The sequence below is a fragment of the Toxorhynchites rutilus genome, chromosome 3 (assembly GCF_029784135.1).
Source record: "Toxorhynchites rutilus septentrionalis strain SRP chromosome 3, ASM2978413v1, whole genome shotgun sequence".
In the NCBI taxonomy this organism is placed as follows: Eukaryota; Metazoa; Arthropoda; class Insecta; order Diptera; family Culicidae; genus Toxorhynchites; species Toxorhynchites rutilus.
In genome coordinates this window covers 253,564,486-254,435,569 of record NC_073746.1, presented here as the reverse complement: position 1 = coordinate 254,435,569, position 871,084 = coordinate 253,564,486, and the positions used below count along the sequence as shown (strand labels likewise).

Below are 871,084 nucleotides of genomic sequence, written 5' to 3'. Positions count from 1 at the left end.
AGCTGAGTCGGAGAATATTGTGGTAGGAAGAAAATCATGGGTGCATTCTTGGGTAGCTATTAAAAGGGCGAAAGCTTCCGCACTGAAGATGGAGCATTGCGGTGGAAGAGAAAAGCTACCTATGTATCTACTCTCAAAAATTCCACATCCAACTCCATCGGCACTGACTGAACCATCTGTGTATACCTGGTGATTGATTTGAAAATTGGACGCAACGAGGTTATTGAAGCAGGCTTTGACTTTTGGAGAAGGGTCTCCCGCCCGAACTGCCTTGAGAAGTTCAAGGTTAATGTTCGGCGGTTTGACGTTCCAATTTCTTCCCGTCGCAGATGAACGTTCACATATATCGGGAAGATCTTTGTTCGTGAGGTTTTTGAACCATGTTTTAGCCCTATTTATTAATGGGACATTGTGGTCGCTCTCGGGGAGTGACAAGTGACGGATGGCTTTATTAGTGATGGCTTTTGTAACCAGGTGGGTGAAGCGAAGTTGCCCACTTTCTGCCATTACAGCAAGAGTAGGACTGGAGGGAAAAGCGCCAATTGCGAGCCTAATTGCTTTATTGTAAATTGGTTGAATGGTGTTTAACACCCTGTCCCCTCCACGGCTGAAGGTGCCTATTCCGTAAAGGATTTGGGGGACCAACCAAACATTTACAACATTTAGCAGCGTCTTTCTATGACCAGAGGCTAGGTTGCCTGCGATAGCCTTGATTATGTTCAGTTTCTTTCTGGTGGCTATTTTGGTCTTTTGGGAATGTGAAAGGAAGTTGAGTTTCTTGTCGAAAGTAACCCCTAGTATTTTCAATGTCCTCATTGTAGGGATCGGGATTTTGTTGAGCTGAAGATAGGTTCTCCTTCTGAGAGCTTTTCCGATATGTATGTGTTTGGATTTCTCCGGGGAAATTTTGAAACCTGTTTTTAGAGCCCAGTTTCGGATGGAGTCTAAGGTTTTTTGAAGCCTCTTTCTCTGAATTAAGCCGAAGCAGCTCGTAGAGATAAGAGTGATGTCATCTGCATAGACTATGATCTTTATATGGTCCGGGATAATCTCGAATAGAGATTGCATGGCAATGTTGAAGAGGGTTGGTGAAAGTGCTGAGCCTTGTGGGAAGCCGTTTTCTGGGATTTTTAGAGAAGATTGGTGGTTGTTAATAACGGTTTTGAAAGACCGGTTTTCTAGAAAACTTTTAATGAAGAGACCTAACCTCCCACGAATTCCCCAGTCGAAAAGGCTTTTCAGCACTGGGTACCTCCATGCCCGATCGAAGGCCTTGGATAAATCCAGGAAAACAATATCAATGTGATGTAATTTTTCAGTTGCGTCGTCTAGGATTTTTTCGATTGCTACAAGGCAATCTTCTGTACCTTTTCTCGCACGGAATGCGAATTGTCTGGGATCAATCAGTTTATTTGACTCTAGAAAAGTCGTTAAGCGTCGATTGATCATTTTTTCCATGATTTTCCCAACACAACTTAGGAGAGTGATGGGGTGGAAATTGTCAAGAAGATGGTTGTTCATGTCTGGTTTCGGGATACAGTTCATTAAACCCTCTTTCCAGCAACTGGGGAGGGTTCCACTGTCCCAGACTTTGTTGAGGAGCTTCAGAAGTGCTTTTTTCCCGAGATGGGGTAGATTCTTAAGCATAGGGTAGCTGATGTCATCAGGTCCTGTGGATCCTTGTTTGACTTTGTTCAGTACCCAATCGAGCTCTTTGAGGGAGAGGTTTTTGTTGAAGTCAAATTCCACATCGGTATGAAAATCGATGGGAATTCTTTCGCATTCCGTTTTGTGGGTTAGAAAAGTTTGGTCGTAGTTTTGATTGGAGGAGGCGGATGCAAAGAAATCTCCAAACACCTCGGCGATGGTTTTCCATCAGATACCAGTTGTTGAATCTGTCATGGTTGTATCGAATGTAGTGTCAATTGGGGGGGTGCTTTCGCGGCTAGAAGTGGCCGAAGCGGCCGAGGCGCAGTTACATTTGCAGTTGCAGCTGGGTGCTGGCTTTTGCAAGTTGGATAGTCTGTCTTGCAGAACACTTGCGAATGTTGGAGCATTGTTTTGAAGTTGCAGCTGTTCCTTTGCCTCTTTGTATGAGATTCCATTGTCGATTCTTATTCTGGTGATTTCATTTTCGGTTTGCCATACGGGACAATTCCTACTAGAAGAGGAGTGGTTCCCTTGGCAGTTGACACAAAAAGCTGAAGCATTGCATACTTTGTTTGCTTCTGTTTGTTGTTCCGGATGTTCTTGGCCGCAGTTTCTGCAAAGCGGATTTTCGCGTTTGCATCGCTTGTTCGTATGCCCAAATTTGTAGCACTTGTAGCATTGCATGGGATTGGGATAAAAATTTCTAGTCCCGGCTCGAATGAACTCAAAATAAATGAAACTGGGAACAACAGTTCCGCGAATGGTCAATATTAAAGTGGCCGTTGGCACAACAATATTGTTGTCCTTTCTGGTGATGCGTTTAACGCCGATCACACCTTGAGCGGTGAGTTCTTTCACCAGTTCGGATTCAGGAAGGACGATAACTTCGCGGCAAGTCACAACGCATTTGCGTTGGTTTAATGTTGGGTGGAAGATCACTTCTACAGGGGTATTGTCAATCAGTTTGGTAATTGAAAGTAACTTACCGACTGTATCCACATCCCTGGTTGTCAAGATGTACTGGAGTTTCTTTTTATCATCTCGCTGTGGTTTGGCGCTGTTGAATTTTTTTACAACTGCCTTGATGGTATTGCTAACTATGAAGGGGTTTGTTGGAAGCACCTTGTCTCCTGTAGCTCTCAGAAGCAGTGTCTGGAGATTACCGTTCGAGGGGTCCGCCCATAGTGGAACGGTGGCTTCGGTGGGCCTGCCCTCATAGAAATTTGTAGCCCGGCCTCCCGGAGGCCCGGAGCTACTTGAAGCCATGCTTCTGCTTGATTATACCTAGGTTATAGTCAGCAGGTACGGATATAAAATCACTAAAATTCCTTATTGGGGGATTTTCACTAAGGGGTATTTTCCCATAAAATTACACTTTGTTCTAATAAAGCACTTTGAAAAGCCACCAATAGGTGCGGAAAAATTGCAAATTACACTTAATCTGATAATAGCTTCAGTCACTTCACTGTTTGTATGCGTGTTTTTCTTTTTACATTTTATTTAATAATTAAGATTCACTACTGGCACTACAATAAAACTGGCAACACTGCCCGAAAGAAAAAAGGGGGCGTGGCGTCCGTGACGCCGAAAAAGCGTGCGCTTTTTCCGGCAAGCCGGTGAGCGCCCGCTCTCCACGGTCGAAGCGAGCTATTGCCTTTTCCCGCTCTCCTTCTGCTGTCACGTCTAAACAATTGCAACAAATCTCCTTCCAAAATCACCAGGGGGAACGTCCCAGTCCGCTGTCCAGAAACGCCAAAAATCCGAGCTGCTGAAAGAAAAAATCGACCTTCTCGGTCGGAGGTTAAAATCAGTATGATGTATTTTTGTTTGTTTGTTTCTTTGTTTTTAAGAGGCTTTAAACTTTGCAGTTCATTCGCCTCCAGCCCAGTGAAGAGCCACAATAAAACCAGTCCAGAGGGGACTGGCGAAAGGGAAACCAACAAAATCACTCATCAGACCCGTCCGCTCGACTCTCGGTTAAAGAAGAAGGTAGGAAGGGATCCTATGCTTCATAAGATATTTAATATATGCTGTAAAGAAAAGTAAAAATTTACTGATCCGAGGACCAAAGCAGTAACGAAGCACAAGTGACCTAGCGAAAGGCGTGTTCCAAAGCCAAAAAACAAAACGGCCCCTCTCAGGAGGATAGGAAGGAAAGGAGTGGAAAGGATTTGGGTGGGATTAGTGGATTGGGAGGGGGTGGGAGTGGTATGGGAAGGAAAGAGGGGAGGAGTAGGTGTGGGGTGGGGTGAAATGAAATGAAATACAGTTTGAATAGATAATAAAATATAGTGGTTTTGAATTTAATGGTATATAGTATAGCTGAAAAATGGAGAGGTTTATTTAATGAATTTATTCTCCTTGGTGAGTGTGGCTGTAGGAATAGGAAGTTGATTAAAGTATAATGTAATGGATAGAAGATAGATGTGGGTATGAAAGTATATATTATATTATTTGTTATTTAATATTATTGAATGCGTGTATATACATGTATGAATACCTTCCTTCCGACCCGTACATACATGTGTATACACACATAAACACGCATACATGACTGTGAAGTGGCGAACTTTAATAAGCAATTTCCAAGGTATTTAGTATTTCGGTTTAGATTTTACCAAAGAAGTCGGTTTCTTTCAGAAACGCAATTAAATTGGTTTCTTGGGTCTCGTCTCTACTGAGGATATCTCGGAGACTCTGACCTATGTTGTGTCGGACTCGAGCATCTTTGGTATGTTGACATTCAAGTAAAAGATGGCTAACGGAAACCGGAGCTTCGTTGCAAGCACATTGGGGTTTTTCGGCTCTGCAGAACAAGTGTGAGTGGGTGAAGTTAGTGTGCCCAATTCGAAGACGGGTAAGGACTTGCCTTTCCCTACTATTGAGGCGGTCATCCCAAGGGAGAGTGGAATTTTTAATTTTATGAAGATGAGTGGGACGGCTGTTTATCCAGCCTATGTCCCAGCTTTCACGGACTTGCTGTTTTACCCAGCGGACAATGTCAGATGGAGGACAGGGCATGTCTGGGGGATCTATTTTGCTGCCCTTGCCGGCCAGTATGTCGGCGGCTGTGTTTCCACGGATTCCTGAGTGACCAGGAACCCAGCAGAAGGAGATGTTTTTATTTGAAGCAGCCTCTTCTGTTTGCTTAATCCATGGGTGTTTGCTGTTTCCACTCAGAAGATCGTGGAGACAGCTAGCTGAGTCTGAGAATATTGTGGTAGGAAGAAACTCATGGGTGCATTCTTGGGTAGCTATTAAAAGGGCGAAAGCTTCCGCACTGAAGATGGAGCATTGCGGTGGAAGAGAAAAGCTACCAGTGTATCTACTCTCAAAGATTCCACATCCAACTCCATCGGCACTGACTGAACCATCTGTGTATACCTGGTGGTTGATTTGAAAATTGGATGCAACGAGGTTATTGAAGCAGGCTTTGACTTTTGGAGAAGGGTCTCCCGCTCGAACTGTCTTGAGAAGTTCAAGGTTAATGTTCGGCGGTTTGACGTTCCAATTTCTTCCCGTCGCAGATGAACGTTCACATATATCGGGAAGATCTTTGTTCGTGAGATTTTTGAACCATGTTTTAGCTCTATGTATTAATGGGACATTGTGGTCGCTTTCGGGGAGTGACAAGTGACGGATGGCTTTATTCGTGATGGCTTTTGTTACCAGGTGGGTGAAGGGAAGTTGCCCACTTTCTGCCATTACAGCAAGAGTAGGACTGGTGGGAAAAGCGCCAATTGCGAGCCGAATTGCTTTATTGTAAATTGGTTGAATGGTGTTTAACACCCTGTCCCCTCCACGGCTGAAGGTGCCTATTCCGTAAAGGATTTGTGGGACCAACCAAACATTTACAACATTTAGCAACGTCTTTCTATGACCAGAGGCTAGGTTGCCTGCGATAGACTTGATGATGTTCAATTTCTTTCTGGTGGCTATTTTGGTTTTTTGGGAATGTGATAGGAAGTTGAGTTTCTTGTCGAAAGTAACCCCTAGTATTTTCAATGTCCTCATTGTAGGGATCGGGATTTTGTTGAGCTGAAGATAGGTTCTCCTTCTGAGAGCTTTTCCGATATGTATGTGTTTGGATTTCTCCGGGGAAATTTTAAAACCTGTTTTTAGAGCCCAGTTTTGGATGGAGTCTAAGGTTTTTTGAAGCCTCTTTCTCTGAATTAAGCCGAAGCAGCTCGTAGAGATAAGAGTGATGTCATCTGCATAGACTATGACCTTTATATGGTCCGGGATAATCTCGAATAGAGATTGCATGGCAATGTTGAAGAGGGTTGGTGAAAGTGCTGAGCCTTGTGGGAAGCCGTTTTCTGGGATTTTTAGAGAAGATTGGTGGTTGTTAATAACGGTTTTGAAAGACCGGTTTTCTAGAAAACTTTTAACGAAGAGACCTAATCTCCCACGAATCCCCCAGTCGAAAAGGCTTTTCAGCACTGGGTACCTCCATGCCCGATCGAAGGCCTTGGATAAATCCAGGGAAACAATATCAATGTGGTGTAATTTTTCAGTTGCGTCGTCTAGGATTTTTTCGATTGCTACAAGGCAATCTTCTGTACCTTTTCCCGCACGGAAGGCGAATTGTCTGGGATCAATCAGCTTATTTGACTCTAGAAAAGTCGTTAAGCGTCGATTGACCATTTTTTCCAAGACTTTCCCAACACAACTTAGGAGAGTGATGGGGCGGAAATTGTCAAGAAGATGGTTGTTCATGTCTGGTTTCGGGATACAGATCATTAAACCCTCTTTCCAGCAACTGGGGAGGGTTCCACTGTCCCAGACTTTGTTGAGGAGCTTCAGAAGTGCTTTTTTCCCGAGATGGGGTAGATTCTTAAGCATAGGGTAGCTAATGTCATCAGGTCCTGTGGATCCTTGTTTGACTTTGTTCAGTACCCAATCGAGCTCTTTGAGGGAGAGGTTTTTGTTGAAGTCAAATTCCACATCGGTATGAAAATCGATGGGAATTCTTTCGCATTCCGTTTTGTGGGTTAGAAAGGTTTGGTCGTAGTTTTGATTGGAGGAGGCGGAAGCAAAGAAATCTCCAAACGCCTCGGCGATGATTTTCCGGTCATTGGTGTATTGACCGTTAATTAGAAGATTATATTCTTTGCTTCTTTTCTTTCCATGAAGCCTGCCAATCTTACTCCATAAATCCTTTGTTGACGCGTTGGGATTAATTTCGCTGACGAATTTAACCCAACTGTTGTGCTTGGCTGTGTCGATAGCAGTCTTAGCTTCTTTGCGAGCCCTTTGGAACTCTGCAAGCAGAGTGGGTCTCAGTGGGCTGTCCGGATGGGCCTTTCTTAATTTGCGTAGGGCCTTACGTCGACCTTTGATCGCTGCCTTCAGCTCAGGCGACCACCATGGGACACATTTCCTGCCAGGGATGCCACTGGTTCTGGGGATGTGCACCATTGCAACTTCTAGGACAACTTTGGAGAATTCCTCGGCTGTCCAATCTCGTTTGGCAGAGAGGCGGTTTTCAATGTCAAACTGATAGCCAGCCCAGTCAGCGTATTCAAATTTCCATCTTGGCCTTGTTGAAAACTCTGGAGAAGTTTGGCCGAAGGAAGTGAAGATTGGAAAATGATCGCTTCCGCAAGTATCATCGTGGATGTTCCAAGAAAGCTTTGAAGATAGTTTGTCTGATACTATAGTGAGATCGATGGCTGAAGTAGTACCAGAATAATGGATTCTGGTGTGTTGGCCGTTGTTAAGAAGGAGAAGAGAATGGTCGGATATGAAATCCTCAATGATGGATCCTTTTCGATCGAGGTATGCACCTCCCCAGGCGTATGAGTGGGCGTTGAAATCACCCATAAGCATGATTGGGGCGGGAAGTTGGGCGAACAGATGGTCCAGTTGGCCGCGTAGAGTGTTCGGATCGGAATCATTAGTGATGTAGATGCTAACGACGGTGATTGGAAAGGGGTGTTTAATGCGCACTACCACTGCCTGAAGATCAGTGGTAATGGGAAGAAGATCATGTGGAGTGCCATCTTTGATTGCGATTGCAACTCCGTTTTTTGAGGGGTTGGGACCCTCTTTGAAGTATGTGATATATTTTGAGATGAAGTGTTTATCGAAGTTGTTTGGAGTCATAGTTTCTTGAAGGGCTATGACTGTGGGATTAGAGTTTGAGATAAGCATTTTCAGTTCTAGAATATTTCGTCGGATACTTCTGATGTTCCATTGTATCCCGAATTTCTGTGTTGGAGTGAATGTGTTGGTGTTTTTAACTCTAATTCCTAAGTCTTAATTGTGTGTATGTTTGAACTATTCAAAGAATTAGTTCGATGGTCCTTTACCCTTGGAAAGAGAAGCTTTCTTTGAGGTATTGGTGTTGTTTTTGTTTGGTGTAGAAGTCTTTGGAGTGTTTGTTGTGTTTGTGTTGTTTTTTGTTGAATGTGCGTTGCTGTTGTTGTTATTGTTGTTTTTTGTTTGATGTGTGTTGTTGTTGTGGTTGTTGTTGTTGTTTTCTGTTGGGGTTGTATTGTTATTTGTTGTTGGTGTCTGTCTTTGTTCATTCTTAGTTCTTTTCTTGTCCTTGTTTGTTTGGGTCTCATCTTCAGATTTTTGATCTGACTCTGAGGATGATCCTTTAGTTATTTTTCTTTTGTTTTTGTTTTTGTTTGGAACATCAGACGTGTCCATAGAAATGACTGATTCGCTTTCGGATTCAGTTGATGAACTACCAGTTGTTGAATCTGTCATGGTTGTATCGAATGTAGTGTCAATTGGGGGGGTGCTTTCGCGACTAGAAGTGGCCGAAGCGGCCGAGGCGCAGTTACATTTGCAGTTGCAGCTGGGTGCTGGCTTTTGCAAGTTGGAAAGTCTGTCTTGCAGAACACTTGCGAATGTTGGAGCATTGTTTTGAAGTTGCAGCTGTTCCTTTGCCTCTTTGTATGAGATTCCATTGTCGATTCTTATTCTGGTGATTTTATTTTCGGTTTGCCATACGGGACAATTCCTACTAGAAGAGGAGTGGTTCCCTTGGCAGTTGACACAAAAAGCTGAAACATCGCATACTTTGTTTGCGTCTGTTTGTTGTTCCGGATGTTCATGGCCGCAGTTTCTGCAAAGCGGATTTTCGCGTTTGCATCGCTTGTTCGTATGTCCAAATTTGTAGCACTTGTAGCATTGCATGGGATTGGGATAAAAATTTCTAGTCCCGGCTCGAATGAACCCAAAGTAAATAAAATTGGGAACGACAGTTCCGCGAATGGTCAATATTAAAGTGGCCGTTGGCACAACAATGTTGTTGTCCTTTCTGGTGATGCGTTTGACGCCGATCACACCTTGAGCGGTGAGTTCTTTCACCAGTTCGGATTCCGGAAGGTCGATAACTTCGCGGCAAGTCACAACGCATTTGCGTTGGTTTAAAGTTGGGTGGAAGATCACTTCTACAGGAGTATTATCAATCAGTTTGGTAATCGAAAGTAACTTACCGACTGTATCCTCATCCCTGGTTGTCAAGATGTACTGGAGTTTCTTTTTATCATCTCGCTGTGGTTTGGCGCTGTTGAATTTTTGACGTAGGACTACGTCTAACCGGAAGATATAGGGGGTGAAATGGAAATCTAGGCACTGAACAAGTAGGAAAAAATGCAAGATTTGGAACGCTTATAACTCGAGCATTTCTCAATAGATCGCAAAGGTTTTTGCATCAATTGATAGGAAATATATCTACGCATCTATCATAACGAATAACATTTCATTTTTCTTGAGATAAATAATTGAATAATTGTGAAATATCAACCATTGTCCAAATACACTATGTGCCCATTTTTGATTGGTCCATTTTGTGCTCCTCAAATCGTACCGACCAAAACGGGCAACCAGAGCAGCAGCGAAATAGAATGAAGCACGATTGGAAAGGAAAAAGAAAAAAATGAGGGAAACATTGGTCGCAGTCTCACACATGCGTAATTCTCGAGCCAGCCAGTCAGCTTCAAAATCCCCTCTCCGCTGCCGTAACGATCATTCTCATCCGAACCGTACACCACATCGTTTCGCATCACCTCACATCAACAAACCAACACAAGCAGCCATGGTTGGATATGGCAAAGGAGGAAAAGTGAAGGGAAAGGCAAAATCCCGCTCGAACCTTGATCTGGAGTTCCCGCTCGTGTTGATCTGGAGTTCCCCGCAAGGGTAGCTAGGCCGAGCGCGTTAGTACCAGTGTACCAGTCCACCTAGCCGGCGTTATATAGCTTCGGCCGCCGAAGTGATCGAGTTAGCTGGCAAAGCTGCTCGCGACGATAAGAAAACCTGCATTCGGAACAGAACACATTCGGTTCGGTGGACATCAAGACAACAGGCAGTTGCAGCGAGTGGCGAGTGGCAAACGCAATCGCAAAACGGCATCAGGTAACAGAAGAAAAAAGTTTGTTCTTTATACAAACTGCTTTGGCGGCAAATCCAGAACAAGGCGGCATCGAGGGCGTTCGAAATGGTTTTTTTCAAAACCACGAGTACTAAGTTTTCTAAATTGGAACCATTCCATAAAACAAGGCGCTTTTCAGGGCCATTAAACCTTCCAAAAAAGAGTTTAGGAAATAAAGTTCAATGCTTTCTAAAACATTATCCAAAATAATAATAAAACACAAATTGATGTTTTCATAATTTGTTTGCCAGGATCTGATGAGTATGTGAATTTGGCAGTTGTTCTGAGCTTATTGATAGTTGGGGACTTTTCTGATTATTCAATTTTCACCAATTCTTAAATTGTTTCCAGATTTAAAGTACAGTAATCTACAATTAGTTCGACATTTAGCTAATTGGACGGACATGTAATGCGACTTATTTAGTTGGATATTTTTATAAACATAGAGATCCAAATTATGACCCCACATTGAAAGTCGACACTGTACCACTGTCATCGCAAATGTTCAATTACAGGTTAAAATTACCTCCAATCCGGCACTGAGTGGTGGTAATGCGATGTGCCATTGAATGTAATTTACTGTAAAATATGTCACAAGCTGGATGGGAAGAAATTTTCCAACTGTGAAAGCTGTGGCGAGTGGCAAATGCAATCGCTAAACAGAAAGGTTTAGCCGAACAAGATGGGGATATCGAGTGATAACAAAACAATAAACTCTTTAGACTTTTTGTGATCCTGAAAATGACCTTTTTTAGCCTGTATGTGAATCCAACGAGCGAACAAATCGTAATGAATGTATTTTTTTGCCATCGCTCCCTTTTAACGCTCATTCGTTCGTCTCGTTGGACCCGCCCCTTTGGCTGAGTCTGCCGATTTGTCTCTATCCTGTGAGTGTGTACCGCTAGAGTATAAAACACGCGGACCCCAAAAAAATATCTTATTTTCTTTCAAACCGTAAACCCGTGTGGTTGTACGGCATCGGCATCGTGTACTCAACAAAGGAGGAAAAGAGAAGGGAAAGGCAAAATCCCGCTCGAACCGTGGTGGTCTGCAATTTCCCGTAGGTGTATCCGCCAATTGCACCGGAAAAGGTAGCTAGGTCGAGCGCGTTAGTACCTGTGTACCAGTCCACCTAGCCGGCGTTATATAGTTTCGGCCGCCGGAGTGATCGAGTTAGCTGGCAAAGCTGCTCGCGACGATAAGAAAACCTGCATTCGGAACATAACACATTCGGTTCGGTGGACATCAAGACAACAGGCAGTTGCAGCGAATAGCGATTGGCAAACGCAATCGCAAAACGGCATCAGGTAGCAGAAGAAAAAAGTTTGTTTATACAAACTGCTTTGGGGCAAATCCAGAACAAGGCGGCATCGAGGGCGTTCGAAATGGTTTTTTTCAAAACCACGAGTACTAAGTTTTCTAAATTGGAACCATTCCATAAAACAAGGCGCTTTTCAGGGCCATTAAACCTTCCACAAAAGAGTTTAGGAAATAAAGTTCAATGCTTTCTAAAACATTATCCAAAATAATAATAAAACACAAATTGATGTTTTCATAATTTGTTTGCCAGGATTTGATGAGTATGTGAATTTGGCAGTTGTTCTGAGCTTATTGATAGTTGGGGACTTTCCTGATTATTCAATTTTCACCAATTCTTAAATTGTTTCGAGATTGAAAGTACAGTAATCTACAATTAGTTCGACATTTAGCTAATTGGATGGACATGTAATGTGACTTATTTAGTTGGACATTTTTGTAAACATAGAGATCCAAATTATGATCCCACATTGAAAGTCGACACTGTACCACTGTCATCGCAAATGTTCAATTACAGGTTAAAATTACCTCCAATCCGACACTGAGTAGTGGTAATGCGACGTGTCATTGAATGTAATTTACTGTAAAATATGTCACAAGCTGGATGGGAAGAAATTTTCCAACTGTGGAAGCTGTGGCGAGTGACAACAAATCGCTAAACAGGAAGGTTTAGCCGAACAAGATGGGGATATCGAGTGATAACAAAACAATAAACTCTTTAGACTTTTTGTGATCCTGAAAAGGACCCTGTACTCATCGTGTACTCAACAAAGGAGGAAAAGAGAAGGGAAAGGCAAAATCCCGCTCGAACCGTGGTGGTCTGCAATTTCCCGTAGGTGTATCCGCCAATTTCACCGGAAAAGGTAGCTAGGTCGAGCGCGTTAGTACCTGTGTACCAGTCCACCTAGCCGGCGTTATATAGTTTCGGCCGCCGGAGTGATCGAGTTAGCTGGCAAAGCTGCTCGCGACGATAAGAAAACCTGCATTCGGAACATAACACATTCGGTTCGGTGGACATCAAGACAACAGGCAGTTGCAGCGAATGGCGAGTGGCAAACGCAATCGCAAAACGGCATCAGGTAGCAGAAGAAAAAAGTTTGTTTATACAAACTGCTTTGGTGGCAAATCCAGAACAAGGCGGCATCGAGGGCGTTCGAAATGGTTTTTTTCAAAACCACGAGTACTAAGTTTTCTAAATTGGAACCATTCCATAAAACAAGGCGCTTTTCAGGGCCATTAAACCTTCCAAAAAAGAGTTTAGGAAATAAAGTTCAATGCTTTCTAAAACATTATCCAATATAATAATAAAACACAAATTGATGTTTTCATAATTTGTTTGCCAGGATTTGATGAGTATGTGAATTTGGCAGTTGTTCTGAGCTTATTGATAGTTGGGGACTTTCCTGATTATTCAATTTTCACCAATTCTTAAATTGTTTCCAGATTTAAAGTACAGTAATCTACAATTAGTTCGACATTTAGCTAATTGGACGGACATGTAATGCGACTTATTTAGTTGGACATTTTTGTAAACATAGAGATCCAAATTATGACCCCACATTGAAAGTCGACACTGTACCACTGTCATCGCAAATGTTCAATTACAGGTTAAAATTACCTCCAATCCGGCACTGAGTGGTGGTAATGCGACGTGCCATTGAATGTAATTTACTGTAAAATATGTCACAAGCTGGATGGGAAGAAATTTTCCAACTGTGAAAGCTGTGGCGAGTGACAACAAATCGCTAAACAGGAAGGTTTAGCCGAACAAGATGGGAATATCGAGTGATAACAAAAACACAACACCAAAGGTTCTTTTCAGAACCATCAACATATTCATAAAGAGTAAACAGTAAACTAATCCATTTTTCAGGTAGATAGGTAGGTATTCACGTAGGTGAAGAAAATAAAACAATATATTTAAAATATATATTTAACAAAAGCTGTCCCCTTTGTATAGTCCTACGTCACTCCGGTTATGTCCCCGACATTACCCACCCGTCTTTTTTTTTTACAACTGCCTTGATGGTATTGCTGACTGTGAAGGGGTTTGTTGGAAGCACCTTGTCTCCTGTGGCTCTCAGAAGCAGTATCTGGAGATTACCGTTCGAGGGGTCCGCCCATAGTGGAGCGGTGGCTTCGGTGGGCCTGCCCTCATAGAAATTTGTAGCCCGGCCTCCCGGAGGCCCGGAGCTACTTGAAGCCATGCTTCTGCTTGACTATACCTAGGTTATAGTCAGCAGGTACGGATATGAAATCACTAAAATTCCTTATTGGGAGATATTCACTAAGGGGTATGTTCCCAGAAAATTACACTTTGTTCTAGTAAAGCACTTTGAAAAGCCACCAATGGGTGCGGAAAATTGCAAATCACACTTAATATAATAATTGCTTCCGTCACTTCACTTGCCTGTATGCGTGTTTTTCTTTTTAGATTTTATTTAATAATAAAGATTCACTACACTACAATATAACTGGCAACACTGCCCGAAAGAAAAAGGGGGCGTGGCGTCGGTGACGCCGAAAAAGCGCGCGCTTTTTCCGGCAAGCCGGTGAGCGCCCGCTCTCCACGGTCGAAGCGAGCTATTGCCTTTTCCCGCTCTCCTTCTGCTGTCACCTTAAAAAATCTCCTTCCACAATCGCCAGGGGGAACGTCCCAGTCCGCTGTCCAGAAACGCCAAAACTCCGAGCTGCTGAAAGAAAAATCGACCTTCTCGGTCGGAGGTTAAAATCAGTATGTTGATGTATTTTTTTGCCATCGCTCCCTTTTAACGCTCATTCGTTCGTCTCGTTGGACTCACCCCTCTGGCTGAGTCTGCCGATTTGTCTCTATCCTGTGAGTGTGTACCGCTAGAGTATAAAACACGCGAACCCCAAAAAAATATCTTATTTTCTTTCAAACCGTAAACCCGTGTGGTTGTACGGCATCGGCATCGTGGACGTAACAAAGGAGGACAAGTTAAGGGAAAGGCAAAGACTCACTCGAACCGTACAGGTCTCCAGTTCCCTGTTGGTCGCATTCACTGATTGCTCCGCAAGGGTAACTAAGCCGAACGGATTGGTGCCGGAGCACCAGTATACCTAACAGCGATTAAAGAGTTTCGGCCGTCGGAGTACTCGAGTTGGCTTGCAAAGCTGCTCACGACAATCAGAAAACCCGCATCAAGAACAGAGCAGCTTCGGTTCGGCGCTCATCAAGGCAACAATTAGTTTCAGTGAGTGGCAAACGCAATCGCAAAACGACAGCTGGTAGAAGAAAGTAAAAGTTTGTCTATACAGACTGCTTTGGTGGCAAAAGCAGCCACCATAAACCACGGCGCTTTTCAGGGCCATTAAACCTTTCAAAAAAGAGTTTGCGAAATACAGTTCAATGCTTTCTAAAATAATATCCAAAATAATAATAAAACACAAATTGATTTTTTCATAATTTGTTTGCCAGGATATGATGAGTATGAGAATTTGGCAGTTGTGCTGAGCTTATTGAAGATTGGGGATTTTCCCGATTATTCAATTTTCACCAATTCTTAAATTGCTTCTAGATTGAAAGTACAGTAATTTATATTTAGCTCGACAGTTAGATAATTGGATGGATTTTTTTTTATCCAAAATATATATTTTTACTAAGGCTCATATGGCGTCAGCCTAACGGGGCCGGGAGTTCAATATTTCGACAATGTTTGCTTACAACTATGTTAGTAATATGTAGCCGATTACTCGCGGTTGGCTCGAGGTTAGTATTACAAGTGTTCTCATAATTGGTATGTTGCAGTCTTCGATGCTCTGTACGTGTGCCCGACACGGGATACCTGCTATTGGGATGCAGCTGACCATTAATCAGCAACGCCCCCCTAGTCTGTACCTCATATCTAGCGTGGTGCGTCTTTCTCGACTCGAGGAATCCAGGATAGAATGGTCACTAGCCGGCGCAATCATCAGCTCGTGTAGAGTTGTCATAAGCGGTACAACCTTTGGCTCTTGTTGAATGATCAGTGGACTGCACAAACTTTGGCCCGTGTATCTGTAAAGAGTGTGTGTATGTATTGCCGCGACTAAGTAAAAGTTTATCGTTTGGATAGGAGGGATATGAAACGGGGACACAACGAAGGAAACATCATTAAACGTTGACATCGGCGTTTCTGAGGAACAGATTGGATGGACCTGTAATGCGACATTTTTGTGACCATAGAGTTCGGGGTCCAAATTATGACCCCACATTGAAAGTCGACACTGTACCACTGTCATCGGAAATGTTCAATTACAGGTTAAAATCGCCTCCAATGCGACACTGAGTGTTTCTCCGGCACGTCGCATTAAATGTAATTTACTGAACAACATGTCACAAGCTGCATGGGAAGAAATTTTCCAACTGTGAAAGCTGTAGCGAGTGGCAAACGCAATAGCTAAACAGGAAGGTTTAACCGAACAAGATGGGAATATCGAGTGATAACAAAAACACAACACCAAAGGTTCTTTTTAGAACCATCAACATGTTCATAAAGAGTAAACAGTAAACTAATCCATTTTTCTGGTAGATAGGAAAATAAAACAATATATTTAAAATATATATTTAACAAAAGCTGTCCCCTTTGTATAGTCCTACGTCACTCCGGTTATGTCCCCGACATTACCCACCCGTCTTTTAGACAGTAAAATAAAAACTATTAAACAACTTTTGGCATTTTCTTTTTATTCATACTTCGAGCCCAAACCCGTATGCTCGCACCTTCCTCTTTACCCCGTCCATAAGGTTCTGTACAACGTCAGGTTGTAGTTTTTTTTTGAACAGAAATCCATTTTCTCTTGAAGTCCGCCTCCGATTTGACAACTTTTGGGTTCTTCCGGAGGGCCTGCTTCATAATCGCCCAATATTTCTCTATTGGGCGAAGCTCCAGCGCGTTGGGCGGGTTCATTTCCTTTGGCACGAAGGTGACCTCGTTGGCTTCGTACCACTCCAACACGTCCTTTGAATAGTGGCACGAAGCGAGATCCGGCCAGAAGATGGTCGGGCCCTCGTGCTGCTTCAATAGTGGTAGTAAGCGCTTCTGTAGGCACTCCTTAAGGTAAACCTGCCCGTTTACCGTGCCGGTCATCACGAAGGGGACGCTCCGCTTTCCGCAAGAGCAGATCGCTTGCCACACCATGTACTTTTTGGCAAACTTGGATAGTTTCTTCTTGCGAATCTCCTCCGGAACGCTGAATTTGTTCTCTGCGGAGAAGAACAACAGGCCCGGCAGCTGACGAAAGTCCGCTTTGACGTAGGTTTCGTCGTCCATTACCAGGCAATGCGGCTTCGTCAGCATTTCGGTGTACAGCTTCCGAGCTCGCGTCTTCCCCACCATGTTTTGCCTTTCGTCGCGGTTAGGAGCCTTCTGAACCTTGTATGTACGCAGGCCCTCCCGCTGCTTGGTCCGCTGGACGAATGAACTTGACAAATTCAGCTTATTGGCGACATCCCGGACCGAACTTCTCGGATCACGTCTAAACTGCTTAACTACGCGCTTGTGATTTTTTTCACTGACGGAGTATTCATTTTTGCCGTTCTTCACCTTCCGGTCGATGGTTAGGTTCTCGAAGTATCGTTTTAGTACTCTGCTGACCGTGGATTGGACGATTCCCAGCATCTTACCGATGTCCCGATGTGACAACTCCGGATTCTCGAAATGAGTGCGCAGGATTAATTCACGACGCTCTTTTTCGTTCGACGACATTTTTCCAAATTTACGAAAAATTGACAGTGAAGCATGGCCAACGTGATCTATACTATTTTTTATTTGATCGTGATTTTTCTTTTTAATAACTAATGTGTTTCTAAATGAAAATTCAGTTCAAAGAATCACCAAAAGCACTTAAAAACACCCGAAAAGCTCTACTCACTGTTGGAGGGATCCCCACAATCCGAAGAAAGATAGCGTTTGTGACGCCACCGATCGCGCCTTTTTCTTGTAGGAGTGCAAGGGAGCACCGCTAACAGCGGTTAAAACGCCGCGGATGAATGAAGATGCTCTGCTGTTTTCTCTGATGAACTGTGAATATAGAAAGAAATCGTTAGAATCGTAAAAATAAATTGTATTGAAATTTAATTTGTGGAATTAGCCTTGATACAGGCTGATTTATCGCATTTGGAAATATAGAATATAAAAGCAGAAAACTTTATTTAAAAACTATTTCGTAAGGCGCTAAAAACATGACCGTCTCGATCGAGTGTCAGTAGCACCGTGACTGAGTGGATTTCCGAGCGGCACTCGCTTATATACCGATTGGTGATTTCAATAGCCTGTTTTGACAGCAATTTTAAGGCTATTGAAACAAGTTTTTGGAGCAAAAAGACGGGTGGGTAATGTCGGGGACATAACCGGAGTGACGTAGGACTATACAAAGGGGACAGCTTTTGCTAAATATATATTTTGAATATATTGTTTTATTTTCTTCTCCTGCGTGAGACTTTGGGGGTTCTGAAAAAACAGGAAGTGGGTTATATCTATGGTATAACCGCAAGGGTGACGTAGGACTATCGTTGATTTAGAGATCATTTGTTTGAAGTTGAATCTAAATTCATTCTGAATGAATGAATATTTGGGGGACTTCGAAAACGAGAGCGTTACGTTGGAGGCACAAGGTTTTATGCATCCAATATTGGATACGTAAATATCCTACTGATGGGGAAGAATAATCTTCAGAAGCTATCCTGTTAATTGCGATTGATTGAAAATCACAAAACCAAATGTATTTGGTCACAGTGTTACATGGATAGAAAACATTCAAATAAACTTTTTCACATGAATGTAATTTTAAATTCCCAGAGGAACTTGCAAATTATTTTCAGTAACGATTAGATATTTCCACATTTTCCTCGATACTGGAAGCCCACCTGTGGTTAATGCTAACTCGATAACCATCTGTTAATAGCACTTGATTGAGACATATTTGGTCACAGTGTTACATGGATAGAAAACATTCAAATAAACTCTTTCACATGAATGTATTTTTAAATTCCCAGAGGAACTGGCAGATTATTTTCCGGATCTTTCTCGATGCTGAATGGCATCCAAACGGAAAGAATTCCGTGCGTGTATGTGTGTGTGTAGCGGCTGCTTCGATGGTCACCTTCTCTTCTCCTGAAGGATCGGCTTCTCTGTGCTCCCTCACTGTTTGCGTTTCAGGGCAGATCTCGATCCTTCGCCGTCCAGCACCCTCAGCAACGATGTTGTCTTGTCGATGTCCTCACGAAAAATGAATGCATCTCACCACCAGAATATCGCTTAAGTATGCTTTTTGTGTGTGATTGAATCGAGAGAAGGCGTGGTTTACGATGGCAATTTGGAAGGTAAACTAGAGGGGAATGAACTCTCTGAGCTCGGAACTTTCGGCGACTGGCAATAATCGATTGCGGGCGCATACAATATTGGATACGGAAATATCCTACTGATGGGGAAGAATAATCTTCAGAAGCTATCCTGTTAATTACGATTGCTTGAAAAATCACAAAACCAAATGTATTTGGTTGCAGTGTTATATGGATAGAAAACATTAAAATAAACTCTTTCGCATGAATGTATTTTTCAATTCCCAGGGGAACTGGCAGATTATTTTCCAGATCTTTCTATGTTGAATGGCATCCAAACGGAAAGAATTCCGCGCGTGTATGTGTGTGTGTGTGTGTGTGTGTGTGTGTAGCGGCTGCTTCGAGATCTTCCCGGGGAACCGTTTGTGGCATTACTCTCCTCCTGATGGATTCCCTTCTGGCCTAAGGTGCACAAACAGGCTCTTGGTGACATCGTTCATCCGCGCTTTCATGATAAATGAAGAGCTTCACCACAACAGCGACAACATGCACCAATCGCTGTTCAATTTGAACTGAGTGGATTTCCGAGCGGCGCTCGCTTATATACCGATTGGTGATTTCAATAGCCTGTTTTGAAAGCAATTTTAAGACTATTGAAACAAGTTTTAGGATCAGAAAGTAACAAGTATAGAACGCGTAGACATTTTATCTTTCGAATGAAGTGTTTATCATACCATTTTGTTCAGTTGTTTAGGAGCTATTAACGCTCAAAATCTCGGTCTCCGGCGTAACGCTTTCGTTTTCGAAACTTTGATTTTACACCCCGGTATAGAAATGAAAGACGTAGTCCTACGTCAAAAACCTTTGGTGTTGTGTTTTTGCGTTTTTTTACAAACTTGATTCTTGATTTACTTCTGTAGGCTTTGTACTTATTAAATGTTCAACGCCGGGCATCTTTCGGCGAATGTACATATCGTACAATCAAAATGATGGCTGTGATAGGGAATGCATAGGTGGTCATTAGCTCATTCACTATCATATATTTCACTATTGAGTACATTACCGTACCTTAAACTGTAGTTTCGGAGAAGAATGAATTGTAAGATTTGTAGTCTCCGCAAACAAAGTAAATAAAAATGAAAAAGAACTGAGGTTTTGGAGACGAACTCTACGATCTTACGAGAAATAAACGAGTTATAAACGTTCTGAAAAACCAACAGTATATATAGGGACGGATGACCTTCGGATTAAAGTCCTTTAAAATAAGAACAGAGCAGCAGGAAATACATAGCTCATCATGTTGCTCCTTAGTTATTTTTCTATACAATGCAGATGTAACGTCAGTCAATTTTCAACATCAGTTATCAACCAAAGGAAGCAGTTCTTGCTACCGAGAAAATTCGTTAATGCCATCCTGCCTACAATGTGTTTTATTTTGAAGCCACTTATAATTCGGAAACCATGCATGGGTTTGTGAAAACTGAATGATCAATTTAAAAGACCCCAACCACCAATAAGTTCAAGAACAAGCATAAACAAAATAAATCAGTTTATATTATATGTCATATTATGTCACTTTAGAATGTATTGGTATTGTGAAAAACTTTTAATAACTCTTCTTTGAAAGGTTTTATGGCCCTGAAAAGCGCCGTGTTTTACGGTGACTGGTTTTGCCACCAAAGCAGTCTCTATAAACAAACTTTTTCCTTCTTCTACCTGCTGCCGTTTTGCGATTGCGTGTGCCACTCGCTGAAACTAGTTGTTGCCACCTAACCGAATGTGCTCTGTTCTGTAGGCGGGTTTTCTTATTGTCGTGAGCAGCTTTGAAAGCCAACTCGAGCACTCTGACGGCCGAAACTCTATAATCGCTGTTAGGTATACTGGTGCTCCGGCACCAATCAGTTCGGCCTAGTTACCCTTGCGGAGCAATCAGTGAATGCGACCAACAGGGAACTGGAGACCTGCACGGTTCGAGTGAGACTTTGACTTTCCCTTAACTTGTCCTCCTTTGTTACGTCCACACGTCCACGTTGCTGCTTGTTTTCTTTTTATGATGTGATGCAATGCCGTACAACCACACTGGTTTACGGTTTGAAAGAAAATGAGATATTTTTTTGAGGTCCGCGCGTTTTGTACTCTAGCAGTACACACTCACAGGATAAAGACAAATCGGCAGACTCAGCCAAAGGGGCTAGTCCAACGAGACGAACGAATGAGCGTTAAAAGGCAGCGATGGAAAAAAAATACATTCATTACGATTTGTTCGTTCGTTGGATTCACATGTAGGCTAAAAAGGGTCCTTTTCAGGATCACAAAATTATCTTCAATCTAAAGAGTTTATTGTTTTGTTATCACTCGATATCCCCATCTTGTTCGGCTAAACCTTTCTGTTTAGCGATTGCGTTTGCCATTCGCCACAGCTTTCACCGTTGGAAAATTTCCAGCTTGTGACATATTGTACAGTAAATTACATTCAATGGCACGTCGCATTACCACCACTCAGTGTCGGATTGGAGGTAATTTTAACCTGTAATTGAACACTTGCGATGACAGTGGTACAGTGTCGACATTCAATGTGGGGTCATAATTTGGACCCCGAACTCTATGTTTACAAAAATGTCCAACTAAATATGTCGCATTACATGTCCGTCCAATTAGCTAAATGTCGAACTAATTGTAAATTACTGTACTTTCAATCTGGAAACAATTTAAGAATTGGTGAAAATTGAATAATCAGGAAAGTCCCCAACTATCAATAAGCTCAGCCAGAACAACTGCCAAAATCACATACTCATCATATCCTGGCAAACAATTTATGAAAAACATTCGCTATCCAACTCTTGACGAGTAAAGTTCAGTGTCGTTATTGTGCGTTGCCACTTTTACTATTGTGCGATTGGTATAGTGTACGAGTGAAGGTCATTGCTGTCCGCTTTCGAATTGACCTTTTGTGAAGTGGAACAAAGGAAGCAGCGCTCTTGCAGCTTGCAGCCCTTGGCGGCTGTTGAACATTGGCATAACGGGATCGCCATCGTGTGGCTGTCGTTAACGGGAATTATCATCACGTGACCGTGTGAGCTATTCTTGCGCTATTGTGTTGATCCATAGCGCGTAGCCTCTGTCTCTCCCTGGTTAGGGCAGTAGAGCGCAGTATCGGAACAACTTTTATATTAAGGTACACATATTTAATATTAATATTATTTTTCAACTCATATGTTCATTGTTTAATATTATCATCATAATTTTTTGTTTGTTTGTTTTGTTATTTTTTTTTGAGATTATTGTTAAAATCAATAATAGATTATAAATAAGACAAACATTTTTGTAAAATGGAGAATAGTGGAGGATCTCCAGAGATGGAGATCTCCGATAATGAATCCCATTCAAGATCTGGGAAAAAACATAAACGAGTCCCTCAAAAAGAAGATAATTCTTCTGGGGACGAATCTGCTCATCCTTCCAAGCCCCCCTCTAAGAAAATAGCAAGCCTCCCTTCTGAACCCACTGTTACTTCCACTCCCCCTCTCCCATCATCGATTTCGCTTCCCCCTTCTGATGTTTCCGATCCAACCCAATCCTCGTCCTCGTCCTCGTCCTCGTCTTCTCCCTCTGTTGTCTCCGCTCCACGTGTCAGAGTTTATCCAGAAGATGCACCTGGAACTGGCCCGTGGGTTGTTTTCCTCCGGCCAAAACCAAAAGGAAAAAGCCTTAACGTGATTCAGATCATGAAAGATCTGGCCAGATACACTTCTGTATCTGAAATTCGCAGGGTTAGACCGAACAAATTGCGGGTTGTCGTGAATGAACGGAAACACGCAAACGAGATTGTTGCTGACCAACACTTCACTCTCGAATATAGAACATTTACACCCTCCCATAACGTAGAAATTGAGGGGGTGATAACTGAAACGGGTCTGACGAGCGAACAAATAAAAAAAGAAGGAAAAGGCAAGTTCAAGAAGCTTCCCTCAATGGAAGTAAAGATCTTGGACTGTCGCCAACTCGGGAAACTCTCCCATGATGGGGAGCAAACTAAATTTACGCCGTCAGACTCGTTTCGAGTCACCTTTGCTGGTGCCGCCCTCCCTGACTACGTTATGGTGGACAAATTGAGACTACCTGTGCGACTCTTCGTGCCAAAGCCCATGACTTGCAACAAATGCAAGTCAGTTGGTCACACTTCAGATTATTGTGCCAACAAGGAGCGCTGTGCCACTTGCGGAGAGCAACATGAGGGGAAATCCTGCAGTGCGACTGAGCATAAGTGTCCATATTGCGGAGGATCCCCACACGCGCTCTCAGCTTGTGAAACTTACAAGAGTCGCTGGGAGAAACAGAAGCGCTCTTTAAAGGAACGCTCGAAGCGCACTTTTGGGGAAATTTTAAAGGGCGCTTCTCCACTGGCCCAACAACAACAACAACCAATCTCAACAAACAATATCTTTTCCACGTTGCCAGTTGATGAAATGGAAGCGGATACAGCTAGCGGGGGCACACCGTTTATTTTCAAAGGGAATCCCCGGCGCAAAAATGTGACCACTCCCAAAGTTCAAGAACAAGTCCCCTCGGTGATACCCCCAGTTAGCTTGCCTAAAAAATCGAGTGCAGCGGACAAGCAAAATCAGGTTCCTCCTGGCTTCCGTGGGAATAGTTCACCTTCGAACGACCCAGCACTCGAGGGGACATCAAAAACCCCAACTGTCCCTGTTTTTCCGTCCAGCTCAACTTCCCAATCGGGATTTATTCATAAGTTCAATTGTGATGTTTTTGCTCTGTCCGAAACTTGGCTTTCTTCGCGAGATGATCTCTCTTTCCATGATTTCAATATTATACGCTTGGACCGTGATGACAGATACGGAGAGGTGTTATTGGGGATCAATAAGTGCCACTCATTTTGACGTAGGACTACGTCTAACCGGAAGATATAGGGGGTGAAATGGAAATCTAGGCACTGAACAAGTAGGAAAAAATGCAAGATTTGGAACGCTTATAACTCGAGCAATTCTCAATAGATCGCAAAGGTTTTTGCAACAATTGATAGGAAATATATCTACGCATCTATCATAACGAATAACATTTCATTTTTCTGGAGATAAATAATTGAATAATTGTGAAATATCAAGCATTGTCAAAATACACTATGTGCCCATTTTTGATTGGTCCATTTTGTGCTCCTCAAATCGTACCGACCAAAACGGGCAACCAGAGCAGCAGCAAAATAGAATGAAGCACGATTGGAAAGGAAGAAGAAAAAAATGAACGAAACATTGGTCGCAGTCTCACACATGCGTAATTCTCGAGCCAGCCAGTCAGCTTAAAAATCCCCGCTCCGCTGCCGTAACGATCATTCTCATTCAAACCGTACACCACATCGGTTCGCATCACAACACATCAACAAACCAATCCAAGCAGCCATGTCTGGACATGATAAAGGAGGAAAAGTGAAGGGAAAGGCAAAATCCCGCTCGAACCGTGTTGATCTGGAGTTCCCCGCAAGGGTGGCTAGGCCGAGCACGTTAGTACCAGTGCAGCAGTCCACCTAGCCGGCGTTATATAGTTTCGGCCGCCGAAGTGATCGAGTTAGCTGGCAAAGCTGCTCGCGACAATAAGAAAACCCGCATTCGGAACAGACCACATTCGGTTCGGTGGACATCAAGACAACAGGCAGTTGCAGCGAGTGGCGAGTGGCAAACGCAATCGCAAAACGGCATCAGGTAACAGAAGAAAAAAGTTTGTTCTTTATACAAACTGCTTTGGTGGCAAATCCAGAACAAGGCGGCATCGAGGGCGTTCGAAATGGTTTTTTTCAAAACCACGAGTACTAAGTTTTCTAAATTGGAACCATTCCATAAAACAAGGCGCTTTTCAGGGCCATTAAACCTTCCAAAAAAGAGTTTAGGAAATACAGTTCAATGCTTTCTAAAACAATATCCAAAATAATAATAAAACACAAATTGATTTTTTCATAATTTGTTTGCTAGGATATGATGAGTATGTGAATTTGGCAGTTGTTCTGAGCTTATTGATTTTCACCAATTCTTAAATTGCTTCTAGATTGAAAGTACAGTAATTTACACTTATCTCGACATTTAACTAATTGGACGGACATGTAATGCGACATATTTAGTTGGACACTTTTGTAAACATAGAGTTCGGGGTCCAAATTATGACCCCACATTGAAAGTTGACACTGTACCACTGTCATCGCAAATGTTCAATTACAGGTTAAAATTACCTCCAATCCGATACTGAGTGGTGGTAATGCGACGTGCCATTGAATGTAATTTACTGTAAAATATGTCACAAGCTGGATGGGAAGAAATTTTCCAACTGTGAAAGCTGTGGCGAGTGGCAAATGCAATCGCTAAACAGAAAGGTTTAGCCGAACAAGATGGGGATATCGAGTGATAACAAAACAATAAACTTTTTAGATTGAAGATAATTTTGTGATCCTGAAAAGGACCCTTTTTAGCCTGCATGTGAATCCAACGAGCGAACAAATCGTAATGACTGTATTTTCTTCTACTTCTTCTTTTTGGCTTTAAGAGGGTTTAAACTTTTCAGTTCATTCGCCTCTATGAATGTATTTTTTGCCATCGCTCCCTTTTAACGCTCATTCGTTCGTCTCGTTGGACTCGCCCCTCTGGCTGAGTCTGCCGATTTGTCTCTATCCTGTGAGTGTGTACCGCTAGAGTATAAAACACGCGGACCCCAAAAAAATATCTTATTTTCTTTCAAACCGTAAACCCGTGTGGTTGTACGGCATCGGCATCGTGGACGTAACAAAGGAGGACAAGTTAAGCGAAAGGCAAAGTCTCACTCGAACCGTGCAGGTCTCCAGTTCCCTGTTGGTCGCATTCACTGATTGCTCCGCAAGGGTAACTAGGCTGAACGGATTGGTGCCGGAGCACCAGTATACCTAACAGCGATTATAGAGTTTCGGCCGTCGGAGTGCTCGAGTTGGCTTGCAAAGCTGCTCACGACAATCAGAAAACCCGCATAAAGAACAGAGTAGCTTCGGTGCGGCGCTCATCAAGGCAACAATTAGTTACAGTGAGTGGCAAAGTGTTTCTCCGGCACGTCGCATTAAATGTAATTTACTGAACAACATGTCACAAGCTGGATAGCAAGAAAATTTCCAACTGTGAAAGCTGTGGCGAGTGGCAAACGCAATAGCTAAACAGGAAGGTTTAACCGAACAAGATGGGAATATCGAGTGATAACAAAAACACAACACCAAAGGTTCTTTTCAGAACCATCAACATATTCATAAAGAGTAAACAGTAAACTAATCCATTTTTCAGGTAGATAGGTAGGTATTCACGTAGGAGAAGAAAATAAAACAATATATTTAAAATATATATTTAACAAAAGCTGTCCCCTTTGTATAGTCCTACGTCACTCCGGTTATGTCCCCGACATTACCCACCCGTCTTTTTTCGAATTGACCTTCCACCTATTGGAGGGATTGAAGCTGTTGCTTGTCATGCAAACATCAGAGGCAAAGACCTCTGTATTGTCAGCTTGTATTGGCCTCCGAGAGCTGCGGTTAGCCGCAAGCAACTTGTTGACATGTGCTCACTTCTTCCTGAGCCACGATTGATCTTGGGAGACTTCAACTCTCACGGAACTGCCTGGGGGGAACAGTACGACGACAATCGTTCACTGTTGATATATGATCTTTGTAACAGCTTCAATATGACACTTTTGAACACTGGGGAAACAACACGTGTACCTAAACCTCCTGCTAACCCAAGTGCTCTTGACCTCTCGCTTTGCTCGAATTCACTATCGTTAGATTGCAAGTGGAATGTAATCCAGGACCCCAACGGTAGTGATCACTTTCCAATCAAAATTTCCATCACCATTGGGTCGAATTCTTCTGAATCTATAAACATGGCATATGACCTCACAAGACACATTGACTGGAAAAAATATGCGGACGCGATTGCTCTAGCCATCAATTCCAGAGATGGTTTGCCTCCATTGGAGGAGTATAACTTCATTTCTCGTTTGATCTATGACAGCGCGGTTCGCGCTCAAACGAAACCCATTCCAGGTTCCACTATTCGTCGAAGGCCTCCCAATCTATGGTGGGATAGCATATGTTCCAAGCTTTATGTAGAAAAGTCGAATGCATTTAAAGCTTTTCGGAAACGTGGAACCCCTGAAAATTTTCAGACGTATTTGGACCTTGAAAATCAATTTAAAAACTTGATCAAAGGGAAAAAACGTGCTTATTGGTGCAATTTCGTGGGAGGTTTGTCACGAGAAACGTCAATGAAAAAGACGGGTGGGTAATGTCGGGGACATAACCGGAGTGACGTAGGACTATACAAAGGGGACAGCTTTTGTTAAATATATATTTTAAATATATTGTTTTATTTTCTTCTCCTACGTGAATCCTATCACCTATCTACCTGAAAAATGGATTAGTTTACTGTTTACTCTTTATGAATATGTTGATGGTTCTGAAAAGAACCTTTGGTGTTGTGTTTTTGTTATCTCTCGATATTCCCATCTTGTTCGGTTAAACCTTCCTGTTTAGCTATTGCGTTTGCCACTCGCCACAGCTTTCACAGTTGAAAAATTACTTCCCATCCAGTTAGTGACATGTTGTTCAGTAAATTACATTTAATGCGACGTGCCGGAGAAACACTTTGCCACTCACTGAAACAAATTGTTGCCTTGATGAGCGCCGAACCGCAGCTGCTCTGTTCTTGATGCGGGTTTTCTGATTGTCGTGAGCAGCTTTGCAAGCCAACTCGAGCACTCCGACGGCCGAAACTCTATGATCGCTGTTAGGTATACTGGTGCTCCGGCACCAATCCGTTCGGTCTAGTTACCCTTGCGGAGCAATCAGTGAATGCGACCAACAGGGAACTGCACACCTGCACGTTTCGAGTGGAACTTTGCCTTTCCCGATGCCGATGCCGTACAACCACACGGGTTTACGGTTTGAAAGAAAATAAGATATTTTTTGTGGTCCGCGTGTTTTATACTCTAGCGGTACATACTCACAGGATAGAGACAAATCGGCAGACTCAGCCAGAGGGGCGAGTCCAACGAGACGAACGAATGAGCGTTAAAAGGGAGCGATGGCAAAAAAAATGAGTGGGTTATATCTATGATATAACCGCAAGGTTCATGTGGAACTACCTTAGCTTAGCAATCATTCGTTTGTATTGATTAAATTCTTGATTGAATGAAACAGTTTCCAAATTCAATTGAGTTCAATTTATTTGCTCTGTGAGTGAAAAAAATTAACAAATGCCGTGTAAAGTCAATTCATTTATTGTGATTGATTGTTCTTCGTTACAAGTAAATTTAATGACGGACCTTTTACGTTTGGTATGATGACTAGAACAAAATATATGTACGGAAGAATTATCAAACGTTTGATGAACCTGCCTAAGGCTGAAAATCTTTCCAATAAAGACAAAAAAAAAATTATCAAACGATTATTTCATTTTACATTTCCCTCTGAAGTTTACATCCCAAAAGTGTACATACTTCTCGAATCTCGAATTTGCTTGAAACTGGGAAGTTCATTCGCTTCTAGTGGCTGCACGATTTTCCCAGGTTCCTAAGTTTAGAAGATCATGTTAGGACAGACATATTCCACTCTGCACAAAGGCAAGCGAGGACAAAAGTACTCGCAGTTTGCATTTATTTGCAGAGCCGATTTCCCCAGAAACCTCGGTTTTGAAGTCTGTGTTAGGGAAACACATTTCAATCGGAACAAAAATACCCCCGATTTGTATGAATTCGCAATGCCGATTTCCCCACGCTTCATGGATTTGAAGTCTGTGTTAGGGAAACACATTCCAGTCGGAACAAAAATACCCCCGACTTGCATGAATTTGAAATACCGATTTCTCCAGGCACCTTGGTTTAGAAATCTCTATTAGGGAACACATTTCGGTAGGAACAAAAGCTCCCCCTACTTTCGTGTGTTCTTTTTCTTCTTTTTGGCTTCAAGAGGGTTTAAACTTTTCAGTTCACTCGCCTCTAGGCTCTTTCGTGTGTTTGCAATGCCGATTTCACTGCTTGGTTTTAAAGTCTGTGTTAGGGAACATTTTTCGATGAGAACAAAAGTCCCCCTACTTTCAAGTATTTGCAATGCCGATTTCCCCAAGACTGCTTGGTTTTGATGGCTGTGTTGGGGAAACCGTAAATCGGGCCAATCAAAACGATGCAGTTAGGGCGTTTAGATAACGCCTAATATTTTACAGTTATTCAATTGTTTATCTAATGAAAAACAACATTTTGTTAGTTGCGATAGATGCGTAGAAATATTCCCTATCAAGTGATGCAAACATCTCTCCTATCCAGTACGAAATGTTCGAGCTATAAGCATTCGAAATCTTTCATTTTTTCCTGCATGTTCTGTGTTTAGGTTTTCATTTTACCCTCCATATATTCCGGTTAGACGTAGTCCCACGTCAAAAATACATTCATTACGATTTGTTCGCTCGTTGGATTCACATGCAGGCTAAAACGGGTCCTTTTCAGGATCACAAAATTATCTTCAATCTAAAGAGTTTATTGTTTTGTTATCACTCGATATTCCCATCTTGTTCGGCTAAAGCTTCCTGTTTAGCGATTTGTTGCCACTCGCCACAGCTTTCACAGTTGGAAAATTTCTTCCCATCCAGCTTTGTGACATGTTGTACAGTAAATTACATTCAATGCGACGTGCCGAAGCGCCACTCAGTGTCGCATTGGAGGCGATTTTAACCTGTAATTGAACATTTGCGATGACAGTGGTACAGTGTCGACTTTCAATGTGGGGTCATAATTTGGATCTCTATGTTTACAAAATACCAACTAAATAAGTCGCATTACATGTCCGTCCAATTAGCTAAATGTCGAACTAATTGTAAATTACTGTACTTTCAATCTGGAAACAATTTAAGAATTGGTGAAAATTGAATAATCAGGAAAGTCCCCAACTATCAATAAGCTCAGAACAACTGCCAAATTCACATACTCATCAGATCCTGGCAAACAAATGATGAAAAAACAATTTGTGTTTTATTATTATTTTGGATAATGTTTTAGAAAGCATTGAACTGTATTTCCTAAACTCTTTTTTGGAAGGTTTAATGGCCCTGAAAAGCGCCTTGTTTTATGGAATGGTTCCAATTTAGAAAACTTAGTACTCGTGGTTTTGAAAAAAAACATTTCGAACGCCCTCGATGCCGCCTTGTTCTGGATTTGCCACCAAAGCAGTTTGTATAAAGAACAAACTTTTTTTCTTCTGCTACCTGCTGCCGTTTTGCGATTGCGTTTGCCACTCGCCACTCGCTGCAACTGCCTGTTGTCTTGATGTCCACCGAACCGAATGTGTTCTGTTCCGAATGCGGGTTTTCTTATCGTCGCGAGCAGCTTCGCCAGCTAACTCGATCACTTCGGCGGCCGAAAGTATATAACGCCGACTAGGTGGACTGGTGCACTGGTACTAACGCGCTCGGCCTAGCTACCTTTGCTGAGCAATTGGCGGATACACCTACGGGGAACTGCATACCTGCACGATTCGAGTGGGACTTTGCCTTTCCCTTAACTTATCCTCCTTTGTTACGTCCACGATGCCGATGCCGTACAACCACACGGGTTTACGGTTTGAAAGAAAATAAGATATTTTTTTGGGGTCCGCGTGTTTTATACTCTAGCGGTACACACTCACAGGATAGAACCAAAACGGCAGACTCAGCCAAAGGGGCGAGTCCAACGAGACGAACGAATGAGCGTTAAAAGGGAGCGATGGCAAAAAAATACATTCATTACGATTTGTTCGCTCGTTGGATTCACATGCAGGCTAAAAAGGATCCTTTTCAGGATCACAAAATTATCTTCAATCTAAAGAGTTTATTGTTTTGTTATCACTCGTTATCACTCATATCCCCATCTTGTTCGGCTAAACCTTCCTGTTTAGCGATTGCGTTTGCCACTCGCCACAGCTTTCACAGTTGGAAAATTTCTTCCCATCCAGCTTGTGGCATATTGTACAGTAAATTACATTCAATGGCACGTCGCATTACCACCATTCAGTGTCGGATTGGAGGTAATTTTAACCTGTAATTGAACATTTGCGATGACAGTGGTACAGTGTCGACTTGCAATGTGGGGTCATAATTTGGACCCCGAACTCTATGTTTACAAAAATGTCCAACTAAATATGTCGCATTACAGGTCCGTCCAATTAGCTAAATGTCGAGATAAGTGTAAATTAATGTACTTTCAATCTGGAAGCAATTTAAGAATTGGTGAAAATCAATAAGCTCAGAACAACTGCCAAATTCACATACTCATCATATCCTGGCAAACAAATTATGAAAAAATCAATTTGTGTTTTATTATTATTTTGGATATTGTTTTAGAAAGCATTGAACTGTATTTCCTAAACTCTTTTTTGGAAGGTTTAATGGCCCTGAAAAGCGCCTTGTTTTATGGAATGATTCCAATTTAGAAAACTTAGTACTCGTGGTTTTGAAAAAAACCATTTCGAACGCCCTCGATGCCGCCTTGTTCTGGATTTGCCACCAAAGCAGATTGTATAAAGAACAAACTTTTTTCTTCTGCTACCTGATTCCGTTTTGCGATTGCGTTTGCCACTCGCCACTCGCTGCAACTGCCTGTTGTCTTGATGTCCACCGAACCGAATGTGTTCTGTTCTGAATGCGGTTTTTATTATCGTCGCGAGCAGCTTTACCAGCCAACTCGATCACTTCGGCGGCCGAAACTATATAACGCCGACTAGGTGGACTGGTGCACTGGTACTAACGCGCTCGGCCTAGCTACCCTTGCGTGGAACTCCAGATCAACACGGTTCGAGCGGGATTTTGCCTGTCCCTTCACTTCTCCTCCTTTACCATGTCCAGACATGGCTGCTTGGGTTGGTTTGGTGATGTGTTGTGATGCGAACCGATTTGGTGTACGGTTTGAATGAGAATGATCGTTACGGCAGCGGAGCGGGGATTTTTAAGCAGACTGGCTGGCTCGAGAATTACGCATGTGTGAGACTGCGACCAATGTTTCGTTCATTTTTTTCTTTTTCCTTTCCAAGCGTGCTTCATTCTATTTCGCTGCTGCCGCTGGTTGCCCGTTTTGGTCGGTACGATTCGAGGAGCACAAAATGGACCAATCAAAAATGAGCACATAGTGCATTTTGACAATGCTTGATATTTCACAATTATTCAATTATTTATCTCAAGAAAAATTAAATGTTATTCGTTATGATAGATGCGTAGATATATTTTCTATCAATTGATGCAAAAACCTTCGCGATCTATTGAGAAATGCTCGAGTTATAAGCGTTCCAAATCTTGCATTTTTTCCTACTTGTTCAGTGCCTAGATTTCCATTTCACCCCCTATATCTTCCGGTTAGACGTAGTCCTACGTCAAAAATTATGGAAAGTGGCTCGAAACATGAGAAATCGCTCTTCAACGAATGAAAGCGAAGAATATTCACATCGATGGATTTTGAATTTTGCACGGAAGGTTTGTCCTGATTCCGCTCCTGTGCAAAAAATTGTTCGAGATATACCACAAGATAGGTGCGATCTTGATTCCGAGTTTTCGATGGTAGAATTCTCTCTTGCTCTGCTTTTATGTAACAATTCTGCTCCGGGATCGGATAGAATTAAGTTCAACTTGTTGAAGACCTCCCTGATATGGCGAAACATCGCTTGTTGAATTTATTCAATCGGTTTCTGGAGAATAATATTGTTCCAGATGATTGGAGACAAGTACGAGTTATAGCTATTCAAAAGCCCGGAAAACCCGCGTCCGACTTCAATTCGTACAGCCCAATAGCAATGCTGTCTTGTATACGGAAATTGTTGGAGAAAATGATCTTGTTTCACCTTGATCGATGGGTTGAAACGAATGGCCTACTCTCAGATACACAATATGGGTTCCGCAGGGGCAAGGGGACGAATGATTGTCTTGCGTTGCTTTCTTCAGAAATTCAAATGACTTACGCCGAAAAAAAACAAATGGCTTCAGTATTCTTGGACATAAAGGGGGCCTTCGATTCTGTTTCAATAGAGGTTTTGTCGGACAAATTACACTCTCGGGGTCTGCCGCCTCTATTGAATAATATGTTATATAACTTGCTTTGTGAGAAACATTTGAACTTTTCTCACGGAGATTCGGCAGTAAGTCGGGTCTCTTACATGGGCCTCCCCCAGGGCTCATGTTTAAGCCCCCTTTTGTACAACTTCTATGTAAGCGACATCGACAATTGCCTTACACAAAATTGCAGCCTAAGACAACTTGCAGATGATGGAGTGGTGTCTGTCGTAGGATCAAACGAATCCGACCTGCAAGGACCCTTACAAGATACTTTGAACAATTTTTCAACCTGGGCCATTGGGCTAGGGATCGAATTCTCCACGGAGAAAACAGAGATGGTTGTTTTTTCTAGGAAGCATAGACCAGCAAAACCAAAGCTTCAACTTTTGGGTAAACCGATCACTCATGCTATGTCATTCAAGTATCTTGGGGTCTGGTTCGACTCCAAATGTACTTGGGGGGCCCATATTAGGTATCTGAGTAAAAAATGTCAACAAAGAATAAACTTTCTCCGTACAATTACCGGCACCTGGTGGGGATCCCATCCCGAAGATCTTATTATGTTGTATCGAACAACTATTCTCTCAGTGATGGAGTATGGCAATTTCTGTTTTCAATCAGCTGCCAAAACACACCTCATTAAACTCGAGCGAATTCAGTATCTTTGTCTCCGTATTGCGTTGGGATGTATGCCCTCAACGCATACCATGAGTCTCGAGGTTTTGGCAGGCGTACTCCCACTAAAAGATCGCTTCAAATTATTATCTCTTCGGTTCTTCATCCGGTGTAAGGTTATGAATCCATTGGTGATCGGAAATTTTGAGCAATTGATCGAGCTAAATTTTCATTCTGGATTCATGAATTCATATCATGAATTCACCTCTATGCAGGTTGTTCCTTCTTCGTATATTCCCAACCGTGTTTGTTTTCCTGACTACATCAATTCCTCTGTACATTTCGATCTGTTCATGAAGGAGAAAATCCATGAAAATCCAGATTATCTTAGATTGGGGTTCGTTCCTACAATCTTCAATGCAAAGTATGGGCGTATCAATTGTGATAATATATACTTTACTGATGGGTCCTCTATGAATGAGTCCACAGGATTTGGAGTGTTCAACGTATTTTTTAGCACCTCACACAGTCTTCAGAATCCTTGCTCGGTATACATTGCTGAATTGGCAGCGATATACTGGGCGCTGGACAGCGTCGCCTCACGACCTGTTGAACACTATTACATTGTAACGGATAGTCTTAGCTCTGTCGAAGCTATCCGTTCAGTGAGTCCGGAAAAGCACTCGCCGTACTTCCTTGAGAGAATACGAGAAATTTTGAGTGCTTTATCCAGACGCTGTTATGTCATTACCTTTGTCTGGGTCCCTTCACATTGCTCAATTCCGGGTAATGAGAGGGCTGACTCATTGGCAAAGGTAGGTGCAATTGAAGGCGATATTTATCAGCGTCAAATCGCCTTCAATGAATTTTATTCTTTAGTTCGCAAAAATACCATCGCTAACTGGCAACGCAAGTGGAATGAAGATGAATTGGGCCGGTGGTTTCACTCGATTATCCCTAAGGTTAGCCTCAAACCGTGGTTCAAAAGTCTAGACTTGAGTCGGGACTTTATCCGCACCTTCTCCCGACTCATGTCCAATCACTGTTCGTTAGATGCACTACTCTTTCGTTTCAATCTTGCCAGCAGCAATCTCTGCGTTTGTGGCCAAGGTTATCACGACATCGAGCACATTGTTTGGTCGTGCGAGGTGTATCTGGTCGCCAGATCGAATTTAGAAAACTCTCTTCGGGCCCGAGGAAGACAGCCCAATGTGCCGGTGAGAGATGTGTTGGCTCGGTTAGACATTGATTACATGTCCCATATATATGTTTTCCTTAAAGCTATAGATCTTCGTGTGTGATTGTCCCTACATCCTTATACCCTCCTTTCCTTCCTTTGCGGGTAATTCGTCCCTTTGCTATAAATAGTAGAATAAGTTGAAATGTAAATAAACTATAGATATACGAATAGATTTAAGAATTGAGTGCTCATCAACATTGTTACAATTTCCTTATATCCCATCCTTCTCCTAAAAATATGTCACCCTTCTAAACTCGAGTACACCGCGAGTAATCGGTTTTCCACCTTACTAACCATAGATGTAAGAAAATTGTTTCTATATATATATATAGTTTTAAAAATATATTTAAGAATTCGGCTCCTTTAAACTTAAGTAACTGAGCCTGTAAAAATAAACGAATTAAAAAAAAAAAAAAAAATTTATGAAAAATTCAATTTGTGTTTTATTATTATTTTGGATATTGTTTTAGAAAGCATTGAACTGTATTTCCTAAACTCTTTTTTGGAAGGTTTAATGGCCCTGAAAAGCGCCTTGTTTTATGAAATGGTTCCAATTTAGAAAACTTAGTACTCGTGGTTTTGAAAAAAACCATTTCAAACGCCCTCGATGCCGCCTTGTTCTGGATTTGCCACCAAAGCAGTTTGTATAAAGAACAAACTTTTTTCTTCTGCTACCTGCTGCCGTTTTGCGATTGTGTTTTCCACTCGCCACTCGCTGCAACTGCCTGTTGTTGTCTTGATGTCCACCGAACCGAATGTGGTCTGTTCTGAATGCGGGTTTTCTTATCGTCGCGAGCAGCTTTGCCAGCCTGCCTGCCTGTGCACTGCCTTTCCCTTCACTTTTCCTCCTTTACCATGTCCAGACATGGCTGCTTGGGTTGGTTTGTTGATGTGTTGTGATGCGAACCGATGTGGTGTACGGTTTGAATGAGAATGATCGTTACGGTGGTGGTGGTGGTTTTGTATTATAGAAACTTTAAACTTTTTAGTTCATTCGTCTCTAGCCTTGAGAAAGGCCCTTGGAACTCTACTCTAACTCCTGCATTACACCTCCGCCCCCATTGCCTTGAGAAAGGCACTCGATCCCTCGCCGTCCAGCTCGTCCAGCAACGATGTTGTCCAGTCAGTGTCCACACAAAGAATGATCGTTACGGCAGCGGAGCAGGGATTTTTAAGCTGACTGACTGGCTCGAGAATTACACATGTGTGAGACTGCGCCCAATGTTTCGTTCATTTTTTTTCTTTTTCCTTTCCTATCGTGCTTCATTCTATTTCGCTTCTGCTCTGGTTGCCCGTTTTGGTCGGTACGATTTGAGGAGCACAAAATGGACCAATCAAAAATGGGCACATAGTGCATTTGGACAATGCTTGATATTTCACAATTATTCAATTATTTATCTCAAGAAAAATTAAATGTTATTCGTTATGATAGATGCGTAGATATATTTCCTATCAATTGATGAAAAATCTTTGCGATCTATTGAGAAATGCTCGAGTTATAAGCGTTCCAAATCTTGCATTTTTTCCTACTTGTTCAGTGCCTAGATTTCCATTTCATCCCCTATATCTTCCGGTTAGACGTAGTACTACGTCAAAAGTAACAAGTATATAACGCGTAGACATTTTATTTTTCGAAAAGTGTTTATCATACCATTTCGTTCAGTTGTTGAGAAGCTATTAACGCTCAAAATCTCGGTCTCCGGCGTAACGCTTTCGTTTTCGAAACGTTGATTTTACACCTCGGTATAGAAATGAAAGACGTAGTCCTACGTCAAAACCCAGAGGTTCTAGAAGAAAAGATTCTAAAATTTTATTTCACGGTAATGTTCGAGTGGTGGGAAACGTTATTTTGATTTGCTCGAACGGTTGATGAATGGTTTATTTCGCTATTCTCTGAACTACATATAAATACTACACGAAGCTTCGAGGGAAGTTCTTTTTCTCAAGCATTGGAATAGGTAAATAATCATTATAGATAAATCAAAACCAAACTTCTTAAAATAACGATTTTACAGGATCCAGTTTTCTTCCAGTTTTTTTAAGAGCAATCTTCCAGTTTTTTGAAAAATATTAATGGCAACCCTGCAGCTAAGAGAGCACAAGCGACTACATTCTGTTTGTAGTTGAGAGTGAATGACGTCCACTAGAAGGTATTACACGAATGCTAATTATTGAATGTTCCCCCTCCACATTTAGCATTCAAGCTTCGAATGTTGATGGCTCGCCGACGTTGGTGTTAATGAATCAAGACAGTTCGCCCGGCATCACAGTATTGGATGGTTCAAAGGGAGTATTGTTCATGAATGAACAAACGAATGAATGGCATTGGTTCATATTCAGTTCATTTAATATCCAAGCACTGCTGGCTATCCATTTTGGTTTGAAAAAGAAATTAATAGATATGTAGAACCACTTTAGGTTCGAGTTGGCAAATTGTCAACTGTTTCTAAAAATACCTCGAATATGAAATCATTTTTTCAATGTTTGATTTCCTAAATGCCTTCTTCTTGGAGTGATTTAAAAATGCTCAAATCTCTGAAGGAGTGTATCATGTTCGTAGTTTAATAATTCCAATTGTCCCGCCAATCTTCAATATTGGCGGTAAATTAATTTATATTGTACATTGAAATGCCATAAATATATTAAATTGTTTTGTACACAGTACCCATTTTATGAATACATAAATAATATAATCTTCGTTTTGTTCGGAAGCTTATCTACTATATGAATTTCATTCGTAAAACAATGAGAAAAAAGAGCCATTCAAGATTGATCATAAAAAAGAGCCATTCAAGATTGATCATCAATCTAATGCATTATTGAGTCGTTCGGAGACCGATGTATCCTCCTTTCGCATTCAGTTCAGTTTTAGTCAAGATCCTTAACGGAGTTCTGTTTATTTTGGACTCCGGTGTTATCGATGCGGACATCGGAAATGTTCCTCAACTTCTCGATGGAATTTAAATACGCGCTTTGTGGGGGCTTTACAAAGGTTTAATACAACCGAAATAACGGCTTAGTTTTCATTGATGTGTGACTATTGTCTTTGTTTTTCTGAAACACAAACTTTCCAGATTTCCCAGACGCAATCTCGAAATTTTCACGCTGGATGTTGATGTAGGAATCGGCAGTCATAATTCCAGCAATTTGTCCCAATTCGGCCCGCTGAAAAACATCCCAAAAGCATAACTTACCATCCTCTATGCTCCATGATGCCTTGAATATGTTGTTCTTGAAACTCATCTCTCGCGTACACGCCTTTTCTTTTGAATAGCTCAAACCTGGACTCATCAGTCCACAGAAGCTTCATTCAATACCCTACTGGATTATCTGAATGCTCCTGGGTAAACTTTGGACTTTACTAGCATTGCTGATGAATGGAAATTTTCGAGCAAGCTCGCTTTTTAAATTATACGAGGGTTGTTCAAAAAATAAGTTTCAGTACCTCAGAAATCGCGGAAAAATAAAGTTAGGACGAAAAACAAAGTGATTTTCATAATCTACGTTTTATTTTCTATGTTTCTACATAATCGCCGTAACGTTTGAGGCATTTTTCATAGCGTGGCACGAGTTTTTCTATTCCGAGCGCGAAGTGCGTAGCGTCCAACTTTTTGAAGTACGATGTAACTGCGTCACGAATTTCATCAGTGTTATCGAATCGTTGACCGCCGAATGCCTGTTTCATCACCGTACTATTGTGAAGTTTTGGATCCATTAAGAACCGCGATTCGATCAGAAACTGGCGGCCTGAAGGTTTACTGTATCTACCTGGCGATGATCTACTTAATCAGTGTTTTCTTTACTACTTACATGACATCGGTACTGTTGTATTCGTTTTGCTTTTCAATCCTGTACTCAAATCAAGTATTTCCAACGGCTACCTTACTTATACCGCACTTTCCGGCGATATCCCGTTGTGATCCCATCTCGAAACGCCATTTTAAGCCCACCAATAACACATCATAACCTTCGCAGAGTGACTGTTTTACCGGACGAAAATCCCTATGACTTTCTTTCCTTTAGGGTGCTGTAACGAATCCATTTTTCATCACCCTTAACAGTTTATCGACCGTGGTTAGGCTTGATTTCGCGCATATTTACTCCCAGTACTGGCTAATTTTTCCTTACATATCGTGTTACGCTTATTTGTTTTGATTCAAAGGAAGGTAAATTTATTCAACGTTTCTCATGAAAATATTAATATACAGCTACTGTGAAAGCCGTAAATCCTACTATACGGGCAGCAAATAATCAACGTCGACGCCGCGTAATTATTGCCAGGAACAACAACAGACAACTGCACGAAAACCGTCGATAGTCAACATCGTTGGGCGGGTTCAATTCCTTTGGCACGAAGGTGACCTCGTTGGCTTCGTACCACTCCAACACGCCTTTGAATAGTGGCACGAAGCGAGATCCGGCCAGAAGATGGTCGGGCCCTCGTGCTGCTTCAATAGTGGTAGTAAGCGCTTCTGTAGGCACTCCTTAAGGTAAACCTGCCCGTTTACCGTGCCGGTCATCACGAAGGGGGCGCTCCGCTTTCCGCAAGAGCAGATTGCTTGCCACACCATGTACTTTTTGGCAAACTTGGATAGTTTCTGCTTGCGAATCTCCTCCGGAACGCTGCATTTGTCCTCTGCGGAGAAGAACAACAGGCCCGACAGCTGACGAAAGTCCGCTTTGACGTACGTTTCGTCGTCCATTACCAGGCAATGCGACTTCGTCAGCATTTCGGTGTACAGCTTCCGGGCTCGCGTCTTCCCCACCATGTTTTGCCTTTCGTCGCGGTTAGGAGCCTTCTGAACCTTGTATGTACGCAGGCCCTCCCGCTGCTTGGTCCGCTGGACGAATGACATACAAATTCAGCTTATTGGCGACATCCCGGACCGAACTTCTCGGATCACGTCTAAACTGCTTAACTACGCGCTTGTGATCTTTTTCACTGACGGAGCATCCATTTTTGCCGTTCTTCACCTTCCGGTCGATGGTTAGGTTCTCGAAGTATCGTTTTAGTACTCTGCTGACCGTGGATTGGACGATTCCCAGCATCTTACCGATGTCCCGATGTGACAACTCCGGATTCTCGAAATGAGAGCGCAGGATTAATTCAAGACGCTCTTTTTCGTTCGACGACATTTTTCCAAATTTACGAAAAATTGACAGTGAAGCATGACCAACGTGATCTATACACTCTTATCTGATTATAAGCGAAAGCTGAAGATATAATTCCTAAAAATTAAATTTCTACAGCGTTTTTCCCGTGATGCAATTTGATGTGACACACCCTTTAATAGGCTAGCAGTCGATAAAGTGTTAATAATATGATGAAGAAAACGATGAATTTGATTTCAAAATTACTTGTCTGTTTTTGATTTCGTTTCCCATATTTTTCGTTTTCAAGTTAATTTATCATTTGATAGTACGATTATAATGATAAAGATTGACTATGCCAAGAAAGTCGAAAACATGGTTCATAATCGATTACATCCTCAAATCATGTACAAATTATGCTACAAATGTCACCCCAATGTGTATCCAAAAATATCGATCCAAAATGTTAGCCATCCGTGAACAAAAGACGCACATGTTATCGATACCAATATCCTTACCCGAGGCCTGCGTAATTACACCGAGTAATGTTACCGTGTGATGAGTGAACGTTGTAAATATTTTTGTTTAAATAATAACACTTGAGAATAAGGTATGTCGAATTCAAAGAGTTTGTTGAAGGAACGCCATACATGTTCAGTGCAGATGGGTAGAAATATGATGGAATCGATACTATTCTGGGCATCCGAAATGTGAACCCAAATTCCCATCTTCTATATACGCAATCAGTTATTACTGTAAATGTAAATTGTAGCAAATAAAACGATTTTTTATAAACCTGAACATTTTGGAGTATTTTATCTGATGACTGCTAACCAAAACATATTATATGAAAAATAGTGACAGAGATCCAGTTTTCGTACAGCAACAAGGTAGGATTTCTGCAAATGTATATTTGATTTCGCATTTACAGCATCAATCATCGCATTCCATTTGCGTCAAGCGAGAATTAAGTTGAATTTTGAGGAAGAATAAACACTTTTTTTTAGACTATGATTTTTTTTATCTTTTCCGTATCAAATAAATCTCCTTGGAACTAGTGTAACACATTTTGACGTAGGACTACGTCTAACCGGAAGATATAGGGGGTGAAATAGAAATCTAGGCACTGAACAAGTAGGAAAAAATGCAAGATTTGGAACGCTTATAACTCGAGCATTTCTCAATAGATCGCAAAGGTTTTTGCATCAATTGATAGGAAATATATCTACGCATCTATCATAACGAATAACATTTCATTTTTCTTGAGATAAATAATTGAATAATTGTGAAATATCAAGCATTGTCAAAATGCACTATGTGCCCATTTTGTGCTCCTCAAATCGAACCGACCAAAACGGGCAACCAGAGCAGCAGCGAAATAGAATGAAGCACGATTGGAAAGGAAAAAGAAAAAAATGAACGAAACATTGGCCGCAGTCTCACACATGCGTAATTCTCGAGCCAGCCAGTCAGCTTAAAAATCCCCGCATTCTCATTCAAACTGTACACCACATCGGTTCGCATCACAACACATCAACAAACCAACCCAAGCAGCCATGTCTGGACATGGTAAAGGAGGAAAAGTGAAGGGAAAGGCAAAATCCCGCTCGAACCGTGTTGATCTGGAGTTCCCCGCAAAGGTAGCTAGGCCGAGCGCGTTAGTACCAGTGCACCAGTCCGGTTTCGGTGGACATCAAGACAACAGGCAGTTGCAGCGAGTGGCGAGTGGCAAACGCAATCGCAAAACGGCATCAGGTAGCAGAAGAAAAAAGAAATACACACTGCTTTGGTGGCAAATCTAGAACAAGGCGGCATCGAGGGCGTTCGAAATGTTTTTTTTCAAAACCACGAGTACTAAGTTTTCTAAATTGGAACCATTCCATAAAACAAGGCTCTTTTCAGGGCCATTAAACCTTCCAAAAAAGAGTTTAGGAAATACAGTTCAATGCTTTCTAAAACAATATCCAAAATAATAATAAAACACAAATTGATTTTTTCATAATTTGTTTGCCAGGATATGATGAGTATGTGAATTTGGCAGTTGTTCTGAGCTTATTGATTTTCACCTATTCTTAAATTGCTTCTAGATTGAAAGTACAGTAATTTACACTTATCTCGACATTTAGCTAATTGGACGGACCAGTAATGCGACATATTTAGTTGGACATTTTTGTAAACATAGAGTTCGGGGTCCAAATTATGACCCCACATTGAAAGTCGACACTGTACCACTGTCATCGCAAATGTTCAATTACAGGTTAAAATTATCTCCAATCCGATACTGAGTGGTGGTAATGCGACGTGCCATTGAATGTAATTTACTGTAAAATATGTCACAAGCTGGATGGGAAGAAATTTTCCAACTGTGAAAGCTGTGGCAAGTAGCAAATGCAATCGCTTAACAGAAAGATTTAGCCGAACAAGATGGGGAAAGAATTAATAAAAAAAAAAAGAAGGGGATATCGAGTGATAACAAAACAATAAACTCTTTAGATTGAAGATAATTTTGTGATCCTGAACAGGACCCTTTTTAGCCTGCATGTGAATCCAACGAGCGAACAAATCGTATTGAATGTATTTTTTTGCCATCGCTCCCTTTTAACGCTCATTCGTTCGTCTCGTTGGATTCGCCCCTCTGGCTGAGTCTGTCGATTTGTCTCTATCCTGTGAGTGTGTACCGCTAAAGTATAAAACACGCGGACCCCAAAAAAATATCTTATTTTCTTTCAAACCGTAAACCCGTGTGGTTGTACGGCATCGGCATCGTGGACGTAACAAAGGAGGACAAGTTAAGGGAAAGTCAAAGTCTCACTCGAACCGTGCAGGTCTCCAGTTCCCTGTTGGTCGCATTCACTTATTGCTCCGCAAGGGTAACTAGGCCGAACGGATTGGTGCCGGAGCACCAGTATACCTAACAGCGATTATAGAGTTTCGGCCGTCGGAATGCTCGAGTTGGCTTGCAAAGCTGCTCACGACAATAAGAAAACACGCATCAAGAACAGAGCAGCTTCGGTTCGGCGCTCATCAAGGCAACAATTAGTTTCAGTGAGTGGCAAAGTGTTTCTCCGGCACGTCGTATCAAATGTAATTTACTGAACAACATGTCACAAGCTGGATGGGAAGAAATTTTCCAACTGTGAAAGCTGTGGCGAGTGGCAAACGCAATAGCTAAACAGGAAGGTTTAACCGAACAAGATGGGAATATCGAGTGATAACAAAAACACAACACCAAAGGTTCTTTTCAGAACCATCAACATATTCATAAAGAGTAAACAGTAAACTAATCCATTTTTAAGGTAGATAGGTAGGTATTCACGTAGGAGAAGAAAATAAAACAATATATTTAAAATATATATTTAACAAAAGCTGTCCCCTTTGTATAGTCCTACGTCACTCCGGTTATGTCCCCGACATTACCCACCCGTCTTTTTTAAAGGTGGAGAAGCCGAAATTGTGTCTGTTAATTATTTAAGTATACACCATACATAGGTACGACATAGTCTGCATCACTGCTTCTATATAAACAACCTGTATTTTCTTGTCGCGCCTTTTTCCTTTGTTTTTGTGTATTTTAATCGTTTTTATTTTTTGTTTATAAGCATTAGCTCCTCTGTTGCATCTGCTCATTTGTCTTCAGTGGAATGAAGTGTTCTCATGCATACAACAAAACAACAAAAGCGTATTGCTTTCCACGTCGATTTTTTTCCGAAGCGACATCTACTGGAAAATTATACAAATGTTAAGTTTCACGTTTTGACGTAGGATTACGTCTTTCGGGAACATATTGGGGTACAAATTGAAAATCGAAAATCGAGCACATCGTCAAAATTGTCCAATTTCAAACGTTTATTGCTCAGTCATTTCATGATGGATTTATGAAATTTTTGAGTCAATCGATTTCGGCACTCCATAACAATTTTTTATGTTGAAGAAAATAATATATGTCATGAAACTAACTACCGAACAATTGAAAAATCTCAACCCCTATCTTAACGGAAATACCCTCTTCTGATTGGACAAAATTGACGACACATACGGCGGGTCCCTAACAGAGACTTCAAAACCAAACTGCCTGGTGGAAATCAACATTGCAAATACATAAAAGTAGGGGAGCTTTTGCTCTCACCGAAATGTGTTCCGTTACAGAAACATCAGAGCCAATCTGCCTTGGGGAAATCGGCATTGCAAATACATGAAAGTAGGGGGAACTTTCGCTCTCACCGAAATGTGTTCCCTAACAGAGACATCAAAACCAAGCTGCCTTGGGGAATTAGGCACTGCAAATACATGAAAGTAGGGGGAGCTTTTGTTCCCATCGAAATGTGTTCCCTAACAGATACATTAAAACCAAGCTGCCCGGGGGAAATCGACATTACAAATATATGTAAGTCGGGGCTTTTTTATATTGCAAGTAAGGTGAGTGATACGATTAATTCTAGCAAATAAAATATAAATTTGGAACTTTAATGTTGGTTGCTTCGTGAAATTTCATATCAATTACCGATCGTGTTTTGTGAAAAATTTGGCACAAGTGAAAGTGTAATATAGTATATGGTAGCAGTTGTGTTGAAAATGACTTAATATATGAAACGATTTATTTCAATTTTCATAAATGAAAATCAAGGTGTGTTCCCGCTCGAGAACGGGTCGTTTGTTTTAAGCTGTCTGTTTTGTTGTGTTCATTTTCACCCAAGGAAAGTTTATACGGCGAGAAAAATTGGAAAAGTGAAGAAATATTAGAAAAAGTGATTTCCTATATGATCTACATATAGTATAAGGTGTTGTTAATCCAATTAAAATTCGCATTGGATTGAATAAACACTCAGAAAGTAAAAAAAAAATTATAAAAGAAAATTACCTTTTCCATTTCAAACATGTTTTCTCTATATTAAAGTAACATGTTTCTACTGATGAGAAAAACTGATAATTGTGCTCGGTATTGTTAACTATCTTATATTACATTGGTGAGTTTTTTTTCTTTATTTCATCCATACACAACACAGGAAGCATCTCGTCTGAATCACAGAGCGCGATTTTCATCATATCTCGTTCCACTTCGGTATCTATTATCTGATACGCACCATCCAACGACTGTTCACCATCCTTTTGTCATCGTCACTTGGTAAACACTGGTGGAGTGAACAAACAATACCCAAAAACCAAACAAAATGGCCCTGTCCAGGGCTATCAAATCATTATCAAAGAGTTTAACGATGTAATTCTTCAAACATATCTAAAATCAACAGATAGCCTAACGGAATCCTACGTCAACTATGCGGTCGTGTCTCGGACACAACCCTCCTGTGACTTTTTGAGTCAGCTATAAACCACTCATACACCAACACAGCCTACGGTAAGGCGTTAATCATTGGCGTCTATCTCTAGCGCAAGGGCTATGAAACTATGCGGAGAATGTCAACTCGTGATCGATGGTCTTCGAAGCTTATTTTCAAATCAACCAGCAATGCTGTGGTTTAATGACACGTAACCTGAAGGATGCTGTTGATGAAAATTATAAACAGGGAAGATTCGAAATAAGATTGGAGCAACACTGAGACTGTTACTGAGGATCTTAATACAGCAATTCCAAATGAAATCGTCCTAAAAATGCAGATTTTAAAAACTTGTATTTTTGATTCCAATGAAAGTGTGTATTCCGTTTGGGTCGGAGGAAATATGAGTTTTTCACATCAATTGGGAATTTTTTGGCTCAAGCGCAACTTGCGAAAAGGGTGTATCGAATTGAGTAAGAGAAATCTTTGATAATTTATATCTCAAAAACTATGAGTCGTACCGAAATAGTGTCTTAGAAAGACTTAGAGTATTGATGGTTGAATATGAAAAAAAAGTACAGTGAGAAAAAAAATTAGTACTCTTTTTTTTATTTACAAAATAAAAATTCAATTTGCAATATCCAAAATACATATTTTTTAATTTTTTTTATTTTGACGTAGGACTACGTCTAACCGGAAGATATAGGGGGTGAAATGGAAATCTAGGCACTGAACAAGTAGGAAAAAATGCAAGATTTGGAACGCTTATAACTCGAGCATTTCTCAATAGATCGCAAAGGTTTTTGCAACAATTGATAGGAAATATATCTACGCATCTATCATAACGAATAACATTTCATTTTTCTGGAGATAAATAATTGAATAATTGTGAAATATCAAGCATTGTCAAAATACACTATGTGCCCATTTTTGATTGGTCCATTTTGTGCTCCTCAAATCGTACCGACCAAAACGGGCAACCAGAGCAGCAGCAAAATAGAATGAAGCACGATTGGAAAGGAAGAAGAAAAAAATGAACGAAACATTGGTCGCAGTCTCACACATGCGTAATTCTCGAGCCAGCCAGTCAGCTTAAAAATCCCCGCTCCGCTGCCGTAACGATCATTCTCATTCAAACCGTACACCACATCGGTTCGCATCACAACACATCAACAAACCAATCCAAGCAGCCATGTCTGGACATGGTAAAGGAGGAAAAGTGAAGGGAAAGGCAAAATCCCGCTCGAACCGTGTTGATCTGGAGTTCCCCGCAAGGGTAGCTAGGCCGAGCACGTTAGTACCAGTGCAGCAGTCCACCTAGCCGGCGTTATATAGTTTCGGCCGCCGAAGTGATCGAGTTAGCTGGCAAAGCTGCTCGCGACAATAAGAAAACCCGCATTCGGAACAGACCACATTCGGTTCGGTGGACATCAAGACAACAGGCAGTTGCAGCGAGTGGCGAGTGGCAAACGCAATGGCAAAACGGCATCAGGTAACAGAAGAAAAAAGTTTGTTCTTTATACAAACTGCTTTGGTGGCAAATCCAGAACAAGGCGGCATCGAGGGCGTTCGAAATGGTTTTTTTCAAAACCACGAGTACTAAGTTTTCTAAATTGGAACCATTCCATAAAACAAGGCGCTTTTCAGGGCCATTAAACCTTCCAAAAAAGAGTTTAGGAAATACAGTTCAATGCTTTCTAAAACAATATCCAAAATAATAATAAAACACAAATTGATTTTTTCATAATTTGTTTGCCAGGATATGATGAGTATGTGAATTTGGCAGTTGTTCTGAGCTTATTGATTTTCACCAATTCTTAAATTGCTTCTAGATTGAAAGTACAGTAATTTACACTTATCTCGACATTTAACTAATTGGACGGACATGTAATGCGACATATTTAGTTGGACACTTTTGTAAACATAGAGTTCGGGGTCCAAATTATGACCCCACATTGAAAGTTGACACTGTACCACTGTCATCGCAAATGTTCAATTACAGGTTAAAATTACCTCCAATCCGATACTGAGTGGTGGTAATGCGACGTGCCATTGAATGTAATTTACTGTAAAATATGTCACAAGCTGGATGGGAAGAAATTTTCCAACTGTGAAAGCTGTGGCGAGTGGCAAATGCAATCGCTAAACAGAAAGGTTTAGCCGAACAAGATGGGGATATCGAGTGATAACAAAACAATAAACTTTTTAGATTGAAGATAATTTTGTGATCCTGAAAAGGACCCTTTTTAGCCTGCATGTGAATCCAACGAGCGAACAAATCGTAATGAATGTATTTTCTTCTACTTCTTCTTTTTGGCTTTAAGAGGGTTTAAACTTTTCAGTTCATTCGCCTCTATGAATGTATTTTTTGCCATCGCTCCCTTTTAACGCTCATTCGTTCGTCTCGTTGGACTCGCCCCTCTGGCTGAGTCTGCCGATTTGTCTCTATCCTGTGAGTGTGTACCGCTAGAGTATAAAACACGCGGACCCCAAAAAAATATCTTATTTTCTTTCAAATCGTAAACCCGTGTGGTTGTACGGCATCGGCATCGTGGACGTAACAAAGGAGGACAAGTTAAGGGAAAGGCAAAGTCTCACTCGAACCGTGCAGGTCTCCAGTTCCCTGTTGGTCGCATTCACTGATTGCTCCGCAAGGGTAACTAAGCTGAACGGATTGGTGCCGGAGCACCAGTATACCTAACAGCGATTATAGAGTTTCGGCCGTCGGAGTGCTCGAGTTGGCTTGCAAAGCTGCTCACGACAATCAGAAAACCCGCATAAAGAACAGAGTAGCGTCGGTTCGGCGCTCATCAAGGCAACAATTAGTTTCAGTGAGTGGCAAAGTGTTTCTCCGGCACGTCGCATTAAATGTAATTTACTGAACAACATGTCACAAGCTGGATAGCAAGAAATTTTCCAACTGTGAAAGCTGTGGCGAGTGGCAAACGCAATAGCTAAACAGGAAGGTTTAACCGAACAAGAAGGGAATATCGAGTGATAACAAAAACACAACACCAAAGGTTCTTTTCAGAACCATCAACATATTCATAAAGAGTAAACAGTGAACTAATCCATTTTTCAGGTATATAGGTAGGTATTCACGTAGGAGAAGAAAATAAAACAATATATTTAAAATATATATTTAACAAAAGCTGTCCCCTTTGTATAGTCCTACGTCACTCCGGTTATGTCCCCGACATTACCCACCCGTCTTTTTTTCATACAAAATAATGTCATGCAGAAAATTTAAAAAATGGGCCCAAGATGGTAAAACTATTTTTGACGAATTTTGTGGAACATCGAATTTTAAGGAATGAATCCACAAGTTATGAATCCTGATGTAATTTAAAACAAAAAAGGTTATTATCAATCTCCTTCTAAATGTAGCCATTCTCGAAATATTTAAAAAAATATTTCTAATTTATTGCCTTTTTATAGTAAATAATCCCTTTTAATATGTTTGTCGTGTTATACCGTCATGTTCATGAAATTTTATGAATTTTCTTATAATTTCCAACAACTTTTCCAAATACATCATGGTTCATTTTTTGACTCAAGCGTAACTTTTGAAAAGGGTGTATCGATTTGAGTAAGAGACATGTTTGATAATTAAATATAAAAAAAATATGTGTCGTACCGAAATAGTATGTTGGAAAGAGTTATAGAGTATTGTTGGCTTAATTTGAAAAAAATATACACTGAGAAGAAAAATTAGTACTCTTTTTTTATTTACAAAATAAAATTTTAATTTGCGATATCAAAAAATATGTATTTTTTTATATATTTTTTTAAAAAAATTTCATATAAAATAGAAGTCATGTAGAAAATTTAAAAAATGGGCCCAAGATGGTAAAACTATTTTTGACGAACTTTGTGGAACATCGATTTTTTAGGAATTTTCGAAACTTCGAGTATTTGTATGTTAGCAGTCATTTTTAATCACAAATTATGAATCCTGATGTTATTTAAAACAAAAAAAGTTATTATCAATCTCCTTCTAAATGTAGCCATTCTCGAGATATTTAAAAAAATATAGGAGGTTGTGTCCAAGATACGACCGCATTGTTGACGTAAAACTACGCTGTTATCTTATATAAGTCGCTTATTTATACCTTCGGATATTATACTACAATGCTGTGAAATTTTAGAAACAACTGCTTAGTAGAATAATCTCTGAAATGTTTTTTTCATTGTAGAATCAGTTGACGATAATTGATTGATGATTTATTCTTGCCATCGTAAAACAATACACAAGCTGATCGTATGTCGCAATTTATATCATGTCAATGCATTGAAAATTTACCTCGAACGCTATTCCGGGGGCCTTTTTCGCAATTGACATAGACTCGGCTACAGTCGATTATATACATGTTGCACCAGCACCATTATTCCACATCTCATAATCTTTGGCACCACATGGAAGCAACAATAATGACAACACTTGCAAGTATCAAATATCATGCTACATGTTATTTAGTATTGCCTCAAAGGAATCGCACCTCTAGGCATCGTTTGTACAACGTAAACCAAGCGTCAAACAAGCGTTCACCATAGCATGCATACAGAGTCATACATTGGTAGCTTGAAACTACTAGGAATATAAACACTTCTCATCATGTTGTGCTATTCTCAAAAGAAACGCTTCTGTTAATATTACTGGTTAATATTACATGCTCGAGAGAAACGCAGCTGTCACCCTTAGTGGAGGAAGTTTTGCTACTGGCAAGCGAAAACAAAATTTCAGAACGACATTTACTTTCTTGGTGACTAAACAAGCGATCATTAGATGACGCTTGCCTTGAAATTTTATTGACCCTGGCAATGCGTTCGTTTTTTGCAGGGCTCGAACCTGCCTTCCTCTTCTCCTTGCTCATCACACACTACGCGAAGCGTCCAATTTATGACGCGGAAAGAAAAACACATGATACGAATAACGCGAAAAACGAAAACCAAACAACGATATCCAAGTTGGATTACCACTGGTGTGGTCCAATCTTAGATCGAAGCGCAGCGAAAGCGAACTGGATTGCTCAACAGTCCGATGCCGAATGAAAGTTTGCCTCAGCGAGATCCACTGTTTATACTCTAGGCAAGCTTTCCCCTTCATTCTTCTACTTTTTCTTTGTTCACGGAGGCTTTAAATCCTACGATTTCCCCTCCGTTGGTTATCGATAAGTTGCTCGTTATTGACAGCTCTGTTCGGGAAAGCACTAAAATGGACAGAACAAATGTATGGGAAAATGGAAACGCTTAAAGTTTTCATGAATTTTAACCATTTACAAACCAGGGGATTCTAATGTATAGCATATTAAACAAATCTTACGGAATTTCTGATTCGCTTAATATGTAAACCGCCAAAATTTGTTCGCGGCAAAAATAGGAGGCTCACGCGGGTAGTCGTTGAGAGTAGACGTACTTTTCGTTCGCTCCGCGTTTGGTTTCGTATCGTGTTATTTTGCCTAAGGGTTGTGGCGAATCGGCCAAGTGTGATGGAAAAGTTCTGTTTCTGAATCATTTCGAAACAGTTATTTGCTATAATATCCGCATCCATTATCGGTTCGGGTTCATTATTGTTTGATTCCTGGTATTTTTTTTAAATTTAAAGTGTTTCAAATTACGACGGGTTCGGACAATCATGTTCAATCGTGTACACATGTGACGGAAAGTTTATAAGTATGAGTGAAACGCTACGTAAAACGAAGCGGCATAAGCAGGAAAAATAACGAGCAATTCTCCGCGATACTTGCAAGCTGTTCACAAAATGAGCAGTGATGATATCACCACTACTAGAACGTCGCAGGACCGCCAGCAGCAGCACAATGAAGCTAAGGAATTTGATGTTTTTTTTCACTTTCTTTCCCTCTCTCTTAAGGTGGCCGTACACTGTTTGTCCGGAGGTCAGGTATTTGATACCTTTTGAAGTTTGGTTTGAATTTGTACAAACACTATTTTGTTTGCCACTCTTTAATTATCAACATTTGCAAACAATGCCAATCATCGAACATGGAAAAAATTCTTCTGAAATATTGAAAGTAAACTAACCATGTACCGACAGGATCGAAGAACATACCGAAAAATATTTTAGACATCCAATAACTGAGTATTTGCTTGTCGTGTTTTGTGTTTTGTGAATATATTTGATCAGTACACGTTGATAAAATTTTATCTGTCAAGGGGAGTCAAGTGTTTGGTTTCGGTCAGACAGTGTATGAGCACCCTTAGCTTGCCATGTTGCACTGAATGGATGAAAAGCAACTACGAGCGAGTGTTTTTTTCTCCTTAGCAGTTTTTTTTTATTATTCAATATTTATGTGCATGTGAATACAGTAGAAGCCCAATTATTCGCGAATTGATGATCCGCGGATTATTCGCGATGGGGAGTTCCATACTAAATTTATAAACCTTAATAGGATTGGTCAGTGAGTGGTAAGCTCATGCTCTTTCATTTTGGTCATGGCCTTCACATTATCTGACCACTGGTTTACACGACCTTATAGATTGATAAAAATTTTCTGTATTTATTCAACACTGTTTTCATGTTGAAATGCCTTTTTTCGCATTTTCACCTCATTTAAGTACTACATTGCGTTATATGCGATTTTTGTTATTCGCGGCGATCTTGCCAGACTATTCTGCGGATAATCGGGGTTCTACTGTACTTGATACTTGATAATTATGACATCTAGGGGTGTCTATTTTTTTTTCTCGCTTTTTTTTTATCCAAAATATATATTTTATTAAGGCTCATATGGCGTCAGCCTAACGGGGCCGGGAGTTCAATATTTTGACAATGTTTGCTTAGACTATGTTAGTAATATGTAACCGATTACTCGCGGTTGACTCGAGGTTAGTATTATAAGTGTTCTCATAATTGGTATGTCGCAGTCTTCGATGCTCTGTACGTGTGCCCGACACGGGATACTTCCTATTGGGATGCAGCTGACCATTAATCAGCAACGCCCCCCTAGTCTGTACCTCATATCTAGCGTGGTGCGTCTTTCTCGACTCGAGGAATCCAGGATAGAATGGTCACTAGCCGACGCAATCATGAGCTCGTGTAGAGTTGTCATGAGCGGTACAACCTTTGGCTCTTGTTGAATAATCAGTGGACTGCACAACCTTCGGCCCGTGCATCTGTAAAAAGTGTGTGTGTGTATTGCCGCGACTAAGTAAAAGTTTATCGTTTAAGTTTATTTTTCTCGCTTTGTTATCGGTATAGTAGAATGTTTTGGCCGTCTGAAAGCTGATTGCTTGTCATGTGTTTAAAATATGTGTATTATTTATGATAGGGTGGTCCTGCACCGATCTGATAAAATTTTGGCTACTATAATTTCTACAATTTGGAGGATTGGCGTGGATTCCAGATTCTGGATCGGAACCAGTTATTTTGTTTGGATGCGTTCTTATGTGTGTATTTAGGTTTAATTCATTACTTATTTATTATTAGTTCGGAATACGAATACAATTCCAAATTTCCAGTTTGCAAATGTAACTTTTAGATCTAAAAATTTTTAACTGAATAATGGTAGATATTAAATATCAATGTAATGAAGTGTTTTTGCGTAGTTATGTATATGAATCTATCTGAATATAAGTTCGTGATTTATTGTAGATGGTTGTTTCTAATAAGAATTGTAAAATTTCATCGCCAGTTTGTTTAATATACTTTATTTGTGTATTCCTTTCGAATGCTCATGGAAATCAGATTTTAGATTCAGTTTTTCTATTGTATTTTAATGGTTTTGGACGCTTTGATAGATAATGTACTATTTTTGTCTGTAGTTTGTATTTATATTGGTAAGAATATATACCTTCTAAAGTGATCTTAGGTAACTCATTAACACTTTGAGCCCCGTGTCGGTCCATAGGGATAGAGCTTTTCGTCGGAATAACGTTGATAACTGGGACATTGTTTGTCTTCGGATGTTTTGCGATATGGCATTACCTTCTAATCGAATTTGTGACTTTTTTCACGTTGTACAATAAATAATATTTTTGGAAAGCGGGGACCGAACTGATAGTATGTAAATGCGCTTGATACGGACTGAACGGAAAGTATAGAGTTGTTCAAAATAACTGGGGCTACATCATTGTTGAACTATGTTTATCTCTATCTATAAAGATAAGAAAGTTAGATTTTTCATTTCATCGATGATTTTGGTCACCCTATTTTTGATAACATAAAAATGAGCGCTTTATCATATGTAACAACTTTGTCTAAGACAGTTTTTGTCTAAATAGTAAATATCTCCCACAAAGCTGTTTTTAGCGCCTTCTATCTGAGTTGCCTAGAAAAAATGTTTTTTTTTACTCTAACTTTTATATTTGAAATTCTACATCAAAATAGTCTTCGTACAACTTTTAAAGCTTATCAATACCAACATTTTGCGATGCAGAACATGTCAATATCTTAATCCTGCTCAATGTTATTGATGGTTTTTTACCCAAAAACTTCCAATTTTAATTTATTCAAACACAAAAAATAACATAGTTTTGAAAATCACATATTATATAGAGTGAAATCTGTTCTTTCTAATTCCGCCAACAAACATTTTTTATGTTTGCCCTAAAAAGAATGACAAACAAATGAAAAGAGCATGTTTTTTGAGTAGAAATATCAATAACTTTGAGTAAAATTGATATATTGACTGCATCAAAAAACGTTTGTATTAGTAAGCTCTAAAAGTTTTTCGAAGACAGTTTGCATGTAAAATTAGAAATATAAAAGTTAGAGCAAAAAAACAGTTTTTTTCATGGTGACCCTAACGTAACTTAGAAAAGAAAAGGCGCTATATCGGTTATTTGAAGAGATAGAAAAAAACTTTGTTCTACAAAGATGTCTAAAATAGTTGGAGCTACAACATTGTCGAACTATGTTTACCTCTACCTATAGAGATAAGAAAGTTAGGTTTTTTATTCCATCGACAATTTTGGTAACCCTATTTTTGACAACATAAAAACGAGCGCTCTATCATGAGTAACAACTTTGTCTAAGACAGTTTTTGTCTAGAGAATAAATGTCAAGCTCTAAATGATAATTTCCACTTAAATGCATCTCCTGGACCACTGTGCATTCCTATACAATTGCTCATCGATTGAAGGTATACCCAGGTTTTTTTACGCGGTATTTTTCGCGCGTTTTTTTTGCGCGGTTTTTTTACGAGGTATTATTACGCAGTTTTTTTCACGCGGATTTTCCAATTAACGCGGTTTTTTTACGCGGTACTTTTTTTTATGTTCCCTCAGAACATATTACGGTAATTAGTGCTTGTAACGAAGCTTAGCGCTTATGTAGGAAATTAGTGCCGCACCTTATCACGCTTCTTACGTGGATTTTAGGTGTTACGTAACGGGTAGCTCACCGTGCTGTACAACGGGGCGGGGTTTTTACGGGCAGCGATTCGTTAATGGATTTCCCTGTCTACTTAGCTCTGGACGGTCCAACAGTGCTACTGCACGTGCATCGGCAGTAGAGTGTACAAATCACAAGAGAATCTTCTAGCAACAGTAGATGTCCTCATTCGTGAGGAAAACCGGACTATAGCTACCAATAACCAACGAAATTGCAGAAAAAAACTACGGGTTTTCGGAAGCCAGTAACACTCAACTTTTTACTTCCGTTCTACGTAAGGTGATTCCCATTTAATATCTATCATTAGGTGACATGATTTTTTTACGCGGATTTTCCAATAACGCGGTTTTTTTACGAGGTACGTATCCCCCGCGTAAAAAAAAACTGGGTGTATGAAGAAGTGTTGCAATATCAAAGGCAAATTTGGCCATTTTAAACAGAAAGCAGACCGGTAAACCATACTATATATCAAGGGTAATGTCGAATAATCTGTAGAAACTATTCCACGAAATTCTGAGTTACATAATACCAGAACATGTTCAAAAGAAAAAAATATGTAAAAACTTAACCAGCAATCCATAATATATGGAATATGTTGGAATATTAAAACATTCCCCAACAACTTAATTTAGTCTTTAACAACCCATATAGAGAGTATAATGGCGAAGTCGACACCGGATTTCAAACATCTATAGAGTAATGCGGGGCAAAGGTGCGCACCTAACTATTGCTGTCCAATAACTCTTGAAATAAAAGCAAATAAAATTCCGTTTGCTTACCAAATTGTAACTATATGTATTACCTACGAAACGTAGTACAAGCATTTCTCGAGTTGTGTTTGTAATTGGACAAATACCTATATTAATACAAAATGACAAATGCGCACCTTTGCCCCATAGTGGGGGCAAAGGTGCGCACTTATTGAATTGAACTTCTGAGATAACTTATACCAACAATCAATGCTTTATCATCAGAAGCGAGAGAAGCATGATTACTAGAGAGTATAGGCACCGTCCAGTAGGCAGGAGGGGGGTGTTCTATGGTTTTTTACGGGTGAGAAGAGTGGATGCTATGATCGAACATACTACGTGGAAATTTTTGGAAGGAAGGAGGCCGACAATATAAGTTATTCGAAAATGTCCAACATTTGAAACAGAATTCGTTTTTATTAATAAACTAGCTGACCCGGCGAACTTCATCCCACCCACAATTGATATATTGATATAAATCATTTCGAACACTCACGTTCCCACAAAAATTATTTTTATGTACGTAATCTATACTCGCGGTATATAATTTCTTTTTTTGACATATAAACCTGATGCAGACTAAGACGCATCAGTCCTGATACTGGCTGTTTAAATACGTTTCTCCGCTCTTGAGTTAAATGATGAGGAACGGACACCAGATCATTTTTATTTATATAGATCAAGTTTACACAGTTATCTTCACTTGATTTATTTGGAACTCATTGTTGAAAAAAACAATATTTATTTGAAGTTTATTGTGAAAACATAAACATAAACGAAACATAACCGTTATTGAATTGAATGCATGGTGAAAATAAAATCATTTGTCATTTGAAATTTATTTCGAATTATTTTTAAGCAATTGTTTATTTTTATTCCTCATCTTGGATTTCGGTTCTGAGGATTCCGACGCTTTGCCTTGGAGCGCTGATGCTTGGTTGTACTGTTGTGGAGGTTGTTGGCTTCCGCAAAATCAAATACCAGACGCCGTAAATCTTTGAGAGTCATACCATAGAGAGCTTTGTCCAGTGCCCTGCAGTGGTCCGCCAGATCCTCAGACTGCTCACTCGTAAATACCTATCTGAACCGCCCTAGGTGCTCGCTGGCACATCCCAGTTGAAGTAGAAATGTCAATAAAGAAGATTCGAATCTTAAATCACTTTCTGATATGAGCCTCTTCCTCAGAGCTGATTCAAAAATATCGAGGTCTGCCGCAATCCGACGCTTCAAGAATCCCTCCCAAAGCCTCTGTCGGGCCATTTGAGCATTTCTGGAGTGCATTTCTTCAAATCAGTTTCCTTCTTGTGGGTCCCGTTAAAAATGTGGTTGAAAACATTTTAGATTTTTTTTTTCAGAACAAAACTCTGGTGCGAACTTTCGCACCACAGCCACTGCGCACCTGTGCCCCGCAAGCAATGTTTGAACTAATCGAATTTTTAATTTTTTTTTTCACAAAAACGAATACGCACTATCATCTACTATAGAATGAAGGTTTCCTTGACAGTGTAGTTTCGAACTTTCCAGTTATTTGAGGTAAGTAAATCGTCATCTCCAAAACTTAAAAAAAATCAGATCAAAACATCGTAAAACTCTTTTAACCTCATAGCTTTTTGTCACTTTCATGAAATGTATTTTTTTTATATGTGTAAGCTGCTGGTGTAATAATGTATCAAGCGACTACACTGTTGTCGGAATTTTATGCTCGTTTGCTTCAAAATGGCCAATGCGCACCTTTGCCCCGCACTACTCTATATGAAATTATTTCTAGCAATAGAATGAGACACCTATGGTAGTTCCAGTCTGTACAACAACAACAACTTCCCATATCAATCGAGTGTGGCAAACCAAGTGAACAATGTAACGAATAAAATATGTAGGTTTCTGGTAACATTCTGGTATACGATACGAGCGTTAGATTACATAGTGTGGTTTCTTTCTTCGACGTCACGTTGCATCGAGCAAGGGGTAAACAACAATCAACCAACACCATTTATAAAAACTGAAAGTAAATTTGAAAATAATGATGCTATGCTGATTGCTCGTACTGCTCAGTAAAAGAAATTCTAACCAATGAAATACGCATTTGTTGAATATAATAAGGGACTGTGCTATGAAATATGCTTGATGTTTCTCTCCTGTAATTTGAGATACGAATTGGCACATGTCATGGTACTTCGAACGAGAGGTATAAATTATCAATTTTTTAACAGCAATTACGATATGGCGTGGGCGTCCAAATGACGTTTTTCAGGGCCGGGAAATGAGTTTTGGATTGACCTTTCTCAAGGCTAAAGGAAAATAAAGTGAAATAGTTCAAAGCCTCTTCAATTCAGCATATCATCATAATCATCATCACCAAAACTTCCCCGTGGAATGATCGTATAGTACGAAGCCTAAATAAAACAAACCGAGAAGACGAAGAAGACAATAGTAAGGATAGAATCCAGTATCGGCAGTCCGAAAACCATCATCCATCAGTACCATCGACAGCACCAAAGTTATGATCCAGCAACACCAACGCCAATAACAACATATGTTTTTGTCAGAACTACCAAAATTTTCATGACAAATTTATTTTCGAGAAAATGAATCAGTTTTTTTTCCGGTTAATCAATTTGCAAAAAATTACATAGGTCCTAAAGGTAAGAACATTCGCTATCCAACTCTTGATGAGTAAAGTTCAGTGTCGTTATTGTGCGTTGCCACTTTTACTATTGTGCGAGTGAAGGTCATTGCTGTCCGCTTTCGAATTGACCTTTTGTGAAGTGGAACAAAGGAAGTAGCGCTCTTGCAGCTTGCAGCCCTTGGCGGCTGTTGAACATTGGCATAACGGGATCGCCATCGTGTGGCTGTCGTAAACGGGAATTATCATCACGTGACCGTGTGAGCTATTCTTGCGCTATTGTGTTGATCCATAGCGCGTAGCCTCTGTCTCTCCCTGGTTAGGGCAGTAGAGCGCAGTATCGGAACAACTTTTATATTAAGGTACACATATTTAATATTAATATTATTGTTCAACTCATATGTTCATTGCTTAATATTATCATCATAATTTTTTGTTTGTTTGTTTTGTTATTTTTTTTTTTTTTTTGAGATTATTGTTAAAATCAATAATAGATTAGAAATAAGACACAAATTTTTGTAAAATGGAGAATAGTGGAGGATCTCCAGAGATGGAGATCTCCGATAATGAATCCCATTCAAGATCTGGGAAAAAACATAAACGAGTCCCTCAAAAAGAAGATAATTCTTCTGGGGACGAATCTGCTCATCCTTCCAAGCCCCCCTCTAAGAAAATAGCAAGCCTCCCTTCTGAACCCACTGTTACTTCCACTCCCCCTCTCCCATCATCGATTTCGCTTCCCCCTTCTGATGTTTCCGATCCAACCCAATCCTCGTCCTCGTCCTTGTCCTCGTCTTCTCCCTCTGTTGTCTCCGCTCCACGTGTCCGAGTTTATCCAGAAGATGCACCTGGAACTGGCCCTTGGGTTGTTTTCCTCCGGCCAAAACCAAAAGGAAAAAGCCTTAACGTGATTCAGATCATGAAAGATCTGGCCAGATACACTTCTGTATCTGAAATTCGCAGGGTTAGACCGAACAAATTGCGGGTTGTCGTGAATGAACGGAAACACGCAAACGAGATTGTTGCTGACCAACACTTCACTCTCGAATATAGAACATTTATACCCTCCCATAACGTAGAAATTGAGGGTGTGATAACTGAAACGGGTCTGACGAGCGAACAAATAAAAAAAGAAGGAAAAGGCAAGTTCAAGAAGCTTCCCTCAATGGAAGTAAAGATCTTGGACTGTCGCCAACTCGGGAAACTCTCCCATTATGGGGACCAAACTAAATTTACGCCGTCAGACTCGTTTCGAGTCACCTTTGCTGGTGCCGCCCTCCCTGACTACGTTATGGTGGACAAATTGAGACTACCTGTGCGACTCTTCGTGCCAAAGCCCATGACTTGCAACAAATGCAAGTCAGTTGGTCACACTTCAGATTATTGTGCCAACAAGGAGCGCTGTGCCACTTGCGGAGAGCAACATGAGGGGAAATCCTGCAGTGCGACTGAGCATAAGTGTCCATATTGCGGAGGATCCCCACACGCGCTCTCAGCTTGTGAAACTTACAAGAGTCGCTGGGAGAAACAGAAGCGCTCTTTAAAGGAACGCTCGAAGCGCACTTTTGCGGAAATTTTAAAGGGCGCTTCTCCACTGGCCCAACAACAACAACCAATCTCAACACACAATATCTTTTCCACGTTGCCAGTTGATGAAATGGAAGCGGACACAGCTAGCGGGGGCACACCGTTTATTTTCAAAGGGAATCCCCGGCGCAAAAATGTGACCACTTCCAAAGTTCAAGAACAAGTCCCCCCGGTGATACCCCCAGTTAGCTTGCCTAAAAAATCGAGTGCAGCGGACAAGCAAAATCAGGTTCCTCCTGGCTTCCGTGGGAATAGTTCACCTTCGAACGACCCAGCACTCGAAAGGACATCAAAAACCCCAACTGTCCCTGTTTTTCCGTCCAGCTCAACTTCCCAATCGGGATTTATAAAGTTGTCTGACCTTTTGGATCAAATCTTCAAGTGTTTTAATGTTTCCGACTCCATCAGAACCCTTGTCATCTCAATGCTTCCAGTATTAAAGACAATTTTACAGCAATTGATGCAAACATGGCCCCTCCTTGCAATGATTATCTCTCTTGATGTCTAATTTAGATAGAGAGGTCGGAGATATCACTGTTTTTCAGTGGAATTGTCGTAGTCTTATCCCTAAATTGGATACATTCAAATTTTTAATTCATAACTTCAATTGTGATGTTTTTGCTCTGTCCGAAACTTGGCTTTCTTCGCGAGATGATATCTCTTTCCACGATTTTAATATTATACGCTTGGACCGCGATGACAGATACGGAGGGGTACTATTGGGGATCAATAAGTGCCACTCATTTTTTCGAATTGACCTTCCACCTATTGGAGGGATCGAAGCTGTTGCTTGTCATGCAAACATCAGAGGCAAAGACCTCTGTATTGTCAGCTTGTATTGGCCTCCGAGAGCTGCGGTTAGCCGCAAACAACTTGATGACATGTGCTCGCTCCTTCCTGAGCCACGATTGATCTTGGGAGACTTCAACTCTCATGGAACTGCCTGGGGGGAACAGTACGACGACAATCGTTCATTGTTGATATATGACCTTTGTAACAACTTCAATATGACCGTTTTGAACACTGGGGAAACAACACGTGTGCCTAAACCTCCTGCTAACCCAAGTGCTCTTGACCTCTCGCTTTGCTCGAATTCACTATCGTTAGATTGCAAGTGGAATGTAATCCAGGACCCCAACGGTAGTGATCACTTGCCAATCAAAATTTCCATCACCATTGGGTCGAATTCTTCTGAATCTATAAACATGGCATATGACCTCACAAGACACATTGACTGGAAAAAATATACGGACGCGATTGCTCTAGCCATCAATTCCAGAGATGGTTTACCTCCATTGGAGGAGTATAACTTCCTTTCTCGTTTGATCTATGACAGCGCGGTTCGCGCTCAAACGAAACCCATCCCAGGTTCCACTATTCGTCGAAAGCCTCCCAATCTATGGTGGGATAGCATATGTTCGAAGCTTTATGTAGAAAAATCGAATGCATTTAAAGCTTTTCGGAAACGTGGAACCCCTGAAAATTTTCAGACGTATTTGGACCTTGAAAATCAATTTAAAAACTTGATCAAAGGGAAAAAACGTGCTTATTGGCGAAATTTCGTGGGAGGTTTGTCACGAGAAACGTCAATGAAAAAATTATGGAAAGTGGCTCGAAACATGAGAAATCGCTCTTCAACGAATGAAAGCGAAGAATATTCACATCGATGGATTTTGAATTTTGCACGGAAGGTTTGTCCTGATTCCGCTCCTGTGCAAAAAATTGTTCGAGATATACCACAAGATAGGTGCGATCTTGATTCCGAGTTTTCGATGGTAGAATTCTCTCTTGCTCTCCTTTCATGTAACAATTCTGCTCCGGGATCGGATAGAATTAAGTTCAACTTGCTGAAAAATCTCCCTGATGTGGCGAAACATCGCTTGTTGAATTTATTCAATCGGTTTCTGGAGCATAATATTGTTCCAGATGATTGGAGACAAGTACGAGTTATAGCTATTCAAAAACCCGGAAAACCCGCGTCCGACTTCAATTCGTACCGCCCAATAGCAATGCTTTCTTGTATACGGAAATTGTTGGAGAAAATGATCTTGTTTCGCCTTGATCGATGGGTTGAAACGAATGGCCTACTCTCAGATACACAATATGGGTTCCGCAGGGGCAAGGGGACGAATGATTGTCTTGCGTTGCTTTCTTCAGAAATTCAAATGGCTTACGCCGAAAAAAAAACAAATGGCTTCAGTATTCTTGGACATAAAGGGGGCCTTTGATTCTGTTTCAATAGAGGTTTTGTCAGACAAATTACACTCTCGGGGTCTGCCGCCTCTATTGAATAATATGTTATATAATTTGATTTGTGAGAAACATTTGAACTTTTCTCACGGAGATTCGGCAGTAAGTCGGATCTCTTACATAGGCCTCCCCCAGGGCTCATGTTTAAACCCCCTTTTGTACAACTTCTATGTAAGCGACATCGACAATTGCCTTACACAAAATTGCAGCCTAAGACAACTTGCAGATGATGGAGTGGTGTCTGTCGTAGGATCAAACGAATCCGACCTGCAAGGACCCTTACAAGGTACTTTGAACAATTTTTCAACCTGGGCCATTGGGCTAGGGATCGAATTCTCCACGGAGAAAACAGAGATGGTTGTTTTTTCTAGGAAGCATAGACCAGCAAAACCATAGCTTCAACTTTTGGGTAAACCGATCACTCATGCTATGTCATTCAAGTATCTTGGGGTCTGGTTCGACTCCAAATGTACTTGGGGGGCCCATATTAGGTATCTGAGTAAAAAATGCCAACAAAGAATAAACTTTCTCCGTACAATTACCGGCACCTGGTGGGGAGCCCATCCCGAAGATCTTATTATGTTGTATCGAACAACTATTCTCTCAGTGATGGAGTATGGCAGTTTCTGTTTTCAATCAGCTGCCAAAACACACCTCATTAAACTCGAGCGAATTCAGTATCTTTGTCTCCGTATTGCGTTGGGATGTATGCCTTCAACGCATACCATGAGTCTCGAGGTTTTGGCAGGCGTACTCCCACTAAAAGATCGCTTCAATTTATTATCTCTTCGGTTCCTCATCCGGTGTAAGGTTATGAATCCATTGGTGATCGGAAATTTTGAGCAATTGATCGAGCTAAATTTTCATTCTGGATTCATGAATTCATATCATGAATTCACCTCTATGCAGGTTGTTCCTTCTTCGTATAAAGGGTGTGTCACATCAAATTGCATCACGGAAAAAACGCTGTAGAAATTTAATTTTTAGGAATTATATCTTCAGCTTTCGCTTTAAAGTCAGATAAGAGTGTATAGATCACGTTGGCCATGCTTCACTGTCAATTTTTCGTAAATTTGGAAAAATGTCGTCGAACGAAAAAGAGCGTCGTGAATTAATCCTGTGCACTCATTTCGAGAATCCGGAGTTGTCACATCGGGACATCGTTAAGATGCTGGGAATCGTCCAATCCACGGTCAGCAGAGTACTAAAACGATACTTCGAGAACCTAACCATCGACCGGAAGGTGAGGAACGGCAAAAATGGATGCTCCGTCAGTGAAAAAGATCACAAGCGCGTAGTTCAGCAGTTTAGACGTGATCCGAGAAGTTCGGTCCGGGATGTCGCCAATAAGCTGAATTTGTCAAGTTCATTCGTCCAGCGGACCAAGCAGCGGGAGGACCTGCGTACATACAAGGTTCAGAAGGCTCCTAACCGCGACGAAAGACAAAACATGGTGGGGAAGACGCGAGCCCGGAAGCTGTACACCGAAATGCTGACGAAGCCGCATTGCCTGGTAATGGACGACGAAACCTACGTCAAAGCGGACTTTTGTCAGCTGCCGGGCCTGTTGTTCTTCTCCGCAGAGGACAAATTCAGCGTTCCGGAGGAGATTCGCAAGCAGAAACTAACAAAGTTTGCCAAAAAGTACATGGTGTGGCAAGCGATCTGCTCTTGCGGAAAGCGGAGCGCCCCCTTCGTGATGACCGGCACGGTAAACGGGCAAGTTTACCTTAAGGAGCGCCTACAGAAGCGCTTACTACCACTATTGAAGCAGCACGAGGGCCCGACCATCTTCTGGCCGGATCTCGCTTCGTGCCACTATTCAAAGAACGTGTTGGAGTGGTACGAAGCCAACGGGGTCACCTTCGTGCCAAAGGAAATGAACCCGCCCAACGCGCCGGAGCTTCGCCCAATAGAGAAATATTGGGCGATTATGAAGCAGGCCCTCCGGAAGAACCCAAAAGTTGTCAAATCGGAGGCGGACTTCAAGAGAAAATGGATTTCTGTTCAAAAAAAACTACAACCTGACGTTGTACAGAACCTTATGGACGGGGTAAAGAGGAAGGTACGAGCATACGGGCTTGGGCTCGAAGTATGAATAAAAAGAAAATGCCAAAAGTTGTTTAATAGTTTTTATTTTACTGTCTAAAATTTTCAAAAGGATCGGTCTACTGGGCGAATTTCTACAGCGTTTTTTCCGTGATGCAATTTGATGTGACACACCCTTTATTCCCAACCGTGTTTGTTTTCCTGACTACATCAATTCCTCTGTACATTTCGATCTGTTCATGAAGGAGAAAATCCATGAAAATCCAGATTATCTTAGATTGGGGTTCGTTCCTACAATCTTCAATGCAAAGTATGGGCGTATCAATTGTGATAATATATACTTTACTGATGGGTCCTCTATGAATGAGTCCACAGGATTTGAAGTGTTCAACGTAGTTTTTAGCACCTCACACAGTCTTCAGAATCCTTGCTCGGTATATATAGCTGAATTGGCAGCGATATACTGGGCGCTGGACAGCGTCGCCTCACGACCTGTTGAACACTATTACATTGTAACGGATAGTCTGAGCTCTGTCGAAGCTATCCGTTCAGTGAGGCCGGAAAAGCACTCGCCGTACTTCCTTGAGAGAATACGAGAAATTTTGAGTGCTTTATCCAGACGCTGTTATGTCATTACCTTTGTCTGGGTCCCTTCACATTGCTCAATTCCGGGTAATGAGAGGGCTGACTCATTGGCAAAGGTAGGTGCAATTGAAGGCGATATATATCAGCGTCAAATCGCCTTCAATGAATTTTATTCTTTAGTTCGCAAAAATACCATCGCTAACTGGCAACACAAGTGGAATGAAGATGAATTGGGCCGGTGGTTTCACTCGATTATCCCTAAGGTTAGCCTCAAACCGTGGTTCAAAAGTCTGGACTTGAGTCGGGACTTTATTCGCACCTTCTCCCGACTCATGTCCAATCACTGTTCGTTAGATGCACTACTCTTCCGTTTCAATCTTGCCAGCAGCAATCTCTGCGTTTGTGGCCAAGATTATCACGACATCGAGCACGTTGTTTGGTCGTGCGAGGTGTATCTGGTCGCCAGATCGAATTTAGAAAACTCCCTTCGGGCCCGAGGAAGGCAGCCCAATGTGCCGGTGAGAGATGTGTAGACCTTGATTACATGTCCCATATATATGTTTTCCTTAAAGCTATAGATCTTCGTGTGTGATTGTCCCTACATCCTTATACCCTCCTTTCCTTCCTTTGCGGGTAATTCGTCCCTTTGCTATAAATAGTAGAATAAGTTGAAATGTAAATAAACTATAGATATACGAATAGATTTAAGAATTGAGTGCTCATCAACATTGTTACAATTTCCTTATATCCCATCCTTCTCCTAAAAATATGTCACCCTTCTAAACTCGAGTACACCGCGAGTAATCGGTTTTCCACCTTACTAACCATAGATGTAAGAAAATTGTTTATATATATATATAGTTTTAAAAATATATTTAAGAATTCGGCTCCTTTAAACTTAAGTAACTGAGCCTGTAAAAATAAACGAATTAATAAAAAAAAAAGGTATGAACGAAAATCTAACATAGAACTGTGTTTGTGCGGTTTTTTGAGTTACCGTATACGTTCGATTTTGAGCCGTGATTTAATGGTTAGGCAAGCCATCACATCAATAATGTCGATATTCCAATATATTCCTCATACAAACGGAATGATGTTCTACACGGTTCTACACATAGCTTGTTCCAACGATATTAATTTGAACAATGTTTAGCATCTCTTACCGCAAGCATATTTGAGTAGCGAAAACTTTTTGTGACAAATTCGCATTTAGCAGACGTTTAACACACATTAATTATGTTGGCAAATTCTAATTTGTCTCTTTCACCTGTAAAATTTAATTCTTCCTCGTTAAAACGATGTTAAGCCGCTGTGTGAAAGCGCCTTCGGTGGAGTTCTAATTTCCCGGGCAAATAGACTTTTATCAAATGTTTTGTTTTATTTGCACGAATATACGTGCACATGTCGAGTGCTGAATCTGCTGGAAATGGAGAGCATCCAGGTACTCTCGCTCGAAAAGACAGCATACGGTGAACATAAATACGGCACTAGTTACTAGCGAGCCTAGATATCAGAGCCGCTCCCAATCCAGATTAAAAACCCTGTCGCCGTATTTTATAGGAGGCGATTTGACAGCTGCATTGTTGCAACCTAAATATCGATTTCTGGCACGTCTTCAATATTCAGGACCGCTAGCATGCACTACCATAAATATACGAAATCCACTATTTGCACCACCAGTCAGGACGAATGGCAAATATTCGGTCTCGCCGTGCTTCTAGTGCGCTATAAATCATTCCGAAATAAAATGTTTGAATAAATTTTGCCACATATAGAAGCTTGTTTAATTAGATTTAAGACTATAATGCAGCGAGTTTTTAGCTGTCCTTGCCCCGAAATGCAATGTTCATGCCCGACCAATAGAATGTGCTCTCAGGACCAGAACGACGACACTCGGATTTTTAATTGCGCCATTCATCATCTTGATGTACGGCTTCAGTTTTATTTCAACGTAATTTTTTTTGTTTCACGTTTAATTCCAGTCCGACTGCCATACCATTATAGTGGCGGACTTTACTTCTAGTATTGATTAAGGCGCTGTTTGCGGTTTCACATTTGGATTACTTGAATTTGTTCGTGAGAATTTCTAGGAAAATAGAGAGTAGCTGCATTTGAAACAGATATTTCTAATTTCGAATATGAGATTTATTTTAATATATGTTTTTTTCCTATTCCTACTCATTTCCTCCCATATTGAGAGCCGATTGGCGAAGCCAGAAAGACGCGGCAATGGTATTTTCCTCAGAAAATCATGAGTCTGAATGAATGAGTCTGAATACAGTTTGAACCTATTGAAGTATGATCCTACCATGCTAATTTATTGGATAAGATTCCACAAGTTATAGACGGATCACATCAAGTGACTTCACTAGCCTGCTGAGCGTTCTAGCGCCCTATGTTACACGAGTGAGACTCGATGCTAAATATAAGGGAGAGGGTTAAAGTGAAAATAAAGCATTTTTACTGCACTTTCTATTTGTGTTTCGGTTTGTAATTTCCACAGCCCTTTGTATTATCATGCTTCTGAACGGAAGCTTAAATAAGTTTTTTTTTCAGTAAATTTATTTCCTGGCCTTTTCAGCGATTTGAAAATTCAATAAAGAGTATTGACCATAATAAGCTCGTAATAAGCTCGATTACCGAATGTGGCCACCAACCCCTCCATGCAACATTATGCGTCCAATTGTGACAAATTAATCACATCTGAAAAAAATTATTTCCTCTGCATTAATATTAGATTACAGCACGAATCCCACGTCCCACTTCTGTCATGCACCGCTTGTGGAATATTTTATTCGACAGCTGTCCGGGAGGGGTGCCATAAAAAGTGAAATCAATTTCATGTAAATCAACCCAGCATGATTTATTCAGAGATCAGGAATGCGAGTACCGCCTCTGGGCGAGAAATCAACGTGTATTTCCGCGGCCAAACCACTGAGCATGAAAAAAAAGGACATCCAGATTAATGCAGAAATAAGCTAATTTTACGTTTATTTATCCCCCACTGACGACAAATCCATTTGCTCGCGTAGCGATGAAGATATAGGGCCATCAGTAATTATAGCTTTCCATTAGGGTTGAAATACTTTTTTTTTAAACAAATAGTATGAAAACAATAATTGATGTGATACAGGTCGGACTCGATTATATACAGTTTGAAAAAAAATTTTTTTTAATGTTCAAATATGACTTATTTTAAGAAAAAATGTAGCCTTTAAATTCATTTACGTTAAGGTAAAATTCAAGTGGCTATTATAAGTACAGTGCACAATGGTCCAGGAGATGCATTTAAGTGGAAATTAGCATTTAGAGTTATTACGAAAACTGTCTTCGACAAAGATGTTACATATGACAGAGCGCTCATTTTCATGTTATCAAAAATGGGGTGACCAAAATTGATGATAAAATAAAAAATATAACTTCTTATCTATATAGATAGAGGTAAACATAGTTCGACAATATTGTAGTCCTAGTTATTTGAGAAGTTTATTTTGTATCTTTTGAAATAACCGATAGTTGCGTTAGAGTCACTATGAAAAAAACTGTTTTATTGCTCTTACTTTTATATTTCTAATTCTACATACAAACTGTCTTCTAAAGACTTTTAGAACATACTAATACAAACATTTTGCGATGCAGTACTTGTCAATATCTCATTTTCACTCAAAGTTATTGATAATTCTTCCCAAAAAACATGCTCTCTTCAATTGCTCGCCATTCTTTCTGGGGCAAACATAAAAAAAGTTTGTCAGCGGAATTCGAAAGAACAAATTTCACTCTATATAATATGTGATTTTAAAAGATACGTTTTTTTTTTATTTAAGTAAATTAAAACTGAAATCATGAGTTTTTGGGTGAAACCCCACCAATAACTTTGAGCAGGATTAAGATATTGACATGTTCTGCATCGCAAAATATTGGTATTCATAAGTTCTAAAAGTCGTACGAAGACAGTTTTGATGTAGAATTTTGAATATAAAAGTACCGTTTTTTATGGTTACCCAAATGCAACTTAGTTAGAACACAACTTTCTGGAAGATATTTAATCTTTAGACAAAAACTGTATTGGACAAAGTTGTTACATATGATAGAGCGCTCATTTTTATGTTATCAAAAATAGATTGACCAAAAGTGTTGATGAAATGCAAAATCTTACTTTCTTATCTTTAGAGATAGAGTTTAACATAGTTTGACAATGTTGTAGCCCCAGTTATTTTAAACAACTTTGTAGAAAAAAAAGTATTGCATCGACAATTTTGGACACCCTATTTTTGATAACATGAAAATGAGCGCTTTATCATATGTAACAACTTTGTCGAAGACAGTTTTTGTCTAGAGAATAACTGTCGAGCTCTAAATGCTAATTTCCACCTAAATGCATCTCCCGGACCATTGTGCAGTGGGGTAAAAATCGCGATTTTTGAAGATCTTGCTTGAATTTTCACCAGGAATTGTTTATATCGATATTGCAGCGAAATTAAGAAAGATAAAAGTTGGGCGTCAAAGAACAAATTGTAGAGTGGTTTGGGAACTTTAATTTGATTGATAGAAACAATAAAGTTTAATATGAATTTTTGGGATAAAATTAACAATTAAGCATTGAAATATACTAACTTTTGAATTTTTTACTTCCAAGATGTTATTCAAATTCACTGATTTAGATAGATATATCCTGTACTAAATTTTCTCATCCTTCAAATGACAGCAACAGCTTACGTAGCGTACATTTTAGTGTAGTGTCAATTCGAGGCAACAGAGTTCGAAACAAAAAAAGTTCTATAACTCTGTCATTGTTGAAATTCGATCATATGCGTAGAAGGATTTTTTCCATCAAATATGATCATCTATCACCTCCTGAGAGATTCTGGGGAAAAAAATTTCATGTAAGAAGGTGTTTTCTGACTTCAAGTGGATGAATCAAAAGTTAAATTATTGTGGTCACATCGAAAATGCCCTAAAATTAGTTTTATTTTCGTTTTTTAAAAATAAAAATCGGTTCACTTTTGTATAAGTTATTAGAATTTGTTGCGTGAGCGTTTAATCTGAAAGACCCTGTATATTTTCTCAGTGCACTTCTGTGCTTATCTACTCGTGCTGTCAACAACGAACAACTAATACAACAGCGAATCTAAGTTGTTTATATACATTCTGTCGGATATTTACCGGGAATTTTTATTTTCAAAGAAAATGCATAACATAATATAACATAACTGTTTCTGATATCCGCAACTCTGCTCATTCGATATGTTCCTTATCCGATTTTCCGCAGAATTTGTTAGACTCCGGTCCAATTTCAAGCTTAATTTCTTTCATTATCTCGAAAACGCTTTAGGTAGTTTCCAAAACTTTAGACTTTTGGTTGTATGCATCAATATTGCAATATTGCTCTGGTCGTGATAGTGAGCGAATCTGGTTGTTCGAATCTTTGATCGACAAATGCACATAGGACCTATTCTAAAATCAATTTAGATATATCCATCCATTATAGTGTTTGATGGCATTGGTAGCCAGGAGGATATCTATTCCCGTAATTAACTGTTGTATACGTTGCGCGAATTCTTCACAGGCTCCTCACGCAAAGACTTAGGTCCACTAATTGGCTTGTGACTGGGACAAAAATCAGAGTAAAGAGACATCCCAGAGAATGTTTTATGCCAGTAATATATTGTTGACGTAGAACTACGTCTTTCAGGAAGAGTGCCAAATAAGAAAACAGTTCACGTTTTCATGAAATAAAGTTAACGTTAATAACTATTTCCACTGTGAATGAATTCTCATGATTTGCATATCAATCGAATCGGAAATTCTCTAAGATTTGTTTGTTATGCTATACATTACAATTCGCTATCTCTAAACGGTTTGAATTCATGAAAACTGGAAGAACTTCCTTTTTTCCCATACATCCGTTTTGCCGATTTGTGTGCTAACCCTACCCGTATTTCGAATACTCATAACTCGAACATTTCTTAACAGATCGGAAAAATGTTCGCATCAAGTAATAGGAAATATTTCTACGCGTCTATCACAATTAATAAAATATTATTTTTCATGAGATGAACAATTGAATAACTGTAAAATGTCAAGCGTTAAACGCCCTAACTGCCAAGTTTTGATTGGCCCGATTTACGGTTTCCCCAACACAGACTTCAAAATCGATGTAGGGGAACCGCGGATAATACGGACAGTGTTGGTAATATGGACAGGTGGTTGATTTGTATAGTTACATTTTGTATTTCAGATTTCTGTTAATGAGAACACCTTCTAGATGTTATTCCCATGAGCAGGATTATTAGGTGGAACAGATGGCAGAATTTTCGAACGTAGTGTGCGTGATAGCATGCGTCGCCATAGCTACATTTCACATTGTGACGTCAATATTTGTGTTTACAATCAATTGTCTTCCACATCCATGTGAATACGCCTTTTTTCGGTATGTTTTTTATCAATTAGAAACAGATATTTTCGTGGAGTTCTCACTGAATATGCGTATAATGCGACAGTGTGCAGTGGATATTTGTGAAATTATGTCGAAAACGATGATATTTTTGCGTGTCATTTTCACTCTCTCACCTTCATTCAAACAAACAAATTTTCGTTATTTTCGCGATGATATGATGATGTTTTGAAAGCTCCCAGTACCGGTGTATGTGATTTCAGAAAAATAGTTTACAAATAAAAAAATAGTTTACAAACATTTCATTGAAAATTCTGATATTTCCGAGGACTAAGAATACGACTGCTCTCTGGACGTTTTTGCTCCTTAAATGATGGCAAAAAAATCACAATACAATTATCATATATTAAAAAACAATCAGTTACATGATTTCATGAGCATTTTGGATCATGAAATCATCAAATTGTGAGTTATTGAAATATTGTTTCGTTTCTTCCATATGCATTCCATATTGAATGCAAATAATGACGACACAATATTTTGTTTACCAATGCAAATATACCCTGCCTACTGCTCCACCTCATATGTACCTCATTGATGTTATTCCATAATATTTAAGCCACCCTAAAGCAATGAATACGGATCAAAAGTGGAAAGGGGAAACAAAAACCGAAAATCATGAGTCCGCGTGTGGATGTAATTTTAGCTGCTTCGATGTTAAGTGGTTTAATATCAAAATTCAATTCGCTGATGATTATATTGAAATAATTGTACTGGTGGGGTAAAACGGACAGTTGCCAGTGGGAGTGAAATGGATTGTGAAAAGTCTTTTTACTCTATTCATAAGGAATGCCCCGCGTCTATAAATGGGAATCAAATCGCCAAATGTGGACTGTTTAGAAGCTGAATGGAACCAAAAGCAAAATAGTTGTGGGTCTGTCCGTTTATACTGCTGAAAAGCACGATATCACTTCTAGGTGGATTGATTCGATTTTTCCATCATTTGACGGACATTCGGGATGAGTTCAGACCTTGGTTGAATAAAATTATTCCTCTCGCGATCGATAAACCTCTACGCTTCATATATTACAAAACTGTCCATATAACCCCCACTATATGTCCATATTACCCGCATCGAAAAAAAAAGTTGTACTTTTCGGTCTGTTTTTATTTCAGTAAAAAAAACATTTTTTTTTTTTTTTAATTCGTTTATTTTTACAGGCTCAGTTACTTAAGTTTAAAGGAGCCGAATTCTTAAATATAATTTTAAAACTATATATATAAACAATTTTCTTACATCTATGGTTAGTAAGGTGGAAAACCGATTAATCGCGGTGTACTCGAGTTTAGGAGGGTGACATATTTTTAGGAGAAGGATGGGATATAAGGAAATTGTAACAATGTTGATGAACACTCAATTTATAAATCTATTCGTATATCTATAGTGTATTTACATTTCAACTTATTCTACTATTTATAGCAAGGGGACGAATTACCCGCAAAGGAAGGAAAGGAGGGTATAAGGATGTAGGGACAATCACACACGAAGATCTATAGCTTTAAGGAAAACATATATATGGGACATGTAATCAAGGTCTAACCGAGCCAACACATCTCTCACCGGCACATTGGGCTGTCTTCGTCGGGCCCGAAGGGAGTTTTTTAAATTCGATCTGGCGACCAGATACACCTCGCACGACCAAACAATGTGCTCGATGTCGTGATAACCTTGGCCACAAACGCAGAGATTGCTGCTGGCAAGATTGAAACGGAAGAGTAGTGCATCTAACGAACAGTGATTGGACATGAGTCGGGAGAAGGTGCGAATAAAGTCCCGACTCAAGTCTAGACTTTTGAACCACAGTTTGAGGCTAACCTTAGGGATAATCGAGTGAAACCACCGGCCCAATTCATCTTCATTCCACTTGCGTTGCCAGTTAGCGATGGTATTTTTGCGGACTAAAGAATAAAATTCATTGAAGGCGATTTGACGCTGATAAATATCGCCTTCAATTGCACCTACCTTTGCTAATGAGTCAGCCCTCTCATTACCCGGAATGGAGCAATGTGAAGGGACCCAGATAAAGGTAATGACATAACAGCGTCTGGATAAAGCACTCAAAATTTCTCGTATTCTCTCAAGGAAGTACGGTGAGTGCTTTTCCGGCCTCACTGAACGGATAGCTTCGACAGAGCTAAGACTATCCGTTACAATGTAATAGTGTTCAACAGGTCGTGAGGCGACGCTGTCCAGCGCCCAATGAATTGCTGCCAATTCAGCAATATACACTGAGCAAGGATTCTGAAGACTGTGTGAGGTGCTAAAAAATTCGTTGAACACTCCAAATCCTGTGGACTCGTTTATAGTGGACCCATCAGTAAAGTACATATTATCGCAATTGATACCCCCATACTTTTCATCGAAGATCGTTGGAGCGATCCTCGATCGTTGGTAATCTGAATATCCATGGATATCTTGCTTCATGGACAGATCAAAATGCACAGAGGAATTGATGTAGTCAGGGAAACAAACACGGTTGGGAATATACGAAAAAGGATCAACCTGCATGGAGATGAATTCATGATATGAACTCATGAACCCGGAGTGAAAATTTAGGTCGATCAGCTGCTCAAAATTTCCGATCACCAATGGGTTCATAACCTTACACCGGATGAAGAACCGAAGAGATAATAAATTGAAGCGATCTTTTAGTGGGAGTAGGCCTGCCAAAACCTCGAGACTCATGGTATGCGTTGAGGGCATACATCCCAAGTTTGAGGTGTTTAATGAGGTGTGTTTTGGCAGCTGATTGAAAACAGAAACTGCCATACTCCATCACTGAGAGAATAGTTGTTCGATACAACATAATAAGATCTTCGGGATGGGCTCCCCACCAGGTGCCGGTAATTGTACGGAGAAAGTTTATTCTTTGTTGGCATTTTTTACTCAGATACCTAATATGGGCCCCCCAAGTACATTTGGAGTCGAACCAGACCCCAAGATACTTGAATGACATAGCATGAGTGATCGGTTTACCCAAAAGTTGAAGCTTTGGTTTTGCTGGTCTATGCTTCCTAGAAAAAAACACCATCTCTGTTTTCTTCGTGGAGAATTCGATCCCTAGCCCAATGGCCCAGGTTGAAAAATTGTTCAAAGTATCTTGTAAGGGTCCTTGCAGGTCGGATTCGTTTGGTCCTACGACAGACATAAAAAAAAACATTGAAAAACACTTTTTTGTTAAATATTTGGCCAATTAGGTAGAAAAACAGTATACTGAATTGTAAGAAACTGCATCAAAGTTTTGGGAAACATGAGTTTCCAAAGATATAATTGAAGTTCTCCTTAACATGTCCATTTTACCCCCACCTCCTCTACCTGTGGAAATCCGCTCTGCAAATATACATGCAAGTCGGGGGTATTTTTGTTCCCACCGAGCTGTGTTTCCCTAACACGGACTTCTAAATTAATGTGCCTGGGGGAATCCGCTTTGTGAATACATGCAAATCGGGAGTATATTTTGGTGTTGAGTACTTTTGTACTCATTTGTCGTTGTGCAGACCGGAATATGTTTCCCTAAAACGTACTTTTAAACTGAGAAGCCTGGGAAAATCGTCACTTCAGATACTAAAGGTGAATGAACTTTCGTGGTTCGAGAACTACGTAAACACGAATAACATAATCTATTACAAACATTTCGATGCATTCTAAAATAATATTCGAAGTGGTAAACAAGTGGATTGCATAATATAATTGCGCGTAGTTCTACGTCGAAAATATGCGGTCGTGTCCTAGATACAATCCTTTACAATTTTTATTTCTTTTTAATTTCCATAGTGTACTACCCCCTTAAAGGAGCACTTCAATGCATATAGTACCTGAAGTTCAAAATGCTTTGCGTACTCTCAGAATAAACTATTCGTAACTTTCGTTTTAATGCATTTGTAGGTTCGAGGATTGTAAGGAGTGGTGACACTCACACGTATACATACTCTTTCCCATTTATACATGCACTCCTCACCCACAAACTCAAGGGAAAATTGTTTTATTCGAATGAAAATATTTCTGTGTTGAAAAATCCTACAGAAAAATTATAGGGATGAAATAAGAATGCTTGATAGGGTTAAATGGATTTGCTAGTGTATTAATTAGCAAAAAATTGTGTTAGTCCACAAACTTTTTGTAAAACTAGAGAAAAATCGAGTTTTTATCTTCACGATATTTTTGTCCACTACATCTAAACACACCAAGATATATATATATTCCTAGAATATTCCAAAAGCTGAAAGCTTAGGCTTTAAAATGATGTACGTATCATTATCAAAATAGAATGTTTCGAAAGCTTGTTCTCGACCTTCATAAGTACTGTAAAAATGATTTCGATTCAAAGATTTCGAGTATTCAAAAAAAATCAAAGATAATCGCGAAGAAACCACACTGTACAAACCGTGAATATCGTACTTGTATCCTTTTTTTCATTTAATCTTGTGATTGCCAGTACATTACCGATTGTTTAAAGTTTGAAACACCTAATGGAATGCTACTCCCAGTAAAATGAAATGAAGGAGCAAATTTATTTTTATGTATTAAAAAGTATGAACAAGCCCAACGTAATAAGTGTGCTTGAAACTGGATTAATCATCGTATTTCATGTTTATATTTAGACATACACAAAAGGCCCAACCGTGCGAATTGACAACAGAAAAACAGCACCCCACGAGAACATTCAACTCGCCAGATTTCATTGTCAGCTCCTGGTCACCAGCCAAGGCAGGATATCACTTTTTGGGCACAACTGTGAACCAGGAAATGAAATTAAATAATTATGTTATCGAAAAATAAATTATTGGCAGTATAAATGAACACTTATTTTATATGCATTCCACAGTCGGGTGTATGTGTGTGTACCGGCACTGATGAAGTTATGGCCAGCGGTGAAGTGTGTCAGCTCGGCTCTCAGCATGAAATTTTAATTGTATTATGTGGGAAATGCATGGTGTTATCGGATATCAATCGTCACCCATAATTTGCGCCCAACGATGGCATATTTTGGATACCAATTGGTAGATTATTTCAAACGCTCATTATCAATTAGTCCGGAAATTATCAATAGAATTAGCTAGACTGGATTGTACACAACCGTTATCGTTCAATTATGGATGAGTAACTGTGGGGTTTCTAAGGGCCACCAAGAATTTTAATTTCAGCTGGGATTGCACCGTTCGGCCGTGATATAACACCATTGCGACATGTACGTGTACTGTTTCACCCTGTTGAGTGTAAACCAATTGGTACGCTTGTGGTACGTTGTGGTACGCCCCATTTTTGACGTAGGATTACGTCTTTCGGGAACATATTGGGGTACAAATTGAAAAACGAAAATCGAGTACATCGTGAAAATTGTCCAATTTCAAACGCTTATTGCTCAGTCTTTTCATGATGGATTGCTGAAATTTTTGCGTCAATCGATTTCGGCATTCCATAACAATTTTTTATATTGAAGAAAATAATATATATCTCGACCTCTATCCTAACGGAAATACCCACTGCCGATTGGTCGAAATTGTCGACATATGCGGCGGGTCCCTAACAGAGACATCAAAACCAAGCTGCCTGGGGGGAATTAGCATTGCAAATACATAAAAGTAGGGGGAGCTTTTGCTCTCACCGAAATATGTTCCCTAACAGAGACATCAGAACCAAGCTGCCTGGGGGAAAACGAAATTGCAAATACATGAAAGCAGGGATAACAATAGATAAAATTCAAATTTGGAGCTTTAATGTTGGTTGCTTCGTGAAATTTCATATCAATGACCAATCATGTATTGTGAAAAATTTAGCACAAGTGTAAGTGTAAAATTGTATATGGTAGCAGTTGTGTTAAAAATGACTTGATATATGAAACGATGTTTTCCAATTTTCATAAATAAAAACCAAGGTGTGTTCCCGCTCGAGAACGGGTTGTTTGGTTTGTGCTGTCTGTTTTGTTGTGTTCATTTTCACCCAAGGAAAATTTATACGGTGAGAAAAATTGGAAAAATGAAAAGATATTAGAAAAAAAAACCCAACAACCAAACAAAACGGCATTTTTCAGGGTCACCAAATCATTATCAAAGAGTTTAACGATGTAATTCATCAAACATATCCAAAATCAACAGATATCCTAACGGAATCCTACGTCAACTATGCGGTCGTGTCTCGGACACAACCCCCCTGTGACTTTTTTTTCCACTACGCTACTGCTTATCGATGAAGGAGTAGATTGAAAGCTTTACCGAGATAGATACCAATCAGCAATAATATGTCCGATGAAATTTATAATCCTGATCAGCGACACGAACGAAACCTCCTTAGGCTCCAGAATAGCGAAGGCGTTAAAGTCTGCGTCTTGTTAGAGCTTCGAAATTGTCGAACCAATGTTCCGAGGTCTCGCTTTCGGCATCACAAAAGCGACAAAAGTCATCTTGCAGAGTTGCCAACCTTCCAGTTTTTCGTGAATATTGCCAGTTTTTTAAAGCATGCTAGCAAAACAGTCGAGCTTGATCTGGTGATTCGAACTTTGAACAGTCAATAACGACGCCGGTCACGTCCTTGCAGCCACCTGGAGAAGGGAAGCAATGTTAGTATGAAGGGTCGCCTTTCTAGCGTGGTTCCCTAGCGATTATCATGGAAAGGATAGTTGTTAGTGTGGAAAGGAGAGAATCACTGAGGTTAGTGTTGCGATTATGTAAACGCGAACTAGGGAAGATTCGACGACACGAAAATCCGAAAATCCCATGTATCACAACACGCGGCAGAGATTATCCTAAAAAGGAAAACCTGCGTGACCCATCGAAGCGTTCGAATTTGGTTCGCTTTTTCGAAAATTAAATCGTACGAGAAGGGGTTTATATTCAGTGATAATAATCCCTACAAAAGCCAAAAACAAATATTCGCACCTTGAACACCTTCGCTTGACAATTTTATTTTACCAGCATGTAAAAATGAATTACATAGCCGTTTTTTGATATCTCTTTTTTTCGATTCGAGAGCTTTTAAACAACGATTTTTCATAAAAAATAACTTTTTCCGCAATTTCGGAATTTCCGTTGGGGTTTTAATGCATTAGGTATTGTCATATAGCTTCAAAATATTCATTGGAATTCGTCCTGCGACACTCCGTAGCTTCAGAACCGATACTATCAGACATATTTTTATACAGCATCTACGCATACAGCTGTCAACAGTGCACAATGGTCCAGAAGGTGCATTTAAGTGGAAATTAACATCTAGAGCTCGACAGTTATTCTCTAGACAAAAACTGTTTTCGATAAAGTTGTTGCATATGATAGAGCGCTTATTTTGATGTTGTCAAAAATAGGGTGACCAACTTTTGAGATGAAATAAAAATTACATAGACATAGTTCTACAATGTTATATCCCTAATTATTTGAGAAAACTTTTTAGAACATTTAGAGTCTTTTTTTTATCTCTTAAAATAACCGATATAGCCCTTTTTGCGTTAGGACCACCATCAAATAACTGTTTTTGCTCTAACTTTCATATTGCGAATTTTACATGCAAACTGTCTTCAGAAGACTTTTAGAGCTCACTAAGAAAAATATTTTGCGATGCAGAACTTGTCAGTATCGCAACTCTACTCAAAGTTATTGATATTTCTTTCCATAAAATACGCTCTCTTCATTCGATTGTCATTGTTTTTGGGTCAAACATAAAAAACGTTCGTTGACGGTATTTGAAAGAGTATACTTGACCCTACATGTGGGATTTCCAAAACTATGTTATGTTTTGTATTTGAGTAAACTAAAATTGAAATCAAGAGACTTTATTCCTGACATTCCTGAAAAAAAAATCACGAAAATTCATTATCTTTCGACCTTCCAGACAGGGGCTCCCCCTTAACCGTGGAAAATCCTTTGACATTCAGACAATACAGCGCAATCTCACTGAAAGAAACCCTTCTCGTCATTTATTTTTCAATAGCTTGCACTGGAGAGAATATATAGTATTTAGGATTTCTCTATTGTTTCTATAAATCGAAGTTCCAGCGATCATGTGGGAAGTATTTTATTCAGCGTGGGGATAAAGTGTCAACAACTTCGTATCTCTAAAATTAATAGATTCACTGTGGATTCCTTTGCCATTACCATTCATACATCTAATTGGGCAAAGTTATACAACATTTGCTTATCTTAGTTATTTTTCTTTATCCAATATAGATTATGTTCTTCTGGGATTCAAAATATGGGTCTTTTCTTCTCGTCAATTTTGATTGGCTTAACCCAACCGTATTCTAGAGTAGGATATCATGAATAAGATTTGACCTGTAAAATGGATTGTGGTAGAAAATGCTTACAGCGGTGATTGTAATTGGTTAACGTTATTATCTGGTTTCGAAAATCGAACTGCATAAAATTACCTTTCACAAAATAGTCACATGGTTTCTATGGAACTACTTTTTTATAATGTGAACATGTTTGTCTTGATATAGTGAGCTTTTGAAAAATGGGGTTAACGGTTTCAATGTTATTACTTGAATATTTCTAAGAGATTAATTCAGTGTAGCTATTGAGCTTGCATTTATAAAAATATGTTTCTTTTCACATTGCTCCTACAGTATCAATACTTTGCCCAACATTTTAACGAATAAATATCAGGTAAAAGGGACCCTCGAGGTTTAAGATTAGGATTGTTTTGAATCAGTCCAGCAGGTTTACACAGAACGGAGTTATGCCATCTACTGAACACTATTATTAAATATGTTAGCTCCATTCGGTAGAAACTTAAATATAGGTAATACATCACAATCGATTTCTGTGTTTGATCTCAAGCTAAGCTCATCGCGTTTCTCTTCTTCCAGCTGAACGCCACCTGGCAATTGCAAATGCAATTGCAAACGTGCTTCTCCTTGCTTCACCACCATTTACTCAAACAAATCAGCAAACACAGTCAGTGGGAAATCGACGATAACACCAAGCTTAACGAGTTTATATAGTTTTTGTTTTCTGTTCCAGCAATTTAGTAATGTAAATTCAGCTTATCGATATTCTTTTCATCTCTTGCAGACTCCCTAATTCTCTAATGCATCTTAGCGATAATAGATATGGAAAACGATTGTGTTTTTTGCGGGTTTTCACGCCGTTTGTATCGGTAATCATAAGAAGATTTCAAAGAAGTTGATTATTTGAACGGAGAGTATCACGTTTCACCACTATTCTACTTCATTCACCCGAGTGTCTTAGTACCAACTAACAATGGGGTTAACATTAAGTTCCTTTTCTGGTTCTTCGGTATGTAAATTGAGTCAATTTCAGATATGTAAGGTTTGCTCTGTGTTGAAAATTTAACATTTTTAATTCTGGTTATCAGACTAGAAATTTATCAAGACAATGAAGATTAGATTTGCTAAAAAATGTATCCTTGTCAAGTCTAAAATATATGACCCATGTATGTATATATAATCCTTCGCTAGTACAAATATTCATGGCCGAGTTACGACCAGCATAACTCACACTCTCTAATGCCTTAACCTAAGTGGAGGTTGTCATAATAATTTTCCGTTTTCCACGTAATGTTTAATAGTCACTTTGAACAGTGCGCAGTGAAGGCAGAAGAGAAAGTTTGTATCAATTCGCAAGACTTCTTAGCTACTGGTATAGAATTCGATAGGCAATCGATTGTCGAAAGTGTACGTATTTTTGTTTTTGTTAAGATATGATATAGTAAATTGTAGATATTTGTTAGTCTGGAAGTGGCGGTAAAATCAAGGAACATCGGTTAACAGCTTCATTCAGAAAATTAAATGGATACGAACATTGGTGAGATCCTCTGATGCCCCCTGGAGTTGTCTTCACGTTGAACAAGATGCACCCTGTAAAAACATGTAAAAATCACAATTTTAGAATAATTGTCATATGATATATTTGCGCTACTTTTGTAAAAAAAACGACGACGTTTAACTCAATAGTTGGTACACAGTCAAACTTAACAATGATCCCGAAACCCAAATCAGCACCAGCTCACGATGTATATAAACAGAAAGCGATATATTCCCGAATGATGCTGTCATTGCTGTCAATTTCATCAATAAACATCGCAAACTAAAAGTATACACCGGGAAACGGAGCATAATAGCATCGTAGTAACTTACTTAATTCGACGCATTATGCCTCATTCTACGCATAATATCATTTTAACCTGTAAAATAAAGTGATTGTTATGTGCCTCGTTTAACACAAGAACTGCCGACAGTTTTTAAATACCTATTTCTACCAAACCGATCATTCTGTCCAAAGTGATATTTAGTTTTCAAAATATAAAAAAATCAAAGAAAATAAACTTTATCTAGAAAAGTCATAGCATTATTAGGGAATATTGTATAAAATTACAATGCAAAATCTTGTGAACAAATGATACAAATGATAATAGTTCTAATGTCAAATTAATGAAGCTAGATAGTGATGACGTCATTTGTTTACATCCAAATCAGTTATTTACAGTGAATCTGCAATCGGGTAAGTATTCCCCGAAACGGCCACTGTTTCAACAAGACTCAACCATTTAAATAGAGAAAGAAAAAGGCGTAAAATGGAATATATCTATTTGGAATATCTATTCTTTGTTTCATTTGTGTATGTTTTTCTACTTTCTATATGTTTTATATGTTTGTATAGACGAGTTTCACGCCAAATCGACCGTTGGCAGCACCATCTCAGATAGCGGCGAAACGTTGTTTGTGTAAGCACATGGGTCTTTTAAGCAGTTTTGCATACGTGAAATATTCAAAAAAAAGAATTAGACTAGTTTTTTATATTTATATAAGAAAAAATTGTTCTTGATTTTTTAACAAAAAATTATAACTCAAAAACTATAATTCTTACAAAATTCAGGTCGAAGATGAAATATAAGAAATCGTAAAATGAAAAAATACCAAATTTTTATGGAAAAAAAGTTTTGCTGAAAAAAAAAATATTTAAAAAATTAAAATTCATTTTTCTCAACAACTTTTTTTTTTAAATTCTCAAAAAAAAATATATGAATAGCCCTTACAATTTCCAAGAAGTCGTCCATACATCGGAAGTTGGGCACTTCTACAGGGAACAAATTTTTCTCACAACAACTTTTTCATGTTTTCTTTGAAAAAATTACAACTCATTCTAATGTTGTCTCAAGTCAAGATAACGTTATAGTGTATTCGACCAAGTTTCAGATCTTATTAAAATATTAACTTTCGTTTCAGATCTTTCTATCTTTTACAGTTCCTGGAATATATGGCATTTTTGTATGGGGACCTCTGAAAAAATAATGTTTTGATCGTTACAAGTTATCAGAGCATGGAAGTCGCGATAATTTATTCATACAAATATTACGAATTATACATTAAGAGTATTTTTTGAAAGAAAAACATGAAAAACTTATTGTTCGAAAAACTTTTTCCCTGTAAGAGTGCCCATCATCCGATGTATGGATAACTTGTGCAAAATTGAATAGGATATTAAAATCTATTTTACAAAAACAGGTTCTTTGAAAAATAAATTTTAATTTTCATACTTTGTTAACTTTTGACGTAGGACTACGTCTAACCGGAAGATATCGGGGGTGAAATGGAAATCTAGGCACTGAACAAGTAGGAAAAAATGCAAGATTTGGAACGCTTATAACTCGAGCATTTTCAGGGCCCTCATTGACCATCTTTGTGTTGTTACAGAATAACTACGTCCACGCAACAATCATCAGCGATGGAGATCGATCCACGGTCGAAATATGATCGATTCATCCATACAACTGCTCTGCTCTGCAAGACACATCGGGCTGCTGTTCTATAAATAACTCAACAATGATCAATCAACTGTTTCCGCTGTCCGGTCTAACTGGATAATGGAAGAACAGATAGAAAACTCTTACACCTAAATGGCTGCTACTGTGTAAATGTGTACTATATGGAATGGTATAGAAGGGAATACTCTAACGCCGAAAAATGGCAACTGTGTAATGTGCTAATTATAGATATGATAAATATGTGACATGTACACGATTAAAATTCGGCTCTGTAACAGCTAAAATGCCAATGAGCCTAAAATAAATAAAAGGGACAAAAAAAAACTCGAGCATTTCTCAATAGATCGCAAAGGTTTTTGCATCAATTGATAGGAAATATATCTACGCATCTATCATAACGAATAACATTTCATTTTTCTTGAGATAAATAATTGAATAATTGTGAAATATCAAGCATTGTCCAAATGCACTATGTGCCCAATTTTGATTGGTCCATTTTGTGCTCCTCAAATCGTACCGAATAAAACGGGCAACCAGAGCAGCAGCGAAATAGAATGAAGCACGATTGGAAAGGAAAAAGAAAAAAAATGAACGAAACATTGGTCGCAGTCTCACACATGCGTAATTCTCGAGCCAGCCAGTCTGCTTAAAAATCCCCGCTCCGCTGCCGTAACGATCATTCTCATTCAAACCGCACACCACATCGGTTCGCATCACAACACATCAACAAACCAACCCAAGCAGCCATGTCTGGACATGGCAAAGGAGGAAAAGTGAAGGGAAAGGCAAAATCCCGCTCGAACCGTGTTTAGTTTCGGCCGCCGAAGTGATCGAGTTAGTTGGCAAAGCTGCTCACGACGATAAAAAAAACTGCATTCGGATCAGAACACATTCGGTGGACATCAAGACAACAACAGGCAGTTGCAGCGAGTGGCGAGTGGCAAACGCAATCGCAAAAAGGCAGTTGGCAGCAGAAGAAAAAAGTTTGTTCTTTTTACAATCTGCTTTGGTGGCAAATCCAGAACAAGGCGGCATCGAGGGCGTTCGAAATGGTTTTTTTCAAAACCACGAGTACAAAGTTTTCTAAATTGGAACCATTCTATAAAACAAGGCGCTTATCAGGGCCATTAAACCTTTCAAAAAAGAGTTTACGAAATACAGTTCAATGCTTTCTAAAATAATATCCAAAATAATAATAAAACACAAATTGATTTTTTTCATAATTTGTTTGCCAGGATCTGATGCGTATGTGAATTTGGCAGTTGTTCTGAGCTTATTGATACTTGGGGACTTTCCTGATTATTCAATTTTCACCAATTCTTAAATTGTTTCCAGATTGAAAGTACAGCGATTTACAATTAGTTCGACATTTAGCTAATTGGACGGACATGTAATGCGACATATTTAGTTGAACATTTTTGTAAACATAGAGTTCGGGGTCCAAATTATGACCCCACATTGAAAGTCGACACTGTATCACTGTCATCGCAAATGTTCAATTACAGGTTAAAATCGCCTCCAATGCGACACTGAGTGGTGCTTCGGAACGTCGCATTGAATGTAATTTACTGTAAAACAAGTCACAAAGCTGGATGGGAAGAAATTTTATAACTGTGAAAGCTGTGGCGAGCGGCAACAAATCGCTAAACAGGAAGGTTTAGCCGAACAAGATGGGGATATCGAGTGATAACAAAACAATAAACTCTTTAGATAATTTTGTGATCCTGAAAAGGACCATTTTTAGCCTGTATGTGAATCCAACGAGCGAACAAATCATAATGAATGTATTTTTATGCCATCGCTGCCTTTAAACGCTCATTCGTTCGTCTGGTTGGACTCGCCCCTTTGGCTGAGTCTGCCGATTTGTCTCTATCCTGTGAGTGTGTACCGCTAGAGTACAAAAGGCGCGAATCCGCTGAAAAATATATCATTCTCTTTCAAATCGTAAATCAGTGTGGTTGTATGGCATCGTTTCACATCACATCGCATCAACGGATTGGTGCCGGAGCACCAGTATACCTAATAGCGGTTATAGAATTTCGGCCGCCGGAGTGCTCGAGTTGGCTTGCAAAGCTGCTCACGACAATAAGAAAACCCGCCTACAGAACAGAGCACATTCGGTTCGGAGGCAACAACTAGTTTCAGCGAGTGGTAAACGCAATCGCAAAACGGCAGCAGGTAGATGAAGGAAAAAGTTTGTTTATACAGACTGCTTTGGTGGCAAAACCAGTCACCGTAAAACACCGCGCTTTTCAGGGCCATTAAACCATTCAAAGAAGAGTTATTAAAAGTTATTCACAATACCAATGCATTCTAAAGTGACATAATATGACATATAATATAAACTGATTTATTTTGTTTATGCTTGTTCTTGAACTTATTGATGGTTGGGGTCTTTTAAATTGATCATTCAGTTTTCACAAACCCATGCTTGGTTTCCGAATTAAAAGTGGCTTCAAATTACAACACATTGTATGCAGGATGGCATTAACGAATTTTCTCGGCAACAAGAACTGCTTTCTTTGGTTGATAACTGATGTTGAAAATTGACTGACGTTACATCTGCATTGTATAGAAAATTAACTAAGGATCAACATGATGAGCTATGTTTTTCCAGCTGCTCTGTTCTTATTTGAAAGGACTTTAATCCGAAAGTCATCCGTCCCTGTATTTACTGTTGGTTTTTCAGAACGCTTCTAGCTCGTTTATTTCTCGACAGATCGTAGAGTTCGTCTCCAAAACCTCAGTTCTTTTTCATTTTTATTTACTCTGTTTGCGGAGACTACAAATCTTACAATTCATTTGTCTCCGAAACCACAATTTAAGGTACGATAATATACTCAATAGTGAAATATATGATAGTGAATGAGCTGATAACCACCGATGCATTTCCTATCACAGCCATCATTTTGATTGTACGATATGTGCATACGCCGAAAGATGTCCGGCGTTGAACATTTAATAAGTACAAAGCCTTCAGAAAAAAAACAAGAATCAAGTTTGTAAAAAAAACGCAAAAACACAGAACCCCCAACATGTTCATGAACAGTAAACAGTAAACTAATCCATTTTTCAGGTAGATAGGTAGGTATTCACGTAGGAGAAGAAAATAAAAATATATATTCGAAATATATATTTAGCAAAAGCTGTCCCCTTTGTATAGTCCTACGTCACTCCGGTTATGTCCCTGACACTACCCACCCGTCTTTTTTCTATTCAGAAACATGGACATATCAAACGCGAGAATTTATACACAAAAATGTAACAAGTAAAACATTATTTTTTCAGGAATATCCACACAAAAATGCCCTATATTCCAGCACCTATAAAAGATAGTAAGGTGACGTCTTCGACGTAAGTTCATATTTTAATAAGATCTAAAACTTTGTCGAATACACTATAACGCTATCTTGACTTGAAACAAAATGAGGATTAGTTGAATTTTTGACGTAGGACTACGTCTTTCATTTCTATACCGGGGTGTAAAATCAAAGTTTCGAAAACGAAAGCGTTACGCCGGAGACCGAGATTTTGAGTGTTAATAGCTCCTAAACAACTGAACGAAATGGTATGATAAACACTTCATTCGAAAGATAAAATGTCTACGCGTTATATACTTGTTACTTTTTGATCCAAAAACTTGTTTCAATAGTGTTAAAATTGCTTTCAAAACAGGCTATTGAAATCACCAATCGGTATATAAGCGAGTGCCGCTCGGAAATCCACTCAGTTCTAATTGAACAGCGATTGGAGCATGTTGTCGCTGTTGTGGTGAAGCTCTTCGTTTATCATGAAAGCGCTGATGAACGGTGTCACCAAGAGCCTGTTTGTGCACCTTAGGCCAGAAGGGAATCCATCAGGAGGAGAGTGATGCCACAAACGGTTCCCCGGGAAGACATCGCTACACACACATACACGCGCGGAATTCCTTCCGTTTGGATGCCATTCAGCATCGAGAAAGTTCCGGAAAGATCTAATCATTTCTGGAAAATAATCTGCCAGTTACTCTGGGAATTTAAAAATACATTCATGTGAAAGAGTTTATTTGAATGTTTTCTATTCATGTAACACTGTGACCAAATATTTTTCAATCAAGTACTATTAACAGGTGGTTATCGAGTTAGTATTAACCACTGGTGGGCTTCCAGTATCGAGGAAAATGTGGAAATATCTAATCGTTACGGAAAATAATCTGCCAGTTTCTCTGGGAATTTAAAAATACATTCATGCGAAAGAGTTTATTTGAATGTTTTCTATCCATGTAACACTGTGACCAAATCATTTGGTTTTGTGGTTTTTCAATCAATCGCAATTAACAGGATCGCTTCTGAAGATTATTCTTCCCCATCAGTAGGATATTTCCGTATCCAATATTGTATGCGCCCGCAATCGATTATTGCTCAGTCGCCGAAAGTTCCGAGCTCAGAGAGTTCATTCCCCTCTAGTTTGCCTTCCAAATTGCCATCGTAAACCACACCTTCTCTTGATTCAATCACACACAAAAAGCATACTTAAGCGATATTCTGGTGGTGAGACACATTAATTTTTCGTGAGGACATCGACAAGATCGTTGCCTAATGTGCTGGAGGAGGTGGACGGCGAAGGATCGACACATACACGCGCAGAATTCTTTCCGTTTGGATGCCATTCAGCATCGAGAAAGTTCCAGAAAGATCTAATCATTGCTGGAAAATAATCTGCCAGTTCCTCTGGTAATTTAAAAATACATTCATGTGAAAGAGTTTATTTGAATGTTGTCTATCCATGTAACACTGTGACCAAATATTTTTCAATCAAGTACTATTAACAGGTGGTTATCGAGTTAGTATTAACCACGGGTGGGCTTCCAGTATCGAGGAAAATGTGGAAATCGTTGCTGGAAAATAATCTGCCAGTTCCCCTTGGAATTGAAAATTACATTCAAGCAAAAGAGTTTATTTTAATGTTTTCCATCCATAAAATATCCATATAATACATTTGGGTTTGTGATTTGTCAATCAAGTACAGTTAGCAGGTTAGCTTCTGAAGATTATTCTTCAGAACAAGGTTTTTCGTATCCTATATTGGATGCATAAAACCTTGTTCCTCCAACGTAACGCTCTCGTTTTCGAAGTCTCCCAAATATTCATTTATTCATTCATTCAGAATGGATTTAGATTCAACTTCAAACAAATGATCTCTAAATCAACGATAGTCCTACGTCACCCTTGCGGTTATACCATAGATATAACCCACTTCCTGTTTTTTCAAAGAAAACATGAAAAAGTCATTGTTAGAAATTCTTTCTTCCTTTCTTCCGGTGTATGGCCGACTTATTGGAAATGGTAAGGGCTATTCATATATATATACTTTTTATCTGAGAATAAAACAAAAAGTTTTTGAGGAAAATTAATTTTATATTATTAAATACTTTTTTTTCAGCGAAATTTTTTTTCAAAATAATTTTGGCATTTTCTAATGAAAATTGAAACAATTTTCTACATTTCATCCTTTGACCCGAATTATTTAGGTATTATAGTTTTTCAGTTATAATATTTTGTAAAGAATCACGATAAAATTTTCGGCCCTTTAAAAAAATTGTCTAATTCTTTTATGAATATTTCAAGTATGCAAAGTTGCTTAAAAGACCCATGTGCTTACACAAACAACGTTTCGGTAGATTTTCAATAGGGTGTAATTTTGTAAAGAGAGATCTTTGATAATTTATATCTCAAAAACTATGAGTCGTATCAAAATCAAGTCTTAGAAGAGTTGTAGAGTATTGATGTTTGAACGTGAAAAAATAGCACTCTTTTTTATTTAAAAAAATGTTTTAATTTGCAAGATCTAAAATCTGAATTTTGATGTAGAACTACGTCTTTTATTAAGGGTGCCAAATTAGAAAACAGGTCACGTTTTTATGAAATAAAGTTAACATTAATAACTATTTTTGCCGCGAACGGATTTTGGCGATTTACATACCAAATGAATTGGAAATTCTCTAAGATTTGTTTGACATGCTATACATTACAATCCCATGGTGTATAAATGGCTTAAATTCATGAAAACTATAAGCGTTTCCATTTTCCCATACATTTGTTCTGTCCATTTGTGTGCTTTCCCGAACAGAGCTGTCAGTAACGAGCACTTTATGGACGAGCAACGAAGGCGAAACGGTAAGACTTAAAGCACGGCAGTGGAACTTCATACAACCCTCATTCTTTGTGTGGACACCGACTGGACAACATCGTTGCTGGACGAGCTGGACGGCGAGGGATCGAGTGCCTTTCTCAAGGCAAGAGGGCGGAGGTGGTAGCGCTGGAGTAGAATAGAGTAGAGTTTTCAAAGGGCCTTTCTCAAGGCTAGAGACGAATGAACTGCAAAAGTTTAAAGTCTCTATAATACAATACCTTCCTTCCTTCCTTCATACAAATCACTCGTCGAAAAGTGTCTCCTTTTTCACCGCTTGTTTACATCGACGAATATATTTTTTTCCACTATGTTTCGTAGGAGAGTGTATGCATACTGACAGATTTCTACTACGAGGTGTTTAATGAAGGATGAAAGGTGGGAATGTTTATGTTTATATATGATTTATCGTACGATTTAATTGAATGCATAAAAGATGTCAACAAAACTGGGGTTAAGCACCTTTTTGAATTTGAACAAATATTGATAAGAGATTCCCAGCAATTATTGATGTTTATTGCGTGATTTGGTTACTGTATCAGTTGTTTGAAACGAAGGTTTAGTGTAATGATTTCATTTTGAAGATTATATTCACAAACATACAAGTATGATTAATATAAATTGCATGTATATGATGCGCCTGCCAGCCCATACATACAAACGTGGAGGCGATATGCATACATCCTAGAAAAACTTAAATCGTAAAATTATCGTTTATATTACATCATATACCCCATATACATGTATATTTCATATGCATATGCCAGTTATACACATCATACAAGTAATGTGTCTTGGATGTATGTATATCGCCTCCAATTTAAGATTTTTTACATAGGACTACGTCTTACATTAAGGGTGCCAAATCAGAAAACAGGTCACGTTTTTATGAAATAAAATTAACGTTAATAACTATTTCTTCAACGAACGGATTTAAACGATTTACATACCAATCAAATTGGAAATTTTCTTAGATTTTTTTGTTTGATATGCTATACATCATAATCCCATAGTCTGCATATGGTTTAAATTGATGAAAATTGGAAACATTCCCATTTTCCCATACATTTGTTCTGTCCGTTTGTGTGCTTTCCCAAACAGAGCTGTCAATAACGGGTATCTTATGCAGCCGCTAGAACAGAAACAACGAAGGGGGATAGCGGAAGGAGAAAATTTGCGAAGTAAACTCCACCCTTGCATAATAAGTAAGCTGTCGCTAGCGTATAAGTATTGCATCTCCTCTGACGAAAATTCTCAGAATCTTTCTGTGCCCGAAACAACAAAGCTCGCTTATTCTGCTCGTGTTGTGTTTAATGTTTCCCCTTGAGCTGTGAACGCTAGCGAATATTTCACTTGAAGTGCATCTGGCATTGCAATTAACACAACCATCCAAGTAATGGCAAAGAAGGCGAAAAAAGAGAAGAGTGCAATATATAGTGTGTTGCTCGTTTTCGTTGCGCGAAACATAGAAACTTAGAGAAACTTTGTTGACGGTTTTGACCGAGAGTCGAGAAACGATTTTTCATAAACGGTCATTCTCGCGATGTTTCATTTTTAGCACTGCAACTGTGTGCATCTGTTAGACGCGTGTTTGATGCTTGTTGAATGACGATGCACTTCTTCTTTTTCTTTTGAATTATAGACGATGGCGATGCACGGAAGATGCCTCTCGTTAATATTCAGTGCAATAGCATAACGGGATCGCCATCGTGTGGCTGTCGTTAACGGGAATTATCATCGCGTGACCGTGTGAGCTATTCTTGCGCTATTGTGTTGATCCATAGCGCGTAGCCTCTGTCTCTCCCTGGTTAGGGCAGTAGAGCGCAGTATCGGAACAACTTTTATATTAAGGTACACATATTTAATATTAATATTATTATTCAACTCATATGTTCATTGCTTAACATTATCATCATAATTTTTTTTGTTTGTTTTGTTATTTTTGAGATTATTGTTAAAATCAATAATAGATTAAAAATAAGACACAAATTTTTGTAAAATGGAGAATAGTGGAGGATCTCCAGAGATGGAGATCTCCGGTAATGAATCCCATACAAGATCTGGGAAAAAAACATAAACGAGTCCCTCAAAAAGAAGATAATTCTTCTGGGGACGAATCTGCTCATCCTTCCAAACCCCCCTCTAAGAAAATAGCAAGCCTCCCTTCTGAACCCAATGTTACTTCCACTCCCCCTCTCCCATCATCGATTTCGCTTCCCCCTTCTGATGTTTCCGATCCAACGCAATCCTCGTCCTCGTCCTCGTCTTCTCCCTCTGTTGTCTCCGCTCCACGTGTCAGAGTTTATCCAGAAGATGCACCTGGAACTGGCCCGTGGGTTGTTTTCCTCCGGCCAAAACCAAAAGGAAAAAGCCTTAACGTGATTCAGATCATGAAAGATCTGGCCAGATACACTTCTGTATCTGAAATTCGCAGGGTTAGACCGAACAAATTGCGGGTTGTCGTGAATGAACGGAAACACGCAAACGAGATTGTTGCTGACCAACACTTCACTCTCGAATATAGAACATTTATACCCTACCATAACATAGAAATTGAGGGGGTGATACCTGAAACGGGTCTGACGAGCGAACAAATAAAAAAAAGAAGGAAAAGGCAAGTTCAAGAAGCTTCCCTCAATGGAAGTAAAGATCTTGGACTGTCGCCAACTCGGGAAACTCTCCCATGATGGGGACCAAACTAAATTTACGCCGTCAGACTCGTTTCGAGTCACCTTTGCTGGTGCCGCCCTCCCTGACTACGTTATGGTGGACAAATTGAGACTACCTGTGCGACTCCTCTTCGTGCCAAAGCCGATGACTTGCAACAAATGCAAGTCGGTTGGTCACACTTCAGATTATTGTGCCAACAAGGAGCGCTGTGCCACTTGCAGGGAGCAACATGAGGGGAAATCCTGCAGTGCGACTGAGCATAAGTGTCCATATTGCGGAGGATCCCCACACGCGCTCTCAGCTTGTGAAACTTACAAGAGTCGCTGGGAGAAACAGAAGCGCTCTTTAAAGGAAGACTCGAAGCGCACTTTTGCGGAAATTTTAAAAGGCGCTTCTCCACTGGGCCAACAACAACAACAACCAATCTCAACACACAATACCTTTTCCACGTTGCCAGTTGATGAAATGGAAGCGGACACAGCTAGCGGGGGCACACCGTTCATTTTCAAAGGGAATCCCCGGCGCAAAAATGTGACCACTCCCAAATTTCAAGAACAAGTCCCCCCGGTGATACCCCCAGCTAGCTTGCCCAAAAAATCGAGTGCAGCGGACAAGCAAAATCAGGTTCCTCCTGGCTTCCGTGGGAATAGTTCACCTTCGAACGACCCAGCACTCGAGGGGACATCAAAAACCCCAACTGTCCCTGTTTTTCCGTCCAGCTCAACTTCCCAATCGGGATTTATAAAGTTGTCTGACCTTTTGGATCAAATCTTCAAGTGTTTTAATGTTTCCGACTCCATCAGAACCCTTGTCATCTCAATGCTTCCAGTATTAAAGACAATTTTACAGCAATTGATGCAAACATGGCCCCTCCTTGCAATGATTATCTCTCTTGATGTCTAATTTAGATAGAGAGGTCGGAGATATCACTGTTTTTCAGTGGAATTGTCGTAGTCTTATCCCTAAATTGGATACATTCAAATTTTTAATTACTTCAATTGTGATGTTTTTCCTCTGTCCGAAACTTGGCTTTCTTCGCGAGATGATCTCTTTCCATGATTTTAATATTATACGCTTGGACCGTGATGACAGATACGGAGGGGTGCTATTGGGGATCAATAAGTGCCACTCATTTTTTCGAATTGACCTTCCACCTATTGGAGGGATCGAAGCTGTTGCTTGTCATGCAAACATCAGAGGCAAAGACCTCTGTATTGTCAGCTTGTATTGGCCTCCGAGAACTGCGGTTAGCCGCAAACAACTTGATGACATGTGCTCACTCCTTCCTGAGCCACGATTGATCTTGGGAGACTTCAACTCTCACGGAACTGCCTGGGGGGAACAGTACGACGACAATCGTTCATTGTTGATATATGACCTTTGTAACAGCTTCAATATGACCGTTTTTAACACTGGGGAAACAACACGTGTGCTTAAACCTCCTGCTAACCCAAGTGCTCTTGACCTCTCGCTTTGCTCGAATTCACTATCGTTAGATTGCAAGTGGAATGTAATCCAGAACCCCAACGGTAGTGATCACTTGCCAATCAAAATTTCCATCACCATTGGGTCGAATTCTTCTGAATCTATAAACATGGCATATGACCTCACAAGACACATTGACTGGAAAAAATATGCGGACGCGATTGCTCTAGCCATCAATTCCAGAGATGGTTTACCTCCATTGGAGGAGTATAACTTCCTTTCTCGTTTGATCTAGCGCGGTTCGCGCTCAAACGAAACCCATCCCAGGTTCCACTATTCGTCGAAAGCCTCCCAATCTATGGTGGGATAGCCAATGTTCCAAGCTTCATGTAGAAAAATCGAATGCATTTAAAGCTTTTCGGAAACGTGGAACCCCTGAAAATTTTCAAACGTATTTAGCCCTTGAAGATCAATTTAAAAACTTAATCAAAGGGAAAAAACGTGCTTATTGACGAAATTTCGTGGGAGGTTTGTCACGAGAAACGTCAATGAAAAAATTATGGAAAGTGGCTCGAAACATGAGAAATCGCTCTTCAACGAATGAAAGCGAAGAATATTCACATCGATGGATTTTGAATTTTGCACGGAAGGTTTGTCCTGATTCCGCTCCAGTGCAAAAAATTGTTCGAGATATACCACAAGGTAGGTGCGATCTTGATTCCGAGTTTTCGATGGTAGAATTCTCTCTTGCTCTGCTTTCATGTAACAATTCTGCTCCGGGATCGGATAGAATTAAGTTCAACTTGCTGAAAAATCTCCCTGATGTGGCGAAACATCGCTTGTTGAATTTATTCATTCGGTTTCTGGAGAATAATATTGTTCCAGATGATTGGAGACAAGTACGAGTTATAGCTATTCAAAAACCCGGAAAACCCGCGTCCGACTTCAATTCGTACCGCCCAATAGCAATGCTGTCTTGTATACGGAAATTGTTGGAGAAAATGATCTTGTTTCGCCTTGATCGATGGGTTGAAACGAATGGCCTACTCTCAGTTACACAATATGGGTTCCGCAGGGGCAAGGGGACGAATGATTGTCTTGCGTTGCTTTCTTCAGAAATTCAAATGGCTTACGCCGAAAAAAAACAAATGGCTTCAGTATTCTTGGACATAAAGGGGGCCTTTGATTCTGTTTCAATAGAGGTTTTGTCAGACAAATTACACTCTCGGGGTCTGCCGCCTCTATTGAATAATATGTTATATAACTTGCTTTGTGAGAAACATTTGAACTTTTCTCACGAAGATTCGGCAGTAAGTCGGGTCTCTTACATGGGCCTCCCCCAGGGCTCATGTTTAAGTCCCCTTTTGTACAACTTCTATGTAAGCGACATCGACAATTGCCTTACACAAAATTGCAGCCTAAGACAACTTGCAGATGATGGAGTGGTGTCTGTCGTAGGATCAAACGAATCCGACCTGCAAGGACCCTTACAAGATACTTTGAACAATTTTTCAACCTGGGCCATTGGGCTAGGGATCGAGTTCTCCACGGAGAAAACAGAGATGGTGGTTTTTTCTAGGAAGCATAGACCAGCAAAACCAAAGCTTCAACTTTTGGGTAAACCGGTCGCTCATGCTATGTCATTCAAGTATCTTGGGGTCTGGTTCGACTCCAAATGTACTTGGGGGGCCCATATTAGGTATCTGAGTAAAAAATGTCAACAAAGAATAAAATTTCTCCGTACAATTACCGGCACCTGGTGGGGAGCCCATCCAGAAGATCTCATTATGTTGTATCGAACAACTATTCTCTCAGTGATGGAGTATGGCAGTTTCTGTTTTCAATCAGCTGCCAAAACACACCTCATTAAACTCGAGCGAATTCAGTATCTTTGTCTCCGTTTCGCGTTGGGATGTATGCCCTCAACGCATACCATGAGTCTCGAGGTTTTGGCAGGCCTACTCCCACTAAAAGATCGCTTCAATTTATTATCTCTTCGGTTCCTCATCCGGTGTAAGGTTATGAATCCATTGGTGATCGGAAATTTTGAGCAATTGATCAAGCTAAATTTTCATTCTGAATTCATGAGTTCATATCATGAATTCACCTCTATGCAGGTTGTTCGTTCTTCGTATATTCCCAACCGTGTTTGTTTTCCTGACTACATCAATTCCTCTGTACATTTCGATCTGTTCATGAAGGAGAAAATCCATGAAAATCCAGATTATCTTACATTGGGGTTCGTTCCTACGATCTTCAATGCAAAGTATGGGCGTATCAATTGTGATAATATGTACTTTACTGATGGGTCCTCTATGAATGAGTCCACAGGATTTGGAGTGTTCAACGTATTTTTTAGCACCTCACACAGTCTTCAGAATCCTTGCTCAGTGTATATTGCTGAATTGGCAGCGATATACTGGGCGCTGGACAGCGTCGCCTCAAGACCTGTTGAACACTATTACATTGTAACGGATAGTCTTAGCTCTGTCGAAGCTATCCGTTCAGTGAGGCCGGAAAAGCACTCGCCGTACTTCCTTGAGAGAATACGACAAATTTTGAGTGCTTTATCCAGACGCTGTTATGTCATTACCTTTGTCTGGGTCCCCTCACATTACTCAATTCCGGGTAATGAGAGGGCTGACTCATTGGCAAAGGTAGGTGCAATTGAAGGCGATATATATCAGCGTCAAATCGCCTTCAATGAATTTTATTCTTTAGTTCGCAAAAATACCATCGCTAACTGGCAACGCAAGTGGAATGAAGATGAATTGGGCCGGTGGTTTCACTCGATTATCCCTAAGGTTAGCCTCAAACCGTGGTTCAAAAGTCTGGACTTGAGTCGGGACTTTATTCGCACCTTCTCCCGACTCATGTCCAATCACTGTTCGTTAGATGCACTACTCTTCCGTGTCAATCTTGCCAGCAGCAATCTCTGCGTTTGTGGCCAAGGTTATCACGACATCGAGCACATTGTTTGGTCGTGCGAGGTGTATCTGGTCACCAGATCGAATTTAGAAAACTCCCTTCGGGCCCGAGGAAGACAGCCCAATGTGCCGGTGAGAGATGTGTTGGCTCGGTTAGACCTTGATTACATGTCCCATATATATGTTTTCCTTAAAGCTATAGATCTTCGTGTGTGATTGTCCCTACATCCTTATACTCTCCTTTCCTTCCTTTGCGGGTACTTCGTCCCCTTGCTATGAATAGTAGAATAAGTTGAAATGTAAATAAACTATAGATATACGAATAGATTTAAGAATTGAGTGTTCATCAACATTGTTACAATTTCCTTATATCCCATCCTTCTCCTAAAAATATGTCACCCTTCTAAACTCGAGTACACCGCGAGTAACCGGTTTTCCACCTTACTAACCATAGATGTAAGAAAATTGTTTATATATATATAGTTTTAAAATTATATTTAAGAATTCGGCTCCTTTAAACTTAAGTAACTGAGCCTGTAAAAATAAACGAATTAATAAAAAAAAAATTCAGTGCAATGCGTGCATTGATATTAAGAAACATATTGCGACATATGACCAATAAGTGTATTGTTCTCGCAAAGGCAAAAAATTATCGTTGTTTCTCGAAATGATTCTACAAAACTACGCAAGCTATTAAACCTTTTCAAGTCCCCGGAACTTTTTACTAAAGAGTTATTTATTAAATTTCGACGTATTGGCAAATAATATTCGAAATGATAAACTATCAAATTTCAAATGAAAAAAGTTTGCGTAATCCTATGATCTAAGCGGTCGTATCTCGGATAGAACCTCTCGAATTTTTTACGATTTAATGTTTGCTGGGCAGGTCCGACGGCAGTTTTAAATTGTTAAAATATGAATGAAATTTTTTCCTTCATGTTATTTGATTACTCGAAACATGTAGTACTGAACTTTATTTAACCTTTTCTATATAAATTTTGCGATATTTCCACTAAAGTCCAATAAACAAACAGTAATGACGTATCCGATTGCAACTCTTTCTTATCATATGTAAGATCTTTAATTGCCCTAAAATCATATTTCATATAGCCATACGAGATAGCTGCGACTTGATAATCCAAACAACCGGAGTTCAAATCCCATCGGAGCAATTTTACAACCGTCGACACCGCTCATATCAAACATTTATATTCCTAAAAATCAATTGATTAATTCCTTTTTGTACAAACATAAATGTTTTAAATTCTATATACATACAAAAATGGTGATTTCCCAGGCCGAACATTTTACTTTAATATTTTCCGTTATTTTTTTTTATGGCAGTGATGAATCGTATATTCGTATGACAACAGACTTATTATGTTATTAGGTATTGCCTAATAACCTTGCATGTGCAGTAGTGGGACACAAATAATAGGACATTTTCATCTCTAATTGGATATTTTGTAAACATCGAGTTTGGTACCCAAAGTATGGCCCCAGATTGAAAGTCGCCACCAGATGTCGACATTGTACCACTATTATCGTGAATGTCCAATTACAGGCCAATCACCTCTAATGCGACACTGAGCAGTGCCTCGTTATGTTGAGGATTAGATGTAACTTACTGTATATGCTATTTGGGCGCATCATATACCACCAAAAATATCAGATATTCGATGCTCTATATACGATTTAATTTTTGCTGGGTTGGCATACTTGGCAGCTTGGTTTCTCAAGTTCATAATCTCATGTTTACAGTTTTGAGTTAAGTGCAATTGAATGAAGAAGTTGAAATAATTTATTTTTGTCACTATGTTTATCAGAAAGCAAAAGACCGGCAAACAGATAATCTTTCGTTCTTAAAAGTTAAAAATAAAAAAAAAGCAACTTTAACTTTCACTTTTCTTGAAACCGGAAATATTCGGACTTAAAAATAATTTTTAACGTAATATTCCAAACATATATGTATTTACAAAAATCTATAACAATTATTATAATTATCAAGAACGTTTTCCGCTATTCGTTTTTTGATTGTCTGTAGTAAATCGTATATGCGCATGACAATAGTCGTACTAGATGCATGTATAAGTCGTATATTCATCCATCCAATCATCGTGAATACTGTTGCAAGTAGAAAATAAATGTGTGTGTTGCTTATGATGCGAACATAAATAACAATATAATACAGTAATTTAAATTTAATACGACATGCCGAGGCACCACTCAGTGTCGCTTTGGAGGCGATTTTGGCCTGTAATTGAACATTGGCGATGTGAGAGGTACAGTGTCTACGTCTGATGGCAACTTTAATGTGGCGTCATAATTTGGGCCCCAAACTCGATGTTTACAAAAATGTCCAATTAAACGTGTCACATTACAGGTTTGTAATAATATAAACGTCGCATTAAATGTAACTTACTGTATATAAACAATATTTATTCCCAACTGTTTTGAGGCATCTCGCACAAATTGACAATATCATTCAGTTGTCAGTGCAAGTCGGAGAAATTTTTAGAGTGTAAAAAAAGTTCACTGTTTACATAAAAGCAATCTTGAATCGGTCCCACTTTTTTGCTTGAAGTTACTATCCCCTGCTTAAAGTCACCGTGATAAAAAAAAAGAAGAAGAACGAAGGGGAACATTTGCCTAGAGCAGGGGTTCTCAAACTGTTTTGGGCAAGAGACCCCTTTTCCAGTATTAAATCATACCTTAGACACCCATAGCCAAAATTTCTTTGAAAATCATATCTTTAGTTTTTTCATACTGAATAGTTATCAGTTTGAAAACATTGCAGATGGATAAATGAATAAACTTGACATTACTTTCTCACGGAGGCAATCTGGCGTAGTAATAACATCCGCACTTCTCACGCAGAAGATCACGAATTCAATTCCACTCTCGACATTCTTCCAAAAAATGGAAGTAATGTGACAAACCAGCCAAAAGTTTTGAAAGTCACTATAATACAGTAAAAAAAATTTTCTCATCACATCCAACAAAATAAATTGAGATAAAATTTAATGAATATCAAGTGTAATAAATAATTATTAATACAAATTACTCACAACCTATACTGATTTATTATCCATTGAAGAATTTGAAAATTTTGAAGATCTAAAAATATTTTAGTAAAATATGATATGATAAATATGATAATATAACATGGTCCTGAAGCTTTTGTGATAATTTTGACAAATGCGGAAACTGTGAATGTTCTCTCTGGCTTAAATTGTGTTTTGAAAGTTTTGTCAGAAGGGCCGATATTATCGATATTGTTTCAATCATGTTGAAATCGTCACCCTGCAGCTGAAACACAAATTCAAAAAAGCTTGCTATGCAAGAAACTTTTGGTGGTCAGCGAACTCCAGCGTGTAGAAGTGAACCGAGTAAAGATTTCGTCGTTTTTCTCATATAGCTGAACAAATAATGAAGTGTTCAAAAGATTGCTTCAAAGGTTTTTGATAGCACTCATAACATATAGTAAAGACTGATGCGATCTAGGGCTCAGATTTTTTGCTACTAAATGCTGTCTGTGAATCACGAAGTGAATGGCCACTACCTTACGCAGTTGTAACTTTGAGTGAGCTGTAAAACCAGGATGACGACCAACCATTGATAGTGCACCATCAGTCTCAATGTTCTTCCATGGAATAGCTTTTTCGGTAAAAAAAACCGATCGATTCTCCTCTGGTATCAGTCTTTATATATGTAGCAAAAATAATTTCTTGGCACATATTTTCAACTTTGATGTATCGAACATACCCTAACAACAGAGCTTCATCGCTGGGTAATGTAGACTCGTCCAGCTGGAGAGAAAATCTGCTGGTCTATAATACGTTGAAAAACATTTTTCCTTCTTCGCGACCCATCTAAAGTTTCCTGAAATAATTTTGAAAAAAAAATTGTTTCGTCATGCACATAGATGACCAAGCATTTTGTAAATTCTTTCTTCAATCACTTTATTCTAGTTCACTTCATTTAGCTATGTAAATATCTTGTAATCTATTAAGGGGGTATTCTAGTGTAGAGACACGAATTTCGGACGTTTTTTCGAACTCCGTAAAAATAAAACAAAGAATATTTTTACTATCCATTATATCATTATTCGTTTATCTATCTTTCAACAATAAAACAAAAATAGGACGGAAAAAAATATTCATAATTAGAATAGTTACATGCTGGTGAAGTGAGGGTGTTCAAAAAAAAGTTGTGCCATGGCGTACACGATTCCAGTCCTTCTGGTTATCTGAAACAAAAAAAACGAACAGATTCTGAATCAGTAAAGATGTCGCTATGGCATGAACCTCGGACAAGTCAAAAACATGGGTTTTAACAAAATGGCGGCCGTTTGAAAACAAAAATGCTGTTTAAAACGTTTTTTTTTGCGTTTACCGATTTTTTAAAAATAGTAACATTAAAAAGTTATAATTTTTTATTGGTTCATGCGATAGAGAGATGTATGCAGATTATTTTCATATAAATTTGACATAAATCGGTTCAGTAGAACTTGAGATATCGTGTACGCCAGTTAGAAAAAAACTAGTTCCAAGAGAAACGCGTTTGAAGTTCATTGTGATGGCCGTAACAGGTTAGATACCACATCACTAAGATGGCTCTAACTAGGTAAATAATAGGATTTTCGATAAGTCCTTTCTAGAGTATATTCTTGAATGCCTAAACTACAGAAATATGGTAAAAAAAAATTTCGATTTTTTCAGATTTCTAGACTAGAATACCCCCTTAAATTAAATTAAAAGTTGAGTACATTATCATTCAAGATCCAACATATTCCAGAACGCTTATGATCTTGTAACCTAAGGGCAAGCTTGATATACAGTAAAATATCAGCATGTTTGGACATGGATTTGATGATCACACTCCATGTTAAATCATGTATATGTTTAAAATACAGAGAAATGTTGAACATGCCTGAATAATACGTAAGCTCAAACACATTACCTTGCACGAACCTGTTCACGTTTTTTTATCTGTCGAATTTTTCATCTTGTACACACTCACCGTCTTGTTGAGTTTTTTAAATATTTTCTACTAAGATATTAGTCATTCTCAGGGTTGCCACATCTACAGAATAATCTGTATTTTAACAGATTTTTGGCCAAATTTCAGACACAGAATCTGTATATACAGAATTACAGAATTTCTGCAAAGATACCGAATTTAATGATAGTTTTTCAAATTCAAATTGAAATGTTAAATTAATTACAGTTCATTTTCTCTGTCTACCTTCTTACTAATAAACTTTGAAATGCAATGGTTAAAGAAAATCGTACAAGTCGATGATAGAATTCTACCATGCAAGTTTTACATTCGTAACATGCTTTAAAAAAAAAAGAAAAATAATTTTCTTTGAAAGCGATTTTTGATGTAATTTTCTACATCATTTCTATAAGGTTTTTGTTGCTTAAAGCCGATTCAAAGGCGATAACTGTGAGTCATATTTATTGAGTCGAGTTCCCAGTGGATATCTCAGATGACGGAAACGGTAAGAAAGGATTGATTTCCATCCCAATTTGATATTTTCCGCATCAACTTACCATCGGGTAGTACAGCATACCCTCGATCGGGGCAATTTGCCCGCTTTCGGCCGAATAACTTTCTCACGAGACAAATAGCTTGTATGTGTGGGATTCCAGATCATTTTTTTTCAAATATCTCATGACACGAATAAATTTGTTCAAATGTAATCCTAATGAACAAAAATGAGCAAACCATCACGATATTTCTAAATCATTTTTTCACACAAATAATTGTTTTCACATACTTTAGCATGACCTCAGTATGTTTTCACAAAATCAATGTCTTCAGAACGAAAACATGTCTTAACATCTGGCATCTATATTATATGCTCAGAAAATGTAGGAAGAAAAAGACCGGTCTGGAGAATTAACGCACGAATACTGGGAGAACAAGTTCACCGGAGAAACGGTTTCTTCTCTTAGCTGGTGGACATGAAGTGAATCGATTGATGGAATCACTCATTCATACAAACTGTTTCTCTGAGCCTTATAGTCTCTGAGAGAATCAGCTTATGAGCATATTATACTTCTGCTGGGCCATTTAACACCGTATGATTGAAAAATATAGAATTTCGTGCCATACAAAATAAAATTCGTAGCACTTTTGTTATCCAGTATCTAAAATACAGAACGATTACAGATGACTGAGGGTTAACTAAACTACGTACTAACGTAGTTGTTACCTTAATTTTTAAGAGCACGATCAAGATAAATCCATTCTCGCTTAGGGGGTACGTATTACACACTTCTCCTATGCCTTGATTCATAAAAATGTTGAACCATATGAAATGTCACCTCACTTCTTCATTCCGCCTAAGGATGTTTTTGGGACACTTCTTGATAATTCCACATTAATCAGCGTGTGTTGAGTGAATATTTTCGCTTCACAATGCCAACAAAACAAAGTTCTGAAATCGGTTGGCTTCCCGATGATGGACTCTATTTTGAAAGCAAAGAACTATGTACTATGTACTCAAGGATAAAATTGACGGAAAATTTAGGAAAAGCAAAGTTCAACAAAACCATGTATAAACATCATATAATTTATTATGAGAAAACTTTTTTAATGAATTATTTTGTTGTGTTGATACTACATGAACAAACCATAAATAAGAACAATAAATTCAAAATGAAAATAAGCAGTCCTTTCCTTCTTTTCCGTTAGTATTTTGAAACAGATTTTTTTCAGAAAATTTTACAGGATCAAATGTGTCAACTCCGGCTCATTTTTATAACAGGGTGGTTCACATAACACAAATTATGGAGTATCTTTAATATTTCAAATAAGAACTTGTGTTATTTTATAGGGGTCGATATTCAGACCCCAAAATCGATTTTCGTTTCTGTCGACCCCTGAGAAACTCTGGCCTAGAGTATAAACAGTGGATCTCGCTGAGGCAAACTTTCATTCTTCGTGAGGACACCGACTGAACAAAATCGCTGCTGGGCGAGCTGGATAGGGCATCAAAAGATGATATGAAAGGATTTCTAGGAATTTCCTTTTCTTTTTCTTGTTTTCTTGTCGATATTGTCCATTATAAAAAATATCCCCGAAACTGTAACTGTTAAAAATTACTATAAGCCACCGATTAGTTTATAGTTTACTGTTTACAATTCTTCCACAAATGAAATTCTTTCACAAGTGTGTATATGTATGACCATTATATTAGGCTGTCAAAAGAGTCCTGCGGTATTTTTTTTTTGAATTTTCATTTGTTCATTAAATTAGTTACAATCATCTGTTTTAAGTCAAATATGCGCCGTTTTGTTCGATGACTTGTTCCCAACGAGATGCCAACTTCATAATACCCCTGTTATAGAAGCTCGCTTCCTTATAGGAAAAAAAAACTCGGATAGCCAATTTTCACAGGCCTCTTTTGTGGCTAACTTCTGACTACCTAGCTCGTTCGCCATGGACAAAAACAGGTGGTAGTCACTTGCTGCAAGGTCCGGACTATACGGCGGATGCAAAAGAACCTCCCATCCGAGCTCCCGGAGCTTCTGGCGCGTCACCAAAGAAGTGTGTGGCCTGGCGTTGTCCTGATGGAAGACAATGCGGCCTCTGTTTATCAAAGATGGCCTCTTCTTCATGAGTGCTACCTTCAAGCGGTCCAGTTGTTGGCAGTACAGGTCCGAATTGAGCGTTTGGCCATAGGGAGCAGCTCATAATAGATTATTTCTTGACAATCCTACCAAACACACAGCAGAACTTTCCTGGCCGTTAATGAAGGCTTGGCCACTGTCTGAGCCGCTTCAGCGGGCTTCGACCACGACCGTTTGCGCTTCACGTTGTCGTAAGTGACCCACTTTTCATCGCCAGTCACCATCCGCTTCAGAAACGGGTCGATTTTGTTGCGATTCAGCAGCGATTCACATGCGTCGATACGGTCAAAGATGTTTTTTTGCGTCAACGTGTGTGACACCCATACATCGAGCTTCTTTGTGAATCCAAGCTTCTTCAAATGGTTAATAACGGTTTGATGACTTATCCCCAGCTCTTGGCCGATGCTACGGCTGCTACTATGCCGGTCTTTCTCGGCTAATTCAGCGATTTTGTCGCAATTTTCGACGACAGGCCTTCCGGAGCGTGGCGCATCTTCGACGACCTCTACACCAGAACGAAAACGTTGAAACCATCGTTGTGCGGTGGAAATGGAAACTGTATCGGGTCCATAAACTGCACAAATTTTATTGGCAGCTTGAGATGCATTTTTGCCTTTGTCATAGTAGTACTGTAAAATATGTCGGATTTTCTCTTTATTTTTCTCCATATTTGCGACACTATAACTCACGAACGACTTAACCAAACAAAACACTGTCAAGGACTATATTATAGCGCGCAAAAATACCTTTCCAACAAGCTATAGTATGACTCGATACAATGAATACAACTAGAACTACGCGCTCACAACGACACCTCGCGGAAATACCGCAGGACATTTTAACAGCCTAATATTTAGCGAATAATTATACGAAAGTCAAACATTTATATTTTGCTTTTGAACGTATGAATCTAACGACGAATAGTTTATATATGGATCCGTTACAAAAGGGACTGAAATCAAATTAGAATAATCCGGTAAATATCTTATGCATCATATTCAATAAATATTCCAAGCCACTAACATTAATTTATACATTTCATTGAACAATACTCTAAAATAGGAAAAAATGTTCTTGTCCAAAAAAGTTACACCTATACTCGCGTCGGTGTGTCAGACCGAAAGTATTAAAAAAGTAGTACACGTCTCTTTTATACCAACACATGCGATACGCTAAACGATGACGAACGACGAATAACGAAACTAGAGAGAATCGCAAAGTCGTAGTGTTGATATTTTCTACTAAATGAACGAATTATTGATTTCTCGGTCTGACAGACCAATGCGCTTGGAGCCGATCTGGCGTAGTGGTAACATCCATACCTCTCACGCTGAAGATCACGAGTTCAATTCTCACTCCCAACATTCTTCCAAAATTGGAAGTAAAAAGTGACGAACCAGCCAAAAGTGTTGAAAGTCACTATAATACAGATATAAAAAAAAAAAAAAAAAAAAAAACCAATGCGCTAGTATGGGAGTGTTAATTGCTTCAAACCATCGATATATGGATATTTTTGTGTGTGTACGTGCGTGCGTTTTAGCGTATTGTGCGGTTGCGGGTGAACATGTCGGTCCGAACGTGTCGACAAGGAGGAGAGATAGCGGAAGGGAAATATTTGCGCTAGGGTATTAGTAATATTCAGCCTTTTTCCAAGCAGTTGACATTGTTTGTTTTCCGTCATCATAAACATTGTATCAATGCATTGAACTGACGCTATGGTAAAGCAGGTGTTAAGGTTGTGCACCAAAAAATAATTTGGGGAATACCAAGTTATTCAATAATTATTAATACGTTATCAATTTATCTGGGTATGCGTGCCAGTTGCAAAACTCCCTCCAACAAGGATTGCATTTGCGCTAATCTTGACCATGATGAAGCATTGCTACTCTTTTCGAGGTTGTTGAGATTAACAAGAACGTTTATTTAGTCACCAGGAAAGTAAATGTTGTTCTGGAATTTTGTATGTGATTTGGTTTCGCTTACCAGTAGCAAAACTTCCTCCACTAAGGATTTTAACTGCGCTTCTCTCAAGCATGTATTGTTCTGAGAGGAATGAATCATCAAACAATAATCGTCAAATGATTCTACAAGAAACAAAATATTTCAGGGCGACCAAACTGGTAGAATGGTTTTTTCTAAAATTTCATACCTTTATAAAATAATATTCGCAGTTATAAACAAGCGACTTGAATTGAACTACAGCGTAGTTCTACGTCAACAATGCGGTCGTGTCTTGGACACAACATCCTATAGATTTTTAGCGGTCCGGAACGTCTTCCAAGTCAAAATTCAAGTCGTGTTATTTGGCTTAAGAAATCTCAACTAAGTATTAATAAATGACGCTAGGTTAATGCATACGTTGAGACGGTAAAAGATCCACAGGGAACACAAATTTCTGCATTACTCAAAAACTAATCAAGCAAATGGAGTCAAATTTGGCATGTGAAGATTTTAGGGGACAAGAAAAGCTTCTATTGTGAATAAACACTCATCCTCCCTCTCTAAAGGAGGAAGGGGGGGGGTGTCTTTATTCTATCATATTTTCTGTATCAATCATTTGGTCCATGTAACGGAGAAACATGTTATTTGCAAGTGGTTGAAAAATCTTGAACGAGAATTGTTTCTTAACATAATCTGATATTACAATGATTAGTTTTGGTAAGAGTACTGGGAATTTTATAGTAAAAGGTAAATTCAACGGGGTCGATTAGAAGATTGATCAATCAGCAGTTCTGCGATTGGGCCCATGAACTTGCGCTTAGTAAGAAGACGTGAATGTTTAAAGACATTGATAACAAAAATCAAATTTTGGGCGGGACGAAGTTTGCCGGGTCAGCTAGTGGTTGATAATTGTTAACTCAAAAAAATTGTTTCAATAGCTTAAAAATAGCTTTGAAAACAGGCTCTTGAAATCACATAAATTCGAATATAAGCTGGCTCCGCACGGAAATCTTTTCATTTGTTATTACGATGTGAGACGAGGATGTTCACGCTCACACGCCTATGCGTTTTGCTCTTCTCTCCAACTATCGGGGCTTTGGAAGGGATATTATTTGTGCTGGGTTTTTTCGAGAAGAAATCGTTGCTTTGAGCGTTAATAATTCTTTTTCGGCTAAACGAAGTGGCATGACTATCACTTTATTCGAGAGATGATATGCTTATGCTTGTTACTTATTGATTGCTAATCCAACGTTAGTCCTACGTTCATCTTACGGTTATATAACAGATATAACCCACCTCTAGTTTTTTTTTGCAAGTTTTGCACTGCCAAAAAGTGTTTGCAAATGTCAGCAGTATCGTCTCATCCGAAATTACTAAATTCAATCTTTATAGTTGAAAAAAAATCTTTCTAAAATGAAACCGAAAACTGTTGAGATAAATAAAATGAATAAGCCATTACCGACCACAACACACTATTCGTAGAGACACTATTCAGAGCTGTGTTGCGTCTGCCACAGTGAAAAACCACACCAAATTTTCATTTGCTTCATAGTGAGCAAATTCCCGCCCAAGAGCTTTAGTCTATAAAGTAATCCCTCCAAACCTTCGTAAAAGGTAACGATTTTTGTTACGATACTCCCACAGGTAAAATGGATTTATAACGAACAGAAAAAAATCTCTGTGCACTCCATTCCTCATTCTCTGCCAATAAGGATTCATTTCTCCGTACATTCAACGCAGGTTGGGACTCGACGACGTAAAATTTCGTTTTCATTTGCGCCGCAACAGCTTCCATCGTACCCGCGGAAAAGCCGGTCGTTAAAAGGCACCTCTCTGACAACGTCACCTGGAAGTAATTTCCCGTATAAAGTAGCAATGTAGTATTGCTTCAAACGGTGACTGGCACCAGTCAGGGGTAAAAATAACCACTTCTGGAAACTAGAGGCAATAATTCATTTTGGATTTCAAATTTCTTTTTTTTTGCCTTTGTGAAATGTTTAAAAATAATGTGACGCTGGATGAGGTTTAGTAATTAAAAAATCCTTGTAATTTTGCTTGTAATTTTTTAAAATTTTGTTAGTCGTATCATTTAAAACTTTGAAAAATCATAACTCTATAACTAAAAAAGCCTCTCTGATTTTTGGATACATTATGTAAAAAAAACCTCAGCTTTCAAGAAAAAATATAAAATATATAGCGGTCTCTAGACTAAAACCATGTGAACAATAAAAAAACAAATACAAAATGTCAAGCATTGTCCAAACGCACTATGCTGCCGTTCTATGCATAGTTGTCTCATGTTCCAAAATCAGCAACTGAGAAAAATGCAATCAAAATTTTCTACTATATTTGTCTACCAGAGGGTTTAAGCATTTCAGTTTAGCAATACACTAGGTTTTTATAAGCAGTATAAACTATTGTCTAATGAAATGTGAAAAGTTCCTCTCACTTGAATCAATCGAGCTTGATTACGGGTTTAAAAATTCACGATGAGACAGTTATACCTAGAATATCAACATGAGACAATTGAGCTTGATATCGGTTTTTTCAAAGCTGGGAATAAACAATAACTTTTTTTGTGTTTTCCGGAAGATTAGGCATACAATCATCGTTTTATGAAGAAAAGTAAAAATTGTCAAAAAGTAACATGGGACAACTATGCGTAAAACGGCAGTATGTGCCACATTTTGATTGGTCAAAACTGTGCCCCTCAAATGGTTACGACCGAAAGAAGTAACCAGAGTAACAGCAGAAAACATCATTCATTTTCTAACAGCTGAGTACCGTTTTGTCTCATATTCCAAACACTTCATTTTTAAATGTAAATTTACTAAAGTTTTATGTAATAAATAATTGAATAATGAAAACACATACATTCTTTGATGTATAGGCTTAATGTTGACATTATTTACAGATATCGATACAGCCTATAATTTATAATATTAAACATTTGCAAAAAAGTGACAGTCAAAACCAATGATAAAATGTTTGCGTTAGCAAATTCTGTAAAAACCAAACATCGTTAATTTTTCAGTTTTTGTAGTTTTTCAGTTAATTTGTTTGTTATTTTCATGTTAAGTACTATAAATGGTAAGCATCTACAATAAATGGATAAATAAAATGGAAATAAAATAATATTTTATGCAGAAATCTTCATTGAAATTAGTGTTCGGAATATGAATCAAATTTCTACGCATGATTTAAATTGCGAACACTTCATTTTTAAATGTGAATTTACTAAACTTTAATGTTACAAATGATTTAATATTCAAACCCCTGACATTGTTTGTGTTATAGACTTCATTTTAACATCATTAACAAGTTCGATACCGATATAGCGCCCTTCGTCCCGAAACCTATAAGAAACAAATACAATCAATAATTACAAAGTCAAAAACCTGTTTTTTTCATTTTCCAAAAAAGACTAGCTAATTGACTTGAATTTAATATATCGATCATATGAATCTATCTAGTAGTTTAAAAGTTATGATTTTTTTAAAATTACATTTTTGCTCTTCGGAATTTTAGACAAAAGTGTTAGGAATATGAGTCAGTGACAAAAATGGTGTTCGGAATTTGAGACAAAAGTGGTTAAACATATTTTTAGTTTTTCACCATGAACATGTATTTGTAAATCAATTTTATTGTAGTCGAATGAAAAAGAAGACTCTATTGTATTAAAAAATCAAATTAATTTCGAGAAAGAGTACCATTTTGAGTAATGAGACACTGTTTAATGGACATCAAAGCTTAAGGTGAAGGTGGAAGCTAGCCACAAATGGCTGCCACAATGGCGCTCATTTCTTTCATCTCCCTCCCTCACCCCTCGCCAGAAAATCAATAATTTTGCGAAACAGTGTGAAGAAAATGATCATTTTCGCACACTTTCTATCAAATAATATCAACCAAACTCTAATCGATTACTCACAAGATAATAAATTTTCATCTGCTGTCGCACTGTATAGTGAAAAACGTCGGAAAACTCGAGCAAGTGCTCTGAAAGTTAAATTTTCATCTTTCAATCTTCGGCAATGGTTTTGTTTGTGTTGGTGAAAGCATCGTTATTTTTTCGACACTGATGCCAGACAACATCAGCGAAACTGCTATAGAAACCACTCAATAAATATAATTTCTGAGTCATAGCGTTTCATGTCATGAAAATCAATAGAATAAAATTGTGTTGATATCAATACAATTTTTTTTTTTACGTTTAATGGGTCCATAATGTAAGTTTTAGAAACTTTAACATTGGGTAAGAAAAGTAAATTGCAGAGCTCGGAACACTGCCACGGCTGCCTATGCTTTCAAAAGCAGTAAACGGAAAAGTATTACATTCAATTAAAATGCCACGGCCAACGAAGAGAGGGGTCATGGCTCTCCAAAGTGAATATGTGAAAACAATACAAAAAGAGCCCCAATTCGTATGTGTTATAAATTTGCTCATGTTACGCTCCCGTATAATCAGAATTTTACTTCATATGCAAATGCACCTTCTATATATATTTATGTTTGCAATTGTTCATCGGAACATATCGTTCATACATTCTACTTTAGTATTGAATTGTTATTTGTTCATAAAATGTATTCAAGACTCGTGTCAATGATGCGCCACACAGTCTGATAAGTGGATTGATCTATTTACGTGTGCTTTGCTCTTCTCTCACAAACACTATTACCCCATTTTTACACGTGGGTTTACCTATACTACTACAATGGCTAGCTTCCACCTTCACCTTAAGTGTTCGGAATATGAGACAAAACGGTATCAACGATTCCAATTATAACTTCCGCACATATTCGTCCTTCGTAATATTCGTGAGCTGCGATGAAAATGTAGTAGTGTGATCACCATCTGTCATCAATGTTCATAGATATCCCTGAAAAGTCTTGTTGTTTTTGAGTATACGTCAATAGGAACTGTGTATGTTGAAAAACAGCTCAAATCCGAATTCGTACTCTTGTTTATACAGCAAAAGTATTTCAAGTTGTATTCCGCTTTCGTTCACTAACTAGCGTTTTTCAAGTAAATCTAGACTGTAAGTAAAGAAAATCGTAAAGGGTTGTATCTAGGACACGACCGCATATTTTCGACGTAGAACTATGCAATTACACTATGCAATCCACTTGTTTTCCACTTCGAATATTATTTTAGAATGTATCGAAATTTTTGTAATAGATTATGTTCTTCGTTACAAATAAATTTGATGAACGTCCTTTTACGTTTGATATGATGCCTAGGACTACCAAAATATATAAACGGAAGAATTGTCAAATGATCATTGTATTTTATATTTTCCTCTGAAAATATTGCACATCTCATGTTTACGTAGTTCTCGAACCGCGAAAGTTCATTCACCTCTAGTATCTGAAATGACGATTTTCCTACGCTTCTCAGTTTAAAAGTACGTTTTGGGGAAACATATTCCGGTCTGCACAACGACAAGCATGTACAAAAGTATTCAACACCAAAAAATACCCCCAACTCACATGTATATTTGCAGGCGGATTTCCACAGGTACATCGATTTTGAGGTCTGTGTTGGGGTAACCGTAAATCGGGCCAATCAAAACTTGGCAGTTAGGGTGTTTAAATAACGCTTGACATTTTACAGTTATTCAATAGTTCATCTCATGAAAAATAATATTTTATTAATTATGATAGACGCGTAGAAATATTTCCTGTCAATTGTTGCGAACATCGTTCCGATCTGTTAAGAGATGTTCGAGTTATAAGCATTCGAAATACGGGTAGGATTAGCACACAAATCGACAGAACAAATGTATGGTAAAAAAATGGGTAGGTTATATCTATGATATAACCGCAAGGTTCACGTGAGACTACCTTATCGTATATTTGTTCGTATTGCTTGAATTTTTGATTGAATGAAACAATTCTCGAATTCAGTTGAATTCAATATATTTGCTTTATGAGTAAAAAGATTGTATAATTCCATGTAAGGTCAATTCATCCATTGAGATAGATTATGTTCTTCGTTACAAGTAAATTTAATGACCGTCCTTTTACGTTTGGTATAATGCCTAGGACAAAATATGTGAACAGAAGATTTATCAAACGATTATTTCATTTTACGTTTCCTTCTGAAGTTTGCATCTCTCAAGTGTACGTACTTCTCGAACCGCGAATTTGCTTGATTTGATGAACATCAGGCACTCAGTTTCAATTTTGACATATACGTCGAACGCATATTGTTTAATCAATAGACGTCATCGCAGCAATTGGTTATCAACATCTTGCCTAATCATCAAATGGTATGCGTAGGAATTCAGTGAGCAGAAGATATGAAGGCATATCCATCAATGCAATCTTGAATAACCGAGCCTAAGCGTGGTGTTTGTACCCGCTTTTGTAATCCGTGTTAGGAAAACACTTTTCGGAGTGCTAGGAAAACACATGCGAGTGCAGAAGTACCTCCGGAAGACCGTGTTAAGGAAACATATTCTAGTTTGCACAAAGGCAAGCGAATACAAAAGTACTCGCAGTTTGCATTTATTTGCAGAGCCGATTTCCCCAGACATCTTGGTTTTGAAGTCTGTGTTAAGCAAACACATTTCAGTCGGAACAAAAATGCCCACGACTTGCATGAATTTGCAATGTCAATTTCTTTAGACTCCTTAGTTCTAAAGTCTGTGCTGGGGAAACAGATTTCAGTCGGAACAAAAATACCCCCTACTTTCATGTATTTGCAATGCCGATCTCTCCAACGCTGCTTGGTTTTGAAGTCTTGTTATAACTTTTCCTACTTCCTCACTTAAGAGGGAAAATGATTCAGCGCAACTGCCAACACTGCAGATCATGCGCATGCAACGAATTTATCAGGCTTGAGCTTTCGGAGTAAAATAGCAACAACCGAAAGCTCGCGCACCAACACACGGCTCGCAAACACTCACTCTCACTTAAGCTATCGCACTCACCTGGATTGTCACTGCCGTCGGTGTTGCACGGTCTTTGAAGTCGCCGACGTCGCGACACTTATCCGCCACTGGTGGGTATCTTAATTGTCTCGTTCCACTTCACAGTATCTCTTCGTTTTGCTCGTCTTTCTCTATACAACTCTTTTACTTCACGTTCCACGGATATACTTCTTTTAACTTACCGCCCCTTTGGGCAATCTCACTTGCACATAGGGTGGCTTCTCGAAATCCCTAACATTCGCACGAACGCGAATAACCTTAGCGCCCGATGAACGGTGCGCAACAACTTGCAGAAACTCGCACTCTGCTTTCACACGCACATACGAGATGTCACATCCAAATCAATTCGTGAACATCCGCTAACAAGCTTCAAAATATCAACTTTCCCGCGATTAGTTTGATCGCCAAATCCACAACAAAACTAATCCACTAGTCCAAACGACAATATCCTTCCGTTACGCAAGTTCTTTTTCGACTGCCCTCCTCATATCTTTTCGACTCATCCCGGCCGATCCGAATCGAAGCTCTCGTACCGTGATCTCTCGTACTCTTACTCGACGTCATCTAACTCCCACCTCAAAGCTTTCTCCCGCCTTCTGCTCTTTCGCTCTTCACACGACAGTTGGGCCAAGTGCGGTTATAGCATGAGAGTTGTTGACATCTTGCGTATTTGTGTTGGTGCGCCTATTCCACTACATATTGACCGCTAGTCAGCATCGATATCGCTCGCTGACTAGGGTTGCTACAGTCTGTGGTAGGGAACACATTTCGGTGAGAACAAAAGTCTCCATACTTTCATGTATTTTCAATGCCGATTTCCCCAAGGCAGCTTGGTTTTGATGGCTGTGTTAGGGAAACCGTAGTTCGGGCTAATCAAAATGAAGCGGTTAGGGCGTTTAGATAACGTTGAACATTTTACAGTTATTCAATTGCTCATCTAATGAAAAATAACATTTTATTAATTGCGATAGAAGCGTAGAAACATTCCCTATCAATTGATGCAAACATTTTTCCGATCCAGTAACAAATGTTCGAGTTATATGCATTCGGAATCTTTCATTTTTTCCTGCATGTTCTGTGTTTAGTTTTCCATTTTACCCCCCATATACTCCGGTTAGACGTAGTCCCACGTCAAAAAAGAAGTTCTTCCAGTTTTCATGAATTTAAACCATTTAGAGATTAGCGAATTGTAATGTTTAGCATATCGAAAAAATCTTAGAGAATTTCCGATTCGACTGGTATGCAAATCATGAGAATTTTTTTTTTTATCTCATTTATTTATTAGGCTCATTAGCATTTTAGCTGTAACAGAGCCGGGTTTTAATCGTGTACATGTACATATGTTTATGTTTCTATAAATTGTAAATTACACAGTAGTTAGTAGTAGCCATTTTAGGCGTTAAGTATTCTGTTCCATTACATTATGGTAAATCACACAGTAGTAGCCATTTAGGCGTAAGGGTATTCTTTCTGTTCTTCCATTGTTCAGCAGACCGGACAGCGAAGACAGTTGATATTGATCATTGTTGAGCTATTTATAGAACAGCAGCCCGATGTGTCTTGCAGAGCAGAGCATTGTATGGATGAATCGATCTCATTTCGACCGTGGATCGATTTCCATCGCTGATGATGGTTGCGTGGACGTAGTTATTCTATAACAACACAAAGATGGTCAATTGAGGGCCCTGAGTTTGAACTCACGATCGATCGCTTGGTAAGCGAACGCGTAACCAAGTGGCTACGAAGACCCCCATCATGAGAATTTGTTCACAGTAAAAATAGTTTTTTTTTTCCAAAATATATATTTTTATCAAGGCTCATATGGCGTTAGCCTCACGGGGCCGAAAGTCCAATACTTTGACAATTTTTCTTATTATCTATGTTAGTAATATGTAACCGATTACTCGCGGTTGGCTCGAGGTTAGTATTACAAGTGTTTTCGTAATTGAGATGTTGTTGTCTCCAATGCTCTGTACGTGTGCCCGACACGGGATACTTCCTATTGGGATGCAGCTGACCATTAATCAGCAACGCCCCCCTAGTCTGTAACCCATATCTAGCGTGGTGCATCTTTCTCGACTCGAGGAATCCAGGATAGAATGGTCACTAGCCGGCGCAATCATCATTTCGTGTAGAGTTGTCATGAGCGGAACAACCTTTGGCTCTTGTTGAATGTTCAGTGAACTGCACAACCATTGGCCCGTGTATCTGTAAAGAGTGTGTGTATGTATTGCCGCGACTAAGTAAAAGTTTATCAATCGGATAGGAGGGACAGGAACAGGTAGTAAAAATAGTTATTAACGTTAACTTTATTTCATAGAAACGTGACTTGTATTCTGATTTGGTACCCTTCCTGAAAGACGTAGTTCTACGTCAAAAGTAGAGATTTTCAAGACGATACTTCTGTTTTTCGCAGGCTATGGGTCGAAATCAGTGCCACGACCATGAAGGGCAAGCATACCACAATTGCGGAACGAGAACTTATTGTCTCGCATTACAAAAAAGGAAAATCACTACTTGTTGGTGGAAGCTAGCCATTGTAGTAGTAAAGGTAAACCCACGTGTAAAATGTTTAATAGTGGGGTAATAGTGTTTGTGAGAGAAGAGCAAAGCACGCGTAAATAGATCAATTCACTTATCAGACAGTGTGGCGCTTCATTGACACGAGTCTTTGAATACATTTGAAAATAGAAATAACAGTTCAATACTAAAGTAAAATGTATGAACGATATGTTCCGATGAACAATTGTAAATATAAATATATATAAATGGTGCATATGAAGAAAAATTCTGATTATACGCGAGCGTAACATGGACAAATTTATAACACATGCGAATTGGGGCTCTTTTGGTATTAACAAGTTCTTTCGCATAGTAACTTCATGTTGATAATTCCTTAATATTTTCCTTCGTTGATCGTATTGTTTTCACATATTCATGTTGGAGAGCCTTAACCCTTCTCTTCGTTGGCCGAGGCATTTTGATTGAATGTAATACTTTTTCGTTTACTGTTTTTGAAAGCATAAGCAGCCGTGGCAGTGTTCCGAGCTCTGCAATACAATTTTCTTACCTAATGTTAAAGTTGGTAAAACTTACATTATAGACCCATTAAACGTTAAAAATAATAATTGTAAAGATCATTTTCTTTACACTGTTTCGCAAAATGATTGATTTTAGGGCGAGGGGTGAGGGAGGGAGATGAAAGAAATGAGCGCCATTGTGGCAGCCATTTGTGGCTAGCTTCCATCTTCACCTTAATATTTGTTGATCTCGTACACCGACGCAATACAATACTGTCGCCTTTACAGAGCAACACAAGTCGCTAGCAACACGGCGTGTCGGTTGAAGAGCAACTCATCGCTCATATTTTGTCATGTTTCGTACATTAAGCCGAATGTTTGCATAATGTCAGGGGGTTTTTGCTCTGGTATGCGAAGAACAACAAAATATGTTTCTTGTTGCATATTGCGTATTGCAGTTTGCTAGTTGCTTATTGCTCCGGTGTACGAGCCGCCTAAGGCTGAGAGTTTATTTTCATATTTTCAAACTGGCTTTTGACGTGGGACTACGTCTAACCGGAATATATGGAGGGTAAAATGAAAACACAGAACATGCAGGAAAAAATGAAATATTTCGAATGCTTATAGCTCGAACATTTCGTACTGGATAGGAGAGATGTTTGCATCACTTGATAGGGAATATTTCTACGCATCTATCGCAACTAACAAAATGTTGTTTTTCATTAGATAAACAATTGAATAACTGTAAAATATTAGGCGTTATCTAAACGCCCTAACTGCATCGTTTTGATTGGCCCAATTTACGGTTTCCCTAACACAGCCATCAAAACCAAGCAGCCTTGGGGAAATCGGCATTGCAAATACATGAAAGTAGGGGGACTTTTGTTCTCATCGAAAAATGTTCCCTAACACAGACTTTAAAACCAAGCAGCGAAATCGGCATTGGAAACACATGAAAGAGCCTAGAGGCGAGTGAACTGAAAAGTTTAAACCCTCTTAAAGCTAAAAAGAAGAAAAAGAACACACGAAAGTAGGGGGAGCTTTTGTTCCCACCGAAATGTGTTCCCTAATAGAGATTTCTAAACCAAGGTGCCTGGAGAAATCGGTATTTCAAATTCATGCAAATCGGGGGTATTTTTGTTCCGATTGAAATGTGTTTCCCTAACACAGACTTCAAAACCGAGGTTTCTGGGGAAATCGGCTCTGTAAATAAATGAAAACTACGAGTACTTTTGTCCTCGCTTGCCTTTGTGCAGAGTGGAATATGTCTGTCCTAACATGATCTTCTAAACTTAGGAACCTGGGAAAATCGTGCAGCCACTAGAAGCGAATGAACTTCCCAGTTTCAAGCAAATTCGAGATTCGAGAAGTATGTACACTTTTGGGATGTAAACTTCAGAGGGAAATGTAAAATGAAATAATCGTTTGATAATTTTTTTTTGTCTTTATTGGAAAGATTTTCAGCCTTAGGCTGGTTCATCAAACGTTTGATAATTCTTCCGTACATATATTTTGTTCTAGTCATCATACCAAACGGAAAAGGTCCGTCATTAAATTTACTTGTAACGAAGAACAATCAATCACAATAAATGAATTGACTTTACACGGCATTTGTAGGGCCTCCCCCAGGGCTCATGTTTAAGCCCCCTTTTGTACAACTTCTATGTAAGCGACATCGACAATTGCCTTACACAAAATTGCAGCCTAAGACAACTTGCAGATGACGGAGTGGTGTCTGTCGTAGGATCAAACGAATTCGACCTGCAAGGACCCTTACAAGATACTTTGAACAATTTTTCAACCTGGGCCATTGGGCTAGGGATCGAATTCTCCACGGAGAAAACAGAGATGGTGGTTTTTTCTAGGAAGCATAGACCAGCAAAACCAAAGCTTCAACTTTTGGGTAAACCGATCACTCATGCTATGTCATTCAAGTATCTTGGGGTCTGGTTCGACTCCAAATGTACTTGGGGGGCCCATATTAGGTATCTGAGTAAAAAATGCCAACAAAGAATAAACTTTCTCCGTACAATTACCGGCACCTGGTGGGGAGCCCATCCCGAAGATCTTATAATGTTGTATCGAACAACTATTCTCTCAGTGATGGAGTATGGCAGTTTCTGTTTTCAATCAGCTGCCAAAACACACCTCATTAAACTCGAGCGAATTCAGTATCTTTGTCTCCGTATAGCGTTGGGATGTATGCCCTCAACGCATACCATGAGTCTCGAGGTTTTGGCAGGCTTACTCCCACTAAAAGATCGCTTCAAATTATTATCTCTTCGGTTCTTCATCCGGTGTAAGGTCATGAACCCATTGGTGATCGGAAATTTTGAGCAGCTGATCGAGCTAAATTTCCACTCCGGATTCATGAGTTCATATCATGAATTCATCTCCATGCAGGTTGATCCTTCTTCGTATATTCCCAACCGTGTTTGTTTCCCTGACTACATCAATTCCTCTGTGCATTTTGATCTGTCCACCTCACACAGTCTTCAGAATCCTTGCTCAGTGTATATTGCTGAATTGGCAGCAATACATTGGGCGCTGGACAGCGTCGCCTCACGACCTGTTGAACACTATTACATTGTAACGGATAGTCTGAGCTCTGTCGAAGCTATCCGTTCAGTGAGGCCGGAAAAGCACTCGCCGTACTTCCTTGAGAGAATACGAGAAATTTTGAGTGCTTTATCCAGACGCTGTTATGTCATTACCTTTATCTGGGTCCCTTCACATTGCTCCATTCCGGGTAATGAGAGGGCTGACTCATTAGCAAAGGTAGGTGCAATTGAATGCGATATTTATCAGCGTCAAATCGCCTTCAATGAATTTTATTCTTTAGTTCGCAAAAATACCATCGCTAACTGGCAACGCAAGTGGAATGAAGATGAATTGGGCCGGTGGTTTCACTCGATTATCCCTAAGGTTAGCCTCAAACCGTGGTTCAAAAGTCTAGACTTGAGTCGGGACTTTATTCGCACCTTCTCCCGACTCATGTCCAATCACTGTTCGTTAGATGCACTACTCTTTCGTTTCAATCTTGCCAGCAGCAATCTCTGCGTTTGTGACCAAGGTTATCACGACATCGAGCACATTGTTTGGTCGTGCGAGGTGTATCTGGTCGCCAGATCGAATTTAGAAAACTCCCTTCGGGCCCGAGGAAGACAGCCCAATGTGCCGGTGAGAGATGTGTTGGCTCGGTTAGACCTTGATTACATGTCCCATATATATGTTTTCCTTAAAGCTATAGATCTTCGTGTGTGATTGTCCCTACATCCTTATACCCTCCTTTCCTTCCTTTGCGGATAATTCGTCCCCTTGCTATAAATAGTAGAATAAGTTGAAATGTAAATACACTATAGTTATACGAATAGATTTATGAAATGGGTGTTCATCAACATTGTTACAATTTCCTTATATCCCATCCTTCTCCTAAAAATATGTCACCCTCCTAAACTCGAGTACACCGCGAGTAATCGGTTTTCCACCTTACTAACCATAGATGTAAGAAAATTGTTATATATATATATATATATATATATATATATATATATATATATATATATATATATATATATATATATATATATATATATATATATATATATATATATATATATAGTTTTGACGTAGGACTACGTCTAACCGGAAGATATAGGGGGTGAAATGGAAATCTAGGCACTGAACAAGTAGGACGCTTATAACTCGAGCATTTCTCAATAGATCGCGATGGTTTTGGCATCAATTGATAGGAAATATATCTACGCATCTATCATAATGAATAACATTTCATTTTTCTTGAGATAAATAATTGAATAATTGTGAAATATCAAGCATTGTCCAAATACACTATGTGCCCATTTTTGATTGGTCCATTTTGTGCTCCTCAAATCGTACCGACCAAAACGGGCAACCAGAGCAGAAGCGAAATAGAATGAAGCACCATTGGAAAGGAAAAAGAAAAAAATGAACGAAACATTGGTCGCTGTCTCACACATGCGTAATTCTCGAGCCAGCCAGTCAGCTTAAAAATCCCCGCTCCGCTGCCGTAACGATCATTCTCAATCAAACCGTACACCACATCGGTTCGCATCAAAACACTTCAACAAACCAACCCAAGGCAAAGGAGGAAAAGTGAAGGGAAAGGCAAAATCCCTCTCGAACCGTATTGATCTGGAGTTCCCCGCAAGGGTAGCTAGGCCGAGCGTGTTAGTACCAGTGCAACAGTCCACCTAGCCGGCGTTATATAGTTTCGGCCGTCGAAGTGATCGAGTTGGCTGGTAAAGCTGCTCGCGACGATAAGAAAAACCGCATTCAGAACAGAACACATTTGGTTCGGTGGACATCAAGACAACAACAGGCAGTTGCAGCGAGTGGCAAACGCAATCGCAAAACGGCAGCTGGTAGCAGAAGAAAAAAGTTTGTTCTTTATACAATCTGCTTTGGTGGCAAATCCAGAATAAGGCATCGAGGGCGTTCGAAATGGTTTTTTTTTCAAAACCACGATTACTAAGTTTTCAAAAATTCCATAAAACACGGCGCTTATCAGGGCCATTAAATCTTTCAAAAAAGAGTTTACGAAATACAGTTCAATGCTTTCTAAAATAATATCCAAAATAATAATAAAACACAAATTGATTTTTTCATAATTTGTTTGCCAGTATATGATGAGTATGTGAATTTGGCAGTTGTTCTGAGCTTATTTATGTTTGGGGACTTTCCCGATTATTCAATATTCATTAATTTTTAAATTGCTTCTAGATTGAAAGTACAGTAATTTACATTTAGCTCGACATTCAGCTAATTGGACGGACATGTACTGTACAACATGTCACAAGCTGGATGGGAAGAAATTTTCCAACTGTGAAAGCTGTGGCGAGTGGCAAACGCAATCGCTAAACAGGAAGGTTTAGCCGAACAAGATGGGGATATCGAGTGATAACAAAACAATAAACTCTTTAGATTAAAGATAATTTTGTGATCCTGAAAAGGACCCTTTTTAGCCTGCATGTGAATCCAACGAGCGAACAAATTGTAATTAATGTATTTTTTGCCATCGCTGCCTTTTAACGCTCTTTCGTTCGTCTCGTTGGACTCGCCCCTTTGGCTTAGTCTGCTGATTTGTCTCTATCCTGTGAGTGTGTACCGCTAGAGTAAAAAAGGCGCGGATCCGCTGAAAAATATATCATTTTCTTTCAAACCGTAAATCAGTGTGGTTGTATGGCATCGTTTCACATCACATCGCATCAACGGATTGGTGCCGGAGCACCAGTATACCTAATAGCAGTTATAGAATTTCGGCCGCCGGAGTGCTCGAGTTGGCTTGCAAAGCTGCTCACGACAATAAGAAAACCCGCAAAACCGAACAGAACAGAGCAGCTTCGGTTCGGCGCTCATCAAGGCAACAACTAGTTTCAGCGAGTGGCAAACGCAATCGCAAAACGGAAGCAGGTAGAAGAAGGAAAAAGTTTGTTTATACAGACTGCTTTGGTGGCAAAACCAGCCACCGTAAAACACGGCACTTTTCAGTGCCATTAAATCTTTCAAAGAAGAGTTATTGAAAGTTTTTCACAATACCAATGCATTCTAAAGAGCCATAATATGACATATAATATAAACTGATTTATTTATCTTGTTCTTGAACTTATTGGTGGATGGGGTCTTTTAAATTGATCATTCAGTTTTCACAAACCCATGCATGGTTTCCGAATTAAAAATGGCTTCAAATTACAACACATTGTATGCAGGATGGCATTAACGAATTTTCTCGGTAGCAAGAACTGCTTTCTTTGGTTGATAACTAATGTTGAAAAATGAATGACGTTACATCTGCATTGTATAGAAAAATAACTAAGGAGCAACATGATGAGCTATGTATTTCCTTATTCTTCTTTCTTTGTTTTTAAGAGGCTTTGAACTTTGCAGTTCATTCGCCTCTATGTATTTCCTGCTGCTCTGTTCTTATTTTAAAGGGCTTTAATCCGAAGGTCATCCTTCCATGTATTTACTGTTGGTTTTTCAGAACGCTTATAGCTCGTTTATTTCTCGACAGATCGTAGAGTTCGTCTCCAAAACCTCAGTTCATTTTTATTTACTTTGTTTGCGGAAACTACAAATCTTACAATTCATTCGTCTCCGAAACACGGAAACAGTTTAAGGTACGGTAATGTGCTCAATAGTGAAATATATGATAGTGAATGAGCTGATGACCACCTATGCATCCCCTATCACAGCCATCATTTTGATTGTACGATATGTGCATACGCCGAAAGATGCCCGGCGTTGAACATTTAATAAGTACAAAGCCTTCGGAAAAAAATCAAGAATTAACTATAAGACAGCGAGAAAAAAATGAGAAAGTTTGTAAAAAAAACGCTAAAACACAACACCAAAGGTGCTTTACAGAACCCCCAATATGTTCATGAAGAGTAAACAGTAAACTAATCCATTTTTCAGGTAGATAGGTAGGTATTCACGTAGCAGAAGAAAATGAAACAATGTATTTAAAATATATATTTAGCGAAAGCTGTCCCCTTTGTATAGTCCTACGTCACTCCGGTTATGTCCCCGACATTACCCACCCGTCTTTTTAAAATTATATTTAAGAATTCGGCTCCTTTAAACTTAAGTAACTGAGCCTGTAAAAATAAACGAATTAGTAAAAAAAATACACGGCATTTGTTCATTTTTATTCACTCACAGAGCAAATATATTGAACTCAATTGAATTTGGAAACTGTTTCATTCAATCAAGAATTTAATCAATACAAACGAATGATTGCTAAGCTAAGGTAGTTCCACGTGAACCTTGCGGTTATATCATAGATATAACCCACTCATTTTTTAAACCTACCACCATCAAGGCCACCAAAAAATCCTACCAAAGAGCTGTTTATTTATTATTAATCCAATGTGATAAACGAGCGTATGCGGTCGGGTTTTGTATCCGTTTCCTACCTCCAAGTCATTTTTAAAGGTTACAAAACAGATGGTAGCCGTTTACGGCTAAACCATTAAACAATCCGGAAATGTGGGACAAAATCGAACCTCAATTCGTTCAAACTCACTGCTTAACACGACGAGCCCCGTCGTGTTAAGCAGTGAGTTTTAACGCGCTTTCCTTTCATCCCGCATTAATATCGCTTTCACAATATCAGTATCGGTCCCAGCTCCCGAAGATTTTTATTGTACAAGATGAAAATAGTCGAAAATTCGAATAGAATGTAACCAAATTCTTTCGCGAATCCGAAAACAAATACGTATATTTGTCATTTTTTAGCTTCATAACTGTAACTGTTATCAACGCTCTCCTAATAAAAAGCACACTGTCGATCCCACGGGAATGCAATCAAATTGGACATTTATTTCAGGACTATTCGAGTAAATTTCTAACACAAAAAAAAGACGGGTGGGTAATGTCAGGGACATAACCGGAGTGACGTAGGACTATACAAAGGGTACAGCTTTTGTTAAATATATATTTTAAATATATTGTTTTATTTTCTTCTCCTACGTGAATACCAACCTATCTACCTGAAAAATGGATTAGTTTACTGTTTACTCTTTATGAATATGTTGATGGTTCTGAAAAGAACCTTTGGTGTTGTGTTTTTGTTATCACTCGATATTCCCATCTTGTTCGGTTAAACCTTCCTGTTTAGCTATTGCGTTTGCCACTCGCCACAGCTTTCACAGTTGGAAAATCTCTTCCCATCCAGCTTGTGACATGTTGTACAGTAAATTACAATTTAATGCGACGTGCCGGAGAAACACTTTGCCACTCACTGAAACTAATTGTTGCCTTGATGAGCGCCGAACCGAAGCTGCTCTGTTCTTGATGCGGGTTTTATGATTGTCGTGAGCAGCTTTGCAAGCCAACTCGAGCACTCCGACGGCCGAAACTCTATAATCGCTGTTAGGTATACTGGTGCTCCGGCACCAATCCGTTCGGCCTAGTTACCCTTGCGGAGCAATCAGTGAATGCGACCAACAGGAAACTGGAGACCTGCACGGTTCGAGTGAGACTTTGCCTTTCCCTTAACTTGTCCTCCTTTGTTACGTCCACGATGCCGATGCCGTACAACCACACGGGTTTACGGTTTGAAAGAAAATAAGATATTTTTTTGGGGTCCACGTGTTTTATACTCTAGCGGTACACACTCACAGGATAGAGACAAATCGGCAGACTCAGCCAGAGGGGCGAGTCCAACGAGACGAACGAATGAGCGTTAAAAGGGAGCGATGGCAAAAAAATACATCAACATACTGATTTTAACCTCCGACCGAGAAGGTCACGTTTTTTTCAGCTCGGCAGTTTGGCGTTTTGAACAGCGGACTAGGACGTCTCCCCCCAACGCTGTAGGAAAGAAGTACTACACAGCGCGACCGCAACGAGACGACAAGAAGAGGACGCAATATATCCTTACGGCCAAGGACGAAGATATCATTGGTAAGCTCCTCTTAATCAACAAATTAATTGATGAAACCCCTATTGAAGTGATTTACCACCCAACCCTAAACCAACGTAAATGTGTTGTTACTTGCCGTGATGTCATGGACATCAAATAATCCGAACTGGTGACAGAGCTTTCCGATCAAGGTGTGATCGATGTCAAGCGCATCACCAGGAAGGAGAACAATATTGTTGTGCCAACTGCCACTCTTATTTTGACGATTCGTGGAACTGTTGTTCCCGAGTTCATTAATTTTGGATTTATTCGGGCTGGGACTAGAAATTTCTATCCCAACCCAATGCAATGCTTTAAGTGTTACAAATTTGGACATACTAGCAAACGATGCAAACGCTAGAACCCGCTTTGCCGAAATTGTGGACAGGACTATCCAGAACAAAAGGATGGAATTAAAACCTGCAACGCTTCAGCATTTTGCTTGAATTGCCAAGGGGACCATTCCTCTTCGAATAGGAAATGCCCCGTATGGCAAACCGAGAACAACATCACAAAAATCAGAATCGATTATGGTATCTCCTACAAAGAGGCGAAAGAAAAACACAACGGTCAAAATAATGGACCAACTTTTGCAAGTGTTCTGCAAGATAGACTCTCCAACTTGCAAAAGCCAACACCCAGCTGCAACTGCAAATGTGCAAATGGCCTCTTCTAGCCGCGAAAGCACTCCCCCAATTGACACTACAATCGATACTTCCATGACAGAGTCGACAACCGACAGCTCAACAACGGAATCCGAAAACGAATCAGTCATTTCAATGGACACTTCTGATGTTCCAAACAAAAATAAAAATAAAAGGAAAATGGCGAAAGGATCATCTTCAGATACAGATCAAAAATCCGAAGATGAAATCCAAACAAACAAGGACAAGAAAAGAACTAAGAATGAACAAAGAACTACACCACCAACAAATAACAACACAACATCAACAAACAACAACAACAACAACACACATCAAACAAAAAACAACAATAACAACAACAGCAACGCACATTCAACAAAAAACAATACAAACACAACAAACACTCCAAAGACTTCTACACCAAACAAAAACAACACCAATACCTCAAAGAAAGCTTCTCTTTCCAAGGGTAAAGGACCATCGAACTAATTCTCTTTGAATAGTTCAAACATACACACAGTTAAGACTTAGAAATTAGAGTTAAAAACACCAACACATTCACTCCAACACAGAAATTCGGGATACAATGGAACATCAGAAGTATCCGACAAAATATTCTAGAATTGAAAACGCTTATTTCAAACTCTAATCCCACAGTCATAGCCCTTCAAGAAACTATGACACCAAACAATTTCAATAAACACTTCATCTCAAAATATATCACATATTTCAAAGAGGGTTCCAACCCCTTAAAACACGGAGTTGCAATCGCAATCAAGGATGGCACTCCACATGATCTTCTTCCCATTACCACTGATCTTCAGGCAGTGGTAGTGCGCATTAAACACCCCTTTCCAATCACCGTCATTAGCATCTACATCACTAATGATTCCGATCCGAACACTCTACGCGGACAACTGGACCATCTGTTCGCCCAACTTCCCGCCCCAATCATGCTTATGGGTGATTTCAACGCCCACTCATACGCCTGGGGAGGTGCATACCTCGATCGAAAAGGATCCATCATTGAGGATTTCATATCCGACCATTCTCTTCTCCTTCTTAACAACGGCCAACACACCAGAATCCATTATTCTGGTACTACTTCAGCCATCGATCTCACTATAGTATCAGACAAACTATCTTCAAAACTTTCTTGGAACATCCACGATGATACTTGTGGAAGCGATCATTTTCCAATCATCACTTCCTTCGGCCAAACTTCTCCAGAGTTTTCAACAAGGCCAAGATGGAAATTTGAATACGCTGACTGGGCTGGCTATCAGTTTGACATTGAAAACCGCCTCTCCGCTAAACGAGATTGGACAGCCGAGGAATTCTCCAAAGTTGTCCTAGAAGTTGCAATGGTGCACATCCCCAGAACCAGTGGCATCCCTGGCAGGAAATGTGTCCCATGGTGGTCGCCTGAGCTGAAGGCAAAGGTCGACGTAAGGCCCTACGCAAATTAAGAAAGGCCCATCCGGACAGCCCACTGAGACCCACTCTGCTTACGGAGTTTCAAAGGGCTCGCAAAGAAGCTAAGACTGCTATCAACACAGCCAAGCACAACAGTTGGGTTAAATTCGTCAGCGAAATTAATCCCAACGCGTCAACAAAGGAGTTATGGAGTAAGATTGGCAGGCTTCATGGAAAGAAAAGAAGCAAAGAATATAATCTTCTAATTAACGGTCAATACACCAATGACCGGAAAATCATCGCCGAGGCGTTTTGAGATTTCTTTGCATCCGCCTCCTCCAATCAAAACTACGACCAAACTTTTCTAACCCACAAAACGGAATGCGAAAGAATTCCCATCGATTTTCATACCGATGTGGAATTTGACTTCAACAAAAACCTCTCCCTCAAAGAGCTCGATTGGGTACTGAACAAAGTCAAACAAGGATCCACAGGACCTGATGACATCAGCTACCCTATGTTTAAGAATCTACCCCATCTCGGGAAAAAAGCACTTCTGAAGCTCCTCAACAAAGTCTGGGACAGTGGAACCCTCCCCAGTTGCTGGAAAGAGGGTTTAATGATCTGTATCCCGAAACCAGACATGAACAATCATCTTCTTGACAATTTCCGCCCCATCACTTTCCTAAGTTGTGTTGGGAAAGTCTTGGAAAAAATGATCAATCGACGCTTAACGACTTTTCTAGAGTCAAATAAGCTGATTGATCCCAGACAATTCGCCTTCCGTGCGGGAAAAGGTACAGAAGATTGCCTTGTAGCAATCGAAAAAATCCTAGACGACGCAACTGAAAAATTACACCACATTGATATTGTTTCCCTGGATTTATCCAAGGCCTTCGATCGGGCATGGAGGTACCCAGTGCTGAAAAGCCTTTTCGACTGGGGGATTCGTGGGAGATTAGGTCTCTTCATTAAAAGTTTTCTAGAAAACCGGTCTTTCAAAACCGTTATTAACAACCACCAATCTTCTCCAAAAATCCCAGAAAACGGCTTCCCACAAGGCTCAGCACTTTCACCAACCCTCTTTAACATTGCCATGCAATCTCTATTCGAGATTATCCCGGACCATATAAAGATCATAGTCTATGCAGATGACATCACTCTTATCTCTACGAGCTGCTTCGGCTTAATTCAGAGAAAGAGGCTTCAGAAAACCTTAGACTCCATCCAAAACTGGGCTCTAAAAACAGGTTTTAAAATTTCCCCGGAGAAATCCAAACACATACATATCGGAAAAGCTCTCAGAAGGAGAACCTATCTTCAGCTCAACAAAATCCCGATCCCTACAATGAGGACATTGAAAATACTAGGGGTTACTTTCGACAAGAAACTCAACTTCCTTTCACATTCCCAAAAGACCAAAATAGCCACCAGAAAGAAATTGAACATCATCAAGGCTATCGCAGGCAACCTAGCCTCTGGCCATAGAAAGACGCTGCTAAATGTTGTAAATGTTTGGTTGGTCCCACAAATCCTTTACGGAATAGGCACCTTCAGCCGTGGAGGGGACAGGGTGTTAAACACCATTCAACCAATTTACAATAAAGCAATTAGGCTCGCAATTGGCGCTTTTCCCTCCAGTCCTACTCTTGCTGTAATGGCAGAAAGTGGGCAACTTCCCTTCACCCACCTGGTTACAAAAGCCATCACTAATAAAGCCATCCGTCACTTGTCACTCCCCGAAAGCGACCACAATGTCCCATTAATACATAGGGCTAAAACATGGTTCAAAAATCTCACGAACAAAGATCTTCCCGATATATGTGAATATATGTGTTCATCTGCGACGGGAAGAAATTGGAACGTCAAACCGCCGAACATTAACCTTGAACTTCTCAAGGCAGTTCGGGCGGGAGACCCTTATCCAAAAGTCAAAGCCTGCTTCAATAACCTCGTTGCATCCAATTTTCAAATTAATCACCAGGTATACACAGATGGTTCAGTCAATGCCGAGTTGGATGTGGAATTTTTGAGAGTAGATACATAGGTAGCTTTTCTCTTCCACCGCAGTGCTCCATCTTCAGTGCGGAAGCTTTCGCCCTTTTAATAGCTACCCAAGAATGCACCCATGATTTTCTTCCTACCACAATATTTTCCGACTCAGCTAGCTGTCTCCACGATCTTCTAAGTGGAAACAGCAAACACCCATGGATTAAGCAAACAGAAGAGGCTGCTTCAAATAAAAACATCTCCTTCTGCTGGGTTCCTGGTCACTCAGGAATACGCGGAAACACAGCCACCGACATACTGGCCGGCAAGGGCAGCAAAATAGAACCCCCAGACATGCCCTGTCCTCCATCTGACATTGTCCGCTGGGTAAAACAGCAAGTCCGTGAAAGTTGGGACATAGGTTGGATAAACAGCCGTCCCACTCATCTTCATAAAATTAAAAATTCCACTCTCCCTTGGGAGGACCGTCTCAATAGTAGGGAAAGGCAAGTCCTTACCCGTCTTCGAATTGGGCACACTAACTTCACCCACTCACACTTGTTCTGCAGAGCCGAAAAACCCCAATGTGCTTGCAACGAAGCTCCGGTTTCCGTTAGCCATCTTTTACTTGAATGTCAACATACCAAAGATGCTCGAGTCCGACACAACATAGGTCAGAGTCTCCGAGATATCCTCAGTAGAGACGAGACCCAAGAAACCAATTTAATTGCGTTTCTGAAAGAAACCGACTTCTTTGGTAAAATCTAAATCGAAATACTAAATACCTTGGAAATTGCTTATTAAAGTTCGCCACTTCACAGTCATGTATGCGTGTTTATGTGTGTATACACATGTATGTACGGGTCGGAAGGAAGGAATTCATACATGTATATACACGCATTCAATGATAATAAATAACAAATAATATAATATATACTTTCATACCCACATCTACCTTCTATCCATTACATTATACTTTAATCAACTTCCTATTCCTACAGCCACACTCACCAAGGAGGATAAATTCATTAAATAAACCTCTCCATTTTTCAGCTCTACTATATACCATTAAATTCAAAACCACTATATTTTATTATCTATTCAAACTGTATTTCATTGCGTTTGCGTCTGCCTGTTGTTGTCTTGATGTCCACCGAACCAAAGCGCGAGCAGTTTTGCCAGCCAACTCGATCACTTCGGCAGCCGAAGCTCTATAACGGCGGCTAGGTGGACTGGTGCACTGGTACTAACGCGCTCGCGCTCGGCCTAGCTACCCTTGCGGGGAACTCCTTTCCCTTCACTTTTCCTCCTTTACCATGTCCAGACATTGCTGCTTGGGTTGTCTTGTTGATGTGTTGTGATGCGAACCGATGTGGTGTACGGTTTGAATGAGAATGATCGTTACGGCAGCGGAGCGGGGATTTTGAAGCTGACTGGCTGGCTCGAGAATTACGCATGTGTGAGACTGCGACCAATGTTTCGTTAATTTTTTTCTTTTTCCTTTCCAATCGTGCTTCATTCTATTTCGCTGCTGCTCTGGTTGCCCGTTTTGGTCGGTACGATTTGAGGAGCACAAAATGGACCAATCAAAAATGGGCACATAGTGCATTTGGACAATGCCTGATATTTCACAATTATTCAATTATTTATCTCAAGAAAAATGAAATGTTATTCGTTATGATAGATGCGTAGATATATTTCCTATCAATTGATGCAAAAACCTTTACGATCTATTGAGAAATGCTCGAGTTATAAGCGTTCCAAATCTTGCATTTTTTCCTACTTGTTCAGTGCCTAGATTTCCATTTCACCCCCTATATCTTCCGGTTAGACGTAGTCGTACGTCAAAAAACCCGGGTTATCATATCGTCGAATAATAGATCAATCGTACTTCGAATGGTAATTACGATGAGCCAACATCAGAAAAATAAGTTGATTACCATGATTTATGTTTTGCCTGTTCACAGAGGAAGTTTTTGCAGAGGCAGTCTCTCTTCCCGGTTTTTCTCATATCGATCCGTGTAGTATGTGAAAGTTGCACAAAAAGCGGCCTTTTCTCACTCTCTGCGAGAAGCTATATAATCTGATTTTTCCATAGTTTTTTCCCAGGGTGAGCTGAAGGTATATTATGCGCTGGTTATGACCAGCTTCCGACTAGACTAGTGAAGTTTGCACTATCATTGAGTTGGTTAGTCAGACCACGCAACGAGAAAGTTTTAATTGGTTTAATCCGGGAACCCGTAATACATCGTCGTTTCGATCAAATAGGTAGTAGGTAGATATCGGGAAAGATTGCGTCTCGGATTAGCCCACAGGGAAAAAACTTTGTTAACGCAGATATCTAGATTTCATTGAAAAATGTCTATAGGTATTCGTAGCTTGCAGGTGAATTCGAATCGTGCGTTGTCATTCCATGCCAACTCGGCTTTTCGTTGGCAGCACCTTCTCAGATAGCAATGAAACGTTGTGGATATCAATACATGTTTGAATTATTCAAAAAATTCGACTATTTTTTGGAAAGGGCCAAAAACATCTTCTTGATTTTTACAAAATATTATAATTCAAAACTACAATACCTACAAACTTCAGGTCAAAGGATGAAATGTAGAAAATTATGAAGTCAAATTTTCATAAATAAATTTTGCTGAAAAAAAATTATTTTTTAAAATTCATTTTCCACAAAAATGTATTTTTAAAATTCGCAAAAAAAAGAATAGCTCTTACAATTTCCAATAAGTCGTCCATATATCGGGAGATGGGCACTTTTACAGGGAAAAAGTTTTTCTAACAAAAAACTTTTTCATGTTTTCTTCGAACAAATCACAACTAGTTCTAATTTTGTTTAAAGTCAAGATAGCGATATAGTGTATTCGACAAAGTTTTAGCTCTTATTGAAATATGAATTTTCGTCGAAGACGTCAACTTTCTATCTTTTATACTTTCTAGAATATAAGGATTTTTTTTATGGAGATTCCTGAAAAAAAATACTCGTAACATTTTTGTGTGTACATCCTCGTGTTTGACATAAAAATGTTACAAATTAAATATTAATAGTAATTTTTCAAAGAAAAACATGAAAGTGTCGTTGTTTTGGAAACCTTTTACCTTGTAAAAGTGCCCATCTTCTGATGGAAGGGTGACTTGCTGGAAATTGTGTGGGCTATTCATGTCTATTTTTTCAGAATTATAAAAAAACACGTTTTCGAGAAAACGTAATTTTAATTTTTAATTTTTTTTCTTTCAATGATCTTTTTTTTTCAACAAATTGTTTGATATTCTTTTAACGAAAACTTATTTCCTACATTTCATTCTTTGACTTAAATTTTACAGCTCTGATAGGTTTTGTGTAAGACATTTTTTGAAATTTTGAGTTTTTTTTTCAAGGAATTATTTTGGTTTTCCTTAGAGAGTATAAAACAAATATGTCAAGAACATGTCAAACGTGAGGATTTGTGTATAAATAAAGGTAAAATATTATTTTTCAGGAGTCCTCATACAAAAATGTCTTATACTCCAGAAACTATAAAAGAAAGTTGACGTCTTGGACAAAAATTAATATTTTAATTAGATATAAAATTTTGTCGAATACACTATATCGCTACCTTGACATTAAACAAATTTAGAATTAGTTGTATTTTATTCAAAGAAATCATGAAAAAGTTGTCGTTAGAAAAGCTTTTTCACTGGTAAAGTCCATATCTTCCGATGTATGGACGACTTATTGGAAATTTTGAGGGCTATTCATATACTTTTTTGAGAATTTAAAAAAAATATATTTTTTTCAAAAAATGAGTTTTAATTTTTAAAATATTTTTTTATTTAGCGAATTTTTAAAAAAAAAGGTATTTTTTATAAAAAATTTCCTATATCTTATCTTTTAACTAGAATTTTGTATGTTTTAAAGTTATATTATTTTTTGGAAAAACTCAAGAAAAAATATTTGGTTCTTTCTTAAAAATAGTTTTATCCTTTTTTGAATATTTCAAGTATGCAAAGTTGCTTAAGGGGGTAGTACACTATGAACATCATAAAAAGTATACGATTTTCGCGATTTTTTCAACGAGAAAATCAATTACTATGATTAATCTGATACAGTTTTATTAGGTATGTATTACTCAAAAAATAAAAAATTAATTGTGTGAATTGGACTGTCCCCTGAATAGCCGCAACCGATTTAAACTCTTGCAACCAAAACCTTGTAAACTGGTGGGAGTTCTACAAATTTTTCTAGTTGACCGAATTCAACCAATGATTTTATTACGTAATCTTGGATATATTTCCTGTCATCGTACGTAGGATTTTTTTTTCAAAATATTGATTTTTGACGAAATGGCGACATTTTTAGTAAAAAAAATTGCGTTTTTGCCTCAGTAAACAAAACAAAAACATTCACCTACATTTTGTTTTTCGAAATATAAAAAAAAAACCTACGTACAATGACAAAAAAAAATAGTGGAGGTCTGGCAAAAACTATTTCATCAAAATCGGACCAACCGTTCCGGACGTAGGAATCCCACCAGTTTGCAAAACATTGTTTCGGGAAAAACGCGTTTTAAATTTTAGATGTGCGCTCTTTACGCAAAATCTTAGGCCCACTAACTGAACGGAGCATCGGAGAAACATGGGACAAAAACTACGGTGAAGTATACATCCCAGAGAACATTTTAGGCTTTTTTGACGTGGGACTACGTCTGTCATTTCTATACCGGGGTGTAAAATCAAAGTTTCGAAAACGAAAGCGTTACCCGAAGACCGACATTTTGAGTGTTAATAGCTTCTAAACAACTGAACGAAATGGTATGATAAACACTTCATTCGAAAGATAAAATGTCTACGCGTTCTATACTTGTTACTTTCTGATCCAAAAACTTGTTTCAATAGTCTTAAATTTGCTTTCAAAATAGGCTATTGAAATCACCAATCGGTATATAAGCGAGTGCCGCTCGGAAATCCACTCAGTTCTAATTGAACAGCGATTGGAGCATGTTGTCGCTGTTGTGGTGAAGCTCTTCATTTATCATGAAAGCGCGGATGAATGGTGTCACCAAGAGCCTGTTTGTGCACCTTAGGCCAGAAGGGAATCCATCAGGAGGAGAGTGATGCTACAAACGGTTCCCCGGGAAGATCTCGAAGCAGCCGCTACACACACACATACACGCACGGAATTCTTTCCGTTTGGATCGAGAAAGATCCGGAAAATAATCTGCCAGTTCCTCTAGGAATTTAAAAATACATTCATGTGAAAGAGTTTATTTGAATGTTTTCTATCCATGTAACACTGTGACCAAATATGTTTCAATCAAGTGCTATTAACAGATGGTTATCGAGTTAGCATTAACCACTGGTGGGCTTCCAGTATCGAGGAAAATGTGGAAATATCTAATCGTTACTGAAAATAATCTGCCAGTTCCTCTGGGAATTTAAAATTACATTCATATGAAAGAGTATATTTTAATGTTTTCTATCCATGTAACACTGTGACCAAATACATTAGGTTTTGTGATTTTTCAATCAATCGCAATCAACAGGATAGCTTCTGAAGATTATTCTTCCCCATCAGTAGGATATTTCCGTATCCAAAATTGGATGCATAAAACCTTGTGCCTCCAACGTAACGCTCTCGTTTTCGAAGTTCTCCAAATATTCATTCATTCAGAATGAATTCAGATTCAACTTCATACAAATGATCTCTAAATCAACGATAGTCCTACGTCACCCTTGCGGTTATACCATAGATATAACTCACTTCCTGTTTTTTTTAGTTTTTTTAAGTTTCCATAGTGTACTACCCCCTTAAATGACCCATGTCTTTACACCCACAACGTTTCACTGCTACCTGAGATGGTGCTGCCAACTCCTAAGACGAGTTGGCACGAAATTCGTCGATATCACTTTATCGTATTTTCAGGCCCATTCTGGATCTTTCTCTACCGATGCAAAGCTCAGTGAAATCACCACATTTGAATTACCGAAAGATAGTCTCTCAAATGTTCTCACTGCTCACCTTCCACAGGCAAACCGCGTCTACCGCTTTTTTCATCAAAAGCTCTTTAGTCGGAACGAACCTCGAAATTTTTCATGCGCTGAACAACTAAGCTACTTTTTGACGTAGCAATACGTCTTCCGGTAGGGGTGGCAAACCAGAAAACAATTATGTTAAATTTAATTATTTAAATTTTTTTATTAATTTTAATTTTTTATGAAATAAGGTTAACGTTAATGACAAATTTTGCATCAAACGGATTTTGATGATTTGCATATCAATCGAACCGGAATATCTCTAAGATTTGTTAAATATGATATACATTACGATTTTATATTCCGTAAATGGTTAAAATTATCGAAAATTGGAAGCATTCCCAATTTTTCATACATTTAATCTGCACAATTTTGTACTTACCTACATGTGCTGTCAATATGTTTCTACTTGTGCATCTGTGAATTCAATGCAGCGTACGTTCTATGGATACAGTGAGAGAGGAAATATGGCAATTTACGCTTCGCCCGATGGCAGCTTGCTCACACGGTATGAGCGTAAAACTAAAATGTTCCACAAAACCACGGCTCATTCAGCACCATTTAAAGTTTCTACTAAAGAATTATTTTGAAAATTCCGATTTATTCTAAAAAAAATCCCCAAAGTGATAAGCAAGCAGATTGAATAATATAATTTATTAGATCTAGATCGGAAATGAGATCGGAACAGACACAGCCCCCTACAATTTTTTTATCAGAATGAAACTAACATATTATTGATTTGTTTTATATTTTTATAATGTCATTTGCATCCTTGTACAAAACGCTGTAATTTGTTTTCAACAGTGAAATATAAAGTTCAAAATACAATCTAAAAATACGGATTCAACCGCTTCATTTAGTGGCGCATTATTTTGTTTTTATTAGAGTAAAACAGTAACGAAGTGAGCGCTACATTGGTATTAGCCACATTAGACAAATTGCGTCAGGTGAACTCTGAGCCAGCTATGAATCAGCCTGAATCTCGGGATGAGGATAATCGTTTCGGATGAATTCGAAATAGGAAAAACGGATTCGGAATCAAAATTTATATTTAATCTTAAAACTAACATTCGATTACATTTCTTTGTTTGATAACAAAAAGTGTTTTTCTTTCTTTTTTTTCTTCTTTGTATTGTATGTATGTATGTAAATTATTTGATTATAGTACGTTTAACAAAATTAAATTAAATCAAATAATAAATAAAACGTTTGGAAAACTGTATAGCGTCACTAGAAAACCTTAAGGATGTTCACAGAAATATATTCGTCCTGATTCCTGTATTCCTACGAACACTGTTTTTATGGAAACTTCTTGTACGATCATTCTGAACGCCACTCAATTCTGAAAACATCTCTACTTACTGGACTTCACTAGTGCTTCCGAAGTCAAATTTACCACATCTCTCGAAGGTTAACGGATATTATCGAAGTCATAGTAGAAATTTCTCTAATTGTAATGCATATTGTAATATTGTGAAATTACAGTGTTTTAGTTCAAATGGTTCAAATATTTATTCAAAGTCCATTATCGAGACTTTTTTACATAAATTGTAATCCATATTGTAATATTGTGAAATTACAGTGTTTCAGTTCAAGTAGTTTAAATATTTATTCAAAGTCAAAGAAGAGATTTTTTTCACAAATTGTAATGCATATTGTAATATTGTGAAATTACAGTGTTTTAGTTCCAATGGTTCAAATATTTAATTAAAGTCCATTATCGAGACTTTTTTACATAAATTGTAATGCATATTGTAATATTGTGAAATTACAGTGTTTCAGTTCAAGTAGCTCAAATATTCATTCAAAGTCAAAGAAGAGATTTTTTTCACAAATTGTAATGCATATTGTAATATTGTGAAATTACAGTGTTTCAGTTCAAGTGGTTCAAATATTCATTCAAAGCCCATCATCGAGACATTTTTACATAAATTGTAATGCATATTGTAATATTGTGAAATTACAGTGTTTCAGTTCAAGTAGTTTAAATATTTATTCAAAGTCAAAGAAGAGATTTTTTCACAAATTGTAATACATATTGTAATATTGTGAAATTACAGTTGTGGCACTACGCCTTCCAAAATTGAACTTTCCCACAGACCTCCTCCAACACTTAAATTACAAATGTTTCATCTCATTTCACACTTGGTGAAATTCAATTATCCGAGATCCCAAACCCTCTTTAACCACAGGTCATAAATTGTTTATCACCCACCAAACAATTTATGACCGCAGAAACAACATTCCCACCAAAGAAGTAAACATGATACTTGAACCGTGTGTACAATTCGTCACACGACGCAAGCGTCAGTGTTTTATTTCAATGACCCACTTGAGACATGCTTGTGCGTGCAAGGCGGAAACCCAATTGCAAGCACGAGAACATTTCTCCGTCCTCGTTCTATCCCTTTCACTTTCTACTTGTACCATTTCCCTGTGCGATGCTCCACCCAGTAAATTACGTTACGTTTTGTGTAGAGTTAAGAAAATAAGTGTAAACTAGTATTTAAGCAGAGACATGTAAATAAACCAGACAGTCAGAGACAGACATGAAGGAAACATCTCGTCGTGTGTTTATTTATTCTAAGATATCACAAGTGCTAAGTTAACACACAGTGCAGCAATCGGTACTGTACCATTCCGTCAGCACGCATCCTGGAATAACGACCCGTTATAAAAACCAGACCCCTGCCACATGTTACCAGAAGGAGATAACGAAAGAGATGCGATAAGAACGAGACGAGATAATGTGTAAAAATGAGATAATGCTAGAGCCAGGCTTTGTAAGACTCTAGCATAGATATAATGACCAGTACCTTTTTAGTGTTCAATAAACGAAGAGCCTCGCTCTCGTCAAAATAAAGATAGTTTTATTTATTAACTGGCGCCCGAATGGGGACCAGCGCGTGTGATTAAAAGAAGTTTAGATTCGCCACGATAGAGTGACGCGAACAAAACTATCCGAAAAAAATCTGAAATTCTGACCGCCAGGAGCAGCCGTGTGGAAAAGGCTCCACAAGTAGCAGCAGCAGCAGCAAAAGGGAACAAGCCGCCACACTGGGACGATTTTGGACGCCGCGTTGGTCTCGACCCAGGAGGAGTTCGACCGTTAGAGGTTCCGGACCACATTGAAAGGGCAAGGATTTTCACCGATAGAGGCCGAAAACTTGCACTTCCACTGTCAGAAGTTGGAAGTTAGGATGATAAGGATTTTCATGTAAGTACTTAAAAAACAAGCTACAATATCACAAAGTGAGACAAAAAAAGGGAAATTAAAAAAAAAAAATTGAAATTATTTTTAATTATTTACAGAATTTGTATTTTAATATGGCACAGGTAAACGTGCAAGACATCCTTGATCGGCTTGCGCGCCTTGAAGGAGTAGTCGATCATACACCCGAACTTGATTTCGCTGATCCTCCATTATTTTTGACTAACCCGAACGGTACACCAGTATCACCGGAAGCCATTGAAAAAATCCCAGATCTCGTTAAAGATCTGCCTACATTTACAGGAGATCCTCGAGAATTGAATACTTGGATAACTGACGCAGAAAGTCTAGTTAACCTGTATAGGCCTCAGCGCACTAGTAGCGCGGACCAGAAAAATCAATTTTATATGGCTTTGCACATACGAAGAAAAATAAGAAATGAGGCTAACGATGCTCTCGTTGCATCAAATGATGGAATCAATTTTAATGCAATAAAAAAAGACACTTTTAACATACTATGGCGAAAAACGCGATCTCGCCACCCTAGATTACCAATTAATGAATTGTCAGCAAAATGGCAAACCATTAGAATTATATTATGATGAGATTAACAGGTTGGTATCGCTGATTGTTAATAACATCAAAACAGATATCAAATATAGTCACCCTGAGGCCTCTTCCGCCATGATAAATATGTATAACCGTAAAGCAATCGATGCATTCGTAAGAGGATTAGATTTTTTTTTTATCCCATTTATTTATTTGAGGCTCATTAGCATTTTAGCTGTAACAGAGCCGAATTTTAATCGTGTACATGTCACATGATTATCATATCTATAATTAGCACATTACACACAGTTGCCATTCGCCAGTATTCCTTCTATACCATTACATATGGTACATTCACACAATAGCCATTTAGGCGTAAGAGTTTTCTATCTGTTCTTCCATTATCCAGTTAGACCGGACAGCGGAGACAGTTGATTGATCATTGTTGAGTTATTTATAGAACAGCAGCCCGATGTGTCTTGCAGAGCAGAGCAGTTGTATGGATGAATCGATCTTATTTCGACCGTGGATCGATCTCCATCGCTGATGATTGTTGCGTGGACGTAGCTATTCTGTAACAACACAAAGATGGTCAATACAGGCCCTGAGTTTTGAACTCACGATCGATCGCTTACTAAGCGAACGCGCAACCATTGTGGCTACGGAGACCCCCTAGGATTAGATGGTGACATAGGAAAATTCCTGAAAAATTATGAACCAAACTCCCTCGCCATGGCATACTCTTATTGCATTTCTTTTCAAAATATAGAGTATAGAAAATCCATAACGAAGACTAAATTAATCGAATTCTCACATGGCCCCAGGAATTTTATACCAACAATTCCCACAAATCTACCACCACGCATTCCTATGCGCCCGGAACAACTAAACTCTTTTCAACACCGCCCGTTTCAACCAAATAATTTCAGACAACCAGTGCAACAAATTTCGTTTCAAAGGCAACCTCCACCAGAACCGATGGATGTAGACCCATCCATCAACTCAAGACTGGTAAACTACAGCAACAGACCTCAACATTCGTTTCAACCTACCCCACTTATGAAAAGTCAGAGAATCTTCAATGCCGAAACACAACAGTACAAAGATCCTCAACATGAAACACAAAAAGAGTATACTGATGACCTTGATGCATTTCAATATTTAGAAAAAGTTCCATATCTTGCAGAAGAAAGTTTTCCCGAAGGAGCCTCTTTTGAACGATATGCTAACAATATCGAAAAACAGGAACAAAATAAGCAAGAGACTAACGTACAGTCCGCCGAACTTAATTTTTTAAGAATGAAATCTACATTACCATACTTTCTATACTATGGTAACAAAGATATCCCATTGAAATTTTTGGTAGACACTGGATCAAACAAAAACTACATACACCCCAAATACGTAAAAATTTCTCACGACGTTAAAACTCCATTTTCAGTCTCTTCCGTAGCAGGTGACATTAAAATATCAAAATATTCTCAAGCACGTATATCAAATCCATAAACCATACTCAGGCATAAATGTAAAATTTTTCCATATGAGCAATTTGAAAACATTTGATGCGATTATAGGACACGACACTTTAAAAGAATTGGGTGCTGTCATAAATACATCAGATGAACAACTTATTATTAATAACAATATTATTCCTTTACAACAGTATCAATTCCAAGAAGTAAATAAAATCCAAATTCGAGATGACCATCTTTCAGGAATAGAGAAGGAGAAATTATTTAATCTATTATCATCTTTTCAAGATCTATTTCAGCCTCCAGACGGAAAACTGTCATTCTCAACAAAGGTAAAAGCCGAAATTCGGACAACCGACGAAAACGCTATCTATAGTAAATCCTACCCATATCCACAAGCTCTTAAATCAGAAATTACTAAACAAATTGACCAACTTCTGAGAGATGGTGTAATCCAACCATCTCGCTCACCGTATAATTCGCCAGTATGGATTGTTCCAAAAAAATCCGATGCATCAGGCGAAAGAAAGTATCGCATGGTCATCGATTATAGGAAATTAAATACAAAAACTATCAATGACAAATATCCAATCCCAGACACATCAACTGTGCTTGCTAATTTGGGAAACAATAAATATTTTTCCACTCTAGATTTAACCTCCGGTTTCCATCAAATTCCTATGTCAGAAAAAGACATAGAAAAAACAGCTTTCTCCGTAAACAATGGAAAATACGAATTTTTACGTAAGCCCTTCGGTCTCAAAAACGCCCCAGGAATCTTTCAACGCGTAATGGATGATATACTACGTGAGCATATTGGAAAAATTTGTTATGTGTACATTGATGATATCATTGTTTTTGGACAAACAATTGAAGAACATTTTAAAAATTTGAAAACTATCTTAGAAACGCTTAGGAAAGCTAATTTGAAAATTCAAGCTGACAAATGTGAATTTTTGAAATCCGAAGTTGAATTTCTCGGATTCATTGTTTCCGCCAATGGGCTCAAACCAAACATGAAAAAAGTAGAATGCATTCAAAAATATACTGAACCAACAAATTTAAAAGAATTGCGCGCCTTCCTTGGACTTTCCGGCTATTATAGACGTTTTATCAAAGATTACGCAAAGCTTGCAAAACCTTTGACAAAACTTTTAAGAGGGGAAGATGGCCATCGCCCAATTCCTAAAACGCAATCAAAAAATTTTCCTATCAAATTTGATGATGAAGCTAAACAAGCTTTTATACTTTTAAAAGAGATCTTATCATCTGAAGATGTTTTAGTTTTCCCCGATTTTAAAAAATATTTTATCCTAACAACCGATGCCTCTGATAAAGCAATCGGTGCAGTCCTTTCACAACAATTTACGAACGGCGAGAGACCCATAACTTTTATTTCTAGAACCTTATCGAGAACAGAAGAGAACTACGCCACAAATGAAAAAGAAATGTTAGTCGTTGTATGGGCATTAAACGCTTTGAGAAATTTCATTTATGGCACTAAAATAAAAATTTACACTGATCATATGCCACTAACCTTTACGCTATCACCCAGAAATAACAATGCAAAGCTAAAACGTTGGAAAGCATACTTAGAAGAACATGACTATGAAATCCTTTACAAACCTGGCAAAGCCAACGTTGTAGCTGATGCTCTTCCTAGAATTCAGATTAACTCACTAACACCAACACAACATTCAGCGGATAATGATGACAACTCCTATATACCTTCAACGGAAGCTCCAATCAATGTATTCCGAAATCAGTTAATTTTCCGAAGTAATCAAAATTCAAGTTACGAATTAAATGTTCCATTTGAAAGATTTCGAAGACATATATTTTCTGAACCAAATTTCACAATTGAGTTTCTCAAAGATAAAATGAAAAAATTTCTTATACCTGGAGCATTAAATGGCATAATGACAGATGAACCAACAATGGGAACCATCCAAGAAATTTTTAAAGATAACTTCAATCCAAAAATAGTAAAAGCACGATATTCGCAAAATCAAGTAGAAGACTTACCAGATGAAAATCAACAACTAGAAGAAATAAAAAACGTTCATAATTTTGCTCATCGCAATGCGAGAGAAAACTCATTACAACTAATAAATAAATTCTATTTTCCAAAAATGAACAAGCTAATCAGAAATTACGTCAATACTTGTGAAGTATGCAAAACCGAGAAATATGAGAGGAAACCCCCAAAATATTTACCAATAAGAACACCTAATCCATCATACCCTGGAGAAATTATACATATTGATATATTTTTATATAACGCTAGCTTCTTGTTCATATCATCTATGGACAAATTTTCTAAATACATAAAAATGAGACCGATCAAATCAAAATCCATAATAGATATTAGGGATGTGCTAATTCAACTTTTATACGACTGGAATATACCAGCTCAAATTGTCATTGACAACGAAAGTTCATTTGTATCAAACGTAATAGAACAGCAAATAAAAGAATTAGGAATACACATATTTAAAACGCCCGTAAATAGATCTGAAACAAATGGTCTAATAGAACGATGTCAGTACACCATCAGAGAAATTACTAGGTGTGTCAAAGCCTTGAACCCAGATATGACCGTTGGTAACTTAATTCAACTAGCCACATATAAATATAATAACACATACCACTCTTTTATAAAAAATACACCGAAGAATATTTATATAGGAGAAAACAGAATTAATCAATCAATTGAGGATTTAACAAGACAAAGAGAAAAAAATAACGAAAATATCAAACGATTATATAAGAAGAAAGATGAAAAAATTAAAGCTGAACATTATCAAAACTATGAGCCTAACTCTTACGCATATGAAAAACTTCATACCAATAATAAAAGAAAAAGTCGATATAATATAATTAAAATAAAAGAGAATCACGACTCACATGTAATAGATATCCATGGAAGGAAAATACACAAAGTAAATCTACGGTAAAACTCACCAAACCATTGATCGGCACCGTATGGAAGTGGATCGCAGGATATGCTGATGCTGAAGGCCACTGCATAATCAACCTAATACCCTAAATTCCCACATAGTACAAAATAATCATCAAGTTATGATCAACAAACCCATTGATGACCGGATTCGACAAATATCATCACCAATCAAGTACTGACCGTTAAGAAGGAGCGAACTGTTCTGTTCTTTGTTTTAGAGAGGCTTTAAACTTTTCAGTTCATTCGCCTCTAATGAAGGAGCGAACTAAGAACCACACAGCAAAAATCAATCTGCTGGTTATCTTATTCTATCGATACAGCATTCCAACATGAATATGCATATTGTCCACACTCTAAAGGTTCCACAAAAAAAAAACCACGAGTATGAGTACAATGATTTTGTCGTCCAAAACCACAAGAGAATAATTATAAAACGAAACCATCTAATACACAACGAAACACATGCATACGAACTCAGTCAACCATGCAAGATGCACATTTTCGATGTGAAGATTCTTTCCTATAGATTGTATCAAACAGTCGATAAGAGGACAAAATTCGAAATGTGTTCACTAGAAGACAATCCCATACAAAGGTAGAAGTCACCACCGACACAACCAAAGAAGAGGACGCTAAAACACCATCCTCCATGAAAACAGAAAACAATTGCCAGACGGGAACCGAGTTGTTCATTAACACACCGACACCGTTCCGTACCTTGAGGGATCAAGCCATTTAAGAAGGGAGGAGTTAACACACAGTGCAGCAATCGGTACTGTACCATTCCGTCAGCACGCATCCTGGAATAACGACCCGTTATAAAAACCAGACCCCTGCCACATGTTACCAGAAGGAGATAACGAAAGAGATGCGATAAGAACGAGACGAGATAATGTGTAAAAATGAGATAATGCTAGAGCCAGGCTTTGTAAGACTCTAGCATAGATATAATGACCAGTCCCTTTTTAGTGTTCAATAAACGAAGAGCCTCGCTCTCGTCAAAATAAAGATAGTTTTATTTATTAACTGCTAATTTCGTAGATATTATACAGTGTTTTAGTTCAAATGGTTCAAATATTCATTCAAAGTCAAAGTTGAGACTTTTTACATAAATTGTAATGCATATTGTAATATTGTGAAATTATAGTGTTTTAGTTCAACTGGTTCAAATATTTTTCAAAGTCTATCATCGAGACATTTTTACATAAATTGTAATGCATATTGTAATATTGTGAAATTACAGTGTTTCAGTTCAAGTAGTTTAAATATTTATTCAAAGTCAAAGAAGGGATTTTTTTCACAAATTGTAATGCATATTGTAATATTGTGAAATTACAGTGATTTAGTTCAAATGGTTCAAATATTCATGCAAAGTCCATCATCGAGACATTTTTACATAAGTTGTAATGCATATTGTAATATTGTGAAATTACAGTGTTTCAGTTCAAGTAGTTTAAATATTTATTAAAAATCAAAGAAGAGATTTTACATAAATTGTAATGCATATTGTAATATTGTGAAATTTCAGTGTTTTAGTTCAACTGGATCAAATATTTATTCGAAGTCCATCATCGAGACTTTTTTACATAAATTGTAATGCATATTGTAATATTGTGAAATTATAGTGTGTCAGTGCAAGTGGCTCAAATATTTATTCAAAGTGTAGTATGATTTCAAATCCCATTTTAAATCCCATTCCAAATCCCATTTTTGCACTCACAATAAATTAATTAACCTTCTCCCCATAAGCAGTTAATTGTTTCTCATCAAATGACTCATGCGCAAGCACTTCAATATTTACGATTCCCATGACATTCCTCAAGCTCAATTGCATATTTTCGTTAATTGCTTTTCCCCCACATTCACCCATAAAAACAAGCTAACATGCGCTAGCGGTATGAATGCATTCTTACATAATGTCGCGCATAGCTGAAGGCAATAAACCCGAAACCAAAACAAACCCAATTCTATTCCGATGAAATACGCGACCATGGAAAAAGTCGTCGTGTCACTTTACGATTTCCCATGAAATCGATATGCGCGCTTAAAAGCGCAGTAAGAATTTTTATTTCTTGACCCTATTCACATCGAACACTGCATTCGATTGATTGGCCTTTCCCCTTTTTAATCGACTTGACTCCTCCCAGTGAAAACTGAAAAGAACTCTACACAATTGTTAGAAAAATTAGCTTAATACTTTTGTATTGAGTAATAAGTCAGTTCTTGATATACACTCCATGCGATCGGTCGCATGGAGATGAAGCTTTTTTGAATAAAGATAAAAATGAAGATTGTTTTACCAGTTGTACTATAACTATTTTCAATTTCCAATTTCTCTCAAAGATCAAATCTTCAAATCTTTCAATCAGCATAAGTTATCCATTTCAACGTCACATATTTCAAACCATTTTAGCTTACCCATTGGTATAATTTCATACTTCCGCAAATGGCATAATAAAAATAATCAGTGACGAAGCGATAGTGACATACATGTTTACTGTGTCGCCCAAATATTGAAACTTTAACTAGAACACTTGTGTTTACAAGCGTCGAAGTTAATTATTAGGTCAACTCATTTTCGCGTGCGCAGCAAACTTCTTAGAACGCTCAGCGCATTTTGCATGCACGTTTTTAGTTATTTATGGTTTCGCAACTGGCGTACCATACGCGCGTTTGTATAACTATAATTTGTTTACCATTCATTTCTTCTGATTGGATGGGCAATAAATAAATAGCTTCTAAGACAACTCCCATTTTCTTCTGCCATATATTTTGAATTGTAGTACTAGAATGGAAAAAGAGTTAATGTTAATTTAGGCTAGCATATAAGAATACAGAGAATATTTTGAACAGTCGAAGTCGGTTTTTAAACGGAGTAACGTCGTTCACTCCATAATGTCCGAAACCCCGTGTCTATGAAAGGTGATCTCAAGTGAGAACTCCAAATAGTAAATGAATTGAATAGAAGGTAGTCTGACCCAGTTAGGCAGGCTCAGTATGAACGCGAATGTTCGGACGTTTCATCTATTGATCCGAAAGTAAGAATCTCCCCGGGAACCTCCACACAAGGCTATTTTAGGATTTCTCTCGTTAAACAACATAGTGCGACGACCTAAAAACCAAAATTATCAATACGCCGCGCCTGAATGATTCATAGTTTATTTTTATGCAGGGGCAAAAAGATTAGGTCGGAGCGATACCGATTAAATAAATTAATCTGTTGATTTTACGATCGTATGAGTCTTAAGTTTTCAGATAGGGACACATTTGCGATAAGGTCAGCACGATCCCAACAAATAAAGTAATCTGTTGCTTTTACGATCGTATGACTCACAGTTTATTTTTATGTAAAGATAGGGCCTAGGTTAAGGAAAGCTTATCTCGAATCCCTTTTGGCTTGATTATACATCAAAGAGGAGGTAATAGATGTAAGGAACAAGAAGATATGTGGAGGAAACGAAAAACGGAAAAAATAAAGGAGTCTGGATTGAGCAACCATTAAGATCGGTCGTTAATTTTAGTCTAAAAGAAACCTCCCCGACTCGGACGCGTATCAATAGACTTTGCTAATATAGGGTTATGATGACGACTCCAAAGACATTCAAGTTTTAATATTCACAAAGATAATTTTCCGTAGTGATAATATCACGCATGAGAAACATAAGCATTTGTAGCAATACAAGCTAACCCAAATTCCTTTCCCAACTAAAAACATCTTGATCCCAATTTAAAATCCGCATTCCTTTTCATAACCACTTATTTCCGTAACTAACACAGCGCAATGGAGACGCGTTCAACATTATTCCAAGTTGTTTTGAAACCGATAGAGGAAGGAGTACTTGCCAACTCATTTGAAGCGTAACAAGAATACGCGGAAGGTAGAACCAATCAAGGCCAACGACATCGTACTTATCACGGATGACGATGCACCTCCAGGAAAATGGCTTAAAGGACGAGTCCACACGGCGAAAGATGGACAAATTCGCCAAATGAAGATACAAACCACAAAGGGAATCCTCAAACGACCAGCAGTCAAAGTAGCAGTGCTGGACATAGTCAAAGGAAATGATCCGGCCAATAGATGTAATGGAATCAAGGACCAAGCATTGAGGAGGACAAGCTGCGAACCAAGCGTCATATCCGAAAGAAGCAGCCAAAAGAAGTAAGCTCGCGCCAGAGTCAATCGAACTAAGGACCAAGCATTGAAGGGACATCCGTTGGAACCAGGTATCATGCCGAAGAAAATAAAAGTGATTTTAAACTTTGTTAGCTCATAAGAATGACTGAATGTAAAATAAATGGAAAACTCCGAAATATTGTAAACAAACCTACATATAAGAAACAAAGGTAGTATAGGGTCTGTTCAGGATTTTATAAATCGAACAAGTAGATTAATCAGGGCCGGAAAGTTACGAATCCAGTTTAGCAGGATTGAACATAAAATGCAACGAGCGCAAATGACTAATAAAGCCGGCGGGAAGAAACCCAGTTGTTTCCTTTCTTGCGATTTGTTTGTAAAGCTTCAGATAAACAGCGCATGGCTATGAAGCATGCGAACGTAGGATCAGGGAACTAAAATGCGGCGCCAGACGAAAATAATAAATATTTTATTGATGCCAATTAGCCAAATTTAAGCTCGCCCCTTATCGCGCATGGAATAAGTGCGAAGGGCAGAGAAGGAAACAAAAATGTTTATTTGGAATCACACGCGGGTAGCGCAGTGGGGATTAGACAAGAAAAGTATAGGGGTAGTGGGGGCAAAGTGGTCACCTGCTTGTTTGGTAGTATAACTATTGACTATTGAAACCGTTTTGATAGTCACCATATGTTTGAAGAATTTAATGACTTTTGAATCACCCTGTACTTCAGTAGAGCTGTCGCATGTCAAAATATAAATAAAAACAGAAATTGCTCTCTCTCGGTAACCATTAGGCCGTAGTTCTGTGCGCATGGTACCTAAGGAATTTCTCGTAAAATTTAGTTTATTCAATCTACTAATATGTGGGACAAATCATCAGTTTGGACGACTGTTCACATATTTTAGAGGAGGTGAACAGATATTTTGTTTAATCTCAGCGATCAATTAGCATAGAAATTACTTTGACATTTGGGGGCAAAGTGGTCATAAGCGAGTAACAACTTACAATGTTCTGTTTACTAAAGCGATATATCAGCATCACATACTACTCTTGAAGAGGATCCTTTTTTGGCTTTGAGCCTGGATAAATATGACACTCCATCAAACCAAGCCTCATTATGCGGAACGTTATATTTTCTTACTACGTTTTTGTATGCATAAGAAAATTTTAATTGAGACTCTAGGTGAATAGGCCAAGCTTATTTCATAAATGTACCTATTATATCAAATATGTTTTGAGCAAATTTGGATGAAAAAAACGCATAAATCTATCCCATTTAGCTTGATATGTGCGGGTGACCACTTTGCCCCCACTAGCTGACCACTTTACCACCAAGCAAAAAAAAAGTTCGATTTTTCACCTTTAGAAAAATGATGAAAAATGTACTATTTTGAATTTTTATAGTAAAAGTCGTTTGCTATCTTGAACAACAATGAGTTGAACTGTAATATTCTTCGAGAAACGGGAATTGAAGCGGTATGTGGACGCTGGAAATTGGCATGTTTCTTAGGGTGACCACTTTGCCCCCACTTCCCCTAGATAGGAATTCTTGCTGCAATTAGCCAATAGTTAGGTAGTTAAACCTGTTCCTAAATGAACCCTTCTAGCGAGACAGCATGCAGTTATCACCAAGGGAAGGGAGATCTTTTTTCTCCCTCACAGATTTAGGCTGAGTAAGAATTTCGGGTAAATTAACTCGGGATTGTTGCGTAGCAGTTCAGTGCAATTTTAAGTTCAAATTCGTTCAGTTTGTTCAATTTCAATTTCAACAACCAGATTATTTTAAATTAGAAATACAGTTAAATTTCAAACTTGATTATTCGTTTCCAAATCCCATTTTTAAACTAACAATAAATTAATTTTCCTTCTTCCCCATAAGCAGTTAATTGTTTCATAACAAATGACTCATGCGCAAGCACTTCAATATTTACGTTTCCCATGAAATACTCCTCAAGCACAACTGCATAATTTCGTTAATTGCTTTTCCCCCACATTCACCCATGAAAACTAGCAGCATGTGCTAGCGGTATGAATGCATTCTTACATCATGTCCACTAGGAATTGACAAAACGACTTGTCATTTCCAATCCGAAAATCCACCAAGAAGGAGGACTATCACAATCCACCACAGAAGGACGACCAGCACGATCCAGCCACCAGGAATCCAAGAACTCCTAACAGGGAAGGAGTTCAAACCAGGGTAAGAACTACCCAAAATTTTCCACTCGAAAGTAGTTGCGAGTTTCACTCGGACGGACCAATCTGGAGCCGTTTGATACTGAAACATATTCGCGATTACGGGAATTTTGGAAGGGGCTTAGCCCATAAGAGAAAAGTCTTGCTAAGCAAGCATCTAGGGGAAATAGATCCCTTAGATATTTTACAATCACGCTTTAAAAATAATAATTTCAATTGTAAATAGAAATATATAGAGAAATTCCAGTAGTTACTGATGATAAATTCCTCAAAAAAATTGAAATAGAATTTGAAAGAAATCACAGTTGTAGCATACTCACAATTCTTCTTTTCATCAAAACTCACGATGAATCAAAATCCCTTCAACATTTCAAATCCCAAACCAATGAGTAACATAGTCATAAATAAACTCAAAATCTTCAGAGTAAACATTCCCATATGACTAACTCATCAATACCATCTTTTTCATTATTCCAAATAACGTCTTCTACATTTTTATTACTCAACAATAAGTCCAGAGCTAGCACGCTTTTCACGGCAATAAAAACTAGCTCACTCATTATTATTATATAATAAATCTAGCACGCGCGAGCCCGTGGTTCAAGTGCATTTGTTTTATGCCAACCACGCAAGCGCTGCTCGACCAAAACAAAACCCATTTTCCTTCCTATGAATCAAGCGCTGTGTGAAGTTAAACGATGACACATAGCGCTAGCCCCAATTTATTACGCTGCCAAGCGAGAGCGCTGGTAAGCATAATAGAAGCATAATAGAATGACCCCATTCACAGCGATCGATTGTACTCGATCGCTGACTGAAAGTGTTTATGTTTTTGTTCTGGTTTTCTTTCTCGATGAGGAAATTAGAATTAATAAAAGACCCGCTGCCGGGTGCTAGAGTCAGCAGTGTTCATTCAGTTACTCAGTAAAGTTAAGTTAGCTCGTAAGTCAGTTTTTTTCTAGTGCGTTTTTATCAGTCAGTTGTTCAGCTGATAAGTTAGAGTTTTCTCAAGTTGACTTCAGTATAAGCAGTCAGTTATCAGGCATCAGTTCTCAGTAAGAATGCCAGTCCGGGAAAAAGTGTAACGATTAAGGAAAATTAGCGTCGAGCCCGAATGCTCGTTCGAGAAAGTGAAAGAATGTAAAGTGTTTCAAGTCTAAATAAAATTTACATCCAATGAATTCAAAAGGTGTTGTTATTTGTTTTTTTTTGTTCGTTGTGGCAAAATGAATCGAATATCTTACATGGCCAACAAACCTATCAAAGAAAACTTATTCAATATGTGATAACTATTATATGGCAACCGTGGATGTGATAAATATTATACAGTGGTTATATTTTATTTCTCAAAAATAATAGAAATAGAACTTAAAAAGAACTTACAGTGATTTATGTTGTCAATTTTTCACACTCATGCGACCTTTGGTCATATGATGACAACTCCAAAGACATTCATTTTCAGTATTTTCAAAAATAATATTCCGTAGTGATAATATCACGCGTTAAAAAATAAAGTTTCAACGAATTGTAAATAGAAATATATAGAGAAATTTCAGTAGTTATTAATAATAAATTCGGCAAAAAAATTGAAATAGAATTTGAAAGAAATCGCAGTGGTTATATTTTATTTCTCAAAAATAATAGTGTAGCATTATCCTTAATCTATTCTCCTTTCCCACGCATGTTTCATCTCATTTCACACTTAGTGAAATTCAATTATCCAATTTCCCAAACCCCCGTTAAACCACATGTCATAAAGTATTAGTCACCCGCTATACGCTTTACGACCGATGGAATAACATTCAAGCACCATAAATAAACACGACACTTGTAGCTACATGTTTAGCCACACAGCGCAAGTGTCCGATGTTATGTTTATGACCCACTTAAGCCACGCTTGCGCTATCTCTTTCTAATTTACCCTACTGGTGAGATGCTCCGCCCAGTAATAGCAATAAGGAATGTTTTGTGTAAAGTTAAGGAAAGTAAATGTAAACTAGTATTTAAGCGAACACTTACGGCGAGTCACAGTCATGATGAGACATCTAGATACGTCGTTCTTTCTATATCACAAAGCCTCCACTATTCCACAATAGAAATAGAACTTAAAAAGAACTCACAGTGATTTATGTTGTCAATTTTTCGCACTCATGCGACCTTTGGTCATATGATGACGACTCCAAAGACATTCAAGTTTCAGTATTTTCAAAAATAATATTCCGTAGTGATAATATCACGCTTTAAAAATTAAAGTGTCAACGAATTGTAAATAGAAATATATAGAGAAATTCCAGTAGTTATTGATGATAAATTCCTCCAAAAAAATTGAAATAGAATTTGAAAGAAATCACAGTGGTTATATTTTATTTCTCAAAAATAATAGAAATAGAACTTAAAAAGAACTTACAGTGATTTATGTTGTCAATTTTTCGCACTCATGCGACCTTTGGTCATATGATGACGACTCCAAAGACATTCATTTTCAGTATTTTCAAATATAATATTCCGTAGTGATAATATCACGCGTTAAAAATTAAAGTTACAACGAATTGTAAATAGAAATATATAGAGAAATTTCAGTAGTTATTGATAATAAATTCGGCAAAAAAATTGAAATAGAATTTGAAAGAAATCACAGTGGTAATATTTTATTTCTCAAAAATAATAGAAATAGAACTTAAAAAGAACTTACAGTGATTTATGTTGTCAATTTTTCGCACTCATGTGTAGCATGATTTCAAACACATTTCAAACCCGATCCCTAATCCATTTCAAAACTCATTCCAAATTCCATTTTTTCCATAAGCAGGTAATTGTTTTCTAACGAATGACTCATGCGCAAGCACTTCAATGTTTACGATTCCCACAAGCATAACTGCATAACTTCGTTAATTACTTTTCTCCCACAAATATCCATCACCCATAAAAACTAGCCACATGCGCTAGCGGTATGAATGCATTCTTACATCATACCGCGCGCAGTTGATGGCAATAAATCTAAACCAAAACATACTTAGTTCTGTTCCGATGAAATACGCAACAGTTTACTAAGTCGTAACACTTTACGATTTCCCATGAAATCGATATGCACTATGCGATATGCGCGCTTACGCGCAGTAAGCATTTTTTATTCTTGACCCCAATCACATCGAACACTGCATTCGATTGATTGGATATTTCTCTATGACTTGGCTCCTCCCAACGAATTAAAGAAAGAACTCTACACAATCATTGTAAAAGGTTAGCTTAAGACTTTCGTGTTTAATATTAAGTTAGTTCTAGAGACAAACTCGGCGCGAACAGTCGCGTGGAGTTTTTTTTAATTATTATAAGGCGAAGCCTTTCTTTTTTATTTAAATAAAGAGAATATTTTTGTATTTGAAAAAGTAAAAGTGAAGTGTTATTAATGCTAGAAAATGCCATTGTAGCGGGATAACCTATTACCATTATCCTTTCCCACTTGTCATAAAATCCCAACGATCCTATTCCCACAAATTCATTCCCACGCCATAAATTATCGTCATACATGTTTGTAGGCCAAATGCATTTTTATGTCACAAGCTCACAGCTGCATACGATAATATTAAATAACAACCACTCACCCTTGCAGCGTAACATTATGCAGAACTAACCCACTTCAACCAAGTGTGAAATGACAACACACAGAAACAACCACTACCCTTTTGTTCTCCGTATTGACCCGTTCGAACCAATCGAACGCGCTCACATATTTCCTTGCTGGCTCCTCCTCCTCTAGAATAGAAGCTACCTTGTGTAGAGTTTTAGTTTAAGCATTATAAAAAGTACATGTCGAATGCAAGCAAGAGGTCTTTTTACATTTCCAACCAATCAAGTTAACAAGTGTCGAATGCACGCGAGGACGGAACTAAGAATATAGTGATATTTATATTAGTGGAATGTGCCTGAGTTCTTTCATTCCGAAATATATCACAAGTGCCCCAAAGTGATAGAAATTGTATACTACATCGGGTTGAACCTTCCACATGGCGACCGAGACTTTAGCCTGAATCTTCGGCTATGAGTGAAACCAAACAATTTTTTTTGTTTTGACGAAACAGTGAACGTTCAAAAATGGGCTTTTTCTCGGCAGACGAGATAGTGTCGAGCGCCCCAGTGTCGAGTTCACCGCAAACGATTGCTTTATGCATCCTTGCTGGTGCTGCGTTAGGTTACGGTGTTGTGCGGTTAATGCACACGTTTTATAAGAATCACTCGGAGAGAGTAGCCTCCCGAGCAGTGAGAGCGGCACAGCTCAACCAGGTATAAAGGGCAGAAGTGAACTAATTTTTCAAAATTTGAACAAAGTGAACTAATCAACGAAGACGTGCCAACTAGACCAAAGTGAACTAATAAACGGAACTGTGCTAACCACCCATGTGAACGAACCAATAGAAACTCATTACACGAACTAGTGACCATTGGAAAAACTAAACATGTGGAACGAGAACATCAAGGACATCTTGGCCCAGGCGGAGGCCCAAGCGGAACACATCGCATTAGTGGAAAAAATCGGATGGCGGCAATATAGGAAGCAACACCCGAAGCAGCCGAAAAGAGGTTTCAATATCAAAATTGAAGACATCCATGGAGCAACCATCTATGTGACACCTTTCACAAAGCTCAGCCTTACTGATACTGTAGTAGGATACCGCCGACAGAGATGGTAAGTCAATTATAAGATGTAAAATATGAAAAAAAAAATTTTTGAAGTAAAAATTGTTAATGAAAAAAAAAAAAAAAAAAACACAAAATGTTCATGTAAAATATGTGCTAAGCTGTAAGACTACTTGTTGTAGACATCAACAAAAACAGAAATAAAAAAAAATTTTCGCCTTTAATTTAATGGCAAGTTTAATAGAAAACAAAATACAGAAATTACAAGTAATTGCAAAATCACTGCGATCCGAGCAAACTAAAAAGTTAAGAAAAGCTACATTGAGAACCAAGCTCGCAGAAGCTGAAAAATTAGCTGAAGATATTAAAACAATAGTAGACCCTCTCGTACACAATAAAGAGGCTGAAGAATTGTTATTGCTTGCCGAAAATGCTAATCTAATATATCAAGATATTAGAAATAAAATAAACATTATCATTAAACAAAAATCTTTCAAAGAAGTAGCTCTTGCGATATTGTTCGTTGTTGGAATACAAAAACCGAAAATGTCCAAATTCGATTACAAAGAGGCAGCCGCAATGGTGCCAATCTACGACGGCTCACCTGATGGACTCGATATGTTCATCAGTGCAGCCACACTACTAAATGAGATCTCCCCCAGCGCAAACAAAGCGTTGGTATATCAATTCCTACTGACCAGACTCGACAAAAAGGCCCGAAGAGCAATTAATAATAGCGTGGATATACCTTCACTGCTAACAAATTTAAAAACTACATGTATATCAAAGACTAGCGCCGACAGCATATTAGCGAAGTTGAAGTCTATAAAAAAACAGTCAGCAGACGAATTATGTAAGGAAGTTGAAGAGCTGACCGAACAACTCATCGACTTACACATCAAGGAAGAGACACCACCGCAACGAGCAGCAAAACTCGCTTGCCAAGCAGGAATCGATGCCCTCATCGAAGGCATTGATAACTCTGAATTAAAAACTATATTACGTGCGGGAGCCTTCACCAGCATAGCTGACGCAGTGGAGAAGGTCAATAAATATAAATCGCTGACAACCAAATCAGCAAATGTGCTTATTTACAATCGCGGGCAGCGACAACCGCCCTACCCGCATCCTAACCGTTTCAACCAGAACAATCGTGGTAGAAATTTTAATAACTATAGAGGAAGAGGTGGTAGATTCAATAATCAACCTCAACAAAACCAAAATTTTAACCAAAATCGCCAATATCATCAACAGAATTTCCCTAACCAAAACAGAAACTTTAGGGGCAATGGCAGCCAAAACTATTACAACAGACCGCAACATTTCATTAGAATTGCGGAAAACTCCGAAAACCCGGCTGCGAACCTCCGCGCGTTGTCGGACGAAGAACAGGAGGAAAACCGAAATCAACATCAAATATTTTCAACCTAAATATTACTTGTTCAATGTTTATTATAGTTAAATTAAGCATGTGCGAACAACCATGCGTTCTTATTCTTGATACAGGGGCAGATATATCAATCCTAAAGGAAAATTTGATCAAACGTACCCAGAAAATTAACAAAAATAATACATGCATAATAAACGGCGTGACCGAAGGCAAACTTGAAACAATAGGTAGTACCAACACTAGTCTACTTATAGAAAATAATAAAATTCCACACCAATTCCATTTGGTGAATAAACAATTCCCAATTACAGCTGACGGCATTCTAGGAAAAGACTTTTTAACAAAATATGAATGTAATCTGTGTTTGAAGACATGGTTACTATCCTTTTTCTTCAATGAGACTAATCTAGAAGTACCGATCCATGACACATGGGACGATCATCTAGTCATCCCCCCCAGATGCCAGATTATCAAAGAAATAAAAATTCCACATATAAAAGAAGACACTGTCATAATTTCTCAAGAAATCAAACCTGGAGTATTTTGCGCAAATTCCATAGTTAACTCTAAAACACAATTCGTTAAAATCATTAATACCAATACGTCTGAAATACTTCTACCCAAAAATTTCAAGCCACTAACCCAACCGTTAACACATTTTACAATCAACCACAACACAACTAACAACCCTAATCGTATACCAAAATTAACTGAAGAATTAAATCTAACTAACACTCCCCGTGAAGCCCAACACAAACTGATAAATCTCTGCAGAAACTATAACGAAATATTCGCTTTAAAAGATGACTTCTTAACTACCAACAACTTTTATAAACAAAACATTCAACTCAACGACAAAAACCCCGTCTACATAAAAAATTATCGAACTCCAGAGGCCCAAATAACAGAAATAAATAAACAAATATCAAATATGTTAGAAAATAGAATCATCCAACCATCAACCTCTCCATATAATTCCCCTATACTTTTAGTGCCAAAAAAATCTAATACACAAGATAAAAAGTGGCGATTAGTGGTAGACTTTCGCCAGCTCAACAAAAAAATTACACCAGATAAATTTCCCCTTCCAAGAATAGATGAAATACTCGATCATTTAGGAAGAGCCAAATACTTTACTACTCTAGACCTAATGTCAGGTTTCCACCAAATAGAACTTGACGAAAATTCCAAAAAACTAACAGCATTCTCTACTTCAAACGGTCATTTCGAATTCAATAGACTACCTTTCGGATTAAATATTTCCCCAAACAGCTTCCAAAGAATGATGACAATTGCACTCAGCGGCTTACCACCAGAGTGTGCTTTCCTTTACATTGACGACATTATAGTAGTCGGATGTTCCATAAATCATCATTTAAGTAATTTGGAAAAAGTTTTTAAACAACTCCAAAAATATAATTTGAAACTTAACCCCGCAAAATGCTCATTCTTTAGACCAGATGTCACATACCTAGGTCATAATATATCCGCATCTGGCATCCAACCAGATAAATCAAAATTTTCAGTCATATTAAATTACCCTACACCAAACACATCGGATGAAGTCCGTCGATTCGTTGCTTTTTGCAACTATTATAGAAGATTTATTAAAAATTTTGCCCAAATTGCGCATCCCTTAAACAAACTCCTTCGAAAAAATGCAGTCTTCGATTGGAGCTCTGAATGTCAGCAAGCATTCAATTCTTTAAAATCAGCACTGATTTCTCCCACAATTTTACAATTTCCCGATTTTAAAAAAGAATTCACACTAATAACCGATGCATCAAAGACTGCCTGTGGCGCAGTATTGGCCCAAGATTGCGATGGAATCGAATTACCGATCGCTTACGCAAGTAAAGCCTTCACCAAAGGTGAAGCAAATAAATCAACAATTGAACAGGAACTTACTGCCATTCATTGGGCAATAACATTCTTTAGACCATACTTATACGGAAGAAAATTCACGGTAAAAACAGACCACAGACCGCTTGTTTACCTTTTTTCAATGAAGAATCCATCTTCCAAATTAACACGAATGAGACTAGATTTAGAGGAATTTAATTTTGACGTACAATATGTACAAGGAAAACTAAACGTAACTGCCGACGCATTATCACGAATAGCAATTGATTCTGAAACTTTGAAAACAATAAACGTCCTAGCCGTTCAAACGAGAGCAATGACAAGAAAAGAACAAAATATGAATCAGACGGAATACGAACATTTGAATAATAACACTGTACTCGATGTCAATGAGCCTGATCAACTCAAAGTATACGAGGCAGTTGAACCAACCGAATGGGAAAAACTACCCAAACTTCAATGCGGACGCGCACTCGAAGATAATGAAAACGCTAGCGAGAATGAATTTAATAATATGAAATGCGCAATTAAAAATAAAACAGGATTCAAAGAATTAATGTCGACAAATACAAAAATTGCAAGCAACTCGAAAGAGACCTTAGGGAATCTATTACAGAAAGTTGAAAATATGGCCAAAAAATTAAGAATAAGCGCGATAGCTCTAGCGTTATCAAGCGTGATATTCCAATTATGCAGCGTTCAATTCTTCAAGAAGACTTGTAACGACTCGCTAAAAGACTTGCAAATAGTGCTCTACACACCCAAGCGTGTGATAGAAAGCCAAGAAGAAAAATTAAAAATCCTGAAAAATTATCATGATGCACCAATTGGAGGACATATAGGTGCCAATCGATTATATAAAAAGCTCAGTAGACTCTATTCCTGGAGCAAAATGAAATCAGAAATTTACGAATATGTTAGAAATTGCATACAATGCAAACAAAATAAACACAAAACCCCGACCAAGGAAAACTTTATAAAAATACCCACCCCAGAAAAACCTTTTGATTGTGTATCTATTGACACTATCGGACCTTTTAACAAATCTAATTCAGGAAATAGATATGCATTAACTATCCAATGTAACCTCTCCAAATACGTAATAATAAAACCAACCCCAGACAAACAAGCATCCACAATAGCGAGAGCATTTATAGAAAATTGCATTCTCGTATACGGTACTCCGTCAATTGTTCAAACTGATCAAGGAACCGAATACAAGAATGAATTATTTGACAATATTTCAAAATTACTCCAAATTCAACAAAAATTTTCTACCCCCTATCACCCGCAATCAATCGGAAGTTTAGAAAGAAACCATCGTTGTCTTAATGAATACGTGAGACAATTCATCAACCCATCGCAGAGCGACTGGGATGATTGGTTGCCTTACTACGCATTCTGTTACAACACCACTCCGCATACAGATTTTTCATACACACCTTTTGAATTAGTTTTCGGCAGAAACGCAACACTGCCATACAACCTAAAATCACACATTGAACCCGTATACAATATCGAGCAATATCATAAAGAATTACAATTCAAACTCAAAACGGCAACAAAATCAGCAAAAGAAATAATTGACAGAATCAAACAAAAGCGTCGTGAAGATCAGCAGAAAGATACAAACCCAATACAAATACATGAGAATGATTTAGTTATGATGACTAACGAAAACAGAAGAAAACTAGACAAGGTATATCAAGGACCATACAAGGTCATATCAATAAATCACCCAAACGCGACATTATTAGATGAGAAAACCCAAAACACTCATACTGTACATAAAAATAGATTAATTACTTATAATTCCCTCCTCCGTTAGGGGGAAGGGGGTATTAGAAATTTGGTACGTATCAGAGATTAAGTTCATTTTTACTCAATTATTTCCCAATTATAATTATTATTAAAATCATCACTGTTATTATCATCATAATTATCGACAATCATTAAATACAAATATTATACAATAAGCATCACAGAACAAATTAAAACTATTATAAATTAAATACACTATATAATTAAATTTACGAATTTATCACAACCTGTAAATATAGTTAGATAACCATATGTAAGAGGAGAAGCTATAACACCCAATAATAATGAATATAATAATAATAAATGATTCCACCCGGTTACATCATTCTCCCAAAGAGGGATGGTGTAGCGGGATAACCTATTACCATTATCCTTTCCCACTTGTCATAAAATCCCAACGATCCTATTCCCACAAATTCATTCCCACGCCATAAATTATCGTCATACATGTTTGTAGGCCAAATGCATTTTTATGTCACAAGCTCACAGCTGCATACGATAATATTAAATAACAACCACTCACCCTTGCAGCGTAACATTATGCAGAACTAACCCACTTCAACCAAGTGTGAAATGACAACACACAGAAACAACCACTACCCTTTTGTTCTCCGTATTGACCCGTTCGAACCAATCGAACGCGCTCACATATTTCCTTGCTGGCTCCTCCTCCTCTAGAATAGAAGCTACCTTGTGTAGAGTTTTAGTTTAAGCATTATAAAAAGTACATGTCGAATGCAAGCAAGAGGTCTTTTTACATTTCCAACCAATCAAGTTAACAAGTGTCGAATGCACGCGAGGACGGAACTAAGAATATAGTGATATTTATATTAGTGGAATGTGCCTGAGTTCTTTCATTCCGAAATATATCACAAGTGCCCCAAAGTGATAGAAATTGTATACTACATCGGGTTGAACCTTCCACACCATACTAGTAAACATGCAACCTTTGGTCATATGATGACGACTCCAAAGACATTCAAGTTTCAGTATTTTCAAAAATAATATTCTGTAGTGATAATATCACGCTTTAAAGATAATAGTTTCAACGAATTGTAAATAGAAATATATAGAGAAATTCCAGTAGTTATTAATGATAAAATCCTCAAAAAAATTTAAATAGAATTTGAAAGAAATCACAGTGGTAATATTTTATTTCTCAAAAATAATAGAAATAGAACTTAAAAAGAACTTACAGTGATATATGTTGTCTATTTTTCGCACTCATGCGACCTTTGGTCATATGATGACGACTCCAAAGACATTCATTTTCAGTATTTTCAAAAATAATATTCCGTAGTGATAATATCACGCGTTAAAAATAATAGTTTCAACGAATTGTAAATAGAAATATATAGAGAAATTCCAGTAGTTATTGATGATAAATTTCGCAAAAAAATTGAAATAGAATTTGAAAGAAATCACAGTGGTTATATTTTATTTCTCAAAAATAATAGAAATAGAACTTAAAAAGAATTTACAGTGATTTATGTTGTCAATTTTTCGCACTCATGCGACCTTTGGTCATATGATGACGACTCCAAAGACATTCATTTTCAGTATTTTCAAAATTATTATTCCGTAGTGATAATATCACGCGTTAAAAATAATAGTTTCAACGAATTGTAAATAGAAATATATAGAGAAATTCCAGTAGTTATTGATGATAAATTTCGCAAAAAAATTGAAATAGAATTTGAAAGAAATCACAGTGGTTATATTTTATTTCTCAAAAATAATAGAAATAGAACTTAAAAAGAACTTACAGTGATTTATGTTGTCAATTTTTCGCACTCATGCGACCTTTGGTCATATGATGACGACTCCAAAGACATTCATTTTCAGTATTTTCAAAATTAATATTCCGTAGTGATAATATCACGCGTTAAAAATAATAGTTTCAACGATTTGTAAATAGAAATATATAGAGAAATTCCAGTAGTTATTGATAATAAATTCGGCAAAAAAATTGAAATAGAATTTGAAAGAAATCGCAGTGGTTATATTTTATTTCTCAAAAATAATAGAAATAGAACTTAAAAAGAACTTACAGTGATTTATGTTGTCAATTTTTCGCACTCATGCAACCTTTGGTCATATGATGACGACTCCAAAGACATTCAAGTTTCAGTATTTTCAAAAATAATATTCCGTAGTGATAATATCACGCTTTAAAAATAATAGTTTCAACGAATTGTAAATAGAAATATATAGAAAAATTCCAGTAGTTATTGATGATAAATTTCGCAAAAAAAATTGAAATAGAATTTGAAAGAAATCACAGTGGTAATATTTTATTTCTCAAAAATAATAGAAATAGAACTTAAAAAGAACTTACAGTGATTTATGTTGTCAATTTTTCGCACTCATGCGACCTTTGGTCATATGATGACGACTCCAAAGACATTCATTTTCAGTATTTTCAAAATTAATATTCAACTATTAAATAATAGTTTCAACGATTTGTAAATAGAAATATATAGAGAAATTCCAGTAGTTATTGATAATAAATTCGGCAAAAAAATTGAAATAGAATTTGAAAGAAATCGCAGTGGTTATATTTTATTTCTCAAAAATAATAGAAATAGAACTTAAAAAGAACTTACAGTGATTTATGTTGTCAATTTTTCGCACTCATACGACCTTTGGTCATATGATGACGACTCCAAAGACATTCATTTTCAGTATTTTCAAAAATAATATTCCGTAGTGATAATATCACGCGTTAAAAATAATAGTTTTAACGAATTGTAAATAGAAATATATAGAGAAATTCCAGTAGTTATTGATGATAAATTTCGCAAAAAAATTGAAATAGAATTTGAAAGAAATCACAGTGGTTATATTTTATTTCTCAAAAATAATAGAAATAGAACTTAAAAAGAACTTACAGTGATTTATGTTGTTAATTTTTCGCACTCATGCGACCTTTGGTCATATGATGACGACTCCAAAGACATTCATTTTCAGTATTTTCAAAAATAATATTGTGGCACTACGCCTTCCAAAATTGAACTTTCCCACAGACCTCCTCCAACACTTAAATTACAAATGTTTCATCTCATTTCACATTTGGTGAAATTCAATTATCCGAGATCCCAAACCCTGTTTTAATTAATTGTTTATCACCCACCAAACAATTTATGACCGCAGAAACAACATTCCCACCAAAGAAGTAAACATGATACTTGAAACGTATGTACAATTCGTCACACGACGCAAGTGTCAGTGTTTTATTTCAATTACCTACATGAGACATGCTTGTGCGTGCAAGGCGGAAACCCAATTGCAAGCACAAGAACATTTCTCCGTCCTCGTTCTATCCCTTTCACTTTCTACTTGTACCATTTCCCTGTGCGATGCTCCACCCAGTAAATTACGTTTACGTTTTGTGTAGAGTTAAGAAAATAAGTGTAAACTAGTATTTAAGCAGAGACATGTAAATAAACGAGACAGTCAGACACAGTCAAGAAGAAACATCTCGTCGTGTTATAATATTCCGTAGTGATAATATCACGCGTTAAAAGAAATAGTTTCAACGAATTGTGTAGTATGATCCCAAGAAACACACGCTAAATCACACAATTAACTTTCCAATTATTCAAGGTCCCTAAGACAATAAACCCGCTGCAAGACCACCGAGCAATACGGTCATAAAATGTGTTACGACACCCAAAGCGCCAATCTGGCACAAGGTCTCGCTTGCCATTTATGACTACATAACTCAACGGGCACCCCGGGGCAGCGGTGCGATTGTTTTCCTTCCGCCCTGCTGCGAGCTAAGCTAGCAGCAGCAATTTGACAAAACATGTGCTACGCATGCATAAGCATTTTTCCTTCCTATTCACTTTCCTTTATAGAAGAATTATTTACTCTTGCACACGGAAGAATGCGACTGATTTTAGCCGTCTCTTTCCATTTCACTGGTGCGATGACTCCGCCCAGTGAACACGAAGATTGTGTAGAGATTTAAGCCTATTTTTGTAAACTAGTATTTAAGCGACAACAGACCTTTAATTAAACACAGTCCGACAGACGGACAGACATGGTTAACTGTCGAGAACGGGATCTACACGCTACTGTGTACTAATTCATCCGAAAGTCCCCCTGCGCAAGCGCGGGAACCTTTTTCCGCGTGGTATTCGCGTCGAATCCATTCATACTGTAATTTGAGTACAGTATTTCCACCGGATGTTCGTAGTAACGGAAAGCTATTAAATGACAAAGGGACCAATCGAAGCAAGTGCTGAAGCCTTAAACTACCAAAATTGTAAATAGAAATATATAGAGAAATTCCAGTAGTTATTGATGATAAAATCCTCAAAAAAATTGAAATAGAATTTGAAAGAAATCACAGTGGTAATATTTTATTTCTCAAAAATAATAGAAATAGAACTTAAAAAGAACTTACAGTGATTTATGTTGTCAATTTTTCGCACTCATGCGACCTTTGGTCATATGATGACGACTCCAAAGACATTCATTTTTAGTATTTTCAAAAATAATATTCCGTAGTGATAATATCACGCTTTAAAAGAAATAGTTTCAACGAATTGTAAATAGAAATATATAGAGAAATTCCAGTAGTTATTGATAATAAATTTCGCAAAAAAATTGAAATAGAATTTGAAAGAAATCACAGTGGTTATATTTTATTTCTCAAAAATAATAGAAATAGAACTTAAAAAGAACTTACAGTGATTTATGTTGTCAATTTTTCGCACTCATGCGACCTTTGGTCATATGATGACGACTCCAAAGACATTCATTTTCAGTATTTTCAAAAATAATATTCCGTAGTGATAATATCACGCTTTAAAAGAAATAGTTTCAACGAATTGTAAATAGAAATATATAGAGAAATTCCAGTAGTTATTGATAATAAATTTCGCAAAAAAATTGAAATAGAATTTGAAAGAAATCACAGTGGTTATATTTTATTTCTCAAAAATAATAGAAATAGAACTTAAAAAGAACTTACAGTGATTTATGTTGTCAATTTTTCGCACTCATGCGACCTTTGGTCATATGATGACGACTCCAAAGACATTCATTTTTAGTATTTTCAAAAATAATATTCCGTAGTGATAATATCACGCTTTAAAAGAAATAGTTTCAACGAATTGTAAATAGAAATATATAGAGAAATTCCAGTAGTTATTAATAATAAATTTCGCAAAAAAATTGAAATAGAATTTGAAATAAATCACAGTGGTTATATTTTATTTCTCAAAAATAATAGAAATAGAACTTAAAAAGAACTTACAGTAATTTATGTTGTCAATTTTTCACACTCATGCGACCTTTGGTCATATGATGACGACTCCAAAGACATTCATTTTCAGTATTTTCAAAAATAATATTCCGTAGTGATAATATTGTAGTATGATTTCAAACCCCGTTCCAAAGTCCATCTTAAAACTCCCAATATACAAATTATCCTTCTCCTCATAAGCAGTTGATTGTTTCAAAATAAATGACTCATGCGTGGTCACTTCAATTTACGATTCCCACGAAACATTCCTCAAGCGCAACTGCATTATTTCGTTAATTGTTTTTCTCCCACATTCGTCCATGTAAACAAGCCAACATGCGCGGGCGATATGAATGCACCCTTACATCATGTCGCGCGCAGCTAAAGGCAATAAACCAGAAACCAAAACAAACCCAGTTCTATTCTGATTAAATACGCGACCGTACACAAAGTCGTCGTGACACTTTACGATTTCTCATGAAATCGATATGCGCGCTTATGAGCGCAGTAAGCAATTCTATTTCTTGACACCATTCACATCGAACACTGCATTCGATTGATTGGCTATTCCCCTTTGAAATCGACTTGGCTCCTCCCAATGAAACTCTCCACAAACTGTTGGCTAAGTTAGCTTAAGACTTTTGTAACTAGCATTAAGAGAGTTCTTGTATGACACTCGACGCGGACGGCCGCGTGGAGCGACGAGAAATAAATAAAGTTTTTTTGAATAAAAGTATAACTTAATTAATAGTAATAGAAAAATATCACGCGTTAAAAATAAAAGTTTCAACGAATTGTAAATAGAAATATATAGAGAAATTCCACTAGTTATTGATGATAAAATCCTCAAAAAAATTGAAATAGAATTTGAAAGAAATCACAGTGGTAATATTTTATTTCTCAAAAATAATAGAAATAGAACTTAAAAAGAACTTACAGTGATTTATGTTGTCAATTTTTCGCACTCATGCGACCTTTGGTCATATGATGACGACTCCAAAGACATTCATTTTTAGTATTTTCAAAAATAATATTCCGTAGTGATAATATCACGCTTTAAAAGAAATAGTTTCAACGAATTGTAAATAGAAATATATAGAGAAATTCCAGTAGTTATTGATAATAAATTTCGCAAAAAAATTGAAATAGAATTTGAAAGAAATCACAGTGGTTATATTTTATTTCTCAAAAATAATAGAAATAGAACTTAAAAAGAACTTACAGTGATTTATGTTGTCAATTTTTCGCACTCATGCGACCTTTGGTCATATGATGACGACTCCAAAGACATTCATTTTTAGTATTTTCAAAAATAATATTCCGTAGTGATAATATCACGCGTTAAAAATAATAGTTTCAATAGTAATAGTATTTTCAATAGCATTTTCAATAGCTAACAGCATTTTCAACATCAAATGGCCATTATGAGTTCAACAGACTGCCATTTGGACTAAATATCTCACCTAATAGTTTTCAAAGGATGATGACTATAGCACTAAGTGGTTTACCACCAGAGTGCGCCTTTTTGTACATCGATGACATCATCGTCGTTGGTTGCTCAGTGAATCATCATTTAAGTAACCTAGAAAAAGTATTCAAACAGTTGCGAAATTACAATCTGAAATTAAATCCACAAAAATGCTCATTTTTCAGACCCGATGTTACGTATCTCGGGCACAATATATCAGCATCTGGAATACAACCAGATAAATCAAAATATTCAGCAGTAGTGAATTTCCCCACACCCACCAGTGCAGACGAAGTAAGACGTTTTGTTGCATTCTGTAATTATTACAGAAGATTTTGCAGCGACCCCAGAATAACAGATTCAAGTTTATTACCGAGAAAAGAATAAACATACATTTCCCACGCACCATCCTTGCGTGTGGTCTAGTTTTACGATAGAGATAAGTTCACGATAGGATGTTCGAGCATAAATAAAAATGTTTCCCACGCACCATGCATGTGGTCTTGAGATAGGGCGTTAGAGGGATCGAGGATTAGAAAAGAAAAATAAATCAGTTGATAGTTGAACATCGAGAAGAACAGTTGTTTCTCTCGATAGAACAAAAAAGAAAAGTGCCCCAGACCGCTCGGTCCGTTACAATTTATCCAAAATTTCGCAGATATTGCCCATCCGCTAAACAAACAATTACGGAAAAACACAACATTCGAATGGACCACCGAGTGCCAAAATGCGTTCGAACAATTAAAAAATGCCCTTATAAGTCCAAAAATTTTACAATTCCCTGATTTTACTCGGGAATTTACTCTAATAACAGACGCATCAAAAACTGCATGTGGTGCAGTCCTAGCGCAAACCCATGACGGAGTAGAATTACCAATCGCGTATGCCAGTAAAGCTTTCACTAAAGGAGAAGCTAACAAATCGACAATAGAACAGGAATTGACAGCAATTCACTGGGCCATTACTTTTTTCAGGCCATACTTATACGGCAGAAAATTCACTGTGAAAACAGATCACAGACCATTGGTTTATCTGTTTTCAATGAAAAATCCGTCATCAAAACTCACAAGAATGAGACTTGACCTAGAAGAGTTCAATTTTGAGGTACAATACGTACAGGGAAAACTGAATGTTGCAGCAGATGCACTATCAAGAGTTAATATAAATTCAGAAACGCTGAAATCAATTAACATTTTAGCGGTACAGACAAGAGGAATGACCAGAAAGTTGAACGAGAATAAAAATGAAACTGAAAAACGAACCACTGTTGTCGGAAGCAATGAGCCTGATCAACTCAAAGCATACGAAGCAGTCGAATTAAACGAATGGTATAACTTACCAAAACTCCAATTCGGACGCGTATTGGAGAAAAACGGAACAAACGCTAGCGAGAACATAGATAACCAAGTGAGTCATGAATTTAAGTGCGCACTAACAAAGAAATCAGGTACAAAAGAATTAATGTCGACAAGAATTAAAATTGCAAGCAATAATGAAGAAAACCTAGGGAATGTACTGAAACAAGTAGAAAATATGGCCAAGAAATTGAGAATTAGTGCGATAGCTCTAGCGTTATCAAGCATTATATTCCAAATATGCAATGTACAGCTTTTCAAGAAAAGCTGTAATGATGTGCTAAAAGACTTGCAAATAATATTGTACACACCCAAGCGTGTGATACAGAATCCAGATGAAATTAAAGAAATCCTGATAAATAATCATGACACTCCAACCGGAGGACACATTGGAACCAACAGACTATATAAGAAACTAAGTAGACTCTACACCTTGAAACATATGATAAACGACATTAGACATTACGTCAAAAACTGCATACAATGCAAACAGAATAAACATACGATACACACTAACGAAAATTTTACGGAAATCAAAACACCTCAAAAGGCATTTGACTGCGTATCTATTGACACAATTGGTCCCTTTAATAGATCAAATTCAGGAAATAGATATGCACTCACAATACAATGCAATTTATCGAAATACGTAATCATCAAACCCATAGTTGATAAACAAGCAACAACTATAGCGCGAGCATTTGTCGAGAACTTTATTCTCATTTACGGAATTCCAAAAATAGTGCAAACTGATCAAGGAACCGAATATAAGAATGAATTATTCGAAAAACTGTCTACGTTACTGAAGTTGCATCATAATTTCTCCACACCCTATCACCCTCAAACCATAGGAAGTTTGGAACGCAATCATCGTGTCTCAACGAGTATGTAAGGCAATTTGTCAACCAAGCACATAGTGATTGGGATGAATGGTTACCTTACTATGCTTTTTGTTACAATACAACACCTCACACGGACTTTGCTTATACTCCATACGAATTAATTTTTGGTACAAATGCTAACTTGCCCCAAAATTTGAAATCAGCTACATACATCGAACCAATATATAATATAGACCAATACCACAAAGAATTACAATATAAATTAAATCTTGCATCCAACACAGCTAAGGAAATAATAAACAGAGTTAGAAGTAAAAGAAACGAAGCACAGAACAAGATATCAAACCCCATAGAGGTCAATATTAATGATTTAGTTATGCTTACGAACGAAAACAGAAAAAAGTTGGAAAAAATATACGATGGACCGTTTATAGTCAAAAACATAGACCATCCTAATGTAACAATTCAGGATGAGAAATTATTGAAAACACACACTGTACATAAAAATAGACTAATAATGTACAAGCACCACCTCACCTAAGGAGGAAGGGGTCATACATTTAATGTGAAAACATAAGCAATGTAAAAATATACTTTATTACACGTAATACATGAACAAGAACATTGTAAATAAAATCACACTTGAAATTATAATTTTTTAATCTACTTTTATGGTTCAGCCAAAATAATAAATAAAATAAATACACAAAATTATTAAAAAGAAAAAAAGTTTCTGTTATTATATTTCACCTATTATACATTAAAATGCAGTACTCAATAAATAGGAAATTTTAATGTCACAAAGCTAAAAACTTATAATTGTAAGGTCAGACGAACCCCCTAGTTAAATACGTACGATTAATTCCATGTCATTACATCAATCTCCAAAAGGGGGAAGGTGTAATATGACTACTAGACCACCCGCGCGATAATAAACAAAATTCTAAATTGTTCAATGCCCCTAAGGCAATAAATCCCCCACGAAGACGCCGAGCAACGCAAGCATAAGTATTGTTCGACTACAAGCCTCTTTACTGGGCCAAGGGTCTGTTTATTATTTATGGTTGCGTAACTCGATGCGAACCAAGCGTGATTGTACATTTGCTTTCTTTCCGCTTTGCCGCTAGCCTCGGCAAGGCCACGAATAGTAAACACATGTGCAAGAACCCCGCTGGGTGCCGGTCTTCCTTGTTATTAATTCTGGCATACGGAAGAGATGTTCCGCACATGGTTTTCTTTAGAGTGCGTCTGACCACGCCTAGAAATTATTATATGTAAAATAGCTAGGTACATAGAAAATAAGACAATTGAATAAAACCAAACGTGCGGCACTTGGGCCGCACAGTCGAGAAAGCTACACCAAACGTAGCAGTTAATTATCTCGATCCGAAAGACCAAAAAGTGACTTGCTTACAATAGAAATATATAGAGAAATTCCAGTAGTTATTGATGATAAAATCCTCAAAAAAATTGAAATAGAATTTGAAAGAAATCACAGTGGTAATATTTTATTTCTCAAAAATAATAGAAATAGAACTTAAAAAGAACTTACAGTGATTTATGTTCTCAATTTTTCGCACTCATGCGACCTTTGGTCATATGATGACGACTCCAAAGACATTCATTTTCAGTATTTTCAAAAATAATATTCCGTAGTGATACTATCACGCTTTAAAAGAAATAGTTTCAACGAATTGTAAATAGAAATATATAGAGAAATTCCAGTAGTTATTGATAATAAATTTCGCCAAAAAATTGAAATAGAATTTGAAAGAAATCACAGTGGTTATATTTTATTTCTCAAAAATAATAGAAATAGAACTTAAAAAGAACTTACAGTGATTTATGTTCTCAATTTTTCGCACTCATGCGACCTTTGGTCATATGATGACGACTCCAAAGACATTCATTTTCAGTATTTTCAAAAATAATATTCCGTAGTGATACTATCACGCTTTAAAAGAAATAGTTTCAACGAATTGTAAATAGAAATATATAGAGAAATTCCAGTAGTTATTGATAATAAATTTCGCCAAAAAATTGAAATAGAATTTGAAAGAAATCACAGTGGTTATATTTTATTTCTCAAAAATAATAGAAATAGAACTTAAAAAGAACTTACAGTGATTTATGTTGTCAATTTTTCGCACTCATGCGACCTTTGGTCATATGATGACGACTCCAAAGACATTCATTTTTAGTATTTTCAAAAATAATATTCCGTAGTGATAATATCACGCGTTAAAAATAATAGTTTCAACGAATTGTAAATAGAAATATATAGAGAAATTCCAGTAGTTATTGATGTTAAAATCCTCAAAAAAATTTAAATAGAATTTGAAAGAAATCACAGTGGTTATATTTTATTTCTCAAAAATAATAGAAATAGAACTTAAAAAGAACTTACAGTGATTTATGTTCTCAATTTTTCGCACTCATGCGACCTTTGGTCATATGATGACGACTCCAAAGACATTCATTTTCAGTATTTTCAAAAATAATATTCCGTAGTGATACTATCACGCTTTAAAAGAAATAGTTTCAACGAATTGTAAATAGAAATATATAGAGAAATTCCAGTAGTTATTGATAATAAATTTCGCCAAAAAATTGAAATAGAATTTGAAAGAAATCACAGTGGTTATATTTTATTTCTCAAAAATAATAGAAATAGAACTTAAAAAGAACTTACAGTGATTTATGTTGTCAATTTTTCGCACTCATGCGACCTTTGGTCATATGATGACGACTCCAAAGACATTCATTTTTAGTATTTTCAAAAATAATATTCCGTAGTGATAATATCACGCGTTAAAAATAATAGTTTCAACGAATTGTAAATAGAAATATATAGAGAAATTCCAGTAGTTGTTGATAATAAAATCCTCAAAAAAATTGAAATAGAATTTGAAAGAAATCACAGTGGTAATATTTTATTTCTCAAAAATAATAGAAATAGAACTTAAAAAGAACTTACAGTGATTTATGTTGTCAATTTTTCGCACTCATGCGACCTTTGGTCATATGATGACGACTCCAAAGACATTCATTTTTAGTATTTTCAAAAATAATATTCCGTAGTGATAATATCACGCGTTAAAAATAATAGTTTCAATAGTAAATAGAAATATATAGAGAAATTCCAGTAGTTATTGATAATAAATTTCGCAAAAAAATTGAAATAGAATTTGAAAGAAATCACCGTTAGGAAATCATTACCTTCACCAGCGACCAATCGGAGCACATGGCGTGCAAGCCATGTGCAGCAATAGGAATGTGCTAAACAAGCACAAATAACGTTATAAAAGAGCCACGACAACGTGGCTCGGTCTCTTTTTCATTTGTATCGCGTAGAGCTAAGTTTGTGTCCTAATAAATTTATCTTTTAAAAAAGTGACATTCTCTAAATCCGAACCTAACTCACAGTGGTTATATTTTATTTCTCAAAAATAATAGAAATAGAACTTAAAAAGAACTTACAGTGATTTATGTTGTCAATTTTTCGCACTCATGCGACCTTTGGTCATATGATGACGACTCCAAAGACATTCATTTTCAGTATTTTCAAAAATAATATTCCGTAGTGATAATATCACGCGTTAAAAATAATAGTTTCAACGAATTGTAAATAGAAATATATAGAGAAATTCCAGTAGTAATTGATAATAAATTTCGCAAAAAAATTGAAATAGAATTTGAAAGAAATCACAGTGGTTATATTTTATTTCTCAAAAATAATAGAAATAGAACTTAAAAAGAACTTACAGTGATTTATGTTCTCAATTTTTCGCACTCATGCGACCTTTGGTCATATGATGACGACTCCAAAGACATTCATTTTCAGTATTTTCAAAAATAATATTCCGTAGTGATAATATCACGCTTTAAAAGAAATAGTTTCAACGAATTGTAAATAGAAATATATAGAGAAATTCCAGTAGTTATTGATAATAAATTTCGCCAAAAAATTGAAATAGAATTTGAAAGAAATCACAGTGGTTTGTTTTATTTCTCAAAAATAATAGAAATAGAACTTAAAAAGAACTTACAGTGATTTATGTTGTCAATTTTTCGCACTCATGCGACCTTTGGTCATATGATGACGACTCCAAAGACATTCATTTTTAGTATTTTCAAAAATAATATTCCGTAGTGATAATATCACGCGTTAAAAATAATAGTTTCAACGAATTGTAAATAGAAATATATAGAGAAATTCCAGTAGTTGTTGATAATAAAATCCTCAAAAAAATTGAAATAGAATTTGAAAGAAATCACAGTGGTAATATTTTATTTCTCAAAAATAATAGAAATAGAACTTAAAAAGAACTTACAGTGATTTATGTTGTCAATTTTTCGCACTCATGCGACCTTTGGTCATATGATGACGACTCCAAAGACATTCATTTTTAGTATTTTCAAAAATAATATTCCGTAGTGATAATATCACGCGTTAAAAATAATAGTTTCAATAGTAAATAGAAATATATAGAGAAATTCCAGTAGTTATTGATAATAAATTTCGCAAAAAAATTGAAATAGAATTTGAAAGAAATCACAGTGGTTATGTTTTATTTCTCAAAAATAATAGAAATAGAACTTAAAAAGAACTTACAGTGATTTATGTTGTCAATTTTTCGCACTCATGCGACCTTTGGTCATATGATGACGACTCCAAAGACATTCATTTTTAGTATTTTCAAAAATAATATTCCGTAGTGATAATATCACGCGTTAAAAATAATAGTTTCAACGAATTGTAAATAGAAATATATAGAGAAATTCCAGTAGTAATTGATAATAAATTTCGCAAAAAAATTGAAATAGAATTTGAAAGAAATCACAGTGGTTATATTTTATTTCTCAAAAATAATAGAAATAGAACTTAAAAAGAACTTACAGTGATTTATGTTGTCAATTTTTCGCACTCATGCGACCTTTGGTCATATGATGACGACTCCAAAGACATTCATTTTCAGTATTTTCAAAAATAACATTCCGTAGTGATAATATCACGCTTTAAAAGAAATAGTTTCAACGAATTGTAAATAGAAATATATAGAGAAATTCCAGTAGTTATTGATAATAAATTTCGCAAAAAAATTGAAATAGAATTTGAAAGAAATCACAGTGGTTATATTTTATTTCTCAAAAATAATAGAAATAGAACTTAAAAAGAACTTACAGTAATTTATGTTGTCAATTTTTCACACTCATGCGACCTTTGGTCATATGATGACGACTCCAAAGACATTCATTTTTAGTATTTTAAAAAATAATATTCCGTAGTGATAATATCACGCGTTAAAAATAATAGTTTCAACGAATTGTAAATAGAAATATATAGAGAAATTCCAGTAGTTATTGATGATAAAATCCTCAAAAAAATTGAAATAGAATTTGAAAGAAATCACAGTGGTTATATTTTATTTCTCAAAAATAATAGAAATAGAACTTAAAAAGAACTTACAGTGATTTATGTTGTCAATTTTTCGCACTCATGCGACCTTTGGTCATATGATGACGACTCCAAAGACATTAATTTTTAGTATTTTCAAAAATAATATTCGGTAGTGATAATATCACGCGTTAAAAATAATAGTTTCAATAGTAAATAGAAATATATAGAGAAATTCCAGTAGTTATTGATAATAAATTTCGCAAAAAAATTGAAATAGAATTTGAAAGAAATCACAGTGGTTATGTTTTATTTCTCAAAAATAATAGAAATAGAACTTAAAAAGAACTTACAGTGATTTATGTTGTCAATTTTTCGCACTCATGCGACCTTTGGTCATATGATGACGACTCCAAAGACATTCATTTTTAGTATTTTCAAAAATAATATTCCGTAGTGATAATATCACGCGTTAAAAATAATAGTTTCAACGAATTGTAAATAGAAATATATAGAGAAATTCCAGTAGTAATTGATAATAAATTTCGCAAAAAAATTGAAATAGAATTTGAAAGAAATCACAGTGGTTATATTTTATTTCTCAAAAATAATAGAAATAGAACTTAAAAAGAACTTACAGTGATTTATGTTGTCAATTTTTCGCACTCATGCGACCTTTGGTCATATGATGACGACTCCAAAGACATTCATTTTCAGTATTTTCAAAAATAATATTCCGTAGTGATAATATCACGCTTTAAAAGAAATAGTTTCAACGAATTGTAAATAGAAATATATAGAGAAATTCCAGTAGTTATTGATAATAAATTTCGCAAAAAAATTGAAATAGAATTTGAAAGAAATCACAGTGGTTATATTTTATTTCTCAAAAATAATAGAAATAGAACTTAAAAAGAACTTACAGTAATTTATGTTGTCAATTTTTCACACTCATGCGACCTTTGGTCATATGATGACGACTCCAAAGACTTTCATTTTTAGTATTTTCAAAAATAATATTCCGTAGTGATAATATCACGCGTTAAAAATAATAGTTTCAACGAATTGTAAATAGAAATATATAGAGAAATTCCAGTAGTAATTGATAATAAATTTCGCAAAAAAATTGAAATAGAATTTGAAAGAAATCACAGTGGTTATATTTTATTTCTCAAAAATAATAGAAATAGAACTTAAAAAGAACTTACAGTGATTTATGTTGTCAATTTTTCGCACTCATGCGACCTTTGGTCATATGATGACGACTCCAAAGACATTCATTTTCAGTATTTTCAAAAATAATATTCCGTAGTGATAATATCACGCTTTAAAAGAAATAGTTTCAACGAATTGTAAATAGAAATATATAGAGAAATTCCAGTAGTTATTGATGATAAATTCCTCAAAAAAATTGAAATAGAATTTGAAAGAAATCACAGTGGTTATATTTTATTTCTCAAAAATAATAGAAATAGAACTTAAAAAGAACTTACAGTAATTTATGTTGTCAATTTTTCACACTCATGCGACCTTTGGTCATATGATGACGACTCCAAAGACATTCATTTTTAGTATTTTCAAAAATAATATTCCGTAGTGATAATATCACGCGTTAAAAATAATAGTTTCAACGAATTGTAAATAGAAATATATAGAGAAATTCCAGTAGTTATTGATGATAAAATCCTCAAAAAAATTGAAATAGAATTTGAAAGAAATCACAGTGGTTATATTTTATTTCTCAAAAATAATAGAAATAGAACTTAAAAAGAACTTACAGTGATTTATGTTGTCAATTTTTCGCACTCATGCGACCTTTGGTCATATGATGACGACTCCAAAGACATTAATTTTTAGTATTTTCAAAATTAATATTCCGTAGTGATAATATCACGCGTTAAAAATAATAGTTTCAATAGTAAATAGGAATATATAGAGAAATTCCAGTAGTTATTGATAATAAATTTCGCAAAAAAATTGAAATAGAATTTGAAAGAAATCACAGTGGTTATGTTTTATTTCTCAAAAATAATAGAAATAGAACTTAAAAAGAACTTACAGTGATTTATGTTGTCAATTTTTCGCACTCATGCGACCTTTGGTCATATGATGACGACTCCAAAGACATTCATTTTTAGTATTTTCAAAAATAATATTCCGTAGTGATAATATCACGCGTTAAAAATAATAGTTTCAACGAATTGTAAATAGAAATATATAGAGAAATTCCAGTAGTAATTGATAATAAATTTCGCAAAAAAATTGAAATAGAATTTGAAAGAAATCACAGTGGTTATATTTTATTTCTCAAAAATAATAGAAATAGAACTTAAAAAGAACTTACAGTGATTTATGTTGTCAATTTTTCGCACTCATGCGACCTTTGGTCATATGATGACGACTCCAAAGACATTCATTTTCAGTATTTTCAAAAATAATATTCCGTAGTGATAATATCACGCTTTAAAAGAAATAGTTTCAACGAATTGTAAATAGAAATATATAGAGAAATTCCAGTAGTTATTGATAATAAATTTCGCAAAAAAATTGAAATAGAATTTGAAAGAAATCACAGTGATTATATTTTATTTCTCAAAAATAATAGAAATAGAACTTAAAAAGAACTTACAGTAATTTATGTTGTCAATTTTTCACACTCATGCGACCTTTGGTCATATGATGACGACTCCAAAGACATTCATTTTTAGTATTTTCAAAAATAATATTCCGTAGTGATAATATCACGCGTTAAAAATAATAGTTTCAACGAATTGTAAATAGAAATATATAGAGAAATTCCAGTAGTAATTGATAATAAATTTCGCAAAAAAATTGAAATAGAATTTGAAAGAAATCACAGTGGTTATATTTTATTTCTCAAAAATAATAGAAATAGAACTTAAAAAGAACTTACAGTGATTTATGTTGTCAATTTTTCGCACTCATGCGACCTTTGGTCATATGATGACGACTCCAAAGACATTCATTTTTAGTATTTTCAAAAATAATATTCCGTAGTGATAATATCACGCTTTAAAAGAAATAGTTTCAACGAATTGTAAATAGAAATATATAGAGAAATTCCAGTAGTTATTGATGATAAAATCCTCAAAAAAATTGAAATAGAATTTGAAAGAAATCACAGTGGTTATATTTTATTTCTCAAAAATAATAGAAATAGAACTTAAAAAGAACTTACAGTGATTTATGTTGTCAATTTTTCGCACTCATGCGACCTTTGGTCATATGATGACGACTCCAAAGACATTCATTTTCAGTATTTTCAAAAATAATATTGTAGCGGGATAACCTATTACCATTATCCTTTCTCACTTGTCATAAAATCTCAACGATCCTATTCCCACAAATTCATTCCCACGCCATAAATTATCGTCATACATGTTTGTAGGCCAAGTGCATTTTTATGTCACTAGCTCACAGCTGCATACGATAATATTAAATAACAACCACTCACCCTGCAGCGTAACATTATGCAGAACTAACCCACTTCAACCAAGTGTGAAATGACAACACACAGAAACAACCACTACCCTTTTGTTCTCCGTTTTGACCCGTTCGAACCAATCGAACCCGCTCACATATTTCCTTGCTGGCTCCTCCTCATCTAGAATAGAAGCTATCTTGTGTAGAGTTTTAGTTTAAGCATTATAAAAAGTACATGTCGAATGCAAGCGAGCAGTCTTGCAATTAACCAGTTGAGCTAACGAGTGAACGAAGCACGCGAGGAACGATAAATGGAAATGGAACTAAGAATATAGTGTTTATAAATTAGTGGAAAGTGCCTAAGTTTCCATCCGAACAATATCACAAGTGTCCAAAGTGATCGAAATAAATATACTCCACGGAATCCTATTTAATTCCCCCACAATATTCCGTAGTGATAATATCACGCTTTAAAAGAAATAGTTTCAACGAATTGTAAATAGAAATATATAGAGAAATTCTAGTAGTTATTGATAATAAATTTCGCAAAAAAATTGAAATAGAATTTGAAAGAAATCACAGTGGTTATATTTTATTTCTCAAAATTAATAGAAATAGAACTTAAAAAGAACTTACAGTGATTTATGTTGTCAATTTTTCGCACTCATGCGACCTTTGGTCATATGATGACGACTCCAAAGACATTCATTTTCAGTATTTTCAAAAATAATATTCCGTAGTGATAATATCACGCGTTAAAAATAATAGTTTCAACGAATTGTAAATAGAAATATATAGAGAAATTCCAGTAGTTATTGATGATAAATTCCTCAAAAAAATTGAAATAGAATTTGAAAGAAATCACAGTGGTAATATTTTGTTTCTCAAAAATAATAGAAATAGAACTTAAAAAGAACTTACAGTGATTTATGTTGTCAATTTTTCACACTCATGCGACCTTTGATCATATGATGACGACTCCAAAGACATTCATTTGCAGTATTTTCAAAAATAATATTCCGTAGTGATAATATCACGCGTTAAAAATAATAGTTTCAACGAATTGTAAATAGAAATATATAGAGAAATTCCAGTAGTTATTGATGATAAAATCCTCAAAAAAATTGAAATAGAATTTGAAAGAAATCACAGTGGTGATATTTTATTTCTCAAAAATAATAGAAATAGAACTTAAAAAGAACTTACAGTGATTTTACAGTCTATTTTTCGCACTCATGCGACCTTTGGTCATATGATGACGACTCCAAAGACATTCATTTTCAGTATTTTCAAAAATAATATTCCGTAGTGATAATATCACGCGTTAAAAATAATAGTTTCAACGAATTGTAAATAGAAATATATAGAGAAATTCCAGTAGTTATTGATGATAAAATCCTCAAAAAAATTGAAATAGAATTTGAAAGAAATCACAGTGGTAATATTTTATTTCTCAAAAATAATAGAAATAGAACTTAAAAAGAACATACAGTGATTTATGTTGTCAATTTTTCGCACTCATGCGACCTTTGGTCATGCAGCAACCAAAAACCAGACGGGTTTTGTATACCCAAAATTATCAATAGGCTCGAGCCTAAATAAATAGATCTCTCTTGCACGATCCATATTGAGGATTGTGTTAATCATAAATAAGTAGGTCTGGTTAATCTTGAATAAACAAAAAACATCTCTATCGCACGATCCTTATTGAGGATCGTGTGAGTCAGTTTTATGATAAGGCTGGTCGATGCCGGGCCTAAATAAATACATCCCTCCCGCACGATCCTTGTTTGTGGATCGGGTGATTCATAGTGTCGCGGACAGATAGGCTACGAAATAAGTAAGACAAAATATACATTTAAAACAAGACCCCAGCTGAGCGAAGGAAAATATGTAAGAGCAAGACAAACTCAAGTATTTGCTTATCCTAAATCCCAAATGGGAAATAGTCGTTTAGTTAGGACGAAACGCAATATTTAGATAGGACCAATGTAAGAGCTCAAGTGTTTGATCAGGTTAGAAAACGCTTGTAGCTCGAAATTATTGCTGGTCATAAATTCAAAACAGACGAATATTTAGATTGCGTCTGGTAAACAATTTAATGCACGCATCGCTTAGGATGCATTTATTACCCTTTCCATCCCTAGCTGCGCGCTCGGCTAGATACACCAGCAAAGTGTAATAAAATATAAGATGATGTTTATTCAGGTTTATTTTAGGGCGAAGGATGGAAAGGGCCAACTCGATGGTTATTTATTGCATAATGGTTATTTATTACGATGGTTATTTATTGCATAATATGACGCGCTGACCATTAACTTCCTTTGTTTACTTTTGCACTTCTTCGCTAGCTTCGCTAGCGTGAATTTAATGACAAACACATGCTTGCGCAAATGCGCAAACGTTTCCTATTTATGCTTTCGATTCCGGTTGACATCTTTTCGGACACATGTGTTATGTGTTTTACTACAATTCGCCTGACCACGCATAATAATAGAATTTAGGTTGTAGCTAGTTGTAAGAAATAAACGAATTGAATAAAAGGGAGTCTGACCCAGTTGGGCGGGCTCAGTATGAACGCGTACGTGAAAGTCTTTTCATATAACCGAAAGAAACTACTGGGTGTCCACATAGCGATCCTGCGACCTGCGACATGGCGACCGTGACAGGACTCGAACCTGCAATCTTCGGATCCGAAGTCCGAACGCGTACGTGAAAGTCTTTTCATATAACCGAAAGAAACTACTGGGTGTCCACATAGCGATCCTGCGACCTGCGACAAGAAATCACAGTGGTAATATTTTATTTCTCAAAAATAATAGAAATAGAACTTAAAAAGAACTTACAGTGATTTATGTTGTCTATTTTTCGCACTCATGCGACCTTTGGTCATATGATGACGACTCCAAAGACATTCATTTTCAGTATTTTCAAAAATAATATTCCGTAGTGATAATATCACGCGTTAAAAACAATAGTTTCAACGAATTGTAAATAGAAATACATAGAGAAATTCCAGTAGTTATTGATGATAAAATCCTCAAAAAAATTGAAATAGAATTTGAAAGAAATCACAGTGGTAATATTTTATTTCTCAAAAATAATAGAAATAGAACTTAAAAAGAACTTACAGTGATTTATGTTGTCTATTTTTCGCACTCATGCGACCTTTGGTCATATGATGACGACTCCAAAGACATTCATTTTCAGTATTTTCAAAAATAATATTCCGTAGTGATAATATCACGCGTTAAAAATAATAGTTTCAACGAATTGTAAATAGAAATATATAGAGAAATTCCAGTAGTTATTGATGATAAAATCCTCAAAAAAATTGAAATAGAATTTGAAAGAAATCACAGTGGTAATATTTTATTTCTCAAAAATAATAGAAATAGAACTTAAAAAGAACTTACAGTGATTTATGTTGTCAATTTTTCACCCTCATGCGACCTTTGGTCATATGATGACGACTCCAAAGGCATTCATTTTCAGTATTTTCAAAAATAATATTCCGTAGTGATAATATCACGCGTTAAAAATAATAGTTTCAACGAATTGTAAATAGAAATATATAGAGAAATTCCAGTAGTTATTGATGATAAAATCCTCAAAAAAATTGAAATAGAATTTGAAAGAAATCACAGTGGTGATATTTTATTTCTCAAAAATAATAGAAATAGAACTTAAAAAGAACTTACAGTGATTTTACAGTCTATTTTTCGCACTCATGCGACCTTTGGTCATATGATGACGACTCCAAAGACATTCATTTTCAGTATTTTCAAAAATAATATTCCGTAGTGATAATATCACGCGTTAAAAATAATAGTTTCAACGAATTGTAAATAGAAATATATAGAGAAATTCCAGTAGTTATTGATGATAAAATCCTCAAAAAAATTGAAATAGAATTTGAAAGAAATCACAGTGGTAATATTTTATTTCTCAAAAATAATAGAAATAGAACTTAAAAAGAACATACAGTGATTTATGTTGTCAATTTTTCGCACTCATGCGACCTTTGGTCATGCAGCAACCAAAAACCAGACGGGTTTTGTATACCCAAAATTATCAATAGGCTCGAGCCTAAATAAATAGATCTCTCTTGCACGATCCATATTGAGGATTGTGTTAATCATAAATAAGTAGGTCTGGTTAATCTTGAATAAACAAAAAACATCTCTATCGCACGATCCTTATTGAGGATCGTGTGAGTCAGTTTTATGATAAGGCTGGTCGATGCCGGGCCTAAATAAATACATCCCTCCCGCACGATCCTTGTTTGTGGATCGGGTGATTCATAGTGTCGCGGACAGATAGGCTACGAAATAAGTAAGACAAAATATACATTTAAAACAAGACCCCAGCTGAGCGAAGGAAAATATGTAAGAGCAAGACAAACTCAAGTATTTGCTTATCCTAAATCCCAAATGGGAAATAGTCGTTTAGTTAGGACGAAACGCAATATTTAGATAGGACCAATGTAAGAGCTCAAGTGTTTGATCAGGTTAGAAAACGCTTGTAGCTCGAAATTATTGCTGGTCATAAATTCAAAACAGACGAATATTTAGATTGCGTCTGGTAAACAATTTAATGCACGCATCGCTTAGGATGCATTTATTACCCTTTCCATCCCTAGCTGCGCGCTCGGCTAGATACACCAGCAAAGTGTAATAAAATATAAGATGATGTTTATTCAGGTTTATTTTAGGGCGAAGGATGGAAAGGGCCAACTCGATGGTTATTTATTGCATAATGGTTATTTATTACGATGGTTATTTATTGCATAATATGACGCGCTGACCATTAACTTCCTTTGTTTACTTTTGCACTTCTTCGCTAGCTTCGCTAGCGTGAATTTAATGACAAACACATGCTTGCGCAAATGCGCAAACGTTTCCTATTTATGCTTTCGATTCCGGTTGACATCTTTTCGGACACATGTGTTATGTGTTTTACTACAATTCGCCTGACCACGCATAATAATAGAATTTAGGTTGTAGCTAGTTGTAAGAAATAAACGAATTGAATAAAAGGGAGTCTGACCCAGTTGGGAGGGCTCAGTATGAACGCGTACGTGAAAGTCTTTTCATATAACCGAAAGAAACTACTGGGTGTCCACATAGCGATCCTGCGACCTGCGACATGGCGACCGTGACAGGACTCGAACCTGCAATCTTCGGATCCGAAGTCCGAACGCGTACGTGAAAGTCTTTTCATATAACCGAAAGAAACTACTGGGTGTCCACATAGCGATCCTGCGACCTGCGACAAGAAATCACAGTGGTAATATTTTATTTCTCAAAAATAATAGAAATAGAACTTAAAAAGAACTTACAGTGATTTATGTTGTCTATTTTTCGCACTCATGCGACCTTTGGTCATATGATGACGACTCCAAAGACATTCATTTTCAGTATTTTCAAAAATAATATTCCGTAGTGATAATATCACGCGTTAAAAACAATAGTTTCAACGAATTGTAAATAGAAATACATAGAGAAATTCCAGTAGTTATTGATGATAAAATCCTCAAAAAAATTGAAATAGAATTTGAAAGAAATCACAGTGGTAATATTTTATTTCTCAAAAATAATAGAAATAGAACTTAAAAAGAACTTACAGTGATTTATGTTGTCTATTTTTCGCACTCATGCGACCTTTGGTCATATGATGACGACTCCAAAGACATTCATTTTCAGTATTTTCAAAAATAATATTCCGTAGTGATAATATCACGCGTTAAAAATAATAGTTTCAACGAATTGTAAATAGAAATATATAGAGAAATTCCAGTAGTTATTGATGATAAAATCCTCAAAAAAATTGAAATAGAATTTGAAAGAAATCACAGTGGTAATATTTTATTTCTCAAAAATAATAGAAATAGAACTTAAAAAGAACTTACAGTGATTTATGTTGTCAATTTTTCACCCTCATGCGACCTTTGGTCATATGATGACGACTCCAAAGGCATTCATTTTCAGTATTTTCAAAAATAATATTCCGTAGTGATAATATCACGCGTTAAAAATAATAGTTTCAACGAATTGTAAATAGAAATATATAGAGAAATTCCAGTAGTTATTGATGATAAAATCCTCAAAAAAATTGAAATAGAATTTGAAAGAAATCACAGTGGTGATATTTTATTTCTCAAAAATAATAGAAATAGAACTTAAAAAGAACTTACAGTGATTTTACAGTCTATTTTTCGCACTCATGCGACCTTTGGTCATATGATGACGACTCCAAAGACATTCATTTTCAGTATTTTCAAAAATAATATTCCGTAGTGATAATATCACGCGTTAAAAATAATAGTTTCAACGAATTGTAAATAGAAATATATAGAGAAATTCCAGTAGTTATTGATGATAAAATCCTCAAAAAAATTGAAATAGAATTTGAAAGAAATCACAGTGGTAATATTTTATTTCTCAAAAATAATAGAAATAGAACTTAAAAAGAACATACAGTGATTTATGTTGTCAATTTTTCGCACTCATGCGACCTTTGGTCATGCAGCAACCAAAAACCAGACGGGTTTTGTATACCCAAAATTATCAATAGGCTCGAGCCTAAATAAATAGATCTCTCTTGCACGATCCATATTGAGGATTGTGTTAATCATAAATAAGTAGGTCTGGTTAATCTTGAATAAACAAAAAACATCTCTATCGCACGATCCTTATTGAGGATCGTGTGAGTCAGTTTTATGATAAGGCTGGTCGATGCCGGGCCTAAATAAATACATCCCTCCCGCACGATCCTTGTTTGTGGATCGGGTGATTCATAGTGTCGCGGACAGATAGGCTACGAAATAAGTAAGACAAAATATACATTTAAAACAAGACCCCAGCTGAGCGAAGGAAAATATGTAAGAGCAAGACAAACTCAAGTATTTGCTTATCCTAAATCCCAAATGGGAAATAGTCGTTTAGTTAGGACGAAACGCAATATTTAGATAGGACCAATGTAAGAGCTCAAGTGTTTGATCAGGTTAGAAAACGCTTGTAGCTCGAAATTATTGCTGGTCATAAATTCAAAACAGACGAATATTTAGATTGCGTCTGGTAAACAATTTAATGCACGCATCGCTTAGGATGCATTTATTACCCTTTCCATCCCTAGCTGCGCGCTCGGCTAGATACACCAGCAAAGTGTAATAAAATATAAGATGATGTTTATTCAGGTTTATTTTAGGGCGAAGGATGGAAAGGGCCAACTCGATGGTTATTTATTGCATAATGGTTATTTATTACGATGGTTATTTATTGCATAATATGACGCGCTGACCATTAACTTCCTTTGTTTACTTTTGCACTTCTTCGCTAGCTTCGCTAGCGTGAATTTAATGACAAACACATGCTTGCGCAAATGCGCAAACGTTTCCTATTTATGCTTTCGATTCCGGTTGACATCTTTTCGGACACATGTGTTATGTGTTTTACTACAATTCGCCTGACCACGCATAATAATAGAATTTAGGTTGTAGCTAGTTGTAAGAAATAAACGAATTGAATAAAAGGGAGTCTGACCCAGTTGGGCGGGCTCAGTATGAACGCGTACGTGAAAGTCTTTTCATATAACCGAAAGAAACTACTGGGTGTCCACATAGCGATCCTGCGACCTGCGACATGGCGACCGTGACAGGACTCGAACCTGCAATCTTCGGATCCGAAGTCCGAACGCGTACGTGAAAGTCTTTTCATATAACCGAAAGAAACTACTGGGTGTCCACATAGCGATACTGCGACCTGCGACAAGAAATCACAGTGGTAATATTTTATTTCTCAAAAATAATAGAAATAGAACTTAAAAAGAACTTACAGTGATTTATGTTGTCTATTTTTCGCACTCATGCGACCTTTGGTCATATGATGACGACTCCAAAGACATTCATTTTCAGTATTTTCAAAAATAATATTCCGTAGTGATAATATCACGCGTTAAAAACAATAGTTTCAACGAATTGTAAATAGAAATACATAGAGAAATTCCAGTAGTTATTGATGATAAAATCCTCAAAAAAATTGAAATAGAATTTGAAAGAAATCACAGTGGTAATATTTTATTTCTCAAAAATAATAGAAATAGAACTTAAAAAGAACTTACAGTGATTTATGTTGTCTATTTTTCGCACTCATGCGACCTTTGGTCATATGATGACGACTCCAAAGACATTCATTTTCAGTATTTTCAAAAATAATATTCCGTAGTGATAATATCACGCGTTAAAAATAATAGTTTCAACGAATTGTAAATAGAAATATATAGAGAAATTCCAGTAGTTATTGATGATAAAATCCTCAAAAAAATTGAAATAGAATTTGAAAGAAATCACAGTGGTAATATTTTATTTCTCAAAAATAATAGAAATAGAACTTAAAAAGAACTTACAGTGATTTATGTTGTCAATTTTTCACCCTCATGCGACCTTTGGTCATATGATGACGACTCCAAAGGCATTCATTTTCAGTATTTTCAAAAATAATATTCCGTAGTGATAATATCACGCGTTAAAAATAATAGTTTCAACGAATTGTAAATAGAAATATATAGAGAAATTCCAGTAGTTATTGATGATAAAATCCTCAAAAAAATTGAAATAGAATTTGAAAGAAATCACAGTGGTGATATTTTATTTCTCAAAAATAATAGAAATAGAACTTAAAAAGAACTTACAGTGATTTTACAGTCTATTTTTCGCACTCATGCGACCTTTGGTCATATGATGACGACTCCAAAGACATTCATTTTCAGTATTTTCAAAAATAATATTCCGTAGTGATAATATCACGCGTTAAAAATAATAGTTTCAACGAATTGTAAATAGAAATATATAGAGAAATTCCAGTAGTTATTGATGATAAAATCCTCAAAAAAATTGAAATAGAATTTGAAAGAAATCACAGTGGTAATATTTTATTTCTCAAAAATAATAGAAATAGAACTTAAAAAGAACATACAGTGATTTATGTTGTCAATTTTTCGCACTCATGCGACCTTTGGTCATGCAGCAACCAAAAACCAGACGGGTTTTGTATACCCAAAATTATCAATAGGCTCGAGCCTAAATAAATAGATCTCTCTTGCACGATCCATATTGAGGATTGTGTTAATCATAAATAAGTAGGTCTGGTTAATCTTGAATAAACAAAAAACATCTCTATCGCACGATCCTTATTGAGGATCGTGTGAGTCAGTTTTATGATAAGGCTGGTCGATGCCGGGCCTAAATAAATACATCCCTCCCGCACGATCCTTGTTTGTGGATCGGGTGATTCATAGTGTCGCGGACAGATAGGCTACGAAATAAGTAAGACAAAATATACATTTAAAACAAGACCCCAGCTGAGCGAAGGAAAATATGTAAGAGCAAGACAAACTCAAGTATTTGCTTATCCTAAATCCCAAATGGGAAATAGTCGTTTAGTTAGGACGAAACGCAATATTTAGATAGGACCAATGTAAGAGCTCAAGTGTTTGATCAGGTTAGAAAACGCTTGTAGCTCGAAATTATTGCTGGTCATAAATTCAAAACAGACGAATATTTAGATTGCGTCTGGTAAACAATTTAATGCACGCATCGCTTAGGATGCATTTATTACCCTTTCCATCCCTAGCTGCGCGCTCGGCTAGATACACCAGCAAAGTGTAATAAAATATAAGATGATGTTTATTCAGGTTTATTTTAGGGCGAAGGATGGAAAGGGCCAACTCGAAAATAAGATAGGCCCACGGTGACGACCACGTGGTCGTCGCGTGGAGATAATGGAACCGATGTGTATCGGTTTCATGAAAGAGAGAGGAGATATTCCTCATCTGTAGGTTAAGAATGTCTGTATATATATTGTACATATTTGAAAAATAAAGTTAGTCTTAAACACGAACTCACGCGAAAAAGCGTAAAATTTCTTTATTTGTCAGAAAGAAATTTTCACATAGGTCTAGTTTTAAGATAGGAATTTTTGTTTATGTTTTGGTGTTACGATAGCGGGGAGCTTATCGTAAGTTCGTTTTGTTCATTATAAACAAAGTAGGTTTCGTTAAGATGAATCAGAAAAATAAAAGAGAGTCGGAAGTTGAACGTCGAGAAGAGCAGTGGTGTCTCTCGATAGAGAAGAAAGAAAGCCTAAGTCCGCTCGGTCCGGCGCAGTCATATGATGACGACTCCAAAGACATTCATTTTCAGTATTTTCAAAAATAATATTCCGTAGTGATAATATCACGCGTTAAAAATAATAGTTTTAACGAATTGTAAATAGAAATATATAGAGAAATTCCAGTAGTTATTGATGATAAATTTCGCAAAAAAATTGAAATAGAATTTGAAAGAAATCACAGTGGTTATATTTTATTTCTCAAAAATAATAGAAATAGAACTTAAAAAGAACTTACAGTGATTTATGTTGTCAATTTTTCGCACTCATGCGACCTTTGGTCATATGATGACAACTCCAAAGACATTCATTTTCAGTATTTTCAAAAATAATATTCCGTAGTGATAATATCACACGTTAAAAATAATAGTTTCAACGAATTGTAAATAGAAATATATAGAGAAATTCCAGTAGTTATTGATGATAAATTCCTCAAAAAAATTGAAATAGAATTTGAAAGAAATCACAGTGTTTATATTTTATTTCTCAAAAATAATAGAAATAGAACTTAAAAAGTGCAACGACCAAATCAAAATCCTAAAATTATCAATAGACCCGAGCCTAAATGAACTTTCTTTATCACACAATCCGTATTGCAGATCGTGTGATTAATATTTTATTTAGGTGCAGGTTAAAAAATAAGGTCGAGGCGAACCCAAATAAACATACACATTTTATTGCACTACCCGTGTGAGGTCCAGTTTACGATAAGCTCGGGTCGATCCCGAACCTAAATAAATAAATCTCTCTTACACGATCCTTGTTTGCGGATCGTGTGATTCATAGTTCGTTTTGAAATAGAGAGATAGAGATATAGTTTTATGATTAGTGTAGCGGGATAACCTATTACCATTATCCTTTCCCACTTGTCATAAAATCCCAACGATCCTATTCCCACAATGCCCACGCCATAAATTATCGTCATACATGTTTGTAGGCCAAGTGCATTTTTATGTCACTAGCTCACAGCTGCATACGATAATATTAAATAACAACCACTCACACTTGCAGCGTAACATTATGCAGAACTAACCCACTTCAACCAAGTGTGAAATGACAACACACAGAAACAACCACTACCCTTTGTTCTCCGCTTTGACCCTGTTCGAACCAATCAAATGCGCTCACATATTTCCTTGCTGGCTCCTCCTCCTCTAGAATAGAAGCTATCTTGTGTAGAGTTTTAGTTTAAGCATTATAAAAAGTACATGTCGAATGCAAGCCAAGCAGCCTTGCAGTTAACCAGTTAAGTTAATGATTGAACGAAGCACACGAGTAACGATAAGATCAAGCCGCCCAGGCGGTTCAATAGATAGTTCACACAATTGGTGTTAGTTATAGATTGATGCTAAATGGAACTAAGAATATAGTGTTTATGAATAAGTGAAATGTGCCTGAGTGTCTATCACCTGAATATCACAAGTGTCCAGAGTGATTAATTAAAATAAACTACACGGAATCCTCGCTGATTCTCTCACATTAGGTCTGGTTTTACGATAGGAGTGACCTCCTGGCAAGTTTGGTTTGTTGATTGCTTTCTAAGGAGGTAATAGATTTTGAAGAAAGAAACATGTAAATATATTCTAGGATTGAAAAATAAAGTTAGTCGGAAGTTGAACGATAGATAAAAAAGAAAGCCCTAGACCGTTCAGGCACGTCGCGCAATAATATCACGCGTTAAAAATAATAGTTTCAACGAATTGTAAATAGAAATATATAGAGAAATTCCAGTAGTTATTGGTGATAAACTCCGCAACTAAAATTGAAATAGAATTTGAAAGAAATCGCAGTGGTTATATTTTATCTCTCAAAAATAATAGAAATAGAACTTGAAAAGAACTTACAATGATTTATGTTGTCAATTTTTCGCACTCGCACGCGTTGAAAATTATAGTTTCAACGAATTGTAAATAGAAATATATAGAGAAATTTCAGTAGTTATTGATAATAAATTTCGCAGAAAAATTGAAATAGAATTTGAAAGAAATCGCAGTAGTTATATTTCATTTCTCAAAAATAATAGAAATAGAACTTAAAAAGAATTTACAGTTATTTATGTTGTCAATTTTTCGCACTCATGCGACCTTTGGTCATATGTTGACGACTCCAAAGACATTCATTTTCAGTATTTTCAAAAATAATATTCCGTAGTGATAATATCACGCGTTAAAAATTATAGTTTCAACGAATTGTAAATAGAAATATATAGAGAAATTTCAGTAGTTATATTTTATTTCTCAAAAATAATAGAAATAGAACTTAAAAAGAACTTACAGTGATTTATGTTGTCAATTTTTCGCACTCATGCGTCCTTTGGTCATATGATGACTCCCAAAGACATTCATGTTCAGTATTTTCAAAAATAATATTCCGTAGTGATAATATCACGCGTTAAAAATAATAGTTTCAACGAATTGTAAATAGAAATATATAGAGAAATTCCAGTAGTTATTGATGATAAATTTCGCGAAAAAAATTGAAATAGAATTTGGAAGAAAGCACAATGGTTATATTTTATTTTTAGTATACGCGTTAGTCATCCTTCTTCAGTACCAATAAATGCCATAATAACTCAGTACAATTTTCGAGCACCATATATCAAAATTAGTTCATTTCCTTGACATGTGCTTACTGACATTTTTCTGCTTTGATCGAAACATTGGTTAAAGCGGAACAATGCCTGTGAGTCATGTCTTTTATTTTCAAAGCATTTCTTTAAACTCGTAACACAAGTATGGCGCGTAGAATAATAAACAATAAACGATCCATTTTTACGTCCGTACGCGATCGTAATAAGCTGACCCACTTTACGACCGTACGCGACAGCCAGAATAAACATAACATTAGCAGCGCGCGTCTGACCAAAACAAAACCAAATTTCTACGGTTTGTAGCATTCATAGCATTTACTGTATCATCAAAAATTAACTTCCATATGCCAACCAAATGTTCAAGGCATAAAACACAAACACTACGAGCCATAAAACAATTAAACATTAAACAACATACATTCAAGGTCTTTCCGACAAATTTCCCTAGTTTACTTCCTTTCGTATGCTTTGCATAAACTACCCGCTTTCAGCATTACATAACATAACAAGCATAATAAAACACCAGATGTTTTGCCTACACAGATGTTTACCACCAACGATATTTTGCCTGTGTCTAGGTCACAAACAATTTTAGGTAGAATATAAGCTTTTGACATTTGTTGAACAAACACTCAGTAAGAATCAGAACACGCTACGCGACACAGCTCTTGTTCTGTTTATGCGAAACCCCCATAGCCGACAGGCTATTATTTGGCGACCGCGATACTCTGCCAGTCGGGCATGGCAGAGAGTGCGAAACAGTTTAAGTTTAAGCACGGCAGAGCACGAAAACGTTTAAGTGAAAAATGTCGGACACGATACAAGTGATAACCGCCTGAATAAAGTTGAAACTCATTAAGATGGGCTGGTTTAGTGATGTGAATATAAGTAACGTGCACGTTAGCATGACCGAAATTAGAGTGATCGCGGGAACTATTGTATTTTGTGCCGTGATCGCCGTCGGCTACATGTGCCTACGAGCGCATCGTAAATTCGCAAAATCGAGAATGCGCGAAACAGCGCAACGTGAAACACGGTTAAACAATATTGTTTAACGAGAAAAGATTGCAAGATTGACCTGATAGTGAAATACGGTTAAACAAGATTGACTAAGAGAATAAGATTGCAAAATTGACCTGATAGTGAAATATGGATTTGTTTTACTTACTACTAGCATAGGCTAAGTATAAACTATGTAAAGTTGTTAAAAGCATTTGGATGAGAATAAACGAGAACAGTTAAAACTCCGCACGCGTGATGTACACGTCGATATTCCGAAAGTCCGACGATGAAAGACTGTTATTTATTTCTCAAAAATAATAGAAATAGAACTTAAAAAGAACTTACAGTGATTTATGTTGTTGATTTTTCGCACTCATGCGACCTTTGGTCATATGATGACGACTCCAAAGAAATTCATTTTCAGTATTTTCAAAAATAATATTCCGTAGTGATAATATCACGCGTTGAAAATAATAGTTTCAACGAATTGTGAATAGAAATATATAGAGAAATTTCAGTAGTTATTGATGATTTTGAAGATGAACAACATGTAAACAAAAACAAATAGCATCTTAGTATTTCGTCTGCTGGAAGTTTGTTTTTTTACTAGTTTGACTGTAATATTTTAATCTGTTTTCATCGTTGACTGTTTAATTGGACCTGTCTACATCGCAGAATTGTGAAGTTCATTTGTGTTTTACTGTTTTAACGACCCGAAGGATATAACTCGAAACCGTATCTCCGTCATTTCACCGTCTGTTTTGTTTGTTGGGAGATGGAGAGAAAACAATGCGGAGAATGCCAGCTGGAGATAAATGAAATCGAGCCACTGCGTTGTGGCTTTTGTGAGGTTTACTTCCACATCAGCACGCAATGTTGTGGTTTCAACCTCAGTCGTGCAAGCAAAGATCTGTTCTCCCAAGGAAAGGCAGTATTCGTATGTGCGACTTGCCGAGATAAATTGGGAGGTAGAAGTGTGAAAACCTATCTACACGACGAGATCACGAATGGCACTGCTTCGTCAACTGATGGGTTACCCGCTCAGGTCCAACAGTTAACCAAATTGGTGAAATCGATGAGTGATAAAGTGGACAAATGCATCTCTATCGACAACTCTGCCGGGCGTCCACCGACTCGACCAAGGATGGAAAATACCTGGCCCCGACTTGGTGTTAAACGTCGTCGCGGTAATGAAGGCGAACCGATTGGTACTTCTTCTGTCCGCGGAACCAACAAAATTGATCTCAGTGACTTGTCTCTGCCATGCCTGACACCATCTATCCCCGCTCCTAAGTTCTGGCTATACCTATCCGGATTGCACCCGTTAGTAACTGTTGACGATGTTCAAAAAATTACTTCTCGTTGTCTGAATTTGACCAGTCCTGCTGACGTGGTACGTCTTGTTCCTAAGGAGGCAGATACTACGAAGCTGACTTTCGTTTCATTCAAAATCGGATTGGATCTATCATTGAAAGGCCTCGCTCTCGACGCATCCACTTGGCCCGATGGATTACTATTCCGCGAATTCATCGGCTATCCAAAAAACCAGCGTGCATCCAACGGCAATGCTCAAGCAACTACTTAAGGTTCTGTCTTCTGGACGGTGGAAATCCTAGGGTTGACACCATTACCAATAATCATCTATCGCGACGACATTCTGTGAATGGTGAGAAGCCTAGGGTTTCCACCAGAGGTGGGTATCTGTACCATTCACCAACTGTTCCCGCGCCTGAAGATTGCTTGTTGCAGAACTCAACCAGCGAAGCTAGTCGTTTATGGATTTACTACCAAAACGTTCGAGGACTGCGGACCAAGATCGACGATTTCTACTGCAACACCCTGGATTGTAATTTTGATGTCATCATTTTAACCGAGACGGGGCTCAACGACGCCATCAATTCGACGCAGCTTTTTGGTAGCAACTATACTGTGCACCGATGCGACCGAAGCTGTAAAAATAGCAACAAATCGAGTTTTGGAGGAGTTCTAATTGCCGTACACCATCGATTCGTCAGTAACAAGATAATTGTATCCAGCGGCGAAACTTTAGAGCAGGTGTGTGCATCTATTACGATTGGCTCCAAGCGACTACTGCTGTGTGCAATTTACATTCCGCCAGACAAGAGCAAAGACCTCAACGTACTAAATGGGCATATTGCGTCCATCCACGAACTAGGGAACATTGGCTCCGATGACGATCGCTTGCTAGTATGCGGTGACTATAATCAACCTGGAATTTCCTGGAGTTGTTTTGATGGTCTCATCCAACCCGTGAATTATGTTCCTTTATCAATGGCTAGCTCCCTATTGATTGATAGCATGGATTTCCTTAATCTGCTCCAAAGGAATCTTGAGTACAACCACTTAGGGCGAATTCTCGACTTGTTTTTCTGTTCCTCTGATTTGCTTGTGGAAATCTCGAGATCGGTTTCACCACTTCTACCAGCTGACCTTCACCATCCGCCTCTTGTCATCTCCTCTCCACCTTTGGTCGATGATTGTGCACAGTCGCATAATATGAATGAGAATGTTGAGCTTGCGTTAGATTACAGGAAGATTGATTTCCTTGCTCTAGATGACTTCCTGACTGGCGTTAGTGATCTTCTTGATGGACTGAATGTTGATGAAATGGCTGAAACGTTGTGTTCCGTGCTAAATAATTGGATGAATTCGAATGTCCCAACTCGTCGACCTGCTGTTTCTCCTGCCTGGAGCACCTTGCTGTTACGAAAATTGAAACGGAAACGTAATGCCTCGCAACGCAGACTTCGACGTAACCGTTGCTTGGCAAATAAACGTATTTTCCACTTGGCGTGCAACGAGTACCGTAATCTAAACTCATCGCTCTACAAATCGTACGTATTGCGAGTCCAAACTAATCTCAGGCGAAACCCAAAGAGCTTTTGGAGCTATGTAAACTCTAAACGGAAGAACTCGACTATACCTCCCAGCATATTTTTAAATGATGTTGAATCATCGTTCGGCGAGCATAAATGTGAACTTTTTGCCACTCATTTTTCTTCAGTGTTTACCTCGGAATCAGTTAATTCGGAGGACCTTATCTCAGCTGTTGCGGATGTTCCGGTGGATCTAGTCAACATTGATGCCTTTGAAATCACGCCCAATATGGTAAATAATGCAGTCAAGAGAATCAAATGTACCTTCGCACCTGGACCAGATGGCATTCCATCTGCTGTGTATTGCCGTACGAATGGAGTTCTCGTTGAGCCGCTGTGTAAAATATTTAACAAATCTCTCGTTGAGTCGAAATTTCCAACAATCTGGAAGCAGTCTTTTATGGTACCGGTTCACAAGAAAGGTGACAAACGAGATGTTAAAAACTATAGAGGGATAACTAATCTTTCATCTGCCTCGAAACTGTTTGAAATAGTTGTGAGCAGCATCATTCTCGAGAGCACCAAATGCTACATCTCCAGTGATCAACATGGCTTCATGCCTGGACGTTCGGTTACCACTAATTTGCTTAGTTTTACAACGATCTGTTTCGAGCAATTGGAAAATGGAGCCCAAGTAGATGTCATCTACACCGACCTCAAAGCAGCCTTCGATACCATCAACCATGATATCCTGTTGGGAAAACTTTCAAAACTTGGCGTGTCTGAAAGGTTAACGTCGTGGCTTCGCTCATATTTGACTGATAGGTGTTTGCGTGTAAAATTGGATTCTACTACTTCTTCGAGTTTTACAAATATGTCAGGTGTGCCGCAGGGTAGCAATCTTGGCCCCTTGCTGTTCAATTTGTACTTCAACGATGTATTGCTTGCACTTGGAGATGGATGTAAGCTAGCATATGCGGATGATCTGAAGTTGTATTTCATCGTGCGGACTGTTGAGGATTGTATGCGTTTTCAGTCGTTATTGAATATATTTACTGACTGGTGCCGTCGAAATAAGCTTACGGTCAGTATTCCCAAATGCTTGGCAATGTCATATTATCGCGTCGAGCAACCAATCACTTACGACTATACCATAAACGGAGAAATACTTCATAGAATCGATGAATTCAGTGATCTAGGTGTTCATATGGACCAGAAGCTAACATTCAACCTCCATCGCTCTGCTCTGATCACTAAGGCAAATCGTCAGCTTGGATTTGTGTCAAAAATCTCAAAAGATTTCTCTGATCCTCATTGCCTGAAAGCCCTCTATTGCTCTCTGGTACGCCCAATCCTGGAAAATGCTTCGACGGTTTGGTTTCCTCATCAGCTAACATGGAGTTTGAGGATCGAACGTGTTCAGCGCAAGTTCATCAGGATTGCGTTGCGAAATCTACCATGGCGCGATCCGCAAAATCTCCCACCATATTCTGATCGCTGCAATTTGCTGAGGTTGGAAACCTTAGAAAGTCGACGAAAAAATCAGCAAGCGGTTTTTGTTGCAAAGCTTCTGAATGCTGAGGTTGATTGCCCAAGGCTACTCTCGTTGTTGGATATCCGAGTGCCACCGAGGGCATTACGAGCTAGAACGCTGCTTCAACCAAGATATCATCGAACGACCTTCGGGTATAATGAACCACTCACAGCTATGATCCGTATGTTTACGACTGTCGAAGATTTGTTTCAATTTGAAGAATCTTCTGCTAAATTCCTCGCACGAATTAGAAACATTAGAAATTTATAGTATTAGGTCATTTCATGTAGACAACAGTCCGATGAATAAAAGTGAATAATAATAATAATAATAATAATGATAAATTCCTCAAAAAAAATTGAAATAGAATTTGAAAGAAATCACAGTGGATATATTTTATTTCTCAAAAATAATAGAAATAGAACTTAAAAAGAATTTACAGTGATTTGTGTTGTCAATTTTTTCGCACTCATGCGACCTTTGGTCATATGATGACGACTCCAAAGACATTCATTTTCAGTATTTTCAGCGCCCAATATTTGATTTAATTAGTTCCGCGTATGGTGAACTTGGCCCATTTTAGTAATACAACGGGGCTCGCGCAAAGTAAGCACCACGGGAACATGTGTGCACGATTCGAGCGCGAGCCACATTTTGTATTAGTAAATAAGAAAATAAAAATTGTAAACTTAAAGTTTAATAAAAGCATTCGAGTCGGTCAGGCTCGAGGAATTGATACTCAGAACTCGTACCGCGCCGGGCGCGTCGTTTCATTCCCGGGAAAAACCAGTGCCGGAGACCGCTGGCACCACAACGATTCGTTTTGTTTCAAAAAAGTTACACGTGATGGAAGCCGCTAAACGAAAATTAATTTTGGACACCCACGTCAAAAACCCGACGTGGTCAGGTTCAAAAATTGCCAAATCGTTGAAAATGGCCAAATCGACCGTGTGCAGCGTTATCAAACGTTTCCGTGAGATGCATACTATCGATCGGCAGGTTCATACCAAGCGTCATAGTGGAACTAAGGATCGGAAACTGCATTGTGCAGGTGTTGAGAACGATCAAGGCAAACCCAGGGCAGTCGGAATATGACATCGCCAAGAAATTCAATGCCGACCGGTGCACCGTCAGAAGGATTCGTCTGCGCGAAGGAATACGATCTTATCGGGCCAGTAAGCAACCAAACCGGACATTGAAGCAGAATGTACTAACCAAAGGACGTGCCCGGAAGTTATACAACTAGGTTCTAACGAAGTACGACGGATGCATCCTCATGGATGACAAAACGTACGTGAAGATGGATTTTGGGCAGCTTCCAGGCCAAAAATATTATAAAGCCACTGGTCGGGGTGATGTCCCCGGCAAGTTCAAATTCGTTTTTGCCGATAAGTTTGCAAGAAAGTGTTTGATCTGGCAAGGTATTTGCAGCTGCGGACGAAAAACCCCGGTTTTTGTGACAAACAAGGCCATGGGCTCCAAAATGTACAAGAAGGAGTGCCTGAGAAAACGTATTCTTCCGTACATTAGATCTCACAAAGGACCAGTAAAGTTTTGGCCAGATTTGGCAAGCAAAGAGGTACTACAGTTGTATCGAGACAACGGGGTGGATTTTGTCGATAAGGACATCAACCCACCCAACTGCCCTCAATTCCGCCCTATTGAAAAATATTGGGCAATTGTCAAGCAGAAGATGAAGAAGTATGGTAGGACGACTCGGGATGCAACAGAGATGAAGAGATGGTAAAACAAAATGGCCGCTGAGGTCAGCGAACAGGGTGTCCAAACTATGATGAGTGGTACTCGCCGAAAAGCTCGAGATTTCATCAAAACCACATCGGAATATTTTTTTTGTTAATTTTCCTTGAAAGTGCAATAAAAGACCTGCATCGAGAACGCTGAGAGAAGATATTGTAATATGACTACTAGACCACCCGCGCGATAGTAAACAAAATTCAAAATTGTTCAATGCCCCTAAGGCAATAAATCCCCCACGAAGGCGCCGAGCAACGCAAGCATAAGTATTATTCGACTACAAGCCTCTTTACTGGGCCAAGGGTCTGTTTATTATTTATGGTTGTGTAACTCGATGCGAACCAAGCGTTATTATACATTTGCTTTCTTTCCGCTTTGCCGCTAGCCTCGGCAAGGCCACGAATAGTAAACACATGTGCAAGAACCTCGCTGGGTGTCGGTCTTCCTTGTTATTAATTCTGGCATACGGAAAAGATGAAATTATGATATGTAAAATAGCTAGGTATATAGAAAATAAGAGAATTGAATAAAACCAAACGAGCGGCACTTGAGCCACACAGTCGAGAAAGCTACACCAAACGTTGTGTTAAATAATCAGAAACCAAGTAGATTTAAAGGTGAATTGTCTACAATATGGCGACAGTGGAAGCAGTGCAGCAGGCATAGCTCATGGCAGCAGGCAGCTCGACGGGAACGCAAATAACTACAGGGTCCGGCAATTGAACTGATACATTACTTCAACAGTAATTATTACGTTGCACAGAAAATTGTATTTGACGACCCCTCGTCAGTTTGTTTACATTGTGTCTGTTACGGACCCAGTTAGCAGGGCCGGTAATAAAAGTAATTTCAAACTCCAATAAGCGCATAATAAATATGCAGCGCGATAGGCGCATTTTCAAAACAGATGTAAACAATCAATACCAGCGAAAAGGGACTGTTTCTCTTCCTTATTTTAGAGATGTTTAGGTTCTTTTCAACCAGATGTTGATAAGAAAGACGAAAAACAAAAATAACATCTTCACTTGTTTGTTTAGGTTCTGATGCGTCAAACTAGAACAATTTTATTGACGGCAATTAGTTCGTTCCTTATCGCATGAGGGCGAAGAAGGAAAAAGAGCATGCAAGATTATATGTTTGTTTAGTTTTCCGTGCGGAAGGCAAAGTCTAATTGCTAGCCGCATGCTCTCGCCCCTTATCGCATGAGAGCGAAGGGCCGAAGAAAGAATAGGACGCTAAACGCATGCGTTTAAGCGATAAGCAGCATTTATGACGCATGCCAATGTTTTTGTTTGAGACCCTACGAGGTGGCGTAGTGGAGGAAGAGAAACAGAAATTCCCACGCTGGTAGATAAGATTAGAACCGCTCAGAACAGGCGGATAAGATTTATCAGGCAGCCGAATTTTATTGAACCCCCTAAGTGAGGGCGAAGGATCGCAAAGCGGATAGAAATAGGAGGTAGACAAACCACGGCTCGGTTGTCTGAGCAGGGGAGGGAGATCTTTTTCTCCCTCACAAGTTCAAATATCAAGTTTCACAACAAGGCTCATTTCTAAAGTTAAATCTTTAATTTCATGTACAATTAACTAAGTTCAAGTAAATTAATTAACATCGGACCTTACTGTTTAAATAAAAAATCCGAAACCACCCACCAGCGTTGGCAACCAGGCGCCACGCACCAGGCCAGAGCTCCTAACAAGGAAGGAGCTCGAGTAAAAGGTATAACAAACATGCCCAAAAATTTCCCATCCTAAAGTAGTTACGAGTTTCACTCGGACGGACCAATCTGGAGCCGTCTGATTCTGAAACGTACTCGTGATTACGGGAATTTTGGAAGGGGCTTAGCCCGTAAAAGATCGTAACCAGTCCAGGGAAATAGGTTCCCTGGCTTAGATACCTTTAACACGTTGACTGCCAAGGCAATTTTCAGAAATCTGGCCAAAAATGGCAATTTGATTTTATCACATTATATTATTAAAAACTCAAATTCTAGTACATAGTTATCATAAAAAAAATTTTGTTGTTGCTTTTTTCATAAAAAAGGTCATACGAATTATCTCGTAGTTGGCTTCTGGAACAGAAATCTCTTCGCAGAAGCCAACTACGAGATAATTCGTGCACAGACACGTTTCTACCTGTCGCTTCTCTAATCTCTGAATCATAGATACGCGTGCATATTTCATCATATTTCATCAGTAGTGCTGCAGAACTTGTCGAGTACATCACATTTACGTTCCTCTTGAGTGTTTTGTTTTATAATTATTGTTGTAATTAAATCATCAAGAACCCAATATGGAAAAGAAAAGATCACTGACTCAAAATGAAATGGAGTATTACGCAAATCTCAGTGATTCAGAATTTGACGAGATGTTTGATGAGGATGATAACGATAGTAGTGATTATGAACCTTCTGATAATTCAAGTGATAGTGAAGATATGGTTGTCTCCGAATGTGAAGTTGATCCTGAACCTGAAGATAATCACGATGATTCTCAAACAACAACATCAAATGCGAATGATGATTTGTGGACAGAAATTCAACAAAATCCTGAATTATTTATTTTCCAAGAAAATATTGGTGTGAAATTGGATACGGCAAATTTTACGGTACATACGCTGGTGGACTTATTTTTTTCGGATGAATTTCTTGCATTACTGGTGGAACAAACTAATTTATATGTTGCGCAAGAAATGGAAAAACGCAAAGTAAGAAAAAAACTAACAGGTTATCACAGTGGAAAGACGTCAGTGCTGCAGAGATGAAAGTTTTTATTGGACTTTTGTTGCAAATGGGACCTTGCACTTTTCCATCAATCGAACATTACTGGAGCACAAACAAGCTATATAATGTAAACTTTTGGCGCTCACATATGAGTCGAAATCGATTCCAGTTGATACTGCGTTATTTTCATTTGGTTTATAACTCAATACCATCTGCCGACAGATTATACAAGGTGAGACCGATACTAAATCATTTCAATCATGTTATGCGTGAAAGCTATGTACCAGATAGAAATATTTGTATTGACGAATCCATGATGCTATGGCGAGGAAGATTGCTTTTCCGCCAATATATAAAAAATAAAAAACACAAATATGGTATCAAACTGTATGAACTATGTGAGTCCGACGGTCTTGTCATGAAAATAAAGATTTATAGCGGAAAATGTGAGGAAACTGATAATAAAGTAGGGCACACTGCTGACGTTGTTTTACATTTACTGGAGGACTATCTGGATAAGGGATACGCAGTGTACATGGATAATTTTTATAATTCTGTTACTCTAACAAAACTGCTAACTACACGAAAAACTTATGTTTGTGGAACCCTACGAAGTAATAGAAAAGGAAATCCCAGATATGTGGTAAATCGCAAGCTGAAAAAAGGGGAGTGTATTTGGCAGCAAAATGGACCCGTTACTGTATGCAAATGGAAGGACAAACGAGATGTCCTTAGTATTTCAAACATGCATGCTGTTGAAATGGTAGAGGTCTGTAATCGCAATGGAAAAATTTCTATGAAACCGAATATAATACGAGATTACAATAATGGAATGTCTGGCATAGACCGATCAGACCAAATGCTTTCATACTACTCATCTCTAAGAAAGAGTATTAGATGGCCCAAAAAGGTTTCATTACATATTATAGAGATATATATACACAATTCTCACAAAATGTTTCAAAAAGTTACTTCTTCTAACGTAAAACTAATAAAGTTCAGAGAAGATTTCCTCATCGCGTTGATTGCTGAAGAAATTCAACCAGTTTCAGAAAAAATTAAATTGCAAGAGCTACATTATTTAGAGAGTTTGCCACCTACCGAAAAAAAGAGCGCCCAACAAAGCCTTGTCGTATATGTACCCAAGCAAAAAAACGCCGAGAAACGCGTTATTTCTGTCCAGTTTGCAAAGAGAAGCCAGCCCTTTGTGTGGAAAATAGTTTTAAGAATTTCCACAAAAATCAATAAAATTAATTGAAATTCAAGAGGTTGCATAATACCTCTTGAATTTCAATTAATTTTTATAATTATATTTTTTGTTAGTTTCTAAATAAATTTCCTGTTCGTGCAAGCTAGCATTGATTTTTTGTTCTTTTCCTAGAAGCCATCTATCTATATTAGCACTGATATATTACGAGTTTAATCGTAAATGCACAAAAATGGTAAGTAAACATAGGACGAGATAACTCGTAGTTGGCGTCCTTAAAAATATCGCAATCTACGAGTTATCTCGTAGTTGGCAGTTAACGTGTTAACTGAACCCGTGATTCTTAGGCCAAAATTGCCGACATCTAGGGAAATAAGTTCCCTAGATTAATCACGAAGCGCTCGAGAGAGGACGAGCGAAAAGTCTTGCCTTCATAGCAAGCATCTAGGGAATTTCGATTTCCCTAGATTACAGAAATAAATAGAAAAATTCCAGTAGTTATTGATCATAATGTAGCGACCCGGATGTGTCCGAAGCGGATGTATTTAGTTAATTTGAAAACCCCGTTGTTAACTTGGCACACTTTTGGGGGTTGTGAAGTTATTTGTCGCGCTACAGTTAGTTTTTGTTTGTTTAGGCCAGGCGCAAGTTGAGACGCGTATAGCGCGAGTAACTTGCCGCGATATAGCGCCTGTTTTTGTTGCTAATGAAAACAGATAGAACGGCGCAAATTGGCAAGATGACGCGAGATTGTGGAGCGCTCGTCAGACACGACTCGCGTGACGCTGTGGCTGAACCACAGTTTCTCGTGCTGGTCGTACCGGTCGGGTGATTGTGTTAGTAAATAAATATATCGCGCAAAACTGTGTGAATCAGACATTGTATGCGAGTGGCACGTTATTTACACCAAACTGCGACTGAATACGCGCTCCACCACGCTACGTTTGTGGCACGTATGAATCGTGTTGGTGGTCTCGTGTTCGTTCACGAGCGCTATACGCTACTCAATTTGCGCCTTGCCTTATTGTGTGGTCGCTTGCGCGCGCGGAAGTTCAGCGTGACGACGCAACAGTGAGCCGGCGGTATCGTTAGTTTGTTTGTGTGCGGAAGCTCAGCGCGACGACCGCGCGCCCTAGGTTTTATGTTAGTAAATAAGGTAGATATTGTAAAAATAGAAGGTTGAATAAAAGTATTCGAGCCGGTGAGGTTCGAGAAGAGTTTTTCCACGAAACGTTTGCCGCGCGGATGGTAGTTCGCGTTTCGTCGTTTCTGACTGGAAAGGAAAAGAAAGAAAGAACCAGTGCTTCAATAAATTCCTCAAAAAAAATTGAAATAGAATTTGAAAGAAATCACTGAAGCGGCCCTAATCGCTTCAGACATTATTATAGAGACGCTTGGAGAATGCTTCGCTCCATTTTTCCATATTTCATTTTAACACGCGCGTTGTTGTCAATTTACAAAAGTACATCCACCTTGGAGATGAACGGCCCTGTTGTTGATTTTTGTTTCCGCGTATGCTAAATTTGCCCTAGTTTAATTGTGTTGCTCTTTACACAATCGCGTGCAGAGTCAGCACGAGGAAGCGTGCGACAAATTTTGTATTAGTAAATAAGAAAACAAGAATTGTAAACATAACAAATAATAAAGCCATTCGAAGAGCGTGAATTTAGCGCGCGCCAAATTTTGTATTAGTAAATAAGAAAACAAGAATTGTAAACATGACGAATAATAAAAGCATTCGAGGCAGTCAAGCTCGGGGATTAATACTCAGAATTTCTACCGCGCCGGGCGCGTTCAATTTTTCCTCCGAAAGGTCCATGATTTGGTATCAAGCCAGTGCCGAAGACCGGTCGGTTCATCACAGTGGTTATATTTTATTTCTCAAAAATAATAGAAATAGAACTTAAAAAGAACTTACAGTGATTTATGTTGTCAATTTTTAGCACTCATGCGACCTTTGGTCATATGATGACGACTTCAAAGACATTCAAGTTTCAGTATTTTCAAAAATAATATTCCGTAGTGATAATATCACGCGTTAAAAATTATAGTTTCAACGAATTGTAAATAGAAATATATAGAGAATATTCAGTAGTTATTGAAGTAAACATCCGAATCATCATTTGCCACACCAAACGAATCATGCGAGATAACGATATCCTAACACAGCGTTCGATTTCCAGGAAACCAGCCCGTTAACAGAGCGTGATTGTTTTTGTTTAGAATTCTTTTATTTTTGTTTATAATTGTTTTTGTTTATAATCAAGGCGCGGATGCTAGCATAAGCAATTTATGTAAGCCTAAAACCAAGATAGAATAAAACACTTCAGTTCTGTTTCGACCGTCAAAGGAAACGCTTCCTAATTTTAAAAAATCCGAACCGACCCTTCAGGTCTGAACTGGCGCCCAAATAGGGACCTCAACTTGGTAATAGGATAGTGCTGCTGAAGTAGTAAAGCCGCTCCGAGCTAACTTGCTCTAAGTTACTTCTACCCCGGACCCGAATTCCATCTGTCGTCAACTGACGGACTTGCGCGTAGGAGCAAAGTGAAGGAGTACACCAGGAAAAGAGAACCCGAACCAACCGGCACTTAATAGGACTTTCCAGGACCGAGGCGTTGTCCCGTGAGTATAAAAAACCACGAAAGGAATTATATTAAGAATAAAACAACGCCGCTTGCGGATAGTGTTGAAACTTATAACCCTTTACACAGAGGCGAACCCGGACCACTCGTAAGCGACCCGCTGAAATATCACAATTAAAGTGCTACTAACGTAAACAAACAAAAGGTAAATAATTGAAAGCAATTGAAAGCAAGTGAAAGCGAAAAGTGAAAGTGAAGTGAGCATCCCAATTCCCCAATACCCTTCATTTAAAATGGAAAATCAAAATCCAATTTTGAAACCCGCACGCCTAATCCTCAGGGAAGCACCTTCCGCTCCCGAACAACATCAGGCAACGCAACTATATTCTATTTACACCTCTGTTAGTTTCTTGGACAAAGAAAATATAGTAAATAATTTGTCAGATTTTAACGGAAATGCACGAGAATTATTCACCTGGATTCTCGATGTGGAAGATTGTCTCGAACTTTTTAACGACTTTAGAAATAGCTACGTATACCACCTGATTTTAAAAACCGTAAGACGGAAAATTAGAAACGAGGCAAATGACATTTTGGTATCGAACAACACACCGACTGACTGGAATGAAATCAAAGAGGTCTTACGTTTGTATTATGCTGACAAACGTGACCTCATGACACTCGATAATCAATTAAAAGCGATGGTTAGAAAACAACACGAATCAATTGATCTCTACTACAGTAGAGTGCGCGAAAAAGTTACACTTATAAGTTCAGCCATCTCTACCGATGAAACATGGAAAGGGCATGAAGCCGCTCTAATTAAATGATACGATATGATGGCCCCAGATACGTTTATCCGAGGTCTAGGAGAACCATTATCTTTATTCTGCAATAATTACAAACCCCAATCTCTTGCATCGGCGTTCCACTACTGCGTAGAGTGTTTGAATTTAAACGCTCGTAATGCACCTTTCAAATCGTATCGTTTGACCCCAGTGCCAGCGCCTGGACAGAGAAGGAGAACGGGATCAAGGAACAACCGGGCCGTCCGAATACATCGTATAACTAGGCAACAAGAGGCCATAGCAGATACAATGTTGTAAACCAAATGTATGAACTTTAGTAAGTTATAGACGCTCGAAATTTAAGCTACTCGAATTTGTAAACTCCTACGGGAAAGAAGAAATGATTTCCAATTGCAGAAACTCCTGCGTGAGTTAAAATATATAGTTTATTGTAGTTCGGGATCACTTAGTTCAAGATCACTTGTACGTTGACACAAAACAGAACAGGAATTTGGTTAATGAAACCACATAATGAGTCATGAACGTAAACATTGAGGTCAGAAGATACAGGTCCGTGTCAAGTTGTCATAAATCTAGTCGATTTATCAGGGACGGAAATGTCACGGACGAAAGAGCCAAATCAGGGCCGGTAGGAAGCATTTCCCAGTGATGCCCATATGGCTCACTTGTAAAGATCTATGACCTCAAATATAAATATGTATAACCACAAGCCAAACTTTTATTGTACTAAACACCACACCACGAGAGTTAACCACAGCGTTACTCATTTCTCCGAAACCCTAAGAAATTTTGCACCAAGAGTTCAAGCGTGACCCGTACGACGCAGTAGTCCTCAAGTCCACCTCGACGTGTCCGTCTTGATCTCTTTCTCTCTTTGGTCTCGCAAGATTTCTTTTTTCAACCCCCCCTTCACCCCTCGATTAATTGGACGCTACAACTAAAAAAAAAATATTTTCTTTTGAAAAAAAACAGACAAATACGTGAAATATCCACAAAGTGTAGTTTATCAAAATAATAATTTAAAATGGGAATATTCAGCTCACAGAAGATAGAAAATAAGGGTGATCCACAGGTCACGATCCTGAACCATGTGGAACACCACACAGAGATGCACGCGAACCAGGAAATAATACTCTGGATAATTTTAGTGATCTTGATAGTAGCTACTATAGCGAAACTCTACAAGATTTATAAAACATGTGCACGGGCGGAAGCTTTAAAAGCAGCAAGGCAAATGCAGCCACCCCCTAAAGGATATGGAAAATAAATAACTCAAAAATAAAAAGGGGAAATAACCAAATTATTTTTTCTCTCATTACTATATACACTATCATACGAGCTACATATATTATAACTAAATGCGCCAAGAGAAAAACAAAATGAAAAATAAAAACTCTACGTAGCGGTATTTGCGTTAATAATTACGAAAGAAAATGCTCTCTGCAGATGGATAGGCTTCAGGAAATAGAAGCAGTTCTGGTACAGGAACATTCAAACCTGAAAAAAACAGGAAAAGACCAAGGCTACTGGAAGGAATACAAGGAAAAATAGAAGTACTCAACGATTTATTTGCAGAATATAAAAAAATATTACGACTACAGAAAAATAAACTAGAAAACTTCCCTGTACACAACCTCCAACAACTAACAACAATAACATACCGCCCCGCTCGACGCTTGTCGTAAACAACAATAATAACAATAATAAACATGTAATATGCGCTCATGCGAACTTAGCTCGTAAGTTATTTGGTAAGAGAAATACATTCGTGTGACAGACGTCGATGCGTATATCAGTAATCCGAAATCCGAATATGCCATTCGTAAAGGGCATATCTCAATGCGAACTTTGGTCATATTATGACGACTCCAAAAATATTCAATATTTATTATTTGCAAAAATAATATTCCGTAGTGATAATATCACGCATGAGAAACATAAGCTTTCATTATTTTTCAAAAATAATAGAAGTAGAACTTAAAATGAATTTACAGTGATTATTATAGTCGTTTTTCGCACTCATGCGACCTTTGGTCATGCGATGACGACACCAAAAATATTCAATATTTATTATTTGCAAAAATAATATTCCGTAGTGATAATATCACGCATGAGAAACATAAGCTTTCATTATTTTTTTTTCAAAAATAATAGAAATAGAACTTAAAAAGAATTTACAGTGATTATTATAGTCATTTTTTCGCACTCAACTTAAAAAGAATTTACAGTGATTATCATAGTCATTTTTTCGCACTCATGCGACCTTTGGTCATATGATGACGACTCCAAAGATATTCAATATTTATTATTTGCAAAAATAATATTCCGTAGTGATAATATCACGTATGAGAAACATAAGCTTTCATTATTTTTTAAAAATAATAGTGTTACGGACCCAGATAGCCGGTAATAAAAATTATTTCAAACACAAATAAGCGCATAATAAATATGCAGCGCGATAGGCGCATTTTCAAAACAGATGTAAACAATCAATACCAGCGAAAAGGGACTTGTTTCTCTTCCTTAGCTTAGAAGATAACGCGTGATTTATTGCACTACTTGAATGCAATGCGAAGAGGCACATAGCAATTTCAATAAACAAACCCAAGCGGCTTATGTTTTGACTCAGCTTAGGCGAACGATAAATACGTTTGACAAGTTTAGGTTCTTTTCAACCAGATGTTGATAAGAAAGAGGAAAAACAAAAATAACATCTTGCACTTGTTTGTTTCGGTTCTAATGCGTCAGACTAGAACATTTCAATTGACGGCAATTAGCCAAGTTTGTTCCTTATCGCATGAGGGCGAAGAAGGAAAAAGAGCGTGCAAGATGATATCGGCCATCCGGAGAAAAATTGGAAGCGAACATCGTTCGTTTGACTAACGAAGTTCCATAGTTTCTAGATGCATGGTAGTCCTTCTTTCAAGCATGAAAAACGGCAATTATTTTTGATTACTCTCAAATTTTGCTTTTAAGCAACGGAATTAAGATTTTTTTAATCAAAACTCATGCAGCTAAAAAAACGTAGCAAAATCTTCTTTTTACACTATGAATGTTTATGCGAAATGCTCATCTGTTGACATTTATTGATCTTGTACAATAAAAAGACGACTACCACAAACAAAACAACCTGCATGGATTGGTGCACCATGGTTAGTTGTTTACCTCAACGTTATTGTTGTTGTTTACATTTTCGTTGTTTCACCTCGTTGTGGTAAATAAAAAAAAAATGCTTGAAGAACATTAATCCTCCAGTTCCAGTTTAACATGGATAATAACAAGGACAAGTAAGTAACAAACTATTAAAAAAATAGGATGATCTTCAACAGAATTGAACTATTTGCAGCTACGACGGAATAGAGTTCCTGGAGCAGGAAACAGCGGGATCTCCGGTGGCTGGATCGTCGGGAACTTTCAGATTCTCGAAATCCTTGTTGGATACGACCCAGGTCTCTGACGATGGGAACTCGAGGAATGTCGAATTCTCATTGTTGCCCGATAATACGACGGAGGAAGCTGAAAACGAAGAAAGTGGTGCATCCGAGGAAAATGATGTGACTTTGTTGCCAGATGATGCTGCGAAGAGTTTGGAATTCTTCTTTAAAGGGACCTTTCTTCGACGACTTTTTCGCAGTCAAATGCGCCCTCGAGAAATCGGAACCATGAATGTCGGTGGAGATACAGTGCCGGAAGTGATCGGATTCATGTGGAAACTTGCAAAGAAACACGTATCTCGGCAAGTTGATTTTGACAATGACGTTCCGACATGGTCTGAGAAGCAAATGCCAGATGAAGAAGACATTGAACGATTCATCATTCTGCATGACACGACCAAAAGGAAGACCTACAATGTTTCTGCCATCACTCCACGAATCCTTGCTACATGGAAGGATAAAAACATCAAAGTTTTTGTGCATCCATATGCGACCAACGTGGAGACGCATGCCCAGCACCAAATGGTACTGAAGACGCTCATTACGCCAACAAACTCAGACCGAGCCGGAGCCCACTCGACCCGTGATTGTGCTGCTTTGGCTAAAGAGCTTAAGGAAACTCACTTGGATTTAGAGGGACATCAAAGCTCGTGGATGTTGTGGGCCAACTTCATCCACTCTTCGCCTGCTCACAAGCAAGAGCAATTGAAAATTGATCCCGCACCGCCTTTGGAGCTCGCCAAATACTTCCGATGGACAAATGTGTCAGAAGCAGCCCGCCTGCAGTCAGTACATCGGGGTGTCACAGTGGCTCATACTGTGAATGCTGGTTGGGTGAAAGAAGCGGCTGAAATAAGGGAAGAAATTTCAGCAGCACTTGGAATACTTAACAACGTTTCCCGCAAGCTCGAAGCAATGATAACAAAAGGATTAGCCGCTGGAGATTTTATCACCGCAGTGCAATCAGCAATCCGACCAGAAGAGTCCGAAGTGAGCCAAGTGTTGGCGGAGAAAGTAACTGATTGTCCCGATGTTGATCACTCTTAAAGTGTTTTTCTTGTTTTGATTTTACGGTTTTGAATAAATAAAATAAGTTTTATTTGCAATAGTTTCACGGTCTTCATGAGTTTTATTTATTTGTTTCAGATAGTTCATTATTGTTAACAGTAAACGTTTCAAAACTTGCTCTTATATTAATTGGGAACAATATTCAAATCGACCTCATTTGGATCTTGCGTTAAGCCTTTCTCAGGGCTGAAAAATCCTCCAGGGAAGTATCCACAGTGTTCAAACAGTTTCTGGCAAGGATAAACTTTGAAGTAGTTCATAGCTTCACATACTTCAGCCAGAATTTGTTCACCTTCCCGGTGTACTCTCTGAAGACGTTTTTTCACGAGGCCAAAGATCACCTCGATGGGATTGAAAAAGGGGCAGTACGCCGGAAGGAATATGGGTATGATCCCAATGGATCGAAGATAGCGAATGAGATTAACGTCGCAATGAATCCTCGCACCGTCCATGATCCATACTGAATGGAATCCTGGATATCTTTGAACCTTAGGATTCCGCAAGGCAAACTCTCGGCAGCATTCGAAAAACTTTAGCCTGTTAAAAGTGCCTTCAGTCCAGAAACTATCCAGGATTCCATCAGCGCCAAGGAAACATAAGAACGATGAACGAGCACGGCGACAAAATTCTCCTCTGAAAATTAACTTTTTTCCTACGACACCATATCCCTTCTGACGTAACGTGCCCCTATTGTCAATACTCACCTCATCGAGGAAAACTAAATTGAAAATATCCCATGGTATGGCGAGGAGCTCATTCACAAACCGCACTATTTCTTCCATACGAATTTGAATAGCTCTTCTCTCAATGGTTTTCCACGACAGGCCTGCCTCGTGCAGAATAGTACAGACGGATGAAGTACTTATTGTCATCTGGAAATGTGCCTGGAACATCTCCTTGGCTTCGTCCAAAAATAAAAGAGGATGCTTGCAATAAAGCTCCACCAACCATTGTCGCATTTCCGACTGGAACTTTTTGAAGACCTGAGCTCGTTTTTTCCTTCGGTAAAGTCCCTCGCTTTCAAACTTTTGAATCCAACCATAAATAGTGGACAGGCTTTTTCCGTAAATGATCGCCAAATTCTTTTGGGAAATACCCAAAAAGTAGTGTCCATAAAGGGCGTGGTATACGGTTCCAGGACTGGCCTGTTGTTGGCGAACGGAATGAATGATTATATCGGCCATCTGAAATGTGTGTAATTTGAATGGTTCAATAATTTCAGCATTCAACTAAGCAGACAAATTTTACCTTCAATTACGTCTTCAATAATGACTTTTGGAACAGATTGTAGAGCAAAACTAACCGAAAATGCTTCTAATCGCAAACTACTTCGAAATATTTTGCTTTTTTAGAAAGTAAACAAAAACAAACTGAATATCAGCACATCGACTGGCCTGCTGCTCATGACATCGGTTGGTTATTTGACATGTCGTTCGTTGGAAATTTCGTTCGTTGAACTGACGAACGAATTCCAAGATAGTGCTGTGGCGACAATATGTTTGTTTAGGTTTCCGTGCGGAAGGCAAAGTCTAATTGCTAGCCGCATGGTCTCGCCCCTTATCGCATGAAAGCGAAGGGCCGAAGGAAGAATAGGACGCTAAACGCATGCGTTTAAGCGATAAGATAAGTAGATAAGGTTAGAACCGCTCAGAACAGGCGGGTAAGATTTATCAGGCAGCCGAATTTTATTAAACCCTCTAAGTGAGGGCGAAGGACCGCAAAACAAACGGATAGAAATAAGAGATAGACAAACCACGGCTCGGTTGTCTGAGCAGGGGAGGGAGATCTTTTTTCTTCCTCACAATTTTAGGCTGGGTAGGAATCTCGGGTATATAAACTTAAGATTCTTGCCCAGAAAATCAGTTCATTTCAAAAATCCAAATCGAAGATCAATTCGACAGTTCAACACCTACAAGTTCAACAAAAGTTCAAGTCTATGTCTATGTTCAAGTCTAAGTTTTTTTTTTAAATAAATCACTGTAAATCCACTTCTACAAACTTGGCATTTAATCCGAAGGAACCAGGAGACCAGGCAGCCATCGCAAAACAAAAAAGGTATAAAAAACCAAAAACTGAAAATTTCCTATCCGAAAGTAGTTGCGCGTTTCACTCGGACGGACCAATCTGGAGCCGTCTGATACTGAAACGTATTCGCGATTACGGGAAATTTTCAAGCGGGCTTAGCCCTTAAGAGACTATCAAAGCGAGACCAGGGAAATAAGTTCTCTGGCTCAGACATATTCGGAAGATCCATTCTTGGACGGAAAAACGTGATTCTTAGGCCTCAATTGGCAATATCTAGGGAAATAAGTTCCCTAGATTAATCACGAAGCGCTCGAGAGAGGACGGGCGAAAAGTCTTGCCTTCATAGCAAGTGCAGCAACCAAAAACCAGACGGGTTTTGTATACCCTAAATTATCAATAAGCTCGAGCCTAAATAAATAGATCTCTCTTGCACGATCCATATTGAGGATTGTGTTAGTCATAAATAGATAGGTCGGGTTAATCCTGAATAAACACAAACATTTTTATCGCACGATCCTTATTGAGAATCGTGTGAGTCAGTTTTTGTGATAAGGTCGGTCGAAGCCGGGCCTAAATAAATACATCTCTCCCGCACGATCCTTGTTTGCGGATTGTGTTCGTTTACGATAGGGCTTTTGTTTATGCTCTGGTGTTACGATAGGATCGTGCTTATCTCAAGCTCGCTTAACATATTGCGATAAGCCCCTAGATGTAAGAAACATATATATATATATTAGGGATTGAAAAATAAAAGGTGGTGGTCAGTTGGTATCTAGACAGAGTGAAGAGCGGTCGTGGTTTCCGTTAATTGAAAGAAAAAGCCTTGGACCGCTCGGTCCGTCGCACAAGCATCTAGGGAATTTCGAGTTCCTTAGATTACAAATAGAAATAGAACTTAAAAAAAATTTACAGTGATTTTTATAGTCATTTATTCGCACTCATGCGACCTTTGGTCATATGATGACGACTCCAAAGATATTCAATATTTATTATTTGCAAAAATAATATTCCGTAGTGATAATATCACGCATGAGAAACATAAGCTTTCATTATTGTTACGGACTCAGATAAGCGGGGCCGGCAATGACAAATATAAATAATGTTATTGAAGCGAAAACAGGCGCATAGGAACTCGAAAACGCTCGAAAAAATAATCACCAATGCCAGATGCGGCCATGTAGCTCACCCTTTTTCCTTCCTTCTCTATGCATTGTATAGCTTCCAACAAGTTTATTAGGTCTCGATCTTTATCGCATAAGTGCGAAGGTCGGAGAAAGAAAGGAAACGAACACAGAACATTACGTCACTAGCACGATCCTCGAAATGGATCAAGTGCGGCCCAGATAGTGCGCCAGACGAAAATAATAAATATTTATTGACGGCAATTGGCCAAGTTTAGGTTCGTCCCTTATCGCATGAATGTGCGAAGGGCCGAAAACGGAAAAAGGCGAGTAAGCCAGAATGTTTATTTAGGTTCCTACGCGGGTGGCGTAGAGATTAGATGTTTTGCCGACTATAGTTAGAGAGTGAAAATTTATTGGACCCCTTTAGCGAGAGCGAAGTAGGGAATAGGTATAGGACCGCAGAGATAAGCGGATAGTATTTACATGTAGGAAATAGCAGGCAGATAAAGGATATGGGCTCGGTTATCTGAAAGAGTAGGAAAGAGAGATCGTTTTTTCTCTCTTTTAGAATTTAGCTAGGCTTAGAATTGTGTATATATAGTCTAAGTTTTGTTAAATAAAGTCAGTTCAATTTCAAATCTTAAAGTTCAATTTCTTATTTCAAACGGTTCAGTTTAAGTTCAATTTATTATTTCAAACTTCAAGGTTCAAGTTCAATTTCAAATCTTAAAGTTCAATTTCTTATTTCAAACGGTTCAGGTTAAGTTCAATTCTTAAGTTTAATTAACAACAAGTCTAGTTTCAAATCCGAAACCACCCACCAGCGTTGGCAACCAGGCGCCACGCACCAGGCCAGAGTTCCTAACAAGGAAGGAGCTCGAGTAAATGGTATAAAAAAAATTATAGGAGGTTGTGTCCAAGATACGACCGCATTGTTGACGTAGAACTACACCGTTATTTTATATAAGTCGCCATACATTGGTGGCTTGAAACTACTAGGAATATAACCACTTCTCATCATTTTGCGCTATTCTCAAAAGAAACTGTTGGAACGAGGAGGAAATATTCTTCTCAGCAAACAAACACCGTGCGTTTTGGGTGATAATTTGTGATAATTTGTGCTAAAAGCTATATTTTATTTTTAGTTTAGGGATTTCACTTGATTGCATGTAACTTACATCGATAATCTCCTCCTTTTTAGGTTAGATCCAACAAATACAATTTTAAGAATATTTAGAAACGTCCTAGAATTCTATTTAGGAAAATATTTAAATAGGAATTTACTAACTCAATAAATTAGAAATTGAGACTTACTTCAAAGTTCAAACGTTTATGCAAATTTTCAGTTCAAAATCCACTGTATAATTTGTAATTTTTCGCGTGCTCAAACAATGGCTCTATTACTTTTTATGAACAATGCCTCCCTACTTTCCCTGACATTTCACTCTGTCACTACACTTAAACGCATCGTATTGCGTTCCGCTATGACCAAGGGGCATACAGTTCTAGAGCGAAACGCTGTTACATTTCCCCGACCCGTAAGACTGGTCAAAGTTCTCAAGGCCAGTTTTACTCTCCTTCAAATCCAATCGTGCCAGTTTAGCTACTGGTCGTCGTACTAGACCCGAGGCTGTCTGCACCATGGCTTGTCGAATCCGGCCATCTAGTCCAGCGATGACTTCCAATACCCGTCCTCGTGTCCAGCCATTCCGGATGCCTTCTTCTACAACGATCACTAGGTCACCAATTCCGATGGGCTTAACGTCATCGAACCACTTGGAGCGACGTGTAAGGGTGGGCAGGTATTCCCGGACCCATCTACGCCAGAATTGGTCCAGCATCACCCGTCCCAGATTCCAGTTACTTCTACAAGCGTATTTGGACTCCGCCAATGCCTGTCGTGGTTGAACCACCCCGCTAGAGCTCAAGAGCAAAAATTGATTGGGAGTTAGAGCCTTCTGTTGTTCCACCTCCAACGGAATGAATGTTAATGGCCGTGAATTCATCACGCATTCGGCCTCGATTACCAGCGTAATGAGTGTTTCCTCGTTTGGAGTTCTAGTTGTGTACATGGCAGCCAGTGCTGTTTTCACCGATCTCACTAGTCTCTCCCACGATCCGCCCATGTGTGGAGTCCCGGGCGGGTTGAATACCCACTTGGTATTGGCGTTAGTGAAAACTTCTGCTAATTGGTCATCAATCTTCGACATCTCTCTGCGTAGCTCGTTGTTGGTCCCTACGAAATTGGTCCCTCTATCGCTGTGGATTTCAATCGGTGCTCCACGACGGTTTATAAAACGTCTTAGGGCCATTTTACACGACTCCGTGGAAAGTGAGTGGACAACTTCGAGGTGCACTGCTCGGATAGTGAGACACGTAAACAGCGCTATCCACCTTTTTGTCTCGCTCCGGTTCACGCGTATGAGAGTTGGGCCGAAATAATCGAGGCCGACGTACGAGAAAGGACGCTCGTACGCACTCAGCCGGGCCGCTGGAAGTGGTGCCATTCGTGGTATTTCAGGAACAGCTTTCCTGATTCTGCAGAGTGAACACATCTTCTTGATCTGTCGTACAATGGTGCGGAGATTAGAGATATGAAATCGCTGTCGCACCTCATTGACGACGGTTTCGGCGTTTGCATGTAGGTATTTGCGATGGTACCACTCAATTAGAAGTTGAGTTGCTGGGTGCTCTTTGGGCAGCACTATCGGACACCGGGTATCGTAGGATACACATGTGGCCGCTACAATTCTGGTGTCCAAACGAATTACTCCGTCAGTATCGAGAAATGGCGATAGCTTCCGGAGTTTACTCGTACCGTGCAGCTTTGCCTGCTTATCCGGGTGCTTGCTCTGAGCTGCTTCAAGCGTTTTCATCTCCTCTGGATAGCTTTCCCGTTGAATTTGCCGCCACAGACATTTTTCCGCATTGTAAAGCTCTTCTTGCGTTAATGACCCAACTTGCAGCTCACTTCCTTTCGCTTTCAGCATATAATTCTTCACGTATCGTTGCACGTATCCAATTGTCCTCCAAAGACGTTGCCATTTGGAAAACCGTGACCAATCAATGACGACCTCCCCATTCATTGTCTGGTGGACTAAACACGATTTCATCTCCTCAGTCGTCGTTTCTAAGAATGGCTTAACGTCCGCTGGCCATTGTTCCTCCGGCAATAGAAGATATTCTGGCCCAGTAAACCAGCGGCCACTTGTTGATAGGCAGGGTCCTCGGCCCCACTTCAATGCTTCGTCTGCTACATTTTCTCTAGATGGAACCCAACGCCATTCTTCCACCTTCGACTTCGATAACATTTCGCCAATACGACATGCAACGAATTGCCGATAGCTGCAGTGGTTGGCATTGATCCAGGCCAGAACTGTCCTGATATAAATCTGTCGATCGGGAGTGAGTGGAAATTCATAATGGTCTTTCGCAATCTCACTACAATGACTGCCGCCATGAGCTCCAGCCGCGGGATAGAAAGCGTTTTGAGCGGAGCAACCTTGGTTTTCCCTCCAATGATCGCACACTGAATTTTCTCGGAGAACTCTGCCCGTAAATATGCTACGCAAGCATACGCATCTTCCCCAGCATCTACGAAGATAAGCAGCTGCAACGACGAAATATCTTTCACGGATCTTTGCGGGAAGTAACAACGTGGGATGCTAATCTGGTCTAAATACTTGAATTCTGCTGTCCATTGAGTCCACCGTTCACAAAGCTCTTTCGGTATCGGTTCATCCCACCCTGTTTTCGCGCGCCAAATCTGCTGGATTATGATTTTTCCGAATACGAGGAAATGAGAGAGTAGCCCAAGTGGGTCGAAAAGGCTCATTACGGCCCGCAAAATCTGTCGTTTCGTAGGATGTGTTTCCTCTAGTCCCACTGAGTAGGTGTATGTGAAGACGTCTTGCTCAGGACGCCAGTACATCCCAAGCACGCGCTCGGTTGAGCTAGCCTTATCCAGCAGAAGACATTTTTCTGAATCAGGATTTCTTTCCCCGACCCGTCGTAGGACGTCTTTGGAGTTAGAAAGCCACTTTCGAAGATGAAAACCACCGCGTGAGTGAACGTAGCATACATCCTGAGCCAATCTCACAGCTTCCGCCACACTGTCCGCACTATCAAGGTAATCTTCAACATAATGTTTCCTGATAATGGCATCGGCTGCAGCCGGGAAATCTTGTTCGTGTTCGGTCGCATTTACATTTTTGTATATTGTGCTGTACATGGCGAACAAGTGGCGCCGAATGTCGCCACGTTCATGAGATAGACTTTCGGTTCCTGATTCGGATCATCTCGCCAGAGAATTCGCTGAGCATGTCGGTCTTCTTTACGTATCTGAATTTGATGGAACATTTCCATAAGGTCCGCACGGATCGCAATCCGTTTTTCTCGGAATCCAAAAAGAACTCCAAGCAGGCTGTTTAATAAATCAGGTCCCTTAATAAGCATGGTGTTCAAGGAAACGCCATCCACCATCGCAGCAGTATCACAAAAGATCCGTATTTTAGACGGCTTCTTGGGGTATATGGTAACACCTAGCGGTAAGTACCACGTTTTGCGTGGATCCGCTTCTTCGAGCTCCTCCTTCGTCGCTTCGTGCAAGTATCCCTTTATCCGGTATTCCGCTAGTTGCCTCTTCACGCTATCTCCGATCACCGTATCGCTTCGAATACGCCGTTCCAAGCAATGCAAGCGACGCATAGCCATCGCATAATTATCCGGAAACTCGAAGTCGTCGAACTTCCACAGCAGACCACTTTCGAACCGCATGCCAACCCGCTTCGTCGTTTCAGTAAGAATACGAGTCGCCCTTTGTTCCTCCTTCGACTGTGGAAACGATGCAGCTGCTACTCCCACATTGTCGACCGAGAAATATTGTTCTACCATCTCGTGTAGGCCCTGATCACGATTGCATTCACAAATCAGGAAACTGTGAGCGTTTTCAGCGTTTAAACTAGAACCAAATATGGTCCACCCCAACCTAGACTTCGCTGCGATGGGATCACCTGCTCTGCCCTCGCGTATTTTGAGAGTGGCCGTGACATGTGCATGATTGTTTCCAATAAGGATACGAGGGTGTGCATTAGTATAGTCCCTTACAGGCAGTCCCTTCAGATGCGGAAAGATTTTTGAAAGCTCCGCATATCGCAAAGTCTGCTGAGGCAGATCCAAGCTGCTCACCGTACGGACATCTGCTAATGGATATTTTACTAAATCGTTACCACCGGATATCTCAAGTCGGACTCGTTGTGATTCAGCCTCCGATCTTTTTACATTCGCCGTCCATTGAAGGCACAACGGGAGTTGTTCTCCCGTTACCCCAAGCTCCTTCACGACTCCTTCGTCTATCAGCGTTGTCGAAGAACCGTCATCCAAGAATGCGAATACAGAAACTGAACGGTTGTTACCATACAGCGTAACGGGAATGATACGAAATAAAGCCCGCTTCTCAGTTTTGTGGTAGCTTACAACTGCCTCGGATTCTTTGGGGTTGCTCTTAAGTGGGATAGAATGGAGCAACGGGTGATGCCTGAACTGACAGCCACCTACTTCACATCGCCGCTGTGATTTGCAGGGTCTTCTCCCATAAGCGCCTAAACACTGACAGCAGAGGCCGTACTGTTGGATCGTCTTCCATCTTTCTTCCACGCTTTTCCTGCTAAAAAGGGGACATTCCTTCACCCTATGGTTGGGGTCCTGACACAGAAGACACGCTGGTTGGGATGAACGATTTTGATCCACAGGAGTATGTGGGCCCTTGCTTCGACGATTCTTCCACAGTGTGGGATCCGCAGAAGGACTTATCTTTTCCTAGCTTTTCGGGTTTTACTGCTCGATGCTGTTGGGCTACATGCTGTCTTGGATCGAAAAGAGTAACGTCCGTCGCCGCCCGAACTAGCATGGACATATATTGACTGAATATACGAATATTCACCTCTCCACAACGTTGCTTATACAACGACCAGTCGAGTTTGAGATTCGCGGGAAGTTTTTCAACTAATTCGGAAAGCAGCATCAGATTATTGTAGTGTGCATGCTGACCGCCAGCTTCCAGGTGATCGCGTAAATTTTGCACTGCTACGCCGAACGCAATCAGCAAATCGAGGCGATCATGCTTAGGCGGTGGGACTGATCTAACCTTCTGCAGTAGGGTATGGATGAGCAATTCTGGTCTTCCATACATCATCTCCAACGTCGCAATTACGTGTGGAACACCTGCTGGTAACAGTAAGCGACTCCTTACGATTTCAAGGGCGTGACCCCTTAAACAGCGTTGCAGTCGGGCTAAATTTTCTGCTTCCGAGTACCCACACACTTGGGTAGAGTTCCGATACGAGCTGATAAACAGCGGCCAGTCTTCAGGATTTCCCGAAAAAGGTGGCAGTTCTCTCGACATTACTTGTCTGGCTGTCAGTTGCTGTGGTGTTGGTCCTAATCCGAATCCAGGTGGCAGCGCGGAGCTCGTGGAATAATGAGGCAACCCATACTGCCCAGTTGCTGCTGGTTCGGAATTTGTCAAAAATCCGTACGATGATGGTATTTGGTTGCCCTGGTTCGATGAAACTCCCTGCAGGACTGCACCTGGTAGACCTCTACGATCTAATGGATGTTGCTGTACACTATGAGTAACTTGTGGATCATTCGCATGCACCGTACTATACTTAGGGCCGTCGAGTGTCCCAATCGCATTTGACGATATACCAATGACGCGATCAAATGACTGAGCTTGATAAGCGGAGGAAAAGGGAAACTGATGTGACGAATGAGCTACTTGTGGATCATTCCGAACAAGAGTGTGCGTATCACTATTGAGCGGAATATGTTTGCTACCTTCTGTTTCTAATCCCTGGTTACTACTTGGTTTACTTATAGTATTGATCATTCCACAAAAACTAGTATCGGCATTCGATCCTAACGGAATATCTGCTGCTGTTACACCTTTTGACAGTTCCAGTTGACTTCTGTTGACGACCTGTGTGTGCCCCTTGGGCTGAACATCGTTTCTAACGGTAGTCACGGGCGCGATGACAGTCGTCTGTACTGCTTGGGGCGATACAGCTTTTTCTACCGGCCCGGTGGTATGTTGAGGTTCAATTTGCCACTGTTCCACCTTACTGAAACTGCTTTGTTGGGACCGTAGGCTTATCCCATCATTGCTTTCATCGTCCAATTCCTCCTCTTGGATTCGGAATTTCTCGTCCAAGATCGCCTTCTCCAAGCGTAATTTGACCTGTTCGATCTCGGCATCTTATGTTAATATTACTAGCCTCGAAAAAAGTTGCATTACATTACTGGAGGAGGTTTTGCTACTGGCAAGCGAAACCTAATCACATACAAAATTCCAGAACGACATTTACTTTCTTGGTGACTAAACAAGCGAAATAAACTCTTTTTTGTTAATAACAACCTCGAAAACAGTGGTAATGCTTCATTATAATCAATATTAGCGCAAATGCAATCCTAGTTGAAGGCAGTTTTGCGATTGGCACGCGAACTCAAATACATAGTTATAACATTCCAGTAAGACATTCAAGATGCTTGGTATTCCCAAATAATTTTGTGGCGCTCAACCTTATCGCCTGCTTTGCCATAACGTCAGTTTAATGCATTGATGCATTCTCAAAGGCACCAACGAAGCCCTTATGATGATGGAAAACAAACAATGTTAATTGCTTGGAAATAGACTGAATTATGCCACACAGCTTGTACTCTGCTGTAACACCCGTCGATGCGAATTCGCTGATGAGTTTGTCAAGAGCGACCGCCTTCACCACCCACGGGGGGAGCTTGATTTTGGTTGCTGCCTGGGTAACGGGGTTTACATTTTCGACCGACGTGCCGAAATCGCCTACTCCGCTGTTATTCGATGCGGTGTCCCACTCGCGAGGGCTCGGTTCAGTGCGAGCGCTTTTCACTGCACCAACATCGCATGCATCATTAGACGACGCTTGCCTCGAAATTTTATTGCCCCTGGCAATGCGTTCGTTTTTTGCGGGGCTCGAACCTGCCTTCCTCTTCGTCTTGCTCATCACACACTACGCGAAGCGTCCAATTTATGACGCGGAAAGAAAAACACACGATACGAATAACGCGAGAAACGAACAGAAAAACCACACGACGATATCCAAGTTGAATTACCACTGGTGGGGTCCAATCTTAGATCGAAGCGCAGCGAAAGCAAATTGAACTGGATTGCTCAACAGTCCGATGCCGAATGAAAGTTTGCCTCAGCGAGATCCACTGTTTACACTCTAGGCAAATACTCCCCTTCATTCTTCTAATTTTCCTTTGTTCACGGAGACTTTAAATCTTATGATTTCCCCTCCGTTGGTCATCGATAAGTTGCTCGTTATAGACGGCTCTGTTCGGGAAAGTACACAAATGGACAGAACAAAAGTATGGGGAAATGGAAACGCTTAAAGTTTTCATGAATTTAAACCATCTACAAACCAGGGGAATCTAATGTATAGCATATTAAACAAATCATACGGAATTTCCGATTCGTTTCGTATGTAAATCGCCAAAATCCGTTCGCGACAAAAATAGTTATTAACATTAACTTTATTTCATAAAAACGTGACCTGTTTTCTGATTTGGCACCCTTAATGAAAGACGTAGTTCTACGTCAAAACATACCCAAAAATTTCCCACCCGAAAGTAGTTACGAGTTTCACTCGGACAGACCAATCTGGAGCCGTCTGATTCTGAAACGTATTCGTGATTACGGGAATTTTGGAAGGGGCTTAGCCCGTAAGAGATACCTTTAACCGAACCTGTGATTCTTAGGCCTCAATTGCCGACATCTAGGGAAATAAGTTCCCTAGATTAATCACGAAGCGCTCGAGAGAGGACCAGCGAAAAGTCTTGCTTGCTCTAGGGAATTTCGAGTTCCCTAGATTACAGAGGTCCATCAGTTAAGTTCAATTTCTTATTTCAAACAAATCAGTTCAATTTCAAGTTCGACCAACGAGGTCCATCAGTAAAATTCAAATTCTAATTTCAACAGTTAAGTTTGCTTAAGTAAATTTAAATACAAGTAAATATCTGTATTTAAAACCGCAGTGCAAATTCCGTTAAATCCGAAACCTTTCACCAGCGTTGGCAACTAGGCGCCACGCATCCAAGGCCAAAGCTCCTAACAAGGAAGGAGCTCAAAAATAAAGGTATAACCAAAACGACCCAAATTTTCCCATCCGAAAGTAGTTACGAGTTTCACTCGGACGGACCAATCTGGAGCCGTCTGATTCTGAAACGTATTCGTGATTACGGGAATTTTGGAAGGGGCTTAGCCCGTAAGAGATCAAACAAGTCCAGGGAAATAGGTTCCCTGGCTTCTGTAGTATGATTTCAAACCCCGTTCCAAAGTCCATCTTAAAACTCCCAATATACAAATTATCTCATTATCTTCTCCTCATAAGCAATTGATTGTTTCAAAATAAATGACTCATGCGTGGTCACTTCAATTTACGATTCCCACGAAACATTCCTCAAGCGCAACTGCATTATTTAGTTAATTGTTTTTCTCCCACATTCGTCCATGTAAACAAGCCAACATGCGCGGGCGATATGAATGCACCCTTACATCATGTCGCGCGCAGCTAAAGGCAATAAACCAGAAACCAAAACAAACCCAGTTCTATTCTGATTAAATACGCGACCGTACACAAAGTCGTCGTGACACTTTACGATTTCTCATGAAATCGATATGCGCGCTTATGAGCGCAGTAAGCAATTCTATTTTTGACACCATTCACATCGAACACTGCATTCGATTGATTGGCTATTCCCCTTTGAAATCGACTTGGCTCCTCCCAATGAAACTCTCCACAAACTGTTGGCTAAGTTAGCTTAAGACTTTTGTAACTAGCATTAAGAGAGTTCTTGTATGACACTCGACGCGGACGGCCGTGTGGAGCGACGAGAAATAAATAAAGTTTTTTTTGAATAAAAGTATAACTTAATTAATAGTAATAGAAAACTTCGTCGCATCTTGACTCCCGTGATTCTTAGGCCTCAATTGCCGACATCTAGGGAAATAAGTTCCCTAGATTAATCACGAAGCGCTCGATAGAGGACGAGCGAAAAGTCTTGCCTTCATAGCAAGCATCTAGGGAATTTCGAGTTCCCTAGATTATAATTATTTTTTTCAAAAATAATAGAAATAGAACTTAACACGTTGACTGCCAAGGCAATTTTCAGAAATCTGGCCAAAAATGGCAATTTGATTTTATCACATTATATTATTAAAAATGATGATTTGTGGACAGAAATTCAACAAAATCCTGAATTATTTATTTTCCAAGAAAATATTGGTGTGAAATTGGATACGGCAAATTTTACGGTACATACGCTGGTGGACTTATTTTTTTCGGATGAATTTCTTGCATTACTGGTGGAACAAACTAATTTATATGCTGCACAAGAAATGGAAAAACGCAAAGTAAGAAAAAAAACTAACAGGTTATCACAGTGGAAAGACGTCAGTGCTGCAGAGATGAAAGTTTTTATTGGACTTTTGTTGCAAATGGGACCTTGCACTTTTCCATCAATCGAAAATTACTGGAGCACAAACAAGCTATATAATGTAAACTTTTGGCGCTCACATATGAGTCGAAATCGATTCCAGTTGATACTGCGTTATTTTCATTTGGTTGATAACTCAATACCATCTGCCGACAGATTATACAATGTGAGACCGATACTAAATCATTTCAATCATGTTATGCGTGAAAGCTATGTACCAGATAGAAATATTTGTATTGACGAATCCATGATGCTATGGCGAGGAAGATTGCTTTTCCGCCAATATATAAAAAATAAAAAACACAAATATGGTATCAAACTGTATGAACTATGTGAGTCCGACGGTCTTGTCATGAAAATAAAGATTTATAGCGGAAAATGTGAGGAAACTGATAATAAAGTAGGGCACACTGCTGACGTTGTTTTACATTTACTGGAGGACTATCTGGATAAGGGATACGCAGTGTACATGGATAATTTTTATAATTCTGTTACTCTAACAAAACTGCTAACTACACGAAAAACTTATGTTTGTGGAACCCTACGAAGTAATAGAAAAGGAAATCCCAGATATGTGGTAAATCGCAAGCTGAAAAAAGGGGAGTGTATTTGGCAGCAAAATGGACCCGTTACTGTATGCAAATGGAAGGACAAACGAGATGTCCTTAGTATTTCAAACATGCATGCTGTTGAAATGGTAGAGGTCTGTAATCGCAATGGAAAAATTTCTATGAAACCGAATATAATACGAGATTACAATAATGGAATGTCTGGCATAGACCGATCAGACCAAATGCTTTCATACTACTCATCTCTAAGAAAGAGTATTAGATGGCCCAAAAAGGTTTCATTACATATTATAGAGATATATATACACAATTCTCACAAAATGTTTCAAAAAGTTACTTCTTCTAACGTAAAACTAATAAAGTTCAGAGAAGAATTCCTCATCGCGTTGCGTTGATTGGTGAAGAAATTCAACCAGTTTCAAAAAAAATTAAATTGCAAGAGCTACATTATTTAGAGAGTTTGCCACCTATCGAAAAAAAAGAGCGACCAACAAAGCCTTGTCGTATATGTACCTAAGCAAAAAAACGCCGAGAAACGCGTTATTTCTGTCCAGTCTGCAAAGAGAAGCCAGCCCTTTGTGTGGAAAATAGTTTTAAGAATTTCCACAAAAATCAATAAAATATTATACAACCTCTTGAATTTCAATTAATTTTTATAATTATATTTTTTGTTAGTTTCTAAATAAATTTCCTGTTCGTGCAAGCTAGCATTGATTTTTTGTTCTTTTCCTAGAAGCCATCTATCTATATTAGCACTGATATATTACGAGTTTAATCGTAAATGCACAAAAATGGTAAGTAAACATAGGTAACTCTCAGTTGGCGTCCTTAAAAAGATCGCAATCTACGAGTTATCTCGTAGTTGGCAGTCAACGTGTTAAAAAGAATTTACAATGATTGTTACGGACCCGCTTAGATGGTAGAATAAGAAGCGCTTTCAGGCGCAATGTATGATTAGAGAATTAAAAGCGCAAAAGGCGCATTTCAATTAATTCAAATGAAATAAAAATCAGCCAGCAAAATACATGTTTCTCCCTTCGCCGAGATTAGCTCGCTAGGCAAAAGAAAAACAAACAAGAACCGAATGAGGATTGGGCAACTAAAATCCAAAGGTGGAAAATTCAGTATGCGAATGTGAAACCGTGATAACTTCACCCAACTGTGTTGGCAGGCGTCTCACAATCGTATATTGGTAAGAGAAACCTCTTCTTTTCTTTCCTCTTTTTTACATCAAACAGGTGCGTGAAGAAAGTCTTGCTTGAAGCAAGCATCTAGGGAATTTCACATTCCCTATATTTAACAGTGATTATCATAGTAATTTTTTCGCACTCATGCGACCTTTGGTCATATGATGACGACTCCAAAGATATTCAATATTCATTATTTGCAAAGATATTCAATATTTATTATTTCCCTTTGATTCAACATCAACACACAGAGTCAGCCCTGAATATAATAAAAGTTAAATTCTCATCAAGTTAATATTGTAATCTTTGTTGTGAACGTTATATTTCTGTTTGAGTTTTAGTTTTGTGACTGCTACATTACATTAATTCTCCAGGCGATTATCAAGTTGCTAATAGCATCATTCAATTTGAGTTTTACTTGGGAAAATAAACTTTAAACAAAAGATAAAATGGCCTCTTCATCTTCTAGCCAAGATGTTAATTCCATCGAGGATGTTCGTCTTGTGATGAACGAGCTAGTAAGCCTATTAGACCGTGATGAGTTTAAGACATTCCTTAGACAATCCTTGAGCGACTTTGAGTATCAAGGGTTGAATGTTGTGGGGATAGCGAAGGAAATCTTTAGAAGGGGTCTAGCTGGTGAGGGGCGTACTCGAGACAATGTTAGAAGAGATTCCGCGGCAATGATTATTCTATTCCTTAGTAGAGGAAACAACGTTGACAAAATGCTAATGCGGACAAATGAAGCAGGACGAGCCAGGATATCAGCCTTGAAAAACAGATATGCCTTAACAAACAATGTAGGCAAAGGGGGTAACACTGTCATCACTCTTTCCAGAGTTGCAGCTGTGTTTCCGCTTATGACGCTAACAATTTTAAGCTTTGATGACATTCTCGAAGTCTTGGCAGGAGTACCCCCGCTTACTCTTCGATTCACAGAATTATCCTACAGATTTCTCATCCGTTGCAAGATCATGAATCCATTGGTGATTGATAACTTCGAAAATCTACTCCAACTGACTCCTCAGTCAAGTTTTATGTCTTTGTACCATGATTTCCTTACCCATGAAGTGCACCCTTCACCGGGCATATCCAACCAAGTTTGCTTCCCATACTTTTGCAATTCCTCTGTCAATTTTGATCTGTCCATGCGACAAAAAATCCATGGAATCCCAGATCATCTACGCTCCGATTCTATTCCGCCGATATTTTCGGCAGAATATGGGAAAGTTAGATCTGATAAAATGTTCTTTACTGACGGTTCATTCATAAACGGGTCCACTGGCTTCGGCATCTTCAATGAAAATTCCAGTGCCTCTTTCGAACTCAAAGATCCTTGTTCCGTGTTTGTCGCTGAACTGGGTGCGATGATCCCTAGTGCGTAGTATACTAGGGATCATTGAAACACTGCCCATCGACCATTATTTTATTTTTTCAGACAGTCTCAGCTCAATAGAGGCAATTCGTTCAATGAAAGTTGATAAACGCTCATCTTATTTCCTAACAAGAATAAGACATCTATTGAGTGTTTTGGTCGAAAAATTATTCAAGATTACCTTAGCATGGGTTCCCTCTCATTGCTCGATTCCGGGGAATGAGAAAGCGGACTCGCTAGCTACGGTGGGCGCTTCAGAAGGCACACTTTTTGAAAGGCAAATTGCCTATAATGAATTTTTTCACATTCCTCGTTAGGACACACTCGTTAGTTGGCAGCGCATGTGGAGTGAAGATGAGTTCGGTCGCTGGTTACACACGATTATTCCTAAGGTTTCGACGAAAGCTTGGTTTAAGGGATTGAATGTAGGTCGTGATTTCATTCGCGTGATATCTCGGCTTATGTCCAATCACTACAACCTAAACGCGCATCTCTATCGCATTGGGCTCGCAGCAAACAATCTTTGTGATTGTGGCGATGGCTACCACGACATCGAGCATGTTGTCTGGTCGTGTATCCGGTTCCATGCTGCTCGCTCTCAGCTCTCTAGAGCACTGAGAGCAAAAGGCAGACAATCGGATATCCCCGTCCGGGATATCTTAGGTAGCCGTGATCCTGATCTTCTGCTTCATCTATACCTGTTCCTCAGAAACGCCGATGTCACCGTTTAATGATGTTTCCTTCGTTGTGTCCCTGTTTCATATCCCTCCTATCCGATCTATAAACTTTTACCTAGTCGCGACAATACATACACACACTCTTTACAGATACACGGGCCAAAGGTTGTGCAGTCCACTGATCATTAAACAAGAGCCAAAGGTTGTACCGCTCATGACAACTCTACACGAGCTGATGTTTGCGCCGGCTAGTGACCATTCTATCCTGGAATCCTCGAGTCGAGAAAGACGCACCACGCTAGATATGGGGTACAGACTAGGGGGCGTTACTGATTAATGGTCAGCTGCATCCCAAAAGGAAGTATCCCGTGTCGGGCACAGGTACAGAGCATTGGAGACAGCAACATCACAATTACGAAAACACTTGTAATACTAACCTCGAGCCAACCGCGAGTAATCGGTTACATATTACTAACATAGTTATAAGGCAAACATTGTCGAAATATTGAACTCCCGGCCCCGTCAGGTTGACACCATATGAGCCTTAATAAAAAATATATATTTTGGATAAAAAAAAAAAAATTTGCAAAAATAATATTCCGTAGTGATAATATCACGTATGTTTCATTATTTTTCAAAAATAATAGAAATAGAACTTAAAAAGAATTTACAGTGATTATTATAGTCGTTTTTTCGCACTCATGCGACCTTTGGTCATATGATGACGACTCCAAAGATATTCAATATTTATTATTTGCAAAAATAATATTCCGTAGTGATAATATCACGCATGAGAAACATAAGCATTCATTATGTTTCAAATATAATAGAAATAGAACTTAAAAAGAATTTACAGTGATTATTATAGTCGTTTTTTCGCACTCATGCGACCTTTGGTCATATGATGACGACTCCAAAGATATTCAATATTTATTATTTGCAAAAATAATAGAAATAGAACTTAAAAAGAATTTACAGTGATTATTAAGTCATTTTTTCGCACTCATGCGACCTTTGGTCATATGATGACGACTCCAAAGATTTTCAATATTTATTGTTTGCAAAAATAATATTCCGTAGTGATAATATCACGCATGAGAAACATAAGCTTTCGTTATTTTTCAAAAATAATAGAAATAGAACTTAAAAAGAATTTACAGTGATTATTATAGTCATTTATTCGCACTCATGCGACCTTTGGTCATATGATGACGACTCCATAGATATTCAATATTTATTATTTGCAAAAATAATATTCCGTAGTGATAATAAAGGGTGTGTCACATCAAATTGCATCACGGAAAAAACGCTGTAGAAATTTAATTTTTAGGAATTATATCTTCAGCTTATAATCAGATATTCAGATAAGAGTGTATAGATCACGTTGGCCATGCTTCACTGTCAATTTTTCGTAAATTTGGAAAAATGTCGTCGAACGAAAAAGAGCGTCGTGAATTAATCCTGTGCACTCATTTCGAGAATCCGGAGTTGTCACATCGGGACATCGGTAAGATGCTGGGAATCGTCCAATCCACGGTCAGCAGAGTACTAAAACGATGCTTCGAGAACCTAACTCTCGACCGGAAGGTGAAGAACAGCAAAAATGGATGCTCCGTCAGTGAAAAAGATCACAAGCGCGTAGTTAAGCAGTTTACACGTGATCCGAGAAGTTCGGTCCGGGATGTCGCCAATAAGCTGAATTTGTCAAGTTCATTCGTCCAGCGGACCAAGCAGCGGGAGGGCCTGCGTACATACAAGGTTCAGAAGGCTTCTAACCGCGACGAAAGGCAAAACATGGTGGAGAAGACGCGAGCCCGGAAGCTGTACACCGAAATGCTGACGAAGCCGCATTGCCTGGTAATGGACGACGAAACCTACGTCAAAGCGGACTTTCGTCAGCTGCCGGGCCTGTTGTTCTTCTCCGCAGAGGACAAATTCAGCGTTCCGGAGGAGATTCGCAAGCAGAAACTATCCAAGTTTGCCAAAAAGTACATGGTGTGGCAAGCGATCTGCTCTTGCGGAAAGCGGAGCGCCCCCTTCGTGATGACCGGCACGGTAAACGGGCAGGTTTACCTTAAGGAGTGCCTACAGAAGCGCTTACTACCACTATTGAAGCAGCACGAGGGCCCAACCATCTTCTGGCCGGATCTCGTTTCGTGCCACTATTCAAACGACGTGTTGGAGTAGTACGAAGCCAACGGGGTCACCTTCGTGCCAAAGGAAATGAACCCGCCCAACGCGCCGTAGCTTCGCCCAATAGAGAAATATTGGGCGATTATGAAGCAGGCCTTCCGGAAGAACCCAAAAGTTGTCAAATCGGAGGTGGACTTCAAGAGAAAATGGATTTCTGTTCAAAAAAAACTACAACCTGACGTTGTACAGAACCTTATGGACGGGGTAAAGAGGAAGGTGCGAGCATACGGGCTTGGGCTCGAAGTATGAATAAAAAGAAAATGCCAAAAGTTGTTTAATAGTTTTTATTTTACTGTCTAAAATTTTCAAAAGGATCGGTCTACTAGGATAATTTCTACAGCGTTTTTTCCGTGATGCAATTTGATGTGACACACCCTTTATCACGTATGAAAAACATAAGCTTTCATTATTTTTCAAAAATAATAGAAATAGAACTAGAATTTACAGTGATTATCATAGTCATTTTTTCGCACTCATGCGACCTTTGGTCATATGATGACGACTCCAAAGATATTCAATATTTATTATTTGCAAAAATAATATTCCGTAGTGATAATATCACGCATGAGAAACATAAGCCTTCATTATTTTTTTCAAAAATAATAGAAATAGAACTTAAAAAGGATTTACAGTGATTATCATAGTCATTTTTTTGCACTCATGCGACCTTTAGTGAAGTGAGTTATGGCGAATAAAGAGAAAAAAAGTGTTTAGTAACGATTTCGCGAGTGCTGATAAATAAGACACATGCCAGAATCAGCAAGTGATAACAGTGTGCGCAGTAATCGACTGTGAAAGCAGCAAAATAAGTGCGCGCGGTGTCCTCCGGTCAACGCGGAGAGAAATGAATAATTGAAACAGTACAGCAGCGGAAAGACGTAATAGGCATGGTAGCAACACCAAGCAAACCATTTGTCATGACAATTGTCATGCGTAAATGCGAAAACAGAATAGAAACATACGGTATGAGACATGATGTCGACGCCAACCTCTCTCAGTTTCTATTCTGTTTTCGCATTTTCGCATGACAATTGTCATGACAAATGGTTTGCTTGAGCAACACAGACAGCGTAGCAGCAGATCCAGCGAAGTGAACAAAAGGATAGTGAAAATGGCTGTCCGTGAGACCAAAGACAAACCGAAAACCCCAACCGTCGGCGCAGAAGGAACATGCCGGCGCAGAACATCCGAGGAGCCCAGCCGTTGGCTCAGAAGCAGTGGACCAGACATCTCAACAAGGAAAGCGTGAGTCAGAAGAAAAAAAAATACATAGGAAGCGATACACATTTACAAATAGCGATCTTCAAAGACGGCTGATACTACGGTTAAGGCCAATAATAATAAATATTTTCAACAAGTAAAATAAACAGGTTGCGCTTCGCGCTTGCGCCCGAAACATACACAAATGTAGGATAAACAGATTTTCAAGCGCGCTCGTTTGTTTAATTGAATCGAGCCATGAGCACAAAATTGTAACAACGGCATAGCTTATTGATGTACAATTTTTTTTAAACTATCATTTGAATTTTATATATAAGTTACAAACGCAAGCAACCAACAACCCGAAACCAGCAACGATTCACAGACGGACATCATAGACCGCATCCAACTCCAACAACAACAACAGAAAGTCATCGAATTGCAACATCAGCAAATACAAATAGCGCGCGAACTTGAGCACTATTCCCAGAACGCGACGACGTCAGCGTAACGGACGGCGAGCGAACGAGCGCGTGAACTGCAGCAGACGTAACCAGACTCTTTCCTGCCGGCAACGAACTGGAGTGGATAGAATTTGCTGTGGTGTTAGAACAAGCGAGGGACTGAGACCAGGTAGCGACTCTTTGGATAATAATAAAATCATTATTAGTTTGACCACCGAGTAGACCGGTTCTAAATCTTGTATTCATTCTTTTTAAAAACTCTGAAAGTCCGGAAGAAAATGTAAGTGGCGCAGTCGGCGCGGATTAGGGAAGTGAGATCAATCGCAGTAGTGCTTCCACGAAAGAATATCGTCGGAATTGTATTGTTACCCCTCCCGAAACCGCGAGAACCAATTAATCGAAAACGCGAATGAAAATAAGCGGCGCGAGTGAACATCGTGCGTTGAATAAGTGAAGAGAAAAACAAAAAATTAGTAAACGAGAATAAATTAAAAGCAATAAAAAAAAGTGAAACACACCACCAATTAAAACAAATCAAAAAGAATCAATTGAAAAGTGACACAGAGGAGCACTAACGGAACACTAATGATTTTAGGTAAGTTTCTAAAGTTTCCTTTCTAAGTAGTCTAAGTGGGAAAAGTGAAATCAATAAAAAAAATTTGTGTTACAACAAATGCTTACACGCAACATGACTGAAAATATTCAAAGCCAGATCCAAGAACTAACAGAACTACTAGAAGAGCAACTACAGGCACTCCAGGCTCGTCAAAGAAATTCCAATACAACCAGATTCGATTGGTTCGAGTGCCCGATCCTATCAAACTAATTCCAACATATGCAGGTGAATCAAATCTGCTAACAAGCTGGATCAACTCAGTTGACCAGAAATTAGAATTTTGCAAAGAAATTATAACAGATGCGGACACAGTGTTGGCAGTAACCCCATTGTGGACCGGCATAATAAGAGACAAAATTATAAAAGACGCAAACGACGTACTAATTAGGAACCACCCCTAGATTGGGACGAAATCAAAAGAACCTTGAAAGAAGAACTCGGTGACAAACGTGACTTGGCAACGCTAAGCACAAAAATTTCTCAGTTAAGACAGGGGAACCAAAACCTCACTGCTTATTACCAAGAATGCAAAAAGTTATTGGCAGACATAAATTCCAATCTAGTTGCAAACGACGACACAAGACCATGCGCAAAAATTTTCAGCTCTAACTACGAAGCTATGATTACAAATGCGTTCATCGACGGCCTTCCTGATAAGGATAATTTATCTTCCTTGATCAGAATATATAAACCCAAAAGCTTCCGTGAAGCATACGAAGGAGCTTTAGAACAACTAAATGCTCATCAAAGGAAAAGGGAAAGAATCAAATTCCAAGATCCATCGCAAAATACCACACGAACATCAAATCCACAATACGATCGAAATATACAAAGGCCAATACCCAATCATTCTTTTACTAGATTTCAAAACCAAAATAACTCGAGACCTCCATTCAATAATTCCTTCACCAGATTCCAAACAAACCCCCAACCAACATCCTCCAACCAACCTCAGTACAACCAAAATAACCTGAGACCGCATTTCTATAACCTTCCCCCCAGGCCTCAACTTAACCAGCAATCGACTTTCCCTCAAATTAAACCTGACCCCTCCGGCCAAACCAAATCAAATAATGCAAAACCACCGAGTCCATATCAAAGAAACCCTGAAATCAACCTACACGAAGGTACAGACTCAACCAATTTCAATGATCACTGCGTTGAAAATGAAAACACCAATAATGACGCCGATGAACAAGAGGAAATTAATTCAGAGCTGTATGACAACATAAATTTTCATGCTGTACAGATACAACCGCAGGAAGAGTGACCAACAACTTCCTTCCTTATTTAAAATTTTATTCGCCGAAATATGGAACGCTGAGATTTTTCATCGACACTGGGGCGAATAAAAATTACATTTCTCCCAAACTAACCCCAACAAGCTTCTCAAGGACAGGTACATATCAGAAAATAAAAAACATGAACGGAGAACACTTAGTTAATAGATACGTTTTCTTCAACCCATTCTTGCACCAAGATAAATCACTGCCCAACCAAAAAATCTTTGTTTTCGAAATTCATAGTTATTTTCATGGGCTCATTGGTTATGAAACTTTGCGATCATTAGGTGCCATTATCGACACCGCAAACGATTGCTTGAAAATTGGAAATACTATTATTACTCTTCATAAAAAACACCTAGAACCCGTCCAAATAAATTCCAACGAAACAAAAACGGTCACCATACCTACTATTAATCCTGAAGGAGATTTTCTCATATCCAACGAAATAGAGCTTCTACCAAAAATCTACATTCTGCCTGGCATATACAGCTGCAAAAACAACATTGCAGAAATCTTAGTTCACAACTCCGACGCGATACCCAGACAGGTAAATTTATATGGGACAATAAACAATGAAATTAACAATTTTGATGTGTGTTCAAGTGAACCTACATATGAAACACAGGAAAAGGAGCTGCATGTGGAACTTCTCCGACTCCATGACCTAAATCACGAAGAAAAAACAAAACTACTAAAGATCCTTTCCAATTTCAAAGACACCTTCCACCACGACGATAACAAACTTTCATTTACCAATGCTATACGCCATAAAATTACCACTAAAGACGAACTTCTAGTCTATGCGAAGTCTTACCGCTACCCCTTCTGTCACAAAGAAGAGGTTCAGCGGCAAATAGACGAAATGCTAGGACAAGGAATAATTCGAGCCTCGAATAGCCCATATTCTTCACCAATATGGGTAGTGCCGAAGAAGCTTGATGCTTCAGGCCGAAGAAAATGGCGATTAGTTATCGACTATCGTAAGTTGAACGAGAAAACGGTAGATGATCGATACCCGATCCCGAACATTACCGACATCTTAGACAAACTTGGCCGATGTCAGTATTTTTCAACGCTAGATTTAGCTTCTGGATTTCACCAAATCGAAATCCATAAGAAAGACATTCAGAACCTTTAGTGTCGATGGTGGGCACTACGAGTTCGTCCGAATGCCTTTCGGCCCCGCTACGTTCCAAAGAGTAATGGACAACATTATCAGGGAACATATCGGTGTGAGATGTCTGGTCTATATGGATGATATAATCATCTTTTCGACCAGCCTGCAGGAACATTTAGTTAATTTAAAACTTATATTGGAAACCCTCAGGAAGTACAATATGAAAATCCAAATCGATAAATGCGAATTTCTTCGCAAGGAGGTTGCCTTCTTAGGTCACGTGGTTACTCCCGAGGGAGTAAAACCCAACCCTGAGAAGATTAAAGCTATCCAGGAATGGCCATTACCAAAAAACGAGAAGGAATTAAGAGCCTTCTTGGGAGTAATCGGCTATTACCGAAAATTCATTAAGGATTTTGCAAAAATTGCAAAACCTTTAACCCAACAATTGCGCAAAGGTGAAACAATCTGCCATACACCCGACTTCATTTCAGCTTTTCAACGTTGTAAAGAAATTCTAACTAGTAGCCACGTTCTACAGTACCCCGATTTTTCAAAAAGATTCATACTCACCACAGATGCTTCTAATTTTGCGTTAGGCGCGGTATTGTTTCAGGGGCCCATTGGGTCGGACAAATCCATTGCCTTCGCTTCCCGCACGTTAACCAAAACTGAGGAAAATTACCCAGCCATCGAAAAGGAACTTTTAGCAATCGATTGGGCGTGCAAATATTTTAGACCTTATTTATATGGGCATAAATTCAGTCTTTACACAGACCATAAACCGCTGACCTATGCTCTGAACCTCAAGGGCTCAAATGATAGACTGGTCAGATGGAAATTGAGGCTCGAAGAATACGACTACGACATACACTATAGACCGGGAAGACAAAACGTTATAGCTGACGGATTATCCAGAATACCCCCACAGATAAACTTCAACGAGCAAGAACCCTCTACTTCACCCAGTAACGACAACAATGATGACAGCAATAGTAGCGATGATAACACCGTACATTCAAGTTCATCCGATGATACGCAATTTATCCGAATGACAGAAACTCCCTTAAACTTCTTTAAAAACCAAATTCTGATAAAAATAGGAGATAACAATACCGAAAGTTACGAAACAATATTTCCAGGAGTTTACAGACGCATTTCGGGACTATATGAATCCAACGAGAGTAAATTGCATCCTCTGCCCGGAGGAATGGCTAAACATTCTACAAATTACTTATAAAAACCACTTTGCGCGTGCCAATTCTTTTAAAATATTATTAACGCAGTCTATTTTACAAGATATCCAATCTGAAGAAGACCAGAACAAAGCAATAGAAGAAGCTCACAGCCGAGCCCATCGGGGAATTAAGGGGGTATTCTAGTCTAGAAATCTGAAAAAATCGAAATTTTTTTTTTACCATATTTCTGTAGTTTAGGCATTCAAGAATATACTCTAGAAAGGACTTATCGAAAATCCTATTATTTACCTAGTTAGAGCCATCTTAGTGATGTGGTATCTAACCTGTTACGGCCATCACAATGAACTTCAAACGCGTTTCTCTCGGAACTAGTTTTTTTCTAACTGGCGTACACGATATCTCAAATTCTACTGAACCGATTTATGTCAAATTTATATGAAAATAATCTGCATACATCTCTCTATCGCATGAACCAATAAAAAATTATAACTTTTTAATTTTACTATTTTTAAAAAATCGGTAAACGCAAAAAAAAACGTTTTAAACAGCATTTTTGTTTTCAAACGGCCGCCATTTTGTTAAAACCCATGTTTTTGACTTGTCCGAGGTTCATGCCATAGCGACATCTTTACTGATTCAGAATCTGTTCGATTTTTTTGTTTCAGATAACCAGAAGGACTGGAATCGTGTACGCCATGGCACAACTTTTTTTTTTAACACCCTCACTTCACCAGCATGTAACTATTCTAATTATGAATATTTTTTTTCCGTCCTATTTTTGTTTTATTGTTGAAAGATAGATAAACGAATAATGATATAATGGATAGTAAAAATATTCTTTGTTTTATTTTTACGGAGTTCGAAAAAACGTCCGAAATTCGTGTCTCTACACTAGAATACCCCCTTAAAGAGAATTACGAAGCGATTGCCCGACACTTTTTCTTTCCTAGGATGAAAAATAAGGTGACAACCTTCGTAAATATCTGTTCAATTTGACTCGAAAATAAATACGAAAGAAATCCATACAGAATCAAATATGCTTATACTCCCACTCCCAACAAACCACTAGACATACTTCATGTCGATATTTTTATTTCCTCCCCAAACCTATTCCTATCTGCTGTCGACAAACTATCCCGCTACGCTATTCTAATCGCTCTTAAATCCCGATCTATACCCGACGTAAAACGCGGATTGACAAAACTAATCACTACATTTGGCACCCCAAAAATGATTGTGTGCGACAATGAGGTTGCGTTGAAATCAGTTGAAGTACGAGGTCTCCTACAGAGACTGGATGTAGAAACATATTACACACCTTCAGACCACAGTGAGGTGAATGGAATCGTCGAACGGTTTCATTCAACTCTAAGTGAAATCTTCAGATGTATTAAAAGCAAATATCCGGATCTTACAAACAAAGAAATTTATAAAATAGCAACCACATTGTACAATACAACTCAGCAACACAACTTAAGCCTATTGAAGTGTTCTTTGGAATTAAGGAAGGCGACGAAAGGCCGCTTAATCTTCAAAGGATACTTGAAAATAGAAATGAATTGTTTGACGAAATAACTCAAAGATTGGAAATCCAACAAAAGAAATTAATAGGCTCCCACAACAAAACCAGATCAGATGAACCAAATTTTCAACCTGAGGAAGCAATCTACTACAAACTTTCAGGCATACCAGATAAAAGAAAGAGAAAATTTAAGAGACAGGTTGTGAGATCCAATAGAAGGAAAACACTCATAGATTCAAGGAATATAAAACTACACAAAACAAAAATTAAAAGAAAGAGGAAATCCTAATTTTCAAAAATTCCTTTCTAGGTTACCTTCCTGTTCACCACCATACTTCCCTTCCTGACCGTATCATCCAACTTGTTCGTTAGAAACCTCAATCAAGATCCAGTGCTTCTACTAAAATTAAGTGAATGTAAAATTCAGACGGGTACTTTAAAATTAATACATCCGATAAACTTAACCGTCATCCAGAATTCAATAGATTTCTTAACTGCATCCATTTATGATAAGATAGATAGTAGGAACCCGTTAGGACATATAATCAAACAGAAAACAAGAACACTGTACAGCAATTTTATCCAAATACGACCACTAGAACATCACAGAACAAAACGATGGGATCTACTAGGAACCACATGGAAATGGCTAGCAGGTTCCCCAGACGCGCAAGACCTGCGTATAATCAATTCTACACTTAACGAACTTATCTCGCAGAATAACCAACAATTCGACATCAATAACCAAATCAATACGAGAATCTCTGAATTAACTAACAGTATCGACAAAATTAATAATAATATGAAGACGAATGAATTAGCAAACGAAGTTTCAGCTGTGATCATGATAATAAACATCGATATAATCAACAAACTCCTAGAAGATATCCAAGATGCTATCATTTTATCAAAAACGTCCATTACCGCCAATAGAGTACTGTCCCTACAGGAAATATCGTTCATAAGAACCCTCTTGCATGATCAAGGTGTGAAAGTAGATCTTCCTGACGAAGCTCTCCAACACGTCAGCCCGAAAATTGCAGTAAGCCAGCAAACGCTCTTATATATCCTCCATGTCCCTCGACTAGAAAATGATACATCTTCCATAATTCAAATTCATCCTATGGCTAACAAAAACCAGATCATCAACAGTTATCCAGAATACGTTATCAAAAAGGACAATATATTGTACTCCACCAGCAATCCGAATGAGTTCGTACAAAAATCTGCATATCTTAAAGAGATATACGACTCTTGTATTCGTCCCCTAATATTTGGGAAGGAATCTATATGCAACTCTACATTTACTAATGAAACAACGCAATTACTAATAAATGAGAATACAGTCCTAGTTCAAAACGCTAACAATAATACACTGAAAGCAATTGTGGACCAGACGATCGTACACTATCGGGGAATTTCCTGATAACATTTTCAAACTGCTCCATCTCCTTCAATAACCAAATATTCCAGAACAAAGAAATCTTTCAACACACAGATATCATTTATGGAGCACTCCACAATGTCAAAATAAATTGGAACCTTCATCAGAGTTTAGACATGGCTACAATTAACAACGAAACTCTTGGCAACAGCAATAGGTTAGATCACGTCTACCTGGAACAGTACCATCTAAAATTCAAATTTTGGACCATATTTGGAGGTCTCCCTCTCACGTACATCATCATTATATTTCTCGTCTTCATGATAATCAGAGATTGGTGCAAGTCTCAACTTCAGGGAACGGGACGCCCCTTACTTGCGGGGGGAGTAGTTACAAACGCAAGCAACCAACAACCCGAAACCAGCAACGATTCACAGACGGACATCATAGACCGCATTCAACTCCAACAACAACAGAAAGTCATCGAATTGCAACATCAGCAAATGCAAATAGCGCGCGAACTTGAGCACTATTCCCAGAACGCGACGACGTCAGCGTAACGGACGGCGAGCGAACGAGCGTGTGAACTGCAGCAGACGTAACCAGACTCTTTCCTGCCGGCAACGAACTGGAGTAGATAGAATTTGCTGAGGTGTTAGAACAAGCGAGAGACTGAGCCCAGATAGCGACTCTTTGGATAATAATAAAATCATTATTAGTTTGACCACCGAGTAGACCGGTTCTAAATCTTGTATTCATTCTTTTTAAAAACTCCGAAAGTCCAGAAGAAAATGTAAGTTATATATATATAATTTTTCTCCTTTATAAAAATATAATTTTTTCAAATATAATATAGTTTTTTTTATCAATAAATTTTAATGATAAAATGAAATGAATTATAAATTATGAAACCAATGTTATAAGCGATGAATGAAAATAAAAATAACATTCTTTTCCACAGACAAATAGCATAGGATTCTTCTAATTTCTTTTTTAATTAGCCAGTAACTTCAAATTAGATAATAGATCAACAAAAGTAAATACGTTGACGATGTGAGCAAGGGAAAGTGCTTAAGAATAATAATAAAAAAAATAAAAATAAATAATGTATCAGCGTTATTTTATATACGCACATTTCTTTGACATTAAATAGGTTATTAATAAATAGGTTAAAAAAGCAAAGCAGCTCCATTAGCTGTGTGAAGATATTAATGCCAAGTTGAAGCAATACATCAATTTTCTAACAATGATAGAATTGAATTGAAAACCGAATGAACGAATATTTTTTTAAAGGCGAAAAAATTTTTTGTTCACGAATCAAAAAATTTTTCAAGAACATGATAATACGTACACTCAAGGAAATCGCCAACAATGCCACATTCAATCAAAATGCACTAAACATTAATAAAATTATTATACTCTTGAAACTTTAAAAATTGCAAATGATTTACTTTTTACTCTTTTCTATCTTTTTCAGTTTCTAATTCTTATAAACTTCGAGCCAATTAGAAGATTAGTGGTGAAGTCTAATCAACTTCATGCCATGAAATTCAAAATAGCACAAATGTCTTTAATATATTAAACCTTTTTTTGACGCCCCAAAGAAGCAAGTTGAAAAGAAAAAAATATATATTATGTATTAAGCTCATTAATCAAAATGGAAGTCAAACATAAGTGGTTGCTCTTCTAGAAATGAGAAAATAAGTGATATAATTAAATAAAATGGAAGTCAAACACTCGAGTTTGCTCTTCTAGATAAGAAGATAAGATAATATGAAGAAAATATGAAAAGAGAAAAACGAGCCTAAATAAAAGGTCATGAATATAATGCAGCAGCACAAGAGCTGACTAGCGAAGGAATATAAAATGGGCATATTAAAATAACGAAAGGCAGATGCTCTAGCGCATTGTACCGATTAGTTCAGAAACACTCTTCTAGACAGAGATGAGACGAGTAACGAAGAAGTTCATACGCGTTGAGGCAATAAAAATTATAATTTCATACTAACCTTAAAACAAATACCCAGTTGAAAACTATATATTTTTTCAAACTTTCACTTTTTAAACTTTCAAGAGTATACCAAATGTTGTATAAATTGTTAATAATTAGTTTATGAATATTGAAATTCCCTGAATTTTCTAGATTGCGAAGTGCACCACAATCAGTAGTGTAATATTGTATAGAAAATCTGTTTTTATAAAAATGAAACGTAGGAAAAGGAAAAGTTTTAAATCAGTTATTATAAATTTATATATACTGCAAACATAAAAATAGACTAATAAAAGCATAGAAAACGCATATACACAAAACTTATAAAACAATTTTGTTTTTTTGTAAATGCAAGTTCAGCGGGAACAACTTCTATACTTTTTTCGAATGATTACACCATTCTCCTAAAGAGGGGAGGTGTAGCATACTAGCACTATTCCTACCGGGACCGGTCAAATGACCGTTTTTAAATTTTCAATTGGAATTTCTTACATTCAACGTAAGTGAATCGCCTTTAAACTTTACGACTTTTCCTCATATATATGTATGATACATTTTTCAATATTCACTTATTTTTTTATTGTTTATTTTCTGAGAAATATTTGTAGTCTGTCTTACCTACCACGACCGGTCATTTGACCGGTAGTACGATTTATACACTTTTGTAATAGTTTCTCTCTAAGACTCAATGCCAAAACTATAAAGTCGTTAGAAACAAAACATAATGTAGTTGTGGCACGATTTTATCCGAGAAGTGCCTTCCAGAAAATGGTTTACGGCACTTACAAGTGTTTACAGTTCTCGCTCGACTACCGGGTTAGCGGTGTTTATTTGCTTGATTGATATCCGATACGGTCCAGATCCTCGAATATTCTTACGCCATCTTATCTACTATGACGTAAAATAAATAAACTTATGACCAGAGATCGAAATTCTCGCTCGGCTGCGCGATAAATATTCAGTCACTCAATCTAGTTTTCGATGAACCGTGTATTGTTGATATTTTCGTCTCTTCCTTTTCACCGAAAATTCTTTTTCAGAGAGAAAGAGATATGGAAAATCTCTATCTCGGAAGTTCAACGAGAATGCTTTTTCGTCTCTCATTTGGTACTGAAAATGTGGAGCGAAAAATCAAAGCTAACTTTACCAACGTTAGGCTGTTAGAACAGCGTCAGTATAGTCTTGCGACACGAACAGAGTGCATCGAAACGTGAAAATCACAAAGAGCATACTTGGCAGTCTTTTATTATTATTTTGTAATATTCTATGTCATAGTACGTGTTATAAGTTCAATTTTCAAAATAGTGAACAAGACTAACAATACGTCGCAGTAAGCTTCACATTTTATCTTTTATTCATTTTTTTATCTATTTTGATTTACATTTTCATATTTTAGTTTTTATTTTCTCCGTTGAATATTTACCCCAAAATGTCAAGACGTTTGAGGAGTGCGAATGTATTATTAGAGAGAATAAATGATATCGATGCAGAATGTTCTGAAGATGATCAGGAAATTCTGGATATGGAAAACGACAATACGGAAAATTATGATCCATTTGAAACCGACTCGAACACCGATGAGAACGAAGAGAATATTTCGAACGTACGTAGACGACGAAAGAGAAGGAGATTTTTAGTTAGTTCCGATAGTGAGAATGAGGAAGAGGCAAGCGAAATTGCGATGGACGGAACTGTTTGGCAGGAAGTAAAAATAGGGTCTAATCCTGGAAGAGCACCTGGTCATAATATTTTTAGGGAAACATCAGGTCCGACTGGGTACAGTAAACGTAATATTATGAAAGGCGAAGTTAGGACGGCATTTTCTGTGATAATTGATAAGAATATAATCGAACTTATAAGAAAGTGCACACAGGCAGAGGCATTTAGAGTGTTGGGATATAAATGGGAACTGTCTACTGCAAAGTTATATGCATTTTTTGCAATTCTGTATGCACGCGGCGCATATGAGGCTATGAATATAGATATAGCACTTCTGTGGAATAAAAAGTGGGGCCCGCCTTTTTTCTCAAATACTATGAGTAGACATGACTTTACGGAGATTATGAGATTTATTCGATTTGACGACAGAAATCAACGAAGCCAACGATTACAAACTGATAAATTCGCTATGATTTCCGAAGTTTGGTACAAGTTTATTTACAACAGTCAAAATTGTTATAAACCAGGACCATACATTACTATTGACGAACAATTGTTTCCAACGAAAGCAAGGTGTAGATTCACTCAATACATGCCCAATAAACCGGACAAATTTGGTATAAAATTTTGGTTAGCATCCGATGTACGCAGCAAATATATAATAAACGGCTTTCCATATTTGGGAAAAGATGAAAGTAGAGAACCCTCAGTTCCTCTTGGAGAGTTTGTCACTATGAAATTAGCAGAACCGTATGTAGGATGTGGAAGAAATATAACCACAGACAACTTTTTTACAAGCCTACCTTTAGCAACAAAACTTTTAGCAAAAAAAACTACGATTGTTGGAACAATTAGAGCAAATAGGAAAGAGCTACCGGACAAGTCACTGGACAAGGCACTGGACAAGATCCAAGACAGAGTCAAGGCCAGTACCAGAATGTGATACAGGAACAACAGATTCGACCACAACGGCAAATGCAAGGTCAAGTAATGACCTACGCTCGAATGAACTAATCACTAAGCGATGTTTTCAGATAAACTCCTCATGTAGTAATTTTGTTTACCTGAAATTAGAATTTTCAACATCAGAGTCCACCCTTCTCGTTGACTCCGGTGCTGAAATTTCTATTTTTAAAATAAACACAGTCAAATCTACACAACAGATAAATTTTTCAGAAAAATGTCGTATTACAGGCATAAATGACATACAAACGGAAACCATTGGTACAACACTGACTAAAATTTTACTTCCTAATGGAACAACAATCGAGCATAAATTCCAAATCGTAGATGCAAATTTTTCAATACCGACAGATGGAATTCTCGGTTGAGATTTTTTGTCGAAATTCAAATGATCGATAAGCTACGATACATGGTTTTTAACAATTGCTAACAATGGAGAAATAATCGAAATACCCATTGAAGATAACCTTAACGGAGAATTTATTATACCACCTAGATGTGAAGTTTTCAAACAAATTTTTACACAAGAAATCAATAACGACTACGTATTACTATCACAAGAAATCATACCCGGAGTTTACTGTGCCAACACGGTTGTAAACTCAAAAGATCATGTAATAAAAATTATCAATACGAACACTGAACCAGTTCGCATAAACAAAAATTTTAAAAGAAAATACATATCACTTCAAAGTTACGACGTTTTCAATTTTAACAGAACGAACAAAAATAACCGAAACAAAAAACTTTTTGAAGAACTAAATTTAACCGATACACCTGAAATATGTAAACAGAAACTATTGGACCTATGTTCGAAGTTCAATGATATATTTGCTTTAGAAGGAGATACATTATCAAGTAACAATTTTTATAAGCAGAAAATTAATTTGTCTGACAATACACCAGTATACATTAAAAATTACCGTTCACCCGAAGTTCACCGACAAGAAATAAATTCACAAGTAAACAAACTGTTGACTGACAACATAATTCAACCGTCAGTATCACCGTATAACTCTCCCATACTTTTGGTACCAAAGAAGTCAACAACAGATTCCAAAAAATGGCGTTTAGTCGTAGATTTCAGGCAACTGAATAAAAAAATTGTTGCCGACAAATTCCCTCTGCCTAGAATTGATGATATTCTAGATCAGCTAGGTAGAGCTAAATATTTTACAACCTTAGACTTAATGTCAGGTTTCCACCAGGTTGAACTTGATGAGCATTCTAAACAATTCACCGCTTTCTCTACACCAACTGGTCATTTCGAATTTAACAGATTACCGTTCGGTTTGAACATATCACCGAACAGTTTCCAAAGAATGATGACCATTGCCCTGAGTGGATTACCACCAGAAAGCGCATTTTTATATATAGATGATATAATTGTCATTGGATGTTCAATTAATCATCATTTGGCTAACCTTGAAAAAGTTTTTGGAAAATTACAAAAATTTAATTTGAAATTGAACCCTGGAAAATGTAATTTTTTCTGTGCAGATGTCACCTATTTAGGACATCATATTTCCGAGCAGGGAATTCAACCAGATAAAAGCAAATACTCTTCAATACTAAACTATCCTGAACCAAAATCAGCAGACGAAGTAAGAAGGTTTGTAGCATTTTGCAATTACTACAGACGTTTCATTCCTTATTTCGCTGATTTAGCCGCACCTTTAAATGCACTGTTACGGAAAAATGCTAAATTCGTTTGGAGCGAAAACTTGGTAACCCAAACCTCCGGATCAAAAGAAATTAAATATCTGAGATGTTTGATAAAGGCAACTCATATGATTTACAGGTGTGGGTCCTGGGGGGGCAGAGATTCTCCATCAGCAATAGATGTACAGTTACTCCGTGTAAACAAAGAAGACTGCAAGACATTGGTTGACCGAAATTTTATTGAGATACCACAATTTGGAAATAGAAGGTTTGAGTTCGGAGAACCGGGAAAACAGACTATCAGCTTCACGAGCCACGGATCATACTCTGATTCAAAGGGGTGTGTAGGAGGTGCAGATTTTGAGGTAAATGGGAAGTCATATGAGCAATCTGTACGTCTAACATCTCTTGAGGTGACCTATACAACTGGTGATGCAATAGCCCAATATGAGGACAAAACAATCATGTTCCCCAACGGGATGAGATGTGGCCTGCAGGCTGAGATGTGCGAACTTGCTGATTGGGGATACGTATTTTGGTCAACTGAGAAGCCCAAATGCCAATCGGAACAAGGCAGGCAGTCGGTTATATTCATGGGAACGGCAGATCTAGTAACAACAGAGATTGATGGGAAGAATGAATGGATTGGAGTTTTATTGGCAACATACGGTCTAGTGTGGGAATGAGGATATCGGCACAGCACAATATCGATATTGCAGCGAAATTAAGAGAGATAGAAGTTGGGCGTCAAAGAACAAATTGTAGAGAGGTTAGAGAGCTTTAATTTGATTGATAGAAACAATCAAGTTTAGTATGAATTTTTAGGATAAAATTCATAATTACAAATAAAAAAAAACTTTTAAATTTTCCACTTCAAAAATGTTATTTTAATCCACTAATTTAGATGTTCCACTACTATATCCTGTACTAAATTTTCTCATCTTTCAAATGAAAGCAACAAAATCGGATTACGTAGCATACTTTTCAATGTAGAGTCAGTTTGAGCCAACAGAATCCGATACAAAGAAAAAGTTCTATAAGTCTGTCATCGTTGAAATTCTAACATATGCGTAGAAGGATTTTTTTCGTGAAATATAACCGTCTATCACCACCTGAAAGATTCTGGAAAAAATATTTTTTTTATATAAGAAAGGTGTTTTTTTCACTTTAAGGGAATGAATCAAAAATTCAAATTCATACCATAATTGGGACACTTACCCTAATATATGACAATTTAAGACATAAAAAAAATTAGGAAAAAATGTTCTGTATCCCGATACCTCCCTAACTCGATGGTTCCTTTGGATATCGAGTTAGGGAGAGTTGACTGTATTTGCAAAAATAATATTCCGTAGTGATAATATCACGTATGAGAAACGTAAGCTTTCATTATTTTTCAAAAATAATAGAAATAGAACTTAAAAAGAATTTACAGTGATTATCAGTCATTTTTTTCGCACTCATGCGACCTTTGGTCATGTGATGACGACTCCCAAGATTTTCAATATTTCTTATTTGCAAAAATAGTATTCCGTAGTGATAATATCATGCATGAGAAACATAAGCTTTCATTATTTTTCAAAAATAATAGAAATAGAACTTAAAAAGAATTTACAGTGATTATTATTTATAGTCATTTATTCGCACTCATGCGACCTTTGGTCATATGATGACGACTCCATAGATATTCGATATTTATTATTTGCAAAAATAATAGAAATAGAACTTAAAAAGAGTTTACAGCGATTATCATAGTAATTTTTTCGCACTCATGCGACCTTTGGTCATATGATGACGACTCCAAAGATATTCAATATTTATTATTTGCAAAAATAATATTCCGTAGTGATAATATCACGCATGAGAAACATAAGCTTTCATTATTTTTTTAAAAATAATAGAAATAGAACTTAAAAAGAATTTACAGTGATTATTATAGTCATTTATTCGCACTCATGCGACCTTTGGTCATATGATGACTCCAAAGATTTTCAATATTTATTATTTGCAAAAATAATATTCCGTAGTGATAATATCACGCATGAGAAACATAAGCTTTCATTATTTTTCAAAAATAATAGAAATAGAACTTAAAAAGAATTTACAGTGATTATCATAGTCATTTTTTCGCACTCATGCGACTGTGGCAGTATTTCCCTTTTCCATATTCTTTCTCACATCTTCATCCCATTATCCCTATCCATAAATAGTCCTCCTCATTTCACACTAAATGAACCCAATCTCCCAAACCCTCTTTAAGCGCAGGCCATAAAGTATTAGTCACCCGCTATACGATTTATGACTGCGATGCAACATTCCCATGCTGTAAATAAACACCGCACTTGTATCAACATGTTACGCAAGTGCCGGTTGTATTATTTACATTCCATTGAGGCTACGTTTGCGCTAGGCAAAGCGGAAACCTGAAGACCTACTTTTCCTCATCCTCACTTTTTCTCTTATACGTAATTCACCAAATGCGATGCTCCGCCCAGCTGAAAATGTTTGTGTAGAGTTTAAGTTTATTTTGTAATACTAGTTTACAAAATAAGAACATATTTTGTAAGAGACAGGCTCTCATCAGAAGTAGTCATAGTTGGAAGTTGAAGGCAGACCACGGTTCGTGTTGGACCGGGGTCCTGCGCTTTATATAAATAAAGAGATCTTTATTTTGACAGTCAAACACGGTGTTTCATTAAAGATGTTACACGACCTTTGGTCATATGATGACGACTCCATAGATATTCAATATTTATTATTTGCAAAAATAATATTCCGTAGTGATAATATCACGTATGAAAAACATAAGCTTTCATTTTTTTTCAAAAAATAATAGAAATAGAACTTAAAAAGAATTTACAGTGATTATTATAGTCATTTATTCGCACTCATGCGACCTTTGGTCATATGCAGTGACCTGACATTGGTTTCCCGAGGTAGAATTTTACTGAAGAAGCATGTCATAGGATATATGTATAATAAGAATTGATCTTTTTTAATGGGAAACATTCCTACTAGAGATAAGGAAAATCCAACCAATGATTTTCCAATAGGATAGTTGGAATCTTCCATACTAATGGAAAAAAACCCAAAACTCGTGGCACGTAGCGAATAAGATAGTTTTAGTTTTCTTAGAGCACTGTACATCCTCTGTGAAGGAGTAGGGAGAAGGATAAAAAATAAAGTAAAAGGGAGTCGATCGTGAGCCACGCGGGAGAACGGTTGTCTCCTGAAAACAAGAAGTGGTGTTTTCTTGTGTTTTAGAGTGAAAGAAAGTGCCTTGGCCGCCGGTCCGCTACACATATGATGACGACTCCATAGATATTCAATATTTATTATTTGAAAAAATAATATTCCGTAGTGATAATATCACGTATGAAAAACATAAGCTGCAGCGACCCCATAATAATAAACGGGGGTTTTACCCAAGTTTATGATAGGGCCCGAGCGAAGCTAAATAAACAGATCTTTATCGCACAATCCCTTTTGCAGATTGTGTGGATCATAGAACATAGTTTTATGATAGGGACGGATCGATCCCAAATAAATGAATGCATCTCTCTTACATGATCCCTCTTTGTGGATCGTGTGATTCATAGGTCTAGTTTTACGATAGGGTTTTGTTTATGTTTTAGTGTTACGATAGTGGGAAGTTTATCGTAAGTTCGTTTAGTTTTATGATACCTCAAAGAGTAGGTAACAGATTAGACAAACTCTACCTGGAGTTTGTCGATAGGATTTAGAATAGTGTAGGTTTCGTTAAGATGAATGTGATAAAATAAAGGGGAGTTGGTTCTGAGACACAGAGGAGGATGGTTGTGTCGTTAGTGTTTTAGTAAAAGAAATCGAGTGCGAGTCTTTGTCGTCGATGGTGTTGCTGTCTTCCTGTAAGTTAAAGTGTTGTATGCTAAACGGTTTACACATTTTCCCCAAGAGTAACTTTTAGAGTTTGTGTACGATCGCGAGTTACGCTGTGAGAGCAAAAAGGAAAAAAAATCCTACTGAGATTGTTGCTGTTATCGCCGAAGAAAGTAGTGATAAAAGTTGGACCCAATTTAGTGCTTGAGTGGCTAAAATCGGCGCCTAGACCGCGAGGTAAACGCCGCAAAGCTTTTATTATTTTTCAAAAATAATTGAAATAGAACTTGAAAAGAATTTACAGTGATTATTATAATCATTTATTCGCACTCATGCGACCTTTGGTCATATGATGACGACTCCAAAGATATTCAATATTTATTATTTGCAAAAATAATATTCCGTAGTGATAATATCACGTATGAAAAACATAAGCTTTCTTTATTTTTCAAAAATAATAGAAATAGAACTTAAAAAGAATTTACAGTGATTATTATAGTCATTCATTCGCACTCATGCGACCTTTGGTCATATGATGACGACTCCAAAGATATTCAATATTTATTATTTGCAAAAATAATATTCCGTAGTGATAATATCACGTATGAAAAACATAAGCTTTCATTATTTTTCAAATATAATAGAAATAGAACTTAAAAAGAATTTACAGTGATTATTATAGTCATTTATTCGCACTCATGCGACCTTTGGTCATATGATGACGACTCCATAGATATTCAATATTTATTATTTGCAAAAATAATATTCCGTAGTGATACTATCACGTATGAAAACATAAGCTTTCATTATTTTTCAAAAATTATAGAAATAGAACTTAAAAAGAATTTACAGTGATTATTATGGTCATTCATTCGCACTCATGCGACCTTTGGTCATATGATGACGACTCCAAAGATATTCAATATTTATTATTTGCAAAAATAATATTCCGTAGTGATAATATCACGTATGAAAAACATAAGCTTTCATTATTTTTCAAATATAATAAAAATAGAACTTAAAAAGAATTTACAGTGATTATTATAGTCATTTATTCGCACTCATGCGACCTTTGGTCATATGATGACGACTCCATAGATATTCAATATTTATTATTTGCAAAAATAATATTCCGTAGTGATAATATCACGCATGAGAAACATAAGCTTTCATTATTTTTCAAAAATAATAGAAATAGAACTTAAAAAGAATTTACAGTGATTATTATAGTCATTTATTCGCACTCATGCGACCTTTGGTCATATGATGACGACTTCATAGATATTCAATATTTATTATTTGCAAAAATAATATTCCGTAGTGATAATATCACGTATGAAAAACATAAGCTTTCATTATTTTTCAAATATAATAGAAATAGAACTTAAAAAGAATTTACAGTGATTATTATAGTCATTTATTCGCACTCATGCGACCTTTGGTCATATGATGACGACTCCAAAGATATTCAATATTTATTATTTGCAAAAATAATATTCCGTAGTGATACTATCACGTATGAAAAACATAAGCTTTCATAATTTTTCAAAAATAATAGAAATAGAACTTAAAAAGAATTTACAGTGATTATTATAGTCATTCATTCGCACTCATGCGACCTTTGGTCATATGATGACGACTCCATAGATATTCAATATTTATTATTTGCAAAAATAATATTCCGTAGTGATAATATCACGCATGAGAAACATAAGCTTTCATTATTTTTCAAAAATAATAGAAATAGAACTTAAAAAGAATTTACAGTGATTATTATAGTCATTTATTCGCACTCATGCGACCTTTGGTCATATGATGACGACTCCATAGATATTCAATATTTATTATTTGCAAAAATAATATTCCGTAGTGATAATATCACGTATGAAAAACATAAGCTTTCATTATTTTTCAAATATAATAGAAATAGAACTTAAAAAGAATTTACAGTGATTATTATAGTCATTTATTCGCACTCATGCGACCTTTGGTCATATGATGACGACTCCATAGATATTCAATATTTATTATTTGCAAAAATAATATTCCGTAGTGATAATATCACGCATGAGAAACATAAGCTTTCATTATTTTTCAAAAATAATAGAAATAGAACTTAAAAAGAATTTACAGTGATTATTATAGTCATTCATTCGCACTCATGCGACCTTTGGTCATATGATGACGACTCCATAGATATTCAATATTTATTATTTGCAAAAATAATATTCCGTAGTGATAATATCACGCATGAGAAACATAAGCTTTCATTATTTTTCAAAAATAATAGAAATAGAACTTAAAAAGAATTTACAGTGATTATTATAGTCATTTATTCGCACTCATGCGACCTTTGGTCATATGATGACGACTCCATAGATATTCAATATTTATTATTTGCAAAAATAATATTCCGTAGTGATAATATCACGTATGAAAAACATAAGCTTTCATTATTTTTCAAATATAATAGAAATAGAACTTAAAAAGAATTTACAGTGATTATTATAGTAATTTATTCGCACTCATGCGACCTTTGGTCATATGATGACGACTCCATAGATATTCAATATTTATTATTTGCAAAAATAATATTCCGTAGTGATAATATCACGCATGAGAAACATAAGCTTTCATTATTTTTCAAAAATAATAGAAATAGAACTTAAAAAGAATTTACAGTGATTATTATAGTCATTTATTCGCACTCATGCGACCTTTGGTCATATGATGACGACTTCATAGATATTCAATATTTATTATTTGCAAAAATAATATTCCGTAGTGATAATATCACGTATGAAAAACATAAGCTTTCATTATTTTTCAAATATAATAGAAATAGAACTTAAAAAGAATTTACGGTGATTATTATAGTAATTTATTCGCACTCATGCGACCTTTGGTCATATGATGACGACTCCAAAGATATTCAATATTTATTATTTGCAAAAATAATATTCCGTAGTGATACTATCACGTATGAAAAACATAAGCTTTCATTATTTTTCAAAAATAATAGAAATAGAACTTAAAAAGAATTTACAGTGATTATTATGGTCATTCATTCGCACTCATGCGACCTTTGGTCATATGATGACGACTCCAAAGATATTCAATATTTATTATTTGCAAAAATAATATTCCGTAGTGATAATATCACGCATGAGAAACATAAGCTTTCATTATTTTTCAAAAATAATAGAAATAGAACTTAAAAAGAATTTACAGTGATTATTATAGTCATTTATTCGCACTCATGCGACCTTTGGTCATATGATGACGACTCCATAGATATTCAATATTTATTATTTGCAAAAATAATATTCCGTAGTGATAATATCACGTATGAAAAACATAAGCTTTCATTATTTTTCAAATATAATAGAAATAGAACTTAAAAAGAATTTACAGTGATTATTATAGTAATTTATTCGCACTCATGCGACCTTTGGTCATATGATGACGACTCCATAGATATTCAATATTTATTATTTGCAAAAATAATATTCCGTAGTGATAATATCACGCATGAGAAACATAAGCTTTCATTATTTTTCAAAAATAATAGAAATAGAACTTAAAAAGAATTTACAGTGATTATTATAGTCATTTATTCGCACTCATGCGACCTTTGGTCATATGATGACGACTCCATAGATATTCAATATTTATTATTTTCAAAAATAATATTCCGTAGTGATAATATCACGTATGAAAAACATAAGCTTTCATTATTTTTTCAAAAATAATAGAAATAGAACTTAAAAAGAATTTACAGTGATTATTATAGTCATTTATTCGCACTCATGCGACCTTTGGTCATATGATGACGACTCCAAAGATATTCAATATTTATTATTTACAAAAATAATATTCCGTAGTGATAATATCACGTATGAAAAACATAAGCTTTCATTATTTTTCAAATATAATAGAAATAGAACTCAAAAAGAATTTACAGTGATTATTATAGTCGTTTTTTCGCACTCATACGACCTTTGGTCATATGATGACGACTCCAAAGATATTCAATATTTATTATTTGCAAAAATAATATTCCGTAGTGATAATATCACGCATGAGAAACATAAGCTTTCATTATTTTTCAAAAATAATAGAAATAGAACTTAAAAAGAATTTACAGTGATTATTATAGTCGTTTTTTCGCACTCATGCGACCTTTGGTCATATGATGACGACTCCAAAGATATTCAATATTTATTATTTGCAAAAATAATATTCTGTAGTGATAATATCACGCATGAGAAACATAAGCTTTCATTATCTTTTAAAAATAATAGAAATAGAGCTTAAAAAGAATTTACAGTGATTATCAGTCATTTTTTCGCACTCATGCGACCTTTGGTCATATGATGACGACTCCAAAGATATTTAATATTTATTATTTGCAAAAATAATATTCCGTAGTGATAATATCACGCATGAGAAACATAAGCTTTCATTATTTTTCAAAAATAATAGAAATAGAACTTAAAAAGAATTTACAGTGATTATTATAGTCGTTTTTTCGCACTCATGCGACCTTTGGTCATATGATGACGACTCCAAAGATATTCAATATTTATGATTTGCAAAAATAATATTCCGTAGTGATAATATCACGCATGAGAAACATAAGCTTTCATTATCTTTTAAAAATAATAGAAATAGAGCTTAAAAAGAATTTACAGTGATTATCATAGTCATTTTTTCGCACTCATGCGACCTTTCGTCATATGATGACGACTCCAAAGATATTTAATATTTATTATTTGCAAAAATAATATTCCGTAGTGATAATATCACGCATGAGAAACATAAGCTTTCATTATTTTTCAAAAATAATAGAAATAGAACTTAAAAAGAATTTACAGTGATTATTATAGTCGTTTTTTCGCACTCATGCGACCTTTGGTCATATGATGACGACTCCATAGATATTCAATATTTATTATTTGCAAAAATAATATTCCGTAGTGATAATATCACGCATGAGAAACATAAGCTTTCATTATTTTTTAAAAATAATAGAAATAGAACTTAAAAAGAATTTACAGTGATTATTATAGTCGTTTTTTCGCACTCATGCGACCTTTGGTCATATGATGACGACTCCAAAGATATTCAATATTTATTATTTGCAAAAATAATATTCCGTAGTGATAATATCACGCATGAGAAACATAAGCTTTCATTATTTTTTAAAAATAATAGAAATAGAACTTAAAAAGAATTTACAGTGATTATTATAGTCGTTTTTTCGCACTCATGCGACCTTTGGTCATATGATGACGACTCCATAGATATTCAATATTTATTATTTGCAAAAATAATATTCCGTAGTGATAATATCACGCATGAGAAACATAAGCTTTCATTATTTTTCAAAAATAATAGAAATAGAACTTAAAAAGAATTTACAGTGATTATTATAGTAATTTATTCGCACTCATGCGACCTTTGGTCATATGATGACGACTCCAAAGATATTTAATATTTATTATTTGCAAAAATAATATTCCGTAGTGATAATATCACGTATGAAAAACATAAGCTTTCATTATTTTTCAAAAATTATAGAAATAGAACTTAAAAAGAATTTACAGTGATTATTATAGTAATTTATTCGCACTCATGCGACCTTTGGTCATATGATGACGACTCCAAAGATTTTCAATATTTGTTATTTGCAAAAATAATATTCCGTAGTGATAATATCACGCATGAGAAACATAAGCTTTCATTATTTTTCAAAAATAATAGATATAGAACTTAAAAAGAATTTACAGTGATTATCATAGTAATTTATTCGCACTCATGCGACCTTTGGTCATATGATGACGACTCCAAAGATATTTAATATTTATTATTTGCAAAAATAATATTCCGTAGTGATAATATCACGTATGAAAAACATAAGCTTTCATTATTTTTCAAAAATTATAGAAATAGAACTTAAAAAGAATTTACAGTGATTATTATAGTAATTTATTCGCACTCATGCGACCTTTGGTCATATGATGACGACTCCAAAGATATTCAATATTTATTATTTGCAAAAATAATATTCCGTAGTGATAATATCACGCATGAGAAACATAAGCCTTCATTATTTTTTAAAAATAATAGAAATAGAACTTAAAAAGAATTTACAGTGATTATTATAGTCGTTTATTCGCACTCATGCGACCTTTGGTCATATGATGACGACTCCAAAGATTTTCAATATTTGTTATTTGCAAAAATAATATTCCGTAGTGATACTATCACGTATGAAAAACACCAGCTTTCTTTATTTTTCAAAAAATAATAGAAATAGAACTTAAACAGAATTTACAGTGATTATTATAGTCATTTATTCGCACTCATGCGACCTTTGGTCATATGATGACGACTCCAAAGATTTTCAATATTTATTATTTGCAAAAATAATATTTCGTAGTGATAATATCACGCATGAGAAACATAAGCTTTCATTATTTTTCAAAAATAATAGAAATAGAACTTAAAAAGAATTTACAGTGATTATTATAGTCGTTTTTTTCGCACTCATGCGACCTTTGGTCATATGATGACGACTCCAAAGATATTTAATATTTATTATTTGCAAAAATAATATTCCGTAGTGATAATATCACGCATGAGAAACATAAGCTTTCATTATTTTTCAAAAATAATAGAAATAGAACTTAAAAAGAATTTACAGTGATTATCATAGTAATTTTTTCGCACTCATGCGACCTTTGGTCATATGATGACGACTCCAAAGATATTCAATATTTATTATATGCAAAAATAATATTCCGTAGTGATAATATCACGCATGAGAAACATAAGCTTTCATTATTTTTTAAAAATAATAGAAATAGAACTTAAAAAGAATTTACAGTGATTATCATAGTAATTTTTTCGCACTCATGCGACCTTTGGTCATATGATGACGACTCCAAAGATATTCAATATTTATTATTTGCAAAAATAATATTCCGTAGTGATAATATCACGAATGAAAAACATAAGCTTTCATTATTTTTCAAAAATAATAGAAATAGAACTTAAAAAGAATTTACAGTGATTATTATAGTAATTAATTCGCACTCATGCGACCTTTGGTCATATGATGACGACTCCAAAGATATTTAATATTTATTATTTGCAAAAATAATATTCCGTAGTGATAATATCACGTATGAAAAACATAAGCTTTCATTATTTTTCAAAAATTATAGAAATAGAACTTAAAAAGAATTTACAGTGATTATTATAGTAATTTATTCGCACTCATGCGACCTTTGGTCATATGATGACGACTCCAAAGATTTTCAATGCTTGTTATTTGCAAAAATAATATTCCGTAGTGATAATATCACGCATGAGAAACATAAGCTTTCATTATTTTTCAAAAATAATAGAAATAGAACTTAAAAAGAATTTACAGTGATTATCATAGTAATTTTTTCGCACTCATGCGACCTTTGGTCATATGATGACGACTCCAAAGATATTCAATATTTATTATTTGCAAAAATAATATTCCGTAGTGATAATATCACGCATGAGAAACATAAGCTTTCATTATTTTTTAAAAATAATAGAAATAGAACTTAAAAAGAATTTACAGTGATTATTATAGTCGTTTATTCGCACTCATGCGACCTTTGGTCATATGATGACGACTCCAAAGATTTTCAATATTTGTTATTTGCAAAAATAATATTCCGTAGTGATAATATCACGCATGAGAAACATAAGCTTTCATTATTTTTCAAAAATAATAGAAATAGAACTTAAAAAGAATTTACAGTGATTATCATAGTAATTTTTTCGCACTCATGCGACCTTTGGTCATATGATGACGACTCCAAAGATATTCAATATTTATTATTTGCAAAAATAATATTCCGTAGTGATAATATCACGCATGAGAAACATAAGCTTTCATTATTTTTTAAAAATAATAGAAATAGAACTTAAAAAGAATTTACAGTGATTATTATAGTCGTTTTTTCGCACTCATGCGACCTTTGGTCATATGATGACGACTCCAAAGATATTCAATATTTATTATTTGCAAAAATAATATTCCGTAGTGATAATATCACGCATGAGAAACATAAGCTTTCATTATTTTAAAAAAATAATAGAAATAGAACTTAAAAAGAATTTACAGTGATTATTATAGTCATTTATTCGCACTCATGCGACCTTTGGTCATATGATGACGACTCCATAGATATTCAATATTTATTATTTGCAAAAATAATATTCCGTAGTGATAATATCACGCATGAGAAACATAAGCTTTCATTATTTTTTAAAAATAATAGAAATAGAACTTAAAAAGAATTTACAGTGATTATTATAGTCGTTTATTCGCACTCATGCGACCTTTGGTCATATGATGACGACTCCAAAGATTTTCAATATTTGTTATTTGCAAAAATAATATTCCGTAGTGATAATATCACGCATGAGAAACATAAGCTTTCATTATTTTTCAAAAATAATAGAAATAGAACTTAAAAAGAATTTACAGTGATTATCATAGTAATTTTTTCGTACTCATGCGACCTTTGGTCATATGATGACGACTCCAAAGATATTCAATATTTATTATTTGCAAAAATAATATTCCGTAGTGATAATATCACGCATGAGAAACATAAGCTTTCATTATTTTTTAAAAATAATAGAAATAGAACTTAAAAAGAATTTACAGTGATGTAATATGACTACTAGACCACCCGCGCGATAATAAACAAAATTCTAAATTGTTCAATGCCCCTAAGGCAATAAATCCCCCACGAAGACGCCGAGCAACGCAAGCATAAGTATTATTCGACTACAAGCCTCTTTACTGGGCCAAGGGTCTGTTTATTATTTATGGTTGCGTAACTCGATGCGAACCAAGCGTGATTGTACATTTGCTTTCTTTCCGCTTTGCCGCTAGCCTCGGCAAGGCCACGAATAGTAAACACATGTGCAAGAACCCCGCTGGGTGCCGGTCTTCCTTGTTATTAATTCTGGCATACGGAAGAGATGTTCCGCACATGGTTTTCTTTAGAGTGCGTCTGACCACGCCTAGAAATTATTATATGTAAAATAGCTAGGTACATAGAAAATAAGACAATTGAATAAAACCAAACGTGCGGCACTTGGGCGGCACAGTCGAGAAAGCTACACCAAACGTAGCAGTTAATTATCTCCATCCGAAAGACTGATGCAGTGACTTGTTTACAGTGATTATCATAGTCATTTTTTCGCACTCATGCGACCTTTGGTCATATGATGACGACTCCAAAGATATTCAATATTTATTATTTGCAAAAATAATATTCTGTAGTGATAATATCACGCATGAGAAACATAAGCTTTCATTATTTTTTAAAAATAATAGAAATAGAACTTAAAAAGAATTTACAGTGATTATTATAGTCATTTATTCGCACTCATGCGACCTTTGGTCATATGATGACGACTCCAAAGATATTCAATATTTATTATTTGCAAAAATAATATTCCGTAGTGATAATATCACGCATGAGAAACATAAGCTTTCATTATTTTTTAAAAATAATAGAAATAGAACTTAAAAAGAATTTACAGTGATTATTATAGTCGTTTTTTCGCACTCATGCGACCTTTGGTCATATGATGACGACTCCAAAGATATTCAATATTTATTATTTGCAAAAATAATATTCCGTAGTGATAATATCACGCATGAGAAACATAAGCTTTCATTATTTTTTAAAAATAATAGAAATAGAACTTAAAAAGAATTTACAGTGATTATTATAGTCATTTATTCGCACTCATGCGACCTTTGGTCATATGATGACGACTCCATAGATATTCAATATTTATCATTTGCAAAAATAATATTCCGTAGTGATAATATCACGCATGAGAAACATAAGCTTTCATTATTTTTTAAAAATAATAGAAATAGAACTTAAAAAGAATTTACAGTGATTATTATAGTCGTTTATTCGCACACATGCGACCTTTGGTCATATGATGACGACTCCAAAGATTTTCAATATTTGTTATTTGCAAAAATAATATTCCGTAGTGATAATATCACGCATGAGAAACATAAGCTTTCATTATTTTTCAAAAATAATAGAAATAGAACTTAAAAAGAATTTACAGTGATTATCATAGTAATTTTTTCGCACTCATGCGACCTTTGGTCATATGATGACGACTCCATAGATATTCAATATTTATTATTTGCAAAAATAATATTCCGTAGTGATAATATCACGCATGAGAAACATAAGCTTTCATTATTTTTTAAAAATAATAGAAATAGAACTTAAAAAGAATTTACAGTGATTATTATAGTCGTTTTTTCGCACTCATGCGACCTTTGGTCATATGATGACGACTCCAAAGATATTCAATATTTATTATTTGCAAAAATAATATTCCGTAGTGATAATATCACGCATGAGAAACATAAGCTTTCATTATTTTTTAAAAATAATAGAAATAGAACTTAAAAAGAATTTACAGTGATGTAATATGACTACTAGACCACCCGCGCGATAATAAACAAAATTCTAAATTGTTCAATGCCCCTAAGGCAATAAATCCCCCACGAAGACGCCGAGCAACGCAAGCATAAGTATTATTCGACTACAAGCCTCTTTACTGGGCCAAGGGTCTGTTTATTATTTATGGTTGCGTAACTCGATGCGAACCAAGCGTGATTGTACATTTGCTTTCTTTCCGCTTTGCCGCTAGTCTCGGCAAGGCCACGAATAGTAAACACATGTGCAAGAACCCCGCTGGGTGCCGGTCTTCCTTGTTATTAATTCTGGCATACGGAAGAGATGTTCCGCACATGGTTTTCTTTAGAGTGCGTCTGATCACGCCTAGAAATTATTATATGTAAAATAGCTAGGTACATAGAAAATAAGACAATTGAATAAAACCAAACGTGCGGCACTTGGGCGGCACAGTCGAGAAAGCTACGCCAAACGTAGCAGTTAATTATCTCCATCCGAAAGACTGATGCAGTGACTTGTTTACAGTGATTATTATAGTCGTTTTTTCGCACTCATGCGACCTTTGGTCATATGATGACGACTCCAAAGATATTCAATATTTATTATTTGCAAAAATAATATTCCGTAGTGATAATATCACGCATGAGAAACATAAGCTTTCATTATTTTTTAAAAATAATAGAAATAGAACTTAAAAAGAATTTACAGTGATTATCATAGTCATTTTTTCGCACTCATGCGACCTTTGGTCATATGATGACGACTCCAAAGATATTCAATATTTATTATTTGCAAAAATAATATTCCGTATTGATAATATCCCGCATGAGAAACATAAGCTTTCATTATTTTTCAAAATTAATAGAAATAGAACTTAAAAAGAATTTACAGTGATTATTATAGTCGTTTTTTCGCACTCATGCGACCTTTGGTCATATGATGACGAATTCAAAGATATTCAATATTTATTATTTGCAAAAATAATATTCCGTAGAGATAGAAACATGAGCTATCATTATATTTAAGAAATAATAGAAATAGAACTTGAAAATAATGTACAGCTTACTACGATGAGTACATGGATATCACGCATCGATTCACCGCTTGTCTGGCCAAGCAGGAGGAATATCATGATGGCAACGCATTCACAATCACCGTGGGCATAAATAATGGTGTCACTTGTGATCCTGTACGAGTCTAGAAAGTGTTCTAACGAATTTATATAAACCAAACTTTGAACTTTTAAAATCATTTGCATTTTGGGAGTTAACAACTTCGCCGCGTACACTCATCCAAAAACCATAATGAAACTTGCAACCCGAAAAGACTTTAGCTGTAAGCGTGCAATCTAAGTAGTCTAAGGTTCTTCCTGTCTCTCTGTCTTTAAGCAGGTTCCTGTTTTCGTTTCCCCTTCGCTCATCGATTTGGCAGTCTTGTTAATGGTTACCATCGTATCACTAATTATGGAGACGTATGTGCTGTGTCATTAATGAACATCATAACATGAACAGTCAAAGTACCGTCGACCTAAAAATGTCATATGACATTTCGGTTTTTTTCCGTCTTATTCATTAGCTGTTCATCGTCCCGTAATTAAACAACAGTGTTCACGGGGAACGCTCACCGCTTGAAACGTTCATTCAACACATTCGCACTTGATAGGGGATAGTTTGTCGGTTGCTTTGATCTAAACAATCCGTCTAAATATCATCCATCGTGTATGGATGTGTGAGTGAGAAGGTTGATGTATGTGAGCAGCTACGCTTGAATGCAGAATAAAGAGAGAAGAAGAATGCATACCACTGCAGTTTTAATGTCAAATGACATTAAAACTACAGTCAAAGTAGCCGGAATTAAAGAATGGTTATGAGCACGAATGGTAGAATGGAAATAGCATATTTTCACCGCTCTTCTGGGTACGTTCGACAGAAAGAGAGAATATATAAACGTTCAATTGATTGTCGTGTTTGCGCTGTGCGTTTATTTCAGAGGTGACTGTTGGAACCGAGCAATGCTTTCTTGGTCACATTCGCAATACATATTGAGCTGTGACTCTCGCGCAAGAGCAGTATGTGATGGTTGAGAGAAATGTCGACCGTTTACAACACTGCACAGTGGTTATCATTCGTTCGGTGCGAATAGGAAATAGAAAATATTGAGAAATTTCAGAGGTTTTCGTCCGTTCGTTACGAATAGTGTAGTTTGATTCCAAATGCTATTTTTAAATCCCATTCCAAATCCCATTAATTATTTTTCTCCCCATAAGCAGTTAATTGTTTCTCAACAAATGAGAAACTGATCAAGCACTTCAATATTTGCCATATTTCCCCCACATTCACTCATAAAAACTAGCAACATGCGCTAGCGGTATGAATGCATTCTTACATTATGTCGCGCGCAGCTGAAGGCAATAAACCCGAAACCAGAACAAACCTAATTCTATTCTGATGAAATACGCGACCATATACAAAAGTCGTCGTGACACTTTACGATTTCCCATGAAATCGATAAGCGCGCTTACGAGCGCAGTAAGAATTTTTATTTCTTGACCCCATTCACATCGAACACTGCATTCCATTAATTGGCCTTTCCCCTTTTTTATCGACTTGGCTCCTCCCAGTGAAAAATAGAAAAAGAACTCTACACTATTGTTTGAAAAATTAGCTTAAGACTTTTGTAATTAGTTATAAGTCAGTTCTAGAGATACACTCCATGCGATCGGTCGCATGGAGATTAAATTTGTCAATAAAACCAAAGTAAACACGTTTCGTATTTATCGAAATATCAGAATAGGAAATAGAAAATATTGAGAAATTTCAGAGTGTAGCATACCAAGAATTACCCCCTTTGATTCTATCTCGAATTCCATTGCATCCATGCGTAAGCAATACGCACTTCTATAATTCATTTTTATTCCATTCTTGCGTAAGCAATACGCAGTTTTAATATCCTTTCAAAATCGTTTCCCCGATGAGTAAATTAGTCATACACAAACATAAACTTCAAGTAACTCCCATATGACTAACTCATCAATACCTCTTTTTATATTTTTCCTATGACTTAACTGAAACGGGCACGCGCTGCCCACATTTCTTTATTATCACATAAAATCTAGAACGCTCGCGCTGCATTGTTATTTCATTCGCGCGCAGCTATATCCTCAAGAATCGAGTGCGATGTGAAATTAAATAATGACACATTGCACTCGCCCCGCTTTATCGCGCTCGCTCAAGAAGCGCGAGTAAACAATTTTAATGATGACCCCGCTTTATCGCGCTCACTCGGAAGTGTGAGTAAACACAACTTCGATATTGACCCCGTTCACAGCGACTCAAAGTACGCTGAATGAATGTTTATTTTTATTTGAATGGTTTCCTCTTCGATAATAGAATTAAGTTATAAAAGCATGTAACTAGAGTTAAGTCGGGGACTCTCTGTTCAAAGTCAGTAGTGTAGAGAACATGTTGTACAATGAAGAGTTAAATAAAGCATATAGTTTCATTATACTTGTGATGTTTGAAGTGAGTTGTGTTTTACTATACTCGGGAGTGGCATGGAAAGATAAAGTACTTTTTGAAGTGTGTTTTAAGAGGTTTTCGTCCGTTCGTCACGATGTAGCATACTAACTAACCTCAATTCCAATTAAACACAAAACATCCTGACCCTCATTCTTTCTCATCCTCAATTCCGCATTCTTATACATAACCACTTTTCCGCATACCATATCTAACAACAAGTTCATACCATATCTTTACATTCGTCAGCAACTTTTGATTTCCTTACGGAAATCCCCCAAACCAACTAATTTCATAATATCGGCTGAACGCTATTATGGCACGCCAAACTTCCCTGTATACGACCTCCAACAACTAACAACAATAACATACCGCCCCGCTCGACGCTTGTTGTAGACAACAATGATAATAAATAAACATGTAATATGCGAACTTAGCTCGTAAGTTAGTTGGTAAGAGAAATACACTCTCGTGACAGACATCGACTAGTACATGTCTTCTTTTTTTAAATCCGAAATGTATCAACGAATAGGAAATAGAAAATATTGAGAAATTTCAGTGGCTTTCATTCGTTTGTCACGAATAGGAAATAGAAAATATTGAGAAATTTCAGTGGTTTTATAATCTTTCTTTACGAATAGGAAATAGAAAATATTGAGAAATTTCAGTGGTTTTCATTCGTTCGTTACGAATAGGAAATAGAAAATATTGAGAAATTTCAGTGGATTTAATCTGTTCGTTACGAATAGGAAATAGAAAATATTGAGAAATTTCAGAGGTTTTCGTCCGTTCTTCACGAATAGGAAATAGAAAATATTGAGAAATTTCAGTGGTTTTATAATCTTTCTTTACGAATAGGAAATAGAAAATATTGAGAAATTTCAGTGGTTTTCATTTCAAAATATTGAGAAATTTCAGTGGATTTCATCTGTTCGTTACGAATAGGAAATAGAAAATATTGAGAAATTTCAGAGGTTTTCGTCCGTTCTTCACGAATAGGAAATAGAAAATATTGAGAAATTTCAGTGGCTTTCATTTGTTCGTTACGAATAAGAAATAGAAAATATTGAGAAATTTCGGTGGTTTTTAAATCTTTCCTTACGAATAGGAAATAGAAAATATTGAGAAATTTCAGTGGTTTTTAAATCTTTCTTTATGAATAGGAAATAGAAAATATTGAGAAATTTCAGTGGTTTTCATTCGTTGGTTACGAATAAGAAATAGAAAATATTGAGAAATTTCGGTGGTTTTTAATCTTTTCTTACGATTAGGAAATAGAAAATATTGAGCAACTTCAGTGGATTTTATCTGTTCGTTACGAATAGGAAATAGAAAATATTGAGAAATTTTAGTGGTTTTCATCTGTTCGGTACGAATAGTGTTACGGACCCAGTAAAATTGAGCGCTTCCAGGCGCAATGTAAATTTTGATTTAGTAGCGCATTTGGCGTAATTAAAAGAACAAATTTATTTGTAAACAGATTCAGGCGAGCATATGTTTTGACTCAGCCTGGGTCTGTATGAGATAAGCGCAACAGGCGTAAATAAAAATCAATACCAGCGAAAAGGGACTGTTTCTCTTTCCATCTTTAGCTTCCAACAAGGTTACCGTGCCAGATGTTTTTACATCCGAGCTTTATGAGTTTAGATAAGACCCAAGCGAGAGCACCGGGCCACCCAAGGGGTGCTAGTTTGATCAAGTGGAGCCCAGATAGGGAGCCAGACAAAAATAAATATTTAATGACGGCAATTAGCCAAGTTCGTTCCTTATCGCATGAGGACGAAGAAACCAAAAGAGCGTGCAAGATGATGTTTGTTTAGGTTTCCGTGCGGAAGGCAAAGTCTAATTGCTAACCGCATGGTCTCGCGCCTTATCGCATGAGAGCGAAGGGCCGAAGACCAAATAGGACGCTAAACGCATGCGTTTAAGCGATAAGCGGCGTAAATTTATGACGCACGCAAATTAGGGCATATGTTTGTATGGGACTCTACGCGGTGGCGTAGTGGAGGAAGAGAAACAGAAATTCTCACGCTGGTAGATAAGATTAGAACCGCTCAGAACAGGCGGGTAAGAATTATCAGGCAGCCAAATTTTATTGAACCCTCTGTTACGGACCCAGATTAGATGGCGAGGTTCGAAGCGCAATCAGGCGCAATGATATGACGCTGAACGCATGTGTTCAAGCGTTCGCCCTTGTCGCATGGAATATGCGAAGAGCCAGGAAAGGAAAGGGCGTGTAAGCCGAAATATTTATTTGAGACCTAAGCGGGTGGCGTAGTGGAAGATAAGAGTTAGGCAAATGCGTAAAGATAATAATGTATAGCTAGATCTGTCCCTCACGAAGCGTATGGAAATAGCGCGAGGGACATAAACAGATAAGAGCGCATTTGAAATGCCAGCGGGAAGAAATGAGTTATTTTCTCTCCTTATCTGTATAGCTTCTGAGAACAAATAATTTATTGCGGTGGCGTACAGATAAGAAAAGGGAAAGGAAAATTCCCACGTTGGCAGTTGAGAATAGGAACCGCATAGATAAGCGGATAGAATATAGGCTAGCAAATAGGAGACAGATAACCAGACGCAGTCTCGGTTATCTGAAAGAATAGGAAAGGGAGATCTTTCTTCCTTCTCTTAGAATTTAGCTAGGCTAAGTTTTAATGAATAAAGTTAGTTCAATTTGTGCCCTGAAATAAAGTAGTCGCGTCAATTTGTACAGATTCTAATCATAAACTGTGTTGACACAATCGCGGATCAAAAGTGCTAAAAAGCACAACCATAGAAGCGCTGACGGGACCGTTGTGAGTCATTGAGGTAAGTGACTCACTCTCTCTTTTTTTTATTAACAGGTGCGTGATAGAAGACTTGCTTGAAGCAAGCATCTAGGGAATTCATATTCCCTAGATTACATTTTGGTGGCTCCAGAGAGGAAGCCTTGAAACTCACGAACTTCGCGGAAAATCTCACGCACCTGTAGGAGAACCAATTGAACTCCTGTTTAAATTGATTTGCGCCCGTCATAAGTACGGAGGAAGTTCGGTCTAGAAAGACGAACAATAAAAGCCAAGCGGCTAATTGCGCATTTCAAATAAAACAGTAATTTGTCCTGCAAGACGGACACATCGCCAGTCAGGCATAGTTGGACGGTGACGGCAAACAGGTACCCCGCCAATATTACATACAGTCCGGTCACGAGGGCCGGTAAGAAGTTAATTCAACTGTTGCATTTGAACTTCGGATTTAAACAGAAAAGTGAAGGTAACTAGGCGCTTCACCGAGCAATATGAAATCAAGTTTCACAAGATCTTCCCGTCCATGCTGCTTTGCATGCAATAAGAAGATAGAACAGGATAATTTGGTCCAATGCCGAGAATGTAAGAATAACTATCATAACACGTGTGTAGGTTTCACACCGACAACAGAAGAAGGCTACTTGGTTTGCTCGCTGTGTAACCCCACCGAAGGAATTAACCAACAAGGAGCACATGCACTTCCACGGACGCCTATAGCGCCTGCCGCCACAAATAATTCAAGGGAGCAAAAGCAAATTGAAGAGCTCACGAATTTAATAACCCGATTAGCTGAAATGCATGCCAGCGATCGGACCAGCATAACTAATATTAAAGGCGAAATGGCCGAAATGAAGGCCTCAATTAACGCTTTAGTCGCAAGGGCGACATCACCGCAGCGAACAGAGTTGCCGAGTACTCCATCACAAGTATCGGCAAGAGAATCCAATGTACAGGCAACGCTTCAAGCTCCGCTACCATCAACCAGTTTGAACCAAAGAGCGATTGTACCAGCTCAACAACCCGGAGATTTTTCTATTTTCATGAAAAGACAAGCTCTAACTCCCTTGCCGAAATTCAGCGGGTCACCGAAGGATTGGCCGAAGTTTAAGAGGATCTATGAGGTCAGCACCAGAGAATGTGCGTTTTCGAACCACGAAAACCTCACTAGATTAGAGGCCGCCCTGGAAGGACGAGCGGCTAGAAGTATTCAGCAGTTAATTATAAACTCTGAAAATGTGCCCAGTATAATTGAAAGACTGGAAGAGAACTTCGGGAATCCAAAATTTATTTACGAGGAATTATTAAATGATCTCCAACGATTAAAAAAGGAAAGTCGCTCGATAGTAGTGGAAATGTCAGACGCATTGGAGAATATGGTAACAAATATGACAATAATTAATCAAGAAGGTTACCTACTCGATGCCAGGCTAATAGAAGATTTGGTGAGGAAACTCCCATATAACTTGCAGATTGAGTGGACACGCCATAGAATGATGACTGGTGGTACCCCATCTTTGGGCCAAATGAGTGACTGGCTAAAACCTCATGCTCGAATAATGAGGAACATGACTTCTTCCATACCGACTATAGCTAGAAGCCAAACGCACGTTCACCAGGAGGCACCACGTTTTAAATGTCAAATTTGCTCCAACGATCACAGAATTTTCGAATGTACAACATTTAAAAAATCGAACGTCCAGGAAAGGTCTCGTTTAGCGGCTCAGAACAAAGTATGTTTCGGGTGCTTAGGCACAGGGCACATGATGAAGGATTGTAGACGATCTAGAAGGTGTGGCCTGAATGGATGCAACAGGCGTCATAACAGGATGCTACATTCAAATCAAAATAATGAACCAACGCCACGTAATACGCCGGAGTCGACACCGCTGGAAGAAAACTGTAACGTCCACAAATCCCCAGCAAATGATAAGTACTACCAAGTAATACCGGTAACACTTCAGAATGGAAGGCATTCAGAAGAAATAGCGAGCGCCCTGGACTTAAACGGAAAGGACGAACCATTGCAGTTGAAATGGACACAGGACGTGTCACGAGATGAACCAAATAGTAAACGAGTTCAAGTTCGTATTCAGGGGTCTTCCAGAAAGTCTTATCGACTCGACGGAGTAAGGACCATAAGAAATTTAAAACTTCCAACTCAAACATTGGACTACGAGGCGATGGCATCAAGATATCCATATCTAAAGGACCTTCCGATCAAGAGCTACGAATTAGCAAAACCGACGATTTTGATAGGGCTGAGTCACAGCCATTTACTCACCGCCATGGAAACTAGAAGAGGAGGCGACAACGAACCAATAGCCGTAAGGAGCAAATTAGGATGGTTTATATTTGGAAACGTGAAATCCAACGTCAAATATGAAATTCCTACAACATCCTACAACAGAGAAAGACAACGAGACAACGAACTTACAAACCAAATAGATGCACATTTTTCGATCCAAGAATTTAATGATGGACGACCAACTAGAATGAACAACAAGGTTCAAAATCGCTCCCACGAAACGGTCATGAACACAGAAACTATTAAAGAGTACCCTACAAGAAGTCACAACGTAATGCTGATAACCGAAGAAGAAATAAAAATCGACAAAAGCCCAAGGCGCAGAAGAAGACGCAGCAACAGAACAATAAAGGATGTCTCTTCACATTGGTTCAACCCATCCAAACTTATAAAAATTATAATGATGCTCCTTATGTCGTTCACCCTAATCAACGCTATAACGGTGAAACCGATCGACAGTGACGGATTAATGTTTGACCACGAAGGAACGTGTCTGCTACATAGAGGCACATGGCAAACCAATATCCAAACAAATACGATTCCCAGCGAAGACATCAGAACAATCAGATTTGTGCGAAGCAACTTAACAACCGCAACCAAAGATATGAAAATTGTCATCGAAGACTCTCTCTTGGAACAGACTGCAATATCAATTGAGCGTCTGTGCGATGACGCAATCAATGAGATCCAACAGTCCTCAAGAACTAAGCGAAGCAAAGGACTTTTCGGGTTCTTGTCAGATCTAATATTTGGAAGCGACGATGTGGAAAACGAACTAAGGACCGTATCGTTATTTATGGGTACGCCTTAGAGTCTCCGTCTGAAAAAGACTATAGCTTGTTTTGACAGCTGTTTATTTTTCTCCTGTTGTTGACACAGTTAGCGTTCAGTTAGCATTGTTAAAAGATCGTTTTTTCCTAAAAGTGCAATCATGAGAGGGCTAACAGAAGAAAAACGAAAATCCATTGTGACCAGATACTGCTCCGAAACAGGAATATCAATGAGAAAATTGGCGAAGGCGGAAGGAGTAAGCGTCCATGCGGTCCAAAACGCTATCAAGCGATTTGGTATGTATAATACATTGAAGGATCTACCCGGTCGCGGCAGAAAACCTGGGCCATCCAAGCCAAACTTGGATAAAAAGATTTGCAGGCAATTTGAAAGAAAAAAGGAATTATCGATACGGGATTGCGCAAAAAAGTGTGGAACATCAATCGGTATGGTTCAACGTGCCAAAGAACGTAACTCACTGAAGGCATATAGAAAGCAAAAATGTCCCAAACGCAGCCAAATTCAGGCAAGTTCCGTGAAAACCCGTGCCCGTAAGCTTTACGATGGGATTTTAAGCAAACGCGAACTGTGCATCGTCATGGATGATGAAACCTACGTCAAACTGGACTACAAAACTCTTCCTGGGGCACAGTTTTACACTGTAAAGCAAGGAACAGATGTCCCGAACGCGGAGAAGTCAATTTTTTGCGAAAAATTCGGTAAGAAGGTGCTGGTTTGGCAAGCTGTTTGTCAATGTGGCATGAAATCATCTCCTTTCTTCACTCTCGGGAATATGAATGGTGAAATTTACCGGAAAGAATGTCTCCAAAAGCGTGTGTTACCGCTCATCCGAAAGCACACTGGTCCGACACTATTTTGGCCTGATTTGGCATCATGCCACTATGCACGTTTGACCTTGGATTGGTATCGCGAGAATAATGTCGATTTTGTGGAAAAGGAGATGAATCCTCCAAATTGTCCGCAAATAAGACCTATTGAAAAATTGAAGAAGGACAAGGCAGCCGATGACCTTGAGCAGTTCAAAAAGGATTGGATAAATGTGAGCAAACAAGTCGATGAGACGGTTGTCCAGAACCTAATGAGGGACATCAAGAAGCAGGTGCGATCATTGGCGCGAAAATCAGAATCTTGATTATTTTTTACTGTTACTCCTTTCTTTCATTCATAAGATACAATATTTTGATATCAGAACTGAAAAATAAATGCAATATTTGAAATAAAGCTGTGTTTTGAGCGTACCCATAATAAACGATACGGTCCTTACAAGCAATCCGGATCCACGAAGATGAAAAAATACATCAAATATCAGAGTCGATGGTAAAGATGAATAGCAAAGCGTCTAAAATGGGAGAGCAGCTAAACGATAGGTACTACAGATTGTATAAAGATTTGAACCAACTGAAGCAAATATATTCTACGGATAAGGCTCAAGTGCTACGAACAACAATGATAGAAACCACAGTGTTAGCTCGAGAAGTAATAGACGGAATATTAAATAAATACAGAAAAATTCGCACGTTTCCGTTATCACTCGAAGAACTGGCTCAAACAAGAAACAATATTTCGCAAGCATTACCATCAGGATACACTGTCCTAGATCACCCGTCAGGTGTTAAATACAACACACATGTTGTCAACGGCTCCGTGATAATTACAATGACCAGCATTATTGTCAATAAAGTTGAATTTGAAGTATTCAAAATAATAGCGATTCCACGCATCCAGAACGGGTCAATTATTGTCACGGAACACGAACGCATAGCAGTAGGCCATAACAATGAGTTCTTCTATCCATCGAACGAAATGACTAAGCTAAATGATACGCACTTTATAACAATACAGCCAGAACTAAGTAAGGAAATGGATTGCGTAGCAGCTGTTATAATGCATATGGCGAGTACCCGTAAATTTACCACGAAAATATTAACCGCACCTTACACCGTATTGGAGACACTATCCACGCCTAACACGGTCTTATATTATACCTCTGAAGCAAAAGGAGTAGTTATACACTGCGACAGCGTGGTAATGTCACCACCATATGATGCGGCTGTGGTAACCTTGCAACCGGATTGTCGCATACAATCCAAAGGCAAAACAATATATGCAAAACTAAAAGGCATCAACGTGAGAAAAGTAACATACTTCAAATCAACATATCAAATGATGGAGCACTTATCGGATGGATTCAACAACACAACCGTGAATGGCACGTTAGAACCCAAACCCGATAATCCATACAAGGACAATGGAATAATAAATGTATACAACAGCATCGATCCGTTTCATCCCGAGTCCAAGCATCATTGGAGGAATACAGTCCTGTTGATAGGGATAATTATAATTGTGAGCGGTATTATCTACTTCCGCTGCTGCAGACAAGGAACTCGCTCTAGACCCAGAGATACAACGGAACCGGTCGTTCGCATAAGAATGAACAATATACCGAACAGACGACAAACAGAGGACACTGCACTCTGATAAGAAAATATAAAGAATTTGAATTCTGCTGAAGAAAACTACAATGTTACACGAAAATTGATTGAATACCGGAAAATTCACACTGAAAATAATAGGCGGCTGTTTTATGGAAAAACGAAATTGACAGCTGAACGAAAATTGTTGCAAAGGAGAAATTTGCAATCGTAGTACTGGAAGGAACAATAATGCTGCAGACCGGCAAAATGAAGCGCTCGGATAGCGCAAACCAAGATGATGTGCATGCGGATTCTGACGTGTAAGCCGAAATATTTATTTGAGACCTAAGCGGGTGGCGTAGTGGAAGATAAGAGTTAGGCAAATGCGTAAAGATAATAATGTATAGCTAGATCTGTCCCTCACGAAGCGTATGGAAATAGCGCGAGGGACATAAACAGATAAGAGCGCATTTGAAATGCCAGCGGGAAGAAATTAGTTATTTTCTCTCCTTATCTGTATAGCTTCTGAGAACAAATAATTTATTGCGGTGGCGTACAGATAAGAAAAGGGAAAGGAAAATTCCCACGTTGGCAGTTGAGAATAGGAACCGTGTTACGGACCCAGTAAAATTGAAAATAATAAAAAGATAGGAGCGCTTCCAGGCGCAATGTAAATTTTGATATTGTAGCGCATTTGGCAATTATAGAGAAGAACAAATTTATTTGTAAACAGATTCAGGCGAGCATCTGTTTTGACTCAGCCTGGGTCTGTATGAGATAAGCGCAACAGGCGCAAATAAAAATCAATACCAGCGAAAAGGGACTGTTTCTCTTCCGTCTTTAGCTTCCAACAAGATTACCGTGCCAGATGTTTTTACATCCGAGCCTTATGAGTTTAGATAAGACCCAAGCGAGAGCACCGGGCCACCCAAGGGGTGCTAGTTTGATCAAGTGCGGCCCAGACCGGGAGCCAGACAAAAATAAATATTTAATGACGGCAATTAGCAAAGTTAGGTTTGTGCCTTATCGCATGAAATGTGCGAAGGGCCGAAAAAGGAAAAGGCGTGTAAACCACAGCGTTTATTTAGATTCCCATGTGGGAGTCAAAACCTAATTGCTAACCGCATGGTCTCGCGCCTTATCGCTTGAGAGCGAAGGACCGAAGACCAAATAGGACGCTAAACGCATGCGTTTAAGCGATAAGCGGCGTAAATTTATGACGCACGCAATTTAGGGCATATGTTTGTTTGGGACTCTACGCGGTGGCGTAGTGGAGGAAGAGAAACAGAAATTCTCACGCTGGTAGATTAGATTAGGACCGCACAGAACAGGCGGGAAAAATAATCAGGCATATGTTTTACGATAGGCGTAAACATGCGCGAAGCGCACTAATTTGTTTAGGACCCGTCCTCTTCGGCGCACCAGAGATAAGCGCGAATGACGGGAGAAGCATAGGGCCACAAACAAGTGGAAAAGGTTCCATGTGGTAAATACAGATAACCGATGTGTTTCGGCTATCTGAGTAGGAAACAGCTGGGAAAAATCCCACGCTGAGAAATTCGAGGGCAGATAACCACGTGGTTGGTTATCTGTGAGAATAGGAAAGGGAGATTGTTCTCTCCCTTAAAAATTGTATATATAGTCTAAGTCAGGACGGAATGAAGTCAGTCCAATTGTTGAGTCCATTTCAAAATTCAAATCAAACAGTTCAAATCAAACAGTTCAAATCAGAAGTCTAATTCGTTAGTTCAAAATCAAAGTTCGTAGTTCAAAGTTCAATTCGTGATCCGAAAATCCACCAAGCGTTGACAACCAGGCGTCACGCATCAGAATCCGGATACACCCAAGCGTTGGCAACCAGGCGCCACGCTATAAAAGGTATAACCAAAAGGAACAAATCCCAATCCGAAAAGCAGACCATTTGCTTCGCTTCACCGGACCGCACTGGAGCCGGAAGAGGTTGAAGTTTTGTGGCTGCCCTAGCCGGGATTTGTTCACGCAAAGGGGCTTAGCCCATAAGAGACCAACCAAGTCCAGGGAAATAGATCCCTGGCTTTAATAAATTTAAACCGTGATTCTCAGGCCTCAATTGCCGACATCTAGGGAAATAAGTTCCCTAGATTAATCACGAAGCGCTCGAGAGAGGACGAGCGAAAAGTCTTGCCTTCATAGCAAGCATCTAGGGAACTCCAGTTCCTTAGATTATAAACCGCATAGATAAGCGGATAGAATATAGGCTAGCAAATAGGAGACAGATAACCAGACGCAGTCTCGGTTATCTGAAAGAATAGGAAAGGGAGATCTTTCTTCCTTCTCTTAGAATTTAGCTAGGCTAAGTTTTAATGAATAAAGTTAGTTCAATTTGTGCCCTGAAATAAAGTAGTCGCGTCAATTTGTACAGATTCTAATCATAAACTGTGTTGACACAATCGCGGATCAAAAGTGCTAAAAAGCACAACCATAGAAGCGCTGACGGGACCGTTGTGAGTCATTGAGGTAAGTGACTCACTCTCTCTTTTTTTTATTAACAGGTGCGTGATAGAAGACTTGCTTGAAGCAAGCATCTAGGGAATTCATATTCCCTAGATTACACCCTCTAAGTGAGGGCGAAGGACCGCAAAACAAGCGGATAGAAATAGGAGATAGGCAAACCACGGCTCGGTTGTCTGAGCAGGGGAGGGAGATCTTTTTTCTCCCTCACAATTTTAGGCTGGGTAGGAATCTCGGGTATATAAACTTAAGATTCTTGCCCAGAAAGACAGTGTAATATGATCACGCTTAAACCCAACTCATCAATATTCAAGGCCTCTAAGGCAATAAACCACCCCCGAGGGCGCTGGGCGATATAAACATAAAATGTGATACGATACCCGAGCCAGCAATCTGGCCCAAGGGTTCGTTTACTATTTATGATTGTATAACTCGACGCGCACCAAGGGCAGCGGCGAGTTTGTCTTCCTTCCGCCCCGCTGCGAGTTTAGCTAGCAGCAGAAATTTAACCAAACATGTGGCGCGCATCCGGCACACATGTTTCAGCACTTTCTTTTCCTATTTACTTTGACCCACAAAGAAGTGCTTTCTCTCTCTCTCCGAAGAACGCGTCTGACCAAGGCCATCACAGCCCACTCTAACTGCTGGTGCGATGCTCCGCCCAGCATAATTTGTAAATATTCTGTGTAGAGTTTAAGCCTATTTTTGTAAACTAGTATTTAAGCCCCGAGAGTCTTTTCTTTGAATATAGATGTCAGTTGACAGTATACAGTAGAGAGGCGACGCTTGTACGAATAGCGTTTGTGTTTATTAATTTACCAAATCCGAAAGTCGACGCCACTGAATGGCGTAAGATCCTTCTTCTCGTTTACATGGCGACCAGTGACACCGAGTCACTTCGGAACTAGTGAAAAAGTGCAAATGGCCCGCGTGATGGCAAAGTGGCAAATGGCCAGTTATCGCTATCGTTACAGAAACCAATAGCCGCGCTCCACGATCAGTTAACCAAGTTCTACGATCAGTGAACCGATTCCGTGATCGCGTGTTGAAGTCAGCCTAAAATTCTTTTCCTATTTACTTTGACCCACAAAGAAGTGCTTTCTCTCTCTCTCCGAAGAACGCGTCTGACCAAGGCCATCACAGCCCACTCTAACTGCTGGTGCGATGCTCCGCCCAGCATAATTTGTAAATATTCTGTGTAGAGTTTAAGCCTATTTTTGTAAACTAGTATTTAAGCCCCGAGAGTCTTTTCTTTGAATATAGATGTCAGTTGACAGTATACAGTAGAGAGGCGACGCTTGTACGAATAGCGTTTGTGTTTATTAATTTACCAAATCCGAAAGTCGACGCCACTGAATGGCGTAAGATCCTTCTTCTCGTTTACAACAGTTCAATATTCGATTTCAAGCAGTTCAATTTCTCAGTTCAATTTCTAAGCTTCATAGTTAAGTTTGCTTAACTAAATTTAAATACATGTAAATAAATAGGAAATAGAAAATATTGAGAAATTTCAGTGGTTTTCATCTGTTCGTTACGAATAGGAAATAGAAAATATTGAGAAACTTTAGTGGTTTTCCTTCTGTCGTTACGAATAGGAAATAGAAAATATTGAGAAATTTCAGTGGTTTTCATCTGTTCGTTACGAATAGGAAATAGAAAATATTGAGAAACTTCAGTGGTTTTCATTCTGTCGTTACGAATAGGAAATAGAAAATATTGAGAAATTTCAGTGGATTTCATCCGTTCGTTACGAATAGGAAATAGAAAATATTGAGAAACTCCAGTGGTTTTCATTCTGTCGTTACGAATAGGAAATAGAAAATATTGAGAAATTTCAGTGGTTTTTATCTGTTCGGTACGAATAGGAAATAGAAAATATTGAGAAATTTTAGTGGTTTTCAGCTGTTCGGTACGAATAGTGTGGCACTACGCCTTCCAAAATTGAACTTTCCTACAGATCTCCTCCAACACTTAAATTACAAATGTTTCATCTCATTTCACACTTGGTGAAATTCAATTATCCGAGATCCCAAACCCTCTTTAACCACAGGTCATAAATTGTTTATCACCCAGCAAACAATTTATGACCGCAGAAACAACATTCCCACCAAAGAAGTAAACATGATACTTGAACCGTGTGTACAATTCGTCGCACGACGCAAGCGTCAGTGTTTTATTTCAATGACCCACTTGAGACATGCTTGTGCGTGCAAGGCGGAAACCCAATTGCAAGCACAAGAACATTTCTCCGTCCTCGTTCTATCTCTCTCACTTTCTACTTGTACCATTTCCCTGTGCGATGCTCCGCCCAGTAAATTACGTTACGTTTTGTGTAGAGTTAAAAAAAATAAGTGTAAACTAGTATTTAAGCAGAGACATGGAAATAAACAGGAATCTTAATTGACAGTCAGTCAGACCCAGAGTTTCTTTTAGATGCTACAATAGGAAATAGAAAATATTGAGAAATTTCAGTGGACTTCATCTGTTCGTTACGAATAGGAAATAGAAAATATTGAGAAATTTCAATGGTTTTCATTCTTTCTTTACGAATAAGAAATAGAAAATATTGATAAATTTTAGTTGTCACTGCTCAAATGAGCAGTGTCAATATTGCGCGTGCTTATCTGTAAGCGCAGTACGCTTGCCTTCAAATAGCAGATAGGGCTCTCTTGCAAAGGAATAGAGAATGATAAACATGAGCAAGATTTACGATCCGAAGGCAAATAGCGAGGCAGCATATGCTGCCGATTAGCATAAATATATATTTTGTTTACGATCCCAACATAAAGAAAAGGGAAAAGGTAAATCTCCGCGATCATCTCGCACAAGAAAGAGCAATAAAATTTATGATTCATTTCCAGAATAGAAGGGATAGGCACAAATCAGCATGCGCCGCGTACTTATCTCCGCCTGTGCATGCGAGAAAGGAAATAGAATAATTTATGACTGGTACAACAAATAAGTGTACTGAATGGATAGGCAAGGTCGGTCGCTTATCGATCGACGCATAGGTAACAGATGGCTGGCAATAAAATTTTTGAATAAGTTGTATAGTTTGTTTGCGGTGGGAAACCCGGCCGGCTAGGCGATAACCAATGCGATGTTGGTTATCGGTAGAGTAGAGGAAAATGGAAATTCCCTCATGCATTAGGTTAAGCTATTGTATATATAAACCGAAATTTTTGAAATAAAGATCACTTGCATTTTCGAGAGTAAACGAGTAGTTACTCTTCCGAACCCCCCTCAGGGAGCTTGCAAAACAAGAATTCTAGCAGGATACGTACAATCCGGGTAGTCCTCAAGTCTACTGATTTACGTGTTTAGTCTAGGGTTCTTCCTCTTTGGTCTGAGCAAGCTCTCGTTTTCAACACCCCTTCGCCCCTCGATTTTTGGAACCCACTTTTGTTGGCTCCAGAGAGGAATCTCGAATTCGAACTCACGCACCCCTTCAGTTTCGAATGCAAGTTGGGAGTCTGGTCCCTATTTTCAAATAAGCAAAGTTAAAACGTTGTCAGCGTGCGGAGAAATCCGTCTTTGCGAATTGTGTTTGGTTGCTTGTCATTGAACAGCAGCTAAGAACTGTCATAGTGCAGATAAGACGCCACCTTTATACTTTGATCGAGTTGAGGTTGGCTGGAAAGACACTGCCTGACAATATCAAGGTTCCGCCTTGAAGGAAAATAAAACGCGAGCCGATCAGCCCAGATCGAAATACGTGAATAAAATAGACTGCTTGAGAGGTAGCAGACGAAAATAAACGCGAAGCAATACCAGAAAGTTGAAATTCATTAGAATAAATTCCACTCGCTTCAATATGATCAGCTTCAGAGAGACTCGTAACAAGTCTTCCTGCGCAATCTGCAAGAAGAAGGACGCAGAGCCTGGAGTTTCCTGTGAGGCCTGCAGAAAGTTCTTTCACCTCGCCTGCGTCCAGATGGAGGAAATACCCAGTTCCGATGAAAGGTGGAACTGTTCCAATTGCGCTCCGACGATGAAGGATGAAAATACTGCCGACACCAACAGCATGCTGCAAACTATCCTGCAGAAAATGAATAAGATGTCGGAAGAACGAGACGCAGACAAACAAAAGATGAAGGATCTGGAATCTAAATTAGAGACAATGCTCCGATCCAAAGATAGACAAGAAGCGGAAGGATTCGGGGCGGCTCCAGACACGGCAACAAATATGGCCTCGAATGCAACCCTTCACGTGGCTTCAAATATGGAAACTCCACGTTCGAACCCGGAGCGACGTTTAGCGGCAAATTTTGGATTTCCGCCCTCGACATCAAGTCAACAGAACGCCTACCAACTCCCAGGCAATCACTATCCAGCACCAGTTTCCCAAGCCGGCGAACTCTCCGTTCTGATAAAGAGGCAAGCGTTGACAGCCTTGCCAAAGTTCAACGGAGTGGCCGAAGTTCCGGAGAATGTTTGAAGAAAGCACTAGAGAATGTGCATTTTCCAACTCTGAGAATTTACATCGACTTGAGGCAGCTCTGGAAGGTCGCGCTACGAGATGCGTGCAGCAGCTGCTCATTAACTCAGAGAACGTTCCTTTGATAATGGAACATTTAGAAGAAAATTTCGGAAAACCGAAATTCATCTTTTCGGAACTTTTAAACGATTCACAACGTTTGAGAAAGGAGCATAGTACTATCGTCATGGATATGTCCGATGCGTTGGAGAACATGGTAACCAACATACAAATAGTAGGGCAGAATGGCTATCTATATGACTCCCGTCTACTTGAGGACCTGACGGAAAAGCTACCATATAATCTCCAGCTCCAATGGGCGGAGAAACAGCAAGAGTTAGCAAATCCAGTGCCTACTTTGGTAGAGTTTACTGAATGGCTGAAGCCTAAGGCTAAACTTATGAGGGGAATAGCAAAGCAACCCCACATCCAATCAAGAAGCTCCGTTCACGTCCATAACGATGTTCAAACGCCAACGAGATGTCCGGCCTGTTCATTCACTCACAAGCTCGTTGATTGCAATAAATTCAAGCGAATGGACCAGCAACAAAGATGGAATTTCGTATTGACTAAGAAACTATGTTTTGGATGCCTCAATTCAAACCATTACAGCAAGAATTGCAACAAGGTAAAACAATGTGGTTTGGAGGGTTGTAAAAGTCGCCATCATAGATCACTACATAATAGGGCCCCTCCTACGAATCCCAGAGAATATAATGAAAACCAGCCCTCCGAAGGAGAAGTCAACCACCATGAACACAATGCGAACTCTAAATACTACCAGGTGCTTCCGGTCACGTTAGAAAATCGAGGGAAAAGCATACAAACTTACGCTTTCCTGGATACCGGATCCTCCCTTGCGCTTATAGACGAGGGAATAGCCAATGAACTCGGATTGCACGGGAAGGAAGAGCCCTTAAAGTTAAAGTGGACTCAAGATGTATCCCGCGACGAGGCTAAGAGCAGTGTTACGGACCCGCTTAGATGGTAGAATTAGAAGCACAATCAGGCGCAAAGTATAAATTAAAATTATAGCGCAATAGGCGCATTTTAATTAAATTCAAATCAAATAAAATCAGCCAGCAAAATACATGTTTCTCCCTTCGCCGAGATTAGCTCGCTAGGCAAAAGAAAAACAAACAAGAACTGAATGAGGATTGGGCAACTAAATAGGTGTAGTATGATTTCAAATCCCATTTCCAAATCTCATTTCAAATCCCATATTTCATAGGCCATATATCATTCCATAACCCATTTTTTAAATCCATCCCCAAAACCCATCCTCATAAGCAGTTGATTGTTTCTTAATAAATGACTCATGCGTAGTCACTTCGATTTACAATTCCCATGAAACATTCCTCAAGCACAACTGCATTATTTAGTTAATTGCTTTTCCCCACATTCATCCATAGAAACAAGCCAACGTGCGCTGACGATATGAATGTACTCTTACATCATATCGCGCGCAGCTAAAGGCAATAAACCAGTAGCCAAAACAAACCTAGTTCTATTCTGATGAAATACGCGACCATATACAAAGTCGTCGTGACACTTTACGATTTCCCATGAAATCGATATGCGCGCTTACGAGTGCAGTAAGCATTATTATTTCTTGACCCCATTCACATCGAACACTGCATTCGATTGATTGGCTATTCCCCTTTGAAATCAACTTGGCTCCTCCCAGTGAAACTCTACACAAATTGTTGTAACTACTAGCTTAGGACTTTAGTAACCAGTGTTAAGGCAGTTCTAGAGACACACGCCACGCGATAGGTCGTGTTGAGTTTTCTTCAGATAATTTAATATAAAGAGTATTGTGTCTTTGGTACAAAAAAAAAAATGAGAAATAAAGTGTATAGAAGTTATTTGATGTTGACCGTGTTTGTGAACTAAAACAGTTGATGACAACCGTGAGTTGAGAATGGGTAGAAAGACATTTGATGGCGACCGTGACAGAAATTTTTTTTTAATCAAAATGATATGATGAAACAAGAGTGAGTTATTTGAAAAAAAAAAGAAGACTAAATAAATGAAATGCAAGTAGATATTATACAATTAAATAATTTTTATCATTCAAATATCATCAAAGAATTAATGAAATAAATTAATGAAATAAATTAATGAATCACGAATGTAACACGAATAATAATGAAACTTTAAGGAATTCGAATATGAACTAACATGGGATTGTTTAGCTCTAAAAAGGTAACGAATACTGGAGATCCACAGGTCACAGTTCTAAATTACCTTGAGCAGCATTCTCGATTCCATGAAACTAATGAAGTTATATTGTGTGTGATTTTAATCATCACACTATTGCTTGCATTAAACAAAGTTTACAAACTGTATAAAAATTGTACGCGGACAGAAGCTTTGAGAGCCGCTCGAACTATCGCTGGTCTACAGGACATAGCATAAAAACACATATGCGTATATACATTTTTTTTTTCTCTTCCTCTCTCCTCCTATTTAAAAATAAATTTAATCTTTTTCTCATCAATAATTAAATACAAATAACATACAAAATGATTTCGGAAGTCGAGCTCAAAGAATTTCTAGAATTCCTAGATGAAGTAGGAAAAGGTAAAGGAACGGGACCATTTGCTCCATTACAAACGAGCGAAGTATTCAATTCTTGGGAAGAATTGTTAACTCGAATACGTGAATTGCCTGGAGATGATCCAATTACCTGGATAGATTATGAAACTGGCAAGAGATTACACCAACAAAATGAGAAGTAGGGTGTACAAATTAAACGAACAAGTTCTCTTCAATGGATCGACTTAGAGAAATCGAATTCCATTTAAAGAAAGAATTTCAAAACCTAACCAAAAATAAACTTCGACCTAGGACCTTACAAAATATTGAAATAAAAAGACAGCAAATACAAGAAAACTTGGAGGAATATAGAATAGTTTTAAAAACATTCGAATTCAGAATCAATGCATCTAAGTGGAATGAAGAAGTAGAAACCTACGGAGCATTGAAGGTAATATACCAAAAGTGTATAAAATTACTTGACAATTCTCAAGTTATACAACGAGAATATGACAGTGAGCCGGAAACAAGCGAAAAACCTCCTGGCTTACTCCAATATTTGAAACCAGACACTGAAGACTCATTGTTAAGAGTGCGCAGTGAAATAAATCTGGTCAAGAGAAAATTTAAGCTCAAAATACTAGCAAAAATTGTAGTTTGGTATCTAAGAGCAAACAACAAAAAGATAATGGCGTTAAGTATTAAGACAGCTGCTGAACTAGCAACACTTATACCCACCTATGATGGAAGTCCAGGTGGAGTAAAATCCTTTATTGATGCAGTTAATCTGACTAGTACAATAGTACCAGATGTAAATAAAGCTGCAGCGATTCAAGTAATATTGACAAAGTTGAGTGGAAAAGCAAGAAACTTATTTTCCACAACTCCCATCGAATACGACGAGATCACAACCAAGATAAAGTCAAATTGTGAAGAAAAAGGAAATTCAGATTTAGCATTAGCTAATTTGAAAAATTTAAAATTGAAAAACGCCAATGAAATCGAGAATTTTATTAAACAACTCGATGTTTTAGCAGACAAATTGAAAGACACTTATATTAGAGAACAAATTCCTGACAATGTAGCGAGGAAAATGTCTCAAAAGGCAGCAATCCAAACACTTATCGACGAGACATCAAATAAAGAAACGAAAATGATGTTAAGAATTGGAAAATTTGATAATCTCCAAGAAGCCATCAATGTCATGGTGGAGAACGAGAAGACGGGAAATAGAGACACAAATGCAGTAGTACTGCATTCGATAAAAAACAGGCAACCAAACAATTCTGGACAGAATAATAACAAGTACTTAAACCACAATATTAACCATAGAAATTCAATGATGACCGATCGATTCAACCAGAGAAATTATTCTCAATGCGGATATCAGAATAGATACCCAAATAACAACAGAAATTTCAATCGGAATTGGCAACAATATCCCATTAACAGAAATTTCAACCAAGGGTCACAACAATATCCTACTCAAAGAAATTTCTACCAGAATAACAATAGAAATCCTAACGGAACTTACAATAGAAATAACATTCCAGCTAGGATGTACGCTGTAAATCATCAAAATATTCCTCGACGGAACGCACATACTAACAATAATCAATTTTATCCACAAATTGAATCGGATAATAATTGCCAAGCTTTGGTACCATTCAATAACAACAATACAGTACCTAACCCCAACAATCAAACGACGCAATCAGGAAATTACAATTCTGATTATTTTTTAGTCAACCAGTAACAATTGAACGCAGATGTCGACTAACTGGACAATTGTTACGGTCAGACTCACCGATTTTGACAATAAATTTAAATGCATCAAACTTTATTCAGGTCAAAGTGCACATGACTGGAAATAAAGTATGCAACCTAATCATTGACACCGGTGCAGATATTTCGTTGTTTAAAGCACGAAATATTCTCCCAACTCAACCTGTAAATAGTAACAATAAAATTAAATTAACCGGAATTACGGAAAACAGTGTAGAAACTTTAGGTATAACAAATACAGCTATGTGTTTTAATAATACTTTAACTTTAAATCATGATTTTCATCTAGTTACCGCAGACCTACCAATACAAGCAGACGGTATACTAGGAAGGGATTTTTTAATAAATTATAAGTGTTTAATAGACTATGAATATTGGCTACTTACCTTTAATATAGCTAATGTACAGATTTCAATACCAATAGAAGATAATTTAAAAGAAGGCTTCATGTTACCAAGCCGTAGTGAAGTAGTTAGAAGGATACCATATTTAAATATTATAGAAGATATGGTAGTTCATTCGGAAGAAATTTATCCAGGAGTTTTCTGTGGAAATACTATAATTTCACCAGCAAAACCCTATGTAAAATTTGTAAATACCACAAACAAACCTTTGTATATACACTATTCAGAATTTAAACCTACATTAAGTATTTTAAATAATTATACAATACTTAATAGTAATAACAAAAATAATAAGAGATTCGATGAAATTTTTAAAATCATAGATACAGAAAAAATCCCCATATATGCTAAAGACAAGTTTAAAAATTTAATTGCTAGATATCAAGATATATTTTGTCTCCCAGAGGAGGATGTGACTAGAAACAATTTCTATTCACAGAATATTGTTCTTAACGACAAAGTACCTGTATATATTCCTAATTACAAGACGATTCATGCTCAACATAATGAAATAAATAAACAAGTGAATAAAATGTTAGAGAGTAATATAATCGAACCCTCGGTTTCACCATATAATTCACCAATTCTTCTTGTACCAAAAAAATCTTGTGACAATGACAAGAAATGGCGTTTAGTTGTCGATTTCAGACAACTGAACAAGAAAATTTTAGCAGACAAATTTCCTCTACCAAGAATTGATGATATTTTAGACCAACTTGGAAGAGCAAAATATTTTTCAACTTTAGATCTCATGTCAGGTTTTCATCAAATACCTTTGGACAATGAGTCTAGAAAATTTACAGCATTTTCAACACAAAATGGACATTATCAGTTTACGAGATTACCGTTTGGATTAAATATAAGCCCAAACAGTTTTCAACGCATGATGACCATTGCAATGGCTGGTTTAACTCCAGAAATATCCTTTATTTATATTGACGATATTATCGTCACGGGATGTTCAGTTAATCATCATATTTCAAATTTGACTCAAGTTTTTGAACGATTAAGATTTTATAATTTGAAACTTAATGCTCAGAAATGCAAATTTTTTAGCACTGAAGTTACCTTTCTAGGTCATAAAATAACAGAGCATGGCATGTTACCAGATGATTCTAAATTTTCAGTAATTCAAAATTACCCAATCCCAAAAAATGCAGATGAAGTCAGAAGATTCGTTGCATTTTGTAATTATTATCGAAAATTTGTACCAAATTTTGCATTGATTGCAAATCCACTTAACCAACTTCTAAAAAAGGATTCAAAATTCAGATGGACAGATAATTGCCAAAACGCATTCAACATATTACGAAATTCATTAATGTCACCTAGATTACTCCAATATCCAGATTTTACGAAGCAATTTATATTAACAACAGATGCTTCAGACATTGGCTGTGGAGCTGTATTGTCACAACAAACACTAAACGGAAATTTACCAATAGCATTTGCAAGTAAAACTTTTACACCTGGCGAGAAAAATAAACCAGTTATTCTGAAGGAATTAACAGCCATACATTGGGCTATTAATTATTTCAAACCTTACCTATACGGTAGAAAATTTTTAGTACAAACAGACCATAGACCATTAGTTTATCTGTTCGGAATGAAAAATCCAACATCAAAATTAACCAGAATGCGTCTTGATTTAGAAGAATATGATTTTTCAATTGAATATATATCAGGAAAATCGAATGTAGGAGCAGATGCTTTGTCGAGAATAATAACAACTTCTGACGAACTAAAAAATTTAAACATATTAGGAGTAAGCACGAGAGCAATGACTCGTAACATAAAAAATGATGACAGAATAGTAACATCAACAGATAAAGAGATTTCTGTACCAAGAGAACTTGATCACTTCTCTACGTACATGACAAATAATCCATCAGAAACCAACAAATTAATTAAACTTGAAACAAAAGTTGACAAAAATGAAATAAAATTTATATTAAAGAAAAACAATAAAATTATTGCGCAAGTGCATCAAAGAATTTTAAATGGGAGTCAGACATTAGAATCTGCACTTCTAAAAGTGGAAGAATCAATGATTAAAATGAACCAAAATAAATTAGCGCTCTCAACTAAAGATGAAATTTTTAAAATGCTATCAATTGAAAACTTTAAAACGTTAGCAAATGCACGAGTGTATTTAATAGAAATTATTATTTACAATCCACCAACATTTTTAACAAAAAGGGAAAATATTCAAAAAGTATTATACAATTATCATAATACCCCTACTGGAGGACATATCGGACAACATAGATTATACCTTCAAATAAGAGAGGTGTACAATTGGAGCAATATGAAAAGATCGATTGCAGAATTCATTAAGGCCTGTGAATTATGCAAACGAAACAAAATCATAAAGCATACCAAGGAAAAACAAGTAGTAACTACAACTTCATCTTATCCATTCGAAATTATTTCCATAGACACAGTTGGACCTTTACCTAGAAGTCACAACAACAATAGATATGCAGTTAGTGTCCAATGCGACTTGACAAAATATGTCGTATTGATTCCTGTGCCCACAAAAGAAGCTAATGTAATTGCTAAAGCATTAGTAGACAATTTTATTTTGACTTATGGAACATTTCTAACTTTACGTTCTGATCAAGGAACTGAGTATAATAACGAAGTCTTTGAGCAGATCTGTAAAATGCTTAAAATCGAACAAAAATTCAGTACAGCTTATCACCCTCAGACGATTGGATCGTTAGAGAGAAATCACAGGTGTTTAAATGAATACCTGAGATCTTTCGTTAATGAACATCAAACTGATTGGGATGAATGGTTAAAATTCTATGCTTTCAACTATAATACAACCCCACATTCAGACCATGGTTTTACACCACATGAACTCGTTTTTGGAAATAAAGCTAAACTACCACAGGAATTATTCAAAAATGGAACAGAACCAATATATAATTTTGAACAATATAGCAAAGAATTGAAATTTAAAATACAACGTTCTAACGAAATTGCAAGAGATAAGTTAATAAATCAGAAAGTTCAAAGAGCAACCAATACTGAAAACAATTGTAACCCAATTCATTTAAATATAAACGATAAAGTTTATTTGAAAATAGAAAACAGAAGGAAATTAGATCCTTTCTACGATGGACCATACATAGTGCAGGAACTATTAGATCCTAATTGTAAAATTTTAAACCCTAGAACAAACCATGAAAAAGTTGTACACAAAAATAGATTAATAAAAACATAAACAAGAAATATGACAAACAATTTGTATTCCATTCCAAACGAATTTTTTTTAACACAAAAAAATTTTTTTTTTTTTTCCCTATAATTTCAAAAATATTTCAATTACAAGAGTATAGTAGTTAGTTAAACTTTTAATTATCCTTAATATCTTGGTAACTGTTTAAAATTACATTATTTATTAAGTATCTTACAAATCCAATATATATATTTAAAAATATTCACATGAACTTTCGAATAAAATTTATATCAATGAAATAAAAACTATATGTATCAAACTTTGTAACATTGAGAGAAGCCAAGGAACAATTATTTGAAAACCAGAATACTAAGAATGATTTCATTTTATTACATCATTCTCCCGAAGAGGGATGGTGTAGTATGATTTCAAATCCCATTTCCAAATCTCATTTCAAATCCCATATTTCATAGGCCATATATCATTCCATAACCCATTTTTTAAATCCATCCCCAAAACCCATCCTCATAAGCAGTTGATTGTTTCTTAATAAATGACTCATGCGTAGTCACTTCGATTTACAATTCCCATGAAACATTCCTCAAGCACAACTGCATTATTTAGTTAATTGCTTTTCCCCACATTCATCCATAGAAACAAGCCAACGTGCGCTGACGATATGAATGTACTCTTACATCATATCGCGCGCAGCTAAAGGCAATAAACCAGTAGCCAAAACAAACCTAGTTCTATTCTGATGAAATACGCGACCATATACAAAGTCGTCGTGACACTTTACGATTTCCCATGAAATCGATATGCGCGCTTACGAGTGCAGTAAGCATTATTATTTCTTGACCCCATTCACATCGAACACTGCATTCGATTGATTGGCTATTCCCCTTTGAAATCAACTTGGCTCCTCCCAGTGAAACTCTACACAAATTGTTGTAACTACTAGCTTAGGACTTTAGTAACCAGTGTTAAGGCAGTTCTAGAGACACACGCCACGCGATAGGTCGTGTTGAGTTTTCTTCAGATAATTTAATATAAAGAGTATTGTGTCTTTGGTACAAAAAAAAAAATGAGAAATAAAGTGTATAGAAGTTATTTGATGTTGACCGTGTTTGTGAACTAAAACAGTTGATGACAACCGTGAGTTGAGAATGGGTAGAAAGACATTTGATAGGACGCTGAACGCATGTGTTCAAGCGATAAGAGCGCGCATGATTTATGGCGCTAGAAACATGTAGAAACAGAATGCTATGCGAAGAGAAGCATAGCAACTACAATCGAATTTCACTCGTTGCACTAAGCTCTTAGCCCAATTTGTGAAAGACTTTCACTCGTTGGGCTGAACTGTCAAAGTCGAAAATCGATCGAGGGTCACACCGATTGTTTGTTGTTATGGGAAACGCAGAAAAGTTTTCACACCACTGACGTTTATTTCATTCGTGATTGAGTTTCGTTCTAGGTTGGATTAATTGGTAAGTTCTTAATGAAGTTTGATATTAAAATTAGCGTAGATTTAATATACGTTCATTTCGATCGCCAGGCTCAAAATGGATGGTTTGCAAGGATCCAGTACGAACGTTAACCGGAAACGGAGGAGCAATTTCCTGACGCTGGTGGAGAAGGTTCGCAAAATTGAAGATTTTGAAGCAGGAGGTGGTACGCATGACTTTCTTGGGAAGAAGTATGGCGTAGGATCTTCTACGGTCACGAGAATAATCCAAAAGAAAGAAGCAATTCGTGAGGCGGTGGACAAGTTCAAGGAATATGGTGTAAATAATCGAAAAACATTGAAAGAGCAGACGTTCCCTTTGCTGGAAGAAGCTCTTTACATCCGGATTTTACAGCAGCGGCAGTCCAACATTTTGTTGTCAGTGGATATGCTTAAAGCAAAGGCGGAGCTGCTGTTTAAGATGTTCCAGGACCGGGGGCTCTATGCGGTGCACGGTTTTTCTGCTTCGGATGGCTGGATGCATCGTTTTAAGCAGCGGTTTGGATTGCGCGTGAAAGCCGTAACAGGAGAAAAGGCATCGGTAAACGTTGAAGCGTACCTAAATTTCAAGAAGGTTCTACAGAAGAAGATCCAGGAAATGCAGCTATCACTATCCCAAGTCTTTAATGCAGATGAATCTGCCTTGTTCATCGTTACCTGTGATGAGACCGTGGCAAGCGGACGGAAGCAAAACAAGACAAGGTATACGTTTATGTCTTGCTCCAACATAGATGGTTCCCTAAAGCTTCCGTTGTATTTCATTTGCACTGCTGCAAAACCACGAGGAATCAACATCGAAGAACTTCCCGTTTCATATAATCATTCCAAAAAGGCTTGGATGACCAGACTGTTGTTCCGTCAATGGTTCCACGAAGAGTTTGTCCCCGCTGTTCGAAAATTTTCGGCCGAGAGAGGATTGGAGCCAAAGGCATTGCTGGTTCTTGATAATTGCACCAGTCATTATGACGTTGACGAATCTCTACAGAGTGACGATGGACTGATTCAAGTGATCTACCTCCCACCAAATGTAACTGCTGAATGCCAGCCGATGGACCAAGCGGTCATCAATGCAATCAAGCGAAAGTATAAAAGAAAACTGATGCTCGCATTAATTCTGGAAAACGAACACTTAAGGTAAATTTCCAAATATTAAACATTAAATTTTTGTAATTAATTCCAAATATAAACACAAAACTATGCGCACGATAGTTTTTCGTCTGTGCTTTTTCAAAATTTAAATTCAAATTCTAATTGAGGTTTTATTTATGTACTTTCCTCTGCCGTGCTGCTGGCTGATATAATTCCTCCGGAATTATGGACAAGGTACCAGTCAGTGTCTATTCTTCTTGTGAGACACAAGTGAAAGTTTAAGTGCTTATTTCGAAAATACTTTGTGAAAATATAAGGATGTTCGACTTGTTTAAGTTACTTGCTCCGCTCGCCATCGCCAAAGTGTTGGACATTCGTGCGTTTGCTGTAACGATAATCGAGAATAATTTTGTAAGAAAATTAGAGCAATGGATGCAAGGAGTGAAAAAACCAAAAGCTACGAAATTAAAACAGTTTCTGATCCAATTGAATATCAGTTGTCAGAACGTTTTGGAATTAGTGGATGCGAACGAGGGCCAAGTGGATCTGGGAATTCAAGTGAACCAATTTACTACTGGCTTAGAGATGTCATTGTCGATGTCAGTCTTTCGGGACTTTTTACAATTGCTAAAAAAGCCAGAGACGAGCGAAGTGGACGCAAGTCTTTCATCATTGCCTTCCACCTCGAGAAAGCGACGTGCCTCAATGGAATCGATTGTCAGTGTTGCAACGGACAACAGTGGCGAATTGGAGACGGATGTACCGTCGAAACGACAGGCCATGGACATATCTACCATTCCTGCACCTTCACCAGTTCGCAGTGCCGATGTACGTTCTTACGCGGAACAAAGCGACTCCGACGAAGAGGACCTTTTCTTCCATTGTCGGAACTCTCGTCCGAATACTGGCAAAAACATCTGAGCAAGATATTGATCTGTGGATCAAAGATCAGGTGTATGATGCTGATCATAATCCAGATTGGGTAACCAGTGAAGTGTTCTCTGATGACGAGATTTTGTCATCAGTTCTCAAGAAAGATCAACCTGAAATGCAAGAAGAATGGTTGGTAGACACAGAAGATGGAAGTAATTCGTTTGATACTTCCATTACTAGTACCGGAGATCCTGATTTTGGCGATGCAATCAAGTCAATTGATTGCCTAGTTCGCTATATGAAGCATGATGTTGCAGAAGTATGCCGTTTGAACGCGCTACGTTCGAAAATCACTGAAGTTGAATGGCTAAAACGAGCATGTTGAACTCTACCATTTTGTTGAAAATGAATTTACGTGGTTTGTTTAATTTTGTTTGAAACGTTTAAAATAAATATTGTTTTTGTTGAATAATATTCGATTTTATTTATTTCAATGATTCATTTAAAATTTATTTTAAACCTAAAAACACCATCCACGAGCCAATCGAAAAAAATTTTACGTTGTCAGAATTGACGTTTGTCTTCGATTTAGTTGGGCTACAGCCCAACGAACGGGAGCCCAACTAAAGATAGCCCAACGAGTGAAATTCAACTGTAGTTGGTAAATCGTCATGCGTCGATTTACGAGGGCCGGAATGTCACTGCTCAAATGAGCAGTGTCAATATTGCGCGTGCTTATCTGTAAGCGCGATACGCTTGCCTTCAAATAGCAGATAGGGCTCTCTTGCAAAGGAATAGAGAATGATAAACATGAGCAAGATTTACGATCCGAAGGCAAATAGCGAGGCAGCATATGCTGCCGATTAGCATAAATATATATTTTGTTTACGATCCCAACATAAAGAAAAGGGAAAAGGTAAATCTCCGCGATCATCTCGCACAAGAAGGAGCAATAAAATTTATGATTCATTTCCAGAATAGAAGGAATAGGCACAAATCAGCATGCGCCGCGTACTTATCTCCGCCTGTGCATGCGAGAAAGGAAATACAGTCAACTCTCCCTTACTCGATGTTCTGTAACTTGTTTTTGTGCGTTTCTAGCTGTCATTTCAATTGCTCTTGAAAGTGAAGACGAAGTGTTCGTATTATCAAGGATTTTTTTTTTCAAGTATGGAAAACCAGGAAAAACCTTAAAAGCGAACGATTAAAACGCTAACCATAGCGCAACGTTTGAGCATCATCGAGCAGGTCGAAAAGTATGAGCGAAAGGTGTCTGAAGTTGCAAAAGATTTCAGTATTGCACAAAGTACGGTGTCAACACTATTCAAGAAAAAGGAAAAATGGCATCGGATGGGAAAATTGAATGTGGACAAAAAGCGTATAAGGTTGGTTGGGAACGAGAAGCTGGAACGGTCAATGGAAATTTTTGTCAATCAAGCCAGAGAGAATAATTTACCTCTCTCAGGTTCTATTCTTCGGGAGAAGGCTTGCGAATTTGCCCAGAAACTGGGAATTCCCAATTTTAAAGGAAGTTCTGGATGGCTAAGTAAATTTTTAAAACGGCAAAAGATGACATTTCGGAAGCTATGTGGCGAGAGTGCCAGTGTAGATCTCAGTGTAACGGACAACTGGATTTCGCAAACCCTACCCAGTATAATCGCCGAGTATGATGCACGTGATATCTACAATGCAGACGAAACAGGACTTTTCTACAAATGTTTGCCAGACAAAACATTTGCATTTCGATCAGAAACTTGCCACGGACGAAAATATTCGAAACAACGTCTGACAGCCATGTGTGCAACCAACATGGACGGAAGCGATAAACTACCATTGCTGGTCATTGGAAAGAGTAAAAACCCACGGTGTTTCAAAAAGAAGAAATCATTACCAGTGATATACGTGTTACGGACCCAATTTAGATAGCAAGGCCGGCCAATAAACAAAATAATGTTATTGAAGCGCAAACGAGCGCATAGAAAATTTATAGCCCAATGAATCACCAGATACGGCCATGTGATTCATCCCTTTTTTATTTTTCTTTTTCTTTTGTATAGCTTCAGACAAGCGGTGCATGACGCACCAGAAAGTAGGGACAAATAAATAAACAAATTTGTGACCCGCACGATCCTCTGAATAGATCGTATTACTCATAGTGTAGCGCAGGCATACAAGATAGGAAATCACGTGTTCATTTGGGACCGTGAGCAGGCAGCATAGACAGATAAGGCGCCTGGAATACACAAAGACAACAAGACACCAGGTGAAAGATGATTATTGCTGGTAATAAGCCTGGCCTCGCCCATTATCGAATATACGAAGGGCTATAAACAAAAATAACATTTTAAGCCGACGATGAGTAATAAACTTTCTAAATTGTACCCCTCTAGCGAGAGCGACAGAGGTCCGCAGAAAAAAAAAAAAAAAAAAAAAAAAAAAGAGGGGCCTAGGAATTGAGTTCAAGTTTCAGTCAGTTCAATTCGAGTTCAAGTTTCAGTCAGTTCAATTCCAGTTCAAGTTTCAGTCAGTTCAATTCCAGTTCAAGTTTCAGTCAGTTCAATTCCCGTTCAATTTCAGTTCAGTCAAGATTCAATTTAAGTTCAATTCCCGTTCAATTTCAGTTCAGTCAAGATTCAATTTAAGTTCAGTTCAAAGTTCAAGCATCAGTTCAAATAAAAACGGAAAGTTCAATCAAGTAAAATAGTTCAAGTTAAAAATATCCGAATCCGAAAACCCACTAAGCGTTGACAACCAGGCGTCACGCATCAGAATCCGGATACCCCCAAATTGGCAACCAGGCGCCACGCACCAGGCCAGAGCTCCTAACAAGGAAGGAGCTCGAGTAAAGGTATAACACACACACACACACACCCAAAATTTCCCCCACCGAAAAGTAGTTGCGAGTTTCACTCGGACGGACCAATCTGGAGCCGTCTGATACTGAAACGTATTCGCGATTACGGGAATTTTGGAAGGGGCATAGCCCGTAAGAGACTAAAACAAGTCCAGGAAAATAGGCTCCCTGGCTTCGTTGCCTTTAATTAAATCCGTGATTCTTAGGCCTCAATTGCCGACATCTAGGGAAATAAGTTCCCTAGATTAATCACGAAGCGCTCGAGAGAGGACGAGCGAAAAGTCTTGCCTTCATAGCAAGCATCTAGGGAATTTCGATTCCTTAGATTATAATACGAGAGTAACACCAAGGCCTGGATGACCTCTATTCTTTTTGAGAAATGAGTTATGCAACTTGACGAAAGATTTTCCAAAGAAAATAGAAAGGTATTGATTCGGGAATTATGTGTAATGGGAATGTATCATACTTATATCTCTTTCTCCTCAAAGGTGGTCATGTTCGTTGATAATTGTACAGCGCACCCAAAATCTCTCCAACCAAAGCTTAAATCGATAAATTTGCAGTTTTTTCCACCAAACTCTACTTCAGTAGTTCAGCCGCTGGACTTGGGCATAATCAAGAACCTGAAACAGTACTATCGCCACGAATTAGTAAAACGAAGACTGCTAGAAATGGAGGATACAACGGTATTTTTTTCCTTTTTACATTCATGTTATTCAGCACTCATACTGTATTCAAATATACTCTAGGACCCTTCAGATATATCGGTATTGGATGCAATTGAATTACTTTCACGCTCTCAGATAAACAAGGTTAAATCTGAGACTGTTCAAAATTGCTTCAGGAAAGCCGGATTTTCCATAAATGATGATGATGATATTCCGCTGGCAGAATTAATGCGTCGTGAGCTTGCTGCTGTCGACAGTGCAGTACCATTCGATTGTTCATCGTCATTTGATGAATATTGCGAAATGGATCAAAACGTGATTTGCTGTGATCTAATGACTGACACCGATATACTGGAAAGTGTTGAAGAAGCTGAAAAAACGTTGAAAATAGTAGTCCTATGGAGTTAGAGGAGGTTCAGAAAGTTTCAGCTGATTGTTTTGAAATTACACCTTCGAACGTTAAATCGAACCTAAAGAATATGTCCGAAATATTGCAATCAACTGAAAATGTTCCCGTGAAACTATTTGAACATTTTCAATCGCAAGAACAGTTCCTGCGTGATTGTTACAATTTGGTTTGAATTACATACATAATCAATATTTTCTTTGTTAACCTAGTTTCTTTTCCATTTCCAATTCCATTTTACAATAAAATTGGCCTACTAAACAAACATCCTATGTATTTTAAATTTATATTAAAATTTGAGAAAAGAATGTATAATAGTACATGCGCATTAGTACATATAGGGTAAATGTACTAATGCACAAAAACAAATCAATTATAGTAATATCCTGTATACGCAATGGTACCAATTATAGTAAACCCCATGTACCATAATTGGTTTATTCCTAATTGGGTCATATTTTTAAGCCCTAATATTGGGACACTTACCCTAACACTTATATTTGCAATTTGTGGCATAAAAAAAAATATGAAAAAATGTTCTGTATCTCGATACCTCCCTAACTCGATGGTCCCTTGGATATCGAGTTAGGGAGAGTTGACTGTAGAATAATTTATGACTGGTACAACAAATAAGTGTACTGAATGGATAGGCAAGGTCGGTCGCTTATCGATCGACGCATAGGTAACAGATGGCTGGCAATAAAATGTTTGAATAAGTTGTATAGTTTGTTTGCGGTGGGAAACCCGGCCGGCTAGGCGATAACCAATGCGATGTTGGTTATCGGTAGAATAAAGGAAAATGGAAATTCCTGAAGCGGCCCTAATCGCTTCAGACATCATTATAAAGACGCTTGGAGAATGCTTCGCTCCATTTTTCATATTTCATTGAAGCACACTTGCGCTTTGTCGTCAAGATCCAAAAGTGCATCACCCTTTGTTGAAAATCGAACACTTCTCTAATTACATTATGTTGTTACCGAGTCTACATTTTTTTTCCGTACATCAATTTTGTTATTTTTGTGCGAGTGAAACAAATCTCAAGTTTCCACTCGGTTCGTGGCAGTTCAACACACACGGGACATTTTTTTGATTACTCGGCGCGTAATTATTTATCGGCAGATATAGCGGGGCAACTCCAAGCGCCTCCCCAGAAATTCGAAGGTAGAAGAATTAGTTTGTAGAATTAATTTCGGAAAAATAAAAGAGTCGAGAGTTGCACGCTAAAACGATTGGTCGAGTTTTAGTTGTATGAAAGAAAGCCAAGACCGTTCAGGCAACGCTACATTCCCTCATGCATTAGGTTAAGCTATTGTATATATAAACCGAAATTTTTGAAATAAAGAGCACTTGCATTTTCGAGAGTAAACGAGTAGTTACTCTTCCGAACCCCCCTCAGGGAGCTTGCAAAACAAGAATTCTAGCAGGATACGTACAATCCGGGTAGTCCTCAAGTCTACTGATTGACGTGTTTAGTCTAGGGTTCTTCCTCTTTGGTCTGAGCAAACTCTCGTTTTCAACACCCCTTCGCCACTCGATTTTTGGGAGCCACATTAGTGGTTTTCATCTGTTTGGTACGAATAGGAAATAGAAAATATTGAGAAATTTCAGTGGATTTCATCCGTTCGTTACGAATAGGAAATAGAAAATATTGAGAAATTTCAGTGGATTTCATCTGTTCGGTACGAATAGGAAATAGAAAATATTGAGAAATTTCAATGGTTTTCATTCTTTCTTTACGAATAAGAAATAGAGAATATTGATAAATTTTAGTGATTTTCATCTGTTCGGTACAAATAGGAAATAGAAAATATTGAGAAATTTCAGTGGAATTCATCTGTTCGTTACGAATAGGAAATAGAAAATATTGAAAAACTTCAGTGGATTTCATTCTGTCGTCACGAATAGGAAATAGAAAATATTGAGAAATTTTAGTAATTTTCATCTGTTCGGTACGAATAGGAAATAGAAAATATTGAGAAATTTTAGTGGATTTCATCTGTTGGTTACGAATAGGAAATAGAAAATATTGAGAAACTTCAGTGGATTTCGTTTTTTCGGTACGAATAGGAAATAGAAAATATTGAGAAATTTCAGTGGTTTTCATCTGTTCGTTACGAATAGGAAATAGAAAATATTGAGAAATTTCAGTGGTTTTCATTCTGTCGTTACGAATAGGAAATAGAAAATATTGAGAAATTTCAGAGGATTTCATTTGTTCGTTACGAATAGGAAATAGAAAATATTGATAAACTTCAGTGGATTTCATCTTTTCGTTACGAATAGGAAATAGAAAATATTGAGAAATTTCAATGGTTTTCATTCTTTCTTTACGAATAAGAAATAGAAAATATTGAGAAATTTCAGTGGTTTTATAATCTTTCTTTACGAATAGGAAATAGAAAATATTGAGAAATTTCAGTGGTTTTCATTTCAAAATATTGAGAAATTTCAGTGGATTTCATCTGTTCGTTACGAATAGGAAATAGAAAATATTGAGAAACTTCAGTGGATTTCATCTGTTCGGTACGAATAGGAAATAAAAAATATTGAGAAACTTTTGTGGATTTCGTTTTTTCGGTACGAATAGGAAATAGAAAATATTGAGTAATTTCAGTGGTTTTCATCTGTTCGTTACGAATAGGAAATAGAAAATATTGAGAAATTTCAGTGGATTTCATCTTTTCGGTACGAATAGGAAATAGAAAATATTGGGAAAATTTCAATGGTTTTCATTCTTTCTTTACGAATAAGAAATAGAAAATATTGAGAAATTTCAGTGGTTTTATAATCTTTCTTTACGAATAGGAAATAGAAAATATTGAGAAATTTCAGTGGTTTTCATTTCAAAATATTGAGAAATTTCAGTGGATTTCATCTGTTTGTTACGAATAGGAAATAGAAAATATTGAGAAATTTAAGTGGATTTCATCTGTTCGTTACGAATAAGAAATAAAAAAATATTGAGAAACTTCTGTGGATTTCGTTTTTTCGGTACGAATAGGAAATAGAAAATATTGAGAAATTTCAGTGGATTTCATCTTTTCGGTACGAATAGGAAATAGAAAATATTGAGAAATTTCAGTGGTTTTCATTTCAAAATATTGAGAAATTTCAGTGGATTTCATCTGTTCGTTACGAATAGGAAATAGAAAATATTGAGAAACTTCAGTGGATTTCATCTGTTCGGTACGAATAGGAAATAAAAAATATTGAGAAACTTTTGTGGATTTCGTTTTTTCGGTACGAATAGGAAATAGAAAATATTGAGAAATTTCAGTGGTTTTCATCTGTTCGTTACGAATAGGAAATAGAAAATATTGAGAAATTTCAGTGGATTTCATCTTTTCGGTACGAATAGGAAATAGAAAATATTGAGAAATTTCAATGGTTTTCATTCTTTCTTTACGAATAAGAAATAGAAAATATTGAGAAATTTCAGTGGTTTTATAATCTTTCTTTACGAATAGGAAATAGAAAATATTGAGAAATTTCAGTGGTTTTCATTTCAAAATATTGAGAAATTTCAGTGGATTTCATCTGTTTGTTACGAATAGGAAATAGAAAATATTGAGAAATTTAAGTGGATTTCATCTGTTCGTTACGAATAGGAAATAAAAAAATATTGAGAAACTTCTGTGGATTTCGTTTTTTCGGTACGAATAGGAAATAGAAAATATTGAGAAATTTCAGTGGTTTTCATCTGTTCGTTACGAATAGGAAATAGAAATTATTGAGAAATTTCAGTGGATTTCATCTTTTCGGTACGAATAGGAAATAGAAAATATTGAGATATTTCAATGGTTTTCATTCTTTCTTTACGAATAAGAAATAGAAAATATTGAGAAATTTCAGTGGTTTTCATTTTGTCTTTACGAATAGGAAATAGAAAATATTGAGAAATTTCAGAGGATTTCATTTGTTCGTTACGAATAGGAAATAGAAAATATTGAGAAATTTCAGTGGTTTTCATCCGTTCGTTACGAATAAGAAATAGAAAATATTGAGAATTTTCAGAGTTTTTCATCCATTTTTTACGAATAAGAAATAGAAAATATTGAGAAATTTGAGTGGTTTTCATCTTTTTGTTACGACACGGAACAGAAAATATTTCTTTGAAAAATGCAGTTTTCATAGATTGAATAGCTAGGACGTTGAATAAAAAATAGCACTTCAGTGTTCGTAAAATTACTAAGGACAGAACGAAAAACCTAAATGTATAGATTTCTAATGGCCTATCCAGCTTCAAAACCTTAGAACTAAAAAAACGTTTTGTATATAATGGTAACATTACAATTAAGAGTCTGGCTCCTTTAAGTCTATATAACTAAGCCTGTAAAAATGAACGAATTTTAAAAAATGCAGCTTGAAATTTACAATTTACGAAAATTTACCTAACCCTAACCCTAAATCAAATATATTCTTAATTCTAAATTACCTAACCGATTTCGCTTACGGTCCCAGCTGCTCCTGAAGAAACATCCATTTTAACATGCGTTTGTTTGTAAGTTGTTCCAGATACGGGTATAGACTGCGGTTACATTGAATGCAATTTTGTACGAAAATGTGGCCGTAAGAATCGTACACGATCATGAAAGGTCCGTCCGTAATGGATTATAGAAACTTTAATACAGACTTCGCTACTCATTCGCCTCTACATGAGCGATAAACAACTAGATAGAATTCTAATAGTTCTGTTACATTGCTTCCTCGCCTGAGCTCATACGAGCTCGCCTGATTCGAGCGAACAAAATATTTTGCCAGTTGTCGTACAATCAAATATCCTTCGGTTCCAATGTAACGCAGTCTTACGTATGATTTACTAGCAAAACGTCAAGTTTAGTTTCACAGTATCTAGCGACAAATCGATTCGGGTAATCACAAGGCGTATGCGTATACGCATGCGCTCTGCCAGTGGGTGCACCAGCAGACATAACCTGCCAGTCGCATCCTCGTACGCCATTTTCGTTGTAGCTTTTTCCCATCCACGTTGCTATTCGATGGCGAAAACTGCACTCTCCTGGTCGGTTAATTTTCCAATCATAGATGGCCTGTTGCGGTGATGATACATTACAATCTTTCACTCCAATCTACTAGCAAAATGGTTTGCTTACCCCACATAAAAGTAATTGTTGTATTCAGTGGCGGAGTACGCCTAGCAGAGGAAATTCTTTCTCGAAATTTCATGTTTTGCAGCAATATATGATCTCGTACTATTTCCACAGAGCGACTATTTGTTACCAATGGTATGGTAACAGAACCATACCACTATCCCGTTACATAATCCAGAACATTCGTTTTAAAAAGTTTTCCAACCAAAGTAGTCTTCGCCATTTTACTTTTTGAAATCCATCAGGATGAACACACTTTGTGAACTGATTTCGACACGATACACAACCATCAGTATTACTGAGGGATATTTTACTTGTGAATCACTATATCACACCAATTTTTACTGCACCAAACGATGTAACAAAACACTCCACCATTTATATTTTCTTTCTTCTATCGATACACCAAGCATGACTTTCTAAAACAAATGCTTTGAAGGAATGATGTCGAACGTATGTCCAACAGCAGCTTTTATATTTCTGCTACTACCAGACGCACGTCTGCCTCTAGACTCATAGGTAGCATTTGTTTCGTTACCTCTCTCACACCAATGTACAAAGCGGCCAGCAGAGGTATGTACTTATTTTTTATCTCAGAGAACTACTCACCCAGATACAACATTTAGTAGAATCACAATGTTTGGCTCTAATTTACAAAACTCACTGCAGTTAAGAATTAAAATTAATTGAATTTATTTCTTTTTTCAATCGAAAATATTGATAGGTCTTCTGCCTTGATTGAGCCTATTGTAAGCTCGGTGCGCTGAGGAAAAAGTAGAGTCCCAAGAATAGAATATAGCACGAATTAAATCACATTCTCAGCATTTCCGTAGAGGATATATTCTTACATCGAATAAGTATTTTTTTTAGCGGAAACACCATTGTGTCCAATTAATTACAAATATTCCATACAAATTAAAACAATGTTGCCAATTATCTAGCAGTGCTAATGCAAAGACCCGAATAGCATACCTGGATAACTATCTGAGTGGATTGAGCTTCCTCAGCAGCAAGACGGGTCTATGGTACTAGGTGAGGCCGTTTCGTCACTAAGTTGGTTTGGGGAGCGGTATATGAAAACAGTACGGAAGAAAGCAGAAGGGGATTTTTTTCCTTGAAGTGTGAAAGAGACAGACTGATCACGAGCTAACTTGGGCACAAGCGTATTGTGTTTTGTTTACAAACAAAACACAGTAGACTTCCAAGATGGCTGAAGAGTGGTTTTAGCAAGTTGGCCCCCCTTAGGATATACTTCTACTCGCCTTGCTCAGCAGTTAAACTCACACAGGCGTTGTGCATTTTTTTAAAATGTTCAAATTGGACCATTCAAACATCGTTTGTACTCCTGCATGAATGTCTATCATCACGCGTAATGTTAATTAATAGGACAAAACATTTCAAAATATGGATCCTTCAATTTAAATTACGACGCTGGACAGTTGGAAATTTTGTTTTCCGTATATGCCCTGTTCGCAGCTGTCAGCGTCTTAACCTTCCAATGTATGTACAGAATAGGGCTCTTGCTACACATACATGCAAAGCGTATGTTGGACACATATCGCATGTTTACATTCGTAATTTCGTTGCAGCAGAAGCAGATTCATTATCAAATGGCGTTCTTGTAGATGATTCAAATGTAGACATTGTTATGGTACCAGCGCAATATTTTTCTCATAACCAACATAAACTTTGTGAGGCAGTTAGGCAAGCTATATCCCTGAACAAGGGGTTTTGTGTAAAGCATATAACCTAATTTACTAGCACCTATTTCGCGAGGTTCGTTGAGCGACCATTCCATGAGATTTGAATCGAAAAATTGGCTGAAAAGGATTTTCATTATTTTCGGATCAAGATCAATGTCACAGAAACTCGAGTTCACGTTCGAATGTTTCTTTGTATTGTCCATGAATTGGCCAACTAATGGACGTTTGTTGATCTTTCTGGCTGAATATGTACTCATTGTCATCATAATCAACGTTTTTTTTTTGCGGATCTGCGGATTTTGCGATTAAGGATATCGGTACACGAATGTTCATTATAGTCTACCTCTTCGTTAGACCAACATTCTGGGACAAAAAGCATATTCTGCTTCTTTTGATGTGTGTCATACCAATAAAATAAATTTCTATTTTTCTCGTGTATCTGGTTTTGACGCTAAAAGTAAATATTTTATGTAAAAACACATATGTTCTCAAGTCGCGTATATTTTGAAACTGTTACGCTAAAATAATTATTTAAACAACACTCAATCTTGTCGAGCCATACTAATAAAGGGGTTACTAAGATGGCCGCCTTTTTGCAACCACATAGAAAATCATGAGCATCATGAAATCATAACCTTAAATGAAAAACAAAGTGCTTCTTGCGATTCTGTTGCTGTATTTTAATCGCAAATCGCAAAATAAAGCTTCCGGATGGATATCCAAACATCTATTCAACGGAATCATTAACTACAGGTCATCGCAAATGCTGTACATATTTTGCATCAATATTGACTCCAAACAATAAACCCTAGCTTCACCCCGCTTACGCTCGATTTGTATTGGTTGGGATAGGGGTGCCAAGACTCTGCAGCCATGAGCAGGAATTATATGTGATGGTGGCAGATGATAGTATTTGCGACCATAGTATGCGTAATAGTATGCGCTGCCAAAGCTACTTCTTGAATTGTGGCGTCAATATTTGTGTTCATATTCAATTGCTTTCCACACCATGTAAAAAACGCAATTTTCAGTAAGCTTCTTATCAATTAGAAATGGATATTTTATTGGAATTCCCGCTGAACATGAGTATGATGTAGCATTGTGCAGTGGATTTTTATAGAATCATATCGAAGAAGATGAATAAAAGTGATATTTTTGTGTCTATTACTCACTTACTCATCTTCATTCAAACAAATAAATTTGCATTATTTTCGCGATAACTTGCCAATATTTTGAAGACTCACAGTGTCGGTGTATGTGATTTGAGAAAAAATGTACAATTAAGCAATATTTCATTGAAAATGTTGCCATCCCAGAGTTCTAAAAATAGGACTGTTCTCTGTTTACCCCTCAATTGATAAAAATAAGTCAACATACAATTGTCATCTTTTAAAAAATAATCAGTTACAAGATTTCATGATCAATTTTGGATCATAATATGGTGAAACCGTGAGTTATTCAAACATGTTTTATTTCTTCCATACACATTGCATATTTAATGCAAATAACACCATATTTTGTTTACAAATACAAGTATACTTTGCCTACTGCTCCACCTCATATGTATTTCATTGCTCATGCAGCTATCGCTTTTGCCTGCCCAACAGATCACTAATATATATACGATATATACACACTGCAAGTGCCATATTCGCGACTACGATGCTGAATTTGACAGCTTGTGTGCGTGAAGCGAATGTCAACAAAGAATTGCAAAAAGAATGTGATTTTTAAACGCACCGTTTTTAACGTTTTTTGCAGAAATTTTCGTAATGGTGAGTATGTATCGAAAGAACTATCCTCTAGGCTGCTAATTTAGTTAAATCACATAAATTTACTGCAGGGGAAAACGTTTTCTTACCGCATCCAAAGGACACTGTCTTTACTTGTGAAAAAGTAAACAAACTTTCAGGATACTAAATTTTAATAAAAAATTAATAATTGTGTGCAAAATTTATCTTCCAAACGGTTGGAAAATGAGTTTTCCTTATGCAGTGAAAAAAACTTTGCCGTAGCTTAAGCTGAATTTAACTTATTAGTGTTTTTCTGTGACCTTGTTTCATGCATTATCATGAGCCATCAGTCGGAGAAGATGAAACCTGCTACGTGGCTGTGGAGTTTGCGGATGTGTTCGATTACGCTGCGGGTGGAAGCCGTTTAGTCGTCGAAGGCGAAAGAGAATTCAAAGTTGGACATCTTTTAATAGTTGGTGTTGAAGAAGTTCACGATGAAGGCTTCAGTATTTTTTCGTCCTGCCTCCAGTCATCATTTCCAAGCTCGGAACCCCATACAATAAAAATTCGTACGAAAATCTCCTTCTCCAAATGGTTGTTTTCGTGTTCCTGTAAAGCTGGCAAAGGGAAGTGCAAACACGTCATGGCTGTTTTGTATCATTTGCTTAAGTATGTTTTATTTTATTTCTTTATTATTGCACATTTTGCACCAAGTTGGACTGTTTCACACTTTTTCAAAAGCATGGCCCTCAATAAGTCTTTTCCTGGCTTCGCTGATGGGAGGTTGTGGCAAATTCAAGTCGGGAACTGCTGATGGCCTAAGAATTAAGCGATCAGTGGCACGGCTTGTTGCTATAAAAAGTAAAATAATAATAAAAAATATATAATATTATTGCTTCAAGGCGTGTATTACACTTCATACTTGGAGAGTAGAAGTTTGACACGGTGAAATGGAGGCTACAAATACGGGAGGTTTTTGTAGGTTCTATCTTTAGCCGTAGTCGTTGGATCCAGTCTAGATACCGCGATTTGTCCGTTTTCGGAGGGAAGGCATGAAAAGAAATTCCGGGCGATATTTCTGCTTACATCCGGGGACGACACAAACAATACGGCTTTTGAATTTGCAGATTGTGCGGAGTCAGCTTCAAGCAAATTTCGTCCGACTTGCATGTTCTCCGGGAAATTTGCGCAGCTTTTGACGTCCATATTTCACACGTTCTAAGGAAAATATTTTGAAAAATATTAGAGCACTGATTGAATAGAAGCCAGATCTTTGTATTTTAGGTATTTTATGAACACTAAGCGGATATTTTTATATCAAATTTCATTAATTCGGTTTACCTCTCTCGCAGGTAGATTGACAGAGGGTGTACTTCAACGGCTTTTTTTTCACTAAACTATTTTTCAACAATTTCCACTAATTGTAAGATAAACACGGTATAAGTTTTCGAGAAATCAGTATATTAATTACAGATTATGCAACGGTTTGTTTACATATTTTTCACTCACACGCGAAACTTTCATAGGTGGCGACACCGTACCTTCGATGACGCGAATAGGGCGCTTGCAGCGTGTATATGCATTAGTGATCTGTTGGGCAGGCAAAAGAGATTGCTGCATAGGATTTGTATGGATCGACAAGATTGAGCTTTGTTTAAATAATTATTTTAGCGAAATAGTTATGGAAATTACGCGCTACACTATATTAATAATATGCGAATATATGTCTCTTTACATAAAAATATTTACTTTTAGCGTCAGAGCCATATACACGGAGAAAAATAGATATTTCTGTTATGGCTATGATCCATATCAATGAAAGCAGATTGATTATTCGAAGAGTTTCACAGAAACAACGCAAAATGCACATTGCGAATGTATAGCCGGATTAGATGAAGTGTGCTCCCATTTAGGCTTTGTATTTTTTCCCTGAAATGCTGGTCTCGTGAAGAAGTAAACCATAATGAATATTCGTGTGCAGATATCCTTAATTGGTGGCATATTCAAAATTAAGAACATATTCAGCCAGAAAGATCAATCAACCCTCAGATATGTTTTCCGGGTACCTGAATTCTCTGCGGAGAAGTGAAATATGGTTATAAGAAAATTGATAGGAAACGAAGAAAATCCATCAATTGGCTAATTCATGGAAAATACAAGCAAACATTCGAACGTGAGCTCGAGCCTCTGTATCTTGAATCTAGGTTCGAACATGCTGATAATCCTTTCCTGTTACTTTGACGTAGGACTACGTCTTTCATTTCTATACCGGGGTGTAAAATCAAAGTTTCGAAAACGAAAGCGTTACGCCGGAGACCGAGATTTTGAGCGTTAATAGCTCCTAAACAACTGAACGAAATGGTATGATAAACACTTCATTCGAAAGATAAAATGTCTACGTGTTATATACTTGTTACTTTTTGATCCAAAAACTTATTTCAATAGTCTTAAAATTGCTTTCAAAACAGGCTATTGAAATCACCAATCAGTATATAAGCGAGCGGCGCTCGGAAATCCACTCAGTTCTAATTGAACAGCGATTGGAGCATGTTGTCGCTGTTGCGGTGAAGCTCTTTATTTATCATGAAAGCGCGGATGAACGGTGTCACCAAGAGCCTATTTGTGCACCCTAGGCCAGAAGGGAATCTATCAGGAGGAGAGTGATGCCACAAACGGTTCCCTGGGAAGACATCGCTACACACACATACACGCGCGGCTATTAACAGGTGGTTATCGAGTTGGCATTAACCACTGGTGGGCTTCCAGTATCGAGGAAAATGTGGAAATAACTAATCGTTACTGAAAATAATCTGCCAGTTCCTCTAGGAATTTTCAAAATATATTCATGTGAAAGAGTTTAATTGAATGTTTTCTATCCATGTAACACTGTGACCAAATACATTTGGTTTTGTGGTTTTTCAATCAATCGCAATTAACAGGATAGCTTCAGAAGATTATTCTTCCCCATCAGTAGGATATTTCCGTATCCAATATTGTATGCGCCCGCAATCGATTATTGCTCAGTCGCCGAAAGTTCCGAGCTCAGAGAGTTCATTCCCCTCTAGTTTGCCTTCCAAATTGCCATCGTAAACCACACCTTCTCTCGATTCAATCACACACAAAAAGCATACTTAAGCGATATTCTGGTGGTGAGACACATTCATTTTTAGTGAGGACATCGACAAGACAACATCGTTGCCTAACGTGCTGGAGGAGATGGACGGCGAAGGATTGACACATACACGAGCAGAACTCTTTCCGTTAGGATGCCATTCAGCATCGAGAAAGTTCCGGAAAGATCTAATCATTGCTGGAAAATAATCTGCCAGTTCCTTTGGGAATTTTCAAAATATATTCATGTGAAAGAGTTTAATTGAAAGTTTTCTATCCGTGTAACACTGTGACCAAATATGGTTCAATCAAGTGCTATTAACAGGTGGTTATCGAGTTGGCATTAACCACTCGTGGGCTTCCAGTATCGAGGAAAATGTGGAAATAACTAATCGTTACTGAAAATAATCTGCCAGTTCCTCTGGGAATTTTCAAAATATATTCATGTAAAAGAGTTTAATTGAATGTTTTCTATCCATGTAACACTGTGACCAAATATGTTTCAATCAAGTGCTATTAACAGGTGGTTATCGAGTTGGCATTAACCACTCGTGGGCTTCCAGTATCGAGGAAAATGTGGAAATATCTCATCGTTACTGAAAATAATCTGCCAGTTCCTTTGGGAATTTTCAAAATATATTCATGTTAAAGAGTTTATTTGAATGTTTTCTTTCCATGTAACACTGTGATCAAATACATTTGGTTTTGTGGTTTTTCAATCAATCGCAATTAACAGGATAGCTTCAGAAGATTATTCTTCCCCATCAGTAGGATATTTCCGTATCCAATATTGTATGCGCCCGCAATCGATTATTGCTCAGTCGCCGAAAGTTCCGAGCTCAGAGAGTTCATTCCCCTCTAGTTTGCCTTCCAAATTGCCATCGTAAACCACACCTTCTCTCGATTCAATCACACACAAAAAGCATACTTAAGCGATATTCTGGTGGTGAGACACATTCATTTTTAGTGAGGACATCGACAAGACAACATCGTTGCCTAACGTGCTGGAGGAGATGGACGGCGAAGGATTGACACATACACGAGCAGAACTCTTTCCGTTAGGATGCCATTCAGCATCGAGAAAGTTCCGGAAAGATCTAATCATTGCTGGAAAATAATCTGCCAGTTCCTTTGGGAATTTTCAAAATATATTCATGTGAAAGAGTTTAATTGAAAGTTTTCTATCCGTGTAACACTGTGACCAAATATGGTTCAATCAAGTGCTATTAACAGGTGGTTATCGAGTTGGCATTAACCACTCGTGGGCTTCCAGTATCGAGGAAAATGTGGAAATAACTAATCGTTACTGAAAATAATCTGCCAGTTCCTCTGGGAATTTTCAAAATATATTCATGTAAAAGAGTTTAATTGAATGTTTTCTATCCATGTAACACTGTGACCAAATATGTTTCAATCAAGTGCTATTAACAGGTGGTTATCGAGTTGGCATTAACCACTCGTGGGCTTCCAGTATCGAGGAAAATGTGGAAATAACTAATCGTTACTGAAAATAATCTGCCAGTTCCTCTGGGAATTTTCAAAATATATTCATGTGAAAGAGTTTAATTGAATGTTTTCTATCCATGTAACACTGTGACCAAATATGTTTCAATCAAGTGCTATTAACAGGTAGTTATCGAGTTGGAATTAACCACTGGTGGGCTTCCAGTATCGAGGAAAATGTGGAAATATCTAATCGTTACTGAAAATAATCTGCCAGTTCCTTTGGGAATTTTCAAAATATATTCATGTGAAAGAGTTTAATTGAATGTATTCTATCCATGTAACACTGTGACCAAATACATTTGGTTTTGTGGTTTTTCAATCAATCGCAATTAATAGGATAGCTTCAGAAGATTATTCTTCCCCATCAGTAGGATATTTCCGTATCCAATATTGTATGCGCCCGCAATCGATTATTGCTCAGTCGCCGAAAGTTCTTTCTTTCTTTCTTTGTTTTTAAGAGGCTTTAAACTTTGCAGTTCATTCGCCTCTAGCCCAGTGAAGAGCCACAATAACACCAGCCCAGAGGGGACTGGTTAAAGGGAAACCAAAAAAATCACTCATCAGATCTGTCCGCTCGACTCTCGGTTAAAGAAGAAGGTAGGAAGGGATCCTATGCTTCATAAGATATTTAATATATGCTGTAAAGAAAAGTAAATATTTACTGATCCGAGGACCAAAGCAGTAACGAAACCAGCGAAAGGCGTGTTCCAAAAACAAAATTCATTCAGAATGAATTCAGATTCAACTTCAAACAAATGATCTCTAAATCAACGATAGTCCTACGTCACCCTTGCGGTTATACCATAGATATAACCCACTTCCTGTTTTTTCGATTCAAATCTAGTGGGAAAGTCGCTCAATGAACATCGCGAAATAGTTTTTCCTTCATCACGAGACCAGCATTTCAGGGTAAAAAGCACAAAGCCTAAATGGGAGCACACTTCATCTAATCCGGCTATACAATCGCAATTTGCATTGTTTCTGTGTAACTTTTTGAATAATCAATCTGCTTTCATTGATATGGATCATAGCCATAACAGACATTTCTATTTTTCTCCGTGTATATGGCTTTGACGCTAAAAGTAAATATTTTTATGCAAAGAGACATATATTCGCATATTATAAATATCAGCCGGGTGCTATGATTGGTGCTAGGATCGTTAGCAAAATCTCAAGCAGAACTGTCAATGGGATACCCAATTCATATGATAACAAAGGCAAAATGTCAGTGGGATACTCGATATGTTGGCTCCTGTCAGTTCAATAGGGGTTCTCTAAAGACGTCACCAAGGTGATAAATATAGTGTAGTGTGTAATTTCTATAACTATTTCGCTAAAATAATTATTTAAACAAAGCTCAATCTTGTCGATCCATATAAATCCTATGCAGCGATCTCTTTTGCCTGCCCAAAAGAGCACTAATACATATGCACGCTGCAAGCGCCCTATACAGTTATCACCGGCTTTTCACCGCGGCTGCACAGCGGCATCGTGAGTAGTCAGTTAAACCGGTATGATATAAAGTCCTTCGTATTAGTATTAGTAGACAAGTAGTATAATTGTCTGGGTAAAAACTCGTATACTCCAAACCTAAAGGCCGGTTTAGAGTCCCCGTGAACGTGAACGTGAAAATGAACAGGTGGTGGAATAGTACAATCATTTCACGGTGAACTACATTACGAACAAACAACTCAAAAAATCATGGTGGATGAAATGTTTTTGTTCACGTTCACGTTCATATTAACAGTTCGCCAGTAAACGTGAAGTAAATAAACATCGAGCTACAATACTGTATATTTTATAAAATTCGTATAAAATATACAGTTGTTTACGGATCAACCCGAAGCAACGAAGCGACATTTTCATTGAAAACTCGAGAATTGCTAAACATATCCTTTTACAGTTCACGGTGCAATAAATTTCAGAATACCTTTGGACATTCGAACGTGGACATGAACGGGGAAATATTTTGACGTCTATATTCAACACTGTTTTCACGTTCACGTTCACCGAAGTCGATGAACTATGGTGAGTTCACCAACATATCGATTCCACGGTGGAAATTCAGATTCGTTGTGAGATATTGAATTAATCCACTTTTATCAAAATGGATTGTGTTTAAATATGTTTTTCAACTAGAAAACGTTTCTTCCTATCGTCACAAGATGTTTTCTGATGAATTATTAAAAAAAGTGTTTGTTCACGTTCACGGGAACTCTAAACCTACCTTAAGATAAGATCAGACAAATGGCTTCTTACTCTTCTTCGTCGTCCAAAAACGAAGCCATGACCAAGGCGCCTGGAAGTTTATTCTAAGGTGAGGCCGTTTCGTCACTAAGTTGATTAGGGGAGCGATATATGAAAACAGTATGGAAGAAAGCATAAGGGGAATTATTTTCTTGAAGCGTGAAAGAGACGGACTGATCACGAGCGAGCTTGGGCACAAGCGTATTGTATTTTGTTTACAAACAAAACACAGTAGACTTCCAAGATGGCTGAAGAGGGGTTTTAGCAAGTTGGCCCACCTCAGGATATACTTCTAGGCGCCTTAAGCCGGGTTCAGACGGTGCGAGCAAGCATACGAGTCGGTCTAGTCAGTTACTGCAGTGCAGCTACTCACACCGTGTGAACACATCATGCCAGTTATTGTCATGTGTGATCCGGCGTGCGAGCTACTTCAAAGTTTTTTGAATTTACTCGCACTCGCATGCTTCAAAACGTCAAAAACAGAATTTAGCGTTCGAATCAGGGATGCCAAATGTAAAGAAATGTCTCTATTTTTAAGATATTTGAAAATATGCGAAGATATTTATAGACTTGAAAATTATTGGAAAAACAAATAAAACCCTCATAGTTTCTTAACGAAATCATTGTTATTCTGTTTTGCACGCTGGCGGGGCACGCTTTCTTTTTGAGATAGTTTTCTGGAGAATGTCTAATATAGAATCATTATCAGGCACAATTTTCATTCAAAATTCACTCACAACTTGCGAAAAAAAGTAAGGTTCTAAGAAACAGAATACATATTCGATTTAAAAAAGTACATTTTCATTCATTATTTTAATTTTTGACGCGTGTGAATAAAATTTTAAAAAGTCTTCTAGACTATCATTTAAAGCATCACATACTTCCGGAATTATCTTAGCTATGGATGCTTTCGAGATTCTAAAAAATATCGACAACAATCTGAACAATATTCCAGAAGAAAGGCATATCAATGTCATTTATATTATCACTCTTGCAGGTACAGCATCCTTCATGAGTGTATCTTGGCGTTGTATTTGTGGAGCAATTAAATTCAACAGTTTTTCCACTTGTTCAGGTGTTATTCTCAACACTGCTCTGTAATCTCTATAAAATTGTGTAATGATACATTCAACTGAAAACCTAAGATGAAAACTACCAATAAAGAAGTCGATTTCGGACCAATCATTTGACAAATTCGGACCTGATTGCTGTTTCTGACTATTTGATGGACATTTGAAAAATCGCCTGGCATCCCAGGTAAACCCGTGCCGTAGTATCTAGTTTCTCGCCAGCAGCTCACACTATGTGAACGGACAAGGCGAGTCAACCAATTGTCAAGCGAGTCCACCGGGTCAGTAGCTGCTCATTGTCAAGTCAGCTACTAGCAACGTATAAATGGGCCTTTAAGCCGGGTTCAGACGGTGCGAGTAAGCATACGAGTCGGTCTAGTCAGTTACTGCAGTGCAGCTACTCACACCATGTGAACACATCATGGCAGTTAGTGTCATGTGTGATCCGGCGTGCGAGCTACTTCAAAGTTTTTTTAATTTATTCGCACTCGCATCCCTCAAAACGTCAAAAACAGAATTTAGCGTTTGAATCAGGGATGCCAAATGTAAAGAAATGTCTCTATTTTTAAGATATTTGAAAATATACGAAGATATTCATAGATTTGAAAGTTATTGGAAAAATAAATAAAACCCTCATAGTTTCTAAACGGAATCGTTGTTATTTCGTTTTGCACGCTAGCGGGGCACGCTTTCTTTTTGAGATAGTTTTCTTGAGAATCTCTAATATAGAATCATTATCAGGAACAATTTTTATTCAAAATTCACTCACAACTTGCAAAAAGAAGTATTTTTCTAAGAAACAGAATACATATTCGATTTAAAACAGTACATTTTCATTCATTATTTTGACGTAGGACTACGTCTAACCGGAAGATATAGGGGGTGAAATGAAAATCTAGACACTGAACAAGTAGGAAAAAATGCAAGATTTGGAACGCTTATAACTCGAGCATTTCTCAATAGATCGCAAAGGTTTTTGCATCAATTGATAGGAAATATATCTACGCATCTATCATAACGAATAACATTTCATTTTTCTTGGGCTAAATAATTGAATAATTGTGAAATATCAAGCATTGTCCAAATGCACTATGTGCCCATTTTTGATTGGTCCATTTTGTGCTCCTCAAATCGTACCGACCAAAACGGGCAACCAGAGCAGCAGCGAAATACAGTGAAGCACGATTGGAAAGGAAAAAGAAAAAATATGAACGAAACATTGGTCGCAGTCTCACACATGTGTAATTCTCGAGCCAGACAGTCAGCTTAAAAATCCCCGCTCCGCTGCCGTAGCGATCATTCTCATCTAAACCGTACACCACATCGTTTCGCATCACATCACATCACATCAACAAACCAACACAAGCAGCCATGTCTGAACATGACAAAGGAGTTTCCAAAAATCCCGCTCGAACCGTGTTGGCTTGCAGTTCCCCGTAGGTGTATTCGCCAATTGCTCCGCAAGGGTAGCTAGGCCGAGTGCGTTGATACCAGTGCACCAGTCCACCTAGCCGGCGTTATATAGTTTCGGTCGCCGTAGTAATCGAGTTAGCTGGCAAAGCTGCTCGCGACGATAAGAAAACCCGCCTACAGAACAGACGAGAGGCAAACGCAATCGCAAAACGGCAGCAGGTAGAAGAAGGAAAAAGTTTGTTTATACAGACTGCTTTGGTGGCAAAACCAGCCACCGTAAAAGACGGCGCTTTTCAGTGCCATTAAACCATTCAAAGAAGAGTTATTAAAAGCTATTAACAATACCAATGCATTCTAAAGTGACATAATATGACATATAATATGAATTATTTTGTTTATGCTTGTTTTTGAGCTTATTGGCGGTTAGGGTCTTTTAAATTGATCATTCAGTTTTCACAAACCCAGATATGGTTTCCGAATTAAAAGTGGCTTCAAATTACAACACATTGTATGCAGGATGGCATTACCGAATTTTCTCGATAGCAAGAACTGCTTTCTTTAGTTGATAACTGATGTTGAAAATTGTCTGACGTTACATCTGCATTGTATAGAAACATAACTGAGGAGCAATATGATGAGCTATGTATTTCCTGCTCTGTTCTTATTTCAAAGGACTTCAATCCGAAGGTCATCCGTCCCTGTATTTACTGTTGGTTTTTAAGAACGCTTATAGCTAGTCTATTTCTCGACAGATCATAGAGTTCGTCTCCAAAACCTCAGTTCTTTTTCATTTTTATTTACATTGTTTGCGGAGACTAAAAAAATTTAACAATTCATTCGTCTCCGAAGCCACAGTTTAAGGTACGGTAATGTGCTCAATGGTGAAATATATGATAGTGAATGAGCTGATGACCACCTATGCATTCCCTATCACAGCCATCATTTTATTAGTACGATATGTGCATACGCCAAAAGATGCCCGGCGTTGAACATTTAATAAGTACAAAGCCTTCAGAAAAAAATCAAGAATCAACTATAAAACAGTGAGAAAAAATGAGAAAGTTTGTAAAAAAACGCAAAAACACAACACCAAAGGTTCTTTTCAGAACTCCCAACATGTTCATAAATAGTAAACAGTAAACTAATCCATATTTCAGGTAGATAGGTAGGTATTCACGTAGGAGAAGAAAATAAGACAATATATTTAAAATATACATTTAGCAAAAGCTGTCCCCTTTGTATAGTCCTACGTCACTCCGGTTATGTCCCCGACATTACTCACCCGTCTTTTTATTTTTGACGCGTATTTATTCCACCTGCAAAACTACTATCATTTTCATTTCAGAAATTGGTACACGAAGCTGCTGGCAAGGCGAAATAAATAAAATTTAAAAAAATCTTTTAGACTGCCATTTATAGCATCACATACTTCCGGAATTATCTTAGCTAGAAGAAAGGCACATCAATGTCATTTCTAATTTCACTGTTGCAGGTACAGCATCCCTCATGAGTGTATCTTGGCGTTGTATTTGTGGTGCAATCAAATCCAACAGTTTTTCGACTTGTTCAGGTGTTATTCTCAACACTGCTCTGTAATCTCGCGGATCCTCATCGTAGAGTTCCTTCAATATTGTATTGGTTGCTCCTTTTCTTTGCATCCAATTCCTGGCCCGAATCTTTTTTTCTTTTTGCTTATTTCGGATAGTACCTTCAGTTCAAAGAAATTCAGCACGAAGTATGTATTTTTAAACACGATCAGCGTGTGTTTCGCTTTAAAATTGTGTAATGATACATTGAACTGAAAACCTAAGATGCCAATAAAGAAGTCGATTTCGGATCAATCATGAATCTGTTTCTGACTATTTGATGGACATTTGAAAAATCGCCTGGCATCCCTGGTAAACCTGTGCCGTAGTATCTAGTTTCTCGCCAGCAGCTCACACTGTGTGAACGGACAAGGCGAGTCAACCAATTGTCAAGCGAGTCCACCGGGTCAGTAGCTGCTCATTGACAAGTCAGCTACTAGTAACGTATAAATGGGCATTTAAGCCGGGTTCAGACGGTGCGAGTAAGCATACGAGTCGGTCTAGTCAGTTACTGCAGTACAGCTACTCACACCGTGTGAACACATCATGCCAGTTAGTGTCATGTGTGATCCGGCGTGCGAGCTACTTCAAAGTTTTTTGAATTTACTCACACTCGCATCCCTCAAAACGTCAAAAACAGAATTTAGCGCTCGAATCAGAGATGCCAAATCTTTACATTTTCTTTACATAGAGACATTTTTAAGATATTTGAAAATAAGCGAAGATATTTATAGACTTGAAAATTATTGTAAAACAAATAAAACCCTCATAGTTTCTAAGCGGAATCGTTGTTATTAAACGGTTTTATTTAGCTTGCCCAGTAATCTGTTTGTATGTTTGTGACATGTTTGTCTGTAGCGCTGACCCACATTAATAGAAATTTGACCCCCTTCCTGTTGACCGATTGATCAGAAATTTGGAACACACCTTTATCTCTGTAGTCATTACAAAACTGCGTATTTCATGATCTTGAAAATCCAAGATGGCGGCTGCTACAAAATGGCGGACTCCTTTCTTCTTCAAAACCTCATCAATGTGGGTTTTCCAAAACCCCATCAATATGGGTATCAAATGAAAGGGCTTGACTAGCAGAATACGGTTATTTAAGAAAAATGCAAATCCAAGATGGCTGCCACTACAAAATGGCGGACTACATATTTCCTCATAACTTCATTAATATGGGTATCAAATGGAAGGGACTGACTAGCAGAATAAAGTTATTTATGATAAATGTAAATCCAAGATGGCTGCCACTACAAAATGGCGGACTACATATTTTCTAAAAACCCTATTATTATGGGTATCAAATGAAGTAGTAGAACACGGTTATTTATGAGAAATGCAAATCCATCTAAATTCTACCAAATGGCGGACTACATATTATGTCAAAACACCATTAATATGGCTCTCAAATGAAAGGGCTTGAATAGTAGTTCACAGTAGATCATGAAAAATTAAAATCCAAGATGGCCGTAATCACAAAATAGCAAATTACTTTATTAAACGGTTTTATTTAGCTTGAGCTGTTCGTATGTCTGTAGGATTGTCCCACATTAATAGAAATTTGACCAATAGAAACTGACCGAATTTCTAAAATACCTTTTTCTCTGCTGTCATTTTAAAACTGCTTATCTTGAAAAATCCAATTTGGCTACAAAATAGCTGATTCCATATCATCTCAAAACAAGAGGTTGATTGAGATATGTGTATCAAACCAACGAACTTGACTTGGAGAACACACTGTGTATTTTCTTTTATTTTTTTTGTATTTTTTTTAAAGTAACTAATACTACTAACCCTAAGTGTTACAGGTGTGGTAGTGAAGCGCATCTGGCTAATGCATGTTCACATAAGAACTCAGTTTGTAATCACTGTAAGAAAATCGGTCATTTGCAAAGGGTGTGTCTCAGCTTTCCGGGCCACAACATTAAAAACAATATTAATTCGAGTAAGCAATACAAATATAAGACAAATTTGGTTGAGGAGGGTAATGAGTCAGACTCAGAAGAAGAGATTGATGAAATATGTGTAGTTGATGTTGGTAAACTTGATGATTCTAGAGCAGAACCTCTTTCGAAAATATTTTTGAAACTTAAAGTGAACGACGTATTGATGAAATTTGAGGTAGACAGTGGTTCACCAGTTTCCTTGATTGGGCTTGCTGACAGAGTAAAATGGTTTAACGACATTACGCTTAATGAGACAAAAGTTGAATTGCGTAGTTACTGCGGCAGTAAAATAAAGGTTTTCGGTACCATTGATGTAGATGTGGCGTGTAACGGGAAAATACAAGTCTTGCGATTGTTCGTGGTCGATTCGAAAAGGCAACCGTTGCTGGGGCGGGAGTGGATGCGTGCGTTGCAGTTCAATTGGAACGATGTCATGAAAAACTATCTTTCTAGTGTCAACAAAATAACGCTGCGTACACCGTTATCCGGAACGGTGAGAAATGTACTCGAAGAGTTCCCTTCAGTTTTCGATGATTCTATTGGAGAGATCACCAAAGTTCAAGCTTCGCTAACCCTGAAACCGAATAGCAAACCTGTATTTTTGAAATCTCGTTCAATACCTTTTTCTATTCAAGATGTTGTGGAAAACGAAATCAATCGGATGGTGGAAAAGGGGATCTTGTTGAAAGTTAACCACAGTGAATGGGCGACTCCGATAGTGCCTGTGATGAAGTCCGCCAACAAGGTGCGTCTGTGTGGGGATTTCAAGCTGACCGTTAACAAGAATCTGTTAGTGGACGAACATCCTTTACCGACCATAGATGAATTATTCGCCAACATGGCCGGTGGCGAGAAATTTTCTAAACTGGATTTAGCACAAGCATATCTCCAAATGGTTGTTAGACAGGAAGATCAACCAATACTCACATTAAACACACATCTAGGACTTTTTCAACCAACACGGAAGACTTGATTGGTTCGACAACTCGCAAGCAGATCGGACAAGTTTTTAATCGATCCAACAAAGGTGTTTTTTTCACATCGAATAATAGTGTTCTTTTTCACCGGTTGCGCTTGCGAGTGGAGCGAAGTTTAAAGTGGTGCGCGCTGAGGATCCAAATCAGACACATTCATCACACACGCCACACAGCCGCGGCAAGTAGAAATTTAATTTTCTTTTGTTTCCCTATCATTCCTTCTACCTTCTGTGCACGATTTACACCATTGTTCAACTTTGTGTTAACCAAATCGGCAAACGTTGGCATTAGGGGTGATCATTATTTCTTATATACCGTTGAACTTTTTTTGGAATTTTTTTTTTCATTTTATCATTTTATTTAACATAAAATAAATTGATTTTAATATTCGCATCATAACCCTATAAAAAATATTTTTTTCACTTATTTATTTATTTTGATTATCATTATATTCTGTTCATATCGAACAGTTGACCGATTTTTTTGATATGGCTGAGGGCGGGAAGGATCCCCCATCGACGCTATTGAATATTTCCGATACCGATCCTCCTCCTGAAGAGCAGGAAGATGAAGCTGAAGTTGAGGAAGAAACTTCTGTATATGAAGTTGGAAGTTCCGAAGATGAGGACATTGACGAAAAACAGGATTTTCGTCCAAAAGAATACCATGAAGGCTCCAAAGGCCCATTCATTGTATACTTTAGACGAAAATCTAAACCTCTCAATGTCATTCGTATCTCGAAGGAACTTACTCAGAAGTTTTCTGCAGTTACCGAGATTACACGGATGGGGCCAGACAAACTACGAGTTGTCGTCTCAAGCAGGACCCAAGCGAACGAAATCACGCGCTGCGACCTCTTTGCGATTGAGTATCGCGTATACGTGCCCTGTTGCAACGTCGAAATAGACGGCGTAATAACCGAAAAGGGTTTGACTCGAAAAGAGATTATCGATGGTGTCGGTCGCTTCAAGAACTCTTCACTAAAAACTGTGAAGATTCTTGCATGCGATCGACTGAAATCTGTGTCACAAAAAAATGACAAAAGGGTTCTCAATCGGACAAACTCTTTTCGTGTGACTTTTGAGGGTTCCGCCCTTCCAAACTACGTTGCAATAGGTGCACTTCGTTTACCTGTTCGGTTGTTTGTACCCCGGGTAATGAAATGCAACAAATGTATGCAACTCGGTCACACGGCCGCCTATTGTTGCAATAAAAAACGTTGCGCAGATTGTGGAGAGAGCCATGATGAGAATCCTTGCGCGAAAGAGCACAAGTGTCTTCATTGCGGCGGGACTCCTCATGATATTATTCAATGCCCGGTGTACAAACAACGAGGGGAAAAAATCAAACGTTCCTTAAAGGAACGTTCCAAGCGGACTTATGCAGAAATGCTTAAGAGTTCCGTTCCAACGACTCAGGACAATCCCTACTCCATTCTGCAGAACGACGAGCCTGTTGCTGACGCTCCCAATGCAGGAAGTTCCGGTACATCGCAGGGTGCCGTCAGGAAAAGAAAAATTACTTCTTTTCCTTCACTCCCCAGAAAGACGACCGAAACTTCCCAAGTTGGAATGAAAACTCGAATTGAACGTGCTGAGAATAGACCGAAGCAAGTACCTCCTGGTTTAAGCTGTTCTTCCACGCACCAGGGGTCCTCAACACTTCCCGGAGCAGCACCCACCCGGTCTGTTCCATTTTCGCGGTCGAGGCAACAGCCACAATCTGGTTTGCTTGCGCTTTCTGACCTGGTGGACAACATTTTAAATGCTCTAAATATAAATGACCCTCTTAAAAGCATAGTATTATGTTTACTTCCGATTGTGAGAACATTTTTGAAAGAAAAATGTGGTTTTTTAGCAGCGTTCATTTCCCTCGATGCCTGATTCAGTGCAAGAGGTCAAGGATTTGACCACTGTAATACAGTGGAATTGCAGAAGCATCATCCCTAAACTAGATCAATTTAAATTTTTAGTTCATAGTTCTAACTGTGATGTATTTTCCCTCTGTGAAACATGGCTTTCTTCAGCCGACGAGCTGAATTTCCACGATTTCAACATTATTCGCCTCGATCGAAATGACTCGTTTGGTGGCGTACTATTGGGGATCAAAAAATGTCACTCCTTCTATAGAGTCACTCTCCCATCGATGATAGGCATTGAAGTTGTCGCTTGCCAGACACAAATCAATGGCAAAGACTTCTGCATTGCCTCGATATATATTCCTCCAAGAACCATGGTCGGCCGCCATCAGTTTTTTGATATCATCGCGGCATTGCCGGAGCCGCGGCTAATCTTAGGTGACCTCAACTCCCATGGAACAGCATGGGGGTCACACTATGATGACAGCCGTGCCACGTTGATTTATGATCTGTGCGACAACTTCAACATGACAGTTTTAAATACAGGGGAAGCAACTAGGATAACCAACCCTCCTGCACGGGCAAGTATGCTAGACATATCACTTTGCTCTTCTTCATTATCCCTGGATTGCACGTGGAAGGTAATCCAAGATCCCCACGGTAGTGATCACCTGCCAATAATTTTATCGATCGCCAATGAATCAGGTTCTCGTGAGTCAGTCGATATTGCGTATGACCTCACGAAAAATATTGACTGGAGAAAATTTGCAGAAATAATATCTGAAGCACTTGTTTCAATGCATGAACTTCCTCCACTCGAAGAGTATAACTTTATATCGAGTTTGATTTACGAAAGCGCACTTCAAGCTCAAAGGAAACGTGTTCCTGCTACCACTTTCCGACGTCGTCCTCCATCACTTTGGTGGGACAAGGAGTGCTCAAAGGTCTACCTTGAAAAATCATCCGCTTTCAAAAAATTCAGGAAAACTGGATTAGTGGAATGGTTTCGAAAGTACCAAGCTCTAGAAGCCAAACTAAAAGGTCTGATTAAAGCAAAAAAGCGTGGATATTGGCGGAAGTTCGTCAATGGTTTGTCAAGGGAGACAGCTATGAGCACTCTTTGGAATACGGCTAGGAGAATGCGTGGCTGGAACCATACAAATGAAAGTGAGGAATACTCTGACCGTTGGATTTTCAAATTTGCAAGGAAGGTTTGTCCCGATTCCGTTCCTGCACAAAGCGTCGTACGCGACATTCCGCTCCAAGGCGATTATGAGAATTTTTCGATGGTAGAATTCTCAATTGCACTTCTCTCATGTAACAATTCAGCTCCGGGGTCGGACAAGATTAAATTCAACTTATTGAAGAATCTTCCCGATTTGGCAAAACATCGTTTGCTGAACTTGTTCAACAAGTTTCTGGAGCTGAATATAGTCCCGCATGACTGGAGACAAGTGAGAGTGATAGCCATACGAAAACCCAACAAGCCGGCTTGCGATCACAATTCGTATAGGCCGATTGCAATGTTATCCTGTATTCGTAAATTGTTAGAGAAAATGATTCTACTTCGTTTGGACAAGTGGGTTGAAACGAACAATTTGCTGTCAAATACGCAGTTTGGCTTCCGCCGAGGTAAAGGGACGAACGATTGTCTCGCGCTGCTATCTTCTGAAATCCAAATCGCATTTGCTCGCAAAGAACAAATGGCTTCCGTTTTTCTCGATATCAAAGGGGCATTTGATTCAGTTTCCATGGAAATTCTCTCAGAGAAACTTCATAATCGTGGACTTTCACCAATTCTGAATAATTTCCTGTACAATTTACTCTCAGAAAAGCACATGTTTTTCAATCATGGCAGCTTGAAATCTTCTCGTTACAGTTTTATGGGCCTCCCACAAGGCTCCTGCCTAAGCCCCCTCTTGTACAGTTTTTACGTCAATGATATAGATGATTGTCTAACTAGAGATTGCTCGTTGAGACAACTTGCAGACGATGGAGTTATTTCCATCACGGGTACTAATCCCGCCGTTCTGCAAAATTCCTTGCAAGATACCCTGAACAACCTGTTCACGTGGGCTCTCAAGCTGGGTATCGAATTCTCTACGGAGAAAACCGAAATGGTCCTTTTTTCTAGGAAGCACGAACCCGCCCAATTCCAGCTTCACCTATCCGGCAAAACGATCAAGCACTCGATGTTTTTCAAATACCTTGGAGTATATTTTGACTCTAAATGTACCTGGGGAATACACATTGCGTATTTGAAACAGAAATGCCAGCAAAGAATCAATTTTCTCCAAACAATAACCGGAACATGGTGGGGTGCCCATCCAGGAGACCTCATTCAGTTGTACAAAACAACGATATTGTCAGTGTTAGAATATGGCAGTTTTTGCTTCCGATCAGCTGCCAGGATTCATATTCTCAAGCTGGAGAGAATACAATATCGTTGCTTGCGTATAGCCATGGGGTGTTTGCATTCGACACATACGATGAGTCTCGAAGTTTTGGCAGGAGTACCCCCGCTTACTCTTCGGTTCACAGAATTATCCTACAGATTTCTCATCCGTTGCAAGATCATGAATCCATTGGTGATTGATAACTTCGAAAATCTACTCCAACTGACTCCTCAGTCAAGTTTTATGTCTCTATACCATGAGTACCTTACCCATGAAGTGCACGCTTCACCGGGCATCTCCAACCAAGTTTGCTTCCCATACTTTTGCAATCCCTCTGTCATTTTTGATCTGTCCATGCGACAAGAAATCCATGGAATACCAGATCACCTACGCTCCGATTACATTCCGGAGATATTTTCGGCAGAATATGGGAAAGTTGGATCTGATAAAATGTTCTTTACTGACGGTTCATGCATAAACGGGTCCACTGGCTTCGGCATCTTCGATGAAAATTCCAGTGCCTCTTTCAAACTCAAAGATCCTTGTTCCGTGTATGTCGCTGAACTGGGTGCGATATATTACGCATTAGGGATCATTGAAACATTGCCCATCGACCACTATTTTATTTTTTCAGACAGTCTCAGCTCAATAGAGGCAATCCGCTCAATGAAAGTTGATAAACGCTCATCTTATTTCCTAACAAGAATAAGACATCTATTGAGTGTTTTGGTCGAAAAATTATTCAAGATTACCTTAGCATGGGTTCCCTCTCATTGCTCGATTCCGGGGAATGAGAAAGCGGACTCGCTAGCTAAGGTGGGCGCTTCAGAAGGCACACTTTTTGAAAGGCAAATTACTTATAACGAATTTTTTCACATTCCTCGTCAGGACACACTCGTTAGTTGGCAGCGCATGTGGAGTGAAGATGAGTTCGGTCGTTGGTTACACACGATTATCCCTAAGGTTTCGACGAAAGCTTGGTTTAAGGGATTGAATGTCGGTCGTGATTTCATTCGCGTGATATCTCGGCTTATGTCCAATCACTACAACCTAAACGCGCATCTCTATCGAATTGGGCTCGCAGCAAACAATCTTTGTGATTGTGGCGATGGCTACCACGACATCGAGCATATTGTCTGGTCGTGTATCCGGTTCCATGCTGCTCGCTCTCAGCTCTCTAGAGCACTAAGAGCAAAAGGCAGACAATCGGATATCCCCGTCCGGGATATCTTAGGTAGCCGTGACCCTGATCTTCTGCTTCATCTATACCTGTTCCTCAGAAACGCCGATGTCAACGTTTAATGATGTTTCCTTCGTTGTGTCCCTGTTTCGTATCCCTCCTATCCGATCTATAAACTTTTACTTAGTCGCGGCAATACATACACACACTCTTTACAGATTCACGGGCCAAAGGTTGTGCAGTCCACTGATGATTCAACAAAAGCCAAAGGTTGTACCGCTCATGACAACTCTACACGAGCTGATGATTGCGCCGGCTAGTGACCATTCTATCGTGGATTCCTCGAGAAGACGCACCACGCTAGATATGGGGTTCAGACTAGGGGGGCGTTGCTGATTAATGGTCAGCTGCATCCCAATAGGAAGTATCCCGTGTCGGGCACAGGTACAGATCATTGAAGACAGCAACATCACAATTACGAAAACACTTGTAATACTAACCTCGAGCCAACCGCGAGTAATCGGTTACATATTACTAACATAGTTATAAGGCAAACATTGTCGAAATATTGAACTCCCGGCCCCGTCAGGTTGACGCCATATGAGCCTTAATAAAAATATATATTTTGGATAAAAAAAAAAATAAAAAAAAAACACGGTTGATGTATGGAGTAGCATCTGCTCCCGCGATTTTTCAAAGAGAGATATCCCAGATTCTCCATGGTATCCCTGGGGTTTCGGTATTCCTGGACGATGTGAAAATCACTGGTCCTGATGATCGATCGCATCTGGACATATTGAGAGAAGTTTTAAAGAGGTTTCATGAAAACAACATGAGAGTTAATATTTCAAAATGTGAATTCTTCAGTGATAGTATTGAGTATTGCGGCTATGTAATCGACAGACACGGTATCCACAAAATGAAGAGCAAAGTTGCAGCTATACAACGAATGCCTCGTCCGACAAATCGCGATCAAGTACGTGCTTTTCTTGGTCTCGTCAATTATTACGGAAGATTTTTGCGGAACTTAAGTACCAAGATTTATCCTATCAACAACTTGCTTAAAAACAAAACGCCGTTTGTGTGGAGCAGTCACTGCGAAAGAGCTTTTAAATGGGTGAAAGAGCAAATGCAGTCTGACAATGTTTTAGTCCATTATGATACAACTTTGCCACTGATTCTAGCTGTCGATGCATCACCATATGGCGTAGGGGCAGTCTTGAGTAATATTTACCCTGATGGAAGTGAACATCCTATACAGTATGCATCTCAGACCCTGAATTCCACACAGCAAAATTATACTCAGGTTGATAAAGAGGCTTACGCTATTATTTACGGCGTAAAAAAAATTTACCAATATCTTTTTGGTTGAAAATTTGTGCTCGTGACGGATAATAAACCAGTATCCCAAATCTTCTCTCCAAACAAGGGACTACCCACTTTATCAGCACTTCGTATGCAACATTACGCTGTATAGTTGGAATCGTTCAACTTCGAAATACGCTACTGTCCTTCAAAGGAGCATGCAAACGCTGACGGAATGTCACGCCTACCACTGCCGGACACAACTACCGAGGATCGAATTGATGAGATTGATTTTGTTGAAGTTAACCAGATTCAGATGTTACCAGTTTCAGTTGAAGAACTCCGAGAGCACACTAAGAGAGATACTGCAGTACAAAAGTTGATTCAAGCGTTAAAGTCAGGCAGATCTATCGATGGCTGTGATCGATTTGGTATCGATCAAAATGAATTTTCGTTGCAGAGCGGATGTTTGATGCGAGGTATCCGTGTCTATATTCCATCACAGCTACGTGCTAGAGTCTTGGAGGAGCTGCATTCCGGTCATTTTGGAGTATCGAGAATGAAATCTCTTGCTAGATCATATGGCTGGAAACAATCGATCGGAACATAGCTGATTTAGCTAGAGATTGCTCTAACTGTGCTAGGACAAGGAATGACCCTGTTAGAGTTCCAATACACTGTTGGGAACGACCAGTTGAACCTTTTCAGAGGATTCATGCAGATTTCGCGGGTCCATTCATGGGAGTATGTTTCCTTATCATCGTGGATGCTTTTAGTAAGTGGCCGGAGGTTAAAGTGATTTCTGACATGACGACTGAAACCATAGATCGTTTGCGGGAGTTCTTCGCTACATTTGGCCTACCGTCAGTGCTGGTGACAGATCGAGGAACTCAGTTCATGTCAGATGGGTTCCAATCTTTTCTGAAGAAAAACGGGATCGTTCACAAAACTGGTGCACCGTATCATCCAGCCACGAATGGACAGGCTGAAAGATATGTATAAACATTCAAGGACAAGATCAAAGCTCTCCGGTGTTCTAAATCTGAAATTCAGAAGGAATTGTGCAAAATTTTGATGGCGTATAGGCGAACCGTTCACCCGGCAACCGGGAAAAGCCCGTCTATGCTTGTGTTTGGAAGACAAATGCGATCTCGGATTGACTTAATGATTCCCTCGCTTGAAAAAGGATATGCTTCTCTTGGTGAGGAAAAAGCGGTTAGATCATTTGAAATTAACGACAGGGTTGCAGCAAGAGACTTTCTTTCGAATTCGGAGAAGTGGAGATTTGGCACTGTATCAGAGAAGATGGGTAAACTACATTACATGGTAGAACTTGATGATGGACGAATATGGAAGCGTCACATAGACCAACTGCAGCCTGGACCTGTATATCGACCGACATACGAAGACGCAGTTCCGCGAATGGGTATTCGTAACAAAGCACCTTCCATCACACCTTCTTCTCTCACATCTACATCTGTTTCTTCATCGTCCCCTAACCCCACTTCGTCCTCACTATCAGAGCCGCTTACATCAAATGAACAACACAGCTCATTCAAGTCATGTTTCACCCATTCAACATCCATTCCAATTCCATCTACTCCTGTCAGCGACATCCATCATGGTACTGAATCAGAGACGGGGTCGAATAGAACAACGGAACCTGGTTATGAGAATAGGAGACGATCTAATAGAATAAGAAGGCCTCCGATCAAACTGGACCTCTGATTTTGTGTTTACTAACTTACTAACATTCCACATTCAAGCAATGAATAAGATGTTAGGGGAGGAAAAATGTTATAAATTCGCTATAATTGAATTCATATGTAACCAGTCTATCACGCTAGTATGTCATTATCTTTCACTCAAATAAAATGTCATTCCTTTGTAAAAGTTCAAACCAATCACACGTGTTTTACTTCGTTCTCGATCCAACTATCCGAAAATTACAACAGAAATGCGAAAATCCTGCAGACCCAAATGCTGATATAACTTCAGAAAATCAAACCAACAATGAACAATATGTGAACCGGAAAGGAATACCGAAAGTGGTGGAATTCAACACACCGAAATCAGTGATGGTGACTGGATCCGATGCTTTGAGAACATCATCAGTTAACGAGCCATCGAGGGCTAACCTGCGAGCTGAAACGATCATAAACCAAGGAAAAACTAGGGATGACGAGTTGATGAGCGTGGCAGGAAAGAAGACATCCAAGTGTCCAAGCGCGGTTGGAACTCAAGTTTCTAGACAAATGTTGCGACAAAATCTAGAATTAGAGATGCGTAAATTGGTAGAAACCAAACTTCTGAAAGTTCGGCAGATAATTAGGGAAACGCAGATAGAACGTGATTTTCTTGATTCCAAATATGAGCTGTTGACAGACAGCATCAGTCAGGCAGAAAAGCAAACTGAATTCACGTCCAAGATCCAACGTTGGATAGATGATGTGGACAAAGTTGATCCTCTTTTTGGTGATGGTAATGTGCAAGATCATCAATGCGAAGAATTTTTGGGATTTGCGATACCACCGAAAGGGCGCTCGACGGAGGTTGGATTTAACGATCAGCGTAATGCGAGCGGATATAGGCTAACTACTAATAACACGAATACTTACAATCCGAATACACGGGAGCAAACTAACCTCCAAGGCCAGCCAGCGAGAATGGAAGGCGATGTGTTGCCGACCTATGGAAATAACAACCTTCAAATGATTCCGGAATCCATTCAACCCAACCAAAGAACCAACCAGGGAGCGCCTAGACATGTTCTCAATCAAAATCCTAATTTAAGACAGGATGTATCCCAACGTAGAACGTATCCAGCGAATGACCTCGGCAATGAGACGGGTGGAGTGTTAAATCGAAGTCAGTTGGCGGCTCGGCAGGCTGTACCAAAAGAACTGCCGGAATTCAGCGGCAATCCAGAGGACTGGCCTCTTTTCTTCTCTATGTTTAGTTCATCTACAGAAATGTATGGCTTCTCAAATGAGGAGAACATGCTTCGACTTAGAAAATGTCTAAAGGGCCGAGCATTGGATGCTGTGCGATGTCGGTTGTTGCATCCGTCAAACGTTGATGGAGTGATGGCAACCTTGAAAATGCTTTATGGGAAGCCAGAAACGATTATTCACGCTATCACAAAAAAGATACGAGTTCTACCTCCTCCAAAGATTGATAATTTGGAGACGGTGGTGAATTTTGCACTGTCTGTAGAAAACTTGTGTGCTACAATCGAAGCCTGTGATGTACATGATTTCATGCACAATGCATCACTGCGATACGAACTGATCGAGAAGCTACCGTCAAGTCTAAAATTGGATTGGGCGAAACATGCTCGTGGCATTGTGGTACCGACGCTTTCGGATTTTAGTCGTTGGCTTTATTCAATGGCTGAAGATGCCAGTAATGTGCTTATAACAGATACTTTCACTAGACCGCGTGGAAAGAAAGAAAACAAATTCTTAAACATTCACTCCGACTCACATCGATCTGAGGACCAATCCAGCAATAGAGATCAAAGCAAACAAGAAGATTCAAGGAACTGTGGAGTATGCAAAGGAAACTGTGCTTCCGTAACGAAATGTAGGAGGTTTGCAGAGTTTTCAAGCGAATCTAAATGGGCAACAGTTCGTGAGCTGCGTCTGTGCCGTAAGTGTCTACGCGGTCACTATGGGTCTTGCCGTCAGCAAAGGGTGTGTGGAGTAAATGGTTGCAGCTATAAGCATCATCCACTCTTACACACTGAGAAAGGACATCAAGTTTCAACGGCCAAACAAACAGTATTGCCGTCATCCGTCCAGAACTGTAATGTTCATCAATCACACAGTAGTGATACGTTATTCAGGATAGTTCCCGTGATACTATACGGCATCAATAAGCAAATAAAAACATACGCGTTCTTGGATGACGGTTCAGAGCTGACTTTGATGGAGGAAGATCTGCTGGACCAACTTAGTATAAATGGAACCAAGCAACCGCTTTGTCTCAAGTGGACGGGTGATACTCGTCGGATTGAAGAAAACTCACGAAAGGTGGATTTGAAAATATCCGGAATTGGAAGTTCCAATAAAAAATATTCGCTTTCCGGAGTACGAACAGTGCAAAAATTTAATCTAGCAAGACAAACGTTGATGATGAAAGAGCTGTGCAACAAATATCCATATTTAGAAGGAATGCCCATAGAGAGCTACAATTCCGTTATACCGAAGATTTTGATCGGTCTAGATCACACGAGTTTGGGTCATGTTTTGAATGGTAGAGAAGGTGCGCCAAATCAGCCTGTAGCAGTTAAAACGAGGCTTGGGTGGATCGTTTATGGGAGCTGCAATGAAGCCCAACCGGCAAAACACTATGTAAACTTTCACGTTTTCCACACTGGTCGCTGTGAATGCCAAAATGACGAATATCTCAACCAAATGATGAGAAACTACTTCTCGTTGGATAGCATGGGGGTGGTGAATTCTGCGAAAACTTTGATGTAGGTGGAAAATACGAGAGCACAAGAGATGCTGCAATCCTTGACAGTACGGAAAGAATATCAATTTGCTACGGGTCTTCTCTGGAAGTACGACAACCCAAGACTTCCAGAAAGTAGATCAATGGCCTACAAACGGTGGGAATGCTTGGGACGTCGAATGAATAAGGACAAGCCACTAGCTGATGCGTTACGTTCGAAGATTGCGGAGTACGAAGAAAAACAATACATCCGTAAACTTTCGCAAGTAGAACTAGAAGAATTCCATCCTCGTATTTGGTACGTGCCTATCTTCCCCGTATTCAATCCAAACAAACCGGGGAAGATTAGAATAGTTTGGGATGCGGCGGCCACTTCTCACGGAATATCATTAAATGCACTTTTACTGAAAGGGCCAGATCAACTATCTTCCCTCCCAGCTGTATTGCACAAATTCAGGCAGTTCAAGGTGGGAGTTTGCGGCGATCTACGGGAAATGTTTTTGCAACTACTTCTGCTTGCTGAGGATCGCCATTGTTTGAGATCCTTTTTGAATCCAAACCCACGGATACACATCCTAGCGTTTATATAACTAACGTAATGCCGTTCGGCGCTTCATGCTCTCCATCGTGTGCGCAGTATGTAAAAAATTTGAATGCGCTCGAGTTTCAGAAGGACTTTCCAACAGCGGCAGACGTCATTGTTAGATGTCATTACGTAGATGACATGTTAGAGAGTACAGAAACCGAAGATGAGGGAATAAAACTAGCTCGAGACGTCGAACTAATTCATCAAAGAGGTGGCTTCCAATTGAGAAATTGGAAAACGAATTCAAGTTTAGTCCTAGAATCTCTCAACGAACCAGGGATAGAATCTATCGGGATGAGTTTAGATTTGGATAGTGAGCTGGCGACCGAAAAAGTACTCGGTCTATGGTGGTGTACAGAATCAGATTGCTTTATGTTCAAATTATCTTCTCGACATAATCCTGAATTGCTGGGAGGTACCCGTGTTCCAACAAAGCAGGAACTTTTACGCACCCTTATGATGATCTTTGATCCGTTGGGGTTGATAGCGCACGTATTAATGTACCTTAAGATACTACTGCAAGAAGTTTGGAGGTCGGAGGTGCAATGGGACGACCCAATCCCAGATAAACAGTTTCAAAAGTGGCTGGTTTGGCTAAAGGTGTTACCGCTTGTTGAGAAGGTCAAGATCCCTCGCTGCTTTCGGTCAGTGATTTCAGGAAACTCAAACACCACAGTACAAATGCATACGTTCATGGACGGCGGAGATAATGGATTTGCAGCAGCAGTTTTTTTGCGCTTTGAAGAAGGTGACCAGGTAGAGTGCTCCTTGGTTAGCGCGAAGACCCGGGTAGCACCATTGAAATACCTGTTAACTCCGAGATGTGAGCTCCAAGGCGCAGTATTAGGTGTTCGACTAGCGAACAGCATAATTGAATCGCTCACCATTACCGTATCAAAACGTTATTTTTGGGCAGATTCCCGTAACTTGCTGTGTTGGTTGAACTTAGACCATCGCCGCTACAGTCCATATGTAGAATGTCGGATAAGCGAAATTCTAGATAATACGAACTTGCGTGACTGGCGTTACGTATTGTCGAAGAAAAATGTAGCCGACGATGGAACAAAATGGGAGCGAATACCCGATGTATCCACGTGCAGCAGATGGTTTATAGGACCAGATTTTTTGCGGAGATCGGAGCAGGAGTGGCCACGAGCACCATTTACTGTTGGAACAACTGATCTTGAGCTTCGACCGCATCTGCTTCTTCACTGTAAAGCTGTAAAGCTTTGTACGAATCATACCAACCGAAAAATACTCAAACTGGAAAAAATTACAGAGAATTACAGCTTTCGTCCTGCGCTTCATAAGAAACCTTTGCAACAAGATCAAAGGGCAATCTTATACGACCGGTCCATTGGAGCAGTTCGAGATTGTGGAAGCAACCAATCTACTTTATCGCGAAGCGCAGATGGACTGTTATTGCGATTAAATCGCACTGCTTCGTAATCGCACTGCTGGCATCGTCTAAATCAGCCTTAACAGTCCAAACTTCAGCTGGTATTCTAGAACGACCTGCAGTGAAGATAGCTGTCCTCGACGTCGGCGTTAGAAAGAGTACGCTTCAGGATGACATTCAATGTACTGAAGGGGGAGTGTTGCAAGCGCCACCGCGAACGTTAGGCCTCGCACAAAAATAGATTGAACTGACAGTATGGTAGGGAAGAAGAATAAACAAAAAACATCATAAATTGTACGTAATTGTCAAAAGCCACGCTCCTCATAAGTGAACTTCAATTATTTGATCAATAAAATCAACAGATACAAAAGGATACATTAAAATCAAATCGCCAGATATATTTGAGGACGGATTGGAGGCCTTACAAAGATACTTTCGTACTTAGGGTCATGTCTTGTCGGAAAACGAGTATGAAAGTTGAAGAGGATTACTAAATGTAAATCTAAAGTAATTTATAAGAAAATTAACTAAATCAACACGAAATGTATTCTAGGAAATTTTTATCGTATAATACAAACGGATTAAAAACATAGAATTTTCTTCTTCATCGTGCTGGTTGCGTGCGGACGCAACAAAATCGGATTCTGTTTTTGTGAATCGTAACATTTGGGTGGTGCGAATTTAATGATTTTGCATATTTTCAATTAGGCAATCTCAAAAATATGTTTTAAAAGGATAACATAAACAAGAACATTTTGTTGGATTGATGGACTTGCTATCAAAGCGGCGAGAAGAATGTTCAGCCCAAAAATTGATGGAAAGTGAAGCAGCATCGACATAATATCGAATTTCAGCTTCATCTAATTTTAGTAATAGCATTTCCAGATGTGTTGGACGAAAAGAAGTGTTAAAGGGAGATAATTCTGTCTGAAAGGTCGTGGATATCGTAAGAGAAAGTCGATGAATAGAATCGATTAAAGAAGATAGGCCCTTTTGACATGGTGATCTAGAAATGTACTATCTGGTGAGCAAATACGAGAAAACCACTCTGCGATCATGTTGCTGCGGATCCTCGAACACCACCCAAATTATCGAGAAATGCAATATTTCAGACGTTTGTGAACGACTTCTCTCTCCTTTTCGCTCAGAGAAACATTCCTCCCGTTTTCCAACATTATGTTTTCATATACCGACAACTTACTGTCCAAACAGTTGCACATTGTACCATAGACTCGTCTTGCATTCGTCTATTAATAATATAATAATGGCAGCTAGTGAAGTCGTCGAAAACCGCTGAATGTGTTTTACATCCAGCTCCCGCTGCGACTCATCATTCCAAAATCCGCGCGGGAGAGCCGTCTAGGTTCTTACGGTTCTCACGCTTAACTATGGTGGACCAATACAGTACAACTCAAAGCATTTAAGGTTACCGTGCACTGTTTGTCCCAGCCCGCTCATATGCAGCCACGTTTTTGATGCCATCATCTCGAATACCAAACCAACTGGCGGTTTGATTTGATTGGCCCTACTAATAGCTTTGATGTTGGCATCATTCGAGCACATAGGAAGGGATAAGCAGCCACAGGGCCCTGATTTGACCCAAGGTGTTATAATTGACAGGTGGCTCGTAGCTTATACTACCAGGATTGACAAATCTACACCGTTGAGTTTGAAACCCAGACTATTCTTTATTTGAAAGCGCTACACTTAGTTTTTATACTAAATAGTTTCATCTTCGTTCTTAACAGAAATCAACAGTGCCGACGAAACTGCAGTTTAGTATTGTTGTGTTGCTTGGATACGATCTTTCTTTGTCAATAAATTTGATCTATGAGTGATACTAATAAACGTCATATTTGACATATCGTCCTTCTAATTTACTTTCCTTGGTTTGACTGGAGTTCCAGATATTTGACGCTTAATGACGGATGAAGATTGGTTGAAATTTGGTAAACAAAACCCAGTACGATCGTGAACTCCATTCAATACGGTATTTGACGTTGCAAACTTTTCGTTTTCCCATATGAAAAACGTTTATCTGTGAATAAAGTACTAGTAGCAGTTGAATACCACTGGAGTTCTTGGGCGAATGCAGAATTTTGTATGCTTGTGATTAACCTCTCTCTTTCATATTTCAGGTAAACAAGTGTCCTTCCGCATTTTTTCGTTTTTTTTCTCTTATACAGCTCACCAAAATGACGTATTGACAAAACAGTCGCACCTTGTTTCATAATCGGCGTTTACAAGATCAATATTTGCATCAATATTATGACAAATGACACATAATGAGAGCTAATATGCCTGACATTCGATATCGATGAACAAATCCGGATTTAATAATTTTGGATCATTAATATCTCGACATACATCGATGTAGGGGTAGTGGGGGTGAAGCGGTCAACTGTTTGTTTGGTAGTATAACTATTGACCATTGACACCTTATTGATAGCCATCTTGTGTTTGAAGAATTTTATGACTTTTGAGTTACCCTATACTACAGTGGAGCTGTCGCATGATAAGATACACATAAAAACAAAAAACGCTCGCTCGGTAGTCATTTCTCCGTAGTTTTGTGCGTTTCGAATTTATGGAATTTCTAGTGAAATTTAGTTTATTTGACCTGATCTTCTTCTTCTTCAATGGAACTAACGTTCCTAGGGGAACTTCGCCGTCTCGACATAGTATTACTTGCGTCATTTTTATTAGTACTTAGTTGAGATTTCTATGCCAAATAACACGCCTTGAATGCATTCTGAGTGGCAAGATCTAGAATACGCGTGATCACAGTGCAGGTCGGAGGAAATTTCTTTGAAGAAAAATTCCCCCGATCAGAACGGGAATCGAACCCGGCATGTTAGTTATGACGCTAACCACTCGGCCACGGGAGCAAGATTTGACCTGATATTTACGACAAATCAACAGTCTGGACGACTGTTCACATATTCTAGGGTAGGTGGTGAACAGATATTTTGTTCAATTTCAGCGATTATTTCGTTGTTTTGGGGGGCAAAGTGGTTAGTGGAGGATTACTACTGACAATGTTCTGTTTTCAAAAGCTGACATACCTTATCACTTTTTGCTTCTAAAGAGGTCCCTTTTGTGGGTTTGACCCAGAAAAATATGGCACCCCAACCAAAACCAAGCCTCATTTTGAAAAATGTTATGTTTTTCCTACTACGTTTTGGTATGTATGAGAAAATTTCAACTACGATTCTAGGTGAAAAGGCCTAGCTCATTTCAAACATGTATCTACTATTTCAATAATGATTTAAACAAATTTGACTAAGAAAACACGCATAAATTTATCTCTTCTAGCGTGATATGTGCAAGTGACCACTTTTCCCCCCACTTCACCTCCTCACTAAAAAAATGTTCGATTTTCCAACCTTTTTTCTAAAAATGAAAAGTTTACTATTTTCTATTTTCATAATAAATAGTAAGCGGTTTTTAACTACAATAAGTTGAGCTACAATATTCTTCGAAGAACGGGAATTTTAGTGGTATGTGGACACTGGAAAAGGATGTGTTCCTTAGGATGACCACATTCGCCCCAGTTTCCCTAATTTGTTTATTTCTACCGCACGAACTCCGAATTTGAATTGTCAGATTGAAGTGTCCGTGAATTTGGAGATATTTCATTTTTGTTAGTGTTTTTAGCGATTGCAATTAACTTTCACATATTTTTGAAATTCTAGAAAACATAAATAAAAGCATTTGGTTTGGAAAACTGAAAACCGAAAATGAAAACTCCAAATAGTTAAATGCAATGATTCACTTCATAAAGTGAGCTGATAATGTGATGTTGAAATTGTGATTGAAACGAAACAACATTTTGTGCGTTCTACGATGTTCAGAATTAGTTCGATTTTTTCGCGCTGTGTGTTTCTCCGTTCTATGGCCAACAAAAGAGAATGAGAGATCTGCGAAAATCACAGAAGAAAAGAATATTCCGCGTTGAATCAAGGTATCAGGCTAGCTTAGTTTAACTAATTCTATATTATTCGAATTATTATTTATGAAATTGAAATATTGGCTAGAAGAACATTATTTTCAAACAATTTCAATTTTGCTGATATTTTTCGCAGACTTGAAAGAATCTGGAATAAATAGGTTTCGTTTGGACCATGCACAACATAAGAATGACAACTATGAATAAAAGTCGACTCTTCTGTATCAAATGAATATTCTATGTTGTATAATAACCCGTTTTCTGCGAGTAGTAAAAAACAGGAAGTGGGTTATATCTATGGTATAACCGTAAGGGTGACGTAGGGCTATCGTTGATTTAGAGATCATTTGTTTGAAGTTGAATCTAAATCCATTCTGAATGAATGAATAAACAAATATTTAGGGGACTTCGAAAACGAGAGCGTTACGTTGGAGGCACAAGGTTTTATGCATCCAATATTGGATACAAAAAACCTTGTTCTGAAGAATAATCTTCAGAAGCTTTCCTGCTAACTGCAGTTGATTGACAAATCACAAAACCAAATGTATGTGGTCGCAGTATTATTTGGATAGAAAACATTAAAATAAACTCTTTCGCTTTAATGTAATTTTCAATTCCAAGGGGAACCGGCAGATTATTTTTCAGCAACGATCACTTCTTTCCAGGTTTCTTCTCGATAACCAGCAAACGAAAAGAGTTGCGCGCGTGTATGTGTATGTGTGTGTGTGTGTGGCGGCTGCTTCTATGTCTTCCCGGGGAACCGTTTTTCGATGCTGATACTCTCTTGGTCACCTCCTCTTCTCCTTCTGATCGATCGGCTTTCTGCGCTCCCTCACAGTTAAAACAAACTGATTGCGTTCCAGGTCAGGTCAGGTAATGAATCGCTTGATCCCTCGCCGTCCGGCTCGTCCAGCAACGATGTTGTCTAGTCGGTGTCCTCACGAAAAATGAATGCGTTTCAAGGTAAGGTAAGGTATTGTATTATAGAGACTTTAAACTTTTTCAGTTCATTCGTCTCTAGCCTTGAGAAAGACCCTTGGAAAACTTTGCTCTACTCCAGCACTACACCTCCACCCTCTTGCCTTGAGAAAGACACTCGATCCCCCGCCGTCCAACTCGTCCAGTAACGATGTTGTCCAGTCGGTGTCCCGCTAATAACACTTGATTGAAGAATTACAAAATCAAATGTATTTGGTCGTTGAGTTATATGGTTAGAAAACATTACAATAAACTCTTTCACATGAATGTATTTTTCAATTCCTAGGGGAACTGGCAGATTATTTTTCTGCAACGATTAGATCTTTCCGGAATTTTCTCGATGCTGAATGGCCTCCAAACGAAGAGTTCCGCGCGTGTATGTGTGTGTGGCGGCTGCTCCGTTATCTTCCCGGGGAACCGTTTGTGGCATCACTCTCCTCCTGATGGATTCCCTTCTGGCCTAAGGTGCACAAACAGGCTCTTGGTGACATCGTTCATCCGTGCTTTCATGATAAACGAAGAGCTTCACCAAAACAGCGACAACATGCTCCAATCACTGTTCAATTATAACAGAGTGGATTTCCGAGCGGCACTCGCTTATATAATGATTGGTGATTTCAATAGCCTGTTTTGAAAGCAATTTTAAGGCTATTGAAACAAGTTTTTGGATCAAAAAGTAACAAGTATAGAACGCGTAGACATTTTATCTTTCGAATGAAGTGTTTATCATATCATTTCGTTCAGTTGTTTAGGAGCTATTAACGCTCAAAATCTCGGTCTCCGGCGTAACGCTTTCGTTTTCGAAACTTTGATTTTACACCCCGGTATAGAAATGAAAGACGTAGTCCTACGTCAAAAAAACATTAGCTAAAATTAGTGTTCAATTTTATATCATGATGATGAGGTTCTAGTAGTAATATTTTAAACATTTTTTTAACAATGATTGAAGAACGGTCAAGACTACGTGTTTTGAGTATTCAAATATAATAAAAAATAATAGTTTTTATCCAATATATTTTACCTTCATCCGCACTCAGCTATGAGCGGCTTATGATTTCAAAATGACTAGGTAAACTTGTTTTCTTTGCCCATCACTGCATAAACAAAGCGGGGGGTAATATACCTGTTATTTTATTTACGTTGACCTGAGTCGAGACCTGACAACTGCCCACAATCCAATTGACGAATTTACGTTGGATTTACGACCAGATGGCGCAGCGAGTAAAATGAGGATGTTTTGTTTTTGACGTAGGACTACGTCTTTCATTTCTATACCGGGGTGTAAAATCAAAGTTTCGAAAACGAAAGCGTTACGCCGGAGACCGAGATTTTGAGCGTTAATAGCTCCTAAACAACTGAACGAAATGGTATGATAAACACTTCATTCGAAAGATAAAATGTCTACGCGTTATATACTTGTTACTTTTTGATCCAAAAACTTGTTTCAATAGTCTTAAAATTGCTTTCAAAACATGCTATTGAAATCACCAATCGGTATATAAGCGAGCGGCGCTCGGAAATCCACTCAGTTCTAATTGAACAGCGATTGGAGCATGTTGTCGCTGTTGCGGTGAAGCTCTTTATTTATCATGAAAGCGCGGATGAACGGTGTCACCAAGAGCCTTTTTGTGCACCCTAGGCCAGAAGGGAATCTATCAGGAGGAGAGTGATGCCACAAACGGTTCCCTGGGAAAACATCGCTACACACACATACACGCGCGGCTATTAACAGGTGGTTATCGAGTTGGCATTAACCACTGGTGGGCTTCCAGTATCGAGGAAAATGTGAAAATATCTAATCGTTACTGAAAATAATCTGCCAGTTCCTTTGGGAATTTTCAAAATATATTCATGTAAAAGAGTTTAATTGAATGTTTTCTATCCATGTAACACTGTGACCAAATATGTTTCAATCAAGTGCTATTAACAGGTGGTTATCGAGTTGGCATTAACCACTGGTGGGCTTCCAGTATCGAGGAAAATGTGGAAATATCTAATCGTTACTGAAAATAATCTGCCAGTTCCTTTGGGAATTTTCAAAATATATTCATGTGAAAGAGTTTAATTGAATGTTTTCTATCCATGTAACACTGTGACCAAATACATTTGGTTTTGTGGTTTTTCAATCAATCGCAATTAACAGGATAGCTTCAGAAGATTATTCTTCCCCATCAGTAGGATATTTCCGTATCCAATATTGTATGCGCCCGCAATCGATTATTGCTCAGTCGCCGAAAGTTCCGAGCTCAGAGAGTTCATTCCCCTCTAAATTGCCAAATTTTTCAAAATATATTCATGTGAAAGAGTTTAATTGAATGTTTTCTATCCATGTTACACTGTGACCAAATATGTTTCAATCAAGTGCTATTAACAGGTGGTTATCGAGTTGGCATTAACCACTGGTGGGCTTCCAGTATCGAGGAAAATGTGGAAATATCTAATCGTTACTGAAAATAATCTGCCAGTTCCTTTGGGAATTTTCAAAATATATTAATGTGAAAGAGTTTAATTGAATGTTTTCTATCCATGTTACACTGTGATGTGGAAATATCTAATCGTTACTGAAAATAATCTGCCAGTTCCTTTGGGAATTTTCAAAATATATTCATGTGAAAGAGTTTAATTGAATGTTTTCTATCCATGTAACACTGTGACCAAATATGTGTCAATCAAGTGCTATTAACAGGTGGTTATCGAGTTGGCATTAACCACTGGTGGGCTTCCAGTATCGAGGAAAATGTGGAAATATCTCATCGTTACTGAAAATAATCTGCCAGTTCCTTTGGGAATTTTCAAAATATATTCATGTTAAAGAGTTTATTTGAATGTTTTCTTTCCATGTAACACTGTGATCAAATACATTTGGTTTTGTGGTTTTTCAATCAATCGCAATTAACAGGATAGCTTCAGAAGATTATTCTTCCCCATCAGTAGGATATTTCCGTATCCAATATTGTATGCGCCCGCAATCGATTATTGCTCAGTCGCCGAAAGTTCCGAGCTCAGAGAGTTCATTCCCCTCTAGTTTGCCTTCCAAATTGCCATCGTAAACCACACCTTCTCTCGATTCAATCACACACAAAAAGCATACTTAAGCGATATTCTGGTGGTGAGACACATTCATTTTTCGTGAGGACATCGACAAGACAACATCGTTGCCTAACGTGCTGGAGGAGGTGGACGGCGAAGGATCGACACATACACGCGCAGAACTCTTTCCGTTGGGATGCCATTCAGCATCGAGAAAGTTCCGGAAAGATCTAAACATTGCTGGAAAATAATCTGCCAGTTCCTTTGGGAATTTTCAAAATATATTCATGTGAAAGAGTTTAATTGAAAGTTTTCTATCCATGTAACACTGTGACCAAATATGTTTCAATCAAGTGCTATTAACAGGTGGTTATCGAGTTGGCATTAACCACTGGTGGGCTTCCAGTATCGAGGAAAATGTGGAAATATCTAATCGTTACTGAAAATAATCTGCCAGTTCCTTTGGGAATTTTCAAAATATATTCATATGAAAGAGTTTAATTGAATGTTTTCTATCCATGTAACATTGTGACCAAATATGTTTCAATCAAGTGCTATTAACAGGTGGTTATCGAGTTGGTATTAACCACTGGTGGGCTTCCAGTATCGAGGAAAATGTGGAAATAACTAATCGTTACTGAAAATAATCTGCCAGTTCCTCTGGGAATTTTCAAAATATATTCATGTGAAAGAGTTTAATTGAATGTTTTCTATCCATAAAATATCCATATAATACATTTGGGTTTGTGATTTGTCAATCAAGTACAGTTAGCAGGTTAGCTTCTGAAGATTATTCTTCAGAACAAGGTTTTTCGTATCCTATATTGGATGCATAAAACCTTGTGCCTCCAACGTAACGCTCTCGTTTTCGAAGTCTCCCAAATATTCATTTATTCATTCATTCAGAATGGATTTAGATTCAACTTCAAACAAATGATCTCTAAATCAACGATAGTCCTACGTCACCCTTGCGGTTATACCATAGATATAACCCACTTCCTGTTTTTTCAGAGTCTTACAGATACTTTGAAAATCAAATTGTTTTCCCGGCTACCGTATTCAACAGATTTAACCACCAGTGACTATCATCTGTAGTAATTGTATATTTAAAAAAAGGAACAGCCCTCATTTTTCAAGTGTGTGCATGCAGAACGATACCTCAATGTTTATTTTAACATCTACTCTTTCAGGTCATGGCCTATTTGATTTAGAAGGTCGGCTCAGAACCAGCCTCCCCTAACTTTTTAATGTGTTTCGATGTCTGAGGGATATGGTTTGTGGAAGCAAATATTTCGTCATTGTTCGGTATAAATAGTAGACCGCTTTTTTATCCATGATTCATCGTATGTTAGGATTTATTCTACGGTTCAAGCCTTTCTCAACATAGGCCCGGTTGTTTGATTGAATACAGCCATTCCATGCCAAACCGATATAGTGGTTCTCTGATTTTCGTAAATAGTGATAGTTTTGTTCCTCATTACTAAATATTAGACTCGTATTTTTTGATTTTTTTTATTAGGCGGCGAATCTTGACCTCGAGCGTGGAGTCCAAAGCTGTTCTTCTATTTGTTCTGATGGATGACTTGGGAGGGAATCTAACTCACTTACTCAAATTTTATAGACTTGTTCTTTCCTTTGGATACGCGATACAAAAAACACCAATTCACTCTGGCGTCTTCCACGAACAAATGGGCACACTTTTTGATCCTCGGATCAGTCAGATATTCATTGAAACCGGAAATACGTAATTGATAACGATGATCAACCGAAGTTCCTTCTGTACTTGAGTTTGTCCCGCTTTCAACTGTTGTCTTTCATCTCCCGAGCGCAGTTTAAGTCGAGACGCTTTCCCCCAGCGGCATCCTTTTGTTGTTACGTACTGCAAATCACGACACAAAAGAGAACGAGACAACTCTGCATCGATTCGCACTTCATGATACACCGACACGCAAGCAGAACCATCATAAACGCTTTCGGTGCAGAAAGTTCTTCTTTGCCTTTAACATATGCATATCGACCTCTCCATGCATCATGAAACAGCAGGATCGTACGGACTACGCAAAGCGAATGATTCATATTCAGCTAATGTAGCAGATCCTGATTTTTAAGTTTCAGAGAGTGCAAACTATATGATTCTTTAGCTGGATAGGGCTAAGGGAAGGGTAGTCAGATTATATTTTCCATTTATAACGCCGCTATCCCTTGAAATATGTATATTCATATAGACCGCATAGTTTTACTAGCAACACCGCTCTCTTTCCCCATTTGTTGCTCTCCGCAAATGGTGACCGAATGATGACATAATTTTTCTTGTATCATTTATTGCTTTGTACTTGCCTGTGCAGTGGGTTTCGCTATAGTAGAGCGGGACGATATATGCGGTTCAAACTTGTATGCAGGCTTCGAAAATGGTTTGCGATGTTTGATACAGCTCGAATATGCAAACAACAATCTTCGTTCCTCTCTTGGTATAATCATACAATGTTACACAAGTGATTACTGTCATTCATATAAGTATTTGAATGATCCTCTCCTATTTGGTTATATGTTTGTGAGAGGTTACTTGCATGACACATTGTGTATCATTCGATTTTGATCGAAATCCAAACACTGCCCACCAGTTTACATGGTTTTAGCTGCTAGGGGTTCAACAAACTGGTTGCGACTATTCAGAGGACAGTCCAATTGACACTTTGTATTTTTGTTTGTTAAGTAATATATACCTAACAAAACTGTCAGATTAATCATAGTGATTTATTTTCTCTTTGAAAAAAATCTCGAAAATCACATACTTTTTATGGTGCCAATAGTTTGCTACACCCTTAAATGATTACGATTTCACAAAGTACAGAAATTGTATGAATTAACATAAATCATATTTCTATTTTGGTGAGTGCGACACGGCACCGCTATAAAAATATTTTAAAAAATCGCGAAAGTGAATGTTTCGAGATATAAAATTATTTTAAATGTTGTTTTTCTTAAATATTTCATTAATGTCACAACAACTTTGCCATACATCATATTTGGATCATACGTCTAGATTTCAGCTACATCTTTTTTGAAAAAAAATGTCAATAATTTTGAGTACACCCTTATAAAAAATCAGTCGTATTTTAAATTGGTCAATTGTAAGGGTATCCTGCTAGGCTCTTCAAAATCTCCGACTTTCGATCCTTCTTTTTCGCTTATAATCAGATAAGAGTGTATAGACCACGTTGGCCATGCTTCACTGTCAATTTTTCGTAAATTTGGAAAAATGTCGTCGAACGAGAAGAGCGTCGTGAATTAATCCTGTGCACTCATTTCGAGAATCCGGAGTTGTCACATCGGGACATCGGTAAGATGCTGGGAATCGTCCAATCCACGGTCAGCAGAGTACTAAAACGATACTTCGAGAACCTAACCATCGACCGGAAGGTGAAGAACGGCAAAAATGGATGCTCCGTCAGTGAAGATCACAAGCGCGTAGTTAAGCAGTTTCAACGTGATCCGAGAAGTTCGGTCCGGGATGTCGCAAATAAGCTGAATTTGTCAAGTTCATTCGTCCAGCGGACCAAGCAGCGGGAGGGCCTGCGTACATACAAGGTTCAGAAGGCTCCTAACCGCGACGAAAGGCAAAACATGGTGGGGAAGACGCGAGCCCGGAAGCTGTACACCGAAATGCTGACGAAGCCGCATTGCCTGGTAATGGACGACGAAACCTACGTCAAAGCGGACTTTCGTCAGCTGCCGGGCCTGTTGTTCTTCTCCGCAGAGGAGAAATTCAGCGTTCCGGAGGAGATTCGCAAGCAGAAACTATCCAAGTTTGCCAAAAAGTACATGGTGTGGCAAGCGATCTGCTCTTGCGGAAAGCGGAGCGCCCTCTTCGTGATGACCGGCACGGTAAACGGGCAGGTTTACCTTAAGGAGTGCCTACAGAAGCGCTTACTACCACTATTGAAGCAGCACGAGGGCCCGACCATCTTCTGGCCGGATCTCGCTTCGTGCCACTATTCAAAGGACGTGTTGGAGTGGTACGAAGCCAACGGGGTCACCTTCGTGCCAAAGGAAATGAACCCGCCCAACGCGCCGGAGCTTCGCCCAATAGAGAAATATTGGGCGATTATGAAGCAGGCCCTTCGAAAGAACCCAAAAGTTGTCAAATCGGAGGCGGACTTCAAGAGAAAATGGATTTCTATTAAAAAAAACTACAACCTGACGTTGTATAGAACCTTATGGACGGGGTAAAGAGGAAGGTGCGAGCATACGGGCTTGGGCTCGAAGTATGAATAAAAAGAAAATGCCAAAAGTTGTTTAATAGTTTTTATTTTACTGTCTAAAATTTTCAAAAGGATCGGTCTACTGGGCGAATTTCTACAGCGTGATGCAATTTGATGTGACACACCCTTTATAATGGTTTTCCCTACTTGGGAGGGGTTTGTGTGCGCACACTTTTGTTTCGGGGTACTCACGAATCGAACGACGACGTTGCAGCACCGGTGATGGAACGATGGAGCAGCCTGATGTTTGCTGATGCGCTCGCCCACCGTTCCGTTCACCGACGTGAGTTTTTGGGAGTCTCGCTGGCGTTGGCAGTCTTTTCGCTTGACTGAGGCAAAACCACGGTGGAGTGTTGCCGCTTGTAGCGTACGGCAGCCGTGTGACCGAGCTTCCTCACCGATGACCAACGCACTCCAGAATGGCCTATAGTAGTACGCAACTACGAGGCGATAGGCCACTCCGGGGGATTCTACCGACGCACCGATTCACAATGATGAATTGAATATACTCCGGACGCGGAGCCACAAGGCTCCGTTCACTTGGTGCGCAAAAACTGCTGCAACCGTATTCCTTGTAGAATTGTTCTACAATAATCTTCTATTGTTTTTTTGATTCCACACAAGCTCACGATTTTTTTAATATTAAAAAAACTCCAAAAATTTCGAAACAACTATTGAAATTTAACACTCTAAGGATCAACTGATTCGCTCGGCGGCTCAGAAGGAAAAGCCGATTCCTCTGTTCTTTCCGATTGCGAAACCTTTCGAATCTTCTAGTAATTTTTTTTATATTTCTGTTTTACTTCCGGATCTTTAGGAATTCTCTAATCTAGAATTTTCGTCGAGGACTACTAAGTTCTTGATCGATTATTCTGAGCGTCTGATTCTATTCGTGGTCTGATATCTAACATTAGACGTAACTCAATTTAAAATTTTCATGAAACGACCTACTCGTTTGATGATGATGATGGTCCCGCCTCCTTCCCCTACAGAGGTTTGAGCAAGACGAGTTATCTAAAAGATAATTTATTTATTTTTTCTCAACATTGAAATCAGTTTAGCAAACACAAAAAAAAACGCACTGATCTTATTCACAGATATAAGTTCAAAAAAATTGCAATTTCCAAAGACAAGCCAATACTCAGTCATGTCCGCCACAGAGCCGATACGGTCCCGACGAGGCCCTTGCAGCCAAAGGGTCCACCAGAGCACAAGTCCAACCGCCAGCCTTGCTTTGGATTGACAATGAATATCCTCATTCAGAGAAATCGAGAAAATTTCCTTTACGAAAATTTCCTAGACCGGCACTTAAAAATCTTTCAATTTAATATCCTTTATATCTGTGGCACGCGCGCGACGCTCAAACTTTTGTAGACTACTTTTATTTTTTTTTTCAACTAATACAACTATAAAAACAACAAAATAAAAATAAAAATAGTCCATCATCACCAGTCCATCATGACAGACATAATAGAGATCAATACTAATTAAAAAAAAGATAATTTAAAAAAATTTTAGATAGTCTACATAATATAATCCGTTCAAAAAACTTCGTCAGGTTACTCAAAAACATTGAAAAACAAACTACCAAAAATTGTCCACATTAATTATCCGTTCGTATAAAACTTCGTCAATAAAAATCTTCGTCATAAAATTAAAAAAAAAATCGTTCGACTGTTAATAAAACACAGTTTTCACGTGTGAAATACAGTGCCTCTTAAATTCTGTAAGTGTTGTTGCGCATTTAATATGTCTTGGCATCGAATTGAAAACATTTATTCCTTTGAAGTACAACGAATTTTGTGAAGCACATGACAAGAAATTAGGTGTTATTAATTCATTCGCGTTTCTAGTGTTATATCTATGGAAATCACTTCCTCTTTCAACTCGATCACACAAATATCGAGGCAGCAAACCGTGAACTACTTTAAAAATGAACACCATAGTTAAATAAACAATTCTTTGCTTCACGGATAACCATTTTAGAGCGTCCAGCATCAAAGATGAGGAAGTGAATCTATTACATTTTAGAATCAACCGCATTATTTTATTCTGCAAACGCTGTAATCTCGATATTTGTGTATCATTGGCTAAAAATAATATGGAAGAACAAAAGTCTAAATGAGGAGAGATGATTGATTTGTATAGCTGTATTTTACTGCACATAGTTAAATCGTTTTTCAATCGGCATAAGATTCCATACTTCTTGGCAATTTTCCTGATGACATTGTCAATGTGAGTATTGAACTTGAGTTTGTCATCAATAATCACGCCAAGATATTTAATCTCCCGAACGCGATCAATGGTCTCATCATCAATTATAATAGAGACGTTTTCATTAGAACGATTTCGCGAGATTACCATAAATTTAGTTTTATTTATATTCAACTTCAATTGCTTATACTTCAACCATCTACTTAAAGAACGCAAATCTCCATTCAAATATAAAACGACCTGATTCAAATCATTAGCTGCAATGAATAACACAGTATCATCTGCAAAAAGGTTAATATCACAAAATCGTAAAACTCGCATGTAAACGTCGCATGTCGTTGATGTACATAATAAATAGAAGGGGCCCTAATACACTTCCCTGAGGTACTCCAAGATTATTCCCTACGGGACTGGAAATTGAATCATTAAAAATAGTCCGTTGAGTTCTGTCATACAAATAACTTTCAAACCATTTATATGCAGTACTCGTAATTCCAAAGCGCTTAATCGTATTCAACAACAAGGGCCTAGAAATTGTCTCGAAAGCGCGTTTCAGATCCAAGAAAACAGCAATGATGGTATCTTTACATTCTAATTTCTCTTTCCATTTTGCTAACACCAAGTTCAATGCGGTTTCACAGGAATGTCCTTCTCGATATCCCGATTGTTCTGGTATCAGCAAAGCGTTGAGATTTAAATATTGCAACAGCTGGCCTTTAACAACTAATTCTAATATTTTCTATAATGTGTGCAACATGTTGATGGGACGAAACTCTTCGGCTTTAATCGTTCCAGCAACCTTTTGAATAGGAACTATGAAAGATTCCTTCCACACCTGAGGCACATGCCCAGTTAATAAAGACTTATTAATAAGGTCCAGCAAGATGTGATCAATGACATGAAAGCAATCTTGAATAACTCTAGCATTGACATTATCCACTCCAGCCGTTTTACCTAAAGAAAAGCAAATAGTTCTAAGTTCATTTAATGTAATTGGGTGAAATCTTTCAAATCTACAATTACTATCAACCGGCTGTCTTATTTCATCAGGTTCATCGACCAATTCAATGGACTGATTGATCAATGAAACACTATTGACGAAATAATCATTAAACTTGGATACTATAGCCTGTTCAGACTGTTCAAGTGTGCCATGAAAAGCTATGGACCGCGGTTTACTATTACTAGGTTTCAATAAAGATTTCAAAATTTTCCATAACTCTTTGCTGTTGTTTTGATGCTGATCAATCTTCCTCTGAATATATTCACAACGAGATTTCTTAATCGATTGTGAATATCTATTGCGCGCGATCGTGTACATATTCCAGTGATTTCCATCATTTGTTCTACGAAATTTGTTGTACCATTTGTCTCTCTCACGTTTAAGGCGCAAAAGATCCAAATTGTACCAGCTGTTCGAGTTTTTCAAAGATACATACTTTTGCGTAACTAGCTGATTTGTACACGTTTTCAAGGTAATAGTAAGAACAGCTGCTGATTCATCTAAATTATCGACCTCGAATGGAAAATCCAGGCTTCTCATCACAAGATTCGAAACAGCATGTTTCGAATATTTCCTCCAACACTTTAATTTAACAAAATCGTCGTTTGGCACGAAATTATCTACAATATTGATAACTAAGGTCTCATGATCGGTTATTTTCAAATTGGTATCAATGACTGTGTTAATAGTTTCAAAATTGGAATAAACATGATCAATTAAAGTTTTACTGTGCCTGGAAATACGCGTGAACTCATTTACTGTTTGTTTCAAATTGAAGAAATCAGATAAGCGCTTCAGATGGTTCGAATTGTAGTCATCACGCCAATTGATATTGAAATCACCAGCTAATATATTTAATTTGCTAGAATCAAGGAACATTTCGAGCCAGTTTTCTAAAATTTCAACAAAACGCTGATCACTTGAGCTGGGGCTATGATACAAAACACCATAATTACCCATCTTCATGCCACGTTCATCTGTAATGCCCAAAAACCAGTTTCCATCAATAACTTCGTTGAGGCGAAGATTGAATTGAACTGATTCTTTGACATAAATAGCAACACCGCCAGTATGTCTAGAATGCGATAAACAAGCAGCTACATTGTATCCCGGAATACTATATTGATCAAATGATTCAATTTCAATAATATGTGTTTCTGATAATAAAACTAAAAGTGGACGCTTTTCCTCAACAATCTGACGTAATGCTACGTAGTTTGTTGACAACCCCGCAATATTCAAATACAGAACATGAAATTGATTCACAATTCTTCTGGAACATGGTTGCTATTTATTGAAATGCAAGCTGCCTTTTTTCAATTCATAAAGTCTTTTGTATACTAAACACTCAGAACTAAATGCGGCATGGTTGACGTCCAAATTCATTTTACGTTCTCTATTCATTTTCAAACAATTAACACATTTCAATACAGTTGACGTGCACTCAGATGTCTTGTGTTTCTGACTACACCTAGAACACGTTTCACAATTTTGTTTGCAATCCGTGCTCTTATGTCCAAATTCTCCGCATTTGAAGCATCTTAACACACTAATCGCGGGAACTACGGAGCACCGATCAAACCCCACATTTATTTTTTTCGCACTCAGTAAATTATTATATGTGTCAACATCTACTTCAATCATAGCGCTATACTTATTGTATGTGAAGCGTGGATTTTCGAAAACTTTCAAAACTTTTACATCCTTTATTGCGATGTTTTCATTTTGACTCTTTAAATAGTCAATGAAAACGGCGGAGGAATGCTGATCGCTCATGCCCACAATTTTTAATCTTGGCACCGATATGGGAACAACAGCATGGTAATTTTCACCCAAATTGCTTTCAATATCATTTTTGACATCATTTATGTTGGCTCCATTTGAACACTCGACAATGATGGAGCCATCTCTACCATTCCTAAAATTCCCAATTTTGTGTGTTTTTGGATCTAGTTTTGTTTTTAAATGCTTACGAGTTTCCTCGCAAGCTTGTTTGGACTCTTTGGGTTTTATTACAATAACCGACTGAGTTTTACGACTATTTTGCTTGATACTATTGCTCTTTATATTATTATCAATAGCATTGTTTGAACGTTTGACTACATCCGCGAAACTTATGTTATTAAGAATGACATCATCATTATCATTATTCTGATATTTACGTTTCTTCCGTTTAGGAATGTTTTGGTGCGATTCAGAAGGAATTGCACCAGGTTCATCGAGCGAATCATTCCTTGCAGCTAAATTATTCTGCGCGGTAAATGTTAAAAATGAACTTGTCATAGAATCCAATCTCTCACATATCAATTTTTCAAGAGACTCACATATATTTTGTCTCAAATCTTTCATACCGCACTTTAGCGCGCTGTCTAGCTGAGCCGTAATGTGATCTCGCATGTCCGTAAGCGAGTCAGAGAGTGAAGAGTTTCATCACCTCCTTCTCTACCTTTCGCACACCCGAGATAAGATCACTTTGCTCACCACAACCCTGGTCTGATAGACAGTCATTACATTTGAAAAAAACATTTACGTTCTCCGTGATAAGCTTTGCTGTCGGCCTGCTCAGAAGTGTGCATTTGTAGTGGAACACTCCGCTACACTTACCGATACAGCAAACCGGCAGATCGCTTACCACTATCCCCAGTTTACACACCGAACATTCCATAGCCAACACAGATTAAAGCGGGACGCTATACAACCATACAGAGAAGAGAAATAAAGAAAGAATAAACCGCCACGGCTGCTATACAAGAAAAACAGCACGCCGGGGCCGGCTGAAAAAGGCAAAATTAAACAAGAATCGGTTGTTGTAGGCAACCGTTCTCCTACTTATCCTGATTTCTCAACAAAAAGGGCACGCGAACGAAGACTTCTTTCGCTGCACAGGGCAATATTTCACACTAAATATTCATAAACTATCACAGCACAAAACACAATACTATGTCCACCATGATAATTCTGTGTGTTTCACAATGAAACAACGAAAATCGTGATTTTGGGTAGCCATCACCTCACGTACAAAGTTTCAATAGAATCAGATAGGGTCCGAGATCGAAATTCTCGCTCGGCTGCGCGATAAATATTCATTCAATCAATCTAGTTTTCGATGAACCCTATATTGTTGATATTTTCGTCTCTTCCTTTTCACCGAAAATTCTTTTTCAGAGAGAAAGAGATGTGGAAAATCTCTATATCGGAAGTTCGACGAGAATGCTTTTCGTCTCTCTTTGGTTCTGAAAATATGGAGCGAAAAATCAGAGCTAAATTTAGCAACGTTAGTCTGTTAGGACAGCGTCCAAACGATCTGTATTTGGACAGTGTCTAAATTGTACAAATATTAATCCATCTCATGTTCACTCAACGATGAAACCCAATATTGCCGCATGTTTTCATGCAATGTTTTCAGCTGTACTGAAGAAGTGAAAAAACATTATCGGCATCAAGGATTCACTGAAAACGAAACCATTTTTCAGCAATCATAACTCGACGAAAAATAAAAATCGGCATTGGATTTCTCGCGAGAATCGAAGTGAGCGTATAACATCCTCTCGCCTCCTATATTCTCGACTATTTTTCCCTGTGGGTGAAAACGGATGTTTTGACGTAGGACTACGTCTTTCATTTCTATACCGGGGTGTAAAATCAAAGTTTCGAAAACGAAAGCGTTACGCCGGAGACCGAGATTTTGAGCGTTAATAGCTCCTAAACAACCGAACGAAATGGTATGATGAACACTTCATTCGAAAGATAAAATATCTACGCGTTATATACTTGTTCCTTTTTCATCCAAAAACTTGTTTCAATAGCCTTAAAATTGCTTTCAAAACAGGCTATTGAAATCACCAATCGGTATATAAGCGAGCACCGTTCGGAAATCCACTCATTAGTTGCGTGGACACCGACTGCACAACATCGTTGCTGGACGGCGAGGGATCGAGTGCCTTTCTCAAGGCAATGAGGGTGGAGGTGTAGTGCTGGAGTAGGGTAAAGTTTTCCAAGGCCCTTTCTCAAGGCTGAAGACGAATGAACTGAAAAAGTTTGAAGTCTCTATAATACAAAACTTAACCTAACCCGTAAATCCACCCAGTTTTAATTGAACAACGATTGGAGTATGTTGTCGCTGTTGTAGTGTAGCTAACTTCGTTTATCATGAAAGCGCTGATGAACGGTGTCACCAAGAGCCTGTTTGTGCACCTTAGGCCAGAAGGGAATCCATCAGTAGGAGAGCGATGCCACAAACGGTTCCGCTTACGACATCGGAGCAGCCATCATACACATACATACACACGCGGAACTATTTTCGTTTGGTTGCCATCCAGCATCGTGAAGATTCCGGAAAGATGTCATCGTTGTTGAAACATAATCTACCAGTTCCCCTTGGAATTGAAAAATACATTCATGCGAAAGAGTTTATTTTAATGTTTTCTAACCATATAACACAGTAACCAAATACATTTGATTTTGTGATTTTTCAATCAAGTGAAATTAGCAGGAAGGCTTCTGAAGATTAATCTTTTCCACCAGTAGGATATTTTCGTATTCAATATTGGATGCGCGCGCAACAGAAAATGTTTCGCATCGCGAAAATCATAATTTTCAATCGATTATTGCTCAGTCGCTGAAAGTTTCAAACTCAGAGAGTTCATTCGCCTCTAGTTTGCCCTCCAAATTGCCATCGTAAACCTCACCTTCTCTTGATTCAATTACGTACAAAAAGCATACTTAAGCGATACTCTGGTGTTGAAATGCATTCATTTTTCGTGAGGATTTCGACAAGGCAACATCGTTACTGAACGAGTTGAACGGCGAGGGATCGAGGGATTAATTACCTGGCCTGACTTGACCTGAAACTCATTCAGTTTGTTTGGAACTGTGAGGGAGCGCAGAAAAGCCGATCCATCAGGAGGAGAAGAGAAGGCGACCAAGAGAGTGTCAGCATCGAAAAACATCGGAGCCATCACACACACACATACACGCGCGGAACTATTTTCGTTTGGTTGCCATCCAGCATCGAGAAGATTCCGGAAAGATGTAATCATTGCTGAAAAGTAATCTGCCAGTTCCCTTGGAATTGAAAATTACATTCAAGCGAAAGAGTTTATTATGTTTTCTATCCATATAATACTGCGACCAAATACATTTGGTTTTGTGATTTTTCAATCAATTGCGATCAACGTAAGACCACGTCTTTCGGCAATTTATCAGAGATGCAATGAATCTTAAGAAGGAATTCCCGCTCTACGCGCACTGGCAAACGATGTTTACTCAACAATTTCTCAAACGAGAAATGGAATTGTTAGAAAGGATGAGCGAACGCAAAAATTATGTAGACTGATTTGATGCAACAGTATTTTGTCTATTGGAAATGGAATACAAATCGTATCACAATACAAGCAAAGTGTATTATGTATTATACAACTTTCGTGTGATTGCTTCTTTTGCTGAATATCGTGCCTTCAACGTACCGCTCTCGTTTTCGAAGTCCCCCAAATGTTCATTTATTTATTCATTCAGAAGCAACTAAAAACAAATGATCACTAAACCAACGATAGTCCTACGTCACCCTTGCGGTTATAACACAGATATAACCCACTTCCTGTTTTTCGTCTCAAATCGGCGAGCATTTCGATCTCTGTTCTAAATACTGATTAGGATTTGGCACCAGTAGTTCTAATTTTTGGATTTCCAACGCTCTTGAAGCGAAAAGAATGAAGGCAGAGATCCCAACGTTCGATTCGCGAATACGCCTCCAGTCTTCGGTCTTTAGAGACTTCGGATTGGTCACTAATCTCGCTACCCATTGGGAATTATGTCCTGTTCAGGCGATTGTAAAGGGTGTGTCACATCAAATTGCATCACGGAAAAAAACGCTGTAGAAATTTAATTTTTTTTTTTAGGAATTATATCTTCAGCTTTCGCTTATAATCAGATAAGAGTGTATAGATCACGTTGGCCATGCTTCACTGTTAATTTTTCGTAAATTTGGAAAAATGTCGTCGAACGAAAAAGAGCGTCGTGAATTAATCCTGCGCACTCATTTCAAGAATCCGGAGTTGTCACATCCGGACATCGGTAAGATGCTGGGAATCGTCCAACGGTCAGCAGAGTACTAAAACGATACTTCGAGAACCTAACCATCGACCGGAAGGTGAAGAACGGCAAAAATGAATGCTCCGTCAGTGAAAAAAATCACAAGCGCGTAGTTAAGCAGTTTAGACGTGATCCGAGAAGTTCGGTCCGGGATGTCGCCAATAAGCTGAATTTGTCAAGTTCATTCGTCCAGCGGACCAAGCAGCGGGAGGGCCTGCGTACATACAAGGTTCAGAAGGCTCCTAACCGCGACGAAAGGCAAAACATGGTGGGGAAGACGCGAGCCCGGAAGCTGTACACCGAAATGCTGACGAAGCCGCATTGCCTGGTAATGGACGACGAAACCTACGTCAAAGCGGACTTTCGTCAGCTGCCGGGCCTGTTGTTCTTCTCCGCAGAGGACAAATTCAGCGTTCCGGAGGAGATTCGCAAGCAGAAACTATCCAAGTTTGCCAAAAAGTACATGGTGCGGCAAGCGATCTGCTCTTGCGGAAAGCGGAGCGCCCCCTTCGTGATGACCGGCACGGTAAACGGGCAGGTTTACCTTAAGGAGTGCCTACAGAAGCGCTTACTACCACTATTGAAGCAGCACGAGGGCCCGACCATCTTCTGGCCGGATCTCGCTTCGTGCCACTATTCAAAGGACGTGTTGGAGTGGTACGAAGCCAACGGGGTCACCTTCGTGCCAAAGGAAATGAACCCGCCCAACGCGCCGGAGCTTCGCCCAATAGAGAAATATTGGGCGATTATGAAGCAGGTCCTCCGGAAGAACCCAAAAGTTGTCAAATCGGAGGCGGACTTCAAGAGAAAATGGATTTCTGTTCAAAAAAAACTACAACCTGACGTTGTACAGAACCTTATGGACGGGGTAAAGAGGAAGGTGCGAGCATACGGGCTTGGGCTCGAAGTATGAATAAAAAGAAAATGCCAAAAGTTGTTTAATAGTTTTTATTTTACTGTCTAAAATTTTCAAAAGGATCGGTCTACTGGGCGAATTTCTACAGCGTTTTTTCCGTGATGCAATTTGATGTGACACACCCTTTATTTCACTTTCCGTTGTCTCATGGAGGAAACTGGTAATGTGGCACTGTGTCTGAGAAACTGGCTTGATCGTGACTGTGACAATTGAGACGTTGTTGAAAATCTCGAACAATGTTTTATATTGTATTCATGTTATTCATTCAATCAACCCTTTGAATACGGCGGAGTGCGATAGCGCTCCTCTTCTCATATGCCAAAAGACCGGGGGAAGCGCGATAGTGTTAACCCTTTCATTACGGCAGTGTGCTCCGCCGAAGTGCTACCCCTGTACGGAGCACTGCGCCGAAAAGTATGCACATCGCGCTGGTGTGATCGAAGAGCAGTATGAATTTCATGTCGTCTAAAACGGCGTTCGTACACACTGCTCGTCGCGCGGATGTCGTCTATAGACGACGCCCGTAACGGAAGGGTTAATATATTTGACTTGGCACCTCTTAACGTAGGATTTCGACTTTCGAGGAGATTTTTAAAAGAGGACTTCACCCGCTTTATGCAGCAAACGATAATTGTGAATACAATTGTGTAAATATAATATTCTCATTATTAAAAAAAACATAAAGTATATATAGGAAGTTAATGTTATTAAATTTTATAAACCCCACTTTTTATGTGTTTTTTTTCATTAATACAACTTCTGTGACCTAATCAGTTATCTGCGTTCTTTAGTATTTTTATAAATATCCGCACTCAAACGGTTAACTATTGATATAATAGCGTTAGTTGAGTCGTGGCGTGCAACACTCTAAAATGAAACAATACTACAAATGATCGATTCAATCTCGATAGACTTTATTGGAACAACATTCTGCAGCGAACCCAAACACGTATTGAATTTTGAATGTATTCACGAACAATGTTTGGGTCTAGAAATATATCGATCAACACAAGCACTAATTAACAATAAATCGCACAACAAATCGCGCTTGCGAAGAACGCGACGTCACCGGCAGTAATTGCCTACACAGCAGCTATGTTGCTGGTATTATGCTCACATGGTGCCAGCGCGAATGGCAGAAGGTGTCGCTCGATGATTTATCCGCCGAAATAGCTGGTTTATTTTATCACTATAGCACATAACACCCCAGTGGAGGACCCAATTCATATATCAACTTGCACCATTACACTCACCGAGTCGTAAAACAAAATCTCGCCTCGTAAGCTTTCAGCGCCGCGTCCCATGCTATGAAGCGTGGGAGAAAGATCTATGAAGCCTATGATGTAAGAGGCGGATGTGTTCTTTCAGTTTTGAACAAAACGTTGCCTGCCAACTCTGATATTGTTATATGAGTTGGTACGGATGTGGCCCAGCACCGTAGCAATTCCTCGATTCTAAATCCATCTCAGACCCATATGGCGCGCTCTCTCTCCCTATACGCCAACAGCCCTGCGCCCATAAATAGTGCTGCCAAATGAGCATAGCGACGTAAAATGGGCCATAAAATGTACTCTTACATAAATAACCTGTGAAATATTTGTATGAAATCATTGTTCAAGAATTAAACGTGTAGAACACGTTGAATTCAGATTAAATTTTTCCTCTTCATTTCCAGCGGCAATTTACATATTTTCCCATTCCCCATTATTCCGGGTACGCGTGTCGTCGTCCCGCGCCGATTCCGCTAGCGTTACACTTGCCATTGTGAGCCCATAAAGTCATGCTAAAGTATCACGTGACTCTCAGCCCGACTTATCTCGGGCGAGAAAACGGGGAACACTATTCCACGACTACATTCCTCTTGATTTGCAAACCGTAGCCCCGGAGAGTGGGGGTTCTGTTTGTCGCTGTTGGGTAAACGCTCCTGTCTGGAATTTTGACCAGAAGTTATAGCAGTTCGCCCCTTTTTCGTCCCACCGTTGCTGCTGAAGCATTTCACCCGAGCCAGATGGCTTCTGGGTTGTAATCAACGCTGCAACACCGACAGGAGTTCGATGCTCAAAAGGACTCCCAATTCCGGGAGGACCAACGGACCGTGTATTCATTTTGTGTTGCAATTCCAGTCATCTACAATCCTAATCTTCTGTAACCACTTCCCACAAAACCATAGGTTATCTTGTAAACAGTAGGACCGAAAATACAAAATGAGACTGCAATGGACTAGGAAACACCGAAAATACAGGTATGTGACTGATGAATAGTGTGGTAAGCACCATTGAAGGAAAAGTATTGTCATCGTAAGTCTAAACAAAAGATTTTTAGATTCTTGAAAATATTAATTTTGTGTAAAATCAAACAGATGAAAAGGAGGTGAAAGAAGAAGAAGAAGAAGAAGAAGTATGTGACCAATTTTGTTACATAAATGACATGTATATGTGACATTTTCAGTAAAAAAAATCAAATACATTATTTTTATAGGCAATCATTGTGATAACGTCGATTGAACAATATGCGTTCAACTTGCATGTCGAAATCAAATCTGAGTGCCTGTAGTGGGATTGGGCGATCTTTATAAAAAGATCGATCTTATCGAATCGATTTTCCAAACGGCGTGAGGGATCGATCCGCCGATTAAATCGGCGATCTTTGATGAATCAATCTTTGCCGATTCGATTTTTTGAAAAATTAAAAGTTTTTTTTCGATTTATCTGCTTATTCTGTATGAAAGTTATCGTTTTTTGAACAGGGAATACAAATTTCATATTTCCATTCAAATATCAAAAGAAATTTGTTGTCGTTTCACAGTCTGAGCCACAGCCACAGGGCATTCATCTTGTGCCGTCAGGAAGACGTTTTATTTGATAAATTAATTGAATAAGTATTATTAGAAATTCAACAACCGCCCAGAACTCAACTGACAATGATCCCATAGAAGCCAATCGTGCCATGCATCTGTCATTTAGTCGAAGGCGATTCTTGATTCTGGCGCCAGTTCATCCCAAAATGAACCAAAACACGTGTAAGAAAAGCAGTTGTCAAAAATTAACTGAACGTTCAAAATAGCCGTACTTGTCAGCATCAGTGAGAGACATGAGTACCAACATAATGCCACAAAAAAAATCTAGAATCTAATATACGTAACCCGCGTAAATTCGAAAGTCGCGATACTTTTTGAACAGACCTCGTAAATTGGATCACTCGTACGTATTGTTGCTTTTATGCTTTGTCAAATACAATTATACAGGGTATTCAATAAGTTCGAATACACTTTTAAAAAGGTGTTAAAAAAGTTGATGGGTCTGAGCCTGTCATTGTGTGTAGTAATTGCATTTAAATTTAGTTTTTCATTGTTCAAAATCTGTATTTTTTCTCTCTTTTGATACATCAAATGGATGCCCTGGAAAACCGTTTCCTGTATGTACTTGTATCCTTTAAATGGTTTAGACGACATAACATGGTAGACCACATTCGGTACCACATTCTGTTCAAAAATGTACACAAAAATACCATAAAAGCCATTAAAGGGTGTGTCACATCAAATTGCATCACGGAAAAAACGCTGTAGAAATTTAATTTTTTAGGAATTATATCTTCAGTTTTGGCTTATAATCAGATAATAGTGTACAGATCACGTTGGCCATGCTTCACTGTCAATTTTTTTGTAAATTTGGAAAAATGTCGTCGAACGAAAAAGAGCGTCGTGAATTAATCCTGTGCACTCATTTCGAGAATCCGGAGTTGTCACATCCGGACATCGGTAAGATGCTGGGAATCGTCCAATCCACGGTCAGCAGAGTACTAAAACGATACTTCAAGAACCTAACCATCGACCGGAAGGTGAAGAACGGCAAAAATGGATGCTCCGTCAGTGAAAAAGATCACAAGCGCGTAGTTAAGCAGTTTAGAAGTGATCCGAGAAGTTCGGTCCGGGATGTCGCCAATAAGCTGAATTTGTCAAATTCATTCTTCCGGCGGACCAAGCAGCGGGAGGGCCTGCGTACATACAAGGTTCAGAAGGCTCTTAACCGCGACGAAAGGCAAAACATGGTGGGGAAGACGCGATCCCGGAAGCTCTACACTGAAATGCTGACGAAGCCGCATTGCCTGGTAATGGACGACGAAACCTACGTCAAAGCGGACTTTCGTCAGCTGCCGGGCCTGTTGTTCTTCTCCGCAGAGGACAAATTCAGCGTTCCGGAGGAGATTCGCAAGCAGAAACTATCCAAGTTTGCCAAAAAATACATGGTGTGGCAAGCGATCTGCTCTTGCGGAAAGCAGAGCGCCCCCTTCGTGATGACCGGCACGGTAAACGGGCAGGTTTACCTTAAGGAGTGCCTACAGAAGCGCTTACTACCACTATTGAAGCAGCACGAGGGCCCGACCATCTTCTGGCCGGATCTCGCTTCGTGCCACTATTCAAAGGACGTGTTGGAGTGGTACGAAGCCAACGGGGTCACCTTCGTGCCAAAGGAAATGAACCCGCCCAACGCGCCGGAGCTTCGCCCAATAGAGAAATATTGGGCGATTATGAAGCAGGCCCTCCGGAAGAACCCAAAATTTGTCAAATCGGAGGCGGACTTCAAGAGAAAATGGATTTCTGTTAAAAAAAACTACAACCTGACGTTGTACAGAACCTTATGGACGGGGTTAAGAGGAAGGTGCGAGCATACGGGCTTGGGCTCGAAGTATGAATAAAAAGAAAATGCCAAAAGTTGTTTAATAATTTTTATTTTACTGTCTAAAATTTTCAAAAGGATCGGTCTACTGGGCGAATTTCTACAGCGTTTTTTCCGTGATGCAATTTCACACCCTTTATGTGTATGATGGCTGCTCCGATGTCGCAAGCGGAACCGTTTGTGGCATCGCTCTCCTACTGATGGATTCCCTTCTGGCCTAAGGTGCACAAACAGGCTCTTGGTGACACCGTTCATCAGCGCTTTCATGATAAACGAAGTTAGCTTCACTACAACAGCGACAACATGCTCCAATCGTTGTTCAATTATAACTGGGTGGATTTAGGTTAGTTTAGGTTTTGTATTATAGAGACTTAAAACTTTTTCAGTTCATTCGTCTTCAGCCTTGAGAAAGGGCCTTGGAAAACTTTACCCTACTCCAGCACTACACCTCCGCCCTCATTGCCTTGAGAAAGGCACTCGATCCCTCGCCGTCCAGCAACGATGTTGTGCAATTGCCTGTTTTGAAAGCAATTTTAAGGCTATTGAAACAAGTTTTTGGATGAAAAAGGAACAAGTATATAACCCGTAGATATTTTATCTTTCGAATGAAGTGTTCATCATACCATTTCGTTCGGTTGTTTAGGAGCTATTAACGCTCAAAATCTCGGTCTCCGGCGTAACGCTTTCGTTTTCGAAACTTTGATTTTACACCCCGGTATAGAAATGAAAGACGTAGTCCTACTTCAAAAAACCCATTATTTTGAATATCGATAAAATCACAAAAATAATCGAAGTTGAACGGCATGGTAGTAATCGTAGCATAGGGGTTATAGATCGACCATAATTTTTAAACAAGTTGCTGGGTTCAACAATAACTGTTATTTGGGTGCCACACCATTTAACTTCCAAAAATATGATGTATCGAATTTCCATCTGCGAAACCTTAGCCAAACGGAATGAAATCGACCCATTTCTTAAATGGATGAAAAATGGGTCACATACAGCAATATTGTGTGAAAACGATCGTGGCCAAAGCGTGGCGAAGCAGCACAAACGGTTGCCAAACCAGGACTAACGGCCAGGAAGGTTCTACTGTGAATTTGATGGAACTTGGAAGGAATCATTTATAGTGAGTTACTTCCGTATGACCAAACACTAAATTTAGATCTCTACTGTCAACAGCTGCACCGTTTGAAGCTAGCCAACAGTTCTGACCTGGCACCAAGCGATTATCACAATTTCTGGCATTGCAAAAATTCTTGAGCGATAAGAAATTGAGAACGGAAGATTTTTTTTTCTGAATTATAGTGAGAATTGACCTCGCGACCTTTAGCGTGAGAGGTACAGATGGTACCACTACGCCAGACCGATAGCAAGAGGTTTTCGCCAATAAAAACCAAGACAACTGTGAGAGAGACATCGTAAAGCTACCTTCAAAATGATAACAAATTATACAACAAAACGGTGCTTATTTCACCTAAATCTGAAATGAAATAAAGTTTTGAATTACACGCAAACATTATGGATCTCTTTTTTACATGTGTCAGTAATAAAAAAGATCGTCGCGATGTCTACATATTTTTATCTCTAATAATAAAAAAAACGTTTGGCAGATACTAAATGCAGTGCGCATTGACAAAAACGCAAACTTGTATATTGTTCCCGCGAGGACAGGAATGAAAAGGATCTAATAACGTACATCGGAGCATAAACGCTAAAAATATTATTCTATATTTTAGTTGCTTCGCGAAATTCCACTACAGTAACCGATCATGCGGTTCTCAGAATAAATCGCACCAGAAAACAACTTCAACAGAAATAACCGCTCAGAAAAAGTGTAGTATGCTAGAAATATTGCGACGCGGGAAAAACATCATGGGTATAAGACGGTCTGTGATACCGTGCGCGAATATACGATTGATTTAGCACGCTAAATGTCCAAACCAAAATACCTATAACTAACCGGGAAAACTTATACCTTGCTAAAATGCGTTAATTGGAAAATCCGCGTAAAAAAACCAGGTCACCTAAAATCTACGTAAGCCTCGTAATAAAGTGCGGCACTATGTTCCGTCATAAGCGCTAAGTTTCGTCGCAAGCACTGATTACCGTCATATGCTCTGAGGGAGCATGAAGAACAAATATGAGCTGAGAGAGAGATGTGATATTGCGTTAATTGGAAAATCCGCGTAAAAAACCTCGTAAAAAACCGCGTAAAAAAACTGAGTGTACGCTTTTTCTCTGTGAGGCTTTATACTCAGTATGCTTTTCCCCCCCACAATGTTTCTAGCCTACTACACTTTTTCTGAGCGGTTGTTTCTGTTAGAGTTGTTTTCTGCTGTGATTTATTCTGGTCACGCGATATTGCATAGGGAAACGTTTAGTATGAGTGTAAGTATAACACTATCTGGTAGCAGTTTTGCTGGAAATAGCTTCAATGTTCAAACATATTATTTCAATCTACAATTATCAATATCAATCACCTCAAATGGTTGTTCGCGCATCATTCGAAAACAGATAGACTGAAGCTGTCTGTTTTTTAGTATTGTTATTCCAATTGAAAGTTGCGATGAAGCATTTAGTTTTGAGATTTAAGTTTTAAAGAAATATTGGTATTTAGTAATATACTTTGCGCAGCGGCCAGTTCATGAACATTGGTTTTAGGACATTTTCTTCAAAAGAGATTAAATGCATGTCTCTTGTAAAATTAACGTAGTATTTCGCTCGGTAAAGTTTTCGCTCGGTAAAGTTTTCACCTCTATTGAATTACAATAATATTACAGACGGCTAGCCATAAAATGCATCTCGCACGTGTTTCAGTTAAGTTCAACTGTCACAGCTCGTAATGCAGTATGAAAGTATTGGAGCTACTTGGAGCAAGGTATGAAGTCACAAATTTCGAATTTCTTCCGAACCGAAAGCGGAAAATATATGTGGCGATGAAAATTTATTGCAGAGACACCTGAAGGTGACTTTAACCATAAGTAAATTGGCTCTCCATTGCCGGATTTTAATTCCCTCTATTGAGGTAGTATTTTACCAGTGTTCTGTGTTTGATTTTGAAATGTATATCTAAGGTCCAGGGCTGAGTAATAAATATTCATTTCAAGATAACTGAGACATAATATGTTGGGAAATATTCAGCGTGAGATCATTGCTTTCTACCACTTACAAAAATAGGGCACTATTCTCTTGATCCTGACTCCCGAGACATTATCACCAAGTAAGTGCCACAAGTTGAATGTGATTTGAATAAATTTACGTGCTTACAAAAAAAAACGGAAAATGCACTTTTCATTCGAACCAATTCGTTGCTCCGATGTAGCAGAAACAGCAAGATAATGCACATATTTTCCGGAAGGAAAGCCGGCAATGAACATCCCCTTCAAATTAGGGTGAAATTCGCGCGCACAATGAACGCCTTTGAATGGATAGCACCAAAGTTCTTGAAACTTTGTCGATAAATTTACGCTCACTGTTCACACGGGACTGGCATTTTCTTGCTGCGGTTCTTTATTTCACTTTATCGCTTGTTCGAAGGACATTCGTTAGTATCCTTGGAGCTTTCTGGATGTAGATTATTGTAATAGGTTTTAAACTCTCCTGTGGCACTCCGGTGCAGTCATTGAGAGCAAAAGTTTATACTGATGATATGTTTTTTGTTGTCCGTTTTCGTAAAAAGAATAAATAATACAGAGGAAAGTAATTCATTCTAGTGTTTAATATCTTTGTATGTTGCATTTGACATAAACGACGAGCTCCGATTTTTTTATGTTTTCAAAAGTTTAGGTTTTAGTGGTGAATATGTACATTAGGCTGGCAATGAATGTATGGAAAAAAATCATCATCGGATTTCGAAACCGATCATGTGTATTTTGTTTATTAGCCTAAAAAATGAGCTGGGCAATGTTTCAGCTCAATCGGACATGATTTAGGGGTGCCTCAAAGCGCACGTATATTAATTTTTATGATTATTATTATGATTATTCCACAAGGGTTGTCTATTAGGCACGTTATATGTAAGTCAGGGAAAATAAGCCCTTCCACTTTTGTCACGTTTGAGCTATAGTCTTGATCTGTTGTACAAATTTGCCGGAAACCACAATTCTCTATACGGCTAAACTCACGAGGTATTCCATAATACTGTCTTACCCCTTGTCCTGGCCATCCTTACCCCGAATGATTTTAGTATCACCATTTTCATACCTTTTTTGATTTAACTTATCATATAACATTATGAAATAAAAATTAAGATATTTTCCACAATCATGTTGATTTTCAGGATCTTCAGAAAGCTTAAGGATCGATAATTATATAAAGAAACTAGCTGACCCGGCAAACGTTGTTCTGCCATAAACATTATTTGGTAAAAAATATACGTTTGCTGTTTTTAAGATGGACGGCTAAATTTATAACTGCTAGAAGCCGTTTATGAATTGGAAAACCGAAGATACGCCAGACAACTTCATTGGTGGTGATGTACCGACGAATTTGGTAGCGCCTTATTCCGTCATTTAATCGAGGAGAATTTACATCGGTATTCTGAATTTGAAAAACGGCCATATTGCTTCATTTGTTCAAGTACATGCAATTGTATTTGAGCAATAAATAAATAAAAATTCATTGATTTGCAGAAATCAACATTAGTATGAGCATTGAATATTTTGCTCAGCTGAGGCGAGTATGGTACTACCCAACGATTGTAAATGTGCTGCGTTGTTGATATTTGTGCATGGTTGTCCGCCATTATCAGTACTTCTTCGTTGATATATTGGACATCCGCCTACGCTTGCGTTCGTGTCGTTTGGAAAACGCTTTGTACATTTTTCATCAAGGCGATAAAAGTTTTAGATCAACCTCGGGCCATGAATCATGTTTGTGGTGACAGTATCGTACAGTCACTCATAATCCATCATTAGCAGAATCGAAAATAATTTTAAATTGTAAAAATTGAATGGAAATTATTACTCGATGTTGTTTACATACTATAGGGACATAGTCCTGATGCTAACTTAACTATTTTTCTATAAATCTCCTTGCGTTTCTGCAAAAACTTTATTTATAATATGAAATCATTATCAGAGACAATTTTCGTTCAAGATTATCATTGAAGAAGAAGATGTGTGTCAACGACGAACTTCAGATTATTGTTTCTTCTTCGAAACAGGATTCCAGCAAAGTCTTCAACAACATGCGCACTGGATCTACACACATATTCTCCAGTTTTATCAAAATTGATGATTGGTTGTCACCTTGGAATTCGAGCATGTATGATATGAAGAATTTTAATTATTGATGCTCATTCAAAAAGGCTTCCAGTTCGCCGACAATGCACCTGGTTTTAGCCGAACTGATGTTACTGGAGCATGTGTGGATGATAGTTCGATGAAGCGGATATAGCCATCTGTCATTGAACAACGTAAATATATATTAGGCTGTCAAAAAAGTCCTGCGGTATTTTTTTTTGAATTTTCATTTGTTCATAAAATTAGTTACAATCTTCTGTTTTAAGCCAAATATGCGCCGTTTTGTTCGATGACTTGTTCCCAACGAGATGCCAACTTCATAATACCCCTGTTATAGAAGCTCGCTTCCTTATTGGCAAAAAACTCGGATAGCCAATTTTCACAGGCCTCTTTTGTGGTTAACTTCTGACTACCTAGCTCGTTCGCCATGGACAAAAACAGGTGGTAGTCACTTGGTGCAAGGTCCGGACTATACGGCGGATGCAAAAGAACCTCCCATCCGAGCTCCCGGAGCTTCTGGCGCGTCACCAAAGAAGTGTGTGGCCTGGCGTTGTCCTAATGGAATACAATGCGGCCTCTGTTTATCAAAGATGGCCTCTTCTTCATGAGTGCTACCTTCAAGCGGTCCAGTTGTTGGCAGTACAGGTCCGAATTGAGCGTTTGGCCATAGGGAAGCAGCTCATAATAGATTATTCCTTGACAATCCCACCAAACACACAGCAGAACCTTCCTGGCCGTTAATGAGGGCTTGGCCACCGTGTGAGCCGCTTCAACGGGCTTCGACCACGACCGTTTGCGCTTTACGTTGTCGTAAGTGACCCACTTTTCATCGCCAGTCACCATCCGCTTCAGAAACGGGTCGATTTTGTTGCGATTCAGCAGCGATTCACATGCGTCGATACGGTCAAAGATGTTTTTTTGCGTCAACGTGTGTGGCACCCATACATCGAGCTTCTTTGTGAATCCAAGCTTCTTCAAATGGTTAATAACGGTTTGATGACTTATCCCCAGCTATTGGCCTATGCTACGGCTGCTACTATGCCGGTCTTTCCCGGCTAATTCTGCGATTTTGTCGCAATTTTCGACGACAGGCCTTCCGGAGCGTGGCGCATCTTCGACGACCCCTACACCAGAACGAAAACGTTGAAACCATCGTTGTGCGGTGGAAATGGAAACTGTATCGGGTCCATAAACTGCACAAATTTTATTGGCAGCTTGAGATGCATTTTTGCCTTTGTCATAGTAGTACTGTAAAATATGTCGGATTTTCTCTTTATTTTGCTCCATATTTGCGACACTATAACTCACGAACGACTTAACCAAACAAAACACTGTCAAGGACTATATTATAGCAAAAATACCTTTCTAACAAGCTATAGTATGACTCGATACAATGAATACAACAAGAACTACGCGCTTACAACGACACCTCGCGGAAATACCGCAGGACTTTTTTGACAGCCTAATATTTGTTCAGTTTGGAAACCTACGGGTCAATTATTTGGACATGCCCGGTAATGGTTCGAAAAAACGATTAAATTTGTTTTTTTTTGGGAAAATTTGAAAAAAGGACAACACTAGGTGCAATATCACCTTTGGTGTTTCGCAGGAAATCTATTATTTAATTTGTGAACGATCTGTGGTTACTGTTTCCATCGGTCAAGCAGATGACCTGAATTCACCGCGAGATTTCATCCTGTTTGGGTTGTCTTGACATATTGCTGGAATGGCGTGCTAATAACGGATCACGCGTCAACAACAAAAAACACAATGATTTCTTTTGATCGCTCCAATAGTTCAGCGCTTTTTCTATATGAGCAATTTCAGCAACATTTTATTTGAGTGAAATATGTTGCCTATAACTGGCATATGTAAATTATACCGTGACCTTGTTTGGTCTTTTATACTTTGTTACGGGTTAAACTTTATTTATTAAATACACTTTATGACCGTTCACAACTATACTACACTCAAGACTAAATTCGACATTCGTTTTACAAAGCTTAAATAAACTATATTTGCTTAACCCCTAATTCCTGCCGGTGGTTCGAACCTGATACAACCTTTGTCCGCGTCGTTTGATTATGGCAAGTGGGAAATCTAAGCTCTTAAGTATACTTTCTGGAGTATCTTTTAAATCACTTTCAGTTGTGACTTATTGGAGGTACACTGTGAATGTTTCAGTGTGAGTATTTGAATTTGAATGTGACCTTATTCATGATTCCTAATTATTCTAACCAATAAATAAATAAATAAATAATTATAAATACACAAAAATATTGTAAATAAGTAAATTAAGACATCAATAAATAACACTCAATAAATATGCACACCAATAATAAATAAGTAAATAAATAATCCAAAAATATCACATAATGAAAACAGTTGTGGAAAATGTTACATCACTCCATGCTTTAGTTACGAAAATTTAGTTGAATTGATTCAACCAAATTTTCGTAAGGGGATTCCTTACTTCCAAAAATATTGTAAGAAACAAAACCGAATTCTAGATTAACTATAATTCGAGTCAAACGAGTCAAAGGTTCTGGATCATCTACTGGAAATTTTCCTTGATCGGAAAATAAACAGGGGGAGTGTTAAATAATTTTTTTTTCAATTTTTGAATCGGTGTGCTTTGTGTGTTTTTCTTTTTTATTTTTTTTTCAGGTAAACTTTCAATACGAATTGGATAATTTCGCCGGATATATATATGAAGCGTAGAGGTCTATCGATCGCGAGAGGAATAATTTTATTCAACCAAGGTCTGAACTCATCACGAATGTCCATTGAATGGTGAAAAAATCGAATTAATCCACCTAGAAGTGATATCGTGCTTTTCAGCAGTATAAACGGACAGACTCTTTTTTGCTTTTAGTTCCAGCCAACTTCTAAACAGTCCACATTTGGCTATTTGATTTCCATTTATAGACGCAGGGCATTCCTTAGGAACATATTAAACAGACTTTTCACAGTCCATCTCACTCCCACTGGCAACTGTCCGTTCTACCCCACCGGAAGAATGTTTTTCAATAATTTAAATTTTCCACTCAAACATGAATTCACTTTTCCGTACATACCTAATATCGCTTCTCTGTTAACTCACAAACCGAAATGTAACTATCAGCGTAACTATCATTGAATTTTGATATGAAACCACTCAAAATGCTGAATATCGAAGCAGCTAAAATTACATCCACACGCGGAATCATTCATGATTTTCGATTTTTGTTCCCCTTTTCCACTTTTAATCAGTATTCTTTGCCATAGGGTGGCTCAAATATTATAGAATAACATGTAGAAGGTATTGTCATTAACAAAAATTTGAAATTCAAAATGTAACTATACAAATTAACCACCTGTCCATATTACCCCCACTGTCCGTATTACCCGCGGTCCCCTACTCAAACAATTAGAAGCTCAAAACCAGTTCCCGCAGAAACACCCTATGTGTGACCCATCGAAACATTTGTATTTGGTCAGCTCTTTTGTAAATTAAACCGTAGGCAAGGGTAGTTAAAATGGCAACTTAATTTTTTTTATGCTACAGAGGCGAATTAATTTCAAAAAAATATTCTCTCTGTTTCAAACCATCTATTGACTTTCAGTTGTAAGGAAGGTTGTTGACTGTACACTGGCTGGCATCGATTCGATAGAATAACCGCTTCTTCGATTAAACCGCTTATCATGCTCTGCTCTTGTATGCATGATCGACCTAAGCGCCAACTGTGTTTTTCATTTGAATTAAAATAACACCAATCATAAAAGCCCTCCGGTCCGCTTTCGACCGTCTTCATCTTCATCAAATGAAGACAGATTGTTCTGTCTTAATTGTTCTCAGGCATAACTATTCCTATTTTATATGGTTTTTAACCATTAAAAAAGCGTTTCCACCACTGAGTGGAGTTGGTGGTTACGTCAACCATGCATATTTGGGGGCTGCTGTTCTCTTAGATCTACTTTTGTCTCTATCAATTGAAGCAGGGATCAAGATTCGATTCACACTCGCCGATTTGTCGTGATTTTATGGTTCAGTGAAAAGGGAAGGTTTGAAAAGAGTGATTTTTTTGTTTCTATCATTATTGTACTTCTCGCATTACTCTGAGAGTGTGACGTTATAACATAAGTAAGGGGGCCATAGAAAAACCATTCCTCTCCTGCTCTGATGTTTTATTTACAGTTTTGCTGAAAGAGGGCGCTGAAACGCTCACGCAACAAATTTTAATAACTTCTAGAAAAGTGAACCGATTCCGATTTAAAAAAAAGAAAATAAAGCTTATTTTAGGACATTTTCGATGTGACCACCCCTTTTTTCGATAACGCGTTTTAAGGCAGTATTCTAGTCTAGATATTTGAAAAAAATAAAAAAAAAATTCTTTCATATTTCTGTACTTTGGGCGTCCAAGAATATACTCTAGAAAGGACTTATCGAAAATCCTATTATTAACCGAGATAGAGCCATTTTAGTGGTGTGATACCTAACCCTGTTACGGCCATAACAATGAGCTTCAAACGCGTTTTTCTTGAAACAAGTTTTTTTCAAAATGGCGTACACGATATCTCAAGTTCTACTGAACCAATTCATGTCGAATTTATATGGATACAATCTGCAGGCATATCTCTATCGCATGAACCTTTAAAAAATGATATTTTTAAAATTTTACTATTTTAAAAAATTCGGTTTTTGTTTTATTGTGAAAAGATAGATGAACAAATAATGATATAATGTATAGTTAAAACATTCTTCGTTTTATTTTGGCGAAGCTCGAGAAAACGCCCGAAATTCCTGTCTCTACACTAGAATACTCCCTTAAACGGTGAACAAAATTCTTCATGCACAACTCTAACATTACGACTTCGATGCTGTTGAATAGCGTTGAGCGTTTGATCTGAAAACCCTGTATATGACAGTGAATAAACCGAAATTGTTTTCGTTCGACTCAATACATTCCTCGCATTTAAATGCGAAGGAGAAACTTTTCGTTTGAGAATGAACCCTTCCGGACTTTAGTATAAGACTTTTATTAATTTCAAACGATCGAGCAATACTTTTTTCGGAAAACGAATTTTATTCTTTTTTATTTTCGTCGATTTGTTTGGATTGAGTTTGAATTTTTACCGAATTTTACCGTTCTATGTTAGGGTGTACTGTAGCGCACAAAATGAACCATTGTGGAATTATTTCGCTACTCATCAACATGGTTTAAAACGGTTTCTCTACTTACCAATTTTAATATTAGTTTGGAATGCTTACCTGAAATACAAAGAAGAAACAAAATTCAATTGCTTGGATGTATTGCATACTAACTAAAACTTCTGGCTTAAAAAAGCTCATGATTAGGGTAAAATTAGTGAAAAATCGGTATTGAGGGAAGTGAAATCAGAGGTGTAAGAGTGTGGAACACAGGAACGCAGGAAAAAATAATTTGAACAAAACATGTTCGGTGGTGGAATACGGGGCTAGTAAATTGTTCTCGCTTTTCCCGTCTTCCTAGATAATTTCAGACAATGAATTAATACTAAACCAGACGACGTAATCAACACCACATGTAATAAAGCAAAACAACTAGTGGTAATGTCGATTTAATTTTTTTACGAAAGCATTCATTTTTGTGGGAAAAGTTTTCTCGTTTGTTTATGCTAATTTAATTTTATGTGTAACAAACGGTATCGGTAACGGTATGATGAAAGTTTTTTAAGGGTTTTAACATTGAAGTGTCCGGTACGGAAGCATGATCCCACTCGTTCTCAAAAAGACGCTGAAATCGAAATGCTTCTAGAACTGTAGTCGCACCTTATGTGTGCCCATAAATTTTGTTTGTCGATTTCTCTCGCTTGTTGTTGCGGATTATAGTGATAATATCGTAATAAATTTTCCCATCTGCAACCATCGTCAGAAATAAATAGTAAATAATTATCACCCCACACGCGAGAGTTGAATAGCTCAACGAATGGAGATTATCTGCTAGCCGAAGAGGAATGGAGGAAATAAATCTTCATTTCTCCGACCAGCTTTCATCAGAGGCTTAGAAAGCATAATTCTTCAATGAATCTCAATAACCACCCCGGCTTCCCGGACCATGATTAGAACCGAAGCGAGATGCTATCCTTTTCCAATTGACCATATGTACTTGTGGTTCTGCTCATAAACAAGGATTTCTTTGTGTTTTCTTTCCTTTCCCTGGGATAGAAGGAAACTAGATGAAAATGCAAAAAATCATCATCACGCCAGTGGCGATTTATTTTCGACATATAGGAATTTTAGACATTCGAAACCTGTTTGTTGCCAATCTGGGACCTTTATTCGGGATCCGAAGCTATAATCTGCATCTGGATTCCGGATCCAGGAGCTGGATCTGGAAACAGATTTCTTACCTGGACTATTGTAGTTTCAAATGATTGATTGGGTTGATCGAAACAAAAATGTTTGTGATGAAGCTTTGCTCAAAATTGAAAACGCAATAATTGACATTGGTCTCATGTTTATTGATAGATATATTTGTGATAGTACCTAAAGGGTGTGTCACATCAAATTGCATCACGGAAAAAACGCTGTAGAAATTCGCCCAGTAGACCGATCCTTTTGAAAATTTTAGACAGTAAACTATTAAACAACTTTTGGCATTTTCTTTTTATTCATACTTCGAGCCCAAGCCCGTATGCTCGCACCTTCCTCTTTACCCCGTCCATAAGGTTCTGTACAACGTCAGGTTGTAGTTTTTTTTGAACAGAAATCCATTTTCTCTTGAAGTCCGCCTCCGATTTGACAACTTTTGGGTTCTTCCGGAGGGCCTGCTTCATAATCGCCCAATATTTCTCTATTGGGCGAAGCTCCGGCGCGTTGGGCGGGTTCATTTCCTTTGGCACGAAGGTGACCCCGTTGGCTTCGTACCACTCCAACACGTCCTTTGAATAGTGGCACGAAGCGAGATCCGGCCAGAAGATGGTCGGGCTCTCGTGCTGCTTCAATAGTGGTAGTAAGCGCTTCTGTAGGCACTCCTTAAGGTAAACCTGCCCGTTTACCGTGCCGGTCATCACGAAGGGGGCGCTCCGCTTTCCGCAAGAGCAGATCGCTTGCCACACCATGTACTTTTTGGCAAACTTGGATAGTTTCTGCTTGCGAATCTCCTCCGGAACGCTGAATTTGTCCTCTGCGGAGAAGAACAACAGGTCCGGCAGCTGACGAAAGTCCGCTTTGACATAGGTTTCGTCGTCCATTACCAGGCAATGCGGCTTCGTCAGCATTTCGGTGTACAGCTTCCGGGCTCGCGTCTTCTTCATCATGTTTTGCCTATCGTCGCGGTTAGAAGCCTTCTGAACCTTGTATGTACGCAGGCCCTCCCGCTGCTTGGTCCGCTGGACGAATGAACTTGACAAATTCAGCTTATTGGTGACATCCCGGACCGAACTTCTCGGATCACGTCTAAACTGCTTAACTACGCACTTGTGATCTTTTTCACTGACGGAGCATCCATTTTTGCCGTTCTTCACCTTCCGGTCGATGGTTAGGTTCTCGAAGTATCGTTTTAGTACTCTGCTGACCGTGGATTGGACGATTCCCAGCATCTCACCGATGTCCCGATGTGACAACTCCGGATTCTCGAAATGAGTGCGCAGGATTATATCACGACGCTCTTTCTCGTTCGAAGACATTTTTCCAAATTTACGAAAAAATTTACAGTGAAGCATGGCCAACGTGATCTATACACTCTTATCTGATTATAAGCGAAAGCTGAAGATATAATTCCTAAAAAGTAAATTTCTACAGTGTTTTTTCCGTGATGCAATTTGATGTGACACACCCTTTACATGCAGGAGATGGTTTAAGATCAGCTATACTCAACCGAGCTCGGCGGGCTCTTCATGTTGGCTCATTTGGCGTTACTTCATTTTAAAACTAATTTATAACATTAACGAAAACCTAAGAAATGCTTACGTTTTTTTAACATGGGACTTCGTTTTTCAGTGATGGCGCCAATTAAAAAACAGGGCACGTTTTTATGAAATAGAAATAGCAAATGCAGCGTTCGTTCTACGGACAATGTTGATAGAACAAAATATTGCCATTTAAATTTCGCCTGTTTTCAATTTATCGAGTACTAGCTGACCCGTTGTTATGCCATTTCAATTATTTCTATTAAATTTTTTTTAAAATATTTTAAGTGGGTTTAAATGTTTTAGATCTATAAAATGAATCGATTGTGATCGATGAAGGATAGATTCCACGTAGATATGGGTCAGATACGTGAAGATTTTACTGTGTATTGCATTGGACCGTGGAAAAATGGACTTCCCGAACCCGAGTGTGATGACGGTGCATTCTTTGATGAAGATCAATATATTGGGCCTGATTCTCGAATACACTTCACGGTGGAAACGAAATAAACGGCACGCCATTGAACTACGTTTTACGAGTTAGTGAAGTGTCGAAGATAATGATGAGTTTTCAGGCAGAATGAGCACTTTTCAAATAAAAAATCATTAATGAAAATTAACTTCTTCGTATCAAACTGGTATTCAATGTGAGTGGAAAACTTTGTTTTCTTCGTGTGATATAATAATCTCATACAAAAATTTAATCTGAAGATAATTTGATTTTATTATGATAAATTTAGTGGGAAACTAATCACGCATCCAGATGTCGACACCGTACTGTTGTCATCGCGAATGCGTTTCATACCGTTTCCACCGTGAAGTGTATTCGTAGTGTATTCGAGAATCAGGCCCATTATGTTTTTGGAAAAATAAAATAAAGAAAATCAATATTACTTTCGTTAAATTACTGTCCAGTTCGTATACAATACGCGTTGCCGTTTTCAAAATGGTCGGATAAATGTATAAGTGCTAGGTCCCTTTCGCGAATTGGGAAGTCAAAGATGCATCAGACAACCTCACAGGAGCTGATGTACCATCCAATTTGGTAGCTCATTATTTCGTCGTTGTGATTCAATCGAGGAGTATATACATCGGAATTCAAAATTTGAAACACATCCATGTTGCTTACTTTTTTTCACGGACTTGAAAATGTATTTATTGTTCTTCATCGAACTGCAGAGTTTGACATTAATATGAGCATTGAATGTTTGCTCGCTGAGGCGAATATGGCGAATACTACTATACAACGATTTGGAATGTCAATGTGTACGTTGTTGATACTTGTGAATGATCATCCACCACTATCTGAGATCATCGTTGATATATCGGATATCACCCTACGCTTTTGATCGTGTCGTTGCAGTGTTTGGATTTCGATCAAAATCGAATGACACAATGTGTCATGCAAGTAACCTCTCACGAATATATAACCAAATATGAGTGGATCATTCATTGTATGAATGACAGTAATCACTTGTGTCACACAAAATGATTAAACCAAGAGGGGGGCGAAGACTGTTGTTTGCATATTCGAGCTGTACCAAACATCGCGCACCATTTTCGAAGCCTGCAAACAAGTTTGAACCGCGTATATCGTCTCGTTCTATTATATCGAAACCCACTGCACAGACAAGTGCAAAGCAATAAATGATACAAGAAAAATTATGTCATCATTCGGTCACCGTTTGCGGAGAGCAATCATGGGAAAAGAGATAAAACGAGGGAGTTTTTGTTTCTCACTGGAGCGGCGTTGCTAGTAAAACTATGCGGTCTACATAAAAATATATATTTCAAGAGATATCAGCGTTAAAAATGGAAAAATATAATCTGACTACCCTTCCCTCAGCCCTATCTAGCTAAATAATCATATAGTTTACACTCACTGAGACATAAAAATCAGGATCTGCTGCATTAGCTGAATATGAATCATTCGTTTTGCGGGGTCCGTATGTTCCTGCTGTTTCATGATGCATGGAGAGATTCGATATGTATATGTTAGAGGCAAAGAAGAAAATAAACTTTCTGCACCGAAAGCGTATATGATAGTTTTGCTTGCGTGCTGGTGTATCATGAAGTGCGAATCGATGCAGAGTTGTCTCGTTCTATTTTGTGTTGTGATTTTCAGCACGTAAGAACGAAAGAATTCCGCTGGGGAAATTGATTTCTGTATGATCTAATTAGAACGAACGAAAGCGATTTTTTCAGTGGATGGATCATTTGGCAAACACTGTATCGTTGATAAAATATTTTTAGAAAACGCTTTGCCATGCAAGATGATAAAAGTTTTAGATCACCACGTAGGCCACGAACCATGTTTGCGGTAACAATGTAAAACAGTCAACCGTATTCCGGAATCCGATTGATTTGAACCCCGATCGGATCCCACGATTCGATTGAAATCGACTTTTGCATTCTGAAATCCGATAGACCTCAAAGCTTGCTTTGACGCAAAATGAATATTAAAATAACTAATCCGTATTCGTGGAGCAATATATTCTTTATCAGATAGACAAATTCCTATAATTTGGATGAAAATTAGTACTCGATTTTGTACAAACACTTCGGCGTAGTGAGGGTAGACAGCGCCCCCGGCAAACTATGAATATGACGCCCCAAAAAGTACCACTTTTTCGATTTGTGCCTGTTTCGAATGTATCCATAATAGAAAATATTGTTTTCGGGTATAAGTATATCCGAAAAAAGTTTTCAAAAACTCAAAACATTTCCTCGCAAATTAAATTCCTACAAGTATAGCAAATCATCAGCTCTCTTGATTTTAAAAATGTATCGCTATTAAAATTGAAGATTTCATTTTCAATTAATGCTTTTTTAATTTCATAGATATTTCTTCCATGTTGATTGCATCATTGAATGGAAATGACATGAATTATATTATGTCGTCTATTTTTGAAATATCTTCAAATCGTTTGTCGAATTCATTTCGTAACGAAGAAATTTAATCTGCATAACGATCGTATTCATGTGTTTTAATCTGCTGATTTAGTCACAATATTTTCGAATTGCTTGAAATTTCGTCTCCTAAATTGTGCATTCAAAAGATTCTGTCTTGAGTTAATGTTTCGTTTTGGATGGAAAAAGGCTGCTGATTTCAGTAACGATCCTTCACAACCTGGAGAGTAACGGTGGAGATTTCATGAGGTACATTTCACAACCGTTCGACGACGCTCCAACGATGTCAGAATCGAGTCGAGCTGATAAAATAAAATATAAAGGCGTATTCATTGGGTTTGTAGGTCCAACTCGATTAAGTTTTATGCGCACAACGATGGGCTGTTCAAAGTAGTTGAAGTTTCATGAGATCCTACCGAATGTTTGAATAATAGGTCGAGTGCACGAATTACTTCTACTAGCAGCTCATGGAACAGTATAATCGAAAAGAACATTTAATGTTTCAGATCATTGGTGGGAATGGCGGATCCTTCCGTACAATGAGGCCTCGATGTTGATAGCTCAGGAATTGGATGAATCTTGTACTTTGGTCTTGAGAAAAACCATTTGGATACAGCTTGCTCTGGAGAAATAAAACACTGGAAAATTAAAACATACTGGTATACAAACTAAATAAGGGATAGTTTATTTTCGCGATGCTTCACATACATAAGTTGGATGTGGAATAAATAATACACTCGAATATATAAATTATAATTAGAGGAATAGAGTCCGGAATTTCGACTCCGCACTCCGTTCCTCTAATTGTTTTATCAAGAGTAGAATGAGAATTGTGGCACTTTCTTCCAAATGATGAAGTTAGTTTGAAGCTGTTTCGTTTGTGTTTGCATTTTTATGGTATCTCCTGGAAGAGGCTCTTCAAAGTTAAAGTTAATTAAAAATTAGTTAGACATACTTGACACTCCGACTTAAGCTCCGACCGAGCTAGAGATCCGACGAGGAATTCTCCGTCTGGCTCACGAAAGTCCGGTAGATAGGTCCGATGTAATGATAAAGGACTTTTTCTTAAAATCATTTTCTAGCGGTCCGACCAATGAGATCGGCGCGAATGAAACGGAAAATTCAAAGTCAGTCCCCATGGACCGAGGCGAAGCATAACCTGGTAAATGAATTGGTTTTATAGTCAATTGAAAGTGAATGTACTAATGTCTATTAATATTAATTATTTGTTCGGAAAATTGGGTGCTGTTAAGTCAAGACGCTTGAAGATATTATGATTTCTTGTTCATTTCATCTAATATAATATAAGAATAAATAAGTTCCAGGGTTCAATAAATTGGATTTTTCACTAAAAACCGGAACAGAGTCTTGATAACAAGGTTTGAGTTGAGGGGTGACATCTAAGACAACCGCCTCGGGTGTCACCCCGTCACGCTCCGCCACTGGCTGGAGTGTATGTTTATAATTCCGAAAACGAAAGCGATACATTTGGGGTGCAAGGAATTGAGCGTCAATACCCTTCAATGGCAATACCCGTCAATGCCCTTTCTGTGACAAGGCGTCTAGAAGTATATCCTAAGGTGGCCCAACTTGCTAAAACCTCTCTTCAGCTATCTTGGAAGTCTACTGTGCTTTGTTTGTTAAGAAAACACAATACGCTTGTGCCCAAGCTCGCTCGTGATCAGTCTGTCTCTTTCACGCTTCAAGCAAATAATTCCCTTTCTGCTTTCTTCCGTACTGTTTTCATATACCACTCCCCTAACCAACATAGAGACGAAGCGGCCTCACCTTAGGATATACTTCTAGGCGCCTTGGGCTGAGAGAAGTCGTATGATAATCAATTTTGAAATATAAAATGTGTATTAGTGATGTTTGTTACTTATTCACTCAACCTTTTCATAGCTCAAAAACAGTTGCAAATTATTGAAATTACATTTGCTACCGTGTTGAATGAACGTACAAAATATTTCGCATCATAATGCATTCTCAGAATATGCGCTAAGTAAGCATAGTGCAGAGTTGAACACTGACAGGCAGAAGCAAAGTAGAAGAGAAATACTAAATAGGAAGTACTGTGGAGTTTGGTTGTATATGATTGAATCACACGTATGAATTGTTGATTTTATGCGTTATCAAACACATAACGGTGGTGGGGGAGCAAAAATGTAATCGCCTCGGGCCGCACTGTGTCTAGCACGAGAAAAACAATCACAATGCATACTGAATGCGCTATGTGCAATGGAAATAAGGACACAAATCTCGTGTATTGTTCTCTGCAGAACAAGAATGAATCATGAATCAACCATCTTCAACTGCTTCTACAAAACACCGCAAACCCATTGGTTCATTTTAGGACCACTAAAACTTTCGGCTGAAGAATTGTTTTGAAAATTTTATTTTATTTTATTTTAATCACACCGTCTTCGACAAGTCGCACAGACTGTAATTTCCTTATAACTATGGTAAACTTCTTATTCTATTTTTAAATGCGTTTTTCGTCGTACTCGTGACAAAATCGTCTAGGAGGAATGTAAAACGGAATCTGTGCGAGCAATTCAGCACAGTCCATAGATCCTCTGAGAATATCGAATATAAATAATCGCTCGTGACTCGTCTAGCTGATAGTGTTTCCAGACCTATAAGCTGGCATCTGTCCGGGTACGGAGGAAGGTTGGTTGCATCGTTCCAAGGAAGTAGCCTAAGAGCGGGACGCAAAATTTTTTTCTGAACCCACTCGATAGATATAACAGGAGCAGTGTGGTAAGGAGACCAAACAGGCGCAGCATACTCCAGCGTGCTACGAACTAGCGAACAATAAAGTATTTTCAGTGCGTGTATATCTGTAAACTCCGCTACGTGGCGTCGTATGAAGCCTAGTACGGAGAAGGTTTCGCGGTCGTAGCGGCTACGTGCTTACCGAATCTGAGTTTGGAGTCGATTGTGACTCCAAGGTCGTAAATGGACGATACACGTTCCAATACTTCCGTTTCCATCAAGTATTGATGATTAACAGGGCTCTGACACCGGGCGAAGGAAATGACTTTGCATTTATTACTGTTCACACGCATCCCATTGTCGCTACACCATGCCAACATAGTGATGATATCTGCTTGGAGCGCATCACAATCTGAAGACGAATCGATGGTGCGGAAGATTTTTAGGTCGTCGGCGAATGAAAGTTTGGACGAAGAAAGCAGAAAGTACAAGTCGTTAATAAACATGTTGAACAACATCGGCCCAAGAACGCTGCCCTGCGGTACTCCAGACGTGATGTTCAAGACACGGGATCGAGTTTAGTAGAGGGCGACATATGCGGTTCTGTCACACAAGTAGGAGGAAATCCAATTCCTAAGTGAATCCGGAAATCCCATGTGTTTCAACTTCTCGATGAGAAGGACATGCGGAACCGTGTCGAATGCTTTCGCGAAATCAACATATACTGCGTCAACTGTCAACAATACTGCAAGGCAGAAACGTAGCACATGAGATTCGATGTTGTAGATCGACGCCTCACGAACCCGTGTGTAGCCAATTTGGAAAAATAAATTAAACTAAAGTGAGATGAATTAAATTATAACATTAGTGAGTATGACTGCAAGTTGATTTACATAATTAATCGGTCAAATTTTACCGAATTCGATAAAATAAAACAATAAATTTTGTGAAAAAATATTGTCATGAAAGTACGAAATTGCCAAAATCTACCTTGCTGAAGCATCTCGTCTATATAGCGCTACACAATCATTTCTGACATATCATTACACCCATCTAGAATGTCTTGTTGCTACTGTCTGAGGTGTTTTAGTGACTCCTGTCAAAGCCACGCGATTCCACAGCGAATCTGGTTTTTAAATTGCGACGTGATGAAAATGCGAAGCTTTCGACTACGTTGCATGGATGCGCTATCTGTTGACTGATTGCCTGTTAGGTTCCTTACATATGTAAGGGGGCTATTATGAATACACAGCCGGAAATACAGGTGATTGACAAATAATACCTGGTAATATGTAATTTGTAATATCATTACAAAAGTTTACACTTTTCTGAAAAAGTATCACTTATTTTATGTCATTTGTGATTTACTGAGCCTTGAGTAACTTTGCCTGTGTCATTAATCAACCGTGGTTTTTTCCTGAATTGGTAGCTTGTGACTTTTTTTTTCAAAAAATTGAGACAACAATAAATGAACAATTTTGCTACCTTTAAGCTACTCCAAGAACTTTAACCGAAGCACTGAATACCATTTCCTAAAATGCGTTATCATTTGAAATCCTACATCAAAAATATTGTCAAAGTATATTGAAGCTGGAGGAAACGACTTTGAATAATCAAACCAACAAACATAAAAAATCACTAGTGTAAGAGTTTATTTTCACTACCAGTCGCGAAACTTAATTGTTCATTCTACGGATAAGATAAATTAGATGTATCGAGTAATTACCATGAGATCGAATGGAATCAAATTCATTATAAATTTTCTAGCACTTTGATAGGAACATAGTTGGGCTAAGTAAAGGTTGATAGTTAAACCTAGATTCATATTTTTCTAAATTATACGGAGTAGAAAGCATCTACCTACCGCAAACGATTTTCGGGACACAATTACATACCTAGAAGCAATCGTAGCAATATCCCTGTTCCAGAGTCCACATGTTGATACAATATGTGGGTCGATTTCATTAGTTTCATTACAAGGAAATGTAGATTTCAAAAGCATTCCTGGACGGGTAGCAAAGGAGGCAAGCAAAATATGCTTACTGAAGTAGCAGCATATAAATACATTGTTTCCCTAATTTAATTTTATCCTTTCCCAACAATCCTTCCAGTTGAACTGTAACGTGCTACACCGACATCAGGGGCTCTCCATCCTTACTAATTCTTGCATGTGACGAATATGGTCTTTGGCCACAAACAGTTTTCCACAGACTGAACGATAAGTTTGCCTTTCAAATATTTATGCAATGAAACAAAGGGAGAATGGTTACAGCTGCTTGTGATAATAGAAATACAAATCGAAATGTATCAATTTTATTTCATTCGAGAATCAATTTTGCAGTTTTACATAATTGATTTTTGTTCATTCGACCAGATGCTCTAATTATAATCCTTTCGAGATACTTGTCTTCCTTCCGCTTCTCGGGCTACCGAATGCAGAAAACATCAGTTTGCCCTGTTCGATATATCCGAGTTCGTATCCAGTAATGGAAAGGTCATGCAGCAGAAGCATAAAACGATCCTGTGAGAGGGGAAAAACTTTTACATCTCCATTATCTCTACCACGCAATATTGGAAGTAACCTAAGTAAGGGCACTGCGGTGAGTGCGAGAAACTCTTAAGTGTTCCATTCCCCTTTCAAGCAGAATGTTATAAGCAGCGTAAAAAAAACCATGAAATCTTCCTACTTGCGTACAGTTATTTATTAAACTAACGGTTTTTGTCTTGCAACGAGCTTTTATGTATCCTTCTTGTGCGTTGCTTATGCAATCCGACGAGGAGTTCGTTTCACTCCGTAAAGTAAAATGCTTTTCCTCATGCTCAATGTGCACGATTCCTGCATCCATTCCGTTTTTCTGTCGACTGGTCGATGGTCCGTTCTGGATAGGTAACGTCATTTTCTTACTGCTTGCATCTTTCGATCTGAAAACTTCTTGCCATTAGGAAAATTGCTTTTCGCCGAAAGAACTGATTCTGCTTGTTTGGAGATAACTCAAATACTTTGCCTGCCTATTTCAAAGTTTCCCGGAGAATTCCATATTATTTTATGTCTGTTTCTTTTAGATGATCAAAAGGACAGCGGTAAGTGCACGTCTAATAAGAAACTGTTAATTTGAGAGTTACTCATTAACTCGTTTTGACTCATTTCAATCATTTTTCCCCCAGATCTGATTTTCAGAATGAGTTTTTTTTTTTCATTATTCTATGGAGCAATTCAACCCCAAATCAGCCGAAAAACAGCATTTATACCAATGATGGAAACAATTTTCATCATCATATGACCATTTTTAATTACGACTGATTTTTTATAAGGGCATTTGTAGAAACATTGAACAAGAAACAAAAAATATTGCTCAATATCTAGATGTCTGATTAAAATATGATGCTTGACAAAGTTGTTGGAAAATAAGTTTATTTGAATGTACTGTTAAAAAATCATTCTCAAGAATTCAATTTAATATTAAATACTTTTATATCTCAAACACCCACCTTAAATTTTTTTGGTATATTTTTATTGGAAAGCCGTTCCAATTTAACAAAGTTTGACGTACAGTTGTGCCGTGATAAACTCACCAAAATGAAGAAAATGAAAATTTTTGAAATTTCAATACTTTGTGAAATTGCAATTATTTAAGAAAAGTAACCCAAGTAACCCATGCAATTCTACATGACAAAATTCTATACAACATTTTATCCTAGGACTAACCGATTTCCTATCTTGTTCCGCTATATCTCTCGATGGGAAGAAAATCCGAAAAATTTGGTGGATTGAGTTCTTTCAATGAAATCGATCTTGTTCTCCTTATACCACTTGACGACATCCCGGCTGTAATGGCAGCTTGCCAAGCCAGGCTAAAAATTTACCGGACCTTTGTGTAATCCAATGAATGACAAAAGAGCGTATTGGCGTATTTGCTCTTGTATTATATTATTGTGAATAAAATATGATGCCTCGAAAATCCGCTCCGTACAAGCTACTGCTGAATAAGTCACTTTAATTATTAGGTGGCAACCAAACTCTCGCTGTTTTGACGTAGGACAACATCTTTCAGTAAGGGTGCCAAAACAGGAAACAGGATTTTATGAAACAAAATTAATGTTAATAACTATTTTCGGTATGGGAAAATCCCCTAATCCGTAAACGGCTCATATTGAGAAAAAAAAATAGAAGCATTTTCCCAAACATTTGTTCTGCCCATTTGTGTGCTTACCTACCCGCAACATAAATAACGGGAAATTAATACATCCGTTCCTTTCGACCCGTTTTTTTTGTATAAATAAGTCAATCACAGTCTCAACACCAGCTAGCGGGCAGACAACATTCTTCCTGATGCCAATGCCACACACAGCTCAATACAAAAATGGAAGGAATGGAAGATGTTTGAACATAGCAGTGCGATTTTGTTCCATCGCTTTGGTTTTCGTGTCATTGAATCTGGATTTACTGGATTTGCTCGAAACAATTGTTATGTACGAAATACGGCGCACAATTGAGCGTTATTTTATGTGACTGGATTGATAATCTTTTCTGAATCATTTGCATTTCAATTGCCCTTCGAAAGACGCTGACATTCACGTGATAGACAAATCAAATGCAGCGTTCGTTTCATGGCCAATGAGAGTGAAAGGAAGAGAGAGGAAATATTGCGATTAAGCACCGTCATTACTCGATAGATCACAGAGATATTTGCATAAATCTTAGGAAATATTTCTACGCACCTGTTACAATCAGGAAAATTATACATTCTTTGAAACTAACCATTGAACAGCTAGAAATTGTGATTTTCTATTCCCGCGTTCTGATTGGTCGAATGGCAATAAGCAATTGAGCTCTCTCAGTTTTCCTGTAAAAAGAGAAGGTAATGTAACGATAATGATTCACTATGTTACGTTGCATCGAACGGAGATATAAATTACGTGGCTGCGACATTTTTTTACGTAGAACTACGTCTTTTATTAAGGGTGCAAAATCAGAAAACCGGTCACGTTTCTATGAAATAAAGTTAACGTTAATAACTATTTTTGTCACGAATCGGAAATTCTCTAAGATTTGCTTGTTATGCTATATATCACAATCCCCTGGCATGTAAATGATTTAAATTGATGAAAACTAGAAGCATTTACATTTTCTGATACATTTGTTCTGCTCATTTGTGAGCTTCCCAACCCCGTGCCGTCCATAACGAGCAACTTATTGGCGAGTAACGAAGGGGAATGATTTAGAGTCTCCGTGAATAAAGAAAAGAAGAAGATTAAGAACGAAGGGGAATATTTGCCTAGAGCATAAATATTGATCTCGCTGAGGCAAACTTTCAGAATCGTTCTGAATACGAATCAATGAACATCGCTTGTTCTTCCTTGTTTGGCCTCATCACATGTCTTCGTTTCGGATTGAGCTGTGGACGCGACCAAATTACTTACTCGCTAATGTCTCTGGCATTGTAATCATTATATCAAGCTGACGCCATTTCATTAAGGTTCTGAATTATACAAATGTGTAATTGTTTAGGAATTTTGTGTGTGATTTGGTTTCGCATGACAGTAGCAAACTATCTCCACCAAGGATGAAAGCTTAGCTAATCCAGACCGTAAATATTAAGGGCTTCTGTTGAGAAGAGCGCAAAGCGGAGATAAATGTGTGTCTATGTTTAGTTGCTTCAAGTCATAGATATATTGCTTTATGCGCGTACGCGCATCCTTCATAACCCGTTTCGCTACGCTGAAACCCCATTTGTATCTGCTCCCTTGGCCCTGTCGCGATGCAACAATCATCTAATATTTTGATGCTATGATGGACGATTGTTTGGTGGTGCAAATTATGCAGCTGCGATAATAAATCTTAACACGTTGAGTGCCACGGTTTTATAGCGATTCTATGGACATTTTTAATCGTATTAGGGCCAACGTTTCTTATCGGTATTTTTAGGTATTTTTGTTCGAAAGAGAATGCTTATAAATTTATATTCTTATATTAGTTAACTTTATTATCATATGTTCTCGTATTTCGAAAAAAAGAGATGACAGTAGACCTCGACGATTCATGCAATTTGTAGACATTTGGCATCAATTTTTTTTTCGAAAACCTCGATTTCCATTACTCCCCCCTTGGGTGACTTTGACTCAAACTTTGACCACTGTGCGACACTAGTAAATGAAGTCCGATCGAGGTGATATTTTGCATAGGGTAGTTTCTCGTAGGAATAAACATTTTAATCAAATTCGCTTTGGAAATTCAAGATGGCCATTTTCATTGGCGCTCTAATCTGCAGGATCTTTATCTTTGTTTGTTTACGGAGACTTCAAATCTTTCGATTCATTCGTCTCCGATTGTTAAAATCAATTTTATCAAAGAAGTCGGTTTCTTTCAGAAATGAAACCAAATTGGTTTCTTGAGATTCGTCTCGGCTGAGAATGTCCCTTAGGCTTTGGTCTATATTGCGTCGGGCTCGAGCATCATTGGTATGCAAGCAATCTAACAGAAAGAATGGCGACCGAGCTTTAGCGAGCCTCGGACGGTGCATTACGTTTGCCCGGTTAGTTTTTGTTTTGAAATCAGTGTTGGAAAAAATCATCTTCGCTAAGATCAAATGCATGGGGGTCTTCGTAGCCACTTGGTTACGCGTTCGCTTACTAAGCGATCGATCGTGAGTTCAAACTCAGGGCCCTCAATTGACCATCTTTGTGTTGTTATAGAATAACTACGTCCACGCAAACATCATCAGCTATGGAGATCGATCCACGGTGGAACAAAGATCGATTCATCCATACAACTGCTCTGCTCTGCAAGAAACATCGGGCTGCTGTTCTATAAATAACCCAACAATGATCAATATCAACTGTCTCCGCTGTCCGGTCTGCTGAACAATGGAAGAACAGATAGAATACCCTTACGCCTACATGGCTACTACAGTGTAATTTACCATAATGTAATGGAACATAAAACCTAACGCCTAAATGGCTACTTCTACTACTGTGTAATTTACAATTTATAGAAACATAAACATATGTACATGTACACGATAAAAACCCGGCTCTGTTACAGATAAAATGCTAATGAGCCTGACAAATAAATAAATGGGATAAAAAAAAAATCAAATGCATAGATTTTCGAGCTAGGTTGCATCGAAAACCTATATATTCCAAATGAAAATTAAAATGACAGATCCATGCAACCATTGAATATGAGTAAATGAACTTTTGTCCTTCAATATGTTTTGATGTTTATTTTTTCCACCCAGTGTCATTTTCATCTTGGTTATCGGAAACGTTAGAACTGAATTTCATTTCATCCAAATGAATATCAGCTGTTGTTAACTTCTAACCTGAGGCTGCTGTGTGCGGTTGGGTTTTGCAGTTGCCGGATACCATAATCGGAAATACCTTATGAAATTCCTGATGTCGCAAATGACTTGACGGTAGCTAAAACCACTTGTTGTATCCATTCTGCATATGCCGTTGCTACCGTCTCGCCAAATAAAATTTGTTTTGAACTTAAATTCACTGCCAGAACGAATATCGTTTCGGATGTGATGAATATCAATTTGTTGCTTTTGATACCCAAAGTATAAATAACAGCGAAGTTATGAACCCCACTTATTGTCGCATTCATTCATTATAGCAAATTTGTTCATGCAACAGCGATATGAACAAAATGAACTCGTTTGTTATTGTCATCAATATAATGAGGGCAGTGTGTTTCAAGCTGAAAAAAGTCATTTACACTGGAAAAAAATCATATTCGTTTCTCGTGAATATTTGTTGATATTCTAAAACACTGTTTGAAATACAATACCGCAATATTTCAAGCCTACTACACTTTTTCTGTTGTTGTTGTTGTGCCATTGTTTTCTGTTGGTTGTTTTCTGTGGCGATTTATTCCGGGAACCCCATCCAATGTGACGTCTTCTGAGGCTAGGGTTACCTGTCCTGATTTTCTTTGACATGTCCTGATTTTCAGATCTTTTTGGGGCGTCCTGATTTTCATAGGAAAATTCAATTTTGTTTCAGAATCAGAATTATTTTCAGTGTATTATGTGGCTTGTACTTCGGTACTATTGCGCTTGATGTTTGATGACTCTGTAACCGCCTAAAAATTTCCTGTGCTCGTAAAAAGACAGAAGCCATCATCTCCGGAGTATTTTTACCGAATGGATCGCCCAAGAAATATGTAAAATAAATTAATTTTACGTGTTTTTATCTATTTATAATTCGAAGAATCACAATGGTATCCCTACTACAGGGTTAAATTGATGGTGCTCACAGAGATAATCTCAAACACAGTAATCACACAGATTTTTGATTTCTGCTGCTCTTTTCTACAAAACAAGAGAACAACATTGGCGCTTGAACAAGAAAAAAGTTAAACGTTGCCCCATGCATTTTAGTACCACTAAAACCATCTACTAGTAACCCTTTAAATATTACTTGTACACCCAATATTTGAAAGAATTCTTTTGTTCTTCGTCACACCTGAGTACTTGCCTCTGTTATTTTCCGGGATTATTTTTCTCTAATTCCCTGACCCACACTGCAAAAGATGTTTCACGCCATGAATTTGTGTAAATGCTAGAGTGCTATCCCTATAAATAAAGTTGTTTTAAAGAAGAAAAGCTTCGAAACTATTACATTTTATTTTCTCTATCCACCGTCCGTGCTAACGAGAGCAGCTATAAGTACGAACACAATAATTGAGATTGGACATGTAAAAAAGATGTTCATAGGAAAAGTCAACCTCAATTTATGGCCGTACATAATGCTTGGTACCTTTTCCACCCACTTTTTGCTCATTCTGTAAATGCCTGTAGGTTACACGTAACAAAAACACAATTTCAGATGCAGTATTTTGCGCATCGTAGACAAAGCAAATAATCTCAACTGAAACCAATAACTGTTCCCCGGAGGTTCGTATACATTTCGAATTGCTCAGAGAGACTAGATCGATGTTTATGTGTTCCACAATTCAGTCGTTATGCCTTTAAGATAAAATTCTACTGTTTAAAAAAAAAGTTACATTTTGGAGAGAAATCATTTGAATTTTTTTTTTCATGAATATAAACAAATTATAATGACAAATTATTCGATTGTTTGAATTTTTTGACATGTTTTTGGACAAAGATAAACCAATTGTTCCTTCACATTGAAGGCGATAATTATCAGTGCCAAAACGCATTCAATGCATTTTATTCTTCAGTCTGAAAAAATATCAGTCTGGATTTGAGTCGGGAGTTTTCTCGCACCTTCTCCCAACTTGTGAGGTGCGTGAAAGTCCTATCCCTCGCAGTTGACAGTATTTTTGTTTATTTGTTTATTTGTTTGAATTTAAATTCATCTGACAACATCGTTTTAATGAAATAAAATACTTATAACTAGTTAAAAACACATTAATACATGACATTAAGCACATTAGAATTCTCGATCCTGTTTCTGAAGCGTTGTGACGGTTCTCCGAAATCAAAAAAAAAGTTCTACTAATGAAAATATCCTTATCATTCCCGTTATTGGTTCATGCTGACCAAACGTTGAACGATGCGGGAACGGTTGCAGCAAATACGAGGATCGTAGGATTCGGCTGGGAGCGCGAAAGTTAACCATCTCTAGCAAGTTAGGTGCATCTAATTCACTACAAATTAGTTTGGCAACGAAAATGGCTTGTTGAATACGTCTACGACGTTCAAGCGTATCCAGATTCAGTAATCGACATCTAGCTATATATGGCGGCAGATTCCGTGGATCACGCCAAAGTAGATGCTGGAGCGCTCTACGGATGAAGCATTTCAATCCTGAAGCTCCACATGTGTTGGTTGGTAAGGGCTCTAAACTACCGGTGCGGTTTCAAGAATTGGCCTTACAAGAGAACAGTAGAGTGACTTCAGGCAGTAAGGATCGGTGAAGTCCCTAGATATTCTTGGAATGAACCCAAGCTGACGATTAGCTTCAGTGATCAGCGCAGAGCGGTGTGCGTCGAAGGTGAGTTTAGAGTCGAGCGCTACACCCAAGTCGTTGACCTGACTTTCTCTGTCCAAGATGATATCATCAATCATGTACTCAAATATAATTGGCTGTCTTTTTCGATAAAAGCTCATGATCACACACTTAGTAATGCTGATGGTAAGTTTGTTCAGCCGGCACCAGCATACGAACTGTTCAAGAAAGCTCTGCAACCGAAGGCAATCCTCGAGAGTTTTGATAGCCAGATAGATCTTCAAATCGTCTGCGTAGATCGATACACCGCCGGATGCGAGAATAAGCGACACGTCGTTGTAAAATATCGCAAACAACAGTGGCCCTAGATTGCTGCCTTGTGGAACTCCCGAACAAACAGCAAACGGATATGAAGTGTGAGACTGGAGCTTAACACGGAGCGTCCTTCCAGAAAGGTATGACCTCAGCCAGTAGATGAATCCTTCAGAAGCACCAAGACGAGATAGTTTACTCAACAGGATGCGGTGGTCAATTCGGTCGAAAGCGGCTTTTATGTCGGTATAAATAGCATCAACTTGAGCTCGTTCTTCAAGGCGGTTGACACAAAACGATGAGAACTCTAGAAGATTTGTGCTAACCGAGCGTCCCGGCATAAAACCATGTTGTATTGGTGAGATATAGCTCTTCACTTCGAAGAAGACAACATCGTTCACGATCATCTCAAATATCTTAGATGCGACAGAAAGGCTGGTTATCCCGCGATAGTTGATCACGTTGCACTTATCTCCTTTTTGAAGACGGGAAACATATAGGAGTGCTTCCACACATCTGGGAAGATTCCTTGATCCAGCGAAACTGTGTAGATACGGGAGAGTGGCAAAGCCAAAGCTGATGTACAGCGACAGAAAACTGTTGCTGGAATGCCATCTGGACCAGGAACTGTTGAACATTTCAACTTTTTTACGCTTCTCTCAATCATCTGTGGAGTAACAGCGAATGACCGCAAGTCTATTAAAGCCTCCGGAACATTAGCTGCAGCACATTCGGCTTCGGACGGGGTGGCTGCATCGGCTACAAACCACTGAAACAATGTGTTTTGAGAACAAATCACACGTTTCAGGAACAGAGGACGACTCTCGATCTCCCAAGAACATCTTAGACGAGATATCTGCAGTTTTCCGCTTGGAGTTGTTGGCGTCATATACATATGGTTATGTAAAAATCTTGTACCCAGCAATCGTTGTTTGCGAAAAATGTGGAGCTTCATTGAACGAAAAGGGCTCCAAAAAGTTTACAGAGATGCTGCTCCAAGTGAAACAATGCGCCGTCATTGGATCTGGTCACGGTTTTCGAAGGCAATTCCGATGTTGACCATGTGAAGAATAAAAAAACCGATTGATTTGTAGATAGCCTCAGACAGGGATACCATCTGGTTGGAATCAGGACACCTGTCACAGTTACGATTATGACCACACCATCGTGGTTCATTGAGATATAAATAAACAAAAACTAGTGACGAAACGGATATCAGTTTGGCCGGATACCGGATATCCCGTAAATTTCGAGGCCGGGTAGCCGGATATCGAGAAACCGGATATTCGGTTTTATATTAGCAAATACAAAATTAAGAGAAACGGCATGTGACATGGTGCAAATAGAGCGTTAAATGTAAGAAAGAAAGAAAACACATTTTGAAATGAAAATTTTGGACAAAGAATAAATGTTTCGTTTAAAATGAATATTCTATTTATAAGTAGATTTTTGTAAGTTGTTTAGTTGATTCTAATACTGTCCGAGTAAGAGTAATAGTTACATGCAATCAATTATTTTCATTGAGATTGTGAATAAACTTAGAACTATTTTCAGGGATTGTAGCCTGAGAGGGGGTACACTTACTTCACCACAAATCGAAGTTATAATGATCGGCGACACATTCACTAATGAGTCATCAAACGTCAAGTGCAATACACTGCGTTTCACATCTATAGAACCTATATTTTTTTCTGAGTTTCCAGAAATATGTAAGAAGTCAGTTGAATTGAAGTACAGGCAAACCTTTTTTGTGCGAGGGATAGGGACCGCACAAAAAAGTCGCTTAAAAAAATCGTGCAAAACTTCATCAGCAGCTTTAAAATATCGTGTTCGGTACACATTTTGAAAAAAACTTTTTTTGTGCGGTAGATGGGGACCCCATAAAAAAAGTTTCCCCCAAGAAAATAACTCAAATCCACGCCATTCACCGTTCAATTTGCTTTTGTTTCCCTGCTTTGCGATGGAACTCTTTGCCTTTTCAGTTGCGGTGCAAATTTGCTTCAATTCATACACCGCACAAAAAAAATCGCACAAAAAAACCGCACAAAAATTTCACAAAAAAAATTCGCACAAAAAAAACCGCACAAAAACAGGTTTTACTGTATATAGTGTAAGATATAACAACTATCTTCATTTAAAAGACTGGAACTTCAGGCGCGGAACATTCAAAAAACAAAAATTCCAGGGTTTCATAACTATAGAACAAGATGGAAAAGCTCTCACTCATTTACAAAATTAACGTCAACTTCACATGAATTACAATAAGTTTCTGATTCGTAAGTCATCCTTAGTTCTCAATCAGTTCAAATAACCAATTCGGGATAGTTTTGACCAAGCTGCGCCATGTTGTAGTGTGTATCTCGTTCTACGCAGAGGACACTGCTCGTTTAAGCTCTTCAAATCACTCATACTGCTTGTAAGCTGCATCTACTATTCGTACGATCATTCCTCATAAGTGCTTGATAGGGTTTTGATCACGTAAACAAGCTGACCAGTCCGGAATATGAAGCCCGTATTCAATAAACCATGCCTTAACTTTCCGGATTCTATGAATTAATGCCAAATTACCCAATTATCAAATTTGATGTAGATGTTTTTGATGTAAAATCAGCAGTAAATAATTCTGAAGTACTTCTTTGTACTTTGTTCATTCGTGTTGATGGTAAGCTACCTAAACCAGGCCTTTTTGAGAAAATTCTCCCCAAACCATAAAAATCCCATCTCCAAAGCTGCGGGTCCAAAAACTAATGTGGAAGCTGATGCCATGAGTTTCACTATTCCAGGAGAACTTTTCTGAAAAAAAAAAAAAACTTGAATAAAATTTCTTCATACTGGTAGAACTTACGGAACGTGTCATGTAATTATTCGACTTGTAACTTTGCAGACGACAGTTTGATGGTTTGAGGAACTATATTTTCAAAACGGCCTGGTTCAGATAGCTTTTTCATCAACACCAATGTACAGTCAGAAGTGCAATGAAGTACTTCAGAATCATTTACTTGTGTTTTTGCATAAAAAATACCCTGATAATTGGGCTCTGCGTAGAATGAGATGCACACTACAACATGGCGCAACTTGGTCAAAACATCCCATCACCTGGCACCAACCATCTGGAAACTCAGAAAAATTAGTGGTACTATAGTTGTGAAACGCAGTATAGTGCCGAAGTACAGAAGTGGATGCTTTTCAGATCAGCCTGTAATGTTTTATTGTTGTTTTCAAACTTCTGTTTCAATAATATGGCTAAATCTAAATACCGCTATGAGCTACCGACACTTATGAATCACATATGCAGCGTTGGCCTCATAATCCTTATGTTCTTTTTCCCTAACCTAATAGATAGAAGATATAAGAGTGCGTTATTTCACCTGAAAAGCCGTTTCCACTTTCGAACAAAGATCGATTTCGCTAGAGCAACCATCGAATGGAATAACAACGCTTATTATGATGTAATTGTAAAACATATGGGAATTGAATTGTTCCGAATTTTCCGACCTTCCATCAGAGTTTTACGAAAATTTTCCGATTTTTCTCTCCGTTGATCTACGGACAGAGACGAATACAACAAAATAAAGGCAACTCAAATCGGACCATTCCTTCCTCGGGTTTCGCGCTAAGCAACACATTTGGGCTTCCATTTTTATTTATATAGATATATTTTTTCGTAATAAAATTTATTCTGAGGTCAATGCAATGGGGACGAAGGCGAAGAGAGGATAAGGAAGCGAGGTGGCCCCAAGCCGCCGAGGTAACGCAATCCGAGCCGGCCGCCACTCGCAAGCAAACCTGTGTTCCATCGATTGCCTGCTTGAAACATAGGAGACGGTCCTTTAGTTAGATTCGACCGAGCGTTAGCGAGTTAGCATACGTTTACCCGGCAATTTTTCGCATTGAAATATGGATGATATATCTCAAAGCAAAAATCCATTCGAGTAAACGTTCCATCCATGCAAATGTTATTCGAGTGACCTTGTTTCTCGAAAATGCCCTAGAATCTCGTTGTGATATAATACTGTTCTTTTATCTCCTCACAACGCATTATCTGTCTTTTAGTATTGTTTATTAACAAAATTCAATATTTCATTCTATTTTATGGCGACTGCTTGGAATTGACAATTAAGAAAGTTGGGTTACGTGATCCAAATGGTTGAATAATGTTCATAGCCGAATTTGAAAGTCCATCATTCATACAAAATTATTAATTTAATCAATATCAAAGTGAAACTATTGGGTTGGGGAAAAAGAAATGTCTTATATTGTCAATATATGGCAACACTTAAACATATATTGTGTTGTACTTATCGCATGGGGTCATACTATACGGCTATTTAAAGACGACAATCTGTGTTACAAGTGTCGTTTTGACAGTGTTGTGATTGTCCTTTTCAGTCTCAAGTTATAGCGCGTCAAAGATGGAATCCACCAAGCAAGAAATTCGCCATATTTTACGTTTTTACTACCTGCGAGATAAAACTGCAACGAAGGCAGTCGAAAAAATTCATGTAGTTTATGGACCCGATACTGTAACGATTCGCACAGCACAGCGTTGGTTGATTGATTTCGTTCTGGTGTAGTGGCTGTCGAAGATACACCCTGTACTGGCAGGCCAATCGTCGTGGAAACCGATAAAATCGTTGATATCATCCAAGTTGACCGGCACGTGAGCACTCACTAGATTGACCAGGAACTGGGTATAGACCATAAAACCGTTTGGAACCATTTGCAGTAGATTGGATTCCAAAAAAAGCTGGATGTATGGGTGCCACACGAGTTGACGCAAAAAAATCTTTTAGATCGAATCAACGCCTGCGATGCACTGCTGAAACGGAGCGAACTCGACCCATTTTTGAAGAAGATGGTGACTGGCGATGAAAAGTGGATCACGTACGAAAACCTAAAGCGAAAAAAGTCGTGGTCGAAGCCCGGTGAGCCGGCCCAAACCATCGCCAAGCCCGGATTGACGGCCAGGAAGGTTTTGCTGTGTGTTTGGTGCGATTGGAAGGGAATCATCCACTATGAGCTGCTCAACTACCAGACCCTCAACTCGGTTCACTACTGTGAGCAGCTTGACCGTTCGAAGCAGGCGATAGACCAGAAGCGGCCAGAAATGAACAATAGGAATGGTGTTGTTTTCCACCAGGACAATGCTCGGCCTTACACATCTTTGATAACCCGCCAGAAGCTACGGGAGCTCGGATGGGATGTCCTATTGCACCCACCGTATAGTCTGAACTTGGCTCCAAGTGATTATCATCTCTTCCGGTTCATGCAAAACGCTCTAGTTGGCCTCAAAAGAGGCTTGCGAAAACCGGGTGTCTGAGTTTTTTGCAAATAAGGAGGGGGGTTTTATAAGGGGGGGATAAATAAAGTTTCGAACAAAATGGCGCATATTTGACTTAAATTGGATAATTTAAAGTATGTTAAATAAAGCGTCAAATTTCGATCAGAAATATGACATTTCTTTTTCCCCGACCCCCTCTCTCTCTCGTTTTTGGTCTACCCACGCAATATATGAGTTTTTGGGTACCAGTTAATGTATGAATGTGATCATTTTAATAACGCATATCAGGTTTAATAAATATTATACATTCTAATCAAATATAGCTGTAAATAGTTAACTTAAGTTAATATTACTATCGGATATATGATGCATTCGGATAAATGTTATTGTGTTTACCCAAAAAAAAAAATACTTTGAAGGAATGCACTTTTCCAAATGTGAAGGGTGTGTCACATCAAATTGCATCACGGAAAAAACGCTGTAGAAATTCGCCCAGTAGACCAATCCTTTTGAAAATTTTAGACAGTAAAATAAAAACTATTAAACAACTTTTGGCATTTTCTTTTTATTCATACTTCGAGCCCAAGCCCGTATGCTCGCACCTTCCTCTTTACCCCGTCCATAAGGTTCTGTACAACGTCAGGTTGTAGTTTTTTTGAACAGAAATCCATTTTCTCTTGAATTCCGCCTCCGATTTGACAACTTTTGGGTTCTTCCGGAGGGCCTGCTTCATAATCGCCCAATATTTCTCTATTGGGCGAAGCTCCAGCGCGTTGGGCGGGTTCATTTCCTTTGGCACTAAGGTGACCCCGTTGGCTTCGTACCACTCCAACACGTCATTTGAATAGTGGCACGAAGCGAGATCCGGCCAGAAGATGGTCGGGCCCTCGTGCTGCTTCAATAGTGGTAGTAAGCGCTTCTGCAGGCACTCCTTAAGGTAAACCTGCCCGTTTACCATGCCGGTCATCACGAAGGGGGCGCTCCGCTTCCCGCAAGAGCAGATCGCTTGCCACACCATGTACTTTTTGGCAAACTTGGATAGTTTCTGCTTGCGAATCTCCTCCGGAACGCTGAATTTGTCCTCTGCGGAGAAGAACAACAGGTCCGGCAGCTGACGAAAGTCCGCTTTGACGTAGGTTTTGTCGTCCATTATCAGGCAATGCGGCTTCGTCAGCATTTCGGTGTACAGCTTCCGGGCTCGCGTCTTCCCCACCATGTTTTGCCTTTCGTAACGGTTAGGAGCCTTCTGAACCTTGTATGTACGCAGGCCCTCCCGCTGCTTGGTCCGCTGGACGAATGAACTTGACAAATTCAGCTTATTGGCGACATCCCGGACCGAACTTCTCGGATCACGTCTAAACTGCTTAACTACACGCTTGTGATCTTTTTCACTGACGGAGCATCCATTTTTGCCGTTCTTCACCTTCCGGTCGATGGTTAGGTTCTCGAAGTATCGTTTTAGTACTCTGCTGACCGTGGATTGGACGATTCCCAGCATCTTACCGATGTCCCGATGTGACAACTCCGGATTCTCGAAATGAGTGCACAGGATTAATTCACGACGCTCTTTTTCGTTCGACGACATTTTTCCAAATTTACGAAAAATTGACAGTGAAGCATGGCCAACGTGATCTATACACTCTTATCTGATTATAAGCGAAAGCTGAAGATATAATTCCTAAAAATTAAATTTCTACAGCGTTTTTTCCGTGATGCAATTTGATGTGACACACCCTTTATTTAGAATGCTTTTAATTCAGCCTTATGTATATAATCCTTGGATAGAATCTTTCATCAAATATACAAAGCAAACAATCTGGTGAAACGTGACGTATATGCTGGCAGTTTGTAAAATCCAAGCTAATGGGAAATAGATTACACTTAATCGTACGCTTGTTCCTTCGCACTTATGTGCATCACTTAGAGGACTTTAAGCGCTGAGAGAATGGCACTTTATTTACACGTGCTGGAATGGATTTATGCATCGCATGCACACTCGTGCTATTGACGAATTCATGATCATAGCGGGCGGGCGGGCTTCCATAGGGTGAGCGAAGTGATTCTCGGAATGGAGCACAAGGGATAGAAATATCGAAAGCCTATTCAATATATGATTAATTCTTGATAAGACAAACTTGTTTATTGAATTTCATGGTAAGAACCTGGCGTTCCAGCGACCAGTATCAAGTCAAGTATGCCATCATAAAGAACAATGCATCAGAGACTCTCGTTCCAAATTTCGTATGAAATTTACAACTTTCCTTTCACCGTTTTCATATCATCAATGGATGGAATGGACATATCATAAACGCAATACAATTTCAGTTTTCTGCTTCAATATGAAGATATCAGTTAAGCAAACTCATTGAATGCTCTCAAATACCGCTTTTATTAGCAATGCGCGTCAATACTTCAAGAACGGTAATCTTGGTGTCGAAGCCTGGCGTAGCGGAAAACTTTTTAGGGAAACAACAATCCATGAAACAACCTCATCCAAAGGAACGATCCAGAGACGAGAAAACTGATTGTTGTTGAAGGCAACAGATATTGAAAGGCTTCTTTTTGTATGTGAATGAACACTTTTGTTTCAATAGAACCACTCGACTCACTAAACATTTCTCAGTAAGAGAGAAATCTAATGTTAACCTTAATATCTTGTTTTCAAGCCCGAGCATCACTTGGGGAAATATGCAATAAAATGACACCTGCAAACTGTTACTTTTCATTTGTCCATTAGTTACGGCATCACCCTTACGGTGTAGGGAATAATTCTAGTAGAAACATATCCATATCCCCAGCTACACCTTAACGGCCGGAGGTCATGGCGTTTAATTATTACTTAACAGATATTAACACCCCTCGAAGGCATAAAAAGCAATGTTCACTGCACCCTGGCACATCGGAATGCCAGACCGGCACACAAATGTAGCAAAAATGAGCCAGGCAACCGCACAACGCCAAGTGACACCATACTCATTAGAAACAAACTGAGGCAAAACATTCCACCGGTGCTGAAGTGGCCGCTCCGGTATTCGAAAAGATGAGCAGCTGAGGGAGAATCGGCTGGTAGAAGTTGCACTCGTTGCAACTTGAATGAAGACCTAATCCCAGCATGCGAATGCTCCGGCAGCTACATAAATGTTAACGCTGAGCGGTGCTCGTGAGATTGTGTTTATTGGAAAAAAAACGACGAGATTGAAGCGAAGTTAACAAGATTGGAGTTCGAATCAAAGTTGAAAGAATTTCTCCGTGAAGAATGAGAGATGTTTCATTTTTTGACGTACAACTACAGGGTGGGCCATTTAAAGTGGAAGGATTTGTTTTTGCAATAGCAAAGTAAAGAAGTGGAATTTTAATTTTTTTTTTAAATTCATTTATTTTGGTCCAAGGAAATTTGTTCTAACTACTTTTTGATTATGATATCTCGTAAATGACCGCCTCTGGCCTTGACCGCAAAATGTGCCCTTTTTTCGGCATTTTCCATCACTTTGCCCAATGTTTCGGCCGATATGGCAGCAATTTCTTGTCGGATATTGTCTTTCAGCGCAGCCAGGGTCCTTGGTTTACCAGTGTATACCTTGGATTTTAAATATCCCCATAAAAAAAAGTCAGGAGGCGTCAAATCAGGTGATCTCGGTGGCCAGTCATAATCGCCGTTTTTCGATATTAATCTTCCGGGGAACATTTCGCGCAATAATTTGGTCGTGGCAGCCGCTGTATGGCATGTAGCGCCGTCCTGTTGGAACCAGTAATTGTCCAATTCATTTTCACGAGCAAATGGCAATAAAAAATCGGTTATCATTGTCCGATAACGCTCCCCATTCACGGTTACCGTTGCTCCATTTTCGTTTTCAAAAAAGTACGGGCCGATGACTTTATCGGTATAAATGCCACACCACACAGTAACTTTTTGGTCGTAAAGAGGTTGCGTTTCGATGAATTGAGGGTTTTCAGTAGCATAAAACCGACAATTTTGTTTATTCACTCCTCCATTCAAGTTGAAATGCGCCTCATCAGAGATTATGATTTTTTGCCAAAAGCCAAGTTCATTTTTGGCCATTTCGATGGTCCATTTCGCAAAATCAAGTCGACGTGGTATGTCAGATGGGTTAAGTTGTTGAGCCATTTGAATTTTATACGGAAACATTTTCAAATCAACACGAATTATGCGTCGGTGAGTGGTTCGAGCGATGCCTAACTCTTGCGAACGATGGCGACCTGATGTCGATGGAGTCTCTGCAACACTGGCTCGAACGGCATCAATATTCTCGTCGAAACGTCTTGGTCGTTGTCTGGACAGATGACTGGCATTACCAACACTACCAGACGATATAAATTTGGCATATAATCGACGTATAATGTTGTCTCCAGGCGATGTTTTAACTTTATTTTTATTTTTCCACGCACGTTTAGTTAAAACAATTGAGAAGTTATTTTGAATGTACAGCTGAACAATTCCAGCGCATTGTTTAGGTGTGTATGTTAAAATGGTTAAAATTGTACTGAAATGACGCTTCCAACGCGGTATGACATTTGTTAATCTGACATCTCTGTCAAAAGTTATGGGGTTGCCAGATGCTTCCACTTTAAATGGCCCACCCTGTACGTCTACGTTTTTCAGGAAGGGTTCCAAATCAAAAAACAGGTCACGTTTTTATGAAATAAAGTTAACGTTAATAACAATTTTCACAGCGAAATTCTGATGTTTTGCACACCTATGGAATTGGAAGTTCCCTAAAATTTGTTTGATATGCTATACATTACAATTCACTAATCCAAAAACAGTAATTAATGAAAACTGGAGGCACTCTCATTTTCCCATACATTTGTTCTGCCGATTTGTGTGCTTATCTACCCGTACCGTCAATAACGAACAACTACCATACTTTCTGTCCGGTTTCAACATATAGGGTCGGGGAAAAAGAAATGTCGTATTTCTGACCGAAATTTGACGCTTTATTTAACATACTTAAAATTATCCAATTTAAGTCAAATATGCGTCGTTTTGTTCGCTTCCATTTAGAAGGCAACTTCATTATCCCCCCCTTATAAAACCCCCCTCCTTATTTGCAAAAAACTCAGACAGTCAGTTTTCGCAAGCTTCTTTTGAGGTCAACTTAGTATCACCAAGAGCGTTTTGCATAGACCGGAAGAGATGATAATCACTTGGAGCCAGGTCCAGACTATACGGTGGGTGCAATAGGACATCCCATCCGAGCTCCCGTAGCTTCTGGCGGGTCATCAAAGATGTGTGAGGCCGAGCGTTGTCCTGGTGGAAAACAACAACATTCCTATTGTTCATTTCTGGCCGCTTCTGGTTAATCGCCTGCTTCAAACGGTCAAGCTGCTCATAGTAGAGAACCGAGTTGAGGGTCTGGCCATTGTTGAGCAGCTCATAGTGGATGATTCCCTTCCAATCCCACCAAACACACAGCAAAACCTTCCTGGCCGTCAATCCGGGCTTGGCGATGGTTTGGGCCGGCTCACCGGGCTTCACCGCGCGACTTTTTTCGCTTTAGATTGTCGTACGTGATCCGCTTTTCATCACCAGTCACCAGTGCTTGGAAATATCTGTATCACATCAATCTTTTCAGCTGAATTTCCGAACACATTCGATCATTATACCATTGCATTCGGGATACCGAAAATGAACCAACGCCGAATCTCACAATCACAGCCAGCCCCTCTCAACTCATCCAGTTTTGCTCATTCTCTTTTTCGTTCTGTTCTGCGTACACGGAATGTGAGCAAAAAAAAATATCCCTAGTTTTGTCATTCATTGATATTAATATATCAGTTCATTCACTATCAGCATCGTTCTCGGACACTGACAAAACGGAGAAATTCGTTGAGGAAGATAAAGAAGTACAGAATGCTTATAATAGTGACAAAAATTAAATTGTTCAAGTTTGCAAGGTTTCCGTTTTACTTAAAATGCTTTCATTTTACATAGCGAATGTGCAATTCCAATTCCAGAAATGCTTCAAAAGACTCCAATTCCGATGTTTAAAAAATACCGTCTTGACTCAAATTTCAAACATTTGATTTTTGACTCAAATTTCGAACACACGAACATAGAATGGTGGTGTCCAAGACACGACCGCAATGGGAATATTTCGAGCTTCCTTTCGCAAACGGATCAAACTGTGCTATAGGATAAGCGGATGAAATTGCCAACATCCAGCTTTGGCTGACATGGCTGCATCCGCTACTCGGATCGATTCTGCAAAATGCCTCCTTGCCGTCCAAGCCAATGCAATCCTTAACTGTGAGTGTGTATACAGATCTTGCTCTTTTGTTGGCATTTCCGCTTGCGCCACCGATTTGCGTTGCCCTTTCGGAGTAACTTCAAAAATAACTGAATAAGCAAGGCACTGACTCAATGAGAAAATCACACACATATCGGGATATTGAAAATGAACAGTCACAACATTCCTGAAAATTCAAAGGCAATGAATAATTGTGAATGAATTCTCATGACTCGAGCTTCAAGAAAAGCTCAGATAGCACAGAATGAATATGAATGAACACAGTTGTAAATTTGTTTGCCGTCGAATGAATGACAGCAGCATCGACAAGCAAAATAAACGCGTTACACTGATAAATATATATTTTCAATATTACTTAACAAGCTCAATATTTCCAAGCCCTGTCAGTCACCATCTTCTTCAAAAATGGGTCGAGTTCGTTCCGTTTCAGCAGTGCATCGCAGGCGTTGATTCGGTCTAAAAGATTTTTTTGCGTCAACTCGTGTGGCACCCATACATCCAGCTTTTTTTGGAATCCAATCTTCTGCAAATGGTTCCAAACGGTTTAATGATCTATACCCATTTCCTGGCCAATCGAACCAGTGCTCACATGCCGGTCTACCTGGATGATTTCAACCATTTTATCGGTTTCCACGACGATTGGTCTACCGGTACGGGGTGTATCTTCAACAGCCACTACACCAGAACGAAATCGATCAAACCAACGCTGTGCTGTGCGAATCGTTACAGTATTGGGACCATAAACTACACGAATTTTTTCGGCCGCCTTCGTTGCAGTTTTACCTCGCAGGTAGTAAAAACGTAAAATATGGCGAATTTCTTGCTTGGTGGATTCCATCTTTGACGCGCTATAACTTGAGACTGAAAAGGACAATCACAACACTGTCAAAACGACACTTGTAGCTCATATTGCACATGTTGTCGTCTTTAAATAGCCGTATAGGATGACCCGATCCGATAAGTACAACACAATATATGTTTAAGTGTTGCCATATATTGACAATATACGACATTTCTTTTTCCCTTACCCAATATTACTAACATAGACAATAAGAAAAATTGTCAAAATATTGAACTCTCGGCCCGTCAGGCTAACGCCATATGAGCTATGATAAAAATATATATTTTGGAAAAAAAAATCGAGGGGTTGTTTCCAAGACACGATCGCTTAGGACATAGGACTACGAAATCCTTTTTTTGTTGTAATTTGTTGGTCTTTCATTTCGGATATTATTTACGAATACGTTGATATTTCATAAAAAACTCCTTAGCAAAAAGTTCCGGGACCATGAATAGGTTTAATGGCTTGTGTGGTTCTGTAGAATCATTTCAAGAAGCAACGATTCTTTCTTGCCTTTGCGAGAACAATACACTAATTGGTCATATGTAGCAATTTGTTTCTTTATATCAATGCACGCATTGCACTGAATATTTAACGAGAGGCATCTTCCGTGCATCGCCATTCAACAAGCATCAAACACGCGTCTAACAGATGCACACAGTGTCAGCGATAAAAATGAAACATCGCGAGAATGACCGTTTATGAAAAATCGTTTTTCGATTCTCGGTCAAAACCGTCAACAAAGCTATGAGCTAGTTGCATCAGAACAGAGCCGATGCACACGAAAGCAAATACGAATTTCAACTAAAAGTATCGAAGGTGTGCTATTCACATGTACAGGAAATGAACAAGTTTTAAGTATCGCGCAACTAAAACAAGCAACACACACAAAGCCAACCGCTGATGGCTAGAAGCGACCTATAATCATTTGCACTGCACCCATGGCTCGGATGGATGCACTGCAAGTGAAATATTCGCTAGCGTTCACAGCTTGAGGGGAAACATAAAACGAGGACACAGAAAGATTCTGAGAATTTTCCTCAGAGGAGATGCAATACTTATACGCTAGCGACAGGTTACTTACTATGCAAGAGTGGAGTTTACTTTGCAAATATTCTCTTTTCGCTATCCCTCATCGTTGTTTCTATTCTGGTGGCTGCATAAGCTGCCCGTTATTGACAGCTCTGTTCGGGAAAGCACACAAATGGACAGAACAAATGTATGGGGAAATGGGAATGCTTCCAAGTTTCATCAGTTTAAACCATATACATACTATGGGATTTCAATATATAGCATATCAAACAAATCTTGGAAAATTTCCTATTCGATTGGTAAGTAAATCGTTAAAATCCGTTCGCAGCAAAAATAGTTATTAACGTGACCTGTTTTCTGATTTGGCACCCTTAATGTAAGACGTACTCCTACTCAAAAAAAACAAGCAAATAGGATTCCGAACAATTCTGTAGGTCTACGTCAACAATGCGGTCGTGTTATGAACAACACTCGAATACACTTTTAAATTTTTGTTCTCGAATCCAAGATGAAGCTCGATGAAAAGTTGCAACCCGTCGGCTTTCGTACCTTCAGATGAAAGGCTTGCGTGTTGTTTGACAAGAATGACTCATAATCAGAGCAATGCTTAATAATCTTTAAAAATTACTGCCTGAATTCGGAATCGGTAATTGCAACTTTGAGAGCACTTACTCCAATTTCCGGCCGTAATAATCGTCCCAGCCGGCAGGCTGTGCATTGTCTATTGACCAAATTTGAGTCTACATTTTCGCTGTTGGATGTTCCCGTGCCAACAAGAAGCCACCCCAAACGAAGCAACGAAAATATTGGGCTACAATATTAACTCAAGAACTAAAGTAAATTGACCTTATGAAGCGTCGAAACTTCTCCGATTGGTGAAAATGGTGACTTTCATCACAGAATCATCTTAAGCGATTAGGTTCATTTCTGACTAAATGCTGTTTGGTGTGGTTTTCATGCGGGAGCAGTGATTTGGCCGTATTTCTTCGTCGATGAGAACGACCGTCATGTTACCGTCAATGGAGAGTGCTATCGCGACATGTTGGAAGACAAGACAGTGCCACTTGCCACACAGCGCACGTTACAATGGATTTACTATAAAGTAAATTTGTGGAACGTGTTATTTCGGGAGATGGGCCTGTCGAATGCTCGCCTCGTTCGTGCGATTTGACGCCATTGAACTTCTTTTTATGGGCTATGTCAAGTCACTGGTCTATGCCAACAAACCAGCAACTTTAGTTGAGCTCAGTGACAACACCCAACGCGAAATTCGCAACATTCCGATCGAATTCAGCGGCCGAGTAATGGGAATTGGGTCTAACAGATCGATTATTGTAAACGGGCTCGTGGTGGTCATATGACCGAAATCGAATCTTAAAATGTAAGAATTGAACTACAACCAGAATAAATTTTACTTAATATCCCAAAAACAAAAAGTTGGCAAGTCCTTAATGAAAGACCCGTTACATCGAATTATATTTTTGAGTTCTCTATCAAATTGGGATATGGGTTCTGCGTATTTTCATTATATATTGCATAACAACATATAAAACTCTTCCAATTTTCTCCCCCATAGTCACCTTTTCGTACGCCGTGGCTGTTTCATGGTCCAGCAGCACCCATAACAGTTGCAAGCGCTTAAAACTCGATTAGGAACACGTCGACAGAGAACTAGACCGTGGTTGACGTTACATTAAATTATGTGCAGTGGCGAGTAACATCCTTCCAAGAGCCTTTCTGGTGCAGAGCACGGTGCAGCTTCCGCCTCCGTTCCGGCAGCAAAATGTTTAAGATAATACTCGCTCTGAGTGTAATCATTAGTTTCTATGGCACTCGTACCGTTTCGCATGAACCTGTGTTAAGCCGCTGTCTCCTGCACTTCAGCTCACCCACTCTTCCTCGTGGGCTCACTAGTACGAATCCTGTACTAGATTGCGAGAGTGAAACAAAGAGTGAGGATAACCAGCTGTTCACCGAGGGCGGCCTAAAGTGATAATCAATGAATGAAGTACTCTACAACCGCCACATTTGAGCGTGTTCCACACAAGCATTGAATAACACATTCTCTCGAAAGGAATGTACAATCTGTAATGGTAAAATACATGATACATGTTGAACAGTTGGTGTTCAGTGAGAAATGCGGCGACTTGAAACTGGAATTAAAATGTTGTTTTCTAATAAAATTTTGGGGAACTTCGCCCGTTGGAAGAGGATGATTGACTAACCGTCAAAATCTTCTAAATAGTAAAAAAACGCGCTGTACCAGGTGTACGAGTTGAAATTGTCTGGCTGATGTTTTAGATGTTTCTAGCAGGGTTGTATACATTCTTTTGATTTGACACATAATTGTAATTGTATTTTTTTTTATTTGAAATAAAACTTAACAAACCGTAAAAAAATGAAGAGATTCTGTACGGAACCGGATGAAACTGTGAATACAGATACCGACAACGAATTATGAATTTACCAGGGCCCAAAATCTTCGATGATGAAAAATGAAAATCGACTCTCCTCTCAGTAGTTTCGCTTCGGCATTCGCCGTCAACATAAATCGAGTTGACTAGAAAAGAAATTGACGAGCGTTGAAAGCGAGAATGACTGATGAACTGTACTAGTCAGTGATTATTCTAATTGACGTGACTAAGGAATACAAATCTGCCTCCTCATTCAACTGACTTCAATCCACGCTCTACTTCCCCCATGACCCGATTCTCTTTACCCGCTTATACAATCTTATTGACGTAGAACTACGTCTTTCAGGAAGGATGTCAAATCAGGTCACGATTTCGTGAAATAAAGGTAACGTTAATAACTATTTTCACAGCGAACAAATTCTGATGAAATTCTTTAAGAAATTCTTTAAGATTTGTTTGAAGTGCTATACATTACAATCCACTAATATCTAAACAGTTTCAATTAATGAAAACTGGAAGCATTTTCATTTTCCCATACATTTGTTCTGCCGATTTGTGTGCTTATCTACCCGTACCGCCAATAACGAGCAACTGATACATTCGTTTCTGTCCGGTTTGAACATATTTGGTATAAATAAGCCATCCGCGATTCGAAGCCACACATTAGAGACGAATGAACTGAAAAGTGTGAATCCTCTTTAATCCTTTCCCGTACAACATCGAGTCTCATTCGTGGGTACTTGAATAACATAGGACGCTAGAACGTTCAGCAGGCTAGTGAAATCACTTGATGTGTGACGTATTAAATAATACAGGAAGGGGTTAATTCAACACCATCGTCGTGAAGCCCCACCACTTCTCGTGTGGTGGTCATCGAAGCAACATCGTTGCCGGAGAGCGTCGAGCGGGAGAGGATTGTTTTCTCGACAGGTCAAGGGAGAGTGTGGAACACATTTTCTTTCCACAGGGGGCCCTTCTCAGGGCTAGAGGCGAAAAACAAAAATAGAATGGAATGAAAACACAGATGCGAGTGAGCTAGCATAACACAACAAGCGGATGCCTAATGCTGATTTCACACACACATACACACACAGCTCGATACAAGGAGAGGAAGCCCTCTGTATCAAAGTGTGCTACGACAAAAAAGAGCAGCATACGAGAAATTTTTGTGCTAGTGCGGATATGGAAGAGTATCCAAAATTTCGGAATGTAAATATACACTGCATTTATTTAGATACTACGTATCTTTCATGGAAGTATGCTTTCAAATTCCAGCAGGGTAACCTTACTGTTGCGTGTTGTGGGGTTCGATCACATCTCAAGCAAAAGTGTTCATAGTTTGTGATCGATATCTGGGTGGAAAATAGAAAGTATGATGCGAGTTGAACCAAATAAACGAAAGTGCTGATAGCTTTTAACGATTTTGAATCGAATGCATGAGTCGAGTATACTGAAGTAATAAAAAACTAAATAGTTAAAAAGTTAATTTAAAAAATCTATGCATTCTGAAATAATGTCCTATGTGATGAACAAGTGGATTGAATAATATAATTTTGTAGTTCTACGTCGAAAACTACGGTCGTGTCCTAGATACAACCCATTACAATTTTATTTACGTCCATATAAGGTGAAACGAAAAATTGATTTCTAATGCAAAAAAGTAGTTACATCATTAATGGGGGTTTATTGTCTACCCACCGTGAACTTAAACCAACGAACTTAGACAGTTATCAGGTATGCTATAAAGGTCCTCGCGTTAGTATTAGTAAATGGCGTGCAAAATAGCGTGCAGTTTGGGAGTAATTCTAAACAAATTTTAGTTCACTTTGTCTCCGAGTTCAATTTTGTGAAAAAGTGGTTCTAAACACAACACTGCACGCTTTTATATGTCTGAGTAATTTTCGTGTACGACACAAAACATCAAGCTCATCTGTAGTATATGTTAAGCCACGTTGAACTCAAACATCGATACATGCATACCTGATACATGAGAACGAGAAACGAATTTATTTTAAGGGAAGCCACTTTAAAATGCAATGCAGTCCATTTGACGGGGAAGAATGAAATGAGATAGTCGAGTCGTAGAGGGAGATAAAAACTAGACTTCCGACTGAGTCGCCCGTTTAGTCGTTTTGGCGGAGAAACTGCGTGAAGAAGCCAAAAGTCATTTCCGACTGAATACGGATATAGTCAGTCAGACAGTCAGCTGACTATCCTCATTTGACTATGACTATGCCGAGCCCTGATCCTGATCCTAACATAACTTTTTTTCTATAAATGTACTAGCATTTCCACCAAATTTTATCCATAATATAAAATCATCATCAGACACAACACATTTTTCTCACATATTTGATATGTAGAGCACTATGAATATACACTAGAGTGCCAATGAAAATGGCCATCTCGAATTTTCAAAGCGAACATGATTAAAAATGTTGATTCCCACGAAAAACTACCCTGTGCAAAATATCAGCTCAATCGGACTTCATTTACCAGTGTCGCACAGCGGTTTCCTTTACTCCCTCCTTGGGTGGTTTTTCGATTTTCAGAAAACATTTTGAGATCTGCGACAATAGTAAATGAAGTCCGTATAGGCCAATATTTTGCAGATGGTATTTTATCGTGCAAATCAACATTTCCTAGAGAGTCCCGTATGAAAAATCGATATGACGATTTGGCATCCAAAACCATACGTTTTGCCTCGTATTCCGAGAAAACGAGAAGTCCCAGAGTGTCGATTTTTGACCAAAAAAAATTCCGAGATGACAGTAGATCTCGACGTTTCATGCAATTTGAAGACATTTGGCATCAAATTTTTTTTGACGTAGGACTACGTCTAACCGGAAGATATAGGGGGTGAAATGGAAATCTAGGCACTGAACAAGTAGGAAAAAATGCAAGATTTGAAACGCTTATAACTTGAGCATTTCTCAATAGATCGCAAAGGTTTTTGCATCAATTGATAGGAAATATATCTACGCATCTATCATAACGAATAACATTTCATTTTTCTTGAGATAAATAATTCAATAATTGTGAAATATCAAGCATTGTCAAAATGCACTATGTGCCCATTTTTGATTGGTCCATTTTGTGCTACTCAAATCGTACCGACCAAAACGGGCAACCAGAGCAGCAGCGAAATAGAATGAAGCACGATTGGAAAGGAAAAAGGAAAAAAAGAAAGAAACATTGGTCGCAGTCTCACACATGCGTAATTCTCGAGCCAGCCAGTCAGCTTAAAAATCCCCGCACCGCTGCCGTAACGATCATTCTCATTCGAACCGTACACCACATCGGTTCGCATCACAACACATCAACAAACCAACCCAAGCAGCCATGTCTGGTCATGGTAAAGGAGGAAAAGTGAAGGGAAAGGCAAAATCCCGCTCGAACCGTGTTGATCTGGAGTTCCCCGCAAGGGTAGCTAGGCCGAGCGCGTTAGTATCAGTGCATCAGTCCACCTAGCCGGCGTTATATAGTTTCGGCCGCCGAAGTGGAAAAGCTGCTCGCGACGATAAGAAAACTCGCATTCAGAACAGACCACATTCGGTTCGGTGGACATCAAGACAACAACAGGCAGTTGCAGCGAGTGGCAAACGCAATCGCAAAACGACAGCAGGTAGCGGAAGAAAAAAGTTTGTTCTTTATACAATCTGCTTTGGTGGCAAAACCAGAACAAGGCGGCATCGAGGGCGTTCGAAATGGTTTTTCTTAAAACCACGAGTACTAAGTTTTCTAAATTGGAACCATTCCATAAAACACGGCGCTTTTCAGGGCCAATAAACCTTCCAAAAAAGAGTTTAGGAAATACAGTTCAATGCTTTCTAAAACATTATCCAAAATAATAATAAAACACAAATTGATTTTTTCATAATTTGTTTGCCAGGATCTGATGAGTATGTAAATTTGGCAGTTGTTCTGAGCTTATTGATTTTCACCAATTCTTAAATTGTTTCTAGATTGAAAGTACAGTAATTTACACTTATCTCGACATTTAGCTAATTGGACGGACCTGTAATGCGACATATTTAGTTGGACATTTTTGTAAACATAGAGTTCGGGGTCCATATTATGACCCCACGTTGAAAGTCGACACTGTATCACTGTCATCGCAAATGATCAATTACAGGTTAAAATTACCTCCAATCCGATACTGAGTGGTGGTAATGCGACGTGCCATTGAATGTAATTTACTGTAAATATGTCACAAGCTGGATGGGAAGAAATTTTCCAACTGTGAAAGCTGTGGCGAGTGGCAAATGCAATCACTAAACAGAAAGGTTTAGCCGAACAAGATGGGGATATCGAGTAATAACAAAACAATAAACTCTTTAGATTGAAGATAATTTTGTGATCCGGAAAAGGACCCTTTTTAGCCTGCATGTGAATCCAACGAGCGAACATATCGTAATGAATGTATTTTTTTGCCATCGCTCCCTTTTAACGCTCATTCGTTCGTCTCGTTGGACTCGCCCCTCTGGCTGAGTCTGCCGATTTGTCTCTATCCTGTGAGTGTGTACCGCTAGAGTATAAAACACGCGGACCCCAACAAAATATCTTATTTTCTTTCAAACCATATACTCGTGTGGTTGTACGGCATCGGCATCGTGGACGTAACAAAGGAGGACAAGTTAAGGGAAAGGCAAAGTCTCACTCGAACCGTGCAGGTCTCCAGTTCCCTGTTGGTCGCATTCACTGATTGCTCCGCAAGGGTAACTAGGCCGAACGGATTGGTGCCGGAGCACCAGTATACCTAACAGCGATTATAGAGTTTCGGCTGTCGGAGTGCTCGAGTTAGCTTGCAAAGCTGCTCACGACAATCAGAAAACCCGCTTCAAGAACAGAGCAGCTTCGGTTCGGCGCTCATCAAGGCAACAATTAGTTTCAGTGAGTGGCAAAGTGTTTCTCCGGCACGTCGCATTAAATGTAATTTACTAAACAACATGTCACAAGCTGGATGGGAAGAAATTTTCCAACTGTGAAAGCTGTGGCGAGTGGCAAACGCAATAGCTAAACAGGAAGGTTTAACCGAACAAGATGGGAATATCGAGTGATAACAAAAACACAACACCAAAGGTTCTTTTAAGAACCATCAACATATTCATAAAGAGTAAAAAGTAAACTAATCCATTTTTCAGGTAGATAGGTAGGTATTCACGTAGGAGAAGAAAATAAAACAATATATTTAAAATATATATTTAACAAAAGCTGTCCCCTTTGTATAGTCCTACGTCACTCCGGTTATGTCCCCGACATTACCCACCCGTCTTTTTCGAAAACCCCGATTTCCTTTACTTCCCCCTTGGGTGATTTTTCGGTTTTCAAAAAACTCAAACTTTGACCGCCATGCGACACTAGTGAGTAAAGGTGGGGACAGAATGCCGCGCTATGCGTCGCGTTGCGACAATTGTGCTTTGACACTTCATTTTAAATATGAGTGTTTCCATTTAGTCGAACACAATAATGCGTTGCGTCATTAGCATCGTTGTACTAAACGCTAACATTTGTTCTAAACTGCTTGCGCCGAATTCGCGATGACAGTGGCATGGTGTCGACGTCTGGTGGCAACTTCAAATTAGGGGCATAATTTGGGTCCCGAATTCGTTAGTGTAATCTCTATCAGATTAGAAGACACGAAGCCGGTTTTTAAATTCTAAAATTTGAATGAAAATTTTCACATCATGTTATTCGATTACTTGAAACACGTGTTTCTGACATTCATTCAACCATATGGCTAAACAATTCCAACATTGTGTCTGAATTTTTTCATCATAATATAGAGTTGTCTTCACAAATAATTTTCGTATGAGACTTTTTCAGCACCTGCTAACAAAAATGTTTTTCAGTTAAATAGAATACCAGTTTGATATGGAAAAGCTAATTTAATTCATAATTTACTTTTGAAAACATGTTCATTCCGACTGCAAATCAGCTATTCTTTCACGCTCCCCTAAACTAGTAAACGAAGCTCACTATGTCGGATATGTCAATGTGTTGTTTTTAAAAACATTCAACTGATCCGTGGACACAACAAGATTTTCATACGACTTTTATTTTGTTTTTGTTTACATGACAAGTGGTGACGCGAATGCTAGATTGTGACTGCAAATCAACAGACTGCGTCGGGCGAATGTTTTAGTACAAAACGCAAGCAATGGCAGCTGATGAGAAGCAACGCACAACGCGACATTCTGTTTCCACCTTAAATCCGATTGCGCTGATATTTTTATAGGGTAGTTTTTTGTGGGAATCAACATTTTTAATCATGTTCGCTTTGAAAATTCGAAGGTCACTTTTTTCCCATACATCCATTGGCACTCTAATATACACTCGTGCTCTCCTCTCCAGCTAGTGTTTTATAAGGACTGATTACTTGCGTCCTGAGTTACTTGCGCATGTATGGATGAAAGTACGATGGAGCGGACGTAGAGCTATCTGTCATTTGACAACGTAAATAAATTTGTTCTGTTTGAAAAACGAACGATGGTTGAGTTATTTTGGTAATGTTCAAGGAAAACACTAAAAACGCAATTAAAAATAGGGGATGGAGTTTCAAATTGGAATTATTTGTATGGTTTGAAGCCAAATTTAAGAAACAAAAAAAACATTAAACAATGAATATAAAATTCAGCTCATTCGTCGAATACAAGTTTTTCTCTAAACAGAAAAAAAATTATAGGAGGTTGTGCCCAAGATACGACCGCATTTTTGACGTAGAGCTACGCTGTTATTTTATAGAAGTCGCTTATTTATACCTTCGGATATTATTCTATAATGCTGTGAAATTTGAGAAACAACTGCTTAGTAGACTAATCTCTGAAATGGTTTTTCATTGTAGAATCAGTTGACGATAATTGACTAATGAATCATTCTTGCTTTTGCAAAACCATACACTAGCTGATCGTATGTCGCAATTTATTTCATGTCAATGCATTGAAAATTTACCTCGAACGCTATTCCGTTGGCCTTTTTCGCAATTGACATTGACTCGGCTACAGTCGATTATATACATGTTGCACCAGCACCATTATTCCACATCTCATAACTACATCAATATATCTTTGGCACCGCACGGAAACAACAACAATGACAAAACTTGCAAGTATCAAATATCATGCTACATGTTATTTAGTATTGCCTCAAAGGAATCGCACCTCTAGGCATCGTTCGTACAACGTAAACCAAGCGCCAAACAAGCGTTCGCCATAGCATGCATACAGAACCATACATTAGTGGTTTGAACTACTAGGAATACAAACACTTTTCATCATTTCGCGCTATTCTCAAACGAAACTGGTGACTAAACAAAAGAAGTAAACTCTTTTTGTTAATAACAGCCTCTAAAACTTATAATATTCCAGTAAGACATTCAAGATACGTGATATTCCCCAAATAAATTTTTGGTGCCTGCTTCGCCATACCGTCAGTTTAATGCATTGATGCATTCTCAAAGGCACCAACGAAACCCTTATAATGACGGAAAACAAACAATGTTAACTGCTTGGAAAAAGACTGAATTATGCCACACAGCTTGTACTCTGCTGTAACACTCATCGATGCGAATTCGATGATGAGTTTGTCAAGAGCGACCGCCTTCACCACCAGCAGGGGGAGCTTGATTTTGGTTGCTGCCTGGGTAACGGCGTTTACATTTTCGACCGACGCACCGAAATCGCCCACTTTGCTGTTGTTCGATGCGGTCTCACACTCAGTTCAGTGCGAGCGCTTTTCACTGCACCAACATCGTGTGCATCATTAGCTGACGCTTGTTTCGAAATTTTATTGTCCCTGGCAATGCGTTCGTTTTTAGCAGGGCTCGAGCCTGCCTTCCTCTTCTTCTTGCTCATCACCAAGGATGGAAAACAAGGGAGCATGATGTGATTTACGATTAATCGCAAACTGCACAGATCGCAATCTATGCAAACTGCGACTAACTATTAATCCTCACCCATCATAACCAAATGATTTTCTCTTGGTAACTCTGAGTTGACCAAAGCATTGCTAGACTAAAACTAGTTCGAATAATTGAGTTACTCTCCGTCCTCGTTTTGTTTACAACTCCTAACAAAAATTTGCTCCATGGGAATGAGTGTCTCTATGACGTACGCTTTACGATTCTCGCTCTCTCGTCCGGGCGTTCAATTTTCCTTTCCGAGTGCGTGTACTTCGATGAAACTGGGTAAAATAAAAAAATGCGCTACAGCAGATAGGACGACTTTAATGTTTAATGTTTCACAGAGGATTTCTCAGATGGTGTTTAAATTAATCTACAAGAGACTACAAACAATAATCCCCCTCAAATCACTAATTTTATGAGTTAATGTAAATGCGTTATTGGCCAAGGCTATTACGACATCGAACACGTGGCCTTGCGAGATATGTTTTTCCGCCAGCCCAAATACAGACCTCTTTTTTCGGGCCCGAGTAAACTGGTGGCTAGAAAAGACCTTGATTACCTTGAATTAATCAAAAAACATAAATTAGGGCAAATATGTCAAAATGTGTTTTTTTGTGTAAGCACGTAAATATTTGCTCATATTTTTTTGGATTGTGGAACTCTACATAATTTGTATGCTGATAGACTATCCACAGTTTGTGGGGGTGGGTGGGTTTTCAATACTCATACAACTCAAATGGATAATGATTCTCTGCTATCACAAAGCTGAGAAATTTTATGACGTTTTGTTTTACTATTGATTCATTCAAAAAAAAAGCTGTATTTTTAAATGTTTTCTTATTCTGAGACTGGCTCACCATATTGCACTGCTACTAAAACCGTAGGCTAACTTCAAGGATATTTTTTATTCATTTTCGGCGAATAATCAATAGAGTGCCGTGTTATGAAACATCAGAATAATAGCAAAAACAATATTACGATCATAAGGTGTTGGATGGGTTATTCCAGACGACATTGGAATATATTCCATCTGATCATCTTTAGAAAGGTTAATGACCTTCAAAGGATGAATTTATCTTGGGCACATTGAATTGATGTTCATGACTTCCAGTCGGGTGTTTATCAGCTCTGATAATAATTGTGTGGTCCTCACAAAGCATGTATTCCAATGCCGTCAGTTCACTGAAATTCTTCGCATACCGTTTGATGATAAGGTAGGATGTTGATAATCATTTGCTGCGATACCTATTGTTCCAACAGTATTCATTCGAAAATATGAAGACTGAATACCTGAAATTAACCAGATTCAACCATGCAAATCTGCGGTCAAAGCCTTGAGAGAGATGCAACAATTTCAAAGCCGTGAGAGATGCAACAATTTTGAAGGGATATAAAAAACATTAGTCGTTCGATAAATCTACTGCCAGATATGTCGGAAGTCCACGATATATGAATAAAATACGTCCATACTAATTCATTACATTTATTCGCAACGAAGAACGTAACCACACAGAATTGAATTAATCAAATATGTGATCCGTTTTATCTACAAAATAAAAAAGGGTCTGAAATTCAATCGAATTCGAAAGGTGTTTCGTGAAGGCACTAATTGAATTACTATTGGAAAAATTATTTGGAGAGAACTGTGAATGTTCAGAATTATTGGTATCTAAAACGATTTTGGGCGGGATGAGATTCGCCCAAATCTGCTGGTAATAAAATTAATCAATTGCATCCATTACCCGTCTGCTGTTCATCGGGCGGGAGACGACAGCAAAATAAAATCGACACGAGACTGAGTCAGCCACTCACTGCGGACAATGCAATAGAGAATTAAAAATCCCTCGACGAGTGTCGTAAGATTTCAGTTGATCGTCTCTTGTTACACTTTCCGATCAAGAACTCATCATCCGCTCTATGGAATGGGATTAACCGTTTGTGGCTTGCACTCACGATAAAACTTGAGTAGTAGAAGTAATGTTTCGAGAGTGCAAGCAGTGGGGATTCCGCTTTCATATTGCTTTTTTGAGATCTTGGTAGCTCACCGTTTCAAGTATTCTCTCTATGAAGAATAAAACAGCATCGCCTGCTGGGGGTGATTTAAAAATATCCGACTAGAGGGATATACTTATTCATTGATCGTTGAATGTGATTTTTTACCATCCCTGCTCATCACACACTACGCGAAGCGTCCAGTTTATGACGCGGAATGAAAAACATACGATACGAATAACGCGAAAAACGAACAGAAACACCAAACGACGATGTCCAAGTTGGATTACCACTGGTGGGGTCCAATCTTAGATCGAAGCGCAGCGAAAGCAAAGTGAACTGAATTGCTCAACAGTCCGATGCCGAATGAAAGTTTGCCTTCTTTCTTTCTTTGTTTTGACGGTTTTCATTTCTATACCGGGGTGTAAAATCAAAGTTTCGAAAACGAAAGCGTTACGCCGGAGACCGAGATTTTGAGCATTAATAGCTCCTAAACAACTGAACGAAATGGTATGATGAACACTTCATTCGAAAGAAAAAATGTCTACGCGTTATATACTTGTTACTTTTGACGTGGGACTACGTCTAACCGGAGTATATGGGGGGTAAAATGAAAACCTAAACACAGAACATGCAGGAAAAAATGAAAGATTCCAAACGCTTATAACTCGAACATTTCTTACTGGATCGGAAAGATGTTTGCATCAACTGATAGGGAATATTTCTACGCATCTATCGCAATTAATAAAATGTTATTTTCCATTAGATAAACAATTGAATTACTGTAAAGCGTTAAGCGTTATATAAACGCCCTAACTACCTCGCTTTGATTGGCCCGATTGAAGGTTTCCCCAACACAGCCATCAAAATCAAGCAGCATTGGGGAAATCGGCATGGCAAATACATGAAAGTATGGGAATTTTGTTCTCATCGAAATGTGTTCCCTAACACAGACTTCTAGAACAAGCAGCGTTGGAGAAATCGGCATTTCCAATACATGAAAGTCGGGGGTATTTTTGTTCCGATTGAAATGTGTTTCCCTAACACGGACTTTAAATCCATGGAGCGTGGTGAAATTGGTATTGCGAATACATGTAAGTCGTGGGTATTTTTGTTGCGACTCTAATGTGTTTCCTTAACGTAGACTTGAAATCAATGGAGCGTGGGGAAACTGGCATTACAAATTCATGCAAATCAGGAGTATTTTTGTTCTGGCTGGAATATATTTCCTTAACACAGACGTCAAATTCATGGAGCGTGGGGAAATTGGCATTGAAAATTCATGCAGGTCGGGGTTATTTTTGTTCCGATTGAAATGTGTTTCCCTAAAAGCCCCCGCAGACTGCAGGCTTTTGTTGGCCGATAGTTTGATTGGCCGACTTAATCAGTACAAAGCGACATGCATATGCGCACACTTCACCTATTCAGTATCGGCAAACCGCATTCAAACTGTTTTGTCGGAAAACTATCGGCCGTCTGTTTAATCAGTACTGGCTAGTTTTGACCTGCGGCCATACGACGATTGTTTATTGATCGATAGTTCAATTCGCTCTCAATTTTGGAATCCGACATACATGCCGTGCGAATCACTGAGAATGGGATGTACCCAATACTCTCGGATTCTGTTTTTAATTTTCCATCTCCGTTGTCAAACGATGATCGAACAATATGCGTTCGACGTGATTATCAAAATCAAAACTGAGTGCCTGAAATTCATCAAATCAAGTGAATTCGCGGTTCAAGAAGTACGTACACTTGAGAGATGCAACCTTCAGAGGGAAATGTAAAATAAAATAATCGTTTGATAATTCTTCCGTTCACATATTTTGTCGTAACGTAAAAGAAATGTCATTAAATTTACTTATAACGAAGAACATAATCTATCACAATGCATGAATTGACCTTATATGGCATTTATTCAAACTTTTTACTCACAACCGAATATATTAAATTCGGAAATTGTTTCATTCAATCAAAAAGTCAATCAATACAAACAAATGATTGCTAAGCTAAGGTAGTCCCACGTCAACCTTGCGGTTATATCATATATATAACCCACCCATTTTTTGATCCAAAAACTTGTTTCAACAGTCTTAAAATTGATTTCAAAACAGGCTATTGAAATCACCAATCCGTATATAAGCGAGCGCCACTCGGAAATCCACTCAGTTCTAATTGAACAGCGATTGGAGCATGTTGTCGCTGTTGTGGTGAAGCTCTTCGTTTATCATAAATGCGCAAATGAACGGTGTCACCAAGAGCCTGTTTGTGTACGTTAGGCCAGAAGGAAATCCATCAGGAGGAGAGTGATGCCGCAAATGGTTCCCCGGGAAGAGATCGGAGCAGCCGCCACACACACACATACACCCGCGGAACTCTTCGTTTGGATGCCATTCAGCATCGAGAAAATTCCGGAAAGATTCAATCGTTGCTGAAAAATAATCTGCCAGTTCCCCTGGGAACTGAAAAATACATTCATGCGAAAGAGTTCATTTTAATGTTTTTTATCCATGTAACACTGCTACCAAATATTTTTCAATTAAGTGCCATTAATAGGTGGTTATCGAGTTAGCATTAACCACTGGTGGGCTTCGAGTATCAAGGGAAATCTGGAAAAATCTAATCGTTGCTGAAAAAAAATCTGCCAGTTCCACTGGGAATTGAAAAATACATTGATGCGAAAGAGTTTATTCTAATGTTTTCTATCCATATGACACTGCAACCAAATACATTTGGTTTTGTGATTTTTCAGTCAATCGCAATTAACAGGAAAGCTTCTGAAATTATTCTTCCCCATCAGTAGAAAATTTTCGTATCCAATATTGTATGCGCACGCAATGGAAAATGTTTCGCATCGCGAAAATTATATAATTTTCAATTGATTATTGCTCAGTCGCCGAAAGTTTCAAACTCAGAGAGTTCATTCCCCTCTAGTTTTCCTTCCAAATTGCCATCGTAAACCACACCTTCTCTCGATTCAATCACGCACAAAAAGCATACTTAAGCGATATTCTGGTGGTGAAACGCATTCAGTTTGTTTGGGACTGTGAAGGAGCGCAGAAAAGCCGATCCATCAGAAAGAGAAGAGAAGACGACCGAGAGAATAGGTTTCGCTTGAGGCATAGGAGCAATTGCCATACACACACACACACACACACACACACATACACACGCATACACGCATACACTATGTACAACGAGCGGAGATAGCGGCCCGAAGTTGGGACCCAATAAAAATATGAATTTTCAAAAAAATCCCACTGAAATCGAGAGCGAAATTGAAGAGGTGAGCATCTTTGGAAGAAGGGGTCAAGTAATGAGATCCCCTCCGGTGTTGAACCAATCTCCAGCACCAAACCCAGGTCATTCGCTATCCAACTCTTGACGAGTAAAGTTCAGTTTCGTTATTGTGCGTTGCCACTTTTACTATTGTGCGATTGGTATAGTGTACGAGTGAAGGTCATTGCTGTCCGCTTTCGAATTGACCTTTTGTGAAGTGGAACAAAGGAAGCAGCGCTCTTGCAGCTTGCAGCCCTTGGCGGCTGTTGAACATTGGCATAACGGGATCGCCATCGTGTGGCTGTCGTTAACGGGAATTATCATCACGTGACCGTGTGAGCTATTCTTGCGCTATTGTGTTGATCCATAGCGCGTAGCCTCTGTCTCTCCCTGGTTAGGGCAGTAGAGCGCAGTATCGGAACAACTTTTATATTAAGGTACACATATTTAATATTAATATTATTGTTCAACTCATATGTTCATTGCTTAATATTATCATCATAATTTTTTGTTTGTTTGTTAAGTTATTTTTTTTTTTTTGAGATTATTGTTAAAATCAATAATAGATTAGAAATAAGACAAAAATTTTTGTAAAATGGAGAATAGTGGAGGATCTCCAGAGATGGAGATCTCCGATAATGAATCCCATTCAAGATCTGGGAAAAAACATAAATGAGTCCCTCAAAAAGAAGATAATTCTTCTGGGGACGAATCTGTTCATCCTTCCAAGCCCCCCTCTAAGAAAATAGCAAGCCTCCCTTCTGAACCCACTGTTACTTCCACTCCCCCTCTCCCATCATCGATTTCGCTTCCCCCTTCTGATGTTTCCGATCCAACCCAATCCTCGTCCTCGTCCTTGTCCTCGTCTTCTCCCTCTGTTGTCTCCGCTCCACGTGTCCGAGTTTATCCAGAAGATGCACCTGGAACTGGCCCTTGGGTTGTTTTCCTCCGGCCAAAACCAAAAGGAAAAAGCCTTAACGTGATTCAGATCATGAAAGATCTGGCCAGATACACTTCTGTATCTGAAATTCGCAGGGTTAGACCGAACAAATTGCGGGTTGTCGTGAATGAACGGAAACACGCAAACGAGATTGTTGCTGACCAACACTTCACTCTCGAATATAGAACATTTATACCCTCCCATAACGTAGAAATTTAGGGGGTGATAACTGAAACGGATCTGACGAGCGAACAAATAAAAAAAGAAGGAAAAGGCAAGTTCAAGAAGCTTCCCTCAATGGAAGTAAAGATCTTGGACTGTCGCCAACTCGGGAAACTCTCCCATGATGGGGACCAAACTAAATTTACGCCGTCAGACTCGTTTCGAGTCACCTTTGCTGGTGCCGCCCTCCCTGACTACGTTATGGTGGACAAATTGAGACTACCTGTGCGACTCTTCGTGCCAAAGCCCATGACTTGCAACAAATGCAAGTCAGTTGGTCACACTTCGGATTATTGTGCCAACAAGGAGCGCTGTGCCACTTGCGGAGAGCAACATGAGGGGAAATCCTGCAGTGCGACTGAGCATAAGTGTCCATATTGCGGAGGATCCCCACACGCGCTCTCAGCTTGTGAAACTTACAAGAGTCGCCGGGAGAAACAGAAGCGCTCTTTAAAGGAACGCTCGAAGCGCACTTTTGCGGATATTTTAAAGGGCGCTTCTCCACTGGCCCAACAACAACAACAACCAATCTCAACACACAATATCTTTTCCACGTTGCCAGTTGATGAAATGGAAGCGGACACAGCTAGCGGGGGCACACCGTTTATTTTCAAAGGGAATCCCCGGCGCAAAAATGTGACCACTCCCAAAGTTCAAGAACAAGTCCCCCCGGTGATACCCCCTTGCCTAAAAAACCGAGTGCAGCGGACAAGCAAAATCAGGTTCCTCCTGGCTTCCGTGGGAATAGTTCACCTTCGAACGACCCAGCACTCGAGGGGACATCAAAAACCCCAACTGTCCCTGTTTTTCCGTCCAGCTCAACTTCCCAATCGGGATTTATAAAGTTGTCTGACCTTTTGGATCAAATCTTCAAGTGTTTTAATGTTTCCGACTCCATCAGAACCCTTGTCATCTCAATGCTTCCAGTATTAAAGACAATTTTACAGCAATTGATGCAAACATGGCCCCTCCTTGCAATGATTATCTCTCTTGATGTCTAATTTAGATAGAGAGGTCGGAGATATCATTGTTTTTCAGTGGAATTGTCGTAGTCTTATCCCTAAATTGGATACATTCAAATTTTTAATTCATAACTTCAATTGTGATGTTTTTGCTCTGTCCGAAACTTGGCTTTCTTCGCGAGATGATATCTCTTTCCACGATTTTAATATTATACGCTTGGACCGTGATGATAGATACGGAGGGGTGCTTTTGGGGATCAATAAGTGCCACTCATTTTTTCGAATTGACCTTCCACCTATTGGAGGGATCGAAGCTGTTGCTTGTCATGCAAACATCAGAGGCAAAGACATCTGTATTGTCAGCTTGTATTGGCCTCCGAGAGCTGCGGTTAGCCGCAAACAACTTGATGACATGTGCTCACTCCTTCCTGAGCCACGATTGATCTTGGGAGACTTCAACTCTCATGGAACTGCCTGGGGGGAACAGTACGACGACAATCGTTCATTGTTGATATATGACCTTTGTAACAACTTCAATATGACCGTTTTGAACACTGGGGAAACAACACGTGTGCCTAAACCTCCTGCTAACCCAAGTGCTCTTGACCTCTCGCTTTGCTCGAATTCACTATCGTTAGATTGCAAGTGGAATGTAATCCAGGACCCCAACGGTAGTGATCACTTGCCAATCAAAATTTCCATCACCATTGGGTCGAATTCTTCTGAATCTATAAACATGGCATATGACCTCACAAGACACATTGACTGGAAAAAATATGCGGACGCGGTTGCTCTAGCCATCAATTCCAGAGATGGTTTACCTCCATTGGAGGAGTATAACTTCCTTTCTCGTTTGATCTATGACAGCGCGGTTCGCGCTCAAACGAAACCCATCCCAGGTTCCACTATTCGTCGAAGGCCTCCCAATATATGGTGGGATAGCATATGTTCCAAGCTTTATGTAGAAAAATCGAATGCATTTAAAGCTTTTCGGAAACGTGGAACCCCTGAAAATTTTCAGACGTATTTGGACCTTGAAAATCAATTTAAAAACTTGATCAAAGGGAAAAAACGTGCTTATTGGCGAAATTTCGTGGGTGGTTTGTCACGAGAAACGTCAATGAAAAAATTATGGAAAGTGGCTCGAAACATGAGAAATCGCTATTCAACGAATGAAAGCGAAGAATATTCACATCGATGGATTTTTAATTTTGCACGGAAGGTTTGTCCTGATTCCGCTCCTGTGCAAAAAATTGTTCGAGATATACCACAAGATAGGTGCGATCTTGATTCCGAGTTTTCGATGGTAGAATTCTCTCTTGCTCTCCTTTCATGTAACAATTCTGCTCCGGGATCGGATAGAATTAAGTTCAACTTGCTGAAAAATCTCCCTGATGTGGCGAAACATCGCTTGTTGAACTTATTCAATCGGTTTCTGGAGCATAATATTGTTCCAGATGATTGGAGACAAGTACGAGTTATAGCTATTCAAAAACCCGGAAAACCCGCGTCCGACTTCAATTCGTACCGCCCAATAGCAATGCTGTCTTGTATACGAAAATTGTTGGAGAAAATGATCTTGTTTCGCCTTGATCGATGGGTTGAAACGAATGGCCTACTCTCAGATACACAATATGGGTTCCGCAGGGGCAAGGGGACGAATGATTGTCTTGCGTTGCTTTCTTCAGAAATTCAAATGGCTTACGCCGAAAAAAAACAAATGGCTTCAGTATTCTTGGACATAAAGGGAGCCTTTGATTCTGTTTCAATAGAGGTTTTGTCAGACAAATTACACTCTCGGGGTTTGCCGCCTCTATTGAATAATATGTTATATAACTTGCTTTGTGAGAAACATTTGAACTTTTCTCACGGAGATTCGGCAGTAAGTCGGGTCTCTTACATGGGCCTCCCCCAGGGCTCATGTTTAAGCCCCCTTTTGTACAACTTCTATGTAAGCGACATCGACAATTGCCTTACACAAAATTGCAGCCTAAGACAACTTGCAGATGATGGAGTGGTGTCTGTCGTAGGATCAAACGAATCCGACCTGCAAGGACCCTTACAAGATACTTTGAACAATTTTTCAACCTGGGCCATTGGGCTAGGGATCGAATTCTCCACGGAGAAAACAGAGATGGTGGTTTTTTCTAGGAAGCATAGACCAGCAAAACCAAAGCTTCAACTTACCGATCACTCTTGCTATGTCATTCAAGTATCTTGGGGTCTGGTTCGACTCCAAATGTACTTGGGGGGTCCATATTAGGTATCTGAGTAAAAAATGCCAACAAAGAATAAACTTTCTCCGTACAATTACCGGCACCTGGTGGGGAGCCCATCCCGAAGATCTTATTATGTTGTATCGAACAACTATTCTCTCAGTGATGGAGTATGGCAGTTTCTGTTTTCAATCAGCTTCCAAAACACACCTCATTAAACTCGAGCGAATTCAGTATCTTTGTCTCCGTATTGCGTTGGGATGTATGCCCTCAACGCATACCATGAGTCTCGAGGTTTTGGCAGGCGTACTCCCACTAAAAGATCGCTTCAAATTATTATCTCTTCGGTTCTTCATCCGGTGTAAGGTTATGAATCCATTGGTGATCGAAAATTTTGAGCAATTGATCGAGCTAAATTTTCATTCTGGATTCATGAATTCATATCATGAATTCACCTCTATGCAGGTTGTTCCTTCTTCGTATATTCCCAACCGTGTTTGTTTTCCTGACTACATCAATTCCTCTGTACATTTCGATCTGTTCATGAAGGAGAAAATCCATGAAAATCCAGATTATCTTAGATTGGGGTTCGTTCCTACAATCTTCAATGCAAAGTATGGGCGTATCAATTGTGATAATATATACTTTACTGATGGGTCCTCTATGAATGAGTCCACAGGATTTGGAGTGTTCAACGTATTTTTTAGCACCTTACACAGTCTTCAGAATCCTTGCTCGGTATATATTGCTGAATTGGCAGCGATATACTGGGCGCTGGACAGCGTCGCCTCACGACCTGTTGAACACTATTACATTGTAACGGATAGTCTTAGCTCTGTCGAAGCTATCCGTTCAGTGAGGCCGGAAAAGCACTCGCCGTACTTCCTTGAGAGAATACGAGAAATTTTGAGTGCTTTATCCAGACGCTGTTATGTCATTACCTTTGTCTGGGTCCCTTCACATTGCTCAATTCCGGGTAATGAGAGGGCTGACTCATTGGCAAAGGTAGGTGCAATTGAAGGCGATATTTATCAGCGTCAAATCGCCTTCAATGAATTTTATTCTTTAGTTCGCAAAAATACCATCGCTAACTGGCAACGCAAGTGGAATGAAGATGAATTGGGCCGGTGGTTTCACTCGATTATCCCTAAGGTTAGCCTCAAACCGTGGTTCAAAAGTCTAGACTTGAGTCGGGACTTTATCCGCACCTTCTCCCGACTCATGTCCAATCACTGTTCGTTAGATGCACTACTCTTTCGTTTCAATCTTGCCAGCAGCAATCTCTGCGTTTGTGGCCAAGGTTATCACGACATCGAGCACATTGTTTGGTCGTGCGAGGTGTATCTGGTCGCCAGATCGAATTCAGAAAACTCCCTTCGGGCCCGAGGAAGACAGCCCAATGTGCCGGTGAGAGATGTGTTGGCTCGGTTAGACCTTGATTACATGTCCCATATATATGTTTTCCTTAAAGCTATAGATCTTCGTGTGTGATTGTCCCTACATCCTAATACCCTCCTTTCCTTCCTTTGCGGGTAATTCGTCCCCTTGCTATAAATAGTAGAATAAGTTGAAATGTAAATAAACTATAGATATACGAATAGATTTAAGAATTGAGTGCTCATCAACATTGTTACAATTTCCTTATATCCCATCCTTCTCCTAAAAATATGTCACCCTTCTAAACTCGAGTACACCGCGAGTAATCGGTTTTCCACCTTACTAACCATAGATGTAAGAAAATTGTTTCTATATATATATATATAGTTTTAAAAATATATTTAAGAATTCGGCTCCTTTAAACTTAAGTAACTAAGCCTGTAAAAATAAACGAATTAAAAAAAAAAAAAAACCCGAGTAGCCACAAACCCAATGATGAGCAGCCACAATATGAAAAATCAAAACTGAGTGAAGCCAAGAGAGCATGCGATGAACTTTACGAGTACATCAAGCCCCGCAGTAACGTTCATGCTGTGATAAGAAGTCTCACGATAAAAATCAAATCTGCAATTGCAGCTGCTGATCGTGAACAGCAAACCTGGAGAGCAAGAGCAGAAAAGGCGGAGAACACGCTGAAAGAGGCTGTACAGAGTAGACCAAAGGAAGTAGTTTCCATCCCCTTGGGAGATTCCAATCCATTAACCGGAAAAAGGAGAAGGCAAACTCCTGAAGAAAAAAGACTAGCAAAGAAACAGAAAGATGCCAACGAAGGTACTAGAGGTGAAAGCAGCGAAAACAACAAAGATCCTAACGGGTGGCAAAAAGTTGAGAAAAAAACAGAAGGGGATAAAACGAAAGAGACACCGAAAGTCCGGAAAATGAGACAGAAACCAGACGCACTAATTGTCACAACAGTGGGCACCACAACGTATGCCGATATCCTGCGAAAAGTGAAAGACGACCCGACTTTGAAAAATCTCGGAGAGAACGTGGCCAGGGTGAGGCGCACTCAGAACGGTGGAATTCTCTTCGAGTTAAAAAGAGACCCGACGGTTAAGAGCTCAGCATATAAAGAGCTGATAGAGAAATCATTAGGGGAAACGGCTAAGGTGATAGCACTATCACAAGAAATCTTAGTCGAATGCAAGAATCTGGACGAGATCACGACGGAAGACGAGCTGAGAGAAGCCCTGAAGGATCAGTTCGAGCTGGAAGATAAATCGTATACAATACGCTTGAGGAAAGCCTTTAGAGGTACACAAATAGCTACGATAAAACTGCCGAGAAACAAAGCAAACAAGGTGTTAGAGGTTGGTAAGATTAAAGTAGGTTGGACAATATGCCCCTTTAGAGTTACTCAACAAATCGTAAGATGCTTTAAGTGCATGTGTTTCGGGCACTATGCGGCAAAATGCAAAGGCCCCGACAGATCGAAGCTCTGCCTAAGATGCGGTGAAAAGGAACACGTCGCTAAAGACTGTACCAAACCACCCAGATGTCTGCTCTGCAAAACTGAAGAAGGGAATGAGCACAGTACGGGAGGCCCAAGATGTCCGGTCTTCAAAGAGGCACTGATTGCAAAAACAAAATGGAAGTAATCCAAATCAATCTGAATCACTGTGACACGGCACAACAATTGCTCTGGCAAGCCGTAGTAGAAACGAAGTGCGACCTAGCAATCATTGCCGAGCCGTATAGAGTGCCCCCCAATAACAGAAATTGGTAATGACGGCGGGAAAATATCCCATCCAGGAAACGGTGTCCAGTGCACACGAGGGGTTCGTGATTGCCAAAATAAACGGGGTCTTTGTATGCAGCTGCTATGCACCGCCGAGGTGGACAATAGAACAGTTCGACCTGATGCTCGATAAGTTAACCGAAGAGCTCATTGGTCGGAAGCCCCTCGTCATCGGCGGAGACTTCAACGCCTGGGCAGTAGAGTGGAGAAGTAGACTCACTAATGCGGGAGGATTCAATCTAATCGATGCTCTTGCAAAACTAGAAGTGAAACTAGCCAATGAAGGTACCACCAGCACATTCCGCAGAAACGGTCGAGAATCTATTGTCGACGTCACCTTCTGTAGCCCGACGCTTGCAGTGAACATGAACTGGAGGGTGTGCGACGACTACACCCACAGTGATCATCAAGCTATTCGATACACCCTTGGCAACAAAATGCCATCATCAATTCGAGGGCCAAGCCCAAATGAACGGAGATGGAAAATTAAGACATTCGACAAAGATCTTTTCATCGAAGCACTCCGAACACGAACTCCACCGGAAATGAATACAAGTGAACTGACAGACGTTGTAACGAGAGCATGTGATACTGCGATGTTACGGAAAATACAACCAAAAAACGTACGCCGATCAGTTTATTGGTGGAGCGAAGAGATAAACTTTCTACGCGCCAGCTGTCTTCGGGCTAGACGGTGTATGCAGAGGGCTAGGACTGCCATTGTTAGGGAAGAACGCATGGAATTGTTTAGAGCAGCTAAGCAATCACTAAAACGCGCAATCAGGCTCAGCAAAAGACGATGCTTTAGAGAGCTCTGTCGCGACGTTGATGCGAACCCATGGGGAAGCGCGTATAGAGTGGTGATGGCAAAAATCAGAGGCCCATGGACCCCCCACGAACAGTGCCCGGAAAGGCTGAAATACATTATAGAGGGGCTCTTCCCGCGGCACGAACCGACGATCTGGCCAAGTGCACCATACGGTCAAGAGAGAGAGGAAGTCGAGAGAGTAACCACTGAAGAATTATTAGCTGCAGCAAGGAGACTGAAGGGAAATAAAACACCAGGACCTGACGGTATACCTAACGTTGCATTAAAAGCTTCCATACAAGAGATCCCGAATATGTTCAGAGAAACTCTACAAAAGTATTTGGATGAAGGACATTTTCCTGATATATGGAAGAGACAAAAGCTCATTCTTCTGCCAAAGCCAGGGAAAGCAACAGGAGAACCGTCATCATACAGACCGATTTGTCTGCTGGACACACTTGGTAAACTTCTGGAGAGAATAATACTCAACAGACTGATAAAGTGTACAGAGAGTGAATATGGACTCTCAAAGCTGCAGTTTGGGTTCCGGAAGGGGAGATCCACAGTGGATGCTATCCTGCACCTTACAGAAATAGCTGACAAAGCGCTGAAGCAAAAAAGGCGTGGCAATCGATTCTGCGCCGTTGTAACAGTTGACGTTAAAAACGCATTTAATTGTGCCAGCTGGGAAGCGATCGCAGAGGCACTGCACAAAATGATGGTACCGAACTATCTGTGCAGAATCCTGAAGAGTTACTTCGAGAACAGGATCCTGCTCTTCAACACAGCAAAGGGAGAGAAGTCGTTAAATGTAACAGCGGGTGTCCCACAAGGCTCCATCCTTGGCCCAACGCTTTGGAACGGGATGTACAATGGAGTGCTAACATTGAAGTTACCGAAGGGAGTCAACATCATTGGCTTTGCAGACGATATATCCCTAACAGTGACGGGCGAGACACGAGAGGAAGTGGAAATGCTGACTACTGAGTCAATAAGAACCATAGAAAGCTGGATGCATGGAGCAAAACTGCAGATAGCGCATCACAAGACTGAAATCATGCTGGTAAGCAACTGCAGAAGTGTTCAACGAGCGAAAATCACCGTTGGGGAGCATACCATTGTTTCCAAACGTGAGCTCAAGTACTTGGGTGTGATAATCGACGACCGACTTAAATTCAGGAGCCATGTCAACTACGCCTGTGAGAAAGCGGCAAAGGCCATAACCGCAATCGCCAGAATTATGCCGAATAATGCAGCCAACAGTAGTAGCAAGAGACGTCTCTTAGCTAGTGTAGCCACATCGACTCTAAGATACGCTTATCCAGCGTGGGCGGTAGCGATCAACAACAAACAAAACCGAACGCTGCTGAGCCGAACCTACAGAACCATGGCCATGAGAGTAGCGAGCGCATACAGAACCATATCTATGGAAGCTGTATGTGTCATAGCCGGAATGATTCCTATCCACATTGTTCTGGCTGAAGACAACATGTGCTACAAAGAGAGCAAAATATCCGGACAAAATATCAGAGATATCCGTAAAAGAGTAGGAAGTGAATCGATGAGGAAGTGGCAGCAAGAGTGGAACAACACTCCAAAAGGTAGACGGACCCACATACTGATCCCAGACATTGCCAATTGGGTTAACAGAAGGCATGGAGAAGTAAACTTCCACCTGACGCAATTTCTGTCAGGACACGGTTGCTTTCGAGAATACCTGCACAGATTTGGACATGCTAGCTCTCCCATTGCCCAGAGTGCACTAACATAGTGGAAACACCGGACCATGTAGTGTTCGAATGCCCTCGATTCTACGAAGAACGCTGTGAAATGCTCGCATCCGATGTAGATATCAACGAGAGAAATGTAATACAAAAAATTTGCAACGACGAGAGCACTTGGAACGGTGTAGCAAGGGCGGTAACAATAATATTGTCAAAGCTTCAACGTAAGTGGAGAGATGACCAGAGAATGGCCCAGTGAATAAGTGCATGAGCACATCCTCCCCCTGAAGTAATACCGAACGGTGGTCCCGGGGGGGAAAAAGGCACGACGCATAGGAGGTGGTTTTTGGTGAGTAGGAATCTCACACTACCCAGTCAACATGGCGATAGGGTGTCTATGCAAGATTTCCACCTTCTTCAACAAAAAAAAAAAGAAAAAAAAAAACACGCATACACGCACGCAACTCTTCACGTTTGCTGGTTATCGAGAATAATCCGGAAAGAAGTGATCGTTGCTGCAAAATAATCTGCCAGTTCCCCTTGTCATTGAAAATAACATGCAAGCGAAAGAGTTTATTTTAATGTTTTTTATGTTTTTCTGCGACCAAATACATTTGGTTCTGTTATTTTTCAATCAAGTGCAATTAGCAGGAATGCTTCTGAAGATTATTCTTCCCCATCAGTAGGATATTTTCATATCCAACATTGGATGCATAAAACCTTGTACCTCCAACGTAACGCTCTCGTTTTCGAAGTCCCCCAAATATTCATTTATTCTTTCATTCAGAATGGATTCAGATTCAACTTCAAACAAATGATCACTAAATCAACGATATTCCTACGTCACCATTGCGGTTATACCATAGATATAACCCACTTCCTGTTTTTTGTCTTTAATGTTAACTTTGAAGTTCATTCGCCTCTAACAAGTTTGCCTCAGCGAGATCCACTGTTTCTACTCTAGGCAAGTATTCCCCTTCATTCTTCTACTTTTCCTTTGTTCACGGAGACTTTAACTTCTACGATTTCCCCTCCATTGGTCGTCGATAAGTTGCTCGTTATTGACAGCTCTGTTCGGTAAGTACACAAATGGACAGAACAAATGTATGGGAAAATGGAAACGCTTTAAATTTTCATGAATTTTAACCATTTACAAACCAGGAGATTCTAATTTATAGCATATTAAACAAATCTTACGGAATTTCCGATTCGTTTAGTATGCAAATCGCCAAAATCCGTTAACGGCAAAAATAGTTATTAACGTTAACTTAATTTCATAAAAACGTGACCTGTATTCTGATTTGGCACCCTTAATGAAAGACATAGTTCTACGTCAAAAATAATAGATTGATAATTGATTATTTTGGTCATAAACCAGCATAGATAAGCATCTGCTAGCTGGGTGAGCTTATAATTTCAATGTTGAATGTTCCGCCCTGATTTAATAAATGATTGATTTTATTTATCTCATCACCAGACAAAATATACCAATTGAACATCATTAAAGCCAATATTCTTACCCTTTTCACGACTCTAGTCCATATTTTTGATGATGAATGAATTCGCATTGTGCGGCACATTGAATTCATTAGACAATGTTGTATTTTTAGTACCCTTTTCAAACCTTTGAATTACGTTCAATTTATTTTTAGCGTTGAAGATTTTCGTTTATTTCAACCCATTTTGGGCAGTGATTGTTCTCGAAGTGAATCAAACGATACTTCAAGTTATTGCCTGAATTTGATATCAAAAGCTTTATCCATATAACAATTGCGCAAACAATACATTCATTTGCATTCATTTTATTGTAAATTTAATGCAATTTCATGTTGGGACGGGGTTCTTGTACAATAATTCTCCGATTAATTTGTTTCATTAAACTTTCCCTCTTTTATGGTTTAAATTTCTGTTTTTGCATGTATCCGAGAATTTAAATCAGTTGGGCGTGAACAGATGTTCAAAGTTGATTAAACCTTATAATACACAACATAGACTATTTACGTTCTTAGACACTGACATTGACACACACACACACATACACACACAAACATTGCGCGTCAAGCTGGAGGGCAATTCCTAATCGGTACACGTCTCGACGGGTAAGCGGAATCTGGAGAGCAGGGTCAAGAAAATGCTGGCAATGCCTGTTGGTGGATGGAGAGAGGAACATTGCGAGGATCGTTTCGGCGGAGCGAGAGCCTAGGAGAGCATCATCAAATCGGCGGGTACCCCACGAGAGTTGGCTGTGACGGAGTGCGTGTTATGTTGGAGGGCACTGCCTAATCGGCGCTCCGTTGGGAAGAGAAATCCTGCGAGGGTGGCTGTGACGGGGCGCGCGTCAAGATGGAGGGCGCTTCCTAATCGGTTCACGTCTCGACAGGTGAGAAACCCCGCGAGGGTGACTGTGACGGGTTGCGCGTCAAGTTGGAGGGCAATTCCTAATCGGTACACGTCTCGACGGGTAAAAGGAAGCCTGTGCAGCAGATGTGCGTGGCGGAGTACAACGGAAACGTAAATGAGATGTATAGAGAAAAAGGGAAGGATCAACGCTAGTTAGCGTTGAAAACTCGTGAAGTGCATGAGCACAGCCGCCCCCTGAAGTAGTCGCCTAGATGTGGTCCCGGGGGGAATGAGGCTACGAGTAGAGGGCTTGGTTTTTGTGGGTGCGATCCCCACTCGACGTCTGGGTTATCCCTTCCCAGATAAGGCTGGAAGAGCGTTCCTCACCTCTATAAAAAAAAAAAAAAACACACACACAAACACACACACACACACAGGATAGCCGTGGAGTTGCCGGCCTAGAATAGCACTTCGGGTCTTGGTCCCTGTCCCTGTCGTATGAGGCGACTTATCGGGTGACAACGCGAGTAAGGGCGCGGTAAAGCCTATTGGAGATTGCACGGGGGAAATACCGTGTACAGGAGCAACGCAAGGAGTGCCAAGCACATCAGGATCGACGCCAGTAAGATCCTGATTACGACATACTGGTTACGACATGGAAAATGGACACGTTACGGAAACGATTTCAACACGACGCTGAAGGCTGACAGTCGTACTATCCTGTTCCCTGAGTAAGGAAGAGTGACACCTTCCTGAAACGGCGTGTGGGCTAATAGTGCGATTGCCCCCGTCCCGGTAATAACTTGGCAAGTCTTCGGGTACGTTCGATGCTCGTCTAGGCTCAGGCACTAGGTACTAGGCGTCAGATGTCACATTCCTAACTTGCGCTGATCTGGCTCTGAACACGGTCCCCATGAAGGACCGTGTCAACCCCTGCATGGCCTCACTGCTTGCATAGATAACCATGGGATCACTGATAGCGACTATGTACAACGAGCGGAGATAGCGGCCCGAAGTTGGGACCCAACAGACATGAATACCTTCGAACAATTCAACAGACGAAACGACGGGAATGAAGACACACCAACAGGAGAGGCGAGCGTGTTCGCAAGGAGCGGTAAGCTCCAGAGATCACCAATTCGCAACCAGACAGCCATAGCGAATCCTACAGGACACCAACAGGATCCACAACAAGGAGAGAGTAGCCTGATACAAGTGCTAACGCATAAAGCCAACACCACCACTTCTTTAGAAGGGCTGCAGGTCGGGAGGTCAAGCTTGATGGAGGTCAAGAAAAAAGTGAATGAACTCTACGAGTTCATTAAGGACAAAAACAATATCCATACTAAGATAAAACATTTAGTCACAAGCATCAAATCGGCCGTTACGGCTGCTGACCGTGAACAGAAGGAGATGATCACGCGAGCAGAGGTTGTCGAAAAAGCACTCGCTGAAGCAAGGGTGAAGATGTCCGTCGAGATACAGGAGACGCCGAAGACGCCACGAAATCCACGATCGGACAAAAGGAAGAGGGATACCCCAGGGGATGAAGAAGACCTGAAGAAGGTTAAAAATGATAACCTGGGAAACAAAAAGGAAGGTGAAGGCAGTGGATGGCGCACTGTCGAAAAACAGACGGAGAAACGAAAGAAGAAAGAAGAAAAGAAGAAAGGGGTGCAGGAGACAAAAAAACCTAGGCCCCGACGCGAGCGTAGTAAGGGAGAGGCCCTGATCGTCGAGGTGAAGGAAGGAGTGACTTATGCATCACTCCTACGGAAAGTGAGGGACGATCCGGAGTTGAAAGAACTGGGAGAGAAGGTGGTGAAAACCAGGCGTACCCAGAAAGGAGAGATGCTCTTCGAGCTCAAGAGGGATCCGGCGGTCAAAAGTTCAGCCTTCAAGGAACTGGTTGCGAAGTCGCTCGGTGAGGAAGTGAAGGTGAGGGCTCTTTCCCAGGAATCAGTGGTCGAATGCAGAAATCTGGACGAAATCACGACAGACGAGGAGCTAAGGCGCGAGTTGATAGAACAGTGTAAGCTGGACAATACGCCAATGACGATCCGTATGAGGAAGGCGTATGGTGGTACGCAGACGGCGTCGATACGGCTCTCAACAGTCGCAGCCAATAAGATGGTAGAAACGACCAAAATAAAAGTTGGCTGGTCGGTTTGCTCGCTGAAGATGGTGCCCCGGGTGACCAAGCGGATGGAGCGATGCTTCCAGTGCATGGGCTTTGGACATCAGGCAAGAAGCTGCACAGGCCCTGACAGGTCTGAACTGTGCAGGAGATGCGGTGAGAAAGGGCACGTTGCGAGAGACTGCACGAAGCAACCGAAATGCCTGCTCTGCAAACCAGAGAACGGCAGCGACCATGCGACAGGAAGCTTCAAGTGTCCCTCGTATAAGAAGGCGTTAGCAGAATCGCAGTAACGGAGATAATTCAGATCAATCTGAACCATTGCAACACAGCTCAGCAACTGTTGTGGCAGTCGACAACAGAGACAAAATGCGACGTTGCAATCATAGCGGAGCCGTACCGAGTACCCCGTGATAACGGCAGCTGGGCGACGGATAGTTTAGGGATTGCTGCAATACAGGTGATGGGCAGATATCCTATCCAGGAAGTGGTTGGAGGTTCACATGAAGGTTTCGTAATCGCCAAAATTAATGGAATCTTCATGTGTAGTTGCTACGCACCCCCGAGATGGACAACTGATCAATTTCACCAGATGCTAGACGCAATGACCGAGGAACTAATTGGTAGAACACCGATCGTCATTGGAGGCGACTTCAACGCCTGGGCGGTGGAGTGGGGAAGTAGATGCACCAACATCAGAGGGTACAGTCTACTGGAAGCTCTAGCAAAGCTGGAAGTAACGTTACTGAACGAAGGTACCACCAGCACTTTCCGGAAAGATGGGCGCGAATCCATCATCGACGTTACTTTTTGCAGTCCGTCGCTGTTGGCGAGTACGGAGTGGAAAGTGTGCGAGTCGTATACGCACAGTGATCACCAGGCGATCCGGTACAGAATCGGTCAACGAAACCACGTGAGAGTTCGGAGGACAACAAGCTGTGAGCGGAAGTGGAAGACGAATGCTTTCGACAAGGACCTTTTCGTCGAAGCACTTCGTCTAGATAGCGGAGTTTCAGATTGGAACGCAGAAAAGTTGACAGATCTACTGGTGAGAGCATGCGACACTACCATGCCGAGGAAAGTTGCACCAAAAAATGGAAGACGCCCAGCTTACTGGTGGAACGACTCTCTCCGCAACCTTCGCGCTAGCTGTCTTCGAGCCAGAAGACGCGCTCAGAGAGCACGAAACAGTGCTGATAGAGAGGAACGTAATACGGTGTACCGAGCAGCTAGAGCCGCCTTGAAACGGGAAATTACAATGAGCAAAGCGAACTGTTTTAAGGAGCTGTGCCGAGAGGCAGATGCCAACCCATGGGGCAACGCGTATCGAGTCGTGATGGCGAAGATCAGAGGACCTGTGACGCCCGTCGAATCGTGTCCCGAGAAGCTGAAGGTCATTGTGGAGGGTTTATTTCCGATGCATGATCCTACGATATGGCCACCGACACCGTACGCCGAAATAGCTACCGAACGTTCTCAAGTTTCCAATGAAGAACTGGTAGCAGTGGCGAAGAGACTGCAGGTAAAGAAAGCGCCCGGCCCCGACGGAATCCCCAACGCGGCCTTGAAAACGGCGATTCAGGCGTTCCCGGACATCTTCAGGATAGTGCTACAGAAATGCCTGGATGATGGTCACTTTCCTAAGAAATGGAAGATCCAAAAGTTAGTGTTGCTGCCAAAACCAGGAAAGCCCCCGGGGGTACCAACATCCTATAGACCTATATGCCTGCTGGATACGCTCGGGAAACTCTTGGAAAGGATTATCCTCAACAGACTGACGAAATGTACGGAGAGTGACCATGGTCTGTCAAAGATGCAGTTTGGATTCCGGAAAGGCAGGTCCACCGTTGATGCTATCCGGACAGTGGTTGAAAAAGCAGAGAAGGCATCACAGCAAAAGCGGAGGGGCGACCGTCATTGTGCTATAGTAACGATCGACGTGAGGAATGCTTTCAACAGCGCTAGCTGGGAAGCCATTGCCGAGTCCCTACACCGTATGAAGGTTCCTGGGTACCTGTGCAGAATTCTAGGAAGCTACTTTCAGAACCGCGTCCTAGTCTACGAGACGAGCATGGGGCGGACAACGTTGAATATAACGGCCGGCGTACCACAAGGCTCTATCCTGGGCCCAACGCTCTGGAACGTAATGTATAACGGTGTACTGAATCTGAAGCTTCCCAAAGGCGTGGAGATCGTGGGCTTCGCGGATGATATCGCTCTCACAGTGGCAGGCGAGACACTCGAAGAGGTGAAGATGCTTGCAATCGAGTCCATCGTCTCAGTAGAGAACTGGATGCAAGCAGCGAAACTGCAGATTGCTCATAATAAAACGGAAGTATTGTTGGTGAGTAACTGCAAAGCCGTGCAGCGAGCGGAAATTACAGTCGGGGAACACGTGATACCTTCTAAGCGTAGGTTGAAATATTTGGGAGTTATGATCGACGACCGGCTGAATTTCAACAACCACGTCGACTACGTCTGCGAGAAAGCAGAGAAGTCCATTAGCGCGATAGCGAGAATAATGCCGAATAACGCAGGACCTTGCAGTAGCAAAAGGCGTCTCCTGGCTGCTGTATCCTCGTCCATACTGCGGTACGGAGCACCAGCCTGGTCTGCGGCTCTCGAAACCCACCGGAATCGTAGAAAACTGGACCGTACGTTTCGGCTCATGGCGATGCGAGTTGCGAGCGCGTATAGGACGATCTCGTTGGAGGCAGTCTGCGTTATCGCCGGCATGATCCCTATTGGCATCACTCTGGCGGAAGACAGAGAGTGCTACAGACGAAAGGAAATCAGGGGTATCCGGAAAACAGCGAGAGTAGAATCACTCTTGAAGTGGCAGCAGGAATGGGACACGGCGGAGAAAGGCAGGTGGACGTATGGGCTCATACCGGTACTATCGACCTGGCTGAACAGGAAGCACGGGGAGGTGAATTTTCATCTGACACAGTTCCTGTCTGGACATGGCTGCTTCAGGCAATATTTGCACCGGTTCGGGCACGCAACGTCGCCACTCTGTCCGGAGTGTGAAGATGTGGAGGAAACACCAGAACACGTGGTATTTGTGTGTCCCAGGTTCACCGCAAGACGCGAGGGGCTGCCTGCCCTTCATGCCGGGAACATAGTAGAGAAAATACGTCGCGATGAGGGCACCTGGAACGCTGTGAACAGTGTAATCATACACATCATGTCCGAGCTACAGCGGAAGTGGAGGGCCGACCAGCGTAGTAATAACCCCTGACCATAGAAGAGGAACAAATGCGAGGGCTGTTGCAAAGTGTAGTACCTCACGAGAGTCGTTGTGACGGAGTGCGCGTTATGTTGGAGGGCACTGCCTAATCGGCGCTCCGTTGGGAAGAGAAATCCTGCGAGGGTGGCTGTGACGGGGCGCGCGTCAAGATGGAGGGCGCTTCCTAATCGGTTCACGTCTCGACAGGTGAGAAACCCCGCGAGGGTGACTGTGACGGGTTGCGCGTCAAGTTGGAGGGCAATTCCTAATCGGTACACGTCTTGACGGGTAAAAGGAAGCCTGTGCAGCAGATGTGCGTGGCGGAGTACAACGGAAACGTAAATGAGATGTATAGAGAAAAAGGGAAGGATCAACGCTAGTTAGCGTTGAAAACTCGTGAAGTGCATGAGCACAGCCGCCCCCTGAAGTAGTCGCCTAGATGTGGTCCCGGGGGGAATGAGGCTACGAGTAGAGGGCTTGGTTTTTGTGGGTGCGATCCCCACTCGACGTTTGGGTTATCCCTTCCCAGATAAGGCTGGAAGAGCGTTCCTCACCTCTATAAAAAAAAAAAAAAAAAAAAAAAAAACACACACACACACACACACACAGGAAACTTGAGAACGTTCGGTAGCTATTTCGGCGTACGGTGTCGGTGGCTATATCGTAGGATCATGCATCGGAAATAAACCCTCCTCAATGACCTTCAGCTTCTCGGGACACGATTCGACGGGCGTCACAGGTCCTCTGATCTTCGCCATCACGACTCGATACGCGTTGCCCCATGGGTTGGCATCTGCATCTCGGCACAGCTCCTTGAAACAGTTCGCTTTGCTCAGTGTAATTCCCCGTTTCAAGGCGGCTCTAGCTGCTCGGAACACCGTATTACGTTCCTCTCTATCAGCGCTATTTCGTGCTCTCTGAACGCGTCTTCTGGCTTGAAGACAGCTAGCGCGAAGGTTGCGAAGAGAGTCGTTCCACCAGTAAGCTGGGCGTCTTCCATTTTTTGGTACAACTTTCCTCGGCATGGTAGTGTCGCATGCTCTCACCAGTAGATCTGTCAACTTTTCTGCGTTCCAATCTGAAGCTCCGCTAGCTAGACGAAGTGCTTCGACGAAAAGGTCATTGTCGAAAGCATTCGTCTTCCACTTCCGCTCACCGCTTGTTGCCCTCCGAACTAGCACGTGGTTTCGTTGACCGATTCTGTACCGGATCGCCTGGTGATCACTGTGCGTATACGACTCGCACACTTTCCACTCCGTACTCGCCAACAGCGACGGACTGCAAAAAGTAACGTCGATGATGGATTCGCGCCCATCTTTCCGGAAAGTGCTGGTGGTACCTTCGTTCAGTAACGTTACATCCAGCTTTGCTAGAGCTTCCAGTAGACTGTACCCTCTGATGTTGGTGCATCTACTTCCCCACTCCACCGCCCAGGCGTTGAAGTCGCCTCCAATGACGATCGGTGTTCTACCGATTAGTTCCTCGGTCATTGCGTCTAGCATCTGGTGGAATTGCTCAGTTGTCCATCTCGGGGGTGCGTAGCAACTACACATGAAGATTCCATTAATTTTGGCGATTACGAAACCTTCATGTGAACCTCCAACCACTTCCTGGATAGGATATCTGCCCATCATCTGTATTGCAGCAATCCCTAAGCTATCCGTCGCCCAGCTGCCATTATCACGGGGTACTCGGTACGGCTCCGCTATGATTGCAACGTCGCATTTTGTCTCTGCTGTCGACTGCCACAACAGTTGCTGAGCTGTGTTGCAATGGTTCAGATTGATCTGAATTATCTCCGTTACTGCGATTCTGCTAACGCCTTCTTATACGAGGGACACTTGAAGCTTCCTGTCGCATGGTCGCTGCCGTTCTCTGGTTTGCAGAGCAGGCATTTCGGTTGCTTCGTGCAGTCTCTCGCAACATGCCCTTTCTCACCGCATCTCCTGCACAGTTCAGACCTGTCGGGGCCTGTGCAGCTTCTTGCCTGATGTCCAAAGCCCATGCACTGGAAGCATCTCTCCATCCGCTTGGCCACCCGGGGCACCATCTTCAGCGAGCAAACCGACCAGCCAACTTTTATTTTGGTCGTTTCTACCATCTTATTGGCTGCGACTGTTGAGAGCCGTATCGACGCCGTCTGCATGCCACTATACGCCTTCCTCATACGGATCGTCATTGGTGTATTGTCCAGCTTACACTGTTCTATTAACTCGCGCCTTAACTCCTCGTCTGTCGTGATTTCGTCGAGATTTCTGCATTCGACCACTGATTCCTGGGATAGAGCCCTCACCTTCGCCTCCTCACCGAGCGACTTCGCAACCAGTTCCTTGAAGGCTGAACTTTTGACCGCCGGATCCCTCTTGAGCTCGAAGAGCATCTCTCCTTTCTGGGTGCGCCTGGTTTTCACCACATTCTCTCCCAGTTCTTTCAACTCCGGATCGTCTCTCACTTTCCGCAGGAGTGATGCGTAAGTCACTCCTTCCTTCACCTCGACGATCAGAGCATCTCCCTTACTACGCTCGCGTCGGGGCCTAGGTTTTTTTGTCTCCTGCACCCCTTTCTTCTTTTCTTCTTTCTTCTTCCGTTTCTCCGTTTGTTTTTCGACAGTGCGCCATCCACTGCCTTCACCTTCCTTTTTGTTTCCCAGGTTGTCATTTTTAACCTTCTTCAGGTCTTCTTCATCCCCTGGGGTATCCCTCTTCCTTTTGTCCGATCGTGGGTTCCGTGGCGTCTTAGGCGTCTCCTGTATCTCGACGGACATCTTCTCCCTTGCTTCAGCGAGTGCTTTTTCAACAACCTCTGCTCGCGTGATCATCTCCTTCTGTTCGCGGTCAGCAGCCGTAACGGCGGATTTGATGCTTGTGACTAAATGTTTGATCTTAGTATGGACATTGTTTTTGTCCTTAATGAACTCGTAGAGCTCGTTCACTTTTTTCTTGACCTCCATCAAGCTTGACCTCCCGACCTGCAGCCCTTCTAAAGAAGTGGTGGTGTTGGCTTTATGCGTTAGCACTTGTATCAGGCTAGTCTCTCCTTGTTGTGGATGCTGTTGGTGTCCTATAGGATTCGCTACGGCTGTCTGGTTGCGAATTGGTGATCTCTGGAGCTTACCGCTCCTTGCGAACACGCTCGCCTCTCCCGTTGGTGTGTCTTCATTACCGTCGTTTCGTCTGTTAAATTGTTCGATGGTATTCATGTCTGTTGGGTCCCAACTTCGGGCCGCTATCTCCGCTCGTTGTACATAGTCGCTATCAGTGATCCCATGGTTGTCTATGCAAGCAGTGAGGCCATGCAGGGGTTGACACGTTCCTTCATAGGGACCGTGTTCAGAGCCAGATCAGCGCGAGTCAGGAATGTGACATCTGACGCCTAGTACCTAGTGCCTGAGCCTAGACGAGCATCGAACGTACCCGAAGACTTGCCAAGTTATTACCGGGACGGGGGCAATCGCACTATTAGCCTACACGCCATTTCAGGAAGGTGTCACCCTTCCTTACTCAGGGAACAGGATAGTACGACTGTCAGCCTTTAGCGTCGTGTTGAAATCGTTTCCGTATCGTGTCCGTTTTCTATGTCGTAACCAGTATGTCGTAATCAGGATCTTACTGGCGTCAATCCTGATGTGCTTGGCACTCCTTTCGTGGCTCATGTACACGGTATTTCCCCCGTGCAATCTCCAATAGGCTTTACCGCGCCCTTACTCGCGTTGTCACCCGATTAGTCGCCTCATGCGACAGGGACAGGGACCAAGACCCGAAGTGCTATTCTAGGCCGGCAACTCCACCATAGAAGAGGAACTAATGCGAGGGCTGTTGCAAAGTGTAGTACCTCACGAGAGTCGTTGTGACGGAGTGCGCGTTATGTTGGAGGGCACTGCCTAATCGGCGCTCCGTTGTGAAGAGAAATCCTGCGAGGGTGGCTGTGACGGGGCGCGCGTCAAGTTGGAGGGCGCTTCCTAATCGGTTCACGTCTCGACATGTGAGAAACCCCGCGAGGGTGACTGTGACGGGTTGCGCGTCAAGCTGGAGGGCAATTCCTAATCGGTACACGTCTCGACGGGTAAGCGGTATCTGGAGAGCAGGGTCAAGAAAATGCTGGCAATGCCTGTTGGTGGATTGAGAGAGGAACATTGCGAGGGTCGTTTCGGCGGAGCGAGAGCCTAGGAGAGCATCATCAAATCGGTGGGTACCCCCACGAGAGTTGCTGTGACGGAGTGCGCGTTATATTGGAGGGCACTGCCTAATCGGCGCTCCGTTGGGAAGAGAAATCCTGCGAGGGTGGCTGTGACGGGGCGCACGTAAAGATGGAGGGCGCTTCCTAATCGGTTCACGTCTCGACAGGTGAGAAACCCCGCGAGGGTGGCTGTGACGGGTTGCGCGTCAAGTAGGAGGGCAATTCCTAATCGGTTCACGTCTCGACGGGTAAATTCAAAATGCCTGCGAAGAGGACATCAGCGCAGTGGAATTAATAACGAATGGAAAGAAAAAAATATTGAGAAAAAGGGAAGGACAACGCTAGTTAGCGTTGAAAACTCGAGAAGTGCATGAGCACAGCCGCCCCCTGAAGTAGTCGCCTAGATGTGGTCCCAGGGGGAATAAGGCAACGAGTAGAGGGCTTGGTTTTTGTGGGTGCGATCCCCACTCGACGTCTGGGTTAACCCTTCCCAGGTAAGGCTGGTAGAGCGTTCCTCACCTCTTAAAAAAAAAAAAAAAAAAAAAAAAAAACACACACACACGGGTGGAATGAAATTGAGAATTGTCGCAATAAAGAATATTATGTTTTAGTAAATAGAGTCGTCATAGGGAAAGGTCGTTATAGAGAAATATCGCAACAAAAAAAAATAATTTTTATGCGATTTTGAAGGGACCTTTGGGCATGTCGTTATAGAGAGATTTATCGCTATAAAGATTGTCGTTATAGAGAGCTTTGACTGTAGATAGATAGAAGATAGATAATAGATAATGGATAGTAAAAATGTTGTATTTGTTCAGAGCTCGTAAAATCGTCCGAAATTCGTTCCTCTACACTGGAATAACTCCTTAAAGTTAACCTTGAAAAGTTTTTTTTCCATTCTGAAAATGTGATCAAAATTTTGGCTATTAGTTTATGTTTTCGCGGTTCAAACATGAAGAACAAGGGGAAGGTTCCTGTGTTATTTCAAATTTTATTTTCCAGAAAATGATTTTTTTTCTCTCAGTGCATATTTTTCCACAAAGCCTTATTAGTCCTCTACCACTCGTTTTCAATTAATTTTTCTATGCAACAAATAGCTTCTGAACTATAATATTTCATTTTAAGCTCAAGTTAAAAGGCATATACCCTCTTGAGTCACGACAATTTTTCCACTCGAGGAAAATACTCTGTATCCTAAGGTAAACGGATGTGTAACGTACCCTTCAAATCAGAGTCTCTCAAATTCGGCCGATCCGCCATTTGGCGTAGATATGCTCAACCCAGTTCAATCAGGTAAGTTGGAGAATTCAATAAGGGTTACAACACTGTTACTGTAGAAAATTGAATGGCCTCATTAATAGTGCACCTGAGCTTGTATGGTGCGATTTGATTGCTAAGTGTCAATCAGTGTGTTTTGGGCATTTTCGCTCATCGAGGTCAAACAACGGAATAACGGAATAAACACGAATTAAACACGAATTAAAATTAAAGTTTACCATAAAACTCGGAATTCAAATTTCGTGTTAACTGCTGTTATCATTTGCCGGAAACCACAACTGTCAGATAGAGATGTAACCATAGATACCTTCCCTATTACATTTCTCGGTATACTTTGCGACCATCGTTTGCTTCAGAGAATGATTTATTTCAAACGCTTCGAGAGTCCGTTACACTGTGGACAGACATTGAGCTGTGGAGCATCCAAGCGCTACTGAGCGAGACGTCCGAGAACAGCCATAGATTTTCGGAACTTCTAATCCGTTGGAGATCTGTGCAAGCGTGGCATCAGACGGAAACTACTGGATAGCTGTGGGCTCGTTCGTATGCCGCCCGTTTCGCTCACATGTCAATGAGCATCCGAGCATGCCTGATTAAGTTGATGTTGATGCCCTCGAGCAAACATCCCATTTCACGGTTTGGGACGTTCCGATGAATGTGCTCTTGTTCAAACGGAGCTGCACTAAAGGCCAATGCTAATGGTTCATAGAAGTTGGCACCGGCAACAAACCGGTGGCAATGGCCAACTCGCTGTCGTGATGCCCCAACGAGTGCAGATTTATTTGACGAGCTGTTTACGGTGAATCGGTGATTGGGGGTACTTTGAAGAACAAATGAGCGCATGTCGTATTTGATTTAATCAATCGTCTGACGATGACCCGTCGCATGTCGAGTGTGGGAGAAAGTGACTGAATCCGACAAACATTCATCTCGGATGTCAGGCTGTGGATAACGATGAAAATGCTTTCATAGCGTACGCTTCGTAAGCTTTGCTATTAGCAGAGCCTGACTTTGAGCCTCGCAGTGACTGATTCTATTTACTATGTTTATCTTGAAGCATTCGTGAGCATTCACTCAATACGAATAATTATTTCGAAATTACATCGAATTTTATTCTATTATCAATAATCACACTCATTAGTACCTAATAGATATTTTCTACTTATAATCGTTTCTTGAAAATGCAGTATGAAAAATTAACGGTTTCTACACCAAATTTTAATGAAAAACACGATTTTGAAAAACTTGGAGCAATCCATACAATCAGCAGTACAATTTGGTCATCAATAAACATAGATAATTTTACGATACTCACCTTAGACGGATCCGTGGATTAAAAGGAGAGGAGTACAAATCACTGGCCACTCAATTCCGGTCGTGCACTATTCTCATTCTTATAATATAAATCACACAGAGGGACACATTCGAGAGCTTCACTGTGTTCTGGTTCCAGTTCATCACTTCGGTAGTCACGGATGGAATATTTATAACACTTTTTTATTACTCAAACATTGGCCGTGTTTGGCGCACTGAGGCGCGAACTTCGCGGCTCGATCAGCAATGATTTTCGGTACATTTCGTCGTCGTCCAGCAGCAACGATGTATCCAGGAGGTAGGATGTAACTTTCGGTATGTGAACGATTTTGTACGGTGTCTGTTGGAAATGGCGAATTTCGCGTATCACATGTGCAATCTGGGTTCGGAAGAAAGCAGACAAAAAAGAGGCGGTTTCAGGCTCGTATAGTGTGTGCAGAGTGGGAGTGCTTTTGAAACAGGACAACACCGCTTATAGAACGAGGTGAATTATCTTCATGGGACTCGTTCTCACACAATGTTGCACCATTAGAACCGAGTGGTACGAAATCAATCTCCATAAATCTGACATCGATTTTTCGTTTCTTACTCACCATTCGCATTTTGGAAAAATTCAACAAATGTTCCGGTGTAAAGTCTGGTGTGCCTTCCTCGATGAAGGAAAGGTCTGTGAGATACATGCCCAGGTACGGAATGCAGGGTGGATCGCAGCGATGCAGCGTCTCTCGCATCACACGAAACCTACCGTCGGAACACACCACAGCCTGCAGTTTTGTGATTGTCGATTTAATCTGAAACGAAGTAGAAAAAACATGGAAGCATTTAGGAGAAACTATATCGGTCCCAGAAGTACCGTTACGACAATAAATTGCAAAACTAATATTTTGTTTCTTTCATTCATTCATCGGACTACATGTTGAAAAAAAGAAGTTATCTTCCAAATCCGACGGCAGAATTTGTATAGTATGAGCATACAGGATATGGCGCATATCGATATACAGCCATTCCAAGCCAAGCCGATATAGTGGCTATCTGTTTTTCGTGAAAACTGGTACTGTAGTAAATCTCTAGGAAAAAATGGGGGGGGGGTTATATCTATGATATAACCGCAAGGTTGACGTGGAACCTTAGCTAAGCAATCATTTGTTTGTATTGATTAAATTTTCGATTGAATGAAACAGCTCCCAAATTCAATTGAAGTAAATATATTTGCTTTATGAGTAAAAAGATTGCACAAATGCCATATAAGGTCAATTCATGCATTGTGATAGATTATTTTCTTCGTAACAAGTAAATTTAATAACAGTCCTTTTATGTTTGGTATGATGCCTAGGGCAAAATACGTGAACGGAAGAATTTCTCAAAAATTACTCACAAAGCAAATATATTTACTTCAATTGAATTCGGGAGCTGTTTCATTCAATCGAAAATTTAATCAGAATAATTCTAGATTTAATCAGAATAATTCTATCAAACGATTATTTTATTTTACCTTTCCCTTTGAAGTTTGCATCTCTCAAGTGTACGTACTTCTCGAACCGCGGATTTTTGATGAATTTGATTTGATTTGATGAACTTCAGGCACTCTGTTTCGATTTTGCCATGTACGTCGAACGCATATTGTTTAATCACTAGGCGTTATCGCAGCAAATGGTTATCAACATTTTGCCTAATCATCAAATGGTATGCGTAGAAATTCCATGAGCAGAAGATATGAGGGCATATCCTTCAATGCAATCTTGAATGACCGAATCAAAGCGTTGTGTTCGTACCCGCTTTCGTAAAACACTTTTCGCAGTGCAAGAAAAACATGCGGGTTTTCTCGGCTTGCATGAATCAACAACTTCAACTTCTACTTTTTATACTATCGAGGCTTTAAACTTGAAAGTTCATTTGCCTCTAGTGTCTGCACGATTTTCCCAGGTTCCTAAGTTTAGAAGACCGTGTTAGGGAAACATATTCCTGTCAGCACAGTACTAAAGTACAAAAAACTCGCAGTTTGGATTTATTTGCAAAGTCGATTCCCGCTTCTTGGGTTTAAAATCTGTGTTAGGGGAACACATTTCAGTCGGAACAAAAATACCCCCGATCTGCATGAATTTGTAATGCCAATTTCCCCATACACCTTGGTGTTGAAGTCTGCTCTGGGGGAACACATTTCAGTCGGAACAAAAAACACTTAATTTTCAATGCCAATTTCCCCAATTTTCAATGCCAATTTCGGTGAGAACAAAAGTCCCCTTACTTTCACGTGTTTGCAATGCCGATTTCCCCAAGGCTGATTGGTTTTGATGGCTGTGTTGGGGAAACCGTAAATTGGACCAATCAAAGGCAGTTAGGGCGTTTAGATAACACTTAACATTTTACAGTTATTCAATTGTTTATCTAATGAAAAATAACGTTTTATTAATTGCGATAGATTGTTTGTTCGTCTCCTCTCTCTAACCGTATGTTCATAAATATAAATTAAAAATGAGAAATGATGCGTTCATAATATTGGGTTGGGGAAAAAGAAATGTCGTATATTGTCAATATATGGCAATACTTAAACATATCTTGTGTTGTACTTATCGCATCGGGTTACGGCTATTTAAAGATGACAATCTGTGCTACAAGTGTCGTTTTAACAGTGTTGTGATTGTCCTTTGCAGTCTCAAGTTATAGCGTGTCAAAGATGGAGTCAACCAAACTAGAAATTCGCCATATTTTACGTTTTTACTAACTGCGAGGTAAAACTGCAACGAAGGCTGCCGAAAAAATTCGTGTAGTTTATGGTCCCGATACTGTAACGATTCGCACAGCACAGCGATGGTTTGATCGATTTCGTTCTGGTGTAGTGGCTGTCGAAGATACACCCCGTACTGGTAGGCCAATCGTCGTGGAAACCGATAAAATCGTTGAAATCATCCAAGTAGACCGGCATGTGAGCACTCGCTCGATTGGCCAGGAACTGGGTATAGACCATAAAACCGTTTGGAATCATTTGCAGAAGATGGCTGGATGTATGGGTGCCACACGAGGTGACGCAAAAAAATCTTTTAGACCGAATCAACGCCTGCGATGCACTGCTGAAACGGAACGAACTTGACCCATTTTTGAAAAAGATGGTGACTGGTGATGAAAAGTGGATCACGTACGACAACCTAAAGCGAAAAAAGTCGTGGTCGAAGCGCGGTGAGCCGGCCCAAACCATCGCCAAGCCCGGATTGATAGCCAGGAAGGTTTTGCTGTGTGTTTGGTGGGATTGGAAGGGAATCATCCACTATGAGCTACTCAACTATGGCCAGATCCTCAACTCGGTTCTCTACTGTGAGCAGCTTGACTCGGTTCTCTACTGCGAACAGCTTTGACCAGAAGCGGCCAGAAATGATCAATACGAACAACGAACCAGGACAACGCTCGGCCTCACACATCTTTGATGACTCGCCAGGAGCTACGGGAGCTCGGATGGGATGTCCTATTGCACCCACCGTATAGTCCAGACCTGGATCCAAGTGATCATCATCTCTTCTGGTCCATGCAAAACGCTCTTCGTGATACTAAGTTGGCCTCAAAAGAAGCTTGCGAAAACTGGCTGTCTGAGTTTTTTGCAAATAAGGGGGGGATAATGAAGTTGCCTTCTAAATGGAAACAAGTTTGCGAACAAAACGGCGCATATTTAAATAGGGTAATTTTAAGTATGTTAAACAAAGCGTCAAATTTCGATCAGAAATACGACATTTCTTTTTCCTCAACTCTATAAATATTTTTAACCCATTTTGTACTAAGCGTTCGAAAAATCGAACAGCAACATTGATAATTTATCATGGCTCTGGAAAGCAATCGTATGGTGAGGTTTTGGCATCAAATAATAGCTTAATCTATTAGCTACCACTTACTATCAATTTCATTCAGTTTTATATAACTTTATTGGGTAATAAATTCAGTTTAAAGCAACTATGTGCGGAAAGTACATAACGTCACATAACCTAACAAAAAACAAAAACTTTGAAAATTCAAAATATGTAAACTTTTTTACAGTATTTGTCACAAACCTACTGGATGCGACGCACCTCACAATACACCGTTAAAGTTTACACTGAGAGAAATAATTAGTAAATATAACGAATTTTTTGGTAAATACTACCAATCTATAGTCATTTTCGACCGTACTAATAAACACATATGTCAAGCAGAACCATGATTCGGAAGCCCAATATCAGCTACATTTTCTCGCCGAAAATGCACGTATCAGAATTATATCCTTATTATACCTCCGTATTGCCTTATGGGAACAATGAAAATGGTTAATACGCGCTTTTCTCACCAGTTTTCAGATATGACAATATCCAAGCTTACTAATGTTATCGAGTAAAATATACTAATCTCTGGTAGGGATGCGGGTTTGTTGACAATATGTACAAAAAATTTGTACATTCTACTAATTTTGCATTACCAAATGTATTTAGTACAGGATTTTTCTAAGGGTATGTTTAGAAGCTCCCAGATGCCACCCTGGACTATTAATTGCCAACCTGTTTTGTTTATGGGTATACAGAACAAACAGTACCAGTTACAAAAATTGATTGATTAAGTGAATAGGATTGTTTATTGAGATAGCTTATGCGTTGAGTTTACTATTCCATTTGAATCTAACTTAAAAGTTAGATATATAAAATTGTCTTTATTCTATAAATTAAAATTTCCTTCTACTTAAATCTAGTTTAAAGTCGTCAGAAACCGTGTCGATTTTCTTTAAAATGACATATATTACATGCACACAATTGTCCATAATTAAAAACATACTGATCTGTAAATATGTAACAATTACTCTGAAGCAGTACGAAGATAGCACGGATCACTATTTTGTGACTAGTACATCAGTAGAGAAAACTAAACGTGAGTGCTAACATTTTTGTATTTGAAAAGAATTTTCTGATATATCCCAAATTATGTTATTATGCAAACAAAAATTATTCTCCTGATGCTAGACGAGAACTGTGAATTTATAATTACTAAATGTTTCCTCATTTTGTGTTTCTCCCCGAAGGGATTTTATAACTCATTTCTGTTGTAAATATACGAGTTACGAAACCGGATATTGTCTTTTCTGTCTGTCCAGTTGCTAATGCAACAGTATTAGTTAGATAAAAGATCACACATTGTGATGTAAGAAAAAAAACAATGAATTGAACCTCCTACAGGAACAAAAATGTATAGATGATAGCTCAGGATTATACACAGAAATACACGGAATATCGCACTTCAGGAAGACCATTGGATGTGGCACAGGAAAATTAACACTTTGGAACATAGGAATACTTTTTAACACACATGGATTTATTGCACGATCTTACTCGGGTAAAGGTTAGATTGGGAATGCAAAATTAATGGTTTTGGCTATGGATCGATTCGTATGCTGTTTAATCTTTGTTCGTATGGGTTCGGCTGCCTTTTGTATGTCCGGATATGTAGTTTGTGTTCGTGTCTTGCATCACACATTGCATCTCTAAGGGAGTGAATTGGATAGGAATAATGATAGGGATGAACATTGAAAATTGGGAATAGGGATACTTGTTCCTTTTTCGCGTTGTCGTTCGCGAACATGTTTGTTAAAAAAATAATTTTAACAACTTGGTCATTAACGGGCTAAAATTCAATCCCGGAATCCCGGGAACCTGATGAGTGTTTTGAGTTTGCATACGTTTGTGGAAAAAGAAATGAAATCAGTACAAAAATGGCCATAAGTACAAACATTTTAATTTGCTGGATACCAGGTCGATCATGTGAAGTTGTTTTTTGTCGCACACTAAACAGTCAAATGTAAAAAAATGTATAAATTACCAATTTGAAGTTTATACATTTTTCACAAAAATACAGAATAATCTATTCAATTACTTGTCGAATACTTATATTTTCTAAATAAAATTGTATTTCGTCACAGCAATGCCAAATCACGTAGAACTTTTTGGCCAAGGCAGTAGGGTAGGGCAAACTCGATACCATACACACCAAATCCACTAGAACACTAATCTACTACCCTTTCCGAATGAAGCTTTCCCCAACTTTTGCTCCGATGCAACATTGCCCAATAGTTTCTCAATTATTTCCACACTTGCAAAAACACGCCGAGTAAATTTGTTGGCCTCATTCCAAAGGTCAGTTTCCGCAGCAAGCATCCACAACTTCCTTTCCTATTGTAGGAACGGAACTAAGATTGCATATCGGGTTTACACGTTCCGGTCGACCAATATACACTAGATCCCGAAAGTGCAAATTCATCATTTTTGTTTTATGTTCTGCTTCTGACTCTTTCGAGAACAGCCGAGGGCTTTGTGCAGCAGCAGCAGTAGCTTTGGAATTTTCTTTCACAAGCGGCCATTTGCCCGAAACATGTATCATTCTGCTAATGCTCAGTATTTATTTTCACACACCGTTGGATGTTGTTCGGTGGGCCAAAAACTGACCAGTCCAAGCGGAAGAAAGTTTTCTGCCGAAAAGCAGCTGCTGGTCGATTCTAATATCGCTTCTGCTTGTTTGAGATGGTTCAAAATGGACAGAGCAAAAAACAATTATAATCTGGAACGGACCCACATGCTGGCCGAGATTTCATATACATGGATATGTTCAATCTTTGGGAAGTTACGAACCGGTACGAACCCAACTTTGTTTATAATTCCCATATGGTCCGACTTTATAAAAGTGAGGACGTCAGCAGCTAACCACAATACACTCTTTCGCATTGTCAAATTACTTAGTAGAAGCTTACTAGTACTTCTAGTGGTACATATATCGATACTTACAGTTCTCGGTACTTTGTCCCAGGTTTTCTTCAGTCGAAACACAGCCGCATTGGTGAATGCGGCACAGATTTGCAGAACTCCATTAAAGTTGTGCATACACCGACAAATATCTGCCACAGCAGTCCACTTCTCGATGGCAGCTACCCGCGCCGTCATGTTGCTCCTGCGGGATGAAAAATCATTGTTCAATTATTCTTAAACCGCTTGGTTGGACGCAAACTATCCACTACCCACCTCGAAACTATTTCCGAACACACCAACCGTGAGCCATCGTTGAACCGTTTAGTCATAAGAATTATATGCTCTGATAGCGCCTTCTTGTCGATTTTCATCCACGCCTGCCCGAGAAATTCTCTGCAGTTGAGAGAAAAATTAAGAAATAGATTTTCAAAATATACGTGTGTACACGTGAACGAAGGTTTTAAGACTGGTGGTACAGGCTCTGCCACAACTCATACCAAAGTAGGCTGTCTACAAAAGAAATAATCGTTTTCGTGATTTGTTGCAAAATGACGTTTTGTCCCCTTTAGCCTTCCTGTACTTGCGCGCAAATTAATAACCCGTATACTCGCGCACGGTGTCACAGACCGACAGTTAAACTATATATGTTTTCTCCAACTTCATTCAGGTCATCTAATTCAGCAACTTCAAAACAGAGTATAAATTTTTAATAATCCAACACCAATAACGGTAATCGACTTTTGACGTAGGATTACGTCTTTCGGGAACATATTGGGGAACAAATTGAAAATCGAAAATCAAGCACATCGTGAAAATTGCCCAATTTCAAAACCTTATTGCTCAGTCATTTCATGATGGATTGATGAATTTTTTGCGTCAATCGATTTCGGTACTCCAACACATTTTTTTTTATATTGAAGAAAATAATATATGTCATGAAACTAACTATCAAATAATTGAAAAATCTCAACCCTTATCCTAACGGAAATACCCACTTCTGATTGGTCAAAATTGACGACACATGCGGCGGGTCCCTAACAGAGAAATCAAAACCTAGCTGTCTGGGGGAAATCGGCATTGCAAATACATGATAGTAGGGGGGACTTTTGTTCCTACCGAAATGTGTTCCCTATCAGAGACATCAAAACCAAGCTGCCTTGGGGAAATCGACATTGCAAATACATGAAAGTAGGAGGGACTTTTGCTCCCACCTTTTGACGTCTGAAGCAAGCTGCCGGGGGAAATCGGCATTGCAAATATGTGCAAGTCGGGGAATTTTTCTATTGCAAGTTAGATGAGTGATACGTTTAATTCTAGCAAAAAAAATATTTGGACCTTTAATGTTGGTTGCTTCGTGAGATTTCATTCCAATGACCGATCGTGTATCGTCAAAAATATAGCACAAGTGTAATTGTAAAATTGTATATGTTAGCAGTTGTGTCAAAAATGACTTGATATATGAAACGATTAATTTCAATTTTCATAAATAAAAACCAAGGTGTGTTTCCGCTCGAGAACGAGTCGTTCAGCTTAAGCTGTCTGTTTTGTTGTGTTCATTTTCACCCAAGGAAAGTTCATGCGGCGAGAATAGTAGCAAAAGTGGAGAAATATTTGTAAAAGTGATTTCCCATATGTCCTACATATAGTATTAGGTGTTGTTAGTCCAATTAAAATTTGCATTGGGTTTAATAAACACTCAGAAAGTAAAAATTATCGTTACATTACCTTTTCCATTTCCTATATTAAAGTAACATGTATTTACTTATTAGAAAAATTGATAATTGTGTTCGGTATTGGTAATTTTCTTATATTTCATTGATGAGTTTTTTTTCTTTATTTCATTCATACATAACACAGAATGTATCTCGTCTAGGGTCGAAGAGAGCGGTTTTCATCATATCTCACTCCACTTCGGCATCTTCTATCTGATACGCTCCACCCAACGACTGTTTACCATATTTCTATCATCATCACTCGGTAAACACTGCACAATGGTCTAGGAGATGCATTTAAGTGGAAATTAGCATTTAGAGCTCGACGGTTATTCTCTAGACAAAAACCGTCTTCGACAAAGTTGGTACATATGATAGAGCGCTCATTTTTATGTTATCAAAAATAGGGTGACCTAAATTGTCGATGAAATAAAAAGTCACAGGAGGGTTGTGTCCGAGACACGACCGCATAGTTGACGTAGGATTCCGTTAGGCTATCTGTTGATTTTGGATATGTTTGAAGAATTACATCGTTGAACTCTCCGATAATGATTTGGTGGCCCTGAAAAGGACAATTTTGTTTGGTTGTTGGGTATTGTTTGTTCACTCCACCAGTGAACAATGGTCCAGGAGATGCATTTAAGTGGAAATTAGCATTTAGAGCTCAACGATTATTCTCTAGACAAAAACTGTCTTCGACAAAGTTGTTACATATGATAGAGCGCTCACTTTTATGTTATCAAAAATATGGTGACCAAAATTTTCGATGAAATAAAAAATATAACTTTCTTATCTTTATAGAGAGAGGTAAATATAGTTCAACAATGTTGTAGTCCCAGTTATTTGAGATATCTTTGTGGAACAATGTTTTTTTCTATCTCTTAAAATAACCAACACAGCGCCTTTTTTCTATGTTGCGTTAGGGTCACCATGAAAAAAACGGTTTTTATACTCTATCTTTTATATTTCAAATTCGACATACAAACTGTCCTCGAAAGATTTTTAGAACATACTAATACAAACATTTTGCAATGCAGAACTTGTCTTTATCTCAACTTCACTCAAAGTTATTGATATTTCTTCAAAAAAATACACTCTCTTCAATTGATTGCCATTCTTTCTGGGGCAAACATAAAAAAAGTTTGTTGACGGAATTAGAAAGAACAAATTTCACTCTATATAATATGTGTTTTTCGAAGATATGTTTGTTTTTGAGTAAATTAAAATTGAAATCATGAGTTTTTGGGTGAAACGCCATCAATAACTTTGAGCAGGATTAAGATATTGACAAATTCTGCATCGCAAAATATTGGTATTGATAAGCTCTAAAACTCGTACGAAGACAGTTTTGATGTACAATTGGAAATATCAAAGTTAGAATAAAAAAAAACGTTTTGTTCATGGTTACCCTAATGCAATTTAGTTAAAAAAAACAACTTTGTGGCTGATATTTATTCTTTAGACAAAAACTGTCTTCGACAATGTTGTTACATATGATTGAGCGTTCATTTTTATGTTATCAAAAGTAGGGTATACAAAGAATAAATTTTCTCCAAACAATAACCGGAACATGGTGGGGTGCCCATCCAGGAGACCTCATTCAGTTGTACAAAACAACGATATTGTCAGTGTTAGAATATGGCAGTTTTTGCTTCCGATCAGCTGCCAGGATTCATATTCTCAAGCTGGAGACAATACAATATCGTTGCTTGCGTATAGCCATGGGGTGTTTGCATTCGACACATACGATGAGTCTCGAAGTTTTAGCAGGAGTACCCCCGCTTACTCTTCGGTTCACAGAATTATCCTACAGATTTCTCATCCGTTGCAAGATCATGAATCCATTGGTGATTGATAACTTCGAAAATTTACTACAACTGACTCCTCAGTCAAGTTTTATGTCTTTATACCATGAGTACCTTACCCACGACGTGCACCCTTCACCAGGCATCTCCAACCAAGTTTGCTTCCCATACTTTTGCAATTCCTCTGTCATTTTTTATCTGTCCATGCGACAAAAAATCCATGGAATACCAGATCACCTACGCTCCAATGTTATTCCGTCGATATTTTCGGAAAAATATGGGAAAGTTGGATCTGATAAAATGTTCTTTACTGACGGTTCATACATAAACGGGTCCACTGCCTTCGGCATCTTCAATGAAAATTACAGTGCCTCTTTCAAACTCAAAGATCCTTGTTCCGTGTATGTCGCAGAAATGGGTGCGATATACTATGCTCTAGGGATCATTGAAACACTGCCCATCGACCATTATTTTATTTTTTCAGACAGTCTCAGCTCAATAGAGGCAATCCGCTCAATGAAAGTTGATAAACGCTCATCTTATTTCCTAACAAGAATAAGACATCTATTGAGTGTTTTGGTCGAAAAATTATTCAAGATTACCTTAGCATGGGTTCCCTCTCATTGCTCGATTCCGGGGAATGAGAAAGCGGACTCGCTAGCTAAGGTGGGCGCTTCAGAAGGCACACTTTTTGAAAGGCAAATTGCCTATAATGAATTTTTTCACATTCCTCGTCAGGAAAAGTAGGGTGACCAAAACTGTCGATGAAATGAAAAATCTAACTTTCTTATCTTTATAGATAGAGGAAACATAGCTCGACAATATTGCTAGCCCCAATTATTTTAAATAGCTTTGTAGAACAAAGCTTTTTTGTATCTTTTAATATAATCGATTTAGCGCTTTTTTTCCTAAGTTGCATTAGAGTGACCATGAAAAAGCGGGTTTTTTTGCTCTAACTTCTATATTTCAAATTCTACATCAAAAGTGTCTTTATACGACTTTTAGAGCCAGCTTTTTACAACATTTTGCGATGCATGACTTGTCTTAATCCTACTCAAAGTTATTGATGGTTTTTTATCCAAAAACTCATGATTTCAAATTTGATTTACTCAAACACGAAAAATAACATAGTTTTCTAAATAACACATCATGTAGAGTGAACTATGTTCTTTCAAATGCAGCCAATAAACTTTGTTTATGTTTGCCCCAGAAAAAATTACAAGCAATTGAAGAGAGAGTATTTTTTGGGAAGAAATATCAATAACTTTGAGTGAAGTTGAGATACTGACATGTACTGCATCGCAAAACGTTTGTATTAGAAAGCTCAAAAAGTCTTTCGAAGACAGTTTGTATGTAGAATTTGAAATATCTAAGCTAGAGTATAAAAACCTTTTTTTTTCATGATGACCCTAACGCATCTCGGAAAAAAGGCGCTATATTGGTTATTTCAAGAGATATAAAAAAAACTTTGTTTGACAAAGATATCTCAAATAACTGGGACAACAATATTGTTGAACTATGTTTACCTCTATCTATAAAGATAAGAAACTTACATTTTTTATTATTATTATTTTCGACAATTTAGCCTCTTCGACACTAGACGATGTATGAATGAAATAAATAAATAAATATAAAATAAAGAATGAAATAAAGAAAAAGAAACATCAATGAAATATAAGAAAATTACCAATACCGAACACAATCATCAATTTTTCTAATAAGTAAAAACATGTTACTTTAATATAGCGAAAACATATTTGAAATGGAAAAGGTAATGTAACGATAATTTTTACTTTCTGAGTGTTTATTAAACCCAATGCGAATTTTTATTGGACTAACAACACCTAATACTATATGGAGGACATATGGGAAATCACTTTTTCAAATATTTCTCCACTTTTGCTACTATTCTCGCCGCATGAACTTTCCTTGGGTGAAAATGAACACAACAAAACAGACAGCTTAAGCTGAACGACTCGTTATAGAGCGGGAACACACCTTGGTTTTTATTTATGAAAATTGAAATTAATCACTCATATATCAAGTCATTTTTAACACAATTTTAATAATATTTTTGACGATACACGATCGGTCATTGAAATGAAATCTCACGAAGCACCCAACATTAAAGTTCCAAATATTTTTTTGCTAGAATTAAACGTATCACTCATCTAACTTGCAATAGAAAAATTCCACGACTTGCACATATTTGCAATGCCGATTTCCCCCGGCAGCTTGCTTCAGACGTCAAAAGGTGGGAGCAAAAGTCCCCCTGTTAGGGAACACATTTCGGTGGGAGCAAAAGTCCCCCTACTTTCTTGTATTTGCAATGCCGATTTCCCCTAGACAGCCCAGTTTTGATTTCTCTGTTAGGGACCCGCTGCATGTGTCGTCAATTTTGACCAATCAGAAGTGGGTATTTCCGTAAGGATAAGGGTTGAGATTTTTCAATTATTTGATAGTTAGTTTTATTACATATATTATTTTCTTCAATATATAAAATTGTTATGGAGTACCGAAAAAAGCAAAAAAATTCATCAATCCATCATGAAATGACTGAGCAATAAGGTTTTGAAATTGGACAATTTTCACGATGTGCTCGATTTTCAATTTTCAATTTGTTCCCCAATATGTTCCCGAAAGACGTAATCCTACGTCAAAAATCCCGTATTGACTTTTTTCAATTTTCACAAACAATCGTGTACGCCAGTTTAGAAAAAGTAGTTTCGAGAAAAACGCTGATACTGAGTCACTAAAACGGCTATAACTCGGTAAATAACCAGAATTTCGCAAAATCCTTCCATGGACATATTGTTGAATATCAAAACTTCAGAAATATTAAGAAAGCTTTTTTTCGATTTTTTCGAATTTCCAGACTAGAATATCCCCTATGGAAACATCCTACCCCATCAAATAATCACCAGCTTCTAAATTTTATCGGTACCATATGTAAAAAGCAATTCTGGTTTATATTGAGACAGACGATGTGTGTTTGGTTTTCCAACCGTTCATTTCCTGGTAATATAGTACAACATAAGAGGAAAACAACTTACTCGCTTCGAATGGCCTGAAAGATTTGGTGATCCAGGTAAGTCATTTGTTCTGCGATTTCCAGTGCCGACAGTGATTCGAGGGTTTCCTTAACTGGCGTCTATTGGGAAGCATAGGAATATAAATATTAATATAAATATAAAAATATATCTAAATTATTGATGCACACAAGTCAATTCAGGAGAATTTAGTTACTACAGCAAACATGCTTCACTTCCGATTGTTTTCTTGGCCGATCTAAAAACATTTGATCGTGGTTGGATTGAGAGGTTACCTGTGGTGGCGTCAGCAGCGCGTCCAGAATTTTCTTGCCACTGTCTATATCGTCGCGGCACAAGAGTCGTAACAGCTGGGATGCAGCTTTATGCTCAGTGGGCAACAGGTTTGGACTGCAGGTAATGTCGTCCAGAAAGGATATCGTCTGTGAGCGCAGAGCTGCGTCCTGTTCAAAGTCCTGGAAGTGCTTGGACACCCAGTGCCTCAGCACGTTCAGAACGCGCATCGTAGCCGGTGAGCTCACAACAGATTCCTTCCGGTTCCTAGCTTCCACGTCGGGGGGCTCGTCTCTAGGGTTACTGGAAGCTGAGGTAGCGATTGCGAAAGCCGCTGCTGCAGTTGATGTGCTACTCCTGTCCAGTTCGCCGATTGGAGTATTTTGTGCATTGGTACGCAGAAAATTTCAGTTTTCAGTGCATTGGATTGCGACATGTGAGTGTTTATTATTGGTCAACCGATATGGATGTCATAAATGAAGAAGAGAATAAGGTTTTTTTTAATCCGCCATATCGCTCAAGGGACTGAGTAGTGAACCGAAACTATCTTATTTTTAATATCATCATCATCATCTTGATCATCATCATCATTACAGGATTTAAGAACAGAGTTAACCAAAGTGAGTTATGAGGTAAAATATGAGTCATACACGTACATACACATTCATACTGCCATTCGCGAAATGAATCTTTCCATTCTGAGAATGTTTTCTTTAGCGGCATTCAATTACAATAACAAATATTTTCACGGTTTTATAGCACTTTCTCGAATACCATTCACCCGATACCCATATACAACCATTCCATGCCAAACCGATATAGTGGTTCTCAGATTTCCATGAAAAGTGGTACAGGGAAACTTCGACATGACGTACCCTGGTTATAACGAACCCTCGATATATCGTACATTTTACCTCGATATAACGTACATATTTTCAAAGTCCAAAGCAATATTTTTTTGAATATTTTTTTTTCTGAAAGAACAATGAATTATCTGTATTTTGATACTAAAGCTTGTTTTGTATATTTAACCAATCCCAAAATACAACTGTTTTGTGATTCTAAATGAATCAAACTTTAATCAACTGTACGAAGGGAAACATCATGAGAAAAGTTGGTTTCGCCCCCTAGTTGAATTTATTGATTGACCTCACTCAAACAGCAACACAATGAAGTAATAAAAGCTACGTTTCTGAGTTCTTTTTTTTCTTATTTATTTATTTATTAATTCCATCAAATTGTAATACAGTAGAATCCGTTTATTATGACTCCGCTTATATTGACCTACCGCTTATTATTTCGTAATTACACAACGAAGTTTAGTTTTAATATGAAATTCTTTGTAAAAAAAGTCGATTATTATTACTTCTTTACCTGCAGAAGTACTTATTTACATAAAAACGGTTTTTTTGCGAAACGCTTTGTACGACGTCCGCTTATTATGACCTCCTTTCGATGTCATTATAAACGGATTCCACTGAACATACATTGCGATTGTCAACTTCTTCTAAAATATTCTTTAAATCTACTTCGAAGCGCTGTGCCTGCGGGGTTAAAATCAAAGAGGTGAAAAATCTTATTAAAGGTACCAGACATGAATTCCAAAGGATCATCCTGACCATAATACACACTGTTCCGGAAATCGAGCCTTAGGAAACCACGGTGACGTAGGGTGCGTTCTGGAGCATACATATTGAGGTTAGCTAACAAGGAAGGAGAATCAATCTCACTCCTCAGTAGTTTTGCAACAACAGAGTATCAATTCCCAGCAAGTTACAGCGTTCCTCGTAAGGCGACAATTCCCTTGGGTTCCGCCACGGAAGATTCCTCAAAGCAAGACGCACGAACTTTCTTTGGACAGATCCAATGCGCGCTTTCCAAATGCCGGGGAAAGGGCACCATACGACAGAAGCAAATTCCAGGATGGAACGAACCAGCGCACAGTAGAGAGATTTCAAGCAAAGCGGGTCCTTGAATCCATCGGTAACCTTTAAAACGAAGCCGAACTGTTTGTTTGCTCTGGAGATGATATCGTTGTAGTGGTAGATGAATTTAATTTCGGTTTGAGTTCTTTATTTTGCTTTGATATAACGTACAAATCGATACAACGTACAGTTTTTAAACTAAAATGTACGTTATATCGAGGTTACTCTGTAGTTTTGTTTTTTATTGCAAAATATATGACCCGTATTTTTTTTATTTTTTTGTTAGGTAGAGCATTTTCATTTTAGGGTGGTCCGAAAAATCCTTTTTGTTCAACTTTTTCGCAAAAATTACTTTTTTCAAAATTCATAATTTTTGAATTACTGAACCGATTTAGATAATCGACATATCAAATTGAAGCCAATGAGCTAGCCGTTTGGTTAAAAAATACTGAACAATGAACTTTGTTCTCGTAAATATTGGTTGTATTTTGTTTGGGGGGTTTTTGTTGTGTGCTTTTTGCATTCCATCGTGTATAATCTACAGACATGAATGAGAAAGCGCTGAAGAGAACTTCACACAATTTTGTTTGGTTGTATTTGTATTTGTTTTTTGTTGTTTTCATGGCTTTGACATGAGGGCAATGTTTTTTTTAATATTTTTCCTTGAAAGCTGAGGATTTTTTACATAGCACAAAAAAATAGCATCTCTGATATATTAGGCTGTCAAAAAAGTCCTGCGGTATTTCCGCGAGGTGTCGTTGTAAGCGCGTAGTTCTAAAGGGTGTGTCACATCAAATTGCATCACGGGAAAAACGCTGTAGAAATTCGCCCAGTAGACCGATCCTTTTGAAAATTCTAGACAGTACAGAAACAGGAACAGAAATCCATTTTTTCTTGAAGTCCGCCTCCGATTTGACAACTTTTGGGTTCTTCCGGAGGGCCTGCTTCATAATCGCCCAATATTTCTCTATTGGGCGAAGCTCCGGCGCGTTGGGCGGGTTCATTGCGCGCTATAACATAGTCCTTGACTTGTTTTGTTTGGTTAAGTCGTTCGTGAGTTATAGTGTCGCAAATATGGAGCAAAATAAAGAGAAAATCCGACATATTTTACAGTACTACTATGACAAAGGCAAAAATGCATCTCAAGCTGCCAATAAAATTTGTGCAGTTTACGGACCCGATACAGTTTCTATTTCCACCGCACAACGATTGTTTCAACGTTTTCGTTCTGGTGTAGAGGTCGTCGAAGATGCGCCACGCTCCGGAAGGCCTGTCGTCGAAAATTGCGACAAAATCGCTGAATTAGCCGAGAAAGACCGGCATAGTAGCAGCCGTAGCATCGGCCAAGAGCTGGGGATAAGTCATCAAACCGTTATTAACCATTTGAAGAAGCTTGGATTCACAAAGAAGCTCGATGTATGGGTGCCACACACGTTGACGCAAAAAAACATCTTTGACCGTATCGAAGCATGTGAATCGCTGCTGAATCGCAACAAAATCGACCCGTTTCTGAAGCGGATGGTGACTGGCGATGAAAAGTGGGTCACTTACGACAACGTGAAGCGCAAACGGTCGTGGTCGAAGGCCGCTGAAGCGGCTCAGACGGTGGCCAAGCCCTCATTAACGGCCAGGAAGGTTCTGCTGTGTGTTTGGTGGGATTGTCAAGGAATAATCTATTATGAGCTGCTTCCCTATGGCCAAACGCTCATTTCGGACCTGTACTGCCAACAACTGGACCGCTTGAAGGTAGCACTCATGAAGAAGAGGCCATCTTTGATAAACAGAGGCCGCATTGTCTTCCATCAGGACAACGCCAGGCCACACACTTCTTTGGTGACGCGCCAGAAGCTCCGGGAGCTCGGATGGGAGGTTCTTTTGCATCCGCCGTATAGTCCGGACCTTGCACCATGTGACTACCACCTGTTTTTGTCCATGGCGAACGAGCTAGGTAGTCAGAAGTTAGCCACAAAAGAGGCCTGTGAAAATTGGCTATCCGAGTTATTTGCCAATAAGGAAGCGAGCTTCTATAACAGGGGTATTATGAAGTTGGCATCTCGTTGGGAACAAGTCATCGAACAAAACGGCGCATATTTAACTTAAAACAGATGATTATAACTAATTTTATGAACAAATGAAAATTCAAAAAAAATGCCGCAGGACTTTTTTGACAGCCTAATATTATGTAAAAAATCCTCAGCTTTCAAGAAAAAATATAAAAAGATATAGCGTCTTCTAGTCCAAAGCCATGAAAACAACCGGCAAACTTCGTCCCGCCCAAAATATGTGTTTTGTTATCAATACCTTCAAACATCCACGTTTTCTTACTATGAGCAAGTTCATGGGTCCAATTGCAGAACTGTTCTAGATTAATCTTTTAATCGACCCCGTTGAATTTAACTTTTACTATAAAATTCCTAGTATTTCTAACAAAACTCATCATTATAATATCAAATTATTTTCAGGCACAATTCTCATTCAAGATTTTTCAACCACTTGCAAATAACATGTTTCTTCGTTACATGGAATAAATGTTTTATACAGAAAATATGATAGAATAAAGACAGCCCTGAATGGTTAAATTCCTTCCTCGAGTTCTGCTCACACATTCGGCGATCCTTTTTTCTGTATAGATAGAAGGAGATCCATTTCCATTTCCAGTTTTGAACAAAGATCAATTTCGCTAACGCAAACATCAAATGGACTAACAGCCCTTGTCACTATGTAATTGTAGAATATATGAGAATTTAATTTCGAAACGAATTTTCCCTTTTTCCAGAAAGAAATTTGAAATTTGTGTTTCATTTGTATGGCAGCCTCTCTTAGAGAGCGGGGTGGAGAGTCTTACCATCATAGAAACATTTATTGCATCCTAAAACCTTTATATGTCTAATTTGGTTCCATTTGCTTGATTAGTTCTCGAATTATGGTAGGAGTGTTGAACCACCTTAGAAATGTTTCTTGCCCCCTAAAACCTCCACATGCCAAATTTGGTTCAGTTTTCTTGATTAGTTCTTGAATTATGCCGAAATGTATGCATCATTTGTATGGCAGAGAAGGGAGAGAGGTTTCATTTGCTTGAATAATTCTCGAATAAAGCAGAAATTTATGTTTCATTCGTATGGCAGCCCCCCCTTAGGGGGGGGGGGGTGGAGTGTCTAACCATGGAATCATTGCACCCTTAAACCTCCATATGCCAAATTTCGTTTCATTTGCTTGATTAATTCCCGAGTAATGCAGAAATTTGTGTTTCATTTGTATGGCAGGCCCCCCTTAAAGAGGGGTGAGGGGTCTTAAACTATCACGAAAACCTTCCCCGGCCCCAACAACCGCTACACACCAATTTTTATGTTGATTGGTTCAGTAGTTTCCGAGTCCATAAGAATCAGACAGACAGACATTTTCACTCCCCCACGTTCATAGAAACAAACGAACTTTCGAACTTTCGTTTCGTTAAAACGTTACGACGTTGATGCTTTGAAGGCTCTCATTGTTGGTGTGTATGCTGTGAGAAAATAATCGTCAATTAATAAAAAAAATCACCAAAAATGTTACTACTTTCGAGATCTTAGTACCGTTCTGAATCATATTTCGGACACTTTGATCTAATATCTTGAAATGCTTAATTCTCTGATGATATAACTATAAAAATAATATCACAATTGCTTCTTTAGAGTAATCCCTTGGTTTCACTATCATTTCATATGAGAACTAGGAGGCGATCTGGCGTAGTGGTAACATCCATGCCTCTCACGCTGAAGGTCACGAGTTCAATTCTCACTCCCGACATTCTTCCAAAAATGGAAGTAAAAGTGACGAACCAGCCAAATGAGTTGAAAATCACTATAATACAGATAAAAAAAAAATGAGAACTACATTTGAATTACAACATAATCGGCAAAAATCTATCAACACTACTCACTATCGTTTTTGTTTGACAATTGCTCAGCGTGAGCACGTAGAATTCGTTCATCAATATTTAAATTTCTCCCGTGTTCCATCAGTTCTCATCATCGTTACAGTTTACTGTGATTGCTTGGTAAGTGTTTCGCAGTTGACTATAAAATATAGTCAAATTATTGTAATTTCCGTTCAAAAAATCACAAAATAAAGTGTCCGAAATTTGAATTCAATCTGTCTGAATCTGTCTGATTTAGTGTTCGAAGTTTGATTTTATTCGCTTCATTTGAAAAGCACTTTATTCGATTTTTTTTATGTTTTCAATCAAATAGGTACCAAAGTAGAGAGCTTAAAAGCATTTTGAACTAATTTATGAAAACATCAACCAAATAATACCTGTGCATAAAGTATAGACCTGTTTTCTGCATCATATGCATTAAGCGTCCGAAATATGATTCAGTACGGTATACGACTGCTCTCTGGACATTTTTACTACATAAATAATCGAAATAAGCCACAATACAATTGTCATCTGTTAAAAAAAAACAGTTGAACGATTTCATGAGCATTTCGGCTCAAATTATCATGCAACCGTGAGTACTTTGAAGATTGTTTTGTTTCTTCCATATACATTCTATATTGAAGGCAAATAATTACGACACGATATTTTGCTTGCCAATACAGATATACTGCTCCACCTCTAGCCCACATCAAACGAGAAGTCCAATGTCGGCCCGAGGAAATCGGCGCAGGCCAGGCAAAAAACCGACACGGTGATCAACATACTAAAAAACCTAGGCTTGAGTATCAATCAATCGATAAAAGTTAAATGTAGGTCACATGTTGAAATTTGGTTATTTTGAGATAAACGGTTGGTAATGCTCGCACTTGGTACAGGTAATAGGTAATTAAAATTAAATAATTAAAATTTTCCACTACTTTGTAATTTCATGTTCACAAAATTCCAGTTTGTGTACGAATTCCTTCTAATAACCGAAACTTGGTTATTTTCGAGTGAAGAGTACGTTCCGTTTTAACGTTCCATTCGGATGAATGTTATAGAATCATTTACACGGCAATGGGCAATAACGATCGACGTTATCGAAAAAGATTCGGTGAACGAAGTAATAGAATATCTCAAGAATAGTCATCCCACGCAGATATGTATAATATAAATTAACTCAACTTTGATTCCCGGCAAATCCACTGATTATGCAAATCTTGGTAGACTTCACGAAGGCAGAAAGGCCAGATGACAACGTAAAGACAACTACTGCCTCTTTGATTATTTATCTCCTATTTTACCCCTCTGCAGTGTGTCGTAAATGTGTAGTTTTCTTGCCGAAGCTCAAAATTCATCCCAACAATTTGCTCCCACTGTACACATCCGAAGGCTCACGCTGCGCTCGAAGTTCTTCATCCGTCAGCATCTTAATGAAAGTGGCACAAAGCTTCCCCGCCTTTCCCGAGCCCCGCAACAAATCAGTCGTTGCAGTTCGTTTATTGCTCCTGTCGACAGAAAGGTAAAGCGGGAAACTCATAAACAAGCCTTAACTTGTGGAAAACAAACATTCCCGATGTAGAACAACTTATTTTAGGTCGAACTTTACGTCGCCAGATGGCCTTGGGTGGAGGCGCGATGGAGATTTCCGTTAATTCCTTCCGTATTTTATACAGACGACGTGGAAGTTGAAAATTTGCTACTGGTAACTAAGTTAATTAGATTCGGGCGCCTGTCGCAAACAAGGAAAGGCAAAGAAGTAGCCATTACTTGCATTGTGCAGGAAGCACTGCTTCACTGAACTTAAACGAAATTTCTATAGGCTCTTCTCAACCAGGAATAAATCAATTCATTTAAAACTATGTCTCAATTATGCCAATAACAGAAGACTATTTCGAACGAATGAAATGAAGGGAAACAACCCACTTGATGAGAGGTTGTCATCGTTTTCGTTGCGGCTCGTTAACGCACAGAATGAACCACTCAGAACCGAATCATCAATTGCCACCACAAGATTGAACAATTTCCACGGAAACAACTGGGAAACTTGCAAAATGATTTGCCAGAGACAACGAGATAACTTTTAGCAAGCGGAGGAGGCGTTAGATGGGATTGTACAAACATGCGCTCGTCCCGAATGAAGGTGAAAGGCTGTTCCCTAATACGTGTCACGTTCATGTGGCGGTGCGTGTGTGTGTCACAAGTTCTAGGAAAACGGGGTATCGGAAATGGCCTCTCGGCTTAAACACAGCCCAAACTGTTTTGAATCGCAGAAAATTGCAGCAATTAAATTGCGACGACAAACTTCCATCTTAACGTGCAGACAACGGTACGGATGACATCCAGCGGTTCAAAAGTAAAGAGAAGTACAGTGTAATACTTTGGGCGCGACCACATGCCATTACAGTTTAAATGAAGATTATCAAACTTCGAGAAACTTGATAACAAGTTTCACCGAATGTGACGTCGTTATAGCGGTTTGTGTTGCCATATAGATGTTTCGAAATGGTTTCATGTTGCTGTATTTGGTACCTCTTTCGTGAGAGTTATCTGGAATTATACCATACGAAATGTAAGAATGTAATCGTCATGAGAATCGTTATAAATAAGTTTTCACGAGAAACGTTTATAAGTTGGATGAACAAATCTCGCATACAGTGATTCTTCTGAATCCGGACGCTTTTTTATCCGAACACTTTTTCATTACATTCAATATTATGCCAAAACCATGACATTTTTTGCATGTTGAATTGATGTGACTGATAGTTAATTTAGTTTAGTGTCAAACATGGTACCTAGCTGTTAAAAAAAAAGCCAAAAAAAATAAAAAAAAACAAAAACCAATGTGAATTTCACAAAGCAATGTCCGGAATAAAAAGTACGTTCAGAAAATGATTTTAAATTCGGACGGTCAAAAGTTGACGATTAAATTTCTCATTGAAGGAGTTGTATAAGGGTATGTTAGATGCCTTAGTATGGAGTGTGGAGCAAATATTTTCGATCCGGGAAACCGCAAAACTTTTCGGTATACAGGACGGGGTCGATTATATGACCCGTTTTTAAATTCCACTAAACAGTGGCACATCGAAAATAGCGTTACAGATGTTTTCAAGGAGATGAACTAAGACATTACTCTGGAACTGATCCGGGCCAATTGGGGAATACCGGTTAGCTGTCAAGCATATACTTAGGAAATCGAGCTTGACTCATTCCAGTTGTATCCCGGGATTTTTTTTTCTGTATTATAGTGACTTTCAACACATTTGTCGGGAGTGAGAATTGAACTCGTGGCCTAGAGCGTGAGAGGTACGGAAGTAATCCGCCGCTCGTTTTCGATCACACTACGGAGTTAATTTATTACAACTATCGCAAACCCTGCTTTTCGTCAATGAACCGTTTCTTTCTAAGCATAGATTGGAATGAAATTTTGAACGATAATGACATAAACAAAGCTACATCATCCATGTCAAATATTTTGCCTTACGCAATTGAGCGATTCGTTCCCAAAAGGATGACTAGTAAAACACCCTTTCCACCGTGGACAAATCGTAATTTAAAACAACTAAAGTTAATCAAAAGATCCAACCTGATTTTTTTTCTCAATATCGCTGTGACTATTGGAGAAAGTGGTATTCAGTTTCGAACAAAAATTACAAACGATTAAACAATGTTTTGTATGTCGCTTACCAAAATCGTACTCAAATGAACTTACGTGTCAACCCAAGAGGTTTCTGGAAATATGTTAACAGCCAGAGAAAAGAGGTCGGTTTGCCTACTACGATGATGCGCGATAGTGATGTGGCTGCCACCATAGAAGGTATCTGAAGGAGTTTTTCCGAGAACAATTTAGCGGAGTCTTTGTCAACGAAAACCTTAGTAGCGATCAAGTATCTGCAGCTATTAACAACGTACCCAGCCTATCACCTGTCAGAGATTATCCCGTAATAAATGCAGCTATTGTACACGATGCCTGTAAAAAATTGAAAAAATCTTCAAATCTCGGACCTGATAATATCCTGTCTATTATCTTGAAGATGTGCTCTAGCAGCCTATCGATACCGTTGAGTAACTTATTCCGCCGCTCCATTCTCTGCGGAAGATTTCCGAAAGCATGGAAAAAATCATTCGTCCTCCCAGTCTTTAAGAAGGACTGCAAAAAGAACGTCAGAAACTACAGAGGAACTGCCTCCCTATGCGATATCTCCAAGCTATTCGAGATAATCATTCTGGACTTCATTTCGCATGCGTGCAACAACTACATTGCTGAAGAACAACATCGTACATCATACGCTTGGGGGCCTCCGTAGCCACATTGCTTGCGCGTTCGCTTAGTAAGCGATCGATCGTGAGTTCGAAACTCAGGGCCTTCATTGACCATCTTTGTGTTGTTATAGAATAACTACGTCCACGCAACAATCATCAGCGATGGAGATCGATCCACGGTCGAAATATGATCGATTCATCCATACAACTGATCTGCTCTGCAAGATACATCGGGCTGCTGTTTTATAAATAACTCAACAATGATCAATCAACTGTCTCCGCTGTCCGGTCTAACTTGATAATGGAAGAACAGATAGAAAACTCTTACGCCTAAATGGGCTGCTACTGTGTAAATGTGTACCATATGGCATGGTATAGAAGGAAATACTCTAACGCCGAAAAATGGCAACTGTGTAATGTGCTAATTATAGATATGATAAATATGTGACATGTACACGATTAAAATTCTGCTCTGTTACAGCTAAAATGCCAATAAGCCTAAAATAAATAAATGGGACATAAAAAAAAATCATACGCTTTTTAGAATCCAGGACACAAAATGATGCGGTGCATACAGATTTCTCTGCAGCGTTTGATATGATTAACCATGACATCGCAGTTGCCAAGCTTCATCGTTTTGGATTCAACGGCCCTCTTTTGAAATGGCTTCATTCCTACCTCACTGACCATGTTATGTCAGTGCATCTGCTTTTTTTCGAGTTACGTCTGGTGTTCCCAAAGGTAACCACCTTCGTCCTTACCTGTTTTTGTTGTATCTCAACGATGTAAATTTTAATTTGAAGTGTCTCAAACTCTCGTATGCAGAACTTCATAATCTTGATTTCATAATCTTGAAAATACAAAATGGCGGCAGCTATGAAATGGCGGATTTCATATTTTCTCTAAACCCCATCAATATGGGTATCAAACTAAAGGGCTTGACTAGTAGAACACAGTTATTCATGAAAAATTCAAATCCAACATGGCGGCCGTTACAAAATGGTGAATAACATATTTTCTCAGAACCCCATCAATATGGGTATCAAACGAAAGGGATTGACTAGTAGAACACAGTTGTTTTAGAAACATTCAAATCCAAAATGGGCGCCAACACACAATGGCGCTATACATATATATTTTTTCCAAATCTTATCACTATGAGTATCAAATAAAAGGGCTTGATTAGTGGAATACAATTATTGATGAAAATGTAAATCCAAGATGGCGCCGACTACAAAATGCTGGATCACATATTTTCTCAGAACCTAATCAATATGAGTATCAAATTGAAGGGCTTGATTAGTAGAATACAATTATTGATGAAAAATGTAAATCCAAGATGGCAGTCGCTACAAAATGGTGGAACACATATTTTCTTAGAACTCCATCAATACGGGTATCAAACGAAAGGGAGTGACTAGTAAAACACAGTTATTTATGAAGAATACAAATCCAAAATGGCCGCCACCACAAAATGGTGCCAAAATTGCATCGAAATGTGTATCAAATGAAAGGGCTTGACTATTAGAACACAGTTATTTACGAAAAAGGCAAATCCAAAATGGGCCACGTCAGATTTCCATTACCTATCGTTAGTTGTTTCGTTGCATGCCCCACGATTTTATTTTAGTCTCATCAATGCCCTAGATTAATGAAGAAAGGGGTGTGGTAATTACTATCTTTGTGTACGGTGTTTTTAGCTTTTAGTACATCATCTGTATTGTTATTATGTTTAATCATAATGAAACAGTTGAACTTAAAAAGTGTTTTTTAATTATTTTATTTTTAAGTTTATAGTACATTATCTGTATCATTAGTATATTTCTCTACAATAAAATCATTCATCAATTTCTTCAAAATTTTGGATTTGCATTTTTCATGAATAACCGTGTTCTACTAGACAATCTCTTTCGTTTGATACCCATATTAATGGGGTTTTGAGAATATATGCAATCCCCCATTTTGTAGAGGCTGCCATTTTGGGTTTATATTTTTCATCAATAACTGTATTCTACTTGTCAAGCTCTTTCATTTGTTACCCATATTGATGAGGTTTTGAAAAAAAATATGACGCCATCTTGTAGTGGCGGCCATTTTAGATTTCCCTTTTGGATTCCGATGAATAATATAGAAATAATATAGAAATATAGAAAATATAGAAAATATGTAATCCGCCATTTTGTAGCGGAGGCCATCTTGGTTTTACATTTTTCATCGATAACTCTGTTCTGCTAGTCAAACCCTTTCGTTTGATACCCATATTGATGGGGTTCTGGAAGAATATGTAATCCGCCATTTTGTAGCGACCGCCATTTTGGATTTACATTTTTCATAAATTTCTGTATTCTACTAATCAAGCCCTTCCATTTGATACCCATATTGATAGGATTTTGAAAATATATATGATTGGCGCCATCTTGTAGTAGTCATCTTGTGAAAATACAATATATAATTGAATTAATGAAAAACTTTTGTATAAAACCCGTTTCCATTTAGTCCCGCTACTTTTGACGCACCCGTTAATAAGTTGTACCATAATTAATAAATAATTTCTCTCAAAGAATTGCAAAAAAATACAGGTGTCCGGATTTAAAAGCAAAAGTGTCCGAATTTCAAAGCATTATTGAAATAGTGTCCGGATTTAAAATCACGACTCGATGAAAGAAATTTCAAATTTTGAACAAATATAACATGATTTTGTGGAGTTCTGTGATTCATAACGTAGATGAAGGCCTTCTAATTCCATAGGAACGCTAATTTTTAGTGGTATGATATGTCAATATTTTTGAGTAGTTGAAGTTATATTCGTAAACGTCCGGATTTCGATGCCTTACTATATGTGGGTTCTCTCCGGAACGGGCAACGGGTTTCAGAGAAAAAAAAAGCATTCGCCGAATTTCCGAGCATTTGCTTATTATGTCTCTGTGTCGGCAAACCCTTGCATGATCATTATATAGAAGTTTTCGTTGTTGTTGGATGGTTTCCGACCATTTACGGTAGATGTTCTGCTCGATTATTTACTTTTAAGACACGGGATAAAATGTTGTGAAACAAAAAAATACTGCTTTTTTTTTTTGGTAATGCCAGGAATAAATCACCCATTTGACGAATTTCATGACAATTCGACTGGCCATTGACAGCAATATCTCAAATGACAGTGAAACGTTGGGGGTGTAAACCAGTGCTGAAAATATTCACGTTCACGACATTCAAATTCGGCGAATTTCTGTCTTCCTTGTATTGATAACCTACTACTCAAGCGAGAGTCGATAAATAAAGGGTGTGTCACATCAAATTGCATCACGGAAAAAACGCTGTAGAAATTCGCCCAGTAGACCGATCCTTTTGAAAATTTTAGACAGTAAAATAAAAACTATTAAACAATTTTTGGCATTTTCTTTTTATTCATACTTCAAGCCCAAGCCCGTATGCTCGCACCTTCCTCTTTACCCCGTCCATAAGGTTCTGTACAACGTCAGGTTGTAGTTTTTTTTTAACAGAAATTCATTTTCTCTTGAAGTCCGCCTCCGATTTGACAACTTTTGGGTTCTTCCGGAGGGCCTGCTTCATAATCGCCCAATATTTCTCTATTGGACGAAGCTCCGGCGCGTTTTTTTTTTTTTATCTTCGCTTATTTTTCGTCGGCCTATTTCCGCCACTTCAGTGCCAATCACCGACATCAGGGAGGCGACTCCACCTGTTCCTACCTATCAGACTCAACAACTCATGAGCCGGGCCAACTTCTTTTACTTCCCCTCCGAAGGAAGACGTAACCAGAGATTTTTCGCCTCAGAAAATCTCAACGACGCCAGCTGGGATTGAACCCAGGCCGATCGGATTGTGAGGCTGTTACGTTAACCGCACAACCACTGGCGCCGTCGTCCGGCGCGTTGGGCGGGTTCATTTCCTTTGGCACGAAGGTGACCCCGTTGGCTTTGTACCACTCCAACACGTCCTTTGAATAATGGCACGAAGCGAGATCCGGCCAGAAGATGGTCGGGCCCTCGTGCTGCTTCAATAGTGGTAGTAAGCGCTTCTGTAGGCACTCCTTAAGGTAAACCTGCCCGTTTACCGTGCCGGTCATCACGAAGGGGGCGCTCCGCTTTCCGCAAGAGCAGATCGCTTGCCACACCATGTACTTTTTGGCAAACTTGGATAGTTTCTGCTTGCGAATCTCCTCCGGAACGCTGAATTTGTCCTCTGCGGAGAAGAACAACAGGCCCGGCAGCTGACGAAAGTCCGCTTTGACGTAGGTTTCGTGGTCCATTAACAGGCAATGCGGCTTCGTCAGCATTTCGGTGTACAGCTTCCGGGCTCGCGTCTTCCCCACCATGTTTTGCCTTTCGTCGCGGTTAGGAACCTTCTGAACCTTGTATGTACGCAGGCCCTCCCGCTGCTCTTCCGCTGGACGAATGAACTTGACAAATTCAGCTTATTGGCGACATCCCGGACCGAACTTCTCTGATCACGTCTAAACTGCTTAACTACGCGCTTGTGATCTTTTTCACTGACGGAGCATCCATTTTTGCCGTTCTTCACCTTCCGGTCGATGGTTAGGTTCTCGAAGTATCGTTTTAGTACTCTGCTGACCGTGGATTGGACGATTCCCAGCATCTTACCGATGTCCCAATGTGACAACTCCGGATTCTCGAAATGAGTGCGCAGGATTAATTCACGACGCTCTTTTTCGTTCGACGACATTTTTCCAAATTTACGAAAAATTGACAGTGAAGCATGGCCAACGTGATCTATACACTCTTATCTGATTATAAGCGAAAGCTGAAGATATAATTCCTAAAAATTAAATTTCTACAGCGTTTTTTCCGTGCTGCAATTTGATGTGACACACCCTTTATGAAACAACACTATCAATGGACCCCAGTGGAATGAACATCAACATCAGCTTGCCATGAAGTTCATTTTTCATTTGCATCTTCCTTTTCGTCATGGTATTCGTAAGGTCGAAAATGAAGATCATTGCGTGTTAGTGAAAATCATAGCATAAAGTTCAGCGTAACCAATTGAGAGTGAAATCGATTAATGGTAAAGGATGACAATTCATCACACAAAATTCTTGTTTTTGGCGACTTCGGCAATGTATGGATAGAATAACTTTTGCTACGTTTTATAAATCTGCTCTAGATTGCCCTCAAATGGCATACACCACCATTTATATGTGCAATAGGTGACACGTTTTCAATAGAAATTCACTGCAAGCGATGAAGATCAACTTAACGTTTGTGATAATCACTTGAAATTATTGACAGTAATGAAAGTGCCTGAATGCAGGCTTTTCGAAATTCGTTCATGCTGTTTTCGATCAATATACCAGACAAAGTTCACGCGTCTCTACTCTTGTGTTATACTCATTATGACAGATATGGTGTTGAGTTTCAACAGAAGAGAATTCATCCGATAGTGAGAAAAATCTAATTCCTTCATTCGTGAATAAATTTTGATAATTTATGACACTGGTGTAAACACACTGGTCATTTAAGCAACTTTGCATACATGAAATATTTAAAAACAAATTAGACTACTTTTTTAATAGCACAACCGGTTTTTCATGATTTGCATACCAATCGAATTGGAAATTTTCTAAGATTTGTTCTATATGCTATACATTACAATCCCATAGTCTGTATATGGTTTAAATTGATGAAAATTGGAAGCGATTATTCTGCTCATTTTGTATTTTATGTTTCCCCTCGATCTGTGAACGTTAGCGAATATTCCACTTGAAATGCATCTGGCATTCCAATTAACTGAACCACCCGAGCTTGCCATGGCCTTGTATGTGTTGCTTGTTTTCGTCGTGCGAAACATAGAACTTGTTCATTTCCTGTACATGTGAATAACACACCTTCTATACTTTTAGTTGCCATTCGTATTTGCTCTCGTGCGCATCGGCTCTGTTCTGATGCAACAAGCTCCTAGCTTTGTTGGCGGTTTTGACCGAGAGTCGATAAACGATTTTCATAAACGGTCATTCTCGCGATGTTTCATTTTTATCGCTGCAGCTGTGTGCATCTGTTAGATGCGTGTTTGATACTTGTTGAATGGCGATGCACGGAAGATGCCTTTCGTTAAATACTCAGTGCAATGCGTGCATTGATATAAAGAAACAAATTGCGACATATGGCAAATTAGTGTATTGTTCTCGCAAAACAAGAAGGAATCGTTGCTTCTCGAAATAATGCTACAAAACCACGCAAGCCATTAAACCTTTTCAGGGTCCTGGAACTTTTTACTAAAGAGTTATTTATGAAATTTCGACGAATTCGCAAATAATATCCGAAATGTTAAACCAACAAACCAAAAACCAAAACAAGATTGCGTAGTCCTACGTTCTGAGCGGTCGTGTCTCGGATACAATCCCTCGAATTTTTTTCTCAATTTTTTACATAAATTTAAAACACAAAAATCATAATACCTACAAAATTCAGATCAAACAATAATCTAGGAAATTGTTTAAATTCTCATTAAAAAGTAAACTGAAAAAAAAATTATTTAAAAAATTGCAATTCATTTTTCTTAAAAACGTATTATTTTAAAAATGCTCAAAAAATTATGCGATTAGCTGTTAAAATTTCCAACAAGTCATGCATATATCGGAAGATGGGCACTTTTACAGGGAAAAAGGTTTTCTAACAACAACTTTTTCATGTTTTCTTTGAAAAAAAAACAAGTGATACTAATTTTGTTTAACGTCAAGATATAGCGATATTTTGTATTTGACAACGTATGTATAGTGGAGGCGATCTGGCGTAGTGGTAACATCCATGCCTCTCACGCTAAAGGTCACGAGTTCAATTCTCACTCCCGACATTCTTCCAAAAATGGAAGTAAAAGTGACGAACCAGCCAAATGACTTAAAAGTCACATACAGATAAAAAAAACCTATGTATGAAAAATAATGCTTTACTATAAACATTGTTGCGTGAATTCTCGCGTTTGATCTTGAATTCTCGCCGTGATCTTTTTCGCAGAATCCCACAAGGAGAGCCCAGGATTTTTGTAGACTGCTTGAATCATCTTTGCTCGTAGGTTACGGTCATATGTTCCTCCCCTACGCCTGAATGGCTTCGCCCGATCCAACTTAAGGGTCTCTCGGTAACGTTTGTGTACGGTGTTTGTAGTGGATTTTGATTTTTTTCGGTTTTCAACGCGAGTATGCAAAAGTTATTCCCGCCTTTCGCTTTCTATAGACGATAACTTTTGAATGTGTACTTCAATCTTGATGAAATTTTAAAACTGAATAAAGAAACCATCCGGATCAAAACACTGTCAATCGTTTCTCGATGTGTAAAAATGAACAACCAAATTCTAATTGGAACACACTTTGCATGATTATTGCGGCAAATTTCCGGAGAGTTCTACTCGATTTGCAGTTCAACGTGACGCAATCAAGTCCATTTTTTGAGTATTTGGTAAGGACTTTCGTCAAATTGAACATTTGTCTTGAGCTGAATGTTTTGGTTCTCGTTCTTCTTTCTCGTTTACATAATGATGTCTCCCCTAAAAGCAGTAATTTTGCCCTTTTATGTTGTTATACCAGCGCAAATAAGGTACTCAGAATAAAAGGGGTTTGAGTGACTTGATCGATTTCTCTTCATCATCTTTTTCTATAGTAAATAACTCAACTGCAAAAACGTTCCAATTTGAGTTTGCTATAGAATCCGATAGATGATGTTTGAACTATCTTCCACATTGTCAAATACAGCTGGGAATGTGTTTGCAGCTGAGTCAGAATGAAAGGGGTGTAAGTGACATCATTGATTTCTCTATATCGACTCTCTCTTTTGGTCATAACTTAGCTGCAATGACGAGAGCCCCTCAATTGATATTGACGATTTGATTTTTGTTGACATAGCTTTACGTATTTCGAGAACATATTGAGGGTACAAATCGAAAAACTAAATCGATCGCTTCAGTTAGTTTTGATGATACCCCAATACAATTGGATTGGGCGGAATTCCGAACAGTTTGGGTGGTTCATCTTTTTCTCAATGACGTTGCGATACCACCGTTGCGCATTCTTACTGTAGTGGGGACTCGCCACATATGGCCAAAATTTAACGGGATTCCGTTGGGACCTAATGAACGGCAATACACTTTTTCTTTTCAAGAATTCGTTGATGTAGATCCGTTTATATTGTTGGTTGTGATGAAAGTCGGAATCCTCCGACCACAGCTTTTGTACAGAATAAGTTCTCTTTTGTTCGGTTTACTCCCATTGCGATGCAATTAAAGGGTGTGTCACATCAAATTGCATTACGGAAAAAACGCTGTAGAAATTTAATTTTTAGGAATTATATCTTCAGCTTTCGCTTATAATCAGATAAGAGTGTATAGATCACGTTGGCCATGCTTCACTGTAAATTTTTCGTAAATTTGGAAAAATGTCGTCGAACGAAAAAGAGCGTCGTGAATTAATCCTGCGCACTCATTTCGAGAATCCGGAGTTGTCACATCGGGACATCGGTAAGATGCTGGGAATCGTCCAATCCGCGGTCAGCAGAGTACTAAAACGATACTTCAAGAACCTAACCATCGACCGGAAGGTGAAGAACGGCAAAAATGGATGCTCCGTCAGTGAAAAAGATCACAAGCGCATAGTTAAGCAGTTTAGACGTGATCCGAGAAGTTCGGTCCGGGATGTCGCCAATAAGCTGAATTTGTCAAGTTCATTCGTCCAGCGGACCAAGCAGCGGAAGGGCCTGCGTACATACAAGGTTCAGAAGGCTCCTAACCGCGACGAAAGGCAAAACATGGTGGGGAAGACGCGAGCCCGGAAGCTGTACACCGAAATGCTGACGAAGCCGCATTGCCTGGTAATGGACGACGAAACCTACGTCAAAGCGAACTTTCGTCAGCAGCCGGGCCTGTTGTTCTTCTCCGCAGAGGACAAATTCAGCGTTCCGGAGGAGATTCGCAAGCAGAAACTATCCAAGTTTGCCAAAAAGTACATGGTGTGGCAAGCGATCTGCTCTTGCGGAAAGCGGAGCGCCCCCTTCGTGATGACCGGCACGGTAAACGGGCAGGTTTACCTTAAGGAGTGCCTACAGAAGCGCTTACTACCACTATTGAAGCAGCACGAGGGCCCGACCATCTTCTGGCCGGATCTCGCTTCGTGCCATTATTCAAAGGACGTGTTGGAGTGGTACGAAGCCAACGGGGTCACCTTCGTGCCAAAGGAAATGAACCCGCCCAACGCGCCGGAGCTTCGCCCAATAGAGAAATATTGGGCGATTATGAAGCAGGCCCACCGGAAGAACCCAAAAGTTGTCAAATCGGAGGCGGACTTCAAGAGAAAATTGATTTCTGTTAAAAAAAAAACTACAACCTGACGTTGTACAGAACCTTATGGACGGGATAAAGAGGAAGGTGCGAGCATATGGACTTGGGCTCGAAGTATGAATAAAAAGAAAATGCCAAAAGTTGTTTAATAGTTTTTATTTTACTGTCTAAAATTTTCAAAAGGATCGGTCTACTGGGCGAATTTCTACAGCGTTTTTTCCGTGATGCAATTTGATGTGACACACCCTTTAAGGAAATTCCAACTTTTTCCAAAGTATTAGCGTAAGATTTCAAAAAGAAATATCTATAGATAAATTTCTGTTAAAAATTTTGAACCCGTCCACTGGGAGCGCTATATTGGACAAAAAAGTAACCGATTGTAAATTGGTAGAACTTTACACGCAACGTTTTCGATATCCAATGATGAAACATTTCGAAAAAAAAAAACATAATATCAACTGAGAACGGAGTGGCTCTAAAAACGACATACTCGAAAACAGGAATCGTGAGCTGAATAAGGTCCTCAAAATACTGTTTCTATAGTTATACACTAGTCAAAAAAATTAATTATTAATTGTGATGACTGATAAAAATTATTTTTCGGAAACATTTGTTGTGTAACATAGAACTTTTTGAAACTATTCCAGACGGTATATTCAGTTAATAAAATCCCGAAATGATATGGACGTCTAATAAAGTACAATCAATAATAACGGAAACAAAGTTTGAATTTTCTACAACTGAAGTATTTTTTGGTTTTAACTTGATATGTCGATCATTAGAATCAGTCCAGTAGTTCTAAAGTTATGAATTTTTGAAAAAAATCATTTTAGAAAAAAAGTGAAAAAAGTGATTTTTTGAACCACCCTAAGACTAAAATGGTAACCCTAACGAAAAAATTAAAAAGTATGGGTCTAATTGTTTGCGATGAAGAACAAATTTACCACTTTTCACGAAAATCTAAGTACCACTATGTCATGCCAAACCGATATAGTGGTTCTCAGATTTTCGTGAAAAGTGTGGTAGTTTTGTTCTTTATCGCAACACATTAGACCCGTTTTTTTATCTTTACAGTAGGGTGACCATTTCCATTTTAGGGTTGTCCAAAAAAATCAACTTTTTCCTCTTTTTTCCAAAAATGCCTTTTTTCAAAAATTCATAACATTTGAACTACTAGACCGATTCAGATGATCGACATATCAAATTAAAGCCAATCGCCTGGTCTTTTTTTTTGGAAAAATACTACACCTACAGTAAATTCGAATTCTGTTCTTGTTATTATTGATTGTATTCGTGTTTTATTGTTTTCATGATCTCGGAACCAAGAGTGCTATATTTTTTATATTTATTCTGAAAAGCTGAGTATTTTTCACATAACATATGTCAAAACCAGAGAGGCGTTTCTTTTCGTTTCTGAGTTATGATCCTCGGCTTCCCAGGAAAAAATATAGCCCTTTGGTCCCGAGATCATGAAAATAATAAAAAAAACGAATACAACAAATAATAACGAGAGCAGAATTCAAATTTTCTGCAGGTGTAGATTTTCTTCAAAAAAGACTAGGTGATTTGCTTTAATTTGATATATCGATCATCTTAATCGGTTTAGTAGTTTAAAAGTTTTGAACTTTTGAAAAAAGTCATTTTTGGAAAAAAAAAAAAAAAAAGAGGGGAAAAAGTTGATTTTTCGGACAACCCTAAAATGGAAATGGTCACCCGAATAAAAAATAAAAAAAAACGGGTCAAACGTTTTGCGATAAAGTTCTGGATCATATTTCGGACAATATCATATGTCGGACACTTTGTTCTAATATCTTGGAATGCTTAATGCACTGATGATATAACTATAATATTAATATCACAATTGCTTTTTTAGAGTAATCCCTTGGTTTCACTATCATTTCATATGAGAGCTACATTTGAATTATAACATAATCGGCAAAAAGCTGACAACACTACTCATTATCGTTTGTGTTTGACGTTTGCTTAGCGTGAGCACGTAGAATTTACCCGTTCATAAATATTTAAATTTCTCCCGTGTTCCATCAGTTCTCATCATCGTTAACAGTTTACTGTGATTGCTTGGTAAGTGTTTCGCAGTTGATTATAAAATATAATCAAGTGTAATGTAATTTTCGTTCAAAAAATTACAAAATAAAGTGTTCGAAATTTGAATTCAATCTGTCCGAAATTTGATTTAGTGTCCGAAGTTTGATTCTTATTCGCTTCATTTGAAAAGCATTTTATTCGATGATTTTTTTATGTTTTCAATCAAATAGATACCAAAGTAGAAAGCTTAGAAGCTTATTGAACTATTTTATTGAAAATATTAATCAAATAATGCCTGTGCATAAAGCTTAGATCTGTTTTCTGTATCATATGCCTTAAGCGTCCGAAATATGATTCAAAACGGTACCCATTTTCACGGAAATCTGTGAACCACTATATCGGTTTGGCATGGAATGGCTGTATATACAGCTCAGCTGGTTCGCAGATTTTCGTCAAAAGTGGTAATTTCTTGCTTCATCGCAAAACATAAGACCCGTATTTTTTTAATTTTTTTTTCACTATGGTGCCCATTTCCATTTTAGGGTGGTCCGAAAAATATTTTTTTTCACTTTTTCCCAAACATGACTTTTTTCAAAAATTCATAACTTTTGAACCACTGAACCTATTCAGATGATCAATATATCAAATTGAAGCTAATAAGCTAGCCTTTTGTTAAAAAATACATACTCACGGAAAAAATGGAGTTTGTTTTCGTAATCATTGATTATAGTCGTTGTTTATTGTTTTCATGGCTTTAGACTAGAGGGCGCTATATTTTTTATATTTTCACTTGAAAGCTAAGGATTTTTTCCATAATAAATCTCGATATCATAGATGCTATTTTTTTTGTTTTTGTGGTATGATTTTTCAAAGTTAACAGATGGTTCGAAAAAAAAACAAATTTCCCCGCCTCTCACGCTAAAGGTCACGAGTTCAATTCTCACTCCCGACATTCTTACAAAAATGGAAGTGAAAGTGACGAACCAGCCAAATTGAGTTGAAAATCACTATAATACAGATAAAAAAAACAATTTTCCCCCCTTTTTACACTACATAATTTCGTAACCATTATAAATCTTAACCGAGAAAACTATGGAAAACTAATTCAATTAATAATTACAGAAACGAAAAACCTTAATTTTTCGCAAAAGTATTTTTTTCAAAGAAAACTAAATCATAAGCGTCAATTTGATATGTCGATCATCTGAATCGGTCCAGTTATGAACCATAACCACAACTACCATAACTACTGGACCGATTCAGACGATCGACATATCAAATTGAAGCTTATGATTTAGTTTGGAAATCTGAGAACCACTATATCAGTTTGATATATTATTATATAGGTATATATATTATATAGGTTGGTATATATTATTAATCGTGACATTCAAATGACAAATCCCAGATCTCGCACCCGGACAGGTTTTTTGTTTCCTTAGTCATCTGTCACTGCTCAAATGGGTAATGTCAATATTGCGCGGAGATAGGGGTTTCTAAGAACGAACGTAGAAAGCTAAAATTTGATAAAATTTATCCAAGGGAAAGAACAAAGAAAGGTCCAAAGAATCGCACCTACGAAAAGCAGTGAATACGTTCTAGGATTTCCCATTAGCAAATTTATATTCATGATATACAACATCGACAGCTTATTGGCCGGCTTATGAGCACAAGAATAAACATAAAATAACAATAAAAAGTGAAACAAAGATTTGAGCCCTTGGTGATCGGTAGGAAAAAGAAATGTGAAAATAAACGGGCTGTAGGAGGTAGATATCCTAGGTTTAAGTCGTATATATTAGCTGAACTTGGATAATCAAAATCACTTGCATTTTGAGAGTAAACGACTTCGCCTTGTTACTCTTCCGAAAACGCTAAGAGAACTTGCGACCCCAAAGGCCTTAGCTATAACCTGTCTAACCTAAAATAACCTAATATTCCTGAAGTCTATGATTGACGTTTTCTCTTTATCGATCTTTAGCAAGTTCCCGTTTATTTCTCCCCTTCGCCCCACGATTTTGGTAGCCACACCTTCCGTCGTTTTCAATTTAAAGTGCGTCTCCATCCAAAACTCAACGAAATAACGAATTTCATGGAGCCGCGTTGTCCTTCGTTCGTAAAACAATAACTTACTAGAAGTCCTTTAACACGTTGAGTGTAGGATTGGGCGATCTTGGATCGATATTTAGGAGATCGATCTTTTCGGTCTTTCGGATCGATTCTTTGTATCGAAAAAATCACAAAAATCGATCTATTTCTTCCGATTTTTTCGATTTTCGAAAAAAATTCAGTAGATTTTTCAGTGCACATCCATTTTAATATCACCAAAGACCTAAAAAAATCTATAAACATTATTTCAGCATTTGGATCGCTTCAAGAAGGTTACTGACAAAGTCAGTTTGATTCTTCTATGATTGACATCCGTACAAGTGCTGCCAGGATCACAACTTGCGGCAGCGCGAAGTACTGCAACAAGTGGCTCGTACGATCACTGAACTAGATCGAAAGGTTGTTTTATAGAACTGGTACTAAAATCAAGATTTATATTTAAAAAAAATAATAATTTGAAAAAAATGAATTTGTAATAATAAACTTCAATTGATTTATTTAATTGAATAGTCCCATAACGCTACAAGATGAATGCTCTGGAAAATGCAATTTTTCTGGGCCTGAAAGTTTTTTTGTAGCCTTCATACTGAAAACCAAAATGAACGAAAAGAATGAATGTTTAAAGAAAAGACGGCTCTCATATAGAATAAGTAAATAAATTGTAAAAAACGACATTTGATTTTTCAAAGATCGATTCGGCAAAGATCGATTCTTTGGTACCGATTTGGTTCAGTGGTTCGATCCCTACGCCGTTTAGAAAATCGATTCGTCAAAATCGATCTTTCTCCAAACATCACCCAATCCTAGTTGAGTGCCACGGTTTTATAACAACTCTATGGAAATTTTTAAACGTATTAGGGCAAACGTTTCTTATCGTAGTGAAAGGTATTTTTGTTCGAAAGGGAATACTTATAAGTGTATATGCTTATATTAGTTACCTTTATTATCATATGTTATGAAAACTTGAAAAGTTTTTTTTTACTTATTTTTTTTAATGGAACTCGGTGTTGTCTGCGAGGACCGCGGCAAAAATGGCAAAAGTTTCGCCATCCTCTTTTTAAAGAGCAAAGAAGAGGACTGATTTGAAAAATTGGAAAGAACAAGTTGTGTCGGATTGCAACATGAAGTGTTGAAAATCAGCTTGTTCAAAAGGTGATGGGTCGTGTTTGGGAAGAAGTTCGAGCTATACGCTATGATAAGAAGTGAAGCTGAAACAACGGTCTTAACGGGTGGCAACTAAAATTTTGGATTTTTTTCGAGCCCCCTATGCTCAATAACAAAGGATCTCAGAGAGAAATGAGAGTATGTATGTGTAAGTTCTCTCTCTCCTCTTTCTGCTATTATTTTTTTGTTTTGTTTATGCCTGCTCAGTTTTGCTCAGAATGCCGTCGGAACAAAAAGAATATGCGAGCGCGTTGTAGAATCCTACGAACTGCACAGATATCTCGACGAAAAGAACAACATTTTAAAATCGAAAATGTTGCGGCTTCCACTGCTTACCATATTCTAAGATCCCTAACAACTACTCGCAAGCAAGGTAGTGGAGGACCAGTAAAAATTATGAACGCAAAGGGACTTCGTTCTCTTTCTCGTGCCTTCAATAACAAGGATTCACTGAGCCAACGGGATGCCGCAAAAAAGATCAACTGTTCTCACCAGTACATCTGCAAAACATTGAAAAAAGTCAGGATAAAGCGCCCAAAGAAGACAAGAGACCCGGAATACAATGAGAAACGGATTTCGACGCTGAAATCCCAATGCCGCTGGTTGATAAAAAAAATGTTTAGTTTGGAATGACGAAAGAAAGCTCCCTCTTTCAAAAACGCACATTCGCGGGAATGATCTATACTAACTCATGGACAGTTTTCATGCGTTCACGAACATAAAATAAAAGTTTAAACATAAGTTTGAACAGTAAGTGATGCTGCACATTGCCATTTGCGAGAAATGATTTCCAAGCCATAGTACAAGTGCTCTGGTTTGGCTATTAATTTAAAAGATTTGTACCAGAGCGAATGTTTGAAGAAAACATTGATCTCGTTTCAACAAAAACATCATGCAGACGGATCGTTCCTGAATATCCATTCGATCCTATTTGTACCCAAAAAATGCAACATTACAAATTTGCTCCAGTGTCGCCGAATTGAAAATTTCTTCGGGATTTTGAGCTTCTTAGTGTACAAAAATAACTGGAGAGCTACGAATTGCAAACAATTGATTGGTAGAATCAATTCCGACATCAATTGGAAGCTTCGTCGAACAGCCGATTACGACCCTTTTTCAAATGTTCCCTTTTTTTCAACAATGGACAACGTATCTTTAATTTTAATAAATCAGATCTTTTTGGACTATGTTCGTTTTTTTTCTGAAAGCTTGAGAAAAAATTCCAAAATTTTAGTTGCTACCCGTTACAATAAGTATTCAACTCTCTACAACCCAACCCCACCTTTAGACGGGCTCCGCGGATTTGTTTTTAATTATTCAGACATTATTTTCAATGTTCATCCACACTAGCACGTCTTCAAAATACTTTCATCTATCATACACACACATTGGTTTTATGTTGGCTGGCTAGGAGTTTATTTGTGTCGAAATTAGGAACTTCGAGATAAAAGAGGAAAAAAAATTCGATTTCGGTCGCGCACTCCAAAGGAAAAAAAACACTTTTTGAACATTTCATTGGTAAGTTTATTTTGATTAGTATTTTACGTTCGATATCAAGTTTTGTTGTTATGGTAACAAAAAATTACAGTTTTTCGATAAAAATTACAGTTTTTCGATAAAAATCATAACCCACCTTGAGGCGGTGTTGGGCAGTTGAACGAAAAAAATCCGACTCCTGCTAAAGTGTAACCTACTGAAAATTAACATCTGATATCACTGTTTTGCAGAAATTGAGTTTATTTTTGTATTTTTATAGGTTTGTTTTCCAGCACCGTATGGGAACATGACGAAATTGATCCTGAAGATGACCTCGGGAGCGATGGTGTGTCAGGCCTTCTTGTAAGACCCGGAAAGTTAATTGGATCCGCTGACAAAACTGATCCGAATTCTACTAAAGGGCGAACACGAAATTATTGCGACACATTCAACAGGGCATAACTTTTTTATCATTGGGAAAAAATCAACCAAATTTTACACACTTTCTCACTGATGTGTATTGTCTACATGCTGTCAAACTCGAAGTCGTGTTTTTCGATTCAACGAAAATGGAGGTGAACCAACGCGAGTCGAGAGAACAAATTCTTTCCAAACACCTGGAATTTCCTGACCTGTCGCACCGGCAGTTGGAAAAAATGTTGAACATTCACCATTCAACCGTCTTCAGAGTGTTAAAACGGTTCCAGGAGCGGTTGACGTTGGACCACGGCAAAGGAACTGGAAGAAAACCGGGACCGGAGAACAAAGAGACGGAGGGAAAGGTGAAGCGGATGATTAAAGCAAATCCCAACGTTTCTAGCCGTGATTTGGCTGAAAAGATCGGCATGTCGCAGAGCTACGTCCAGAATGCAAAGAAGAGAGCTGGACTACATACATACAAGGTACAGAACTTCCCAAACCGCGATGAGCGGCAACAATCGACGGCTAAAACTCGGGCACGGAAGCTCTACGAGAAGATGCTGACAAAATATGGCTGCTGTGTGATGGACGACGAAACGTATATAAAAGCCGATTTTAAACAAATTCCGGGGTTGGAGTTTTTCACCGGCAAGAACAAGTTCGATGTGGACGACAAATTCAAGAAGAAGAAAATGTCGAAGTTCGCCTCCAAATATCTCGTTAGGCAGGCCATCTGCTCTTGCGGACTGAGGAGGGAGCCTTTCGTGACAAAGGACACAGTAAATGGCGAGATCTACAAATCTGAGTGCCTCGAGAAGCGCCTTGTCGTTCTTGCAGCAGCACGACGAAGCTCCGCCAGATTTGGCATCATGCCACTATTCTAAAAGTGTGGTATGAGGACAATTCTGTCCATTTTGTTCCAAAGGACATGAACCCGCCAAACTGTCCGGAGCTGCACCCGGTGGAGCAGTACTGGGCAATAATGAAGCGGGAACTTCGGAAGAGCAAGAAGACAGTCAAAGACGAGAAGGACATGTTGAGAAAATGGAAAAAAAAAACTGAGAAACTGGTACCGGATGACACTGTAAAGACTTTGATGGAGGGCATCAAGCGAAAATGCGTTCAATTTTACACTCAAGGCTCCATCGGTTAACTTTTCTTTTGATTTTTGAAGTGCATATATGTATAAAACTACCCTAAAATTTTGGTTTGATCCTAAACATTATAAGAAAATTGGCATGACATTTTCGGTGTCGCAATAATTTCGTGTTCGCCCTGATCAGAATCTAAATAAAATAAAATTAAAAATAATTGTCACACACTCACATAACACTCACGCGACGGTATGACAAAACCGTCATCCGTGGTCACTGACCACTGTCCGAGAACAATTCCCCAAAAACGCTGTGCCGAAAAACAATAGGACAATAAACTATAAATTATGCATGTAATCCACACGCACTCTCTCTTTCGCCAATAAATCATCATACGATATACAAGTGTTTATTTCATTCGGTGTGATCTCACAAAGTATTTTTCTATTCGCTTCGTCGTGTGGCACTACGCCTTCCAAAATTGAACTTTCCCACAGATCTCCTCCAACACTTAAATTACAAATGTTTCATCTCATTTCACACTTGGTGAAATTCAATTATCCGAGATCCCAAACCCTCTTTAACCACAGGTCATAAATTGTTTATCACCCACCAAACAATTTATGACCGCAGAAACAACATTCCCACCAAAGAAGTAAACATGATACTTGAACCGTGTGTACAATTCGTCACACGACGCAAGCGTCAGTGTTTTATTTCAATGACCCACTTGAGACATGCTTGTGCGTGCAAGGCGGAAACCCAATTGCAAGCACAAGAACATTTCTCCGTCCTCGTTTTATCTCTTTCACTTTCTACTTGTATCATTTCCCTGTGCGATGCTCCGCCCAGTAAATTACGTTACGTTTTGTGTAGAGTTAAGAAAATAAGTGTAAACTAGTATTTAAGCAGAGACATGGAAATAAACCCAAATCAATTAATTGACAGTCAGACCCAGAGTTTCTTTTAGATGCTACAGTCGTCTCAGTCGGCTGTTGAGCTCACGCGTTTCATCCGGTGACAAAGATCCGTTTCCGCTTAAGTGACGCGCGTACAATTGTACATTTCGGTGCGTTTCTGGTGCTGCATATTGCAGTGAAGAAAGTCCTTCGAAACCGGACTACAGTGTTTGCTTTAATTTCGTACACGCCCTTTAAATTTAAAAACATGAAAGAATCAGATGTTTTTTTGAAAACCTCATTTAAATACTCATTTACCGAACTTTCGGACTGAGGTTACGAAATCCTATCAAGCCCAGATGTTTTGCAAAACTCCCGGTCGCCCACGTATGATCACCACAAAGAAACCACCCACATCGAAGCGAGCGTATGTTCCACCCTTTGATGTGGGCATGATAGAATGGACCATTTCCCAGATACTCCGGAAAGATGACTTGCAAAAACCCGAGATGCACATCGGAAACGCAAGTCATATACTTTAAATGTGACATCAAGGCGGATTACTTGTTTTGTCATAAAAATATGATCTACTATAGTTTTTTCACATAAAATTAAAAAAATGGGTTTTAGAGGGTTAATAATACTCAGAAAATTATACTCGTAGAAAAATTTTCATATTCCAGTTCTCTTTTCAGGTAAACTAAGATGTTTTCGGATTAAGGATGAGCTATAAATGAAATCGGGGTAGAAAAAAATCAACATTGTGTAATGTTTATTTTCAATGATATATAAATAGAGAATGATACACATCACTTTTATGTGTTTATTATCAGAAGATCTGACAAAAAAAGAACCGCTACCGCTGAATCAGCCGAATCGATTCAAGAAATTGTGTCCGAACTTTCTTCGTTTTTCAGTGTGGTATCGGTTTAACTGCAGCAGTAATAGCTGACATCGTGTAAATATTTTCAGGCTATTATTCGTCGTAAATCCGATTAGGTCAAGGGCAATGCACCGTGACGATCAAAATGGATGGACAAAACTGTACTTCAAAAAGCTATAGTTCATCGAAAAGCATTGGAAGGCGAGATGTAAACGCAAAGGATTCAACATTATAAAACAAGTTTGTCAATCATTGTGTTCTGATCCGCAAAGATACAGTATTGACGAACTTACGTTGGATTTACAACCAGATGGCGCAGCGAGTAAAATGAGGATGTTTTGTTTTTTTTTTGGTATGAAATTCGTTCAAATTTTCTAGACAAATCGGAATTTATCTTCAAATTTCCCGGTTTCATGTATTCTTTCCACGCTGAAAAGGTTAGAAAATCATCATTTTACAATGTGCTATGTATATTACGAGGAATGACTTGTTATAAGTATTGTAACTATAATTTTTTTCAACTAAGTAAACGATGAATAGGATGTTTTGCGCTAAAAATACTGCAAATCCTTTTCGTATCGGCCCCTACATAATCAATTATATCAGCCAATTTGATATGATATCGATTTCATCGCAATTATCCATAGTATCAATAACCGGTGTGCATTATCAAACTTAAAATTTTCGAAGATTATATATGACTTTGGTCAAATCGCGTGTTCAAACCATCGTAAATATACAAAACTCCAACTTTCTTACCATATCCTGACGACATTCAATGGCTGAAATGAATCTAAATTGAAATAAAATGAATAATCACCACCGAATATTGCTTTTCAGTGCGTAAAATAAACAAACACCCTCATTTTTGTGGTTCTGAGTTCTAATGTAGATGTCGCATGAGCTGATTCAACTTTGCGTAAATTCGTCAATTGACCATTCGTTCGATTGAGCAAAACCTTTACCATCATCATAGCGCTCACAAATGAGAATGATATTATAATTACTTCGAGGCATTCGCCATCTGTTCACGGGTACACACTCACCAGTTTGGCTCCAATCCACCGCTATTCGTTTCGAATGGCAATGAGAAAGAAGTTTTGCAATCGTTCGAATGTGAAAAACAATTTTTCCCGCAGTTATATGGTGGCGTTCCATATTTTTTTCGTTTGTATCAATGTAAGCAGCAGGTTGTATTGCCAAGTTGTCATCAGAGGTTTTTTTTCAGTCATTCGAGATGATTGAAAAAAAATCACCCATCATGTGAAAGAAAATTGTCAACAGTGAATGGTGATTACGTGGCATTTTTTGTATTTGCATCCCGGAAGTAGATGAGCATTTTGAAGAGATAAGTTTTCATTGCATATATCCGGAAGGCGGTGGAATACGATGTGGGCGTGAATGTAGCATATACGCAATGTCGGCGTCAGTTTTATGCCGTGACAGCAATAGAACCGGCAGGATGAACGAATGTGATGTTAATACGAAAAGGATACGATCACATGTTGTCACAAGGGGGTAATGGAGCGCAGGAGGGTTATAAGCGTAAAGATAGCGTTTGCATGATAAATTTATTTATGATGTTTGAGGCGGTAGTGACGCAAAATCAAAATTTATTCGTTCGTTCGGTTGGGTAGGTTTTATCGTGTTTTTTTGTTTGTTTGTTTGTTCGCAGCGCGTTATCAAGTTTACAAGGGCGTGTGCGATCCGATATTAATTACAATGACGATGTGGTGAAGATATCGATGGGACACGGGGCAGAGATTTTTCAATTTATCAGAATGCCACATGTGGAGTTGGAAATCCATTCATATTCCCGCACAATGGAACGATTCCCAGAGGACTACCCGCGAAGGACATTCACACGGTTGCATACATACACACATACGTGAACACACAAACAAACGACCATTGCCACAGCAGGCAAAGCACATTCACGGGATAATAAAAAATAGGGTGCGATTACAACATGTGCCAATGAGACAGAGACAAAATACAGGATAAAAAGTTTTGATCCGTGCGATCGGTCCGGAGTTTTTCGCGGTCATTTATCGCAATTTATGTTCATTTGATTGTTAAGAGGTAGCACAGGATTAGTAATGTCCCGTTGAAATGATAAATCATCCATTGGACGGGTGATTGGTGCACATTTTCAGATTATGCAATTTTTCCCATATGTCATCATCACATCACCGACGAGTACATTTTCACATACACACATAGAGAGAGATGCAGAGTTGAAATGAAAATAAATCAGAACAGAGAACACAGTCATTTAATGATGGAAGATCGGATGATGATGGAGCGCATCAGTGTTTTTTTTGGGTTCAATATCATTTAAATAATGCAGAAGAAAACGGATAATTATAAGGAGTGAAGAAGTGACAATAGTAACATAACGTAGATGGTATGAAATTCCGTATAAATGCCGACAGCATTATACAGTAATGATTTTGAAGATGGCATTTTTTTCACAAACATATGTTATGTTTTTTTATTGCGTTCAATGCACAAATGTAAGAAGACGTAAACATCCACAGCAATTCACGTGTGAAAGAGAGCATAGAGGAAGAAAAAAGAACGAGAAAATATCAATTGAACAACATGTTAGTAAATCACATACACACACAGATTTTTGGGGACAATAATAAAAAGAAATCTAACTTGTAGAGATTGAGATCAATGCAAGAATGTTAGTATATAAATGGTTTCAAAATGAATATTCAGAGTTTTATGATATTTTCTTTTGTAACAGTCGATTCAAAAATATTTAGTAAATAGTGAATACACTATGAATAAGTTCTAGTTGAATCAATTATTAACAATGGAGTACGGTTTAACGACTAAATATATCTGAAAATATCCATGTCAAATTAATCGGATGCTATCTGAACCCGCTCCGATTTTTTGAAACCTAATTGGTGATTTCCCAAAAATTACAATTCTTATTATTGTATGGTCGTTGGAACTGTTTATTATTTTTTATAAGAGCGTATCCATGATCATTGAAAAAAACCGAAACATCTGTTTCAACCCTTTGCGGTCGTATTAAATTTGGGCATGGGTATCGTACTGGTTGGAATTATTTTACCTTGAAAAAGCAGTAATACTTGCAAGATAATGAAAAAATAAACATCTTTTGAAATTTATTTCGTGAACTATACATATGTATTAACTTAACAATGTATTTTCAATGTGATGTTTTTATATAAACAATATATTTATTAATTCGTCTTCGTATGAAATCTTCCGACATAGTCTCCAAGAGCATATCATATGGAGTATAATCAATACATAATTTTATTTTTACTATCAGTTGAATATGAGACACTTTTGCCATCAATGCAATAAATGTATAATTAATGCCAGCAATGTGAATCCAAAAAGATGCACTCTTCAATTTTAACAAAGATTTTTTTTACAGATTATTCAGATACAACACTTATGCAAGCAATTATTCTGCTCTTTAAAAACAACTACTCCAACATAACTCAAACCAGTAGTTACTCAAATAATGATTTCAGCGTATCCGAAATGATGAGAACTTTTCACTTTAGATGAACAAAGATTTTGTACTTATACGATTATTCAAATAACATGAGACATTTATGCAAACAGTAGTTCTGATGTTTATGAACAATCTTTTTCGTCACACCAAAGTGTTACAATAACTAAATTCTGCTGTTATGATTTTTTGTCCCATATTCTTATGCATTCAACGCACTGTGCGGTGATCACTCTGTTTGATACTGAATACCGTTATTTATTACTCACTAGCTGACCCTGAAAAATTCGTCCCGCCCAAAATTTGTTTTTTTTGTAATCAATACCTTCAAACATTCATGTTTTCTTCCTGAACGCAAGTCTGAACTGTTCATTGATTGATCTTCTAATCGATCCCGTTGAATTTACCTTTTACTATAAAATTCCTAGTACTTCTACCAAAACTCATCATTATAATATCAGATTATATTCAAACACAATTCTTGTTCAAGAATTCCCAACCATTTATTCCATGTAACGGAGAAACATGTTATTTGCAAGTATAACATGTTTCTCCGTTACATGGAATAAATGTTTAATACAGAAAAAATGATAGAATAAAGACAGACCCCTTCCCTCTTCTCCCAAGCACCATCTCAGGCTAACAGCGAAACGTTGTGGGTGTGACCTCATGGGTCTTTTAAGCATTTTTTCATACTTCAAATATTCAAAAAAAAGTTGGCTACTTTTTCAAAGGGTTAACTTTTTTTTGTGCTCCCGTGGCCGAGTGGTTAGCGTCATAACTAACATGCCGGGTGTTCGGGTTCGATTCCCGTTCTGGTCGGGGGAATTTTTCGTCAAAGAAATTTCCTCCGACTTGCACTGTGATCACGCGTATTCTAGAGGTTGCCACTCAGAATGCACTCAAGGCGTGTTATTTGGCATAGAAATCTCAACTAAGTACTAATAAAAAATGACGCAAGTAATACTACGTTGAGACGGCGAAGTTCCACTAGGAACGTTAGTGCCATTGAAGAAGAAGAAGAAGAAGAACTTTTTTTTTACAAAAAAGTATAAATCAAAAACTGTAATACCTAAAAGATTTGAGTCAAGGGATGAAACGTAGGAAATTATTTAAATTTTCATAAAAAAAATTCCAATTTGTTTTTGAAAAAAAATTTTTGCTGAAAAACAAATTATAATAAAAATTAAAATTCATTTTTCTCAAAAATGGATTTTTTTTTAAATTCTCAAAAAAATACGATTTCCAACAAGTCGTCCATACATTAAGAAATGGGCACTGTTATCTGGCAAAAAGTTTATCTAACAACAAATTTTTCATTGTTTTCTTTGACAAAAATGCTACCTATCTTGACTTTTGTATAAAGTCAAGATAGCGATACAGCGTATTCGACAAAGTTTTAGATCTTATCTCAAATTATTTGTCAAAGACATTAACTTTCTATCTTTTATAGTTTCTGAAATACATGGCATTTTTGTATGGAGACTCCAGAAAAAAAAATGTTTCACTCATAACATTTTTGTGTGCAAATTCTCGCAAATTGTTCTGAACGTGTTTATAAATAGAAAATTTTTTACAGAATATGTAAATCGCGATAATTTATGCATTTCTATGTTAAGAGTTACGAGTTAAATATTAACCCTTTGCGGTCGTTTGTCTGCTCTCAACCACCACAGCAAGGACTCATGCTAAATACTTTATTCAACGATGTAATAGCTTACATTTTTTTCTAAATAAACGAATTTCAATGTTTAATGAACTTTTTTTTAATAAACGAAATATTATAAAAATATTTGTTATATAAGAGGATTCTTTTCAAGGGAAATTAATTTCGATCGCAAAGAAAACATGAAAAAATTGTCGTTGAAAAAACTATTTCCCTGTAAAAGTGCCCTTTTTCCGATGCATAGCTGACTTGATGGAAATTGTAAGGACCACCCATATCTATTTTTTTCAGAATAAAATTTTTTTTTTCTCAATGTACTTTTTCTTTAATTTTTTTTTGTTTTTTTAATAAAAAATTGAACTATTTCCTACATTTCATCCTTTGACCAGAACTTTGTAGATATTGAAGTTTTTGAATTTTAAAATTTTGTAAAAAATAAAGGAAAAAAGTGTTGGCTCTAGGAGTTATAATTCTTTTTCGAAGATTTTCAAGTATACAAAGTTGCTTAAATGACCAATGTCTTTGCACCCACAACGTTTCACTGCAATCTGAGATTATTCTGCCAACTCCTAAGACGAGTTGAAATCCGTCAATGTTATTATGCATAAAATTTCCAATGTATTTTGTGTTTCTATCGCTTCGTTTGCGTGGTTATTTCTTTATGAACACTTTTCTGAGTATTTTTTTGTACATTTATCATCTCGATGTAAAAACAAACTAGAGAATACCTGATTCATCGTGTTCATGTTGGAATATCTACGGTTGAATTTGGCTTTTGATCCGTTAATTCTCTGATTTCGTTTCACTCTGTAATAATATTCGAAGTTCTAGCAAGCGAATTCATTGAAACATTTTCGTAGCCCTACGTACACAATGCGGTAGTGTCTTATACACAACCCTCTATATATTTTTTGAAGTGAATTTAACGGAAATGACTCTATTTCAATTGTATTCTACCAGATTCTGTATTAACGGCCAACATGAATCAATGAAAAATTAAGGGAAACTATAGACGATTAAAATACACTTTCAAACAAATCCTCATAAAATCCGGAACAATTCCGGGGTCCGCTGGATACCCTGAAGATAGGATATGTGCCCAGTTGTCAGCGCGTACTAAAAATATATAACAATCTCGTATCGTAGGTAAGCTTTCCGACTTTGGTTGGGTAAAAAGAAATCGAAAAGATATGTTTGTATGAAATGGAAGACTTTATTTGTTATAGTTGGAATAATCCGATTTAGGTCAAATGTGAACGGTTTCATACGAAACCTTCTAATGTCACACGAATGAACTTTTACAACGCAAGATTACTAACGACAACTGTTGGGAAATAATGGATTTCTTTACTTCAATTCAATTCAATTGATTACGAATAATTTACGTAATCAATTGATTACGAAATATATTGATCGATTTATGCGATTTCAAAACACTGAATTGAATTGGGCTTGTGTATAATCAATTTAATTTCTGCTGTGTATTCATATCATACGAGGAAAGATTCCTTTCCGGGATGCTTCAATTCTGTGACAGTACATAACTGCAGCAAATTGGTTCAAGATATCATTTTATTCCTCCGGATACGAGTAACTAGAATCTATCCATAACAAAAACCGATAACGTTTTGCTTTCAGTGTTTGTTTGCATAAATCATAAATTTTCCTGTCGGTAGCAGCAGCAGCAGCTTAAACATTTCCTGCAAATCTTCTTCTCTCTCCCTCCACCTTCCCTGGAAGGCAATTTCGGTCAACAAAGAGCTAGTAAAGAACTTGTCTCTATCGAAATTGCTCGTATGCGTGAATATCGGAATATGTCCGGAGACACATGCTATATCGTCGTCAGCGCCATCATCAACAGCACTAAGGGGCCATACAATTGCCCCAGAAGACTAACATATTTTAAGATCTAACAATAATTTCCACTTTCCACATCCACCGGGCCATCCATCGGAAGAACAATAGAGCTCAACAGCTCACAATTGTGGGATGGTGTGGCATCATCTCATAGCCTGATGCCTATGTTTTGTGTCCATATGAAATATAGGATGCGAGAGGGTGAGATCACATCTTATTGTGCTCTTCGGCCATTGTTTTAGTGAATAACTGTTCGGGTGAAGGGGTGCTCTTCAGAAGGACACACAATGTATTTGTGGGTTTTTTTGTGTGTGCATTTGGTCTGCTGAGAAAACACAATTCAATCAAAGTTTTATTTGAATTGGGACGGAAACTGAAGTGACCCATGCGACATAAATCTGCCGATGATTTCATACCAAGAACTATTCGAAGTGGGCCAAAAGTTGATGAAACAAATTCTGTCACTATCGGATTTAGGTGACACGCTTTGGATTACTGGTTGAGCATAGAGTGTTCTCTGCTGACGTAACAAGAATTACAAGCTTTCACTTCAAGGAAAGCTCTATATTCATTGGGGTAAAAGTAGAACAGCAAATTGCTCATTATGTTCAACACATTAATAGTCTTTAATGTTCCACCCAACCAATGCCAACAGGAGCCATTGTCATTTATCGCTCAGTGAATGTGTTGTTATTACCGCTCTGCAAAAGCATGCCTCAAAATTGTCTGGATGCATCGCAAAACGAACACATCCCGCGCTGACACTATTTGCCATCAAAATGTATTGAAAAAGCCATAAGCCAAGCATAATCTGTGTGAGTTATTTATCCGCCATGAAAACGTAAGCCTCGCCAGCACTCACAAAATGTCGTCGTCAACAGTTCGAACAGCATCCAGTTTTGGCAAACACCGGTGCCATTTGTATCCAGGTATCAGGCCTAGCGAATTCCGCCAGTGATGCATGTTTCCGACAGTTTTGATCCCGCACGTGTGCATCACTCGTCCGATCTGTTTCGACGTCTAGATGTGTAGAGGTCCGTTTCGTTTTTGCTGTATTCAACATCAAAAATGTATTTTACCGAACAGCAAGATGAAGTGCGCCCGCTTCAGCCCCTCGAAGTGGTGCTCTTGTATGCATAACGGGTTATGACCGCGCGTTGGTCAAATACCAAAATGCACCCGGAACCGTCCGTTGTTCGCCCAATGTGGATCAATTTAATAAATGTGATACGGAAGCAAAACACTCACACATACACCGGCGGACCTGCTCCGGAAGAGAAGATCGCGGTCGGTGACATAACAAACAAAAAAAATGGACCCTCCATCGGTCGAATGGAACGCGTCCTGACAAGCAACATTCAGTAATACCGGAACAGCCACCAGGATGGATGTATTGCATTTTAAATATTGATTCGGTATGCATGAAATAAGGCGCTGGGAACGGTGAGAAATGACAGTCGTGACGTTCGATTCGTGCGACGGATTGAACTCATTGCTTGATACGGTACGCGCTCGGTAACGTGATGGTTTTCAGATCATTTTTTATGATAGCTTGCATCAATGGATTTTGATTCTTTTATTTGAGAGAAAATATGTAATCAAGCCTGTCAAACGTTAGTCATTGAGAAACTCCTGGGCACGAGCTTCCTGCAGTATTTTTTGGAAAGCAAATTATTTTCTCAATAACTATTTTACCAGTTTACCCTCTGGCCCTCTTTCCCCAATTGATACTATTTTAATGATTTTACACCTAAAAAAAATGATCAGGGGCAACAATCATGTTTCAATGACTTTCAGGTTAGGCATCTGCTGGATTTTGCGTGAAAAAATAAGGTAAAAAATGGATGGATTATATCTATGATATTAGGCTGTCAAAAAAGTCCTGCGGTATTTCCGCGAGGTGTCGTTGTAAGCGCGTAGTTCTAGTTGTATTCATTGTATCGAGTCATACTATAGCTTGTTGGAAAGGTATTTTTGCGCGCTATAATATAGTCCTTGACAGTGTTTTGTTTGGTTAAGTCGTTCGTGAGTTATAGTGTCGCAAATATGGAGCAAAATAAAGAGAAAATCCGACATATTCTACAGTACTACTATGACAAAGGCACAAATGCATCTCAAGCTGCCAATAAAATTTGTGCAGTTTATGGACCCGATACAGTTTCCATTTCCACCGCACAACGATGGTTTAAACGTTTTCGTTCTGGTGTAGAGGTCGTCGAAGATGCGCCACGCTCCGGAAGGCCTGTCGTCGAAAATTGCGACAAAATCGCTGAATTAGCCGGAAAAGACCGGCATAGTAGCAGCCGTAGCATCGGCCAAGAGCTGGGGATAAGTCATCAAACCGTTATTAACCATTTGAAGAAGCTTGGATTCACAAAGAAGCTCGATGTATGGGTGCCACACACGTTGACGCAAAAAAAAACATCTTTGACCGTATCGACGCATGTGAATCGCTGCTGAATCGCAACAAAATCGACCCGTTTCTGAAGCGGATGGTGACTGGCGATGAAAAGTGGGTCACTTACGACAACGTGAAGCGCAAACGGTCGTGGTAGAAGCCCGCTGAAGCGGCTCACACTGTGGCCAAGCCCTCATTAACGGCCAGGAAGGTTCTGCTGTGTGTTTGGTGGGATTGTCAAGGAATAATCTATTATGAGCTGTTTCCCTATGGCCAAACGCTCAATTCGGACCTGTACTGCCAACAACTGGACCGCTTGAAGGTAGCACTCATGAAGTAGAGGCCATCTTTGATAAACAGAGGCCGCATTGTCTTCCATCAGGACAACGCCAGGCCACACACTTCTTTGGTGACGCGCCAGAAGCTCCGAGAGCTCGGATGGGAGGTTCTTTTGCATCCGCCGTATAGTCCGGACCTTGCACCAAGTGACTACCACCTGTTTTTGTCCATGGCGAACGAGCTAGGTAGTCAGAAGTTAGCCACAAAAGAGGCCTGTGAAAATTGGCTATCCGAGTTTTTTGCCAATAAGGAAGCGAGCTTCTATAACAGGGGTATTATGAAGTTGGCGTCTCGTTGGGAACAAGACATCGAATAAAACGGCGCATATTTGACTTAAAACAGATGATTGTAACTAATTTTATGAACAAATGAAAATTCAAATAAAAATACCGCAGGACTTTTTTGACAGCCTAATATAATCGCAAGGTTGTTGTGGGTCTATCGTTAGCTTAGTAATAATTTGTTTGTATTCATTAAATTATTGCTTGGATGAAACAATTTTTGGAATTCATTTGAATTCAACATACTTGCTGTGAATTTGAGCAAACTCCATATAATGTAAGGTACCTTGGTTTAGATGGCTGTGTTAGGGAACACATGTCGGTGGGAACAAACGTTCTCCCAACTCGACTGTATTTGCAATGAAAATTTCCCCATGCGCTTTGGTTATGATTGCTGTGTTGGGGAACCCGTAAGTCGGGCCAATCAAAACGGGGCACGTATGGCGTTTAGATAGCACTTGACATTTTACAGTTATTCAATCACTTATCTTAGGAAAAATAACATTTTAAAAATTGTGATAGATGCGTATAAATATTTCCTATCAATTAATGCAAACATCTTTCGGATCTTTTAGAAAATGTTCTAGTTATAAGAATTCGAAATCTTTCATTTTTTCCTGCATGTTCTGTGTTTAGTTTTTTATTTTACCTCCCCAATATATTCTGGTTAAACGTAGTCCCACGTCAAAAAAAGCATTTAAAAATTGACGCATTTCAAGAATATTAAACCAAAAGTTTAAAAACATTTATCAATTGAATTTGAATAAAAAAACGTTAAAAATTTATTTTTTATATCGAAATGCAGTTTTATAATCCATCTCATCGTGAGGCACATCGCTCCAGTATGGAGGTTAATAAAGAGTTAGTCAGTTCCAGTGTTACCAATTCACTCAGATATTTTCTGCAATTGTTTTATACCCAGATGGTTTCTGAATAGCATGAAACCATTTTCACATATCTTTTCTTGTATTATGTAATAAGAACCAGAACGAATAAAATTATTTCAATGTTTCTGACTGCTAAAATCCATCCATTGTTAAAAATAATTCAATCCTTAGAATCAAAACAAAAACTCATAAATACAAAGGACAAAAGTCTGGCAGCACATTTGTGAACAGCGGCACGTAGCAATATATTTATGTACAGCGCCACACATTTATACGCTTGTAAACAAAAATATAGGATTCAAAATTCTTTGGCGTTTTCGGCGTTTGATAACAAAAATGCCTCGAAAATTCGAGATTATCTGATAATTCTAACTGGTAGAAAGATAACGGAAGCGGAAGATATAAGCAGCGAATCAAGAGTTATCTAAAATAAACGCTTCGATATCGTTTGGCATTTTGACTCGTTGTTGTGATGCGTTTTGGACACGCATATGGGCATCTTACCTCGCTTTTTTAAGAATGGTGTAATATGAATGCGTTTAGAATTCTCCTTATTTCTGTAGGTTTGCCTAATCGTAATCGTTATTGCTCATTTCATTACAAAGAAAACAAACGTGGCTACGTTGTGGATGTGAAGAAACGCTGAAATATGTAGTAAAAATACATGTTTCATCCTGTTTTGTCTAACAGGGGCGTCTTGCCCGGAATTCCCCTACCGACATTATTTCATTCAAATTACTTTGTTATCTTTTCTGATATAATTTTAGAACGGAACGAAATCTACTCTTTGGAAGAATGTGTTACGCAGCGAATTGATATCGGACGAAAAATAGCCAATATGAAAGGATATTGTCTGTTCGGTGGCAGGAGTGGGAATATGACTAAAAGATTCATCATCATTAAAGAGGCTTTAAACTTCAAAGTTCATTCGCCTCTAGGATGAAAAAAGAAAATTGAATCTCTTTCATACACGCAAGAGGCGGAGCTCAAGTTCTTTCTGTTTTGCTTCTATCCCTCAATTCTGATAAAGGCAAATTAACTTTCCGAGCTTTGAATGTCTAGAATTCAATTCAGCGCCGCCCGTTTTCGTAAGCTCTTCATTGAGCATTCTTCGTACATACACTCTGTCAAATATATACCAGGAATTTGGAATCTTCCTGCTGAACATTTTAAATTTCCTTAAGTATGTACTACTGTTAGTGGCCTTATTTATTTATTTTTTCTCATTAGTAACATGATACTTCAGTTCCTTTGTCTTGTCGTTGTTTTAGTTAGAGAGAGCTAGTTCGCGAATAACATATCTCACGAGACCGTTCATTATATTTTGAATAATGTTTTAGGCATGAGAAAAGTCGCTGCATGACTAGTGCCAAAAGAGCTATTTTTTTCAAGAATTTCATCGCAATCATTCAGCCATTTGACAGGCTTGAACAATCATATTTTGATCCCACGTGCACCCAACGCATAATTACTAGCCACGGGACATGGGTGTACGAGTATGACATACAAACGAGTCAACAATCATCAGTATGAACCGCTGCAAACGAGTCGAAACCGTAAAAACTACGTCAAAGTCGATCAAATGTGAAAGTAATGAGGACTGTTTGCTTCGATATTCGTGGTGTTGTCAATTCTCAATTCCTTCCGGAGGGCCAAACGGTCAATAAAGTGTACTACCATGACGTTATGAGCCGTTAAAGAGAGAAAATCCATCGCAAACGGCCAGAATTGTGAGAGGATAACACTTGTATTTTATACCACGATAATGCACCAGCTCATCGATCGATCATTGTGAACGGTTTTTTAGCTAAACATGGCACGAATGTGATTGAACAAGCACCGTACTCTCCAGATATTGCCCCGTGTGGCTTTATCTTATTTCCGAATATCGAGTTCCCGCTTTGACCCGTTTTGACAGCATTGAAGACATAGAAACGAATTCGCTGCGAGAACTAAAAGCAGTTCCAGAAATATAAAATAGACCTTCAATCGTTGCGGAGACTGGACGAAGAAGATTTTTTGGTGCATTTGTTGGGTGTGGTGTTCCCCTTCCTCAAGGTGATACGGTCGATACCGACAAATGTGGCAACTGGATCAACCCAATATGAACCGACGTGGCGTCGTTTTCCATCGCGGCAACGCAAGACCGCATGTTGCGTTGGCCGTAAGGTGAGAATTATTACAGTTGATTGGAACGTTCTACCTCATCCTCCGTACTCCCCAGACATTTCTCGATCCGATTATTACCTGTTCCTCTCCTTAAAAAATACTCTCCTCGGCAAATGCTTCAAATCTATAAGTGAAATAATAAGTGATGGACCTCTTCTGTTGGCCAATAATGATCGTTTTTGTTCAATTGCTTGCTTCAAACGGACCAGTTGTTAACAGTAGAAATATGAATTTAGTGTTGGGCCATACGGAAGCATCTCATAATAAATGATTGCTTGCAAGCCCCACTAAATATACAGTAGAAACTACATGGTCCTTAGTCCTGGTTTGGCCACCGTTGAGCTACTTCCAGGCTATGACTACGATTGTTTTCGCACAATATTGTCGTATGTGACCCATTTCTTATCTCCAGCCACTATCCGTCTAATAAATGGGTCGAATTAATTCCATTTAGTCAAGGCTTGACAGATGGAAATTTCATTCATCATGTTTTCGGTGCTAATTAGTGTGACACCCTAAAATCGAGCTTATTTTTGATCACGAAGCTACCTTCAAAATGGCAACAAATGATACAGTTTTGTTTGCAAATTGGACAATCCGAAACATCTTCTTCTGTAGGATCCTTGAACCACTTCCACCAATTACTTGATCTATTGAGGTGAAACATCTTAAACAAAATTTTGAATTTCAAGCAAAAATAATGGATTTTTCTTGCCCAACCTGACATCGTAAACATTTTACTAGCTGATGTTACCAGTTACTGGAAAAATAACCAAAAAAGTACCGTCCGACGGTATTATGATTGATAACAAGTCACCATCATGTCGTTGTTTCACTTAACCAAAATCTGGAGTGTAGAGCTACTGTCGCATAATCTGCAAGCCGGTGGAACTTAATGATTTGTGGAGGCTAAGAATTAAAATTGCCATTTCGATTTTTTCCCATTCATTCCAAAAATGACTTTTTCAAAAATTCATACCTTATGAACCGATTTAGATGATCAACATATCAAATTGATGCCAATGAGCCAAACTTCTTCGGAAAAATATTACAATTAAAAAATACGAATTTTGTTTCAGTGATTATTAATTGTATCTGTTCTCTATAGTTTACATGGTTTCGGGACCAAGGGCGCTTTTTTTTTATATTTTTCATGAAAGCTGACATAAGAAATTTCAAAATCAAAGATGTGTTCTTTTTCTTTTTTAAGTTACGATTTTTCAAAGTTAACCGACAATTAGAAATATCATGTTTTCCCCTGCTACCTATTCTCAAAAATTCACAACTTTTGAAATACTAACCGATGATCGATATATCAAATTAAAGCCAATGAACTAGACTTTTTTGGAAAAATGTTAGACCTGCGAAAAAATTAATTCTGTTTTCCATAGTTTACATGGTTTCGGGGCAAGGGCTCGATATTTTTGAATATTTTTTTTTAAAGCAGATTATTTTTTACATATCATATCCAAAAATAATATTTAAGATATATGATATTTGAAAAAAAAATTTTAGACCACCGGTTAACTTTGATAATTCAAAAACGAAAAAGAACTCATCTCTGATTTTTGGATATGTTATGTAAAAAAATATCTGCTTTCATGAAAGAATTATAAAAAATATTGCACCCTAGGCCGCAAAACCATGAAAATCATACAAAAAAAAAATCCAACCAATAATCACGAAAACCAAATTCAAATGTTTGGCAACTGTAGCATTTTCTCAGCTGGCTTTAATTTGATATGTCGATCATCTGAATCTGCTTAATAGTTCAGAAGATATGAATTTTTGAAAAGGTTAATTTTTGGAAAAAAGAGGGGAAAAATAAAGAAAATAATCTAATATATTGCGATAGGGAAATAAAACTACAATTTTTCACGAAAATCTGAGAACCACTATATCGGTTTGGCACAAAATAGCTGTCTAATAATGTCAGAGTTCTGTGAAAAATGCTCTCAAAATTCGGATAATTTTCCATTCAACTCTGAAAGATACAGCGGGTGTAAAATTGTCTATTACAGAGGTTTCTTCATTTTGATTGAATGAATGATCTTCTACTACCAACCGCTTTGATCTCATTGACTCATTATGGGTCTAACAGCTCTCTATGTTGTTGTCTTAAGGCTTTCAGTGTTGTTTGTGATAAATTCGACTTCAATATTACCCGACAATCATGAAAAACAATTTTATTTATATTTTTTGGAACATTTGAATACCTGATTTGACACAGGTGCGCCAGATTAGAGTATTCAAAAAAGTGGACAAACCGTAATCATATTTTCGACTGGACAAACCAACATCTTTTAACTTAATAGAAAAATTCTTCCGACTTTCTTGGTATAGAGTTTAGACTCTCTGTTGGTCAACTATAGTGGCCATTTTATAGCACGATCCCTTCATGTCTGCAGCATCATGAGCCTCTTCGGCACTCTTCTTAAATTTCCGGTCCATGGCTCAGTATTTTCCGAATGGGCGGAATTGGGGGCAATTGGGAAGTTTGAGGTCTTTTTCAATGTAATTGACCCAATGTCACGGTACCACTGGAGCAACTCTCGACTGTAGCGGCAGCTTGCCAAATTTAGCCAAAACCTCACCGGACCAAAACATTTTCGAGTCCATTGTCTCGTTTGTGTCGAGAACATTTTTTGTCCACAGCTGCAAATCATCAGGCAAATCAAAAATTTCCTGGCAAATTTACTGGTTACTTAAATAACTTTTTGGAAATGAAAAACTAAAAAGATTGTGGTTTTGAAAGTGTTATTATTAATTTTATCTCAAACATTCATAAAAAACTTCATTGTCTCCATCAACCAAATTAAAGCCTCTCAAACCGTTCTACAATTCATTCTTTGATACCCAACTTTTATTTCTCTCAATTCACTGCAATATCGTTATGAACTATTCCTGCGAGCATTCAATCAAAATCTTCAAAAATCACGATTTTCACACCACTATACGGTTTAATATATAATAAACGGTGTACCATTTATCAGGTGTACCGGAAAGTTGCTTCGGTTTTACAACAGATGGCGTAACTTGATTATTATTCCAGTGAATCAAATTTCCAGACATTCTTTGGAAAGCTACTGTCATTGCGCGTCTTTTCCAATATATGTCAAAAAGTTGAAGCGTAAACAACATATTTTTTTTCCACTTCGAATATGTCGTATTTCGTACCAACTTGAGTGTTTTTGCAGGGAGTGTTACTTCATCATTTCAATATGATGAAAAAAGCTGCGGAAAGTCATCGCATTTTGGTGTTTATACTGAGCATGATCCAACTTTAGCGAACGTGTCAGACGTGGTTTACACGGTTTAAAAGTGGTAATTTTGACTTGGAAGACGAAGAACGTTCCGGACCGCCAAAAAAATTTGAAGATGATGAATTGGAGGCTTTTTCCGATCAAGAACGCAACTAGAACTTGCAGATACACTTGGAGTAGCTCAGCGAAGCATTTCCGATCGTTTAAAAGCAATGGGAATGATCCGAAAGATAGGACATTTGGTGCCGTATATATTGAAGCCACGAGACGTCGAGCGCCGTTTTTTCACGTGCGAACAACTACTCCAACGGCATAAAAGAAAGGGTATTTTTGCATCGAATCGTTACTGGCGATGAAAAGTGGGTCCATTACGACAATCCTAAACGTCGGGCAACGTATGGATACCCCGGCTATGCATCAACATCGACGGCCACGCGGAATATTCATGGCATTCATGCGATCTATTTGGTGGGAGCAGCTTGGTGTGGTGTACTATGAGCTGCTAAAACCGAATGAAACCATTACGGGGGACCTCTATCGACGACAGTTGATGCGTTTGAGCCGTGCACTGAAGGAAAAACGGCCACAATACGAGCAAAGACACGATAAAGTTATTCTGCAGTACGACAATGCTCGGCCACATCATACTTGGAAACGCTGAAATGGGAGGTCCTATCCCACCCGCCGTTTTCTCCAGACATTGCTTCGTCCGATTACTTCCTTTTTCGATTGATACAACATGGCCTGATTGACCAGCACTTCTCCAATTTTGGTGAAGGATCGATTCGTGGTAAGCCGACAAACCGGTCGATTATTTCCACAAAGGGATTCGTGAATTGCCAGAGAGATGGGAAAAAGTTGTGACTGACGATGGCCCATACTTTGAATATTAAATTTGTAACCATTTTTGCAGAATGAAGCACTATTTTTTGAAAAAAAGAAGCAACTTACCGGTACTCCTATTAAAATCCGCGCACACTCAAATTGCTCTAACTTTTGACCCGTTGGGAAAATTAATTGAAATTTTCGTGGACATAGTTTGATGTGTATTGTTTTCACACTGTGAGTAGATTTCAACGTTTTCGTTTTCAAAATGGCGACGATAAAACAGTGCGTACGCGAAAAGGTCTCGCGCAAAAACTTTGAGAATAAGGACACCATCGGAAAAAAAAGTTGGGAATCGCGAATTCCATGGTGGCTGGTATCATAAAACAGTCCGAAGAACGTGTGACTGTTGATCAGAAGCATGGATGGAAAACAAGGGATCATGATGCGATTTACGATTAATCGCAAACTGCACAGATCGCGATATGTACAAACTGCGACTAACAATTAATCCTCTCCCATCATAACCAATTGTTTTTCTCTTGGTAACTCTGAGTTTACCAAAGCATTGCTGGACTGAAACTAGTTCGAATAATTGAGTTACTCTTCTTCCAAGTTCTGTTTACAACTCGTAACACGAATTTACTCCATGGGAATGAGTATCTCTATGGTGTACGCTTTACGATTCTCGCTCTCTCGTCCGGGCGCTCAATTTTCCTCTCCGAGCGCGTTTACTTCGATGAAACTGTGTGAAGTAAAAAAATGCGCTACAGCAGATTGGACGACAATAATGTTTAATGTTCCATAGAGGATTTCTCAGATGGTGTTTAAATTCATCTACAAAAGACTACAAACAATAATCCCCCTCAAATCACTCATTTTATGAGTAAATATAAATGCGTTATTGGCCAAGGCTATAACGACATCGAACACGTGGTCTTGCGGGATATTTTTTTTCCGCCAGCCCAGATACAGAACACTCTTTTCGGGCCCGAGTAAACTGGTGGCTAGAAAAGACCTTAATTACTTTGAAATAATCAAAAACATAAATTAGCGCAAATATGTCACCGTGTGTTTTTTGTGTAAGCACGTAAATATTTACTTATAAAATTTTAGGATTGTGGAACTCTACATAATTTGTATGCAGATAGACTATCCACAGTTTGTGGGGGGGGAATACTCATACAACTCAAATGAGTAATGGAAAAAAATTTTGACGTTTTGTTTTATTACTGATTCATTAAAAAAAAATTAAGCTTTATTTTAAAAAGTTTTCTTATCCTGAGACTAGCTCACCATATTGCACTGCTACTAAAACCGTAGGCTAACTTCAAGGATATTTTCTATTCATTTTCGGCGAATAATTAATAGAGTGCCGTGTTATGAAACATCAGAACAATAGAAAAACAAAATCACGATCATAACGTGTTGGTTCGGTTATTCCAGACAACATTGGAATATATTCCATCTGATCATCTTCAGGAAGGTTAATGACCTTGTATCGTGTACCACATATTTCATTTGTGAGCCCCTCGTACAATTAATTTCTTTATAAGCTCAGAGCTTTTCACTCCTCTTTGATGGTGTATGAGATGCCCGGCATAGCGAGTGCCGGTTTCCCCTTTTTTCATTTTTCAAATTCAACTGAGTGCCGCGGGCTCCGATAGCTGGTGCTAGCGGACGGCTACTGCAAAATTCTCAAGATTGGACTTTCTGCTGACGAAATTTCCTCCCAGCGACTGAGAAGCAATCTTGAGAGTTTTCTTTTACTTGGAAATCCGGCGCAAGATTCGGGTTAACCGGGACTCGGAGGGCGATAGGTTGATGCCATAGGGCAGGGGTTTTCAAATGGTGCTCCGCGGGAAATTTGTGCTCCGTGAATTTATTAAAAATGCTCCCACTTGAAAACCTACCTCGAGAAAAACATTCTTTTATTTCATTTCACTGGGCATATAGAGATCTATCTTGTTTACTCCGGATCAAATGTAGTGTAAGTGGGACGCGCAACCGAAATAGAGTTGTTCCCAGTTGGGTAATAACAACGCAAATAATATTTGTTTTATTGAATAAAAATTCAGGTGCTCCGTCAAATGTTTTTGCTATAAAAAGTGCTCTGCCATAAAAAAAATCTGAAAATCCCTGCCATAGGGGATTCGGGAAACAATTCCGAAAGCGGGGGAATAATTATTTCGGTACGGCTTTTTTAAAAAGATTCTGAGACAAAAAAAGAATAGCCCGCTGATCTGAGAATTTGAAGCTTGTTTAAAATCACTTCAGCCAAAGTCGTGGAAGAGGCAAGAGCAGTGAATTGGTTTTTATATTTCGGAAATTTATTTAAAAAGGTGATACATTTTATTTGCTAAAGTTTGAGCGAAATTTGAACTATTTTATATCCCCGTGTAGCGAAAAATACAGTAAGATAGTTGAAATCCCCTAGATCCCCTCCCGAGTGTGAGTCAGGCTGACTGGAGGTAAATTTGCGATTTTGTGGTATGTGGTCTTTTTTCCTAACAATGGGCATTTAATTCAAATGGAAGTCACTGCTTCTGGCCCCATGCTTCGAGCTTGAAGTTGGCCAATATACAATCGGCTAGAGCAACAACGCCGATATACGATACGCATCTTTCATCGAATCAGAGCGCTTCATCCCGGGAAGTGTGGCACAAATCCATTTGCTTAGCCATCGCAGCGCATCAATTTGAAGTTTGAAGTATGAAGCACAGAAGGAATATATGTAGAATAATGAATTGAGATATCTGAGTGAGAATGAAGGCTTTCCGTTATCAATAAAAAACGATCAGATTAATATGTTTTTGATGATCGTAACTACATTTGAGCATAAAATTTTGTGTAGAAGATTTATGTAGTTTTAAAACGTTCCCGAAAGCAACAATTCGCGGAAGCTGGCGCAATTAAGGTGTAATCGCTGGAATTCTTTTTTTTTTTGTTTTTGGTCACGAGTCGGATTGATTGACTCCTTTTTTTCAGCCCCCACTTTCGCCTCCGAAGCGATTGGGAAGTGGAGAAACAATTGTTGAATCCAGTGATGATACCTACAGCATCACGCTGTTCTGGAGTTTCGCTGAAGTTTTTATGAAGCCCGTGATCGGGTGATTGTGGAAGGTTTCTTCTCTGTTGTTGACTGATTGCTTTCCAGGTTCTTGGGCACAGTCGTTTCTCGAGCCGGGATTTTGGCAAAAAAGATAAACCCGCCCTAAGGTGGGGTCTCAGTAGCTGGGCAAAATTTAACCGCGGTGGTTGGTCTCCTCTATGGGAGTGGCGCATAAACCGACCACCTACTCACAAAGCCCCGGTCACGACTGGCTCTCGTTACAATATATTAAAAGAACTGAATACAAAAACATTTTCAGAACAATTACAGTCCTACGTTAAGCTTATGTTTGTACCCTTGGACACTGATCCTTATATTTTTTTACTGAATAGTATCATCAATCACTGATGCTTGACATTCATTCAAAAATTTGAAATTTGAATTTGTATTTTTTTGTGCGAAAAACTTATCGTCGTGGGTGTCACCCCTCAAATAACTCCCGGGGCGGATAGCCCCCGAACACTACGCCACTGTGTACACATTACTTTTGGTGATATAATTTTGGTTCTTGGTTAACCTTCTGATAAATATTATTGTACATCAAAGTTTTTTTAAGTGGGACAGACGTACCTTGTGAAAAAACCGCGATAGTTGAAAAATCCGCGAAAAAATCCGAGTAGAAACAGGTCACCTAAAATCCACGTAAGAATCGCGATAGGGTGCAGTACGAATTTCCGTCGTAGGCACTAAGTTCCGTCACAAGCTGTCATATGCTCTGAGGAAGCATGAGCGAGAAATGTGAGCTGAGGGAGAGATGTCATATTGCTCAAGTTTTGACGTAGGACTACGTCTTACATTAAGGGTGCCAAACCAGAAAACAGGTCATTTTTTATGAAATAAAGTTAAGGTTGATAACTATTTTTGCTGCGAACAGATTTTAACGATTTGCATACCAATCGAATCGGAAATTTTCTAAAATTTGTTTGATATGCTATACATTACAATTACATAGTCTCTATATGGTTTAAATTGATGAAAATTGGAAGGCCGTTCCCATTTCCCTATACTTTTGTTCTGTTCATTTGTGTGCTTTCCCGAACAGATCTGTCAATGACGAGCAACTTATGCAGCCGCAGAATAGAGACAACGAAGGGGGATAGCGAAAAGAGAATACTTGCGAAGTAAAATCCACCCATGCATAGTAAGTGAGCTGTCGCTAGCGTATAAGTATTGCATGTTTTTATGGAAAATTCTCAAAATCTTTCTGTGCCCGAAACAACAAAGGTCGCTTATATTTATGTTTCCCCTCGAGCTGTGAACGCTAGCGAATATTTCACTTAAAGTGCATCTGGCATTGCAATTATACGTGTTGAATGGCGATGCACGGAAGATGTCTCTCGTTAAATCCATTAAATCTTTTCAGGCTCCCCGAAACTTTTTACTAAAGAGTTATTTATGAAATTTCGACGTACTCGCGAATAATATCCGAAATGATAAACCAACAAATTTAAAAAAAATATATTACGTAGTCCTACATCTTAAGCGGTCGTGTCTCGGACACAACCCCTCGATTTTTTTTTTTACGTGAGTACTGCGTTGATTACAAAATCCGCATAAGAACATCTCGTAAAAAACCACGTTAGAAACCTGGGTAAGAAAGCAGATTTACTTATAGGAATGTAGATTTTGAAAAGCAATGTTTTGAGAAAACTCGAATTTTCAAAACTTGTTGGCATCGGGCATATACAAGTTGACAGTACGAATGGAGCCAGATTTATATTGAAAGACTTCTATGATGCATCAGAGCTTCGATAAGAGAATATGGTGAAGAAGTGAGCCATATCAGAGATTAAATTAAGACACTGTCGGAGTTGGTTACTTGAAGCTCAATGCGCACCTCTATCTAGTAACAATTAATAATATTTTTTTTCACTTCCCCTGCATTTGTAAAGCATGATTTGGCACCTGTTTAGAACAATACATACCCTCTGTGCAAAAATAAACATCTATCTGTTATATCAACTTCACTCATGAGCACGAGATAGTAAAAGCATTGTATCCGGGTTACTTTCTAAGCCGGTCAATACTTTCAAAATTTTTTATCTATTCCAGTGATTATTTTGGCTAAGGGTATGACCCAATTACGCAAACTGCCGCGAAACGGGGGCTTCAGGGGATCGGCAAGCAATTAAAAACTTTTCCGGTCTGCGCCTAACAAGCGTCAATGCTAGGCATTTTGAGACACTCGCTGTTCAACTTTCAGTTCCAGAGGAGAAATAATGCTTGTGTAGCATTTCATTTTGGGCTGATGAAAATGATGCCTGTTTCAGAGAGGAAAAAATACGCTAAGAACGCAACTTTCGCCTCTGCTTGTGTCCTGATGTGATTATAGAGCAGAAAAAAACGGAAAGAGAAGGGTTGTTATTGATTATTACCAAGATTATTCAATTATAAAAAGTCAGTTTTGGGCTCAATTGAATTTCGAGAAAAATCACAGTCGAAACGATGATTTGATCCAAAGAATTTGCACTCATTAATTAGGTGATTGCTCAATTAAAGAGACTAATTAGGTCTTGTGGTGATTTAAGTTTATTGCCGCTGATCATTAATCATATTTCTAGGTTCTTCTCGACGCCGTTCTTACATTAAAAGCATTTCCAAACGAAGCAGCAACAGATGCACTTCACTCCAAGCGCCTCGGACCGCTGCCAGCAGATGAACGGTTTCCGGTAGGGGGAACAGTGAGTGGTACGAATGAGGGAGGCTTTCTTTTTCCTGTCCATCCCCTCGGAACGCTGATGTAACCTTCTTCCCTTACACCCATCCGTTTACGAACTGTCTTGTTCGCAACAAGATATATTGCTGGCGAAACGATGAGAACGAGCTTCGCAACATAAATCTCGTTTCAACTGGTTGCGAACGAAAACGGAGGAAATACACAACACAATCTTCGCAACAGTGACCCCCAGAAGGACGGATTGGTCAAAAATACCGTATCCGAGCAAGAGTCGAAGAATTAAATTGATGAAGATTTAGAGCTAATGTATCGCCGGGGGTGATGTACGAACATTCTTTCGGTCCACAATCCAGATGTTAACCGAGGGAATAGTCTCTCCGCCCGGAAAACGGGACACTTGAGCCGGGTTAAACTGGTGGCATGAATCCAAACCGGCTATATGTAACCCCTCCAGGAGTGGGCGTGTGATCTTGATTTTTACTCGGAGGACTTTCGAGCGTAAATTTCTATTTTTTTTGTGTGTCCTGCGGAATATAAAATCCTAATTTTCTAGACTTTTCAACCTCGTTAGGTGGAACTACCAACTTGACGTAGTTTACTTAGTGGTTTATGATTCAGAAGGCGGAGAACTTGACTTACAAATTGGTTGGATTTATTTGTTACATATTCGTTCATTGGTACAACTTCTATTCGATTAATATTTTATTCGACTAAAAAATAGCACACAGAGGAAACCTAGGAAATACATTAAAAAATGTTGGAAAGTATATTCCCGGTTCTTCTTGAATATATTGATAGCCAACTATCCAGCCGAAGCCATTAATGGCTATCATTTTCATCAACAGAAACTGAAGAGATATTAGTCATTGATAGTCAAACTAAAGTTCGAACAATTGATACCAATCACAGAAACGCACACCAACATTACGACCAATCTTGCATTCAATCTCAATCTCTAATTTAAGATTTTTCTCATTTGAGGTATTCCATCGCACTGAGAATTCAATTACGGAATGGAATCAAAAAGATGTGTCAGAAACTGAAACTCACAAGTCATCATACCAAGCAAACAATCTCAGCAAACAAAGTATAGAAACAAACAGTATCTGGCGGTAGTTTGGCCGAGTAAAAACAATAACGAAAAAAAAAGACTTTGGAAACAAATTTCTTTGCTCAGGAAAAGAACAGCGCAATGTATTGGAGAGCTGGAAAACCAAAATGCGAAAAATGCACCAGGCTCGCAGCTTAACATAGTAATAATAAGTTGAAAAACTTTGGATGGAAAACAAACCAGCAAGAACAGAAACACTTTAAAAACATCAACGGTCCGAGCGAGAAGAAGCTTTTGCATTGAAATAATTTAAAATGAGGGTGTGAGCAAGATTGCCAGAAATAAAACTATCAACAGTGAGTGAAAGAATGAATAAAAAAAAACGAATAGGGAAATTCGTTGGATCTTGGACCGGATCCAGAAGAGGACACAGTACATTACCTGCGCTTTGATTGTCGATAGGAGGTGATTACGACTCCCACCTTGCTGGAACAGTGCGGTATGTGGTCGTGCTGCATGGACGCCCGGGATGAGAGGGTGCTGATCGAGACGCCACCCAGCGAGCCACGAGGCGTCGTGAAGATTGAGTTGGTCATGTCGTCGTCGCTTTCGGAAAAACGACGCGTGCTAGTGGTATAATTTAGCATGAAATAATTAGATAGTCAATAATTTAGTTATAAGAAATATCGCATTCATCATCAATTCCATGCCATTTACAATTATGCTTAACGTCATTAAGCTTACAACTTCTAACGTCGTGAGTCAAACGAAAATCAAACGTTTATATAAATCCCTCAAAGTTTTCCACCGTGAGGAAGGTCTGGGTAATACCAGTGTTAACTTAACTACCGAAGAAAATCAATAAGAACCATTGGTGGGAAGAGAACGTTTTACATCCATAAATCACGTTCCAAACAACCATTGCCATTCTGCCCGTAACCAGCAATGACAAGCCCAGAAACCAAACCTCCGTCATCATTGAGCAAAAGTGCGTAGAACGAAGGCAGCAGAACGAGAAGATGTGTTTGATTTATTGGTTTAAACAATAATTTTATGACCCAAGCGACAGCTATCTCGTTCCACACAAATCCCTCATTTTACGGTACGCCTCGTCTAGTGCAGGCACACCTAAAAGATACTAATGACCTGGAAACAATTCCAAACATCCTCACCCTAATACGACGAAAAACATAGCTTTGCATAAAGGCTGGGCTATGTTCGCCATTCACTCATATTTACGATCATTCCGTTCGCATGAATCACACACATTCACATACCATCATCGAACGTAAATCACAACTGGCCATCCTTGATGGGGATGCCAGAGAACTGTCGACTCAGCGGGAACCTACCTCGATTTGTCCCGTTCGCGTTGTGGCGTTCCGAAGATGCTCTTTCGCTGACGGTCGGGCGTTTTTGGAGCGGAAAACTTCCTTGCGGTCAGACGAGGACTGCTGGGCGGCGGCTGTTGCTTTTCGCTGCCCTTGTTTTCGATAAGTAGCGTCCGATTTTTATTGCGGTTCATGAAAAAGACGAATTACAATCGTAGAATCAACGTTAGGCTATGTGAGGTGGGAGTGGAGCATGATTTGAGGGTTTGTGGGGATAACGGTGTTATGGTCGTATGCGAACTTGTGTTATTACAGCTGTAGATTATGTGCGACAGGCATAAGTAGTAACAAACACACAATCAAAGGTACTCATGTCATTTAACCAAGTATTTAACTTCGAAAATATGATGATTGACAAATATTTGATATGATGAAAACTTGAACTATCAAAAAATCCATTCAATCTAGAATTTATCTTCAACATAAGAGGTGGAACGATCAAAATTTGATCGACTTAAATTTGACCTATTTATTTTGTGTGTACATTTAAAAACCTGAACACACCTTATTTTGTGAAGTTTGCATCATTTAGAATCCGGAATATCCGGAATCACAAAGCCAAAACCAGTTGTATCTCGAAGTTGGAAAAAAAAATTCATATCTAAGTACAGATAATCCATCAAAGTTTGAACTCTCTGTTGGTTAACCTCAACGGCCATTTTATTCCACGATCTCTCCATATCTTCGGCATTCCAAGTCACTTTGGCACCCTGCTTCAATTTCCACTTGATAATTATCCAATACTTTTCGATTGGGCGTAATTGGGGACAATTGGAAGGATTGAGGACTTTTTCAATGTAATTGCCACGGTACCACTGAAGCACCTCTCGACTGTTGTACCCAGGAATGCCAACCTTCCTGATTTCTTAAGATTCCCCAGACTTTTTGGCACGTTCCCTGGTATCCTGACAACCACTCTGTTTTGTCTGATTTTTCAGAAATGATCATGATATTTCCTGATTTTTGTACGTTTCATATAATCCAAATGAAAATTACTTGGAAAAAATATACTTGGATCCCTGTCAAAGTTTTCCTGGTTGGAACTGAGAACTGTCATTATAGCTCTTCGGTCCACATATGTATTAGGCTGTCAAAAAAGTCCTGCGGTATTTCTTTTGAATTTTCATTTGTTCATAAAATTAGTTACAATCATCTGTTTTAAGTCAAATATGCGCCGTTTTGTTCGATGACTTGTTCCCAACGAGATGCCAACTTCATAATACCCCTGTCATAGAAGCTCGCTTCCATATTGGAAAAAAACTCGGATAGCCAATTTTCACAGGCCTCTTTTGTGGCTAACTTCTGACTACCTAGCTCGTTCGCCATGGACAAAAACAGGTGGTAGTCACTTGGTGCAAGGTCCGGACTATACGGCGGATGCAAAAGAACCTCCCATCCGAGCTCCCGGAGCTTCTGGCGCGTCACCAAAGAAGTGTTTGGCCTGGCGTTGTCCTGATGGAAGACAATGCGGCCTCTGTTTATCAAAGATGGCCTCTTCTTCATGAGTGCTACCTTCAAGCGGTCCAGTTGTTGGCAGTACAGGTCTAAATTGAGCGTTTGGCCATAGGGATGCAGCTCATAATAGATTATTCCTTGACAATCCCACCAAACACACAGCAGAACCTTCCTGGCCGTTAATGAGGGCTTGGCCACTGTCTGAGCCGCTTCAGCGGGCTTCGACCACGACCGTTTGCGCTTCACGTTGTCGTAAGTGACCCACTTTTCACCGCCAGTCACCATCCGCTTCAGAAACGGGTCGATTTTGTTGCGATTCAGCAGCGATTCACATGCGTCGATACGGTCAAAGATGTTTTTTTTGCGTCAAAGTATGTGGCACCCATACATCGAGCTTCTTTGTGAATCCAGGCTTCTTCAAATGATTAATAATGGTTTGATGACTTATCCCCAGCTCTTGGCCGATGCTACGGCTGCTACTATGCCGGTATTTCTCGGCTAATTCAGCGATTTTGTCGCAATTTTCGACGACAGGCCTTCCGGAGCATGGCGCATCTTCGACGACCTCTACACCAAAACGAAAACGTTGAAACCATCGTTGTGCGGTGGAAATGGAAACTGTATCGGGTCCATAAACTGCACAAATTTTATTGGCAGCTTGAGATGCATTTTTGCCTTTGTCATAGTAGTACTGTAGAATATGTCGGATTTTCTCTTTATTTTGCTCCATATTTGCGACACTATAACTCACGAACGACTTAACCAAACAAAACACTGTCAAGGACTATATTATAGCGCGCAAAAATACCTTTCCAACAAGCTATAGTATGACTCGATACAATGAATACAACTAGAACTACGCGCTTACAACGACACCTCGCGGAAATACCGCAGGACTTTTTTGACAGCCTAATATAATGCTGACGTTAAATTAAATTCTCCTGGTACAAAGCTCTAGAAAATTTTTAGTTATTTAGTTTTAGTTTAGTTATTTAGTTTTAGTTTAGTTAGTTAGTTAGTTATGATTGTTGCGAATCGACAGAATAAGCTTTTCCAGAGTGAAAATTCCGAATCATATTTTGAACTTACAAACTTTTTTGAATTTACAAAACAGTGCTAGATAATTTCATGAAACCAGAATATTTGACGAATTTAATAAATAATAACGAGATTAAGCTTGAGGAACAACATTACTTTGTATGATATGTATGTTCGATTAGTCGCAAATTCTATATATACAGCCATTCCATGCCAAACCGATATAGTGGTTCTCAGATTTTCGCGAGAAGTGGTAGTTTTGTTCTTTATCGCAAAACATTAGACCCATATTTTTTTAGTTTTTTTCAGTAGTATTTTTTCAGTAGGGTGACCATTTCCATTTTAGGGTAGCCCAAAAAAAACCTTTTTTTCGCATTTTGCCAAAAATGAATCATAACTTCTGAACTACTAGACCGATTCAGATGATCGACATATCAAATTAAAGTCAATCATCTGGTCTCTTTTGAAAAAAATACTATGCATGCAGAAAATTTGCATGCTGCTCTCGTTATTATTAATTGTATTCGTTTTTTATTGGTTTTCATAGTCTCGGGACCATAACTCATAACTCAAAAAAGACAAAAAAACGCCTCCCTGGTTTCGAGATATGTTTTGTGAAAAACCCTCAGCTTTTCAGAAAAAATATAAAAAAATATAGCGCCCTAGTTCCCGAAACAAGTAACCTATAGAAAATAAATACAATGAATAATTACGAAATAATTACGGTAAACTTAGAAAAATCATAACTTAAAAACAAAAAAAAACGCCCCTTTGGTTCCGAGATAGATTATGTAAAAATCAGCTTTCCAACTGTAAAAAACAAATACAATCATTAATAACGAAACCAAAATTAAAATTTTGTGCAACTCTGGTATTTTTCAAAAAGAATCAGCTGATTGACTTTAATTTGATATGTAGATCTTTTAAATCGGTTCAGTAGTTCAAAAGTTATGAATTTTTTAAAAAAGTTTTTTTTTTTGAAAAAAGTGGAAAAAATCTGATTTTTCGGACCACCCCAAAATGGAAATGGTCACCCTAAAAAAAAAAATATATATATATATGGGTCTGAAGGTTTGCGACAAAGAACAAAATTTTCACTTCCCACGAAAATCTAAGAACCACTATATCGGTTTGACATGGAATGGCTGTATATATGAATGTTCAATTATTATCGAATCAAATAACCGAATCAAATAACGAACCAATTATCGAATTCAAATAACATCAATTTTTCGAATCAAATAACATCAAAATAAAAAAACAACATTCAATTCATCAATTGATATGCTTTCCACATTTAATGAATAAAAATTTATTCCAAAGTGTAGACGACGAATTAAACTTTTTTTTTTGAATATTGATTTCTCTGCAAATCAATGTAGTGCTGTTGAAGGTTTTTTTTAATGTATAAGCGATCAAAAGATCCCTGCAAAATTCTCTAAATGGCTAGAACTTTAGCTCTATGGACAGCATAAAAATACGAGAAAACAAACATTTTCTGGGATTATATAATGTTATATTCTGCATGGAAGATGGCGAAAAATAGTAGAATAAAATTGAATATATGTAAGTTTACCACAAATCGGCACGAACTTTCCCGACAACCTGATGTAAGCTATCCTGATTTTAATTTTCATTCTTCCTGATTTTTTTAAAATTACAGTTGGCAGCCCTGATAGTGTCAGCTTGCCAAATCAGGCCAAAACATCAACGGACCTTTGTGAGCCATGATAAACAGATAGATACGTAAGATCAAGAGCTTCCTGGCAAATTTATTAGCGAAAAGGAACTTTAATTTGCTGGGGACATCTCCTCTGACAGTACGTATTTTTCAGCATGCATACTTCGTATTTCGTCAAGATCTTGTTATACAACTTTCGCTTCTTTTGTTCACCAACGTCCTGTTAGAAATACAATAACAATAATAACAACCGTCTCGCATACGGAGTATCCGGATGGTACTTTTGTTAGAGTTGTGTTTTTTTTGCGATGTCGTAATCAAAGAATCCCGATTTTCCAAACAATCTGCTATTGAAAGATTTCAGATTTCCGCTGCTTTGAAATGAACAGTGACTCCAGAGTCTAACTGAATTAAACCATAGTTTTATTCGTGTAGAGCAGGGATTCTCTAACATTATTGGCAAGAGACCCTTTTTCCAGAATGAAGTGATACCATCGACCCCTACCCCTGGTTGGGTAAGGAAGTAAACAGTGTCCCAAACCAAATCACCCGCTCTATGGAAAATATTGTATAGGGTACCAAAGAAGAAATTTTGACTATTTTTTTGAACCTCCAAGAGGTAAAAAACGTATTTTTCAATTTGTTGCAAGTCATTCTCAATAGCTTCGAGATAAAAATTTAAAAAAAAATTGAAAGTGCATCTTACTATGTATCGAGAAATTTTATCAATTAAAATTATTCATTAAAAATTTAAGTTCTGAAAAATTCTTGAATTATTAAAAAAAATTCTTTGAGAGATTTAGAGATACAGTACCACACAAATTCGTATTTAAATATGTTTCTACGCCTCTTCTAGATATGTGCGATTTTTTTGAGAATTTTAACGGTGTTGCGCGGTAGAAAAAAAAATTATATTTCAAAACTTTGATTTTTTTTCAGAAATTTGAGACCTATTTCATGTTATATTTATATGTATGTTAATTTGTTGGGGTATGTGATTTCTGATATTTGTGATCTTTTTTCAGAATATTTCGCAAGCTGCGCGATACAAGAATATCTAATGATCTCAAAAATGTTTTTTTTCTGTTTAGTTTTTTTTTCTAATATTTCTTTTATTTTCCTAAAATATCTCATTGTATTGTGTTCATGAGTTAGTGAAAAGTGACTCCAAACCATATGAGGCCTATATTAAGCCATATGTCTATGGAGAATGTTGTATAAGGTATCAAATCAGAAATTTCAAGATTTTTAAGTACTTAAATTGTTGATGAAATTTTCGCACTTTCAGTATTTTTCTCAAATTTTTATCTCAAAGCTATCGAGGATGCCGTGCAACAAATTGAGAAATACGTTCTTCACTATAGATCCTCTGATGAATCACATAGTCAAAATTTCTTATTTGGTACGCTATACAATATTTGCCATAGCTCGGTTGATTTGAAGGCACTTTCTGCTTTCTTACCCAGCCAGGCCCTTTCTTAAAAAAAAATAATCTTTATCTTAAGGCGGAATTCCATCTATTCGACTTGATGCATGCTACAGGTCAATGGTTCTTGCTTCCTGGAGCGTCTTTTTCACGACATAATTGGTCTTGTCGAGCAATATTGGTCTTATCCAATGGCCTGCTGATCGGTGCGGTGTGTGTAGTGACATGGATGTTGGATATTGAAGCAACTACGCCATTCCGTAGAACTGTTCATTGATTGATTACAGAAGATATAATAAAATTAAGACACCTTGAATCGGACGATTCCTTACTCGAGTTTTGCGCTTACAAACACATTTAGCGATCCGTTTCTATTTAAAAAGTTATATCATATAAAAGTGCGTTTTTTCATCCATTTCCAATCCCGAACAAAGATCATCTTCATTAGCGCAAACATCAAACGGACTAACAACGCTTGATACGATGTAATTGTAGAACATACGCGAATTAAATTTTCCGAATATTCCCATTTTCCTTCAGAGTTTTCCAAAATTTGGAGAGAGGGGAGGAGTTTCGAACTACCATTGCCCCCTAAAACTTCCACATGATTCCATTTGCTTGATTAGTTCCCTTAGAGAGTATGAAACATTTAGAAACATTTAATGCCTCCTAAAACCTTCACATGCCAAAAAGACTGGCTAGGTAAGGGAGTAAAAAGAGCCCCCAAACAAAATCACCAGCTGTATGGCAAATATTGTATAGGATTTTGAATAAGAAATTTTGCGGGTTAATTGAACCCCTATGTGGTTTAACATAGGATCTATAGTGAAAAACGTACTTTTTCGTTTATTCCTCAAAGGCTTCGAGATAAAAATTTGAAAAAAAATACTGAATTTGCATCTTACTACGGTGTATAAAGAAAAATTATATTGAAGTTTTGATTTTTTTTTATTTAGAGATTCAGTACTACTCTAATTCATATTTAAATGTGTTTCTACGGCTTTTCTAGATGTATGTGATTTTTTTCATATGTTTTTCAGTGTTTCGCGGCACAATTTTTTTTTTGTATTTCCAACGGGTCTGGCTGAGTAAGGGAGTAAAAAGTGCCCCCAAACCAAATCACCAGTTTAATTGAAAAATTTAATTCGCTGATGATTATATTTCAGATTGTGAATTAACAGAGAAGCGATATTACGTATGTACGGAAAATTAAATTCTTTCGTAAGTGATAAATTTAAATTATTGAAATAATTGCACTGGTGGGGAGAATATTCAACTCTATTTTATATTGCTTTATCTTTTGTTTTTATTTCAGTTGCTGGCAGGTTTGCCATTAATATTTTACAAAAAACTGGAAAATTGCTCTTGAAAAAACTGAAAGAAAACTGGATCCTGTAAAATCGTTATTTTAAGAAGTTTGGTTTTGATTTATCTAAAATGATTTTTTTACCTATTCCAATGCTTGAGAAAAAGGACTTCCTTCGAAGCTTCGTGTAGTATTTATATGTAGTTCATAGAATAGCGAAATAAACCATTCATCAACCGTTCGAGCAAATCAAAATAACGTTTCCCACCACTCGAACATTACCGTGAAACAATATTTTAGGATCTTTTCTCCTAGAACCTCTGAAAAATAGGGTTAATTTGGATAAAACTTGAAAAATATCGTATTTATTGCTCGACAATAAAGGTGCATGGCCATTGTTTTTTTTTTCCTTTATTCGAATTTTTACATTTCTGTAGTGTTTGTTTTGACTACTTTGTTGTTATGTTTTTCGCATTTACGAAGAATGTGTATTAAAAAAAACTCCACCTGCGAATGACGGATCTCTATAGTCTTTAAGAATCTGGGCAATATCCAGGAAAAACTGGAATGTTTGCAACTCTGACCAGAAATACAAAATTCTTTACGTTTCTCATATACACACACATCAAGATAAAAATATGTACGTAAAAAATTCTTACACCTAAAAGTTGGAGCTTTAAATGATGTACATCCCATCTGCATGCGTTAATTTTTTACAGTTACAGTTAGTTTTCGGTTACAGCATGTCAAAAATCACTTCAAATTTTCGTTCCTCTAATTTTTTGTCGAGTATATGAGAATAAATTATGTTGATAAAATTTCTAAATACCACTTTTCATGTTTTTTTCCTTCAACACAACTTTTGTGACCTAATCAGTTATCTAGATTTATTAGTATTTTTGGGTATATTTAAAGCCCAAACTCATCCGCATTTTTTGCATATGTTCGCTAAATTTGCCCTGTACTCAAAAGGTTAAGCTTATTATTGTGTAGTTAAAAACCACCATATGAACAAAACGAATGTTATTTTGGGTCTCACTATTGTTGAGTATATCCTGTTAACTACCTCTTATTGAGTTTTGATCGAATATCGTTAGTGGGGTTTGTGAGATTCCACCTCGTAAACTATGCTACTGGTCGGGACTATTGCACGGTGAATGTTGATTTTCACGGTTCTGCTTAAAATCTGGTGGCTCAGTTAGAGTAAACCTATCACATCTCTACCCATCGCCCGAGAACGAGAAATGTGGTGAATTGAATTTCCAGCACATAACGAGCATACGAATTGTTTATTGATGAAATATGGAATGCTATTGAATAACGATGGGGCAGTTAAGCATGGGGAGTGTATATTTTATTGAATTGGATGGAAATGTAATGTAAATTAGATCATTCTTCCAGTATTCCGTTGCAATCGCTATGCTATAATAATAGATGTACAGGAAAGAATAGAACTATCGTGTCCAATGCACAAACCAATAGAAATTCATTGAAAGGAGGCGGATATTCGGTGCAAGAAATGTGTGGAAATAGACTACCTTGCCACATAAACTTCCGTCGCCATTCAATTGCAAGCTGTGACGATGCTGACTAAGAGCCGCATGTGGGATGGCAATGTTGTGTCCAACGCTTGGTCTCCGGTCCGCTGGAAGAAGCTGAGGCGGAGACATACTTTGGCCATGCGTCGATGTAGGCGTCGTTATCGTGACCGTTGTTGTGGCTGCTGTACCCCGGTAGGTTTGAGTTATTATTTTCGGGGTATCGTGTCCATTGTGGTGTACGGTTTGGGACTGAACACTGGAGGGACTCTGGCACGGGGAAGTGGTTACGGTTGGCGGATGTTGAGGTATTTCAATTAGTTCTTGCTGTAGCGCTGGTGATTGTGGCTGATGGTGTTCTACACCACCATGTTCTTGCGTCTGATTAGAAGTACCCGTCGTGCGAATTTTGGGCGTTATATCCTTCTTTCCTCTCGGATGGATTCGTTCTGGAAGCGGCGCAGTCGGTGCTCTACCATAATTGAATGTACCATCGGTTGGTGTTTGATCACCGGATTTATCTTGCCCACCAGACCCAGTCGAACCCACTAGTGTCACACTGCTCAGATTGGATGGCGAAGATGGTCCACTCATTGCTGTTTCTGCAAATATACAAATCATTACTGTACCTAGCTAGTGATTATCAACCATAATTGCAACTACCTGTAAGGGTGTCGGAACTACTGGATCCAGCCATCGGTTTCGGTATCGCTAGATAGGAATCATCCTGAGGCTGAGGGTGAATTTGTTGCTGAGATTTACTTTGTATGGAGCTGCCATCCGCCTTCGGCGAGGACTGCTTTTCCTCTTGGTTATCGGATTGGTGTGTATCATGAATAATTACCGTACCAACCTGCTCTGGAATCCAAGAGAGCGTTTCCTGCTCGGAGCTTTGGTGACTCGTGAAGGGCCGACGGGGTCCGCGGAAACGAAGGCCAACGGAATCGCCACTCATCGAACGGTCACGATCGGCTCCTTCTGAACAGTAACCTGAAATATATTATTTATAATATTATATGCCTATTACAGTCCAGCAATAAAAATATGCTGAAAAGCTTTCTTTAACAGCGCACTACTATTAATCACAGAAATTTAATCAAATCTTATCTTATCACTCTGTCACAACTTTTTTCTTGTTTATCTATACAGACTCAGTTACATAAGTTTAAAGGAGCCAAATACTATTTTCAATTGTATGGTTTATTTACATTCTCACTCATCCTATGTTTAGTAGTGTGGGACCTCTGTCCCAACTCATTCGCAATAAATTGTTTAACACTTTTTGCACCAACGGATTATTACAGTTTGAGTGTTTTAGTTGAAGCGAAACGATGTTCTGTCGTAGTCAATATATTTAAAAGATTATAAGAAAATCACAAGGGACCTAAAGACGATAGCATTAGGAGGATGATGATGATGATGGCCCGCCTCCTTCCCCTACAGAGATTTGAGCAAGACGAGTTATCTAAAAGATAATTTAGTTATTTTTTTCAGCATTGAAATCAGTTAGGCAAACAAAAAAACAACGAACTAATTTTATTTACAGATATAAGTTCAAAAAAATTGCAATGTTAAATGACAAGCCAATACTCAGTCATGTCCGCAACAGAGCCGATACGGTCCCGACGAGGCCCTAACAGCCGAGTGATCCACCAGAGCACAAGCCCAACCGCCAGCCTTGTATTGGATTGACTATGAATATCCTCATCCAGAGAAATCGAGAAAATTTCCTTACCGAAAAATTTCTAGACCGGCACTTAGAAAACTTTCAATTTAATATCCTTTATATCTGTGTTACGCGCGCGACGCTCAAACTTATGTAGACTACTTTTATTTTTTTTAACTAATCTATATATTAGGCTGTCAAAAAAGTCCTGCGGTATTTTTTTTAAATGTTCATTTGTTCATAAAATAAGTTACAATCATCTGTTTCAAGTCAAATATGCGCCGTTTTGTTCGATGACTTGTTCCCAACGAGATGCCATCTTCATAATACCCCTGTCATAGAAGCTCGCTTCCATATTGAAAAAAAAACTCGGATAGCCAATTTTCACAGGCCTCTTTTGTGGCTAACTTCTGACTACCTAGCTCGTTCGCCATGGACAAAAACAGGTGGTAGTCACTTGGTGCAAGGTCCGGACTATACGGCGGATGTAAAAGAACCTCCCATCCGAGCTCCCGGAGCTTCTGGCGCGTCACCAAAGAAGTGTGTGGCCTACAGGTCCGAATTGAGCGTTAGGCCATAGGGAAGCAGCTCATAATAGATTATTCTGAGCCGCTTCAGCGGGCTTCGACCACGTAAGTGATCCACTTTTCATCGCCAGTCACCATCCGCTTCAGAAACGGGTCGATTTTGTTGCGATTCAGTAGCGATTCACATGCGTCGATACGGTCAACGATGTTTTTTTGCGTCAACGTGTGTGGCACCCATACATCGAGCTTCTTTGTGAATCCAAGCTTCTTCAAATGGTTAATAACGGTTTGATGACTTATCCCCAGCTCTTGGCCGATGCTACGGCTTCTACTATGCCAGTCTTTCTCGGCTAATTCAGCGATTTTGTCGCAATTTTCGACGACAGGCCTTCCGGAGCGTGGCGCATCTTCGACGACCTCTGCACCAGAACGAAAACGTTGAAACCATCGTTGTGCGGTGGAAATGGAAACTGTATCGGGTCCATAAACTGCACAAATTTTATTGGCAGCTTGCGATGCATTTTTGCCTTTGTCATAGTAGTACTGTAAAATATGTCGGATTTTCTCTTTATTTTGCTGCATACTTGCGACACTATAACTCACGAACGACTTAACCAAACAAAACACTGTCAAGGACTATATTATAGCGCGCAAAAATACCTTTCCAACAAGCTATAGTATGACTCGATACAATGAATACAACTAGAACTACGCGCTTACAACGACACCTCGCGGAAATACCGCAGGACTTTTTTGACAGCTTAATATATAAAAATCTCGTGTCACGGTGTTTGTTACCGAACTCCTCCGAAACGGCTCGACCGATTTTGATGAAATTATGCACAAAAAACTTAGTAAGCATGAGAATAGGTTGTAAACTATATACGATACCGCTAGGATACCGATTACTAAATATTTAATACCGATTAGAGTGCCTCTATGCAGAAATTTTTTTTAAAAATTTTTTTTCTTAAGTTTTGCCTCAAACAATACATATAACCAGAAATTTAAACCCCATACCCTATTTTCAATCGCGATTTTGGTAGTTTTGTATAAACAATATTCAAAAAATTTAACCGTTGGTCGTTTTTCAAACAGAACGAATTTATTTATGTTGTTAAATAACAGATGGCGCTAGATCGAACTTTCATCCACACATTCGCAAGTAACTTCACTTCGTCTAAAGCCATGCATATCGCCCGCGAGCTGGAAGTATTTTTGAATGAGCACAACGAATTATTGAAATACTTCAAATCACACTAGCTCGGTTTACAAAATGGCAATCACGTTATTGTCATCAATTCTGATAAAACATCTGCTGGAGAGCACGTGTCTAAATTCAGTGCGCAAGCGTTACTAAAATCATAGAAGGTGTCTGCACAATGACGCGAGAAATTGTGATTCGAAGAAAGAACAATAATCTTGAATCCATCGTTAACGCACATCTTTCATACGACTTTCTCCATGTTCTTCTTCAATAGCACTAACGTTCTCAACGTTCACCTTCTCATCGTAGTATTACTTGCATCCTTTTTAGTAGTACTTAGTTGAGATTCCTCTACCAAACAACAAGCCTTGAATTTATTCAGAGTGGCAAGCTCTAGAATGTGTGCGACTACAATGCAAGTCAGAAGAAATATCTTTGACGAAAAATGCCCGACCGTCTTGAAAGAACAAGATGAACAAAAAACACTAGACAACATGTTACTGCTACAGGTACTCCATTCATTATGAACATCATTACTCATTTTGAAATAATATTTATGAATAGCTATATCAGACGAATAAAATAAAGTAGTGCGCTCGCTGGATTTTAATTATAGCGTATGATGTCATTATATGATGTCGTGAGCTGTACCAACAAATCATGATCGACATGTAAGCGAAGGTAGAGAGTGAACGACTGCGATTCCTACGATCTAATCAACATAAGTGGCTTGATGAAGAATACATTCACTTGTAAACGCTATCGTGAGCAACGCCGTAACAGCGTCAGAGTCAATTGCTATCCGTACGGATTACAATTTTGCATTCTGAAATCCGTTCGACTCAAGTCCAATCAAGTTATGCAAATGTGTCAACCTTGCGATGCAATTCGACATAGACAACATTGAGCTCTGTGTTCCATTTCTGTGGAGCAAATATGCAAAATGGATATTAGGGTGGAAAAAACGCTTTTAAAACAAAAACTTCAAACTAAAATTAGCTCTGTATCAGCTCCATTGAAGTGGCCTGGCGTATCTTTGGTTTCCCAATTCATGAACATGACCCAGCAGCTATAAATTTAGCCGTTCATCTTGAAAATGACAAGGGCGTATTTTCCATCAACGAGACAGAATTTGAACCCCAATGTTCAAGAATTATTTTTTCCCCAACTTCCATTTTGCGGGAAATCGAGTATTGGCCGAAGACTGCAATTTTTATTGCAATTACAAACATACTGTGAACTGAAGGTCACTTCAGTAAGCTAATATACGGCATTAATAAATGCATTAAATTTACATTTCGGGACTAACAAGCACAGAGGAATGAAAGCTTCCAAGTATAAACCTGAATTGATCCACCTATGGTGAGATGTGACCTTTCTTCTTTCATGTAGTTTTAATTTATTACCGGCCGACTTTTTTTTCAAACGAATGCTATTGCTTTCATTTAGATTGTTGTCCGTGGAAAAATGTTAATGCTCAACAAGTATTTGTTTCCGATTATCCATTTCCCGAAAAATCGAACCTTTTTCCAAAATCTGCAAAGTACAAATACGCTGCGAAAAATTAATGGCTAGAGGGTTGGGAGGTTATTATCCTGTTGAATAGAATCATCATTTAGGTTTTCTTCATCGATGAAATCACCCACCCAATCCGGCGGGAGAATATTCACCCAGCAATCTCATTAGAACCATTCTTCCACGCACTGATTTCCTCCAACTCCTCCTCACACGAAATTCTACGGACTGCCATCACCTAAGGTTATCACAGACAGAAATGCAATTTTTTGTTAATATTTGCTGAGTTAAATGATACTAACAAATATTCACAATTGAAATTTCTGAAAAAAATGAAAAAAACCTTCCGTCTTTATATTTATATTTATTCATTTGCCAACAGATACAATGGTTATCCCAATGACATGAAAATTACGACACTACACATATTAATTGAAAACTCTACGGAAACAACTATTATTTCTGCAACGTGAAACATTAAAGTCAAACACATCGTAGTATCTGTTGAAGACACGGCACATCCTTCGCATGGGCTCGTTAAATCCATAATTTGTTCGCGAGGGATGGACGCATAAGAAAACGTGAGAGCGTAAATTACGGCGGCGGATGTTTATGTTAAGACAGCTTAACAGCGAAGTACAGTCGATGTTACCTTGAAGCAGGTCACCAATGAAGCATGCCATCGTGATGTTACGTCTCGCCTCAAGTGATTCCAAGTGTATTAACATGCAACGATTTTTGTAGCTGGGCAAGTTGTGGACGTCATTCCAAGAAAGATGCCTCATAGTGAAACGGATAAACTTTCGTTGGATTGCTTCGATGCGGTTCACCTCGTTTTGGTAGTATGGGCACCACACTACAGCCGAATATTCCAGTATTGGTCGAACCAAAGAACAGTACAAAGCCTTAAGGCAATATATATCCTTGAATTCTTTGGCGAAGCGGAACATGAACCCGAGTTGAGATGAAGCTTTCGACACCACGTAGGCGACGTGGTCCTTGAATGTAAGCTTGGAATCAAGTAGTAATCCAAGATCCTTGACCGTCGATTCCCGTTTCAAGCTTATCCCCGATAGAACATAGTTGTGTTGAATCAATGCACGTTGTCTACCGAATAAAATTATAGAGCATTTCGATGCATTGAGTGACATGCGGTTTAGTTGGCACCACTCGGCGAAAGCTTCTAATTGCAGCTGTAGAAAAACAGCATCGCTTGGTTTCCGTATCACGAGATACAACTTGAGGTCGTCGGCGTACGACGACTTGCGGCATTTCAGAATGTAGTTGACGTCATTCATATACAGCAGAAACAGGAATGGCCCTAGATGGCTGCCTTGAGGAACGCCAGATGTCACGGGGAAGGAAGGAGCAACATAGTCCGCAATTTTGACAGACATGCTTCGACCAGTCAAATAAGAAGAAAGCCAAGCAAGCAGGTCGTTCTGAACACCTAACCTGTCATACTTAGCCAAAGCAATGTCGTGATTCATTTTATCGAATGCTGCAGAGAGGTCTGTATATATAGCATCTACTTGATGGCCTTGCTCAATTTCACGGATGATGTAGGAAGTGAACTGTATTAAATTGGTAGTCGTTGAGCGCTTGGACATGAAACCATGCTGGTCCATCGAAATGCAGTGAGCGAAGTTTTGAACCAATTCTTCGAGAATAATTAGCTCGAGAAGTTTCGACGTAGCACTTAAAGCGGCTATTCCACGATAGTTCGATACAGTCCTTTTGCAACCCTTTTTGTGAATCGGAAAAACGTAAGATTCCTTCCAGCAGGATGGGAAGTCACCCGACCTCAGGAACCTCTTAGGGTTGGATTTCAGACGACGTTGGAGCTGTCTTAGGTGCGCTTGATGTAGTTGATCGTTCAACCGCCTGTAGTCCGAATTAGCCTTGGAATAACGCGTTTTCGTGGATTCGGTATGAAGTTTGGCATGTTCCCGAACAGCTGCCCTTTTCCGTTTCTTCAAACGCTTAAGCTTCGAGTTCGACCATGCAGGTTTAAGAGGTACACGGTTAGTTCGCTTTGGTACAAATTGATCAATGGCATAGATTATGATGCACGATACCGTTGATGCCGCGTCGTTGACGTCGCGATTGGCCAATTCTTCATCCCAATTAACGTTTGAGAGGAAATTGTTCATCTCGTCGAAGTTGGCTTTGTCGAAGTTGTAGTATATGCTCTCTGTCGTGTCTTTGTAATCACATTGTACGCAAATATCAATGCTGACCAGCAACGGGGGATGATGTATGCAACTTTTCACTAGCGGAGCAGGAGCTGGTATTACGGAGCAACTGGAACACATTTCCTCACTCACAAAGCAGAGGTCAAGCATACGGTTGTTACGATTCATAACTCCGCTCTTTTGTCCGAGTCTTGAAGTGCGATAAGCATCCAACAGATTACGGGATGCGAGTCCAGTCGATGAGTCAGATGTAGGGAAATAAAAATCATGGGTGTTCTGCTCCCATCTCACATCACGCAAGTTGAAATCTCCAAGGATTGTCAAACTGTCCTTCGCGCCCATAAGAGAGATAATCCAGTCGAGCGACGACAAGTGCTTTTCGATAAGAATATTGTCGTTTACACGATCCGGAGGAATATACACCACACAGATGAAAAGCGTTGAGTCGCCCGCTTCGATCGACACCCACAATTGCTCAACCGTCAGGCTTTCGGGAGGGGATAGTAACAGTTACTTATAGCGAAAACGAATAGCCAACAACACTCCGCCACCAGACCTTTTGTTGCTGTTGGAGGGTGATCGATCTTGTCGGAAAACGGCGTAATTACTATCGAAGAGCTGGCTTGAAATTGTGTCGTCATTGAGCCATGTTTCAGTAAACGCGTAGATGTCGTAGCAGCCATCGCTGCAAGCAGTCGCGTACTTCGCTAACGAGGTGTTAATTCCGCCAAGGTTTTGGTAATACAGGAGGACAGTTGAACCGTTGGCATCAGCGACGTTGGGAATAGAGATTCCGCCAATGACCTGTGGTATTCCGCTGCAATTCGACGAAGCATCAAGAGAAGGAGCGTCGTGAATAATAAGATACTTGCCTGTCAACACAGGCTGGAAAACCCTTTCACCAGCCTCGACCGCAGGGCCAGGACGACTTCGACTGCAGGAACCAGCAAATCGCTCGACTGGGTCGGGTGGATCCAGGGCTTCCGAAGCACAGTACACATTGCGTCCTGGTGTATCCACAACCGTTTGCAGTGAGTAAGAATAACTGGGGAGGCTGAGGATCTTGCGTCGTCAGAAGGGCGTTGACTGATTTCGAAAGCAACACGGCAAACCGATGGTCTATAGCTTAACGTGGAGCTGCAATTTTGAAAAGCATCAGGGGCAGAACAGACACCAATACACGCGTACTTGCCTTGAAGTGCCGACCCCTTCCGAGCCTCCGTAAACAGGTCCAGGACGACTGAGACGGCAGCATGTATGGTATTGATACTTTGACGATGTTGATGGCACGACTGTTACGGGATTAGAAGAAGTTCCCAAAGTGCTTTTGAGCATGCGTCCTGGTGAAAATGATGCCGATGTTTCTAAGCAGCCCTGTCTAAGGGCTCCGTTATGACAGATGGATTCGGTGGTTTCTTGTACGAGTGTGCCGTTGAAGATAGCCTTGAACAACTTGAACCTTGTTTTTTGATCGATTCTCCTCGAATTCACGAAAACGAACGTTCACTGGCCATGAATTGGTAGAGAGAGCCTTTTCTCTGTGCCCGTCATCGATGCCTACTTTGAAGGATACGAACCGGAGCGAATTGAGGTCCGTCCCTTTTGGAACCAATTTTATCACTTTCGGTGACACGTCCGGCAGCTCAAGGCACTCGCTGACCAGTGCGACGATCTGGCTCTCCGAAGTAGTTGGATGGAAGGCTGTCAGATAGACCCATACCAATTGGTCCTCAGCACGGCGATCGATGTTTACAGTTCTTATGGTATGTGCAGCTTTCGTGCCAGCATTACCTTGAGTTCTCGTTGATTTAGGTGTAGGGTGGTGGTCGCTCGATAAGATATGCTGACGTATTGACGTGAGTAGTTGTGTGTTAAATACTGGAACAGCCGAGCTCGATGAAGCCACCGCACGTTGGTTATAAATGTTGCTAGGCAGTGGTGACTCTGATGAAATAACACCGTTAAATTCACGTCGAACGTCGTTGGCAGATCTCTTGTCATACACGTTGGTTGTAACAATTGGCGGTGGCGCTGGTACAGGTGAGGTCTGCATAATTGAATCACATATCAGTGGTGTAGTATCTTGTCTGGCAACGGCCGGACATATACTAGCAGGAGTCTTACCATTGACAGTTGATAAAATCGGCAAAACTGATTTATTGTTCTGGGTACTATGTGTGATGTTTTTTGCACAAGAAGAAAATAGTTCAGGAGCTGAACTGGAAAGCTTCTTGTGTATAGAAGTAAATCGGGCACCGGCAGGTGGATGTCTGCCGTTCAATGCGGGAAGGGTCGGGTTTACGTTGATCGATGTGTCGACAGAAGCCTCAGCCCTGATCCTCTTTCTAATCATGGAAGGTGTTAAATGAGCAGGAGAACTGCTGCTCGTTCTATTACGCTTGCCAGCGTTAACATTAGCAGGGCGGTCGACGAGGAATGAATCAAACACTTTACTGAATTCAAGCTGCATGTTGTTAATTTCTTCCTCGAAATTGCGCGAGTCATGTTGTACATTTGATCGTGGTCCGAGGTGATTACAGCAGCTGGAGCGTGGTAGATTTTGGCCGTATGCACGACAGAGGGAGCGGGTCGCATCGATCTGTGCATTGATTAGCCGGATGATGGACGAGAGACGTTCGTTCATTTGAGATAACGCTAGCGAATGTTGGTCTACGATAGCTTTGGAATTGCGACAGTGTGCGCACATCCATTCTGCACCGGGACAATCTCGGATAATTTTGTACTGATTGCCCGAGACACCGGCGCACTTAAGATGGTATGGCTTATCGCATTTCCAGCATGCGATTCTGCTGCTACGAGCAGATGCTGTAAAGCAAGGGTTCGCTTTGCCATTCTCAGGCAGCAAAAAACACCTTAGTTTTCTATAAAATATCGCGTAACTTAGATGTGGTGCGCCTACAGTTAGATGACCACCGAGCTTATTCGTGATTTATACCAAGATGCAAGCTTTGTAGTATAAATCTTTCACGGCAGATGTCGCTTCGGATGAACAAATCGGCGTAGATAGTAATACGCTTTTGTTGATTAGTAAAACCAAACAAAAACACAACACTCGCGAAAAGTGATACTATATCACAACGGCACTACGGTGCGATATACAAAAACACAGATACAGCACAGGACCGATAGAGAAGCTTCGTAAGCTTATGGGCGAGAACAAACGGGGTAAAAAAACACGTAAAAAACGTAAATAAACAGGACTAGAAAGAACAGAAGTCCACACAAAGCAGTGATGCCAGGTATGTCTTCCAAAGTAAACAAACTAGAATGCGCTGCGGAGGTCAGATGTATTGGTATTGATTCAGCAGAACAGAAATGCCCGTTATGGTTAACGTTCGATTTTTTGAATACTCAATTTCCCCGGCTGTTATGTATGTTCTTCTATCGCAGTTGTACTGTAGAAAAGTTCACGTATTTTTGTATTTTATCGGTTTTTTTTATTGAAATTGAAAACACCTTCCAAACATACTTGCTTTAAATCAAATTTACTGCCCAATAAAGTTATGCAAAATTGAACGAAATTGATGGTAAGTGGTAGCTAATAAATTAAACTTCCTTTTGGTGCAAAAACATTATCATTTGGTTGTTTTCCAAAGGCATTAAAAATTATCAAAGTTGGATTCTTCGAACGCTTGGCACAAAATGGGTTAATGAAATACATTAAACATATAAACATCCGTTCAAATCGTTTCATTCGTTCTTCTTTATCGAACACATTCGATTAATTTCATAGATCGTTAAAACATTCAAACACACTTACTTAATACATCAGTTATGTTTTATTTAACACCCAACATATTCGTTAGGAACAATTTATATGGCAGAACAACGTTTGCCGGGTCAGCTAGTATAATATAAAACAACAAAATATAAATTAAAATAGTCCATAATTACCAGGATCATGACGGACATAATAGAGAGGACATAAATAAAAATTAAAAAAAAGATAATTTAAAAAATTAAGTATTTTGCATAATGTAATCCGTTCAAAAAAACTTCGTCAGGGTAATTGAAAATATTAAAAACAAACTGCAAAAAAAAATTAAATTATTCGTTCGTATAAAACTTCGTCAGTAGTAATCTTCGTCATAAAATTTAAAAATATATCGGTCGGCTGTTAATGAAACACAGCTTTCACGTGTGAAATACAGTTCCTCTTAAATTCTGTAAGTGTTGTTGCACGTTTAATATGTCTTGGCATCGAGTTGAACACATTTATACCTTTGAAATACAACGAATTTTGTGAAGCACATGTCAATAAATTGGGTGTTCTCAATTCATTCGCGTTTCTTGTGTAATAACTGTGAAAGTCACTTCCTCTTTCAACTCTATCACACAAATATCGAGGCAGCAAACCTTTAACTACTTTGAAAATGAACACCATAGTTAAATAAACGATCCTTTGCTTCACGGATAACCATTGCAGAGCGTCCAACATTAAAGATGAGGAAGTGAATCTGTTACATTTTAGTATCAACCGCATTATTTTATTTTGCAAACGCTGTAATCTCGATATTTGTGTTTCATTGGCCAGAAATAAAATGGAAGAGCAAAAGACTAAATGAGGAGAGATGATTGATTGGATTTTGCTGCAAATAGTTAAATCGTTTTTCAATCGGCAAAAGATTCCATACTTCTTGGCAATTTTCTTGATAACATTGTCAATGTGAGTATTGAACTTGAGTTTGTCATCAATAATCACGCCAAGATATTTAATTTCCCGAACGCGATCAATAGTCTCATCATCAATAACAATAGAGACGTTTTTTTTATCCCATTTATTTATTTAAGGCTCATTAGCATTTTAGCTGTAACAGAGCCGAATTTTAATCGTGTACATGTCACATGGTTATCATATATCTTAGCACATTACACAGTTGCCATTTTTCGGCGCTAGAGTCCCTTCTATACCATCGCATATGGTACATATTTACACAGTAGCCATTTAGGGGTGAGGGTTTTTCCTTCTGTTCATCCATTATCCAGTTAGACCGGACAGCGGAGACAGTTGTTTGATCATTGTTGAGTTATTTATAGAACAGCAGTCCGATGTGTCGTGCAGAGCAGAGCAGTTGCATGGATGAATCGATCTTATTTCGACCGTGGATCGATCTCCATCGCTGATGATTGTTGCGTGGACGTTGTTATTCTGTAACAACACAAAGATGGTCAATGAGGGTCCTGAGTTTTGAACTCACGATCGATCGCTTACTAAGCGAACGCGCAACCAATGTGGCTACGGAGACCCCCGAATAGAGACGTTTTCATTTGAACGATTTCGCGAGATTACCATGTATTTCGTTTTACTTATGTTCAATTTTAATTACTTATACTTCAACCATCTACTTAAAGAATGCAAATCTTCATTTAAATGTGACGCGTCCTGGTTTAAATCATTAGCTGCAATGAATAATACAGTATCATCTGCAAAAAGATTGATATCACAAAATCGTAAAACTCGTCGCATGTCATTAATGTACATAATAAATAAAATGGACAGGACAGAATGTAATTCAGAAGACTAGGCCTTAAGAAAACCCAAAGTTTATAATAAATTTCGTAATTTTAATTTCAAAACATACCGGCAACAATTCTATTTTGCGAATTTCAGCCCGAAAGGTCTTTCAATAAGATTTTTTCTGTATATACACCCATTCCATGCCAAACCGATATAGTGGTTCTCAGATTTTCGTCAAAAGTGGTAGTTTCGTTCTTTATCGCAAATTATGAAACCTTTTTTGAAACCTGCTCTTGTTATTATTGATTGTATTCGTGTTTTATTGTTTTCATAGTCTCGGGACCAAAGGCGTTATAGTTTTTTATATTTTTTCTGGAAAGCTGAGGATTTTTCTCATAACATATCTAGAAACCAGGGAGGTGTTTTTTTTTTCGTTTTTGAGTTATAAAGTTACCCGATGGTCCAAAAAATCATTTTCCCCTTTTTTCCAAAAAAAAACTTTCTTCAATTTATTATTTTTAAACTACTGGACCGATTCAGATGGTCGACATATAAAATTAAAGCCTACTAGATAGTTTTTTTTTTTGACAAAATTACACATTTGCCAATTAAATGGATTATAATCACATACATCCAGTCTAGTCGCATAGAAATGTTGAACGAAAACTGAAAACATGTTAACTTTGAAAAATCATAACTTAAAAACGAAAAATAACACCTCTCTGGTATTCAGTTATATTATGTAAAAAAAACCTCAGCTTCCAGGAAAAATAAAAATAAAAAATATGGCGCCCTTGGTCCCGAAACGATATAAGCCATAAAAAACAAATATAATTAATAATGACGAAAACAAAATCTATTTTTATTCAGAGTGTAATATTTTTTCAGACAATATTAGCTTTTATTTGATATATCGATCATCTGAATCGGTCCAGTAAATCAAAAGTTATGATTTTTTGTAGTGGAAAAAATGGGAAAAAAAATATTGTTTGGACCATCGGCTAGCTCAAATCATGGACCATGTCATAACTCAAAAACGAAAAAAACGCTATCCTGGTTTCGAGATATGTTGTGTGAAAAATCCTCAGCTTTTCATAAAAAATATAAAAAAGTATAGCGCCTTTGGTCCCGAGACTATGAAAACAATAAAAAACGAATACAATCAATAATAACGAGAGCAGAATTCAAATTTTCTGCAGGTATAGTATTCTTTCGAGAAAAGATTTTTTTCATGTGATTGGCTTTAATTTGATATGTCGATCATCTGAATCAGTCTAGTTTAAAAGCTATGAATTTTTGAAGAAGGCTTTTTTTGCAAGAATGCGAAAACATGTTTTTTTTAACCAACCTAAAATGGAAATGGTTACCCTAACAAAAAAAAAATAAAAATACTATGAGACCTGTTATTTTGCGATAAAGAACAAAACTACCACTTTTGATGAAAATCTGAGAACCACTATATCGGTTTGGCATAGAATGGCTGTATATAAATTTATACCAGGTGTATGCAAATAACGGGTGAGTCATAACTAGCGGAATCAATTGAAAACAAATGAAAAAAATTAAAAAAGTTCTTAAGTCCATTCAATGTGCGTCTGAAATGTGAAACAATTAGACAGATAGTGGAACTTCATCTTCAATCTTCCTTAAAATTCCCGGAACCCTCGCCAGGATCACCTTGAGGTCCACTTTTTTGACACATCTGATGAACCGGGATTTGAGTTGTTGAACTGTGGAGTCTTCTCAACTATTTTCGTACACCGATTGGGACAGTATGGCCCAATATGGTTCGATTGCATCTGAGGTACGTTTGTGGAACTATCTTCTTTACGTACAAATGGTATGTTGTGGGCGGAGGACTACCCATCTCCCGGATATCGACATTTCTGCATCGTAACCTAGGATTGAAAGTTTATTTATTCCAAGAATATCATGCGTAAAAGATTATATGTGGATTTCGGCCAGCCTGCAACATCGATTACAAGACCAGAACGCTTCGGAAAGAAGACAATATTGTGTGTTTTCTGAGATAAGTCAAATGTAATCTGGTACGAACCTTAGAGAACCGATGAAAATGTAAATAGTGAACGTTACCGGAAATAGTTGATGGAATTGAATCGTTCACTTCTCCAAAAACGACCCGAATAGCAGAAAAGGCAACACAAAGAGATAAACAAAGTGATATTTGTTAATGACAATGCCCCGTCACACCGAGCAACAGTGACCAAGGAATATTAACTGAACTCGTAGTTTAACACTCAATTAAGATGAACTACCACATGTGGCTTATTCAACAGACTTGACTTCTTCTGATTGCCATCTGTTTTCGGTGATGAGCAACGCTTCAAGTGTTTTGGAAATGCGCGAAAATGGTTCAATGACTGGTTGGCTGAAAAAACTATAATTTTTTGGCGAAGCATCCGTGAATTGAGAGAAAGATGGGGAAAATGTACAGCTTCCAATGGTCATTACTTTAAATAAAATATGTATAACCATTAAAGAACTATGCACAATACACGTTAATATTTTTTATTTTGAAAAACGGCTTCATCTGGCATACTCTTTAGATATATAAAGAGTGGATTAATCAAAGTTTGGTCTGCTTAAATTGGACGTATTCCGTTTGAGCCTGCATCAAATCCCCTCTTGTAGATATGTGCTCTATTTTGACTTTGATGTTTGGTCTCCAGCTCTCAAAATGGCATCAACACAAAATCAGCAACGCTTGACTGTTCAGTTCGCGCAACGTGAAAATTCAAGCTTCTCGCACGAGAAGTTAACAAAATCATCGAGTAGCTAACGGGACAGAAGTTTTACACGGCGACGAAAACTCAAATTTTGTCGTCTTTGCGACACTAGTAAATAAAGTCCGATTGAGCTAAAATTTTGCATAGGTCATTTTTCACGAGAATCAACATTTTGAAGTAAGTCCCGTTCGAAAATTCGAGATGACCACTCTAATGTTCATACAGACACAAATACATAGAGTTATTAAAAAGTGTCCGATAGCAAAACCAAATGCATTCCCCCGGTAGTAAGCGCCGCCCGGTGAGCAAGGCTTGAGCGAGCCATTGATTGAAAGCACCAAAATCAACGTGTTGGATAGGGGTGCTTTATCCAGACACTGTTATGTCATTACCTTTGTCTGGGTCCCTTCACATTGTTCAATTCCGGGTAATGAGAGGGCTGAGTCATTAGCAAAAGTAGGTGCAATTGAAGGCGATATTTATCAGCGTCACGTCGCCTTCAATGAATTTTATTCTTTAGTTCGCAAAAATACCATCGCTAACTGGCAACGTAAGTGGAACGAAGATGAATTGGGCCGGTGGTTTCACTCGATTATCTCTAAGGTTAGCCTCAAACCATGGTTCAAAAGTCTGGACTTGAGTCGGGACTTTATTCGCACCTTCTCTCGACTCATGTCCAATCACTGTTCGTTAGACGCGCTTCTCTTTCGTTTCAATCTTGCCAGCAACAATCTCTGTGTTTGTGGTCAAGGTTACCACGACATCGAGCACATTGTTTGGTCGTGCGAGTTGTATCTTGTCGCCAGATCGAATTTAGGAAACTCCCTTCGGGCCCGTGGAAGACAACCCAATGTGCCGGTGAGAGATGCATTGGCTCGGTTAGACCTTGATTACATGTCCCATGTATATGTTTTCCTTAAAGCTATCGATCTTCGTGTGGGATTGTCCCTATATCCGTATACCCTCCTTTCCTTTCTTTGCGGGTAATTCGTCCCCTTGGTATAAATAGTAGAATAAGTTGAAACGTAAATGCACTTATAGATATACGAATAGAATCAAGAATTGAGTGTTCATTAACATTGTTACGGTTTACTTATATCCCATCCTTCTCCAAAAATATGTCACCCTTCTAAACTCGAGTACACCGCGTGTAATCGGTTTCCCACCTTACTAACCATAAATGTAAGAAAATTGTTCATATATATAGTTTTAAAATATTTAAGAATTCGGCTCCTTTAAACTTAAGTAACTGAGCCTGTAAAAATAAACGAATTAATAAAAAAAACATGTTGGATAATTATGAAGTAAAAAATGGAAGTCGATTTGGGAATACCTTTTAAAGGTGGGTTCAGAACCAAACTTTTTCCAAATTACAGGATCATCTTCTCCTATTGGTTAAACCCTTGGAAAGGGAATGAGAGATCTTAAAGGAAAATGAGAAGTATTCAGAATGCATTTGGTGACTCAACTATGTCGGAAACACGGGTGTATGATTGCTAAAAGACATTCAAAGACGCCCGAGAAGAGATGAACGACGATGATGCCACGTCAAGGACGACCTTCGACCTCTTCAACTGACGATCGACAACATAAAAAGATAAAATTGTGCTCAGATATCGATACCAGCTCGCCGTTTGATCATTGTAAACGTTTTTCTTGCCAAAACTGGCCATAATGTGATTGAACAAGTACCGTACTCTCCAGAAATGGCCCCGTGTGACTTTTTCTTATTTCCGAAATTCGAATTACCTCATTGTGGGGGATGTTTTGACAGCATTGATGACATACAAACAAATTCGCTGCGCGAACTGAAAGCAATTCCTGAATATAGCTTCAAAAAGTGTTTCGATGACTGGTTGTTCGTTGGAAAATGTGGGTATACAGGGTATTCAATAAGTTCAAATACAACTTTTCATCGTTGTGTATGTGTGCACCATGTGCATTCTGTGTATTGGTATGTGTGTCAGCTTTAGCCTCATATATAGGCTAACCGACGCGCACCGTGTTGACTTGCTGTAATTTGTTGTTTGTTTACCGCGCACAATGAAGGAGTACCGCGACGTCGTAGTAAGGTTATTTGCGAGAGGTGAAGGACCCTGCGATATATTTCGGCGGTTGAAATCCCATGGGGTGAAGCAGAATTTCATGTATACTGACCCCGTGACCCCGTCACTTCGGGACTTCTACTGGAAGGATCATTACGTCTTCCAACAGGACGGCGCACCATTCCACACGGCGAATATCGTCCATGCGTGGTGTCGGGAGTATTTGACTCGATAAGTATTTGTGCCCTCCCAGCTTTCCAGACCTTAATCTCCTGGACGTTTATGTATGGTCGTACATGCTGGCCAAGTAGAGCGAACATAAAGTGAGCACTATGAACCAATTTAAGAAGCTCATGTCCAAAATATGGGACGAGAAGCCGATAGACCAGGTTGCGTGCCGCGTACGATTTTTTTTTTTTGAGAAACGTTTCAAGCTCGTCATACGGCACAAAGGATAGTGATCCCATATGTCTTAAAGCTACTCAATTAAATTCACGCAGAAAAGAATATTTTATTTTATTTTTTAACACATTTTTGAAGTATTCGAATATTTGGCAGAATGTATCTGTAACTCATCTGTAACTCAACTCCTGCATATTCTCTCAATTTGGACTCATCAGTGTTCTTCAGGAGTCCGCTCTGAGACCACTTCTATGTTCTCTCTTTATTACGCGATTTACCGTCGGTCGCTGATGATGTTCAAATTTATTTATGCAGTATTGATCAATTTAATATGACCGATATATCAATAAAGATCAACGAGGATCTGCATCGAAATTATTGCTGGTCTCATAAAAACTTTTTTTCCCATAAATTCTTCTAAAACTAAAGCAATGCTTTTTTTCTTTTTTTTTATCTGTATTATATAGTGACTTTTTCAACACTTTTTGGCTGGTTCGTCCCTCTTACTTCCATTTTTGGAAGAATGTTGGGAGTGAGAATTGAACTTGTGACCATTAGCGTGAGAGGTATGAATGTTACCACTACGCCAGATCGCCTCCCCTAAAGCAATGTTCATAACAAGGTTGAGAACATAACCTGCCTTACCTACACTAGCTATCCATAACGAATCAATCCGATTAGTCCACAAATTTAACAATCTTGACGTTATTTTAAATCTAATTTAAGTTGGAAATCACAGATATCACAGTTACATTTGGTTACTAAACATTTAGATGTAAAAGTTAAACTCGAACTATTCAAAGCAATAATTTTCCTCATTTTATGTATGGTGATTTATACACCAATGTATACACCAATGCCACCCAACAACCAATAAACAAACTGAAAGTAGCTTTAAACGGTTACATTAGCTTTGTTTTCAATATTCCAAGACTGGGAAGAGTCTCGCATTTACAAAAACAATTATTAAGGGTGTTCATTCACGCAGTTCTATAAGTACAGAATTTGTTCTATTTTGTTCCGCTTAATAACATCAAAGGTGCCCAATTATCTTTTTTTTTTTCCTAAATTGATTCCTTTCCGTAATATACAATTAAACCACTTTTTAATTTCATATCATTCGTCGTACTATTATAATCAATCGCTGTTCTCTAGAGGTATAGTTTTCTTGTCAAAATTTGTTCATCTTAGCAATATTTCAAGCTGGATTTACATTTTCACCTGAACAGCATTAATTAGCTCGTTGCAATTTGAGAAACAAATATGTCGCAACTAAAAAAATTAATTAGTAGTTTTCATATATTCTTTAACATATAACAAATTGTAACACTAATAGAGGCGAATGTCTCCAGTTACATGATTCATTGATACAATAAAATAGAAAAAACTAGAAGTGGGTTATATCTTTAATATAACCGCAAGATGGACGTAGGACTAATGTTGACTTAGCAATCGATAAGTAACAAGCATATACATCTTAGACATTTCATTCTTCCAATAAAGTGATTATCATACCACTTCGTTTAGCCGGAAAAGAATTATTAACGTTCAAAGAGGGAATCGATTCCTCCTCGGAAATACCCAGCGCAAATGGTTTCGAAGTCTGTGTTAGGGAAACATACATCCATTCCAGCGATCATACCTCAATCGTTGCGCAATTATAACTGTGTGGATTTGTTCTGTTCTTGTTTTTGAAGGAACTTTAACCCAAAGGTCATTTGTCCCTGACTGAGTGGATTTCCATGCGGCACTCGCTTATATACCGATTGGTGTGATTTTAATAGCCGGTTTTGATAGTAATTTTAGGGCTATTGAAACAATTTTTTGGATCAAAAAGTAAAAAAACATATAACGCGTAGACATTTTATCTTTCTAATGAATCGTTTATCATACTATTTCGTTCAGTTGTTTAAGAGTTATTAACGCTCAAAATCTCGTTCTCCGGCGTAACGCTATCGTTTTCGAACGTTTGAACCAGTATAGAAATGAATGACGTAGTCCTACGTCAAAAAAAAGTACAGTGCTTCCCTATACTGCCGTTCTACGCATAGTTGTCCCATGTATCAAAATCATCAACTGAGAAAAACGCAATCAAAATTTTCTCGCATATTTGTCTACCAAAAGCTTTAAACATTTCAATTTTTCAATACACCGGGTTTTTTATAAGCACTATACTATTGTTTAATGAAATGTTATGAGATTCCCTCACTGAATCAATCATGCTTGATTACGGGTTTAAAAATTGATGGCGGGACTGTTATGCCTAGAATATCAACATGAGACAATTGAACTTGATGTGGTTTTTTGATATACAATAATTTTTTTGTGTTTTTCCGAAAGATTATGCATAGAAACATAATTTTATGAAGAAATGAGTGATCTGCAACACCTTCGTAGAATATAATTTTCATTGTTATTAGACATTCGCCAACAAGGTGTACACGTGTTCTGGTAAACTTTTTCTTATTTGTTTGAGAATTAATTAGCTCTTCCAAACCAGAAATGAGTGCATTAGCCCTGCTGAAAGTGTGACATGAAATTCTTGTACTTGAACCGATTTATTCGATATGGATCTACAAAAAATACATGGTGGGACAGTTATGAATAGAACATCAACATGGGACAGTTGAGCTTGATGTTGTTTTTTTTAAAGGCTGGGAACAAACTAAATGTTTTTTTTTGTGTTTTTCCGTAAGATTATGCTTAAAAACAACGTTTTATGAAGAAAAGTGAAAATCGTCAAAAAGTAACATGGGACAACTATGCGTAGAACGGCAGTATAGGTTTGACAGGATTTGACATCAAAGCCCGTAATTATTAAATTCTTGCATGAATGCAACCTCCGGTTTATCTATTGAATTTCTGTATCAATCACAACTTTCGAAAATTCAATGAAGGATCCAACTGAATTTGGGCAAACAAACATGCCATTCTACATATGCCTACAATCAGTATGATTAATAAACCACAACGATGAATCCGACAATCGTATGCATATAACGAGAAAAAATCGATGTCCCCAAAACACGTCACCTATGTCGTAATGCTTCGAAATCTGAACACTTAAGCGCTTACGATGATAACTTAAACTACTAAAAAAAAATTACATATTATAGCGTAAAAAACTACCATTTCTATAGAATTAGTACGCCTTCAAGTAAGTTATGAATCACAGAATTCCACAAAATCATGTTATATTTGTGTCGCCTAGTTGCAAAACCGGCCAACTCCACAAGTTTGCGAAATTCGTTTTTTTCAGTTTTTTAGACCTTAGATACATTTTTCCACTTATTGGTAGTGAGAAACAGCACCAATATCCGATCAATGCCCTATAAAACACGCGTTTGAAAATCATGATGTGCGGCAAAACAGGTGGCATGATGCAACAGAAAATCGTCCTGTTAAATTTTTCTTTTTGGTGTTGGCCGGTTTTGCAACTAGACGACACATTTTTGCGAAATTTGTAATATTTCTTCGTCCTGCGGTGATTTGAAATCTGGACACTTATTTTAATCAAGATTTTTGTAGAGATTATTATTTCATTGTTAATCTCATATAATTTTAAACCATACATCAATAAAGAACAAAAAGTTTACAAATTTATTTTATGATTTATTCATAGTTAATAATAACCATGTACGATTGTCATCACCGCACACCACTAACCGCTTGACCAAGTTATTCGCAACGCTCTTGGAAAGTTACAGGTTTCTTTTAACAATTTGTTTTATCCATTCTGCTGAGATCATGGGTTTTAAGAGTATTCTACTTTCTGAAATTTTTGACGATTTTTCCCAACGTTTACCTTTTTTATATAGCGTTGCTTTACTCGGTTTTCCAGTGTTTTTTTTTAGTAAAACGAAGAGTTTTGTGGTTTTCCGGATTGAAAATCTATGCTTCATACTTTTTAGAGTTTGTAGTATACTCTTATGAAACTCCTTCAATAAGAAATTTCATCGTTAACTTTTGATACGCCCGGATTTAAAATCATCTTTTCAATGTGTTTTTATTCCAGACACGAGTATTTGTTTTGATTTTTGACATTTATTTGTCAACAGTTAGGTGCTTTGCTCGACATTATACTCGACACTCAATTGTTAAATATTATCTATCCGTCACATTAATTCAACATGCAAAAGCTGTTATGGTTTTGGTATGATATTGATTATAATGAAAAAATATCCGGATTCAATAACATTATTGTAATTTACTAAAATCAAGAGTTGTGTGCTTAAAGTCTAACAGCAACATATCTTATATTGACCTCAGACCATTTGATGATACATCTTTTAGACCATTACATATATCAACAGAGAGACTGAGATTCTTTATCATACAGAAAATTCACATCAACAAAAACAAACAAAAAACATAGAAATATCTACCCGAAACTGAGCTAGCACCGGACGTCCTCCTCGGGGATGCTCGTCCATCCTGGTACGGCAATTCTAAAAAATCCGTTTGGGGATCACAGTCACAATTGGGGTCGGACGGTGGATCATAGAACACGTTCTTCAATGCATTCAACACCGTTTCTCCATCGGTGAACACTCGGTATGTGAGCAGGAACGTATTCAGGAAATCAATCGATAGGAACCGTAGATCTGTTAGTCGTTTCAGGAGTTTTTCCGGTGTCGCATAGCGGACCTGAGGTAATTTACATGAGTTAAGCGTTCGCGAGAAGCGAATATCGACGTCGTCCTTGAACAGCCGGGGATCGGCGCGCAACGCTTGGTGTCCTGCAAAGACGGATCCTTCAAGAATTTTCCAGTACCAATGAGGAAAAGGAGGAACACCAAGAATAGACAAAAAACGATAACACAGCGACGAACACACAATCGGTGGGAAATAAATTACCTCCCGACGAACCAGTGATGCCTGGTGACAACAAGGAATGCATGTGTATGTTATCCAAACACTGTGATATATCACTGACCCATGCTTCCTTATCCTCAACGGTGGGAGCTATCAGGTGGATTGTGTGTCTTCCTCCAGATTTCGAGTCAACTACAATTTTGAAGTCACGATTCCCGGTATTAATTGATTCTGATACGCTGTGGGTGCTACCGCGCACTGAGCTCACGGAAGCATCTTCGTCCTCGTTATGCATTTCACTCGGGTCCTCCACCAGGGTAGCATCTGCGAGTGGAATTTTACCCACGTTTGGTAGTAAATGCAGTCGTCCTCCGGAGGTCCTGTAATGGAAAAATCAAATGTGCGAACAAACATTGACAGGTGCCATAAACAAATTTTATTTTCACTTTATGCTAGATTCCAACCATTGCCATAATTGCACAAAAAAGCTCCCACCTGGTAGCGACAATCATGTGATTCGAGAAAAGGTAACACAGCCGAACCGTATCGCGGTCGCTTTTAAACGAGGCCAACCGACTAAGGAATGTACCCTTTCCGGAAGGAACTTGAATGAGGCTGCCTGTAATCGTAATACAAGAAACAATTTCGTTACAAACCAAGGCTGCCATAAAAGCTTCCTAACAAAACCAATCTCACCCTGTCTCACGAATACTTGGTTGACATCGAGCAAAATATCACACCCCTCGACAATCATGCGCTCAACGGATAGATTTTTCCGAAGATTTTCCGTCTCCGAAACTTCGTCGTGCATCTGCCGGGAAAGATCCTCGAGCTGCTGTCGCGCATTCAGCAAACTCTTGCGCTCCACGTGGTCGTGCGGAGTGTGGGCCAACAGCTCGTGCAGCGTGATGATGTACCGTGGAATCTGATGCATCGGATATGTTAGAAAGGTTTCCAGCGTCCGCCCCTGGCAGGCTGGCTTCGCTTCCAATCTTTTGAGAACTGACGCAAAGTTTGCGTTATTTTTGCACTCCGTCAGCACCTGCAGACTGTAGTGGTGATTGCGCACATACTCTTGATAGATGCTCAGCATGGGCAAAAGCATGTCGAACAAATCACCTAGAAAAGATGGTTTAGATTTTAGACTTATTTTGTGTCCATTCGATAATTTGATGATTGTCTTACCAAGCACCAGTGTTGGCCACGATTCCAACCGTGATGTCAAACCCTTCAAGAATATTTGATGCAGGAACAGTACCGTTTCCGAGTTGAGGAAGATGGAATTGACATCTTCGTGTGAGCAGGGTGGACGCTTCGAACTGGCGGCCATTTTGAATGGACGCAAGAAGCATGCGACGAGAACCTGCAACCAACGTAAAAGTATACAGTGAATTACAATATGAAATATTATGCAACGATCGTTTTGAAAACACATCTCTTCGGATGATACTTCCCAATTTGTAATATTAAAGTATTGTTTCTCATCTTTCTCCTGTTTTTTTTCAATCTGACTATGTCGTTTTCTGGGGAATTTTTTCATGAAAAGCTACTTTTATTTGTCTTGAGGGGGTATTCTACTCTAGAAATTAAAAGTTTTTTTATTCATATTTCGGAAGAATATACCATAGAAAGGACTTTCCAATTCCGAATCACATTATTTACCGAGTTATAGCCATTTTAGTGATGCGGTATCTAATCTAGTACGGCCTTGATACAAAAATTCAAACGCGTTTTTTTGATAGTTTCGTGATAGTTTAAGACCCCTCCCCCCTCTCTAAGGGGGGCTGCCATAAAAATTTAACACAAATTTCTACATTACTCGGGAATTAATGAAGCAAACGAAACCAAATTAGGCTTATTGAGGTTTTAGGGTACAATAAATATTTCTATGGTAGTTAGACTCTCCACCCATACAAAATGCCATACAAATGAAACACAAATTTCTGCATTACTCGGGAATTAATCAAGCAAATGAAACTAAATTTGGCATGTGGAGCTTTTATGGTGCAATAAATGTTTTTACGTCGGTTAGATATTCCTCCCCCTCTCTCAGGGGGGGGGGGATTTTTAGCCATCTGAGTTGGTTTATTGAACGAATTCTTCAGTCCGTTTTTTCGCCAGTTCGAAAGACAATTTCTGACATTGCCCGACGTTGAGGGTTGTCGTAATGGACCCATTTTTCATCGCCAGTAACTATTCGATGCAAAACAAAAACCTTTCTTTTATGCCGTTGGAGTAGTTGTTCGCACCTGAAAAACGGCGTTCGACGTCTTGTGGCTTCAATTCATACGGCACCCAATGTCCGGATCATTCCCATTGCTTTTTAACGATCGGATATGGTTTGCTGAGCTACCGGTATGTGCGAATTCTTGTTGCGTTTGTGACGGATCTTGATCTAGTAAAGCCTCCAATTCTTCATCTTCAAACTTTGTTCGGACTTTGGTCCGGGACGTTCTTCGTCTTCCAAGTTAAAATTACCACTTTTAAACCGTGCAAACCACGTCTGACGTTCGCTCAGTTGGAGCAGGGTCACCATAAACTTCCAGCAAAATGCGATGACTTTCCGCAGCTTTTTTCTTCATATTGAAGTAATGAAGTAACGCTCACCGAAAAAACACTCTCTTTGGTACGAAATTCGACATATTCGAAGTGGCAAAAAACTATGTTGTTTGCGCTTCAATTTTTTAACATATACTGAAAAAGACCCGCATTGACAGTAGCCTTCCAACGAATGTCTGGAAATTTGATGCACTGGAATAATAATCAACTTACGCCATCTATTGTAAAACCGAACAAACCTACCGGTACACCTAATACAATTGTGAAATCGCGACATACAGCTTCTATACTTGCTGTACGGGCACAATTAATCACCGCTATGGTACTTGTTTGGATTGAGCCAATTAAAACGTGAGATTTAGCAAAAAATCAAACCAAACGTATATTTTATTCCGTTTGGTCCTGTATTCTGTATTCTTATTGAATGAATTGAATAAGCAACCGGAAGAGCACAGGTTGCTTGTGTCAATCGAACAAGCAGAACGTTTCGTTTCGTGTGACAGTGCATGACATTTTCCAATTGTTAGATAGCTATTTTCATAAAATATATAATTATCTTCAGTGTAATAAATTGTTAGATGGTGTCCAAATCGGTTTATGTAAATATCTCGTAAATCATTAGGAAAAATAACATTTTAAATAATATTGAATATGTCTCCAATTATCTCCCCTTCGATATTTTCAAAAATAGTTTTATTAGAAAATCATTTTAATTTAACAGAGTTAAACGTATAGTGGTGCCGTGTCGGACTCACCAAAATTAAGATAACATATTTTTTTTAATAGAGACACTTCAATACTTTGCGTGATATTTACTATTTAAGAAAAGTAATATAATAAATTGAATATACATTAGATTTTACATGAAAAACCATATATAACGTTTTATCTAACCGGAATAACCGCTCTCAACATATAACCAATTTTATATAATGAAAATAATGTTAGTGAAATTTCTATACGATGCAGGAACCTTAGTCGTAAAGTCCAGCAGCAGTATGCATTTTCTAATATTTTTTGTATTTTGGTTGGTTTTTAAACTTTTTATTTTCTATTTCCATTTTAGAGTAGTCCAAAATTTTATTTTTCCTTTTTTCCTAAAAATGACTTGTTCAAAACTTTTGAACCATTGGACCAATCCAGATGATCGCCTCATCAAATAGAGCTATTCTTCGTTGAAATAATACTACACTTGCGAAAAAAATGAATTCGGTTTCCGTAATTATATTGGGTTGGGGAATAAGTTCGGAATAAAACAATAATTATCTCGAAAGGTTAATTAATTCGCCGCAGTTAATCTTTTCCGCCACTTCACGACTGGTTTGGCGATCGTTTTCCTTCAAAAATGAATTGAGACGTTCTTCATCGAATTCAGAAGGGGCGTGCCACCGACATCAAAGTCGCCATTTTTTAGCTTTGCAAACCATTTCCGTGCTGTAGATCTTCTCCATATACGTCGCAAATGTCCCGGGCTGCTTCGGCAGCTTTTTGACCTCGATGAAAAGAAACGAAGAGCAGGTGTCGAAAATGTTGATTTTTGCCTCCTGGGTATTCCATATATAAGCTTCAAAAATAATAAAAAATTAAATAACCCAAAAATACAATTAACATAGTTTTGTAGAGCAGAAACAGTTCTATCGAATACTTACGCATTGCGAAACAGCAAACAAATCGTTGTAAAATAAAAGGAATATAAAAACGCTATGAACTTATTTCCCAACCCTATAGATTGTATTTTTTTATAGTTTACATGGTTTCAGGATCAGTGACACTATATATTTTTTATTTTTTATTGAAAGCTGAGATTTTTTTACACAACATATTCAAAAATCAGAGAGGTGTTTCTTTTCGTTTTTGAGTTATGATTTTTTCAAAGTCAACCTGTTATCAGAAATCGTACAATACTCCTAAAATTTTATTTCGTTTCGCAAATGTAATATTTTTTTCAAGGAAGAGAATGAGCTGGACTTCGATTTTATATGGCGATCAATCAAATTTAAATACGTGTCTAATATTTTGCGACCACTCGCAAAAGACTTTCTCCTTTCCACTCAGATATTGATAACAAATTATACTTTTACTCCTACATTCTGCTTGAGGTGTAATGGAACCCCAGAACATGCTAAAGTGAAATTTCCCTATTGGGATTTGAAAGCATATTTCTATGAAAGATACGTTGTACCTAAATAAATGTATAGAGGCGAAAGAACTGCAAATTTCCAAGCCTCGTAAAAACAAAGAAGAAGAAGAATAGAAATAAATGCAGTGTATACCCATATTCCAAATTTCTGGATACTCTTCCATAGTCCTAACAGTATACTACTGGCACCATCTTTGTTGTAGCCAGGGCCCGAAATCTTCGAAGATGAAAAATGAAAATCGACTCCCCTCTCAGTAGCTTCGCTTCAACTAGGACTACTTCGGCATTCGCCGTCAACATGATTTGAATTGACTAGAAAATGAATTGAGAGCGAGGATAATTGATTTTGACGTGACTAATGAATACAAATCTGCCCCTTAATTCAACCTGATTTCAATCCACACTTCTACTTTCCCTGACAAGAATTTTGTTACTCGCTCACACAATCTTATTTTCACGTCCATATAAAGTGAAACGAAAACATGATTTCTGACGCAAAAAAATGTTACTTCTTTTTTCCATTAATGGACGGATTATTGTCTACACACCATGAACTTAACCAACGAACTTAGACGGTTATCAGGTATGCTATAAAGGTCCTCGCGTTAGTTTTAGAATATAGCGTGTAACATAGCGTGCAGTTTGGGAGGAAAACTAAACAAAATTTTAGTTCACTTTGTCTCCGAGTTCAATTTTGTGAAAAAAAAACATACAGAAAAACGGACATATATCAACCAAATTCACAAATTTATAAATATTTTTGAACACACTGTACGTTATATTATATGTGTAAGTAATGTTCGTGTACGATACAGAAAAACTAGCTCACCTATAATATATGTCAAACCACGTTGAACTCAAACATCGATATATGCATAAGTGATACATGAGAGAGTGAAACGAATTAATTTTGAGGAAAGTCACTTCAATATGCATTGAAGTCCATTTGACGAGGAAGAATGAAATGCGATAGTCGAGTCGTAGAGTGATATAGCAAGCTAACGCCCGAATGACTATTGAGTCATGTTGTCGATGAAACTGCTGGTAGACAAAACTCATTTCCAATTGAATACGAAGGCGACTTTCTTCATATTTCGTTAACTATGACTTCGCCTAGCCCTGGTTGTACCAAACTTTGATACAGAGAACTTCCTCTTCTTCGAGGGTGTAGAGTGAATGTACTAGGCATGGTACTAGGCACTAGGCATGAGTGATGTCCGCTTGTTGTGTGGTGCTTGATAGCTCGCTCACAACTGTGGTTTCATTTCTGCATTACTCGAGAATAAAACAAGCAAACAAAGCCAAATTTGGCATGTGAAGGTTTTATGGTGCAATAAATGTTTTTCTGGTGGTTGGACACTCCTCTCCCTTTCTAAAAGGTGGTTGTCATGCAAATGAAACACAAATTTCTGCATAACTTGAAAACCAATCAAGAAAATGGAGCCAAATTTGGCATGTGAAGGTTTTAGGGGACACGAAACGTTTTTATGGTCAATAGACACTCCTCCCCCCTATCTAAGGGGAGGCTGCCATACAAATGAAACACAAATTTCTGCATAACTCAAGAACTAATCAAGCAAATAGAGCCAAATTTGCCATTTGAAGGTTTTAGGGGACAAGACACGTTTGTATGATGAATAGACACTCCTCTCCCTCTCTAAGGGGGTGGGTGGGGGATTTGGTCAGCCAAACGAATGAAGCATAAATTTTTGCACAACACAGGAACTAATTCAAGCAAACAAAACCAAATTTGGAATGTGGAGGTTTTAGAGTGCAATAAATATTTATATGGTGGTTAGACACTCCTCCCCCTCTCTAAGGGGGGGCTATCACACAAATGAAGCATAAATGTCTGCATAACTCAATAGATAATCAAGCAAATGGAATCAAACTTGGCATATAGAGGTTTAAGGGATCCATAAACGTTTCTATGGTGGTTCGACACTCCTCCACTTCTCTGAGGGAAGCCTGCCATACAACATACAAATGGGATACAAACTTCCGCATAACTCAAGAACTAATGAAGCAAATGGAACCAAATTTGGAATATGACACTTTTTGAATATGAGAAATGTTTCGATGATGGTATGACACCCCTCTCTCCACTGGATTGAAGAGGGGGTCTCATAAAAATAATACACATATTCCCACCAAACATATTCCGACATGACAATTGAAAATTTTTGAAAAAAAATCTGAAGGAAAATGGGAAAGTTCGGAAAATTCAATTCGCCTATGTTCTTCAATTACATAGTGACAAGCTTTGTTAGTTCATTTGATGTTTGCGCTAACGAAATTGATCTTTGTTCGAAAGTGGAAATTGATTTTAATGTGATAAAACGCACTGTCATATCTTCTTCTATCTATATAAATATAAATGGATCGCCGAATGTGTTGATAAGAGTAAAACTCGAGAAATGAATTGTACGATTTCAATCATATTTTATGTATCAAACATTTATTCCATGTAACGGAGAAACATGTTATTTGCAAGAGGTTGAATGATCTTGAACTCGAGAAACATCGAGAAAAACTAAATGGACGATAACTCCGTCAATAATGCGTCTTTTCATATACCGCACAAAAAATCACACGAAAAAAATCGCACAAGAAAAGGTTTGCCTGTGTTAGTTGCTCGTTATTGACGGTGCGAGAAGGTAAGCACAAAAATCAGCAGAATATATCTCTAGGAAAATGACTTCCAGTTTTCACCGTGAAGATAGTTAATCACGTTAACATTATTTCATAAAAACATGACCTGTTATCTGATTCGGCACCTATTCATGTAAGTCAGGGAAAACACACTGTTCTTCCGATAGCCGTGATTTATTTAATAATCAGCTTCAAGCTAAAAATACCTGAATTAGCAAAACAAAAATATGGAATAATAATAACACATACATTATAGTGTACCTGTATATCTTATACAATGGACACGCGTTGAATATAACCCTAACGATAACAGTGATTCGCTGGGTAATTATAGAAAATATAATCTACTTCAAGCATAAATCATTTCACTTTTCTTACCTGCACTAACTAGTACCTCTTTTGATGTAGAAACCAGAGTGTACTTGGCTTTTAGTGACAAAACAAACTATTTATAATAGTAATCAAAGGGAAATTCAATAAATTTAATAGAACACGTTCTTCTCTTCTGAGCACTTGCTAAACCTTCTATTGTTCATTGGAGTTTGATGGAGTGCTTCTAGTTGCAGATAGGGTCGTCAGTGAAAGTACCCCTGCAGCAACAGCACCCTTCCTGAAAACCGTAGTTCTGCGTCAAAAATCGAAAAAAATCATCTTCCTTACACCATCAAATACATAAGTAGTCATCTCATTATGAAAAGCACCCTTCGTGGCACATAATTTTAGAAAATAAAATATCATTCAAAATTGAAAAAAAGATGTATTGTCATATGATGATAATTCTTGTCAACGCAATCGAATATATTTCTGATGTTTGCTAATGGTGTTGCCAACTACTTTAAATAAGAAGGTTCCGAAAAAAAATATGAGCACGCAGCTATTCTAATATTTCTAGGCGGGTCAAAAAATGTCCCATCATGCGTTATTACACATAAAAAAGGTGGGACATTTTTAATACCACCGTGCCCCAAAGGGTTAAGGCTATATTAAATATACTTGGCCGAAAAAAAATTATCTGTTGAATTTTCAAGATTTGTATGAAAAACATATTTTCAAAATATATCGAATCCTTCATTCGTTTTTGTTCATGTTGAATACGATTTCAACACAACGTAATTTCAAAAAGTTTTTAGGCTTCCGAGATCCTCAAATGGCGTATGTTGAATTTCTATCACAACACAGGCTGAAGTTACGACACAGCGTCTTGTTAATCAGCTGGTAAATAGATAGGAGTCATTTGTTACTATCTGTATAAAGCGCCGAAAAAGGCGATGCAACAACAAAAATACAAATAACTATACCATGCAGAATAAACGGCCACATATCTCAGGCGATGCTTTATCGCCTATACAAATGAAACAAGAGACAAACAACTTCATGTATAGCTTGGTTTAAAGCCAATGAAAGTCATTGCTATTTTTTCTCCGTTTTCATTAGGAAAATATACGATGTTGACTTTTGTTTCCTAACAGCCGATGTTTTATGCTCTCATATAATTGACTATCAACAAATCCAACGACAAATATTGATTTTTCATATCTGTTTGACGAACGATCTTCATTCCAACCGTTTGAACAGAAAAATGAGTACGTGCCCGGAATGAACACAATTGTGTCCCGGTTAAATCCTTTTTCACTGATGTACGCAATATTCTTCCCACTGATGCTCGACAACATATATTAATCCGTCTTTTTGTGTCACACGGATTTACTTTCCGTCGTCATAGCATGAAAAACATGCCACACTGTGATCTGGCACTCACCTCCAGCTGTTCCAAGTACTCCTCTTCCGCCTCCACCATGCTAAATACCAGGTGGTTACGTTTTCGCATACTCTCAGCGTGCGGAGACCGAATGTATTCCTCCACTATCTGTTTCCATCGCCGGCGGCACAACCAGCCCCTGAAAAAGCTTTGCACCTTCCTTATTTTCCGCAGCTCGATGGAATCGTGCACGGACGCACACAGTGCGTGAAGCGACGAATCCTCATCCTGGGGATCGCTAAAGCTACCCCTTCCCACCGGGGTGACCGAACAGCTAGAACGGGCCTCCTTTCGCAACACGCAAATCTGGGGGGAGGAAAAGCAAGCAAACTGTATGTTAGTGGAGAAGTTCTCCATGTAATGGGAAAATTGTTGCGGCATCCCCGCAACGTCAACTGTACATGTTGAATAAACAGAAACTGATAAAATTCACGAAGCGACCAATAAAGTATATTTTGTTTAATAAAATGGAACCCATGTATTCTAAGCGACAGGTAAAGGGTGTGTCACATCAAATTGCATCACGGAAAAAACGCTGTAGAAATTCGCCTAGTAGACCGATCCTTTTGAAAATTTTAGACAGTAAAATAAAAACTATTAAACAACTTTTGGCATTTTCTTTTTATTCATACTTCGAGCCCAAGCCCGTATGCTCGCACCTTCCTCTTTACCCCGTCCATAAGGTTCTGTACAACGTCAGGTTGTAGTTTTTTTTTAACAGAAATCCATTTTCTCTTGAAGTCCGCCTCCGATTTGACAACTTTTGGGTTCTTCCGGAGGACCTGCTTCATAATCGCCCAATATTTCTCTATTGGGCGAAGCTCCGGCGCGTTGGGCGGGTTCATTTCCTTTGGCACGAAGGTGACCCCGTTGGCTTCGTACCACTCCAACTCGTCGGATCACGTCTAAACTGCTTAACTACGCGCTTGTGATCTTTTTCACTGACGGAGCATCCATTTTTGCCGTTCTTCACCTTCCGGTCGATGGTTAGGTTCTCGAAGTATCGTTTTAGTACTCTGCTGACCGTGGATTGGACGATTCCCATCATCTTACCGATGTCCCGATGTGACAACTCCGGATTCTCGAAATGAGTGCACAGGATTAATTCACGACGCTATTTTTCGTTCGACGAAATTTTTCTAAATTTACGAAAAATTGACAGTGAAGCATGGCCAACGTGATCTATACACTCTTATCTGATTATAAGCGAAAGCTGAAGATATAATTCCTAAAAATTAAATTTCTACAGCGTTTTTTCCGTGATGCAATTTGATATGACACACCCTTTATACAACATTTACCTCTGCTCTCAGTTTTCGTATTTCGTGTACCAGCTCTTCACACTGTTGGGTATATTGCCATTTTGCTGTTTTCTCGCTTTCAACCACATGCATCAGGTGGAGGTGTTTTTGCTCCAATTCTTCCTTCATCAGCAACAGTTTGTTGAAGCTACGATTGAAAAAGTGAACGAAATCAAGCGAAACGAGTACTTAGTTAACTGTAACATAGAATAATTGCGGTCGTTTAAACATTTATTTCAGGGACAATCGAGGGTAGCTGTACTTGTATTACCTTGCGTCCCTGATGGCTTGTATCCAAGATGAACAATCGGATTCTGAAGACGCTCGAAGTTCATAATGTCGCTGGTACTGGGTGTCTCGTTTGTAGGAAATACTGAAGCAGTGCTGAAATACGGAAAATATTTATATGATATGTGCAGGAAAGGATGATGTGAACAGACGGGTGATTTTTTGCAGTTTAGCTTTTCAGCACACTGTTTTTGACAGTTCACGCATGATGCCATGTGTTAAGATTAAAGTTGTGCAACTTCCATTGTCATTCCATTGTGGAATGAGAGCTCCAAACGAACAACGCTTACAAATCATTGAAATTTATTATCAGAATCAATGCTTTGTTAAAAGTTTGTTTTCATTTTAATTTCTCAAAAATTTGTTTTTAGTGATGAAGCACATTTTTGGTTTAACGGATACGTTAGCAAGCAAAATTGTCGTATTTGGTCCGATAAGCAACCACAAGCAATACAAAAGCTGCCAATGCATCCCGAAAAGTTTACTATTTGATGAGGTTTTTGGTTCGGAATAATTATTAGCCCGTACTTCTACAAAGATTGCGATGAGAACAAATTTACTGTTAATGCTGATCGCTATCGTGCAATGATTTTCAACTTTTCATTGATCAAAGTACACGAACAAAATCTGGTTGACATGGGGTTTCAACAAAACAGTGCCACATGTCACACAGCACATGAAACGATAATTTGATTGCACAATGAATTTGGTAATCAATTCATCTCACGGTTTGGACCAGTGAGTTACCTAGATCATGCAATTTGACGCGGTTGGACAATTTTTATGAGGGTATGTCAAATCTCTTCTTTATGCCGATGAATCAGCATCAATTTATGCACTAGAAGACAACATCACACGTGTTATCGGGGAAATCTCTTTATTTTCACAATATTCGTTCCTTCATAGATATCTAATTTTAGGCTTAACCATATTTTCAGCATAGTGTACAAGATAAAATATTAATTTATGAGAAGTTGGAGAAAATCCTATACTGAGGATCCACATATTTTATGCACCATTACCATTGCAAACTACATCGTATCCAACCATCGTTCACCGTCGAACCTATGCGAAAAAGAATATGAAGTGTGGCCAAAAAAAAGTGCCTTTGCTGTGGCAAACCGTTAGTTAATGCTCTGTTACGATGCGGATTGGTCACACCTAAGTCGTTCACTTCAGAGTGCATGCTTAGAACATACGCAATGCATCCTAAACGCAGTGTACGGTAGTAGAGCTACCAGTTTCGGTTCACCGCATCAAGGAAACTTATTTCGTATTCCTGTTAATTTTAGTTTGGCTATTAAAAATGAACGATTTCTTGAACACAAATGAAAGGTATTTAATAGACTTTTCAGAAAAAAAATACTATATGGTAGTTCCACAATCAAAATTGTAGACCGATACATTCTTAATACTTCTTAAAACTAAAAAAAACTAAAGAGAGCTGGCTGGATAATTTATCCTTTTAATTTAGAAGAGGACTTTAACAAGTTACATAATAAAAAAAATCAATCTATTGATGGGTTGATTTCCCAGTTTAACACCATTATTCAAGTGTGTCAAGTGTTCTTCTTGTAAAAGTCATCAAAGTGCATTTCCTAACATTGAGCTGTAATAAACTCTTAGTGCACCATTTATAAAATATGTCAACTTCTTTTTTGAATGTTTGAGAGTCTTCTTCATTCTTTATTTCCATATACAGCTTCATATCATCTGCGTAAATAAGTGCCTTAAAACTGTTAAGAAAAACGCAAACGTCATCAACAAATAAAATGAACGAAAGCGGCCCAAATGAGAGCCTTGAGGAACTTCGGATGGTTTTGAAATTTTCCCATTTGCGTGCGGTCAGTCATATATGATTCTAGATCAATAGCTTGCCTTCTATCCTTTTTTTTGACGTAGAACTACGTCTTTCAGGAAGGGTGCCAAATCAGAAAACAGGTCACGTTTTTGTGAAATAAAGTTAACGTTAATAACTATTTTCACAGCGAACAAATTCTGATACTTTGCTCACCAATGGAATCGGAAATTCTCTAAGATTTGTTTGATATACTATACAGTACAATCCACTAATACCTAAACAGTTTAAATAAATGAAAACTGGAAGCATTCTTATTTGCCCATACATTTGTTCTGCAGATTTGTGTGCATTCCCGAACAGAGCTGTCAATAACGAGCAACTGATACATTCGTTTCTGCCCGTTTTCAACATATTTGGTTTAAATAAGTCATCCGCGATTTGAAATCACACCACCTCTCGTTTGGTGATCATCGAAGCAACACAGTTGCCGCAGAACGTCAAGCGGGAGCATAACATAACATAACGAGCGGATATCATTCATGCCTTATACTGATTTCACACACATATTTACACACACAGCACGATACAAGGAGAGGAAGCCCCCTGTATCGAGGTGTGCTACGACAAAGAAGAGCAGCATACGAGAATTTGTTGTGCTAGTGCGGAATATAGGATCAAAAGGGTTCATAGTTTGTGATCGATATCTGAGTAGGAAGGAGAAAGTGTGATGCGAGTTGAACCAAATAAACGAGAAGTGCTGATAGCTTTCGACTACTGAAGTAATAAAAACTTAAATAGCTAAAAATGATGCATTCTAAAATAATATACGAAGTTTTTAAGAAGTGGATTGAATAATATAATTCCGCAGTTCTACGTCGAAAACTGCGGTCGTGTCCTAGATACAACCCATTACAATTTTTTTTTGAAGTTTAAGAAGGAGTAAGGGTATATCAACACGATCGAAAGCCTTACTAAAGTCAGTGTATAGAGCTTCAACTTGATTACCATTATCCATTGCATTCAAAGTGAATGTAAAAAGAACGGCTTTCTTTTCCCTTTACTCCTCAAAAATCCTAACATTTTTTTGAATTTTCGTCTAAAAATAGACACTTGGGAAACAGTTTAAAATTATCCCTACCAATTTCATTCAAAATCGCCAAACGATTTAGAAGATAGACAAAATGAGTATATTGTTTTGGAAATCAGCATAAAACTAGAGAAAAGTTATATATCTCAAATTAAAAACGAAAAATAAGTGTTCCTTAGTGTTCCCGATATTCTATAAAAAAAAAGCTACAGTTTTTTTAAAATGATAGAAAAAGCTAGGGTCTTCTAGGATACCTCGAAAAACAAACGAATAACGAACATTTTCAATATTTTCGCCCGAAGGTATGGGTTACAGTTAAGAAAAAAATCGAAAAACAAATTCAAAGGGTTTCTGAATATCTGCTAAGATCGGTTAGGTTTTGCTAGGAGAGATTGGGTTTCACTGTTTCGTTATATTTAGGTTACTAACCCAGAGTTGCCGCGGGTAATCGATATTACTAACCTTAGGTTTAGATTAAGTTAAGCATAAGTTAGGTTGAGGTTTTCTTCTCGTCTTAGCAAGCGAAAAATGCTAAAACGTAGAACTAGTAGTGAAATGTAACTAATGAAAATGAAATAAATAAAAGTGAATTAAAAAAGTATACTTTTGAGGTGCAGTTTAACTTTTTTTTTCAGAAAGGGCTATCAAACCGATTTTTAATTTCTGATGGTCAAACCGACACCCCCAGTGAAAAGCTTTTATTGACAGTCGAAAAACTTCAATTGGTTTGTTTTTTATGATTCATATTACGTATCATTTGCAACTATCTCCCCTCCCCTCTTTTCAAGTGTCCCCACACACAGTACTCTAGTCTCCTAACGGGTGTTAAATAAAAAATGAGAATTTTTTCAATCACATATAAAAAAAATCTTTTTTTCGTCGATTTCAGTATTTTTTATTAATAACATAATGTATTTTCTTCAAAAAAATTTCAGTGAATGTTTGAGTAAGGCCCGTGGTCTGCTGTTCGACGCAACTTTGTCGCGATGCTCTCACAAGAACGTTGTACGGCACTTACGTCCATTTTCCGGATACAATTCCTGATTCTTGTAGTCAGTTGCTTCGTGATTTCGAGATTTTTTAGCCCTCCAATTGTTTTTATACACTAGGGCACTGAGTGAGCCAAAGAAATCCTCTATTGGGCGGCACTGGGCCAAGTTTGTTGGGTTACGATCTTTCGGCATGAACGGTATCTTTTTCTCATTAAAAAAACGTTAGCGTCTTCTTGGCGAAATGGGAAGACGCCTTGTCCAGCCAGAAGACGTACTTCCCATCCGCGTGATGCTCGTTCAGGAACGGCAGCAGGATTTTATCGAGGCACTCTTCTCTATAGATTGTTGGTTAATTGCCAGACCGCTCGGCTTAAACCAAGGCTTTGAAATGCCCCGGTCGGAAATGGCGATGTACAACATAACCTTTTTTCAAACTTGTGCTTGAACTTGTATTTCACTTCAGGCGGTGTGGATGACTTGTCGCTGGAGTAGTAATTATCATTTCCTGGAATATGCGTTTTGGACAGCGGAAAATAGCTTTCGTCGTCTAGAACGAAAGACGTTCCGCGGTATTTTTTGGTCATCCACCGACACTGTGATTTAACCGTTTCAATCTGCTCCTCCGTGTACTCCGGCGACCTCGTCTTCTTCCTACATACGATTCCTTCCATCTTGAGGGTCCGATGGATCAATACGTAGGTTGCGTCCTTGTTGTCAAACAGCTTCTTTAACGATGTCTTCCTCTGCTTCGTCATTATCGTCACCGAACGACCACTTCCGACCTTCCGCTCTACGTTTAGGGAACCCAGGATACGATATACCATACTGACAGGTACATTTTCTTCCTTAAAATGTGCCATCGTGAACTTTTTTCCCTGCTGGAAATGCGTTTCGTAGAACCGTACAATGCGTTCGCGGAGCACGTGCTGTTTCGACGCCATCTTTGCTTTGACTAAATTCAAACTAGCAAAACCAAAAACGCCTTCTGTTTCTAGGGAGCCCAAAGAGCTATTTTCTTGGAGAAAGAAAATGTTACGCTCTTTATTTGAGTTACTGAAAGGTATTGAAAAAATTCTCTTTTTTTATTTAACACCCGTTAGTACTTCGAAATTGTTGTAATAAGTTTTCATCCGTTTTTCTCATAGTGTCGGTTTTACCCGCACTCCCATTTATTTCATCTAAAAACACCGATTTTTGTACTATATCAAAAGTCGAGTTCTGCCTAATAAATGACTAACACATTATGTAGAACGGTTCATGCAGAGTTTAATTAACGTAAGTCACAGAAACATGGGAGGTCTTGAAAATCGTGACCGGAAAAAATCAAATGAAATAAGAGCAACAGAAACAACCGTTTAGAAAAAGCTCTAGGTCACGCAATCCTACTAGAAATATTCTGACATGTAAAATCGCGGTCATATAATAAAGCAGACGCGGAAAAAAAATCATGAGTATAATCCCTGCACGGTAGAAAGCGCAATTTTTATTATTAATTTAATTTAAGCGAATACAAATACAATGCTGGTTCGTTCATGTAGCAGATTTTTAATATGGAAAAATCGTTTAGCTCGAAAATATGAAGTAAAATTTTTAATATTGTTATTAATAAATTGTGAGACTTATTTTTCGTAATGAAATTTATTGTGAGGTCTATGTGATGGGGCGAAGTCCCCATTTAAAGAAGATCAGGAATCGAGGCGGCCCAAGCCGCCAGGATGACGACATACAAACTACATATATGTTTGCTTCGTTATGGACGACGAAACGTCATTAAGTCGAACTTCAAGCAGCTTGAGGAACACGAGATTGACAAGGCGACGAGAAGGCGAAATGTGGTAAACATCTTCTAGACCTAGACTATTAACGATCCACAAAAACCCTGGTTTGCAGACCATTCACACAAGCAGCTAGAAAAGTGATATTTTCATCATCACCTGGACCATCAACCATTCTAGTTATTGGTCATGGAATGCATTGAAAAACGTATGCTGCCTTTCCTCAAAAAACACGATAAACTGTTCAGTTATGGTCGGATTCAGAATCCATTATGAAAAGATAGTAGGGGAGAGGGGGATATTCGGATACTTTTTTTTCCTTGATTTTTAATATTTTTTGTAAACTTAAAAAAATCCTGAAATCATCCTGGTTGTCATTTGGACATTATTGTATCATATGAGAGTGTTAGAGGTGTGCGTTGGTGCGATTACGAATGGTTTATTCGAATTTTTGAAAATTGCCTTTCTGTCCTGATGTGCCCAATGTGTGTGGCAGTTTCGGACAACGAAAAAAAAATTAAATTTTATGTTTATCAACAATTACTTCCGTGTCCTCTTAATTCCAGCCTGTTCTGCATTTTCCTGTTTATCAGTATTTGTCTGAAAGAAAACTGCTTGCTATGAGAGTCAGTAAAAATTCGTGATTTTGCTTCCTTCCGTTTTTGAGTGGTGGTTTTCCGCGGTGAAGTTCTTGGGAAAGGTTCAACATTTTCCGGGGACAAAGTTGCCATGGTAAAATCTATCTGTGCTGTAGACGTAATGTTTTGCATCATTGTTGTATTACCCGATGAGTCAGTTGCTACCTACGCTCCAGTAGGTGAAATCAATTGAGCATTCAAAATCCTTGTCCGAAAAAACATTCCTTGAGAATGGATAGCAACCTGTCATTTAGTTTCCAGCTAGGATATTTTTTTTTTTTTATCCAGTTCATTTATTTGTAAGGCTCAATCGCATAAGCTTTGCGGACCCGCTAATTCAAGGTTTGTTTATACAAAGTTTCAACTAATTTCTATGTTTAGTAGGATTCGACCGAATACTCGCGGTTTACTCGAGGTTAAAAGGGCAACATTTTTGTGGATGTGGATTTGTGGAGCTAGGATATTACTCAGATAGAAAGAAGCATAATAAGCCGATGCAACTATACCTGAAAGGAAAAATTTTAGAAATTTTTTAGTGTTTAGAAATAGTTTTTCCAGGATGGTTGAGTAGCCAATCGTTTTGGGAAACTGAGAGCTTTTGCTTGAAGGGCCCATAACTGAAACATCCAGCGGTTGTAAGCGATTTATGACATAAGGTGGAAGAGATACACGAATTGTGCAATTTTCTCGGCAATATTTAATTGTTTCCAAAGTGCAATGACTTTTTGATTGATTTTTGATTTTTTGAAATTGATTCGTTTACGTTGCTTTTTGCTACCTTTTTCAAATGTTCCAGAACATTGAGAAACAATTTTCCCGTTATGCAACCGTTAGTTGGGAAATTAGCAAAGGCAATGGACCCAGTTGTTCCATCTGTGAGCTAGAATCATGAAAACGTTCTATTTGAAACTAGTTCGATAGCTCTTTCCATCTCATCTTCATTGATCTATCGGTTTTTTTTGTAGTTTCGAACCATCATTAGGTCTGAGAATCAGACTGTATTGGTGTTTGTTAGTAAACAACAATCAGACACAAATTTTATGAGGTATTAAACAGTGTCCGAATGTGCCCCGTGAACGATGTCCGAATGTGCCCCACCACCATCCGAAGACAAATAATAATTTTTTCTAATAAATAAACCCTTTATTTCCCCGTTGTATGCACGTTTTTTTCATTTCATATTAGTTACTAACTGACGTGGTGTACTTAAATTTCTCAATCTTTCACAAAGGAATTAGGGAAATAGTTACAACTTCCAGCTCAAAAGTTTCGAAACGTGTATGAAAAAGGGCACTGTGTTGTTTTCGTAAGTAATAAACGATCAGGAGATGTCAAACCATATGACAGCTGTTGGTGGAAGGGCTGTTAACTTACTTATATTTTTAATTTGGTTGAAAATTGTACCACTTAATTTTTACAAGCGTTATCCGAAACTGCCCCCTTTCCCCTATGCCAATAATAACGTGATAATGTTGCTGTAATTATATTGCTTTGCTCTACCAACATCCCTAAGCTCCGTTTCATGGATATATGGGCCAATGATAAGCGAAGTCAGCTTGAAAAAAAACACAAAAAACGGTGGAAAATGAAAGACAATTCAAGCAAGCGTTCTATGGCGAAAAAGTCGACAAGTTCGCTGTACAAAACCTAATGGCAATGTTAAAGCACTCCGTATTTCAGAAAATCTGCAGCTTGTTAAAATATAAATGAAAATAGAAACTGTTCTCTAGGAAGTGGTGGGTAACGGCTTACAATGCTCTGTTTACTGAACAAAAATAAGTCGAGCTACAATATTCTTCGAAAAGCGGGGATTCTACCGGTATATGGACGCATGAGATAGGCATATTGCTTTGGGTGAAAACTTCCCCTATCTTATATTTATATTTAAGTGCCTATTTCATCAAATTTATTTTAAAAATCTTATCCAACATGAAATATGACACCTTACATGACATCTTACATGAACTTACACACCCTCCTATTCGCTCAAATTTTGATCGGTCCACCCTTCATCTCCAAAATATTTCTTCAACCAATTGATCCTCCAGTACATAATTCTATGTCTATGTTTCTCACCTGCGAATTGTCCTCCTTAATTACCTTGCTTCCCTTGTCGCCAGTACTGCTTACCGGCGAGCTGATCAACGAGGGACACGATATAACTCGTTCGCAGTAGCAACCTTCCAAAAAGATTAATCCTGCGGGCTTAGTCGTTTGTGGTGATTCGAAGTAGAACAGCAGATTCTGTCGGATCAAATAGAATGGGAAACACATTAGCGCTGGATGATGAATTCTGCGCAGACATCACATTCAACGGTCACTTCCATTGGCCATTGAGTGGAGTCTTTCTTGCGAGAACTGTAACTCACCTGGTACAAGGAGAACCATTTCAACTGCCACTTATTGGTATCCCCAGAGCGTTTGTGAAGATAACCATGCTGAAAGTGCAAAACGAAGACCATTGTTAGAAGTAAGAAGTAATAAAGTATGTTTGATTGCTAGATGTTAGAATTGAAGAACGAACTTTTTTTTTGTTCAGATATTATGTGCATATTTTATACACTTTAAAAGATTAAGACAGCTGAAGGTATTCAATCGTATATCTCAAGAAAAATAAAATCTAATTTATTGTGATAGATGCATAGACATATTTCCTATCAATTGATGCAAATATCTTTGCGGCTACAAGAAATGCTCGAGTTATAAGCATTCGGAATCTTTCATTTTTACTGCATTCATCAGATTTTGATTTTACCCCCCATATACTCCCTTTTTTTGTCATAGCTAAATGCTCAAGCTTTCTGATTGTAATCCAGCGAATGTCGCATAAAACTGTAATTATATTTATGAAACAATTATACCAGCACGAGGAAATTATAGATAAATGTAATCAAAACAAATATTATCAAATCTTGTATTAAATATATTAAATATTAAATAAAATTATTATAATAGAGAAACCAAAATTATAATATTGTCTTTCTTTTTTTTTTTATCAAACCTCGAACAGATGTAAAATGAACATTGACTAGATATACATCCCCGTAAAGCGGATTTACAAAAATAGATAGCTCATGGAGAACGTTGGGAAAACGAATTTTTGTTGTTTTTTTGTCTACATTGCCGTTCTAAGCATAGTTACTTTTTAACAATTTTCACTTTTCCTCATAAAACGATATTTTCATGCCTAATGTTCTGGAAAAACACAAAAAAGTTATAGTTTGTTCCCAGCTTTCAAAAAAACAACATCAAGCTCAATTGTCCCATGTTGATATTATATTCATAACTGTACCACCATTTATTTTTTGTAAATCCATATCAAATAAATCGGTTAAAGTAGAAGAATTTTATGTCATGCTTATAGCAGAGCTAATGAACCCATTTCTTGTTCGGAAGAACGAGCTGATTCTCAAACAAATAAAAAAAAAGTTTAACAGAACACGTGTAAACCTTGTTAGCGAATGCCTAACAACAATGAGATTTATATTCTGCAAAGTATTGCAGATCAGTCTCTTCTTCATAAAACAATGTTTTATGCATAATCTTACGGAAAAAAGATTATTTTGGAAATTCAAATAAGAGGATCTGTTCACATCTCATTAAACAAGAGTTTTCTGCTTATAGAAAACCCAGTGTATTACTAAACCGAAATGCCTAAAGCTTCTGATAGACAAATATGCTAGAAAACTTTGAATGTGTTTTTCTCAGTTGCTGATTTTAGAACATGGGACAACTATGCGCAGAACGGCAGTATAAGCGTAACCATGCCAATTTCCAATGAAATAATCTGTACAGTTGAAGGATACCGTTCTGAATCATATTTCGGACAGCTTCACATTTCGGACGCTCTTTAAAAATAACTTGAAATGCTTAATGCCCTGATGATATAACTATAAAATTAATATCAAAATTGATTCTTTAGAGTAACCTTTTTCTTATATCATCAGAGCATTAAGCATATCAAGTTATTCATAAAGAGTGTCCGGAATATGAAGCTGTCCTAAATATGATTCAGAACGGTATTATCGACAAATAGAGGGACTAGGAGATTTTGCATTTGGAAAACGCTTGCGTCTATTTATGTGGACAATCAATCGTTTCAATGAACATTTGTTTGCATAGCTAGACGTAATCACCAGGTTGCTCTGTCGGTAGTGTTAGCATTTACATTTCCGATAATAGGCAAAACGTCTCCGTCGGTAGTTTCAATTATTATCGGATAAAGTGAAATAGGTTTAGAAGAAATTTAGTGAAATGTCTGGAAAAGGTTCTCCGGATTTGTTGGGAGTCTATGATAGTACTTTTTTCCTGAATACTCTGGGATATGATAAGAACAGCAGATTCGTGTTTTTTCAATTAATTGAATTTGTAAAAGCAATTTGTTATGTTAGTAATTTTAGCAACATGATTTACCGATATCACGATCAATCGCATAAAGATTGTGGAGTGAATTACACCAACGATATGTGTAAATACTGAGTATGTGGAATAATTCGATATCGAATTCGAGGAGTTATAATGCTAAGAACCAAAATTAATTTGATTTTACTACTGATTTGATTGTTAAATTACCTACTTGGAGATTCAAATACAGAAATTTTGGTAATTATCACATTAAAAAACACAATTGCTTCTTTCGTTCGTCGCAGACACTGCACTGCAAAAATAGTAATTATATAAGCAACATTTCAATGATTTCTTATATTCATCTACGAGGGACACTATTTATATTTCGGGAATAGGAACAGAAACAAATAGTTAAGCTGCGAATATATTTTTATTGTTTTTCAAAGTACTCGCCACGATGATCGATCGACTTTTGCATGCGCTTAAACCAATTTTCAAAGCATTTATCCCAATCGACACGAGCCTTTTTTTTGAGCGATTGTCAAATTATGTGGGATCCAACGTGAACATAATTTTCGCACAACTAAGTGTTCATGTAAAATCGCATATATGCTGGTGGAACTAATGCTTAGGGATGCCTCATTCTCACAATAGGTTACATGACGATTTTGCTTAATCATTTCGTGCACAGCATCGAAGTTTTCTGGCACTACATTCGATTTTGGACGACCTTCACGAAACTCGTCGGACAGCGAACTACGACCACGATTGAATTCACTATACCAGCGATACACAGTAGTTTTTGATGGAGCTTCATCGCCAAAAGTAAAATTAAGTTGATTGACGCACTCTTGTTGTGATAATCCACGTCGAAAGACGTAAAAAATCATCGGACGAAAATGTTCACGATTCAGATCCATTTTTTTTGCCGAGACCAAACTTTCAACTAAATATAAAATAAACAAATAGCGTCCGTATGACAAAATGTTCTGAGTACGTATATCGTCAAAAATGTCAAACTTTACGATGGAACCGTCAGATGGACTCACATGACATCAGTGTTGCCAATTCCCGAAATATAAATAGTGACCCTCGTATTAGGAAACACTAAGTAATAAGACACTATCATTCATGACATGTTTGGACTCTACAAAGAATGTGATTCAAATGTAGATTTAGCTTATAGCATATAATACTGATATTTGTTGATTCTCGAACGATGTATGAAATCTGTTTAGTTCCATAAATCTGTTATGCGGACAAACAGTGATTTTTAAAAAACGTTTTTTCAAAATTGCTCAGATGTTTTCGAACAAAGAATGTTTGTTTGCATGTTGAGCAAACGTATTACATTGCGTAGAATGCATAACGGTGAAAAAGTCGATTTTGTTAATTTTGTCGTTTACGTCTCCAATACAAACATGGAGTGTGTAGGGTATCTGAATTTATTTTGCAGTAACCTGCAAGTAACTGTAAGTACTAAAATTTGCTCCGAATATAGATCATGGAAAGACTCAGGCACAGCATGCACGTCGACCGCAATCCGAATGGCTTCGGCAGGAAGATGGTGTGACCTATTATGAACCGTTAACACATTGCGGATCGCTCACGAGATTTCCCGTGTTTCGCGATTCGTCTGTTGGATAACGTAAAAACCCGTGTTTTCTACACTTGAAGGTTAAATCCTTGGTTTGCCAAGAATCTAACAAGGCCTACCGATAGCTCGCCTTTGTCTCATCCACATCGATCTCAGTCGTGGAAACAGAACAAATGAAACGTTCAAGTTTGCCCCAAAAGTTTGGTCATTAATGTGTGAAACGCTCCCGTGGCTGAGTGGTGATAGTCACACTTATCATGTTCGGGGTTCTCGTTCTGGTTGGAGGATTTTTCGTCAAAAGAAATTCCTTCCGACTTGCACTGTGTTCATTTAAGGCGTGTTATTTGGCAAAAGACGTCTCAACTAAATACTAGTATCAGTATTGCCACACGTACAGATTTATCTGGAATGGTACAGATTTTCTCGTTATTTTTGGTACAGATACGGTATAGAGTACAGATTTTTGTGAAATGTACAGAATGGTACTGATTTATTCCATTTGTGAAATTTCTTACATTTGAACAAAGAAACATTGAGGTATATGACGACTTTTACGCCGCTGCTGATTTAAATGCAATTATTGATCAGTTTCATAAGGTCGAAATACCTTACAAGGATCGTGTGAAAGCATTCGTGTCGGATGGTGCGACGTATGTTTGCCCCAGATCAACATATTGAATCGTTTGTTCCGGGCTGAAAAACCTGAATTCACGAAGAAATACATGAAGAGCTGAAATATTTTTATTTGATCATTAATATCTGCGAGGAATTTTACGTTGTTTAAATGTCCAATGCTATTGAATATGAAGATCGTTTGAAAAACGACAAGAATTTTAGATTGGAATAGCAGCAGAATAGACATCGAAAGACAGATCATTTCAAAGGATATTTGTCGCATTTTTTTCGTGGAGCTGATCAAACAAATTTGAAAAAGATTCGATTTGAATGATTCGACGCTCATGTCTAGGACAATGATAAATCGCAGAAACTTTTCCAATTTGACTAGCATTAACGTTGTGTTAGCAGCGTTTCCAGGATTCTAACTACAATGTGAATGTACAAGATGTGGAGAATTGATTCTGTAGCCCAAAAATAAAATTACTCCGTAAGGAAATCACAATTTCAGAATTTTTTTCAGAAAACGAGCATGTGCAGGGTTGGTGCCTTTTGTGCGCTTCGATGCCTTGTTTGTAATGTTCTCACTATGACTCACCCCTTGGCAACTGTCGAGCGATTTTTTTCTGAATATAATCAGAACAAAAATAAGCTCTGAAAACGACTCAGCAACGATACGATTGACGCTATTTTGAGATCAAAGGATTTAGTCAAATATCGTGGTGGCAGCTCGCAGCTTTGAAAAATAATAGTATGCAATATAGATTCAAAAGAACTATGTATAAGCATCATCAAACACACGAATGACTTGCAAATGTAAATGTAGTATTTGTAGTAAATAAATGAGTATTTTTAAAGCTAATAATTTTTTTTTCTATACAACGAATATTTTCGATGGTACAGATTTTTGGAAAAAAAACAGGAAGTGGGTTATATCTATGGTATAACCGCAAGGGTGACGTAGGACTATCGTTGATTTAGAGATCATTTGTTTGAAGTTGAATCTAAATCCATCCTGAATGAATGAATAAATAAATATTTGGGTGACTTCAAAAACGAGAGTGTTACGTTGGAGACTCAAGGTTTTATGCATCCAATATTGGATACAAAAAACCTTGTTCTGAAGAATAATCTTCAGAAGCTTTCCTGCTAACTGCACTTGATTGACAAATCACAAAACCAAATGTATGTGGTCGCAGTATTATATGGATAGAAAACATTAAAATAAACTCGCTTGAATGTAATTTTCAATTCCAAGGGGAACTGGCAGATTATTTTTCAGCAACGATCATTTTTTTCCAGGTTTCCTCTCGATAACCAGCAAACGAAAAGAGTTGCGCGCGTGTATGTGTGTGTGTGGCGGCTGCTTCTATGTCTTCCCGAGGAACCGTATTTCGATGCTGATACTCTCTTGGTCACGAGAGTATCAGCATCGGCTTTTCTGCGCTCCCTCACAGTTAAAACAAACTGATTGCATTTCAGGTCAGGTCAGGCCAGGTAATGAATCCCTCGATCCCTCGCCGTTCAGCTCGTTCAGTAACGATGTTGTCTTGTCGATGTCCTCAGGCGTCGTGCACAAATTACGTAACGCTAAAAATCCGAATTTTGAACCACCTCTCCCCCCCCCCTTTCGTAACGCAATTTCCTATCTCTAATAAACAGAAAGTAACGCAACATCTACCCCCTCCCCCCTTATCACGTTACGTAATTTGTGCACGACGCCTCACGAAAAATGAATCGGTTTCACCACCAGAATATCATTTCAGTATGCTTTTCGTGCGTGATTGAATCGAGAGATGGTGTGGTTTACGATGGCAATTTGGAAGGCAAACTAGAGGAGAATGAACTCTCTGAGTATGAAAATTTCGGTGACTGAGCAATAATCAATTGAAAATTATATAATTTTCGCGATACGAAACATTTTCCGTTTTTCATGTTATGCATCCAATATTGGATACGAAAATATCCTACTGATAGGAAAGAATAATCTTCACAAGCTTTCCAGCTAATTACACTTGATTGAAAAATTACGAAATCAAATGTATTTGGTCGCTGTGTTCGCCATATAATTAGAAAACATTAAAATAAACTCTTTCGCATGGATGTATTCTTCAATTCCCAGGGAACTGGCAGATTATTTTTCAGCAACGATTAGATCTTTCCGGAATTTTCTCGATGCTGTATGGCATCCAAACGAAAATTCTCGTTTCAGTTTGGCCTGTAAAAAACTTTTCTAAACTCTAATCCATCAAATTTGGAGCCCTGAAAAGGGCCGATGATTATATGCTAAGCTAATATAGCACCCTCTCCTTGGATTCGATGGGCCAGCTGAATGTCCTTGGGCATGATGTGACGCGTTTTGCGTGGATAGCACACAAATTTGTATCTTCGAATAAGCCTCCTGCAGCGTCATAACCGCGGAACTTTGGAAGCGCAAGTCGGTTTTGAAGTCCTGAGCAATTCCACGATCCAAAAGCTGCAAAGGTAGCTTGCGGATCAGCAATTCGGTCGACTTCCGATAGCGATGAATTTCACGCAAAGTTCCCGGTCGATAGCGATGTGGCTTCTTCACCTATCCTGCGGCTGGTGCGCTTATCCGAGCTGCTTTCGTGTGCCTTACCACTGAAAGACTAACTATCTATCTGCTTGGTCCCAAACAAACGAGTCGTCACGGTGCGAGAGTAGAGTAAGAAATGAACGAAAGCAAAGGAAGCGTCATTTTATAAACCATAAAAGTATAGAATCTAAACCCCACCCTTATTATATTCGTTGCTTACCCTGAGAGAGAAACGAATAACATCGAAGTAAGTATACAGTAATGTATTTGAATCCGGACACTTTGCGTTACTTTGATTACCATACCGCAGCCACAACATTTTCTGCATGTTGAATTAATGCGATTGATAAGTAACTATCAAGAAACTATCAGTAACTATATTAGCAACTATTAATCGCATAAATTCAACATGAAAAAAATGTTATGGCTGTGGTATGATATTGAATGTAATGCAAAGTGTCCGGATTCAAAAGCATTACTGTAAAAAAGAGTTAACTCGACTGAAATTTTTTCGGTTCGGCCTGCAAAAACGAAATTAAGAGCCCCCGCCGACTGCAGACTGACTTGTCGACCGATAGTTCGGTCGGCTTCTTAATCAGTACGGAGAAAAAAAGTCTGTAGTGTACAGCATAATGCATAGACGTAAGTATGAGCTTCCCCTTCTCACATTCCAATAAGATTAATGGGTTTCCAAGTGGGCGCGCTACATACGGATACGAATGATTTCAATAACCTGTTTTCGAAGCTATCATTAAGCTATTGAAACAATTTTTCGACTCAATAAATAGCAATCATATAACTCTTGGACATTTTATCTTTTGTATGAAATGATTATCATACTGTTCCGTTGATCCGAAGCAGAATGAATCACGCTTAAAGAAGGAATGGATTTTTTCTTGGAATTTAGTCAGCAGAAATAATGCCCTTTCCCAACAATTAAAAACGACAAACGGTAAACAGTTTCATCAAAGTGATTTCTTCGATATGGGGATATATTCACTACATCATGTCATATATTTCATATTTTTCATTATGAAATCCATATCCATGGCACCTATCGGTATCGAATTATCATCGACACCACGATTTTCGCTAAATGCTCCTTTCAGTTCGGCCTGTAAAAAACTTTTCTGAACTCTAATCCATCAAATTTGGAGCTCTGAAAAGGGCCGATGATTATATGCTAAGCTAATATAGCACCCTCTCCTTGGATTCGATGGGCCAGCTGAATGTCCTTAGACATGATGTGACGTGTTTTGCGTGGATAGCACACAAATTTGTATCTTCGAATAAGCCTCCTGCAGCGTCATAACCGCGGAACTTTGGAAGCGCAAGTCGGTTTTGAAGTCCTAAGCAATTCCACGAACCAAATGCTGCAAAGGTAGCTTGCGGATCAGCAATTCGGTCGACTTCTGATAGCGACGAATTTCATGCGAAGTTCCCGGTCGATAGCGATGTGGCTTCTTCACGCTTCCTGCGGCTGATGCGCTTATCCGAGCTGCTTTCGTGGTGCCTTACCACCGAAAGACTAACGAGCTGTCTGCTTAGTCCCGATGAAACGAGTCCTCACGGTGCGAGAGTAGAGTAAGAAATGAACGAAAGCAGGAAGGAAGGAAGGAAGGTATTGAATTAGAGAGACTTTAAACTCTGAGAGTTCATTCGTCTCTTGCCCTTGAGGGCGGGAAATTTAACTAAAGGAAAACTAAGAAAAACTATTGCAAAATTCGTTATTATCGCTCGACTCAGTCTTAGTAACCGCTATGGACGTATGTCGTATCGCCGCACCCTACACGGCTCTGGGGCCAAAAACACAACCAAACAATTGGAGCAGGGAAAAAGCCCATTTTAGTGTGCTTGAAGAGCTTGCTTCTAAAATGGACGTAAAAACCTGCTCATCTTTTGCTGAAATTAGAAGAGAAAACAAACGTAGTTTTATCAGTATAGGTAGATTTAGTAATTTGACATTAGATCTGATCGAATAAACCTGTATCCTTTAGGAACTAGATGGTCCTTTTTTGCTCGACGGCGTCGTCCGATAGTGCTGTCCTTATGGTGTCTGCAACCTGAAACTTTATTCTTGAAGCATTAAATTTAGGGCATGTGATTAATATGTGTTCCACCGTGAGTCTTCGCCATCAATCCCACTGAGTGAAATGGAGGACAATTCCCGGCCTTTAGAGAAAATATAATATTAGACTAGGAACCGCCGCTCACCCTACCATCTCAAAAATAAGGGAGAGTCGGTTTCCGGTCCTACGATTATGAAAGTTATTTAAAGAAATAATCCGATTAAATATAATATGAATAAGTGAAAGCCTGAAGACCGCCCTCCGTCCCATCCCTCTTGAATAAGGCGGAAGGTGACTCCAGGTCTTTCGATTAATGAATTATTTTATGAAAAGTATGGTAAATAGTATCAAGAGATCGAGGGCTGGAGCCACCGTCCATCCTACCTCCCTCAAGAATAAGGTGGACGGCAACTCCGGGCCGTTCGGTTTAACTAAAATAATGTTGATTGATATAAAAATGCTGCAGATTAAAGGTTAAATTATGTAATAGAAGTAATAATTTATTTGTTTTTATTATTACCCTTTGGAGGGCTGGAAACTTTCCTGGTGTGTGTGTTATTTGTGTTAGTGTTATTTTTATTTGGAGTGGAGTGGTATAGAGTGTTAGCATGTGATTGTTGATTGTTGTTATGTGGGTGTTTATTGTTGGTGTGTGTGTGTGTGTTGTTTCTTCCATTTATTTGATTTGTTTGTTCGTTCCTTGTCCGTTTTCGTTGGACTTCTTTGGTTTGCTTGTTTTCCTCATCAGAAGACTTATGTTCTTCAGAAGATATTCCTTTGTTCGAGATTTTCCTTTTATTTTTATTCCTAATTTCAATGTATTCCATTGGATTATCTGATTCCTCTTCGGTTTACATGTCCTGTCTATCCTCTTCAGATTCTATATTCTTTGGTTCCTCTATTTCTTCTTCTTCTGATTCTTCGGAATCTTCTTCAGATTCATCTACCGAGCTTTCCGTTTCATTGCCTGAAGTAATGGATTGGCTATTATCCTGATTGGGTCTAGCGGAATTACATTGGCATTTGCATTGAGTGCAGCCATCTACTGTTGTTTGAATGGTATTAAGTCTGTCCTGCAGCACACTGGAATAGGTTATTCCATTGTTCTGGAGGTCATACTTTTTCCTAGCTTCGTTGTGAGATATTCCCTCATCTACTCTTATTCTGGTTATGTTGTTTTCTCTTACCCATATTGGGCACGTCCTGTTGGATGAGGTATGATCACCCTTACAGTTGACGCAAAATTCAGGGGATTTACAAATTTTGTTTCCGGAAATATTTATTTTGTGTTCTTTTCCACAGTTTTTGCAGAGTGGAGTATTTCGTCTGCACCGTTTTGTTGTGTGCCCAAAGCGGTAACACTTAAAACATTGCATGGGGTTTGGATAATAATTCCTAGTCCCTGCTCGAAGAAATCCAAAATTTATATACTCAGGAACAACAGTTCCACGAATGGTCAGAATTAATGTTGGTGTGGCTATAATCAAATCATTTTCTTTCCTGGTGATACGCTTTACCTCGATCACTTTTTGATCGGCTAGTTCTTTTAACAATTCGTCTTCCTTTAAATCTAGAACTTCACGACAGGTGACAACGCATTTGCGTTGATTTAGAGTCGGATGGTAAATAATTTCTATCAATTAGCTTGTTAATTGAAAGTAAATTTTCGATAACATCCTTTTCTCTTACTGAGAGTACATATTGAATTCGGTTTTTATCGTCTCGTTGTGGTCTTGCACTTTCTAAGGATCCTGCCTTGGCAACTGTCTTGCTTACAAGAAAGGGGTTCGAGGGGAGGGTATCTTCCCCTGTGGCCCGTAATAGAAGAATTTCAAGATCACCACTCAGTGGGTCAGCCCAAAATGGACTGGTCCGTTGGGTTGGTCTTCCACGGTAACGGTTTGTAGCCCGGCCTCCTGGAGGTCCGGAACTACTGGAAGCCATTTTTGTTGCCTAGCTACACCCAGGTGTAGCCGGCGAAAAAGTCGTAAAATATTCACTAACCAAAGTAGACCATACGACGTGCGACGGGGGACGAAAACGGCGGGGGACAATGCCAACGCAGTCACAAGAACAAACACCGAAATCACTTGGCGGAAAAACACTATTTTTTAAAAACACTTGGAAAAAATCACTTTTTAAATGTCAGTTAAATTAAAATTAATTTGGGATATGTAGTAAAAAAATTTTTAACCTATACCCTTTGGGCGTCCTATCTCTCACTAACTCCTGGTATTAAGAAAGGTTTGGTCACTCACCGATCGTGTTGAAGAACCACTCCTAATACACCACCAAATGGTAGTGGGGTAGCGGGGAAGGGACCGGATACCGCCGACGGCAGGGCAATCGCCGCAGCGGTTCGAAGCGACGAAGCGAAGAAAACCTCTTTTCACACCTCCTGAGCTGCTGATGATTGATGAGTAGAAATTGCGCCAAAATCGCGCGTCACTGGCAGGAAAAACGTAGCTGATGAGACGGGCACAGACAGCGGGACACGCAGGGGGCAGTGAAAACTGCCGGTCAAAGTGGCCAATCCGACCGAACCAACTTCCTGAATGGCCGTTGGGGGCTTCTCGGCTGCTTCCTCCTTTCCTGGTATCCGGACAACTGTTGCTGAAAAAAACGCTATATTTAGGACCGAAATCAGCTTTGAAAAAAGCTATACATTCGGTTGTAGGAGAAAACTTCTATAGTTATTATTCTCTTTTAGAATGGCGCTAAAACATAACCGTTGCGGTCGAGTGTCAGTAGCACCATTGTGAACAACGAAAGCAAGGGAAGTGTCATTTTATAAAACATAAAAGAATCGAATGTAAACCCCACCCTCTTTATTGTATAAGCTTACTGTATACTCACGAATATAATAAGGGTGGGATTTAGATTCTATACTTTTATGGTTTATAAATGACGCTTCCTTTGCTTTCGTTCATTTCTTACTCTACTCTCGCACCGTGAGGACTCGAGCTCGTTAGTCTTTCGCAGACAACTCGTTAGTCATTCGGTGGTAAGGCACACGAAGTCAGCTCGGATAAGCGCACCAGTAGCAGGATAGGTGGAGAAGCCACATCGCTATCGACCGGGAACTTCGCATGAAATTCGTCGCTATCAGATATCGACCGAATTGCTGATCCGCAAGCTACCTTTGCAGCATTTGGTTCGTGGAATTGCTCAGGACTTCAAAATGACGCTGCAGGAGGCTTATTCGAAGATACCAATTTGTGTGCTATCCATGCAAAACGCGTCACATCATGCCCAAGGACATCCAGCTGGCCCATCGTATCCGAGGAGAGCGTGCTATATTAGCTTAGCATATAATCCCTTTTCAGGGCTCCAAATTTGATGAATTAGAGTACAGAAAAGTTTTTTATAGGCCGAACTGAAAGGAGCATTTAGCGAAAATCGTGGTTTCGATAATAATTCGTTACCGATAGGTGCCATGGATATGGATTTCCTTATGAAGAATATGAAATACATGACATGATGTAGTGAATATATCCGAAGAAATCACTTTGGTGAAACTGCATTATAAAATTATTTGTGTACGAATGCCGCAATCGATAGTCGACTCTAATTTGCGCTGGGTAATTTCCTCGGAGGACTCGATTCCTCCTTTGAGCATTAATAATCTCTTTCTGGCAAAACGATGTGGTATGAATCACATTATTTGAATGATAGAATGAAGAAGTTTTCTGCCAATTTCCTTCAACCTCCAAACGTATCTTTCTCCCGTTTGTCGTTTTCGCGTTCGCTAATCCTCTCTCACAACACCCATTTCTAGTTTGAGAAATTGTTGAGTAAACATTGTTTGCCAGTGCGCGTAGAGCGGGAATTCCTAAAGATTCATTGCACCTCTAATAAATTGCCGAAAGACGTGGTCTTACGTTGATCGCACTTGATTGAAAAAATCCAAAACGAAATGTATTTGGTCGAAGCATTATATGAGTAGAAAGCAAATAATCGCTCGAAAATGACTTGATTTTCGCGATGTGAAACATTTTCCGTTTTTCATGTTATGCATCCAATATTGGATACGAAAATTTCCACTGATGGGGAAAAAAATATTCAGAAGCTTTCCTGTTAATTGCGATTGATTGAAAAATAACAAAACCAAATGTATTTGGTTGCAGTGTTATATGGATAGAAAACATTAAAATAAACTATTTCGCATGAATGTATTTTTCAATTCCCTGGGGAACTGGCAGATTATTTTTCAGCAACGATGATAGCAACGAGAATTCCGCGCGTGTATGTGTGTGTGTGTGTGTGTGGCGGCTGCTCCGATGTTTCAAGCGGAACCGTGGCATCACTCTCCTCCTGATGGATTCCCTTTTGGCCTTAGGTGCACAAACAGGCTCTTGGTGACACCGTTCATCAGCGCATTCATGATAAACGAAATTAGCTTAACAACAACAGCGACAACATGCTCCAATCGCTGTTCAATCATAACTGAGTGGGTTTACGAGCGGCGCTCGCTTATATACCGATTTTTGATTTCAATAGCCTGTTTTGAAAGCAATTTTAAGACTATTGAAACAAGTTTTTGGATGAAAAAGTATCTAAATCTAAAAGTATATAGTATCTAAAGTAAAAGTATATATATTTATCTTTCAAATGAAGTGTTTATCATACCATTTCGTTCAGTTGTTTAAGAGTTATTAACGCTCAAAATCTCGGTCTCCAGCGTAACGCTTTCGTTCTCGAAACTTTGGTTTTACACCCCGGTATAGAAATGAAAGACGTAGTCCTACGTCAAAAGTACAGATGAGAAAGATTTTTGACCCCTCTGATACCGATTTCAATCTGGAAACACTGACTAGTACTAGTACTAGTAATTTACGCAAATTCTTCAGGCAAGGCTCCTCAGCAACTTTGGTGTCCATTAAGACAAAGAAGAATCAGAAGATTATAAATTATTCAAGCCCGATGAAACAATCAATATTTAACGATGCAAACCACAACCGATCAATTTGGAATTCTGCAAGAGAGATTGTTTTTCATGACAACACTACATCACATACAACAATTTGCGAATAATAGAAAGCACACAACTGGGAAGTTCTACTTTCTACGGCGTGGCTTTTTTCGATTCACAATTGTTTGCGGATTTGTACGAAACTGCGCGTTTCATCGCACACGACAAAAATGGAAGATTTTTAATGCGATGATATCCACAAGTTACCGGAAGGGTGGGAAAATATGAACCTTTCATAGAATCATAATCAGAATAAAACCTCTTTTATAATACAAACTAGCTGACCCGGCAAACGTTGTTCTGCCATAAAAATTATTTGGTTAAAGATATACGTTCGCTGTCGGACGGACAGCTAAATTTATAACTGCTGGATCCCGTTCATAAAGGAAATTACTTTATCGATTTTTTCAGGGCGTATTTTATCGACTAACCAAACTAAAAATGTGCAAATAATTGTCATTTGCCATTGTGGACTGAATACGTGTAAAGTTGTAAAGAAGGCCATTAAAGACTTTATTTTTGTTTCAAAAAACGTGATGGCAATAGCAAAGGCTGTGTCGGTATTGCTCATGATAGTGTCTCGCAATTGAATGTATTCTTCCTCACGCCACTTCAATTGATTGAACTTTAGGAACGTTAGTACCATTGTAGAAGAAGATGTGTGTCAACGATGAACTTCAGATTATTGTTTCTTATTCGAATCACAATTCCTCGAGTCGCTGTGCAGTCGTCTTCCATGATTCCAGCAATGTATTCAACAACATGCACATTGGATCTACACACGTGTTCTCTAGCTGTTTTATCAGAATTGATGATTGGTTATGACCTTGGAATCCGAGCATGTATGATATGAAGAATTTCAAAAATTCATTGTGTTCATTCAAAAAGGCTTCCACTTCGCCGGCAATGCACCTGGTTTTAGCTTTTACCAGTGCATGTGTGGATGATAGTTCGATGAAGCAGGACGACAGGTCCATTATTTGGACATAGTTTATACCAGAATACTAAAATCACGATTAATTAATTAATAGGTGATGACTGTGAAAATTGAGGGTTATAAGTATTTTTATGCCAAATTTAGGAAGAAAAAATACAAAAAAATAATCAGAAAACCCTTTTTTCCTGCAATCGATATTAAACATATGGTAATCAGTGTCCTAGCGGTATCATATATAGTTTACGACATATTCTCATGCCTAAAAAGTTTTTTGCGCATAATTTCATAAAAATCGGTCGAGCCGTTTCGAAGGAGTTCGAAACGGAGAACATCGTGACACGAGTTTTTTTATATGTATAGAAAATACTGCGGTTCTATACATAGGGAACAGACACTCCATTTAGCTTAAAAAAAAGTTCTAGGTAGTGCCACTCCTTGCACAGAAAGCTGACGTTTGAATCACACATTTCAATTAGAAATATTGAGTCAAAAATCAAAAGGTCAAAAAAAATTTTTTCGAATTTTAATTATGAAAGTGTTAATTATAAAAGTGTTGAACTAATCAAAACAAAATATCAAAATCAAAGAAGGTAGAACACTCGGGGGATGCATAGAAACGTCGACCAAATTAACCGCTGTGGTGGCCTGTATAAGATTTCACAACTGCCCATTTTATCTTGGTAGCGACATATCGATATTTCCAAGACACCATGAACCGAGCCTACCCATTTCGGATACTGTAACCACTCGATGGCCGTAAAGCCGCCTACGAGAGCCCAATTTTAGCATAGTTATGAATGAGGTTAAGAAAGTTGTGCGCCATTCGTATAATCATCCTTAAAATCGGATTTCCCCCGTGCTTTCATTTATTTATTTAAGCTTCTGAGTAGATTTTTTCGCTGTACAAAGGTGAATCAGGGCTGTTGGAAATATGAAGGGCGAAATCGGAATAGAGAGCTAATGACACCGCGAACTTAACGTTTGTAAGATTGCGCAAAAGGATAATATTTCACTCATCTGAAACCACAATTGAAACATTTATTGCCTCCTAAAACCTCTATATACCAAATTTTGTTTCTTTTGCTTTTGCCTCCCTTTAGAGAGGGGAAGGAGAGTCGAAGCACCATAAAAACGTTTATCGATCCCTAAAATCTCTATATACCAAGTTTGATACCATTTTCTTGATTAGTTTTCGAGTTATTCAGCAATCCCTCCCTGTAGAGAGGGGAAGGAGTGTAAAACCACCTTAGAAACTTTTCTTGCCTCCTAAAACCTTAACATGCCAAATTTGGTTCTATTTGCTTGATTAATTATTGAGTTATGCAGACATTTATGCTTCATTTGTATGGTAGACCCCCCTTAATGAGGGGGAAGACATGTTTCTATTCACCATATAAACATGTCTCATGTTCCCTAAAACCTTCACATGCCAAATTTGGTTCCATTTGCTTGATTAATTTTCGAGTTAAGCAGAAATTTGTATTTCATTTGTATTAAAAAACCCCCCACAGCTGTCAACAATTTGTAAACAAAGTTGGAAATAGCTAGGTGTGGAATCATGGTACAGAATCATACCAGAACATCCGATAGTAAAAAGTGGTCACAGACCAACTTGAACGCGGCAGCCTTAGTGCATTGTGTCCCGCGAGATACAGGTGTCCCGCAGGTGAAGGTGGAAGTAAGCCTTTGTAGTAGTATAGGTAAAACAACGTGTAAAAATGGGGTAATAGTGTTTTATCAGACTGTGTGGCGCTTCACTGACACGAGTCTTAGAATACATTTGAAAAAAAAAATAACAATTGAATACTGAAGTTAAATGTATGAGCAATTGCAAATATAAATATAACACAATAACTCGATGTTGATAATTCCTTAATATTTTCCTTCGTTGATCGTATTGTTTTCACACATTCACGTTGAAGAACCTTAACCCTTCCCTTCGTTGGCCGAGGCATTTTGTTTGAATGTAATACTTTTCCGTTTACTATTTTTGAAAGCATAGGCAGCCGTGACAGTGTTACGAGCTCTGCAATACAATTTTCTCAACCAATGTTTCTAGTTTCTAGTACTTACAATATATACCCATTAAACGAAAAATAACACAATTTTATTTTATTGATTTTCATGACATGAAACGCTATGACTCAGGAATAAAATTTTATTGAGTGGTTTTTATATCTGTTTCAATGATGTTGTCAGGCATAAGTGTCGACAAAGTAAAGATGTTTTCATACAAACAAAACCGTTGCGGAAAATTGAAAAATAAAAAGTTAATTCTCAGAGCTCTAGCTCGAGTTTTTCGACGTTTTTCACTATACAGTGCGACGGTAGATGAAAATTTAATACCTTGTGAGTAATCGATTAGAGTTTGGTTGGTATTACTTGATGGGAAGTGTGTGAAAACGATCATTCTCTTCACACTGTTTCGCAAAATTATTGATTTTCAAGCGAGGGATGAGAAGGGGGATGAAAGATATGAGCGCCATTGTGGCAGCCATTTGTGGCCTTCGCCTTAAACGTTATTTACGTTCCGCAGATCCTTCGCAGCTCCAGCAACTCGGATCATTTAGTAATGTTTTAACGACGTACGAGAACCAGCATGTAGATCATATTCTTTCTATGGAACAACGGTTCTATAGTGTTACGACGAAAGAAATCCGGAAGCTGGCGTATGGTTTGGCCGAAAGAAATGGTATTTTTCACCCTTTCAATAGCCAAAAGCAATTAACTGGAATAGATTAGTTGGCTGGTTTTGGAAAGCGCCACTCGCAACTCACATTTCGGACTTCAGAAGCGATCTCCGCCACCAGGGCACAAGGATTCAATCGCGTTGCAGTCGGGAAATTCGACGATTTACTGGAGGACGTACAACAGAAATACAACATTCCACCAGTAAGTCAATGCAACTTGGATGAGACATCAGTGATTCTAGTAACTATTTTTCATCGATAGGAGAAGAAAGTAAACTAAGAATTGAGGGCCTTAGAATGCAAGGGGTGTAAGTGACTTGATCGATTTCTCTTCATCAACTTTTTCTTTAGTTAATAACTCAACCGCAAAAAAGTTCCAATTTAAGTTCGCTATAGAATCCTATAGATGAGGTTCTGACCTATCTTCCACATTGTCAAATACAACTGGGAATGTATTTGCAGCTAAGTTATGACCAGAAGAGAGAGTCGATGTAGAGAAATCGATCAAATCACTTACACCCCTTTCATTCTAAGACCCTCAATTATTATCTTCATTCAACGGGTGCAGACTAAAAATTCCAAAATCCTAACAATGCAAGGAAAAGGCAGATGAGCGCTATAACTTCAGCAGATTGCTGGGTGCTGAGCGCGGAACAACGATTATAGAATCTTTCACAGGACACCCTTCTTGCTACTGTGGGGCACAATTCAGTTCCTCTACGGACGACAAAGGATGGAACCAATGCTATCGATGCCACTCGTGGGTAGATTAGTGCACATATATTATCTGTTCCTGTTTTGAGTAACGTAAAATTGCAGTCCAATTACTTTGATCACATTGTTACTTTTTGTACATGCAAACTGAATAAAATCCAATGAAATATACGTGATAGTTGCAAAATAGAATAAACTTTCGTTTTATGAACTTGTTACGTTATTTACTAGCAAAAACATGATTAAAAGATTGAATCATCTAACATGGTCATAATCCCCCATAGTGCTCTCGATCGACAGAAATGGAACACATTTTCAAAAGTGTAAATTTTCCACATAAATCTGTTTTTGAAGCATATCCATACAATGAACATTGGGGTGCCTATGAAAATGGTAATCTCTTATTTCAAAACGTTACCCCATAAAAAATGTTCACCACCTCGAAAAAATATCAAATATGCCAAATATCAGCTCAATCGGACTTAAGGGAGAGTGGCGCAAAGCGGTCAAAGTTTGTGTTTTCTGAAAATCGAAAAATAACCCAAGGGGGGGAAGAAATTGGAAGGAAATTGGGGTTTTCGAATTTTTGTTGATGCCAATTGTCTTAAAATTGCATAAAACGGCGAGATCTGGTGTCATCTCGAAAAAAAATTTGTCCAAAATCGACACTCTGAGACTTAGTTTTTTTCGGAACACGAGACGAAACGTATGGTTTTAAGTGCCAATAAAAATAGTTATCCCGATTTTTCGTTCGGAACTTGTTGCGGAATGTTGATTTGCACGATGATATACGCTATGCAAAATATTGACTCATTCGAACATCATTTATAAGTGTTGCAGACGTTAAAATTTGAGTTTTTTGAAAACCGAGAAATCACCAGAAATCGGGGTTTTAAAAAAAATTGATGCCAAATGTCTAAAAATTGCATGACACATTGAGATTTACAGCTATCTAAAAAAATATGTCACCCCGATTTCCATTACTCCCCCCTTGGGTGATTTTTCGATTTTCAAAAAACACAAACTTTGACCGCTTTGCGCCACTGTCCCTTAAGTCAAAAGTCGATTGAGCTGATATTTGGCATAGGGTGTTTTTCCGAGGTGGTGGCTCCCTAATGAGGTTCGTGATGTTTTAACAGGTAACGTAATTTGTAAATGTTCCTACATGATTTAGGACGTTTTTTTCTTAGGGAGACCACATCTACCCTATACAGATTGTTTTGAACTTTTTTTTTTTGCCACAGAATGCATCTTTTGAAGCTGCAAGAAGCAAGCATATTGTGATGCAGAATCAAAACAGAAGAGAAATAGTAAATACGTGCCGTTTTGTCTCAAATTCCTAACACTTCATTTTTAAATGTAAATTAAGTAAATTAAACTTTAAGGTTACAAATAATTGAATAATGAAAACCCTGACATTCTTTGTGGTATAGGCTTCATTTTAACATCATTCACAGGTATCGATACTCCCTATAACTTATAATACTAAGCGTTTGCAAAAAAGTGATTGTCAAAACCAGCGATAAAATATTTGCGTTAGCAAATTCGGAATTTCAATCAAGTTTCGATTTCAAAACCAAAATTTTTAGAAGTGTACTATTTTTCCAAAGAAGAATAGCTCATTGGCTTTAATTTGATATATCGATCATCTGAATCGGTCTGATAGCTCAGAAGTTCTGATTAAAAAAAAAACAGGAAGTGGGTTATATTTGTGGTATAACCGCAAGGGTGACGTAGGACTATCGTTGATTTAGTGATCATTTGTTTGAAGTTGAATCTGAACCCATTCTGAATGAATGAATAAATGAATATTTGGGGGACTTCGTAAACGAGAGCGTCACGTTGGATACGAAAATATTCTACTGATGGGGAAGAATAATCTTCAGAAGCTTATTGCACTTGATTGAGAAATTACAAAACCAAATGTATTTGGTACATTACTCTTTCGCTTGAAAACATTAAAATAAACTCTTCCGCTTGAATGTTTTTTTCAATTCCCAGAAGAACTGGCAGATTTTTTCAGCAACGATAACATTTTCCCAGATTCTCCTCGATACTCGAAGCCCACCAGTGGTTAATGCTAACTCGATAACCACCTGCTCATTGCACTTGATTGAAAAACATTAAAATAAACTCTTTCGCATGGATGTATTATTCAATTCCAAGGGGAACTGGTAGATTATTTTTCAGCAACGATGACATCTTTCCGGAATCTTCTCGATGCTGGCAACCAAACAAAAAATAGTTCCGCGCGTGTATGTGTGTGTGGTGGCTGCTCCGATGTCTCAAGCGGAACCGTTTGTGGCATCACTCTCCTCCTGATGGATTCCCTTCTGGCCTAATGTGCACAAACAGGCTCTTGTTGACACCGTTCATCAGCGCTTACATGATAAACGAAGTTAGCTTCACCACAACAGCGACAACATGCCCCAATCGCTGTTCAATTATAACTGAGTGGATTTCCGAGCGGCGCTTGCTTATATACCGATTGGTGATTTCAATAACCTGTTTTGAAAGCAATTTTAAGGCTATTGAAACAAGTTTCTGGTTGAAAAAGTAACAAGTATATAACGCGTAGACATTTTATCTTTCGAATGAAGTGTTTATCATACCATTTCGATCGGTTGTTTAGAAGCTATTAACGCTCAAAATCTCGGTCCGGCGTAACGCTTTCGTTTTCGAAACTTTGATTTTACACCCCGGTATAGAAATGGAAGACGTAGTCCTACGTCAAAATTGTATTTCTGCTGTTCGGAATTTGAGACAAGTGTAATCAAACATATTTTTAGTTTTCCGCCATGAATATATATTTGTAGATCAGTTTTATGGTGTACAAATGAAATAAAAGGCTCTTTTGTATACAAAAATCACATTAATTTCGCGAAAAAGTAACATTTTGAGTAATGAGACGCTGTTTAATGGCCAACAAAGCTTATGTGTTCCGAATTTGAGACAAAACAGTACGTTGACGGTTTTCATACCGTGGAAAGCGTGCGAATTGTTGATATTATGCTTTATCAAATTGATAATGGTAGTGGGAGAATAAATATATAATCGCCTCCGGCGGCACTTTGTGTAGTACGAGAAAAATGCCGCTAACGCCGTTTTAGAAATTCCGATACATTCTAAAAATCTATTTCTGAGTTTCTGTCAATTCAGTAATATGTTTAGATTTTCATTAGTGTAATGATATTGTTTTGAACTATAAAGGCTTTAAGCTTTCTCAATTAATTCGCTTCTTGCATTGAAAAAAAAAGTCACAGGAGGGTTGCTTCCGAGACACAACCGCATAGTTGACGTAGGATTCCGTTAGGCCAACTGTTTATTTTTGGTATGTTTGATGAATTACATCGTTAAACTCTTTGATAAAGGTTTGGTGGCCCTGAAAAGGGCAATTTTGTTTGGTTTTTGGGTATTGTTTGTCCACTCCACCAGTGTTTACCGAGTGATGAAGACAGAAGTATGGTAAACAGTCGTTGGATGGTGCGTATCAGATAGAAGATGCCAAAGTGACCTGTGACCCTTGATGAGATGCCTCCTGTGATATGTATGGATGAAATAAAGAAAAAAAAAACTCACCAATATAATATAGGATAATTACCAATACCGAATACAATTATCATTTTTTCTCATCAGTAAAAACATGTTACATTAGTATAGAGAAAACATAATTTAAATGGAAAAGTGGAATTTTTACTTTCTGAGTGTTTATTCAATCCAATGCGAACTTTAATTAGACTAACAACACCTAATACTATATGTAGAGCATATAGGGAATCACTTTTTCGAATATGTCCTCACTTTTCCAATTTTTTCTCGCCACATGAACTTTCCTTGGGTGAAAATGAACACAACAAAACAGACAGCTCAAACCAAACGACCCATTCCCGTTCTCGCTCGAGACACCTTGGTTTTATTTATAAAAATTTAAATAAATCGTTCCATATATTAAATCATTTTTAACACAACTGCTACCATATACAATTTTACAATTACACTTGTGCTAAATTTTTCACAATACACGATCGGTCATTGATATGAAATTTCACGAAGCAACCAACATTAAAGTTCCAAATTTAAATTTTATTTGCTAGAATTAATCGTATCACTCACCCTGCTTGCAATATAAAAATGCGCCCGACTTGCATATGGCGATTTCCGTCGGGCACCTTTGTTTTGATGTCTCTGTTAAGGAATACATTTCGGTAAGAACAAAAGCACCCCCTACTTTCATGTATTTGCAATGCCGATTTTCCCCAGGCAGCTTGGTTTCGATGCCTCTGTTAGGGAACACATTTCGGTAGGAATAAAAGCTCCCCCTACTTTCATGCATTTGCAATGCCGATTTTCCCCAGGCAGCTTGGTTTTGATTTCTCTGTTAGGGACCCATCGCGTGTATTGTCAATTTTGACCAATCAGAAGTGGGTATTTCCGTCAGGAACTGGGTTGAGATTTTTCAATTGTTCGATAGTTAGTTTCAGGACATATATTATTTTCTTCAATAGAAAAAATTGTTATTAATTGCCGAAATCGATTGACGCAAAAATTTCATCAATCCATCATAAAATGACTGAGCAACAGGCGTTTGAAATTGGACATTTTCACGATGTGCTAGATTTTTGATTTTCAATTTGTACCCCAATATGTTCCCGAAAGACGTAATCCTACGTCAAAACCCATCTATAACGCAACGCACCTTGTAGAAGATGAACCAAATTATAACATGTAATATTCCCAAGTGTCTGTGACGAGAAATATTTCAGACCCACATTTCCATTCATGTATGTATGCTCCGAGCTGGCAATGACTCAACACCTGAATAAATGAATTGCTTTTTTCTCTTCCAGATAAAGATCTGCCGAAAATAAGTTGGATATTTTTGTAGGACACGTATGGACAAATAGGCGAACTCAGGAGACGAAGTTCAAAGAACGATAAAACGATAGAAAGACGTCACATCCAGCCGGCATATGGATGTTGCTTCTATTTCTATTTCCATATCTCTGTGCGGCGGCTAGCCTCGAAAGTAGAAGAGGGTCTTGATTAGATGCTGGTTTTTCATTCCGGCATTTTCCCTGTGGTATGTGGTATAGGGATTATTCCTTACACAAAACTAGAACGTTGAAAAAATGAGAGTTGATCTGAAAGGGAGTTTTCATAAATAGCAATCGGCCGGAATAAACGGGAACTCTTTAAATTAGTCTATGTTTTAGTGGCAGCTTAATGCTATAAATGAATTTAGTTTCAGAATTCCGTTAATTTTTGAACGGATAACTGACGAAAACTGTAGTTTCCCTTCAATTCCTACAGCAGAAATCGTTTAAGCTCGTTTAAAAACCGGATGCTACCTAATCCTGGGAAAATTAAAGTAGTTTAGTGTTGTGCACATTTTACTAGCAAAAAGTGCCTTACTCCTCTCTATAAATTTTTGTTCTTTCGCATCTATACTATTTGTATTATTTTCAATTTATTCCGCGATTTTCGTTTTTCTAACTTCTATTATTGAAATTCTATCTTTTTTTTTTTTCTAACAATCGGTGTGACATCGATTGCCAAATAGAAACATGGATACTTTGGATAAGTTTTCCGATTTTCTCCATTTTCTTCAGAGTTTTCCGAAAAATTTCAATTGTCATGGTTGGTTGGAATACACTCGACAAAAAAAATTAGAGGAACAGAGTGCGAAGTCGAAAAATTTGAGTAATTTTTCACAAACTGTAACTTCGTGAAAAATCAACGCATATCGATGGGATGCACATCATTACTCAGCTACAACTTTCAAGTATTATAATATTTTACGCACATATTTTTATCTTGATGTGTGTAGGTGTATGGAGCAATAATAAAAAATCAATTTTTCTTTGTTTTTTCAAGAATATTTTGGACTAACATGATTTTTTGGTAACCATCTCAACTGAAAATCTTATTAATCTTATCAACCAGCTTACATTTGGTTCCAAGAACGTTCTTGTAGGACCTTCCCATACAGAGATATTTCAGTTTGAATGAAAAATTACCCCTTCGTCTCTGATGATGAAAATTTCAATAAACAACCATCGCAACGCAATCGAAAGGTAGTTTTGAAAACTCTAATAAATAATGCACAAGGACAATTTGTTACTTTGGCGAAGAAAAAAATTTAAGTTTCAACTTTAAGTGTACAAGTATAGCAGTAAGTTTAAGTGTTTGCAGTTTTGGATGTCATACGAGCAGGAGTACCATCGACTGTTGGAAAAAGTCACACCCAAACCCAGTTGGAAAACCAACGGATCTGACCAGAGTTGCCAACCTTCCTGATTTTTCAGGACGAACACTGGATTTTGCCTGATTTTACTGAAACGATCCTGATTTTTCCTGATTTTTTTACTTTTTACATCATTGGAATAAACAATATTCATAATAAATACAGTGGGATTCCTGTTACAATTTTGCTGGTGGAAAATAAGAAGTATCATAATAGCTAACATAAAATAAACTATTAGTTCCACACTTGTATAATGCTTACTCTTTGTTGGTTATCTTGTAAATAGATAATCTATTTCGAAGCGATTCACGTTATCGGAGGTACATTGTCAAAATTTATTAAATCTTGAAGTTGGCGTGAAATAAATAAACTTTATCAGATTAGAATGCCTGGAAGCAGTTTCAAAACGTTTTATTTTGAGTTTGAATAATTATTCGTTGTTTTTTGAATGTTGTCCTGATCCTTACCTTACCATTTGTTCAGTTTTTTAATCAGCATTCTTCACAGTTTTTTTTTAGAAAAAACGAGCTCCTATAACGTAGAATACATACAGTAATGCTTTTGAATCCGGACGCACTTTTAATCCGGACACTTTTTGCATCATGCAAAAAATGCAAAAAATGTTATGGCAGTGGTGGTATATTGAATGTAATGAAGAGTGTCCGGATTCTATATTCTATACGGAAAAGTAAAATTTCATTCATCAATTATGATTTTTGCTTCATAATAACAAAACACAAAGCTCAATGCTATCAACACGAATTGAATAAATGAACAGTTAGGATAGCGTTCCGATATCTTTTTTTCTCTCACTTCTTACTTCAATGGTGACAGCTTGTCTGTAAAGATGTTAGGAAAAAAATCTCGCAATAGTATCTTTGGCAGATTTTATATTTATAAAATATAAGTATAAATGATTTAAAAACCGGGTCCCTACAAAGTTCTCTCAAGGGAAAGAACTTCGTCAGCACAAAAAAAACCTTCAACAGTTTTCGACGAGAAAGCAATCATCCTTTGGGATGAAAATAATCTTTGCTGCGTTAAAGACGGCGAATGATTGTGGAATAAAACAGTGCATATAAAATTGAAAACAAATACAAAAATGTTGCTTTGCTTTTCCCAAAAATCAGCACGAACTTTCCGGACAACCAAATATTATTTATCCTGATTTCTTTTGATTTTTAGTTTCATTCTTCCTGATTTTAAAATAAAAAATAGTTGGCAACCCAGGTTCTGACAGAAGCAGAAGAAGAAGAAATCGCTGATTGGGTGGAGGGAGATATATAAATATATACAGGTATTCCATGCCAAACCGATATAGTGGTTCTCAGATTTTCGTGAAAAGTGGTAGTTTTGTTCTTTATCGCAAAACATTAGACCCGTATTTTTAATTTTTTCAGTGGGGTGACTATTTCCATTTTAGAGTTGTCCGAAAAATAAATTTTTTCCTCTATTTTCCAAAAAAGACTTTTTCCAACAATTCATAACTTTTGAACTACTAGACCTATTCAGATTATCGACATACCAAGTTAAAGCCAATCACCTGGTCTAATAATAAGACTTCTGTTCTCATTATTATTGATTGTATTCGCTTTTTATTGTTTCCATAGTCTCGGTACCAAGGGCGCTATATTTTTTATATTTTTTCTGAAAAGCTGAGGATTTTTCATACAACATTTGTCGAAACCAGAGGGGCATTTTTCTTCGTTTTGAGAATAGAGTTATGATGAAGTTAAAAAAAATAAAAAATACGGGTCAAATGTTTTGCGATAAAGAACAAAACTACCAATTTTCCCGAAAATCTGAGAACCACTATTTCAGCTTGGCATGGAATGGCTGTATACTAGTAGGGGAACCACGGGTGATACGGACAATGGGGGTAATATGAACAGGTGGGTCCTTTGTATAGTTCCATTTTGAATTTCATATTTCTGTCAATGAGAACACCTTCTACATGTGTGGAGGCGATCTGGCGTAGTAACATCCATGCCTCTCACGCTAAAGGTCACGAGTTCAATTCTCACTCCCGACATTCTTCCAAAAATTGGAAGTAAAAAGTGACGAACCAGCCAAATGAGTTGAAAGTCACTATAAAACAGATTAAAAAAAAAACCTACTACATGTTATTTCATAATATTTAAACCACCCAATGGCAATGAATACTGATCAAAAGTGGAAAAGGGATACAAAAACCGAAAATCATACATGATCCCGTGAGTGGATGTAATTTTAGCTGCATTTTGAGTGGTTTAATATCAAAATTCAATTCGCTAATGGTTATATTTCGGTTTGTGAGTTACCAGAGAAGCAATATTAGGTATGTACGTAAATTTGTTTTTGAGTAGACAATTGAAATTATTGAAATTATTGTACTGGTGGGGTAAAACAGACAGTTGCCAGTGGGAGTGAGATGGTCTGTGAAAAGTCTGTTTAATCCATTCCTAAAGAATGCCCTGCGTCTATGAGTGGAAATTAAATCGCCAAATGTGGACTGTTTAGAAGCTGACTGGAACCAAAAGCAAAATAGTTGAGGGTCTGTCCGTTTATACTGCTGAATAGCACGTTATCACTTCTAGGTGGATTAATTCGATTTTATCATCATTTAACGGACATTCGTGATGAGTTCAGACCTTGGTTGAATAAAGTTGTTCCTCTCGCGATCGATAAACCTCTACGCTTCATGTATTACAAACCTGTCCATATTACCCCCACTATATATCCATATTACCCGCATCGAAATTTTTTTTGTACTTTTCGGTCTGTTTTAATTTCAGTAAAAAAAAACATTGAAAAACACTTTTTTGTAAAATATTGGCCAATCAGGTAGAAAAACAGTATATTGAATTGCAAGAAATTGCATCAAAGTTTTGGGAAACATGAGTTTCCAAAAATATAATTGAAGTTCTTCTTAACATGTCCGTTTTACCCCTACCTCCCCTAATATTGTAACTAATAACATTAAACATCATGTTAACTAAGAGCAATAGAATACATATTTTTGAGAGACGAACTAAACAGATGAGAATCAAACGGGCTCTACAGCGGTTCAGTGGGTACCCCATTCTGGAAGGTCGTAAATATTGAATTTTCTTTTTTACATTTTTGGGAAGCTTATGCCATCAAACAATTTGTCCTAAAACGATTTTTCGATATTCGATTTATTTGGATTGTTACAGCCAAAAGTATGAGATCACCTTAAGGGATATAGTATTGCTGTACGAATTTTTAAACGCGTTTTTCTCGAAACCATGTTTTTCAGCTGATGGTATTGATATCTCAGCTGGCAACTAGACCGATTTGGCCATTTTGGCAATTTTTCGAATTTTCATAAACCCCTATGCTTTAGGTATTGTCTTAAAGTTTCAAAATATTCTTTGGAATTCGTTCTGCGACACGCCATTGCTTCAGAACCGATACCACCATCAAGGAATCAATTTTCAGACAATATCTAGGTATCCAGCTAGCAACAGCGTAATAATAGTTAGCCGTACACTCAAAAAATGGAAAATGCATCTTCAAATATACATTAAAAAATAACCAAAATACCCGAACACTTTACTTTTATCATGTTTGATCATTTTATTACATTAGTAATTGTACAGAATTGTAAATTCAACTTAAAACCACAAGGAACCGTTATGCAAACAGAGTGTCCGAAATTCGAATTCACTCTGTCCGAAATTTGTTTTTTTTTATAAATAGTGTCCTTATTTGCTTCAATTGAAAAATATTTTTATTCGATTTTTTTTTTGATAATTTCAACAAAATAGGTACCACAGTACCAAAAGCATATCGAACGAACTTGTTAAAATACCAACCAAATAATGCCTGTGCGTTTAGATCTGATTTCTGCATCCTTAAGTGTCCGAAATATGATTCAGAACGGTACATGAATAACATGTAGTGAACAATATTTTCGTTCCTAGGTAACCGTGTTAAGCATCGTGTCAAATGGAGGTTCACGTCACTTACCACAAAGACTATTGCTATTAACCCTCGGAATCAGCTGAAATCCTTCCTTTGGCATACAGACACACACATCTGGTGACCATCGAGTGGCGAGTATCTGATCTGAAGGGTTGTTAACAGGTACCATTAACAATAGATAATTTCGAAATTTCTGGTCTTTCATGGTGGGCAACTACGTCAATTAACCCTGGAATACTAACCTTCTGAAATGAGACAATGCAATAGAAGACAAAATATAAGTAAATTTTAGGCAGGTTAGTATTCGAGGGTTAAGAGGTTGTGTTCAGTAAAAATCAATATTTCCTAGCAAATCGAGCTGTCATCTGTTAATCCTAATTTTGAAGTGCCAACAAAGATATGTCAGATCACACTACATACTTATGCGTTGGTAAAATCTAAGTATGTTTCTTAAAGTTTGTTCAAAAATACCCGTTGTCTGAATTTGTGTGCAATATAGCGATTTTCAACCACTTATACCGTTTCTCGGTAGATTAAATATTGAAAATAGAACAAATGCAATTTTGCGCCTGTTTCATATTGCATTGTATTTTCTTCGAATGATTCGGTAATTACCAAAACGACTATAAACTTTATGTAGTATGTATTACTAATGTTGAATGACAATCTGAACATTTGAACATTCCACTCAATTATTATACTTACCATCAAGCTATCACACTGCGCTCGCGCCGACAGCAAACTCAGGTGTTGTTCGTTGATACGAACGGATTTTTGCATCTTTGGGCTATTCATTCGGATGTCCCTACGGACGACAGGCTTCACTTAACGAACTGTTTATTCCAAACCGTCTCACCGGTTTCGATAACTTTTCACACTGGACAATGAAGGAGCGGCATTATCGGAAAACCTTTGAACACCCGCGGTTAATTTCGCTATTGAACTTTTGAAAAGCACGAACAATGAACCGGTATATCGGTTTCCTTCCACGGTAATGTTATGATGATCCGTCATCCATCCGTGAGAAAGTAAAAGTTTTCACTGATGTTTGCCATACTCTGGGCCTATATATGTTTTTTGAGATATACTTTATTTTTTCATGTTGAATATTCGTTATCTATAGTTTTCATCAGTCGCTGTATTATACGGAACATTTTTATGATATTTATTGCTGTTATACGTATTTCATACATAAAACACTACACTGTTCTCAACACAGGATTATGAATTCACCATTCATTGTTTAATCGCACTGGATCCCATAAATGGAGTAACTATAGTTTGAGGGTTTGTACAATATCTGAAATTGATAGAAAAATAGAGAATATATTATCTAATGGAAATGACGTCATGTACAATTCGAAAACAAAACGATTGATCCGTTGCTAGATGAAACATGAAATTCACAAATTAAATTATACTGATGCTGAAGCATCGGCGAGAGGCCTGCTCTCACGTTCTATCAGAACGATTATCCTCGATAACTCCTTATCTTCGTTATATAACATAGGCCACGGTGGCACGTCCTTCGCACGATGCACCAGGTGTAATCCTGGTAATATAATAGCGTCATTAATGATCACGACTTGCTTCTGTTTACTAGCATCTGTTGTGTCGATTCCCCTCCACTCACCCTTTTTCCTCCTATATGCGAAGGGATGAAAGGGTGTTAAAGGCGGATACTTCATCTCTAAACATCATACTAACGCTGTCTATATTCTCTTTCCATTCCGTACCAGCATACATGGTAATGGCCTGTTTAATTGCGTTCGCTTGGTACCGGTCCAACCGAGCAGGCAAATATCAATTTTCCACCCAACGTCAAACCCGATTTGGGTCTTTTAAGTAGGTCTGATAATCGATTAATAAGACCTTACAGGTATTCCACATTCGTCCCTCCAATTGTCCACAAAGCTCATGCGTACCGTCTAATTCATTGATTGCTTGTCCAATAGAAAAGAAATAAAATATTACCTGCTAGATTTGGCCTTCTGTGGCTATTTCTTGACCCTATCTGGGAGGTCGAAAAATAATGTTTTTTCGTGATTTTTTCGGATGTTAGGAATAAAGTGAAGTGTTCCGGTATTTTGATTATTGTTCCAGGTATATTTGAAGATGTAGTTTCCATTTTTTGAGTGCACAAATAATGATTATTACGCTGTTGCCAGCAGGATACGTAAATGCTGTCTGAACATCAGTACCTTACTGGTGGTATCGGTTCTGAAACAAAGGAGTGTCGCAGAATTCCATTGAATATTTTGAAACTTTATGGCAATACCTATAGCGTGTTATATGCTGGAGAAAGTTGAACAAAACGAAACAAACATGGACATCATCTACCTGGAAAAGTCTGAGGCTATTGAAAACAACCAACAATTAGAACTGATTTTTTTTCTGCCTGTGTAAATACCGAATTTCAAATTTATGCGTTTAAGAGGGGACACCGGTCTGGAAAATTGAAAAAAATCTAATTTTTGTTTTTTTTTTGCATTTTTGGGAAGCTTATGCCCTCAGAAATGTTGTCCTAAAAAGATTTTTGTTTTTTTGAGCTTCTCAACAGCGATTTTTATTGTGTAAAAAATAACTCATTTTTTACACAGAAGTCCGTCATTTTGACGCTTTTTTGAATTTTCAAAAACCCATTTGTAATGCTTTAGGTATTGTCCTAAGGTTTCAAAATATTCATTGGAATTCGTTCTGCGACTCTCCTTTCTTTCAGAACCAATACGACCAGCAACGTTCCGATTTTCCAACAGTATCTACGCATTCAGCTGTCAACAGCGTAATAATAATTATTCGTGCACTCAAAAAATTGAAAATAAACCTTCCAACATACCTCAAACAATAACCAAAATACCCGGACACTTCACTTCATTCCTAACATCCGAAAAAAAAATCATGAAAATTCATTACTTTTCGACCTTCCAGACAGGAGTCCCCCCTTTAAGATGAAGGTGTAAGCTAGCCACAATGGCGCTCATTTCTTTCATCTCCCTCCCTTACCTTTCGCCCGAAAATCAATAATTTTGCGAAACAGTGTGAAGAAAATGATCATTTTCGGACACTTCCCATCAAGTAATATCAACCTAACTCTAATCGATTAATCACAAGATATTATATTTTCATCTGCTGTCGCACTGTATAGTGAAAAACGCCGGAAAACTCGAGCTAAAGGGTGTGTCACATCAAATTGCATCACGGAAAAAACGCTGTAGAAATTTAATTTTTAGGAATTATATCTTCAGCTTTCGCTTATAATCAGATAAGAGTGTCACGTTGGCCATGCTTCACTGTCAATTTTTCGTAAATTTGGAAAAATGTCGTCGAACGAAAAAGAGCGTCGTGAATTAATCCTGTGCACTCATTTCGAGAATCCGGAGTTGTCACATCGGGACATCGGTAAGATGCTGGGAATCGTCCAATCCACGATCAGCAGAGTACTAAAACGATACTTCAAGAACCTAACCATCGACCGGAAGGTGAAGAACGGCAAAAATGGATGCTCCGTCAGTGAAAAAGATCACAAGCACGTAGTTAAGCAGTTTAGACGTGATCAGAGAAGTTCGGTCCGGGATGTCGCCAATAAGCTGAATTTGTCAAGTTCATTCGTCCAGCGGACCAAGCAGCGGAAGGGCCTGCGTACATACAAGGTTCAGAAGGCTCCTAACCGCGACGAAAGGCAAAACATGGTGGGGAAGACGCGAGCCCGGAAGCTGTACACCGAAATGCTGACGAAGCCGCATTGCCTGGTAATGGACGACGAAACCTACGTCAAAGCGGACTTTCGTCAGCTGCCGGGCCTGTTGTTCTTCTCCGCAGAGGACAAATTCAGCGTTCCGGAGGAGATTCGCAAGCAGAAACTATCCAAGTTTGCCAAAAAGTACATGGTGTGGCAAGCGATCTGCTCTTGCGGAAAACGGAGCGCCCCCTTCGTGATGACCGGCACGGTAAACGGGCAGGTTTACCTTAAGGAGTACCTACAGAAGCGCTTACTACCACTATTGAAGCAGCACGAGGGCCCGACCATCTTCTGGCCGGATCTCGCTTCGTGCCACTATTCAAAGGACGTGTTGGAGTGGTACGAAGCCAACGGGGTCACCTTCGTGCCAAAGGAAATGAACCCGCCCAACGCACCGGAGCTTCGCCCAATAGAGAAATATTGGGCGATTACGAAGCAGGCCCTCCGGAAGAACCCAAAAGTTGTCAAATCGGAGGCGGACTTCAAGAGAAAATGGATTTCTGTTCAAAAAAAACTACAACCTGACGTTGTACAGAACCTTATGGACGGGGTAAAGAGGAAGGTGCGAGCATACGGGCTTGGGCTCGAAGTATGAATAAAAAGAAAATTCCAAAAGTTGTTTAATAGTTTTTATGTTACTGTCTAAAATTTTCAAAAGGATTGGTCTACTGGGCGAATTTCTACAGCGTTTTTTCCGTGATGCAATTTGATGTGACACACCCTTTAGTGCTCTGAAAGTTAAATTTTCATTGTTCGATCTTCGGCAATGGATTTGTTTGTATTGGTGAAAGCATCGTTATTTTTTCGACACTAATGCCAGGCAATATCATCGAAACAGCTATAAAACCACTCAATAAAATGTTATTCCTGAGTCATAGCGTTTCATGTCATGAAAATCAATAGAATAAAATGTATTTAACATTTATTATTTTTACGTTTAATGGGTCTATAATGTAAGTTTTAGCAACTTCAACATTGGGTGAGAATATTGTATTACAGAGCTCGGAACACTGCCACGGCTGCATATGCTTTCAAAAACAGTAAACGGAAAAGTATTACATTCTATCGAAATGCCTCGGCCAACGGAGAGCAGGGTTAAGGCTCTCCAACGTGAATATGTGAAAACAATACGATCAACGAAGGAAAATATTAAGGAATTATCAACATCGAGTTGCTATGCGGAAGAATTAGTTATTACCAAAAGAGCCCCAATTCGCATGTGTTATAAATTTGCTCATGTTACACTTGCATATAACCAGAATTTTACTAAATGCACCTTTTATATATATTTATATTTGCAATTGTTCATCGGAACATATCGTTCATACATTTTACTTCAGTATTGAATTGTCATTTTTTTCAAATGTATTCAAAGACTCGTGTCAATGAAGCGCCACACAGTCTGATAAGTGAAATGATCCATTTACGTGTGCTTTGCTCTTCTCTCACAAACGCTATTATCCCATTTTTACACGTGGGTTTACATATACTACTACAATGGCTAGCTTCCACCTTCACCTTAAGGCAGTATTCTAGTCTAGAAATTCGAAAAAAATCATTTTTTTTCCTTCGTATTTCTGTAGTTTAAGCGTTCAAGAATAAACCCTTGAAAGGATTTATCGAAAATCCCATTATTTACCGAGTTGGAGCCATTTTTGACGATGCGATATCTAACCTGGTAGAGTAGTGCGGGGCAAAAGTGTGCATTGGCCTTTTTGAAGCAAACAAGCATAAAAAGTCACAGTAGGGTTGTGTTCAAGACACGACTGCATAGTTGACGTAGGATTCCGTTAGGCTATCTATTGTTTTTAGATATGTTTGAATAATTACATCGTTAAACTCTTTGATAATAATTTGGTAGCTCTGAAAAGGGCCGTTTTGTTTGATTGTTGGATATTGTTTGTTCACTCCACCAGTGTTCACAAACGAGTAATGCTGACAAAAGGATGGTAAACAGTCGTTGGATGGTGCGTATCAGATAAAAGACACCGAAGTGGAACGAGATATGATGAAAACCGCCCTCTGTGATCCTAGACGAGATGCCTCCTGTGATATGTATGGATGAAATCAAGAAAAAAAAACTCAACAATGTAATGTAAATATCGAACACAATTATCAATTTTTATAATTAGTAAAAACAAGTTACTTTAATATAGAAAAAAACATTTGAAATGTAAAAGGTAATTTTCTTTTGTAAATTTTACTTTTTGAGTGTTTATTCAACCCAATGCGCATTTTAATTGGACTAACAACGCCTAATACTATATGTAGAGCAAATGCAAAATCACTATTTCTTCACTTTTCCAATTTTTCTCGCCGTATAAACTTTCCTTGGGTGAAAATGAACACAACAAAACGGACAGCTTAGACCAAACGACCCGTTCTCGAGCGGGAACACACCTTGGTTTTTATTTATGAAAATTGAAATAAATCATTTCATATATCAAGCCATTTTTAACACAACTACTACCATATACAATTTTACACTTACACTTGTGCTAAATTTTTCACAATTCACGATCGGTCATTCATATGAAATTTCACTAAGCAACCAACATTAAAGTTCCAAATGTAAATTTTATTTGATAGAATTAATCGTATCGCGCACCTTACTTGTAATACAAAAATGCCCCCGACTTGCATATATTTGCAATGCCGATTTCCCCCAGGCAGCTTGGTTCAGATGTCTCTGCTAGGGAATACATTTCGGTAGGAACAAAAGCTCCCCCTACTTTCATGTATTTGCAATGCCGATTTCTCCCAGGCAGCTTGGTTTCGATGTCTCTGTTAGGGAACACGTTACGGTGCGAGCAAATGCTCCCCCTACTTTTATGTATTTGATATGCCGATTTCCCCCAGGTAGCTTGGTTTTGATGTTTCTGTTAGGGACCCGCCGCATGTGTCGTCAATTTCGACCAATCAGAAGTGGGTATTTCCGTTAGGATAGGGGTTGAAATTTTACAATTGTTCGATAGTTAGTTTCATGACATATATTATTTTCTTCAATATAAAAAAAATGTTATGGAGTGCCGAAATTGATTGACGCAAAAATTTCATCAATCCATCATGAAATGACTGAGAAATAAGCGTTTGAAATTGGACAATTTTCACGATGTATTCGATTTTAGATTTTCAATTTGTACCCCAATATGTTCCCGAAAGACGTAATCCTACGTCAAAATTCGACAACAGAGCATTCGTTTGATACATTATTACACCTGCAGCTCATACATATAAGTTGCATAGTGGCAAAAAGTTATGAGGTAAAAATAGTTTTGCGGTGTTTCGATCTATTTTTTTCAATTTTGGGGATGACGATTTACTTACCTAAAATAATCTTCAAGAAAACCTTCATTCTATAGTAGATGATAGTGCGTATTTGTTTTTGTGAAAAAGTTCAAGAGCTTTTCTTAAAAATTCGATTAGTTCAAAAATTGCTTGTGGGGCAAAGGTGCGGAGTGGCTGTAGGGCAAAAGTTCGCACCAGCATTTTGCTCTCAAAAAAAAAATAAAATGTTTTTAATCAAATTTTTATCGCGATCCACAAGAAGAAAACTGATTTGAAGAAATGCTGTCTGGCCGACAGAGACTTCGGGAGGGAGTCTCGAAGCGTCGGATTGCGGCAGACCTCGGTATTTCTGAATCAGCTCTGAGGAAGAGGCTCATATCAGTAGGTGATTTATGATATGATGCCGCAGTAATGAAGTAATGGTGGATACAAGTAGCCTATCGATTATGCAACAATCACAAACTCAACAAGAACTGAGAGTAAAATTGATAGTGATTTATTAAAACATGATTTCACTTCCCTAAATTGTAATACTTGAAATTGATAAAAAAAAAGTAAAAAAAAAACTTTTTAAGTTAAACGGTTTGATATACTAAAAGCAAAAAAATAATTAGGCAAGCAGCAGTTAGTAGTTATCACATCCCTTCCTTCATTAATCTAGGGCAATGATGAGACTAAAAGAAAATCGTGGGGCATATGATGAAACAACTAACTGTGAATAATGGAAATCCGACGTGCCCCTCGATTTTATTTTAGTTTCATCGTTGCTTAATGAAGGAAGAGATGTTATAACTACTAACTGCTGCTTGCCTAATTATTTTCTAGCTTTTAGTACATCAAACTGTTTAACTTTTTAGTTTTTTTTATTTCCTAGTTTATAGTACATTATCTGTACGATTAGTATACTTCTGTACAATAAAACCATTAATTTTAATTTTGATTTTTATTTATTACCTAATTTCCTTCGGAATATTTTGATGATGTACTGCATTCTATTAATCAAATCATTTCATTCGATATTGAGAAAATTACAAAAAAATACATACACCTTTTTGAATTTATGTTGTTCATAATGTAGTGTGTTCTCCAAGTCAAGTCATTCAGCCATTTTTAACCGGCGGCCGAATTGGATTTTTCGAAATAACGGAATACACTGTATTATAATGACAGCAGAGAGAAAGGTGTGTTCCAAATTTCAGATCAATAAGTCAAAAGGAACGGGGACAAATTTTTATTAATGTGGGACAACCCTACAGACATACAAACATACATACAAACAGGTCAAGTTGAATGAAACCGTTTGAAAAAGTAATTGACTAATTTGTTACAGCGGTCATCTTGAATTTAAATTTTCCATAAATAGCTGTGATTTACTGGCCATAAATAATTCCATAAATAGCTGTGATTTAAGCCTCTTCACATGATACCCATATTGATGGGGTTTTGAAAAAAAATGTAATCCGCCATTTTGTTGTGGCGACCGTTTTGGATCTGCATTCCTCGTGTATAACTGTGTTCTACTAGTCAAGTCCTTTTATTTGATACCCATATTGAAGGGGGGAGAGGGGGTCGAGGTTGCGTTACTTTCTGTACATTAGAGATAGGAAATAACGTTACGTAGGGGGGGGGAGGGGGTCCAAAGCCGGATTTTTGGCGTTACGTAATTTGTGCACGACGCCTTACCACCACTCGGCCACGAGAGCCACAAATAATAGTAACACAATATAAATTATTTAAGGGGGGCCCCTGTCTGGAACGTCGAAAAATAATTAATTTTCGTGATTTTTTCGGATGTGAGGAATAAAGTAAAAAAATGCAACGAATAAAAATTCGATTTTTTCGACTCGCCAGACCGGGTTACCCCTTAATTCAACCACAGTCGATATCACATATTATGCTTATTACTATCAACACTAATTGGCTGATCGTTCCAACTGACTATCAACTGTTGAAATTCAAGTGACAAGTACCCTTATAAAAAACGAGTACAGACAGAGAACTGCGCTCGAGCGTTTGTGGTTGAATGACTTTATTGTTTTCATGTAATCGTGCAATAATGAAAGTCATTCACATTGGTCTCCTACAGCACCGAGTGGGGACTTGCAATATATCTATGTCATCCAAAACCACCCATTGCATGTCTTTCGGTGCAAAGTGCAGTTCTCGCATGAGACTATCATTTTGCGGTTGTTATACTTCCGAGAAGAGCAAGATAAGCTGAACAGAAAAGATGCTTATTCAGCAGTAGTGCACACAAGAAAAGCACTGCACTCGAGTGTCAGTTGTACGTCAATCTACAACGGCACTGTCGCTTTGACCATACTGTTCATCCGGTTGGTTTAAGCTATGATTTGATGGGTAACATAATCATAATAATATTCTAACAATCGTATTCTTGGCGCATCCAACTGTGGTTACCAATATTCTCCGCTATCTCGTGTTCTTTGAATCGATGATGGCAGTTTAGCCAAAATTTGCAGGAACACAGTTTTTAACGAAATGTTCATATTCTTGAAACATAGAAACCTAAGGTTTTCATCCATCTAGGGAAGACCCAACAGCTTCATCATTGCAGCCGGATTCAACAGAGGAAATTCGTAACAGAGGATGGATCCAATGAATGTAACAACATGAAAAAGTGGCGTTTCCTGTTCTCAAAAGCCATCAAATACATAATTAAGTAGTTTGTTCACATTTCCTGTGTCAGATGGGACTGAAAGTGAACGGTCGATATACAGCTTTGAACTATGCTTCCATTGGCCCTTAGTGCTGTTGAAGCATTTCACTGAAGGCTAGTTATGCGAGAAGGGGTTTCAGTTAACGAACAAAATGTTATTTTGTTTAAATCTGTTGTGAACTCATGTGTGTTATGTGTAGACTTTTAAAAGGTTGATCTTTTTTCAACTATCGACTTTTGAAATTTTCTATAACTTTACATCATAAACCTGTTAACCGTTAGTACTGAATAGACTGTCACCAATATGAAGCCAAGTAATGCTAGTTTTGCGTAGCTTTTAGAGTGATACCACTGAATGATTAATTTTTTGCCATTCTTTAAATTTTCCTCAAAAACTGACTTTGTGTCTCAATAAAATCATGGGTTACCCATTTTTCACGAAACTACAATACAAATTCATCTACTGCTTGAGGTACACCTATATCACCACGGCCTTTTACGCTGTAGTCCGTGTCATCAGTCCCGGGCGGCAAACGCGTTTATGACATGTAAAGCGCTCTGCATAACACGTGCTTTGATATGTTATCCTCCCCACAGGATCTGCCTTGAACACGAACATTAAAACTTTTTATAGGCCACATAGGGTTTCTCGGCAAAAAAAAGATTGCATGTTTAAACGTCACACATGTCGCTTTTTATGCGCTCAGATTGATTGCATACCACCGAAGGGGTTTCGACATGGATAAAAATTGTAACGCAAGTAACCTATTAGCAAATAATCTGGTATAATTAGCTAATGTAACACAAACGAGTAATGTTGTTTCTGGCCCTCTTGCAATGTATATTGTTGAAGCTACAACCATGGAGAAAGGCAGTGCAGTTGTTTTGTACGTTAGAAGAATTCCATAATCATGGCAACACAACATCATCATTCTATTCATCAAATTGATATCTTTAATTATCAAACACGAAACTTTCACCTAATGCATCAGCTCGGAATATATCTGTGTGTCAAAACTTAAAATCCCTTCAAATCTCATTGCTGCGCGAAGCATATTAATTCTGCATTCGACGCACTGATTTGGAAACAGGACGAATACCATTTCAAAAATACTGTTCAGGTAAAATCGTGGAAATCAGAGTACCTCAAATATAGTTCTTGTCGATGTATTGCAGTAATATGAGCGAACAATGACAACATATAGAGGAATATTCTGAAGGGAAATAATCATAACAAGTTTATAGACAACAATTTAACAAAAAAACTGTACGTTAATTTTTTGTCGATCTATTCCAACTCTCGGCTGCTAGTGTTAGATAATTATGTAAAAAGTGGTAAGTTGATACTAACACGTCTGGTATTTAGTTCTTAGTTTGACATTTCTCGACAACATTCAGTGAGCAAACACAATTGAATCGTTTGTTTGAGAAACCCCATAAGTCCACTTGACGCTTTTGCGACTAAAAACTGTTTTTCTCAAAATTTTGACCTGGTCCTTCAATTTTTGGTTTTCGATTATTAGACCCAAAACATATTATTTGGGGCCACTACTTCATATATATGATAGGTTAAGCTCAAAACATACGCCTCAAAGTTGGTGGACTTAGGGGGTTTCTCAAAAAAAAACCGGAAATCAGTGGTGTTTTTAACAATTTGGAAGTGATTCAATTCAATTGTATGTACTTTAAATGTTCATAATGTTTATACCAAGTAAGAATGGGGCTGTTTATAAGCTATGCAGCACGCATTGAAGGTGGAAGGAGAAGAGAGGTGGGGTGTGCGTTGAACAAGTATTGTTCGTTTTACACTTAAATAAGGAATACAAAAATTCGTTGTGGAGGAAGATAGATGACATTTTGAAATACTTTTTACGTTACATAATATATGAAAATTACTTGTTGAGTTCTACGGGACTTTGCCTGCCGCTCAGCTTAGTTTTTTTTTGTACTTTAGAACCATGGACACCATGATTTCTCATACAAACGAATATTTGCACCCCCAATTTAAGAGGGTTCGTAGAACTAACTTTTTCTGAAATTTTGATAGTCGATGTAGGTACCTCCAAGGACTCAAAATCTGCCAAAAAGTCAATTTTGATGAAAATAGCGTTTATGGGGTTTCTCAAACAAACTATTCAATTATAGGCATTGACGATTTTTGACGTTGGACTACGTCTAACCTTTCAATGTTTTGGGTGGAAAAAGTGAATGATTTTGAACTTCGATATCTCTTCAATTAATGGATGGATTTCGATTTCAAATACACAAATTAAGAGAAAATATCCCTACCTATGTTTTTGTCCGAGACATATATAGTGGAAATAGTGGAACAAGTAAATCTTGTAACGAATAAATAAGTCGATTTTACTCACACATGCTTTACAATGCAACAAGCAGCATTCCTCCATTCCATTCAATTCGAGGGTAACCTTAAATGGTATTGACTGTTGGTAACAGGGCTCGGCATAGTCGTATTCAACCGAGGATAGTCAGCGGACTATGATTCCCCTTCGTATTCAATTGGAAATGACTTTTGGTTTCTTCACGCGATTTCTCCGTCAACATGACTCAATAGTCAGTCGGGCATTTAGTCGCTATCTCTACTCACTACGACTCGACTATCTCATTTCATTCTTCCCCGTCAAATGAACTACATTGTATTTTGAAGTGACACCCCTAAAAATGATTTCGTTTCTCTCTTATGTGTCCCGTATGCATGTATCGATGTTTGAGTTCAACGTGGTTTGACATATACTACAGGTGAGTTAGATTTTTTGTCTTCTTCTTCTTGAATGGCGTTAACGTTCCCTGTGGAACTTTTGCCGTCTCAACATATGCATTAACCAGCGTCATTCATTAATACTTAGTTGAGATTTCTTAAGCCAAATAACACGCCTTGAATGTATTCCGAGGGGCAAGCTCTAGAATACGCGTGACCACAGTGCAAGTCGGAGGAAATTTCTTTGACGAAAAATCCTCCGGCCAGAACGGGAATCGAACCCGAACACCCGGCATGATAATGTGAGACGCTAACCACTCGGCCACGGGTGCACTTAGATTTTTTGTATCGTACACGAAAATTACACGTATGAAATAGCGTGCTGTGTTGTGTTCAGAAACAAATTTTGTGAATTTAGTCGATATAAACCCGTTTTTCTGTAGGTTTTTTTTCACAAAATTGAACTCGGAGACAAAGTGAATTAAAATTTTATTTAGAATTCTTCCCAAACTGCACGCTATTTACTATTACTAACGCGAGGACCTACCTAATAACTGTCTAAGTACGTTGGTTTGAGTTCACGGGAGTTAGACAATAAACCGTTCATTAATGGTGTAAGGCGTCGTGCACAAATTACGTAACGCTAGAAAAGGGTGGAAAGGGTCGAGGTTGCGTTACTTACTGTGTATTAGAGATTGGAAATTGCGTTACGTATGAGGGGGCAGAGGGTCTAAAATCCGTAGTTTTAGCGTTACGTTATTTGTGCACGACGCCTAACTATTTTTTTTGCATCAGAAATCAAGATTTCGTTTCACTTTATATAGATGTAAAAATAATATTGTGTACACGGGTAAAGAGATTCATCAGGGGAAAGTAGAAGTGTGGATTAAAGTCAGTTGAATGAAGAGGCAGTTTTTTTATAGTCAGGTCAATCAGAATAAGTATTGACTAGAATAGTTCATCAGTAATCCTCGCTCTCAACGCTCGTCAATTCATTTTTTAGTCAATTCAATTTCTGTTGACGGCGAATGCCGAACTAGTCCTAGTCGAGGTGAAGCTACAGAGAGGAGAGTTGATCTTCATTTTTCATCTTCGAAGATTTCGATCTCTGGTTACCGTTTACTGACTAGAGTAGACGCGAGAATAAACTGTCCTTCTTAAGGCGAATGGAGAAGGAGTTTGGATTAACTTTGACCACAAGGGTCTTTCTCAGGGCTAGAGACGAATGAACTGAAAATGTAATCAAATACGGACAGACTGACAAAACTCAGTTGCACTTTAACCAGTAATGAGCTAGAATGATGTGTTGATGTTGAGAGTTTATTAAGAAATGTTGTTGTTGTTGTGCTAATTGCTCGCGATGCTCAGTGAAAGTATTCTGTACAACGATAGATCTGTTTATTAGATATGATAATTTAATTAGTTTTTTTTTTTGTTTTAGACAAGCTTTAAACTTTCGCCTCTAAAATAGAATAAGTAACTTTGCTGATTTACTCCTTATTTGAGAGTCGATTTCACACATATAACTTTGCATCGAGTGTAATGGATATTTACATTGTCGGTATTGTCGGTCCTGTGGATTCAATTTTTAATAGCATTTACGATTTGGCAGTCAACTAGCTAACAAACAGTCGACAGCGGCTTTGATGACGAATGAAAAGTTTGAAAAGTTTAAGTACAAATCCACAACAAAACAAACCAAGAAGAATAATCAGAAGGAACTGAGAAGGGGTAGTCCTACGTCTCTAAGGGTTTTGTTTTGTTATGTGACAAACGCAACGGGATTATGCGGTCGGCTCGCGTTTTTATACTACATCGATTTGAAAAAAGGGTAGCAGAATTAGGCTGAACAAACGTACCGTTTTTTCGACCATTTTTTATTATCCTGTCTTTTTATCGATTTGAACTGTATTTCGAGTATAAAGAAAAAAATATTTGTGATAATGTCCTGTTGTACCACGATTTATTTGGAAATCCATATCTTAAATTTATTTTCACCAGATATCAGTTAATGACTTTTCGAACATTTATTCGATTTGTTGAAAAAGATGGTGTTTTTATCATTGAAGTTGCTGTTAATTTTGATGGTTTTATTAGAATTTCTCAACACAACAATGAAGATGTTTTTTTTACTAGTGAGATGCAAAGTGTTCTTAAAATAAGAAAGAAAATACCGCATTGTTGACGCAGGACTACGCAGTTCTTTCAATGAATTCGCTTGTTCACCACTTCGGCTGGAGATGGGGCATGCCGTCGTTAGATTCGTTTCTGAATCACTTAAATAGTAGACAAGGCCTCATCATACCTGCCTGTTATGAAAACAATCAGTGATTGCGAATCAAAGAGCCTTCAGTCAACATTGTGTTATTCGCCGCTCAGAATCGGTCCCGGATTGTTAAAGCAATTCGAACGAGTTTAAACTGTGTGATTGCTACAGGAAGCAAATTAAGACGGTACAATTGAAAGGCGTAGGAGTTGAAGAGCACCTGAAAATGTGGAACAAGCAAGAGTTTCAATTGAGCAGTCATTGAGACAGTCTGTGCGCTACGCTTTGAGTTCCATCTCTACAAAATCATATTAACTCAATAATTGAATGAACCTGATCATACCAGCCGCAAAAAGCTTTGTGAAGAAATGCTCCGGACAACCCCGTTACACGCGTTTTAATAAATAATGATGATGATCGCGTCCACCTGAGGGAGGTTTTAAATAACCAGAGCTTTCTGGACTGGTAGCTGCCAACCTAGGGGAACCCAATGTACTATATTTATGCTCTCCAAAGGTTACAGTATACAGATTTTGAATCGTTTAAGCATCTGAGATCGATTCAGCGCGTGGAACGATTTCGCTGTTGAAGTTTGTGTCTAACAAAACCGTCGTGTGTGACATTAGCATTAGGTGAGACTGTTTATTGCTCGCTAATTGAAGTGAGATTGAGTATTAGAAATCGCGATTGGCTTATTTATACCCAATAAATTGTGAACGGACGGGGTTAATTTGCAACATCTTCTCTCTCCACAGTGTCCGTATGAAATATCGCTGCATTTACAATTCTAGCGAGCGATTACGCACGCCTCATTCGTAGTCTAATGTACTGTGGTTCGACGATGCAGGTTAAAGTGTTATCAGGATTCACTGCGGTAAGTGATGTAATTTCCTAAACGCGGAGTCAGCCATTTGACAGAAACCTGAAAAGGTAACCTTATATTTTCGCTCCAATATTTTCGCTATATAATGAGATATCTCATCATGTGAATGCGTGAGAAAAACATCTTTCGGTGACCTAACAAGGTAAACGAGATCACTCCTATATTTCCAGATGCTCTAATAATTTACGATTTTCTTCTTTAAACAAACGCACCTCCACATAATAATGAATTATTGAAGGCATTAATGAAAAATTCTGATCTGGACACTTCTGAGATTCAAAACAATATTGGCAACACTTCTGAATTTAATTTGTCTTAACGTTTTTTACACCAACACTTGGATACAGAGTTTTTTACACCACCCAATGCATACTTGTGAGCCGAAACTCATAACAAGAAATAGTGTTCGTTTCAATCCTGATTATACTCATGAAGAACATTATGTTCATAGACAGCAATCCCGTGCCAAACCGATATAGTGGTTCTCAGATTTTCGTGAAAAGTAATATATTTGTTCTTTATCGCTAACAATTACATCTATATTTTTTATTTTTTTGTTAGGGTTACCATTTCCGTTTTAAGGGAGTCCAAAAAATCCCTTTTTCCATTTTTTTTTCCTAGAATGACTTTTTTCAAAAATTCATAACTTTTGAACTACTGGACCGATTCTAATGATAGACATATCAAAATCATACCAATTACCTCAAATTTTTAGATCAGATACTCCAGTAGCGGAAAACTTATATTTATTTGATATGAGCAATTGAACTTTTGTTCTTCAAAATGTTTTGAGGTTTATTTTTCCACCCAGTGTCATTTTCATCTTTAGCCAAATGAATATCAGTTGTTGTTCACTTTTAACCTGAGACAGTTGTGTGAGGTTAGTTTTTATTCATGCCGTTGTTACCATCTCGCCAAACAAAATCCTGCGCGATTTCTTGCAAAGTTCGGTTCTTTTCGCTTGCAGGAATGCAGCAACTCTGGCCTTCATAGTCGTAAGAGAAATCAACACATTTTCAAAATGAAAATTATCAATGAAAATCAATTTATTGTGTCAAATAAACATCCCCGTTAATAATTTGAAAGGTTTTCTGCAAACAAAGAAAAAATCTTAAACGAAACATGTTTCTAATAATGATTTCTAATTATAATTTCAACAATTTGATCTGTTCTTATAATGTTTTTCAGTAATGGATGAAGAATGTTCAGAATAATATGTTATGAACATTCAATAAAATATTTTGAAATGCTTTTCATTGATCTATTAATAATTCAAAACTATCATATGTATTTTATCATAGTAATCTTAATAGATTATGCTTGATTCATTACCATTTAATACCTTCGTAGATGTCGACACTGTATAATAGCCATCGCGAATTAACATTTTATGCTTCGTGCTTCATCGTAGTGAAGCGAAAATGATAAAGGATTTTCAGGTGGAATGGACAAACTCTTTTAAAATCAAATAATATAAATGAAAATCACTTTCTTCCCATCAAATATGTTGCTCTATGTTGTAGAATAACAAGTTTTCCGCAAATGGTGAAAAAACCTTGAACTAAAATATTATCTGGGAATAATTTTATTTTATAATAATGAACTTTATTAGGGATTTCAGAAAAATTATAAAAAAAATGATCAGGTAAGGTTCAGTGCTACGTGTTTTATGCATTCAAGTAACAACAAGTAATAACATTCATTCAAACTTTAGGGTTTTAAAATTCTCTTGGATCCACTAACCTGATAGAGAGTAAATTTTCTCACAAACATAGATTTTAACACAAGATGTCGCACAATATCCTACCACACCACGAATGATTATGTTCCTGCCCTATTACAGAAATGAATGAGCGAGATCAGAGAATCCGGATATGCATCATTAATGCCCGTCATTTTAATTTAGACAACCTTACACGATCATTTTTATTGTCATTCTGACGTAGTAATGTCATTATTATTTATCGTGTAAGGGACCCTTAAAAGTAATTTACACTGAATTAAAATCATATTCGTGACTTTTTTTGAATATTTGTTTGATATTCGAAGACACTGGTTGAAATAGACCTCTTTATTCTGAAACATGAGTGACATAAGATGCACTCGCTTTACTCACTTGCTTTCACTTCCACAATTTCGCTCGCATTATTCTGAATTCGCATTACTTTTTTTTGCTCCTCTATAACGGGCATAAGCGAGTCTGTAACAGAAGAGGACACGATTGAAAATCTTATCTAATGATAAACTATGTTCACGCTATTTTCTGTCGAGGACACTGAGGCATCTCACATCAATTGCCGTGCAGAATAAATTGGATAATTAAATGAATGGAAGATATGGAAACACATGGTAGTTCACACGTTCAGTTATTTGAATTTTCAACAAATGGAGTAGCCTAGTACTCTATTTATCTTAATAGAACTTCTGTTAACATCTTCTTTCTTCTTCAATGGCACTAACGTTCCTAGAGGAACTTCGCCGTCTCAACGTAGTATTACTTGCGTCATTTTTATTAGTACTTAGTTGAGATTTCTATGCCAAATAACACGCCTTGAATGCATTCTGAGTGGCAAGCTCTAGAATACGCGTGATCACAGTGCAAGTCGGAGGAAATTTCTTTGACGAAAAATTCCCCCGACCAGAACGGGAATCGAACCCGAACACCCGGCATGTTAGTTATGACGCTAACCACTCGGCCAAGGGAGCACTTCTGTTATCATAATTCTCTTGAATACACCCATACCTCGCTATAAGGCGGCTCTTTATACGGCCTTTCGTTGAACAAAGTTGGAACCGATCCGATAAAATTTGTATGCATTTGTATTAGAATAATTGATTTGTTATACGGTTTTTTTTCTTAGCGGCCAACGCGTGTATTACCAAATATTACTGTAGCACGGCAGAACAGTTTAAATACAACAACAACAAAATAAGTGCGTATTCATCCACCTCCTGTTTGACAATTAACCCCCTTGCGGTCGTATTAAATTTGGACATGGGTGTCGTACTGTTCAGAATTTTTCCTACTTGAAAGAGCAGTATCAATTTGTGAAAGATAAACTGGATTTATTTAGATATGTATTTACCGAATGAGCTGTTTTTATATGAGAATTGTATTATGTAATTCTAATTCGTGTGATATCTTCCGAAACAATTCCCAACATGCAGTCCTAGTTTTTGACTACATGTGCCGTAAAAATTATAAGATTGGTGTCTTTCGTCTGTTATTTTTTGTTTGAACCTGTACATCTACACAGAGCCGCAAGACATGAAGTTATTCGTTAAACCTTTCCCCAAGAATGAGTGACAACTTTTGTTCATTTTAAGAACCGTTATTTATTATTCATAGAAGCAACTTTTTATTTCATGAACAGGTTTACTAGACATTAAAATTCGTTTAGAAAAAGTATATACTTATACACAGTTGAATAACGTCTAAGATTAGTATAGTTCATTACTATGGTGGCTGACAGAAGGCAAATGACCGCAAAGAGTTAAAAAAAGTACTCTGAAATGAACTAAACATGCTCGAACAAGCCACTTGCTTTTAATTTATTCGTCAAGTTATCACCAATATAATAATTCGATAATTGAACCGTTCGTTCTTATAACGATTCAGTATCTTAAAAACCTGTAATCTGTATAAAAAACACCCACTAGAAAAAAATTTATAAGCAAATTCTCAAAGCATTCTATTTGAATCATGCTTAAAAATTTGGTCAAGGGCAGTAAATGCAAATGTTTGTAAAAAAAAAATTTCCATAAAAGTTGAATGTTTGAGGACACGATACAATAAATTTTTGAATGCATTAAAGGAAAACATATTTGTTCAACCTAACTTAAAATTTAAGGGGGTATTCTAGTATAGAGACACGAATTCCGGACTTTTTTCGTGCTCCGTAAAAATAAAACAAAGAATATTTTTACTATCAATTATATCATTATCTGTTCATCTATCTTTTTACAATAAAACAAAAATTAAACGAAGAAAAAATATTCATAAGAGTTGATGAAGTGAGATGCCTCAAAAACAAGAAGTGCCATGGCGTACACGATTCCAGCCCTTCTGGTTATCTGAAACAAAAAAATCGAACAGATTCTGAATCAGTAAAGATGCCGCTATCGCATGAACCTCGGACAAGTCAAAAACATCTTCCTTTACAAAATGGCGGCCGTTTAAAAAACAAAATGCGGTTTAAAACGTTTTTTCTTACGTTTCACAATTTTTTAAAAATAGTAAAATTTAAAAAATATTCTATTTTAGAGGTTCATGCGATAGAGAATGCTTGCAAATTGTATCCATATAAATTCGACATGAATCGGTTCCGTAGAACTTGAGATATCTTGTACGAAAAAACTTGTTTCGAGTTTGAAGTTCATTGTTATGGCCGTACCAGGTTACATACCGCATAACTAAAATGGATCTAACTCGATAAATAATAGGATTTTCGATAAGTCCTTTCTAGGGTATATTCTTTGATGCCTAAACTACAGAAATATGAAGGAATTTGTTTTTATTTTTTTCAAATTTCTAGACTAGAATACTCCCTTAATGCAGCGAGTTACCATGAAACACAAACCAGAAACTAGAATAATTTTGATATTGATGGACTCTCAACAATGAGTTGCTTGAACCAGCAGACTAGATTCAAACTTATCCAAAATGTTTGTTAACAAGACATAAACTGGAAGTATTTATACGTTACCCAAAGCAAATCCACGAGTGTGGAACCAGTTTGTCACCAACATAATGTAATTCTAATTCGTGTGATATTTTCCGAAACAATTCACAAAATGCAGTCCTAGTTTTTGACTACATGTGCCGTAAAAATTATAAGATAGGTGTCTTTCGTCTGTTATTTTTTGTTTGAACCTGTACATCTACACAGAGCCGCAAGACATGAAGTTATTCGTTAAACCTTTCCCCAAGAATGAGTGACAACTTTTGTTCATTTTAAGAACCGTTATTTATTATTCATAGAAGCAACTTTTTATTTCATGAACTGGTTTACTATACATTAAAATTCGTTTAGAAAAAGTATATACTTATACACAGTTGAATAACGTCTAAGATTAGTATAGTTATTTACTATGGTGGCTGACAGCAGGCAAATGACCGCAAAGAGTTAAAAAAAGTACTCTGAAATGAACTAAACATGCTCGAACAAGCCACTTGCTTTTAATTAATTCGTCAAGTTATCACCAATATAATAATTCGATAATTGAACCGTTCGTTCTTATAACGATTCAGTATCTTAAAAGCCTGTAATATGTATAAAAAAACACCCACTAGAAAAAAAATTTATAAGAATCATTCTTAAAAATTTGGTCAAGGGCAGTAAATGCAAATGTTTGGAAAAAAAATTACATAAAAGTTGAATGTTTGAGGACACGATACAATAAATTTTTGAATGCATTAAAGGAAAACATATTTGTTCAACCTAACTTAAGATTTAAGGCGGTATTCTAGTGTAGAGACACGAATTCCGGACTTTTTTCGTGCTCCGTAAAAATAAAACAAAGAATATTTTTACTATCCATTATATCATTATCTGTTCATCTATCTTTTTACAATAAAACAAAAATTAAACGAAGAAAAAATATTCATAAGAGTTGATGAAGTGAGATGCCTCAAAAACAAGAAGTGCCATGGCGTACACGATTCCAGCCCTTCTGGTTATCTGAAACAAAAAAATCGAACAGATTCTGAATCAGTAAAGATGCCGCTATCGCATGAACCTCGGACAAGTCAAAAACATCTTCTTTGACAAAATGGCGGCCGTTTAAAAAACAAAATGCGGTTTAAAACGTTTTTTCTTACGTTTCACGATTTTTTTAAAATAGTAAAATTTAAAAAAATATTCTATTTTAGAGGTTCATGCGATAGAGAATGCCTGCAGATTGTATCCATATAAATTCGACATGAATCGGTTCCGTAGAACTTGAGATATCTTGTACGAAAAAACTTGTTTCGAGTTTGAAGTTCATTGTTATGGCCGTACCAGGTTACATACCGCATAACTAAAATGGATCTAACTCGATAAATAATAGGATTTTCGATAAGTCCTTTCTAGGGTATATTCTTTGATGCCTAAACTAGAGATATATGAAGGAATTTTTTTTTCAAATTTCTAGACTAGAATACTCCCTTAATGCAGCGAGTTACCATGAAACAGAAACCAGAAACTAGAATAATTTTGATATTGATGGACTCTCAACAATGAGTTGCTTGAGCCAGCAGACTAGATTCAAACTTATCCAAAATGTTTGTTAACAAGACATAAACTGGAAGTATTTATACGTTACCCAAAGCAAATCCACGAGTGTGGAACCAGTTTGTCACCAACATAAAATTGGGCTATTACTTTCTCTTCGTTTAAAATATATACCGACGCGGACAGAAGCTGTAGCAGCAAACCAACAACTCAATCGCGAATGAATTCCGGCAGAGAAAATTTCCTCGGTAAACGAGGTTTCGTGCTTACGGTTAGCGGTGAGGAAAATTGGATAAATTTTTCGATAACGCAATAAAAATAAGGATATATTCCCGACCCCGCTATCCCAGATTGCATGCGCTTTCCTTCTCGGATCAAGACGGTGCGGAACGAGATACTCGTTTCTACATTGGCCCATTAAATTACAATTTCGTGCCGGATAAATAGCGAAATGAAATGTGGCTGTAGTGATGAATGATGTTGGCAAGTTTCTGCGTTCGTGTTTCGACAGGCCGTGACAGACATGTTGTAAATCTAAAACTTTGTTGTCGGAATAGATTATTTATTGAAACCATTTCTCACGATAATGGTTCAGGGCCAATATTGTCATTGTTTAGTTGCTAAGTTCGTTGAAAAAATTATATTTTACCACAAACGTCAAAATATATGTATTCAGATTTACAAAACCGAAAATACCCTACAAATCAAAACAAATATTTGTTCAATATTTGATTTACTATTCTGTTGTCTTTTTCTAGAGTTGTTTCTCCTACTCCAGGAGCGAGCTCGGACAACTAACCCTGGGTTAGCCATGCAATGTAGCTGTCAGCTTTTAACGTCATTTTGGTCATTAAATCTTATAGCCGCTCTTGGTGAGCGAGTTTTTCGGTAGCAGGGAAGAAATGGCTCGTTTTCGGTTCCCGTTATGGAGTAAATCCAAGACTGACTTCTTGGTTCATTTTATGTGAATTCGCATTCTGTTATTTTTGTAAACGATAAACACCACATTCAGCATGATGCGTCGGAGAATCATTCCTGGTACGATTTTATTGTTGTATTTATTGTTGTTTCCAGACGCAAACCCAAACAGCAAAAAACAAAATCTCGAATTATTTTTTTGCATTTTTAATATTTTTAAACTTCGAATCGCAAAATTGACTCCTCAACACAGCGTGAACTATCTCGGATCGCAAATAACGTATACTTTTAACGGTTCTGTCCCTTATTCTATTTTAGAGGCGAACAACTTGCAAAGTTTGAAGCTTCTCTAAAACAAAAAATAATAATTAACTTATTTTATTGTTAAACGCATCCCAAATGAACTATCAACGTCAACACACCATGTAAGCTCATTGCTGGCTAAAGAGCGACTGAATTTGATATGATAATAATGATGATGTGTTGCATTGTAGAGACTTGAAACTTTTGTAGTTCATGCGTCTCTGGCCATGAAACTACAAAAGATGGGGCCGATGGGGACACTTCAACCCAAACTTCTTCTCCAACTGCCTTGACAAAGACACTCAAAAGATACGAAGTTATGTTGAGTTTGGTATCTTCTGCCCTTCCCTTATATAGTATTCGTTCTTTCGATGTAACATGACATCAAGAGAGGGTTCCCGGAATAATTCGCCGCAGAAAACGATTGCAACAGAAACGACCACTTAAAAAAGTGTAATAGGTTAGTAATATTGTGGCGCGGTATTGTTTTCAACCCTCCTGTACTCGCGTGCAAAATCATAACACGTACACTCGCGCATGGTGTCACAGACCGAAAATTGAACTTCTCTGTTATGTTGCCATTGTGTATTTTTCAGACTTTATTGGCATTTATTTGAAGAAGAGGGTATGATTGAATAAAAAACTCCAAAAAATATATTTTCTTCGTCTTTATTATGTTTTAATTGTCATCTAATTCAGCCTCCTCAAAATAGAGTATTTTATGATACTCCAACACAAATATCGAGTTTCGAATTTTTCACTGTTATTAATTAAAAGTATGCAACTGAATATAATTCATGGAAGTAAGAAGAGCTATAAAATAACATAAAAACGTATCAATCGATTGTGGTTTCATTGGGGTAAGAATCAGAACAAAGCATAATTACCAGATGAGGTTCTAGAATATAAAGTTTGCATATTTCTAATATTTTTTGTCTCTGTTTTCTTGGTAAACTAAGAATCAATGCCTTTTTTTAGATGAGACGTAAAAAGATGATATAAAAGAATTTCTAGGAACTTGCTTTTCTTTTTCTCGTTTTCTTGTCGATATTGTCCATTATTAAAAAAATATCCCCGAAACTGTAACTGTCAAAAATTGCCATAAGCTTCCGATCAGTTTATAGTTTACTGTTTACAATTCTTACACAAGTGAAATTCTTTCACAAGTGTGTATATGTATGACCATTATATTTAGCGAATAACTATACGAAAGTCAAACATTTATATTTCGCTTTTGAACGTATGAATAAAACGACGAATTAATATATGGATCCGTTCAATCCAGTTACAAAAGGGACTGAAATCAAATAAAAATAGTCCGGTAATGATCTTATGCATTATATTCAATAAATGTTCCACGCCACTAACATTAATTCATACATTTCATTCAACAATATACTAAAATATGAAAAAAGGCACTTGTCCAAAAAAGTTACTCCTATACTCGCGTCGGTATGTCAGACCGAAAGTGTTAAAAAAGTGGCACACGTCCCCTTTGTACCAACACATGCGATACGCTAAACGATGACGAACGACGAATAACGAAGCTAGAGAGAATCGCAAAGTCGTAGTGTTGATGTTTTCTGAGAAATGAACGAATTATTGATTTCTCGGTCTGACAGACCAATGCGCGAGTATAGTAATGCTTCGAAATCCTGACGCTTAAGCGCTTACGAATATAACTTCAACTAATAAAAATATTGACATATCATAGCATGAAAAATTAGCGTTCCTATAGAACTAGAAGGCCTTCATCTAGGTTATGAATCACAGAATTCCACAAAATCATGTTATATTTGTTCAAAATTTGAAATTTCTTTCATCGTGTCGTGATTTTAAATCCGGACACTTTTGCTTTTTTAATCCGGACACTTGTTTTCTTTGCAATTCTTTGAGAGAAATTATTTATTAATTCTTTTAGAACTTATTAACAGGTGTGTCATAAGTAGCGGAACAAAATGGAAACACGTTTGGTACATTTTTTTTATTAATTCAATTATTTATTGTATTTCTACAAGATGACCACTACAAGATGGCGCCATATATATATTTTCAAAATCCTATCAATATGGGTATCAAATGAAAGGGCTTGATTAGTAGAATACAGTAATTTATGAAAAATATAAATCTAAGATGGCGGCCGCTACAACATGGCGGATTACATAGTTCCTCAGAACCCCATCAATATGGGTATCAAACGAAAGGGCTTGATTAGTAGAATACTGTTATTAAGGAAAGATGTAAATACAAGATGTCGGCTGCTACAAAATGGTGGATTACATATTTTCTCAAACCCCATCAATATGAGTATAAAATAAAGGGCTTGATTAGTAGAACACAATTATTGATGAAAAATGTAAATCCAAGATGGCGGCCGCTACAAAATGGAAGATTACATATTTCCTCAGAACTCCATCAATATGGGTATCAAACGAAAGAGATCGACTAGTATAACACGGTTCTTCATGAAAAATGCAAATCCAAAATTTTAAAGAAATTATAGAACGGTTTCATTGTAGAGTTAATATTAATGATACAGATAATGTACTAAGAAATAAAAAATAAATAAGGAAAAAACACTTTTTAGGTTCAACTGTTTCATTGTGATTCAACATAATAATAATACAGATGATGTACTAAAAGCTAAACAATAATAAGGCAAGTAGCAGTTAGTAGTTACCACACCCCTTTCTTCGTTAATCTAGGGCATTGATGTGACTAAAATAAAATCGAGGGACATGTAACGAAACATCTAACTGTAGAAAATTAAAATCTGACGTGGTTCATTTTGAATTTGTGTTCAAATAGTCAACCCCTTCATTTGATACACATATTGATGCAGTTTTGAAAAAAAAAATATTCTTTCCAAAACATTTTGTGATGGCGGCCATTTTGGATTTGCATTTTTCATGAACAACTGTGTTCTACTAGTCAATCTCTTTCGTTTGATACCCATATTGATGGGGTTCTGGAAAAATATGTTATCCACCATTTTGTAGCGACCGCCATCTTGAATTTACATTTTTCATCAATAATTGTATTCTACTAGTCAAGCTCTTTCAATTGATACTCATATTGATGGGGTTTTGAGAAAATATATAATCCACCATTTTGTACCGGCCGCCATCTTGGATTTACATTTTTCATCAATAATTGTATTCCACTTACCAAGCCCTTTCATTTGATACTCATATTGATAAGGTTTGGAAAAAATGTATATGGCGCCATTTTACGCTGGCGGCCATTTTGGATTTGAATTTTTCATAAATAACTGTGTTCTACTAGTCGATCTCTTTCGTTTGATACCCATATTGATGGAGTTCTGAGGAAATATGTAATCCTCCATTTTGTAGCGGCCGCCATCTTGGATTTACATTTTTCATCAATAATTGTATTCTATTAATCAAGCCCTTTCATTTGATACCCATATTATTGGGGTTTAGAGAAAATATTAAACCCGCCATTTTATAGCGGCCGCCATTTTGGATTTTCAAGATCATGAAACACGCAGTTTTATAATGACTGCAGAGATAAAGGTGTGTTCCAAAATTCAGATCAATCGGTCAACAGGAAGGGGGTTAAATTTCTATTACTATGTGGCAAAACTGGCGCCAAATCTGTCCGCAAGGCCGTGTTTTTTTTTTTTTTTTTTTCCCAAAATATATTTTTTATTAAGGCACATGTGGCGTTAGCCTGACGGGGCCGGGAGTCCAATATTTTGACAAATTTTGTCTTACAACTATGTTAGTAATATGTAACCGATTACTCGCGGTTGGCTCGAGGTTAGTATTACAAGTGTTCTCATAATTGGTATGTTGCAGTCTTCGATGCTCTATACGTGTGCCCGACACGGGCTACCTCCTATTGGGATGCAGCTGACCATTAATCAGCAACGCTCCCTAGTCTGTACCCCATATCTAGCGTGGTGCGTCTTTCTCGACTCGAGGAATCCAGGATAGAATGGTCACTAGCCGGCGCAATCATCAGTTCGTGTAGAGTTGTCATGAGCGGTACAACCTTTGGCTCTTGTTGAATGATCAGTGGACTGCACAACCTTTGGCCCGTGCATCTGTAAAGAGTGTGTGTATGTATTGCCGCGACTAAGTAAAAGTTTATCGATCGCTAGGAGGGATATGAAACGGGGACACAACGAAGGAAACATCATTAAACGTTGACATCGGCGTTTCTGAGGAACAGGTATAGATGAAGCAGAAGATCAGGATCCCGGCTACCTAAGATATCCCGGACGGGGATATCCGATTGTCTGCCTTTTGCTCTCAGTGCTCTAGAGAGCTGAGAGCGAGCAGCATGGAACCGGATACACGACCAGACAACATGCTCGATGTCGTGGTAGCCATCGCCACAATCACAAAGATTGTTTGCTGCGAGCCCAATGCGATAGAGATGCGCGTTTAGGTTGTAGTGATTGGACATAAGCCGAGATATCACGCGAATGAAATCACGACCTACATTCAATCCCTTAAACCATGCACTCGTCGAGACCTTAGGGATAATCGTGTGTAACCAACGACCGAACTCATCTTCACTCCACATGCGCTGCCAACTAACGAGTTTGTCCTGACGAGGAATGTGAAAAAATTCATTATAGGCAATTTGCCTTTCAAAAAGTGTGCCTTCTGAAGCGCCCACCTTAGCTAGCGAGTCCGCTTTCTCATTCCCCGGAATCGAGCAATGAGAGGGAACCCATGCTAAGGTAATCTTGAATAATTTTTCGACCAAAACACTCAATAGATGTCTTATTCTTGTTAGGAAATAAGATGAGCGTTTATCAACTTTCATTGAGCGGATTGCCTCTATTGAGCTGAGACTGTCTGAAAAAATAAAATAATGGTCGATGGGCAGTGTTTCAATGATCCCTAGAGCATAGTATATCGCACCCATTTCTGCGACATACACGGAACAAGGATCTTTGAGTTTGAAAGAGGCACTGGAATTTTCATTGAAGATGCCGAAGCCAGTGGACCCGTTTATGTATGAACCGTCAGTAAAGAACATTTTATCAGATCCAACTTTCCCATATTTTTCCGAAAATATCGACGGAATAACATTGGAGCGTAGGTGATCTGGTATTCCATGGATTTTTTGTCGCATGGACAGATCAAAAACGACAGAGGAATTGCAAAAGTATGGGAAGCAAACTTGGTTGGAGATGCCTGGTGAAGGGTGCACGTCGTGGGTAAGGTACTCATGGTATAAAGACATAAAACTTGACTGAGGAGTCAGCTGGAGTAGATTTTCGAAGTTATCAATCACCAATGGATTCATGATCTTGCAACGGATGAGAAATCTGTAGGATAATTCTGTGAACCGAAGAGTAAGCGGGGGTACTCCTGCCAAAACTTCGAGACTCATCGTATGTGTCGAATGCAAACACCCCATGGCTATACGCAAGCAACGATATTGTATTCTCTCCAGCTTGAGAATATGAATCCTGGCAGCTGATCGTGGCCGTGGTTATCGAAAGAGAAAGTCAATGGAAGAGAATCGATCAATGTACCGTTTTGTCTCAAATTTCGAACACTTAAGCTTAAGTTTAAACATTAAACAGTGTCTCATTACTCAAAATGGTACTTTTTTCGCAAAATTAATGTGGTTTTTGGATACAATAGAGCCTTTTCTTTCATTTGGCTACCATAAAATTTATTTACAAATTCATATTCATGGTGGAAAACTAAAAATATGTTTGATTACATTTGTCTCAAATTCCGAACACCCAAAATGCAAAACTATTGAGCTACTAGACCGATTCAGATGATTGAAATGAAGCTTACACCACAAAGAATGTCAGGGTATTTATTATTCAATTATTGAAAATATTAGGGTTCAGAAAATTTACATTTAAAAAGGAACTGTTCGGTATTTGAGACTGTTCGAAATTTGAGACAAAACGGTAGATAAGTCGTTTTCGAAAGCTATACGGGAACGGAATGGAAGAATGCTTCTTGATGCATTGTGAAGTATGTGCGAGTAAAATCGAACTCATTTATTCGTTACATTATTCACTTGTATTACTTTTGGTAGGCACTTTGTACTGCATATCTCATCCTTCATCGCAATCCACAAAGGAACGAACAGCGGCATGGACATTCCCTTCTCGCTGACAGAAGCCACCTTGCTCTCGGTCTCGCCTTAGCAAGCTTACATGTGAACCATAATTGATTTTCGATGGTGCTAAATTTACCTAGGAATACAGCGTGGAAACATTGATGACGATTCGGAAACCTCGACCTCGACCTCGACGAGAGTGAACTATACTCTCACAGCATATTCTAATTCGTTCATCATTCAAAATGTATTTGTTTTTTTTTTATGTTTCTATGCTGTTTGTAACATTTGTCAATTCTGATTACAGCAATTACAGCAATAAATTATCGCGATATAACGCTATGATTATTTCTTTTTTTATATATTCAAGCAAAAGGCGGACAAAAACAGTAGGTTGTTATGGTACGTGCCAAAAACTTTGAAGCACGTGTTCTCGACTTTTCATGTTTTCTCTGAATTAACGTGTGTTATTGAGAAAAAAAAACTACTACCGAACCTGTTTGGAATAAATGACAGCTCGCTCTTTTTTCTATTTCATCAAAAAAAATTGTTTTCAAAGTTTCATACCAAACAAAAGCTATTTTTATGGTGAAAAGGAATATTTATATTTTCAAGCCCACTTAAAACGAATGTTTTGCATTTGTTCCGTTTGTTTAGTTCACCCAGAAAAAAACAATTATAATGAATAAATAAACTTTTTTTTTGTTTTAAACTAAATTATCTGTATCATTCACGCCAAAAGTAATATTATATATTAACTCATGTACATACAGGTCGGACCCGACTATTTGTATAAACTCGATTCGATATGACTAAATTATACACAATTTTAGAATCGATTATATACAGTTTCAAAGGCAAATATTTTTATATTTAAAATGAGTTTCAAGGAAAGATTGAATATTTCACGTTAAGGTGGAAGTTAATTGGCTATTCTAAGTACAGTGTAAGAAAAATCGCGATTTATTAAGATACTAATTGAACACTCACCCGGGCTTGTTTAAAAGAATATTAAATTCAAAAGTAGCTAGAGAGCCTTTCTTTGGTTCATAGAAACAATCAAGTTTATTATGCATTTTTGTGGCAAAAATAATAATAACACCTGAAAAACCACCAACTTTTAAGTTTTTACTTCTTAAATGTTACTTAAATCCCCTAATGTAGATGTTTTACAACTGTATCCTGTACCAAATTCTCTTATCTTTCAAATGTAAGCTTTTTGATTAAAGCCTTTGTTTTACACTGGCGTTGATGTATTTTTTTTTCTTCAAATGAGATCCTCTATCACCTTTGTGAAAGATTCCATATATGCATGAAAAATATATGTAAGGAAGGAATTTTCTTATTAAAGGGGTTTATTCACAAATTAAATTCTTCATTTATACTTTAAATAAACAAAAAAAAATGTACATAAAACAATGAAAAAAATTTATTCCATTATCAACGGTGACAAGCAAATTGTAGACTTCACACAATCGAGTCCGACCTGTACATGTGTTTGTTGATTAGGCATAGTTCAATTAATTTTCCCTTCCAGAAAAATTGAAAAGATACGTATTTTTGAAACCTTTTAATGCTTGTCCTCTTCTTAACTATTTGATTGCGAATTAATAGAACATTGTTTTTGAGTGTTAGAATTGAGTGCATCGCCAAAAAAAAACAAATAGCTTTTTTATATAATCTCGTATTCATGACAAATGTGACCCCTCGTACTAAGTATGTTGTTTTGTTAAAGTTCTCCTTAAATTAACTTTCAATGAATGGAAAAAAAGGAAAAAAAAACAATTTGTCGATAAGTATTGGATGTAAAATGAAATCCACTAATAAATTCTAAAAATTGTTTTAAAATTGATATTTTCATAAATTCGTATATATTTTCTGTGATAAAAAATCGACGAGTCCACATTATCATACAAATTGAATTATGACAACAAAAATGGAGTCTATATGAATAAGATCCATTGTCATTCTATTCGTACTTCAATTCATTTAACTAGCACTATCAACGTACCAATGCTTCTCCCTGTTGTTACATTGATTTCCACAAAATTAATGAGATGGTACCTATTCCGTCTCTCAAACGACCAAGGCCACAGTACAACAATTGGATGTACCCTGCGATACTCCCAACGACGTAACGAGGTAACTGAACAGTAGCAATGTGGGTCGCCACCGATGGTAAAAAATGAAATATATCCAGCAAACAGTCCTCGAAACGAGTTGTCTATATTTATTGAAAACCAGTAATAAGTTAATTACATTCAGCACTTAGTAAACTCGAATAAATTCCAAGAGGCACCTGTTGTAATGATAACTTCTTGCCATTGGGCTATTTTTAACGGGAACCCTCTCAAGATTGACAAAGGTATCTTCCATTATTCTTCACATCCTTTCAGAACATCGAAAACTTTTTCCCATTGCTCAGCTCACTCTAAAATTCTACTGCTCAAATTGAAGACTTCCCGTAGCTAGCGACGAAACCACTCAAATTGCCTGTCAACTAAAAAAATGTTTTCATACGCCAACAAACGAAACAACAATAATAAATTACCATTAAAAAAGAACCACTCACACTTTTCTTCCTGTTAGTATTTGGCCAGACTTAAATATCCACGAGAAACGCAAAGTGTTTGTAGAATCACTTTTAATTGCAATCGACAGGTGGTTTATGGTTGCATAATTACACACCGAGAGAAACCACTAGTTGAGCAGCTAACGAACCATGATGAAGAATAAAACAAACAATTTCAATCGCTTGGGAAAAACGACGTCGCGCGTTGCTGCCCTCCACCCTTCACTCATATCCACAGCAGCGTACTTACAAGTTCAAATACACCTGATGTGAAACAGTGCTTCACGCTCCAAATGGGCGTAGGGATAAATCTTCTCCTATTTGGAGCAATTTTTGCCTGCTGTCGTCAATCCTTTTTTTTTCATTCCTTTTGCTTGCGATGTTGCCTTTTTTTTCTCACTAATGTGTTTTTCATTTGCTCCGCTGATATCCTTGTGCACTGTGAACCACCATCCGACACCTCCCAGCACTATTTATAGAAACACTTCTGTGCGACCGAAAAATCCGACACTGTCCTATCGATGCTGTGAAAAAAGATCTTCCATCGTTCCTCGTTCGACCCAAAATGTGTGCAGGTAGAACCAGCCAACAGAAAAAAAACAGGAGCAAATCCACAGTCCACGATATCCTTGGCGGATGTTGCGTGTCGAGCGCGTCGAGGGTAGTCTACGACTAAAACGGAAAATTTTCATTTTCTCTCGAGTACCATTCGAAAATTTCCACCAAGCTCCCCGGTACCTGGCCAGGGATGACGGATGGAGGAGTGAGAGTCAGCGCGAAAGGAAGAGAATTTGAGAGGCTGCGAAGAAGAGTTCCCAACACATCCTGCCCGGAGAGGACAATAGGGGACGCAGCGAAGATTCGCAAGCTGGAAACCGTATGTTCATATCCGTTTGTTGGGCCAATGGCTCGCAGCAGGTGCTCCACGAATGCTGCTAATATGAGCACTGAGTGTTCACGAGAGAAACAACAGGATCGCTGAAGACTCGCACACAGAGAGGAATGGGTTGTTCAAAATATTATGGCCCAAAAAGGCTCATAACGTTAATTATCCGACGAGCGAAATGAAGACATCTGTTCTCACAGAATTTTCTAGGAGGGGCAATATGCATTGACCGCACAACAACATAAAATCATAAAACCTTTAAAGAGAAGAATAAATCTTATAATCTGCAATCTGGTTTTAATAATAAGTTCACAACGGTTCACAATGTTTTGTTTTTGTAAATAATCACATATAATGCGGCGAGTATAAATGTTCTAGAATAAACGAGAACGCATGGTGTTTCGTTACAAATACTTTTCGAACAACATGAAGCTCTATTTTAAAGATCGCAGTTTTTTTTACCACTGAAACGTTGCGATTAATGAAACAAGTGACTAGTGTTTATCCGATAGCTAAGATAATGAGTGATGTACTCTTTTTGTAGACTGTCTTGAAGGTGAATGACGACCAACATTTCTAAGAATCGAATCATCTAGAAATCGAAGACAACATCAAGTGTCTATACAATCTGCGTCTAATGATAAAAAGTAGGTCTCTCAATGCAATCAATAATGTTTGGGTAAATAAAGAATAAAGAATTCGTTGAATGATTTCTCCCATTCATAAGGAGTACGTTCTATCCAAACGGCTAAATCTGGGTTCTGCAACGTTTTGAAGTATTTTTCCTTGCGTATTTACCGTATTTTTCCAGAAAGCCGCGGAGAAAAAAATTAGAGCTTACTGCTCACCGTTCGAGATTTGTGACTTTTTTGTGCGATTTTCATCGGACAACGCATTTTAATTCGACGTTATGTTCAACAGAATGTTTTCATCTAATGCTAAGAAAGGTATTTTCGCCGAAAGTGAAGCGCCAAGGATACTCAACACATGCCCAACGACAAGGATATTTTGCTCCATGAATCCGATGTTTTATTTACAAGTCCCTTGCAATATTTTCACAAAATCATAATCAACAATCGATATGCACGTTGGGTAATAGACGTGGTAATCATCTCGGCGGCCTAGGCCGTTAAATGGAGACTTCATTATTTTTATTTCATAGGTTCGCCCTTGAAGAAGCATGGTGTCCAAGACCACAGTTAACGTAACAACTCCACGAAATTATAGCCAGCGAGGCACAAACAATACAGAAAATTAAGAATGAAACTCTTTAGTACAAATACATATTAGGTAACACTGACAAGGGCTGGTGAATGAATACCCTTCACTAAGTGAGGGTCTAGAACACAGTTAGTTTGTACAGTATTTCATAGCGAAATTACATTTACAAAGCTCCCGAGAACACTCAGAAGGGTAATAGAAAATCCGAACCGAATCGGGTAACTCATTCACGATTTTTCAGTCATCCAACTAGCGACCAAATGGCAGCGCCAGCGAGGCTTTATAAGTGGCCTTTCTCAAGGCCGAATGTTTATTTCACTTTTCCGAATGGGCGAAAAAATAAATGAAGTCTGAGATTCTCAGAAAGTCTCATTTCAAAACATTATCATCATTACACCAATGAATCCGCACACGCTCCTATATTCTCAGAAGCTCTTATATTGTCAAGAGCACTCGGTATGCATCGCACACATTCTCCTGGTACTAGACATAGTGTGGCCCCAGGCAATTGCACAGTTGCTCCCGCATCACCGTTATCTATTTGATAACGCATAACACATATCCACAGTGATTCAATCATACCCAACCATTCTCCAAAGAACGGTATCAAAACATACGGGGTACGTCGTATTCAATATTTCTCTCCTGCTTTGCTTCTACCCGTCAGTGCAAGCTCTGCACTATGCCCACTTCGCACTTATTCTGACAATCCATTCTGAATGCGAAAAATTTTGCACGTTCGTTCAATACAATAGGGAAAAAGAAACCAGGACTAGCACAATATTTATCTTAATTTCAGAGCCATCTGACCCATATTTATAGATTTTTGTGATTTCCATAGTTTGCTTTTAAGTATTAGGTATATCGGTAAGTTTCTCCGGTTTTACAACAGATGGCGTAACTTGATTATTATTCCATAAAACAAATTTCCAGAAATACGTGGGAAAACTACTACCATTGCGCGTCTTTTGCAGTATATGTCAAAAATTTGAAGCGTAAACAACATAGTTATTTGCCACTTCGAATATGTCCAATTTCGTACCAACGAGAGTATTTTTGCGGGGAGTGCGGAAAGTCATCGCATTTTGGTGGAAGTTTATGGTGACCATGCTCCAACTGAGTGAACGTGTCAGTCGTGGTTTGCACGGTTTTTTTTTTATCCCTTTTGTTTATTTTAGGCTCATTAGGCATTTTAGCTGTAACAGAGCCGAATTTTAATGGTGTTAAATTTTTTGGGGCAATAAATTACAAACATTCTCATACACTTTTTATCGTTCGAACGAAGTGATTGTCATAACACTTCGCTCAATCGGCGAAGGCAAAAATCATTGCACCCAACCGCAACGCTCTCGTTTTCGAAATTATGAAGTTTCATTCCAGTACAGGCGCAACAATGATGCGGTGCAAATATACAGCAGAACTATCCACCAGAACGGCATAAAAATCGGCGTGGTGCATCATCCGAGCAAAAATGTACCACTGTATGAGATATCTATCTTCCATTCTCCATTGGTATCGAACAAATGAGCTATGTGTGCCATCGGAATAAGAATAAGAAAGACTGCTCTCTGCTAGCTGGAGCGAGACTGAAACTCGAAAAATGATGAACATGATTTGAATTATGGAGACTTCAAAATTTCTCAGTTCATTCACCTCTGGCTTTGAAAAAACGCCTATTGAGAAAACCAAAGTAATCTATCGGCCTTGAAAAAGACCATTTGGAAAGTCGCGTTGTCGCCTGGCCATTAGCTGGATGACTGATGAATCGTCAATGCTGTGAAATCTCCAATAGCTTGTTTATACTCAGTAAATAAAAAACAAGCGAAATGAAACGATCTTAAATTGCAATATTTTCTCTATCCACATTGTCCATAGGACGAAAGTGTTACTTGCTACCTCTATTCCGTAAAAACTTGCCCTGTTTTCTAGTTTGGCACAATTACTGAAAGACGTAGTCAAAAAAGTTTAGTAAAGATTTCTAAAATTTTCGTTATTATTTCGTTAACACCACATGGGCCAACCAGAAGAGCCACATGCGACCCGCGAACCTCAGGCTGAGTATAGCTGCTCTAGAGTGTCAGACAAAAGCGAAGTTTTCAAAATGATGATCGTCATTAGGAAGCACTGTTGAAAATGTGATATTGATAACGGAGTTATGAATTACAGGATATGTCAAGAATACCATTCTAAAACTATAAGTTTTGACGTAGAACCACGTCTTTCATTAAGAGTGCCAAATCAGAAAACAGGTCACGTTTTTATGAAATAAAGTTAACGGTTATAACTATTTATGCCGCGAACGGATTTTGGCGATTTACATACCAAACGAATCGGAAATTCCCTAAGATTTGTTTGATATGCTAGACATTACAATTCCATGGTGTGTAAATGGTTAAAATTCATGAAAACTATAAGCGTTTCCATTTTCCCGTACATTTGTTCTGTCCATTTGTGTGCTTTCCCGAACAGAGCTGTCAATAACGTGCAACTTATGGACGAGCAACGAAGGGGAATCGCAAGACTTAAAGTCTCCGTGAACAAAGGAAAAGAAGAAGAACGAAGTGGAATATTTGCCTAGAGTATAAACAGTGGATCTCGCTGAGGCAAACTTTCATTCTTCTAGTGGACACCGACTGAACAACATCGTTGCTGGGCAAGCCGGACGGTGAGGAGTGGAGGAGTGGAGGAGTAATACGAGGAAAAAGTAAAGTTTTCCAAGAGAAATGAAAGTCTCACATCTCTTAGTTTCGGATTGAGCTGTGGACGCGACCAAATTACTGACTTTATTTATCTGGGTTCGCGTGCCAGTTTCAATACTCCCTTAAACTAGGATTGCATTTGCGCTAATCTTGATCATAATGAAGCAGTGCCACTCTTTTCTAGGTTTTTGAGATAACAGAAAGAGTTTATTTCCTTTAATTAGTCACCAAGAAAGTAAATGTCGTTCTGGAATTTGGTATGTGATTTGGATTCGCTTGTCAGTAGCAAAGCTTTCTCCACTAAGGATGATAACTGCGCTTATCTCGAGCATGTATTGTTCTGCGAGGACAAAAAATAATTAATCAAATAATAGTCGTGAAATGATACTACAAGAAAAAAATATTTCAGGGCGATCAAACTGGTAGAATGGTTATTTTTAAAATTTCGTAGCATTATAAAATACTATTCGCATTTATAAACAAGCGACTTGAATTTAACACAGGGTAGTTCTACGTGAACGATGCGGCCGTGTCTTGGACAAAACGTCCTATAATTTTTAGTTTTGAAAAGTCCATACTTGTTTTTGGATCAATATGTGTAAACGTAACGCAAAAAAAACAACTGGAAAATTCAGTTTTTACCTTCTCCCCAAAGTTTGTATTGATGAAGAAAATATAGTTCTAACGTATTTAATTAATCAATTTATTCTACCGGTAAATTTCTTCGTTTTTTGTTCAAAAATTAATGCTTCATTCTGCAAAAATGGCTTCAAATTTAATATTCAAAGTATTGCCCATCGCTATTCACAAATTAGCAACACCAAATAGACAGAATAACCTTCTGCCCGTGAATATTCCGCGCAGCCGTCGATGTTGATGCATGGCCGAAGTATCCATCGCCAGTAACGATTCGATGCAAAAAACCCTTTCTTTTATGCCGTTGGAGCAGTTATTCGTACATGAAAAACGGCGTTCGATTTCTCGTGGCTTCAATTCATACGGCACCCAATGTCCTATCTTTCGGATCATTCCCATTGCTTTTGAACGATCGGATATGGTTTGCTGAGCTATTTCAAGTGTATCTGCAAGTTCTTGTTACATTTGTGACGGATCTTGATCGAGTAAAGTCTCCAATTATTCATCTTCAAACTTTTTTGGCGGTCCGGAACGTTCTTCGCCTTCCAAGTCAAAATTACTACTTTTAAACTGTGCAAACCACATCTGTCTCGTTTGCTCAGTTGGAGCATGGTCACCATGAACTTCCACCAAAATACGATGACTTTCCGCAGCTTTTTTCTTCATATTGAAGTAACGAAGTAACACTCCCCGCAAAAACAGTCTCGTTAGTACGAAATTCGACATATTCGAAGTGGCATAAAACTATGTTGCTTACGCTTCAACTTTTTGGCATATAATGAAAAAGACGCGCAATGACAGTAACTTTACAATGAATGTCAGGAAATTTATATCACTGGGATAATAATCAAGTTACGCCATCTGTTGTAAAACCGAAGAAACTTACCGGTACACCTAATAGTTTGTTACCTGGAACGTTCCAGTAAGACCGTTTACTGGAAAAATATGTTCGGTTGCGTGAAAAGTTTCCCTTTGTTGATAATGTGATTATAATAATAATAATGAAATAATGATGAATTCTTTAAACGTGCAATTATTGCAATTGTTCAAATTATCTCACAAATTTTGAAAAAGTTCTTGAAATCTACTGTAATTTACCGAATGAGGTTAGTTAGCCTTGTTCATTTTATCCATTTATCGTGGACTTCCAAAATATGTGAACGGAAGAATTGCTAAACGATCGATGAATTTTACATTTCCCTCTGAAGTTGTTGTATCTTCCAACTGTACGTACTTCTCGAACCGCGGATTGGCTTGATTCGATGAACTTCAGACACTCAGCTTTGATTTTCACATGCAAGTTGAATGCATATCGTTCAATCAACGTTAACACAGAGAGTTGTAATCAACATTTTGCAAACGGTATACCTATAAGTTCAGTGAGCTGAAGATATGAAGGGATATCTTACAATGCAGTCTTTAATAATCGAGCCAAAGCGTTGTGTTCATACCGTTTTTGAAGACCGCACACATTCCAGAGAGCAAAAATACTTGCGGGTACAAAAGTCAAAAATCGATACTCTGGGACGTTTTTTTGGAACACGAAGCAAAACGTATGGTTTTGGGTGCCAATGAAAATCGTCATATCGATTTTTCATACAGGACTTCCTGCGAAATTTTGATTTACACGAAAAAATACCCTAAATAAAATATTAGCTCAATCGGACTTTATTTACTAGTGTCGCAAACGTTAAAATTTAAATATTTTTTTCGAAAACATATTCGAAGTGGCATAAAACTATGTTGCTTACGCTTCAACTTTTTGGCATATAATGAAAAAGACGCGCAATGACAGTAACTTTACAATGAATGTCAGGAAATTTATATCACTGGGATAATAATCAAGTTACGCCATCTGTTGTAAAACCGAAGAAACTTACCGGTACACCTAATAGTTTGTTACCTGGAACGTTCCAGTAAGACCGTTTACTGGAAAAATATGTTCGGTTGCGTGAAAAGTTTCCCTTTGTTGATAATGTGATTATAATAATAATAATGAAATAATGATGAATTCTTTAAACGTGCAATTATTGCAATTGTTCAAATTATCTCACAAATTTTGAAAAAGTTCTTGAAATCTACTGTAATTTACCGAATGAGGTTAGTTAGCCTTGTTCATTTTATCCATTTATCGTGGACTTCCAAAATATGTGAACGGAAGAATTGCTAAACGATCGATGAATTTTACATTTCCCTCTGAAGTTGTTGTATCTTCCAACTGTACGTACTTCTCGAACCGCGGATTGGCTTGATTCGATGAACTTCAGACACTCAGCTTTGATTTTCACATGCAAGTTGAATGCATATCGTTCAATCAACGTTAACACAGAGAGTTGTAATCAACATTTTGCAAACGGTATACCTATAAGTTCAGTGAGCTGAAGATATGAAGGGATATCTTACAATGCAGTCTTTAATAATCGAGCCAAAGCGTTGTGTTCATACCGTTTTTGAAGACCGCACACATTCCAGAGAGCAAAAATACTTGCGGGTACAAAAGTCAAAAATCGATACTCTGGGACGTTTTTTTGGAACACGAAGCAAAACGTATGGTTTTGGGTGCCAATGAAAATCGTCATATCGATTTTTCATACAGGACTTCCTGCGAAATTTTGATTTACACGAAAAAATACCCTAAATAAAATATTAGCTCAATCGGACTTTATTTACTAGTGTCGCAAACGTTAAAATTTAAATATTTTTTTCGAAAACCTCGATTTCCATTACTCCCCCCATGGGTGATTTTTCGGTTTTCAAAATATTTAAACTTTGACGGCTGGGTGACACTAGTGAATGAAGTCTGATTGAGCTAATATTTTATTTAGGGTATTTTATCGTGTAAATTTTTCGTCAAGAGATTTCCGCCGACTTGCCCTGTGCTCACGAGTATTCTAGAGCTTGCCACTCAGAATGCATTCAATGCGTGTTATATGGCATAGAAATCTCAACTAAGTACAAATAAAAATGACGCAATTAATGCTTCGTTGAGACGGCAAAGTTCCTCTAGGAACATTAGTGCCATTTAAGAAGAAGAAGAAGAAGTTTTTCATGGGAATCAACATTGAACATCCGAGATGGTCATTTTCATTGGCACTCTAACCTGCACCTTACATATATTTGCAATTTCGATATCCCCAGACTCCTTGGTTTTACAGTTTGGTTGGGAGAACTCATTCCGGTCTACAAAAATGCAATTGAGTACAAAAGTACCTGCAGCTTGCATCTTTTTTGCAATATCGATTTTCCCAGGCTTCTTGAGTTTGAAGTCTGTGTTAGAGAAACACACAGATTCCAGTAATCGCACATCAACCGCTACACAATCATAACTGAGTGGATTTCTGAGCGGACATTCGATCCCACCTGAAGCAAAATATAGGAACAAAACTGTTTATAGTGAAAATTTTTACTACTGAAGTAATAAAAATGTATTTAGTCACTAAAAAGATATTTCAAAAAATTCGATGCATTCCAAATAACATCCGACGAGAAAAACAAGCGGATTGAATAATATGATTCCGTGGTTCTACGTCGAAAATGCGGTCATTTTCTAGATACAACCCCTTACAATTTTTATTAATGATAAAAAAACAAAACAAAAACATTTTCTTTTTTTGTTAAAAAAAAGTTATTTGTATCCCTCTTTATTTTGTTCCAAACTCTATTTAAGGATCATTGATTACACCTCTTCCTATCAATATATCTTAGAGTTTGAAAATATATAAAATAGTTGGCTGTAGGAAAAGCTTGGCTATGTCGACTGCGATAAATGTTAACAGCCACTGAAACAAAAATTCGTTCTTTTTCGTCTCATTTGTTTGAATACGTATGGAAAACATTTGAGAGAACCAACGACTAATACATAATTGAATCGTAGCCCCATAAGTCCATTTGACGCACTTGCGAGAAAACGATAAAAACAGTTTTTCTCAAAATTTGGACCTGATCCTCCAATTTGTTGGATCATCTAAATCGGTCCAGTAGTTCAAAAGTTATGAATTTTCGTAGTGGAAAAAAGGTAGAAACATGATTTCTTGAACAATCGGTTGAATTTGAAAAACCATGACTTAAAAAAGAAAAGATCCGTCTCTAATTTTGAGATATTTTATGTAAAATATCGGCAGCTAGAAAACAAGTACAATCAATAATCGAAATCATTCAATAACGAAAACAAAATCCAAATATCTGACAGATGTAGTATTTTTCCGAAAAAGACCAGCATGTTGCCCTTATTTGATATGTCGATCGTCTGAATCAATTTTAAAAGATATGAATTTTTGAAAAAAAGTCATTTTCGAAAAAAGGAGAAAATTAGGTTTTTCGGAACACCCTAAAATGGAAATGGGCACCCAAATAGAAAAAAAAAAAAAAACGGGTCTAATATTTTGCGATAAGGAACAAGACTACCAACTTTCACAATAATTTGAGAACCACTATATCGGTTTGGAATGGGATGGCTGTTATATTTACAAATCAACGTTATGCAAAAGCACATCTCGAAGGAACATGCAAAAAAAATATATTGATGCAAATGAATATTCATTGTGACTAAATGGTATAGAAACATTTGGTGATGATTGCTGGAATTGTTTACATTGTCATCTAGTGAAACATTACACAAACGAGGGCGTAATAAATACATGATTGTCACTATTGTACACTTACATAGTTTACATTTCGTTGCTTGAATCCTGGCGTCTTTTAAGATCCATCAATCAATCAATCTCGTACGTTCTGAATCTAACATCTTCAGCAAATCTTGCAAATCACTGCATCTAACAATTGCAGATATCGTCGCTTTGATCTGTCCGACCAAAAGATCAGCATTGTGCACCTCCTCTAAACTGAAAACACTATAGGGGAAGTGGGGGCATAGTGGTCACCCTAATGAATATGTCCATTTCCAGCGTCTACATACCGCAACAATTCCAGTTTCTATAAGAATATTATAGTTCAATTCATTGTTGTTCAAGATAGCATACAACTTTTACTATAAAAATTAAAAATAGTACATTTTTCATCATTAGAAAAAAAGGTGAAAAATTTTTTTTTTTTTGGTTGGAGGTAAAGTGGTCACCTAGTGGGGGCAAAGTGGTCACTCGCACATATCAAGCTAAACGGGATAGATTTAAGCAATTTTTTCGTCCTAATTTGTTCAAATCTTATTCGATATAGTAGGTACATGTATGAAACAAGCTTGGTCTATTCACCTAGAGTTTCAATTCAATTTTTCTCATGCATACAAAAACGTTGTAAAGACGGCGCCAGTGGTTGTATGGTTAGCGTAACAGCCTCACAATCCGATCGGCCTGGGTTCAATCCCAGCTGGCGTCGTTGGGATTTTCTGAGGCGAAAAATCTCTGGTTACGTCTTCCTTCGGAGCGGAAGTAAAAGAAGTTGGCCCGGCTCATGAGTTGTTGAGTCTGATAGGTAGGAACAGGTGGAGTCGCCTCCCTGATGTCGGTGATTGGCACTAAAGTGGCGGAAATAGGCCGACGAAAAATAAGCGAAGATAAAAAAAAAAAAAAAAAAAAAAAAAAAGGTTCTCAAATGGGGATCAACATAGGGTAGGAGCCTGCCTGTTGGTCTCAAATGTTCCTATCTCACGCCTCCACGAAGATCATATGACGACATTTTTAGATCGGGCGTGAACTGGAAACACACACCTGGTCTTGGCTCCGAGAACGGGTGTCGAAAGTGGCTAAGTGAGGGGGTGCGAGCGAGTCAGAGCGCTATATCTCTCCCGGGGAAGGCCTCCCGGGTCATGGAGGCCTTGCCAACCCGCTGTCTCCCGGGCAAAGGAGATACACCCAGAAAATGGAGCTACGTTCACGAAGAGTAATTAGAATGCGATCACCCGAGGAGGGTCCCCGAACTGGAGCTGGTCCTGGAACGGGCGTAAGAGCGAGCGGCCAGCGGCTGGAGGGCGATGTGCAAGAGCGGGCCACCAGCCGGGTTCAACCCGAAGAGCTACCGCCACACGGAAACAGCAGCCATCGACATCACCCAAGAAACGCTGCGCCTACGAGACGTGTTGCGACTGCCAGACGACAGTCGTCCACACTTGTGGGTACCACTAGGCGCCGGATCATGTGGACACACGAAATGAATGAATTCGTGATCCGCGCCTATTACATCTGCACTGCTTTGGAGACGGACATGAGCGGTCGCCCTCGAATACTAACAATGTTCGAGGAAGCGTATCCAGAGTTCGTCGGGAGGCTTGATCAGAACGCGATGAACGCGAGGCGTAGAGCGATAGTACGCAACAACATGCTCTCCCAAACGCAAATCGACGAGATCAAGCAGCAGGTGCAGAGAGAAATAAGCTCCAGGAACAACAGAGCAAGCGATGTGTCGAGACGAAGTTCAGTACGGCTGAGCAATTCATTCGCGAGTGGGGCACGCGAATCAGCACCAGTGGAGGCCACAGTACTACAACCCCCTGAGCCGGAAGACCCACAGCCAGATCAACAACTACTACGCGATCTGGTCTTCCACTACGACGAGGCGATCTCACAGTTCCGCGACACAGACCCATTGTCGCGCCCCAGGATCCCGAAGTTGCAGCATTCCCGCAGGCTGACAAGTGCAGTAAAGCTCATGAACGAGCACGTTCTTCCGCTGCACTTGGTTGATGCTGAGAACATGGAGGAGCTGCAACTGAAAGTTTACTGTGCTGCTGTGGCGACCGCCAAAAGTTTAGGATACCGTATTAGGCCAAGAGGCGGACTGCTCCAACATCTCCGTGAAAGGCGTGAGCCTCCATGGCGAAGGAGATTGGAGCAACGGATCCTAAACAAGCGCGCCGCAATTGGAAGACTGATGGCGAACAAAAGAGGCAACAGATCGGCGAAATTATGTCGCCAAGTTGCTGTGATCGTGCGGCCTACTGAACTTCGCCAGCTGGGAGCTCACCAGCTGACGGAAAAACTCGACACACTGGTACAGCAATTGAGCGTCCTAACTAAACGGCTGAAACGTTACTCTGACTCTGCAAAGCGCCAGGAACAAAATCGGATGTTCAGAGATAACGAAAAAGCGTTCTACGACCACATTAGCGACGAGAAGCCCGACTACCGCGAAGGTTTGCCAGATATTAGCGATGTGACGAACTTCTGGGCTGGTATTTGGGAGACCCCAGTACAACATCGCGACGGGCAAATGTGGTTAAGACGGGAGGAGGAGAGTTGTGGTGAAATTGGAGAGATGCCAGCTATCATCGTCGAAGAGAACGATGTCCGCGAAGCCTCGCGGTACCTGAGGAACTGGGCAGCACCGGGCCCCGATGGTGTTCAGAACTTCTGGCACAAGAAGCTGACCGTCGCACATCAAAAGATAGCTGAGTGCTTCAACAAGGTGCTACGTGACCCACACAACCTCCCTGAATTCGCCACCCGTGGCGTCACATTCCTCCTCCCGAAAGACAGCAACACATTGAACCCATCAAAGTACAGGCCGATAACGTGCCTATCGAGTCTGTACAAGATATTAAGCAGCATCATAACCGCCAAAGTTTCTGCCCACTGCGAACAACACCATATCATCGCAGAAGAGCAGAAAGGATGCAGGAAAAATACGCATGGCTGCAAAGACCAGGCCATCATCGACGCAGCCATAGTCGGCCAGGCGGTATATAACCAGCGGAACCTAAGTATGGCCTACATCGATTACAGGAAGGCTTATGACTCCATACCTCACTCGTTTCTCGTCCGGGTATTGGAGCTATACAAGATTGATCCCGTCGTCGTTAGGTTCCTGCAGCATGCGATGAGGCAGTGGAGCACGTCTCTGCACCTCAGTGATGGGGAAAATGTGTTGCAGTCTAGAACGCTGCAGATAAAGAGGGGGATATTCCAAGGCGACTCTTTCAGCCCGCTTTGGTTTTGTCTGGCACTGAACCCCCTCAGTAGGACGCTCAATAGAAACGGTCATGGCTATAAAATAAGGTATGGCGACGGCGCCCACGAAGAAGTGACCCATACCTTCTACATGGATGATCTCAAGGTCTACGCTGATTCACGTCAGCGTCTAGGTGTAGCTATCCGGGTTGTCGAAGACATAAGCAGGGACATCTGCATGGAGTTCGGCCTCGACAAGTGCCGCTGTGTCCATCTGCTGAAAGGGCAGCTTACCGAATCCGGAGGTTACGAGGTCTATGACGGCGAGTTCATAAGAGACATGGTTCGTGGCGAATCCTATAAATATCTTGGATTCCGACAGCTCACCGGGATTCGCCACTCCGACATCAAGACGGAGCTGCGAGACAAGTTCTTGAGTCGAGTGAACTGTGTCCTGAGGACTTTCCTCAACGCGGGGAACAAGGTACGCGCGATCAACACATTCGCGGTTCCCCTACTGACCTTCAGTTTTGGTGTAGTCAAATGGAGCAAAACTAACCTAGAGGACCTTGAGAGGAGGATGAGGAAAGCATTCAAAGAGGCCGGAATGCACCATCCTCAATCGGCACTGGAGAGAGTTTCACTGCCACGCAAAGAAGGGGGACTTGGAATAGTCGACATATCTGCACTGTGTGTTGCCCAGGTACGACAACTGCGCGAGTACTTCGCAGAACGCGCCAACCAAAACGCGCTATACCGGGCTGTCTGCGCCGCCGACAGAGGATACAGCGCTCTGCACTTGGCGCAAGCGGAGTACCAACTCAACTGCAATCTGCAGACAGTGGAGGAGAAGATTGCAGCTTGGAAGCAGAAGGCAGTGCATGGTGCCCACCCCCATCAACTGGACCGGCCACACGTCGACAAGGCCGCATCTAATCTGTGGCTAACGCGTGGTGAACTCTCTTCAGTAGTAGAAGCCGACATGATAGCCATCCAGGACAGGATAATGCCGACGAGAAACTGCAGGCGGTACGTCTGGCATCGAGACGTTGATGACATTTGCCGGATGTGCCATCAACCAGGTGAAAACATAGAGCACATTATGGGAGGCTGTCCCGTTTTGGCCAACGCAGCCTACACCGAGCGCCACAACAACGTGGCCCGTGTTGTTCATCGACAACTGGCGCTCCAATGTGCTCTACTGGAAGACAACGTACCAAACTACCGGTACCTGCCTGTACCTGTCCTGGAAAATGACCGTTTCAAGCTGTACTGGGATCGCACTGTTCTGACCGACCTCTCGATCCACCACAACCGCCCAGATATAATGGTTTACGACAAGAGCGACCGCAAAGTCACCATCATCGATGTCGCTATTCCACTGAACCAGAATCTGGAGGAGACCCACGGTCGCAAAATCTGCAAGTACCGACCATTGGCCGTGGAGCTCAAGGAACTGTGGGGGCTAAGGGAGGTCCCAAGAATTGTTCCAGTCGTTCTCTCTGGAACTGGAACTGTCCCGAAGACACTTCTGGAAGCGCTAAAGGTGTTGAACATGGAGAAGGAATTGGCCGGCATCCAAAAGTCGGTCATCCTTAGCACCTGCGCGATTGTCCGACAATTTCTCGGTCAGGACTGAAACAGCACGAGCATGCAGATACGTGCATTCCGCAGAGCCTAGTCCCCCTTTGGCATTCAGAAGCCCGGGGGCAGGTGAAAATTCTGGCTAGGTTCGCCTAGTTAAGAAGTGAGATAAGTCTGCCAACAAAAAAAAAAAACGTTGTAAGAAACATATAACGTTCCGCATAATGAGGCTTGATTTAGTTGGAGTGGCACATTTTTCCAGGGTCAAAGCCACAAAAGGAACCTCTTCAAGAGCAGAATGTAATGAGGTATATTAGCTTTAGTAAACAGAACATTGTAAGTCGTTATGCACATATGACCACTTTGCCCCCAAACATCAAAGTAATTTATATGTTTATTAATCGCTAAGATTGAACAAAATATATGTTCACCTCTCCTAGAATACAGTCGTCCAAACTGATGATTTGTCCAATATATCAGGTTGAATAAACTAAATGTCAAGAGAAATTCCACAGAATGCGCACAGAACTACGGCCGAATGGCTATCGAGGGAGCAATTTCTGTTTTTATTTATATTTCGACATGCAACAGCTCTACTGAAGTACAGGGAGACTCAAAATTCATTAAATTCTTCAAACATAAGGTGCCTATCAATACGGTGTCAATAGTCAACTGTTTTTATTTCACATCCTACTTCTACGACATGATGATTGCTCTCAAGAACATTTTGAGAATATATTTATGTTGATACATAAAACGATATATGATTACAAGCTAGCTAATATAAATGTAATTTCGATGTTTTGTTGTGTTCTCTATCTGTGAACAGCAATCTTTAAATATAACTGATAAACGAAGTAGAAAAAATAACTTATTAGTTATATCTATGATGTAACCGCAAGGTTGACGTGGAACGTGTCTTAGTTAGCATTTGTATTGTATTGATTAATTTTCAGCGCTTATAACTTCCTTTTTTCATTATAAATACAATTGAACGTATTATAGCACAAAAAATCACGGCTATCTTCATAGAATAAGGATATTTAAAAAAATGCATGATTTCATGCAACTTTGACCGCTTCTGTCATAAGACATTTGAAGCATAAACTTGTTTAAATTTTGTAAACTTCATCAAATCCTCAAATGTTACCAGAGCTATTGAGTTTGAATGAAAAAATGTTAAAAATCATCAAATATTGAACTTCAACAACCATTTTCATGGTTTATTAGCACTTTCGTGTACTGCCGTTCTACGCATAATTGTCCCACGGTTCATAGGGATTGCATAGAACATAGTACAGTGATGCGTAGAACGGCAGCGGATTTAGTATCACTGAGTATGGTACCGGAAAAAGCACTCCGAAGGGTGCAAACCCACATCACACTTCAAGCAAATATACGTCGTACATCGGTTGCAATACGCACACCTTCGTTGGGTACCACTTGGATTCGTATTAATGAAATGATTTATTCCGTCAAACCTAACTTTCGATGACTACGAGTGTTTAGGCTTGATCTGCATGAACTCGATCCTTGCTGGGTTTATGTCACTTAGAAGTCCTTCACAGATAGCTCTGACAAAATTAATCAAAGGTCCATTTTCATGATTCTTTCTGTAGATATGCCAAAGATTGACAACCTCATCGTTCAGCACAAATCGGAAAAAGGGCCAACACCACTTCTTATTACGGATGGTGCAGCGGTATAGCCCTCGCTGAGCGCCGAAGAGATCAACTCCATCCATTCCTTTGTTGTATATTTTGCAAAGATGGGGTTGGAATATTGATCCTCTTTATTTCTCTGCCTTAATGTATCTCTCAAACACACCTCCACGTAGGACAATGTTGTCGTTTTTGACGTTTGTAGCCATATTGACAACATTATTGTCATTCCAACGAACAATGGTGATGTTTGTTTCAGTATCACGCACAATATGATCCACGAGCTTGCTTTTTCATGGATTCCAACGACGCCTTTTCAATGCGGTTGTTACGGATGGTTCCAATGATATTTTTGTCCCTCTTGCCAAAATCTTCAAGAAGGGCCAAACTGGTAAAAAAATTATCTATGTACACGTAACTTTCTTCAGCAACAATATCTTTGCTCAAATTGGACACAACCTTCGATCACAATGGTTCTCCAGGGTGACGATCAGTTTTTCCTACAAAGTATATCAATAAAACAATATAAAATGCATATAAATCTAAACACGTGTTTTACCTTCATACGGGATGAACTTAATGAGATATCCGTCATGAGTACAAAGGCACCAAAATTTGTAGCCAAAACGAATTGGTTTTCCTCGGATGAATTGCTTCATAGAGTTCCTGCCATAGTAAGGCTCCATAGCTTCGTCGATAGAGAAATGTTTTCCCAATGGTTGTCCCATTTTCAGAAACTTGTCATTCGCATGTTCAATCAAAGGCCGAACCTTGTCGTTGAAATGCAGATATGATATGATATGATTTGCTCAAATGTATTCCTTGGCATAGCGTTGGCAGTCAGCATATTGTACGTATCTTCTTTTGCTTCCCAGTAGAACCGCTTACTTGGTACTTTTACGTATCCGGAAAGCACAATTCCTAGAAATTTGTACATTTCCGGTACGGTCACACGGAATCTTGTATCTCCCTTTAGCAGTGCGTACTTATTTGTCTCTGTGGTGATTAGTCCGACGAAATCTGCGTCAAATAGGTAATGGAACATTTGAACGGCAGACCATTTATGTTTCGAGCAGAGATCACTAAGATCAGGCGAATGTCCTTCAAGAACAACAGCTGCATCTGCTCTCCGCTTCTTGCTGCTGCCCAACGAGCATTCTTGTGATTGGCCTCGTTGAATGTTGCTCTCGACATTCACTAGTTTGTCAAAACCGGAAGGGTCGTCCTCCGAGTCACTACCTCCAGCATGATCCAGAGGAGCTGTTCATAATTGTACAGCTCCTCCGGATTATCGAGAATTGAGAAAAAAATATACCGTAGTTGCACAGCGTATGAAATTTCATACGCTCAAATGTAAACATAGATTTTTTTGCGGTTTCATAATAGAAACCGGTAGAAACATAATGGAAGCGGAAGGTATACGCAACGAATAAAGAATTATCCAAACGCTTCGATGTCGTTTGACATTTTGACCCGTTGTTGTGGAGCATTTTGGACACGCTTATGGGCATTTTACCTCGCTTATTTCAGAATGGTGTAATATGAATGCGTTTAGAATTCTCGTTATTGCTGTTGGTTTGCCTATTCGTAATCGTTCTTGATCATGTCATTACAAAGAAAACAGACGTGGCTACTTTGTGGGTGTGAAGCAACGTTGAAATGTGTAGTAAAAATACATGTTTCATACTGTTTTGTTAAACATCTCCGGGCTAAGCGTCTTGCCCGGACTTTCCCTATTCGCTAGCGTTCACAGCTCGAGGTGAAACATAAAACACAAATCGAGCAGAATAAGCGACCTTTGTTGTTTCGGGCACAGAAAGATTCTGAGAATTTTCCTCAGAGGAAATGCAATACTTATACGCTAGCGACAGTTTACTTACTATGCAAAGGTGGAATTTACTTCGCAAATATTCTCTTTTCGCTATCCCCCTTCGTTGTTTCTATTCTAGCGGCTGCATAAGTTGCCCGTTATTGACGACTCTGTTCGGGAAAGCACACAAATGGACAGAACAAATATATGGGGTAATGGGAATACTTCCACTTTTCATCAATTTAACCCTCTACAGCCCAAGCCCGCCTTTAGACGGGCTTCGCGGATTCTCTTTTCAAATTATTCAGACATTATTTTCAATGTTCATCCTCACTAGAACGTCTTTAGAATATTTTCATCTATCACACATACACATTGTTTTTATGCTGGCAACTTTCTGCTAGGAGTATTTTATGATGAAAGTCGGAAATTCGAGATAAAAGTGGAGTAGGTTTTTTTAGATAAATAAAAAACTTGGGCGGTAGAGGGTTAAACCATATACATACTATGGGATTGTCATGTAGAAAATTTAGAAATTTAGAAAATTTCCGATTCAATTGGTATGCCAATCGTTGAAATCCGTTCCAGCAAAAATAGTTATTAACGTTAACTTTATTTCATAAAAACGTGACCTATTTTCTGATTTGGCACCCTTAATGTAAGACATGTTCTGTGTTCAGGTTTTTATTTCACCTCCATATACTCCGGTTAGATGTAGTCCCACGTCAAAAAAAAATCAGTAGAAGGACCGCGTGGGTCTTGGTACTATATACATCCAGTTTTCCATTGAAACCATTTCAACGATTCATACAAATCCGACTAAAAACAACGCCTGTATTCCGAGAATCGAAACATCCGCAAACCCATGGCTTTTGCCCTGACAGACAACTTTGGCGCCTTTCTCTCAAACGCTATCCAGAGAATAACTACAGCAGCACAAAACGAAGCGAATCATCTCCCGACTGCTAGCGAAGTAGCATTTAGCAGGCAAACTGTTGCTTCGCTTGTTGCTGCTCGTCATGCCGTAACTTCTTACCCGCACCGTTTCTTCAGCATCTGGAGCAGAGAAGTCGTCCAACTTCCCGCAGAACACACCGTATCCAACGAGATGACGAAAATAGAATTTCTCGTAGCTCGTCTCAGGATCTCCCCATCAGGTTTGTGCGTGTTAAGTTCCATGTGAGTGAGAGTCAGCGATACAGAAAGAGAGTGAGTGAACAAATACAACCATCCTAGAGCGGGCAACCTAATCAATTCCATCAGCTGCTAGGAAGGGCAAATAAGGAAAGACGCAATGGATCAACAGTTTGTTATGTGTTCAAAGTCCTTTTCAGAGGAAGCAACCGCACCACCCCACAACCAAAAATAAAACACAGACAGATATTGTAATAATATATCGTATGTTACACGAATCATTCCTATTATACCTTCTATCATTAAAAGCGAAGAGCTTGTTGGGATATATAGTAATATCTAACTATTTTATCGTAGATATAATAAACCGATCGTAATATTGATTACGTCAATGGGTTAACAGTTCGGGGCAAATGTCCAACACTTTAACTGAATAATTCGTAACACACACAGGCATGAGAATATACGATTATTTATTCAAAGCCAGTTAGTCTCTCCTCCCTAATCCATCACAACAGGTCCATAGGATGAAACGAAGGTGTAGTGGGAAGTGCTGTGGGAAAAAAAACCGCGGCAAGCAGTTAAAGGGTATACCATATTTTGCCACAAAAAGGATTTCTATAAATAATTTATAAGCCTATTTTCCGCACTCTTCAGCTAGATATACCTATGTTACTCAGTTGCAAACGGTGGAGACTGGAAGCCCAATGGTGTAAAAGTATGTTTGATCGAAGTGGCTTTACACCATCTAGAATAGTCAGCGATTTATGGCGATTTACCTAATGTTTTATGAATGAATAGCAAAGCAGCGCTCGAACTCAGAAAAAGTTCGATTATTTTTCGTCGCCATTGGCAGTGAGCGGAAATAACGTCTTCTTCCGTGCATAAATCTAGATGTGTTTATTCTGCTTTGAAGCAACTCTCGAATAAATACACCGTGACAATCTTCTGACCCGCTAATTGATCGATCTGTTTTGAACGAGTGAGTCTCATGAAATTCTTTCTGATTTATACGGAGCCCGGAACTCGGAACTGACTTTGGGGAATTCAAATTCTTATGATTTATGCTAATGGCGAACAATATATTACCGTACATGAACTTAAGCTCTTTTATCTTCAAGCAAATGTAGACTACATACTTATTTACTTATTATTGAAAAAAAAAGAATACAAAATTGCCGATTTTGCTCAAGATATTTTTTGACGTAGAACTACGTCTTTCATGAGGGGGCCAAATCAGAAAACAGGTCACGTTTTTATGAAATAAAGTTAACCTTGAACACTATTTTTGCCGCGGACGGATTTTGGCGATTTACATACCAAACGAATCGGAAATTCCCTATGATTTGTTTGATATTACAATCCCATAGTCGGTATATGGTTTAAATTGATGAAAATTGGAAGCATTTCCATTTCCTCATACATTTGTTCTGTCCATTTGTGTGCTTTCCCGAGCAGAGCTGTCAATAACGAGCAACTTATCGACGAGCAACGAAGGGGAAATCATAAGATGTAACGTCTCCGTGAACAAAGGAAAAGAAGAAGAACGAAGGGGAATATTTGCCTAAAGTATAAAAAGTGGATCTCGCTGAGGCAAACTTTCATTCTTCGGGGGGAAATCGACTGAACAACATCGTTGCTGGGCGAGCTGGACGGCGAGGGATGGAATGCCTTTCTCAAGGCAATGCGGGGGAGGAGTAATATTATGGATAAAGTAAAGTTTTCCAAGGGTCTCCTTGAAGATTAGAGACGAATGAACTGAATAGTTTGGAGTCTCAACCAAGGAAGGAAGACAAACTTTCAGTATCGTTCGATGTCTCTGGCATTACAATTATTGCATCAAACTGACGCCATTGCATTAAGGTTCTGAGCTACACAATTTTGTGGGGAATCATCAAGCTAGGCTATTATCAACTCACCAAGAAAATAAATGTTCTGGAATTTTGTCAGTGATTTGGTTTCGCATGACGGTAGGAAAACTCTCTCCACAAAGGATAACAGCTAAGCCAATCTAGACTGGCAATATCAACAGAGAAGGCTTCTGAGAGAGCGCAAAACGGAGATAAGTGTGTGTATATTTAGTTGCTTCAAGCCATCGATATATGGATATTTGTATGCATACGTACATGCTTCAAAACCCGTGCATAAAAATAGTGCATCTTCGCTACGCTGAAACCCATTGTATCTGCTCCCGTGTGTATTGGCCTTGTAACGATGCAATAATCGCCTAATTTTTTTATGCTATGATTGACGATTGTTTGGTGTTGCAAATTATGCGGTCGTAATGATGAATATAAACAAGGAGGGGAGATAGCGGGAGGGAAATATTTACGCTAGGGTATTGGTAATGAATCTCTGCTGAGGCAAATATTCAGCCTTTTTTCCAACAGTTAACATTGTTTGTTTTCTGTCATCAATGCATTGAACTGACGCTATGGTGAAGCAGGTGTCAAGGTTGTGCACCAAAAAATTATTTGGGGAATACCAAGTAATTCATTAAATTATATTAAGTTATTAATTTATTTGGACTCGCGTGCCAGTCGCAAAAATGCTTTCAACTAGGATTGCATTTGCGCTAATCTTGATTATAATGAAGCAATGCTACTCTTTTCGAGGTTGTTGAGATCAACAGATAGAGTTTATTTCTTGTATTTAGTCACCAAGAAAGTAAATGTCGTTCTGAAAATTTGTATGTGATGTGATGCCAGTAGCGAAACTTTCTCCAGCTCTTTCTGACAGCTGCGCTAACCTCGAGCATGTATTGTTCTGCGAGCACAAGCAATGAATGAATCATCGAGCAATGAATCATCGAACAATTATCGTCAAATGATTCTACAATAAAAAAAAAACATTTCAGTGCGACCAAACTGGTAGAATGATTTCTTAAAAGTTTTCGTAGTATTATAAAATAACATCCGCAGTTATATATGTTTATAACAAGCGGCTTGAATTAAACTACAGCGCAATTCTACGTCAACAATGCGGTCGTGTCTTGGACACAACCTCCTATAATTTTTATTTATACCACAAAACCAATAATCCGCCTTAACACGGGGTTGGGTATCTGGTAAAAAAAATAATGTTTCTTTTAAATTGCTCGTAGTAGTTATTCCTTATGATGGAAAGCACAAAAACCATGTTTCCGATGTGCATCTCGGGTTTTTGCACGACCTCTTCCCGGGATATCTGGAAAATGATCCATTCTGCCTGACATCAGAGAGTGGAACATACGCTCGCTTCAAATAGGATGGTTTCTTTATGGTGATCATACGTGGGCGACGGGGAGTTTTGCAAAACATCTGGGCTTGATAGGATTTCGTAACCTCAGTCCGAAGGTTCGTTAAATGAATATTTAAATGAGGATTCCAAAAAAATTTGATTTTTTTATATTTTTAAATTCAGTAGACTTCGGATCAGTTTAATCAGCGGATCCAGTGAACTTTCCGGGTCCTACAAGTACACACTGTCCAACTTCTATAAGACCACTCTGATTACAGTTCGTTGTCACACACGCAATTAAAATTTCTAGAAGATACATTCATACATTGATTTAACGTCAATTTCGTTCAAAAGAATTGTTTGTTTATTCATTGTGCTTAAATATGATAATTTCAGCTGTCCAGTTTCTATAAGACCATTTCAAAATTCATAAATATTATCAATGAAAAACGATCAAACGATCGACTGATTTACATGTCAATAATTGGCTACTTTGCTATTTCGGCTAATAACCTGAAAAATTCGTGTTGTAATACTATTTACCAAATTCTGCTGAACGAATTTATCGATATTTTTCCATGTTACCGAAATTGTGACCTTGAACTCTTCAATCTTGGTGTACCGTTTTCACTCAGTGTAGATTCTGCGTACAAGGATCCCCCTATAATTTTCAACAGGATTCAATTCTGAAGAGCGAGCCAGCCAGTCCAAAAAAAATAAGTTTTTGGTCTTTAATTCTTTGCTTAGTTTCCTTGCTGGTATGAATAGTAACATTGTTTTGCTGGAATGTGATTTTTTTTGAAGATATCCACGCAAAAACTGTAGGTGGGAGGACTTAAGAACATATATGTAATCCTTGAATGGTGAGAAAGCTATCTTGAGCTTTCCGGTTGCATAGACCATGCGCGAGCCTCCACCGAAATTCCTGACTGAAAAATACTGTTCCTCCTTCCGCAAATCACGTCAATACTCAGTGAAACCATCAGGATTATTCAAATTGAACTTTTTTTCGTCAGTGAAGATGACCTATACATTGAAGAACTTTTCATTATGGTATATAGCAAAATTTATTCTTTTGGAAACATTTTTTGTCACAACATAACATGTCCTACTGTCGGTTCATGTGCGCTTTGTCAAAACTCAGACATCTTCCGATGTGAGAGGGTGTAGGAAGAGGAGCTTTAACCTTTTGAACCCTCTTTATGTGAGGATTTTTTATCAAAACTTGACGATTTGTCACCCGAGTAACATTTAAATTTAATTATTGCTTCATTTGCATAAAATATTTTGAGGATTTCGAAGCAGTTCTGGCTATTTCTTGCTTAACCCGGTCAGAGAGCCTCGATTTACGTGGAGCTCTCTCCTTCTTACTGTATCCTTGAGGATTCGCCAAATAATTGAGCACTACTTGATGGGATCGTCCAATCCGACGAGCAATTTCGCTGATAGCAAAATTTTTTTGGTGAAATGCATCGATTTGTCTTTCTTCTCTCCCCGTGAGCACTTTTCCCTTCGACATTTTCCAGATTTATTGATCAAAACAACTAAAACAACTTAACATGTAACTGGTCTTAAAGAAACTTGACATTTTAAAAATACAAAAACATTCGCTTACGCTCAGCGCTTGCACACATACATATGAAAATCATGCAATGTATGGTAGTCATCAATACCTACACCCTAGAATATAAATTCTAGCATTGTTTGTTTACAATGGCACATAGCAGCAAGATCACCTGGTCTTAATCCGTTTGGGTTAGAGGAAATATGAGTTGTTGGAAATTATAAGCGAATTCATAAAATCTCATGAACATGATGGTATAACACGACAAACATATTTAAAGGGCCTATTTACTATTAAAAAGACAATAAATTAGAAATATTTTTTTAAATATCTCGAGAATGGCTACATTTAGAAGGAGATTGATAATAACCTTTTTTGTTTTAAATACAATCAGGATTCATAATTTGTGATTAAAAATGACTGCTAACATACAAAAACTCGAAGTTTCGAAAATTCGATATTCCACAAAGTTCGTCAAAAATAGTTTTACCATGGGCCCATTTTTTAAATTTTCTACATGACTTCTATTTTATATGAATAAATTGAAAAAAATATTAAAAAATACATATTTTTTTGATATCGCAAATTAAAATTTTATTTTGTAAATAAAAAAAAAGAGTATTTATTTTTCCTCTCAGTGTGTATTTTTTTCAAATTAAGCCAACAATACTCTATAACTCTTTCTAACACACTATTTCGGTATGACTCATATTTTTTGAGATATGAATCATCAAAGATTTCTCTTACTCTAATCGATACGCCCTTTTCAAAAGTTACGCTTGAGTCAAAAAATGAACCATGATGATGTATTTGGAAAAGTTGTTGGAAATTATAAGCAAATTCATAAAATTTCATGAACATGACGGTATAACACGACAAACATATTAAAAGGGATTATTTACTATAAAAAAGACAATAAATTAGAACTATTACAATATTTCCCATAGAGCGGGTGATTTGGTTTGGGGACACTTTTTACTTCCATACTCGACCAGGCCCTTTGAATTACGTTTTAAAAACAGCTCTGCTGATTCGTCCATGATATGAAGTTGCACTTGCAAACGTAGTTAGTAGGCATCTGTTAATAAGAGAAGGAGGAGATAGCCAAATTGTTTTCTAAACGAAATGTTTGTTTTTTGTCGACGGAGTGTTCGTCTTCTCGACTTGATTAGTATTTTATTTTCGTCAATATTTTTGTAGTAAAAATGAGAAAACTTCACCACTGATTCGATAAACTGGAAGAGAAGAGATGGTAAAACATTCACGTAACGATAAATACCCCAAAAAATTACTCTATAACAATGAGAACCTTATTTTCTGCAGACGAAAACATACATCGAGCTGCTCTTTGTTGATTACTTTTTTTGCTTTTATTTACAATTTTATCGGAAAGCCAGCTAGGTGTACAAAGTAAGTGTCAAAGGCATTGATATACTGTATTGCAGGTTTGTACATCATTAAAATTTAAAATAAAAATGTGATTTATCAATTATATAGATGTCCATCTTTCCCAAATTTTCCCTATTTACGCGAATAGCAAATGATGGAAACAGTATCAAATGAATGACAGTCATTCTACTCGCTATAACCAGTAACAGCTTCCAATATGTTTGACATATTAAATAATCAACAGACAGCCGATAAGTGCTAATAATAAGCTCATTCCTTCTCCAACTCTGGTACACGTGTGACTGCGCATCTAGTTTCTAGGGTTCCCCTGCTTGTGTTACAAAAAAAGTGTGATTAAGATAGTAACAACATAATTTCGTAAACACGAATCCCATACCACCACCCGCTGCTTTTCCGCTGGAAAAATAGGTCAATGTAACATTCCATGTGTACGTCTCTATCAGCTTCTTTTAAAGTGACCGAAATCGGAGTGGATTTGATTCTCTTTCTTCTCTCTGACATTGATCCCGGAGATAACTTTGGGCCTTCCACAACTCTCTTCGGCTTGACAAGCGATGGAGCTTCTCATTCCAACATCGCTATCCGCTACCTTCAACAAACGCTCCACTTCCGCCTGGTTTCTTTCCGGACTTATTTAACGTAAAATCTCACCTGTGGGGTAGCGCTTTTGTATGCTCTTTCTCTCTCTTGAATCCTCGCATTCGAACGTCATTGGCCTTCGTCATTACTGCTGGGATGAACAGGATTCGGTAAGGAGTAGCTATTTATAAATCGCTGATTCTTTCGAGAGCGTTTGTGGTTTTTGATCGAGAGTGTATGCACCTGGAGAAGAATTGAACCATTTAAATCAATTACACCGTAACACTTAACGCTAAATAACAAGCCGCTACTACAAATGAAAGGCTTAGAATGGATATTGCCGTAAATAAAACATAAGAGCGACAAAATTCTCAATGGTGATATTAATTCATTTTGCTGTTAGTGTTGTTACCATGGATTAAATTTTATTGATTACCACATTTTCCAAAAAATGTTTATTTTATCACAATATTTTTATTTTTCAAAAAGTCCAAGACATCGGGATTTTGTATCGCTTCTGAACATCTGCAATACCTATGTCAACAGATGAACTTTTTATCTAATTTACCCAAAGATACCCTTTACTTTCCAGAAAGCTCAGCGAATTTGGTCGATACAGAATAGTTTTCACTATTTCAATGGGATGTTCACATACATAGCAGTGCATCGCCGAATATAAAGATGCCGAATAATGAGTCGGCGATTGGTTTTCGTCGAAAAAATTATTCGAAAGGAATCGAGGTTATCATAACAACCAGACAATCTCAATTTGCACACCTGGCATGTATTCTGGATGTGAACAAGAATTAAAACACGAATGTAAAATCGTTTGAATTATTAATATAAAGGGTGCTACGATCACAATTCGATCAACGAGGAATGCGGATCAATTGATTTTCTATTGGAAAATATATATTATGTTCAATTGTTAAAATACAAAAAAAAAATTCAGCCAAGCTTCCGATTGATTGAAGCCGAATTGATGAACTTTTCCAAACTCTGCCACTAGATTTTGTACAAACACTTAAACTTTGATTTCCACAGAACGTCAGTTCGCCTAAAACTACTCCCCGCCTCCATCAGTTATTTGGGTCTTCTTCAGGTTCCGGTCAAATATTGCTTGATTGAGCAGCGTGTCTTTGCATACCATCATAATCGAACCATAGCTTTTTGTTTCGCAATGGCAGTACATATTTCAAATCCAAACAAACAACACGACATAAACGTTGCTTCAGGAAAGTCAGTAGAAGAACACACGTAACTTTACTGGTTGACGGTCCCGGTTTCAATGAAATCTCGCCTCATAAACCACATGTACAGACAGCCTACCAAATCAGGTATTTTTCTTAGCAAACTTCGACGGTTCCAAATGTTTGAAAATGCCTGTCACCTTCCTGCTTTCGACTGCCACAGAAAAAATCTACCCAGGATGTTGTTTAAAGTCAGCTTTGAGATTATTTTCCTCGTCCATCATCATACAAATGAACTTCATATGTCTTGTTGTGTACATAGCCGTTTGTTTATCGTCACGATTTGAAGTCACTATCTTGCTATAAATCGACAGTCGGTTCATTCTTGATGATTGCTCAATGATTGTAGATGGCACGAATGATATTGAATAAGCACCGTACTCTTCAGATTTAGCCCAATGCGACTTTTTCCTTTTTCCGAAACTCAAATTACCGCTTTCGGGAACCCGTTTTGACAGCATTGAAGACATAAAAATGAGTTCACTACGTGAACAGAAGGCGATTCTTGTTTCGATGATTGGAGTGTTGTAAGGAGTGTATTGCTTCAGAAGAGGTTTATTTTGAAGGTGATAATATACATTTAGGTGATAAGAAGTATTTTCTTTTAATTTTTTGACGTAGAACTACGTCTTTCATTAAGGGTGCCAAATCAGAAAACAGGTCACGTTTTTATGAAATAAAGTTAACCTTGAACACTATTTTTGCCGCGGACGGATTTTGGCGATTTACATACCAAACGAATCGGAAATTCCCTATGATTTGTTTGATATTACAATCCCATAGTCGGTATATGGTTTAAATTGATGAAAATTGGAAGCATTTCCATTTCCTAATACATTTGTTCTGTCCATTTGTGTGCTTTCCCGAACAGAGCTGTCAATAACGAGCAACTTATCGACGAGCAACGAAGGGGAAATCATAAGATGTAACGTCTCCGTGAACAAAGGAAAAGAAGAAGAACGAAGGGGAATATTTGCCTAAAGTATAAAAAGTGGATCTCGCTGAGGCAAACTTTCATTCTTCGGGGGGAAATCGACTGAACAACATCGTTGCTGGGCGAGCTGGACGGCGAGGGATGGAATGCCTTTCTCAAGGCAATGCGGGGGAGGAGTAATATTATGGATAAAGTAAAGTTTTCCAAGGGTCTCCTTGAAGATTAGAGACGAATGAACTGAATAGTTTGGAGTCTCAACCAAGGAAGGAAGACAAACTTTCAGTATCGTTCGATGTCTCTGGCATTACAATTATTGCATCAAACTGACGCCATTGCATTAAGGTTCTGAGCTACACAATTTTGTGGGGAATCATCAAGCTAGGCTATTATAAACTCACCAAGAAAATAAATGTTCTGGAATTTTGTCAGTGATTTGGTTTCGCATGCCGGTAGGAAAACTCTCTCCACAAAGGATAACAGCTAAGCCAATCTAGACTGGCAATATCAACAGAGAAGGCTTCTGAGAGAGCGCAAAACGGAGATAAGTGTGTGTATATTTAGTTGCTTCAAGCCATCGATATATGGATATTTGTATGCATACGTACATGCTTCAAAACCCGTGCATAAAAATAGTGCATCTTCGCTACGCTGAAACCCATTGTATCTGCTCCCGCGGTATTGGCCTTGTAACGATGCAATAATCGCCTAATTTTTTTATGCTATGATTGACGATTGTTCGGTGTTGCAAATTATGCGGTCGTAATGATGAATATAAACAAGGAAGGGAGATAGCGGGAGGGAAATATTTACGCTAGGGTATTGGTAATGAATCTCTGCTGAGGCAAATATTCAGCCTTTTTTCCAGCAGTTAACATTGTTTGTTTTCTGTCATCAATGCATTGAACTGACGCTATGGTGAAGCAGGTGTCAAGGTTGTGCACCAAAAAATTATTTGGGGAATACCAAGTAATTCATTAAATTATATTAAGTTATTAATTTAATTGGGGTCGCGTGCCAGTCGCAAAAATGCTTTCAACTAGGATTGCATTTGCGCTAATCTTGATTATAATGAAGCAATGCTACTCTTTTCGATGTTGTTGAGATCAACAGATAGAGTTTATTTCTTGTATTTAGTCACCAAGAAAGTAAATGTCGTTCTGAAAATTTGTATGTGATGTGATGCCAGTAGCGAAACTTTCTCCAGCTCTTTCTGACAGCTGCGCTAACCTCGAGCATGTATTGTTCTGCGAGCACAAGCAATGAATGAATCATCGAACAATTATCGTCAAATGATTCTACAATAAAAAAAAACATTTCAGTGCGACCAAACTGGTAGAATAATTTCTTTAAAGTTTTCGTAGTATTCTAAAATAACATCCGCAGTTATATATGTTTATAACAAGCGGCTTGAATTAAACTACAGCGCAATTCTACGTCAACAATGCGGTCGTGTCTTGGACACAACCTCATATATATATATATATATATATATATATATATATATATATATATATATATATCAACCATCTCTCAGTGGCATACCCGGTTCTGGCAACACGGGCACCGTCAGTTTAGCGACCACACCCTCAGGGCATCGATACACTAATACACAGCATTTGACAGCGTCAAACATGTCCGGGTCGCAAACGCGACCACTGTCACTCGCGAGAACTGCCAAACTCTCAAGCTGGTGTAATTCAAGGCGCTTAACATACTGCCAGGTGGGTCAAAATGTGAAACCCACTCTACAGCCATAAATTTACAGGATGCCATTAACACACTTCTAAAATAAAAATAATGAATGAAAATTTACTTTTATGTTTCAAATATGTATTCTATGCAATACAGTATTACGTAATATTGAACTGGAATTGTGTCTGATGATGATTTTATATTATAATGGCGAGTTTTTTGTAAAATTGTGTGTTGTGAAATATATAGCCAATGGTTAAGAGAGTGTCGTGTCTTAGTTAATCGAATAACACACAACCTCTTCAACTAATGGAAACATCGACAAAATAAAAGAGATAATGCTCGAAAATGATTTGAGTTTGGAAGAGCTACCCCGTAAATTAAATACATCTCACGAGACAGTTTGTCATATTTTTGTTGATGTTTTAGACATAAGGAAAGTCGCAGCACGACAAGTGCCAAAAGAGCTCAATTTTGTTCACAAATTTCAGCGCAATCAAGTGGCCGAAAATATCCCATCCTTTTCAAATGTCAAATTTGGTGTCCCTAAAAAGGGCCGTTGATTATATGTAATAGCACGTAATAGATAATAGCACGCTCTCCTGGGATACGACGGGCTAGATGGATGTCCTTGGGCATGATGTGACTCGTTTTGCGTGGATAGCACACAAATTGGTATCTTCGAATAGGCCGAATAAATATGCCTCGCTTGCCTCCTGCAGTGCCATAACAGCGGAAGTCCTGGGCAATTTCACGAATCAACCGCTGCAAAGGTAGCATGCGGATCAGCAATTCGGTCGACTTCTGATAGCGACGAATTTCACGAATTTCAAACAAGCATAAGAGAAATGGAATTGGAGAAGAAGAGCATAATGCATAGGCGTCTGAGTGCGACCGTCCTCATCTCACATCGCCGCATCAATTGAATGGATTTCCAGAGGGATTTCATATACGGTTTCCTGTTTTCTGTTGTACCTGTACCTGTAAACAATTTTAATGCTATTGAAACAAGTTTTCGGGTCAAAAATTAACAATCATATAACTCGGGGACATTTTGTCATTCGAATGAAATGATTACCATACCACTCCTTTCAGCCGGAAAAGAGGTGCTAGCGTTCAAAACCTTGCAGTCCAGCATCACTCTCTCGTTTTCGAAACTTTGAACTCACACTCCAGTACAGAAATGATAGACGTAGTCCTACGTCAAAATGGGTTCGAATTTTCAAATATTCCATTCGGACATTGGTTGAATTCGAATCTTGCTGCCAGGCTTAGATGATCTGACTGACTGAGTTTTTTTCAAACGTAAACAAAATCTGTACCACCGAAAAATTACAACTATTTACCGATACGTTGAAAGAATAATACAGATCAGGTTTCATTACAAGGGCACATGTTAGGAATTTCATGAATTAATGTTATGTCCACATGACGTATATACATAAAGTTTTTTTTGTGTCCCGCGTTAGACCTCTGACCACCTGGTCACTTTAGTTAAACTTCACATTTGAAGATTAGAATTTGATGAAATATATATTGGGTTGGGGAAAAAGAAATGTCGTATATTGTCAATATATGGCAACACTTAAACATATCTTGTGTACTCATCGCATCGGGTCATACTATACGGCTATTTAAAGACGACAATCTGTGCTACGAGTGTCGTTTTGACAGTGTTGTGATTTTCCTTTTCAGTCTCAAGTTATAGCGCGACAAAGATGGAATCCACCAAGCAAAAAATTCGCCATATTTTACGTTTTTACTACCTGCAAGGTAAAACTGCAACGAAGGCTGCCGAAAAAGTTCGTGTAATTTATGGACCCGATACTGTAACGATTCGCACAGCACAGCGTTGGTTCGATCGATTTCGTTCTGGTGTAGTGGCTGTCGAAGATACACCCCGTACTGGTAGGACAATCGTCGTGGAAACCGATAAAATCGTTGAAATCATCCAAGTAGACCGGCATGTGAGCACTCGCCAAAAAAAAGCTGGATGTATGAGTACCACACGAGTTGACGCAAAGAAATCATTTAGACCGAATCAACGCCTGCGATGCACTGCTGAAACGGAACGAACTCGAGCCATTTTTGAAGAAGATGGTGACTGGTGATGAAAAGTGGATCACGTACGACAATCTAAAGTGGAAAAAGTCGTGGTCGAAGCGCGGTGACCCGCCCCAAACCATCGCCAAGCCCGGATTGACGGCCAGGAATGGTGTTGTTTTCCACCAGGACAACGTTCGGCCTCACACATCTTTGATGACCCGCCAGAAGCTACGGGAGCTCGGATGGGATGTCCTATTGCACCCACCGTATAGTCCGGACCTGGCTCCAAGTGATTATCATCCCTTCCGGTCTATGCAAAACGCTCTTGGTGATACTAAGGTTGCCTAGGACAAACGGATTAAAAGAGGACTTACACGATGGTCGTCGAAACTATAATAATTTATTCTTTCGGAAACCTAACTCCCCTGTCACTATTGCAAAAACTGATTACTTTGCACCAGACAATGATGGCACGTGGGCGGTGTCAAATACCGTGTCTGCATTCTTGCCGGTGCTGGTCCATCTTGTTGACAGTATACGCGTGTTCGATATCGCTGGCCACGCTATCGCACTATTAGATTCCATCGGTGATGTTGGAGTGATTCCGATAGCAGTTGGATCCGCTCGGGTGGTTCCGTGTTTAATTTATATATCTGTAGAATATCTCTTAATTTATGTGTCGTGTACCAAGAATTATTCTTGCTCGGTGTCTCGGTTTAATTATGGTGGCACGAACCTTCCAGACAAACCAGAAACGTATTGCTAAAATCACCTCATCCTAATGAACACGAGCTTTACTGTCAGATGTGTCCAGCCCATGCACCCATAAAAGAATTTGTTGTTCGTATTTGGAGTTCTCGAAAAATAGAAACGAAGCAGTTATTACATCAAAAGTGGCAGGTGTATCGAAACCCCAATACTACATGAATGTATTATTGATAACAAAAAAAAAAATAACGTGGCCATGTGGACCATTGTTGCCACACATACAGATTTATTTGGAATGGTACAGATTTTTTCGTTATTTTTGGTACAGATTCTGTACGGTACAGAGTACAGATTTTCGTCAAAAAGTACAGATTGATACAGATTACAGACAAGCCGAAAAGTAGGACCCCCACGATGGGGGTCCATTATACCCGGGAGTAATATGGACATGTTAATACTATACGAAACGTAGAATATTATCGCTCGCGAGAGGAATAAGTTCGCTCTCTCTCAGTGTTTGTGTGTCCAGTAACTGATATAGAATAAAAAGAGAAAGCAAAATAAAAAAAGAGTTGAATATTCTTCCCTTCACTTTCCATCATGCATTGGATATGAGTATGGATGTGACTGTCCATTTCAACCCCACCAGTACAATTATTTCAATAATTTAAATTTACCACTTACGAATGAATTTACTCTTCCGTACAAACCTAATATCGCTTCTCTGTCAACTCACAAACCGAAATATAACCTCCAGCGAATTCAATTTTGCAATTAAACCACTCAAAATGCTTAATATCGAAGCCGCAAAAATTACATCCACACGCAGAATCATGTTTGATTTTCGGTTTTTGTTTCCCTTTTCCACTTTTGATCAGTATTCATTGTCATAGGATGGTTTAAATATTATAGAAAAACATGTAGAAGGGGTTCCAATCAACAGAAATTTGAAATTCATAATGCAACTATGCAAATCACCCACCTTTCCATTATACCCCCACTGTCCGTCTTACCCGCGGTTCTCCTATGTTTTGATCCAGATCAATTTTGAATTGTTTTCCAGGCTGAAAACCCTGAATGCACGATGCTACATGAAGAGCTAAAAGTTTTTTATTTGATCATTCTCACTAATATCTGTGAGTAATTTTACGTTGTTTCACTGTCAAATGCTATTAAATTTGAAGATCATTTGAAAACGAACAAGAGTTTTTCGGTTGGAATAAAAATAAAAAGAGTCGATTTTGGTGATCTGAAGCTCAAGGCTGTGGCAATTGGCGATCTAACGCAAAACGTAAACGATCGGTGAGACATCTGGATTTTGTTGGTGAACAAAGATAATGATGCTAATGTAACCTAAAACTCAAAAAACAATACACGTATATTTTACTTCCGGGCTTTCCAAGGTAGTTCTCACATGCAGGAATCGTGCATTTTTCTACTTGTGTTTGATTGTACTCTCGAATTTCCTTCTTTAATTCAACCATTGTCAACATTTTTATAGTTTTCACTACTGAAAGAGTTAAATAAATAACATGTTATATATAAAATTGCGCAGAATTAAATTTCTTACAAACTCATCGCAATCAAATATTCTTTTATGATTATAACATTGTAATTTGTGGAAAGAACTACAAACCTTCCATAAGCTCACATGGCAAAATTTAAAACCATCATCACTTTCACCGCAGCGCCGCCTTGGTGTAGATTTGTACGTTAGATCGCCAATATTAAACCCCAGAAACTTTTCCAAATTAACGTTATGTTAGAAGCGTTCCCAGAATTCTACAATGGAAATGTACAAGATCGGGAGAATTAATTCCGTACCCGTACTGTGCAGTTTCAGAAAACGAGCATGTGGACAAAAATTGAATGTCTAAAACGAATTAAGGGTTCGCCCGCATTTCGGCGCTTGGATGTCTTATTTGTAACATTCTCACTATGCCTCACACCTTGGCAACTGTGTCGAGTGATTTTTATTCTGAATATAATCAGAACAAAAATTAGCTTTGAAACCGTTACAGCAACGATACGATGAACGCTATTTTGAGATCGAAAGATTTGATCAAACCTCGTGGCAGCAATTTGAAAATTTAAATAAATGATGGTATGGAAAATAGATTCAGAAAAACTATGTATAAGCATCATCAAACAAATGAATGACTTGCAAAGGTAAATGTAGTTTTTGTAGTGAATAAATGAGTATTTTTAGTGTGAGTGTGAACATTGTCAACATATCCTCATATCCCCTCCTTTTCCTGAAAAAAATATGTCACCCTTCTAAACACGAGTCGACCGCGAGTAATCGGTTTTCTACATTATTAACATTAGAATTAAGGAAAAATTTATATATACTAGTAACAATACAGTAAGGAGTTCGGCTCCTTTAAACTTATGTAACCGAGCCTGTAAAAATAAACTATTCAAATAAAAAAATTAATGAATATTTTTTCTTGCTAATAAATTAGTTTTTTCTCTACAACGAATATTTTCGATGAGAATGATTTTTAACCCCTCTGGTACAGATTTAAATGTGGCAACACTGACGTGGACATTATCTATATCACCTCCCTCCTTACCGTGAACAAGCGTGGATATTTTCGTACCCCCTACCCTCCCTAAAAGTGTCCATGTGGTAGTTCCATGTCTCCAAAATTCAGACATGTCTTCAAACCTGCATCTTTGGTCAACTACTCATAGGAATGAAATAATATCAACATAAAATGAGTACTTCACATTAACCGTGTGAATTTCATAACACTTAGCAGCACGCAGCCATTTTTTTGACAGCTATTTGTTTATTTAGTTTATATACGTATATTTGCGAGTGAAGCATTTGCGCTGGTGCATCGATTGTGTTTCATATCCTATACTAATACTTTTCCTTACAACATGATGAATTCGATGGGAATGCACATGCAACAGCCAGGAGTAGTTCCAGTAGGACCTGGAGGACCCGTCGGGATTCCCGCCCCAGTAGGTGGTGTTGGTGTTTCGCCGGTCATGATGCAGTCCCCTCAAATGCAGCAGCAGCAACAGCAGCATGCAGCGCAACAACAACAGCAGCAAGCGCAAGCCCAGCAACAACAGGTCCAGCAAACAGATAAAGTTGACAATATTTCCAAGGTTAAGAGCCTGGTGGTTCCAATGAGGGAAGCACTAACGACAACGATCAAAACAGCTGCCCAGTTACTGCAGCAGAATAATCTGAACGATGTTGGGACGTAAGTAAATTCATAATAGTTGGAAGAATCACTAGCTTTTAATCCGTGTTTAATAGGAAAGGAGGAGACATGAATGCTACCGGCTTAAGATTTGATAAACACCTGGAGGAATTCTACTCAATTTGTGACCAGATAGAGTTAAACCTAGTAAGTTTATTGGTTGTGAGGCCATTTACACTTATTTGGTGGTGTATATATGAGGAAAACTCAACAGAATAACTACTTAAGTAAAGTGACCAGACGTCCCGCGTTACGCGGGACAGTCCTGCATTTCAACAAAATGTCCCGCATTTGGCAAAAGAAACGAAAATGTCCCGCGATATCAGTATATTTCAACATCACAATTTGATCATGTTGATTTTCTTAAATGGATGAACCTCAAAAAAAATTTTATTTGGCAGACTGTTCAAGAGCGCTTCTAATGCATCCTAAGACTAATACGTTGGGCTGGTTTCATCGCACTGACAGTGGGCTTTTTGTTTAGAGAATGTCAACTGGAAGCGACAGCAACAAAAATGGAAAATGATTTTTATAAAAGTCCCCTATTGATCCGCAGGGACCAACGCGAGTCAGACGAAAAGATCTTCTTTGGTCCCCTAGCTCGGTCAGGGCTTAACGTGTTAAATAAGCCGGAATAACTAGTGTATACGGGACAGGAAGAGACAGGGTTGTTTGATGAAGTATCGTAAATAAAGCGCTGGGCGGTCTTACGGAAGTTGGCCGGAACCTCAACCATGGCCGATGAAAAGATGTATGTCGGCGTGTTCCTTTACATTTTCGTGGCTTTGGTGGTCGTCTGTCTCCATTTTGGCCATTCGCCCAACAGTTTTTAACGGTTGCAGCTGGGGAGTGTTGAGAAGGTTGGCGGTCTTCGCGACAATGTTTATCTCCAGCCGATCCATCCTCCAATGATCTTTTGGCATAATGGGCTGATCCAAAGTTCGGCATAAAGACCAAATCACCTTCGCAACTTCCGGCAATCACTTCGTACTATATATCTCCCCGTTCACCATATGACTCGAAAGAAGAGCGGCTTGGACATTCGCTTCTTATCTGTCAGAGAAGGACCTTCTTCGAGAACTTGATGTGGATGATATATTCGAAGTCATCGCTTAGCTGGGGAACGTAAAGTACCCGATCCCCTGCCATTCGTTAAATTCTAGCATCAAGTACGTCTCGTCTTTCATTATAAGCACGGAAAGAAGTTTTTCATCAGTGAAAAAGAAGTTTTTCACTTCTTTCGCCGGAAAAGGTTTTTCATCAGCCACTCAAGCTACTTCTTCTGGGTGATTGCTTGCTGCTCAGATACGGCCAGTCTCGTCTGACGCTTCCACATAAAAATGTCCAGTTTGGCCAGATTTGCCTTCACCGTTCGGCCGGTTGCTTCAATCTCCCGGCTTAAGGAGCAGCAGGAAGATGATGTTGTAAATACCAGATCGGCTATATCTGGCGGACACAAAGTGCCTCAGGATGTCCAACTCCTTCGCTGTGGGGTGGAGCTTGCAGTATGAAAAAATCATCAAGTTGCTTAACAGTGCTGCTGCTGCGAATCAACGGCCTTGAATCATTTTTGTTGTAGGCTTAATAAACGTAAGATTTAAGAAAAATTTCGAGCATTCTATTCGGTAATACTCGTAATTTTTTTTTTCAAAGAAAATTAAAGAATTCGAATCGGCCTTGCCAGGCGTAAATTTTATGATTGAGCGAGTGATTTTCAGACGTAAATAAAATCTAAACCACCGAAAAACTTAAAAACTTAAGCCAACATGGAATAGTTGAAAAGAAATATCTAATAGTTATTAAAAACATCCACAGAAAACTGCAAAACTTTGCATGCAACAAGGTGCGTCTTCACAGCAGTATCTGCCTATTCCGGTAGCGCCGACCCAACCTAATCCGGCCGAAACAAATGCTCTCTCCTATAGCCAATACTTGGATGTGGTGAAAATACAGATAGGATACGCAAAGGATATACACGACACCCTTATTTGTGCGGCCCAAAATATTTCCCCCAGCGAATGATAGAACTCGAACGAATGCCTGTGATATGTCGACAAAAATATGAATAAGTTTGGGTAAAATAATCTTCTATCACATAATTCAATATGGCAATAAATTATCAAACTATTTTCTAAGGAAATCATTTTTATTTTTCACTATCAGTATATGCTGCATTTGTAACGCCTTTCTTCTCCGAAATATCAGCATCCTTCCCCGAGTCCTGCTGATTCCGTTTGATATGTATGTCTGTCAATTTACGTTTGGTGTCCGTGAAATAAATTTCGATGTCTTCTAGTGTTCTTTTTTCTGTTTCTGGTAGAAAGAAATAAATAAACAGAACCCCAATACTTCCGCAAATTCCGTAGAACAGTATCACTCCCGGCAGAGAAAATGAGGTTTCCATATTGAAATAAGTTTTGGTCGTAACAAATGTCATAGCATAATTTAGAGCAGCCGTAATTCCACAAGCCAAACTACGATTTCTGTGGAAAAGAGTAGATACAAATTATTGTAGTGTACAAAATGGTAAAATGTGAACAGAATTACTTGAACGGGAAAACCTCACTGAGTAAAATCCAAGGCACGGGCAGTACTCCGACGCTTGTGGCGAAAGCTAATATAAAAAACAGAAACATGGGTATGTAACTCAATCCATCGGCCGTGTTAATGTTCTCGTGTACATCGAAAGAAGTCCACCCAGCGGGGAAAACATTGAACGCATATATGGACAGTGAGAGGCAGCATATAGCCGTTAGCGTCATCGAAAATAAGGCTAATTTTCGCTTCCCTACGAACTTGATGCAAATCATGCAAACGATGTTGGCCAGTAGTCCCAACAGGCCCGTGGATACCGTAGCCCAATTTGCGTCCAATGGCACACCGTATGCCTGGAATATTTGAACCAAATACGGTCGCATTCCTGTCATTCCGCTCAGCTGACCGAACACGAACAACAGCATGACCAGAACGAACGGCTTCAGATTGCGTTTTCGTGTCAGTTCCTGCAATTTCATCCACTCTGTCGGCGCCGGATGGTCGCACTTGGCGCTTTGTGTCTTCTGGCATGGCGTACATTTGGCCGCATTTATGCTATAGCGTTGCATTTCCTGGAACTCTTTCTCGACAGCATGCGGCGAAACCCAGCCTCTCAGCCATTGCAGGGATTTACGGGCATCTTCCTTGCGATCCTTCGACAGCAGCCACATGGGTGTCTCCGGCACAAAGCAAATTGCAATCATAGTCGCAAGCGGAATCGAGGCACATATGGCTGCAGTCATTCGCCACGTGGTAACCGTTCCCAGCAGGTAAACCACGAAGAAGCCCAACATCACTGCTACACCAGCGCAGGACGTGAGTATCCCTCGGATAGATGGTTGGCTGTAAAAAAATGTTTCATTTTAATATGTATGGCTAACGGAATCAGTGAATGTAGTGGTGAATAATAGTAACCAAAATCCACTTCTTCGGATGGATCCGAACCCCTTCTATTCTACACCGCGAGTGACGTCGGATAAAAACGAAAATACATGCCAGGCGGCAGAGAATGTGAATAGCGTTTATGGCTCTGATAAAGTGACAGCCAATCACGCGCTATTTTGAACTCCGCCTGCGAATGATGAAACTCTATAATAGCATTTTCAAAAAATAACCGAACACTATTGAGAACCAGAGCAAAGGGCCCAAAGCCCCTGAGGAGGAATATTTTTATTAGGACTCATATGGCGTCAGCCTGACGGGGCCGGGAGTTCAGTATTTCGACAATGTTTGCCTTACAACTATGTTAGTAATATGTAACCGATTACTCGCAGTTGGCTCGAGGTTAGTATTACAAGTGTTTTCGCAGTTGGGATGTTGCTGTCTCCAATGCTCTGTACTTGTGCCTGACACGGGATACTTCCTATTGGGATGCAGCTGACCATTAATCAGCAACGCCCCCCTAGTCTGTCCCATATCTAGCGTAGTGCGTCTTTCTCGACTCGAGGAATCCAAGATAGAATGGTCACTATCCGGTAGAATCATCAGCTCGTGTAGAGTTGCCACAATGCGGTACAATCCTCAGCAGCTAATCTGTGGCCTGCACACTAACACAATTTTTAGCTAACCAATTCAACAGCAAATCCAATTAACCTTATCAACCTGCTTTCATTTGGTTCCAAGAACGTTCCTGTAGGATCTTCCCACACAGAGATATTTTAGTTTGAATGAAAAATTACCCCTTCGTCTTTGATGATGAATAATTCAATACAACCATCGCACCGCAAATCGAACATCAGTTTTGAAAACTCCAATAAATTCTGCACAAGGATAATTTGTTACTTTTTGACGTAGGACTACGTCTAACCGGAAGATATAGGGGGTGAAATGGGAATCCAGGCACTGAACAAGTAGGAAAAAATGCAAGATTTGGAACGCTTATAACTCGAGCATTTCTCAATAGATCGCAAATTTTTTGCATCAATTGATAGGAAATATATCTACGCATCTATCATAACGAATAACATTTCATTTTTCTTGAGATAAATAATTGAATAATTGTGAAATATCAAGCATTATCAAAATGCACTATGTGCCCATTTTTGATTGGTCCATTTTGTGTTCCTCAAATCGTACCGACCAAAACGGGCAACCAGAGCAGCAGCGAAATAGAATGAAGCACGATTGGAAAGGAAAAAGAAAAAAATGAACGAAACATTGGTCGCAGTCTCACACATGCGTAATTCCCGAGCCAGCCAGTCAGCTTAAAAATCCCCGCTCCGCTGCCGTAACGATCATTCTTCGTGTGGACACCGACTGGACAACATCGTTGCTGGACGGCGAGGGATCGAGTGCCTTTCTCAAGGCAAGAGGGCGGAGGTGGTAGCGCTGGAGTAGAATAGAGTAGAGTTTTCAAAGGGCCTTTCTCAAGGCTAGAGACGAATGAACTGCAAAAGTTTAAAGTCTCTATAATACAATACCTTCCTTCCTTCCTTCCGTAACGATCATTCTCATTCAAACCGTACACCACATCGGTTCGCATCACAACACATCAACAAACCAACCCAAGAAGCCATGTCTGGACATGGTAAAGGAGGAAAAGTGAAGGGAAAGGCAAAATCCCGCTCGAACCGTGTTGGTCTGGAGTTCCCCGCAAGGGTAGCTAGGCCGAGCGCGTTAGTACCAGTGCACCAGTCCACCTAGCCGGCGTTATATAGTTTCGGCCGCCGAAGTTATCGAGTTAGCTGGCAAAGCTGCTCGCGACGATAAGAAAACCCGCATTCGGAACATAACACATTCGGTTCGGTGGACATCGAGACAACAGGCAGTTGCAGCGAGTGGCGAGTGGCAAACGCAATCGCAAAACGGCATCAGGTAGCAGAAGAAAAAAGTTTGTTCTTTATACAAACTGCTTTGGTGGCAAATCCAGAACAAAGCGGAATCGAGGACGTTCGAAATGGTTTTTTTCAAAACCACGAGTACTAAGTTTTCTAAATTGGAACCATTCCATAAAACAAGGCGCTTTTCAGGGCCATTAAACCATCCAAAAAAGAGTTTAGGAGATACAGTTCAATGCTTTCTAAAACATTATCCAAAATAATAATAAAACACAAATTGATTTTTTCATAATTTGTTTGCCAGGATCTGATGAGTATGTCAATTTGGCAGTTGTTCTGAGCTTATTGATAGTTGGGGACTTTCCTGATTATTCAATTTTCACCAATTCTTAAATTGTTTCCAGATTGAAAGTACAGTAATTTACAATTAGTTCGACATTTAGCTAATTGGACGGACATGTAATGCGACTTATTTAGTTGGACATTTTTGTAAACATAGAGTTCGGGGTCCAAATTATGACCCCACATTGAAAGTCGACACTGTACCACTGTCATCGTAAATGTTCAATTACAGGTTGAAATCGCCTCCAATGCGACACTGAGTGGTGCTTCGGCACGTCGCATTAAATATAATTTACTGTAAAATATGTCACTAGCTGGATGGGAAGAAATTTTCCAACTGTGAAAGCTGTGGCGAGTGGCAAATGCAATCGCTAAACAGAAAGGTTTAGCCGAACAAGATGGGGATATCGAGTGATAACAAAACAATAAACTCTTTAGATTGAAGATAATTTTGTGATCCTGAAAAGGACCCTTTTTTAGCCTGCATGTGAATCCAACGAGCGAACAAATCGTAATGAATGTATTTTTTTGCCATCGCTCCCTTTTAACGCTCATTCGTTCTTCTCGTTGGACTCGCCCCTCTGGCTGAGTCTGCCGATTTGTCTCTATCCTGTGAGTGTGTACCGCTAGAGTATAAAACACGCGGACCCCAAAAAATATCTTATTTTCTTTCAAACCGTAAACCCGTGTGGTTGTACGGCATCGGCATCGTGGACGTAACAAAGGAGGACAAGTTAAGGGAAAGGCAAAGTCTCACTCGAACCGTGCAGGTCTCCAGTTCCCTGTTGGTCGCATTCACTGATTGCTCCGCAAGGGTAACTAGGCCGAACGGATTGGTGCCGGAGCACCAGTATACCTAACAGCGATTATAGAGTTTCGGCCGTCGGAGTGCTCGAGTTGGCTTGCAAAGTTGCTCACGACAATCAGAAAACCCGCATCAAGAACAGAGCAGCTTCGGTTCGGCGCTCATCAAGGCAACAATTAGTTTCAGTGAGTGGCAAAGTGTTTCTCCGGCACGTCGCAATCAATGTAATTGACTGAACAACATGTCACAAGCTAGATGGGAAGAAATTTTACTGTGAAAGCTGTGGCGAGTGGCAAACGCAATAGCTAAACAGGAAGGTTTAACCGAACAAGATGGGAATATCGAGTGATAACAAAAACACAACACCAAAGGTTCTTTTCAGAACCATCAACATATTCATAAAGAGTAAACAGTAAACTAATCCATTTTTCAGGTAGATAGGTAGGTATTCACGTATTCAAAATAAAACAATATATTTAAAATATATATTTAACAAAAGCTGTCCCATTTGTATAGTCCTACGTCACTCCGGTTATGTCCCCGACATTACCCACCCGTCTTTTTTTTTTTTTTTTTTATAAATTCGTTTATTTTTACAGGCTCAGTTGCATAAGTTTAAAGGAGCCGAAATCTTAAATATATTTTTAAAACTATATATATGAACAATTTTCTTAAATCTATGGTTAGTAATGTGGGAAACCGATTACTCGCGGTGAACTCGAGATTAGAAGGGTGACATATTTTTCTCAGGAAAAGGATGGGGTATAAGGAAATTATTACAATGTTGATAATCACACACACTCAATTCTTAAATCTATTCGTACATCTATTGTGAATTTACATTTCATTCTCCTGTTTATAGCAAGCGGACCAATTACTCATAAAGGAAGAAATGGAGGGTATAAGGATATAAGGATAATCACACACGAACATCGATAGATTTAAGGAAAACATATATTTGGGACATGTAATCAAGGTCTAACCGAGCCAACACATCTCTCACCGGCACATTGGGCTGCCTTCCTCTAGCCCGAAGGGAGTTCTCTAAATTCGATCTGGCAACAAGATACACCTCACACGACCAAACAACGTGTTCGATGTCGTGGTAGCCTCGGCCACAAACGCAGATATTGCTGCCGGCCAGATTGAAACGAAAGAGTAGCGCGTCTAACGAACAGTGATTGGACATGAGTCGGGAGAAGGTGCGAATAAAGTCCCGACTCAAGTCCAGACTTTTGAACCATGGTTTGAGGCTAACCTTAGGGATAATCGAGTGAAGCCACCGGCCCAATTCACCTTCGTTCCATTTGCGTTGCCAGTTAGCGATGGTATTTTTACGGACTAAAGAGTAAAATTCATTGAAGGCGATTTGACGCTGATAAATATCGCCTTCAATCGCACCTACCTTTGCTAATGAGTCAGCCCTCTCATTACCCGGAATTGAGCAATGAGAAGGGACCCACACAAAGGTAATGACATAACAGCGTCTGGATAAAGCACTCAAATTTTCTCGTATTCTCTCAAGGAAGTACGGCGAGTGCTTTTCCGGCCTCACTGAACGGATAGCTTCGACAAGCTAAGACTATCCGTTACAATGTAATAGTGTTCAACAGGTCGTGAGGCGACGCTGTCCAGCGCCCAATGAATTGCTGCCAATTCAGCAATATACACTGAGCAAGGATTCTGAAGACTGTGTGAGGTGCTAAAAAATTCGTTGAACACTCCAAATCCTGTGGACTCGTTTATAGTGGACCCATCAGTAAAGTACATATTATCACAATTGATACCCCCATACTTTTCATCGAAGATCGTTGGAGCGATCCTCGATCGTTGGTAATCTGAATATCCATGGATATCTTGCTTCATGGACAGATCAAAATGCACAGAGGAATTGATGTAGTCAGGGAAACAAACACGGTTGGGAATATACGAAGAAGGATCAACCTGCATGGAGATGAATTCATGATATGAACTCATGAATCCGGAGTGAAAATTTAGCTCGATCAGCTGCTCAAAATTTCCGATCACCAATGGGTTCATGACCTTACACCGGATGAAGAACCGAAGAGATAATAAATTGAAGCGATCTTTTAGTGGGAGTAGGCCTGCCAAAACCTCGAGACTCATGGTATGCGTTGAGGGCATACATCCCAACGCGATACGGAGACAAAGATACTGAATTCGCTCGAGTTTAATGAGGTGTGTTTTGGCAGCTGATTGAAAGCAGAAACTGCCATACTCCATCACTGAGAGAATAGTTGTTCGATACAACATTATAAGATCTTCGGGATGGGCTCCCCACCAGGTGCCGGTAATTGTACGGAGAAAGTTTATTCTTTGTTGACATTTTTTACTCAGATACCTAATATGGGCCCCCCAAGTACATTTGGAGTTGAACCAGACCCCAAGATACTTGAATGACATAGCATGAGTGATCGGTTTACCCAAAAGTTGAAGCTTTGGTTTTGCTGGTCTATGCTTCCTAGAAAAAACCACCATCTCTGTTTTCTCCGTGGAGAATTCGATCCCTAGCCCAATGGCCCAGGTTGAAAAATTGTTCAAAGTATCTTGTAAGGGTCCTTGCAGGTCGGATTCGTTTGATCCTACGACAGACACCACTCCATCATCTGCAAGTTGTCTTAGGCTGCAATTTTGTGTAAGGCAATTGTCGATGTCGCTTACATAGAAGTTGTACAAAAGGGGGCTTAAACATGAGCCCTGGGGGAGTCCCATGTAAGAGACCCGACTTACTGCCGAATCTCCGTGAGAAAAGTTCAAATGCTTCTCACAAAGCAAGTTATATAAAATATTATTCAATAGAGGCGGAAGACCCCGAGAGTGTAATTTGTCTGACAAAACCTCTATTGAAACAGAATCAAAGGCCCCCTTTATGTCCAAGAATACTGAAGCCATTTGTTTTTTTCCGGCGTAAGCCATTTGAATTTCTGAAGAAAGCAACGCAAGACAATCATTCGTCCCCTTGCCCCTGCGGAACCCATATTGTGTATCTGAGAGTAGGCCATTCGTTTCAACCCATCGATCAAGGCGAAACAAGATCATTTTCTCCAACAATTTCCGTATACAAGACAGCATTGCTATTGGGCGGTACGAATTGAAGTCGGACGCGGGTTTTCCGGGTTTTTGAATAGCTATAACTCGTACTTGTCTCCAATCATCTGGAACAATATTATTCTCCAGAAACCGATTGAATAAATTCAACAAGCGATGTTTCGCCACATCAGGGAGGTTTTTCAGCAAGTTGAACTTAATTCTATCCGATCCCGGAGCAGAATTGTTACATGAAAGGAGAGCAAGAGAGAATTCTACCATCGAAAACTCGGAATCAAGATCGCACCTATCTTGTGGTATATCTCGAACAATTTTTTGCACAGGAGCGGAATCAGGACAAACCTTCCGTGCAAAATTAAAAATCCATCGATGTGAATATTCTTCGCTTTCATTCGTTGAAGAGCGATTTCTCATGTTTCGAGCCACTTTCCATAATTTTTTCATTGACGTTTCTCGTGACAAACCTCCCACGAAATTTCGCCAATAAGCACGTTTTTTCCCTTTGATTAAGTTTTTAAATTGATCTTCAAGGGCTAAATACGTTTGAAAATTTTCAGGGGTTCCACGTTTCCGAAAAGCTTTAAATGCATTCGATTTTTCTACATAAAGCTTGGAACATTGGCTATCCCACCATAGATTGGGAGGCCTTCGGGAAATGGTGGAACCTGGGATGGGTTTCGTTTGAGCGCGAACCGCGCTGTCATAGATCAAACGAGAAAGGAAGTTATACTCCTCCAATGGAGGTAAACCATCTCTGGAATTGATGGCTAGAGCAATCGCGTCCGCATATTTTTTCCAGTCAATGTGTCTTGTAAGGTCATATGCCATGTTTATAGATTCAGAAGAATTCGACCCAATGGTGATGGAAATTTTGATTGGCAAGTGATCACTACCGTTGGGGTCCTGGATTACATTCCACTTGCAATCTAACGATAGTGAATTCGAGCAAAGCGAGAGGTCAAGAGCACTTGGGTTAGCAGGAGGTTTAGGTACACGTGTTGTTTCCCCAGTGTTCAAAAGTGTCATATTGAAGCTGTTACAAAGATCATATATCAACAGTGAACGATTGTCGTCGTACTGTTCCCCCCAGGCAGTTCCGTGAGAGTTGAAGTCTCCCAAGATCAATCGTGGCTCAGGAAGGAGTGAGCACATGTCAACAAGTTGCTTGCGGCTAACCGCAGCTCTCGGAGGCCAATACAAGCTGACAATACAGAGGTCTTTTCCTCTGATGTTTGCATGACAAGCAACAGCTTCAATCCCTCCAATAGGTGGAAGGTCAATTCGAAAAAATGAGTGGCACTTATTGATCCCCAATAGCACCCCTCCGTATCTGTCATCACGGTCCAAGCGTATAATATTAAAATCGTGGAAAGAGAGATCATCTCGCGAAGAAAGCCAAGTTTCGGACAGAGCAAAAACATCACAATTGAACTTATGAATTAAAAATTTGAATGTATCCAATTTAGGGATAAGACTACGACAATTCCACTGTAAAACAGTGATATCTCCGACCTCTCTATTTGAATTAGACATCAAGAGAGATAATCATTGCAAGGAGGGGCCATGTTTGCATCAATTGTTGCAAAATTGTCTTTAATTCTGGAAGCATTGATATGACAATGGTTCTGATGGAGTCGGAAACATTAAAGCATGTGAAGATTTGAGCCACAAGGTCAGTCAACTTTATAAATCCCGATTGGGAAGTTGAACTTGACGGTAAAATAGGGACAGTTGGGGTTTTTGATGTTCCTTCGAGTGCTGGGTCGTTCGAAGGTGAATTATTCCCACGGAAGCCAGGAGGAACCTGATTTTGCTTGTCCGCTGCACTCGATTTTTTAGGCATGCTAACAGAGGGTATAACCGGAGGGGCTTGTACTTGAACTTTGGGAGTGGTCACATTTTTGCGCCGGGGATTCCCTTGGAAGATGTACGGTGTGCCCTCGTTAGCTGTATCCGCTTCCATTTCGTCAACTGGCAGCGAAGCGAAGACATTGTTTGCGGTTAAAGGTTGTTGCTGTTGGGCCAATGGAGAAGCGCCCTTTAAAATTTCCGCAAAAGTGCGCTTCGAGCGTTCCTTTAAAGAGCGCTTCTGCTTCTCCCAGCGACTCTTGTAAGTTTCACAAGCCGAGAGCACGTGCGGAGTTCCTCCGCAATATGGACACTTTTGCTCAATCGCACTGCAGGATTTGTCCACATGTTGCTCTCCGCAAGTGGCACAGCGCTCCTTGTTGGCGCAGTAAGCTGCTGTGTGACCAACTGACTTGCATTTCAGGCAAGTCATGGGCTTTGGCACGAAGAGTCGCAGCGGTAGCCTCAATTTGTCCACCATAACGTAGTCAGGGAGGGCGGAGCCAGCAAAAGTGACTCTAAACGAGTCGGACGGCGTAAATTTCGATTCTTTCCCTTCCTGGGAGATTTTGCCGAGTTGTCGGCATTCTAAGATTTTAACCTTAATCAAAGGCAGCTTTTTAAATCTGCCATCTCCTTCCATAATTGATTTGCACGTCAGACCCGTTTCGGTTATCACCCCCGAGATTTCTACGTCATGGGAAGGCACGTAGACACGATATTCCAGGGTAAACCTCTGGTCGACGACAATACCGTTTGCGTCTTTCCGATCAGCTACGACAACACGCAGTTTGGTCGGTCTAACCTTCGAAATTTCTGTCACGGAGGAGTATCTTGCCAGATCTTTCATGATCTGAATAACATTAAGTGCTTTTCCGTTTGGCTTAGGCCTGAAGAAAACAACCCACGGACCAGTTCCAGGTGCATCTTCAGGATAGACCTTGACACGTGGAGAGAAGACTACAGGACGAGAAGGAGATGACGAGGATTGAAGGGGATCGGGGACAACAGGATGGGGAGGCGAAATCTGAGCTGTTGTAGGAGCGAGGGGGGTTGGAGAGGAGGTATTTGCAGGTTTTTTAGAGGGGGGCTTGCTAGAGTTAGCAGACTCGTCCCCGGACGAAACATCCTCTGATGTAGGAACGCGTTTAAGTGTCTTCGCTGTTCCTTTATTAGAACTTTTTTCAACCAGAGGGGAGTCATCATCAGAGATCTCCATATCTGGAGATCCTCCCCCTCCTTCTGCCATTCTGTAATTCGTACTTATATTCTAATAATTTGTTTTTAATAATAATAATAATAATTAAAAAAAAAAAAAAAATTTAAAAAAAAAATAAATCTTATATCTTATTTATTTCTATTCACCACAATGCACCCCAGTGCTGATGAACTGGCAACCGCTGCTTGCTTCTCAATCGGAGCGCTTGAGCGCTCGGTACTATCACACACCACTAAGAAGTGATGCTCTCCTTCACACTGCTGTAAGTTAGCAGCGAATCGCGCTGGTATTGTGTGCGTGCAACTGACCACCGATGTCCGACTTCGACTGCGATGGCGACAAATCGGCGATAACTGAAAGCCGGCTGGCCTTGCCAGGCTTTGACGATTCAGCCTTTCTCACCAATTCCGAGTTCACACTGCGTTCCACGATATCTCGAACAATTCGAAAACGCGCGAAAAAAGCACACCCGGGCGACAAAAAAAAATAATAACAGCCAACGGTAACCGAAAACAATGCTTCAACGGAGACGCTCACAGCACACGACCGGTTACTCGAAGCTTATGCCGAAGAATAATTTGTTACTTTGACGAAGAACAATTATTGAAATTTTTTGAATAGAATGCCAAAAACAGGATTTTTATAGTACTTTACAAAATCCACTGTAATTCTGCAAATATCACAGTAAGTTCGAATGTTTGCAGGCAAATTGTATTCCCTAAACATCTGTGAACGTTTCATATTGATAAGTTCAGCCGTTTTGTCTAGCCGATTTTCAAAGTTTGGAGTAAATTAGAGGAGCATTTAGAAGTACAAAATCCTACGCGACTTCTCACTCTGTTCCTCTATTTTTTGAATTTTATGAATTTGTAATGAACTTTGAGAGCTTCGAGGCACCCCTAAATCGTGTCCGATTGAGCTGAAACTTTGCACATGTCATTTTTTTGGGCCAATAAACAAAATGTACATGGTCGGTTTTTGAAATTTGACATGATCATTTTCGCTGCCACCCTTCTGTAAATATATTAGGTTGGGAAATTTTCTCGGTAGCTGGCTTCAGTGATCAATATCTCACCTGATATCAATCACACAATTTCAAGTTTAGGCTAGTTGCAAAGGTGACATTTCACACTAGAAAAAATCTTTGGCTGTTTTTTGTTTGTTCCATTCAGTTGAGAGTTACAGGGTATTAACAATGGAAAAACACTTTTTCTTCTATAAAGGCGAAAATGCAAGCTAGGCCGCTGAAATTGTGAATGCTGTGTTAAAGGTCCCGATACTGTAACAGTAGAATACGTGTAATTATTTTTTTTTAATTTAATTTTTTTTGTTAAAAAAAATATTTTTTTAATGCAGTACACTAAATTCAGATTTCTACAGTCAACAAATGAACCGATTATTCAGAAATGTCCAGGATCGGCCAACAGAGGAGGTGTTTTGTACCATCAGGACAACGCAAAGTCACACAACTTCGACAGCTTGATTGGCATGTTTTAATGCATCCACGATATAGTGTGGTTACAAGCGATTACCACCTTTTTCTCGCACCGTAAAACTTTCTGAGTAACGAGAAATTGGGACCAAGAGAAGATGGAAAAAAATATTGCTAGATCTTTACTCCACTAAGGATCAAGACTTCTATGAGAGAGGCATTAAAAAGCTACCTACCAGCAACAAATTTTACTATAAAACGGTTTGACCAAAATCGGACAATCCGAAGCATATCAAAAAAGATTTTAATTGGGTTTTAGGGGGCGACAAATGTTTCTATGGTGGTTCGATACTACTCCCCCTCTCTAATGTTGAGGCTGCCAGACGAATAAAACACAAATTTCTGAATAACTCGAGAATTAATCAAGCAAATGGAGCCAAACTTGGCGTTTGAGGGTTTTGAAGTACGAAAAACGTTTCGACGATGGTTTGACATTCCTCCCTCCTCCGAAAGGGGGGAAGGCTTCCATACAAAAACACAAATTTCTGCATTACTCGATAACTAATAGAACAAATGGAACCTGAATTGGAATGATAGGATTTTAGAGCACCAGAAATGTTTCTATGATAGTTTGACACTCCTCTCTTCTTTGGAAGAGAAAGGGAGGGGGGTCCCATACAAATAAAAGGCATATTTCAACCTAACATGACAATAATCCAAGCAATCCCCTCTGGAATGGAGGGCTCCCAATACAAACAAAACCCAAATTTTTGCATAACTCGAGAATTAATAGAACAAATTGAACCAAAATTTGAATGTGAGGATTTTCTAGCGCAATGTTTCTGTGATGCTTTGGCACCTTCCCTCTTCTGGAAGGGAGGAGGGGCACATACAATTGAAACACATATCTCAACAAAACATGACAATTGAAATTGTTCGAGAAACTATGAAGGAAATGGGAAAATTCGAATTCCCATATGTTTTACAATTACACCGTGATTAGCGTTGGTAATCCATTTGATGTTTGCGCTATCGAAATTAATCATTGTCCGAAAGTGAAAATGGAACTTCAGGCGAAAACTCGCGTTTCTACGTCTTCTATTTATATAAATAAAAATGGATCGCCAAATGTATTGGTAAGCCAAACTCGACGAAAGAATCGTTCGATTGGAGCTGTCTTCATATTATTATATTTTATGTATCAAACAAGTATTTCATGTAACGTAGAAATATATTATTTGCAAGTGATTGAAGGATCTTGAACGAGAATTGTGTCTGAAAATAATGTTATACTATAATGACGAGTTTTGGTAGCAGCACTAGGAAATTTATAGTGAATGGAAATTGTAAAGAGTCAAAGGGTAATCAATCCATGAAGAGTTCTGCGATTGGACCTACGAACTCTCGGTTTGTAAGAAAGCGTGAATGTTTGAAATTATTCATATTGAAAAATCAATTTTAAGCGAGACGAACTTCACCGAGACAGTAAGTTCAATATACAATTGAAGAAAAAGCCCGGAAAGTGTACATCTTCCATAAATGTTCAAAATATGAGTGGTCTTATCATTAGGGTAACTGGGGGGAATGTGGTCACCCTAAGGAACATGCCCATTTCATGTGTCCACGAACCACTAAAATTCCCGTTCTTCGAAGCATATTGTAGTTTAAGCTAGTGAACGGTTTTCATTATGAAAATTGAAAATAGTACGTTTTTCATTATTAGAAAAAAGGTTGAAAAATAAAACATTTTTTAGTGAGGAGGTAAAGTGGTCACCTGTGGGGGGCAAAGTGGCCACTCGCACATATCACGCTAGAAGAGATAGATTTATGCGCGTTTTCTTTGCCAAACTTATTTAAATCATTATTGAAAAAGTTGGTACATGTATGAAATGAGCTAAGCTTATTCACCTAGAATCGTAATTGAAATTTTCTCATACGTACAAAAAAGTAGTAAGAAACACATAACGTTTTTCAAAATGAGGCTTGGTTTTAGTTTGGGTGGAATATTCTTCCTGGGTCAAAACCGCAAAAGGGACCTCTTTAAGAGCAGAAGGTGATAAGGTATATCAGCTTTTGGAAACAGAGCATTGTCAGTAGTAATCCTCCACTGACCACTTTGCCCCCCAAACAACGAAATGCGAAATAATCGTTGAAATTGAACAAAATATCTGTTCACCTCCCCTAGAATATGTGAACAGTCGTCCAAACTGTTGAATTGTCTCAAGTATCAGGTTAAATAAACTAAATTTTACCAGAAAATCCTTAAATTCGGAGCGCACAAAACTACGGCCGAATGGCTACCGAGAGAGCGTTTTTTGTTTTTATTTATATCTTAACATGCGACAGCTCCACTGTAGTACAGAGTGACTCAAAAGTCATGAAATTTTTCTAACATAAGTTGACTATCAATACGGTGTCAATAGTCAATAGTTATACTACCAAACAAACAGGTGACCACTTTACCCCACGTGACCACATTTCCCCCACTACCCCTATGAAAAGCGATGCAGGAACCGAAAGATTCTCAATGTATTTAAAATAGGAACATGTTTACAGGCGGAAATCAAGATGCTGGAGATACCCATGGAAGATGCAGGACTGAAGCGGGAAACGTTCGAGCTAGCAGGAGTTTTGTGGCGCTGCCGGCAATTGAAAAGGTAAGAGGACGAGAGAATTCTTCAACGGGGGCTTTTGCGATGTGGGTGTGGTTCTAATCTGCGAAGGAAGCTGGTCAGCTGTTGACGGAGATGGCGGAACCGTTTCCGAGTACGTGAAGTTGAAGCCTCTGGTAACGATTAATCTCATTCTGGAGAGCTATAACTGTAGCCTGGTGCAGGACACAGTGTATGTGAAGGAAGCGTGGAAGAAGCTGGAATCTGCTCTTCAGTACAGCGGGTTGACCAGGAAAATCGGTTTGCTTCGGAAATTTACATCGGTTCGGCTGATCAACTATACTAGTCTTGAGTAGGTGGTAGGAATTAATGAGCACGAGCCACAAACTCGCATCCGTTGAATTCAAGGTGAAAGATTCCTTGCTTGCGGCGATTTTGCCGATGAGTCTTTCTGAGCAGTACAAGCCAACAATCGTGGGCCTGGAAGCATCTGGAAATGCTTTGGCGGTGGACACAGTGGTTCGGTCAGTAGCAGCATTTTTAAAACTGACCGGCAAAATTAATGCAAAATGAAAGGCATTTTAATAACGTTAAGGTCATTCGAATGATTTCAATCAAAGCGGTGGACATTCACAATCAGCTAGACCACGCATTTCTCACAATCACAATCACAATCAGCTAGATCACGCATTTGAATTGCGAATTCGATGTTAAAAGTGTACTAAAGCAGAAGAAAAATATTTTGAATATCAAGCAAAATAACTAGCCTAAAAGTCCATTCTCACTACCGATCTCCAATCTTAATAGAAAAACTATATACATCGTCTTTCAAGAATACTTTCCCACCCTTAATCATCCGATCTACTTACCATATTTCACCAACATAAGTAACGATTGGCGCCTCCATGAACCCAACTCCCAAGCCCAACAGCACGGCCGCAATGTACATCTCCTCCAGTGAACCGGCAAAGTGAAGCATAAACCATCCGATGATGTGAGGAATATTTACCAAGATCATGGAACGCTTCCGGCCCAGAGGTTCAAGTACAATACCAGACAATACGCTGCCAATTGGTTGGCAAATGTATGCTACACTTCCTGCACCAATAAGAAATATAAATTATTCAATTATCATCGATTAAAATCAATCCTCTGACACTCACCAAACCACGATGCCTGCACCGGTGTGAAGTACAGAAACTCATCCTCGGCTCGATTTTTTAAGCCCCGCAACGCTGGAATGACTATCGTTGGGAAAGCCACCGCCATCCCCAAATCTAGCAGCAGGAAATTCTTCGCCGTGCTTGCCAGAATCTGTGGCAGAATCGTGCGGAATTTTCCCGCCTCCGGTTTCTGATCGCCATTTGAGATTTCTAACTTTCCATTCGTGAGCTCCATGCTTCCGTTCACACTGGGACTGTTCGGGTTGATAGTGTACACGGACTTTCTATAGCAAAAAAAAAACCACAGATTTCGTATGGAATAATGACTTTTCGATTGTCTAGTTTCAAGTTACCCCATCGTTGAAATCGATCTATCCAAGACTAGTTACAGAATGAGATTAAATCTCCTGGCGTCGGCTCAGATCACTTGCATTATGATTATGAATTGTAGTTATCTAGACGAAATGAATCGAAAAGCAAAACTTATAAATATGAAGCATCGGAAACATCAGAAATAGAAGATTGTACGAGAAGAAGACGAATACAAATCCGACTGAAACTGGAAGCTGCCTTCGTTCGGTAGCGCGATGGGTCAACAAAATGATAATATTTACTGTAACCTTCGGCTTTCGGTTTCTTTGGTCGGCAAATTGTTCCTATCGCTTGCGAACCCTTCTGTGTAGCATGGAACAAAATTAGTCCATTTAGACAGATTATTCTGCATAATTTCAACCTTATGGTTATCAGCATGTCAACTTTGATGATAAGATGAATAAACTAGTAATGGTTTCAACAATTTTCGTGTTACGTTAGGCCATTTGTTGTTTTGCTTATTTTATTGGGATTATTGATAAAGTGTGTTCTCAATCTGTAATGTATGTTGATATTTTGTCTTAGGTATGTTTCAAACGCACCATCGTAAATGGAGAAAAACACTCATCATCTTATCATACGATGGAAAAGGAAACTGCAAGGAACTGGTGTAGAGAATTGAATTTGATTCAGTAAAAATTCAAAATAATGGTAAGGAGACGCGATTATTAAAGTTCAACATCACGAAGTATTTATCTCATGTTATTATACTACCCTTCTCTAATCTTAATAGCATAGTTGTCCCATATCCCAAAATCAGCAACTGAGAAAAATGCAATCAAAGTTTTCTACCAAATTTGTCTACCAGAACAGAAGCTTTAAGCATTTCAGTTTAGCAATATTTACACCTGGTTCTTTATAAGCAGTAAATCATTGTCTAGTGAAATGTGAAAAGTTCCCTTCACTTGATGCAATCAAGCTTGATTACTGGTTGGAAAAATCATGGTGGGACAGTTATAATTTCAGTACTTCTACCAAAACTCGACATTATAATATCAGATTATTTTCAGACACAATTCTCGTGCAAGCTTCTTCATCCACTTGCAAATAACATGTTTCTCCGTAACATGGAATAAATGTTTGATACAGAAAATATGATAGAATGAAGACGGCCCGAAACCGGACAATTCCTTTCTCGAGTTTTGCTCTTATTAACACATTCGGCGATCCATTTTTATTTATTTATATAGAAGACGATATAGGAGTGCGTTTTATCACATTAAAATCCATTTTCACTTACGAACGAAGATCAATTTCGTTACTGCAAACATCAAATGGACTAACAACGCTTGTCAATAGGTAATGTAGAACACATGCGAATTGAATTTTTCGAATTTCCCATTTTCCTTCAGAGTTTTCCGAAAATTTTCAATTGTCATGTTTGGTTGAAATATGTACATTATTTTTATGGGATCCCCTCTCCTTTCCAAATTTGGTTCCGTTTGCTTGAATAGTTTTTGAATTATGCGGAAATGTTTCATCTGCATAGCAGCACATCCGCCCCCACACTAAGAGAGGGGGAGGAGTCTCTAACCACCATAGAATCATTTATTGCACCCTAAAACATGCACATGTCAAATTTCGTTACATTTGCTTGATTAATTCTCGAGTAATGTAGAAATTTGTGTTTCATTTGTATGGCAGCCCCCCTAAGGAGTCTCTAAGGCGTCGTGCACAAATTACGTAACATAAAACTATTATGGATCTACATAAAATACATGGCGGGACAGTTATGCCCAGAATATCAACATGGGACAATTGAGCTTGATGTTGTTTTTCTAAAAGCTAGGAACAAACAATAACTTTTTTTGTGTTTTTCCAGAAGATTAGGCATAAAAGCATCGTTTTAAGAAGAAAAGTAAAAATTGTCAAAAAGTAACATGGGACAACTATGCGTAGAACGGAAGTATAATCAAGAAAAGGTTTGAATAGGTACCAAATAATCATTTGATGGTTAATTAAAAATAGGCCAAAAGAGGGGCGTATTGACACCAATGGAAGGTTGATTTTATAAACCTTTAAAACATATGTCTCAGTGAAAGTATCTTATAAAACTAATGTAAATCATGAAAAAGACAATTTTATTCATATTTTTTTAAACATTTGAATACCTGATTTCGCACAGGTACGCTGAATTAGAGCATTCAAAAAAGTGGATAAACTATGATCATATTTTCGACTGGACAAACCAACATCATTTACGATACTTGTACTCCTCAGACACTGCATAAACCGGCATCAATGAAGCATGAATCGGTCACAAGCAAGCAAACCATTTGTCATGACAATTGTCATGCGTAAATGCGAAAACAGAATAGAAACATACGGTATGAGGCATGATGTCGACGCCAACCTCTCTCAGTTTCTATTCTGTTTTCGCATTTTCGCATGACAATTGTCATGACAAATGGTTTGCTTGGTCACAAGCTTACGATTACGCTATAACAATATGCATGCAATTTCCGGTGGTTTATGTTCCGGTGTGGGTGGTCAGTGGTTTGAATATTAAATATTATATTAAATATTAATATAGCCTCCAAACAACTGAAATTCTTCGTCATTGGCTGCTTCACGATATTTAACCACGTGCGTAGCTGTCCTTTTACGATCTACATTCACTACAATGACACCGGCGTTTAACAAAACGATCTGTTGAAATTATTAGCTGTGATTGGTTGCAAATCATCACCGTTAACCGTTAGACCGAGGGCCTTGCCATTTACCTACTTCACCGTGAAATGCACCGAACGTGACGAGTCTTCCACAGTGATTATTTCCCGCTTGCAATATTATAAACCAGTTTTATGCAAATCAACGAATGGCGTATGATGTACGGAGGATGCAGAAGAGAGTCGGTTTTTACCCTTCGTGATCTTTTCTATAACTCGAGTGAAGATGGCTCGAGGGTCTTGGGAGGAAAAAAAGAGGAAAATTCACGTGCGTCTGCTCAAATGTGTCAGGCTGGTTTGGTGGGAATTTCCCAATTAATCGCTCAGTTGTGGCTGTGCCACTGTTTGTTTACTTTATTTACGTAAATTTTATAACAATTTTGTTCATCTTCAAATCGTTCTGAATTACAATGCAGGCGAGTTCTAGTATTACATAATACTGTGTTGAAGACAAACAAGAAAATTAGGGAGGAAGCAGATGATTTGTGATATTTATGTGAATTGAACTCTAAACGATCGAAACGTTTGATAACGTAGTTTATTGTGAGATTATAGAGTTCACACTTCTAGTTCCTATTAAAAATTGAAGTAAGACTTGTAACTGTTTTGTTCAATTGAATGAGACGTAATGACAAATCAAATTCGCTGAGTCAAATGGTATCGTTGTTGCACATTAGTGTTAAGGTCACAATACTTATTACATATTCATGTCATGAACAATATACTTTAATTTTGTCATCGCAGGCGAAGGTCGATCATTGTAAATGTAAATGTGGTTCATTCCTATCAATCGAATCTTTTCACCTTAAATTTTTCCCTTGAGAAACTGAACGCTTCTGATGACTTTCATTGTTGCCTATACCGGTTATGAGAGCATCTTTGTTCAATTATGATCAGTGGAAGTCAGGTGTGAATAGAGGTAAAGGTCTATATGAGTAGAAATATCAGCTTCCCATTTTAGGCATAATTACTTCGTGTCATTGAACAGGCAATCTAGTAAATGTATACAGTACATGTATACAATGTTTATATCTTCCTTTCATGATGCCTTATAGTTTTAGACACGCTCTGTTTCTATAGTCGTGGCGATGTTGTCAGTTCAGATGCATTCAGATGCAGATGCTTCAGAGAGCATTTTACATTTTAAATTTATTCGTTATACACTCCATTCATGTCAGCATAAAGACTTTATCTTTGATTGAACTAACCAATACTTATAATACAAATCGAGACTATTGTTTTATTTTTTTTGCGACATGTAGCACTTGAAAATAAGTTTAAGGATACTTTTAAATGTTTTGGCTGCCTCACTATACATGCGGTGCTATAAAGTAATTGTCTTAGATATTTACATTCATCAATGTCTTTCCAATAAATCAATTGATAATTACCTCACTCATATTGAACATCACCAAAGCTTCCACTATTAGAGTGCCATAAGGGCACACCATCATTTCCTCACCCATTTGCATTGCATTAGTTCCAATCGATCGGAAACGAGTATTATGCAATGCAACCCATAGAAGCTGTATAACATGCCGACATATCCACCGGCGAATGTTTTCATTTTCTAGCCGATCGTTTGTTCAACCAGACGCACGGCAGCATGAATGACGCTTGATCGCTAACAATGCCGCATATTAAAACGACAAATTAATGTGATAAGCATTCGAGTTTTTGCATGTAATAAAGCAATAGCACCTCGATGTCATGGTTGTAGGCTATGAAAATGTTTTTATCATGATGATTTTTTGTGTGAAATTAGTATTACACAAAAAAACAAATACAGTGTATATTACTCCATAAGCTCCATAAGATTAACAAAATACATGTTGGAGGCGAATGAACTGCAAAGTTTAAAGCCTCTTAAAAACAAAGAAACAAACAAAATACATGTTATTTTTTTTAATTTAATTTAATTTTTTGATTTTCGCTTATTTTTTGTCAGCCTAATTCCGCCACTTTAGTGCCAATCAGCGACTTCAGAGAGGCGACTCCACCTGTTCCTACACCCAAAATTGATTTTTAGTTTTGTCATCCCGATTTATTACATTAAATGACACATAACATAACAGAAAATGTCATGACTCCCAAATACTGGTAAGCATTTGTATAATATACATGGCACAGCAATATAAAGGTGCGTCCACATTATGCCGAATGATGCCGATCGGCCTGTACCAGGCGGCATATTCGGTTCGTTATGTAGTGTGGACGCCCCATCGGGTTCACGAAGCCGAAGCGCCATCGGATGCACGAAGCTGTCACGAACACACGAAGCACAATGTCGTCAACGCTAATTTGCTTCGTTTTGTTTTGGTTCGACTGTCTCGAACCGGACCCACTTGTTTCGGGTTGGGTTTGGTTTGATTCGAGTCGGTTTTCGGCACGTCGGCAAGCCCGGGCGGTACGTCCACATTTGATCGGCTTTACCGGACGGCCAAGGCCGATTGGCGTAATGTGGACGCGTCTTAAGATAAATACGAGCGAGCGAAACAAAAGACAAAAAAGCTTTCTGCATACTTTGCCACACGCACAACCCAGACCGAGATAGATATTGCTCTCCTTCATGCGCTCTTTTTTCACTCTTAGAAAACACTTTCCAACTTCATTTTATAATCAGGTGCAATATTATCACGCATCTGCTCAACAACATCATTAGCCATGTGGATAGCGCGGTCGGGTAAAACAGTCTTGCGTTCCAGCTAGTCTTGGTTCGAACCCCGTTGTCGTCGTTTGGACATTTTTTTGGGTGCAATCCCAAAAAAGATGAAAAAAGAAAGAAAAGAAAGAGATGTCTGCTTCCATACATACAAACATTTTAAAGCGTTGGGGGACAGATGACATTATTTGCCTATTTGACGCTTCAAGGCACGAAATGGCATGCTTTCTGTCGAAAATGAAATGCTTTCTGACAACACTAGTTTGGGTGTACCTATCAGACTCTACAACTCAAGAGCCGGGCCAACTTCTTTTACTTCGCTTTCGAAGGAAGACGTAACCAGAGATTTTTCGCCTCAGAAAATTCCAACAACGTCAACCACTGGCGCCGTCCCCATATGTTATTTTGAAACATATTAAAGAGTTTTCTATAGTCTCACTCCGTTCTATTGGAATAACGAAGATCGCAGTGAGTCCCCTCAAACTAGTGGTCATACCATAAAGAATGTTGGGAATGTTGGGGATTCAATTCATTCATTTATCTATTACAAGTACTGGGTCTTTCAGATTAAACAGAAACAGATTTCAGAAAAATTTCAGATTAAAAAACGAAAATAAAGCTTATTTTAGGACATTTCCGATGTAACCACCCCTTTTTTCGAAGGGGCGTTTTAAACGGTGAACAAAATTCTTCATACACAACTCTAGCATTACGACTTCGATGCTGTTGAAAATCCGAGTTATTTCTTCTTTAAGATCCTCCAGATTTTGTGGCTTATTAACATAGCAACGGTCCTTCACGTACCGCCAGAGAAAGTAATCGAGGACGAGAAATGTTGAAATTCTTACCATAAAAGGACAAAGTTTCATTGAGGCTTCGATTGCTCGAGTAACACGATTTCACTAAAAATACCCGTTCTTGCAGAATGCAGTGTTACCATCGACGGAGCGAAATGTATTTTTTTATAAGAAGCTATTCGATTTTTTTGCGTGAGCGTTTAATCTTAAATACCCTGTAGATATTATTATTTGAGTTTAACTTTCTCACTAAGAAATTGATCATTTCCGATGGAATAATATCACTCATAAACAATCAACATTCACGATCGAACGAAATGATAGCGGCATGATGTTCGCATTGTATTTACACATGAGTTGGTGAGTTGTGTAATAATTAATAGGGAATCTATGTGTAAGACGGAAAGGCTGACAATTGAATTGTTGATTAGCATTGTTTCTGCATGCTAGCATAATTGAATAACATTAAAACTTTTACAATGTATCGGAAGATAACCCGAAATCTGCGGCCAGTTCGAATAAGGCTGAAGAGTTTACTTCCCCACCGTTCCTCTGTTACCTGATAGGCTTAAGCACCACCTTTTCGAGGATCAGTAGCCGCGTTCGTTGCTGAGCTAAGGGCCCGACACGCAGGCCTAAATTATGTCCAGTCAACGAAGACCGACAAAAGAATTCATTTTCTCCTTCTTCTTCAATGACACTAGCATTCCTAGAGGAACTTCGTCAATCTCATGATTCAAACGTTTTTTTTTTTTTTTATAATTCGTTTATTTGTACAGGCTCAGTTACATAGGTTTAAAGAAGCCAAACTCTCAACTATACTTTTACTATTAACATGTTTTCTTAATTCTACGGTTAATGAAATAGGAAACCGATTACTCGCGGTTGACTCGAGTTTAGAAATTCAAACGTTGATATGAATCAATTTTTGCGTGTCATGCATGTGACTTACCTCAAATTCGTCAATGATAATCTTTATACCGATTACTTGTACGTATCATTGCAAGAGCGGATTTTCAACGCTTCTTCAGACCGAGCAAGTAAAGCAAGTACTATTCTTGCAGTTTTGCGCCACTCATACACATTGTTGTTTTTTTTTATGCGTTGCCAAATGTAGATAGAAATGGTTGTCATTAAGAGGTTTCAATGTTTATTTATTTATTTATTAATGATGGTGGTGATGGAACAAACATATAATCGCCTGTGATCATGTGTATGTTAACTGGAAAATGACCACCGCGATAACCAACTATGACACCAGAATGAAAATACACTTGTGGTGCCATCCACTAGTGACAGTTTTGTGTCTTCGTGTGAAGAAATCTTTTAAACATTTTAATAATTTGCCGATGTCAAAACGTAGTCAAAACATTTTCATCATGGTGAAGTACTCGAACGAGCAGCGCTTAATCAATATTAAAAATGACTATCGAAATTCGGGGCCAATGGTTGCAACTTTGAAAGCGCATACTCAAATTTTCGGCCGTAACAATCGTCCCAGCCGGCAGGCTGTGCATAGTTTAGTGACCAAATTTGGGTCTACATTTTCGCTGTTGGATGTTCCCGTGCCAACGAGCAACGAAAATATCGCAGTCGTAAGTGAATCCATCCAAAATGACCCTCATCAGTCAATTGCGCGGTATTCTAAAGACCTGGGCATCCCCCAAACTTCATCGTTTATCGCCCAGTGACCATTCTACCCCGGATTCCTCGAGTCAAGAGAGATGCACCACGATTGATATGAGGTACAGACTAGGGGGGCGTCACTGATCAATGGTCAGTTGCACCCCAATAGGAAGTATTCCGTGTCGGCCACACATACAGAGTACTGGAGACTGCAACATCCCAATTATGAGAATCTTTGTAATACTAACCTCGAGCCAACCGCGAGTAATGGGTTACATATTACTAACATAGATGTAAGACAAAAATTGTCAAAATATTGGATTCCCGGCCCCTTCAGGCTAACGCCATATGTGCCTTAATAAAATATATATTTTGGGAAAAAAATCGTATTTGCGAAAAGATCTTGGACTACATTATAAGATCAAATTGACTCAAGAACTAAGACGCGAAACTTCTCCGATTGGGCTGAGGCGAATCTTGAAAAAAAAAAGATTATGTTCATCACTAAATCATCTTCAGCCATGAGGCTCATTTCTAGGTAAATGGCTTTGTCAACAAGCAAAATACGCGTTACTAGCTGACCCGGCAAACTTCGTCCCGCCCAAAATTAGTGTTTTGTTATCAATACCTTCAAATATTCACATTTTCTTACTATGAGCAAGTTCATGGGTCCAATCGCAGAACTGCTCATTGATTGATCTTCTAATTGACCCCGTTGAATTTACCTTTTACTATAAAATTTCTAGTATTTCTAACAAAACTGTTTCAATTCTATGGCAGACCTCCCCCCTCCCCTCTTCAGATAGGTAGGAGGAGTGTTGAACCACCTTAGAAATGTTTCCTGCTCCCTAAAACCTCCACATGCCAAATGTGGCTCAGTTTGCTTGATTAATTCTTGAATTATGCAGAAATGTATGCTTCATTTGTATGGCAGTACCAGAGCCCCCCCCCCCTCCTAGAGAGAAGGAGGAGTGTCTAACCATCATAGAAACATTTATTGCACCCTTAAACCTTCAGATGCCTAATTTGGTTTCATTTGCTTGGATAATTCTCGAGTAATGCAGAAATTTATGTTTTTGTTTTTGTTTTTTTGTTTTTTTCTGAAATTAAAACAGACCGAAAAGTACAATTTTTCGATGCGGGTAATATGGACATATAGTGGGGGTAATATGTACAGGTGTGTAATATATGGAGCATAGAGGTTTATCGATCGCGAGAGGAATAATTTTATTCAACCAAGGTCTGAACTCATCCCGAAGTGCTTTTCAGCAGTATAAACGGACAGACTCTCAACTGTTTTGCTTTTGGTTCCAATCAGCTTCTATCAGCGAATTGAATTTTGATATTAAACCACTCAAAATGCTTAATATCGAAGCAGCTAAAATTACATCCATACGCGGAATTATGTATGATTTTCGGTTTTTGTTTCCCTTTTCCACTTTTGATCATTATTCATTGCCATAGGGTGGCTTAAGTATTATAGAATAACATGTACACCCAGGCTTTTTTTTTACGCGGGGGATACGTACCTCGTGAAAAAAACCGCGTAAAAAAACCGCGTTAATTGGAAAATCCGCGTTAAAAAAAACCGCGTTTATTCGAAAATCCGCGTAAAAAAACCGCGTTAATTGGAAAATCCGCGTTAAAAGATGCCATGTCACCTAATGATAGATATCAAATGGGACTATCTTTACGTAGAACGGAAGTAAAAAGTTCAGTGTTGCTCGCATCGAAAACCCGTAGTTTTTCCTGCAATTTCGTTGGTTACTGGTAGCTATAGTTCGGTTTTCCTCACGAATGAGGTCATCTGCTGTTGCTAGAAGATTCCCTAGTAATTTGTACACTCTTCTGCCGATGCACGTGCAGTACCACTTTTGGACCGTCCAGAGCTAAGTAGGCAGGGAAAGACATTCACGAATAGCTGCCCGTAAAAACCCCGTCCCGTTGTACCGCCCGGCAAGCTCTCCGTTCCCCAACACCTAAAATCCACGTAAGAATCGTGATAAGGTGCGGCACTAAGCGCTAAACTCCGTTACAAGCACTAATTACCGTAATTTGCTCTGAGGGAACATGAGAGAAAAATGTGAGCTGAGGGGGAGATGTGATATTGCACTGATCTTTTTTTACGCGGGTACCGCGTAAAAAAAACAAGTTAATTGAAAAATCCGCGAACATGACACTCTGTGCACCGAAAACGCCTGTGCTGAAATTTCTTTCTGCATTGGATGTTTATTGAAAAATTAGTGTCTTTCGCCCGGTCTAAAGCGAACAAATGAGTTTAACTCAATTCAGGATATATTAGAGCGCTGACAATTCAAAAACATGAGTCGTTGCCAACAACCCAGCAAACATTAAATAGTATAACTTTTGCACATGTTAGGTCGATATAAATTCGTATAAAATTACAATCGCGTATAATAACAATCATATGTATTCGAAATCGTATAAAATGGTAAAACACGATTTTCTAAATCATTGATGGATTAATATATATATATATATATATATATATATATATATATATGTATAGCGATCATCCTAGTATCGCGATATGCAGTATCATATACACACATTCTTATCATTTTATATAGCATTGTCGGGTTGAATCGCATATAAGTGTAAAAAGCATAGTAGATCGCTTTATAAGCTTATAAAATATGCCCTATATGCATATCGCCTCGACTTTTGCATGTATATGCCAGTTATGTGCATTATATACGATCCGAATGTGTCTTGGATGTATTGTATCGCCTCCTATTATGACTATTCATACGATTTAATGTTTGCTGAGAAGCTGGCTCTCATCGAAATTCGTCGTCCAAGTTAAACACGAAACCAAGCAGTAAATTTTGAATCATTTGGACGACTCGATAACCAAGCTTATTTTACTTTTGTTTGAACTACGCTTGACATTGATGAATAATTTGAACAAAACATTCCAAACAGAAACACACGAGTTAAATCAGATCAATTCGGAATCCAGAACTCTTTCGATAACTTTCAGAAATATCTGCAGTAATGAATCGTCAAACGGTTGAACAATGAAAGCTTAAATAAAAATATAAGTAGAGATAACACATATCCTAAATTGATTTAGTTTAAATAAAAATAATCCATCAGAATTTGTCCGTATACTGAGTACATGACTTCATAGCAGTAGCAATATCCAGTTTAAGAATTGTTATCCTTTTATGCTACCCTTTATTAATTACAACGATTACATTTCAGTGTGTGTTCCAAAATATGTTATAATAAGGGTATTAAGGCAGCGCAATTTAAAAAGGCATATCTCGGTAGCTGTTTAAACTTCCATTACACCTCATGAAAACATTGTGTTTTTACTACATTGTATATGTTTACTGGCGTTTCGTGAATACCATCAACATCGGCAAATCAGTAATAACTATGCCGAACAATTATAATAAAGACAAAATTTTGGCTAAACATTTGACATATAATTTCAATACAGACATTATAACAGATTTTCTGAAGAAGTACTAAGATTAAAGAATTTTTTTAGATCAAAAATACAGATTTTATTATGACAACCCTGCCATGTTTTCCATATTCCTGTATTCCTATCCTTTTTTTTAAGTATTTATAAAGGTGTAAAAAAGAGACAAATTATATTTTAAATGACTTGAACAAACGAAAATCATCTTCAAAAAATATACCTTCATCGTCGACACTGTTTTGCAAGACTATAACGGAAAAGGACGGAATACGAGAATGGAGGCTGAAAACCCATTCTTACAGAGCATCATAGGAAACTCTAGTGAACACTTCCACTGTTTCATGATTCACCAGTTTAGATGGTCTCACACCAATCAAATAAAAGTTGAAGTAGATTTTAAGGAAGCTGACTCTGATATATCGAGTTGCATAGTTGACCGCGACCATACGAACTAGCAAATTTTTGACCAAACCAATTTTGGAACAAAAAGTACAAAATTGCATTGAATTACCATAGATATGAAATGTGCAAATTAAAACATATGATAACTATCATCAATAGCGTAAAGCATTGAATGAACTGTCTTAAAACATGTACATGAGTATTGCCGTGGGGAAGTAAAATTAACTCTAAGTTCACACCTTCATTAATACAGTGACCAAAGTATAGGTAAAGTTAGAGATAAGAAAAGCTCGAGTAAGACTGTGGAGTCTGTTGTTCATTTAAATCGCATGAAAGTGTGTTATGAATATGAAACGAAAATATTGATTGAAAATCTTCCTACAATAAATTAGAATAGTAAATTTTTTTTTATTCAATCATCTACCCTGACTCACTAAATCTATTTTTAAAGAAACATCTTATCGCAAGAAGATCGCGTTCACCGTATTTGACATTGTCCAAGCACAATTTTATGCAGGTGTAATGTAGCATACGGAAATCTCTATCGTTTAGTCGTATAATTAAAACAGTCTCTGTACATTGCCTCCACTCGACAGGCGTCTCGAATGATCCGTACTAATATCGAGTAAACGACTACTTTTTAAATGTCTCAGTTGTCCGCATTTCTAATGAGGGACTTTGCAACTCACAAAGAAAGATTAAGATGATGTTCCTCATGAATGTAAAATTACTTTTTCTCGTAATGAGAATCGATGAAAAGGCATGTATTTGTCAATTATAAGTTTTATAATTCATGAGTGATAGTTCAGAGATACATTTATGATACTCAAATAATTCATACATACGATGTATGGATCTATAGAAGCTTCTCATAGAATTTTGTTGATGTCGACTCATATTGAATAATTTAGGTTCCGAGCAAATGTGTTGACTAGGTTCAGCAGCATGATTAGCTCGAATTTGTTTTCTGGAAATCACCAGAAATTTAGAAAGAACCGGTTCTATAACATACATGAGCAGCAGTTGTTGTGACGCCAGTTGTGTTTGGGAATGCCAATCCAGCTGCAATCACATCATCCATCTTCACCTAAAACAGGTGTCGGTTGTAAAAACAAGCAGCTTAGAAATCGTAGCCGCTGTCAGTGTTCTCAGAATCAATCTGTTGCGGATTTTGCTTTAACGTTGCCATCGACAATAGACTGGCCTTCACAGTAACGACATCGGGTAAGAAAAAAAAAATAAGCTGGAATGCAAATGGAACACTATTGGAATCGCGCGAATCTTTACAATTGCATCTGTGTGCTATGCAATAGTTTCAAATATGTTAGAGATTAGACAGAAAATGCTCATTTGTAGAAAGCTTATGGTTATACCTTACGTGACTTTTGTGGTTTGAGAAGTAACACGTTTTGATCTCATCCGAAGTAATTAACCAACTGAAAGACCGTCAGTTAGTCACTTCGGATGAGAAAACAATCGAAACTTTCCCCATAAGCCAGTAAAGCCTATTTTGTGATAACAGTGAATGAATAATAATAGCGATATATTCTCGGACTCTTCACAAACATAAACATTTTATATCAATCCATTCAATCAAATGTTTCAAATCACAATGACAGATTATTATATTACCGTGCTAATGTACAGAGTGGCCAATAGCGATGTACTCTCCTCAAATCACTTTTCCGTGAAGACGCAGCGACGGGAAATTGGGAGAATAGCGGATTAGCGGTTAGCGGTTAGCCATGTTTGGGACGATTTGGTCGCTATGAGACTACAAGGCACTCATTGCATACTCAACGCAAGAAGAGTTCGTGCATCACTGATTTGAATAGCAAAAATCTGTTCCAGTGTGAATTTGATTAATATGAGAGTTAAACAATTTAAAACCCGCTTCACATACAAGCCACGAGGCAAAGAGCGTGGAGGAACCTCCGATGTTTAAATTGTGCTCTGAGCGGAAAAATACTACAAATGCAATAATTATTTAATAATGGACACCTGAAAAATTCCTACTAAAATGAAAACAGTGTTAGGTGTGCAACTAAGTTCCTGTTGTTTTTCAATAGATGCCTCCAGCATTATGTGCTTGTTGAATTCGACATATCTAAAACATCACGAATCAATCTTAGATAGCGTAATGCTTCAAAATCTGGACGGTTTTTTAATCCAGACACTTTATCATTATATTCAATGTAATCACAAAACCAAAATTTACAAATATTGAACAAATATAACATGATTTCGTGAATTTCTGTGATTCATAACAAACATTAATGCCTTCTAGTTCTATTAGACTGGTACTGTTTCATGCTTGGTGCACCCGTGGCCGAGTGGTTAGCTTCTCACATTATCATGCCGGGTGTTTGGGTTCGATTCCCGTTCTGGCCGGGGGATTTTTTTCGCCAAAGAAATTTCCTTCGACTTGCACTGTGGTCACGCGTATTCTAGATCTTGCCCCTTGAAATACATTCAAGGCGTGTTATGTGGCTAAAGAAATCTCAACTAAGTGTTAATAAATGACGCTAGTTAATGCATACGTTGAGACGGCAAAAGTTCCACAGCGAACGTTAACGCCGTTAAAGAAAAAGAAGACTGTTTCATGCTATGCTATAGCATCATTTTATAGTTGTTTATGTTATCCTCGTAAATGCTTAAGTGTCTGGATTTCGATGCAACACGATATATGGTGAATAATCCGCTTTGACACATTAGTGATTTTGTTTGGTGTCATTAACTTTTGGCTGTGTGAAAACTACTGATTTTATGCTAAATAATTGTCATCTATAGGAAGTGTTGATGTTTTATCTTAATTCGAAGAAAACTTCGACTGAAGAGTATAGAGAGCTCTAAAAAGTTTAGGGAAATGCTGCTCTGAGTGAAACATTGTGCTGTAATTAGTCGGTCGTTTCAAAGACGTTGATTTCGATCTTGACCATCTGCATGAATAAAGGCCAGAAATCTTCAAAGACGCTGGGTTTGAAGAATTGCTAGTTGAAGATTCGTGTCAAGTGCAAGAAAAGTTTGCTTCAACATTTTTAATTTACTCTTCAAGCCTCTACAACGCATGCGTTGTATACCGCAATTGAATACCGTGTATACCGATTGAAAGTTTCATTGAATAATGCACTTTCGATTGTTCAAATTTGATATTACCGAAGCCATTTCCCCACAAACACAAACGAGAACGAGAGAACTCTGCTTCGGTTAGCACTTAGCGAACCGGTAAGCATGCGAATCAAAACGTCATGATCTCTTTCGGTACTGAAAGTTTATATTCTTCTTTGCCTCTTATTCGCTACACAGATGTATGCAGTCATTAGTTGTGCTCTTCGTTGTTAGGTTGAGCTCGGATATGTCGGATATGTAAGAGAAATTCGCTCTTGATTTTTGTAAAGCTTATCATTTCATTGTTATTTTATTATGATCTTGAACCAAACATCAAACATCGAAAATCCTTACTGCATTCTTTCTAGGGCTTGTAACATATTCCTATGAAACTCCTGAAACTAAACTTTTGATCCGTCCAGATTTAAAATCACCTTCTGAATGTGTACGTTATTGCGGCTCCGTCCCACGCTTGGTTAATTCACTTGGTGCAACAAAAGTGAATACCGTTCTGAATCATATTTCGGACACTTTGTTCTAATATCTTGAAATGCTTCATGCACTGATGATATAACTATAAATTTAATATCACAATTGCTTCTTTAGAGTGATCCCTTGGTTTCACTATCACTTCATTTGAGAATAACATTGGAATTATTACATAGTAGGGAAAAATTCAACAGAACCACTCATTATCGTTTGTGTTTGACGTTTGTTTTGCGTGAGCACGTAGAATTTACCCGTTCATAAATATTTAAATTTCTCCCGTGTTTCATCAGTTCTCATCATCGTTAACAGGTTACTGGGATTGCTTAGTAAGTGTTTCGCAGTTGACTATAAAATATAATCAAGTGTAATGTAATTTTCGTCCATAAAATTACAAAATAAAGTGTCCGAAATTTGAATTCAATCTGTCAGAAATTTGATTTAGTGTCCGAAGTTTGATTCTTATTCGCTTCATTTGAAAAGCATTTTTTTCGATGATTTTCTTATGTATTCAATCAAATAGGTACCAAAGTAGAAAGCTTGAAAGCATATTGAACTGATTTATTAAAAATAACTACCAAATAATACCTGTGCATAAAGTTTAGATCTGTTTTCTGCATCATATGCCTTAAGCGTCCGAAATATGATTCGGAACGGTACTCTCATTCTGTTCATGTATCTGAATAATCTGCTCATTTTTGGTTATACAGGGTTTTCCATTTCGGGCTTCCGAAAGTATACAGCCCTGCGCTGACAACCGTTTGACATAGCTGTCAACCAAAGCGTCATATCGTTAGTTGAATGTCTGCCATTTTACAATATGGATCGTTTTAGCATCGCACAACAGCATCGTTTTAGCATCGTTAATTTTGTTAAATTATACTATAAAAATGATGAAAACCGGCAAATGTTTTTCGAGCATTACGGACGGATTTTGGTCGTCATGGACGGCCTACAGAGCACACAATCGCTAATCTAGTGCGTAAATTAGAACAAACTGGATGCGTAGCGGATATTGTGAAACCTGTGCATCATCGTAATGTGCGTTCGGCCGAAAATATTGCTGCTGTTGCTGCCAGTGTGGAGGATGACCCGAATGTTTCGATTCCACGGCGTACTCAGCAATTGGGCTTGTCAAATACATCATTGTAGCGAATTTTGCATTTGGACTTGCACCTACATCCATATAAAGTCCAACTGGTACAAAAATCAGAGCGTGGTGACCATGGAATGCGTCGGGCATACGTCGATTGGGTGAACGAACAACAGCAGCAAAGTGCTAAATTTTCGCATCAAGTTTTCTTCAGCGATGAGGCACATTTCGAGCTCGGTGGCTATGTGAACACCCAAAATTTCCGTATATGGGGCTCAGAAAATCCACACGTGATTGTTGAGAGGCCATTGCATCCGCCAAAAGTCACTCTTTGGTGCGCATTATGGTCTGGTGGAGTCATCGGGCCGTATTTCTTTGGAAATGAGGACGGCGAGACGGTAACTGTGAATCGTGAGCGCTATGGCCGATTTTTTTTGCCACAAATTGAAGATATGGATACGGATGACATGTGGTTTCAGCAGGAAGGCGCCACGTGCCACACAACACGACCGAACATGGCCATATTGCGAACGAAATTTGAGGGACGCATAATTTCGCGTTTTGGTGATGCCAATTGGCCGTCCAGATCATGCGATTTGAATCCGCTAGACTTTTTTTTTGTGGGGTTATACGAAAGACCGTGTCTATGCCAACTCTCCGCAAACTCTTGAACATTTGAAAGACAACATTCGTGAAGTTATGACCAAGATACCGCCCCATATGTGCCGAAAAGTCATCGAAAATTACCTGTTCCGGATCAAGGTATGCGAGGAAGCCCTAGGTGGACATTTGAATGATGTTGTATTTCACACATAATGGCATAAACCAAACTTTAATTTGAAATAAAAGTTTCATCGAAATTCGAATTCTAAGTGTGTTTTATTTCAATTTACTTTCGGAATTTAAAGTTGGAAAACCCTGTATATTCGTGAATGTTAAGTAGCATGACACATTATGGTTCATTGGATTGGGCCGGCTCACCGGGTTTCACCGCGCGACTTTTTTCGCTTTAGATTGTCGTACGTGATCCGCTTTTCATCACCAGTCACCATCTTCTTCAAAAATGGGTCGAGTTCGTTCCTTTTCAGCAGTGCATCGCAAGCGTCGATTCGGTCTAAAAGATTTTTTTGTGTCAACTCGTGGGGCACCCATACATCCAGCTTTTTTTGGAATCCAATCTTCTACAAATGGTTCCAGACAGTTGTATGGTCTATACCCAATTCCTGGCCAATCGAGCGAGTGTTCACATGCCGGTCTACTTGGATGATTTCAACGATTTTTTCGGTTTCCACGACGATTGGCCTATCAGTACGGGGTGTATCTTCGACAGCCACTACACCAGAACGAAATCGATCAAACCAACGCTGTACTGTGCGAATCGTTACAGTATCGGGTCCATAAGCTACACGATTTTTTTCGGCCGCCTTCGTTGCAGTTTTACCTCGCAGGTAGTAAAAACGTGTATATAATATAAAATATATATTTCTTGCTTGGTGGACTTCATCTTTGACGCGCTATAACTTGAGATTGAATAGGACAATCACAACACTGTCAAAACGACACTGATTGACGTCTTTAAATAGCCGTATAGTATGACCCGATGCGATACGTACAACACAAGATATGTTTAAGTGTTGCCATATATTGACAATATACGACATTTCTTTTTCCCCAACCCAATATATAGGAGCAATTACACCCCAAATCAGCCAAAAGAAGCAAATTTTGACTCGATCCTCTTCGATTATATTGTACCAAACAAACGATGAACGCTTCCCAAAATCACGATTTTCATTATCAAATGTCCAATTTGAATGACGACTGATTTTTTATAGGGACGTGTGCAGAAACATTGAACTTTTTTTTTTCAAAAAATCATAACTCAAAATTCAGATGTCCAATGAAAATATGATGTTCGAAAATGATTATGATTTCACAAAGTATTGGAATTTCGAAAAATTTTCCAAAATTCATATCTCCATTTTGATGAGGTTAACAACGACACCACTGTGCGTCAAACTTTGTTAAATTGGAAGTGCTTTCTAATAAAATGTATTTTTTAAATTTTTTGAGAAAGATACATTTAAAATGTTATTTTTCCTAAACGGTTAACTTATTTTCCAACAATTTTGTTAAACATCATATTTTAATATGATGTATAAATCCAAATGTCGATTTTGAATTACAATATTTTGAAAGAAAGATCAATGATTTTGATTACGCCCTTTCAAAAAAAAAAGTCGTAATATGGTGATGAAAATTGTTATTTCAGGTAGTTTCCATCATAAATACCAAGTTTCAAAAATAATCGGAGAGGGTCGGGTCAGCAGACGACTGATTTGTGGTGGAATTGGTCAAAGATATGATAGATATCATCCTGTCGCGACGGGGAAAACCCAAAATTTTTGATATACACGAAAATAGTATTTACCGAAGAAATATTAACTCAATCATATTGTTTCCTAGGGGTACTCTTATCAACGTAGTATTATGCAAAATTAGAACGAATACACACAATGAATGTTTTCAGACGCGGGTTGTGATTTGAGAAAGACGATAACAACAGAGTGAAAGACAAGCGAAACGGTAAGTAGCACAAACTTGCCGAGTTAAACGAGGAATCCCATTTGAAGCGCGGGAATTATTAGACATGAGAAGTAAACGGTCGTCGGATCGGTGTTACAACAATGATTCTACATCGCATTGAGAGAATAGAACTTCTGAACAATGTTTTGCCAATAAACCCGGTCCATGGCTTCAATACTCCAACCCGGGCAACACTAATTCTTCCCAAATCTTGCTCCACCAAGTCTAACTCGCTTACTGGGCTTCACTTCTTCGGATTCGATGCGAACACCATCTTTGTGGGGCTGCTGTCTGGCATTTTAACAACATGTCCCACCCATCACACGTCTAGCCCCAGAGACTTTCTGAATGCTGAGTTTGCCGTAGAGTCCTTCCAGTTCAGTAGTTCATCCTCCTTCTCGGAGTGTGGAGAAGCCGCCGTACATTGTTTTGAGCACTCGTGGTTTGAAAACACCAAATTCTCACGAGTCTTCTTCGAACATCGTCCATGTTTCGTTCCCGACTACGGGACTACGGGTCGTTGTTGAAGCCTGTTCTCTGCACAACACCTTCCAGCGCCAATTGAAGAGCAGGCAGGAGAGGTTTTCGCCATGTCGAAGTCCCCTTTGAGTCTCGAAAGATTCTGATAGTTCACCTGAGACCCACACATTGCATTGTACACCAGTCACCTTCGCCTGAATCAGTCTTGCCTGCTTTCTGGGAAAGCCCTGCTTGTCCATGAATCTCCATAGATGTCCTTAGTCGGTGATAATCGGCTTACTATTGGTGATAGATGGCGAAAGACGACCCAGAATAGAATTTTTGTAGGTACTACTCAGGATCATGATTGCACGATAGTTCTCACGGTTTAATATGTCTCTTTTTTAAGTGGTAACTGTTTTGTATCTCAAATCCTGACTATCAATAGCTGCATACGCTGTGTAAGTTTGGTCGAACCTCCCTTGAAGAGCTCCGCTGCGAGACCACCCTCACTAGCTTCTTTGGTGTTCTTCAGGAGGTTAATGAGCTCCTCAATATCGGTACGGTACGTCGTTGTTGTTCAACGCAGTCTTGGACTCCTATTTGCGCGCTGCTCAGGTGTAGTGCTGCCTCCACCTTTCGATAACTTTTTTGTTCTTGTATACTACATGGGTAGAAAAATCCCGGAATTTTCAATGAAAACAATCGTTCATTGGGCACAGCTGTATTTATTCCTTCGAGGACAATACACTTGGTATAGCGATTTTACAATATTTCGATTCCCTTGCTGTAGTACGAAACGTCTTCCAAAAGTCCTCTAAATATGTCTCAGTGCCACTCTGCAGACTGTCTATTGTACTAAGAGGGTGGTTGTGGATCCATATTTCATTCATTGTCTCAAAATGTCGAAAGAAGTCCACTCAATTACGCTTCAACAATGCTAAACCAGCTTTTGAATCATCAACGCGCCGTTGTTTTTGGACGACGATCAGCAAACGAGGCACCCATCGCGCGGATAGCTTTTTCATGTCCAAAATGTCGTGCAAATATATCCCACTCGTTCTTTTGAATTGCCTACGGCCTCAGCTAACTCGCGTGACTTCACTTTACGATCGTTCAAAACGAGTCGATACACTTGTTTTACGGTTTCTGGATTCGTAGCCTCTTTCAAATTCACTAAATCACCGATAAACTGTTGTTCTCGTAGGAGCAGAAGTGGAATAAAATTTCGTCAACCACTGCATTGATTGTTCAGGAGTTTTTCTCATCAAAACCAATGTTTGATCAAAATACGATATTCCTCTCTTTCCATTTTCTATACATTTTCTATACTCAGCTCAGGTAGTGACACTTCAACAGCGTTTTATTTTAATTGATTACCTTGTTTTAGATATATTTACAAAGTAGTGTCGCTTCACAACATCTTGAGTTCAGACATTCAACGTGTATTGCGATTATTTACGTTTTATCGTGACATTCGGTATGACAGCTCAGCGATCGTTTATCAATTAATTTACAAAAGTGTAGAATATACTTGTGGACCCGCATCTGATAATAATTTATACCACCGTGAGTCAAAAGTGATTGAGCGCAAAAGTTCTACAATTGATAATGTTAACGTATTGGTATCAAGGTTTAGTGTTTAATATCATTATGTTTAATATTTTTATTAGCTCAGTATCTCAGTTCTCAGCTCAGTTCAGTATAACTATCAAAACAAATAAATTACTCTTTCTCTTTGTTTTTGAATGCAAAATTTGCATAAACATCTTGGAAAGCAATGATGAATAATCGCTCCAATGGCTTGCGCCCCACTCTAGAGACAAGCACTCTTTCTCTATCCCAAGAAGCGGTGCCGCAATCGTTCACTCTAAACCGGCTCCAGTGAGGGATGTCATTCGAACGGAGAGTGTGGTTTCGAGGCGCAAAACTTAAACGCAAAGCCGACTTATAGTCAGCTGCTTTTGCCAAAACCAGTTTTTGCAACTCTCAATGTGAATCTGCTGATCACATAACACGTAGAAAATCCCCGCTATAAATAGATTTACCTTCGATTACATGAAAGTTTCAGCACTATTGCAAATAATTACTGATGGTGTTCTTAATTCATCTCAAGGCAGCTGTGTAGTCACCGAATAAACTCACAACCACGTAAAGTTACTGATGATTCTCACACAAACGAAAGCTACATTCATCTCTTGAATATTGTGGCATTCGTTTGATACCACCTACCAGGGGAATCCTTTTGTTGTTTCTCTTTTTTTTTTCTATTTTCTTTCTAAACAACTCAACCTGGTATATTAGATACAAAACAGGGTTTGTTTGAATGAGCTATGTAATACGCCATCCTCTTTGAGCATATATCATTTTGAGACAACCTATGACAAGAACATCTAAGCATTGATAATATTGTGTTGTTGAATGCGTTTCACGGTTCAATGTAACGAGTAGGGGAAGTGGGGGCATAGTGGTCACCCTGAGGAATATGCCCATTTCCAGCGCCCACATACCGATTTAATTTCAGTTTCTCTAAGAATATTATAGTTCAACTCATTGTTCTTCAAAATAGCATACGACTTTTACTATAAAAAATCAAAATAGTACACTTTTCATCATTAGAAAAAAAGGTGAAAAATCGATTATTTTTTTTTTGCTTGGATGTAAAGTGGTCACCTAGTGGGGGCAAAGTGGTCACCCGCCCAGATCAAGCTAAATGGGATAGATTTATGCGTTTTTTCGTCCAAATTTGTTAAAAATCATATTTGTTATAGTAGGTACATGCATGATATAAGCTTGGCCTATTCACCTTGAGTCTCAATTTAAATTTTCTCTTGCATACAAAAGCGTAGTATGAAACATATAACGTTCCGCATAATGAGGCTTGGTTTAGTTGGAGTGGCATATTTATCCAATGTCAAAGCCACAAGAGGATCTTCTTGAGAGCAGAATGTGATGAGGTATATCAGCTTTAGTAAACATAACATTGTAAGTTGTTATTCACCTATGACCACTTTGCCCCCAAACATGAATATAATTGCTATGCTAATTAATCGCTGAGATTAAACAAAATATGTATTCACCTCTCCTAGAATATGTGAACAGTCGTCCAAACTGATGAATTGTCCTACATATCAGATTAAGTAAACTAATTTTCACGAGAAATTCCTTAGATACCATGCGCACAGAACTACGGCCGAATGGCTATCGAGAGAGTAATTTCTATTTTTATTTATATTTTGACATGCGACAGCTCTACTGAAGTACAGGGTGACTCAAAAGTCATTAAATTCTTCAAACATAAGGTGATTATCAATACGGCAGCTATAGTCAATAGTTATACTACCAAACAAGCAGGTGACCACTTTGCCCCCCATGACCAATTTGCCCCCACTACCCCTACGTATTTATTTCATCTTATAATTGCTTTCCGGATAACAGACGTGACTTAAATTAAATTCAAATCGTACTAAATCTTAACATATAGTATGTGTGTCATGTCTACGAATAGTGAATATTTAGTGCAATACTCTATCTGGATGCTAGACAAAAGCAATAAAAGAATAACTTTCAACAAAATCGATCTCGTGGAGCTGTTCAATCGTTGTACAATCGCAAACCAAACTTTTACTCAATCCGTACAAACTCACTTTTGATTATTCTAGTCAAACACTGCTTTCGAACAACTATCACGTGTTGATTATTCTCCTTATGCACCAATTCAGTCGTTAACTTCGAATCACAAGGTATATAGAAACTTGAGAATGCTGCACGATACAGCTGCACTAACTGTATATACTCAGCATCGGCCACAGCATCAATTCAATTGAAACTTATAATTCTTCTGCTGCGATAACATCAATTATCAAATCAATTTGGCATTCATCAAAGCACAAATAATTTCTCCACCAAGGTAAACACTTTTCTTTTGTCACACTGTTTACACAAGTGACTTTCACACTTGTTGTCCTTCTAACATCCAAAGAGGCACTACTCTCCAACATAACCGGAGGCAGCCGTTTTATCGTAACCACTATACACGCGACTCGTGGTTTTTTCGTGCGCGAGGACCAATTCAACCTGTCACCGTCTACCCGCGATCGCGTCTTTATTGTAACTGACAACGCCGACGCGGTGCTGTAGGCTCCAAAGCTCGTGTCCGCTGCTGATCTCGCTCATAATCTGAAGAGTTAGGAAACGCACGCGTGTGTGAATCGGATTGAGAGATTAAAATGTTTTTTGATTCAAAGCACGAGAAAAAATACTTCAGGAAAAGCGTGCGTTTTTTTCGAAATTTTATTATTTCTGATTTCTACAGAGTCACCAAACCAAACACACCTCCCATCTACTTATCTGAATAAATCGAAATAATTTTTATAATACTTAAGCCATCGAGAGCTTGGAACACATAAAGAAAATGATCTTTCTTTACTTTAGCAAACAATTGTATCGTTAAAAACAATTGGAAGTAGCGGAACTGTACATAAGTTTTCTAGGCTTGGTTTCTGTCAGGAAAATCTTCAAGACATTCAGCACAACCAGACACAACGGACACTCATCAAAACGCTTACCACCACACACGTTCTAAACGTTCTAAATGTGGTTACAAACTTGAATTCCGGTAGGGTCATACTAACAAAGGCGTATAGATGAATCCTGGAATTGGAATGCCCTGTTTTGTTTTCTTAAAGCTGTAGCATTGAATCTTTGATGGTTGAGGTTGACTTCGTTACGTAGAAAAAACACCGCATTCCTAAATATTTCGTATTCAAATATCATTCAGTTTTGACGGGCGTCAATGATCTAACAATCAATATAAGACACACCGGGGAAAGTTGGAACGGTTTTGACGTAGGACTACATCTTTCATTTCTATACCGGGGTGTAAAATCAAAGTTTCGAAAACGAAAGCGTTACGCCGGAGACCGAGATTTTGAGCGTTAATAGCTCCTAAACAACTGAACGAAATGGTATGAAAAACACTTCATTCGAAAGATAAAATGTCTACGCGTTATATACTTGTTACTATTTGATCCAAAAACTTGTTTCAATAGCCTTAAAATTGCTTTCAAAACAGACTATTGAAATCACCAATCGTTATATAAGCAATCGCCGCTCGGAAATTCACTCAGCTATAATTGAACAGCAATTGGAGCAATCGTTTGCTGGTTATCGAAAAGAATCCGGAAAGAAGTGATCGTTGCTGGAAAATAATCTGCCAATTCCCCTAGGAATTACATTCAAGCGAAAGAGTTTATTTTAATGTTTTTTATTTACATGATACTGCGATCAATTGCATTCCGTTTTGTGATTTTTCAATCAAGTGCAATTAACAGGAAAGTTTCTGAAGATTATTCTTCTCTATCAGTAGAATATTTTCGTATCCAATTTCATATGCATAAAACCTTGTGCCTCCAACGTAACGCTCTCGTTTTCCCCCAAAATCCCCCAAATATTAATTTATTCATTCATTCAGAATTGATTCAGATGCAACTAAAAACAAATGATCACTAAATCAACGATAGTCCTACGTCACCCTTGCGGTTATACCACATATATAACCCACTTCCTGTTTTTTCGAAGTTCATTATTTTTATTTATATTTTATTATATTTAGATTATATTTTCTGTATCAAATATGTATTCATTGTAAGGGAGTAACATGTTATTTGCAAATGATTGAAAAAATCTTGAACGAGAATGGAGCCGCGGGTAAGCCGGACAGTGGGGGTATAATGGACAGGTGGTTGATTTGTATAGTTGCATTCTGAATTTCAAATTTCTGTTGATGGGAAACCCTTCTACATGCTATTCTATAATATTTAAAGCATCCTATGGCAATGAATACTGATCAAAAGTGGAATGGAGAAACAAAAATCGAAAATCAAACATGATTCTGCGTGTGGATGTAATTTTTGCGACTTTGATTTTAAGCATTTTGAGTGGTTTAATTGCAAAATCTAATTAGCTGATGTTTATATTATACGGAAAAGTAAATTCATTCGTAAGTGGTAAATTTGAATTTTTTAAATAATTGCACTTGGGGGGTTGAAATGGTCAGTCACATTCATAATCACATCCAATGCATGATGGAAAGTGAAGGGAGAAATATTGAACTCTTTTTTATATTGCTTTCTCTTTTTGTTCTATTTCAATTACTGGACGCACAAACACCGAGAGACAGTAAAATTATTCCTCTCGCGAGCGATAAACCTCTACGCTTCGTATATTATGAACCTGTCCGTAATCCCCCACTACATGTCCATTATACCCACACCGACAAAAATGGTCTACTTGTTTTATTTTCATTAAAAAAACATGGAAAAACACCTTTTTATAAAACATTTGGCCAGTTATTTAAAAAACCAGTATATTGAACTGTAAGACATAGCTTTTAAATTTTTGAAAACATGAGTTTCTGACAAAAAATAATGTATTAGTTACTCGTTTCTGACGCTACGGCATGGTAAGTAGGGATTAGGAAATAGTAATGTATAGCATATCAAACAAATCTTCGATTCGATTAGTATGCAAATCATCAGAATCCGTTCGCTATGAAAATAGTTATTAACGTTTAATTTATTTCATAAACTATAAACCTGTTGACCTGTTTTCTGATTTGGTACCCTTCCTGAAAGACGTAGTTCTGTGTCAAAATTTACAACATTTCTGATTCTGTTGCATTCCTCAGCAACCATTGAACGGTTGTTTACAGAATACAATTTGGACAAAACAAAACTAAGAAGTATAACAAGAACAAAAACTATGCGAGGAACTTTAGCTTGAAAAATTATGGAGACATTCATATAGAAAAGTTAGCTCAATTCGCTCTCAATTAGCTCTCAATGTTGGCATCCGACATAAGTGCCGTGCGAATCACTGTGAATGTGATGCACCCAATGCTCTCTGAATCTCTTTTTGTTTTTCCTTCACCGTTTTCTTCTCCGTTGTCGAACACAAATTAAATACAGCCTTTCGAGAATATTCGGCCGACAGTTGACTAGTGTGCGCACTCTTGACCAACCCGATTGTTTGGTTGGCTCGGTGGCTCGGTGTGCGCACTAGCAACCAAACTCGACCAAACTATCGACTGAAAAAAAATCTGCAGTGTGCGGGTGCTCTTAAACTTTTTTATCGGCCGATACTGGATCGGTGTAATTTGCGCATACAGCAATTCCAAATGAAATCGTCCTAAAAATGCAGTTTTAAAAAACCTGTATTGTACCGAAATAGTGTCTTAGAAAGAGTTATAGAGTATTGATGGTTGAATATGAAAAAAAATGTACACTGAGAAAAAAAATTAGTACTCTTTTTTTTAATTTACAAAATAAAAATTCAATTTGCAATATCCAAAATACATATTTTTTTGTTTTTTTTTATTTTTTCATACAAAATAGAAGTCATGCAGAGAATTCAAAAAATGGGCCCAAGGTGGTAAAACTATTTTTAACAAACTTTGTGGAACATCGAATTTTTAGGAATTTTTGAAACTTCGAATTTTTGTATGTTAACAATCATTTTCAGCCACAAATTATGAATCCTGATGTGATTTAAAACAAAAAAGGTTATTATCAATCTCCTTCTAAATGTAACCATTCTCGAAATATTTAAAAAAATATTTCTAATTTATTGTCTTTTTATAGTAAATAATCCCTTTTAATATGTTTGTCGTGTTATACCGTCATGTTCATGAAATTTTTTGAGTTTGCTTATAATTTGCAACAACTTTTCCAAATATATCATCATGGTTCATTTTTTGACTCAAGCGTAACTTTTGAAAAGGGCGTATCGATTTGAGTAAGAGAAATCTTTGATAATTTATATCTCAAAAACTATGAGTCGTACCGAAATAGTGTCTTAGAAAGAATTATAGAGTATTGTTGGCTTAATTTTGAAAAAAATATACACTGAAAAGAAAAATGAGTACTTTTTTTTTATTTACAAAATAAAATTTTAATTTGCGATATCAAAAAATAAGTATTTTTTATATTTTTTTTCAATTTTTTCATATAAAATAGAAGTCATTTGGAAAATTAAAAAAATGGGCCCAAGATGGTAAAACTATTTTTGACGAACTTTGTGGAACATCGAATTTTTAGGAATTTTCGAGTTTTCTTCGAGTTTTTGTATGTTAGCAGTCATTTTTAATCACAAATTATGAATCCTGATGGTATTTAAAACAAAAAAGATCATTATCAATCTCCTTCTAAATGTAGACATTCTCGAGATATTTAAAAAAATATTTGTAATTTATTGTCTTTTTAATAGTAAATAGGCCTTTTTAAATATGTTTGTCGTGTTATACCATCATGTTCATGAAATTTTATGAACTTGCTTATTTTTTAATTTGCATTTTTTTAAATTTTCTACATGACTTCTTCTTCTTCTTCTTCAATGGCACTAACGTTCCTAGAGGAACTTCGCCGTCTCAACGTAGTATTACTTGCGTCATTTTTTTTATTAGTACTTAGTTGAGATTTCTATGCCAAATAACACGCCTTGAATGCATTCTGAGTGGCAAGCTCTAGAATACGCGTGATCACAGTGCAAGTCGGAGGAAATTTCTTTGACGAAAAATTCCCCCGATCAGAACGGGAATCGAACCCGAACACCCGGCATGTTAGTTATGACGTTAAATTTTAATTTGCGATATCATAAAATATGTATTTTTTTATATTTTTGTCAATTTTTTCATATAAAATAGAAGTCTACATGACTTCTATTTTATATGAAAAAATTGAAAAAAATATAAAAAAATACATATTTTATGATATCGCAAATTGAAATTTTATTTTGTAAATAAAAAAAAGAGTACTAGTTTTTCTTCTCAGTGTATATTTTTTTCAAATTAAGCCAACAATACTCTATAACTCTTTCTAACACACTATTTCGGTACGACTCATATTTTTTGAGATATAAATTATCAAAGATTTCTCTTACTCAAATCGATACGGCCTTTTCAAAAGTTACGCTTGAGTCAAAAAATGAACCATGATGATGTATTTGGAAAAGTTGTTGGAAATTATAAGCAAATTCATAAAATTTCATGAACATGACGGTATAACACGACAAACATATTTTTTTTCCAAAATATATATTTTTATCAAGGCTCATATGGCGTTAGCCTCACGGGGCCGGGAATCCAATACTTTGACAATTTTTCTTATTATCTATGTTAGTAATATGTAACCGATTACACGCGGTTGGCTCGAGGTTAGTATTACAAGTGTTTTCGTAATTGGGATGTTGTTGTCTCCAATGCTCTGTACGTGTGCCCGACACGGGATACTTCCTATTGGGATGCAGCTGACCATTAATCAGCAACGCCCCCCTAGTCTGTAACCCATATCTAGCGTGGTGCATCTTTCTCGACTCGAGGAATCCAGGATAGAATGGTCACTAGCCGGCGCAATAATCAGTTCGTGTAGAGTTGTCATGAGCGGTACAACCTTTGGCTCTTGTTGAATGTACAGTGGACTGCAAAACCTTTGGCCCGTGTATCTGTAAAGAGTGTGTGTATGTATTGCCGCGACTAAGTAAAAGTTTATCGATCGGATAGGAGGGATACGAAACGGGGACACAACGAAGGAAACATCATTAAACGTTGACATCGGCGTTTCTGAGGAACAGGTATAGATGAAGCAGAAGATCAGGATCACGGCTACCTAAGATATCCCGGACGGGGATATCCGATTGTCTGCCTTGTGCTCTCAGTGCTCTAGAGAGCTGAGAGCGAGCAGCATGGAACCGGATACACGACCAGACAACATGCTCGATGTCGTGGTAGCCATCGCCACAATCACAAAGATTGTTTGCTGCGAGCCCAATGCGATAGAGATGCGCGTTTAGGTTGTAGTGATTGGACATAAGCCGAGATATCACGCGAATGAAATCACGACCTACATTCAATCCCTTGAACCATGCACTCGTCGAGACCTTAGGGATAATCGTGTGTAACCAACGACCGAACTCATCTTCACTCCACAAGCGCTGCCAACTTACGAGTTTGTGCTGACGAGGAATGTGAATAAAATTCGTTATAAGCAATTTGCCTTTCAAAAGGTGTGCCTTCTGAAGCACCCACCTTAGCTAGCGAGTCCGCCTTCTCATTTCCCGGAATCGAGCAATGAGAGGGGACCCATGCTAAGGTAATCTTGAATAATTTTTCGACCAAAACACTCAATAGTCATCTTAGGAAATAAGATGAGCGTTTATCAACTTTCATTGAGCGGATTGCCTCTATTGAGCTGAGACTGTCTGAAAAAATAGCAGTGTTTCAATGATCCCGACAAACATATTAAAAGGGATTATTTACTATAAAAAAGACAATAAATTAGAAATATTTTTTTAAATATTTCGAGAATGGCTACATTAAGAAGGAGATTGATAATAACCTTTTTTGTTTTAAATCACATCAGGATTCATAATTTGTGGCTAAAAATGATTGTTAACATACAAAAATTCGAAGTTCCGAAAATTCCTAAAAATTCGATGTTCCACAAAGTTCGTCAAAAATAGTTTTATCATCTTGGGCCCATTTTTTAAATTTTCTGCATGACCTCTATCTTGTATGAAAAAATTTTAAAAAAAATTAAAAATTATAAAAAAGAGTACTAATTTTTTTTCTCAGTGTATATTTTTTTCATATTTAACCATCAATCTCTTTCTCTTTCTAAGACACTGTTTCGGTACGACTCATATTTTTGAGATATAAATTATCAAAGATTTCTCTTACTCAAATCGATACGCCCTTTTCAAAAGTTACGCTTGAGTCAAAAATTTCCCAATTGCTGTAGAAAACTCATATTTCCTCTAACCCAAACGGAATATACACTTTCATTCGAATCAAAAATACTCATGTTTCGTCATTTTGTCGATTTCATTTGGAATTACTTCTTATGCATATCGCTCTGTACTGATTAAGTTGGCCGATCAAACTATCGGCCATCAAAAGTCTGCAGTCTGCGGGGCTCTAAAGCGAAAAAAAAATGGGTGGGTTATATCTATGATATAACTGCAAGGTTGACGTGGGACTACTTTAGATTAGCAATCATTTCAGTGAGCAGAAGATATGAGGGCATATCCTTCAATGCAATCTTGAATAACCGAGCCAAAGCGTTATGTTCGTATCCGTTCTTGAAATCCGTGTTAGGAAAACACTTTTCGGAGTGCAAAAAAACATACGGGTTCAGAAGTACCTCCGGCTTGCATGAATCAACAACTTCAACTTCTACTTTTTATACTATAGAGGATTAATCCTGGAAGTTCATTCGCCTCTAGTGTCTGCACGATTTTCCCAGGTTCCTTAATTTTGAAGACCGTGTTAAGGAAACATATTCTAGTTTGCACAAAGGCAAGCGAGTACAAAAGTACTCGCAGTTTGCTTTTATTTGCAAAGCCGATTTCCCCAGACATCTTGGTTTTGAAGTTTGTGTTAGGCAAACACATTTCAGTCGGAACAAAAATACCCCCGACTTGTATGAATTTGCAATGCCAATTTCCTCAGACACCTTGGTTCTGAAGTCTGTGTTGGGGTAACACATTTCAGTCGAAACAAAAACACCCCCGATCTGTATGTATTTGTAATGCCAATTTCCTTACGCTCCATGGATTTGAAGTCTGTGTTAGGGAAACACATTTCAGTCGGAACAAAAATACCCCCGACTTTCATGTATTTGCAATGCCTATTTCTTCAATGCTGCTTGGTTTTGATTGCTGTGTTAGGAAAACCGAAAATCGGGCGATTCAAAACGAGGTAGTTAAGGCGTTTAGGTAACGCTTAACATTTTACAGTTTTTTAATTGTTTATCTAATGAAAAATAACATTTTATTAATTGCGATAGAAGCGTAGAAATATTTCCTATCAATTGATGCACAAATTTTTCCGATCCAGGAAGAAATGTTCGAGTTATAAGCATTCGGAATCTTTCATTTTTCCCAGCATGTTCTGTGTTTAGGTTTTCATTTTACCCCCCCATATACTCCGGTTAGACGTAGTCCCACGTCAAAACTTTGCTATCTAACGTCGTTTGCCGCGTGGTATAAAGAGAAAAAAATGAATCGATTTGAAATACTATAGTCCAGGAATGACCAAACGGTAGTTCAAGGGTGTTTATGCTAACCGCAATAAAACATACCAGTTGCAAGAGTAGATATTTCAACATAAAAAAAACCGTTTTAATATTTTCTTTCAAAATCTATGAAGAGACGAAGCAAGTGCAAAAATAGAGCTTATTTCATGCATATTCTGTGAATGCATTCTGAGGTGAAAAATTTGGCACGTCCGTTGTACTCGGTAGCAAAGTAGAAACGGGACTAGTTAGAGCGAGCATAATTGACCCATAGAACAATCATGATAGATTTTGATTTTTTAATAGATTTTAAATATATTTTTTTATAGAAATGTTTGATTATGTATGTAACAAACATCACTCATAGACCTTTCATCTTTCGAATTAAATGCTTTTTTGGTTTCCCTCAACTTCCCTCAATCACGATAACAATGTTTCTTAAATTCCAGAATCCATAGAAGGTTCCGTACCGGATTCATTCGAAGTGTTCAGTAACGTTGATGTACAAACCACTATGATCCTTTTATGTGTACGCCAGCGGTCCAACAAAATCTCCGGTGCAGGAATCGATTCCTCTTTGATAACATGCAGCATAAATTATATTCCCCCTTCTCCCACTTCCCTTTTGAAGAACTAGGTAAAGCACTGTGGTCATCTCACCAATCCAGTTCCTAGTTTTTCTTATTCCGCTCATTTCGCAATTCACTTTGCCAGCAAAGATATAGAAGCGCTCAAAATAGTTCAAATATTCTCACCGCACAGTATTCGGATCACAAATATGAATATGTAATGTAATTCGGCGAAATAATTCGGTTTCTTTGACATGCGTTAAAATTCTCTATCCCATTCCGTATTGACTGCTATTTGACTCATCGCTATTCATCCAAACATCGTTTTTTGCTAGTTTAGGCTTCATTCAGATCGATAGCAAAAGAGAAACGGAAACGGGGGGGACGCATTGCTTTGGCTGGCAGCGAGAGTATGTTCCTTCCACAGCTAAATCGTGACTAAATGGATTTTCGAGCGGGCACCGGGTTATATACAGGTTTGGTGATTTCAATAGCCTGTTTTCAACATAATTTGTAAGCAATTGAAACAAGTTATAGGATCAACAAGTAACAACATGGAATTGTAGTACATATACATTTTTAAAGTAACATGAATTTGTTTCATTTTTTACTATGGATTACTGTTGGTTTTCGAAGTCTATTATTATTTTATGTACAAATGTATGTACTTGTTATGTGTGTATTTTTGATTTCAAATTAATATATATAAAAATGCATTTTGAATGATAACCATGTTACATATTTCATAAATTTGGAGCCGATCCGGTTGAATTTATATGATTTTGTATTAAAATAATTGATTCCTTATACGGCTTTTCGCTACGCGGCCAAGTTTTTTAGAACGGATCTAGGCCGTAAAGCGAGGTGTGGGTGTACTTCATTCATTTTCTAATGACTTTTAATGCAGTCAACGTTGGTAGACCGCCGCCTAACATTTGAACAATTAAGTGCGATTCACATACAACATCCACGTCACGTTACGTTACGTCAGTTATTCTACCATGCAATTATAATGAAAACATTCACATACACCGGCAACGTAACGACCCGTCAGCATACGTTCAACGAAAACGACTGGCAGGATTTGTAGGAAAGAATAATTGACGGAGAGAAACGGTTCCTTGGGTTTTTGTATGGGCTTTGTGTCTCGGCTTTTGTTTTGATTTTGGTTGTACAGTAATTTACATCTTATTCTACATTTAGCCAATTGGACAGACCTGTGATGCAACACGTTTAATTGGACATTTTTACCTCTAATTAGACATTTTTGTAAACATTGAGTTCGGGGCCCAAACTATGGACGCACATTGAAAGTCCCCACCAGTCACGAATGTTCAATTGCCTCAAAAAAATTGCCTCCAATGCCAAAATCGCCTCCAATGTGACACTGAGTGGTGCCTCGGCATGTCGCATTATAAGTAACTTACTGTACTTTTTATGCCAACATATCTCTTAGGTCCCAATTTCGGAGTGTAAATCATTCGCGACTAGCTGAGAGAAATAGTCTATATATTATTATTATTATTGAATAAGGGTTGGACTACAGGTTTAAAGAATTTAAATAATTGAATTTAATGATTTTCATTGATTTCTTTCAAAATTTAGAACTGATTCTAGGCATGCTGATTCGAAAGAGGGCATTGCAATTGGAAATTGTTGTAGGTGGCAACACCATGTATAACAATAAATAAATCATTTGATTGATATTTGACGTGACGGTGCTGGTGGAAGCATTGACTGCATGTGTGAATCGGTGGAGACATTTACGGAACGTAGACGTTCTTCTCCGTAACGTTCTATGTGAATCGCACATTAGTCGCCCGTAATGCCCAAAAGTTTGGCCACCCCTGTTATAGTCGAACCAATCGCAAATTTTGATATCATTTTATGGGTCGTTAGAAAAAGTTAGAGGTAAATTCTTAAAACTAATAACAAATTTACCCAGAATGTCAAATTCAATTCTATTTCTATCTATTGATTAATAGTAAATTGTTAGTTTTTCCGATTTCATTATGATTTATCAACCTCTACAAATTTCTATAACTGCGCCGTCACATCAAAGCACGCAGCCGTTTCTGTAAGTCTATCTGCCCCTTCTGAAGTGGTTTTTCGACCTCCGCCTCTGTTCTACCATATGATTGTCAGAGTTGTTTACTCGTTGCGTTTCTTTCTGTTTCTATTCATAACATAACAAGTTTCTTTCTTCGCAGTTCTAAGCATATCATATGAGAGTTTTCATTCCGATTATTGTGTCTCCTATGCTTGTGCAATCGTAGTTCCCGTTGGCGTCTGAGAGTATAACTGATCGTTTCGGGATTCCGAGTATTCCATCGATAGTGTTGTTAAGACAGTGTTCTGAATTATGGCAGTTTATTTAATGCAGAAAAATATAATGTAAGTTGTGACTAGAGGATATTGGCAAGTGTTATAAAGTGTTCCATGGAGAAAACTACATAATGATTCCATGATGTAACTACAATAGAACTCAGTATGAAGCGATCTGCACTTCTTCGTAAACCTCAATCTAATCTTATTTCCTAGTAAACATGTGAGGGCGTCATTGACTTTCATTCATCAATAAGTCTGCTAGTCTGGGTGGAAGGTCGATTTCACGTTTTCCTTTGCTCATCGTTTACTCGCACGATGTAGCATTGTTTCAATGTTTGAGCATTCTGCCATTTGTCATTCGATTAGAAGCATATAGTTCGTTAACTGATATGATGTTCGTAATGTGAGATTTATCACACCATGTCGTACCATCTGAATTGAACATCAAACGTTGTATAATTAATTTTCGATCGTAGGTCTTCGGTACAGGTTTCATATTGCTAATTTAATCCTATTTTAAGATTTTTTTCAGTAAATAGATCCTTCAACTTCTTGAAGACAGTTCTAATGCATCTTGTTTTAGATTTATTGTTCTTTCTCATGATATCAAAAGTATGAGCACTATATTCTGATCACCGTTAAGTATCATCAACAGAGACAAACTTTTCACCTCTACGACACATCAATATTACTGGAATTACAAAACATACGACTTGAGGAACTGACTTTCATACACACGAAATGATTACAAATGTTCTTACATAGCAGCAAGACAGCAGCGTGCGTTTCTCTTATCATCCTACACTTTATGACCCGACGTTTGATGGATTGTAGAAATCACGCGACTAGAACTCGGGACGCCGGACTTTCGTTCTTTCACCCTACACGTGTGTGTCATCAATCGTATAGGCGCAGCTCCCCTATAATTTTTAGCCAAGGTCTTTTCCATTTATGAGAATGAGATGTACATACGCAACCGTTGACAGTTGGATATTCATTTTGCTGAGCGTCTGGGTTCTGCTTCGTGCATCAGTTGATTGTTATCAGTCGAATAAAACTAATCGTTGGAACACTCTCCGATCGGTCGATCCTGTTTACTTTAAACAGGTTACTCAACCTGGGGAGGAATGAGCATTTTGTTGTGTGCTGATCGTTATCTGGCGTGAAATGAACGTAGCCTGGAATTGGCTTGCTTTCTCTTATCACAGATTATCGCGGACGGTCAACTTCAAACCGGTCCCCAAGAAATGGCCGACCAAATGGACAGTAGTGAGGCGATCGATCTCCGGCCTTAAGAACAAAGAGCAGCCCTCTGAACAACAGCATATCGGTGGCCATCAGCAGAAAGGTAAATTTGTTAGAATTCACAGAAAGTGGAGTTGGAAGGCCGGAGCCGGTTGGACTATATTATCCGTTTTGGATTGGTGGTTACTAGCTGCAGGTGGTTGGCTGACATGGCGGGGCGTTTTTCTGCGCTGGACTCCGTTAGGTATTTGTATGATTGCTGCCGCACAATGGCACATACATAACCGTGACCTCGACAGAAAGGGCCTCCCTCGAACGGCGGCCTCATGGCAGGTGAGTGAGAGTTGTCAGGTATATCTGGTGGTTGTCAGTTCATGCTACCACTTTATCAGATCTGAAGAATTCATCAAATCAATATTCATAATTGAGTACATTTCAATTGCTGACGATCGCAGCCACTTTACTCATACAAATTCAAGACGTTATTGGTCTAATTTTATTTCATCAAAATTTCCATAGATGAAAATGTATTGCTCTTTGCCGCTCCGTGTGATGAGTCGATGCTGGGGCTGGCTCGCTGATTGTCGAGTGCCAACACCTGCCAGACCTCTAGTCTATGGGCTATACTCTACCGCCTTCGGTGTGAATATCGAGGAAGCAGCCTCATCGGATTTCAAGTGAGTGTTTCGCTTAGTTATTGCAGAATAATCCTTCGGGTCAACTTTTCCATTTATTTTTTACGAATTAAATAAAAATCATATGGTATTTCGGATCTGGTAGCACTAAATTAGCCATTAGTCAATTTTTCGAGAAAAAACTAGAGGTGGGTTATATCCTTGGTATAACCGCAAGGTGGACGTAGGACTTCTGTTGTCTTAGCAATCATTTGTTTGAAGTGCATTTGAAGCAATTCTCAATGAATAGATGAATGGGTATTTTGAAAATAGAAATTTGATATTTTGAATCTTGTAAATGTATGAGTGAATGAGTATAAGCATTTTTTCTGGGTTTCAAAAACGAGAGCGTTAGGTCACTTCATTCGAAAGGTAAAATGCCTATGAGTTATATGCTTCGAAAGCAAAACTATTGATAGAGACTAATGAACTGAAAAAAATTCAAGTCTCTATAATTCAAGACAACGGTTGGCAAAGCAAGATTGTCGTTCGCTTTGTGCATAACGTCGTCAAACAACTTGGGTGTAGTAAAGGAAAAATATCCAGTAAAAGAGACAATCACGCAAAACTGGTGTAAAGTTTATTGGCAGCTTCCTCATGTTTGCCCTATACATGATACATTTCTTATCACTTATTCTCGAATTCTTTCCTTTCCTTGTGTGTGACATAATTTGTATACCATTTCTAATACAAAATATCTGTCGTCTCCAATCAGTCTACATAAATGTTGTAATTTTAAGATATTTTGCATCAAAAAAAAATTTTTGAGAACCCCGATTTCCAGTAATTTTTCGGTTTTCAAAAAACTCAAATTTTTACGTCTACGACCAGGGTTGCCAACTATAATTTAAAAAAATCAGGGAGAATGAAAATAAAAATCAGGATAAATCAGGATAGCTCATATTCGGTTGTCCGAAAAGTTATTCTCGATTTTGGGAAAACAAAAAAACAAATCATTTTCAATCAGCTTATTATAACATAATTTTATATCCATAGTTCTGTTTCTCAATCTTTCACCATCTTTCACACAGCTTAAATATTCTATCCTCCCAAAACATGTTTGATTCCTCGTCGAAAACTGCTGCGAGCCATACTGGTGAGAAACAGGTTGCTTGGTAGTAGCTCATATTACAGAATCCATTCTAAATCCCACCAGAAACAGAGTATACCTTCCTTCTGGCGAAGACCGGACCGGTAAAAGAATTAGGATAGTTCATATCCTCGCATAAGCGGAAATGCTAGTGTTTCACCTGACTTTTTGATCGTTTATATTTTTTCTGAAAAACCTACAGCATCACTACAGTCAATTGCAGAGAAATGAATATTCAAATTTTCACTGAATTCATCATCCATGCTTTGGAATGAATCTTTGCTCAACAAATGAAGAAAGCATTTCAGCAGTGGAAGACTTGTTGATTTTTTTCTTAATTTTTATGATATTTAGTACGGTTATAGATATATTTACCATAGTCCCATCATTAAAGTTGATTCTATTTTGAATCAGACGAACCAATTATATATAAAATCTTTTTATATTGAATGTGGATTCAAAAAATTTCTCTTGAGTAATTTTACGCTCTAAATTAATAACTCTAGGAATACATCTACATACACATTATCCTCAATAAAGCAATGTTGTTCTTCAAACTTAATCTCGTTGTAATTTTATAAAGTCGTCAGGCAATCTGGTTTCATGAAATTTTCTAGCACTGTTTTGGAAAGTCACGAAACAATTGAGGGTAGAGATAAAAAAAAGTTAATGACAGCTTTGCGTCTAGGGAGTTTAACTTAATTTATGATATATACAAGTGCGAATCGGAGAATTATCAAGACAGAAAACTTTGGTATAGAAACCAGTATATTGATTACGAATAATGTAAAAAGTACAGAAATCAGGAAAAATCAGGATGATTTGAGTGTTCGTCAGGAAATTAGAAAGCGTGCTAAAAAGTCTGGGAAATCCTGAAAAATCAGGAAGGTTGGCATCTCTGTCTACGACACTAGTACGAATTCCGATTGAGCCAATATTTTGCATTGGGTATTTTATCGGGTAAATCAACATTTCGCACGAAGTTCCATATAAAAATACTAATAAGTAATGTTATTATATGGCACCCAAAACCATACGTTTTGTTTCGTATTGTGAAAAAAAGATTAAGTCCCAGAATGTCGATTTTTGACAAAAAAAAATTCGAGGTTATAGTGGATCTCGACGTTTCATACAATTTTAAGACATTTGACATCAAACATTTTTTTTGAAAACCCTGATTTCTTTTAGCTGATTGATTTTTTTGTTTTTTTTTTCAAGGTGGAGAACATTTTTATGTGGTAACTTTTTGAAATTCGAGATGACCATTTTCATTGGAACCTTATTCTGGATCTTACGCAGAACGACAACAAAAAATCCGAAATCGTTTGTCTTGGTGGTAACTACAACAATGAACACAGATCTCGCTTTTGGAAAATTTCTTCTTTCCATCTGGCTTGCAATGTGTTGTACTTTGGCGCCACTTTCAATTCTGAAACCGTGCACGAACTCGAAAAAAAAATCGTAAATGATAGATCGTAAAGTCCCCAACCACCAATAAGCTCAAAATACCTCTAAATCAACACAGGCTCTCCCCAAGCATACAAAAATCAGTTTGCATATAATATCATTCGGTTATCACTTTAGAATGCATCATATTGTAATAACTTTCAATAACTCTTTTGTGAAAGGTTTGGGATCCTGTAAAGCGCCAATGGATTCGTTTTTGTTCACACGATGTCGAATGTTTTGTCCTCATTTTGTGTGCTTGATCGATTATACGAAAGCGAAGGGTTACGTTGCTCGTTGCTGATGATATTCGTGGGCTTGAAGCCCCAGCAGAATGCAGACTTTTCATCGTCCAATGATCATTCCGCACTGCTGAAAAAGAAATGGTTGTATTGAGAAATGATTCATGATGATATTTAGCTCGATTAAACTTTATAAGCTATACATTGTCATTGATTTCAACGACTCTTTGAATAAGACTACAAAAAGGCTACAGATGGATCTGAATGTCTGTTTTCGGGATGAAGGAGAGAAGGATTTGGTAAATCGTTTCGCGAGATGCCACTGATCTTTCAAAATGGAGCTTGAGCTTGAGCTTGGGTAGACTGTACAATTTGTAGTTGCTCTCCGTGATTGACCTGAACCAGCGAAATTGCACAAAGAACACACTGAATGGTGCTTTGGGGTAGCAAACCATTCTAATTGTGCAAGTTTCGGTGATTCGAACTTTTATTAGTCAATAACGACGCCGGCCACATCCTTACAGTCACCAGGGAAAAGAAAGGAATCTTAGTATGATATTCGCCGCCCGAAGGCCAGAAGGGTAGCCTATAGCGTGGTTCCCTAGCGATTATCATGGAAGGGATAGTTATTAGTGAGGAGAGGTAAGAATCAGGATTCACTGAGCTAAGTGATGTGATTATGTAAACGCGAGCTATCACCACTCGACTGAATAAAATTTAGAAAATCGTAGGGAGAAATTATTTTTAGGTAACCTGAGAAGGTAAACCTGAACAATTGATTGGACCAGCTATATATTCTATTATTCATTGAGTTAATTTTCTTAATTCAGTAAACAAAATTAGTCTAGTTAACCTTGGGAATCCTGAGAAGGCAACCGGAGTAATTAAAAACAATCAGACCGGCAATATATCACGTTATTCATTACGCCTTTACAAAATAGCTTGCCTCTATCCGTCAGTCATCGCACAATAAATTATCATATGTTCTCCGATCCAAAATATACATGTAACTTTTTGCCAGAAATGGTGTTCTGTCTCTCGTGGGGAAACCTCAACGTTGAAAAGGCTTTTCCATTGATAATGAATGTTCTTATGAAAATATGTGAGAGGAAACGGTTGTGCTATGCGACAAGTTTATGATGCTATACAGGCAAACCTGTTTTTGTGCGGTCCCTTTTTGGGTGATTTCTCGTTTGTGCGACTCTTTGTGCGATTTTATTATGACATCGGGTCTTGAATCACACAAATTAATCGCACAAATAATAAAACCGCACCTAAACAGTTTCCCAAATGAAAAATCGTTCAAAACGCAACCGCACAAAAACAGATTTTCCTGTATTTCACTTTGGAAGGATAGCATTAATAAAAACGTTGAGCTAGTTATTTCAACTAGTTCGAAGCTCTCATTCTCTCTACCGTCATATGAATCAAAGTTAATGGAACGGCTACGGGATGCAAAAGTGAAATCTCTGGAGGTAAAACGAAGGAATCCGAAAGATTGCAAGATAAAGCATTTCGTTAAAATCGTAACAGTTTCATCAAATTGATCCGAACCAAAATGAAAATGTCTCATTATGTACTAGTATTTAAGATTCCTTCAAGATAACTTTGAACTGTATTAGTAAATAATTTTTTTAATCTTTTAAGACATTTCTCATTCACTTAATTAATTATTAAATTAAGAATCACAAACAATTCATTTATTGGAAAATATCGACAGATGTTATTTGATTTTTTTTGTTGAGATTAACTAAATATTTTAGGACCTACAGCAAAAGTTGGAGAATTTGATTACTAGTCTACATCTGGAATTTTTCTGAATAATTACTGGAAAATCAGGGAATATCAGGAATTTGTCGAATTTGTTTTTGAGTCGCCACCCTGTATAACGATGGCCTATGCACATCAGCTCTACTTCGCGGTTAGATAATGTGTTAGATTTTCGGAAAGTAACAGCCGAATTCATTTCAATCAACTGATGGTAGAATCACAAGGGGAGTGGCTTACAATATAATTCTTTGCTTGTATTCTAATTATATTCCGCTGTTACTCTGGTAGCTCCTTTTGGTCGGAACCATTTGAGGAGCACAAATTGGACCAATCAAAACGATACACATAGCGCGTTATTAGAAGGAATCGCTCAGAGAGTCTTTAACAGGTATGAGGCTCGATTCATAAAGCCTTTTAGTTTCTCGATAATTGAGATTATGTGGAGCAGGCCAAAATGGTGTTCAATTAAAAAAAAACAAAATTAACAAAAAAAAATTTTTTTCGAGATGACAGTAGTTTTTGACGTTTCATGCAATTTTCAGACTTTAGGCATCAAACATTTTTTTCGAAAACCCCGATTTCCTTCACTCCCCCCTTGAGTGATTTTTCGATTCTCAAAAAATCAAACTTTGACCGCTTTGCGCCACTCTCCCTTAAGGTGAAGGTGGAAGGAAGCCTTTGTAGTAGTACAGGTAAAACCACGTGTAAAAATGGGGTAATATTGTTTGTGGGAGAAGAGCAATTTGCTTCGTTTGTTTTGATTTTTGAACGTAAATAGATCAATTCACTTATCAGACTGTGTTTCACTGACACGAGTCTTAGAATACATTTGAAAAAAATAACAATTCAATACTAAAGTGAAATGTATGAACGATGTGTTTCAGTGAACCATTGCAAATATAAATATATATAGGAGGTGTATTTGCATATGAAGTAAAATTCTAATTATATGCGAGCGTAACATGAGCAAACACATGCGAACGCCCCACTCTTTTGGTATTAACAAGTCCTTCCGCACAGTAACTCGATGTTGATAATTCCTTAATATTTTCCTTCGTTGATCGTATTGTTTTTACAAATTCACGTTGGATTTTGATTGAATGTAATACTTTTCCGTTTACTATTTTTGAAAGCAGATGCAGCCGTGGCAATGCTCCGAGCTCTGCAATACAATTTTCTTAACCAATGTTAAAGTTGCTAAAACGTTCATCATAGACCCATTAAACGTAAAAATAATAATTGTATTGATATCAACACAATTTTATTTCATTTATTTTCATGACATGAAACGCTATGACTCAGGAATAACATTTTATTGAGTGGTTTTCATAGCTGTTTCGATGATGTGGTCTGGTATCAGTGTCGAAAGAATAACGCTGCTTTCACCAATTCAAACAAAACCATTGCGGAAAATTGAAAATTGAAAATTTAACTTTAGAGCACTAGCTCGAGTTTTCCGACGTTTTTCACTATACAGTGCGACGGCAGATGAAAATTTAATATCTTGTGAGTAATCGATTAGAGTTTGGTTGATGAGAAGTGTGCGAAAACGATCGTTTTCTTCACACTGCTCCGCAAAATCATAGATTTTGTGGAGCATTGTGAGCTTTTGTGGCTTTCACCTTCACCTTAAGTCCTAATCAGCTGATATTCTGCATAGTGTTTTGTTTTAGGTGGTGGACATTTTTTATTTGGTAACTTGGGAAATTCGTGATGACCATTTTCATTGGCACCCTAATACACATACTCTTTATAGATACACAGGCCGAAGCTTGTGCAGGCCACTGATCTTTCAACAAGAGCCAAAGATTGTACATGACATCTCTACACGAGCTGAAGATTGTGCCGGCCAGTGACAATTCTATTCTGGATTCTTCGAGTCATGAGAGACATACACACATCGCCTAGCGGTCTAGGCGACAGATATGTCGGACGGTCAAAAAAACACCAAGCGACGATGTCCTCCTCCCAACAGCCACAAAAGAACTGCCTCTACTTTATTCTATTTTTGTTAGCCTCTCAAGTTTGGGAAATCTATTTCCTGTTAAGAACAAAACGAAGTACCGATCCGCAAACAAGGATCGCGCGGGAAGATGTATTTATTTATTCGGGATTGACCCGACCCTATCATAAACTGACTCACATGATCCGCAATAAGGAACGTGCGTTAAGGATGTATTTTTTTAGGCTTAAGCCTTTTGATAATTTTGGACAAATAAATACCCGTCTGTTTTTATGTGAGGTTTCTGCACCATATCAGGGCACAGACTAGGAGGGCGTCGCTGATTAATGTTCAGTTGCACCCCAATAGGAAGTATCCCGTGTCGGCCGCACGTACAATGTTATACTAACCTCGAGCCAACCGCGAGTAATCGGTTACATATTACTAACATAGTCGTAAGGCGAAAATTTAATATATAATAAAATATTGAACTCCCGGCCCCGTCAGGCTAACGCCTTATGAGCCTTAATAATATATATATATATATATATATATATATATATATATATATATATATATATATATATTTTGCATAGAATAAATGCCGCCAACATACAAATGAAGAGAGCGTAATTTTTAGGAAGAAATATCGATAACTTTTAGTAGAGAGATATAGACAAGTTCTGCATCGCAAAATGTTTGTATTAGTAAGCTCTGGAAGTCTTTCGAAGACAGTTTGTATGTAGAATTTGAAATCATGGTGACCATGATGCACCTTAGATAAAAAGCGCTATATCGGTTATTTCCAGAGATAGAAAAAAACTTTGTTCTACAAAGATGTCTTAAATAACTGAGGCTACAACATTGTCGAACTATGTGTACCTCTATCTATAAAGATAAGAAAGTTATATTTTTTCATTTCATCGACAATTTTGATCACCCTATTTTTTGACAACATAAAAATGAGTGCTCTATCATATGTAATAACTTTGTCGAAAACGGTTTTTGTCTAGCGAATAACTGTCGAGCTCTAAATGCTATTTTCCACTTAAATGCACCTCGTGGACCATGGTACAATGTAACGCTCTCGTTTTCGAAACTTTTAACTTACACCCCAGTATAGGAAACGAAAGACGTGAAAAACAAAGTCCTACGTCAAAAAAATGCTAGGTCATGAACGTTGATTATGCGTTTATCTTACACTTATTGGTTTTTCAGAATATGATAAGGTAGTATGAGTTTGATTTCAATTATCCTCGATATCCGGTGTTGGTTTGTTGGATCGCTTTGTACTTCGTATCGCCTCAAATATTATCATGTTCTTCTCTTTTCAAAGAAGAAATCATACGTACTAAACAATATGTTTGTATTTTTATTGCTACACAAATCACTACACAAAAAACATAGATCAAAAAGTTTTTTTCGAATAATCCCTGAAATATAATAGAAGAGTGTTGAAGATAAAAAATGTTGTACAATAGATCACAAAAAAAATGTTTAGATTCCAAATTGTTTGGCTTCGATCTAACATTATAACCAGCTTCTGTTAAATGTCCAGAAATTTGTCCCTAACTACTCTTATACAATCTATGGATTTGCATTGGATCGTAGCGTGTTCTGATATTGGATTATCCATTGCAGAAATTATCGAAGCTTGGCTGAGTTCTTCACTCGTTCCCTGAAGGATGACGTGCGTTTCATCGATCCTCACAGTTGCGTCGTATCGCCTTGCGACGGAAGGGTCCTGCATTTCGGTTTAGCAACTAACAGCCAAATTGAACAGGTGAGTTTTTTAGAAATCGTTCATCATAATAAGTGGTAGTAGTGCTGGAACGAAATTGCTCTCCTCCAGGTGAAAGGCGTCTCCTACAGCTTGGAAGAGTTCCTCGGACCACCCACATGGTGTGAGTCTGAATGCTCCGGGTATGTCGATAAAGTGAAGAAGAAATCCCCCGACAGTATGCTGTATCAGTGTATAATCTATTTGGCACCGGGCGATTATCACCGTTTCCATTCTCCGACCGAGTGGAAACCGGAAATCAGGCGGCATTTTTCCGGTGAATTGCTGTCCGTCAGTCCTAAGATTGCAGGATGGATGCCCGGTTTGTTTTGCCTGAACGAGCGGGCGCTTTACGTCGGCAAATGGATGCACGGATTCTTCAGCTTCACCGCGGTTGGTAAGTGTGATTCAAAGATCAGACGAGTTCACATTCGGTGTTATTCTGTTATTGCACGTGGACACGTGGTTGATTATGAACGATAATTTGAGTTTGAAATCTATGCTTAAAATTACTACAACGAACCTTTTGTAATGAATTGTTCGCTTCTGTACTTATTGTTTCCTATTTGAACTTGAAAAAAGTATTTGATTTAATTTTTTAAATTTGTATTAATAGAATGGTTCTCCGATATTCTTTCGAAGTACTTTTTCTTAACAAGTCCATTTCTCTTTTTGAATCCTCAAAAAGTTGAAATTTCTGGAAATCTGTTGTCTTCTGTTGTTTTAGTTCACTCGAACAAAAAAATCACAATAAATTATATCAGGTTGGAGGAAAATGAAAACCAACAAAACAAATTCATTAAATTCAACGGATGGTGACTGGGGATGAGAAATGAGTCACATACGACAAAATTGCGATCGTGGTCAAAGCGTGATAAAGCAGCTTAAACGGTGGCCAAATCAGAACTAACGGCCGAAAGGATTTTACTGTATATTTGATGGGATTTAAAAGGAATCGCTTCCGTATGATCAAACATTAAATTTAGATCTCTACTGTCATCAATTGGAACGTTTGAAGCTAGCGATTGACCAGAAAGGGCCAGAATTGGCTAACAGAAGAGGTGTTGTGTTCCATCAGGACAACGCAAGGCCACACACGTCTGTAAAGATTGTCCAGAATCTCCGGGAGCTTGGTTGGGAAGTTTTAATGTACTCACCGTCCTGACTTGGAACCAAGCGATTACCACCTTTTGCTCGCATTGCAAAACTTCCTGAGTGGTAAGGAATTGAGATCAAGAGAAGATTGTGAAAATCAATTACTAGAGTTTCTCGTTAATAATATTTGACCCAAAAAGGACAATCCGAAACATCTTAAATAAAGTGTCAAATTCACGAATAAAAGCACCTGTTTTTATTCATTCTCGACGAAGAACCACGGAATTATATTATTCAATCCGCTTGTTTTTCACTTTGGATATTATTTTAGAATGCATCGAAATTTTTGATATAAATTAGTTCTTAGTTATTTAGTTATTTTTACTAATTCAGTAGTACAAATTTTCATTTGAAATATGAACAATGAAGAGAATCGTCGAAGGCTTTCAGCGCTATTCGGTTATTTGGTTCCGTCCTCACTTTACGATTGAACTGCGCTGCCAACTCGCACCAGAATTTCTCATTCCCACTCAGATATCGATCACATACTATAAACACCATTGCTTCTATATTCCGCTTGAGGCGGAATATAGCCCCAGGATATGCAACCGTAAGGTTTTCCTACTGGGATTTGAAAGCATACTTCCATAAAAGATACGTTGTATTTAAATAAGTGCAATTTATGTCCGTTTTCCAAAACTCTGGATATTTTCCATATTGAAGCGGGAGGCGATCTGGCGTAGTGGTAACATCCATACCTCTCACGCATAGATCACGTGTTCAATTCTCACTCCCGACATTCTTCCAAAAATGACAGTAAAAGCGACGAACTAAGCAAAATGTGTTGAAAGGCACTATAATAGAGAGAAAAAAACGCCGGCCGGAACCCCAGAGGTAACGGAAACTGCTGTGGAAGATACATGGTTACGACATCATGAGGCCAACAGCAGATGATGAGAAATAGAAGCGTTCATATAGCTTATGCAAGAATCGACAATGATATATTATATCGAAAGCTTTGCTGAAATCAATTAGCAGTGAAGCCGCCTTATCCTTCCTGTCAAAATAAGTCCAGTAATATCGTCTTAAACAAGAAGCAACGCAGTTTTTACACTATGACCACGCCGGAAACCCGCTTGGTCATCATTTAGTAGATTCATCAATGTAAAATAGGTACTGATTTGTTACTTCAGTACCTTCTCCAAAACCTTACACAAAACACTCAACCAGCTGATAGGGTGGAGGTATTCGACAGAGTTTAGGTGTTTCTTCTTCGTCAGAGGAATTATTTTGGCGCACTTCCAAGCCGCCGGGAATGTCGATGTCTTAATGATCATATTGTAGAGGTGCACAATGTGATAGATGATAAGCGGAAGAATTATTTTAAGAATTTTTGTGGGAATCTCGTCAGTTCCAAAAGCATTTGACTTGCAATTTGTTGGAAAGAGAATCTACCGACAGGTTGGGGTCTTCGTGTTTCATAACTGTCGGCATTGTCGATAGTGAATTGACCGGCAAAATGATGATTTCTCATTTTTGGATCGAAAGAACAATCTTCTTGATCTTGCACCTTCGTATTACCAAGGTTCGTTGTTGAGCCAGCAACTACAATATTTCTGTCGATGTGCTCCGATTTGACACGTCGAACCAGAGCATTTGTTCTATTTCTCAGCTGCGTATATATTTGCTTTTTTCCATCCTTATATTCCATGGGAGCAGTCCTCCAGTCACTATAAGCCATGTCTCTCTCTACGATTGCCTTGTGTACAGCATCGTTAAACCAGGTATTGTAATGCTGGCGATGTCGTAGTCCGTAGTGGGATACACGAGTCATGGACCGCCATAATACTACTGTTGAAGTATTCAGTAAGTTGATTGACGTCGTTAATATTGCGGAAGACGTTCCAATTTGTTCCCTTGATGCTATCTCGCAGTGAGTTTGGGTCGAAATTTACATAGTCGCGGTAGGTTTTCACGGAATGTTGATCAATAGCACAAGTGTTAATGTTACACGAGCAGAAAATGAGATCGTGTTTAGACAGGCCAGGCACCAACACTTGTTGAAAGGTGGTTACTACATCTGGTCGGTTAGTGACAAGCAAGTCCAGTTGAGTGCAGCCTTCATCATAGAAAAGAGTTGGCACGGTGCCTATTACAGTCATGGAATACGTTGTGAATACCTCTTCTAAGCGTTATTTTCTACTACTTCTTCGTAACCAATCGGTGTTGAGATCTCCGGTAAGCACGCAATGCTCATAAGTTGATAATAAGGCTGCCAATTCACACTGCATGAAAGTTGAAACATCATTATCCGGTGGGTTGTAGATCGCGGTGACCAATATTACAGCACCGCTGATTTTAAGCTCCACAGCCAAGCATTCCGTTCTGCATATCGACGAAGCCGTCACATTCGTTGAGTAAATCGTTTTGGAAAGGATATTTTCACGAATATAGATAGCAATTCCACCACCCCATTTATACGTCCGATTGTTCCGTACGAGATGGTAACCAGATATAGAAATGGCATGGTCAGGAATGGAATTATTTAACAATGTTTCCGAGAAGCAAGCGATGGATATCTTGGAGTCATACAACATTAGTTTGACTTCTTCGAACTTACAGAACCGCCGTGCACAAAGACTTTGAACGTTGGCATGGCATATGTTGAACTTGTTAGCCTTGAGTATGGTGTTCATAACAACTCTGGGGATCGTGTGTTGTGAGAGTGTGTGATTACTTAAGGATGACATCAGGTAACGTGAGGGAAACAATGCACATGGATAGGCTGCTTACTAATGATAGTCCCCATATTTCACATACAGTTCCAATATACAAACATTTTTCTTTAGTACAAATTACATACAATCTCCACTTTAACAAACAATAAGAAGCATACATGTAGCTCTACCTAATTCAAATTCGCATTAATTGATCGATAGATGAAACTGACAGGTACGGACTATCAGCATCTTTCTTTATGTGTACAATTCCTAGTTTGGTCAAGACTGCGACCAGTATATTTTCTCGACGCAACTTCAATGCAGCACGCTTTATTGTCCTCGCATTCACAGTCGAGTTCTCGTTGATATAGATGCGATGATCCGATGAAATTCCGATGTGCCGCAGCTTTAAATTACGCTTAGCCAAGTACTTCGAGTAAAATTCATCCCTTAAGCATGTTATAGAGAATTGCAGTAGGATAAAACATTCATTGTCGTCAGAGAGATTCCTCGAGTGTAGACGTTTACAGTGTATGTGAGGCACCTTGTCATTATCGAAGCCAATTTCTTTCGCAACACAACGTAGATTTTCGTTGGTGATATACGGGATACCTGCTGCAATCAATTCTGCTCTGTTCTCCAAACGCTGGACACTCTCAGTAGCATTATAGACTCCAGTGTTGAGTACCTTGTGCTCATTATCACATGAAGTTTTCAGTGAGCTGAAGTTCTGCTCCATCGCCATAATCTGCTTCTGAAGATCTTCTTTGATATCATTAAGTTTCGAGTTAAGCTCAGCTTTCGAAGCATCTATAAGCTGGTTTGTTTCGTCGAAACGTTTAGAGAGCATTGAGACTGCGCTTTCCAAGGTGCATCCAGAGCTACCTGCCGGACAGGCAAAGAACTTCTGGCTTCTAGTTGACATCGTTGTTTACGTAATAGAATGTCACAGTAGACCGTAATAGGACAATGGATAAGTGCTGTCAATTGTATTGAAAACTCTTTCAGCGTTCTTCCAGCATTCGATGATCAATATTTTATATCGCAGCATAAATGTCACAGAAGCACATATTAGAAAGTATAAAACTTTTTAATGTCCACACGTTATTTGAACTGCATAATTAATGCAATTTGATTCTACGGAAACAACGTAGTGCACTTATAATACTGTTTGTTAGCAGCAGTTTATTCGCGCTTGTTGTGTGCTACAGGCATTGTTGCTAGAGAGCGTATTGTTAGTTCGATTATGTCGCTTTCCAAACTTTTTTTGTATCATATATCGAGGTGCTGCTCTCCACCATTTCTCGAGAGTTCAGCTGTAACAAAAATCTCTTTAGCCGCCATTGGATTAAACGATAACTCTCTTCATTTGTTTCATTGCGAAGAAATTTTCTAATGATACAGATGATGTACTGAAAACTAGAAAATAAAATAAGTAAAAATAACTTTTCAAGTTAAATGGTTGCATTGTGATTAAACATAATAATAAAACAGAAAATGTACTAAAAGCTAAACAATAATTAGACAAGTAGCATTTAGCAGGTATCACCAGTGTTGCCACACGAACAGATTTATCTGGAAAGGTACAGATTTTTTCGCTATTTCTGTACGATACAGAGTACAGATTTTCGTCGAAAAGTACAGATTGGTACAGATTTTTTCCGCATGTGAAATTTTTACATTTGAACAAAGCAACATTAAGATACATGTCGACTTTTACGCCGCAGTATCGCTTGGTGCGGCTGATCATAAAAGTATTTACAATGCAATAATCGATCAGTTTCATTAGGACGGAATTTCTTACAAGTATCGTTTGAAAGGATTCGCATCGGACGGTGCGACCGCGATAATGGGGGTTTCGAATTCCGTAATGCGCTTGATAAAAATCGATTGCCCAGATCTAGTAGTCGTCAAATGTGCATGTCATTCACTGGTTTTGTGTGCTAGTTATGCAGGTGAGAAAATTCCTGACTATCTTGAGCATTTTTGAGGGACATATATATCTATATATCCAATAGCGCAAAAAGGACTGAAGAGTTCGAGGCAATTCAGGAAAAATGAATTTGAGGCGTTTCCACGGTTCCACGATGGGAATATACAAGATCTGGAGAATGAATTCCGTATCCTAATCGTAAAATTACTTTGTAAGGAAATCACAGATTCAGAAGACGAGCACGTACATGATTGTTGGACAAAAATTAGATGCCTAAAAAGAATTGACGGTTCGCTCGCATTTTCGGCGCTGAGATGCCATGTTTGCAACGTTCTCACTATGCCTCACTCCTCGCAACTGTGGAACGAAATTTTTTCTGAATATTATCAGAACAAAAATAAGCTTCGAAATCGGCTCAGCAATGATACGATCAACGCTATTTTGAGATCAAAGGATTTGGTCAAACATCGTGGTGGCAGCTCGAAACTTTCTATAATGATAGTATGCAGTCTAGATTCAGAAACCGATGTATAAGCATCATCAAACACAAGAATGACTCGCAAATGTAAATGCAGCATTTGTAGTAAATAAATGAGTATTTTTTCATGCTAATAAAATAGATTTTTTTCTACAACGAATATATTCGATGGTAAAGATTTTTGGAAAAAAAAGTACAGATGAGAAAGATTTTGAACCCCTCTGGCACAGATTTAAATGTGGCAACACTGGGTATCACAACCCTTCCTACATTAATCTAAAGACTAAAATAAAATCGTGCGGCACGTCGGATTTCCATTTTCACATATAGTGATTTCACCATAGTTCGTGCAAGTTCGAAAAGAAAATCCCGGTCTATGAACTCGATTGTGTGTGACGTTTTGAGACTGTGAAACGGAAAGTTTGACCATCGCCACATGCAAAACCAGTGGGTCTTTTCAAGCGGAACCCGAAGTTGTAATCGAGGGAAGCGGTGAAGATGGCAAACATTTCGCAACCATACGCCCAAAAAGCGAAGAAAATGATTAAATTAAGAAGTTTTAAGGCTCAGACTGTTTCTGGGCAGAAATTTCATACCTTGGTTGGCCGGAAAAATGTTAAATCCAGGCGGAATTCCCCAAAAAGTTCCTTGCAATATGCAGTTGTGATCTGAAAAGCAAAACTTCTGTCGCTTCTGCGACCATGATTTAGCTAATTTCTCAGGATGAGTGCCTACGGAAGAGACTATTCACTTTTTTGGAACTGCATGAGGTGGATTGCATATTCTGGCTGGTTTAGCTAGCTCACACTGTTCAAATTCCACCAAGCAGTGGTATAGCGAAAATGATGTTACAGTAGTTGCCAAGGTAAGTCCGACCAATGCTCCGGAACTAAGACCAGTTGTTGAATACTGGTCAATTATAAAGATCATACTGAAAAAAAAGGATGGGAAACTGTAAATTAACTGAAGGATTTCAAACAATGGTCTTATATTAATCATAATATCTGTTAAATTGAACATTAAATTTGAAATCCCAATGAGATTTTCGTGTACGGGTGTTTGCTTCTTCATCCTTTATATGCTAATAACTGTGTTATTTATAAACCAACTCAAAAAAAGCTCACTAGAACTGTCTGCCCTGCTATCCTCCCTTCAAAGGCGCAACCAACGTTGGATCAGTGCAAATTTACATCGACGAGAAGCTGAAAACAAACAAATGGGTGGGTTTGGAGGTCGGTACGCATCGCTGCAGAGAATACGATGAGGTGACGCTTCCAGAGGATACCTTCTTGGAAAGAGGACAATTGCTGGGGCAGTTCAATATGGGCAGCACAATCGTGCTTATTTTTGAAGCACCACATGATTTCAAGTGAGTGAAAACGGTTGACAATAGTCCGATAAGCGTGAAACTAAATATACTATTTACAGATTCAATCTTCACACCGGACAAGTGGTGCGGATGGGGCAGCGTATCGGTTGTGTGAATGAGGAAAACAGTGAAAAATCTAGCAAAACGAAAAATTCTACCAAAGTTTTATAAAAATAACTATAACATCAGTCGATAATATAGATATTCGTTTTGATTATAAAATTTTATAAGCGTTAGTAATTATATGATACTTCGGCCAGCAATATGCTGAATGATTGACTTTCGCGTATTATACCGGTAACGATCCTGCTGAAATATCCTGATAACAATACACAACACAAGTTTGCGCTCATCGTAGTACATATTGTACATGTATTGAAAGACAAATAATAAACAAAGTTTTTGTTTGTAATGATTTTTAATAAGACAACCCTATGTTTCCATCGTGCTCATTTCAATCAATTTTTTTATATAATTTCACTGTTTTCCCCCTAGAGTTCACCTCATCAATTTTTCTTCTAGTTTCGTAAGTCTAGGTTTTCCTCATAGAGCAATTCCAAATGAAATCGACAAATGACAAAACATGAGTATTTTTGATTCGAATGAAAGTGTGTATTTCGTTTGGGTTAGAGGAAATATGAGTTTTCCACAGCAATTGGGAATTTTTTGACTCAAGCGTAACTCTTGAAAAGGGAGTATCGATTTGAGTAAGAGAAATCTTTGATAATTTAATTTATATCTCACAAAATATGAGTCGTACCGAAATAGTGTGTTAGAAAGAGTTATAGAGTTTTGTTAGCTTAATTTGAACAAAATATACACTGAGAAGAAAAATTAGTACTTTTTTAAATTACAAAATAAAATTTTAATTTGCGTTTGATATTGATAAATATGTATTTTATATCATATTTATATTTTTTTCAATTTTTTCATATAAAATAGAAGTCATGTAGAAAATTTAAAAAATGGGCCCAAGGTGGTAAAACTATTTTTGACGAAATTCGTGGAACATCAAATTTTTAGGAATTTTCGAAACTTCGAGTTTTTGTATGTTAGCAATCATTCTTAGCCACAATATATGAATTCTGATGTGATTTAAAACAAAAAAGGTTATTATCAATCTCCTTCTAAATGCAACCGTTCTCGAGATATTTAAAAAAATATTCTTAATTTATAACCTTTTTTTATAGTAAATAATCTCTTTTAATATGTTTGTCGTGTTATACCGTCATGTTTATGAAATTTTATGAATTTTCTTATAATTTTCAACAATTTTTTTGATTGATTGAAGTTTGTATTAAGATAAAAAGGATTTTTTAGTTTCGCTACGTTTTGTATTAACCCACATGTCTTCGAATGTTTCGTAAAGTAACTCCTAAACATATGTCTTTACCATAACGATGTATTTAGAAAAGTTGTTGGAAATTATAAGCGAATTCATAAAATCTCATGAACATGACGGTATAACACGACAAACATATTTAAAGGGCCTATTTACTATTAAAAAGACAATAAATTACAAATATTTTTTTAAATATCTCGAGAATGGCTACATTTAGAAGAAGATTGATAATAACCTTTTTTGTTTTAAATCACATCAGGATTCAGAATTTGTGGCTAAAAATGATTGCTAACATACAAAAATTCGAAGTTTAGAAAATTCCTAAAAATTCGATGTTCCACAAATTTCGTCAAAAATAGTTTTATCATCTTGGGCCCATTTTTAAATTTTCTACATGACTTCTGTTTTATATGAAAAAATTGAAAAAATATAAAAATATACATATTTTTTGATATCACAAATTAAAATTTTATTTTGTAAATAAAAAAAAGTACTAATTTTTCTTCTCAGTGTATATTTTTTTCGAATTAGGCCAATAATACTTTATAACTCTTTCTAACACACTATTTCGGTACGACTCATATTTTTTGAGATATAAATATCAAAGATTTCTCTTACTAAAATCGATACTGCCTTTTCAAAAGTTACACCTGAGTCAAAAAATGAACCATAATGATATATTCGGAAAAGTTGTTGGAAATTATAAGAAAATTCATAAAATTTCATGAACATGACGGTATAACACGACAAACATATTAAAAGGGATTATTTACTATAAAAAAAAATAGTAATATTTTTTTAAATATCTCGAGAATGGTTGCATTTAGAAGGAGATTGATAATAACTTTTTTTGTTTTAAATAACATCGGGATTCATAATTTGTGATTAAAAATGACTGCTAACATACAAAAACTCGAAGTTTAGAAAATTCCTAAAAATTCGATATTCCACAAAGTGCGTCAAAAATAGTTTTACCATCTTGGGCCCTTTTTTTAAATTTTCTACATGACTTCTATTTTATATGAAAAAAAATTTAAAAAAATTAAAAAATATGTATTTTGGATATTGCAAAATGAATTTTTATTTTGTTAATTAAAAAAGAGTACTATTTTTTTTCTCAGTGTACATATTCAACCATCAATACTCTATAACTCTTTCTAAGACACTATTTCGGTACGACTCATAGTTTTTGAGATGTAAATTATCAAAGATTTCTCTTACTCAAATCGATTCGCCCTTTTCAAAAGTTACGCTTGAGTCAAAAAACTCCCAATTGCTGTGGAAAACTCATATTTTCTCCAACCCAAACGAAATACACACTTTCATTGGAATCAAAAATACAAGTTTTTAAAATCTGCATTTTAAGGACGATTTCATTTGGAATTGCTGCATAGTACCTTACCAATGATTACATCACTCATCGCAATTAATTCCAATTTCTACATTCGTAATTTCCTAATAATTTTTTTTGGGACAGAGAAACACATTTCACACATTTTATACACATAATTTTACTTCCGTACTGCAATTTTTTGCGGATATTCTGCATCTTGAAACATTAATAAGAGTAGTGAATACTTTATTCAATATACTTTTTGGAGAAACATTTTTAATAAGGTTACTATCATTATAACAAATAAAGCATCTTCAAATTACTTTGAACTCCACCGTGATTTCGAGCTTGTATTAGTTGTGGAAATATATTTTGTGTAAAGAAAATATTGTCTTTTGAACTCATTCGAAGCTCCCTATTTCTAGATTCGCGTTTCTGCAATACAAGGCTTTCATATGCAGGAAAGTATCAGCTTGTCAGGGACACCATATTTATCCTGTCAGTGTGATGGCATTTTTCAGTTGAAGGTTTGGCGATTTTGTTATTTTGTTCTGTCGATCGTTTTACAGTACATACCACTCCACCAGAAAAGAAATCAATCATATTTATTCAATTTATTCATACAAATCCGGTTCATTCTGCACCCCTAAAATAGTGTACCCGGGGGCGGTACGCCACATTTCAATATAAATTCATTGCTCACACATCTCAACCTGTTTGAATTTTTTGGGGATATCAAGGTTTTTTTTTTGGTTTTGAGTCGACACTCTGCTTTTGATGACGATGACATCAGTCTCTGGAAATTTGAATTCTGCACCGTGCTGATTTTGGGCTCACTTGTTTCTGAATTCGGTGCACTTCGTACCAAGAGAGAATACGTGTTTGTTACGAACGCGCGCTGATGAAAATTGAACTTGAGCGCATCGTAGAGTTTTTTCTGAAGACTGATGACAACTTTCATTATAGTCTTCATAAGGAAAACGGTCTGGTCCGCGCATGAATAATATTTATTCTTTCTTTCGCTTATAATACATCTATTCCGAAGCAATTCGCGTTTTCGAATACACATATCATGTTTCTTAGGGTGCTCAGACACTGTTTGACAAAAAACGATTACTTTTTGACAGGCAAAATCATATCAACGTGTACTAGTCAAATATGTTCGTCAAACCTGTCAGTACATAGCTAAGTTACGATAATATTTCAGTCGATTTTTTCCATTATCGATGTTTGACATTGTTTGCCACTGTTGATAATTGAAGAGTGACAATCAAAATAATGTTTGTACCAAATTTGAACCAAACTTTATCTGTCAAAAATTATAGCTTGAATTTGTCGTGAAAGAAAAATACTTTAACACATAGGTTTACAAATGGTGCTCCGCGAAGTTATAGCAAATGCTCAGTCTGGAAAACCAACCTTAAAAAAATGATTTAATTTTATTTCATTGGGAATATAGTGATATAGTAACAGTGACGCGCAATCCAAATAGTTACCAGTTGGGTAACATCAATGTAAACAGGATTTGTTTTAATGATTAAAAAAATGTAGGTGCATCGTCAAATATTTTTGCTACAAAAAGTGCTTTGCCATAAAAAAAATCTTAGCTCTAACGCCCGAAGGCAATTTCAAACCGTTATATTTTGAATGAAAATTACTTCTTAATGTTTTTTTAATGCTTGAAACACGTAATCTTACTTCTTACTTAACCATTTGTCTATATTTTTTTTGCTATTTTCGTAAAAACTCATAATTATAATATAAAATCATTTTTCGATACAGTTATTGTTTAATACTAAAGGGTATGTCACATCAAATTGCATCACGGAAAAAACGCTGTAGAAATTTAATTTTTAGGAATTATATCTTCAGCTTTCGCTTATAATCAGATAAGAGTGTATAGATCCCGTTGGCCATGCTTCACTGTCAATTTTTCGTAAATTTGGAAAAATGTCGTCGAACGAAAAAGAGCGTCGTGAATTAATCCTGTTCACTCATTTCGAGAATCCGGAGTTGTCACATCGGGACATCGGTAAGATGCTGGGAATCGTCCAATCCACGGTCAGCAGAGTACTAAAACGATACTTCGAGAACCTAACCATCGACCGGAAGGTGAAGAACGGCAAAAATGGATGCTCCGTCAGTGAAAAAGATCACAAGCGCGTAGTTAAGCAGTTTAGACGTGATCCGAGAAGTTCGGTCCGGGATGTCGCCAATAAGCTGAATTTGTCAAGTTCATTCGTCCAGCGGACCAAGCAGCGGGAGGGTCTGCGTACATACAAGGTTCAGAAGGCTCCTAACCGCGACGAAAGGCAAAACATGGTGGGGAAGACGCGAGCCCGGAAGCTGTACACCGAAATGCTGACGAAGCCGCATTGCCTGTTAATGGACCACGAAACCTACGTCAAAGCGGACTTTCGTCAGCTGCCGGGCCTGTTGTTCTTCTCCGCAGAGGACAAATTCAGCGTTCCGGAGGAGATTCGCAAGCAGAAACTATCCAAGTTTGCCAAAAAGTACATGGTGTGGCAAGCGATCTGCTCTTGCGGAAAGTGGAGCCCCCCTTCGTGATGACCGGCACGGTAAACGGGCAGGTTTACCTTAAGGAGTGCCTACAGAAGCGCTTACTACTACTATTGAAGCAGCACGAGGGCCCGACCAACTTCTGGCCGGATCTCGCTTCGTGCCACTATTCAAAGGACGTGTTGGAGTGGTACGAAGCCAACGGGGTCACCTTCGTGCCAAAGGAAATGAACCCGCCCAACGCGCCGGAGCTTCGCCCAATAGAGAAATATTGGGCGATTATGAAGCAGGCCCTCCGGAAGAACCCAAAAGTTGTCAAATCGGAGGCGGACTTCAAGAGAAAATGGATTTCTGTTCAAAAAAAACTACAACCTGACGTTGTACAGAACCTTATGGACGGGGTTAAGAGGAAGGTGCGAGCATACGGGCTTGGGCTCGAAGTATGAATAAAAAGAAAATGCCAAAAGTTGTTTAATAGTTTTTATTTTACTGTCTAAAATTTTCAAAAGGATCGGTCTACTGGGCGAATTTCTACAGCGTTTTTTCCGTGATGCAATTTGATGTGACACACCCTTTAGTCCCCATTTATGGGAAAAAGCGTGGTCCTCTATTAAGTAGAATACACGACGGAAAAGTAAATTTTCATTTATAATTTTTATTCTAAAAGTGCATTTATTCCACCTGCGAATCTAATGAGTTTTTCGCATAACAATAGTTTTGTTCCTCACACATTAGCGTCCAGTGCTGAAAATATTCACGTTCACGACATTCAAATTCGGCGAATTTCAGCCTTCCTTGTATTGATAACCTACTGCTCAAGCGAGAGTCGATAAAAATGAAACAGCACCCCAGTGGAATGAACATCAACATCAGCTTGCCATGAAGTTCATTTCTCATTTGCATCTTCCTTTTCGTCATGGTATTTGTAAGGTCGAAAATGAAGATCATTGCGTGTTAGTGAAAATCAGAGCATAAAATTCAACGTCACCAATTGAGAGTGAAATCGATTAATGGTAAAGGATGGCAATTTATTACACAAAATTCTTGTTTTTGGTGACTTCGGCAATGGAATGTATAGAATAACTCTTGCTACCTTTAAAGAATCTACTCACGATTGCCCGGAAATGGCATACACCACCATTTATATGTGCAATGGGTGACACGTTTCCAATAAAAATTCACTGCAAGCGATGAAGATCAACTTAACGTTCGTGATAATCACCTGAAATTATTGACAGTAATGAAAGTGCCTAAATGCAGGCTTTTCGAAATTCGTTCATACTGTTTTCGATGAATATACCAGACAAAGTTCAAGCGTCTCGACTCTTGTGTTATACTCATTATCGCAGATATGGTGTTGAGTTTCAACAGAAGAGAATTCTTCCGATACTAGGAAAAAATTAATTCCTTCATTCGTGAATAAATTTTGATAATTTGTGGCACTGTTAGCGTCCCATCCAAGTCAGTCGCTTTCGGAAGAAGGTTTGATTCTGATGAAGAAATGTGGCGTCAGGAATCAGTTATTATGGAAAATAACTGATTGCGTACAAAATTAGCAAAAAGCACGAAAAATGATAATGCTTTTGTTTTCCCCAAAAATCGGCAACTTTCGAGACAACCCGATAGATCTATCTCGATTTCTTCCTGATTCTCATTTTCATTATTCCTGATTTTTGAATATTATAGTTGGCAAACCTGCTCTGAATTTTAATGGACCCTATTCCTCATAATCGAGTACAAGATTATGAGTCCATATATCGGTGAAATCGAGCACATTTGCAAAATTCTAGAAGAACTCTTTGATCGAGAGGATCTACTGAAGGCCATAGAACCGGCAATGATCCTCATTTTGACGGAGAGGAGTACAAACAACACTGTTCACAACGTGACATCACTCCTGTGTTTTCAACCCCATTATTCCCACAATAAAACAGACTCATTGAATGAAGCTATAGGGGAGGTGGGGGTAAAACGGACACGTTTCTTTCTTCAATTATATCTTTGGAAACTCATGTTTCTCAATCCTTAAATACAGTTCATCACAATTCAATATACTGTATTTCGACTTAATCGGCCAAATGTTTTACAAAAAAATGTTTTTCGATGTTTTTTACTGAAATTTAAATAGACCGAAAAGTACATCATTGTTTTCGATGCGGGTAATATGGACAGGTTTGTAATGTACGAAGCGTAGGGGTTTATCGTTCGTGAAAAGAATAATTTTATTCAGCCAAGGTCTGAACTCGTCACGAATGTCCGTTAAAAGATGAAAAAATCGAATTAATCCAACTAAAAGTGGTTTTGTGCTTGTCTGCAGTATAAACGAACAAATTTTCAACTATTTTGCTTTTGGTTTCACTCAGCTTCTAGACAGTCCATCTTTTGAGATTCGATTTCCGTTTACAGCATTCTGAAGGAATACATTAAACAGACTTTTCACAGTCCATCTCACTTCCACTGGCAATTGCCAGTTTCACTCCACCAGTATAATTATTTCAATTATTTAAATTTATTTAAAATTTCTAAATTTTATTTAAAATTTCTAAAGTTGTAGATTAAGCCGAGGTCCACTCTTCGTGGAAAAAAAACTTCACCAAGGGTCAGAGAAGGAAGCTGAAGAACTTGGTCACAGCTGGGGAAGCTCGGCTGCAAGCACTGAGTCGGCATATCTCGGGGCCAAAAAGACGCCCCCGAGGATCGGAGCTACAGAGTAGCGACGAAAAACCGATTCCTAAAAAAATCGAAGCAAAATCTCTGCTCCCGTAAAAGAGCGGGGCTGAATGAGCAGAAAAAAGATGCACATAACACTCTTCCAAACAACACCACAAAAACCACTATCGAATCTGGAATCTTCTTCAAAGAAGTCTTAGAGCAGATCAAAGATGGAATTCTCCCGGAGAATTATCCCAACACTGAACTGACTACAGCTCAGCTAGATTCCATTCAGAATGCTCTACTCACTGCGATAAAGCAACAAAGAAATGAACCGGTGAAACCCAAGGTTCTCAACTGCTCCTATAAGTCGGGTTATCTAATCCTTTCATGTAAAGTCCATCAAACTTCGGAATGGTTGAAGAAAGTGGTTCCCATGATAACCCTAGAAGATAACATAAAACTGGTTGCTCTAGACGCAAAAAATATTCCGCGTCCAGAGATTCTTCATGCCTTTTTCCACAAAGTGCAACATACAGCGACGAGAGACTCAAAAACCTCATTGAGAGCCAAAACGAGAATCTCTCCACCGATAAATGGCGTATACTAAAGATATCCAATCCCAATGAAATTCACGCGGATTGGACACTAACAGTCGACGAAGCTTCAATGCAAGAACTTGTTAGCAACAACTTCAATATAAACTTCCGATTTGGCGAAACTAAGCTGAGGAAAACAAATCCAAAGCAGCGCCAAACCACAACTCAAAAAAAAACTCCAGTGTGCTCAAAGGAGATCTGGTGCCAAGAAATGAGAAACCTAATATTTCCAAAACCCCAGGTAATCTGAAGTCTTCAGAGCCCAGTGACTCCAGAGCCCAGTGTGGAGCCACAAAATGTTCAGAATGTCGTCAGCAAAGTTTCTGGTAAACCGAAGTTTGCTCGTGAAGTTACTCCAGAAAACAAGAAACTTAACAATCTGAATGTTCCTGGCCCAAGCGGTACAAACTCAACGGCTATCGCAAAAAGGGTAGGAACTTCAACTATGTCAAGTGAAAAAGGTGAGTTTCTTCAAACCCCCCATTACGCCAGATCCAAAACGAACATGGACACTGGAACAAGCAAAAAACCTGACCATAATTTCAATGAAACTGATGGGATTCCGATTCTCCAAACAAACCCCCGGATCAGTCAACCCAACCCAATGCAGAACACTAAAGTTTTGCAAATAAATCTCCATCACGCTAAAGCAGCGTCGAGCGTGTTATCCAGGAGGTTTACAAAAGACGCTATGGATCTAGCTCTTATCCAAGGGCCTTGTGTTCACAAAGAAGAATACTAGGTATTCAAACAGGTTCATGTTCTACGATGACAAGCATGACACCCCAAGAGCTGTTGTCTTAGTAAATGCAAACATTAAATGCTTTCCTATTACAGAGTTCATTCAAAGGGACATCGTCGCGATCAGAGTGGAAGTACCAACCGCCAAAGGAAGATCCGACATCGTAATTGCGTCGGCTTACTTTCCTGGCGACGTTCCTGAGGTTCCCCTACGAGAGGTAGCGGCGTTTGTTAACTACTGCAGGGAAATCAATAAGGACATTATCGGATGTGATGCCAACGCTCATCCCACTATGTGGGCTAGTACTGGCATTGACAATCGAGGTGAGTGTCTTTCAGAATGTTTCTCGTCAAACAACATAGATATCGCTAACAAAGGAAATGAACCATCATTCATAAACGCTATCCGACAAGAAGTCTTAGACCTAATACTGTGCAGTCCGGATATTTCTGAAAAAAATCATAACTGGCATGTGTCGGAAGAGGCGTCTTTGTCTCATCATAGACACATTATTTTTGAATGGGACGGTAGCATGACAGTTCAGAGAGAATACCGAGATCCCCAAAAAAACAAACTGGGATCGGTATTCCCTTGAACTCGAGTCAAACTCAAAAATAAGGTCGATTCACCAGCTTGAATCAGCTTCAAAAGAGTTAAACGAAACGATAGTCTCTGTCTACAACAGCAATTGCCCACTAAGAAGAGTTTCTTCAACAAGAAATGTTCCTTGGTGGAATAAAAGGTTTGAACGGCTTCGCAAAACAGCGCGGAAACTGTTCAACCGAGCAAAAATTACTTCGGACTGGTCTCAATACAAAAGCGCTCTAATTGAGTACAGCAGAGAACTAAGACGATCCAAACGAAAATCCTGGATATATGACTGCGAAAGCATTGAAAATACTCTAATCGTTGCTAGACTCAATTAGATTCTGGCAAAAGACCACTCGAACGGGCTAGGTTCCCTTAAAAAGGACGACGGTTCGTTTACAAATATTCCCTCAGAAGTACTAGACTTGCTGATGAAGACTCACTTCCCGGGATCTACATCTGTCCACTCGAATACAAATCCTGGCTATAATGGCGACATAAAATGCTCTCGAAGGCAGCTCACAGGCCCTGAAAGTGCAAAGGATGTCGCTAATATAGTTGCCGGGTTAGTCTTCACGAGGGCCAGAGTAGTAAACGTGGTAAGATCCTTTCTACCTTATAAATCCGCAGGTGCAGATGGGATTTTTCCAGCCCTGATTCAAAATGAAGAATCAAAACTAATTCCACCTCTAATTGAGATTTTTAAGGCAAGTCTGATAATAGAGCACATTCCTTCGATGGAAACTTGTTCTTCTTTTTGGTCCTTTTAATATCAATTATGACTTGTTAAAGTAGTTATCATTCCAAAAGCGAGAAGACGTGACAAATCACTCCCAAAGGCATGTGAGCTTTGTCGATGATCTAGTCATAATGGTAAGTAGAAAGTTCGACGACGTATTATGAGCAGAATGCAGATGGCCTTAAACTCTACACAATCTTAAATAGCTGCAATTATAGAATGTTTAAATGTCTGCCTCAAAAGGAAATAAAGCTCTAAATGCTTTTCAAAAATTGTATGGGAATACATTTCCCTTTTACGGCAACTAAGTCAGATATGTTCGGTACAATTGTACTGGATTTCTGGCCATTGCGGTATAGAACATAAACACAGCTGCAAAACATAAACAGACGAAAAAATACGTCGAATATTAAAATTACTCAACAGCTGGTAAGCCTTAATAATAAAGAATTCAGCACATTCACTGGTCTTGTAACAGGACACTGTCCGAGTAAATACCATCTTAAAAACATAGGTTTAGCACAAGATGATATTTGTCGCTTTTGTAATGCCGAAAGCGAAACCTCGGATCATTTGCTCTGTAACTGCGAAGCTCTAACAAGACGCAGACTTCAACACCTTGATAAAGATATTCTGGAGCCCAAGTAATTTTGGTCTACGTCGCCGATCAGGATTACAAATTTTATCAAACAGATTATTCCTGATTGGCACCTATCTCGCTATAGCTTTCAGTCTACTCCTTCATCAATAAGAAGTAGATAAGCTTGAAGTGTAGCATAAAAAGGGGTATACCACAAAATAATGGACGCAGTGGTTCACAACCAACAGGAGGAAAAAATCTAATGTAGCTAAAATCACCATTTTTTTACTATGTATATACGAGATAACTGAAAATTAAATGGATACAGTTCTTTCGTGTTACTTTAATACGATACCTTGCAGCGAATTCATTTATTTGCTATAAAATACTTCATTTTTACAGGTTGGACAAGCTCGAAGTTAAATAAGTATTACTTTATTTTGAAACACCCTTACCTAGAGTAAAATGTGTGTCGATCTTAAAATAAATATTTAAGTCATTACCATCAGACGAAGAACTAAGGATGGTTGCGAATACGCTACTATTTACAATACCATGAATTGCCCTAGTTTATGAATACTGCCAATAAAAGATGATACGCCGTTCTTCTAGCTTATGCTTACTGTTCTAATAGTACGACATTGAGATACAATAGATCCCAATAATTAACAACAATATGAAATTCTAATGAAACAACTATCACGATACTTTGTTTTTCCTCGATAATTCAAGTGCTGCGTTCCAAATCTTGTTACACGCTAAGTACCTTCTTAAAAAATCGTTATACAGTTTGTCATTCATCGATGTAATGTTTACTCAGATAAATTTTATCTGCTTCAAGTCTTTTCAACTAATCATATAAAGTAACGGATAGAATATCTACAATCTACGGATAAAATCGTCAAGCATCGAAAGCGAGGAATCTATGTGGGTAAGTACAATCATCCCTAAGTAATCGAAAGCTTTTCCACGGGGTTTAGGACGAAGCCATCAGTTTGGCCGCTTGTATAACGTTGTGCTGATGATGATAGCCAGCAAGATCGGCAGCGGTACTGTGATGATGATGGTGGTGATGAGTGTGCGACAGTGCCCCATTCACTGCTCCACCAACTCCCGAGTGAGGACTGTGGTGGGAGTGCAGGGATCCGAAGGTCCCCCCAAAGTATCCACTCTGAAGACAGTTATTCATGTAGTCTTCGTAGCCATTGGAGGAAACCGACGTCGGTGTTGATCCGGTCAATGGGTTGGATTCCGACTTAATCTGCCCGAATGGGGAAGCACCCAAGCTACTGCCCGTATGCTGGATGTAGTTATTCGCCGCCGAATGGTGCGTTGGATTCGAAGCCGACGTGGTGTATATGTGAGATGTGTTGTGCGATTGCTGGTGGGTGGAGGATGCTGCACAGCTGCCTCCGCCCAATGATCCGGAAGAGGACAGCGAGGAGAGATCGTATTTGCCACCGAGGTTTAGGGAGGATGCGTGGTGGGATGAGGACAGCGATGTAGCTAGGTTGTACGACTGATGGTGATGATGGGGCGAGATATGAATGGAACGCAGTGGGGGCGATGTCATATTCGGCGTTTTGGGACTACCGGATAAATTTTTGGAGTTTCCGTTACGATCGGTTTGCAGATGGGATCCTGGAAATACAAAAAGGAAATTTTTAGAAAACTCGTAGCGTTTTACATGAATAATGGACTTGGATGGAATCTTTTCAGGAGAAGAAGTTGGCCATCATTAAGTATTTGAATTCAATACAATTTTGGAAAAAAATAAACCTAATTTTCAAATATTTTTGGCAAGAGCAGAACAAATAATACAATAATGTATATTGCTACTGTGTTTTTTTAGATGAGCAGTATAATTACTTTTTATTCGAAGTATATAAATATTAATCCGAATTTTCAATGAAAACATAAATAATAAGATAAAAATATCTGGACGCAATGTTTAATTTACTGCAGCGCTCCTAGTGTTCAGATCTGAAATGTTTTGACAGCAGTTGGTTTTGAAATGTTTTCTTGTTCAGTGCTGAAAAGTTCGTCACGATACAAACATTTCACATACGACATACTATCGATCAACAGGATCATAGCAAGCGTCGTAGTGGAACTAAGGATCATAAGCTGCGTTTGAACGATTAGGGCAAACTCAGGGATGTCGGATTATGATATCGCCATGAAATTCAATGCCAACTAAAGTGCCGCCAGAAGAATACGTACGTGAAGATGGACATAAGTTTTATAAAACCACAGGTCGAGGTGATGTCTCTAGCAAGTCTCTAGTATTTGCAACTGCGAACAGAAAACCCAGGTTGTCGTGACAAATAAGACTGTGGGATCCAAAATGTACAAGCAGGAGTGCCTGAAAAAACGTATTGTTCCACCCAACTACCCTTCAATACCACCTCAATGGAAATTGTCAATTAATTAAAATTGAGAGAATTGCCCAACTGAAGTTAAAGAATAGTGGGAATGTGACTCGAGATGCGACAGAGAAGGAGAGATAGTAGAACAAAATGGCCGTTCAGGTTAGCCAACAGAATGTTTAAAATATGATGAGTGCTATTTGAAGAAAAGCTCGAGAATCCATCAAGATTAGAGTTCCACCCAAGTAGTCATAAGTATAACTTATATCTAAGTTATGGCACCAATTCAACATCTGTAAGCCATACAGCAGTAGCGGAAGTGGGGGTAAGACATGTTATGATACACTTCAATTGTATCTTCGGAAACTCATGTTTCCTAAAACTTGAATACAGTTTCTTACAATTCAATATACTGTTTTTTGAAATAATAAAATGTTTTACAAAAAAGTGTTTTTCAATGTTTTTAAATTATATTAAAAGGATCAAAGAGAAGAACATTTTTTTCTATGAGGATAATATGGATATGTTTGTAATATACCAAGCGTAGCAGTTTATTGCTCGTGAGAGGCATAATTTTCTTCAACCAAAGTCTAAACTCATCACGAATGTCCGTTAAATGATGATAAAATCGAGTTATTTCACCAAGAAGTGAAATTGTGCTTTTCAGCAGTATAAACGGACAGCCTCACTCTCAACTGTTTTGCTTTTGGTTTCACTCTCCTTTGGCGATTTGATTTCCGTTTATGGATTCAGAGCATTCCCTAGTAATAGAAGAAACATTCTTTTCACAGTCTATCTCACTTCCACTGGCAACTGCTCGTTTCACCCCACCATTACAAATTTTCCACTCACAAATGAATTTACTTACTGAATACCCCTTGGCTGTTAACAAACATACCAAACTATAACTATCAGCGAATTGAATTTTGAAATTAAGCCACTCAGAATGCTCAACACATTGTAACTGATCTAGGGGTTCAACTGGACTCTCAAATTACTTTCGATCTACACCGCTCTATGATCGTTTCAGAAGCATCATGGCAACTAGGCTTCATTTCGAAGATAGCGAGTGATTTTTCTGACCCATACTGTTGGAAGTCATTGTATTGCGCGCTTGTCCGTCCAATTCTGGAAAGTGCATCTCATCAGGTCACATGGTGCCTAAGGATTGAATGGATTCAACGACGTTTCATTCGCTTGGCTTTACAAAACTTGCCTTGGAGAGATGCTGACAATTTGCCTCCATATCCAGATAGATGCCAATTGTTGGGTTTAGACACACTGGGGCACCGCCGAAAAATACAGCAATCGACGCTAGTGGCCAAATTGATAAACGGAGAAGCAGATGCTCCTGTTCTACTGTCAATGCTGAATTTTCGTGTGCCAAATAGATCGCTTCGGAAAACAACGTTGTTGCAACCAAGCTTCCATAGAACCGTTTTTGTATACAAGGAACCACTGTCAAGTTGTATTCGAGCGTTTTCTGATGTAGAAGAGTTTTTTGATTCTAATGAACCAACTAGACACTTTGTTAACAGATTTAGACATGTTTTTTGAATTATCTCTTATTAACACATTTTATTGTGACTAGTGTCAAATGAATTACCACAAATAAATAAATAAAATAAATAAATTAAGAACCGCACGTTTTGGGGCAAACTTGAACGCTTCGTTTGTTCGAATTCCACGAATGATATCGTTTCCTTCAATGTGGATGAGACGAATGCGAGTTATCGATAGGCCTTGTTAGATTCTTGGCAATCCAAATCCTTGGTTTGCCAAGAATCTTTCAAGTGTAGAAAACACGAGTTATTTCGTGATCCATCCGTAACAGACGGAACGCGAAACACGAGAAAACTCGTGAGCGGTCCGCAATGTGTTCACATCGAAGCCTCAAAAATTACATCCACAGGCGAAATTGTATTTGTTTTTCGGTTTTTTGGTTTCCTGTTCCACTTTTAATTACTATGCATTGTTATAGGGTGGTTTAAATATTGTAGAATAGCATGTAAATTCTCATTAACAAACATTCCAAATTAATAATGCAACTATACAAATCAACCACCTGTCCATCTTACCCGCATCTCCCCTATATCAATCTTTTTAATACTTGTAAGCCTCATATTACTTATGTGCAATTCCAAATGAAATCGAACTAAGAATGCAGATTTTAAAAATTTGTATTTTTGATTCGAGCGAAAGTTTGTATTCCGTTCGGGATGGAGGAAATATGAGTTTTCCACAGAATTTGGGAATTTTTTGACTCAAGTGTAAGTTTTGAATGTCCAAATGATGAAAAAAATATATACTGAGAAAAAAATTAGCACTTTATTTATTTACAAAAAAAAACTTTAATTTACAATAACTAAAATATAGTATTTTTTTTTATTTTTCATATAAAGCAGAAGTCATGTTGAAAATTTAAAAAATGGGTACAAAATAGTAAAACTATTTTTGACGAATTTTGTGGAACATCGAATTTTTATGAATTTTTGAAACATCTAATATTTGTATGATAACAATAATGTTCAGCCACTTTTTATGAATTCTGATGCGATTTGAAACAAAAAAGTTCATTATCAATCTCCATCTAAATGCAGCCATTCTCGAGATATTCAGAAAGTATTCTAATTTATTGTATTTTTGATAGTAAATAGGGTCTTTTAATATGTTTGTCGTGTTATACCACCATGTTCATGAAATTTTATGAATTTTCTCATAATTTTCAACAACTTTTCCACGATAAAAATATATGTTCAGGAGTTACGTTGAAAAACATTTGAAGACATGCTGGTTAATACAAAACGTAGCGAAACATGAAATATGAAACATGAAACAATATAATAATTTGTCGAGAAATAAAGTTTGACTCATAAAAATAGGCGTTTTCATAGAGGTGTAGAACTATAAGTTGGCAACTCTTTTTGATAGGTGCGCCATTTTGATAGCTGTCACTTGTTTTTTGTTTAGTTTCATTTGCCATTTCATCTTTAATGGATTAATAGCTTTGATTATCAAAATCGTAGTTCAGTTCGAGGAACTCATTGTGGTTTGGCGAACCACATAATTGCAGAAAATCTCAATAATCTCCTCGTCCATCAGATTAATAATTCGAGAATTTTCGAGACTTTTCTAGTATGGAAACTTTAAACTGCAAATTTCGTTCGTGTTCAGCCTTCATTTAATAAACGGAAATGCAACCGTTGCGGCTAAGGAGACCCTCGTTCGAGGAACCATGGATCATTTGTGCACCACACCACTATGATCTCCGATTTTATTAGTACAGTGCGAATTAAGGATTTATTGAAAGATACGTTCGGCGAATGAATCAATTGGCATAGTGGGCTCGTGAAGAGCTCTGCAAGATTTTGTGATTTTACATCGTTGAATTTGTTTTAGATTGAACTTCCTCCGAGCTTGCCGAAAGCTATATTGAAAAAAATTTATTGAGAATTAATTATATCGAATAAAATCAGATTCAATCAAATTAACAATAGTGATCTTTGTTTTATTTCAATTGGAAGTTCTATCTTCCATTTCCATTTTAGGGCGGACCAAAAAATTATTATTTTTATTCCAAATTTTTCCAAAAATGTATTTCTTCAAAAATTCCTTACTTTTGAATTACTGGATCGATCGAATTAAAGCTAATTAGCTTAGTTTTCTTTGAAAAAAATATAACAGATGAAAAATTTTGTTTTGTTTTCGGATTTTGTAATCAGATATGTGATTTTTTTTCGTTTTTCAAAGTTAACATGTTTTCATTCTTCGTTCAATATTCCTATTCGACTAGACTAAACTGTGGCTAAAAATGATTGCAAACATACAAAAATTCGAAGTTTCGAAAATTCCTAAAAATTTGATGTTCCACAAATTTCGTCAAAAATAGTTTTACCATCTTGAGCCCATTTTTTAAATTTTCTATATGACTTCTATTTTATATGAAAAAATTGAAAAAAATATAAAAAATACATATTTTTTGATATCGCAAATTGATTTTTTTTTGTAAATAAATAAAGAGTACTAATTTTCCTTCTCAGTGTATATTTTTTTCAAATTAAGCCAACAATACTCTATAACTCTTTCTAACACACTATTTCGGTACGACTCATATTTCATATTTTTTAATGAACTTGAATCTTACTAGCTTGAATATTATAGATTATTAGCTGATCCGGCAAACGTTGTTCTGCCATCTACATTATTTCTATTGAATATTTTTGTCTAACCCCTTGCCGTACGATTTAATTTCCGACAACAGGGCCCAAACACGAGCACAGTGAGTCGTTTCGATACTCTGCTGAGTGTGTGTATCTCACTTACGGTCGTAGCAGTCCCGCGTCATCACACGCCTGAAGCATGTATCCATTTCACATCGACATACGACGAGTGTGGTTCGATGTTACACGTGAAGGGGTTGATAAAAAAATATTAATGTATCGTAAGCGTATCTGGATGTTTAACGATCTATAAATAGCAGATCTAAGAGCTAATTATAGAAATAATTTTTGTTTTTGAAGCGTGCTAATTCCACTCGAAAATCTATTGATTTTTTCACTTTACAAAAATGGAACACGAAGTTCGATGTTGTATATGTCGAATTGTGCGGCAAGGTTGTCACATTTGCACAACTCGATAGGGCTTGAGTTGAGCGGATTACAGAATGCAAGATTGCGATCCGTTCGGGTAATTCTGACTCGATCGGATTTGAGAATACGGATGAGCTGTAGATCAGTAGGCATATTTGGAATTTCCGAGGAAAACTATTTCCTCCGGCGTATTTTGTTGGCTAACCAAACTAAAAAAAATGAATTGAATCGCTACCGCTATTCAACCGAATACATCCAGCAACGTGTGGACCGAAGACGTGTAATGTTGTAATAAAGCTCATTAAGAACTTCATTATACGTAAGAACACACGTGTTGTAATGTCATTATAATACATTGCGTTTTGACCTAGCAAATCTGTTTTTTGGTCTCAAAAAATCATTTTATCTGAGTTTTTTCTCAGAAAACCTTTATCGAAATCTGTATTAACCTTTGCGGTCGTTTGTCTGCTCTGAGCCACCACAGCAAAAAAGTATACTAATATTATAATTTATGCAACAATGTAACAATTCACACTTTTTCTAAACGAATTTCAATGTCTTGTCATTCACTTATTCACGAGCCAAAACGATGCTACTATGAATAGTAGATAACGGTACTCAGCATAAACAAAAGTTGTCATCCGTGCTAGAGGATTAATGGAAAACTCCATGTAATGCGGCACTGTGTAGATGTAAAGAGCATTGTTTTGTATGTTCAAACAGAAAGATAAAAGTCGAAATACGCCAAACTAATTATTTCCGTGATACATGCGGAAGATATCATACGAAGAAGAATTATAGCAAATGGTTTTTAAACATAGACATGAAAAACATTGTTTGGTAAATATTTATCAGAAGTTTACAAAAAATAAAGGAATCTTGTTCATCTTTCATAATCTCACAAAGTTATACATCACTGCTTTTTCAAGTAAAAATAATTGCGACCAGTACGACACACATATCGAAAATTAATACGACCTCAAAGGGTTAAGCTTTAGTATCATTCGTTGGCACATCTATTATGAATTTGACGATGTTGATTATATACAGCATGTAAAGCTTCGAATTAGTAGAAAAGAAGGAAGAAGATAAACTCTGTTATTTATTTATTGCCAAGCTAGCCGATGATGCAGATTTTTACATATTTTCACCTTAGATTGAACATGAGAAAGCAGCGTTACACGCTACATATGAATGCCAAAATAACTCTCATTCATATTGATTTGAATGCTATTTAAATAAAATTGGTGAATTGGGAAAAAATATTATTGAGTTCAAGCCATAACTAATATTGGATCGTTATTTTGAAAAATCTGAAATCTGTAATCTGTAAATCTGTATGAAAACCAAAAAATATGTAATCTGTATCTACAGATTCTTGGTTTCAAAAAGTCTAGAAAATTCGAGGGGCTGTGTCCGAGATACTACCGCTTAGGACGTAGGACTACGCAAGCTTTTTTTTTAAATTTGTTTATCATTTCGGATATTATTTGCGAATACGTCGAAATTTCATAAATAACTCTTCAGTGAAAAGTTCCGGGGATCCTGAAAAGGTTTAATGACTTGCGTGGTTTTGTAGAATCATTTCGAGAACCAACGATTCTTTCTTGCCTTTGAGAGAACAAGAACACTTATTGGTCATATGTCGCAATTTGTTTCTTCATAGCAATGCACGCATTGCACTGAGTACTTAACGAGAGGCATCTTCCGTGCATCGCCATTCAACAAGGACCAAACACTCGTCTAACAGATGCACACAGTTGCAGCGATAAAAATGAAACATCGTGACCATCGATGACCGTTTATGAAAAATCGTTTCTCGACTCTCGGTCAAAACCGTCAATAAAGCTAGTACCTTTTTGCATAGGACCACCCCAATATATGGTAATCGGTATCCTAGCGGTATCCTATATAGATCACAACCTGTTCTCATGCCTGCCAAGTTTTTTCGGCATAATTACATCAACATCGGTTGAGCCGTTCCGATGGAGTTCGACCACGAACATCGTGACTCGAGATTTATATATATATATATATATATATATATATATATATATATATATATATATATATATATATATATATATATATATATATATATATATATATATATATATATATATATATATATATATATATATATATATATTTAGAATTCATCTGTTTCCAAAATTTTAGAATTAAGAATTTTCTAAGTGTCAACAATATCTTTCGACATTAGACTTTTCGGTAATATAGTAAACATTGATCAAGTCATTTTTAAATACTGATAAAATAAATAATGCCTGAAGAGTAATAAAATCTCCGGATTTGGCGTTAATGTTATTTGGTGGTACATTAACGCCAACTCAAAATCCGGAGATAACAAAACAGATAAAAAAAAATCCAAAGCCTGGGAAATTAAAATCAGAAATTCCAGTTATTTTTCATATATCTAATACAGCCTATACAGATAAGCTTTACTCAAAAGAAACAGCGGAAACTCACCCTCATTCATATCGTCCTTTTTACTGCTACCGCCGCCACCCACCAGGGCCATCACATCGGTTGCACCGCCCGCTCCAGAGCCGCTTTTCTTTGGCTTCCGCTTGCGCGTCTGTATTCCGTCCTTGCGCATCGCCAACGGTCGATTCACTCCGTGCAGCTTGAAGTACAGTCCACAAGCGTTGCAAACCGGCTCGCCGTCGTTGTTCCTCCGCCACAGCGTCGTGGTACGCGTGCCGCAATTCGTACAGCACAGACCCAACCGACGGGTCGCGGTCTGAAAAAAGGAATAGGAAAGAAAAACAGCCGCTCAATTATAACAGTTTAGTTGAGACACTATGCGAGAGAGGTGGAAGTATTGGCTAGCTCATGTGAGAGAAAACGGAAAATGTTATACAAAACTGGGATACTCACACTCACCAATCTCTTGCTTGGCTTTATCAAGGGACGATTCATACCGTTCATCTTATGATAGAGCCCGCATGCATTGCAGAGATAGTGACCGGTGCCGTCGCGACGCCAGAGCGGTGTTGAAATCGCACCACAATTGACACACTCCCGTCCCTCGCCGAACTGGAAGTCCATTGCACTATCTATCAGCGCGCGGGGGTGTGCGTGTGTGTATTCGTCCACCCACGCCCATTTGCCGTTGTGTTCCGCACATTAATTTATTTCACGCCGAATCCAAGCCAAAACCAATAATTAATCGAGTTTATTGGAGCAATTCGATTGGCCCGAAGTACGCGCACAATAACGACGTGGTTTTATTTATTACAAGCGAACCGAAGGCAGAGAGTGTGTGTGGTTTGATATATATTTTTTTTTGCAGTCGAGTTTGTGTTTGTGGGTGGAATTTAGAATCGCCGATCGCATTGGGAGGTTACGAAAAAAAGAAGGGGAGAGAGAAAATGCTTTAGTTAATTTATTCGCTAGTTATTACCTTTTTCAAATTACCATATGGTGAAGTTCGCTGAAACCCGGTTGGATCGTAGGCGCGCCAGGAACCCATCATCACGTTTTGCGCGTAGAACTGCGGTGGCAGCTGGGTATGTGTGGTGCCTGGAGGGTGATGGTGTTTTTTTTTCGAGCCGTTGGTTTTAGTGTTTGTCGCGTCCGATTCGCGAAGAGGGTTTTCATGTTTCCGTAAATCGTTGGAAGGGCAGAACGAAGAAAAGTGAGAAACGAAACAAAATGGAGAATGTTAAATGGATGGCACTATTTTGTTATTGCGGTTCAATGGCATCGACAATGGTATTGGCATATTGTTGAAAAAGATGGGAACAAAATGAACAACAGGGTGAGAGATACATTATCTCCAAAAATTGCGTAATACAATTTGCTTCGAGTGAAATATGGGGCTCTAATAAAGCTTATATTCGGTACATTGTTTCAGGGAACGTCCAAAATTTATGTAATGTAGTAGAACCTCAATTATCAAATATGTGTTATCAAGTTTAATCAACAATCGGTCGTTTTGTTGGATAGCTCTCTGAAATCTGTACCAAAATTCTGCACCATCTAAAATATTCGTTGTAGAAAAAAAATATATTATTAGAATGAAAAAAAAAACTCATTTATTTAATACAAATATTACATTTACATTTGCTAGTCATTATTGTGTTTGATAATACTTATACATAGCTACTATGTTTAATCCAATCTTTTGATCTCAAAATAGCGTTCATCGTATCGTTGCTGAGCCGATTTCGAAGCTTGCTTTGTTCTGATTATATTAAGAAAAAAAAAATCGCACGATTGTTGCTGAAAAGTGAGGCATAGTGAGAACGTTACAAACAAGACATCGAAATGCCGAAAATGCGAACGAACCGTCAATTCTTTTTAGGCATCCAAGTTTTGTCGACCAATTTAACATTGCCGCAGCCTTGAGCGTCGGATTATCAAAATCGAGCTTTTTTCTCATTTGCTCCACGAAAAACTGCCACAAATATCCTTAAAAATGATCTTCCTTTCACTGTCCATTATTCTGATAGATTTTTCTGCTGCCACTTGCCACTTTTCAAATGATCTTCAAATTTAATAGCATTGGACATTGAAACAACGTAAGATTCATATAAGGACAACGTGTACAAACAAACAACGTAAGAGTAGATATTAGTGAGAATGATAAAATGAAACTCCTTCAGCTCTTCATGTAACATCGCGAATTCGGGTTTTTCAGCCTGGAACAAACTATTCACTCTGTTGATCTGCTGCAAAACATACTCCAAAAAAGCAACAGAGGTTTTGTCATTAAAGGGTGTGTCACATCAAATTGCATCACGGAAAAAACGCTGCAGAAATTTAATTTTTATGAATTATATCTTCAGCTTTCGTTTATAATCAGATAAGAGTGTACAGATCACGTTGGCCATGCTTCACTGTCAATTTTTGGTAAATTTGGAAAAATGTCATCGAACGAAAAAGAGCGTCGTGATTTAATCCTGTGCACTCATTTCGAGAATCCGGAATTGTCACATCGGGACATCGGTAAGATGCTGGAAATCGTCCAATCCACGGTCAGCAGAGTACTAAAACGATACTTCGAGAACCTAACCATCGACCGGAGGGTGAAGAACGGCAAAAATGGATGCTCCGTCAGTGAAAAAGATCACAAGCGCGTAGTTAAGCAGTTTAGACGTGATCCGAGAAGTTCGGTCCGGGATGTCGCCAATAAAGCCAGCGCTACACGATGCTACGAACACCCTCGAATGCTGGACGCTCGATGATTCGACGCATCATGCAGTCGACTGACGAGCTACGAACCTCCAATGTCGAGTGTCGAATATTCCCGTTGGAAGGTAATCCGTTCGTTGTGGATTACCTTCCAACGCGAGTGACACGAGTCAAAGGATTTTTGTCATTCGTTGATTCAACACTCGATGACATTCGATACACCGCTACACGATTCGTCCCAATCTATCTTTGACAGATTGGTTTGTTTACAAGTTTTAGGTGAAGGAACTGTGAAATTGATTCTCAAAATTCAAAATATTCGGCGAAATATTGCATTCTAATAATGTTGATTTGAAGCATTTTTAATTTACAGTCCGATATCAGTACAATTGCTACGGCAGCAATTTGAATACTCGCATCGTCATTCAGTTTCCTAACGTTTTTGATGGTAAATAAAAACAATAAACATTCGATCCAAATATTCGCCGATTGTTTGGGCCGATTGCTTTGAATCGAACATTCACATCACCGTGAAGCAGCACATTAGTCACAACATTTGACGATTCATCGAGTCAAATGTTTGAGTCCAACATTCGAGTGAAACGTTGGCCGAATCGTGTAGCGCCCGCATGAGCTGAATTTGTCAAGTTCATTCGTCCAGCGGACCAAGCAGCGGGAGGGCCTGCGTACATACAAGGTTCAGAAGGCTCCTAACCGCGACGAAAGACAAAACATGGTGGGGAAGACGCGAGCCCGGAAGCTGTACACCGAAATGCTGACGAAGCCGCATTGCCTGGTAATGGACGACGAAACCTACGTCAAAGCGGACTTTCGTCAGCTGCCGGGCCTGTTGTTCTTCTCCGCAGAGGACAAATTCAGCGTTCCGGAGGAAATTCGCAAGCAGAAACTATCCAAGTTTGCCCAAACAGTACATGGTGTGGCAAGCGATCTGCTCTTGCGGAAAGCGGAGCGCCCCCTTCGTAATGACCGGCACGCAGGTTTACCTTAAGGAGTGCCTACAGAAGCGCTTACTACCACTATTGAAGCAGCACGAGGGCCCGACCATCTTCTGGCCGGATCTCGCTTCGTGCCACTATTCAAAGGACGTGTTGGAGTGGTACGAAGCCAACGGGGTCACCTTCGTGCCAAAGGAAATGAACCCGCCCAACGTGCCGGAGCTTCGCCCAATAGAGAAATATTGGGCGATTATGAAGCAGGCCCTCCGGAAGAACCCAAAAGTTGTCAAATCGGAGGCGGACTTCAAGAGAAAATAGATTTCTGTTCAAAAAAAACTACAACCTGACGTTGTACAGAACCTTATGGACGGGGTAAAGAGGAAGGTGCGAGCATACGGGCTTGGGCTCGAAGTATGAATAAAAAGAAAATGCCAAAAGTTGTTTAATAGTTTTTATTTTACTGTTTAAAATTTTCAAAAGGATCGGTCTACTAGGTGAATTTCTACAGCGTTTTTTCCGTGATGCAATTTGATGTGACACACCCTTTAAATCTTTGGGGGCAGTCAATATTCTGCAATCAGTCTGATTTTTGTCTTATTCATACTAATTGGTGAAATTATTCCCTTTTTGGTCTTGAAAAAGGAAACTAAACTAAAATCGATTGAGAAAGGCCATTTGGAAAGCGTCTTTTTCTTTTCCGATCCATCCTTCTATTTTTGTGCATTGTTTCCGGGTTGAAAGTGGCGTCAAAGTACAGCGCATTTGAAGCCGGATGCGAAGAAAGTTTTTCCCAGAGGTGAAAGCTTTGTTGGTGGTAAAATAAATTCATTGTTTTAGTGTAGCTCTAGACAGCAAATAATCAACAGTACATGTTGCTGCTAAGAATCAATTTGATAATCTCAATCTCAAATTAGCTTTTAATTGTTTAGCGAATCGCTCGCGTCCCTTACACACTGCAAGCATTTATTTATCGGTCCTTGTCAGTGTTCGCGAATATTTGTACTAAAGAGGTTCATTCCTAAATTTTGATGTTTGTTCTCGCCGGCAATAAGTCAACAATGTGGTCGTGTCTAGAACACCACCCTTTTAGTTTTTCGACATTACATTTACTGCTTAGTTTCAACAATAAATACTCGTTTGATACTATTTAAATGTCAGTGTCACGGGCAACCATTTCTATTTTCTTTCTAGGAAAATAATGTGGAACTAACATCAATTATTATTGGAAAATAATTGTTTGTGTTTGACAAATGAATTGAGGAAGTTGAGTGATTTTTTTCCATCACGAAAACGCACCAGCAGTTGTGGTCGAAAAATTAATGGAAATAGGGTTCAAACTCGTTTCAATTTCCTCTTCTTTTTTCCGAACTCGGCTCCGTCGGGCTACTATTTGTTTCGCGACTATGTTGAAAAATATAAAAGGTTTAACCCAAACAATTAAGTAGTTCTTATTTCTACATGGACTTTCCAAACGAGTGTACCGTTCTGAATCATATTTCGGACACTTTGTTCTAATATCTTGAAATGCGTAATGCACTAATGATATAACGATAAAATCAATATCACAATTGCTTCTTTAGCGTAATCCCTCTCACTATTACTTCGTTTGAGAATTACATTTGAATTATTACGTAGGGTAAATGATCTTGGTTTGTCCAATTTGGGGTGTTTTTACGCAACTAGTAAATGCAAATCGATTTTTCTTCATGAAAATCACACATAATCGATACGAGTTTGGGTTTGTTGAAAAGCCCCAAGTCTCTAGTTGCTAATACTACCATAAGGTGTTGAAATTATTCAAATTTTTATGTTTTTTAACGATTTTCCTTAAAGAAGAATTATGATCATGGTTTGACCACCTCTGATCATGGTTTGCCCAAAAAAATTATCATGGTTTGTCCGGTTTTAGAAATCTCCATTTTTGAATGAAAACGTTTGAATTCACAATTAGATATTGCATTTATCATTGCTTGAGTTTACTGTCATCATATTGATTCATTCATAATTTAGGCTTTCTTCAGAATATTGCCTTTTCTTGGGCATTTTAGAAGTGTTCACCTCAACACAATCAACACAGAAAAACCATACTTCTGCTATGCGCGAAGCACACCATAAACAAACATAAACAAACTGCAGCGCGCCAAGCGGTTGCCATAGAAATCATGTGGACAAAACAACATTATTGAATTATACAACTCATGATCAGAATTGAGTTCATCAAAATGCGTTAATTTAATGGTTTAGCTAGGTAATTCCTATACAAATGGTGAGCAAGCATAATGTTTACAATATTTATAAGTGTTGTAATCCAGAAAAGGTCTGAATACGTGCCAAATAATCATCTGGTGATCGATTAAAAGTTGCATTGACACAAATAGAAGGTGTATTTTATAATCCTTTAAAACATGTGATTTCGTAAAAATATACTATCAAACTACTATAAATCATGTAAAAAGCAATTTCATTTATATGTTTCGAAACATTCGAAGGCCTTATTTGACACAGGAGCGCTGAATTAGAGCATTCAAAAAAGTGGGCAAACCAGGATCATATTTTCGACTGGACAAACCAAAATCATTTACCTTAGTAGGAAAAAAAACAATCCAAAATCCAAAATCCACTCATTATCGTTTGTGTTTGACATTTTCTTAGCGTGTGCACGTAGAATTTACCCCTTCATCAATATTTCAATTTCTCTCGTGTTTCATCAGTTCTCATCATCGTTATCAGGTTACTGTGATTGCTTGGTAAGTGTTTCGCAGTTGACTATAAAATATAATCAAGTGTATTGTACCGTTCTGAATCATATTTCGGACGCTTAAGACATATGATGCAGAAAACAGGTCAAAATTTTATGCACAGGTATTATTTGATTGATATTTTTAATAAATTAATTCAATATGCTTTTAAGTTTTCTACTTTGGTACCTATTTGATTGAAAATATAAAAAAATCATCGAATAAAATGCTTTTCAAATGAAGCGAATAAAAATCAAACTTCGGACACTGAATCAAATTTCGGACAGATTGAATACAAATTTCGGACACTTTATTCTGTAATTTTTTGGACGAAAATTACATTACACTTGATTATGTTTTATAGTCAACTGCGAAACACTTACCAAGCAATCACAGTAAACTGTTAACGATGGTGAGAACTGATGAAACACGGAAGAAATTTAACTATTGATGAACGGGTAAATACTACGTGCTCACGCTAAGGAAATGTCAAACACATACGATAGTGAGTAGTGTTGATAGATTTTTGCCGATTATGTTACAATTCAAATGTAGTTCCAATTACAATTCAATTCAATTACAATTCAAATGAAACCAAGGGATTACTCTAAAGAAGCAATTGTGATATTAATTTTATAGTAATATCATCAGTGCATTAAACATTTCAAGATATTAGAACAAAGTGTCCGAAATATGATGTTGTCCGAAGTATGATACAGAACGGTAATTTTCGTTCAAAAAATGCAAAATAAAGTGTCCGAAATTTGAATTCAATCTGTCCGAAATTTGATTTTTCTATAAATGGTGTCCAAAGTTTGATTCTTATTCGTTTGATTTGAAAAGCACTTTATTCAATGATTTATTTATGTTTTCAATCAAATAGGTACCAAAGTAGAAAGCTTAAAAGCATATTGAACTAATTTATTAAAAATATCAACCAAACAATACCTGTGCATAAAGTTGAGATCTGTTTTCTGCATCATACGCATTAGGCGTCCGAAATATGATTCAGAATGGTATATATATAATTCAGATCTTGAATCTCCAGCAGCATTAATCGCATGATCTTAGTAGCCAGTTGACATCACGCAACTGATATCATATACAAATTGAGAACTTTTGGAGCGAGAAAGCAAAATTGTTTCGTAAATTGTGCGGTGCACCAACTACAGCTTCACATCTACAAACATTGAAACTTCACCTTGTTTTACACGTTGTTCAGTTGTTAGTGGAAATTAATAAATGTTATTAACAAACGTTAAAACATGAAAAATCAAAACTATACCATCCAAGTTTTTATATTCATTTATTTCGACGAAATCTCAGCATGAAGCACTATGTTCGCCGCAAAATGATTAACTGACGAATGAATGAATTTATTTCATTGTAAGTGTGTGTCATTTATGATTTTTGGTTGTAACATATTTCGATTGATTATCATTCATGCTTCAGGACCATCCTTGAAACGTGCCTTAGATAACTTGTGAATTTTGGTTTTGACAAAACAATCTTTACCAGAAACATGACTTATTTCTGATGTTGGACCTATCATTTTCGCACCAATGCAACAAACACCCTGTCTCTCATAAAGCAATATCTTGATTTGTGTTCTTTAAACAGAACGTGCTAAGGTTATACCTAGTATAGCCTTAAGTTCTGTCAGTCTTTTAAGAGTGGCTCGAGAACAAAATGGAGTCTACAAATGGTTTGCACGTTGCCTGTACGCACCATGATGTACTTCTTCACGCAAAATACGTCCTATGCTGCGCTTGGGAACGTTTATTTAGACGCTTTTGTTTGCGAAGAGGATTGCTCCGAACGCATTCAAGAACGGCATGGATGACATTTTGGAACCATACTGACCTCGGAAACCCCTCTCTGGGGATATTTTCAACATCAGTTGTTCCTTTGTTCGGTTGTAGTGTACGGAAAAAAAACGATCATTGGAAGAAAGCGGTTTGAACAGCCCGCTTCTTATTATTATTATTATATAGAGTTATGGCACTTCTCAGCATTGAGCTGGAATATTCACCTACCCCCGGGCTTCTTAAATGCCAAAGGGGGATTTGGCTCTGTGGTATCTTTTTTTTTTTCTTTTTTTCTCTTTATAATAGTGTCTGCACAATCATCGTGTTCTAATTTTGGTGATTCAGGAACCGTCGCACTATGTTACACGTTCCAAGAATCACCGCTTTTTGCATAACCGCAAGCTGCTCTATTACTTGCGGCTCCTCCAATAACTGCATGAGCGAGTGTGGAACTAAACCAGTAGCAAAGATCACTACTGGTATAATACGGATGCCTTTCAAATGCCACATTTGTTTTAGTTCTTCTGCCAAGTCGTGATACTTAGTTATCTTGGCAGCAAACGTAGATTGTAGATTGGGGTCTAACGGTATTGCAATGTCTATTATCAGCACTTCTTTCTTATTTTTATCGTAGACTACAATATCAGGGCGATTAGCTGGTATTCGGACATCCGTAATAATCTCGCGTTCCCAGTACAACTTGTAGCAGCTATTTTCCAAAATTGGATCCGGAATATACTTGTAGTAGGGTACCAACTGATTTACCAAGTTGCGTTTTGATGCTAACTGTTGTTGAGCAATCTTGGCAACCGAGTTATGACGATTGAGATAAGCTGATTCGGCTAGCGCCCCACAGCCGGCTATGACGTGTTCAATGGTCTCTCCTACTTTATTGTACTTTCTGCAACAGTTGACAACGTTTTCGTGCAAGATGTACTTCCGGTAGTTTTTGGTCGCTATTATCCGGTCCTGGCTGGCTACCATAAACCCTTCAGTCTCAGGAAAGAGTTCACCTCGCACCAGCCACGTGTTCGATCATGTTTTGTTGATTTGCGCTTGCTCTAAACGATGGGGGTGCGTCCCATGATGTTCTTTTTGCTTCCACGACGTTATTTTTTTCCTCAGTAGTCTCCAAATTGTAGCTTAGCTCGAACCGCTCCTGCGTCAGATGCAGAGCACTGAATCCGTGGTCCGTCTCACAAACAGCGCTATAGATATCGTGACGGATCTGACTTTCTTCGAAGTATCTCTGCAACTGCAGGATCTGGGAAACGCAAAGCGCTTTGATGTCAATGACACCTCTTCCTCCTTCAACACGTGGCAAGATGAATCTATCTATGGACGACTTTAGATGGTGCATGTGATGCTTAGTGAACGTTACTCTCATTGTTCTTTCAATGGCTTCTAAATCGGTTTTTGTCTACTTCAGCACCCCGAATCTGTACGTGAGTAAGGGAACATGGTACATGGTCCGCTCTGACTGCATACTATGAGGGATTTTCGTTGATCAATCATAACAATTTCGATCCGTTATCTGATAAATCTGATAAATGTGGTATCTACACATAATGCTTAACCAAATGTAATGAATAACTCGAAATTTTCAATTTTGCGACTTGGTCCGCTCTGACTTAATACCGACCATATGTTAGAATATATATCATTGGACGATCAACTTATCCAGCAATTTTTTTACTTGAGATATCAACAGTGGAAATAGTATAACAAGTGAGCAATTTATCGATTAAAAGAGGTATGTTTTGCGAGCGAATGCAAAGGTTAATCATATATTATGCATTTTTTTCTTCCAGCGTGGTTCCTGTGAAAGTGTACGCAACACAAAATCGTGTCCAATAATTCGTCCTATCAGACATTCAGTCCTATTAGACATTCAGTCAATGTGTAGGAATAAGGGCGATGGTGGAGTGGGTTAGTAAGATGGCTTCAATTCCCTAGAAAATCATTACTTCAGAAAATCATTGTCTCAACGATACCCAGATGATATTGGTATGGACCACAGTGTCAGTGTGTGTAACGAGAAATATAGCCTGCAAACGAATTATTTCACCGAAAAAGCTACTCTTACCGATGACTAATAATAAGAATAAAACAATGGAAAGAACGTACAGTACCACAGCTATTCATTAAAAATAAATCAGCTTTCTGATTTCATGTGTACTTTGCCTCAAAATATCACGAAATCGTAAGCGTGTTCAACATGTCTTTGTTTCTTCCCCATAAACTCCATATTCAATGTAATCAATGACGGTATATTATTTTTGTTCATCGATCCAATATTGTTCGTCTACTATTGGCGAATCTACGCGAAGCTGCATCAGCTTATGCGACACCTACATTAGAGTTCAAAGCCACAAAAGTGATGATGTTTGTATTTATGTGCGCTTAAAAGCTTTATTAGGGTCGTGATTATTTTCATTAATTCATATTTAAATTCATTTTAACCATTAAATAGCGTCAGGAAATGGTAAAAAAGTTAGATTTGTGTATATTTACAAAGGATTCAAAACGCGATTATACCAAATTCATAGATAATCTTCGAAGTTTTTATTTTTGATAATGCATATAAGTTATGAGTACTAACTTCTGGACATTTTTTAGAAGCTAATGCTGTGGATAATGGTGATGCAATCAATATCATATTAAGTTGATTGATATAATTGATGATGCAGGGGATTCTGTTCGGCCGACACCAGAAAGATCTGCAGTATTTGAAGCGCAACATTTGCCACCCACCGTTTGCCTAGTGAAAAAAATGTAAATTACAACATTTATACCAAGCCATTCTTCATGTGTTATCTATGAAATAATGAAAAATGATAATTCTTTAACCATTCTGCGTAGGAAGTATACTTGAAACCGGGCTATTTGAAGAAAAAGTTTGATTTTTCTAAAAAAATTCAAGTGAATCTCAAATCAAAAAAAAAACCAACATCATCATTTTATTCGCTTATTATTTTAAACTTTACGTAGATTCGTCACTTCTACCTTGTTATGTGTCACAAAAGAGTTAAAATAACAGATTTCTGAACAATGAAAAGAATCACATAAAAAACAATTGTTCCTAACAATCACAGTCCTACGTCAAACTTACGTCCGTGCTTCATTTTAAAACTTCAATATGGTTTAAATGTTCACAAAACTCTCTAGAAACACATAACAATAATCCTAATTCGGTGATTTGTTAGCCTTCGGATCGGTGTGGCTTGTCATTCTTTGTTGTTCAAGTGGAATCGCACCTTAAGACCCAACACCGGATTTCTCTTCCGGACGGGTATTTTGGTTTTGAATTTATTTAAATTCTTTCGACTTGAAGAAATTTGTGTTTTTGGAATTATCACTTAAAATGCATATGACCCATTCCATGAGGTTATGCACCAGAGAACCAAATTTCAAATCTAGTTTTAGAAGAAAATTGAGAACGTTATTTGAATAAGCACTAGTTATATCATAAATTTTTTGTAACAAATTTAATTTTTATGCACCAACCTTTGAGAAAGGCGAGTTTAAAAAACTACATAATTATATTCAAAATATTCTAGGTTTTCACTATTTTTATGTTTCTTGAGATATCTCTGCATATGATTAACCAAAATTCAATGTCTATATACCATTGAATGGGTGATTAAATGCTTGTTTGAAGATCCGTGGGTAGACCTACGTTTCATTTTGTAATTTATGAGAAACAAGCATTTGAAAAACAGGTATTTTGAAGCGTTGTCACGTCACAAAAATAGAGCTTTTTTTAGTTTATCAAACGAACATAGGTTCAAACATTTTTATACTCAGGTTTCTCTGAGCAAACAATGAAGGTCAACAGCCCACCAAATTTGATTGAGATCGGTTCACAAATAGAGGCGTATCAACAGTCTCCAGAAGTTGTTGTCACGTCACGGAAAGTATACGATCCATTCCAGTGTGACGTAACAACATTTTGACTCACTACAAACACTTTTTTTTGCGTTTTCATGAATAAAGCACACAAAATTAAACAGTGTTATAGTAAAATTAGGAAAATTTCCAACAAGCATCAGTTGGAGAATATTTTATAGTTAGATAGGTTTGCTATCAGTCAAATACTTTTGGGACATGGCAACACCTGACTTTATGCTGTTTCGGACTGTTGAACATTAATTATTAATTTAATTAATTACTGTTCCGTTTCAAAACATACAAATGATCTTTCTCCTTTGTTTTATCAACAATATATGAACGTAGATTCCATAACATAAGATATAATCTTATTTCAACTCCCGGTTTGCTGATGGTATTATTGAATGCTAAAAATATATGGAAACCCCATGCGATAGGGGCTTATCAGCGGAAGTCGAATATCGTATTCCGATGCCATTTTGGAATCAAGGATGGTGACTTCCGGTTCGTTAAAAACGGATATAAAAGACCGGGAATGGCATGAAATCCCACAATACGATCGTGAACGGTAATGTTGGCGTATATCCATGGGTGCGCGAAGAAGTATGAAAAAGAATAATGTTTGATAGTGAGAGATAGGATTGAAGTGAGAGGAAGATAATCCCCCTTATTCCACGCGGCGAGTGACGTGAGATAGCAAAGTTTCTCGTTTCATTGTGGAAGCTACCTTACTTTTCAACATCTTTTTGATACCCGAGTCGATAACATATGAGGACACGACTTCAAATCTCACCTAGTGATAAACTATAGTCACGCCATTCGCCTACGGGAATGCAGTGACTTGAGCCATCTCACCTCATTCGCCGCGCGGAATAAAGGGGAATGTTTGAGTGGAAAGAACTTAGCCTTAGAGCGACGTGCGTGGAGTTATACAAAGAAAGTGCACACACAAATGCTTTCTCAAACATCAACGATCAACGATCAAAGTCAACGTCAAAGTCAAAGTCATCTTCAACACGCAAACATAAACGCCCTTGCACAGGTATGTGCGCGGATGTATACAAATGGTTAATCAAAAGTTTTTGATAGCAAAATCAAATGCGTTCCTCCTACAGTGAGCGCCATTCGATGAATCAGAATTGTGCTATTCATTGATGGCAAGCGCCAGAGTGAACGTGTTAAACAATCACGATATGAAAACTGGAGGTCGGTTTGAGACCACCACGACTTTTCCCAAATAAAAACTTACCGTGTATACAGGTAGATTCAATTTATATAGCTTGTTTAGATAAACATACCATGAACAATTAAAATTGCCTTGTTTCGCAATGTTTCACAATCTAAAAGAACATAAAACTCATTTTGCACACAGGTCGAACATATTTCTTCTCTGTTTTTGAAGAAATGAAAACGTGAAATGGCGCTAAAACGCTAGAATGAAGAGAGCCAGAAAAAAGTCACCATATTATCAAATTATCAGCGTTATAACTTCTTTCATTTGACACTATTTAAAATTCAGTAGGAAGCACCCTAGGATACAAAGGATGGTAGGTTCAGGACCCTCGGTTGCGTTAGGACCATCTTCCCCTCAGAGATCTCAGAGGAAAGTAAGAAATATTCAGATTGATAAAAAACATAAAAAATAGTATATAGGTTGCTACAATACGATGAAATTCTTATTTAATACATCTTGATATAGTATATTGATTGACGAAGCGTTGTCACGCCACGTGGAGACTGTTTATTCGCACAGAGCGCGTTGTCACGTAACAAAATGCCTGCCGTCAAAATGCAGGTTCTTGCGAGTTTTTTGAAAAACTGAGTATACAGGAATCTACGTTCATCTTTCATTAACAAATCATACAACAAAGTTTATTTGTATGTTTTGAAACGGAACTGAAAATAAACTATTGATGTTCAAAAGTCGGAACCCGCAAAAAGACAGGTGTTGTCACATCACAAAAGTATTGGGCTGGCAACAAGCGAATTCAACTGCAGAATATTCTCCAGCTGAAGATTCTTGTAGGAAATTTTCTCAATTTCACTTCAAAATCGTTTACTATTTGGAAATCCTGTGATTTATACATGAAAACGAGAAAAAACCTGTTTTTAGTGAGTCGAACAGTCACGCTGGAATGGGTCATATGAGAAATGGAATCTCATTGAAGTATTGATATGATACAAATAATATTACTTTGGAAAGACGGAGATCCTTCAGGATCGTTAGCACTTTTCGAGAAGAATTCGAGGAATGTAAAAGTTCTTTCGAGCCGTATATCATGGAAATGCTCATCAACTGGTTTACAACAAATATGATCAAATTTTAACATTTCCAGGCACGGTGACTCAGAAAGCGCCAGTGTATTTCGGGTATACAAGCAACGTTGAGGTCAACTTGGTATTCGGTAATTAGAAACTGATGATGACGATTAAAAAGAAATCGGAAAAAAATGTGAATATAATTTAGAATGAACATAAAAGAAGTTACAATGAGTAACGCATTCCACCACAGCTTTTAAAAACTCTAAACAAATTCATCTGAATCTGAAGATCGTATGAGTCAGGATAATAGAGAGAGCAGTACTACTGACACACACATGCTACCAGGTCTTGTAGGTCATACATTTTGTCTAGTAGAGTACAGAATCAATCTTATGCTCCCAAAAATAAACACTGATTCATTCGTTATCAGCAGCCCAAGCTGAGTAAGCAAACTCACCAAAACCATCCGTTGCCCAGCCATTTTGTGCGGGGAAATTCGCTGCGTGTCCATACTGCGAGTGGGTCAATGCGCGATTCGAGGGAACATAGACGGGGGCGTTAGCGGCAGCGGCTGCTGCTGCTGCTGCTGCGGCCGCCGATGCCGATTGGTGATAGGAACCAGAATTACCCGTCGCTACCGCAGCTGCTGTCATGTCGGAATACGCGGCCGCCGCAGTCGAGTGAAACATGATCCGCTCTAAGTTGCTCCCGCAGGTAATCTAGGTTCGTTCGATAGAGAGATGTGTCTCGGATTGTGGCGATGTTTCGATGCTGGAAATAAAGAGGACAAAAGAAAAAGTTGTCACTTGTCTAGAGAATGCAACCTGTTAACGGAGGGTTGATGAAATCATTTCGATCAATTTTGCCACACATTGCATTGTCCATCAACAGTTTTATTATTTTGAATTTAAAGTTGGCTCGGGGTGACACATTCAGTTGGTAGCGTTTCAGCCGTCCATCCCGCTTTTGTAAAACGATTACTCATTCGCACCATCACCCAATTCGTGCACAGTTTTATCACAATTGCACATATGTTTTGTCTATACATACATCGGAGGAACACAGCACGGCTCGTGGTTCTTATCTTGCGGTGATGTGGCAAAACCAGACCAGAATGCCTGTAGGAATGTAAAGTGGCTCAACAGCTAGTAGTAACAGGGAATATGTACCACATCAACCAGCATATCAACATGAGTGATGGTAATTATGATGTCTAGCGCAGCTGGAAAAGAAGCTACTCTACCGTGAACAGGTCTGTAGTTTAACGGCTGGGTTCGTCGTTCCGTGACACTGGGACGCGAAACGATGTTACTAAATGCTTTGTTTTCGTTTCACTGATAGTGGAAAAATGCTTGTAACATATGGGAATTGCAGCTAACGTCTGTAGGAACAGGAAATCGTGCAGCGAAGCGGGAGGCGAATAACAATTCTACGGGTCAACAGATATTTTAGTTTGAGCAACAATTCGTTTGAGACAAATAGTCATCTTCTGTGAAATATGATTTCGGGGACCACACAGATGCTTATTAATCAAAGTGAAAAGTCTTCAGGGAACAAGTTGTACCGTTGAGAGGTACAAATTGCCGAAATTCGATACTAAAAAATTCCACAGCAGTGGTCGTCATTGTCGTCGATGAGAACAGTGCAATGAGGAAAAAATATTTCGTATTTCTGTGGGCATTCTTGTGTGCGTGTGGTGTTGATTAATCTCTCGGCGGAATTCTTAAACCCCGCACGTTCCCAACGAGATAATTATCATATCGATAAATCTTTGTCGTAAAGATTGCTGTTCCCTGTTGTAAGCGACGGCTGACAGCCGACACGTGTTTCACACCTTTCGCTTCTACGCCTGTGCTATTCCGGGCGATGACAAGTGGGAATTGTTGTGAAAGAGAAGCGTGGAGAAATGTTGGAAATAGATGAAGATATCGGCGCTATAGAAGATTTGTTGCACGCCCTGGTTGCACTGCGGTGGCCCCACAATTGAGTTTGTTTTGATGCGTGCTTTGGTTATCTTGCATGAGTGATTAACGAAAATAGCCTGGTTTGATTATCGTTTGCTACAGAAATCGGTAAGGATACGAGATTCTTGATACTAGTTCAGTCTATTTCTCCTGAATCCTCACAACGAACAATCACACTCTATCATCGAGATAATCAAGACACATGCTGAATTCGCATCCATACATTTGATACCATGTTAATTTGAGACTAGGTATGAAATTAACATATTAAAATGCAGCTAGAATACACATCACTACATTTTAACCTCTGAGCCGACGATTTAATTTTCTAAAGAGCGGACCAAAGGCAAACGCTTCGATGGGTCACTAATTGAATAATTTCCCTACTCCGTTGAGCGTCTAGCGCCCTATGATATACAAGCAGCGGCGTAGTGGGAGTTGATAGCGCCCCCGGTAAACTATTAAAATGGCGTCCCGAAATGTACCACTTTTTTCGATTTCTTCACTAGTCTTGAGATTGTGATATTTTGTGAAAACAACTCACTTATACCAATGTTCACTTTGAGCAATTTATACGTATTTAGAAGGTTGGAAATATCATATCAGCTTCGCTTATCCTCTAGTGAAACTTTTGCCTTGCGTGCTTTAGCCGAATATGATCCACAATTGCATCTAAATCAAGGTGTTAGCGATTCTTTCTCGATGAAATGAATTGGCAAGCCATTGAATCGGGCTTGGTTCATTTTAGAGCGCAGATCATTTTTATTCAATTTAAGCTTGCTGAAACTGCGTTCGCCCGATACCACTTTAACTGGAATCGTTAGTAAAATTCGTAGCGCCGTCCCGATGTAAGAATAAAATGCTTCGAGAAAATATCTGAGAATAATTTTCTAGATGCATAAAGGTGTCAAAGAGTTCAGGTCAGGGAATAAGTCCTCATCTGCGTCTTGAACACTTCCACCACACACTTCCAGATGAGTTTCTTTGTTTTTCAACATCTGAAGAATACTTCCGTCCGAAATTTGACGCAACTTGCTCCAATTGATCCATTCTCATAGATGTTAGTTCGTCTCTTGTTGTAAATGAAAAATCTGATGCTACTACCTGGGCTGAAAATTCCCGGGATTTTTAATGAAAACAATCGTGTTTTGGGCAAAGCTGTATTTATTCCTCAACATAGTTTCCTTCGAGGACAATACACTTGGTATAGCGAGTTTCCAACATTTCGATTCCCTTCTGTAGTTCGAAACGTCTAAGTCTTCGAAATATGCTTCAGTTTCTGCGATGACTTCCTCATTCGATGTGACTCTTTTTTCCTGGAGCCACCACTTGAGGTTTGGGAACATATAACAGTCGCTGGGGGCCATGCCTGGAGAATATGGTGGGTGAGCAACCCAATCTTAATTGATCCAACTTGGCCATCGCTTTTAAGGACGTATGCGATGGAGCGTTGTCGTGATGGTACAGAACTTTTTTTTCGTCATATGGGGCCGTTTGTTCTTTATTTCATCGTTCAGGTTGTCCAATAATGCTGCATAATACTCTCCGGTAATTGTTCTGCAGGTAATCAATGAAGATTATGCCATGTGCATCCCAAAAAACGGAGGCTGAAACCGGCCGACCGTTGGACTTTTGGCCACTTGGTCGGCTTTCGTGGCTTGTCAGCCATTCGGCATCCATTGTCACAAAACGTCGAAAGAAGTTCACTCGATCACGCTTCAACAACGCCAATCCGGCTGTTAAATCATCAACACACCGCTGTTTTTGGTCGACGGTCAGCAAACGCGGCACCCATCGTGTGGACAGCTTTTCATGTCCAAAATGTCGTGCAAAATGTATCCCACTCGCTCTTTTTAAATGTCTACGGTCTTAGCTAACTCTCGTAACTTTACTTTACGATTTTAACCTTCCAGAGCGAGGTGCATTTGCGGTGCTTGTACGGCCCATTTTCACTGTGATAGTGTGATAGTGTGTGGTAATTTTATTTGAATAGAGTTTTTCCATTGTTCAAAATCTGTATTTTTTCTCTTTTGATACATCAAATGTAAACGTTTCCTGTATGAACTTAGATCTTAGATCTTATTAAAATATGAACTATTGTGGAAGACATTAACTTTCTATGTTCTATAGTTTTTGGAATACATGGCATTTTTTATGGAGACTCCTTAAAAAATAATGTTTGACTCATAACATTGTGTGTGTAAATTCTTGCGTTTTACATGTTCTTGACATGTTTCTAAATAAAAAAAAATACAAAACATGTAAATCGCGTTGATTTATACATAAAAATGTTACGAGTTAAACATTAATAAAGTATTTTTTAAAGAAAACATGACAAAGTTGTTATTGGAACAACTCAACAGCGTAAGAATCATTATTCGTTTACTAGAAAAAATGAAAAATACATCTACATATACCTTAAACAATAACCAAAATACCCGAACTTCACCATCGAACTTCCGAACTTCTTCTTCGAACTTCCGAACTTCACTTTATTCCTAGCATCCGAAAGAAATTCACAAAAATTCATTATTTTTCTACCTTCCAGACTATTAAGCAATAACTATAAAACAACGCATTTGTGTGTTTCAATTTTGCGAAAATCAAAGAGAGGTTATTGATATCATGTACGGACAGAAGCAACTACTCATGATGGATGTTTTTCACTTAATTTAAAGACGAAATATAAAACGAGGAAAAAAATACAATTGAAAATTCTTGCGCCCCCGGCAACTGCCGGGTTGCCGTCCGCACACTACGCTACTGTATACAAGTACACCACGAGTGAGATTCGGTGTTGTAGGTTCTGGCACAGTCATTTCACATCAAGTGAGACTTGATGTTGTGAGTGGAAGGGTTCAAAGAAGTGATGAAACGGATAGTAGTTTGGCCGGATACCGGATACCGGATATCCGTAATGATTCGAGGCCAGAGATATCAGGCATCCGGATATTCGGCTCTTCATTCACGAATACGAAACTGGGAAAAACTGCATGTGTGCATGAATCAAATAAGGGATTACATTTTAGTGTGAAATAAACAGATTTTCTCACGAAAAAAAAGAACGATGCGACGAAAGCGACGGATATTCTGAAAGGAACAGCTCGTCGTCGAATCAAACCTTACATGCGAGGCTCACGACGCCTTCGTTGCGTGCAGGAAAAAAATCCCAATGCTAATGAAATCGACTGTTATGTGAAAACATGTCGAATCTATCGCAATCACGATCCTTACATTTATGCTCATTGAACTTTGAACAATACTCCCACTTGGCAAGGTTTGCTAAAGTTCATCTTCTAGCTCCTTGGAGTAGTGTTCTGTTCTTTGTTCTATGCAGCTGACCTGGTATACGAAGCAAGGTTGTCACCATCAACTGCTGAAAATTTACAATTAGTACAACGTGTGTCTGAAACTTCTCAACCCAATCATTGTTTTCAAAAAAACTCCTCCCATTTTCGGCGTCTCTCACGATAACAACTTCGAGTTCTGTTTAAAAAGATCTTCGAATGAGTTTAATGATCAGCTACGTTAAACTAGATTGCGACGTGATGTAAACTAATTAATTCATCTTGATAACAAATACATACAGGGCGGACTGTGGAGGCGATCTGGCGTAGTGGTAACATCCATGCCTCTCACGCTAAAGGTCACGAGTTCAATTCTCACTCCCGACATTCTTCCAAAAATGGAAGTAAAAGTGACGAACCAGCCAAATGAGTTGAAAATCACTATAATACAGATAAAAAAAAAAAAATACAGGGCGGACTTGATTATACACCGTTTTCAATTTCTCTTCATTGTATATAATCGAATCCTGTATATACAGTGTCGGACAGAATATTAAGGTGAAGGTGGAAGCTATCCATTGTAGTAGTATAGGTAAACCCACGTGTAAAAATGGGGTAATAGCGTTTGTGAGAGAAGAGCAAAGCACACGTAAACAGATCAATTCACTAATCAGACTGTGTGGCGCTTCATTGACACGAGTCTTTGAATACATTTGAAAAAAAAATAACAATTCAATACCAAAGTAAAATGTCTGAACAATATGTTCCGATGAACAATTGCAAATATAAATATATATAGAAGGTGCAGTTGCATATGAAGTAAAATTTTGATTATACGAGAGCGTAACATGAACAAATTTATAACACATGCGAATTGGGGCTCTTTTGGTATTAACAAGTTCTTCCGCATAGTTACTCGATGTTGATGATTCCTTAATATTTTTCTTCGCTGATCGTATTGTTTTCACATATTCACGTTGGAGCGCCTTAACCCTTCTCTTCGTTGGTCGAGACATTTTGATTGAATGTAATACTTTTCCGTTTACTGTTTTTGAAAGCATAGGCAGCCGTGGCAGTGTTCCGAGCTCCGCAATACAATTTTCTTACCCAATGTTAAAGTTGCTAAAACTTACATTATAGATCCATTAAACGTAAAAATAATAATTGTATTGATATCAACACAATTTTATTCTATTGATTTTCAACGCTATGACTCAGGAATAACATTTTATTGAGTGGTTTTTATAGCTGTTTCGATGATGTTGTCTTGCATCAGTGTCGAAAAAATAACGATGCTTTCACCAATACAAACGAAACCATTGCCGAAGATTGAAAAATAAAAATTTGGTTGATATTACTTGATGGGAAGTGTGCGAAAACAATCATTTTCTTCACACTGTTTCGCAAAATTATTGGTTTTCGGGCGAGGGGTGCGGGAGGGAGATGAAAAAAAATGGAGCACCATTGTGGCAGCCATTTGTGGCTAGCTTCCACCTTCACCTTAAGACCACTGCTCAAGCAAAGAAAAAAAAAAGTGACAAAACTTTGGAAAAAACATAATCCAATCCAGTGCTTCAATCCATTTATTATATTCTATTTGTATTGTTCGAACAAATTTTTAACATCTGTAGGTAAAACAATAGTCATTCATTTAAAAATGCGATTGAAGCATACTTAACAAAAAAAATGACGCGACAAAGTTTAGGGCCAGTTCCTCGTTTCGGCTGTTTCGAGTGTTGTTTTGACAGATTTTTGAAGAAAATCGATTGTTTCTCGGTGGTATTTTGTGTTTTTCGGATCCTGGTAAGTATGTAAGGTTTCAATTCTCGAATTCTAGTTGCAGTCAACGATAAATGGGTCGCGCGCATAATTGCACGGAAACACAGCGGATGGTCATCCCCAAAACGTCCAAGGGAGGCAGCAGCCAACGCGAAATCACAGAGTACTTGGGACGATCCGAAACCTTCGTGTTTAATGCGAGCTTGTTGGTACGCCATCTCGGTCATCACGTACCAGAAGCTGGTGGAATCCATCCCGAACCGAGTGCGCAAATTGACGCGCAACAAAGGTTACACGACTCAGTACTAGCCCTAGAAGCGTTATGAATTTTCTCGTTTTTATTTTTGTACCATTAATTTTAAAACCGTTCCTAATTTTCGTCGCGTCATTTTAGTTCTTAAGTATGCTACTTATTGTTTTAACTACAGATGTTGTAAATTTCTTCGAACAATGTAAATAAATTATTATAAATGGATTGAAGCACTGGATTGGATTAATCTTTAATGAAGAAAGAAAAAAAAATTTTTTTTTCGAAGTTTTGTCACTTTTTATTTTTGCTTGAGCAGGTCTTAATACTCTGTGCGACATTGTAACCGAGCCAAAACAACTTTTTTTTCAATTTTTTTACACATACATTTTTGGTTTTTTTGAATATGAAAGTAGAATTTAATTTCTGATTCATCCCATTCAGAGATTAGATCTGATTCACAACTTTTCTCCACTAAAAAAAGACAATTCATGACTGCAGTTCTCCAACTCCCGACTGCACCGTCTCTTGCCAAGTCCTGCCCCACCTGTTCCAACCACCTAGCTCGCTGGGCTCCTCTCCTCCATGTTCCTACCGGATTCGATGCGAACACCATCTTTGCAGGGCTACTGTCCAGCAATATTGCAACATCGCCTGCCCATCGCATTCGTCCAGCCTTGGCGACTTTCTGGATGCTGGGTTCGCCGTAAAGTTGTGCCAATTCGGGGTTCATTCTCCTTCTGCATACCCCGTTCTCCTGTACACCACCATATATTTTTCTGAGCACTCGGCTTTCGAAAACATCAAGCGCTGGTGGGTCCTCTTCAAGCATCGTCCATGCCTCGTGCCCATAGAGAACAACCTGTAGAATTGGGGATTTGTACATGGTACGCTTCGTACGGGGTCGGAGTTTGTTGGACCTCAATGACTGTGCGTCTTCCAATTTCACGGCTGTTATTGTTGTCAGTTGTTATCAACGAGTCAAGGTAGACAAATTCCTCTACCATCTCGAGCTCGTCGCCGTCGGTCACAACACAGAAGATACCTTTCTCATATAGAAAATCCGAATTCTTTCAGGCGGTGATAGAAGAACATATTTGATGGAAAAAATCCTTCTACGCATATGTTTGAATTTCAATAATGACAGAGTTCCTTTTCTTTTCTTCTTTAACGGACTCTGTTAGTCTTAAACTGGCTCTAATTAAAAAATTGCGCTACGTAGGACAATTATGCTGCTTTCCTTTAAAAGATGAGAAAATTTATGATGAGAATCTTCAACTAAAATCTACCTAAATCTCGTTTTATAAATATTTAATAGTCAATTAACTTTCACCTTATATTTATAACCCATTCGTTTGAAATTAGTGTCATACATAACAGGGTGAACTAGTACGCGAAATATATTTTGATTGCATAAAAAAAAAATTTGAGATAACTGTAAATCTCGACGAGTGATGTAATTTTAAGACATTTGGCATCAATTTTTTTTAAAAAAAACCTCGATTTTCGGTTTTTTTTTATCTAAAAAAAAACTCAAATTTTAACGTCTTGACACCAGTAAATGAAGTCCGGATGAACTAATATTTTGCATACGGTACATTATCGTGCAAATCAACATTTCGTAGCAAGTTCCGAATGAAAATGAAAGATAACTATTTTTATTCGCACCCTAAACAATACTTTTCGTTTCGTATTTCCAAGTCCCAGAGTGCCGATTTTTGACAAAAAAAAAACTTACGAGATGATACTAGATCTCGACGTTCCATGCAATTTTAAGACATTTGACATAAAAAAAATCGTTTGTTTGAGAAACCCCATAAACACCGATTTTATCAAAATTGTCTTCTTGGCAGTTTTCGAGTCCTTGATAGTCCTATCGATAAAAATTTCAGAAAAAGTTTGTTCTACGAACTCCCTTAAATCGGAGTTACAAATATTCGTTTATTAGAGAATCTCCATAAGTCCATGTTTCTGATTATCATTCATTGTTTATATCCGAGTCGTAAGAGGCATGGGCAGCTCAATTTAATCGGAATGTCTTATGATTCGGATGGGACCCGAACATAACCACGAAATGTAAGCGTGGTGTTCGGCGAACAGCAGAATACAAAGCGGAAGTCATAAAAAGGATGAGAGTCAATGGAACGGTATACAAAAATAGGCAGGGAAAAGATGTTCCAACTGTGAAAGTGAGATCGGATTGCACCTGCAGATAGGTTTGCTTGGTTGAAAAAACACAACCGAACAGGACTGATACTTGCAAGACTTGATCGATATCAATCGTCATCGGGAATGAAATATCTCGGATGGAGTAGGAAAAACCATTCAGAGGAAATACATATGAAAATGTTCCGACATTACTCTAGAGATTTGAGAAGCAAATTATCTCCCGAAAACCAAAAGCTGAGAACTGTAATTGACCTTGTTAAACAACATATTTCTTCGTTTCCCGTAAAAGAATCCCACTACACCACTGTCGAGAAAAATACGAGAAAATACGCAAGAAAGCAACTATTTCGCTGGAAAACAGTGGCCGGAAACCCCCAATTGACAAAAAATCCACCTCAAGTTTTCGCAGTTCAATCAGTTTTCTCACTCTTTATGTCAGACTTCAAGGACATGACGGTGGAAAAAAATTATCCGAAATCGAAACCAGGTTAATTGAGTCTCCTTGCCAACCCTGCATAACCGGATAGAAAATTTCCGATCAACATAAATAAAACCGAGGTCATCATGAAGTTGAAAGCCTGAATTCCGGATAGATAATATAACACAGAAACTCGGGATGAACTTGGCCAATAATCCAATTCAAGTAACAAGTAACAATAATTTATTTCATTTAATGAATATACAATAATTCACATGCTTCGTAATCCGTTTTAGCAACTGCAAAAAAAACTATTTTAATTATTGCTTGACTGTAAAACCAGGCAATAACTGGCAAAATCTGACAATTACGTAGAGTGTAAGCGGGTCGGTTTTCCGAGTCGATGGTTGGGGGTTTGAATTCCGTCACTGTCTAACGTATTTCCCGGGTTGGAAATTCGTTCGACAACCCTTGAGCACAGGGTTGCAACCATAATTTTGAAAAATCAGGAGAAATTAAAATAAAAATCTGGATAAATCAGGATAGTTCATCTTGGGTTGTCCGAAAAGTTAAAATCGATTTTTGGGACAACAAAAACATCATTTTCAATCAAAGCATTATAATTTAATTTTATTTTCATAGTTCTGTTTCACAATCTTTCGCCATCTTTCACACAGCTTATATATTCTATCCTCCCAGAACATGTTTTTTCCTCATCGAAAACTGCTGCGAGCCATACATGTGAGAAACAGGTTACTTGGTAGTTGCTCATCATATGGAATCCATTCCAAATCCCACCAGAAACAGAGTATATCTCCCTTCGGGCGAAGACCGGATAAGTAAAACAATTAATAAGCATGGTATAAATCCTCGCATAAGCGGAAATGCTAATGTTTCGCCTGATTTTTGATCGTTTATATTTTTTCCGAAAACCCTACAGCATCACTACAGTCAATGCAGTCAATGCAGATCAATATCCAAATTTTTACTGAATTCATCATCCATGCTTTGGAATGAATCTTTAATCGACAAATATGGAAAGCATATCAGCAGTGGAAGACTTGTTGAATTTTTCCTAATTTTTATTATAATTAGTACGGTTATAGATATATTTACCATAGTCCCATCATTATAGTTGATTCTACTTTGAACCAGACGAACAAACTACATATAAAGTGTTTTAATGTTGACTGCGGATTCAAAAATTTTCTCTTGAGTAATTTTACACTCTGAAACGTATTCCTACATTAATAACTCTGGGATACATCTCCACACAAATTATCCTCAATAAAGCAATGTTGTTCCTCAAACTTAATCTCGTTGCAATTTCATAAATTCGTCAGACAATCTGGTTTCATAAAATTTTCTAGCACTGTTTTGGAAAACCACGAAACAATTGAAGGTAGAGATAAAAAAAAGCTATGCATCTAGATAATTTAATGTAAGATATATACAAGTGTGAACCGGCGAACTATCATGACAGAAAACTTTGGCATGGAAACCAGTATATTTATAACGAATAATGTAAAGTACAGAGTACAAAAATCAGGAAAAATCAGGATCATTTCCGAAAAATCAGGATAAATTGAGTGTTCGTCAGGATATCAGGAAGCGTGCTAAAAAGTCTGGGAAATCCTCAAAAATGAGAATGGTTGGCATCTCTGCTTGAGCAATAAGCATATAAAGGGTGTGTCACATCAAATTGCATCACGGAAAAACGCTGTAGAAATTCGCCCAGTAGACCGATCCTTTTGAAAAGTTTAGATCGTAAAATAAAATCTATTAAACAACTTTTGACATTTTCTTTTTATTCATACTTCGAGCCCAAGCCCGTATGCTCGCACCTTCCTCTTTACCCCGTCCATAAGGTTCTGTACAACGTCAGGTTGTAGTTTTTTTTTAACAGAAATCCATTTTCTCTTGAAGTTCGCCTCCGATTTGACAACTTTTGGGTTCTTCCGGAGGGCCTGCTTCATAATCGCCCAATATTTCTCTATTGGGCGAAGCTCCGGCGCGTTGGGCGGGTTCATTTCCTTTGGCACGATGGTGACCCCGTTGGCTTCGTACCACTCCAACACGTCCTTTGAATAGTGGCACGAAGCGAGATCCGGCCAGAAGATGGTCGGGCCCTCGTGCTGCTTCAATAGTGGTAGTAAGCGCTTCTGTAGGCACTCCTTAAGGTAAACCTGCCCGTTTACCGTGCCGGTCATCACGAAGGGGGCGCTCCGCTTTCCGCAAGAGCAGATCGCTTGCCACACCATGTACTTTTTGGCAAACTTGGATAGTTTCTGCTTGCGAATCTCCTCCGGAACGCTGAATTTGTCCTCTGCGGAGAAGAACAACAGGCCCGGCAGCTGATGAAAGTCCACTTTGACGTAGGTTTCGTCGTCCATTACCAGGCAATGCGGCTTCGTCAGCATTTCGGTGTACAACTTCCGGGCTCGCGTCTTCCCCACCATGTTTTGCCTTTCGTCGCGGTTAGGAGCCTTCTGAACTTTGTATGTACGCAGGCCCTCCCGCTGCTTGGTCCGCTGGACGAATGAACTTGACAAATTCAGCTTATTGGCGACATCCTGGACCGAACTTCTCGGATCACGTCTAAACTGCTTAACTACGCGCTTGTGATCTTTTTCACTGACGGAGCATCCATTTTTGCCGTTCTTCACCTTCCGGTCGATGGTTAGGTTCTCGAAGTATCGTTTTAGTACTCTGCTGACCGTGGATTGGACGATTCCCAGCATCTTACCGATGTCCCGATGTGACAACTCCGGATTCTCAAAATGAGTGCACAGGATTAATTCACGACACTCTTTTTCGTTCGACGACATTTTTCCAAATTTACGAAAAATTGACAGTGAAGCATGGCCAACGTGATGTATACACTCTTATCTGATTATAAGTGAAAGCTGAAGATATAATTCCTAAGAATAAAATTTCTACAGCGTTTTTTCCGTGATGCAATTTGATGTGACACACCCTTTAGTTGTGCTTACCACACAATACATACTGGATACTGGAAAGGCGTTGGTAGTCTCAATTAAGAACTGTGGAAGTGCTCCCTCCCTCTTTCCATCTCTCCTTCAATGCAGAGCATAACTTGTAAACATACCCATTCTTATTTGGTATAAACATCATGAACATTAATACGCATAAAATTGAATTGAATTACTTTAAGCCGATATACAAACAACTGATTTCTCTGTTGTTTGAAAAACCCTCTAAGTCCACCAGAAACCAAAAATCAAACCAAACCATTAAAAACAAACAATTAATATTTAGATGATGAAACGACATTGCGGAAGAAAATGTGTCCCACAGTCTTCAGAATCCTTGCTCAGTGTATATTGCTGAATTGGCAGCAATACATTGGGCGTTGGACAGCGTCGCCTCACGACCTGTTGAACATTGTACATTGTAACGGATAGTCGAAGCTATCCGTTCAGTGAGGCCGGAAAAGCACTCGCCGTACTTCCTTGAGAGAATACGAGAAATTTTGAGTGCTTTAACCAGACGCTGTTATATCATTACCTTTGTATGGGTCCCTTCACATTGCTCAATTCCGGGTAATGAAAGCAAAGCAAAGGTAGGTGCAATTGAAGGCGATATTTATCAGCGTCAAATACCATCGTTAACTGGCTACGTAAGTGAAACGAAGATGAATTGGGCCGGTGGTTTCACTCGATTATCCCTAAGGTTAGCCTCAAACCATGGTTCAAAAGTCAGGACTTGAGTCGGGACTTTATTCGCACCTTCTCTCGACTCATGTCCAATCACTGTTCGTTAGACGCGCTACTCTTTCGTTTTAATCTTGCCGATGGCAATATCTGTGCTTGTGGCCAAGGCTACCGCGACATCGAACACGTTGTTTGGTCGTGCGAGGAGTATCTTGTTGCCAGATCGAATTTAGAAAACTCTCTTCGGGCTAGAGGAAGGCAGCCCAATGTGCCGGTGAGAAATGTGTTGGCTCAGTTAGACCTTGATTACATGTCTCAAATATATGTCTTCCTAAAAGCTATCGATCTTCGTGTGTGATTGTCCTTATATCCTTATATTCTCCTTTTCCTTTTCCTTCGCGAGAAATCAAATCCCTTCTTACTAAAAATAGAATGAGGTGAAATGTAAATACATATTAGATATAATATAGGCTTAAGAATCGAGTATGATGAATGTGAGTGCGAATGTGAGTGTGAACATTGTCAACATATCCTTATATCCCTTCTTTTTCCTGAAAAAAAATGTCACCCTTCTAAACCAGAGCAAACCGCGAGTAATCGGTTCTCTACGTCATTAACATTAGAATTAATGAAAAATGTTTATATATACTTGTAACAATTCAGATAGAAGTTTGGCTCCTTTAAACTTATGTAACTGAGCCTGTAAAAATGAACGATTTAATAATAAAAAAAAGAAAATGTGATTTTTGAAAATTTTATGAAGCAATGTTTTGGAAGGATCAACGTTCAGTAATTTTCAAGATATTTGCACCTAACGATATGCAGCTGGCTTGGATTCTTTGTTTCACTTTTCGATATCGTTAATTATAATTTCTCTAATCCTTGTGCACACATCAAACAAGTGTTTTCATCCATCGCAAAATTAAATGCAAAATCCAATCAGAAGTTCAATTGAAAAAAAATATTAAAAATAATCACAAATGATTTTTTTCTTTATACTCAAAATACGATATAGATTGATAAAAAGACAGGACATTAAAGATGATCGAAATTTTTTTTGCTAATTTAATTGCGGCCACTTTATATTTTAATCAAAAATGTTATCCATTACTTTAGACACCCACGAAATTGCATGTTTTTTTGTCATTCTATCCGTTATATAAAAATGTATAATTAATGACAACCTCTGAGCGTCATAAATTAGGGGTCGACTTTTCCCCCTGAGATTGCCTTCCCCGGTTTTCATTCAGCACTGCATCCCCGTCAACATTGGCAGAACGCGGTAGACATAATAGAAAGCTGCATCTCTGCTGGCGAAAACCGACAAAACCAGAAATCTCCATCTTTCATCGCATTTATTATGCAGTATTTTGCAGGCAACCAGCATCCACCCTTTTCGCCCCTTCTAGGTTCCATCCTCGATCCATTCTTTTATCCCGAGACCAAACTTGCGCTAATCTACAATTTCATTTCCCCAGATATTGTCTTCTTTCGTCTGCTTACGACGTTTTCTCGACATGAGATGGCCCTTCCCACCCAGTGCCGAACTGTCTCGATCTCTTTCTATCTATCCCCACACGTTGCGCTGTGTTCTTCTCTTTCGTCGGCGACGCGTTAGCAACCGAAAAGGAAACGAAATCAACAGCTGATTGGTCCGCCGTGTATTCGATTCCACTTGGGTCTCTGAGAAGTTGAGAGTGAGAGAAGGATAGCATCTACAAGAGAGTTTGTATCGTTGTCTTTTTCGGCTTTGGTGAGTTGAGTGAGGGTTTCACTGATCGGATGCTAACAGTTCAACAACGTTAACCGGGTATAATTTTTTTTATTTACTTAACCGAAAATTTTACAATCAGATCGAGGATAAGAAAAAAATACAAAAATAATATTTAATCCGTATTTCAACATGTCCTTCCTAACAAGAATAAGTTTCTTCCACAGTCAGACTTCGGAGGAAAGACATGAAATTAGAAAAGGAAACGGCCGGCTCATTTTTATGCTTTCATTCACTATGTTCACAATGTCGTAGTGTTCAAGAATGGCAGCTAACCCCAAGATGCGCTCATGTCTGTTCGCAAGTCTGTATAGCGATTCCATCTCACCAACAGCAGACCCGCTGATTCACTGAGCGAAAGCCATTTCACGATTGAGAGGTCGTCCGACTCGACCCGTGTTCACCTTTGCTTCTTCCGCCCGATTTTAGACGTTGGATAATAAACAGATCCCTGCGCCGCTGGCGGCTGTTTCGATGCAGCACGGTACAGTGTTTTTTTTTTGGAGTGTGGTGCGACGCATTCATGGCGCCTCTCAGACGATAAGGTTTTAATGGAAAGAATCTGTTTTATGCCGCGCGGGCGCTCAATACTCTGAAGCTGCGCGATAGAGCCTGTGTGGACTGCGGCGGCCCATTTGAATTGAATGAAAAATGTTGACTCGCAGTGGTTCTGTATTCACAATCGGCGGGGGTGTGATGGGGAGGGAGAATATATTTTTTTTTCTCTTCATTTCATCTGTGAACCAAGCAAGAGATTCTTAATCGTGGTCGCGACCACGCCACCAAAATGCATTATGATCTGCGGCTATAACTCACGCCCGGAGTGAATTTCCCCGCTGTTGGAGAGCGTTAGCTGAAAAAGTATTTTGACATTGAAATTTTCGATACAGAAAAATAATTTAAGCCCGAATGAAACAAAATTCAACACTCGACTAACTATTGGAATCTATGATGTCACTCTGGAAGTTGGAATGTTCTTACAACTTTCCTTCTCATTCGATGACAATTTCATTCTTGTTTTTCAGTGTCTGGTCGTGAATTTAGTTCCATAAAAATGTTATTCGACCAGCAACGTATATGAAAAAAAAATCAGACGTGCATTCAACAAAGTCGTATAAGGAAATAAGCTACAGGAACCTAGGACAATTTTCATTCCTTATTGCTGATTGTTCATTTAAAAAGAAACTGGGAAAACGAAATGCTCCAGATGACAGAGTTCCTGCATGTTATCAAATTTGAATTGAATGTTTTGGCACAGCATTTGCGATTACCCTTCATGTTTACTCGATTATATACAGTCTCCGATTTCTTTTCACTGTATAGAATCGAGTTAAAAAAAAAGGCTAATTTGTTTTTAATACATATATATTTTTCGTCTTTTGAACATAAATAAAGAATTTTATTTTTGACTAGCTGACCCGGCAAATTTTGTCTCGCCCAAAATTATTTTCGTTATCACATCCACGTTTTCTTACTAAGCGCTGTTCATGGGTCCAATCGCAGAATTGTTCATTCATTGATCTTCTAATCTACTCTTCAAATTATTTTTTACTATAAAATTCCTAGCATTTCTACCAAAACTCGTCATTAAGGTAAAGTGACCGAATATAACCCACTTTTTTTTAACTCAAAAATGAGGCACTTAAAATTTAGGGAACGGGATTTAAGTTACTAGGGGTATTCCTACATCTCTTTACTATGATCCATCAGAGTTTAAGGTCGAAATACTGAATGGTTTGACCACTGCGATTTTTTTTCTAAAAAAAAGTCAAATTTGGAATTTTTGAAAAGTAGTGCCTAATTTCGCCCACGAAATTTTTTATTCAAAAAAAAATTTAATATTGTAAAAAATAACTGTTTATTATGATCTAAAGATTAAAAACTCAATACATATCAATACATGTCGTTTAAACAAGTGGTACACGTGTAATTCTTCTTATTAGGTGCATCTCCAACGGCAGCATCACATGCTACATGAGCCCAGTGGTAACATAATTGGTGAAATTTGATTCAAATTATTAGTGAAGTAAATTGTCATTTAATCACATTATGAAATTTTGTGTGTGATATTGGGGCATAGGGTGGGCGATATTAGTAGAAAAAAATATGCAAGCCTACTTTGATTGAATCCGCTAATCGATGATTCGAAACTTCGTTTAGTACTCTCCAACTTTCATGTATCACATTTGCAAATTTATAAAAATTTCTTTTTTTAACAAATTTTCAAAAAACACTCTGAAAAGTTTTGGAAACACGCAATTTCTTCTTCTGCTCAAAGTTCCCCACAACATCTGTATCTATAGTAGTGTGATTTTTTACCACCAGATCGCATCATAAACAGACGAGAAATCGAGGTGGGCGAACTTAAACTACTGGGCGATATTCGGTCACTTTACCTTATAATATCAGATTATTTTCAGACACAATTCTCATTCAAGATTTTTTAAGCACTTGCAAATAACATGTTTCTCCGTTACATGGAATGCATATTTGATCATAATATCACAGAAAAATTACATAAAAACCATCACATCCTAAATTTGGCTCAATTTGCTTGATTAGTTCTTGAGTTATGCAGAAATTTATGCTTTATTTATATGGCAGCCCCCCTTAGAGAGGGGTATGTCTATTCACCATAGAATCGTTTCGTGCCCTCCAAAACCTCCACATGCCAAATTTGGTTCATTTTGCTTGATTAGTTTTCGCGTTATGCAGAAATTTATGTTTCATTTTTATGACAGCCCCTTTTAGATGCCTCATATTTGATGAAAAATTTCATTCTACGTGAATGGTCGAATTTTACCAATGACAAAGTTATAGAATTTTGTTTTGCTTCAGGCCCTGTAAGTCTCAAACTGGAGTTACATTAAAAAGTACGCTACACAAGACAATGATGTTATTTCTGTTTGAGAGATAAAAAAACTTAGTACAGGATAGAGTTGTGAAACATCTAAATTGGTGGATTCAAATAATATTTTGGAAGTGAAAAACTAAAAATATAGTGGTTTTGAAGGAGTTATTAATTTCAACTCATCAATTCATAATGAACTTGATTGTTTCTTATCAACCTAATAAAATTTCACCTTAACGTTGAAATATTACATTTTTTTTGTAAAATGTAAATGGAATTTTTGTTGAATACTGTATATATTAGAGTTCAAAATTGTATATAATCGAATCATACACAGTGTCGGAAAAATCGGAAAATTTATTTCCCACACGTTTTACAATTGCATCATGATATTCGGCGTTGTTTCATTCGATGTTTACGCTAACGAAATTGGTCTTTGTTTGACAGAGGAAATGAATTTTCAGGCGAAATAACGCATTCATATGTCTTCTATCTATAAAAACAAAAATGGATGGCCGGATGTGTTAGTAACCGCAAAACCCGGGGAAGGAATGGTTTGATTCGAGCCGTCTTTATTGTGTTGTATTCGTCTCTGCCCGTAGATCACGTTTTAATGAGAAAAAATATAAATTTTTGAAAAGCTTTGAGAGAAAGATGGAAAAGAAATAATTCCCATATGTTCTACAATGACACCGTTGTTAATCCAATTGAATTCCGCGTTTGCGGAATTAAGTTTCCAGTTCCGTTGGTGTGAAGCAAAAATGGCAATGGATTCTCAGGTGGAATAACGCGCTTTGAATATTAAAATTATGAATGAAAATTTACTTTTCTGTATCAAACTCGTATTCCATGTAACGTAAGACGTGTTATTTGCAAGTCAATCAATAATTTTGAGCGGAAATTGTATGTGAAAATAAATTTGTATTAAAATGACGAGTTTTGGTAGAAGTACAGGTCGGACTCGATTATATACAGACTCGATTATATACAATTTTGTACTCGATTATATACAGTTTGAAACAAAAATTAAACTTAAAAATTCAAGAATAAAATGTAACCTTTCAACGACAAGGTGAAAGATTTTGCTTGAATTTTCACCAGGAATTGTTTACATCGATATTATATCGAAATTAGGAAAAATAGAAGTTGGGTGTCAAAGAACTAATTGTAGAGCTGTTAGAGAAATTTAATCTAATTATTAGAAACAATCAAGTTTAATATTAATTTCAAGGATAAAATTAATAATAACACATTAAAAAATATTAACCTTTAAGTTTTGCACTTCCAAAATGTTATTTGAATCCACTAGTTCAGATGCTACACTACTATATCCTGTACTAAGTTTTCATATCTTTCAAATGGAAGCATCGTCTGAAATAGCGTACCATAGAGTCAGTTTGAGGCAACAGAGTCCGAAACAACAATATAAGTTCTAGAACTCTGTCATTGATGTATTTCGATCATATGCGTAGAAGGATTTTTTTCATCGAATATGATCATCTATCACCTTTACTTTTTACAACTCTAATTGCGTTTGACACGACTCGTAAACGAGTAACGTCTCTAATTTTTGGTCTCCAATCTATTTCCGTTGACCCGGACGCTTTCTGTCTTCAACACTAAAATGACCACTTTTAAATCGTCCAATTCCATTTCCTAACAAATTTATTTAATCGTGCAGAGTCACCATAACCTTCTACAAGCATTCGATGTGATTTTCTTCAGTTTTTTTTAGAGAATCAAAACATCTTGCGAATGGTGCTTATTGATAGTTTTAACCAGCTTCCATAAATTGGATGTCACGTAACACATAGGGTAAATGATCTTGGTTTGTCCAATTTGGGGCCTTTTTGCGCAACTAGTAAATGCAAATCGATTTTTGTTCATGAAAATCACATATAATCGATACGAGTTTGGGTTTGTTGAAGAGCCCCAAATCTCTAGTTGCTTATACTACCATAAGGCGTTGAAATTATTAATTTATTTTATGTTTTTTAACGATTTTCCTCAAAGAGAAATTATGATCATGGTTTGACCACCTCTGATCATGGTTTGTCCAAAAAATGATCATTATTTGTCCGGTTTTAGAAATCACAATTTTTGAATGAAAACATTCGAATTCTCAAGTAGAAGTTGCATTTATCATTGGTTGAGTTTACTTGAGTTTACTGTGTTTACTGCGCCAAGCGGTTGCCATGTGAACAAAACAACATTATTGAATTAGACAACTCATGATCAGAATTGAGTTCATCAAAATGCGTTAATTATTTGGTTTAGCTATGTAAATCTGATACAAATGGTGTGCAAGTATGTTTACAATATTTGAAGTGTTATAATCCAGAAAAGGCCTGAATACTTGCCAAATAATTATCTGGTGATCGATTCAAAGTTAGCTCGAATGAGGGGCGCATTGATACCAATAGATGGTGTATTTTATAATCATTTAAAACATGTGATTCCGTAAAAATATACTATAAAACTACTGTAAATCATGAAAAAGACTATTTTATTTATATGTTTTGAAACATTCGAATGCCTCATTTGACAAAGGTGTGCTGAATTAGAACATTGAAAAAAGTGGTCATACCATGATCATGTTTTCGACTGGACAAACCAAAATCATTTACCTTAACACTTTAAGGACCGGGAAGAAATATGTAAGACATACACCTGGGACCACACGTTTTGACTTGTGTGAAGTTGCTTGCTTTGCTTGCATATTTTAAAGAGGCTTTAAAATTTGCAGTTCATTCGCCTCTATGGATGAAGTTAGGGGATGAAAGTTCAGCGGATAAAAGTTTTTGTTGCGTGCATGTTTCTGTTCAACGTCCTACTGTATTTAATGAATAATTAATTATTTCAGTTGAAATAAATTGATTGCTTACCAAGTAACAACCTTCAAAATCATGCTCATTAGATAGAGAATTGAATCATTCATCTTCCCACATAATTCATTTTTTTGTTGATCGTGACAGAGAAAAGTTATATACTGAAACGTGGGCATGGGTCAATATAGGAAAATTTACAGAATTTTGGAAATCAAAAAAAAATTGTTCGAATAGAGTTATCGAAGTTATTCGATAGAGAAATATTTCACCTATCTTCCAGCCACAATTTGATTAATTAGAAAAGAGTCTGAGAAAAGTTATAGGCCAAGTTGTAAGGGAAAGAGTCAACCGCGATCAATCGGTTTTCTATCTTACTAACCATAGAATTAGGAAATTGCTCATATATAGTTAAAAAATATATGTATATAAAATATAGCTAAGAATTCGGCTCCATGAAACTTATGTAACTGAGCCTGTAAAAATAAATGTATGGGAGAAATTAATTATTTTAAAGACAATTGAAAAAAGGTATTTTAAAGGACCGAAAACATATTCTCGAGATAGTACACATTCGATGAAGAATATTCTTATTTATCTTTAACCAAATTTTTATTGGTCCAAAAAGGGGAATGAGAAAAGTTATTGGCCGAAACGTTCACGAGTTGTATGGGGGAAAGGGTCTGGCTGGGTAAGGAAGTAAAAAGTAAAAAGGAAGTAAAAATTTCTATTGTATAGAAGTTTTGACTATTTTTCGAATCCCTATCCATAAGATCATGGTGAAAAACGTACCTTTGAATTTTTAGCACACCGTTCTCAATAGCTTTGAGCTATAGTGAAAAAATAAGTTTTTCTTTTTTGTTCCCATTCTCAATAGGCTTTGAAATGAAAATTTGAGAAAATACCCAAAGTACCGTTCCGAATCATATTTCGGACGCTTATGGCATATGATGTTGTTGCCATAAGCGTGTTGAATTTTGTTCTACTATGTAATAATTCAAATGTTATTCTCAAATGAAGTGATAGTGAATCCAAGGGATCAATCTAAAGAAGCAATTGTGATATTAAATTTATAGTTATATCATCAGTGCATGAAGCATTTCAAGATATTAGAACAAAGTGTCCGAAATATGATGTTGTCCGAAATATGATTCAGAACGGTACATCTACTTTGGTGTACCGCGACAAATTATAGTAAAATTCTATCCCATGCGTAAAAAAATCCTGGGTGTATAGAATTTATTAGAGTTTTCAAAACTATTTTTCGATGATTATTTATTGAACTATTTATTATCAAATACGAATTCAAAATTTTTGGATCATACAATAATATCTCAGTACTGAATGGTCCACAACAACGTTATAGAAATCAAATGAAAAATAGTTGATAACGTTAATTGGATTTGCTATCTTTGAAAAAATAGAAAGAAATCGATTTCTCATTCCTTCCCGATATTTTTATCCACTACATCTATACACATCGAAATACAAGTTTCTCTGTAAAATATTCCGTGAATATCCATGTAAATTATGCTTTAAAAAGATTTGTATCTCTTGATATTTCACTATTCTAAAGCATTTCAAAAATCGCCTAAAAATTTCGACTTCGCACTCTGTTCCTTCAATTTTTTTTGCAAGTATGAAAAAGTTCTGTTTCCATTTTCGATAAATTTATTAATTTCCCTCCTACAACTTGTATACATTTTGGCCCATATCTTTTCCCAAACTCTTTTTCGGCCAACGAAAATTTGGCTGAAGATGGAGAAAAGTATTCTCCATCCAATGAATATTATCTCAAAAATGTGTTTTGGGCCCTTTCAAATAACTTTTAAAAATTTTCTATTAATTAATTAATTTCTCCCATACAAGTTGTATAGGTTTTGGGCTATAAATTTTCTTAGACCCTTTTCTGACCAATGGAAATTTTGCTAAAGATAGATAAAAACATTCTATATCGAATAAGTACTATCTCGAGAATGTGTTTTGGGTTCTTTCAAATAACTTTTTCCATTTTTTTAACATAATTAATTTCTTCCATACAACTTGGCTTATAACTTTACCCTTTTTCGATTGATAAAATTGTGGCTGGAAAATAGATAAAATATTTCTCTATCGAATAACTTCGATAACTCTATTCGAACAACTTTTTTGAATTTCAAAATTCTGTAAACTTTCCTATACTGACCCATACTCACGTTTCAGTCTATAACTTTTCTCTGTCACGATCAAGAAAAAAATGAATTACGTGGAAAGATGGATGATTCAATTCTCTATCTAATGAGCATGATTTTGAAGGTTATTACTTAATAAACAATCAATTTATTCCATTTGAAATAATTCATTATTCATTAAATCCAGCAAGTCGTTGAACAGAAACTTGCACGCAACAAAAACTTTTATCCGCTAATTTCACACAAGTCCGTAAAGAAGGAACGCGAAAACGAGAAATCTCGTGAGCGGTCCGCAAATTGTTAAAAGGAATAAGAAGTCACAAAATCTTCACGCATTTCGAACTAACAGCATTGTCTGAACACATCGTCAAAGTCACTAGAGTTGGTACCTTCACTATATGGACAACAAAGCTAATCTCTTTAAGCATGCCTGTCCCATCGTTAATCGCAAATAACATTTAATTAATTTCAACTTTGACAAGCCTTTCATGTGAGCTACAGAGACGAAAACTGTTGTTAACAACCCAAGCTCACTATAAGATTTGGAGGCGTTTCTTGGAAATCCCATTTCACGATCACGGTTTCAGCAACAGCCAACCTGGCGAAAATCTACCTTTTCATGCAGAAGCGTCAGTCGAGGCCAGACGTATGTGAGCAGCAGGCAACCAAACATTTTTCCGATGAAGCACGACGTCGAGGTCACAAAGGCTGACAAGACTCATTTGACGCTGGTCGGTAACGACTGGCATGGGACCGGGTATTTTACATATCCCACCAAGAAGGTAAGCGATAACGTCAAATATATCTTCCCCATCAAGTTCTCTAAGAAGGTCCTTCTGAGGCTGACGATCAGCCGATCGTCCAAGCCGTTGTTCTTTCCTCGGGGCTTGTGGCGAACGGGTAGTAGGAAGTGCCTACCGGAAGTTTCCACCTTCATCAAGAAGTATCATGTGAAGGAGCTGGCCACGGTCCATTATGTCAAGTGATCACTGGAGGAGAAGAACCGACTGAAGATAAACCCTCCCACCCAGCTGCGACCGATAGAAAGTTTTTAAGCGAAGCTCAAACGGATGATCTACTCCAATAATTTCGTGGCCAAAACGGAGGCCAGGTCTCGAAATAGCTGAAGAACATGCCAACATCCATCTTTTCACCGACCATGCCTAAGGTTACGGCCAACTACTCTCAGACCGCCTGGCAGGGCGTCAAAGCATTTTTGTAGAAAGCTTAATAAACATAGGATTCAACCCATTCAGTTACTATTTAGTCCAAATTATTCCATTTTTGAATGCATACGTTAACCAACGCATGAATATCCAGGAAGCCCACCATCAAACATCACATGTCCGTCACATGTCCGATTCCGGAAGCAGTGCATCAGTCTCGGTCCTGATTCCTCAATGTGATTTCATGTTTTCCAGCTCAACCTCTGCAGCTCATCGTTCGCCCGAAAATCATTTCCATGTTCGCGTCCCATTTATGAATGAATGTCCGCAGACCGTTCTACATCCCAATCGGCGACCGCTCTTCCCGAATTATAAAATGACATCAAACATCCAAAGTCAATTCGCGGCAAAGTGTCCCATCCCTCTCCCGTTGTCAATCGTGCTCGGAATCAACGGCGATCATTCGCGCATTCGGCACGAGCGCTTACAAAATCAATTTTCACCTCAATGATTACCTCTCCTCACTCGTATGGAAGGTGGGCTCGAACCTTAAAAGCACCGCGCTCGGCGCGGAATATGCATTAGTCATTCGTGTCGTTCGGTTGGTCATTAAAAGCTCTCCGTTTGGTGTAGTTTAAGAGTCCCTGGGGAATATTCTGTCAACAGCCCGAGCTATAGAAATCATTAGAATCTTTTCCCCCAATTTCTTTGTCATCAGTTTAAAACAAAGAACAAAGCCTAGAGCGGAAGGAATGCGCCGGAGTGCAGAGGAGAGCGGTGGAAGGAAAAAAGAGAATAAAATTGTGGAACTCCAACAGAATTATTCAAATGAGCTGTGTATTTTATATGATCATATACATTATTATAATGTTTGGTGTTAGAATTTTAATTTGTTGCAATCAATTATACTAATGGATGGTGTTAGGGAGGTGGAGGCAAAAGAAAGACAGCGCTCTTTAGTGGGTGCTTCTGAGATGCCGACATCATGACAAAAGCTGTGATATTCAATGCACACAGTGAAAATCAAAATTCTGCTGAAGGAAGCTGATGACAATGTACTTAAGATGCTTTCTAAATCAGTATAAGTTAGACAACTGTTTCATTGCGAGGCATAACCGGTCAATGATATATGGATTTTATCAGCTCAATAATTCGTCACATGATCACTAACAATGTCCCGATTGTAACGATATACGTCAAACACACCCTCACCACATATCAACCATCAAACCATTGCGCTTCCGTTAAACCACGGTAAATCATCACACCACCTTCGTCGTTTTGCGCTATCGACTATCAATAGTCTTATCCAAAAGATAAATATTATCCAAAACATAGACAAAAATGATGACAACTCCGCCCTGAACCAGCGGGGGATCAAAGAAGCGCATCACATCTTCTGCCCTAGTTGCCATCGCCTTCCGAACTGAATGAAATTGAGTTGGACCAAAGCGAAAAAACAGTACATAAACACAGCGGACCACGATGATAATGGAGTCGTGCTAATGACGATCGTAAAACTGTCGATTCATTGTGGCGATAAGGATTCAATTTGGGTGAAATGAAAGCTCAGGTTCTAGGATCGGCACTTTCAAGTCATTATATCTCTGTGGTTCGCGGTTATTTTCTTGCTCGATGGCGGAACCAAAACACTGGTAGGAATTCGCCCATAAAAAGGTTATTTCAACGCCCCCTCGATTTATGTTTCTAAGCGCCAGGGGGGGCGGGCGGCTGAAAAGTGACTTCCCACCTCTAATAAGATGGAGGGGGCTTGAGGAAATTTTATTCATTTTCCCATTCGTCCGACACCGCGTGGGTTGGCAGCCGGTGGGGAATGAAATTAGAGCATAGTCTTGGTCTTTATGCAATGACATACACACACAGTCAGGAAATAAAAAAAAACTATAAAACTTTTGTACGAAAACGCAGTTAAATTGTTAACGACAGAAGAAAGAAGTTTTCTACCCGGTAGTAAGTTGGGGCAGAATTTCATAGAATTACGCACTGAGCTAGGCTGTGTATCAGATAAGCTAATTGTATTTTTCCAGCTCATAAAAATTAAGAAATCATTCAAAATCTACGCCACCGCCCTTTAGTGATAATATTTTATGAGATATAACAGTTCAACGATTACTTGGTAGCTACCACTGGAATCGGAATGGGGCGATCAGCGTGAGTCGTAAAAAAATTTAAAAGTTTAAAAATTTCATGATTCATAATTTTATTGCGATTTATCATTTTGTTTTAGTGCCGGTTTTACGACAATTGCTCCAATAGTGAGCGCGCTGCTCGGTCGATGAACATAGGAAATCCAATTATTGATGCGGCTACCTTGCGGAAATAGAAATAGCTCTAAGGTCGTTAGAGGATTTTAGATGTTTGAATTTGTGGGGAAGAGTCAGAAATGTGTGCTCTAATCGAAATAGTGTATATCACGATAGAGAGTTTGTTCAACCTCACCTTTAAGCATTTGCAAAGGGCGCTGCCCCTATGCTCTTTCAACTGCCATAGTAGAAGCTGTCGGAGTCACCTTTACAAGCTGCCTGTGGTGTGCTTGGGTGTTTCGTACATGATCAACATTTATTTGTTTCCCATAGAAAGATATACACAATAAGGAATGTTTTGGTTACTATCAGCGTTGTCAATGTTCCAGTTTGAACTGGATTCTTCTAGTTTTTTTTCTCAATCCTGTCATTCAGTTTAATTATAAAAACTACCAGTTTTTTTTAAATATTATCCAGTGTTATATAATTTTTAAGAGTGTGCTTCAGTTTTACCCATTTTATGCAAAATGAATTTATAATTATAAATATTACCTTCCTATCCCTTGACCGAATTTGTCCTTTAACATGTATCGTTCTGTCGGTCCAAGGTGTATTTACCTTGTATCAATTCCTCCTTTTTCCTCTCAACTCAATGTTTTTTTCAAAAATATCTTCTCGAGCAGGAGGAAATACTCAAGGATGCCTCATTTTTATTTTTATACCATGATTATAAGCCTGATATAAGAAGTAAAACACCAACAAATGGAGAGAAATAGGGGGTCTTCGTAGCCACTTGGTTACGCGTTCGCTTACCAAGCGATCGATCGTGAGTTCAAACTCAATTGACCATCTTTGTGTTGTTATAGAATAACTACGTCACGCAACCATCATCAGCGATGGAAATCGATCCACGGTGGAACAAAGATCGATTCATCCATACTACTGCTCTGCTCTGCAAGACACATCGGGCTGCTGTTCTATAAATAACCCAATATCAATCAATATCAATATCAACTGTCTCCGCTGTCCGGTCTGCTGAACAATGGAAGAACAGAAAGAATACCCTTACGAATACCCTACTACTGTGTAATTTACCATAATGCAATGGAACAGAAAACTCAACGCCTAAATGGCTACTACTAACTACTGTGTAATTTACAATTTATAGAAACATAAATATATGTACATGTACACGATTAAAACCCGGCTCTGTTACAGCTAATATGCTAATGAGCCTAAAAAATAAATAAATGGGATAAAAAAAAATGGAGAGAAATAGCATTTCAATGGCTAAATTTGATAAATAATTTCAAAACCAAATTGAATTACTATTGTGGGAAAATGTTGACGGTATTTTTCTTTGATGTTTTAGTTCATATCTCAAGCTAATCCATAGCTTTCTGAGGTATCAAAATATTCATTCCTGCTCGGACTGCTTTAAAAGTTGTCTTTATTTTCAGCTACTACGATATACCTAGGTAAAACGTACAAATGATCTACTAGAACGCTCTATTTAGAAATACTTTTTTTGCTATGTTATAAAATTGAAGAAACGACCTAATCAGTAATAGTTCCAGAATTCTAATACATACATCACTGCATAAATCAGAGCACGGGGACGTCAGTTTGACAGTTTTGCGTGGTTTGTTTCAGCTCTCGTTCGTTGCAATTTATTTGTCCCTTCTCAAATGAAGAAAAAAATCCCAAAATATTGTTTCACAGTAATGTTCGAGTGGTGGGAAACGAAGCTTCTAAGAAAATTTCATTTCTCAAGCATTGGAATGGGCGAAAAAATCATTTTAGATTAATCGGAGCCGATTATCATAAAAAGAAACGGTTTTACTATGTGGGCATTCACCACGAATCATCGACTCATTTACTATATATAGTAGATTCTCTTTGATTAAATCAAATGCATCTACTAATACCGTCCCGCAAGATCCAGAGTAATCTTCCAGTTTCTTTAAAGATATTATTGGCAACCCTGGTTACTACAGCTTCAGGTCAAATTAAAATGTAAATCCTGCCAAGACAATAGATTCAAAGAGACAATAATTAATTTCATCGACGATTTTATAAATAATATGTTCGCCAGAAATCCCAATCTCCAGTACCTTGGCTTTATAAAATTTTGTTGATGAATGAAACATCGGAGCAAGCTTATTTGCAAAACAATGTTCCGCGAGTCTTCGGTTAATAACATAATATTATCATCCCTTTTTCTTACGTTTGGAGTCACCATACAGCTACTCAAATCGGGTTTTTGTCAAAACAAAACCGGTCAACAAACAGAAACAGCCCGTGTAAAAGTTCACTAGTGGAATTTAAGTGTTTTAGGCGGAAAAATTTGTCAAAGATTAGCGAGTTGTAATGTATGGCATATCAAACAAATCTTCCGATTCCGATTCGATTGGTATGTAAATCATGAAAATTCGTTCACAGTGAAAATAGTTATTAACGTTAAATTTATTTCATAAAAACGTGACCTGTTTTCTGATTTGGCACCCTTTCTAAAAGACGTAGTTCTACGTCAAAATCGACTTGCATATTTTTTTGTCAACTAAGTCAACAGCAAATCAAATTAACTATTTCATTTGACTTTCATTTGGCTCCCGGAACGTTTCTGTAGGGCAGAGATATTTTTGTTTGAATGAAAAATTACCCCTTCGTTTTTGACGATGAATAACTCAATAAAAAATTATCGCACCGCAAATTGAAAGCCAACTGCTGCAGATTCTCTAAGACACTAAAAAACTGTTTTTGGTCCAATGCAAAAAAGACATCATCAAAGCAACAATTTAATCTCGTACTTGAAGTTACAGCATCTTCTTCTTACTACATCTAAACTTTGTTTCGCCGATGATTTAGCACCTGAAGATATAAATCGTTTACTATTCCGGTGAGGTGACAACGGTATCCGCATAAACAGTGAAAGGTGCGAAATCAAGTTCCGTACTCGCTGCCGAAACATTCTTCCCAGGTTTAGTCTCCATTCGAAGTCACGCAAGTCTTTGCGATTTATCGAATTCAGAGAAACTTCATGCGGTTTCCCTTGCGTCAGCTCCCATACTACGATCCAATTAATCCTCCAAGCTATCCTGATCGCTGTTAGTTGATCGATTTGAAAACCTCCTTTGTCAATCTTAGCAGACTACAATGACTGTTTATCTGTAACCTTCATACTGGCAATGTGAATTGCCTCGAAATGATAAAAAAAAGTTCCGTGGAATATTCCCTCGCATCGTTTGTCCAATGTTAGAATTAGTGATTTGGACCCATTTAGTTTCTATAAAAATAATCTGTATGACGAAGTGAAAGACGGTGAACAAATAAATACGAGCATGAGTGTGAGATTTTATGATGAAGATAGTTCCGACTGCTACCCCTACAGAGATTTGAGCAAGACGAGATATCTCTAAGGTAATAATTACTCCCTAAAGTTTCGCAAAAAAAAAGCAACTGGTTTCACTCGCTGATATAAAGTCAAACAAATTGTTGTTCAACACATAGTCGGTACGGTCTTGGCAAGGCCTCTGCAGCCGAATGTGCCACCAAAGCACAAGTCTAACCACCAACCTAGTTTCGGATTGACAATGGATGACCCCATCTAGAGAAGTCAAGAAATTTCTCTGTTTAGGAAAATCCCTAGACCGACTATAGGAAACTATTTCTTTATATCATTTATGCTTGCGCTAAGGGCGAGACCGAAACTTATGTGGACGATTTTTTCAGAACATTTACAGAATAAAAACAACACAAAAAATAAAAGCAATTGAGCATTATCGATATCAAGACAAACATAGTAGTGACAAAGAACTGAATTAGGAAAATATATACATGCAAAGCCTTAGTTCAACATTGTCCACATAATAAAGTCTATTTAAAAACTAAGTCACGTCTAATATTCATATTTTTTTTTAATAATAATTATAATGATAAACTGCAACAAAAACTCTATATTAACTCAGTTTGTATCAAACTTCGTGATTCAAAATCATCGTCAAAAAATTAAAAAAAAGTCACTGGAGGGTTGGGTCCGAGGCACGACCGCATAGTTAACGTAGGATTCCGTAAGGCTATCTGTTGCATGCTGATTTTGGATATGTTTTAAGAATTACAAAGTCGAACTCTTTGATTATGATTTGGTGACCCTGAAAAGGGCCGTTTTGTTTTGTTGTTGGGTATTGATTGTTCACTCCACCAGTGTTAACAATCGATATAAAAAAGAATAGTATAAAAAAAACTATAAAAAACATAGTTAATTATAAAAAATTCAAATCCAAAATGACCTCCACTACAAAACGGTGAAACGATGTAATTTTTTTTCCAATACCCCATCAATATGGGTATCAAATGAAAGTGCTATTAGAACGTAGTAGATCATTAAAAATCCAAATCCAAGATGGCCGCAGTCCCCAAATAACCAATAACTTCTTTGAATGGTTTCATTCAGCTTGATCTGTTTGTATGTATATTTGAATGTCTGTGGGGTATGTACCATGTGTATGTGTATGTACCATTTTGCAATCACCTCAATGTCGGTATTAAATGAAATTATTTTAATAATAGAACGCAGTACATCATAAACATATTCCGAGGAAAATTGGGCAAGAAATGAAAATTTCAAAAAAGTTAAATGGTTTCATTATAGAGAAATATGCTGATGATACAAACGATGTACTAAAAACTTTAAAATAAAATAAGTAAAAAAACTTTTTAAGTTAAACGGTTTCTTTGTGAATAAACATAATAATGTACTAAAATCTAGAAAATAATTAGCCAAGTAGCAGTTGGCAATTATCATTCCCCTTCCTTCAATAATCAAGGACATTGATGAGACTTAAATTAAATCGTGGTACACGTTGGATTTCCATTCTCCGCATTTAATGGTTTCATAACATTCACGTTGGATTTCCTTTATCCGCATTTAATGGTTTCATCATATGCCCCACGATTTTATTTTAGTCTCATCAATGTCCTTGATTATCAAAGGAAGGGGTATAATAACTGTTAACTGCTACTTGCCTAATTATTTTCTAACTTTTAGTACACTATCTGTATTATTATTATGTTTATTCACAAAGGAACCGTTTAACTTAAAAAGTTTTTTTTACTTATTTTATTTTCTCTATTATAGTGACTTTCAACAAATTTTGGCTGGTTCGTCACTTTAACTTCCATTTTTGAAATAATGTCGAGAGTGAGAATCGAACTCGTGACCTTTAACGTGAGTGGTATGGATGTTTCCACTACGCCAGATCTCCTCCTCAAACGAACACAATTATCGCTTTTTCTTCTCAGAGTGTTGATGCAAATACCTCGTAAATCCATCAGAAGATAACTGAGCAATAATTGTTAGTACATGGCCAGCCGCTTGTGCCGTTAATTTCGACCAATCAGGAATGGGCATTTCAGTTAGGATAGGCGTTGAGATTTTTCAATTGTTCAATAGTTAGTTTCATATTTATCATATTATATTATATAATATATATTATTTTATTCATTGTTAAAAAAATGTTATGGAGTGCCGAAATCGATTGACGCAAAAATCTCATCAATCCATCATGAAATGACTGAGCAATAAGCGTTTGGAATTGGACAATTTTCACGATGTGCTTGATTATAGATTTTCAATTTGTACCCCAATATGTTCCCGAAAGACGTAATCCTAAGTAAAAAAAAATTCGGCTGTTTAGAAGTTACACGTCCTACAAGTTCTACAAAACAGCCTCATCAAAATGCTCAAACGTGTCCAAATTAAATTTGCCTTCAGCTTGAACTGGGGAATTTCTCTTACCCACTTTCTTACTGAACGTCTCGTCTGCGGATTACCACGCTTTCAGAATATATATAGAAAGCTTTTCCACTGATAGAAAGGGGTTTCACCATTCACATTTGGTGTTTGTTGTTGTTCAAAACATTTCTGAGAAGAGATGATAGGTAATGGTACAGGTGGGAATTTTATTATCTGTTGCGAATTTTCCATTCTTGTTGATTTTTACGATTCTAGTCAGATCTTAATGGAAAATTTTAGACGGTAAACTTCATGGAGCACTTCATGTTTTCTAGAAATTCTAACTCAACACCCAAAAAATATAATGTGATATTCTAAAGCTGATCCCGCACAGATATTTATTTGATCTTCGTCCTTGTGTGAAAAAATTATATGGAAAATGCAGACAATAATTGTTGAAGCTTACACTGAACTGGGTTATATGGAGATGACTCTGAATACTGTATCTCCTACAGTGTCAAAAATTTGCCAAAATTTGAAAGCGGTATTTTTAACATATTATAAATGTAAGATGTTAAAAACCTCTAGATTTTCGAGGTATTTCTTCGCTTTTCACGAAAACGATGGATGAAGTCGCCTGTCTCGCCGTATCACAATCTCACCATCTACAAACTTATCGCCTTCCGATCTGAGATCAACCATTGAATTAATTTGAAATCGTTTATGTTAATGCGTCCCCGGAGTTGCGGTGGTCGCCTTTTCAATCTCTGTGTGTGATTCAAACCGCTACCGATTGATGTAATTTATCAACAAGCCAACGAGGTTTTGTCACTAATGTTCAAACCGGGCAGCCGATATCAGATATTTCGACGATCCGCAATAGAAACCCGTGATAATTATGTCTAAAGGTTTCAACTCTCGAAGACACCCAAGCGACAGTTCATTCATCAAACAAATCATCTGGAACTATCCTTGACACCATCTCACACGCAACACACCCTTTCTCTCCCTCTCTGTCTCTCTGCTGTTGCGATGTGACAAATCCGTGGGCATCCAAAAACGATCACCGCGTTCGCGATCTCTTCACTCTCTCTTTCGGTCACACCACTGCTGGCCCCACTGGATCGCTGGCGCACCTTCTTCGTCTTAGCGCCTGTCGTTACATGGTTTTCGGCTTTTCGTCGGTAACTTCCAGTTTACCATCTCCAGGCGCTCGGGCGTCCCTGAAGTGCACAGCTTGCGGCTTTTAGCTTTAATCCCAATTTCTGTGGAATGCCTTTTCGGAAAGCACTCGATTGCCGAATAGTGTTACGCTGTGTTTTGATTAATTAATTCACCTTTTCTTCCTGTCTTATTCCCTCGATCTTCGACCGCTGGAAATGCTGGACAAAAAAGGTATTGGAATCCTCCGAACGGATTCGAAGGAAAAATTGCCCTGCACGTTATGCAAATATCCGTCGTTCGCAAATGAGACATTTTTACGAGCACCATTACCGTATATTATGGGGCACTTAAGGTTCTGTTGCGTTTTTACTGCCGGAACGCGTTTGGAGAGTACTTTTCCCGGTTGGTCAACACATTTCGCTCCGTTGTCAAAGGTCTTCCCGGAGCAATCAGTCACGCCGCGGTTCGGAATTAACCTGTGTGAGCTTGCAAATCGTAAAAATAAAGCATGAGACACTCTCTCACTCTTTCTCAAGTGTCGGTGGAGCAAACGGCAACGCTTTGTTGTTGAGAGCTGTGTTCTTAATTAATTGATTTGCGATCGGCGATCAGAGTGAGGTATGTCACTGCAGTATGATCGATCTTTCGTCGGTTGTTCAGACAAAGCGCAACCGAGTGGAGGAGGGACAATGGATGACCACCGCCAGGGGAGAGATAATGGATTCGCAAAAAAGGATTTGGATAAGGCGAAACGACAAAATGCATATTATATGATAATTTTATACTTGACCATTTATTGATTTTAATGGAAATTGTATGTTTTATATGGTCATAGCATGTTACGGCATCTGCTAGTGAGAGAAGTCACGGGACTGAAGGGGATAGGAAAATGGGACAAGCAGCTCATCGAGAGCAACCAGATCGGCGTTTGAACATGTATGCCTAATTTTTCTATAATAGCCCAATTATACGGATACAATCATACAAACGAACAATTTTCATTTTATGTGTCTGCAAATCTCAACAAGGTACTCCCGGAAGCCCGCATTAAACGGAATCAAAGTATACCAGAAATAATGTCATATCAACAATCGAAATTTGTCCTCGCAGGACATCAATACAGTACTTATTCGCTAACTGGGCTGGAAGGACAACAAATTATTAATTCCACTTGCTAACTGGTCTGACATGTCAAACGGTTACTAAAACTGAATGGAACCTCAATGAACTGTTTGATTCACATTGAAAAAACTCGTAACTGTTGTGAACGTTCCATTTTGCCTGTACAGAGTAACGTTTCTAATTGCAATTTCTCAGCGTTAAACGTCGTCAAACAGCGTTAAATTAGATATAGAAAAGGTTTCCACTAAAATTTCATGCAATTCCATTAAGTGTTTTTGTCACGAGAAAATAATGTCAATTTTTATAACATCGAATTGTATTCGAATGCCCCTCACATCTTTTGACAGCACATGATTATGACGTCTATTATTGATAGATTGCTTCTTAACTGGCCTGCGGATTTCGGATTTCGCTGAAATATCATATGAAACAATTCCTGGCGAGCTTCAAAAATTCTTCATAAATGACGATTTTTTTCCACTGTACCTATTGTAGACAATTAAATTTCTTCTTAACGTTGGAGAACTATTTTTTGTTTAAAAAGCCATATTTGAAATATTAACACGTTTCGTACCATGGAAATTTTTGATGATTTTAAGATAAGATTTCCAATTCTTATCTTATTCTTAACGATTACGTACCTAAAATAACTGGAAAGTTCGAAACTACACTGTCAAGGAAACCTTCATTCTATAGTAGATGATAGTGCGTATTCGTTCTTGTGAAAAAGTTCAAGAGTTTTTTTTAAATTCGATTAGTTCAAAAATTGCTTGTGGGGCATTAAAATTATAAAATGTTTTCAACCAAATTTTTAACGGGACCCACAAGAAGAAAACTGGTTTGTATAAATGCACTCCAGAAATGCTCAAATGGCCCGACAGAAGCTTCGGGAGGGAGTCTCGAAGCGTCGGGTTGCGGCACACTTCGATATTTCTGAATCAGCTCTGAGGAAGAGGCTCATATCAGTGAGTGATTTATGATTTGAATCTTCTTTTATTGACATTTCTACTTCTGCTAGGGCTGTTCAGACAAGTATTTACAAGTGAGCAGTCTGAGGATCTGGCGGGCCACTGCAGAGCAATGGACAAAGCTTTCTATGGTATAACTCTCAGAGATTTAGGTCGTCTGGCGTTTGATTTTGGGGAAGCCAACAACCTCCAGCGCGAATTCAACCAGGTTGCAAACTGGCAGGAAGATATTGGGATTCTAGCTTCATGAGGAACCATCGTCTGTCTCTTCGAACCTCACAACAGCGCAACGAATCAACAGCACTCCAAGGCAAAACGTCGGAATCCTCAGAACCGAAATCCAAGATGAGGAAGAAAAATAAACCATTGCTTAAAAATAATTCAAATTAACTTCAAATGAAAAATGTTTTTATTTTCACCATGCATTCAATTCAATAACGGTTATGTTTCGTTTATGTTTATGTTTTCACAATGATCTTTAAATAAATATTGTTTTTATCAACAATGAGTTTCAAATAAACCAAGTGAAGGTAACTATGTATTTATAAACTTGATCTGTATAAATAAAAATGATTTGGTGTCCGTTCCTCACGATTTAGCTCAAGATCGGAGCTACGAATTTAAACAGTCAGTATCAGGATTGATGCGTCTTTGTCTGCATCAGGTTTATATGTAAAAAAAAATAGATTATGATTAGATTTTATGTACATAATTTCTGTGGGAACTTGAGTGTTCGAAATGATTTATATCAACATATCAATTGTGGGTGGGACGAAGTTTTCGCCGGGTCAGCCAAAGTACGCATTTGTTATTTTGTATTTAAATAGGTTTTTGTCAAACTACAAGCAAAACTCGAGAAGTTCTTGTACTACGTTTCGAATGTAATATGTATATAGTTACAATTAGGTAAGCAAACTGAATTTTATTTGTTTTTATTTCAAGATTTATTGGATGACAACAGTTAGGTGCGCACCTTTGCCCCGCACTACTCTACAGTTTACTAAAGAGCAATTCCACGCTAAATCAACTGGTCGCCGCTTCGCTCCATTACGATATTTTGTTTCAAATTTCTTACATACGTTAGAAGCAATCTGAATCACAAGATTCACTGTAATTTTTATAAGGGCGTATCTACAATCATTGCCCTTATTTTAGAAACCAGAAAGCCATCTGACTGCTCAAAATAATATGTTTGACGAAGTTTTTCTTTGCAAATTAAACAACGCTTATCTATTCAACTCAAATATTGAATTCGATGGTTAGTGTTGCATAGACAATCTCAGGAGAATGTGAATATTACTTTTCAGAAATTTATCAAATGTCACTACTTTGCAAAATTGTAACTTCGCAAGGGGTAATACGACTCTATATGAAAAAACTGCATAAAGATTATTGTCTTAAGACTAGCCGTTCTCGAGATATTCTGTATGTTATGTTTTTGGTATTTTCGCAAAATTTCAACTACTGAGTCATAACATCCAGCTACACTTTGTATTTCAAAATATTTTTTTTTGTTAATAACAAACAAATCATCTTCAAGCATCAAAGCTGTCAAACATACCCATGCAACTAAACATGCATCTAAATTTGCGTAAGTCGACATTTTAAAAAAAATATTCCTCTGCTGTCATATATTGTGTGTTAAGAATCCTTTAGGGCGTGATAGATCATTGAGTCAAACTACGCTTTTGTTTGAACTTTTATAGAATAGTTTGTTTTTTTTTTAATTTTTTTATCCCTTTTGTTTATTTTAGGCTCATTAGCATTTTAGCTGTAACAGAGTCGAATTTTAATCGTGTACATGTCACATGTTTATCATATCTATAATTAGAACATTACACAGTCGCCATTTTTCACCGTTAGAATATTCCCTTCTATACCATTGCATATGGTACACATTTACACAGTAGTCATTTAGGTGTTAGAGTTTTCCTTCTGTTCTTCCATTATCCAAGTTAGACCGGACAGCGGAGACAGTTGATTGATCATTGTTGAGTTATTTATAGAACAACAGCCCGATGTGTCTTGCTGAGCAGAGCAGTTGTATGAATGAATCGATCTTATTTCGACCGTGGATCGATCATATCCATCGCTGATGATTGTTGCGTGGAAGTAGTTATTCTGTAACAACTAAATGGTCAAATGAGGGCCCTGAGTTTTGAACTCACGATCGATCGCTTACTAAGTGAACGCGCAACCATTGTGGCTACGGAGACCCCCAATTGTTTGTTTTTAGTCAAAGTCATTTTATTTGTCACCGAACTTTGATAATCTTGGGCGCTCAGAATGAAAAAGTAAGGTTACCTCATACAGGGTTCGTGAAAATGAATTGGACAATTACTGGTTCCAACAGGACGGCGCTACATGCCATACAGCGGCTGCCACGACCAAATTATTGCGCGAAATATTCCCCGGAAGATTAATATCGAAAAACGGCAATTATGACTGGCCACCGAGATCACCTGATTTGACGCCTCCTGACTTTTTTTTATGGGAGTATTTAAAATCCAAGGTATACACTGGTAAACCAAGGACCCTGGCTGCGCTGAAAGACAATATCCGACAAGAAATTGCTGCCATATCGGCCGAAACATTGGGCAAAGTGATGGAAAATGCCGAAAAAAGGGCACATTTTGCGGTCAAGGCCAGAGGCGGTCATTGACGAGATATCATAATCAAAAAGTAGTTAGAACAAATCTCCTTGGACCAAAATAAATGAATTTAAAAAAAAAAATTTAAAATTCCACTTCTTTACTTTGCTATTGCAAAAACAAATCCTTCCACTTTAAATGGTTACTTAGACATAATGAAGTAGATTTCGTGGTTTTTGAAAATGCTTAAAACGAAGTTGCAGCAAAAGTAAATAAATTTAACCGGTGCTTGGTGTCAAAACAAACCGTAGAGTAGTTTGAGAAGATTGATTAGGTGGATGAAAACATTAATATTCGTTATTTAAGTTTTTAAGAAAAATTATGAAACCTTCAAAAAACCTTCGAGCTTTTTATGAATTTTTAATAAATTATTTATTTTCAGTGGAGGCGATCTGGCATAGTGGTAACATCCATGCCTCTCACGCTAAAGGTCACTCACTCCCGACATTCTTCCAAAAATGGAAGTAAAAGTGACGAAACAGCCAAATGAGTTGAAAGTCACTATAATACAGATAAAAAAAAAATATTTTCAAGGAAGTACAGGGTGGGCCATTTAAAGTGGAAGCATCTGGCAACCCCATAACTTTTGACAGAGATGTCAGATTAACAAATGTCATACCGCGTTGGAAGCGTCATTTCAGCACAATTTTAACCATGGAACAATACACACCAAAACACCTAAACAATGGTTTGGTCGAGTGCTCACAGACAGCTAAGCCCTTTTATTAATATATCAACCAGTGCCACAAATTATCAAAATTTATTCACGAATGAAGAAATTAGATTTTACTACTGGGAACAGTATTGGATGAATTCTCTTCTGTTGAAACTCAACATCATATCTGTCATAATGAGTATAACACAAGAGTCGAGACGCATAAGCTTTGTATGGTATATTGATCGAAAACAGGATGAACGAATTTCGAAAAGCCTGCATTCAGGCACTTCCATTACTGTCAATAATTTCAGATGATTATCACGAACGTTAAGTTGATCTTCATCGCTTGCAGTGAATTTTCATTGAAAACGTGTCGCCCATTGCACATATAAATGGTGGTGTATGCCATTTCCGGGCAATCGTGAGTAGATTCATAAAACGTAGCAAGAGTTATTCTATACATTTCATTGCCGAACTCGCCAAAAACTAGAATTTTGTGTGATGAATTGCCATCCTTTACCACTAATCGATTTTACTCTCAATTGGTGACGTTGAATTTTATGTTTTGATTTTCACTAACACGCAATGATCTTCATTTTCGATCTTACGAATACCATGACGAAAAAGAAGGTGCAAATGAAAAATGAACTTCATGGCAAGCTGATGTTGATGTTCATTCCACTGGGGTTCATTGACAGTGTTGTTTCATATTTATCGACTCTCGCTTGAGCAGTACGTTATCAATACAAGGAAGGCAGAAATTCGCCGAATTTGAATGTCGTGAACGTGAATATTTTCAGCACTGATATCAACAATACTCAGGGTGAGCGGAAGTGAAAGGTGTGAAAATTCTTGAAAATTCAATTTATTTTTGAATATGGATGTGAATGCATTCTTTTTGAAAATTTACGTGTTCGCGTGAAAATTATTCCTTATTAAAATAATACATGTCATGAAACCGACTATCGAACAATTGAAAAATCTGCATATTTTAATACACTATTATTTCTGATAATCTAATCAAGCTGTGGCGACTCTTTTACCCAAGATATCGTGTCTCATACATTTGTACGGCTCGGTAGGTATTCCCAAACACAGACTACACACCACATTTGAGAGCCTAATGCCATGATTTTCACGGCGATCAAATACTTCTTACAAGGTTTAACATCGGCCCAAATTGAAGAAGAACTAATTTCCACGCTAAAAGACTATTCGGTTTTCCTCCATCGTATTCAATGTTTAATCCTTTAACGGCCAAGCTGTAAAAAATATTGTTTTAACAAAATTCATTGATGTAATTTTAATTATTGGCTTTGCAGAAACCATAATCTTCAAGAATTATTTTTTCCGTTCTTACGTTTTCCGTAAAATGACAAAAATACGAAAACATTGGCCAAAACCTACATTTTTGTTCCTGTAGGAGGTTCAATTCAATAGCTTTTTCCAACATCACAATGTGTGATCTTTTATCAAAGAAAAACTGTAGAAAGTTTACATATTTTTGAATTTTATAAGGCTTTGTTTTTGTTTGGTTATGTGAGGTTATGTACACCCAAAGTTAATTTTTAGCACTTGTTATGGCATCCCGACTTATTACAATCAATGAGCCGAAAAATAAAATTAAATGCTCTACTCCCCAATACGTGTACCGCGCGGAATCGATTATATACAGTCTTCGATTTCTTTTCACTGTATATAATCGAAACCTGTAGAAAATCGAGTCAAGAAAAAAAAATTTTTTTCTTTTTTTTCGCATGTATTTTCTGTTTTTTGAATATAAAAGAGGAGTTTGATTTTTTCATTCATCTCCTTATAGTCAGAAACACCCTTTCTCACATGAAAAAAAATAATTTATCCAAATTATCTCGGAAAGTGATAGACGATCATGTTTGATGTTCGAATTTCAACAATGACGGAGTTATTGAACTTTTTTTTTTGTTTCTTTGTTGCTTCAAACTGGCTCTGCATTACAAAGTACGCTACGGAATACAATTCTGTTGCTTTCATTTGAAAGATGAGCTTTCATTTGAAAAATTCCAAACTTTATATAATCGAGTCCAAAATTGTATATAATCGAATCACAAATAATCGAGTCTATATACAGTATATACAGTATATATATATACAGTATATACATCGAGTCTGATCTTTTTCGTATAGTTTCCCGAATACACGGCCCAGACAGAAAAGGATTTAAATTCTCGTTTATGCTCTTCTTTTGCCTCTTAGAAAACAATTTCCAACTTCATTATACAATGAGGTGTAATATTATCACGCTTTTATACAACAGCACTAGTAGGTATATGGATAGCGTGGTCATGTGAAACAACTTTGCATTCCAGCCGGCCTTGGTTCGATCCCCATCGACATCGTATAGACTTTTTTCTTGGTGCAATCCCAAATGAAATGAAAAAAGAAAAAATAAAGAGATGTCTGCTCCCATCCATACAAACCTTTTTGACCTAGGACTACGTCTTGCATTTCTGTACCGGGGTGTAAGTTCAAAGTTTCGGAAACGGGAGAGTGACGCTTGAGTGCAAGGTTTTGAACGATAATACCTCTTTACTGGCTGAATGGAGTGGTATAATAATCACTTCATTCGAAAAATAAAATGGCAAAGAGTTATATGATTGTCACTTATTGGTCCAAAAGTCGTTTCAATAGTTTAAAAATTACTTTGAAAACAGGCTATTGAAATCATAACGATCTCGCTCATTGATGATGATTGTTTTTGTGGTGATCGGAATGTGTTCCCGAACACGGACGCAAAATCATAACAACTGGAGAAACCGTCATCGCCAATACGTGCAGGCTGTGATTTCTTTTACTCGCTTGCAAATACGCTCGAGCAAAGAAAGATTTGCGCATTCGGTTCCCGTGATGCAATTGAGACCAAGAGCATCAGTTCCTATGTTGCCACTGCGTGTAGAAGTCATGGAAAATAGTTTGCCTGTGAATGCGTTGGAGCGAATGGATTTGTTTTCACATTTGCAAAAACGATTAGGTGTCACGTGATCCAATCGCGATCAAGAGTATCAGTTCCAATTTTACCACTGCCACGGTCATGGTAAATATTTCACTCACGAATTTGTCAGAGCCTCTTTCGCACACGAAGGGTGTTGACGAGCGTTGTCGTGTTGCAATGTTATTGGCGCTTGGAATTTCCGAGGAGTAATCGATTCATCTTTTGAGCGCTAATATTTCTTTTCCCGCTCAATTAAGTGGAATGATAATCATTTTATTCGAATGATAAAATGTCTTAGAGTTATATGTTTGTTACTTATTGAATGCAAAGACAACGGTAGTCCTATGTCCACCTTGCGGTTATATCACATATATAACCGACTTCTAGTTTTTAAGCAGTTAAAACAGCTCATTATTTGCGTATTCGACCCTCCAGCAGACAAAAAAGCAATATTTCTGCCGAAGATGAATTTTTTTTTTCCAACGCTAGTTTGGGTGTACTTTCCGCACAGAGTTGCTTTAAACCGAATTTATTGCCCAATAAAGTTATACAAAATTGAATTAAATTGATAGTAAGTGGTAGTTAACGCCATGAAATATTATCAAAGTTACTGCTCGATTTATCGAACGCTTAGCATAAAAACGATGATTTTCTGGAATTGAGAAATGCACTTCTCACTTCTGCTCAGAGGAAAGAAGAGCACTTCATGCAGAATAAATGTGATCAGAGATGCCAACCTTCTTGATTTTTCAGGAGTTTCCAGACATTCTAGCACGCTCCCTGATATCCTGAGGAATACTCAATTTATCCTGTTTTTTCTGAAATGATCCTGATTTTTCCTGATTTTTGTACTCTTTGCAAATATACTGGTTTTCATGCCAAAGCTTTCTATCATGATAGTTCTCCGATTCGCACTTTTATACATTTTACATTAAGTGAAACTGTGTACTTAACTTTTTTTTTTATCTCTACCATCAATTGTGTCGTGGCTTCCCAAAACAGTGCTAAACAATTTCATGAAACCAGATTGTCTGACAAATTTATGAAATTACAACGAAATTAAGTTTGAGGAACAACATTGCTTTATTGAAGATTATGTGTATGTAGATGTATCCCCAGAGTTATTAACGTAAGAATACGTTTCAGAGTGTAAAATTACTTTAGGGAAAATTTTTGAATCCACAATCAATATAAAACGATTTTATATGTAATTTGTTCGTCTGATTCAAAGTAGAATAAACTCTAATCTCTCTGCAATTGACTGTAGTGATGCTGTAGTTTTTTGGAAAAAAAATAAACGATCAAAAAATCAGGCGAAACACTAGCATTTCCGCTTATGCGATTTATACAATGCTTATTAATTCGTTTACATACCCGGTTTTCGCCCGAAGGAATATATACTGTATTTCTGGTGGGATTTGGAATGGATTCTGTGTTATGAGCTACTACCAAGCAACCTGTTTCTCATATGTATGGCTCGCAGCAGTTTTTGACGAGAAAGCAAACATGTTCTGGGAGGATAGAATATTTAAGCTGTGTGAAAGATGGCGAAAGATTGTGAAACAGAACTATGGATATAAAATAAAAATATAATGCTTTGATTTACTTCTCTCTTTACAATCCAATATGAGCTATCCTGATATATCCTGATTTTTATTTTCATTCTTCCTGATTTTTTCAAATTATAGTTGGCAACCCTGGCTGTGATAAACCGTTCACCGGAGAAACGCTTCTCTCAGCTTGCGTGCAAAAGTACCAAGTTTTCAGCAAGTGCTGAAAAAATCTCGAGCAAAAAGTCTGACTGATAATAATGTTGAATATAAATTATCAGGTTCAGTAGAAATATTGAGAAATCATATTCACTTTCTGCGCACAAGGTAGCTTACTTTTGTTCGGTTGGATAATTTTCACTCAACTATCGTATTTTTCTAGCCAAGGTGAATGAAAATTCTGAAACATTCGAATGAAATATTGAAGTAAAAAAAGTGTAAAAAAATAAACACAAAAATTGAGCACAATAAGGTATTCTAGGGAAATTCACTAAACGAAACTAATCATCGTAATTTTGAATTTTAAAGACACTGACAGTTTTATTTTACCCTTATTTGATGATTGTCCCGATGACAACAATTGCTGATTAAAAAGCAAAACACAGGTCGTAATTTGTGCATCTATAATAACGGCATTGAACTGTAACTATATTTCTAATGTAACACATATTCCATTAGAATAAATTACCCAGTTCTAAACCTCAACTTGTTCCTTCGGACTACGAAAAAAAACCAGCTCCAGCAAACATCTTGTAACCTTAAATCCCCGAGCAACGGGCCGGCTGTAATAATGAATGTACACAGCATTGCTAACATTCCGGATTCGTTACAAAATATACAGCCGTAAGCTGTCGGAGGGCAAAACAAACCAGAAATTAATTTTCCATGAAAACAAACAAGTCCGTGCGAATACCATCGGGAAAATGAAACTCGCGTCGACCACTTTGTGTCTGGCGTCGTCGTCGTGAACCTCCAGCGTCGTCCCTCACTGCGGACGCGCGGAATGTGCGCAATCGAACACCGAGAGGGCAGCCAACTAAAGAACCAACCGGTACCACCTTAAATCTTGGCACACGGGAAGGGAAAATATGATAATTTATGAATTTGTACTCCAAGTTGTGATGTAGAAGCAATGTGCTAACAGAATGCAGGAGAGTGTGATTATAAATGTGTTATTAAAAATACTGCCCGACTTATAACTGCAGCCCACGGAAATAAAGAGTTGGATATTGAAGCAACATTGAGTGGCAGCCACGGAACAGAAGCAATATTCATCCATTTCTGTCTGTGGTTGGCAATTATCTAGTGCAGGCGGGTCTTCAGTTCGACTCTCGCTCCACTCGATCTATCAGTCGTGTCATTTTGTATCATATTTTGTCTGATGGATTCCATTATTGTTTCCTCGCACTGTCTGCGTTTCGAATGGAACGGTGAATGAACGAAAAAAATATTCATAACTTCAGGTGAGTTTGAGTTTTGTATTATTTATTCTATCTTGACACACATTAGGTCAGTAGTCTCAAGGTCGTATCCTATCTAACCTAGTTGAATATATCGCTTCGAATAGTGTTCATATGTTTATCAAATTTTCTCGTCAGTTGTGTCAAAACGACAGTAAAAATTTTCCCATGATCGTCACTTGCAGGCAGTTAAAGAGAAGGGAAAAAATTATTGCACTGGCAGCAAGACGGCGTTTGAGAAATTATTTACGATATTGCCGTGGAGCATGCCGTAAATTACGGTGGGGAGAAATGATTCTCGGCAGAGAACGAAACCGCCAGTCGGGGACTCGGACTACTGCTTGGTGGCGTCTTCCGCGCGAGTCGTACGCGACCCGGAATGGTCATGATCACTTTTCTGAGCCTTCTTCCTTTCGATCTGGTCGGTACACTTCGAGAGGCGGAATCTGTACGGCTCAAATCCGGTTTCTAGTGGGCTGATAGTGTGGGGTTCGAAGTCATAGTCTCAGCAGAAGAAAGAACGTGCCGACAAATTTGAAAAATGTTCACAAATATTTCCTCCAATGGCGGCTTTCGAGAGAGTGATCGCGATCGTGAGGTCCATTAGTGGATACATGGAATCGAACTTTGGTGTCCCTCGAGCTTTGGGGTGCGCCATCGATACTCGCTGCAACGGTCACAAACCGCCAACTGAAGGAGAATTAGATTAATATTTCAAATCGATTCTTCAAATCACAAACGCAAATTTTCCCCCTGCACCAAATCGCTTCATTAAACGGGATAAATCAGGCAGAAGAAATGAGTTATCCGCCGGAGAATAACCATTAGATGATCATTACCGTGACATGGAGCATCCCTCAAGCATCGGCTGGGACTGCCACAATTCTGATTCTTCAAGTAATTAAAATCGTAAAACTTTAATGCGGGACAAGCGGAAAAGGCTTTTAGGCGACTCAACTCATTCGGTCACAAAAAGCGATCATGGCATGGGATAAATTTGTCAAACCAACTAATAGGAAAAATATTTCCCGCGTTCTTTTTTTCTTTTTATTGCCGTAGAAACATTTTAATAGCTCCTCGGCGGAGCCAATCGTCCGTCTGTTTTGTATATTCGAGGGAAAGTGTCACCGCAGACAGAAGAAAAAACGCCGCGCAATGGAAGGAAAACGCCACTTTCAAGTTGTGCCGACGGATCTGGCTCTGCGCGAGCTCGATAAGATGAAGGAAGACAAATCTCTCAAGATCTTGTTGATTTCGAGTGTTTTTTTTTGTTCTTCTTTTCGGGATATGCAGCCTCGCCGTCATCGGGGTTGAATGGGTTTAATCATTTGTTTGTTTGTACGTGGGCGATGCATAAAGCTGATTTGAATAAGCGTCGGAGACACGGGAAAGTTGTACCCTGGCGCCATTTGATTCGGTGATTCGGCGCATCGGGAGAACCTTCCGAAATAAAGAATCGTCAAATTTTTCGGTTCGGTAAGGTGCATGGAGAAATGAGTATGACGCAAGGGTTGTATGTTTGAACAACAACTGATTGACGCCATGATTGTTTTCATGTGACGCTCTTGGAATTGTATGCTCGAGAATATTTTGAATAGTTTTTAATAATCGAGCTTCCGATAATAATTCAATAATTACGATCGGATCATCGAGTCAAAAAATGAGAATTAATGAATCAATTTATTAGGATCTGTTAAAATCACGGTACAAGCGAAAAACAATATTTTACTTATTTCTGCTATGGTACCATTATCTTCAATTTATTGCTATTTATTTGCTCGCAAAAAAATAGCAATAAATTGAATTTATTGCAATTTATTTGCTCGCAAAAATTGCTAATAATTCCAGCTTTGAGCGGATCATTGGTCAATAGTTAGAAATGTAATTTGAACGCCTTCAATCACTCAGAGAGAAAACCAGAGATGGTCTTCCGTTTCACTCAGGGCCACGTCTTCAGGTTCCTGTAGTGATAATTTTAACTGATGTATCGCAAACCGGGGGCAAATTGATCACGATTTTCAGAAAAAGTGATGTGAGCTTTCATTGGCCTGCGGATCTCACTTTCCAAATGTTTCGGATGAATAGTTGAGATCAGTTACTGAACCCAACCGCTATTTTTGTAAGTTCGAGTTATTTTGAACGAAAACAAAACTTTTTATCTCGGTTGAAACAACACTCGATGATTTTCCGAACGCAGGATGAAAAAGTTAACAATTAGTATGGTTAATTTCGAGGCTGATTATTGCAATGATATTGCTAGAGTAATGAGTTTTTAAGTGCATAGTTGCCTCGAGTAAAATTTATGTTTAGTTCTGGACCACGAAACACAACTTTTTTTTGTTGTTATTGCTTTTTTTGATTGATTTTTCTTTCTTGTTTCAATAGTTATTGCAACTATTTCATTATTATTTCACTCTTAATGTATTAGCTGGGTGTGAATTAGTATGTTAATTGTCTATCAGTATCGTTTAGACGTGTGGAAAATTCAAAAACATATTTTTTATGCAATTTAATAAGCGATTCGTTGAAGTTGACATCGATGAAAAGAACCTTCGGATGATTATTGAATACAGGTCGGACTCGATTATATATAGTCGACCATTTTTTTCAACAATTATTTTCAAATCCTTTACATAATCGAATCTCAAGAGAACAATTTTTTCATTAATGTATGAATGTTAAACACTAATAGAAAAATAGCTTTTTGTGATTCGATTATGTATTGGATTCGAAAATTAACGTTGAAAGTGAAATTGCGATTATATATAATCGAGTCCGATTAAAAAAGTTTGAAATGTAATCACATAATCCCTCCAAAAACTGAAGTTCCTTTTTAGTAGTACGTTTGATCGATGGTTAATTTGTCTTCGGATGACGGTACCATGTTTTCAAGTTGACATTGTTCGGTTATATTTTAGATTTTGCCAGCAGAATTGCAATCCTTCGATTCGACATATTTGACATATATTTGACATTAATCTTTACATTATGACATTAAATATTAGTATCATTCTGAAAAAAAAACAGGAACTTATTTGTTCGCTGTATTAAAAATGACGAGTTTCGCTCCGCTAGATTTGTTTTTTTTATTTGAAGAAGAAAGAGGTCGAAGCACATCGCTTACCTGTTATCAGCCGTTCCATGCCATGCCGATACAGTGGTTCTCAGATTTTCGTCAAAAGTGTTAATTTTGTTCTTTATCGAAAAACATCATTCTGTAAGGTGACCAATTTCATTTTCGAGTGGTCCAAAAAAATCTTTTTTTTTTCACATTTTCCCAAAAATTCCTTTTTTCAAAAATTCAATAACTGTTTTTATATGATCGACACATCAAATCGAGCTAATAAGCTAGCCTTTTATTTAAGAAATGTTGACCTTGCAAACAATATGGATTTTATTTTCACATTTGACGGATTTCAAGCGAACTCGTCTTAGGAGTTGGCAGCACCATCTCAGATAGTAGTACAGGGAAACTTCGATATAACGTACCCTCGTTATAACGTACCCTCGATATAACGTCACTCGATATAACGTACATTTTACCTCGATATAACGTACACATTTCCAAAATGGAAAGGAAATTTTTTTTCAATATTTTTTTTCTGATAGAACAATGAAATATCTGTATTGTAATGCTAAAACAAGTTTTGTACCTTCAATCAATCCCGAAATACAGCTGGTTTTGTAATTCCGGATTCTAAACGAATCAAGTTTTAATCAACAGTACGAAGGGAAACATCATGAGAAAAGCTGGCTTCGTCTTCTGATTGAAGTTATTCATTAACTTTACTAAAACAGCAAAACAATAATGTATTATAGACTACGTTTATGAGTGCTTTATTATGCTTCGATATAACGTATAATTCGATACAACGTACAATTTTGAAAGTGAAATGTACGTTATATCGAAGTTTACCTGTAAAACGTTGTGGGTGTGAAGACATGGGTCATTTAACCAACTTTGCATACTTGAAATATTCGAAAAAGAATTAGACTACTTTTTAGAAAAAGCCAATTTTTTTTCTTAATTTTTTACAAAAATTTATAACTCAAAAACTATGATACCTACAAAATTATTGTCAATGAATGAAATGTAGGAAATTATTTAAATTTTCACAAAAAATGCTAAAATTTTTTTGGAAAAAAAATTCGCTGAAAAAAAAGTTATTTTAAAAATTAAAATTCATTTTTCTCAAAAATGTATTTTTCTAAAATCCCCAAATATATATATATGAATAGCCCTTACAGTTTCCAACACGTCGTCCATACATCGGAAGATGGGTACTTTTACAGGGAAAAAGTTTTTCGAACAACAACTTTTTCATGTTTTCTTGGAAAAAAATACAACTTATCTTAATTTTGTTTGAAGTCAAGATAGCGATATAGTGTATTCGACAAAGTTTTAGATCTTGTTGAAATATAAACCTTTGCCGAAGACATCAACTTTCTATCTTTTATAGTTTTTGAAATATGAGTCATTTTTGTATGAAGCCTCCTGAAGAAAATAATGTTTTGCTCGTAACATTTTTGTGTGTAAATACCCACGTTTGACATGTTCTTGACATATTTCTAAATACAGAAAAGTTAGCAGAACATGTAAATTGCGATAATTTATACATAAAAATGTAACGAATTGAACATTAATAGCATATTTTCAAAGAAAAACATGAAAAAGTTGTTGTTCTAAAAACTTTTTCCATGTAAATGTGCCCATCGTCCGATGTATGGAAAACCTGTTGGAAATTTTAAGGGCTATTCATATCTATTTTTTCAGAATGTTAAATGCATGTTTTCGAGAAAAATGAATTTCAAATTTCAAAATATTCTTTTTCCAATGGAATTTTATTCCAAAAAAATCTTTGATAATTCAAACCCAAAATAATTTCCTACATTCCATTCATTGACTGAAATTTTGTAGGTCTGATAAATTTTTTTGTAGTTTTTTTTTAAATTTGGAGTTTACTCTTTTTTTTCGAAAAATCTTAATTTAAAAACTATGAGATCTATAAAAAGTTGGTCAGAAAATGAAATGTAGGAAATTACTTAGGTTTTCATTAAAAATAATCAAAGATTTTTTTTCATTTTCATTTTCATTTTTTTCATTTTAAAATTTCATTGGAAAAAAAATATTTTGAAAATTGAAATTCATTTTTCTCGAAAGCATATGCTTTTGAAATTTTTAAAAAAATAGATATGAATAGCCCTTAAAATTTCCAACAAGTTTCCCATACATCGGACGATGGGCACATTTACATGGAAATAGTTTTTAGAACAAAAACTTTTTCATGTTTTTCTTTGAAAATATGCTATTAATGTTCAATTCGTTACATTTTTATGTATAAAATAGCGCAATTTACATGCTCTGCTAACTTTTTTTCTATTCAGAAACATGTCAAGCACATGTCAAACGCGAGTATTTACACACAAAAATGTTACGAGCAAAACATTTTTTTTTCAGGAGTACATACAAAAATGACTTATATTCCAAAAGCTATAAAAGATAGAAAGTTGATGTCTTCGACAAAAGTTTATATTTTAACAAGATCTAAGACTTTTTCGAGTACACTATATCGATATCTTGACTTCAAACAAAATTAGGATAAGTTGTATTTTTTTCAAAGAAAACATGAAAAAGTTGTTGTTCGAAAAACTTTTTCCCTGTGAAAGTGTCCATTTTCCGATGTATTTTTTTTAAAATCCAAACAATTTCCTACATTTCATTGACAAGAATTTTTAATGTATCATAGTTCATAAGTTATAGTTTTTTGTAAAAAATTAAGAAAAAAAATTTGTCTTTTTCCAAAAAGTAGTTTATTTATTTTTCGAATATTTCAAGTATGCAAAGTTGCTTAAATGACCCATGTCTTTACACCCACGACGTTTCACTACTATCTGAGGCGAGTTGGCATGAAATTCGTCAATTATTGATTGTAGTCGTTTTTTATTGTTTTCATGGCTTTGGACTACAGTGCGCTATGTTTTTTATATTTTTTCTTGAAAGCTGATGATTTTTTACATAACATATCTCGATATCAAAGTTCCTTTTTTTTTGTTTTTAAGATATGATTTTTCGAAGTTCACCGAAAAATTATTTTTCCTCCTTTTCCACTTTTGTACACTCATTTTTTGGGAAAAAGTGGAAAAAACGATTTTTCGGACCACTCTTAAATGGAAATGGGCACCCTAATAAAATCATTAAAAAATACGGACGATAAACAACAAAATAATTACCACTTTTGACGAAAATCTGAAAACCACTATATCGGTTTGGCATGGAATGGCTATATAACGTTGTTTCGAGAATCCTAAACGCAAAATTTAATCGCTTTCACCTGCTAAAGTCGGCCCATCCACTACAAAGTCAAATAATTTCGGCAGAAAGACGATGCTCTGTGTGGTGGGATCAGCAAGATATGGTGTACCATGAGCTACTGAAACCGGGTGAAACGGTAAAGACAGATCGCTATCGACAACAACTGAAGGTTAAGAGCTAAAGGCTAAAGTCGTGAAGGACGCTTGAAAACGTTGTTGCATCCGCCATATTCTCCAGACCTGGCTCCGTCTGATTTGCTTAAACGGGACATGCACTTGCAGAGCAGCCAAACGCCGAATATAAAAATGTAGAAAAATGAATCGGCGAATGGTTTTCGTCGAAACAAAAAAAAAATGGGAAGGAATCCACAATTTGGCTGAGAGATGGGCGAGATGTGTAATAACTGGGGATTATTTCTAGTAAAAATATTTTGATTTTCTTCTGAAAATGATTTGTTTCCTTCATCGAAAAAACAGGGAAATTGCAACTTGTATACCTGGTGAAATAGCAACTCCATGGATATGGATCGACCAAATTGAATGGTTCCGATTGTACACAAATCATTACATATTTATTTGTTGTCTAAAACTTTTCGTTTTTTTATTTAGCACCATCCTAAATTAGGATGGTAATATTTTTTTTTAATTCGCAGCTTTTCTGGACCGTTTTCCAATCTCTTTTCAGCAAATGGAAGGTTTTTCATTTAACTTTTAAGAAAAAACTACTCATCAAATGTCTCTTTCCGAGCAATCTTTCATTTTCTGTGAAATGACCAGTCAAGCGGTTCGAAAATTGAAAATATTTGAAAAAAAAACTCAGAGAAGAGCAATATATTTTTCTTAAACAAACATAGAAAAACATTCATGTTATGTAAAAAGGATTAGTTTCCCAAAAATATTATGGAAATCTAAAATTTCTTTGGTCTTAATACCTTACAAAAACACATTTTCAAAGAATTCGTTCGAATTTAAGATGCGGTTTAGTATTTTTCAAAAAGAGTTAATTTGAGTACTTTTCATTTGTTGGTGATAATCGGAAGAGGTAATTCAAAAGTTGCCAATTTTCAAAAAATGCGTATATTCGGTAACGTCGGCAAAGTTATTGGCCACCAAAACAAACAGCAATACCTTCCGGACTTGACCATTGTTTGCATCGTCTCACCGCATCTCGATTACGACCGTTTTCACTCGCTATCACTGAATCGGTTTTGTTACGATTCATTATTGATTCACAGTTGCAAATTTGTCCCTTCAATGGTTTTTGCCTTAATATTGTTTCCTTTGTTAGAGAAACTTTCTGTCGTGTGCTGAATCATTTCTTCATTCTAATGGTCCCGTTTCTATTGATTATTTGCGCAGGTAGCCTTGTTTGCGGTTAGCTACTCTTCCCAGCTATTTCAGATGCGGCGGAAGAGACCTACGTGGTTATGGAGGTGGAATAATGTTGAAGATTGATGGAAAAAATTGTCGTTTTGGAGCACTACGCGGATGCTGCTTGATATTTGGTGTTTTCCATGTAGGTTTTCTTACTTGAGGCAAACGCAATCGAAAATGCTCAACGGACAATCGGACATTAAATGAATCACAATGAATTGTTCCACCGCTCATGTTGTGTGAATTTTGGTATTGCCAGAACCAAGCTGGGATATTACTTTTTGCTCTCTAAGGCTTGGAAGTTGGCACATAGTCGACCATGGGCTGCGGAAAACCGAATCCAACCACGATTTGGCATTATGACCGGGGACTTCGTTGGTATAGTAATTTGCTGTTTATTCAGAAGTTGCTGAATAGTCCGCTTTCTCGTTTCCCTGGATGTCACGGTGGCCTGTTTTGAAATTGTTTTTTTCTGACGGTGTGAAGACTGCTGCAGCTTAGGCGGTGAATATTGAGCATCAGAGGATTGGGCTCGTAATGCCGATGCCTGCACCTGTGGAACTTTTAGAGAATGTCGAATAACGAATACAATGTTTGACTGAATTTCTTATTCAGACATTCTGTAACCAATTTTTATAGAAATATTCTTTGAATTTGCTGCTATTGTAATTATTGATTTAGATTTCGGAAAGACTCCAGTTCTTCGGCGATGGAGTTCGCATATTTATGGCAGCCCAAAGTTGCAGAATTAACTCAATAATTTATAGGCCTATGTGATAAGACTTGATTTTCCATTCCCGTATGTCATTCCCATGTCCCATGTTCCCAAACGCTCGTACGCATATCGTAGTAACAACAACAACAACACATTTTAACAACAACAAGGAAGGATATCGAACTCCATACAGGCGGCATCAGCAGGAGTAGAAGGCAGCACGACGGTTACGGTACTAATTGCCTTGTTGTATGTTGAGCCCGGTTGCTCTACAACTAATTCAGTTGCTGAGCATAGAATTTCTAAGTCGTAAAGAAGGCCTCCGCGATGGCTTCGAAGACTCGTCATCGAATATCTTTGTTGCTGCTGTGATGAGGTTTTACGAGGATGCACAAGAAACGGGATTCGCAGTTTTTTACATGCTTCCGGTGCTACAAGAAACTGAACCAACTATCAAGACCAAAAATCCGACTAAGTCGCGCTCCATCAAACTTTCTTCTGTCTGGAATGACTATCAAACAAATCGTCGTTCTCGCCAGAAGGCATGTGAGACACTTATAAATTAAGTTCCTTTTTTTTTATCCCATTTATTTATTATGCTCATTAGCATTTAGCTGTAACAGAGCCGGGTTTAATCGTGTATATGTACATATGTTTATGTTTCTATAAATTGTGAATTACACAGTAGTTAGTAGTAGCCATTTAGGCGTTAAGTTTTCTGTTCCATTACATTATGGTAAATTACACAGTAGTAGCCATTTAGGCGTAAGGGTATTCTTTCTGTTCATCCATTGTTCAACAGACCGGACAGCGGAGACAGTTGATATTGATCATTGTTGAGTTATTTATAGAACAGCAGCCCGATGTTTCTTGCAGAACAGAACAGTTGTATGGATGTATCGATCTTTGTTCCACCGTGGATCGATTTCCATCGCTGATGATGGTTGCGTGGACGTAGTTATTCTATAACAACACAAAAATAGTCAATTGAGGGCCCTGAGTTTGAACTCATGATCGCTTGATAAGCGAACGCGTAACCAAGTGGCTACGAAGACCCCCAAGTTCCTTTTTGTAGTCAGCCTTATAATTCCGAACCAATTTTCATACAATGTTTTGCTCCTGAACAACCAACACATGACGATTGCACTCGACGATTTTCTTTTTTTTTTATAAACAATTTTAACAATTTGCCCATTTCCGGAAAATAACCGACGAGTCCAAAATTGCGCATGACTAGCTGTAACAGTACGAGTACGATAAACTCTATTCACGATAACAGCCGCTAGAGTCCATCTTTCACGCGCACTCGAATAAAACTGAGTCAAACAAGCACATAACTGTTTGAGCGCAGTTTCTAGTACGAAATCTTACTTTTCTAATGCCTAGCGAGATATTCATCACTACGGCCATCTGAAGGAAGAAGATGGCTTCCTTTTTCCCTGACTTAATGAGTATACATTCTGTCAAATAAATACCGGGGATTTGTGTATTTTGAAGAAAATGCTTTATTCATCATCTAAATGTTAATTATCGCCTTCTAAAAAGCCTCTTTATGAAGTAATACACTTTTTCCAACGAACAATCCTGTGATCGAAACACTTTTTATAGCTGTACAGGGTAACTTCGATATAACGTACATTACACTTTCAAAATTGTTCGTTGTATCGAATTGTACGTTATATCGAAGCATAATAAAGGACTCACAAACGTAGCCTAAAATACATTATTGTGTTGCTATTTTAGTAACGTTAGTGAATAAATTCAATTAGAAGATAAAGCCAGTCTTTCTCATGATGTTTCCCTTCGTACTGTTGATTAAAGCTTGATTCATTTAGAATCCGGAATCACAAAACCTGCTGTATTTCGGGATTGATTCAAGGTACAAACCATGTTTTAGCTTCACAACACAGATAGTTCATTGTTCTTTCAGAAAAAAAATATTCGAAAAATTTTTCCTTTGCACTTTGGAAATGTGTACGTTATATCGAGGTAAAATGTACGTTATATCGAGTGACATTATATCGAAGGTGCGTTATAACGAGGGTACGTTATATCGAAGTTTCCCTGTATTCAGGAATTGTCACACGGGGCCATATCGTGGTTATGCATTGGATGAATGTGGGATCAAAATTTGATCGTTCAAGCATGTCTTTAGCCACTGGATTGCGATGAAATTTTTGAAGAAAGTTGAGCTCTTTTGGCACTAGTCGTGCTTCAACTTTTCTCATGTCCAAAACATAAAAACAAAATCACGAGCGGTCTCGTGAAACATATTTAGCTTACGAGCTAGCTCTCTCAAACTTGAATGGCGATTTCCGAGCACCATTCCTTCTATTTCATCGATGTTTTCGTCAGTTGAAGAAGTGGATGGTTGTCCTTGAAGGGGCAAATCGCAGGACCAACCGAATTACCCATTTAAAAAATCGTCGTTAATTTGTTCTTAATGACGCTGTAAGCAAACTAAATGACGGATCGCACTCAAAATTGGCGTTGAGACCACTGACAGTAGTACCAACTTAAAAAATTACATTAAAAATTACAAATTGACAGATAATCCCTTTCGTTTTATTGCAATACACATATTTCACCGTCCCAGCTGAAACATTCAATCCTTTTCTAATGAACTTGACCGGAGAGAAGTAATAAAGTACAGCTGACTCGGTGGCGCCGAAATGAATCACCGAATCCCAAACGCCTTTATTTTGCTTCAGAAGATATGTGTAACCCTTCTCCCAGCATGAAGCCACTGAACCGTTCACACACAAAGGCTTTGCCATCAGCATAGTCGCAAAGTACCAACGGAAACAATAACAAAAGTAAAAACTGCCTGTATGTAACCTTGTTTCGCACTCATCCGTGTTTCCGTGGACTGGCAGCAAGTACTAGTAGTGTAGTGGCCCGATACACGTTAATAAATTACAAGCCCGGTAAAGTTGGCATTTTTTGGAGTTCCCATTTCTCTCCCCAGCTGCACCTGAAAGCCTCTACCAGAGCCACCCGATCGGGTTTCCTCTCGAGCTACCAGAGATATCAGTCAGTATCTTAAGAGCATCGCTTGTACCATCTGCGAAATTTACTACTGTTGCTGCTCTGGAAGTGCTTTTAGAGGGCAATTTTTCAAGCAATGAGTTATGGCATTTTTTTCGGGAAAAAAGTCCAGCCAAATTTTTGTTTCTCTTGGCAATCAGTGCGCGCATGGTGATTTATTGATGCCCTCTTCCACTCTACATACAAACATGTATGTATGAGTAAAAGATAGAATCATTTTTCCATGCAGAAAGAATGTAATTAAACTAGAAACTTATGGATTATGAAAGCTAAACACAAACATCAACTAATGGAAGAATTATCTGAGCATCAGAAAAAAAGCAAGGTAAAATTTATTGCGTGTTTTAGCATTTTCCAGACATTTGATACTTTATTGGGCTCCTGTCTCGCCAACTTCCTTTCCGACGCACGAATCACGCTGACAAGGGCACAGCGCCAAGCCAAAACAAACGAAAAAACACAAGTTTCCCGTAACACAGGTAGTGTCTCTGTTCACTGGGCTTTCTTGTAGATAGTTTTTTTTCCTCAATTTGTCTACGCCTCCGCCACCTAGGCTGTTGGAAATCGAGGGCCCGTTTTCGATCGAATTACAAGGTTAGGAGTTTAGGTAGCCACAACGAAAGTTGTCGCTCTGGAACGGCTTATAGGGATTAACTTTTGAGCCGTGAAGTGACGAAAAGAGGACGAACACTGCTCCCTAAACATTATTAGTATTATTAGATAATGAGTATCCACTCTGTTCTGGATGGATTTCGGTTTGTTAGGATGGGTGAACGAGCTCCTGAAAAATCCGACCAACAGGTAGCCAAACCCATCAATCATCAGTCGCTAACGAAACGAAGATTGATGCTGCTCGGCAGGCTGCTGGCTGCGGATAAATTGTCTGAAAGGAGAAGGTGGGGTGTCACGGCGTATCTGTCAGCAGAAATGCGTTTCTGCAGCTCTTTGTGCTGTTCGTTGGCTGATGGATTTTTGTAATGAGCTTATAGAGATATGGCGGAAAGCAATACATACACGGCTACCACATTTTAACGTTTATCGATGGGTGATTAATACATGCCAGTCACAGCGTCAAGGAACGATGCAATGGGCAGCACTTATCGTTGCGTGGCAATGATATTAGATTTAAATGTCAGACCGGTTTCGCTTCTGCCATTAACCTGAGGCGGGCGCACAGCAGCAATGATTTGCAAATAGTGTTGCGAGAGGAATTCTCATATATCGGACAATTCAGTACTAGTTCCGTAATGATAGTTATTTTGTATTTACATTCCCATACTACTTCAATTAAGAAAAACACCAGATGTAACAGTATAACCATCCGTTCATTTCAACGCCCACGCCATATCCAGGAGACGACTTAATATAAACATGCGAAACAAAAACAAGCACTCGTCTGCCACTGTCTACAGAGCACACCAGTCGGTGAACTGGCATGCATCACCCAAAAAAACAGAATTATTAGCAAGGTGCCCTAATGAATGAATTCACTTAAAACGCAATCTACTTTAATAGTTACCAAAACGGGTGGAATGCACTCACCCGAACCGTGCACCTTATAGATGCATTAGCCCGCGCTGAGTAATGTGGTACGAAAGCGTCAGTTTCGCAGTCTATTGTGGTAGCGAACTGAGCATGTCGGAACAAATTATTCCCATTTTTGGCGAGACGAGGTAAAACATGCATCGCGCGTTACATATTCTTTGTCTCGCCATCAGGTGTTAACAATTATCCAGCTTTTATCCTTTCACCGGCGTCCAGGATTCTCATGTTTTGAGTAGGCGATGCACTCTCTGGTCCAAGAAATTTCCCAGTACCCAAACAGACAATGCAAAATTGTGTTGTTCTACGATGCAGACATTGCAGTTCATGCTAGGTCAACTGCCGTTTACACTATAAGTATGTACCACTTTCAAGGTAGCTACACGTTTGTAAGGCTATACTGAACATGTAAGATATTACATATTAATAGATTGAAAAATATGGGGCTTTATTTTATAGGACGATTCGAACTTCGCTCGTCTCGTTCATTTTTGTACTACAGGAATCGAGCTCGACGACAAACAGACGAGTAGGCAGTGTTGCCTCACGTACGCATTTACCTGGAAAGGTACTGATTTTTTCGTTATTTTTGGCACAAATTCTGCGCGGTCCAGATTACAGATTTTCTTCAAAAAGTACAGATTGGTACAGTTTTTTTCCGCGTGTGAAATTCCTTCCTTTTTTCAGTATTAGTACTTCAAATCACTAGAGATGCATCTCTTGGTATGAATGGAAACAAAACAAAACGTACCTGTGAAGCTTGATGTGAAGAACAGATTTGTGCTTCATGATGCTTCTGTTGTTGTCCTGCTCTCTCTTCTAGAGTTGTATTAGAAACGTTTCCAGGATTCTACGAATTTACAAGATCTGGAGAACGAATTCTGTATCCTGAAAGTTGCTCCGGAATGGAATCACAATTTTAGAAAACAAACTTGTGTAGGATTGGTCGACAAAAATAGAATGCTTAAAAAGAATTGACGGTTTGCTCGCATTTTCTGCGTTTCGGTGCCTTGTTGCTAGCGTTCTCACTGTGCCTCACTAATTGGCAACCGTCGAGCGATTTTTATCTGAATACTAGCTGATTTTTTTTTGTTATCATTACCTTCAAACATTTACGTTTTCTTACTAAGCGAACGTTCAAGGGTCCAATCGCAGAACTGTTCATTGATTGATTTCTGATTGACCCTTAACAATTTCCTTTTACTATAAATTTCCTAGTACTTCTACCGAAACTCGTCATAATAATATCAAATTGTTTTCAGACATAATTCTCGTTCATGATTTTTTAATGACTTGCAAATTACATGTTTCTCCCTTAAATGGAATACATATTTGATACAGAAGTCGAGTGTCGAAACTCCATTGAAACGAAACGTATCGTATCGTGTTTCATTATATTTTTCTTGAAAGCTAAGGATTTTTACATAACATAACTCGATATCAAAGATGCTATTTTTTCGTTTTTGAGTTATGATTTTTCAAAGGTAACCGATGGTCCAAAAATAATTTTTACCTCTTTTTTCCAATACGAAAATTCAACTTACTACTTTTGAACTACTGGACTGATTTAGATGATCGACATATAAAATTGAAGCTTATGAGTTGAGTTTCTTAGAAATAATATTACTTTTGAGAAAAAATTGGATTTTCGTTTTTGTAATTATTGATTGAGTTAGTTTTTCATAGTTTTCTCGGTTAAAGATAGAGAGCGCTATATTTTTTTTCTGGAATGCTGAGGTTTGTTTTACATAATATATCCGAAAATCAGAAATGTGTTATTTTTTATTTTTGAGTTATTATTTTGCAAATTTTGCATGTTCTAAGTCTTCGTTCAATATTTCTATGTGACCTATTCCTATGTGAGACCTATGCGACTAAAATCCAATCTTCCCGCAAGTGTGATATTTTTTTCAAAGAAGGTTAGTTTATTGGCTTCAATTTAATATGTCGATGATCTAAATCGGCTCAGTAGTTTAAATGTTATGAATTATTGCAATACAGCGGTTCCATGCCAAACCGATATAGTGGTTCTCAGATTTACGTGAAAATTGGTAGTTTTGCTCTTTATCGCAAATTATCAGACCCGTATTTTTTTATTTTTTGTTTTGTTGAAGTGACCGTTTCCATTTTAGGGTGGTCCGAAAAATCCATTTTTTCGCATTTTTGCCAAAAATTACGTTTTTCAAAAATTCATAACTTTCGAACCACTGGACCAGTTCAGATGTTCGACATATTAAATTAAAGCCAATTAGCTTTTGCTTTTTTTTTTTGGAAAAATACCGCAGTTGCAGAAAATTTGAATTATGTTTTCGTTATTATTGATTGTATTTGTTTTTATAGTTTTCTTGGTCTCGGGACCGAAGGCGCTATATTTTTTATATTATTTCTGGAAAGCTGCGAATTTTTCACATAACATATCTCGAAACCAGGGAAACATTTTTTCCGTTTATGAGTTATGATTTTTCAAAGTTAACCGATGGTTCGAAAAATCTTTTTTTTCTCATTTTTTCCACTACAAATAAATCATAACTTTTGATCTACTGGACCGTTTCAGATGATCGACATATCAAATTAAAGCTTATGAGCTAGTCTTGTTTGAAAAAAATGTTACACTCTGAATAAAAATGGATTTTGTTTTCATAATTATTGATTATATTTGTTTTTTATAGCTTACATCGTTTCAGGACCAAGGGCGCCCTATGTTTTATATTTTTTCTAAAAGCTGAGTTTTTACACATAATATATCCGAATACCAGAGAGGTGTTATTTTTCGTTTTTAAGTTATGATCTTTCAAAGTTACCCGATGGTCCAAAAAAAATGTTTTCCCTTTTTTCTAAAAATGACTTTTTTTTTAAATTTATGTTGTGTAAAAAATTCTCAGTTTTCCAAAAAAAAATAAAAAAAAATAGCGCCTTTGGTCCCGAGACCATGAAAACTATAAAAAACAAATACAATCAATAATAACGAAACCAAAATTCAAATTTTGCCAGCTCTGGTATTTTCTCAAAAAAAAATGACTAATCGGCTTTAATATAATATGTCGATCATCTAAATCGGCTCGGTAGTTCAAAAGTTATGAATTTAAGAAAAAGTCATTTTTTTGAAAAAAAGTAGAAAAAAAAATGATTTTTCGGACCACCCCAAAAAAGAAATGGTCATCCTAACAAAAAAAAATTAAAAAATACGTGTCTAATGATTTGCGACAAAGAACAAAGTTTCCACTTTCCACGAAAATCTGAGAACCACTATATCGGTTTAGCATGGAATGGCTGAATATATAATTTTAGGATATAGTGGAAAAATTATTTATCGAACCACCGGCTCACTTTGAAAAATCATGTCTCAGAAACGAAAAAATAGCATCTTTGAGCATCTAAATCGGTTCATTGGTTCAAAAGTTATGAATTGTTTAAAAAAAAAGTCATTTTTGAGAAAAAGTGGAAAAAAAAATATTTTTCGGACCACTCTTAAATAAAAATGGTCACTCTAATAAACAAATAAAAAACGAGTCTAATTGCGATAAAGAACAAAATTAACACTTTTGACGGAAATCTGAGAACCACTATTTCGGTTTGGCATGAATGGCTGTATATATAAATAATCAAAACAGGAATAAAATCCGAAATCAGCTCAGCAACGACTCGATGAACGCAATTTTAAGATAAAAAGATTCGATTAAACATCATGGGGCAGCGCGAAAATTTTATTGAATACATATACAATACATATACAATCTAAATTTAGGAAGACTATGTATAAGAATCATCAAACACACGAGTGATTCGAGACTAGTATCTCTAGTGAGTAAATCTAGATATAAAGGTTGTAAGTAAATATAATATTTTCTAGTAATTAAATGAGTATTTATGATTTCTAGTGTATTTTTCTCTACAGGGTGGTAACTATCGAGCGTGTTGGTTCCTAAGCAGTTCAGTTGTCAACTTTGTATCGTTTTTTATTCGAGAATAAAGATTTTGTATCCTGAGACATATTTTTCATACGATTTTTTTTGTGCAAATCGGTTGCGTGAATTATGCGCCACCCTGTACACTGAATATTTTCGATGGTACAGATTTTTACTTTACAGTTGTTTTGAATAAAAAGTACAGATGAGATGGATTTTTCCCCTTCTGATACAGATGAAAATGTGACAACACTGCGAGTAGATGGTCTGACTCGACTGTTCGAAAGCTAGCGAAACAGTCGAATCGTCGACGACTAAAATGCACTTTTATGTTTTTGTTCACTATGTTGATTTGAAGCATCGGTATCCATTTGTTCCTCGATTGTCTTTAGAAAATGTATGTGGCTCAGCCAGGAATGTCTAAGAATTGTATGTTCAAAATTGAAATCATAAGTTTTCGCCAAACGTTAAATTTTGAAAAATCTGAACGCGAGAATTATATGATTTGAACTTTCTTCTTTTGTTAAAACAATAAAAAAAATACGAAATACAACAAAATACAAACTACAACATTTGTTTCATTCGAGTTCATTCAAAAGGCAATCAGTTAGAAAAATACATAAGGACCGTATCGTTAATTATGGGTACGCTCAAAACACAGCTTTATTTCAAATATTGCATTTATTTTTCAGTTCTGATATCAAAATATTGTATCTTATGAATGAAAGAAAGGAGTAACAGTAAAAAATAATCAAGATTCTGATTTTCGCGCCAATGATCGCACCTGCTTCTTGATGTCCCTCATTAAGTTCTGGACAACCGTCTCATCGACTTGTTTGCTCACATTTATCCAATCCTTTTTGAACTGCTCAAGGTCATCGGCTGCCTTGTCCTTCTTCCGCAGTCGTCCCTTCATCAAAGCCCAAAATTTTTCAATAGGTCTTATTTGCGGACAATTTGGAGGATTCATCTCCTTTTCCACAAAATCGACATTATTCTCGCGATACCAATCCAAGGTCAAACGTGCATAGTGGCATGATGCCAAATCAGGCCAAAATAGTGTCGGACCAGTGTGCTTTCGGATGAGCGGTAACACACGCTTTTGGAGACATTCTTTCCGGTAAATTTCACCATTCATATTCCCGAGAGTGAAGAAAGGAGATGATTTCATGCCACATTGACAAACAGCTTGCCAAACCAGCACTTTCTTACCGAATTTTTCGCAAAAAATTGACTTCTCCGCGTTCGGGACATCTGTTCCTTGCTTTACAGTGTAAAACTGTGCCCCAGGAAGAGTTTTGTAGTCCAGTTTGACGTAGGTTTCATCATCCATGACGATGCACAGTTCGCGTTTGCTTAAAATCCCATCGTAAAGCTTACGGGCACGGGTTTTCACGGAACTTGCCTGAATTTGGCTGCGTTTGGGACATTTTTGCTTTCTATATGCCTTCAGTGAGTTACGTTCTTTGGCACGTTGAACCATACCGATTGATGTTCCACACTTTTTTGCGCAATCCCGTATCGATAATTCCTTTTTTCTTTCAAATTTCCTGCAAATCTTTTTATCCAAGTTTGGCTTGAATGGCCCAGGTTTTCTGCCGCGACCGGGTAGATCCTTCAATGTATTATACATACCAAATCGCTTGATAGCGTTTTGGACCGCATGGACGCTTACTCCTTCCGCCTTCGCCAATTTTCTCATTGATATTCCTGTTTCGGAGCAGTATCTGGTCACAATGGATTTTCGTTTTTCTTCTGTTAGCCCTCTCATGATTGCACTTTTAGGAAAAAACGATCTTTTAACAATGCTAACTGAACGCTAACTGTGTCAACAACAGGAGAAAAATAAACAGCTGTCAAAACAAGCTATAGTCTTTTTCAGACGGAGACTCTAAGGCGTACCCATAAATAACGATACGGTCCTTAATATCTAAAAGGACTTCCACGTTTTTGTTTTTCTCATTTATATAAAATCAAATTGAAATTGTTGTGTACACCGATAGACATTGACTGATGCGATAGATAATCGCACTGACTTTTTTGATAAAATTTTGGTTCGAAAATAAACAAGGCTCGAGTCACGAAAACGGTTGATCCAGGTTTTGATCCAGAAGAAGTAGCCAGACAGTGGAGGGGAAATTTAATTTGCAAGTTTTTTTTTCCATTAGTGGAAAATCCTCCACCCACCAAGCCAAATGCGCGTGAAACATTTCATTCAAATCGGAGCAACTCTAATTCGGCCGATCCGGCATTTGGCTTGTAAATGCGCAATCCGTGCTCTATAAGATTCGCGATGACGGAGGTACGGTGTCGACATCTGGATACGATATTAGTTTCTATTAGACAAACTATTCTCTATCAGATTAGTCGGCCCGAAGGCAGTTTTTAATTGCTAAAATTCGTATGAAATTTTTTTCTTGGCGTTATTTTATTACTTGAAGTACGTTGTTCTGAACCTAATTTCAACTATTTTCTATAAATTTTCAGATATTCTTCCCAAACTCTCCAAATTCTCTCAAACTCTTTACTCTTTAAACGAGGAAAGCATATCAACAATGGATGAATTGTTGAAAATATTTTCAAATGTTGATGTTATCTGATTCGGTTATAGATATATTTTCTATAGTTTCAGCATTGAAGTTGATACTACTTTTGATCTGAGTAAAAGTTATATACATTCATATTATATTGACTTTGAATTAAAAAAGTTTCTCTTGAGTAGTATTATACTCTAAAAGTTATTATTTATTACAGTTAATTTTCATTCTGATATAGTGAAAAGTATAAAAATCAGGAAAAATCAAGATCATTTCTAAAAAATCTCGTAAAATCGAGTGTTTGTCAGGATATCAGGGAACGTACTAAAAAGTCTGGAAAATCCAGAAAAATCAGGAAGGTTGGCATTTCTGACGTAGAGTACTAATTTGATTTGGGAAAAATAATTTTCATTCATAATTTTGATTTTGAAAGTATGTTCATTCCTTCTGCAAACTTATATTGTCATGCTCACTCCCCCAATGTGTAATACGGGGCTAAAAATAGTAGAGGCATAGCCCGGAGAGACATAATACTCCAGGAGTCTCAAAATATTGGAGCTTTGTGTTATTCGGAAATAAAAATTACACCCATATAATTATGCGCATTTTTATTATATATTATTTTATATATAAAGAAGATGTAGTAAAACGAATTGGTTATCATCCATGCAAGTGTTACAAGTAAAAACATTAGTTGTGGATTCCGAAAGATACTAATTATAAAAAGATGTCACATGTGTGAGATAGTAGACATTCTGACAAGATTAAATGTGACAAATTTATTATTTTACGAATGACGGAAAACAACTAATTTTTTTACTATTTTACAACCAAGCTGGTTTGACCAATTGGCAGGTTTTTAATGGTATGAAAAATATGCTGCAATAAATTGGAGCCTCATTATAAAGTCAGTATATCTCAAAGGTTATGTTCAAATGTACGCTGAACATCACAAACGACTACGGCTCGGGCAAACTAGTTTGCTTCCTTCCAAGTTCACCATATTAATTCGCTTTATGATACAAAAACGAAGTGCGAAAGTCATATAAATTAATCGAGTTTTTATTTCATCTGGTAATTTTTAAACGAAGGCTTCCGAAAACACCTTTTGTTTTATTGGTTGTCTCCTTTTTGCAAATGGAAATGCATTAAATGACGTGATGTTACATAGTGTATTGTAGCAGGAAATAACCGGAAGTCGGAACTTGCGGTGGATACGTGAAAACCCAATTAGTATTACCTACTTAACAAACTTACTTAGCAAACAAGTCGTTCTTACCCATTTTGCTGAGTATTTCGCTGTACTATGACAGCAGTCACGGTTACAACTTAATTCAAGCAAACAACCGTTGTTCATCGAGTTTATTTTGAGAGAAGAAATACGTAAACATAGACATTCATGGCAAGAATGTTGCTAGAATGGGTCGCATTTGGAAATATCGCTTCCGCCAATAATCCATCGTTTTACCGCCGCTCTCAGTGACACCTAAAATTCGACCCATCTGCACGAAATTCTCAGCTGCCCAGAATCTGAGTTGTCCTGGTCGCAAAAAAAAAATATAACCGCCGCTCTGTATTTGGGCAGGAGTGGTCTTAATTGAAATTTTCAATCAATTACCAATTAAAACAAATTGCTGTCGCATAAAATTTGCATACATCTTGGGTCTGTTTTGCGTTCCATCTCATTCCATTTGGGTTGTTGGGGTTCGGAACGCGCTTTAATTTTGGGTGTTCCACGGAACAAAGCTACCACCGCCTGGGCATCACGGCACACGGATGGTACGGGCGAAAGTGTTCCGCTTCTACTGGGACCGCGAACGAAGTCTGAATAATTTTCACGATCTGAGTTAGAAACACTTCTGGGGACTCCCGAGGAAGGCAAAACAAAAACAGTCAACACCGGTTGCGCTACCTAAGCCAGAGGCAGCTTCAAAGAGACCGCAGGTAATGTTTTAAGTGAAATTTTATTTCATAATAAAAGAATAATAATGGTCATCCGCGCGGGACAGGCTTTAACTTTTCGGGAACACGGTGCTGTCACCAATTCACTCCCAAAGAGGAGAGGGTACCCGGTGTATGTGAGTGAATTTGTGCATAATGTTGTCCAACTGGGGTTTGATGGCACCAGGATGAGGCAAAGAACGAGGTGAAGTATCAATCATTCTATGCTTTTGAATCGTACAGGCTCAATCGCTTAGAGCTGACCAAACTGAGGAGCTGAGGAAACTGGTCACGCAACTTTTTTCCGCGATGGAATAGGAAATGGTGACGACAACGACGACGACGGTATTGCCAAGACGAGGAGGTGGTGATGACGCCGTAAACGGAATCTCGCGATGGTGAATGATGGCAATCAAACCATAAAATGCGACGTTTTATCTGATAATCTATGGGAATTTTATGCGTTTAATTGCTCGCTGTAGTGATTTATGAGGAAAGTGTTTGATTGCTTACTTTTCAACTGGTTCACAGTTTTGCAGACTTCGAATCGTTAAATGATTTCATAAATCATGCGCAATGTTGAGCTGCCGTGCTCTCCATTTTGTTAAGAAAATTGTTTTCTTGCGGTTACTTGAAATAAATGTTCAAAATGTTTGTTCGTACCATAAACTGAAACGACAATAATGTATTCGTTAGGCTCGAGCGTGTATTTTACAGTATTAGACAACATGCTCTCTTTTAAGAAGTACACTGATATTTTATTGTGCAACCTTTGCTTTGAAAGCTATTCATCGGAAACGTAAATTGCAGTTTTCCAGCATTTTCTCGAATTTTTCTCAGGACAAGCTCTTCCGGTTCACAAAAAGAGTGATGAATGAAACGCCGACAGATTCACCTACGCTTCTTCTTCTTCTTCTTCTTCTTCTTCAATGGCACTAACGTTCCTAGAGGAACTTCGCCGTCTCAACGTAGTATTACTTGCGTCATTTTTATTAGTACTTAGTTGAGATTTCTATGCCAAATAACACGCCTTGAATGCATTCTGAGTGGCAAGCTCTAGAATACGCGTGATCACAGTGCAAGTCGGAGGAAATTTCTTTGACGAAAAAATCCCCCGACCAGAACGGGAATCGAACCCGAACACCCGGCATGTTAGTTATGACGCTAACCACTCGGCCAAGGGAGCACATTCACCTACGCTACAAATGTTTTTAATGGCAAAAATACAGATAAAAAAAGCTTTTTACCCATGGTGGCACAGATTAATATGTTGCTAAACTGCACAGTGGTTCAGGAGGTACATTTAAGTGAAAATCAGCATTTTGAGCTCGACAGTTATTCTCCAGAGTCTAGACGAAAACAGTCTTCGACAAAGTTGTTACATATGATAGAGCGTTCATTTTTATGTTATCAAGTATAGACATACATTGTCGATGAAATAAAAAATATAACTTTCTCACATTTATAGATAGAGGTAAACATAGATCGACATTGTTGTAGACCAAGTTATTTGAGACATCTTTGTAGAACAAAGTTTTTAACCTATCTTTTGAAATAATCGATATAACGCTTTTTTCTAAGTTGCGTTAGGAGGAGGAACTTTTATGGAGGAACTTAGCCGTCTCAACGTAGTATTACTTGCGTCATTTTTATTAGTACTTAGTTGAGATTACTATGTCAAATAACATTGAATACATTCTGGGTGGCAAGCTCTAGAATACGCGTGATCAGAGTGCAAGACGGAGGTAATTTCTTTGACGAGAAATTCCCCCGACCAGAACAGGAATCGAACCCGAACCGCCGGCATGTTAGGTTTGATGCTAACCACTCGGCCACGGGAGCACATTTTGTAGATTGAAACATATTTATTTCATACGGAAAATACTTACGCCAATTTCTGCGGACAATCAATTGTTTCTATGAACATTTCTTCACATAGCTTGACGTAAGCACCAGGTTGTTTTATATGTAGTATTGGTATTTACCAGCCTTAGGGCATCCATATACTAATACACAGCATTTGACAGCGTCAAACATGTCCGGGTCGCAAATGCAATTTGCGACCACTGTCACTCGCGAGAACTGCCAAACTCTCAAGCTGGTGTAAATCAAGGCGCTTAACATACTGCCAGGTGGGTAAAAATGTGAAAACCACTCTACAGCCATTAATTTACAGGATGACATTAACACACTTCTAAAATAAAAAATTATGAATGAAAATTTTATTTTTCTATTTCGAATATGTATTTCATACAATACAGTATTACGTAATATTGAACTGGAATTGTGTCTGATGATGATTTTATATTAAAATGGCGAGTTTTTGTAAATGTTGTGTGTTGTGAAATATATAGCCAAATGGTTAAGAGAGCGTCGTGTTTTAAGTAATCGAATAACTTAAGAATCTCCATTCAAATTTTAAAATTGCAGAACTGCCTTCTTTAAAATTTCCCGAATTTGACGATTGTTTCGAGTTGAATTTGATTAGCGAATGGGCGCACCTTGTTACGTAGATCTGCCTTGAGCTCACCGAGAAGTTTGATAGTTTGGCAATGACAGCTAAATTTGCGATACATCTTGACTCGGGGATCATATCCTCTTGGCCGGGGCCTGGTATTTACATTTCCGGTAATAGTCAAAACATCACTGTTGGTACCAATATTTGTATTTCAGATATCATAAACAAGGTTGACAGAGAAATTTCGTATTCATCGAATATATAATTAGTCTGTACCATCACTATTTGCTTCCAAGATTTGTTGATGGGCAATAAAACGTGTTGCCAAGACTACTACATCTTTGAATGTTTTTTTTTTCAGTGGCTTGTTTAGTTTCCATGTCATTCTAGCTATTTCTAACCGTGGATGTAAATTTCCGCGGATTATGTATATTTGATTCACGATTACTTATGTGGCGTTATGTTGGTACACATGTCTTTCATTTATGCCGACAAGTTCGGTCATATCAGAGATGAACCAGCCTTCGGCTGAAAATCTCTTTGATAAAGAAAGAAAAAAAAAGTTCGGTCATTTTTAATGTTCAGTTTAATTTTGAAAACTGCTTTGCTTACTCGTGTTTTGGCTTGTATCCGGTCATGGATTTTTTGTGACGAAGATTCACGATGAGCGACCTGAGAAGGCAAATTTTTATTAGTATTCAAGCAACATTTTTTTAAGTAACCCAAATTTTATTAGTATTCAAGTAACTTTTCATAAACGTAAACACTCGGTGACGGAAAACCGCTATGGGCAACCTTAAAAACGACTGAAGTAACACCTCTTCAACAAAATGAATCAACGATCATTAACAGAACTCATCGTATCGCAAACTTTTTTATTTTTCACATACTTAAACACCCGGTGGAGTGTTTTTCAATGGAAAATCCGCGCTATTTACACTAACTCCTGAAATCTGAATAAATCCTTTTAGGAATCTCGCTAGTTTATGCAATATCTAAAATCTAGAATAGCAAAGCGATCGTTTTCATAATTTTACTTACATATTTTGAACGCACAGTATCCTAACATCTGGATTTCATATCGATCTCCTCTACATCTCCAGAACATCCCACCCCCTCTGAACACTTCACTATCCATGTATATGTTTACCCAGCTATAGCACCTTTAACTGATTGTTTCCCTCCGGCCTAAACCAGATGGGAAAACTCTTCCATTAATAGAGCGTGAAAAATCTGGTGATATAGCCTTTCGTAACTAAAATTTCAAAGTTTAGACCGAATAATTTGCTTGTTGTTATGGTTGGTTGGAAACACGCAAACGTATTTGTCTCCGATAAGCATTTTACTTTAAAGTATCAAGTCTACATCCTTTGCTTTGATGTAGAAATTGAGGAAGTGATCTAACATCTGACGAAATTATAAAAAGTGATGAGGTTGGACAGCTCAAAAAGCTTTCCTCGAGTGTTGTCAAAATCTCAGTAAAACTGAGCATTTTGTTAAAAACTAATTTTTACAGGCTATTCTGCACGTCATTCCTCGTTTATTTTCAGTCTTGAATTGTTTAGAATCATGGTTAGGAATTCCATCAAACAAAACACTTTCTCCCAGTATATTTTTTTGTTTGAGGCCCATCTGAACAGCCGAAGACAATCTTCTTGATTTCAGATAGGAGCTGGCCAATGAACTACTCATGTGGTTTCAATGGTACGATTCTAGCTTCTCCTGAAACCCGATATTAGGAAACGACTATTTCCTCATTGAAGTTCACCGATAAGGCTTATAGGCACTCCACCAAGAACTCTCTACATAGATGACCTGTTCAAGACCTTGACTGCCGTAATTTTGCAAGGTGACGCAAGCGCCCGAGGGAAGAATTTTCAGTACGAGACTTTTCTTAAAATTGTATGTATTATCAGCATACGTGTACACTACAAAAATCTGATCTGTACAAAATGTGTACAATAGATGAAAAAACATTGCCGTCGGCTTGATTCTTGAAAAAAATCAGTTTTATTTGAGTAATATTACCAACGCCAGTTTGTTGTGGAAACAGCAAATTTAAAATCGCTATTTCCACAACCGATTGGCGTAGATCCATCAAAGCATGCGAGAATCTGTCTCCAACTATTTTTGCACATAACCAGTCAATTTTCTTTCGCGTTTTCCAAGTTCCACCTAAATACAAGTGAGTGAAAAGATATGGAGCTAATTCGTGAGTACGATAGCACTAGTGATAGTGAATCTGAAGAAGCGGCGGTCCGTGAAGCACCTGTTGAGATCCGAAAAAAGCCACTTTGCAAGTGCCAGGAAGCTCACCAACAGTATGTAGAGCGTAGAAGACTATCACGGGGCGTAATTGCTGTTGACTGTTTCTGTGATTTGAAGTGCTCTTCACACATTTCAAAAAGTAGAAGAATTGAAATCAATGAATTTTATTGGAACATATCTTTGGATAAGAAAAGTTCGTTCATACTGGAACACAGCTCTCGTCAGGATATAAAACGTAGACGTGTTGAACGTGGTTCTGGTTTCAAGCGGACGTATACGTATGCTTATAGACTGACCGACGAAAGTGATTCTGTCTATCCAGTATGCTTAACATTCTTTCTGAACACATTAGAATATCAATCAAACAGCAAGTAAGTTACAGAATACATTTATTATTTGTAACTAAAATTGTCAATATTCCATAATGTGTAATTTATTCTAGCAATTTAATATATAGAACACATGAATCAATCAACAAGGTGCTGCCTGTGAATAATTACAATTCAAGGAAGGTTCCATTGAACCCTCTTGCACAAGCTGTACATCAAGATATACTGTCCTACAATCCAACCATTTCACACTACAGAAGAGAGCACGCGCCAGATGTCCGTTACTTACCGTCGGATCTAATGTGTAAGAAATTGCATGAATAATTCATGGTCCGACGTGAAGATAAGTCTCTAAAAGGATGCAGTTATTCTTATTACAATAGGATACTATCGGATATGAAAATTCACTTCACCAAACTTGGTCATGAACTCTGTGAAAAGTGTCGTGTGGCAGAGATTCATATGAAAACGACTGGTCATCGGAAGCAGAACCACGAAGGGATTGAGTTTCGCAACCAAGTTTCAATGGCCAACGACAAATATGATGAGAATGAAAATCATCTTGAGCGGGCTGAAAGTAACTGTAGTTTCGAATTCGTCTCAGCTGCACCAGAAGTGAATGATGAGAAATGTGCTGAATGCATTGCTTGGTTAGAACACCGTGACGCAGCTATCACATCGCGAAATGAATATGAAAAAGATAAACAACTTGCTGAAGGTCTCAAAGTTTCCGTGGATATGCAGTAGGTTTGATTTTTTTGATATTTTTTCAGTTAATTAATACCTATATCTCTCCTTCAATCTAGAATAGGTAATCCAGTTGCCTAGGATGGAGCGATTTAAGGATGTCATTTTTGCCAGGAGAATTGTTGCCATGAATGAAACATTTGCACCACTAGCAGGAGAAAAGAATGGAGCAGTCCATGCTGTGTTATGGAACGAAACCATAAGCGGACGAAAGTCATCAGATTTGATGAGTGTTTTCTCAAAACATCTGATTTTGAATGGTTCACGAACACGGTTCTATACTGGCTAGACAATTGCCAGAACAAGAATTGGAACCTTTTTATTCACATGATTCTGTTAGTCAATTCTTCACTCGTGAACACTGAAGAAATCTTGTTCAAATACTTGGAATCCGGGCACACTTTCATGTCTGCTGACGCGTTTCATGCCGCCGTTGAGCGAAGTATGAAGAAACATCAGAAAGGAGAGCTCTACACATTTTCCGACTTTGTTACGTGCGTCGAACATGCTAATGTAGTTGAGAAGCCGATCGTAACAATAATGAACTTCACCGATTTTTTCCAAAGCAAAATACAATTAAAGCCATCCACGTTAAAACACATGAAGCAGCGTCCCAAATTATCCGATGTAAAACAGATACAGTTCACGCGAGGATGCTTTGAGTTTTGCTACAAGACGCGTTTTGATGGAGAATTTAAGAGAGTGCAACTGTTCATCAAAACGCAGCTGAAAGAAGTGAAGAAACCGTCATTCACCCTCCAATCAACACTAAGATTCAATTCTTCCGAAAGAGGAATTGCGCAGTCGAGGAAAGAAAATATCGTCAAGAAGCTTTGTCCCTTGATGCCTGAGAATAAACGACACTTTTGGGAAGACCTCACGATCAACAATAACATTGATGACGATTAATTATTCGATTACAATAAATATTGTAATGTGCAATATGATAACAGAAATACATCTCAATCTAGGAACAATTATTCCTTTAAACTGACTTTGATTTTATGAATTTTAATATATAACTAGATTTATAAATAGAGATTCTAAATGCGTGGTTTGCAGTTCTAATAGAAGATGATTATTATAAATGTAGTACTGCGTGGAGATGGACTGTTTTTTATTAAAACATTTGGCTTAACCTTTTCAAAAATGTAGTTTCTTACAAGAAAGAAGACATGTGACTCTCATTATTCTGAACGTCCATCGCGGAATATGTTGTTGGGTGAAATTTACTGTCCTAGCTCGTTTATTCTATGCCATCAAATCAGATAAAAAATCGCATCGCATCACAATCAGCTTGTTTTCATCATAGTGAAAATTGGCGCTTGCGCCACCTCACAGTGGAAATGGCGCTTACGCCACTTCGTTTTCAAGCTTTTACGGGGTCATTTTTCCACATTTCTGCAAAATTTCGCAGTTTATTGAAAGTATTTGATATTCTTTATCGATCTATAACGAAAAACGAAAAACGTCAACTTTGGCGCTTGCGTCAGTATGCGAGATTACGGCAGTTGAGCCTTGAACCAATCGAAACTTTTCGACAGTTCATTTTTGTGAAACAGTTCGCAACATTGTGGAGAACAGTAAACAAGCCCGACCTTGCAAAATGGTCAATAATATGAAATTACCCGTCTTAACGGACATTAATTCCGATGTGAAATCAACGCTACTGCTACTGAAATATGATGGACGTATGGTTTTTTCATATTTTTGTCGTCTTGCCATACTTTTCGAATAGTGATAAACATTATCACGAGGCAAATGTGTCTGAAACTCTAAATCGCTTCCGCGAAGACTCTAGGAGTATTATTTCGCAGGATTTTTAAAAGACAAAATAACAAAATTGATAACTAAATTAAATGTCCGAGATATTATATGAAAGTATAAATTAGTCGACAAGGTTTGGTGATTTGTTCATTTCAAAATAGTGAAATTAAAAGTTATGATTTTTTATTGGTTCATGCGATAGAGAGATGTATACAGATTGTATTCACATAAATTCGACATAAATCGGATCAATAGAACTTGAGATATCGTGTACCCCACTTTGAAAAACAAGATTCGAGAAAAACGCGTTTGAAGTTAATTGTTATGGCCGTAGTAGATTAGATACCGCATCACAAAAATTGCTATATCTCGGTAAATAATTGGATTTCCGAAAATTCCTTTCTAGGGTATATTCTTGAATGCCTAAACTTCAGAAATGTGAAAAAAAAATATTTTTTTTAAATTTCTAGACTGTAATACTGCTTTAACACCAAAAAAATTATGAATCGAATTTCTGTCTGCGAAGCCTTGCCCAAACGGAATGAAATCGACTCATTTCATAAACGGATGGTGACTGGGGATGGGCAAGGGATCACATACGACAATATTGTGCGAAACGTAGTCACAGCGTAGTGAAGCAGCTCGAACGGTGGCCAAACCAGGATTAACGGCCAGGAAGGTTCTACTGTGCATTTGGTGGGACTTGAAAGGAAAAATTTGATATGAGTTGTTCCGTATGTCCAAACACTAAATTCAGATCTCTACTGTCAAAGCTAGCGATTGATCTGAAACGGTCAGAATTGGCCAACAAGAGAAGTGGTGTGTTCCATCAAGGCAACGTAAGGAGAAAAACGTCTGTAGTGACTCGCCAAGAACTCCGAGAGCTTGGTTGGGAAGTTTTAATGCATCACCCATATAGTCCAGACATGGCATCAAACGATTACCACCTTTTTCTCGCATTTCAAAACTTTCAGAATGATAAGCAATTGGAATCAAGAGAAGATTGTGAAAATCGATTAGGGTAACTTGCCAAATGTTGAACGCTTAAGCTAGATATGTTCATATGTTCCTGATTCCTTCGTGATAACACATGAAATTACTGAAAACTCCCCAGCATCGCTCTATAGCAACCATTAAGAGTCATTTCTTGTTATATTTATTATGTTAGACCACTTGCATTGTTCAACAAAATATATTTTTTCAATAGTGTTCTGGAACCCAAATGTTGAACACATATACATCCATTCAACCAAATGTTGAACGATGTTGAACAGTTAGTTTCTAACCTCAACAACTTTCGTTCGAGAGACCAAGGCGCTTAGAGGTACATCATAAGGTAGACCAATATGTGTAAATTGTGTAAACAAAATACAATACGCTTGTGCGAAACCTGGATTGTGATCAGCCTGCCTCTTTCGAGCTTTAGGTAAATAATTTCGCTTCTGCTTTCTTCTGCTTTTGTCCGTACTTTCTTCCGTACTGTATATCACGCGAATGAAATCACGACCGACATTCAATCCCTTAAACCAAGCTTTCGTCGAAACCTTAGGGATAATCGTGTGTAACCAACGACCGAACTCATCTTCACTCCACATGCGCTGCCAACTAACGAGTGTGTCCTGACGAGGAATGTGAAAAAATTCGTTATAAGTAATTTGCCTTTCAAAAAGTGTGCCTTCTGAAGCGCCCACCTTAGCTAGCGAGTCCGCTTTCTCATTCCCCGGAATCGAGCAATGAGAGGGAACCCATGCTAAGGTAATCTTGAATAATTTTTCGACCAAAACACTCAATAGATGTCTTATTCTTGTTAGGAAATAAGATGAGCGTTTATCAACTTTCATTGAGCGGATTGCCTCTATTGAGCTGAGACTGTCTGAAAAAATAAAATAGTGGTCGATGGGCAATGTTTCAATGATCCCCAGTGCGTAGTATATCGCACCCAGTTCAGCGACATACACGGAACAAGGATCGTTATATCATGTTATTGAAAAAAGTATGGCTCCCCTTCTAATGGAAAAGACAATTTGAGGTTATGGGAGTGTTCGACAAATGGAATATGAGATGAAAAATAACAGCATCTAAAAATATACTATTCATATAATAGTTTAGTGTAACAGAACCCCGGATGATTGAAGAACTGTTGAAACGTCAAACTATCAGGCGTTGTGACAAAATAGTGGCAGTGAAAAATTCGCAGCTGTTTTTATTATAAAGCTTATTTTGAGGATGCACTTTCTTATTTCTATTTTTTGTAAATTACAGTTCCAAATGATCATTGATTACACAATATTTTGATGGCATTTCTCAAAGGCAAGGGTTATGTAAACGAATTTATAGGACAACATAACATGTATAACTTTCAAACGCAATTTTTTTTGAAGATAGTGTTAGTGAAAACAACAATTGAAATTGATTTCTAGCTAGAATTCCTAAGACTGTTCAACATTTGGAAAGTGTTCAACAGTTAGCGAAGTAACTAGAGTTTTTCGCCAATAATCACCAAAACTTCCACGACAGAGGCATTATCAAGCTACCTTTAAAATTGCTACAAATTATACAACAAAATGGTGCGTATTCGACTCAAATCGGATAATCCGAAACGTCTCAATAAAGTTTTGAATTTCATGCGAAAACAATGGATTTCTTTTTCCTCAGTATACGGATCTCCGTTAAATGGATTCGATGCGACCATACCGTGCTTCATAGCAGGAAATATCTCTGAAATCCTTGGTGAACTAAAATATGGAGTCAAGTTGTCTTGAGGCCTCAGTTGATTCGTTTACAACATGATCCTTAAAGATAAATTATAAATCAATAAGACGCTTAGTTCTTTAATGTTTGTCACGCGGTGGATGATCCTGTAAATGGCATGTGACCCAGATTGCTGATTTTGCTCTACAGATACTAATAACTGTAGCAAATCACCAAGCAACAGCAATTGTTTATTTACATATTTACATATTTGCATATAATTGATAAGGTGTATTGTAGAATATTTATTGCAGATGATCTCTTCGATAAAAACCCATGCTGTTCGAAGACAATGTATTCCAACACCAGTAGCTCAGAATGTTTCAGCCGACTGCTAGAAGATTGTACAGGCAGAAGAGACGTTCCTGATCACGAGGAAGAACCCAAATTTCATCGAGTTGAAGATTGACAATAATGGTGTGATTGATCGTTGGTGTGGCTCCCGAAGTTTCGAGGAATTCTTTTGTACCGCGGTTGACTATAATTTCATCTATAAACAAAATGGAGGTCAGACCTTACGTTTGACAAATGTAGGAATGCAGAATGGTTGTCAATACGTCATCTGTATTGTATTGCTAAAACAAGTTTTGTACCTTCAACCAATCCCGAAATACAGCTGGTTTTGTAATTCCGCATTCTAAACGAATCAAGTTTTAATCAACAGTACGAAGGGAAACATCATGAGAAAAGCTGGCTTCGTCTTCTGATTGAAGTTATTCATTAACTTTACTAAAACAGCAAAACAATAATGTACTATAGACTACGTTTGTGAGTACTTTATTATGCTTCGATATAACGTACAATTCGATACAACGTACAATTTTGAAAGTGAAATGTACGTTATATCGAAGTTTACCTGTAATATTTTATCATTTTTCTCAACATCTTGTTTTATGGAGTTAATCGATTTGGCAATTGAAGCATCCATATAATGATCACTTTCTTGCAGAATGTGTCTATCATCTAATACAATAGCTAACAGTACATCATCCTACAAATTATCCAAGCAATTCTACAGTTCCACTCCAACAATCTAGCGCATGCAATCCCTCCGAATCGAGCAAAAGCCGGACAATCCCTGTTAATGTCAGTTTCGTACAAATTAAACCCAACACCCGAAGGAATTGCCTTCGATGGTGGGATAATTGGTCATAAATCTCCTCACGAAGCGCTAGATATATGCAGCTCACTTGCAGACTCTCGGGTGAAATTCCACCTCAGCGATGGGGGGGAGAAGTGAAACACAATGGAAACACGTCGGACCACATAAATCTAACAACTAAATACCGCCATTTGCGACCTGGGCTGAAGGTATGTGTTTGTATCAAATGCTCCCGTGTGAATCGACATCGATCGGTTGGAGGAAATTTCCCGCCACTTAATGGCCCGATGCCATGTGTTAGAATCGTAAAACAATTTGTTGGTATTCGATTCGAGCACAGTAGCAGCAGCAGCATAAATATGGAATGCAATACAATAATGGCTGCTTAATGGATGGGCCACTCGGACGAAGCTTGTTTGGGCTTGGGGTGAGCTTTCGATGCTGGCCTGCCTCGACGTCAATTAAACGGGGGTTCGAATGGCGGCCATTTGTGGTGTAGATGTTCGGATAATTAAGGGCTCTGAAATAATTTAGTTGTTTCTCGGAACAACTCAAGGGAGCTGGAAAATTATCGATTGATAAAAATTGTAACGAGTTCACAATTCAAAAACGCATTTGGAACTGTCCGACAGACAGTTTGCAGCTGACAAATCCACAGCAATTAGTGAATAGCGTTTTAACCCTTATGATGAACATGTTTCATTTGAACTCCTTATGGGTAATGACTTAAGACCACCACGCAGCTGTGTAAGACGAAGGCACTCAACGTTCCGAACATGTGTTCCTACAAAAATCATCCCTAAGTGGAAGTTTATTTAGTCCTGCTGAAGTTGTTTCACTTGAAAATAACTAATTTCCATAATCGCCAGTTACAGTTATACGATAAGTGTCTTTCATGATTTCATATTGTCATACTAATTCGGCTTCTGTTTCATCTCATTCCTCGGTTTCATTTTGATGGTTCGTGAGAAAAGTCTAAATTCAACACTTGTCAAATCACACCTTGCCTTTCCAGCAGTGGTGAACTGCATTCGTCCAGAGCCGTATTTTACCAGGAACGGTTGGAACCTACAATAGCTGCGGCTCGTTACAGTAACAAAGTGGAACTTCTGAATGAACGTATGCTTGCGACGGACGATGGGTCACTTAACCGCGAGCTTGAACTGCTCAATGAAAGTGGACGCAGACTTTAATGAATGAGAAATTGCCAAAAGGGGTTACCCTAACGGCTCATTGACTGGCGACAGGAAATCTCACAGTATGAAACACTAATTATAGCATATCAATCAAGTATTTGCCTAAAATAGAAAATTGTATCATGTCGAAAGCGAATGCAATGGTAAGTAGCAATGTTGCAATTCAACACAGGAAGCCATAAGTTCGAAAGGGATAACGACAAAAAGAATCCTCTGAAGGACAAACTGTGTGCCCACAGTTTACCATCCAGACGAAAACAAGCGTGAGATTTTCTTTAGCCAAATTTCAAGGCTTACACCATGCGCCGGTTACTTTCTGGAAGTGGCACAGGTAGGCGGGATGGGTCATAAATCTACAGCTAGCGTATCTTCAATGAACACATAAATCATCGCCGCATCAGGCAGGTATGAGACAGTAAAAATATTACACTGCTGGCGTGTACCTATCGGACACCACTGCCATATCCCGGGGTCCATCAGCGAGAAACGAAAAAAAAAACGAGCCAATAAACACGGCTCCACTTCCAAGCATTAACAAACCGAGAGGGCACAAGAGCAAGTGATATAAATCTTCCCTTTCCCTCTCCGGTGTGCATTCATTCATGCTTTTGCGTCTTGTCCAGTGGTAGGAAAGTAGAAAGGCGATTCCCGTACAACCATCATCATAAAAGTATTAACTTTTATTGAATCATAATTAGTCCCTAGTTCTGCTTTCTTCCTCCCAGTATCATTTCTGCTTAAAAATGACTTTCGAAGTATGTATCTCCTATATGGCTGACATTTCGCCCTAGCTGAAATTGCAGGATGCACACTGCTTGGAATGCTTTTCCCCTTCCTTTATTGCACTTCCCTTACTGTCAGTAGTAAAAGCCAAGTACTTGACTTCCAGCAATGTGTATATTGTATAAAACGTAGTTTTATTAGTCAAAAAAAAAAAACTGAAACATCCGTAACGACGAGGTTAAAGTGCTTTCCTGCCTATGAGTACGGGTTTAGTACCGTGAAATTGAGACGTGCTTGTGGTAGTTTTGTCCGCTCGACTTTATGTATCTTCAGAGGTCTCTATTATCACATAAAATAGACGGATTAGCTTGAGGGGAGTCAAATGATTTGTTCCTTTGGTATAATCCGATATATCGTAGAAGATTGGCAAATCTATCACATTTTTCGAATACATTAAACGTGCAATGCACCGGCTGTCGTGATAAACATGTAAACATCGTAAAAAGTTTACGACAACCGACTGATCGATTGAGAACCGGTTTTTGGTGACTTAACGATTTCGCTCTCTCCGATCATTTCTCATATTCTTTCGTTTCTTCTCAAACCGAGCGAATCCATTAGAACACAACTGTTTGCCAACGTGCGAAAACGATTGACTCGTCACCAAATTTGATGATCTCCGAGCCGGTGAGAGGTACTGTCCCTAATGGACCAAATGAGACGGCTGAACTGACCGGCGACTTCGTTCCTTATGCAAAAATTTACGATCTCAGTCCATCATCTGCAGGAGAAGTTTTCGATCGATCGATCGAGAAGAAGAAACTCACATTTACGATTATGATCTGATGATGGCCGCGACACGCCGCTCGTAAAAAAGCTAAAAGCTTGTCCTCCGCCAAGAACTTCCCAATCGTTCTCTCCCCCTGCTATTGATCGTGATGCTGCGATCAGATGCCGGTCGCATCACTGATCCACCCGAAACAATATCACCAGCTGACCCGTTCTGGTTTCAAATCCAACCAACTTCTTCCATTTTTCCTAGTCAGGTGCGGTTAGGTGATGTGTCGCCAAGAAAAAAAAATAAATCTCTCAACCGGCGGCAAACTCCAAAGACACGCAGAGGAAAATCGACCGTCGGCGAAACACTAATGGTGGCGACGATGGCTTCTGCTAGCTGTTGGCCGCTGCTGGAGAATAACCAATTTGGCTGAAGCAGCTAAGCAAAGTTTTGGACTTAGTAAGCCTACTAGAGGTTGATTTATCACGTTGGGTGGCCAATTCTAGAAGCTTTCGGGTTCCACTAGCGTGATCAATGGATTTAGGTACATTTTTGAAAGTGAACGTTTCGTCGCATAGCAAGTAAAAACTGTCTGCGGTAGCTCCTTTTTGAATATCGATATTAATCGGATTGACGAAGTAAAAAGTATTAATGAACAATTATCTATTTGGCATGCTTTTAAACAAGCTGCGGTATGTTGAAATATGTATCTCGTTCCTCAGGATGAAAACACTCCCTTGAAAATAGTTTTTTGAATGTTTCTCGCCTGACCAAAACAATAAAGATTATGAACGAAGACAGTTGCTTTATCCCGCCGTATATATTTCCTATCAAATATATACCGGGAACATGTAGTTTTCAATATTCCAGCTGAACATTTTTATTTTTTTTAGGTTAGTACTACTATCAGTGGTCTACAACAGATAAAAACGGTTGTATCCCATTCACCCGAATACCATTTACCCGAATAACTTTCACCCGAATTGTAACAAATACCCGAATGTAACATATACCTAAATGGACATTTACCCGAATGCAACATATACCCGAATGGACATTTACCCGAATGCAACGTTTAGTCGAATGTAACATATACCCGAATGCATCATTCACCCGGATGGAATACTTACCCGAATGAAGAAGGGAAAATTCCGACAAATCAGATTAGAGAGTTTTGTCGATTCTCTTGTTACGATGTTACGAAGTAAAATGAGAAAATGTAATGGGGAAGTTCGAAAAAGATGTTGAAGACTTCGTTGTGTCATTTTTAGAAATTGGGCAATCTTGTGTCAAGGCCATTCAGAAATGAGCATGGGATATGAAATATTCCGAAAATTAAGCAGGTAACTTTAACATAAAAAAAATGAAATGAAAATGTGAGAAGAACAGATAAGAAAAAAAAATGGTACTTGCGTATTTACCACCGCAGTGCAGTTTTTATCATGAATTTATTGTTTCGTGATGAAATCTGTTTTGAGACCCGTTTAACGAGGATAAGGAACCGAGGCGGCACCAAGCCGCTGAAGTGATGCAACCGGAGTCAGCCGCCGACCCGCCGTCGGAAGCGGTGACCTCTCGCAAGCAAACTTGTGTTACACCGATTGCCCGGTGAAACATAGGAGACGATCCTCTAGTTAGGTCCGACCGAGCGTTAGCGAGCAAACGTTGTACTGCCATATAAATTATTTCTAGTGAATATTTGGGTGTTTGATAAAAAATAACTAATGAATTCTAAGTGTGTTTAAGTGGAGGCGATCTGGCGTAGTGGTAACATCCATACCTCTCACGCAGAGATCACGAGTTCAATTCTCACTCCCGACATTCTTCCAAAAATGGAAGTAAAAGTGACGAACCAACCGCAATGTGTTGAAAGTCACTATAATAGAGAAAAAAAGGGGGTTTAAATGTTTTAACGATCTATAAAATTAATCAATTGTGATCGATGAAGGATAGATTCCACGTAAATATCGGGCAGATACGTGAAGGTTTGACTACATATTGCATTGGACCGTGGGAAAATGGACTTCCCGAACCCGAGTGTAATGTGGAGATGAAGATTAGATCTATGACATACAGAGAAATGGAGCGCTTTAGACGATGATCGCCGACAAAAATTTAACAAAAAAAAAACATTTTTTTAATTCAATGTATTTTATTATTGTAACTGACATGTTTGATCTCTTCAATGCTAAATGTAAGTAATATATTTTTGTCGTAAATCGGAAAAATAAAATAAATAAAATCAATAATAATTTTCATTCATTCGTTCGATAACTCGCAAGTAGATCGGACAGGTTTTCGAAACGATCCAACAAAGGTGTTTTTTTCCACATCGAATCAGACTGTGTTTTTTTTTCATCGGTTGCGCTTGCGAGTAGAGCGAAGCTCAAAGTGGTGCGCGACCGAGACGCAGAGGATACAATTCAGACAGATTCATCACACACGCCACACAGCAGCGGCAAGTATAAGTTTATTTTTCTTTTGTCCTCCTATCATTCCTTCTACCATCTGTGCTCGATTTACACCATTGTTCATCTGTGTGTTTACCAAATCGGCAAACGTTGGCATTAGGGGTGTCTATTTTTTCTTGGTTACATTACCGTTGAAATTTTATTGGAAGTTTTTTTCATTTTAGAATTTTATATAAATAAAATAAATTAATATAAATATTATCCGCAGCATAACCTTATAATATTTTTTTTTAATTATTCATTTTGATAATTATTATATTCTGTTCATATCGAACAGTTGGCCGATTTTTTTAATATGACTGAGGGCGGAAAGGACCCCCGTTGACGCAATTGAATATTTCTGATACCGAACCTCCTCCTGAAGAGCAGGAGGATGAAGCAGAAATTGAGGTAGAAAATTCTGTTTACGAAGTTGATAGTTCCGAAGATGAGGAAATCGACGAGAAACAGGATTTTCGTCCTAAAGAATACCCTGAAGGCTCCAAAGGCCCATTCATTGTGTACTTTAGACGAAAATCCAAATCTCTCAATGTCATTCGCATCTCGAAGGAGCTAACTCAACATTTTTCTGACGTTACCGAAATTACACGGATGGGGCCAGACAAACTACGAGTTGTCGTCTCAAGCAGGACCCAAGCGAACAAAATAACGCGCTGCGACCTCTTTGCGATTGAGTATCGTGTATACGTACCCTGTTGCAACGTCGAAATAGACGTCGTAATAACCGAAAAGAGTTTGACCCGAAAAGAGATAATCGATGGTGTCGGTCGCTTCAAGAACTCCACACTAAAAACTGGAAGATTCTTGCATGCGATCGACTGAAATCTGTGTCACATAAAAATGACAAAAGAATTCTCAATCGGACAAACTCTTTTCGTGTGACTTTTGAGGGTTCCGCCCTTCCAAATTACGTTGCAATAGGGGCACTTCGTTTACCTGTTCGGTTGTTTGTACCCCGGGTAATGAAATGCAACAAATGTATGCAACTCGGTCACACGGATGCCTATTGTTGCAATAAAAAACGTTGCGCAGATTGTGGAGAGAGCCATGATGAGAATCCTTGCGCGAAAGAGCACAAGTGTCTTCATTGCGGCGGGACTCCTCATGATTTTACTCAATGCCCGGTGTACATACAACGAGGGGAAAAACTCAAGCGTTCCTTAAAGGAACGTTCCAAGCGGACTTTTGCAGAAATGCTTAAGAGTTCCGTGCCAACGACACAGGACAATCCCTACTCCATTCTGCAGAGCGACGAGCCTGTTGCTGACGCTCCCAATACCGGATGTTCCGGTACATCGCAGGGTGCCATCAGGAAAAGAAAAATTACTTCTTTTCCATCACTCCCCAGAAAGAATACCGAGACTTCCCAAGTTGGAATGAAGCCTCGAACTGAACGTGCTGAGAATAGACCGAAGCAAGTACCTCCTGGTTTACGCGGTTCTTCTACGTATCAGGGGTCCTCAGCACTTCCCGGAGCAGCACCCAACCCGTATGTTCCATTTTCGCGGTCGAAGCAACAGCCACTACCTGGCCTGCTTGCGCTTTCAGACCTTGTGGATAACATTTTAAATGCTTCAAATATAAATGATCCTCTTAAAAGCATAGTATTATGTTTGCTTCCGGTTGTGAGAACATTTTGAAAGAAAAATGTCGCAGCGTTCATTTCCCTCGATGCCTAATTCAGCGCAAGAGGTCAAGGATTTGACCACTGTCATACAGTGGAATTGCAGAAGCATCATCCCTAAACTAGACCAATTTAAATTTTTATTTCACAGTTCTAACTGTGATGTATTTTCTCTCTGTGAAACATGGCTTTGTTCAGCCGACGAGCTGAATTTTCACGATTTCAACATTATTCGCCTAGATCGTAACGACTCGTTTGGTGGCGTACTATTGGGGATCAAAAAACGTCACTCCTTCTATAGAGTCACTATCCCATCGATGACAGGCATTGAAGTTGTCGCTTGCCAGATACAAATCAATGGCAAAGAACTCTGCATTGCTTCGATATATATTCCTCCCAGGACTACGGTAGGCCGCTATCAGTTCTTTGATATTATCGAGGCATTGCCGGAGCCGCGGTTAATTTTAGGTGACTTCAACTCCCATGGAACAGCATGGGGGTCACTCTACGATGACAACCGTGCCACGTTGATTTATGATCTGTGCGACAACTTCAACATGACAGTTTTAAATACTGGGGAAGCAACTAGGATAGCCAACCCTCCTGCACGGGCAAGCATGCTAGACATATCTCTCTGCTCTTCTTCATTATCCCTGGATTGCACATGAAGGTAATCCAAGATCCCCACGGTAGTGATCACCTACCAATAATTTTATCGATCGCCAATGAATCAAAATCTAGTGAGTCAGCCGATATTGCGTATGACCTCACGAAGAATATTGACTGGAGAAAATTTGCAGAATTAATATCTGAAGCAATCATTTCGATGCATGAACTTCCTCCCCTTGAAGAGTATAACTTTATATCAAGTTTGATTTACGATAGCGCACTTCAAGCTCAAAAGAAACGTGTACCGGCTACCACTTTCCGACGTCGTCCTCCATCACTTTGGTGGGACAGGGAGTGTTCAAAGGTCTACCTTGAAAAATCATCCGCTTTCAAAAAATTCAGGAAAACTGGATTAGTGGAATGGTTTCGAAAGTACCAAGCTCTAGAAGCCAAACTAAAAGGTCTGATTAAAGCAAAAGAGCGTGGATATTGGCGGAAATTCGTCAATGGTTTGTCAAGGGAGACCGCTATGAGTACTCTTTGGAATACGGCTAGGAGAATGCGTGGCTGGAACCATACCAATGAAAGTGAGGAATACTCTGACCGTTGGATTTTCAAATTTGCAAGGAAGGTTTGTCCCGATTCTATTCCTGCACAAAGCGTCGTACGCGATATTCCGCTCCAATGCGATTATGAGAATTTTTCGATGGTAGAATTCTCAATTGCCCTCCTCTCATGTAACAATTCAGCTCCGGGGTCGGACAAGATTAAAATCAACTTGTTGAAGAATCTTCCCGACTTGACAAAACAGCGTTTGCTGAACTTGTTCAACAAGTTTCTGGAGCTGAATATTGTCCCGCATGACTGGAGACAAGTGAGAGTGATAGCCATACGAAAACCCAACAAGCCGGCTTGCGATCACAACTCGTATAGGCCGATTGCAATGTTATCCTGTATTCGCAAATTGTTAGAGAAAATGATTCTACTTCGTTTGGACAAGTGGGTCGAAACGAACAATTTGCTGCCAAATACGCAGTTTGGCTTCTGCCGAGGTAAAGGGACGAATGATTGTCTCGCGCTGCTATCTTCTGAAATCCAAATCGCATTTGCTCGCAAAGAACAAATGGCTTCCGTTTTCCTCGATATCAAAGGGGCATTTGATTCAGTTTCCATGGAAATTCTCTCAGAGAAACTTCATAATCGTGGACTTTCACCAATTCTGAATGATTTCCTGTACAATTTACTGTCAGAAAAGCACATGAATTTCGCTCATGGCAACTCAAAATCTTCTCGATACAGTTTTATGGGCCTACCGCAAGGCTCCTGCCTAAGCCCCCTCTTGTACAGTTTTTACGTCAATGATATGGATGATTGTCTCACTAGAGACTGCACGCTGAGACAACTTGCAGACGATTGAGTTATTTCCATCACGGGTACTAATCCCGTCGCTCTGCAAAAGTCGTTGCAAGATACCATGAACAATCTGTTCACGTGGGCCCTCAAGCTGGGTATCGAATTCTCTACGGAGAAAACTGAAATGGTCGTTTTTTCTAGGAAGCACGAACCCGCCCAATTCCAGCTTTACCTATCCGGCAAAACGACGTGCACCCTTCACCAGGCATCTCCAACCAAGTTTGCTTCCCATACTTTTGCAATTCCTCTGTCATTTTTTATCTGTCCATGCGACAAAAAATCCATGGCATACCAGATCACCTACGCTCCAATGTTATTCCGTCGATATTTTCGGAAAAATTTGGGAAAGTTGGATCTGATAAAATGTTCTTTACTGACGGTTCATACATAAACGGGTCCACTGGCTTCGGCATCTTCAATGAAAATTCCAGTGCCTCTTTCAAACTCAAAGATCCTTGTTCCGTGTATGTCGCAGAAATGGGTGCGATATACTATGCTCTAGGGATCATTGAAACACTGCCCATCGACCATTATTTTATTTTTTCAGACAGTCTCAGCTCAATAGAGGCAATCCGCTCAATGAAAGTTGATAAACGCTCATCTTATTTCCTAACAAAAATAAGACATCTATTGAGTGTTTTGGTCGAAAAATTATTCAAGATTACCTTAGCATGGGTTCCCTCTCATTGCTCGATTCCGGGGAATGAGAAAGCGGACTCGCTAGCTAAGGTGGGCGCTTCAGAAGGCACACTTTTTGAAAGGCAAATTGCCTATAATGATTTTTTTCACATTCCTCGTCAGGACACACTCGTTAGTTGGCAGCGCATGTGGAGTGAAGATGAGTTCGGTCGTTGGTTACACACGATTATCCCTAAGGTTTCGACGAGTGCTTGGTTTAAGGGATTGAATGTAGGTCGTGATTTCATTCGCGTGATATCTCGGCTCATGTCCAATCACTACAACCTAAACGCGCATCTCTATCGCATTGGGCTCGCAGCAAACAATCTTTGTGATTGCGGCGATGGCTACCACGACATCGAGCATGTTGTCTGGTCGTGTATACGGTTCCATGCTGCTCGCTCTCAGCTCTCTAGAGCACTGAGAGCACAAGGCAGACAATCGGATATCCCCGTCCGGGATATCTTAGGTAGCCGGGATCCTGATCTTCTGCTTCATCTATACCTGTTCCTCAGAAACGCCGATGTCAACGTTTAATGATGTTTCCTTCGTTGTGTCCCCGTTTCATATCCCTCCTATCCGAACGATAAACTTTTACTTAGTCGCGGCAATACATACACACACTCTTTACAGATGCACGGGCCGAAGGTTGTGCAGTCCACTGATCATTCAACAAGAGCCAAAGGTTGTACCGCTCATGACAACTCTACACGAGCTGATGTTTGCGCCGGCTAGTGACCATTCTATCCTGGATTCCTCGAGTCGAGAAAGACGCACCATGGGGTACAGAATAGGGGGGCGTTGCTGATCAATGGTCAGCTGCATCCCAATAGGAAGTATCCCGTGTCGGGCACACGTACAGAGCATCGAAGACTGCAACATACCAATTATGAGAACACTTGTAATACTAACCTCGAGCCAACCGCGAGTAATCGGTTACATATTACTAACATAGTTGTAAGCAAACATTGTCGAAATATTGAACTCCCGGCCCCGTTAGGCTGACGCCATATGAGCCTTAATAAAATATATATTTTGGATAAAAAAAAAAATAACATTTAATTTTGGATCTTTAATGTTGGTTGCTTCGTGAAATTTCATATCAATGACCGATCGAGTATTGTGAAAAATTTAGCACAAGTGTAAGTGTAAAATTGTATATGGTAGCAGTTGTGTGACTTGATATATGAAACGATTCATTTCAGTTCTCATAAATAAAAACCAAGGTTTGTTCCCGTTCGAGAACGGATCGTTCGGCTTGAGTTGTCTGTTTTTTTGTGTTCATTTTCACCTAAAGAAAGTTCATACGGTGAGAAAAATTTGAAAAGTGAAAAAATATTCGAAAAAGTGATTTCCCATATGCTCTACATATAGTATTAGATGTTGTTAGTCCAATTAAAATTCGCATTGGGTTTGAAAAACACTCAGAAATTAAAAATTATAAAAGAAAATTACCTTTTCCATTTCAAATGTTTTCTCTATATTAAAACAACATGCTTTTACTGATGAGAAAAATCGATAATTGTGTTCGTTATTGATAATTATTTTATATTACATTGGTGAGCTTTTTTTTCTTTATTTCATCCACACATAACACAGGAGGTATTTAGTCTAGGGTCACAAAGGGCGGTTTTCATCATGTCTCATGCCACTTCGGCATCTTCTATCTGATACGCACCATCCAACGACTTTTTACCATCCTTCTGTCAACATCATCCGGTAAACACTGGTGAAGAGAACAAAGAATATCAAACAAAACGGCCCTTTTCAGGGCCACAAAATCATTATCAAAGAGTTTAACGATGTTATTCTTCAAACATATCCAAAATCAACAGATAGCCTTACGGGATCCTACGTCAACTATGCGGTCGTGTCTCGGACACAACTCTCCTGTGACTTTTTTAGACTAAATACACCAATTGACTATTGAGATTGTTCTTTTGTCTTTATGATCACCCGATAACTCACCGAAAAAAAAGAGTTTTGCGGGAAAAAAATATAAAAAACACTATTAAAAATGTCACATTTTTGTTCCTGTCAGCATCGATTTTAAGACGCAACAAATTCTTGTGCAAAATATCAATGAAACCCGGAATGTTCTCTCCGTGCGCAACTGAAACTGAATGGTAACGTGAAGCGCCCTGGAAAACACTCAATATGGGCAAGAAAGCATCTTCCAGTGGGTAATCGAGGACGGGGTTTCCGATTGACAAGAAACGTTTGATTACATCCTCTGCATATTTTCTGCAAACCGTTCAAAGGAAGAACCCATTTACGGGGGGTGTCCCTGAATACAAGTTGGTGAATGGTTTCCTAAGACGTCATCCCGACATTAAGCGAAGAACTTATGAAATATTGTTTACGGTTTTTTTTTATTTCCAATGTAACTAATCATGATACAGTTTCAAGACTTCATTAACTGTTTTGTGATATGATGCCTAATTATATTACAGAATAGTTTAAACTTTGAAAAGTCTTTACTGCGCAGTATATGGTGGAGTTACGGTATCAAAAGAAAAATGAAAGCAAATATTCAGAAACAGTATTTGAATATATTGTACAGTATTCGTTTGCACAAAATTTATGTCATCAGCAAGAAAAAAAATGTCGCCATTAACAAACCAAATGCAAAAAAACTATTGCTCCATACATATATATATATTCACACATATATGCAAACATGAGCCTTTTTCTGATTCCTCAGTAAAAAGGGTTGTATCCGAAAGATAACCGCATAGTCGACCTAGGATTAGGGAATTGACGCTGCTGAATTCTCACTCACTCAGAACTCACTTCTTGTATCATCAATAGAGATTCGTTACAGTACCCGATTTTTTGGCCCGTGTTAGGTAAACGTCATACGAATTTCTGGGAAATTAGAAGCTCTAATCTCCACACTTCTTTTTTTTATAAAATAACTATTGCCAAACACATTATTTTCGATATTGTAATAGATTGTAAGGAAACTTCAAGAATTATTGGTGCAAGAATCTCGTAAATCCATCAAGAAATGACTGAACAATAATCGCACAAAATTGATCGTTTCTTTGTGACGCAAGCAATGTTCAGTTTTTCAATATGTACATACCCCCAATATGTTCCTGGAACACGTAATCCCACGTCAAACGAAGGCTTCTTCGCAGGGCAACGCGGAGTTTCAACACTTTAATAGAATCAAAAGAAATTATAAAGTTGTTCTTTCTTTGATTAGCTCACAAATGGTGCTTACAAATAAAACATTTTCCGTGTGCTGTCGTAAAACAGCTGATTGTCTTAGCGATCGTGTGACATGAATTCAGACTACGGAATCGTCTCAACATTCAAGTTAACTGACACTTTTCAATTGTTCATAGTGAGTTGCAAATGTCTTATCCAATACAGTATCAATAAGCATCCTCAACTCATAATTGGGTGTGAAGAAGCAGTCACTACTGTTCACGTTCTGGAAAATTCTTGGGCCATTCCAGACAGATATATTTGTAATAGAAATTCAGTACATTAGTTTTTTGTAATGTTTGTAGTTTAAATTTTCGATTTCAGTGTACCACATGAAATACAGTTTGTACATGAATAAATAGAATTGAAAAAAGTTTCTCAATAACGTTAGCATTTTAAATTTATCTATTCAGGACAAGTTCGGTGATTAGAAGTGGTTAAACTTATAAATCTCTCAAGCGGCGACCTGATTGGAGATGGAAGATTTAATAGAACAGTTGCAATTGCCTTGAGGTCGTCGGTATTGGAAAAATAAGTTGGTCGGACAGGAATCTAAATGTTTATGCAACAAAGTATCCATATCAGCTGTTATATTCATTTCGTAAACGAGCAATTACTGCGCTCGACTTATCGGCGACAAATTGTTGGTCCACTTATAGTGATTTACGCAATTACGACCGTTAACAGTAATCGTAAAAACCAATTTACTCACCTAGATTGAGTCAAGTACGCATAGAAACAGCGTTCGAGTTTTCTTGCTTTGCAAACCTCTGAACCACTAGCATTGGTCTTTCTTCACGCTCAGTGGACAGCAATGACAAATGTTGATCACCACTGATACATAGAACCCGAACAACCAAGATAACAAATAGTTTCTTATGTTTCCTGCTTTCTACACTCCGAGATCAGTAATGTTGGAGACACTCAGTTATGTTGCGCACACACATAATCTCATTACCATCACAATTATACACATGGAGATCAATGAAAGACAGCTCACGCACGTTATGCTCCAACTCCTACTCAAACTAAGATGGCGCGAGTCTGCACGCGATGATCGAAAAAACCGCACACTGAATCATACGCCAGATGTATTGCACGCCGGTTAACTCGGGTGATCACTTCTGCATTAATAAAAACGTAATATCCCACAACATAAATGAATTATTCATCGACCACTAAATAATCACTTCACAAACAGCTTCCTCTTGTTTCGCATATGTTTCTCTGCTGCACTATGCTGCTATCTGTCAACAAGACGTAATCAGCAAACAATCAGCACACTTCTTATCATAAAAAAATACACACCCCTCACAATGGCTTCCCAATTCCCTCGGGGAGAGAGAGAGAGAGAAAGGATCCAGCGATCGCACTACGCCATACAGAGCCAGCAATCAGTAATACGTTTGAGCATACGACACATACGAGCGATCCGCACGAAAATTATCATAAAAAGCCGTCTTATCCCTTTCGATAACTTCAATCAACTAAAAGACCGGAGTGGCGCAATCTCGATCCAAAGTCGCTGCCTCTTTTTTTCCGTCGACAATCTCTCGTTCCATGCCTCCTTCTTGCTGCATACAGCGACAAAAAAAAGCACCTCACAGAAGCGACTGGCTGTTGTTGACTCATTCTGACGCCCCGAAACTTGCTACACAACACCCATAGCATATATACGGCATTGCCAACAAACAGCATGCCTTCGAAATACCCCACACAAGCAAGAGGCAAGTCCCGAGTCAAAATAAACCGGCTCAAGTCGAGCTGAAGAACATCACCCGCCACTACACCACGAGTCCATGACGATGGCAAAAGGCAGGCAGTTTGGAAAGAAAGAAACACTACTGTCCTGTCGACAGCAAACAGCCCTTAATGCAGCGTGAGCGAATGAGCGAACGAGAAGGCACCAATCTTGACTTGAAATGAACAGCAAAACTGGTTGGAAGAGAAGCTCTGTGTATCGCGAATGACAATGGATAAGGTAGCTCGTGGAAGAAGAGCTACTTCTGGCCCATTCGATCCTTGTTTCTTAGATATTTTGACGATTTCGACGCGACCTTCTCCGATTTTTCTAACATTGTACATTAAGTGGTAATTACCCAAAATCACAATTTTGATTACCATATGATCAATTTCATATATGTACCACTGATTTTTTTTTATGATGGCGTATCTACAATCATTGAAAACAAAAAATTCTTCTCAAGAATTGAATTCCATATTTAAAATTTGTATAAATTAAAACATTATTTTCGTTAAGGTACACCGGGGCAAGTAGAAACACGGGGTAAGTTGAAACGGAAGCCATAACTAGTACTAGGAATGATGGATTGATATATTTTCTCAGTGAACAGTTATAACCAGAATATTGGAATATCTTAACGCAATCCGTACCTTTGTTTACTTTTCGTCGTTCGTAAAACCGAAACAAACATTTTTGCGCGCTGACTCAATCGGTCCGAAAGCACATATTTTTATTAAAAATACTAGCTGACCCGGCAAACTTCGTCCCGCCCAAAACTTGTTTTTTTGTTATCAATACCTTCAAACATTCACCTTTTCTTACTATGAGCAAGTTCATGGGTCCAATCGCAGAACTGTTCATTGATTGATCTTCTATTCGATCCCGTTGAATTCACCTTTTACTATAAAACTTATAGTATTTCTAACAAAACTCATCATTATAATATCAGATTATTTTCAGACATAATTCTCGTTCAAGATTTTTTCAACCACTTGCAAATAACATGTATCTCCGTTCCATGGAATAAATGTTTTATACAGAAAATATGATAGAATAAAGATAGTCCTAAATCGGACAGTTCCTCCCTCGAGTTCTGTTCTTATCAACACATCCGGCGATCCTTTTTTTGGTATAGATAGAAGAAGATATGGAGTGCGTTTCATCTCATTAAAATCCATTTCCAGTTTCGAACAAAGATCAATTTCGCCAGCGCAAACATCAAATGGACTAACAGCACTTGTCACTATATAATTGTATAACATATGGGAATTTAATTTTCCGAATTTTCCCTTTTTCCTTCAGATATTTTCCGAAAATTTTCAATTGTCATGTTTGGTTGGAATATTTTTGGTTGAAATATGTGTAATATTTTTATGGGACCCCCTCTCCATTCCTGAGGAGGGAGGGGTGTCATACCAGTATAGAAACATTTCTCATACCCAAAAAACTCGAGTTATGCAGAAGTGTTTCGTTTGTCTGGCAGCCCCCCTTAGAGAAGGGGAGAGGAGTGTATTCACCATAGAAGCGTTTCGTGCCCCGTAAAACCTTCACATGCCAAATTTGGCTCCATTTGCATGATTAGTTTTCGAGTTATGCAGAAATATGTGTTTCATTTGTATGACAGCCCACCCTTAGAGAGGGGAGTGGAGACTCTAACCACCATAGATACATTTATTGCACCCTAAAATCTCCACATGCCAAATTTGGTTTCATTTACTTGATTAATTCTCGAGTAATGCAGAAATTTGTGTTTCATTTGTCTGGTAGTGCCCCCTTAGAGAGGGGGGTGAAGAGTCTAACCACCATAGAAATATTAGGCTGTCAAAAAAGTCCTGCGGTATTTTTTTTGAATTTTCATTTGTTCATAAAATTAGTTACAATCATCTGTTTTAAGTCAAATATGCGCCGTTTTGCTCGATGACTTGTTCCCAACGAGATGCCAACTTCATAATATCCCTGTTATAGAAGCTCGCTTCCTTATTGGCAAAAAACTCGGATAGCCAATTTTCACAGGCCTCTTTTGTGGCTAACTTCTGACTACCTAGCTCGTTCGCCATGGACAAAAACAGGTGGTAATCACTTGGTGCAAGGTCCGGACTATACGGCGGATGCAAAAGAACCTCCCATCCGAGCTCCCGGAGCTTCTGGCGCATCACCAAAGAAGTGTGTGGCCTGGCGTTGTCCTGATGGAAGACAATGCGGCCTCTGTTTATTAAAGATGGCCTCTTCTTCATGAGTGCTACCTTCAAGCGGTCCAGTTGTTGGCAGTACTGGTCCGAATTGAGCGTTTGGCCATAGGGAAGCAGCTCATAATAGATTATTCCTTGACAATCCCATCAAACACACAACAGAACCTTCCTGGCCGTTAATGAGGGCTTGGCCACCGTCTGAGCCGCTTCAGCGGGCTTCGACCACGACCGTTTGCGCTTCACGTTGTCGTAAGTGACCCACTTTTCATCGCCAGTCACCATCCGCTTCAGAAACGGGTCGATTTTGTTGCGATTCAGCAGCGATTCACATGCGTCGATACGGTCAAAGATGGTTTTTTTTGCGTCAACGTGTGTGGCACCCATACATCAAGCTTCTTTGTGAATCCAAGCTTCTTCAAATGGTTAATAACGGTTTGATGACTTATCCCCAGCTCTTGGCCGATGCTACGGTTCCTACTATGCCGGTCTTTCTCGGCTAATTCAGCGATTTTGTCGCAATTTTCGACGACAGGCCTTCCGGAGCGTGGCGCATCTTCGACGACCTCTACACCAGAACGAAAACGTTGAAACCATCGTTGTGCGGTGGAAATGGAAACTGTATCGGGTCCATAAACTGCACAAATTTTATTGGCAGCTTGATATGCATTTTTGCCTTTGCATGCATAGTAGTACTGTAAAATATGTCGGATTTTCTCTTTATTTTGCTCCATATTTGCGACACTATAACTCACGAACGACTTAACCAAACAAAAACTGTCAAGGACTATATTATAGCGCGCAAAAATACCTTTCCAACAAGCTATAGTATGACAATGAATACAATGAATACAACTAGAACAACGCGCTTACAACGACACCTCGCGGAAATACCGCAGGACTTTTTTGACAGCCTAATAGCGAATTTGTTTTTAAAACTGAGTCAGTGCCAAACTGATTCTGTAATAAAAAAACGTTTTCAGTTTCACGAATGCGGTGGTTTGTTGGTGTGCGTTATATAGTCTGATTTGTTTATATTTACGACGGCAAATGTACAGTATCGACGTCTGGTGGTGATATTAGTGCTTGGGAGGTAAATTGTTCTCCATCAGATCAGAAGGGCCAAGTGCAGTGTAAACATATAAAAGTTTGAATGAAAGTTTTTACTTAATATTGTTTGATTACCTAACACATGTAGTTCTGACACTCACTTAACCATTTGTCGATGCATTTCCTGTTTGTTCCACAAATAATTACTATTATAATATAAAACCATCATTAGACACAGTTTTCGTTCAATATTCTGCGATATCGGAAAAAAAACTTTTATTTAATCACATAAAATAAATATTCGATACGTTAAAGTAAATTTTCATTCATAATTTTGATTTTGAAATTTATTCCACCTGAATATCCATCATTATTTTCACCTCCCAATGAAAGCACACGTAGCTTAATGCCGTCTACTCTACTCTTCAAAATCAGAATCCGAATTGGATTACGATTCCAATAATACAAAAGCAAAAGCAGCAGGTTTTCCATTTTCATAGTCTTTATTTTTAGATTTTCCAAAACAATATTCGGAACTTGACAGTTCAGTATAGTTGTATTGGTGAACCCGAGTACCAACCCGTGAAACATCTCAGTGCGAAACTAACAGCTTTCGGGGCGAACTAGTGCGACACTGAGTGCGAAACTGAGTGAATAAAAAAACGTTTTGACAGCAGTTAGTGCGACACTGGGGTTGAAACTGAACAAAAACGAATTCGCTATAATATTTATTGCAGCCTCAAACCTCAATATGCCTGATTCGGTTTAATTTGCTAGAATAATTCTCGAGTAATGCAGAAATTTGTGTTTAATTTGTATGGCAAATATGTTTTCTCTATATTAAAATAACATGTTTTTACTGATGAGAAAAATTGATAATTGTGTTCGGTATCTTATATTACATCGGTGAGTTTTTTCTTCTTTATTTCATCCATACATAACACAGGAGGCATCTCATCTAGAGTCACAGAGGGCGGTTTTCATCATATTTCATTCCATTTCGGCATCTTCTATCTCATACGTGGGTGGTGATGATTGTTTACCATACTTCTGTCATAATCACTCGGTAAACACTGGTGGAGCGAACAAACAATATCCAACAACCAAACAAAATTGCCCTTTTCAGGGCCACCAAATCTTTATCAAAGACTTTAACGATGTAACTCCTCAAACATATCCAAAATCAACAGATAGCCTAACGGAATCCTACGTCAACTATGCGGTCGTGTCTCGGACACAACTCTCCTGTGACTTTTTTTTGACGTAGGATTACGTCTTTCGGGAACATATTGGGGTACAAATTGAAAAATGAAAATCGATCGCATCGTGAAAAATGTCCAATTTCAAACGCTTGTTACTCATTCATTTCATGATGGATTGATGAGATGTTTGCATCAAACGATTACGACACTCCATAACAATTTTTCACATTGAATAAAATAGTATATATCATATAACTAACTATCGAACAATTGAAAAAATTCAACCCCTATCCAAACAGTGATACCCAGTCCTGATTGGTCGACAGTGATACCCAGCCGATTCGTTCTCTCACCGGCAAACTGCATGGCAATCGAGTAGGAGGCGCCTACATCACACATACCAAATGATATAAAAGCAAGGAGCATTCGTGGATCTCATTCATTCTTACAACGGACGAGGAACGGACAACAACAAGTGGAGAGCAGTAGCAGTGAAAGCGGCTAATATATAGACGAGCATAGAAGTTGAGCGGTCAAAATGCGAGCTGTGTCTCGCATCGAGCTTCTATGGCAGCATAAGCAGCGGCAAACAGTAGCAACGGTTGTTGAAACCGGTTTACTACTAGTGGCAGCAGCAAGCATCACGAGCGGATCGTTTCAGGCACGCTCTCTCCGTCAGAAGTGCGAGAACGTTTCTTGGCATCGTGAAAGTGCAGCATCGAATCTGAGCGGCCAACAATTGAGCTGTGTCTCACATAAGTGGCAGTAGCAGCAGCAGCGGCGGTAAACATCGATGCTGAACCTCAACAATCGAGCTGTGTCTCGCATCGATCCACTACTGTTGGCAACAACAAATATCATGAGTAGAGAGTTTCAGGCATTCTCTCTTTCTCTACTGCTGCTGCTGCTGCTACTCAGTCAGATTTCTCATTCTTGTTGGACGCTCAGATCGATAAACATATGTGTTTCTAATGTGCATTGCTGGTACTCCTGTTCACATCAACCAATACAATTGGATGCGGTTATGGAGTTAAAGGATACAAAGGACCCGGTTAAGGAATAGTGTATCGCACGGTTCCACATGGCAACATCCAGTGTATCAAACCCGCTATCCGTTGTTTAGCTCACCGTGATGGTGTCAACGAAACCCTTGCAAACCGACGCACAGAAGCCGAAGATGCCAAAGCCAAGGAAAGCAGCAGCGACTCCGAAAAAACTACCGCTGCCAAAAAGTTAACAACTACTACATCCGACTGAAACCTCATTACATTAGCACGCAACCCATTTAACCATTCCAGTTCTTCTCAGGACTTTCGATATTGCTTTGAAACGAAAGAGTTTCATTTATTGTTTTCCACTTATCATAAAAATGATATAAAACTACGATCAAAAATACTGTTTACTTTTCATCATTCTTTGTGTGGACACCGACTAGACAACATCGTTGCTGGACGGGCTGGACGGCGAGGGATCGAGTGCCTTTCTCAAGGCAAGAGGGCGGAGGTGGTAGCGCTGGAGTAGAATAGAGTAGAGTTTTCAAAGGGCCTTTCTCAAGGCTAGAGACGAATGAACTGCAAAAGTTTAAAGTCTCTATAATACAATACCTTCCTTCCTTCCTGTTTACTTTTACATTTTCTTTGATCATGTGCAACTAACAGGAAACTTATCACGTCAGAAATATACTTTCCATCAACCAACCTGACTGGATGCGGTAAGGGAGGCGAATGACATATGTATGCATATATATATAGCGAAACGGCTCCGGTCATACACAGCACGTTTCAGACAAATGCCTCAAGGAATTTTCTAAAATAATATTTTGCCGATGCCTTTGCGCGAACTACACAGGCGAGTAGCACCATAATAGCAAATCAAATGTCGAAGTTCGTGATATGGGTGCGTTCATCGCTATTCGGTTCGGCGTCGGTTTAACCCTTTCATTACGGCAGTGTGCTCCGCCGAAGTGCTACCCCTGTACGAAGCACTGCGCCGAAAAGTATGCACATCGCGCTGGTGTGATCGAAGAGCAGTATGAATTTCATGTCGTCTAAAGACGACGCTCGTACACACAGCTCGTCGCGTGGATGTCGTCTATAGACGACGCTCGTAACGGATGGGTTAACCATCAATAACTACGCTTGGCAACATTGACATCTGGCAATTTTCATATAAGATTTTTTCCCCGCATGTTAAAAGTGGTTTTTCATGTACATAAAAGCGCAGCGTAGTATGTCAACTGCTTCCCGGTTAGAAAATAAATGATCGTTAGAAAATAAATGAGCGACCCGTCCAATTTCAAACGCTTATTGCTCATTCATTTCATGATGGATTGATGAAATGTTTGCATCATACGTTGTCGGCACTCCATAATAATTTTTCACATTGAATAAAATAATATATATCATGTAACTAACAATCGAACAATTAAAAAATCTCAACCACTATCCAAACAGAAGATACCTAGGCCTGATTGATCGAAATTGACGTCATTTCTTTTTCGCGCCCGATTCATTCGTTCGCCGGCAAGCTGTATGACAATCGAGGAGGAGGCGCCTACTTCACACATACCAAATGATATGAAAGGATGGAGCGTTCGTGGATTTTATTCATTTTTACAACGGACATGGAACGGACAACAGTGGAGAGCAGCAGCAGTGGACGCGGCTAATATATAGACGAGCATCGAAGCTGTGTGGTCAATAGGCTAGCTGTGCCTCACATCAAGCTTCTATGGCAGTATAAGCAGCGACAAACTACTACTACTCTACTAGTGGCAGCAGCAAGCATCGCGAGCGGAGCATTTCGGGCACGCTCTCTCCATCAGAAGTGCGAGCACACGCTTCTTGGAATCGTGAAAGTGCAGCAGTGAACTTCAAGATGAGCATCGAATCTGAGCGGCCAACAATTGAGCTGTGTCTCATATCGAACTTAAGTGGCAGTAGCAGCAGCAGCGGCGGTAAACATCGAGGCCTAACATCAACAATCGAGCTGTGTCCCGCATCGGTCCAGTACTGATGGCAACAGCAAACATCATGAGCAGAAAGTTTCAGGCATGTTCTCTCTTTTTGCTGATGCTGCTGCTCAGTCAGATTTCTCATTTTGTTCGACGCTCAGATCGGTAAACATATATGTTTTTAGTGTTTTAAGTGTGGTCACATCAGATCAACATCAACCAACATGACTTCATGCGGCAAGGAAGGCAAAGGAGGATCGAAGCGTATCGCAAGGTTCTACATGACAATATCCAGTGTATCAAATTCGCTATTCGCCGTTTAGCTCGACGTGATGGTGTCAACGAAAACCACCAAAATAAAAACAGAAATAAGCAGCAGCGGCTCCGAAAAAGCTACCGCTGCCAAAAAACAACAGAAGTGAATTGTTGTTTTTGTTGCTCCATAAAGTTTTACGCGAGTAAATATGTCGGAATATATGTTCACGCAATATGAGCGCCAATCTCGTAAACGTGCATCGGAGCTGAAACAACTTTCTATCACTGATACCGAAAGCTCGATTGTAACACTGGTGAAATGAACAAAAAATACCCAACAACCAAATCAAACGGCCCTTTTCAGGGCCATCAGATCATTATCAAAGAGTTTAACAATATATTTTTTCAAACATCCAAAATCAGCATGCGACAGATAGCCTAACGTAATCCTACGTCAACTATGCGGTCGTGTCTTGGACACAACCTTCTGTGACTTTTATTTCGTTCCTTAGTATGTTGTACGTTATTTATGAATACACAGGCATGAGGCAGGCCAAATTTGTTATTTTTCAACTAGGGGTCGTTCAAATATTACGTAATGCAAATTTTGTATTGTTTTTTACCCTTTCTTCCCTACATAACTCGTAACAAATGGTCATTTACTTTAAACTGTTCAATTTATTCAGATTTATTTTTTAACCAGATTCCACAAGATATCTCCTTCTCCCAACCTGAGTGCGTTACGCAGTATCTGGATATTTGAATGATCCCATAGAGTTCAGTAGTGACCGTTTTGAGTGGCTCTACTCTGACATGAAAGCAGCTGAAATAGTATTCTTGATTTCATTGTTTTGAATGTTAATCCGTAGTATGTAGAGTCCATTTTGCGTGTAACAGACTACTCTCTCACGTCTCACGTGTACCAAAAACCACCTTTTCCAATTTATATATAATTTGTGTATTTGTGTTTTTAAGATGTTCTTTTTTCTAAATAATTCATTGATGTTCCAACAACTTTGCTGTTCATCATATGAAGATAGGGCATCTAGATTTTAAGTTATATCTTTTGAAAAAAATATCAATTCAATTCAATTGTCCCTTCTAAATTAGTCATCCGATAATGAAAATCGTTTTTAGGTAGCTTCCACCATATATACAAAGTTTAAAAACAATCGGAGCGGATCGAGGCAGCGGTTGACTGATTTGGCGTGGAATTGTTCTAAGTGCACGTGGATCCAATAATCACATTCCGTTCCGCAAAGATTTATTTGGTTTCTGTATTAGTTTTCTATAATTTTTATACTCTTTTAGAATTTTTTGATGCAGAACTACTCAATAAGGGGGCCCATTTCAATGTTTCGGGAGAAAAAAGTGAATAATTTATACGTTGATATCTCCTAAAAAATAGAAGGATTTTGATTTCAAATACACAAACTTAGATAAAATATCCCCACCTATATATTTGTCCGAAACATATACAGTGGAAATATTAAAACAAGTGAACAATTTAACAAAAAAAAAGAGGTCGATGTTATTCTCACATGCTTTACAATGCAACAAGCAGCATTCTCCATTCCATTCAACTCAAGAGTTAGCTTACATGGTATGGTTTCTTTCTCGATGTCATGTTGCATCGGAAGAACGAGGACTCTATATAAGAGAAGGGGAGAATATGCAAAATTTGGGGAGAATCGAGTGTCTTTCTCAAAACAAGATGGAGGCAGTTCAGCTTAAAGTTGTCGCCAAGGGCCTTTCTCGAGGCTAGAGGCGAATGAATTGTTATTCGCTTTATACTTTGATTTTTGGCTTATAATTTGACATACTGAACACAATAACTCAAATCACCTCTCCCCTATGATTAAGTTTTTGTTATTGATAGTTCGCTGAGTGATAGAAGCGATTCTCTAACATATGGTCGGGGTTCTGCAAAAACGAACCAAGCGCCATTTTTTTCAAAATTGAGCTACTTACACCACTGGATGCAAACTCGATAAAATGCTTATTATGATGCTGAGATACCAATTCATGCAAACATCGATGGGGTGATCACAGTCAGTGACGTTTGGTGTGATCTTGCCGTGAATTAAAATACCAGAATGAATTTTACCACCAAATTGAGGGTTCACATTTCTGTGTTATTTGAAATTTAGGCGCGATGCACTACTTCAAGTAGATCCTGCACAAAACCATTTGCAAAGCGAAGACTTACCTCTTGATTACGTTGTGACCAGACTTAATGCACTGAAAAGGATATTCAAAGGGCTTTATGAAAATCCAATGATCACAGATTCGCTACTAAAAGAAGTATCCGTCTTAGGATAAGCAACTAAAGCAAAATACTTTCAAGAACTGGGCTAACAGTGGAGGATGAAAATAGGAAGGGAACGTTAGAGTGAATTGATCGTTTTCATCGGGAATTACAAAAACCGTCCATATCTTCCAAAAAAGTGGACAAAATTTTTGAAACAATTCAAGCTCAGCACATGTTTCGGAAAACAAGCCTTTGCTATAGCTACCCAGATCCTGTAGAAGGCCACTGATATTATCCTGGACGATACCAATTCCTGGACTGCAAGAATCTTGCAAGAAGAATCGTTGATAAATCTTACATTGAGTTTAAAGCTGTTCATAACCATTTGCATTTATGTGACATCTTGTTAAATGAGCTGTTCATAGTTGAAATTGAATGAAAGAACTCTATTGACTTTAATTATGTGAACAGAGAATGTGTTGATGTTAAGTCGATACGCTTAAAGATACTGTAATGTCTTGTTCGTTCAATCTAAAATTTCAATAAACAAAGTTCTTAATTCTGTAAATTTGATTTTCCATTGAAAACCAAGAATAAAAACTTGATAACACTGATTAATTGCAAGTGTGACCCCCAAGAAGTCCGTCCGAGTGTCACCCGGTCACGCTACGTCACTGCCTTCTCGCCAAATTAATTTTGACGTAAAATGAAAATCTGAACACTGAACATGCAGGAAATAATGAAAGATTTCGCAGCAGTTCTGAGTCACTGGTCTTGAGCGTTGTTTTTTTCTCTGCTGGGGTCACTGGTATAAAATTTAATTAAGCGAAATATAAATAACCTAGTGAATATTTGTAATAATTTGTAGTTACGTCGCTTTTTTAACATCTGTCAACAGGTATGTTTTTAAGTTATTATAGCCCAAACAAATAAAATGAAGTGTGCAACTACGAGTTTGTATGGAGTCGAAAACAAGTTCGTTATTAAAGTGTTTTGGTGGCGATACTCTAAAGAAAACGGCCGTTTACGAGCCAAACATGTCAAACATTGACTAATTAATAATCATCAATAAACAATCAAATCTTATACCAAATAACTTGAACATTGTGAATCGACTGGTGTATGATATTGTGGACAGAGATTTGATAGGTTCGGGAGTTCGACGCACCATCTCCATTTTAGACGAAAGAAAATAGCCACGTTTTAGACGAAAAAGGAGATGATAGTCACGATTTTCTCGTGACCATCTCGTAGCGTGACCGAGTGACACTCTCGCTTGAGCTTCCTAGAGTTGGGCTCCATTTGATTTGGAAACAGATAACAATAGATGGAATAATGAGACAATGTTAGTATGAAGAGGCGAACGGACAGAATTAGAAGTACACTGATAATGGGATCCCAGTGAAAAATATTATTTCTTTTAAGGGATCCAATATTAATTAAAACAATATTTAAAACATGAGTAACGAAAAACACAATATATATGTACTGGTAAACGTATTAACAAAATAGAATAGACAAAAAAAAAGTTTACTGTATTGTTGTGGTTGATTGCTTTTCATATTATGAATTCATGTATTTTTGACTTAAAATATAGTTTCAGTTTATTTTTGAAGTGATCACGACGTATTATCATTCGTTTTTCTGGTGGTAGAGCGTTAAAGCGAGATGGTCCATAATAAAGAATGCGCTTTTGACCAATGCACGATGTTGTCTGACTAAGCATTCAATTATGAGCTTGTCGTGTGTTATGTCCATGGTTCATTGTAGGTATTATAATGTTATGGTGACTATTATTATCATGTATTACATTGTGAACGAGTTTACTAATCTCAAAATCGCGCAGCCCGATGGGTGGCAGTATACAATGAGAGTCGTTTGAATACAACTCCAGGGTAGGATGCAGATTCGGTAGCTTGTATATTACCTTCAAACAATGATTTTGTAACCTTTTGTTGTCTCTTGAGCCTTGTTTTGCACGCATGCCCCCATACTAAAATGCCGTATTGTAGTTGTGAATGCATGCATGCGAAATAGAAGTTTATAGGGGCTTTTTGGGGTACAAAAGAGTTCACTCTCTTCAAGACACCGCAGAGCGAAGATAATTTGTTTTCTAAGCAATTTATTTCTTACGTCCAGGATAAGTTACAATCTAGAAAGACACCAAGGTATTTGAAGTTTGGGACCTTGTAGATAGATACATTTATAATTTTAGGGTCTGGATAAGTAATGATTTTTTTTTCTTGGTGAGTGAAATAGCATGTATTTAGTTTTTTTTTTTTAGATTAAGTGATAACAAGTTAACTCGGAAATAATCACTGAGGATAGCTAGTTCATTTTCCATTAGTGAGACTACTGATGTCGAGTCACAGCATGGATAAAAAAATGCTGTGTCATCCGCAAACAGTCTGGTTGATCCTTTCAAGGGCAGGTTGCCTATGTCATTGACGTACATTAGGAATAGTAGAGGCCCAATGTTACTACCTTGAGGTATGCCAATTGGACTTAGAGTACTTTTACCATCATCAAGATTTACATATTGTTGTCTACCGGAGAGATAACTACTGACAAGGTCGTTCGCATTCCATAAATTCGTGTTCCATAAATATCGAGCTTTTATGGCAATATTTGGTGATCTATTGTATCAAATGCCTTCTTGAGATCTAGAATTAGGCCACCAACAATCATTTTATGATCTATCCCATCAATTAGCTCATCTAAAAGCTCAGTGATGGCAGTTGAAGTGCTGCACCCACGTCTCAATCCGTACTGAAACTTGTAATCAAGTAATCGATTCACAAGCAGTTTCTCAAATATTTTGTTGAAAACCGATAGTGTTGAAATCGGTCGATAGTTACATGGATTTGTGGAGTCACCGGCTATGAGAATTGGTACAACTCTAGCAATTTTCAAGGAACGCGGATGGCTTCCGGTTGAAAGCATTATTTTGAACATTTGTGAGCAGATTCTAGAAAAAGCAACATGATTTTTCTTTATGAGACTTGTTTGAATGTAATCAGGCCTATAACCCTCTTTGCCATTCAACTGATTTATGATCATAATTACCTCATTCTGGTTTGACGGATACAAGAAAATTGAGTTCTGGACATATTATGAGTACATAGATATAATCTAAATAAAATCTTGGTGAGAGCTTCCCGTTCAGGTCGAATGATTTTTTGTTACATAAATTCTATCTCTGATTGAAATAAACTTCACAAATTTCCTTCTGAAACATGAAAAAGATTTCTTTTAAATTGCAAACTGCACAATTTAAAATATCAGATGGTGTTTCATTTTGCGAATTTTTTACCTAATTTCTGTACCATACACCGTGTTGCCTCTTTCCTAGCTGACAATCACAGCAAACTACACAAAATAGCAAATCAAACAGTTTAATAAATATCAAATCATGTTTCATGCCATCAGTTCTGAATGGGCCAACTGAACGTATCGCTTGACTGCTACGATAATTATAGATTCACGGACGAAGGCGGAGCTATTTTCATGCGCACAGAGCACACGCCCCTCGATCTCGTGCTGATATAATTTCCTCAGTTCGATTTTCTCCTCTTTCGTTACACCCCCTCCATTCCGAAAGCCCACAACATTACTTCGAGAGCACCACAAACGTTAGCAGTAGTGGATCGTTTTGCTTCTATGGGTGTTTTTTTTTTGCATATGTTAACAATCGCTTTATCTGCGTTCTTTAGAGCAAGCAATTGTTGTTTCTATTTCAATATGATATACTTACATTTTATGATTGCCTATCATGTGTTTTTGTGCTTGTTGGGTGCGTTTCCAGGGTTGATTAAACTGTGGGGGTTTTCGTTAACCATGTTTACTTTCGTAGCCGTATTTGGTTAATTAGTATTGTTGTTTTCGTTTGGAATACCGATGGGAGGCAATTTAAATTTTCTCGCTTGGAAAACTGATATTCATTTTTGCCAAGCTACTAGTGTCTTCTTACTAATGGGAGATATTTTAGGAGGATTGTCTCTCATTTTAAAATAAAACACAAATATTGCGAAAAACCTATGTTACTTCTATTTGGCCTGATAAATATTTGCCCACCATTCCAATTACGCACCACTTTCTCGAGTATTCCGACTGGTATTTCAACAATGACCCGTGTATTATTGTCTTCCAAGGCCTCGATTCTGGCTTGTCACCGTTCATCAATGAAGTCGCCTGCAGTTGTGAGGCCGACAAATAAATTATCAGAAGCTCAATTTCACGCTGACTTCCAAATCCAGGCACACCTATGATGCTTCGTTATATTATTTCCGAGATGAGTGTCGAGACGAGGGCAAGGCAGCATCAAAGAAAAATATAAACATAAATACCTTTACCATGAGTCGCCCACTTTTGGGATTTAGAACATTTTGTTACGCAACTAAAGAACCTAGTAAGAAGCGCAGAGAGTAAAAAAACTGATCTAATAATTGATCCCTCGCTATCCGCTTCTTCGTGTTTTATGTGTCTCCTGTCTCCGACTGTGTCTCCCTTTCTGGTGTCTGTTGAATCATACCCCACACTAAAGTGGCATTCCAGAGATGACGATTCTTGAAGAACGATTGTTTTCGTCCACTTATGTTTCGTAATGCACGTGACAACCCAACGCAGCGGCATCACTGAAAAGCGGTAATAAGTGGCGACAATGGTTGACCTGAAGGGATGAGCTTTGAGACACTTTTTTGATGCGCCGGACCTATGATGCTGAATTCTGGAGAATTTCTCAAAATTTCTTGGAATTCCAACTGGCGTCAGAAGGTGGCTCCGGAAGGTGATACGGAAGTTCTCCGAACGAGCACTGTATCTTTCATAATACGTGTTTGCTTATCGAACATTATTCTAATTATTCGATACGACTTTGTGGCATACATATGTATATTCAAAGAGTTTAGAGTGGGCATTAGAGTATATTAAGATTATTAGAACACTGTGATACGTTTGAATTGTTATTAGTAATGACAGTTCATGTGAGGTTATTGAACTGTATATTTTAATGCTATATATTATATATTATAGGCCTATAAACTCTTTGATCTAGAGCAGTGAACAATGCTGATGAAAAAAATTAGATTGACTTTCAGCAATCGAATGATTCTTGTTTTTCCAGACTAGACTTATAATTAAAACTTGATTGAAGATAGGGTTCGTCATTACTCTTCTTCCGTTTAGTGAGTGATAGAACTTTGCTCTTTTGTTTTGGTCATGGCTTTCACATTATCTGACCACTGATGTACACGACCTTACAGATGGATAGTTCCATGATTTCTTTATTGAAAACTTAGTTCTCATGCTGAAATATCTGTTTTTCGTGTGTGCACCTCAAACTTCATTGCGTTATCCGCGGTGACCTTGCGGATAATTTGGGTTCCACTGTATGCTCAATGATTTGCCTACCGACGAAAAGAATCCGCTCCATTACGATAAAATTGTTTCCTCCGAGCAAAAATGATGCGAATATTTTCATAGAAATGCCCAGATCCTCGGGCTGAATGATTTATTACTTTCCGCGAATACTTTTCCATCGTAGGCGAGCAAAAGAAACGTTGTTGATAAATAATCATTTACGTGGGCCCAAACGAAAGGCGTTTGGTACGTATCCGGGTACACTAGGTGTCCTCCAGCGAGCGTAATGTGCCTCGCATTAATACGCACACTTCAAGTTAATAAAGATTAGTTAAGAGCGAGCGAACCCTCATACCTAACCTCAGCAGAAGAACCGTAGTACTCGCTCCATGGCAAACGGACTAATCATAATTGTGCTGACTATTTTTCACATGAAATAAAAATTAGCTTTCTTGTGTCCACGGCGCGTGGTTTGTGCACATTCACAACCATACGATACGCAACTGGCTGACGGACGTCTATCTAAACGAGCAGATTATGTTTCGTGGCCATTGGGTTGGGCATGCTAAAGTAGCAGCAGTTTGGCCAACTAGCAGAGCATGTAGATGACGCTGGGGTCTTTGTTTCTGGCGTGGAGTACGTAGATTGATGGATAGAACAAAAATTGGCGTATGATAAAACTATGTAAATGTTGCAATCATTGATGTGATAAAAGATCAAAAGCACAAATACATTGAATAAAATAATACTAAATTTAGGAATAATAATTACTACGATTTCACAAATCTTTAGGACATCTACTAGGGGCCCCGACGACCCATATCAACCGCGTACTCATTATTGCCGCAGTCAATTCAAAGTTTTTTTTATTATAGATTCACCATGCTTCAATATTCGGACTTCATCAGCAACAACATTCGATATTTAAGTAAATTTTCAACGCGAGAATCGAATTAACAACTAAAGAAAAACTAGTTTCAGCATACTTGATGAAGACAAACAACGATAGTATATTTCATTTATTAAATTTACCGCATTCCACCTTGGCTCACAACAAACACGTTTTGCAAATCGTCGTGTATAAATCATGCAATTCCCCAAAATAAATTACACCACTTTAAAAATCCCTGCCGCAATCATCAGTTGTAAAATATTAGATCATACAGAAAAGAGACACTTTCTCCAGTAAGTGAACCCAAATCAGGAAACCGGACACTTTTTATGAAATTGTTTAAACATCATAACTATTTTTTACGGTGTACAAAATTTGATGATCTACATATCAATCGAACCGGATATTCTCTAAGATTATTTAATATGATATACATTACGATTCCCTAATGCAAATGCTGTGTTCTTTCTACAGACACAGCCACAGTGGAGAGATAAAACATTGTAACTTAAGCTCCGCTTATTTACGACTTATTTGGTATGAGAAAAACTATTCGCTACTTCTTTCACACAGCCTGTTTCCAGTCAGCGCGCAGTCAACAACTTTTGTTAATGGTACATTTTTTTGTTTATTACAACTGTATACCACTGCAGATCAGTTGCGTGGAAATCGCTCGCTAGAGATGCAAATGCAATGCTTCGTCTACTGACACTGGGGAAAAAGCAAATAATTCAACTTAGGCTCTGCCCGTTTGCACTAATTACAACGGCAAATATGTAGAATATGACATTTGCGACTTCTGTTACTCAATTTCGTTGAGTTGTAGCGAAAAACAAACAACTATTTCTTGCAGATGTGTGTATCGGTTACCCATATGTAAAATTGCTTGGTGCGTCAAGAATACTGAACGTGCTTTGCCGGGTGCGTGGATATAAAACAGTGACAATGATTAGAAGCTGGGTAAGTAAAGAAAAAAAAAATGCACTCACCTGTTTATGCCTGAGGATATTATTTAAAAAAAAATATCCAAAACAACTCTGAAGGGACACAAACACTGGATTCACGAAAAGTTAATGAGTACAGACGCACTGAGTAACGTTACATGTAGATGACCCATACACATATCAGTAGAAGAAAAGAGTTGAGTACATAATTTATCATGTTGCTTCTCAGTCATTTTTATATAATGTGGAGGCGATCTGTCGTAGTGGTAACATCCATACCTCTCACGCTAAGAGTCATGAGATCAATTCTCACTCCCGACATTCTTCCAAAATGGAAATAACAGTGATGAACCAGCCAAAAGTGTAGAATGTCACAATAATAGAGAAAAAAAATTGTCGTAAAGAAAGTTTGAGTCTGTGATTTTACAATCGTAGAATCAGCCAAGAGGGGAGTGCATGAAATCGGAGCTTTGAAAAAAAAGTTGATGCCATATGTCTTCAAATTCCATGTAACATCGAGATATAAAGGGTGTGTCACATCAAATTGCATCACGGAAAAAACGCTGTAGAAATTCGCCCAGTAGACCGATCCTTTTGAAAATTTTAGACAGTAAAATAAAAACTATTAAACAACTTTTGGCATTTTCTTTTTATTCATACTTCGAGCCCAAGCCCGTATGCTCGCACCTTCCTCTTTACCCCGTCCATAAGGTTCTGTACAACGTCAGGTTGTAGTTTTTTTTGAACAGAAATCCATTTTCTCTTGAAGTCCGCCTCCGATTTGACAACTTTTGGGTTCTTCCGAAGAGCCTGCTTCATAATTGCCCTATATTTCTCTATTGGGCGAAGCTCCGGCGCGTTGGGCGGGTTCATTTCCTTTAGCACGAAGGTGACCCCGTTGGCTTCGTACCACTCCAACACGTCCTTTGAATAGTGGCACGAAGCGAGATCCGGCCAGAAGATGGTCGGGCCCTCGTGCTGCTTCAATAGTGGTAGTAAGCGCTTCTGTAGGCACTCCTTAAGGTAAACCTGCCCGTTTACCGTGCCGGTCATCACGAAGGGGGCGCTCCGCTTTCCGCAAGAGCAGATCGCTTGCCACACCATGTACTTTTTGGCAAACTTGAATAGTTTCTGCTTGCGAATCTCCTCCGGAACGCTGAATTTGTCCTCTGCGGAGAAGAACAACAGGCCCGGCAGCTGACGAAAGTCCGCTTAGACGTAGGTTTCGTCGTCCATTACCAGGCAATGCGGCTTCGTCAGCATTTCGGTGTTCAGCTTCCGGGCTCGCGTCCTCCCCACCATGTTTTGCCTTTCGTCGCGGTTAGGAGCCTTCTGAACCTTGTATGTAAGCAGGCCCTCCCGCTGCTTGGTCTGCTGGACGAATGAACTTGACAAATTCAGCTTATTGGCGACATCCCGGACCGAACTTCTCGGATCACGTCTAAACTGCTTAACTACGCGCTTGTGATCTTTTTCACTGACGGAGCATCCATTTTTGCCGTTCTTCACCTTCCGGTCGATGGTTAGGTTTTCGAAGTATCGTTTTAGTACTCTGCTGACCGTGGATTGGACGATTCCCAGCATTTTACCGATGTCCCGATGTGACAACTCCGGATTCTCGAAATGAGTGCACAGGATTAATTCACGACGCTCTTTTTCGTTCGACGACATTTTTCCAAATTTACGAAAAATTGACAGTGAAGCATGGCCAACGTGATCTATACTACTCTTATCTGATTATAAGCGAAAGCTGAAGATATAATTCCTAAAAATTAAATTTCTACAGCGTTTTTTCCGTGATGCCATTTGATGTGACACACCCTTTACTGTCATCTCGATTTTTTTTTGTCATCTAAATTCCGAAATTCGATTTTTGGTAATATCCCTTGGGTGATTTTACGGTTTTCAAAAAACAGAAACTTTGACGGCTGTGCGACACTAGAAAATAAAGTTCGTTTGAGCTGAAATTTGCGTAGGGTATTTTTTGCGCGGGAATCAACATTTGGAAGGAAGTCCCTCTCGAAAATTCGAAGATCACTTTTTTCCCCTATATTCATTAGTACTCTGATGTGCATAATATGTAACAAAGCAAAAATTAAATATATACATTTATACATTTATATAACATTTTTCTCTAAAATATTCTTAAGTCATTCTCGCAGCAGGAATTGTCTTTCCAATGGCAATCCGTTTTCCTCAGTCCAGCTAATAACTTTTTCGATTTCACATAAGACTGTTTCATTTGAATCCCAATTTGTGGATACTTGCATTCGCACTCACGGCAGACGAAAACGAATTTTCATCATCGTATAAATATGTGTTTGGATGCAAACCAATGATGACTATGCTATCGTCGAAAAGAGCCTCAAGCTCCACATCCTCATCGTGAACGGTATCATCCTGGTCAATCAATTTTCTCAGAATCGAAAGCATGCATTCTTTTACAACCGACAACGGGATATCAGCATTTTTCATGACTTGACAATAGAATCAGCCGGTACTCGGCGACCCAAAACATAGCATCTTTAATGTTGATTCGCTATGTCATCGAACTCTTCTTGGCACCCAAGTGGCTCAAGCATAAGCTTTCGCTTGTACAGTGGTAGACATTCGTATAGCCGCACCCTATTTTTCCTCAATATTTTTAAAAATAAGTCAATTATTTGTACAGTTGTACAGTTGTACAGTTTTACTTTTATCGAATTCATTCTAAACAAAAAGTATAAATTCACTTTTTGTTTTCTAAGTAATTCAAATATGTGGAATCAGGGTGGACATTCGTTTAGCCGCATACTAAAATTTCAATTAAAGAAAATTTGTGCGACAAATTTCGAGTCCAATCGGTAGCTAATATTTAGTATGTCCACCTCCATTTCGGAAAACTCGATTTGGCATCGAGTCAGACAGCTTTTAAAGTGTTGCCAAATTGATTATATCCCAACACTCCTGAATTACTGCCTTGAGACTGGAATGTTGTCAAATGGTCATACATTTGCATAGACCATCTCGGCCAAGATTCTCCATAGGTTCTCTATGGGATTGCAATCGACTGCAAGCAGGTCATTCAAGAAGCGGAATGTCCTTCTCGGCAAAACATGCCTTCGATTGCTTGGAAACGTGGATCTATGCATAATCCTGCTAGAAAAACGACATTCTCGGTAGCGTTATTCTCAATATGGCCAATCAAAACGTCCTCCAGTAATTGAAGATACTTTGCGGAGTTCATTCGGGTGAAAATTAAACAAATGGGAAGCTTGCTGTGATAGGAAACGGCTCCCCAAACTGTCAAACTTCCGCCCCCAAAGTTTTGCTTCGATCGCACGACATGCCGTTGACTTAAATTGTACCAATAGCAACTGTAACAGTCCGGACCATCCAAATTGAACTTTTTTCGCCGGAAAATACAGCATTTCTCCATTCTAGTTTCCATTTCATGTATTGCCGGGCAAAAATGAGTTGGTTCTGCTTATGGGTGGCGGTCAGTCTCGGCTTCCCTTGAAGTTTCTTCCACATGATGTTTGGTGACTCATCCAAGATGCGCGCAATATGCCTCTTCGTTACTGGAACAACCGATTCTGCCTTAATGTATGAGCAGGAAATCGTTTCCTGGTTGCTTCGTGTCTTATTCGACCTTTAAGAAAGTAACTTTGGTGTTCCCATTTGTTGGTCGTTTTATCCCATACTTCTGGCACTATTTAGAGAAATTCCGTACCACTTTCTCAGATCGACCAATTTTTGTTACGATCGAGCGATTACAAAACTTTTGTTCACTGAATATCTACATTATTTTCCGCCCCTCTTCCGTCAATAGAATACCTTTCACCATTCCTTTAACACGTTGACTGCCAACTACGAGATAACTCGTAGATTGCGATCTTTTTAAGGACGCCAACTACGAGTTATCTCGTCCTATGTTTACTTACCATTTTTATGAAAAAAGCAACAAAAAATTTTTTTTTATGATACCTATGTACTAGAATTTGAGTTTTTAATAATATAATGTGATAAAATCAAATTGCCATTTTTGGCCAGATTTCTGAAAATTGCCTTGGCAGTCAACGTGTTAAATTCTACTTAAATCACTAATCTAAACTTCTTACGTTGCACATCTAACATTTATCTTGTAAATTGAACATTCTCAAGTATTTTTTCAAAAAACACAGATACAGGCTTGGTGATTATCTCGATTTTTATGCCCTGCGGCTAAACGTATGTCTTGGGAAAAAACGACGTTTGAATGTTTATATCCACCGATGCCGCCTTGTGTGTGTGTGTGATTGTGACGCGCGTCCTTTCAATAAAATTGATTTAACGTCGGTCCAGCGTCGGTCCCTAGGGGCCGACGTTGAGCTTTTTGGTAGGAAAATGCTGACTGACTGAGATTGACAGTTACAAAATAATAAGGAAATAAAAACATATATAATATTTGTTTTTGGATGTTTTACAAAAAGTGCCTACTTTCTAGTTGAATTCCTGACTACTTTCTATCTATACTATCAGTATCTTTGGGAGTTGGGACCGACACTGATATTGTGCAAATGCTCTTGATGTGGACTGAATTGAAAGCGAAGCAAGAAAAATTCGGGGCTCAACGTGTTAACAATGAATGTCAACAAAGAGAAAATTCGGTACATTTTACACTTTTTATTTTATAAATGCGAAAACGCAAGCCAGGCCGCTGAAATTGTGAATGGTGTTTATGGTACCGATACTGCAACAGTGAAATACGTGCAGCTTAATTTTTAAAAAGTTAAAGTAAAAGTAAAAGTAAAAGTTAAAAATTTTTTCAAATTAAAAAAAATTGTTTTAATTTTTTTTGAACTTTTTTTATAAATTTTTATTTAAGTGCAATACACTAAATTATTATCTCTACTGTCTACAAATGGACCATTTGAAGTTAGTGATTGACCAGAAACGTTCAGAATTGGCCAACAGAAGAGGTTTTGTGTTCCATCAGTTCCATCCACACAATTCCGAGAGCTTTGGCAATTGGGAATTTTTTGACTCAAGCGTAACTTTTGAAAAGGGCGTATCGATTTTAGTAAGAGAAATCTTTGATAATTTATATCTAAAAAACTATGAGTCGTACCGAAATAGTGTCTTATAAAGAGTTATAGAGTATTGATGGTTGAATATGAAAAAAATATACACTGAGAAAAAAAATTGTTTTTTTTTTTATTTACAAAATTAAAATTCAATTTGCAATATCCAAAATAAATATTTTTTAATTTTTTTTAAATTTTTTCATACAAAATAGAAGTCATGTTGAAAATTCAAAAAATGGGCCCAAGATGGTAAAACTATTTTTGACGAACTTTGTGGAACATCGAATTTTTAGGAATTTTCGAAACTTCGAGTTTTTTTTATGTTAGCAGTCATTTTTAATCACAAATTATGAATCCTGATGTTATTTAAAACAAAAAAGGTTATTATCAATCTCCTTCTAAATGCAACTATTCTCGAGATATTTGAAAAAATATTTCTAATTTATTGTTTTTTTATAGTAAATAATCCCTTTTAATATCGTGTTATACCGTTATACCGTCATGGTCATGAAATGTTATGAATTTGCTTATAATTTCCAACAACTTTTCGAAATACATCATTATGGTTCATTTTTTGACTCAAGTATAACTTTTGAAAAGGTAGTAGCGATTTTAGTAAGAGAAATCTTTGATAATTTATATCTCAAAAAATATGAGCCATACCGAAATAGTGTGTTAGAAAGAGTTATAGATTATTGTTGGCTTAATTTGAAAAAAATATACACTGAGAAGAAAAATTAGTACTCTTTTTTTTATTTACAAAATAAAATTTTAATTTGCGATATCAAAAAATGTATATTTTTTTATATTTTTTTCAATTTTTTCATATAAAATAAAAGTCATATAGAAAATTTAAAAAATGGGCCCGAGATGGTAAAACTATTTTTGACGAAATTTGTGAAACATCGAATTTTTAGGAATATTCGAAACTTCGAATTTTTGTATGTTAGCAATCATTTTTAGCCACAAATTATGAATCCTGATGTAATTGAAAACAAAAACGGTTATTATCAATCTCCTTCTAAATGTAGCCATTCTCGAGATATTAAAAAAAATATTTGTAATTTACTGTCTTTTTAATAGTAAATACGCCCTTTAAATAT

General features: G+C 38.2%; 8 protein-coding genes across 24 annotated transcripts; 3 read left to right on the top strand and 5 right to left on the bottom strand.

Annotated features, from left to right (window-relative positions):
* Window positions 1-78,566: 78,566 nt before the first annotated feature.
* On the bottom strand, window positions 78,567-615,174 carry LOC129780236 (ras-specific guanine nucleotide-releasing factor 2-like). 12 transcript variants are annotated; one of them, XM_055788280.1, is made up of 26 exons: window positions 614,515-615,174; window positions 583,574-584,168; window positions 554,569-554,637; window positions 554,276-554,443; window positions 545,890-546,002; window positions 545,619-545,766; window positions 544,318-544,623; window positions 536,393-536,570; window positions 535,904-536,326; window positions 535,703-535,826; window positions 535,250-535,587; window positions 534,778-535,146; window positions 513,273-513,599; window positions 512,610-513,211; window positions 504,127-504,257; window positions 503,216-503,401; window positions 479,791-479,811; window positions 449,270-449,624; window positions 448,998-449,095; window positions 442,701-442,820; window positions 442,467-442,629; window positions 436,278-436,475; window positions 435,686-436,063; window positions 376,639-376,763; window positions 99,675-99,745; window positions 78,567-80,399 (listed from the first exon to the last, which is right to left on the bottom strand). In XM_055788280.1, exons 2-23 carry the CDS (start codon window positions 583,661-583,663, stop codon window positions 435,875-435,877), a joined length of 4,716 nt encoding a protein of 1,571 aa, XP_055644255.1. In that variant the 5' UTR covers window positions 583,664-584,168; window positions 614,515-615,174; the 3' UTR covers window positions 78,567-80,399; window positions 99,675-99,745; window positions 376,639-376,763; window positions 435,686-435,874. The 12 variants fall into 12 exon arrangements, with proteins under 12 accessions (XP_055644255.1, XP_055644256.1, XP_055644259.1 ...); XM_055788281.1 differs by lacking the exon at window positions 99,675-99,745 and having other exon boundaries at window positions 78,567-80,273; window positions 80,343-80,399; XM_055788284.1 differs by lacking the exon at window positions 99,675-99,745 and having other exon boundaries at window positions 78,567-80,273; window positions 80,343-80,399; window positions 376,679-376,763.
* On the bottom strand, window positions 205,226-210,186 carry LOC129780239 (uncharacterized). The gene is made up of 2 exons (XM_055788290.1): window positions 208,506-210,186; window positions 205,226-208,441 (listed from the first exon to the last, which is right to left on the bottom strand). The coding sequence occupies exon 2, from the start codon at window positions 208,439-208,441 to the stop codon at window positions 207,383-207,385; it is 1,059 nt and encodes a 352-aa protein (XP_055644265.1). The 5' UTR covers window positions 208,506-210,186; the 3' UTR covers window positions 205,226-207,382.
* LOC129780238 (uncharacterized) lies at window positions 205,539-207,642 on the top strand. The gene is made up of 2 exons (XM_055788289.1): window positions 205,539-206,042; window positions 206,102-207,642. Exons 1-2 carry the CDS (start codon window positions 206,023-206,025, stop codon window positions 207,234-207,236), a joined length of 1,155 nt encoding a protein of 384 aa, XP_055644264.1. The 5' UTR covers window positions 205,539-206,022; the 3' UTR covers window positions 207,237-207,642.
* Window positions 211,912-231,795, bottom strand: LOC129774135 (uncharacterized). The gene is made up of 5 exons (XM_055777833.1): window positions 231,553-231,795; window positions 216,115-217,643; window positions 214,636-216,068; window positions 213,849-214,573; window positions 211,912-213,798 (listed from the first exon to the last, which is right to left on the bottom strand). Exons 1-5 carry the CDS (start codon window positions 231,793-231,795, stop codon window positions 211,912-211,914), a joined length of 5,817 nt encoding a protein of 1,938 aa, XP_055633808.1.
* Window positions 615,175-650,201: 35,027 nt separating the features above from the next.
* LOC129777876 (mediator of RNA polymerase II transcription subunit 29) lies at window positions 650,202-652,731 on the top strand. The gene is made up of 3 exons (XM_055784446.1): window positions 650,202-650,606; window positions 650,663-650,753; window positions 652,422-652,731. Exons 1-3 carry the CDS (start codon window positions 650,275-650,277, stop codon window positions 652,626-652,628), a joined length of 630 nt encoding a protein of 209 aa, XP_055640421.1. The 5' UTR covers window positions 650,202-650,274; the 3' UTR covers window positions 652,629-652,731.
* LOC129777875 (facilitated trehalose transporter Tret1-like) lies at window positions 652,697-692,226 on the bottom strand. The gene is made up of 6 exons (XM_055784445.1): window positions 691,770-692,226; window positions 668,762-668,863; window positions 668,409-668,692; window positions 668,115-668,343; window positions 653,154-653,984; window positions 652,697-653,089 (listed from the first exon to the last, which is right to left on the bottom strand). Exons 2-6 carry the CDS (start codon window positions 668,764-668,766, stop codon window positions 652,753-652,755), a joined length of 1,686 nt encoding a protein of 561 aa, XP_055640420.1. The 5' UTR covers window positions 668,767-668,863; window positions 691,770-692,226; the 3' UTR covers window positions 652,697-652,752.
* A 10,701-nt stretch (window positions 692,227-702,927) lies between these two features.
* LOC129776654 (phosphatidylserine decarboxylase proenzyme, mitochondrial) lies at window positions 702,928-721,283 on the top strand. Of its 3 annotated transcripts, none has more exons than XM_055782420.1 (7): window positions 702,928-703,153; window positions 704,296-704,665; window positions 704,852-705,009; window positions 713,138-713,279; window positions 713,349-713,673; window positions 720,661-720,871; window positions 720,931-721,283. In XM_055782420.1, the coding sequence occupies exons 1-7, from the start codon at window positions 703,122-703,124 to the stop codon at window positions 721,040-721,042; spliced, it is 1,350 nt and encodes a 449-aa protein (XP_055638395.1). In that variant the 5' UTR covers window positions 702,928-703,121; the 3' UTR covers window positions 721,043-721,283. The 3 variants fall into 3 exon arrangements, with proteins under 3 accessions (XP_055638395.1, XP_055638396.1, XP_055638394.1); XM_055782421.1 differs by lacking the exon at window positions 702,928-703,153 and having other exon boundaries at window positions 704,108-704,435; window positions 704,523-704,665; XM_055782419.1 differs by lacking the exon at window positions 702,928-703,153 and having other exon boundaries at window positions 704,108-704,665.
* Window positions 721,284-732,322: 11,039 nt separating this feature from the next.
* Window positions 732,323-847,829, bottom strand: LOC129779414 (GATA-binding factor A-like). Of its 4 annotated transcripts, XM_055786877.1 has the most exons (7): window positions 847,410-847,828; window positions 846,814-847,348; window positions 756,194-756,507; window positions 742,363-742,467; window positions 741,823-742,001; window positions 741,412-741,685; window positions 732,323-733,607 (listed from the first exon to the last, which is right to left on the bottom strand). In XM_055786877.1, the coding sequence occupies exons 3-7, from the start codon at window positions 756,423-756,425 to the stop codon at window positions 732,943-732,945; spliced, it is 1,455 nt and encodes a 484-aa protein (XP_055642852.1). In that variant the 5' UTR covers window positions 756,426-756,507; window positions 846,814-847,348; window positions 847,410-847,828; the 3' UTR covers window positions 732,323-732,942. The 4 variants fall into 4 exon arrangements, with proteins under 4 accessions (XP_055642852.1, XP_055642853.1, XP_055642851.1 ...); XM_055786878.1 differs by having other exon boundaries at window positions 741,829-742,001; window positions 846,814-847,829; XM_055786876.1 differs by having other exon boundaries at window positions 846,814-847,828.
* Window positions 847,830-871,084: the final 23,255 nt, after the last annotated feature.

Coding starts and splice junctions, on each gene's coding strand:
- LOC129777876 (XM_055784446.1), top strand. CDS start 650,275: ATGATGAATTCGATGGGAATGCACATGCAACAGCCAGGAGTAGTTCCA. Junction 650,607..650,662: donor AATCTGAACGATGTTGGGAC/GTAAGTAAATTC, acceptor CGTGTTTAATAG/GAAAGGAGGAGACATGAATG. Junction 650,754..652,421: donor ACCAGATAGAGTTAAACCTA/GTAAGTTTATTG, acceptor AAACATCCACAG/AAAACTGCAAAACTTTGCAT.
- LOC129779414 (XM_055786876.1), bottom strand. CDS start 756,425: ATGTTTCACTCGACTGCGGCGGCCGCGTATTCCGACATGACAGCAGCT. Junction 742,002..742,362: donor TCAGCGAACTTCACCATATG/GTAATTTGAAAA, acceptor GCGCGCTGATAG/ATAGTGCAATGGACTTCCAG. Junction 741,686..741,822: donor CAAGCAAGAGATTGGTGAGT/GTGAGTATCCCA, acceptor TCCTTTTTTCAG/ACCGCGACCCGTCGGTTGGG.
- LOC129776654 (XM_055782419.1), top strand. CDS start 704,255: ATGAACGTAGCCTGGAATTGGCTTGCTTTCTCTTATCACAGATTATCG. Junction 713,674..720,660: donor CTTCAGCTTCACCGCGGTTG/GTAAGTGTGATT, acceptor CTCCCTTCAAAG/GCGCAACCAACGTTGGATCA. Junction 720,872..720,930: donor GAAGCACCACATGATTTCAA/GTGAGTGAAAAC, acceptor TACTATTTACAG/ATTCAATCTTCACACCGGAC.
- LOC129780236 (XM_055788276.1), bottom strand. CDS start 583,663: ATGAATAGCCCAAAGATGCAAAAATCCGTTCGTATCAACGAACAACAC. Junction 554,638..583,573: donor CGCAGTGTGATAGCTTGATG/GTAAGTATAATA, acceptor TTGCACTTTCAG/CATGGTTATCTTCACAAACG. Junction 545,767..545,889: donor CAAGCCATCAGGGACGCAAG/GTAATACAAGTA, acceptor TTTCAATCGTAG/CTTCAACAAACTGTTGCTGA.
- LOC129780238 (XM_055788289.1), top strand. CDS start 206,023: ATGGATAATAACAAGGACAA. Junction 206,043..206,101: donor ATGGATAATAACAAGGACAA/GTAAGTAACAAA, acceptor AACTATTTGCAG/CTACGACGGAATAGAGTTCC.
- LOC129774135 (XM_055777833.1), bottom strand. CDS start 231,795: ATGTTCCTGCAGGCTGGTCGAAAAGATGATTATATCATCCATATAGAC. Junction 217,644..231,552: donor AAAATACTGACATCGGCCAA/GTTTGTCTAAGA, acceptor GAGATCGAACAG/GTCAAATTACGCTTGGAGAA. Junction 213,799..213,848: donor TCATGGCGGCAGTCATTGTA/GTGAGATTGCGA, acceptor CCCGATCGACAG/ATTTATATCAGGACAGTTCT.
- LOC129780239 (XM_055788290.1), bottom strand. CDS start 208,441: ATGGCCGATATAATCATTCATTCCGTTCGCCAACAACAGGCCAGTCCT.
- LOC129777875 (XM_055784445.1), bottom strand. Junction 653,985..668,114: donor ACTTATGTTGGTGAAATATG/GTAAGTAGATCG, acceptor ATTTTTTTACAG/CCAACCATCTATCCGAGGGA. Junction 653,090..653,153: donor AGTGAGGTTTTCCCGTTCAA/GTAATTCTGTTC, acceptor TCTTTTCCACAG/AAATCGTAGTTTGGCTTGTG.